At 36.1% G+C, this 1,017,955-nt stretch overlaps 34 protein-coding genes across 62 annotated transcripts; 21 read left to right on the top strand and 13 right to left on the bottom strand.

Moving 5' to 3' along the window:
- Window positions 1–44,500: 44,500 nt before the first annotated feature.
- On the bottom strand, window positions 44,501–50,759 carry LOC110377965 (protein arginine N-methyltransferase 7). 2 transcript variants are annotated; one of them, XM_064036812.1, is made up of 9 exons: window positions 50,582–50,759; window positions 50,276–50,511; window positions 49,693–49,938; window positions 49,303–49,481; window positions 48,691–48,916; window positions 47,639–48,420; window positions 47,115–47,260; window positions 46,522–46,678; window positions 44,501–44,656 (listed from the first exon to the last, which is right to left on the bottom strand). In XM_064036812.1, the coding sequence occupies exons 1-9, from the start codon at window positions 50,638–50,640 to the stop codon at window positions 44,552–44,554; spliced, it is 2,136 nt and encodes a 711-aa protein (XP_063892882.1). In that variant the 5' UTR covers window positions 50,641–50,759; the 3' UTR covers window positions 44,501–44,551. The 2 variants fall into 2 exon arrangements, with proteins under 2 accessions (XP_063892882.1, XP_063892883.1); XM_064036813.1 differs by having other exon boundaries at window positions 47,645–48,420; window positions 50,582–50,758.
- Window positions 50,760–51,933: 1,174 nt separating this feature from the next.
- Window positions 51,934–57,652, top strand: LOC110377964 (uncharacterized). Its single transcript, XM_021337022.3, has 7 exons — window positions 51,934–52,087; window positions 52,397–52,447; window positions 53,140–53,288; window positions 54,009–54,135; window positions 55,477–55,594; window positions 56,625–56,806; window positions 57,010–57,652. The coding sequence occupies exons 1-7, from the start codon at window positions 51,968–51,970 to the stop codon at window positions 57,238–57,240; spliced, it is 978 nt and encodes a 325-aa protein (XP_021192697.1). The 5' UTR covers window positions 51,934–51,967; the 3' UTR covers window positions 57,241–57,652.
- A 3,036-nt stretch (window positions 57,653–60,688) lies between these two features.
- Bhd (Birt-Hogg-Dube) lies at window positions 60,689–63,530 on the top strand. Its single transcript, XM_021337029.3, has 7 exons — window positions 60,689–61,051; window positions 61,294–61,479; window positions 61,736–61,871; window positions 62,134–62,396; window positions 62,526–62,724; window positions 62,803–62,905; window positions 63,339–63,530. Exons 1-7 carry the CDS (start codon window positions 60,785–60,787, stop codon window positions 63,475–63,477), a joined length of 1,293 nt encoding a protein of 430 aa, XP_021192704.3. The 5' UTR covers window positions 60,689–60,784; the 3' UTR covers window positions 63,478–63,530.
- Window positions 63,531–63,728: 198 nt separating this feature from the next.
- LOC110377972 (large ribosomal subunit protein eL18) lies at window positions 63,729–65,423 on the bottom strand. Its single transcript, XM_021337037.3, has 4 exons — window positions 65,357–65,423; window positions 65,142–65,228; window positions 64,763–65,024; window positions 63,729–63,955 (listed from the first exon to the last, which is right to left on the bottom strand). The coding sequence occupies exons 1-4, from the start codon at window positions 65,357–65,359 to the stop codon at window positions 63,756–63,758; spliced, it is 552 nt and encodes a 183-aa protein (XP_021192712.1). The 5' UTR covers window positions 65,360–65,423; the 3' UTR covers window positions 63,729–63,755.
- A 448-nt stretch (window positions 65,424–65,871) lies between these two features.
- LOC126055495 (uncharacterized) lies at window positions 65,872–71,540 on the top strand. Of its 2 annotated transcripts, none has more exons than XM_064036858.1 (4): window positions 65,872–66,520; window positions 67,950–68,147; window positions 68,416–68,592; window positions 69,551–69,972. In XM_064036858.1, exons 1-4 carry the CDS (start codon window positions 66,442–66,444, stop codon window positions 69,715–69,717), a joined length of 621 nt encoding a protein of 206 aa, XP_063892928.1. In that variant the 5' UTR covers window positions 65,872–66,441; the 3' UTR covers window positions 69,718–69,972. The 2 variants fall into 2 exon arrangements, 1 of the variants encoding a protein (XP_063892928.1); XR_007511474.2 differs by lacking the exon at window positions 65,872–66,520 and adding an exon at window positions 71,383–71,540 and having other exon boundaries at window positions 67,746–68,147; window positions 69,551–70,678.
- A 1,444-nt stretch (window positions 71,541–72,984) lies between these two features.
- Window positions 72,985–77,575, top strand: LOC110377969 (kelch-like protein 10). The gene is made up of 7 exons (XM_064037081.1): window positions 72,985–73,887; window positions 73,961–74,142; window positions 74,422–74,633; window positions 75,766–75,914; window positions 76,214–76,400; window positions 76,478–76,600; window positions 76,687–77,575. The coding sequence occupies exons 1-7, from the start codon at window positions 73,045–73,047 to the stop codon at window positions 76,875–76,877; spliced, it is 1,887 nt and encodes a 628-aa protein (XP_063893151.1). The 5' UTR covers window positions 72,985–73,044; the 3' UTR covers window positions 76,878–77,575.
- Window positions 77,576–78,084: 509 nt separating this feature from the next.
- LOC110377971 (15-hydroxyprostaglandin dehydrogenase [NAD(+)]) lies at window positions 78,085–82,919 on the top strand. Its single transcript, XM_021337036.3, has 6 exons — window positions 78,085–78,261; window positions 79,657–79,780; window positions 80,247–80,353; window positions 80,693–80,866; window positions 81,302–81,456; window positions 81,908–82,919. Exons 1-6 carry the CDS (start codon window positions 78,169–78,171, stop codon window positions 82,011–82,013), a joined length of 759 nt encoding a protein of 252 aa, XP_021192711.1. The 5' UTR covers window positions 78,085–78,168; the 3' UTR covers window positions 82,014–82,919.
- A 24-nt stretch (window positions 82,920–82,943) lies between these two features.
- On the bottom strand, window positions 82,944–90,944 carry LOC110377970 (protein LSM14 homolog car-1). 7 transcript variants are annotated; one of them, XM_049850885.2, is made up of 10 exons: window positions 90,710–90,944; window positions 89,606–90,019; window positions 88,768–88,877; window positions 88,504–88,551; window positions 87,553–87,823; window positions 86,928–87,133; window positions 85,449–85,588; window positions 84,982–85,125; window positions 84,420–84,574; window positions 82,944–84,141 (listed from the first exon to the last, which is right to left on the bottom strand). In XM_049850885.2, the coding sequence occupies exons 1-10, from the start codon at window positions 90,828–90,830 to the stop codon at window positions 84,134–84,136; spliced, it is 1,617 nt and encodes a 538-aa protein (XP_049706842.1). In that variant the 5' UTR covers window positions 90,831–90,944; the 3' UTR covers window positions 82,944–84,133. The 7 variants fall into 7 exon arrangements, with proteins under 7 accessions (XP_049706842.1, XP_049706841.1, XP_049706840.1 ...); XM_049850884.2 differs by having other exon boundaries at window positions 84,416–84,574; window positions 85,449–85,615; window positions 90,710–90,943; XM_049850883.2 differs by having other exon boundaries at window positions 85,449–85,615; window positions 90,710–90,943.
- A 442-nt stretch (window positions 90,945–91,386) lies between these two features.
- LOC110377967 (condensin complex subunit 2) lies at window positions 91,387–98,313 on the top strand. The gene is made up of 12 exons (XM_021337028.3): window positions 91,387–91,691; window positions 92,040–92,204; window positions 92,518–92,718; window positions 93,073–93,232; window positions 93,458–93,566; window positions 93,706–93,885; window positions 94,112–94,236; window positions 94,600–94,809; window positions 95,152–95,389; window positions 96,722–96,899; window positions 97,205–97,315; window positions 97,631–98,313. Exons 1-12 carry the CDS (start codon window positions 91,545–91,547, stop codon window positions 97,931–97,933), a joined length of 2,127 nt encoding a protein of 708 aa, XP_021192703.3. The 5' UTR covers window positions 91,387–91,544; the 3' UTR covers window positions 97,934–98,313.
- A 357-nt stretch (window positions 98,314–98,670) lies between these two features.
- On the bottom strand, window positions 98,671–130,131 carry LOC110377963 (maternal protein tudor). Of its 2 annotated transcripts, XM_049850873.2 has the most exons (12): window positions 128,035–130,131; window positions 127,673–127,870; window positions 123,484–123,662; window positions 111,792–111,872; window positions 110,736–110,933; window positions 110,343–110,498; window positions 108,731–109,710; window positions 108,288–108,436; window positions 107,684–107,845; window positions 102,988–103,154; window positions 102,428–102,663; window positions 98,671–102,152 (listed from the first exon to the last, which is right to left on the bottom strand). In XM_049850873.2, the coding sequence occupies exons 1-12, from the start codon at window positions 129,934–129,936 to the stop codon at window positions 99,412–99,414; spliced, it is 7,149 nt and encodes a 2,382-aa protein (XP_049706830.2). In that variant the 5' UTR covers window positions 129,937–130,131; the 3' UTR covers window positions 98,671–99,411. The 2 variants fall into 2 exon arrangements, with proteins under 2 accessions (XP_049706830.2, XP_049706831.2); XM_049850874.2 differs by lacking the exon at window positions 110,343–110,498.
- Window positions 130,132–130,428: 297 nt separating this feature from the next.
- On the top strand, window positions 130,429–132,162 carry LOC110382441 (protein JTB). The gene is made up of 4 exons (XM_021343043.3): window positions 130,429–130,657; window positions 130,754–130,908; window positions 131,014–131,107; window positions 131,199–132,162. Exons 1-4 carry the CDS (start codon window positions 130,602–130,604, stop codon window positions 131,362–131,364), a joined length of 471 nt encoding a protein of 156 aa, XP_021198718.1. The 5' UTR covers window positions 130,429–130,601; the 3' UTR covers window positions 131,365–132,162.
- On the bottom strand, window positions 131,659–133,007 carry LOC110382440 (tRNA (cytosine(38)-C(5))-methyltransferase). The gene is made up of 3 exons (XM_021343042.3): window positions 132,787–133,007; window positions 132,214–132,692; window positions 131,659–132,138 (listed from the first exon to the last, which is right to left on the bottom strand). The coding sequence occupies exons 1-3, from the start codon at window positions 132,845–132,847 to the stop codon at window positions 131,677–131,679; spliced, it is 1,002 nt and encodes a 333-aa protein (XP_021198717.3). The 5' UTR covers window positions 132,848–133,007; the 3' UTR covers window positions 131,659–131,676.
- Window positions 133,008–133,438: 431 nt separating this feature from the next.
- Window positions 133,439–149,976, top strand: LOC110382443 (sphingosine kinase 1). The gene is made up of 3 exons (XM_021343047.3): window positions 133,439–134,335; window positions 147,121–147,220; window positions 147,558–149,976. The coding sequence occupies exons 1-3, from the start codon at window positions 133,464–133,466 to the stop codon at window positions 148,407–148,409; spliced, it is 1,824 nt and encodes a 607-aa protein (XP_021198722.1). The 5' UTR covers window positions 133,439–133,463; the 3' UTR covers window positions 148,410–149,976.
- Window positions 149,977–150,006: 30 nt separating this feature from the next.
- On the bottom strand, window positions 150,007–151,358 carry LOC110382444 (ankyrin repeat domain-containing protein 54). Its single transcript, XM_021343048.3, has one exon. It carries the CDS (start codon window positions 151,158–151,160, stop codon window positions 150,360–150,362), a length of 801 nt encoding a protein of 266 aa, XP_021198723.1. The 5' UTR covers window positions 151,161–151,358; the 3' UTR covers window positions 150,007–150,359.
- A 229-nt stretch (window positions 151,359–151,587) lies between these two features.
- LOC110382442 (armadillo repeat-containing protein 8) lies at window positions 151,588–167,839 on the top strand. Of its 2 annotated transcripts, XR_010276988.1 has the most exons (15): window positions 151,588–151,905; window positions 151,989–152,202; window positions 152,451–152,657; window positions 153,929–154,160; window positions 156,061–156,195; window positions 157,466–157,568; window positions 158,079–158,294; window positions 158,528–158,599; window positions 158,750–158,885; window positions 159,032–159,123; window positions 159,677–159,856; window positions 160,356–160,502; window positions 161,662–161,749; window positions 163,389–163,991; window positions 165,321–167,839. XR_010276988.1 is itself a non-coding variant. In XM_064037073.1 (13 exons), exons 1-13 carry the CDS (start codon window positions 151,882–151,884, stop codon window positions 163,560–163,562), a joined length of 1,932 nt encoding a protein of 643 aa, XP_063893143.1. In that variant the 5' UTR covers window positions 151,597–151,881; the 3' UTR covers window positions 163,563–163,577. The 2 variants fall into 2 exon arrangements, 1 of the variants encoding a protein (XP_063893143.1); XM_064037073.1 differs by lacking the exons at window positions 161,662–161,749; window positions 165,321–167,839 and having other exon boundaries at window positions 151,597–151,905; window positions 163,389–163,577.
- A 94,921-nt stretch (window positions 167,840–262,760) lies between these two features.
- Window positions 262,761–328,114, bottom strand: LOC110381934 (cyclin-dependent kinase 14). 4 transcript variants are annotated; one of them, XM_021342368.3, is made up of 11 exons: window positions 327,884–328,114; window positions 303,824–303,910; window positions 286,801–286,959; window positions 276,635–276,840; window positions 275,262–275,353; window positions 272,104–272,278; window positions 271,058–271,182; window positions 269,053–269,189; window positions 266,812–266,951; window positions 265,796–266,057; window positions 262,761–265,504 (listed from the first exon to the last, which is right to left on the bottom strand). In XM_021342368.3, the coding sequence occupies exons 1-11, from the start codon at window positions 327,951–327,953 to the stop codon at window positions 265,437–265,439; spliced, it is 1,521 nt and encodes a 506-aa protein (XP_021198043.1). In that variant the 5' UTR covers window positions 327,954–328,114; the 3' UTR covers window positions 262,761–265,436. The 4 variants fall into 4 exon arrangements, with proteins under 4 accessions (XP_021198043.1, XP_049706845.1, XP_021198044.1 ...); XM_049850888.2 differs by lacking the exon at window positions 327,884–328,114 and adding an exon at window positions 322,360–322,515; XM_021342369.3 differs by lacking the exon at window positions 327,884–328,114 and adding an exon at window positions 319,245–319,771.
- Window positions 328,115–328,485: 371 nt separating this feature from the next.
- LOC110381931 (islet cell autoantigen 1) lies at window positions 328,486–332,866 on the top strand. Its single transcript, XM_021342364.3, has 4 exons — window positions 328,486–329,180; window positions 329,314–329,553; window positions 330,530–330,799; window positions 331,608–332,866. Exons 1-4 carry the CDS (start codon window positions 328,611–328,613, stop codon window positions 331,824–331,826), a joined length of 1,299 nt encoding a protein of 432 aa, XP_021198039.3. The 5' UTR covers window positions 328,486–328,610; the 3' UTR covers window positions 331,827–332,866.
- A 491-nt stretch (window positions 332,867–333,357) lies between these two features.
- Window positions 333,358–350,751, top strand: LOC110381932 (85/88 kDa calcium-independent phospholipase A2). Of its 2 annotated transcripts, XM_049850875.2 has the most exons (16): window positions 333,358–333,531; window positions 333,649–333,859; window positions 334,536–334,626; window positions 334,911–335,078; window positions 336,276–336,407; window positions 338,547–338,715; window positions 339,797–339,850; window positions 342,466–342,907; window positions 343,649–343,822; window positions 344,518–344,786; window positions 345,086–345,229; window positions 345,488–345,620; window positions 346,503–346,648; window positions 347,528–347,643; window positions 347,994–348,210; window positions 348,542–350,751. In XM_049850875.2, the coding sequence occupies exons 1-16, from the start codon at window positions 333,519–333,521 to the stop codon at window positions 348,556–348,558; spliced, it is 2,496 nt and encodes an 831-aa protein (XP_049706832.2). In that variant the 5' UTR covers window positions 333,358–333,518; the 3' UTR covers window positions 348,559–350,751. The 2 variants fall into 2 exon arrangements, with proteins under 2 accessions (XP_049706832.2, XP_063893123.1); XM_064037053.1 differs by lacking the exon at window positions 339,797–339,850.
- On the bottom strand, window positions 350,367–389,643 carry LOC126056787 (protein cueball). The gene is made up of 7 exons (XM_049850879.2): window positions 389,417–389,643; window positions 366,748–367,144; window positions 366,006–366,662; window positions 365,687–365,923; window positions 365,290–365,496; window positions 364,494–364,602; window positions 350,367–353,129 (listed from the first exon to the last, which is right to left on the bottom strand). Exons 1-7 carry the CDS (start codon window positions 389,478–389,480, stop codon window positions 353,016–353,018), a joined length of 1,785 nt encoding a protein of 594 aa, XP_049706836.2. The 5' UTR covers window positions 389,481–389,643; the 3' UTR covers window positions 350,367–353,015.
- Window positions 389,644–394,409: 4,766 nt separating this feature from the next.
- On the top strand, window positions 394,410–399,320 carry LOC135116571 (protein cueball-like). The gene is made up of 4 exons (XM_049850903.2): window positions 394,410–394,576; window positions 397,393–397,777; window positions 398,232–398,888; window positions 398,967–399,320. The coding sequence occupies exons 1-4, from the start codon at window positions 394,513–394,515 to the stop codon at window positions 399,238–399,240; spliced, it is 1,380 nt and encodes a 459-aa protein (XP_049706860.2). The 5' UTR covers window positions 394,410–394,512; the 3' UTR covers window positions 399,241–399,320.
- Window positions 399,321–400,376: 1,056 nt separating this feature from the next.
- On the top strand, window positions 400,377–404,853 carry LOC135116608 (protein cueball-like). The gene is made up of 4 exons (XM_064036865.1): window positions 400,377–400,580; window positions 401,417–401,804; window positions 403,753–404,418; window positions 404,497–404,853. Exons 1-4 carry the CDS (start codon window positions 400,517–400,519, stop codon window positions 404,768–404,770), a joined length of 1,392 nt encoding a protein of 463 aa, XP_063892935.1. The 5' UTR covers window positions 400,377–400,516; the 3' UTR covers window positions 404,771–404,853.
- A 2,456-nt stretch (window positions 404,854–407,309) lies between these two features.
- On the top strand, window positions 407,310–410,916 carry LOC135116659 (protein cueball-like). The gene is made up of 4 exons (XM_064036867.1): window positions 407,310–407,506; window positions 408,078–408,465; window positions 408,807–409,424; window positions 409,503–410,916. Exons 1-4 carry the CDS (start codon window positions 407,443–407,445, stop codon window positions 409,801–409,803), a joined length of 1,371 nt encoding a protein of 456 aa, XP_063892937.1. The 5' UTR covers window positions 407,310–407,442; the 3' UTR covers window positions 409,804–410,916.
- A 186-nt stretch (window positions 410,917–411,102) lies between these two features.
- Window positions 411,103–418,775, top strand: LOC135117499 (protein cueball-like). The gene is made up of 4 exons (XM_064036866.1): window positions 411,103–411,291; window positions 416,900–417,287; window positions 417,678–418,340; window positions 418,419–418,775. Exons 1-4 carry the CDS (start codon window positions 411,228–411,230, stop codon window positions 418,690–418,692), a joined length of 1,389 nt encoding a protein of 462 aa, XP_063892936.1. The 5' UTR covers window positions 411,103–411,227; the 3' UTR covers window positions 418,693–418,775.
- A 1,444-nt stretch (window positions 418,776–420,219) lies between these two features.
- Window positions 420,220–433,744, top strand: LOC135116641 (protein cueball-like). Its single transcript, XM_064036864.1, has 4 exons — window positions 420,220–420,438; window positions 431,870–432,257; window positions 432,650–433,309; window positions 433,388–433,744. The coding sequence occupies exons 1-4, from the start codon at window positions 420,375–420,377 to the stop codon at window positions 433,659–433,661; spliced, it is 1,386 nt and encodes a 461-aa protein (XP_063892934.1). The 5' UTR covers window positions 420,220–420,374; the 3' UTR covers window positions 433,662–433,744.
- A 1,371-nt stretch (window positions 433,745–435,115) lies between these two features.
- LOC110383379 (protein cueball) lies at window positions 435,116–445,546 on the top strand. Of its 3 annotated transcripts, none has more exons than XM_064036863.1 (6): window positions 435,116–435,408; window positions 437,142–437,529; window positions 437,870–438,487; window positions 438,566–440,364; window positions 443,490–443,877; window positions 444,268–444,476. In XM_064036863.1, the coding sequence occupies exons 1-4, from the start codon at window positions 435,345–435,347 to the stop codon at window positions 438,864–438,866; spliced, it is 1,371 nt and encodes a 456-aa protein (XP_063892933.1). In that variant the 5' UTR covers window positions 435,116–435,344; the 3' UTR covers window positions 438,867–440,364; window positions 443,490–443,877; window positions 444,268–444,476. The 3 variants fall into 3 exon arrangements, with proteins under 3 accessions (XP_063892933.1, XP_063892932.1, XP_063892931.1); XM_064036862.1 differs by lacking the exon at window positions 435,116–435,408 and adding an exon at window positions 436,317–436,570; XM_064036861.1 differs by lacking the exons at window positions 435,116–435,408; window positions 437,142–437,529; window positions 437,870–438,487 and adding an exon at window positions 445,009–445,546 and having other exon boundaries at window positions 440,163–440,364; window positions 444,268–444,930.
- A 3,686-nt stretch (window positions 445,547–449,232) lies between these two features.
- On the top strand, window positions 449,233–597,516 carry LOC110382305 (uncharacterized). 4 transcript variants are annotated; one of them, XM_064036846.1, is made up of 4 exons: window positions 589,355–590,057; window positions 591,542–595,928; window positions 596,085–596,201; window positions 597,277–597,516. In XM_064036846.1, the coding sequence occupies exons 1-4, from the start codon at window positions 589,995–589,997 to the stop codon at window positions 597,285–597,287; spliced, it is 4,578 nt and encodes a 1,525-aa protein (XP_063892916.1). In that variant the 5' UTR covers window positions 589,355–589,994; the 3' UTR covers window positions 597,288–597,516. The 4 variants fall into 4 exon arrangements, with proteins under 4 accessions (XP_063892917.1, XP_063892916.1, XP_021198561.3 ...); XM_064036847.1 differs by lacking the exons at window positions 589,355–590,057; window positions 597,277–597,516 and adding an exon at window positions 449,233–449,608 and having other exon boundaries at window positions 596,085–596,323; XM_021342886.3 differs by lacking the exon at window positions 597,277–597,516 and having other exon boundaries at window positions 596,085–596,323.
- A 2,515-nt stretch (window positions 597,517–600,031) lies between these two features.
- On the top strand, window positions 600,032–790,368 carry LOC110381148 (supervillin). The gene is made up of 26 exons (XM_064036849.1): window positions 600,032–600,292; window positions 622,238–622,541; window positions 622,678–623,641; window positions 637,965–638,079; window positions 704,155–706,543; window positions 708,813–709,306; window positions 709,866–710,141; window positions 710,374–710,565; window positions 710,878–711,210; window positions 712,538–712,677; window positions 713,843–714,412; window positions 715,000–715,109; window positions 761,097–761,171; window positions 767,662–767,773; window positions 778,545–778,652; window positions 780,017–780,177; window positions 781,151–781,326; window positions 782,378–782,546; window positions 782,944–783,098; window positions 783,627–783,784; window positions 784,623–784,735; window positions 785,017–786,686; window positions 786,847–786,945; window positions 787,321–787,517; window positions 788,192–788,353; window positions 788,797–790,368. The coding sequence occupies exons 2-26, from the start codon at window positions 622,426–622,428 to the stop codon at window positions 788,881–788,883; spliced, it is 9,141 nt and encodes a 3,046-aa protein (XP_063892919.1). The 5' UTR covers window positions 600,032–600,292; window positions 622,238–622,425; the 3' UTR covers window positions 788,884–790,368.
- Window positions 790,369–790,808: 440 nt separating this feature from the next.
- Window positions 790,809–794,975, bottom strand: LOC110381150 (glutamic acid-rich protein). The gene is given in 5 exon segments (XM_064036850.1): window positions 790,809–791,508; window positions 791,510–791,851; window positions 791,968–792,408; window positions 793,486–793,700; window positions 794,815–794,975. Coding segments are annotated over 5 exon segments (1,548 nt in total). The 5' UTR covers window positions 794,822–794,975; the 3' UTR covers window positions 790,809–790,965.
- Window positions 794,976–846,448: 51,473 nt separating this feature from the next.
- On the bottom strand, window positions 846,449–875,594 carry LOC110381149 (allatotropin). 6 transcript variants are annotated; one of them, XM_049850599.2, is made up of 8 exons: window positions 875,466–875,594; window positions 857,249–857,437; window positions 855,903–856,022; window positions 855,174–855,284; window positions 854,863–854,964; window positions 853,873–853,963; window positions 849,421–849,508; window positions 846,449–847,466 (listed from the first exon to the last, which is right to left on the bottom strand). In XM_049850599.2, exons 2-8 carry the CDS (start codon window positions 857,433–857,435, stop codon window positions 847,422–847,424), a joined length of 744 nt encoding a protein of 247 aa, XP_049706556.2. In that variant the 5' UTR covers window positions 857,436–857,437; window positions 875,466–875,594; the 3' UTR covers window positions 846,449–847,421. The 6 variants fall into 6 exon arrangements, with proteins under 6 accessions (XP_049706556.2, XP_063893133.1, XP_063893134.1 ...); XM_064037063.1 differs by lacking the exon at window positions 854,863–854,964; XM_064037064.1 differs by lacking the exon at window positions 854,863–854,964 and having other exon boundaries at window positions 853,873–853,960.
- A 17,452-nt stretch (window positions 875,595–893,046) lies between these two features.
- On the top strand, window positions 893,047–909,734 carry LOC110378385 (ubiquitin carboxyl-terminal hydrolase 10). Of its 4 annotated transcripts, XM_049850863.2 has the most exons (11): window positions 893,048–893,222; window positions 893,334–893,353; window positions 893,513–893,611; window positions 896,836–896,965; window positions 899,769–901,799; window positions 902,120–902,315; window positions 902,552–902,786; window positions 903,397–903,663; window positions 903,983–904,190; window positions 904,439–904,577; window positions 904,821–909,734. In XM_049850863.2, the coding sequence occupies exons 5-11, from the start codon at window positions 899,861–899,863 to the stop codon at window positions 904,951–904,953; spliced, it is 3,117 nt and encodes a 1,038-aa protein (XP_049706820.2). In that variant the 5' UTR covers window positions 893,048–893,222; window positions 893,334–893,353; window positions 893,513–893,611; window positions 896,836–896,965; window positions 899,769–899,860; the 3' UTR covers window positions 904,954–909,734. The 4 variants fall into 4 exon arrangements, with proteins under 4 accessions (XP_049706818.2, XP_049706820.2, XP_049706819.2 ...); XM_049850862.2 differs by lacking the exon at window positions 893,513–893,611; XM_049850861.2 differs by lacking the exons at window positions 893,334–893,353; window positions 893,513–893,611 and having other exon boundaries at window positions 893,047–893,222.
- On the bottom strand, window positions 908,863–914,489 carry LOC110378384 (sodium-dependent proline transporter). The gene is made up of 12 exons (XM_064036999.1): window positions 914,385–914,489; window positions 914,238–914,297; window positions 913,674–913,917; window positions 913,191–913,395; window positions 912,755–912,893; window positions 912,309–912,437; window positions 911,786–912,011; window positions 911,217–911,329; window positions 910,983–911,108; window positions 910,425–910,622; window positions 909,998–910,132; window positions 908,863–909,822 (listed from the first exon to the last, which is right to left on the bottom strand). Exons 1-12 carry the CDS (start codon window positions 914,397–914,399, stop codon window positions 909,799–909,801), a joined length of 1,614 nt encoding a protein of 537 aa, XP_063893069.1. The 5' UTR covers window positions 914,400–914,489; the 3' UTR covers window positions 908,863–909,798.
- A 769-nt stretch (window positions 914,490–915,258) lies between these two features.
- Window positions 915,259–926,459, bottom strand: LOC110378380 (regulation of nuclear pre-mRNA domain-containing protein 1B). The gene is made up of 6 exons (XM_021337607.3): window positions 926,221–926,459; window positions 923,009–923,245; window positions 922,102–922,322; window positions 921,596–921,704; window positions 919,465–919,640; window positions 915,259–918,876 (listed from the first exon to the last, which is right to left on the bottom strand). The coding sequence occupies exons 1-6, from the start codon at window positions 926,369–926,371 to the stop codon at window positions 918,730–918,732; spliced, it is 1,041 nt and encodes a 346-aa protein (XP_021193282.1). The 5' UTR covers window positions 926,372–926,459; the 3' UTR covers window positions 915,259–918,729.
- A 1,231-nt stretch (window positions 926,460–927,690) lies between these two features.
- LOC110378378 (low affinity immunoglobulin epsilon Fc receptor) lies at window positions 927,691–1,003,786 on the top strand. 2 transcript variants are annotated; one of them, XM_021337605.3, is made up of 6 exons: window positions 927,691–927,987; window positions 965,463–965,771; window positions 976,307–976,369; window positions 988,769–988,869; window positions 1,001,976–1,002,084; window positions 1,002,844–1,003,786. In XM_021337605.3, exons 1-6 carry the CDS (start codon window positions 927,903–927,905, stop codon window positions 1,003,092–1,003,094), a joined length of 918 nt encoding a protein of 305 aa, XP_021193280.3. In that variant the 5' UTR covers window positions 927,691–927,902; the 3' UTR covers window positions 1,003,095–1,003,786. The 2 variants fall into 2 exon arrangements, with proteins under 2 accessions (XP_021193280.3, XP_063892948.1); XM_064036878.1 differs by lacking the exon at window positions 976,307–976,369 and having other exon boundaries at window positions 927,699–927,987.
- Window positions 953,327–955,008, bottom strand: LOC110378377 (uncharacterized). The gene has a single exon (XM_021337603.3). The coding sequence runs from the start codon at window positions 954,833–954,835 to the stop codon at window positions 953,423–953,425; it is 1,413 nt and encodes a 470-aa protein (XP_021193278.3). The 5' UTR covers window positions 954,836–955,008; the 3' UTR covers window positions 953,327–953,422.
- Window positions 1,003,787–1,017,955: the final 14,169 nt, after the last annotated feature.

The raw sequence follows: 1,017,955 nt of genomic DNA, 5'->3' as shown, positions 1-1,017,955 counted from the left end.
TGCTCCGGAAACAAGAGTACCTACTCTTTATAGATTAGGGCCATATGCAACACATAAAAACACAAACAAGAATAAATAATAGAAAAAATTGTACAATGGCACAGCTTATTTCAAAAGAAATTTCTTCCAGCAGGCCCGTATATTTGAGATTTCATTAAGTATTGTACCATATTACAAGAATCATGATATGGAACATGGAAGAATTCATAGACCAGCTTTTGTCTTTTGACCTGCTCTGATTCTACACCATGTTTGAAATCCGTCATTGCATCTTCCTTAGTAAAGAAATTGTTTAGTGTTACTTCTAAACAGTGTAAAAGTCTTGTCTGTGATATCATACAGTCAAGATTTAACAATTTCTTCAAAATACAGGGCTTAAAATCCATAAAGTTACTGCACACTTAATTACGAACCTTTCTTCAATAATCTTGCTATTCGTAAATCGTAGGCGTAAACCCTATACTTTATAAGTTACTGTGTTCATGTAAACACGTATTCAGCCGACCCCTGGTCAATGATAGGTTGAGATAAGCGCTCATAATACCATAGTGTAGCTTAACTTGCGACACTATATGCTTTCTCTTTGCTAGTCTTTGTTTAGAAAGCTGGCTTTTGTTTTTTATGAGGTTCTCAGGATCTAGTGTCTTTGGAAGTCACCTGAAGTGGGAAACCTTTTTTGTTATATTTTATTGTGGTCATTACATTATCATAAGCTTATCAACAGCTGAGTGCAAGTGTTTTAAAAGAATCGACTGCTTATCCGACTTCCACACCCCAGTTACCTTGACAATTGGATACCCTTTGGCTAGATACATAAGTCAACTAACACACATACGGTAGGGTAATTAAATGTGTCTACTTCACTCGAACTCAATAAAGCTCTTGCACATCAAATCTTGTTCGAATTGTACTAAGCTTTTTCCTGGCTGAGTCTAACCATTACTATTCCATAATTTAAAACGCTATAAACCTCTCACCACGCCTTCAGAACAAACCCATTCAAAACCACTTATTACCCGACTGACTGTTCAATCCTTACCCTATTAAAATAAATGCCCACAATGATATTATTTGCAGCTACAACTTTGATATTTACTAAAGGTGTTTGTATATCAAAATGATTGAAGTCTTCACGCCCCATGACAGGCCGACAGCCGAGACCCTCACTCATTAAGCAACACCATGTAGAAGAGTAAAACTCGAGGCACACTGAGAGCAACAATACTTCAATACTTAGTTACGTCGGTACCGCGCCCAAGGCGATGGCCAACGCGCGATTGTTATCTGTCATTTTCATAGAATCGAAGCCGTAATGGAATGCGTCAACTTCGACATAATTATGGCGAGCCCGCACACAATTATTTCTCATTTATTTGAAAAGTTCCATGAATGATTGACGTAATTGTGGTCATTTAAAATATTAAAATTCCCAATAAATTGGTCACGATTTCGAATGTTCTGTGTACACAATGAAACGTCGATGCATGTGCATTACAATGGGCGCTGTTGAGCCTTTCTAAAATGTTTAAATAAAACTTCGGACCGTACCTAATTATTAAATGATTGCACACATTCAATATAAACACGGATGACGACTTTTCACCTTTGGCTTATGACCCCTTAATGGATCATTTTCACAGCAACATATAGCGTAAATATGACCCATTAAACGGCGATCAAAGTGCGATAAATCCCTATAGCGGCACCTAGTGTACCTTGGGGGTTAATAGACAACTAACCTGTGACATTGAGTAGGGAGGGCGATGATTATCGCGCGGCACCGCCAGTACCGCCCCGGGGACATGAGCCACACATAATAATGCAACTAAGATCATCGCTGCATCATCAACATTGATAACCTCGCACACAACCTATGTTCTGCATAATAATAAAGTTTTTCAATCGCCATTGACGCTGCCTGCACCTTTTATGGTAACAACTAGTTGCATGTAAATTGTTCGACAATTACATTTGAATATTTTTATCTAGGTGTGCCCTTGGCGTTGCGTCTTTAACTTCAGATGTACTCGCAGGTTTTAATTAAACTCTGTATTTAATTCGACCCAGAAACGTTGTTGTATGATAAATTGTATGGGAACTACACGAATGATTCTTAATTACAAAGAAACTGCTTTCTCAATAGACAAAGAAGATTTTAATGGGATTTGTTTGATGAAACTATTCAAAAATTTCACAACGGTATAAAAGTAACGAAAGAACTTACGCAGTAGCTTACATTCGATACAAGCATAATCGTCCAAAAGGACGACTGAAAAAACGGCAAAGGAAAACAATTTAGCCTTCCGACTACCTAGAACGTCATTATCTCTGGTCATAAATCTTCACGGAGTCAAATTGTTCTCATTTCACACCAAATAAGTTACGGGGAAGAGCGGCGGCGTGTGCGCAGGCCTCTTGCAATTACGCATGGTAATAACGCCGGGGGCGCACGGTGAAATACAATAATTCATTGTAGCGCCGTCCGGCCTGTGGTTACCGCCGATTGGCTCAAACCTAACGATAATTGGGCCGTACTTAGCTCCTTTAGGCTGAAGTCCACTGACAACATAAACGGACGGTTTTGTAAAACAACTGTTTGCTTTGATATTGAGCTTGAACATTCGTAGTAAACCATCGTTTTAAGAAGAGTGACGTTTATGTAATGGGTGAACTTGGGCCCTAGTTCGCTTCAGTATCGGCCGCTTCGAAATTTAATACAGTGAAACCTGGTTAAGTGAGACTTCAAGGGTCCTGCAATTTCGTTTCACTTATAGAGGTATTCCACTTACCCGGTTTCTCAGATACCCAGGTATAAATAAATATTTTATCAGTTGCAGAGGGTTCCATTAATAGAGGCCAGAAAACAAGTTATTTCAGTTATAGAGGTGCGATCATTAAGTAAAATAACGTGCCATGTTTAAATTATAAATAGGTTTAAATAGAAAAAATAAAAGTTTTGGCACATTAAATTCGACACAATCTATGGCGTGTCTTCACACTTTCATAAACGGTTATAACTTTAGTTTTTCCAGGCAGTCGCTTCTTGTAAAGCACTGGTACTCAGCTGAATCCTGTTAGACTGGAAGCCGACCCCAACATAGTTTGGGAAAAGGCTCGGAGGATGATGAACTTTAGTTTTTCCGTAAACATAAATAGTAAAGCAAAACTAAAACTGGAACCATTGAGACTTCAAATTACATAGTAGTTAAGTGCGGAATTTAAACAATAAGTTGGCAAAGAAACAAAACGATGTTGTCTCAGTGACAGAGGTTTATGCGTATAAAATTCACTTGCTGTCTCATTTATAGAGGTAACTGTGATGATAAAACAAAATTACGAATTCCAGTTATAGAGGTTTGCTTCGTCCCACTAACAGAGGTAAATCAATGCCAAGGTGATGGGACCGCAGCATGAGTTCCAGTTATGGAGGAATTTCACTTATCCAGGTCCCACTTAACCAAGTTTCACTGTAGTTGTGTTGGTTTTGTTCTGTTCACAGAACAGAAGGTGTGACAAAAAAATGATCACAATGGACTGTGAAAAGTTAGAATCCAGCCTGACTTTAAAGGTTCTTTGAAAAGAATTTATAAGAGAATTAAGATTGTTGGGTGTTTTATTTCAACTGGTTATTAATTACTTTAAAAAGCATTAAATAATATGCCAAAAAGATCATGTTTTTAAGACCATAATTCGATCCATCAAATGATAGATTACCAACCTTTCGCCCGACATCACCATCTGAGCGTAACAAGCTTTTCATAACCAAACACCAACTTTAAATCTAAATGATAATTAGATTTTAATCTTTAATTTCGTCTTGTCCATTTTAATTGGCGGCACGAAAAGGTCATGTAAAAGTTTCGAGCTTTTAAATTTAACCTAGGTTTAAATGTACAATTATGTATGTAAAAGAAAAATAACGTAACACGTCACTATTTTTACATCGTTTTAATATTATCCAGGTAATTATGTTGTGGCAACCCCGTATTATATTGTAAGCCCGGCTGCCAACAAATTGATAAGGCTCATGAATAAATATAGCGGTGTATAAGGTGCTCTTTGTCCAGTGTGGCACCTCGAACTCGCTCCAAATGGCGTGCAAGGTGCAAAGCGACCTACATTACTTATGTAACTGAGTTTCGAGTTTATTTAGCCTTTCGATGATTATCAAAACATCAGCTTTAGTTATCAACGTTATCTTGTAATGCTTGTCATATGAATTTAATTCATATTTAGCGGGAAAGTTAAGGGTCTGCGAATTTATTAACTTCATTGTTTTTTAGAACACTTTAGTGTCCAATATTTGTTAAGGCTGTCTAATTAGAATGTCTATACTTTAATCCTGCAATCACGTCTACAAAATTAACATGCATAATTTACTTTACAATTATTCACATTAAAATGGAAAAAGGTCCAAAATCCGTCAAAAGTGCTGATTAAAAAGGTGAAAACTGACAGCGCCTGTTAAATAAAACATATCATTACGCACAACGATGAATCGAATCCAGCTTGCGCTGCTTAAAACGTGTATAATTTCTGAATATGAAACAAATACGGCTTCGAAATAAAACTTCGAATAAAAGGGAATAAATACTCTAAAACGTCCGATTTTAAACGCAGCCGGTCAATAATAAACGTGGCATAGGATTATTTCATCGGACTATAAGTTTCCGCACGTAACTGCGATCAGTCAGCCTGAGCAGGTGCGCTAAGAACCGATCAAAACACATCACAAATACGAAACATCATATAGCAATAAACACGACAATACAAAACAGACCCTTTAAACAAAGGAATACAGTTTAAATTGCGATGTGCAGGGGTCGGCAGATAGATAATTCAAATGACGAATTAAATATTTTATGGACGTACGCGCACCAAGCAATTGCGGTAGCGACTACCGTCGGTATATGCGTGAAGAATGACAAACTAGTGTAGTTTTATACCACTGACACGCCCCACGGCTCCGGCGCATTTCAACGCTAACTTTATTTTATTTTGAAATTGGAAACAATGAGTACAACTTCCTTTTTCGATATCGGCTAATTGACGGCGCGAGGACAAATGTCTTTGCTGGAAAAAAAAATGTTTTTGCCTTTTATTTCGTATCATGGTACAAGGAGTGTTGCAAGGTATAAAATGTATCCGCAAAATTGTATTTCGATTCAGTTTGATCGAATTGATTGGAAACCTTTTTTGTGGATGTTCCTGTAACTCCAAAGTTAGAATTGCTGTGGAATCGGGTCGTTCGTCGTTTGGCCCCACAAGCGATTGGCACCGCGGTGCCAATCGACGAAGCACAATTTTTGAATGGGTCGATTGGCACCACGGATTTTGTTTTGTTTTATTCGGGGCGAATGGCCCAAGTTATCTTAAGCATAGGTCGATTGGCACCACTTAGCAAAACATTTGGTTAACTCATTTCGAATATTGTCTATTCCAATTATTTATTTGTACTGTCGCTACGAAAATTGACATCATATACCAGGAGAGCAGAAGTGTAAATGTGAGTGAATTGTGTTGAAAAGGATTAGGGGGGGAAACCAAGGGAAGGTTCATTAACAGTTGGCTAGTAAACTCGGCCAAAAATGCATGGGCCAGATTACCATGAGAAGAAAGTAACGTTGGTAAATCGACCTATTTTAATTAATTTCCTGAAATCTGGTAGTTGTGAAAATTTTCACAGCTCAAAATCATCAGGAGGCCAAAAGACTTAGATCTTTTTCATAATTTTCATCAGAAATATTATAAGTAAAATTATTCTTATCCATTATTTACGTTTTGCTTCAAAATTGAGATTATTTTAACGTATCATGGGTACTAGGAGTTCAGCATTTTAGACAAAGTCATCTTCATAATCCGAGCCTTTTTCCCAACTATGTTGGAGTCGGCTTCCAGTCTAACCGGATGTAGCTGAGTACCAGTTCTTTATAAGGAGCGACTGCCCTATCTGACCCCCTCAACTCAGTTACCCGGGCAACCTAATAAATACCCTTTGGTTAGACTGGTGTCAGAGTTACTGGCTTCTGACTAGTGACTACCCGTATATTAGACAAAGTATTTTATGCGAACTTCGAAAATATTCTGAATATTCTGAATAACACCCGCTTCAAGGAAAGTGATCGTCGATTACTGACATGATACCTAAATTTGTGAATGTGATAGGTACCTTATTATTCTTTGACAACATAAAAATATTTGTCGAGAATAAGTCACGTTTGGTAAATTAAATAAAAAACACATATGCGTTGTAACCTAGACATTTAATAAGTGTAAGTCAAATAGGTAATTTATGTATTGTACAATTATTTACATATCTTCTCTTCTATATACATATATAAAAAAAAACACTTTTTGGTTTCTGCGCAGCTACTTGCAAAATGTGCAGTGATGAAAAAAGTTAACTACTTTTAAGGAGTTTATCGCGATTATATTAATGTAAACGGTGGTGTAAAGGTATGAGAGCAGAGAGTAAAGCTCATGCCTCCCAGAAAAAGGAGGATCCTCCGACCGGACGAGAGTTATATCCGGTGGGCTACTGCCCGACTGTTGCTTGTTTTTTTTTTAATAAAACGTCAAAAATCATCAAATGACCCCTCCCGCTGTGGGTTAACAGCGGTGAGGGAGTGTCAGACTCTTACTGACTAAAAACCGTCGTGTTCCGTCGTAGGCCTACTATGTACCAAGGCCGCGGTAACTCTTTCGAACAATCCCGAATTCGCGTGCCTGACTTGGAATCGCGAAATACAAAAAAAAAAGGAGCGAAGCTTTCACTTCGTAAAAAAGGATATGATGGAATATTTGAACGAAACGACAAGATACTTCGACGGCATATTCCGCATTTGCCCAAACAATTTCTGAAAAGTTTTCACTGTCCATACTAATCAGTAGCAATCAGGCATTTGCTAAAGTGGTTTCATTCGTGCTCCATGTATTTCTTCCTGATGAAATAAAGGCCACATATGAAACTTTTATTCAAATGAGAAAAAAACAAGTTATAGAATGTAAACCTACTTACACAAATTTTCATGCATTTCGGTGGAAGTACAATTTTAACAATTAAAGATTTATTTCCAAAGTTATTAATTAGTTGGATGTTATTTTCACTTTAAGTTTAAAGCGAAAGGATAAATAGATAGGCTATACAGGGCGTAGCTCCCGCGGAAAGCGGACTAAGTCGCTAGCTAGTAATATATATGTATGACAAAAAGATTAAAAAGTCATTTATTCAAAGTAAGCTGAAAATCTGCACTTTTTGAAAGTCAAATTTACAAAAGACAGCACCCAAAACGCCCGCCCTTCATCACTTCCTAGGTGTTTTTGCTGAGAAGAAGTGGAACAAACTCCCCAGCAACACAACTCTGTCTGTAGAGTTTTGTCTTTATGGAAGTTTGTAACTCTTTAACGCAATACATACTGAATAGATTTTGATGAAACTCAAAATTAAAAAGAAAAAAACTTAAAATCTTAATTTTTCTAGACAATGGCCGACTGTTATTTTTTTACTTTCTAGTTCCTGAACAATGTTTTTTATTCTTCGGTTGAACTCTACCGTTTCTGGTTTTCTTTTGGTGATGCGTAACTCACCCATGACATTAACTTGGCCGTAGTAGTAGTTGGCATCTTTTTGTATTCCCCTCAGAAATTGGGCAATGTTAGGATGTTGGGGAATAATTTTTTTTATTCGTGCATTCCACGACTCCACCATATTGTTCGTTCTATCAAATTGTTGGTATAAATTCCACGTTGAGGAAAGAACATCATGCTCAAGCCACGTTTTAACAAAATAGTCATTAAATGCTGTGACTTGAGCACTTTTTGGACTTTCCTCCATTATATATAGCCACCCTTCATCTAAGAAGTTTGGCGGCAAGTGTGCTAATTGCGTGCACAGTTTAACATGTATCATAGACAGTTTTGATTTATTCAGCCCGAGTTGTTTTGCCTTTCGCCATAAACTACGATTAAAATGAAAATAGCATCCAACAATTTTAACATCTGGAAATAAATTTCTTATTGCTAAAATGGCACTTACCTCGAAATCCATCGAAATGTGTGTAGGCTTCCATTCTTTCACTTGGCTTTTATCATCTGAAATAAAATTTCATATGTAGCCCTTGTTTTATCGGGAAGCAATGCATATAGTACGGGAACCACATTTACATACTCTTCATTGCTGCCAATGTCTGCATGAAGAGTGTACACTTGGCAGAAACACTTTGGACAAATTTTGAACGTGCCGTCCATAAAATATTTTGAGCTTTCTTTCAAATATTTAATCATTTCTTTTTTTGCGAAAACGAGGATTCGCTTCTTTTTATCTTTGTATTCAGCAAATAACAAATTTTGATTTGTAGGCACTTCCAGATCGCAGGCTTTGTGAAATTGGAGTTTGGTGACGCCTTGCGACTTATTTCTAACCCTGTACAATTTATTTTTAATGTTCCGAAAATTGGGCAGTGGTTTAAGCAAATTGAGTCCTTTATCTTGCAGGGTCTGTAAGGACTCTTCAAAAATTTGTGTGACCGGCACATTGATGTTTTTCTGCACTCTCTCCGAACAGATGTTCATTTCCCCCTCTATTGTTAGCTCCGCTTCATCTTTGGGGGCGTGGTTATGAACGGTTTCATGGAGGATCACATAAGGATTCACCTAAAATAAATCTTTTTTTATTTACATATCTATCTTCTATCTAAATAAAAATGAATTGTTGTTCGTTAGTCTGATTAAAACTCGAGAACGGCTGGGCCGATTGAGCTGATTTTGGTTTTAAAATTTTTGTCGTAGTCCAGGGTAGGTCTAAACGGTGAGTAAATAAGGAAAAAAAAATTGTGTCGTGTGTTTGTGACTTACTAAATATGCCTCCAATTAGGCGGTACGAAGTTCGCCGGGTCAACTAGTTTACAATAAGGATAAAGACAAAAAATATCCTAGTCAAAACAAAATTAAATAAACTAAATAGCATCAAAAAATTCATCCTCATCGCTGTCAACTGGGAGCGTACCCAAGAGGCTGGCAGCATTACTTCGTTGGACGGCGTCAACCAGCCGCCTAGATAGATCTTTAAGTAGGGTCGCAGCTGCAGCGGCGGCAGCAGCAGCACAGTACGCAGAACTAGCAAGATGGGACGGCACAAGAGTATCGACGCAGGTTGCGTCCCATACTAAAGGCCTACCTATACAAGGGAAAAACGGCATGCCGTCGGGTCTCTTACCGTCGTCGCGTGCCAAGCCGCTTGGTGCAGCTGGCACCCCGACAGCAACAAGAGCGCGATGTATACTGTCGTTGATGTTTGCGTGCCACGCAATAGGGCCCGCACTATGGCTGCACGACAGGCCGTGGTTCAGCAGCCTCACTACAGTGGCAGCGATGACGGGAGAAGCAAGGTGCTCCTATTTATTTATTTAGTTTATTTAGTGCTCGGATTTACCTTCAATTTTATAGTTGCGTTGCACTTGGCTTTGTTCTTATTCGTGCACCTCCATAGCTCCGAGCCGTCTTTATTGACTCTTTTCATTATGTAGGTGTAGCCGGCCCGACATAACATGCGCCCACCTCTTTTTGTTGTTTGAAAAGTCGGTTCAAAAAAGCAAGCAGATGTCGTAGCCTGAGACATAGTTTTGTTATAATAATACAACGTGTTTAGAGATGCGAGAAAGGCGGAAAAGAATTATTTTTTTACGTGACCTAAATTATGACAGTTCATTCCAAATTTAAATAAAAGAAAAGAAAAGCATTATTACAGCCAGCACAATAACTAAAACCTTTTTTTGGTTTAAAAGAATATTATTTATTTTAAATAAATAAAATAACTAAATAAATTTAAATTATTTTACGCATTCAAACCTTTCATATTTAGCATCCCGTTAGAAATATGCTTTTTAAAATCCAATCTTAATTACCGGGAATTCTGATCGAACTCGCCATGTTTGTTTACATTAGTTGTTTTTTTTAATTTGAAGGCGCATAGACAAGATGGCGACGGTGATAGAAGTTTTGCATCGAATGATCTGATTCGTTAAAATAAAGAATCTATTTAATAATTTTATAATTAAATTCAATTCAAGATAAATATTATTACGAATGACGCAACACCAAAATAAATAATACATTTAAAAATTTAATGCTAAAACTTTCATAAAACTTATTTTTATTTCTTAACAACAAAACAAATTGAACCTATAATTTAAAATTAATAAATAAAATTGAAATAAGTTGCTATTAAAAATATATATAAAATTGGTATTCGATTATTTATAATAAATATCCGATTTAGGTATCGAATGCACACCGCTGATTGAAAAAAAAAATACTCTATTCCAAACTCTACTTCTTGTGTCTGTGACTTTGATCTTGTAAATTGTTCATTTTTATTGTGTATTTTACGTGCTGATTTTTATTTATTGAACATAAATAAGAGCACGAAATGCGTTGCAACAGATTGAAAATGTTATAAATAAGACGTTTGTGTTGTGTTTGAGAAAGTGATGCGATTATTTATTGGTAAGTTTTCACCAAATTTGAAATGCCTAACTTTTCGATAGACTTTGAAACACCGTAATTATTATCTTTTCTGAATTAACTGACCCCATTTGACCTTCGCACATTGTTGTCAAATAAGTGAGCTCTAAAGTTATAGTTAAAATACTTCTGGTCAGGCATTACGGACTTAGAATTCATGTGTTGAAAGTTAGTACAAATTTTTGACTTCCATGTCGCGATTCAAAATATCCCGCCGAATCAACGGTAAAGTAATATGTCAAAACCTTGTCGAGCAGAGGGGTTAAAGATTCTACGTCGGTAAAATTATGGTCTCCGAGTAATGGTTAGCACAGTAAGTTTCCAGTTGACTGATTGTAATGTTGATTATTGCATTCAACAAGTCGTTTTATATTACCGACTTATTAACTGAGTTTTTAATGAAAATTATGAAAAACATCTAAGTCTTTTTGCCTCCTGACAATTTCAAGCTGTGAAAAATTTCACAACTACCAGATTTCATGAAATTAAGTAATGGGTGCTTATGCTAACTTCGAAAATATTCTGAATATTATTCTATTATATTATATTTAGCTATTCCACGCGGTTTCACAGACGCCCCGAGGAATTTACTTCAGGTATTTTATGCTGCCCTAGTACATTGTGAGATAACACTGGGTACTAGAAAAGTTCAAAAGTTCAGATGCAATAATGCGTTTTTTCGGTTTTGAAGTACACCACTTGGATAAAACTTCAGTAGGTGATGATACTAAACTGAAAAATTTATAATAAAAACTGCTTATCTCCTTTGCTGCAATCACCCTTTCAAAAAAAGAACTGTTCAATATTGTGGGGCGAACCGACCCATTCCAAATGGGTAGTTCGTCGATTGGCACCGCGGGGCGAATCGACCTATTCAAAAATTTTACTTCGTCGATTGGCACCGCGGTGCCAATCGCTTGTGGGGCCAAACGACGAACGACCCGTGGAATCTGCCTTGATTTGTAAACTACACGTTATCTTGTAATACTTGTCATATGCATTTAATTTAAAACGAATACACGTAGTTTAAAAAGCTAGTTACAACCTCTAAATAATGAAACTCTTACGGCAAAAAGATATTGTTGGAAAATTAACTAAAATAGATTGCCGCAGACTAATTGAAAAATGAGTAAGAAAAGAACATAGGAAATTCATTAAAGATAATTTTTCAAATCGGTGCTGTAGTTAACGAGATTAGTGCGGCATTCAAACAAACAAATAAACTCTTCAGCTTTATAATACTTATATTAACTATAGATAAGCTACGATACAAGCTCCCGGTGCTTTGTGAATTATCACCAACATAATATTAAAGCTGTCAACTGCCCACGCTTAAGCTATAGTGTTCCGTAGAAATAAATAACGCTTAACCAGAAGAATAAAAGAAATTCTAAGTTATATTTAGATACGTAGTTAGTTTGTATGATATTTATATGGGGTGACAATGAATAATATAACATCGTATGTTGAATGCATTTTTCAAAATTTAACTGAAATATTTCAATCAAGCCGCGTTTGGCAACTTTTCTTCTGATGGTAAGGAATGATGTTGTCGAAACCATGGTTTGAACTCCATGGAGTTTCTGTCCGTTCTTTTCCATAGGAAGTTACTTCTAGAATAAAACCTAATTATATGACGATCATAAGACCTTTGTCATAGCCTAAATGAAATAAATGACTTTACGTGGAGCAAGCCTAATATACCTTATCAATAGATTTGCACTCCTGGAATCTGGATTGATTTCCTTAGTGAGTGATTGATAGTTATCACGAAGTTCGAAAAAGTAGAAAGTAGTTTAAATATTTCTCACACGATTGAAGATATTTTACTCCTTCACAAATACAAATGATTACAAACGCAACAACTTAAGATCAGGCGCACAATACGCGAACCATAAATCCTGTATTACACATGAAGGTAAACAAATAACGTGGCAACACTGGGGCTTCGTTAGCGCCGGGTCAGAGGGCAGTGTTACACAAGATCGGTGTTGCCAGTGCCGTCTCTATTCACAAGAACAGGGGTGGCCAACCGGCTACTGGGTATTTTGATTGTCGAAAAGTGATAATAAATATTATAATACCCTGTAACAGTGGCTAAAGAACATTTGTACAGGTGGCGATCATAAGGATAAGCAACGATTGACGCAGCAACGTCAACGCTTGATAGGTGACCGCTGCATGTGACACTGGTGTTCATCGCAAACCAACCATTAAAAATCTTCGAATTCGGATCCCGAACGAAAAATTTTCCATTGCACTTGACAAAAATCTCACACGGGTTTGATGATTAGAAGCTTGCCTTGCGATTTGAGACGTCGTTTAATGTTTTACCTAATTCAACCGCTCGCCAAAATTCACCATCCGTTCAAACTGATGACCGCGAGATCTTACCCAATTCCAATTAACCTGCAGATCTAATCATGTTGACCATCCCTGCTACACTAATATTATCCTAAAGAAGCTGCGAAGATTTACTAAGTGCTGCCACAGTTACAGCTTTGTATTGCGTTAATTTAAGGTGTAGTGCGAATAGTATTGTGGAAATAGGTACCTAATGATCATTCCACTGTCTACTGTCTAGATAAGTCTAGGATATAAGTCCAAGTGTAGACATAAAAGTTCGTTCGATCATCTTAAAACGACTGCTTACTTCGAATATCTAACGTAAAGATTAAGGTATGAAACAACGTTTTATCACACAAAAAGACTGGCTTTTTTGTATTGCGATGCGTGAAATCGTCGTGATCTCGTTAAGTTTGCCTTATTTGATACGTTAAGATTTTTAAAATTCTATTTTACTAACTCAGTAGAAAGTACAGAAGCTCAAAAGGTCTATAAAAACTATTTATTTTTGTACAACACGTGTAATTGACGAACTAATGATCTTTGATAGAATTCCAATCACGCCACAGTTCAATTTACAGTCGATGACATAAACTACGTAATGGCTGCTTATTTATCGCTTATTTAAGTAATTTGGCTATTTAACTCGCTTCCCAGACTAGGACGGAAAGATAAATAGTTTGGCTTAGATACTAAGTTAAATTCCCACGTAAAAACTCGTAAAATTACACTGTGGGACGTAATTTGTGGGTAAACCCATTGATTGATGCTCCGGATTTATTTAGGTTACGCATATGTATAACGTATTCCTTCTTCAATATTTTCTAAAACCTACAGGATTCTTATTCTCTTTCTAATGAAATATTGTCTATACTGATTTTATTAAGTGAATTTAAAGATTTTGTTTGAAGTTTGAACTGTCGAATCAATTAGGTACCTACTTATGATGTTCCCCACGTTTTGATTCGTATCCCGCGGGAACCACTTTTCGCACCCGGATAAAAGCCTATATCCTTTCTCAAGCTTTGGACTACTTGTATACCGAATTTAATTAAAGTAAGTTCAATAGTTTTTGCGTAAAAGACGGACAGATAAATATAATAGCAAGAAACTCAAGTGAAGAAAACAATTTCGCAGCTAGAGGAGTAATTCCACAGCCAACTTTCACTATCCAAACGCATTCCATTCACTACTAAAACAAAAGTACAATACATGTAACACACCTTTTCCCTCACATACCTCGCCTATCCTAGTTTAATAACTTAGCAACTCGTTTTTGCGTCAATTTACGTCACCTTTTCAATGGCGAATACGTGTGAAAAAGCCCTCGGTATCGGCGAAACGATCTGTTACTGTAATAACGTAACAAAGTATATTAAATAACAGTTATTTCCGACTTTAACACATAAATAATAACGTGTGTAGGGTTATCAGAATCAAACGTGGTGTCATCCAAAAAGCTGATAGACATTTGATTTTCAATTCGTACCTTTTTTGTGGAGATGATCCTTCCGTTGCACTCACAGCGCCAGAGATCATTGATGTGTCAGAATTTTACTGACTTAAATATCATAATTCATACGAAGAAGGACTACGAACTAAAATAGGTAGGGAAACATATTTATGAGACGGTGTGCCTATCGAAAATAAAGTGAGTTCCTACCTAATTCTTCCATCTTCTTTAGATGACTGACCGTGACAAATGCAACTTACATTCAGCAAGATGATAGTGAATCTATTGGATCTACATTACATTACATTACATACAATACGTTTAACTACCCCTCTAACTTATTTAAAATACAGGCGCCCAGGTTAAGTTATTTATACCGAATAATAGAATTCAACGACCATAATTGAACATCGACAACATCGTCTGTGAAAGTCTTATCAGTAAGTTTGAACAAGAGATTCTGCCACAAAGATTCATAGAGATCTTAAACTGATTAGATCTTTCTCTACTAGTCAGTATACACCGTTACACAATAGATAGTCATCTGCAGATGACAACCCTAAGCCTAGTACACACTTATCTTACGTAGTTGCAACTTATCGATTCGCAACGGTAACTACACTAGTGGCCAAGAAATTAACTGCATCTAAGACAATAAATAATTGTTCGAAATTATCGCTTGCAACGTTCCTCGTTCCAACTGGCCAGTGTGCACCTCGGCACCTAAGTGGCCACCTAAAGAAGTAGATAGGAAAATTAGCCCATATTTTGGCTTTCACTTCCCTACTTTATCTAACAACAATAACTTTATGATCAGCATAATAATTTCTTGTATCTGTTTTTACTGGTATTTATTATAGAATCTTGTTACAATAATTCATGTTTATTTGCAATATATTTACCGCAGAAGGCTGTTATTTAAACACAGATGTCATCTAAATGTTCTGTGTTGGTAAGTGTCGTTTGAATGTAAAATACTACTAGAATCACGCACCTGTGCTATTTGTGCTTCATGAATTTATTTTACATGGAATAAATGTAGTTATGTTGCACCTGTGTACTTATTGTGCACTTTGCCCTTGCCTGTATGCGATGTCAGTCTCAGTCACGAAATTATTTCTTTAATTGCTATTCCATTATTTTACCATTGCCGAGAAATTTCACAATAGCCTATTATAAGGTATCTGAGTAAGTACCCATTCATCTTTATGACTATAAAATATGACCACGTACAAAGCTATAAAGTACCTCAATATTTTTGAAATTCTGTTTAATTTATCTTACTAAAATTTCTCCCGTCAACCTAACTGTAAACAGCATCTAAAATAAATGTCTACATTGACCATCAAACATCTGAAGTTTAATCTTTCTAAATAATCTGGAGAAAATTGTTTATTTTGAGACTTCGCTATTCCTTTATGAGGTGCAGGCTCTAACTCATGGAGATAGCGGCTAGCCACTTAATTGAATGTCAACGTTACTGAATTTATGTCAAAACTTACGAACCATGGAGTATCCTCTGTGAGGCGAGCCAACAAAAGGCATAAAACTGCGCTTGAAACTTACGATGTTCGTTCATTTGTACCAGTATAGTTTATGCGACGGAGAAGGGAACCCGCAACCTCGCGGTCAGAGGTCGTATCTTTATGAGTCGCGGCCACTGGGATGAGTTATAGTCCCCAATAGAAGTGAGCGAGGCTTACATGAGAGATATTTATTGTTTCTCCTTTATAATACGTCATTAGAACGTTAATTTATTAACTTTGAGAAAGCTTGTACTTATACGTAATTTCGAATAGACTCCGTTATTATACAGAGACTTTACAGTAGTCAAAACAAATGAATAAAGAAAACCATGCTAACTTCAGAGTTACAAAGTTGTTTGACGGGTCCTGCACTTAAGTGAGAAAGTGTAACAATTAATGTAGTTTACTGCTTAAGTGATATCTTGAGAAGTTAATTCTATAACTTGAACTTAAAAGCAACAATAAGTAAGAACAGAATTGACCGTAAAACTGTGTTTACTTATCAAAAAGTTATTACTATTAGCTTGGGTTACTGCCTTTTTGTAATAAGATACTACTTATAAGTGAACAAATAATGATTATTACACATTTCTCTTAATTACAGAACTAATGAACGGATGAACTACAGGTTTTAACAAAGATATGAAGATATTAAAAGAAAAACTCTTACGCCATTTTATTCTATTTATAAGTATGATATATTGAGTAATGGTTATTATTTAATTAATAACGATCATATTATTTTATCGTCTACTTATTTTTATTGTTCTGGGTAAAAAAATGAGTAAGGTGCAAGTGAAGGTGCAAGTGTATCAAACCGTAATCATGACACAGATAAAGGTAAATCAAATAAGATTTTTAGAGTAAAATTAAGTAAAATAAGTCGTTTTCCAAATAACAAATTCTTCACAAATCTAACTTACATACCTATTCTACGACCACATTACGTATTCCACACTATAAAGTAAACCTAAATAAAACCCGAGCATCAATCAATGGGTTTACCCACAAATTACGTCCCACAGTGTAATTTTACGAGTTTTTACGTGGGAATTTAACTTAGTATCTAATCCAAACTATTTATCTTTCCGTCCTAGTCTGGGAAGCGAGTTAAATAGCCAAATTACTTAAATAAGCGATAAATAAGCGGCCATTACGAAGTTTATGTCATCGACTGTAAATTGAACTGTGGCGTGATTGGAATTCTATCAAAGATCATTAGTTCGTCAATTACACGTGCTGTTTAAAAATTGTAGTTACTGCGTACGAAGTCATCAGCCTAGCCTTTTCGGATGCATCTCAATACCAGTGTCTTACAAGAAGAGACCGCCTATCTTACCTCTTCAACCCAATTACCTGGGCAACCCAAAACCCCTTGCCATACTGCCAAAGATGTTCAAATGACAGCTGGGACTTACATTTTATCGTGCTTTCCGAAACACTTAAGAACTCGTAATGACAAGATCACCCATCCACGGACCGACCTGGCCAAAGATCGCTTAACTTAATATTAAATATAGTTATATATTTATACAAAATTATGTACCTACATCCAACAGGAAGAATATACCTTTGACATAGATAAAGTTCAAGCCTTTTGTACTACATAATCATTAACAGTATTGCTAGCCGCTATAAGCTGAAACTAAAGTGCTCGAAACATTAATAACTCGATGCATGTAATTGCATTAGCTTCTTATCCGTTATTTATTGTGCATCCGGATGTTACCGACCTGTTTGTTAGGCTGAGTATATGTTGGCCAAATTGCTGTAGATACCTATGATTTTGACAGATTTTGGAAAGTTGAAAGTAACTGAAGTATTTACGATATAATGATTAATATGTCTGATTTATTTTAAGTTGACTCGGCTATGTACAGAAGCTGCTAAAGAATTTATTACAAAATTCCTGCCCAACTGCGGCCAAAGGAAACTTCCATATAAAACCCAATTCATGAGGTTTTACCCAGAATAATTCTCTGTCAAAAATATTCTTTCAAAAATTGACAAACCGACACATATCAAACCATCTACATAATCCATCGCAAAAAAATATTGACGCATTCAAACGCCACATATACACGATGCCTTACCCAACACTAGCCCAGCCCCCGGCTTAACCCGCCTCAATTAGCGTGTGCACTCAATTCAGAGCTCGCATCTATTCGTAATACATTTCCTTCATTATGCACCAAATAATTGCTTCATTCTAACATTAAGCTTAGTTTTCATGCAAATGCGCTGGAATTCGGTAAAAATGCAGTACCGTCGCAAATAAGGCTTAGTAAGTTAGATTTATGAAGCATTCATTAACACACTGCAGACTAAACAGTTAACCCGTTAGTTGTAATTTTTTTACGAAATTCTTGATTCCAATCATATTTTTAATCAGTGTGATACCAGCTAAATACCCACCTGATCTTTGTAATGTGTGTACTACCATTCATCTTCATTCTGATTTATGAGTCCAAACAAAGTATCGTCCTACTAAAAGTTTGCAGTACTCTTACCTACTGCTTACTTAACTTGGAAAGTGGTAATTAGTTTTAATGGTTAGTGTTCGGAATAAATACCTACATTGATTTGTATGCGAAGGGTTTTCATTAGCTGGAAAATTAGTAATGGCTAATGACATTATTGAAAATTTTCTTATTCCTGTCCATCCTCTGATGTCACGACTTTCTTGCGGCCAAAACTTCTTGTGCACGCTACTTTGTAGTAATACTATAAAATCGCAAGATGCTATAATAATATCTATCGTGGGTCTCAGATAAGCGCCTATGCACACCTAGTTAACTAGGTCGAAAATAGAATCCTTCGTCATACTCATTTGGTAAAGCATCTACAAATAAAGTCGCTTTCATGTACCGTTTTAATGTAAACATTATTTTAATTTTTGACTCCATATTTTAAGCAAAATAAGTACCTAACTTGATATATAATGTGCTGTTTTTGGCAGTATTACAGACTTTGACAACATAGTTTTAAACTACCGCATTACACAGTAACAGAAAACTTAAACTCCACCTCAAAATCGAGATTTCTCCGATAACCGTAGTGCATAGTGCTCAATAAACCTCAGTAGAGCATTATACGATAGTACGTAACATTGAGCGCCTCAATTGAAGGTAACAACGGTACCTGGTCATCAGCACACCTTCGGATTCCATAGAGTAGAAAATATAGAAGTATCGTTGGCTATGGTGTTTATGGATGCTATATTTTTCTTGGTTCCGATATAGGGTTGCTGCTTGCAGCCAGTGTAAATAAATCTGGTGAGTTTTGAAGTGCCTTTTGATATTTTAAAAGATTTATTTGGAGGGAAACGATTTAAAAAAAATGAAAAAAAACGAACAAATTATTCAGGTTTATACAAATCCGTTCTTCATTTTTTTTTCACACGGACGTTACACGATTAGTGGAGACCAGCATTACCTACATACATTCAAACACCACCTCTTCGTAAAATACATCTTCTGCTAACAGTTATTTACTGTGTACATACACCACGCAATAAGATGTTCTAGATAAACATGGGTGTAAACGCCGTACAACATAACTGTTCCGTTAAAACAATACATGTTATGTGGAAGTGTTTGAAGTGAGTGATTGTGGGAGTATTCACCATACGACTATACCTCTAGAATAAAAGGGGAAAATATACTATGATCTATGTATTTATTTGATAATGCTATGTACTTAAAATTCAAAAAGACTGCTCAAAGTGCTATAATAAATTACGGAATCAAGCATAATTTTAAACATTTCCTACCACCATTAATGACTCGTCTCAAAAAGTTAATCAACATATCATCATAAATAAATAACCAAACTGCATTTCCCTAAGAAATCTTCGATTAGCTACGTATCAATCTCCCCGATTAAATTCCATTTACTCCAACAGTATTTTAACACACTCCATCAATACACAAATGTATTTCTAACAAAACTGCACTATAAAACATTAAGTACGTCCCATTACGAATAATATGCAGTTTATTATCTAAACACCCGTTGAAAGGTCTCCAGTGATTGCTACAAACTCCTTGGCTTCCTTCACAACAGATGACATTGAATCTAAATTCCAAGTAAACCCCATTTATTCCAATTAAGTACAGTTAAAGCTACACTTGGTAAATACTTGGACATAGATCAAATAGTTCCATTTAAATTATTATCTATTCAATATACATAGCGCTTTATGCACCAATGTGCGTTACGATATCATTGAATATCGATTTAAGTTAATACTATCGATTTGAGATTCGTTTGCATTTCTAAATGGAAACCGTTTAGTATTTAAAGTATGAATTTATTTTAAAATTTTGTCGTTTATATTTGTGGTGGTTTAACCTCCGTTTAATTTTAAATGAAAACGCGAGGGATTTGTATAGCCACGCTTGGTACAAAATTGATCAATATTCCAAATGGTATTTTCGTAAAATGATTTAACAAGCATCGACTTGTGTAGTACCTACATATATTTTTTTTGACCCGGTGTGGCACCAATAGCAACTTCAGCGTAAGCGTAAAAGTTTTTAAGAAAACATAACGAAATAACAAGCAATTAAACTCATCGTAAAAACACGCACTAGGTACTTAAAAATACGTTCTCTCTGTAATTCTACATCTAATACTTACGCGCTCACCTGTCATCGTACGTTTCTTACAGACAATTTCATCATCAAAACAAAATAGTAGTAAGGAGTAGCCCTGGGCGCACCTTGCGATGTCTCACAGCTAGATACGCGAATATTTCAATGAATACATTACATGTTAGGCCCTTATACGTGCATTATTCACTAACGGGCCTTAATACCGGCTTATCTGCCATCTGTGTACCGCACAATGGGTACGCGTTCCATGGTGGAAAAACTCTATGGTGGCCAATGTGGCCATAGACGATAATAGCGTTTGGTTATGGCGCGATCATAATGATGATTAACGCCGGGGTGAGGGTTACGATTAATTGATAGAAACTTTGTGTTAGGGCTATTCGTGTAAATTGCAGTAACGGAATCTTTGAAGATTTGTTGTTGTTCTATAGAAAGATAAATCTATACTAATAGTCACGTAAAGAGGAAAGATTTGATTGATTGTGCTTGAAGCAATTAAGCTCCGGAACTATTTGGAAAATTCCTTCACTGTTATGAAGTTACACTATTTGCGCTGAACATGGGTTATCCGGGTATGGGAAGAAGTTTCCCGTGGAACAGAGATAGTATAATATAAATGTAAATTGACATACTTTATATATAAGGCACATTTTTTTTTTTCAATGTCTTATCTCTATAAGTGATCTCTTATAGACAACCTTACTTTACAGGTACATTTTATTCGTGAAGTTACCTTCGAAATAAATCATCGAATAAGATGAACGGATTTAGTTCGTTAGGCTCGTTTCGTTAATTGGACGTTTGAATATTTTAACTAACATTTTTGGTCATGAGAGACTGTAAGGTTTTGGTAATCAGATAATAAATGGGTCACTCGAATTCACACGATACTACTTGGTAAAACCAACTATCCATTTGTTATTTGAATCTTTGTCGATTTACTTTTAAAGTTCTCATCAATGCTTCCTATGTCAGTAATTGTTTGTTCGCATATGTTTACTATACTGAAATTGGTGGGCAATTTCGGAGCTTAGGTATTTTTTTGATCATGACTATACTCTGGCTAGAAATGGCATCTGAAGAGATTTTAGTTCACCGAGAGATCTTATTTATTTATTGCATAATTTACTTACAGTTACAGACTTCTTTAATAATTAAGTAGATGCATATGTCACCCTGTACTTCTCAAGATATTAAGTGTCTTCTATGAAATGAATGATCAGTATGAAGCTTAACCCTTCAACCGCTGCACGCGGCTATCTCCTAGGCCTTTTAAGCCAGCACTTTTAAGATAGGCGTTGTAACCGTCTCCCCTGACTAATTGAAGTCATTAATAAAGAGTGTGCGGCGATCTGTACACACAATAGCCATTGTGTGACGCTGAAGGTATTTGCTGGTCATTTGTGCCTGCTGCACGTAACGGGTTGATCGCTATTTTGCGATTAAATAAATGCTTAAGTTAAGGCTTAGATGGGTAAGATAAAAAATGTCCAAGAACGTATATTAATTTCAGTATCTGTGTATATCTATTATCCATATACCTACCTAATGCAGTATCAAATGTTGTCTATGGCCATTTACCGTGCCCACCATATTTATAACACTAGAGAATTTTAACTGTAAAATTACATTAAAACTTTTTCTGCCTGTTACGTAATTGGTCTGAGTTAGGGAAACATTTAAATATGCTCAGCAATGAACTAGAAAGGTTACGCTAACTTAAGTAATGCGTAGCTACATGATAGAATCTAACAAACAGTAACCATCACGACCGTTATCACTCCCAAATTAGTCCAAAAACAAAACAAGGTTACTTTTAGGCCATTTAAGCAGCAATTACTCCCACAAAGCAATAGAAACTTCACATTCCTGCCCACCTGCGAGCCAGCTCATTACACTATCATGAATCGAGCCTATCAGGGCACAGCACACGTCGAAGGTTCGTGGTCTGATGTCATCTTCATGCGTGACTTCCTGGCCGCATGGAAATAGAACCTCAGTGGGTGCATCTGATAGGCAGCATAGATCCTCCTTTATAAGCCTTGTTAAGATTATCTGTGGTCGACAGCTCGTTTGAAAATGGAAGTTAATTTGTTGCGTGATTTGTGCGTGTTCTGATTTTGAATTTGGAACATAAAAAGCGGTGAACTTATTTTTTTTTCCATTCTATTGACGTTATAACTGGATGCACATTATGGGAAATTTTTATTACTTACGACTTCAGTTTTGGCCTTCTAGTGTAGGTATGGAAACTCGTAGTTACACTTATTGCCATAGTACATCGTACTACGTACATAAAGACAAATTAAATTGCCAATTGCGTTCCGTTCATCAGCATTAACTTTCACATACCAAGTTCGGACGAATAAATTTTTAAACAAAGTTCGAAACAAGCCATCAGTCAGCTATCAAAGGTAACTGCATTAGCCTCCGAACATAATTACTGGGATGGCCCTACAAATACTGCTAATTGAACAAAAAGAGTGGCAGACGCGATCAACCCTCAAACGCGGTACGTCAGACCTTCGTCAAGTGAACAATTATATCGGTCCAATGTACCACTGTTGCCTTTTTAGGGTTAAAGTGGTACGTTTTCAGTGATGGCTCTTTTTGATACAATTTCGAATTGGAAGGGTTATCATTATATTTTAGAAGTATTTGTGATTTTACATATCACTTTATACAAAGGGATCTCTATAATTACTTTGTCAGATAGTTACATTATCTTTGAGCGTCAAATTCGAGATTGGTGTGGCCTGACTCCGCTGGTGCTGCGGAAATGATCGAGGAATGATACTTCAGCCCTGGCAGACCATTACCATGTTAATTCTGCAGTAGGTATACTGCAGAATCACACTCCACCCACACCTGCAGCGATAGGTCACTACATGGTTCATATTACTTATCCAAAAAGTGTCTTATTCAGGAGTCTTACCCATACAGAAAGGAGTAAAGCTACTCCAGTACAAATTAATAATCCAACATTTTAATGATAGAACATACCATCTCAATTCTCTCGGAGAAATTAATAAATTGGGTAAAAAAAAAGAATTACCAGCCATCTTTATTTATATCTATACAGGTATCAAAGACTATGCAGCTATCCACGACAGTTTTATGCCGAACAATAACTCAGAGATACAATCCTTGCAGTAAAATGTTATTCTCGTAACTCACAACTACAGTATAATTCATTACTGAACACTAAAACATGTAGGTAGTTACTTAATCCAATGGTTCAATGCAAGAAAATGATGTCTGTAGTGTATAAAGTGTTTTCCGAGTTAAGCTTTTTCAGAAACTGTAAATGTTCGGCTGTTAAAAAGCCATAAAATCTTTTGAAATTCCGTATGAATACATTCCAATTAAGCGACTCTCAATCACTTTAAAAATATGTACATACAAGTTTCTTAACAAAAATACAAAATGTTTTTCTTGAAACAATGACAGTTACCCCATTGACACCTGATCATCAGTCCCACCTTTCTTCAACCATTTTAATTGATATTTCCCCGTAAGGTGCATACACACCTAATTCACTTCCATAAAATATAACGTTTTTGCACCGCCAGCCGTTAGTCAATAACACCTATAATTATTATTTACAGCTATCTAAGCCCTATATAATCATACCAACCTATAAATATCTTATTAACATTCTAATTTCTATACTCACTTCTAAGAATTTAAAACTACTAACTACTATCCAGTTTTTGCAACCAATATTCAATTACGTGCGTAAAACAACGTAACCTATAAAATTCTTACTTCAGCTGATTGAAACTCGTAAGGAGGCTCCAACAAAAAATAGTTAACAAGCTTAAAGTTATTACTTAACTATTACGAGCAATAAACACCAAATATAAGGACAGTTAAAGGTTTTTATGGTCATTTTGTAATGACATTTGGATAATGATATCGACATGTCGACGTATGTTATGACGACATCTCTAATGTCAGCAGGTGATGCTATTCGCCACACTTTATTGATCGGAGAAACGATATTGCAATAGCCAAGTATAAAACCTTTTCTACATTCATCCGATAAACGAGTAAGCAAGTCACAGCATTCCCTCGTGCAATAAACAAATTGATAGATCCGAACCGATTGAAATATCGTGTACCATAACCTTTCCACAAATATGGTCAAAAAGCCATACAATGCATCGATCACTAAACCCGTAGATAATATTCATTTTACAGTCGTTCTGTCAATGTTTAACCTTTTGAACGGCGCAGCCATGTCTTTACGACAAACCGTAATCACGACACCAACTCCGCTTGAAACGTCAAAAATATCACGACACAGGTTTTGTAACGAGGAATTTTGCCCTCGATCATTGTTACCAGGTAGGTACAGCTATTATAAGCTGATGATCGATTGTAGGACGCACACGCCCGATGTTTCACAACATCGCATTCTCGAAGGGCTCAAAATCACAAGTCGTAAAGGTCACGCCCACTGCTAACATTTCTATTTGATCAGTCTATCGACTCGGAACTGGGACCGCGAACAAATAGCGCCAAGCACAACACTAAGCACACCATTCTGGACTTTGTGCATTAGAAACTTTTATGTAAGTACGTGAAAAACTAAGTTTGTAAACGTTGAAAAGTTAATGTCCGTGACGCCAGACTGTTCATTAAACTGACAAACGAACTAACATACAGACACGCAACTCGCTGCGTGTGTTCATAGCATACTTTTATGTTGTTAGTTTTAGAAAGCTCTATTGTCTGGTCGAAAGGGAAATGCAAACTTCGTAAATTTTGAGCAAATATAAATGTAGCTAAGAAGTGAAGCCGTAAAGTGGTCGGGATTGCATCAGACGAAGGCAACGACCGTGCTGAGAATGCATACGATCACACTAAATGGAGAGGTAATCATTAACGCGTGGTAATTCGGCTCCGGTCGGCACCACGCCGCGTCTGACGCGACAATGTCCAGGGAGGTGATTATCGCGTTCCGTGTGCGAGAAGGAAGTGTGGGGAATCCGTTATGGAGCGAACGGTACGTGCAGAATTTCCGCTAAATAAATTACAAAAAAGCACTACTTGATTACTTGAGAAGCTTCGATTTCTGCACGTGACGGTGGCTGTGTGATGCGTCCGTCGCAATTACGGGAAAATCTACGGCTACCGGACTAATGGATCTAAAGTAACTTCTTTTTCTTGAGAAAATTGTACGATAAGTATGTCGATTAAAGACGTGCCCGAACATGGATGAACTGGCTCCATCGACACGTGAGAACACAGAATCTCCTTACATTCCATTAGATACGTATTTTTAAATTTCACACTAGTTTTCTAGAAGATTGCTTTCCCGTTGGAGCAATAAAGCACTTTCTTTGGCGAAAGAATCCAATTAGTGAAAACGAGTATTGAGACGGCCGTGTGAATATAATTTAAATGAAAATTACTCAGATCGCTTCGCAGGCAGATCGGCATAGCTCTTTAGATCTCGTTTTCTAAACAGCAATTCTTGATCGCATCAGTGTTAAAGCATTCGTACCAACCATTCAAGATGCCGTGCGATAAACAATAAACCCTTCACTTTCATTCGCGTCCCTCCGCGAAAATCATCAGCTTCATAAACAGGGGTCAGTAAAGTTCAAGCTAAAAAGTATCAAAACACAATTTATAGTGCGCAATCATTACTATCAATCTTCATAACGATTGCGTAAGTTACAATGGCGGGTTTAACAGCTAGAGCTCAGCAGTTGGCTGTCGAGCGCGACTAATCTTCCTACTGTAAGGCAGAAAGCGACAAATAACTGTGCCAACGGCTATCTGTGCTTAATCGCAAGCCGTAAGGAAGCTGTTGCGGCCATTTAGAATAGTCTTGGCCATTTAGTTCACTTCATAGCAACTCGATTGCCGCTGCGAGGGTGTTTCGATCATTCTCGATTTCTATTGTCAGGTTTAAGCGGTCAAATCTAGGTCGTATCATCGTTAAACTGCCAACTGGTACTAAAATGTATTTTATTCAATACTCAATCGTTTATTGCGTTTCAAACGTTTATGTTTAAGTTGAAGTTGACAGTTTCAAACTTGGGCTAATAGGTAAATGGGCTATAAAATTTAATAAGTACCTATGTGATTCTCCGCTAGAAAAGCACTGAAGTGGAAACAATATGGAACATATTTTGTTTAGTCTTTAAACAGCATAATGTAAGTGTAGTTACACATATCCCTAGATTGACAACGCATGACCATGTTATCAACAAGCCCCGACCTCTGTTATACACTGCCTAATCTACGGACACATTTTCTTCATTCTGTATCAACCATCATCTAACTAACACTTACCCAAAACAAAGTCACCAATAAAACAAAACAGAATCGTCGACACAATACTCGACTCGCATTGATCCCCGAAGCCCAAGCCGTCAGTTGCTCGACAAATGGCCCCCACTGGCGACTATCTACATTCAACCGACCGCTGTAAGGAAGCTGTCGGGCCCATTTAGAAACGTTTTCCGATGATTGCGAAAGCGCCTAGCTAATTATTCCCCAGTCGTGATGGATGGCCCCAGTCGGGGATACGCTTATGCAAATACATGTAGCATTAGATTGATGTATGCGTTTGTGCAAACTGCAAACTGCAGCCTTTATTTATTGGCTAAGCTTTTAACTGAAGATTTATAGGCAATTAGTCATATTGTGATATGAATCTAATGGCTACTGTGCTGTTTGTGAAGCCTTTTGGTTAAGTCAATGGTTAATTAAATATGGCTGCTGTTGGACTTAATTATGTTTGTTTGTAGTTGGAACGTGCCGCTAAATATTTGCTAATGTATAATCTGGTTGTCTAGCTAATTATGCAGGGAAAGAAACTATCTACTTGCAGTTATTACTTGGGTATGATTATGATCAAATTAAACAGAAAAGCACTAAACCATTTGGCATTAAATGCACTCCAAAGTATACTTAGAAAGTGTAAGATAATTTAAATAAAATTACCCAGATTCTGTGGAGTTTATTTAATTTTCATACTTTCCAAATCAGACCACAGACAAATACAGCTCAAATGAAGTTGAACCTATTAGTAAATATGTAGTCGTGAACAAAACAGACCAAACATCCAATAAAGCAAATCCTATCCTCACCTTTGGCACCCTAAGATAATTACAAAATGATTTACTACTTTATTACCTCAAAACATGGCAACACTATGTTAATAAACGGGTTTTGTTCATCGCTAACCTATTTTAAAAGATAAATAGCTGATGCAATCTACCAATCATTGTGCCAATTATCGTGAACATCATATTAGGTGCAGCTTTGAGCATTAAATACCAAACCTTTATTGATTTACTCATTATAAATTGTCATCAGTCTGTCTTGTTTATGGCTAAGTACCGTATTTTCTGATAGCTTGTCTTGCAAAATGGTGGCTACTTAAGAATCCGTGTAGGTATTACCTATTAACCAGTCATGGATTGAAAAAAGGTAAAAAACTAATAAGTACCTAAAATTAGTTATTCTAATTCTTATATAATTATTAATTATGGAATGATGCATTTAAGTCATTTAGAGAAAACCTTGCTTCAAGAAGTTTATAAGCGGAAGGAAAATAATGAATTTGGCTGTGACCAGAGAAAAAGTTATATCAAAAACCGATATTCTAAAGTGGATACAAAAGAAAGAATTCTACTATCACTTCAAACAAATTGACAAATGCCTATCTATTTTCTACTACGTCATTTCCTTTTACAACTATCTAAAGCAAACCAATTAACACTGGAAAAAAACTAAGATTAGGAAACAAAAATAAATGACAGTTGTCTTCAAAAACACAAGTTACCACTCAATGTTCGTAAACGTGATAATGTTATAGATGCTATCACAAAATATTGCTATTGCGATCTTTGACATGACTAATGCGATACCACGGCGCCGCTCGCCGCTTGAAAGCACGCTGATAAGAATATACAGACATCCATCATCTGGTTAACGTTTAACTGAGCTTTTATCTTTGACCTGGATGGCGCAAACTCAAGCGTAAACTTGCAAACCTTAACTGAAATTGTAAATCCTATTGTACCTAACTTTTGCCACTTCGCTGTCCAAGATGCAGACGGGATTGTTCGAAAGAGTTACCGCGGCCCTGGGACATAAGGCCTACGACGGAACACGACAGTTTTTAGTCAGTAAGAGTCTGACACTCCCTCCTCCCTCCCACTCCCGCGATATTCACACAATCCACCCATTGTTTTCCTGGACGTCGTCTTTTAATTATCGTTAGGAAAATATTATCCTTACTATATAATATTTTAATATTATAAATCGGAAAGTGAGTTTGTTTGTTCCGCTTTCACGCCGTAACTACTGAACCGATTGCTTTGAAATTTTGCAGACGTAAAGTTAGAAGTCCGGATTAAATAATAGGGTACTTTTTATCCCGAAAAAAATAGATATTCCCGAGGGAAAACAAAAATATTGTTTGCTTGATGGATGGATTGTAGATGGCGCTGTGTGTCGTTTAAAACAAGGTAATATATTGCAAACGAATAAAAACATGTAAATTTAGAAGCTAAATGATACGATAATGAATCCCCGAAAATGAGGAATTCCCGAGGGATGATGTACAATTTGTTTAATCGTCTAAACTGTTTTTTTTTACATCTACTTATATATTGCAAACGAATATGAACATATAAATTTAGAAGCTAAATGATACACGATAATGAATCCTCGAAAATGAGGAATTCCCGAGGGATGACGTACAATTTGTTTTATCGTCTTAACTGTTTTTTTTACATCTACTTATCCTGAAATAACTATAATTCAACGAATTACTGAGGTATGCGATAGATGGCGCTGGGAGTTTTTAAAACGTGGTAACGATGTGTTTTTAAAATACGTAAGAAGTGGAATGATAGCTTTTTAAAACGTGGTGACGTTGTTTTTTTTAAGATACGTAAGAAGTGCAATGATATCTCGCGCTTTAACCTGTAGCTCATTGTTCAATCGCGAGCTTCCCGATAGCTCGATAGATGGCGTTGTGCTTTTCTGTATCGCGTTGTTAATTTTTGCCGCGAATTAGTCATAAGGTGTTTTGAAATCAGTGGGGCCCAGTAGCGCCAGGGCCAGCCGCGGCTGCGGGTTGTTCGAAAGAGGTACCGCGGCCCTGGTATATAAAAGGCCTAGGACGGAACACGACGATTTTAGTCAGTAAGAGTCTGACACTCCCTCACCGCAGCTAACCCACAGCGGGAGGGGTGTACTGAATTCCACGCGGGCGAAGCCGCGGGCGGAAAGCTAGTAGTACATAATTCAGGAAAAAAATCATGCTATCTAATGAGCAGGTCGCAATCAAGATCCAGATATAGAATTACAGAGCATTTTTACAGTCCAAATAAAAAAAAGCATTACACCACCATTAAGAACCCCTTCAGACCTCAAGTTAACAAATGGCAAGTTTTACGAATACTTTTCAATTACTACGTCTTCCGCTACGAGCCATATCATTAACACAAATGCACTTTATGTAAAAACAACACATTTCAATAGAAATTAATTTACACATTCCCATGGAGTATACATAACATATTATTATAAACTTTTTTGTTGTAAACTGCTTTCAACACTGGCAGTTTTTCCGTTCGTTTTAATCGCAGATGCAACCACATATTACTTCTGTAATTACCTGTTCCAGTTATTTGCACTAAGAATAATATTGAGGATCTAGATCCGTTTTTCAGGATATGACATGGGAAATAATACCTAGGTGCAAGCATGAAGCAATTGAGGTCGTCTTGCAAAGTTGTGAAAATCGTGTAATAAAAAGCCAGGTAGTCTAGCAAGCAGTCTAATCGAGAGTATCTGGTTGCCCGGTAAACTTGGTTCAGGAGGTCCGATAGGCAGTTCCTTCATGTAAATAAAACACTGGTACTCACTTGCATCCACTTAACACTGAAAGCAGACCATAGCATAACTTGGAACATAGCAAACTAACTTATATCTATGGCTTATGAAAAGGTTAGGAAGAGTACTGGCTATGCCATTTCTAGCACCATTTAACTCTACACACAAGCAAACTGGACGCCGTTAAAATCTCAACAGATATAATATGTTCATTTGTAGCGACAAGTTATTCATTTGCTTACGTCTTATAATTTAAGGGTGGACATGTACCAAGTCTTACGAGGTATAAAACACGGTAATTTGCCCAGTCTTGAGGGGACACTGACTGATCTTCTAGCCAGTTATCACTAGCAATAATTTATGTTTAGTAAGCTGTTGCAGAGGTATTTATTTACTTATAAGTACGCAGTTTGTTTGTTGGCTTTGGTTAATTGCATAATTTTAATGTGTTCTGAAGTGTCTTCTTATGACCGGATTGATCCAGAAAGTTTTCCGGTTAAGTCTAGTTTTCATAGGGACATTTATTTTATAGACTAAGTTTTTATTTAAGGGTACGCGGAATATGTCTACAAGTGGTAAAGCGCTGAGTTTAGTTGATTTTAGATCAAAAGCGACATTAAACTGTTAATGGCTTTCTGTCAATACCATTTTGCAGTGTTCCGTTTCTCCTGATTTATATGAACTTAAAAAAAACTAGATTAAAAGCATGCATAAAAAACAAAGTTAAGAATGCGTTCCTTTCTATGAATAACCGTTGTAACAAACTACCAGTAGCCATCCACCTAACGAAGTTTGTTTTAATTAAAATAATCTATCAGTAATTAAATCCTTTACTAAGAGCTTCTCGCAATTTGTAAGAATCAAGGTTTAGCTATCTTAAACCGGTAAATGCGTTGATAAATACCATGTTCATAAAGAGTGACAAAATAATGCATATTCAAGTTCTGAAGTAGCTAAGTGTGAACTAAACAACATATTAAATCATTCGAATCGGGCTTTTACGGGTAAAGTAAATAGGTAGCTTGTATCGTACCTACAGTAATTTCTTGCAGCTGATCGCCAGTTAAAACTACTTCAGACCATAAAGGGTTATCTTTCAAAATCTCCTTTGGCAAAATACTTGGTTAATGAAAGCGAATAACTGCCATATTTTCAATTCCTTTCAAGGTTTATTTTTACGATGAACTATTAAAATGTACCCAGTTTTTGGGCCCAATTAAGTGCGTGAATTAAACAAAGACAAGAGTACCAATTTCCGGTACATTAGTCATAAAACTTATTCAAGACTTAAAAATGAAAAAAATAATAACATAGGCAAATGTAATTGTTGATAAAAATTTTATTGTTAGTAAAAATACGTTCAAATTATTATTATTTTTTAGTAACCAATTATTATTTAAAAGATACTCATGCATACTTCATAAACAAAATATGGATAAAGTTCGATATAGTCGAATCGTACTGGCCATTTATAGACCGAATGGCTGCACCATTCGATATTCAAACTATTTTCGTGAACTCAAAAATAGAATACTCGTCAATAAAACGAGTAAAATATTTTGAAACAGTATCATTTATTGGCTGTTAAAATGGAAGTTTGTAGGTAAACAAGATTTTAGATTCATTGTAAATTAGTCACAATTACATAGCTATTTATATTGCTATTTTATGTGCTTACGACAAGCTTTTTGAAAATATCCTCAGGCATGCTATTATTGGTTACATGTCTTGTTGTACCTAGGGCCGGTCCTAATATTCTATCTGTCTATGGTTTTGGTTACTGAAGATAGGACTTTTATGTCAAAACTCTTTCTCTAGTCAACCAATTAACAGATAATATTGGGATCAGCAGCTAATGAATAAAATTACGAAATTGAGACCATAAAAATTTCTGAAACGTGGCATAATACGAACTATTTAGTTGTACATTATAATGTTACAATGTTGGTAATGTTATGTTATTGAGCTAAAAGCGATAAGATTATCTATTTTAGGGCTCCGACTGTATATTTATTACATTGTAATTAATACATAGTTTAAAGATTATTGCACATACACACACCGTGGACAGTATATAACTACCTACAATCTAAATCAGCTGTTCTATAAACTGAATAAAATATTTTTATTTCATATTTATATTTCAATTTTATGCCAAGCCAGATAATAGTCCGCACAAAGCATGAAAATGGAAGTCCCTGCTTCCTGAATAGCTCATTAAGGACATCAAAATATCCACCATCCTACCATGTCAGTAGTTATTCTCTATCATACTAATTTAATGTTATCACTTCATAGTCAAGCTTACGTCCTACTTTGCTCTAATAAATTCCCATCTGACCTTTCAGCCAGCGTATTTATAGCACAACTCTAATCGCATTGAAATATTGATATTGGACAGTAAATTTCATGCTAATGAGGCTGGCAACACCGGCTAGAGGTGCGACCAGCAACTGGTGGGTATTAACAAGATGGCCCCTTTAGTGTAATGGCACAGATTATATTTATTGGAGCATAGAGAATGAGTGAGTGGTGCGGTGGAGGGTTATGTTAAGTCTATGCATTCAATTAGCGGTTAGTTGTCGTTCGATTGGCAGTTTAGTGTAGCTATGGTTCGGTCGAGGTGTTATAAAGATCTATGCTTTAATGGCGATTGTAGACACTTGTGTCTGTTCTACTTAGACTAGCCTAAAATGAATAGCGGGCTTCATAAATGTAAATACACGAATCTGTCCTACGTTCTTTAAGCTACACAAAAATGCTAAACCCGGTAACGTAAACGTAACATATGCATAGAGGGCATAGATAGTCACCCATCCAATGATGGACTGCGCCAAGCGTTGCTTAACTATATGAGCAATCGACCTGTGCAACCATTACCTATGTAGGTAAGGATGAAAGATATAAACTACAGTTTACTACAGTATCAATTTAGCTACCGAATATTGCAACTTAGCTACAAGCATACATACAAAGTATTGTTTCTCAGAAATATCTCACAGATTCTAAACAACATTCACAGAGTAATTTAAGACTAAAATACACTAATTATTACATTACACAGCCAAGGTTGGAACGTTAATAGTATCGTAAAGGCTTATACACAATCGATTTTAATCACTCGACTGATCGTAACTGATAGCCAAAAATGGCGTCGACATTAATTTATTAAGCAAATGACCATGCGCCGTTTTAATTAATATCTTAGAACTAGCCGTTTTCCCGCGGTTTCTCCCGCGTCCTGTAGGGACTACTGCCCGTACCGGGATAAAATAAACTCTTTTGCAAAAAAAACGGGCACCTATGCGAAATCTTAGTTTTAAGGACTTTACGTGTATTTCAAAGGGTTTTAATGATTGTAGTATGTTTCTAGCATCAAAAGAGTTAGCCGAGCATGCGTGAGAGTGTATTCTAAATTTGAATTTTGTACAATTGCTAAGAAATTGGTTAAACCTTGTTTTGGACTAATTGCTGGCAGAAAGTTCGTCGGTGTTTTGAAAAGTTTTTGAAGTGATTTCCAGGAAAATGATAATGCAGTTTTAATTGATGATTAATGAACTTTTTTGATAGATCAAAACATTTATGAAAAACTATGCGTATTTGATAAAATTTTCACCTGCTCTAAATGGGCTATACTGATGATTGATGGCAATGTTAAGAGTTTCGGTATTTTAGTGTAAAGCGTTCTATTGTTTAGATAGTGTACCCACGTGTTTTAAAATATCGCTTTTTCATAAATAAACACTGTTTAGAAGAGTGTCAGTACCTTTGGCTGCGACAAAACCAATTTCAAGTAAGCAGTGCCGATCACAACTCGTCTCCTATCGGACTTTGACATTTAAAAAATACCAATTTTTGTGATAAATGTTAAAATTAACCATATGAAAAATGATGAGAAGGGTTAAAGCTATCTAAAAAGTTAAATTATTGCCTCGTTGAAGCTCTCGATAACTCCGTAGGTATCGGGTTACTAAGTGACGATTTAGCTGAAAGGGAGTCAAGAATTCAAAATTATTGGGCAAATGTATGTTTCTTAAGAAATGAGCAGATAGCCCATTATTGTTATGATTTAAGCAGGAAAGTGCTGCAGATGCCAGAAAATCTCGGTGTAGGCAAGTTTATTTAATAAAATGTCCTTGGGATGAAAACACGCTATTTGAACACTCAGACGCATAGATCTTCAGAGGTCTACGGAGTTTCCCAAGAGACGAGGTTGTTTAAAAATGAGTGATTACGAGACCTTAAGACCTCGTGCTCACAGTCTATGCGCTATTTTTTGTATTTTTTAGAATTTCAAGACTTTTAAAAATGTCAAATTCCGATAGGAGACGAGTTGTGATGGGCACTGCGTACTTTAAATTGGTTTTGTCGTAGCTCAAAGTACTGACACTCTTCTAAATAGTGTTTAATTATGAAAAAGCGATATTTTAAAACACGTGGGTACAATATCTAAACAATAGAACGCTTTACACTAAAATACCGAAACTCTTAACATTGCCATCAATCATTAGTATAGCCCATTTAGAGCAGGGGAAAATTTTATCAAATACGCATAGTTTTTCAAAAATGTTTTGATCTAACAAAAAAGTACATTAATCATTAATTAAAACTGCATTATCATTTTCCTGGAAATCACTTTAAAAACTTTTCAAAACACCGACGAACTTTCTGCCAGCAATTAGTCCAAAACAAGGTTTAACCAATTTCTTAGCAATTGTACAAAATTCAAATTTAGAATACACTCTCACGCATGCTCGGCTAACTCTTTTGATGCTAGAAACATACTACAATCATTAAAACCCTTTGAAATACACGTAAAGTCCTTAAAACTAAGATTTCGCATAGGTGCCCGTTTTTTTTGCAAAAGAGTGTATATAAGCTATGTTACTCGGGAATAGTGTAGCTTTCCAACAATGAAAGAATTTTTCATAGCCATTAAAATACAAACAAACAAAAAAATGATTCCTATTTATTATAGTAGTATAGACAATATAATTATAACGGTATGTAGTATTAGTTAAGATTGTATAAGTTTTGGTACAAAATTAGGTTCATTACATTACAGTAAGAAGGAAACCAGATTTTGGCGCGATTATGGAAAATATCACAGATGAAAGGGCTGTGCAACGTGTTAATAAATATGTACATCAGCCATTGTTTAGTATCAGAAGCTAATACATATTTATATATCCAAGTACCTACTTGCTTCCACCAGCGTTTTGAAACGCTCCCTGAACTCTTCCCGCACCTGGATAAAAAGTAGCCTGAAATACGTCTAGCCGTTTATGCATGAAAATGTTTCGACTTCATAATATTAGTGTGAAACTATATAGAATTGCAGATTTTGCTTAGATCGCGTTTTTACTATAGTATATGAGTAGACTTTTACTCATAATCTCAATAAAAATACGAGATAAACTTATGGCGGGTAGCTTATATACTTTTGAGAGGATATCACGCCATACCACACAGAATCGAACACCCAACCAAAATAAAAACCAGCCGAACCCTGTTAACCTAATAAGAGGTAATGAACCAAATAACACAGGCTTATAAGCCCTAACAGATAGGCGTACAAATTATATTCGACCCAGTTCTCAAGCCCATCCCACGAACACATTCTACGGATTATTGGAGATACCTGATATTAATACAATCTTATGTTTTATTGATATTCTGAAGCGCAACCCAAATACCAGCTTTCGTGGACTGTCACAATTTTAGTGTGTTAAATGGAGAGATATTGATAGTGGTAAAATAAAAACATAAGATATGTCTTGATTAAAGGAGTAGAAACTATGACAGCTTTTCACAAAAATACTGAGTTACTTTTTATTTTGAGGTGGAAAGCCACCAGGTAACTCCCAGGGTATTGTGCAGCAGTGAGAGCGAGTGTTAGGCTATTACTGACGAATCCCACCTTTGTTTCTGAACATTTTGTGCACCAGGGCCAAATTAGCCCTTTCAAACAATCCCACAGCCCCTGCAAGCTTCGGCGCTAAGGGGCACCGCAGGCTAAGGAAATACCAAGAATCAACTTTAAACGATCAGTCTTTCCACAGATCTGCTGCAAGTCTCTGCTACATTAGAGAAATAACCTTCATTACTCTAGACATGATAGGATATAATTTCTTTTCACTTATCCATGTACTTATAGACCACCAAATTATAACTTAACTTCGCAGATGTGCCAATCAGCTTGTCTGTTCCTTACCCGATACCATCACACCAATCATGAAATATTAATGACGCCCGCCATCATTTCAATTGACGTTCACTCTATCGTAAATGTTAAATAATTCCAATTATCATCGAAATTACATGATTAGAATGTTAGTTATTCGCAGACCTTTAATAGTTGTTATTAATAAGGTTTGTTTGTCTGTTTGGTCTTTATGTTCGTTATTATTTAGTAGTGGATTCTGAGAGCTGTGCTGGTTCTGTTGGCTATAGTAAGGCCTATTCTTAAGTAGGTACTACAGAATTAAGTTAATGAAACACTTTATTTTTATTTCAGGAGTGAGTTCCTGGAAACTGACGTGCGGTGTTCAAGAAATTACGTACAATCTTCCAAACCCTTACCTAATACAATAATGGTAACATCTTTTATTGCTAAAGCCCACTGTGAGTGTTTCAAATTAATGCTGACTATTCTATCCGGGCCTTCATGCCGTTAACATATTTAAAATAAACTTTAATTTATCATGTAACATCACTAGCAACATCGACATCGTACTATTATATCAGCTTATACCTATGATTTCATATCGATATTATCTGCATCAACTAAATACAGTTATTAATCGATTCCCCTGACCTTTAGTTAAACCACCACTTAACATTTACTATTGTATTTCAATTATAACAAAGCAATAAATTGTTGGAAGTAAATATTTGTTCACGTTTTTATTATTCACGTTGTTCACGTTTTTATAACCCCAGCGATGGCTGTGTTTAAAAATATGATGAACACCCATAAACTATTATAATTGTAACACTGAAGATTGTATGGTTGACTCACCTGTCTTTGTTTATATTCCTTCGAAGACAACGAGAATTTCGGCATAATTAAACGATATTAGGTGCTGACTGACTGATTCACGAATCAAGTGATGAAAACCGCATGAAAATCTCTACAGTAGTTTTTTTTTATTATATCGTGAACAGACTAAAAGACAGTATGCGGTAGAGGACTTTGTTTTATAATATGTGGTGAATGTGTAAAGTGTGTTCTAATTAATAATTTTGCTTTGACGTTGAAGACTATGGAAAGTTAAGTTTTTCAAAAATATAAAGCAATTTGTATTCTGTATTTCAATAATTAAAACAAACAACTTCGCATGTAACAATTTATTTTTACATTCACTTGAAACAAATGGATTTGGGTAAGTAGCATGCCATTTAATTTGGTTACCTAAGTACTTGAAGCCAGGTGTTGCTAATTACCATAAGTGCTTTCCCGGGAAACAAGAATATGTAGATACACTACTCGCTATTCATCAAACAATCGATCACGGAAATCGAATAATTTCCCAGCATTCTGCTAATCGATTATCGAATAACATTAACGAATCGCATAACAGCATGCGAAAGCTGAAGGCAAGTTTATTTTATAGCCTAGAGACGATCTAAAGGTGGCTTGTCGATTTACAATGTCAATTTTGTTAATCGATAATATAGTATTTTGTTTTTAATCGATAAGATCAGCAGCTCGTGTCGAAGGAGGTTTTAAAACCGCAGGGCGATTAGTCAAACGCCTCTCCGCGTCGAAAGTTCAAAACAAAATATTTCAAATTATCAATTTTGATAGTATCAATTATTATGAAACAATAAATATTCCACAGTTTTTATTAACAATTTTATTATATTTTATTTGTTTGTTTTTAATTAAAGTATGTTTGTTTAAAGGTCTATAACAATAAATTCATGTAGGTATACAGTAAAATAATTGATGATCGCATTTTATTTTTATTCGATCATATCGACATTTTGAAATATTTAAATTGCTGGTCGATTTATAGTTCCCGATTATATGTCACGATTTAAATAAATAAAGAAGTATTTTATCTAACTATTCATGTATGCAAGCGCAGTTTAAGTAGCACGCCTTGTAATGAAAATAACGTATAAATCGTGAATATGGTTCTCATTTCTCGTTCAGAAACCATATTTGCATCCACGATTATGACAAAGCTTTTCGAAAAGACTTAATTTGGTAAACATTATCATTTGGCCGATATATCGGTACAATGATTCGAGTACGACTGTCACGATTTATGCATAAGTTAAGTACTTAATGCCGTATTAGCGGGGCATTACAAAATCTCGACGATATTTAACGGTGGTACAACACATGGCGGTGCGGTGGGCAAGGCAGATATTCAATTTATAATCTCATAAATGGAATAAGGTCGATGCGCCTGCGGCGGCGGCAAAGGTTAATCGGAACACGGCTGAACACGTCACATGGTATTGTGTCGTGGCGCCCTACTATTGAGAAACTCAAATCTGAACACGATTAGATTTATTGCGATATTTCGCTGCGATTGATTGCTATCGATTTCTGTGCCGTACTGTGTGTGACTGATCGTTTGTCGTTCACGTCTTATTATTTATCTCTCTTGATTGTTTAATGCACCGCTTGTATTACAATGCAAACCCTATTATAAGGCCAGCTGTAAAAAGAAAATATATGGAAATTACTATTCCACGCAATAATTTTCATGTTTTTTATCCGAGCTACTGTGTGACTGTCAACATATTGCCCACAAAAAATATGAATAAGATGACAGTAAATGAGTCGTAAAAGATAACGCTTTACACCAAACATTTATTAACATCCGCTCCGGACAGACTCCCCGGCGCGCCGCGATCGATCATCCGTGGAACACCGCTGTTATACAAGAAAAAAGACAATTGAATAAGCACTTTTCCTTTGTATAGAGGCAGCATTAAGCCTCCATTAAATATATAGTTGTCGAGTGTCGTTGAGTGTGGAGAGCCGGGGGTCGTATGCGGCGCTCGTCGTGGCCACATCGGCATTCTGGCAGTGATCACGCGCGCGGCTGCATTATTCAGCGCAACTCACGCGCCGCTGTCGCATTATACCGTACGATCCTTAACGCCTCGCCTCCGACTCAACCCGCATATGGAGTACCGGAAAAACTAACAATGTCGTACCTATTACATGACAAATTGCGACTATTAGCGTCTCGGCCTCGGCGCACCGGCTTTGGCATCGGTCGCTCTAAGTCGCAGATGATTATGGAAACGTTGTTATGCAGTTCGCGGAAACCTTTTTACTGGAAGTGCCGTTTGTCGAGCCGAAGTTGTGAGCTGTGCCGCTAAGGCCCGTCACTTGCGGCTCCGACTCACGTTTATTATGTGATATCTGTTAAGATGTTGCAACGGGAGCTGTGGGCTAGATAGCAAAGTAATGTTCTTAGATCGTAACCGCCTACAGCCATCAAATTGGCGTCATTGTCTGCGCTAACAATGCGAACATTATCGTAGAAATAGTAGGAATGAACGGCGAATTAACTTTGACATTAGAGACAGACCAACGCTTGTTAATACGACGAGCTATAATATTAGTATGCCATACTTACATGACATTTAACTATCATTAAAGTAATCGATGTTTCGTAGAACAATCAAGTAGAACTTTGCCTTGTATAAGTACTGGAGCCTACTTAACTTTTATAGATTGCTCTTTAAAACGCACGCGATTGACTTTTGCGGTATCTTTTATGTGAGAGACATTCTAATTAATGCAGTCAGCTTATCATTTGCAATGGTCCAATGAGTACCTAAAACATGACTCGTAAACAATTCTCTTACAGGTGGAAAAAACTGGCACAATCCAAACTAAAAATAGGAACCATTATCTAAAATAATTCTTCAGGATCAAGCTCCTGGTCTAAAACAATCCCTTTCCGGCAGAACGACGTACAACCCGTGACAAAAACATGACTTTATCTGCACCGCCGATGTTCAGTCTACCATATTCGCAAGGCCCACTAATGGCACAAAAGTGTACATTCATTTTCATCAAAACCAACAATGGCCTGCTAAAGTCGCCTAATAGACCATTACATGAAGATTTATGGTAGAAACAACGTCTCAGGATTGAGGCATAGTTGACTAGCATTACCATTTAAGATGGCAAATAAATAACATCGATTTCTGTTAGAAAATTATTCGCAAGATGTTGAGAGTAATCTTGAATAGTGCTTCGATAGGTTCGCGTTTGAATTTAAATGGTTAATTTGTGTCGTTTAATGTGTTAGGTATGTGTGAGGATTTATAGGCTTCTTTTGTTTTATAGGAAGGTCTCTATACAATCCCTTCATCAATTATGTATATGATTGAAAACTGGTTTAGAAAATCAGTGGCCGACACTTTTGCTATTCTGCGAAAAGAAAAAGAAATAAGACCATCAATTGTTAAGATGGTAACACTAGGAAACAGAATTAAAGGACAAATAACTAGGCAGAACAGATTTACATGCTCTTAATCAATCGTAATTTAAAGGAATATTTCTGAACTGGACGACCTAGCAAACAAGGCAAAGAATGTGTGCAATGTATTCACGCAACAAGATTTATTATTCAACTTTACTAATCGGACCATAGCAAGAAAACATATCGACAGGTTTAAAAAAAAATACCTAGATCCATAAATCAAGTAGGAATTTCGAACAAAAACTAAATCGCGTTCCACGTTTGAAAAAACCGTTTTAGTTTGAATTTTACAACTGTCATTAGGAAACGTCAAGTTGAGTTGCACTGATAGATATGGATCTTTAGAGCAACAGTTAAGTTTGAGCACGCTTAGCTGATTTTCTAATAAGCTATAAATAATTAATTAATCGTTTGAGAAATATTAGAGCTTGACATGAGGCCACATAAAATCGTATCTGTTGGGGAAACGATCTCGGGTACTCCTAGTAAAATTGATTAATCGCAAACGCATGGGATTACCTAAATATAGGTGGATTCTAAAAATGAAATACCTTAAGACCCTTTGCCCTTATCTAGATATTCTATAGCACCATCTGCTTATGCACATCGTGGCCTATTAGTTATTACTTAGCGCATCCAGAGAGCTAACTCTCACGTTCCATATTGAATAAGCATAAGCACCATCAAAGATAACCAGCGATTTATATTCAGAATTTATCACGCACCGTCCTTTCCAATTCTGAAAACGTAGACATGTAATTTGTCATCTATTCAATTAACATTACGATCGTAAGTTGCCACTTTAATCAAAACTGCAAGTACTTTAATTTACCTTGTCATAGTAAGTATTAAATTTCATCCGAGGTAACCCCACGCGGCGAATGTAAATGAAAGATAAATCACTCCTACACTTGGTATGCTATATACTTAGGTATATAACTAGGGGAGAGCGGGGCTGAAAGTGCCGATTTTGACAAATCCTTTTAGGATTCGTATAAAACAAGTACTATGTCTGAAAGTAGTGGTTCATCCTAAGCCAAATTTAATCTATTTTACGAATTTAACTTCAGATTTTGCACATTTTTAATAGTTTTTATGAAAATGCGATTTTTTTATACAGAGGCGGCAAGGCACTACCAACCCCAATCTGGGGCAAGTTGTGCCGTAGCTGAGGTCGGTTGTGCCGTTGATAATGCTGGGAGTTTTATATGAATGAAAATTAATTAGGAAATTAAAACACATCAGTTTTATAATAATATATTTATTCGTTATATTTTTTAATATAAATCAACAGTTTGTAAAATTTAATTGTATAATACTAAGTATTATAATAAAAAAAAAAACAAGGAAGCTTCTTATGTAATTATTCAAACATAAAAACGTATTTTTAATCAATAGTTTGTACTTATTTTTATGCGAATGAGATCAATTATTAATATGTTCCAAAATTATTAACTTTTTAATCAGTCTCGAGTCTTTTTAAGAAAGAAAAAATATACCAAAACTAGTTACTCTCCAGGTGATTGATCAGAATAACAATTTGGACATACAAATGCTTGGTTTTCTTCATCTTCAATACATTGCAAATGGGCCCAATTCTTACATTCTCTGTTTTCAATCCATTGTTCTCCAGGGGAAGAGTTAGAATAGGCATCACAACAAATGATACAGAACCATTCTTGTTCGTCATCAGAACTGTCGTCATCTTGCAATACCTACTCTTCTCTTAGCGGGGTTTTTAGTCGGCTTTTTTGTTTGTTTACCCTTTCCTTTGCATTTTCCCGTCCCTTTTCCCTTAACCTGCTTTTTAGTTTCGCTTTCTTTTTTCTTCTTTTTACTAGCCTGTTCTTCTGCTAAAGCATTTTTCTCTGGAGTGTCCGTAAGAACAGCTGTCTTTCTTTTACGTGCTTTAGTATGTCCAATTAGTCGGGGAGGTGCTTTAGGCAGTGGTCTTATTAGCTCTGGTGAGAAAACTGCTGCATTTTTATCTCCTGTGTCAACTGATTGAGGAGCCTGGAAACAATATAGGTTGGTTAGGGGCTGGTTGTGCCGCGGCACAAGCAACCCCACATGAACGGCACATTTTACCCCGTTTATCATAGTGTGATATTTTGTCTCACATTTAAAAATCACTGTACACAAAGCATTAAAATAACACTGCATAACAAACTAGGATAAATAACAAACATTTTACAAAAACTCACATATTAAAAGCACGAAAAATGCTAGCTTGAGACCAAAAAGTATTGAAACGAAAATATTTACTTACGTGGCGCTGGAGGACCCTCACATGCAGTACGACTCGGTCCGCGTCGCTGACGCAACTAAAATGGCAGCCGCATGTGCGCGACTGTTAGGCCTTACGCGACACAATACGATCGTATATCTAACTCTTTCTGTTTTTGAGATATTCGCGTCGGCACAATTTACCCCCGGCACTTTCAGCCCCGCTCTCCCCTACTTAGTTATTTATATTAACGTCAGTGTAGCGGTATTATGCAAAAATTTTAATATGGAAGCTGCGGAAAAGAGTTGCTGTTGAACCGAGCTTTACATTGTTGTTTTGGCAGTGCAATGTTGCTCGGTGTAGACTAGCTTGCTACATAATAGTGTGTATCTGTGGTGTAGACTGCTAAGTATTACGCGTACCCAATCAACATAATAAACGATAGGAACCATTACATAGTTAACTACCAAAGTAGTTACCTATAGTGTGGTGTCTATTGTTTGGGCTTATGTAGATGATGGCAGTTATAGTTTTATTATAAGGCTTTATTTTGATTATAACAGTTTCGATATCGAAGAACATTTTAGATGACTTAGGGTCATAGCCCACTAGAAAGGAAAGAAAAAAAATTTGATTCGTAGTAGGTACTCTAAAATAAGTAGGTAGGTATGTAGTTAGTTGTTCTGATTTTGGCTTCAAGCCTCAACCATCTTCAACTGGCGATTCAATGAGCATTTCAAGTGCATTGGTAACCCTCAATCTTGTCAAGTTGGAGCCTACACAAAAAACCTAAATTAGATTACATCACCAACTTACGAACATCAACAACACATTTCGCAATAGATAAATGTGTTCGATAAAGCCCACGTATGTTCAACGCAGAGAATAGAAAAACTGACCTCGCTGTCTTAAATCACATAGTTGACCCACTGATCCACAAGTTCATATTGACCTTTGGTCCTGAGGTCAGGTCATAACTTCAATCATGTATTTTGTATCAGTGAATGTACATAATAACGTATATTCGTTAATTATGAGCGACGTGATACTCATTACTTGTCATTCAAAAGATTATCTTTAGAAGATAAATTATTTAATGTTTAATTTATTAAAGTTTTTTGTCCATTGTAAAAAAAAAACAAGCATGAATAGATTAGCTTTAGCGTATCTTTCTCATCGTGGGTTTCTACTCCTTTCGAAATACCAGAACCTACCACATTCGCTTCAACGAGGTAAGCTATGAGAAAACACCTTTCCTACGCAAAATTTAATACCTACGTGATTACAAAAGACAGTTTGATGCGTCATAATTTACGTTGATTTATTAATAATATCTCTCCCTACAGGCAGTGAGAGCTAGCTCAGATTTTATAGAATAACAACATATAAATCTCGAGACAATTTCTTGTCATTTCGATTAGCCAACTCAAAAACCGCATTCCGAATAAACTTATACAGGTAATAAATAAAACAACAAATCATATCAGCGTCAGTTTAATATAAAATATAATAAATACATTAGTAATGTGCTACTCTAGCACTAAATCTATGTCGACATTGAACTGTCCCTTCTCGAGGTCGCAAACCGCTTGGTACCGCCACTTGAAAGAACTACTCGCGTCGTATGACTTTTTCTGTGAAGTAGAAAACAATTATTTATTTATGGTGTACGGATAGAACACTTGTGCTATTCTTATATTTTTTTCATATAAACGCACTAGATCTGAAAACGACTCAAAATAAACAAAAAAAAGTCCCTAACTTTGTACGGTTGTAATTAAAAACAAAGACAGGAAATAAGATTTGGTGTTAATTTTCTTAGGCGAATTTAATGAAACATTCTGTTAAAATTAACAATAAAAATAGTAAAAAAGTACAACAATAGGCTAGTTTCCTAAAAAATAATAATTAGTCCGTCTTGTAGATTGTCCAAAATTAAGCGATACGTATTTTTTCTTTTTTAAATTGGATCAGAACTTGTTAAGATATAGCGTGTTAAAGTTGAGTGTGACGTCACAAGTTGCTACAATCAGGATCTAGTAAAGAACTTTTGATTGTAGTTTTAAAGGACTTTTTTGCAGTCAGTACAAAGTTCAGAAATAATACCTATAGAGGTATATTCTCTATGAAGCCTATACCTACTAGATATTCTCTATGAAGTGCAAAGATATTTAATGCATTATTCATTCTTTTGTTGTCCATACATAAATGCAGTTCCACATAATCATAGACAATTTATTCTGTTTTATTACTTGGCAACAGGGAAGTAGGTTGCATTAATAACTATTTTATGCAGCCTATATAACAACGCTAATTATTGAATTATGTTAATTATTATTTTTTATTGCACTACTGTTGCTGACTGAGTTTATACCTAATATAATTAAATAAGCAATATCTGTGTACAGTTTTGTAGTTTATTCAGTTTATATATTTGTATTTTCAATATCAAACAGTTTCAACCACACAATCAAATTGGACCAAAATAAATATTTATTGCAATTTTGAGTTTTTGACAAGATTAAACGGAAAGTAAGGAAGGCAATTTATCAGTTTTATAAAACCAACCTCTTCATGTATACTAATATAATAAAGATTTTTTTCTTTATTTAGATTTGATCCCGGGTGCGGAAAAAGATCGCGAGAGAAACAGTAAGCAATCAATTAATTTCAAAATTGTATTTACAGTTACAGCCTTTTCATCGTCCCACTGCTGGGCACAGGCCTCCTCTCACACGGAGAAAGATTGAGCATAAAAAATAAAATTGTAATATTAAAATTGTATTTAACAGTTTATTTTTGTAAGTGCTTACACACAAACAAGGTTCTACTCGAATGACACAATAAACCAATTAAGACGAGAACTAATGGATAATCTGTGGTTACAGCCGCGTAATGCAACTCTAAGCTCGCGGCTATAGTTTTAATCCATTAATCTATGGTTTAAGTGCAGTTTACAGGCTGCCATTGAGGAAGCTATTAGTTACGCTTTTATTTATTGCGCTAATCAATATTTTTAGTGATTATTATGCATACAGTTTTGAAGACTAGTAAATATGAAAATTACAAGAAAATGCTTAGCGTATTTGTCTCTGATACATTGAATATATAACAGTGATACTGTTACTGGGGGAGCCCTTATTCTAAGTGACACTTAGTTAGGGAAACGTTAAGAGATTGTTGGTGAAAACGGGCATGAAAGTATGGACACAAGTCAAATTGGTGACATTTAAAGCCAAAAAATTATGACTCAAATCTTGCAAAATCAAATTGATTGTTTTAAGTATGTCTGTCGCATTTTCACTTCAAAACTATGGAACCGATTTATATTTTAGTACACAGGTATTCTATACCTTGAGAAACGACATAAGCAACTTTTCATTTGGGTACAGGAAGTAATTCCGTCCAGACATGGAGAACAGGGTTATTTTGCAGATTATTATTTCCCCGTTTTCACCCAAATTTGGCACATAGAATATAACACAACAGTACTACTTACGAATATCTTAACGCCCTGTCTAGTGTGAGGGTCCCAGTCGACTCTGTCGCCCACCACGGGCGGGTGCACGGGCCCCGAGCTCTGGGCCCCGCCGACCTTCCACACGGCCCATAGTGCGAAGCCGTTTACTAACTGTCCTTCTTCTGCTTCTGGTTTACTAGAATAGAAAATATTTTTTTTACTACGTAGGTACATACTTATGTATTTAGAATAGAATCGTGTTTTATCTCGTGTATAAAGAAGCTTTTGCTACCTATATATTTTTTTAATATCATTACTTTATGAGTGAAAATAAACTTTGTAAATAAGAATAATTATAAGAAAGAATAATTCGTTTTTGAATTGCTATTCTTATTTTTTTATAGTTTGTGAGTTTCATTTCAGATCACACATGGGAGCATACAGGAGGAGTACTTTATATGGCGGTTTATAAAAGAGTACATAAGGGTGCCCACATAGTAGGTACAAAGTGATTTCAAAGGAGGAATATCTAAGGGAGTGCATAAGGGGAGTAGGTATAGAAGGGAGTACTCCCACAGCGGCTCCACTTCTATCTCCGCATCGCTTATTGTGTGTAGTGCTGATGTACTTACACTTCATACACTCCATCCATGGCTAGGGCAGGCTTGAGGTTAGTGAAGTCGATGTGGAGCAGCCGCACGGGCTCGCCGCGACATCGGCACGGGTACTCCCACAGCGGCTGCGCTTCTATCTCCGCGTCGCTTATTGTGCGGGAGTGCTGATAAACATATAAGTCAATTGAATTCCACAAGTATTTCTAGTCTGCGTTCTTCAAAATCTTTCAAACTGACTGCAACTTTCAGACTACAACTGCCGACCGCACTTGCACCGACTGCATGAAATCGGTCGATATCGGAGGACGACAGCACATGCTGCTGCCGCTTCGATCCATAACGGTTTCATCTGAATAAACGGAGCAATGCAGCAGCAGCCGATTTCAAGCAATCCTGGCACTAACTTCCAAAACTAGGACTTTGATTTGGTACTTATGGTGTTAAATAATGGCTAATAAAATTAATACCACAAGGAATTGATTCAAAGAAGAGGAAAAACTTTGTGTTTTTAAGTAGAATAATTATAATTTATATGTACGTACACCCACCTCAACTAATCCATCAAAAACAGCCATATCGATGCCTTCACATTTGCCCAAAGGTATAGAAATCTTATGCAAGTCTTGGAACTCTACAGGCATGGCCCAAATCTCACACCCCTGAGGTATGACCGACACACAATTATTCAACTTATTCCTATATTGAAATAAGAGATACGCCATCTTTAAATTCTCCCACGGCAGTATTGCACTTGCAAAATTAGGATCACCTATAACAGTTGTAACTTGATTTAACAACTCATCGTTAACTTCAGATATAAACTGAATATTCTGAAGCCCATTGGCATCAATATAATCCTGTAATATGCCAACATTTAAGCTCAAACTTTCCAAAATGTAAACAGCTTTCGCGCCAAATTTCGCCGACGCTAACCCCATGAAACTGCTTCCATTGACATCTAGAACTACGGACTCATTGTTAATTTCCTCTTTCAATTGTGCTAAAAACTTTTTGCTGCGTCTGCCATCATTTAGATAGGACACATGAGTTCTTGATAATGCCATATGTACTCCACATTCGCAATTTGGTCTTTTATAGTTTTGTCTTTTGAAATTTTCCGTTTCAAGGTAAAACCATAGGGAGTATTCATCTTGGCAGAATATAAGGGTGGCTTCGGAATCTTTTTGGAGGGTTAAGTCTTGGGGTAGGTAGTAGACGGCTTGCATCCAATGGTCTCGCCAAGGTATGCTGTCTTGTGGTCTTTCCGAAGATAAGTCGGCGTCAGGATGATTCCACCATGGGGCACAGCTTAGGCCGATTCTACCTGGAATATTTTTGTTACTTTTTAAAAATTTAATTTAAGAACAAGAAATAAGATCCAATCACATGTGAAACCTATAATAAAAGCAAATTAAAATATTGCAACATAATCAAATAATAAAAAGTCGAATTTTACCAAGTTAATACAAAAATATGTATATCGCATTGATAAAAAGAACAGATAATAGAAGGGGAATCCTTTACTATATCTCTGGAATGGGAAAAGAAAATACCTTTCACTCTGCTGAAAAGGTTAATAAGTTAATAAACTAACCTTCCGTATCCATATTAAGTTCCCACCACATGAACACAACCTGTGCTCTTCCGGTATCACTAACTGTAAAGTCCTGCTTGACCGTCTGTTTCATGACAATGGGAGTTTCCCCTGACCAGTCATAGACGAATACGGGGATCTGTTCTGAGAGTTCCTTGAAGGCATGGCGAGGTAGCTGGGATAGTTGGAGATCGTGAACTGCTGCGGAACCGGGGCAGTCAACCATCTGATCACACAAATATGGAATAGTTACTAAATTACAGACTATATATAGTAGAATAACATTAAGAAAAGTATTTTGTTTGTTTTTACCATAGAAGTATAAAAGGAATAGGTGAAAGTTTGGCTAAGAGCTAGCACCTTTATAAACACAAAAAATATAATTGTCAGGCTTACATAATAAAAAAATTTAAAGCTGAAGAGTTAGTTTACTAAACCACGCCATTTTCTGGAATTTTATTATTTATGTCAGTTTTAGATAACCCATTTACTTTGGAAGACTAACAAGGCAACTTTTTATCCAGGTGTGCGAAATAGTTCCCACGGAACGAGAGTGAAACTAAAGGAAAACAGCTAGTTTCATATAAAACTCTGTAAAGTAACCCTAAGTACCTTTTGAGGTGTTCTCAACACAATATCAAGGTCCTCATCAGCCAGATCATTGAGTTTGTTCCACTTCCACAGTGTTGGACACTCCACCACTTGAGCATACATCACCGCAGAATCAGGCACCACTATGCAGTCCTTTTCAAGAAGGTGCTTGTGTGCGTGCGAGAATGTTGATAGAGCTCCTGGAAATATTTAGGTACTCATTTTATAAACCAGTTTATGTTTGAGGGAGAAATTGTTTTATTTGGTGTATATGAAATATTGTGCCTATATTGTGCCTATATAAATGTGATGTAAATAAGGTTTGTGGAAGGGCATGTCCACACAGGTAGAAACCCCACTGGTATGTCTTTGGACTTATGGTTTTTTTTTTAATTATTTGGTGCAACATACCTTCTCCAATCAACTCAGTATCAAACACCTCCGTAACTAAAATATTAGCTTTCTGTGGCATATCCCCATCAACACCCACGGTAAGTTCTGTGGATCTCTTAGGAATGAGTTTTATTTTGTCCGCCACTCCATTTATTTGCAAGATCTTGGTGCAACATTCTGCCATCGGTTTGAATGCTTCACAGGCTACGATGGAATCAGCACCGGATCTCGCTGCCATTATTGATAGAAGACCTGTTCCGGTACCTGGAATTATTGGAAGAAAATCTTTCTAGTTTGAATGTAAAATACTTATTTGGTAAGATATAAAAAGTATTGGAAGGCTGCTAAAATAGGATGTTGCTGTTGTAATAAAATGAGAGTATAATTTATTATGAAACAAAAATAGCATACGAGTTAGGCTTGGTACCAATGGTTACCTATAGGGCATGGTAATGAGTTAGCAAATCAATAATACAAATGAGGTTAGCAAATCAACAATACATATCAAATAAATTATAAAGCTACAGTTGGTGCTGATATAAAATCGAAAAATATACTATACTTATTGGTCTTGCTAAAATTAATAAAAACTATGACAAACCTATATCCAAAACATTCGCTTTCTTTCCATTACTATGCATCTTCTCTATAGCAATTTGCAGGGCTCTATGATACTTCTTGTTTCTCTCAGTATCATGCAACATATCGGCGAATCCAGCCCGTGCTATTTCCTGGTGAAAATCATAGTTCTCATCCTGGACATCCCACTCTGTGCTCCCCGTAATAGGGTTCCTCTTCTGCGTAAACACTTTCATGGTCGAAACAGAGCTTTTTAATCTAAAACAGAGAAATAAAACAACATTCAAAAATGCCGACAAATTCCATCTCAAGCTCGTTAATAACTCACCTTTTTAATGAAAACACTACAAAATGACTACGTAATCTCAATAAGTATGTTGATGTCATTTACATCGACATTGTTTCAGACTAGTTTTAACACTTTTTAGTGATAAAAGCAAGAAAAGTTCAAAGTTATTGAACAACGGGCAAAATGTAGTTTTGCTTCTAACCTAAAAATGGTCATTTGTTTGACAGTGATGTCAACATTTTAGTTCGGAAATATTTCTGTAGAATGCAGGCAGACCAGGGGGGAGACACTCCGTACATTTTGACAGCTAAGTGAATGAAGAGTCGCCACCTTTTATTTGGCCCGGAAACTATTTACTATCTAAAAGATACTTTAAATTACCAACAGATGGCACTACACTATAATCGTTTTTGTTTGTCAATATAAAATTATTTATGCAATATTAATCAGAGAAAAGTATGAGGAAAATATTAGACACTTAAAAAAAAGATAAAATAGGCGAATAAATTAAATACGGTTTGAAAAAGCACAAATATCAATTTTAATCTAAAAAGACCTGGTGTCAGTATTCCAAGTAACTTAACAAAACCGATCATCGATCATATCAAAATATCAATATGGCGGTTTTTGCATTCTGCGTACACGCGTATAAAAAGTAATAATACATAATAATTATTTGTTTTCCTTCGACCTTTTACTATATTAACGATGACATTTTCTATTAGGGTAAGTAGCATAATGTAACTATAACGATAACCAATGTTATAGTTACATGGTGCTATTTACCCTAATAGAAAATGTTATGAATATGATGCATATATATTTTTATAGCTATAGCTATGTAGTAGGTAGTTCGGGGCCAATTTAGAGAGAGATGGCGCATTGACAAATAGGTTTGCATGATTATCACGCAAGAGGGCTCTCTTTTCCCTATATATTACTTTACTCTTTGAGGCAGACTTAGGGTATCATCCCCACATACTAATACCATGCATTCGCAAACGAGCCGTTTGTATAGCGGTAGAGTAGTGTGGCGAAACGCACTCGGCTTAAGCCGATTTGGCGTTAATAAATGTGGGAAGACTTTTACAATGTAGGCATCCTGACCTTACAGAGGAAAATAACTAATTGTGCCCCACTCTCAAACTGGATCACAGTTTTATACTTCAGTATAATAAGATTACCAAAAACATTCTCCTTAAGAAAACCTCTATATAGGTTCAATAAATTATTTTTTATTTGGCCAGTTACTTGCGAACTGAGGACGTCAATAATGTCGATTTGATCGAAGTTGTCACTAATAAGTAAACAACAAATTAAATATACGACAAACTATTATACACTTATAAAATAATCGCACGAATCTCGGAATTATTTTTGTGACTTTTAGAAAATAGTGTACTGACAATATTTTTTAATGGCAGTATGACTCGTAGTTGTCATTCGATTCAGCCTTCATTACGACGTTTTTCTATCATGGCGGCCGCCGTCGGTAGGATTTGTGGGGCACGTCTTTTGAAAAATTATGGCATAGTTTCTCCCCAGGTACTGGAAATGGTTCTAAACAATTTGTTATGTAGTCTAAACTGCTAGCAGGTATCTTTAGCGTGTTCAATATGTTACCAATGATGGAAAAGTTCAAGTTCGAAGTGTCACGGAAAACTGCTGTATTTTATCAATTTGTGCCATACCATGAGCTTCAAAACGTGTTAAATGTAATGACGTGGTGTACGGGACCCTCTGGATCTGAAAATTAACACAAGTGCTTAATAAAAAAATTCATGGGCAAGTGATAACCTATTCGACATTATGTAACAAGTACATAAGAAATCTAATGGAAGCTGTCCCTTGCAGGTTTGTCAGCTGTCCACCAGCGCTCAAGGATGGACAAGGAACAGAAAACTGGTAAGTTTCATTCAAGTAGTTTTTGTTAAAAATAAATATTTCAAAATTTGACCTTAAAATCGAAAACACACATTCGTAGCTAACGGTATTGATTTTGTTAAGTTGTGGTATTTCGAAGTATCCCAAGTTCACTCAGGGATTAATCTTGTGGTATTTACAAAAGGGGTTGAATACTAAACCTTGAAATTGACACAAATACATCAACTGTCATATTGTGTAATAAAACCAGTGCACTGGTTGTTTGAATGCCACATAACTTCATTGTGTAATTAATCATATTAAGATGAGGAACATATCCAAAATGCATGGTATTTTATTTGAGTAGGTTCCAATACAGCTAACATCAAGTGAGAAGTATGTTACATTTGATGACTAACACATAATTTCTTTAAAAAGACAATATCAGTTTAAAATTTAAAAAAAACCTATACCATGTGCCTAAGTCATATACATGATTAATCTCACCTTTATTATAAAGTATCTACGATATAAAACTCATAAATTGCTTAGTAAAGAATGCAATATCTACAAGTACTCTAAATTATCAACATACAACTCTTTATATTACCAACCAGATGTAAAATTGTTACCCATTGATCAAATCGGTAATTCAACAACTGAAAATGATATGGTAAGTAAATGGTGCAACTCACTCAATAATTAAACTTTTTTTATGTATTTTTATTACACAGTGGCTCTCAACACTGGGAGTGGTGGGTGGTGGCGTGGGAGCTCTTCTGTTCGCCCTTGAGCAGTCAGTGCAGGCTTCAGGCTCTGAAGCCCACGCCCCACATCAGCCTTGGAGCCACGACGGGTGGTTCAAATCATTAGACCACGCCAGGTAAGTTTGGAGGTTTTTATCTATGTAATAATTCAGTTTCAGAATAAAAGCCTACTGAAAAATTAGGAAATTAGTAAATGAATTTATCAAGTTCATGGAGAAGAACTGACGAGAAACAACATCAACTCTCTTAAATTAAGGAACTTTTCCTTTTAATCCTAATTTATCCTGTTGTAAAATTAACACATGTACACTACAGCCTCAAAAGGTTTCAATATGAAAGTAAAGTGTACCCAGAGTTACCCAGTTAAGATATTTTGCATGCCATGTTAAAGTTATAGGTTGATAATTGACCAAGATTAAAACAATGGTTGTTATAACATCGTAGATATATTGCAAACTATATGGAAACAAATAAAGCAATACACACACTATTTTTAACTGCTGTGATGTGAAGGCCTAAAGAGGATAAGATAAGATTAAAACAATATTATAGTAAAATTATTTTCCATCCTTTGTCATACATCTGTCTATGTTATAGACAATGTGAGCTATCTGCTAGGCAAGAGAAAGTATTTGATTTCTGCATACTCTGAGTCTTGTAAACAGATATAACTCAAAAATTGCATTTGTGTAATGTAAATATTTATGTTATCTATAATCAGATAACTCAACATGTTTGAAATCCTAACAGAACTTTCAGCTAATTCAGGTTATAGCCACATAAAAAAATATATTCTAAAGCCTCAATCATCAAATGCTTATATTTGTGTTCACCAGTGTCCGTCGTGGCTACGAAGTATACAAGCAAGTGTGCAAGGCCTGCCACTCGCTGCAGTACATCGCCTTCCGAAACCTCGTCGATGTGACCCACACCGAAGAAGAGGCGAAGGCTGAGGCTGCTGAAGTGAGTATCACAATGTGGATAAGTTAATTCCATTAACGTCCTTTCCCAATATTCTATCTATCTGTTGTTTAACTCACTAGAGCTAGGAATTTGACACTTGTATTGGGCTTTAGGAGCGGCGACGCGACGTTTTTCTAACGTTTACCTAACAACATCATTGCACTGCTGTAATCGTTATCAACTCTAATACTACTTTCATCTAACGCACATACTTGTAATAGTATGTCTTTTCCTTTCCTGCCTAACATCTCTGCTTGCACAGTTGTATCACGTACGTGTGAATCTGTTCGTCTGTTTCCCCTGGGAAAACAAGCGATGCAAATACTTTATTTTTCTTTACTCTATCTGCATATGGCGCATTTTTTATAACTTATAACGTGTTAAATAACACATCCAATGTGCCATGAAAGGACTATTGGCCCAAAATTCAACTTATGTAAACCATGAAAACTTATGTAACAAATATGGCGAAGTTTAGCGAAAGAAAACACGTGCCTCCAATAACCTGCCCCAATGGAGAATGCTCTGAACCAAATAAACCCTGGCATTCAGCCAGGACAACAACGAACTTACATACACTTACATGTAATGGTTGTAAAGTGTTTTATGTACTACACCTATGTATTTTTGTCATAATGCAGATATTTTGGTGCAATGCAGATATCTTTATTTATACTTCATCTACATTGTCCATAATAGCATCCCTAATGCCCCATCGAATTGTCTACCCAGTCTCTTTCGTTTTGCAAAATGCACTATTTTTGAACTGCATTGATAGAAAAAAGTTAAAAAATATCAACCAATTACCCAAAAACAACCTACATTGGCTGGGTAAAAAGAATTCCAAACTTAACCTTATCTTAACTATGGAACAAGAATAAAAAAGTAACCTGCTTCATTCTATCCACTCAATTAATTACTATGTACTGACAATACAATATTGTGAAATGTTAATCCCTTGGTGATGTTCAAAATTGAATGAACTAATTACCTCAAATGACAAATTAATTTCAAATCCTAAATGAGTACATTTTTATTGCCCTAACTAAAATATGACTCATGTTCTTATCTTTGTCAATTATTTGGTAATTTGTTTCAAATTATATGGTATGCATTGCACTTAATGAACATTCTTCAAATAGGAACTGGTTGCTTTTCAGGATTTCACTAGCAACCAATACAATTTCATGTACCTTGCATATTTAAATAACCTATCTAGGTATCTATTGATTTGCTCCAGAGTACCTGTTATATCTCCTAAGTTTTATTGAACATACCTTTATAGCAGTAGTGGAGTAGATTCTTACAATATTTCACTAATTCATTTCCTTCTTTAATCAGGTGATGATCAAGGATGGACCTGATGAGGAGGGTAACTACTTCGAGAGGCCCGGCAAGCTGTCCGACTACTTGCCTTCTCCATACCCCAACGAGAACGCGGCAAGAGCAGCCAACAACGGTAAGACTTTTTTAACCACCATGTTACTATAAAGAACATTTGGTGAAAATCTTAAATATGATATAAACAGGTAGGACGCCTATATTTCATGTTACTCATACAAAATTTACAATCGCTTTCTAAGTGTATACATATAATCCATTGACCAGGAAAATAATCGCATCTAAGCCCATTGTCGGCCACGATGATGTTTTGCACTAAGAGCAGCTAGCTGCACAGGACTTATAATGCCCAATGATTTGCGAGACAGAGGTGCACTTACTATTAGCTCACTCTCGTAGCCCAAAGAGACGGCAATCCGACACTACTGGAAAGACTGCCCAGTACCAGAGCAATAAATAGTTTGAAAACCATTACTTCAGCCAGTGTTATGTAGAAATTATACATATTATTATTTAATACTATTCTCGTAGTATGATGTCATCAGACCTAATCGCGATCTTAGCAATAATTTTGCCGTCATGTATCTTGATATACGTCATGCAGTTTTTGTTTTGTTTTAAACTGAGTATAGGAATTTAAACGAAGTTGCTATGATTCATTTATCGACATGCGTTAAAAAAAGTATTTACTTTATGCAAGTAAATGGTTACTGCACTAGCCTAAAAAGTCTGGTTTCTTTATTTAAAATGACACAAACAAACATTAAGTGTTTTTATATTTCTGTGACTGAAATAGTGCCAGAAAAATAAAAACATTAAACCGTGGGCGGCAAGCATGCAATAAGAAAAGCTTAGATGTCTAGAAGTTTAGAGAGGAAAATAAATACAGCATCAAAAATAAAATTCTCATTGTTGATATAACAGACAAATCGAACCAGCTCAAATATAAGCATAATTAATTTAACAGTTTCTTCGTAAATTCACGTAACCTTAATAAAATGTCGGTGTATCTATACGTATTTTATACGATACGCAAACACGATACGTATTTTTTTAATATTTGTATGAGGAAAATGCCACGAGACGCGGGTAAAAAACATTAAATCAAAAAGCTAATACTTAGTTCAATATAATGTGATGATTTCCAGGCGCGTATCCTCCGGATCTGTCGCTGATCTGCTCGGGTCGTAAGGGCGGTGAGGACTACATATTCGCACTGCTGACCGGGTACATGGAGGCCCCGGCCGGAGTCATCCTCCGTGAGGGACAGAACTACAACCCGTACTTCCCTGGCGGCGCTATTTCCATGGCGCAAGTACTTTTCGACGAGGTATGGCTGTTTTGAACTTTATTTTCTTTAATAAAGAATATTTTTGGGATAATTATGAGAGATGTATGTTGGGTGGCTCAACCATTGTACTACAGTTATTAAGCAACTTGGTTGAAAGAAGAAGCCAACCCAACATAATTGTAGGGGATGATGATGGTCTATGTACAGCAGTGGACAGTAACTGACTGGGGTGAACATTTCAGGCGGCTGAGTACAGCGACGGCACGCCGGCGACGGCGTCGCAGCTGGCCAAGGACGTGGCCACCTTCCTGCGGTGGTGCTCGGAGCCCGAGCTCGACGAGCGACGACTCATGACCATTAAGGCCATCGGCATGTTCACCATGCTCGCCGCTGTCAGCTACTACTTCAAACGACACAAGTGGTCCACAATGAAGTCCAGAAAACTAGCCTACAAACCCGTCTCTAAGAAATAAACCGCCACCAAAACATCAGTAGTATAAACAAACGTTTTAGACAATTTTTTCGATAGGCACAGTAACATGTTATTTGTTTATAATATTAAATTAATTTATTTTATATTTGATCGCGTTTATTTCTTTCCTCAAGTTCATAATCATGTTGCTTCGCTGTGACCGCCGTTACCATACTATAGGACGTACGCATCTAGAGCGGGTGAAGAGTAGCCGGGTGCGATACTTTATTATTATGTAATAATATCGATTGATAGAGCATTTCGTCATCGCGTATGTTGGATGATGTAGCACAGTCAAATTACGTATTAATCTTACTTAGGTAATCCGATTATAACTGTGCTTGTGATTTTCCATTAAAGTTATAACTGTGAATCAGTGTACAGTTGAATAAATGAGTTATTGAAAATCAGAATTATTGGCTTTTTAATATTTTGTTTCACATTTTTTCGTGTGCGTTCGCGCAGCGGAATGTTGTTGAATTTAAAGATTTTAATTATGCAGATAATTAGTGTAAGACGTCCTATAATTGTGTATGGTAAATAAAAATTTGTGTATGCAGCCATTGTGGAGAAATTCACCAAAAACAGATTCCGCTGGGCGAACGTTGGCGAACGTTGTCCTGGCGGAACTTTTTTTAATCCATAGACTTAGAAGAAAAGAGATGTGTCCGAAAATTAGTGTGTATTTGTGTATAATTGATTATGTATGAATGAAATCAGTGCATGCACAAACTTCGGAGAAATTCAAGTTTCCGCTACGCGAACGTTTGGCCATTAGCTAGTTTTCATATAAAGCGCTTACATAGAGAGCTGTAGATTTTTACATACGTTGTTTTGAATTTGTTTATATTTGTTTAAAAAACAGATTTAGAAAAAGTCGTAGGGTTTAAAAGATAAAAATATAAACGTAAAATACACTTATTAGGTCTTAGTTCTTAAAGTATGCAGTTTGGGGTCTAGATTTTCACGTTCACACAAACCTTGTAAGTGTCTCCAACATGTTGCCAAGTATCAATGACGTTCCGTTAGTAATTAAAAAGTTATAGGATATTTTACCATGAACATGTCACTGTTTACAAAGCAGTCGAATATCACGACGCTCTAAAGGAATTGCATGGTAAAATGTATGCCAATAATTAGTTTAATCGTTCAACTATTCACTTGCAAAATTTCATGTCATTAAATTCAGTAATTAAAGAAAGACAATTATAATACTGACGGAGCATCGAAACCCTACATAATCCGACCAAGTTCGGATAGCTACAAAAAAGCGGCCGTTCCATATGTCTAAGCAACGTTCTTAACTTGGAAGGTTAGTATATTTATTAATATGGTACAGTTGCGTACACAAGCGTTAGGAAAAAATAAAGCAATTGCATATCTTGAATGAAAAATATTTTTTTAATAATAATGCCACTATCTGCGACATTTTAGTTAAAATACGTAACGTTTATTAACGTTATTTTTAATCACGTAGTCAAGTAATTTATGTAAGTAATAATAATACAAATATTTTTGTACACTTATATTTAAATAGAGAAGTACTTGTTAATTGAAGATTTATTTTTATCGTAGATAGTGGCATTATTATTAAAAAAATATTTTTCAATCAAGAAATACAATTGTTTTTTTTTCCTAACGCTTGTGTACGCAACTGTGCCATATTAATAAATACTAACCTACCAAGTTAAGAACGTTGCTTAGACAATGGCACGGCCGCTTTTTTGTAGCTATCCGAACTTGGTCGGATTATGTAGGGTTTCGATGCTCCGTCAGTATTATAATTGTTTTTCTTTAATTACTGAATTAAATGACATGAAATTTTGCAAGTGAATTTGAATGATTAAACTAATTATTGGCATTTTTACCATGCAATTCCTTTAGAACGTCGTGATATTCGACTGCTTTGTAAACAGTGATCTGTTCATGGTAAAATATCTATAACTTTTAATTACTAACGGAACATCATTGATACGGCAACATGTTGGAGACACTTAAAGGTGAAACGTCTAGACCCCAAACTGCAACTTTAAGAACTAAGACCTAATAAGTGTATTTTACGTTTATATCTTTTAACCTAACTGTTTTTAAATATAAACAAATTCAAAACAACGTATGTAAAAATCTACAGCTCTCTATGTAAGCGCTATATGAAAACTAGCTATGGCCAAACGTTCGCGTAGCGGAAACTTGAATTTCTCCGAAGTTTATGCATGCACTGATTTCATTCCTACATAATCAATTATACACAAATACACACTAATTTTCGGACACAAAAGTCTATGGATTAAAAGTTCCCAACGTTCGCCCAGCGGAATCTGTTTTGGTGAATTTCTCCACAATGGCTGCATACACCCATATATAGGACGTCTTACACTAATTATCTGCATAATTAAAATCTTTAAATTCAACAACATTCCGCTGCGCGAACGCACACCATTTTTTCCATTTCCTGTGTTCCCATGTTTCCAGTACTTAAGTAATGAACAAAACCAAAGCAAGGCAGACGCCTTTAAAGAAGTCTAGTAAAATAGAGTTCTGGTAGGCAAAACTATAAAATATTGTCTGGTAGTCAAGTAAATAAAATGTATGCATAATATAATACGTTACTTATTTAAGCTCGAGAACCTACACCATTATGTAGGTGTTGACCCTAGTATGCAGGAAAGTTCGGAAATGAAAAGTACAGTGAAATAGGTAGGTATGAAAAGTGTTGTGGCTTGTGCTGTACCAGGATGATATGTTTAATTATTTATAGGCCACGTCAGTTAGTGTCCAAATAATTTCTTTGTACAATATTTGCTACTGAGCTGATTAATGAATATACCTGATTGACACATGATAGAATATCATTTGAACATGTATGTACTCAAGTTTCTATCCGTCATACATCTAAAGTACTATGTATGAATGTACATGAGTTGGCTGTAAGTAATTACCTACTTTAATTTGTGGTAGTGGTAATGGTAACAGTGGCAGGATCTACGATGAACGGATTCTTATATTACAGCTTCTTGAGATGCTTGGCCTAATAGTGAAGTAAATTAGTTATACACCTAATCCCTAGTAATAAAGAAAATATTTATAGGTTTGATGAAATGAGATGAAAATCAATAGAAGCATAGAAGTTGTTGTAAAAGGTTCTCTCAGTAACTGCAACACAGGTGTTGCTGCGGGAAACCACTACGAAATTAAATGAATAAACTTTAAAATCTGTAAGTAGCTCTCTTGCGTAGGCATTATATCAGTAATATTCTGATTTAAAATATATGATTTGCTACCGACCTCGAGTTAACGTGTTTATGTTGCTAAATAAATACGGGGTGGTACAAAGGAAGATGAAGGAAATAATAGAAATTAGAGATTAACCAGCAACACCCATGGATGTAAAAACACTTCGGCAACACCTGCATAGCAATGTCAGTATTGTCAACGTCGTATTTGCGAACTTTTCCTGAATGTCAATGTCAATAAAACAGCTGATGTACTGCTTGCTTTGGTAATTTATTTGTTACATTACAAATGCGTATTTAAATCGCAATGAAATGAATGCAATAGTGGGATTGTGCCATTTTTGTGAGGCTCATGGCCCACGGCCGCTATTTTGCACCTTCACCACAGACAATGACAAAAATACGACAGAATCTTCAAGAGCAAGTGTTCAGTGCAGTGGGTGTACTTCCCTGGGCCCAGAAACCGTGTTTGTGTCACGAGATGATGATGGCACCATATACTGTAGCAGGGAATCCGTGCCAAATGCTGACGTCACATCGTTTTTGAGACAGGCTGCTATTAGGAGCATTACTTGTGAAGTAAGATCGACTGTTTTATAATGATGGTTTGCATTAGGTATACTATACACACTCACTTACTATACCGCCCCTAAGACGACCCACTGACCGTAAGAAGCAAATTTTTAAGCCTAAGGGATGCTCTAAAGTTGTTCCATTATCTGGGCCTCCAACAGTGGAACAACTTGGAGAAATTACCAATTAACTTATTGAGTAATGAGTATGTACTAATTTCACTCAACAAACTTGACTCTATTCATCAGGTAAATTGGAAGAAGGAAGGTGGCGTCGTATACTTCAATGACACACACGGGCATGTCCTGAGCCTCACGTTTCAGCTGAAAGACACCTGGGCCAGAGGCCTGAAGAGGTGGTTCTCAATAGTGGTGCTCATGAAGGATAAAATGCTGCTGTTGAATATAACACCACTATTGTCTGAACATATGCAGGTGGGAACTTTTTCTCTTTTTTTTATAACATTTACGTCTGAATATAGTTCCTTGTGTTTGAATAATGGTATTGACATTTAAATAGGTAGCCTGCAGCAATGTGAAACTTTTTATACACATTTTTAAGACAGATCTTGTTTTTAGAAACAATGTGCAAGTATTTCAATAAGAAATGCTTATTTCTATTTTCTGATTGCTTGTTTACTAATCATGAAAACAATCTTTATCAATCTTGAAATTAACATTTCTTTTTCAGAAAATATCAAAAGAATTGCAAGATTTAGCAGAAGCTGTGTTTGATGCTGAACAAAAAGTCTGTTCTCAAAGAGCTCTCAGACTGAAGACAGGCAGAAATGACTTTGTTCAGTCTAGATCAGTAATGCACTTGACTGGTAAGAATAACATTACTTTCTAAACCACAAATTGTTTTTTTTTGTTGAATCTGCATGGGCTACAGGATTACTTGAAAGTGTTACTGTGGTCCCTGAAATCCAGAAGGAACTAAGATTGGTTTTAGTCCGTATAAGTCTGAGCCATCCTCCAACTGCACCCACAACTAGAGGAGTATTGTATCTGATCTCAAAAAACAAGGATCAATAAACACTGCAAAATTGTATTGCCAGTTGAAATTAAAACCTTTTTGTTAATTTCCAGGAGATGAAAATGTATTCAACAGGCTGCATTCTCACTTCACATGGATGCTAAAAGCTGGTGCTCACACCTACTCGGAAACATTATACACCAGTCAGGATCTACTCAAGAAGTTACAACCTCATGCTGTCAAGAAGTCTATATTTGAGCCGGGCACTTGTTCAGTGGCCGGTGACAAGGAATGTGTGGCTCTTAGGCTGCTTGAGAAGCTGGTTTCTAAGGCAGTGTTCAGGATATTGATGTACTGTGCGTTAACTGGAGTTTATGTTAGTGCTGTTTCTTTTTTTTTATAATAAGTTTTAAAAAGCACTAATGGGGCTGATATTATGAAGAGCCCTAATAATATTTTTACATAAACTTGACTTTGCAGTAAACTAATGAATTGAATTTTTCAGATTGTTATAAAATCAAGTAATGTTGAAGCAACAACCATTATAAATGGCCTATCAAGATTACTGCCAATGAAAGTTCCTAACAATCCTAGACTAAGACAGAGTACTAGTGAAGAATCGTTACCACCAGCTGTATGCTTATTGGAAGAAACTGAAAATAATAATTTTAGTTATAAGTGGGCAGGCTCACTGCCTAATAAATGTAAGTTGATATAAATCTTAAAAGTACCATATTAAGGCAAAGACACATTTATGTATGCATCAATGCGTTTTGTTCTAGGTCCTACACTAATGACTAGAATAGAATCATCAATGAATAATGAAAAGTTCAATGATGATGTTTTACATCAACACATCAAATCTCTTCAATTAGAATGGCTAGGGTAAGCAAACTAGACTACACTGATTATAAAGCTGAAGTTTGTTTACTTGAACACACTAATCTGAGAAACTACTAGACTAATTTGAAAATTAATTCATTGTTTAGTTAGCACCTTTGTCAAGAAAGTCCATATTTAAATAAGGAAGGATTCGTGTAATTCCTACAAGATGCGAGTGAAACCAGTGGCGGCACTTAGTGAATGAATGTTTTGCGGAAGCCTGCCAGAAATCTCTCTAATGGTGTCTACACACCAAAGCCGCTGATGCCGGCGGCACAGCCCGGCGGCCCAACCCGCCGGCCGTATTTTGTACAATCATGCCGCCGGCTTTCATAGAGTATTTGACAATTACTAGAACACCACATGCCGCGGCTGTCGTGCCGCCGGGTCAGCGGCTTTGGTGTGTAGACCCCTTAATAAATATTTTCTATTTCAGGGTAGTAAAAGCTGTGAAAGCAGCAATAGATTCTTCAGGATCCAGATCTGATGCAGTAGCCAAGCTGAAGCTAGTGTTTGGAGTAGGCCAGCATGATGAACCTCTTGTGAACTACTGGATGAGCGTGTTTTGTAGCTGAATAAGATAGTAACCGATATTATGTGGTAGCAATAAAAATCTGTGATATTTGAAGTTGTGTTTGATTATAACTGACTGTTTAGTATGCTGTCCACAAGAGTAATTGTGAAGTCTAGTAAAAATAATCTTTTTACTAGACTTCACAATTACATAATTAATTAACTCTGATTGTAAAGAATAAAAGTTATGTAAATTCTAAGATACTGTAGGGTCACGTGTGATTGACTATAATCTAGAAATAACACAACAAAATTAGATTGTAGTCCTTATATTTAAAGATTACACGTTCGAACGACGGCTAGGCCGCGCGCGTTCGTGTCCCTTAGTGCGCACGTAGGGCTTCGTGTGCGAGCGCGGAGCTCCCGGCGCGGGGCCGAAGTGACGGACAGCCTCGCGGGCGTTGCGGCGACCCTGCAGCAGAACGGTCTTGGCGCCAGTGGGGGCGCGCAGAGCCAGCTGATCGAAAGTCAGGATCTCTCCTGGAAGTGACAGAATATTGACGTGAATTTCTTGTTAAGTTCACAAACAACAACTAACAAATAGTTTAAATCAAACTATGGATATTTACTCAGAATATAAGTCCTTGGAAAGCAGGCCACATAAGTTCATTGCTCTTTCATAACAATATATCAATAGCTTTGTCACTCTTTTGTGCATAGAGGGACACGCCTGGACTTTTATGTTGAAAAAAATTTTGTATCCTTCTTCCAAAGATAAAATTACACATGAAGAGCACTGCAGTCCAAAACCGGATCCGTTTATCAGGTAACAGGTACATAAACAATAATTTTATGAAGAGCTGTTTCCCGAGGTTTCAACCATGTCTTTTAGAGATTACTTATTGTTATCAGAATAGAATACAGACACATTTATGGAGCTCATAAAGAAAGAAGGTTGAAGAACCTATGAATTCCCTCTAAATATAACTTACTTGAACTCTTTATAATATCAGAATGGATTTGAAGAGAAAGCTCAGGCTCAGTTACACGAAAATATGAATTTCACATAATTTAACCATTGTGAAGAATTTTTGGCACCATGTTATAGAATAGAACTCGAGAAGAAGTGTTTAACTGAACAAAAATGAACAGTTGAAAACTAGTATAGCATTGCAGTCCTACTGTATCAATCACAAAAATAGCATGTGAACCAGGTACCAGACCGCCTCAAATTGTAGGTTATACTGTTTAGAACAGTAATAACAGTTCCTTTCATTGATACACCTTTGTTTTGCCACTTGCATGCTTCCTAACCTCACTCAACAAATATAAACAACACGTCCGTACCTCCAGCGGCCAAGATGCGGGCGCGAGCCTTCTCTGTGACGTGCAGAGCGGCGACTGTTAGCTTGGGCACCTTGTAGAGCCTCACATCGTTGGTGATGCTGCCGACCACGACGGCAATCATGCCCTCGCGAGTAGGCTTCTTCATGTGACGCGCCAACCGCGACAGCGATAGCGGAGGGCGGTTGATGCGGCTCATGAACAGCCTACGCAGGATAATCTGGTTGAACTTGGCATTTGTACGGCGAGCCAAGTACCTGTATAGCTGGAAACAACAACAAGTTTAGGTTAGGTTTTGAAGTTGGTGAAAATAACAGATAGCTGAACGATTAAGGTATCAATTAGAAGTTTTATAGGGTTAAGATATTGTTGTTATACTTACTTTAACAAGCAATCTCAGGTACACATCCTGAGACTTGACTTCGGTGCGCCTAACTTTCCTGTCGTGTTTGTGGTTGATGTCGATACCCTGAAATATGCAAAGGAACACATATTGATAACACTGCTTTATGTAAAAACCACCATGAACTATCACAACACTTTGTTTTCATCACGATTTTCATAGATTTAATTTATTTTCACGGTAACAAAACTCACCATCTTGACAACCGGAAGAAAAAGAGACTATAGACAATAAATATTGTTGACAGCTGGGAAGAATACTGCCAGAATAAAAAAATATTTGGAAAGAAATAACATTTTTTAGTCTAGTAACATATATAGGACCATAGACTAACTCACGTCGACAACCAACGGACAAAATAGTTGGATTAATGATTAAAATTACTTATTAAATTGATTTAATAAATGGCATGATCAAAACGATTGAAATTATTTCTTGCAAGTGCTCAGAAATGATAAGTACTTGCACTTTCTACACTGATTGCTATGTCCTCCTTGCATGGGCTGCTGATTACAAAGAGAAAGACATATAGAAGAACCCTGATAGTGTTTCATCAAGTTGATTTTACAAGGTTGTAAACTAGACTAGCTGTTCTTAGGTGAAAAAGGGGGAATCTAAGAATCAATCAAAGATGATTCTTCTGTTCAACGCTCAAATAGAATAGTCATGATAAAACTTTTTGGTGTTGATAAGTGTCTAGCAAGGTGGTCCCTATCATGGGGATGCAACTGAAGTACAATAATTTTCTGAGGTTTTTTTTTAGAAATGCGCCATCTAGTGACGGATGCCCCGTAACTTGGGTATTTGTACTTCGTTTTAGTCACTAGATGTCACTGCACCTTAGACCGATATTTCATCGATTTAATAACAAATCTAAAAAAAGTTTTGTGATTAGAAATATTAACAAATATTGTAATTAAATAATTTTATGATTTATTTTTAATTCTTTTTTATCTATGAGGACGTCTTAGTTAATCACAATAATCACACTACTTGAAACCACTTGAAACACTGACGATTGACATTGACAGTCGACCATACTTTTAAATTAAACCGTTTTCCGTTTTCTAACGTGTTGGTTTATTCTGAGTGTTATTTTCTGGTTTTTTTATTACGATTGTTGCGTGTTCCTGGACTCTGATACTGACTGCTTCTGTGATTGACCTGGCTTCGTATTTTGGACCTGTGATCTACTGCATTTTCATTGACCCGGCTTTGTATTTTGGAACCTCGATCGACTGCTTTTACATTGACCCGGCACCGTATTTAGGACTAGAAAATGCGTCCAGTGGATCGTCTTAGGGGCGGAATGCCATCAACGTCAAGATATAAGTGCTACTTTGATTGTGACAATGACGGTAAGTTCAAAACTTTTAACTTTATAATGCACGTAATTTATCTTTTGCTGATAGGCTGCACAATATCCATTATTGTCATCCGTGCAATCTGTGGTCATCATAGTCCTTGAGTCATCAAAATCTAAGATGCACTACCACACACACTCCTGTCCTGACCCTACACAAACAATTGAAACTGCACATTAACTTTTATATCCAATCAAAAGACTCGGAATCTACGTATAAGACAAAGCCCGCTCTAGACGACCCTCTGACCAAATAACTTCATCAGGTTTTAAAACTATGATTTTACAGTGGCGTAGCATGGGATTCCGCCGCCCAGGGTATATTTAGCTGCCGGTCAGTGGGTAGTCTTAGGGGCGAGCCCCCTTATTTAGGTACTTATTTAAATTCAAATGACTACAATTTAATAAAATTCTAAAGATGGTTTTGGCAAGAAAGAATTATTATTGATATCGACTCATGACCAGGTGCGGTCTCAGCCCATGATTTTGGGATTCACTAGGGTGCTGGAAGGAATACTTTCAGAAATTGTTACTGGCTCTCTTTGATATGTAGTGCAGCAGTGTGAAAATTTTAGCATCCTACCTAGGATTTTGTTGATTCATACACTAATGATCTATGTATAACTTTGTCGATTCATACAGCATGCAACAATATTTTTTGCAAACTAGGATATGTTAGATTTTCCTTTAAAGCTCAAAAAACATAAAGCCTTGTGTGGACTAAGCATTTATTGTCAAATTAAACGAAAAACAAGCAGATGTAAAAATTCAAGAGCGAGTCGAAAAATTTAGTACCCTGCCTGCCTGATAGGTTAGATCTTCTTTTAGTAGACAAGAAGTTATTGGGAGGTAGGCTAGAAGTATAGATAGATATCTATCTATCTTGTTGTATTTGTTATGGTGGTGGTGGTGGTATCTATACACACTATGTACACCATAACAAATTACAATTAAAACTTAATAACTAAAGGGGTGTAACAATGGTGGTCTTATCGCTAAAAGCGATCTTTACAGACAACCTTTAATGTATAGTGACTCTTCTCAAGAAAATTGTATTATGGGGTGGCATAAATAGGAACTGACAATGTAAAGGCGGCAAAAAATGCCTTTGCCTCTACTGTCAACGCTATCAGCTTCTACTTGGCTTGATGCTGCAGCTAGGCGGCGGTGCCGGCCCCTAGAGTAGCGCCACCCAGGGCCATGGCCCCTCGGCACCCATGCTATGCTACTGTGATTTTATTTACTTCAACTGTGGTGTTCCTGTTCTAGTACTGCTAGACCTCAGCTATTATTTCTAGTGTTAGATTAATATTCAAGGATGGTATCACAGTACATTACTAAAATTTTATACATATGATGATGATATCTATTACGGTATTTTAATGAGAGTGAGTTGTTCATGTATAAAAACTTCTTGATTTCAGGCCCATTGCACCGATTTCCTAAACCTGAATACCCACATTTGGAAAAGTTTAACTCGTGGAAAAAAGTACTAGATAAAGCTTTACAAGAGAAAGGCGACATCTACATTTATAACCAAATTCGATTTTGCGACAGACATTTTGAAGAGTGTTACCGTTCAGCCAGTCACCGACTTACTCCAAATGCAATACCAACTCTAGGTACCTACTATTTAGATGTCTTATGTTATTTAAATCTTAATAGAAACAAAACCACATTTCTTTGCCTTCGCTGTAATAACAAAATTGTTCCTCAAATATTAAATAAAATTTTCTACTGAATAATCTAATCCTAATTAGAAGAAAATAAAATGAATATTATATACCAAAAATAATTGATGCAACATGCTATCTTCTAAGAATTAAATGAATATTGTTCTATATTCTACATAATTATACAGTAACTATAAATAATTTCATCCTTTTGCAGATTTATCTACATTACCAGTTGGTCAAACTCTTGAAGGTCCATCGGGACATGTCGAGGCAGACATGTCGAATTTATTAAACATTTCGCAAGATAAACTTGCTGTCATTGAGCCATCCAGCTCTACCCACTATCATAGTGATGTACAGAATGCATTACAGACAGCTGAACGCCCTAAAGGTAAATATTTTTATTGACAATTGACCTTTGACTTGTAACATTAGGTTTTTCTTTCCATCATCAGGATTCCAATTTGTTTCCACTGTAGGGTCATAAAACTTCTTGCAGAGAGAGAGTGGGCATTTAAGCGTACATAGGGAAATAAGGACAGAGAAAGCGACTTTGTTTTATACTATGTAGTGAAGCCTATGTGTTATTACATTTTTTATAAGCTATATTACTGTAAAGTTTCATCTAAATCCGTTTAGTAGTTTTCGCGGGAAAGAGGAACAAACATCCTCACAACATTTATAATATTAGTACTAGTATAGGATTATTTCATACTAACTGCGTCCCGCGGTTTCACCCGCGTATACCGGAATAAAAAATAGCCTATGTCTAATTCCAGGGTATAAGCTATCTACATACCAAATTTCATCCAAAGCCGTTCAGTAGTTTTTTCGTGAAAGAGTAACAAACATCATCCAAACTTACAAACTTTCGCGTTTATAATTTTAGGTAGGATTATTTCCGCACTTGCAGGAATCAATAAATGTAAGACAATAACAAATCTCCGAACTTGTAAACCTGAATTAAATGGATTAATAATAATAACTTGATATAATCCTACAACTTATGTGTCATAATAATTATTCATCCAAATAGCTAGTTCTAACCATCCATACCATTTTTTTTCGTTGGTAGAAAAGGCCCAAAATGTATGGAGTCTGAATGATCTTCTTTATATCCATTTTGTTTACCCATAAAATCCCCATAAAAAATATTTATCAAGCTTGTATCTGCTGTTGTAGGGAAGTCTCCACTTTTTGTATCTGTTCCTCGAAGCCTACCTATTCCAATCTCTGGTCATAATATAATAACAGAACAATATTATGTAACATATTTTTATCACAATTCTATTAAAACTTTGTGTAACACTATTTCTTTGATCTGAGGTGTAACATAATTTAAATTACAGGTTCTAGGAAAAGAGGGACTTGTCAATATTTAAAACGAGTCGTCACCTCCAAAGAGAAGGAGATAATAAAGTTAAAACAGAAAGTATTGAAGCTGAAAAAGAAATATAAGGAACAAAATAACAAGAAACTCTCTGCAAGGAAAATTTCCACATCAAAATCATTTTGAAAGAGTTAAATAAAATGCCTGCAACAATAAAAATATTTACTTCCCTCCAAATGAAATGGAAAAAGAAACCACGAGGCAGGCGATTTACATTTAACGAAAAAATCATGGCATTGACCATTTACAAACAGAGTCAGAAAGCTTACAACCTCATGCGAAAAATGTTTGTCTTGCCATCAAAGCGCAGCCTACAAAAAATGTTGAGTAAATTTGAACTGAAACCAGGCTTCAATCCTGATATATTTAAAATTTAAAAGCTACAGTAGCAAAATTGCCGGCAGAAAAAGTTGGTCAATTTACTGTTTGATGAGGTATCATTGGCTCCGGGTGTTTTTTACAACCCTGCCCTAAAACAGATAACTGGTTTTGAAGATTTTGGGCACAGACAAACAAAAAAACTCGCAGATCATGCCTTGGTCTTTATGATCAAGGGTATAAAAAGCAAAGTGAAACAACCTTTATGCTTTTCATTTTGCCAAGGTGCCACGAAAAAGGACGATTTAAAGAAGCTGATCAAAACAATAATAAAAGAAATCTCCAATACTGGATTGATAGTTATTGCCACTATATGTGACCAATCAGCCACAAATATTTCTGTGATAAAAAGTCTTCAAGAAGACACAAAACGCAAATATTTACAAGAGGGTAATGAATATAGGACCCAAGCCTTCGAGTTTGAAGACCAAAAGGTCTTCCCATTATTTGATCCTCCACATCTTTTAAAGGGAATGAGAAATAATTTACTCCAAACATTTGAAATTTGTACAAGATGGGAAAACAAAGTATGCAAAGTGGGAACATTTGGAGATGCTGTTGAAGTTAGATGTTGGGGATGATGAAATTAGGCTTGTTAATAAATTAACAGAAAACCATGTTAATAAAGAGAAAATTCCAAAAATGAAAGTGAAATATGCTGCACAAGTTTTCAGCCAAAGGGTATCATCAGCATTGAGATTCTTAGCAAGTAAGTATGCTTTTTATTGTTCTCATTATTTTCTCTATATTTAAAAAATTGCTATTAATTTACTAAATTAGATTTTTATTTTTAATTTACATGTTTTAACCATCTTCATTCTCCACAGACAAATTAGAAAGTTCATTATTTTTCTTTAAAATAATATTAGATGTCCTGGCTACATTTATAAGTTCAAAATATTTAAAACAAACAATTGAGATGCTATTTCTCTCGATAAAATTCAAAATAAAAATACAATTCATATCTAATAATTTATCTAAAATTGGCTATGTCAATATTTAAGATGCATAAGATATATTGTTGGAATAACATTATAAATTGAAATGAAATAATAAATTAAAATTATCATATTGAAATAAAAATTTGAGACATTATGAAACTACAAAATATAGTTTAATGTTGGTTTCTTACTAATTATATTTACACCCACAACTATTTACTGAACCAACTGATAAAGACGCACAGTAAATCGTTACTGCCACTTTAAAGTTTGTAAGTTTGTGCCTTTTCGACACAGCCGTGAGGCACACCGTTTAATTTTTAATTAAATTTTTGTATTTTTGTTTTTATTGTGTCCCCTAATCTGGGTCGAATAAATGTATTTTCTTTCTTTTTTCTTTAATTTCGGTCCACAATAGCAAAAAAGATTGATATGAACTGTATTCTAGTACTTATTTAATATATTGTTTCAGAACACAACCTTCTTCCGGCGGAGTGCGAAGAAACTGCTGATTTTCTACTCATTATGGACAAACTATTTGATTCTTTCAATGGACATTCATATACAGGTGATCCAAAATTTTCAAGGGGTGTGTAATGAATAATTCTCCTCATTTTAGATTATGGACAGAGGTAGTTCCTATATTGGATTCAATGACTTTTAAAACTATAAAAAAAACGGGATGGTACAGAAGAAGTAAGATATGAAAAGTGCCATCCCTTCAAAATTGGATCCACAATATTAAAACGTTTAAAGAAATGTGGGAGTTTTTAAAATCAAATATAAAGTTACTAGCCTTTTAACCAGAAATTTCAATCAGGACCCTCTTGAAAATTTTTTTTGTAACATTAGAAGTAATGGGATACGAAATGTTAATCCCTCGTGCCTACAATTTATTAATGCGTTCAAAACTTTGTTACTTAATAATTTAAATTCGCCCCATTCTGTAAGTGCCAACTGTGAAAAGATGAAAATAAATCACTGCAATCTTTCAAAGATCTTCTTGCTGAAAAACAAAACAATGAAATTGAATTGGTTAGTGGTGATTTTCCTATTGATTCTTTAATTAATACAATGAACCAAATTAAATGGAATGACTCGATTTTGCATGCCGAATCAAAAAATATGTAGCAGGATACATTGTAAAAAATCGAAATGTAAAGTGTTCAAAAATGTGGAACATGTACTAATGATATATTAAGAAAGGAAATTGATTTTGAATCATTTAATTATGAAATAGATTATACGAAAAATCCTTATTTAATGCATGTGATGATTTTATAAAATTATTAAATGAAATATATTATATGATTGTTGCATGTTTACGAGATTCACCTGAAATAAAATATCTGAAAGAAAAATGAAATTTTACATCAATTGCCATTGTGATTTTAGTATAATTACTTGTATAGTTCATAAAAATAAATTAATTGATTTTATAATTAATATGTCAATTAATTTAATCATTCACAGTTGGTGCACCGGGGTTAATAGAATAATTAACGGAAAAATAACAAATTTCGATGTAAATGATGAAATTAAGTTACAAGCATTTAAATATTGTAATACACATAAAAAAAGGAAATAAAATATACTTAGCCGATAAATGTACTCTTTATCTTTTGTTTTTTTATTATCTCCCATAATATTATTGACTAGACTAGAAGTTGGAAACTGAAAACTGGAAACTGGAACTGGAAATTGAAATCACTGTTTTAAATTCAATTTACAGTAAATTGAATTTAAAACAGTGATTTCAATTTTCAAATTTAAAAACATATTTAAGAGAACTCTTGAAAAGCGCCATCTACCCTAACCATACATGAAGTAACCACGCCATCTTGTGACGGGGGCCCGTTAACTTTCACGCTAGTAAGTTGTTTTGAACGATGAGTTGCGTATCTATCTCTATATAGTGTATTATCTATGGTCCCTATCATGTCCCTATACACAAAACCTCAATAGAAATCTCCGCTTGAGCTACAAAATTATGTCAGGCAGCAATAGAATTTCATAGAAGGAGCTTGAATTTGAATTGATATGCCATAGGGAATTATAACAAATGAATCTCAACTGTCGCCAAGTCTGTCATCGCGACAGATAACAAGTTTCGACCGCCGTTTTTTCGAAAGGAATGGAATTTAATTCGAAACATCGAAAATTATCAAAAAATAAAAATTCTGTTCGTACTCCTTCATCCTCGAAACCCAGATTAACCAAAAAGAAGATTGTTACGCGAAAACGGAAATGCGTGTGCCTCCCTGAAAATTATTCAGTTGTTGAGTTTCCTACGATATGGAATGAGCTGAGACAGAACGGCCAGCTGTGCGATGGCACTATCGTCTGCAGGGATATGAAAACGATCCGAGTGCACCGGGCGATACTTTCAGCCGTTAGTCCGTATTTCAAAGCCATATTTATTAATTCGTTGAAGAAAGGAGAGCCAGAGGAAACGGAGATTTTCGTCGATGTCCCCAGCTACTACATGACCTTGATTCTCGATTATGCTTACACAGGGACATGCACAGTAACTGCAGAAAACGTTGAATATCTTTTACCATATGCGGATCAATTTGATGTTGTTGGTGTGATTCAGCTATGCTGTCAGTTCCTTTTGCACGAGCTGAGGCCGCATAACTGTCTTGGAATATTCAAATTCGCAAGATATTATTTCTGTAGTGAGCTAGAAAAAAAAGGAAAGTTGTATATAAGACAGAATTTTAGCAGAATACTTAAGGAATGTATTGAATTTAAATCGCTTTCATATGATGAATTAGAAGATATTCTGAGAGATGATGAACTGAACGTTCGAAACGAAGAAATAGTATTCCAAGCAGTTAAAACATGGGTGGAACATGACATAGAAAACAGAAGGAAATGTATTCCACCGTTACTTTTGTGCGTACGGTTCGGTCACATCAGCTATAAATATTTCAAATCGAAAATATTGCAATGGCAACCGGTTGCCGAGGACGAGGTAAGAAAACGTGTCTTGTAGTAAACAAGTCACTAAATTCAAAATGCACTCAGATTATTTTTTTATTACGCAGAAATGTCAAGAAGCTTTGTATCCAGCCGTGGTATTCCTCACATTGTTGGATTCGAGGCCGGGTACAGAAGCAGATCTCAACGATCCATTAGCAAGGCCTCGAATACCTTTTGAGATACTTTTTGCAGTTGGTGGCTGGAGCGCAGGCAGCCCCACCAGTTTCGTTGAAACTTATGATACAAGGTACAATAATATTATTAACTGAGATATCATAGCATTCTAAGCGTTATCGATAAATTCGCAGCTCTAGAGTCACCTTCGAAATGTTTGGCGCGAAATTCAAATAATAATGCGAAGTTTGAAATACGAGATTAATGTTCCTACCGTCTTCCGCCTACGGACTCATCCACATCCCAAGAGAACTACTTCCCGCAAATTGATTAAAAAAATCCTATATTTATAAGCCGTATTACTGCTTATTATTGTTTGAAATCGAAACCAGCATAATTTTCTTCCAAACAGGGCGGACCGATGGTTCCTTTCGATCCACATGGATCTCACGCCACGCGCGTACCACGGTCTCTGCACGTTGAACAACTTGATCTACATGATCGGCGGGTTCGACGGCAGTGACCACTTCAACACAGTCCGGTGTTACGACCCGGTGGCGAACACTTGGCATGAACGGGCTTGTATGTACCAGGCGAGGTGCTACGTCAGCGTTGTTGCTCACGGTCAGTTGGATAATTTCTATTCATCATGTCAGCTTTGCTTGAACTTTGGAATTCAGATGACTTACAAGAAATTAGCACGGGCCCGATTCTCCTAATTTTACCTAAGCGAAATACGATTCACGTTCGACTCGGTTCGACTGAGATTCAATCCCGACCCGATTACGATTGAAGCGTATGTGGCATTCCGCTATTTTTCTTTGAAATAAACGTTTTTATCCTTTTCTGTCATTCAATAATGAATCATTTAGTCTGCATATGATTTACGATTGCAAAATGATTGTACAGCGAACTACCTTATAGACCAAAATCACCAAAATAGCAGACCAATCGCAAACCAATCGAATGTCATTGGAATACGATTGGTCTTATATTAGTAGCAGAATGCCCGATAAGGTTAAAACTGCTATTGCGATCAGATTGCGATTCAATTTCTATTCGATTTTGACAATATTAACTTAGGAGAATCGGGCCCCAGAATTCTCGAATTGCATAGAACTTAGTATATTCCCATTATAATCTGCTTAATTTGCCTTGCCTTTCAAATGTTAGGGTCCAACAGCAACAACAACAACCAGATTTAGCAGTCTTCATGACAAGATGTTCATCCTCATCCACGAACCGACTGCGCCAAGCGTTGCTTAAGGGTGCGTCCACATCTGGCGAATGCGCCGCGAATGCGCAGCACGCGAGCCGATCGCGAGCTGTCCGCGAGCTGCGCGCGTGCATTTTTGTTCGTGCGCCGCTTCTGCTTGGCCCGCGCGCAGCTCGCGCGCGACCTAAGCGCCGCACGCGAGCGGCGCGCAGGCGGCGCGCGACGTCTGCCATCTTCGATAGTACTGAGCCAATATACGGAACTGTAAGGGCGAGAACTGATTGCGCGCAGATCGCGCGCTCTATACGAGCCTTGCATGAGTTGCGCTAAAGAGGCGCACCGAACTATTGCAGTGACTGCACGCGCGCAGCTCGCGGACAGCTCGCGATCGGCTCGCGTGCTGCGCATTCGCGGCGCATTCGCCAGATGTGGACGCACCCTAACTTATATTCGGCCACGAGCTCCTCATGGTCGGGCACGATTCCAGAATTTCACTTAGCTGTTGTAGCGAAAGCCCAAACTTATCGCCTTTTCATTTAGACGGTCTAATCTACGCGTTGGGTGGTTACAACGGTCGCACGCGCATGTCATCGGTAGAGCGCTACTATCCCGACAAGAATCAGTGGGAGATGACCACGCCGATGAACAAACAGCGCTCAGATGCTAGCGCCGCCTCGCTTGGTGGAAAGGTAATGAGAAGATCATCCTCTCAGACAACTCCCAACATTGGAGAAAGCGTCCTATTGATATCTTTTAAAATGACACATGATTCTCTATCGACATAATCGAAAATTGCCATACGGTTTGGTTATTGCGACGAGGCAGTCTTTCATGTATGACTTCTTCCCGGGTTTGGCAATTCAATTCAGAGTCAATGGGAAAAAAATATGGCCCTAAAACAGCGTTCAGTTTGGTATATATACCCTCTTCAATTTTTCAGAGGATTTTTATTGCGGTGCATTCAAAGTATTGTCGATCTTTTGCACAGATATACATCGTGGGCGGATTCAACGGCCAAGAAGTCCTCAGTTCTGCCGAGGTGTTCGACCCTGATACAAAACAGTGGAGCTTCATCAGATCCATGCTCAGTCCGCGCTCCGGTGTTAGCCTCATCGCTTACAGAGACTGCCTCTACGCGCTAGGAGGGTTCAATGGATATAGTCGGTTAAACACCGGTAATCAGCGTCCTATTTGATTGATAACTTCAAGTGTCTGACCTTGTTTTATTGGGGTTCTTGTGTATTTTTCAAAGGCGAGAGATTCAACCCACAGCGCGGCGGGGACTGGCAAGAGGTGACAGAAATGTTCAGCGCAAGAAGCAATTTTGCCACGGTGTTACTTGATGACATGATTTTCGTTATCGGAGGATTTAATGGTAACCATTTCTTTTCGGCTTTACAAACCTCGCTTTTTGTTGCTAGAATTTGGATCAGCTTTTGGCTAACACAGGGTGTTTGGCAGGGTCAACTACAATTCCACACGTGGAGTGCTACGACGGCGACACGATGGAATGGTACGACGCCGCCCCCATGAACCTGAACCGCTCAGCGCTCAGTGCCTGTGTTCTAGCCGGCCTGCCCAACGCGCGCTCCTTCTCCTACCTCGCCAAGGCCGTGCCCGCCGCCGGCGCAGACCAGGCCCACCACTCCTGACCAAAGCCCACCAGAACCAACCACACAAATACACCCTACACAAGATGCAGCTGTTCCCCATCAATCCTTCGCTTGGCAAAATCAACTAAAACACCAACGAACATCAAGATATTTTCTGATACATTTTCAAGTACCAACAAGGCCGATTTTTCCACTAACGGCGGCCATTGCGTGCTTTTGTGATTGATACGTATTATCTCTGTGATATTTTCATTGTACATAGAGTTTTGTGATTCTATTTTATGTATCGTAAATCATGGTGGTATGCCCTTATTTTATTGTACAGATCATGTCCGAAAGTATTTTGTATTTTATTGTTTTATGTAAGTACGTGGGCGTGTGCCTAACGTGATTGAAGGGAATGAGAGTCCCTAAAATAATATTGGTATTTTAGATATTGTTTTAAAGCGAGGGATTTGTTGTAAATTTTCAAGTTTTTTATAGTGTAGTTTGTGAAAATTTTATTTTCGTATATTTGTGTACAGTTCGCGTCCGTGGGAAATCAGAGTGGTCGCGTTTTGGATGTGTGTACGATATTGCGGTGGGCGGAACCTTCGCGATATTGTTGTATCTGTGATATTTTTCACTTAGTACTTGAGAAAATTCAAAAAAATGTAAAATTGTTAATTTTTTTAATTTACTGAAAAATTTACTGTACCAGACTGAAAGATAGAGAAATTGACAAATAAAGAAAAAACTACGACTATTTCCTGTTTTATTTTTATTTGCTCACCCTACCAAATGTTTTTAATAGGAATAGTTACTCCATCGTATCGGGTTTATTTTTAACTAAAATCTTTTTTTATCAATAACACAAGATTCCTCACATGCGGGGGCAATATGATGAGCCCATGAACCAATCTTATGGGTACCGCTTTCAATCTTATGGATCCTGTCACTTAAGATTAAGATTTTAAAATCCTACATAGGTAAGCACTAAATAGGTACAACAAAAAAAAATGAACCCTATATCCAGTTTACTATAGCTATAGATACGCTACTTGCACATCACAATCGGCTCAGCTGTGTCCTCACATGTGACATTACCGCCGCCCACAAGTCGTGTACAGAGTAGCCATACATCCGTATAACAAGCCTGAATCAACGGCCAGGCGAGAGTGGAGTGCAATCGTGCGTATATTTACTACCGAAGGGGGAATTGGGGAGAAACCGGGAGAGCACCCCCTCCCCTGCCGCGCGGGGTTCCCGGCGCGATCGAACCACAACCAAGGCGGTAGTGAACACGGTCGCTTCGGGGCGCGGCGCAGTATCAACCAGAAAATATTCAGACATGGAGCTCAAGGGGAAAGTAGCCCTCATCACCGGCGCCGCGGCCGGCATCGGCCTAGCTTACAGCCAGGAGCTGCTCAAACAGGGAGCCAAGGTAAGTCGCTCCGAGAAACGATGACCTAAGACTTCCTTTGCGCATGGCGTACTTCCTAAAGTAATTTTAAGTTCAAGGTAAATAACTGTTGAATGAAGTGTACTGGATATTCGCCAATATTGTCCGAGTGTCGTACTCTCGTGTGTAAGTGTAGAGAACGTGGATAATAATTGATAGCAAGGCGGATCACTCGAGTGCCGGCACTCATTTGTATTGATTTTTGCCGGCGCCCGGTCATTGGCGTGATTGTTTTCCTTTGAAGTTTCTTTGTGTCTGACGCATACCTACTGATATTTATTTACTTATTCATCCGTGCTAATTAACGACACTCGACTCCCTATTGTTTATCATTAACTTGATAGAAAGCTAATAAATAGGTATACAAACATGTTTTTATTTATATGGATTGACACGCCTCTGTAACTATTAGAGATTTATCGATATTAGTTTCCATCTATAGGTACCTACATACTTGAGATATTTATTGAACAGCATTCATTTTGATTCAATTTTACTTAGGCACATCGACGATAGTTAACGCATAAAAACATTATAAAAAGAAACGGCGTAAGAATCAAGTAAATACGTACAGCTCTAATTAGGTAAGCTGTTGGGTATGTATGTATTTTATAGAACTCTATACGATCACTCCATGCACCTGGATAAAAAGTAGCCTAGCCTTTCTCACTAAATGGGCTAAAACAGAAATATTTTTATACATCGCTTCGTAGTACCTAGGTATGTAAGACGAGCGCGTACCTACAAACAAAAAAGAACTAGCCAGCTTTTTAATTAACATAAATAAATAGATATACCTTGATATTTATTAGATTGCAGACTATAACCAAGCTCATCGCACTACCGATTTTTTTGATGCTTCAGTTTTTTTTACTTTTCATAACCGCTCGGAAAACGCAACAGCAGCCGCGTTGCGGTTGCGGGTTTGACTCCCGATAATTAAGTTTTGAAACCAACGTTTGCCATCCTTGGGGTTTCGGTGCATCTAAAGTTAGACTTTGGGTGCATCGTATCATGGTATCGGCATGTGATGCGGAGGAATGAAAGTCCTATTGTGAGGAAGGTGATGAGTATGAATGTGGACGGATATAGTGGAAGAGAACGACCAAAGAAACGATGGATGGATTGTGTGATAGTCGATATACGAAATCGAGTAAGAAATAATGTTACTTGAGAGATAACGGCAGAGAGAAGGTGAAAAAAGGTGAAAACATGCTGCGCCGACCCCAATTAAAATTCGGATAAAGGCAGGAGGATGATGATGATGATGGAATCACATTCGAGGACACGAATGGACTATCCCTTTTCCCTTACATTATTTCGCAGAAAAACTTTTGCTGTTTTTTTTCGATATTGCATTTCCCCCGCACTTCGCAGGTTTCGATATGCGATATCGATTCTGAAATCGGCGAGCAAGTGGTGGACGATTTGGGCAACAAGTATGGCCGCAAGAATGTGCTGTTCTGCCGCTGTGACGTCACTGACTATCCCCAGTATGAGGGTAAGTTTATGCAGTCGCGTGCATTTGAAATTTGAACTTAAAAGTAAAGGACTTTGATGATGTTTATCTGCTTGGGTATATCATGTGGGGTAATGAGTAGGAACGGGAAAGACCTAAGTTTATCGAATACCTACTTATTTAATTACATCGAGTATGTAGTCCCTCAAAAATAAATCTAGAGCGCGGAAGTTTCGTTGGTTCAATTCCCGGACGGAGCAAATACTTTATAGGTTTATATTATGTTAAAATATTGATTCGATCTGCTGAGATTTATGATATGAGACCAAGGTAGGTATATAATTTGTTTACATGTCATGTAAACAAATTATATACGGTTATATTTATGATCTTGCAAAAATAACTCCTATTTTTAATATCAGGCTCTCTGCCCTTGCCTCTGTTGGTTTTCTACGAATTCTATGTAGATTTGTAGCCCTTATAAAACTATTTCCTACCTACATTACAGAGGCATTCGAGATGACAATGGAAGTGTTCAACCGGCTGGACATAGTGATCAACAACGCGGGTGTAATGAACGACCGATTCTGGGAACTCGAAGTCGACGTCAATTTAGTAAGTTTGTTCTAATTATAGACCAATATTTATGTCTTTACTACGATATGTTTGTAGTGTAAGAGCGGAAGTCGCTTCCGGTGCTTTGTAAGTACTACAAATATAAAATATTAATTTTGTCGTGGGTTTAAACAATATTTAGTAAGATTTTATGCTACGGGTTAACTTATTCACATTATGATGAAGTGATGTAGTTACAATGTTTTACGATTCTACTACTAACCCTCTAGGTATCTACGTAGGAATAATGTCACGCAAATCCTCAAGGGAATAGGTAATTAAAAAAAAACCTACGGTAACAAATAACATCAATCATTATATTTCGCGTTTTTTGCACAGAATGGCGTGATACGCGGTACTCTGCTAGCGTATCGGTTCATGAGCAAGGACCGCGGCGGACAAGGGGGCACCATCGTGAACACTGCGTCAACTGCATTCACCAGGCCTCAAGTGTCCACGCCCATATACACAGCCACTAACTACGCTATCGTGGGACTCACTAGGGCTTATGGGGTAAGTAGCTTTTCTACAGACTTCTAACAAAGGAGGTTCTTCTTCATTGGACTGAGTTTAATTTTTGTCCGACCATTGCAGGGTCGACGGCCTTTCAGCTAAATATTTTTCCAAAATTGCGGATTGGCCCATTCTTTTTGTAATTTTGTTTCAAGGGGGTAATAACGACCACATCTAAGAGAGTCGTTAATTACTTATTAATACTGATAATTCACCGAATCAAAGAAAGTCGTTGATTTAGTTACTTATTGGTTCCAATAATTCATTCTAAACCATATTTTACTGTCTTCCAAAATTCTAAATTTATAACACCCTCGGTCTTTCTATCTTCACGAAAATAGCTCATTAAATGTGAAATTAGGAGCCACACATGAAGGGTTTTCCGAAAATAACTCCTTTTATAACGACTATTTTACCTAACCTTTTGCCCTTTAGGATCAATACCACGTGAACTTAACCGGGGTTCGGAGTATGGTGATTTGCCCGGGCCTGACTGACACAGGGCTTGTGAAGGAGATTCGCAAGCAACTGATGTCGTCAGAATATGAGGCTGCGTGGCAGAGGGATAATGCTACCTGCAAAATGCAAAGGTAAGACAGATTTATGAGAAGACAGAAATATTGAAATTTGAAATTAACTTTAAACGTAACAATCACATTTCCCTCAGCTATGCAGACAGTATAGTACCTACTAATAACGCAATTTACTATATAACCGCGAGCAGATGTTCCCTAGTCTAGTCTGTAGCTAAAGGCAAGTTCATTTTATGCAACGTTCAGGACCGCGGTAATTGCATTAACGTCTGCAGACTTATTAACTACCGTGGTCTGCGCGCCAACTCAAACATTTCATTTCCTTAAATTATCTACCTTTTTCTATCAACTTGATGTTTTCGTTTTTCTAATTACGAAGTTAAAGCTAAATACTTTTAAATCTATAGATAAGTGGCATAAATTCTAATTTGACATAATATTTTTTGGCGGCCATTATGCTTAGCAATTTTGGCGCGTAAAAATGACACCATAAACTTCTGTTTTCTAGCTCAGAGCACGTGGGCCGCTCGCTAGTGGAGATTTTGGCTAAAGGTCAAAGCGGTTCCGTCTGGATTGTGGACAACGGCACACCGGCACGAGAATGGCGCGGTTAAGCAACTACCGACGCCATTTATTTCACCTCATTATGCGTAACACACGCAAATTCCATTGTGAGACGATTTACGTAGATCGTGGATTGATCGTTGGTTAATATAGGCGGTTTTATGAACGCGGAAGAAAGTCTGGGCACGATACCCACTTAGTTTTGAAAGGTACTTTACCAATTTTTACACTTCCCATTTTTTTATCACAATGGAATCCTCGATATAATTTAATACTAAAGACACATTCAATAATATGGAAGTGAAATAACAGAATCTTATTGTGAATGTGCCTAGTATTTCTTTGTAAAATTACTCTTAAATTGAGGCGTACTTATAATGTAAGCTCAAAGATACGATAGTCTAGCAATACGCTTGGGATATACTTATGAATCAATTCGATAAAGTTGATAACTTTTCATGTATATGGTCGATACATAACACGTAAGGAATGGTCGTGGTTGTGTAAATATTTCGTTCTCCTAGTCGTAAAGCCTACTCGCGTAAGGCATTATATTTTTTAAGATAACTTTTAAAACAAAAATATTATGTAATATAATGTCGTACGTCGTGACATGTATCATGTAGGTACTTTCAATGTAATGAAAACTTATATTGTATACAAACAAGTATGTATTTTAATAAGCGCATACTTTGTATTTACCTGCTTTTAAATATTATATCAAGTAAGAAGACTTTGTTTATGTAAGGACAGCTCTGTTGTTTGGTTACCACTTTCTAAATAGTGGTGTATGTGTGGGTTATTTATGCAGGCGTCTGTACTTGTTGTCCTCCAAAGATTATGATAATTATGAATGATTGATTTTTGTAACGTTTTGTATGACATATTTGTTGATTTATTAGGCGACATTTGCCAATGCTTAAATTTATTTGCAATAAAATTGGAAATTTCGATAATATGGTGTTTTAAATAAAATTACCTTTTGGAAGATTTGTAGTAAAGTTATATTTTATATTGTTACAATCACCAGGTACAGCTTTTGAGTTACAGATTTTTACAAATATCAAATGTTTGTCAAGTTTATTTCAGATTTTTGCATGAAAAGGACTCGCAGATGAACACATGTAGGTAAAAGTTAATGATTCCAAATCAACTACAAGAAAATACAATAGTCCTTTTCGAGAACTGAATATTACAAGAATTTTATTGAATAAACATAGACTTTACTGTGTTGATATTGTGTAAAACAAGTAGTTGGCACGGGCGATCCGATCTGATACATGCTGGTGCCCTCAACACGTCTCCGTACACTGGCAGCAGTCCCCTCTATCACATTTATTTAGTACTAACTACAAATGAACGACAGTCAATAAACACTTTACATTTATAACATGCCGAGGCAGCCTCTAACCCACAATGATTTATATAATTACACATCAAACTTCTGGCCAGCAGGTAATAGAAACTAATTTATCCTCGCTTTAATTTACTAGCAGGACTGCTGCGGACTGTCGCATGTCATCGCAATTAATAAATAAAATGGAGGCGCAACGTCCATTCAAGACCTTTTAGTAGGTACATTAAATATATATGGTTTAAAACTAAATAGGCACAATTAATCATAACAGGTGAGGAGGAAAGCTTTATGAAAATATTTATAATTCATTGCATAAATAAATTGTGTCCTATGCAACTTTTTATTACATAGCCTCCCTGAAATTTACAAGTGGCATCTATCTCACTCACCGATAACATTGGCATTACACAAATGAGCCTAATATCCTCAGCTATTGGTCGACTTGTGACATTATACAATTCAATTTAGTTGATGCCAACATCCTGCCTAATTGCGTTATCGCTCACGACACTCCTATACTTACATTATACTAACAGTGAGCCGTCTTAGTGCCGACATTTTGTTCTGTCGCGCTCTTACGGGAAATTCCATCTTTATCCTTCCATTATATTGGATACAACACTATCACACCAAAACAATGTCCATCAACTTGAATCTGCACAACAATTAAACTTCCCGCAAAGACATTTACTTTTCAAATCAATACAAGACACTTCATCACCAAACTAACACTTTCCGTCACTTATCCATTTTTGAATAGTCCCTGCTGCGATAAAAAATTCTTTCGGTGTAGCGGACGCTCTCCATCAAATCCTACTTAGCTGTGGACAAAACAAAAGGCGATATGAAAATATGCCCAATAAATACCAAATACAAAAAAAAAACATTGGTTTAGTTTAGAATCACACTAAACACGTGGATGTAAGTAATCTTCCACGTAAAAGTATTCAACTATTTTTGATGAAACTTGACAGTACTATTAGCCTATACATGGGAACATCATACAGGTTACTGATGCAGATGCCGTCAATGATTCCCTTGGGATGTTAGTCAAACCCTGGAGAAATAGAAGAAAGAAGAACAAAAGTTATGTACCTACCTGCGGTGGGTGCGGGTTGGGGCTGCGCGGGCTGCGGCTGCGCGCTGGGCGCGGGCTGCACGCGGGGCCCGCGCGGGCCGCCACGCGGGCCGCCACGGGGCCCGCCGCGCATTGCGCGCCATCTGCCGTCGTCCGAGAAACTGTGCACGTAGTTACTGCAAGGAACACGTATTTAGATTATTTTTCAAGTAGTTAAGTATTAAATAGGGTGCTTCTAGATGTTGTCGAGAGTAATAAATGTTAATAGACATGGGTGGCTAATGGTGATTAATATTCAATCCATCTCTGCGTGAGAGGAGCCTGTAACCGGCAATGGGATGAGGAGGTTCAAGGTTGCAGGTATGTAACATATTATGCAGATATGAATTTCCTCAAGGCACATAGGCGTAGATTTCTAGTCTTCTTTACAAAGTAATCACTAGAAATTATGCCTAGACCCAAAAACCATTCCAAAAGACCACATACTGTCACCACAGTCACCCTTTTGACCACTATACCACCTTCTATCAACACCAATCTAAACTTTATCACATAAAATCTTCATAACTTTAAGGTAACTCACGCATACTGCTGGTGCTGCGGGTTGTGGTGGCGCCAGCCGCCGCGGCCGCGCCAGGCGCCGCGACGCGCGGACGCCACGCCGAACGTCTCCGAGTTCAGCTTGCGCTCCGTCCTCCAATCCGTTCGCTGGCTCCTACCCTTGGACCTGGAAATATTTTGATGGTTAAGTTCATGTTTTGGATGCAATAAAGATGAAATGAGTATATAAAGCCTAACTATCAGCTTCGCTGAAATAACTTTAGGAGTGAAAAGTTTTTAAGATATATATTAGAAAACTGAAGCGTTTGTTTTGCTTGATTAAGGTAAACTTACGAATCAGTGGGTAGATTAAAAAATTATTTCACTGTAAGATGTCCATGTATCAAAGAAGGCTGTACCTGTAGACTACTTTATATCCAAGAAGCACAAAGTAGTTCCAGTATATGATCAAATCTTAAAAATATAGCAAGAACATATTCAATCACTCACCTCTCAACAGCCTCGCAGGAGATGTTGTCAAAGAAACTCTTGTTCTTGTCATACCCTGTGTAACCATTCTGGTCTTCATCAACCTCCGGTTCACCAGCACCCGTCTCGTTTCCAGAGTCATCCTTCTTATCAACCTCACCCTGCGTTATAATAATTACTTCAGACTCCTGTGAGGTCCAGAAAGTAAAAAAATAATATTAAAAATTTTGACAAGTATAAAAAACAAAATAAAACAAAAAATAAAGATTGAAAGTGCCAATTGTGATAAATTGAAAATAATGTCGAAAGCGTGAGATTGTCGTAAAATAATATCTAGGGTTTGAAAACAAGTTGAAGAATGAATACAATATTCTAAAGATATTTTGCATTTTTTTGTGCAGCAGCACGCGAAATGTTATCGTCATAGTGATTTATGAGAATGATGAAAGGTATAATTAACATAAGCCGAAGAGTCCAAAATATTTGCGTCTAAGTTATTCAATACTGTTTAGGAATGTTTGTTTGAAAGTTTGTCTCAATAATCTAGTGACCTGAGGCACTATTAAAAATGTTTACAATCCAGATTCTAGTCAAATTTTTTATACAAACAAATAACTAAATCTAAATAATGCAAATCTTAACTATTCCCTTATCATAACAAAATTAATGTCGATAAAATATACATTATTTTATAGTTTACATCAAATTCTAAATACTTATTTACTACTCAACAAAATCAGAATTGTTAACTCATTATTGTGACAAAAAGTGCTCGCGACTACAACGGTTGATTGAGCGTGACGCACCATTCGCGGAAGGAAGGTAAATCGTAGCTCAGGTGTAGGAAATCAGTGCTACAGTTAAAACGCGACATTTTAGCTTTATTTAGGCCTATATTTAAATACGAAAACTTGGAGAAACCATAGCGCGTCTACCAAAAGGGGTGCAAAACAATGCCGTTATTTCTGCCCCAAAAATAACAACGTTTGAAAAAATATTTTTAGAATAATTTAACTTCACAAGAAAGCAAAACTTTTCAGGTTGCGAAAACAACGTAGATAGGTAGTATTTTCCCCTTTGCACATTACCATTGCGTAATAATTTCCTTCAATAACTTCAAATTGGACGTCACCAGTGATTGTGTAATTGCTTCAATTCACGCTCATATACACCCATTCGTTTAGGGACGTAATTGCCATGTAACATAATAAACTAGCTATGACATAATTGTGACGACGCGTGATTTCCAATCGTGATTAAACTCGTTGATTTTCGTCACAAAAATAATAATCTAATACCTACTATTCGCCTCCAACAATTTTTGAGTGATTCCCACAAGAATGAAACCATGTCATCTACTAAATGGGATCACAAAGTTACATAAACAGCATTGAATAACAGAACACATCATATTTGTTACATGCTGAATAGACATCACCTAAAATGTTTTGATGCAATGAAACGCGACTGAAAATTATCCATTAGAAAGGTATACCTTACCTCAACTTTCACCTCGCCGTCTGAGATCTTAGTCTTGGCCAATTGGCTGCGAAGCTCCTCAAATTCTGTGTTAGCTTGTTCAAAATCATAGTCTTTGTCGAACTTGAGGGTGTTCTTGTTTCTTGGAACGAAGCCGCGGCCGCGACCACGGGGCCGGCCCCGCCAGCCGCCGCGACCGTAGCCCTGCCCGGCGCCAGAGAAGTTACCTGGGGGACGAAGTAAGCTTTGTTATAGGGAATTGTGATTTGTTTGTGCTGAGTAGATGTAGAATTGTAGAGGAATAGAATAAAAATGAGTAAGAACACAATGAGAAATGTTTGCTGCTACCTTCAATAAAAAAATATACAATAAAAGACATTAGGTATATTTTTCGTGGGTCATCTGAAGAATTATTTGTTTAGTCATAACCTCATTACAATATAGACGTTTTCTGTTAGTCACAGGTGTGACTCGAATTATCCTTGATGAAATAAGTAGAAGGGAAATAACAAAAAATAATATGAGGGTATGCCAGAAAGTTTGTTAAAGCAAAAAAGGAATAATTAGAAAGGTCTGTCTTTCCTGTACAAGTCTCAACTGCACTCCTATAATATTTTATCAAAGAGAGAACACAACAGCAACTAACCAGACTGGTGATGATGATGTTGCTGCTGGTTTGAGGTCGCCTGGTTGTGCTGGTTATGCTGCATCTGCTGCTGTTGGTGCGGTTGCTGCTGATGCTGCTGCTGGTGTTGCTGCTGATGAGGCTGGTGGGCCCCCGGCGCGCCCCCGCTGGGGTAACGTTGGCGGTTGCGCGAGTTCGTGCGGTTGCGATTCGCGGGACCCTTTTGGGCCTGACCGTTGCTGCCACGTCGGCTGTCGCGTTGCTGGCTAGACCCACTAGCCACGGACCCGACCTATACACCGATTGCGTTGAGTCAATTGTTGTGTGTATTGTTTTAGTTGGTGGTACAGTTCATGCCAAACTTGATGATCCCCGCCGCTAGTTTAATTCTTGAAATGGTTTCTGCACAGGCCATATGCAAAGTTCGGTCAGTGGGTCGTCTTAGGGGCGGAGTTCTTCCCCGTCATAAAGTATGGCAAGAACTATTCAATGAAATGATGATCATAGTTTTAAGAAATGAGTGGAGAATGTTCAATTTGAATTAAAATTGTAAAACTATACAGACAAAACCAAAATAAGTGTGGGGTTGAAATCATAGAAATATCCGATTCTATTGAGCAGTAATAAACAATCGTAAAATTAAGGTCCCATTCGTGTAAAACAATATAATTTTTTGTTACGAAAATAAATTTCTACCTGAAGAACTAAATAAAATCAACTTTTGTATAGCAGTAAATATTCTTGTTGCGCTTGGTAACAAAGTAATTCAGGAATGCCCTCGCTTCAAAACATAAATTAAAATTCAAACCACTGCATTAATACACAAATAATATTTAAATGCAGGTCAAAACATAACAGTAATGTATACTAAACAGATTCTCCGGCTCATCATTTCCAAAAAATAATATTAGAAATGTAAGAGTTCTATTCTAACTGGGATATAAATAAATAAGCAACAATCGGTTCACTTGCCACATTTATTGTTTGCGAGTATATCCCTCCAGAATCTGCTGTTGTGGTCTATGGCAAGGCCGCATCCAGAAAAACATTTCAACATGTATTCATGGTTATTATTACTGCTTAATTAACTTAATGTATCGCCTACAACTAATTATCTTTAAAAATTGGGACTATTCATATCCTAATCCTGTCATTTAGCTAACGTATTGTAAGGTTTTATGTGTAAATGATATTGTAATTTTGACACGAATATTATTGGATAATTTGTGAACATACCTGCGTGCCCTGATCGGACGTGGGGCTCTTCCTGTGCGAGCCAACCGCGGGCGTACCCGAACGCGAAGCACTTTGTTGAGATCCTCCTCCAATGAGTTCAAGCATCGAACCTATAACACATTTCCTTGTACACAAAGCCTCAAATATAAAAGAAAAAAAAAATATACAAATTCTGCTCTATGCTAGGCTTGAAGCTTCTAATGACAAAATTGCATTTATTGTGGAAATTTTCACAAGCAACAGACCAAGGATGGATGAAAGAGAATGCATGTTGCGATTTTTTTTTGTTAATGGTTTAAAAATATATTTTTTTATGTTATTGTTTATTATGTTGATGCATGCATGTGGAACAGTTAAAATGCCATCACCCATCCTACTAGGATTATGGTATAAGGAACAGTTAAGTTAAATGTGATTGTTACTTAAATGTTAATGGGGTGAACAATAAACATAATAGGATTATTAAAATTCAAAGGGAAAACCTGTAGATTAATGGAAAATATTGGGAATAAGAATAATTAGTCTAGTTACAATATTACTTATTAGAATATTAGATTCCGATTAATAGGTAAACAGATAGAGAAGATAAATATGTGAACAGAGTTATTTTAAAAGTTATTAAATATATTTAATATTGCATGCAAAGTTATAGTTAAAGCACAGGAAGTTTATCATAACCAGATACTTCTAATTGCTAACCATAAACCATACAAAAGTAACCCTTAAAAGTTTTGAGTTAAACTAGAAGTTAGTTTTCAAAGTATCTGTTGATGACGCTGCAAAAATCGCAAAGTAGCATGTGTCGAAGCAGAAGCTAATATTATCCAAGAGCAAAAACCTTGGTCTTTCACTTGATTGGCGTGATGCGCCACTCCTGAGCCAATCGGACCCGCAGCCGGTGGGGGCTGGGGTGCCAGCTCCACTGAGGTTTGCGGAGACAACTCACTGGTCTTACTGAGCTGAGAATGGACACTTCCTTGGAAGCCCGACATCGGGTGGTACTGCGAGTACTGTGTCTGCCCCACCACTGGGTGATTGTACTGCCCCGCAAACTGGCCTGGTGCACTGCCTGCGCCAAGCGTTGGTGGCACAGACATCTGCATGATGGCAGGGTCATTGGGTAGTGAGGGCACATTGTTCAGCACGCGGATATCCTTGATGTCAGTCCCACGGAACAAGATGTAGTCATACACCTGGCTCTGAGGCGCAACTGGGTACTGCGTCTCTCTATCCTCCGTACCAAATGAGCGCACTGAAAGACAAACAGAATAAAATAAGTGTTCCAATAGGTCAAAGTTCCACATTAACTTTTTTTTTTCTGGTACCCACAATAAAAGAGAAAAAAAAATTGACACCAATTTTTGTGCTACATTTATGCTTGCTTTGACCATAGGGTAGATTATTTGAGTCTTATAATTATGCCAAATCTACAAAAGCATCTTGAATATGAGAAAAAATTGTATGTAGGTAGACAGAACTTTCGTAATAGCGTTCCCATCTTTTTAGTGGCAAAAGTGACGAAAAAATGCTAGGACAAAAATGGTGTACAGTAGTTAAATCGTCTGCAGACGAAAACAAAATTGTAGCATACATTCATAGACGATATTCAACGTCATCAATGTGAAACCGCGGTCACAGGCGACCCCAACAATTTCACTTTGAGGGTAGAAGAAAAACAATGTGTTACATTTTAATAAAAATCATGAAAAACTGTGGGGAAAAAGCCTAACAATATACATATTAGACGCTTTTCCAAACAATAAACAAAGATGGACATAATTCGGGAGGGAAAAAGAGAACAGCTTTCTAGAGAAGTCGATCGATGTTCCTACAAGAAAAAATCATTAACGCTAGAAAATACAGGAAGAAAACATCAAAATGCTGAAGATTAATGCCAATCAAGACCTTGTAATAAGATAACAGTATCCATTTGTCAACTTACCGCTAGCCAAAGCGATGGTACATTCCTGAGGATCGACGGTGAAAAGCCGGCCTTCGTAACGAATGTCTGCTTTAGATATTAGGCTTATCTTGGAGCCCAATTCAGGCATTGCTTGACTCATAATGTCACTTTGGAAATTACTAGCCGATGTTAAAGATTTTTAACGATATCGTCGACCATAGAAATACAGCCACCGAACAAAATGACTGACGGGAAGTTGGCAACAAGCGGTGCGTTTACAAACAGCTGTAATAAGTGGGGGGGAACTTCGTAAACGCACTATTTGCAAATTGGCTATGAAAAAAAGCAAAATTATTAGAAATATAATGTAAATATAAATTAAATATAAGGAATTTAATATTATTTTAAAAAATACATATAAAACATAATTATAAACAAAATATATTTGAAACTTAAGAAAATAATAAAAATAGCTGAATCATCAATGGATTTTCGTGATTTTTCAGATACAAACAATGTTCCGCTAACTAAGGTTTACTGTGAAATGTTATCTAATTAATCAATTACTTATTCTATTATCAGCTTTTTAAAATGAAAAATATTACCATTATTTGTAACTGGTTCGGTTCTCTACCCCAGTCAAGTTAGTCGATTTTCCATAGACCAAAAAATAAAAAATAGTCTGTTGTTTACAAACATTTTATCGACATATTTTAATTTCATTGGACTCCACTAGTAATGTCCGTTGCGTTTTAATTTGACGCTTTTTGATGGGAAAAACATTTTATAATTTTATAGATTTTCATAATTTCAAAAGTGAATTAACTATAGTTTTGTGTTAATAAAGTGTTTTTAATATTGTGCTCAAAGTTGTATGTGCTGCGTTGGCGTAAACATGATAGAAACACCGATAAGCTCTACTCCAGGGCTAGCCAGGATAAGTTCTGGCGGGAGTAGCAATAGTTCTATCAGAAGAAGGAGTCTTATACCGCAAAAAAGGCCAACAAATTCTAAAAATGAGGTTTGTGAGTTACACCATAATTCCAGTAGTTCCAATACAACAGTCTTCCTAGGCTTTCCACAAAATGTAAAGCTCTTGAGTTTCTGAATTTCGGTTCTTAGCTATTATGCCAGTTATCGTCATTTGGTCATGATAAATTTGATCCTAAGAGTCTGACAAAATTGTTTGCTAGCAATTATCCAGTTGAAAGTTTTTATTACTGCAGTGACATACCCAAAACTGGCCTCTCTGATTACTTGCTGATAACAACAATAATTTAAAAGGAATAAAACAATGTGGCTATATTTGCAGTTAGTTTGACACAGCCAAAAGGTGTTCTAGTGAAGTCATAATCTACCATTTTCCCAGGAGTGCAATGATGATGATGCTGAGAGATCATCTCTGGTGGCATCGGAGCGGGCACTGGCAACCTCAACACCTCAAACAGCCTCTCCTAGACGTGGGAGAGACACCATGTCCTCATCCCCACAGAAAGAACACTTTCAAGGCTGTTTGAAGCTCTATGCTGAGAATGTAAGTATATGGCATTTTTTCTCATGTAGTGAGAAATTGTATTATTGCAAAAAATATGTATTAACCTGTGTAATTTGCAAAATCTATAGACCTATAAAAAGTTCAACAAGCGATTAATGATTGTTAGCCCGCATTCTATCAATAGGTGATTGTTATTATGCATCATTCCCATAAACAAGAAATAATTTGTTTTGCTCAATCTGACTATGATAATTTTTAAAATAATGTAATGCCACAAAACCAACAGCCCATCTAGTTCCATACTAGGCAATATTTAGACCCCACACTCATCTTTATACCTTTTCTTTTCCAGAAAATAACCAAAGACAATGCCTGGAACCTACAACTGATAGACTTCATGACGTCCATGTTGAGGCGGCATGACTCCCGCATGGATAACTTGCAGACAGCCTCCACCGTGGTGGATGCCTCAGCTAGGATATACTCTTTTAGAGTTGATGCGGTGCATTATGATGTGTTGAAGATGGCGGGCGGTCTTAGTAAAGCTGCTCAGGTTAGTTTACCTACTGTAAGCTATGACAAAATAGCCAAATTGCTAAATGCAAATTATAATTAACAAGTCCAGATTCAGACCTGTGCATCATTTAACTATAACCAAGTTAAATGGTGCAACTGACTGCAAATAATATCTTTGTGATTAACATAATCATTAAAAACAGTTTGGAAAAGTTTCATTGTCTTCATAATTATATTCATGAATTCTAGACTAATATGTTCTAGAAATTGCAAAAGCAGATCTTTCTTTTTTGTGATGTAATATTACCACTGTTTCTACCTTTGTTTAATAAACAGAACACATACAAAATGGGCACATTTTTCAAACTAGTGGTTTTTTTTCAAATGACAGACAAAAAGAGGTAAGAAAGATGATGACAACATGCAAGATGAAGGTGCAGTAGACGGTGAGCCCGCTGCAGCCGCTAAGAAGAAAAAGAAGAAGTCCAAGGGTGCCATCGCTGCTAACCCTGAAACTCTTAATGGGGACTTTGATTGTAATGATTGTATTGGTAAGTGATTTGACTATCTTATTTATTACGTACTTCATAAAGTCACCTTTTTTTACATATACACCAAGTATTTTTAATTACCCACAGTGTGAATTACTTTTAAGCTTTTATGATTTTTATAACTTCTTGAGTATATGTTTTTAAATTTTTTTCTACATACACTGGGTATGATTTTTATTTACCTGCAGATTTTGGATATTCTGGTACATTTTGGGTATTTTACAGATCCATTCTTTGAGAGATTGGCGGCCACAACTGGTGATGTGACATCGTCAAACAGGGCCTTCAATGCAACTCTGCCTATTCATGATAAAACACTGGCTTTGATATTGAGGTAAACTATAGAATTTATTACGTAAATAATGTATTAATTTTAAAATAATTATGTTATAGTGCAAATGGCCAATCTCAAAAAAACTTTAATTTTGTGGCCACAAAAAATATAACTACAATATTTGTTTTGTTTTTTCTAGAACTGATGACCGATTTCTAGAAGAGATTAAAGAGAACATTCCGGAAGATCAAAAGATAGATTTATCTGATCGCATCACTATAGCTGCTAAGCTACTGCCAGCGTTCACCACCAGTGATCATATTTGTGAACCTTTTACTGGGTTTTCTATCAGTAACTGGGATCCAGATACTGAAGATAGGTGAGTTATATATATATATATTAATTAATTTGTATATTAGTATACTTAACTATTACATGTGAAGGAAATTAATTGACATTGATTTGGTAGACTGAAAAGCCATCCCAAACAAACAGATGATGGTAGACTGCCAAGATATTTTGTTTTTTAATTAAATTCCTCTTTTTAAATTCGTTATTCCTCTAGTAAATACTAAATTGTGTCATAATATTACATTTGTTAACAGTAATGATCGTGTGACGAACTGGGTGGAAGAGAACAGATTGAACCTGTCTCAGCAAGCACTTGCGTTTGATGTCAATGCAGAGGTTGAACCAATACCACAGGATGAGCAGCACAATGATTTATTTGGTATGTAAATATCATTTCACAACTCAATATCATTTCTTACTAAAAATAACAATTTTAAAATTAAGTTTCAAAGTGTATAATAGGGGGTAGGGCGAAACTGTTTGACTTGATTATTATTGATTACAATGAGTAAAATCATTAGCCCGTAGCCGCATGCTATCTGATTTCCACTTTGCATCAAAGGAGCTAAAATGAACCTGGATGATCTCTAAAGATGAAAATGAAATCTTTATTTAATAAACATAGGTTTAAGTAGGAGGTTCAAAGTACATTTATTATTAGTCCATCTATGTCTTGCATTGATGCGTTAAGTGAAGTTTGAATGTGGTTTTTTTTTCATATTTTTTTGTTCTTTACCTGCAGATGACGAGCCGCTAGGCGGCATAGAGAGCGAGGAGGAGGCGGACGTGGCGGTGGCGGCGTGCGTGGCGCGGGCGGGCGCCCCCGCGCTCGCGCGCCTCACGGACATGCGCCCCGCCGCGCCGCACGACACGCGCCTCGAGTACTCCTACTGCGGCGCCATCGTCGCCGCCTGGGCCGGGCCCAGCCACTGGCGGCTCAAGAACAATAGAGGTATGTTGTGTATATAGTACCTGCTTAGTCTTTCAAATTATGATGAGGTCAACTTCTAAATGGATCCAGCTAAGTACTAGTGAGTGGGACGATAAAAAGGCTGTAACCAGTAACAGTAAGTACTAGTGTGATACATGGAGTGATATATCTGACCACCTCAACCTCTTGGTAAGGCTCGTTATTAAACAATTGTACAAACATTGCAGGAACTTACAGTTCAAAGTACCTTCTGAAACAAAGAAGCAGTTTGATTAAACTTGGCACCAATATATGCCTTTTCCTACATGTAACTAACATCTCACAACCTCAACAGCTAGTTAAAATAACAACATCTATTCACAGCCTCAAAAATGTCGGAACGCACACAATCTACTGCCGGCCGTATGACCGTAGAAGGCAAGAAACCAACGCGAACAAAACGTCAGCTAGACTTCCTAGGGGCAGGCCTAGCTTTCGACTGCCGATCAGACCCGGTAGGAGAGTATGAACCTACGCAACCAGCCAAGATCATGATTAGTAGGAAGACTTTAGCTACCGGACATACATGGAACGAAGCTAATTTTAAAACTCCTATTGATAGGTAAGTTGGTTTTTTGGTAATACGGAGGACTAAAAGTATGCAAAACGTCAGACAGAGAAGGGCTTATGTTTAAACAACACCCAAAAAAGTACCTATTTTACTACCAAAAAAATTCTAAACGGTTACCAAAATGGATAAATGGTCACCAAACAACGTTTCCAAAAATATTATTAGATAAAACCATTTTTTCGTATTATTGACTACTAAAAAAATATATGGACGCCTTTAAAATACACTTTAGACCAAATATTATATATTGTCACTACTTAGATGTTACCAATTATGTAATACCATGACTCCTAATTTGGTCATTTTTGTTAGACTAAAAAAGCTAACGATCGCTAGAATATTTCCCAAATACCAATTAAAATACTGGGGTTCCCAAACGTACGTTGCTTATTTATTGTTATATGAATTTGTGTGTAACTCAATACGTTTAAAATGTAAGCACGCAACATGCAGCAAGCATGGCTTCTGTCACGGCTCCGGCGCTGCGGGGCTCCGGCGGTCCCATGCGAGCTTATCGTCGCAGATGGTTTTCACGCTCACCACCGCAGCTTCGGCTTGCTGGCCGGCTCAGCCGGCCAGCCTCAGCCGCGGCGGCGAGCCTTAAAAACTACCTGCGCCTCAGCTCGCAGGCCGCCTCGCCCCTCCGCACCTACGCGGTTTTGAATTGCACTCTAGGGGTAGGGCAGGCAAGACTACGTGGAGTCGGTTTTGCAGCGATTCGTTTTCGTCACTAACTTTGATTTTTGGTAGTAATATTAATCTTTTACTTGGATAGAATTTGGTGACCATTCATCCATTTTGGGAACCAAAAATAATATTTGTGCGAGATTTGCGATTTTTCTGATGTTATTTTTTTTTTTTTGGATCATAATATTATATACTTTAGTGCCCTTTTAATAAAGTCAATTTATTTTTTTTGGGGTTGTTTATTTTATTTGGTGCCTCAGCTTAGATTCTTAAAAATATTTTTGGTGACCACCTAAATTATACCCACAGAGAAGGTAGAAGAAGACACGCTGCGCTAAAATATAACACAGCTATGTAGTTGGGAGTACAAAGAACTGAAAAAGGATGATCCTTTGCATGGGTATAATTTAGTAAAATAGGACACTCTTCCACTCCACCACTGTATAACGTGTCATGTCAGGGTTTCCTATCGACACCAAGGAAACAATCTTTTTCCCCAGTATATTGTTGTTTTTTTAACTAGGTACTTCCTTAGTCATTTCCATTATAATATTTACCTTAGAATATCTTAGTACATATTTAGTCGGTCATACTTACCGCATTTCAAAGTCCACTAAACTATTTTTATCTCTACAGAGGTCTCGACGAGTCTCACTTCAGGAAGTTGTTCCTCCGTCGCAACGTGATGCTGCTTCGCAAACGCGACATGGAACAGAGCAAGCAGCCTGACCCGGAGCCCGTCACCGTGGAGGAAGCGAGGGACTACGATTATAATAATGAGAATGACGCTTCTTATTGTCCTAATAATATTCCTGTGAGTATCTTGTGTTGGACATAATTTTGAGATAATTTCAAGACTCAGCGAAAAGGGGATCTACTCTTGCCTTAAAAAAACTACCAAGTTACTTTTTAATTCATCACAGTTTTTTGAAAATTGATTGCCATTTCAATTCCATGAATTTATGAAATTATTTCAGTCCGTTCTCTCATGGCACCATTGCGCTTTCTTACAATCCCGATTGTTCCTTTCGTTTAGCCTACGTTATCACCCCTTGTTACGAAACCATGATAATAATTGGTTGTTAGAAATTACACAGCAATTTTGTTTTCTCTCCGTAGGATGGTGATGATTGGGGCAATGAAGACGCAATGGCAGCGGGTGAACTACACGATCAAGTGAAAGCGGCAGAGCCAGAAGAAATCACCGACATGTTGGAACCGCCCACTAAGGTTAGTAACTGTCATTATTTTTTTTAAATATAAAGACACATTTTTTGTTACTTTGTGACCCAAATGCTAAAGTTCTTAACCAATTTGAAAAAACCTTTCACCAGTATATTTTATCTGGATAGCCGGACAGCTAGTGTTAAAAATAGTAGTCAACTGATACACAACTAATACATATACAACGATATAGTAAATGTACAAGATTTCAATGCATATTCAGAAAATATTTATTCTCTTTCTCTGTAAGATGTATTCTGTTCTTTGTAAGCATTTTTTAAGGATTTGCATCTATAAAGCATTTATTTATTTATTTCTCAGGTTGCCAAAATCTTCATTCCCTACGCGATGCGAGCGAAAAAGGTTGACATGAAACAGCTAAAACATTGCACCTGGAAAATGCTCACTGAAAAAACACAAGAAGGGGAAAAGGAAGATGTTACTGAAACCAGTTTCTTTACTATTTATAAGCGGTTACCAAGTAAACTAACGCCAAATATGCGAGAATCTCTTAGTGTGCCCTTAGCCTTATTGTCGGTACTCCATCTAGCGAATGAAAAAGGCCTTATTTTAGAAAAACGTGATGATTTGAACGATATCGGCGTAATAGGACTCATAAAATAACTTCTGTTTTTGGATTAATTGTTAATACACAGTTCTAATAGATATTAAATGAATTTCGTGTTCGAAGGTACTGGTTGCTCAAATTAGTGTTTGCTAAGTTTTTTTTTACAGCACTTATTGCATGTGAACCTCAATTATTTGAATTACTCAAGGTAACTTGATTTCACTAGTTGAATCGATCCTTTTTGATTGCCATTTCCGCCGCCAATGCGTGTAAATATAACTAATTTTACCTTATTTTAAGGGACATGAACTGCCATAAAACATTGTATAGAATATGTTTGATACTCTTTTATTTTTATATTTAGGTAATTTTTGTAAATGTAGGAATAAAATGTTCAACAAACATGTTTACACAAATAAAGGATTATTTGTTTCTAAATTTGAAGTTTTTTTTGCTCATTTTCGTACTATCAGCCTAAAAAAGTTAAAAAAATTGAATTGCATTATAAAGCAAATCATCACAAATCATACAACTTATTTTGTATTGTTGCCTCTCTGTTGAAAAAAACACTAATAGCTTTAAAACGGCTGAGCCGATTTGATGAAACATGGCTTTGACTTTAAATCGAAGAAAATGTATGGTTATTCCTTTTGGGTCTCTGTGGTACCCAAGCGGGTAAAAGTTTAACCTTTGTTCTATTAACGAGTGTAGCAGGTGCTTATCCAAAACGAGACATAACAAGAAGTAGGTATCTTAGAGAAAACGAGAGTAACTTGAAAATAAAAAATCCATGTCGCTTTCTACATAGCTTTATTAAAAAAAAAACGAAACATCCTTCTTGAAGATGATTACTAAACAAAAAATAACGACAATCAATGATATACCCTCGGTATCTGTAATGACGACATGTGAAACTAATGTTAACATGAAGGGAATGTGTTAATTACAATTAAGTAGTTATGTATGTACATTATAACCTTTTCAGTCAGCCTGTTATTCTACTATTGCAAGTCAGTGCTTAACCAAATTAACAAATACCGATAACGTACAATAACACCTAAAAATTTACCATAGTGAGTATTTATAAATTGTAACGAGAAACATTTTAGTCATAAAATAACGTGTAACAGGTCATACTTGTTCATTTAGTTGCCTTTAAAAACTTTAACAAACATAAAAAGTCATAAACACTCTCCTGCAACGTTCAACATGTCACTTTCAACATCAGCTATTCGAGAAACGAACCTTTTAACAATTTTATTTAAAAAAACTGTAGTACAAACAAACACTAAAATATTACGTCTTATAATTATGTACTTGGTACAAAAATGTATAATTATAAGCTGCTTAGTAACGCCAATACTGTATTGACACTTGGTCTGACCAAAACGGCGCAAATTATAATTATGCATATTTCAAAACAGTCATAAGTCACGTATGCTGGTAAATCTAAAGAGATTAATATAATACAATATAGTTTAACTGGTGTTGCCTCATTTAGAATACTTTCTGTTGTATTTACAACCTTATTACTCTACTTGGCGGGCTCTGCTTTAGCCTCACTGGTTTCTGTCACTTTCTCTGCAGATTTTTCCGTATCTGTCGCGTTGTCAATAGACTTCTCTACAATTTCTGTAGTTTTGTCTGCGGGCTTCTCACTTTCTGCCTTAACTTCTGCTGTTTCTACATTTGCTGGTTTCTCAGTTTCCTTTACGTCATCTTCAGCTTTTTCCGTAGTTTTGTCTTTTTCCGCGGATACCTGCTCCGCTTCTTTAGTGTCAGCAACTTTCTCAGGTGGTTTTTCTGTTTCGGTAACAATTTGTGCCGGTTCTGATATAGCTTCTGTAGTTTCATTTTCAGCTGTCGCTGTTACTTCGTTACTCGTATTTAAAGCGTCACTGAATTCATCTTGTTCGGCAGTCTTAATTGATTCCCGTGTGGTATCCGCAGAACTACCTTTCTCAGTACTAGTCGAAGTCTCATTTTGGGCTTCACCCGCGATCTCATCTTCTAAGCTTTCGGGCTTAGCTTCAAAGGACTTGTTCTCAATAACTGTGTGACTGCTCTCTACACTTTCATTGAGATCAGATTGTGAAGCATTGTGTTCAGACTGTTCAGTTTTGACGTCTTCCAAAGCATTGGCCTCAGCCTCTGCGCTAACCGGTTCTTCTACTTTATCTTTTGACTCTGTATTAGTCTCAGTAACTACAGCTTCAGAGGTAATGGTAGAAATGAAGTCTTTGCCGTCGTATGTCAATTTAACGAGAACGGGTTGAACGGTGCTATCTAAAATTTGAATTTGGAATGATGTGTCTTCTAATGTAAGTTCGTCCAATTTGTTTTTGCCAGCTTCGAGGAGAGCGGCATCATTGAACGTGGTGACTAAACGGCAGCATTTTGCCAGTGGTTCTATTGCAGCGAGATCTTCAGGGAGTAGTCTGAACTCTTCACATTTAGCTTTATTTCCATAGTCAATAAACTGTACGTGGTAGCCGACGTCACAAAACTCTAATATTTTAGCCCTGTACCATTGTTCGTCTTCAGTCCAGAATGCTGCACATATTGATCCCACTTTTAATTCTGAAGCTGGCTCAAATTCTTGGCTCTCATTCATTTTCACCGTAACTTTATCGAGGTTCGAGGTAGCGTCATCAAGGTGAAGGTAGAATTCGTCCAAGCTGTTGACGTAACAGACTTTACCGGTGCAATAGATATCCTGTCCAACAGGTATAGGTCTTTCAGCGGGCAGTTCTTCGCACAAACCTACCAGTTCTTCAGTAACAGACTTTCCTTCAAGGAACAGTTCTACGATCGAGATATCACCAGAGGCGATGAATTGAACATTAAATATAGTAGCTCCTTCAGCAGCTAATTCATTAAACCTTGTTTCTGACTGTCGCGACCACTTTATATCACGGGGTTTCTGTAAGGCACATTTTCTTGAAAGCGCTGGCTTAACTTTAAGTTCATCTGGAAGACTTCGTAATTCGTTCGCGATGGACGCGTTACCGTAATCCATGAAAAGGACTTCGGTTCCTTCTGATCCATCTACGATTACTTGAGCTCTGTACCATGCCCCATCTTCAGGGTATTTGGCTGCACAAATGACACCCTCCTCTTTATCTGTCAGTTCAGGGAAGTTTTCAGCGTCAACCATAGCAGCTTCCATTGCTTGTAACTCTGAAGTAGCTGTTTCTAGTTGAATCCAGAACTCGGAAGGCGAGTTCACATGACTAGCGAAGCAGGATGGCAAATCGCCGCAATCAGTCTCTTCTGATCGAGTTGCGTAACCTTCAGACACTAGCTTGTCTGTCAAGTTCTGACCGTTGACAAAGATATCGACGTAAGTTGTAACGTCTTTGAGAACAATCAGAGCGTCTACTGGGTTAGCCAAATCGCCTACAAGTTGCGTGAAATATTCAGAGGAAGGTTCTGACCATTGGCCGGTGCCAGTCGGGATTGCGTTAACGCTAGTTTTAACCGCATAACGCTCAGTTTCCTTCAACTTTTCTGGCATTTCTTTGATCAATCCGGGTTGATTGTCAAGGACGTCTGTGTTACCATAATCAATGAAACGAACGGTAGTAATATCGGAGTCCGCGTCTAAGATTTCAGCACGGTACCACTGATCGTCAGCTAAATATTTGGCAACACATAACGTGCCTAATTCCCTGTTCGTAACATCGGGGTACGAGTTCGCATCGGCCTGTAATTCCGCCTGTATATCTTCGATTTTCTGAACTTTGTCTGACATTTGCAGCCAGAAGTGTCCGGGAGTGTCGATATGACTGATGTACACTTGCGTGCACCCTTCAGGTAGAGAGATCGGTTCAGCGGCAGGAGTTTGCACTTCCTCCACTTTTTGTTCTTCATCGGAACTTATTTGTGGTGTTGCCAATTTTTCGTTGACTAACTTTATGGAGAGGTCAACGCCGTCTAAGTGTAGGCTAGCTAACCAGCCATCGACGCCCACAGCCAAAGTAACTTGTACCTCCTTTTCGTTGGTCCATTCCTTCAATGTTTCAAGAGCGTTATCTTGAAGGGCTACGAGACCTAAGCTAGCTACTAGGGCAAGTGCACAAGGCTCATAGAACTTAGGGTCGAGGGTTTTAAGGGACTCCTTGGGAAGGGTCTCTGTGTTACCGTAATCAGGATATTGGACTTTGACTTGGTTGTCTTCGACGCTGATAATTGTGGCGCGGTACCAGTTGCCATCGGCTGAATGAGCTGCGCAGATACCGTCTACATCGAACGAGGATAGGGCTTCCGGAGTTCCTGGTAATGAAGGAAAATATCTTGATTTTAGATCAGAATATTATGTAAGGTTATTAAGTAGAGATAGCAGGGCTGCTTTCGTTGACGTTGATTAAAACTGATCTTTTAATAGAAATTGGGGATCAGCCACAACTACAAACCTAGCTAAAATAACCATTAGACTTTAAATCAATATTATAAAAACAAACATGTTTATGTATGATTGAATATTTTCATGAATCTACAGTAAAATAGCTAACAATAGAATAGACAGACATACACAAATATAACCTTACCTTCTTCATAGAACTTATACAGTTCATCAAGTAGCAAAGCAATCCTGTCTCCGTCACTAGCTTTCTGCAGATAGAACTCGTTCAGATTCTCAGTATGACATATGTATGCCATTCCGAAGTTATAGTTGAAGACCGATCTCATGCATAGCTGGATTACTTCATCGTAAGCGCCCTCGTCTGGCTCGAAAATGGCGATTTTGTGGCCGGATATGCAGTCGTAAAGGGTGGTAACCAGGCTGGAATAAATTAATGCTGATATAGTTCTACTTAGGTAGTAAAATAAGGTAAATTGAAAGTTGGTTTGGTTGGGCTTTGATTTGATTTGAGAAAGTTTGGTTTTCGGTAGTTATTTCGAAAAGTTAGAGAACCGAATGTAAAAAAAATAAACGTGTCTTTTTGTACAATGTAAAAAAATTGAATACTTTCTTTAAATATAATCTATTTTTCATATACTACAACTATAATACATTTCGTTTAAAGTGGCATAAAATATATGACCTAATCATATAACACAATTTGACCATAAGAAGAATGTTGAAATAATTGTACATGTTACATACCTGATGCCTTCCACATTGTTGATATAAATAATGACTTTGTTGCCGGTGAGCTTTTCTTTCAGCTCTTCAAGCGTCATCAGCTTGTTCGACTCCTCAGTATAGTTGTTCAAACAACACTCTAATGACTGGTAGTAGTAAACGCTCAGTTCCGTTGGCAAGATCATCAGCTGAAAAAACATATAAAAATTATGAATTTAGTGAGAGAACTAGTTATCCTATACTACTGAAGATATAAAGGCATTTCCTTTCGTTCATTTGTATATTAATTTCTCGCCAATTTTTTGGTGTCCCAGAATAAAGCGTAAGTTATATAAGATTCGAGTGTGTAAATGTGCTTTAAAAGAATATAATTGTTCGAACGGCGAATATACAGAATATCTTATATCTAGGTATACATAATATTCAAACCATGGAAATGCCATGCCATCATAATACATATAGAACATAAAGTTATTTATCGTGTAGTAACTTTTCCGCTTCCGGTGGTCTAAGAGTGAACACGTACGTCAACGTCCTCTGCGAATTAAATAAAAAATCTGTGCAATAAGGGTTCATTTGTGGCGTCCGAACGCAAAAAACACAGAGTGTGACAGTGAAAAACAGATTTGGTTTATAACCACAGTGCCAAATATAAGAACTGACGAAAAATCGTAGTTAAAATAGTGATTAAAACATAACCTAACTTAATTGCAAATCATAAGTCAGTGCTACCAACATAAATCATAAATAACTATTTGCCATAAAGAAAAGTAGAATATAACATAAAATACTGAACAGCGAATCTGTCAAACGTCAAACGTCTGACATTGACAGCAACAGAGAGACTCGCATACAATTATGGAAAAAAGTATGGAAATATTGTTGTCAAGGCTAGACGAAAAACTGCAACAACAAACAAAAATCATAACTACAACAGTAACTGAAAGTGTTATGGTGGCAATAGACGAGAGATTGAAAACAATAACGGACGAAAATACTAAGCTCAAGGAAAAGATTTCTACATTAGAACAAAAACTAAGAGGAATGGAATTTGAAAAAAGGAAATATAACCTAGTGTTTTTTGGAATTGAGGAATCGGGTAAATCAGAACTGGAATTGGTAGACTACATTAAAGACATAATAATAGAAACAGGAACACACATAGATAGCCACGAAATAAAAAACACATATAGAATCGGCAAGAACCAAAATAAAAATCGGCCCGTAGTAGTCACCATTGCATCATCATGGAAAAAACACATCATTCTGAAAAATAAGACTAACCTCCCACCTGGTATTAATGTCAAAGAGGATTATACTAAGGAAGTAATTGAAATACGGAAGCAGCTACAACCACAACTAGAAGAGGAGAGGAAGAAAGGTAACATCGCTTTTTTTAAACATGACAAGCTGATAGTGAAGAAACCAACAGACAAAGCCAGAGACAAAAGGAAGAGAGAAGATTCGGGCTCACCCAACTCATCAACCCAAAAGAAAATAAACTCAAGGGAAACCTCAAAACCTTCATTCACTAGGAGTGTTCCAAAAAGCAATATTCTCGACTATGTGGAACGTAGCAGAAATAACTCACAAACTGAAATCTCAAAAAACTAAGACTGACCACCGGCACAACAAATACCACAACACTACTACTAGAAACTTCAACAAAAAGTCCCCCAAGCCGGCTGGTCCCCGTGGGGGTCATCGACCACAACCCTCCAGAGAACTCCAGAGAACAACAAAAACACAACAGGCATTATGGAAACTCTAAAAAAGAAAATAATGAACTACATAACTTAAAAATATGCACCTATAACATAAGATCATTATCATCAGAAACAAGAATGTTAGAATTAAACAACGCAATAGAGAACATTAATTGGGACATAATAGGACTCGCTGAAGTTAAAAGAAATGGATACCATATAGAAGAACATGAAAAGTACATTTTGTTACATAGGTGAAACAGCGGGACTCCATGGCGTAGGATTCTTAGTAAATAAGAAATGGAAAGCAAATATCGTAAGTTTTATTGGTGTATCAGAAAGAGTCGGTTTGTTAAAGCTGATATTTAATAATGTGCCCATGTCAATTATACAAGTTTATGCCCCTACAGAGAGCTATAGTGATGAGGATAGGGAGAAATTCTACATGGACATACAAAAAGCACAAGAACAAGCAGATAAGATGCTATTAGTAATAGGAGACTTTAATGCAAAAATCGGCCAGCCTAAACTTGAAGAAAATCTAATAATGGGACAACATGGTTATGGGCAAAGAAACGCAAGCGGCGAACGACTGATACAATATGCCTATGAAAACAAATTGTCAGTGATGAATACATACTTCAAGAAAAAACAGTCTCGAAAATGGACCTGGATATCCCCCGATCACAAAACAAGAAATGAAATAGACTTCATACTAAGCAAAAACCCTAAAATAGTCACAAACTTAGAGGTGCTCAACAAAATAAGCTTCCCATCGGACCATAGAATGGTAAGGTGCTCTATAAATATTCAGATGCCAAAAATTAACAGAAAGTCATTTAAATCCTCAAACAACATACTTAAGTCAACTAAAGAAAAAGAAACATATGTGAGAAACCTTAAAGAAAATGCAAAAACACTATATGAAACCACTAAACACATAGAAGATATACAAGTTCTGAGCAACGAATTAGAGAAAACAATCATAAATAGTCTAAATATGGGAAAAGAAACCAGGAAAAAAGAATCCAAAATTGTAAGTGACCAAACGTTGAAACTAATTGCTAGACGCACAGAACTCCTATCCACAAAAGGAAAATCTAAAGCAATGAGGCGCGAATTAACGGAACTCTACAAAAAAACTAACAAAGCAATCAAGAAAGACTACGAAATCCACAGAAGGAATGTCATAGAAAGGAATATGACTACATTCAGAAGCTCAAAAGAGCTTTTAAAGAACTTACAACACATAAAACTGGATACAGGGCCTAACAGACGAAAAAGGCGAAACAAAGGACAGAGCAGATATAATCCACCGAGCCACTGTTTTCTACTCAGATCTCTATAGAAGCCCAGCCACAGAAAGAGACCAAGAAGATGAGAATGAGGAAACAGAAACTAATACTACAACAGAATCTCAACCTGCCTTGGAAAGTATAACCGAAAGGGAAACAGACTTACATATAAAGAAATTAAAGGTTGAAAAAAGTCCAGGACCAGATAGTATCCCCAACGAAGCCTTGAAACTTGGAGCACCTGCTCTGGTAACCTATCTGACAAAGCTCTTTAATCTAATTATAGAACAGGAACAAATACCTAAACAATGGTGCTGCTCAGACATAATATTGCTATATAAAAAAGGGAACCCGATGGACATTAACAATTACAGACCCATAAGTTTACTATCTACTATCTATAAACTGTTCTCCTCAATCATTCTAAGTAGAATCAACCCAGACATAGAGAGAAATCAACCAATGGAGCAGGCGGGTTTTCGTGCACACTACTCTACAATGGACCACATTCATGCTACAGAACAAATCATAGAAAAATACAAGGAATACAATATGCCATTGTACATAGCATTTGTGGACTACTCCAAAGCCTTCGACAGCATATCGCACTCGTACATATGGAAGACCTTGCGCAAGAACAACATCAACGAAAAATATATTAATGTGCTGAAAAATATCTATGAAAAGGGTACAAGCCAAATAAAACTAGACAGGCAAGGAGAGGAGTTCAAAATTGGTAGAGGAGTGAGACAAGATCCTCTCTCACCCAAACTATTTATAGCTGTCCTCGAAAACATATTCCAGAGCCTAGAGTGGAAAAACAAAGGCATATGGATACTAAACACAAGACTAACACACCTGCGATTTGCGGATGACATAGTCCTTTTCAGCGAATCTGCAACAGAACTAAAGAACCTGCTACATAGCCTGAACATCGAAAGTAAGAAAGTGGGACTTGAAATGAATGCACAGAAAACCAAAATTATGACTAACAGCTCCATGAAAGAAATAGAAATAGAAGGCAAACCCATAGAATATGTAAAAGACTATGTATACTTAGGAAAACAGATTTCTTTCGAATCAAACTGTAATGAAAATGAAATAGATAGAAGAATAAATATCGCATGGAGGAAATACTGGTCACAAAAGGAAATCCTTAAGGGAAATGCAGTCTACAGATGAAAAAATAATAATGGATTCATGCATTCTCCCAAGCCTAACTTATGCAAGCCAAACCTGGGTCTACACAGAAAAGGTGAAAAACAAAATTCAGTCCTGCCAACATGCCATGGAAAGAAGCATCTTAAAATTAAGGAAAATCCAGAAAACACGGAACACAGACATCCGAGATAGAACAAAAATAACAGACGCACTACAGCACAGTCTTAGACAAAAATGGAAATGGGCAGGACACATAGCTAGATACCAGGACAGAAGATGGACCTATACTACTACAAAGTGGAAAGGCCCTATAGGAAAGAGGAGCAAAGGTCGACCAAGAAAGCGATGGGTAGATGACATCAAGAGTATAGCAGGAGATGACTGGATGCTAACTGCCAAAGACCGGGACAAGTGGCTTAAGCTGGAGGAGGCTTTTACCCTAGAGGGACTACATAACAGTAACAAATAAACAATTAAAAAATGTGAAATTCTATAACAAATGTACTGTTATGAAGACAAATAAAGCTTAAATAAATAAATAAATAAATAACTTACATTTTCTAAAGCCGTAGTAACAGATTTCCCGTAGTCTGGCAACACAGCCTTCACATTAGCCGGGTCGGACACATCTTCCAATATGGCGCGGTATATCTTGCCTTCGTGTTTCAACGTGCAGTGGATGCCATCGGCGAGACTGTCGGCGGTTAGTGGCGTCAGCTGTGACAAAGAAAAAAATAAATAAGTACCAAATATATAGACAGTATTATACTGTTTGGGTATTTAAATTACAAGTTATATAAAACAGTATGGTAGAAGAAAATATTGATAAGGGTAAATAGTTACAAGGCATACAAGGCTGTTTGTACCTAATTTATAATTGAAGTTCTGCCATATGTCAGGAAATCGTCAATGCTTGATATAAAAATTAATTCATTTCAATTTCATGAGACCTGATATCCAGATAAAAGCTAGTTATTTAATTTTTATATATTGACTGTTGACATAAATATGAATATTTATGCAAGAATAGTCCTCTTATAAGTAGAGATATGCTCATTGCTCATATTGCTAAATGAAGCTGTCTTACACAATCACCCTGCAAAATAAAAGATACCCAATATACCTAAGAGTGTACCCACTAACTAAATATAATACTTACTTTACTAGTATCAAAGTTAGCGATAGCTTCTTCAACGAGCGTCGCCTTGTCCATATCGAGTTGTACGTAGAACTTCTCGAACGATTCCACATGAGTGACTCGGCAGAGAATCTGCTGGCCTACGATGATTGTAAGGTCTATCGCTTCGTCTGGAAATAATACGATCAAGATTAGAAATTGAACTATGGTGATATTATAAAGCTGCATAGTTTGAACAATTTTTTCAGTGTTAAACCATCTATTTATTGAGAAAAAGTACAGAAAACTTTTGTCCGTACAGCGAAACAGTTCTACACGGGCGAAACGGTAAGCGGATGGTAGTATGCTATAATCAATCTATGTCGCAGTAGATCTTTTCAGTCGATAAAGTTAACAGACTTGCAACTCAATAAACATTACAACTTGGCTGAAAAATGTCTTGTGTACTAGTTAGTATATCTTACCTTTAAGAGTCACAGACGACTGATGTTCAGACAGTTTAGCCAGTTGTTTCTCCACCAGCATATCAGCTACACTCACGCCATTGTTCCACAGCGACACTTTATAATGTTCATCAACAAACTCTTGGAACACGCACTGGTATCGCGGCGCGTTGAAACACAAGTCTATATCAGGGTTGTTCGGCTTCCATTCGCCTTCCATTGGAACTACACCCGACAGAGAACAGCATACAGCCATTTTGGGTAGCTCCATCATTTGTCTATCCATCTGCCAGATGTCTTTAGCATCAACCAGCTGTTTGTTACCGAAATCCACGTACCGTACAATGAACTTCGAGAATGGTTGAACGGAGACTATCGTAGCTCTATATAACACTCCGTCTACGGGATAACGTGCTAGAACTGAGCCTCCTACGGGAACTTCTCCAGTATAAGATTTAACTCCCTTGTAAAGTTCTGGTATTTTGTGCATCATTTCGAGGAACTTAGGTTGTAGAGACATCATTTGGGTGTAGAAGCAGTCAGGTGATATGATCCAGGTTACAGAGACTTCGTGTTGGGCATTTGGCTCGATGGTCGGGGCTTCAATGAAGGGCGTATCTAAAGGCACTGGTTCTGGCAGTTCTTTGTATTGAACTTGAGTGAACATACTGCGGCTCTTGTACGGAGGAGCTCGGCCTGACCTCTCCCTTCCACCATCTTGAGACTTGAAGCTCTTGTCAGACTTCTTATCGTCAGACCCAAATGATCTGTCAGCGCGATCTCTAGGGGAGAAGTTACTGCGTGGTCGATCATTCTTGAAGTCTCGCTTCTGGTTCCAGTTCTCTTTCTTGTCACCCCAGTTGTCGCGTCTGTCGCCGCGATTCTCGCGATTGTCGCGGTTGTCGCGTCGGTCGGGCCGGTCGAAACGGTTCTCCCGTTGAGGCTTGTTGCCCCAGTCATCTGATCTTTCCCGGTCATCATGTTGGTTGTATTTGTTTTCCCTGCAACCAGGCGTTACATTATAGCAATTGAAATGACTGGTTTCATAGATTTTATTGCTTATTAATATAATAAAACAAAAGCATAAATTAGTTTATTACTTATGATTACAGAACAATAAAAACGCTCAATTTGTTTTCATTATCTTTATTACAACATACTGTGCTGACCACACCAAGCATCTATCGTGTTACCAAGTCTGAAGTTAGCCGTGAAACTATTATACACAGTACAATTATTTTTATGAGATGACGGAAGGCAGTGTTATGAGCTGAAAGGAAAACTTACAACACTGCAAGACATCACAGTGCAATGGAATGTTATAACAAGAGCCGACAGATATGCAACGTATTGAAAACGCTCGAATGTGCGGCAAACCAAGCGTGACAAGCAAATAGGGCGAGACAACGAGGACGGCGCTCATTCAACTATTAATGCTTTACTTATAATTGCTCGCATCGCGCAATCTGCAACCGCCGCACTGCACACTAACTGCATCGGTCAATGTTGATGTGAGAACACAAAACAGCAGGCATTTCGAACCATAATGAACACAACACACAATGACTGAATAAAGCATTAATGTTGATGGTCGAGTAAGCGGAACTCGTTAGTTGCCTTGTTGCCACAGTACCGTTTCAGTCTATCCTGTATCGAGGCACCCTTGGAGTTTTGGGCATCCATGGAGGCAGCCTCGGCGGCTTGCCTCAACCTTTTCCCGACTCCACTCGAGTCTTTCTTCCATCCCTTTGGTCCAGGTTTATCGTGCTGGTCCGACCTATGCTTTCTTCTGTCGAATCATTGCAACTGTTTTATCAAACAGCCTAATTCGTTAGCGCATTGCGATGGAGAAAGTTGCGCGTTCAATTTTAACTTATGCGTTTCATGTATTTTTTTGTTCGTTTGTTTGTAAATTACGTGTGAATTGGAAATTGGTAAATTGATGTTGGAAACATCGGTACTGAATTTTAATTGAAAATAATTTGCAAATGAAAAGGAAATTCGTGTTTTTGTAGTGAGTACATACCTTGGGTTATTGTCTCTGTCTCTGGGTGTGAAATCTCTGTCCCTGGGGTTGTTATCTCTATCCCTGTTTTGTCTGTGTGGGGGTTGGAAGGTGGGTTGTGGAGGAGATTCCTCCCACTCGTCATCGCCCACAGATGGTGGTGGCGCGGCGTTCTCTCGGGGCTTGGGCGGACCACCGCGTCGGTCATTGAAGGGAGGGCTGTTGAAGACGACAATGTTATTAATATTAAAATTATCTTTCAAACACAAATAACAAAGTCACCTACCGAAATCTGCGAGGCATTTGTATCACTTAAATTATTGGTATTGTTCGTTTTATACAACACAATGATACAAGATCTTCAACTAAATATGCCTTTACAATGAGCGCAGAGACTCGGTTAGCACGACTGATCATTTTTTTGTACTGACAATTTCTCTTGATACACACATAATTACATACTAATGTATGTTGATTTCTGTATTGTACGAGTATGTAACTTGATATAATGCAGAGTTGGAATTTGCGAGGCGGCCATGGCAAGACTTGTGTCTGATTACAAGTACCTAACTCGACCATCACGGTGTTTTTGCGAAGAGGGTAGATTGAAATTGAGATATACCAAGCCGCACTTGTGATCAAGTGACAGCCATATTTTTATTTTTATAAGTAGACTGTACTCTGTTAAAAGTACCCAACTTCCTGCATACAAATGTTCATGAAAATTACTTCAAAAGTACAGTGAGATCAAAAACCCCGTTAGAATAATGCTATAGTACGGACGCTTTTAGTTCAGTAAACCCGCGATGCCATTTTAAATCCTAAGCAAACATTGTCAACGTCAAACCATTTTAGATCTTAGTACTTCAAGACAATGCATACTAAAATTAATTATTGTAATTAATATTTTTTTTATGGATCACGCATGCGCGGTTAACGCTTCATTGATTATTTTCCGCCCATTGTAAAGTTTTCTAATAAACCCAGAATTAGCATAGGCAAATATTCAAGAAGCTAGCTAAATATATAATGATCTAGTTTAAGGTAGTATATAACAATAGCGTGCATGCAACTTACCGTTCACCTCTCTCCGGCCGGCCACCAAACTTCTCGCTGTGCCGCCCTGGGCCAGACCTATCGAAACCTTCCCGGTTATCTCTGCACACAGAAAACACAATCACACATTACTTAACACTTCCCACACATTATAAGACACTAGAGAACCAATAAATCATATTTAATCACTAAATAACAGATTACCTATACATATCCGCAGCTAGACTCGCGTTGACTAAACTCATGGGTTTAACGAACCGGCATCAAGGTCAAACCGTCCATGAGACCTGACTCATGCTCTGTTATTACTTTTTTGTTGGAAAATAAAAACTAAACTATTACGTATTGTGAGATTGCATAGACTCGATGGTTACTCGATGGTCTCTTATCTCGATTCTCGATTTTAGAGCTATCTTCTTGGGATTACATGCTCAAGGTTTGTTAAGAGATTAGTCGAGCAGTACTTGAACTGTGTTATATGAAATACCTATTTTTATAATGGGTTTAAAACCTTTTGGCATAATGATAGGTTGCTATCTCAGTGCCCGGCTGTCATGTCACGATTTTAGACGACTATTTTCAATAGGAACAGCTTACAATCCAACCACACTACTTTTTGCATGGCATTCTTTAGCAAATTCAAAACTGCTAAGTATCGTAAAATTATCTAAAGTTTGGGTGAAACCTGACGTCAGAGTAAATTACGTAGTGTTGTTTAGACACGCTCACTGTTATAGTCACTTTCTTAACTGTCTTGTATTAGACAATAAGCTAAAACTGCAATTGGTTAGCTCGGCCACAAAATAAATATTTGCAACAGTAACATCTGCATGTATATGATGTACTGGAAAGTTAAACACCGTACCTACCTACCTATATTTGGGGATTCGAAAGCTTAATTTCTGGATCTCTCCAAAACTATAAAATTGCAGATCTTGAGATTATCAATTCAAACCAGAAATGTCTTTTCCACGAGTCAATTTATCTCCTTAGGTTTGTACAATTGACTGCATAACACGGAGCAAAGAGAAAGTAAACTTTAAGATTTCAAAGAACTGAAATTATTGTGTGACGAAACAACTGAAATACACCTACTTGCGAAATAATACAAACCCCGATTAAATAGTCATTTAAATCGCAATCGATAAATGTAAATTCTTGCCAACAATGAATTATTACGAAGTTTCACCTGTCGTTTTGACCATTTATCAAATGGCAGGAAAAATGACAAGAACTGCGCCAAAAAATGTGCAATTAAAATACGTTTCAAATTAGAAATTTCATACTTAAGAGGACGAATTGGATTTTTTGGCGCCAAGGATGTCAATTTTTCTCAGTAAATACAAAACGGATCAAAATACAACTTGGTTACCTGAAAGTTCATGATATAAGCCTTATTTTGTTAGTTGTAGAAACATGATTAGGTAACTTTTATAACAGAGAAAAATATATCAAACATACCTCTTTTTAAAAAGAGATTCACATATTATGGGCAAACGGGACCGATTTAAGCCTCTTAACTTTTTTAGTAGTTGAGTATATACATACTCTTTAAAATGGTAGTAGGAATTTTTATTAAATTATCATTTCTAAATATTAAAATTACAAAACCATTTTGTCGCTTACGACTTTTAGTTATAAGCTAGCGCGCGTATTGTTATCCTCGCCCCGCTCAGACGCTCCGACCCCTTTTGGCGCCTTAGATGCGCGTGCCGGTTATGGAATTATTGTTGACCACTTCCTCGCCTTAACGTTTGCATTGAACAAATATTTTTTATAGCTTTTTGCCTGAAAGTGGCACGGCACTACTTTCCAAAAATACTTGTGACTAATTTCTTTTCTTACGAACGTAATGCATGTTCAAAAATAAGTATGTACATACAATATAAATAATGCACATAAATAGGAGTTACGAATACAATATGTGCTTGTGTGTCAAAATGAATCACTGTAGGCAAAAATATCGATACCGTAGACATCATCGGAGGATGATGTAGGCAAAAATATCGATACCGTAGGTAGGTGGATAAAATTGATTTATCATTCTTTATCTACAATCACGATAGCATAGTACCACAAAATACATAGGTACAGAAGTCAATCTCATGTATGTACTTCACTTTTCATGCCTAAACTCGGCGGTCGCGCTAGGGTCGTCAACTTTTTATGCGCATAAAACTAACGTGGTAGTGGTACTCGTATCTAATTATTTGATTTATTGTTGAGAATAAAACAGGAAAAATGAAATATAAACCAATAATAATAAAATATTTAATGTGGCATTCATGAGGTTAATAAACACTTTCAACGGAAATTCGTTTGAACGAGATACCGAACTTTTTCAGAAACCGCAATTTATAATTTTGTTATTCATACATATACTTATAGGTACTTACTTATTACTCTTTACTTGCGAAAAAAATATTTTTGTATGTAATGGGTTGGTACAGTCCCTGATCTAAGCTTGCTTCTACCTACAGAAACCTTGATTTGCGAGTTTTATTTCGTCTACCTTACAACATACTCTCGCCATGAATTATCAACTCCTACTACTTAGTAATAATCTTTGAGCCAGGTTGGGCGGTTCGCCTGGGCCGACACTAGCAAAACTTATTACGGCATTGGGCCAGAGACCGCCAGGGCGCTTACCTACCCACCTAACTGTACCTACCTACTGCGTTTATTAAAAGAACCATCGAAATATGAGAAAATAAGTAGGTCCATACTATAGGTAATACGGCAGGCTAAAAAACGACAGTTCACTGTTTATTGGTGTATTAAAACAACCGTCCACTGAACAATTACATATAATACGACTTTTTTTGTTACTCCATTATTACTTTTTCTTTTGTTATTAAAATTAAAAATATTACAGTCAAATTACAGTTAGGTAGGTATCAAAACGCGTGCACATTTATCTACCTTGTGTGTGACGCGCGTATCTCAAGAAAACGGCAGCTCCGCTCGCACTAGGGCTTTCAAATACCGGATTTTTTCAATACCGGTATCAATACCGGTATTAAAAATTTCAATACCGTGATCACGTGATCACGGTATTGTCGGTCATGCAAATATTGCAATACTCCAGATATTAAAAGTCGTCGCTCCTTTATGCGTCTTCGAAGTGCTTTTGCAAGATTTTGGCTTAAGTCATTAGCTTGGCCATCTAACTTCGTCAACATACATTTTAGCGCAATATCCGCTTTTAGTAAATTGGCATCCCGTTTACAAATTTCTAATACAGTTACTTTTACTACAGAAAGGCTGTTGTAAATATTTTTTTATATTGTCAAATCGAATTCATCTAATTCGAAATCGGAGTTTAATTTTAGATCGATTAAAACTTTTAAAACACAATCCTTTAGTTTCAAAAAGCGTCCAATCATAGCCCCGACACTATGACTAAAAATGAGATTGACTTCATCATGACGAACAAGAAGCACATAGAAACGTCTCCGTGATCAATAGGTTTAATACCGGGAGCGATTACCGACTTGTCTGAGGCTTTATGAATATCAACTTCAAGGCCGAACGTTTCCGTCTAATGAAGGCCAATCTCCGAGCAACACTGCTCCAAACCATTTCAGGATCTGAAACGTTCCAGTCAAATTTGGAGAACCGATTTGCCGCCGTGGAAACCACAACAGACGTTAACCAGAACCACGAATATGTGGTTCGGATCCTCAGGGAGGAAGGTTCGAGATTCTGTAACATGCAGCGTAAGGGCAAAAAATCAAAGCTTTCGGAAGAGACATTAGGGCTTATGAAGAAACGACGTGAAAACCCGCCTGTCACTTCGTCAGCTAAGCGGGCTCTAAACCAAGAGATCAACAAGCACGTACGACGCGACCTCCGGTGCTCCAATACCCTTGACATTGAAAGAGCAATTGAGCTGAATCGGGGGTCAAAGGTGTTCGTACAATCTCTTGGAAAAAGCCACTTGACGAAGCTGACCACAACTAGTGGAGAAGTCATTTCTTCGGTGCCGGCAGTCCTTTCGGAAGTGGACAACTTCTATGGCCGGTTATACGCATCGCATGCATCTCGACCTGATCCCGAAAATGAGGATTCTAGAGCCACATTAACACGCCATTTCACCGAAGACCTGCCAGAAGTCAGCAATGGCGAAATCGAGATCGCTCTGAGACAGCTCAAAAATGGAAAAGCCTGGCGAGGATGGCATTAAAACAGAGCTATTAAAAGCAGGAGGTAAGCCCGTACTGGGGGAGCTCCAGAAGCTTTTTAACGCCGTCCTGTTTGAAGGGAGAACTCCAGAGACGTGGAGTAGGACTGTTGTCGTCCTGTTCTTCAACTTCAACTGTGTCTAGCATTTGTGGACTATGAGAAGGCCTTTGACTCGGTTGAAATCTACTCTGTTCTGGAGTCCCTGCAGTGTTGCCAAGTAGATTTTACATCAGACATCCTAGTGATGAGACTAAGAAACCAACTGTTTAAGAAAGGTGGAGGTATGCTGGAGATAAGTTGGCGCTTAATACACAAGTGTGAAGTGTGAGAATAATATTACGAGTACATCTTACGAGTACGTAGTTATTTATCTTATTTAATACAACTTCCTGCTACTTATTACAACAAACCACAATAATTAAAATTATAAAAAGATTGTAATACCGTAATCACGGTATTGGCTCGTCAATACCGGTATTGAAAAAAGACCAAAATATATCCGTGATCACGGTATTACGGGATCCCGTAATACCGGTATTGAAAGCCCTAGCTCGCACTGTTTTGAGTTGTTTTGAGACAGCGCGTCTGTGAACACGCACACATAGACACCTATGTCTGCGTGACTCGAACGCGCTTTATATGTAGATTGACTTCTGTACCTATGTATTTTGTGATAGTACAAACAAATAAAAAAACAAACACACGAGCATTTGGTTAAGATTACTCTTAATCAGTGGACCGAAAAACCGTACGTGAAAACGCAATCATTAACTTTTCCTTTTTGTTAGATTTAACGATGGCTGTTTAATGGTCGCTCCCAATATTCCATCTATCTATCTCTGTTGATTTGCTCACTAGTCGTGGTAGCCTAGTGGGCATAGAACCAACCTCTCGAGTATGAGGACGCGGGTTCGATTCCAGGTCAAGCAAGTACCTACCAATGCAACTTTTCTAAGTTTGTATGTACTTTCTAAGTATGTCTTAAGAGGGCTATCACAAATTTTCGAGTTTTATACGAGTTTTGATGCGTCATGCTTTGGATATAGTCACAAAAAAAAAAACAAAAATAAGATTAAGAAAGTTTGATCATTTATCTTGGGGCTGTTTTCAATAAATATTTTAATTTGTCCACGTACATCAGTAAAATCTTTGTCTCTGCAAAGGATGTTTCATAAAATGTTGCTTTTGGGAATCTTTTGATGCTTCAGTACTACGAGGATATAGCAATTTAACCATTTATAAAAATGTTCAAGATACAACTATATCTTGTACTTGTGCTTGCTTACACCAATTTATTAAAATTCATACAGTAATACACCAAAAATAATTCTATAAAACTGAGAGTTACTGACAATTTTCCGTACAAAACTATATTTTTTATCTATGAAAGTATAATCCAAATTCAAATAAAACATATTTAATAATTAAGGTGGTATTGTTATAAAGCTTGAAAAAAAAAAAATGGTCTATTTAAAAGTAAAACAATATTTTAAAATAATTTTTGTTTGCAATGCAAAAATCAATATAAATCTTGTGACGCGCGGTGTTCAACTTTAGTCAGCGCCAAGCGCTTATCGAGGGAGGACGTATCGCTCGCTGTTGCGCCGCGCAAACTCGCCGGAGCTCGAAAAATATAGCGCAACCTGCGCAACGAACTCGTTTTGTTACTAGTGAGTTTTTATTTTATTTATTAGTTATAATGATCTGATTGAAATGTAATATACACAAGTATTAACCCATGATATTCTAATGCGAAAATTTTATAGATTGGGTTCTCTTTTTTTGATGTTGGTTATATAGAAATATGTACGTAAATGTCATCGTCGTTAGTTTCGCTGTTGCATAATAATATTATTGGATATCTTTGATTCTTGCAGGATAATGAAAGCATATTTAATTCAGATTATCAGACTCAATCGGATACCAGTACAAATAATATGGTAAGTATTTTTTGTCACTCGCAACAGACATATTTGTTTTAATAAACTATTTACATTCCTAGTTTTTATTGTTGCAGGAAAATGAAGATACAATACATGGAAGACGAATTATAGATATAAGTTTTTTTATAAATCAATTACTTATACCTAATTGATAAACATGGTGAAAAGTTTGGTTGTCGATTAAATAATTTAAAAATTGTAAACGATTATTTGTTTATTGTAACTCAATCGAGCTATTCTAGGTTATAAAATTCATAGGTTAGGTTTCAAACCTGAGCGATTCGATTTTGTAATAGCGCTCTTAAACACCAATGACTGTGTTTCGGATGGCACGATAAACTGTAGGTCCCGGCTGTCATTGAACATCTTTGGCAGCCGTTACCAGCGGCGGCCCTAGCCATTGCGAGGCTACGTGCGGCAGGTCTATGCGAGGCCCTTTGTACTACGTGAAAAGTATGTGTTGCGAGAGTAAGCTGGTGTTTTGATTTAGCTAAACGTCATGTTTGAGGAGAAAAGCTCAAGTTAAACAATTTAATAAAATTTAATCTTACTACAGTTTATATTTAAAGAATCACAAAATTAACAAATATTAAAATGATCTGATGCTTGCGATTTTTCTTAAAGGTAGAATTCCGTGGATAGCAGGTGGTCGCAGCCGCGCGCGGCCTACGACAGTCGTCGGCCGCGCGCGACAATAGTCAACCTATGAAAATGTATGGCACCGTACGCATCTCAACATGGTCTAGCGCTTAATAACATCTATAGAATCTTAGTAAAACCAGAATTTAATTGTTTTTTATTTAGTCGGCACAACTTCCTTTTGTTTTCATTACAATACAAATGCTTTTGAATCAGTATTTGGTAGTTTCCTTCTTCATTTCTACTTTTTAAAGGTAGTGTCGATTGCTAATCTATTTTCATTATACAGCCACAGCAGCACGTCATCCTCCTCTTCTTCAAGGATATCAATTAGCACTTCGACTGAAGGAACAGACGAACAAAATCTACTAATTTCAAGACAATGACAAGACTGTCGCGGGCCTCGGCAGCGGTGCCATACATTTTCATAGGTTGACTATTGTCGCGCGCGGCTGACGACTGTCGTAGGCCGTGCGCGGCTGTCGCACCCGCGATCCACGGAATTCTACCTTAAGACTAAAATCTTTAAATTAAAGCAGAATAATCGAATGTATGAGCAACGTCTTTTTCGATCGAAAGCAAAGAAAGGGCTGAAAGTCGATCTTGTGTCATCGAATTCCTTAAACATGTTTTAATAATTTTAAGATTGTGACTTGAGTAGTTCGAACGTCGTAAATAAGAAAGTTCATACGGAAACTAGGAGTTATTTTCTTGTTAATAAAAGGACTTAAGCGGCGCTACCGTCTAGGTTCGGTTAAAAACGGATGAAAAAATGCAAATCAAGTGGAAAATAAAGCACCCGCGAGCGTAGCGAGCGCTAAAATTTTGAGCTTTGAGTCACTAAAGCACCTAAAGTTGTATAATAAACAACAGTGTAAGGTGAAGTCGCGAGCGCAGCGAGCGCGAAAATGTTGAGCTTTTGGGTCACTGAAATACCTAAACTTGTAACTTGTATAATAAACAACAGTGGAAGGTGAAGTCGCGAGCGTAGCGAGCGCGAAAATTTAGAGCTTTGGGTCACTGAAACACCTAAACTTGTATAAGAAACAACCCGTGGAAACAACAGTGCAAGGAGAAGTCGCGAACGTAGCGAGCGCGAAAATGTTTGAGTTTTGGGACATAAAAGTACCTACTCTAATCAAGTTAGAAGGAAAGGTACTGTGAAGTGAACAGCCGCGAGCGTAGCGAGCGCGAATTTTTTTTAGTAAAATTGTTTGTTTAAGGACTCTCAAATTAAGCACAAATAAAAAGAATCCGTGACTGGATTGAGAGCCAGTTGTTTTTGTTACTTTGGTGCCAACTTTTTGTTAAATTGAGGACTCAAAAAGTAAACGCAGAATGAATTAGAAGTAAAGAAAAAATTCGCATTTTTTTCTTGGACCAGATATATATTTTTTTAATATATTTTTTTATATTAGTGTGGGTTGTAGCGCGAGGCCCCCCCAAGCGCGAGGCCCTGTGCGATGGCACAGTTCGCACACCCCTAGGGCCGCCACTGGCCGTTACGGGTAGTCAGAAGCCAGTCTAACCAAGGGGCATTGGGTTGCCCGGGTAACTGGGTTGAGGGGGTCCGATAGGGCAGTCACTAGTGATGTAAAATGAAAAAAAAAAAAAAGATTTGTTTTTTTTTTTTCACTTTATTGACAAAAAACATGAAAAAAAAAACTTTGCATCGTTGTTTTTTTCTAAATTTGTTTTTTTTTCTAGCCTACATTTTAGTTCAATTATAAATTAAAGCATCTTATCTTATTAACATCATTCATAATTCACTACTAACAGTGAATTACAAACAAATCGAAAGGGGATTTCCTCGTGCATAAATAGGTATATGATTTGGGGATTTCCCTTTCGTTGAGTTAATATCAATGAATGTTGCCAATATTTTTATGAAATTTTCGTACTGTTTTATCAGAAAAGTACCGTCGATTCAAGAATAAACCTAAGACTCTATTATGTAATCTCAAGTATTAATCTTTAACGGTAAATGCCCTAACAATTTTAGAGTTATTATACACTTAAAAAAAAACAAGGCCCAGAAAAAAACTGTTTTTTATCAGGTTTTTTCACATTAGAAAAAAAAACGGTTTTTTTGCAACACTAGCAGTCACTCCTTGTAAAGCACTGTTACTCAGCACATCTGGTTAGACTGGAAGGCGACCCCAACATAGTTGGAAAAAAGGCTCGGAGGATGATGTTGATTTGCTCACTAGAGATATTCTGACATTAGCCCCTTGCAACTAATGTCAAATTCCTATCTCCAGTACGTAGTTACTAGTAACTATTAAGATGCCTGTATCTCTAGTAAACAAAATCACGGATGGGCAGAATATTGGAAACAGGCGTAATTATATTTCAAGTCATATCATTGCTTACTCTCTATTATTAAGCTGTCAAAATACCAACATTGATAGATGTTCCCGAAGCCTACTTATGTATGTATTAATGACCGCCTTACTTTAATTATACGGGTACCTACTATTTTCGAGCACCAGTGTTAAAACCGTTTATTTATAGAGCGCATTGTTTTCTTCGAAGATCTAGTACACTTATTTTTACGATGTTAAAAATAGTTTGTACGAAAGAAGTTTTCGTATTTTATGTAAACAAATTATACATATAGTACAGCTGCAATTGATGATGATAAGAGTAAAGAAGGGTCTTGAGGTGTGAATATACTACAAATCAAATAAATGGGTTATTATGTAATCACCTGGGCACTTTACCTCAATATCTATCGTCAAATTTGACTAATTCCGTAACATTTTGACACAGGGAAACAGGGACGAAAGTCCTATGTACTTTCTTCTCATTTCTAAACGCAAAGGTTCTCGCTTTTTTAAGTTAAAAATTACAGGATAATAGTTTATGTAACGTTTCTAATTCACGACTTTATCTATGAACTATTTTTTGATGTTTATTTTAAAAGTTCTTTGTGGTTCCATCAGGGTCTCAAGGGATTATCCCGCACACACAACGGGTTTTTGATAACAGCCCATTTGACTCACCAGTTTCATTCTCCGAGCCTTTTTTTTCCCAACTATGTTGGGGTCGACTTTCAGTCTAACCGGATGTAGCTGAGTATCAGTGCTTTACAAGGAGCGACTGCCCTATCTGACCCCTTCAATCCAGTTACCCGGGCAGCCCATTTGACTCTTACACACATTTGTTTATACTGAAATTTATAAGCACTTTCTTGCATGGGTTCCCGATAACACGTAACATAATAACTTACTTAACTAGAGTTGTGTCAAGAGGCGAGTATTTACAGAGAATATAATATTATTGCTTATAAGAAACCACTTTCATATCGCATCAAGTGGTCTGGAACCGATATGATGCTTTAATTGCGTTCTCTTAAATATGACTTAAGTATCATAAAATTGTTATTGTGTAGACTTCTGAGTTCGAACTATGGGCTACATTCCCAATAATAAGACCCAGTTGCACCATTTAACTTTAATGCTACTGCTCCACCTGCGTCTTAACGCGGTAAATTTTGGCATTACGCAGATGTAGCCAACGTTTTAATGGCAATTTATACAAATGGCATTATGAATAGCATTAAACGTTAAGCGATAACTCGGGTGTCGGTTTTTTGGACGCATCAAAGGGTTTTAATGCGTAGCTTAGAGCGCTAAGTGATGTTGGCTACATTAATGCCATCTCATTGCACACATGCAAGTGCATGCATACGAGTGTAGATACTTTGTTTAAGCGGTAACTGCATTTTACGAGCACGGTAATGGAATGGTCAAATGAGAAAGCTTTAGTTTTTAGAATTATTTTGTGTGTCTGAGTTTAACCTCTTTAATGTGTGTTAACGCGTTACTTTATGACGGATTAACTCTTTGCGGAATTGTACCTAAGTGTAGCCAACACGCATTTTTAATGCAATAAGTAACGTGTAGTTGGCCATTGACATTAACGTTAACGCTAACGCAGGTGGAGCAGGAGCATAACGATCACCAAAACATAACCAGCCGTATACTTGCCGCACATTAGTCGAATCAGCGATTTGGCAACTTCCTCACTGTAAATGAATCGGTTATAGTTTTAGTGCAACTCACCGTAAAAATTCCGTTTTGTTACCAGCTCATATTTAATGACGCTAATACATCAGATATTAATTTTGTAAGCCTTATGGTAGGATATGGTCAATGCTCCTTTTGTAAAATATAATAAGATCTACTTGTATGTACCCATATTCGCAAAAATAAATAAATTTTAATTTGATATGTTGTTTTTTTTTTGCAATCTCTGTCTGATGATTGTAGCATCTATAAAGCATAGAGTAGGTACCAACAATGCGTTATAAATATTAGTATCCGATCATTCGTAAAGATGGTCGATAAAGCAATCAAGTGTACGCGATTAGTTTATACTCCACTGCACCTGTAGTTGAAACTCTTTTCCTACCTAGTTGCATGATATTAATATCAGATAATGTAATGCTGTTCGCTACTCGACCAGATTTTTGCTTGGAAATAATAGCTTAGGAACCCTGTATTGCTTCACTTTTCGGGCGTTTTAGATAAGCCATCGGGCAAAGATTCTGATTATGATGGCAGCACCCCCATAATGAATTTTACGTGCAATTTATATTACCATATTCATGGATTCTAGCAGTTAGGTTCGACAAGACGATAAATAAACCGATTTCCTCTTCTCTAATCCTCAACAAGCTGTTTTTCGGTTTCACCCGCGTTCTATGGAGACAGCTTCCCACACCCTTATAGCCTTCTTCGATAAATGTATGATTTAACATTAAATATTTTTCCAAAATGGACCTAAAGCTACTGAGATTTTGAGACAGCTTTGTATGAGTATAGATAGACAACGCGAACCTAGCTGACTGATAAATTTGGAAATGCAGTTACTTTACAATACAAGACTAACCCTGACATAACGCCTAAAAGTGAGACAAAGTCCGAGGTATACCAACTCACCTGCCACGAAAACTGCCGCCTCTAGGTTGAAACTCCTCGTTTCCTTCCCTGGGTGGTCTCCTATCTTCCTTGAAACTCTTCTCGCGACGGAAACTCTTCTTGTGTCCATCATCAGACACACTCTCCGGTGAACTGAAGGTTTCTGGCGCGTCTTTGCGAACTGGCGTTGTGGCTTTTACCTGGGAAAATATTTTATTTAAAGCTATTGCTTGTGTACGTAATTGTGATGTTAAAAAGGTAGGTTACAGTAAGTTGTGTAAACTCCTTTGTTTGTAAAGGAACTTTAGATTTTAGAACATGTTTTAGGCGAAATATTTTTTTTTATGCATAGGTATGTATGTGTATCACCTCGCTCGCTAAGTTACATATATGGGTGATTCTAAGTTAAGAGGTACTTTCGACGGCAACAACAAAAAAATATCTTTTTTTCAATAAACTTTACAAATAACCTATTTATCACTTAAAACTAAATGTTTTCTACATGGTCACTAAAATTTATTGCAGAAATGTACGTAATTAAGTCACAATAAGCTCTAATATAGGAAAAATATCTCTCCCCTGGTCTGTCCCCCAACCGACTTTATTTATAAATCAGTAATTATGAATGTATTAAAATTCAATAATTATTTTAAACTCTTTAATTTTATAGGTACAGTAAACTTAGTAATAGTATCTTACAAGTAAAAGTGCTTTTATTCCAATTCTTTAAAAAAAATATGAACACCGAAATTTGTCCAGCGAGTTTCGTGTCTCGTCCCCTGGTCTTTTGTTTTCGCTCAAAAATCAGTTTTGATCTCCTAGTCTGTAGAAGTTGTGACCTTGAATGCATAGTGTATAACGTGAAGTTAGCCGCAAACGGCGCATAAGCAACTGCGCCGCCTTTATTATCGGCCATTTCGATCATGCTACTCGCTGGGTGCAGAAAAGTTATGTGAATGCAGTCTTTCCTCTGGTAAGTTTTACATTGTAATTTTTTGTTAAAATACTAACATATACTTCAATATTTACTATGAATAGTGTGTACATTGTTATGTTTGTGTGTGAATGACGTGCGCGAAATACTTTTACGGCTATTTTAGATTTCTATCGAAAATGTATCTCCCCTGGCGTATTTCCCCTGGCTCTTTCGATGGCAGGGGAGATACTTAATGTCCAGGGGAGATACATTTTTACGCGTTTCCATTAATACTTCTAGTTTTCTCTAATCCTTTACTTGGCGTTATGCTTATTTTAGCTTTACAATACAATATTACGTTTTATTTACAGAAAAATGGCTTGAAAAGAAGAGGATAGCAGAACGATTACGATATCAAAGAATTAAAAATGACCCGGATAAGTATTTCATCGTTGTACTTGTTTTTTTTGTAGCGTTGGGATGCAGATTTAAGTGGATCTATTTCTTGCGCTTGTTTTTTTATTTTCAGGTTTCTTTCTTTTCTTGCTCGAGTTGACTTTTGCTGCACGATCTCCCGCGAAGCAGCTGGGCTACTAGCCGGACTGCCACCGTCGGATCTGGAGGCAAGAGTCTTCTTGCGCCTGTACGACTAGCGCGAGGAGGCTCAGCGCCGGGGAGAAACTCCGTTGCCGCGGCAAGTTGTCGCGCAACGGGTGGAGCTCCGGCGCGATCTCATGGTGGCCTGGAGGCAGCGACTGTCGCAACCCAGTGCAGGGCACGCCACCATAGTGGCGGTAAGTCCCCTCTTTGAGGAGTGGCTCGAGAGGAGTCACGGCGCCCTCACGTACCGCATGACGCAGGTCCTCACCGGACACGGTTGTTTCGAGAGGTACCTGCATCGAATCGGTCGTGAGGAGGCGCCCGGGTGTCACCATTGTGCGGACAGCCCCGAGGACACGGTGGACCACACAGTCCAGGAGTGCCCTGCGTGGGAAGGGCACCGCCGGGTCCTCGTCGAGGCTTTAGGCGGCGGCGGCCTCTCGCGTCCGGCCCCGGTTCAGGCCATGGTCCGGGGCGAGAGGGAATGGGATGCCGTCGCCTTCTTCTGCGAAGCAGTCATGCTCGAAAAGGAGGCGACGGAACGTCAGAGAGTTCGCGCCTCTCATCCCGGCCGCCGCGCTGGAGCAGGTAGACACCACGGGCGCCGGGTGCCGCGAGATAACTCCCGGCCACCATAGGCGTGGGTCTGTGGGCGGTGAGTTCGGGTGGCTCATCGCTCATGTCTATTTTTAGACAACAGACCCATGTCGGCGGCGAGCGTTGTTCCACGCGCTCCTGAAAGAGATGTCAGCATCCCCAGCGGGGCCCAGTAGGGCCAAGGCCTGCTGGGGCTGCGGGTTGTTCGAAAGAGATACCCCGGCCCTGGCACATAAAAGGCCTACGACGGAACACGACGGTTTTTAGTCAGTAAGAATCTGACACTCCCGCACCGCTGCTAACCCATAGCGGGCGATTTTTGACGTAATTAAAAAAAAAAGTTGACTTTTGCTGTGCTGCCTGCGTTCGCCTGTTTATATTTTGAGGAGGCGGTGGGCCTTCATTATCTGAACATGGTGGTGTTACAAAAGCATTACTTATATCTTGGAGTGCTAAACGTCTTCTACAAATTTCTGCTTTTTCTCTCCATATTTCAAGTTTATGCTGTTATTCAAAAGATATTTTTTTGTTTTTGTTTCTTAAATAAATAATTCGTAATTAAAATAAATAAAGATGATTCTTAAAATTAACCTTGTTATTTTTTTTATCTCTTCCCTGTTCATGAAGTATCTTCCTCTGTACACCTTGTCTCTCCCCTGTATTGTGTATTTCCCCTGGTCACTTATAAAACGAGAAAAAACCAAAAAATTGACTGGACCCTTTGTATACGTTTTCAACGTAGCCGTTTACATTTAAAAATGTATACTTAAGTAAAAATATATTAAAAAAAACTCGTGCCGCCATTTCATACAACGAATTACCTCTTAACTTAGAATGACCCATATGCATAATAATTTGACCTTGTGAATAAATCAAAGCAAAATTTTGAATAATCAAGTATTTTTAGAAAACATACAAATTGATATTCAATATCCAATAAAAATATTAATGCACCCACTAGGTCAAAGCTAGACAGTGAGTCAGCCACATATTACTTATGTAAATAAGGATGTATTATTATGACTCATGATTGCATAGGCAGTTTCACTATAAAGGTAGAATTCCGAGGATAGCGGCTACGACAGCCGCGCGCGGCTTACGACAGTCGTCGGCCGCGCGCGACAATAGTCAACATATGAAAATGTATGGCACCGCTGCCGAGGCTCGCGACAGTCGCGCGCGGCCGACGAATTTCGTGAGCCGCGCGCGGCCGTATGCATCTCAACATGGTCTAGCGCTTAATAACATCTATAGAATTTTAGTAAAACCAGAATTGAATTGTTTTTTATTTAGTCGGCAAAACTTCCTTTTGTTTTCATTACAATACAAATGCTTTTGAATCAGTATTTGGTAGTATCCTTCATCATTTCTACTTTTTAAAGATATGGTAGATTGGTAATCTATTTTCATAATACAGCCACAGCAACACGTCATCCTCTTCTTCTTCAAGGATATCAATTAGCACTTCGACTAGAGGAAACGGACGAACAAAATCTACTAATTTCAACACAATGCCGCGCGCGGCTCACGAAATTCGTCGGCCGCGCGCGACTGTCGCGAGCCTCGGCAGCGGTGCCATACATTTTCATATGTTGACTATTGTCGCGCGCGGCCGACGACTGTCGTAAGCCGCGCGCGGCTGCGTCAGCCGCGACCCACGGAATTCTGCCTTAAGTGTGTTTGTAGGTAACTTAATACTTTTAATTGATAATTTAGTGTGAACAAACTGCTAGGCAAGGATTAGGGTCAGATAAACAATATATTGTGCATGAATAAAAGAGGGTAACTATGTCAAATAAGTTAAAGTGCGGCTAGATAATATAACTGCAATTGTTTCTTGTTGTACAAAATAAATATGTAGATGAAAAATATTGTTATTACTTCACATGTAACATGCTTTTCGTGAATAAAGGAAATGAAAACGAAACTACTTAGAAAGCAATTCTTATTTGATTTACTAGTGCTGAATAGCAGAAATACTTGAACAGTAGGTTAGAATATGATCCTACCTCCCATTTCTAATTAGATTCTCATTAGTGAAATCTGATACATATTTCAAAGAAGTAAATTAGAAGAGTGAACAGGTAAAATCCTCACCTCATGGGAGCTTCTGGGCTGTGACAGTTGTGTCATCTTCCTGGCCACATCCAGCGGAGGGCTGACAGATTCATCAGTGAGTGACACAACCATAGTGGAAGACAGTATGCCAACTACATGAGCAGTCAGGGTTTTCTCCAGGGCTAACATTTCCAACTGGTTGGAGGTCTTTGTCTCAACCACCTTGTTCTCATAACCCTAAGGAAAGACACTCATGTTACAATAGGCATTTCAAATATTTAATTATAAATGTAATTAATGATAATTTAAACAGACTATTTTTTAAAGTGCATAAAAATTTATGAAAGTTAATTATCATAACAATTGAAATAATTAAAAAAGTAACAGGATAGTGAACTGACCTTAAGAGCACACTTCATGGCTTGAGCTGGTAACTTTATCAGATCAGGAGTGATGGTCCTCAGGTCTGACACCTCCACCTCCTGCTCATTACCATAGTCCACATAGACTACCACCACTTTGTTCCCTCTGGTGTCTCTCACCCTCGCTCTGTACCAGTTGTTGTCATCAGGGAACCTTGCACAGCAAGCTGCCCCCACTGGCAACTCACCAGGAGATGAGCTGTTCTCACAGTGTGCCCGCACTGCCTCCATGACAGCATTCAACTCATCTATCTTATCTGACAGCTGCACAAAGAACTTGATGCAACTATCCACATATGACACAAGGACTGATTGTCTCGAACCCAACGGAAGCATTTCTATCCACTTGAACTGCAATTTGTCTTTCATGTTGGCCATCAACAACTCAAGTACATTCTTATTATCTAAATACAACTCTCCATATTGTATCAATGGTGGCCCCTCTGGAGCTACTACTTTCAGTGTCAACACCTTCCCATTTACCAACTGTTTGAAGGTTTCATTCAAGTGTGGCCCCTTCTCTAACTTCTTCACTCCAGATAAACAGAATCTCATGGCAAAAACATTTGGCTTCACAAACTCTTCTGGGATATCAAAAATATCATAGTATGATACCATTTCTGTGTCACCAAAATCAACAAAGAATAGTTTGCACTGGGATCCAGACAGATTCATAACAATAGCTCTGCATATGATGCGGTCACCAGACATCCGACCCAGACACACAGTGCCAATCATTGGTGGTTCAGTCAGACTACTATGCGGTCTCTTATTAATTTCATCCATCATATCCTGGAGTTTCTTAGCATCACTTACCAGCTGAACAGCAAATAGTTCTGGTCCTTCCTCAGAATATGACACAAACACTTTATGTTGAGAGTTAGCTTCCAGCAATCTACTTTTATAAGTTGTAGACTTTTTAGGAGAGCTTGGTTTGGCAGCTGCTACTATGTTAGGAGGTGGAGTTGAAACATTAATGGGAGGAGTAGCTGGAGCATGCTGGGGTTGGCGCACTGGAGCTCTTAAATTCACTGGATTCCTAGAGGCCTTGTTGACTAAGAGACGTTGACCAATCATTGATGGAGCCATCTGTATGCTTCCATTGAAAGGTAGAGATGCATTTTGCTGAATCCTCATTGTTGATGCAGGATTTGATGGAAAGTTTTGATTAATCAAAAATGGTACATGCTCTGGGTATGTTGGCGATTCATTAGCATAACTTGGCGGAAAGTTAGCTAATTGCTGATTTTCACCTGACAGCTGCAGTAGTAACACTTCTTGCTTCGCCAGTGGTAATGCTATGCCAAAACGGATTGATACAAGATGCGAAGACAAATCGGTACCTTTAAACTGAATCGAAATAATAGGCAGTGTGCGCGTTTGCGCATCCACAGTCGCGGAATATTCTGCGTAGCAAAGTAAACTCTGAAGTTTTAGTAAATGTGGCTCCTCCCACCTTCCGGACGGATTCATTACTCCAGATAAGTAATATTCAGTGGCTTGACCACGTAGCTCCAAGAACATCGGGTCGTAGTTGTCGAAGAAACGTATAGCACTCAGTGAAATTATATCCTTATTTCCGAAGTCAATAAAGTGCACACCAACCAATCCAGTGGACAAATTATTCGTATTTATAACTTTAGCTCGGTAGTAAGTTCCATCTTTGTATTTGGCGGCACAAATGACACCTTCATGAATAGCCGCCGGTGGAACGGCGCCTATGCCTTTTTCTAGATTATCTCGGGCAGCATCGAACAAAGTCTCTATCATTAACGAAGCTTGATGATCGACTTGCCCACTTATCTTAAGAAAATGACCATCACCGTCTACGTGGGTCACAAAAAGACGAAAAGATCGAGAGTTTATAGATGGCTGAGCCATGTTTGAAAAATGCTTATTAATAGAAACTACAAAAGAACGACTCACTCAACTTTTCTTATCATGAACAGGACTACAAAACTGAAGTAAATAGCATCGCACTTATTTACAAAAAAAAATAGTCTGCTTTCTTTCTTTTCCGTTTACGTTAACATTTAACATGGCGTTTTGTGGCCGCCTCAACCATTTTGGAACTAGAGCTGTCTTCTTTCTTACCTTGTTTTGATTGTTTAGTCGATTCTAATAAAAAAAAAAACATTACACGAAATGAGACATCGTGCAGTTATTAAAAATTTCTTTTTAATAGCCCCCTAACATGGAACTCACATTATGAATTACTTGGAGCCGAGAATTAAGTTACTAAAGTCATATTTTAAGGTTTAGTATCAGTAGTATTAATGTGAATCAAATTCACTTTAGCATACCTCTAGTCAGAATATTTCTTTTGTCTATGATTCAAGTTAAAAATTTTTTATTGACACATTTGACAGTGACATCATTGACATCAATGACATCATATCATCAGCAGTTGTTGTGATTGTGATCATCAGGCCCCTGGCCCAGACTCCTAATCTAATTTCTACATTAACAGGATTTGACTACCTTATAGGTTCTTAAAAGGAATGTTATTTTGTTAATATATATGTATATAGTGCTTTCACATCAAAATGATTGAAACTTGTTCAAAGAAATGTATGTTATTCGGGACCGTCTGTTTAGGAGTGTAAGTTGTGTTACTTTTCTTTATTTTACAGCAACAAATACTTGAAATTTATATTATTTACATTCTATTAATCTATTGATTACTTTATATTTTCAGCTTGACGATAGTTGTGCTAATATTAGAGTCTCATTTAGCAGACTCAATGTCGGGCAGTTATAAAATGAAGAATAAGACTTTCCCTACTGAAAATAACTCAACATGTTGGATACATCAACCGTACTCCATCATTAGTGAATGTCATCCTTGTTCAGGTAGTTAATACAACCATAAAATTTGATATTAGAACACTTGCTATTTACTACAAATAATTTTAAAGTTCTAACTCCATCTCTGAATTTGACTGTGGTTTATTTCAGATTTCGAAATCCGAAGTAAGAGTATAGGAGTATGCATACACACGAGTTTCAAAGAGATTTTGAAATGTGAGAATGGTGAAACTGTGACTAGGAGGTATGTTACATCAGCATAGTATAATAAAATCATAAATATTCTAATTGAAACTCTCTGGACGACTACTAAACTATATTTTTTACATTTTCAGTTGTGACAGAGTTGCCTATTTAGAGGAAAGGGCCTACTGGAAGTTCACAATCTGGTCATTTGCCATCGGTGCGGCATCTTCAACTGCAGTCATGTTACGATTGCGAGTACTCAACTACCAAGCGAAACGACGAGCTAGACAAGTTCTAAGCAATGGGGCTATTTAAGTTTCTAGGGACTGAATGGATGTTGACTAAGGTTCACTTCCAAGTATAAGCTAGCCTGACCTGTGATCCTAAAGAAATAACTACTATATTTCAAGTCTAATTTCATGATAATGTTATTATCATGAAATGACTAGCTTTTGTTATGTAATGATGCTAACTGTTCAAAAAAGGCTATGATTGTAAAAATGGTGACTGATCCATAGTTTGCCAAATTGAGACAGTGAGATTATGTTGATTTTTTTACATTAATCACAGTATTGTCATAACAGTTTGCATAATATTAAAAACCATATAAAAATGTTAAATAAATATTTATTCTTCAAACAGTATTTTTAACAGTTCACTTATAACTTTAACATTAACACTGTTGCCTAGCAACCGATAACATTGTTTCAATGATGTATTTGTGGGGAAACTGTAACTTTGTGGGAAGGACATTAACATTAGGACCTCTTTAGGGGTAAAATATCTCAGCTTCAATTCCTTCATTGATTCAACATAGTCATCACTGCCAACCTCACTTAGATTAGCTTTTTCATAACATTTTTGAACCATTTCTGGACTTTTGTCAGTGTAAACGGACCCTGTCCCTTCACTGTAGTGTGTGTAAGCTTTAGTGAAGCAACAAGATCTTTTAGAAGTTCTGTGACAGATGTCCAGCACATTACCATGTTTTAACTTTTTGTCTGGTAACAAATACTTTTCATGAACATCATCTTCTATTATTGTTTGTAGGGAAAATGGCAATCCATAATCCTTAGGCAGCTGTGATATCTGAAATGAGACAAAAAATATTTTTAGAAAAAAATTGTTTTCAATTTATTAAATTATACCCACATTAATACTTACAATCTCATCTTTCCTTTTGAAAGGCCATGTCAAAGTTTTCCTCCTTGCTGTGCAATAATATCTTAGTCTAGAGTTAGGCACACCAAAAGATGACGGACACAATAGAAACTCTTGGTAAATAAAGTTGCATTCTTTCAACTTGTCTATAAACAAATTCCTAACAGTAGAACTCTCAAAACCTTTAACATTTTCCATAAGAATATAATCTATATTGTCTAGCTGGTCTAAGATTCCAATAATGTATAAAAATGAGTTGGTTCTGGGGTCATTGTCATCTAAGTACTTCCCATTCCTTGTAAAAGGCTGGCAAGGCGGTGACATGAGTATTGTATCGATTTTCCATCTTTTTATGTCTTGAGGAGACAGTTTTTGTATGTTTTTCGTGAGTAATTTTGTGTCAGGAAAGTTGTGTCTGTACACTTCATTGGCAACAGTGTTTATGTCGACTGCAGCAACAATTTTACCTTGTAGACCAGATTCTGAAAGTGAATTGAGTTTATAAGTAAAATGTTTCTTCTTCTACATTTAAAAAGGTTACTACACCATGCGACGTGGTAAATTAACAGTTAATACCATTCCATGCACAGTGCATGCCTCCTATGCCGCTGTAAAGTTCTAAAATATTGTGAGACATAGTTAAACATAGGGTTAACTTTGTACTTTTCACTTATTTACAATGCTAGGCCTCACAATCAATGTTACAATTCATTATAATCGCATTTTTTGAATAAAAATCAATCAAGGCAGACTGCTTTCAACTTTCAACGAAAGAAACGTCAGTGTCACGCTCACGTTCGACATGCGTTCCACCGTCACGTCAACGTCAATTTGACTGCGTCAGTTTGAGTCAGTTAGTCTATGGTTTGTTACAAAATAAAGCATAAACAGCCAGCCATGTCTTAGGATATTTCTTGTTCTACAATAAAGTGTGTATTACAATAACTTTCTTTCACTTTTGAAGGTTGCTTGCACTAAAATATTTTGAAACAACGGAAGAACGGAAGTTACTGATGTGGTCACAGACAGAACCAATGATGAAGTCGGATCATTACACAGACAGAACCTACCTGCAAGTTTTGGAAATGTGTAACCGCAGTTATAAAAACTGTGTTATTTTATATAAACTGTTCGATTAGGTTATAGCTAGATTTGTTTTGAAATCACAGAAAAAATAAACGAGTTTGCACATTGGCACTAAGTTAAGTCTATGGCACTGATAATCTGTGATCTGATAAGTCAAAAAATCAGTCATGGCGGACCTAAAGAACGGGAAGGACGTATCAAACGTCGGTGAGGGTGACTCTCTTTCGAAAGATGTTGTTTATCTTGAAGAAACATTCTACATTCTTTCCAAGAAGAATTCAGTATTTCGTGTTCGACTCACACCTAAAGGTTTATCTCTAACAAAAGAAACAGATGGCAATTGCAAAGAACAAACGATTCTTTTGGCCGATATCATAGGCAGCAAATGCATGAGGAGCAAAAGACGACGCCCTGGAGCCGGTTCCTGCGTCTGTAGTTCTTTCGTGGGCAACAATCAGCTCAAAGTAGTGGACGAGAACAGTGGTGATCTCGACGAGAACGATATCAGTGCGTATCTGTACATTTATGCTTACATATTGAAACGCAGCCGCCGTACCTTAAAAAGGGAGAGAACAACAATAACACTGCGCTTCAGATCTTTCGATAAATATGAAGATAATAATAAAGAAGCTCAGAAATGGAGAACCACAATAAAGTGTTTGATAGCCTGTCAGCCGATTACGTCCACGCCGCCGACCAACGATAAGAAGTTGTTGGTACTTTTAAATCCGAAGTCGGGGCCAGGGAAGGCTAGAGAGTTGTTTCAAGCTAAGGTGGCGCCTATTTTGCAAGAAGCGGAGGTGCCTTTCGAGCTTCACGTGACGAAGTATGCTCAATACGCGCGGGAGTTTGTGCGTACGCGAAATGTGTATGGTTGGCGCGCAATATTGGCTATCGGCGGTGATGGCGTGCTGTTCGAGATAATGAACGGCATGTTCGAGCGGCTGGACTGGCAGCAGGCCCTGGCGGAGGTGCCACTCGCCATATTACCCTGTGGATCCGGCAATGGGCTTGCAAGAACTATTTGTCATCTGTACAAGTAAGTACATCATACCTTTTACCCAGTTATTCTATTAAGCCTAAGCAGTGTTTTAAGAAAAATCTTATTTAAAATAATCTCCCAAAAGGTAGGTACTGTTGACAGCATAAAACAAGTAAACATCTACCTGCATATAGTTTCCAATAAGATAAAAAAATATTGGTTTACTACTGCACTGTGGTGGATTGAATCTCCAATAGGAATGCAAACTGACTCATTTTATCATTTTATATATATTATGAAACACATTAGATCCCTGCAATTTCATAGTTTAATGTCATCATTAGCATCTGATAATAAAGTAATGACTCGCAATTGATTGATAAGAACACTCAATTACACACCCATAGGTACAAATTACATACATGAGTGACTATCTATTAAGGGAGTTGAACCAAAACCTTCTTATTGTTCTTGATATTCATGCATAGTAACTAAACCATTGCCTTGAATTTTCTATTGTTTGTTGTTGTATTGGCAAAGTTTGGCATTCGTAAATAATCACATGCCTTTTAAACAATTTTTTATCAGACAGTTCAAACAACACTATTTTCCCTTGAAAACTGTAAGCTGTTGAGTGCACATAACACTTAGTATCCCTATAACATGTATTCAATGATGTTTTCCAATTGATGACTAAATTCAATACAAACTATAAAATGATTCACTATTAACAGATGGCTATGTTCTTGTTGTTATTAAATGATAAGTTGTTTCGAGGACTGTAAAGATAAGGTATCACTGCAATATTGTTAAAATAAACTGCTTTTTACTAGCAGAAAATATATACAAAGTTTTGAAAAGGTGAGGTGGTGTTTGATATTAATTTAAAATGACTGTGAAACGAATTCTTGTGAATACATTCATCTAACTTTTTTATATTTTTTGAGAAAAATAATTTCCTTTTTGCTGAAAGCCTGTACAAATATTTATTTACCGTTTCTCATCATAGGTACGATATTATTTCCAATCCATTTTCTTAACTTATAGACATTTTTTTTGCGGTATAGAATAGATAATAAATATCAAACAAGCCATAGATGCTTTCAAAATAAATAATTTATTTTTATCTACATTAAACCTTAACAGACTACCGTACAAACTTGGTCAGGTGATTTACAACTATTTATGATAACATGGATTAGCTTTCATATTAGTTGGACATAATATAAAGAAAGATATCTAATTTCATATCTAAATATTGAGTAAGTTAATTCATCATACTTTGTCAGTACGTATATTGAAATCTACATATAGCATGATAAAGACAAATCAACTGATTAAAGTCTATTAGTTTCTCAACAGTAATAGGATTACTAAATTGTGTAGCAATATTATGTAGAGCAGGCTACGGCAATGCGTTCATGTTTTATTTATTAACTTTTTTTAAAGAAGTATTTATTTGAATATATTATTGCTAAATGGCAGGAGTTTCTTTACAACATTCTTATTATTTTGTCTGTCTTTTCACACGTGTTTATTCACTCACAAATCTTATATTTTTTGTTGACTTCTTGTTCCATATTGCGATTTTAAACTGAAAATTAGCTATTAAAGAAATGATATATCCTCTGGCACTAGGATCAGTATGTTTAATCAAACAAACTGTTGAAACAACAAGAATAAAAGGTTTATTCAAATAAAAACAAGCTCATATTTTATGGTAGTACATATGAGTAGAAATTGTAACAATAGTAAACGTCTGTGCATAGTCATAAAAATTGCAATGTCTTTCTGAATGTAAGTCAATAAACATTGTTACAGCACTTACAGCTGGTGATAAAACTTGTCTGTAAGTAAGTCTGAGACAATTTATGGCTAGGTTTTATTATGTATTGTTTTTTTTCTTGAGTTTCTACAAATGTTTTCATTGTAAAAATACTACATATTACCATTTTCCACCAGTCTCAATACAAACTTTTTTTTTATTTAGGTAGATTGATATACAAAATTGAATTTACACAATCATGACAAAGTATTATCCAATTATAATATAAATATTTAACTAAAAACTGAATCTCGATTCGGAAAAACTGTCAGACTAGTAAAATCCGGGTCTTGATATTTACACGGGAATAGAACCGACAGTCGATACCTATGCTACGTGACATTGACTGGTTCAGCAACTAATCGATAGCGCCATTATTTAATTCGGTAATTAATTAATACCTAAAGTAGAAAAGATATTATTTATCTATACTTCTATATGAATATGATCAAGAGGAAATATTTTTGTGATTGTTTGTACAACATTCCGATTTGAAATATTTGTTTACTGTTGAAAGTTAGACTAACTCCAAGTAATATATTTTGTCCGGGTATGTCAATAAATTCCCCCGAGATGTGGGTAAAACCGCGAGGAAACATCTAGTTATTAATACTGGTTGTGATTCAGAAGAAAATAACAAAGTGCATTATCTTGCTGCGGAAAATACAAACGAACATGCAAAATAATTAAGATTATATCAAGAAGGCTTCATTCTCAACGTTTAAACCTCAAGGAGACTCGAGCGAGATCGTATCAAAGACACATGCATGTAAAGGGTCTACCAGGGGATACCGTTAATTAAATTGTTGGATATTCCTTCCGAGGATAAACCTAGTAAAATTAAATGTACACATACAACTACTATGCAAATAGTTTCAGCACTTTATAAGTCACAGCCCTCAAGTCGGCATTTGGCATTCAAAACATTTCGTTACCTGGTAAAACTCGTTCAAATAAAATAAAAAGCGTGTAAAATCGCTCACAATTTTCGTGGAGGAAAGAAAATATTTATTAGAAGTTACCTCTAACCAAATGAATCATAGAAATAATGACGTGCAGGATTGTTGTTTTGTTTTGAAAGGAAATTAATAAATAAGTTCTGTGTGTTCACGCTAACATTGCCATCGCAATTGGTACGATAGAATCCGATGTCGACGACGACGTCAAAGAAAAAAAAACAATTGTTTTATTCGGAGAACTTTCCAAGTGCAATTCTCGATAATGGTAGTGACGAAAACTCATTTTGTGGACCGTCTTGGAATACCTTTACTTACTTACTTTTGCTATGAGAAAGGGTAATCTAGAAAATTCTGTTATGTTCAAGCTGCATTTTCTTATTATGTACTTACCTACTTCTACTTTGTTTAATCATATGACTAAACAGGTCAGGTAGGTTACATAAAGAGTTTTAATATTTCTTTGTGTGAAACAGAGTCAACTTTGATCAACATAAAAAATAAACAATGTTTCTTTATTAATCTAAAGTGCAATGCGAGCCAGAAAAAATAGTAATTTTTATTTAATTAACTTGGTTCTATACGCTACTTTAGTGCGTTTATAGTAAGAGAACAATAGCGTTTACGACACCTGGTTACCTATTACTGATAACCTAATTTATTCCGTTATCAGACAGTTATTGTTTCAAATTGATTTATAAGCAGATGCTCCAAATTATTACGATTTTGTTTGTTTTACTTCACCTTGAACACCTAGCGCTTACAAATTAGGGTAATTGTCATCGTTAAGAACAAACAACTAAGTAATGGATATTATCGCCTAATTGGTTTCAAGGAGAGTGCCTAATTGTATTCCCATTCATTCATCAATTTTACATTACCTACTTAGAATTCGTTAATAGTCTCAAATGTCAACTGAGATTTTGCGCAGTTGTGAACACGTTTTGAACTTATTTTTACAATAGGAAACCTGTAACATAGCTGTTTGGTTTTAAAAATAATTATCAGCTATTTAAAGTTTTCTGTAATTGGACTATCTTGTCTCAAATATGTCATTGAGGAGAGTTCGACTTGTGAGCATCAACCTCCTCCTGCCCTTATCAGAATTTTATTTTGGGGTCAGCGTAACATGTTTTCTGCAAAATGTGATATTGACATAATTTTGGGTGACATTGCGGATCTGGTCTTCCACTGAATAAACAACATTAAGTTTTATTTAATCATTTTAATTAAACATTAACGATAAAAACATCCCTTACTTGACGAAAAACTGGTTGGTCATGCTTGCTCATAAAAGCATATTTGTTTTGCAAGATTTTTTGCGCAAATATTTGCCGGATGTAAAGCTTTGCGTGCGTCGGTAATGTTGTGTACTGATTCTCCAAGTACATTCAACCTTTCGATAAATGTCTGTCCCGTCCAAACGTCGGTTTTATTCCAGCATTTTTGTCTGCTGTCGATGAAATGAGCTGACGTTTGCGGCGCGTAGGCCGTCCTTGCAAATAATTGGCTGTTGTGATTTTGAAGCACCACATCCAACAGCTCTGACTGTATTTAATGAATTGCCTAGTTGTGTTGCGTAATGAATATCCTAATAACTTTTATTTCGATCGGGTAATGCGACAGCGTATTTGCATTTTTGTGTTAAAAGGGACGGAACTCCTGATAAGCAGTCTTTATCCGAAATACTGGTGTGGAATTTTATGACATACGCAAGCGGGAGGAAATCGTTTTATGAAGATAATTTGCAATTGCAGACATGGTGTGATATAGAATAATATAAAAATAATCCAGTTTTTCTAACAACTTTAAGCCGGATATTATGTAATCACCGCTTGTTTCTTTCTATAGACCGTAATAAATTGGTCGTGCTATCAAAAAGCGCTCACGCAATTATGGCTTATGATGCAAGCAAAAGGGGGAAATGAAGCGAAGGAAATTGCCCGCAGTTGTGCCGTCATGGCCGCCTGCATTTTTTCCGTTATAGTATTTTTTCCATTCGGCATGACAGAATACTCTTCAGTAATTTCCGGTATAATCTTATTTTTGCGGACTGGCATAGTATCTAAATTGCTTCCGATCATATCTGTTATTTCATTGACATTAAAAATATCTAAATTAAGTTTGAATACTGACAGGAAACTCACTGCCAAGACCTTGGTAGCAATTCACATAAAACAAACTTAGTTATTAAAATATGATGTGTGTGAAAAATCCATAAAACAACCCCAACTAGGTAAACGTCCTTGAATACACCATGGCTTGCTAATCGATGCAATCGATAGATAATATTATAATAACTGGCAAGACAGCGAATGAATGAATTACCTTTAATGGGAGACTTAAAGTGCTTCTTCAGGGTTAACACTAGATAGCTTTTAGATTTATAATCTTGCTTGGTATTACTACGGCGCTTATGTAAGTGAATTTAGAACAGAGATAAAATAAGTATTCTCTTGATACAACATAATTATATCGATACTAGTATTTCGACTCGATGGCAGTTTACTTACCATTCGTGTGTTCGCCACTCAGGGACATTACGCATAATTAGTTGCTGCAAAACTTGAATGTCTTCAAACATCATGCATTTGCATACGTGCTTGTAATAAGTACATTAAAATCGTGTCAATGTAATCAATTGAAGTCCACAACGACTTTGGGAACTTTCCTAATCTGTACCTAGTCTCCTATCAGCCGTGCACAGATTACGTGACGGATATTAAGGTAAATACTAATTTTTGGACTCATAACTACGCATAATTATCTTCTATATTGGAGACTGATAATAATATCTGCCTAATAGATTTCATTTACAAACCTTATCGTACAATTGTGAAGATATGTACGCCTGAAATTGTTTATCGAATTAATGCATTCATATAAGGCGGATTATTGACCATTGCATTTGCAAGCAAATCATGAAGCTGTTTTTAAAGTTACGAGGGCACAAATAATAATAACAGTAGGAAATATGTGTGATGATGAGAAAGCTAATCTTTAAAGATACAGGCCTGCTTTAGAATGTTGTCCCGTAAGTACAGTAACCTCCGAGACCTTCGCAGGCATTTACATACATTAATGTATGACTTGTTTATGCTTTAAATAGTTACAGGATTTCCTGCTAGTAAGAAAATGCAAAGCAATTAATTATTCTTACTTAGCATATACATTTTCTTTTTTTGGGTTTCTTAAGGTCGTACGATTGTGGCCAGTGAAAGTTTGTAATTTATCCGCATTTGTGGTAACTGGCGAGAACGGATGAATTTGCTTACTTACATAAAAACTTATTCAAGATCTTTTTGCTTCCATCAGTTAACTTTGTCTTTGGTTTGTTATGTTTGTGACTTTGGAAACTCAGACATAATATTATTATACTGTCGTCATTCGCTAATCACCTTCAAACTTATTAGTGTCGGTTGACAACCAATGGGTAAATAAGTAGTCATGGCGAATATATTTCGGTACTATTGGAATATATGTATTGCAGTTAAAAAGTTAGGCTGCGGAAAAAGATTAAGATTCTCTCCGTTTTCTGAAGTCTATAATAGCTACCAATCCGGTATTGTTACTGCAGTTGAGCTCTGCGGTTGTGAGAATTTTATTGAATTCTCCGAGTTGTATGTTGATGATTGTGCGAATTCTGCTTGAACAGGTACACCACCGCTTTTCAAAGTCGATATTAATCTGCGTCACGAAGACGCATAAGAAATAAATCTGGGTTTTTCCTAAACGGATCAGTACTTAACAAATGTCTTACATTCTTAATTTAAAATTCGTAACGATGATCGTAAAACCATCATAAATCTGATTACGAGGATTTTAAGAGCTTGCGCAAATTCAACGCATTTGAGAGGATTCATTTATTACAGACTTAAACCTACCAAAAACTTTTGTATTCAGACGTTATGTACTTATTAATATTTTAATACGATTAGCAAGTGATTCCACGCAATCATGTCCAGTGCTTGATAAGATTGCCGTTACGAATAACAGAGAAATACTAATAAGGAATACTAACTTGTTTGACAAATGTGCAAATGTTTACGATGTCATTGTAAAGCAATGATTAGAATTGAATTACTCAGTTATTTGTTTACATTAAGAGCGTGCTAATGAATAAAGCGAAATGGACGTGTTACTTCGCGATATAAAACTTGATGCAAAACAATGAAACAAACTAATGTTGACGATATTAATAGGTTGTGTACGTAACAATGGAAAAAATGTAGACTTGCAAGATTTGCTAAATAATTAACTGTAGGAAGTGGTAATAGGTAATATTGTACAATAACTACTCGTAAATATAAGTTATCACATCAACAGACGTAATGTTTTGATATAAGTGAAAACACCTGCTGATAACGATGGATCTAAACAAGACGCAAAAAATTATTTACGCATTTCAGTAAATACAAATAAACATTACCATTTTGATATTTAGGTAATAAAATGAAAAATGTGCAGATGGTTAGAGTGTAGACTGGAGATAGGGTTACGCGTACTGCAAAGAACGAAACGAAATGTAAAAAAAAAATGTTTCAAAGTCCACGTGTTAAAATATACAGCTTGCAGGACAGTATCTGATCTTATCTTTGTTGTGATCAAAATATTATCCGATACTCCTATCACTATCAATACTGGCGTTCAGTGGTTATTTTCGCCGCAATCAGTCATAGTATTGGTTAGGGCTTCATAGTAGGTACACATTTCCGGGGTCCTTCAGGTTATCTGCTTACAACATCGACAGCTACTTGAGTTTTTTCACAGTCAGTTATTAAGTTTACCAGTGATTATTCTGTTTTTCGTATATTTGATTTTACAATATTATGATTTCCTGAAATCGAATGAATAATACCGATTCACTGGATTGCAGTCACAAACACGAGACTGTGTGGTTTTATAGGAGTTTCCCCATTTCGATTTTCACTCAAGATCCTTGATGAACCCACTGGATTTGATATTATTATCTCCCGAGCCTTTTCCCCAGCGTATTAATTGGCCAAAATGTGGTTTACTAAATGAATATCGGAACTTTGAGGAAAAACATGTTGCTATGTAACTTTTCCTGAAAAAAAATAACGTTTATTTTTGTTTACCTTTTAGATAGCACGCCATATGGCTTATCTGGGCTGTAATTTAATCCACGTATGAAAAGTTAGAACCTTTTTCCTTTTATTGCTATAAGAACGTGTGGTTAACGTTAACTACAGGTTGTTGGCCCAGCTTTTGTTTACAAACCTTTGTTGCTTTGATTGTTAAAATTTTATTATTGTTATTGCACAATTTATCTATAGAAACAGCTAATCTTCTTAATTACGGTTTCGTTATTCTGCTTCAAATACGAACAAACAATTTTAAATTCAATATATTCGTAATATGAATATGTATAATATGAATATTTTACCTAAATGGTATCATTTTCCACCGGTGCGTGACTGTGTTTAATGCCGTTTGCAGTGAGACGAATCTCACAGCGCGTAAAGCAATGCTACCTACCTCTTATCGAATAAACCCAAGGCCTTAACTGGTTTCATGCACACGGATACGTTGTTCAGAAGTTTTTTCTGCTGTTATTATTAGGTAGGTATTATTTATGGATATTATATTGGTCTCGTCGACGTCACTCGAGTTTATGCACATAATACACGGGCTAAAGTTTATAAGAATTGTTCAAATCCAAACTGCAGTAAGACGTAAGATAAACGCAAAAAGCCCATATTTGAGCGTAGTGAACTAGTTAAGCTATATTTAATAAGTGAGTTGATATATAAATTGTCATGATCAATGTCAAAAATTTACATAATATCACTTATCTTGTTTGGTTCAATGTTAGTCGGATACAAAAAACTGTAGGCGTAGCGTATAAATATATAACATAATAAAAACTGAGGCAAAATCCCAAGCGTTATAATGATCAAATCATCACATCACATATGGCAAACAAGCTTGTATATAATTTTCAAATAAATGACCTGTGCAATATTGTTCACGCTAGGTGATTTGCAAAAAAAATAGCACTGCAAAATACGGAGATCTAGATTCGGGTCTTATCTACGTAGATAGGTAGGTAGTCCTTTATTCTCATACAATGACATGCCTAAATATGATTCTCGCGTTTTTTGCCAACTCATGTTTACTAACAAAATTGTTTATTAAAATGAAGCGCCAACGGTTTTTTTGTTAAGAAGTCTTAAATCATCCTTTCCTTGATCATTTACATTATTTTTTTGTTCGCAAGTCGAAGTCCGTAGGTCAAGACATATGAGGTCATTATACCTACAGACCTAGTTCAAATACAATAATTTTCCATTCTAAGAATTCCACAATAGGAAGACTCGTTTCTACAGACTTTGTAAGTACCCATTATCTTATTGTAGTAACATTATTAGCTTCTCGGTGCTGTAAAATATGTAAAAATTTATTTCAGTTCACATAAAGCCATTGCACAAAATAAATAGGTACAGAAGTCAATCTACATACAAAGCGCGTTCGAGTCACGCAGACATAGGTGTCTATGTGTGCGTGTTCACAGACGCGCTGTCTCAAAACAACTCAAAACAGTGCGAGCGCGGCTGCCGCTTTCTTGAGATACGCGCGTCACACACAAGGTAGACAAATGTGCACGCGTTCTGACTCTAATTTGATCTGACTGTAATTTGACTGTAATATTTTTAATTTTAATAACAAAAAAAGAAAAAGTAATAATGGAGCAACAAAAAAAGTCGTATTATAATTGTTCAGTGGACGGTTGTTTTAATACAATAATAAACAGTGAACTGTCGTTTTTTAGCCTGCCGGTTGAATCAGAGAGGTAAGTACCTATAGTATGTAATGTACCTATAGTACCTATAGTATGTTATTTTCTCATATTTCGATGATTCGTTTAATAAACGCAGTAGGTACAATTAGGTGGGTAGGTAAGCGCCCCGATAGGCTGATGATGATGATGATGATGATGAGTGTCGACCCAGGCGAACCTGCCGACCCTCAAAGATTATTACTAGGTAGTATGAGTTGATACATTTTTGTGATCATGGCGAGAGTATGTTGTAAGGTAGATGAAATAAAACCGGTCAAGTGCGAGTCGGACTCGCACATCAAGGTGACTGTAGGTAGAAGCAAGCTTAGATCAGGGACTGTACCAACCAATTACATACAAACATTTTTTTTCGCAAGAGGTACTTTGTTTTACATAGTGTTTTATGGTATATACGTCTGAATAACAAAATTTTAAATTTGTTTCTGAAAAAGTTCGGTATCTCGTTCAAACAAATTTCCGTTGAAAGTGTTTATTAACCTCTTGTATGCCACATTAAATATTGTATTATTATTGGTTTATATTTCATTTTTCCTGTTTTATTTTCAACAATAAATCAAATAATTAGATAAGAGTACCACTACCACGTTACTTTTATGCGCATAAAAAAGTTGACAACCCTAGCGCGACCGCCGAGTTTAGGCATGAAAAGTGAAGTACATACATGAGATTGACTTCTGTACCTATGTATTTTGTGGCCATTGTGTGATTAGCGTTAGCTAATTGTGTAATTATATTTTACATCTTTAGATAACTATCTAACATGCAACGTCAAAAAATAAACATACTTTAGAGCCAAAGAAAATATTTACACAACAATAGGACGTACCTATTTGAATAAATTCAAATGTCTTCCAATCGTTTCAGACGGGTAATTGCTTCAAATTAGGCGTTAAGAGCGTGTACGTCAACCGCGCGCCATTTGGCCTAAAATGGTACTTTTCAAACCACTGTTTCTCAGTAACTACTTATCCTATAACTATGTTATTTTTTAATAACGCAAGGTAATTTCACTGTCTATATAGTTAATTGAACATAAATTTCAATTTGTGTAGTTTAAATACTTAAAACCCCTATAACGTAACAGATGTTTTATAAAATTCCCGTTCAGCGTCTATTTCGAAGCTTAAATTCATGTGAAAACAGTGGCAAATCTAATCATATTTATTTTTTTACTCATAGACGAAATCCCCACGCCTATAGTTAGTTGAAAACATTTTTTGATTTAGGTCTCTATCTTTCAGAAAAAAATATTTTAACAATGTGAAAAATTGTGAATTTCAAATGCTTTTTTACCTATCTATCTTACTTAATTTAATATAAAAATTATTTACTATAGTAATATAACTCTTTCTTTAAAACATAAACTTTATATTATAATTTAATCTCTCGTTTTTATTTTTTTATAAATTATTTAAAAAACTACTATAAAACGCTGCACGCGAGTCAACTCAAACCAGACCGCCGCAAGGCTTCACAGAGAGAGGACGTGTCGCTCCGTCACATCGCGTAGGGTGAATAACCTCTGCCGTGGATACCGAGAATAGAGTACATTTCAAGCGCGACCAACAAATCTTGATACATTACTATTTTATTTAAAGCTCAATTTTGAAGCATATTTTTTTTATCGATTGAGTTGAAATTTTGTTTGAATGTTCAGTTTTAATGACAATGTATGATTCTATATCCAATATAGCGGTATACCCAAGATGGAGAAAAAATGTTTTAATGCATTCCTACGATATGGGTATCAAATGAAAGGGCTTGCTATGAATAACTCGAAAAAAAATGTGTCGCGAGTCTAAATCCAATATGGCGGACTCCTTAGGCTAGAAATCACTTATTGCAGATGTCTGTTACCAATCGAGCTATAATTTTTTTTTTTTTCATTTTGGATGCACCCAAATTTTGACTTTTGATCTCGAATAACTTTTGAAGCATATAGGATAGATAACTTAAAACTTTATTTGCAATGGTAAACCCAAGCTCTTCACCAATATTTGGCATTCCGGCAATTGTTGTTATTTGACCACAATTTTTCGGTCTGGATGGACTGGACCATTCATATAAACAATCAATTTTTCAAATCGGTCCAGGCGTCTTTGAGAAATCGAGAACAATCACATTGAGAACAATCACAAAACAATCTAATTGAAACCTCCTCCTTTCTTTTTTTGAAATCGGTTAAAATACAGAAAATCTTAACATTGTCATTAATCATCAGTCGACTATTTAGTACTGTTGAAAATTGTATGTAATATACAGAAAGTCCTCAAAACCAAGGTTTTCATAGGTGCCCGATTTTTTTGCAAAAGAGTGTAAGTATTAACGACTTATTTTCATGCTTTTATATTTTAGACATCCATACACTTACACTATTTTCCCGCTATTAACTATTTACTAAATAATATATTTTTTGTTCTACCAATTTCACTCGAAAGGATCAAAATGGTTTGTGTGACTATACGTGAAGTATGATAGGCACGCACACAGCCGCGACGCTAGTCTGCGCGGTTTTTTGCGTTGAATTACCTAAAGTTGACATCGCGCGCCGAGCGTACACGCTCTTAATTATATATAACAGAAAAAAATAAGGTCGCCTAGATTTTCAATGAAATCTTCAAGTCTCTTAATTCAATGGAGAGTAGAGTAGTTACTGCTGTAAGTAGAAGATAATCCCTTCTGAAAACCTCACGTATGCGAAGGAGAAACATATGCCCATCGTATAAGGTTTCATTTAAATCGCATGAACTACTAACCCAATTCTGAATCGTCTTCATCAAAATGTAAGCAGCGATTAGTGATAGATACAAAATGTATACTTGGATAGGAGAATGGAATGGAACAGAGTAGAGATACGATGACTAGCATTTTTTTTATAAAAATAATGAAATCTAGTACTGATCTTGCATAAGCCCTTATCTCCTAGATTGTAGTTATAAGATTAGTATGGTCTTATGCAGTTTACATGTCCTGTTCGATAAAAATAATTAAATTGCTCACCAGATAAGTCTGACCATGTGATAGCTGAACTCCATTTCGCTAGCTAATTATTTATCTTATGTGGACTTTGATAATTTGAATCATTGTCTTAAAATAGTAATTCCTTTTTCTCTTAAGTAAGATACTTTTGCAACAGCTGTGTCATTGCAACAAGTGCATTTTATTTTTAGAGGACTTTTCTCATGTCTTAAAATATCTTTCCGAAGATTTTCTCACAAATAATATTGTTTTGTTCCAGTGAGCCGTACATTCCTCAAAACTTAACTGGTTTAACGATGGCGATAGTGAAGGGCCACTCGGCACCAATGGACGTAGTTCGCATTGAAACAAAAACCAGCGTAAGTATCATTCTGCAGTTTATGTAACATTGTGGCACACTGCCTCGCCAACGTAAGGGGGATAATGTTACGTTACAATATTCAATTGAGTACGTCCGTCACAACAAACAACGAGTGTCGACTCGCGGATACAATTAGCCCCACGTTGTTACGCCGCTGTTGATATTTACACTTGCCATTATCTTATAAGTTAATTTCGCTACAGCGCCAACCCATTGTGTGTGGCTTCAAAGGCCAATGTATGTTTTCTCGATCCAATGACGTCATTAACTCTTATTGTTTTGCTTATTAATAAATAGGTAACTTGTACTAATGAGTGTTATTTTTTTTGTCGCAGATTATGTTTTCGTTTCTTTCGGTTGGATGGGGCCTCCTATCTGACATTGATATCGAAAGCGAAAGATTACGAGCAATCGGAGGCCAAAGGTTCGCTGTTTGGGCACTTGCAAGACTAGTGGGACTGAGGACATATAAAGGTGTAGTGAGTTACGCGAAAATTAAGGATGTGAGCAATCTTCCTAAACCAAAACAACCGCTCACCCTCAGTCATAGCATCAGTCAGGACGGAGCGCTCGACTCCCCTGATGCGGAAGCGTTCATTGACGCGGACGAACATTCTGAAGTGTTCGTGAACGCTATTAACGGGAAACAACATCAAAGGGTGGATTCGTGGTATTCTGTCAACTCTCGGAGGAGCGCATTTTACAGTACACGTGGGTCAGAGTACCACAGCGTGACGAGTAGCGGCTCTGAAATGCGGTCACCCGTGCACGCGTGCATGCACGGACCTGCTTCCCACCTGCCTTCGCTCATGTCCCAGTTGCCGTCGCACTGGGTACACGAACATGGTGAATTCGTCATGGTTCACGTTTCCTACCAACCTTACATTGGAGAAGACTTTCTATTTGCTCCGCGGTCACAACTATCCGATGGAATCATGTGGATGTTGATCATAAAAGCAGGAATATCTAGATCTCAATTACTGTCGTTCCTCATGGGTGTCGGCCAAGGTACGCATGCCGATATGAATAATGACTACGTAAAAATGGTTCCTGTGAGTGCGTTTAGAATAGTGCCAGAGGGGACCACCGGTAACCTCACGGTCGACGGCGAGGTCGTCGAATACGGACCTATACAGGCTGAAATATTCCCGAACATTATTAATTTATTAGTGCCAGAAATGAAATAACATCACATTGAAATAAGAAGTATTCGTAAATGACTGATATAATTATTTGAACCATAACCGAGCCGATGCGTGTGCAATATGAAGGAATGAGTATTCCTGGCAGAGGTGTAAGAATTAATGGTTGTGTGAGAGATATCTAAATTATTAATTACTTACCAATAGTTATTGATTGCAGAGGCAATTGAGTTGATCATTCCATGAATGTTGTGATTTATGTTATACAATTTTTAATTTAAATTGGTTCAATAACTAAAAATGTGATATAATTTTGTAAGTAAATGAATAAAGCCTAATTGAGAGCATTATAGCAGCTAGTCGAGGCTTGCATGTATACAATGAATCAGTGCCAAACTACGCACTCTAAATACATTCATTAATATTCTACTAAGGAATTGATAATTTTACACTACTTGCTCAATTGTAGAGCATTGTTTGCACTTCTATTCCTACTTAGGATATTATTTCAGCAATCGTGTTACTTATATTACTATTTAAAAAATGTATTATCTAATATGTTATAGTATGTAGCTCAAAGCAATTTATATTAATTATTTAATACTTTATAATTGCATTTTAATGTGAGAGAACATCATTTACGCTCTCTTGATAAACAATGTATTTAGAATGTTTTAGAAAATCTTACTTTATATGTTTGAAGTGAATTTTCAAAATTACTTACTAAAGAGAATGCTGTTGCATGCTTTGTATCTATAATTTATCTTTCTAGGAATCCAAATATAGCAAGACAGTGGACTTTTGCAATATTGTATACAAAATAATTGCTTGCCATAATTATAAAATTGAAATTATTTAACTTGCCTTTAACATAATACCTAAGCGGTGTTTAGGGGAACAAGGGAACTATGTTATACATTATAGTTAATTTCTTTATTAATGTTTAGATGGTTTGGGACTGCTGGTATAACTTAATGTAATTTATTTAGCAGTATTAATTATTATAGCAATTATATTTTTCTGTGATAATAACTATTCTGCCATATTTCAGTTGAATGCTCCAATGCATACTGTATCATGTAAGAATGAACTACAGCAAAACCCCATACAAGTAAAAGTTTAATAAGGTTTTGTGATAATAATTGCAGTTTGTATACTTTCGAGACAATTACATTTCTTGAATTTGTCCATTTTTGAATAAAGATATAATGTACAAAATAATTACTGCTGTTGTTTAGAATTTAGAGGTGTTACAAAAATAAGATTGTAAATAAGTCTGTATAGAGGCATTTTTCAAAGTTATTACCAGTCTGTCTACAGCTTTTTATGTTTTGCACAAGACTATTAATTTATGTTCAAAGATCAGTGTTCATTTGCACATTAGAGACTACTTAATATACATTGTTTGGTTTGTTACTGGATTATAAATCTTTTATTTTGTACATTCCATAGTTCTAGGCATTTTGGGCTTTTTAATACTTATTGAGTGTAATAATTCTAGATGTAAAATACAGTAGCATATTAGCAAAATTTTAATGGATAATGTTGTGAATAAAAGTTATATAATTTTCAATTTTATGAAACTGTTGTCAATAAATGATAATTCTAAACATTTTTGAGTTTTTTTTAATGAAAAGAAGAATGAGGATGCAATAACTTTATTATAATCTATATTTTGATAGTTAACTAAAATATCCTTAAACTAGTGTGACATAATTAGTTATTCAAATGCAATATAATGAAAAACCAACACACATTACAAAATAATAAAATAATTGTGATTATAGTTAACTTATGGCAATTGACATACAAAACTATTAATGATAGCTAGAATAAAAATCAAAAGACATTTTAAGTAATTCTCTTATAAATAAGTTTCTCAGTTCATATTCTAATAGACTTGTTTAGAATATCTAAACATTCAACCGAGCTCTTAACATTAGACAGTTAAATTCTTAAACAGTCTTCATAAACATTTGTAAAAACTTAATATAATTATCTCAATTTGAGAGAATCTAAGCTGTCAAGTAAGTTTTGTACTTCAGAATCAACCTGTTCACGAGTGCTAACGCGCTCTAGTCTCTGGCAGACAGACTCCAGGTCACCAGCATCAGCTTTCTGCATCTTCATGTACTTCAACATCATTTCAACAACTAAGCATATCTCTCCAATGAGCTGTCTTGTCTCCTCAAAGTGACCAGCACCACTTGGACGCATCTGTATGAGTTTCAGTTTGCTCTGTGCCAACTGTATGGGGTTGTGGCCATTTTTATCATGCGAACTAACATCAGTGCCAGCATCAAGCAGCTCTATCACTACGGGAATATGATTTGTGCAAGCAGCAAGGTGTAGTGGTGTGTTGCCCAGTGTGTCCTTGATGTTAGGGTTAGCACCATGTCTCAGTAAAATCCTAATTACCTCCACATAGCCACGACATGCAGCTAAGTGCAAAGGACTTCTCTTATGCTCATCTGAGGAATTTGGGTCAGCACCTGATAGCAAGAGTTTCTCAACTAGCTCAGTATTATTAGTGGAGGCAGCAAAACGTAATTTGTGGTTTCTTGATGAACAAATAGTGCCACCATATCTATATTTCAGTCGACAGTGTCTAGCTTTAGTGGAACACTTGATTTTACCAACATGGTCGTGTGGCTCAGTTAAAAACTCCACTGGCATTGGCTGCCCCGCTTGATTTATGGGTATGGCTGGAGGACTGAATTCCAAAATGCACTGAGAGTGATCAAATATTGGATTATCGCTGCTCTCATTACTCGTATCTACACCAGAGTCGGCCATGGTATTTATTCACAAAAGTAAAAGTGTTTATCACAAATACAATTATCAAGGCTGGTATTCCTGGTCCACAATAAGCTAGATTAAGCACTTTTAGAATAATTGGGGAAGGTACATAAAATTAAGAAATTAATCTACCTACTCGACTTGTTTATACTTGGCGACAAGCTGTCATCTTTTTTTTTTTATTCTACTTCTTTCACATTCACCTGCTGTTTACTTTTTTTGCTCTCGCAACACATAGGTAAACAGCCTACATTGGATACCTATAGCCTTTGATAAAAAAATGAACTGGGGTGTGGGCGTGAAAGGTTTTGTTTTATTCTGACTGTGAAATGAATGTGATTAATATAATTTTCTTTTCTTGTGTTTATCATTGCGATTGCGAGGTCACTGACCTCCTTACTGCTTGCCTCAACCAAAGACAATAGATAGAAATGGTTAGATTTGCGAGCGCTTTTTTAATAAAATTAAATAACCTTATTCTTCTTTTGAGTAATCATGCAGTGATGCAATTTAAGAAATAAATACAATATCGCATTTATTAACGTGTAACTTATGTAATCTTATTTTACGTTCAAAAAAGTGTAGCATACAATCGCGGTCGTGGAAGGAACGCATCCTTCAATCAATGACAGGTGGCGAGTTGACAGCGTATTCGGCCTCGGAAGATATTTCGAACGTTATTTTTACCAACAATACTGCGTAAAATATACATAAAAACATGCAACAAATAACAGTATTCATGGTGAGTTATTGACACAGATATTATAATTGGGACTTTATTTCTGCTTGCATTTATGTTCTTAACCTAAAACGTTTTGCCGATAGGATATTGAAAGTTCACGTTCGTATATCGACGAGCTGTATTCGTCAGATGCGCCTAAGGTTGTGGAGGCCTTAGTGGCGCTGAAGAACTCAGTGATAGGCAGCAACAGACAGAAGAGTTCGGTGATACAGCAAGGAGTAGTGCCGAGGTTGCTGCAACTAATGTCAGATGAAACGCTGGACCCCAACATAAGACTTGAAGCCACCATCACAATCGGTAAGTTCGGATGTTTGATCGTTTCTATGGTACTTACTTACATTTTTTTTATATTACTGTGTTATTGTGTGTGTTACTTGGGTTAAGTGCCAGCATGAGTGCTTTGCAGGTGCCCTTTTGTGTAAATCATAGAAATTATTGCATATTTAAATATTCCCAAAAAAAAAAGTTTTAAATTTTAGTTAAAAAATACCTAGCTTGTCTATTAACATTTTTCCTCATTTTTCACTATGATTTTTTGCTGCCAGGTTCACTTGCAAAAGGCACAACAGAGAATGTGAACTCCTTAGTAGAGCAAGGTACCGCCACAGCGCTGGTGGAACTCCTCAAAACGGCACCGGTTGGCACAAAGTTGGCAGAAGCTGGATTATGTGCACTGCGGAGTGTGTTCATGACCCCACCTGCACCTATATCAGCCTTGCCAGCAGACATGAGGCTTCTAACGAGGCTTACACGTGAGTTTCCAAAGAATGTCAATTTATATAACTTTTTTTTATGTATAACTCTTATTTCAGTAGAACTAAATAGATAGAAAAGTATTACTATGGCATTTCATTAATCCATAGCAAATGCTATCAGAATTCGCTTTGCATTGCAACAATTAAAAGAAATTGATTGACATACTCATTTATCATTTGAACCGTTACATTATGGATGGATTTCTAGTAACAAGTTAGTATTAAATAAAAGTAGTAAAAAGTCTACAATTTAATATCTAGGATGTTAAAATGTTACCAATAAAGTAATTAAAGATGAAGCAATATTGCAAATCTATGTTTTGCTGAAGGTTATTTGTGCTAGCACTTCAGTGAATGTTTTCTATGTCTACAAAGGTCATTTGCAATACTTCAATATTGCTTAATCAACAAAACACAATTCTGTTATGAAATTGAAACAACAGACATTAGCCTTGAGACTAAGACCTGAAGTAACTAACTCTGTTCTAAAGTTTATTTCACTTTAGAATTTTGGTACAAATATTCAAATAACACACAGAAAAGTGTGCAATGATCAAATTGATTAAGGAGATATTATAACCATTATTAAAACTATTTTTTAAAGGCTTAACACTCTTAGATTAGCACCACAGTAATAGCTTGCACCTAATGGTCTGTTTCACGTCTAAAGCAAAACAGTTCATCCACAACACAGTAATTATGCTAATTATTATGTAAGCATGAATGGCTGAAAACAAATGCAAAGCAACTTGTTTTATCAGGTAGTAATTATGCATCCGAACCAATGAAGTTTATTGTTCGAATTCTAAGTAGGCGTAAATTCTATGCGCATTGATTTAAGGAATATTGACTTTGTCCACAATAAGACAAACTTGCCTTAACATATCACAACATGTGAAAAAAGAACCAGTTTTTAATTAGTGTCAAAGTGCTAAAATAACCGTTAAAGGTACTTTAAAGGGACGATACTTTAACACACCATAGAAGGACATAAACTTTAAACAACAAAAATGTATGGTGCTAAGAATTTTGTTATGACATTCTTTCTCATTAAAGACACACATTTTTGAAGTCTATACTAATAGATATCATAAAGAGATTTTTTTTGTATTGTAAAGGCTCCAAAACTACTTAACCAATTTGATTAATTCTTTCACTGCTATGAAGCTGCATTATCTGCCTTGAAAATGGGCTATGTTTTATCTGGGTTCCCCAGGACAGCTTAAGAATTTAAGATTTTAATTTAAAATCCTTTTCTATTTTAACAGAAATAGCCCGCGAAGGTTCCCCAACAGCCCGAGCGTGCGTGGTCCGTATCCTCTCAATCTGGTGCGGTGGCGCGGGGGAACAAGAGGCGTTATGTGCCGCGGGAGCGTGCGAGGCTGCTGCAGCGCTTTTAGCAGCCACGCCACCGGCGGCGCCTGCGCTGCCAGCGCTTGATTTACTGGCTGCAATGTGCTTTGAGAATACCAATGTGTCGCATATTGCGCTGAATACGAGGTGGGTACTTTTAAATATGTCGTGTGTATTTCATACTGAGTTTGGTCATAATCATTTATTTTTTTCCTAGCACTTGATGAAGTAGCCTGTATAGTTTAGAGTGGAAAAAAAATTGTAATAACAAAAAAAATGCAAGGGCAGTAAGTTTTCTACAAAAGGTCAATAACTTTTTCAACATTAATAAATTGGAAAATGTCGCCTTTCAAATTTTGTGAAAAGTTATGCGAGACCCATTTTTTATTAGGCATTTAATAAGAAGGCCTAAGAATACCCAAACTGGTGTACCCAGAATGGATTCACAAAAAGTTTTGAATAAAACTAATTTATAGTGGCCTTGGCCTTGAAGGAAGTTAAATTACGTGTTCTTAAAAAAGTTGAACTCCATTGACCTTTCTGGGATCAAGTTGATTTAATTTAGTTATCACATTAGTTAAAAATAGCTTACATTTTAGGTTCAGTGCAAAAATATAAATATTTTGTCATATTTATCTGCATACTTACTTCGAGTTTTATATACTTGTCCTGGTAAATAAACGCTAGGTATTTGCTGTAGGTACTGTGTATTTTCCATCAACCATCAAATAAAGAATTCCGTAATGTTAACGATTGTCTATTGTTGCTAGTTAATAGTTTTCGCTATTAAAACAACATTCTGATAGAATATAAGTTACAAACACATCACTAATTTAATTATGTTGTTACTCTTCTAACTTCCTAGATTACAAGATAGTTCAAATTAATTTGACCTACAGATAAAAGAGACATATTTACTACTCATGTGTAGTTAGACATAAACTTTGCAAGTAAATAGGTGAAAGTAGATTCAATATTAATTGTTGTTATACTTTTGATTCCTTGTAAACAGAATCTATTAAAAGGACACACATCTAACTACCAGTCTCGTACTAATTATCTGGCAATAGTTGTCTTTTAGAATATAGCTATCCTATAGGTGCACCGCATACCTTCCCAAAACTATGCATTGTTTATTCAATTCAATGGTGTTAACATTTTATTGTTGGTTGTAAGATGTCCGCATAACAATTTTGTCATTGATTTGACTTTGACACCGGATATTGTTTGCTGCCAAGAAAGGGATGCATTTGAATAACAAATAAGACAAATCGCGAATAATTTGTTTTAACCAAATCTTAACTGCATGTTGAAATATAGTCGCAGCAAAATCTGGGGGTCCTTAGTGAAAGCACTTGCTTGAGTGAAAGCTTACAAAATAAATACGCTATTGTTTAATTCTTTCATAGAAAAAAAAGTTGTGTTTTGAAAACTTTGATTTCTATGAATGAAATGAAAACCTCATTTGAAACTAGATTTAGCGCAGTGGAGAGGATTTTTACAGGGCACTAGTAAGTCAACTAGTTACAACATGGCCGCACGGGGATTCCCGCGTAAACTTCAGGGTTGCAGCAGTTTTGTTAACTTATTTATTTATTTATAAACACCTTAAACTATCTTTACAGGATCTCTTATCCTAATACGACAGCTAAGAACTAAAAACTATTTAAAAACTAAATTATTTACAATCATGTTATTACGTCTAAGTATTCCACTAAAGTTAAAATTATATACTACCTATTATCTTTGTAATATAAAATAAATAATAATTCCCTTGCGAATTCACCAAAACAACATGTAAAAACATCAATGTTAATATGTAGATCATTAACTTGAAGCATATAGTTGTGCACTTTATTTCTGTCAAGTTAAAGTTGATTTTCTAGTGTCTTATAAAAGTCCTCTACGTTGTAATTACTTCTCTCGATCGATATGCGCTGAGCTCAAACCTTTTCATCTATTGATATTTAGGCCGTATATTTCTATAGTTTTTTTCCTAGGATATCTTTTGTAACGTGTACATAAAAACTGGTGATTTTGTTAACAGGCATGGTGACAAAACAATCCCAGAGCTGTTATCAACACTGGTATGTCGGGACAAGCCATTACCAGTGGCAATGGGTGCCGCAAGATGCCTTACATTCATGCATCGAGCTAATGCTTTGCCTGCTGATGATGCTCGGTGAGTATTATGTAGTGTGAATTGATGTAAAGTTGTATTGATGGACACCTGGAATTCGTAACATACGAGGGTTGGGAATTTTTTTATTATTATTTTCTACAGTATATTAGCCAGCGGCTTTAACATAGGAACTAGTGGCCTCTAGTATTCCTCAGTAAATGGTCAAAAAATCGATAACTGAAAGAATGTTTAAAATTGGAACAGTAGTTCCAAATAGCTGTTCAGCTTTATAAGTATTTTAGTATAGATTCTACCGATGAAACCAGTAAATATTTACTATCCAGTTTGCTGTCAGACATTCTACATTAAATAGATAATGACCTAGGTATAAAACAAGTTTATACAAATAAATACCGTACCTACTACTGATTAATCCCACATAATCTTATTACCTACTGTTGTTACGTTACAATAAACTGCTTTGGCACTAACCGTCGTTCAATTAGACGAGAAGTAGCTATTTTTTGTATCAGGTATATTATGTAGCCTGTTTAATGTGTAATTAATTTAGTTGGTGTATAATCTATCTATAAGACAATGACAATAAAATGAGTAGAATAGTTTTCTTCAATTATAAATGATAACATGAGAAAGATTTGTCAACAAGATGTTTTGTTTTAAACTTCGGATTGGATTAGTGCATTATTATGGGTCAAATGGGTTATTATGGGTTATCAAATAATTTCAAAACAAATATACATCTCAATGCACCAATTGCATCTCATGCATGCATTCAACAACACTGAATATTATGAGATAACATTTACTTTAATAGATACTAGACTTTTTCTTTGTTGTTTGGCAGCGAAACTGATTGTTTTTTTTAAATACTTAAGAACATTTAATTTTGTCTCGCTATTTCTGTGCGTTTAGACGTGATCTAGTATACATATTGCTCGCACTTCTCCCTGTCGACAAAGAATGAAATAGGGTTAGGAAACTTAATAAGTCAAAAGCGAGTTATATACATACTCCACCAGCTTACTTGAAACTTTCGTCTGTAGCATAATTGGTGATTGGCAACTCATAGCTAATATGTATCTTCTATTACCCGATCTATACTAATATTATAAACCTGAAGAGTTTGTTTGCTTTAACTCAGAAACACAGAACACAATTTCAAACTGCTGGACCGATTTGAAAAATTCTGCCGGCATTCGATAACTCATTTCTCGAATGGCCACTTTTTATCCGTGTGCACGGAGTAGCTGCAACTAAAACTTTTCGCAGAAGTTAGTTATCTATAACACTATTTTCTATTCCATTTCAGTGTGGTATTCGGCGCTCTCCCGTGCCTCGCCCGGCTGTGCACGAAGGACATGCCGGAAGACATCCGAGCGTCCGCCGCCGAGACCTTAGCTTATCTAGCAGAGGTATGCTACACTTGCCTCACGTAAGAACAATGTTATTCATGGCAGTAGAACACGAATTTTATTTATTATTTTATTGTTGAATAGTGTAAGATCTTCGCGTTTTATGGTGGACAATAATAGTAAAACACGCAGTTTATTTTATTATACTAAGTATAGTCTAAGATTTAGTGTTTCTTTGGTATCAATTGATTGGGAGGTCTTGGTAGTTTAAATAAGTTGTATGTCATGTCAAAAATATAAATAGGTGTATAATGCTCGCTTGTCTATCCTGAAGCTGTCTAATGCATCTTATTGAATTTAACAGAACAGAATTTTGAAAATTAGGCAGTTACTTAATCGTCGTAATAATACTCATTCAAATAAAGGCATAATAGTGAATCAGGCATCAAATATGTGATTTTTACTCGGAAAAACAATAGCAACTCACTATGTAAATCGTTATTTCAACCACCTCAGTGTTCAATCTACCTAATGTAATGTACAAATATTTTATATTTCCAAAAATTCCAGGTAGACACATCCCTCCAAAGGCTAGCAGCGATATCTAACCACCTCATGACGTCACTAGCAGAGATAGTCAACTGCCAATCTCCGGCAGCTAAGCAAGGCGCATTCAAATGTTTCGCGTCGCTCGGCGCTAATGATGAGGATATTCGCAAGAGGATCATTGAGACACATGGGTTGATGGTCCATGTTGTTAATGGCATGAATAACCCGGAGGCTTCGGTGAGTATCAAGATTTTGATCTGCCAGTGGTTTTACACGCGTCCCGTGGGGACTACGTCGTACAATCTCTTATAAATATTTCATACATTGCCATTTCTGAACCTATAACAAAAATAACTGTTACTATTTACCTAGTATCTTCATGCTTCATCAGTGGAAAACATACAATTTCTCGTTATTTTTGTGAGCATTAAATACAATGAAAATGTATTTATAAGTAATTATTATTCTAGGTAAGATTAGCAGCAGTCAGATGTCTACACTCATTATCAAGATCTGTGCAACAACTCAGGACAACATTTCAGGTAAACAACAGACAAAAACACAAATTGTAACTTAATGCTATAAGACTAAAGTTCATATTAAATAGTTGTCTGAAGTAAAATTTGAGCTTTATTGCTATAGGCATAAAGTTCATATTAAAACTGAACTATATTAATTTTCTTTCATTTCAGGACCATGCCGTATGGAAGCCCCTTATGCAATTACTAACGGACTCGCCGGGAACAGAACTACTCACAGTCGGTTCATCAACGCTCTGCAATTTACTTCTAGAATTCTCTCCGGCCAAAGAACCAATGTTGGATCAAGGTTGGTGACCAACTTCACTAGTCATTTCTGGTACATGTACCAACATTTGGAGGTTTAGTCAAATGTTGGTATATTTGTGATTGATTTTAAAAGTTGGTATATAAAATGTTGGTATATAGAGTAATACAATGATGTATTTTTCGTAGGTGCAGTAGAAATGTTGTGTAATTTGACGAAGAGGCCCGAAGCTGCCTTGAGATTGAACGGAATTTGGGCGCTAATGAATATGGCTTTTCAGGTAATACACATAACACATATAATAAATTTTAATTACACTTACACCCACGAAATTATATTCGAATATATTTTCTTAAAAAAGTGCATTATTTCATTTGCGTATTTCTTTTCTCATATAAAAGAGGAGCAGGCATTTTCTCCTTTGTGCCCAATGTAGCTCTCCACTAAGAGTACCTTTTTTTGTTGGGAAATCATCAAACCTCTCCCACTGTGGTTGCAGTGGCAGGAAGTGTCAGACCTTTACTGACGAAAACCCACCATGTTCCTCCTTATGCCTTTTATGTACCAGTGCCGCGGTGACTCTTTCGAACAATCCCGCTGTTTAGGATTTAACATTTCCTTCCGGGGCTGCAGGATTGTTCGAAAGAGTTTCCACTGCCAACTCACAGCGGGAGGGGTAATTTAATGATTTCCCATAAAAAAAGGCAATTTAACATTTGAGGGGCAGGACCTGGTGAAACCTATTGCACTGGGTCCGCTAAGAGTACCTAAGAGTATAACTGAAATTAACTCTGACTGCTGATTTTCAATACATATCCTGTTGATCTCCCCAGGCGGAACAGAAGGTGAAGCAGCGCATCCTGAGCTGCCTGGGCACGGAGCAGATGTTCCGGCTGCTGGGCGACGCCGACACGCGCGTCATCATGAAGACGCTCGGCCTGCTGCGCAACCTGCTGTCCACCCGCCACCACATCGACGCCATCATGACCGACTACTCCGAGCAGGTCATGCAGGTAATACAAGTTTAACTTTATGAGAATAACGCCCAGTTATACCATTTAACAATCACTTAATTCAAACCAAACAATAACCAGCCGTATACTTATAAGTATGACGGCGCCACCGTCGATGTGTCAGTTGTGGACCTTATATAAAGCAGCGCGCGCGCACGACTCGGTATTTGGTTTATTTAGGTTTCGGTATTTCTAACAGTTATTTGGCTGATGTAAGGACACTAGGTGTAAATGATTATACATACTTCTTTCGCAGTAAGATGATTTCACCCGATAGTAACACCCTTTTCATCTTGCCAAGCATACTGCAAAAAAAATTAAAAAGTTTAAATAAAGTTTAAACATGCCAATCTTTTCGTAAATATATTTTGTTATTTTTAATTAACTAAATATCTAAATAAAATAATTTATATATCTACTTCATTATCCTCTTAAGACAAATCAAAGTACTTATTTACTTTTCATTAACTGGTCATATTTTTTCTTCTCCCTTCACTAGGCTGTGATAGTAGTTCTAGAAGGTTCGTACCCAGCCGAGGTGAAAGAACAAGCGTTATGTATCCTGGGCAACATTGGCGACGGAGAAAAGGCTAAGGATCTCATCATGGCCAACGAAGATGTGCTCAGAAAACTTGTCGACTATCTGGTAAGCATTCCGCTCTATACCAGTTTGCGCCAGTTAACTTTGTAATTCTGAAGTTAGCTATTTGACTACTTGCGTATTTTTTCGAAGAAGTTTTGCTGGTCCGAAGTTGGCTACTGTTGAAATCACATAAATTATTAACAATAATGCTGAGCAAGAGTGGGGCTTCAAATGGCTAATTACAGAATTAAAAAGGTATTTGGTGCGAACTGTACTAGAGTATAATTCGTTGGGAACAGAGTCCATATTATTTTTAGATACCTTGTGATGATCTGAAGTTAGGCTATGTCACAGTTAGGGCTGTGGTTAATTTTACTATCGATATTTTTGTAATACTGTGCTTTGTTTGTGACAAACTTTTTAGGTCACATCTGTATCTTTTTTCATAATGTTTTGATTTCTACAGATCTTAAATAGTAACAAACTGTTTGATATAATAATAATTCTTTATTTATGTCAAATGTTACACATACCTGTTTAATTACAACGTAACTACGTACTAACGTAATTAGTTGCTACGAAATGTTGCTTTTACGACTACATGTAGCCCCCGCCAGCTTGAATTTCAGAACTTGACCTTAATCATACGCCTTTAAAATAAAGCGATCACCTTGAACGCTTAAAAAAACTACATACCCTGCATGAATGCTTTGCGAATTTATGCTCTACAATACAGCAGATATTTGTCGATTTCTTTTTGTGGTTAATTCAAAGTACTGGAACAATTTTGAACAAATAATTGTTTTTATTTGGAAATATTTTGCATACAATTACCTATAATTATTTGTGTTTGTGTGTGTTGCATGATCGTGAGAAGTATGATAGTGAACTGAATTCAAGTAGAATGCAACTCCTATTTGCATTATTCCCAATAAAATGAAAGTAAATATTAAAATTATCTTACCCGAATGGTCCACAAGGCTAGAAGGAGTGAAAATATATGAAAGGCGGTGTGAATGACGACCATAAATTTATATAAAATTCATTATAATTGCTTCTGTAAGCAATTCATAAACTTCATGTGAAACTTCAGTATTTAACAAAGCTCCTTCCCCGCAATCATACAACCCTAATAATTTAAAACACGACGTTATTACTTAAATGAATGTTTAAATTCATTTTTGCAATAACGTCGTGGGTGATACTGGGATGTTGGCCCTAGGTCCAGGCATCCAATCGGTCCTGGGGGCAAACATCGACCGAGTACGTGACGAGAGCGATACAATGGGCGATTGAAAAGACGACGGAAGGTATGTGTTCATGTAAACTGAGCGAATGACTGGATCGAGTCGACTTGATACTTTATAATCGATAATCGAGCTTGTAACGCTCGTTCTTGATTAAGTTACTGATAGAATTTCGAATATGTGTGAATGGAATGAATGTGAGTCGCTTCTTGTCTGTGTTTTTGTAACTATGTGTCTATCTTTAAACTTATACCTAATATACAATAGTTCTTAAGTAAGTGTAAAAATTACTGGACTGATATTAAACGGCAGGATATAAGTGTAATTTTCATGTGATTTCTGGTGGGATTTCTTAAATTAGTCCCAGTAGGTGGTTCCAAGCGGACAGATACCTTATTTGGGTGCTATACAGACTTTGTGAGTGCCTTTTTTGCATTGAGTCCGACAAACTTTTCTAATGCGTTTAACGCTGCTGCGTTTTAGAATGCTTTATTCCTGGAATTGTCGACATGACGTCATTGTTCCTCTTCGTACATACAAGTTATTTTTTTTAATGTTTAATAAAGTTACTTCCAATATTGTGGTCAACTTGTCCGAAAAAGATCATGTTGCATATGGATTGTCCACCATCCGGAAAATGTCAATAAGATGTCACTGTTCCCCTTCGCATATACAAGTTTCAGTTTTTGAAATATGTTTAATAAAATTACTTTCAATATTGTGGTCAACTTGTCCGATAACGATCATGCTGCGTATGGAGTGTCCACCATCCGGAAAATGTCAATATGACGTCACTGTTCCTCTTCGTACATACAATTTTTATTTGTTGAAATATGTTTAATAGAGTTACTTTCAATATTGTGGTCAACTTATCCGACAAAGATCATGTTGCGTATGGATTGTCCACCATCCGGAAAATATCGATAAGATGTCATTATGTCTCTCTCGACTTGTCCGACAAATATGTTTAGTTGATACGAGAAAAAAATATTAATAATGGTAGGCACTTATTCATTTTGTTAATTTCTGTCTGAATAAACTTAAACATTCACGTGCATTATTTAAATATATTAAATTGACATACCACTTACCAATTCCTATTATTTTAGAAAAAGTAGCCTGACTAAGATGTATTGTCTATAGGTTTTACTATGTTAGGGAAATGGGGAATAATATCTCACCACATAGTACGAAGAGGAATAGTGATGTCATATCGATAATTCCAAGAATTAAGCATTCAGAAACGCAGCAGGGCCAAACTACGCATTAGAAAAGTTGGTCGGACTCATCGCAAAAAAGGCACTCACAAAGTCTTACATTTGTATGTATAAAAAAAAAATTGTTTCGCGGCCTGGGGACTATATGTCTTGAGTGTCGGATCTCTCTCCGGTCATGTCGGATCGTCGTCCCATCGGGCCATTGGAGTGAAGGAATAGAGAGTGCACCTGTGTCTGCGCAAATGCCTGTGCTTTAATGTCCTGCGCAGGCTAGTCTCTGTACATGAGAACAGCCCCCGTACTCGATAATCGGTTGATCAAATGACCCCTCCCGCTGTGGGTTAGCAGCGCTGAGGGAGTGTCAGACTCTTACTGACTAAGAACCGTCGTGTTCCGTCGTAGGCCTTTTATGTACCAGGGCCGCGGTAACTCTTGGCTCCGCTGGGAGGACATGAGGTGTTGAGTGCGAGTGAATGTATGTGCAGGCGCACCCGGAGAGCAAGCTGCAGGAGGCGGCGCTGTTCGTGTGCGGCAACCTAGTGTGGCGCGGCGAGGCGGGCGCGGCGGCGCGGCAGGCGCGCCTGGCCGAGCTCGGCGTGCTGCGCGCGCTCAAGCTGCTGCGCGCAAGGCACGACGCCGCGCATCTGCACGACAAGTGAGTATACACAGTAGCCCTGCTACCTGGTGTGGCGCGGCGAGGCGGGCGCGGCGGCGCGGCAGGCGCGCCTGGCCGAGCTCGGCGCTGCGCGCGCTCAAGCTGCTGCGCGCAAGGCACGACGCCGCGCATCTGCACGACAAGTGAGTATACACAGTAGCCCTGCTACCTGGTGTGGCGCGGCGAGGCGGGCGCGGCGGCGCGGCAGGCGCGCCTGGCCGAGCTCGGCGTGCTGCGCGCGCTCAAGCTGCTGCGCGCAAGGCACGACGCCGCGCATCTGCACGACAAGTGAGTATACACAGTAGCCCTGCTACCTGGTGTGGCGCGGCGAGGCGGGCGCGGCGGCGCGGCAGGCGCGCCTGGCCGAGCTCGGCGTGCTGCGCGCGCTCAAGCTGCTGCGCGCAAGGCACGACGCCGCGCATCTGCACGACAAGTGAGTATACACAGTAGCCCTGCTACCTGGTGTGGCGCGGCGAGGCGGGCGCGGGGCCGAGCTCGGCGTGCTGCGCGCGCTCAAGCTGCTGCGCGCAAGGCACGACGCCGCGCATCTGCACGACAAGTGAGTATACACAGTAGCCCTGCTACCTGGTGTGGCGCGGCGAGGCGGGCGCGGCGGCGCGGCAGGCGCGCCTGGCCGAGCTCGGCGTGCTGCGCGCGCTCAAGCTGCTGCGCGCAGGCACGACGCCGCGCATCTGCACGACAAGTGAGTATACACAGTAGCCCTGCTACCTGGTGTGGCGCGGCGAGGCGGGCGCGGCGGCGCGGCAGGCGCGCCTGGCCGAGCTCGGCGTGCTGCGCGCGCTCAAGCTGCTGCGCGCAGGCACGACGCCGCGCATCTGCACGACAAGTGAGTATACACAGTAGCCCTGCTACCTGGTGTGGCGCGGCGAGGCGGGCGCGGCGGCGGCAGGCGCGCCTGACCGAGCTCGGCGTGCTGCGCGCGCTCAAGCTGCTGCGCGCAAGGCACGACGCCGCGCATCTGCACGACAAGTGAGTATACACAGTAGCCCTGCTACCTGGTGTGGCGCGGCGAGGCGGGCGCGGCGGCGCGGCAGGCGCGCCTGGCCGAGCTCGGCGTGCTGCGCGCTCAAGCTGCTGCGCGCAGGGCACGACGCCGCGCATCTGCACGACAAGTGAGTATACACAGTAGCCCTGCTACCTGGTGTGGCGCGGCGAGGCGGGCGCGGGGCCGAGCTCGGCGTGCTGCGCGCGCAAGCTGCTGCGCGCAAGGCGACGCCGCGCATCTGCACGACAAGTGAGTATACACAGTAGCCCTGCTACCTGGTGTGGCGCGGCGAGGCGGGCGCGGGGCCGAGCTCGGCGTGCTGCGCGCGCTCAAGCTGCTGCGCGCAAGGCACGACGCCGCGCATCTGCACGACAAGTGAGTATACACAGTAGCCCTGCTACCTGGTGTGGCGCGGCGAGGCGGGCGCGGGGCCGAGCTCGGCGTGCTGCGCGCGCTCAAGCTGCTGCGCGCAAGGCACGACGCCGCGCATCTGCACGACAAGTGAGACTTACCATCCATACTGTTTAACTGTAGCCCAAACTTTTCACCCTATAGCTCAGAAAATTGCGACACTCCCATTGCTTCACCAAGGTATGAGAATCTTCATTTACAAACTTATTTTTATACTTCGATCTTTGGTACACCTTTCAATAGAATCTTCAATTTTGCAAACCCTGATAATTTAAGGGGAAAACTGGCATCAAGTTTGGTAAGTGACATTGTTTCACGTGACTTGAGATTTAACATTTGTTTCAGAGTGAAGACGGCTCTGGCGCAGTTTAACGACTTCTCATAATGGCACAAGGGCCGCAGACACAAACGTATGAAACGATAGTGTCTGTTTAGTTATAGTAACGCTTGTGATTCAGTCGCGCGCGACAGTGAGTTATCCAGTCATAAACCTTATGATATTACGACACTACGTCTAGCTCTAAGTATTTAATTGTACATAAATAAGTTCACAAATTGTTATATCGACGAGGAGTGTTATTGAATTTATTTATTTTTTAATTTAATTATCTCACAGTAACTGTACATTTCATACCATTCATGTATATGTAACATTTTGACGAGTATCTCTCCCAAAGAATACGATACGCGTTTCCAACGACAGAGGTGCTAGATCCCCTCGCAAAATGGATATTTTTGTGAAACTAGCGGAAAATGTAGTTAAACTACAATAGTGTAATTTAGTTAGTTGTTGATATTGCGGCCGTTTTGTATGCGTGTGTATATTGGAATCATGTTTATCGGTCGAATTGTCCGACAGTGGGTGTCATATTTTTGTCATTTCTCAAAATCAGTATTGATTGTATTTTGTGTAGGTTCGTACCCCTTGGTGCGGTTAAAATACTCATGTGTACTTTGTTGTATACAGTTAAGTTTTGGAATGGCTGATTTTAGTCTAAATTCAACGTTTATACGACGGATTTGGCTAGTGAAGTGCGGTAACACAGTCAATTTTACTATCGGTGTTACCAATTCGAAAAATATTTTTTCTATTATAAATTGTCTCTTTTATTGATGTTTCATGTGTCTTATATCGTTAAGCTTTAGTCTGCTTATATTTAGAAAATATCAAGCTCAAAATACGGCTTAAAGTTTAATAAATAACTTTATATTTAAAGTTTTTCCATCTATCATATCCACGGTCGGACTTATGAAAAGTAAATAAATTGAATACGAAAATACGAACTCACATTTTGGATCCTAAATATCATGAAAATATATTTACAAAAATAAATTCACTTGTAAATAAATACTGAAGAAATAAATGGATTTCGTATTTTCGTCAAGCGCGAGTCTCAAGACAACGGCGATATATAACAGGTAGCTTTTGATAACGCATTGAATGTATGACTGTATGTAGATAACTAATTCTAATACTTTTACCTTCAGAATAACTGCTTTTGGGCTATATTTTATTAATAAAATAAATATACTTGATGCCAACGCTATGCAAATATAATATCTTCCATTTCTATAAAATTGTGTATTCTTTGACATTATTTCGTTGGGCTTCACAATAAGCGGTGAACGGATAGGAATTTCGAAGAAATGTTATCTATGCTGGATTAGCGGACATGTTTCACCATTATTTTTAGAATGGTTCAATCTTTAAGATAAATTCAGTCTTTCAAAAGTTGAAAGTTCAGAAGTTAATATTTTTTGGTATTCATTTATGTTTCTTTCATAGTATGTTCTTAAAATTATTCTTCATTCTTCGTCTGTTCTCCGCTTATTTCGCAGCCCAAACTATCAGTTAGACTGATGTGATATCAACCTACATTGATGCATCTGATGTAAACGCTAACTTTACATATTAATTCAAATAAATGTGATGTTGTTGCCTTTCTAAATACTACGTAATTAAATGAACAGTATACTGGGTTTAACTTGTGATACAAAATCCAAGTGCGAACTATTGCGAATTAATATGAAAAGTTATATGTATAACAATATATAATTATGTATATAGAGCCAGGTAGCTTAATAAATGTTTGTCGCTCATTACATTATGTTATTGTTAATATTTCGAACACGAAAATTGTAGGTACATTATTTTGGTACTTTGATCGGTGTAATTTAATTTAAATGATGTTAGTAATTGTATAAAATGTTTCGTTTGCACTCATGTTCTGACAAAAGTGTTTTCACACTTGCTTGCCAAACAATTGGATAGTTTAAATCATGTTAAATGTTAATTAAAATATTGACTTAAAATGTGCTAGTTATTACAATGTGTTCAATGTGCGTATGTGAAATTATTGAGTACCTTAAAATGCCTATATTATGTGTGAATTATACATGTTGTTCATCTGAATGTGTAATTGTTTAAGTGGTAATTCATTAGGTATTAAATTAATATGAAGGTTTCGCTAGGAAGTTAGCTAGCAATCTTTTTTTTGGTTTTACATTAATGATCTTTGACATTGACACAAGCAATTACGATCGTCCATTGTCATATAGGACGCAAACAAGTGTGAAAAAGCAATATTGATTTTGATGTTTTATATAAATTATATACAAATTATGTTCAAATGACTGATAGATTAGGCTAATTCTTCGACGAATAAATGGGTTTTTGATTATTTCAATGAATGAGTCGCTTCACCATCATTTTTTTTCTATTTATTGTAAAATTCTCTCGTTCTCAATGTACCAAGTTGTATAATTTCGCTCATATTTTTGACATTGCGAGTTCTGAAATGTAAAATATTATTTATGACAAGTTACGTTTTTCATATCTATTAATATGAAGATAATGCGAAAACTATTTTTGTTTTATTCAACTATTAAACCCCGACCAGAATGATCCCAAGTACATCAAAAGTAAAAGGTATCTATTGGTCAACCGTTATTGCGTCTATATTGAATCTCCCCAAGATGCTAAAGACGTCTACAGACGTCGAAAACTGGATTTAACTAATACACGTAGTACAAAAACGGTAATACAAACACAAATACACGTTTTCATAAAACTTCTATTATAATATCCACAACAAACACAATGAAAATGGAACTATAACCGTTCACTCCCATTAACCGTATCTGCAGTGACCAGGTATAGCCATATATTTTTCAACTAGCTACGAGTATGTCGATATGCGATAATGTAGCTCGGAAGCAGGAAGCTATCGGCACGTACTATCTACCTGCGACCCGCGGACGTAAATAACTACGCAGGTAAACTTTAGTTTTTTATTTATTTCTGGATGTTGCTGGTTGAATTTTTCTTTCTTTTCGTCATTTTGAGGTTTCTTGTCGATGTAGGTACGGGCTAAAAATTTAGTCGCTAAGGCTGCTTGCCCACGTCAGAATTTTTGTGGGACGTAATTACTAGGTTTTTCTGACCGGCTTTTCGTAGGATGTATGCGTTGCACTATTGCCATCAGTGTGTTGTATTTTTCTCCTACAAAAATCACTTACCGATTGTCATAGGCGGATCGCCTAATGCGATAGCCAAATTGTGATGCCCTTTCGAGGAAATATAGATCCTTCGCTATAATAACTGGGCAGAATTTGAAAAAATTGCTCATTTCAAGATCTTGAACAAACAGATCTAGGATTGCAACCCAAACTTACCAAGTTACACCTTAAAGTATGAATGAGCATTCTAAACAAAGTTTTCAGATTGCCTGAAGTTTATCAGGAACCGCGTTAGGTTGGCTGGTAATTTAGTTTTGCCGATAGAGTTACAAGTTGAGAAGTCGGCACTGCCCGCAAAAACTTTAATGGGAGATTCTGCTGAATTCCGGTTCATGAAAAAGTCAGTTAATCATTGTAGAAGCGATGGCGTGAAGTGAAAAAGTGTTGGGAATAACTATATTACCTACTATGTTAAAATATGGTGGTTATTCCTAGATAGGCCTAGGTGCGGCCAGCTTTAGAACTGACGTTTTAAACATTAACCCGTAGGTTAGCTAACCATATTTTAACCTTTGCAAACCAGAGAACAAAGAGCGAGCTGAACTTAGACCTATCGAATCTGTGCAACTTGCTTTTAGGTAGGTACCTAAAACTAATATCTATTCAAAACTTAGCTCTCCAAAACTTAGAATAGACTTCCCGCATCCTAACCTTCAACTAGAAGCCCCCTAGACATCAACTGTCGTGACCTTTATCTTCAGATCTGCAACTTCTACACAATGGACACGTTTTGTGATCGCCATTGTAGAGTCAAAGCTTCGAGAGCTCTTATGTGGCCTTCCGATGACGATCGACAGCGCAGTAAGCGGATTTTATTAGATAGTTTATCAGTTTAGTAAGCACTTGCATGTGGTTTTTATATATGATTAAAAATAAAGAAATGACTCGCTTGCTACAAATTGGATGATTCCACCAACGTCGTGTGAAAACTTCTCCGTGTGGCCTCCTCGATAAATGCTATCTAATACTAAAAGATTTTCAAATAGGTCTAGTAGTTCCTTAGATTTGTGGGTTCCAACAAACAAATAAGCTTTATAAGTATGATACAAATAAGTTTTATGAGTATGATGACTGTATCCTTCTATGTCATTTATACATACTTTTATGTCATCTTTTATTCGCCTAACTTCTATAGTAATCGAACACCCGAGAACGTCTGTGCTTAAAGTTTGATAAACTTTAGTTCTTAGACAGTTACGTAGTCAGCGATGTAAAATTCAATAACTATCATAAGTTGTGAGTAAAACGAGTTTAATAACTTACTGCGGGTACAGAAACATTTTCATTTTCTAACTTTGGAACTGTGGCAAAGTTCGTGATCCTATGTCTTGAGTAACTAGTAAGTAATCTGTGGTCTTACGAATTTAGAGTATTAGGTACCTAACTTATGTTGCGGTTCTTGTAATAACTCCTACTTACCAATTTATCATATTTCTTAGATCAATTTGTAATCCAATCAATGCATATTTCATAGCAAGATACTGAAGCCATATTGTTTTTGATCGAGGCATATTATGTAACACCTAAGTCCTTTCAAAGGAACTAACATCGGTAGATAGGTAAGTAGATACCTATATTCAAATTCTTGATTATATTTTACAATGATATTTACATTCCTACAACTAAATACTTATATTACAAATTTAATCTACATAGGTACATATTTACAATAGGTAAGTACTGGGTATTTCAAGTATCATCAAGGACATTAATTTAATAGTAGGTACTTTAGCTTTGAGCAGAAGTTACCGGTGACCAATACACAAGTCCGGGGTGCGGTAATGATATCCGATCGTCGCCAACCGGTGCTCTGGTCGCCTTTGCTTGTAATAACTTAGTCCTTTGACCACTACTTAAACTAATGCTATAAGGAGACGACTTCCTTGGTTTTGTTAATTAAATGTTACTGAATTTGAGATAAGTATAAAAGACAAAAAAGCTTTTTTTTTAAGTTAGGTTCCTGTACGCTTTACAGAAAGAAAGTTACTTGTTAGATGGCGGCAGATAGAAAAACATGGAAGTCGAAAATGAGCTGCGTTGACCCTAAATGAAATTGGGATAAGGGCAGAAGGATGACGATGACGATGATGCTTTATGTATTCACTAAAACATGAAATCAAACAAAATTCCAATCCAAATAGTCAAACGTTAACTTTCAAACAACCCAGACATGTTTTTTTCAATATCAGTTCAAAACTAATTTAAACGTTCATATTTGTCCAAATTGCAGCCGAACTTTCGGTAATATTCCCGAATATTCTATGTCCGTTGAGCTAACATTGATTTTATGCATAAGTCGATGGACCTTGTAACGTTATGTTAACGGGTATCTAAACTAATAGCTCGGATATGTAGCTTTGTAGGTACAGTCAGAAACTTAAATCTTCATGGACTTCGATTAATTACAAAATAACCGAACACTGTAATCTCGAATGTTAACGCTATGTTCAGCGATCTATAATTCTGTCATGTCCGTTATTTTGTTGCCATTTAAATGTTCATATATTTTGTAATTACCCAGTTAGGGTTGAGGGGTCAGATAGGGCAGTCGCTCATTGTACAGCACTGGTACTCAGCTACATCCGGTTAGACTGGAAGCCGACCCCAACATAGTTGGGAAAAAGGCTCGGAGGATTTATATCGTACCTATATATTTTGTACCTACCCCATTTCGATAGTATTCGTAGTCTTTTGTAGGTGACTGTACGTATGACACGGCGGCCATGTCCGTTTAATGGCGTGGACCGACGAATGTTCATTAGATGGGGTCGTGTACTTAATTAGGCAGTAATTGGATGTATGTTTATAGGTACGACTGTATCGCTGGTTATCTGATTCTGTCGCGATAATGTTGGAAATGCAACTTGCGAAAGAGATTCACGCGATTTATTTTATGTATAGTTTTTTTACCTTTATTTTATTAGGATCAGGATCGAAACTGATGTAAAACGAGCTTCATCTGTCGGGGTTGCTACAGTACAAAATTATAACGACTACCTTTCTCATCTGAGGTGAAAATTACCATCTTTAGCTACACCGTTTCAGGCAAAATGTAAATTACTCCAAAGAAAATCCTGAACAAACAATTAAAATCTTCCAAAGAAGACAGAAAACAATCGTTATTTTATGCAGCGTTGCACAAAGTAAAGTGATTTCACTTCGCGTGAAAACTAAGCTTTATAGTGCAGCTTGCTAATGGAGTGTCGTGACTGTAAGCTGACTAACGAATGATGCACCTAAGTACAGCTTAGCCGACTGTAAATGTGAGTGTTACGCCACGGAAAAATACGGTGATTTTATTGACATACGAACTTTTAGGAAGAGATTTTAAAAAAGAAAATGTGTTGCGACAAAAATATAAACTTAAAACTTGTAATTTGTAATGAACATCAAAATCATAATTTAATAACGAAGATTTTGTTTCGGCTATTTGCCGGGTATATTGGATCAATGTTGATATATACAGGGGGTTTTATTTTAGAAAATAGTTATTACCCTTTATATAATTTGGACTGGAAAAATAGCCGACATAACAGTGTAGAGTGTAGGCATGATTATCTCTGACTTCTATAGGACCTTGATTGAATAAGTTTCACTTATGTTGCATATAGTCTTCCATAGAATAAATAAATAAATGCTATTACATAATTAGAGTGCAGATGAACATACACAATTGTGGTGAAGCTTGTAATTGCATCTTAGAGAAATGGGATTGGAATTAAATTAGATTGGTATCCAATTTCATTCATAGTCGTGCTCCTGTTGTTTCTAGGTTTCGGGTTAATCTTGTTAAGAGATAGGATTATGCCGACGTTGATAATAATAGTGTTTCTGTTTATTCAATCTATTTATAGTTAATCAGGTTTAAGATCAACGTAGTTACCGAAGAATGAAGACTGAAGAAAAGGATTTGAGACAAACTTTTTGCCGAAATATTTGAATGAACGAAAGCAGGCCTTTTTTAAACACAAGCGAACTTTTCGATTACGTATTTCGGGTAGAGATGTTTTTATTTGCAAAGTTGGATACCGGTAAAAGTATAACGGTTTTCTTAACCCTTTCCGGCCCAATTCTGTCAGTCATAATTTTTACCAAAGATTTTCCCGCTAATACTTTTTTTTTATTTATGAACGCGCCCCATAGACCACAGACGTTAAAATAAGAGCTTACAATATTTTTAACGAGCTGTAATGGCTAAACTTGGTTAATGCGCTAAACTTCTCTAATGTTTGTTCCTCTCGCCTTAGTTTTTTTTCAGATTTTCTCTCTCAGATTGCAAAAAGTTTGTTGTTATATTTTTTCCAATTTATCGAATTAGAAGTTGTGAAAAAGTTTCTAGTTTACCCGATACGTTGTGATACTGGTGAGAATTTGTGGCCACAAGGAATAGTTTTAGAGGATACGAATAGGTTTTCACACTTTTGTAGATAAAAAGTTATTACATTAGTTTCTTGTTTATTTGACTATCGAAGATATGATAAATAGAGACGTGTTCTATTTTTGTGTAATAGACGAGTCTTAGTTTGAAATGTAATGAACTAAAAATAAACGTCATCAACTGCGATTTCCTACTATTACAATAATAAATTAATTTCAATTTCAACACAACTTTGCTACGGCGTAGCTTCACAACATTACAGCTACGGCTACGCCGAGAACATCTGTGTAGCTCGTAGCAGAGAAATAATAAATTGGCTACACTGACTTTGTGTAGCCACTTGCTTATTTAAAATGTACATTAGAATATTAAATAGTGATTTTTGAAGAAGTGATTTGCGTATGTTTTCTTTAATATTAAAAATAGTGATTTAAAAGAAGTTATATGTGTAATTTTCCTTTAATGTACAGCCATAGTTTTATTTTGCAAAAGAAAATTGAATAAGATTATAGTCCGCAGCGGCACATAAGTGCAGATAGGAGACACGTACCTCGGTATACGTGTTAGGTTTGTACACAGAAGAAAGAAAGAAGAGCGGAGATGACATAAGGCAGGCAGGTCAGGCGCTTGCTTGTAGGTCAAGTGTGATTAAAACGATCAGTTATTAAAATTAACAAGGCGTTCTGGTTCCTTAACAAATCAAAACAATCTTTCGAAGATTGGTAAGACTGATTGGCGATTTTATTTTGAAAAAAATTGTCACGTTCCAAAGACGGCGTAAGGGCCAGTAATGTTCCTCGTCCCCCGAACAACCGCATTTTGGCGCGCTACTTTCATACGAGATTTTGCATTATGACATCTCCTCTAGCCATTTTGTTCTCTATGGATTCGTACGTGCAACTACCGAAGAGGTCGGTATCGTATCGTACGTAACCAGCCCGGACACGGAACCTCTTGAGAAGGAATATTTGATGCTGTGTTTGTTCTTTGTTTATATACCTGCATTTGTGGGAAGGTAAATTTTAGGAAGGGAGTAAATAAATAAGTTGTGTCTGAGCTGGACAGCTTCAGGAAAATTTGTGTCTGTGTATAAGTTTTATTAATATTTTGATAGTTGGTGATAAATAACTTAAACATGTAAAAGAAACTCGCGTTAGTATCCCTACTTGATATCGTTTTTAAACACAAGCGAACTTTTCGATTACGTATTTCGGGTAGAGATGTTTTTATTTGCAAAGTTGGATACCGGTAAAAGTATAACGGTTTTCTTAACCCTTTCCGGCCCAATTCTGTCAGTCATAATTTTTACCAAAGATTTTCCCGCTAATACTTTTTTTTTATTTATGAACGCGCCCCATAGACCACAGACGTTAAAATAAGAGCTTACAATATTTTTAACGAGCTGTAATGGCTAAACTTGGTTAATGCGCTAAACTTCTCTAATGTTTGTTCCTCTCGCCTTAGTTTTTTTTCAGATTTTCTCTCTCAGATTGCAAAAAGTTTGTTGTTATATTTTTTCCAATTTATCGAATTAGAAGTTGTGAAAAAGTTTCTAGTTTACCCGATACGTTGTGATACTGGTGAGAATTTGTGGCCACAAGGAATAGTTTTAGAGGATACGAATAGGTTTTCACACTTTTGTAGATAAAAAGTTATTACATTAGTTTCTTGTTTATTTGACTATCGAAGATATGATAAATAGAGACGTGTTCTATTTTTGTGTAATAGACGAGTCTTAGTTTGAAATGTAATGAACTAAAAATAAACGTCATCAACTGCGATTTCCTACTATTACAATAATAAATTAATTCCAATTTCAACACAACTTTGCTACGGCGTAGCTTCACAACATTACAGCTACGGCTACGCCGAGAACATCTGTGTAGCTCGTAGCAGAGAAATAATAAATTGGCTACACTGACTTTGTGTAGCCACTTGCTTATTTAAAATGTACATTAGAATATTAAATAGTGATTTTTGAAGAAGTGATTTGCGTATGTTTTCTTTAATATTAAAAATAGTGATTTAAAAGAAGTTATATGTGTAATTTTCCTTTAATGTACAGCCATAGTTTTATTTTGCAAAAAAATTGAATAAGATTATAGTCCGCAGCGGCACATAAGTGCAGATAGGAGACACGTACCTCGGTATACGTGTTAGGTTTGTACACAGAAGAAAGAAAGAAGAGCGGAGATGACATAAGGCAGGCAGGTCAGGCGCTTGCTTGTAGGTCAAGTGTGATTAAAACGATCAGTTATTAAAATTAACAAGGCGTTCTGGTTCCTTAACAAATCAAAACAATCTTTCGAAGATTGGTAAGACTGATTGGCGATTTTATTTTGAAAAAAATTGTCACGTTCCAAAGACGGCGTAAGGGCCAGTAATGTTCCTCGTCCCCCGAACAACCGCATTTTGGCGCGCTACTTTCATACGAGATTTTGCATTATGACATCTCCTCTAGCCATTTTGTTCTCTATGGATTCGTACGTGCAACTACCGAAGAGGTCGGTATCGTATCGTACGTAACCAGCCCGGACACGGAACCTCTTGAGAAGGAATATTTGATGCTGTGTTTGTTCTTTGTTTATATACCTGCATTTGTGGGAAGGTAAATTTTAGGAAGGGAGTAAATAAATAAGTTGTCTGAGCTGGACCGTTGCGTTGCATGAAAATTTGTGTGTTTGAGTATAAGTTATGTAGGTAAATATACGTAGTTTGTAATAATTTACACTTGTAAAAGAAACTTACATATAATATATTTGTCTATTGGTTATCTTCAGTTCATTCCTTTGATTATATAAATCAAATGCGCTTTTTAGTGTTAAGAGTTGCGCAAATAGTGTCCCGCATATGCTTTCCATCTGTAACTTTTTGTAATACGTATTCAATTCCTAACATGTAGGAATCTTGGTTGAAAACTTCTAAGTCTTGCAATCTTCTTGACATAAGTCTCAAACTGAAGTTAAAATCGTGGCGAAGTTCGAAAATTCCAGTTTTACTCGTTTAAAACACGTCAGCTGCAGCTGCAGAATATTCTCTTGAACTGATAGTTTTATATGGAGTTTAGAGCTAACTTATGTGGAACAATAAATTAGTTAAGTAAGCGAGTTGCGTAAACAGCTTGCAGTAGCAGTTGGTTTTCGTTTGTTGGTACAGAGTTTTTTTTGGATTTGAATTTTGAGTTATTACGTTTTTACTAGCGTTTACGTAAAAAATTGGCCAAGTGAGACTCGGAATCGTGCATGGAGAATTCCGAACCACCACTTATAAAACGTCCAAGATAGCGTTTGTTGTATAGGAGAGCCCCCAAGTATTTATATCATTTGAATGTCACGTTATAGTGGCAACAAAAATACTATTATCTATGAAAATTTCAACTGTGTAACTATCATATTTCTTTAGATACAGCCTGAAGAGTGAACCCTTAGTAGTTGGGTCACATTTTCCCCTTTCAGTACGGAACCCGAAAACATAGTACATACCTAAGTTGGCAGGTTATACTGGTACCCATCACACAGTAACGTCACACTCCTTAACCACCACATATTCATACACATCACGAGGCTCGTAAACCGGGTATTCGACCACAGCAGTGAATATTCACGTTATATGCAAATGGTTGCAAGTAGTGCGTGACTCTGCATACTCTGGCTCACCTATCTGTACTTTGAAGCTCTGCTTACCCTCACAGATTAATGTGCCGTGAGCATACAGAGTAAGAGTAGTAACACACTGCAAACTTTTAGTCGGCCGATGGATTGTTTGAGCTGGTAAATCAGTGGTCCAGCGCGGCGGCCGGGATGAGAGGTGCGAACTCTCTGGCGTTCCGCCTCCTCCTTCTCGAGCATGACCGCTTTGCAGAAGGAGGCGACGGCATCCCATTCCCTCTCGCACCGGACCATGGCCTGACCTCTCGCGTCCGGCCCTGGTTCATCATTTGATGATTTTTGATGTCATTAAAAAAAAAGCTGGTAAATCAGTATGAAGATGAATGCTAGTGCGCACATTACAAAGGTCAGGTATTTAGACCGACGGAAAACTTTGATTGGAATCAAGACTTTCTTTTAGAAAATGTTGGTCAACTGTCGGTCGACTTTTTAGTCTTCAGTATGCGGGTACAAGCCATCGAAATAACGCAGAGTTAGGTGATCTTCACACTGCCCCGCATCACGCTGCATCTTGCGTGTCGACGCACCTACGCGCGTTCCTGCGGGAGTGCAGATCTGCATCATCGTGCGGGTTTTTCGCGCACTCACGCGCGTAGGTGCGTTTAGTAGATTCACGCACGGCGGCTTCCATTTTCAAATATACACGTCACGCCCATTCAAAATCACGCGCGGCAATGCGGATTCAGTGTGCCATACCTTGCGTCTCGCCCCGCACCTACGCGCGGGGGTGCGTGTTTCTCCGCATGTATGTGCGTGATCCGCATGAACGCGCGTGGATGCATTTTCAGTGTGTTGGACTATGCGTGTTTTCCATACAAACGGAGATATTTCCATACAACGGAAAAAAACGCATCCACGCACTACGCTGCATCATGCGGGGCAGTGTGATAATCGCCTTATTAGCACGTGTTGCTATCTGAAATATTGCGCGCGTTTTTTGTTTTTTTGGCGCCAAAATTATGGCGCGAATGTGAGGTTTTCACTTTGGTGGGGCTTGCTATCGTATTCGTATGGTTTTTGTTATTTTTTTTGAAGTTCTGTGATGAAGTTCTTGGTAGTTGGGTACGTATTGAAACATACTTAGGCAGTGGAATACAAGTTGAATAATAGTAGTAGCACTTCATTTTAAGATCATGAATGTAATTTGTAGTAATAAATAGGTACATTAAGTTAATCATAACTTGGGGATGTAAATTTTTCAACATTTTCGTAGTCTAAAAAACCTGAAACTGAGCTAATTGAGTTGATCTTATCCAATAATGTTCTTGAAAATTCGTGTCCTATTGTTTGACAATTAATAACACTCCACTCTACCTCTAATAATCGTATAATTTCACACGTCCGACGTAGTTCAAATGTAGACGTATCGTAGTTCGTAGTTTCATTACACAAAACTTAATGTAATTTCACAGCAATATTATACACAGCATCATTACGATAAAGTATAATATATTAGAGAGCATACCTTTGAGATACGGCCAGCTCCGGTTATTTCAATTTCTTGTGAGAAACTCGCAATCTGCGAAGAAAAAGGTAGAAACGAGTATGAATATGACAACCTATCAAATAAAGTCCAGACTTTAGACCAACTTTCTTGTGGGGTCAAAGACATGCAGAAGCATTGTTTACCTACAGTAGTACCTACCTTTTAACGTCAGTTGCATTATAATGTGAAGTTTTCTGTTTTAAAAATGATTGTCTGAAAAATCTACAGATTACAGTTTATAATGATAACTAAATGTAACATTGTTTATAATAGCTCAAAAAATCCCTTTTTGTAAAATAAATCATGTCAATTTTGAGTACAGGAAGATTAGCCAGAGGGAGTAAAAGAGTAATGTATGAACCCCATTTTAGTACTTAATTGAATTATACATTAACTCTTAACATAGGAGCTCTATAGCTTCTCAATACTCCAAAGTCTACACAAAACATAGTTCACGTGTAGGAAATATGCAGGCGGCACGTGATGCCTACATAGTGCCACATATTGCCGCACTAGCGACCGATTGCCCTGATAAAATATTAGGTAACCTATATCACAGAATAAAGAGGTACAGTTGTGAAAATATTTACTAATGTTCGTTAAAATGTCTCTCACACACACATGTGCATCGACGAACTTTTAGTGCTGTAATTACTGAGTGTCGTGCATCGAGTACATACGTGTGTGTTATGAACGTTAGTACATACGTAGCTTCACAACTGTTTACAAAAGAATATATTTTAGCTGTGTCTTTATGATAGGTATATGTGTGTGTGTGTTCGAAATATGTTCACGTTTTCCCATATTTGTGGTTTGGATATTAGCGTTACCTTTGGTCAAGAGCTTATCGGAATATTTGATAATATTGAGTTGATGTATTTCGGTTTATGAAAATGCTTTTCCAATTCATACAGCAGAATTTCGAAATGCATGCATGATAAATCGACCTAGCCGAAAGAAGTATTTTGGTTTTAGCCAAAATTGAAGTAGGTAAATAAGGAAAAACATTTCTTCAACTCAAAAAACGTACTTCTCACCCTTCCTAAAGTACCGTATTTGTTATCCCAGACCACAGGAAGCATCTGCGTGTTTTCTTAAACATCCCACAGTTAGCGGCCACTTCCATGCAATAAGTCAGCTCCAACAAAAACAGGAACGCGAGGTGTAATGTTCCATCAACGAGATAAAAGGCATTCACCACGATTTACCAGCGCCACTGACAAAACACAACACGCAAATTTTTGACAGGTTCCACTAGAAATTAGACGAGAAAACTTCGTTGTTTGCTGTCCATTGATCGTTTTGTTCTGACAGTTCTAAATGGCATCGATGTCAACGCGCAATGGATTGAGTGTCAGATTTTCAGTCGAATAACTGGTGGCTTAGTAAAGGCCCCTTGTAAGTTAGCAGCCTCGATACAAATTGGTACTGACAAAGGCCTGAAAATTGTTTGTGATGTGAGTTAAGACCAACGGCCTGGTCCTTTGTGAATTTTCAGACTGTAAGCCTTAAATTTTGGATTTAATAAATTCTTTAGCGTTTTAGCTTGATGTAATTTACAGCGCTTTTTGTGGGTGAAGTAGGTATTGTGTGGAGCTATTTTAGGATCATAAAGGCTCGAATATTTAGGCCATTGAGTCACGTAGACATTCCGATGTAGGCGATTAACGTACATACTGATGTGAATGTGTTTCAGGAATTCTTGTTATTTACTCGTACTTTGAATACGTAGTAATATACATTATTCTCCCTAAATTGGAACCGCCTTACTAATGTTATACAGATCTTGTAGGAAAGATTAGGTATTTCGTATTCACATTTTAGGTGATAGTAATAAATGAGCTTATAACAAAAATATTGACTACAAAAACAGAACAAAACATTCGTACCTGAAATATTGATAACACGTATCTATCCTACATCTACAAACCAATAAAACATCGATACCAATACCCACATAATCCAAGACACATAAAACCTTCACACGGAAACTTTCAGTATACCTCCAACCTTATATTTGCATAATCCATAATCGTTTGAACATCAACAGAAAATAAAGGGGTTCTGTAATACCGGGCCCAACTGGACGCTGACCTCTTGGAGCATTGAAACAGCTGGAACCGACACGAACTGGCATCTCTCATCATATCTGGCAAAAGTCTCCCATACTTAAGCTGGGAAAAAAATGTGACTACTGTGAAAAATGCCTGTGTGAGCTACACAGGCATTTTTAACCGATTTTAAGAACACGGAGGTTCCCAATTCAATCTGTTTGAATGCATGTTTGCGCGCGGTTATCTCACGTTGAGGTGAACAGATTTTGATGCGACTTTCAGCAGTATTGGTCGCACTTTACAGAGTTAAGGTATATAATTGAAGTTAGATTTATTTTATGGAAAAAAGGTTATATTAACCCCATCTTTACGACGCAGACGACAAAACTGAACATATTTGTTTGACAGACGCTCTCCAGAGAAAGCTATGTTTCGGTCAGGTAACTGCTCTAAGCTGACCCTATCATAATCCGTGCACAATACAGATGTACACGATAGGCTTACGTGATACAGGTTTCATGGTCCCGATTGGCTTATAAAGGTGTTAATCTGTCTTTAAATCATACGGGGATTTCCAATGGTTTGGGCTGTGGTGAGGAAGCCGTTGTTTATGTATTTAATGATTATTTCTGTATTTCCTGGAGGTTTAGTTAAAGCTTATGGTAAGAGCAGGTACTAAATCTGTCGGTCGATAGTTTGTTTGGACTCATAAATCAGTATGAAGGCGAATGACAGTACGCACATGATAAAGATTTTAGCCGTCGAGTATTTAGTTGGTATCAAACCAACTGAAAACTCTGGTTGGAATTAAGATATTCTTAAAAAAAAAATACATCGGGTCGACTATCGTGCAAGTATTCTAAACTAACGGAAACTGTACTTGTATGCTTTGTTCTTATTTCGCAGAATCGGGGTGGTATTCCACAAAGAAAGTTGAAAATTGGAACACTATACCTTTCCTTTGAATACCTATCTCGACCAACATAGAATTTTAGAAATGGGGATCATTCTTTTTCAAAAAGGAATCCTCTTATTTCTTTTTATATTTTTTGTAATTTTAGTTTCCACCAAGTTTGCATAATACTACATACAGTAGGTAGCTATATTGTACCTATTACATATTACATACCTAGTACAAACAGGGCTATTGTTACTCCCCTTTGCGAACTAAACATAGCATGTTAGAACTTTTAAAATCTTAACCGACTTAAACTGTACTTAAATATCGATAGTAGGGGCGTGAAATGCACTCTTGCACTCAGCAGTTATTAGAACTAGGTCACACCTGCGCGAGGAATCGTGTGTTCACGCGGAATGTTGTGTGTATGTGTGTGTAAGTTGTGTGTTTGTGGGTGTGGCTGGGTTTGTTTTGCTCTTTGCATGTATGAATCAGGGTAGATGGTGTGGGGTTTCGTAGTTCTGTTGTATTTGTTTTGGTATATATATGTAGCTTTTTATATGTGAAATATGTACAGTCATATAATATTATTATTCTTTAATGTCATTTCCTGTTTTATTTGCTGTACGAATCTTAGATTATTCTGTGTAAGTGTTTGCAAGTTCTGAGGCAAATGAAAAAGCTGCAGCTACCAGAAACGAAATAAATAAGCTGCAAGCAGCAGTAATTTAGCCAGAGCGCCAATCAGGTGCACATTTTCTTAGAATTTAATCTTGGCAGTTTGTAGAGTACACTGAAGTTTAATATACCTGGAATAGTGGAATATAAAACTAGAACAAAACCCCGAGAAAGCTTTGAAAGTACGCGGAAACCAAACACTTTGCGATACGCTGGAGAAATGTTTAGTTGAGTGCTGAGAAATCTTTACAAAGTGGTGGAGAAACTTTTTAAATTTTTCATTTGCTCTTCGGAAATCTGTCTTCAGAGTTCGCTGGGGGTGCGATGCACTTATGAAATCGTATTCAGGGGAGAATTTGTTAATTACTGTCTTGTATTTCACTTAAGCTGAGGTACATAGAAAAAAAAAATGTAGTTGATATGTATACTGAGCTGAGTCTCCTGCTATATATCGTTTTCTCCTTCTGTTTGTTGTCCTGTAAATGTAACGTGTATGTGTAGCAAATGAATGGTTTAAGTAAATGGTTAACAGACTTATTAACTTTTGTGTTAGATGAGACCCAAATATTTCCGTTTTACTAATGTGTTTTTCTTGCTTGAAAATATGCATTCTCCTACTACCTTTAAACGATTCACCAACAAACATAAGCACAAAAACACCATACTTTTTAATAGAACACATTACACAAGCTGCTGAGTGGTTCACTTGAGGCAATATTATCGAGCCTCGCGTCTGTTGGAGCCACGGAGGAAGAAAAGATGAGCGGAGATGCCTTAAGGCAGGTAGGTCTGGTGCCTTCTTGTAGGTCAAGTTACGAAGGTTCGGCTATTTAGACGATGTGTCTACTTTCAACAGATTGGCCTAGTTTTCCAAAAAATGGGCTGGTTCCAAAGAAGGCGTATAAGGGCGCAGTTGGTACGTTCCTCGTCCTCCGAACACTACTGTTCTAATCTAAAGAGATTTTGCGTTTTGGCATCTCCGCTAGTCATTTCGTTCTCTGTGGTTCGAGCCCAGTAATCTCGTTACAAAGAGAGGAATATATTCGCAATATGAGGTGCGAGATGTATTGCCCCGGCTCCCATTGTGCGGGATTAAAAATTTGCATATTTAAATAAGACTTACAAAGGAAATGCTGAGAAGTATTGCTGTAGGACTTTTTGTGAAATCGATGTAAGAGAAGTGTTGTTTTTTGGAGTAAAGTAAGTCAGTAGCAGTTTTTATTCTAATTGGTAATTTGCTAGCTTTTTTTGGATGACACGAAAGAGCATGCATTTCTCCAATTTTTTTTCATAATGTGTATGTTTCTCTATTTATCTATGTATATCCTCATACCCTACCTACCTACTTACGATACACTATAGTAATGTACTAAAAGGCTGCTGAAAGTCTCTTCATTATTACAAACGGGTAATTTTGTAATCTTCCTTTAAACTGTGGCTGGCAATACATTGGTTGTGAAACCTGTTTTAATAATTAATATTGATATCAAGTATGGATATCATGACATACTTTCGATGCAGACCAATCTGGCGGGATAAGATCTCTCGTTAACGAATGGCGATGTGCCAACAAGAAAATCTTTTACCTTGCCAATACTTCCGTATCTTGATGCTTCTTAAAAATTGTAGTTACCTTAAAAATATTGCGAAAATATTTTATCTTTTAATTAGTGAGGTAAATTGCGAGCTTTTAAAAAGAACTTTATTTAAAAACGTTGATAAGTATATATTAAACATGTTTTATTTAATGTCTGACATATACATAGTATTGTTAAGATATTAGGTACATTTAGGAGGGCATTAGCCCACTTTTTCGTTCTGAATTGGATCTTCTTACGAGTAATGTTACGGATTATATTCGAAAAGGATAAGCTTTTTATACAAGCCTAAACATTTTCGTAAAATATATATGTAGGTAACTATGCACACTAATACCGGCTTATCTAAACGCACATTCATACATAAATGTTTAGCTTCGAATCAAAATGCAATTCATTTATGCCATTTCTTGCGCGGGCTTAGAGCTTAGCCACATCACAACTAGATTAACTCGAGGTTTAGCCAATTAGACTTCTAGCTTAACTCGTACAAACCGCAACGTGAATCCGATTATGGGAGAAACGAATATTATTAAACAAAATATATTAATTTAAACAGAATATTTTGGATACCTTCTTCAGTTTGCTAAATTAAGACACGAGGTGTGCATAAAAAAGTTACCTTTTCAATGTTTTTAATATGTTTCATTACAAAAAGAAAAGCATTTCTAAGTTCTTAATTTTTAGGACGGCAAATAAGAATGTGTGTGTATGGGAATAAATTAGAAGCGATAGAAAAATTAGCTGTTGTCATGCAGTCCTTACCTGTTTTAATTTACCTATACAAAAGTGTGCACGTATCTCCTAAACCAAGATTATTACTGATCAGTTTTAATTTGTTTATTGAGTAAATAAGTATAACTATTTTATACATATATTTGTTTAGTTCTGACCTGCTTTTACATGTCTGAAATAAAGGTTAAATAAAGAATAACCTATGCTAACTGAACGAGAGCCTTCTGAAGTGGCCATTAGGGCTTCGCCATTAGGCGACGGTCAACAAACTAGAAAGGACACAGTAACATTGTATGTACTTACATTATTACATAAGTATGTACTACAATATCGGTAGCTTGACGTCATTATGTTACCAAGGCGTAGAAAATGAAAATTTGCTTGCATGAAAGTTAGTGGGTCCTGTAGAAATTGCAACCTTAAAGCCAAAGATATTTGAAAAATGACGTCAATTGGAAAATTAGGGCTTATTTAGGGTACCTGCCTACGATCAAAAGTTAACCGAATGGACTGATAATGATGAAGCTTTACTAATTAGAGACTTTTTCCAATTAGAACCGCTTCTGGATTTATGTATTTATTTTATCGTTTTTAAGACCGGTTCTCCGTAGTAGTAAAATATGCAATTTACCTTCCTCTGAATATCTACAAAGCCATCTCCGCTTAATTCGCGGTATATTGGCATTAACTTGTATCTTACTTAACATTACAAAAGCACACATATACAACAGCCGAACAATTCCGGAACATGACTTTTATGGCTCAACCTACTTAACAGGAAAAGGAAACGCTTTGAGGACCTAAAAGCAGGTTAATTTAAATAATTTCGGGACCCGACAGTGCCCGAATGGGACATAATTACGTTTAATAAAAATTATAGGCCTGAACCGGGGTTTTATCATGATTTGTTGTAAAAGTTCACGGGATACCGCCGGTTCGGGTTAGTGCGAGTTATTGTTATCTCACTCTTGGGTATGGTATTCCAATCTTTTGTTTTTAGGAGAAAGAAAATTGTTGTCTTTGAGTGTTGGCATGGCATTATTGAGGTAACTACGTGAATTGCGATAAGTATGTACATAAAAGCTGTAAAACGTAGATATTGTTACTTAGGTTTTAAGTGTAATTCATAGCTTACAAAAAGGATATAAAATGATTGGGATGCATGTTCAGCAAAGGGATAGATTTTTTGTACATAGAAGTAAAAGTTGTGATAGAGAGCTTTTTTATTCACATAGTTACGCACGATTTTACATAATTTACAGTATTTCAGTTTTTATCCAAATCACATTACCAGTTATACTATTACCCCAGCCTATTTAAAATTGCAGTGACAGCAACACAATCAAGCTTACTCTAATTTAAGCTAGCTTTTTCAAAAGCCTATTTCCAAGCCCAGTGGGCGGTCTGCCATGAACCGCAAAGCCATTAAAATTAAATACATTTCAGGAGTTTGTTGGTTCCCTATGAATATTCCATGGTTATTTGTTAACATCTAGACTGGTCAGCAACACTTTAATCCTTGTTTTTCAAGCTTGATATTAAAGGATAATTTATTTGAAATGTATTTAAGCTTTGTTTGTTTAACTGTTGTGATGCGTTTTGCTTTTGGAGTTGACAGTTGGGGTGAAAAGTTTTGCCTGTACTTAGGTACCTACTGGAGATAATTCCGTTATAATTGCAATAAGAGCATAGTTTGGTTAGAAATTAATGGATAGGCCCGTGGCCCGTGGGGATCGTTTCCAATACGTTCCAATGTTTTGAATATGACAGTTCATGATTTGTAAATACTAAATGTCCAAAATTTTGTTTACCTCAAAACCTGTACATTATATACATTACAGTATCCCAAAATATATTGTAGTATTTAATTCGTTTAATTTTATAAGCAAAAACTTGTTGCTAGAACTAATATAGCAACTGCTGCCCAGAAACCGAAGCTTGCATATGCAATGGTATGCAGATGCAATAACTTGGTGCAATACCAGTCATATTACATCTCAGGATTAAAGCAGGACACCTGTGTACCGCAAAACCAATTGATTGTATACAGTAATATACCTAGAGAAGAATAGGTTTGTACTAATTTCATTAGTTTCGGACGATTTGAACGACCAAGAAAATAATAAGAACCAATATCTTTTTGTAGTTAGTTTTAAAATTTGTAATAAAAGGTGCCGTTTATATTCTATTTAATGGGATGATAGGTAACAAAGGTAAACGTTCTTTTTTTATGAATTTAAATGAACGGCTTAGTTCACAGTTCAAACTGTTTTTATGGTTATTATGAACAGTAAGAAACAATCATCAATGTACAGCGAACTGGAATATCGTTTCGCTTGAATATTCCTTACTCCCATTTTGACAGGGATACCTTTTATATAAACAATCTCAACAATCTGTCTGTCACTGCGTTCACCTGGTGAGCGTTTACAAATCCTTTCAGGAAGGCCTTCGTCCAGCATTGGGTATTTTAAGGCTGTGACGACGAATAAATTGAATCCAATTTCAATAAAATGGAGTACAAAATACGTGACATGTAGTGACGAGGCGCGCTCTCTGGCTGGTATTGATTCAATGACTCGCTCGGACATTTCATTTGCTTGCATCCCTCGGTCGCCCCACTACACGCTCCTGTATAGCCTTGCACGTTGCACGACTGGGTTTGATACTTGCAAATATTATTTATCAGCCATTTTGTCAATCCAAGCGACCTCTCACACAGAGAAGGATAGTGCGTTGATCATCGCGTTAGTTCAATGAGGGTTGGTTTCTTTGCTCGTGAATAAGTTACAAATATACACAAATGGTGTTCTATTTTTGTTTTGTATAGCTAAACAGAAAATGCCACTCGTAAATGACCTGAGTCAGACGAAAAATGATGGAATTTATCATCTTCAAATATTTTATATCAAAAAGATTTCACATTTTCAAGCACAAAAATTCTTAAAATATAAAAAGTTGATGAGGTCATCAAGTATCAATTTCTTTTGATCCAAGTACAAATTGCATCTATTTTGGTGATGGCAACGGATTATAGGATTGGAATCCAGATTGATTATTGGAATTTCCGACCGCTTTATTCAAGTTGACGTCGTCCACGGCCAATGGAATATTACCCACGGATTAAACCAATGATGTGCGACTGCGAAATAAATTGATGGAGACACCATACCAAAGCTGCAAAATTGATTAAAAGCTATGTTAATTGATTAACTTTATAACATTGGGAAAATAGGGAATTTTCGCATACCTGGAAACTTAATTAATACCTTTGTGTAATAATGAAGAAGTTTCGGTGTTCGAAAGAGGTTACTAAGCCGACCTATTTACGTTTCTGTGTCAAGAATTAAATCTTGATACTTGAAATAAATAATGTAAGCGACGTCTCTACCAAACATTTTCGTTGTTTACTTGGGTAAATAGAATTGTTGTTGAATAAGTGAGATTTAATTGAAACCACAAGGACTTTTGTTTATTGAGAGTGTAAAGTAGGGGCGTGTATCCGAATTGTGGAAGCCATGTTCGGTAATTTGGCGGGAAATCTGTCAACGGAGTGGATGTGGCGATGACGTCACGTGATGTCAAGTGGGGGCTTCAAACAGCTACTTAACCCTTTGATACGTTCGCAGCTATTAATTTTATGTTAGAAGAGCATGTTATTCGTATAATTTGTAGATAATAAGTGGGTTTATTTAGGCCAAGATGGCGTTGTTGTGGTGTTTGTGGGTTGGTTATATTTTTATGTTCTTTTTTGCAAGATATGTGTGTTATTTTGCAAGAAATAACTTTTTTATGTAGTGCCAATGCCACTTTTTAACCTACTAAATACCGATACAATTTAGCCACATTTTGCGATCATTCTATACGACCATTAGCTTACAAACAAACAACAATATTACAGTACCATTTAATCCTATAACTAAGCTTAACACATTTCCATTAGTTCAGGAACTCAGAACAGATAAACCGAATGAGATTTAAACTTGCAGCTTTCAATACGCGGGCGGATAGTTGGATTGGCGCTTCGAATTAAGTCGCGACTGACATCAGGTATGTTTACATGTGTTTGTAAACATGTGTGCTGTGATTTCAGGTGTATGTATATGTGTGTAAACGTTAGAGCAGTTAAACAACTGGAGACACCATTGCCGTGCCTCCTCCTCTTGCAAAGGAACGAAAATGCCCGTCATACAGGAATGAGGGAGTTGTGTTTGTTCTTATAAATATGTTCGAAAATTATGTTGTGTGTGTGCTTAACGATGTGATCAAATGCAGAAGTGAGTTATCACTGTTGATTCTATTACCTTCGTGCGAAAAGTAGTAGATATGTTCGCTTAGGGTGCATCTTCATGGGCGAATAAACGCTTGCGCGAATGCGAAGCGAGCGGCGCCATCACCATACTTCACGTTTGTCACACTATACTTCATGTTTCGCGTTCGATCGCTCATATAGTTCGAACTATCAGAGATTGGTGCCCATGGCGGTTCCAGCAGTTTAAATGGTCTAAGATGTAAACCTTTGCACAGATAGACTGAATAGAGAGCGGTGTTGATGACAGCGTTCGTCTGACGGGGTTAATTAAACAAACTTGGATGAATTGCGTTTGGCTTGTGAGGTTACATATTAGTGCAGCACGAAGTTATAATATACCTAGTGGCAGACTTGTTAGTTTTATATCCTCAAGGGATGTGAAGATATCGCACTTATCATACTACTTAATATAAAAACGGCAAAAGTTTGAATAGGTGTAAGGATGTATGTCCCTTCTTGACGTAAAAAATAATGGACGGATTTTGATGAAACATGGAAGTAGTATAACTTAGGTACATGTCAGAATAACATACAGGCTACTTTTCATGTGGTTGCATCCCATGTGGATGCAACCGTGGGCTAAAGCTTGTACCTATAATATCTTATCTCATCTTCATTAACTAAGATTTAGTACCTACAGAAAATACTTCAATTTCTTTACCTAAACTCAATTATTAATTTAAATCACAAATTATTCTACCAAGTTTACACTCCCAACAAGATATTCAAAACTAAAATCCGAGATATATTTACGTAAACAATTCTGTCTGTTTGTATTTAGTTTGTAAACACAGTTGTTTACAGAAACCTGGTTTTTATTCCAGTCTTTAGTGCATCTGAAATGGACTCGCGAAGTGTTGGCCGCCATTGTCCTTTCATTTTAGGGTTGACAAATAGGGTTAAGTTTTTGTCAATCACGATTTTTTTTAAATAATATTTTTGTGTATAATCTATACTAATATTATAAAGCTGAAGAGTTTATTTGTTTGTTTGCTTGAAAATGCATTTCAGGAACTACTGATCCGATTTGAAAAAATCTTTCAGTGTTAAATAGCCCATTTATCGAGGAAGGCTATAGGCCGAGGGATCGTGCCGAGGTTCCCACGGGATGCGGGTGAAACCGCTAGCAGAAGCTAGTGTTATTATAAGGTGGGTAAATCCTTCAAAACCTTTCAAAAATGTGTAGTAGGTAATACCTACGCACATACATATTTCATTTTAACAAAAAATTTAAAGAACAGTCTAACTCTGTTATAATTCGCGATTAAAAGTTGTGATTGGCAAATTCTTATATACCTATATGAATTGTCTACTAACCTGATAAAAAACCGGGGTTAACCGGATTTGTTTATGGTACCTTTGTCAACACAAATGAGTATGCCCGCATTTTCTGTGGTTGTTGGGTTTTTTATGGAGAGTAATTTGGTAATTTTATGTAAGTAATTTAATGAATGGCATATACCGTTGTCGTGGAAGGGTTTGGCGCAGGTGAAGTTAATATCAGTCGATAAGGTACGTTTATATTTTGCCATGTTGGGTTTAATTAAGACTCAGGCACTTTAATGAAGGTAATTTTGTTGAAACCAACTGAGGAATAAGCCCATACTCCTCGAGTATTTTAAATTGAACACCCAATAACAGACAACCTTTTATCTAGCTGTATTGAAAACCAGGTTAAAGTACTGGCAGTTCTTAATATTTTATGATGAAAAAAAAGTTATTCATAGGGTACCTAACCTTTTTTCTTTTCAGTCCTGGCAGCCCTAAAGCCTCGCGGATTTCACAAGGATACTAGATAGTGTCATTACAGTACCTTCAGTATTCCTTTATTGCTGAAACGGTTCCACCACACTGCTTCGACGATGAGGCTTCAGGCTTGGCCTACATTCGGACTAAATGAATATTTATTTTAATATCACTGCCTTCGTATAGAGAGATGGGAGGCACTGAGAGCTTTGGATTGGAAGGAGGTAAACTGTTTTATTTTTTATTTGAATAGTGTTTTATTAAGGTGCATGAAATGTTGTAAGTTCATCAACAGACTTAACGATTGAAAAGTTTTCCTGGAGTATCCATCTACTAGAAACTACATATGTTGCAAGGAAACGAAGACCTAATTTGTAACAGTGTGTCTTTTCATTTTCAATACCAACGCTTGTATACGATAGTACAAAGACCTGCACATTATAATAAGGCCATTTTTGTCTTATTCATTTTCAATTTATGTGGAAATTATGTAATTTTTAAAAGACATTGTTCAACCCAAACCCTTACTTTAACGTTTTAATCATCATATTCATAGACAACGTTACAAACAAAACTATAGGAAAATTACTTTCAAATCAAAACATCGACAAACAGACACATTCCCGCCATTGTTTCCACCCCAACCAGTTCACAAAATCATTTTTATTATATGGCGGAGACACCTGAATACATTTTAATGTATAATGTGCTTTATGCATTGAGTTGAGATATCCTTGTTACTGTGTGAGAATGAATAGATATGTCAAATATTCAACGTGACATCAGATATTTATACAGGTATTTCAGGTATAAGAATTAAAAATATAGGTTCGTGAAGTTAAGTTAGTAAAATAGAAGTATATTGGAAGAAAAAAGCTTGTCTAGGATTTTTGTATATGCTTTGTATATGTGAACAGTATGGAGCTTTCTTTATTGATGCGTTATCTGCTCACTCCTATACAATACTAACTATAATCAAATAAATATAAAGTATTTTTTTAGTACCCTTAGTGACAACGTGGTACACATTTTCACAATCTTTCATGTTTTTTCTTCTTTCCAATTCAGTTTTAATCTTTTTCTTTGAGTAAAAATCAAATTGAGATTTCTCGACCATCGAAGTATACGTGATAGGCGACTATTAGTTACTGACTTTCCGTAGTTGTCAGAAAGTTGTTCCTAATATTGGCGCCGGACGGGCGGTCATGGCGGATCGATGCCAAGATATCAAGGTGCTGTCCTTCCATGTATGAAAACTGAAAATCCGAGTAGTAGGGAGTAGAGTCTAAGAGTATATCAATTCATAATAGCAAGCAAAGAGACGCAGTATTGTTAAAAATTGTATGTGTTTATTTTCATGAAGATGATGTTAATTGCTAGTGAAAAATTACGATTGTATGCACATACTTAAATGTACTTGTATGTTCATACTATGACTACAAACACTGCATGAATCAATAATTAGCTGTACTATAGAAAAAATATCATGGATATTGAACACAGAACAGTGAAATCAATCTTAAAATACTATATAATATAATACTAGCTTTCCGCCCGCGGTTTTACCCGCGCCCCGAGATAACTGCTTCCCGTAGGGGTTTGGTGACAAAACTCCTATGTCCTTCTCCCGAGTCTAAGCGGTAGTTGAAGCGTTTAAGCTGAAAATGTGTAGGTAACTAACACGACTTTCTTTTATATATATGGATAAAAATAGTTTGACCTACTTAGCTAATCTCCTATTTGACCCCTAGATATCATAGACCAAAGACACTAAAACAAACACCACCTTAGCAAATACGTCCATACCCACCTGAAAATCTATTTTTATTTACTGAAATAAGTTGTATCTGAAGCGAAATTAATATTGTTGTGCGAGAGTGTCAATTTGTGTCTATCGTCAGGATAGAAACCCATCGACCCATATGATGCCCCAAACGGTTTTATTTGGACTTCGCCAGACGATAAATAATGTTTTTGTTGGCGAAAGTGAGCACTTTCCCATCTATTGTTATCTCTGAAGAGCTTGAAATAGGATCGAGGTGGTCTAGTTTTATATTTGAGTTGGATGGGATTAGGATTATCGATTGGATGTAGGCATTTAGACGGTTTGCGTACAAGTATTTAAAGTTGTTATGAGGTTGGTACAATAGTATGTAAATTCATTTTTATAATTTTGACTTTTTTGTTAGAGGCCTACTGAACTGTCTACCGATGGTTGAAGGAACCTACACAAAGCAGCGCAGAGTTTGGAAGTTGGTGATTGATTAACCCGTGAATTGGACAGCATGTAACTATCCGTGTTGCACCTAAGAGCTAACTCCAATCCTATCGGATTGCCGTCGCTATGAGGAGGTCGATATCGGACTATGACAGAGATCGGAGAGTGAGGGAATAGAGATTGCTCCCGAGTTTTGCGCAAATGCTTGTGCACACAGCGCAAATGTTTGTGACCCCCTCAGCCATCTAAAATGACTTATAATAAGACCCCCAGACCTCCCCAAACAATATCAAAAAAAGGTTTCCATTGTACATACTAGCTACATACCTGTAAGACTGTTTAGTCCACACGTCAAATATTCAGGGCGCTGCTCGTGTTTTATTCATGCAACCATCTGTTGTTTCGCCTTGTTACCTGGGCTGGAGCGCATAAATTGTGTGTTAAGCTGGCCGGGGTTGCGAGTTGGGCGATGCGTTTTTTTTTGCTGTTTTTGAAAATAGGTTGGATTATCGTGGTTTGGCGTGTGGTTAGTAAATTTGGGTATTTAATGGGTATTTGCTTAAGTGAAATAATGAAGTTATATCGGAAATGACATTAGACACGTGAAATGATTTGAAGTGTAGTGATTTTGACTAAGAATTAGTAATAATAGGTTATTAACTGGACGCCGACCCCAACATAATTTGGGAAAAAGGCTCGGAGGATGATGAATTAGTAATAATAGGTTATATTAGAATCTTTTTTATATAAATGTAAACTTACTATAGTCTGTTTGTAGTTAGTGGACAGTAAAAGGTAGTAGAGTTCTATAGCAATGTTTAACTTACAAGAACTTTCAGTTAAAGTTTTCGTGTTCTATCATGACTGCAAAAACGACCTGAACTCACATTTTTTGCAGCCATCCGACAAAACGCAAAGTCGCAATAGCCTGCAGGCCCAGTCAACTTCTATAAGTTATAGTGTTGCCAGCCTTTGATGCGGTGAGTACACAGCGAAGGTCGACAGATACCTTTGTTGTTCGGCCATTTTTTGCCCAGTGGTCACGCGAGGAGGTCGCCTCTGCGGCTGCACGGTGGTCGCTTTGTACCCTCGTAACTTTAGCCACAACGTTTTATGATATTAATGTAGGCAAAAAAATTGGCCGGGGTGGTCATTTAATTTTAGAATTATTAGGTTTTTTATGAGTAATGTAAAAATAATAACATTATTTCATTGGAGCAATTAAGTAGTATAGTTATCGGCACGAATCTTGAGCTCTGACCTTCACCTGCGCAGAAGTAATTTATTGGGTCCCTTTTGTGGTATGAAGTGAGGTGCGGGGGCGGGCTAAAGCGGTGATTGGCCTGTAGTGCATCGCGTCATAGCCGTCACTCGGGATTGGTTCTTTGCTAATAAATCCTTCTGCGCAGATGTAGGTCAGAGCTCAAGATTCGTGCCGATAACTCTATTTTTTGTCGCTGCACCGTCTGAAACTAATTAAATGCAGCTTTGATTAAGTGGAAAAGTAATTAAAAATAAAATTATATTAAAACAATTGAAAATACAAAAATAATTCAGCTAAGATAAGAGTCCGTCCAGACAGATAGACAAGATTATTGATGATAATATAATACAGCCTCTAGTAGGCTCTCAAATACAGATTTCAAAGATAAATAAAACGAAAAGAGTGCCGATTTATAATTCTGTAACAAAAAAGTGTTATAAAAAGCGACGCTGTCGATTCTGCTTATCCCGGCCATAAATTTTCAATGTTCGGTCCACTGTGCTTTTTTATTTTTTGGTCAAAGTAGTTTTTCATCGATAATTTACTGCGGAGAAATGTTAAAAGTAAAGCAAATAATATAAATTGTAAGTCAATAAATGCTTGCGCTGGAGAAATCTGAATATCGTGAACGAAAATGTGAGTGAAAATCTAACTGTTTCCCTAAACTTTTCTATTTTATATGTAGAACATGACGGTTATATGACGAAAATAGCTACCAAAATAAGCTTGAAATAACTTCGGAAATTACGAAAAACATTTAAAATTCCTCACAATAATTAGTCCTTTCAAGTATTTTGGGCGAAAAATTAACGTAAAAGTTGTGAGAACGAAAATATTATCACAAAAGAACGGTTTTTGGGTAAAAGAGACACCGGGGAGGGTTTTCGGGTATTTCATTTTATTAAAATAAGCGAGTGTTCAACTCTTGACAAAATTAATTGCTTCCTATTGTACAACAAAGTTCGGTAGACGTAATCGTAATATGAAAATTTTGTTTCAACTCCGCATAGAATTGTATTCCAGATATACGCATGCAACTTACAGTCTTGTTAGCTACAAAATAAAGTGTAAAATAGAATGCATTAATTTTGTAATTTAAATTAGAACAAAAGCTTATCGACAATTTGAATTTAAATTTAGAATTGTTGTGAAGCTTCACAGATCACAATCAAAATACTGTTGAAGAAGTGTGAAGCCAAGAAGGTTTAATATAATTGCTGTTGGACTACATTAGCCTTTTGAAAAAAAAAAACTTTAAAAGATTCCTCAAAAAGTTTGCAAGCCGAATGCACAGGCTGAATAATTATAAAATCTTTACTCGATTTCAGGTCATCACATTAATTTATTACTTTTATTTCAGCATAAATTACTAATTGAAAATTTCAATTTAAATTCAGCAATACTTTAATAATTAATAACGATATAACGCATCAGTGATTACAATTTGATTTATTAACGCGAATTCATATTTATTTTAATTAATATTTAATTTATTCTCATTGGAGTGAACATCATGCCTCATTGGTATTAAATTAATATTTACTGTAAAATATAAACTTATTGAAATAAAGCGAATTTGCTGATTATGAGATTACAATAATTAATGTAAATTGCATCAATATTAAACACAAGCCAAAGCCAAAGAAGAAGAACAAACACACACACATTTAACATTCACCAGCTTTCAGTTTTACAATACTAAGCCGACCCCGTCATACCCCCGTGATAACCTGGACGTAACCGTGACTGGTCGATAGTGTTATAAAAGAAATAATTGCACCATATAATGTAAGGAGGATACGTTATAGTTATCGGCACGAATCTTGAGCTCTGACCTACATCTGCGCAAAAGTGATTTATTAGCAAAGAACCAATCCCGAGTGACGGCTAGGACGCGATGCACTGCGGGCCAATCACCGCTTTAGCCCGCCCGGGGCGCCCCCGCGCCTCACTTCAAACTACAAAAGGGACCCAATAAATTACTTCCAGGTGAAGGTCAGAGCTCAAGATTCGTGCCGATAACTATACCATAAGCAACCTGCAATATGTAAATACAAGTAGGTAGTCCAAGTTCAACAAAACTATTAACATAAATCCACAGCACTTGGCCTTCAACTTATATTACTTTTGACAAACTTGGCGCGGCGCCTAACTAGCAACTAACTGCTGTTTCAATATCTGATCTATCTGTTGAAATTGACATTACTTGTATAGGGCTAGTGTAATCCTATCTCAACATCTCCAGAGCCTTTTCCCAACTATGTTGAGGTCGACTTCCAGTCTAACCCGATTCAGCTGAGTACCAGTGCTTTACAAGGAGCGACTGCCTATCTGACCTCCTCAACCCAGTTACCCGGGCAACCCAATACCCCTTTGATAAGACTGGCGTCAGACTTACTGGCTTCTGACTACTCGTAACGGCTCCTAAGGATGTTAATTGACAGCCGGAACCGTTTAACGTGCCCTCCGAAACGCAGTCATTGGTGTCCAAGATACAAGTCGTAGAAAGTACATGCAAACTTAGAAAAATTGCATTGGTACTTGGTGAAAATTGTATCTGTAGTAAGTAAATCATAGATAGGTAGAATATTGGGACGACCGTAAGACGGGTCCTTTAGGCTCTTCTAGGTATGTATATAAAAATTCTAAATGTCAAGTTTCAGATAAACAAAGCAATAAATCTAGAATATTGCGTGTTGGGCGGTTATATAAATGTATTTTTCGTGACAAAGCTTATCAGGTACACTTCACACCAAGTATTACTAAAGAAAAAGTTTGGATAGTTGTTAGTTTGTGACTGAACATTCACTAGTTCAAAAATATTTAGTAAGTCTCAAAAAACGTAATAGATTTTGAGAAAATTTTACTTAGCTTAGCTTACACATCACTGTGATCCAAAACCATTTTTTATGTTTCATGTTCAAACTCCAAAAAGGGTACCTACCAAGATAATTTCAAGATTCTGCCTCCATAATTATCATTTACGACGCCCAACAGAAAATCTTCGTCAGTTATGTGTAAATGTGTAATAAAACGATGTACAAAGCAAAAATAGAATGTTCTGGAACTACTAAATCAAACAAATATGTTGACACAAGTCTAAGCTTTTGATTCGTCCGTCGGTCTAGACATAGTAAACAGACACGGCAAATATTCTAAGAGACAATACAGTCAGTTCTCATCTCTATCGCATGAAAAAAGTTTAATTACTTACGACGGGCGTGGAGTATGGAATGGATGTCAGAGAGCGAAAATGTCGTTACAATTTTGGCGTGTAGTGCTTCTGAAATTCAATTCTAAAAGCTAGTGGGAGGGATAAGCTTACAAAGGAAATCGACCACTCTGTATGGGACTTATTTTTGTTATATTATATTTGTACATAATATAAAGTTAACATCGTTTGACACTATATAACAGTACGTAGTATACAACGTAATATAGTAGTGAAAGCCTTTTACTCAAAAATAGTAATAACATATTATGTAGCTTGTTATCCTGTAGGTACAAGTTACCATGCATGTCCATTGTCCATGTCCAGTACTTTGACATCTTAATACATATATATACTTACTTTTAATTATGAGCTGCATTTCTAGTTCTGAAATATGATGATGTCCAGTGCTACACTCACTACAGATTTTATTTATTTATTTTATTAATTTTAAAGAAGGCTTACAGACTAATTACAAATTATGAGTAAAAAAAATTAAAATAAACATTGCTAATAACAAGCCTCCACATATACATGTTATTATGTTAATTAGACGTATAACCTATAACTATTTTACATTATTACACTATGTTTAGATTTTGTCTATCAATATAAAAAAAATATTTTAACGTGTTCTGGTCACCTTTACAACCACGCAAGCCCTCCATTGTTACACTAATCCTTGTCCAGCTATGTCCAGGAAAGCGAGTAACTCGATGCTGGCAGTAAATATTGCATCGCACGTGGACACGAGGGAGCCCTGACATCGAAGGGAATATCAGGTTTAGACCTATTAAAATAACGTCTAGACTCTAATGTAAACATCCTCCTATTTCAGCTCAGAAAATAAAATGGTTTCATGACCTGTGATGTGGAAAATTGTATTTGTTCACTGGCTTAATATCGGAGATAGTAAACAGAAATATATTTTGTATTAAATACGAATAGTTACTTTCGGCACTAATATTTCCAGTAACTCTGAGCTTAGTTTCTGACTTAGATATTAAAGATCTTAATTATTCCTACGTACCTAATTACCTAAGTTAGAACTAGTTAATATCGAGAAGTTATTATTCTGAGAGCGTTATTTAGCAAGGTAAAATATAATATATATAGGATCATAATTAACTAGGAATAGTGCTCATAATGTAACAATAATATACGTACAACTAGGTTCTGCTAACGCTTTTACACGCTTCCCGAGGGAATTACTTTCCGCACCCAAATAAAAGTAGCCTATAGTCTACCTCGATAAATGGGCAATCTAACACAGAAAGAATTTTTCACATCTTGAAATTAGCGCGTCCAGGCAAACAAGTAAGCCAATATTAGCAAATGTACAAACTTTCACGATTGTACAATGTTGAGGATACATTATTTAGCAATATAATAGACATAGGTACATAATCTGTAAAAATTACAACTGTCTAGGTATTACGGTCCTTTAGATACAGCCTGGTGACAGACGAATGGACAAAAGGACTGCGAAGACTTAGTAATAGGGCTACATTTCATCTTTTAGGTACGGAACCATAAAAAACGACCTAAATAAAACAGGTTTATTTCCAACACTATGTTCTACACTACATTATCTCCCGTTAATTAAACGTAATTTATATACTTGAAACAAGAATACCGCGTCGAGTTCCCACGATACAAGCCGCCATTTTCTCACTAAGAAGCGGTCGCTAACAAATTGTAGGACAAAACACTCCATTGAGGGATTTAATAAAAACATTTTTGAATTCCACCTTTTTTCTCCACAGGAAGCTTTATTTGGTCCATGCATTTATTTTTAACAGTTTTTATTTTAATTTAAGCTCGGCTAGCGGAGGATTTACATTTTACATCTTATTTGCTTTTTTAGGATTTGTTTTGACTTCAGTGTTTTAAACGTTTTTATTCGCTGTGAAAGTTTACACAGCGAATTGTGGGCTTACATTTTATTACGAATGTTTGTCGCTTTGGTTTGCTTTTGCAGTTGATTCGACAATCCACTTTGTTTGTTACTGTCAGGTTGAAATGCAAACAAGTATTGCAAACAAGATGCGATGGACATCTGAAAAATATTCTATACTAGCTCCCATCAGCAGTTTTATCCGCGTCCCGTAGTAATAACTTACCACTTTGCGCACGTGGATAAAAGGTTGCCCTTTGCCTTTTGTAAGTGGGCTATCTAACACCGAAATAAAGAAAGAATTTTCACAAATCGGACCAGTTGCTCCTGAGAATACCACAGTCAAGCAAAAAAACAAATTCTTTGACTTTGCAATATTTATTACATGTTAGGTATATTTAAAGCTTTATATCATCTTCAATCCTTATTTGACGATCTACAAATTAGCCCCAAAAGATACCTTAAATAAGACAAACTACAATCTAATAGTAATTAAGGTCCTTCAGACGAGACAGGCAGTTTTCAATGCGGCTAATAAATCGTGATAATCTCATTGTTTCGCGCAGACACAGGCAGGACTGGATCCAAATTTTATTATCTGTGCCTTCCCTCGCAGGAGATTAACTTGTAAAAAACACTGGCTGCCGTCCGTTAGTCCGTCCGAAGCAGACAATTGAAAAAAAATAATCAACAGCACCTCGTTTGTTCCATTTGACTTATCCTAAAGGTGCAGGTTTTAATTTTTTTAAACTTAAGTAAGGACTTAATAATACGTCCAAGGCCGATTTCGACCACGGTGGCTGTTCTCATATAATTTGATCAGCCAGCTGCGAAGGTCATATTATAGTGCACAAGCATTTGCGCAGACACAGGTGCACTCACTATTCCTTCACTCTCATAGTCCGATGGAATGTTAATCCGACACGACCGGAGTGATATTAGGCGCAGGACCGACATTTGTGAAAGTTTTTAGGGTATTTAGGTTTTTATTTAAGCTAAATTCGCGAGCCCAATAAGAAATAAGCATTCATATTACAAAATACTGTTTGCCACATAACCGTTATCGAAAGTGGCAAGAAAGGCTATTTACATAAAAAAACCTAATACTACTCATCTTATACAATTACAGACAAGGTCAAACGGCGGTCGCGTATGACTATAAATTCATAAAGATTATCAGAAATTTACCGCGCTGAATAAGACTGTATCCAAATATTACTTACTTGCTTATTTATTTTTCTGCAAACTCATACATACTGGGATTCGTAATAACTTAGGGAATCAATTTTCTTTTGCGTATTTTGGTTTGCAAAGGCGTTTACACAGGTTTTCATTAATATCTCGTCGACATGATTACTTTTTAATACATAATTGTAGGAAAAATAATGTATGTGTTTAGTGATCAAATTGTTTGGTTATTCGAAGCCCGAAAGCCGAGAAGAGCTACAAGCCGAAAGTCAATTCTTAAGACCGTGAATCTAAAACCAAAATTCTCGAAAGCATTAAAAACTCATTGTTTCAAACAATCTATCCGATAGCAATGCAGCAATGCCATTAAATAAACAAAAAACAACCGAATCGCTGAGTAGTGGTGTTGCCAGCACTACCGCTTGAGTTAACACCGCACGCAGACAAAGGAGTCTGTAATCCTGTTATGTGTTGCCATTTTATAAATGAATTCACGGCGACGTTAATGTCAGAACCGACTTGTTACAAGATTTTTATAGCGAAACGTGTAAGTCGTGGAGAAAAATAACACGTGTAAGGGTTTGTGGGTAAATTGTTCTGCGTGGGAGTTAAGACGTGTTTTAATATTCATTCATTAGTTGTACTAGCATTTTCTGAATTACCTACTACGGTTAATGTAGGCGTCAGGAAGGTTATTTCAATGAAGAAGTTATTTAGTTACTGAATTTCTCAGAAAGAGTCCATCGTACATAGATAGATAGGTACATTTATTCAGCACACACAATAACAGAAAGAAGTTGACCAAAAATAAAAAAGTACCTAAGTACACAATACAAATTCACACGTCATTAAAGAAAAAAAAAATATAAAATTACATCTTAGAGTTTAGAGGGTAGGATGACAAAGAAAGAGTGATTAGTGTTTAGTGTCAGTTCAAGTTCAGTGTGTCTTAAGTTTGCACCGAATGTGAGTCCAGCTAATCATGTGTCAGGAACAATATCTGACGCTGGTATTAACCCATATCCCTCCAAGAATTCCGGGTCACAATCATTTCAAGAACTGCTCAACTACACCAGAGCCCAAAAAGAGGTTTTTATATTTAAACAATACAGTCATTTGAGACAAAACGAGTCCCACTTTTGTCCCTCGCAATACCATTCGTTACTAGGAAGGCACTTGGTAATTAACCAGTGCAACGCCGGCTTGCAACAAAAGCCATTAATTTTACTAATTCTCTCCTGGGGCCCGATTCTCCTAATTTTACTTAAGCGACATACGATTCACGTTCGACTCGATTCGACTGAGGTCCAATTCCGACTCGATTACGATTGAAACGTATGTGGCATTCCGCTATTTTTTCTTTGAAATAAACGTTTTTATTCCTTTTCTGTCATTCAATAATGAATCATTTTGTCTGCAAATGATTGTACAGCAAACTACCGTATAGACCAAACTCACCAAAATAGCAGACCAATCGCACACCAATCAAATGTCAATCGAATACGATTGGTCTTTTATTAGGAGCAGAATGTCCGATATGGTTAAAACTGCTATTGCGATTCGATTTCTATTCGATTTTGACATTATTAACTTAGGAGAATCGGGCCCCTGTACTGCTAGTGACCTATACTTGCGACATTCCCGACACATGCGGCTATTACGACAGTTGCGACCGTTCCGACCGTTGCGACGCGTCCTAGTATGCGCCAGTAACAAATAGACATTGTTTCTTCATTTCAGTTTGTACTGTATTCTCTTTGTAAGCAGAATTTTGGCTTGTCTTTGCTTTTCATATGGCAAGTGTGTAAATGTATTTTACTTTACAATTATGAAATTTAATTAAAGTCACAACAATTTCAGCCATCTCATTTGAGACTATAATTGAAACAAAAAGGTTAATAGCATACACTTCCTAATTCAAAACCATTACTACAACGTCACAAAAACATATTCTAATGTCGTCAAATGTCAACAACTTGAAAAGGGTTAAACATGTTGACGAAATCACTACCATTTGTCACGCAAACATTCGCGGGAATTATATAAATCTGTACTTAATTAACTTTAGCTGGCACAATGAAATTGTTAATTATGAATAGAATCATTAGATCGTTTTAATTGGCCCTGTCGCTACTGAAACGACATCGATATTTCGCGATACTTCAGCGCTACTGTTTCACTAAGTGTTATTGGAAATGGTTATTTCCAATTTCCATTTTGATCGGTGTTTCCGATACCGCGGGAAATTATTTAATATCTAGCTGAATTGGAAACATTCAATCGTTTGTAATTGCGAAATGCAATTGCGTGAAGTAGTTTGTTTGTCGATTTGATCATTTGAGCTGCGGGTTATTGGTATATTCGAGAAATAATTTTCGTTTTACAAGCTCAGTTATAGGAGAATGATTAGTACGTACATTTCAATTAATCTGGCCAATACTTATATATCAACGTTTGAGCTATATAAAAATATGACAGCTTACCAAAGCGACATAAGCTGAGTCCGGTTAGATTGGAAGCCGACCCCAATTGGGAAAAGGCTCTTAGGATGAAGGTGACCAAAGCGACATAAGCATCGTATACAATTTCTAGACACAACTTACCACTACCACTTGCATAATGGAATGTCGAAAAAAAAACCTCAGGACAATTCTTATTTATCGGACTTTTTTTTCTGTATTCCTCCCTCTCCCTGTAAAGTATCCCCCTGTATTTTCAGGCACGTTCTCAATCACAGGATTGCTTGCGGTCCGTTCGCTCTTTATTTATTTCCTACTATATTTTTACTACAATGCAGTGGGGGGTTAGAAGCCGTATTTTGTAGTGCACTGGCTTCGCTTTGATTTTTATTGTTGTTGTTAGTTTATTGAGATGCAAGCACGGTTCCTTGTTAGTATGTTATTCAGTGCCGCAAAACTTATACCGCATACGTCAAAGTTTATTTGAGTAACATTCTTGATATTGCGGCTACATTGTATTCTTAAGAACTTGCAATTTTATGCAGAGTAAAAGCACAAAAGGTCAAATAAGTTTTCACGAAGCACTTACTTTAGAAATGTACCTGAGTATTTTGTCTCGTAAAACACCTTTAAGGCAAAAGTAATCTAGGTGTAATCGGATTGCTCATTAAAACGCTATGTAATCAGATCTCAAACAAATAAAATATTTGCGCTCAGCAGATTAAGAAATACGATCTCTTTCTCTTGGCACAGTAATCTCGCAAGTTAACCGGGAAACCGGGCGGGTTCCGTCCAAAGTCTAAAATATTCAATACAAGTAAAGTGGGATAGGTTTTGAACACGTATTCAATTTCCCGTTAACTTTTCGAAAAGCATTTCCAGTGGCGGAGTTTAGGTGGTTTGCTCACGAACGTGGCGATGGCACTTGCGACTAAATTTCCTGCAATCGTTGGAAGGTGTAGTGTAAGAGGTGACGGGTGGATGTCTGAGGTCGGTTATTGGTGTGTCGTCTCTGCATTGCGGGTGTGTAAACATCCTTAGCTGACGTTTGACCTTTGTGGTGTATGTAGTGTAATTTCGAGTTCAGTAGGTCTTATGGGTGTTAACTTTTATTACGTGAGAACTTGTTTTCGCATTTAATCTTTGAATTTTAGATAGTTTTATGAAGGTTTAACAGTGCACAAAAAATCTATTGTTATTTTCTAGTATTCAATCTCTTTTAATACGATAATCAGGCTCAGGAATTTTCCTACCTTAAGGATTTTTTTTTTTATAATAATAATAAATTCTTTATTTTCACCAAAAGCCATCACAACATTAACATCCGTAAAGACTAGGCATAAATTATAGGTTTTGTAAAACATTAAACTCTGGCTCCTAAACTAGGCATGTGCCTGTGACTTAGGAGTCAGTGATTCTCCAATAAACGTCAGAGTAAGCATATGATTGAAGCGATTCAGGACGTTACAATAAATGAGCAATGGTAACAAAAAAGAATAAAACTGTTCTAATTTGTAGGGAGGAAGAGAGAGATAAAAACAATTTAATAAAACTAAAGAGGTTTAACGGTAAGGTTAGTACGGCAGTAAGTTTAGGGTGATTGTGAGTGTAACTGTAGTGGGAATGTATGGGATGTGTTGTATGTCAATGTATAGAAGTGTGTTTGTATGTGTAATGAAAGAGTATGGGTGGAATAATAATGTTAAATTTATAATAATTTACCCAGTAGGAGATCCTCAGTATTGTCGTAATTAAGTGTATGTAGATAGTCTATAAGTAAGTTTTTACAATGATATTTAGGGGATGAATAAATGTTTAATTTTTTGTTGAGAAAGTTGTACAGATAACCGCTATTAACGTAGAACTGGCGTCTGGCAAAGGCAGTTCTATGGCGTTCATGCGTGAAAACATTGTATTTTCGTCTGCAAGTTGAATCCATTGGGGGACGTGTAGAGTGTTTGCGAAGAGCAGACAGGAGAACATAAAGTTGTCTGACTGTTAGAAAATTGCAGTCAGAATAGAGTTGCATAGTGGGATACCTACGCGGAAGAGAGAACATTACCTTGAGCACAGCTCTCTGGGCTCTCTCAAGGCGAATGAATACATTTTGTGTGGCTCCACCCCAAACGGGCAAGCAGTACGTTAAAACAGAGCGGCACAGAGCTAAATATACTATTTTAAGTGTTTCAAGATCAGCAGAATTTCGCAGCTTCTTGAAGACGTATATCAGCTTACGTACACGGGACGTGACCTTGGCTATGTGGGGATGCCAGTTGAGATGCTGATCAATTAGTACTCCTAGATATCTTACATGAGTCGTTTTGTGAGGGAGAGGCAGCTACATTGCGCTAAAGAACCACAGTGATGTGCTTTTAGGGTCAAGGAATTAGAAGGACATTGATTTGACTTGATAGCAAAGGGGACGTATACGGTTTTGTCTACATTTAAAGTGAGCAAGTCATCAGACAAACATTTCATCACGCAGCAGAGCGCTGCCTCGGCATTTTGGTATGCCTGGGTCCAGTTACATCCATCTACGATAAGGGCAGTGTCATCCGCATAGGTATATATCTTACAGTTATCAAGAGGTAGTGTACAGAGATCATTTATGTAAATGAGAAAGAGGGTGGGACCCAGGATGCTTCCTTGCGGAACGCCAAAAGTCATTGGAAGTTCATCACTTTCATATTGACCAATTTTAACTATTTGAGTACGATCTTTGAGATAGTCTGCAAAGATTTTCAACGGTAGTCCACGAATTCCAAGTCTTTCCATTTTTCTCAATAAAGCTGGGGCAGAGACAGTGTCAAAGGCCTTTGACAAATCTAGGAAAATTCCCAGGCACTTGCGTTTTCTGTCTAGCGTCCTAGCTACGTGATTCGACAGATGTAATACTGCATCCTCAGTACTAACTCCATTTCGGAACCCGTATTGGTTTTTGGCTAAGATGTTGTTTGACTCAAGAAAGCTTATCAGATTCTTATTTAGTACACGTTCCAAGATCTTTGACATTGCACTTAAAATAGAAATGGGACGGTAATTATTAACATCATCTTTGCACCCGGATTTATGAATAGGGTGAACGAGTGCTTTTAAACGTCTTAGGAAAGACACCAGCACTTATGCACAGGTTACAGACATGTGTAACAATCGGAACTAATACTTTTCTCGCGCCTTTAATAATTTTAGATGGAATACAATCATAACCTGTAGCACAGTCAGTCCTTAGACCCAGGATAATGGATTCAACATCGAGCTCGGTAACCTCAAGAAGCATCATTGAGCCACACGACTGTGAGTTAGCCACGGGATTGGACACCATAGAGGATGATTTAAATTTTGAAGCCAAACTGCTGCCTACATTAGCAAAAAAGTTATTAACGTAATTTAGCGAGGATTTAGGGTTATCTAATAAGTTTACTAGCTCAGAGGAAGGCGAACACTGTGTTTGAAGCTCCGAGACTTTCTTAATAACATTCCACGTAGCTTTAACATTATTTTTAGCATTGCGAAACAGTTCTTTTTCGTAAGAGCGTTTAAGTTTTCTCAGCAGGAATTGCAATAATTGCGATAGCGAGTGTAGGTGATTTTAAAATCTCATTGTTAGCCGACTTTTGAGTTTAATATGCATACGATCACGGTGCCTTATACAGCGGAGTAGTCCCGGTGTGATCCAGGGCTTTAAATTACGTTGTTTTCTTGGGACAACTAGAATATGAGTGTGCTCAGTAACAATGGAGGAAAGTTTACCTATAAGCGCATCTGCGGCATCATTAGGATCAGATATAGACAGGATTGGAGACCAGTCATGGGTTTTAATACTCTCAATTGCGGAATCACAGTCTAATTTTGCCCTAGTTCGGGTGACATCCGAATGTACACTCCGGTTGCATAAGAATAGCAATGTCGGTTCGTGATCTGTTATGGATGATTCAATAACGAAAGCCGTAGCGCGTTTATTTGTTTTTATTAAAATATGGTCTAAGCAATTTGAGAGCCGAGTCGGAAACAGATGTGCTGGAAGAAGTCCGTTAGAGGCAGTACAGTTTAAATAGTCATCCGAGTGACTGTCAGTATTGTCGACCCTAATGTCAATGTTCATATCACCAATCAAGACCACGGAAGAAGTTCCTATTTTGAGAACACTATCGAGGCTGTCTATAAAGTTATCTATATTTTTAAAAGAAGGTGGTCGGTAAATAGCGACTATAGTGATGTCTTCTATACAACAAACGAGGCAGTTTGCATCAGCAAATACTGGTTCTTTAATATTAGCTTTAATGGAAGATTTAACATAAATAACACAACCATCATTTTGATTGTATGTGATATTAGTGGAATATGACGTAAAGTCATCCAAGGTCGGCAAATGCGACAGTTTACTCAACCAACACTCGGTGAGAATGAGCACGTCACACTGGAAACCCAATAGCCGCATTAGCACTACAACTTCGTCAAAATTTTTATTGATACTTCTTATATTTAAATGTAAAATTTTTAATCCTTTAGTCGGGTCTCTTATGAACTGTATGCATTTCTCAGGTTGACATTTGAATGATTTAGAAACGTGAAGCGCGTCTAATTCCTTATTAATAATATCTTGATTAGCCATTTGTTTTAGGAATACTCGTGTACAAACTGTGTAGCAAAAAATTGGACAGGATTGCTTTATTTAAATAGAAATGCTTGAGAAATATACTGTGAATCGTTTTAGTATAGCGGCTAATTACTGTATTCGCGTGTGTGTTAAGAGGATAATGACAAATTTTGTATTTGAGTGATTTAAATTGTGTAAAAGTAGTTTGTGTGCGTTGTATGACTGTATTAATGTGTAAGATGTAACAGATGAATGAATGTAAGAGTATATTGCTTAATTTTGATGTTAAACTTAACATTAAAAATAAAATTAAAAATAAACAGTAAAGGATCACAGAGATAACAATATGGGAACCAGAATTATTTATACAATAACAAGAGATATTATGTGCTAGTCAAATAATTAGGTTTTGGCTATCCAATAGGCTGAAACATTTTTCAGAATTGACAAGAATCTGTTTGTCTCCTTCTATTTTACGGAGAAATATGTTACCATTTGAGATCCAACAGAACTTAAACTTGTTTTTGTTAGCAAACTCTCTGGCTTGGAAGAATAGCTTTTTTGTGCTTGCTGGTAGATGATCGGAGATATACACGGGTTGCGGATCACCTGACAAACCTATGACAGCTGTGTTCAATTTGTCGTACTTTCCTTTTCCCTTGTTGTAGTTTCGTACGGCAGTAAGGAATGTCTGCTTAGTTTGCACAGTTGAGAATTCCGTTATAATTGGCCGCGGGGAGCTGGAGGAGGTAGATTTCACTGGTAGTCGGTAGATATCGCGAAGCTCCTTTTCATCAATGGATACACCAATAGCAGTGCCAACATCACATACCGTTTTCAAAAGGCTGGTGCAGGATTCATTATTAACTTGTGGTATGTTACGTAATTCTATGGCGGATGATCTTGATTTATGTTGAAGGTCAACAATTTTCCGTTCAAGAGATTCAATGTAGGTTTGCTGCTCGCGTCGCTCCCTCCTCAGTATGTCCACTTCAGTCTTTAAATCTTCAAACTGTTTATTAAGGAAATCAATGGACTGAACAATTCCAGCGTTTGCCTTACATATCTCCGAGTTTGTTGCCTGTATTTTACTATTCTGAGTTTTAATGTCTTTTATATCCGAAGAGAGCTCAGCTATTAATGCTGTTTGGTCTGCAAGAATTTCTCGTAGGTCCTGCGGTTCCTGAGAGCCCTTACCTGCCGAAATGCTTTGTGGTGAGGTATTTTTACGCGGACGCTTACTACTTCTTTGAGTGCTTACGTATTCGCACTCAGCCACAGCAGTAGTGATATCCGGTTCAGAGCGTGTTTGGGACTGACTTATATTGTCGACCGGAGTTTTAGAGCTTTTGGGTGGTGTTCGTTGTACCCCTGCCATGGATTACATTTTTAATTGGCTTCTTATGTAAACGAGATCATAATATTATGATTGTTTATCTTACGTAAGGTTGCAAATTACATACCTTGCTAATTAAAGATTAATTCTAGAAGCTCTGTAGCGATATTATAGAAACAAGAGTAGTAAGGTCCAAATTCCAATGATTGTTCACTGAAAACTAACATTAAACTTTAAGAATCAGTACCTACCACAAACGCGAACAAATCGTATAATGAGTGTAACAGCTAGTGAATACAGCGAATGTTCGCAATACGTTCCGAACAACGCAGCATTCATTTGTCTTGCGGTGAATTTCAATTGTTTCAGTTCAGTTTTCTCTAATTTTCCCGCATGTGGTAACTAGAAACTGCTGAAATTCGAACTGAACTGAAGCCGCGCTGTCAAAACTTCAATTTTGTTCCCGTCAAAAATCATATGGCAGCAAGGTTGGAACATAGAATGTAGGAGTTTCGGGTTTTGAACGTAGCCAATTTTCAGGGTAGGATTTCCTGTTTTTACCGCCGTTGAAAACTTTGTTTGGGTTATCTTTGCAGACTAGTAGTTTACAAAAAAAGAGGTTTTTTCTTTATTTAGCCATGGTATCTAAGTAGGTACTTGTTCTCGTAAGCAACAAATTCTCTTGTCGCGTTTTGGAAGAACTTCATAACAATAGCTTATGAAGTTGTTTTATAGTCTTTCAAGTGGGGTGGTAGTAGACTGCCTAGGGCGAGGAAGATGAAAATTTAAGTACCTTCAGTACTTGGGGGTATGAAATGCATAAAATATTATGCAAAATAAAGAATAGACTGCACCGACACTGTGGTCATGCAAGTTACTGCTGAAAATAAGGTTCAAAGTGCTTCGGTTAGCCGAAGTTTTAATATACATATACATACATACGTTTAAGTTTTATTACTTCAAAAGAATGCAGGAGCTAGGATTTGTGTTTGAAAGTTGGCAATGGATGTGTATTGTATAGTGTTCTATTGGCGAAAAGTATATGTAAAAGTAATTTTAGAAGAACGAACATATGTAAATTGCTAGTGGTTTCACCAGCACCCCTTGGAACCTATTCTGTGCACATGGAAAAAAGTAGCCTATAGTATTCCTCAATAAATGGGCCAGTGGATCCTAAGATCAGCGCTCACAAGCAAACAAACTCTGCTTCATAATATTAATACAGATCTTCACAGCAATACTGTGCACCATTACCGTTTATCAAATAATGACCAAAAACTTTACACCTACATATAAAACTAAACTACAAGAAGATTATCATTCACCGAAAATCCTTGAGGCTTCTACCCATTCATAACTGAAGGAGTACAAAGGCATAGGGTCGGCTCCATGTTTTATATTGCACGCGATAGATCAACGATTAAGGGGCCTGTAGGCTACATAGTAATCTATAAGTGGGTTAGTGTTCAGCCAATTGCCTCGTAAATCTTCTACTATACACGTAAATTGGTTTATTTTGTAGGTACTTTGAAGAATATGGATGTACCAAAATGTATTGGGCACCTACATACTGTTTTTTATACATTTACACACGTAAACGAAGTGTTTTGTCAGTGTTAACGATAGCATGAATCACATTTCAATTGCTCTGTGCTTAAGTGTTTCGATCATAGTAACTCATTAATAAGTAGTGAAATTAAAGACAGTATAATTGAACAAGTTTTGTGAATCATTCGTGTGTATATTTAGTTTTTGCAAAAAAATAAGTGATCTGATAAAGTATGTACTATACAAACGGTTTTCTTCATATCCGAAAACATAGACGCCAGTTTTTTTTTCTTAAAACAATTGCTAATTTGAATTTCATGTCCAAGTAGGCAGTTGTTTTTAGAAAATTAACGTAAATGTTGTCGATGAAAATTGAACATGGCCTAAGTATTTTTGTAGAACCATATTTCCACCAAATATGATAACACTAATTTACCAAAACCCTCTTGGACATACCAAAAAGATTGACGTTTATATCAAAGCTAAAAGTGTTTACATAAAGACTTACCTCTTCGGCCATTAGTCTTTGCCAGAGACACTAGATGGCGCCATTACCACCATTAGCCAGAGAAAGCAGTGATTGGTAAAAACTTACGACTCTTTTTACTTAGTTGCTAAGAACATAATTAATGGGGTTTCAAGGGTTCTTGTGGGTGAAAGAGAAGCAGTGATAGATTTTTTTTGGTTTAGCTTTAGTTTTATTTTTCAGAAATAGGAATCTAATTCTCCCTCTAGAATATAAATAGTGTTTTATAATGTACATAAATTAAAATAAAGGGCTAGCATACCTATGCAAGTATACTTACGTAGACTAAGTACTGTTGGGATTAGTGAATCGATCCAAGTTTATTTTACGCTTATAACTTACCTTATTTAATTATACTTGCATGTAGAAAACGTAAGATTCTCCATTAAAAAATTTGCTGAAATGTAGCTTTTCCCCAAACTTATTTCCAACAGAAAATAAACCATCCTTAATACATACAAAACTGCAAGAAACCACGTACAAGTGAGAATTTCAATTAAAATAAGTGAAAATGCAAATGGTCAGGCGTCCATAGATTCACAATCGTCTCAGTGAGAGGCATCGTTAACAAAAGTCACGTAGAAACCAACAATAAGGAACTTATTTTTACAACCTTATTATTGCACCTTTACAAATAAAAAACATTGTAATATCAACCTTATGCCGTTGTGTTAAGAGCGTGGTTGTTGGTAGTGAAGTGTTGGTGGATGCACCCTTGATGTCCTATGAAGGTCTAGACGGAATGAGGATGTTAATTCTTTTCCATTTTCATTCAGGAATTATTTGTGTTTTATTTTGTTAAGTATTTTAGTTCATGTTCCTAATAATGGTTCACAGACAGCACTTCTAAAAGCTCAAGACAGACATCGAAATATTTTTTGTCATTTATTCGAAAGTTAAAAGACTTTTGAATATTTTTTAGACACATGACAAGAGTAAACCTACATTATAAATGGTTTAAAGCCACTCTTTGTACACATTCAATGAAAAATGCCTCTTGAATGTCTTGTAAAAAGCAAGTAATAATATTACTGAATATAATGTCTGGAAAATGTAATCATAACTTTAAATATAATAAACTTGACTCAATAAGTACATCAACGTCACAAAAATCAACTTATGACGCACACTTAAATTGAATATTTTTCTAGAAGTATTAAAAAAATCACGTTCCCTAAAATAAAACATATACAAAAAAACAGGAGTAAGTTATTATAACCACCCCATTCGTTCACATACTCTCACGAATTCAATAAATTATATTTCTTATGAATCGAATTCAATTTGGAATTCCTATGACCCAGTTCCTTTGGCTCAAACAATCTTATCTCTTTATTTTGTAAAGAGATTTCTGAAAAAAACAATTAAATTACGAAGGTAGCAGATATGGGGGACACGTAATTTGTGGTACTTATGTTTGTTATTTTTGCTTTGTATCTAATAAAGGGAGCATAATTTAATTTTAAAATATCCTCTGAATCATAAAGTTAAATTTTCTAAAATGTTTTCCTGTTCATATTTTTATGAAATGCTCGTCTACGTCCGCTAAATACACTTTAATCTTAGCTTTACAATTAGGTACTTAAATCGGTTAAGCAATCTCTGACGGTAACCACCACACATACTTACATACAAATTCTCAATTAAAAATATTTACCTATCAATCTCAGATTACTACGTCGTAGCAGCCTACGCCGTAGCAGGTAAGCGCTACGCCAACAAAGCGTAGAGATCCTGACATTTACAGGGTTAATCTATAGTGATTCAAAATTAATCCAAATCTTGATCCTTAATCCAGTTTGTTACTCGAAATTTTAATATTATTATTATTTGTTATTGGTCTCGACTACAAAGAAATTGTTCTTGGAAATCGATATTAACTTTTTTCTGATTCAATATGAATAGATGTATTATATTTGAAATTCATATAACTTTCTTGATTAAACTAGTAATAACTCGTTATTTGATTCAATATGCTTCAAATGAAGCATTTTACAAATTTTATTAACATTTCATTCGAAAAAATATTTTTATCATTTCTGGCAAACAAAATAAAACTCGTATTTAATACAAAGATTTCATCGGTAAACTACATTTTTATTCCACTATAAAAATATGTTAACTTCCGCAGACATAATCTATTTGACCTCAATAGCGGCTAGCACCGGTTCGAACCGGTTTGAACCGGCTAGCTCCGGAAACGACCGGTTATCTTTTGATTGGAATCGTCTTTGCCTTGCCTTATTGACTATAGACGGGCCAAGTATGTGCAATTTGTTTTCAAAATAGTTGATTACCTTTAGATTTTATCCTGAGTTATTGAAGTAGATATTTGGGAAGTAGGTAATGTCTTTCATTTTGATTTAAAATATTATAATGACTGTATTTTTATGTTATATTTCTTTCCATTCCGGTTAGACTGGAAGCCGACCCCAACATAGTTGGGAAAAAGGCTCGGAGGATGATGATTTCTTTCCATTGTAAAAACTCCAGATAGCTCTGATATTGTTTATTACTTTTAATATCGCTTTTTTTAAGCATCCAATCCACTATAAAAACGCTTTAACAACAATATCCATATCTTTTAACGCCAAAAGAAAAAGAGTCATAGATTATATGAAAACCGATAATCTTTTCAAACCGAAATAAATCGCACACAAAACATCACATAGCAATAACGCTGTGTTGTCAAACAATATCACATAATATTTCCCCTTACACAAGAACTTTCCTTTATCTTTTATCTTTTTTATTTATTGTCACGTATCATAATATCAATATATAAAAACAATACAGGCTGTATGTTCGTCCATAAATCTAAGACAGCGGCTATTTATCAAAACGTCAAAAGATGCACACACCTGTGTTACTTCGACCTAATTCTTGTTAGAAAATCATCTATATTGGTGACTTTAGCAAGCTAAAATGGACCTTAAGCCCACGTAATAGCGTTTGTTTTATATTTAATAGGGTGTTAAAGGAGAATTTAGCACATAAAGTGTACGATAAACCTCTAGAGATGGGCATCGTCATCATATTTCTGTTTGACGTTTGCTGTCAAAGTGAATTGGTATAAAAAAAGTTTGTTTGGTTTGCATTAGTGTGATTGGTTGCATATTCAAATGGTCCAATTTAGGTTACACACGAAGGTGGCCTAAAATGCCAATGCAGGTCTGTTCAGAGTGATAGGTTTTTATTTCATGTATACCTATTATCTTGTGAAATGAAAATAGCTAGATGCACGGTTTTAACGAGTGGTTCTTATAAAGAAGAACCGGAAAGAAACTTCAGAGACACCTTTTTCAGATCAAAACAGAAGGGTACTGGGCCCTGGTACATACATAAAGGCAAAGGTCAGTATTAGTCTGTCTGACACTTTCTCGTATTGCACCCATTGCTGGAGTGGTCATCTGATGATTACACACAACAACAAAAAAGGTAGCATACAATCATATTTTCGAACCGTCTAGACTGTATGTAACAGTGAAATATATGCGCTCAAAGGGCCTTGGGAATATGGTGTACGAATACGAATATCGTAAGGAAATAATGCTCTTGTTCCACGTTAGTCTCAATGGAACGATTTTGTGCTGGAAACGTATCATGTAATTCCCTTAGGGTCTTAGAACTCAGTACTATACACGCAAAGTTCTGTTTTCCTAAATTATTAGGACCCACATGGAAGGGGTTTTGTGCAAATGTAATAGGATTGTAATTCCGCTTGTATGTTGGACTTAAACGTTTTAGTCTATATTTAGATTCAAGTTAAGTTGTTTATAGTTAGTAACTAGACAATTACGAAATACGGAGCTTGCTAAACATATGCTACAATGGTTAAGCTATGCTTATTAAGGTCGGTGTGAGAATTTGCGGCGGTCATATATTCCTTATTGTTTCTATATTACACAGTGTTTCCTAAAGCTATGATTTTGTCATGTAATGTGATATTGTAAAACTTCAATTTTCCTAAAAAGTACGTCCTGTGCCCTGAAAGTAACATAGCCAGCTCCTTCTATCTTGTACTTTTCTTCCAAATTGGTTCTGCAATTTAAAAATCATTAAAGTAAAACAAACAAAATCATTGCTGTACCTACTTAGGTATAACATGAGCATGGATTTTTCTCGTTTACTTAAATTGGTTTTATTCAATGATATGCTACTACCTTAAAAGACCTGAGACAGTGTAAAAGTACCCGCCATAAGAAATCAATTTAGTTCATTCTTTCGCTCCACAACTTGCTGGATCGTTAAGCTATGGAATCGGTTGAGACGCTTTTCTTTCATTCTACCCGCATTCTTCGTATCAACTTTTAAATGTTACCGTACAAATGCTTTACTTTAGAAATCTTTTTAATACCTTAAGTGCAGTGTGATTGTGATTGTGGGTCGTCGGAGATGCGGAATGGCAGCCACTACATCTGAAAATGTATGTAAAATTGTTTATAACTTATTAGATATTTCTTAGATATATTGTCGAAGATGCAATATATGACAATGACATGCATAAAAGTTAATGCCACTTTTGTTGTAATTGTATAACTCAAGAGCGGTTTCACATATCTAAACCCAAAGACTATAAAACCACTTGACTGCGCATACAGTGCCCCGACGCTCGCCAAAAGTTAGTGATTTTGCGCGTACTATAAGGCTACGATCAGTACGATCCTTTAGTAGCGACCGTGAACCGACCAATAGTAGCCGCGGATTATGTCGCCCCCCCCTGCCCGCAGTGGTGAGTCGTGTTCTTAGAAGAAATTGGCGAGTGCGCTCTCTAGTGGTTATTTACTTTATGTCTAAACCGAAATGTTTATTATGTTCGGACTGTTTAGTAGATGGTTTATGCGAAGTTTGCACCAAATCGGTCAAGCGGTTCTTCATTTATAAGTAGCGCGTACGGGGTCGCTCGTTACCTCTTAAACCGTCTGTACCTACATTGTGGACACCACTGAACTTACTTATGTATACCATTACTATAAAATTGGGTTATCCAAGAAAGTGATGGTACTTATTTTTATTTACGAGATATCTAAAAATAACTGTAACGATGAAAAACAAGGTTCAAAACCACGTGTACCTGCGCCCTTATGTCGCCTCTGTGGCCTATTTACTGAATTTATTGTCAACATTTTTTGCAATATTTTCGGGAAAAATAGATGTTTACACTAGGGACCAAAATAAACATGAAATACAGTTTGGTAAAAATAGCACCTCCAATTTTAGAAAATGCTAGCTATTCCCCGTGGTTTCACTCGCATCCCGGGAGAACCATTTTCCGTAACTGGATAAAAAGTAGCTTATAGATCCGCCTCTGGTGAAAGCACGACTGACAAATAGAAGTTGGTATAATAAGTATTGTTTGTTAAAATCGAATGGGCTAAGGAACTACTGAACCGATTTGAATATTTCTTGCACTGTTAGGAAGCTACACTATCTGTGCTTAACATGTTGTGTGTGACTATGTTTTATACGAGTACCTACAGGCAGTTGCTCAGTTGCGAAAAGCTAGTATAGTATATTTATTTATTAGCAAACACCGCAACAACCATGTAGCAAGCTCAAAAATTTATTCACTAACCTTTTATAGTACGTTGTAAAGGTATTTCTATAGAGTATCGCGAACGTAGTCGGAAGAGGGCATTTATTATGGGCTAAACAAACTGCAGGCTACTTGTACATGAATGAGGTTGGAACATATAGGACCGAGTTCCTTCTCCGGTAATGTTATTAAGAGTTTGTAGTTAAGTAGTCCGGGTTTGTTGTATGTATTTACCAGGTTAAGCTGCAGATAGTAGGTAGGATGGGTGATCTTCAAAGCAATTGTATTAAAAAAAAATAATGTTTTAACTTTGAGTTTCGTAGAAAACCGTGTGCTATAAATCTTTATTAAGGTTTCTTCGTAAGAATCGCTATTAAATTCTTATTTTCGAATTTAATACCTTTCCGACTTATTCGAAATACTGTTTCGTGTTTCTGCTACTTGTATTGTTATTGAATTATTGATATCTATATCCATCTCATACAAGGACGAAGCTATTTTTACCTAATTTGTTGCCTATTAATATTAGTTATGAGGTCAAACTTGAGTGATAATAGTTAAACATATTTCATTTATAATATTAGTTAATATACATACACACGCTTTGAACCCGATGCAGAATACTCCCAACAGGATAAGTTTTTAACTCAGTTTAACTAGATGCTAAAACATCTAAACATTAGTTAACTTGTGCGGTTAGTGAATTAATATGCAGTATTAACATAGTCAAACAACCAGTGTTAGTTTTCATATTATTGCATTTGAAACCTATTAATAGTTTGATGTAGTTTCGTCTGCGAGTTAAATCTCTCGTACCAAAAACCGTAAAAAGTAGCGTGTATATTATTTATATTTGGATGTACATACCTGTTTATATTGCTTTCAAGTTTCATCATAATCCATCCAGTATTTTTGGGTAAAAGGGTAACAAACAAACAAATTAAAAAATCAACGATCAATTAGTGATGTGAAAGTGTAGATAAAATATAGGAACTTGTTCTTCAAGAAAAATAAAAATTGTGGAGAAGTTATAACAGACAAACTTGGAAAATTCCTTCTCATTACTCAATTGATGTTTTTACTCTAGTCTTTATAATTTCCCACAGGAGGAGATGTTTTGATTCATGGCACCTGATATTCTAATCTCCTGGGTTGGGGATATATTGCGATCGGACAAATAAATGTGTGTTATTTATAAAACATGTAAACATGGAAATATATTTTACTTTAATTTATCATAAATCGGGTCAAACAATCCCTATATTAGTTTTGTCTTGATGACAGCACAGTTTTGTTTTAATTTACTTTATCAATATTATTTCATCAATTTATTCACAAACACCGAAGTTTTCACAGACAATTCAGGTACACAGGTATCCTAAACGATTTCACGAATTTGACAGGTCGGCCAGACTATTGCAATCGTCCGAAACGCGTCGGCAATCACTCCAATCAGCTTTCAATCATTTTGAAGCCCGCCACCCTCGCTAATACGTTTTGATTCTATTTTTTCTATTTTCCTTTTCACATTCCAATGATTTTTTCTTTTCACTCAAAATTGCGATTCATTATGCCACCCGTTTTTACGTCAATTCATTGAATTAAACGCGAAGTGAGAGGTTTTCCAATGAATGTTTGACTGAGTGTAATAATTAGGGACTTTTTGTGGTCCAGCATTGTTGTTTGAATAAATATTTTACTTGTTCAGGTAGAGTTTTATTTGAAAACTCTGAAAATGCGAGATGAACATCGTTAAAATTTTGCTAAAAAATTCGTGAAGTTTTGTTGTTTTTGTATGTTGGGTGGAAAAAAAGGTTTTATATGAGTTTGGTGAATCTTTTAGATGCTAGGTCGTTTTTCTGTTCAAAAATTTTTGAAATTTGAAACTTTCTACGTAAACTACATAATAATAAATTTGTTTACAAAATATTGGTTGGTATTTGTAAAATATTTTGTAGCCTAGTTTTTGCGAACTAAGGCCGTATTTACGTGGAAACAATTTAAAGTAACAAGCCTTTGAAGTACATCGTATTTAGTTTCAAAAAGCTTTAAAATAATATCATATTTTCCACAGTGGAAATTTTATTACAATATGTCTAAAAAATACTTAAATATTAGTATAAAGGATTTGAGATGCAAAACAGGCGATAGGTTCGTTAGTAAATCAAGCTAAATATAAAGTAATTTTTGTCTTAATTTTATTTTAATTTTGTGTTTTTTTTGTTGGTGTTCAATAATAACTCTGCTTCTTATCGAGGGAGCTGTTGGTTTAATCACCTAACAAGCCCTAGTATCTGAGTGAAACCAGTCCTAAAACATGCCTACAAGAATCATATAGGTATAGGCTTTAAATAATAATCCGGGTAAGTAAAGCCGTGCGTTAGGAGGATCCTACACGACCTTTAATTAAGCTTTGCCTTGCAAATAACATGAGAATCCAAGGATTTGTTCGAATATCAGTATCCTACAGCCGTCTTTCATATGACCTTCGGAATTAATGCTCTTGGAGATTTTAGGCTATAGTTATAAAGTTAGATAAGCAAATATAGAGGTTGAAAGTTAATAATATTTTTATTTAGGTAGGTACTCGTTTTTGAATATTTTATTAGGTTGCCTCGCACTTTCATTCATTCATAACTGAAATAGCAATACTACAAATGATTACCTATAAAATAAACATATAAAATAACCTGAAAATAAAATCCAATAATAAACCACAAGAATGAATACTCAGTAAAATCATCATTAGTAGGTACCCCTATGCTTGAAGAACTTCAAAGTCGCACGGGTAAGTGTGTAGATATGATTGTGTGTGTGTGTGTGTGTAATCATGTTTTCCATCGACAAGGGTCCTTTAGAAAAGGGTGTTCTTGAGATAAGCTCTTTCTTTTTATGTTAAATCGTAATAGAAACTGAGATTAGCATGGGGTTTGCTTATGTGAACCGTTTTGATTCTATTTTGCGTATTTTTAATTTAATTTTCTACATTTTTTTTTTGTGTTGTTGTATTTGCCAACTAAAAATGTAATTAAATAATACCCAGTTATTGTCAGTTATATAAAAAGAAGATAAACTGAGACATGCTGTCTCAAAATAAATGGCGAAATTAGAAAAAAATATAAATTCGTCTATTAAACACTACAGCATAAAGATCATTGATTAAAAATCTCAACAAATAATTAGTTTCTTATTTTTTGATAAAACAATGACTATAATAATAATTCCCTATCAAAATCACAACTAAAACCATAAACATATCGAAATGGAGTCGTGTAAAACCTTTGTGTATCACACAATAGTTCAACTGTTTACAACTTCAGTAAAGACAGTTGCACACTCCAAGCGATTTTCCTCTATCGCTTCCACACTTCATTACACAAGTCTGCTACTAGCTTTACAGCGGTTCCCACAATGTTTTCCTTCACTTTGACGAGAAAAATCAAAGGAAGACAAACATTTATATCATGTTATTTGAGTCAGAGACTGCGAATTCGTGATTTTTGGTTGGTGTTATTGGGAATTTCCTATTTTAGTGACATCTTGGGATATTCAAAGATTTAGGAGTATCGTTAGTTATTTAGGTTTAGGGTTTAGCTATAAATTGCCGCACTGCACTAATACCAACTACTTTTATTTTTCAGTCAAAATCTCTTCATTTGGCTGGAAAACATGCTCCACTTATAAGTGGGTAAGTACACTCATCTTTCCTTCCTCCTTGGTAGCTAGCTACAAATAGATTATGCTTTTTAGAAGACTTTCTGAAAACTGGGATGTTTGACGGTCACAAAGGGAGCCCTACGTTTAGTTGTTGTCTAATTTGATGATTATTTCTGACCTTACTCATGTTGGATTCCTTTTGGGAATAAAGAATGCACCAGTCTCTTACTTTTGTACAAACCGATTCCACGTAGCTGGCTGATCTCCTTATCTATGAACGATATAAATAAGTTGCTATATTTTTTCCAAAATACATAAGACATATGAACTATATGACGAAGTTAACTCAAAAAAGCATGTCTAAAATTCTAACAATGTTCCTCACGAGTGACTCGCGAAGTTTTACGAGGCTCGACATTTTTTACGTCTCATAAAATCTGTTTATAAGGATCAAATGGCCGTGTGGACGCGAGAGTAATCATTCCACCGACTTTATAACTTATTTGTATTCAAAACGGGTTTAATAGACTTCTTAATAAACGTCTTGAGTGCGTTTTATGGTGAACGTATTTAGGAGGAAAGATTTTTTGGGTTGTGTAATTAATATGACATGTAGGTATTTCCCTTATGTCTATAAATGTTGTTCAATAAATAACAAAGAAGTTCAGATTTTTAAGGAAGGACCATTAACCTTAACCAAACCATAACCAGCCGGAAAAATTGACTCCCGTAGGTCAAATCGGCAAAACAACTGCAAATGGTTCGGTTATTGATATAGTTAAACTGTGTAAGTATGGAAATAAAGCGCTTGCTAAAAATAGAATGACCTCTAAACAAGAAAAACAGAACAACGTTTTACGAGTCCTCCTTCTTCTAAGTAGGGCGACAGCGCTAGAATAATGCATAGAATATTTAATACCGTGGTGAGTTTAGCTATCCTTTTAAAGAAGGAAGGTCCATGGGACCCCATAAAGTATCGTGTTTAAAGAGTGGGACCGTACATAAATAATGAAGGGACTCTGACCTACAGCCCATGGGTACATAGAACATTTTTACGACCACTGTGCAAGTACCTCTACAATATTAAATTCATCATGGTTTTTATGTCATCGTAACCTTTTTAATAGGGTATTTTTGTTAATTTTTTGGACAAAGGATTTGAAAATTGTTTGGTTTGCGGAATGTTGAAAACGTTATGGGAAATTGAATCAACTGTTTTTCCAATATACCTACTTGTAACTTAACAATAGAATACTTAAAAAATAATTATTGCCATGTTTTTGGAATCAGAGGGCGTATATCGTCAACCTTTACATATAAATTACCGCTACAACTATACTGCACATAATCATGACTTTGTACATAGCCATGCAAGATATCTATAATAAAGTATCGGCCCAGGCAATTTGTAACCGACCGTAAGACGACACACGTTGACACCCTGACGGTTGACGGCGGTCGGTGTAAGCTTAATTAACTGCATGACCGATGACCAACCTTATAGTATGTCAGTGTCTTTGTCACCACGATATATTAAGAACTTCGGACACTATCAGGTTTCCAATATATACGCCTTTACACTATAGGATTTTCACCAAAACGGAGCGACACATTCTGAGCGGAAAATATCTGTAGCGTGGTTCTAGGCGTCATGTTTTGTACCAGCTGTCAATTGTTTTTCTGTCGCTTGCAAATGTGTGACAAGGCATGATTCGAGCAGTTTCGCTTGGAAAAATTGAGCGGAAAATACACCAGTGTGAAAGCGGTGTAAAGCACTCTGTGGGGTGAAGGCTATCGTAATTAATAATATGGTAAAATGTATAAGATTAAATGTGTAAACGTTACGTAGTGTGTTAAGGCTTAGTAACAGCCACGGTCTGTAGACCATTGACCGTATTTTGTATCAAATAATATACATAAAAAAAGAAAAAATATAAAAATAATATTTGTAATATCAATCAACTTTTTACGAAATGTAAAGGGATTTATTCAGCAAAGATACACTTTTATTTTCCATTACCGTTTCACATTTCACCAGCAGTTCGCCAGTCCAGCACTTCATGTGTTTACCATAAAAAAGAATAACATAACATGTATATTTTTCCATGAAAGCTTTCAATCCAGATATTGAATAAATATCCGAACGAATGAATTTGTAAAACCTGACGTGAATAACAAAGTTTTCAGCAAATAAAATGTATTTTTTATTAAAATGTAAAGTTAAAAATTCAACCGTAACTGGTGTTGTTAATGTCAGTTTGTTTAGTCAATAAATTGTATTTCCTTTTTGAAATGTTGCCGACAAATGAAAATATGATGGTTGAAATGGCCATTCAGTTCAAAATTGAAAAAAAAAAATATAGTTCATGTACTCTGTAGTCTTTTCTCCAAATAAGTATAACAAGTAACTACTAACGCTTTTTTTATGGGAAATCATCAAATGTCAGGAGTGTCTGACTCTTACTGACTAAAACCCATCATGTTCCTTCTTAAGCACTTTTTGTACTAGGGACGCGGTAACTCTTTCGAACAATCCAACAGCCCGGCAGTAAGAATTCACGCTGGCGTAGCAATTGTAATTTGTGCAAAAAAAAATCATTTTCCACGTTATTACAAAAAATTATAATTGCTACGTGAAATCACACGATTCGTTTGTGAATTTCAGATAAGGTAGGAATCACTGGTTTGATTTATTATTTCAGCAATTACAGCTGAACACCAAATGTAATTTTAAATTAAAATAAAGTGAATCCATTAATGAGCGGTTACGGAAACAAAAATATTTATTTATTAACACTTTTTTGTACATGAACTTTTCCAAATGAAAATTACATATACAATAAATACCTACTGCAATAATGAAACGACTGTTTTCCCGTGGTTTCACCCGCGTCCCGTGGGAACTTCTGCCTCAACCGGGATAAGCCTGTGTTACTCGAGAAGAGTGTAGCTATTCAACAATGAAAGAATTTTAAAAATAATAATTACTACTAATAAAAATACCTAGTATCAATGCACTTAAAATGAGGTCCTATACATAGCATATATTGTAATTCTTGAATTATGTAAGCACTTATACCTAGGTACGAAGGTACTAATACCCAGCTTATCTGGCTTCAGAGAAATAAGGCTCTACGTTGTAATTAATACATAATGCCTGACTTCTCTGCCTCATTTAAGTACTAATCCAATCAAGGATAAGCAGAACAAATGTTATTACGAAACATAGTCTTACTATTACTTGTCTAATAATAACAGCTTAACATTATACTTATACATGCATACTATATTTTTTTGTTTCTTAGTAATTGAAAATACTTGGCAGATAATGATGATTTTGGGTAACTACACTATTCCCAAGTAACATAGGTTATATTTTATCCTAATACGGACAGAAGTTCACCTAGGAATCGGGTGAAACTGCGTAAAACAGCTAGTAATACTTACATAGTCCGAGTAAACTCGATAGGAAAATATGATAGTTTTCCAATCAATGTTGTACGGACCTAGTGCAGAGTTTGCTATCGGCATAACTAAAAGTTGTTTGTGCCGTCAACTTGGCTAGCAAGGTTCTATGCTGCAAACATACCGGGAATATACGAGAGGAAACTTTGTTCGTATGCAGTTGTTGTTTGTAGGAAAATTCTAGGCTTGCTGTAAAATAGAGCGTTAGTAGCCATCATATTTTTATCGTAAAATCTAGCTTTTTTCAGACTAGACTTCGAACTTCGCGCTCCCGGTAAGAAGTTGTCTATAGTCTTTCTTGATAATTGGGCCATAAAGCACTGAAAATGTTGTGAATATAAGACCAGTGGTTCCTGAGATTCGCGCATTTAAATAAACATACAAAGAAACTCTTCAACTTATATTACTATATAATATATATGCTTATATACTATGTACGGCAGTATAATTAAATTATTTTGCAGCCAAGCCTGTATGTTGAAGGCGTTTTTACAATGAATAAAGCCATTGGTTTAAAATGTAACCCAATTGGGTTAATACACATTGACCAGACATTTTCAGTAATTAGTAATTACTGCGAATGACATACTCACCACATATCCGAAAATAATGTGCTTTTCGAGGAAAATATATCAGCTTTTACCGAATTGGGGCAATAATATTATCAGGGTTTTTTTTTATTGTGATTATAATATATTTATATTATGGTTGGCGTTCGTTGGGGGAGGCCTACGTTCAGTAGTGGACTTCAATTGACTGACATAATGATGACGAAATCTTCGTAAGTACTTAATCAACGGATTATGACACCAAATATTATGATTTAAAAGATTGACTATTTTATAAATACATGCAGTAACCATTATAAATAAAGGAGATGTCAGAATCTGAATAATGACAGCGATAAATAACTCACTGTAATATTATACTAAAGTAACTAGTTAATTTCATCAATCTTTCATCACCTTCATACTTTCACGAAATAAAGCAATAAAACACAAGCGTTTCTAAAACGTAGTTTACATTTAAGACTTCGAGCCTAAAATAACATAAACAGCCAAGGAAAACTTTGCAAGGCCTACAGCGTTACCTTTTGTTCCGTATCGTTGCTAGCCGAAACGTTCACAATTTTAGCTCGTGTATTTACACAGGTAACTTGAGTCGAGCACGACGATTTGGCAAATAACGTCTTGAGACGATCGCTTGAGGTGACCAACGTTTTTGATATCTAATACGGACTAGGGATGTACCTACCTACCATGGTACGGAAGCATATTTGGGAATTTATTATTATTATATTTTTGCTTTCTGTATTCATGGTTAAATGAAATGAATACTGAATGTTCTCTGAATTGCAGACAAAAAAAAATGAAACGTTTTATGTTTAACTAGTGATAGATGTGATTGTAGCTCTTTTTTCAGCAAATAATAAATGAGTAGGGACTGTGCGTGTATGCTCGGTTAAGCTGCGCCGTACAATATTCCGCTAGTGTGAAGCGCTATTGGAAAAAATCACAGTCAGTTTTTCGGAATTTTCAAAATAAAGCAGATAATATACGCAAAAAAACTTTACTTCTGCTCTGCAAATTGTGCTATTCAGAAAAAATCATCAAGGAAAATTCTAGGAATTACGAATACGAGTAAATATACTTCGGTAATAATATTCAGTCTCACATATTAATTTAATATTTCAGCTTCAGTAAACATATTTATTAACTCAACTTTCATTAATTGGTTACGAATTTTCTAGGAATCAGAGAATATGAAATAATAATTATTAATTACTATACTAATTAGCTATAATTTTGAGCACACCGATTAATTACAAGTTTCAGTTTTACGGAGAATCGTCAATTGGTAAATAAAATATAAAGTGTTTTTCCGATATTTCACCCACGCCTGCAATTTCCTTTCAGTATTTCAAATTAAAAATAGTGGACCAAAACGATCAGTTACAATTAAATACACACTGTAAAACATTGGTCTTGATTGATTGGTGATTTGGTTTACAAAAGGGTGAGTTCCAAAGAAGGCCCCGAAAATCCGCATTTGGCCCGCCACTTTCTTAGTTGATTTTGCATTATGATTCTACTGGAAATGCTTATGATAAGCTAAAACTACGACGTCGTATGTGAAGGGCCTAATTAACACGAGGAAGTGTCATGTCTAATCAATCTTACTATTGTTCGGTCACAAGATAGTCTATAACAAGTTGCTGTGTAGGTGTATGTATAGAACCTATTGTGTAAAGAGGTATTTATAGGGTGTTTCCGATGCACAATGTTGTAGAATATTCGTTTTATTTGGTATTTATTCAGTCTTTTTTGGACTAAGTTCAATACAGATTTTATTCTTATTTTATTGATATAAAATATAATGTTTTATTAGACTTGGCATTTAACGAAAAAACCTTATTAAATATTCCAAGATTTTCAAAATATAATCCCAAGATTTTTCGAAAACATTGTCACCGTTACCCGCATGCTCTTGTCGCAGCCTCTCACTGCACGTTTTAGATAAAGCAATCGTTTTAAAAGCTTTTTATTTCTTCTCCCTCACTTTACTTTATATACAGATTAGTTTAGCCAAGCCATCATATTAATTACGACTTCATAAAAACATTAGAGCATCTACATATATCGTTTGTATAGACTGAAGTTTAATTTGTTAAATGGTCTTTGGTACTTGTTTTTTGTTAGCATACTCAAATATGTAATAAGAATAATTCGACCGATCAATTTGTTAACATATCTTTTTATTATATTAAAAGCTGTCAATTTCTCGCGGTTTCACCCGCGTCCCCAAGGTGGCTTCTTGCCATACACCGATTAAATATAGCAAAACAGTGAAACGATTTTTCAAATTGGCTTAACTTCTACGAGGGAAGGAAAGATGATTTTGTTTTCCATTATGATTGCGGAGCCCTTAAGGTACAAAAGAAAATTTGCACTCTATGATATTATTATAGACTAGACGTTTTCCCGCAGAGTCTACCGCGTCCCTTAGGAACTAATGCCCGTACCGGGATAAAAGTACCGGGGTACAGTAGTTTTTGAGTTTTTCCATTATAATCAATGAATAGACAAACATAAAATCTTAACAGGTAAAGATTTACTATCACTACAAAACAAACGGGATACAGTCTAAACTCAATAACACTGTTGACACGATACACCGATATGTCGCTAAACACACACAGACGTGTTTACGTTGCCGGCGCAGGAAACAATAATCCTCTTCCACATAGCTCCGTGATTTAATCGCTGTCTTTGTTGCACATGTAAACCCTTGAGATGTTGAGTCACTGTGGGAAAGGTAGACGGGCAACTTTTAGTTGGCTATCGTTGGTGGGTTGTTGAGCGATATGCAGCTATAAGTTGTTGGTCGTTTTCAGATAACTTTCTCCGTGTGAGAACAGGCTCGTGCCCAGCAGTGGGACGATAAAAAGACTTTAATGATGATGACTCAGATTATGATTATTAAAAAATATATAATAGATATTATATATTTTTTTAAGTATTTATCAAACGGATATTATGCCAGTCGACAATGTGTTACTTAACAGAACTTGGAGTCATATTTAGACTAAACTGTTAAAATTTATAATGGTCATTACATTGGACTACATGTAGGCTCTACTACAATATTATGTTGCTTCAAAGTTACTCTTCAAAGCAACATATTGTTGCTCGTCCACCTACTCACAGAATATAGAGCTCAAATATTACTAACATTTGTGGTCTTTATGCCGAATGTCGGGCGGTTTGAAATTCTGCAGTCTATTTAGTGTGAATGAATGCCGGTGGAATTGGCCAAGGCATTAAGTACTGCGCTGTTTACAGCATTGTTGGGTCGAGGTAATAGTTAACGTGTAGTTGTTGTTTTGTGCTGGATTTTCTGTGTTTAAAATGTTGTGTGTGGTTGTTGGTAACGTTATTATGGTGGAGGTATATCGTAATTACATGGGCGTAGCCACACTGGGGCAAGCTGGGGCACTTGCCCCACCCTGGGCCCTGGCTCTGACCTATTACTAACTCTAACTAACAACATCAACAATCATATGCACAGTTGTTATTGCACAAAAAATTTGTCCACTTTGAAAAGAGCGCGATCAAAACAAAATACACCCTAGAGTTCCCGAAAGTGCGCGGTGCGCGCGTCATTTGAAAGCGAGCCGTATTCACTAAAAGAATAGTTGCAATGTGGCGTAGCGAGCCGAGCCGTCCATCTAATCCAAAAAATAATGCATTGAAGGAGATGGAACTGGTTGATGTGATCAAAATTTCGGAAATGCAATTTTATCCTAGTGTAAAAACCGCGCTAGGTATTTTGCTTGCCCAGCCATGTACGACCTGTACAATAGAACGATCGTTTAGCACAGTGGTTCTTAACCGCTGGTCCACGGACCACTGGTAGTCCCTGGAAGCATTCCGAGTGGTCCGGGAAGCTTAGCTGCGCGACGTTGCTATACGTTAGGTATCTAACTTTATTTGTATGGACGTAAATCGGGTGTGTCGTACATAGCCCCCCCATTCATGAAAATGTATATTTGGGCGACATTTTACGTAGTTTTTGGTTTTAAGTCTTAAAAAATAATTAAAATTTCGCGCTCGCTTCGCTCGCGTATTCAGAAACTATATTATTTTTGTATTTGTCAAGAAACAAAAAGTTAAGTACGGTTGGGCTAAATTTTACGTAATATTTGGATTAAGTCCGATAAAAATTTCGCGCTCGCTTCGCTCGCGTATTCCGAAACTATATGTCCTTATTTTTGCATTGGTCAACAAACAAAAAGTTAAGTACGTTTGGGCTAAATTTTACGTAATATTTGGTTTAATTCCGATAAAAATTTCGCGCTCGCTTCGCTCGCGTATTCAGAAACTACATGCCCTTATTTTTGGCTTTTGTCCTGTGTGTGATTGTTTATTTTATGTACCTGAAAATATAAACCTCTCAAATTAAATCGGAGGGCCCCCGCACTTCCCCGGGGGATAGGTGACTGCTGCCCCACCCTGAGCCTAAAGCTGGCTACGCCCATGCGTAATTACATAATACGTCGTATGTGAATTGAAGATTTTTCTAGGCTTTTATTAAATTTTTATTTTGTTAAAATTGAAGAAAAAAAATAAGTGATCAACCAAGGCATATGATAGGTAATATTTAATTACCATGTTTGTAGGTAGTAGTAGCTAGGTGTGACTGGAAGCCAAACCCTTTTCCCAAGTTTGTTGGCTGTATTGTGTATGCCAACGAACTTGGGAAAAGCTAGGCAAATGATAAGGTACTAGAGATCTTTAACACACAAATTCAACTAACCAAACAATTACACAATCTTGAATTCGATCAAACTGCTTGCCTGAGCACTCTATCACCTATGCTCGGTAGATACCAGAGACAATGCCAGGTGTGATTTAATCCTCCACGGTGTCCCATGGGCCTGCCATGGCGTATCCATCACACCTTCGAGATAAAATGCGAGATAATTGAAATATTTTAATATGTATGTAGTAGTGCTAAAGGTCTTTAATTTCCACACAGGTTTAACTAACCAAACAATTACACAATCTCGAATTTTATCAACCTGGTTGCCTAAGCACTCTATCACCTATGCTCAGTAGATACCAGAGACAATAGCCAGGTGTGATTTAATCCTCCATGGTGTCCCATGGGCCTGCCATGGCGTATCAATCACACCTTCGAGATAGAATGCGAGATAATTGAAATATTTTAATATGTATGTAGTAGTGCTAAAATCTTTAACTTCCACACAGGTTTAACTAACCAAACAATTACACAATCTCGAATTCTATCAACCTGCCTAAGCACTCTATCACCTGTGCTCGGTAGATACCAGAGACAATAGCCAAGTGTGATTTAATCCTCCATAGAGTCCCATAGGCCTGCCATGGCGTATCCATCACACCTTCGAGATAAAATGCGAGAGAATTGAAATATTTTAATATTTATGTAGTAGTGCTAAAGATCTTTAACCTCCACACAGTTTCAACTAACCAAACAATTACACAATCTCGAATTCTATCAACCTGCTTGCCTAAGCACTCTATCACCTGTGCTCGGCTGATACCAGAGACAATAGCCAGGTCCTCCATGGTGTCCCATGGGCCTGCCTTGGCGTATCCATCACACCTGCGAGATAAAATGCGAGAGAATTGAAATATTTTAATATGTATGTCGTAGTGCTAAAGATCTTTAACTCATACAGTTTCAACTAACCAAACAATACACAATCTCGAATTCTATCAACCTGCTTGCCTTAGCACTCTATCACCTGTGCTCGGTAGATACCAGAGACAATAGCCAGGTGTGATTTAATCCTCCATGGAGTCCCATGGGCCTGCCATGGCGTATCGATCACACCTGCGAGATAGATGCCAGATAATTGAAATATTTTAATATGTATGTAGTAGTGCCAAAATCTTTAACCTCCACACAGTTTCAACTAACCAAACAATACACAATCTCGAATTTTATCAACCTGCCTGCCTAAGCACTCTATCACCTGTGTTCAGTAGATACCAGAGACAATAGCCAGGTGTGATTTAATCCTCCACGATGTCCCATGGGCCTGCCATGGCGTATCGATCACGTCAAGGCACATCCCACGCCGTGTCACGCCGGGATCACCGACCGTAGGGGTGTCACGTTACGGGAAGTATTTTTCTTTGTTCTTTCTTACCTACTTCTATAAAGGTTAGGTTAAGGAAATTTGTGTAGGCTGTGTAGGTACTTATTTTAATGTTTTGTGAAAGTCTAATCTGTGCTATACGCAGTGTAGTATCTAACTATAACTATTGTTTAGATGGTTTAATTAAGACGTGCTTATCATAAGTTGTTATGTGCTTATTTATTACAAAGTTTATCATGATAAAACTTTAGGTCTAAGCGAAGCCGCCTTAAGGTCGTTCCCAATGCTGCGGGTTGTTCGAAAGAGATACCGCGGCCCTGGTACATAGAAGGCCTATGACGGAACACGACGATTTTAGTCAGTAAGAGTCTGACACTCCCTCACCGCTGCTAACCCACAGCGGGAGGGGTCATTTGATGATTTTACGTCGCTAAAAAAAAAAAAAAAAGGTCGTTCCCAATAATCTATCTGTCTAATATTTTGCTACCTACGGATAGAATTTTGACATAAGTTCATATAAAAAACGTCAAAATTCTATATAGAGGTATAAAAACATCAGATAGATATAGAATATTGGGAACGGCCGGTAAATGATATAAGTCAATGAAATGCGATTTTCAACTTTTACTTCTAAAGACTTTTTCTACCAAAAATTCAAACGAAAATACACCTTATAGTGACGAATGTAACTAAGAGATCTGTATGTACAGCCCTATGCCTTTCGGATGACTGATGTCTCGTCCCCGAGGAACAGAAGTAGTTTGAGTAAATACGTTATTTTAACCTCAATCACTGGGCCCAGGAGTTTGCATCAGACAATTTTCTTTTGTTTGAGAAAACTTCTTTATATTGATGGATAAAGCAAGGAAATTTTATATGTATGTTGCTTTTATATTAGTATCGACATTTCCTTAGTGTTTTTTTTTAGTTTCTGCAGAGGAGTATTAAATTGAATTTCCTTGGTATTTTATAAATAGTATCAGTCCGTTCTGTTTTGGACCAAAAATATATAAAATGTGGATGATGTTCTTTTATATTTTCTACCAAAAGAACAAAAAAAATGCCGAAAAAGTATTCTGAAATTACACTGGTATTACATTAAATGAACATAAAAGCAAAAAAAAAACAATGAACGTGCCTACAAGTAAGTGGCATAAAATATAAACATAATAAACACAATCCATGTTTTATCATAAAAATAATACATTCGACTTGACACGAATTTTAAGCAACAACAAAAACAGTCAATTTATAAAATTTTCAATTTATAAACAGTCAATTTATTTCAAACCCAAAGTCTAAAATCCTACGGCCAGCAAATTGCACCAAAATCCCCCACTAGCTCTAGACAGCGTGACACGTGACGCGAGATTGATATGTGACGTGTCCGACGTGTCACGGCTACTCGATGCAGCGTGTTTTTACGTCACGTTTACATGCAAACTTCATACCCTGTCGTGATGTGTGAATTTTTAGAAGTTAAATTGGTTATTGGATATCGAATTTTGAAATTATGGCAAAGTTTTCGTTTTTGTGACGGACTTTAAGAAAAAAATCGTTGATAACATAGACCAATAGCATGGTTTAAGTTGTTTTTTTTTAAAGAAGTATGTTGTACTATAGATTAGAATAATATTGCAATAATCTGTTAGGCAAATTGCACAAAATCCCCCACTAGCTCTAGACAGCGTGACACGTGACGCGAGATTGATATGTGACGTGTCCGACGTGTCACGGCAACTCGACGCAGCGTGTTTTTACGACACGTTTACATGCAAACTTCATACCCTGTCGTGATGTTGCAATTTTGAGATTAAAATTGGTTATGAATTTTGAAATTTTTGAAAATGTCTATCGTTTTTGTGACGAACAAACGAAACAAAAAAATTGTTGATAACTGTGGACATAATTAAGGTCAATAGCATGGTTTTAAGATGTTTTCTTCTGTTCTAAAAAAAGTAAGTTGTAAGTATAGATTAGAATAATTTAGCAAATTGCACCAAAATCCCCCACTAGCTCTAGACAGCGTGACACGTGACGCGAGATTGATATGTGACGTGTCCGACGTGTCACGGCAACTCGATGCAGCGTGTTTTTACGACACGTTTACATGCAAACTTCATACCCTGCCGTGCTGTCCGAATTTTGAAATTTTAGATTGGTTATGGATTTTGAAATTTTGGAAAATGTATATATCGTTTTGTGACGAACAAACGAAACAAAAAATAGTTGATAACTGTGGACACAATTAAGGTCAATAGCATGGTTTTAAGATGTTTTCTTCTGTTATAAAGAATGTATGATGTATGTTGTAGTATAGATTAGAATAATATTGCAATGATCTGTTTGGCAAATTGCACCAAAATCCCCCACTAGCTCTAGACAGCGTGACACGTGACGCGAGATTGATATGTGACGTGTCCGACGTGTCACGGCTACTCGATGCAGCGTGTTTTTACGTCACGTTTACATGCAAACTTCATACGCTGTCGTGCTGTTAGAATTTTTGGATTTTAAATTGGTTATTGGATATCGAATTTTGAAATTTTTGAAAAGTTTTCGTTTTTGTGACGGACAAATTTAAGAAAAAAATCGTTGATAACATAGACCAATAGCATGGTTTAAGTTGTTTTTTTTTTAAGAAGTATGTTGTACTATAGATTAGAATAATATTGCAATAATCTGTTTGGCAAATTGCACCAAAATCCCCGCACTAGCTCTAGACAGCGTGACACGTGACGCGAGATTGATATGTGACGTGTCCGACGTGACACGGCAACTCGATGCAGCGTGTTTTTACGTCACGTTTACATGAAAACTTCATACCCTGCCGTGCTGTCCGAATTTTGAAATTTTATATTGTTTATGGACTTGTGTTTTTAAATTTTAGAAATTGGTTATGCTTTTTGTGACAGAATAATGTAAAAAATAAATTGTTGACTGTAGACACATTTAAGATCATTGGCATGTTTTTAAGATGTTTTCTTCTGTTATAAAGAATGTAAGCTGTACTATAGATTAGAATAATTTTGCAAATTGCACCAAATCCCCCACTAGCTCTAGACAGCGTGACACGTGACGCGAGATTGATATGTGACGTGTCCGACGTGTCACGGCAACTCGATGCAGCGTGTTTTTATGTCACGTTTACATGCAAACTTCATACGCTGTCGTGCCGTTCGAAATTTGAATTTTTTGAAATTGGCTAAGCTTTTGGTGACAGAATTATGAAAAAGAAATCGTAGATAACTATGGTCACCATTAAGATCAATGGCAAATGGTTTTTTTTTTTTTTTTACTTGAAAGTCCCGATTGTTTATAAAAATGTGTACAAATCGCGAAAGTTTAAAAACCTTGATTAAGCCTTAAGAAAGATTATCCGTCATTATACCCAAGCAAACACACAAATGATAAATATCATTCTGGAATATTCGTTCAACTTCACGAATGACTTGGATATTTTCTCCAACTTTCATAAAGGCGAAGATGTTTTTCGACTCTTCACAAGTTAACCTTTGCTTACACTTAGTGTTATTATAGTAAAGGGCTTATTACACTTGACTAAATTCAGTCGTCTAAATGATTCAGTCACTAAATTCAGTCAAATGTAATCGCATTTAGGAAGGTAGGTTTCATTAAATTATTTAGAAACCTAATTAGACAAACCTAATTAGACGACTGAATTTAGTAAAGTGTAATAAGCCCTTAAGTTCAACTCAGTCGTGCGCGCGGCCCTATGTGTGGGTAACCCTTGTACATATTCAGTGACTTTGTGTGCGTGCCAAGAGGTACAGTCGGGTACAATACAGTTATTTAGGGGTTGTATACGGGTGTTTAAAGAAAAACAGTTATTACGTAATTTAATGTTTATTTATTTATAATGATTACGAATCGCTACTTGAAAAATCAAATGATGAATTTTCGGATTCGCTACTCTCCAAGGTGAATTATAAATTCTGACTCCATGTCAAAATGTCTATAGTATTCTTCTTTTTTCTTTTATATATGTCGACAAGTATTACCCCACATCCCTTCATCAATTTGACTTAAACGTTCATTATGAGTTTCATTATTTTCGTCTTATTTTGGTCGACATTATGCAAAGCAATATATTTTTTTTTAATTCCCCACACATTTTGTTTACATTATTATACTAGATTATACCTCTTTTTATATTCTTAGTCCACACTTTTATTTATTGTGCGCGTACCCCGAGCTAGAAAATATGTAAGAAGTATTTAATTCATCTTTTAGATATTTCACCTTATTTATTTCTTAGATAATGTCAAAGTCAATTTGAAAAGACGTATGAGAAAATTATATTTAATTTAATAAGAAGCTTTGAATGTTGTTTCATTTTTTGAAACGCTTTACCTGACTCCTTAATAATTTCTCCGTGAATAACTAGTATTTTCGTAAACGACTGTACCCATAACAAAAAGCGATAAGAACACGTCATGCTCGGACGACGTCACTGTCACACGAATGAAAGTTGTATATTTACAAGCCGACGCACACATAGGGCCGCGCGCAAATCTGAGTTGAACTATCTATACCATATTTTATTGGATAAGAAAATTGTATTACTTTAAGTTAAGAATTATAACTGGATTTAATATTTACTTTTCGACGCATACATTTTGGATTCTTATTTTACTTTTAAAAAATACTGAAAATATATTTTTATTTTCGTATTAAGATTCTGTAAAAGTTTGGTTACACAAGCTTAAGATGTACACTTTATACCTACATTAAGCATTTATCAAATTGCCAAAGTAGGCTTTAACATTAAATGTAAGTTAAAAATAAGGACCTCAAAAACATGGAATTCTTTATTGCTATTGGTTCTCTATCTTCTTTTCATAAACACAACATTTTAAAACCGCACTTCAAACCCTCTCCAGTTGTAAGGAAAAATCTGTTTTTCTCCTCTCTAGTACCGCTACCGGTTGTCAGTCCCGGAGAAATCAGTTGGCAGCTCTAATTACAGCCCCGGGACGTCAAACGTCTGTTCCCGGCGTTTTTATAGAGTGGCGCTCAACGAGCGATGAACGGTTACGACTTCAATGAACGATTTCAAAGGAGGTTTTTAGTAGCGTGTTATGCTTTATGGTAGGGGATGCTGTAGTCTATGGTTAAGTTTGAGTGAGCGGTTAGAACAGCAAGGAGTCTTGTTAGCTATATATTTTTTACTATGGTAGATTGGTGTTGATGAAAATATGTGTGTTTTTAGTAAAAGTAGATATTAATGAAATGACTAAAAGTAGAAGTAAACTAACTTTTGTTCGCGGATTTTGCGTATGCTTCTGATATATTTCTATGAATATTTTTTTTCTTGTAATGTCACTCACAGATGACATAAAACGAATTTAATTTAATTATATTTTTTCTCTGAAAGCTTCTCTTTCCGGGCAGATAATTGTGAACATTAAAAATAATTTGATAACAAAATTCATTTTTATATCCATTTTCTGGAATACTTCTGTAAAAGTAAATTTTAATTAACGACACAGGCGTATTCCGATTCTTTGAACAAAAGGAAAAGAGCAAATTAAAAAAAAATGCTCGTGTGAAAAAGTTACCTTTAATAAGAATGTTTTTTTCTTTTTAAAAATTTTGTTAATAGCAGCAATACTGGGGTTTGGAATTGGGTGAAGTTTTGCAATTTACGAAGACGTTCTGTTTGTGCTGCCACGTAAGAACTTTATTATGAAAGTTGAGCCTCAACTTGGGCTTGTTATTTGACGAATTCGCCTCAAAAGTCAAAGGTTTTCGGCTTTTAATTGAAATAAGATCTGGGTCTAGAAAGTTCCGAACAACTCAACATTCAGCATAAATATTAGAATTTCGGTACTTTTACTTGGAGCTTGAATATTTTTAGCATAAAAGGTCGAAAGTAATATCTTCAAACCCTGTCAGTGAATAATGAAGTCCGGTATCTGTATGTACATTACATAAAATATTCATTGGAACGTGACATCATTAAGTCAGATTTCAGTAGCGTCCACAGATAACATTAATGTCTTGTCATCCGACGCCCCAAGTTCCGGAGACCCAGTTTTTGATGCAAAAAAAAAATGGCCGTTACATTTTTATCCGGGTCGCCCCGATTAATTATGTATTAACTTCAGAAGAAGTCAGTAAGCCAATAATTCTTTTGAGTGCCATCTTGACTCTCGTTAGACGATGAATAATGAAGTAGAATCATTCATATTTTGCTCATTTTTTTTTTTTATTCTGGTTACCTAGCTTGTGGGGTATTTAGTGATCGTGTGGGGGAATAAGTGATCCTTCAGACGGGGCGGGTTCGTATATTTGCGTAATGCTCACAAATAAATATAAAGCAGGCTCGAGTACACCCCTACAAGTTGGAGCCGCACGCACGTATAATATTTACTGAAAAAGAAAAACTTGCTTTCATTCTGAAATGTAGGTATTTATTTTTGCACCTGTTTTACAGCTTTGAAAATTATATTTGTATGTACACAATCATAGTCTATTTTAATATTTTTTACGCGTGCATGAATGAGAGATACAAGGGGATTATTTTTGTATTAGGATTGTTCAAATAGGTTCATAGGATTCTGTCAAATCGGTATTCCAAATGGTGTTATTATCTTTTACAATTCTATGAACCCATTCAAACGTAGAGAAATAATGCGCAAATGAATACACATCGTTGTCTGATTTAGACGCGATTTTTATACCACCATTTTTTATACACAACAAAGTAAAAACGAATATACTTAATTTAAGGTCTATGTCGCAACCATATTTGTGTAACATAAGCGCAGTAAATAAATATGACATCGATAGGGACTGCAAAGGCCTCAAAGAGGTTTTGTTATCTTACTTTACAACCAAAATTAAATAAGGTCAAGTAATTCAATCCCAGATAACTTCGTTCTAAATTCTAATAAATATGCAGATATTTTCAGCAATTAATTATTCAGATTGCGTTTGACAGGTTCGTATTATGATTAATCGCTAGGTTTTGTTGAAGAACTAAAGGGCTAATGTTATCAATGGACTGCTTTATATAATGCCTAATAAATCTAGGTAAAATGTTCAATTAATTTAAAATGTCTTTTGAGTATGACAAATCTAATTCAGCTCGGCCAAATGATTGTTTTTACTAGAAATATTATTCACATTTATTCAGACTGTAGGATAAACAGACTGCAAGATATTCCCAAAAGGTTCCGAAACTGCAGAACTGAATGTTGGAAAGCTACACTCTTTCCGAGTAACAAAGGCTACATTTTATCCCGGTGTGATCAGTAGCTTCCACGGGACGCGGGTGAAACCGCGGAAAAACGGCCAGTATTATTTCATATACCTACAAATTATCTCATTGCGACTTTTCATATATTCACTAGAAGTATCCATATAAGCACGAGGTACACTGCATATAAAGCACCACCATCCTACATCTCATAAATAAATGACGCAAGCCCAAGAAATATTTAATTTACTTACGCAAGAAAATATCCGAGATGAGACCAAAAGATTAGGGTAAGCGCGCTCATCGCCGGCCCCATTCGAACGAGCGAAGTACCAGAGATTTAATCGTGCTCACCCTCCATCACTCGAGATAGGAAATGTAGGGATATATTGCCAAAATAAATCATACTCATACAATTTATATCATGTATTTTTTATATGTTACAAGCTTTGTAGATTCTCGTGGAACGATAATCTGATGATATTTTTTTGGCTTTCATGCGTATTTTTTAGGTTTATTCCTTTTTTTGGATTTAAAATGCTGTAGTGAGAGTATATTTATATAAAAGCACAAGTACCTATGTGATATATATTTGAAATACTAAAGTAGTATTGAATGAGACTACTGACTAAAATTCCTCAACATAAAAGTAACTCTCTCGCTAAACCAGCAAAAAGAACCATTTTTATCTCCAACACTCTACAGATCACACAAAGAAAGCTCAACAATAGAGCCTTTAGCGTTATTCAGCAATAAAGCGTAAAGGTGATTCGATAAAAAGCTTAGTTACCAGTGTTGCCAGTAATCAGACAGCCTATACCGCAATTTACCCCGATAATGAGGTAAATCACCCCAGTGAAGGAGTATTGTCGATGACGGAGAACGAACGAATGAACGAATGAAAATGATTGAGAGCGGTCATTGTGTAGGGGGAGAATAGATACAGTCTTGTTTGTTTGTCCCCTTAAAATACGTGTTTGAGTACAAATGAGGATGTGATTGCTTGAATGGGAATTTGTAATTGGTTATCAGATGTCGTCATAAAGTGGGGGTGTTCGAATTAATTCGTACTGTTGAAGGAAAATTCACGGTTTTGGCATTTGTCTTTGACAATTTCACAGAAGTTTTATTGGTAATTTCCTGTTTTAAAATGTATAATTACTTCTCAAGTCATTTTCCTTTTATTTTCGATAATGGCATGGACTTTACCTTTAATGAAGTTATTACATATTATACAAATAGTTTTCCTTGTTTATTATTTTATGTTGTAACGATAGGCACCTCGATTATTTTTTCAGCTATTAAATGCCTGTCAATTAATTCCCCGTCAACAAGCAAACAGTATCGTGAATTAATTCAAGATACACCACAAAGCAAGCGGCCATGACAGTGACGTATTAGCCGCCATCTTGGAACAATGATCGCTCGGATTTGTCGCGCGATATGAGCCGAATCCCGCGGGAGTTACGAGTAGGTACATCACTAGAATTTAGGCCGGGATTGCACTTGCCAAGCGTACAATTGGTGACTTAGTAATAAGGTGTAGTTAGGAAGTGGGTGCGTTTTAAATTGTTCGACCAATGTGTGTGTGTGTCTAGAGCAAGGTGCCAATTAAGATTAGGGTATATGGACGCTATATGTATTTTGCATTGTAGATAAATTGAATACTTCTGTAACTTTCTTTTATGTCACAAACAATACGAAATATGAGAGAAAAATAAGGCAAAATTTTGACTATCCTTATTATTATAGCTTTATAAGGAAAGTTTGTGTAACGTAGTGAAAATAACAATGACTTAACATTCTGATTAATTGGGTCAAGATTAGCTGTTTTGATCTTGTTTAACCTTATCAGGAGTTTACAATTTCAAAGATTTACATCATCTAAACAAGAAACATAATTTGCATTTTGAATGAAAACTATGTTTATAAAGGTTCCCTGCCTATATACAAAGGTATTTACTAATTAAGTACTTCATCAGAAATCAGAAATTATCGATGTAAGAGGCCTTCTTCCTTTCTAAAAAGGTATTTTTGACACTTACAGTCACAAAGCAAAATAGAACATCTCACTACAACAAGCCAGGTAAATGACAAAAGTCTTCAATAACACTCATTTTACCTTTACACTAAAAAGGCAACAGTTCCAACACGAAATTAAATTGAAACACAATACATAACATGATGTACAAGGGTACTGGCCAAGAATTTACAAAATATAAGCGGAGATGCCATAACGCAGGTGCCTTCTTCTAACTAGGTCAAATACGGAAATTAGACATGGCCAAAACGATCAGTTACGAGTGAACTTTATTTACGAGTTACGAGTGAAGCTTTTGTGTACTTTGTGACGACTTTTTGTAATACAAAAATGAACGGATCCAAAGAAGGCATATCAGGGCGAAGACAGTACGTTCCTCGTCCCCCGAACACCAGCATTTTGGCGTGTTACTTCCTTAGGAGATTTTCTGTTATGACTTCTCCGCTTGTCATTTTGTTTTCCATGGTACCGGCCAAGAATTAACTAAGGAATGTCAAACGAATGGCCTCGGGGGAGGACAACCCCAGTTTCATGATACCCCTGAAACTTATGCCCGTTTTCACCAACGAATACCTAAATTTAGGGAGCATTTACGGAACACTTAATAAGAATTTCATTTTCACCAAAGCCTAGGTGTCAATTTTAACCTAAAAATTTCACTTAAACTTGGGAGCCCGATTGATGCCTGCTTAAACAACCCCTATCATTATCATTACAGAATACAAACATATTTTGAACCGTTTCTGGCGATGGATAGTGAAATGTACCTTTATATGTTATGTAACACCAAAAATACCTTGTTTAAAAAGCAAAAAAAAAAAATGAAACGTAAACTTTTAGAAAGTTTAGAAGCTGTGGAGGTTGTGGATATGTAAAATAATAATCATTAGAAGACCACGTACCTATCTTACGTGAAAGAGCAGATGTCTGAGAAATAAGTACGATGATCATGACTATTTTATAAGATTATAGGTTATCACTTGCTATGAATGCACTTGCTAGGTCGTGATGTCGCTGAGTTATTCAAAAATAGGAAGTCCTGCATGTCCATAAATATACAGACCATAACAGATGCAAATCTGGTAATCACTGATGTAGTTTCGCGGTGTCCGGGACAACTATAGGCCTATTCAGACCTAAGCGGTATTCGCTACCGTCTACGGCAGAGAAAACCCTGTGGGTATGCGTTAATATTACTGTTGATGTTCGGGATGCATGCCGCTGCTGCCGCGGTATGTACTTCTACCCACAGCGGCAGTGGATATCGCTCAGGTCGCTCTAGCCGCGGTATAGTTATCGGCACGGATATTGAGCCCTGACCTTCACCTGCGCAGAAGCCATTTATTGGTTTATTGCCTTGCGTACAGTGCGCAAAGCAATCCCCACTCTTCCGCCGAGAGCTCAATATCCGTGCCGGTAACTATACTTGATACTAAATACCTGAGCGAAACCGGCGCGGTATCTACCTCTACCCACAGCGGCAGCGAATATCGCTCAGGTTTGAATAGGCCTTAAATACCAAAACTGCAGTAAATACCAATGATTCGAAAATGGTGAATATGGAGGAGCCTATCTCCTAGGTGATAGGGGATACCCTCTGGAGGCAAGAAGTAGGCTAACATTGAACATAATAAATTATGTAAATTAAAACAAAGATAGTAAACAAATATTTTAATATTAGTCCTCATATGATGTAAAAAACATTATCATCGTCCTCCTGCACCAATTTAATTTGAGGGGGGCTGGGCGCAGCATGTTTTTACACGTCTTTCCAATTTCTCGCACCACCTGAAACTAAATAAATATATAATTTTAACCCCATACTTAAATCCATCAACTCATGGAGAACAAAAATACAATGAAGCCGACAGTAAAACAAGGAACACAGTTGTACGGCAATATCTTAATACACTATATTATTATACACAGATATTATTCACATTTACCTGTAAAGGGTTCCTGTCGCATTAAAACGATTTGTGACTGGATCCAAGCTTTGCTTTTGGCTTCGTTCGTGGTCCCATCCGTTTTTTGTTTAATATTGTGTCTCTATGAGACGTCAGCAATTTCACTAACTTGTCTTTTTCTTCTGTAAGAAAGGTTTATCCTCGTTTTCTCTTCTCTGCCAAAATAAACTTATCTATTCAACAATAATAAACCCAAAATTAACCTCACTCTATGTACACATACACATCAGTCAATTTGACAAACGCGCGAATGACATAGGTAAAAATTCACCTATAGAAAACCTCTTTACTGTTTTATTGCATAAAACATAGCGTAATGTAGTTTAAGTTAAATTAAAATAACATCACAAGAACAAAAACTCACAGGCTTTAGTAATATATACTCGATAGACGTTTATTTCTTAAGAAGTACAGAAAAATCATTTTATCGATAAAATATCGACTTTGCATTATCGTTTGTAGAACTAGTAATCTGTCACTTACTTAAGGGATCCATGTACAAGTGTGGTGAAAATGAATTTAGGTAGATGTCAAATTGGGAGGAGTCCTTACTAAAAGTAGCATTTAGATAGGGAAACGGTAAGAGGTTGTTGGTGAAAACGGGCATTACACTCACAACTTACTGAAAATAACTGTCATTAAGTAAGGTCCGGTACCTTAATCGTTTTATAGTATTTATTTTATAACGCTTTGGGGTACCGACAATATATAGGCCATAGATTTAGGATCTCAATAACTAGCTATATGTGGTAAAGATCAAAAAACTGACACTTTAGACGCCTGTTATGGACAATTTGGAAATTTTGGAGTTAAGAAAAGCAGCAGCACACATTTACTCAAACTAGAAAATATCACTCGATTGATGTATTTCAATTTTGGCTTCACTAAAATTACTGGATTATCTGTAAATGTATTAGACACTAGATACTTTGCATTCCATTCAGGAAAAATATACGGAATTGCTCATAAATTCAAACTTATAATAAAGAATGTTAGTCGAGAGTATTATGTGAAACTGTAGCCGCTTCGTAGCAGAGTTCTCGTAGCACTACAAAATGCTGTAGTCGATAACATGTCTACGTCAAAAAGTCGAATTGGATTTTTCTCGCGTTCCCTTCAAAGACTGACCGATTATAGTTCGACTCCGAAATAGGTTTTACCCAACTTTTTATATTTGACTATACGGTTATTAGAAATGTGTATAACATGATTTTGGAACTATTAATTTATGTCATCAAGAGACAGATTAATCTATAACTGTGTCCCATCTTTATTTTAAATACTTATAGCCCTGACCATCTTATACCAAAGTTACTCTACTATAATTCCGCATTAAATTCATAAAATAGCCCCTTAAACACTCGTAAAATAATCCGACTACCTTACCAATAAGGTAATAAAAAATTAAGGTCCCATATATCAAAGTGGGGGTGACCCGTAACTCCTTGGGGTCACATCGACGGTACATTGTCGCGGGCAACGGGTTCTCTATAACATTTAATATTTATAGCTCTACTGAGATAAGGCATAGTATTTTATAATGGATTTTAAGGTTGGGTATTTTGGGGTTCTAAATTATGGCTTGAATAAGGGAACTAGTGAAAAAATAAATGTCTACCTAATGAAATCTTCCTATGAGTTTTTGTTTATATAAAATATGTATTAGTATAATGATTAACCCCCTTACTTATAAAATCTCTAATCACCTTCTCAGCAACATTTTAACTAATCACTACTTAAAGTCTTAAGTAGTGATTAAATGTTAGTTAAGACATGCTTAAGCAACGTTTATAAGTAAGAATTTTCTTAAACAGCCCTTAAGTATTACTTATATTTAATTCACGTTTATAAGTAAGGGGGTTAATGTTTTAATATTTATGTATAGTATTTTCTATGGGCCTGATGCCTGTGTTATGTGAATAAATAAAAAAAGTAAAACTGCAATATGAAAAATGAAATAAGTCTTCACATAGTCAAAAATATCCCATAAAAGATTAACATTCGATACATAACACAATTTACTCATAATAAGAGCCATTAAAGAAAAATAACATCATTAACAATTTCCTATTTTCACGTTGCTGATAAATAAGAAAAAAAAATACCTAAATAATGTTTTTCCCTCATCACAGAGTTTGAGATTAGGATATTAATCATTTTAAACCGAGCCACTGTAAGTAGGTCACAGAGGTCACGAGCGAGGAAACTCGACTTAAAAAGAAAACGATGTTCAGATGACAAGCGTTTTCAGTGCTCCAAGTATTTTCACATCGTCTATAATCGTCAAAGAATTTTATTTTTTAGTGAAAACTTTGTTAATATGTTTATTGTAAAAAACTATATTGTAGACCGATTTTAAAAATTCTTTAACTGTTAGAAAGTCCACTTATCTAGTTCCCACGGAACGGGGCTGATATTGCGGGAAAACGGCTAGTTTTAACTAATTTAAGTTACTTTTCAACAAATATTAGATTTTCCTAAGAATTGATTTAAACCAAAATAACGTGAAAAAAATTCAATTTTTTTCAAAAGTAAAAGAGGCTACAAAATTAAACTATTAATGCACAAACAATACAAATCGATCTTCAATACCATTATACTTTAAACAGTCTGAACTTGCTACTCGTTTTAATATACAGGGTTACTGGTAAGTAGACCGCATCCTTTCAGGAGGTGATAGTATAGGTTAATACGGACAAATTTGACCATGGGATACACTGGGCAAAAGTTAACCCGTTTCAAGATAATCGAATTTCAAGATCAGTCGTCTAGGTACACGTATACATTTTTATTATTCGTCAAAAGTCTCGTTTTTGTGGATTTTTGCGTGTTTTTGGATAGAAGATGAATCATTTCATAATAACAAACCATAAAACTGTACAAATCACAGAGGAAATTATACCGAACAGCAATTACTTTTTTAGTAGATATTTTCTCAAAAATATTACTCTTCATTTTTTTGTGCAGAATACTTAAAAAACATCTACATTTGTCTAGTTATCCAAAAAGCCACAAAACACACAAAAATCCGCAAAAACGAGACTTTTAACTAGTAATAAAAATGTATACGTGTACCTAGACGACTTGTAAAGAAAAGATCTTAAAATTCGATTATCTTGAAACGGGTTAACTTTTGCCCAGTGTATCCCAGGGTCAAATTTATCCGTATTGACCAGTACTATCACCTCCTGAAAGGATGCGGTCTACTTACCAGTAACCCTGTAGAATGGTTTACAAAGCAGTGAACTAGACCCAGTAAATATGTCACGCGAGCCTGTGCGCTCAAGTATGCAGGCTTCGACGGAAAAGGTCACAGCTAGCTCAAGCCAGTCATATTCAATGCAGTACGGCGGCTATGCGACTGTATGTATGAAGTAACTCTATATCTGACTGAATAATTTTGAGACGGTGTTTGCAAATGAAAAATATTCCGAAGATTTAAGCGTAATTAACCTTTTCTGAAATTGGAAACTTGTTTTTAAAATGTGTATTATGTGAATGCGTTAGACGAAGAACGAATCATGTACGGAAGGATATCACTGCTGTAAAAAAAATCAAAAGGCCTCGTTATTTACTAATTGTCACAACCCACCTACAAAATTAATATTGGCTGTTTCCAACACTTACCTTACCATTTAGCTACACACAAAATAAGACATTCAAACATTATCGATATCTGATATTGCAATCTAAAACACCCGACTTGTTTTGTGAAAATCTTTATTTTTTCCATTATCTTTCAACACCCACATCAGAGGTAATTTAATAGCTTAATTTTAATTAAAGTTCAATCCTATTTATAACCTTGTCTTCAAATTCTTTTATGTACCTTCATATTTTTTGTTTTTGAAGAATTTAATTCGGCAAGGGCATTCCAAAGGTCAAGGGTAAAAATAGACCTTAATAAGGCGGCCTGAGTGTCGGTTGCTGGGTCATTTTTAAAGCTTTTAAGTACAATCTGTGTTGTGTGACAAACACTCTTCACACACCATTATGAAAACGTTACTTTGTAAGTCCTTTACGTCGTTTGATTTCGATCTTATCGTACAAGTATGAAATTCCGTCTTGAAATAACATTGCGTTAAAAATATTTATAAAATCTCTTTCAAAACATCAAGCTAGTTTCAATATTACAATTAATGATAACCATTACCTTTAGAATGATAAATATGCTTACCAAAAATACTTAGGGGAGACTAAATTATAGTTCATCCCTCTCTTCATAAATTGAAACGGACTCTTCATATTTCACAACAAACTACACCTAATAGTTAGGAATTTAACCCCCATTCTTGAGACTCTGTAAAACTACTTTAAACTTGACAATAGCTATCCTTGTAGGGATAGTTAACGTCTATTCAAGTAATCAAACTATGACTGTTTGCAAGCTATAGCTAATTATCAAATTGTAATTAAGTTTCAGTGGATACGGATCGCTAATCCTTCACAGATAACTCGATTTTAATCAAATTGTGCAGAGCTTTCAGTGGTACTGTGAGACCATAGATCATAGAAATTCGGGATAGATAAACCAGTAATTATACAAGGTGTATCTAGTCCAACTTTACCTATTGTAATATTATTATAAATCTTTTGGGTATATTATTTTTCTTTTAGGCAAATGGTTATTTAGTTTTTTTTTTATATTTCAAACGTCACTCACCTCTTCGTACTGTCACGTAAAAGACGTTCAATAAAAATGTAAAATAAAAATGAAATTGTTCAAATATTTAAACAAGCTAGACTGAAAAAATGAATATAGTCAAATCACTTGATATTTTTTATGTATAATAGAACAGAAATAACAATCATATAGATATCTGCGTTAATAGTTACACCATAGCTCTTTTTCCAACATTCATTTGACATCTCAGCTTTCTCCATCTTCAAACCATACCGCATCTACCGAACTTAACCCTCACATGATACGTTCAGATATCCAACAGGCATTGTTACTTAAGGCTTAATTGGACCTGCGTGATTGCTGCTTTGTCCCATCCCTCGCCTAACCACAAAGTAATTGATTTATCGACTCAGTCACCCTTCTCATGTTAGACGTATCAGGTCATCCGACGCTGTTTGCAGAACAATTCAATTTGAAATGCGTAATGGATATATACTTGTAAATGACAGTAAGATAATTCGGGGTATGGTATTTTGTGAAGGTGAATTTCTATGTCTTGTTAAACGGTGGAATCCATTTCATTGAAAGGTCGTAAGTATGTAACGGGTGATTTTTTTGCTGGTATCTTTTTGGCAACGCTGTTTTTGACTGATCACGCGTGAATCGTGTCTTGTGTCATTGTCGAACTTGTTCAGTTTGGTCTATAATTTAACCATGAATCGACTTACGAACGAACAATGCTTACAAATTATTGAATTTTACTATCAACATGCATGCTCGGTTAAGAGAGTGCATCGCGCACTTCTTCCAATTTATGATTTTTTTTTTGCCCAAAATGGATGAATTGGACATACCTGACATGTGGTTTCAACAAGACGGTGCCACATGCCACACGGCACGCGAAACAATGGCCCAGTTGAGAGCCGCCTTCGGTGAAAAGTTTGTCTCACGTTTTGGGCCCGTCAATTGGCCGCCTAGATCGTGTGATCTAACGCCTTTGGACTATTTCTTGTGGAGCCATGTTAAGGCTCATGTCTACAGGGATAAACCAGCATCGATTGACGCATTTATTCGTAATATACCGGCTGATATGTTGGAGAGAGTGTGCTGAAATTGGGCCTTGCGAATGGGCCATCTAAACTGGAGCGCGGCCAGCATTTGCATGAAATCATCTTCAAACATTAAATTATAAAGATTTCATCAAATTTTTCAAATTTTTCGTGTTTTTTTTGAAAATCAAATCCTATACCTCTTAAAAAATCACCCGTTAGAATGGACCCGTAATACGTTTATACATAGATTACTTTTTCAATTGAGAACATGATGCTTTCGTTAGATTCGGTTTAAACGGCCGCTAAGCTAGCCAATCGTTTCGTTTGTAATGTTAATCTGCTAAGTACCTTGATATTTCGCAATAAGTATTTGGTACTTACTAATAAAACTATAGCTGCTGCCTGATCGACCTTAATTATACTTTCTGCAAGATTGTACTTTGTCTGTCTGGGACTTCTTATAATCGAAGCTCATTCATTTATCACGAAGTTTTATTAAGAGAAAGTACCAACTTAACCATATCAAAGTATATTCTCCCTTAGTTAATTATATTTGTAAAATAATAACATCTATATAAATAAAAATGAATTGTTGTTCGTTAGTCTAATTAAAACTCAAGAACGGCTGGGCCGATTGAGCTGATTTTAGTTTTAAAATGTTTTTCGTAGTCCAGGGTAGGTCTAAACGGTGAGCAAATAAGGAAAAGGCGGTACGAAGTTCGCCGGGTCAGCTAGTTATTAATATAAATTATATCTGTAAGTATGCTGTCTGAAACAATCTCAAAACTTAACTATCAACTGTTATGATATCATTTTCTCATCACACACAAAATTGCTGTATGTTTTGAACAATGTTTTACGAAAATGTTCAAAACAGCAATCAAAATTATGAAGACGTTAACATTCAACGACTCGTTATTAGTTACGTTTGTTCGTTCAGCTTAATGGTTCATTCCTTGTTTGTTCCGACAGTGAGCTACTATTTATTATTATGCCCTAAATGTCAAATGAACAACGTTTAGTACGAGCTAAACAATGGTAAAGAGGGTTCGAATGTTTTAATTTGTAGATGTTTGTTTTGTTTTATATTTGTGTCAAGATGTCGTCGTCGGTTTTTATAGGTCTGAGTGAGAATTCACGCTAGATGTTATAATTTAGTTTTTTTGCAGACAGTTTTCTGAATGCAGAATAAGTCATTTTACAAAAGAATTTGTATTAGAGACATTTTCTTCGTAGTTTAGAGCATTTCTTCCTTAGGTTACATTTACGTCATTCTCCTCCCCTTATCCCAATCTTATTTAAGGTTGGCGCAACATATAATCTCGTTCTATAACTCCTCTATCTGTTGTCATCTCACAAGAAACGTTATTTCTAACCATATCTACTAAGTACTTAGGTTACACGAAACAACATACTACTGTTGGTTGTTCAACTTACAGTCAGTATCAGCACAGAATCTCCCAAATCTACTTTCCTTTCCTCAAAAAATCACACCTGAATTTCAAATACAGCCATCCTCAATCATCGTTACTGGATCAAAGTTGAGTCCATCAGGAACGATTGATCAGTCCAATGTAGACCTGTATTAGACGTGAAGTGCTGAGCAAACATCAGCTCGCCATGATCAAACCCAGTACAGCTTCCAAAGAGGTTTTCATACTTTTTTTTTGTTTTTTTTTTCACGAAACAAGTGCACAGTCGTAAATCTGGAGCTTTTCGATTCAGTCGAGCTGGTTTGTGTACAAAGGGAATTTTAGTGAAAGTGCACGTTTTAGTGCATTTCGAAATGGGTTTTTCGGGATTAGGTACAAATGTGTGGTAGGTTGAAAAAAGTTAAGAGATATGGCCGTAAAAGTGAACTTTAATCATGTCATACTTTTTTAATGAAATCATTTACTTGTAGATAATTCAATAACATACATTCTGTTGGAACGTGTTTGCCTCTGGTACCAAATATCCATACCAAATATCCATGCTTTCTTTCTATAGAATGTCCCTATAGGGACCGATGAATGATTGTTGCCTCTATCAGCTCAACCACTATAACTGACCCATCGAAGTGAAAGTGACATATCAAAAGTAGACTTAAATAAGCCCTAGACAGTTTAAATCGCGTCTAACATCTATTACCAGTCTTATCACCTAATTAACATATTAAAAGACAGTAAAATCGCTAAAAGGCTCAATTTCCACACGCTGCGGAAACAATAAGTATCACAAACACTCGCTGTATTCACGGAATGCAATAAAAGTCTACATTAACTACAGCAACAATCAATTAACAACAAGCCCCCAAGATTACTTCCTTTCGACTTCCCCTTTATAAAACAAACAGAGCAAAAACAACCTTGTTTCATTAGTTTTAAAGTTCAATATTAAGTGATGAAGTAATGTATAATTTTCAATTGGTTTCCCAGCCTTTGATTGTATAGTGAGCTTTTTAAAGCCGAATGGCAAAGCTGTCACTATCTGTGGTTGGAATTTAAACTTGGGGAAAGTACATTGTATTTTTTTATTTACTTACCCAACTTCACTCGGATTATTTTTAATATAGTCTTTCGAGTCTTTCAAATAAATAGTGCACTTCTGAATATTTGACCCCCAATAAATATTTTTGTGAAATTGCTTAATAGTACAATAACGTAACATTTATTTTGATGCTATATTTCTGAAGTTCACTTTTAGTATTTCTAAAAATATGATTGATTCGAATAATATTACATTGGATTATAATAAAAATTACATTAGATAAAGCAAAATGGGTACACTACCGGGTGATAGTCATGAGGATCAATTTTTTTAATGCCATTCACTAGTCTTTGTTAAAGCCTGAGAGAGAGATTTTTAGATCCATTATTAAATAATATGACACAGAAAAAACCAGCCAATCTGAAATACGACAAATCAACCGCTCTGTAGGTGTAAAGTGCAAAGAATCGCGACCAGCCCGCGGCTAGTCAACAGACTTTGATATGCAAAGCTACTTAACGAGTACAGTCGTCGCCAGCAGTGTTTCTTGCACCCATTGCTGTTGACTTGAAAACTGTGGAGTTTAATGTGGTTAGGTAAGAATTAAGGTTGTTTTTGGACCCAAAGATTAAAATTTATTAAGATTTGAAAGTTTGTTGAGGTGATTCTGTACAAGTGAATGATGAAGGAAAAATGTCACCGTGTATAATCTTATTAAGATTTGCTTAGAAAGTACGACATCTGCCGCACTTCAAATTGAACATATTAATCCAAATCAATTCATGTTTTATCACACAGCTCCATTTTTTTTAAGTTCCATGCTCAACTTGTTTTGTATATAATGTACATACGTATGTTAGTTTTTAAGGTATGTGTCTATGCCTGACTGTAAAAGATTAGGCAAATAAATAAATAAACTAATTTATTTCACTACAAATCTTTATCTTCATTCACCTTAAAATGCTTACCTATACCTATCAGCTTATCCTAACTCCGTACACTCGCCCAAAAAGCTTTCCTCTCTCCTCAATTTGCCCTCTATTACCGAACTGAATGCCCCTATTTGCCCACCGTACTTGCTCCTAACGTATTTGTGTCTACCATCGTTTCACTCGAGAAATAATAGAGATTTCGCAACGAACCTAGGATTGCCAATATGGGCTTCTAAATAGATTGAGCTGAGCAATATTTTGTGAGACGGCTTCAGCCTTTTGTGTCTACAAATAAAATCGGGATCGGTTTTCGTTTGACTGGGTTTAAGAGGATAGATAAAAGGCATGTAAGTTTGGTAAATTTTATGCAATAAATAAACCTTATAATTATGATCAAATTATTAGCTTTAGTGCCTTTATACATAGAAGATTATCAACAATTCCGCTCCCAAAACAAAAAATAGTGAATACCTACATATTCATGTACAGTTACATAATATAATACCAATACATAGTTGTTATATAAAGCTTTAATATCACAAAAATCTAGCTACATAGGTACATAAATATCATACGCATAGTGCGTTGAAACAACTCCCGCCGAATATTGATGATACCATCGACAATAGACGAGGGCACGCGAAACTTGACGAATGGTGACGAATTTTTATTCTGTGGCCCACTTTCGGTAGTAGGCCTGCGAAAAAGTACTCTAAAAAATATAAATCTGGATTTTTTTACACCTATTTTTCATTTTTAGACAAAGCCTAATGGCTGACTGGCTTTCGAAAGCTATTTTTTATGCAAGATTGAAAGAGCACTTCGGTACTCGAAAAGTTAAGTTCATAGACACTTAACTATAAACGAAAAAATATCTAAATAAATAAAAAAATACCAATACAATTCTACTGACGTTACCGATCTGAAATAACAATGGATATTCCGTATTTTATATTCGGAATGACAATCGAATGAAGGAAAACCATTGGTTTATAAAGTCATGAATAATTGCAGACACGTACTTACTCATTAAATGAAACTTCTGCAAGGTAAACAGTCCCTTCGTTTATGGCTTTGTCTCGGTTTGGCCAAAACAATGTCTGACGAATGTTAAAAAGATGGGAGTTAGGGAATTGGTAAATATTGTGTTTTTTCGACGAATAATATATGCACGTAGTCTCTATATAACATTATTTTCTAACGTACTTGGATAAGATACGTAACACAGAAAGAGTCGTCTGCAACGAAAATCCAAACTGACTGCAACAACTGATTTCCTTACTAGAGAAACTTTTCTAAGAATTGTAAAAGTTAATATCTGCTGCCTTTTGCAGATCTGCACTCTAGCTTAGGTACTTGAGAAAATACAGCGAATTCATAAGTAAGCGTAGTCTGCGTAGTATAAGATAGGACCCTTTATAATTCATCACAATTTTTAAATTACTTTAATAAATCTCATAAAGAATCCAATATATCTGTTTATGGGACAATATACACAATATACCTACATGTGTGCAACGGAAAAACTCAAAACCATTATTAATATTCTGCCAAAGAGTTTCCATATGTAAATTCTTTAGCGCCATTTATCCCGAGGGCTGGGGCACGCAAAATGCAATAAAAACGATTTAGTGCAGTTTTTCCACCCTTTCGAACACTCGCACACACCCCAATATTTTTGATCATTGTCGTTACACAACCCTTATATGTACCTACGTCGCGGATTTATGTCTCAGCTAAGAGCTTTCGGTTTTAGGAAGTAAAGCATCACGTAAACTGCGGTAAAAAACTTGTAAATAAAGGGAGACTTGAAAGTTCGCGTTTATTTCTCTTTTAACAATGTTACGGTTCGCTGGGAATTTCTTGTGTATCGTGAGAGATTTTTTATAGTGACGAGAAAGGAGTAAACAGGTTTGTTTTAGCAACATTTTTGTACTGTACGAAGGTAGCAAGTTTTTATTTTTTAGGCTACAATAATTTCATAGTAAACATTGTCTTTTTAAGAATTTAAACAAAGCCCTACCAACAGCCCAACTACTAACTTTCAAGTTCAATTTCAAACTTCAAACTTTTCTAAGATAGCTAAAATTCTTCTTTTTCCCCAGTCTAGCCAGATATACTCAAATCCATTTATCACCCTGCCTGCATGTCCGCTGACCCACGAAGTGGCCTCCAGTAGCCGCGAGTAGCACCATTTTTCTCTCTCAGCAAACGACGCGTGAGAATTAGCCAGATGAAAGCCTTTCCTAAATATTTCTGCCGTACCTGAGAGCTGCAGGGTAAGGCTATAAGATAAACTGAAATTGCTTTCCCAAATACCGGTCGCTATAAATATAGAATGTCTACCTCCTACTATATGAGTATACGTCTACAAAAAGCCGCGCCCACTCGAAAATAATGATGCGAAATGGAATTTCATGCACACGCCATCTTCCCGAGGCTGGCTAGACAGAAAATGTGAAATATTGACTGCACAAGCATGCGCCCCGGGCCACGAACACGACGATCTACTACACTCGCGATATTTCATGCAAATCGTAAAAATCCGTTTAAAGTCTCCAATTGAATTCATGGCGATTGTGATTGAAAGTCCCCCGGATTAAAGTCTAGGGAGATTCCATCAGGATTCTTGCAAATCAAAGAGTATTCATGATATGCAAACAGCATTTTATTTTATTGAATTTGAGCTGCCAACTCACGGACCTTCTAACCAACAGATATGCACTAGAAACTAAAAACGAAAGAACACAATTCAAGCTATCTTTTAAAGCGAGCATTCATTCCAGCATTGAGCCATCAAGGTGTCAGCGGCAGAAACTTACCCCACAAACTATAAAGAAGAAAGGGTTGTACATTAAGGGCAGGCACACATCGTATTCAGATACGATTACGTATATCAAAAAGTACACTACAAATCACCACTCTACGGTACCTTTTTACTTGCGAATATATCACAATTTTTTTTCGCCGTTTAAATATGTGAACGGACCTTTATAGTCCGTTTATTTTCCATCCATGGGACGAGTATTGAAAATAATATTGTGCTTTAGTTCCCGGTGGGCGGTGTTGCCAGCAAACGACGTATTTATGCAGTTTAAAATAACTTATCTACATAATCTGTGTGGCAGTATTTAGTTTACCCTGTTTTTGTTACAAGTGTTCGCTTATTTTGGTTAAGGATAGTTCTGCTTTATAAAAACTGACTTTTATGTTTGTGAACAGAAAAACATGGTCAAAAGCGCCTGTGGGAACAAAGATTTAATAAACACAAAAACTATGTTAAGTATGTAGAACACGTTTTAACTAGACTTTCGACATAAAACTACTCTTTAATTCGTAATTTTGATGTACATATATCACTGAAAAAAAAGGTATGCAACAAAAGTTAGACCAGATACCTACTTTATTAAATGTAAAACTTTTATTTTAAAAGAAAAGCAGCATTATTATACTGCAGAATAATAGACGTATTTCTTTTCAATAATTTAATAAACTTACCTTTTTAAAGTACATTCTGAAGACATAACATAATAGAGAATGTGCTCCGAGAGCATTTCAATAAAAAATAACTGCATGCCTAGAGCTCGTAGTGTCATTACGTGCTCAATATTGAATACAGAAATTAAAGGAATGAAGACATTTCTTGTGCCTGCTATATTATTAAAGTAAAGAAAGAATGGGTGTTTAAAGAATTCTTTATTTGACCTGTCTTGCTATCATCATGTATAGAATAAAAAAAAAAAAAGATTTTGTGACGGCAATAGTTATGTTTACATGATAACGATGATAATTTTACTCACTCTGTAATGCTTGAAAATAACTTAAATATGAACCTTGTTTATGATTATTGTAGTATTAATTTATTGTTACCTTGTTTATGATTATTTTAGTATTAATTATTAATTTCTGAACCTCCAATTCTTGAAGTTAAACAGAAAATACCGAAGACCTCCATGAATTCACGCCACAAGAATGCCAATTACGAAACTTCTTCAATATTCAAATATTGAAAAAGTTTTCTATTAACTAGACTAGAATAATTAGTTTCCAAAGTATTGCTAGAAGTTTTGGCATGTATTTGTATGTTAATGAAACGTGAAATTGCGAATTAGGTACCTATGGCTGCCTGCTCAGGTTACGGGATTGTTTGAAAGAGCTACTGCGGCCCTAGTACATCAAGGGCTTAAGAAAGAACATGGTGGATTTCAGTCAGTAAAAGTCTGACTCTCCCTCACGCTGCACCTACAGCGGGAGGGAGTGTCATTTAGTATTGTACCACCTAAAAAGATACCTATTGCTAAATTATGGAATCAGGCGTTACTTTGCGGAAAGCCTCGATTTTCGGGGAATTAATGCTACATATTTTTCCTAACATTACCTATAGCTAGTTAAGTTTACACGAGGTGCCCAGTGCGTTTAACTGAGCACGTTGTAAAATGACTCATCCGTTGCCAACTATGGCGCTCGCTCCCATGATAAACCTATTTTTATATTCCCGTGGAACCTATTTTTAATCGGGTTTATGTATTAATATCTACCTACTAACGTACATAGAACTTGCCTTGCAAAATGGAATAGGGTGACATAGTAAAACGTAAATTCGACACGTTGAATGCAATGTAACGATTACGATATTGGATAGACTTACTTAGGTACCTGTATGTAGAGGTAAAAAGCTTATGGTAAAATAATAAACCTATCACCAAAAGCAACATTTATAGACAAAAATCACATTGTAAAAAGTACTGGAAACTTTTACTTAAACACTATTGATGACAATTAATACGAGATAAATTGAGACATGGTTATATTCAGACACTAGCCGTTATCCCACGGTTTCACCCGCGTCCCGTGGAAGCTACTGCCCGCACCGGGATAAAATATAGCCTATGTTACTTGCAGATAATATAGCTTTCTTATGATGAAAGAATATTTAAAATCGGTCTAGTAGTTTTTGAGTTTATCCATTGCAACCAAACAACCAAAGTTTTCCTCTTTATAATATTAGTATAGATAAACATAGATACAACCTTCCTTTATACGTCATCCACAGATCTAAAGCGAGAGTAAAACCGACTCATTTGATCTCTCTAAGCTCACCAGCATCAGGGTACATCTCTGACGCCTTAATTGGGTCACCTCCCGTGACACGAAGGTAAATATTCAACAGAAACTTGTCGGTTTGCGATGAAGAATTATTAGGCAATTTGTAATGGATTCGAATTGGAATTTTTTGCTTTATTTTTAGGGAATTTCAATAAATTAGAAGGTTCTCGGTTCAAATGTTTTTAAAAGGCTCGGACACTGCAAACTTTTGATCGGTACAGTTTGATCGGGCTCATAAATCAGTATGGAAATGAATGGTACTTAGTACGCACATAACAACGATCAGATACTTGACTGACTTAAAACTACGGTTTAATCCACAATTTACTTTAAAAACTATTTTTGTTACAACCCTTGGGTCCATATCTTTAGTCTGCATTGTACAGGTACTTTGAAAACATACGTACTAGCCTGATTGTCACCTTCAAAAAACTGACCGACATAGAAACCTACGCCCATAGTTTTATACACTTCTCAGTTTAGTCCCTTTTATTGAGCCTATTAACACAAAATATAAAGTTACACCGGTCGTTTCTGAGTTCTTACTAGCCCACACGCAGTAAGTAGTTACCTACATAAAATGGATATTAACTGTCTTATCCTTTGACCTTTTTCTAGTTAATTCTAAAATCTTATCGAATATCCGTAATATGGAAATTTTCTGCTTCTTTTTTTAGAAGGAAACTTAACACTCATTTATTTTGGTTTATCATATAATTTTCCATTTTGCCAATTTCCTCCTGGGATGGCTATAAATGAAATTACTGAGTCCCAACGCGGGCTTCGTTTTTTTGTTAAACTTAATAAAGAAGTTTAACTTACTTTTTTTATATCTACATAAAAATATAACCTACTTTTTATTTTGAAATATAATGGTTAGGGTTATCACAAAGACAGAAGTTTTTGTAAGTTGATGATAAAAGAACCACCTCATAAAGTAAGTAATTTGCGCTCTTGTCTATTTCACTCGTAATAGTTAACAAGCAACAAACTTAAACCCACGGTGTTACTTATTTACACAGACACATAATTTCTTCACACTTTCAACAAAGGTCGAAGGGGCATTAGGTGAGAGAAGTCGGCTACTTTTCACCCCTAATTCTCTATCTCTCAAAATAAACTTCGGGGTTTTTCCAAATACAGTATGTCACAGCCTACGCGAGATTTCGTAATCAGCAAACATTATTACCGTGGTGTATAAAAATAAGTATTTTTCGCAAACTAAAATAGATCGAGTCTCACCTATATTAGTTACGTGTATATAGAACTGTTTGTTTGTGGCATTTGCAAGTACGTTAACACCGGGTCGGGTTATTTATACTCATCTTTTTTTTTTGTTAGGTGGAGTTCTGAAATTGGCGATCAGTCATAAGTTTGCACCTCTGTCAAATGGAATTTTAGCGAGATAAGGTAAGATCTGCATTATTATTCTTTCTTGCACACATCAATACATTTGACACACTGAAAACAGAGAGGTTATGCACAACGGCGAGCTTAACCCAGTGTTGGGTTCTCTTAAAGCCAACCGGGTGAGAGAGTGATTTGATGGGGAAGGAAAAAAAAACTGCATCTGAATTGTATTAAAGCTTTGAATTTATAGGTAGTTTGTCTTTTGTAAACACGTTCTTTGTATAAATACTTTATTTTGTTAACAAATAAACACACTACAGAGTAAAATTAAGAGCCACAAATAAAGAAGAACAGTATCACGTAACAAAATAATTGCAGCGCTTTTTAACTTTATACAGTTTTTTGTTTTAATAAAACGGTGACCTAGTGCACTTCTAAAACTTGGGACACAAAAATAAATAATGACTTTGCAGTGGATTTATCCTTGAAAGTTTTATATTTGAGCCATTCTTGCGCATTAATGCAGCTTTTTATAGTTCGGGGTGGAAAACTCTGTGGTATTTTGCGTTGGAATTAAATGAGCGGTTTTTCCTCTGGATGAGATATTTTCCTGTAAGAGTCGTAGAACGTTATGTAAATAGGTAGATGTGGATGTGTAAAGTTGTTTTATCTATTACTGATGCTGACATACTTAGGTACTTATATTGTTTGATATCGAAATCCGAGTTTATCTTACAGACCACTAACCACTTCTTCTTCTTAACTTGTATAAAAAACTAGACTTCTCCTTGGTAAGGTTACAATCCATCTTCACAACTTTCAACTCAATTTTCCCGTAAACCCACCACCGACAGGCAGAACTTTCGCATGCACAATAAAACACAGTACTTAGTACAATATAAAAGGATTAACACACATAATACATAATCGCGTATTCACTAGCCATACCAAAAGACTGATCGCGTAGTATCGATGTTCTACCGACCACTTAGCATGATTAGTCGACAGAAGAGGCTTATATTGCCACATTACTCATTCTTTGGTCCAGTACGCGCTTTGCCGATTAATGGCTAACCAACAGATAGATTAATGTATTTATTTTTCCTGATATTACTTGTGTTTTGTTCAGTATTTAGAAGGTTTGATCTTTTTGATGGCTTTAGGTTTTCCTGTAGGATTTTTTATTTTAAGGTGATTTTTAGAGTGGTGCCCGGTCGCCTCAATTGTTTGTCGGTTCAATTGCCTCTTAATAATTTATCATCAGGTATATAAGACTATAACTGTCGTCTATGAGATCCATGCAGTCTTGAATTTGCAATTGGCAGATTATTTATTCAAGAAATTCGAGACGACGAGCATTGAAAGCGTTTGGAGGACACGAGACAAAATCAAATGTGATGCTCGAGACGTAAAGGATAACACCTCCTCTAAATGTGATCCTTTCTCCCTTCGTCGGCAAAAGTATATGTGATGTTTAACCAAACATACACGAACGACTAGCAGTAACACTGTTATTCAGCACCTAATTTAACGAAAATCAAATAAAAAACAAATATCTTCACCGGATTCAAGAGTTTATAAAGAGGCAGACGTCTAGGAAGCGTATATTTCCTGGCGTTGATCGATTCAGCCAACAAATTGAATTATGACGTGTACCGAGCACCAGACGACGTCAAATTAAATGCTCAAACTGATTTTCACGCTCCGATAGTTTCATAAAGGATTCATAATAATCTAGCACAACTTTGTACCGCCGTGCCTACCTAGTGTATAGTGCAGACAGTAAGTTTGTCCGTCTGTCCAATCTGAAGGACGATTTACACGCCTTCGCTGTTTAGAGTTTTAGATAGTTAACGAAGCTTAGTGACTCGAACTGCGAACAGTCGAGAAGTAAATTCCGCTTGAGTTCACCTAAAATATACAATTATTACTAAAGACGAATAATTCAAAACTAAATTGAGTTGTATCACAATTTTCATAAAGTTATTCACTTCATGCAAAAAGCTTCAAAGTGAATTGACTGCAGACAGTCAATACAAATCAATTGTGTTCGACAAAATATCTGTATCGCAAAACTTTTCGTTACAAATTCAATAGGGTTGTATTTGCATATTTTTTGTGTACACCAATAAAGAGTTCCATTCATCCCTTTTCTGTACACTTATCAAACACAAATTTTGCTTCAGAGAAAAATATTTTCGCATCAAAGGGAAGTGGGTGTGTTTTTAAAATTCCTTTATTTGTTTCGGAAAGGTCAATCCATTATGGCCCGCTGTGTGCAAAACGTTTCTTTTAAACAGGTGTACCTTTCTATTTTTTACACTCAAAGGAAAACGCGCCAGTTTAGTACACATGTTAATGTAATTATACAAATAAGGAGAAATGTGTTCAAACATTTCCAGGGCCTTTTATACTGTAGAAATAATATTATCGTACAATGAGTAATATGAGTTTATTTGAAAGGGTCAGCCGTGTGTAATGTCTACGGATATTATGTTTTGAAGGAAAAAGGTTTTATTTGAAAGAGAATTCACTGGATATTTACACGATGCGATGTCACAGGACTAAGAGTAATATCGTCATAATTACGAAACTACGTTATTCAGTTTTTGGCCAAGTTTGACACCAATATTGGATGTTGGTTGATTAAAATTTTACTGCAAAACGTCGGGCGTCTGAAGTTGGGAATTGCCTTATAATTGAGTTCGCCGTTAATTTGTACGAGGTGTAATTATTACGTTATTTCTGCATTGTTTGAGATGCTCTGCCCTCATTAGTTAGTCTAGTGGTCGTGATTGAGCAACCATTTCAGCATCAAGTTCTTGAAAGTAAATTGTTGTTTAAGTACTGAGTTTCAGTTGGCAGATAAATTGCCGATTTGCTTCAAGAATTTACTTCGAGTTTACTATAATGACTGTCATATAATACATATGTTATTGTGCTCTCAATGAAGAAGATTATGTTAATATCACTTGTTTTCAATAAATTTTCACTTTAACACTCGCCCAATTTTCCACACTTTTCCGTACGACTTTTATTACTCTATAAACTTTAATATTCTTTGTAGGAGAGTTCAAAAGAACAAAAGAACGTCACTAAATTGAAACAAAGCGTCGATATGAAGAATAGAGGAGAGTATTAATAAAATACGGTGACACGATGAGACCGTTAGAGGGGCGGCTCTTGTCCGGTTATCTTGCAATTTTCCTGTATATTATGCTTAGAACAAAAGCATAAAATATAATATCTTTTGTCTCATATTGCAGGAAGGATATAAGAAGCGGGCTTCATAAGGTAAACGGTTATAAAAAGAAAATAAATTGGAGCTCAAATTGGAAAATAATTACAATCACACAACGTTGTAAATTTGCCGATAAATTAAAAGAGAGGAGTAGGTAATTATATTGTATATTTGCCAAGCCCTTACCTAATGCTTACGGCTTCCATTTCAAACGATTGCGGTTGTGTAGTTTTTAAACTGAAAACCCTGGTTCAATAGAGGACTGCATGGGCAAGAAATAGTAAAAAGCCTGCTTTTCCAAGTTTTCCAGTACGCGAGAAACCTCGTCTTCCCTGGAGCAATGGAGAACCTAGTGACTTACAAAATACTAAGAATAAAATCATAAATATGTAAACAGCAATCTGCACTGTGACCCTCTTCCCTGGGTCAACATTACAACATGACCGATTTACTTGCAATGCTCACATATTTTTTTAGGTGAGGAAAGAAAATTCCCTTTCTTAAGATAAAAAGAAAAAAACTAATAAATAGTAGAAGGCAGTTTGAAAACTGAATATAGATAAAAATATATCTTATTAACTTATTAGCAGAATAAACATCAATAATATCTACTCTTATGCGGTTATTGTGTATAAGTAAGTAGCATGAAACAATTAAAATTTTCATGTTTAGTTAAGCCCCGCGGCTATTTCCGTATACAAAATATAGGTATTTGTTTGAAGACGCTAATTTCAGGAAGTACTGGACATTATTTTAGTGTAAGATAGTTCATCTATCGAAGATGGAATAGGTTACATTTTATTTGCCTGTGCCGAGTAGATCCCACGGGATATGGGTGAAACCGGTGGCTAGTAAATATAATTTTCCCGAATATATCATAACAAGTTTCCCTTTGTTAATTTGCTGTGTGCGTGTTCTTCAGCAATCGAGTGGATGTCTAAGGGATTAACGAGGTGTTCTAACATCCAGTACTTTATTAGTTTGTGTTGCCATTATATTATCATCATAATGGGAATGGGTTCGTTCGTGTTACCAGTTAATGGGTTGTGCGTTACACAAAGTACTGCAATCGTCACCTGGAGAGTTCCGGACTGAGATAATAAAATTAATTTATGTTTTCTGGGTGGTGAATAGAAAACTGGCCGCTTATTGTCTGCATGTTTTTTTTCTTGTGGTTGGTATTTTCTATTTTTTATTTTTTATTGTAGATAGATCCCATTAGATGAGACCATGGTATAACACAAGAACTTAGCCAAGATTATTTTTATAGGGCATCGACCCAAGATCTTGTAATTTGTACCTAATAACGCTAACGACCGACGACAAATCAACGCTTACGTTTGCAAATGACGAATCCTCACAATTCAATGTGACCTTACAAACTAAATAAAGCCAAACGCACTTATTACTCAAGAAATTAATATCTGCGAGGGAACTTCTACTTCAGAGCTTTAACAGATACAAGATATAAGGCTAAATGAGATATTTGCCAGAGAGCTCAACGAACTGGATTAGCCACTATCTGCTATCAGCTTTATCTACGAAAGTTACGATCTACCTGAATAATTATGTTCAGCGATGCTCGTTAGTTCGGAAACATATCTTGCAATCTGTTCTTGTTAGCGTTGTAGTGAGAGTCAGTTGGAAAAGTTTTAATTGATTTCAGACTTTCTGAGTGGTGGAGAAAACGTTGCAGATTTCTTTCGGATAAAAACCGGACCTACGCGTATTTGTTTTGGTCCTAAATGCATTTCTTATTAAGTACCTGCCTATTTCACACACAGATAGTAAATAGGTAGATACGTACCTACTATTTGCTGCCTGTGTTGAAATAAAATTTCCAATATGAAACGCAATAACAATCGGCCATTTTATTTTATTACCCGCTTGTCGTTTATAGAGCTACTGTAGTCTGTTAACGACAACATAAATAAATTCAGCCTGAATTATTAAGTAAAAAAAGATTATAAGAATAAAATACCTATTGATGTTATGATTAATGGGCAAACCTCATAATCGGTAAAACATTTATTTCCCGATCACATCAAATCATTTCCCATAAAAATATTAGGGGAGTGAATCACCAAAAATATTTTTTCAGTTAATAGCTGAATTTTCATCGGCCATCCATAATTATGGAGGGTGACAATTAGGGCGGAAAACCATTCAAATTACGATGGGGTTTGATAGATAGGGCCACCCCATGCCTGGCCCGAGGTGTGATAATACTGGCTTTTTACTTACAAACTGGTAGATTAAACTTTAAGCAGTTGTTGGACTGACTATCCTAGATAGGAATTTAATTTAAATTGTAGCTGACTTGATTTTAAAGGGTGACTTATTTGTCGTCAAGCTATTCTGAAATGCTAGTCTTCTCAGAAAATGGCTTGTATGTAACAGTAAGTACCTAGCAATGGTTCTGTGACTGTCTGTTGCATTTGAATATGCAAGTTAGGTTTTGTGCAAGTTGTCGTTTTTGCTGTCTTCTTCCCTTGTTCATTCGGTCGTGCCCGGACAAGGTGTAATGTAATGATATAGGTATGATAAATTACTTTTTATACTTATTCACAGACAGATGTGGCAAAAAAGCACGACGCATTTTAATTTGTTTACTGTCAAACAGATCGTCAAAAACGACAAGACACGATACGGTACCGTAGTGGTAATGAGTAATTTGTCCATATCGTTGTTAATCTATTCGGAGACTGGACACCTAATTATGTATTTAAAATTCTATCATCCTAGGCCTAGGCCCTTAGCTGACGTAATAGCAAGCTAACTCTGTGGGTTCATTATACATGGCACCGACTTTCATTGGCCGAATTATATGGCTCGAGTCCTGGCGAACAGCCAACACGCGGCGCCAGAAATTTCACGGCTCTCTTCACATTGCACGAGAAACCCAGACATTATCATTTTATTATACTTTTTTCCCTTTTAATATCATTCATGCTGCGGCTTTATCTCCTTTCGACGAACGGCAAATGAGGTCGGAAACGTAGTTGCACTAAAATTATACTTACTGCTAACTTTTCACGAAGTGCGCTGTAAGACTAACTCTTTTAATTGAATTTAACGAGAGCTCTGATAAGTCTCTCATTAAGCTCGTTATTAATGGAGTTTCAATCGCAGGCAGATCGGGAAAGGAAAACACAGCGTTTCATTAAGAAATAAAAACTTTTATTATTATCAGTTCAAATATCGTATTTACATTCTTTTAAACGAGTAAAAGCACATTGTTTATACATTACAAAAAATAATTAAAATAAGAATCATAACTAAATCAGTAGCGGGACAATTTCGGTGATACATAAAATAATAAAACATAGTAAATTGAAAATAACCTAAGATGATAGTTAAAAATTAAAATAAATCTCATACCGCCCGTGTACTTGGGAACTCATACAAACGGCAATGGCAACTCGTATAGGACTGTCGTAACTAAGAAACTCGTAACAACTAACTGATTAATTAATAATACCTATATACAATTCGTTCCTTCGCAACGAACGTGAGCCTTGCGGCCTCGGTCAGTACATGGTACAAATGCAAATTATTATGTATACAATAGAATTTCCAGTATTCTCAATATAAATGCGCGACGTAATCTCGTACACAGGTATGTGCTCACTCAACGGGTGAATTATTTACTTTGCATCCCTTACTCGGCCGCGGCCGCTGAAACACGAGTGCGCTCAATTCATTGCTAAACTATTTTATTACTACGCGTAAAATGGTGAATTATTCAGGCTTTCATCTGTTTCAGTATTCTATACATTTATTTGATTACATTTATTGATATACCACTTGAATATTCGACAGTTTCTATACAGGGATTATGGTTCAGCGAAGTAATTTGTTAAAATTACAAACCTTTAAATAAAGGCTAAAATCACACCTCTTTTTAATTTTGTCAAATTACTTCGCTGATTTTTGTAGTGAACTATATACACAGTTTACAAAAACACTACCTAAGGCAACTTACGGCGGGTCGCTACAAACATGTAAACATTTCAACAATCAATTATTAACGAACGTATATTACAATAATGGACAACCCGCGCTAACCTTAAGACGAACTCACGTTTCAGCGTAACCGCGCCCTTCTAAACTACATACAATAAAACTCAACAAATCATATACACTGAAAATATTGCGTTTCACATACTATACAATTTACGTACTATTGGTGTTCGGAACCGTATTATGAATTAACTACTCGATAGTGACGGGGGCGGCTCTTCAATTTGTGACGAAACAATTTTGTGCTCAATTTAGTTCCAATTTTTGTTAAATTCCGCTAAGTACCGCCCCCGGCACTCAGTGTAAACGTTTCTAAAGCTCGGTAAGGACTAAACTAACTTGATCTATGCTCTCTAGTGTTTATTTTATTAACCCGCGCACACTGACAACTCGATTCTACTAGTACTTATTATCGATTTTGTCGCGATATTTGGCAGTGCGTTCAGTGCGATTCGATTAAGGCTTATTCGCTTAGTCTTAGCGTAGGTAACAATTAATTGATTTTTATTGCTATTCGTTACCGATTTATTTACAGAAATGATTTGTTTCGCTAGACTAGCTTTAGTTTTAAGACTACGTACAAAACGACGCGATTCTAATGTCTTGATTAATTATAAAACCCGGATTACTATGAAGCGTTTATTTTAATTGTTGGCACAATTTGTATTCACGTTTCTGTGGGGCTATATCTATCAGAGATCACAGATAACTTGTTCTAACCAACAAGATGAAGATATCGCATGAATGTATGTAAAGTTAAACTGCCAAGTTGCCAATGCGCCGGTGCTACGTAACTTACACTGCGCGCCTAACCTTACGTCGTGGGACCACTAAAAATTCACTAAACTGGTTAATTTCACTAGTCTTTATTCTAGACGGAACCTACTTCCATCTACTCTACGTCGCCTCGCTCAGAACATTGATTAGTATATTATTTATAAATCGTCGAATTTCCTATCACGTTACAATTTACAGTAGGACGGTCCCACACTTGATTATATTTGAGATCTGCGAAGATTAAATAATTTTGGTAATAGATTTATCGTCCGTTCAATTCACATGGTATCACTGGACACTCCTCGCCACACTAACTTTACTATTTGAGCACCGTGGAAGGAATGTGTGCATAAGATTTAGACAAACGCCAAGATTCAGTGAATAACTCCTGCCATGAGTTGCGGTTATATATCGAATCGTTGCTCGATACATCGTAATCATATGGGAAATCACCAATCGGTATCTGATAAATTCACATTCGATTTATAATCGAACTCATGTCAAAAGCTCAATGATAAACCGTATAGTTTCATAAGACTGCATTAGAGTTAACTTCATCGACAATTATCCCTTAATAAATATAAATAAACATCTTCAAAATTTTTACCAAATTATGAGCATATATTTCCAGCATAAAAATCTTTTAAAATAATACGTCATACTCTTCTCAATTATAGATATACATGGCACACTGCTCTGTTTATATATTTATAGTTATAATCATACACTCGATACCTATCAGTTTACCTTGTCACCATAGAATAATTGAATTATATGGATGGATATTCCGTTGGAAGCTTAACAAGCACTAATACAAAGGACAAAGCAATCATCGGACGAACAAACGAATGACGTGGGGGGAGGGGGGTTGAGAGATTTTTGAATAAAAAATCAGCTGAATACTGTCGCCGGCATTGGATGCCTGTTCGGGTGATTGTTTTAAATGTCGATAGAACTATGTGGAATAGTTGGTTGGTAGTGGCGCCGGCGGAACGTAAAAGCGTAATTGATTCGACTACGGGGCCCGGGGGCGCTCACTTAATGGTGGCGTGCCGCGTCTCGGGGTGCAGGCTCACGCCCTCCACTGTGAATATTGACACCTCTGCAACAAATATACAATAGTTGAGTCACGCTAAATTATTTACGTCTTTTTTGGAGAACATTTTAAAAGATAAATATTACTCTATTTTAGAAAGTATAGGTTATTTAATTTATTAGGATTGCCAACAGGAGTCACACCATTAGGTACATAAGTTATGCCATTTTATAGTATAGGTCAAGTGTGGCCAGTATAGGCCAGATAAACGTCAAGAAAATTCAATAAGGTTAATAAAAAAAACGCAATCAAATTAAACTCAGCTGAAAAATCACAAAAAAGATCTAAAACACTCACCATCAGGCAAATCCCTAAGCCGCGGCGGCAACGAGGCAAAGTACGCGTGATGCAACGCTCTCTGGGCCGGTAGACGCCTCGCCGGGTCTGGTTGAAGCAAGGCCGAGGCAAGGCGCTCGGCGTCCCGGCCTGCCTCGCGGAGACGAGGGAAGGCAGCGCCGAGGGCCCGGGCTGCGCACTGACCCCAGCGGGACACGTGTGCTCTAAGGCCCGGGAGACGGCTGACTCCCGACCAGCTTTCCTCAGTTGGAGTGCCTACCACCTGTACCAAATATGTGTAAATTCAATGACAAATGTATGACACTACTGTTTTGTACGTAGGAAGGTATGACGCGTTGCGAGATTATTCGGATATCCTCCGTGCATAGAGCTGATAGAGGAGTCTACCAGTGCATGGCGAGGAATGAGAGGGATTCGGCGCAGGCTAGCGCGGAGCTGCGGTTAGGAGGTAAGAAAGACAAGTAGTTGCTTTATATTAGGGTAACAATATGACAAAAATTTTACATAAAATAGGAAAATATAAGAAAATTTGCAACAATTGCAATGATGATAGTTCGCAAGACGATCTTGGTTCACCAATTGTTATGGAAGTTGTAGCACAACAAACTTCCAAGTAACACATGTCTGACAAGTTTCAATATCGGTATTAACATGTAAATCTCAATAGATGCTGTCGTGTATGAAGGCAGCCTTTTACATAATATACAAGGTAGATAGTGGTTTGCTAAATAATTAATAAACAGCGTAGAGCAAATGCTACGTTAGTCGGACAAGAGAGAAAAGTTCAGCTGAAAACAGGTATGTAACGTTATGTGTTAAACAATTCCAATAAAGCGTTTTAAAATGACACTTACCCTCTCATCAATAAAAACGGAGTAAAGTTTTTCAAAGTTGAAAGCTATGAAAATGTATGGTTTTTCCTTTATTTCACTGTATAACTTACACTGTATAACACTTTGATCCGTGTTTATTAATAAGCCTGTAAAGTTGTAAAATGATACACAGTTTGTACCGACCTTAAATATTTTATCTAGTTGGTCGTGCGTGTCCCTGACGCCGGGGAAGGTGGGCACGCCACAGAGCATTTCCACAAATATGCAGCCGACGCCCCACATGTCCAGCGACGTCGAGTACTCCGTGCTGCCCAGCAATACGTCTGCACAAAACACAAGGACCTTAGTAAATTGGCACTGTAAGTAAAATACATTCTGGTATTTTGAAGATTAAATTAGTCTTATTTATGAGTCGGAAATCATCACAACTCGCCCCATTGTAATTGGAGTAGGAGGAAAAATAATATTCCTAGATATCTGACACTGAAGGATTTCTTTGACAATCCTCTAAGGAGTGACTTAAGTAATCATTAAATGCCTCGAGTGCGGGGGTATGTGTTACATAATTTGTTATTTGAGTTCTAGATGATGAACAGCGACTGGATGGATCGGGTAAATAAGTGCAGTGGTGCAAAAAGTCTCAATCAATACTACCCTAACAAGCGAATAAATGTTTTGAGTTTTTAATACCTTGACTATATGGTACTCACATAGCCTCGTCTCTCAATAAACTACAACCTAACTGCGTAACTGGCCGAAACATGCCCCAAAAAGGGTCTTATTCCAAAAATAGATTGTAAAAGGTGACTTAAAAAGGGCAAGTCTGAAATCAGCTAAGTTGTACTTAGAAGGCCTATCATTATGTCTAGACGAAACGACTGCTAATGTGTAGCTAGATGATTTCGTCTAGACTAGTATAACTTTTATATCAAAACTAGCTGTTCACTAAGGTTTCACACACCCTAAGAGAACTCCGCAACAGGCAAAAATAAATATTGGTAAAAGAATTTTCAACATGAATAGATTCAGAGATTACTCCCTACAAGTATATAGGTACAGATGGATAATTAATTTTCAAATCTCAATCCGCATATTCAGCTTACATATCAAAGTAAATACATAGCTAAATTGTTGCAAAGTTAAAAATAGGCACTGGCAGACTTTTCGTAAGGGTCGTGAAAACGGCGGGCTGAATATAAAAATGAAGATAAATGACGACTCGTGACAGCCATAAAAGTATATTTAGGGATAGTGTGCGACATTCAATTCTTGCAGCGCGTGTTTACTCGGTAAATTCGTATTAAACAGTTGATATATCTGTTATTGAAGTTTGAGAGTAAATTGCCTATGAAATACTCTTATTGGTTCCTGTTCAGCACTTCAAAGAAATAACGGTCGTGCGTCCGTATTAATGCTCTTAGAATTACAACAGGCACTTTATTGCAAGACACATGCATAAGTGAGGTAAAATGGTACCTCAGATGGTAGACTTAAATGAAGTTATGGAAAAGGGAGTGAATGAATGGGGCCTGTCAGAAACTGAAACGAAGATCATAGAAACCCCATTTATTGAAAAGTTAAGTATTTGTAAGCACAATGGACGTGCAAAACTCTGTGGCAATGTCTACATAACTCTTTTAAAAATGTATATCAATCGGATATGCCTCTTACGAAGAACAAAAAACATCCAATATTGCACATTGCTAACAAATAACATTGCACTTCCCTAGTTAGCGTGACAACATTACGACCGGCAGCTACACAATATTACTGCAAAGTTTCTTCGGAAAGCATTAGCTAAATATATCCTGTCTGTCATTTCTAATTTCGCTAAGTTACAAGAAATTCTCATAATAGTACCCTTGTTTCCTCCAGGAAGCTTTTAATGGTAGACTATAAAATATTATTTGGATTGCCGTAAAGTAAAGCTGAAGGTATGTTATGCCTTTAAAGCAATTAGGTGGAACGCATGATTTTATTGGACATTTACTGAATAATAAATCATTTTAAGAGGTGACTAGTTATTGTGAACGGTGACATGCTCGACTAGGAACAAATCATTCGAGTTCAACCAATAAGTTCTCAAATTCAAGATGTTTTAATCACTTTATAGACGTAACGGGTAGCACGTCACCCATATTTTTATAAGAGAGTAACGACTACTATCTACGTATTCCTACACCAAGAAGTAGGCATATCCAGCCATTAATTCCTTAGAACGGATTAGGACCCATTTCGTACTAGTCTACTTTTCCTGCTACTAGAGTTACGTGATCATTCAAAAAAGTTACAATGGCACTGGACCACAATGTTTTTTTGGAGTCAGTAGGAGTCTTATATTCCCATCCGTTTCACAAAAAAACAAAAGTTTTCACTTAATGATACCTATGCCATCTTAAGCAATATTAAGCATTAAAAACTTACCAGGAGGTCTGTACCACAGCGTGACCACTTCGTGCGAGTACGTGTGGCTCGGTACGGACTTGGCTCGCGCCAGTCCAAAGTCAGCAAGCTTCAGCTCGCCGTGGGAACTTATTAATAGGTTCTGTGGCTTCACGTCCCTGTTAACAAAGAAATATTACATTTAATCTAAATTAAAAACAGTCTAACTATAGTACAGTTACGGCCAGTTTCTTCATCAAAAGTAAAAGTCAAAGTAATGTCTAAAGTAAAAGTAACGGTCAAATTCGTTTTTTCAAGGCTAAAGTGACAGCAAAACTAATAGAAAAAAATAATTTGACCGTTACTTTTACTTTAGACATTACTTTGACTTTTACTTTGGCTTTTACTTTTGATGAAGAAACTGGCTGTTAAAGAGCACAGCTGAATAAGGTTACACATAGGTAGACGGTTCAATATTTAACTTTCTGTTTATTTCCTTATTCAGCTGATACACTACTCGTGTAAAAATGAAAAATAACAGGTAGGTAACATTTTATTATGACGAACCCTTAACTATCATGCAGGCACTCAATAAGCGACGTCTATTAAATTAGGCCCTAAAATTGGAAAAATAAATACCAAAACTGTTTTTAAAACGTTTTAACGGAGTATGGAATATGACAAAGAAAGAAAGAAAGAAAGAAGAAAGAAATTTGTCCATTGTCCACAGCCGGCGAACATACTGTAATGGAATTTATCTCCCATTTCTATTAGATTTTAGCGTATGTATCCCAATTTTAGCTTGAAATTTTGATGCACGTATGAGTTATTTTTTTCATATATTCACAAATGTAATCAAACATTGGTCGCTTTATTCAAATTAGTGTTTTTATAATAACCCGCAAATGTACACGCTTGCTTATAAAATAAACCCTAGAGGCTATGGTAGAACTGAACCGTAAAAAAAAATACTGTTGGGTAATATATCCTACAGTCTAGCTAGAAGTTTTTCCAGGAAGTGGGTACCCGCGAGAAAAAACAATATACGGAATTAATTCAATTTATAAAAGCAAATGTTCCTACGCCTAACACCTAACAGAACATTTTTCTAAGAACATCTAAAATATTCTCATAACCAAAACATATTTCTCATCACGGCGAACTAATAACAATATAAATTAATACACTGCGAGGATTATTACGGGAACAGCTTTTATTATAACAAACAGGGAACAGCATGCACGCCAGTGTTTACACTGTCTTGCAGACGATATTAAAATAGCTGCTGAAAGACCTAGGGTAAACTTGTAAACTTTGTAATTTTTTTTTCTTCCAGACTGCCTGGCTAAATTGTGAATATTTTTCAAATATATTGTGGCCAAGACATTGAATGTATTCGTTAACGTAAACTTTTGGAAGGAATGAGAAATATTATCTACACTCAGTAATAGTTTATGAATTTTCTTTCTGGATTTGGTTAATTTTATTAAATTGCATGCAACTAATATAAGTCGCCTTTTTGGGGCATTCTTCAAATTTTCAAGTATGTAGGAACACGATTAAAAACTAAATTTTATATTAAAACGCCTACAACTAATGTTCATTTTTAACAAGATCTATATTTAAATATAGTTCTAGAATACTGGCTAGTCACAGTCTAGTGGTAGCCTTACATTGAGGTCACGTCAATCAAAATATCTGTTAATTTACTTTAAAAGCTAGCTAAAACTGAAGGATAGTTTTTACCTACATACATCTAAAAATAATTTCCTAAATTGTTTGTGATGTTGGATCTACATAAAGTAAAATAAAGAACTAATGCTCTTGAATTACTGATGTGAAGTAAAGGCTAAACTCATTATTCTTAAAACCAGCTCGTCTGTTTTTCGCAGTTGCGCCCGTATCCCGGGGAACTTTTTCCATAGTGTAACCCGACAGCGAAACGTTTTCTAAATCGGTTCAGTAGTTTATGAGCCTACTTGGTATAAACAAACAAAATTTTCTTCTTTCTTCTCTCTGTATAATAGAAGTCTAGATAATAACATACCTGTGTAAAACTCTTCTCCTGTGGCAGTAAGAGAGTCCTCGCAGCAATTGGAACATGTACAGTCTCACGTTGTGATGATTCAGTCCGCCAGGGTGCCTCTCCATGTATTGTGATAGATCCGTGTCCTACGCAAAACAATTTTTAAATTAATTTTAAACTTAGAGTATACTGTGAATTTCAGGGTGGTTTCATGACAGGAAATCCTATATCATTATGTAAAGTACGTAAAATATGTGTTTACAGTTAAACTCCTAACCAGTAGGAAAATGTCTGTCATCATTTAGTTTGCTTTAAATGATATGGCGATCAAGCATTCATCTCATTTTATTGCTGCAAGCAGCTAAAAAGGTCACGTAATTTCTCCGAGAAGATTGTCTATTATGCCTAACAATTACATACCACAGAAAAAAGACGTTATATTATATCGAAAACAAACCGTAAACATCTGAACATAATTACCAAAACAATCATTCATAGCAACGTGCGAATTAACAAAACACAAACTTGGGTGTGTCACACACAATAAAAGCGAAACTCGTCGAAAATTAACAAAAACGGTATTTACTGATGATGTCAGCTTAGACACTGTAGTTTCACTTTCAAGTACTACAAAGACTAATTTTGTATCAAAAATGTTGACAATAAAAACGGCGAAGTAAAAACAAAATCACATTTACATTGAAGTGCGTCATCTTGAAGATAAATAGATGTTTTACATCATTATGGCTACAAGAAGTTAGCTATCGTGAGACCAGACGTTTAGCTAGCATGCTAAGGTTCTAAACGAAGTTAGTTATTTCCAAAAGAATGAAAAATCACATTGAAAGTAGCACTGTATATTTTATTATGTAAATAAATGTATTTTCTTTCTAAAATCTTGTCTGCTCTTATGTTACGACACCAAAAACGTACATGCAAATTCTGATAAAAATCGATAGCAAGATCAGTTTAACGTAGCACTCAAGGTCCCAAGTTACAGGATCATACGGCTCTCTCAGGACTTCATAGAAGTCGAAACGCTTCTGTAATATTAAAGTTCATCTTACCACAAATTCAAACACGAAAGTTAGCGTCTCCCTAGTATGAACGATGTCGTGTAACGTCACAATGTTCGCGTGCTTCAACTCTTTGAGTAGAGAAGCTTCTCTGATGGCTGTGAACGGCGCCCCCTCTTCTTCTTGCAGTCTGATCTCTTTCAACGCTACCACTTGCTGCGTTAAACTGGAACAAAGAGATAAGTTTGATAATACGTCATGATAGACCTCCATGTCCCACTAAACACATCTTCAGCTATTTTATTGAGAATGTGAGGATTCTTTAAAACAATGATTGGATCATTAACGCCCATTTTCCCTTATACGATAAACGTCTGATTAAGGAGAACAGCTGTTTCGGTATCTTAAATAAAACCCTCGAGAGTCGAAAGTAAACATTTTATATGGGATGTATATTCCCAAAGCAAGCTTAGACAAGAAGATTTTACTCAAATTCTTGCGTTTCGTAGGAAGGGACCGTTATCGTTTAATCAATCGATTACGGAAACGACTGTCATTGAAATTGGGCTTTAGTATGTCAAGAGAAGTAAAGATGTTTTCAATAACAGTACGATTTTCTATAGGTTGTTCAGAACTACCTTTCATAAAACTCCTTCGTAATTGTGAGTTGAAAACAATGAAATGGAATGCTTTTCTGCAGAGCAAGTCGTAAACAATACTATCAGCACAGCGTTCATAAGGTTTTGTGCTAATGGCACGTTTAATAAAATGAAAACAACCATAAGGATTATTTCTCATTGTTTATACCGGTCGTGGTCACGACTAGGCTAGTTCACACGTTAGTCTAGGCAACATAAATAATGCAACGCTATGCTTCATTTGCATCACATGCACCGACCATTGAAATTGGAAGGGCATAGAAAAGTAAACAATTCGCGCACCTGTCGACCTACGACAATGCCGTGCGGGAAAAAGTAGGGTAGGAAGTACCTTAATGTTTTATTAACGGATATAAGTAATTATGTCAATGTGTCTAGCGCACTTATCAGGAAACTACGCTCATTTATATGCGAGACATCTTGACGTCGTAAAGCAAAGCACCAGCCTGATTATGACATTAGAATTTAATAAGTTTCCTGTCAACAGCAAAAATGTAATCAACTTCAAAGCATTTGCAGAATGTTGTTTAACACATTAACTCGTAGTTAACGTCGACATAAAAGCTTATATATAAGTTAGTCGCGTCGCCAACTCCTTTCAGCACTAGCTTTTAGCGCCACAAATTTTAAGACATTTATGGGGTACGAGAATATACTCGTTGTATGTAACCCGATCTCAAGGCATTCTTGAACTAATTTAGTAAGTGCTAGTTGAACTAAGTACAGCGGATGTAAGGAACTCGCGTTCACGGCACTATGAAATTGTTATGTCGCATTCACAGTGTTGCAAGGGAACTTGTGGTGCCATGAATACGACATCTAGGCTAGTTGAACATGCTTATTACCGCTCAACTCAGAGAGGTGAAGTACTTCATTCAATATTCACGAGCAATGAACACTGCAAGTTCCGTTTGACTTGCCCCACTCGACCTGACCCCGCCGCGAACCGGGGTTTTAGCATATTAATTCGGAACTAAAATATACGAGAGTTTTTAACGTAAAATTTTATTTGGCGCGAGTCCTATATTAAAATTAACGAGCTGAATGTTAAAGGCTGTAAAGCCAATGATAAATATTCAGCTAATATCCCAGTTGGATATTCTGTAAGCAGTGTTTTCGGTCAAAGGATTGCGGAATGTATGCTGTATTTTCATACAAAGTTGTGTGACGGCTCGGTGCTTTACATATCGGGTGACGTCAAAGGACAATTTCAAGTGGAATCGGAGACTATGACAAGTGCGCTACAAAGGCGACATTTTTGCCAATAAATGTGAAATTCCTTGCGGATGACGACGAAACAAGTTCTTTTTTATAAAGCCTGGATTGGCGAAAGCGTATAAAGATAAAACGTAAAGTACGAGATCAAAGAAATATTTGTAACTCTCAGAAAAGTTGAAAAGTAATCAGATGACTCCAATAATATACACTGGAGGATTTGGCTGAGGAAGACAAATTGAAGTTTGTTCAATTTGCGGGAATGATAAACCGCTCCTAACTTATATTTAGAATTGGATAATGTATTGTGTATTTGTGTTGATAAAGTCTTTAAAGGCACAGCTGTTTTAAGCTGCCGAATAATCTTGACTTACTCGAGTGATTGCGATGGCAACCACTTGAAATACTCACCCGACGCGAATTTAAATATTGACGTTCGTTACGAGATGCATAAATATTTATAGAGCTGATTACTTTTACTGTGAAAAAAATAATTATCTTGTGTCAATTAGATCACTTTCTCATTATGATGTGTGATTGTATTCAAAGGGAAGTATCGGCAAAGGTTGTAATTATTATTGCTACAGTTTCATGGGTGACGCAACACAGAGTTTGAAAACGAAAGGATTCGAACTAAATGAAGGCAGCTTTATATTTAACATTGTACTTAGTTACAATTAACTCGTCAACCCCCACTCCGAAACTTGCAAAGGGCAAGGGACTGCTTAATTCTCGGGATAGGAACTACCGAACTACTAACTAGGAATTTGTTGTTTCGCCTCAAGAATCCGTGACTTCGTTAGGATTAAAACTCGATCCCAAATTAGAGGATTATGTTTCTCGTCCGTTCGAGTGAGTTGTCCTCGTAGAATATTGATCGGATGTAGTAGTAAACATAATGTTTTATGAAGTACTGCAGTGCTACGCTAGTGGCCGTGGCGCGTATCATTCCGTCAGACAGCTCGAACTAAACGTGGGACGGAACATATCCTGCAAATTGAAGAGGACAGCTTTTTCTCGTAACCCAATTTCCATGTACGAAATACCAGGATTAGTAATAATTTTAGAATTGTTTTTTATGGCTGGTACTTTATCGAAGCTTTGTCTAACAAAGATACTGTCGGTAAAGAAAGTGGTCTACCAGTTTTCACAAAAGTTTATGTGTCAGTTAGTAGTTAGTGTGTTAATGTTCAGTTTTGTACTGGAGCGATAGAAAATGTCTTAGTTTCATGATATTCGAATACATCTTACCCGTGGGATGGCGGCAGACCACATTTTTGACCGACATACGAAAGAAATTCTAGTAAAACATTAATAATAAAAAAATATACTCACTTGCTATAACCTTTATACACTGTGGCGTAGGAACCCTCACCGAGTTGTTCGAGTTTTATGTAGGCTTCGGATTTCCCGAAGGGAGAGTCACCCTGTTGACAGACAAATCATTAATTATAGCGAGCATAGCCGGCTAATCCTGTAATTTACGACACCGCGCAAACATCATGATTTTGGCCTGATGATGGAAATTGTTCGAAATTATTGTAGCGTGTCACTGTCGTTGAAGATATCATGTATAAAGCCTTTACATAATCCAAACATTTTATAAATGCGAAAGTTTGAGAGGATTCATGTATGTATGTTGAAAATGACTGACTCTACAAAAAAACTGTTATTGCAAAAATTTCTCTTTCAAAATTGCATAAAAATGTTATGAATAGATAATAATTCAGAATCCTAAATGAAATAGCATCGTTGCTGCGTACATTGCCCATTTTATTACCGCATAAAAGCCGAGCCAGTACAACGGAGGTTATTTATGTCTATTAGTTTATATTGTGAAGTATTGCCACTTAGAATACTTTACTTAAGTTCGGCTTTCCTCACCCGTTACCTGTCTAAATATTTAACTTAGCTAATGCCTTACATGCTGAAATAAGATTCCAGTTATTATACAAACGGCCTGTTAAAATAATCGCGCTAGATTAAATACTTGAGTTTGCGTTAAGAAACGTTAATTGGACTATTTTAAGTGGTTCGCTCTTTGATCGACGAGCTGCGTGTAATGGATTTCAATCGATCGCTTTTAATAAACAAGAATTGTGTTGCAACCGTCATTTATTTATATAAATTGTTTTTTGTTGTAAACTTAATAATAATCACTCTATTGTTTATGGTCTAATCTACATTATATGGCAGAAACAATAGCTGTGTCCAAGGGCCGTATAAACGAAATTGCAGCAAAGGTTTTTGTACACAAAGTATCACAAATGACCGTAGTCCCAGAATTACTCCCCGATCTAATCGCACGATCTATCAACGTCGCCGTTGGTCCTGCTCGGCCTATTTGTAAGCTAGCAACACTACGCCTCACCGCCGACCAACATACACCGACATTTATCATTACTCTCTCACATTTACGTGCATACGGACGTGCGAAATGTAAGTGAAAATAAATATGGAATGGCGTATACAATCTATTTGTTGTTTACGTTGAAGTACTGCAACAATAGTACTCGGCTGTAGTTGAGAAATTCTATCTTTGAGAGATGTAAACAAACAGAGCGTTTGTTTTCGCGTAAATCTGTAGTTGGAGTGTTTTAAAAACAAACCGTTATAGAACTGAGTGTTATGTTTAGATTTTTGTGTGTAATTCATCTCCTTTTATCTACATTACACAGATTTTTGACATTTTACGTGAAATATCTTACCCCAAAGGCACTAAACCGCTTGGTGCGTCGGTTGGAGTGGTCGTGAGGCCCTAAAAAGGCCTCAGACTTGGGCCTGGGCGGCCGTTTCGGCCTCATGACTACCCGCGCCTCCTCCCGTGCACCTTCGTCGAGGAGTTTCGAGTCTGAAGACACGGACAGCTGTCTTCTTACACGATACTCGCCGTTGCCGCCGCCTCCGCTCCATTCTGTACAACAGAAGAAAAAGAAAATCAGTTATTTAATGACAAAGATTATTTTTATGAGTCTAGAGACCGAATCCTGAAAGCACCGTTCTATTTATCATCAGAAAGGCTTTTAAAGTAAGACTTAAAGTTAAGTCACGTTTGAGTATTTAGAGGTAAATAAGCAAAACATTACGATGTCTTAGAATAACGATCTAAATTGGCGAGGTATAAAATCGAGATGCCTGAACACGTTCTGTAATATCCTGCCTGAAATAGTATTCACGAGATTTGAAATTACATCAGAAAAGTAATCACTCTTTTGATAAACGAATTTCCATTATTGCTTATCCTTGCAGCATGTGATACAATCATGAGCGGCACTTACAAATACAAACATTATCATTGAAAGCTTTGTCAATTGACAGGATGGAAATCTCGCCTGAATTTTTCCCCACAAGCACTTAGCAAGCAAATTAATTCGCGAGAAAATAAAAATGGGGCGTTGAAGCGACGTTGTTTGGAAGAAGCTATTTTTCTCGCGGCCGTCAATATCCCAGTATCGAGAGTCGAGACTCTGGAAGCGCGTTAGCGTCACAAAGACGGCATCGATGCGACGCAGCGTAAACGCGAAACGAATAAATCATTGGCAGACAGAATCGTTCGAAAAAGAACCTATCGATTTCAGAAGTAATCGATCACCTTGATTCAAACAGGCCGAAGATAAACAATAGTATCAATTCGTTTCGGCAAAAAAGTTTTCAGCAAACGTCTATTAAAGAGCAGCAGACATTACAAATCAATATTGAGTGCCGTGAATGTTTACGTTTAAAATCATTGCCCTGCCCCAGAAGCAGTTTTAACATTAAATATTATATTATAAAAGTTACGAGAACTCAAAGTAACTTCCTCTTATCGTCCAAATGTAATTTCACAGCTATATAGCAATGATGGGTATGTCAATTTTGCTTGCGGTATAACGCGTATCCAGGGTAATGTATAAGTGGGTCACGGGGTGGCACGGGTGCGCTACACTACCCTCGTAAAGGACCACGGACCGATTCAGGCAAACCCAACGATAATTTTATTGGAGAAGTCCCTACTGGCCGCTTCTATTAATTCGATTCAAATATGGGATCAATTCGATTGGTAGGGACGAAAAATTACGAAGATAAACAAGGGATGCCAATTAAAAGTTTCGCGAAAATCCATTTAGAGACGTTTTTATCCTCATCCCTTTTGATTAATGACACAGATGTTTCTGATCCAACTCTCCACTTAATTAACGGAAAAGGAGCAAAAATCAATTTTAAAGTAACCTTTTAAATATGGGTTCCAAATTGACTGACATTAATTACGAAAATGTAATTATGATTCTAAATTAAAATGAAATTATAAGAGCTTACGACAAACTCATTGTTTTATTATTGGAGTCAAATAATTAAAATGCCTAGACAGTCTTGAACCTTAGAACTAGACGGTCTGAAAAACTCTTTCATCATAGACAATTCAATGTACTGCCCATGTAAGTGCATACACATAATTTATTACGACAAGAGCAATAGCAACCGCCGTGGTATACAAAACGCCAGTTTATCTGTTCTGGAGTAATTTTCTACGAAGGTTCCGGGTTATAAAATAGTAATATCACCATTACACCTCCATTTAAGGGTCGTGTGTCGTATAATCTCGTTTTACGAGCAGTCTTTTGATGTCGGTTCAATGCATATTGGGTATTTACACGATACTGTTGTAATGTAGGCTATACATCATTTTTCGTATCGCGAAATAAAAAACGTTTATCGAGCTCTAAATCCTCCTGTCATTCCGGCCACTCCTAGCTTGGTATTTTCGTAATTAAAATGGACAGGGATCTTTTAGTATGACGTTATGCACGAACAGTGAAACAATTAGGTTAATTATGAAAGCTTCATGTTAGGCTCGTGTGTGAATTTATTCAGCAATCGTGTAGTGAATGGAATTACACTAGCATAACAGCGGTAGCGTCCGTCATATATTGTGATATTGTGAAGTATGATAGACGTTTGTTGTATTGCAGAATATCTAATGGATTAAACAATAACATATGTATTTTTTTATATATGTCACCGTAAGATTACAAACATCGTTAGATTACAATCTATCTCGAGAGATTGTAAACTGTCGAATTATTGTAAACCGTAACACCTGATTGCAATTTAACGCATTATTTTTCGCTATATTATAATCTATCGATGAGAAATTGTCAAATTGTCAACTGTCCGAAAGCTCTCCCTGATTGGTCAGTCTTTTTGTAAGATCGAGAGCGATGTAGAGCGGTCAAATTGTCAACTGGCGTAGAACGGAATGCATCTTGCGCGCTGATTGGTAGAACGTCAAAAAAGACAATGTTCTTTGCAACTCCCGGTGTCACAGCTCTTGAACGTGCAAAAATAAGTGACGGTTTAATTTTTTATAAAATCAAAAATTGTACTTAATTTTTAAGACTCAAATTACACACAATTAAAAATTGTATTAAAAATTGAAGTTAGTGACGAAAACGAATCGCTGCAAAACCGACTCCACGTAGTCTTGTCTGCCCTACCCTAGAGTGCAATTCAAAACCGCGTAGGCGCGGAGGGCGAGGCGGCCTGCGAGCTGAGGCGCAGGTAGTTTCAGCGCTCGCCGCCGCGGCTGAGGCTGGCCGGCGGAGCCGGCCAGCAAGCCGAAGCTGCGGTAGTGAGCGTGAAAACCATCTGCGACGATAACCTCGCATGGGACCGCCGGAGCCCCGCAGCGCCGGAGCCGTGACAGAAGTTATGCTTGCTGCATGTTGCATGCTTACTTCCATGCTGGGTCAATTAATATGGGATGTGTTATATTTTAAACAAAAAACTCAGTAGGTACGAGTTAAAAAATTAGAAGGTAAATAAATATTTTTATGATGTCATTTAATAGTATTTAAGAAGTTTACTGTTAGAATGCATGCTACAAATTTAGATGCAAAAAAATAACCATCATGCTGAGTTGTATTTAGAGTGGAAGATAACTCGTGGCTAAGATAGTATTATTTAGATGCTCGACGCTTTATTAATTGTGGCTGACTTAGTAATTTAGAAGGCAACATACATTTTTGGGGGCGAATAATGATATTAAAAAGAAGCCTGTTTAATTAGCACCCCTTTTATTTTATTTTTAAATATTAGTTTGTATTTGAAGACAAAATACCTAACTGTATTTTATAAGAGTTATTTTTATATAAATTTAATACTTGAAGAATTTTTGAAGAGCATTTATTTTATTTAACTGACACCTCTATTTCATTCCTAACTCTACGGGAACTCCATGGGAACAGAACGGCTGGTCGTGATTGGTCGATCTTACAAAAAGACTGACCAATCAGAGAGAGCTTTCGAACAGTTGACAATTTGACAATTTCTCATCAATAGATTATAATATAGCGAAAAATAATGCGTTAAATTGCAATCAGATGTTACGGTTCACAATAATTCGACAGTTTACAATCTCTCGAGATAGATTGTAATCTAACGATGTTTGTAATCTTACGGTAACATATACATTTCAATTGTCGTTTATTTTTAGTTTTATTAGGTACCTAAACTACTCATTTGAACCGGCATTTACATGACGGAATAAAGGACTAAGTTTCAAAAGGCATGTCATGGTTCACAAATCATTGATCAGCCTTTTGGTAAAGTTCCACGGGTTTCTCTTTGGGGATCATACACATGGAGGATTTTCCTTCGCGTCGCTAATTCAATATACGTGTTACTCGACACGATGTGACCCAATTAGAAAAGTTTTCGAATTACGCTGGAACAGCATTCCAGCGCGGTTTTACTTGATCCACATAATGTAATATTAATAACAACTTTCCTGACCTTAACGAGAATGAATGTATTTCAAACGTCAGTCAACTTGTAAGGCTCGAGATCGTTAGGGCAGAGTTTAATTAAATTAAACGCAAATTAATATGAACGATAAATTCTGAGCGTGTAGTCCAATAATGAAATACGAAAGGCTTTTTTGTGTGGTACAATATGATATTTAACGCGAAAAAACCGCCACAAAGGTGAAAATACATACAATACTAAAAACATTAATTCTGTTTTAATAATTGAGCTCATGTAACGTGATTAATTATCAAAATTAACTGTTGCGGCTACACGCAACGGTTCCATGTTCGCCCGTGCGTTCAGCTCAAGAACATTGGTATATTGTCTGTCTGTCTTATTAGACTTCCTTAGAAATTGTATTAAAACCGCAGTTCCTCTTTCAGACTACTGTTTCCCCCCTCGGAATGTCTTGCATGTAAAGTGTTATAAATGGGCAGATCCGTAATGAGGTTCACATTACAAGGAAATTGTAAGGGGACCGTTTCTATTTTTGTGTTTTTATTTGCTGAAACTGTTTGTGTACAAATGTTAGCAAAGTGCTTTGTGTATTTATATACGGAACGCAGTTTCGATATACGCTTCTTTTTTTGTATTATTCTACTTTTACATTGCTATTTTAATTGTGAATTACGATGCAACAGTATCATATGTAGTTATTACGGACTGTTTCAGTGAAAAACGGGACTATTTCAGTGTAACTTTTTTTTAATCATATTTATGTGTCTACATTATTTTTTATTTCAGTCAGTCTCTATCGTATAAACGTATGGCGTTTCCTCTCTGGTCATTAAAGGATTTCGTACATAGTCTTTGGACGTATTTTGCGTCGTCTTATATAATTTTATCTACTATATACTCCGGTTAAGACTAGCGTCCTCTAAATACGCCCACGACGTGTGGGTCTCACTTTGTGGTCGGTCTAAAATTACACTTGACCGTCTTATTCATACATTATTTTTATGTATGTGGGGTTTTATATGCATTATTCAGTGCTTGGTCTTTAAGACCTTAAGTATAAGACGGGTGTAATACTAATTATAAAATTTTTAAATTTTATGTATTGGGTAAGTATTGAAAACATCGATGAGTGACGCCAGGGTTTCAGTTGAAAGAATATTCTTTGACAACCCAGAGGGGTAAGAAAACTTTGTTAACTTTGTGAAAACGAATACAGAACCCTTTCTCCTACTAATGCATTACAACAATTAAAAAACGAACTTTGAAAAAGAACTGTTAAGTGCGATAGTTAAAACAAAAGCAGTGCATGCAACATGTACATTAAGCGACAATATCCCTAAGGCTGCCGCAGCGACCTTTAAATCGAAAGGTCATCGGTTCGACTCATTGCCTCGCTTGAGGTGATCACACCTCTACGAGCACATTCACCTATTTTAAGGTCTAATGTAGGTGTTTATTTATTTATAAAAACGTGCCATTAGTGTGATGAATGATCACTTATAAGTTCTTTATAACTGTCATTTTTATAGAGGGTGACAAAAGAGTACGATGGGGCGAGAAGGTATTTCGTTATGTTCAGAATGAACATTACGTTATCTTTAATAGTTTTTAACAACAGGCTTAATAAAAGCAATTAAAACAAATAACAATCCTGTCTAAATAAACACTATTTAAACGCAATAGGCTTAATAATCTAAATCAAAACAATTAAATAACGATCCCGTCTAAAAATACACTAACATTTTCCAAACCGAATTCAGACTACGTGTAATTATATCATGTCTTACACAAAGGTATTCAGAAATTCCAATTAGGTTGCCATTCACAACCAGCATTAGCATCTAGCTAGGTGGCAAACTGGCAACACTGATTAAATTATGTGGATCGTTACCACAAAGCTCGCTGGTATCTGGAGTATCTATCAATCAATTGAATAATATAATTTGCGGGGAAAACTGCATACCGTGGGGAAATGTCACCGGGGAATAGTTGAGGTCATATGATTAATAATATCATCGTTATAATCTTCTGATCTTCAAAAACACCCATATATTTATCACTGCTAAGGGTGCCAATCCTCCTCAAAGTAACAGTTAATTTGTATTTCATGTCTGGTCACCGAAAAATTTATTATTTGACGGTTGCCATTGCCCCTCCCTTCCTTATTTTACGTGGACACGCTATTATAACACGAAATGGTCAGCTTAATTTTCTTGTTACACAGAACCAGAACGGTGTGGGCGATACTTTAATTTAGCTCTTAGTTTTTTCGATAAAAGCAAAGTAAATCTTAGTCTAGCCAGTAAGCCTACCTGATGGACTTAATAAATAACGGGCGAATTGGGGTTACAGACATTTCAAAGGTCTTAAAAGTATAATAAAGGCTTGAGTTAAAAGTAACACGAATAGAGAGAAGAAAGAAAACTATCAATTTACTTCTGGCAATGAAAGTACTAAAAGTAACGACCTTTGTTTAAGTTACCTAAATCAACTATTAAACATTAAACAAAACATGTTTATTTTGGTGTTATTAAAATAATATTGCCTGTTCGTCTTGGTCATTGTCTAAAACAAAAGATTCACATAATCACGTGCATTATCCAAGACAAAACACGTTGCTTCATCAAAGCAACAACGTCAGAAGTGCACTTGCAATATAATACTGGATATTAACACTGGAAAAACAAAACAAATCTGTGCAAACAAACATTAAAGTAAAGCGTGAGCAGTGACGAGTAGCACTTGTTCTAACCCTCACTTGTTTACAGATTCATAATGTTTTATAACAGCCCCTACGGCTAGAAAACAATTAACTGTTTACACAAAGTTGTGGGCGAGGCGGACGGGGGTTGGGTCTTACAAGGCATCAGATTTTATCAGCATCTATCAAGGGTTAACAATATCGGGAAAAGATTGCTAGGATGACGATATACCATCGCTGGAGAAATTAATAGGAAAAAGTTTTAACGAACGAATCACAAAGTTAAAATTGAGAAGTCTTTCAGTGTAGCTAGTTGTACAAATATTACATACGTTTCAAATATCAAGTTAAAGTGCACAAGCGAACTCGAGTAAACCCTATTCCCTCATGTAACGTTGCTGAAGTTTTACACGATAGCGAAGCAAAACGATTAAAACTTTAATAGTTTGAACTAACATGTTTAGAACGAGGAAGCTCCCTAGATTTAATACAGATATTGCTTTGTGGTATTTACATAAAAGTTGTGGTTTTCCTTGTGCATTACGGCGAAGAACGTCGGGATACTGCAAACTTTCGGAATTGTGTGCTCCGACTCGAGCCAGGTTTGTGGAATACATTTACTTTGTGAACTTACACAAAATATTTGTCGTACCTTCTTGTCAAATCTTCGCAGTTACTTGATAAAGCCATTAGGGATTACTCTAATCTTTTAGTCTATGATTTTATACTGGATTATAGTATTACGAAACGTACTTAAGAATTAAGTGTAAGATACTAACCGGAGTGGCCTGTGCACAGTTTAATCTTTGCTCGGATTAAGTTTATCGTTTTAGTTATACGGCACATGTTTGCGGTACATATTTAGCCAAATGTAATAGCCATGTTCTGTTTTCGTACCACCTTTGTTACATAAAACGTATTGTTGAATTATGTAATATTGATATATAGGGAATGTGTGCTGAAAATACATGCAAGAATCTGGTATTTGTGGCTACATTTAGCACTACGACCTTTCGTGGTTTTATATGTATCGAGCGGTTGGATTTACAATGTGTTATTTGTGAAGTAGGACGTAAATACGTTGAATTATTTGGCATGTGCAATGTGTGTGCTGTGTGCTATAGAAGGAACATTCCTTGTTGACATAATCCTAAATTCCATACGTATGGAAAGCATGTGCCCTCAGCCCAAGTCATATTTACCGAAGTGCGTTTATTTACATGTGTCATACGTCTTCGGCACCATACGGCAAGCCTCATTTCGGAGCCATTTATTTCAAGGAACTCGTTTACACAGACATATTTAACTGATTGATAAATAAAGCTGGTAATTTATGTATTTCTGTGTTGAGAATAAGCGACTTTCGCAAACAAATCATGTTTTATAAGTGTGATGGTGACAGAATGAGGCAGGGTTTTATTGTGGGAAATCGATTTACATCAATCTTTTTACTTATTTTTATTGAAGTTTATAGCCGTCTGGGATTTTGGATCGTTAAACAATTGAGCTGGAAGATTATTCTCAGTTAACAAAACACATATTAATGAAAAACTTAACTGATGATGTAATTGTGAAACATGGGAACATTGATTTATTTTGTTAAACACTTTAAACGGAAGGTATTATTAATTGGAATAATGTTAAACAATGAATATCTAAAGTTATAACACAACGTCTACAATGGTTTAACTCGTAATCGAACAACCAAATTACTAAGCACCCTGTATAACACCAATAAAACTTTCTCCATTGAAGTTGGAGCTATCACAAATAATGTCGAGCAATTCATTTTGAAGGCATTACAGAAATTCCTGGTTCAACAGAAAGGCAGAACTTACAGATTGACTTTTGCTGGCTTTCCTTCCCCCTTCATCAAACAGAAGAACAATAGCAATTCCATCGAAAACTGTCTAAGATACACCAATAACGGAATATAGTTTATACCTCTAAAACTAAAAATAAACAACTTTAAACTATAGCCAGTGATTACTAACAATCAGTAGCTAGGGTTGCCAGCATTTCTCTATTATCATCATTAACAGGTCCGTGCTAACGTCCGCGGCAGTTCATTGCCCCCACCTATCTCAATCAGTTAAGAGATACCCGGTGTTTTCTTACACAAAACCGGGAGAATTATATGCTAACGATATTACGAAAATATAAAGGGAAGCTCAGATAATAAAAAAACTTCCATTCCAGGAAAGAAAATCTTTTATGAATTTATCGCGAGGAACACATAATATTTTGTACACGAATGAGCGTGAAATGAGTTTTTCTCAAGAGAGATCGTATTCTAAACCAAATTCCCTATTGTCGGCCGTCCGAATAATGAGAAAGGAAATGATAAAAAATGCTGATTCCTTAAAAACAACAATGAATTTTGCGACACGATTAATATTTGGAATTTTCGTTATTGTTGTGTTTTCTTTATTAGAAAGGGACGATAATACATAATAAGATTTTTCATGACAAAAATTATATTATCGTTCGATAGCATCGGAATTGTTTTTGATTACCACGTTTCGTCTTTATATTCCTAGCTATGTTTACACCATTATCTTTCATACCTTTGTCAAGCCTAAGCCTTGGAGTATACGTAGTAATTTGAGAGTGATTACGCGTAATAGCACGCAAATGAACGTGAACCATGTATTCATGAATGTATCTAGTACGGCGATTAACGCGATTGTGCCCTTATGCAGTTTGCAAGTGAACAATGAATGGATATACGTACATACAGGAGTAATAGACACACGTTGTCCGTATACAGACTTCATTAATGTCTACAATGAAATAGAAAGGAAAATAACTAGGAAATCCTGTCAATGGATAGGATTGTTGACGTGTCTACAGGGATTCCCTATTTGACTATTGAGGTACCGTCAGCGCCTGTTTGTGGCAGTAATTTTCTTGTTACATTGATGTTCACTTATTTTGCACTCGCTGAATCATTCTAACAAGCACTTGTTCAAATGTGGGCCATTTCAGTACACTGTAGTGTAGTCGTCATCGTCAATTTTGAAATGTAGAACAAGGAAACCACTTGCAGTAAATTCCACGTACTCACTTCTCTCCTTTGAAAGCTGATTGAATTTTATAAGCCAAGGATTTCCCAACTTTAGCGTGCGCAGTAATTAAGTTGTAATTTGATTAGCAGACTTCGCCAAGTCTGGAGTTCCTTTAACTTTGAATTATCTAGTTATGTATGAGTCACCCCGCCACAGCATAACACGATTACGGAAGTTGATATTGAAATTAGTAAGAATGGTCATTCATAGAAATTCTTGGGAATATATTAATTATGTTCATGTTGATGGCAAGTAACAAGAAATACGAAACCTAAAGATCGGGTTGACCGCAGCTAACAAGACGTCTCAATAGCCTGACACCGCTAGTACATAGGTAAACAATATAAAGGTATGTACTTACCATAATGAGGCTCTTTGTCGTGTGGTATGTTCCCATTGGGTTCGAGCCGGTCAAGGCACTCTTCGGAGTACCCATTGTAAGGCAACTTCCCGCGGCCACCGCCGTTCTGTTGTCGCCCGCGACACTCGCTGCCGTCGCCGTCAGGCTCGTCTTTTGTTGCTGCAACAACCACAAAACATTTATTAACTAACATTATTGACGAATAAAAATCCAAAGAAATTTCCTTAAATCCGAACGTAAATTAATTAAACTTCAAATTGTGTTCCGATTCACGTGACTGTTTAAATGCTGTCATCGAAAAATGCGAAGTTCCGCTGCAATTTATTTTATCCCATTGACTACCGAAACTCATTCAAATTGTGGAGTGCAACGAGGCAACACCTTTAAAACCGGAAATTAATTATGTACACGTACATTAACACAACGTATAATGGTATTACTTGCCGAAGCTGTTCAAAGCCAAGATCATTACGGGTTGACAAACGACACTCGAGTTTCAATTGAGGGAAACTTCGGCAAAGGCCATTTTGGCCACACGGCAGATGATTTTAATAGCATTGTGAAGCTAACAATGAAGCTAACTACAAATATTTAAACGCTGGCGTCGCGTCGGCAGGCTATTAAATGCAGAGCTATAATGATGGCTCGGGACCTCACAAAGGATCCGAATTTACAAGCAAACTTTTACAAACTAGATTCTCTCAAATAGCCCCAGAAACAGTAACGAGAGAACTAACTGTAATTTGTCTGCATCAAGCGACTCATTAGTGGAAATGGGAACTAGAGATAGCGAGTACAGATAGAAAGGGCCATCTTGACCTATAAATGCGAATAAAATGTACAAAACGCAGAAACTGCTTCTCTAAACCAAAACGGAGCGGTCGACGATTATATTTTATCATCCACCACGACCGTCCACGTTTTTAAGTTGAAAATTTTATTACGAGCCAGTTACTTTTGCTGAAATTTACCCTATGTGCGCCGCGGTAAATAAATTGTTCATAATGATGTGCCAAAACCCAATGATCGAACCCAATTGTCATAACTTGAGCAGGCACCACCGTTTTGACAGGTAATTTTATTGAACACTACCAATGAATATATTGGGCAGCGACGCGCGACCACGACATATTTACATCATGAATGTTTAAATTCAGCTTCCCTCTTGATTGGTATTAATTGAATTATGGCTTCGGTGATCTGCATGAATGATCAATTAATTATATTATTAATGGATGATGGTGTGGCTGACAAGCGAATCATTATCCTACGTTCTTAACACATACCTGGCTTATATTCGTTTGAACAACTTAACAACTAATTTGCGTATAACAAGCCTTCAACTTTCCCTGGAGGCATGTTCAAAAGACAGGATATGAAGTGACAACTGGCGCCAAAGGCCACCAAACTTTAATTAGCTGCACCCGGAACTTAGCCGGCAACTTGGTATAGCTGTCTTATTATTTAATAGCACATAGTTGGAACATAAATTGTCTGCAAAGCATTTTATACGTTAAAGGGGGAAAACTTTTCCTTTGTTGAAACTCAAAAAATTTACATAGTTTGACAGTGAGAAAAGTTTTGAACGATGAGCGAATATGTAGATGATATTGTATGTTGATATCTTCTTTATACATTCAGAACAAGTGCACTGCAGTCTAGAAATGATGTCGTACAGTATTCATTGTCTAATCAATATGCAGGACCGCAATTACACGTGGAACTCCATTATTACAGGGGGGACGTACACTTCAGCACTTATTCATGACGAATTACGCGGACAATTTGCCCCAGCCTCGATTGCAAATTAGTAAATTAAGTGAGCGCCTCGTGCACATTAATTATGCATTCCACACAGTTTCGTGCATCTCCAAAACAAGAAGTAGCCATCTGGCGTCTCAAGGCAACGGGCATACTTTCTTGACCAAAAATATTATCCATCATTTTGGCGCCGGTAATAACTTTATACATTGTTTTAAAGGTTGCCCACATTCATTTTAAATGCAAATTAGCGAATACTTTCGTGTAGGTGGCTTAATATAAATAAAACCAAGAACATGTGGAACATGAATGTAACTTTCATGTAAAATTTGCGTCGAGATTGCGAACACAATCCTGGCACAACGAGGCTTAACTTTTGTCTCAAACACTCACAATTCACATGCAGCTGTTTGCCGGAGACAGAGACAATTTCTATAGCACTATTTTACGTAGACACAAAGTAAGGCGACAACCGGTGCCCCGGGGCGGTCGGGTTTAATTGAGACGCGGTTGTGCATTCCTCTTGCGCAACTCACGTGAAACAATTTTACACACACAATTTATTCTCTTTAGAGCCACGTACCGTACATTGGCTCAGCCTCGTAAGCCTCGGGAAGATCAGAGCGAACGGAAAGTTCCGCGTGGAATAACTCACGAGAGTCAGATTACGTTATTGAAATAGTAACAGCAAAGTGTTCACACGGATAATTCTTGCAAACATCACATGAATGTAGCGTAAATATGCTAACAAAACAATGGTTATTGGTTTTTTCCGGGTTGGATTATCGTGGGATTAGAAAAGAGTCGGCTAGCAGCACGTGCGGCGTCGATAAGCTCCCTCTTATATGTGGTGTGGAGAACAATGCGCGCAGTGCACACGCGCCGACGCTCAGGTTCCGTCGTTCGTCTCGATGCAATTAGATAGGTGAGCTTTGTTTCCGTGTTTCACCTCCCCGGTTCCGACAGTGAAACTCTTTATCACTGCCGACGATCAATCACTATTTCCTCGAGTCAGATAAGGAACCGACTGTGATTTGTCAAATAAGATTGCATTTTGGGAAGGGGCAATCTCAGCTAACTAAATGAATGCGAAGAGATTGCGAATCTGCGACACTGAATTAGAGCTAGGTTTGCTTTACCGTCTCCTCGCTGCAAAATTATCGTTCTCATCAAGACAGCTCTCTTGCATCAAGTGGCAGTCATGGACGTAATAAAGCGTAGATTTGCTCTCGGCTCGGGTTCTGCGATTAAAACGACTATTCCGCCGCCACATTACCGCTGCGTTGAATACGAGGAATTCCGACACACGCGCACCATAACGCGGTACTTTCTTTTGTAAAACACGTCTTTGTGTTAAAGTAAAATTAAACACAAGTTGTTGTTCTAAGCTCGCAATGTAGACGTGATTCATAAAATATAATAACGCGATCACGAGCGTAACTCGGAAACTATTCGACTTGAGGTCATAACACATAACTTAGGTGTTTTATTGTCGCATGAAACAAAGGCCCCGTATCGCACGCGTAACATAGTGTTTGTGAACACTAAATAAACGTAAACTCCACGTACTAGTTTGTGTTAAACCTACACTGTTCGAAAATATTTACTTAACCGGTCCAAAACTACTATTCCCCGGTGTTAAAGCACCAATTTGTGATTCTGTCCCGAAGTTATTTCATAAAACGGCAAAACTTGCAAATTGTAGAGCAAATATACTCGAGTGAGTAACAATATGTTTAGCTTTAAAGTAGACGAAGAGTAGTCGTAGCGCGGTAACACTGCATTTAATATCGAAGATGGTGTCCAGTTACGGAAATGAATAGCATGACCAACGAGCGACCTTGCATGCATGCGTTGCGGTTTCATAAGATTATCTGAAAACACGTATTTTATCGTAACTATTCATCAACACAAACTGGAGATTTCTTGTTTTCAGATTCAATATAGATATTGCAACTACCCATTACTTAAAAGAAAGCGTTGGTTGAAAGTGCAAACTTAGCAACTTTGTTGAAAACGCTCAAGAAAAATAACACTCCGACAATGGGTTTGAGAAAAAACTTTACAACAAAATTTTCTTCGGTACACTGGGCAAGACGAGTTGCCACAAGAGATTACATTTTACTTGCTTTAATATTGAGACGAGTTCCTGCGATGCATATACTTTCAAAAATACTTGTCTGCTTGGTACTGAGTTGCACTTGCAATAAAATGTACCTATAAATGTTAAAGTGCTGGAAACATAGAATAATGCACATAAAAACTCGTCAATTTTAGAAAATTATATAGGTATTTTGACAACAACTACTTAATACTTGTGAGAAAAAAGTTTTAAGCTATAATTCGTTGGCACTGAAAAAAAACCTTAGCAAGAGAAAATTTTAAAAAGAAAATAGTCCCTTTGCCGGTAGTTTTTTAGTCATTAGCAAGTTTTCGTCGAAGGAACTAACGAACAGTTAACGCTAATTAATGAATAACTGCGTCGACGCCACGTAACGGCCAGTTTTAGCTCTTTTAATGAAGAAAGAGTAACGTTTTAAGCGGCAAAGGGCTTTAGGGGGATGTATCAATATTGGCACACGCCTGAGCCAGTGAGTTGTAAATTTGAGAAGGGTTGGACACACGTCATCGTGTCAAAAATGGGGACTCGATTTAGATCTAATTAAAAATGTGTACTTGCTTGTGTATCTTTAGCTCTTTACTTTAGTAGCAAAATTGCCTGCATGTCGGTCGGCGTCGGCAATCCTTAATTTTCGCCCGGCTTATTCCAGTCATCGTGTCCGATAGGTCCTTTCTTTTTTGCCTCTATTTTTATCGCGATGTAAGCTATTTTCGAATATCATACCGGTACCAAAATTGACCAAAAAGCATACCTATTACATAGGATATAGAAAGGATGAACATAGTAACGCCAAAACATCTTCGGATGATACATTAGCTTGATCTTCTAATGTATAATTACAATTGGAAAAAAATACAGTCAAAATTTAAGACAATTACTTTAATTTCCTTAACAACTGTTCAAATCAATTTAACGTCACGTTAATCAAGAATCGTTTAACCCTCATCTTTATTTCCAAGGACATGCCTACATACATCGGAGATTCCGTAAAAGATAAAACATCGAGTGGGAGGGAAAAATACTACCTTGCCATTACGTTAAGTAATGTAATAGTATATTGTCTATTAGATAAGCAGTATGATAGTAAAGCAGATGACGCATTGATTAGATTAGCTGACAATAACATTGAAGAGCATACTAATGATGCGGAAGGAGACATAGCACACATTCTTGAAGTAAATAAACTAAATGGAGTTTACAATATCAGTAACTTAAATTGTGTGGCAGAAATCGATGGCGTTTGCTGTAAGGCTGGATTACAAGAAGTCGTACGACGTAATGTCAGAGTTGACGAGTGTGTAGCCGCGACCCCTGCGGTCAGCGACGCTTTCAACGGCGACGACTTATCGCGAATTTCCGATTAGATCGATGACTACGACTTCGTGATCTTACAACTCACTTTTGGTAGTTTGAGTTGACAACTTTGTTTGTAAGGGTTTCATAGTAATATCTTAACTTAGGACCATTATATCATTTTTTGATTTAGGACCGTTGCAGAAAGCAGCGTCTTCAGTAAAATCTTCCAATTTATCAATCCCCTTATTTTTATACTGGTGTAGTATGGTTGTGTACTGTAATTGAAATGTTGACCACGATGTTGTAATCATAACAAATAAAGGTCGTTGTAATGTAGAATGTAAACAGGAAGAAATCGCTTGCATTACTCACGAACGAACAAACTCGTATTTCAAAACTGACGACCTAATCGGAAAAGCAACTGCTCCAACTGCATTTTCATTCAAGCTATACAGCTATTCACTAATGGAAATATCAAGTAGCGATATGACCAAGGTCTTATAAATATTCTAATAATACTGGAACAAAGGCGTCCAGTATTTTCACGGGTCAGGGCGTCGGAAAATGTTAACAAAATTAGCTCAGACGTTTAACGGCTTGCGGCATCACAATTGGGTGGCACGAAAAGGCGGGAGGCGACATTTCGCGCGCTTTCCCCGTCACCGCCGATGTAGGTCGAGCCAACATCTAGACTAGACCTGTTTGCCTTACTATATCTGGAGTGTGACGGCTCACTTACCGCCATTGCAAATATTTTCCCATAACTTCAACGTGCTAAATGCGTCCGCATTGACGTTTTTAACTGTATTAATTAGTACCTTGTTGTGACGGTGGAAGGTAAACATGAAACGTTCATACTTGAGTACATTGTAGTCTATAATTTTTATTAAATAATCTTGAATATAGAAGTCAATGTGTTCAGAAGTAGAGAAGCTCTCTTAACGATCTCTGTAAGTCAGTGAAAAATGAAAAGTAAAGTTAACAGCTATTGAACACTTTTTCCATTCACACCATAGTCGGATGGATACGGAAAAGCAATAACTTGGGAGATTTCTTTAATATTTTTATTTGACTGAAACCTTTGGCATATTTTATGTACGGCTCTGGTAGGTATTTATTAACTACGGAGATGCTTTAATTATCGCCTCTTGCCAATTTAAATTATGCTTCAACTTTTACAACGTTCTTAATGCAGAGTATTATGAAATTATCATTGATGTAATCATCTTCCAAAAACTCTTCGACAAGCATCAAAAGATTTTCAACTATGACAGATATAAGCTCTATGATAAACCGAAACATTTCAACCATTCCATTTTACCCTTTTGAAATGTACTCCCTGTGCAATTGGGAAGAAGCCCTAAAGAACCCTTCCACGGCCCCGTCTACTCGATAAGATTGGGGACTATTCAGAAAATAAGCGTCAACAAACAACAATAATACGACAAAGTAAATGTCAGACGATAAAAAAGTCAATTGGGAGTTTCTTGTGTGAGGGTAGCGATGATAAGCTGATTGTTCAACATTTGTTTGTGGTCATTGGGGTAGGTAAACAGTCTATAGATGGCAGATAGTAGAATGTGCAATAATATTGAAGAATAAAATAATCTTCGTGACTATCAGCACGAATGTAATGGAATCCAGGTCAATATTCTTAATCGCTTGTGCGTGTATAAATCGCAAAGAAAACAACAAAACGATAGAGGAAGTTACATATCACGGAAAGCATTTGCGATATCTAAACACATTTCCATATGTCGCATAAATAAAAGTGGGCTAAGTATACACCCTTGAAGCATCGCTCAACCTTGCGGCAAGACTAAAATCCATTACGTAATGTAGCCGACCTATAGCGAAGGACGGGGGACCCAATGTCGCAGACGAAAAGGTTAAACTCGACTCGAAAGCCTCCCGTACGACTATAAACGACCGGCAAGGCTTATCTAGCACCAATGTGAGTTTGGACGAGTGGGTAAAATAGGGAACCATATGATTATCATAATTAAATTTCATGTTGCTGAATATTGTACTTGTTAGGGGATTCAAGTTAGAATAGCTTAATACATAGAATATAAAGTATAAGAAAACCAATTTATTTGCAAATATCCACAAAGATATACCTATGCAGAAGCTTAGTACGGAGTACGTATAGAGGACAGCACAAAATGATAAGTTCTGGTGTTACACTCAAGGCAGGCAAGGGTCAGTATGGTATGTGGACCTTCCTTTCGCATCGTTCAATATATTACACGGAATCTACGCTCCAGTGAGTCGGAAACTCGTCTCCTAGATATTGATATCTAACTATGTATTGAATTTGCTTATTGATATACTGTTTGACGTACCTTGAGTTATAACGTTTCAAAATATTGTCTGTGAAATGAAGACTGTTACATATCAGAAAAAAAAAATAATTATTCTGTAACGTAACAGCGTAAAACAATAATGACGTGACATTTTTGTGTTATTAACATACTAATTTGATGAGAGATTGACGTTTAATGACATGCGTGACAACAATTGGTGTCGAGAAACTAATAAACTTCCTCGAGAAAGATGCGCGTAAGAAGTCAGGGACAGTCATTAACCTCGCTGTAAACAATTCAGGCCAAACAATCGGCTCGATGATGGGAGGGGACACTTGGAGCAAACAGTCGCTATTACCGGACCAGACGAACATGACTCACCAAATTAAAACGCACTGACAGACAGGCGTTTGCTCAGAACCCACAAAACTTTGACGAAGTTAATTTCATCAAAGCCAAAGTCATAATTGCCTAGAACGTTTGAATCACAACTGCAGTAATGACAGACAATTTGATTCAAAGCTAATTTTGTACTATGTTGATGATTTGCCAAGCAAATGGGATAAGAACAAAACAATAAGACAGACAAGTACGATGAACTCTATATAATGAAATCGCACATTACGATCGTAGCAAAGGGTAACTATTTGTGGAAAATTATAGAAGAAATAAATCAAGTAACGATAATTCAAGAGTAAACTGAGTAAGTTATGGATGCAATAAATTCCGCTGGCCGCCGGCGATCACTTAGCGATTGCGCTTTGTTATCGTGCGAGCGAATAACAAGTTACAAGCAAGATATAAGCACTACATAAGACCTGTTGCCTGGTTTGCCTGTTACTTGATTCAAATCGATATGATGTTATTGACAGCAGCTAATATATTAATGGCAATAAAGATAGCCCTCTTCATATAAATTACTTCAAAACCATTAGTCAAATCAACTGCAATAACTACTCTGTAGCATGTTACGGTTCGATCATCAAAAATGATGTCAGTGCATCGAACCCTACGTATGAGACATTACAAGGTGCTTACGTAATGACCGACAGTTGAGCAACAGACAATTGAGTCAATAAAGATGAAAACACTCTCAAGTGGGCAAGTATCACTATTAATGTAGCATTAGGGACACAACCACTTCACAACAATTGTAGGGAATTGAACACGTCGTAACGCATTGTACTTTGACTAGGAAATTAACTAGCGAAGCTGAACCATCTGGTTGAAAATAAAAAATACAGTAGACGCCTTTACAAAAGTATTTGAATAGGTTGAAGACAATGGGGCGGGTCGACAAAAGACCGTTCGTCCAGGCTTCGCGGTTGTGATGCAGGGAGCACAATACAGTTCCTGTGCGGTCGAGTGACTCAATATACCCGCATATTGTGATATAATAAGCGAAGAACACTGTTACGACATAGTGAAACGTTTCCCTTTTAAATTATTGCCTTGAAACTAAATTACCCTCGTGAGCGTGCATTAAAATTGAAAGTTATCTAAACAATTAAAACATGTAGCATGCGATGTTTAAGGAAACATAATATAGGGTTACAATTACTGGATATAGAAGCAATCCGATACATGGTGTCAAGAAACTAATAATGGAAGTCGGGGTCTCGTCCTCGGGCGACGTGGCTGCGTCGAGCACGTAGGGCAAATAGGGCAAATAACTATTATCAATGGACTGCGCGGAAGTCTGCTATCAATCAACCAGCAGATAATGGAGATGTTGAACCCCCGTGACGCACGCCGGAAGCTAACTATTCAACACTGCGTCGCTACTTTTCGGCGATTTTATTACATGTTATGAAGATTTTTCTATTCTGTTTTTCTTTTCTCAATAGGTTATTTGATCAGTGGTTATCTTTCGGATTTAAAACTAGAAGGCTGAATGAGCCAATAATAAACTCTAAAACTAAATGCAATTTGTCATTCTGTTAACCCTCTACCAACTGTTTCTGCATATACAATGAAAAGAAAAACCAGACTGTTATCATTTAAACAAGTTCTCATGCAAGCTTAATTAATTCTTAACAGCTAGCGAGTGTCAGCGGCAGGCGGGTCCATAGTGCCTCAACGTACGGCGACGTCTCCGCTTATGGTGCAGCCGAGTCTAGTATGGTCGCACGGCTGATTCATGAGCCGAAGGTCGCTCCCACTATAACGCTTCCGTTATTACTCAGTGGGTTGAACACGTTCTCAGCACAGAATCACGCCATTGACAAAACGACAACAACCATAATCATGTGGTTGCATGTAAATTCGAAATGAAGGAAGGAGACGATAGTGATACTTACAGATTCGATTCATAAGATACCATAAATATTTAAGCTGTTGTTTGTGCGTCAGTACTTAAATATGTAATGGAATACGAAGTCTCATTTATTTCCTGGCAAATCGAGAAGGTAAATCATTCGATACATATGTAAACTTATGTTAAGTAAGAAGTGCAGTAAATATTTCATGTCGGAGATTACAATCGCATAAAAATTTCCGAATAATTTCTGTTTTATGCTCGTAACAGTTTTATAGCGGGACATACATATAATACATTATATTTATGATGTTGTTTCTGAATGTGAACAACACTGAGTGAACAGTAAGTGGCGTAGGTGGTCGTGATGAGATCGAGCCTTCCAATTACATAACTGCTGTGATTCATACATGGATCGTGTCGCCTAGTTTTATACTACATGGCTATTTACGACAACATGAACGTAAAGCTGTTAATAACTGTCAGTTTAAGAACAATACCCATGTCGAAATAACAAAGTAAAGAATATAAATAGAGTATGCGTTGCGAATCATTTTCAACAATGGACCGACAAATAATTTAGCACGATCGGCATTACTGGCACAGTTTTTGCGAACTAATTACAATCAAAGAAAATTCTGCCACTTTAACAACCTACCACATCAAATTTAGCAAATATATTAACGTGATAAAGTAAGCGCCAAACTATTAGTAAAGCAAATAAGAAACTTAGTAACTAACCTCGTTATTTAGCAAATCGTTTATATTTTCGTCAAATACCACATTTAGCACAGGACTGTTCAAACAGTAAGCAGGTAGGCCCTGCGTAAATATCATGTGACAGCTGAAAAATATTAACCGAAAACAATCAGTAGCAATTTGTAAAACTTCCACAAGATGCCTGTGAGAAGAGTTCGAATGAAGTTGTGACTTCAAGTATAATTCGAGATAGATAGAAGAATGAATGAATAGAAGTTACCTGTAATCGAACCGAGTAATGTAAATAATAATATGAATGTCAAAGAAGTGTTCAACATTTTGCCCTTGGTAATGATTTTGATTAGTCTTGAGAAAGCAACGATTACTAACCACCTAAGAATATAGATGGCAATGTCAAAAGCGTGTCGAAGTATTTTCATTGAATCTCGATAACGTTTATCGATTGTAGGATTGTAATCGATGTATCGGTAAATAAGGTTTGGGTTCGGGGAAACGTAATTGCGTCAAAAAGCGTGCCACAATGCTGTTTGTGTTATCATTGTTATGAGTTGCACAGCTGATTGGAACGGAAGGATCTGCCCTATCATAACATTAAACGTTTTGTTTCATTTCATCAATATTTTCAGTTTGAAACGTATTCTTGCGACAATTGTCTTACGTGATTAGTTAAACAAGAGGAAATAATTATATAACAGGAGAGTGTAATTATAGTGGTTCACACATTGATTTGAAAGGCTTATGCTATAAGAACGCTTCAGTAGTTTTATTTGTAAGTAGGTACGTCTGATGGGTTGGAGAAATAATAGAACAACATCAACTTGATGTCCATCCTAATTATCCAGAGCACGTGATCTAATTTTCATACCAACAGGCTCATAACAGTACCTCTGTTCCCATCAATATTGTACAGTACAGACCATAAACAAATTCGTACTTGAATAGTTTAACGATTCATTCCGACTTCCTGCGTCACGCCACCGTATGCGTTCAACCGTGTCAGTGCTCCGCTGTCATTTGGTACTGATAAGGAGGGCCGAGGTTACAAAGGTGCCTAATCTGCGATCATTGATCTATTACATTATTGTTTTTGGATCATGAATATTAAAGACGATGCTACAGTGTAATGTATGACAACAATAACAGGAACTAATGAAGCCGTGAATAATAAAGTGGAACACATCGCCTAGTTAAAGGATCATAAAGAATATAATATTTGGTATAGCTTTGAATGACTTACAGGAATAAAATATGAAATTCCAGAGAACTGTAGCATTATTCCTGAAATTCTTGGCAGAATATGCAAAGGTCAATTTGCTCCGCAACATTAGCGTTACTTAGAATTTACAGTCATTATTGTTAATTTTGACGCATTTTCTTACCATTAGCAACATAGGACGGGGAAGTTTAAAACGCAAACAAACCCTCATAAATCTTTCTTAGAAAGATCATAATTGTATTAGATGTTTCTTTATTCTTGGTAACAATACATAAAAAGTTAAATAGGACGAACTTGGGACAATACAAGGCAAAAACTGAACGGAGCATTAGCCAAGGTCGTACATTCAAGTTTAATCTTAACAGTAGACACAAGAGTAAAAATTCACAACAAAAATTGTTTGCTTAGGCCAAAAATAGAGATAACATTGACTTAGCACCCACTATATTTACAGTTACTTTAAGTGAAGTGTAAATATAAAAGAAATTAATTTGAACGGTCCGAATCAACACAGACAGGACTCATCAATAATGGATCTTGATATTGGGGGTTTAAACTTGAAGGACAAATTCATCAGAACATAAAATATTCCAAGAAAACTTGAAGGTTGTTCGAGCCAAATATAGAATAAAAGATCGATGAGGACTTCAAAGTGCTTGACTGTTATAAATATACAGACGAAATGAAGCGATGTGTTCCAGACATAATCATGGTTGTAACATGTGATACCATCGCTCGTTACTTCATATCTTTGGCAGTTGAGAAACTGCCAAACGAAGTAATGGACGTGTAACTGGGAGCCATAATTAACTAACTGCTAAGTGGTGAACGACCTATTTCCATCAGTTTTCGGAAACGATCAGTTTCTATATTCAGGTTTGCATGTTAGAAAGGCGGTTAGTATATTTGATTTACATATAACTTATAATAAAGTGATTCTTGAAATGGCAACGGAAACAGATAGTAAATGACTAAGGTGTTTTAATGACGAAAAATTTGGTAAAAAGGATGATTAATAGAAGCATTTGGTCACCGTATTTACTCATGACTGCATACCATACCACATAAATTGTATATTAATAACAATGACACAAAATACCAGACCTACTCTAGATAAAATTCGACCGTAATACAGGTACAAAATATTTAGATCATCCTTTATGTTTTTACAGCTGTTAGTAATTTTACTGCTTGTACTTATTTGATATTATACTAAAGTAGGACTACAATTTAATTATTGTTATTACCGACACCCATTTCAATATTAAATACACCTAAAATATTAACCTAAAACCGGTTAGTTACAAAGGCATGCAGTGGCATTCCTGATCCCTTGAATGTTTTTTTTATTATTAAGACTTTCTGTGATGTTTAAATCTCTCGAGGGTAAATGGCCCTTTGAGGAAAACGACTTCATATTTAGAAAAGGGAAAACCGGCGTCAGGGTCTGAGAAAGAAAACAAAAACGCGCTTTTACTAAGAAAAGATAAGCGAAGATAAATCTTATTTATCATGAACTAGACGTATCATGAAAGAAACTTCGGTAATTGTTAGATAATTAATTACCCTGTCTATAGAAAAGAAAAAAGTAAGATAACGGATTAAGAAGAATAACTCGCAAAACAGTAAAATGAATGAGCCATGCTACGAATCTTTGAAAAATCAAACATTATCGAAACTGGGGAAACATTCCTTTCAGTTTGAAATTTGAAAAATCTACAGTACTAGTAGTAAAATAAATACACACGCAAGCAGGTAGTTTAAACTACGCACGTAAGAACATCAGGTGAAAATCTAAAAATACCACACAGGATAGTTTCATAACAGGGTTTCAGTGCTTTGATACTCCGATATCGGAGTAATGATCGTACGTAACCCTAGAAGCCTACGCGGCTTCACTCGGAAAACCATTTGATAAATGATACAACGTGTTTCTTTGTAAATATTATTCTGATAACTCACAATGTTTATTATAATGTAGTGAATCATTTCCATACTGATGTCGATTAAGTCATGGAATAATAAGTGTCTGTGAGCCATAAGCTAAATGAGTACAGAATTCATTATGACTGAGATAATCTAAACTGGCCCTACAAGGATTGTGATTAAACTTATTCATAAGTAGCTCGTAACTTCCAGATGATGAAACAAATAAAGATGAATCAACTGTTTCGTATCTCGAGCAACTTGTTAAAGTACTCAGCTATTTGTGATAAGAATGACATTGGGTAAGAGCTTTACAAGATAGAAATACAGAAGCTGAAAACATCGCAACATAGTATACGACTTTATTGACATTGGCTCGAGAATATCTGCGTCTATCGTGGCTTCGAAAGCACTTTGGCCCTAATGACAAGTTCGGAGTAAAGGCGACCTTCCTCATATCAAACTTCTGATCTAATGCGATATACTTTGTTAGACAGCTATAAGTTCGTACGTGTATTATGTAAAGTGCTTACCACCGTTACATGAGGTACTTACAAACGATCGAATCGAATTACTGCACGAAGGCGTGTTAAAGTGGCGTGGGTGATCGAAGATGTTTATTTGCATCGTAGATTGCATGCGAGCATCTCAGAAAATCGCCCACGCGAGGTTAGCTTGCCGTGTATAGCCATATTCATACGTGAACAAGTGTACCAAATGATCACTATTGTGTTAACATCCTGGTATGGAAATATTGATACTCGTATAGAAAACACAGGTAGGGTTGCGCTCCATCGGATTTACAAAATGAAAGCCAATGAGGCTAATGAACGATGAAATTCTTTTGTAAGCGTATAACGGAAAAATATTTTTACTGGCTGGGTACATGTTTGGTTCGATATTTAACTTGTTTAAATAAGGTCATGAGACAAGTGCTCTCCCAAGTTGTGCTACCACCACATGTTGCGTACTACGTGACGTTTGATTGATTACCTTTATCAAGTTGAAACAAGAGATAACTCATTGGACGTGGCCTCTATCAAAGGCCTACGGTTAATCCATTATAGTGGCGTGACATTTAGGAACAAAAATGACACCAAAAATGTGCCAATATTTACTTTCCACAAATAGCATCTGCGAATGATTTATAAGTGCATCTGTTTCTATATTTATCTCTAACCATTTGTTTGTTGTTTTCGTTGTCACAAAACGTTTATTAATCGTCATGGCAGATATAAATAGCAGTTATTGTGTACGATAATTATCGCAGATCTGTTGATCACGAACTATATTCATGACTGTACGGATTTTGATACGAATGCTGTGAAATGGCCTTATTTGTGACTGGTTAATTTTGTCACGGGCTATTTTTAGGTGTGAAATTATCCGGCTAATTAACCCGTCACTCGTTCATATTTACCTTAGACGACTGTCACTAGAGCTATATTCAATTAGCGCTTGTTAAACTCTATTTTTAACGACTGCTAAATGGGATAATTCGTTGCTTAGCTAAGCATGCCTGTGCGCTTTTTTTAGACACACATTTTTCCTCTCATCTGGTATAACATAAATTAGTGACTATAAAATAAACTTTCATTATCAAGTCTACCATATTATTTAAAATATTATCTCAGTGCATGTGTAATTAGTACACACTCGGATAATAACTTATCAATTAATAACTTTATCTCAACTATTCGCTGAATCATTACAGTAAACAATTTTCGGCGCCAACACTAGCCAAAAACGTGCAAAAAACTAGATCGATCTTTTTTGTTTTGCGCCCAAACTTTTTAAAGTTCCATCTTTCAGGGAGGAATTGAACCCATCCCGCCATTTCTCTTGGGACCTAACGTCTATGCGGTGTTTGATAAAATACTTTTTAAACTTACTTTTTTCCTTAGCTTTGCGTCTACTGCGAAACTTGGAATTCACACATGGATGCACAAAAAATGATGAAAAAAATATTTTTATGAAGGCAAAGATTCGAAAATACAGGTTATAAAATCAGTGAAGCTAACCTGCTTGGTACAGTACACAGAGATAACTAACTAGCAATGCGTGAGATGTAGATGTAACCCGTATCTTATCCGAGTCTATAAATAGGCAATATCTGTGCTAATCTGTACGGAGTGATGCTCGCTTGTTTATCCACTGAGCCGACACTGATACGATTTTACGGGGAATACCTAGGGACCAGTGACTGCGTAACTTACTAGATATTGTTGAATGCTTTAGTTTAGGTATTGTTAAATCTGGGAGGTAATAAAGATATCTAAGTGATAAATGGCGAAACGGATGACGACATGTAGAGGACTTTTAATGGATACTGTTGCCAACTAAAATGTAAACATTCCAGGAAAGCCTGGGGTAATTAATTCTAATTATCATTGGTCATTCATCATCACATTTTCCACTTTAAACCTCAATCACGTCCATAATCAATTAAATCGACATGACGAATAGTCGAGATAATTCAAGGCAGTCTATTTGCATCCTACCGGTTAAGTAAAACCTAATTGATTCACTCTATGTGATGAATACTTGTCATCCTGTATACGCGAGTACAAGCCAGTTCCCACCAGGTGGCGTTAACTGCCACCAATCAATATCCGTGGAACTCACTAGCTTTTTAATTAGCAAGCCGAACCGCAGAATTAATTAGTATAATTAACAGTTCCACGTATAGCTTCTACTGGGATAATTGTTCGGTGAGATCTAGACTTAGAAAGCTTTGTAAATTAGTTCTCACGAGAGTCTCGTATTTGGCTTCTTGTAGAACGTTTAGCGTTGGAGCACTAATATTATGTTATTAGCATGTTTGCTTTGTAAATCTCTTAGCGCCATTCGAATTTGCAACAGTGGAAACTTTAGGAGTTATCACGTCAGATTTGAATAGAATATTAAAGTCAAATATAGCTGAGATGATTTGCTAAAACTCATGGGTACATTATCACAAAGACTGTTACTTTGAGTATAAAAGCTAATTCCATTAAAGCGACATCCCTTCATTGTCGTGTAGACAGACGGATCGATTTCGCAGCACATGCTACACTTCCATAGACCATGGCTTTATTAAAGTTGTACTCTGTCCTCTATAGTTAGCGAAGCGTCAAATTAACTCGATACAAGCACTGATATAAGATAGAAAGGCGTCTGTATTTCTGTAATATAGAATTTCTGATGATTCACATGTAAAAGAGAATATTCACGGTCTGCCGGCCGTCCAATTTTATCTATCACTTTTATGTGTAGGTACGTACACGCGATATAAGGCTGAGTGTAGTGAAGTCGAATCGCGCCGGATATTGGACAACGGTTCCGAAATATCCAGCTTTGAAGAAGGGATCTCTTTGTGTGGATCCGTCTATATTATTGGGCTGTAGTGGCACTTAATGTTAAGAAAGGATAATACTTACATAATCTACCGAAGCTAAGGGAGAGGCGCTTTCTGAGCTTTTGCATTTTACTCATTGCGCCACCCCTTTTTTCTCTCATTGTCACGCCTGCAACAAAGGAAACGTACGTCAATTATTATGCAGGAAAACTATAGATAAGTAACACCATACACTTAAATACGAGAATTAAACATAAAAAACCGTTTAATAAAAGAACGAACATATAACGAATGGATGTAATTACAAGTCTAAGTACGATTGTTCTCATTATCTGATAAACAATTAATCATTATAATCGCTCGGCAACTAACCGCACAATCATTATTGCCAGTCCTCCTTTACAATAATTGGATAAGCTGTGTGTAAGATTGTTAATTATTCTGTAAAAAAAAGTCTGACGCTATCGATATGTCTGAAATTACAATATTTACTGAACCGTGTCGTGAATTTCCAATACCGCAACGTACCGTTTTCACTAATCTTTATCGGTATCAAAACTGTTAGGAGAGGTAAAATTTAATTAGCACACCTAATTATTGCAAATGTATTAATTAATATCATGTTACAATTGTGAGGGGTAACAAGCGTTAAGGATAGCGGTTAATTACTTAAGTTATATGGCATAGTCACGCCAGTTGTCTAAGCTAGCCTGACAGAGGCCAGTTAGCAAGCCAGTATACTAAACAAACTCGAGATGGAACAAGTTAGTACGCGTATCAGTCTATGCTGTCTTCAAGCGAGTTACAAGGCCAGTAACGAGCCAGTTGCTGTCTTACTGTCTTCGTAACTGTACTGGCTTGCTCATTGGCGAAGTGTACGACGGACTCAAACGAGCGACGAACGGCACTCGACTGCCGTCGCGTGTTAGCTCAAATTCCACGTTCTAATTAACTTAAGTTACCTCTCGTGTGTTTTGTACACAGATCATTCATGTTATGCAGCACGTAACATACAATTAGAGCACTTTTTCTTTGGTATTTAAGATGTTTATCGTGATAGAGTTTTCCATCATACAGTTAGCGGTGTTCGAACGATAAAGAAAGTTTTAGATGTCAATATAGTTCGTAAAATCGCTTGGAGAGCATAGTGAGACAATTAATCCATTGAGATGTGAAGACGTCACAAAGACTAGATTGTTTTTTTCTTAAACGTAGGTCTATTCTCTCTCATGACATTTGATTCTATTGTCTATAGCGTCGCGTTGTGAAAATTGAAAATATTCATTCGTTGCGTGACTAATCAATATAAATACTACCTTTTTTCATATCAGACACAATCTGTAAATAAAATCCGTAATTACTCAATAGCATTAATCAATAGAAATGTTATAATTAGACTTAATTAACTAATTGAACCTTTGCATAAGAACTAGTTTCAATTTATTTTATTGACTGTATTAATTAGGTAACACAATTGTTTAAAAATATTAGTTTTGTTCTAGACATTATCTATTTAAAAACATGTAGATCTATTCCCAGATTGGATAAATTAGGCAATTCATTGATAAGATAAGATATTATGAATTGAAACTTTGATGACTGTTTTCAACATTTACACAGATCACCGGCGTTTCTAGATAATTTGGTTATCAAAACATTAGCTAGCTTCAAAGTTTTTTATAAATTAAAATAGGTCAATAGATAAATAATTTATATTGAAGAATAGAATATTAATCGTCTGAAGCAGTTTTTACGTCACGATCGAATTGACGCAACAACACACCTTGAAAACATATTGAATGCACCAACCTACGATAGAATATTATATCGCACTGAAGTCAATCAACTTCAACACAAGGTTCGTAGATAATGACCAATCATTTGTAGGTACAATGCATTTCATTAAGTCGCCACTCCATTTACTTAATTAATTGGGAATATTGCGAAACATGACTCATAAATCTATCGCAGAAATAAAGAATGGTCTAATTGAATTACTTGGAAGTGCGCTTCATAGATTTATTAGAAGTTACGGCCTTAATGGAGACTGATTGATTTCATAATGGAAGGCGTCCACTGAGGTTGGTCAAATGCATATTTTTTGCGTTTAAATGACACTGAATACATCATCCATTACTCTAGTGAGCAGAAAAGTTCACGTCTAAATAAGTGAGACATACGCAAACAGAGCAGTTTTGCGGTGCGCGTTCGATGCACCCATTTCGGGACGATATCGCACGCAATTTAACAACAACTACTACGAAATTACCTACACTGTAACAGTTGTCAAATAGCGAACTTTTCGAACTTTGACGTAGCCAGCGACATTTTCTTTGTAATTATAGGGCGCATGCTCATTGATGGTGTGCCAAGAATGTGGCGCCGCACCGTCGACGCCACGCCTCGACTTCTTCAATAACAAGATTGTCAACAAAAACTTCGCGTCCCTTTATTCCGCAGCGAATTCAGCAGATTTTAAAACAAGACTGCAAAGCAATATCCGTAAAATCCAACTGCATAAAAGTCAGCGTTACAAACGCAACATTTATTTATTTGGATATTATGAAGCAAGGTTGGCTATTTGAAATAAAATTTCCTAAGAAACGAGCGTAATCCGTAAAATTAAATCGTAAAGTTTACTCTCAAGAATTCTGTCTGGTTTCCTTCAGTGTGTTGGCTCGGGGCCCAATGTTAGTCCAAGCCGCAGTCCGCAGTCATCGAGCTCCATCAGAGACGAAGCGACCAGCTCTTACTGCACTGACCTAGAAAGCGAATTACTGCTTCGCCAACACCTACTCTCACGTCGCCAATGATATACCTAGACAGATTTTATGAACTTGGCAAATGGAAAACTTTATAGACCACTTGGATTTCCAATTTATCGGGCAAGCTTCTAACTATGTTTATGGTGAAAACGGATTTAATAGTCCTTATAAATCATAGCGATATAACTGCTCCGGAGACAACGAATCGCCTGTTAGATTATACCCCTAGAGTGCTGGAAACGAATTTATTATAGCAATGTTTGCACATGCGGGACATAATAAGTTTTACCTGTCGGGAAAAACACGACAAACAATGTTGGCTCGGTCGGGCTACGAGATTATTATGGCGAGCTGATTTATGATCGTGTTATCGAACGATAAGGTTCAGTATTGTATGAGGAATGGCGTTAAATTCGTCCGGCGTCAGTCAACAGTCCTACGCTCCAGGCTGCACAAATATGACCACCATAGACAAACAGTCACGATGTCAACGCTATCTAATCTGGAAAGCGTCAGGAACAATATGAATAGCGTGGGCTACACAAACATTACCAATATACACTGTACTGTTACATCACGTAGACATGCTTGTTGGGTGCGTGCACTCGCAAATGTACCGGTAATTACAATACCTAGCGAATCGATCGATAATCACAAATTAATTACATAAGGGATTGCACAATTCTGCTTCAGATATTTGCTGTTTACAGTGCATAACGTAAAGCCCTCTGAAACGTGCACATTAATAATTATATTGAGGCCTTTATTATCCAAACAATAAATAAGCTCATTGTTCATGCGTGTGAGTGCATTTAATGATAACCAGCACTCATATCGTATTTCACTTAGCAGTACATTTTACCTGCCAATTGAAGTCTATTATCCATTATAAATGATGTTAAATGCTCACATTATGTTTCAGTAAAAGTCGTTTATGAACGGATTAACGATTCATAAATCAACCGCAGTGTAAGTGCCCTACAGTTTGCCGCAACATCCTGGGAGGAATCGGGCCGGGATTCAATACAGTGAGCAGTGGCAGCTGTACAGTAAGCGTCGAAATACGACAGAACCCAATAAGCAAGCATACATTGATGGTTTTGTTACAGGCGTCTCCGGAACACTCAATCCACTTACGTCAATGCATCCACACGGGCGAAGTTCTGAGAAGGGTTGTGTTGGACGTAAGGAAGTATAATATATGTTGGTATAGTAAGTTCAACTCAGTCGTGCGCGCGGCCTTATGTGTGGGTAACCCTTGTACATATACAGTGACTTTGTGTGCGTGACAAGAGGTACAGTCGGGTACAATACAGTTATTTAGGGGTTATATGGGAGTGTGTGGTGTTTAAAGAAAAACAGTTATTACGTAATTTAATGTTTATTTATTTATAATGATTATGAATCGCTACTTGAAAAATCAAATGATGAATTTTCGGATTCGCTACTCTCCAAGATGAATTATAAATTCTGACTCCATGTCAAAATGTCTATAGTATTCTTCTTTTTTCTTTTGTACATGTCGACAAGTATTACCCCACATTCCTTCATCAATTTGACTTAAACGTTCATTTATGAGTTTCATTATTTCCGTCTTTTTTTGGTCGACATTATGCGAAGCAATTTAATTTATTTTAATTCCCCACACATTTTGTTTACATTATTATACTAGATTATACCTCTTTTTACATTCTTAGTCCACACTTTTATTTATTGTCCGCGTACCCCTAGCCTGAAAATATGTAAGGAGTATTTAATTCATCTTAGATATTTCACCTTATTTATTTCCTCGATACTGTCAATGTCAATTTGAAAAGACGTATGAGAAAATAATGAAAAACTATATTTAATAATAAAAAGCTTTGAGTCGTGAATAACTAGTATTTTCGTAAACGACTGTACCCATAACAAAAAGCGATAAGAACACGTCATGCTCGGACGACGTCACTGTCACACAAATGAAAGTAGTATATTTACAAGCCGACGCACACATAGGGCCGCGCGCAAATCTGAGTTGAACTATCTATAAACTGTGTTTACATAGGACAATCGTAAAGTTTGTTCCGGACTATAAAATTGTTTCTCAGAAAAATAAAACCGTTTAAAAAGGGGCTGTTCCTTGACATGTGACAATATGAATAAACTTGTGACAGTGATAAAGGTCTAAAAAATATTTTGCCAAAGGGTGTTTTTGCAAGAAACATTCAATACAGAATGACGTAAGTAACATTTTAGTAAGCTTTTGAAATATCAGCAACTATTACGTGTTCTTGTCGACACACTTAAGTGTTATGGAAATCAGTAAATAGATGAAAATGAACTAATAACAGTTCCGCATACCGGGACTGTCCAATGAACTCATTCCCGGCGCCCACGCCTAGTCGTCCGCGCCCGTATTACTATGCGACATAATATCAAAATAGGCCCTGCAGATAAACATTATTTCCGTGAACCGCGTGATTTATGCGAAGACCAGTGTAAGTGCCGTGACACATGAATACTACGAAAACACTATGTCATCCTTACACCACTTTACGAAAAAAATGATACTGATTAAAAAAGGTAATCTTAATTTCATTGAAATATCAAGAATTGCTTACGTGCGGCTCCTCACGTTCAACCAAACGCAGAATAGGATGACATCAACTGTGGTGAAATATTTTGATTTAAGAGTGTTAGAAATATCTAAACAAACATGTGCAAAGTTATCGGTTCGATATGCACCAAGGACTTGTGAAGGCGATGAAACAAGAAAATAGTGTTGAGAATTGAAGACCCGCGTGGGCACACACCTAAGCATAGACCATGAAATGAACATATTACAACACAGAATAAACGAAAACAGAAAATATTGTAACTTTGGCAAATAATAATAGAATGTCCGATAAAGAGAACACATTGATTCACATTCAATATTACTGATAACAACAACTGTTTGTGCAGGCTTATATCATCGATACCGGCAACCTTATCGATACGTGGTACAAAATGTATTTTTTTACCCGAAAGGTGAAAATAACATGTACCTTACGAATGAGTAAGGCATAAGATTAAAGTCTATAATTTATTAAGTAAAAAGCTGCGGATGTAATTCGTATTAAATTATTGGATTCGATGTTAGTTCAGCTATTTGCCAATCGCTTTCCATCGACTGCAATTTCCGTAGTGACCTATTTCGTTCAAACTTACTTATCGAGTTCAGGAAGATTAACCAGCTGTTACCTCCCGTCTTTGTCACTTTACCGCTACTTTGTAACTGTATGTAGGTGCTATGCATACTTACCTATATTTATGTGCCATGCGACAAAGTTGTAAACGAAGCTTTTCCGTAATCCTACCTACATCAACAATATGATAAGTAGATAGGTACAAACGTATTTACAAACAACTGTGACTCACTGCTTACAACGTGTGCTGAAATCTTAAAGGCAATTTATTTTCCTGTGCTATTTGTTAAAATAACCTGATTTAACGACATTTCAATAGGCGGTGTGCAGCAATAGAGCTTGAATAAGTAAACTGGAGGCAACGAGTGTGACAGAACTCGGCTGGTGATCGTAGTCGACGTGCGAAAGTCGTTCGTCGACCTTGCCGTGAGCGTCGCGGAACGCGCTGCGCCCGCGCACGCCGCGTGCCATTCCGCCTACTGCACACAGTATACACCTAACATAAACTTAGCAAACGCCTGCGCATACTATCCTAAGTGACCGAGAAGAAAAACTGGATACCAATACCATCGAGCAAGTGTTTCATAACAATGATGATTGAGCTGTGTAAACTGAAGCTATAAATAGTTGCCAAAGCAATCAGTTATGCTGCTTATAACAAAGAATTTCCTGCATTCCGAGGACGTGCATACACATCGTTATATCGAAATGTTTAATGACGTTGCGACACGGACAAGTGAACTCGATCAATCAACTGCGTTGAAAAGCAATTCTCACATAATGAGTATTTCTCTTTACAGTAATTATTGAGAACCATGACACTACGTTCGTGTTAGTCAATCAGGAAATATTCGTGTGAGGTTTTTGTTTTATCTGTTTGATAATGTTTCTTATTCCTGTGAAAATGAGCAATAAGATAAATATATTCAAAAACAGCATTAAAATTCTTCCAAAATAAACTCACAATAAAACCTTTTAACGATATCTTAATACTTGCAGATGAATTGTAAGATATTGTGACAGGCCGCATATTACAATAACAACTGAACCAGGGTTTGAACTGAAGCCAAGCACCTATCCTAACGTTCGCATAGAACCAGAAAACCAACACTATGACTATATTAAAGAGCCCCAGAAGTATATTTTATAGCTTCATAGGATGATAACATTGTTAGTGTAATTCTGGCAATGGATATAATTGTCAATTGTTTTAAAACCCACGTAAACCACATTCAACTGGACAGACAATAATAAGACAATAGAGTTCGATAATACTTAGCACTATTCATCAGTTGGAAAGCCTACTACATTTACTACACATAATAGTACCACAAAACCAACAATGGTTGAAACCAAAAACGTATTCAAGATAATTCATTGAATATAACAAGTTTTTTTCTTCGAAGCGTGAGTAATGATCATCGCTGTTCATTCATACTAATTGGGTTTACTGTAGTTATGCAAATAGGCTGATAACATTATCTGAACTAATTAAATGAATATTCCAAGAGGTAAATTAGTATAGGTAATTGTGAATGGGATTCCCTGAACACTATTTACAATACAATCTTTCTTTTGAAAGATGTCTTCGAACATTATAAAGAGATAACGGTAAGTTCTTATAGACAATTCAGAAAATCGGTATGAGTACATATTACCAGTAAAAGTCAGTTAAGTGCAGTTAACAATAAGAATTAATGCCGTTCTTCTCCTTAAGGTGTCTACACACCAAAGCCGCTGATCATGCCGCATGATTGTACAAAATACGGCCGGCGGCTTGGGCCGCCGGGCTGTGCCGCCGGCCTCAGCGGCTTTGGAGTGTAGACACCTTAATAATACCGGTTTACTTTGCAAACAAGGCTAATGACCGTACACATGATACTCAAGAAAAAATAAAACACGAACAGGAAGAACCAAATGATGAATGGCTAAAAGAGCAGGAGTATCAAATTGGTCTTGCGTGGGTCAAATCTAGGTCTTAAAAGATGGCACTTATTCATTCAAAAGATGACTCATGGGCTCAGAATTCCATACAACGTAATTTTGATGGATCCCATGACTCATGAATTAGAAGTATAGTGATGATTCCCTACAATCAATCTCTGCACGATTCTGATTATAGTTTTATACTTCTTCGATTAGTCATTGCCACATAGAATAGCTTACGCGAATATTTCTAACGTTCTTTTAAAATCATTATAAACACAACTGCTATAAAAATAAAGTGTGCAGTTGTTGAATCGTTAAAGAAAAACAATTATTCTATTAAATGAACTGGCTTTTCAGAATAGTTTTTTTGGGATAATATTTTATTTAGGAGCATTTACAATAAACACTGAAGGAGACCTTGTATCTGTATTTCAGTCAATAAAATGTGTGAGAAAACTTTATTACTTATTTAATTTAGAAACAATCTTCAGATAATGCTGTTATAACAATGACGAATACAACAAAGTATTACATGAAATGCTAATAAAATAATAAAAACAAACCGTCGTTAACAAACACGATACTATTATCAAAATCTGAAAACCAAGAGAGGCTCATTTACAGAAGGAATGTATTTATTATTTGCAGAATGATCTTTTACGACATTTGATGTGATTCAAACGTACGTTTGATAAAAACAAAGAGATCTTAGCAAACTGAACTGATATAGACAAAGGTTAGATTTAGACTAACAAAACTATAATAGGGAAGAGCCAATAAAGACGACATAGAAACAATTGTCGTTCATAATTCTACATAGCATGCCATTAGGGGCAAGGTGACAACCGTACAATGGTGGGACGATAAAACGAAACGACCCATTCTTGCGGAGACCATAACTATAATAGAAGATGAAGAAAAAAACGCGATTTAACAACGAAAAACGAAATTAAACGTCGAACGTTACGTCGAATACGTCCACAGAATATTAATCCACAACGATTTTAATTTCTGATTGAGTTGCAGGTGTTTTGGGGCCTCAACCTTTCATTAAATTTAAAACGGGTACCGCACCACAATCGGTACCTGATAAGAATTGATTAAAGCAAATGCTAATGCTCGCACACGTATCGAAACGTTTATATTAGGGCATGCAATACCGGTTAACCGGTTTCGTTTTTACAGGTAAATCGCCCATTTTTGCGAGTTTTAAATTACCGGTAAAAATAATATGAAACCGGTAATTTACCGGTTTTTACGTTTTTCAGATAAAATATAGCAATTGTTCATTTAACGTGAAATCTTTGTTATGTAGCCTGAATATAATGTAATGTTGCATACATTACGTAATGTAAGAGTGTTAAAGTTGCTGTTTTTTAGGAAGTGAGTAAACTTGTGTGTCCTTAACTATCTCTAGGCTAGATACAAATCTTCTTTCTCATCTTATTTTATAAAATTTTAACTAATTGTATTCATTTGGTTATTCTGTTTTTCCTCATAGCTGTCAGCTCATACTAGGTAAAAATGTAGCTAATGCTTATTTTACCTACTCTATGACCTTACTGAGCAAGGGCTTTTACTTCACCACCATGCGGACAGCTCTGAGGACACGGTGGAGCACACAGTCCAGGTGTGCACTGCCTGGGAAGGGTACCGCCGTGTTGTCATCGAGGCAATAGGCAGCGGCGACCTTTCGCGTCCTTCCCTGGTTCAAGCCATGGTCCGGAGCTAGAGGGAATGGGAAGCCATCGCCTCCTTCTGCGAAGCAGTCATGCTCGAGAAGGAGACGGCGGAGCGACTGCGAGTAGCACCTCTCATCCCAGTCGCTGTAGTGGACCAGGAAGACACCACGGGCGCCAGGAGTCGAGAGACGACTCCCGGCCACCGTCGGTCTGTGGGCGGTGAGTTCGGGTGGCTCATCGTTCCACCGTCTGCATAGACAACAGACCCGTGTCAGCGGCGCGCGTTGTTCCACGGGCTCTTCAGGGAGATGTCAGCAAACCCAGTGGGGCCCAGCAGGGCCAAGGCCTGCCGGGGCCGCGGGATTGTTCGAAAGAGTTACCGCTACCCTGGTCCATAAAACGCCTACTAAAAAACATGGGTTTTAGACAGAAAGAGTCTGTCATTTGATGATTTACCATAAAAAAGGGCTTTCACTTCAATGAAAAATATTTTTTTTTACGGTAATTCTTAGCGTTTATCCCGTCTTGTGACGGGGTCGGCTTTCCGTATCTTCCTTCTTCCACTTCGCGCTATCCTCCTGAATAGACATCTTCCTCTTCGAGTTCGTAGATGTTCATGTCATTCATTACGACACTCAACCACCACGGTTTCGGCCTGCCTTTGCGCCTCTGACCGGGTATATTGAGATTGAGTATCACATTCACACTGCCGATGTCCTCAGGTGTCACTCCTTTTTACATGTCCGTACCATCGCAGCCGTTTCTCTTGCATTTTGTCGGCGAAATCGCGTCGGATGGTACTGACATGTTTTTTGTTACGGCCCACGTCACAAAAAACGTTTACCACCTTATACTTTGCATATTTATTTAGTTTTTGCTTTAAGACTACCCAATCTTATTGTTATAATATCACATTAAAAAAAAAATACAAAAATTACCGTTTTACCGGTTTACCGGTAAAAATATTTTTATTACCGAATTTTTACCGGTAATTTTTGTTTTACCGAAATTGCATGCCCTAGTTTATATGGTCAACGACCGACTGGTTACCCTAATACGGAAATTATCAATAATCGTATAGAAATAGTCGATAGTGATAATGATAACAGTGACACACAAAAATGAATAACAACAAAATTTGAAATAATAGATTACAAATAAACATCCGTCTTCAAAATTCAGGTCAGCCTCGAAATATTATCTTATATCAGACAAACGCCACGTTTCGCAAAAGTGAAGAGGACGCATTCATATGCTAAGCTGAGCGAGATCTAGATACTGCAACTTTATCTTACAAAGGAGCCCATTGAGGCGCGAGTGCACAAGCCGCGACCTCGAACCTGTGACCCTGTACACAATGCGAACAATTGTAATGTAAATGTGGATTGAACCCGTTGTGCCACTCGTACTCTGGTACCGATTGTTGTCGAAGTTCGCATCGAATGAAGCCCGTAAGTCATTTCACGTGGAAAATGACGACGAGCCGCGTGTATCGCAGATACCAAACGTAGCACCGCCCGTTATGTTTCTGTTGCAGTGGATTCTAGATCTTGTTGATCTGATCTTAGGTTTGTATGGGCTAGTTAGGCTATAATAATAATGCGGGCAGGAAAAACTTGATTTATATTCACTGTTTATGCTTCTACTGCTGGACCTCCTAAGTTTAGGCTTCAAATTCCATTCTGAATATAACTAGTAACTACGGATCTCAAACCATTTGGTGACTTGTTTGACTAAATTAACTTACAGCATTTGTATTCTCATTCACCACTCTAGTGTTCTCTACTTTCATAATTCCCACCCGCTTACTAAGAGTCTCAGTAATTGATTTCATGCACTTAATACATTAAGTTTTTCATTAATTCTCAGATCGGGGTGAAAGTCACGGTGAAATCGAAATGTCTTGCTCATCTTGAATGATAAAGAGCAAAACCAACATACTTGCATAAATAATGCTGGTAATTCTATAAATACCAACATGTGTCTCTATAAATCCGATTATATTTAGGAAGGCTTAAAGAAGACTCAAGAATGTGGAATAAAATTCTGTCATAATCATAACAAAAAGATATTTATAGACTGTTCAAAGAAATTGTGATGCTCGGTCGTAAGGTTGGAATGATATATTGCACATTTGAAATGAAGAAAAAGAACGAAGCAATAAAAATAAAGTCGAGAGAGACGAACACACTTAGGAAAACCAAGAAAGCGAAACAACGTACATTAACTGTCGTTAGTTGAGATCATTAATTATCACGCAAGCAATCATTATGATACGCGACGCTCATTAGTTGTTACTAAGGCTGATTTTCTAGTAAAATACACAGATTTACTTACTACGCCTCAGAACGATAAGATAAGACAACTCTCTTCTATTATATTACGTTATCTTAAACTGGGTGGTATTATACACATAATAAGATCATTAAAAATCATTTGCGTAACCTAATAAAGCCGTGAATGTAAGCGCACATAGTAAATCACCTGACATCCAAAATGTTATAACTTGAACACATACGAGAGATAAATACGCAATATGAATGCCAGACGCTGGATATGTATGAATAATAATCCAAAATAGACACAACTCAATAGCACTAACAATAACAAAAACATTATTTGAATACAATAAGGCTGATATAGTTGATATAACATCATTAACAAATCATGATGTAGAAACATTGCGTTGATTTACAGCACAATCTATGGCCTGTCTCAATCTGCGATATCTCAAATGCAACGTGCATTAGAACAAGGAGATTTCGTGACTGGAGCAGATATAAAGTATATTAATGCAAGTGGTACAATAGTTTCCATATCATTGTCGGTTGTCGGCGGAGTCGGCGAGGCGTGGCCAAGTCGACGCGGCAGCGTGCCCACCCGACCGTCCCGCGCTCTCCCTATGAATTTGAGAATTATGGGATTACCGCGTTTAGAAATCCAAGTAGGATTACAGACCACTTTGTTATTGGGTTTTAAAGAGTTAACATGATCGATATCATCTACAGTCTAGTTAACCTTGTCAGTATTATTCACATCTTTTGGCACCATTGAATGCTAAGAGAAGAATTTATAGTATGGCTAAATGTTACAACGGTGCGTCATGGGTTCATAAAGCGTGTGTATTTGAACTGGCCAGCGACCCAGGGTCATGATGATTAAATAAAAGAAACCTACTATAAGTCATATTACGTGTAATTACATTATATTTTAATGGAAGCAAGTCACGTAACAGAGCGTTAACGCAAAAACAGGGCTTGAAAAATCCAGTTTGATTTATTCCGCCTTGAACTCAGGAAAACGAAATAAAACAAATGTAGGCAGACGTCCAAGAGGCGACCCTACTTTACATATACCATGTAAAACTGAAGTTATAAGAGTCTGAAATAGTTGGGTCTGTATCCGAACGCAAAGGAACATTCGCTGTTGGGACATTTCAATAGTGGTACGTTATTATGTCGTTACATGTGTATTACGTTGTTCATGTTTCTGCTACAAGGAACCATTTGGCTATTTCGTACAGAAATAACAATCAGAAATAACGTGGTGTTGTTATTTCATATAACTGCACATCAGATAAAACACGAACGAAGAGGAGTTTTTTGCCGTCATGAAAATTGCCTATAATTGCTGCTAACAACTTCCTAGAGTAACGTTAACGCATGTCACGGACGAGGCAACCATGCAAGCTTGTAGACAGGCACACCTGAATGACCAAGCAGATAAGTTCCGACCTTCCAAGGCCAAATCCAACGGACTTATTTAAAACGTAACGTCCAAAACGTGCCTTGTGGACCTTGTGGTGCCTTGATCACAGTTACAAAATTCACGAACAATAGAGCAACATTTGAAACACACAAAACAAAGGCATTTAATTCATTGAAAACAGGATCGTTAGTATTCGGAGAGGCCATCTAATTGAATGCGCTTTTTGCATATTATCGGCGGACATTTCGTAGGATGCTATTCTGTGAACGGTGCTATTGAAATGTATGTACGGTTCGTTTTAAATTAACATTGTTAATGTCGATTTCTGGGTATTGTTTGATGGTTCAGATGGACCTTTGCAAACAGTCCTTTGTGAGCAACATCTGTAAATAGCGAGAATTAAGCCCGATTTTTGTGTCAATCTCCACAAACGTTTCGCACAATCTGATGTTAAATCATCTAAAAGTAAGAGAAGTTCTATAATGTTGAAACATAGGTAAAAACAACTAAAGCTTACAACAACACATGTGTGTCGAATGCTACTGTGCAACTTCTTATTAACGGTCGGTATGGCGTTGACAAAAACTAGTCGTGCCGGGAACTGAGTGCAAGGTAGCCAGTGGATGCGGCATACCAGAATCTTGAAACAGTGGTGATTACCGCCTCACACTCGCGTAACCAGTGTAATAGAAAACTTACCGTTGCGATATTAGACGGAAGCGCATTGCAGTAACATTAAGCTTTGTATCTCAAGAATTCTTTGTGAACAAAGGAACAGGTTTTCTTATTATCATTTCATATTATTTCCTAGAGTGTGTCGAATCAAAGGTTTATGATCATGTAGATGAAAACTTAAACTGCACCTTTTATCCAAATATCTACCTGTCCAAAAATAACATCTTTCACGAACATAAGAGAGTTTTAAATTCGGCAAGAGAAACCACGATAAGAACAAATCGGGCAAAAGGAATCAATCGTTCTCGTCCTCCCGGTCGTTGACCCGAGGCGCCGGGCGATCGCACCTGCGCCTGCGACGCCTGCGCCGAACTGCCGGATAAGGCGGATGCCACCAAGGCCGCGAGCTTTTTAGCCTCTGACTCACTCTCCAACTCCTGGCGTACAACGAGTTTCAACAGTTTCCGCATAGCATTATGAAGATTAAAACTATCTATGGAGCGTCTTAAACGCCAGCGTGAATGAATTAAAACATAAAAGGATATCATTGACAAATACATTTAAAATGATGATACTTCCAAAAATTGGTTTGTAAAATGTTCTCCTCTGTTATTAGTACTCCCCATCTCTCCCGTTTGATCTAGTCACTTCGTATTGTGTAAGAAGATAAGTCCTTCTCTCCGTAATACAGACAATACAGCCAGCAAAGGAAGCGTTGAAAAGAGTACCTGTTTCGGATACTCCTTTTGACAGATAAAACCGTAATGAATGAACTCAATGGACGTTGTTTGCAAAAAAAGAAAGTATACTTTCACGAACATTTAAACCATCAGCAATATGACCATTCGCGAAATACTAGTTAATAATCAATTCAGTTTCTAAACAAATTATTCACAGCTGATTATAGATGCGAAATTACTTAAACAGAACATTGCTTAATAGGGAATGTCTTCGACTCTAGATTTAAAAGCAAGAGCTGCAAAATTTAACCTTCATGGAACAAATATTAATGTTCTCACCAAGTTATTGTTGCAATCGTATACAAAAACTCTGATTCTACATTAGTCATAAACGGTCTGCAATTCTAATTATAGCGCAGTAATTTTCACAGCAAAACATAATATTATTAATAGGTAAAATAATGGTTTATCAATATTACATTTGCTTCGTTTACATAACGTGAACAGTGTATTACATAAATAAAACAATAAACACGAACATGTTTTATGTGCAGTTATAGGTACAGCAAGCACGGTTTGCACATAATACTTGTAATAAGATAAATACGCAACGGGTATTTGAATCAGTATAAATGCAGTGCACTAAACAGAAAGGGGTGCTACGCAAGTATATGTGCATCTAAACATCTACCTGCTAAGAGATTGTTTTACAATTCTTACTGCAGTACTGAAACAGACCAGTTTTTTAAACAAAAGAACTACAATGAGTGTTATGAGTTACGTTTGAGTTATAACAATCACAACGCCTCATCACACCGAAGTGATGTCAATCTAGTTACTATCAATTGTTGGACTATTACAATAACATCTTCATATGAAATCAGAACACATTATTACCTTCGGAAATCGTGGGCAGCACGTTGACAAAGTTAACAATTCCGACGCCTGTTAGCTGACTCATTCACCAAAACTAACTTAAAACGAACACTCGAAAGTAACGTCTGCTTAGTAGCAGCGATATTTGAAAACAAACAATATTGAGAACGGTAACACACTTGACACCTTATCACGTAGCCCACATAGATAAGTGGCAAATTAAGTTTTTGGCACTTCAGATTTTTGCAATCATGTCAGCGTTGTTGCACAAAAGAAAAGTACAGTAAGAATTAGAAATTACTACAGTGGTCGACCACTGCGCACACTTTTTCCATAATAAGCGAGAGAAATGTTAAACTATCACATGAGTGCGGCCTAGATTTTTATGTAGAGGTCGAGGTGCGCGTACGCCGTGCTGTCGCTGCGGAGCGCCGGGGCTTACTGGCCGGCCAGACAGACAAGTCAAGCCAACGCCCGTTCACCAGTTCACCTACTCTTATCTTTCGATGACTGTGTATGTGGTGGTACTTGCTTGCTTATTTCTCGCTGCGCTTACTTGACTGGTTACTTATACTGCATCGAATGTAGTTTATGTTGCTGCGCTTGGATTGCACTACGGCCGATATTATGCGAGAAAGGCACAAAAAGGTGTTTAACAATACCTTACCTCTTTTTCTTTTATAGCCTTCTTTAATCGCATGGAATCGACGATAAAATAAAGGAATTTGTAGAACAAGATAAATGGCTTGATTAAAGTATCGATTGAATTCTTTTGAACGTAGCTTTGTTGTGATCCCGAATTTATGTGAATAGCTTAATAAAATTTCTTATTACATAGCCTGTTCGTGATCTTTGGAGGATATCCCTGAAGCTGACATTTAAGAGAGGATTCATGTTTAGGCCCTGATAAGAATTAACAAACTTGCATTGTGAAGTATTAATAAGTTTAATGTCTAGCAATATTTCAAGAGAGAATTACCAAAGATGTAACCAAATAAACATGATGAAAGATGTAAAACGTAGCCTAGCAAAGGACTATTTTTCATAAGAAACAGGAGAGAAGGTTCCCAATTTGAAAGAATTTATTTTTCTAAATTTTTTTAAGGTTTATTAGTCTGAGCACTTAAAAATGAGACATTAAACAATTTTGTTAATAGCAATACTCATAAAGGTGAAACATTATAATTCCTAATTACTTTTAAAACAGATACTGAAATGTCTCCGCAATTTCAAGAATGGTATAAAAGTCAGGAATAATTAATAGGTATTATTAAAAAGACCCTACAAAGATATAGAAAAGTAGTGTATATTAGAAACTATAAACTATCTCAAGCACAAATCGGTAACGCGAGATCTGAATGCAAATTAACCGATACATGAAAATGCTAATACAAAACAATGAGGAAAACATTAGACTTAGAACGGAAAATAAAACTACTTCGTATGTGACATAATTGCATTGAATAATTTATTTCGCGATCTTTATGATTAGTTGTTCAGCGTACACGGAAATGAAAGTGCACTACGATGTTTTGTTTTGACATTATTGACTGCTCTGAACACGGCATCAAACTGACTTGATTTATGGAGCCAATGTTTAGTAGAGTGACTGCCTTAAAATGCTGGTAATAGGGTTGCACATAGTTTGGTTGTTTTACTAATATTTAAAAGATCATCCACATATAAAATAGAAAAAATATCATTAATGACGCCCTGCTAGTTATCATGGCTAACGATTAAAATTGTGTAGTTTCATCTAAAAGAAGAAGAATGGAGAAAAAAAAAGTGTGCACTAAATATGTTAGACTAGTACCAAATATACATAGGTCAGAGCACTGCGTTCGACACACCTGTCTTCACTTCTCAAATCTCAGTGCATCCTCAAATGCCAAATGTCCGGAAATACAGATGCAAGGAATTCCTTTGTTTGACTGAGCAGATGAAAAAGAGGATGCAAACCTTTTGGCTATACAAGAAAAAAGTAATAATCACATAGGTCCGCAATCTGAAGATTAAGCTGAATAGCCAGCAGCTACACACTGGCTCGAATCGATAAGAAATACTTACAGTGAATCCTAATTGAAATATTGGTCCAGGAAATCATAAAGTGTCAGACGATACCGTATTGAGGAAATGTCGAAAAGCTCGTAAACGTCCATTAGGTCATAGTCGTAACTAAGAATGCACTAGGTGCTATAAAACGGGTTTTTGATACAAATAAGATTATTACTAAACCGTTAACAGGAGATTCAAACTAAGGAGATTTAAAGAAGGAGCTGTCATGTAAACTATTTGAAAACAACCGGTAAGGAAGTTCCTAAGCTGTAAAGATAGAGCAAAGCCAAAAAGAGGAGTTAGAAAATGAGACATGAGAAGTAAACTGAAGTTACCAATGTGATGTGAAACACAACTGCTGTCAGATATCGATTGTCGATACATTTCATAGCATCATTAAACTTTCATGAGACGTAGAAGTGCGGTGGCGAGATGCTCCGCCTCCATTTCACAATATGGGCCAAGAAACTTCATGAATTTAATTTCAATATCGATCTGGACAGCAAACACTATAAGACGACTTTATCGTGATGTTATATCTTACGTTGTCTACTTTGGGTCATGTTTGTTGTTCCTTTATCCATATTAAATGGCAGCTATAATTATTTCAGCCAACAAATTTTGAGTAAAATCATTTTTCCTGTAAACAAACAAGGAACTCTTCTATTTCCAGGGATTTTCTTTCTACCAATTAATTCTATTTTTATCTGGTCTCACATTAATGAAGTATGGTTTGAAAGTTTTATGATTGGTCTTAAATTTACCCATCCACTAAGATACATCATTATTAACGAAGTGTCAATCGTAATACTAATCCGACCAATGAATATTGTTTTCTTTGTTGTCGTGAAGAATATGTTAGTCCCCACGGTTCTACTAAATTCCATGACTACTTTCATACCCAGTGTCAGATCAACAATAAATAACTTAAGTATACCATAACTCACAGAGTTAAGTACCTCAATATTTTTCCCCAGCCATAATTTAACGATACATCAAAAGCGCATCGTACCGTACCTGTAGGATAAACAATTTAAACATTAAATAACTTTACGGCTCCATAAAAACATATGCTACTCACTCCTCTTCGAAGTGCCGAACCCATCTTCGTGGCCGTTGCACGTCCTATCTTCATCGTATTCATAAACTTTGAAACTGTCGAAAGAATACAGCTTGACGGCTTTTCTAGTCCTTCTAGTCGCAAAACTTCAACGATACGGACTGAACGCAATTATTAATCTGAATCGACTAATTACAATTCGTAACTATTCAAACGCACAGACCTAAAGTACACACTACTCGTCTCCCGAAACTGAAATGTTTAGTTCCACAAACGACACACTGCTCACCGATAACGTCAAAGAGAACTTTCGTCGGCTCGTCACACCACTTTGAGGCTAAAATGTTTACAATTACCTCAACAACTTTACTAAGATGGAAGCCGGCTTACGCACGAACTATTGTCATAACAGAACAATGGACCCGGCGATAATGTTTAATATCACAACAGGAACGTTCTGAATTCAAAATAAGTTATAAGTTCGCGATCGTAGGGGCTCAGGGAGCTGTCAGTAGGGCGGGAGCGCTCGTGAGGGCGACCGCGTGTCGTCTGGCTGGGCTGCAGTGCCCCTGCCCGCCGCGCCGGCGCCCGGAACTGTGTCAGCAGACGCGGCGCCCAGAGCACCCCGGCACCCCGGCCTTTCATGAATACACCTCTCTCTATGTTTGACGCATCAATACATTCGTTGCCGTAGGCTTGCCAAACTATAATTGCCGCATCAACGTGAATTTCTTAGCATTTTTGAAATGTTAAAGATAAAATTCTAGTTAGGGACAAATATTCAAATTATTATACACAACAACAACAATATTCAAATTATTATATTAACACGTGTAATTTATCGTTTAAAACAACACTGGTACCTCCCATAGAATCGATGAAAGCTGTTAGTAATGGGACTATTAAAGCCGATTAATTGCCTAATATCCCTCGGAGGTTTAAGGTGTTTCCACCATTTGAGTTTGCCTTCCAAACTGCCATTATAATGACGATCTTAGCGGAATACATTTCAAAGAGTACAGAAGCCACTAAGAGGGAATTTTCGCGCCCTTCCTCTCTTGGCTTTCTTTGCTTATTATGGGCTATTTTTAGACCCTACAAGGAAAGTCCTACTTGTTTTTAATGATACACTTCTATTATTCTGATCCTTGAAATCATGTCAATCATATGACCTACCAGGGGAGAGTACTCTTATGATTCGACATCACGAGGTATATCGCTTCAATTTATGTAAATAATATCTTAAAGTACCATTAACACATCACATGCACTTTCTGCAGGCACAAATTTTCGATTAGAAATCTAAATACGCACATGGTTTGGATTGACCGAAAATCACATGATGGTGAGCAAATAAGTTCTTTGTCATATGAATTAGGCCAAGAATGGCAAAGTGCTGAACAAATGCAAAAATTGCATTACAAATAAATTAAGACATAGATACTTATAATATTCATACATAAATAAGATAAATGAAAAAAATAATAATAAAATGCATACCTACCAGATCTCCCTAGCTGACAAGCTTATCGATCATTAAAATCTAAATATGGAATTCAAGAAACTGTCGTCCACTGTAACCATAACGAGTTCATTGGAGAAACATTAAATAAGTCTTCAGGGAATTTTTATAGAGCAATATAATAGATCTAAAGAAATAAGTTCTACAATAATTAAGCAAATAGACTGGTAATAAAATTTTACTGGGCTTACGTCTGCCAAGTGCCTTTTGTGTTTATTTTAAAGACCAATTAGATGTTTACAAAATAAAACTGACCGACTTTATAGAACAACTGAAAACTTTTTACTTTCAGATTGTTGAAGTATACTGTTAGAGGAGTACAATACAAAAATAGACATTAATCATTAGTCAAACTGCCATAAATCTGCGATATTTTGATATAAAATCTTTGGTGAAAAAGAAAAGAGTTTTATGTCTGAAAAGGACCGATTCACAGAGTAGTGCTGTAGTGAGTACGATTGTGTCTAGTCTGCAGAAGTTGGAACGTTAACTTGAATGCACCCTGTAATTGTACGCAGTCCATTGTGGGCGACAGTGACGTGTCTAGTCTATTCATTGTAGGACCTTTGTACAAACGTAAACATTGAGAATGTATATCTAAAGTAAACACCTTTAGCTACGTCGAAAACTCGTGATCTGGGCCAGTTGCTTTGCATTTTGTTCGATATTTATATGCAGAACAAATAACTATAGGTCGTGCATGCTTAGGGAATAATTAGCACTTCAGAAGATTTAATTACAACAACTCCTTACGAATTAGAAAGCTGCATCCAGCTAAATAGCTCGTGCTCTTATAAATAAACAGCAATCCGGCCAACCAACTGGCCCAGATTATATTACAGAGAAATATTGGAGCAATGAATTAATTTGCGGAGAACTAGTTGTATGTACAGTCGCAAAGCTCTTTCTATCTTATCGGGCTAACAGATCGACCTTTGACATTTCGTAGCGAGCATTACAGGCCACCAACCTGGGAAATGTTATTTCGAACTGGGACAAACGCAGTGTTTACGTTACCGAGTAAATGTCGTCTTATTTTATACGTTAAGCAAATATACCTCCGGAATTTCTGAGTAGAACGATACATTTAATATTTAACTACCGCCAGAGCTCTTTGCAAATCATACTCGGTTTTCTATTACATTAAGACCGGGAAAATTATACATTCATGGAACAACATACCAACATAGATATCGAGTCAGATTTTGCTGTTAAAATTGCATTGAAGGACCTGCTCAATTCAAGCCATGTGTTATCGAAATTCCGGTTTTTGAATAAGCAAATTTCTCAGCTCGAAACTTAAATAGACTTTGTCCCTATAGTTGCGTGCAAGGTCGACAAGTGTTGCGGCGACTGTGCACCACGACAGGTGTCTAGGAAACCGCAATACGAAATCAGGTGAGGGGAGAAGTACCTGGCCTAACCCTCATTTTTTAACCTTTTTTATGTTAAGTGATCATTCAAATTCTTGCGAAGTATGGACTCTCGTTTATTGGTTTTAGACAGAATTATAAAATTAAATTTTTGCGTCTTCATCTTTTCGCCTTTCTAAGAGGCAATCAAATAATACTTAAGTAAGATTAGAAGATACATTCAACCCATGATGCAGGAATGCTGATAAGTTCTGACGTTAATAGCTATAGAGATTAATTAGCTAGTTTTTATTGCACATACGTAATGAAAGTCTGCAATCTAAGGTGCTGACCTTTCGCGTCCTGCTTTGTTGGTTCGAGTTTTCTTTATGTAATCACTGTTGACGTAGGTACTCGTTTTACTATACTAGAAACTACGTTAAAGTAGTATGTTTATTTCCGCAAGGGTCTCTATCAGCAGTAGATTACGAGTGGTATATTTTATGGCAGTGCACTTATGATCTTCGTGGGTGATTTTGTCTGGTTACATGTGTGATTTAGGTACATAACATAGAATCTATCTGAAAATATAATATTTTCGGAAAATAATATCACCCGTGTGCATAGCGCATTTAAGTAATTTAGCTGCTAGCGTGCGTCAATGACGTCATCAGGCCATGCATCCGTGCGTAGCGTGCCCATGCACCGCAATGAAACAAGGCTTTAGGAAGGCCTAGGGAGCCCCCAGTTTGCGAGGGAGATTACCTACCCCCAAAGCGCGTACGGTTTACCTCTACAACAACGATGTGTGCAAATATTATACATATTTGTCGTTTTGTGGGGGTAACTCATCCTAATGATCCTGTAAACTCTTTTTAGACGACGCAAGATGTCATAAAATACCGACACTCTTGCATTCAGTTCAATAAAATTCGCCCGCAATATTGACTTGAAAAGGCAGGGCCGCCTCAACTCGTAATACCTAAAACCTCGAATATTTTCTGGCTACCGTTCGTATATGCTAATTCGGCACTAAAAGCCGGTCGTGATATCGAGCCTAAAAGCTGTAAGATCGATATGTCGGGAATAGACATGCGACGCGAATCAAACTGCCACCTTGACCTGGTTACCGCCAAATGTTACCCTCGCTCATACGATTCTTTTCATATTGACGCGACTGATGTGACCAAAGAGGTATTTAGCCGTCTTTGCAACCTGCCAGTCCTTAGCCAGTAGAAAGGTCACTTTGCTGAAGTATTGTTGTCATTTATTGTATTATTAACTGTGGGTAGATGTTATTAAAAAAGGCACCAACCAGCTAAACCATATTTGAAAGGACAAACTTTGAATGGACAATGACAAAATTCTAGCTACTATGTTGATAAGTATAAACCTGTCAACAAATATAAAATAATTACTTGGTAAATTGCTACTACGACCACATGAAGGATAAATTTTATTACAAATTGTACAATTGATTTTGAAAGGAGGAAAATTAATACTGTCACATGGTTAAATAAAATAGTTAATTAGTCTATTTCTATGTGAAATAAATGTGTTTAAAATTTTATGTGACCAATTGGGTTTTTTGAGTGGGTTGTTATAGAAATAAGGATAACGGAATAGTGTCAAAGGTTGTTTCTTTGGATACTCTGACAATGTTAGAATCATACAGATTTATAAATATTAATTTTTATAGTTAACATTCATAATTCGATGTAAAATCCTATATCTGAGGTGATAATTTCTTGACATTTACAATCATATGATCAAGCTACAATATTGTCTAATCGTACTAAAATTTTTACAATAATAAAAACCACATGTTTTGTTAACACCTATAATCTAGTTGCATTGCCCTGATGCAAACAAGTCATTTTCTCACATGACGGTATGCTAAATAAGTAGTTTTTTGCCATATTTACTGAAAGTTTAAGCGTTATTTATTTTATTGATGACTTATACTAAAAGTTTAACAAAACAATGCGCTGGACGGATTTGTGAATTAGTTTACTTATAGCAAAGTAATTACCTAATCAGATCCATCATCATTCATACATAAACATTAGAATAAAATAAAGAGTTTAGAAGTAGGGGAGTATAAAAGGATATTGCTTCTCCAAGTAGGTACCTTGCACTAATTGGTTTCAACAAAAATAACTAAAAATACCAACATATATTTTTATCATATTTGAGAAATAATCCTGGCAGCCTTAAAAAATAAGTGAGTACATTCTACTGTGACCTGAATATCCAATTTGTGAATCGGACGTTAATCGCGTGCGTTAAATTTTGAAAGTCTAGTGCTTCAAGACGAATGACTAGTAATAATAATAACTAGGACAAGATGATTTACGTATATGCTTCACTAGTAGCCTAAAAACATACGTTAGGCTTGGATAATTGTATTAAATCCTAGTATAAAATCATTAAGATCCAAAGATTGAGTGGAATAATCGGTGGCATTCTATTTTTTTACATTTTGTAAACTTGAAAAGTATCCTCAAACTTTTGGCATAAACAGAAAACACTGAGATCACCGGTTAACGAGAACTTCCAAGGGAACTTGGTGTAGGATCGGTTCCAAATTATAAAAAGTTATAAAAGTGAAGCAACTAAGACATTCATTAGCAAAATATATGGGCACTTATTATGTGACAACCAAACTTACCATCTTTGACGTTCTTCGAAGATTGTGACGATGACACACCGGGGATAGTTTTATCAGCAGCACAGTACATTGTAATTATTTCCACACTATTGTGCTAATAAGTCACTCTCACCTAATATAATTGTACATATTATTATCAAAACGGTTCGATAACACAATACATTCGCACTAACGCGAAACGCGGCGGCCATTCCACATTCCGGTTGTAAATATTCGTGTCATAGACAATCACAGCACAGCACAGATTGGATTTTGGATTGTTTTAAAAACTGCTTTTAAAAGCTTGTATTAATCCGACATAGTTTCCATTAATCTTGATACAAAGTAATTCATTCATGCATAGGTAATTCAAAACAATTAATTTTTTTTTCATTTCATTAATAATTTTCACGCTATTTTCAATGTTTCGCAAGATGGAACAATTGATGAGAAGGAATTGAAGAATAAAATTGTTTTAATTAATTTTAAGAATTTATATCTACAATTTGTTAGTAAATATTATTATTATGTTAAAAATGAAGACAATCTATTCATTATTGTTGTTCAACAAAATCTTACGTTGCGAACTTTTTACTTTAGTAACATTTTAGTGCGCTGTCTCTTACGTCAAAAGCTATTTTAAATGTCAAAAGTGTCAAACAGTTTGGCCCTCAGTGGAAATATTCAGTTTCAGAATTTTTAATTTATTGCTAGACTACAGTGGAAAATCTTATAATTTTCCAGTAAAATGATGCAACATCAGTACTGGGTAACTAAAAAGACTGTGCTAAAAAAACTAGGAACCAAAGAAGATGAGTGTATTGTTGCGTCCGATGCCGAGCTTGATGCTAAATTGGAATTATTTCGATCAATATCAGACAGCTGCTTACAATTACAGCGAGTTTTGGACCAATATCAGGAAAGATTATGTATTTTGGCTCAAGAGGAGAATTCTTTAGGAAAATTCTTGCGCGATGCGGGGAAAAGTGCGGACGCATCCGGTAAACACATGATATCTGCGGGCAAAGCAATATCCTATTCAGGACAACAGCGGTTATCAGTGCGGGGGCCGCTTTTGAGGCTTTATCATGAAGTGGAGACGTTTCGAGGTCGCGCCGTGAGCGATATGCGGGCGACTGTATCGGCTATGGAGAAGGCTCGAATCGAGTACCGCGCTGCCCTAAGCTGGATGAAATCGACGAGCGCTCAGCTAGACCCCGATACAGGACGCGGCCTTGACAACTTCCGAAAGGCGCAGCGACAAGTACGCGAGAGTAAAAAACTCTTTGATAAACTGACACTGGATGTTCTGCAAAAAGTATGATTTTCATTGCCTTATTTTGTTAAAAAAATAACTAATAACTAAATTCGTCTAGATTTATATAAAAAAAAAACATTAATGAAAAAAATTAGTAATAGTCTATTCTGACCATAATGCATTCTGTTTGCAGATTGACCTTTTAGCGGCAGCAAGGTGCAACATGTTTTCCCACGTTCTATCAAACTACCAAGGTTCTTTCGTAACTTTTGCTACTAAAGTGGCTCAAACACTGGTTGCTACCGCGGACACTATGAATGCAGCACCACAGTATGAGTTTTGTATACTGAAGGAATTGTCCCAGAATTTGGGTGAGGGAGATGCCAAGCAAGATGTGGTGCCACAGGATAAAGACCAGATGCTGTTCTTCCAGGTAACGTATTTTCTATCACTTAAGAACAGCAGTAACATTTTTTTTTTTCATTTTTATGACATAGTGCAATCTGTCTCCACAGTGGGACAATAAACAGTAGATTTTTAGTGTTGTAAAGTAACATGTTCAAGGAAGCAGCCAGTGTTGCTTCCTACTCATCTCTATACCCTTAGGATATATCTTGGGGCATCTTTCTCTTTAGTCTTACAGCAGTAACTAGTTCCAAAATTGTTTAGTGGTCAGCCAGACAATGGTGGTTTAGCTCTCATCTCACGAACAGAATCATTCACATGAAGCTAAGTATAGTCTCATGCTGGAACGTATCAAAAATAATTATACCAGGTTTCTCTACCTGAAACTTTATGGTGTATATCCTTTTTATCCTTTGATGTATCCGACCTTGTTTGTTATAGACATGGTTGGATACAATACATTGGAAACTAGGAGGGACATTGCTCTTGTCACATACATATTTAAATTATGGCACGGTAAGATATCAAATCCAGGGGTCCTAAAAATACTTAAGCTGTGTGTGCCCAACAAAATATACAACAAAACAAATAATTAAATGTTAATTAAGGCGCATTTATCGCATTGGGGTAACCTGTAATGGTAAATGTATGTAGATAAATAAATAAATAAATTAGTCGCGAAGGCAGCGGCCGAGTCTGTTTGTGGTACCCGCTGCTAGGGCGAACTTGTTGGGGAAAGCTCCTTTAACACGTATGTACATTGCATGAACTCAACGAGGTAGCAGACATAATAGATATTTTTACTTGCTCTCTGAATGAGTTTGCAAAAATCTCAATGATGGTAGTTTGCCAATGAAAATATTATAATTTTGTATCACACTATTGAATATGGGAAACCTGTAATGATAGTGATGATGTTGTTTTTGTTGTATAAATAATTAAAAATAAAATAAATAAATTCAGAGGTATAATAAAAGCTTTATTCCATATTTGTTCTGCTCCAGGATGAATTCAAGGACGAAAATCAAGAAAACAGTAGCAAACCGAAAGTCCAAAACGCAAAACCTAAAACTGACAACGAAGAAGAGAAACAACCGTCCAGTGAGAAAGAAGCTAAGCCAAGCACATCATTGAACCTTATTGACACAAGCTATATGGAATCTGAGTTGAACAGCGGTAATGCGGGCATACTGTCTGAATTAGCTGGCCTGCAGTTGGACTGTGGTGATCCACAAGGAGGTTTTGGTACATTTTTACCTTCACAGTTGTTACAGGTAATAACGATTTACTTATATTATCTGAAATCATAGTACTGTAACCTAAACTTGATTAAAATAATGTTGAATACTGTCCCAATACATATCGCTGTCCCCAACGAATAATATCGTAACCAAAACCTTAAAATTTTACAGGAAAAATAAAAAACCGTTTTTTGCTTATAACTTCTTAACAGATTTACATAGCAACATCGTTGGTATATCAAAAACTGGCTTTTTTTTTCTTAAATATTTATTTGTCATATAAATAAATATTGGATTTATTCTCATTAAGTTTTAGCTAAAAATGTATATTACCAGAAATGTAACAAAATTTTGAACCATAATGCACAATACGATTTTATTCATGTAAATTGTTGACAATGACCTACACACGGCAATAGTCCATTGCGATTGTCTTGACTGTAAAGTAGCGATGTTCATTAACATAATGGTAACTTATTATTGCCATAGTATTCACTGCTCAAAACAATCTATTGTGGTAACAGTAAACGCGAATAATATGGTAACATACTTTACCAAAATCAGTTTTATTTTTTCTACTTGAATAAGTTTGTAATAACGGTTTACTGAAATATCTAGAGTAAATATTTAGAGTAGAATACTATGGGTAAATTCATTACAAAATGTCTAACTCAAAAAGTAATAACACGAATCACGTGAAAAAAATTCACAGGGTGTAATCGCACCTCTAGAACAATAATTCCCCATAAAAGCACTTCTATCGTAACAATCGACTACGATATTATTCGGTGAGGACAGCGATATGACCATGTAAAATAACTTTAATTTAAATGAATTTCAGAACTCATCCAGCTTACTGCAAGGTCCAATGGCTCCTGTCAGCAGCAACAACAATCAGGCACCGAAATCTCCTCAGAATGTCTCCAAGCCAAGTCCAAGTACATCCATCCCAAAGAAAGAGGACAAAGCTGCATGGTTCAAACTTTTTGCTGAATTAGATCCCCTTGCTAACCCCGATAACCTACCTGGATCAAACTCTAACCACAGCCATGCGGCTTAAAGTAAATTAATTATAGTCAAATGAGCTTAGACTATTACAATACATTCTATTAGCTGAACACATATGTAACACACTATTTTTGGCTAAAATAGATTGAACACCAGCTCTCTTAAAAAATAAAGTTAGTACTTAATTGTTATGAAAATCTATACACAGTGATAAGTGATTAAATTGACGTGAAGGCAATTTTATTTTGATATAATGTAGGAGAATTTTGAAAATATTTAAACAAAAATGTAATTGATATAACTTCAACAATGAATGTATTACATACGGACATGCTCATTAGCTTACACTATTTATAATCATGTATTTTATGTACATTTTATATACTGTGCTCTATACATGACTATCTTATTCACAATGATCTGTTTATGTGACAATTTACCTATAGATAATCGAATATTACTTATTTCATAGTTAATCATAGTGTATAAGTTGTATTCGTTTTGTGTGATTGATTTCCTATTTAAATTGTTATCATAGGTCTAGTCTAACGTCTAGAATATTGTACTTAATTTTATAACCAAAGATTAGTGTTATTAATTGAATTGTTATAATATTTGGAGATGCAATAGTATTATTTGCAAGTTTGAGTTTCAAATTTATGATTAAAAAAATAAGAAAATCGAAAACGTACATTCCAAGAAATCATGTTAAATCATGCCGAGATCTTTTAATTGTGCTGCATAAAGTACATATTCGTACAAACCATATAAAATTATTGCATTTACTTTTAGTTTGGTTTGGAAACAACGCAGAAGCATTTTCGACAATAAATAAACTTAATAAATCCATAAATCAAGCTAATATTTATAAAAAATCCAAAAAAGCTATTTTTCTTTTCTTTTACAAAAAATGTATCTAGTCATATGAATCTTATGTTTTTGAAGTTAATTATACCAAAAATAAAATACTTTATGTATTTTACTTAACTATATTGTTTTAGTTGTAGTTTTTATTTTCATTTTTTATTTAGTTATTAGTATTATGTGCATTCCAATTTTGATCTATAAATTAAACCTAAATGTAACCTGTAACTATGATGTTTTATTTCAGCCGTATATTGTTTTAAACTCAGTCAACATTAGTGGGGGTAGTACCTACATTAAAAATGTGAAAAAACTAATATGAGTTACCTACGAGTGTATAGGACCCACGGTTTATCTTTACTTTTAAACTACAAGAATAAGCCAGGCATGAAGAAAAAAATTATCCATGTCCGGCTTCCCACCGAGTCTCTTTATTTGACGCTCAAAGAAAGTTTATCTCACTCAATAATGGTTATTCCATCCCTGCACCACTTTTTATGTTTTTGTTACAAAGAAATAGTGGTGCAACAAGCTCCCCATCAGCACTTGTCTGTCTCTCTTGGTTTAAAAAAACTAAAGGGGAAACCGTATGTTAGTTCTTAGAAACCAAAGAATGTTCAGTGAAAATTCATTTATTTATTGTTCCCGAACGAATTTCTCTCTGGTAATTTACTGCAAAAAAAGAAGAAAAAGCATCGACAAGTGTCAACTTTGCGTCGTACTGTCAGTTATTGACAACTGACAGTTTTCAATCAGAATTCACGTCAGCTGGCTGACCTCAGCCCCTGTATTATGTGAATTGTGTAAGCAATACATACAAATAAAATTGGTATTAAATAAATAGTTTTCCCTAGAAAACAGAGGATCACTTCATAAAAAAATGCTGAATTCAAGTAAGTTATTTTTGTACGTCAATGCAAAATATTTTTGTATTTTCATCACACGCAATGGGAGTGTTATTAATATTTTTTTGCTTGTGAGCAGATATTTATTTTTTTACGTTTTGCTAGTTTTTCGTGGTCTCCTGGGCACGGAGGAAGCTCCGACCAAAGTGATAGAGGTGCGGTCAGACAACTACATTTCAAGGCCGATACACTACCGTGAAGATTCTATTTTACTGTATGGACCAAAAAATCCCCCAGACGGCAAAAATACTAAAGAGAAATACTACGAAATAGTTCTTCATAAACCCTTTACTGAGAGCTTACATCAGATGTACAGGTAAGATATTATTAATGGGTTTGACTCATTGATTTATTTAAATTGCCAATTGTTTTTCATCTTTTTGGCATTGTTCATTGCTTATATACAATGAGAATATTATTCAAATTAAATTAATTTAATTTTAAAGAACTATGACATAGTATGCTGTGGTTTGAAATTGGAATATCCAGGCTATTCACCTATAAAAAGGAGGTTTCTTTTTAAAAAAAGTAAAAGATTCTTATAATTAAATGTTATAGTAATCTTAAAATGATAACAGTTTCAGAGTGATTTGTAGTTTACTAATCTTTGTAGTTAGTAGACTGAAGATAATATGAGCACTAGAAACATGTTATGTAAGAAGAAACATGTTTTTCTCTCTAATCATGAGTTAATCATAAATAAAAATAACACTTGTCTTACAATCAATGCTTTAAATTCTATCAATCTACTATCAAATATCTTTGTTATACTAACCCAATATTATGCACTATCATAATACAAATTAATCAAGATAATCCACTTATAATACTTATATCAAATTCAGACTCACTAAAAATAACTTACATTCAAAATTATTAATTTGCAATAAAATAACAGTTTTGGCAGTGGCCTATATCATGAAGATAAAAAAATGTATATAAACCAAATCAATTTTATTTCAAGTATATTTAAAGTTTTATTTAATTTTCAGCCTATTTCGTGCAAAAACCTTAGAGTCTGCAGAAGAGAAATTTATAGTATACAAAGAGAGAATACCTATATTTATTAAGATTACCAAAGAGGTGAGTTTCTTATATATGCTAAAGCAGCCCAAAACTCATTTTTTTTATATACTCTTTATCATAATGATGATGACATCTATGCTATACATCATCAGGGAGATATGGCTGGCAAAAACCTATTCGTACTACTTTTGAGTACCATGTTCAATGTCCAAGGCCAGTTACAATAGCCTCCATTTCAACTAAACACCTCCATAAGGCACCTGACCCAACTGGCCGTCTCTTCCCATTAACTACACTCTCTATAATAAAAAAAAGAAATCTAATCAAACATATATTTCCAGTGCACAGTAGCGATACTTCAGAAGCTGTGTGACACATTATCGGAGCACCAATCATGGACGATTGCTCATATGGTTGCTCACTTCGGACTGAGCGAGCTGTTCAATGACCCTGAAGTCCAGAAACATATTGATAGCATTGATCCTTTGACTGGAGCTACACCATTAATGGTAAGTAAATTTTCGCAAGTCTTTAAATTATATTTATAACAATCTATACCTGCTTACTTTAAAGATGAACCATTTTAATCAAACGAAGGCATCAATATCCCAAATTCTTTTTAACATTAAAATGCTGCATACGAAATACTTGAGAAACAAACCATATTTTATTCTGCTATGGAAAGTACATAGTTCTTTGGGATTCCCAATTAGCCAGTTTCTGTCTACTGTAGAAGAAGTAAAACAATTTTAAAAACTGACGTTACTCTGTTTTGAAGCTGATTAATTTTGGGACATTCATAATGGGGTCATTAGGGGTCACTTGGTAAGAATATAAGCATATTAGTGCTATTATTTTCCTTAAAAGAGGATAATTTGTTGAGTCATGGCATCTTGGAATTCCTTGTTTATGGAATTCCTCTATGTCAAGGAAATATCAAGTGGGTCAGTGATTCAAACTATGATTGCTCTCATCACTATTGGTGAAATAAAATTTACTTGTGGTAAATTTCCAGTCATACAAAGCAGTAATTTACTTCATTCATTAAATATATATATTTTTTTAAGTAGAATGTACTATTATTTTTCTCTCAGAGGAACCACTTTTACTGTAAATTCACAGTAAAATATAACTGATTCACTGAAATAGTTCCGTAACTAGAGTTTACTAGAGCGTATTGAATAATCCCAGCCATGGCGTATTTACACTGAAGTACAAAGGTCAGCCTCTGTGATTCATCTAAAGACTTATAACTATATGTATACATATTAATATCTAGCTATGTATGTAAACTACAATGACTCAGTAGAACTTGTCTGGGAATCATTATACTTATGTGTTATTGTTATGTTTTTTTTTATTTCCTTCTTTCAATTCATTCGTAATGATGACTGGCTGATACTATTTATATGAATCTGACAAGGTTTTGGCGAATATTTTTAGAATGAAGAGAAGTAATCGGTATGATGGATATGACGGAGAGTGTGCCTTCTTGTTAGGCTGAACTTGCAAATCTCGGGAATACCTGGTTCGATTAAAAAAAATATGTTAGGATACTTAACAAAACAGCTAGTGTCTGATAGATTGAAAACTGACGAAAGTTGAACCCAAAAAAAATTGCAACTTTATATTCGGACACGTGATTTATTCTTCCCACGAAGGTAAACAAATAAAAACTGTGATAAATAATTTCCCGTTTTTTTCAGGTGGCTGTAAAATCATGCAATGTCCGCATGGTCCAAAGTTTAGTCTCTCTGAATTCTTCACTCGATGTAATTGACCTTGAGGGTAACACAGTGTTCCACTATGCAGCAGCCAGTAACAAAGAAATTATTAATGTAAGTCCTATTGATTTTGCTATTTTTACACTTTCACATTCATCATGTTGGTCTTACAGGGCTAATTTAAATTAACATGTTTCACGATCTGCGACCTTATTTCAATGATATATGATACAGATTAGAATGTCATTCTTCTTCTTTCGTGTCGATGACATGTCTTATAGTGAGACTACAGTTTGTCAGCCCAATATACCACAGCGAGAACACGGTTGGACGCGCTCATTAGGTCCTCCCGCGAGCAAGTTTCAGGGCACAGTGGACATGCGATTAGGTGGGACATGGTCTGCACAGCAGCCCTGCACTCGCACCCAAGAATGTCATTGAAATGTGTTATATATTTTTGTGGTTTTAAATAGATATTTCTTGACTTGATGTTAACGTTGGAATTTGTCCAAATGGGTGTGATATGATTTGAGTGTACAAGGCAACATTGGATAAACAAAGCTGATCTCACGCGTTGAAGATTTAGCATTCATCTGCATCTGTTTTATTGGTCATTGAAAATACTGAGTTTGACAAGGCATTATAATAGAGGTAAAAACTAACATCAATTGTACACAAAGAGAAGGAAAAACCTTTGTCTTATAGGTATATGTGTCACGACATGTTAAAACTTAAATACATTCTCTCTTGAAATTCGTGACTTAATAAATGGATTAAAATCTCTGCACACGATAAGAATTATTGTGTTTAAGTACTGCAAATTCCTACTATGTTACATAAACTTACAAACAAATTCTAAAGGTAGTAAGCTACTTATCTCTAGAATTTGTATACTTATTATAGTTTTTAATTGGAAGTTACACATATGTATACTCAGAAATGCTCTTACTATATAGAATTTTAAGAAAATTCTTACCAGAATAATTCATTAGGAATGAAATCGTGGCCTAACGAAACGTCATACACTCCTATCACTGGCCAATAACATGCTTTCAGATAAAACATAAACAAAGATAACAAAGTAAATAGATATGATAAAATTGGGTCACAATAAATCCGACAAAAAGTTTTAGTACAATATTAATACGGTATTCAAATGTACCTACTTTTTAAATTTAAAAACGGTCCGCCATTTCAATATACTTACATACATATAGCAGAGGTATAGTCCGAAGTTGATATAGAGTGAAAATATAAGAACAAAACCACGAAAGTGTATGCTCGAGGCTTTAAATGACTGACTTCAGAGGTGCAAAGTTATTTGACGAAAACTAAGTATATTTATGAGCATCTCATGAAGTCATGAATACTCGTGCATTCGAAATAATCTATTATTTGTGTGATACGTCAGCTAACATCTTATTACCTTTCAAAGTCTGCTTCAATGACATAGGTACACCTACGTATTAATTTATGCCTTTGTATAATGATAGGCTGCTCTAGATTGTGGATATTGATGTGAGCTTCGTACTAGCTCACATCAATATCCACAATATAGACCGTTTACATGTTCTTTTAAATTTGAAATTTATCATAATTTATTGTTGGATGTTAACCTGTCTAAAGATGTTTGTCAAAATCTCTGCAGTTGTTTTTTTTGGGGAAAGCAGACACTACTATGTACCTCCTTGATAGCTTAAATGTTTTGTTACTTTTACAAACCAAGTTCACAAGCACATAATCGTGTCTTATCAGACATCAGTAAATTAGTGACTCAGTGCGAGTGTTAATCTAATGTTAACTTTTAAAGTGACTGCTACAGATATAGATAGCGCTAGATATGACAATTGCATCTTTTTAAATGGACACAGGTTCAACGGTCATTTATCAGTGTTTAGTCCAGTGATTATCAAAAATATACACCAAATCCTTGTGTCATAGTCCATAGTCGAAACCTACATTTCCAGCATTATTAATATCTTCAGATAATTACATCATTACACTAGTCCCGGCAAATTATCAAAAATTAAAAAAAGTGTGCTTTTTGTTAAATTTACAAGTTACATTGCATAAAAATAAACATTCAAATCTTTGACCTGTGCTATAGAATATGTACCTGTGTACTCTGCGTAACTGTGAATTTCTATAATCGTAACTATCCGTTGATTTCCATATTTTCTACGGAACTAACGCCATAATAAAACGGATAGATAACATAAAGAAATCCAACGTTAATCTCATCATTTCCACCAGGCATTGGCCAGCAAGAGCCCTTCTTCCCTCAACGTCTACAACAAGCAGGGCTACACCCCACTCCACACGGCATGCCTGGCCGACGCGCCAGATTGCGTACGCGCACTCATGTTGGCAGGCGCCGATGTCAATCTGACAGCTGCCAAACGATCTACTAGCCTGTTACCAGGTATTGTTTGACACTTCTAGGTGATGGTGTGATTTGTATGTCATGTTTGCAAGCCTTATTTATTTCCTTCATAGGTCTTATCCTAATACGACAGCTTAACACTGTTATTTACAACTATTGTATTCAATATTATTCTACTTGCCTCGAAATACTCAAGCGCTATTTAAGGGTGCATCTACACGGTGCAAGTAGCTTGCGCATGTTGAGGCACATGCGCAGGTTACATGCTTTTTAAAATCGTGCGGGTCCAGCGACTCGCGCATGTACCAAATCAAAATACCCACCCGCGTGCTCTTGTCGCTTGTCAAACGCGCATGTTAACTTGCACCGTGTAGATGCACCCTAACTTTAACGTCCATTTTCAATATTATTTCTATCTTACTAGAGAATTTAGACATTAGCCGCATGCGAGTAATGACAATTTCCTGTTCCTGTTTTCAGCCAGCAAAACAAAATTAGTTACTTAGATAGAGTATTGGGAACGGAAATTAGTATTTCTTTCGCAAAAATTTATGTATGTAGTGTTACAGATAGAATGATCTTTGAGTTGACGTTAAAATTGAGTGGCGTTTCCGTATTTCTGTTAAAGCGTATAAAAGTAGTTTTTTTCCGTAGCTTAAAAATGAGGTATTTAAGTGTGTGTAAATAGCGTGCATTAAACGCCATGTCGACGAAATACAAACGCTATTGAGCGCTACTTAAATGTTGCTCCTAAGTGTATCTTTGCAGATCTAAATGTAATGTTATGGACAGTAAAGTGTTTAAAGAAAAAACAGTGGTTAGGCACTAAAATACCCCATTTTAATGTTCTTAAATGACAACATATTTGTCCTTTGACCTTTTTCTGACAGCTAATAGTAAATATTAGAAACTTTTAGAGAGCTTACTTTTTTATTAATAGCTAATGCAATTGCCTTGTGTCTAACGGTTTTGGATTTCTTTTTTTTCACAGTTTTTCCCTTAGCTTTCCTTGTCACGCTAAAACCATAGTCTAACTGTATGCAGTAGTTCAACGGGTATTTGAGACAACTTCGGTGACCTACTGTATATTTGGCTTATGCTTTCTGTGCCCTATTTCTAGCTCGTGCCGATAGCAGCATGACGGCTTTTAGAAAATCTGCTACGATACTGTCAGGTATTATATTTATATGTATGTACTTGTAAAGGCTACTAAACACAGTGCCGGCAACCCCAATGGCACAATAGGCACCGAATCTGAGGTCCCGGGTTCGATCCCCAGCGGGGCCAAACAAACTCGCAGGCCTTGTGGGGACTGCGAAATTGTTCGAAAGAGTTACCGCGGCCCTGGTAAATAAAAGGCCTAGGAAGGAACACGATGGATGTTTAGTCAGTAAAAGTCTGACACTCCCTCCACACTGCTAACCCACAGCGGGATTTTCGGACTCATTTGATGATTTTTACCATTGGAAAATAATGGTCCCGGGTTCGATTCCCGGTTCGGTTGACATTTGTGTGATGAGTATGCTTGTTAATAACTTATCATAGGGCGGGCTCACCAACCATCAGCCCCGGATCTAGGGGGGGGCAAGCCGGGGCCCATGCCCCGGGCGGCAAATTCAGGGGGCGGCAAAATCAGGCAGATGCCAAATTCACACTTCACAGACCAATGGACTACTCATCATTTATTTAACTTTGACCACGGAAAAAAATAATAGCACAAGTACCTACAGCAATTTCATGGCCATATCAACTTGACCGATACCCTGAGCGCGGAGTGAGACATGCTGCACCGACTACACGAACATTTATTATTCACGACGCGAAGTTTTAGCAAACTAAAACTGATTAAAATTATTTGCGATTATTTTTTTTTTTTTTAATGCTACTTCTTCTATGGTGCAGGGCGTGCGAATAACCCAGGCGCCTCGGTCTCAGGAGCGCCGCGGGACGCCCCACCACCAGGAAATTTCAATGAAATTACACCCTTTTGATAAGGAAGTTTCACATTGTATCATGATATTGACAAGCAAAGTTTCTAAAAAGTCGCCTTCACTTTGTTTCGAAAAATTCGCGCTCGCTACGCTCGCGGCTAAGTGTCAATATACCTATGTACATTTTTCTGATTGTTTATTATTTTTATTGACGCACCGAATAAACGAACACAAATGGCACTTGCTCTAATCACAGTTTCTTTTTATTTGTACTTACATAATTCCCAGTTTAATTTGTGAGTCATCAAACAAATATTTTTAAAAAGTTCGCGCTCGCTACGCTCGCGGCTACTTGTTGCTTTACAATGTACATACTTAATCATCAGGTACTTTTGCATCGTGGGCTCAAAAAATTTTGCGCTCGCTTCGCTCGCGCAATATTATACGTAGTTTGCCTTCGTTACTACATAAGTCGAATGTAGCAAAAAACATTTTTACGGAGTCCTCAAAAACAAGAAAGTTTTGCGCTTCCGACTGCTTGTTACTTCACAGCGCTTTTTAAAACTTATTAACTTTTTGTGTCCCAAAATTAAAAAATTTGCGCGCTCGCTTCGCTCGCGCTAGTTTTTACAGTTGCATGAATCTGTCTCGACTTTCATAACGTAAACCTGGCCAACAGTTTGACCCCACAATGATTTAAATTATAAATATCGCGACACCTTCACACACGGTCGGTTAGCCCCATGGTAAGCTATTTATTAGCTTGTGTTATGGGTGCAAACACAACTGATAAACTACATATAATTATAGCTACATGCATATTATAACACACAGACCACGGCCAACAAGCATGCTCATCACACAAATGTCGACCGAACCGGGAATCGAACCCGGGACCTCAGGTCCGGCAGTCCGGCATGGTAACCATTGCGCCATCGAGGTCGACGATTTGGACACCTTTTTTAAGTCCTTTACCTACCAAAAAAGTGACTTTCTCTGTTCTTATTTATATTCCTTATAACTACTCTAAGTACTTCGATCAATATGTACAACTCAAAATCTTTCAATACATAGGTGGCGCTTGGGTGATGATTGCACCCAAGCGCTACATGAGCTAGAGACGGCCCTGCCTGCCTACATAGTGATAACTGAAATTAAATGGATGATAAAGGTGAACAAACATAAGTAGGTAGGCAGGGCGGCATTTTTCAGATTTTGCCCCGCCTAAAAAAAATTGAAGATCCGGGGCTGCCAACCATGTGTGAAAAAAGCGTCCCGATAAATTTCTTGCTTCTGCCTATGTATTGGTATATGCCGGTTGTACGTTTGGCATAAGTGGCACAGCCGTCGGCACTGTGTATAGTAGCCATTTTGTTTTTCGAGATGTGTGCTGGAATTTGGTAATGGTTGATAGATTTCTTTATGCTTTGTGATTAATCTAGGAATGGGTGCCGTGTAAACTATTTTTAAATAATATACAAAGGTTTCTATAGAATTAGCAGTTTAATATTTTTATTCGTAAAATAAACAAAGTCTATAATTCTGATTTCAATGGATCAATACAAGGATAATAATGTGAAACGGAAATGTCTAGTCTTAATTGTTTAAATTATTACTTTTGATAGTCATAACCGCATTATTTTATAGTCATTCCTTTCACAGTTAATAACTATTTAATTAATTGTTTTATAGCTAGTCAATTCTATTATATTTTAAAGATTTTTCTTTACAAAATATTTTTAGGCATGACATAGTACCTTTTTATTTAGAGCCCTCAGCCCAAATTAAATCAATTTTCTGTCAGTTTCGGGTACTATAATTGAACCTCCAAATAAAATAAATAACCTCAAATTTCCAGGCATAGTGGGCGACTTGCTACACGACAACCAACCGAAACTATACCAACAAGACATGAAACACGGAGGCACGCCAATCCACTGGGCTATATCCCGGGAAGTCATTGAGGCACTCGTCGACAAAAACTGCGATATCAACGCTCTCAACTTCGATGGTAGAACGGCCTTACACATCATGGTGTTAAGAGGTCGTCTCGAATGCGCTATGGCGTTACTCTCAAGGGGGGCTGAACACTCTATAGGGGACAATGAAGGGAACACTCCCTTGCATTTGGCGGTAAAACAAACGAACATCGCAATAGTACAAGCGTTGATTGTTTTTGGTGCTGATTTAGAAGCAAAGAATAATATGGGCAATACGGCCAGACATATTCTGCCTACGGAGATGTCGAGCAGTAACTATGATAAGATTCTGTATGTTTTGCACGCTGTTGGTGCTAGAAGGTGAGTTAAATAAACTATTAATCATTTGTATGATTAAAATGTTTAAAAGTTTTTATGTAATTTATTTTGGAAGTCGTGGTGGCCTAGTGGGTAAAGGACCAACCTCAAGTACGAGGGCGCGGGTTCGATCCCAGGTCAGGCAAGTACCAATACAACTTTTCTAAGTTTGTATGTACTTTCTAAGTACATCTTAGACACCATTGTCTGTGTTTCGGATGGCACGTTAAACTGTAGGTCCCGGCTGTCAGTGAACATCCTTGGCAGTCGTTACGGGTAGTCAGAAGCCAGTAAGTCTGACACCAGTCTAACCAAGGGGTATCGGGTTGCCCGGGTTACTGGGTTGAGGAGGTCAGATAGGCAGTCGCTTCTTGTAACGCACTGGTACTCAGCTGAATCCGGTTCGACTGGAAGCCGACCCCAACATGATTGGGAAAAGGCTCGGAGGATGATGATTTTGGAAGATCTCAAAATATATTTCTTAAAACACTGCATTTATCAAAGCCTAATTTCAGATATGTATGAGTTCATATCAGTCAAGGAAAGAGACTAATCTCTTGTTTTGGTCAGGCATCTCTCTGCAATACCCAAATCATCTACGTATAGTTAGGAATTAAAAAACGACTGAAGTAAAATTATGTGCATGTAATCAAGTCGAAAAATAATGCATTTTAACCGTCTTCCCAAAAATGAAGTTGTCAATTCATCTTATTTGTCTTGCTAAATGACCGACTTTTACTTTAGATGTCCTCCCGAAGTATCAGGCTGTGGTCCTGGCTGTTCAGCCCGAGGTGATTACAACGGAGTGCCACCACCTCCCGTCGCCAGGAGTTCCACCAGAGACCTGGTCAGCCAGATGCTCTCCGTCGCAGCCATGGAGAGAGCTGCGTGTTACGATACTAATCAGAAGCAGGGACGGTGAGATAAATAGAATTGTAGTTTGGCTAAGGCCGGTTTTTATTCCAGAGAACAAGTAAGTTTTAGCCTTTGGACGCGGATTAAATCTACACACTTTGAGTAGACAGTTATCAAAAGATGAGCAATCCTGATATAACTCTTATTTAAAAACTCGGTTTAACAATAATTATGTGGCAAAATCTATGTAAATAGTTCTATAAAAATCTTAATACTTTATTTGTGTAAAAAAAATATTTACAAGTTTGTTGACTGTCACGTACTGACTTGAACGTCGATATTTGCGTTAAACTGGTTTAGTAACGATGAGTAGTCAAACTTAAGTAAATATATACCTACATGGTATTAAGTTATATGCATGGTAAACGAAATGGTTAGCGAAGATGTCATACTGGAAAATCTTCTTAGGAAATAGCGCGCCAAAATGTGGATGAGGTACTTTACTAGATCTGATCTGCCTTTAAACGCCTTCTATTTAACCCGTCCATTATTTTTATAACAAAAAAAAACACCAATCCATCAAGACCAATTGGTTTTCATACCTTTGCCTAATTTCCTTAAGCTATCTTTCCTTCCTCCTTGGCCATATGCAATATACGATAGACACATAAGAAATGTCGGATCTTCCCGATCACTATATTTTTATGTTGCAATTGCAATTGTATTCATGATATTTATCAATTTCTTCCCTATTCTAGGTTACTCTGCCTAGACGGTGGTGGCATTCGCGGCCTAGTATTAGTCCAAGTGCTAATAAACTTAGAAGAAGCTGTAGGCCAACCTATAATCCACTGCTTCGATTGGATAGCAGGCACCAGTACGGGAGGCATTCTGGCCTTGGCCCTAGCCAGTGGGAAGTCCCTCAGAGACTGTCAGAGACTCTACTTTAGGATGAAAGAATTCGCTTTTGTTGGCATGAGGCCTTATCCTTCAGAAGCCTTGGAAACTATTCTGAAGGACTGTTTAGGTGAGTATGACATATTTTTGCAAATATTTGATGTACTTTCGTCAGAAAGAACACGAAAAGCGCATAAAATAGCACTGTTTTTGCACGTATGGAAAAGTTACACCTAGCAGTTGCCATTTAAAATGTGGATAAGTATACTTTGTATTAATGTTTTAATTATTCCAATTACTGTTAATTACATAGTCCTTGCGAAAACATGCAAATACATGTAGCCTAAATTATTTTTTTTTTGTTAATCTTTGTAAACATTTAAAAATCAGCTATAAGTCCTTGTAATAAGGTTCAATTTTATTCTTCAGGTACGGAGACAGTGATGGCTGACATAGAACATCCAAAGCTGATGATCTTAGCTGTACTAGCCGATAGGAAACCAGTTGACTTACACATATTCAGGAACTACAAGTCTGCGCAAGAGATTCTTGATGACCACAATGGAACTACAAGTAAATAATGTGTTTTGTTTGTCTATACATATAAGGATTATATTGATAGCCGTATAAAAAATATCCATTTATTTATTGATTAGACGATTTGTATATACACGATATAGAACGATTTCGTGAACTATTTACCTTAAAACACCAGCTATGGGGATATTTTTTTTGTTTTTACTAGGATAGTTTGTTTTTTAATATTTATTGTAAATATGTAATTACCAGTGAATGTTTTGATATCTTCAAAGCTCGAAACTTATTCCCTAGGTCCTCACGCAGAAGCCGGCGATCAGGCGTCAGTGGTATCTCTGGCGGCGCCGCCCCCGCCTGCTGAACAGTTAGTGTGGCAAGCTGCCAGGGCCACGGGTGCTGCGCCCTCGTACTTTAGGGCTTCGGGCAGGTAAGGCATACAGTGATAGAGAGAATATTCTTACATCATATTCCTTATAGTAGGCTTTTATTGGCTAAGTTTACAAGTCCGTACGAACAAGATATTAAAAAATTTATAGTTCAAAAAACTAAAAAAAAAACGCTATTCATGTATTGTCATCAGAACTCAAAACTTGTGCAAAATTTCATCCTAATCGAAGATCGGGAAGTGGGTCAAATTAAGATTCCAAGATTTTCTTACATATATAGTTAGTTACAAGTGAAGCTAAGATAAGCGTTTTAATAATAAAATGGCTGTCGCAGTTGAAAGTCAATGACAATGGGAAGGTTTGCGCAAATTGCGCAATTATGCGCTAACTGAGTGTTTATTCATATTTTTTGTATATAAAGATAACTTTATGTGCTTTATTTTGACGTGACAACGTCTTATAAATTGGTTTGCCGGGTGACACTTCAAGAAACTGCGTTACGCTCCGCTCACGTTATGCGCTCACAATGAGAGCGAGTGAGAGGCACGCGTCCCTTCCACTCGGGCATGGTTTGCCCGCCTAAGAGCGAGAGAGACAGACATAAAAAGTGAAAGGCACGCGTCCCTTCCACTCGAGCACCCTTCTTCCTACTATACGAATGAATATTCCATTAAAATTATTTTACCACTCAAAGTCGTTGTCACGTAAAACTTTCGCCCGTATACCGACTTTACAGGCAACCAATTTTTTTTTTCGCAAAGATTTGCGAAAGAGCATAAGCCGTATGCTGTGTATGTGCCATTTTTATATCTTTTATCATTGTAATTGTCTAATCGAATTCGCAAACGATGACACACGAAATTAAACTGTCATACTAATAAACATAAACCTTTGTGTCCTTAAAATTCCTGTTATTCCCACAGGTATTTAGACGGTGGACTAATGGGCAACAACCCGACATTGGACGTGCTAACAGAGTTAACTGAACTGAATCTCGCGCTGAGAGCTACGGGACAACATGAAGAGGCTAAGAAAACTAATCTTAAAGTTGTAGTGTCTTGTGGTACAGGTAAGATGACCTATAAGTTCTAAAGTAGAAAAATAATTTAACTAAAATCTTCTCTAGAAAAAATCTACTAAAAATATGCATGTAGTTAATAAGTAGTAATGCAAGGTATTGAAACGTTTGTTTAGGTAACTCAATTTAAGGTCTTAACGAACTGGTCTACTCTTGAGAGATATTTAAGATCAGGTTCATGTCATACAAACTACTGAACAGGTTTCAATAGTTATTTGTTATACAAGAGTGCAAAGTTGCTTTTTAACCGCGGGCTCAATTTTGATGACCGAGCAAGCGAAGGATTCTAAAATTGAAACACGAGCGTAGCGAGTGTTTCAATAATTAGAATCCTGAGCGATAGCGAGGGAATCAAAAGAGCACAAGGTGAAAAATCTATGCACTCGAGTGCAACACGTAACTTTTCATCCCACCTCATCGAGGAAATTTCTAAATGCAAAAAACAGAATGGCGCGCACATATGAGTATCAAATTAAAAAGTAGTACCTATTAAAGTTCATTTATTTGAAAACTCAGTTTAATAATGAATCAAAAAATCTAAAAATCTATGTAAAAACAATAAAAAAAATTACTTAATTAATTGAATAATTATTTTAAGCAGTATTTTATTTGTTTAATATGTATTTGTTTGAAAAGTCTTATCAAAATTGTCACAAATGGAGTATTGCACATGATGTTCTAAATTCAAATCACTTTGCCGCTCTAGAGGATAAAAACGGCTTTTGCGCTCAGATATCAAAGGGTAAAACTACTCTTTCCGAGATGGTGGGATGAAAAAGTCATTAGTTGTTCAAGAAGTCCCATTAATTTTCGCTGCAGTATCAAATAACAAGCTATTCATAACGAATGTGTTCTTTCTTTTTATTTCAGGTCTTATTCCCGTATCGAAGTTAAAAGACATAGATGTGTTCAAACCAGAGAGTTTGTGGGACACTGCGCGACTGGCTTGGGGACTATCAGCTATCGGGGGTCTACTCGTCGACCAGGTACAAATTACTTAATTCTTACAGCCCGGTGGGGGTGCCGTACTACCGGTCCACCGTATATAAACAGACTCCGAACGCAGGTCGGCCGAAGCAAAGACAATCGGTCCAGGTGGGCTTTCACGGGCAGGGCGGACCTTGGGTGCGAGTGCGGCGCTGCTATGCAGACCATGTCCCACCTCATCGCATGTCCACTGTGCCCTGAAACTTGCTCGCGGCAGGACCTCATGAGTGCATCCGGCCGTGCTCTCGCTGTGGCGATATTGGGCTGACAAAGTGTAGTCTCACGATAAGACATGTCATCGACACGAAAGAAGAAGACCGTATATAAACAGACATGATACAATCCCCAGGCGACTCAGTCGGACGGGCGCGTGGTGGACCGAGCCCGCGCGTGGTGCAGCGCGGTGGGCGTGCCGTACTACCGCTTCGCGCCGCAGATGTCGCGCGACGTGGCGATGGACGAGCGGCAGGACGACGTGCTCGTCACCATGCTGTGGGAGGCGCACGCCTACATGTACGCGCACAGGGACAGGGTCAATGAACTCGCTGCCTTGCTGAGGGATGACCGTGAGTACCTATTCATTGCAACTTCTCACACTTAACATCCTGTGTACCTACAGATTTCAAGTAGAACCAGAAAATTATTTAACCAATCACAGACTCGAAACTCGATGCTGTGCGCGCACTTCAAAAATTTTTTTAAGAATTGATTTTCAGGAGTATCCATAGCGAGCCCATTCCATTTTTTGGTTCACATCTGATTCTCATCTCATCATCTGAAATTCCTACGTCAGGGTACGCCTGAAATTATGACTTCCTATGTCATATCTCCAGAAGAAGAATGTTAATTTACTTTGAGATTACTTAATATGCAAACACCATGTTGTCTATGTTTCAGAAACATCTAAAAATTGATCTGCACCATAGAACTACACGGGTACGTAAACCATAGCTTATAGTTAACTAATACGCATAATATTTGAATATTGAATGTATATTTAACAATTTGTCTGACATTATATAAATTGGCAGGGTTTAGTTAAGTAAACATCTTAGTTATATGTATAAGGTATTTTTTGTTTTTTTTTTTGCTCTGACAACTAGAACAATTAAAGTAAACAATATTTGTGGTTGTTTTCACATTCCTAGTAGGAATATTTGACATTTACGACGATTTAGTTTTTATATGACGTAAAAATCATTCGGATTTTCTCTCATGATATGTTTGTTCATGAAAATAAATAGTGCTAATGTCTTTATTTTTCGATAAAACATCACAGTTAAATGTGCAATATATTTTTCTGTTATTTTTATTTACTAGTAGTTCGTAAGTGTTGTATGAAATTGTTGTTTTTATGATTAAACATATACTATCTGCATGTATAAATTAATTATTCATTATGGCAACACTTGTATTTTAATTGCGGTGTTGCTACACTCTTTAGTCGACAAATGTGATTATAACATAGCATTCCCACAATACATTATTCTTGACATAATATAGTTCATCTTTAAATGCATTCCTTAAAGGAATTTATACATATTAATATATTCCACAACTTATTTATAAATTGCCATAATATATTGCATTTTCTGTATTCATAGTTTATTATTTATTGCAACAAATACTTAGTAAGTAAACCCCTGTTAATAATCCTTGACAAAATGCTTAGATTAATGTTAGATATTAGGAAAGATGGTCTTCAGTAATAAATATTAAGAGTATTCACCAGTAAGCCTGATTGTATTTTATAAAATTGAAAATATATTAATTAGTCTCAAATTTTGAGGTTCTTCACATACTTTCTCTTCACTGTGTCATATGGTACTATACAAATTGGATAGTAAACATTGTTTTTAATTTTTCCCCAAAGACCTCGTATATTATTATTGTATGTATAAAAGGCTAATAGAAAATACCTAGGAATCTGCTCTGAAGCATTACCCATTTATGGAACAATTATTTTATGTAAAAATATATCTGCCATAAATAAGCTTATATTACTTACTATTGAGCGCAATAGTATGTTGATCCCAAGTATTGTTCAAAATTTATAAAACATAGAATTCTTATATTTCATTATTCAATGTATAAAATCGCTTGATTGGCTGTTAAGATATCTGTCATATTTTATACAGTATCATAATTAAATGCAATATTAAATATTATATTATTAAATTTAATGGCAAAAATGATAAGTATATGATTATCATTTCTGTGGATGTAGACCATAGATTTAAAAATAAATAGACAGCTTTTTGGTGAGCCAACAAAATATACTGTAAAATGTATTTTCTCATTACCTGTGGTCACCGTTACTGTCTTGAGTAACCTATTTGTGCTGTTTCGTGATTGTATTGTGCCTAGTCGTTTTTTATCCAAATGTATGGAAATGTATATTTTTCACAACTCTCGTTTCATCACAAGGAGATTATAATTTATATTGTTAGACAAAGAAGTATTTATTCAATGTGATAATAGTTCAAATGAGGGCTCAAGTCTTTATTGAAAAATGTTGGTTGTATGAAGCGCAACTATGTATAATTTATAAGCAATACGATGTGTTAGAAATAGTGTATTCACTGCTTTAAGTTTGTACTGTTAAACTGTTCTCCGACCAAATCGAATGTGTCCAAGCCCTAAACTTTGTATCTTCTTAGCTATATGGAATAAATGAAGTTGTCAAGCGAAAACGGCTTTTATTGCAATGAAACCAAAGTCGTTTATGCAAGCTCTTTAATTTAATATTACTATTAATCACAATATTCACTAATATATGCTTATACCAAGACTCAATAATATCACATTTCTGATGTGGATATTATCAATCCACAGCTAAAACTAACACTAACAAAGTAATTTCTAAATTGTCTAACTACTTAGCTAAGTACCACCAATATAGGGTTTATTAAGTAGAGGTGCCTCTTCATAAGGTAAGCTGCGAGGAAACTAAATCATAATGGAAGCAAATTAGTAACTTGGCAAGTATAGTCTATATTCTAGAATGTTAAGTACAACACTAAATTGTGCACATGTTATCTTCTGATGAACAGAAATAAACTTAGTTTAATAGGTACCTAATTGCGGTAAGTACGATACAATTTTAAGTAACTTGAGATTCTAGGCCAAAACAATAATCTAGTAAACAAGTACAGTCAAGAACAAATAAATAAGTACTTAATAGCCGAAAAATATATATCTTCTATGAAAGTGCACAAACGTTGTCACTAATTTGCATAAATATTTTTAAAATAAATTATCTATATTGAGGTACTCTGATAAATATTGTTTTTTAGAATTACCTATAGGAACGCAAATTCTTACACTAAAAGCCTAAAAATGGTTCAATCGTTCACAACGATTTGAGGCTTGAACTTCGGACTACAGACTTATCGGCGACTCACTAACTAAACTTCTTAATGGTATATCATACCATGCCTGCGTCCTCTATAAAAATTATAAAAAGCCGATTAAAGTCTATAGCCCAGTGTAGCTAACATTATCTCGAGAAGTGAGGCACCGCGCTAAAAATCATGAAATAAAACTATTTCACACTGCTTACAACGACATTAAAACTGGTACATGATTACACATTTAAGATTTAAGTTTTTTGGCAAAGGATAATGATTGCGAGCAGTTGATATAGTTAAATTTATATGATGATTACAAACTAAATGAACAACCTTTCAGACGTCCCCGCTTCTACCATAACTTTCAAATTCTGTGTTAATAATATTTGGAAATTCAATATTCATTAAGAACTTATATTTGATGGTTATTAGCAGATAGGGACATTCAATAACACTGATTGAGATGATCCTAAATAATTTTCACAGTCAATATAGTTTTTACAGATTTGTCATAATTACCTAAGCTCATGAAAATTAGCAAAGATCATTCTCTTTGTAAAAACAGTATTGTTCGCACATTTTGTTAAGATTATAAATAGTCAACAATCGCAGTACTTTCATCATTATGGAAGAACACATTTTGTTATGAAGCTTCAGCTCAATTAGTTGAAAAACTAATTTGGGCCATTGTGTGCAGAAAACTGCTACAAGCTACAGAATGATGACACATTGGTGGTTAAAATATTTGAACACAGAAACGGAATAAGACGTTAAACATTTAAGTCTCAAACAATTCTTAAAGACGTACAATACAACCCATGCAGTATTTTTTTTTGATGATTTTCAAAGAATTCTTACAATGACATATCGAAAATAATCAAAAAATTATAATATTATTAAATAAAAATGTCCATAATAATGATTATGATTAAACAATAATTTGGTAACAGTGATTACAAAATAATAACAAAAATCTGTACAAATAGTACACTATTTTTATTTCTTTATAAATGCTACGTTATATTTTATATCGAGACCATTTCACGTTATCGTTTGGCGTTGCCGATTATATTTTCTTTAATAAATTGCATAAGGAAGCAACCAATTCGTTATACGAAAAATATTAGCTTTGGCACAAAGTCGCTAAAACTTAATCAAATAAGAAAAGAACATAGAAATCGACATAAGTACACTTTTTCGATACAATAAACTAAAATATAGCAAGTGTTTACCGAAATGATAGAACAGGAAATAACGAAAAATCGACTCAAATGCCTATTTCGGTAGGATCGCTGCTAAAATCAGCATGTTTCGGCAACATGTGTGAACTTAATCATGGATATGCTATCGTAGTAAAGCACTAAGTTAACAGGAAGGCACCTTGTGAATGCTAACAAAAAAAACATGTACCAAAATATGTGAATTTCAGCAAAGATCCTCAAGGTTTACGTATTACGATATGCCTGATCCCACTGCACCCGAATAAATAATATAACACCTAAAATCTAGTTTCCATGCACTCAGATTTTAGCAATCATACACAGCCCTTAGAGCACGCACAAAGATTAATGTAATCGTTTGTTCGTGTCTTTTACTCAACCCTTAATCAAATATCACATGTATGTAAACCTTTGGCACAATATCATAGGGAATATCCGGTTTGGACAAACTTTCATTGATAAAAGTATATTATATTGCTGCTTATCACTTACACCAGTTTACGTCCAATTACAAGTAGTGGTAAAATATAACAGCCTGTATATAACTTTCTTGTGGTGAATGCGACTTTTTGCTTTGAATACAGTCATTTCCATACCTACTGTAGCAATTTCTTTAGCACCCGTAACATCACAGCCTAATTATAAAAAAGTGGCCAAACTTTTTTATGCCATGACTTCTTTCATATATCAAAGATAAAAACAGTAAAATAAGTACCTTTTACCCGAATAATTCCTTATGTATATTGTGCCTTAGTGTTATAGCCAAAGTATTGTACGCCACTCAAAACAAATCCATAGATGTTAGTAAGGGTCGTCTGGATACTCCATGTTAGCGATCAAATTCTTCTTTTCTTCCTTGCCGGGTTTAGAATCTAGTAAAGTTGGTCGTATCGTTGATCTTGGTTCGAAACATGGCTGCAACAAACAGATAAATTATTATTTTTTGCTCAAACAGTCTCGTTAAAAAAACACTTATCTTTATTCCACTTTCTACTACCAACTAGTTTTTTTTTAAACATGTCTGCAAGATTTTGATGACGTGGTTAAGGAAGCCAATAAAAAAGAGGTCTTAATTAGGTGGATTAAAGATAAGTTTATCTAAGTACAAGTTTTAATGTGTTATCTATTTACCAGACAATTAGACAATTATAGTAAGTTCAACTCAGTCGTGCGCGCGGCCTTATGTGTGGGTAACCCTTGTACATATACAGTGACTTTGTGTGCGTGACAAGAGGTACAGTCGGGTACAATACAGTTATGTAGGGGTTGTATACGGGTGTTTAAAGAAAAACAGTTATTACGTAATTTAATGTTTATTTATTTATAATGATTATGAATCGCTATTTGAAAAATCAAATGATGAATTTTCGGATTCGCTACTCTCCAAGGTGAATTATAAATTCTGACTCCATGTCAAAATGTCTATAGTATTCTTCTTTTTTCTTTTGTACATGTCGACAAGTATTACGCCACATCCCATCATCAATTTGACTTAAACGTTCATTTATGAGTTTCATTATTTTGTTATTTTGGTCGACATTATGCGAAGCAATATAATTTTTTGAAATTCCCTACATATTTTGTTTACATTATTATACTAGGTTATACCTCTTTTTACATTCTTAGTCCACACTTTTATTTATTGTCGGCGTACCCCGAGCTAGAAAATATGTAAGGAGTATTTAATTCTTAGATACTGTCAATGTCAATTTGAAAAGACCTATGAGAAAATAATGAAAAACTATATTTAATAATAAAAAGCTTTGAATGTTGTTTTTTTTTTTTGAAACGCTTTATCTGACTCCTTAATAATTTTCTCCGTGAATAACTAGTATTTTCGTAAACGACTGTACCCATAAGAAAAAGTGATAAGAACACGTCATCCTCGGACGACGTCACTGTCACACGAATGAAAGTTGTATATTTACAAGCCGACGCACACATAGGGCCGCGCGCAAATCTGAGTTGAACTATCTATAGGTACTTGTAATCAATATAGATTATTTCATCAGTTTAATCCCTGGCACCTTATCTACGATATATTATGGTAGGTAATATTTTATATTAATAGATATCCTGTGTGTTATGTAAGAACCGTTCGTAATTTCCTTAAAATAATACCTAGTAATAAGTAGGTGGTGCCTTAAAACTACTGCGTACAGGTAGAGATCAGCATTCACCGCAAACGGAAAGTGACTTGTGATCAATATGTTATTGAGTTTGTTAGTAGAATCTAAACTAAGTGCATAATATTTTGCATAAGAGAAAAATATACTAAAGTGTTAGTAAAAAAATATTGTAATACGAAGCAAAATAACTTAAACTTAAGTACTTATGAAACATTGTTTTGAAACTAGCAGTTTAAGTGCTTAAGTTTATAAAAAATCGTCATAAAACTTGACTTCAGGTTCAAATCAATTAAGAACATATTTTATAGTTATTAAAATATCATGAATAGTGAGGCCCAAAAGACTTATTTCAAAGGCACCAATTTCGGACAAACAGATCTTTTAATAAAAAAACACAAGAATACAAATATGGACCATAATCTACGTGTACATAAGGTTCAATTTTAGTTACATTAAAACCCTTACAAAAACCTTCAAAATCAAACAATAAATTAATAGGATTAGTAAGCGAGTGTACCCCAACCATGCAGGGCTAAGCTGAAACATCAAAATATGAAACCTTACAGACTGCTCATACCAACTCATTGCGGTTGACTTGCTCAAGCATTATCAACCTGTATGGAATGTTATGGGCACATTAAAATCTGCATGCCAATGCAGGAATATGGTTACATTAAAATCTAAACTAAAAACATTGTATAGAAATTAAATAGTGCTGTGTTACCGAGATACTAACACAATAACAAAAAATTAAAGCCTTGAAAGCACGGTGACAGAGCAGAGTATTATATTTTTGGAGTAAGAGAAATATGAGCAGCATTTAAATCTAAGTAAAAATACTGGAATAATTTATGTTGATGATCTTGACATACTGGGCCTTCTGTTTAATAAATTACAGGTGCTGGAACTTTATAACGTGAAACCCGTATAATTTTATGTGCGGTTTAGCAATACACATTTTTGTAGCTAAATTCAGTGATTGCTTATTGTCTCTAGCAACTAAAATTGGCAGAAAAGCGACAGATAGTGTTATTTATTCGTTATCAAGGATATCATGTTATCATTGTTTTAAATAACGAAAACAATTATCTCTTAGATCTAGTTGTTTCCTAAAATAAATAATGCTAAAGGTAAAGATGATGTAATTAAATAAAGTAACGGAAAAAAATATAAACGAATCTATCTGCTTACTCTTGGATAAATAAGTACCTATGTATTACTTTTTTATTTCTTAATAATATCTTTCGGACATCTTTTACAAAACACATGTTTAAAATATTTAAATTACCAATTTTATTTTTTCAGCCGCCTGCGAAATATTTACCTTGACAGGTAAGCCATGTGATATATGAATAACAAGGGGTAAATATTATTTTCCCAACTATTGTCTTTCGGTCATTTTAATTGAATTAAGAAATATTTCTTCATGACCGGTTCTATTATTATTTTTAAATTATTTACTCTTCTAATTATTATTTTGTGTATAATTTTTACCTCTATCAAGTGCAACTTTCTGCTGCCTACAAAAGAGTAGAGATATGGTATACTTCCAAGCAACAAGCTTACCTGTCTAGGCCATAAAATACATATTATGAGTATAAAAACATAACATGTACAAATACTCGGTACTGCAAATAACCTTCGATCTATTCATTTATATTATAATATTGGAATATGGCACACGATTGCAAACTTATTTATACGGGGCCTTTAAGAAATGCACTATTGACAATTGCGACATCACATAACTCGGATAGCCACATTGCCTTTATTTTTATAATTTATAGGAATCTAAATAATTAAAACAAGCAAGTAAAATTCCATGTCGCTTAACGACTTTACACGTGAATTCATTTTAAATACCTATATGTATAAAAAAAAATATTATAGTTCCCCTGAACTCTTGCATTCATTTACAACTTGATTTATAATTTTATTAAATTCCACCAAAGCCTCATTCATCTAAATTAAATCTTATTCCAAGGTATATAATGAACCTACTAAGTAAAGTTGGCATAACTACAAAAAATTATCATCTCTATTACAAACATAGATTTCCATACATGAGTATTTTCAGAACATCGCGTGTTCGAAGACCAACTTAGGCGCGCGAGCAGACCAAAGCAAAAATTATATTTGTAAAATACGATACGACAGTCTACGCATAGCATGTCTACGACTCTACACGTGTCATTATTAAACAAAATGAAAGTGTGGCAACAATGCCGATGTGCCCAAACATCCTTGTGTCATGTTAAATTGTTTTTAAATTATTTAAACAACTGATAACATTGATATCCGTAGGTATCGAAAAATTATTAATGCAGTTTTATATTGTCTGCGTTTCTTTTGTTTGTTTAATATTTAAATGTCAATTCACGATGAGTTTAAAGTTGTCAAAAATATTTACAAAGTAAGCTTGGCTTATCTTGTACTTGTTATTAGTAGTAGGTATTCCCCTAATTAACTACCTTTTTTAGTACTTTCCTCATTTATTTTGAAAAACCTATAATGTGATGTAAACACCAAGTTTTGAAAAAGAATCTACAATTTATTGTATGATGATCATTAATCATGCAATAAACAAATAGACATTCAATTTAAGTACATACGTATGTAACTGTGTCTCAAAATTAGTAGGAAACAAACAGACATGACATGTCATGGTGAGTTCAAAAAAAAATATTTTTATTTCACTATCTAAAGATCTATAAAACCGTGCAATTTCACGTGATAATTAAAAAAAACAAGCAGTTCAATGTTCGGGTAAGATAAACAAACAGCTATAGGTATGCAAAGTATTAGTCCTTACTACTGCAGAACAACACGTAAACTATCGTAACTAGTTATCCACTACACTAATAAACATGTGAATTCAGTCATAAATAATCCCTCCATTGTATCACTTATATATACCTTATATATGTGAGATGAATACCTAAAGAATATTGCTCTAACGGCCGGTCCCAATATTATATCTATAGTTTTACTTACTAGAGATAGACATTTGACATTACTTATTGGTAGCGCCATCTATATATTATCTCACGGACTACGTCCACGCATCCAAATAATGTAATAGTACTGCGTTTGACTAAATTCAAACGAGCGATGCGACCCCCTCCCCTGTTTCCCGCTCCTGTTCTGTTCCGCACGCCTGGCGAGTGAGAGTGACACGCGCTCGCGCTCCGTGGCTCCATATTGCTGTAACCGCCTGGAAGTAAACGCATCGCCAAGAAGAAGTACTCGTGCTTCTCCCGTGTCGCATGTCCTACTGTAGGATAGCGAACTACTGTGAAAATCCGCCCGCGGGTGTGAACGTGACTATTGTGTTGTGATCGGGAAGACCGCCGCCTGCCGCCATCTTGTGAAGCCCAACGTTGGAGAGCCAGGTACGCGTGCATATCCTTAATTGCCTACACATCGCTCGTTCTCTTCTTGGCGATAACCAGCCATCCTCCAACCAAAATACAGTCCACTTAAATCTTTTACTATTTTGCGTTTATTTCCAAACCATTTTTTGGTCCAATCGACCCGGATACCTATATCCGTATTCTCGACTTTTCGCGTAGGTATCTTCTAGAAGTGCCTACCTAGGCAGTTGTAGCACCTAGCTGCACTCCTAGTTCATAAATATACCCATTAAGTGGTTATTTCCCGCACCCCGGTAGGTAATATACTCTTACGTAGCTACCTACTGACTATTATAACTACCTATTCGAACTATCATAGTCGTTTTGTAAATTCCATATTTCAAGCGCCTTTTAGTTCCACCGCCTTTAAAGTCGTTGCCTTGTTAGGAACAACTACCGCTTTATTATAGGTTATTTACTTATACCTACATACATTAAATAAAAATGCCGGAAACAAAGACATTGTGCACTTCTGCCGAGACAGAGTTGACAATCTTAGAAGCTAAACGTAATATTTTGTTTGAGCGTATACAAGATATTTACGAGCGTTCAAAAACCGCCCACGTTTCCGAAGTAAATAAAGAATCATTTCTTAGTTATTGTATGACAGTAGACGATATTCGAACCGACTTTCATAAATTATTAGACGCTTATAACGCACAATTACTTTCTATCAATCCTAATTCTAAACCAAATTATAAGGCGTACACCTCATTTGAAGATCTTTATTGTATCATAAAACGTATACAATCGCAGTTTGAAGGTAGACAGTCCGCCAAGCCCAGCGCTGCCGGTCCGGCTGTCCGAGCACCGAAACTGCCCGCGATTGAACTCGTGTCATTCGATGGCGATATACGAAACTGGCCTTTATTTTATGCAAGTTTCAAGTCTACAGTGCACGATAACGCCTCGCTGACGGATGCTGACAGGTTGTACTATTTAATAGGTAAGCTGTCGCCGAAAGCGCAGTCTACATTCGCAGGTGTCACACCAAGTGCTGAGAATTATCAGGTCATATTCCAGTCACTCCTTGATAGATATCAGGATACTCGTGTACTCGCGTCTACTTACTTTGATCAAGCTTTAAATCTTAAATTGTCTGGTACCGCGTCAGTTTCGAATTTCCAACTGTTTATAGATAACTTTGTTACCGCAGTTAATTCCCTTAAAAACCTAAAATTAGAAAATCTCGCCGACTTTATGTTATTGCAACTCGCATTAAAAAAGTTTGACACGGAAACTATTCGTGCGTTCGAAATGACCGAACGTCGTAATAAAATACCTACACTCGATAGTTTTCTTTCGTTTATCAAAGATCAGTGTCGGATATTCGCAAATACGCAGCCTAGTTCATCTAGCTCGTCTAGTAATAACATAAATAAACAAAAGTTTGATAAATCGCGAAACAACAATAACAATAAATCGGTACCTAACCCGCAATCTTACGTAACTCGTTCGGAATCTACCTATAACTCACACAAGTGTCTGTGCGATAACATTGTACACGATCACCTATTTAAATGTCCCTCTTTTAATAATTTAACTCCAATCGCTCGGTTTAATTGTGTTAAAGAAAATAAATGTTGTGTCAATTGCTTGAGTATAAAACATAAAACAAGCGATTGTTCTAGTAAAACTAAATGTCGTTCATGCAATCAACACCACCATACGTTATTGCATTTTGAGAAAAAGTCTCCGGTATTGAGTGACCCCGGTGACCTTAACGTAAACATAAATCGTAGTCCAGCTGTTTCGTCTTCTTTACCGCCGGCGCAGGCACAGGCCGCACGTACCACTGCGCCCACTCCCTCCGCGTCTCAGTCCGAGATTTCTTTGTGTACAACGTCCATTGCGCCCGCTCGCAGGCAGTGCGCGCGCACTTATCATACTCGCGAAGCCGAGCGTCAATGTACCGCGTCCACAACGATATTGTTAGCGACCGCGCAAGTTATTATTTATGATGTTAACAACACGCCGCGCGTGGTTCGCTGTTTACTTGATAGTGCATCGCAAAGTAGTTTTATTACTTCTGACTGTTTTAAACGTCTTGGATTATTTAATAACTTTAAAAATACTAACTTAGTAGTTAAAGGGATTGGTGGTTCAGAAAAATCGTGTAAGGGTTCCGTAGATATTAAAATACATTCGCGTTTCAACAATGATGTTAATTTCACCGTTTCCTCGCTTATCGTGGAACGTATTACGGACACGCTGCCGAACGCTCACGTGGACGTGTCTTTACTCGCGCACCTCGAGTCGTTGCCGCTCGCTGATGCTCACTTTGCTCAGCCGGGTAATATCGACGTCTTGATCGGGGCTTCAGTTTTTCCGCACTTACTACTACCTAATATTGTACGTAGTAAGCAATATAATATACCTCCCGCTATTGAGACGGTGTTTGGATATGTAGTTATGGGTGCCGTACCTACGCTGCATAATACAAATTACACTACGTCTTGTTGTTCTGTTCTTCAAGAAAATAATATTAATTCTCTTCTCAAGCTATTTTGGGAGCTTGAAGAGGTCTCCGCACCGCCCTCGCTGAGCCGTAAGGATCTCGAGTGTGAAGAACATTTCCGCGCTACCACTGTTCGCGACGACAGTGGTAGATATGTTGTGGCGTTGCCGTTTTGTGGCGACCCATATTCTTTAGGCGACTCGTATGCCGCTGCGCTTAGGCGTTTTTACTGTTTAGAACGCAAACTCGACGCGTCGCTTAAATTGCGCGGCGCTTATAATGACGTCATGCGTGATTACATAAATAAAGGTTTTTTAAGCCCGGTTGTAATCGACGAGGGTAACAATTCTCTTCCCGCGTATTATATTCCGCATCACGGCGTGATTCGCGAAGATAAGACCTCCACTAAACTTCGTGTGGTTTTAGATGCTAGTTGCCGAACTACATCGGGTCAGTCGATCAATGATATTTTGCATGCCGGTCCTGATCTACAGGGTGATTTATTTAACATTTTAATAAAGTTTCGACTTTTCAAAATTGCTTTGTCAGCTGATTGCCGTCAAATGTTTCTTAATATTAGCGTTTGTGAATCTGACCGTAAGTTTCAACGAATTTTATATCGTTTTGATAATAGTGAACCTTTATCTGTGTATCAGTTTAATCGCGTTTGTTTTGGACTCAAGTCCAGTCCTTATCATGCTTTACGAGTTGTCCGCCAGTTGATTGCTGATGAAGGTGACAATTTTCCGCTGCTGCAGCTGCTGCTGCTTCCGCTCTTTATATGGATGACATAGTCTATAGTGTCCCTCCGCCCCGCAAGCAGTTTCGCTTTGTGAAGAGCTAATTCAGCTTTTCAAACGAGGCCAATTTGATTTAGTCAAATGGACTAGCAATTCCAAAGAGGTTCTCGCGCACATACCTGATTCGCATAAGGCTTCTCCGGACATTGAGTTCGAGAAGTCCATACCTCACAAGGTTCTCGGCTTACGCTGGGACAGACATTGTGATAACTTTCGCTTTGACATTTCATCACCAGATGGTAAGTGTACCAAACGCATTATGCTATCCACAGTGGCTCGCTTATGGGACATAATGGGGTTTGTGGCTCCTACAATTTTGTACGCCAAGCTCTTAATTAAAGACCTTTGGTTAGCAAAGTGCGAGTGGGATGACACTCCTCCGGATCATATCGTTGCTGCTTGGAAACAGTTTTGTATTGAGCTTTCTGCACTCAATCAAATAACTGTGCCGCGCCATCTTGGTTTAGTCGATGGATGTACTATTAACTTAATAGGTTTCGCTGATGCCAGTGAACGTGCTTATGGCGGAGTCATATATCTGCAAGTCCGCATTGGATCTAACTACTCTGTGCAGCTAGTTTGTGCCAAGTCTAAAGTCTCGCCGGTCAAAACCATTTCAGTTGCGAGACTGGAGCTGTGTGCGGCTCTGTTGCTGTCTCGATTGCTTCGCAAGGTTCAAGACACAATTGCGTCCCAATACTCCATCAATAAAGTATACGCATTTACGGACTCCAAAGTAGTGCTCGCTTGGGTTAATTCTTCTCCTCACCGCTGGCAGACCTTTGTCGCCAATCGCGTTACTAAAATAATAGAACTTATTCCTGCTGCTTGTTTCCATCACGTTGCGGGTATTGAGAATCCCGCTGATTGCCTGTCTCGTGGTGTTACTCCAGCTAATCTTCCGCATCATCCTTTGTGGTATCATGGGCCTTCTTGGATTTCCCGTGATCCATCAGAGTGGCCTATACAGCCCTCACATAATGCAGAGATCGAAGACATACCTGAACGGAAGTCTGTATCTCATCCCGTGACTATTGAGGTTCCGGTATCTCCTATTTATGCACTCGCACTACGCATGTCATCGTGGTCTAAGTTACTACGTGTCATCGTTTATGTCTGTAAGTTTATTAAGAAATTGCCTCGTGGAACTTGTGTTTCAAGCTCTGATCTTGAAGTCGCAGAGTATACATTATTGCGAGCCTTACAGGCTGTTCATTTTAGCAAAGATATGCATAATTTGAGAAATAACATACCTTGTTCTCCCGCTGTTCTTAAGCTCAAGCCGTTTCTCGATGAGCACGGCATCTTACGTGTTGGCGGTCGTTTGTCAAATTCGGACGTACCTTACAACTATAAGCATCCTTGCATCTTGCCGCGTCATGATCACGTAGTTAACCTTCTTGTTGATTTTTATCACAAGAAACATCTCCACGCAGGTCCAGAGTTGCTAATGTCCTTACTTAGGCAAAATTACTGGATACTTGCTGCACGGCGAATAATACGCCACATAATTCATAAATGTAACACATGTTTTAAATACCGTCCGCGTCCGGTCTTTCCTCCAATGGCTGATCTTCCTACTCAACGTGTCAATCAGGTAAATAAAGCGTTTACACACACCGGTTGTGACTACGCAGGACCGTTGCAGTATACACCAGTTCGTGGTCGAGGGGTGAAAAGCCGTAAAGCTTGGCTATGTATTTTCACATGCCTAACAACGCGCGCTACGCACATTGAGGTTGCGACGGATTTAAGCACAGTTTCATTTCTCGCCGCTCTAAAACGATTTCTTTCGCGACGTGGTCCTATACAGTGTCTATACACGGATAACGGCACTTGTTTCGTGGGTGCTAGTTCTTATCTACGCGATCTCTATAAATTTCTCAATAAAGAGTATAGTTCACGCCTTCAGCAGGAACTTTCTATTAATCGCATTGATTGAAGTTTATTCCGCCTGCTTCACCACATTTCGGTGGATGTTGGGAAAGCATGGTCAAAGTAATTAAAACGCATCTCTTCAGAGTTATAGGTCAACAAATCCTTTCTTATGAAGAGCTTTTAACTATTCTTGCTCAAATCGAGGCACTAGTTAACTCGCGCCCGCTCACAGCCTTGAGTAGTGATCCTGCTGAACCGTCCGCGTTAACTCCTGCGCATTTCTTAAATACTGTGCCATTGTCGTCACTTCCCGCGCCTGAAGCAGACTCTTCTAGCTTGCTTCAGAGACATACTCTTCTTGATAAACTCGTGCAGTCGTTTTGGCGGCGCTGGCGCTCAGAATACCTTCACCAACTTCAGGCTAGATCTAAATGGAATAGTCCTGCATCCCCTATACAGGAGGGTACGTTGGTCATTATTATAAATGAAAATTCCGCGCCGCTTTCATGGCCACTTGGTATTATTGAAAAGTTACATACCTCAAAGGACGGCACAACTCGTGTTGTCACGGTGAAAACCGCGAAGGGTAGCTACGTGCGCCCTGTTGTACGTCTCTGTCCGCTGCCGACTCAGTGAGATCTAGCTTGAAGTTGGATCTCTCTCTTAGGTTTAGGTACTTAGTTTAATTTATAATAATTTTCCTCTTCCGCGAACGCATATTAATTTAAAATGTTATAACGCTCTTTTAGACTGTGTATAGGTTATGCGGTAGTACACCTTACATAGCTAGGTTATATTTCTCTTAAAGGCAACCCTTTAAGGCCGGGGGAAATGGTAGCGCCATCTATATATTATCTCACGGACTACGTCCACGCATCCAAATAATGTAATAGTACTGCGTTTGACTAAATTCAAACGAGCGATGCGACCCCCTCCCCTGTTTCCCGCTCCTGTTCTGTTCCGCACGCCTGGCGAGTGAGAGTGACACGCGCTCGCGCTCCGTGGCTCCATATTGCTGTAACCGCCTGGAAGTAAACGCATCGCCAAGAAGAAGTACTCGTGCTTCTCCCGTGTCGCATGTCCTACTGTAGGATAGCGAACTACTGTGAAAATCCGCCCGCGGGTGTGAACGTGACTATTGTGTTGTGATCGGGAAGACCGCCGCCTGCCGCCATCTTGTGAAGCCCAACGTTGGAGAGCCAGGTACGCGTGCATATCCTTAATTGCCTACACATCGCTCGTTCTCTTCTTGGCGATAACCAGCCATCCTCCAACCAAAATACAGTCCACTTAAATCTTTTACTATTTTGCGTTTATTTCCAAACCACTTATCATCAAATGACTCCTACCGCTGTGGGTTAGCAGCGGTGAGAAGACTCTTACTGACTAAAAACCGTCGTGTTCTGTCGTAGGCCTTTTAGGTATGTACCAGGGCCGCGATAACTCTTTCGCCGACCTTACTTATATGGGGCTTATGCCAAAATTCTACTTCTAGTAATTAAATCAACATATGGACAGAATATTGGGAAAGCTCGTAAGTAAGACATATTATGCCAAGCAGTCCTTAGTTATGTTACTACACGCGAAAGAATAATACTTACAGTTTCACAGATATTCATGTTACAACAGTTTTCAATGGTGATCTCGCACTGGTCGGGCCGTGCAGTCATTGGTGTTACATTTTTGTTCACGATGATACGCTTCTTGATCCTGCAAAGAGCGGAAATACTTGTTTTAAAACACGTATATGCAAACATAAATAAAAAGTAGGTAACTAAATTGTTTTAAAGTGACCACCAATAAAAAACAGAAGAGGACCCAAACTGCTGTTGCTATCGATATACATATAATAAACCATTATAAAAATGATTTGAAAAGGTGAAAGAACAGTTAAGGATAACTCAAATATAGCACAACTTAGGGCACGTTAGTACGTAAGCGAATTCCATTTACGTGATTCACAACAAACGTGCTTATTTATGCAGTTCCAAGATAATATTGCATATCTACTATCTACAAACAAACAAGTACCTACATAGATATATCATTTAGAGTAATCTTGTCGCTACTGCCTGAGTTACTAGATATTATTACAAATATAATTCCTTTTGATTTGTGGTTGTCATCATGTTATGTTGTTTTTATTAATTGTTCATCATTACTTTACTTATTTAAGTTGTTATTTACATTTATTTTAGAAATGAAGAAGCCGGTTCAAAATCTTGTCTGTCTACTTTTTTTTAATTGGATTTATACGTTAACTGTACAAACAATTTCGTTCAGTATTTTTGCCATATCCCTCGAAATGACCATTCGGTAGAATTGTGTACGTCAATAAGATTAACTTTTGCTTCATTAAGATTAAACATATAAAATATATTTAAAAGAAATACAAACCTTGGCCTCCTTCTCAAGTGCAGGACTTTGGTAATGAGTACCGCGCAAGCCAAACAAAGTAAGCCACAGAGAACGCCCAGCATTATGATGACTGGGTCCCTAACTGGGTCCCAACCATCATCACAGCTTTTTATAACATTCTCCGAAATAAAATCATCAGAAGTGACATCTTTTGCCAACCTGGGGATCGGTTGAGTGTTGTTACACCTAAAACAACGAAAAAATAAGTTTCACTAACCTCTAAAAAAGAATGTGTCAGATTTCATGTTTGTTCAAAGCTATAAAAATTACTTCAAGTGTTTAGATGTCGTTTCAATGACGCCCATTGTATTTTTTTTCTCATGTTCTACAAAAATAAGTAGGTAATACTCGAACATGAATGATTTGTTCTACTTACTGGCAACTTTCATTCGTTTCAACTTTGACTGGCGCCACAGTTGTAGAAGGACTAACGACAACGCTCTCAGTGGTAGTTGTGAACACCTTAGCTGCCTCACATCTTGAACCCTCATAATCTCCTATGCATTGACATTCAGGCTCACTCTTGTCATCCAGTGAACACAGTCCGTTGTTTAGACAGTAACCATGGCACGCGTTGACCTCACACCTTTCCCCGGAATAACCAGCGTTACATCTGAAATTAAGAAAAATATAAGCAACCTGTTGTAACTCGATAAGAAAATATTATTATACTGCATGTGTATGTAATGTTATACCTGCATTTAGGTTGTCCCACGGCATCAACGCTACAGTCCCCTTGGAAACAGTAGTTCTGACAGACTGAGATGTCGCATCTCTCGCCTGTATAGCCTGGAGTGCATTTGCAGACATATTTCCCATTAACTTTAACACCATGGACGCAGAAAAGGCCGACATCTGTAGGAATGTTGATCGAGTCACTGATTGTCGAGTCATTACGGGGCAAACTCGCCAGTTCTTTGCACTCTTCAATCCCCCGAGTTTGGTCTTCGATCTTATAGTTGGCAGCGATACCGAAGGTGATTTCGTTATTGAAGTTACTAATCTGTTTCGGTTCCGTTTCTCCTTCTGAGTACTTTGATATTTGCCAAACGGACCTGTAGTCCCAATCTACCCAATAAATAGAGTCTTTAGACACCGTTAATGCGTTTGGCTGATGATGAATGCCAAGTAATAAAGTCTTTCTGTCCTGTCCGTTCAAATCGGAACTTTCAATCGAATAGTGTATGCCTTCCCTGTCATCAGCCCAGTACAATTTTCTTGTTTGCTGATCAATGGTCAGGGCAACTGGCATGAACATGTTAGTGTCGACTACAACTTCCCTCTCCGAGCCATTGAAACGCGCTCTTTCTATTGTGGGCTTCGTAGTGTTAGTGTTGGTCCAGTAAATATACCTGTAATTTGCAAATGACTATCGATTATGACAGAGTTTAATATATTACGTGTTTTTTTTTACATTTAATATCGTTAGGAACGTACCCTCTGCAGCTGTCCACAGCAATAGCCCTAGGGATCTCGTCATCCATCTTAATCAAAAGATTTCCGTAAACATTGTTCTTTGATCCCGGTTTTAGTGAAATCCAGTATATGCTCCTCTCTTTTGTGTCAGTCCAGAAGAGCAATCCTTTAACTGGATCGAAGGCGAGACCCTGGATGTTCTCGTATGCTTTCTTTCTCACCAAAGATTGTGTTTTGTTGTTAGATATGCTAAAGCTAAATATGGAAGCGTTGTCGCTCTGTTTGTCGACAAACAACAGCATGTTGTGCACCGCATCGTAAGCTAAGGCCGTGAGGTCTCTGAACTGAACATCTTCATTGTGAGTTTTGGTTCCGTTGGTATAAAATTCAAGTTGATCTCCTGTAGTGACGGCAATATCTGCAATAACAGAGAAAAGGCAAATTAATACCAGTTCACAAACAATACTTTGGGAGCATATCTTACACCTAAATATGACGTGTAGTTAGTCTAGATCATCTCGAATTCCAATAAACAGTCTAATCTCGTGGAAAAATAGACGGATAAAAAATCAGTTACATAATATTGTAATTGCAAGTGCCAATTCTCGAATAATTTGGCAGCGCTGCAGCCGCTGTCGCGTGACCAAGCTAGGTGATTGCGGAGGTTAGTTACATGTTACATAACGTTACTGTCTCGTTTCAGCTCCACGGTGTTGTGACTCAGAATTATGATGTTGACTAAATAGGCAACATTATAGTCTACCTCTACTGCTGTAGTTGCTATGCTATCAGTGACGCTAAAGACGTCCTTACGTGTGTAAACATTGTAGTAAGACAAGTGTAAGTTTAGAAATCATCAATCACGGTCGTTTAATAATAGAATGCTTCGATTGTTTTCTTTTGCGGGTCATGCAGAGATGACCGAAGAATACAAGCTGTTGCAAAAATGCAAGAACCAAGGCCCAATGATTGATGCTTTCCTGATCCATATCGTCTATTCGATGTATCGCATAGATTCTACCGGACTAACTCTGTGTACTACATATGTAGGTAGTTCCTGCTTGGCGACGGAATCATGTCCGAACAATTAATACGTGTCCAAGAATTTAGTACCTACTTCTATTTCTCAATGGACATCCGGCATTCTTTATGCCACGACAGAAATAAACATAAATAACTTTTGAAGTTAGAATAACAATTTTGAGTTTAGCGTGGTTGGTTATTGGCGGTAAACTCGGTTGGTAAACTACATCAAGAATTTGCGATCTTGTGACTTGTAACATGTTAAGAGGGCTATCACAAATTTTCGCGAATTTAAACGTTTTATACGAGTTTTGATGCTTTGGATATAGTCACAATAAAAAAACAAAAATAAGATTCAGAAAGTTTGATCATTTATCTTGAAAGTGTATTAAATAAATATTTTAATTTGTCCACGTACATCAGTAAAATCTTTGTCTCTGCAAAGGATGTTTCATAAAATGTTGCTTTTGGGTATCTTTTGATGCTTCGGTACTCCGAGGATATAGCAATTTAACCATTTATAAAAATGTTCAAGATACAACTATATCTTGTACTTGGAAGTGCTTAAATCAATTTATTACAATTCATACAGTATTGCACCAAAAATAATTCTATAAAACTGAGAGTTACTGACAATTTTCCGTACGAAACTATATTTTATATCTATGAAAGTATAATCCAAATTCAAATAAAAAACATTTAATAATTAAGGTGGTATTGTTATAAAGCTTGAAAAAAAATTGGTCTATTTAAAAGTAAAACAATATTTTAAAATAATTTTGTTTGCAATGCAAAAATCAATATAAATCTTGTGACGCGCGGTGTTCAACTTTAGTCAGCGCCAGGCGCTTACCGAGGAGGGACGTATCGCTCGCTGTTGCGCCGCGTAAACTCGCCGGAGTTCGAAAAATATAGCGCAACCTACGCATCTAACACGTTTTGATACTAGTGAGTTTTATTTTATTTATTAGTTATAATGATCTGATTGAAATGTAATATACATAAGTATTAGGCCATGATATTCTAATTCGAAAATGTTATAGATTGGGTTCTCTTTTTGATGTTGGTTATAAAGAAATATGTACGTAAATGTCATCGTCGTTAGTTTCGCTGTTGCATAATAATGTAATTGGACTTCTTTGATTCTTGCAGGATAATGAAAGCATATTTAATTCAGACTATCAGACTCAATTGAATACCAGTACAAATAATATGGTAAGTATTTTTTGTCACCCGCAAAAGGTATACGTGACATATTTGTTTTAATAAACTATCTACATTCCTAGTTTTCATTGTTGCAGGAAAATGAAGATACAATACATGGAAGACGAATTATAGATTTTAGTTTTTTTATAAATCAATTACTTATAATTGATAAACATGGTGAAAAGTTTGGTTGTCGATTAAATAATTTAAAAATTGTAAACGATTACTTGTTTATTGTAACTCAATCGAGCTATTCTAGGTTATAAAATTCATCGGTACAAATAATATTTCATAAACTATAAAAACAATAAATTATTTCGGAAAAAAGTGGCAAATTCTCAAGTTTGTTTGTGCCGCGTGGCGGTCCGCAGGTGTGCGTTGCGTATTTCACTAGACGCACACATGCGCAAGTGCTGCCGGCTATCGTCTAATTTACCTACAACTGAGCAATTCGATTTTGTAATAGCGCTCTTAAACAAAAATACGTAAGACTTAGCGCGCGTATTTACGCATAATAATCTTAATTTCGTAACGTCAGATGTTTATTATACAGATCTTTTCGGAAACTTTGTTCCGAGAAGTTTGCGATATTTTCCTACAATCTGGATATTTTTATCAGGATAAATGCTAAAACTTTCGTTGAATATAAATTGAAGGTTTTTCTTAATGTTCACGGAAAACACGTGGTATTGAGGTAAAATAATAAACAATATTTGCATAATACACACAAAAATAAGTGATGACAGACAAGTTAATATTGCGAAAAATATCTATTCAGATGAATTATGTCCTAGCGTAAATTCTGAAAACATTTGACAATAAGAACATTGGTGATAATGATAAGTTAGTCAAGTTTTATCCGAAATACTTCATTCATCATATTTATCAAGTGCACCTGCTCTAAAACACTGTATTTTACTATCCATGTTCCAAGCAATCACGTTATTAAGTCTACTGTCAATTGATTCCTCTTATCGTTATCACTAAGACCGCCATGACGGTCGCCAATCTTAACTATCAAGGTCAAGGTCAGAGGTCAACGGCGGTATGCAGATACGTCTTCTAATAAATAAAGTCCTTTATGAAGCAAATATTTTATGTATGAATTATCAACAAGATTATACAGATTTTTCTTGGGTTGATTTATAAAGGCGGTAACTATCTTTTCAACTTTAGATGTGCTGTTTTATGTGTGTCTGTTAAACTGTTGCTTCTAAACTATAACCATTGTATACAGTTTCCAGTTAATACAGAAATGTTTGTGTGTCTCAGTGCAGTTTTTCAATTTCAAGGCAGCTTATAAAACAATAAATGCATCGATGTCTACGCAAATCAATTGTGATGCATACAATGCATACAATAGCATAATAACTTGCTTATTCTGATCCTAAGATTACTTTCTATTGACTTCATTCTTTTGTCCACGAAATTATTGTTTAGAAAACATGATTATGTTAAATTGAAAAGAACGATATGAAAGAATAGAAAAGGGAAAAAACAAATGCATTGCGCAATGCCACCCATGATGACCAGTTGCAGAATTATTTGCAAACTACAAATATTTACTTATTTTGGAAATATAGAAAAACAAAACATTAAAAAAAACAACCTGTATAAATAACCATTTGTCCCTACCATCCATCAAAAAAATAACGTTTGCATCGTCGAATCAAAAGCGATGTTTTGTTAAAGATTTCACTGGAAATCGCCGACGCAGGTACAAAACAATACTGTGAACGTGTGTTCTTCTACTTTTATGCGTACGCGCATACTCAGCTGACGTGGCGTCACTAACGACAGGCGTTGAAATATTTATTTCCTCGTAAATATTAACAATCTTATCATAGGTTTTAGTTTTACTATTTGTTGATAGCGTTACTGACATTTTAATAATGTGAAGATCTAAAACTTACTATCTTGGTGAGCTGATAGAAGTTTTTTTATCATGAGGAATTATATGATTTATGCTGTTATTATGACTCAACCTATAGAAAAAGGAAGTCTTGATATGAAGCTCATGCCTATAGTTTAAACGCCAAATTCAGATCTCCTTTGAAATACTTTATTTTTAAACTGATCGTAATTCCAAATGGGTAAGTTCTGTTTACGATTGTCAAACAACTTGGTCTGTGCGTATTTGGGCCCAAGTTTACCAACAGCATAAACTCCAGTTTCTCAAAAAACTGTTTACTATGTATTTATGTTGTGAACTTGGGCCTTAATCGCGTCTCAATGTCATGCTCATGTCTACACGCATGCGCAATGACCAAAGAGTTGGACAACAGGTGTTTCCAGCGGTATCAAAATCAGCCTGTTACCTACGTTTTTTTTTCGATATCGATAACACATACCTTGGCCTTGAAACTTATAACACAGACAGATGAGTACTTTTCTCATTTACACCAATAGGTAAAGATTGATTAATATTAAAAACAACAGTTAACACGATAATAAAGTCACGTAGCATCGATAAATAAGCAGGTCAATTTCTAGATAGCGTTTTCTTGTGGTGCATTCCAGCACCGAATTTATGAAGATATAAAAAACAAGGTCGGTTTATCTGGGTAATCGGTAACGCAGGTGACTTGTGTCAAGGTCAAATAGAATTGCACGAAGGGTGCGTGGCTAGACTGAAAAACTGAAAATCAACAGATGGTTAGCATAGACGAGTAAGTTTTTTTACTAGTCCGTGATGGTAGGCATGATACAAGTAAATGGTTTACGGGCTAGGGATGTTCCATATAAAGAAATTATCAATATTTTTGAACCGTAATATCACTATGGGTTTTAGTTACCACTTATTATGGGGATGATTTCTGTTTTTGATAATAGATTGTATTTGCTCTGTAGGTGTGTCTCAATCTCAATATAATGTGTCATTAATATGGTAAGTATACCAACTGGTACTTTTCGTTGGACAAAAAAGCATTTCAAAAGCACGTGTTCTTATTATCAGGTTTGTTAAAAAGTGGCTATAAACCGCTCAAAGGCATGTTACATCTATCTTATCTGGCAATTTTACTATATCTACGTATCTACTAATCATTGCACGTGGTAAAAAAACGAGTGCCTATTTCGAGTGTGGTGAATCAAATTATCAAGCACGTTTTTGCGCCTTCGCAACAAAAGACAAGCTGAATAAACCATCGATAGTGTTAATTGTTAATGAATCATTCTTTTAGTAAAACTTATTTAAAAGTCTATTAATTTAAGTGCCAATAGACTCTAGCATGAAATAAGCAAGTGCTCAGTGGAGTCCACTCGTGACCAAAGGGCTGGCTTTACTTCGGTCAAAGATTACCTATGCATTGCCATCCAGCGTGGCAATGCAGCCAGCCTTTTGGGTACGATCCCCGCTAGAAGCGATACTAAGGACTTTTTTCATGCATAGTTATATTTTCTTCTCTCTTTTGTTTGTAAATAGTTTTTAAACATGTAATGTAAAGAATATGATTATTTTAATGTTGTATTTATTTATCTAGTGGGAAAATTGTTTTTCCTGTTCATGCTATAGAGTTTACAGTTAACTTCTTACCACCTGTTCATTAGCTAAGCATGCAAATTAGTAATCGAAATTCATTAATACTGTTTATTCATAGACGTCTTTTTACTTAATATTGTTTTAATTGAAGTTTTTTTACCTTGTCTGTTTGCATCTTTTTTGTTTAATCTTTTTTTTATTTTAATCTCTAATGATAATAATAAATGAACCTTATTATTTCCTCTGTTATACTAAAAAAAGTATGTTACAAATTGTATGCACTTATTGTAGTATCACTTAAGACAATCGCTTACGGAAGTAAACAGTACCGTGAACTCACTTTACTAAGAATTACCAACAACCAACAAATGAACGGAATAGTAAATGTCATATAGGTCCCATTCTTGTGACATAAAACCATTAGTTATTAATAAATCCTTACTATAATATTACAAATACGAAGGTGAGTAGAGAGTAGTTAACTAATTTGTCACAATATCACACTAAAACGGTTGAACAGATTGAGATGAAACTCATCAAGTTAGTACCCATGACACAGGGACACTACTAAGTACGTAACCTATAGTCGAATTAAACTATGTAGAGTAGGTAGCCTTCGCAAATACATAATACAGCTGGCTTTAAGGTCAATGTACTGTGAACACCATATATGGTTTCAATGCCAAGGTTTCAACCAAATACTAAAACAATATTGATAGTGAATTGCGCATTGGACATTGTTAGCGAGATAGTGTTAGACTTTATTTTTTATTGATATCATTAGGTATGTAGATTGGTTATGTAACTGTCCACCTACATACATAATATAGTAGTTAAACGTATTCGTTATCCGTAGTATAATTAAACCATTCATTTATAAAATAGGTTATTCCTATTTCATTTCCTGCCCGTAATTATAAAAACAATAGTTAGCTTATTAATTAACACTTTTAATTAAAAAAAAACGAAAATCTATTCTCTTAGAATTATCCTGTTTATAATATAATGTAATATACTTAATCTGTGGAATAAGGAAGAACTGTCAAAAACGCTTATCGAATCATAATGCAATAAATAAAACTCAATTTTTGATAACACGTCATTAAAATATTACTAAGGAAATAATAGCATTTTTCATTTTTTATTAAGATATGTTAGGCAGGTAAATTATTTTACGAAGGTATTTCTACATATTTTAAGTGGAATTTCCAACAACCATTCCTAAGATATCCGTTTATTGGTCATTTTTTTTTTCAATCGTCAACAGGCGAATATGAATTTCTAAGTAGGTAAAGTACGAATTTTGATTTATTTGTAACTTGGTACTTAATATTATATTAATTAATTTCATAGTATTGTTTCTCACTAACTTTCAAAGAGCGATAACGATTACCTGCAACAATGTGAAGTTCTCAATCAAGGTATTAAACAATTTTCAATTTACGTATACAAAGATATGAATCTAAATTGCAACGAAGTCTTTTGAACACCTTAAAAATCAAATAAAACCAGCCCAAATCTGACTCTTTAACAGGCTTCAAATAATCAATTAAATCAGATATCTCAAACGGTCCATTCGAGTACTCAATTGATTGAACAATAAACAGTCCAGCCCTAGTTACGCGACTATTATGATAAATTATTCAATCGACGCGGAACTGTCCAATAAATAAATTCCGTATCAATCGAGCTCCTATACTTACTACAGTTTTAGGGTTGAACAACCGGACATGTAGAAAAAAACTTCTACATGTACATATTTCTCATTTGAATACTAGCTTTGATGACGTTAGTAAGGAACCCTGGTGAATAAGCGGAAATAACCGTTTTTTTAATATGCTGTTTTTCGCACTGATAATAATTTTGTGGGATATATTTTTTAATTCTTTTCCCCTTTTTTCTGTCGGCGGATGTGACTAAAGTTCCGGCTTAAACCTGCCAAGCAATAGGGCAGTTGTAGTAGGTAGTTAATATTATCGATGGTTACATGACTAATTTCAAAACAGTCCAATAAAAGAAAAATAAATACATTTCAATGTTCATTTTTCTTACCGGCAAGTTATGTAAAATCGTTGAAATATTTTTTGCATTTAGAGTAACCTAACGAGAATAAAATGTTTAACTTATTTTTAGCATCCCGCCAAATAATCCATGTAAGATGACATCAATATACATCTTATCGCAGAAATTAATTTCTTGCGAACAACCTCTGGATGGGAGTTACGTTGCAAAATTATAGATACCTGTATATCTTATCTTTATTTACATAGTATTTACATTAATTTAAAAAATAAAAATAAACTTATATGTACAACTTAAAACTAATACATAGCATCAAAAAATTGCTCCTCATCGCTGTCACCGGGTAATGTACCCAGAAGGCTGGCAGCATTGCCACGTTGGATGGCAATGCTCAACCTCTGTGCGAAATAAAAGCCAGCCCTTGGGTCACGAGAAGTGTCAACAAGGCGCTTAGAAATTTCCTTCGCAAGCGCGTGAGCACTCGGACCCCACGGCCCGAGAGTTTCAACCCCAAACGGCTCAAACATGTAATTCCCGATAAGGCTACTATATTTGCGCCGTTTGAGGTCCTCTGCTTGTGAAGCGGCGGAGCCAACACAACACGCAGTTCTAGGAAGATGGGATGGCGCAAGAGTGTCGACGCAGGTCGCGTCCCACACTAAAGTCCTACCCATCTTCCACGGAAATAGTGACATGCCGTCTGGTCTCTTGCCATCGTCGCGTGCCAAACCATTTGGTTCAAGTACGGCTGGCACGCCGACGGCAACAAGAGCCCGACGGATCACGTCGTTGATATTCGCATGTCGTGGTATGCGGCCCGCACTCCGACTGCACGACAGGCCGTGGTGACCGAGGCTGTTGACAGCTTCCCCGCAGTGGCAGCGGTGAGGAGTGCAGCACGAAGCACCCAGACGCAGGCAGACAGCGAGTCTGAAAGTGGTGTCGTCAAACATGGTGCCTATGTTTGCCGACGGAAATGCGTGAAGCCAAAGACCTGACTCCCATTCACCCACAGCCAGTAGGCGTGCTCGCTCCGCAGAAGTAATTGACGTATCAATGAGATTTTTCCGTATTACTCTGCAGAGCGGCTCATCCCACTGTCTCTGGGAGGATGGGTTGGCGGGTAGATCGGTATTCGGGCATGTGACTTTCCAGGCATTAATAGCCTCCGCCAGGCATGGCACCTCAAAATTGATCAGTGTAATAGGTAGAATTTATTATCTTATCTTGTGATCTAAATCTATGATGGATCATCTGTTGTTCTTTACCATAGACAACGGAAATACAAAACTGGGTAACAACGGATTTATGTATACAAAATTATAAAATTAGTTAACTGCTCAAACCTTATGCACAACGGAATAAATTAATTAAACATACATATATACGATGTTGATAGTATATAAGTGTGTGAAATCTAGGAACCTCTGTCATATCCAAAAACAGGAAGGAAAATATCGCAAATACGCGTAACGTAAAATTCCTATCAATTCAATCAATCAAGACTAAGTTCCGATAAGATTGATTGCAAGTAGGAAATGATTGATAAACCTTAATTAATTAGGTATCACCTGTACAAAAAACATGTAAATTCAAGGTACGTGATCTACTTTGCAATGCATTTTATGAGTTTCAGTCGTTCAAAACCTTGACGTAAGTGCGTGACAGATGGGAGATAGGAACAAAGCCAACTTCCTAAAAGAATTATGATAACATACACAATATAATACGGTTGTGAAATTGTGACGTGAGCCGAATTGCGTAAACTGACTTAATTTGCGTTTTGCAAATCGTTGTTTTATGCAGTATCTTGTATGTCGTACGAAACCGCATGTAAGATATTCACAAAGTAAAGAAATCGAGGAACATGGAACTTTTTGCTGCCGCTCTATATATTTGCGTTATAAACAAAATTTTTTATACGAAAGTTAATAAGTCAATGTAAGCTATGTGCTACGTATATATGTATAAACGTCGAGGGTTTAATCTTGTTAATGAAGATGTCTGAAAGTCAAGGGCATGATAGCCCGCAACACATGTATGTTGTCAGTATGTAATTTTCACTTTCATAAAAACAATTACACTTTGGTACAGGATTTAGATAGAAAAGCCAATCGCTTTTACATTGAGTATTCAAATAACTCTTTTACCCACGTTTAACACATACATACATGGTTTAATATTTCATATTTGTCATCATACTCGTAAGTCAATAATGTCGCTTATGAACCACTAAACGATTAATCTATATCCTTATCAACGTCTTAGAAAAAATAACAGGTCAAATACAGGTTTGTTAGCATCCGACTTGATCCGGATATTGGACACTACACGAACTACTTAATTAATTTCATGAACTGCGCCAAAGTTAATCATAATATTTTTTGTCGCATTCCTCAATAAGATAAACGTCATTTGTAAATTAGATATACATATGTACAAAATGTAATCTATATAACAAGGATTTGTACGGAATATACATACCTACTTGAATGACTAGCTTCCGCTAGCGGTTTCATCCGCGTTTTGTGACAGTAAGTTCTAGATGCACCCGGATAAAAAGTAGCCTCTAACCCTCCTCGATAACTGGGCTATCAACATTGAAATCCTACTAATATTATAAACGCGAAAGTTTGTATGTATGGATGTATGGATGTTTGTTACTCTTTCACGCAAAAACTACTGAATGGATTTTAATGAAACTTTACAATAATATAGCTTATACATCAGAATAACACATAGGCATTTGTAAACATATTGTTCGAAATACTAAACCTGCGCAGACGAAGTCGCGGGCACCAGCTAGTAGTTTTATAAATTGTTTTGTTCATTAGTTACTTAGGGACTTCTTCAGCTTTATGTATAATTTTATAAAATGAAATATCATCATCATCATCATCATCAGCCTATCGCAGTCCACTGCTGGCCAAATGAAATATAAAATGTTATAAAAGAACACAGATTAACATTATACAGAGTAAGTGTGTTAGACATGTACTTGAATGATTTGCAAACGCTGCACCCATTGATAGCAAGTGGTTTTATAACATGATCATGGTTTTAATCTGATACTCGCACCACGGAACACCTATATGATATTTATTATTTCTGTGTTCAACGTGCACATAGGTAAAAGTGTGTTACAAACATCGAATTGATAGTTGAAACTTGAATCATATCGAATATCACTCCTGAAAATCTTCCGAATTGATTGACTGATTAAAAATTACATTTTGAGATTGTTATCGTATGAAGTAACTCTTGTTTTTCTAACAGCGAAATAAAATATACCTATTATCAATGCTTAAGGGGCGCAGCCCTACTTTATAATCACCCTCGTTAAAATCAATTTTTATTTAGGGCGAAGACTACTTATTAGCACTTATCTTACTCAGAAGGGTACAGATAATAAAAATGTTGGACTACACGACTATATTGATTTAATTCTAAAACAAATGTATTATGCAATCATGACTCATAATTTCAACATTAATTAAACGCAGAAAATGCTTTAACACCCCCAAAATATTTTTTCAAACCTAAGCTTTTAGTTTGAAACGTTAACTGTTCAATTAATGTTTTTCAGTTACTAACAACATCCTTCATTGGTAACTAATTAATAGTTTAGCTTGGAATACAGGAAAGTGTGTGCAAAAACCTGCGGGAATTAGTGCATTTTGTTATCAGGGTGCCATTATTCCCTAACCATCGATCATGGGTAGGTACCTACATGACGATGGCGTACGTGACTAGTCTCATGTACTCGTTTTGATCTACAGAGCTTTTGTTGTCGCTAAGCAGATATTAAATTACAGCGTGTCAAATATCGTGACAATCAGTGTTTGGTGGCAAGAAATTGGTTGTATTGAGAGTCTGGTTTGAATTTCAATATGAATGTAAGTAGGTATTGGTACCAATAAGTAAAGTTGTAATCAAGTTCCTGATCCCTTTTTTCTAGGAGTCTCTAAGAAAGTTGTTTTTTAGGGTTCCGTAGCCAAAATGGCAAAAACGGAACCCTTATAGTTTCGTCATGTCCGTCTGTCCGTCTGTCCGTCTGTCCGTCTGTCACAGCCGATTTACTCGGAAACTATAAGTACTACAGTGATGAAATTTGATGGGAATATGTGTTGTATGAACCGCTACAAAAATATGACACTAAATAGTAAAAAAAAGAATTGGGGGTGGGGCCCCCCATACAAGTAACTGAGGGATGAAATTTTTTTTTTCGATGTACATACCCGTGTGGGGTATCAATGGAAAGGTCTTTTAAAATGATATAAAGTTTTCTAAAAAACATTTTTCTTAAAGTGAACGGTTTTTGAGATATCAGCTCTCAAAGTCGTAAAAAGTATGTCCCCCCCCCTCTATTTTTATAACTACGGGGTATAAAATTCTAAAAAAAATAGAGGTGATGCATGCTAATTAACTCTTTCAACGATTTTTGGTTTGATCAAAGTATCTCTTATAGTTTTTGAGATAGGTTGATTTAACTGTAATTTACGGAACCCTTCGTGCACGAGTCCGACTCGCACTTGGCCGGTTTTTTTTTTAATACTCTGAGACGAATTTCTAAGTACCGTAAAAATTAAATAAAATGGCCATTTTAGAAATTAGATATATAACTAAGTAATACATATAATTACATCTACTAATAGAAAATTTTATTGGATTAATAGTAAACACCTAAGCGTAAAAACCTGTCCTTAATTATGCTAATTTGATTATGTATAGTTTTCCTCAAACGGTCAAAAGTTTATCTTACTTCAGGATATTAATTAACACTTATAATAGAGTAATTACAGTATTTTAGACGCTGTATTATTTTCCTAATTAGACAATTATTAATGTATAGAATGTTTATAATAAATATCTACACAGATAATACAGAGAAAACAAATATGCTAGACTTCAAACCATTTCTTCCATTTCGGTCTATCTATACTTACATACCGTCCGCTTTAAGCTTATTCTTTCTTACAGTATATTTATAAAAATATACAGTAAATACATTAAAGTAATTATTTTGTTTAGATAATAAAATCATTGTTTGACGTATCAATTTGATAATCCCCTTCATGGCATTTTTATTAAAAACATTTACTTAACCAAAAAAGGTTATCTCGGAAACAATTTCGCTGTGACTTCTTGATACACATAGTTATGTATACGTAATACGTACACATATTATGTATATTTATCGAGTGATAAGACTGAATAAACAATTTTGATATCTACGTCAGATTTACTTAACTAAAAAAAAAACTGTGAGTATTAACCTTAAAAATACTAAAAAACATGCTTTTAATTTAAAGAATCAGTTTGCAACTGCATAGCTTTCATTTATTTAAAAAAAAGTTTAAATAAGTAGGTACTATCACTTCCTCAACTCATAGACACCTTTCGATAAATACTTAATAGAGTAATTAATTATTATTAGAACAACCGAATATCTTCCTCTGCATTTTCCTCATGTAACTATTTTTTAAAACAAAGTGAACTATTGTTTTACAAATTATCTGTGAACGTTGTAAACGCACCTACACAAATTCAACCAAATAGTTTTTGTGATCAATTTTCCTTATATTTGTAAAATATTTTATAAATGTTCACACTAAAATATCATTAGATATTTGAGGATTTAGTTACTTTAATATTGTTCATCTGAATACTTCAGACACTCCTAATTTTAAAACTGAGACGAAACTTGTCAAAAATACCTTCTACTGAACGTTATTATTATTTAATGTATGTATGTCTCTTCCTTAATTATTATTGTAGTACCTAATTATTTATGTACATCTACAATCTTATAAAGCTGGAGAGTAAGTATGTATTTATGTTTTTGGTCTAAACACGCTTATCTTCAGGGGCGCGGTGTAGCGTTTTCAACATGTCTGCACCACAGACTTCTATTATTATTGATCATACAATCAACTTGAATTTAAATGCAATTTCATAAAGCCATGATTCGCATATACAAGCCTGTCTTTCTTTATCAAATAAAGCCTAATTAGTATTATCCTTAATACGGTTTATCCGCGATATAATATGATGACCTTTAGTATTAAATAATAAGCTGCGTGGTGAGAAGTGGCAAGTAAGAAAATCTATACTTATATAATAAAAAGGAAAGTACTTCACAAAGGACATGAGTGAAACCGCGGGAAAACAACTAGTACCTATTTAATAATAATTAAGCTATGTGTAGCTATGCTATGTAAATAAATAATATTTACAAGTTTACAGCTTTACTATCAAATACTTAATTATATTATTTATTTTACACTCGTATTTTTCATTAACGATATCAATTTTGAATGATAATATACCATGGAAGATTGGCAGGTTATCATGGGGCGAGAACTCCGCATTTATCAAGTTCGTCTCTGCTAAAATAATGTTATAGAATTTCTAGAGCCCTCCATACAAATGGAAATTTTATTGTAATGTTTTGTTTGTCAAAGAAAACATCTACAGAAAACAGCGTGTCAAATAATAGTCATTGTTTTACTCTGTAGTTTATCAAATAATAATTTAAATAAAATGCTAAGGAATAAAATCATTTTTGCGTATCTCCTTAATTATTATTTATACCTAATGAAAAAAAAACACGTATATTTTTTCCTTATTTTTTTTCTGAAAACGAAAACCTGTTGGAGGTCTGAGACGCAAAATCATTGGTCTCGAGACAGTTCACACATAAATTTAACATTAATTGTATAACATAACAGTTTTAATTGTCTGCGTAGATACTTGTTAATAAATTCAGCTGAGAAAAATTATGTGCCCAGTTTTTGTTTCTTCATTTAAAGATTTTAAACTAAGTATAACTAATTTGCAAAAAATTGCAAAATAAAAACCGGTCAAGTGCGAGTTGGAATCGCGCACGAAAGGTTTCGTACCATTCTCCCTTAAAAAATTCGATTGTTGTATGGGAGCTCCTTGAAATATTTATTTTTTTACTTTTCAGTATTTTTAGTTAGCGGTAACAATAATACAGCATCTGTGAATATTTCAAGAGTTAGTAATAGTGTCCTGTTTTACCCTTTGTGTACAACCCTAAAAATTGACTAAAAACATTTAAATTCGTGCAAAAACCACGTGTTCTGGTATATCATGGAAGCAGACTAATTAGAATAACTATGACCATAACAATTATTGTTATTATCCTCTAGGTCAACAATCAATACCTATACATACCTACCTATATATTTATATCTATGTGTTGCGTAGTGAATTTGTCACAGTATTTTAGTATTTACTTAATGATACTGCAGTGACAGTCACATTTTCTTGTAATGATCATTAGTTATGGACTTTCGATTGAGAGGAAACTAATGAAAGTAACCGCTTAGAAACCTACTATAGATAGTTCAACTCAGATTTGCGCGCGGCCCTATGTGTGCGTCGGCTTGTAAATATACAACTTTCATTCGTGTGACAGTGACGTCGTCCGAGCATGACGTGTTCTTATCGCTTTTTGTTATGGGTACAGTCGTTTACGAAAATGTCTAGTTCTTCACGGAGAAAATGTTTCAAAGGAGTCAGGTAGCGTTTCAAAAAATGAAACATTCAAAGCTTTTTATTATAACATTTTACAGTTTTTCATTATTTTCTCATACGTCTTTTCAAATTGACATTGACAGTGTCTAAGAAATAAATGACGTGAAATATCTAAGATGAATTAAATACTCCTTACATATTTTCTAGCTCGGGGTACGCGGACAATAAATAAAAGTGTGGACTAAGAATGTAAAAAAAAAACGTAATCGTGTATAATAATGTAAACAAATGTGTGGGGAATTTTAAAAAATTATATTGCTTCGCATAATGTCGACCAAAATAAGACGGAAATAATGAAACTCATAAATGAACGTTTAAATCAAATTGATTAAGGGATGTGGGGTAATACTTGTCGACATGTACAAAAGAATAAAGAAGAATACTATAGACATTTTGACATGGAGTCAGAATTTATAATTCACCTTGGAAAGTAGCGAATCCAAAAATTCATCATTTGATTTTTCAAGTAGCGATTCAGAATCGTTATAAAAAGATTAACACTAAATTACGTTATAACTATTTTTCTTAAACACCTGTATACAACCCCGAAATAACTGTATTTGTACCTGACTGTACCTCTTGTCACGCACACAAAGTCACTGTATATGTACAAGGATTACCCACACAAAAGGCCGCGCGCACGACTGAGTTGAACTTACTATAGTTTAGCTTAATTGCGTATTTGATGGAAGATGTTCTATTTGAAGATCTGTGCACAGAAGAAATATATTTTATTAATGGCTATAGATATGGTATTTAATTAATTGATATATTTACAGAAAAAAATACGGTTCCAAAAAACTGATCGGCATCGTTACCAGCGGGGATCGGGCCCAAAGGGCTGGCTGCATGTAGATTCTTACTTACCCACACAATAAAAGATTTATTTTTTATTTATTTCTCAACCTTACCACTAACATTACAGACAGATTTTGATATGGCATAACCTATCATAAATTATATGCTAAAAGTTTTACCACAGATTATATAATAGTTATGGTTTTACTAGCATCATATATTATCAATTTTTACCAAGACAGTAATTCCACCCAGATATTTTCAGAGATAATAAGTTACTTAATCATTAAGGACCGCACAAGTTTATGATGCTTTTACAATTGTATTTAAATGATTAATTTCATGTGTTTCAAATATTTTTTGTCATCCTATGTCGTGTAATATTTCGAATTGGGCGTGAAATATATAGGTCTAAGGTCATTGAATATTCTTATATTTTAGCTCAAATCATTCCAGTTCAAATATTTCATCATCACCCTTTTTATCGTCCCAGTGCTGGGTAGACGTATTCCCCTATCACATAGAAAGGGTCTTGCGCTTACTCAATGCGGGTTGGTGACTTTACAGTAAAGGTTTCCTCTTCCTATTGGAGTCCAAGGTGTTGTTGATCATTGCTTGACCGTAAATCGGACCCGCACACTCATACTTGAGAGGCTGGTGCTCTAACCACTAGGCCAACTAATTATTAAAAGTCCTTAATTATCGTCTTTCATAATTCAAGTGTTATCTTAGTAGATAGTAAGGTAGTAGGAATCCCTGAAACAATCCATACCACGTTTTTCATCGTACATGACTGCGGTTTTCTCTTATCAATGATATAAAATAAATCGCGCTTGATAAGTGAGTCGGCTAAAATAATCGATGTGTATTGATAAAATTTGATTAATGTCAAGTTATAAAACGTTTATATGAGAATCAATCGTGGATTTGTAAAGGCTGGTAAAGATAAGGCAAAATTATCTTTATCGCGGTTTCAGGCGCGAACGGAATTCGCAAGTAAATAAAAATAAAGTTAGAATGAACTGCACCTTAATTACGTTCTTATCTAAAAAAAATACGTCGTTTTAGAATAAAGTTTTAGCAGTATACTGGTTTCAAATTTCATTTTGTTGAGTACTTACCTAGTTTAAACCAAACAATTGCAAAATTAAAGCCATAGCCATTGACATGAAATATAACAAGTTACGTAAGTAATTAGGGTGCTTATTCTATAGCAGCCGATTTTAGATTTCTGCGTAATGTTTCCACGGACTAACAAACAAACTGGAATGTTCATCAAATTTTTCCAATAGCCGTCATCAATTAGAAGTATAATTAGATCAATTATTGTGACATCGATGGCCGAGAAACATCGTGAACACGCGACGCGTCCCGATTTTAGAAAATCCGTATTTAATTGCTCAACGACAACCTTTAGCTTTTATTGTCATCAGAAATGACTTGCTTAGGAACTGGGGCACGGTCGGTGCATAATATTTGTGTGCTGCGCTTATTATTTTCACTGAAGTCTTAGTGAACGTTAAGGTTTGTACTTGTGCCAATTTTTTATGTAATAGTGCCGTGCGTGACCGCGAATCGATTTGTGCGAAAACGGTTCCACATTTAAAATTATAGCGTTTGGGTATTTTCGGAAAGTTCCGATAGAACCAAATTGTTTTTAACGCCGTTTTTGAAATTGATATTGGCTTACACCTAACTTATAAGTGATTGAGCTTTCAAGAGAGCTTCCAAAAAGTCTGTGCGTCACAATTTCGATAGGCATCGTGGGTGGCATTCAACGAAGCATGAAATTAAAGCTACCAGCACAGTGGGCGATAGTTTAGCGTAGGTGTTTGCGCTAGCACTGCAAATACGCGAAGGATTCTCAACATCATTAATAGGATTGGGTTACTTTTTCTTTCTAATGATTGATTACTAAAATTGAGTTGGATTGGGGTTATATTCGTCGACCGACATTGAAGATTAAAAAAATAGTAATTTATAGCTGCTAATAACATATTATTAATGTACAAAATGTTTAGTGCATTTAGCCACGAAAATCTGAAAAATGATCTAATTCGGATTAAGTAGATTATTGTTTGTTAATTCGAAATTAAAAGTACCTACAATTAAATTAAGTAGGTAGGTACATATTTCATTGTGTCAGTAGACATTGGCAGTTTAATGTGGTACAAACAGTCGAAAGTTCAACGACACGATTGGCAATGAAAACTTTGCACTTAAACTGGTTAATCGATTTTTTTTAAACTACATAAGTGTTTTTAAATTAATTACTATCAGCTATTTACCTTATGCTGCTTCTCACTGATTTAGGTGGCGAAAATCTGCGGTTATAAGCGATTGTTACCTAAATCAATTTTATGAATAAGGTAAAATTTAAAACAATGCGTGTGATAAGAATTGATATTTTAATAGAACTTCCTGGTTTGTTAACTATTTTATATGAGAACCACTCAAAACGCTTTGAGTGTTTTTAATTAGTTTGTTATCTTGAGAAGTTGGTATTATTTCTGAAGAGTTTTGTCAAGTTTATTTACCTAATATTGACCTTGAAGCTGTTTTTTATGCACATACATAAATATTTTAAAGTGTATTTTTTTATGTAGTCTCGGTATAATGCAGATTTCTATATCACGAGGGTTGACAAACGTTCGCAATTCTTAGATTTGTCCTGGAAAGTTTTAACGTCGTCAAGACATGTCTCTAAAATCTTAATGACCATAGCACTCGTCCTCGCAAGTAAGTTTAAACAAAACCCACACGTCTGAATGTTGCAAATAATGATGATAGTGAAAATGTAACAGATTTCACAACCATCAAGCTAATTAAGAATCCTTGAAAGCCTGCAAGGTTCTGCACAAACCGTCACGATTTAGTGAACTGACATAATTCGCGTACCTAATTGCTAAATAATTTATAAAGACTTTATTGTATCTGTAACAACAGAGGTTTAATATAAAGAAAGGTAAATCATTGCGAGTTCAATGTTATGTGCCTTTGTTCAAGTGGTCAAGTTATTAATTTTGGGGCTGCCACGGTCTTGTTGATTTGCGCGAGGTGTGGATTTGGAGGCTGGTTTTTGGAGTGACTGCTCACTCCAAAAACTTCGCTACACAGCGTTGGAAGATTTAGGAGATAAACTAGCAACAAAAATGGTCATGAAAAGTTACATTGCTCAAACAATGTTTAAGGTTCTTCCAACCTACAGACAGACAAGTGTTGCTGGGGAGTTTGTTGCGCCACTTCTTCTTCCCAGCAAAAACACATAGGAAATGGTGGAGGGTGAGCGTTGTGGGGGCTGTCTTATGTAAATTCCTGACGTTCAAAAAGTTCTGTCTTGCAGCTAAGTTTTAATAAATGATTTTTGATTTTGATTGTATAGATTGATATTAAAATAACTGTTTCAATATTTAACAGTCGCGTTAGGAAAGTTTTAGGCATTTTCTACATAGTTTGAATACAAGCTGTTATGTGTAGATTTAGTGTCTTACTAGTACGTAATCTACTATATTGAAATGGGAACAAATATAATGACCACCATAAAATGCTTTGATACCCTTAGTTTTGCAACCAGAAAAATCTACTGAACACCAGAAAAATAAAGTCTAAAAATGTAATAGTACCAGCTATTTTAGTCACGACTTCACTTTAAATTGTATTCGACCACCAAATTTAGTAAATGATCACCAACTCTTGACGACCAAATTAATGTATTATTTTTGCCTAAATAAGTCACTGTGATTGCCATAAAATGTAGGCTTATTATCAAATAAAGTATTATGATGCCATATTAAGTTATGTGTCCGGCTTGCAATGCATGCGTGAGTGTCAGTATGACGAGTGACAGGGGAAAATGGAAGAAAATGACATATTGCGCCGACCCCAAGTAAAATTGGGAACAGGGCAGGAGAAAGAAGAAGAAGAATGTGTTTCTCAATACACTCCCTCGAAAACACACTCTTATCGCACTGTTTAGAGGCATGCAATAGACAATTTTCCACCCTAGTGCAGGAAAAGGGTCCCCATAATGTAATTACATTTATTGTATCAGGCCGAACTTATTTTTTTGGAGTCAGTTTACTTAAACAGGATAGCAAGATGTAAAAACTTTGATTATCATTTTATATTAAAACGCTGGTATAATTTTGATGATCATTCACTACTTTTGGTGATCATTTACTACTTTTGGGATAACAATGATTTATTTGGACTCATTTTGCTTAAATAGGATAGCAGAATGTAAAAACTTTGGTTATCATTTTACTTTAAAATGGTGGTTTAATTTTGGTGATCATTTACTATTTTTGGCTTGCGCATGATTTATTTTGGAGTAATTTCACTTAAATGGGATAGCAAAGTGTTAAAACTTTGGTTATCATTTTACATTAAAATGCGAGTTTCATTTTGGTGATCATTTACTATTTTTGTCTGCTATTTGTTACTATTTCTGGTGATCAGTTAAACATAAGCCTATTGAAATCATCTACCGTGTGAGTTAAGTGCGTTCATTAAAGTATTAATCATTTCGTCCTGATTTTCCTAGTAAAGGAAACGAATAATTAATAACATTTAACAGAAGCTTATAACCGAATGTAGCTGTTGGCAGTTAAATTTTAAGGTTCATTTTGGATTTCGATAATAATAAGTAACTGATTTACGACCTTTTTGTAAAGTGTTATTGACACCTTGAGAATAAAAAGTTGAAAAGATGGAAGTACCATTAACTTCATGGTAAAAATGTTCCAGTATTGTAGGAAAATGATATGGACTAAATCTGTGGATTGTATGTAGATTATAAGTCCGACATTGTCTGACTAGGTACCTTCCTGAGAATTAGTTTGTGTTATGAGTAAAATCTTTACTGTGAAAAATTATGGTGCACCTACCTACGATGCGACAATTTTATTCTGTTTACTGCTAGTTAGCTAGGTATTTTGTGACGATAGAAAAAAATACTACTTAAAGTGAACAAAGTTGTGTTTCTTCTCTCGTTAATATATTTTTGCTGTTTAGTATTTTTTTTTTACTATTTATTTATTCGTTTCCATTATGGACGTCGTCGTTTTGCGTAATACCTAATTAAATAGCTTTCATATGAATGAGTTGACACTAGGGTCAATGCTATACTAGGTAAGTACCTATACCTATAAGATATACTTAGTAGTAACAGAGTTTTGTAAGTGCTTGCAATGTTTACTTACAGTCTGGCAAAATTGTACTTAGGTATTTCGTAGTTTTTCTAACTTGGATTCATGTAACTTTACCTAGGTACAAAACTAAAACATTTGAAGCTGGTTAACTAGGTATGTAAAGATTGTTATTGAATAAAATATGAACCTCTACGAAATGATAAATGATACTAACTAGGTAGCTTTAGGGTGGTATCTCTTTGTCATAGGCAGAATTGCGTATAAAAGTATTTTCCTAGTTATTGGCTTATTTTCTATTGTCATAAGGTCCCTAGGTATCCATTCAAAATGATAATGAGTCATCGGTTTCTCAATTTTATTTGTTCACTGCAATCCAAAATAATAACAATAGGTACCTACCTACCTATATCTCTCACAGATCAAAGAATTGAAATTGTTTGCATTCTTAATGCGTCGGAATCATTAAAAGTTTATAAATACAGGTTTGATTTGATCTATAGTCTGTTTACTAACTGCTACAGCAAATGCATTTTCCTAACCAAATATGATTTCATTTAACATTTGAGAAATGTTATCCCGATAAAAATATCCGCAAACAGCCGGTTTACCACGTTATTGCAATCAGTAAAAAACGGCTGTTGATCAATATGTAAAAAAAACGCAAGAATTGTGTCTTTTCAGGATAAACGTCATCTTGTAAGTCCGCCCTACGTCTGAAGATTTCCCGCCCGCTTGTGACGCCCTACATTCGCCCTCACTTCGAGACTGTCATCGAATTGTAGATTGTCTTGCTTACTTATATAATACAGAGTGCTCAATAGAACCACTACAATAGTCTCAAAAAAAACAGCTAGAAGAATTGCTCAAATAAAGTTAAAGTTACAATAATGTTGTGCATAATAATCGTATTCTATAATATGCAACAAATTATTCCAACGTTGAAAACCGGTAAATAAATGTCACATAATAACATGTCAATTCCTAATCATTTTTGTCAGGTTGCACCTAACGTAAATAAAATGCAAATAAGGAAGTCAATGCGAAACATTCATCAAGAACTACTTTATTGTTTTGCAGTTTATTCTTATCACAAATTTCCGAATTTCAGCAATAAAACTCGGCTAAATGCAGTGGTAACGCAAGCCGGTGTTTATAGACGCTTAGAAAAGCATCTTTACTCGGCAGGGTTCACGCCAAACGCTAAAAGTGGCCTACGTGACTGAGGACCGCCGAGCAATGGCGTCTGGCGCCAAGCGAGATACACCCTTATTGACATACTCGTGGCTACTAAATTTTGACACAAAAAATCCGTCAGCAACGCGACCTTTACATGCATTACTACTCAGACACAGGAATAAACCTCAACGTGTTATGTAACGTAGTAAAATAGAAAAATAGCACGTGTTTTAAAATTGTCCGATCAGCTGATTTATCCCCTTGTACTCACCCCAGGAGTGTGCCAACCCCACGGAGAGCGCGAGTAACGCCAACACACACTGCATTCTACACATTATAATTCATAAATACAGATCCGTACAGTTAAATGCACATTTAGTTTGCAATACGTTGTACGAGTTTCAAGGGAGGTAGAAGGCGCGCGCGACACTCGTCCACCTCCTCCGGTCGCTATTGAGAAACTAAAGCAAAACGCCGGTTTGCCGCGTACACGAAACGAAATCTAAATAGGTCCATTGAAAAAAGTCGCGCATGCTAGTGATGGCGCTCTCTTATCAGAGACAAGGAGGGCTTGTCAAATAAAATGTAGCTCTTCGGTTTTTTTAGCAAGCATTTGTAACATTTTACGACGTAGGTAAGTATATAAAAGTGTGTAACCAACGGTTTTATAAGAATTAATATTTTTTAGTTTGTCGTAGAAGGTATCAAGCACTAATTAATTAATGGCGCTAAAAAAATAAACAATGCCACGCATTTTCAATATGATAATTAGATTTAAGTATTGTTTATCCTTATTCACTTAAAAAAGTAAATGTAAAACTTACTTAGGTATACCTACTTATCTATTTGACATTACTGGCATAAACTAGCATTCCAATGGCAGGGGCAAATTAAAAATAATTTTAATAAAATAATATTTAGTTAGGTACACAATTTTTTTTTCTACATTTCGATTTCCCCTATTATCATTTAAGATATCTAGGTCAAAGTGATGGCCACTGGTCAATAACATAAAACGGATAAGTATTAAATTAAAATTAACAAGCGGATCTATGCGAATGAGCATTTAAAATACACATAGGGTAGACAATTATATGCGAATACTGAAGGCCGTATTTCAAGCCTAAAAAACAAATCGAAACTTTTTTTTTGTTTCATATACAATTGTAAAGAACTTGGGTAAAATAATTACAAACAATTTGATGGCATGGTAACTTTTTTAATTAAAAAATGTGAATTAAGTTAAACACTTTCATTCCACCCAAATGGGGTTCAGCACAATATTATTGATCTGCCTCAAATCTTGCCTGATCGCTTAACTAAGCGTCCTGCGTCTTTTGCTTGAATTAAAACAACTATGTACAAAATCTCATAGGGGTTTAACGATTAGTCGGCAATATAAAAGTGTAAAATATAATAAAGTAAGCTTGTTTGCGTGTCTGTTTCATGTTGGTTACTTTTTCACGCTCAAAGGGCTGGACCTATTTTAATGGGATGGGAAGCAGAAAGCTTACGTGGATTATTACATAGGATTATTCGGGCGCTAGAAGTGGATCCGTCAAAACGTGGGTAGGCTAGGCCAAAGGGAATAGCTAGTTTGAAATAAATCATTTTACAGGTCAACAAATACCCTACTCACCGTCAGTTGCACAAAGGTCCATTAAATTTAAAGATTCATTAAATCTATTGCTATCACTTTTTATCTTGTTGTCAAAGAAAGAGACAGCAGTAGATTTAAAGAAGCTTTAACTTTAATGGACCTTTGTGCAACTGACGGTCAATTTAAATGTGAGTCGTTAAATAAGTTTACAAAATGTATATTTTTTTATAGAAGTACTAGTTTCTGCCAGCGGTTTCACCCGATTCCCGTGGGAACTACTTCCCGTACCGGGATAAAAAGTAGCCTATAGCCTTCCTCAATAAATGGGCTATCTAACACTGAAATAAATTTTCAAATCGGACCAGTAGTTCCTGGGATTAGCGCGTTCAAAAAAACAAACAAACAAACTCTTCAGCTTTATAATATTAGTATAGATATATACTATTTTGGATTTCCGTGTTCCATAAGTAAGGTAATATCTATTTTGAGTTTACCGCTCACGTCATTCACCCGAGTGTCGGTTTGAACGAGTCGGGTCTTTGACCCCGTTTTAAATAGGTCACCGAGTTTCATTGTTGATGAACTTGAAAAAAATATTAAAAACGAATATTCTTAATGCATTATTATATATGACTGTTGACCGTCGCGAATGTTGTATAGGTAGGTACCTACTTAGTTTTTACCCAACTGAAAAGAATGGATTTATTTTTCGTACGCGCATCTGTGTCAAGACAAGACAAGTGTCCTGTAAATCAAGTGCAACTTACTTTTTTAAAGAGAAAATTAAATTTTTAAGACGGTCTGATACCGGGTAAATACGCATCCTTTGTAATTTCCTTACTACCATAAGATAACTTCATACTGATTTATGAGTCCAAAGAAACTATCGGCCGACTAAAAGTTTGCATCCTGCGGCTACTTTAAGTAGAAGGATATATTTTGGATTTTATCTTAGGTTACAAAACCAACAAATTTTTTTTAACTTTAAAATTATGCTCGGCACACTACTTAAGGCATTATTTTTTTTAAAATGTTAAACACAGTAATAATTAAGTGCCAACGACAATTTATAACCAAATGCAGGACATTGTTACAAAACACAATCTAGATCATAACGTTAATGGTTGACGGACTTCCGGTCACGATTTAATACTTCCGGCCCCACTTCCCTATTGATCCGAGATTTCCGAGAAACCGTAAGCTAGAATAAAAAACTTAAGACAATTACTTTGTGAACGATTTAATTATAATGTTTCAACTTCGTACAACCGATTAATATTTAGTATTTTTCATTAAGTAAAGGTATTCCCAACTGTGAAATATGTTTAGGTACGTATACTTAGGTATGTACCTTATATATGGCGTATATACATTCTTTATGTTGTAGCAAATTTGTGTCATGTAAGACCTGTTTCTGAGCACCCTTATCGGCAGTTTATATTTTACAAAAAAAAGTTAAAAAAAGTTACCGGCTATTTGCCAGTAACTTTTTTTATATGATATGATATTCGCGATATGATATTCCATTTAGACATAGGTGGGTAGTCAGAATCATTCAAATCATTATTATTTAGCGACTAGCAATGGATGAAGCAGAAAGGAATTTTAGTCTCCTTCAAAGTAACTAGGTACTGACTAGTTAGAACCTTTTTCATGTTGTGTTTAGCCCTTTCCGCCTTTTCCGGCCCTTTTCTAGGCTTCGGTAATTCTAAAAATCTCGCAGCCCCGGCAGATTTTGATCCTTTGTGTACCTGTCCACTCTAGTGTTAATTATTTATTTGTGGACACTGGGCACGAACTGTTATTATATGCTTAAAAGATAATGTATGACAAAGCCAGATTTGCTGAGCAGCACTGATGTAACACTACATCAATAAAATATTAGACGCAAAATATTTTATCGCTTTTAGTATATGAAAACGACATCTAGTGGTTAAATAGTGAACTATTTACAACATCAAATGCGTTAGAGCTAGCGTCAAACCGGCGACATCTCTGCAAAGTTCACTTTGTAATGTACAGATGGCTCTGATTGTGTATTTTCCGGCTTTTCAATAATTTCATGTACCACCCAAGAAAAGGTAGGTACCGACTACGCCAGTAAAAATTTTGTATACTTAGTACCTATTTTAAACTTACTACCGAAAACCTAACATTCATAACTTCTAGATTTTTCGCATTAGTAGGTAACCTAATTTGCCGAGAGATATCGGTCTATTTTGTGCTACTTTGAGCTGCTACGATTTTTTCTGACTTGATGGGATAGACATTTGCCATAATTGGGAAACTATGGACCCTTACACTGAGCGTTGGCCCAACACGCTCTTGGCCGGTTTTTATTAAAACAGGTATATGTAGATATAATCATCTTTCCGGCGCACTCGGTCAAAAAAAATTAACTTCTACATACATGTAGGTAGATATGTCGCAGGGATATGATAAAAACGGGGATTTGATCAAATCCCTTGGGGATTTGATCAATTCCCTTGGGATTTGATCAATTCCCTTGGGGATTTGATCAAATCACGGAGGATGTTAAAATAACAACACGATTTTATCTTTTCCCTAAACAAATCTAGTGAATTGAACAAATCCCTAAACTGGTTCAGTGAAATGACAAAAATAATTTTGCTTTGATATTTTAAAGGTTTATTGGGTAAGATATACCTACATAATTATGATAATCAGGTGTGTGCAATGCGACAGATACACTTATCATCATTTATTTTTGTTTGTTTTTTTTTTATATATATAATGACCTATTGCTGTTACTTATTATAATGATACGATATAATATGAAGATCCATTATCGAATATAATCTCACTCGTCACTCTAAAAGTCAGTTGTTTTTTTTATTATTAATAATAATAAAACTTTATTTCGGACAAGTCCATATGAGCGATACAAAAACACATGTAATAAATTACATTAAACACATGTAATTATTTATTGACGTGTGTTGCTGCACAAGCGTTTCATAGCACTTTAAAAAAAGAAGTTAAAGCTATCATTTAGTAGGTACAGCTAATTGAACATTATTTACTATCATGTTGTAAATAAATTTTAAAATAATTATTTTAAATAGTAGGTATACAACTTTTAACTAAACGGACTGTAACAAAAGCTAAGTTAGGTAGGTACTCATTTCATCATCATCATCTTCCGAGCCTTTTTCCCCAACTATGTTGGGATCGGCTTCCAGTTTAACCGGATGCAGGTGAGTACCAGTGTTTTACAAGGAGCGACAGCCCTATCTGACCTCCTCAACCCAGTTACCCGGGCAATCCTTTGGTTGTAGACTGGTGTCAGACTTACTGGCTTTTGACTACCCGTAACGACTGCCAAGGATGTTCAACGACAGCCGGGACCTACAATTCAACGTGCCATCCAAAACACAGTAATTAGTGTCCAAGATATACTTAGAAAGTACATACAAACTTAGAAAAGTTGCATTGGTATTTGCCTGACCTGGAATCGAACACACGTCCTCATACTTGAGAGGTTATTTCTTTACCCCCTAAGCCACCACGACTTTTAGTTAGGTACTCATTAATTAGTTAGAATAATAATAGGGTGATAAGAGTATCGTGAGCTTATTAAGTTCATTAGTCTCTTGGTAAGGAAAAAATAGTATTTTTATGTAATTTTAATGTGATTAGAATTTTCAGATCTCTTCAAGTAGTCATTGTAGCTGGACGTGGCTAAACCTTCTGAAACTCTTACAACAAGTACTGAAGTTGTACGGGCTTCTGCATTTCTGATCAAAATGAAGAGAATGCCTTTCGTGGTGGCGCTGGTGTGCTTGTCTCTTGGAGTAGCACACTCCTGGGGTGAGTACGATTTGATTAGATACTAGCCGTTTTACCGCGGTTCACTCGCGTCCCGCGGGAACTGCTGCCCGTACCGGGATTAAATGCATGCCTATGTGACTCGGGGACAGTCTAGCTTTCTAATAGTGAGAGAATTGTAAAAATCGGTTCAGTAGTTTCGGACCCTTATCAAATCTTTCCTATACATTAGTAGGTATAGATTTTCATATTAAAATACAAAAAAAATCTCCTACATTTAATAAAAGAATAATTGTACCTACGTGGTTGGGATTCGCGGTACGCAGTTTGATAGCTCATCGCACCGTTCCCGTTCAGTCGCTATTTCATAATGGAACTCTAGGATCTCGCTATCCGTTTAAGGGCGCCCACACAAAAAAGCTTTTTAACAAAAAAATTAAAACCGACTTCCAAAAACCCTTAAACGCCAAAAAAATCTACTTTTAGTGCATCGGCCTAGAAGTGGGTGTCTAATAGATGTCCCGAAGTTAATTTTGCCGGCCTTCTGCGCCGATGGAAACCCTGTAGTTTCCATCATCAGATCCTGACCTGATGATTATGGGACCAAACGACAATGGCAAACAATAAATACGATTAATAAATAGCGGAGTAATCGAGTAACAAATATACAAAGAAAAGAAAAAAAAAACACCTAATTTTTGTGAAGTCAATTAAAAACTGCGATGCGATGCTATTTTGTTCGACAGCCCGTTGGGTACGGTAACCATACTTTCAAGTGTAGTCAGCTGTATTGGTCGTGTTTTTAGGATTTATAAGATAGATCGCAAAAGATGATTGCACTGCTGTTAATAAAGAAGATTCACACATGCCTCATGACCACAAAAACCATACACTTGAAGCTATGGTTACTAAACGGTTTGCCGGCAAGTACACTAAACACATCGCAGTTTTGTGTGGGAGCCCTACCAGTGTAATGCACAGAGGAAAGAAAGATGAGCGATTTGCCATAAGGCTGGTAGACGCTCTGTTCTCAGGTCAAACAACGTAAAACAGGCCAAAAATATCAGTTTTAAACCATGTTAAAACTAAAAAGGCATTTGGCTTCCTTGATACATCTGTGATTGGTGATATTTTTTACCGACTTCCCAAAAAGGAGGAGGTTCTCGATTGGGACATCTATTAGACACCGACTTCTAGGCCGAAGCACTAAAATTAGTTTTTTTTTTTCGGTTTATTTTTTTAATGGGCGGGTTAGCCATGGCCATTAGCCAGTATCCTTCCTCGTCCCCCAAACACCAGCATCTCGGCGTCGCTACTTTCATAGGCTTCAGTTTATGCAAAAAGAAGTCACTGAATCCCGAAAAATATCCTGGTTGAATCCAAAATGCGTAAAGCATGAAGTGTTTTTGCGTAGTTATCGCAATTTATGATAGTAAGAAATTCGAAGACAAACTTGTTTGTTAATTTACCAACTACCACCTCATTTTAGGTATATAAAAAACCAATACAATTTTCGAGTTGCTCACAGGTCTCAATTTCTCAAGGTTTCCGCCTACAAGTGCTAGACATGATGACAATGGGACCATTTGGGATTATACCCTTTCGGCGTAATCGGTTGGTAAACTACGCACTTATGCTCGAACAAACAAAAAAATACAAACCCCCGAATTGAAAATCTCCTCCTTTTTGTAAGTAGGTTTAAATACTGAAACCTTTTACAAACTTTATGCTCTCTATTAGGAGGTGAAGTCTCAAAAATGCTTTCTTTACTACATTATGAAAAAAAGTTATAAAAAGGCAAATCAATATAAAATTTCAAATATCTACCACGTTGAACCTAATTATTATTGCTCAATGCCTACTAAAAATAACTGTTTTCCGCAACTTCAGTATAAAATTAATTAGCTACAATAAGCAAAACAGGAAAAATGTAACGAAGAAAAACAATGTCGCACTGTAGGCAAAGCTTTAAGCAATTAATTGTAATTATTTATTTACGGGCAAATATGTTTAGTGCACGGTAGGTACCTATTATCTTTATTTTAATGAACAGACTTTTGAATAATCGTGTAAAAGAACAAACACTCAAATAGTTTTACTATGTAATTGAGAATTTTGTTTATATTTCTAAATACCAACGATTTACATGTAACATCTTAAGCTTGTACCTACATTGTTAGCAAATAGAGATCTTGATTCTTGATCGAGTTTATAAGTAGAGGTATTAGATCGAGACGCATTTGGTTGGATCTACAAAATTACTTTCCGCTATCGATTTCACCCATCGCAAGCGATTAAACTACATTCCGCAACCGGATAAAATCATATATATGTTATTCCAATTTTCTTAAGAGGACGAATTGGAAATTTTGGCGCCAAGGATCTCAATTTTTCTCAGTAAATACAAAACGGATCAAAATACAACTTGGTTATCTGAAAGTTTATGATATAAACCTTATTTTGTTAGACTTCAAAACATGATTAGGTAACTTTTATAACAGAGAAAAATATATCAAACATATCTCTTTTAAAAAAAAGAGATTCTCATATTATGGGCAAACGGGACCGATTTAAGCCTCTTAACTTTTTTAGTAGTTGAGTATATACATACTCTTTAAAATTGTGGAAGGAATTTTTATCAAATTTTCATTTCTAAATAATAAAATTACAAAACCATTTTGTCGCTTACGACTTATAGTTCGCGCTCAGACGCTCCGTCCCCTCTTGGCCCCTTAGATGCGCGTGCCGGTTATGGAATTATTGTTTACCAATTCGTCGCCTTAAAAAAACTGGTCAGTCGTTTAAAACTGAAGTCATAAACCTACTCAAACATTCGCAATCTTGCGCCTCTTTTTCAGATATCGCAACAACTTCGGGAAATCGAATAGATTTTTTTAAAAACGATACGATAACACACAGCATGACTAGCCACCAGTTTAAGAACCTCACGGCGTTAGCTTACGACGCACTCCACGACACGCTCCTGATCGTCGACCAACAGACAGACAACTCTTCCTTATACAGATTTAACTTCACATCCAACGACTTTCAGGCCATACTAACGAGGAAAGAGATAATTAGTTTCGCTATCGATCCAGTAAAAGAATTATTATTTTGGATTGAGGATAAAAGTATACACTCGATGACCCTCAAGCCTTCACATGAAAACAACTTAAACGAAAGGGTTGTACTCCGGTTGGATGAAGAGAATCTGAGGGCTATCGCTGTCGATAGCTGTTCAGGGTAAGTAAATCCATCGTCCATATTCCGAGCCTTTCACCAGCTACGATTCCAGTCGAACCAGATGCAGCTGAGTACCAGTGCTTTACAAGGAGCAACTGAGCTATCTGACCTCCTCAACCCAGTTACCCGGGCAACCCAATACCCCTAGGTTAGACTGATGTCAGGCTTACTGGCTTCTGATCACTCGTAACGACACCCAAGGATATTTAATGCCACGGACATTAGTGTCCAAGATATACCTAAAAAGTACATATAAACTTAAAAAAGTTGGCACTTGCCTGACCTGGAATCGCACCCACGCCATCTTACTTGAGAGGTTGGTTCGCCACGAGGCCAACACTACTTTTGATTTTTTTGGTAAATGGATCATCGCAGTAAATAACCACCAATCTCTTTCCACCATGAACTGAACATCTATCTTATAAATTAATTAAATGTTGTTTTAAACTTGCAGGTTTGTTTACTGGACTAGTACAAGCTCTATGAAGCCCGCAATAGAAAAAGTAAGATTTGATGGCTCCGACAGAGCAGTATTGATAGACCAGGACATCCAAGAACCTCATCGCCTTGTCATCGATCCTCAAATAAACAAAATGTTCTGGATTGATATCAGACACGACGACACGTGCACGTACAGAGTAAAGTATTCAGATTTAGAAGGAAACAATAAAGATGAATTATTGCACGGAACCAATCTACCTAGAGCATTAACTGTGTCAAAAGATTTTGTATATTTAATCGAAAATCAACAGAAAGCCGTTTGGAAAGATTCAAAACTTCATATTTTAGGTACATTAAAGCAGATCGGTAGTTCGTACTCTGAAATTCCGTCTAGTATTGTTGCGAAATATACACTTGAAGAACAAACTAAGGGAATTCAGGAATGTAAAGCTTTAACTGGTTTGCTACAAGATAATTCAGAGAACGAAACCTCTCGTCGTATTATTTCGGAGCTCGAGAGCCTCATTTGTGTTCATGGTGAGAAGGCTAATGCCACATCTTGCATATGCGCGCCTGGCTACATCGGCGAGAGATGCGATGTGTCAGTCTGTCAGAACTATTGCAACCACGGCAACTGCAGTGTCAGTGATGAGGGGGAACCCTCTTGCGGGTAAAGTATAGTTTGAAGCTCCTGCCACTGGTGGTTTTCGATGATCCTTCTCTCTCTTTAACACGGTTTTTGTTTCAGATGTGAGTCTGGTTATTCTGGAGCGAGGTGCGACATCAACATGTGCTTCAATTACTGTCTGAACAACGGTGTTTGTTACTTTACTGAAGAGAATGAACCACTCTGCCAATGCAGTGGAAATTACCGTGGTTCCAGATGTGAAGCTATCGTAAACGACACAGTTAGCCCTGCGTTCAGTTCAGGGGATAAAAACTATACTTTGGTCGATTTGTTGTTTAATCGGCGAAAAGTGAATGGCAAATTCATTGTAAATTTTGAAGTAGAATCTGAATAAGATTTCAATCAGTATGCAAGTGCCTTATTTTGTGTAATCTTTGTCTTACTCAATAAAAACAGCTTGTAATTGCCACAAAACTGAATTTATTGATCGATATGGTCTCATCCTACTAGCGCTTCCTAACTAGCGGATTGTTCGGTCTATTTGAAAGCGAACTTACTCCTAGCGACTTACTTCTTAGGTACAGCCAGACCAGCAACACCGTAAACGACGGCGACTGAGGATAATAACAATAACATGTCAATTCTTTATTAAATCTTGTGCATTAGTGTCTTCTAAAATAAACAAAAGAGCAATTTGTCTGATCTATTGTGAACTGTTTTTTTGAACTTCCTAAAGTCTGTCTTTTGTAGTTTGTACATCCTACTAACCCTACTAATATTATAAACGCGAAAGTTTGTATGTATGGATGTATGGATGTTTGTTACTCTTTCACGCAAAAACTACTGAATGGATTTTAATGAAACTTTACAATAATATAGCTTATACATCAGAATAACACATAGGCTACAATTTGTAAACATATTGTTCGAAATACTAAACCTGCGCAGACGAAGTCGCGGGCACCAGCTAGTATAAATATAATGTACAAATATGATACTATGTATGTATATGTCACACACACAAACATTTGTCGTGGTGGCCTAGTGGGTAAAGAACCAACCTCTCAAGTATGAGGGCGCGGGTTCGATTCCAGGTCAGGCAAGTACTAATGCAACTTTTCTAACCAAGGGGTATTGGGTTGCCCGGGTATTTGGGTTGAGAAGGTCAGATAGGCAGTCGCTTCATGTTAAGCACTGGTACTCAGCTGAATCCGGTTAGCCTTAGCGTGATAATATATAGCCCATAGCCTTCCTCGATAAATGTGCTATCTAACACTGAAAGAATTTTTCAAATCGGACCAGTAGTTCCTGAGATTAGCGCGTTCAAACAAACAAACAAACTCTTCAGCTTTGTAATATTAGTATAGATATGTAGATGTGGTATCGTTTCAGTATAAGTGTAACGTAGTGGTATGTGTGACAATAATCAAAGGTGTCCAGAGTTCAAATTCGATAACGCTCATATCGCTATCCTTGAAAAAATTGCACCAGGGGAAGTCCGAATAGTAAAAATATAATTCGAGAACAAATCTCAAGATTTTGTCGTTCAGACGCTTTATAATAACTTCATTAATTCGAAAGCAGTCGCAGTAGTCGGACGCATCTGCAATTTCCTCAGAGTATTGTAATCTGAAGTTGCGTTTAGTTGTGCACTCCGTGTCTGAGCTACAATGTACAAACTGCTGAGTGTGTGGGCGCTGGTGCTGCTGTCTGTACAGATAGTCCACTCCTGGGGTGAGTACAGACCAGTATTTATCAACCTATGAACTTCATTATGTTTATCATTGGGCATTATATATTAGACAGCTCACTTTTGGGTACAGGCGTCTTCTCATACAGATAAGACAGCCTTTCGTTCAATTTGTGTCAGTTGTGGCTACGGTTCTTTAATAAAGTAGGAACTGTAAAAATAAATTATAGTAATTTCTAATACCGAATATATTTTACTTATACAACAATAATTGTTATGTAGGTAGGTATTGTCACGGTACGTAAGTCGTAGCGTCCGTGTATGGACTACATAATTTTAAACAGGTTTGAAAAAATGTAGGTAATCGATATCACTTTTATATGCTGGAAAGTATATAGGTAAAGCAATAGGTACGTCGATTACAATTATCTTGCAAATTGTTTACTTAAAAATTAATGTTCGAATTGCCGGGACGACACACAACCGGCTTTATTTACCAATCTTTAAACGATTATTTAAAACTTATCATAGTCTTAACTAAGGTTATCATAGCTTATAAATTGAAGATAAGAAGGGGATAACAAGCTAATAAATATTTTACTGTACAAGATCGAACTAAGGTAAATGACGAAGAATTGATTAATCATTGTCTTATTCCTAAAACCGACATTCACTAGTCCACACTGGTACAACCTGTACCTGAACTGGTAGCATGTACTGAATTTGCAAGGTAAAAGCCCGAAAAAATCGTATATTTCCTCTTAGGTTTTACTGGAAAATCTTAGGATTTACCGTAGTTCGAGCTTTTACAGTTTACAGTAACAAATACATTGAATAATAAACATTACGTGTGTAACACTAATATGTGTTTCTGTTTCAGACTATGCGCTGGCGTTAGAAAAACGAATAGATTTTTTTAAAAACGATACGATAACACACAGCATGACTAGCCACCAGTTTAAGAACCTCACGGCGTTAGCTTACGACGCACTCCACGACACGCTCCTGATCGTCGACCAACAGACAGACAACTCTTCCCTATACAGATTTAACTTCACATCCAACGACATCGAGCTCATACTTACCAGGAAACAGATCCAGAGTATAGTCCACGACCCAGCCAAGGATTTACTTTTCTGGGTCCAGGAAAGAAACATTTTCTCGATACCACTAAAGTCTGGATCTAAATGCGACGTCAGTGATCAAAATCTTGTAATTGAGTTACATGATGAAATCCCTAGTTCTATTGCAGTGGACAGTTGTGAAGGGTATGTTAAAGCTATTCCTAGTATATTTTGAAACGTGTACATTGTATTGTATAGCTGTGAAACGGTATTTATGTAGCAAGAAGAACAAGTTTTTGCAACCATTACTCTTCACTTTCAGAGTTCAACAGTCGTTTTAATTATCTAGCTAGAGGATAAAATAGACACAAGTTTGTGTTAAAAATGTCATTGAACTTCTACCACGATAGTGGCGCATTCATCATAAAAATCTATAATGACATCTTTTTAAAGTTGAAAGCTCAGTTTCGTAATTTGCTTGGCGTGCCCAATTTCTTTTTTTCATTGTGGGGCCTCTAGAGCCACATTAACGCGCCATTTCACCGAAGACCTGCCAGAAGTCAGCAGTGGCGAAATCGAGATCGCTCTGAGACAGCTCAAAAATGGAAAAGCCCCTGGCGAGGATGGCATTACAACAGAGCTATTAAAAGCAGGAGGAAAGCCCGTACTGGGGGAGCTCCAGAAGCTTTTCAATGCCGTCCTGTTTGAAGGGAGAACTCCAGAGGCGTGGAGTAGGAGTGTTGTCGTCCTGTTCTTCAAAAAGGGAGACAAAACCCAGTTGAAGAACTATCGACCCATTTCCCTCCTAAGCCACGTCTATAAGCTGTTCTCAAGAGTGATCACGAACCGACTTGCGCGAAGACTCGACGAATTCCAACCACCGGAGCAGGCTGGGTTTCGGAGCGGATACGGCACTATAGACCACATCCACACAGTGCGGCAGATTATACAGAAGACCGAAGAGTATAATCAGCCCCTGTGTCTAGCATTTGTGGACTATGAGAAGGCCTTTGACTCGGTTGAAATCTGGTCTGTTCTGGAGTCCCTGCAGCGTTGTCAAGTAGATTGGCGATACATCCAAGTGATGAGATGTCTCTACGAAGCCGCTACAATGTCCGTCCAAGTACAAAATCAGCAAACAAGGCCCATACCGTTGCATCGAGGAGTGAGACAAGGGGATGTTATTTCCCCGAAACTGTTCACTAATGCAATGGAGGATATGTTCAAGACGCTGAACTGGAAAGGACGTGGCATCAACATCAATGGCGAACACATCTCTCACCTGCGATTTGCTGACGATATCGTCATCATGGCAGAAACGCTGCAGGACCTACAACAAATGCTGAACGACCTGGCTGAATCTTCTCTACGCATCGGCCTACGGATGAACTTGGACAAAACCAAGGTCATGTTCAATGAACATGTTCTACCGGAACCGATTGCGATACACGGCGCCGTTCTCGAAGTTGTTCGGAAATATGTATACCTCGGGCAGACATTGCAGTTAGGTAGAAACAACTTTGAGGACGAGGTGAATAGGAGAATTCAGTTGGGTTGGGCTGCATTTGGGAAGCTACGTCGAGTCCTAACATCGTCGATCCCACAGTGCCTAAAGACGAAAGTCTTCAATCAGTGCGTCCTACCTGTCATGACTTACGGAGCCGAAACGTGGACACTGACGGTACGGCTGGTCCACAAGTTTAAAGTCGCTCAGCGGGCTATGGAAAGGGCTATGCTTGGCATTTCTCTGAGGGATCGCATCAGAAATGAGGTAATCCGTCAGAGAACCAAGGTCATCGACATAGCCCACCGAATCAGCAAGCTGAAGTGGCAGTGGGCTGGCCATATTAGCCGAAGAACCGATAACCGTTGGGGTAAACGAGTTCTAGAGTGGAGACCACGCCTCGGCAAGCGTAGTGTAGGACGTCCTCAGGCACGGTGGAGTGATGACTTGCGCAAGACGGCTGGCAGGAGCTGGATGCGAGTAGCCGAAAATCGATCTCAGTGGCGTGCACTTGGAGAGGCCTATGTCCAGCAGTGGACTGCGATAGGCTGATGATGATTGTGGGGCCATTTTTTCGGCGGGATGAAACGTTATATTGCACTCGAGTGATACATGACGTAAGACAATAAAGTGGTCTCTTAATTGCAGGTTTGTTTACTGGACCAACAAAAACATTGCGAAGCCTACAATAGAGAGAGTTCGATTTGATGGCACCGTAAGAGAAGTGGTGCTAGACAAGGATATCCATGAGCCTTATCATCTTGTCATCGACCCTCAGATAAAGAAAATGTTCTGGATTGATATGAGACATAATGAAACCAACAATTATCAAATTACGACAGCGTATTTGAATGGAACGAATGATACGGGTATATCATTTGGTAATGGACGTAGCCCAAAAGCATTGACTGTCTCAAGTCAATTTATTTACGATGCCCAGCAAGATTTATCAATTATATATATTTATAAAAAGCAGAAACCCAATGGGGACATTCGCTATTTTTATAAATCTGAACTTGAAGGCCATCCATCATTGATAATCGAGGCCAAATATACGCTAGGAGAACAAACTAGTGGAATTCAGGAATGTGAAGCTTTAACTAGTTTGCTACAAGATAATTCAGAGAACGAAACCTCTCGTCGTATTATTTCGGAGCTCGAGAGCCTCATTTGTGTTCATGGTGAGAAGGCTAATGCCACATCTTGCACATGCGCGCCTGGCTACATCGGCGAGAGATGCGATGTGTCAGTCTGTCAGAACTATTGCATCCACGGCACCTGCAGTGTCAGTGATGAGGGGGAACCCTCTTGCGGGTAAAGTATATTTTGAAGCTCCTGCCACTGGTGGTTTTCGATGATCCTTCTCTCTCTTTAACACGGTTTTTGTTTCAGATGTGAGTCTGGTTATTCTGGAGCGAGGTGCGACATCAACATGTGCTTCAATTACTGTCTGAACAACGGTGTTTGTTACTTTACTGAAGAGAATGAACCACTCTGCCAATGCAGTGGAAATTACCGTGGTTCCAGATGTGAAGCTGTCGGAAACGACACAGTTAGCCCTGCGTTCAGTTCAGGGGATAAAAACTATACTTTGGTCGATTTGTTGTTTAATCGGCGAAAAGTGAATGGCAAATTCATTGTAAATTTTGAAGTAGAATCTGAATAAGATTTCAATCAGTATGCAAGTGCCTTATTTTGTGTAATCTTTGTCTTACTCAATAAAAACAGCTTGTAATAATTGCCACAAAACTGGATTTATTGATCGATATGGTCTCATCCTACGAGCACTCCCGACCCGTGGTACAACTGCAATGTCCAACTGGTTGTACTACTGAGAAGTAAATTTACCCATTGTTCAACTGGTTGTTCTATGGCGAAATATCTTGACCAATGGTTCAACTCGAGTGAGTTGTTCTTTCCTTGGGCCAACTAGTTGTACTTCTGGAAGTTGGAACTGAATGTATCTACTGTTTGTTCGGCGTACGACAGATTCTTGATTGACAGAGTCTGGACGTATTCGTACGTCAGAAAATGGATACATATGCATAAAATATCTTGGATAATTTCATAATCACTTTATTAATATGCCTATTTTAAGTACCTGTTCTTTAATGAACCATTGGTCAAGAAAGATATTTCGCCATAGAACAACCAGTTGAACCATGGGTAAATTTACTTCTCCGTAGTACAACCAGTTGGACATCGCAGTTGTACCACGGGTCAGGAGTGCCGCAACACCGTAAACGACGGCGACTGCGGATACTAACAGTAACATATCAATTCTTTATTAAATCTTGTCCATTAGTCTTAAAAAAAAAGAGCAATTTTTCTGATCTATTGTGAACTGTTTCTAAAATTGTACAATTAGTTGTTTATTTACATAGTTACATACATAGATCTTTTTGGTTATTATATTATTAATTTTATTATATTATTAATTATAACTGTATTTATGGAAGTCTGAGTAACCGAAGTTTAAAACACAGGTCCTGAAAAACAAATGAATTTCCTTATTGATCATCAGTTATTTCAATTTACTGAGAGTAGTCACCAGGTGCGGCCGCGTTCACACTCGCACGTTTTGAAACTAGTGTTGTCTGGTTGTCGACACAGAATGAGTAGAATGCGCTCTGTGTTGGCACTGGTTGCCCTGTCTGCAGCGGCTGTTCAGTCCTGGGGTCGGTACCCTAAAATTCAATTAGTAAGAACAGGAGTAAAGCTACTACTACGTATGTCTTCACTGTATAAAAAACCTCACTTCAAGTTTGTAGGAGTTTATAGTTTCTGAGATTTCGTTATTAATCAGTGAGTAGTATTTCGCTTTTACCTGGTTTTACTCGCGTCCCAAGGGAACAACTTCCCGTACCCGGGTAAAATATAGCCGATGTTACACGGGGCTAATGTAGCTTCGCAACGGCGAGAGAATTTTCCATTGTGCGCGCAGTGGGAACTCCATCATTATTTTGCTGTGTAGTTATTTTAAAACTACTTTATCTCCTAAACAAAACACGTGCCTTAAGTTTCCCAAAGGCTGCCGCCGCACCTGCTATCCGAGCTGGTAATTCCGATGCCAAGGTGTTATCATCTCGAATACGAGTACCCAAGTACTTAAAATTGGAAACTTCCTCCAGCGCAGTACCTTCCAAAGTGACATTGGAAGGATCAGCATGGCTTCCTCTGGGTGGTTGTTTCAAGATTTGAGTCTTGCTGGTGCTTATAACCAGGCCAAATCTGCGGCATGAATTACTTAGAGAGGTCACAAAACTTTGGAGGGATTCAATAGAATCGGCCATGAGAGCAACATCGTCAGCGTACAGGATATCCAAGATTGGAAGTTTAGTTACCTGACGCTTAGATCTAAGGCGGGAGAGATCAAAAATGCTCTTATCCGTTCTGGAATTGATGTTTATTTGCCCATTGCAGGTTCTTGCAGTTTCTTCGGTTTTGCTAGCCACATTAGAGCCTATCATAACAACGACCCGGGTTAGACATTTAGGAGTCGCCGTCGCCGGACACGGCTTGGACGACATGATGATGATGATGATGATGATCTCCTAAAATATTCATTTCAATCGAACGATGTAAAGGACACTATTGTTGTAAATTAAATATTTGTGACGTATAATGCATTTATTTCTTTATAAAAACACCTCCTAAATCATGCATTTTTTGAGAACAAATTTGATAAATATAAAAATAGGTTATATTGAGCTGATCCTAAGAGATAGACATATCCTGTCGTAGACTTTTTTTTAGAACTTTTAAAGGGGAACAATTCTGTCATACATGATTTTTGCGAATCTTTAACCGTTTACGCAGCGCACGCATCGTAAGCTCTCTCAATAGGAAAATATCCCCCGATTTTGAAACATTCTTCATTGGTGCTCCGCTCCTTTTGGTCTTAGCGTGATAATATATAACCTACAGCCTTCCTCAATAAATATGCTATCAAACACTGAAAGTAAATCAAATCAGATCAGTAGTTTCTGAGATAAGTGCGTTCAAACAAACAAAAGCTTTGTATATTAGTAGGTATAGATGTGGTATCGTTTCAGTACAAGTGTAATGTAGTGGTATACATGTAACAATAATCAAAGGTGTCCAGAGTTCAAATTCGATAACGCTCATATCGCTATCCTTGAAAAAATTGCACAAGGGGAAGTCCGATTAGTAAAAATATGATTCGAGAACAATAAATCTCAAGCTTTTGTAGTTCTAACGCTTTATAATAACTTCATTAATTCGAAAGCAGTCGCAGTAGTCGGACGCATCTGCAATTTCCTCAGAGTATTGTAATCTGAAGTTGCGTTTAGTTGTGCACTCCGTGTCTGAGCTACAATGTACAAACTGCTGAGTGTGTGGGCGCTGGTGGTGCTGTCTGTACAGATAGTCCACTCCTGGGGTGAGTACAGAGCAGTATTTATGAACCTATGAACTTCATTATGTTTATCATCCTACTTTTATTCTACTAATATTATATGTAAATGTAAAAGCGAGAACGTATGGATATAGAGGTACATCCATGTTTGTTAGTTATTCATTCACCCAAAAACGGCTGGATCGATTTCGTTGAAATTTGGTATGTAGATATAGGTGATACCCTGGTTTAACACATACTACTACTTCTTTTTATTATATTAACACACCATGCAGGCGAAGCCGCGTGCGGACGTTAGTAATATTATAAATGCGAAAGTCCGTTTGTTTGCTACGCTTTCACGAAAAAACTACCTAACAGATCATCATGAAACTTTGTATAAATATTGTTGTTGGCACCAAAATGAACATAAGATACTTTTTATTTAATGAAAAAAATCACTCGGGACGTGGGTGAACCGCGAGGAACGCCTAGTTGAGCCATAAATTAGCCAGCTCATTTTTGGGTAAAGGTCTCATCTGTTACAGATAAGACAGCGTTTAAGCCTTTGGTTCAATGTGTGTTTATCGTGCCTTCCGAAACTTTTACATTTCAGATCTGGCTGTGGCTGTGCAGAATCGACTGGAGTTCTATACAAAAGAGGACAAAATAATCGTTGAAAGTGATCTGTTCAGAGACGCCACGGCTTTAGCTTACGATGATGCACATCAGACAATATTATTTATAAAAAAACACACTGACAACGCCTCCATATGTAGTTTTGAAATGTCGACTCAGAAACACAAAGTTTTGGTAACAGGGAAAGATATCGGAGGTTTCACAATCGATCCAATCAGAGCAGTACTTTACTGGACCGACATCGCTGAGAGGAGCATATTCTGGATTTCATTCAAACAGGGATATAAGGAGACTGATAACAAAAATCTGCTGATCAAAATGGAGGATGAGATTCCCAGAGCGATAGCCGTCGATATCTGTAAAGGGTAAGTTGCTGAATAGATGCCACAGTATCACTTTGTAGCTAACATTCTTTTGTTTATTAGGTACTATGTAACGAAAGGTGTCATTTCTTGATAAATTACCGTACCATGGGTTGTGAAATAGCAAAGCTTACGTAAATTGCCCTAGTTATGTACTTTCTCACGAAAAACATTCAAAAATATATTTTCCACAACGCTTCTTATTCCCATTTTTTTCTACTTGTCTCGGCAGTACCTGCTTTAAGTTAGCTTTCCTTATCAATTTATACTCATTCATGTAAAATCCTATAAACATGAGTACGGTGAGAACTCAAATACATTTTATAAATCTGTAACCGTTTCAGGTATGTCTACTGGACGAACACAAACTCTACGAAGCCCACAATAGAGAGAGTTCGATTTGATGGTACTGAGAAGGAGGTTCTAGTAGACGAAAGTATTAACGATCCGGTTAGCTTGGCCATCGACCAACAGACGTTGAAAATGTTCTGGGCTGATAATACACGCAACAAAAAATATAGAATATTCAGTACGGAATTGGATGGAAAAAATAAGACGGAGTTAATATGTGGTGATACTGGAACTGATTTTAAACCAAATGCATTAACCGTTTCAAAAGATTTCATTTACCTTATAGACGAGGGCACACACGCTGTTTGGAAACATTCAAAATTTCAAATAACGGAATCATTGAAAAATATTTTACATTTTACTGAGGCGCCCTCCGGCATTGTTGCCAGGTATACGCCTGAAGAACAAATTCATGGAAAAGAGGAATGTAAAGATGTGATGACTGCATTACTAAACGACAAAATTATTTGTGTTCATGGTGAGAAGGCTAATGCCACATCTTGCACATGCGCACCTGGCTACATCGGTGAGAGATGCGATGTGTCAGTCTGTCAGAACTATTGCAACCACGGCACCTGCAGTGTCAGTGATGAGGGGGAACCCTCTTGCGGGTGAAGTATATTTTGAAGCTCCTGCCACTGGTGGTTTTCGATGATCCTTCTCTCTCTTTAACACGGTTTTTGTTTCAGATGTGAGTCTGGTTATTCTGGAGCGAGGTGCGACATCAACATGTGCTTCAATTACTGTCTGAACAACGGTGTTTGTTACTTTGCTGAAGAGAATGAACCACTCTGCCAATGCAGTTTAAATTACCGTGGTTCCAGATGTGAAGCTATCAAAAATGACACAGTATGCACTACGTTCAGTTCAGGAGCTAAAAACTTTACTACACCGATATCAGCACACAATAACTTTACCTTAGCCGATTTGTTAAACCGTCGTCATATAGTCACTAAAGTGACTGTTAATGTCCAAATAGAATCTAACTAACGTACTCATATTTATTTGATTTTCTGCTTTAAATTATTGTGCTTTCAATATTTCGGTTTTAAATCACCTAGTCAGTAAGTATTGTGTATTATTTTAGTCACTAACTACCTAGTTCACGCCAGATAACTTTGAAATTCTGAAGTTTGTTCCATTTGAATCATCACGTTTTTCATAATTTTTTTTTGGTTATTTTGACGTCAATAGTAGCTAACTACGGACTACAAACAAAGCTTTTCGTCAAAGGACGCCGTTTTCGCGGCGGTAAGGCCCGTAATGAAGGAGTGGCTGGACAGAAGCCACGGCGCCCTCAGCTACCGCTTGACGCAGGTTCTTACCGGACATGACAACCGGTTCTTACCGGACATGACCACCACTGCACACTGTGGCACCTGCAGCGAAGACTCGGCGCTGCACATGTTGCTGGAGTGCCCAGCTGGGCAACGTAGCGCCGTGACCTAGTGGTGGTATCAGATGCTGCGGGAAATCTTTCGCTGCCGGCCGTCGTCTCCTGCATGGTCGACAGCGAAGAAGGGTGAAATGCCGTTGCCTCCTTTTCCGAGGATGTGATGATCGCAAAGGAGATAGCGGAAAGGGATAGAGAAGCTGCTACCTCTCTCCCCGGCCGCAGCAAACGTGGTGGGTGTCGCAGAGTGGCCGCCACCACCATAGGGCGCGGCCAGCGGGCGACAGACTAGGGCCGTCTGTCGTCCGAACATAAACAGGTCTCGAGACCTTGGCGTATAGTCTTGTGCGCAACTCTCCAATAGAGTTCACTGTGGCCGCTGGGTGACGGCCACAGAGGTTCAGGGCCCGCCTTCAAACATCTGGCGGGCCAATGCCCTGTCGGGGATGCGGAAAAATGCTCTGGCGATACCCGTGCCTCCGACAAAAGGTCAATAAAGGCAATACCAGGCGGTTTTTAGCCGGTAAGAGTACGGCACACACCTCCACCCACCCCAGGTGGATGATAGTCCATAAGGATTCTCCCTTGATAAAAAAAAGCTTTTCGTCATTACCTGTCCTACACATAGATTAGTCAAACGGCTTTCTTCATAATTGCAAAGTTTCTTTACGCGAACTGTAAAACCATTTTATAATAAACTGTTACATGCATTTTTATTTTTTTTATATAGTATAGTAATAATAAGTAGCATTCATCAAAGGTGTCCAGTGTTCAAATCCGATAACGCTCGTATCGCTATCCTTCCTAAATGACATCAGGGAAAATCCGAATACCAAAAATATCATTCGAGAAGGACAAAGTTCAAGCTTTTGTAGTTCTAACGAATGTTTCATTCGTTATCAGAAAGCATTATAACTTCATTAATTCGAAAGCAGTCGCAGTAGTCGGACGCATCTGCAATTTCCTCAGAGTATTGTAATCTGAAGTTGCGTTTAGTTGTGCACTCCGTGTCTGAGCTACAATGTACAAACTGCTGAGTGTGTGGGCGCTGGTGGTGCTGTCTGTACAGATAGTCCACTCCTGGGGTGAGTACAGAGCAGTAAGAAAGAAAGAAACATTTATTTGCTTAAAACATAAGTGGTGTCAGTTTTTACAATGGTTAAAAGTTCTAGCTACATTCTGCCTAACTTGGCATGCAAATATTTATACATACATAATAATTTCATTTTTTTTCACATTCTAGTATTTTAATTATACAAATTATAGTTGCTTAAAATCTACTTAATATTATCCTAACTATCCTAACTAATATTATAAATGTGAAAGTAACTCTGTCTGTCTGTCTGTCTGTCTTTTCTTCACGCCTAAACTACTGAACCGATTTGTGTGAAATTTGGTACAGACATAGTTTGGAACTTGAGAAAGGACATAGGATAGTTTTTATTTAAAAAAATATATATGAAAATAAAAAATAAAATTTATTCCGGACATATAGCGCCATCTATTGGTCAAACCAAAAATATGCCGGAAGTCACTATTCCATGCGAACGAAGTCGCGGGCAAAAGCTAGTTCAATATAAATATACAATAGCTATTACATTTCCTTTGGTTTTACAAATAATCATATTCATCAATTTTACATTGCATAAATTCATCTAGCGTATAAAAACACTTGTGTATCAGCCATTTCTTTAGCTTCCGTTTGAAATATTTAAGGGGGAGTTCTCTTAGGCTTTTAGGTAATTTATTAAATATTGTAATGCACATGTGGTAGACATTCTTTTTATGGAGGGTTGTTCTGCAAAAAGGAATCATTATTTTGGTAGGATCTCTTGGTCTGTATTTAGTAATATGATCCCCTTTGAATTTAAAAAAATCGTTATATTTTTTTACAAATACTGATACCTCAAGAATATACGTGCCAGTCAAAGTCAGTAAATTTAGTTTCTTAAATAAAGGTTTACAAGATTCAAGTGGGCTCACTCCACAAATAGCTCTCAAGCATTTTTTTTGCGCAATATAGACTTGGCTAACATCAGTCGAATTTCCCCATATTATTAGCCCATACCTTAGGATTGATTCCACATAGCCTCTATATGCTATTTCTGCAGTTTTTGATCAGATATGGTATGGAGCTTTCTAAGGGCGTAGACAAAGCTTAATTTGACGCTAACCTCATTTATAAGTTGTTTCCAGTTACAAAGACTATCCAAAATCATACCTAAAAATTTATACTTTCAGCTCCTTCTATCTTGTCATTTTCTATATTTATCAAGCTGTTTACTTGTGCCAAATTTTATGAATTTTGTTTTTGAAAGATTTACTTTTAGTTTGTTTGCGTTTAACCACCTTAACACTGATTTTACTTCGTTACTTATTTGAATTTCTTGAGTTGTCTTTTTATCCTTATTACGGTACTATTATGGATAATTATGTCGTCTGCAAATAAAACACTTTGACAATTTATTGAATTTGGTAAGTCATTGATATATAGTAAGAATAACAAGGGGCCTAAAACGCTCCCTTGTGGAACGCCATATTTATTGACCTTGTATGAAGATCTGTGTGCACTGCATTCATGACTATCATTTAAACTAGTAATTTCAACACATTGTTTACGATTGGACAGAATTTTTTTTATCCAGTCTAAGCTACACCTCTGATGCCATATTTTTCACATTTGTAGAGGAGGATCTCATGATCTACAAAATCAAAAGCCTTACTCATGTCGAAAAATATGGCTACTATCGGAATTTTCTCATCAATGTATTCAGTTATATTTTTAATAAGGGAAAATGCAGCTAGGGAAGTTGATTTATTATGCTGAAAACCATTCTGTTCTTTTTTAATAATATTATGCTTATTTAGGAATTCAAATAATCTGTTGTACACAATTCTTTCTAAAGTTTTTGATATTATTGGCACAAGAGTAATCGGACGATAGTAATTAGGTTCATTTCTATCACATTTTTTAAACAATGGCTTGACAATGAATTGCTTTAGTTTATCAGGGAGTGCTGCCGTGGGACGCCGGCTTAGAATTGCGCTCCCCCCAAATCATCCCGTGGGTGTCGTAAGAGGCGACTAAGGGACAAACCGGAGGTCGGGCAGCAGCGTCCTCCGCTTACTGCATACCCTCACTGCGATCGCCAACCCGCCTGCCAAGCGTGGCGATTAAAGGCAATTACCCCCCAATGAGAAGCACAGAAACCAGGCCCCCAGTCCCCGGCAGCTCCGCTATCCCTGGCGCGGGTAGCGGTCAAGGTAACGGCGGAGCAGGGGGTGCTAAGAATCTCCGGAAGAGATCCGGCTACCCACCCCCACGACGACTGGCCCTGGTAACACACAACATACGCACATTGAGGACTGACGAAAAGATCTGCGAGCTGGAAGAGGAGTTGAGCAAGTTACATTGGGACATTATAGGGTTATGCGAAGTCCGTAGAGAGGAGAGGACACCGTAACCCTGAAGTCTGGTAACTTGCTCTACTACCGGGAGGGCGACCAAAAGTCCCAAGGTGGTGTCGGGTTTCTCGTTCACAAGTCCCTCGTAAACAACATAACAACCATCGACAGTGTGTCGAACAGGGTGATATACCTAATACTCAGAATATCCGAAAGATATTCGCTGAAGGTCATTCAGGTATACGCACCGACCTCGTCACACTCCGATGATGAGGTGGAGACTATGTATGAGGACGTAAGTAGGGCCATACATAGTTCCAAAACCCACTTCACTGTTGTTATGGGGGATTTTAACGCTAGGTTGGGCAAGAAAAGCGGTGATGAGTTGAGAGTGGGGCAATTTGGATATGGGCAACGGAACCCTAGGGGACAGAGGCTGGCTGACTTTCTGGAGAAAGAGGAACTCTTCATGATGAACTCTTTCTTCCAGAAGCCGCCTCACAGGAAATGGACCTGGTTGAGTCCCGATGGTTTCACGAGAAACGAGATAGACTTCTTCATGACCGACAGAGACGGATATTCAGTGATGTCTCTGTGATCAACAGGGTAAAAACCGGAAGCGATCACCGAATCGTAAGAGCCTCACTGAATATCAATGTTAAACTTGAAAGGTCCAGTCTGATGAAGTCTACGCTCCGACCTACTCGGTCCCATATTCAAAACCCGGAAAGCTTTCAACTCGAGCTCTCTAATCGCTTTGCTTGCCTCGAGAACTTAGTGTCAGTGGACGAGATCAACGACGGGCTAGTGGAAACTGTCCGCACGGTAGGGGCTAAGTTTTTTAGACCTTGCCGTAAAGATAGGCCTCATAAACTGACCGACCGAACCTTAAACCTCATGGCTGAACGACGCTTGCTACAGTTGCAGTCTTCCCACGACGCGAAGTCATATAGGCAGCTCAATAGACGAATATCCAAGTCCTTGCGACACGATCTGCGTCTCTTTAATACGAATCGTGTTAAAGAGACCATACAGCGAAACCAAGGCTCAAAAGTGTTCGCAAAGGACAAGTCTATTGGGCAAAGCCAGATGACTAAGCTGAAACGGGAGGATGGCAGCATAGCGTCGACCAAGGCAGAGGTTTTAGGCGAGATTGAGAGGTTCTATGGACAGTTATACACTTCGGTCGCAAAGCCCGTCAACAGCTTGGCAGGAGATCCAAGAGCCAAGCTGTCCCGACATTATACCGAAGATATCCCGGACATCAGTCTGTACGAGATTAGGATGGCCCTGAAGCAGCTTAAGAACAACAAGGCGCCGGGTGAGGACGGAATCACTTCAGAGCTTCTGAGAGCGGGTGGAACACCGGTACTTAAAGTCCTCCAGAAGCTCTTTAACTCCGTCCTGTCCGAGGGCAAAACGCCTGAAGCATGGAGCAGGGTGGGGTGGTGTTGTTCTTCAAAAAAGGTGACAACTGCCTGTTGAAGAACTACAGACCCATCACACTTCTAAGCCATGTTTATAAGCTGTTTTCAAGGGTTATCACGAACCGTCTCGAACACAGGCTTGATGACTTCCAGCCTCCCGAACAAGCCGGTTTCCGAAAAGGCTTTAGTACCATAGACCACATCCATACGCTGCGGCAAGTTATACAGAAGACCGAGGAGTATAACTTGCCATTATGCTTAGCGTTTGTGGACTATGAGAAAGCCTTCGATTCGGTGGAAACATGGGCGGTACTTGAGTCACTCCAGCGATGCCATATTGACTATCGGTACATCGAGGTGTTGAAGTGTTTGTATAATAACGCCACCATGTCGGTCCGAGTACAGGAGCATAGCACGAAGCCGATTCCATTGAGAAGAGGCGTAAGACAGGGGGACGTTATCTCCCCGAAACTGTTTACCGCCGCAATGGAAGACGCCTTCAAGCTCCTGGAATGGCAAGGACTTGGCATCAACATCAACGGCGAATACATCACTCACCTTCGGTTTGCCGACGACATCGTAGTCATGGCAAAGTCGATGGAGGAACTCAGTATGATGCTCGAGGGCCTCGACCGAGTTTCACAACGGGTGGGCCTGAAAATGAACATGGACAAGACGAAAATTATGTCAAATGTCCATGTTCAGCCCACCCCAGTCTCTGTTGGAAGCTCGGTACTCGAAGTTGTTGACTCATATATCTACCTAGGACAAGTAGTCCAATTAGGTAGGTCCAACTTCGAGAAAGAGGTCAACCGCCGAATCCAACTCGGCTGGGCAGCGTTCGGGAAACTACGCAATGTCTTTTCGTCCGACATACCTCAGTGCCTCAAGACGAAAGTCTTCAACCAATGTGTGTTACCAGTGATGACTTACGGCACCGAAACGTGGTCTCTCACTATCGGCCTCATCTCAAAGCTCAAAGTCGCTCAACGAGCTATGGAGAGGGCTATGCTCGGTGTTTCTCTACGTGATCGAATCCGAAACGAGGAGATCCGTAGACGAACCAAAGTGACCGATATAGCCCACCGGATTAGCAAGTTGAAGTGGCAATGGGCAGGCCATATTGCTCGCAGAGCAGATGGCAGATGGGGCCGAAAAGTGCTGGAGTGGAGACCACGGACTAGCAAGCGCAGCGTAGGACGTCCACCAACGAGGTGGACAGACGACCTTATAAAGGTCGCCGGAAGACGCTGGATGCAGGTCGCTTCCAACAGGTATCTGTGGAGATTAAAGGGGGAGGCCTATGTTCAGCAGTGGACGTCCTATGGCTGAGATGATGATGATGATGATGATCAGGGAATATTCCTTGAACTAAAGAATTTGTTATTATATGGTCAAGGACCGGAGCAATGACAGGAGCACATGCTTTGATGATTTCTGTAGTAATACTATCATACCCTACAGCTTTAGTGTTGCTTTAATAATATTTATTATTTCTGTTTCTGAAGTTGGTTTTAAAAATATTGATTTATCATTAGGTTCTATTGTTATTATAAGAGATTGCTCTCTAGGCGACGGTTAATTATTCCCATTACTTACATTGATAAAGAAGTCATTAAATAATGATGCTATTTGAGTTGGATCGTAAATAGTGTTTTTGTCTTTTTGAATTGATCTTATACTGTTGACCGAATTGATACTATTCTTTTTATCTTATAACATTCCAAGTGGCCTTTACTTTATAGAGCTAAAAGTAAGGGAAAGGCTATTTGGGATTTACCGTAGTTCGAGCTTTTACAGTAACAAATACATTGAATAATAAACATTACGTGTGTAACACTAATATGTGTTTCTGTTTCAGACTATGCACTGGCGTTAGAAAAACGAATAGATTTTTTTAAAAACGATACGATAACACACAGCATCACTAGCCACCAGTTTAAGAACCTCACGGCGTTAGCTTACGACGCACTCCACGACACGCTCCTGATCGTCGACCAACAGACGGACAACTCTTCCCTATACAGATTTAACTTCACATCCAACGACATCGAGCTCGTACTTACCAGGAAACAGATCCAGAGTATAGTCCACGACCCAGCCAAGGATTTACTTTTCTGGGTCCAGGAAAGATACATTTTCTCGATACCACTAAAGTCTGGATCTAAATGCGACGTCAGTGATCAAAATCTTGTAATTGAGTTACATGATGAAATCCCTAGTTCTATTGCAGTGGACAGTTGTGAAGGGTATGTTAAAGCTATTCCTAGTATATTTTGAAACGTGTACATTGTATTGTATAGCTGTGAAACGGTATTTATGTAGCAAGAAGAACAAGTTTTTGCAACCATTACTCTTCACTTTCAGAGTTCAACAGTCGTTTTAATTATCTAGCTAGAGGATAAAATAGACACAAGTTTGTGTTAAAAATGTCATTGAACTTCTACCACGATAGTGGCGCATTCATCATAAAAATCTATAATGACATCTTTTTAAAGTTGAAAGCTCAGTTTCGTAATTTGCTTGGCGTGCCCAATTTCTTTTTTTCATTGTGGGGCCATTTTTTCGGCGGGATGAAACGTTATATTGCACTCGAGTGATACATGACGTAAGACAATAAAGTGGTCTCTTAATTGCAGGTTTGTTTACTGGACCAACAAAAACATTGAGAAGCCTACAATAGAGAGAGTTCGATTTGATGGCACCGTAAGAGAAGTGGTGCTAGACAAGGATATCCATGAGCCTTATCATCTTGTCATCGACCCTCAGATAAAGCAAATGTTCTGGATTGATATGAGACATAATGAAACCAACAATTATCAAATTAAGACAGCGTATTTGAATGGAACGAATGATACGGGTATATCATATGGTAATGGACGTAGCCCAAAAGCATTGACTGTCTCAAGTCAATTTATTTACGATGCCCAGCAAGATTTATCATTTATACATATTTATAAAAAGCAGAAACCCAATGGAGACATTCGCTATGTTTATGAATCTGAACCTGAAGGCCATCCATCATTAATAATCGAAGCCAAATATACGCTAGGAGAACAAACTAGTGGAATTCAGGAATGTAAAGCTTTAACTAGTTTGCTACAAGACAATTCAGAGAACGAAACCTCTCGTCGTATATCGGACCTCGAGAGCCTCATTTGTGTTCATGGTGAGAAGGCTAATGCCACATCTTGCATATGCGCGCCTGGCTACATCGGTGAGAGATGCGATGTGTCAGTCTGTCAGAACTATTGCATCCACGGCACCTGCAGTGTCAGTGATGAGGGGGAACCCTCTTGCGGGTAAAGTATAGTTTGAAGCTCCTGCCACTGGTGGTTTTCGATGATCCTTCTCTCTCTTTAACACGGTTTTTGTTTCAGATGTGAGTCTGGTTATTCCGGAGCGAGGTGCGACATCAACATGTGCTTCAATTACTGTCTGAACAACGGTGTTTGTTACTTTACTGAAGAGAATGAACCACTCTGCCAATGCAGTGGAAATTACCGTGGTTCCAGATGTGAAGCTATCGTAAACGACACAGTTAGCCCTGCGTTCAGTTCAGGGGATAAAAACTATACTTTGGTCGATTTGTTGTTTAATCGGCGAAAAGTGAATGGCAAATTCATTGTAAATTTTGAAGTAGAATCTGAATAAGATTTCGATCAGTATGCAAGTGCCTTATTTTGTGTAATCTTTGTCTTACTCAATAAAAACAGCTTGTAATAATTGCCACAAAACTGTATTTATTGATCGATATGGTCTCATCCTACGAGCGCTTCCTAACTAGCGGATTGTCCGGTCTATTTGAAAGCGAACTTACTCCTAGCGACCTCTCCTTCTTAGTTACAGCCAGACCAGCAACACGGTAAACGACGGCGACTGCGGATACTAACAATAACATATCAATTCTTTATTAAATCTTGTCCATTAGTCTTAAAAAAAAAGAGCAATGTTTCTGATCCATTGTGAACTGTTTCTAAAATTGTACAATTAGTTGTTTATTTACATAGTTACATACATAGATCTTTTTGGTTATTATATTATTAATTTTATTATATTATTAATTATAACTGTATTTATGGAAGTCTGAGTAACCGAAGTTTAAAACACAGGTCCTGAAAAACAAATGAATTTCCTTATTGATCATCAGTTATTTCAATTTACTGAGAGTAGTCACCAGGTGCGGCCGCGTTCACACTCGCACGTTTTGAAACTAGTGTTGTCTGGTTGTCGACACAGAATGAGTAGAATGCGCTCTGTGTTGGCACTGGTTGCCCTGTCTGCAACGACTGTTCAGTCCTGGGATAAGTACCCTAAAAATGTAATTAGTAATAAGGCTACAATAGAATAAAAATCCCTCCTTGACGAATGTCTTCACTCTATAAAAAACCTCACTTCAAGTTTGTAGGAGTTTATAGTTTCTGAGATTTCGTTATTAATCAGTGAGTAGTATTTCGAAAGAGAATTTTACGTGGTGGTTTTTTTTAAGTGGGAACTCCATCATTATTTTGCTGTGTAATTATTTTAAAACTACTTTATCTCCTAAAATATTTATTTAAATCGAACGATGAAAAGACAATATTGTTGTAATAATTTAAATATTTGAGACGTATAATGTATTTATTTCTTTATAAAAACACCTCGCAAATCATGCATTTTCTTGAGAACATTGATAAACATAAAAAAACGTTATATTGAGCTGATCCTAAGAGATAGACATATCCTGTCGTAGACTTTTTTTAGAACGTTTAAAGGGGAGCAATTCTGTCATACATGATTTTTGCGAAACTTTAACCGTTTACGCAGCGCACGCATCGTAAGCTCTCTCAATAGGAAAATATCCCCCGATTTTGAAACATTCTTCATTGGTGCTAAGCTCATTTTGGTCTTAGCGTGATAATATATAGCCTATAGCCTTCCTAAATAAATAGGCTATCTAACACTGAAAGAATTTTTCAAATCGGACCAGTGGTTCCTGAGATTAGCGCGTTCAAACAAACAAACAAACAAACTTTTCAGCTTTATAATATTAGTATGGAAATATGTAGATGTGGTATCGTTTCAGTATAAGTGTAATGTAGTAGTATGTGTAACAATAATCAAAGGTGTCCAGAGTTCAAATTCGATAACGCTCGCAACTAGTATCGGCGTCAAGGGAAGCCCGAATAGCAAAAATATGATTCGAGAACAACAAATCTCAAGCTTTTGTAGTTCTAACGCTTTGTAATAACTTCATTAATTCGAAAGCAGTCGCAGTAGTCGGACGCATCTGCAATTTCCTCAGAGTATTGTAATCTGAAGTTGCGTTTAGTTGTGCACTCCGTGTCTGAGCTACAATGTACAAACTGCTGAGTGTGTGGGCGCTGGTGCTGCTGTCTGTACAGATAGTCCACTCCTGGGGTGAGTACAGACCAGTATTTATCAACTTATGAATTTCATCATGTTTATCATTGGGCATTATACAGGGTTACTGGTAAGTAGACCGCATCCTTTCAGGAGGTGATAGTATAGGTCAATACGGACAAATTTGACCCTGGAATACACTGGGCAAAAGTTAACCCGTTTCAAGATAATCGAATTTCAAGATCAGTCGTCTAGGTACACGTATAAATTTTCATTATTAGTCAAAAGTCTCGTTTTTGTGGATTTTTGTGTGTTTTTGGATAGAAGATGAATCATTTCATAATAACAAACCATAAAACTGTACAAATCACAGAGGAAATTATAGCGAACAGCAATCACTTTTTTAATAGATATTTTTTTTTTGTGCATGTACAAAGTACATAATTTTGTTGAATTGCATTTTAATACATATTGCAAAACATTACTTACATTTTACTTAGCAGACAGTTCTCAATTGACCGTACAAGTGTGCACACAAGTTATTTTAATATCAAGTTTGGTTTTTAATTAAATTACGTTATTTTCTGCAAATCATCAAGTTTTATTTATCAAGTGTTACTCCATCAAGATTATCAATACATCAAGACAAGAGCAACAGCTCCAACATTGGTCCTTCGAGCCTCTCTTCGGATCTGTCCAGGTTGGTGTTTCGTGACTTGCACGCAGTAGCGAATCGGTCCTCCGGTCTCCCACAAGCGGGTCGCCCCGGTTGGATTGAGAAGGCGCATATACTGCGTGTGAACTACGTGGCACCACGAGCAGGTCAAATTACTGGCAAAACTAGCAAGACTTCATCAAGTATATCAAGAAGGTTGGTACGTACCTCATCAAGTAATCAAGAATACGGTCATCATCGGTCGTCAAAGGAGAACTCAGTTATAGAGAAAAACAATCTAATAAATCAAGTGTGTTATCAAGAATATTTTGTATCAAGAGTAGCGCTACAGAAATATCAAGAAAAATCAACCGAGTTATTCTATCAAGCTCATCATGGAGACGCTGAATAGACAAGCAACTATTCAGGAAGAAATAGAAAGACAATTTACAAACTTCAAGAAAGATGGAAAGGATCGCAAGACAGTGGAATATATGGAAAAGCGCATCGAGGCTTTAGACCAGTACTGGATAGAATTCAGGAAAAATCACGACGTGCTGCTAAATGTTTTGGCATCAGAGCATGACTACTTCATGGCCAATAATTTAGAACGGACTCGTGACTTATACTACAAAGCAAGAACGGTATACCAAACGACTCTAGCGGAGCTTGAAAAGGCTTCAGCTCGAACACATCAAGGTGGGACTAGCAAGACAGGAGAAGCCAAGCATGAACAAGGCGCAGGCACCCACTTGGGAACAACAGGTAATCAACAACCTAGTACAAGTACCTACAATCCTAACTTACCTCAAGGTAACAATACTAAAATAGATGAGATGCTCAGGAAACAATCAAGCAATTTTAGAGCATTTTTAAGAACTCTTGAAAGCATTGACGTAGAAGAACTCAAGGAGAAATGGGAGTACGAAGATGCTTTAACTTCTATTAAAGCTCGTTGGAAGATTGTAGATAACTTACATTGGGAGTTAGACAGTCAGCTGATGGGCTCTAACAATGAGTACGAGGAAACATTTACGCAGTATGAACGCAAATATAATGATATCAAGAAGGCCATTAATAGCAAGTTATGGTCGGTGGCTCACAGAGAAAAATCAACACCCCAGTTAGACATTCCGATATTCAGCGGTAACTATCAGCAGTGGGTGTCCTTCAAGGATCTTTTCTGTGAAGCTATACACAACAACCCCTCTCTCTCACACGCACAAAAGATGCAATTTCTTAAAGGGAAGCTGCGGGGAGAGCCCGAACGTCTTATTCAGCATCTGCAGATAAGTTCGGAAAATTATTTAGCAAGCTGGGAGATTTTAAAACACCGCTACAGCAACAAGAAGCTGATCTTCACAGCACACATGAATACCATTATGAGTCTTCCAATCATGCATCAACCATCATCAAACCAAATCAAGCGTCTTCACGACGTCACTAAAGAATGTCTGAATGCTATCAAGAATTTGGGTGTCAACACAGAAAATTGGGACCCAATGCTCATTCACATATTGTCCCAAAAACTAGATATAGAAACGCACAGTGAATATATGACGTCACTCAAGGAACCAAGAGAGCTGCCAAAACTTAGCGAATTCCTCGAATTCCTCGAGAACAAGTTCACTACCCTAGAGTCATCTCGCCGTAAGCAAGAAAACGGCCAAAAATCAAACTCGAGCGCTTCATCATCCTCTTATAGGCAAGAGAACAGGAATTATTCACATCAAAACAGGAATTATTCAACCAACAAGGCTATTTCAAGATACCATGAAGGCTCGACATATTCTAAGCTAAAATGCCCCGTTTGCAACAGCAATGAACATGGCATATATTATTGCAAGCAGTTCCTAGAATTAACGCCTGTACAGAAAAAACAAACAGTTACGAAATTACAATTATGCTATAATTGTTTATATAATCATAATGGAAAACCTTGTACATCGAGCAAACGATGTCGCGAATGCAACAAGTCTCATAATTCATTATTACATGACGCCTTTATGAAATCAGAGACTTCTGCATTTAACACCACTGATAATTGCGCTGCAGCAAGTGCAAGCGAGACAAAAACAAGGCAAGTGCACGTGGCCCAGCAAGAAGAATGGCACGAAATATTATTAGCAACTGCTGTAATCAACGTCCAAGGAGTTGATGGCACTTACCATAAAATGCGTGCACTCATTGATCAAGGTTCGCAAATATCGTTAATTACGGAAAATGCCGCCCAAAGATTAGGTATACCGAGAGGAAAGTGCAGCGGTACTATAACAGGAATTGGTGCAAAAACTACCTCATGTAAAGGAAGGATCAACATTAACTGTTTTTCACTATCAGAAGATTACACTTTCAACACGGATGTTTTTATAATGAGAAATCTCACAAGAAATTTACCACATTTCACATTTACAAGTCCAACATGGGAGCATCTGCAAGACCTGGATCTGGCCGATCCAGAATATAATATTTGTCGCCCCATCGACATACTTTTGGGGGCGGACATTTACTCAATTATTATTTTGGACGGAATACGCAGAGCAAGCTCATGCAACTTGAACCCGATTGCACAACACACGCGGCTCGGGTGGATCCTGTGCGGCAAGGTACAACAATCAATGCAATGCAATATAGTTCTGAATGATATAGAAGGCATCGAAAAATTTTGGCAAACAGAAGACATAGATCTTCCTCAGAACACAGATGAAGATAAATGTACAAAAACCTACAAAGAAACTACATCAAGTTTGAGCGATGGAAGATATCAAGTCAGACTTCCACTGAAGCCCAATATATCAGAAATTGGCGAATCAAAAAGTAGAGCCATAGCTCAATTTTTCCAAATTGAAAGAAAATTACAAAAAAATCGAAGCATCGCCGAAGAATACAAGTTGTTTATCAAGGAATACTTAGCGCTCGGTCATATGATATGCACCGATGGCACAACTACGTCACTTGAATATTTTATGCCTCACCATTGCGTAATTCGTGAAGATTCCTTAACAACAGCACTTCGTGTTGTCTTCAACGCATCTCAAAATACATCAAAAGGGACAAGCCTAAATGATTTTATGTTCAAGGGACCCAATTTACAAAAAGATCTTTTGGAACTCATTTTGAAATGGCGACAGTACAAGATAGCATATACAGCAGACATCGAGAAGATGTTCAGGCAGGTGTGGGTCCATCCAGAAGATCAGTGCTTCCAAAAAATCATTTGGCGTGACGATAAGTCAGATGTACTACACGAGTATCAACTTACAACGGTCACATACGGTACCAAGGCCGCGCCGTTCCTGGCAATGATGACATTACGTCAGCTGGCTGAAGATGAAAGAAAATCCTTTCCTGCAGCTGCCAAGGTCGTAGAAAACAGCTTCTACACCGACGACCTTCTACATGGGGCCTACACAATACAGTCAGCAAAAAATATGAAACAAGATTTGATCCAGATGCTGAAAACGGGAGGTTTCAATCTAAGAAAATGGAGTTCTAATTATCAAGAATTACTACAAGACAGTATGGATTTCAAAAAACAAGAAGACTACATTTTCATGCAAAAAGAATCCACCAAAACACTTGGCATTCATTGGAAACCTGAGCAAGATGTTTTCGTTTTTCAGTCAAAGTTTGAGCCGCCATCAGATCAAGACTCACAATGTACAAAACGAAAACTACTGTCAGATATATCAAGACTATTTGACCCGTTGGGCTGGCTCACACCTGTCTCCACCAGATTGAAAATCTTATTTCAAAAACTTTGGGCAATAGATATCAAGTGGGATGACAAGATTCCAGAAGAAATTAATTCAGAATGGATTAAAATAAAACAAGATATGGCAAACATTACAAAAATAGAAATTCCACGCTGGCTAGGTACAAATGTCGTAGCAGATATCGAATTACATGGCTTTTGCGATGCATCGCAAAAGGCGTACGCTTGCGTCGTATATTGCAAGTTATACGAAGAGGGAAAATCAAAAATTACCCTGGTCGCTGGGAAATCAAGATTAGTATCTAACAACAAGCAAGTCTCGCTGCCAAGGTTGGAACTCTGTGGAGCGCATCTTCTATCAAAGTTGATGCTAAAAATCAAGCAATGTTTACATGATCATCGTATATCTATATATGGCTGAGTGGATTCTACAGCAGTCCTTGGATGGTTACAAGGAAATCCAGACAGGTGGACAACATTCGTTTCAAATAGAGTTCGCCACATTATAGAAGTTATACCACCAAAACATTGGCGTTATATCAAATCAGCTGAGAATCCAGCTGATTGCGCAAGCCGCGGGCTCACGATGACACAGCTGAATACTCATCCACTGTGGTGGCATGGACCCTCATGGCTATCTACGGGGCAACATGAGTCAAAGCAAGCACCTATATATACAACAAATCAAGAAGAAAAAGTATTGAAACAAGTCAGTGTCACCAGTCATGAAGAAAGCTTAATAGAAACGTTGTTACATAGATACAGCTCTTACTCAAAAGTTGTGCGCGTATTATCATGGATACGCCGATTTTTAACAAAGAAGCAAAATAGACATCAAGAAAATTACCTAACATTATCAGAAATACGAGAAGCGAAAGTGCAAGTTATCAAGCATGTACAAAATAAAGAATTTCAAGAAGAAATATCAAGTCTCAAAGGAAACAATAAATTACACTAGTTTACAAATTTTTATTTTTTTTATATACCCCTCACAAAATCTATACCAGTACTCTCCGCCACCTTTGTACATTCTAAAAGTAACAACATAAAAATTCTATCACGTCACATTTTTTTTCTACCCTCAAATATTTGTATTTAGGAATCATTCTTAACTACCGATCTATGGTGTTGCATTACTTGTTTAGTTTTGGAGATATTTTTTGTTTAATTCAAATAAAATGTTGCGTAGACAGTGTAAACAAAGTTGTGATCGCTTTTGTTATGTTTGTGGACAATTTATATTTATAAAAAAGAAAAGTCATATGACAGAATCGTTAAAAATTGCATATCTTCATTATTTCGGATTTCTTGTGACCAATCAAGAAAAAAACTGGACTCACTATGTGTTTTGTGAGAGCTGTAGAATCACTTTACTATGATGGTCATAAGGAGAAAACGTACACCTGTCATTTGGTACACCAATGTTGTGCAGGGAACCAGCTAATCACGAAAATGACTGTTAATTTTGTATTACTAAGACTTCGGGTTTTAATAGGAAAACTAAGTCGGGTATTGTATATGCATATGTCGCTTAAAAAGGGGGTGTTTGGCGTCCCACAAGTACGCAAAATCATAAGTGATTTTAAGTTTGATACTTTTTTCTCTACGACTGAAACAGTTGCTTGGAATTCATTCAAAACTTTTGTTAGAGACTTTCTAAGCAATAGTAAAACTGAAAACAATAAAGAGATAGTGCGTGATTCATTACAAAATTATCATAAGATGGGTGTTAACATGTCAAAAGATTCATTTTCTACATTCCCACTTGGATTTTTTTCCGGAAAACTTAGGAAGCATGAGCGACGAACAAGGAGAGCATTTTCACCAGGATTTAAAGGCTTTTGAAGATTGTCATCAAGGCTATTGGGACGATTATATGTTGGGAGACTATTCCTGGTCTATATTAAAAGAAACCGATTTCGAAACCTACAAAAAAAAGTCCAAAATTAATATTTTTTTGTTGTTTATGGTCCGTTTTCTCGTGTTTTTTAAATTAAATATAATTCCAAATGTGGACGTGACAGATTTTTTTTAGTATTTTTCCTAGACTACCTATAGATAGATAGACAAAATTCAACAACTTTTATCTGGGGTATAAAAACCGTGTAAACTAGTGTTATCATCAAAAAGCAAGTTGTTAAGTCTCACCCCCTACTTGGACCAACAAGGAATCTTACGAGTGGGTGGCAGATTAAGAAATGCTAACATCAGCACGGAAATGAAATATCCAATTATTATTCCCTACGACAGTCGATTGACACAATTACTAATTGATGACGCGCACCGACTCACATTTCATGGTGGCACACGCGTTACATTGGCGCTTATCAGGCAAAAATATTGGATTATAAGTGGTAATCGAGCAACTAAAAAGTTTATTCGTCAATGTATTATTTGCAAGAAACAAAATCCCCAACGACAAAACCAAATCATGGGAGATTTACCAAGCCCCCGAGTCAATCCATCTCGCCCATTTCTTCATACTGGAGTCGATTATACAGGACATGTGTATATCAAGGCAAGCAAGGGACGTGGAATAAAAACCAGCAAGGGTTACGTGGCGGTATTTGTTTGCATGGTAACAAAAGCTGTCCACTTAGAGTTGGTCTCGGACCTGTCGACTTCAGCATTCATCGCTGCGCTGCGCAGGATGGCAGCACGCCGCGGAACACCCCGTCACTTATACAGTGACAATGGAAGAAATTTCGTGGGAGCAAGCAGAGTACTGCAAGAAGAGTACCATCAAATACAGCAAGTTTTTGATGATAGTTTTATGAAAGAGCTCACAGATCTGGAAATATCATGGCATTTTAATGCACCTTCCTGGCCGTCCGCTGGCGGATTATTCGAGGCGGCCGTCAAGAGCTTCAAGTTTCATTTCAAGAGAGTAATTGGTGAGCAAAAACTTACCTTTGAAGAATTTGCGACGCTCCTGGCGCAGATTGAGGCGTGTATGAACTCAAGACCTTTATGCGCCCTCTCAGAAGATCCAGAAGACCTAGATTATTTAACACCGTCGCATTTTTTGACTGGGGGTCCCACTCTTACCTTAGTTGACACTGAAAGAGACATGCGAACTCGGTGGCAGCTAACTCAAAAAATAATTCAAGATGTTTGGAAACGTTGGCGCACTGAATACTTAACACAGCTGACATCCAGAAGTAAATGGAGACGACCGCATGAAAATATCAAGATGAATGATGTAGTTCTTATACATGATGAGAACCTACCTCCAGGCAAGTGGACAATGGGTAGAGTAGTAAAACTTCATCCAGGTCAAGATGGTTATGTTCGCGTCGTGACGGTAAAAACAAAAAATGGCTACATTCAGCGTCCCGTTATCAAGTTATCAATACTTACTGAACACGCGGAAGTTCCTGACGATAAACAAAAGGATCAAGTCAGCAAGAAACAGCAAGTAAAATTGAAAAAGACCAAGACAAGCTTAACGTCCATATGTACCGCAATACTATTTTTTATGACGTTAACATCGACATCAGAATGCAAGGTCAACACCACGCAATTCAGAGAAAATCAAGGTCTCTATTTCGACAAAGTATCAAACATGAATTTAATCAAGGACGAATGGAAAATAGTTGTGTTTTACGAAATGAAACCCTATTGGCAAGGCACAGAGGCGTTAATAGCATATACAACATCATTAGAAAAAATATGTTCTCACATACATGAACAATGCAACTCAATACTACTCCAATTACGTCACGGGGTTACTGAACTTGAGTACTACAATCAGCTGTTCCTGACGAATCAGTTTCGAGAGCGTGAGCCAAGACAGCGCGTCCGCAGAGGCCTTATCAACGCTATTGGAAACATAGCAGGGGATTTATTCGGTGTATTAGACGAAAGATTTGCGCAGCAATACAAACGAGATATTGGTTTAATACAAGCAAACCAAAAGCATATAGCAAGTTTATGGAAAAATCAAACTTCATTAATTGAGGCCGAAAACAATCTACTAAAGCGTGCAGAAATCGCCATGAATCAACAACACAAAATATTAAATCAACATTTAGTTGCATTAGAAAAGGCCACTAATACTTTGAAGGAAGATGTACAAAGAAATATGGTTCTTAATAACTTCGCAATTGGAGCCATAATAGCAAGCAACATGATGAACAATCTACGGTCAATGCAAAATACATTGTTAGATACAATAACTGATATATATCACGGACGTATCAGTTTACATTTACTGACACCGGCCCAAATCAGCGATGAACTTAGCACGATATCAAGTCAATTATCTAAGGATGTGGCCTTACCGATCGACAATGTGCATTCAGATCTGAGCAAGATATATGATCTCCTCACAGTGAAAACAAGAATGTTGGAGGACTACGTCATGTTCGAGATAAGGCTACCGCTTATTAGTAGGGATAAGTTCGAGATTTTTAAAGTCGTTCCCATACCTAAATATCAAGATGGAAACATGATAACATTGGTTCTAGTGTCAGATTACATTTCAATCAACATTAGAAAGGACTCGTACATATCTATGACGGAAAATGACATAAAACAGTGTCTGGTACTGTCAACAACATTTTATTGTCATAGCCGCAAGCCTGAATATCAGATGAAAGAAGGCGACAACTTATGTCAAATGGGGACATCAGGATGTAAAACAATCATTGAACCATGCAGCAATTTTTGGATAGAAAGTTATGCAATCAATACTTACTTATACTTCTGTTGCAACGTCTGCAACGTACGAACGATATGTACGGAAGACATGAAGGCTCATCAATTGAAAGGTGCTGGACTTATCAACATTGGACAAGGATGTTTATTAAGGACTGACAAGCTCACAATCTACCCCTACAAGGTTCACTCAAGCGAAATTAAGATATCACCTGATTTATATGCACCAACAATTGCACCTATAAATGACGTCATTAATATCACATTACCGCAATGGTCTGACGAAAATAAATCGTATTTGTATCAAGATACATTACAAATAGGAAACAGGATTCACACACTGATGCAAGAAGATCAGGTGTTGGCAGAAGCAGAGGATGTATCATATCATGACATACACCACTACGTGATGATATACGTCATTATTGGTATAATTGCCATCACAGGAGTGATATTTGTCATTCGTAGAGTTCATTGTCGGTGGCAAGTACCGCAAGCAGCCGTAGTAGTCGACTCGTCTACAACTCCTCCACTGCCAAGCACGCGTCGTCTAGCAACGATAAGAAGACAAGATCAGTCTGAGAGGATTGAGATGCAAGCAAGCTAACGCAACGGGATAGCTCTGTTTTCAAGAAGAATTCGTATTTTATGCTTTGTTTGTATTTGTTTTATATTATCAAGATGTGTATTATTTTAATTTTTATCATTTGTCATGTGAACATATTTTTATTAATTTGGCTTGTGCGCCACAGCCTCCTCATCTCCCCCTGGGAATAATGTACAAAGTACATAATTTTGTTGAATTGCATTTTAATACATATTGCAAAACATTACTTACATTTTACTTAGCAGACAGTTCTCAATTGACCGTACAAGTGTGCACACAAGTTATTTTAATATCAAGTTTGGTTTTTAATTAAATTACGTTATTTTCTGCAAATCATCAAGTTTTATTTATCAAGTGTTACTCCATCAAGATTATTAATACATCAAGACAAGAGCAACAGCTCCAACAGTGCAGAATACTTAAAAAACATCTACATTTATCTAGCTATCCAAAAAACCACAAAACACACAAAAATCCGCAAAAACGAGACTTTTAACTAGTAATAAAAATGTATACGTGTACCTAGACGACTTGTAAAGAAAAGATCTTAAAATTCGATTATCTTGAAACGGATTAACTTTTTCCCAGTGTATCCCAGGGTCAAATTTGTCCGTATTGACCAGTACTATCACCTCCTGAAAGGATGAGGTCTACTTACCAGTAACCCTGTATATTAGCCAGCTCATTTTTGGGTACAGAACAGACCTCTTCTCATACAGATAAGACAGCGTTTAAGACTTTCGTTCAATTTGTGTCAGTTGTGGGTACGGTTATTTCAAGAAAATAGGAACAGTAAAATAAATTATAGTAATTTTTAATACTTATGAGAATAATAATTGTTATGTAGGTAGGTATTGTCACGGTACGTAAGTCGTAGTGTCCGTGTATGGCCGACGTAATTTGAATCAGAATTTTAAAAAATATAATCTATTACTGTAATAACTATTATTATTTGGATAATATGAACAATAGAATTGTGATAATTTAATTAATGACATTTGACATTGTAATCTAAACTCATCTTTATATTTGTACGCCGAAAGGCCAAACATGTCTGTGCTTTACCACGTTTTTTTGTACCATCTGCATGGTACTCATGTAATGACAAATGAAATGATCTATCTATCTATCTAAAATCGATATCATTTTTTTTTTGCTGGAAAGTATATAGGTACCTCGATTTGGAATCGACAATGATTACAATGATTTGGAAATTAATGTTCGAACTGCCGGGACGACACACAACCGGCTTTATTTACCAATCTTTAAACGATTATTTAAAACTTATCATAGTCTTAACTAAGGTTATCATAACTTATAAATTGAAGATAAGAAGGGGATTTCAAGCTAATAAATATGTGAATGTAAAAGCTCGAACTACGGTAAATCCTAAGATTTTCCAGTAAAACCTAAGAAGAAATGTACGAGTTTTTCGGGCTTTTACCTTGCAAATTCAGTAGATGCTAGGTTGTACGAATGTGGACTAGTGAATGTCCATTTAGGAATTATTTTAAGTAAACATTAGTCAAAAAGTTAGGTAAAATGGTTACCCTTTACATTATTTTCATTTCAAAGTAGAAAACAAACGCAACGCTAACGCAGCTTAGTCGCTTGTTTTACGTTAGGTAATCAAACTGATTTTGTATAGTTTTTATTATAATTTGGTATTTAACAAATTGATGCTCTGAACGAGTTATGACATGATTTTTTCCGACATAATCCATTTCTTTAATGTGAATCCAAAGATTTACTGGAAAATCTTAAGATTTACCGTAGTTCGAGCTTTTACAGTAACAAATACATTGAATAATAAACATTACGTGTGTAACACTAATATGTGTTTCTGTTTCAGACTATGCGCTGGCGTTAGAAAAACGAATAGATTTTTTTAAAAACGATACGATAACACACAGCATCACTAGCCACCAGTTTAAGAACCTCACGGCGTTAGCTTACGACGCACTCCACGACACGCTCCTGATCGTCGACCAACAGACAGACAACTCTTCCCTATACAGATTTAACTTCACATCCAACGACATCGAGCTCATACTTACCAGGAAACAGATCCAGAGTATAGTCCACGACCCAGCCAAGGATTTACTTTTCTGGGTCCAGGAAAGAAACATTTTCTCGATACCACTAAAGTCTGGATCTAAATGCGACGTCAGTGACCAAAATCTTGTAATTGAGTTACATGATGAAATCCCTAGTTCTATTGCAGTGGACAGTTGTGAAGGGTATGTTAAAGCTATTCCTAGTATATTTTGAAACGTGTACATTGTATTGTATAGCTGTGAAACGGTATTTATGTAGCATGAAGAACATGTTTTTGCAACCAGTACTCTTCACTTTCAGAGTTCAGTTGCAGCTGTTTAATTCTCTAGCTAGAGGATAAAATAGACAAAAGTTTGTGTTAAAAATGTCATTGAACTTCTACCACGATAGTGGCGCATTTATCATAAAAATCTATAATGACAATCTTTTTAAAGTTGAAAGCTCAGTTTCGTAATTTGCTTGGCGTGCCCAATTTCTTTTTTTCATTGTGGGGCCCTTTTTCGGTGGAATGAAACGTTATATTGCACTCGAGTGATACATGACGTAAGACAATAAAGTGGTCTCTAAATTGCAGGTTTGTTTACTGGACCAACAAAAACATTGCGAAGCCTACAATAGAGAGAATTCGATTTGATGGCACCGTAAGAGAAGTGGTGCTAGACAAGGATATCCATGAGCCTTATCATCTTGTCATCGACCCTCAGATAAAGCAAATGTTCTGGATTGATATGAGACATAATGAAACCTATAATTATCAAATTAAGACTGCGGATTTGAATGGAATGAACGAAAAAGCTATTGGACTGGGTAATGGTCGTAGCCCAACAACATTGACAGTCTCAAGCCAATTTATTTATGGTATCGAGCAAGATTTATTTATATATATTTATAAAATACAGAAACCCAAGGGGGCCATTCCCTATGTTCATGAATCTAAGCCTGAAGGCCATCCATCATTAATAATCGCGTCCAAATATACGCTTGAAGAACAAACTAGTGGAATTCAGGAATGTAAAACTTTAACTAGTTTGCTACAAAATAATTCAGAGAACGAAACCTCTCGTCATATATCGGAGCTCAAGAGCCTCATTTGTGTTCATGGTGAGAAGGCTAATGCCACATCTTGTACATGCGCGCCTGGCTATATCGGCGAGAGATGCGATGTGTCAGTCTGTCAGAACTATTGCAACCACGGCACCTGCAGTGTCAGTGATGAGGGGGAACCCTCTTGCGGGTAAAGTATATTTTGAAGCTCCTGCCACTGGTGGTTTTCGATGATCCTTCTCTCTCTTTAACACGGTTTTTGTTTCAGATGTGAGTCTGGTTATTCTGGAGCGAGGTGCGACATCAACATGTGCTTCAATTACTGTCTGAACAACGGTGTTTGTTACTTTACTGAAGAGAAAGAACCACTCTGCCAATGCAGTGGAAATTACCGTGGTTCCAGATGTGAAGCTGCCAGAAATGACACAGTTAGCCCTACGTTCAGTTCAGGAGATAAAAACTACACTTTGGTCGATTTGTTGTTTAATCGGCGAAAAATGAATGGCAAATTTATTGTAAATTTTGAAGTAGAGTCTGAATAAGATTTTGATCAGTATGCAAGTGCCTTATTTTGTGTTATCTTTGTCTTACTCAATAAAAACTGCTTGTAATAATTGCCACAAAACTGGATTTATTGATCGATATGGTCTCCTACGAACACTTCCTAACTAGCGGATTAGCGGATAGTCTATTTGAAAGCGAACTTACTCCTAGCGAACTCTCCTTCTTAGGTACAGCCAGACCAGCAATACGGAAAACGACGGCGACTATAACATGTCAATTCTTTATTAAATCATTACCATTAGTGTCTTCTAAAACAAACAAAAGAGCAATTTTTTTGATCTATTGTGAACTGTTTCTTTTGAACTTTCTAAAGTCTGTCTTTTGTTGTATGTACGTATAAATATGATACTATGTAACACATTCTTAAAATATATTTAGTTGAACGTTGTTGGTATTATAGTAAATAGCTTCGAGATATTCCAGAGTTGCGGTTCTGAGGGCACGGCAGTGCCCCAGCCAAGACTCGAGCAAAGCGGGCACGGCCATACCATCTTTTCTCGAAGCGTTTCGCGGCTATTTCACACCCCTGTATCTTCCATGTGGACAAAGCTAAGAGTTTAGGTTTTCGATGACCAAGAGTAAGTATTAGAACAAGCTCAGTCTCAAAATTACAAGACATTTAAATAAATTTTTTACGAGTTATGAGCGATCAAAGTTACACCATTTTGTCACTCACTGACTCACTGACCGATCATCAAAAATCAAAGGTATCATCATCATCAGCCTATCGCAGTCCACTGCTGGACATAGGCCCCTCCAAGTGCACGCCACTGAGATCGATTTTCGGCTGCTCGCATTCAGCTCCTGCCAGCCGTCTTGCGCAAGTCATCAATCACTCCACCGTGCCTGAGGACATCCTACACTACGTTTGCCGAGGCGTGGTCTCCACTCTAGAACTCGTTTACCCCAACGGTTATCGGTTCTTCGGCTAATATGGCCAGCCCACTGCCACTTCAGCTTGCTGATTCGGTGGGCTATGTCGATGACCTTGGTTCTCTGACGGATTAATTCATTTCTGATACGATCCCTCAGAAAAATGCCGAGCATAGCTCTTTCCATAGCCCGCTGAGCGACTTTAAACTTGTGGACCAGCCGTACCGTCAGTGTCCACGTTTCGGCTCCGTAAGTCATGACAGGTAGGACGCACTGATTGCAGACTTTTGTCTTTAGGCACTGTGGGATCGACGATGTTAGGACTCGACGTAGCTTCCCAAATGCAGCCCAACCCAACTGAATTCTCCTATTCACCTCGTCCTCAAAGTTGCTTCAAAAATCAAAGGTACTTCTAGCAAACGTAGAACCTTCAAATTTGGCACCAAGATAGGTTATATTATTAGCGACATATAAAGGGAAAATTGCTCATGGCCAAGTCAATATTATTGTAATGTGAACAAAACTATTGATATAGTCACAAAATATTGATTTATTATTACACAAATAAAGTAGAACAGGACTTGGCTTCTATGCGATCTCAAAACTTTTTACGGCGGAAGAATTGCGTAGAGGCTTGGCTTTTTTTACATTTAATGTTTTTGGTGGGATTATACTTTTTTAGATTTTGTTGATCAAAAGTTATTTCAATTTACTGAGAGTAGTCACGGGTGCGGCCGCGTTCACACTCGCACGTTTTGAAACTAGTGTTGTCTGGTTGTCGACACAGAATGAGTAGAATGCGCTCTGTGTTGGCACTGGTTGCCCTGTCTGCAGCGGCTGTTCAATCCTGGGGTCGGTACCCTAAAATTCAATTAGTAAGAACAGGAGTAAAGCTACTACTACGTATGTCTTCACTCTATAAAAAACCTCACTTCAAGTTTGTAGGAGTTTATAGTTTCTGAGATTTCGTTATTAATCAGTGAGTAGTATTTCGCTTTTACCTGGTTTTACTCGCGTCCCAAGGGAACAACTTCCCGTACCCGGGTAAAATATAGCCGATGTTACACGGGGCTAATGTAGCTTCGCAACGGCGAGAGAATTTTCCATTGTGCGCGCAGTGGGAACTCCATCATTATTTTGCTGTGTAGTTATTTTAAAACTACTTTATCTCCTAAAATATTCATTTAATCGAACGATGTAAAGGACAAAGGTAAATTGAATATTTGTGACGTATAATGTTTATAATGTTTATTTCTTTATAAAAACACCTCGCAAATAATGAATTTTTTGAGAACGATAAACATAAAAAAGGTTATATTGAGCTGATCCTAAGAGATAGACATATCCTGTCGTAGACTTTTTTTTAGAACTTTTAAAGGGGAACAATTCTGTCATACATGATTTTTGCGAATCTTTAACCGTTTACGCAGCGCACGCATCGTAAGCTCTCTCAATAGGAAAATATCCCCCGATTTTGAAACATTCTTCATTGGTGCTCCGCTCCTTTTGGTCTTAGCGTGATAATATATAACCTACAGCCTTCCTCAATAAATATGCTATCAAACACTGAAAGTAAATCAAATCAGATCAGTAGTTTCTGAGATAAGTGCGTTCAAACAAACAAACAAAAGCTTTGTATATTAGTAGGTATAGATGTGGTATCGTTTCAGTACAAGTGTAATGTAGTGGTATACATGTAACAATAATCAAAGGTGTCCAGAGTTCAAATTCGATAACGCTCATATCGCTATCCTTGAAAAAATTGCACCAGGGGAAGTCCGATTAGTAAAAATATGATTCGAGAACAAATCTCAAGATTTTGTCGTTCAGACGCTTTATAATAACTTCATTAATTCGAAAGCAGTCGCAGTAGTCGGACGCATCTGCAATTTCCTCAGAGTATTGTAATCTGAAGTTGCGTTTAGTTGTGCACTCCGTGTCTGAGCTACAATGTACAAACTGCTGAGTGTGTGGGCGCTGGTGCTGCTGTCTGTACAGATAGTCCACTCCTGGGGTGAGTACAGAGCAGTATTTATCAACCTATGAATTTCATTATGTTTATAATCCTACTTTTATTCTACTAATATTATAAATGTAAAAGTTTGCGAGAACGTATGGATATAGAGGTACATCCATGTTTGATAGTTATTCATTCGCCCAAAAACGGCTGGATCGATTTGGTTGAAATTTGGTATGTAGATATAGGTGATACCCTGGTTTAACATATACTACTACTTCTTTTTATTATGTTAACACACCATGCGGGCGAAGCCGCGTGCGGATTTTAGTAATATTATAAATGCGAAAGTCCGTTTGTTTGCTACGCTTTCACGAAAAAACTACCTAACAGATCATCATGAAACTTTGTATAAATATTGTTGTTGGCACCAAAATGAACATAAGATACTTTTTATTTAATGAAAAAAATCACTCGGGACGTGGGTGAACCGCGAGGAACGCCTAGTTGAGCCATAAATTAGCCAGCTCATTTTTGGGTAAAGGTCTCATCTCATACAGATAAGACAGCGTTTAAGCCTTTGGTTCAATGTGTGTTTATCGTGCCTTCCGAAACTTTTACATTTCAGATCTGGCTGTGGCTGTGCAGAATCGACTGGAGTTCTATACAAAAGAGGACAAAATAATCGTTGAAAGTGATCTGTTCAGAGACGCCACGGCTTTAGCTTACGATGATGCACATCAGACAATATTATTTATAAAAAAACATACTGACAACGCCTCCATATGTAGTTTTGAAATGTCGACTCAGAAACACAAAGTTTTGGTAACAGGGAAAGATATCGGAGGTTTCACAATCGATCCAATCAGAGCAGTACTTTACTGGACCGACATCGCTGAGAGGAGCATATTCTGGATTTCATTCAAACAGGGATATAAGGAGACTGATAACAAAAATCTGTTGATCAAGATGGAGGATGAGATTCCCAGAGCGATAGCCGTCGATATCTGTAAAGGGTAAGTTGCTAAATAGATGCCACAGTATCACTTTGTAGCTAACGTTCTTTTGATTATTAGGTACTATGTAACGAAAGGTGTCATTTCTTGATAAATTACCGTACCATAGGTGGTGAAATAGCAAAGCTTACGTAAATTGCCCTAGTTATGTACTTTCTCACGAAAAACATTCAAAAATATATTTTCCACAACGGTTCTTATTCCCATTTTTTTCTACTTGTCTCGGCAGTACCTGCTTTAAGTTAGCTTTCCTTATCAATTTATACTCATTCATGTAAAATCCTATAAACATGTGTACGGTGAGAGCTCAAATACTTTTATAAATCTGTAATCGTTTCAGATATGTCTACTGGACGAACACAAACTCTACGAAGCCCACAATAGAGAGAGTTCGATTTGATGGTACTGAGAAGGAGGTTCTAGTAGACGAAAGTATTAACGATCCGGTTAGCTTGGCCATCGACCAACAGACGTTGAAAATGTTCTGGGCTGATAATACACGCAACAAAAAATATAGAATATTCAGTACGGAATTAGATGGAAAAAATAAGACGGAGTTAATATCTGGTGATTCTGGAACTGATTTTAAACCAAATGCATTAACCGTTTCGAAAGATTTAATTTACCTTATAGACGAGGGCACACACGCTGTTTGGAAACATTCAAAATTTCTAATAACGGAATCATTGAAAAATATTTTACATTTTACTGAGGCGCCCTCCGGCATTGTTGCCAGGTATACGACTGAAGAACAAATTCATGGGAAAGTGGAATGTAAAGATGTGATGACTGCATTACTAAACGACAAAATTATTTGTGTTCATGGTGAGAAGGCTAATGCCACATCTTGCACATGCGCACCTGGCTACATCGGCGAGAGATGCGATGTGTCAGTCTGTCAGAACTATTGCAACCACGGCACCTGCAGTGTCAGTGATGAGGGGGAACCCTCTTGCGGGTAAAGTATATTTTGAAGCTCCTGCCACTGGTGGTTTTCGATGATCCTTCTCTCTCTTTAACTCGGTTTTTGTTTCAGATGTGAGTCTGGTTATTCTGGAGCGAGGTGCGACATCAACATGTGCTTCAATTACTGTCTGAACAACGGTGTTTGTTACTTTACTGAAGAGAATGAACCACTCTGCCAATGCAGTTTAAATTACCGTGGTTCCAGATGTGAAGCTATCAAAAATGACACAGTATGCACTACGTTCAGTTCAGGAGCTAAAAACTTTACTACACCGATATCAGCACACAATAACTTTACCTTAGCCGATTTGTTAAACCGTCGTCATATAGTCACTAAAGTGACTGTTAATGTCCAAATAGAATCTAATTAACGTACTCATATTTGTTTGATTTTTTGCTTTAAATTATTGTGCTTTCAATATTTCGGTTTTAAATCACCTAGTCCACCTAGTAATTATTGTGTATTATTTTAGTCACTAACTACCTAGTTCACGCCAGATAACTTTGAAATTCTGAAGTTTGTTCCATTTCAATCATCACGTTTTTCATAATTTTTTTTTTGGTTATTTTGACGTCAATAGTAGCTAACTACGGACAAACAAAGCTTTTCGTCAAAGGACGCCGTTTTCGCGGCGGTAAGGCCCGTAATGAAGGAGTGGCTGGAGAGAAGCCACGGCGCCCTCAGCTACCGCTTGACGCAGGTTCTTACCGGACATGACAACCGGTTCTTACCGGACATGACCACCACTGCACACTGTGGCACCTGCAGCGAAGACTCGGCGCTGCACATGTTGCTGGAGTGCCCAGCTGGGCAACGTAGCGCCGTGACCTAGTGGTGGTATCAGATGCTGCGGGAAATCTTTCGCTGCCGGCCGTCGTCTCCTGCATGGTCGACAGCGAAGAAGGGTGGAATGCCGTTGCCTCCTTTTGCGAGGATGTGATGATCGCAAAGGAGATAGCGGAAAGGGATAGAGAAGCTGCTACCTCTCTCCCCGGCCGCAGCAGACGTGGTGGGTGTCGCAGAGTGGCCGCCACCACCATAGGGCGCGGCCTGCGGGCGACAGACTAGGGGCGTCTGTCGTCCGAACATAAACAGGTCTCGAGGCCCGCCTTCAAACATCTGTCGGGCCAATACCCTGTCGGGGATGCGGAAGTCTTGTATGTATCACAAAGAAATTTGTTTGCCGGCCTGGGGACTATAAAATGCAAGAAGCGGCCACAAAAGTGGTGGTCGCAATTTTTTTTTTAACCTTTCCATGCAGTATCATAATGGACTCGGACGAAGAAGGCTTAAGGCGTAACGGTCGGCTCTAACAGTTTTACTGAGGTAGAGAGGTTTAGGTAGGCTCTAACAGTTCTAGTAAGGGAGAGAGGGGCGAGGAATTGCGTGGCGCGTGGCGGCTTTTTGTGTTTAGTAGTTTTTCATAATATTTTTTTAATGTCTTGAAGTCAGCGGTGCGAACTGAAAAGCCACTTTACAATAAACTGTTTTACTGCATTGCATGCATTCTTTGTTTTATTTAAATGTGGTCGTTTTAGTACAAGTGTAAAGAAGTAATAAGTAGCATTATTCAAAGGTGCCCAGAGTTCAAATCCGAAAACGCTCGTATCGCCTTCCTTCAATAAATGGCAACAGCAGAGGAAATCCGAATAGCTAATATATCACGCATGTTTCATTCGTTATCAGAAAGCAAAATAACTTCATTAATTCGAAAGCAGTCGCAGTAGTCGGACACATCTGCAATTTCCTCAGAGTATTGTAATCTGAAGTTGCGTTTAGTTGTGCACTCCGTGTCTGAGCTACAATGTACAAACTGCTGAGTGTGTGGGCGCTGGTGGTGCTGTCTGTACAGATAGTCCACTCCTGGGGTGAGTACAAACCAGTATTTATCAACCTACTAGCTTTTGCCCGCGACTTCGTTCGCGTGGAATAGTGACTTGCGGCAGATTTATGGTTTGACCAATAGATGGCGGTATATGTCCGGAATAAATTTTATTTTTATTACACTCGTATTTCTTTGTAATAAAAACTATCCTATGTCCTTTCTCAAGTTCCAGACTATGTCTGTACCAAATTTCACACAAATCAGTCCATTAGTTTAGGCGTGAAGAAAAGACAGACAGACAGACAGAGTTACTTTCACATTTATAATATTAGTTAGGATGAATTTCATTATGTTTATCATTGGGCATTATATATTAGCCAGCTCATTTTTGGGTACAGAACAGACCTCTTCTCATACAGATAAGACAGCGTTTATGTCTTTCGTTCAATTTGTGTCAGTAATGGCTATGGTTCATTTAAGAAAGTAGGAACTGTAAAATAAATTATAGTAGTAATTTTTAATACTTATGAGAATAATAATTGTTATGAAGGTAGGTATGGTTACGGTACGTAAGTCGTAGCGTCCGTGTATGGACTACGCAATTTTAATCAGAATTGAATAAATATAATCGATATAAATTTTTTTTTGCTGGAAAGTATATCATCATAATCATCAGCCTATCGCAGTCCACTGCTGGACATAGGCCTCTCCAAGTGCACGCCACTGAGATCGATTTTCGGCTACTTGCATCCAGCTCCTGTCAGCCGTCTTGCGCAATTCATCACTCCACCGTGCCTGAGGACGTCCTACACTACGCTTGCCGAGGCGTGGTCTCCACTCTAGAACTCGTTTACCCCAGCGGTCATCGGTTCTTCGGCTAATATGGCCAGCCCACTGCCACTTCAGCTTGCTGATTCGGTGGGCTATGTCAATGACCTTGGTTCTCTGACGGATAACCTCATTTCTGATGCGATCCCTCAGAGAAATGCCAAGCATAGCCCTTTCCATAGCCCGCTGATTGACTTTAAACTTGTGGACCAGCCGTACCGTCAGTGTCCACGTTTCGGCTCCGTAAGTCATGACAGGTAGGACGCACTTATTGAAGACTTTTGTCTTTAGGCACTGTGGGATCGACGATGTTAGGACTCGACGTAGCTTCCCAAATGCAGCCCAACCCAACTGAATTCTCCTATTCACCTCGTCCTCAAAGTTGTTTCTACCTAACTGCAATGTCTGCCCGAGGTATACATATTTCCGAACAACTTCGAGAACGGCGCCGTGTATCGCAATCGGTTCCGGTAGAACATGTTCATTGAACATGACCTTGGTTTTGTCCAAGTTCATCCGTAGGCCGATGCGTAAAGAAGATTCAGCCAGGTCGGCATCTGTTGTTCAGCATCTGTTGTAGGTCCTGCAGCGTTTCTGCTATGATGACAATATCGTCAGCAAATCGCAAGTGAGAGATGTGTTCGCCATTGATGTTGAATTAACATTGTTGATGCCGCGTCCTTTCCAGTTCAGCGTCTTGAACATATCCTCCATTGCATTAGTGAACAGTTTCGGGGAAATAACATCCCCTTGTCTCACTCCTCGATGCAACGGTATGGGCCTTGTTTGCTGATTCTGTACTTGAACGGACATTGTAGCGGCTTCATAAAGACATCTCATCACTTGACAACGCTGCAGGGACTCCAGAACAGACCAGATTTCGACCGAGTCAAAGGCCTTCTCATAGTCCACAAATGCTAGACACAGGGGCTGATTATACTCTTCGGTCTTCTGTATAATCTGCCGCACTGTGTGGATGTGATCTATGGTGCCGTATCCGCTCCGAAACCCAGCGTGCTCCGGTGGTTGGAATTCGTCGAGTCTTTGCGCAAGTCGGTTCGTGATCACTCTTGAGAAAAGCTAATAGACGTGGCTTAGGAGGGAAATGGGTCGATAGTTCTTCAGCTGGGTTTTGTCTCCCTTTTTGAAGAACAGGACGACAACACTCCTACTCCACGCCTCTGGAGTTCTCCCTTCAAACAGGACGGCATTAAAAAGCTTCTGGAGCTCCCCCAGTACGGGCTTTCCTCCTGCTTTTAATAGCTCTGTTGTAATGCCATCCTCGCCAGGGGCTTTTCCATTTTTGAGCTGTCTCAGAGCGATCTCGATTTCGCCACTGCTGACTTCTGGCAGGTCTTCGGTGAAATGGCGTGTTAATGTGGCTCTAGAATCCTCATTTCCGGGATCAGGTCGAGGTGCATGCGATGCGTATAACCGGCCATAGAAATTTTCCACTTCCGAAAGGACTGCCGGCACCGAAGAAACGACTTCTCCACTTGTTGTGGTCAGCTTCGTCAAGTGGCTTCTTCCAAGAGATTGTACGAACCTTTGACCCCCGATTCAACTCAATTGCTCTTTCAATGGCAAGAGTATTGGAGCACCGGAGGAGTATTGGAAAGTATATAGGTACCTCGATTACAATTATTTGGAAAATTAATGTTCGAACTGCCGGGACACGTATCCGGCTTTATTTACCAATCTTTAAACGATTCTTTAAAACTTAATCATAGTCCTGACTAAGGTTATCATAACTTATAAATTGAAGATAAGAAGCGGATTTCAAGCTAATAAATATGTTAATGTAAAAGCTCGAACTACGGTAAATCCTAAGATTTTCCAGTAAAACCTAAGAAGAAATGTACGATTTTTTCGGGCTTTTACCTTGCAAATTCCGTACATGCTAGGTTGTACCAATGTGGACAAGTGAATGTCGATTTTAGGAATAAGACAATTTAATCAATAATTTAACAACAGATTAATCAATTCTTTGTCATTTATTTTAAGTAAACATTAGTCAAAGAGTTGGGTAAAATTGTTACCCTTTACATTATTTTAATTTCAAAGTAGAAAAACAAACGCAACGCTAACACTTAGTAGCTTGTATTACGTTAGGTAATCAAACTGATTTTGTATAGTTTTTTATTATAATTTGGTATTTAACAAATTGATGCTCTGAACGAGTTATGACATGATTTTTTTCGACATAATCCATTTCCCTCATGTGAATCCTAAGATTTACTGGAAAATCTTAAGATTTACCGTAGTTCGAGCTTTTACAGTAACAAATACATTGAATAATAAACATTACGTGTGTAACACTAATATGTGTTTCTGTTTCAGACTATGCGCTGGCGTTAGAAAAACGAATAGATTTTTTTAAAAACGATTCGATAACACACAGCATCACTAGCCACCAGTTTAAGAACCTCACGGCGTTAGCTTACGACGCACTCCACGACACGCTCCTGATCGTCGACCAACAGACAGACAACTCTTCCGTATACAGATTTAACTTCACATCCAACGACATCGAGCTCATACTTACCAGGAAACAGATCCAGAGTATAGTCCACGACCCAGCCAAGGATTTACTTTTCTGGGTCCAGGAAAGATACATTTTCTCGATACCACTAAAGTCTGGATCTAAATGCGACGTCAGTGATCAAAATCTTGTAATTGAGTTACATGATGAAATCCCTAGTTCTATTGCAGTGGACAGTTGTGAAGGGTATGTTAAAGCTATTCCTAGTATATTTTGAAACGTGTACATTGTATTGTATAGCTGTGAAACGGTATTTATGTAGCAAGAAGAACAAGTTTTTGCAACCATTACTCTTCACTTTCAGAGTTCAACAGTCGTTTTAATTATCTAGCTAGAGGATAAAATAGACACAAGTTTGTGTTAAAAATGTCATTGAACTTCTACCACGATAGTGGCGCATTCATCATAAAAATCTATAATGACATCTTTTTAAAGTTGAAAGCTCAGTTTCGTAATTTGCTTGGCGTGCCCAATTTCTTTTTTTCATTGTGGGGCCATTTTTTCGGTGGGATGAAACGTTATATTGCACTCGAGTGATACATGACGTAAGACAATAAAGTGGTCTCTTAATTGCAGGTTTGTTTACTGGACCAACAAAAACATTGCGAAGCCTACAATAGAGAGAGTTCGATTTGATGGCACCGTAAGAGAAGTGGTGCTAGACAAGGATATCCATGAGCCTTATCGTCTTGTCATCGACCCTCAGATAAAGCAAATGTTCTGGATTGATATGAGACATAATGAAACCCATAATCATCAAATTAAGACAGCGTATTTGAATGGAACGAATGATATGAATATAGCATATGGTAATGGAAATATCCCAAAAGCATTGACTGTCTCAAGTCAATTTATTTACAGTGTCGAGCAAGGTTTATTAATACATATTTATAAAATGCAGAAACCCAATGGGGACATTCACTATGTTTATGAATCTGAACCTGAAGGCCATCCATCATTGATAATCGAGGCCAAATATACGCTTGAAGAACAAACTAGTGGAATTCAGGAATGTGAAGCTTTAACTAGTTTGCTACAAGATAATTCAGAGAACGAAACCTCTCGTCGTATTATTTCGGAGCTCGAGAGCCTCATTTGTGTTCATGGTGAGAAGGCTAATGCCACATCTTGCACATGCGCACCTGGCTACATCGGCGAGAGATGCGATGTGTCAATCTGTCAGAACTATTGCATCCACGGCACCTGCAGTGTCAGTGATGAGGGGGAACCCTCTTGCGGGTAAAGTATAGTTTGAAGCTCCTGCCACTGGTGGTTTTCGATGATCCTTCTCTCTCTTTAACACGGTTTTTGTTTCAGATGTGAGTCTGGTTATTCTGGAGCGAGGTGCGACATCAACATGTGCTTCAATTACTGTCTGAACAACGGTGTTTGTTACTTTACTGAAGAGAATGAACCACTCTGCCAATGCAGTGGAAATTACCGTGGTTCCAGATGTGAAGCTATCGGAAACGACACAGTTAGCCCTGCGTTCAGTTCAGGGGATAAAAACTATACTTTGGTCGATTTGTTGTTTAATCGGCGAAAACTAAATGGCAAATTTATTGTAAATTTTGAAGTTGAATCTACATACTTAAGATTTTGACGGAAATGTTTCACCGCATACAATTCTTATGTTTTAGTTACCATACTGTTACCCAGTGAGAAGTACATAGTACATCCAAAATATTATTACATTTTGCATTAAAACGGTTTTTGAATTAAAATCTTACACAGGGATGTAGTCAATTTTCAAGGCCTTTTAAAAGACTGTACCTAAAACTTTAATACATAGTTAAAGGTACAGTTTTTTGCTTTTGTTACATTTTAGTTATTTTATTAAAGGAAATACTAAGGGGCACTTTTTTTATACTATTGGATCACCGTCATCTCCCGAGTCTTCCTCCTCTCTCCTCCTCCTCCGAAACACAGTCATTGGTATCCAAGATATATTATATCGGATGTGTCGTACCTAATCACATTAAATTAAATACGTTATATTCTGGTTAAGTATATGTCGATTAGCACAAAGATTAGCAAAAAAAAAAATGATTTTTTCAAACAAAGTAAATATAATAAAAATGTGTGAGAATTAGAACACCTTATAAGGGTCGGTCATTACAAACAACTGAAATTCTCCCTTGAAAACTGTCAACTGGTCAAAACATTCGATACTCCCAACTTTATCTCTGCTATACTATACTTTATGATATTCTATGGCAAATTGTAAAAAAATAACCGAATCCATTCTTTGGCTCATTGCGCAGTTTTCATACACCTTGTTATAAACCTACTAAACGCAATGAATCAAGTATTTAATTTTCTATTAAAACTTGCCAAGTAACATCATTAAAAAGTAACTATTTTTAACTGAGGTATGTGTATGGAACTTGGTACTTATTCAGATCTCACTTCTTTTATAGGCGAAGCATTCCCATATTATCGAACTTGGCAGTCTTTCACATTTTTGTTTTGGGTGGGATTTCATTTATTTTTGTAAGGTTGTTTATTTTATTTTTTTCTTATGATGAAGTTAGTTAAAGAAATGTCTCATTTATACTATCTTTCAGATTTTTTAATATGCACTATGTTTCTTACAAAGAAATGAACTAGATTAACTAAATGGACTAGATTTACCAACTGACTGACATGACATGTTATCATATATTATGTTCGTGGATCAAAGTTACACATTCGTTATTTTCGAAAGTGATTCACACTTGGCCGTTTTCAGATTTTTACTTTACTTTGACTAAATACATACCTTTGTAACGAATTTCAGATCGGTACGACCATTCGAAGATATATTATATAAGTAAATATAGATATTTTTAGTTCGTTTTAGTTCCTTCGGGGTATAAAACACCTTCATTATTTTGAAACCGACTCACACTTGGCCATTTTCATTTTTCCCTTTACCTTGACATAAAGACCTACCTCCATGCCAAATTTCAAGTCAATACGACCATTGGAAGTGGTCTAGGTTTTTGATGAGTGAGTCAGTCAGTCAGTGAGTGTATAGTAAAAATAGCGATTTTCTGACGTCAATATCTCAAGCCCTACAATAGGTATATTAATGAAATTTTGTATTTTAGATAAGTGAGGGGGTCTCAACAGATACTAGAAATTTGATACGCGTAAATAAAATAGATTTTGAGTTACAGGGGGGTCGAATTTGGCCCGAAATGGTTCGTGTAATATAACCCACGGCCGGTGTGTCGCTTTTTTGCTCGAACTTGGCGGACACACTGCCGTGTGTCTAGATGGTATAACCAACATACTACTGCCTAATTCTTAAAAACTGTTTAAGATATTGTCGACTTTTTTTATGATAAATCATCAAATAAATGATTCCTCCCGCTGTGGGCTGTGGGTTAGCAGCGTGAAGGAGTGTCAGACTGTTGGTGACTTAAACCCAATGGGGTTTGCTGAATTTCTTCGTGGAGCGCGTGGAAGAACGCGCGTCGCCGAAACGGGCCCGTGTCTTCTAAGAGACGGAAGGACTATGAGCCACCCGAAACTCACTGCCCACAGACCCACGCCTACGGTGGCCGGGAGACGTCACTCGAAACCCGGCGCCCTGGTCTTCCACCTCCATGGCAGCAGCTGGGATGAGAAGTGTGAACTTCTCTAGCGTCTGCATGAGACCACGGCATCCCATTACCTCTCACCCCAGACCATGGCATGAACCAGGGCCGGGCACGAGAGGTCGCCGCTGCCTATTGCCTCTACGAGGACACGGCGGTGCTCTTCCCAGGCAGGGCACACCTGGTTTTTTTTTTTTTTAGCGACGTTAAAAATCGCCAAATGACCTGAGACTCTTACTGACTAAAAACCGTCGTGTTCCGTCGTGGGCATTTTATGTACCAGGGCCGCGGTATCTCTTTCGAACAACCCGCAGCCCCGGCGGGCCCTGGCCCTACTGGGCCCCGCTAGGGTTGCTGACATCTCTTTGAGGAGCGCGTGGAACAACGTGCGCCGTCGACACGGGTATGTCGTCTAAGAATACAGAGGGACGATGAGCCACCCGTACTCTCCGCCCACAGACCCAGGGCACACCTGCACTGTGAGGTTCACCATGTCCTCCGGGCCGTCCGTATAGTGGCTCGAGCCACATCTCAAAGAGGGGACGTTTCGCTACTATTATGGCGTGCCCTGCATTGGGCTAACTAGCCTTTTTCGAATTATATTAAGGTCAGCTACTAGACACTTTAGTTAGTTAACATGAAATTTGTTTATTTATAGTAAGCTAAGCGCTGTATATTTAGTTATAAGTTAATATTGTTAATCTCATTTAAGTGAACCATGTTCTTATGAGAAATAAAGTTCTTTAAACCTAAATAATAATCTTCACCTACTTGTTTTATTACGTTATCCAAGTCTATGGAGATATTATATAAAGTTGCTTGTTAATGTGATTAATTCTGTGTCAATTATCACTTTATCCAAATTGAGTAGATATTATAAATAATAGCTAGATAATATATAAATTATCCAGACTTATTACTTTGGCTGTAACATCTATCAATCTATATAAATAAAAATGAATTGTTGTTCGTTAGTCTGATTAAAACTCGGCTAGGCCGATTGAGCTGATTTTGGTTTTAAAATGTTAGTCGTAGTCCAGGGTAGGTCTAAACGATGAGCAAATAAGGAAAAAATAAAAAAGTATTGTGTCGTGTGTTTGTGACTTACTAAATATGCTTCCAATTATTAGGCGGTACGAAGTTCGCCGGGTCAGCTAGTATAGAATATTAGTTGGTACGGAAACCCACGTGCGCGAGTCCGACTCGCACTTGGCCGGTTTTTTTTTATTTCTCTTGTACCTACGCCTTTATGAAGTTCAAAGGATTTAATGGACTTTCTATAATACTTAAATAATTCTTCTGGGTATGCTCATAATTTAGCTCTTTTAACATAGAATTGACTTTCGGATAATCTTTGAGCATTCAACGGGTGTACCCAGTAACGTCGTTTCCTCTTTTTCTTGTTGAGCGCCAGTAAAAGTGCAACAGCAATCAATTCGTCATAGTCCATGATGTCGTGCTTTCAATATGGTTCCTCTTTACGTACTGGCCATGTAAATTCCGAATGAAAAAAACCGAATGTGTGCCCTAGTGTCACGGAATCCCGAATCTGAATTCCTGATCAGGAAACCGAATCCGGAAACCGAATGTGTGCTTCCAGGCTAAACGTACTAAACTGACAGAAATGCATGTAGTTGCATGCCTATGGAAGGATTTTATTTCCGTAGAAAAAAAGGCTTCATGCCTTTTTACGCTTGTCATAAAAGGAAACTTCTTATTACATTATGTAAAAAGTTACTGTTGTGTATCCAAAAACTAACTGCCGATTATTTCGTCTAGTGTATCAGGTTAGTCACATCATATCATACAGAAATGCGAGTGCACCGAAATGCAACTTTGTAGCTGCAGCGTGTTTATACGTCTGTCTCTTTCAAACGTACTGGTTTGTGGTGTGTTAGAATGCGCTAGAGATATCTCAGGTAGGTCGGTGGCAGGCGTGCTGCGGGTCGGCGTCAGTCAGTGAAGTGTTATGGATAGCGGAGGACGTCGTGTTCGCAGACAATTCTTCGTTTAAAAATTACGTATTTACAAACTTTATAGTGTTTTGTTTCCAACAGTGACCACTTTAATTTATGAATGATAACTTGGAATTCGATCGAAGTGACTTCTAAACGGTTTTGTTTGTTTATTTGAAAGACGTTGCTCTATTGTTTTAATTTTAGTGCTGGTTAGTTGGTGTTACAACCTTGTGTTTGTTGATTGACGTGTTTTTTCGGCGGGAGTTTATTTTGGCGCGTATGATGTAAGCGGCGAATTGTACCGGGTTTGACTCCCGTGTCGATATGGACCAAGGGAGTTGTTGAATACTGAGTATGCATACTTCGATGATGATGGTGAGTTAATTGATTTTGATTAAAATAATGATAGTAGGCACCTACTTATAAACTAAATTCAATTTTAACTGTAAAGCGAATTATATGAAAACATTTTATTAAAGCAGACTAGTTTTACTTGTTGAGTCTGGATCAGATACTAATTTCATGCATTTGACACTTAGTTGAGCTCCTAAGTACCTATATAGAGTAACTACAATTATCATACATACCACCTATGGATTTTTTAAATATTATTTCTTATCAAAAGCCGTGTTACGAATGATGTGCCGTGCACTAAAGTTGAAACTATCGAAAAACTTTCTGAGAATTATAAATACCTACGTAACAATAATTCAAAAAAAAAAAGCATTAAAGGGGTCTCCCCTTTAATGCAATCATTAATGACTTATTAAAATTGTTAGTAGGTAATCAATTCGCACGACTTTAACTTGCACTAAAGTGCCAATCTCAACTTTTTTTGATAGTTTTTATGCAGGCAATTCGCAAAAATGTGCACGAATTACCTACTACATAGGTATAAATAAGGTGGACGAATCGACCCATTCAACGAAGTGGTGCAAGCAATTTCGGGCCAGTTAAACCAATAGAAAGACGTCGCCTTAAATACCTAAATGTCCACGATATGCGCTCGCGACGCGAAAATGTAGGTTATCGTATTTATTTGCATATAAATTAATGTTTTGTATCTGCATACAGTTGAATAATGAGCGCAACCACTTCTAATTAGGTAACTGATTGTAGTTAGGTATTTTTATTTGAGTAGCGATTTGCAACTGTACCAAAGAAATCACGCACTTGTTCACTTAGAGTAAGAGTCCTATTTTCACCGTCTTCTAATCAAGAAGGTTCTCAGTTTGACCTGTGTGTATCTGTGTATGTGTTTGCAATTATCTCAAGGAAGAACCGATAAAGATTCATTTGAACACCTTTCCAGTCCACCAGTCTGAAGACAGTAAGACTGATAAACCAGTCTTACCTAGGTTGCTCGGGTTGAGGAGGTCAGATAGGCAGTCGCTTCTTATGAAACACAGGTACTCAGCTGGTTGAGAAAAGGCTAAGCAGATAATGATTTAGATATCAATTGTGTATACCTACTTGCATAATATTTTTGTCTCATTGCATGCCACGGACTTACGAACTTTTATATTGTTTCAATTATTTAATGAAAATATGGTTTTAGTTAATAGGTACCATTTCTCTCCCAGAACGTAAATTTCTCTGTGAAACCTTATCCATCAGTGCTACATTTCATTAATTAAAAGTATTTCTCAACAATCCACGAAACGGAATTTAATAGAGTAGTTAGTAAGAATTAGTAAGTTTCTCAATAAGGTTGGGATGCTAACAAATTAAAATTAATGATTCCGAAAGAATTCTTAATATTGTTTGTTTTTCGAACAATGAACGAAACAATGATGTTACAATTTTCTTGTATTCAAGGACGTTAATATTTTTACTATAAGTAACAGTTAAAAGTACCTACAATAATAAATGTAAAGTTCCTGAAATTAACGCCTTCAACCAAATAGGTACTTAAACTTTTTCAGCTTAGATTTTTCTTTTTTGGAATAAATAGATTTTATTTTTACATAGGTAGGTAAGTAACTGTTTTTTAAATAAAATTTTGATCAAAATAGTTACGTCCTAAGTGAAGTTCACATGATAGCAGAGTATCATATTATTGCTGTGATGAATTGTTCAATTAACACTCTATTGAGTTGCAAGGATACTGAGTAGTGCTGGAAAACTAGTCAACAGTTCTCATGTCAGGTAGGTAGTATAATTTTAAAAAAGATGATAGAAATATACTAGTCAATTGTACTCATCATTTTTACACTAAAACATCGTTGATATATCGCATTTAAATTAATAATTTATTTTTTAATAACTGTAGATAGTAATAATAATTAATTGGCTAACCTTTTAATGATAGTAAAATAAAGTCATTACTTTGCGGGTAATGTATAATACAGATACTTACATACTTATACTATAATACAGATATTTATAGCTAATGATAGTGTAAGCAAAAAGAAAAACAATTGAGTAGCGACTTGAAACAACTTAGGGTCATTTCGCCTGTTCGCGACCATCGCCCAGTTCGCGTCCATTTTGCCGATCTCCTTTAAAAAAACTTCGAAAACAAGATAATTAACACACCAATCAAACGAAAGATCATTACCGCTAATACGTTAATGTATAAGAGGCACGCACAGATAGACAAAAGTTCTGTGCGTCCAACCAATCCTTTTAGAAAAAATAATTAGTCTAGGCTCTTCAACAAGAAAGCGCAAACACGTTGAATTTTAGATAAAAATTAGTGTGCAGCGGCGTGTATGATGGTAAGTTTTATATTGTTTTATGTGAATTTTAGGATAGATAGCTATTTCTACAGTTTAATGATGAATAAAGGTATAATGTTTTTTATGAATTTGGTAATGTTTTTTATATTTAACGAATAAAATAAGGTGGACGCGAATTACTACATCGAATTTTACAAAACTTCCACTTTGCGTCCACAATGGACGCGAACTAAAACTATCCTCTATACTAATAAACCAAATTGCGTCCACTGTTTTCGTTAAATACTTGCTTATAAAAAATAATTAAAACATGGGTACTGTTTAATATATTAAGATTAAACAGTAAATTTTTTAATTTTTTTTGTTATTTTAAATTAAAAATCAACATTATCATCATTTAAAATTCACTTTAAAAAAATAAAAATAATTTTTCTCAACATTGGTTTAAGTAACTTAAAATTAGGCAATTAATTTTGCAACTTGAAAAATAAACAGTAATCAGTTCTGTTAATTTTACCCTAAAATCACAGGGAAAGACCCGCGTTGATTATAGTAAGTTTTTGGCCATATTAAATTAACAAAACAATATAACAATTTTGTCTAAACATACAACTAAAAGAATTGTTGAGTCAATAAATTATCAGACAAGGCATATTCTTTGAATATTTTTTTTATCGATTTATTCTTTTCTCGAATATCATTTAATGCTTTCTTTAAGTCTTCTTCTGTGTACGTTGTCTTTTCCTTCTTTTTTCCTGTATCCGAAGAACTTATCTTAAATTAAATTACTTAATATATTAAGATTAAACAGTACATTTTTTTTATTAAGATATATACGTGGTTATAATTAAATTATATTTTTTTATGAAGATATATACGTGGTTCTAATTAAATTATAATTTTTCTATTTTTTTATTAAGATATATATATATATATATACGTGGTTATAATTAAATTATAATTAAATATTTAAATTATAATTATAATTTAATTATAACCACGTATATATCTTAATAAAAAAAATTACTGTTTAATCTATTTTAAGTTACTTAAACCAATGTTGAGAAGAATTATTTTTATTTTTTAAAGTGAATTTTAAATGATGATAATGTTGACTTTTAATAATTAAGTTTATTGTTAAATAGAGAAATTGATCTAATACAATCTTTCTTTATTAATTCTTAAAAAAATCACCCCTATATTCCTTTTCTAAGCTACTGGACGCGAACTGGACCATGGGTGGACGCGAATTGGATTTTGTGGACGCAAACTGGGTAAAACGCCTAATATTGAGGTTTATCGATTTAAATAGAAAACGTAAGATATTTCTAATACAACTGAAAGTTAATCTTAAAATAGAGTATATAAGGAATACATTACACAAATTTGACATGGAAATGAGTGCTGGAGCATTTTTATTATCGCCGTCAAACTTGCCAACTGCACTAAATGGTCGCCAACAGGCGAAATGACCCTATATGTTGCTCACAAAATGATTTCCGAAATGCAGAAACCTGTTTCACTAGCATGCAAATTATGTACTTTTAAACCCACGAGCATTATATATGTGTGTCTAGAACATAAACTGTTATCTTCACTTCCGACGTTACTTAACGCTGTTTATTTTTCTCACGTCGAAAACACTCTTCGTAGTGAAAATGAAAAAAAAGTTTTGCAAAATATTTAGCTCTTGGTCTAGGTTTTATTTTTTTGCATGTTGTCAAGCTTAAGAGCGCGGGTGTACACTACAGACTAAAATATTTTGTTCTGTTTGTTGTGTTCTGACAGTTTAGTCTTATTGCGGTCAACTTGACCCGATCTTTAAAAATCTTGATTCTAATCAGTCTTAAGTCGATCTGATACAGCTATATCGGATGTGTCGTTCATAATCACATTAAATAAAATGCGTTAATATACTGGTTAATATATGTCGATTAACACAAAGATAAAAGAAAAATACGTAAAAATAAAAAAATGTTTTTTTCAAACAAAGTAAATGGAATAAAAATGTGCAAAAATTAGAACACCATATAAAAGTCAGTCATTTTAAACAACTGAAATTCTCCCTTGAAAACTGACAGCTGTCAACTGATCAAAACATACGATACTCCTAACTTTATCTCTGCTTTACACATGATGTTGTAAATTATGAAAACGAAGAATGACTCCTGCAGCTAAACCACTGAATGGATTTGGTTAATTTTTTAACAATTCGCCATAGAATATCATAAAGTACATGAGATAGAATTTAATGTGATTATGAACGACACACCCGATATACCCGATCTTTGTAATGTGCGTACTACCATTCATCTTCATACTGATTTATGAGCCCAAACAAATTGTCGGCCGACTAAAAGTTCACAGTTTGCTGTTAAATACATATACATAATTACGTAGGTATGACGTTTTCGGATTTCGACGAATTTTCGGACGGATACTGGTTGTTATTCTTTAACTTATTAAAGAAAATCTTGATTCCAGTCAGTCATTCTATGATAAACCTGATCCTTATAATGTACGTACTCCCATTCATCTTCATACTGATTTCTGAGCCCAAACAAACTGTCGGCCGACTGTTTAGTATGCAGTATGTGGCTCCGCTTATAACCCCGTAATCTGGTGGAGACATACAAAATAATAAAAATACTACAGATATTACAATAGAGAGATAAAAAGGAAGTCAGTTCTGACCTTGCGTACCTACTCGTTCGCTGGCAACCCTGACCAGAATGTTGTGTTAATAAACGCACACAGCTCTAAGAATCGTTCTTTTATTTTTCTTGGCAACACAGCTATTTTTTTTTTACTAATCATATGGCATTGACATGTGACAGTTGTTATAGCAATTTTATCTTCTTTTGTTTTAATTTGGTTAAATATATAAAAAAAAATAGAAATTATGATAATTTAATTAAACGTTAGTTCTATTGTAAGGATAATCTGGAGACAATATGATTACTTATTACATTTTAATATTTTATGTGTAGTTTCTGAAAAGTATAAGATTTCTACAAACGTTTCAAAAAAACCGCATTTGCACGTTTTTTTCTCCTTATAATTTTACCTATATGCTTATAATTTGGATAAACGTAACAATATTTGAATGGTATTAAAATTAGGGTTAGTAATATGCTGAAAATTAGACGAGGGTCGATCCTAAATATGATTGATTACAGTTTTCAGGGGTATTAGCGACCTTCAAGGTAATTTGGAACTTATGTGTCATGCATTTAAGTCCTTATTGGCATATTGCATTACTCCAAAATTGGCTTCGGGGTAAAAGATTGACTTGAATGGAGATTGGCAAAATTATCACCAAGTAATTGACACTTGAGTGACAATCAATACATATTCTAGAACTAGCTGTTTTCCGCGGTTTCACCCGCGTCCCTTGAGAACTGCTGCCCGTACCTACCGGAACAAAATTTACGTTACTCAGGAAGAGTGTAGCTTTCCAAAAATACTAATTTTCAAATCGGTTCAGTATTTTTTGAGGCTTAAGAGTACAAAGAAACAAAAATAATCTCTTTAATGTACATATTAGTATTGATGATTTAGCTTGCAAATAAATATGTGTAAAACATATATTTAATTACTTGATTAAAATAATAACGAGGCTTTCAAAATTAATTAAAAATATGATATCTAAGTAGTACATACATATTTCCATAGGAGATAACAAATCCGTAAAAGTTAAACCGAGGAAAACTTCCACCAATATAATTTTTTATCATTTTAGATCTTGAATTAAATTAGGAAATTCACCTTTTTCTAAAAAAGTAATTAAAACTTTTATTTAAACATGGTTTTACTTTCTTTCGATAAAAAGATTAAAATATATAATTACCTAAGCTGACAAGTCCGATCTGCGAAATTAAATTGACTATCACAGGTGTGGTAGTAGTATGAATGTCACCGGAAAATAACGTACGTGAACGAAAATGTGGACTTAAAATATTACAATTTATCTCCCGTTTAGGATCTTACAAAAGTTTATAAACTTCCTAGTAAATTGATAAACCTACGGATCTTGTTATTTTAAGGTGACATAAACATGTATGGTCGTTTTGTCAGCAAGTGTCATACAATCTACAGAATTGCAGCGCGTACCCACTGATTGTATTTCAATCGTTGCTAAGTTGTCGTTACCTCTGACTCCAGCATTACAATTGAATACAAATAGCCTAACGTCTATGGAATATGCAAATACATTAAGAATTCGAGAGTCTTAAGCGTGGCGCCACTGGTAATCCAAAATTAAGATGGGCTCAAGTGCTGGATGCAGATATAATTAACTTTTCGTGGATGTAATCGAATCACTGTATTTCTGCTTTTAGTGTCGATTACTTCCTATTTGAACCAGGAATCCTTAGCCTAGCCTTTATCAAACTATGTTTAGGGTGGTTAACAGTCTCACAGGATGCAGCTGTGTTTAAAAAAATCGGTACTAACATAGAGAAATCATTTTTTATTAAACATTAATTCGATTTGAAAAATTATTTCACTGATAAGCAAGCTACACTCCTCCCGAGTCACATTGGGGCTATATACATCTTATCCCGGTACGGCCAGTGGCTTCCACGGGACGCGGGTGAAAACGCGGGAGGACGGCCAGTAAGTGTGATATAAGATATTTTAGTAAAAGCTTTAGTTTGAAACGATGACGTAAAATGTGTAAGTATTTTGAATATACTGATGTTGTAAATCATCGTTTAGTTTACCGTTTGATTTATTTAACTGCCTCTCGCCGGTGAGTCAGCCTACAATTCACCTTTATTGATGTAATTTTCCTTCAATTACTAACACCTACGCTATGGCTTTCTCCTCCATAAAATTGTTATTAGTTCTACCTTGTAGGCGAGTTTTGAGAGCATTTACTCACAGGTCCTTATTGTTTCTAGAAATTAAATAGATAAGTCGACAGCACGTCAGCCTACCTCAATGTGACAAAGTTCTTCAATAGGTTTCAACCATAAGTACTTAACACAATAGAAGAAAGGACAATGCTCAAAAAAAACCCAAGCCTGGCGCAAACGAAAAGTAACTCAAATTATAGGTAATAATAAGTAATGAAATACTGCATAGGAGGCATCATCGAAATCAATGGCTAAATGTATGAAATTGCTATTTGATTTTTGAAAGGGGTAACATGAGCAGCTGGGGCATATAGTTTAATTAAAGTGCTATCTGAAAACAAATGCAAATAATATGGCAAGTAATAAGCTTCTCCAAAAAGATAAATCAATACCGAAGTACAGGCTACAGCGCCCACGTCATCGCGTCATGAGCGTTTTACATTACTTAGGGTGGGCTAGACATGAGGAACAGTTCGCGCATCCCGCAACATTTTTGGATCTCGTCGTGTTAGAAATAAAGAATCGATGACTTTTAAGCGTTATTATTAAAATGAAAAGTAGGTACATTCATATCCTGTTTTAATTCTATCATCCTATTATCTTGTAAAAGTAGGTAGAATAGTGGAGAAGTTGCAATCATTATGTACACTCTTAAACCACAACTGTATCTGTTTGATGTTCCTTTTACTAATACATTATGTTACCTCTAAAATCTTGAGTAGCAATGTACCGCAGATGTTAAAATTAAAATAGCAATTTCACACATATAGCCACTGATTTCGATAATGCCCCCTATGTAATATTTAATTACTTATTTTTACCTATATTTTGAGTTACATTTCTTTTGCGCCGGGCCTGGGTTTTTTTCTCATACTTCATGAGCATTGTCCTTTAAAAAGGTTTTTTTTTCTGAAAATAGGTGTAACATTTTTCGACCTTGACCTCCACAGTTTTCTTACCATTTGGAAACAAAGAAAAATATATTTGAAAATGAATATTTATTATGTCCAGTTATTTGAGATCGCAAAAAAACCTTTATCATAGTTAATCTGACACTAGGTTTAAGTAGGTAAATACCTTTGTCTTAATTTAGCTGTGAAAAGATCTATTTTATTTGGGCGTATTTTACCTTATTAACACTTGCACTTTATATAGAATCTTTGATAGCTGTTTACCCGCGGTTCCACTCGCGTCCCGTGGGAACTACTGCCCGTGCCGGGATAGATATAGCCTAGTATGTTACTCGGGAAGAGTGTAGCTTTCCAACAGGGAAAGAACTTTTCAAATCTATTCAGTAGTTTCGGAGCCTTCCGGGTACAAACAAATAAATGATTCCTATTTATTATGTTAGTAATATATTAATTTCTATCAAGAATAGGTAAATGCAGGATGTTATAAACTGGATAGCTTGACAATGAATTTCTTTATATGTCAGTGTAGGTAGAGTACAAAAGATTTTTGTGAGGTATAATAGAAGACTGTTGCTCTGAGATGTTTTTCTTTATAAATAATGTGATAAAGATATATCATCCGCCTACGGACGTTGGGGAATTGTGATTGAGTGTTACTAACATAATAAATACTAGTTTTGTGTTTCTGTTCTCGGTCATATATTAAGAAATTCCTACAGTGTATTTTTGTGGTCTGTAGCTTGTGTAACAATTAATTTTTTATTTAAAAAAGTTAACCACGATTAAGCCAAACAAATAATTTGTTTAGAGTCATGGTAAAACTTAGGCTATTTCTGTAAACGTACTATATCCTCCTATTTCGTATTGTAGGTACCCTAACTTTGAACGAATCTCCGCAACCAACCCACGGTATGCATAAGACACGATTGAAGTTATTGAGTAGCTGGTATCTAATACCTATAGGTACATAGGTCATGCTTAGGTAATAATAGCCATGTGACCATGAGTGGTTTCCACTTGAGTAGCCACCCTAACCCTCGCCCGCAGCTTGCAAGAAAAGGGTTAAGTTATAAGACGTGGCGTTACAGGGGTTTTGAGTATTTATTTCAATATCAATCAAGCGTGGCATTGAGACTTGTGAATGGGATTTCTTTATTTGGAAAGTTCTAGAAATCTCAGTTTAGTAGACGTTGCTATGGGTTCTTTTTTCTGGCTTCATAATATTGGCAAGTATACTAATGTAAATATCAATGGAAGAACAATCTAAACTTTAGTAAGAAAATACAATATTTTATCGTTTAACGAATTACTTGTTTGCAAAGACTTATCATACCAATAACTCGGTAAAAGTCAATATTATCAATGACGGCAAGAGGTGCAGTTAGAAATAATCAACAAAATATCGATAAAAAGGTTGACTGATAGTGCAGCCCGTACATGTTTACCTTTAGTTTTATCGTATCGATAATTCAGTTTTGGGCGAGTCCGATAAGACAGAAGTCGCCAAGGACATTGATAAAGTTCTTAGACTCGTGATAAGAGCACCATTAGTGTGTTTTGTAGTGAACAAATATTATTTGAAATGAACGAATGTATTCGTTATACTGTTGGGCACAGGCCTTCTCTCACACGAAGAAGAATTGAGCATCAATCACCACGCTTGCTCAATTTCAGACTATAGTCCAGGTTTATGACGATAAGTTTTTCTTTTTAAATGCTTGTAGATATATTATTTGATTAGGTTTTTAAATAGCTAGGTAGGCACTCCATTTTTGTAATTCGGTATTTTTTGTCGGTTCACATTGTACGTATTTTTTGCGTTATTGTATTGTTGAGTATTCAAAGTTTCATTTGCAAAGTCGTGTTATTGAAGTTGTAATAAAAAGGTTTAAAAAATTAATAATAAGTTATTATTCTATCGTTTTTTTTATTGAGTCACTGAAGTTATCAAGTAAGGAGATCTATCAATGAAACATGCACGTTAATAAAATAAAACTATGGGGATATACAATTTTGGTGGATGAGGCACGTCTTTTCAATTGTTTAACTTTGTAAGGATGGTGATTACTCTTTTAAGCAAAACCTGCTGAATGGATTAACTCGGCAATAATATGGCTTATAAAATACAATAACATACAGGCTATTTTTTATCCAATATATTTTTATTAAATATTAAGCAAACTCTCAAGAATTTAAATACAAATTACCTATTTGCTACGCATATTGATTGAAAATGGGACTTTACTAAACACATATACATAACATATCAAATGGCAGACATGACTTAATTATAATAGGTAATAGATGGCCAATGAATAATAATAATGTCTCTGCATTAATTGGCATTCAGTAGTGGTGGCCCGATTATTGTGTAATTTATGTTATCGATAACACATGGTATTTGAGACTTATGATAATTTTGATGGATATATCGAGTATCGATGACTGGTCTATGAATTATGGTGGTTTCTCATACAATGTAGATTTGAAATTAGGCGTGTTTAACTTCGAAAATTGTACCTATTAATTAATCACACTTAAAGTTCCTAGACTGGAATCCAGAGTCCGAATGTTACATTCTCTGTCCATACCAAATTATTATCCTTAATAATGAAGCGTAATTTTTTTAATATTTTTAAATGTTTTTTTTTTTATATATATTTTTATTTACTACTAACTTCTGCCCGCGGCTTCGCGTTTGGAAAATAACTCTTCAAAAGTCCGGGATAAAAACTATCCTATGTTCTTTCTTAAAGTCAACTATATCTCTGTACCAAATTTTATTAAAATCAGTTCAGTGGTTTAGATGTGAAAGCGTAACAGACAGACGGACAAACAGACAGAGTTACTTTCGCATTTATAATATTAGTAGGGATAGGGATTGGAATGTGTATTTTATGAATAAATAACCGTAAAAAAATCACAAATTCCCACGCAATAATTTAAAACATCACCCCCACCCAACACCATGTATCGATCATAGAGCAAAGACGAACGGATGCGCCTGCGCTCACAAGCATCTAAAATTAACACGTCGCGAGTAAAAACCACACAACGTAAACAATTTACGTTTACCTCGCGATACTTTGTTACAGGAAATCGATTGATATCGACTGGTTATGCCACTTCTAGACCGAGTCGGGTCTTTGATACGTAAACTCGAATAGAACATTTTCATGACGTACATTCGTAATTCGTACCCAGTGTGCCTTAACTCTAAAAAATATAACGTACACATATAATTAGATATTTAGTATTGACACACAAAATAAAAAGTATATAAAAAAAAATATTGATTGCTATTTATAAGTGAATCACAGTTATTTTACTCCCAGAAAAGGATTGGCAGAATCCTTTTTTTTATAAAGGAAGGATCTACTGAGACTTCGCTATCCGTCTGTTCGCTTTGCTATCTTTCAGTTAGATAGTTAAAATGTTACAGATAATATAGCTATGTTTGTTGCTGCTATATATAAAATAATATTTTAGAGGGCTCCCATACATCAACCGTTTATTTTTGGCCGTATTTTAGACAATAGTAGACGGAACCCTTCATATTGTGAATCCGACTCGCACTTGGCCGGATATTTACTACCAAATTCCTCAATATTACTAGGGGGGTCCACTTTCTATCCTTGTTTCACTTCCTTGGACAGCTCGTAAAATCCTTTTCTAGCTTCGTAAATATGTGATCGTGTATTGCTCACCTGCAGCTGTGGACGGATGCAAGCGTCAGCCATACATAACTTCCATTAATATTCTTTATCAGGTGTGGAGTCGTTAACATAGTATGCGCATGAGTTCTTAAATAGCTACAATATCGAATAACGGAAAACAATCGACTACTGACTGTTAGATACGTATTAATTGACTTGTAAAAGGTTTAGTGAAGAAGGAAAAGATGTTTGTTTTGTGTGTGTGTATGTTTATTTATTTATGTTTGTTTAAACTTTATGCAACAAAAATATTACATAGGCGGACTTAATGCCATAGGTATTCTTTCCAGTCAACCTTAGGGTGATGCAGAGAAAACATGGTAGGTATGTTTCTTCTTTCTTTTTTTGTTGTAAAATTCCGGCTGATCGGATTTTGATGATTTTGATAAATTAGAATAACATGCTAGCAAACGTTAAAATGCTCGAATATATGTAGTTAGGACTATAATAAATAGGATTTTGATAAAACTTATTTTATACCACAGTCTAGTACAAAATCCAAGGGCAGAAGGTTGTTAAATAAAAATACAGTATATTCACTTTATATGTGTTAGGGTATAAGTAGCCTTCATAACTCAAAGAGGATCTTAAACTTCAATTAAGATATTATTCTCCTAACTTAGTTTTTAGCTTGGTAGAGTTACTTATTTCTTTATATTTATTTACTTTATAAATGGAGAGAAACACAATTACATTACTGTGTGCTTTACATATTTATATTTAGTTTCTAGCTGGCGATACAGAACTACAAAAGACTTTTTTTGGTCTTAAATAACAAACGTGACTGTTCAGAATAGTTCCTAGATATTGAATCACGATTTTCTAATATCCCATACACCAAACGTGATTTTTTTGCTCATTTTTGCTCTGGTACGGAACCCTTCGTGCGCGAGTCCGACTCGCACTTGGCCGGTTTTTTTTAACCGTCGTCGTCGTCATCAGCCTTTTTATCGTCCCACTGCTGGGCAAAGGCCTCCTCTCACACGGAGAAGGATTGAGCGATAATCACCACACTTGCTCAATGCGGGTTGGTGAGGAAACTTGATTCAATATGTAGTTGGGTAGATTTCAAAATATCCTGGCTACTTAAACATTTTTGTTCAAACAATAAATATTTAGAATAAGTATTCGCAAACTTTTTGGATTTAAGTATACGGTAAGTTTAGTCTTCTCAAGGATTTTTACAGCGTCAATAAAGTGATTAAATAATGCTTTTTCCTGTTAATTTTCTTGGAAAATCTATATCGTCAGACTTTGTATGTACCTACAAACAGTTAGTTTTTACTTACAACCATTTTTTACGAGTAGGTTGTGAGAATTTGGGTATTGGGGAATTTCGATATGTATGTATAAGGATATATTTGGATAGAATACAATTAATTATATACACATATAAAGTCAACAATTTTATCAAATTTGGTCAAAAAAGCGCTAATAAAGTGTGTTACTCTGCCCTAAAATAAATAACGTTTTTAATTCAACCTAGTAACGTGAATTGTCAGCCGTTATCAAGCTTACCTAATTGATAAATAATTGGATAACCGTTTCGTTGATATTATTTAATCTTTAAATAATAATGTCTTTCATGATTAAATTGTAATAGTTAATTGAGGTTAAAGAGCGATAACCCGTTACAGTTAAATAAATATTTTTGGGAAATCTATAAATGAGGTCATTTAATTAATAATCGGGTGCTGAGTAAGAGTCTGAATCTTACTGGCTAAAACTCTCATTTTCCTTCTTCTTCTCCTTCTAGAGTCTTTCATAACCTCTAGTTATATTATCTGTACTAATATTATAAATTGGTATTTTTTTGCTTGTAAAGGCTTCGAAATTACTGAACCGATTTGAAAAATTCTTTCACTGTTGTAAAGCTACACTCTTCCCGAGTAACATAGGCTACATTTTATCCCGGTACGGACAGTAGTTCCCATGGGACCTGGGTGAAACCGCGAGAAATCGGCTGGTGTTCAATATAAACTTGGACTCTCTTCGTGGAAGTAACTACAGGAAACTATAGACATTTTATTACTAGTAAGTCTTTGAGGAACGTTTTGGAAGCGAGCTGGCGACTACTAACTGTTCTGTTAGTAGTCGCCATTCTGTTAGTAGGATATGTTCTGTTACTGATTCAGAATCACACATTTTTTTGCGCACTGCTTAAAGTAATTGGTATCCTATATATTACTAGACTATCAGACATCTTTCGTAAGACATATCTGAGAACCGTTTGCCTCTAAATATCTATTAGCATTACGCGTGGAGCTGCCAGCGTTTAGATTGCAACAGAAGTCGCTATGCTAATAGAATATACTAGAATAACTGGGTTACACGTACTAAATACCCTTGCCGATCATTTAATGATTTAGTTATTGGTGAATAGTGAAAGGCAGAGGAAATTGTGTAGGTTTGATTACGAATATGTCGTACAGATCAATTAGTTTTTAAATGACTACAGTGGAACTATATATATATATTAGAGTTTATAGCTGTCCAGTAAGAGTATAAAAATACGACGGAATTTTTACATAGAACTGTCTCAGAATAGCTTACTGACTAAGATAGATACATATATTGTTATACACACATATTTTGACCGGTGAACCCGGTTTTGTATCCTTTTCAGCAACATTTATAAAAAAATCGGTAATTGATAACTCATGTTACTGTAAACCATGTTAGTGCGAATATATTGTTTCTTTTTCTAATATTTTCACTCCAATTGCTACATAAACTTCAATTCCCTTGGGCGATGAATGAGTAAGTGAACGGCATATTGCTTTTACATTTTACATACGCTCAGTAAGGGTACAGCTCAGAGCATTTAACCAACTAAAGCAGCCATGTACACGGATCTGGATATGTACACATAAGAAACATCTGATATTCTTAAAAAATATAATAAAAAATGCAAACACTAGTTTAAGTTTGTCGCACATATTTTATGTAGGAAGGTATAGGTTCATACGCAAGTACATCAAGCTACTCCAATCTGTCTTTCTTAAATTGATTTTCAAGTTTTTCTCTACAGCGTAAGGTTTAAGGTTGATAGGGAAAATTTGTCAATTTTGGAGTAGTTCATGTGCTAGCGTCTTTACATCAAGTATGGGCATTACCTATGGTGTCACACCTTAGCAGAGGGAAGGTCAGTATCGTCTCCTGTTGGTTAAACGATCTAAGTGGTACACACTTAGAGAGGTAAGTAAATAATTGCTCCAATTCAAAACTTTAAGCACAATTTTACGAGCCGCCATTTTGTCGTCAGATTTTCAAGTGATTTTGGAACGTTTATGTGCAACTTTTCATTCGAAGTTTTAAGTTCGAAGTTGAATCTGTGAAGCGAGTTTACTAAGTTTAAAAAGGCTTGAAAATTAAGTCATAAACCTGTTATTAATAGGAAAGTTTATTTACCTTAAGTGGTATTCGTGTTTTAAAGGAAATGAAGCAATAATTTTCGAGTATCTGCAAATGTCTGACGTCCAACCCGTAGGAATCCATGTGTGCTTTCATGCATCATCATCAATCATTGAGAGGACAGAACCACTAGTGTTGCTATGTATGTTATATTGTTACAAAGCCAATGTTTGTGGCTCAAACAACCGGCCATTGTCTACTGTCAGGCTATTGTTTAGAAATTAAACGGACTTCGCATTACAAATAAATTTTGGAATGCGCTATATGCTCGTACTCCAGTTAAATATGATTATAACGATAATGTCAGCCATTTTTGTGTCAAATACCTACTATTTTTTGAAAATATTTACATATTATAATTGAAGATATTTTTGGGGATACCTACAACAAATTGGTTTACATCATTTTAATTGAATCGATCGCTGTGGGACATTTGTAATTTTAATAAAAGAGATCATGGCAGCGATACAGGTATAGATTTAATTTAGATTAGATATATGATAGAAATAGATCTTACACTTGTTTAATGGAAAATCCTCAAATGCTCCCACTGTGGGTGCAGCGTGAGGGAATGTCAGATGCTTACTGTCTGAAACCCACCATGTTCCTTCTTAAGCCGTTTATCAAGGAAGTACGATGAGCCTCTTGAAACTCATCACCCGCCCATAGGTTCTAAACCAAGAAAACTACAGCATTTTATGACCATATAGAAAACCTAACAAGTAAAAACACGGGTAAAAAGCATCAACCAACTATTCGATCAGATAATCTATTTTTGATCAGATAATTTAAATCTAATTTTGACTTCTAATTACTGTTCATTAGTACTACAAGTACTACCTTTCATTCGTGCTTACTATTTTTCCAGACTTATCCTTGAAATACCTACTGCAGTCAGGTAATACTTCAGCAATTGTGTACCTACTGCAGTCAGGTTTCACTCATGAAGTGGTTCGTGGAATAAAGTAATTATGAATACTGCAACACGCTACAAAAGAATCGCGTGTTGCATTAAAGTTCCATCCTTGGAGTGAGCCGTCTGTGTTTAATCTTTGAATTGCAATATTACGTGGAAGGTCAAGTTGGTATAACTAACTAAACAAATAAATGGTTCTTTCGTATCTGCAAAGAAATTGAGAGTCTTTTCGCAAGTAATGCCTTGATACTGCTATATCAAGGGTATTCAAATCACTCAACTGATATCATTATATCTACAGCAAGCAACGGCCGATGCAATGGAAATAAGAGTTGTCATTTTCATACGTATCCAAAAGAATCCCTACTAATATTATAAATGCGAAAGTAACTCTGTCTGTCTGTTACGCTTTCACGTCTAAACCACTGAACTTATTTTAATAAAATTGGGTACAGAGATATAGTTGACCTTGATAGGATAGTTTTTATCCCGGACTTTTGAGGAATTCTTTTGGAACCCGATCTCTACGCGGGTGAAGCCGCGGGCGGAAGCTATACCTAAATATTTAGTAAAACAGCTGACAAGCCTAAACCAGTAAACTCGTTAACCACAGTTAACAAGTGTCATTAACTAGCAGTTATCCACGGTAGAGTAATCTCGAATCATTTCACTGGCACGTTCAATTTCACTGCATTCTCAGTTCGCTCGCGTGTTGAGTAGTAGCTAATGTTACAGAAAAACTATTGTTACTCATTACTCTCGATTTAATGTGTGAAAACAGTTTTTTTTCTTGGATTATATGTAGTTGGTTGTGTTGTTCGTGATTAAGTTTGATTTAGGAACTGTTTTATTTTGTACTAGCTTCTGCCAGCGGTTTCACCCGCATCCCGTGGGAACCTCGGCACGAACCCGGATAATAAGTAGCCTATAGCCTTCCTCGATAAATGGGCTATCTAATACTGAAAGAATTTTTCAAATCGGATCAGTAGTTTCGGAGATTAGCGCGTTCAAACAAACAAACTCTTCAGCTTTATAATATTACTATAGGTATGTCGCTTTCTTTTTTTGGAAGGACTAAAAATGACATATTAAATTGAACTCTTTACTTTACCACTATCTGCACTATAAATATGAAAGAAGAAAAGCTGAATCTTGTCTTGAAAAAAAGTTCAAAAAAATCTGTGAATCCGTGAAATCAAGATCAGATTTAGGCACGTTTCGTCTCAATTTGGACCATAAAAACTATTATTCCTTTGGCAAACCTATCTATCACTATAGAAAAGATAATTAGAAACCTGGCTATAGTCACAGGTATTTCAATAATTGCCAATCAGTCCCTTGTGACCTTTCCTCAATTATATTCGGTTCAATGGGCCGAAGGAGTCGAGAAAGACATTAATATAGGGCTTGTTATATACCTATTGTGTTAAATATTAAGCGTATATGTAAGTGGTTAGTTACGCTATGTATTTTTCGAAAATATCCGGATTTCAGATGATGTATAACAGAAGCTTCCTAAAACATGTATTTTACAGGTAATACTTTTTTCACCCAAAATAGTTCGACTCGTAAGTTGTGGCTACTTTAAAATTAGTTTAGTTCTAAAAACTACATAATAAAAAATATCGCCTAACTGATAGAAAAGGAAAACTCTATTTTCACATATTATCTTTCACTGCCAACTTTTCCCACAGATATAACACACACTCAAGAACAGACAGTTAACAAGTTTCTATACACAAATCGTCTTGTCTATTTGTTCTCAAAACTGCTGTTAATCATGAAAGTACCGCCACTTAGTCATTCGATAATTATTTGCCATTGACTGAGAATCAATAGCGTACTAAATTGGGCCTTTGTTTAAATGAAACTAGGTATTATATAAGCGTTTAGTATCTATGTGAACTTGAATATGTACAAGGTTAACGTAGAACTAACATATGGTAATGTGACATACATTATTCTTGCTTAGAAGATATTAAAACTGTTTGAGAGTTTTTTTTTTTATTTTGCTGTTTTCGTGGTCATTGGAGTATGTTGGCATTCTCCATTATGCAAGTTTGGTGGTCAAGGGGTCATGACCATATAGGTCAATATTTGATTCAAAAGATTAAAGTTGAAATATTTCTGTGTATTCTAAGTAAATCTGAAGTATTCTAATAAAGACGTATAAATAAACTGTTATACCGCAGGGAATTCCATGACTTTTCAACTAAATTCAATATTCTTGCCAGTGAACCAACTCTTATACAATTTGGACTGTGGTAAAATCGAAAAGGAAATAATCGGCTGTTCAAATAATCGAATCGTTTATCACTATCGAGAAGGCATCTTGTTACCTTGCATCAGAAGTTGTATCCTCATTTTTTAAGCCCTAGAGATTTCCAAAACTCCTGTTTTCTTATATCCTTTGCTCCATACATTTGGTAAGACAAAACAAAAATTTGAGTACTTGTTTAAAGAGACAATATATTTTCGATAACCTTGAAAAGCTCTTAACGAAATTCGATTTTATATACGATGGCACGCAGGTTTCTTTTCGAGATAAATTTCTTGTCATTTGTTTGGAAAAGAAAGCTTTATTTTAGTCTAAACATTCTTCTAAAGCTGGGCTGTTTGGAACCTGTTTAAGATATTCTGAGTTATAGGTTGAACGTGCTTCAACAATGAATTGAGAAGTGACTTAAATTAATGCTGGGATGTTAATGATTGAAATGACAGGAAAGGAAGAAAAATAGTAATTAATACCTAGTCTAGATTTTTACGAGACTTCGCATGTATGAAATTCAGACTGTTTCCCTACCTTCCTATTTTTGCTAAACTAGGTTCCAAAATTAAATGATAGATGTGTTTACCGTTAATATGAATTCACACAGCAAATCTTTACGTAAACTGGCCTCTATTGCCCTCTATCATTAAATAATAAAACATCAATCCTTAGTTCTAGTCTATAAAGATCAATTACGAACTTATAAATAACTATTTGTATACCATTTGTTAGTAACCGCTTTAACCTTGCATTGTTCTCAAAATATCTGATCGGATCTAAGACTACGATATTTCCATCCATATTTAAATATTCTAATTAATATTTAAGAAGGTTATTCGTACGTGATACTTTAAAAAAACCGGTTGTCTTGTATCACTGACCTGTGTAAACTGCCGGACGTAGCCATAGACAAAACTAGTTAACTAAATTGACCTACTTCGAGAAATACCATTCTTATGTGGGGGAATGACGTCAGATAGTCATAAAGTCGTAATTTTAGTTTTTTTTATGCCGAAGAATTTTTTGTGGGTACTACAAGCAAGTGATATTGGTTTGTGCATTTGTGCTGTTAACAATTTAACAGGGATATCAAGAACTTCAACGTTTTTTGCTATTGAAGGTGTTACTTAGTAGGTACTGTAGCGCGTAGCTCGCTAGGGATCGGGATCTTTGATATATTTAAATAAAAGATCTTCAATGAACTTTGTGTTCATTTTCGATTATAAGCGAAGTGACAACTTCAGTATCAAAACCTTATCCTATTCGAACATATTTAAATCGTTGTCCAGCCAGGGACCAAACAACGAATAAAACCTAAAGATTACAAAGTTTCTGACTGTTCTACAGGACACAAAATAAATACATAGGTATGTGTCGCAATTTGCCTTCCGTTTCGACTACAGCGGTAGGAAATATTTCAAAAGGTGTTATTATAGCCATTCCTAAATCACCTCAATGTACAAAGTCCACGTACTTTATACTAGGCGGTCTGTTTCTGTAATGTAATTTAGCTCATCCAGTAAGGTGGTCGGCCTTGACTCGTGTAGGAATTAGTTTGTAAACAACACGTTTCTGGGAAGTTCAATATTTTGACCTTCCTTGTATAAACATTTGAATAAAACATAGAACAACATAGTTTCCAGAAATTAAAGGTATGTCTAGGTACATAATATTAATTTGATGATAGTGTGGATCATTTACATTGTTTCGAAGTTACGAATGCTGGTCTATTTAAAAAGTAAGAGCCGCTCCTAGCAATTTATGACCGATTTGTGAGCAGCCTTACCTGAAAATTAATAGATGATTATCTATTTTAAGGGAAGAGATAAACCCTAAGGTTGATTAGAAATGGACCATAGACTCATCGTTTTTGCATTTGAATCCAGATCATATTAAATAATTTTTTTAAGAACAATTTCAAACATCAATTCTTAACCACTTTCGTTTTTAGGGTTCCGTAGCCAAAATGGCAAAAACGGAACCCTTATAGTTTCGTCATGTCCGTCTGTCCGTCTGTCCGTCTGTCACAGCCGATTTACTCGGAAACTATAAGTACTACAGTGATGAAATTTGATGGGAATATGTGTTGTATGAACCGCTACAAAAATATGACACTAAATAGTAAAAAAAAGAATTGGGGGTGGGGCCCCCCATACATGTAACTGAGGGATGAAATTTTTTTTTTCGATGTACATACCCGTGTGGGGTATGTACATCGAATCAATGGAAAGGTCTTTTAAAATGATATAAAGTTTTCTAAAAAACATTTTTCTTAAAGTGAACGGTTTTTGAGATATCAGCTCTCAAAGTCGTAAAAAGTATGTCCCCCCCCCCTCTATTTTTATAACTACGGGGTATAAAATTCTAAAAAAAATAGAGGTGATGCATGCTAATTAACTCTTTCAACGATTTTTGGTTTGATCAAAGTATCTCTTATAGTTTTTGAGATAGGTTGATTTAACTGTAATTTACGGAACCCTTCGTGCACGAGTCCGACTCGCACTTGGCCGGTTTTTATAGTAACAATAGTAAAAATGACATTGAAAACTAAATAATAGTTAGTGGATGACGAAACGATTCTGTGACGAACTGGTCATTATTTTCAATGTCACTGAATTCGCCTTGATAACATCCACACAGTTTTGTAGCGGATTTTATTACGTCAGCTGTCGGTTCAACTGCATATTAAAAATATAACTGTGAGAAAATACTGTCTATAATAGTTCTTAGTCCTATTATTGAAATAGGTATGCGAGGCTTTAAAAATCGCGTCTTAAGTGAATTATGTGTTTATTCTTTATGAGAAATAAATTTGTTCTTTGACCGTTTTATTTTGTAAAACCACATTGGCCTTTAAACACCTTTGTATGTACCTTTCGCAAAGAAAGGATTCAGTATTATTAAATTACCAAAAAAATATTTGGTAATCTTTTTAATTTTTATAACGCTTTTCTTCTCAATTGTATAGACAAGACAATATGTAGTATAGGTACTTAATATGGCGCCTCAAACTCCTTAACAAACTCAGTCAAGTCTAAAATATCAACAGCAACACAAACACAGGTAATTTATAGTAAGCGTCAGTATCAATTACTAGGACATAATACCATATACTCGCAGTTACCGTGATTTATAACCAGTCCTTATACTTAGATGGCAGTTAGATCACTAGAGCCTTATGTAAAATGTGTCAATGTGGACCGCATGCGTCGTTATAAAGGTATATAGGTATATATATGTACCTACATATCTAAGGATAGATAGGTAATCTAAAAAGTGGCTAGTGTTTACTGCATACTAAACAATCGGCCGACTGTTCACCCGATGATTGACGTATTTTTTTAACTTAAGAGCGTGTACGTCAACCGCGCGCCATTTGGCCTAAAATGGTACTTTTCAAACCACTGTTTCTCAGTAACTACTTATCCTATAACTATGTTATTTTTTAATAACGCAAGGTAATTTCACTGTCTATATAGTTAATTGAACATAAATTTCAATTTGTGTAGTTTAAATACTTAAAACCCCTATAACGTAACAGATGTTTTATAAAATTCCCATTCAGCGTCTATTTCGAAGCTTAAATTCATGTGGAAACAGTGGCAAATCTAATCATATTTATTTTTTTACTCATAGACGAAATCCCCATGCCTATAGTTAGTTGAAAACATTTTTTGATTTAGGTCTCTATCTTTCAGAAAAAAATATTTTAACAATGTGAAAAATTGTGAATTTCAAATGCTTTTTTTACCTATCTATCTTACTTAATTTAATATAACAATTATTTACTATAGTAATATAACTCTTTCTTTAAAACATAAACTTTATATTATAATTTAATCTCTCGTTTTTATTTTTTTATAAATTATTTAAAAACTACTATAAAACGCTGCACGCGAGTCAACTCAAACCAGACCGCCGCAAGGCTTCACAGAGAGGACGTGTCGCTCCGTCACATTGCGTAGGGTGAATAACCTCTGCCGTGGATACCGAGAATAGAGTACATTTCAAGCGCGACCAACAAATCTTGATACATTACTATTTTATTTAAAGCTCAATTTTAAAGCATATTTTTTTTATCGATTGAGTTGAAATTTTGTTTGAATGTTCAGTTTTAATGACAATGTATGATTCTATATCCAATATGGCGGTATAACCAAGATGGAGAAAAAAATGTTTTTAATGCATTCCTACGATATGGGTATCAAATGAAAGGGCTTGCTATGAATAACTCGAAAAAAAATGTGTCGCGAGTCTAAATCCAATATGGCGGACTCCTTAGGCTAGAAATCACTTATTGCAGATGTCTGTTACCAATCGAGCTATAATTTTTTTTTTCATTTTGGATGTACCCAAATTTTGACTTTTGATCTCGAATAACTTTTGAAGCATATAGGATAGATAACTTAAAACTTTATTTGCAATGGTAAACCCAAGCTCTTCACCAATATTTGGCTTTCCGGCAATTGTTGTTATTTTACCACAATTTTTCGGTCTGGATGGACTGGACCATTCATATAAACAATCAATAAAATTTTTCAAATCGGTCCAGGCGTCTTTGAGAAATCGAGAACAATCAAATTGAGAACAATCACAAAACAATCTAATTGAAACCTCCTCCTTTCTTTTTTTGAAATCGGTTAAAATACAGAAACTCTTAACATTGTCATTAATCATCAGTCGACTATTTAGTACTGTTGAAAATTGTATGTAATATACAGAAAGTCCTCAAAACCAAGGTTTTCATAGGTGCCCGATTTTTTTGCAAAAGAGTGTAAGTATTAACGACTTATTTTCATGCTTTTATATTTTAGACATCCATAGACTTACACTATTTTCCCGCTATTAACTATTTACTAAATAATATATTTTTTGTTCTACCAATTTCACTCGAAAGGATCAAAATGGTTTGTGTGACTATACGTGAAGTATGATAGGCACGCACACAGCCGCGACGCTAGTCTGCGCGGGTTTTTGCGTTGAATTACCTAAAGTTGACATCGCGCGCCGAGCGTACACGCTCTTAAAGAAAATCGTTTTCAGTCAAAGTTTTCAGTCGGTCTGATATCGGCTTAAAACCTGATTTTTGTAATGTGCATAGTACTACCATTCATATTTCTACTGATTTATGAGCCCATATAAACTATCGATCGACTAAAAGTTTTACTAATATCATAAATCCGATAGTAACTCTGTCTATCTGAAGTGCATTCACGCTAAAACTACTGAAAAAGGCTAAACACTCTTTGAAAGAACTTTCGGACCTAAACAAAGACAAAAAAAAAACTTTGACAGCATCAAACTGACAAAAAAAAATTATACCCGCTCTACTCGCAGTTTTAACCTTAAGTTTTTCATTTAAGTACATAAGGGAAAACCCATTGTAAGATGTCATGCTTGATATGTTTTCCTGGTAACGTCAAGTCACCTTATTTCTCATGTAGTTCCACGGTACATTTTTAGTTTTTTTCCAATTATTTTTTAATTAAATTCTGGTTACAACAATTAGTCAAAATTCAATGAATAAATACGTCAAGCCTTAAAATGTTCTTGGGGTTTGCCCAAAGACATTAGTCATTGGTCAAGAAACGGTATAGAATTCATTAAAATTTATTCAGATAGGTATGCTACCAAAAGTAGGTAAATAAGTGGTTTGTTATTGACGTGATTTATTCATGTAGGTATACCTACTTAAGTCACGTTTATTAGGTTATAAATATCTTTAAAAGCCTTGGTTGTGTTTTGAATAATTCATTTTATTGTAAACTATTATTAGCTATTTTATATAAAGCTAGATAAAACACCTGGAGAAAGTTATATTAGAGAAACAGAAACAATATTTCTGCTATTTTATATAACATGATGTTGCCAGAAAATTGATAAGTAGCATTTAGTTTGTTTCTACAATGATAATTTACGACAGTATACAAAAATAAAATTAAATACCTACAACCCATTAAAAAAACATTTTTTCTTTGTTCCAGGTACGTAACAACAGGAGTTCATTCACCTTTGTTAAGCAACGTTTAAAGACTGCACCCATTCAGTAGAATGTAAGCAAGTGCATACAGAATTTACCCGATAAGGAGATGCATTCCGTAAACAGTCTTAAGTCAAGATAATGTATCTAACATCAATTTACAAGAACATTACACGGTACCTAAAGCACAAAATAATTGATGTCAACGGATGCTCTTATAAGTAACTCAAATTCATGGAGAATAAAATGACTAGCGGAGGTGCCATAACGGAAAATCGCCTAAGAAAATAGCGCGCCAAAACGCGGGTGTGCGGAGGAAGAGGAACGTTACTGTTTTCGCCTTTTTACGCCTAATTTGGAAACGATTATTTTTTGTAATACCAAAAATCGTTGACAGATGTCTCAAAGATCCCGAACGCCTCGTTAGGTCTCATTTTGGTTATGCCATTATACGAATTTGACCTACAAGAAGGCGCCTGACCTACCTGCATTATTGCATCTCCGCTCGTGTTTTCTTACTCTGTGGTCAAGTTGAAATCATGTTGTGTAAAGTTATCTGGAGCTTGAAGTAAGTACCTCTTAAGTTAAGTAATTTGGAGTAAGGTATGGTTAGAATGAATTTTAGACGTAGGTATGTAAATAAAAGCTTTACTTAGAAGACATTATTTGTTACATACTAAGATAGTCTAAATATATTAAAAAACTCGAAAAGCTAGAAAGTTGGTTTTCGTTGACCGTTGGTCAGATAATAAGGGTAAATCATATTATTATAGTAGGACATTATGCTGATCTATTTTTCTATAAAGTTGTTATAATAAAGGTAAAATCTGATGATGATTTACTTATCTTACTGAGCCGAATATATCCGTCAAAAATTGATTTATCCCTACTGACAGATTCATCAAAGAATATTGGAAACTGCTACGAATGCAAAAGTTATGTTCTGACATTAATGGCACCACCTACCAAAGTTCGTTTATTGTAGACTAGCTGTTTACCCGCGGTTTGCCAACATCGGGATAAAATATAGCTTATGTTACTCTGGATTACTTAGTGTAGCTTTCCAACGGTGAAATATTTTTTTATTGTCGTAGCCTTTAAATCCCAAAATGTGTTGGTAAGCGCATAACTCATCAACGCCTGGACCAATTTGGCTAATTCTTTTTTGTTGTGTTTGTTATTGTCAGGAGAAGGTTCTTATGAAAAAAGAAATAGGGTAAAGTAGAGAAGTCAGTTGACGGGAGCGAAGCCGCGGGCAAAAGCTAGTTACAAATAAAATCTTTGTTATATTAATATAGAAGTTTATGATATCATACAAGAAGAATTGTTTATCAATCATGCTCATATAAGGTATACGATATACGTTTGTAATTATTGTAATTACATAAGCGTATTGTTACGTAGTTCGTGTAGGTAACTTTCAATACTGGTCCAAAACAATCTATGGTATTGGCATCAAATAATTGCTGTGGTTTTCTGTTCTCGCATTCGCAACAAACGCAAAACCATTAGAGGTGAATGTTAACCCCAATACCGGTACTAATAACTCTTGTACAGAACAGTCGTTATACTTAAGTAAAATATAGAAGGATCAGTTTGTTCAATCTTCTAGTATTAAGTGAATTCGAATTAGTATGCTTTATTTGTTAACATTTACCCAATTACAGCAGCATGAGATGGTACCCTGCAAGTTTTGAATAAATATTAAATCACCAATTTTGATTAATGTTAAGTAGTGAGTATAATAAGTAAATGTAACATGTCAAAAACAATTTAATATCAACCACAGTTCAGGATCGGCAAAATAGTCCGGATGATCGTTTTGTCCAAAAATTCTTGGTTCAAGATAGTCCCTTGTTGGTTTTTAAGCGTTCTTTCTTACCAACTGAGTAAAACGAGACCCTTTTTCTAAGACTTGGCTGTCCGTTCGTTACCAGGCTGTATCTCATAAACCGTGATAGTTAAACAGTTGAAATTTTCACAGATTATGTATTTATGTTGCCGCTATAAAATTAAATACTGATACTCTATAAAATGAACTGAAGAATATAAAGTTTTGGCTTTATTTCATCACTACATGTCTCAAGCTATCAGTTATTAAGACTAAGACTTCTGTAAACTTACTTATCTTACGTTATTGAGGACGCAGACTTCCTGCCAGTACCCATCGGTTATTATCTTTACAGCTTATTACTTGTGTTACGTAATCTGTGTAGTGTGTAATCTGTGAGCTTATCATAGTTACTTGAATGGGAAGTGAGGCTCGCTTGAATAATCGCGGCGTTGAGACGCTTGTTCTGATCTAGTTGGGTTTAAATAGAATTTAGTATTAAATACGTAAGAGGTACTGAACATATAGCTACTTAATTTGGATTAAAGTTAGTAAATTAATCTTTTCATTAATACTTTATACATATAAAAACTTAAGGTGGGTAAAATGAAATGTAGAACAAAGGTTAAAATGCTATAGTATTTGCACATCTGGTTTTAGACTACAGCAGCTCACCGATTTTGAGAGGTCAGAGCAATTGTTAAACTCACGATTTTGCTTAATCTTTAAATAATGTAATTATAGGTAGGGAATCTTTTCTAATTAACTGGATACCTACCTTTGATTTTTAGGATTAGCCACCTATGAAATAGGGGCATCAATTGGATATCTCAGCGTAACGGGTCGTTGGCAGCTGTTTTCGAGAAAGATAGGAGCAAAGAAACTCGAGATTATTATAACAATGTCAGTAACGTAGACGTGTTATGAATGACTTGTTATACGAAGCCCCTTAGGTTGGGTTCACACTTGACGAATGTTTAGCTACTTATTGTTTGCCACTCAGAGTGAGCTGAGCTTCAACGGCGTATGGTTCGGAAGTATATGTATTATCTACATACGGTCTGGTACCTTATCTGAAAAATTTACGCGTGTCTGTAGCATAGGTACGCCTTCCCCAGACATTTTTAAAGCCCTCACAAGTAAGAATAAGGTATGTTATTCTCTTGGATTGGAACCTCATTGAGCGAATTTTGTTGATTTTCAGTTTTAGACTAAAATATTTATTGGATTTGAAAGAACAAGCTCCAACAGCATAACGAGTTATCTCATCACCGATCCCTCCTAATTAGCCCTACGAGTATATGTAGTACTAAAGTTAATAAGTAAGAATACTATCAATATGAACTCAGCCTTTACAAGATATAGTGTCTAGTGTTAATGACATAGAATGCGATAGCCTACACCTTAATAGGTTCTACGTGTCAAATGTCCCCAAGTAAGGCATTAAGCGTATTACTCATGCACGGGACAAAGGAATGCACTGTCTTTGCATTTGTTGCATTATAATGTGTACACTGCTTTATATGTCATTAGGGTTTAAGGAAGGATGGTACGTACTTTGTAAGCAAGGAGAAGAGTTCTTAGTCCAGTTCATTATATACATGTGTAATGCACATGTATATAATGTACTAGGTAAATTTTTTCCTTAAATATGTATATGCAGGTAAGCATGATGATGAAAATTTTAGACTGGCATACTTACAACAACGTATGGTATACAAAGATAGCCTATGCATGTTTAGTTTGAATTTTGCAAATTTTTTTATAATTAAAAAAGTAGCTAATTAATTGCCGCGCGGGATCATCGATCATAAGGTTATCAACGGTTGACGCGAGCGATAGGTGGATGGGTGACCAATCTTGTCATGAACTTTTACCAACTATAGATAAACACTATAATTGATAAACGCTAACATTATTCAGACGTAAATTACCAAAATTGATTTGTTATTTCAATTTCTTTCGAACCTAATCAATTTATGCGCGATTGTATTAGAAAGTTGACAATCACATTCACTATTTTTGACAGACCGTTCATATTTAGTTAATTTGTCAAATTACTATGTTTTTTAGGGATCTGAGATATTTATATAAGCAAGACAAATGCTATAGACGATGAGAGATTTAATCTAGGTCAGGGTGATTCTGAATTGAAATGTCAGCCATACTTTATGACTGAGATACGAATATAAAATATATGTTTTTCTTTCTTTTGTTTTTGTTTAGTTGCTTTTATTTTGTTTATAATGATATTTCATCAAGATAATAACTTGTTCCCTGTGGTTTCAACCAAGTACGTATTCACAATAAGGTAAACTTAAAAAAAGTGGTATACTTACTACATGCATATTATTATTCTAATCTATCATTACTTACGTCATTTCTTAGGATCTATTCTTTATTGGCGTGAAATCTGCACAGATAGAGTTTCTTTCTCTCGTATTTTATTATATAGAATTAAAACATGACACAGTGCGAATACATTAAATTACCATTTTTGCAATAAAACCAGACAGCAATGATTCATAGCGGTGAGCGGTTTCTGTGTCACAGTTTTTGCGATAAACAGTGAAATCTGTCACACTGCGGTCGGTTTAATCTATGATTTTCACAGCTTATAGCTAAAAGAAAGGCGTTTTATTTTAATTTTGTAATGGCTTTAAATTACTTCTTTTAAATATTAGAAGCTTAGAGATTTTAGTAGAAGTTTTTGAGAAGTGAAATCATACAATATTTAAGAAACGAGATCATTTTCTGTTTACCTAATTTAATTTTGTTTTTTTTTCTATTATAAACTCCGTATAGCTAGTCCATACTTATAAACACGTAATTAATTTTCACGGCAAAATAGTTAAGTTATACTTGAAAGTGTGTGAGTAATATCGATGAAATTGGTGAGTTGCGACGAGGGTAAAACCGCAGGATAGGACTAGTTTAACCATAAAATAAATGTTACCGTATTAGTACCTACAATGAGAACGGACATCACATTATGACCCTTTGAGCGCTTTTTAAGGTGATACAATTTTAATTATAACCGTATTAAGGTTAAATAATAACATAACCAATTAAAAAATGAAGTCATTCAGTCAGCTGTCGTGTCCATATATTTATGTGATTCTACATCTGATTTCTAGTGATTGGACATCTGGACTTTAACAAACTCTGCCCATTTGTGGAAGAATTATTACCAGATGGTAGAAGAGTATTTTAGGACCTAGAATACATAGAAAAAGACCCTGAATCTAGGCCCATTTGCTAAATAATTGAAGAATTCTGCCTGAAATTGGCACGAAATTATTAACATTCAGATCTACTTAAAAGTACATATTATATTCGTCACAGACAAACGTTTTATCACAGATAGAAGGATGTTAAGAGGCGTTCCAGTATTCGGGCGTTATACTCTACACTGTCTTCCAATAAATGGGCTATGTAACACTGAAATAATTTTTCAAATCCGTCCAGCAGTTACAGAGAATAGCGCCTTCAAGCAAACAAACCCTTTAGCTTTATAACATAAGTATAGAAGTAAAGATAAAAGTTACAACAACAGTCTAGTATTGTACGCTTTGTTTATTTATCTCAAGTTAGCGTCTGATACGCGATGAACTACGCTTTAAGTTCCAGGGTATGTTGGCAACTTTGACTGATAAGGCCTGATAAGAAGCAACGTTGGTACACTACATGTTTATTACGTACGTATCTTTAATACGTAGGTATGCTTAACTTTGAATACTAATATTCCTTTAATTATAACATATTTTGTTTTAGTTTTAAAATAGAATTTAACTTATATTATTCCAGTTATTTTACTTATTTATTAACGCTTTTTAGTTTTTTTTTTTTTTTACTAGGATAGTTTTTATATGTATTGTAAATACGTAAATATCTATGTGAATCAAATAAAATTACTACATTTTAAGACCAAAAAAAATATTATTCCAAACAATCAATCTGGCTGATGATCTTAAAATAATATATGTATTTGTAATTTAAAAATAATTGGGTTTTGAAATCAAACTGCAATTAAAAGTCCTAAAACAACCATAATCCTGTTCTTACTTTTAACAGCCAGAAAACAGAAATAAACTGAAGCGCATAAAAGTGCAGGAATAGTGCAATAATTTCTGCATGATTGCATCGTGCATCGTGACCTATTTTGTTAATGCACTTACGTACAGGTCACAGTTTTAATTTAACGAAGTCCACTCCATTGGGGAGCTCAGTCGTTGATGATGGATGCTTTTGATCGAGATTTTTTGTAGAAGTTTGATTAAACTATAGAGAGGAGTACAATAAACTTACAATTTTAATTACTTACAGGATTTAACAGTAAGAGTAACATACTTCAAACTTTTATTTGGGCTCATACATCAGTATAAATATGAATACAACCACGTTAAAACGATCAGACCGAATGAAAACTGTGATTGAAATCACGATTTTCTTTAAAGAATATATTTTTTCCAATCATTGGGCCAACTGTCTACCAACTGATTAGTTTGCAGTGTTACTCTTAATTAAACTATTAAATTCTTAAACTTATACAACAAGTATTTTTACCAAAAAAATACTAAGTTCGTTACCTAAATTTCCCACAAGAAACATAAATGAAGATGAAAAATATGTACGACGTCACCTGGTTGGCTTAATATGCAATAACATTACCGTTGGATGGGCCATTATTTACCTCTACACTGTCGGCTAAGCTAGGTGCGCCGACAGGACATATATTGCCTCCTTGCTTCGCTTGCAGTGTAATAAAACCTTCAGCGTGACATGTGCAAATGTTTACTTGGACACGTGGTTTTTTGTGAGGTGCTGTCATGGATATGGAAAATGGTTTGCATGTGTAATTAATAATTTAGTGTAGAATGCATGCAGTGTTTAGTTATATTATTTGTAGCTTAGCGACCCGCCCCGTCTTTACACACGTTTACGGTTAAGTTAAATATCTCATGAATTTCCCAATTCATTGCTGAAAAACACATAAAAAGTCAAGAAATGGGTCTTCGATGATAATCTGTGAATCACTCTCTTGATTGTTTTCTGTACTTCAAAACGATATAAAGCTAATGAGTTTGTTTATACTTGAACGCGATAATCTGATGAACTAATGCGCTAATTTGAATAATTCTTTCAGTATAAGATGGTTCATTCATCGAGTAAGGCTGTAGGCTTTTTTATCCCCGGTGTGCAGTATTTTCCTCGGGACGTGGGCAGAACTGCAGGCAGAAGCTATACATAATAAAAAAAAGGAATACATTGAATGCCTTTGTGTCACCGTAGGTGATAAACAACTGAAGTCGCTGACCGTATATAAAGAAAACCTGGCTGTTCTTGTCTTTTTCTGTCTAGCCCTTTAAAGGTCATTGAACTGATGTATCTTCACAACTTCTTATTAGTAGCTGTGGTAAAAATGTAAAAAAATGTTACAGTTTATTTTCAAACGTTTGAAAGCACCCAGTAAAAATTCTTCTAACAACTTCTAGATAATAATAAATAATAAAGAATAAAACACTTGATCAATATCATCGCAAAAATTGATACGCTAGGATGGTGTTTATCAGAAAAAATATGGTGTGTTAAGACTTAAGTTTATTATTAGCTTTCTCCTAAAACTATTAGGCAAAAACTGCCACTGTTGCTTACAAAATTAAAGTTTCATCCTAAATACAAACCTGTGTATCCACTAGCGGACTTTTTTCCAAAACTTTTGGGATCGTCCAATGTGTAGGTACCGAAACTTTTTCCATTTGCCTCGCCTCTGCGGCTTTGGGTGTCCGTCCGTCCGTCCCTCTAATCTGTAAAACATTTTGTAACTCTGATATGTCGCTGTAGTTACAAACTACCAACAAAGAATTTATTTAATAGAGTACCAGTAGCTCAATTTGTAACAAAATAATGCTACAAAAGGTAGAATTGTGTTTATTTTTCCCCACAATAGGTACCCAAGAGACCGTGTAAGTATATGGTAATTCCGTGTAGCTTGTGCCTTTTTGCCTTGCAAAGAAGTGTCTTGTAGAAGATTTGTCAAGAAATTTTATGCGGAAAATAGTAGACCAAAACATATGAGTGCTATATTTTGTAGATAAAATGATAGTCGTTTGTTTGTCTGACTAAGATTAAGGCTTTAAGTCTCTATTTATATGAATTAAAATTTAGTTGTGAAAATATTCAGTATGAGCATATCGTCGTTGGTGGTAAACCTACAGAAGTGCTTTCCTATTAAAGCCATATTTGGCTTGACTATAGCAATTAACCTTATTAACAAATTGTCGAAGAACAACCTCATTTGTTCTACATTAACCATTCGCGTAGAAGTGAATAAAAATCAATGATTCTCTTAACTATAACCTTTATTGTCGTCCTTTTGCTCAGAAATCGCTTGTCGCATCACAGTAACTCAGGGAGGGTCACGTTACCCTCATTTTCCCCTTTTAAGCACATTCAGGGTTGTGTCAGGACACGGAGGAAGAAAAGATAGCGGAGATGCCATAAGGAAGGTATTTCAGGCGCCTTCTTGTAGGCCAAGCAACGTACGGTAAGCGTGATCATCCACTAGAACTAACGAGAAGTTCGGGTTCGTTGTCAAATCGAAACCAATCCGTCAAAGATTGGTCTCGATTGATTGCTGATTTTATTTTGAAAATAATGGGCTGGGCCCATAGAAGGCTTGTAAGGGCACAGCTAACGTTTCTCGTCTCCCGCTCACCCGCATTTTGTCGCGCTACTTTCTTCAGAGATTTAGCGTTGTGACATTTCCGTTTGTCATTCTTTCTCCATGGTAGGATCATTTGATTATGGTGCAAGTGTATTTTCTACTGGCTACGACAGCTAATGACTATTATCAAGAGCTTGCATCAGATAAATATTGTTTAAAAGCCACTTGAGACCTTCGCGTTTTTCGTTCAAGGAAACTCCAGTTTGCGCGTCACCATGTTTTATTTTATAACAGTGTCTTTGTTTGCATCAACGGTTTTTTATTAAAAAATTGTGCGGTGTTACGTAATAGGATTTTAGATCTGCAGTTCAAAGGTTTTTGGTTTTGCTGGTACCATTTTTATTTAGGTGTTTTATTTCAAGTTTTAAAACTGAAGCGTGTTATTTTTTAACTATTTTTTTTAGCGTGGGTTATGTTTGAGCCAAGTTTATTGCTGGCTATTGAAACTGACACCAAAAAAAAAAAAATTGCAAAACCTACCAGTGACGAAATCAACTATTCAAAACAGATAGCAAAGTAAAATGCAATATTCAAAAAGGCCAATATTGAAGATGGCACATTATTCCGAAGGGGGAGACAAATAATGAGGGTCAAAAATACCCGGAGGAGCGGCTTTTTCACGGCCTGACGCGTTTATGGGTTAATCCCATTAAAATTTAATTCATTTCTTGTTGTAAGTATGTTTGGTTCTCAACTGTAATATGACGCCTTTTCTCTATGGATTAGTGAGATGGGATGAATAGTCAAACATGTGAGTATATTTTTGTGTCTTAAGTTATAAGATTCGAGCAGGTTAAAAATCCACAATGATACTAGCTTTATTTTAAAATGATGGCAGGATATAATATTGCTTGCGTGATGACGCCAGATAGTGAAGTATAAGAACACGACATGCTGCATCCAGATAAAAATATAACAGGATATGAACGGTGACGTATGATGATAAATAAGAATATTCTATAAATACAGAACTACCACTCTATGATTGTAAACGAGACGTCATTCTTTGCTCATAAAATTATTGAGTACGAGTACAGAGTTGAAAAATGTGGGAACTCAATACGCTTTGCAATCAGTGCACATGTTTGCATGTTATTCTTGAATCGTTATGCTTCAGCTGAATCGATAATAAAACAAACGAAGTATATTTTATTGTTTACTCAAATGATTTTCTTTTATTATGTATTTTCTTGTAACTTACGTATCGTGGTGGTTGATTTCATTTTATTTGTGTATCGTAGACTGTTTGAATTGACGCGCAGAATTAAGAATTAAAATAATAAAGACTTTAACTTTTTAATGTAAATAAAATCCAGTAGAGCTACTCTTTCCCGTAAAGTTTGACGAAAACTATAAAGTCCCCTTCATAATTGTCACTTGAAAGACGTAGTTTCCCATTCATCCACCAATCATCAAAATTTTACACATTTTCTGAGAAAACCTATTTGGGGAACATTTTGATCACATATCTCCTAATAATGAAACTATCGAACGCCCATTTTTTTCACTGCAATCACCTCTAACTCAGTTGATAGAACCACGTCACTTAGTAGCGTGTCGTTATATCGAACTCCAGACGTTGTGTACCCATTTGCCGTGGAATTAAGGACATTCCCGTTTCTTACGCGAAGATATAGCTGACAGGACTGTCCTTAGGGAGTGCGGTATCTTGGAGGACGTACTAACTGCTTCATCTGTTTCTGTAGAATAAAGATAATCAGAGGTAGGTTTCGAAATTTTACCGCATTCTTTTTGGTGGTGGTAGAAGAAAAATGAAAATTGACAAAAAGTTTTGGCACTCTGTTTAAGCCTGTAGGTGCGTAGTTTTAGATCCTGTAGTAAAAAAATGTACTTATGTAAGTACATTAAACATTCTAGTGACAATCATTTTCTTATGCTACAAATTGATTTCCATGCTGATAATTGGATTATCATTACTTCAGTTTTACGAAATAACGCTGAAAATTTTGGGCAAACACTGGGTGGTCTTTCTTGACAGTCGGATAAAAAGGTTGTGAGTGACACAATCAATTTCTCATGCCAATCATAGCTAGTGGCTTCAATAGAAGGTAATTTAAAACAAATGATTTGCGTAACACCCAAAAGTAAAAGTAATAAAACTAATGTGGTCTTATCAGGGTACAATCAATATGGCCTTTACCCACAATAATCAATCACAATTTAATGGAGACTTCGCCCCTATTGGTCGATTAAAAATGTCCAGTCACGTAAGATCCCTGGTATTTAAACATGGCGTTCAATTAAAGAACAAATTGTAGGTCTTTTTACACTGGTTGGTCATCACCGTTTGATAATGTGGACTCCTTTTCAATTTGGAATGCAGTTCTTTAGGATATTTTTAGGATTCCATAACCAATGGGTGAAGCGGGACTCTTACTAAGACTTCGATGCCTGTCTGTTCGTTCGTCCGTTTGTCACCCACCAGGTTATATGTACCTATCTCATGAAGGAAGATAGCTAGACAGTTGAAATTTACACGGATGGTATTGTTGCTATAACAACAAATAATGAAAACAATGATACAATGAATATTTCGGAGTACGGAACCCTTAGCGCATGAGTCCAACCCGCACTTGGCCGATCTTTTAATAGTTATCAGAAGACCCTAATAATACAGTTTTATTGTATTATTTTTATGTAATATGAGTGTTTATCTATTATGTTTACATTGTAAGTTTATAGGTTAGCTGTATATAGTTCATTAGTTTATCTGAATAATGTAATGGCCCATTAAATGGATTGGATTGATCTTCAGTGTTAAAGGTCTCATTTGTTTAACATTGACTTTTTGACTTTTAACCTAAATAAGAGATAATTCATTTGTGGAAACATATCCGAAAATATTTTTATTATTTCCCTGTCGAATGAGTCATATGTGATACAAGCCTATTGTTTAAATATTGTGTCTGCATCTTGGACAGTGAAGTGGTTAAGTTTTAGAAATAGGTACACTATAATGTGATATACAAACACAAACCCCTCTTCTTCTTCCTCCTGCCCTGTTCCAATTTTATTGGGGTCGGCGCAATATGTCATCCTCTTCCATTTTCCCCTGTCACTCGTCATACTGACACTCACTCCCTTCCTATTCATGTCATCTTTCAGGCAATCCATCCATCTTTTCTTAGGTCTTTCTCTTCCTCTCCATCTATCTACATTCATACTTAGCACACACTTTGTTGCATGCGTATCATCCCAAACACAAACACAAACTCCTCTGTTATGTGTATAAAAGATACCTACTTCATAAAGTAAAAACTTTTCTATCTCAAACTTATTTGCGTTTCTATTTCCACGGTAAAGGATTGAATAACCTTAAACTAAGAGACGCAGTTTCAAACAACTTTCAAAAGCACTGCATTTCTACAACTAAAACAAAAGAACTTGTAGAATTTCTGAACGAAACCATTTTCTATCTACAATACTTTGCCTTTGTACAGTTGAGTACAAAAATATGTTGTATGTGTACTTGTACTTGTAAAGACTATTAGAACTACAAAAGCAATTTTCTAGAACATGTAATTAATACATAGTTTAGCATATTTAGAGTTTACTTTAGAATACCTATGTTCAACATTACAAACACATTTTTACACGTCAGTCGACAGTTGACCCGATAGTAGTTAATTTTTTTTTTATAAAATCATGATTCCAATCAAAGGTTTCAGTCGGTCTGATGCTATCTGAATATCTTGAGTCTGATCTTTGTATTGTGCGTAATCATACTGATTTATGAGCACCAAGAAACTCTCGGCCAAAGCTCTTAATGTTACAAATACATCTATGTACTTACCTACTTACTAGTTAGAAAAACTATGTAGGTCCAAGTATTGTGGAGTTCAACTAGGTAAATTTTTTACCATCCGAATTTACCTTTATTCGGCAGTTAGGCGAGGGATACACGGGAAGAAGAAGATCGTTGAATAAAACAGTGGACTAAGCAACAAGCCTTAACAACGGTGTTGCCCCACTCAAGCGGAAAAACACCGCTTTGAAGGAAATTCTACGGCGACCGTGTTTTGTTTTCTATGGTAAGAAGGCAAATAGAGCAAAAGTTTTGATAGATTTTTCAGTTCAGGGCGTTTTAAAGAAAAATGTAATGTTCAAGATTATAAAGCTATATAAAAAAATATACTTAACAATTATCACCCTGATGTTCTCAGTGGTAAACAGATGATTGTGTATCGTATTAACACACCCTCATTTTGATCATTTAATTTATTAGGTACGAATATAGGGACCGGCCGGACTGATAATGGGTAGGTACTCCAGAATCTTTATAAGATTAAACCTTTACAATCTACCGGCATCCTGAGAACTACTTGTCGCACCCGGATAAAAAGCATATCTCTCAGGTTTTAGACTATCTGTACACCTAATTTCATTAAAACCGGTTCAGTCGTTTTGGCGTGAAAGCGTGACAGACAGACCAGAGTTGCTATCACATTTATAATTTAGTTTACTTATTTAAATAAAAATCAGGTACTTATCCAAAACAACTTAAGATGGCAACACTACACTTTGGCTAGTAGGTACATTTTATGCTTAAGTTGGTTTTCTTTCTTTACACGGTTTGTTTCGATGTTTTCCCTAAGGTTCCTAAGGTTGTCAGTTATAAAATGTATGAAACCCTTCTGGAGGAAATAGTTATTTGTTATACAAGAGTGCAAAGTTGCTTTTTAACCGCGTGCTCAATTTTGATGACCGAGCAAGCGAAGGATTCTAAAATTGAAACACGAGCGTAGCGAGTGTTTCAATAATTAGAATCCTGAGCGATAGCGAGGGAATCAAAAGAGCACAAGGTGAAAAATCTTTGCACTCGAGTGCAACACGTAACTTTTCATCCCACCTCATCGAGGAAATGCAAAAAAACAAAATGGCGCGCACATATGAGTATCAAATTAAATAGAAGTACGTATTAAAGTTCATTTATTTGAAAACGCAGTTTAAAAATGAAACAAGGTTAAAAATCTATGTAAAAACAATAATAAAAATTACTTAATTAATTGAATAATTATTTTAAGCAGTATTTTATTTATTTTATATGTATTTTTTTGAAAAGTCTTATCAAGATTGTCACAAATGGAGTATTGCACACGATGTTCTAAATTCAAATCACTTTGCCGCTCTAGAGGATAAAAACGGTTTTTGCGCTCAGATACCAAAGGGTAAAACTACTCTTTCCGAGATGGTGGGATGAAAATAATATTATTTATTTCAGTGTAGGGGTCAATGACTTCTGTGCTACCCAAGTACTTACAAGAAGAGCCAGGAGGGATGTTCTATTAAAAAAAAAAACTAGTTTTTGGTACTAGAAACGTGAAGATAGAGAAGTTAACCTGGTAACAAGCGAAACAATAGCTTCCGCCATTTTTCGTGTCTTTATAAGTGATAAAGTAACTTTTTAGTGTTAATTTTATTCTTAAATATATCGAATAGTTATCAAATAGTTTAACACATAAACACGTGTGAATCCGGCGCACCTGCGAAGCATTAAAAATTCCTCACAAATCACCCCTGGCCTTAAACTTTAAAATGAAAGTATACTCTATCCTTTTCTCCCCTACATAAAACGACAAGGATGGGAGACACTATTATAATAGTTGTCGCGTTAATCCCTCTTTATGTTGGTAATCGCATTTCTATGATCCCCTACAGGTTTGGAATAAAATGGACGGATGTGACCTCACCTATTCTTATAAATAAAATTAATTTGAATTACTTCCATGTCAGTAAGGGACGACCTATTGTGTTTTTTTTAAGTAAACCGTTAAAACTGCCGCCATTTCTCTCTATTCAGAAAACTTGGGAAGTCTAAAACTTCTACTTTTCGAGTTATACGAGTATGTACAATTGTACATACATAACATATATTACACCACATGGTGGTGGGGTCAGCTTTCTTCGTTTTTATTTTTCACTTCACTCTATCCATGATATCGGTATCGGATATCTGGCATCCTATCATTTCTTTTGCCACTAAATCTACACAAGGGTTTGGGGAAGTCTAAAACTAACTTCAGTATAAAAACACCAATATTTCTATCACCCAATAATTGATTGCTGTATATTCTCCATGCAATCCTAATTTTATTAGCTCTCTTATTTACAGAACTGAAATTGATTTGCCTATAAAATGTTCATCTGAATCGTTAACCTAATATCGGATTCTCGCACCCTCCAAGTAATTTCTCTGACCCTACATTATCATCTGAATCCCCTGATTTACACTCAGTAATGGCTGCTCTAGAATTTTGGGAATGCCCCGTTTTGCATACAGCTCTTACTATATATTCTGAAGTCGACACGTAATTGGAACACTATTTACAGAACTATAATATTGAGGGAATATTTTTTAGTTTGTTTGTAACCTAAAGGATTCGAAGTTACTGAACCTATTTCAAAATTAGGGTATGTTACTATAACTAAACTTGTGTATTGTCTCACTGGTCTGGTCTTCTACATGGCACCAATCTATGTTCTTAGGCATAAAAGGTATACCATGTATTCAGCTGATCATAGCACACGCATGAGATTTCATCAAGCATGTATTTACTGTAGCCATCCTCTTGAATTCTTTTGTTTATGTATATTATCTTTTCATAATCTGTAAGCATAATTTGCAAGCCAAGATATTGTCTTACTTTTGGTCTCAGAAGGGTACACAAATCTATTCATAAATAAAATGTAGCAAAAATCTTAGCATTATTATCTCCACTGCCTTTGTTGTTCATATTGCTTAGAATTCTTCGAGCAACTAGATTACCTTTTGTAGTCCTTTCATTTTATTCAGCGTCTATTTTCTAGTCTATTCCAATATTATTATGTTAAAGTCTGGCTTCAAGATTATAATACTGATCACTAGATTGGTTTCTTTAGACTAGACTACATATTGCATTATGTTATCAGCGTAAAATCCCAATCCAATATGGAGGCTGTAAAATCACATACAAAATTAAATATTAACGGGAAAATGTAAAACGCAATAAGAGTAAGATATTAGAGTTTCCAATTTATGGTTGGGGTACAAGAGGAATTTACTTATTCAGTGAGTTTCGGCGCCTCACCTTATGCAGATGAGGTCGGTTCAAGATAGCCTTCTCAACAGCATGGCGAATAATGCCGTACACCTCTGTTAAATTTTCGGTCACTTTAAGTATAGGGTTGTCGAACATAAGGTGAGAAGGGTGCATGAATTAGACGGGATACTTCATCAGTTTGATTCAAAATTGCTGATCGTTTAAAAGGAAGATCATGTTTTTCAATTAAAGAGAGCGAAGTTACCAAGAAATGATGTTAAAAAGTCAGCTTTAAAAGTGAATATTTAATTTCAGATTAATTTACCTTTTCATACAGTGAAACCATTTTTCAACTTATAAGCCTGAAACTCCCAGCTTAATCATGCGCCAATATTGAAAGAAGACCCAACTTTGTAAGTCAAGAAAGAATAAAGTCTGAAAGTTAGGCAAAGTAAATCAGGTAGCATCAGTTAAATGAATGCCATTTCTGAAAGAAAGTACATAACTGGGAGAGAAGCGAGTTTCATCAAAATTCTTTTCATGCGCTGGTATGTCGATGTTAAATTTATGTGGGGACCCGAACTTTTGCAGGCAGAGTTAGGACTTTAGTTCATGTTGTAATGTTGTAGGGTAGTGAACTGTCATTTACATGATTTAGGGCAAGGAATTTTGATTTTGAATAGTAGACAGTTCAGTTTTTGAGGAATTTATTTAAGCACCTTAAATAATCTGTAGCTACCATTGAGACGGATCAAATATTTAAGAGATATAGTGAGTTGCCTATTATACTCATGTTGATACTTGGATAAGTATTGGCTCACTATTTTGACCAAATTCAAGCTTGACTACTACAAGCAAATAGAGCTTATTCATAATCAAAATTATTGTCTAATACCCACAATGAATACCCTGCCATCTAGGTATTTAAAACAGATGAAGCAAAGTCAACCTCATTTAAGATAACTGATTACACTTCACAACCAACTTCAAGACCACATAAATCTTTCTTTGAACTAAAAAAAGTTTTAAAACGAGAAAACCAAGCGAAAGTATTGCCTGTAGATTACTCTGGTGTAACCGGTAGAGATATTACGAAACCTCGACTTCATTTATACTTGATTTTATGGACACAATTGTCACCTGACGAGAAAATGGGGTGACACTATAAATGCTTTGGGTCATTTTGAGAAATGTACTGGTTTCTGACAATTGTGATTTTGTAATATTGTCCTGTTGTTAAAGAGCTTGAATTTGGACATAACCAGTTGGTAATTTGACCATTATTGGAATTAAACTAGGTTTGTATTGAGTGTGAGTCGGGTCCTCGTTAATGTTAATTTCTTTATGCTGTTTCAAACAAAGGAATTCTTTCCCGTTCTATTATTGAAGCAGTGTTGAAGAAAGAACTAACAAAGAAAATTGCGTTCTCTTTCTGAGAAATGATAAAGAATGATAAGTCGTTCACAATATGTATTGACTAATATGTATGTCTACGCTTGAATCGATAACAGGTACAAATGTGCGCTTCACTTCACTTTTTTATTGTTTGTAAGTTTTAGTTTGTTATTTCGTATTTGTTGAGAGTTGAGTTGTTCATATTCGTAATGTTGAGAAAATTCATAATTGAGAATATTTTCAATCCAGTAATATAGCAACTGATTGGCAGAGTCTTGATCAATTAAAAAAACTTGCTGATGAAACTCATAAATATTAGATGTCTGCATATTTTTCTGCGAATCCGACCATAACTGTCCATGTTCAATCGTTTCTCCAATCCAAGTTAAAAAATTTCATTAAAATGTAATAAAAAAAATCTTTTTAACATTCCGAACTTTTTACTGGCTGCATTTTTTTTAACGCTGAATACTATTTTAAAATGTAAACTAGTTCGCTGCAGAATATTCAGATTTACTTCATTAAAATAATGAAAGCTGAAAAGGTCTTTCAAAAAATGTTGGATGAATAGTTTTACAACTATTTGTCCGAGGGTGAAAGAATATGCACCTAACGGATGGTATATGTCTGTTTTAGAAGCTTCACCTATTTAGAAAAAGTTGGACTTTATGTATGTTGGGTAAAGATTGAATGGGAATCGACCATTTTGTTTTAGGAACATGTCTTGAGAATTCAAGGAAATTATGCGGTTAATTAAATGAAAAGAATACTTACTAGGTCTGCAATCATAATCAGTAAATAAATATTATTTATTATATAACTTGTAAATAAAACTCAAAAATTTACAGCAAAACGCCAAGGGTCGAAAAGACCGATACAGTTATTAATTAGAATTTATTTTATCACGAGTTAAAGCAAAACTTTTTTGATTTATTAATGCAGAGTTCATGTCACGCTCCGGTTGTCTGGTCGGTGTTTTTGTACAGTCGACGACACAAGCTGTTCAGGGTTAACCAGACACTTGCTGCAAAAACAGCCAGACATTTGTTAAACAAAATATAGAGGCATTTTGCATTTTTTTTTTCATTTTATTATTTTATGCATTTCGCACTCAAGTGTTAACCCACTTTTGCCGCTATCTGTACAGAAACGGGGCATCTATCTGCATGGACGTTCATTTATAAATAACTCTCAACTTTGACGGCTGATAATAAATGAAGTGGCTTCACGATGATGAATTTACTGTTTTATTTGTACATTTATTTAAAATCTGTATACGGAATTTGTAATTTAGCAGGGAAATATCGACTACATGAAAATTCCATCACTAAAAGTTCGGTAGTATTTTGTTTTCGTGCATGCATGAGTGCACCTCAAATTGGGTGAGTTATGAAGTGGTGGTCGTCACGATTAGTCACGCATATCGAGTTTACGACACCAATTCGTCAGGTTCATTACCTTTAAATTGTTTGACTTACGATTCATTAAATATTTATTCATCGGAATTGGGTTGATTGGCGCTGCCAGATTTCACAATTTCGTACAAAGATTGTAACTAAACGTCTGTTGATTTTATAATTCTGAAAGAGATTATGTAAATACGAGTCACTGAAAGATGTCAATCGGTTGTAAATTTTGATCGAAATTTTACTAACAAAATATTGATATCGACAAATCGATTTGTTTTCCTTTCAATCACTTATCTTTATCGATAAACATTAATCTGTTGACAAGAAACAGATACAAATAATCAGTAGTCTCGTGACTTATTGCAGTCTACATATATTTAAACTGTGTTGCAGTTAATATCGAAGTGAAAACTTATTAAGGATGGATCTCGTAAAGGTTTCACTGACACTAATAGTGAACGAAGGAGATTCGATCGGTGACATTTGTCATGAGTGAGTGAGTGAGTGAGTACCTGAGACCGGTCTCTCCACTTTCACGTTCGCATTTACGGGTTAAATCGAAACCTATATGCCTACTTATGGCTGACGCAAGAAATGTAACCACTGGGATATTTTATGTTCCGATACTGATATTAAATTAAGTGTTTTGCATAATTGAATTGCAGTTTTTGGCTGTGTTAATTGTTGAGGTAAAGGCCAATCTTTGCGTTTATTTTCGGTGTTACGAGATTTTCGATAATGTCTTAATTTTGATTGCCAAAATTAGTACCTTATAAGCGAAGCCATATTCTCAAAATTTAACAATTTTGCAATCAGTTCAGCATCTAATTTCGATTGTTATTGTTATTATAATCATTGATGCATATGTTTCAATTTCCTATCCTGATTATTTGCCCTATGTCGATACACTTGTCCAAAACATACAATTGATATTAATTGAAACATGCAATGAGTACCCAAAAAAGTATAAATCAGCCCATTATCATGACTAATAATAATTGTATTGCACCCTAAAAGTCCCCTATGATGAATAGGGGCCCATCTGTCCAGCTCTCACACATCTGTTTTACCATCTGCAAAACTCATAATCTCATTTCAAAAGAGTTTTAAATCTAGTATGACTATAGACAATTTTTGGATGGGGAGAAAACTTTTTGATTACATATTATATAGTTGCGTATTATACTACCACAGATGGACGTCAATTAAAATAAGGTTTTTTAAGTCGCGATCACCAAGTATGTTTTGCTCCAAAAATTAGACAGGGCCTATGGTAACTCTTACATTTGCCGGTTAATGTTAGAATCCCTTTTAATAGGAAAAGGGTGACCCTATAATGGTGTCCCGTAATTGTGGGTAATGCCATGAACTATGAACGAATGGAGACTCCGGTTTGTACTAAGCAATGTCACATTAGAAAACCCGAAAACACGGTTGTCCCGTCCCCAAAATCGATTGTATGAAGGCATGTTAACAATAGGTTGAATTAAACGGTTGAAAACAAAAGCGTTCTCGTAGAAACCTCAGAAACTCTTGACACGTGATGAAACGACAATAACAAAACTTTTGGTCCCAATTGTAAGCCGTCAGATTTACACCCCCATTCTAATATACATGGTGTTGTAATATATGGGTGCGCTGCTATACGCTCTCCGCCCTACTAACTCATTCATGGATCCCTGCGTTTATGAATGGCTAAAGTTGCCGTTTTGCCGCGTTTGCGCAAATTTTATGGCAACGACGCCTCGCGGGGTAATGTCGCTCTGACGTACGGGCAACTTTTTGCGTTTGTGTTTTGTTTTTTTTTTCCCGTGTTCCTTTTTCGAGATGGTTTGTTTTTCTTTTTGTGAATGGCCAGTTTAATTGAAATTATGAGTTAGAGTTAGTATGCGTTTCGAAAGAGTTTTCATTTGGAAATTGAGCAATAAAAAAACTGGGCCATTGCTGTGCCTTAGTGAATTGAGTTTTTAAACTTAATGGTGATCCTATTTTAAGCATATCAGTACACAGGAAATAAAAAAAAATATTTAAAAGTATTTTTAGCCCATAATATCTCGGGTCATTTGCTTCTGTAGACCATTTAAAATTCCCGGAACATTAAATAGGTAGAAGTTTGTGAACATTTATGAGGGAAGATTATTGAGTTCGTAAAACTGGACAGAAAGTTGTAAATGGTGGGTACTTAGTGCCTTTTTTGTCATAAAAGGTCCCTAATTTTACTAGGAGCCGTAATATGAATATGATAAGGCTTACGCCATTTTTATATAAAGTGGGAATTATTTTTAGCAAATCATCTTCATCACACTGAGAGCTACAAACTGAAAAACTTCCCTACCCTATATTAGATAAACTATCATTGGAAGTGCTTTGAATTTATATTTGGTAGCAATCAAGACCAAATGAACCGCAAGACCTAACAGGTACTCATAAGATGGTTATCATATTACACACTGCGGCAAAATTCAGTACAGATCTTCTAATAGGTACTGCGTACTACTAATACGTAGTAATATCAAAATAGAGTGTCATTAAAAGCCGCTAAAATGTCGCTCCCCGACATTTCGTTCGCGACACGGTTACCGCAAAACTAGGCATTAATTCGGAGAGTGGCGGCAGAGTAGCGCCGCTCTAAATCCACTTCAAGCGTTGGTTTCGCAAGAGAACTGTCAGCCACTGAGATACCGCATTCTTGTAGGGTCGAGTTACGCGGAATATGTCATAGCCATGGAGAACAAAATGGAAGAAAACTAGTGGAGATGTCATATATAACGCAATATCTCCTAAGAAAGTAGCGCGCCAAAATGCTTGTCTTCGGGAGACGAGGACCGTCACAGCTCCGCAATAATGAGCCTTCTTTAGAACTCGCCCACTTTTTCAAAATAAAATCAATCTATCAAGACCAGTCTTTGATTTGATTGACTAGTCGTGATTTGACAAGGAACCCGAACGCCTCGTTACTTCTAGTAATTGATCGTTTTGATCACGCCTACAGTACGTTACGACCTATAAAAAAGCGCCTGACTTACCTTCCTTATGGCATCTCCGCTATCTTTCCTTCCTCCGTGGTCATCGCGATGAGAATACAACTGTTTTACACGTAATATAAGAATTGGAACTCTTTTCCTTTTATATGATGTCAGGTTTGACGATATGTCACCTCTGTTTTTCTCGAGAAGTCTTGAGACAGGAAAATTCATATGGAATAACTCGATTTTTCGCACTGTTAGTCTAGAGAATTTCTTGTCTGAATTGAACATATAAAGAGTACTTAATTTATGACTTTTCCGAGTTAATGAACAGTCGGTTAAATCAGTCACAAAGTCCTACCTTTAAGATCTTCAATGTTACATAACATCGATAAAAATATTAATCATTGTGGAAGTTTCGATCACGACATACGTTGGCAAAAATAGTTTACAAAACCAAAATAATACATACAAAAAATCTAGAAGCATCAGAAAAAAAAATGCTAGGTTGCAATAAAATGACACTTCAAAACCAACGTAGGTGGTCAAAAATGCTCTAAGTATTTGTTCCAGAAAAAACTGCAACTTCCTCAAAAATCTGCTTACTAGAGGTACAGAGTAATACAATACTGAAGATACATCTACATAAACTAATATTATAAAGCTGAAGAGTTTGTTTGTTTGCTTGAACGCGCTAATCTCTGGAACTATTGGTCCGAATTGAAAATTTCTTTCAGTGTTTATCCCATTTATCGAGGGAGGCTATAGGCTACTTTTTCTCCGGGTTCGTGCAGAGGTTCCCACGGGATGCGGGTGAAACCGCTGGCAGAAGCTAGTAATACAATAAAGGTCAAATTACTTGGATATGTCATGGCCTGTTGAATGCGCTTGCTCTTTGCATCGACCTTGTCCCGGGTTCACTCGTGTGAACTTTGATTTGTATTCGTTAGGTATTGTGTAAGGTGTTTTATTGAAGTTATTGATCGCAATTAGATTTGATGAGTGTGTTGAAAACAGTTGTGTGTAAAGTCATTTTCTATGGCTGTGTTTGTGGCGTTTTATAATTCTAAAATAGTATTCAGAAAAATCTATACCCAAACAAAAAACAAATGAAAATTCGGTGGCGGAAGAGTTCGGAAGGCTTCTAGAGAATGGAAATGAAAACTCGCTATTTAGGCCATTATCATTAAACCCCATTATTATTTATTCGGCCCCAACTAAAGTTTAAAACAATAAATCACACAAACATTCCAAAAACATCTAAATTACTTGTAAATATTTAAATTATTTCACACATCTAAGAATTTATCTATTAATCTTATGTCGGACTTTTAACATAAATAAAACAGAGACATTTTAGTTTAATTTAGTTTTTTTCCTTCATTTTCATCTAGAGAAGAATTCTCTTTGGATATTCTGTCCCTTCCTTGCATGTAATCTGACCTCCTTGCTCCAAATACAAAGGCGCTCAACTATACTGATTTGTTTGACATCAATTGCTGTTCCAATTTTGATCGCTCAAATACTGTTTCTATTAAAACCAGCAATGTATTTCTTTGTTGCAATACTGTCGTGATTTCTACCGTGGTTATGTAAAGTGTGTGAAATATAGGGCATTTCTCAATGAAAGACTATGTATGAAAGTAGGTTTTAGTTGTTAGCGTCTATCGAGGTTCGCGAGTGATGCAACAGGCTTTTTTGTTTTACCGTCTCTAATGGGAGCGATTCTCACGAGTACTGAGGAGCTACTAAGAAGTAACTAATGTAAATAAGGATTGTTCTGAATATCGGATGATAAAATAATGATCCAGAAGATTAAGTATTTTCATCACTCTTTAATGTTAATCCTGATAATACCATATTCTACACTTACTAGGTGTAAATTTATATGAATAATAAAGATAACTGACTCATCTAGAACACACACTTGAATAGAATACAAAACATCCACTCGATTGAAAACAAATCGATAATATCCAACATACGTTGAACAATCGGATAACAGCGATACTCCATCAACGCGACAGAAAAAGGCAAAAGAATTTGCATTCGATTAAATTAATGCCATATTGCAAAATGGCGGCATATTTTGGAGGGAAATATAATTATATTCACGTCACGACTCCAATGAAAATGGTAGGAGATTACTACAATTTGCCTTTCGAACCGATCGACGGGAAAAATCCTATCAAATCAAGAAGTGGATTTCTGCCCCCGATTCTATGGCAATTGGAAGCTTCTCAATTTATTCGGTTATTTATTACTCTAGGGACGAGTTCTAGGATGATTTGATACGTAGTGGAAATGTGTGAGTAGTAAAATGGCGGATGTGTCAAAATGTCGTTATAGTTGAAATATGTTGTCTGTGCATGCATTTAATAAAGTCAGATTTGGATGATATTTTTATGTTCTTAGTTTCATTGTTAGCAGTTTATTTATGTACTCTGGGAAGCTAGGCACGTAATAAAAATGCAGATTGATGTTATAATAACTCAAGGTAGTAATTGCCAGCACTGAAAAACATAAAGTTAGCAAAAAAAGGTTTGCAAAAAAGCGTGGAAATAAAATCGGCAACAGTATTGAACTGAACTGAACACAAATTGAGTTTTAATTGAACGCGTCCAGTCCTACAGTTTCGTCGAATTGTTCTCGTATTCATGCGCGTTTTGTATATTTCCATTTTATAACTATTAAACCAATTAATTTTCCATGACAGCTTGGAAAATACTTTATTGTTTATTTGTGCATTTGACTACGTTTCAATGAGCTTTTGTCTATATTGTTATTTTTTAAATGGCAATATTTGTTTGTTGTTTGTTTTGCCAGTGTAATTCTAGTCAGATGCACAAAATTATAACAAGCAAGATGGCTTTATATGTATAAGTATAAGTATATATGTATAAGTAGGTAAGTTAGTTTCAAAGTCTATATTATCAGTTATTGCACTGAACTTTTTTGTAATAACTTAGGTCAAAGTTATTTCTTCATATTCTATATTGATATTTTTGTCAACATTATTCATATAATAAACAGTTATTACCGATTCTTACCACACCAAAAAAAGCAATATAATCACTCTATCTTACGCATTGAGCGTTACGTCAACTCACCGTCATGGGAAGACATCCATAGCCAATGAGACCGGTTCCAACAGTATAGAAAGGGACAGGGGTCACTTTCCCATGAATCGATGGGTTTTTGCTCAAACATTATGGGCATACGAGATTCTCGAATATGGTATCTTGGTATGGTATCTTTTTCTGAACGTTGTAGAAATTGTGGCGTGGGACCGTGTGATATGAAAGGATGTGTTTAACCGATTGCGTGATATAAAAGAGGTAATGAATTTTTTACAAAAACTTTTTTTTGCATAGTGTGTTCTTTGAGTCTACATTTATTGGAAACGGTGTTTAATATAGCAACGTTTATTTTGACAATTTAACGATCTATTGTCTTTCCTTTACACTAAATAGTTCTTGCCAAATACGCCTCTTGTCAGTGTGATTGCCATAAGTAACATTTCACAACAGGCCTTCTTCTTCAGAAGATGGTTGTTAATGTTACTCATAAAATGTTACTTAAATAACGACAAAAATAATCGTTGCTGCATTAATATAATATCACATAGTAAGTGAGGGAAAGTAATTAAAAGATGCCGAGTTTAAGTAAGAACGGTTTAATGTCCAGAGAGCACGGAAGTACAAGAAAGTGAATAAAAACAAGATGTCGGATAACACAAATGACAGCGCCACAGTGGCTAATTTAAGAACTAATTTAACGTTCGGAAATCCTATTTATGTTTAGTATTTCAACATCCTCCCTTAAACATAAATCAACCCCATCTTGGATGAGCAGTACTCCAACTTTGATTGCGGCAACGCTTTGGTGAGTGAGTCGGCTACCATCATGTTGGTCTGCATGTACTTCACATCAATGAGCCCTCCAGCAACTTTATCTCGCACGAAGTGGTGCCTTACATCAATGTGCTTGGTCCTAGAATGATAGCCATCAGTACCTGAAAGTTTTATAGAACTTTGATTATCACTATAAATTATCATAGCTTCATCCTTCAGTTGAGGCCAAAACCCTTCTTGAAATTGTTTTAGCCACATAGCTTCTTGTACACACGATGACAACGACATATACTCTGCTTCAGTCGTTGAAAGTGCAATAGTTGGCTGGCGTCTAGAGTTCCAGCTGATAGATCCTCCCTGAAACAAGAATGTGTATCCAGTGCAGGAACGCCGATCGTCATCTGAGCTTGCCCAATCTGCATCACAGTAACCATGAGCCATACTCTCCTCTGTATTCTGCTTATATCTCATTCTATAGTTTTCAGTGCTCTTTAGATAACGCATTACTCTCTTCAGAGCTAACCAATGCGACATTTGAGGTTTATTATTGTACTTGCTCAACAAATTTATAACGAAACTTATGTCTGGTCTAGTAATTTGTGAAATATACAATAAACACCCAATAATCTCTTGATACGGAATGTCATGTAGAATTTTGTCTTCCTCAGAATTTATAAACTTAGTATTTGTATCCATTGGAGTTTTAACACCTTTGCAATCAGACATGCCATATTTATATAGAACTTCTTGTATATATTTCTTCTGGTCTAGATATAAAATTCCCTCCTTCCTGTTTCTTTCTACATGTATGCCAATACAGTACTTAATTTCTCCCAGATCCTTTATTTTAAATTGTTTTTGTAACTCTTCCTTGATATAATCTGTAGAGGCTTTATTATTAGAGAATAAAATTATATCATCGACATATATAGCTAAAAAAACCATATCATTATTGCTTACAACTTTGCTGTAGATACATGGATCTAATTTGTTCTGTATTAGACCTAGTCCTTTCAGTTTTGAACTTAATTTTTTGTTCCATTGTCGGCTTGCTTGCTTTAACCCATATAAGGATTTTTTTAGTCGACATACCTGGTCACCATTGCTATACTGAGGTGGCTGCATCATATAAATTTCTTCTTCTATGTCGCCTTGTAGAAAAGCTGATACAGCATCTAACTGACATATTTCTAAATCATACTTGACTGATAATGCAAACAAATATCTTAGAGAAGCATACCTCACAACTGGCGAATATACCTCTGTGTAATCAATTCCAGGTTTCTGAGAGCAACCTTTAATTACTAGCCTTGCTTTATACTTTACTAATTCTCCATTTTCATTTGTTTTCTTCTTAAAAACCCATTTGCATGGTATTGGACGTTTATTGGCTGGAAGGGCAGTCAGTTCCCATGTACTATTTTCTAATAGGGATTGATACTCCTCATCCATTGCAGCCTTCCAATGTTCAGCATCAGTGCTTGATAAAGCTTCCTTGACAGTTACAGGATTTGTAATTAGATGGGCACACATTAAATTATTTCCCTGTCTTTGATGTGATCTTAACGTGATGTTCATAGTACAACTATTTTCACTATCGCTGTCTTCATTTGTACTGGGATAATATGTCTCATCATCTGTCCTTGTAGTAGTCACACAACTGTCAAAGGATGTGTCAGCACTCGAGGGTGACAATATAGCATCAAGTGTCTCATTCGGTGGGATGGCATCAGCAGATGTTGTTTCAGTACCCTGTGTATTATCAGAAGGAATACTAATTAGATGTGGTATATTTTGTGGTGATGGTGATGTCACATTATGGGTATTTTTCTCAATAAATATCACATCCCTGCTAGTTATTGTCTTTTTAGTTACTGAGTCATACAATCTGTAGCCTTTTGTGTTATCACAGTAACCCATAAACATCAATTCTCGAGACTTTTGATCCCATTTCAAACGGTTCTGCTTTGGAATATGTACCATAGCCTTTGAGCCAAAAATCTTCAAATGTGAAATGTTTGGTCTCTTACCTGTCCACTTCTCATAGGGAGTTACCTCATTCAAAGCTCGTGATGGAGATCTGTTTATGATATATGCTGCTGTGACAACTGCCTCTGCCCAAAAATGTTTATGCAGCTTTGCTTCAAATAGCATACATTTTGCTCGTTCAACCAGCGTTCTATTCATTCGCTCCGCTAACCCGTTCTGTTCTGGTGTGTAGGGAGTACTGGTTTGGTGTTTGATGCCGGAAGCTGCTAAAAAATCAGAGAACACTTTATTACAATATTCTGTGCCATTGTCGCTTCTTAGTATTTTTATTTTTCTATCCAATTCATTTTCCACTTCCTGTTTAAATCTTACAAAAACTGATTTAATATCCATCTTGTTCTTCAGAGGGTACACATATACCTTACGGGAATAGTCATCTGTAAAGGTTATGAAATATTTTGCACCTCCAAGAGAAGGTGTTTCCATCGGACCACATAAATCGGTATGAACTATTTCTAGCAATGCAGTTGCCCTCGAACCAGACTGTGGAAACGGTGACCTTGTTTGTTTTGCTTCGCAACATATTTTACAAATGTTGTTAATATCTTTATTAGTGATAATCACACCTTCAGCACACAACTCCAATCTTTTTACATCTGCCATATTTAAGTGTCCCAATCTCTTGTGCCATGTCAAAATATCTGTTTTATTTTCACTTGAAACTACATAAGCATTGCCAGTAACAGTGTTCAGTTTATACATGTTATTGGTCAGTCTCGCAGTTGCTACCAGAATCTTATTGGCATTAAATATATTACAACCAACATCAGTGAACTCAACTTTACAGCCATTTTTTGTCAATTGACTGACCGACAACAGGTTTGCACTCAATTCAGGAATATATAAAACATTTCTCACCTGGATCTGTTGTTTATCATTACCTGCATAGGTTTGTATGTTTACTTTACCCATCTTTTGAACAGAAACAACATCATTGTTCGCCACCATTATTGTAGATATCGGAGGTGGTTGAAAATCATACATCCAGGCATCTCGTTTTGTCATGTGCATTGTGGCACCTGAGTCGATATACCAGTCATCTTCAGTCACTGTACTGTAAGCTGAAAAAACTGCAGAAAAATTATTTTGGTCACCTTTTTTTACCTTGCATTGACTTTTAAAATGGCCATATTTGTTGCAATTGTAACAACGGGGACCTTTTCCTTTTGGCTTCGTACTGTTAGTGCTGTTCTGTTTCTTTGTTAAGAATGCAGAAGACTCGGAAATTTTCACCTCCTGTAAAAGCTTTGTCTTGATGAAATCTGCTGAAATTTTTACGCCTGAACTTTCCAGACCCATAATCATTGGTTTATAATGTTCTGGTAAACCGGTCAGCATAATCGCTCCCAGCCAATCATCTCCAACTTCAAAACCGATATTTCGTAACTTGTATGCAGCAGTCATTATCTTATTCACGTAATCTTCCACGCTGGCGCAACTATCTAAGGGCGTGTTGGTGAGATCCCGCAGTAAACCCACTCTTCTCGACAGCCCGGAGTCTTCGAAAGCTTTTTGTAGGTTATACCATGCTTCTTTCGCCGACTTAGCGTTTTCAATGTGCACAAAGTTTATCGGTTCCACCAACAAATTAATCTTAGATTTGGCTTTCACGTCTTTTTTGCTGTCAATATTTGTGCCGGGATCAATGCATTCCCACAAATCCTCGTGTTCTAGGTACGATTTTGCAGCAAATCTCCACGTGGAATAGTTTTCTCGCCCGGTTAACTTCTCAATTTGTAGGTGAGATATAGCCATGTTGCCGGAACGAAGCACGTGCGTGCAGTAAGATAATTCGCGAAATATTTTACTATACTAAATACTTTTACTTATGGACATTAAATATCAAACTATTATATTTAAAGGCATGGGACGGCCCATAACCTGAGGGAAAGTAATTAAAAGATGCCGAGTTTAAGTAAGAACGGTTTAATGTCCAGAGAGCACGGAAGTACAAGAAAGTGAATAAAAACAAGATGTCGGATAACACAAATGACAGCGCCACAGTGGCTAATTTAAGAACTAATTTAACGTTCGGAAATCCTATTTATGTTTAGTATTTCAACAGTAAGTATTTCGGTTTTTTATGAGATAATTTGCCAATATGATCTGGCTGCTATGTTACCACATTATGTATTCAAAACTTATTATTACAGGCCCCTTAATAATACGTATAACTTACTTTATTTTCGTAACACAAAATCACATAACTACATTACATGTAGGTACTTGCGAAATGATATATTAATACATATGGCCAATTAAATCATTTAACTCAACGAGCATTTGATTGAAAAATTCGATATAAACTACACGCCTATATAATTTAGAGCCATTAAGTAAAACATTTTAATACCGGTCCTTGTAATTACATATGTATTGAAAAAACTTTTTTTCATATGTCATGTACCTTCATGGTATTTACGCTGTATAGATACACACGTGCGCTTAAACACAAAAAATAACAAGCGTAACTTCAATTTTTTTTTGTGGTACCTACCGACTGAAATACAAACACGTATCGCGGGTTCACTTACATACTAAAAAACAATTGCAAAATCATCCTGAATTAATTCAATGCCCTTCGTATTCCTTTATTCAATTACTAGCTTCTGCCAGCGGTTTCACCCGCATCCCGTGAGAACTACTTCCCGTACCGGGATAAAAAGTAGCCTATAGCCTTCCTCAATAAATGGGCTATCTAACACTGAAAGAAATTTTCAAATCAGACCAGTAGTTAATGAGATTAGCGCGTTCAAACAAACAAACAAACTCTCCAGCTTTATAATATTAGTATAGATTATTTAACATTCAAACAGTTCACAGATATAAACACAGTGTTACTAATGTATTAACAACATTGTTAGCACAATTTTCTCAGACACCGAAAGAAGTTCAGCCATATAAGTTGTTGCACTTGATAAGCCGACGATGAGTCACTCTCGCTAGTGTAGGTGCACTTTTGTTCACAGATGGTCAATATTACGTAAACGGCGCCTTTGAGTCGCCGACTGTACTTACAACTGTGAATGTACTTACAAATGGGTAGACAGGAACTATTTGTTATTCGATTAGTTCAGTTTCTTTTAATTATAAATAACACAATAACTACTCGGTTGGTGTAATCATTGATTTTGGTGAAGAATTAATTATTCTTTTGGAAATACATAGATTTAGTTAGTCTCAGTCAAAACCCTAGTACATTGTGTAGTAGGTACATGTGTTCATTCACACCATATCTTATTATTGTTTCTTACTGGAAACATTAAGACACAAGACAGAAATAAAGGTATAATCATATTAATTCTTCATGACAATATTAAGTCAAAAATGTTCTTTCTCTTTAAAAGGAATTCTTATTAGTCAGTATTAGGAATTTTACAAACGCTAAGTTTAGTCTAGCAACTACCACAAAACTATAAACAGTAATATTATAGTAGCAGACTTCCTTTCTAAGTCTTAAATGCGTTGACAATTATAGCCTCTCGTATGTCAACGTAGGACTTTATAAATGTACCTACAAACAGGGTACACAACGATGTACAACTTCGCACCTAATAACTTTGCGTGCCTGAAGTTAGTCATTAGACACTTTGAGCATGCGCAGTAGTGATTCCTTCTTCTTAGCTTTTGTTCCGGCTTTTGACGCGGACCGCTGTCCTCTTCTTTCATTTCGCTCTGTCCTGGATATCTTTTTTGAGTCGCAGCATTTCATATCTTTCTGTAACTTTTTCATTTGTTTTTTATTTTGGACTATCGTGATATCACTAGTAGCCAACTTCGGGCAGCTCGAATAGATCTGCAAAAACGAATGTGAAGATTAAAATGGCTAACTTTTACGCAAAGGTAACATTTAACACTATTTTTAGTATAATAAAGTGTAGTATACAAATAGGTAGATGTACAAGTGTATGCCTTCAGGCGACGGTTGTGTACATGTTAATGAGTGCGCAGACGGACATGTATAGGGTTGACACGTGTCAAAAAATGACGAAGTTGCAAAAAATATGTTTTGTTTACTTAGTGACAATGACCGCTACTCAATTTCTTATAAGAAAATCTGTGTTTATGGATGTAGGTGTTGGTTCGGACAGGACTATTCGAAAAAAATACCTACTCCATGAATACATGATGATGACATATTTACTTACCAAAGTAAATGAAACATTCAAGTAAACCAACATGAAAGCTTTCTAAGTAAATAAAACTCAGATACATGTACTTAAATCTTCATTTATTTACCAACAAGAATAATCAAACGCAGTACCAACACTTTACGTACTACAGAAGCTAAAGTCAATCAAAATAAAATGTCATTTGCTACCATTTGCCACGCTTCAGAAACTCCGCTATTTATCAAACTACGACAAATGGTCTTAAGTTACAGATTACTTTATATAAAGGAAGAGTTCTCGTGACTTCGTAACTTTGTTTACAGTCGAGATATTTTACGTTTTCAGTTTTCAGGCATCTGGAAAATCCTGTTGAATTGTATTTTGTAGTAAATTAAGACTTTAAGTTACAGTCTCATTGACAGCGAGGTAAGACAGGAGGTCTATTTAATTTCCAAAATACTTCAATCAATAATCAAAATCAAATTGTTTTTATTTCAAATAGGCCTTTGCAGGCTCTTATGAAACGTCACATTAACTTCATCGGCCTTTCAGTACTACATTCGGTCATCTTCATATCTTACCAGCTACTGGTAATACGGGAAATGTAATCTCCAAGATTCTATAAATTAATAAATTGTTACCTTCCAAAATGACTGACTTTACGTCAGCCTAGGGGACATTCCATAGTCACTGCTACCCGCTAACTGCGGGACTTTAGCCTTATGATTGTGAAAGGAATAAGAACGGCTCACTTACAATTCCTATTATTCTATCGCAATTACTGTCATTTGTTCCTGGACGGTTAAAGATGAACTGTATGACTTACGTGATTTTCACAACAGCAACAATAATTCACCAAGATAGCTCACCTATTTTTACACGTAAATTGCTGTCACACTTTCAAAGAAAACAGTCACGATTAAGACGTTATAATGAAGAAAAAAAAACAAAACACATATTCTGGTATTCCCAACCGTATTTTATCTCACATTTGTGGTAAGTAACGAACTATCATTACTCTGGAAAACAAATGTTTTTACGAACGCGAAAGGTACGTAGGTACTTGCGGTTAGACAGACAAGTGACAGCCCTAGCCTACCTCGGAACGATAATGAAATGAAAAGGTCGATGCCCTCTACAATATTCATACATATCTGTTTTTGCTATACTATATATGTAGCTAGTTTTTGTATAATATTTTCAATGATTGATTGATTGGTGAGCAAAAAGTTATGATGTCATGCTTTTCGAAGAACTTAGAGATATCTTTGTTAGTTGTTATATCTTAAAAGTTCTTGATATTAATTAATAGTTTTATTCCTGTGAGTGAGAACTAATTCGCGCTTTGGACAAAAAGTAGCCTGTAATTTTTCTTGATAAATCTAACATTGATAAAAAATAAATCGAACCACTAGTTCTTTAGATTATGCGTTCGAGCAAACAAAACTCTTCCGCTTTTTTAATGAATTTTAGTATAGATTAGTATATGGATGATCATGTATGAACGTCTGTAGTATAGATGACTTTGATACCTTCTACTAACTTATAATCCCGTTATCAATTCCTGAACAAAGCTAGACAAACCTCTATCAAATTAAATAAGGGCCCGTCTAACACGGGCGCTTCAATTAATTCTCTAGTAGCCATTACTAAGTGTTTGTGCGTTAGTCCTGTTACTCTAACGCTACGATATAGTTCGGGGAATTAAAGTAAAAGGGCTATATGTATATTGAAATGATTTTTCAAATAGGACCAGTAAGTAGTTCGTGGGATTTGGGCGTTCAAGCAAACAAACTCTTCAGCTTAGGTACCAAAAAGATTTGTTTTTGATAATGTAATTTAGGTGACTTATACACCTACATAGCTTCTAATAACTTATAAGTCCTATTCTAGTTTAAATGAAATGAGAGCTCCGTCTAACACGGGCGTTTCAATTAATTCTCTAGTAGCCATTACTAAGTGTTTGTCCGTTAGTCCTGTTACTCTAACGCTACGAGATAGTTCGGGGAATTAAAGGGCTTATTCTAGATTAGAATAGAATAGCAGGTGGATAGGTGTTCTTCTTGGATTTAAGAAAATGAAAAAGGAAGAAGTAGGTACATAGCAAGCTGGAGTAAAACGGTATTAAATGAGTTAGAGGTTTTGACATTATTTTCAGTCGATTTTTTATAATCTAATAAGTAGTCGGTAACGGAGTTATTTTGTAATATTTCCAAGTCTTTAACAATTAGGTAAAATATCAATGTTCTATTAAAATATTAGAACTTTTTATAAACGTATCTTGCACTAACCTAATTTAAAAATGTTTTATTTTTCTTTTCAGGTAAGAGAAACTCCTGTAAACACCACGATATTTGATGCCCTGTTAATAAAATGAAGGTAAACGCTTAACAAACATTTTTATTTGCAAGATTTACGACTGCTTGTTTACAAGGATATCAGAATAAGTACGCAATAAAATTTTAAATGTTTCACCATTTAGAAAATCAGAAGTTTTTTTTAGGTAATGTAGTACTTAGTCATTAACAAATAGCAACTTGGCTTTGTTGAGATTTGTATTCTATCCAAGTAGACTTTACAGACAAAAACGCGAGTTGGCTCTGTTGAAATTTATATTCTTTACGAGAACTGTTCAGAAAACTCTTATTAGAAAAAAAAATATCGAAAAAATCTGAATTTCATCCTCAGATACTTACGCTTTGTACTCCTCTTACGGCCGTTTTCAATTTCTATATATCTCTAATTTACTTACTGGATCCATCATTTTGACAATAGCCTCATACAAGTAATAAAATCAAATCCCTATCTCTAGTACTCAAACCATAGATAGATATAATATTGGGAGCGGCCTTTAGAACACAAATAAGGAGCTATATTTTACACTCGCCTTCAATTAATCCGAATCGTGATTACTCGTGACTTATAAATCTTGTTCTCCATTGTACTTGAGAGGCACTAAGAATAAGAACATTATCACATTCGTCAAGGGGCTTCAATGCCATGGGCCTGATGGAACACCTTGATACTAGTTGTACTTAACTGAGAACATGAATTTTGTAAGCTGATGTGGAAGGAGAAGGCATGTGAGCGATAGAAGGAAAGTTATTAGTTTTAAATGCTCGGACATATTCAGTAAACCCGAGTAACACAAAAAAAAAACATCTTAATTGAGATTAATCTCCTCCTTTTGGGAAGTCAGTTGAAAAGGAGTTTAGAAAGTATAGTCAATTCTACTAATCCTCGATGAATCTGAGGTGGCCTTCTCTTATCCATGAAAGTATTTACCCATTTAATATAGTCTTCACAAGATTGAAATTAAGACAAGACAAAAATTTAAATTCCTGAGCCTTTTTGTGGCTCAGGAATCAAATTCAATTACCTAAGCATAAACCCTTTTTTACACGTCAATGTATGTATTATTTACGAAAATTGACAATTGTCATATCCGTTCTTCTTTAATCCTCGACCAACACTATAAGAAGTCGGTCTTACACGTCGCCCGTTCGTGTCGAAGTAATCACTAACAATTGTTATTGTTAACACACACAAACACACACACAGACATAAGTCCTACGTATCGGAAGGTGAATGAACTCCGAATCTATTTTATATAATTTATAATCGAAGCTGCGGGTTGTACTGTGCCAAGTAAAACAACGTAGGTATATGAATTTATGGTATCAAGTGCGATAATGTTGATGAGAGTTGAAATATTTTCTTTCCAACGATGGTGATATGTTTTAAGTATTATTCAATACAGCTGTATTTTCATAGAATTAAATAGACTTGTTGCCATTAAAGGTCAAATATGGTTTTCCGGAATTTTACTCTATATTACTATCGGACTATGCATGCAGCCTTATTATATTTGCTATTGCCTACTACACGTTACAATCAACCTTGATACTTGATTCAACTTGACAAAAATTCAGCGGCTTTACCAACGAACACACTTATATTAAAACTGAGTCTAGTTTGAACAGGTGGTATGCTTAAAAACTGAAATCCGTTATCCATTACTCAAACTGCCCAACTGACTAACAAAATTATCAAATAAAATATTCGCACTTTAATAATGAAATACGAGTACAAACGATCTTTCTCCAAGCAAATTCACCGTATTATCTCTCAATATCTTCTATAAATACATCATTAACATATCGGCAATCGACTTCTTATCGCGTTAATGACTGCAGATAGACTGATAACAAACGATGGATTGTATCGAACTATCGAGCGTTCATCGAACTTGCGTGACGGACTTAGAATTAATATTCATATGTATAGGAATTATCTTTTAATTAATTATGTGTGTTTATAGTAAGTATAAAACAAAGGAATGACTGTTGTAATGAGTGTGATTAATTCGTGTCAAGGAATTATATTAAAGTGTCTGGCTTCTTTGTCTGGGTAGAAATGTGTTTATAGTTCTTATCGCTAAAATTATGAACCACAAAGATTCCATATGCATCATGTTATGAACTCCTTAAATATAATTTGTATTGCAAGATTTGTCCTTTGCCAAACCCATTAAGAGCGTGTACGCTCGGCGCGCGATGTCAACTTTAGGTAATTCAACGCAAAAAACCGCGCAGACTAGCGTCGCGGCTGTGTGCGTGCCTATCATACTTCACGTATAGTCACACAAACCATTTTGATCCTTTCGAGTGAAATTGGTAGAACAAAAAATATATTATTTAGTAAATAGTTAATAGCGGGAAAATAGTGTAAGTCTATGGATGTCTAAAATATAAAAGCATGAAAATAAGTCGTTAATACTTACACTCTTTTGCAAAAAAATCGGGCACCTATGAAAACCTTGGTTTTGAGGACTTTCTGTATATTACATACAATTTTCAACAGTACTAAATAGTCGACTGATGATTAATGACAATGTTAAGAGTTTCTGTATTTTAACCGATTTCAAAAAAAGAAAGGAGGAGGTTATAATTAGATTGTTTTGTGATTGTTCTCAATTTGATTGTTCTCGATTTCTCAAAGACGCCTGGACCGATTTGAAAAATTGATTGTTTATATGAATGGTCCAGTCCATCCAGACCGAAAAATTGTGGTCAAATAACAACAATTGCCGGAAAGCCAAATATTGGTGAAGAGCTTGGGTTTACCATTGAAAAGCAAATGAAGTTTTAAGTTATCTATCCTATATGCTTCAAAAGTTATTCGAGATCAAAAGTCAAAATTTGGGTACATCCACAATGAAAAAAAAAAAAAAATTATAGCTCGATTGGTAACAGACATCTGCAATAAGTGATTTCTAGCATAAGGAGTCCGCCATATTGGATTTAGACTCGCGACACATTTTTTTTCGAGTTATTCATAGCAAGCCCTTTCATTTGATACCCATATCGTAGGAATGCATTAAAAACATTTTTTTCTCCATCTTGGGTATACCGCCATATTGGATATAGAATCATACATTGTCATTAAAACTGAACATTCAAACAAAATTTCAACTCAATCGATAAAAAAAATATGCTTCAAAATTGAGCTTTAAATAAAATAGTAATGTATCAAGATTTGTTGGTCGCACTTGAAATGTACTCTATTCTCGGTATCCACGGCAGAGGTTATTCACCCTACGCGATGTGACGGAGCGACACGTCCTCTCTCTGTGAAGCCTTGCGGCGGTCTGGTTTGAGTTGACTCGCGTGCAGCGTTTTATAGTAGTTTTTAAATAATTTATAAAAAAATAAAAACGAGGGATTAAATTATAATATAAAGTTTATGTTTTAAAGAAAGAGTTATGTTACCATAGTAAATAATTGTTATATTAAATTAAGTAAGATAGATAGGTAAAAAAAGCATTTGAAATTCTCAATTTTTCACATTGTTAAAATATTTTTTTCTGAAAGATAGAGACCTAAATCAAAAAATGTTTTCAACTAACTATAGGCATGGGGATTTCGTCTATGAGTAAAAAAATAAATATGATTAGATTTGCCACTGTTTTCACATGAATTTAAGCTTCGAAATAGACGCTGAACGGGAATTTTATAAAACATCTGTTACGTTATAGGGGTTTTAAGTATTTAAACTACACAAATTGAAATTTATGTTCAATTAACTATATAGACAGTGAAATTACCTTGCGTTATTAAAAAATAACATAGTTATAGGATAAGTAGTTACTGAGAAACAGTGGTTTGAAAAGTACCATTTTAGGCCAAATGGCGCGCGGTTGACGTACACGCTCTTAAGGGTTTCCGGGATTCTGAAATTACATTACATAAAGCAAATCCCGGAAATAAAATATCTATATATATGAATATCTATAATAGTAAAAGCAAATATTTTTATGAACCTTGCAACATATGTAATTGCTGCTGTTTGTAATCCACAACTCTCTCCCCGGTACCTTAACACACTCATAAATATAATTATGAAAATAACTATTTAACTTGTCTGTCGATAGGTATCTTAGTTAACTATCCATTTCTCAGTTAAGTAGAGCCACTTATTGAAGCATATAGAAATTTCTAGGAGCTGTCTGTCAATTTGTAAGTAGAAAGTCGTAGATGTCAGTGCCATTAGTTACAGCTGACGTTGTTTTGTGGGAATTTAAATTATATAAATGTACAGCTGTGTAAAAAAAAGTTATAATAAATTACTCTTGCAAATGGCAACTGCAGTGTATCACCTTGTCCAGTTTCGACAGAATATGTAGAATGGAACTTATTCAAACTAACAAGTTATTAAAAAAAACCGACATTAAAAAATCCTCTTCCTTGGAAATTATCTACACATTGGTTTTACCCTGATACGAAAAAGTTCCCCCTGGACGCGGGAGATACCACATGAAATGCGTAGTGGTAAATATAATGTCGGGACACCTTTTCACACACGGTTGGTTAGCCCCATGGTAAGTTATTAATTAACTTGTGTTATGGGTGCTAACACAACTGATAAACTACATATAGCTACACATATACATATTTATAAATACATATTGTAACACCCAGACCACGACCAACAAGCATGCTCATCACACAAATGTCGACCGAACCGGGAATCGAACCCGGGACCTCAGATTCGGCAGTCCGGCATGGTGACCATTGCGCCACAGAGGTCGTCGTAATAAAAGTAACTCTCATATCTCAAATGATTTATTACTAAAATTATCGTTGCGTTTAATGCCAAGAATAAATTAATCACACAAAGATGTATTCATGCGATGTCATATGCACGAAACAGACTAGTTTTTTGTTGGAAAGTATATTCGATCACGTTTCGATCACCGTTCGATGTAATTTCAGTGGTAGCTTTCACTGTGCACGCGCAGATGTCAATGTCGCGTGATTGGTTTGTGTTACTTACATCATCCCCTGTAAATATCGGTCGTTATAATATCAGACTTGAACTTTTTTAAGTGTGTTCCTTGGCAGACACGATAATTGCTTGAATTTTATTTTATGCGAAAAAAACGTTTGTTTTCCCATTTCACTGAACGTAAATGTACGCAAATGTAAATAAATATAAGCAATAATTATTTATCAATATGTGGTTGTAATCAGTAGATTAATATTTGACGAAATACATCCCGAAATATAATAAGTTTGAGAATCAATACTTCAAATTCAGACCTAGCAATAAGCTAAGTTAACAAAGACCAACTATACAGTTTCAAATGCCCCACAAAGCAAAAGAAAAATAAATAAACAAAAAAAACCGTTCGCGTAATTTCAGCACAACTTTCACTGGTGCGCAAGCGCTGATTGCTTCGTGATATCGCTTACCATCTGAGGCCTGAGTTCACCGACAACATAAGCGTCAGTTTTATTAAAACTACTGTTTACTTTGAAAATGCAACTTTAAAGAGCTACTAGATCGACACTATAGATTGATCATAGTAAGGTTAAGCTTAAACAACGTTTGGCGCGGTCGGTCCATCGGTGACCATCTTGTCATACCGAATTCTTCCGCATTTAGGAGGGCATGATAAACTAGTGAATCCCCGCTGTCATTTGAACATCTTTGGCAGTCGATACTGGTATTAAAAAGCCAGGAAGACTGTCAACCGGACTTACCAAGGCGTATCAGGTTGCCCGGGTAACTGTGTTGAGGAGATCAGATGGCAGTCATTCCATAGAAAACACTGGTACTCAGAAGCATCAAGTTAGATAAAGATAAAGATAGACTGGAAGCCGACCCTAATATAGTTGGGAAAAGGCAGATGATGAAGTTAAAAACTACGGGTACGTTACGCGGTAAGTTAAGGTACTTAACCAGTTGTTTTATAAAACTGGCGTTTACGTTGTTGGTGAACTTGCGCCTCAGTGCAGTTTCTATTACTAATCGCATGTTTAGTCTTGTCTACAAGATTATTGCAATGATCTGTGCGTAATGGCGTTTTCTATAGGATAATGTAATGATGTTTGTATCGTGATACTTGTGGGAAAATTATGGTGTTTACAATGGTCTGTTTGCGTGTTAAGTAGTTAGCTTCTTTGTTGGTATTTTGATTATGGTATCACGTTTTTCTTTTTCATCCTATTTTCAAATATTTTCCTACTGAATGATGCTCTCAAAGAGTGAAATGATTTTTCAAAACTGTCAAACAGTGGAGTTTACTCCGCAGCTTGATATTGATATATAGTTCGATTAATTATATAAACTCTTTGATATTCTATAATATTGTCTTACCATTTTCACAGAAGCCAAGAATATTATGCACTCACGTATAAAATGCTACGAAAATACATAATATAATATACATAGGTTTCACACCAAGAGTTAGTATCTTGAGTAAGGAAGAAATCTCAAGTGAGAAAATATCGTTATCCATTTTGGGAATACGACCGTCAAAATCTCCAAATTTATTACGCATGAATAATATTCATAAGTGGTAAATCACTTCTCTTCGCGAATGTACACTGAGAGATGAATATAGGCGTGCTCAAGAAATATAACATGGAGTTAGCTTTTAAGAGAAGACTGCAAACTTTTAGTCGGCCGATGATTTGTTCAGGCTCATAAATGACTATGGAAATGAATGGCAGTACGCACATTACAAATACTTACCCGGTATTGAATCGAATGAAAACTTCGATTGGTTTCACGATTTTCTATAAAATATATTTTTCAAAAAATCGGGCTACCGTCGGCCGACTGTTTAGTCTACAGTGTGCGGGTACTCTTAAGCTTGACTTTTATAGACGGTTGTATCACAAAATACATAGGTACAGAAGTCAATCTCATGTATGTACTTCACTTTTCATGCCTAAACTCGGCGGTCGCGCTAGGGTTGTCAACTTTTTTATGCGCATAAAACTAACGTCGTAGTGGTACTCGTATCTAATTATTTGATGTATTGTTGAGAATAAAACAGGAAAAATGAAATATAAACCAATAATAATCAAAAAATTAATGTGGCATACAAGAGGTTAATATACACTTTCAACGGAAATTCGTTTGAACGAGATACCGAACTTTTTCAGAAACCGCAATTTATAATTTTGTTATTCATACATATATACTTACCCTACTCTTTACTTGTGAAAAAAATATTTTTGTATGTAATGGGCTGGTACAGTCCCTGATCTAAGCTTGCTTCTGCCTACAGAAACCTTGATGTGCGAGTTTTATTTCGTCTACCTTACAACATACTCTCGCCATGATCACAAAAATTATCAACTCCTACTAGTAATAATCTTTGAGGGTAGGTAGGCAGGTTCGCCTGGGTCGACACTAGCAAAACTTATTTCGGCATTGGGCCAGAGGCCTCCCCGGGGCGCTTACCTACCCACCTAACTGTACCTACCTACTGCGTTTATTAATCGAACCATCGAAATATGAGAAAATAAGTAGGTACTAAAGGTAATACGGCAGGCTAAAAAACGACAATTCACTGTTTATTTTTGTATAAAAACAACCGTCCACTGAACAATTATAATACGACTTTTTGTTGCTTCATTATTACTTTTTCTTTTGTTATTAAAATTAAAAATATTACAGTCAAATTACAGACGCGTGCACATTTATATACCTTGTGTGTGACGCGCGTATCTCAAGAAAACGGCAGCCGCGCTCGCACTGTTTTGAGTTGTTTTGAGACAGCGCGTCTGTGAACACGCACACATAGACACCTATGTCTGCGTGACTCGAACGCGCTTTGTATGTAGATTGACTTCTGTACCTATGTATTTTGTGGTTGTATCGAGTAAGTTTCGTAAAGAACCCTGATTTTACAGCTGATGGCATTTTGAGACCATTTTCGGTTCATTCATTCAACTATTCAAGAGTTTGGATTATTGGATCGACAATTTGTTGAACCAACCTTTGAAACGGAGTTATTGTTATTGGTTTAATTTTTGTCACTAAACTGTGAAAGGTATAGAGTACCTACCTACTAGTATTTTGTGTTTTCTTTCTGTACCTATTGGTCTAATACATATTTAAGGAAAACTTCTCCAGGAATAGTGTAAAGTTCACCTTAAATCTCTTTAGAACTAATCAAACATAATCTCACATCATTATACCACATAGTTAAACCATGTGAACTCACATAAATCTAACTTTAAAACCGACACCGTTTTACACTCACTTGCAAAAAAACTGACCAAAAAGGAGTCGTTCTTCCCTACGCACGGACGTACATTTTTACTATAAAAGTAAACAGTATTGTGTGACGCCAATTTCCTAAAGGTTGCTTAGCGGAAATGTACTGATATGGTGGCAAATGAACAAGACTTCGCTCTCAGGAAAACGTCGGCCAGTCATTTGTAGCCCTTGAAACTATGTCGGGAAAAAAAAAGAAAACACTCGGAGAAAATTTTGTTGCGCCTTAAGTGTAAAGGCCTTGCCTCGGATTTTTTTCTAAGCACGTGTGAAAATGTTTTGCAGATTTTATTTAACTGGTATTTTTTTGCAGTTCCACTCGTGGTTTTAAGGTTTTGTAGTCAAAATATTAGATATGTAAAGATACTTTTCTGATTTTAATCAATCTTCTCACTATGAAGCGTATTTATAGCAGGCAGCATAATTAATTTGAGGTGTATGTTAAAAAAAAAATGTTAACCAACTTATACCTATCACTTATTAGTTAAGAACACGTGATAATTATATTTGTCATATTCTATGAGATGCCATAGTTACAGGCCTGCTTTTATCCAAATGCTCGAAGGGTTGTTTTTTGTCCATAAGAATTTTCATTGTGACTGCGCGTTTTTTAGGGTTCCGTAGCCAAAATGGCAAAAACGGAACCCTTATAGTTTCGTCATGTCCGTCTGTCCGTCTGTCCGTCTGTCCGTCTGTCCGTCTGTCCGTCTGTCACAGCCGATTTACTCGGAAACTATAAGTACTACAGTGATGAAATTTGATGGGAATATGTGTTGTATGAACCGCTACAAAAATATGACACTAAATAGTAAAAAAAAGAATTGGGGGTGGGGCCCCCCATACATGTAACTGAGGGATGAAATTTTTTTTTTCGATGTACATACCCGTGTGGGGTATCAATGGAAAGGTCTTTTAAAATGATATAAAGTTTTCTAAAAAACATTTTTCTTAAAGTGAACGGTTTTTGAGATATCAGCTCTCAAAGTCGTAAAAAGTATGTCCCCCCCCCTCTATTTTTATAACTACGGGGTATAAAATTCTAAAAAAAATAGAGGTGATGCATGCTAATTAACTCTTTCAACGATTTTTGGTTTGATCAAAGTATCTCTTATAGTTTTTGAGATAGGTTGATTTAACTGTAATTTACGGAACCCTTCGTGCACGAGTCCGACTCGCACTTGGCCGGTTTTTTTATTTAAATGTTCATCGGACCTCAACCGGGTGTGCGTTCGCGCAGCGGAATGTTGTTGAATTTAAAGATTTTAATTATGCAGATAATTAGTGTAAGACGTCCTATAATTGTGTATGGTAAATAAAATTTGTGTATGCAGCCATTGTGGAGAAATTCACCAAAACAGATTCCGCTGGGCGAACGTTGGCGAACGTTGTCCTGGCGGAACTTTAATCCATAGACTTTAGAAGAAAGAGATGTGTCCGAAAATTTGTGTGTATTTGTGTATATTGATTATGTATGAATGAAATCAGTGCATGCATAAACTTCGGAGAAATTCAAGTTTCCGCTACGCGAACGTTTCCATTAGCTAGTTTTCATATAAAGCGCTTACATAGAGAGCTGTAGATTTTACATACGTTGTTTTGAATTTGTTTATATTTGTTTAAAAACAGATTTAGAAAAGTCGTAGGGTTTAAAAGATAAAAATATAAACGTAAAATACACTTATTAGTTCTTAGTTCTTAGTATGCAGTTTGGGGTCTAGATTTTCACGTTTACACAAACCTTTTGTGTTCCAACATGTATCAATGATGTTCCGTTAGTAATTAAAAGTTATAGATATTTTACCATGAACAGATCACTGTTTACAAAGCAGTCGAATATCACGACGTTCTAAAGGAATTGCATGGTAAAATGTATGCAATAATTAGTTTAATCATTCAACTATTCACTTGCAAAATTTCATGTCATTAAATTCAGTAATTAAAGAAAGACAATTATAATACTGACGGAGCATCGAAACCCTACATAATCCGACCAAGTTCGATAGCTACAGCCGTGCCATATGTCTAACAACGTTCTTAACTTGGAAGGTTAGTATATTTATTAATATGGTACAGTTGCGTACACAAGCGTTAGGAAAAAATAAAACAATTGCATTTCTTGAATGAAAAATATTTTTTTAATAATAATGCTACTATCTACGACATTTTAGTTAAAATACGTAACGTTTATTAACGTTATTTTTAATCACGTAGTCAAGTAATTTATGTAAATAATAAAAAAAAATATTTTTGTACACGGATATTTAAATAGAGAAGTACTTGTTAATTGAAGATTTATTTTTATCGTAGATAGTGGCATTATTATTAAAAAAATATTTTTCAATCAACAAATACAATTGTTTTATTTTTTCCTAACGCTTGTGTACGCAACTGTAACATATTAATAAATACTAACCTACCAAGTTAAGAACGTTGCTTAGACATATGGCACGGCCGCTTTTTTGTAGCTATCCGAACTTGGTCGGATTATGTAGGGTTTCGATGCTCCGTCAGTATTATAATTGTCTTTCTTTAATTACTGAATTTAATGACATGAAATTTTGCAAGTGAATAGTTGAATGATTAAACTAATTATTGGCATACATTTTACCATGCATTTCCTTTAGAACGTCGTGATATTCGACTGCTTTGTAAACAGTGATCTGTTCATGGTAAAATATCCTATAACTTTTTAATTACTAACGGAACATCATTGATACTTGGCAACATGTTGGAGACACTTACAAGGTTTGTGTAAACGTGAAAATCTAGACCCCAAACTGCATACTTTAAGAACTAAGACCTAATAAGTGTATTTTACGTTTATATTTTTATCTTTTAAACCCTACGACTTTTTCTAAATCTATTTTTTAAACAAATATAAACAAATTTAAAACAACGTATGTAAAAATCTACAGCTCTCTATGTAAGCGCTTTATATGAAAACTAGCTAATGGCCAAACGTTCGCGTAGCGGAAACTTGAATTTCTCCGAAGTTTATGCATGCACTGATTTCATTCATACATAATCAATTATACACAAATACACACTAATTTTCGGACACATCTCTTTTCTTCTAAAGTCTATGGATTAAAAAAAGTTCCGCCAGGACAACGTTCGCCAACGTTCGCCCAGCGGAATCTGTTTTTGGTGAATTTCTCCACAATGGCTGCATACACAAATTTTTATTTACCATACACAATTATAGGACGTCTTACACTAATTATCTGCATAATTAAAATCTTTAAATTCAACAACATTCCGCTGCGCGAACGCACACCTCAACCGGCACAAAAGAGCCCGTTCTAATTGAAATAAACGATTTCATTTGTTATATTATGATCGCGTGCCAGTAATTTAATTAAACTGTCATAATAAATATATTTGTTACGCGTTTTTATATGACTGTAATGTCTAAAAAGTTTAAGGTCGACAAACCAACCTTAAACTAGATAGATTTAGACAAGTAGAAAACTTGACACGATACTGTCTGCACGCAAAAAAACACTTTTCATGATTAAATAATCGCTTTAGTTTCAGTTTCGTTTTTAATTTATTACAAAAATATTTGCACGTAAATTTTTATACATCCAAAGTATTAATTAAGTTTCTAAATATGTAAGTCTAATAAATAAGTGCGCAGTTATGAGTGGTACTCTACGCACGAAATCTGTCCCAAACCAATACCTACAGTAGAGGTTCAATCAGAAACAATATCATTTATACTAATAATCTGTACTTCTACATACTAATAAAATACATAATATAATGAAGAAGAAACACATTTTTGATTGTACCTTAAGGGCTCCGAAAATACTAAACCGATTTCAGAAATTCTTTTACTGTTGGGTAGTATAATATAGGCTGGTACGTGCATCCACGCGCGTTCATGCGGATCACGCGCATACACGTGGAGAAACATGCACCTCCGCGCGTAGGTGCGGGGCGAGACGCATGGCATGGCACACTGAATCCCGCAGTGGCCGCAGTGCTGCGCGTGATTTTGAATGGGCGTGACGTGCGTGAATTAATAAAACGCACCTACGCGCGTGAGTGCGCGAAAACCCTGCACGATGATGCAGATCTGCACTCCCGCAGGAACGCGCGTAGATGCGTCGACACGCAATACGCAGCATGATGCGGGGCAGTGTGAAGATCACCTTATGCCTATTTTCACCGAAAAATACGTAAATTTAGGGATCCCCTAAGAGCATTTAGGGAACACTTAATACGAATTTCGTTTTCACCAAACTTTAATTGTCCCTTATAACCTTTATTATTGGGGGAGCCTTTACGAGATTGTTGGTGAAAACGGGCATTAAATCATCAAAACTCAGTTTTTAAACCACAAAAATGCGCCAATATTTCCTATAAAGTATTCTGTGACCGTTAAATAATGTATGAGACCTCAAAAGGACTTTAACCACGTGTAAACATGTTTCAATATTCACGACGGTGCACCCGATGTGGGCAGTGGGTGACCCGGAGTGTGAAGGAATTTAATTTTTAACGGACTTTGCTACTGAGATTGTTTAAACTACACCTAGTGTAACCGACAGCTTATAGTAAATATACCACATTTTAACATACATACGAGTACATTTAATATCTGTGAGAATAGATTTCATGTTTAACCCAATGGATGACAAAATGCTTGCGGTAATGCTCTTGTTTCTTTTGGAAACTGTCATTTCGCGGCTCGAGTTAACATAAATACTTAATGATCTTAAATCCTTAGCATAGAACATACAGGTACATGAAGTGTAAATCATAATGAATAGTGTTAAAAAGGAGTCCATTAGACTCACAGACTGCCTCACTTTTTTATCAAAAATACCTTTTAGGAGTTAATGAAAATAGCATCTACATTACACGTGCAGTTTCTCTTTTTATAATGCAGGATTTCCTTCTTTCGTTGTACCCATGTTGTTTTATAGATTAAAACCTTCGCTTGTCCCCTATGAGCTTACGAGCGCGGAATAGTGATTATTCGATAAATATTTAAAACCACTTAAAGGATCTAGGGTCGGAACTGTGATCTGTTTTTTTATTTCAGTTTTTATTCCCAAAAGAGGTGTGTGGAAATGAGGTGTTTTACATCTGCATTTTGTTTGTGACTGTACTTACTGTAGAAAAAATAAAAAATGAGTTGAAAATGGATGAAGGAAAGTCATTATAAATAAAGACATCCTGGCTTTGATTTTTGTCAATTTATCCATTCTGGCAGTACATATGTAGAATTTATGTCACAGCTAGTTTATGATACTATTACCAATAGAGCGTTGTATGACGCCATTTACGAAGTGTAAACCAATCTTGTAAAGCTCTGGCATGAACGCTCCGAGAAATCAATTACCCAAACCTATGACTACAAGTACCTATGTATATTAATATGACAGTACCTATGTAGCTGATATCCAACAATAGCACGTCTCACTATAATTAATTCAATTTAATGTTATTAGTTACCCAATCAGATAATTAATATAATGTAATTTAATCAGTTAAATGGATTACTGATTAGCTGACTGCTGTCTTCTACTAGTAGCTAGACAGTTTGTTGAACCTAAAGCAAGCTAAAGTTACCTCATTACAAAATAATATCAAATTAGTGATGTTAGTGTCTTAAAGACTACACTTTTACTTCTACAAAGGACTCCCTTTGGACTCAAAGCATCATTGGAAATTGATAAATGATAGTTAAGACAGTCTAGATTCTATTAACAAGAAATACTCGGTATGTTTTTGATAACAATGGGGATCCATTTTCACAAGAATCTTCAGCGTCAAAAATCTTAAAGTAAACACCAGAAAATTGCATACAAACGTAACAAAAACAAACGTTCACACAACAATCTAGGTGAATTGCACTGTAAAATAAAAATACCAAAGGAATATGCGGGTCAAATCGTTGGAGAATCTTATCACGTGCCGACCGGCGGCATTTGGGAAATGTCAGCTGCATACAAGGGAAAGTGGGTGTATGTATAGTAAGAACTTATGTTGATAGGACTAATGCTTATTTTTTATATTAGAACTTAAGACTCTTGATGTTATAGTAGAAGTAAGCTAAATAGCGTACGTGTTTAGCTAAATTGTTTGATTACGATATTTTATTTTACTACAAAGGGACACTTTCAAGAAACGAGTGAACAAGTCCGCCTCATCCTCATTTACCAGCAGGTGAGGTTGGGTTATACAAAATAAAATTTCAATATCTGTGACTTCCAAAAAGTGACGCATCTTGTATGTGATACGACTATCCTATACTATTGGCTTAAACGGCAAACGCTTAACTTTGACCAAGAAACTGAAATGAGCTCAAATTGTTGGCTTAATTCATTGATTTCACCAATATACGAAGTTATTATGTCACCCAGAAAATGGCTTCGCATAGCTAATAATGTGCCTAAGCATTGTTAAAAGGTGTCAGCAATATTATTAGGCTTCTGACCTTGCTATGGTTTAGGAGATATGAAAGGTTAAGCTAGCATTTTAGACAATTGACCGAAGCCTGGCAAATACATAGTGACATCTACTTATACCAATGTAAGATAAATCAGACGAGACTGGCCGCGAAAGTTATACGCTTAAGTTATCCTAAGTAATTAATTAATTCTTCTTCACTCTACATGTTAGCAAATTAAGTCGTCAATCGGGTCTGTCTGTTCGATAATCGATCGATATGAACTCAAAAACTCTTTTTGAAAAACTTGATTTTATTTGATCTTCTGATTCGAATGAGATAATTGCATCCAATGAGATATAGGCAATTTTATATCAGAGCACGCGAAGTGGTGAATCCGGATTGCTGAAAATTGAGCAAAGTGGCGAAGCTTGGGGAAGGCCTTTGTCCAGGCGTGAACTTCTTTCGGCTGACACGAAGACGCAAAGTAGCTTTTCAGTGTCTAAACACTGATTAAACCGCGAATAAAAGCAATTATATTCGTAATTGCTTTTTCTTCTCCAAAAAATTCACAATACGAACTTGCATAGACATAATCATTTCATACGCCACATAACCGCATAAAGTTAATTAGTATGGTTATTGTTTTAATTAGCATGCTTCGTTACACTCTCTTGGATTACGCTGTGGGCTGTGGTCGCTTGGGCCAGTAAGTGGGTCACAGGCCAACACAATGTAGGCACAAACTTCCATTGTAGTTAAGACTTGTCTCTTAGGAATTACTGCAATATTATAATGTGAGTTAGATAACCTTTATGTTGTAATAAAATTATTAGTTTTTGTACCTGACTGTACTTTAGTGAATATACTTTTTCTGTCCTATATGTCTTTGTAGCTCAGAAAGTACTCTAGTGGGGCCCACCAGGGCCAAGGCCTGCCAGGGCCGCGGGATTGTTCGAAAGAGTTACCGCGGCCTTGGTACATGAAGGGTTTAAGAAGGAACATGCTGGGTTTTAGTCAGTAAGAGTCTGACACTCACGCTGCACCCATAGCGGGAGGTGTCATTTGATGATTTCCCATAAAAAATATGTCTAAATAGATAGATATGTAGAGCAAATTCAAAATATTGCCAGTAACGTTCAAATGAAATCCAATTAATGTTAACAGCAAAAGCCGATTGTTGAATTATTCTGTCCGACCGTAAATTTGATTTTCAATCCATTCAAGATTCCCCGCGGACGTGAAATTATTGTCCCAATAATTTTGCAATATACTGTAATTATAGCGGCCATTAAAATTTCCCGCGGGCTTATGACATATTTCGGATAATGTACAAAATGTTTTGTTTAGTTATCGTATAATGCAGTTTCTGATATTACATTAGTTCTAATAATGTCATCAAATTGTAATTAGATATTGACTCCTAGAAATACGCATGGTTTTTGCCGTTGGGAATGCCTATTATTTTACTATATTAAATTGACTGATGTAGTTTTGAAGTAATATAGCTTATAAGCCCATATAAACAAATAGAAATCCTATAAACCGCTGCTGCAGCATTTTTACCTCAAAGTTTTGACTAATTTTAGAGTCAATTTACAGCAATTATCTAACCCGTATTGCGGATAAAACTGCGAAGAACAGCTAAATTCACTATAATCAAGCCAATAAATTGCGTTAACTTCACAACAATAGACCATGCTACCAACTACCAGTACAAGATCTAAGATCCAACCCAAGCTCAGTTTAGCCAACGAAGGGATTTGCCAAAACAAAGGTCTGATGGTCTGATCACAGCGGGTCAGCAGTTGTTCCGCAGTATTGGGATACGAATCACGTTTGGTTGGCGGGCCCACTGGGTTGCGGATTAAGGGAACATGAACATGCTACATAGCGATGTTTGTGGATGTCTTTGTTTTTATTTTTGGTTGGTTACTTTTGTAGAGAAATAAATGTAGTATTTTTGGTTTCGGTCTATGTGAAAATGGAATAAGTTTTGTCATTTGTTTTCTTCAATGACCACTCGAGCAAAAATTTACTTTCGCATTATGTAGATAAATAAACGTATATTTATATTAATAGAGTAAACTTATTAGAAACATTCTCAGCACGCGCCAATTTCGTGTAAAAAATAAACATGCTAAGAACGAACAAACGAGCAATAAACGCATGCATGCATGAATGCATGTAAATATGCGTCAAATTCAGCTCATATGCACACGAAATTCAGTATACAAGTAAACCAAATGAAACAACGCTTAACTAAATTAAATTCTCTTCGCTTTGTGGTAGTTTGCTGTAAAATGAAACATTTCGGAATCAACATTCCGTATTAGCGCATTTAGCATACCCGCACACTACAAACTTTTAGTCGGCCGATAGTTTGTTTGTTCTCATTTGTCAGTATAGAGATGAATGGTAGTACAAATATTACAAAGATCAGGTATTTATCCGGTATTAGACCGAGTGAAAACATTGAGCGAAATGCAGATTTTCTTTAGATTTTTTTTTTGCCAATGTTTGTATCAACTGTCGACCGACTGTTCAGTCTGCAATGTGCGGGTACTACTCTTAATTGACGAATATTCACTAACTGTTGTTAATTGGAAATGTGCTTTTGACCGTTTACCACTTCATCGGTGTTAGGGGATTGAATTTATTCATTAATACTATCTTACAACTGCAGTTTTGCCCTTGTCCCGTGACAACTATTGGCTAGGATAAAATGTGAATCTGTATGTTATTCTGATGTATTTGTGTTGGAAAAAAGATTCTGTAGAAAAAGAAATATCGCAAAAGCCATGAGTATCTGCAGTCAAAAGATTTATTTTGCTCAAAACAATGAAGTTGTAACATTCATAACAATCACTTTAGTTACTCGTTCTTTCAATTAAGTGATGCGGGCAGAGGCTGAGACAACTCAATTTTATATACCTCTTTTGTTTTTATATTCCTTTTTGATGAGACAAGTATGAGAGACAAGAAATGTTCATTTTATTAGGTAAGTCTCAATTCAGACTTTATTGACATTATTATGAAAGCGATGTATTAAAGTAAGTATCTACTGGTGTAAGTTTTTAGAATTTTAGTTGATGATTTTTTGGAAATAAATTTCTTATTCTTTCTTATTCTTATGATGAAGTCATAAAGTTTAAAACGTGATCTAATTGAATATGAACAGTGGATGGATACATGTTTGGAATGAACATAGGGAAATCCTTGTACTTAAAATAATTCCCTTATTTAGATTAGGTAGGATATGTAAAACAATATATAAATAGGATATATAATGTAGTAAATAAAAGAAAGTATCATTCCCTTAAAATATAGGGGAACCTCCGGGAAAATGATAGTGAATACATTCATCGCATACTCACTTGACACTCTCTTCCATTCACCCCAAATTCTATCTAAGTACCTATTGCCATATAACACATTTCAACGATGAAATACCTCTATCTCATTACACCATTTTTTTGCCGAAACAGGGGTTTTTCCCAGCGATTAATTCAACAGTTATCAAAGTTACAACTGGCCGTTGAGGCCGACATTTCCCCCGAAGTTTAAAATAAAACTTTAATGGCGTAACTTTGCCAATTACCGGCAACTCAGCTTAATGGCAACTCTGGGATAGTGGTGAACTTCACAAAGTGGTAGGTTGAACATGCTAGTTTTTGTAACGTCATATAGCATGTAGTCACTTTTGGCCTCTAGTAAAAAATGCATCGGAACATTATTTTAGTAGTTTTATGTTATTTCAGATGTGATATGTATGTGAGAGGTACCTTTGTTAAATAACACAAAGAAAATTATTTTCGATGATTAAATTATTTTTATTCTAATACTATAGCTTCTGTCAGCACCCGCATCCCGTGGGAACATCTACAGGAACCGGAATAAAAAGTAGCCTATAGCCTTCCTCAATAAATGGGCTATCTAACACTGAAAGAATTTTTCAAATCGGACCAGTAGTTCCTGAGATTAGCGTCTTCAAGAAAAAAAACTCTTCAGCTTTATAATATTAGTATAGATGTAGGTAATCATCGGCTGCTTCGATATGAGGGCCTCGCTTCCATACCGTGACCTAAGTACCTAGGTACATGTACGAGCTAAAAAAACTATCTCAAAATATGTTCCTAAAAATACCAACAGATCGTCAAAACATTCGTAGCCACAACAATCAATAAACCAAAACAAATAAGGCATCGAACGTATCTAAAGCTATGCTTATACTAAATTAATATGCTCACGACGACACACACAACAAAAACTGGCACGCTACGTGATCTCTCTCTTTATTGCTTTCTATATTATGTGGATTTATATCGCTGGCTGTATTTACTGCACAAGGTTTATTGTGTCATTAATAAAACATTATTTGATATAGAAATATTAGGTGTATTGATTAGGATTTGATGTGGGAAAGTGTTGTGAAATATATCTAGACTTTATAATATGAAAAGTTAAAGCGAAGAGTTTGTGTGTTGATATTAACGTGGTCATCGTAGGAACTACATACGATTTGTAAAAATATTTCAGAGTTAGATAGTGCATTTGTATTCATTAGGCATTGCATCTGTATGAATATCTTAATTTTAGGTATTTCAAGTCAACGTATGCCAACAAAATTATCTTCTCCTTACATTTTATTTTGAAACTACTCGATAGCAATACACATTAAAAAATTGGGATAATTGTCCTAACATTACAGAATCTAATACTCCTAATATGGAAAACCTCTACAATAGGAAAAATACTAAGTTTATTCACCTTTTCATTTCAATTCTAACCACGTGAGCAGTTAGTTCAATGTTTTTCCTACATATTGTTCGATTGCTACTCGATTATTCATATTTCAACAAATCTCTTTGTATCTGAACAAGCAACACCTGTAAGGAATATCGATTATGAAACAATGAAGATTGAATCACGTACTAGATTCTAGATAGACTTAGATAAAACTGTGTAAGTGTGAAACGACATTATAAGGTAGGGTTCTGTACAATAAACTGATGGGCAACCAGTGAGTTGTCCGATTTTGAATATAGAATATTGTATTAGGTATATCTATCATTGCCTAATCCTTTGTCATGAAATTTCTTTTTAATATTGTCAAAAGCTACATAAAATCTATGCAGTATTTTTTTGCTATGAGCCTACTTGGTTTGTAGGTAGTGACGATGAACACTTAATGATGTTGAACTAAAATAAATGGCTTATTGATCACACGGTACTGACCTAAATACCTAATAGCTTTTGTGTTCTAAATCTGATAAGGTTTTAGAATTTTAAATTATCACTAACTCCGCCAGCATATAATAAACCAGTAAGGAATTTCTCACGTAGCCCGTAAGTATAGTTTATGACACATAACTTTGCTCCAAAGTTGTCTTGTACCTGACTTTAAAACAATAAAAATGCTTGCAAAAATCATCCAATTGGCTAGTTTCGGCAAAAACATTTGACGACTCCTGTAAGTAGGTACCTATTTGTAACGATAGAGCACCATTCAAAAGGTTTTCTCACTTCTCCAAAGGACCCCAAAAACCCGATAAGTCACAATAAAACAGTTGCTTATATCGAAAATAATGTAAATTACATAACAATGGTTGTTCCTTTGTATCACGAGGTCGGAATAGGAATGTGTTACATTATCACATAATGCATGGCTTACGATGCACTTGCATTGTTGTATTATTTGTTTGAATGCGGTTGAATTGTGTTTTTTATGAATGGTAATGTGTGGTTTTGTTTGATATGATTGATAAAGAAGACGAGTTATGTCTAAAGAGAGGTTTGTAGTAAACTATCTATGCTAATATGGTAAAGCTGAAAAGTTTGTTTGCTTGACAGCGCTAATCTCAGGAAGTGCTAGTCCGATTTGTAAAATTATTTTAGTGTTAGAAAGCCCATTTATAGAGGTACCGAGGAATACTTTTTATCCAGTTTTGGGCAGAAGTTTCACTGGATTAGGGTGAAACCGCTGACAGAAGCTAGTGGGCAATAATTTAATTAATATAGCTAGATATATGATGAAAAGTACCACGAACGCTTATTAAAACACGGTTGGCTGGCCAAGAAAGTGAACAGATTATAGCCTGTATTTAATTCATAAATCTGACATAAATAGTGGAGAAGTCTTCAACTAATAAAGTTTCTACAAATGTAATTACTTGATTGCTATTAGTTACAAGTTAATTCGCACGAATTTCACTGTCACGAAAGTGCGAATAGCGACTCGCACGAATGAGAATCGCAACTCGTACGAATGTCATTGATTGGTGGACGAACCTGCCACATACTATGGGTAATCAAAGTTCCATGAGCCCATGTATGTGTTACTTTATAGCATGATCATCATCTCCAAAGCCTTTTCCCAGCTATGCTGGGGTCGGCTTCCAGTCTAACTGAATGCAACTGAGTACCAGTGGTTTACAACGAGCGACCGCCTATGTGATTTCCTCAACCGAGTTCTCTTCCCGGCCAACCCAATACCCCTTGGTTAGACTGGTGTCAGTCTTACTGGCTTCTCACTACCCGTAACGACTGCCAAGGATGTTTAATGACAGCCGGCACCTACAGTTTATCGTGCCGTCCGAAACATGGATCAAACAATCAAGATCAACCAATGATAACTGTAAAAAAGTTTTAAAAAATCATCTGCAATACAATCTAAACTATAATATTCATGAGATCCATAAATTACCATACCTAGTTAATTTAATGATAGACTCACAAAACACCGCCTTCGTTTAAAACTACTAAATTACTAGTCTATTCTGACCTTAACCTGAATATTGGATTTCGGCCTTAGTCAATGTTAGGTCAGTTTTATAATACTCGTTATTAATCAAAACGTTTAAAATAACACAACAGTTGGTACAATAAAATACTTTTTTCGTTAACCTAAATGTTTTTTTTTTCTCAATGCACAAGTTATTTCTTTATTGTAGTTGCGTGCAAAATGCTTATCAGAACCTAAATTTAATTTAATATAAAGTCACGTTTCATTGTAAGATAATATTAATTTTGTAAACATTCAAAGTAGATAGGTCATGCACCTTATTAGTAAATACAAGTCAATGAAGCAACTATAAATTCCCAGGTGATTGATACCTTTTTCGTATTCTTTTTTTCTTATTTTGTTGTCCACTCAAACCAAACTATTTCAATTCTACTGACTAGTAGTTATATCAGCAGCAATAACATTTAATAAACTAACTTTCGCTAAAAATACCTCCAGATCTGCTAGGAATACTTACGTGATTTCCATTCCAGCACACTTTTTTAAAAGTCAATTGAATAATTCCAATAAAAATACAATTTACTTATCACATTATTATTCTACACACCCAACCAAATGTTGTCAGCAAAAATAAACTTTAAAGAAGACATATCTGATACGATGAAAATATCTTGGAATTCAATGTGTGACTTCATATCATCACTAAATGACCATCGTAGCTTATCATTCAATTACGAGTGTCAAGCCGTCAGTTCACTTGATTCGGATTAACCAGTTGCCGGAGGATGTCCAAGGCTAGAGCAGGTTAAGAATTGCTGGCAGAAAATATAGGAAAAACGCCATATATAGAGATTCTTCTTATACTTAAGTAGAACGGAGTTTCATAACTCAGTCTTGTTAGCTCCCTCCAGTCGTGTCGGATTTTCCGTCCCATCGAGGTATGAGAGTGAAGGAATAGTGAATGCACTAGTATCTGCGAAAATGCTCGTGCAGTCGTGCACTATAGGTAATAGTATATGTTCTGCGCAGCTGGCTGAGATGAGAACAGCCGCTGTGGCTGAAATCGGCCTTGATATAATCATAATTGTAAGCATTCATTTAAACTCTACTAATTTCACAACAACAACAACTTCTCACAAGCAAACCATATCTTTTCAATTATGTTAGAAGATTCCTTATGCTTACTTCATGTACAATTCACAAAACAATAGGGAAACTAATAATATCCCCTAGACGTCAGAGTGGCAGCCATTAAAGGAGAACAATAAAATTTAGGTTTAATGCATCAACCGCCTGGCTTTAACGGTTCTTTGAAACTCGCGAATAATTATAGGATTTAAGCATGCAATGGATTATAATTAATGTTTCCACGTGTGTGTTCACCGTTATTTTTTATCTTCGCAAAAGGCGAAGTGTCTATGTCAATAAACAGTTAATAACACATTCTAATTTCGGGTCTTTTTTGCATAAAATCTTTGGCATAAAAAACCTCATTTGCAAAGACTACCATAATATAAATCATTTGCAATAGTTGAAGTATCTTTATCAATGAACAGTTAATAAAGTTTCACACTCTAATTTCAAAGCCTTTTTTGCATATTTTTTTCTATCGCAAAAAAATCTTTGGCATAAAAAAACCTCATTTGCAAAGACTACCATAACAAATGATTCAAAATTAATTACGCTGAGCTCATCTTACCATGACAGCTGTGTAAAAAAAAACAAACAGTAGATTCTGACGTTTTTTTTGGTACACTTTTGTCCGACTGCCCTTGAAGTTGTTCCATATTTGGGCCTCTCAAATCATGAGCTCTCAATACAATTAGTTCTTATGTTGGTATATTGTAAAGGCAGTGACACATTGATGGATTGGATTATTTTTCTTTGTGTCGCTTACGAATCCTGCTTGACCAAAAAGCAACAGCTGATGTTGACGTAAAATGATTGAGCTTGGGAAAGGGTTGTGTTACAGTTTTATTAGTTTAGTGTGTTAGACTCTATGAGGTGCTTTAAAAAAGAGAGCATTGATACTCATGTTCACAAAGAAAAAGAATGGGTGACACAAATCATAAGCGCGTTTCTGACAATCAGATGTCAGTTTTTGATTGTGTACTCGTAACAAATGAATGCTTTTTTTTACATTTATTGAGTTAGCATTTGTAAAAATAAACCGGCCAAGTGCGAGTCGGACTCGCGCACCGAGGGTTCCGTACAAATCCTGTATAGATAAAAAGTGAGTCTCGCGCCAACCATTCAGTTTAGAACAATCATAGTTATGGTAATTTCGTGAGAGTCAAAATAGTTAATATTTTTTATTTTATAATATAACTAAAATAGTAGGCCAGTACCTTGTAAAAGTTATTTTATTAAAGTTATTTATATACAACATTTTATAGTCATCATTCAGAAATCTGATTGAAAATAACTAATTATGTTTTAAGGGTCATTGGGCATATCTGACCCGCTTTGTAAAAAGTGGCGGACATGAATCAAAGTAGTTTTAAATCGTGGAGAATGGTATGGCGTTTCCTTGAATATAAAATTTTATTGAAACTCCGTGGAGACAAATGTCCAGGATCGTTTGAAAAATATAAAAGACAAGCAGTTTCAGAGGATTGTACAGGTTGACTTGTACAATCCTTGACTTTTTATAAAGAAGGAAGATGCCAATTCGGATGACCAGGATCTGATGAGGATCTTGAAACCCTGAGAAATCGAGGACAACTCTTGAATATTGTAGGCACGCATCGAGTCAAAACCAGACATGTGAGTGTATTTTTGAGGGTACTGATAAACAATGAAGGTTTGGAGCTGATTTGATTATGGAGACTACAGAGAGTCGAGGGAACTCCTGAATGGTATGTTGCAACTACCACGTGTTTGGGCTTATTTTATTCGTATTGGCGAAGACTTTCCACATAGATAGATTTGACTGCCATTGTGGGATCGATAGCAAAGATCAGATATAGTTATGGGAACTCCTTTACAATTTATAACGTAACCTTGTGTTGGAGCTTATTTTATTTTAGGTGATGAGAATTCACTACTAATGGGGTCTTTTATTTTTGAGGGATTAATCACCTAACGAGCCCCAGTTTCAGGTTTTTTTCGAAACTGCCTGACGACTTGTAACTGTCGAATTGTAACAACGACTGCTAGAGAGTAGGATTCGGGGCTGCTGGCTTTACGTGTCTAGAGCCTTGACAAAAGTGTAATTCTGTCCCTTTCTTTGTTTTATAAAGTCAGCTTTATTTTATTTTGTAGCATTTTACAAACAAATCCAACTTCAAACATATAAAAAAGCAACAAGAAAACAAAAGCAAGAAAGAAAAAATTAAAAAGGTGTTAGGTGCATCGGTCTAGAAGTCGGTGTCTAGAGGATGCATCTACCTATATTTATTTAACCAACGAGATCTAGACCGATGCATATAAACAGTTTTCTTTTTGTTTTTAGAAGTTGTTTTTTTTTGTAAAAAGTTTTTATTTTTAACTTTTGTGAAAAGTTAAAAATAAAAACATAAAAACGAATAATATAAGCCCAAACACAACGTAACTAAAACATACCGTTGAGGAGTTCTCTCGACTTTCTCACGTCTCCATCATCAGTTAAGTTCTAAACCTCCACTGTTTTATAGTATCACCAGACAATATACATCTGAGAGTCAAGTTTTAATCCTATGCATGCCTACAATTTCTGATAGTTGCCCTCGATTTCTCAGGATTTCCATCATTAGATCCTGACCTGATGACAATGGAAATAAACGGCGAGTATACTCTTTCACTACAAAGAAATGATTTCTCAAATCCATCAAACTTGGTCATTTAAATTCCCCATTGAAATGAGGAAAATATTTGATGTTTACACCTGATTTGCTCTAGATTCCCATGGTTCACATTGATGCGACTAATGCCATAGTAAATCAGAGCCTTTATCATTATACTGTGCTATATTTCGTTCGTATCCGCCGTGGGTATGGTTTCTATACTAAGGTGCCCAATGACCTTTGAATGACTTAAAATTTTTCACAGTTTAGAGGCAATTATATTTAAGAACTGTTTGATATGAAGTTCTCGAAGAATAGAAGATATGAACTTTAGTATCTCTACGCGTTCATGTGAAAAAGGGTAGGTAGTAAGTTTATAATTATTAAAAAAATATTTTGTCATGTAAGCAAAAATAATATTTTATGTAACTCCAAATTTATCATTTTCGCAATTTTTCCTTTATCTGTACTATATAACGTTGCTTCGTGCCGAATTTCAAGATTCTGAGTTCACGGGAAGTACCTTGTAGGTTTTGATTCCCTAGCGTGTAACAGAAATTCGTCTAAGGTGTCGGTATAACTGCTGTGTCTTTTGATCACGTTAACTTAGAAGTTTGATTTTTTCACTGCCTAAAGGGACAATAGACCTAGGTATTTGGTATAAATTTCAATTTGATACCTTTATTCGTTCGTGAGGAATAAGGTAGTAAGTTTAATTTTATTAAAATATTTTTATTATATTATATAACTAAAAAAAATGTTTTTCGCAATTTTTCCTATATTACCATTATATGATAATGCTTCATGCCAAATTTCAAGACTCTGAGTTTACGGGAAGTATCCTGTAGGTTTTGATTCCTTTGCGAGTGTCGAAAATTTTTTGAAAATATCGACATAATCGGTTGTATCTTTTGATTGGCTTGGCTTTGATATTTTCACAGCATAAAGGGGCAATAGACCTGAGTATTTCATGTGAATTTCAGCTTGATACGTCCACGCGTTCTTGAGATAAAGGGTCTTGACAGACAGACAGACAGACAGACAGACGGACAACAAAGTGATCCTATAAGGGTTCCGTTTTTACCCTAAAAAGGACGAATAGTGTATTTAATGCTACGGAAAATACTACATATTGTACGTTGATCGCCTTATCGAATTAGGTATATTTTTGAGCATCTAGAAATTTCAACGTACCACAGAAAGACGTGACCCCATATATAAAACAATACCAACAGTTGTTTAACGTTTACCAAAGAGATGTAAACAAATCTATGACCACCTCATAACAAAGCCAAACCTATTGCTTTCGTACTGACCTCCTTTATATATTATATTATGACGCAAAGCCCAGCTGTGAATGCTTTACTAGTCACTCCTTATTTAGGCGTCTAGGCAATTGAACCAGTAATCGAAATACTGGTAAATAATGACTTCATGTTCCTGAATGCCTATTCTTTATAAGTTACTGTCATCTTTTCATGACGCGGGTTTAGTCGAAATGTGAGAGTTACGTCATTTTATTACCACTGCGTTTTTCGTTCGCGTCCAGAAATTCTGTTAAGAACAACCTATATTTGTCATGGTAACAGTTTTTTTAAGAGCAACGCTTGTAGATCGGTTTCAAAACTGAAACTTAGAAAACTTATTTATTTTATTATTTTTTTTATAGAAAGAAAGAAAACTTATTTACCTATTTATTGACACAAACCATACATACACATAGAAACAACAAAAAAAAACAAAATGCCACAGGAATATTAATTGAGTATTAAGTATTTTGAGTAATTAATGTAATTGGTCAACAATAATTCCATAACCGGCACGCGCATCTAAGGCGCCAAAAGGGGTCGGAGCGTCTGAGCGGGGCGAGGATAACAATACGCGCGCTAGCTTATAACTAAAAGTCGTAAGCGACAAAATGGTTTTGTAATTTTAATATTTAGAAATGATAATTTAATAAAAATTCCTACTACAATTTTAAAGAGTATGTATGTATATACTCAACTACTAAAAAAGTTAAGAGGCTTAAATCGGTCCCGTTTGCCCATAATATGTGAATCTCTTTTTAAAAAGAGGTATGTTTGATATATTTTTCTCTGTTATAAAAGTTACCTAATCATGTTTCTACAACTAACAAAATAAGGTTTATATCATGAACTTTCAGGTAACCAAGTTGTATTTTGATCCGTTTTGTATTTACTGAGAAAAATTGACATCCTTGGCGCCAAAAATTCCAATTCGTCCTCTTAACATATCTTGATTACTTTCTTATTACTTATGTACCACAATAAAGAATATTTGTATTAGTATTGAATAAATCTACCATAGTTCACTCTTTCATTAAAAACATTACCTTTCCTTTACCACAGTCGACAAAAAACAAAAACAAAATGAAATTCCATCGGTGTGCACCCAGCATTACAATGCCACTGTGACGCACACAGTTTGTTTTCGATCTTAGCATGTGGTCACACCCACGTGGGGACCACACTACGAACTGTCTGTTTGTTTGTCATCATCGTGATTAGCATGTACCGACGATATTTGATCTTCGCGTTACAGTTGCTATATGTACCATATATGTATCGTATTATAGTAGTAGAGGTTTCGAGAACAAAATCGAGGAAGACTATCTTTTTCTGTGTTTTGAAGGGCGATATTAGGTATTCTAATTTTGAACTAGCTCTTTCTTACCATAGGTTTAAGCAACTTCATAGTTGGTCGAATATTTGATATGTATATGGGAGATTCTAGGGAAATATTTTCCGCGCATGGATAAAAAAGGGACTTAGTGTTAGGCTGGAGAGTCATGTACAGCTTACGATAATCTGCAAACCTATTTCATTCAATCGGTTTAGCTGTTTTAGAATGATAGCGTTACAAACAAACTCACTTTTTCACCTGAAACATTAACAAGGATCAGGATTTCAATTTTCTACATCCAATATCCGATATGAAGTAAACCCAAAAACACATTAATTTCTTATTAATCATTATTTTTCGTGATCCATTGTGCCAAATATAAAGTAACAGATACACTTGTATGAAACGAATACAATGCGTTATTTGGGCGGTGTCCAAACGATTATGTTCTCCTCTTGACCTGTTATTAATATGGGTTCTGTATGAATTGAGTTGTTATGGAAATTATAAAGGTATTGTTATCTTTTGGTATTGAGTAAGATTAGTTTCTGATTGTATTGGTTCTATAAGTATAAATACTTTTATAAGTGAAGAACGATTAAAAACTATAGCGTCAATATAATTTTTCCCGCACATACTTTTTTAAAGTCAAAGGATTTCAGAGTTAATTAGTTAAGTATTTAGTACATAAGATACATATCATAACATGAAAGTTTTCTTTTTCAAGAAAAGTCTAAAAATACTATAAACAAAACAGTAAACATAGAAGACACGTAACTAAGAACCAACATACAAACAGAACATTTAATTAAAAAGAAATCCGACACTTTATTTCTACTTACGTTACGCGACGTTACAAGAATACACCATAAAGTGGCCACTGTATAACAATCATATAATATGGCACGTAGAAATGATACCGCATTAATTCGGGGCTTCATTCAAGTCCAAGATGGTGGAATATAATGTAATATAATTCTGTCTGCACGAACGAACAATCTCTTAGCCGTGCGCGATGGTGTGACGTGACCTCATGATAATAAAAATCACCAAAACGTACATGTAAAAATAGCGCCAAGTCTCTATGTAATTTTGCCAACGTAAAAAGTATTGAGATCTCGTAGAAGTCACGTTCTGTTCAACTTATTTTGTAGTTTAAATCAATATTTAGTAATCTGAATAACCTTTTCACAACTACATATATTAAGGTCGGCTTCCAGTCTAGCCGGATGAAGCTGTATACCAGTGCTTCACATGCAGCGACTGCCTATCTGACCTCCACAATCCAGTTACCCGGGCAACCCGATACCCCTTGGTAAGATTGTTGAGTAAGATTGGTTCTCAGACCTGCTGGCTTCTGATTACCAACTACTAAAGATGTTCAATGAAAGCAGCTAATATATCATTCGTTTTCTTGATATTATATCTATAGCAAATAGCTTTGTTCACAACGAAAATATAGTTAGAAAAATAGCTGCTTGTGGCTTCGAGAAAAGGATGGTAGCTTTGCTCAAGACGTGGATGGGACACTGCCGTGCCCCCAGATATCAGTAATTAACATGTAAGGTGTTATTTACTTTGTTTCCCAAGTAACATATGCTCAGTATAATATTATAACTTTCGCACAACTTTTTTATTTGTGCAGACTTATTTTATTAAGCTGTATGTGGTTTTGTGTCTAAGGAAACTACGAAGTTTTGAAATTAAGAAAGTTCTTAGACTGATACCTATATTTACTTAATTATCTAGTAAATAAGCGATCAAATTTATATTTGGTTGGAGTTTAGCTAATGATCTCTTGCTAATGAGTGATAACACGTACTTAAATGTATTAAAGTTACATAAATAACAAACTGATGGTAATATGAACTTACGTGGTTTAATAATGATTGTATTAAACTGAATTTGCAAAAGCCTTTTGCATGCTCTCAATAATTTATAGTTTATTATTCCATTAATCGTTTTTCAATCGACCCATTAAGAGACAAAACACTGCTTATTCCCACCTGAACAATAATATACCATGATATAATATTATAGTGACCGTACTTTAATTCACCTACGCGATCAATAAAACTGCTCTATAAATAAAAATGCTCTAATAAATAACGTCATCCTATAATAAATAATAATGAAATATTATTGGTATTCACACCTACGGGTAGAGGTATAATGGTGTGTTGTATTAACTTAGGAGTTGACTGTACAAAGGATTTCTTTGAAGACCTGTAGTAATTTTCCTCTGTATCCCTAGGTCATATTTTTTTTAAAAGACAGCTTTATAGTTGGTAGAGCGCCCGCACATTGCACACTTTTAGTCGGCCGATAGTTAAATTAGGTAACAGACTAAAAAACTTTGATTGGGTTCACGATTACCTTCAAAATATACTGTCTGCCAACATCGGTCTATAGTTAAAGCAGTAATAAGCTGGGGCTTTTATTAATAGATAAGGCATTTACCGTATTGCAAAAGAAATGTAAATAAATAATTCATATGTTAGGTGACAAAATTCACACACATCCAAAATTCACATTTTGTTTTAAGGACAATGAACTTGTATGGTTTGAATAATTTTAATTAGGCCTAATTATAAGTCATATCATACCTACACTGTGATACCATAAACTATAGGATATATCATTTGAAATACTTAAAGTTTTATTTAGGTTAATAACACCTACAGTTTAATATATCCAATTGACAAAATCTACGGAAATTAAAATAGCCCAATTGTTAGGCCGCCTGTTTACACGAATTATATTAAAAACACAGGGGTCGATGACTGTTTTATTGCGTTTATTTAGAGTTTATATACAGATAATGCGTCATTTTATTGCGGAACGTACAATTTTGTCGTATTGTTCATTCAGACTCCCATGAGAAAAACATATATTTAAATACACACCAGCGTTTTCTTTTAAAACATATTTTACAAGAGAGAAGATTCGATTATCGATCTCATTAATCCTCATTATAATATTAAACTGATATAGAGGTACCTTTCGGCAACAAAAGTATTTGGAGAACGAACAAATATTTTAAAATAAAAAGAACTGTTTTCAATTTTAAAATGAAAACCTAGGTACATAACAAGTGAAGGCATTTAAGAGCATCCTTTAATATTCAAAACGTAGGAAAAAAAAATTGGTATTAAGTATTGGACAATCGATTTCCAGAACTTACCTACATTTTAAGTCATCAAATACCGATGTTTGTTATTTTTCGTGGAATGAATTGAAACTGTAACTCTAATCATCGCATAGGAATGTGGCGGACGGACAGACGATTGTTCATGCAATATGACATTATGTTTACACAGACAATGTCTCTTACAAAAAGATAATGGGTGACAAATAGTATACATATAGTATACCTACTATGCTTTTTTTTATTGCAACATCGATGCATGAAAAAGTGAAAATTAAAATGCGTACTTTCGTATCTCAATCTTAAAGCCAGATTTTTTTGCCCGCAAGTTTATATTTTCCACGCAACAGTTCTCAACCATTTATTTGGTTTTTGACGGGTTTTAATTTCAGTGTCATTTTGGTATTGATGTGGTATAATCTTTATTATGTCTCTTTATCAAAAAAAAAAAAAACATACATATTACCTAATTTAGTCCACATAATCTCTACAAGCAATGTTTCTTCATATATTTCCGCGAAGCAATACGTTCGATGAAGAATGCAAGTCGATTGCATAAGCAACGCTTCTAGCTAACGTAAGCATAACAGAGCAATATGATACTCGACTCGTACTTTGTTAAACAATAACTAACTCGTATGAATGCAATATATTTTCTTCAAGTTTAGCAGGTTCAGTAGGAAATTTTGGCACGTCGTCTGGCTAGAATATTTCCAACCATGTGGAATTCGGTTACCAGTCTCAACGGATGCAACTGCTTATCAATGGTTTACAAAGAGCGTCTGCCTGTGCCCGACCTCCTCAACCTAGTTACTTGGGTAACTTGATACCCCTTGGTTAGACTGGTTGTCAGACTTTCTGGGTACAGACTACTTGTGACAACTGCCAAAGATGTTCAAATGATCCGTATGGCTGTTATAAGTAAACGATGTTATAAGTTATCGAGAATAGGCATAACAAGGATAAAAAGATTAAACAAATCTACACTACCTATTGCTGATAGACTACTAGACTAGCATAAAATGGCTTTAGTGATATAACACAAATGACCTAAGTCTAGCACACCTAAGGTTTCAGCTAACTGTTCACGGATACTAGGTTAGAACAAAAATATCGTCAGCTGTTAATTTTCTCGCATTTCCACGAACAACTAAATAATAATGGTCTTAGAACCCAGGGCAAATGGGAGGCTATAATCATAGAAATAAATAAAGTGCAAGGAAACACCTAAGTCGTGGAGACCTATTGGTTAAAATGTCTGCTTTACCAGTGTGAGAGTTCGATTTCAGATTAGGCAAGTACCAATGTAATGTTTTCCTATTATATATAGTACTTTCTATGAGTAGGTATCTTAGAAACCAATGACTAAGTGAAGAATCTTCATATTTTTTCTAAGGTATACTGTAGGCCTTTTATAAGCCACTTAACTTTCCTATCCATCTAACCCTGCCTTAATAACTCTCGATGAGACCCTAGCAATATTCCCTAGTATAAAAATACTCAAACAATAAACAAGAATTAGCCCAGCCAGAGGTCAAATTGTGGTCCTGGGGAAAATCACAGCGGTGTCCATTGGCGCCAATTTATAGGCTCCATGAATACAGGCCGGTCACTATATCAATTAATGTTCATTTAGTTCGTTCTTAGGTTGGCTTTGGCGCCTGTCTGACGTGGTAAGTTGTAACTATTGGGTTGGTTAATTCTTGAGGTATTTTTGGTATAAATAAGGTAGTTTTTAGACGGTGTATAAAAAACTGAAAGAAGTCTGAAGTCCCACATGACATGACTAAAACATGTTACCGTTTGTTGGTAATTTAGTTATTATGTCTAAAAAGGATCCTGACGAATTGAATACCTCGTTTTGGGAAATCGTTAAAAACAGCAACACTTCTTCATGATATTTTCGCTGTTCATCTTTGCTATTTATTTGGTTTAAATCATACACAAATCAAGTGGCCTTTTTTCTAGCTAGGGTTTCCTATTTATCTAACGTACTCGTAGATTACAATAATCTTCCAACCAAATATACAGGTACGATAATACAAAAAACGATTACCCACAGTACCCACTACTCTATTTATCCTTCGTCCAAAAGATGGGTCGTAATTACAAGCAGTTCTAATATGTCGGACTGTCCGTTTGTGAAGCGAAATAAATCGTGGGCTCACGTAATTCAAGTGACCAGATAATCCTGTTATATTCGGGAAATTAATTCGGTTTTACGTGAATTCTGTGGACTAAGCTAGTGTTTTGTTCGAGGTGTTTTTAAGGAGATTAAGTGGTAATTGAATAATGATCTTTGTACTGTTTTGAATTGTATTTGAAATAACACAGTGTAATGTTTTGTATTGTCGATTGATTAAATAAAAGCAATGAATATGCTCCGCAGCAGTTAACTTACTTATCAAACGCTTTGCTAATATTCGTTTAAATCATGAAAAAATCTTGCAATGTAGATGATATCATCATCACATTCATCACCGTTTCCAAAATATGGCTAGAATTCCAGTCCAATCGCTATGAGTATCGATGTTGTACCGAGCTACAGCTTTTCTGGAAACTTCAACCAACCTGGGTTACACCAATGGGATGGTTAGACTGGCCAAGGTCGATTCTGCACTGATATTATAATTAATCCTTATATTTCCCCACTTCAAAATCATCATCATCCTCCGAGTCTTTTTCCCAAATTACGTTGGGGTCTAGATCTTCAAAATTATCTATATCTATAAATAGTAAAGTAATTCTAAGGGAACAAGCCATAATTACCAAGCCCATAGGTACCTACTACCGTTCATTATGTAAGTAGCCCTCGATACGTGTGCTAATGTGCTTCTTATCTTTGCAGGTATGTGCAGCTTACTCAGAGGTTTGTTTTACGATATCAGTTAATGGGGCTGTGACATGTGAGTCGGTATGTTGTGTGTCTGTATGTGTTGCTGAGTTAGGGATTGGTGGATGGTTTTACTAAGTTGGGTGAGAAACGGGAGATTTAAGATATGTTTTTGTGTTTGAATTTTTATGTTTAGTGTTCATTTATCTTTATAATTACACTTAATATCTAAACTAGTGATTCAATTTTACCTAAATTGAGTTCTTATTTTTTTATGTTTTGTGCCTAATTATTTTTGCAACTCGAGCTATTTTAAGTAATTACCTTAACTTATCTTAGGGCTTAAAAATTATCAGATGTTTTGAATTATATCGCAAAGTATCGGAAAGATACGTTTTATTCAAATAGATCAACCGTTTTAATGAGAACGCAAAACCAAAAGGTTTATTTACTTTTAGAATGAATTGAAATGAAAGCATCACAACTTGTTAAAACAACTTTTTATCTTTTAATAATCGTAACTGCAATTGAATAACTAACAATCTCTTTTATGATTGTAATCTTGATTAAACTCCAATTAAAATGTATAACAAGCTAACTTTTAGTTACGTTGAAACATGTAAATAGTTTGGTTTAAAGTAACCAGCATTACACGACGATAGCAATCGTGAGAATTATGTACTATTGTTTAAGTTTATGTGTGTAGTTAAGTTATATAACTGATAGCTTTGAAGGTTATGTAAAACACGGATAAGTAAGATTTTAAAAGAATTGCCCATATAATCTTTAGCATAGGAAAACTAACTTTGACATTGTCTTTCTGAAGATTTTTTTCTGAAAAAAGATCTAGACACACGGCAGTGTGTCCGCCAAGTTCGAGCAAAAAAAGCGACACACCGGCCGTGGGTTATATTACACGAACCATTTCGGGCCAAATTCGACCCCCCTGTAACTCAAAATCTATTTTATTTACGCATATCAAATTTCTAGTATCTGTTGAGACCCCCTCACTTATCTAAAATACAAAATTTCATTAATATACCTATTGTAGGTCTTGAGATATTGACGTCAGAAAATCGCTATTTTTACTATACACTCACTGACTGACTGACTGACTGACTGACTCACTCATCAAAAACCTAGACCACTTCCAATGGTCGTATTGACTTGAAATTTGGCATGGAGGTAGGTCTTTATGTCAAGGTAAAGGGAAAAATCTGAAAATGGCCAAGTGTGAGTCGGTTTCAAAATAATGAAGGTGTTTTATACCCGGTGTAAATTTATACCCCTAAGGAACTAATGGTCGTATTGACTTGAAATTTGGCATGGAGGTAGGTCTTTATGTCAAGGTAAAGGGAAAAATCTGAAAATGGCCAAGTGTGAGTCGGTTTCAAAATAATGAAGGTGTCTACCCGGTGTAAATTTATACCCCTAAGGAACTAAAATGAACTAAATTTATCTATATTTATATAATATATCTTCGAATGGTACAAAGGTTTGTATTTAGTCAAAGTAAAGTAAAAATCTGAAAACGGCCAAGTGTGAATCACTTTCGAAAATAACGAATGTGTAACTTTGATCCACGAACATAATATATGATAACATGTCATGTCAGTCAGTTGGTAAATCTAGTCCATTTAGTTAATCTAGTTCATTTCTTTGTAAGAAACATAGTGCATATTAAAAATCTAAAAATAGTATAAATGAGACATTTCTTTAACTAACTTCATCATAAGAAAAAATAAAATAAACAACCTTACAAAAATAAATGAAATCCCACCCAAAACAAAAATGTGAAAGACTGCCAAGTTCGATAATATGGGAATGCTTCGCCTATAAAAGAAGTGAGATCTGAATAAGTACCAAGTTCCATACACATACCTCAGTTAAAAATAGTTTCTTTTTAATGATAATTACTTGGCAAGTTTTAATAGAAAATTAAATACTTGATTCATTGCGTTTAGTAGGTTTATAACAAGGTGTATGAAAACTTGCCAAGTAACATCATTAAAAAGTAACTATTTTTAACTGAGGTATGTGTATGGAACTTGGTACTTATTCAGATCTCACTTCTTTTATAGGCGAAGCATTCCCATATTATCGAACTTGGCAGTCTTTCACATTTTTGTTTTGGGTGGGTGTTGGAATTTCCTGTTGCTGTAATTGCTAATATTTTTTGATCCAACAAGGAATTAAGTGATGTACTCACTATGTAATTAGATCTTCTCTCTCACTCTTTTGAGAATGAAGGAATAGGGAGTGCACCTGTGTTTGCGCAAATGCTCGTGCACTATAATATGTCCTGCGCAGTTGGCTAATCTCCTTACATGAGAACAGCCGCCGTAGCCGATAATCGGCAAGGAGGACATCATTCATCATCATCATCATGTAATTAGATACATTTTTAATAATAAAAGTCCAAAAAATGCTAACTAAAGTGGATGAATGGTTAAGTTTAAGCTGGAGCATAATATATTGCAATAAGAAGTAGTTTTCTCAAGCCAAGTCTCTTATATTTTATGTTGGACGCAAACTTTAATCTTCAAAAAGTCTCATATTTTGGCAAACTTGAATCTTGCTAGCGATGTAATATTCCAAAGTACTGAAAGCGTTTCAGTTCAAAAGCATTGTTTTTAACAAACTAAAGAGGATTGTGAGAGGAAACAGTACAATCTTGGAAATATGACCAGATTGCGAGGAGGTACGTCTGCAGTTTGTTGCAAGAAAGTGCAATTGTAATAATAATAAAAGGATATTCTTTGTAGAAATGGGTTCAAGATTTCAAGAGTGAGTCTTCAGTTAAATGATGATGATTAAAATAGAAGATATTTTTTTCCATCGTTTATTTGGCCTTAAGCACTGCTGTGCCAAGTCAGCCCCGTTAGGTTAACGACAATAAATTCAACCCAATTAGGCTTAAGCCAGTTCTCATTATTGTAAAATATCTATCGGAAAATTGAGTTTACCACAGCATGATACCAACGTATGATCATGATATGCCATGTTTGACCATCTTCTATACCAGCCACCTAAGTTCCCGTGTTTCACTTGGGGCACTATCTATCAGCCTCCAGCCACAACCCAGGTGCTTTATACTTTTACTTACCTATTCATTGGTAGTTATGTCAAACATCATACGGCTTGCTCTGTTGCACCTGATAAGCCGTCAAGACTACAACAGAACAAGAGAACAACGCTTAACGCCTTAGACATCCTACAAATGGCACTATGAAAAACCTTTAATGAGAAGAAAGTAGAGTAGAATTGTTAATTAAGACTAAGTAGTAGTTTATTATTAACAAAAGTCAAGCGTATTACCGTAATTCAGTAGATTAGTGCTACACCCACAGGTAAACCTATTCCTGTAACAGAAAGCAGACTCCCGAAATTCAATATTAATTGAGAGTAAGCTTACAAACAGTCGGTTGCCTAGCAACCGATCGTTTCATCTCATTAGCAAGCCATTGTGGGAGAGTGTCTCTAATTAAATTAGTTAAGATCTACGGTTCTACGGCCGTTTCAAGTAATTACCTAACGTTTGCGGAACTGACTGTCATAATGTTTTGTTTTTTTTTTTGCTCAAAATTGCTGTCTTTTGGAGGTCTTTGCAAAGTTAATATTAAGTACCATCTTGATTCAAGCAATATAATATATTATAGGGGTATGAGTATACCAGGAAGTTAATAGAATGGTAATAAGACTTTCCCGTCACAAGACGGGATAAACGCTAAGAAGAAGAAATAAGACTTTCAAGGTTTCAATTGGTCTCAAATCGGCTATTGGCAACCAAATTGACAAATATCATGGTAACTAAATGGTCTTGCTTTGTTGTTTTGGGAAAAGCAGGAGGACAACTGACAACAACCCAATGACGATTATGTTAATTGCTTACTCCCCAGTTCGATATTACAAACCTTCACTTACATAATATTATATCAATGCTAACAAAACATAATGTAGGTAATAGTGCTAACAATAGACTATATAAGATGACATTCTCAAGACCATAAAAATATAAATAAAAGTGAATATTACATCACCACCAGCACTGCTTAGTTCCGGTCACATCTGCCATCTTCAACCATGTTAAATGAACGAAATTATTTAATATTACAATCTTTGTGTTCTGGTACTAATGAAAATAATTGTTTAGACAGAAAAGAACCGTCCAAGCTCAGCTTTATGCCTTGTAATTAACCGCAATCTACGAAAATAGCTCAACAACGTAGGAAGTATTTATACTTCCTGAACTTTATGAGTTTAAGTATAATTTCAATGGTGTTCAAATTAACGTGTACAGATGGGAGTTGTAGGAAAACATTAGCCAAAGAGTTACAGAGAAATGCTTGCCTATGTCACCTCTCGGCTCCAATATCTATGTTAGGTAATAGGCACTGTCTTCCGCCGGTGGTTTCACTCGTATCCCAAGGAAACTAATCCGTATACCCGGATAAAGAGTAGCCTTGTTAATAGGCTATCTAACAATAAAAAGAATCGGTCCGGCAGTCCCAATTTGCGCGTTCAAACAAATAAAGTCCTCATCTTTATAAGTAGGTAGATTCTTCACAAGAATAGACTTTGCGTCAAATTACTTAATTATCCTTCTTATCTAAAACTACCTCTAGTAAGGAATCTACAAGTCTCATAATAGTTACCAAGAAATCTAAATAAAGACATTTTCAGTTATCAGAACATTTTAGGCACCTCCGAGAGAGATTTACTCTCAAGTTACCCAAATCTTAGTACGTAAGCGTGACTATCTTAAGACTGTTTAGGCTGTACCGTGAGAAATCCTCTGCGTTTATTCGAGATAAAACTGATATAAAAATAAACGAGGACATCTTCGTATTTCCTTAAAACTTCCAATGAGAATGTTCTCGACATTTCTTTGCTGTCTTCTTAGGCTGAGCGCACAATTCCGATTCAATTAAATGGCTCAATTTTTGGTATTTTTGAGCATTTTGAATGCCGCCTGTGCTATTTATTTTTCTATGTATTCAGATACCATTTTATCCTCCGAAAACAATTAGGCAAGCCGTGTGTTACAAAGGTGAGATATCATCAGACACACACAAATGTGTCTTCTAGACTATTTACTTAGCAAACAGTGACGAATTGTGTGCGAACATTTCTAAAATGTCCGCATTTCAACCATTGCAATACCCATAATTTTGTTGAATTACGTGATAAAGTTTATTCACCTGAATATATCACAATAGGTCATCATCAGTCTCAAATCTTTATAAAACCCAAAATCCATCACCCATATGGTACCAGTACCTACACAAATATTTTGAAAAAACCCTTCCTATCTTGATAAAGAAGCATCCATTGTGTATACCTGACACGCCACGTGACACAGGTTTCCATTCTTAGCAGTAGACGAGTCCATATCTGTTCATTGACAGGATCTTCCTGCTTTATAAAGTAAACTTACATCTTTATATTGACTATTATAGGTTAGGGTTCCGTTAAGAAATAGTGGTTTGAAATTGTTCGAAGCTGAGATAGAAAAGTTAGCTGAAGGACGATAGGATTATTTTATGATACTGAAGATAATTAAGTATGTAAGTACTTACAAAAATCGATATGATATCGAAATGCCGTAGTTTTTGTCTTAGAGTACACGCACCTTGCAGATTAAACAGTCATCTCGATCGTTGTTTTTTTTTTTGTAACGATAATCTTGATTTCAAACAAAGTTCTCAGTCTGTGTCTGATACCGGCTATATACCAGATTTTTGTAATGTGCGAACTACCGTAGTAACTGTTATATAATCTGTGGTACTACCATCATTGATATATATTCTACAGTAACATTTATCTTCATACTGATTTATGAGCCCAAACAAAGTATCGGCTGACTTCAGTTTGTAGTGTGGTCTTTGTATCGGTCATTTTCGAAACATTATCCGTTCTCCCTAAAACATATCTACACGGAACGAAACACCGTTACCCTACGGAACCAACTCCTTACCTGCATACTGTCCTTTCAAGGATATTTATAGCACTTGCAGCATAAACAATCCTGTATCGTGTCGCGTCCCGCTACCGGCACGGACCGGGTCCGGACCGGACGGACGGCATCCGGCACGGCTTATCGGCACTCCTCGGTTTTGTAGTACCAAGGAGTAAGAGATGAGCGGAGATGACATAATGCAAGTCAGGCGCCTTCTTGTAGGTCAAATACGTGTAGTGGGTTGACTAAAATGATCCGTTTAAAGATTAAGTAGTTAAGTTTTCGGGTTCTTTTTAACATCTGTTAACGTTTTTTGGTGTTACAAATAATGGACGGGATCCAAAGAAGTCGTAAAGAAGACAGTAATGTACCTCTTCCCTTGAGCACCCGCATTTTGGCGCGCTGCTTTCTTAAGAGATTTTCGGTAATGGCATCTCCGCTAGTGATTTTGTTCTCCATGTAGTATAACCCTCGATAGCCGGGTTTCCGATATAGGCTCGTAAAAAACGAACGGGTTGAATACCGCGGTCGAACTATATTTGGAAAGAAATCTAAAGGAGGGTTAGGTTTGTAAATAATATTTTGTTTTGCTACTGTATCAGAATAGATTTGTACCGCGAATTTTCTTTTATATTTTTTCCTACAACAAAAGTACTTTCTTTACTTAGGAAAGATAAAGGAAAATTTCCGAGAAAAAATAACAGGCAATATAACATAATTTAACAGAACACCACACACGGATCAGAGGAAAGTGAAAATTCGCATAATAACTCTCGTAAGTTAATCTTTCACAATTTCCCGTAGTACATAGTAATGCCATTACGACCGGCCTACATACAAACAATAGAAGCTCGAATTCTCACGTACATATAAATAGGGAACGATTACATGTCACGTCGGTGACTCACTGCCATCCCTGTTTGTAGTGCGCCGCGAGCATTGTATGCAAATCATTGCGATACATTAGAATTCTTGGTTGATTCGCTTTAATGACTTTTTAATAAGCGGATTGATTTTTTTTCGTGTATGGAGTGTGTCGTGTAGGTATATGATTTGAAAGTGATATGTACATATGTAATTTGGGTACTTACCTGTCTATTATTTTCTCATATTAGCAACTACTTTATGTATATGAATATAGGCTGTTTCAGATACATATTTCTTCTTAAAAGTTTAATAATCTTTCCTTTCAAAAAACCACCTTAACATTTTTCCTTTTTTTCAAAAGACACAAGAAACAAACACACAACCACCAATAAGAATCTATTTACGTAACAACACAAACAGAACTTTTTCTACATTCCAATTATTACTGGCCGAAAGAGTCCATAATTGCCCATAACAGTGCTGATGGCACTAGTTTGTGCCGCGTCTTCGTTCGACAAACGAGTCTCGATAACGCAATACGGAGTCGGGTCTCGTGAATGTCGTTCGTTTCGAAAAAGCTAATAATGAGTTTTTAGTCGAACGTTCGGGACGAATACTGAGAGCTCTATTATGGGAAGCTGAGTTTTTTTTGCGGGTTTTCTTGGTCTTTTTATAGTTGAAGATGTGTATGAAGTTGTTAGTGATATGTAACTGTAGTTTGGAAGTTCTATAGAATCAATTCATACTTAATTTTATAAAGCTGAAGAGTTCGATCGTTGGTTGACATGTGGTCCGATTACAAAAAAAATAAGTGTCTGAGAGTTTTTTTTTTCAGAGGCCTTCAACTTTCTTTTTATACATTCATTAACGAAGATACTGCATTACTTAAGAAATTACAAAACAAGTGTAATTGCAAAACATTATCCTTTAACTGAAGAAAATAAATTACGAAGGAAAAAATAAGTAATCTTGTAATGAAAATTGTGTATTTGTTTATAAGTAATCTTCTTTATAGACCTGGGAGTCTGGGAATTTACTGAAGGGTTGGGCAGAGGGCAAAAGTTTGCGAAAGTACTTCTAGTAAAGTGTAGGCAATCCATCACTGTTCTGTTCAGTATTGCTAAGATATTGGGATGGTAAAACTTTGGAGAATACTATAAAATATACAAGAAGCTTTTGATAGAGTAAACAGTCGAAAAACAAAAGTAAAAAATAACATTTTTGGTCGATACAATAATTAAAAAAAAAAAACATCCACATGGATCCCCCTGTCCATGGCATCATCATGACCATATGTACTTCCTTATATACTCCCCTTACATACTCCCTTTATATACTTCCTTATATACTACCCTTATGTGCTTCCCTTATGTAGTCCCCTAATGAACTTGCTTATAAACTTCTTTATATACTCCCTTTATATACTACGCTTATAAACTTCCTTATATGCTCCCCATATGTACTTACCAGTATATACTCCCTTTATATACTACCCTTATAAACTTCCTTATGTACTCCCCTGATGAACTTCCTTATATGCTTCCTTATATGCTCCCCATATGTACTTACCAGTATAAAGAACTGTTATTTAGAAAGGGAAAATTTATTGTAACACAAAACGTGGAAAATCAACAAACACTTTAATATGAAACAATAAAAAACGCGAAAATAAAAACCGGTAATCCAAAAAGAATAGTGTCGAATATCCATAAAGTTGGCAACATTGCCTATAATAACAAAAGGAAAGACCATTTATCATTATATTCTCGAAGACATTGGCTTATAAGCCATGGATCCAGCTTAGCAAGGATGTAAAAATGATTTAGTACCCATCGGTGTTACCACACGAGAAAACGGCATTATTTTGCAATCTCACTTTCAAAAGATGCTGATCGGTTTAAGATAACCAGTCGAATTTCCGCGTTAAAGTTATAAAAGATAATGGGGTGGTTTGTAAGGCTTTTATAATGGAACCTGTTATATTAAATAATCTTGTAAAGCTGTTTAGATAATGAATGTCGGAAGTTGGTTTTATAGTTTAATAACTGAATCATTAAATAATGAGTTGAGGAAGCTCTATAAAGCTGGCAGTACAAAGTGGGCAAAAATTAAAAAAAAAATAAGCTCAAAATTTGTTGCTAATTTGTTGCTAATTAGTTGCCAAATAATCGATTTTTTTGCTTTTGCCGATTTCGAGAAATCGTCAACAATGCTAGCTTCACCATAAGCTGGCATGGATTATAAGATAAAAGTAAAGGTAAAATAAACAAAATCACTACAAATTTGTTGCTAATTTGTTGCTGTATAACCAAAATAAATTTGAGGTGCAAAAATATTTTTTTTTTCAAATAGAAAATTTTTATTTGCTTTGCGCGCTTGAATGTCAATTGTTTCATGAAAAAAATATGAAATAAATTTGTTGCTCGTTACAGAACTGTTCCTTGTCACTTAGAGAACCAGCAACTAAATAGACACCCGACGATCGGGTGTCTTGAACTTCGGTGACTAACAGACCGGCCATGCTGGCTTGAATGTCGATTTTTCCGGTGAAAAACGTTGAAATGAATTTGTTGCTCGTCACAGAGGTGATTAATGTCTCTCAGAGAACCAGCAACTAAATAGACACCCGACGATCGGGTGTCTTGAACTTCGGTGACTAACAAACCGGCCATGCTAGCTTGAATGTCGATTTTTCCGGTGAAAAACGTGGAAATAAATTTGTTGCTCTTCGCAGAACTGTTAGGCATCGATCGGAAAACCAGCAACTAAATAGACACCCGTTGATCGGGTGTCTTGAACTTCGGTGACTAACAAACCGGCCATGCTGGCTTGAATGTCGATTTTTCCGGTGAAAAACGTTGAAATGAATTTGTTGCTCGTCACAGAGGTAATTAATGTCACTTAGAGAACCAGCAACTAAATAAATAGGAGAGCTCAAAATAACACACAAGTCAAATTGTTGAGCTCTCATAAATTGACGAGCTCAAAAACATCGCAACAAACGGCAACATTCGAACGCTTAATGTATCGATAGCGGGAAGTTACAGGAATGGCCTTTTAGGGTCATCCGATTTCGATAATTTTTTTTTGCTTATTAGCGCTCAAGGATGGCTTAGAAAAATAGAATTTAAAAAAAAAGCGAAAAAATATAAAATTGAAAAATAAAAAAATATTAATACTGAATACTAGTCACCAATGTTACCAGTTGATTACGTGGCTATAAGAGTATACTAAAATTAATCACTATATAGTTTCTGGAAAGTACTCAATGCTTATAATAGTTCATTTTTAATGCCAAAGAAGAAATCGTGACTCAGATGATATTTTTTTGTTTGTAAAAATAATTACAGTTCGTTCAGTAATGATTTATATTGTTTTCTATTATATATTAGACCAAGTTGGTTTAAATTTTCAGGAAATCTAAGTTTGATGAAATTTCTTTAGAATGACAAAGATTGGTACTCATCGGTCAAGCTGTTCGAAAGTTATAAGCGATTCACATACTTATTCTTACACATATATACAGCTAGGGCGTCACCCTCGTGGAAGTGGTCAAGGAAGCTTCCTAGAACCTCAAAACGTTTCCACGTTTTTCACCGGAAAAATCGACATTCAAGCCAGCATGGCCGGTTTGTTAGTCACCGAAGTTCTAGACACCCGATCATCGGGTGTCTATTTAGTTGCTGGTTCTCCGATCGATGACTAACAGTTCTGCGAAGAGCAACAAATTTATTTCCACGTTTTTCACCGGAAAAATCGACATTCAAGCCAGCATGGCCGGTTTGTTAGTCACCGAAGTTCAAGACACCCGATCGTCGGGTGTCTATTTAGTTGCTGGTTCTCTGAGAGACATTAATCACCTCTGTGACGAGCAACAAATTCATTTCAACGTTTTTCACCGGAAAAATCGACATTCAAGCCAGCATGGCCGGTTTGTTAGTCACCGAAGTTCAAGACACCCGATCGTCGGGTGTCTATTTAGTTGCTGGTGCTCCGATCGATGCCTAACAGTTCTGCGAAGAGCAACAAATTTATTTCCACGTTTTTCACCGGAAAAATCGACATTCAAGCTAGCATGGCCGGTTTGTTAGTCACCGAAGTTCAAGACACCCGATCGTCGGGTGTCTATTTAGTTGCTGGTTCTCTAAGTGACAAGGAACAGTTCTGTGACGAGCAACAAATTTATTTCATATTTTTTTCATGAAACAATTGACATTCAAGCGCGCAAAGCAAATAAAAATTTTCTATTTGAAAAAAAAAATATTTTTGCACCTCAAATTTATTTTGGTTATACAGCAACAAATTAGCAACAAATTTGTAGTGATTTTGTTTATTTTACCTTTACTTTTATCTTATAATCCATGCCAGCTTATGGTGAAGCTAGCATTGTTGACGATTTCTCGAAATCGGCAAAAGCAAAAAAATCGATTATTTGGCAACTAATTAGCAACAAATTAGCAACAAATTTTGAGCTTATTTTTTTTTTAATTTTTGCCCACTTTGTACTGCCAGCTTTATAGAGCTAGTTGAGGAGGTCAGATAGGCAATCGCTCCTTGTAAAGCACTGGTACTCAGCTGAATGAGTTTGACCTTTATCCCTGAATGAGTTAGACTGGAAGCCGACCCCAACATGGTTGGGAAAAGGCTCGGAGGATGATGATGAATACTTTTTTTGGTGGAAAATCATCAAATGATCTCTCCCGCTGTGGGTTAGCAGCCTGAGGGACTGACTTTTACGGACTGAAACCCACCATGTTCCTTCTTAAGCCCTTTGTGTATCAGGGCCGCGGTACGATACGTCGATAAGCTGCATGCTCAACTGAAAATCTAAGGCTTTTGTTACAGTGCCTGAAATTTATCATTATGTGTCATTGTAAATCAATTATTATGTACGATACATGTGAAAGTGCGTTACGCTTTCATGATAAAATGTCAAGATTGATGTCTATAGAGAAAATTATCTAAAGCTCCATCCATACACTTCATTGCAATCGGTTCAGTCATTTCTGAAACCGTAACGAACCTGACAGACTAATAGACTGTGTTGAGTACTTTCTAATTTAATATATAGGATTTATAGTGTTTTTGGCTCAATATAACGAAATATGAACGAAGTAGATCGAAGATACATTAGGCATTGCTGCTGCAGCTATTTCTAATTTAGCCTTTTCTCCATATAAGTTTATTCCCAAACTAAATCCGTCGAAACTTTATAGGTACGTGAACTTTCATTAAAAGTTCTAAAATAACCAGGTAGCAAACTGCTCTGTTTACTTACTAAAGATGAACAGTGCTTGGAACTTCCAACTTTGGAAGCAGATAACCCGATGCATTTGAAGTTTCTTGCATCAGAAGTTTTTCTTGTCTTGCAAGCAAGTGAAGCAAGAGCAAGAAAACTCAAAAGATTTAGGTAACAACTTTTCTCGATTGCTCTGAACTTTTTTTTGTCTATAACTCATCATACAGGTACTTAAGTCTTGTCTTGTCTTTACAAACGGCTATCTATCTTCAAAATGGAGCATAGTCTTTCCTAAATGACCAATAAACTAAACGCTAAATTAGATGTTCAGTAATTTATGACAAGAAAAGGCCTTAAGTAGACAGAAATAAATTCTTGTCTAGAGCCTTTTTTCTGCTAAGTCTGAGCCTGGAGCGGTGTTTAAAGAAAATGTTGAAAGCTACCTGCAATAATTTAGCTTAAGAATATGACCCGCGTCCAGTTGGTGTTTTTTTATTATATTACGCAGATTTGACTTAGATTATATATAAAGAAAATTAGCATTTTTAAATAAACAAAAATGAAGAAAATTATGTCTAATATTTTATATTGGATATGACAGAAACAGGCGTAAAACAACTAAAGTAAACAAAAATCAACAAAAAAGGAAACCTCTTCAAACTTATAACACAACAAATATGATAAAGCGTTTAATAACAATAAAAGAAAGCGAAAACAAAAGACGCGTAAAATTTTATATACTGCGTATCGAATACATCTCACATACGCCCCTTTGCCAAGAACAATATTTTCATAGTCTAGCAAAAGAATCTGGTATTCAAGGTTCCGTACCTAATTTGAAAGCACTTATAAGGAAGTAAATTGCTTTATACGGTAGCAAGCAGAGTTGTGAAGAAATAATGCAAGTCGTTATTTTTAAATCACACTGTCATGATGCATAACAAATTACTACTTATGCGTCTTCCATTACCAAAACGACATGGCGGCACTTGAAGTTTTTTCACGGGGATAATCTGTCCTAATAAAACAGCCCGATGGTAGACCTAGTAAAAAGCTATGTCTCCCATATTTTTTACACATAATTTACTTAGTTAAAAATATAAATGACAAAAGAATACAAATAATAAATTCATCTCTCTCTAAACGTGACTCGAGTTAAAGACAAACTAAATGCATATTTCTTGTAAGTCAAAACACAGCTTACTGCAACGCTTTATTTTCTCCGCAATATGAAATAGAAACCGCAACGCTGCATTCAAAGAGCCTTACCTTGGAAATCTTACCTTTTATATGCAATAAGAGAAAATAAAACTTGCACGGGAAAAATAAAACGTAGGCATTAAAATCATATTGGATGCCGCGGAACCCCAAATGCGCCGTTTCGTTTCACATTCCGCCAATAATTTTTATTTGGGAAACAATTTAAGGAATCGATATGTGTAACATTATATTTATGTATGTTTCATTTTAGTTTTTCTTGAGTAGGTTTCTTAATTGAGTACAGTTTTGTGATATTGATGCTGTTGGGTTCTCTTTTATTGATGTCATGTATTGGCAGGTAATTTTGATATTGAAACAATTATAATTCTAGTAAATTAAGTATTGTTACTTACGAGAGTATTGTTACATACATTATGTAGTATTAAAAAAAAAATAGTTTACCTACGACATTGCTCTCTCATAGGTTTAAAAAATAAATTGACTTACCTAGTAATTTACTTGACCGTTCATTTCAGAATTCTTACATGACCTACATTTCATAAAAGTGCTACAAAAATACACATTTACCGCAGTATGTAAAGCTTGTATAACAGCAAAATTCAGCTGAAATATTGCAGCCATAATGAATTTCACTTTGCAAAAATGCCGCCTTATAATATAACCTTAAAAGAGATATATTTGGAATATTCTAGAGATTTATGTCAGCGAATTAAAGTAATAAAATAATCTTTGAGACGCAACAGATGTTTTTAATCACGCTCACTAAGATAGATGAAGTTTTCTATGAAGGTATTATGGTGTATAAGGATCATTATTACCATCATCATCTGCTTAGCCTTTTCCTAACTATGTCTTGGTCAGCTGCTAGTCTTACCTGATGCATCTGAGTACCATTGTTTTACAAGGAGCGACTGCCTGTCCGACCTCCTCAATCCAGTTACCCGGGCAACCTTTAGGTGAGGCTGGTTGTCAGACTTACTGGCTTCTGACTACCCGTAACGACTGCCAAAGATGTTCAAATGACAGCCGTACGATTATTATCACCAATTGACCTCAATTTGGGAAATATTTATGGAAATTGAAAAACGTTGACATGGATGCGAGTCGTTATCTCGCGGTCGAACCCTTCGGTCTACGGTTATGTTATGGCAAAGGTTTTGTACCTATCTCTATTGATAAAAAAATGTATAAAACCAATGTTTGGGATTGGAATATCACGTCGTACAGTGGTAGGCATATAAGAAAAAAAGCATCAAAAACTTTTTTTGAGTAAAACTATGAGGAATCGATGGGTGACATTTTCTAATATCGATGTAAAATGTTTCAACGGATATTCCTATAGACCAGAATAGTCTATGACGTACTTATATTGTTTCATAAGTGCTTATTTGCACCGTAGATCCTGATACTGAATTGCTTCCACATGTTCATTACCAAAAAAAATATCGTCATCGAAAAAACAGTCTCGCATTGTATTTCCCGGGACCCAAGACGCGCCTACGCCGCTCAAACCGTGTTACATTTTATGTGGCCCCTTAACCCACTTCAATGGCATACCGCGACAGTATAAATATTTTAATAACTTCTACATTACACTGCCAGATGGTTCGATACAATGTTCGTACAATACATCTTTGTTTTATTCATACTTCATTCAGTTTTACTAAGAGCATACTGCAAACTTTTCTGTCGGCCGATAGTTTGTTTGGGCTCATTAATCATTATGAAGATGAATGGTAGTACACTTAAACAACGATCACGTATTTGTCCGGTATCATACTAACTGAAAACTTCGATTGGAATCAAGATTTTCTTAAAAAAAATTGCTAACCATTGGGTCAGCTTTCGGTCGACTGTTTAATCTGCAGTGCGCGGTTACTAAAACTCAGTGGGCCGAGTTCTTGAATCGGTAAGCGAGAAATCAACAGTTTATAGGTTTCGGAGTTAAAAATAGGAGAATTAAAATAAACAATGAAATCACACATGTTCGAGGAGTAAACTAGAGGCACATATTTCGTTCAATGAACAGATAATAATGTAAATGTTTTGCTTTTTAGCTAATGGGATTATTTGTAGTTTTAGAGCTAGAATATTTAAGGAATAAAGGTATTCTCTAAACTACTCTACAAATTGTTTATTTATTTATTGGCACACTATGATGTCTTTTAATAAGTAACATATCGATGATGTGTTAGTTATTACGGACGCCGCGCAACTAGATAAAAAAATGTTTTTTCTAATACATAAGTCCAGTAGTTACTGAGATTTCAAACAAACAAACTAATTAGCTGCATAATTGTAGGACTCCCTTTTTCCGATATTCCATAATTTACCTTATCATAACATAATTACATCATAACATCCCATCTCATACCCATTTTTATTGCTACCAGACCATGCACCACCGTCTTTCGTCGTGTCGTCGCAAACGCGTCATTTTACAACAATTATATCACTGTAATGCCTCATAATAATGGCTGAGGAAGCGTCTCATGGTGCTACGAACATTAAGATGGTACTTAATGACGGTGTTGATACTCGAGAGTAATGATGTAATGGTGTCTTGTATTGTCAACGGCAGCTCTTATGGGCGTCGTTAAACTAAGCTGGGGTGTATTTAGAGCTAGTACAGTCAGTTGCGTAGGTCATAACGTGTATCTAACTAATGGTAACTGTAGTAAGTAGATTGAAGGAAAGTAAAGCATATGTATCTGATACCGAAAAGACCAGGACTCATCACAGCAGCCAGAAGTAGAGCATTTTTCGCAAAATTCTTTTAATACGCAGACAATTCTTTCAGTGCTGAAAGAGCATTTATTTGATTGAAAATAGATATTTTTCTTAAATACTACTTGTGTTTAGTTCTTCCTACTCCGTATGTAAGATAGCAATTTAAAATATTTTATTATCAAAAAAATCTGTGACATACCGCAACTTGCTTTGTAAAGTTGTCGAAACCACGAGTATCGCATATCATATTACAGCTTTTCATATAAAACGACACATTAGTTAACAAAGCCATTTATTTCGCCCATAAAACTGCCACAACCGGCAACTAGTTGAAACTGTTATCAACTGTGATTTATAATTAATACAGATTTGTTTATGGTCATAATCACGCGGGCCATTTATTTTGTACATTAATTATAGGGAACAAAGTAATTTAATTTACATGTTGTGCAGCAGTTATGCCCTTTTTTGAATTTTATGTTATGAGTTAAGAGAACCATAATCTGGCTGGGTTGTAGAATGAACTCGGTAGATACTACACGATAAAATATGATTCTTATAAGTTTCACTATATGTAGGTGCTTATTTTGTTTTCACTCGCGTCCCGGGTGAACTTCAGCCTATATCAACCATTGATTATATTGCTTCACTAGCCGTTTTCCCGCGGTTTCACCCGCGTCCCGTGAGAGCTACTGCCCGCACAGGGGTAAAATATAGCCTTTGTTACTCGCAGATAATATAGCTTTCTAATGGTGAAAGAATATTTCAAATCGGTCCAGTAGTTTTTGAGTTTATCCATTATAACCAAACAAACAAGCAGTTTTCCTCTTTATAATGTTAGTATAGATAACAATGAAAGAATTTGTCAGAACAGATCAGTACTTTTGAAGCCTTCAGGTTAAAAACAAACAAAAAAAATTGTATCAGTTTAAATTACATCATTATATAATGATGATTACATACAATTCAATCATTTTATACTAGAGCACGAGCCCAAAAACCTACTCCAATCAAAATACAACTCAATCACAACGCAATAAAACTCATAACACTAACCAAAGGATATTCCCAAAGTAGCAACGGACGCAACAGTTGCAAGCCACGTCGGAAGCAATCGATTTGCGGTGCAATCGGAATGTTGTGGACATTCGGACTTGAATCGAGTGCCCGCATGTGTGCCGAGTGCAGATCAAATACATCTATACAAATATTATAAAGCTGAAGAGTTTGTTTGTTTGTTTGAACGCGCTAATCAGGAACTACTGGTCCGATTTGAACAATTCTTTCAGTGTTAGATAGCCCATTTATCGAGGAAGGCTATAGGCTACTTTTTATCCGGGTTCGTGCAGAGGTTCCCACGGGATGCGGGTGAAACCGCTGGCAGAAGCTAGTTGGAAGTATATAGCGGTTGTATGTAGCTAGTAGTTCTGTGGGATCGAAATACCAGCCGTGGTGGTTTGTCAAAGTTGGTAGAACAAAATTGGAATACGAATTAGGAACTTAAGAAGTGTATTAGCCTACTGATTGTTGCTATATTCGTAACTCATTTTGATTTGAACTAACACCGTGCTTATGTTTATTGAATATTAGCGATGTAGAGTGTTGTGTCTCCTTTCATTTTACTAAAATTGTAGTAAGTTTTATTTCTTTTAATATTTCATGAATTATCTTGGCTTACCAAGACTTATAGGGAGTTAAAGATCGTATTACTTATTACAAATAGTTATTTTATCATTCTAGGAGAGTCATAGTTTGCTACAGATTTTAGTACCTACTAAAGTAACTAATTAATAAATTCGATGTTACATTTAAATAGAACACAAGAGTCATAACCTAATTAAAAGTCTTTGATCTACCATTTGGTATCGCCATCTCATTTCAAGTCGGGTTACGTCAACGGCACTATTATCCAATTCGGATATTTGCTATGTTAATCAGACTCGCATCGGAACAACCGATATCCGCCTAGAATATCAATGGATTATCTGTGTGTGTTAGTTAAACTTTAGTACTAAACTGAGTACCTATATAAATATTATTTATATATAGGTATCTATCTTTATGTTTACTTAGTAACTACACAGATTTCGGTTTCCTACATCAATCTTCTAATAAAGTAAAGAGCTGCAGATTAACAGTGGTATTCATCTTTGGCTTTATAGGGCTAATGTCAGTATCCTATCTCTAAGTAAGCAAATCAATAGATAGAGAGGTTATTGAAATATAACTTAAATCTGACTGATTAATCTGACTTAAACTGAGAAATAATAAACTTTAATAATAATAAGTCAGTCAGTTAGGTAATTCGTTTCAGAGTCCTTAAATTCGTTTGACGGCTTTGGAATGTTGCAATTTCTTCCTAGGTGACAGTCCAAAACACTGGTAACTTAATTCTGTTTATCATACTGCATAATAACTTAGTAATAATAAAAGCTAGTAAAATCAAAACCGGTGTGCAAGTTTGAAACTCAAAATCCGAGTCTATACACGACATCTTTTGTTAGGCCACAAAAACTCAGATTGCTCGAAGACGTATCACAAAAACTAGTCTGTATAATTTTTTACAAGCACATAATCTCTATTAAATGCAAAAAGGTACAACAAAACTTTTAATGTAGCTTCGACAAAAAACTGTCTTGAGGTTTCTCAAAGATACTCTTCCGAAACAAGCAGCTATCGCGCTTCGCGCGCGACCAATGACAGACGAAAGCTTATACTTTAAGAGGCTGAATGCACCACCACCCAAAACAGTATCTTTCTCTCTCGTACGTATTTACGTAGAAGATAATAGATTTGGCCAAAAAAAAATGTTGAAACAAGCCAATTTGGGCATTCAGCGCCTTAACTGATGACACATTGGCCGCGACTGTCGCCCGTATCGGAAGGGTAGCTTAAAGACCCAAGCCCACGTCCAACTATGAAAGTAGATTAAAGTACAGATAATGAAGTGTACGAAGTTTTAGAAACGGCCCACTCATTACGGTTAATTTGACTTAAATAAGGCATTTCTCTCATAAATTTAGATGAGCGTGTCTGGGCTTGTGTAATTAGTGTTTTGTAAAGTGGCTACTACATTAGGTTTGTTAGTATGAAGGGAAGAGAGATGTCGTTTGATTTAACGACTGGTTGTATGTACATATATGTTGTTACAATGCCTCAGTGTATGTAAAAGTATACATATGTATAATATTATTTTTATGAAAGTGTACAATTAGTGATTCTTTCATAACTATTTAATTCATACTTTTTAAGTCGCCACTTCTGTCCTACTCCCACTGTTTTTGAACAGTGAATTAATTTTTTAAATCGATTCAGCAGTTTCGGTGCTTTTAGGGTACCCCATAAACAAAAAATGTATCTCTTTTCTCTATTAGTTTAGATACTACACACATATCACGAATTAATCTATAAATAATACATACCCAAAGAAATCTTTACTAAACAATTCAAGATTAAGGTCAGAAGCTTAGAAAAATCAGGCTATGAGGCTAATGAGCTGGAACCGCGAGGTACAGGTGAAGAGGACGTTGAATTGTGTTCGTTAGTTTCCTTGTGTGTGAAGAGTCTGTAGGATTACTAGGTCAGCAGAACTTGGAATACTTAGGGCACTCTTGGATGGTAAACTTAGGGCCGATGTGCCGTTTCTACAAAGAGATATTCGTTGAAAATAACAATTTGTGGCTGTCTATTGAATCAACAATTATAAGTAAAATTGGCTTACATATTTATAAAACACTAAAGTTTTAAACATTATAAGTCACGTGTATGTTTGTTCCTTAAATATTAGGTATGCGTCTTGTCCTCGTTGTATCCGGCTGCGGGTTGTTCGAAAGAGATACCGCAGCCCTGGTACACAAAAGGCCCACGACGGAACGCGACGGTTTTTAGTCAGTAAGAGTCTGACACTTCCTCACCGCTGCTAACCCACAGCGGGAGGGGTCATTTGATGATTTTTGACGTCGGTAAAAAAAAAATATTTGTTTTTGTTTATGATGGCAATCTCACCAATACAGATTTGCTACACCTGAAGTTGCAGTTGTGTGCAGTCTTCAGGTAAGCTTTGAAGCTTTTAAGAGGGGATTAAAAATCGGCCCATTGAGCGAATCTCTGCTAAGTTTTGGATAGTTGGAATGCTTTTGAAGGATTTATCGGCTGTGTCTTTATGTATATGGATAAGAAATGTTAAAACAATAAGGAATGCAGATCACATCAGTAAAATTCTCACATACTTTAAAAATATCATTGATACGGAACAAACTGTCAACGATTGCTTAAACAGAATCCCGTTGACAAAAAATCAGTTTTACGACCAAAGAAACACTTCGTATTTCAAAAAAGATGTCAACTTAAAACATGGACGAACGTCTTTTTCTTTTTTTAACCATAAAGTATTTTAAAGTTTACGATGGGCCAGCCATTATAGGAAGTGCCGGTGGCACAGGTTCATAAGATTATCTCTGGCTAAATTGTGCCATAATCATAAATATTTTTCGCGTTCAGCAAGGAGGCTTTTCCTTATGCATACTTTTTAGAATGTTTGGGATTGAAGAGAAAAATCTTTTGGAACAATTATGTTTTAGGCTGCTGTTGGAAAGGTTAATTGCTTCTATTTTATCAAACAGGAAGTATGATGATTATTTCAATTTAATTCTTAACCGTAATCAGTATTTAACTATACTTTTGATATTTTAGGTAGCCAGTAGGTACTAACCAAATATTATTATTTACTTCATTTCACACACATTCCATTCGCCAACAGTTAGTTATCTATGAGGACAAACAAACCAAAAATCAGAGATCTTACAATATCAGCCCGGAAATTGGCTTTCAGCATCATATTTTTTTTCTCACAAGTTGCAAAATAACATAATTTTTGACAATACATATTCCGACAAAATATAGCTCTTTCATTGTCGGTTAAACAGCAACACAAACAAACCCGGTTAGTCACCTTGCACCTGCACTTAAGGCGACTTCCCACTGCCATAAAACAATGAGCGGTCTATGGTAGCATTAGTGCTAATGGGCTTATGACGTCACCGGCCTTCCTGGCGACGTCACACCTTGGACTGGAATGTTGGACGGGCTGTGGAGCTCAAAGTTTTTAATAAAAAATAAAAAAGTGTTTATGGTGTCATAGTGTTTGACATGCAGTTGACAGCTGTCAGATTTCTAGGGATGATACCTAGCATTTTTTGTACTGATGCAGTTACATCAAAATCCGGTCAGACTTTATATTGTTTTCATTGGTGAATAACTGAATATGAAACAGGATAAATGCATTTTGGTTTTATAAAATAACTGTGGCACTATTCACTGATTCATGAAACTATAACATGTCCATAGAAAACTCAACCCTTCAATGCGGACTTTGAAATATACTGAAACAAAGCCTTAACTATTCTGGAAAGATACAATATATATACTTACAAGCTATTTTTAATATGAAAAATAGATAAAAGCCTGTCACTTCCTCTTGTCAAGACACAACATCAGTGGCGTAGCGTGGGTATCTGCCGCCCGGGGCAGTTGTCGACTTTGCCGCCCCTTCCCGTGTATTTTTTTTTAACAAGTGTTACTGGCCGTTTGTCATTTTTAACCGACTTCAAAAAAAGGTTTTTTTTTTGTATCGACGTTAAAAATCATCAAATGACCCTTCCCGCTGTGGGTTAGCAGCGGTGAGGGAGTGTCAGACTCTTACTGATTAAAAACCGTCGTGTTCTGTCGAAAGCGTTTCATGTTTTATGGTAACTCTTTCGAACAACCCGCAGCCCCGGCAGAAGGGGGAAGTTCTCAAGTAGACTTTTCTTTTATATCTTTGTTACTTGATTTCTGGAAGGTTGTAAAAATCCAAACACGCGAGCGAAGCGAGCGGGAAATTTTTATCGGAATTTTAAACCAAAAATTACGTAAAATGTAGCCCAAACGTACTTAACTTTTTGTTTGTTGACAGAGGTAGAAATTAGGGCATACCGTTTTTGAATACGCGAGCGAAGCGAGCGCGAAATTTTTATCGGACTTAAAACAAAAATTACGTAAAATTTATCCCAAACGTACTTAACTTTTCGTTTGTTGACAGAGGTAAAAATTAGGGCATACCATTTTTGAATACGCGAGCGAAGCGAGCGCGAAATTTTTATCGGACTTAAAACAAAAATTACGTAAAATTTAGCCCAAACATACCTAACGTTTTGTTTATTGACAAATGCAAAAATAAGGGCCATAATATAGTTTCTGAATACGCGAGCGAAACGAGCGCGAAATTTTTATGAGACTTAAACCAAATATTACAAAAAGTGTAGCCCAAACGTACTTAACTTTTTGTTTGTTGACAAATGAAAAATCTAGCGCATACAGCTTCTAAATACGCGAGCGAAGCGAGCGCGAAATTTTAATTATTTTTATTTAAGACTCAAAACCAAAATTACGTAAAATGTAGTGTCACGTGTGTTTTAAGTACCAAATTTTAACAATAATTAATTTTAAGTTTAAAAAGTTTCAACTTGTTTAATGTTTTTTTTATTGTTAGACAGTTTTATGTAGCGGCGCAGATACTAGTTGCGAACAATTTTTTTTTTAATTGGGTAAATTTTGCCGCCCCCTAAAAGCTGCCGCCCGGGGAATGTGCCCCCCTTGCCCCCCCCCACGCTACGCCACTGCACAACATATACTGTTGGAAATCTTACCAACTTCATACGTATAACCTGTCTAGGCTTTACCAATACCCTTTCCTTTGAGATCCACTGGTGCAGACACTGTAGACATGTTCCTAGCGGCTTGGCAAAGGGATACACTTTGTTCTGCCTATAGGTACCTGCTTACAATACAATGCATCGTTGTCTACCAATCGATGGTAGATAAGTAATGAATGAAAGTTGTATTCATAGAGGTTTATTCATTTGTTTTTTATTGGAATTGTGACGTAAATGCTCACATAGGAAATGCGTGAGATGGTTGGTTGGTCGGTTTGTTTGATCATTCAAAATAATTAATTCAAAAGTTAACATGTATTATGAATTTGTGAAGCTGCTTTGAGTTAAAGTAACAATTCATTTAACTATTCAACATTTAAATGCTCATATTTATAAAGTAAGCTGGATTAAAATAATAACCGAAATTCAAAGCTTTACTACTCTTGAAGCTCGTATGAAAACACTGTTATCCTGATAATTACATTACTCTACCATTCATGCTTAAAAATAATATGATTCTGACAATTCCCGCGCAAAAAGAAAGCGGCCATCTTGGATATCACGTTTAATTCATGGTTTAGTTTAAGAGACAGTTGCTATTTTTATTTGGAGTACACTATTAATTATGATATATACACCGACATATATTTAACCTTTTTAACTAATTATTCTTTTTTTTTGTTTCAGGTAAGCTATTGAAGCGTATTTATGAACGAAAACCATCATAGGGTAGGGGAATGCCTCAAGTCAATCAATTATAATTTCTGAATGCTTTTATCGTCAAAAAACTGCTGGATTTTCTGAAAGTAAACAGTTCCCTTTTATATTTCACAAATACCAATGGGCCAAGTAGTTTTTTTTTATCAATTTTTATACATAGTACGCAACTACTGACCGAAAAAAGGGGGAATTAAGCTGTGAAAGTATTTTATTAATTTCCCTACAGTGAAAAGTGACCTACGTAGATAATACTTATTAGTAGGCATTATTCATATGGTAAATATATTTCATTTTAGATTATTTCATACATGGAATAACTTTTCTAGTTAATTAATTGGCTTACTTATCTATCAAGCTAAAAAAATACCATAACCATTTCCTAAGCTTAGCTATCTTTTATTTTTAAGAAAAAAAACCCTTATTATTTTGGGTTTACCTATGTTAGCTTACTTATATGTTAATTTAATACCAATGTTAGGATGGTTGCTGAACTTTTTGGAGAATCTGTATTTATTTTTAATTTCGCCTGTATTGAAAGGGAGTTAGTTTTTTTAAACGATCTCAGAACCAATATTGTGACAAATTCAACTTATTTCTTCCGTTCTCTTCACTTGACCGTTTCGCCGCATTTGACCTACCACGACGGGTCAGTGTAGGTGCGTGCGAACCACGCCTGCACTATAGGGTTTCTTTATCAACCCCACCCTGGCCGAGACGCAATAGGTCATGGACGATTACAGACGCGACTAGAAAGGGGTTCTATGTTTCTGATGGGTAACTTCTTAAGTCTTAAAGTGACTTTTTTGGTCTCTGTTTTTTGGTTATTAAAGCTTAAGTTAGATTTTAAAAGTAAGTATAGGTTTATAGGTTTCGTTTTAATTTGCTCGTAGAATTTTAATTTTAGGTCTTTTCAAATTATATTTGCATTTTTTTTGGGGTTAGAGCATTATGTTTTTAACCGACTTCCCAAAAAGGAAGAGGTGTTTAATTATTTCATGTGATATGTATACAGATAATATAGGCCATCAAACTGAAAAAGCAATATAGAGACCTATGTTTGCTTTCTCGGAGATTATTAAAAGATTCCCAGACAAAATAATACCAGATATTTCTAGATCCAATAAAGGTACATGTTATCATCAACATATATTGCTCAAACATTTGCTCTCAGTAACCCAAACAAACCTTATTGTTGGAACTAGTACACTTGCAAGCAAAAAAATAGGCCCACTCTATTTACAAAACAATAGACCAGGTGATAATGTTCTCATGCACACAATGCGATTGTCTTCGGTATGTGTCCTAATAAATAATTGCATACCTATGACTATTGTTACATAAACTCTTTGGGTTACATTGTGTTACCAAATACACAGTCACTCTATGTTTCTAACACAGTGAAATACATTTTTTTCCGATTGAGCTAAAATGGTGCTAAACAGATGCGTTGATTTTAACAGAACTTGAGAAAACTAAAGACACACAAAAAACATAATAACTGGCAGATGATCTACTAAAAACGCGTGAATTTCGTACTCATAGTTTTTTGCCACATTTTTTATAATTTTTTCGCCAGTCACGCTCTATAATCCAGTGGCGGATTTACCAATAGGCCAAGTAGGCCAGTGCCTAGAGCGGCAGATTTAGAGGGGCGGCAAATTCAGCAATTTTTTTTACAGGTTTTTTTTTATAATTGAGTATATATGAGTACACAATCCATATATAAATAAACGATTAATTAACGCAAATTAATAAACTGTAATATATACTTAGGTGATCACTATATAATCAAAGGGTGATCATGAATTTTAAAATAGTCTAATAGCGTTTCAATAAAAATTAAATAAAAAATCCGCTCGCTTCGCTCGCGATTTTTTCATCATTCCTGGTTTGTTCTGCGCTTTTTAGTCCTCAATCTAACAAAAAGTTAAAGCACCGAAGTAGCAAAAACAACTGACGCTCTACACTGACGATTTCTAAGCTGTTCATGAGGTGGAGGACTTTTGTGTCCCAAAACTCGAAAAATTTCGCGCTCGCTGCGCTCTCAGCTTTTTCACTTTACAGTGGTTTTTTTTCAAACTTGTTTGAGTATTTTTGTGTTCCAAGACTCAAAAAATTTCGCGCTCGCTGCGCTCGCGCCTTTCACTTGACAGTGACTGTTTTCTGATTTCTTTAGGTATTATTGTGTCCCAAACATCAAAAATTTCGCGCTCGCTACGCTCGCGGCTTTTTCTCTTTGCAGTGCTTTTTTTCCATTCTTGTTTGGGTACGTATTTTTGTGACCCAAAACTAAAAAAATTCGCGCTCGCTTCGCTCGCGACTTTTTCACTTTGCGTACAAAATTATTGATTTTGGAACAGAAAAGTTTTTACATTTGTCGTTTTTTGGGGAGGGTGCTCAATAGGTAGTCCGCCCCGGGTGCCACCCGATTCTACGCCGCCACTGAATCATAGCACCCGAACGAATGAACCGATTTCAATTTAGTTTGTTTTTAGTACTACAGGTGTTTTACGAGCGAGTGTTCTTAGACATGTTTGATGAAAATCGATTGAGCCGTTTAAAAGTTACAGAGGTTTTACGCTTCAAAGTCACTGTCATATAATCTTGTTAACATTAAACTCTTCGGTACATAGAGGCTTGCAAAAATAATCTAGTAAGTAACTGACAGAAATATCATTAAGTTCACGATCATTAGGGGCGGCAAAAATTGAATGGCCTACTAGCGGCAAGTTTGTAAATCCGCCACTGCTATAATCTTAGTAATGTATACAACATGTCGTGATTTCGCTTCATTATTTACAACTACGAGCAAGTGGTAATAATAATACCAATGAGAATCACGCGAAACAGTGAAAACTATTACACATTACGAATATTGTGTGAACGGCTTTATGCGGCTTTGCGGGTGATTTTGACCGATAAGCATTAAAGTTCGGCCGGGTTGGTGCTACTTAAATTGGCACTGAAGTGTAATGAAATTATAACAGTACCTACATTGTGCTTTGTTAAAAGTGAGTTTTTATATTTTGTAGGTTCATGGTGTTACGTACATTTTATTAAAAGTCTTGTATATTTGTTTACTTTTCAAAGCTTACAAATATTTTTTGCTCAAGTTACTTACTCGCAAGATAGATCAAAAGTTTACGTTAGAGTTTTTTTTTCAACATTTTCTCAAATAAAAATCTCTTTCAAAACACATAAATGACCGTAAAACTTGGCTTTCTATCGTTCGTATCTTCACAAAACCTATTCATTCGACAGCTCAGGTAGACTATGACCTAACATGCTACATATGAATCCCTGGTCAAATATAAGCTCCATTGGTACAAACCTTTCAGCCTAGGATAGGCTGCAATACCCCCGGGGCTACTCGCTAGTCAGCCTGAAGGCATTCTGTTACAGCGATCTGTGCCTATGATTCCGTTTCTGCGATAGACTTTATTGATTGCGAGTTTGTATTGGTTTGCTTTGTAAATTGGAATAAAATTGATGTGGAACGTTTACTGTTTGATAAGCTTTAATCTTCATTAATATTGAAATGGAAATGATTTTCCTAGCTGTCTGTGCAAGTATTGTGTAAAAGGCAGATGTTTTTGTTGAGATTAGGGTTTTAAATACACCTTCTTACCTCATTTTCGTAACTTCTTCACTATCATGAAATTGTGCATGGATGGAGGTATCAATATTTTATTACTTGGTGCTATAGAAAATTATAATAAGGAATACGATATATTCAGCCAGTATTCTCCTTTTATATTTTAAGTCTTTAATGAATATCTAGAGACAAACTTACATCTACAGACATCATTTGAAACACGTACGTATCGTATGGCAATCAAAAGAATCATTAATCGTAATATTTTCTCGGAAATCCATAGATACGTAACGAAACCAATGAAGACTGGGTAAATATTATTTTACTTTCATATTTTTATAGAAGGACCACATTTTTTCTTGTTTATTTATTTCCCAATGATATACATACACGCCTACATAATACTTTATTTGTAATTTGTTAGCAATATCCTTTCGGTTTCTTGTTCAGCAACATAATAATCGACTTTGCTATCAGTTATACCAATTCGTACATAAAATGTAAAGAAAATACATACCTACACAAAGTTTGCACTTTCTATCTAGCTGCTCCATTAAAACCCCCAAAAAATATACACAGGCCCTATAAAAAAATCAATCCCGTCAATGTCAGCTAATATTAGCCCAAACACTAGATACGCAAGTAGGTGATGATGCTTTAACATTTCACAAGACGTTAGCAACCAATCGACTGTGTAAGTATTTGGCATGGGGGGAATGCAGAATGCGTACGCGCCCTTACTCGTTCAATAAAACAGATACTAAATCTAAATATCGGCTTACAAAGTAACGTTAGTTAAGTTTTAGGGAAGTGAAGTTTGCATGGTGATTTAAGTGTCGTGTTTGGTTTATTGTATAAGCTAGGGTATGATCTCCTAGCCTTAATCAGAAATAAAACGTCAATTCGTATCACAATAACTTCTTGTATTCACTTTTAAAACACAATTTAATATCAATCGTAAGAAAACATAGTTTATCAGTCCACGAACGAAGCGCATGGGAAGCGCGCGCTCTAACTGTCAAAATCTCTTTTTAGTGTTGTCCTCACAGTAGAGGTAGTGTTGTCCGTATAAAACTAAAATGATTTAGTATACTTCGGTAAATATAGTATAGTTCCTTAATGTATGAAAAGAGAATATAACATACAGAACAACACAGGATAATATTAGTCTAACATTCGGCCATTCTGACCACTAAGTTTGTCCTCAAACTTCTCAAAGTCAAAGTCAAATCATTTATTTCATTTAGGCCTTTACAAGCACTTATGGACGTCAAAATTATAACTAAGTTTGATTCTAGTTGCCCATTCCAAAAGTAGCTTCCTATGGAGAAGAACGGGCAAGAAACTCCATGGTTACTCTTTTTAAAAATAATATAGTATTACAATTTGTATGTATTGATACATACAGTAAAAGCATGCGAAGATCATGTAGAATCGCAAAGACAAATGAGAGTAAAGTGACAATTAAAATGCTACATGGTGTTCACATTTACAAATTGGTTTATATTTTGGTACAAAGTTAAAGGTCAAAGTCAAGAGGTTATTCGCCAGCAAGAATTCATGACTGTGCCACCTTTACAGAGCTGCGTTCCTAGGACTGCCTCGAGGCCTTCACTCTTACTGGAGCCATCCACGCCTTCCAGCCAATCTAAACTCACGACATCTGCATTTGACCCCTCACCGCAAAGCCAAGAGGATGTCCACCAACAAGGCTTCACGATCGTGCCAACCTTCCAGAGTCGTATCTTTAACTAGGACGGACTGCATCGTGGCCTTCACTCCAACTGGAGCCATCCACGCCTTCCAGCCAATCTCAACTCACGACATCTGCATTTGACCCCTCACCGCAAAGCCAAGAGGATGTCCACCAACAAGGCTTCACGATCGTGCCAACCTTCCAGAGTCGTATCTTTAACTAGGACGGACTGCATCGTGGCCTTCACTCCAACTGGAGCCATCCACGCCTTCCAGCCAATCTCAACTCACGACATCTGCATTTGACCCCTCACCGCAAAGCCAAGAGGATGTCCACCAACAAGGCTTCACGATCGTGCCAACCTTCCAGAGTCGTATCTTTAACTAGGACGGACTGCATCGTGGCCTTCACTCCAACTGGAGCCATCCACGCCTTCCAGCCAATCTCAACTCACGACATCTGCATTTGACCCCTCACCGCAAAGCCAAGAGGATGTCCACCAACAAGGCTTCACGATCGTGCCAACCTTCCAGAGTCGTATCTTTAACTAGGACGGACTGCATCGTGGCCTTCACTCCAACTGGAGCCATCCACGCCTTCCAGCCAATCTCAACTCACGACATCTGCATTTGACCCCTCACCGCAAAGCCAAGAGGATGTCCACCAACAAGGCTTCACGATCGTGCCAACCTTCCAGAGTCGTATCTTTAACTAGGACGGACTGCATCGTGGCCTTCACTCCAACTGGAGCCATCCACGCCTTCCAGCCAATCTCAACTCACGACATCTGCATTTGACCCCTCACCGCAAAGCCAAGAGGATGTCCACCAACAAGGCTTCACGATCGTGCCAACCTTCCAGAGTCGTATCTTTAACTAGGACGGACTGCATCGTGGCCTTCACTCCAACTGGAGCCATCCACGCCTTCCAGCCAATCTCAACTCACGACATCTGCATTTGACCCCTCACCGCAAAGCCAAGAGGATGTCCACCAACAAGGCTTCACGATCGTGCCAACCTTCCAGAGTCGTATCTTTAACTAGGACGGACTGCATCGTGGCCTTCACTCCAACTGGAGCCATCCACGCCTTCCAGCCAATCTCAACTCACGACATCTGCATTTGACCCCTCACCGCAAAGCCAAGAGGATGTCCACCAACAAGGCTTCACGATCGTGCCAACCTTCCAGAGTCGTATCTTTAACTATGACGGACTGCATCGTGGCCTTCACTCCAACTGGAGCCATCCACGCCTTCCAGCCAATCTCAACTCACGACATCTGCATTTGACCCCTCACCGCAAAGCCAAGAGGATGTCCACCAACAAGGCTTCACGATCGTGCCAACCTTCCAGAGTCGTATCTTTAACTAGGACGGACTGCATCGTGGCCTTCACTCCAACTGGAGCCATCCACGCCTTCCAGCCATGCTAACAAATCGTCAACAATATAATTGCATAAACTCTCACTACGATAAACAATTTCTGCGAATATTTTCATTTCATTTCATTTTGAATCCAAACTGTGACTTGTGTACATTGCCATTTTAACAAATTGGCAACCATATACTTGTACAAATTCTTACTACGGTAAACAACTTCACGTCTGGTATTTGGACTTGTATACTTTATCAAAACATTCAAGTTTAACAGAGTAAGTTAATCTTACTATCACTGTGACTGCAACGAGGAATTCACTCCTATTTGGAGCTATCTACGCCTTCTAGTCATGTTAACAAATTGACATCAAGATCCTTCTATCAAGTCTCTCGACTTATGTACCTTATCAATACATTCAAATTTAACCATGACAAGTCAACATCAACATATTGGCATCTATATACTTATATATTTTCCTATTTAAATAATCGACTTGTTTTATATCCAGTCTTTGGATTTATTTCTTTATAAATACATTCAAATTCAACCATTACAAGTAAACATCAACATATTGGCATCTATATACTTATATCATATCCTATTTCAATAATCAACTTTATTTATATCCAGTCTCTGGATCTATATTCTTTATAAATACATTCAAATTCAACCATTTCAAGTCAACATCAACATATTGGCATCTATATACTTATGTCATTTCCTATTTCAATAATCGACATGTTTTATATCCAGTCTCTGGATTTATTTCTTTATAAATACATTCAAATTCAACGATTACAAGTCAACATCAACATTTTGACATCAATATACTTTTATCATTCCCCATTAAATAAACAATTCTCTATATCCAGTCTCCGGACTTGTGTAGGTACCTTACCAATACATTCAAATTCAAGCAATACAAGTCAAAATCAACATATTGACATGAATTCATTTATATAGTTCCCCATCAAATAAACAATTCCTTATATCCAGTCTCGGTTCATATCGACGACAACATACTTATATCATCAATCATTAAATAAAGAATCCTATGTATCCAGTCTCTGGATTTGTGTACCTCATTCAAATTCAAGCAGTACAAGTCAACATCACCATATTGGCATCAAAATACTTATATCATTTCTCATTTCAATAGAAAACTTCTATTATACAAAGTCTCTGAACTTATGTTCCTTATTAACACATTAAAATTTATCACTATCATAATTCAAAGTGCAAATCAGTATTTACACATTGCTTCTGCTTATATAATTCTCATTACAGTAAACAACTTCTTTCTATCCAGTACCTGGACTACTGTACATTAACAATACAATATACAATTTCTTAATATCCAGCCTTAGATTCATAAACTGCGTCACTACACTTGTATTGATCTTCAATACAATATACAATTGCTTAATATCCTGTCTTATTTTATATACTTCACAATTACACTTTATTGGCACAATATATACAATTTATTTTTTAAGGACTTAGTTTCGAAGAATTGAGAGCTATGAGAAATATACACAGCTTTTTAAGTAGGTATGTGTCAATGAAGATCTCTATAAATATTGATTAATAATATTATCACAAGCGGCTCCTTACACAAAACCGTCAATAACAATTCCTTCCGTGTATTAAATTCAGAATCATAAATGACTCGTAATTGTCAATATCCTCAAACTGGACAATATACAAATCTCTCAATTTATTACATCTTCTATCTCTGACTACAATATATATGTATACATATTTTATCTCGTTTAGTATCCATTAATCATCAATATGATCAAAGTAGCTAATACAAATTCTTTAGTCAGTTTCTCTGCCCATCTCTTATTTATATTCGTTATCTCACAACTAGTACAATATATCTTGTCTATTCAATACTCAATTCTTTATTAGCATTCCAGTCGCTAGTTTTTAATAATTAACAACATAATAAAATGAGAAATGTACAAGTAATTACATTTTTCTCTGTCCATCTCTTATTTGTATTAGAGCAATGCCTATGGTTGAACTAAATCAATACATGTCTTCTATTATTATTATTTAACAACACAATCAAACTCAATCAGACCACTACAAGTTACAATTGTTACAACATTACAATTGTTTCTGTTAATCCCTATTGTAGTGGTTAAAATATATAAATACATAATATCCATTTTCTTCCTCGAGTCGTTTGTTTTCAGCAACAAACAATAGAACCAGCTAAAACAGTACATAGTGCATACCTTCCAACCTATGAACTTATCAAAAGTTTATTTATGTAGTCTTATTTCAATAATTCAACAATACAACCAAACTGAATTAGTATGAATCTTTCAATTCATTTCACATCTCAATACAGAGGCTCGTAAGAATTAATAACAGATAATCAAGGTAAAAATTGTACAAATCTTTAATTTATTCATTCAATTTTCTTCGTCTGGTATTGTTTTATTAATTAACAATTCATTAAAATCACTACACTTCTCAATTTAAGCTTTTCTTTTTAGTTAATACCATTTAATCAAATTATAACTCTACAAGTTGTAAAGCGTGAGTGGAAAAGCTTTCTGCTCCTTCGGAACTATATCCCTGATGAGGGATACGAAAGCAGAATTGAAGGTGGTGCCGTAGAAACAATTTTAATACAAACAAAGTGACAACAAAGTACCCCTGAGCCTAGTTTAACTCATGGTTCTTTATTTATGGTGCCTTAAAGTATTGCCTTCTTTAGCTGTGCCCTAACAGGGCCTATAATGGTACCTACTTAGTTTTAAGCCTCTTCAACATCTATTGTAACATTATGGAATGCAAATAAATATATGTCGGAGGCGCCATCAGGATGGCTGGCACTATCGTCCGACATCAGTTAGGGTAATCAAGCAAAGAGATAAAATTTGGATCTACAACGCTAGGCAATAACACTAGGTACACTAGACGTGACGTAGGGTAGTAACGCCACGAACACTCAATGAAGACTCGACCAAGACTGAACCGAGAGTGAACTAAGACTGAACTAAGACTGCGCTCCGCGGACGCCGCGCTGACCGCCACGACTCCGCCAAGCGCGCCAAATTGTTGTTTCACCGAAAACGCCACCAGAGGGCGCGCTTGCGGCTCGTTCAGTGACCGTACTATTGACTATCTCCGACACGGCCATAACTGACATACACACGTCCTCGTGTGGCTACACATTGTACCTGGTGACAAAAGAAAACAAAACTGGAGTAACTTTTCAGCTCGGCCTACCTGACTACACGAGTAGGAATGACAAAATAATTTTAAACAAAATAGAAACGAAATATTTAGAAAGAATGCCACAATCTTAAAATCAATCGAAATCAGATCACACAATCTCGAATCAATGCACCATGTAAATGATCCAGACAGACCTAAGTCAATCAGGAATCGATAGGCTCCAGTCCTTCTCACTGGGCGTGTCAAAGATCAATCCTTCTCACTGATAAGTTGTCACAATGACGATATCTTTGACACAAGCATTCCAGTCTTTCTCACTGGAATACTCCTAGGATCTACCCAAGGGATATCAGTCCTTCTCACTGATATGGTAAGGTAGGAATTGCATCTGAACAATGAACTTTGCAATGGAATTAGTAGCATTAACTTGAAATAAAATCAGTGAAATCAATTCGCACAAAATCAGTCACAATTATCAGTCAGATACAATTATCATGCGTGCACTAATTAGAGTTCGATGAAGTACCTAATCAACAGTAACTAAATCTCATTCAGCAGCTTGGGGCATCCTTATATCGTGGGCATACTTCTAGGTTCTATTACCAGTTAAAGATTTCAAAACATAGCGATCGCCTTCAAGTAAATCAAGAACTTTAAATGGCCCTTTAAACTTAAGGTCAAGTTTAACTGGACTGCGCTCTTAATTTTTTTTATTAAAACTAGGTCACTAACTTATCAACGAGACAGATTGCCTCTCAAGGTTATTAGTGTCTTACGACCATTAATCACAAAAATAAACCAAAAATGGATCGGTCTCACCGGGTTTCCACTCAACGTGCGTGACGATGCACACATCGCTATAGCGCGCAGTACAGCGACTTTCGCGAATGTGAAGCCACGGAGATGTACGAGCACCAACACTCCGAACTCACGATAACACACGACACGTTGGGCTCCTGGCAGCTGGCATGCTCCATTCAACGTCGTAATTTTCTCGCCGAATTGCACAATAACCACCGTCATTGTTGAAACATGAAAAAAAAGACAAATTCGGTTAATTTTCTAACATACCTTCAATAACTAGCTTGACATTTAACAATGGAAACGATACCATTACCATAACCGTGGTTACCATACTTGTACCTTCGCTGAAATTCTTAATTCAATTTTCTACTACCTACATTTCAAAATTATCGACGTTCAATTTTTTTTTTTTTTTTGTTAGTGGGTAGAAATTTATCTTCGCATGGCGGATTCGAAACGCGTGTGGGCATTCGGATTGCATCCCACTTCTGATGTCGGAAGCGCCATCAGGATGGCTGGCACTATCGTCCGACATCAGTTAGGGTAATCAAGCAAAGAGATAAAATTTGGATCTACAACGCTAGGCAATAACACTAGGTACACTAGACGTGACGTAGGGTAGTAACGCCACGAACACTCAATGAAGACTCGACCAAGACTGAACCGAGAGTGAACTAAGACTGAACTAAGACTGCGCTCCGCGGACGCCGCGCTGACCGCCACGACTCCGCCAAGCGCGCCAAATTGTTGTTTCACCGAAAACGCCACCAGAGGGCGCGCTTGCGGCTCGTTCAGTGACCGTACTATTGACTATCTCCGACATATATATGAATATAAACATAACCAGATGTCATCATCTTTAAATATAAGTTCCAATCACCATATAAATTGTTCTTTATCAGTCAGTTTTTTTTTTCAATTAATGGTTCAAAACTATTAAATACTAAGCAATGCTCTTTCTTAGTTGTTGACTGTAAAACACTTGTGGTTGTACTTACTGACTTGTTAAAGATGTTGTTGAACCCCACTGAATTCACTCCTCTGATCCTCCACAATCTTGGTTCCTATTTTATAAGTGGTCAGAATAGACTCACAACATCAATCAAGAAAATCATCATAAACTGTACATGTAATTTTCTGTGAGAGAAGGTCTAACATACAATATGTGCTGAAATTTAGTCTCAGAATAAAATGTCTTACCTCCCAGGAAATTACAAGATTTCCTGTCATAAAGAGAGTATAGAGAGAAATGTTAACTCGTATCGTTACCATCCATAAAAGTTCAGGTTCAGTTTATTTATAATAATCTATATGTTTTACTGAGTGCCCTGGTATGCATTCAACTTTTTAATGGGCTAGGACAAATTACTTATTAATTGCCTAGTCTTTTATTCTTTAACTGTCTCACATACTTCTTTTTCAGTATGGTATAATGTATTCTGATGGTATAGCTCCTGTGTAGTATCAGACAATTTTATGTATAACTAATGTTGTTTTGTTCCAACTCAAACCTATCTCTTATTGACCCAATTGCCATATTCATTTATTAAGTTAATAATATATAGACTGCTTTCGATTCAGATTTCAAAGCCGAAATTTCTTTATTTTGTATTTATTTGATTCTAGTATACATATCTTTAAGCACTTCGGGTTATTTTTAATGGTTGAGAAAACGGGTCTCAGCATCAAGTGGTGGATTCCAAATTAAAATGAAATCTTTCAAAAAGAACATATCTGATCTGGCTACTCAGATTACTGACACTACTGAGTTATATTTTCTTCTGATTAATTGACACTACTGATTTATATTTATTTATTATGCTTCAGTCTGTAAAATCCTTTAAGTAAATAATATTTACTACAATTGCTGCATCTTTACTGTGATTAAACTATCCTTAATGTGTTACAGTCCTATAATGTACCTGTTAGCTGTAATATCATCCAACATTCAGATAGAATAAGCAGTTTAACTTTTTCTAGGTGAGGCAATTTACAGTTAATAATATGGAAAAGATCATTTAAAAAGATTACCATTTTATAATTTTCACTTTAGATACTCTTTAAAATAATAACAAGCAATGATATTTGCTTGGAATGAAGTTTTACTTAACAATGATGTATGCTATTGGCAGTACCAAGATATTGGTAAAACATACTTACTGTCTGAAACATACTGGCTTGAAGCATTTAGTTTCATAGTTACTTTATTAATAAAAACCAGTTTAGTGTTTATAGTACTTTAAAGTATTTGATTATCCATTATTAATACCTGTTATCACCGCTTTGGATGTACATAGAATAGTCAAGAGCTGTGTCGCACGGTTTTTGTTGGTTGTCAATTAACCACTTTATTTTCTACCTCTATTTGTAAGTGATTATGATTATTTCAATTTTAATTATTGTAATATTGGCTTTATATCATGAATATCCTATTGTTATATCCTATTTACTTATTTTTATAGGTACTTCCTTTGTCTATTTCAGTAATGTATGTAAATAATGCATTAACACCAAATCGTTTGGCCATCATCCCCATGAACTATGCAATTAGCTTTACTTGCTTTATTTACTCTTTTCTCATGAATATTTTATGTATTCAATGTGTAGCAAAAATAACACCATACATAATTACTCAGGATATAAATGTTTACCTCAGAGTATCTGTCATGTTCCCAGCTGGTTTATGGATGTCTAATGAAATATATTGTTGTACATTTACTCACCTTAAAAATGTATGCATCAAATGGATCAATAGCAAACTCTGTTCACATCCATGTAAAACTGCACTTATGTGCTAAATTATATTTTGAATGGCACCCATTATGTACAACAAAATATCTATAACCTAGAGAAAACTCAGTACCGAAGCTCTGAAATGTCAGCTCAAATAGTTTTTAGTATATAGAGCTAAATGTTTCTGGTTTTATATTTGTATGCCATGACAAGTGGCAAACTTGTTTTAAGCACATACCTTTAATAATTGTATTATCCTACATGCATGCACCTGCGTGTGTATGCATGTATACACATGTTTGGGCAATTAAATGATCGTTTTCTATTCCATGGATTAATTGGAATGAGAAAAAAAAATATTAATGCTTATACCTGATTGTCCAATGTCTCGGGTACCTGTTGCATCGCGGCGGAGAAGGTGTCTAATCGACATCAGGCGTAGTGTGTGTCAAGCAGTAATCTACACACAAGAATCTTGTCTGGTCGTCGTCATTATAGGCTCCACAAGTTGTTGACCATGTCGCTTTGTTTTCCTTGAGTAGATAAGTCCTTGATACATTATTGCGGTTGAGCAATCAGTGCTGTGGTCATCTCGTCTTCGTTTAAGTGTTTCGCATAGTGTGGCGTGATCATTAATTTTATTGTATTCGGAGCATTCGCGCCCCATTGGTAATTAGGCGTTTTCTGTTCTTCCCGCTTCTGATATAAGCTAGGGTATGATCTCCTAGCCTTAATCAGAAATAAAACGTCAATTCGTATCACAATAACTTCTTGTATTCACTTTTAAAACACAATTTAATATCAATCGTAAGAAAACATAGTTTATCAGTCCACGAACGAAGCGCATGGGAAGCGCGCGCTCTAACTGTCAAAATCTCTTTTTAGTGTTGTCCTCACAGTAGAGGTAGTGTTGTCCGTATAAAACTAAAATGATTTAGTATACTTCGGTAAATATAGTATAGTTCCTTAATGTATGAAAAGAGAATATAACATACAGAACAACACAGGATAATATTAGTCTAACAATTGAAATGTGTTATATGCAGTCCTGAAATATTAGACTTAGGTGCTAAGGAAACTGCTATGCTAAACTGCTAGAAAAAGATTTTGGGTTACAGTCCCATTCGACTTGTTTGTCCGAGTTTTCATTATATACGGTTTGAAGCTACGTCTAATGACTAAATTCTGAGCACTTTTATCGGCGGTTTATCGATCCATCCTTAAGAAACAAATGATGGATTAGTGATAGAAGATGAACGCTTCCCATCAACTGAAAACTACGTTCAGTATTTCCCAAAGAGCTACTTGGTTCAGTTCAAACCAATCACTATTTTTGCTTACATCTCAGACTTTCTGAAAACGTACATTTTAGCTCCCAGCACCTTTACACATTGGCAATGATGTGTGTCTATCAATTTATTTCCAAGAACGCTTACGTGAGCGAAGTTTCAAGCTTCGAAAATACATGAAGACCATTTATGTATTCCAATACTCGAGTCAGCAGCTTCCCAAACAAGTCTGTAGAAGAAAAACAAAGAAAATATCTTAGTGTATTCTAGGAAGGCTGTGTTTTCGTAAGGTTTATGGCTTAGATCTGTTATGTAAGGCAATAAGGCATTGACCTAAGATTCATCTCGCGTACACGTCACATGCGGGCTTGTCATTACAATATTGATCGTATCTAGGGATGGCGGATGCAGATTTTCAATATCGATAATTTTTACAGGTTGTTTTAGCTGTAAAATTGTTTAAATATTTATGAGAGAAGAGAGACTGGTAATGACGGGGCAATGTATTTTATAACTAATCGATATTTTGCTGATTTTCCTTTTTTCATAGCGGAAACAAGTTCAACTGTCAGACTAATTTTCCTTGACTTGAGGCACTTTAATCGTCGCGTCGCTTAAATAAGAAATGACCATGTCGTATTTTCCACTATGAGCAGACCGTAAGGCGTTTTCTTTGTAATTAAATATTTATTTCAACTTTTAAAATAAGTCTTCTTTTGTCAGCCCTGTCGATATCTTGTCGTAGAAACGCGTGGGTGATATAAAATTTTAACCGACCGCTTTGCTAGTTTCTGGAGCAAATCCAGAGAAAACACAGGTACATCCGGTATTTCAATCCGTACGCGATTTAGGAACTATTCTTTTTCTATTTTGTTAGCGAAGTTTCTATGGCCTAGATTGTCTGATGCCAAAAACATGCTTACAGTAGCGTTTTGTTAATTTGGTAGGATATGCTTACTTATATTAAATAGCGATAGGTACTTGAAATTCTTAACTGCTTTAGATAAACTGATCCTATTTATTTACTACCGTTCATAGTGATGCGCTCAGCTATCTTCATTACGGTTATCTATAACTAATGTTTCGGAGTAAATATGTAGTTTGACATGTAGTTCGGTCATTTAATACAAGCTAAGCGTAGTAAAGCTGTACATCAAACAAATATTAAAGGATAAGAAACAATGTATATTTGAATAGCAAAGCTTACAAACCATATTTCCTCAGCTAAGTCCAGCAAGTACGCTGCAAAAATTCCGAGCACAATCCGCTTATAAAATTGCATACCCCGTAAAAGAAAAACGTACCATTCATATTCTAAATATTCCTATTTGAAACTAACCCGGCCCTCATAAATGAAAATAAAGTCTCCCAATTTTATATAGGGTTATATACAGATACGTGTGTGTATGTGTGTGTGAGTTTTCCGTATGCATGTGTGCGTTCTCAAGGCGAAAAGCTATGACTGTAATATTCATTCATTAGTGACGGCCATTCGTCTTTCTTAAAGGGATGGGCGTGCATTATCGATAGATTTTCTTGCTATAATCTACTTTGTGTTGATGTATGAGTTCTCTGGTTAAAGTGTGTTATCAGCCTTTTATCGTATCAGTTATGTACCTTCATTATATTCATCTGCTTGTAAATCACGATTATTTTTAATTTAATCTTTATGGCTAGCAGTTATGAATAGGTAAATTAAGACTGGCAGTATATATTTTTTTTACCTGAAACAAAATTCATAGGTACAACAAAATTTTCATTATGTCTTATTTTATTTAACACTTCAACATGCTTAAAAATTAATAATTTGCCTACTTAATTAATTATTTAAATACATAATGAAACTAAAGCCAACACAAACTAAATAGAGCACACCATTTTACCTGATTTACAGCTGTGGTTGATGCGATGGAATGTTTTCATTCGTTAGCGGGCTCAAGTACCTAGTGCACTGGGTCATGCGGACTATGTCCTACTTCCCGGTACCGAAATAACTTTAGGTTCGGGATTTCTTTTATAGAATAACTGTGTAAAATTCTAGATGTTTTTGTTCTAGATGCCTTATAGCTATAGGAGACTTAATAAATAACCCAAATAGTTGATTAAATACATATTTTATGTGTGCTTTCTTGTGATTGTAACAGGTTTGAGTAAAGTTCACAAAATCACCTCTGCCTTGTAGTTAGTGTATATGTTGTAAAGAAAAAAACACAATAGATACCTAAAGATTATATAATTTCGAAAAGTATTTGAGTCTTTCAAAACAAAAATTTACCTGACCACCACACAAGGCTCGACATCGAAGTAAATAAAATCTATAAATAACTCGACTGCGGACATCACTACACATCGTAACCGCCATCGCGTCGAATATAATCTCACCTTCATTCCTATCGCGCGACAAGAATGCGTAAACAAAAATTCCCGCTATTCTACCAATCTCTGGAATTGGACCGGGATAATTTCGGGGTACCCCACAATTGTACCACCTCCCTAATACTCAATTCCTTAGGACATTCCTACCTGCTAGATTATGTAGATATGTAGACATTAGAGTTATTCGAGCACGTGAAAGCCAAATTGTCGTGTTCTACACAGGATTTCATAGTCTCAGGAGATTTTGTCTCCAGTTACTGTTATCCTGAATAGTGTGAATTGTTCAGGATAGAATTGTAATAGCTAGATTTTCTTTTATTGTTCAATTGGTATTCTCTAACACTGTCCGTGTAAAGGTGGTATTACATTTAGCAGAGATACCTACCTATATCTCTATCTTGGACATTTGAACACTTGTAAACATTTAAATTTTGATCAAATATTATTTCATACATTTCATACAATATATCCTCAAGAATTTGTTTATTGGTTTCTTGGACAATTTCGATGGCAAACATTTTGGTAAAGAAAGAGTTTAACATAAGTAAAATTGGCCTAAGGCAAAGTGTAGACACACCCCAAGTCGTCTAATAGTTTCGGATCGAGTTTATAAAACGACCTTTATACTCCTAACGTTAACTTCTAATATCATAAAATATCCACAATTTTACCTCTTGTTATCTTAAGTGTGGTATAGTGTAGCTATTTGTTGGTCTCATTCAAATAAATAGCAACGTCATTAGCGTTCTGCTAATGAGTGGGGAAGTCGCCTTAAAATATGACATGCTTTCAGAACGTAACACCGTCGAGAAATGCTTCAGATTGTCCCCTTTTCTTCAGTAATTAAGGGAGAATTATGAATGGTTATAGTAGTGGTGAAGTTGATTTGAATTATGACTAAAAATAATATTGTTTAAACACCCGTCTACAACGGATTTATTCAATTAAATACTCACAACGAAAATTAGTGTTAAAAAAAGAGCTACCTTTTACCTTCAAATACCGTTTTGATTATCGGAAAAATAACTTTATAGAGTGGCGATTTATTTTTTTCTTCCGAACAATCATAAACTTTTAATTGTGGAGACTAAAAATGTTACAAATTAAATTAAAAAGCTGTCATTCCCAGTTTCTAAATTAAAGAGTCGTAAATACAATTATCAGCATTCTTTGTATATAGTGAACTTTTCTGATTCGCTATTTTGAAAATATTACTCAAATATAGTTTTTCGTTCAGATTAACCAAACTGCAACTGGGGCCCGATTCTCCTAATTTTACTTAAGCGACCTTCGATTGACGTTCGACTCGATTCGACTGAGATCCAATCCCGACTCGATTACTATTGAAGCGTATGTGGCATTCCGCTATTTTTTCTTTGAAATAAACGTTTTTATCCTTTCCTGTCATTCAATAATGAATCATTTTGTCTGCAAATGATTTACGATTGCAAAATGATTGTACAGCAAACTACCGTATAGACCAAAATCATCAAAATAGCAGACCAATCGCACACCAATCAAATGTCAATCGAATACGATTGGTCTTTTATTAGTAGCAGAATGCCCGATATGGTTAAAACTGCTATTACGATCATATTGCGATTCGATTTCTATTAGATTTTGACATTATTAACTTAGGAGAATCGGGGCCCTGGTTAACGACGCAATTATCGAGACGGTACAGGAAATATAACTCTTCAGAAATGTAACAAGGGTAGTTATAAATACCTAGAGCAGCGCAGATGTTTGCGCCGCCATATTGGCAAGAAATGGATGCGCGTACGACGGTTAGAAGCCGGATATGTCAATACCATTGTTAGACTCCAGTTTTATGTTACGACTTTATGACGGAACTAATCCATTTCTCGGAATATTAACTCTATATTTGTGTCCAAGAATCAATTTGCTAAAACTAGAGTTGTTTTCTTCATAGAGTTGTTTTCTTTTTTATTCTAACTAAATAGATACCGGAAATGGATGTCGTTACTGAACCAAAAAATAAGGCCAGATAACATAATAAATCAATCTAGTTTCCTCTAACAAGGGAAGAAAATCACTCCAAACAGTCAATGTTTTCATGGTTTGGTCATAATATTATATCAATGCTAGTAATTTTTATAAAAAATCATATGTGAGAGCCCCCGCACTCTGCACACTAAACTAGTTGGCCCAATATTTGACTAACAGTATCAAACTCGGCGCACTAAAGCTTTGCACTGTGGTCCTAGGAAGCACTCCACAAGGCATAAAAACAGAACAAACTCCATACATGCAAATGCAATCATAATTCAAATTGCATTTTCACTCTGATCCGTCTGCAATATAAATGGAACAGCCAGTAAGGGAGTGGGAGGCGTTAATCTCGTCTATGACTAAGAAAGGTGGGTAAGCACCCACCACTGTCTACCAGATTATTCATTATTTTAATAATATTTCTTAGGACTGACGAGTCATAGGGACTTTATTTTTCTTCATTTTGTTTGGGTTTGGCTTTCTAAATAATCATCGTTCTGAATAGCTGGCTAGAGAAGGTGTTTTAATAATTTTTTTCCCTGTTTTTTAAACCGGCTGAAAATAAGGTTTATGTTGAAACTGCGAGTAGATATTACGACTGGCATATAAAAAAAATATTTTACGCAATCGGGTGAAAATCATGCCAGGAAAGATGCGAAAATATCACACTAAACCGTAATATGTAGGTCTTTTTTGAAACATTGCGTCTTAACAAGTCCAAAATTCAGATAACAGTAAACAAATTAAAGAAAATTATGTAACAACCGTAATATAAAAACAAATCTATGTAAAGACAGCACGCGGTGATATCCCTACCCCATATGGAAAATGACGTAAGATAACACATAACATCACCATGCAATATGGTAACACGATAATGTCCATACGTCACCATAGCATACCCATGAACGAAGTCTATAAATAAATCCGGCTCTAGCGCATGGGAAACTGCACCGCTTCCTGTGTCGTCAGAGATCAACCCACGGCGTGCAGATGGGTCATCCGACTCCTAATTAGGATATTGTATGGAACACTTTAAGAAACAAGACAAAAAGATAGTAAAGAATGATTTGTTAGAGCATGATGATGAAGTTACTGACCAGTTATTACTTACAGAAACTAAGAATACTTTGGTCCAAAATATTACTTTTAGAATGAATAAAGAAATAATAAAAGTATATAAGAAATGAATGGCCTACGTTCAGCAGTGGACGGCAATTGATATGATGATGATGAGAAAAAAGTCTTTTTAACATTTTGTAAGTAAATTAAACTCTAACCGTCTTACCACAAAAAAATTTTAACGTCAGTTTAAGCCTTGTCTAAAAAAATGTCAAATTATGACGTTGACATATGGTTCATTTTGGAGCCACATTTTATTTAGACAAGTGTAAAACAGTGTTTAAAGTTTTTGTAGTAAGGCCATAAGAAGCATCAGCCTGACTAAACCCTTTCATGAATCATCTATATTCTTCCAAATTAGATTTTTAATATTTCAAACTTCAAAGAATTAGCTTTCCCAGCTTTAATTTAGTATCATTTCTTTGTTTACAAAACTGCCGACTGTTATAAGGAAATTCATGACAAAGAGACTCAGTTTACCACCGAGTTTTAAAAATAAATAAAGCTGCTAATTAATGCCCAATTCGTTGAATGTATCGTTGTTGATATTTTTAACCGTTTTGAAACTGAAGCCAAAACATGATTAAGCGGACTAAGCGGACTTGATAAATGGCTTTCTGGAAAATCCTTATAGTTGAACGTTTGTTGAATGTTACACGATATTAGGGCTACAAATCTACAGTAAATGTTAAGGGAGAGACTGATATTAAATGGTCTATTCAAAACGTCTTTTAACAAGGTAATTTTTTCAGTAGATTCTAAATAATCACTAGGCACCCTCGAAATCCGCCGATCCATTATTCGAAACTCATAATACCCTGACAAGTAAAGCCATGGCAAGTGATAATGGCCAGACAACAGATAACACCACCGGGGGCTATATTTAACAACAACATTAAGATCGTGGTCCGAATGATAAGCCAACAAAAGATTAACTTTCACTTGTTCGCTAACTCGGTCCAGATTGGCTTCGTTTGTAAATGAAAGTAAAGTTTATTTATCGCTTCTCTTCCATGTACTATTATCCTTTTTCTAAATGCCCAATGAAAGTTTTCTAGTCATTACTTACAAGTTTCAGGTTCTCATTGACAAGAGTTCCAAACTTCTATTTAGAAACTTGGTTCTCACTTTGGCCATCTAAGTTCTGAATGTCTATAGAACAGTCAAACCTATTGTTCAAACTTGAATTGAGATTAAACGCTCTATAAACGACATGAAGTCTTAGATAGGTACTGTAAATGATATGTTCAACTAGCAAACATGGTCCAGTCCAATACACTTAGCTTCATGAAAGTAACTTCCTAGCATTATCTTAAAAGGAATCCAGATTGTTGTTCAGACTCCGCACTCAAGCGAATTAAAACAAAAAACAAAGCAAAAAGTTCTAAACGAGAATCTTCTAAAACCATGATCGGTGTTGCCGTCAAAAAAATAAAAAAGAGCAATAAATAAAAGTGATTTTGTAACGGAAACGCGTAGTTGTGTGTGACGGTTGTCAATGGGCGGTCGTGTCTATGTCTCGGGAGCATCAGTTAGGGGAAACAGATTCGTCTTCAAGATGGATCGGTAGATGCTCACACGATGATGTTCTGACTGCCCAGAGGAAATATTATTTTTGTTATATCAAATTATTGTGGGATACTGAGTGAGATTAATGGGGAAATAATGTAGGAAGTTACTTATTAGATAAGAAGGAGTAACCTTTGCTGTGGAATAAGTAACGATGCATTTAGGAAAGAAAATAATGTAGTTTATACCTACAGGCGTAACAATAGCTTTGAATATGCATCTACATTCAAAGCTGATAATGTAAACAATCAGAGTGGGATGCACAATCCATTGTTTCAATTAGGCCGTTGTCCTCCTTACTAATTAAACAAGCGTCAAACAATCTGTGTTCATACATCTATTTCTTAAATACTAGATCAGCGACCATTAAACAAAACGTTACATCATGACCAGAGGCTCGTCTATTTCTGATCGCGGCCTCGGCTGCAATTACCTGAGCATGTCCACATAATGTGACGACAACTCTCTCGTCTTAAGTATACGAAGCATTTGTTTTTACTTCCCTAATAAAATTGATGCGAAATTGGGTACCCCCAGTCGTTGGAATCGGTTCCCAATTTTCTGCAACATCAATTTTGTTCTCTACTCGAGATTGGTCGTATTTGAATTATGGAGAGAAACGATATTGGTTTAAGAATGGTATTGATATTTGGTCTTAAATTAAAAGCAATCACATAAAAAAAGATTGGTCTCGTTAAAAGATCTGATTACAAGAAAAGCTGTGTTTCATGCATTGAATCTTTGATTGGACTGTGCTCTCCTTAATTAACCCGACAAGGTTTAAATCGGTCTCCAACTCAACCCTATTTTTAATGGAGTGTATCTGATGAGGTTCGCCCTTACGGCCGCTATTTTTCAGCCTTAATTAAATAGTGTCTATTCCAATGGAGTTGTTGGGTTAATTTGTTTAGACGTCAGACCAACGTGACGGATACGGAATGAGCTTCTAAAAATAAGGCTATCATTGTTGGACCGGATTAATTTACGAGATTTCCATCTATTATAAAATTAAAAAGGGTTTTAAATTCTTGTTTGGGAAATGGAAAAGGAATTCTGTGTATTCGAGACAGCCACTTAGATGGAGTCGTTTGTAGCTCACGTTAGGAGCGTCGAACACATTCCTGACGCCATTATTTTGTTCGTGATGCATTTTATAGCGAATAAAAAGAACGCAGCCGTTGCTTCGACGCGGCGTATTTTTGGCACAAGAATCGCATTCACAAACGTATGTTTTGGACGAGTGCGGCTTTGGGATCGTTTAGCAATAGGGGATACAAAAAGCTGCGTTAGCGAGCTTTGGTCATACACATTCAAAGTAAGTGCTGCCAACAAAACATTTGTGTCTCTAAATGGAATTCAAATGTTGTAATGTGAATGTATAGAATAATTTGCTTTTTAGGCATTGCGAGAAAATGTAGAACTCAAATTGAAAACGGGATGCCTATTTTCTTCAAAGTTTCAGCTGAATTTGCATTGAAAACTCTTAGCGATTTGGCTGAACTAAATCCGTTTAAATTGTTCTGTTCCTAGGTCATGAGTTTTCTGTTCTGAACCTTGATTAATTTCCCTGATGTTAGGTGTAAGTCTATCGTTGAAATACATCTCAAATCGTTTCCAACTATTTTGGTCGGCTGTTTGCAACCGTATATTTGCAGTCTGTCGTATAAATCTCCGCAAAGTCTTTACGATCCCAAGATTGATGCTTATAGAAACAATTCCAACTAAACATACGTTTTGCATTTGTTTTACTTCCCAATGTCCTAAACATATCTCCATTGGTACCAATGGACATGTGTTTTGCACATGTAGCTACGTACGTTGATTTTATTTCAATAGATCTCAACGCTTGAATAGCAACATATTTTTCTAATCACCAACAGTTCATTCATACAGTTAATAAATATAAATCATAACTCGCACTCAATGAAATACAGCGTGTCTATCTAAATTAAGATAACCTGCTCTGTATTCATTTCACAACCAATCGCGCATTCCTTTCAGTCAAATTGTAAACGTTGGTGCAGATACATCAATGGTTCGACACGTAAACAAATTATCGTCTGTTTTCATGATATCCGCAGCTCACGAATGTCTGCTAGCAGTGACCTCGTCTATATCTTCAACATAGTTAGTTATAGTGAATAGTATTTCAAAATGAACAACGTGCACTTGACTCAGGCGGGTTAAATTTGGATCTCCCTTCGATGCTTCACTTCATCTCTCTCGCCTATTGCAGTATCTGTACTTGTCTTGCATTACAATTCGCTTCTTCAGTAGCTGATCTATCTATAAAGCTTTCATTACTTACAAATTGGAATTTAGCTTTATTAGAAAAAACGTGTGACTAGCTCACCGGTAGATACAGTTCAGGTATTAGGCTAGATATTTTTAGTTTTAGTTCGTTCCAAATATTTTTATTGATACGTTCAAATGTCGCCCGATTTTTTTTTACATTAGGTCTCTGATCTTTGACCGTATTTAAGAAAATTCCTTCCATTACGATTTTTTGTTTGGAGTCGGTTATCTTTCATACCTAATAAACTTCTGTCGACATCTGAGCTCGTTATCAATAACGTTATGTTCAAACTTTAATTCGAGTCGTTCAGTGTTAACGGCACTTCCTATACACAAGTCTATTTTCATAACATTAGTCCAAAAAAAAACATCTGAAGACTCTCAACACGAGAATTGCATCTTAATAAAAAAAAATATGTTGTGAGTGTATTAATAGTTGGATTTGTGGAGCATCGGGCGCCTGTGTTATTATAGCGAAGAAATATAGGATAGGACGCGGATCTATCTGTAGTTGGCCGAAATTATCGCGAGTCGACGCCGCGCGCGCAACGCTGGCGAGTCGCGCGCGCAGCCACGGGGCGACGCGCACGCGAAGCTTCCCAATTATTTGTTTGTGTTTTTCGTTGTGATATAATACGGACGTATACTATTATAACATACATTGCAACAGTGTTACATTAATTTTCATGCAGTATTTACAAAGTCTCAAAAATATTCTAGATATTTGCGAAATAGATGGGACGAAAATACGATATTACGTGTGGCCGTAGTGTTAGTTTTAAAGCAATATTTTAGTCTAATTAAGAGACTAACGATGCTCAAAGACTGGAAATAGTGAACGCAGTGGAAGTTTTCGTAACTATAAATTAATAATACTATGATATGAGTGTGTATTTTATAGTTATGTAGGTGTTAGTGTGTGTAATATTGTGTTAAACATACGGTAGGATCGTGGTGCCAAAAGTACGCCAGTGGGTGTGAATATTTGTAAATGTTCTTTAAATAAGTGTTTATATTACGATAAATATGGTCGCCATGCTGGAAGTTGCTGAGAGGAGAAACAATGAATATTTTCGATCGTTCTTACCTGTAAGTTTCAGATTTAAATTATCAAAAAGGGACATCGGTTGACAAATGATGCTGCCTATTTAAATTAAAAATAATGTGTCTTTTAATACATTTTCTTTTTGTTTTAAAATTTCAATTGATATGATATTTTCTATGACTGTTATACACGGCCTCAAAATTCCGAAGTCACGGCCAATATTTGAAAGTGATTATATCTAACCCTGGTTTCAGAGTCGAGCTTTTGTTGAGTGTCGACTTTTAAATTAGTCTATGATCTTTCAGTAACAGGCAGAAATATTTATTCTCAAAAACTTTGTAATGTTGACTATTTTTTATTTTATAATATTTAAAGGTAATTAATTTAGTCTTCTTAATTAAACATGATTTGTAGGTACTTTTTAATCATGTATGTAACATTTTTAAATGAAAGAATACATTAGTTTTTATCTATTTATAGCTATTGAAGGCTCGTTTACCTATTTATTTGGTCAATATAGGTACAATAATCTTGTCAATAGCATTAAAAATAATGTTTCTCTATAACGTATTTAATTAAAATGATTAAATAAACTCTATTGTGTCAAAACGCATCATCACTGACATTACAGATAACCGACCGATAAGCGCACTGTTGCATTTTCATTAAATCTGTATGTTCAAATGTTATCGTAATTAATCGGTTTTGATGCAAAACAAACAAATCGAGTTTTCGCAAACATACGACTGAATCAATTTATAGTTTCCATTATTGCGTTTTGTCTGCTTTCATAAGCTGCACAGTGCACTCAGAGTTCCTAAATTAGGTTTGTTTGAATATTACGAAGTGATGATTACAGTAATGCGTTAATTAATTTAAGGGGTAAACTTACACGTATACGAATGGAAATGGTTGGTCGTGTTACTTACAGTATATTAGTCACATTCTGATTTTAACATGTTTAAAGTAGATCGTGTGTGAGCCTTATTTTTCTATGCGCCTTTGTTGTAGTAAAGTAGCAAAAAATACTCGAAATATCCACTTTATATTTCGGGACTGCAATTTGCATGAGAATTTGTTTCAGCAGTATGTTTCTTAATTAAGATCTTCGCAGAATGTTAATCACGTGGAATTTATTTAATTACAAGAGTATCATTGTTTACCAGTACGTATTTATCAGTCTCCTTGGACGAAATCACTCTGAACTTTAACATGAGATAAAAAATTAAATAACTGCTTCCTACTTCTGCAAACAAAACACAAATTCATAATATTTTTACATTTGACAACATGCCAAAGTAATGACCTTGGCAAATTATTCTACTAGACAGCAGGGCGAGGTACCTATTATACAAGTAGTGAACTTCCATGACTCTATTTAAATAGTATGTACTCGTCGTTTTTTCATTTCACTCCCTTCACAATAGGTGCCAACTCTAGGACAAATAACGTAGTTTTAAATTACGAGGTGCTGTTGGAAACACTCCACGCGTGACATAATAGTAATTTAGTATTTGTCTCATTTCAGGCTGTCAACTCCCCACCGGTCCCTCACCGAGACATATCGGCACCCACGGTGACGTACCGTCCCTACACAGAAGAATATGCCACCGTCCAACGCCGCGTCGAACGTCCCGCACAACCAGAAGAAACAGAAAGAAAGAAAGACAAGAAATGGTCCATTGGGAAACTCTTTAGAAGAAAGAAAAAAGAAGATGAAAGTGGTTCCTCTTCGGAAAGCGATGAAGGAGTTAGCACGCGTTCCCCATCTAAGAGAAAGTCTAAAAAGAAGAAAAAAGCTCCAGCCGTCAACAATTTTGATCATATAGTAATAAGAGATTCGAGAAGAGCACAAAGTTTAGCTAAACCGAACGTTCGAGATGTTACCGACGATGGCGTGCTATCTGATCCATCTGCTGGCTTTATTAACTATCGTGCTAAAACTCAAGACATGTACAGAGCTTCCAAAGAATCCCTCAGTTTAAGAGAGGATAATTCTAACAGATCCTCTGGACCATCTCTGGAATCACATTCAAGAAAAACCAGAAAAGGCAGATTGAAAGCCAGAGTTGAAGCATTAAGAAATAGTATGAAAGGAGAGTCAAGTAGTGAAGAAGAATCACTCAAATCATCAAATTCATCATTGATGATCCGATTTAGAAGTGAAGATTCGTTAATGCGTTCGCGTGATAGCTCACTAAATAAACGGTCAAGAAGTGCTAGAAATGAGAGATATATCAAGAGATTATCTCGTGACGAAGAAAACCAACTTAATAAAGAAGCCGAGTTGTTACAGCAAGGTTACACAAAAGCTGAGGTTGAAATGTTGACGAGGACACCGACAAGCCAAAGCAGTGGCTACGGAACCTGCAAACGTGATCAGACACAGAACGTGAAAACAGAACAATTATACGCTAATGATGTTAACCGCCGTCCTATGAAATCCGAATCAATATCATCATTCCCTTCAACTCAAAGTTATCCGTCATCCATCAATTTTAACGCAAAAGTTAACAATGAGCATATTAACTATTCCATACCAACAAGTAACATTAATAGAGAAATGCTTTATTCTAATAACAACCGCGAAAGAAGTGTAAGTAATCAGTACGAGAACGCGGATAACGTCATGTGTGTTAAGTTTCCATTGGGAAATGTAACGAACGTTAAAAGAGAAGAAAAAGCACCGCCTGTTCCACCTCCACGAGATATGCAACGAAAAGTCGCAACTCCTATATCCATGTACTATGAAAATAATCCCATAATAGCTGAAAGGATAGCCAATTCGCAACAGACTGTTCAGTTACATGGCGTACCCAACAACGATTTCGAACGTGTTATGCGGAGAAGTCAAGAAAGGTCGCTGAGTCACAGTTTCAATGGATTGCGAAGACCTATATCAAATTCTGAGGATCATATTGCTATGCAAAACAATGAGTATATACAAAACTTCCAAATTAGAAACGAACAGCCCCGAAGGCCAGCTTCAGTATCAGCTGAACCAAATCATTACGGCCTCTATGCCAACTCACCGCCTTGGAGAAAGTCCATAGGTCCCACAAATATTGTGAAGCCCGAACCAGTGCAACTAAGACATGATTATCTGTATTATGCGGATCAAAGTCCTCGGTCTCGAAGGCCCATTAGCGTAAAAACTAGTCAAAATGGTCACGAAAATCAATATTTAAGTGACTCTCAAGCTGGCCAAAACATTGCTGAAAGTGTATATCGACGACCACGCAACGCGTCTGACTTTTGGAAAAAAATTGATGACGCAGAAAGACAAAGACGGCAGCAAAATATGTACGCGAACTCAAGGAGCAGCAGTGACTTCTCAAATAGCACACAAAATAGAGTAGCTCCGTATTTAGAACAAAATAAAGTGGGCCAAGAAAATACTGACATTCAAAATAAAAACAAAACACCGTTTAAAAGCTCTTCTGTTGACACAACCGACGGTGCCAAAGTTTGGAAGGCGACAACAGAGTACAAGCGATCCATAACAGTTGACCCACCAAAAACAGTTACATCGCCGACATCGAAAACACACGTTAGACATAAATCTGATACGTATGTTCCCAGTGTTTACCAAATGCCATCTGATGACGAAAAGAGTTCAGAGAGACGAAAATCTACCAATCTTGACGATGCTCTCAATGAATTAGAAGCCATCTACAATAGTTTAGGTTTAGGTGACGAAGATTTATTAGATAGAGCTGAACGTCGCGAATTAATGACGCCGAAGTTCAACGACCAATTTAATGATTGGAATGGAAATGATGACGAGATACAACTGCGAAGTCAGCCAACGACGCCTTTGAGACGAGTGCAAAGAAGGTCGACATTACCTGACAAGTTGCAAGATGATATGGCATTTCGAAGAATGAATTCCTTAACAAAGGAAAAACCTAATTATAAAGAAGCACAGGCGCAAATAAGTTACATGTTAGCGTCACCTGTTTATGTGCCGTATGCGTCCGATGATGACAGGCAATCCGAACGAAACGAGCCAGATATAGTTTATGACGACGTTGTTTACAGAAATATAAAGCAGACTAACAGTCGATTAAAGACTTTAGACCCTCAACCGCCGTTTGGCATACCTATAGGACCGGTTTCCCCAGCCCCGCAGAGTGATTATCTTCACGCAACACCAGAAAACAAAGGCCGCCCTCGATTTATCCCTCGCAGATCGCCCGACCTCGTCTCAGACGATTTAGCGTATCGAAGTTTGAGGAAGGATAACAGACATTCTACACACTTTAACGGCGAAGATTATAGTGGTCTCATTAATAATAATCATTCTTACAGTGAATATCCATATACTAAAGACTCCGCCGCTAATCTTAAGAAGAAAAGAGCTGTTCGATCCCTGTCAGCTAATATATTTACAATGATACAGAAGGAAATTGACGAAGCCTTGAACATGAGTAAAATGGCTACTCTACAAAAAACGCACAGTAACAGCGATGTCATGAAACGGCTTCGTAACACTTTTGAAAATAACGACAACGAGCAGGACCACTATCCTCGTAACAAGGTAAAGCAAAGACACAACACTGTCAGCCTTTTTGTCAATAATACCCATGCACCCACCCATCATTTCGCAAAAGACGATTCATTCATTCATAGTGACGATAAGCACCTTGCTAAGCCACCATCATGTGATAAGTCCAAAAGCTCATCACCATCAAACAGATCTCCACAAGCATCGAAACGTTCATCAAAAGATGAGTTTCAACAGGTTCTAAGCATGTTGGCGCAGGAAGCTATGGATACCAGTAATAAATTAGGAGTAGCGCTAGCTGAATTAGATAAAAATAGAAACAACAACGAGAAGAAATCTGATGTCCAGAGCCGAATTTCTGATAGCCGGCAAAACTTTTTGAATGGTTTAACTTGCAAGTCTTCTGAAGATACTGCACCTGAAATTAAGCACGTAAATGTTCGTTCTGAAGTTGTAAGTGAACAAAAAGATGACAAACCAGTGACAGAGGTTAGTGAAGTCAGTGAAGATTCTAAAGGAAAAAAGACTGAAGATAGTCTTTTAGCTATATCAGACCAGTTACATAAAGTTGAAGATCAGCTAAAACATAGTTTTGAAAAAGAGCTTAATTTCCAAGACGAAAGTTTAAAACTTTCAAGCTATATATCAAAAGGCGAAGAACAGTTAAAAGCTCAAGAAACCATGGTTGTGATACCAGAAAGTAAGTTAATACCTGACGTCGTCCCAGTGACTATTAAAGATGACTCAGTGAAAATTGAGACAGTAAACGATAAAGAAAATGAAGTGGAAATCAAACCACCAGTGATCAATTCTTTAAATCCTTTCTTGAATTCTGATGATAAGATTAAAGAAATTAATGAGATAAACGCTTTTAAAGAGCTAAAAGATGGAATATCGGATTTAATTGCTGGTATTTGTCAAGTAAATGAAAAATTATTCACACAGAATAAAGGACCAAAACTGGATAAATGTAATAGTGACGTAGACAAAATGACTGGAATAACAGAAGCCACTGAAAAACTGAACCAAGTTTCACAAACTATCTGTAATCAAGAAGTTCCTCATAGGGCTTCCGTTAATCTATCTATATACGAAGACGACTTAGAAACCAAGAAAGATGCTGCTGATTCAACCGAATATAATTCCTCTGAAGAACTGGCGACAATATTTAAACTGGACAGTAACCCCAAATCGCGAACTCATACCGATAATGAGAATGAGTCTGAAAATAAAATTCGCAATGAGTTAAGTTCGCCAAAATTAGTTCAGACGATGAATCAGCAACTGAGAAGGTTGTCTGTAGACCAAACGGATGATTGTACTCCTAGTCAAAGCAACTCACTGCCAACGAACGTGGTTCCCTGGAGGACTAAAAGGCAAACTCACCATTCACAAAAAGAAAATAGAGGTACGTGGTCCATTCTCATGCACGGTGTATGGTTTTCACTGTAACCATTTTGCATCCAGCTTTTTGTTTTCATTTTGTGTTCACGATCCCCGTTGTATTAGTTGCCTTTACTAACTAGTTTTTTTACTGTATGCGTTGTTTTTGTTGTTTCGACAGGCGATAGCGCGCAGTCGAAGCGCGATTGGCACGACTCTGGCACGTTGATGTTAGCTTGTACCTACACCTTGATGTTCTCCCAACACCTGGCAGACTTGGACTGGTTGACGCTGCTAGGTCTGCTGCTGGCAATGATCACAATTATCGCTATGCTAATAATATAACATAGGTGTAACAATGTAACAAAATTCCCATAGAGATGAACTGATTTACTGACAACGAGTTTACGAAGTTTCTTTTTACAATTCAAGCTTATTAACCAGCTAGTGTCGATATGTTTAATTGAAAAATTGTTTGAAAATAAATAGTCAATTTATCGGTCCATCTCTAGACGCATTTATTGGCATAATTTTAATAAAAATCACCCGTAATTTTATTTTGATTTATTTTATTGATATTCAATACAATTTTGTATATTACTTTTATCGAAACTACCATGTATATTTTAGAAAATTTTGCTGTGATGTTCATTTTACCTTTTACTGAATGGTTTTAAGATTTATTTTTAATTTTGTGTTTTTACATTTATATTTTTTGTGCCAAAATTAATTGATCAAAATCATATTTTAATATTTTGGATACAGTTACGCTTTGAATGTTTTGGAATCGCATGATTATTCCTACATTGTATCTTTTTGCATGATTTGTGTGTCTTTTATAATTTGTGCTTAGAAACATAATTATTACAGACGAATATTTCTTAAATTGAATAAATAAGAAGTTATAAAATTGCTTAATGGTCAAATCCAATACAATAATCACAAAAGCTCTAAGTATTAAGTGGATCATAATCAAATCAAATCAAATCAAATCGTTTATTTTGCAGAGAATATGGGTACAAAATGAGATGTTAAATTTATGCATAGTTCCAACACAATCGATAAAATATTTTTTTAATAAAATTGTATTATGATTTATTTAGTTATTGTATACCTACTTATTGGCATTGAGCTATTAAGAAGCAAAATAACAATCATGAATTATTATTATACGTCATAGACCAAGCGGTGTAATTCAAACTGCCTAACATATTTATAAATTTAGATTTTAGCGTTATCGGAAATATGCCTTAACTACTTAGGTAATGTCAAAAGATTGTGCCTTATAAAAAAATGGCGCCTAAATGCTACTAATCTACTCGTGTCTATGGCCACAAAAAATAATATTGGTTAACCTACAATTTATTTTCTAGGTGAACATTGATTGCCTGCAGTGATCCACTGGGTGACTTCGTTTATACACTGCGTATTTCGACGATATTTCTAAGCTATTTTTAATTTTTGTCTAAGCTACTTTCTGTATTTTATCCTGTACCTAGTTGTATGACATTTAAGATTTACTATGTTTATGTAGAGGCTTCCAGATACATTTAATGAGAGCGTTATTTATATGAAGAAAAGAGTTATAATTTAAATAAAATGTTTCAGTTTTATTTGTTGTTTTATTCATACAAACCGAAAGAAAGAAATCATGATGTGAATGTAGCTGAAAGCTGATGAGCAGATTATGCCTCTATGTTCTATAGTTCGGCCGCTCAGAGAATGCGTTTCTGACACATCGCGATTGAACTGACGACGTAACTTTGTAATGGCGTTGCAGTACGATAAAAATATTTTTGCTGGTCGTTTATCGTTTTAACAATTGTTGAGCATTAAAACAACATTATTATATCAATAATAATCAATGAATGTTGTAATTTTGTGCCAAATTGAGTGTCAAATAACTTGGTAAACAATATTTTTCTAAATCTATACTGCGCTATAACAAGGTTATGTCAGCGCTTTATATTTGTAGTGCTGTGCTAAAAATAACAGGCAAGTATCGTAATCTGTTCTGGTTGATGGTTCTTATACAGTTATACTTATAATATAAAATAATACGTTTTGTTTTTCTTTTTAAGAATTTGAAAATAATGGACTATAGGATAACTTTTATGAAATATAAAAATAAAACTATGATCAAACTGAACGCGCGAAAGAAAGTAGCATTTTTATATTTAGGTTGAAAATGGTAACCCCAAATGGCATCATGGGCCGTCATTTTGTGACGCTAAATAGTCATTTGTTGTCGTTTCGTGCGCTAAGACTAAGTGCCCTGCCTCATTAGGACGCCAATGGCGACATCGCCGGCTACGTATCCAAGCAGTTAGTATTGAAATGTATGGAACCTAACTCACTTGGCGACGGTTTGGTAACGTCGCCAAATTAGAGGCGTGGCCACGAGCTACAGTTCCCTATGTGGCTTCTGGCTACCGTGGCAACTTGGCGACGTGGCCACAGTAGCCACTGTAATGTACACGGTAAAGCGCACCTCCCTCACACAGTCGCCAATGTGGTCGCCAGTCAGCTTGCAATTTCTTGAGCGACGACGTAAACAATTGACTGTCGAGACGCCATGGCCACTCGACTTGGCGACATTTGGATGCCAGAAGTAGCCAGACCTGTGCCGCTCGCGACGTCGCCATGGCGTCCCAGTGAGGTAGAGCTCTAAAAACCTGATTTTGGAAGATTTTGACCGAGATATCAGGATTGATTCTGTTATTGATAATACCTAATATACACGTAATATACACGTAGGCGAAGATGATGATGAAGACACCACCTCCTCAAGCGAATCGGAGTCTGATTAACATTCTGTACGCACATTCAATTCAATGTACTTACTTTATTGCATAGAAATACAGATTGTAACTTTGTAACAAAGAATAAATAAAACGATTTTATTATATGAATATTACCTTTTTTTGGTTTCCACTTAAATAACTAAAATATAAATTTTAAATGATTCCGCCAATTAATTTAAAACGAAAATAATCTTAAAATAATGCGGCGGTTTATTTTGGGGGAACGGTAACGAACTCAGTGTTATGTTGTGCCCATCACTAGTCCTGACTAACTGATAGGTGTCAGGAACGCATTCTCTGAACGGCCGAACTATAATAGTTAAATGGCTTAGTCTGAGTATGATGACAGATATCCAAGTACAAAATGGTCACAGAATTTGATATTTCATGAGCATCCAACACCGCCAATAAGAATCCTTGACGCTGATTGTCACTTGCCATTGTGGATTTGTTTAAATCGTTTTTGAAATCCCTTTTTCTTATCAATACCGGTGGATTTGGATGGTTTAGAAAAGCATTCATTTAATATTTACATGATGATGAAGTACATTCCGTTATGCATAGCTTAAAAATTATTACATACACTTCTGGACACATCTATTGGCCCACCTTAGAGTTTAGGTTTTGATGCCCCTACCGAAATATGATTGCTAGATTGAACAAAAACTGTCAAGAATTAAATCCAAGTAAACCAATAAAACCAAGTTTCCCTAGTATTCGATTGTTTGATATCAACAAACAGGCTCCAAATTGTTTCTTGTTTCTTTAAATTCTGTGTTCGAAATTAAAAAACAGACTATTGAATGAAATTGTGAATGTACCAGGTTCAAAACCGCATAAAAACCTTTTGCTCGACCTAATATAAACATTTTGCTAGGACCAAACGAAACTAAAAATACAAGGTGGGCGAATAGATGTGTCCGGAAGTGTACTTTTGGTTTAAATAGTTTATCAACGGCATACAGGAATATTTGAAGGATACGAAACATTTAGTGCCATCTATTGACTTTTGCTCATAGTAGTTAAGAACTTACTAATACATTCGTTATACAAAAATACACAAGATGGCAGTATATAGACTTACAGGTTTCCGGACATTAGTCATAGATGGCACTGCTATCGAGGTGACAAAAGATTTTTTGTTTTCAGTTTATTTAGCAAAATGCCAAAATAAGAATTAAATTGTCATAACTTTCTTATGAATTAATAGTAACAAGAAGTTAATTACCATTTTGTGAAAATTGTTTCTATTTTGTCAAGCAAGATGTTTGTCACACAAGAAACCGGTTTCGTGTAACCAAGCAAGATCGGGGGAACAAAAAAAAATCCCAACTGTCACTAATGTCAGATTTTTCGCAAGAGAGTATCGTATGTGTGTTGTGATTATTATTTTGCAAAATAGGCTTTTATTATTTTTGATTAAAATTGTTATAACTAGTTTGTGGAATTAAGCTATTGCGAAATTTTAGTCGATAGTGTTTACTCTTGTTATACGGTGCCGTTGCACGTGTAAATTCGTACGAACGCTGGACGGCCTCCTACTTTGTTCCTGTTGACCTGTGCCGCACTGTGATTGTTTTAAAAGGTAACGGTTACAATATTTACATTGTTTTGTATTAAAACTATTTGAAACATACTTCAAGTAACTTCTATATATAGTGAAATGACTAATTGATACTTTTTCATGGTGATATTGCACTTTTTATTTGATGTTTTCCTCTGTTATTCGACGGTTTAATCGTGTTATCATATTCGATGTTTTTTTATTGTGATATTGACGACAGTACAAAATCCTTCGCGTTATCTTTGTTACAAAATCTTTCCGTTGCATTGGGTACCTATTCGAGAATTTTCATTGATCATTACTTTATTATGTTAAGGTATCCTCAATCACAAATTTCCTTTATTCTTTATTTTATTAGCTTAAACATAGTGACATGACACAATTTGATATGCACGCGCTAAAAATGGCGGTAAATCAACGGTAATCTTCATCATTGTTATTCTTTTTGTGGAAATGTGTGTCTTATTGTTAATTTGTGTCTGACTGTAATGTGCAGCCTCTTTCAAAGTAGACATGTGTCTGTTATTAAAGAAATACCACATATTTTCAATCTACTATTATCAGGAGGGGAATAATGAGAAAAAATGTTATTGTTACTCATCAATAACCTGCATACACTGCTTGTAATAATAACTATTTACCTTGCTACTCTTGGCTCAGTCTTAAGCCTGTAAAGGCAGCTGCAATATGCAAAAACTCTAAAAATTCAAAACAGCCATTTAACCATTCAAAATCAACAACAGCAATTGTCAAATAAACAATTAGCTCCACATTGTTGAAGAATAAATAACAAATGACAATCAACAAGGACAGACAAGATTGAGAGAGGAAATAATAAATCTCTTGACCGCTTGGTTTGGTCAAGGGTTCTATATTTAGCAGCCAATTGCTCCTTAGATCCTGTTGCATAAACTTTTGACGGAGGAAGTCCTTGTCCTCATTCCTGGACTGTAATTTTGTTGTTCCGGAACTTGTAGATAACAATGATCCTTGATTTTATGATTTGATTTTCAAAAGTTAAGCAACATTCATGCTAACAGCTTTATGAAGAAGTTTTAATATTGAACTCTTACATTAAGAAATAGAAACAATTTTCAAAAGTATAATTGTTCTCTAATTCATTGGATCTGAATTGAAACAACATTCATTGAATTGAAACTTGTGCTATTGTTATTACTTTAAATATAGGTAAATAAAAATTCTGAAGTCTGTGGAATATGTTAATGTTATTCAAAATGAGCATTATAAAGTTCCCCTTTGCATCCCCGTCAATTCACAGCCAAAATCAATACCATAATAATGTTGGTAAAATGTTTTCATATGAACTTAAAATTCAAACATAGAGAATTCTCATAGGAATAAAAACTATGTAGGTACTTTCAAATGATATTATGTTACAATTATGTAATGTGTCACTTCCACTGTTATGAGCCCTAATAGAGTAGGGTTGACTAGAACTTTCCAGACTTTGAGGTAGTTTAGGATATAATAGAATACTAAGGGATAACTGCTCTTGACCATCTGTCTGGTAAATCTGTTACTTTGGGATATATTATTACCTACCATATACAAATTGCAAGCTGTAAATTAATTCTTTAAAGTATGTAAGTATAGAGATTTTATTAAGTTCATTATCAAATTTGGGTTGAGGAGGTCAGATAGGCAGTCACCGCATATACAACATGAGTAGTCAGCTGCCCCCTAGTCTGAAAGTCAACCTCAACGTAGTTGGGAAAAGGCTAAGCAGATGATGATAAGTATATTGTCATATATTATATATTTATTGTGTAAAATTCTTATGTCCTATTTTAGACATATGTTGATAAAAAGGTAATCTGTCACTGTCTACCTACTTGAGTAAAAGGAAAAAGGTCTCTGACTTCACGAGAAATACTTGAGATCCCTTATGTATGATTGATAAGGGATAATCTTATCATACAGTTCACTGAATCTAACATATAGACTTCTACTGTGCCTTATTGTTGTTTGTGTTGGTTGGGAAAGGGATATGTTGTTAATAAATAGAATATAGACCAATAATTATAAATACAATTTTACGAAATGTCCAACTTACCAACCTACCAAGTTATATCAAATGGGAAAGGTTAATAAACTTGACTTAGTCTGGTATTACTATAATTTAGATTGATGCCCATTGAAGTAACATACGTTTTTTTGTGGTTCCATAAAGTAGCTTCTTCCAACATAACTTGTTACTTATCTATTATGATATAGGTAGGTATACAACTCATGAATGGATTATAAAAAACGTTCAACAATTTCTTCACGCTTATTTTTAGCACAATGATGTCATTTTAGCACAGAAATAAGACAGGTCATATTTGTGAGGCAGCAAATTGTTGATAAACTCCTTATTACATTATCTATCTTTCTCTTATTAGTGAATTTACTTGTCTAAATTGTGAACTCAATTCTTATCTAATTGACTTACATAGTGCCAATTAGCAGTAGTTAATTATTTTGTTGTTATAAAAAACAATATGTAATCTGTAGGTACACAATACCCAATTAATTGTCTAATGGTTTAGCCAATTAAAACTATAATTGTAACCTTAAAGTAAGTTCATTCAAAGCATTAGTTAACCCCTACGAATAAACTCAGCTGTTGGTAAGAATTTCTTAGAAAGATTCAATAACACGGCAAAGTCCGGGAATCCACATTCCCGCAATTGCGGTTTCGTTTACTAAATTAAAGAGGTTACCACACAGATAAGTAATAAAATAATTACGAACTCAAATACTGTATGGAATACGGAATAACAACAATACGCAATAATAAAAAAGATTTCACCATAAGCAAAGATAACATTTGTATTGTTTTGTCATCAAACAGACAAAAATATGCAATACCAACAAGATGAGATTGTCTTCCTTCCGTAATTACTGGCCGCAGAAAATAAAAGAAAAGCGGTATTAGCCTTTTCGTACTCTTCGACTTCTTTGTGTAACATTTTATTTGGTGCTTTGAGGAAAATGACCGTTCGTCCGGTTATTGCGGACTTGCTTGTAAAAATGTGTATTGTTTGCTGAACTTGACCCAGACCTGACCTTGTCAACTTTTTCTATGTTGACTTTGGAATAGTTCCTACTTTAAAATTAGAATCGTACAAAAAGGTTTAAAAAGAAGGTCGGTTTTGAAGATCCAAAGTAATAAAAGACGGCCATCGAAGGAAGAAGGGGCTTTATAGACGAAGGAAAGGCAGGAAAAAATAAGAAAGAATATATGTACTTAAAACAATTATTAAACGCATTTTATTTACATTACTAATGGCATTGGTAGATGACGTATTTACAACACGCAGTGCATAATAAAATAATGTTTTTACAATGGAATAGTAATGGCTAACCACAGGAATTTTAGACGGCAAAAACTTTTTTGTTGTTTTTGCTGCTGATTCTTTGTCACCTTCGCTAAATTGATAATAATTCAGTATGATTTATTAAGAGCGATGCTGTTGTAGATACATAACATGCTTCTTGCATGAAACACTTTCTGCTGCTTATCCCAGTCTTAACTCATACAAAGAATGTCCTAAAAACTAGTCACCTAGAATTTCTTCGTGCAGATGAGACATTTGAGATAACGATAACTCAAGTCTTATCTAATCATCAATGTTGTTCCAAAGATGACTGTGCACACTTGAGTGCACTCGACCGTTACGAATACGCCTCCTTGGAAAAGAAACCGTTGTAATGCACCTGCATTAGCTGTCCCACCAGAATATCGCTGTTTTTAATAACATCATACTAATGTAATAAATGAGGATCGTATTGTTATGGATTCTTATGAAGACGTGAGTAACACACGATTATTATAACTTCCTTCGAAGGCTCTGTTTGGATCCAAAAGCTCAATAAAGTCTGAGGATAACTTTTAATAAGAACTTTTTCGAATTGACTCGGAAACTGGTTTTTATATCCAAAGGGCCGCCATTCCAGAATGAGCCAATTTGAGCCTTTTGTGACTGGTCAGGATGTTTTCTTTAAAAAGCAATTTACTTGTAATGTGCGTACTTTGGATGCCATGGCTGAAGTTTTGTCATTTGTAAGCAAAATTTAGGGAAGTTTCGTTTTGAGGTCTCGTGATTTGATGAATGTCGTTTGGTCATTTAATGCAGGAATAGAAATTGCTCCAAAGTCATTGCCAAATTCTTCCAAGAATATATTTGGGCTGATAGTGTCACCCACAAAGATATCTTAAGATTCTATTTCAATAATCCCCGACGTCTTTTAAAACAGGCATCACGACTCGCCTATTGTTAGCTTTTGTTCTTACGTCACAGAAACTGATTTCGTCTTAGTTTACAGTCCAGGCACTCCAGACAATAAAATGTCAACGCCATTTAGCTAACTAGAGCACTTTGCGGATTGGGCTTTAAAGAGATGTCGAACTACAATTTGTCGAATAATAGCGTTGAGCATCTGCCGCAACTTTGCCAGAGCAAGAGACATTACTTGCAAGTTGTAGCTTCATTAATTTCCTTTTGTATTTATTTTTCCAAGCAAAATGGAGCACCCCGCCTCGTAGCAGTTAGCAGAAAGATAAAAACTTAAGACCTGAAAATAAAAGATTAAATCGAGTTGATTTATTACCCACTGAAGAATTCAACTAACGTGCCTGCAATTTAATTATGCAGTTGGAAGTTTTAAATTGCGAGCCGATTTCGTTAAGTAGAGAGGTTAACTGAGCAGCCATTCATGAGCCTACCAATAGTAATGTCATGTTTTGCCTTGTAGCCATGGTCATACTTTCAGATGAATATAATGCAACAATCCAACCTTTATAATTGGACACGTTCGATTTAGCAAAGCAACATAACCCTCTATAATAACAAGGCAATAAGTAACTCACGATACTTTAACGCAATAGCCGATAGGTATACTTATCGATATGGATGCAGTGTTGTGGTCAGTGCAACGATCGCAATGATCGACAGACCGTAAACACAGCGTGTAGGCAATAATAGCTGTTTCCGTTCAAACGTTGCGTTTTCTTAAGTTTTGAGGAGAAATCATGTTGTTTGCCATGGCGATTTCGTCATACATGTCGGTTGACGAAAGACCTAAGTAGTGTCTAATTTGAAGTCTGTTTTTATGGAGATCTTTGATGTCCATTACGTACGTTTCATTTGTTATCCTTAATTTTTGGTGTCATTTGATCGCTTCTCAAAAATTACAAATCTAATTCTCTACAAAAAAGTCGTGGCCTTAGGTTATTTTGATGTCTCCTCGCTACTTTAGCGGTTACTTTCACTCACACTACAAACCTAATAATGACATGAATGCGCTAAGATAAACAGCTATTTATATCTGTGCATAGTGCATGTGACATAGAAACACACATAGTTGGTAAATGATAATAAGTGTAGCGTCTACCACTTATCACTTACCTCAGGTTGTCACATGAGCTATATCTACACAGCTCTTCTTTTCATTGGTGAGGGGCTAATAAAACCTTCCCTTATCGTGCGAAAGTGATATCAAGTGTTTTTGTTAAGTTTCGTCAGACAGCTTAATGAGTGATAGGAATATTGATGCTACTGTCTGTGAGAACCATGGGCGTAGCCACACTGGGGCAAGCTGGGGCACTTGCCCCACCCTGGGCCCTGGCTCTGACCTATAAGGTGTCTGATTAAACAATGTTTTTTTTACTAACTCTAACTAACAACATCAACAATCATAGGTATGTACTATCCATAAGTTATTGCACAAAAAAATTGTCGACTTTGAAAAGAGCGCGATCAAAACAAAATACACGCTAGCCGTATTCCCTAAAAGAATAGTTGCTATGTGGCGTAGCAAGCCGAGCCGTCCATCTAATCCAAAAAATAATGCATTGAAGGAGATGGAACTGGTAGATGTGATCAAAATTTCGGAAATGCAATTTTATCCTAGTGTAAAAACCACGCTCGCTATTTTGCTTGCCCTGTACAACCTGTACAATAGAACGATCGTTTAGCACAGTGGTTCTTAACCGCTGGTCCGCGGACCCCTGGTGGTCCCTGGAAGCATTCCGAGTGGTCCGCGAAGCTTAGCTGCGTGACGTTGCTATACGTTAGGTATCTAACTTTATTTTTATCGACTTATCTATGCGAGCGAGGGGGTTTTCCTATGGACGTAAATCGGGTGTGTCGTACCTAGTCCCCCCATTCATGAAAATGTACATTTGGGCGACATTTTACGTAGTTTTTGTTTTTAAGTCTTAAAAAATAATTAAAATTTCGCGCTCGCTTCGCTCGCGTATTCAGAAACTGTATTATTTTTGTATTTGTCAAGAAACAAAAAGTTAAGTACGTTTGGGTTAAATTTGGTTTAAGTCCGATAAAAATTTCACGCTCGCTTCGCTCGCGTATTCAGAAACTATATGCCTTCATTTTTGCATTTGTCAACAAACAAAAAGTTAAGTACGTTTGGGCTAAATTTTACGTAATGTTTGGTTGAAGTCCGATAAAAATTTCGCGCTCGCTTCGCTCGCGTATTCCGGAACTAAATGCCCTCGTTTTTGCATTGGTCAACAAACAAAAAGTTAAGTAGGTACGTTTGGGCTAAATTTTACGTAATATTTGGTTTAAGTCCGATAAAAATTTCGCGCTCGCTTCGCTCGCGTATTCCGGAACTAAATGCTTTTTTGGCTTTTGTCCTGTGTGTGATTGTTTTTTTTTCTGTACCTGAAAATATAAACCTCTCAAATTAAGAGACAAAATTCGGAGGGCCCTCGTACTTCCCCGGGGGATAGGTTGACTGCTGCCCCACCCTGAGCCCAAAGCTGGCTACGCCCATGGTGAGAACATTTGCACTAAAATAAAGGATGTTGCATAGAATATTGAACTCATTCTCCACTAGGGAGATTGGTTTCACAGAAGTAAAACTACCACTCATTTTTCTATTTTGATAAATAATATGACTGTGCTAAATTTTAACACGGATGTTAAGTTACTCTCTATATTAAAGCTTTCCTAAGTAGTTAATCATGTAGCAGTACTTAAGTTTCGCTATGATGAGAAGATCAATGTACGTGACAAATGACTTTGTCTATTTATATTTATGTTTCTCTGCGTAACTGTCGCTCACCAGACTAGCCACAAATTGGTGAAATTCCATCTAACGGTAGAAACTGCCTGGCGTTTAGCTTGCTGCTATTAAATTGAATGTCTGCCTGATAACTAACACTTAGCGATACGACTCGCGAACAGCCCCTAGAATTACGGATACGAGAATGAATAATGTATCGGCTTATCTCTGGATGTTTTCACTCTTCTTGTGATTAGAATTTATTGATAGTTTTTGGCCTCGATCCATATCTAATAAACCGGTCGATATCACTTCTTACGGCTTTGAAACTCGCCTCATCGTCTCCTATTTATGCACTAATCGCTTAAACTGCTGCCTATGATCCGTGTCCATTTGGCACGCTACGAAGATTGCTTTGACGCCTTAATCTACACTGTTTCTTCACTACAGCGTGTATTATGATATACGGCTACGAATTGTTTGTAACGATTCTTGTTCCAAAAAATAATTGTTTCTGTAATCGGTGTGTCCAATAAAACCAGGGTAGAAGGTCAAATGGATCGTTTAATGAATAAAATATAGATGGATAAAACATTTAGTAAATATTTGAGTAGTATCAAATGAAGACTGTGTCATTTCGTCTCGAGTGGTGAGTCAACAGTTCTCAGCCGGCGGCGGGCGAGCCGGAGCTATCCTGGAGTGCGAAGTTCGCCACGTAATTGGCTCCTCAGAAATTTACTCAAAGTTGATCGCAAAATGAATCGTTATGTGAAGAGTGTTCTTTTCGAGCGTTTCTATACTTAGATTACTTTGAACACGGCTTTGTTGGTTTCGTTTTTCTTTATTTGCCATTCTGAATCATGCAGGATACAACAGCCCCGACTTTTTATGCCAAAAATAATTTTGTTCAGGGAACACGATGCAATCTAAGTTTATGTGTCATTGAATATGAAATTAGTCCCGTTACTTCAGTTCTTTTAGCAACATTGTTTAAGATGTCAATGAAATTAACTCACATAGTCAAACTACACGACATAACAATCCAAAACTAACATAATAACGTTCATTGTTATACAGTGAAGGCACGTTGTTAGAAAGTTAAAATTCTCAAGGGACCGCCGGACGTAATTGAACAAATTTTTAGTTTAGCTGGTTTCACACACAATTTTCTACCAATGCTATATAGGAAGGAGAAAATTCTAGTAGAACAGGACAGGCGTCTTAGAACAAGTTGAAGCTGATATAAATAAACTGAATCAATTAACATATCATTAAAACTGCAATCTCGCAGAAACTGTGTTCTTAGATTAAATGAAAAGAAAGCAACTAACTATTCACTTAGTTAATATCTAAACTACTAATAGTACAGAGGTGAGGTAACCATTCATAGATTTATTTACAAACTACATTTGAGTGTATGATTCATAGAGGAAGGTGTCACTTAATACAAGTAGCTTCTTTAAAGGAAGTAATTATTTCGCAATAATTCAGTAGTCATACGGTATAACTATTAATTATACTGTGTTTACACTTCACTAGGTTGAAAACTTCATTTAATTTTTCTTCAATGTAAAATCTTTGAATCTCGATAGCTCGTGACAAAATTGGGTAGCAAAATATTCAGTTACAAAAGTGCTATTATATCTTTAGCTTGCTATGAATTCATGTATGTAAGACCTCACATATGCCGTTGTATACCAGTACAGTAAACTGATCAATTAAATTCAAACAATGACATCAGCAAAAAAACCATTACAAGTGCAAATATCATGTATAATTGATAATAATTTGTTCTCATTGATAAATATGGATTTGATCGATTAGATCGATTGTATTATAAATGAAAGAGTTTTTTTTATTAATAGCCTTTGTGGCCTGCCCACACAAGCAAAACCTGTCCAGTATGATAATGAATTAGAGTTGAATGAATTTCTACATGATAATTGGCCAGATGTTGGCAACAAGCTTTCTCTATGGTGTTGCTATTCTCATTTTTCTTATATCCTAGAGTATCCTAGTTTTTGTCAACTGGTTTGGGGCGAAAAGCTGCCTCCTGCGTACAGGCCAAATTCTGATCTGCTACAGAATTGCTAGTAGTGATAAAATAATTTATTTTGAAGTTACGTAGCTTCAGTAATGTAGAGCACCTAGACTCAATATAAATGCAATTCACATCTTTTGTAGAAGATATTTGGTATGGAAATATCGGTTTAACTCCCTGGCTTGTGGCTTGCCAAAAGGCTAATAGCTAGTACCCCGTAGTTAGGTTTGCAAGATCGTTCTTTCCCAGGAAGATCAATTCTTAGACGCGTAAGTCTGAAAATTAGAAAGAAAGTCGTTCAGAAATAACTTCCAAATGTAAGTAATTACACTTAAAAAATTTAGTATTTAAGAAAAAATACAATCTTCTAAGATTCATACTCATAGCCACCGTGTGACCGCCAATTTCATAAATAAATTACTTTATTGTATTAGTTTGTTGTCAAAGACAATAATGTCATACGGTATAAATGAGCAATAAAAGCCATTAACATTTTATCTTTTATGCAAAAGTGTTTTTATCTCTCTGTATCAGTAACATCGTAACAGATATATCCCCCTCAGCTGAGTCTTTCTTGATAAGAACTTGATATATTCTGTTTTTCTTTAATCCTCGACTTCGCAAGGTAACTTTTGCCTTTCATCGTTCGTAAGCCAGAATATATTTACTTTTGTGAAAATGTGAAATAAATTTTCGCTCCGAACTGCAAAGATCGGTCTTTTGAAAACTGATAAAATTCGTAATTTAACACCTCGTGTCAAATACGTATTCACGTTTTATTTGCGCATGTTGATGTTTTCATCATCTTTAAATGGCTGGTGTGTCATTTTTTGCGTGGCCGTTGAGTGTAGAGTGCATCTTTTATCGCGGTTTTCTTCGAAGGCATCGGTGTCCACCAGAACCGGCTTCCGCATGACGTCTGCGGTGCGACTAATGGACCGCTTCGTGCCAGTAACGCTCCTCGCGTCGCGGTAACAGGTGCGCTCGAACCTCCTGCGCTGTTCTGCCGCCCTGGTAGCCAGACGACATACGAACATAACCTAAATACGAACTTTGTGTCTGTGTTCTCGTGTTCAAGTGATATTTATTTTTGTTTCTTTATACAAAAGGTAAAGTTCACTTTTGTTGTTTTAACTTTTAATTAACCATTTATTTGTATATTATATAGATCATCATGCCTGTTATCCTTATATAACTGATCAATCGTTGACCCAATCCGGCCGGCTCTTCGAGAGAAAGTTGCAAAAGTTATATATTACTTCTTTGATGTGTTTTTCCTTGCGAAAACAAGTTTTATTTACTTGGAAATGAGCTTAAAGGATTCTTTGCTTGTGGTCTTCTATACTACTTGTGTAGTTTTATGTAAATAACGTTACTTAAATTTCGCAGTTCAATTCAATGTACAGTTCAATGTGACTACTTGCAGTTATAATGAGTAGTCTAGTTGTGAAGGCCATGCATGATGTTGTTTGTTTTTAAGATGGGTTTCATTCTAAGTAATCTGCGTAAGGCAACTGTTGTGAATAAACTCCCCACTTAATAATTATTGTTTTCATGTTTTTTTTTTATATCTACTTATGTAGGATATGACTTTTATTATCGTTACAAATGTTGTTATCAGCTTCATTGCATTATGATCTTCCTTATCGTGTTAAATATTCAAGCCAAACCAAACATTAATTAAACAGTTCATATCAAGTCGCGGCCTTAAAGGTTACAGAGAAAAAAAGCAAACACAACCAAAAATAAGATGTCGCGTTGTTACTTAAATAGCCGTGTCGTTGAACTTGATTGTTGCTTGATGAATGCATTAAACAAAACTTACGGTAATATTTATTGCACATTGTTCAAACTTCGATAGCATTCAATGTACAGTAAAAACACTTCCTAGGTTCCATTAAAGACATCACAGAATACATATGAAATCTCTTATTCGCCTCATTGAAAGAAAGTTGTATGAAAACATATTAAAGTGGCCTGCGAAGTAACGACCGTTTGCGAATTCAATTATCACTTTTTCTAATACATTATTGGCAACATATACTGGCGTTTTATTGCCAATGCTCTTAAGTTCTTTCAGCTCAGCGTTCAGCACATGAATGTAAGCGAAATGACGTAAAAGCCACTTCGTATTACCTCGACTCGCCTCTCTCGCCTTATTAGCCTAAATGTACTACGCGGGATAAGTGCTCGATGCGATAGGTTCAGTGAAAAAGGGTGTGAGAAAAATTAAATTGTATCAGGTAACTTAAGGATCGGCCCAAGAGCACTGAGAATGACGATAGATAAACGTGGAAAGGAATGAACGCAAATATTATGTTTGGAAAGATAACAATTTGTTTGTACAGTTTAACACATACCGGTGTCTTTTTCGCAGTCATTCTTCCTATCTCTTTTTCTATATCAAAGTATTACTACGATTGCAGTTCTTTGGTGAACGGTCTCATGATAAGCTCTCTCAAATTCTGTTTTAATTCTAAATCTTCTAGGTACAAATAAATGCTTACAAAGTTCTAGGCAGGAAAGTTATCCCTCAAAGAAAAGGGTTGTCATCTTAACGTGTGACATAAGTTGAAAATCCGCTTAGCCAATACAGGATTATAGTCTGACCTTTACTGAAGATTTTGATAATAGATTAAAGTATGTATATTGAAAACTGATCAGACAATACGGCTTCCTTGCCAAGTCAAGTGAAATGCATTACAACACAAGTATCTAATTTGAATGATGTCTATCGAAATAATTATAATGAATTGTCAGTATAATGTACTGTAGCTGATAGTGGCTTCCTCGTAGAAGTAGATCGAGCAAAAATTGCTCGTTCAAATGGAAATCAGGTTAATGATACGTTCGATAGATAGTTTAATAGGCAATATCATGGAGCTTGAGGTTGTAATACTTGTAATTAATATGCAGTACATAAAATGTTATGGTTACGTCGTGAGTTACTGTCGGATTTAAAAATAGGCTCGTTTAGCTGATTATGACATCTCTATGATTAAGTATTTTGTTTATGATAGTTTCTTTTTCTGCTACTTTCTACGATAAGGGGGTTTATTTATCTCTTTTTCTCTCAAATCTCTATCGTCCCTTTTGTATGTATTTTCAACTTGCTGTGTTTCTCTATCGTACGACTAATTCAAAATCGAACTAATGTATTTGGTAAATGTCTATTGTCTGAATTCATTACTTCAACATTGTAACAATATAACAAAGTGTTAAGACTAACTATTCTTCTTAATTGTCTATAGTCTGCATCATCCGTTTTGAATCTCAATAGTTTCTTGCAAACATATTTTCCACATGACACATTGTGCAGAGAAATACGAGTATACATAGCTTGACCTACCTCTGCAACTTCTAAATAATTGTCAACGGTACAAAATCTAAATATACACAATAATTCGGGTCGTGCTGCATCGTAATGCTGTTTTGAATACATTGTGCTCTGCTCCGTCTGTTTTACGCCAAATTGTTCAATTAGGATGGCTTTCATTACAGTAATTTTTGCGGTTGTACTATCTCATTAAAGGTACATTTGATGCTGATGATAATGTTACAATATTTGGGCTAAACGCTTACTGCATTTAGTCGTCAGTAGAAACGTACCTGATGTACTAGATTCTTTATTTTTTATGACGAAATATGTATCTATTTTCTTGTGCATTAAGTCTGTCTATGCGATTAAGTCTCTTCTGTATCCCAATAGTCGTATGAAAGCCAATTATGTCGTCCTAAAACCAACATTGACCATTATCTGTTGGTTTAGTCTACCTTATCCCGTCATCTGCCACGTCACTGTCTGGCCGTGTCAAGGCTCCACGCTATTCATCAATAATAAACTTCTATTAATAGTTATTTATCCCAATTGTGATTGGGGACATTGGGTATTTTCCATGGTGTTGTAATTTTGCGCTGTTGACGGTCCAATTGGAAAAAAATCCATACCCAAGCTGAATTTTGCGAAGCTGCCGAATCATGTACTTCGAATGTTAGTTGCGTTTGCAGGTCTGTTCTCTGTTCTTTTAAAATGGAATCCAGCCAAGTGCATCCGCGAAGTTAAACTTAGTTGGTAGTTTTTGAGGACAGAATTTTGTTTCTTACTTATTTTTCCGAGATTAAGCACGTTCACGTTTTACAATGGTTGATATTAGGTTCCCATAGGAGCATGAAATAATCGTGTTTGAAATGATGCCAATTTTTTTAAAAGAAATGTCGAAACAACTTTTAAAACTATATTGCGAAATCTGAAGATCTAGAAATGGCACGTAGTCTAGTCTTAGTCTCCAAATTAAGCTTAAGGAGCTAGAGAGTTGTTAGAGAGAGTTGTCCAATGTCTCATACGCATAACGGCACTTCGTTTTTTTTCTAAAAAGATTATTTGAAACTCGTCAGGAATCAAGAGGTTGTTAATTTCACCGTGAAACCATCTGATCTGTCTATTATGTCCTTAAACGGCGCAGCTATCTTAGCAATTTAAATAAATTGTATCGTATCGTAAATTCATATCAAAGACAAAATTTTCATATTGAATAAGAAATCCGATTTTCATTTGTATACGAATTACCATTTCAAAGCGTTGATTTGGTCCTATTTTGCCTAACAAGAGCCTTTACGTGACTTTAATATCTACTGTGTTTAGCTGTTTTATCCTTGGAAATGTATTATTTGCTGACTTACATAATAACATTTTAAGCTACTTTTCCGATACACTGACTTCAATATTGCTTGTTTCACTTACGCAACTTACATTGTACTCGATTATCGAAGCAATCGTGTGTGCAACATTATTATCCTGCCGCTGAGCAGAAATAAAACTTTTTCTGAGAATGAAAGGAGTATGTAAACTTTAATGGTATTAGTATAGACGTATCAAAACTGCTTTCTTCATTTAATTACCTTTAGATCTACGCCATTTAATTTTATTAATACATTTATTGTTAATCGATTGTAGCTTCGATGCCTAATATAGCCAACGGCTGCGCCATTCAATGCCGTGTGCCAAAAAAAGTCGTGCCCACTTACTGTAAGTTACCGTATAAATTAAGCGAGATCTTCCAAGGCGAGGCTGGCTTTCGATAAAATCCGGTCCGACTTTACTTTTATTTGTGGATGCTGATGTCCACGGTCCACGACAAACTTATTACGCCCTTATTCCACACTCGGGAATATCGCGAGCTGTATTTGCTTATGCCGCTTTTACGACAAGCGAAACAAACGATTCTCCCGTCTGCAATTCATGAAACAAAGTCTGTGAAATGCACCATCTTAAATACTTACAAATGTGAAAATTAGACGCTGTTATCTCTAAAACAAAGGTGTGCATTTATATTTCTGCTTGTAAATTATGTATATTTTTCTCATCGCTGAAAAACTTTCTACGCCTTTTAAGAATAGATGCTAAGTTTTTGCAATATGTTCCAAGAATAGTGTTTCACTTTATTTACAGATTTACTTAAAGTTGTCTGCATTTTAGGCTGTGCGAGGTCGTTGTTCCCATTAAATTGTCCGCAGATACGAAATTACCTCATTCATTCTTTAAATGGTTGTATGTTATTAAAACATTAGTAATGTGGCTTCGATTTCAGTTCATTTGGAGCGTAAACACTCGACACCGGACAAAACGAGATCCAGTGTATAAAGTTGTGAACTACTTTGATCAGCATGATGTTTGGCGCATGTCGCGAAGCTATGTTGCAACACGTGCCCAGCATGTAGGTCTCTTGTGCTTTCTGATCTAAGTAATGGTCCTGTTTTCTCTCAGCAAAAAGTCGAGCAACAAGTCGCTCTGACTCATCGGTTCGGTTTGCTTAACAACCGCGATTTCAGCTACGTGATCCACTAACATCGCTATATGATTTACATTTTCACTTATTAGATATTTGATCTGAGAGAATATTGCGTTGTGGGATGTTGCCATCACGTTCGGCGTCGTCGCAATATTAAAGCGAATTTCATGTTTCTAGAAATAGCGGTTCGCTCGTTGCGTGAAGGCTCACCAGATTATTGTTGTAATTTATATCATAATCTTTGAACAAAGAAAGCATTTTACGTTATATAAAACTGTTGTTTGTTGTTGAAAACGGAAGAAAAATGATTGTGGAGTGGGTATTTGTCCGTCTAAAATATTATATTTTGTGCTAATATTGACGACTCGCATTATCGCACGTTGAGTGTCAAGTTAGTCATGTCTTACTTTAAAATGGTACAGCGATATCAGGTGACATACAAATCTTAACAGCTGTTATTTGCATTAACTATCTTTGACTTGCAAACAAAATTGTGTCTCAAAATAACTTCGCAAAAGTAAAATGCTATTCATTTTCTGAAATCATTCCAATAACAAAGGCTATCTTTGCTGCTGTGAAAATTACATGTATGAATGTAATTTTTCGCAAATCTTAAATTCTGAGCACGTGAGTCTACAATCTACTAGTGCGAAAGATAAATATACGTCAATTATGAATGAGAAAGATTGATTTCGCTTTTCAGAAGATCACGTTTGGCTCTATTTACTATCGATATACGGTCTTTGATCATTATGACATGCATGTTTTCTGAATGTCAAATAGATTTTTTGAATACGTAACTAAGTTTACTTAAGTTTTACTTGTAGACTTAGCTTCGTCTTTCAGATCAATGTATTCAAGCCCAATTCTCGATATTGATGTGGTTTTTTTCATACGATCGTGGTATGAATAACAATTGGTTCCATCAAACGCTGTACACGCGAAAGCTTTTTAATATTAATCCTCTTATTCTTAACCTTTAAGTAAGCTTAAGTTATTTTTATGCAAACATTTTAATGCCTACAGATTTATGCTAATATGATTATGTAAGCGAAGCGACAATTTCTCTTTGGTTCGTGTCATTATCGTTAAGTGATTCGACTTTAATGGCAGCGTATTAAATGTGTTTTGATTGGAACTGACGTTTATTTTTCCGGGTGGTCGTTGGCGTAAGATGTAACCCTTTCTCCTGTTGATGTTGTTTACCTATAGTAGTAGCATTCACATTTACATTGATGCCCAGACATCGATCCATTTGCCAAGTTAGACTTACAATCTATCGAGTATCTATTCGTTTGAATCTAAATCCTACTGTATTGTTGTTAGGGCAGCGATCCAACCACAATCTTACTCGGTAAACTCTAAAGATCGAATCTCTCACATTCTAGGTTTTGTTCATTTCGCTAATGCAACATTGCTTTTTGCTATCTCGAAAACTGTTCAGTACTGTTTCGCTTCGGTAAACAAACCGAAGTGAGAAAAACACTTCACAAGAATAGATTGTGATTTCCAATAGCACCCGGTTGTTCTTCATTGTCTTTATTTAAAGGAATTCATAAACATTTTATTGTTTCTTTGCCGTTACTCATATCATTTGAATGTCAGATAGAAAATGCGTACACAGTGGTCTGAAGAAAAAATGTGAACAAATCAATGACCATGTAGGCAGATCAGTTTTCTGCACTATTTAACTTGAAGTTTTTTTCAAATGTTATGCATTGATGTCATCTTCGTACATTGGTCTAGCAATGCACATCCGCGTGGTTGTTGGCTATTAACCATCCTCATAATACCGTCTTGAGTCGTGTGAATCAGAGTGTGAGAACGGCACGCTATATTGATGCACCATATGTACCCCTGCAAGTAAAACAGGAATTTTCGCAATTTATGTTCGGTACTGTTAGCTAATCTAGGGTTCTTAAGCTTTTTACTCGTATAGCCCGTTTTGAGAATCGTGCTGTTAGAGTTTATGTTATTCAAGAGTTATTACTTACATGTTCATCACACAAAGAAGTATGCTAGATCCAAGTAGGTACTCCAACAATTTGATGTAAAAATACGAATTAGTCTAGGCGTATCTCCGCACGGGATAAGGAATAAAGTTTTAATAGCATCACATCAAAGAAACAAGGGCGCTTTAGAAAGCCTGTGCTATACAATCAGATTCCTACAATATCGTAAATTTGTTACAGCGAATCGATATGAATTGACCTGCTTCCTTAGACTGTAAACGTCAGGTTTTGATGGATTACTGGAAAATGTTATCTAATCAATAACGGGAAACTTAGAAATGTGGCTTCTTGGAAATCGAAATCAATTCTTTTTATATCTTGAAAGTGGTAAGAAAATATTTTAGGGCCTTGCGAGTGAGCAATCCAATCCATTAGCATCGATTTAGGAAAGAGTTTCTACATTGAAAACTGAAGCGCACGAGTGCGTCCGGAGAAGTTATTCAGATTGTTTGGAAGTGTTAAGGCTCATTGGTATTCAGCAGTGTGAATGCGTCCTTTCGCGTCCGTCAGAACTTCTCAACTAGGTGACATAGCTTCCGACGTTGGCCGGACGCATGCAAACGCGTCTGCTTAATGCGTGATTGATTCCGCTCTTCCGAGAGGTAGAAAAACGATTTGTAGATTAAATAGTGGTATTTTTCATTGAAACTTCTTCTGTCCAAATAGTCTTTCTTCATCAGACTTCCCATTTATTTATTAACGTATAAATTAATTGTTCGCAAAATAACTCACTTAACCTAACCTACCTTCTGGTTTTCGTATAGAAAAGTGTGGTACCTAAATTTTCCAACTCTCTCATGAATGACTGAAAATTTACAAGACAACAGTATATAGCAATTAATATTAGTCTAAACTGGTCAGCATGATTTGTCCTTTTCATAAAATAAAGGATGGAGGATCAACCCACAACCGACATAATCTAATGCTTTGTGGACAAACTATGATCCTCGTATAATGGATACACAAGTGAGGGCCGTGTAAACAGAGATAGATATAATTATGTGTCACCCAGTGATGGATGCTTACGATGTATCCACAAGGTAGTTTACGACTGACCTCAATAGGGCCTTAGATACAAAAGCAGTAGGTACCGTGAATGATTTGCGAAATTTCGGGCCGTGGTTGTTTAATTAAATTGTGTATTTCAGTCGTATTTGCATTTGTGGCTTGTACAGTTGCATTTAATTTTGCCCGAATGGGCTGTTTTCTCCATTCAAACTATCATTTCTACCCGTATACTGAATTTAAGCTTTCAAGCCCTGAAGTGTATACAAAGATTGAACGAACATAATGAAGACTTTTGTAAAATTATATTCACTTCGACGTCTTCTTTTTCTTAAACCATTTCTTTTTTAATCCGGATAAGTGCGGAAATCCTCCACTTTGGTCCAGAAGCAAAAACAATGTTTAATAATAAGATCTCGTCTGACGTAACTTATTTTCGTTTCTGTCCAACGTGCCTGGAATACTCCCCATCTCCTTAATTACAGATATATTGCAGCCGACAGATGTTCCTTGTCGTTTACCTATAAAACCTTCCAGAAGTTTCCTCGAGTTATGAAGCTATAATACTTTAAAGGCTTTCCCCGGAGGTTATATCGCATTTAGTTCGGATAAGACAGTTTCTGTCAAACTTTTGCGTTTGTTCTTTTCTTCGTAATAGAAATTATGACATTTCTCTTGGGAAAAACGATTCTGGGGAATTTAGAATTTCTTCATATCCACTTATTCGCTTCTTTCGCCTGTTGATCGGAAAATCTTTTCTAGTTACTTTCATTAAAATATATGGTTTCCAATTATTCAAATTATTGACCGGTCTTTTAATTTTAAAATAAATATTAGCATACATTTTACCTTTCTCTAACCCGTTACCTCCCCTAAATATTCAGCAGGGAGGAGGTCGTTTACTTTGAAAACCGCTGTGTTTAAAATAAAGATACGGTCCATAGTTTCGAAGCTGTCTAGACTATGGAATATGGAATAGCTCTCGCAAGGAGTATTTATTTTGCTTAATACTGCAGAACTCAAGTTGTACTAAAGCCAAGCAAACATAAAGGATTTGCAGATGCACGGGCTAGCAGCTTTAGAGTCACGTATTTAGCAACGGTTGCTTGTAGAAGATTAGATTTCTGGAAAATAATAATAGAGCACTAAACATTTATTTCTTTTCGGCGATTAAATCTTATTGTCCTACTAAAGATTATCGGTTTATAGCTTTCCTAAAAGTAATGAAAAGAATCTGCTTTGAATTCTTTACGATACAATCCGGGCCAAAGTCACATAACAAGAGCCATACGCGTCTTATCATAAAATTCCTTTCCATTAAACAATTTTACGAGTGATAACAACGCATTACTTCGTGCCATTTGTTTACGACTCACGTTAAAGCACAATGTCAATGTCAATTACTGTTTGTCGTGTAGACACTGTTTCTAAGCCTAGCCGAGGTCGTGACTGGAAACAAGCTCTTGCTATAAGGCTCCACCTGCAAACACCCATCAAAGGAAACTAACCTTTAAACTAGTCACCCCAAGATCGAAACTCCTAAAAACATTTAAATGACTCATCAGTACAGTCACGAGCAGCAATAAGTTATCATTTAAAAAATAGGATTAAGGGTCCCGTGGTTTATGTAACAATAAAAGCTTTACGACATGTAGACAAGCGGCGTTTTTCTATCGGATTTCTTTTTGTTTGCGATTGTACTTGTGTTACCTTCATATTTTTGGCAGCAAGTGTTTTCGTTCCAAAACATAAGCCTGGATTTGCGTGAAGCTGATAACAGTTGATATAAAACGCAACGTAACATGCTTTTAGGTGAAATTATATTACGGTAGTGAGATCGTGTTTTTATTGGATGAAATTGATCGTATGGAATTTATATTATGAAATGAGATGGAGATGAAGATTAGTCCAATTTAATTAATACCTGCATAAAAAATATAAAGAATGAAGTTTACTCAAAAATTCCCATAGCCTTGAATGAACAATATGGAAAGAACCATGCACAATGCAAATACTACAAGCATGACTTAATTCTATTATTAATCAACATACTTATAATATAATAAATACAAATGCAGCAATTTAATTCATGGCTACCCAATGATTTGTCGTTTTTGCAAACCAAGGCGATAGTCGACAATAATATTGATACATATCGACTATAATGAATAGTATCATAGTCTACCAATCATTGTGAAATTATAATATGTCGGTCTAGTCTAGCCTTTCTTAGAATGTTGTGATATAAATGTCAAAACTTCTAGTGTGGGTAGTTAGGCCTCGAAGGGAGATCAGATAACTGCTATTATAAATTGTAGTCATAATCCTGTTAGGTATTAAAAAATACGTTCGCCCCAAATCAGGATCTAGTGAGGGTCAAGTTAGTGACTAACTTAGTCATTCCAAAAAATTGTTGGTTGGGTGAGATTAAGAGCCTCTAAATTGTTTCGTTGCTGTTCCTGAACGATGATCAGTGATCAAGTGACTTCTCGTATGGAAGTATCGCAGCTTAATTTTATTTAAGCCATTGCAAAACAGAGGGTTCCTAAAGATAGGTTTGATTCTTTGACCTTCGAGTTCATTCGAATTTAAAGTATTATTCCGAAATCGTTTTCAAGTCTCCTTTCCCCGTCTCAAAGTAAAGTCCAAATAGTTTCTTTCTATATTTAGCACTTTTTTCTATGCATTCGTGTCAATCAACTATTCGTGCCAACTTTTCTTCTCAGAATATCAAATTATATTCGAAAAGCCTTTTTTGCTACTCATAAACAACATAAATATTCATAAGAAGGTAGGTTAACTTATATTTCTGGCAGCTTACGTCATAGACGTTGAGATTTATGCCATTTTCCAAATGTGTCCGAATTTTAATGAATCATGAATAATTAACATAACCGCAGCGTGGCCATGCATTGCCTGCCTATCGTCAGAGAAAACACGGAAAAACGATTATTAAAATGAAATTCCGAATTTCGTACGAACAATGTACATTATTCATGATTCAATAATTGCGTTTTTCATATTGGAGCGAGATAAGCAAACGTTTGTTAATATCATAATCCTCATGTCCTGAAACGCGAGCACTGTGAAACTTCAGTCAGTAAAATATTTTGTTGCCTGTAATTTGAACTTTCCCCATATCCAATATTACCTGTGCCATTAATTCTTCTGATTTGAGATATCGGATTTTATTTTATTTAAACATTCATTTCGAGCAACAAGACTCGATGCCCATTCGAGACATAAAATAGGTTCTCTCTGAAATAAATGACTCTGAGAATTACCTAGGACTAACTAGTGTTACACAAGTATCGCAAATAGACCTTTCACATCAGAGACCTCTTAAGCTTCATTTAGCAAACCGCAACCCAATCAACGGTAATTAGATGTCAAATGCATGTCATATTGGAACGCTGCGGTAGAGATTTATACCGAGGCCGACCCAACACTGGTTGCCCAACCATATTGGCTATTAGTATAATTAACATTGGTTAAGGGTTACGTTAACGATAACCGATTCCAGTTAACTACACTAAGTAGGCTTGATGAGACAATAATCGGATTATTCGCAATTTGCTGGATAGAGTTAAATGATGTGATGATGTAGATAGATGGAATGTGTATTTCATCTACTTAAAGTTTTGCACGATACTACATTAATCAGAAGGTAGTGATAGTTTTTGAATGGATAGGATGTTTATTTTTGATGACTGTACGTGTATAACCATCGTTGTTTACTTACATCAAAACGTCAAGGTTGACATTGTAGTAAAAAGTAATAAGTTCACGCTATCTGAAACATAGCGTCTTATTTCTCAATAGAACAGATACAATAACACGCGTCAGTGTACTTTCAGGACAATTGTTAGCTGGTGTAACATTCCCTTACGTGATGCGAAATGACAATGGAACAAAGCCTCTAGTCTGTTCGCGCGAAATATACCAACTGCGATCCGATAAATTAAACATCATTGTTTGTGTTCTGCGATTTGCCCCCGACCTTACATCTGCGCTCACATTACTCACCCACTATTATGATAACAATTTAATAATCGTTTGTGACTTAATTTCTGTTTTCTATTTCCAGGTCACCTCAACGCCTGCCCAGCCTTAGTCTATAATCATCACTGCCAACTATTCCGCCCTGCACGCTGCGCGCTTAATGCCGCCATGCTAGACAAGATTTATATTAATTATAATAAGAAAGCTCAAGGATATAGAAAGTTCGAGAAGTACTGGCGCACGTGACGTCGACGGGAGCGCAAGGAGGGCGACATGAGTCAGTCGCAGGACGAGGCCCGTGCGGCCAGGATACAGAAGTATAAGGAGGAGAGAAGAAAACAGCTCACGGCTAGAACAGCGACGCTATTTTCTGCTAACGTCACTGAGAGGTGAGTTCAGTCGTAAAGCCATAAATTAAGCAGGTTTCAATGCATTTTATATATTTAATTGCTTCTTTAAAACAGTGTACTAATTTTGAATTGTTTTTTTTTTTAATTTTTAAATATGTTTCGTTGTTAATTTCAGGCGCCCGAAAAGATCACCCGAACAGCCGCCTCCGGACGACGTTGCTTCTCATCTCAAGTCTTCCTCGGAGCTAAATCTTAACACAGCTTCAACTTCAGTGCCTATTAGAACGACGCGTACCTCTCGTTTAAGAGCTGCTGCTGCAAATCTTTCTGATTCCTCGCCGTCTCCAAGAAAATCCAATAGAAGTTCATCTGTACAGTCATTACTTGAAGACGCCAAAACTAAATCAGCTAAAAATTCCAAGTTACTAGATAGAGATAAAAGATCAAATAGAAGACAGAGCAATGAGAAAGAAAACTTTAAAAGTGCGTCTGCGACGCGCTTCGATAAAGATATTGGTGCTATTAAGACGAAAACTAAACATTCCATTAATAAAAATATTTTAGAAAAAGACAAAAATAATTTTATAGTGACTAGTCCTAAAGGAAAGAATGCTGACGAAAAGCGCAGTTCTAAATTAGATGAAAGTAGGAGCAAAAATTCCATAATCGAAGAAAAGAAAACGAATAGTGAGATATACGAAAGAAAACACGAAAAACCTTTACGAGTCAATAGTGAAGAATTTTTTAACGATATTGTAAACGAAAAAGACTCATCTAGTATAGATGACGAGAAAATCGACGATTTATTTAATAATCTTGTTGTTGATGATGTTGAAAACCTGAATGGTATTGAAATTAAGATAAACGATCAGCTTCTGGATGATGATGGGCTTAAATATAGTCATAATATTCCTGCCGCTGATAATAAAGCAATAGAAGTTAATAATGTTGATGTTTATGTAGAAGATAGTGTAGTGCCAAAAGTGAAAGAGGATGTAGGAGGCTTACTAGGGGCTGTGTGTGTGCGCAAAGTGGAAAGGTTCAGTGAATTGCTCAGCAACTTGTGTTCGCCTTGCGAGGCAGACATATTGTTTGAAGACATCTTGGTCGAAAACGGAATTGACGGTGACAATGATTCGGTAAGTTTAACTACATGACTTCATTAATTTAGCGTGTAGTTATAATTAGACATGTAGATTGGATTAAGTTTTTGTTTATGTATGTAGCGCTAGTATTTACGCCAAGTATTTCATTGTCTTGACAAGTTTAGTCATATAAGCTGGAATCTGTTGTAACAATGACTAGAACGTTGTTGATTTTCAAACCATGCCTTTTATCTCTGCATAAATACCTGATTCTATGAAAATTCCACTGAGTTCAAGGCACTTACGATATAACCAGAAGCCAGTGTTTCTAATCGTACTATTGTTTTCTAACTCAACTCTATAACATTTCAATTGTATTTTCCAAGTAATATAATATTAGTCATTTCACACATATTATTTGCGGTTTTTATTATAACATTACTCAATGTCGTTGCATATTCATCATCGTGGTGTACTTGAGGCTTCGGTATGCAAAATGTAATACTTAACTGACGCAGTTGTAGGAGATTGATAGCGTGCGAAATTATCTTCATTCATCAATTGTCAGTCATCCATCTTATCAATTAGTATCAATCTATGTCTTACAAGTACATTAACCTTTTGTCGTGATTATCTTCAATACTAGCTCCTATCGAGGTAGAGCTAATTTCCGCCATGAGTTAAAAGTACTATGCTCGAGCAGAGGCTGTAAAACCTCTAAACAATGTACCTTTTAAACCTCTATTTTTCTTGATTGGTCAATCGAAATCGGTTTAGTACATTTAGCGCGATAACGCTACAAACAGACAGAGTTATTTTTGCATTTATAATTATATTATTAGTAAGGATTCATCTATAATTTTATCTCGTCTTGTTTGTTTTCTCATCCGATATGGAAAGTTCTCTTGACTCTGATCTAATATTTATTTTAGTCCGCTGCCTTTCAGAAGTTATTCTCAAGTCGTTTAATCAATGTTTAGTTTCTGGAAGTTTCTTACTGCTGTTCTGGCATAAGACAAGAATTTCGATTAATTTGAAATTAATATAACACTTAAGGATTCCTTCCTTAAGCAATATTGTCTAGAAAAAACCTATTATGTACTTTATTTTCTGCATTAAATTTGAATCTTTTTGTGCACCATGTCAAACGTCCATCAGTTTGTATTCTTCATTTATTTTCGAATCTATTTTATTTGCACGTCAGCTTTGAAAAAGATTGATTATGATTTATATTAATACTATCTTCATTAAGCAATTCATTTTCTGAATATTTTTATTGACTAGCTTGTCTGCGAACTAAAATAGGTATCTAATAATGTTTTATTTTTATACGGGAGCTTGAGTTACTTTCTCTAGTAACAAGTTTATCTAGATTCTACTCAGTTGATTACTTATCGGACTCTCAGACTAACTTTATTGCTAGATTTTCCCGTTTAACCATTTCTTTGGTTTATCTTATCTCGGCGCTCTGTTAATTATTGTTGCGGTTAATTTAAACTTGTAGATTTTGTTGTTTTCTTTAGATGTAAACAACTTTGCTCGGATGAGGTAAACTAATCTTTATTAAGTACATAGGTATTTTTCTTACTACGTATAATTAATCATCTCTTGCTGTGTTTTAGTTACACGTCATTTTTTATTCTTATTATCTACGTAGTAATTATAATTATGTATTTATAAGTTTTTTGTCCTAGTTAGCGTTCCACTTATAATGTCGGCATCTTTTCTACCATAAACGCAGAAAACCTTGAGAATTATTATCTTATTCATCATACTTTAACCATTCGCTTCCAGATCGCGTTTTGATATTTTACAAAACCTGTCTTGAAAGGATGTTATATAGCGGTATAATTATAACATCTCATTAGCTATTAATTAATATTCAAGTGGCTATGTTTAACGCCTCATCAAAACTCAGGCTTTAATCATAAATGTACAATTTGTATTGGACTTTATCTTTATGGACATAAAAACTTAACCTTTTGTACTGAGCAAGAAATACGTCTAGACGAGTCTCTCAAATACTTCTTCTGCATTTCCAGTTCCACAGCCAAATAGTTAAAGTTATGATTGTTTTTATTTTGTTTCGAGTTCAGGCAACAGGTATAATTTTTAAATTGTGACATGAGTTCGTAGCCCTATGTTTAAAGAAGTCCTAAAATATGTGATATGCCAAAAACCAGCTCCACTGGCCTTATGAAGTGTCCAGACTGCGATCAACTATTGAGAAATTCTTCATGGATAAATCCTGATATAACTTTGATCAAATTGCACACAGCCCATCTATCCTACTCGCGACTATTGCATCAATGAAACATCCATATAAATAACCAACAAGTTAATTGCCCTGAACTGCACCCACGGAGTCATAGCGTAAAAAATGGCCATAATATCCAGAAACCTTCACCTCTGCCTTCGATTATCAGCATGATAATCATCATAAAAAAACGTGACTATCATATTAATTCTTATTTATTCTTTCTCGTTACACCCAAGGCCCACTTGGCCGTATTATGTAATTGCCGTATTTACTTGGAAGCCTGTTTTTTTCACTGCACAATGTTTGTAAAGTGTCCGAAGCTTTCCTTATTGCTTGAAATTACCATTATTATGTCTTAAAACGTTTATGGTATGATTATACGTGATCGGAAATCGATGGAAAGTATGTGTTAATTTAAGGCCCTTTTTTGAATAAATTCTTGCTTTGTATTTGTCGATATTTTTATTTTTAATCATGGAGAGGTGCCACCCAAGGCTGACGTTATCTTTTGTATTTAGTCTACTCATGTATTTTAGATACATAGTGCTTGTGAAATTTTCTTCTCATACTTAGATACTTCTCAGTCGCTCCTTGTAAAACACTGGTACTCAGACGCATCTGGTTACACATAGTTGGGAAAAGGCTCGGGAGATGATGATGACTTAGATACAAGTACATCTCAAATAACGATAATTCACATTTAGAATTTCATTCTAGACCACTGTGTCCCCCGCATGAACATAGTCGTCTCGAATGCAACTTGGCAATCGGGTCAAGTACCTATGGCTGCATATGGCGATGTCGTGAAATTACATGTAAATTATCGACGCTTCATTTGACCACCATAAATGGGTGACGAGGCCTAGATAAACGAGCTTGCGACGAAACCGGTGTTTTAGCTGGGAGACTTGAATACTATGCCATTGTCTTGTTATAGTTCCTTTTTTAGGATAGACGAAAAATAAACATCTGTTTAGGTCATTGTAAGTTTTTTCTATTGTTTGTTTACCGAAGCCTAGAAGTTCAAGGGTACAATTCTATTGAATACAAATGTTTGAGGACATAAAAGAATAATGCTTAAAAATGTCGCAATGTTTTCCAGAAAATAAATAATTTGTTTTTTTCCTGCTCTAAATAATGTTGAAAAGTTACTGGTTCCTGAAAACTTTCAGTGGCGTTTCGTGCTCAAGTTTGTTTTCTTTTGAAATGAATTTATTCAAAGAAATTACGATAAATTGCGTCAGATATTCTGTGAGTTATAATGTTATATAAGATTCCTTGTATCGATAAAGCGATTGAGAATTTCAGTTTTTTTTTGCGGTTAAATTTCTGACAAGCCATCACCATTGTTCGGTACTTGAACGCCTTGATTCGGAATCGTAATTTCTTAAGTAAGCATGGCAAAAAATAAACTTTTAAAGTATTGTAATTTCATTACATGGCCTCCCACGCTACCGAATGCACCATCGACCTTAAATGGTGACTTTCGACCGGCGCAAAAACGACTGTCGCTAACATTCTTATGTCTTATTTCATATGATAATAAGGTCGTTTTTGGCGTGTTACGTAAATAAAGAAGTGTCTTGATAAGCCGGTTGAGTGAAACAACGCCAATTTTGGTAGCGCCTCCAGTGTTAATCGATTGTATTGTGTTGTCTGCAAGTCCTGACATGCCGCCGACCTCGTCACCCCATTGCGAGATCAATTCTTATTTGGTTACGATGGTTAAGTATACGGCCTTTTACTTACAACGATATGTGCCGTTTTGTTTGAGGATTGAATATTGAAAGCTGGCTTTGTATTCATATTATTTCATTCTGTTACTTTGACTTGCACCATGTAACTATATCGATAATCGAAACATTATCAGTTGTTAAATCCCCGATTTGAACAATGTGCATCAATTCATGTCTGATTATGGCTTGGTTATCGTAAGTAAATGGCGTATTTCGTCCTGATAATTTTATGACCAGTTTGTTGGCAGGTTCTAATCAATCGCTCATGCATGTAAACAGATCAGTACTATGCGAAACCAACACTGATTTACATTTAGCAATAGATGTCAGGATATGTCAGTCTGCACTCAACTCAATTAGGATAACGACGCATTGCTCCGACTGACATGCTCGTCCTTGCTAAATATATAATTAGCCATGTAGATGCTCCAGCTAATGACTCGCAAATATCTTAGTGACTTGAATCTATCAAACGTCTTGATATACACCTTCTCACGAGGGTTTGTATTAATGAAGCAAGTGCTAATACTTATCCATTAAAGCTAGCTTAAATAATGGTTACCTATCCATCTAAATGCAACTGTGATCCGTAATCATTACCAAAGTAAGTACTTAGTAAAGTAAGTACTTGGTAATTTATATGGAAATTGACTCTTACAAGACTATGTTGCACTGCTGTTTTTGTTTGTTTTAATGCATGAATCTGTAGTAAATATTATTTACAAACAAACAAAATCAAAATATTATTTACCAATAAATGTATGAATAACAGAAGATGAACGCTGTTTAAAAATTATCTCTAAAGAAGTATGTACAATGTTGCAACAGTAATGTTTGTGTATTGATTTTTAATATATTATGTCTTCACTCAAATGTTAATTTCAAAGAGTCGAAAATCCGTTTCATATAGTATCTTCCCTATTACTCGTACAATATAGTCTTACACACATTGTACTGCATCACTGGAAACAAGAAAAGGAATTGTACAATAGCTTGATACACTCTAATCCGTCCGTTGTCAGTTGACGGCAATACAAAATGTATGAAATATTGCCTTGTTCACTCTCAAAGGGATTGTGATCCGTGGTAAGGAATACTACATCTGAGTATCTGTATTTTGCCTCATCGTCTTAGAAGTTGCAAGAGAATGCTAAGGATTGGGTCTGTGGGGAATTTTTCATTTCTTAGTTGAAACACGGAGCCCAAATGAGTCCTGTTTGTCCGCACTGAACTGATGTAAACTCTGTTCAGCTATTAAGGAATAGAAAAAGCAATTCAAGTTTTCTTGCGTTTAAGATCCAACTCAGGTCATCATACTTGGCACTCAATATTAAGTGTCTAGACAGATGATTAATTAGTTGTGTTGCCAAGATAACAGCAATATTGATTATGAGTATATTACGAAACTGCCTGGCAGAATACACAAACAAGTTGCCGTGCGATTCTTATATTTTTACACCTTCCAACGATCCGTGAGATCGGAGCATTGCATTCACGTCCAAATAATGCATTCCGATTCCCACATTCGTCACGTTAGACTGTCACCGCAAATATTTTAATCAAATACCGTAGTTGTTAGTCCGTTGCGTGATTTTATTTTGTATTCGCTTGGTTAGACATGTTGGTAGCCTGTCTTTAATTGATGTATCGTTATTTCGCACTGATTCTGTCGCCCCCTTAACGGGTTGGCTAAGTATAGACTTTAACTTTCATGGATTTTGCTCTAGTTCATATTGTATAATTAGTGCATGACTGACTGGATGTCGATATTGCTTTCTATTTGTTTTTGTGTTAAATCCGTGTATATTGATGGTAAAATGATTAGAATTTATCTCGATGGTCTAGCGGTTCTGCATCTGCTATAACCACTACTACTACACGTTGTTGAGTTTGGCAGTTTAAACCTGAACTCTGACGATTTGCCCTTTTATTGATACAGCCTTAAACAATATGTTCATAGAAGACCTTTTTTTGCTGACATGGTCAGTCTGGCAGATATTTCATTTGACTATCATTCATCATTACCGCTGATACTCAGGCTTAAATTGTGCTAAAAACAGCCGCAATAAATGTTCATATTTTGATACAATCCATCGCACATGAGCTGAACACGAAATTAATTGCATTTTGTCTGACGTTGATCCCTCCCATTATATTGTACCTCAATTTTCATAAATTACGCTTTCGCTTAAAGCTCCTACCTACCAAATTATTTATGATCAATGCGTAAATAGCGAACCACCAACTCTGCCACAATTACAAAAAAATTCATTGCGTTATCACTTTTCAAGAAAACCTTTGTAAATGTTACACTAGCAAGAATTTACAAATTCTTAGGTCTCCAAGATGAAATGTGAATTTTTAAAAGCAGATTAAGAAAGATTATTTTATCAGAATTTCTTAATCTTTCGAGTTTAGTGTTCGTCTTATTGTTCGTTTCTTTTTCGCAAACTAGAATAATATTGTGTATCATTCTCTTAACTTATGCATGCGTATTTTTTCTTATGTTACACTTGCGAAGGTGTTACTTTTACTTTTTTGTAATCTCTCTTGTGTAATGCATTATAATAATGATTATTTTTATGATCAGCCGTGTTGAAGGTTAATGTTTTTTTTTTTGCTGATCTCATTTCCCACGAATATTTTAGTTGGTATTCAGAGCATAATCCTTTTTTTTATATTGGTGATATGGTAGGTTTTTGTTTTTTCATCTGCTAAGTCTTCATAGAGTTAATGATATAAGTGAATAAAGTCAGTATGTATGACGTGTTTTGTGTGTTAGTGTGCAGCTTCATACTCAAGTTTTTTTTTCCTAACCTGCTGTCATGTCATCTGTTATTATTTTTATTCTAAGTAGCTGAGATCATTCTAATATAAATACTATGATTTGGTATTTATTACGTTGAATCATTCTTATTTATATTGATGATCATTAAGGCGTGGGTATGAAGTATATGGACCTATGTCAACTGTTAAAGTAATGACATATTCTAAGTATTATGTATCGAAAAAATGCCTTGTCTATACATTCTACCTGGAGTGTCCTTAAAACTTCGTGCAACTCATAAACCTATGTAAAAACCAGGTTTTCTTTGTTTTGACATCAACCGCAATCAGTCCAATAAACCACAGGTTGTATACTACTCATCCTATTTACTACAATGTACTTAGTTATTAACCGCATTGTGTCAATATAATACGTATTAACTACTAACAGCTTTTGTCACCGACTGTCCGAACATCTATCTCGGTAATGCAAATCGTGGTATCTGCCTAATCCTGTATGTTACCGTGAAATCCGTTGTGGTCATTACGCGTTTGACCTCAATTGTAATATAAATGGACCATTTATTTACATTAGTTATTATATTGGTCATGGAGTATTTTTTGGGATTCAATATTTATCTCTTAGACTGAGTAATTCTACTTAGATCATCACTCGAAAAGATTTGTGTCCATTGTCCCATTAATTTGTGAACATTTTTTTCCCGATTTATAGAAGGGTTGTGGATGATTGACCTTACTTTCTGCACGTGTGTTCTAATACCCATTTAACCGTTAAAACGTTACAAATGAATATTAAACCCGTTCCGGTTTCCGTGCAAGTATCTTTGGTTAATTTTCACCAGTACTAGGAAGTGGTATTTTAATTGCACGCCATATTAGAATAATTAGCAGAAGCGTGCACTTAGTGACATCATGAGCGTATAGAAATTTAATTAGCATGATGTATGTTTATTGTATAAAGTCATGATTATATAATGATGATGTACATATGTACCTGCAAGTACCTGATCGATGTAATTGCCAATTTCCTATCTGATACTCTGTATGAAAGTCTTTTTATCAAAGTCATCAAACATGGCAGATTTTTGTATCAAATGCAGAAATATTTAATCTGAACTTGACAAAATCGATAATCGTCCATTTTGTTAAATCAAACCCGATGCCCCCACGCAATCGACTAAACTTATCTGTCATTGTCACCATCATATCCGCTGCAATAAAGTATTTTGTGGGGAAAGTGCCAATGAAATCATATTGTTTGGCAAGCGTGTTTCTGATTATTACGCAATAAACATTGTATGAGTATTGATACTCTCCTATATTTGTATTACTCCATCTTTAAGTCACGACTACATAAATACATCATCATATTCTTTTCCATTTTCATTTAAATGTTTGTTTGTAATTTTAATTTTGATAGGGAAAAATCCTTCAATTCTTGTCACATTGTAACCAGGTGTTCAATACAAATGAAGTATCACCTTATGAATGGTCGTACCGAAGTGAAAGAAGGTGCGCTCGCGCCGCTCGTGACTCCATATCGCAGTTGCGAACCCACTCCGCGCGTGTTTACGCGCATCGGCGTCTGCGCATGTCTCTATTGCCGTTTGTATCGTGATTTATGTGCGATTGTATATATTTTCTATGTTATGGTTCTGTGTAATAGTTACGTTTAAATGGTTTGTGTTTTGAAACAGTGATTGAAAGTTATGTCGGTTTTATCTTGTTTTGGACGTTTTTTTGAAGTTGGTTGTCTTAAATACTGTGCAGTTGTTTTGATAATATTTTAATGTCCTCATAACCACTAATGATGTCATGATACTTATCACCTATCCAATTTGTTGCCGTAATTACAACAAAGTTAACGTATTTAGAAATCTATTACCACCACTTTCAGTATAACGTTTCCGTTTTGTTAGACGACATTGAATTAACCGATAAGTGAATACGGGTATTGTTGTCGGAAGTAGAAGTTAATCAGTAACCTCGTGAATGACGCCTTGTATGGTGAATTAAGTGTGCCGTCGTGACGCTCTTGTCTCGGAGGAAATTATGTTGCACTCTATCAAATAGATTACAGTTTTATTTATACTTTGTGAAGTTAGAAATCTATCGGAAGGTTATTTTCAGTTACATGGATTTAAAGGAAGATGAATTTGGAAATCTGTCTAACCCCTGCACTCAGAGACATTTAATGATTACTTAAGTCACTCCTTAGTCACAGATTCTCAAAGAAATCCTGCACTAAGGAACGGCTTAAGTAACCATTAAATGTATCTGGGTGTGACCATTAGTCCAGCTCGAAATCACAGTTATTACAATTTAATATTGAAAATCAATCTATTTAGTTTCCCACTAACCAATTCAAAAATAGGTTAAGACCATCTGGCAATGCTATCGCCTAAAAGATGTAGGCAGTTTCTATCATTAAATAACCCTTCTCTTTTTAGTAATAGCTAGATCTTATTCTAGATAGGGATATTACTCAATGAATGTGGGTTTTGAGCTGTGTTTTTCGGCCTACACTGTTCCATTGAATAGTATATTTAAGCCTCATAATAGGCGCCAAGCCCCTTCGCGCCAACATCTTAATTAGTAATTCGGTTTCATCTTAGAACTTATAAAGGAGGCGTGATATCAGAATACTTTCTGACAAATATCCATCACCCTAACCTACCTAAGTCCTACCTAAGTAAGAAATCTTAAGTTTCCATAGTGACAGAACGTTCCATATATTTAGTAGTCCCTTGGTAAATAAAGCGTCCTTTAGTAAAATCGTGATAGGTCACTCATTAGTGGATTTTCTCTTAGTTACAACGTAAATAGGTAGATACATATTAAAATTCTTCCATATTGTATCAAGAGAGATTAATCGTTAAACTTGTAAGTATGCAATACAGGTAGCATATATTACTTGTATTTTTTTCTTCTAGAAAGTAGGCACGTATTTTTCAATGAGAAAAACATGTTAATTATTCAAATATTTCCAGTATTCAATAAGCAGTAAAATAACCACTATAATTTGTCCATAATTTCACTTGTTTATTATCGAAGTAATATACTATGACAGCTAATTATACTGAAAATGTTGTACCACCCTACTAGTGGTTGGATTTAACGCTTTATTGGAACATAAAATTAAAGCAATCCTAAGAAATAACTGCTGTTATGTGTCTGCTTATTTACGTATCGAGTAATTAAAGAGTTATTAAAACTTGAGGTATGTGTGCGTGCTACTTTAAATATAACATGCGATATTGTGTCACTAATTTATAGCTTGTTTTGCAGCTTATGGATAATATACATATTTAAACTACCTGTTGTACAAGCTAAAATGAAAATAATATTCTTAGTTGAAATTTAATTGCTAAATGTCTAAAAATACTCCGTCTATTCTAAGTCTGATAGTAACTACCAAAAGCCACATTAAATAAAAGTTTTCATTTAACTAATCCTGCGGATTCGACTCAGCATTATGTTGTCAACAGCTAATGGACAAGGGTACAAAGTTAAGCACATAAAATCCCTCATTCTACTGTTTTCAACTGATTAATATTTAACTAAGTGAATTTGTGATTGACTGTAAGTTGACTGACAGTCAAAATACCATTTTATTTAAACAAAGTTTATTGAATCAATCATAATCTGCTTACATTATAACGAGATTAATATTTGAGAAGTTTTAGCCATATTTTATTTTAAAAGTATCAATTCAATCATATCCAAACCCAGTGTTATAATCGTTGCATAATTTTACAGCTCAATTCGATTGAACGCGTTCAAACTTCAAGTACCGAATACTTGATATCTAAGTTTAGTATTACAAATTTGCATAGAGCAGATAGTTCGTTGGCTTAAGTTACGTAGATCAGACAATCTATCTAGCCGTTGAAGGTTGTCCTGCCACAGACCGAGATCTAAGCGGTTTCGAAACATCTAGTTTGCGAGCTTACATTGTTCGCAGATTTAGAACTAATTTAACTTGTTTTGTGTTAGCGATAAAATAGAGTGGTTTGTTTTATTAAGCCTGTTGATAAGTTATCATGTTAGTGTTATAACACTCGAGTTGTTTAAACCTTTAGTTCTTCAAACGTACCTATATTATGTAATTTTAATTGATATCAGAAATTCCATAATAATGTTCAAAATCTCCCTGATCCACTAAAAATATTGTTGATATTGCATAAGTTGTTAAATTAACTTGATTGTCTTTTTACTGTGCAAACAATATTATCAGTCTATTAAGCCCACATCCTCCCACAGCTTTGACTTGTAACCCTAATTTGGCCTTTTCTGGAGTTCGCATTCAGCAAATTAACAATCATAATTTAAACACTTATTTATCTTTACCGATTTCTCAACGATCTTTCTTGCCTTCCCTTGTTGTCATAGGTCCTACGTAATCTAATTTTGTCTCACAGGAATTGTAATAATTTCATCCTTGACATAATTCGTCGAATTTTTTGAGTAGGTAACTATTATCTACAACCTAGCGGCCTAGATAACCAGGTTCCAAATGTCTAATTCCTCTCCTTGACATGTCTACGGAGGAATTTGTATCAAAGTTTTGCAGAAAATTGTTTAACATAACACGGTTTTAGCCTGCCAGTAAATAGGCTCTCGAAACTTTGTCCTACGCACATTGTTCTATGTCTCAAACCGGTGTATGAGTTTGTCAATATTAGGCTCCACTTTTGTGTTAGTTTAGCCATCCAGTGTTGAATTTTCTTCAAGCACTAATAGGTATATCGAACTTTGATATTAGTTTGATAGTCAAGTTTTACTTTGTACAGAAAATTAATATTTGAGTCATTATTAGTCTTTCACTTCACAATTTACGATCCATGGTCTTCTTAGAATTTTAATATCGCCAAGAATCCTTGAGCTTAAATATACTCTTAGAAAAGGGTGACCTGAAGTAGATTAATTTAATCTGTCTAAGTAAGAGCTGCGGATATTTTTCGGGCGAATTAAGGCAGTTTGCGGTACCCGGGGCAGAGTAAACATTTGCGAATACCCTTAATTACATAAGTTCTTTCGATGTTTCCTTGCCAACTAAGTTGGAGAGGTAATGGGAAACCCTACGCAAAAAGGGCTACTCACTAAAGTTCGCTGACTGTTTTTATTGTTTTTTGAAGTTCTTTGTCGGTTTTCGTATTCAGTTAATTAATCTTTCCAACAATACCTATTTCAACTACAAGAACAGTTTTGATTTTCTTAGTAACGAGTTAATACTAGTTGTGCAAGTTAAGCGGGATTCTAGATCCAGTCTAAGTTTAAGTTTCCAATCAAACACTGTATGCACCTTGCTAGTCAAACATAGGCGGTCTCTATCAAGCGAACTTAACTAGAAACCTGTAATGAACAGACGCCACAGCTGTTACATTCGCTGAACTTGGGATGCTACTCCAAATAATTATTCTAGTACTAGCTTTCGTCAGCGGTTTCACCCGATTTTGTAGGGAATAACTTTCCGCACCCGAATAAAAAGTTGCCTTTATGTTATTCTGATTTATCAACTACATATATCGCTGCCTAGTTTTCACAAAATCCGTTGACGTGCGCGTGAACAAGTAACAAACACACGCAATCACAATCTTCATTGATCATATTATTTAAGCAAAGTAATCTTAAAAAAAAAACCTACTTTTGCATTATTAAAACCGCTGAGTAGGCACAAATGCCAAATCTTTCATTTCGGGTCTTAAATATATTTTTTGTAGGCACACTTACGCACTACAAATTCTTCAAAGGTTGTATTCATGACATCATTAAGAGCTATGAGCTTATCATTTAACTTTTAGGTATAAACGTACAATAGTCAGACGTGAAGTGAATAAGTGATTCGGACTCTTAATTCTATGTAACGCATAAAGTTAAAGAGTCATTCTGTTGCCAATATGAGAATTTACTTTAAGGAGTATAAAATAAATAAAATGGTAAGTGGTTTAGGCAGTATTTATTTTCTATATTCAGTACGGTTCAAAACTTTAATGTCGTAAGTCAATGGCTGTATCAGATAATAATTTATTTTAAATAATAATTTATTTTCGGTTATTTTGACGCTCTGGTTGGACCTCAAGGCTTTATTTGACTAATTTGTTAGACGAAAAGGCTATTAATTGTGGGTAAATAATTGTAATTGAATCACGGATTAAATACTGTAAATGTACATAGTAGGTATCAAAAATGTATGGTCTTTTATCCCTTTACGTAGTTTTGGCAAAACAAATTGGCGTAAACGCTTTCATTGTAATCTAATGATCGAACTTCATCTCTATTAGGGTTATTAATCTCCCATATTATGCTATCAGATACCAAGAATTCTCAATAAGTAATGCCATCATCACAACAATTCAATTAATTTCATTGATGGATCACACTGAGAGACAAGCCTATTATATACTCTTAGACTAACGTTTTATCTCTATTATTTCAGAAGGGATCTTTACAAATTATTAAGTAGTCCTTCATTATACTTGAGAATGAGTAAATAATTTATAATTATTGTACTTCAGTTCAAAGTCTTAACTCTTGAGGTCAAGGGTGTCTCAAGTTCACGGTCCGATTTTCTTTTATGATTGAGCAATCATCTTCCGAGCCTTTTTCCCAAACTACGTTGGGGTCGGCTTCCAGTCTAACCGGATGTAGCTGAGTACCAGTGCTTTACAAGGAGCGACTGCCCTATCTGACCCCCTCAACCCAGTTACCCGGGCAACCCAATACCCCTTGGTTAGACTGGTGTCAGACTTACTGGCTTCTGACTACCCGTAACGACTGCCAAGGATGTTCAATGACAGCCGGGACCTACAGTTTAACGTGCCATCCGAAACACAGTCATTGGCGTCTAAGATATACTTAGAAAGTACATACAAACTTAGAAAAGTTGCATTGGTACTTGCCTGACCTGGAATCGAACCCGCGCCCTCATACTCGAGAGGTTGGTTCTTTGCCCACTAGGCCACCACGACTTTTTATGATTGAGCAAATAAGCTTAAAAGTAATAATGAAAATTTAAACGACTTATTATAAAGAAATACTTGGCATTTAATTCTGTTTAGAAATATTATATTTAATTCGACTTTTGAAACGGAGAATTATTATGAATTAATTTGAGTTAATGAATTTATGCAGTTGTTCTTTTTAACTTTAACGTTTTTTATTATGTACAAGGAATGTTAATTCGTTAATAGATTAGATACATGCAATCTCTTAAAATCCTTCGTAGATAAAATATAAAATAAACCTGAATGGTCAATAATTTATCCTTTATCAGACTTAAGGCTTAATACACTCAATTTTAAGTGCTTAAAAGTTTCTGCCAATCAAGCATTATGTTTTGTTTTATATATTTTATAACTAATTATGTAATGTGCATTATCACTGTGTTATTCAAAATGTAACGTTTATTTAGCAAATAATACAAACATTACAAAATCGTTCTCAGTAGTTTGTACAAATTCGAATTGAATTCCGAAACAGGAAAGGAATGCTAAATTGTTAAATTCTTTAACCCCTACCATGTTTAACATTATTTAGTTTAATTCTTTTGATTACTGACTTGTGTCTAAATATTTTATTTGCATTGTTTCAGCGTCCAAATGGACCGGAGTGCACACCTCCGTGCAGGCGCGCGCAGCCGTCACCGCGCACTGCCAGCACGCCGAAACGAACTCTTGCGCAGCCTACCGTTAACACTGATGCTGCTGGTGAGTACTTAGTTATAAGTGTGGTAGTTTGAGTTTTCTATAGTGTCAAAGTGTTGACGGAAGAGGAATTTTAATATCAGTTTTTAAAGTCGGCCGTTTGATGCCAATTTTTTCGGAATTAAGGTTCTGAAGTTAGCGAAGAATAGGTATGTGTCAGTAGGTGATTGAATATCGTATTTTTGGACTCGAAGAGAAAATTGCAATATAAGTAATTTGGGAAACTTTCTGAATGCGAACAAAAAGTACTATCAAAATTCACATACATAAAGTTAAATACATTGTAAAATACATGGCGATTAACGGTTAACATGCAGACGCAAACTCAAAACAAAACTCACACGTTCTCACTGTCACCATTTGTCTCGCAGTTAATTTCGTTTCGTTTCGACAAAATGGTACTCTTGACGCTGTATGCCGTAAAGGATTTCGTAAATTATCGCACAGTTTAAAATTCTTTCGTGACAAATTGGCGTCGCAACGGATTTTACTGTTCACACTTAGCCCCTGCAGAAATCATGACCTTCCATTTGTTTTAATACTATAATTAGAATATCTCGTAATTTTTTACTTTTATGTTTTTAAGGGTATTTAAGACCCGTAATTGCTCAGTGGTGGGTTGAGATAAAATAAGCTTTTAGTGTTTATGTTTGATTCAAAGTGTTTTGTTGAATGTTTTTTTTATAAAGTTGTGGGGGTCCAAAGAACCCTTTTTCTGTCCGAACATCTATACATATAATAAATCTGTAGAAAAGTAATTTTTGTACATATTTAATAAAATTCCAGATTTTATCTGGATAAATAAAAAAAATGATTTTCTATGACTCGCATATCAGACTTATGGTCTATATAAAGGTATCAGGACGGGAAGCTAAAGTTTATATAAATAAATAATGTTCTGCCAATAGAATAAAGTTGTACTAAATCTATTTTTGCTGAAAAAGGATTTGCTTCGGATGACTAGATCAAACTTTTTCTATTTTTGTCTGGCCCACACAACTTTGATAAGTTTGATACATTTTTAACTCATTTTTATATCAAGTTACCTTTCCTCATGATTTTTGTGACATGAAATAAAAATGAACCATCCAAAATGTCATCGGAAGTCGACGCAATCTGTAAACGGAAGAGCACTTCAAAACTCCTGTTCATTTTATTAGGGTCTGATCAGAGTGTGTAGGCAGAGAGTTTGCCATAACGTGAGCGTGCTAAAGCCAGATGTCCCACACGCATCTCTCACCAGGTGACATCCAAATAACAATGCGTTTAACCTGTCAAACATACGCCCTCAGTCTATTTCTGCGTGCTACCGCCCGGCCGTGACCGCAGTCACGTTGACACGCCAAACACCCGCCGAGCGTAGGGTTGAAAGTTCCAAACGTCCCTTTTAGACAGCCCATGTATACGTCACGCTTGCGAACCCATATATACTTACCTATCGTTACATGAATCCGCCCAATTTTGCAAATTTAAACTCGCTGAATCTGTTCCCCGAATTTAAAGTGGGCGGATTAAATAGACAGTTTAAACTCCCTGTATTTAACGAAAGATCGTAGAAATATGCAGATTGTCTGTTACATTTTAGCTTTGTAGAATACCTAAAAAGTTCTACAGTTCAGTTTAAATTGCCAATGTTATTTTCTGTATAGTTTCATATTCACAACCGTGAACGTCGATTTACATAAACGTATTGCTTGTTATTTTTCCCAGATGGCCGAGCTACATCTGGATAAGGCAACCCTATTGTTATCGTGATTATTGGCAAACGTTACCTTAGCCTCGTACCCTTTGCATTCAAATTCGAACCATACACAGACGTAATCTGCTACAAATTATTTAGGCTCTATAGAGTCTGTACGCTCTGCTAATGGAAAGTACGTTTTCACTTCCAGCATTCCTAATTCAAGGAATTAGTTGTGTTCAACGGATTCTCAGTATCGTGTTCGATGTTATGTGTAATTGTTGATTGGTACCATTTCTAGTATCGTTAAAAACGTAATGGAATTCATTAATTACTAATCCACCTTGTTATGCTTTCTGTTCGAGCTCATTGTAGAAAAGAGGTATTTGCATCCTAAATAAGTGTAAGTTGCTATAAAATCCATAAAACGGTTAACCCGCGATTTGTCTTTTTGAGATATCAATAATTGTACTTCATTAACATAACGCAGTTGATCATAAAAAAAGAATCAAATGATGTTCTGTCATAACGATAATAATAGTTCTCAGAAAGTATATTGTATCGTGTCACAGTGAATCGTAACAGATTAATTGGATAGAAAATTTAACTGCGTGTCCATCAATTTCGCTTCGTTTGGCGTATCAATTAAAGCCATCGATTGCGCCGAGGTGCGGTTCTTTAGCGGTTTTTTACCCTCAAGTGAAAGGAAAATTCAAGTTAAATAATATACCATTTGTAGACGTACGTTTCCACATAATTTACTATACAAACGGTAGCTAGACTAGAATTCCGTATTGGCGTCTGTTTCTTTATCCATCGAATTCGTTCGTGTATCAATTTATTATTCAAATATGTTCAATTTATAGGCCACAGGTAGAGCTAGCGACCTGACGTGCAAGGCCCGAGACTGGAGACGTACGTGTGAGCCTTTCTAACATGAATTATTTAGAAGCACTGGGCCAGGAATATTATGATCGTGGTCTCTAGCCAGCCGGCTATATGGCACAAGGTTGTTTGTCTAAGACTTACGATAGTTCCAAGTTTATGCATTAGTTTGCAAGGAAACAAGAGCTAAGACGTCGCTAAGTACGTTCCGGTGGTGTAAGTAATGTTTCATTAAGGAGACATAGCCTCGTAATTGTTGCACTTTATACTTCGGTCTAAATCTTAAAGCACATAACAGAATAGCTGAAACATCTTTAAATAACTTCAGTACCCTAGCTAGAGACTGCCACTTTAGTTTTATCCAAGTATGGTCATAAATCTGCATATGACCTCCACTATATAAACTGAATTTGTTTTAAAATAACCACATGGTAATCTAAATACTGCAAAGACTGCTCTTAAAAATGTACAGGGTTATTACCAACACATAAAAAGCTGAAGAGTCAAAGATGTCTTTAGTAGATCGAAAATAAGTAAAACCATTTTCACAAAACGCTTACGGAGTCTCTACACTAATTAGAATAAGACAAAAGTTTATAGCATTTTTACAGCGGCAGTAACCCGACTCAAAAAGTACCTAACTGAACATTTTTGCCACGGAAGCTTTTCAAAGAGAGTAGGTAATATAAAATGGATATATTTTCGCCATAAAATATGTCCACGAAGTGTCCTTTTACGAGTGTAATTTAATAGCAGTCCTGAGGCACAACGCGGGGATGTATCATGATATCAAATTATTACCTTTGGCCTTTCTATCTGTGGAAAATCGTATTGATATCTAAACTTACAAATAAGTCTTCTTAACCCCTCTTATTCAGGAAAAAAATCGCAGCGTAATTGCTTAGACAGGTGCCTTCATATTATGATGGTCTTTCATCGTGCCAGTTACGAGGGACTACGACTCCACTCGGCCATTATGCAAAAAACGTATAAAAGTTACTTAAGCGTGCACCTGAGTTGGTACTACGTATTTGTCAGCAGAAACCCATTTTCATCAAGCAGTAATGCATTATGCAGATAACTTCGTGGGAACGGAAAAGCAATCGACTAAAAACAACGTAAAATATCGCAACAGCTGGTGTATTTTACGTATTTTCCCTCGATATACGCCGAGTGGGGGTGTCGCAAAATAAATGCACGTAAAGTCCGAAGCTCACGCTCTGGTCAGGCGTTAACTAGGCCAAGGTTGGGACCTTACCTGGCAAGTCCTTCATAATAGAATGGTGCATACGGAACATAATGCAAAACGACGCAGCTGTATGTTTCGCGTTTACATCACTCCACGAAGGTCGAGGAGATCGTGGAGTATATAAGAGTCAAGACGAACTGGACCTTAAGAGTCGAGAGGTTGGAGCCCAGACACAACACAAATTTCAAATCGTTTGTGGTACGTGTGCCGACTCAGCATCTCGACATGTTCCAAGAAGCGTTTTGGCCGAAAGGTGTCGTTTTCCGGCGGTTCCGCGGGAGGCTACGCGACACCACGCAGTGCAACACGACACCGCCTATTCGTGTTAACAAATAGAAATTGTTTTGCTGGTTATTGTTATTTTATATGTATTAGTTTATAAGTATTGCAATATTAAATTATGTATGTATTGTACTTTCTATGGGCCCTAGTTGCCTGAGGTAAATAAATAAATAAATAAATAAAAAATAAATAAATAAATAAAACTATGACACTTCTAGTGTAGTGTTGTTGGTTCTCGAGTGCGCCAGCCTCAATAAGATTATTTATTGCATTCAATTTTCCTGCAGCGGTTCTCTATTTCTAGCATTTTTATATTCAAATTGACAGGGCTGTGATATCCTCCTGAGGATATCCTGGCCGCAGGTCAGGGATCATTTTAGTTTATCCATAGACATACGCAGCCTTCATCCTTAAGTCAATGAATATATTTTTTATTGATTAAAGTAAACCCCCTAGCTCCATTAAACATAATGCCGTCATCAGTTATTCAGCCAATTCCAATGAAATATCGTTCCTACCGATCAATAAGAATTCAATTTCGTCGAAAAACCCGTTGCGATCTTCAATGAACCAATCAAGAAGTCAAGGGCAGCTGTCAAACACGTCAACAGGTTCCAAAAGTTTGCTGTCAAAACCCGAACGATCGACAGGTGGGTCAGACCACAATACACGCAGTTTTGAAGTGGGTCACGGTCTCAACCTTACCTATCTCGTCCTCCAAACAAGTGCATACGAAACGGAGTAAACGTTACAAGGATAATGTTCGTGGAATATGACAGTTATTTAAAGGACCATGAGTCAAATTGGGCTCATTGTCCAACAGAGTTATAGCATATGCCGTTGTGAAGGTTTTTGTTTGTACTAAAATTTTTACTATGGGCACTACCTTCAATTCCATGGCAAAAAAAAGATATGCACCTTAACAGGTTTTGTAGAAAAAGAATTGTTAGGATTCGTAGTGCGCTTGGTTGTTCATGACATAAAACCTAATTCGCAGGATTTGATTATGCTAGGATTATGGGACCACCTTCATCACCAGGTCAGGGTCTGTAATGGAAACCCTGAGAAATCGAGGGCAACTTTCGAAAATTGTAGGCGTGCATAGGTTAAAAACTTGACAATGAGATGTACGTTTGATAACACTATGCAACAGTGAAGGTTTGGAGCTGACCTGATGATGGAGACCGGAGAAGGTCGAGGGAACTCGACAACTGAATATGTAAACTACCTCGTGTTTGGGCTTATATTATTCGTATTGATGAGAACTTTCCACAAATGCGGATAGTGACAACTATGCTTGTCACTGAAAAGCCAAAAATAAAAAACTTTTTACAAAAAAATAAAACCGACTCCCAAAAACACTGAAAAGCAAAAAAAAACTCTTCTTAGGTGCATCGGCATAGAAGTCGGTGGCGTATAAACTCAGGAACATCCATAGGAGACATCAGGAGACTCCATCTCTAGCACAAAGAAGAAATCGTCCACGGACTGTCCTCGGTATCTATATAACGAAACTAAGGCACACACAATTTAATCCACCGACAGGATATTTAGACGACATCATTATTGGTATTGATTGAAACGTTAACAAAAATAATTTTAACTGTTAGTAGTTGTTTTATTTTTTATGTATACATTAAACCTGGAATTAAAACTAGTTAAAGATGTTCAATAACAAAACCTACAATGCCATAACAGCATTACTTTTTGCAGAATATTAGTTTATTTATGGTCGGAGAAAAATATTTATAGCAAAATAACCCAATGGATTCTTCGCAAAAATGAGTTTAAATCTTTATATTTAGTGCTTTACAAGTATATTCAAAGTGGTCTCATCTCTGTTGGTGGGTGAGCCCAGGCTTCATACATTTTTGCCCATGGTCCTTTAGATGCTCGTTTCATTCTTGTTTACAGGGTCAGTTTAGCAAGGATTCTGTAGCTAAATCCTTTAATATTTCGGGAATATTGCTTTGCTTTCCAACGCCGGGAAATTACTTGTGGCATTGGGCAACGATTTTAATTAAACTGTCCGTGTACTGTGAATTTAATATTGATTCTGTTCTACCTATTCAAAGTAGGCACTTTAGGGTCTTCCTCTAAAGTCTAAAACACGGTAGTGTTAAATTAATTAAGCCCAGTGAGACTCCCGCACTAATTACGTTATCGGTCGACTATCAAGACCTTTTGCGAACCCTACTTTTTATTTTCTAGGTTAGGTACTTTCAGTTACCTCAAACTGTTTGGAATTCCGTATGATAGAGCGTAAAGCAGATTTTCACGATGAACTTATTCTGATACCTCAACATTAATCGGTCCAGAAGTTTCCCTAGCTCCTATACGTTAACCACCGTCAGCGTGGGCAGGCAGGTTGTTGGTCCATACAGCCACTTTATCCTCACCTACGCCTGACATTTCACTCTACGGGGAAGGGATCGACTTAACAGGTATTTTATATCATTTCCTCGGTAAAAAGGGTACATGACTAAGTTAAAATTCCTATGAGCCAAAAATGTTCCGTAATATTATTCTTCAATTTGCCAAAGGCTGAGATATTTCGAAATGTCAATACGAATATCTCATTCGAAGCTATCGATTTCAAATATGATTTTATGTTTCAATAAAGTACATAGTAGTTTCAATTTATGAAAATTCAGGATATTGGTGAATTACATTCAGCTTTGCTGTAAAAGATTATAAATATTGATGACATATCCGCAATGTTCGCTATATTATGTGGTAAACCTTTGCTGTAAAGCTAACGTAGGCAAAAAATATCACCGGTATTTACTTTTTATTTCAAGTGTCGTGTCTAACACCAGTTAACTGTGTAAGCGAATATTTACGCGTCATTATTTAGTGTTTAGTCCCCTTGAAAAACTGATGTATCATGTCATAACTTATCAGAAAGAAGTCAAGCGCGAAAAATGTTATAAATTACGTTTCTCTTACGAAAAAAACACGACTAATAATACTGAATATTGTATGAATATTACTTACTTTCATGAAAATAACATGTGCCTAAGTTTGGTCTGCTCTTGAGGTTATTAGAAGTACCTGTATACGTTACTCAGTAAGTTAGGCAAGAAAGCCCATATGTATCTTCTGAACTACTTGATGCAGCCAGTCTTCTAAAAGCTACGAAATGTTATCATTGTCATTAATAATAAATTAGTGTGTCAAAAGATTAGCACGCTCTGACCTTTACGTGACTAGGTTTTACTTTTTCGCCTTAGGCTAACTGCTTAGAAATTCTAGAAAAACCGCCCTAAGAGTAGTCCCCCAGAGCTATGAGTGCTCATAATACATTTGAATAAAATTATATCTTGCTTATTTAATTTATGATCTATTCATGGTTTTTTATTTCATTTTATGTGCTAAAACGTAGTCTTAAGTTTAATTCTTTAATCCTTTTTATGTTAGCAAAGCAATGGCTTAGCAACAGAAATACGTCCGACTGTGAGAAATTGTAGGAGTAAATTCTAAGGGAAACCTGCATTCAAAAGGCTAACGCTAAAGTACCAGAAGTTTATAAAAGCAGATGGTTGCAGTCCTTGGATACTGGGTCAAAACTAACAGGACAAATGAAAGTTAAATGATTCCCTTTTGGAAAGCACACGCTATGCGATCATTATGGGTACAAATTAAAAAGATATTTTAGCAACACGAAACTCAATCAATGCCATACAATTTTACATTGTAGATACAATTAAAATAAGGCATTAGAATAATTGACGTACCAGCAACTATTTTCGCTCACTTAACTTCATTGAATTACCACCAGTTCTACGCTTAGTAGATCCCAGGGTGAATTCTCCAGGGGGATTGTAGCGTTCTTTTCTAGTACACTAAACTATCCAGGTAGACTAGCGGTTCATCCTAACAAGTTCTCTCAAGATAATACAATATTCAAGTTGCAGGTTACCTAAGCCGGGTGTAGTAACTCGAGTACCATACAAAGTTCCTAATAGGAAAGTGCTATGTTCTGAACAATTTTGTAAGTTTGTACTTAAGTATTGACGGGGTGACTTTATGTTTTAGACAGTGTATTTTTATAGCTTATTGTTTACGAGTACATCGTGTCAAGCAGGCACTGAAAATAATATTTTAAACTCACCTTAACATAGTTTTCAGAAGAATTATAATTCAAATCTCATATACAGTAATGATTATGTTAACTTTCCTCGAAGTCGGCTCCTTGTGGGATAAAGCTTAGGCATTTCTATATTTATTTAATAAACCATCGATCTTATTTTCCCTAAAAATACATTAACCCCGACTCCCAGAGGTGTATCCTGAACATCAAAAGATCAACTGACGGATATTACTTCCCAAGGATTACGAACCGTAGACGGTGGTCCAATCAATTGATTTCGTCTGCCTGGAGTATGCTTCAGTAGGCCCAAAGCGATTTCGTGCCAGTACTTGCATAAATAAACAGTATAATAGCAGTATCATTTTTATTGTTCCGTTTCGTCAATTCGCTAAGTTTCTTTGCGAAATCGCGAAAATATTTTGCTGTTTTGTTTGTGTCTCTTTTGTGTTTCCTTCTCGAAAATTAAACTCAAGTATGATGATTGTTTTCATCATGTCTATACGTTTTATAGACTACATTTTAGATTATATGTTACAACCTTCGCATATGTAAATAGAAGTCCCAGTAACGCTAAATTCTGAACGATTTAACAGCAAATAAGCTTCATACAGGGTTGACGCGTACTTGAACAAATTCTGTACTTTTTATTTGAGACGTTAGAATGTTTAAAATAATTGAGATAGTTTTAGTTCAAGTAAAAGGCATGCAAAATAGGTTTCGCTCGGTGAAAATCGTTCTTTCCTTTGAAGCTCAAAGCGTTGTACGTGGGTGCTAGTTAGGAATTCAAAGCTAGAATAATTCGTACCTAGAATAATATCAGCTTGTAGTCAAATTAAGCTTCTTTTGGCAATTCCAAGATTTTCATCTAAAAAGATTGCCTTTTACAAAATACATAATTTTGTAAAAGGCAATTTCTACCACAAATTGTGGTTGGCGAAGTTGACTATTCTTTTAAGATTATAAAATGTTTTTTATTCTAATGTTGACACTGCCATCCCTAAGTAACCTCAAGGCCAACAAGGTAGTTATGCCCTTTTATGTTTATAGATCAGAAAGTCAACTGTTCGTGAATCATTGAGGCCGAAACTTTATAGTTACGAGTACATAAATGTATGCATGTGTGCGTGTGTGCTTAGGAAATGGTACCAATGATTTATATACTCCTCCATGGCCTAGCAGTGAATCATAGTTTGATCGGGTTACGTTTACCTATTGTTATTTATGACTTTCCGAAAATAATTATTTACGGAACAAAATAAAGGTGTTTTTAAGGGCGAATAAGTCTGTTTTATGAACTACGTCATGCTGGGATAAAGCCTAAAATGACGCTGTCTGAGCGCATGAAAATAATCTATACTAATATGTATTATAAATCTGAAGAGTTTGTTTGTTTCAACTCAGGAACTACTCGTCCAATTTGAAAAATCTGTGTTAGATAGCCCGTTCAGGGAGGAAGGTTATAGGCTATTTATTATCCGGGTGCATGCAGAGGGATACGGGTGGAACCGCTGGCAGAAGTTAGTATAAATATAAGATAGAAGTAGAAGGATATGAAGCGATTTTTAATATGGTTACAAACATAAATATTAGTCAAGATGCACACGAGCTACACTCGTTCATTTGATGGGATACTCATTTTGAAATTAGTGCACACAACCTATAAATACACCACATCTTCGCGTGGGGGCCATTAATAATAATTCATCTTAACATATTGATAGCTTGGGCTATTTTTGTGTAAATCTTTTTAAATATCTTACGCAAACGGTTTAACCCCAACGGAGGTTGAAATATGAGGAGTTTTTGAGACAGTGATGAGTCAACGCGTAATAAGAGTTATTCGTTTTGACTGACATTATTTAATCGATTAGGGTGTTTATTATGTATGTATGCATGTATTTTTGAAGTGTCAGTGTTAAAGAAAAGCCACATAGTTCATAAAGTTCGTATAATTAATAATGTAAAAACATATTCCATTTGTTATTGTAAATATCCAGTACCGTATTTTCTAATGATGTATTCCATGTAGGCTCTAATTGACGCCGAATATAACCATAATTCATTACACAACACATTTCGCGTAGTATGACACTTACAAATAACAAAACAGCACGTAGACAAACAATATTTTATCGAAATTCGCGAAAACTCCCGGGAATTATATTTCATTTCAATTACGAGTTGTATTTACAGAAATGTATTTAGACGTATTTTTTATTATTTTGCTGTTTTCTCGTTTCAAGGTAATACGATATACAAGGAATGTATTCTCTGGAGTAGGTTAGAAAATGCTATTGGAAACTTGAAATATACTCTTTTTAAAACCAATAATAAATAACCAAAACGTTTAGCGATGACATGACAATAGGTTTTTCGGTAAAAAATACGAAAAGCGGTGATTTTGTTTATGTAATATTTTTTAGAATATCAATAAGGAAAAAAAGACCTACCTACGGATTTCTGGGAAATGTTAATAACAGCTTCAGAGTTAATTATTCAAACTCTTAATTAATTTGTAAATACTTGGAATTAAAAACAATACTTGTCCTACCAATAATGGTCCTACTTAAGTAGGACTATTATGTAGATAATGTAAACCTTTCGAATATTTTGGTCAAGTTTAATGATGAACTTAGTTATAGCCACATGTCATTACCAAATGACGCGCCAGAATTTAGGAAAGAAACTAGGTAAATTTCACTTTTACCACTGACCTGGGAATAAAAACTAGCTAAAAGCATAATAATGCTAGCGCCTGCAAATAACGTTATAGCTAAGCTACGTAGAACAAAACTTATTACACACATTAACGGCAACACAAAATTTTGTAGGAATGCATAAAGTTGCGTTTGCAAATAGTACAGATTACTATGGAGAAGCAGAGGTAGACCGAGGAAAAGATCTATTGACTGCCTGAAAGAACACATGAATAAGAATAAAGTTTATGTTAGAATGACATCTGAAAGAAGAAGAAATAAACATTGCGCTGACCACAAATTACTTGGGAATAGGGGAAAGGGAAACAGGGAAGAAGATTTCTTTGACACTACATAGCGTCAGCAGTGTAGGTTCTCGATACGGTAAAGTTTCATCCCATCTCACAATTCAAAGTTAACGCAGACAGCCGGAAGCTATTTTAATATCACAAAATGTTTATTGTATTAATGCATATGAAGCACACGTGTTGAACTTTTAACACACGCCTGTCATTTGAAAGTTGATCCTGAATAATATTACCGCTATAGTTTAATTTAAAAGTTTAATGTCTACTGAGGTGGTCTGTAGGTTGTTAAAGTTATTCTTATTTTGATTATTAGTTTGAAAAGCAGGCAGGTTTGCATCCAGGGCTTTGCGGTTTGACCGTGAAAGCGTGACAGTCACTTTCGCATTTATAATGTTTAGCATTGGTAACTTTGTGATAATGAAAGTTAGGATGTTAAAAACACGACAATATTTTCCAAGTTAAACCCTTGGAATAGACTCTGAAGTCCCGCATAACATTTGCGCTCAGTGGCAGATTCGATTCAACTCAATACTCACCTAGAAGTTTCATACTAAAGGATATACAGAAAAACTATTTTCCCCCTAAAAATAAAAACATTCACACTGAAAGCCACGTGAGCATAGCTTCAGGCTTAAGTAGTCCCAAGTAGGTGTCCCAATTTACCGTTTCCTTTGTCGGAAACTCACGTGCGAATACTTTATTTCCAATTCGATTCCGTGATTTTGTGTGTTCTAGACACGTTTCTGCATTGCTGACAAAACTTCTAGTATTCTAACTGGGGAACCTGAGCTGAAATCGAATAATCGATTAATTATTATCGAATCTTCGCTTTCGGTGTGTGAACAAAATTGTTTGAGAATTATGATTTTCATTCTTCACCATTCCAGGTTAACAGTCTAGCTTTTTAGGCTGTATCGTAAAAGAATTTGAAAGCCATTCCATCAATCTCGTTCGGCTCCATTAAACCACCTGTTAAAAATAATTTACATAGGTCATTGACATGCAATCTTGAAACAACTTGAAACGGGTCTAGAATATCAAAAGCATTCTTTTTTTCTCCATTTCTCGGCTTGGGAGGTTGGTTTTATTTTTGTTATCATTTACGAGAGTATTGTACGATCGACAAGTCGACATATGTTCGTGTAGAACGGCGCGTGCGCGGGCGCAGGTCAGTCGACGCGGTTCGTTTGTAGCGCGCGCTTATCTGATCCATTCCGATCGATGATTGGAAGGCGACGTGTTTACAATGTGAGATAATTGCAGCACGTGAAGCGAGACATTCTTGTGTTTCCAATATAACATAACTTTCGATTTAGACAAATATTTTAAGTTCACAACTTTTACAACAAAATTTAATTTATCATAATGTTGAAACTATTATAAAAACACAAACATTAATCTTACAAAACGTCGAACTTGTGAAAAACAAAGACTAATTGAATCGTTGTAATTTCGCCGGTTATTTGGATCTCGACTCCCGCGCATGTGCCAAGCGGTCGAGGCGCATTTCTTTGGTGTCGACCGATGACACCGCGCCGTGCGTCTACCCCACAATATTTTTTGTACTTTTTGTCTCGAACACAAGGAGTTACCTTCAGTCGCATATAGGTAGTTTGAAAGTGATCTTTTTGACCGTTTTTGCTCCGTATTTTGTTTGTCAACAAAATGGAAATGTTATTTGTGCAAGACGGTCCAATTGTGATATCCTGGATTGTTTTCCTGCTTCTCATATGTCGGTGTTATTACCAGATTGGTGCAATCAAACTTACCGGTGAGTTTTTTATTTTTTCTGTGAAAGTGTTTTGCGTGTCGCAGTGAGTCACTTTAAACATAGGAAATGTTCTTTGAAAACATGATCGATAGTCAGCTGGCAGTTATAACGTGTAAAATGGTGTTTTTTAAATGAATTATAACATTTTCTTGGTAAAGCAATTACTTACATTAACAAGCTGCGGATTAAAGTAGTTTTAGTTGAAAGTCCAATTTGCATAAGTTTTAAGTGCTGTAGGGATCCTGATAACTGCAGTTATGCATTTTTATCACGAACGTCGAGTTTTTTTAATAATGTTGAACTTGGCTAAGTGGGTAAAAAAAGAATACTACTTATAGTAGAAGTGAAAAGTTCTTACCTTAGCAACCTTTTTATGTGAGTAACTAAACTAATTATTTAAAAACTTTGCAAGTAATGTAGACAACGTTACTTGCAAAGCTTCGGTTAAAACTACGTATTTTAAGGGCAAACTTAATTCTAGCTAATCAACATTAATTACAACGTAACACTCCTTGAGACATTTCCAACGAACTCCTGCCATCTATCACGGCTTTACACCAAAATATGTTTGACATTTTCTCCTTTTTATCTGTCAGGATTTTTGTTCGTGTTATTCTAAGTATCAGAGAAATTACACTAGTAAAATCTAAAGTTTTTAAATGTTTAAAACCAACATCTTATAAAGAACAGCTGTTAATTCTGCTTCGTCGTAACGCGTTTCGATTCCAAGCAATAGGTACGTCAACAAGAGCGAATGTTTATATCGTGTAAAAAGTAACATTTGCTTTGCTACAACTAGAAAATAATATCGATTTCAAACCAATCGATTGTTGCATCGAATGTTAATTGAACGTGGCGTAATCGCGTGTCAACAATCATTCGACATTGGTATAGCGAACTACATAATCTATTGATTAATCGTTAGGACAAATATAACCAAGTTCTAAGTACCTAGACAAGATAGCATACCTTTGACTATTATCTCATTATCAGGTATTCCCAAGTGACGAAGTATAAAGTGATCTTCACGTATAATATCGTAGCGAAATCAATGGGAAATAAGATTGTATGTATAAGGTACAGTTATCTCATAACCTGTTACGCATTCCAGTACACCATGGAAATTCCTAACGTATACAATGGGTACAGATAGTGCCTTTATTGTTACGGATCGCCTTATAACTGATACTTACAGGAAAATTCCTTAACTTCCAGTGAAGGTGACGTGACAGAACTTTTGATAATTCCTGGTAGAAAAAATACGATACTAATAGAGTGATCTTACGAATTATCCAGTGAATACAAAAATTGGGTGCCTCTTATTCTGTGTTAATCGATACCACCTGAAAATCGATATGTCTGTGTTTGTTTTACGCAAATGTCCGAAGGTACACACTGAAATTTGTTTTACCAGACGGTGTTACCTATCGTGGTCGGTTACTATTTTTGTTCGTGGTAAATAGGCGGTGTGTCTATCTATTTTTCTATTCTACTATATTCTTCGGTTCTACATACTTAGAAGATTTGATCATAATTGGAAAGTTAATGATGCCCGATGATTAATATTAACAACGTTTGCATATCTGAGGACGCATCTAGCTCAAGCTACATATTTAAAACTTATCAAATAATTATGTTAAAAGCATGTGTTTACCGCTTTCTCGACTAGGACAGGGGAGAATGACGGTAATTAATCCATTTTCCATACATTATATTAATTTGTCCTAGATGCATAACAAGCAACAGTTTATACGTATTGTTTTATAGCCGTCATTTGGCTGACAACGACGGGTTCATCCGTGCAAACATGACATATTAATGAAAATAGAATAGCCACGTGATGATCTAATTATCGAGATATTGCACACTGGTTGATGCATGCGGGTTCGTTTGTGTGCTCAGAAAGCTGTATGTCCTACTCGGAAAAGAGGTTTTTAGTCGCTTCTTTAGTTCAAGAGTTGGTATCTGTCTATTTCAAATTGTGTAGTTTCTCTTTGAAAAGTTAAAATTTAATATGATAAATTGTCTTGCTGATTTTAAATGAACGCGGATGTCATATCATAAACCTCCTTTCTTTAACTATGTACCAAGCAGTAAACGGTTTTGTAGAATATAGTATGCGAAATATTCTTCATGCAAGTTTTTGAATACCACTGATTAACTAGGTTATATTTTATTATCTTCCGCTCATTTAACGACAGGCGACTAGTTTTCCGTGTCAATGAATCTTAACCGACCTTAAAATACCGAGGGTTCTATTTTTATATTTTTTTGTAAACATTGAAAATAATTAAAGCTTAAGTATAATTAGTTCTAGACAAACAAAAAATACCTCTGTCACTGTAATTAATCAAGATCAATTTATCTTGGTTCAGTGATCTATCACATTCAACTGTCACTTGGCTGTGACAATACATACAAAAAAATATAGGACATTTCGGGCAAATTTAATTGAAGCCCTAGTATATTTTTGATTAAAAATCTAAATTACACACCTGGGTCTACCTACGCTAGAAAAGCTTATAATTATTTACAATGTTTTCCATTCTATTATTCCATTGCCGTTCGTAATGTCAAACATAGCACGTAGCTTTGCTGCATCAAGCAAAACTACCACTCGAATCCTAACTGAGGAAGTTCTCAAACTCCTACGTAGTACTTCACACTCACACAACGACATATAAAACAACACTGCTTAGGCTATCAAAAGAGTAAGTTTTCACAAGTTCCTAGTCCTGGACGCCAGACGTCTCGACGTTCCCATATACTAGTGTATGCATGTGACCTGGTTTCCAGCGGCCTCGTTGCACCCGATGCGGATTACGAAATTGCATACTTTGACGTGGTATACCTACTTAGTATATTCAAGCTGTAGAAACCAGAAGAATTAAGAAAATATTTTTCACAAAATAAAGTCTGATAACGTACGAGACGCTTTGAAAACGTGGTTTGTTTTGTTTGCCTTTTCCTTAAATATGACCGTCTCAGGGGCTTTTATTTTTCGTCAAAGAAATGAGATTGTTCCCTTTTGATTTTGCGGTGTCCTGAGCTTGAGATAAGCCAGCGTTTACACATGGCCTTCTCAAGGACAAACGATGAAATTATGAGACAATTTATGTACACATGTTTTGTCTTTATAACAGCCTTTATTTACTCACAATTGAGGCCAAAGCTTCAGATGTAAGCAACTGTATTCTAGGAATCATTTCGTTGGTCAATAGACTGGAAATAACTGGAATAAGGATAAAATATTTTACGTACATTTACGACACACAATAAATACCTAGGTACTCATATGAGGCTTGTACGAATGACATGCGATACAATAATGGTATTGGAGAAGGCTTGGTAATGGCTCGCTGGCGCCTAATTAAGAGACAATTGGCCATCATTTACTCAGTAATGAGAGTGTTCGATTAATTACGCGTAGTTTACCTTTCAGAAAGGTAATTGACCCGTAGACTGGCAAAACAATTCATGTTTTCACATTTTTTTCGATAATAAGCAGATAAGCACGTTAAAATATGTCAATATTTTTGTTGTGTATTCTTTCCCTTCCCATATTTATAATTATAATGATCTGTTCTGTTTTTATTATTTTATGATATTTGCGGATTTTTTGAACAAAACTGTGTGACATTGAATTTGGCCAAAAACGACCACAACTCCAGTTAATGTTGAGCACTATTTCCTGTACAATCTGGACCACTCTTTAAGTTACGTAATCGTCCACAATATCTCTGACCAGTATTTTCCAATTAGTGACGTAATGTTTTATCTGTCTACCATCAGTTGTGTTAACATTTCAAGCTCGCTATAAAATCGTCTGGGCCCGGATCGTATTTAACCCGGTCGAGTCAATAATGCATCGCGGCCTAACTGCCGGCATCGGTTCGATGCTTTCTAAAAATGTCTGTATTCAGTTTGCAGTTAACGCTATTTTATTTATTGCAAAAATATTAAGGCTTTAGCTAAGGAATTTATCTTTTTAAGATAGGAGAGAGAATGATTTTAGACATATGAGCAATGATGCCATTAGTTTGAAGTTGTATATAAGTTTATTTTAAGTGTTGTGTAAATATGTGTACATTTGTTTATGTTCAAAATAAAATTACAAACAATAGTTGGACACTAATTGAAGAGCCTAACTCATGTAAGTTATTGTAATCGAATGTAGAACTTTACCACACTTGTACCACAAAATACATAGGTACAGAAGTCAATCTCATGTATGTACTTCACTTTTCATGCCTAAACTCGGCGGTCGCGCTAGGGTTGTCAACTTTTTTATGCGCATAAAACTAACGTGGTAGTGGTACTCGTATCTAATTATTTGATGTATTGTTGAGAATAAAACAGGAAAAATGAAATATAAACCAATAATAATCAAAAAATTAATGTGGCATACAAGAGGTTAATAAACACTTTCAACGGAAATTCGTTTGAACGAGATACCGAACTTTTTCAGAAACCGCAATTTATAATTTTGTTATTCATACATATATACTAACCCTACTCTTTACTTGTGAAAAAAATATTTTTGTATGTAATGGGCTGGTACAGTCCCTGATCTAAGCTTGCTTCTGCCTACAGAAACCTTGATGTGCGAGTTTTATTTCGTCTACCTTACAACATACTCTCGCCATGATCACAAAAATTATCAACTCCTACTAGTAATAATCTTTGAGGGTAGGTAGGCAGGTTCGCCTGGGTCGACACTAGCAAAACTTATTTCGGCATTGGGCCAGAGGCCTCCCCGGGGCGCTTACCTACCCACCTAACTGTACCTACCTACTGCGTTTATTAATCGAACCATCGAAATATGAGAAAATAAGTAGGTACATAGGTACTAAAGGTAATACGGCAGGCTAAAAAAACGACAATTCACTGTTTATTTTTGTATAAAAACAACCGTCCACTGAACAATTATAATACGATTTTTTGTTGCTCCATTATTACTTTTTCTTTTGTTATTAAAATTAAAAATATTACAGTCAAATTACAGACGCGTGCACATTTATCTACCTTGTGGTTGACGCGCGTATCTCAAGAAAACGGCAGCCGCGCTCGCACTGTTTTGAGTTGTTTTGAGACAGCGCGTCTGTGAACACGCACACATAGACACCTATGTCTGCGTGACTCGAACGCGCTTTGTATGTAGATTGACTTCTGTACCTATGTATTTTGTGCTTGTACCCACTTTTATCTTTTCCACAAGTGTAACACAATATTTTATCTCATTGTGGCTTGCAAAGCGATTAAGCTAAGGGTAACGACACACTGATCTCGTACTTAATGATGTTTGCAAGCTTACCTAAACACGTCTTATTTAAACAACTGGAATTAATTGAACTGAAGTTGTGGGGTGACGTAACGAAGGACATTATGTTAGAAAGTCATCGAACCTTCGCTCTTATATTCGGTAACTTCGCCCACAATATGATTCATTATAGCAGCATGTCTCATGTTTTTCGGCTGATTTCTGTGAATACACCGTGGAAAAAATGATGATACAAAATCTATTTATCCGATTTTTACAGACTTAGAACTGTACTGACGGTTTAAGGAGAAAATATTTTGGTCACTAAATACCTACCTATAAGTACGATATTTACCTCAGTTTAAGTAAATACGTTTAGTAAATAATGTGTTGCGGAGTTTCGCTTCGAAAATTCGGTGTTGCACTAGAACGTGACTTAATTATTCATCTAAGTTCGTTAGTGTGTTTAAAAAGAGATAAAACTAACAATTATTTTCATCTTCTAAGTAAACAGAAGCCAATAAAAACTTTTAATTGAGCTTTTCTTTACCGAACCTAAAACGTGGCCCTGGGTACCTATTTGTTTTTCTAATATAACTTCTGATTCCTAGTAGTAAAAATATTTGCCTTATTTGCTAACACAGCTTTAGATACCAAGTTCTTACGTAACTTGTTAGTTTCCAATATCCAAAGTTTCAAGCACTATCCTGAAGTGATAAAACTTTGGAAAAACTCGCAAAAATATGACGCTGTTGCCATTTCTGAAATTATAATCGTTGTTAAAATTTTATAGTAGATGTGGGTAGTTATGACCTTTTTTATAGGGATTTTATGTCCTGTGATGGACGTCTGTCAGCTAGAGAATAATGATGATGCTTTTATGGTTCTATAAGTCTGTTTGTTCTCGTTAATTTAATGTAATTTAATGAATGTTCTCAATTTTCTGTTATGTCAACATTCTAAAGTATAAACTTCGCTATTAATCAACTTAAATAAAACCCTTCTGGGCTGCGTATTTACAGTCTATACATGGCTAGTACGCAAGCGTGTGAAACTAGTCGCGAATAGATTGGAATTCACTTTTTATACAAAGTCTTCCGATGTATACAGCAGTAGTACGCAAATACTCGCATATATTTTGTAGTGGCCAAAGTATCTTGCTTTGTTCCATAATATACAGTGCTAGTCCGCATGCAAACTAATCGTGTATACATTGGAATAGGCGCGAAAAACTTTACGATTCCAATCTATTCGCGAGCAGTTGCATGCTCGCCATTTGGATTAAAACACGACCTAGCATTTAATGTTAATTTAAATATTAATAATGCTCGTTCAATTAAAAAAACATTGTATTAAAAATTGAAGTTAGTGACGAAAACGAATCGCTGCGAAACCGACTCCACGTAGTCTTGTCTGCCCTACCCCTAGAGTGCAATTCAAAACCGCGTAGGCGCGGAGGGGTGAGGCGGCCTGCGAGCTGAGGCGCAGGTAGTTTTAACGCTTGCCGACGCGGCTGAGGCTGGCCGGCAGAGCCGGCCAGCAAGCCGAAGCTGCGGTGGTGAGCGTGAAAACCATCTGCGACGATAAGCTCGCATGGGACCGCCGGAGCCCCGCAGCACCGGAGCCGTGACAGAAGCCATGCTTGCTGCATGTTGCTTGCTTACATTTTAAACGTACTGAGTTAAAAAATTAAAAGCTAATAAAATATATTTTATGATGTCATTTAATAGTATTTTAGAAGTTTACTGTTAGAATGCCTGCTACAAAAGATGCTAAAAAATAACCATCATGCTGAGTTGTATTTAGAGTGGTTTACTTAGAAGATAACTAGTGGCTAAGATAGTATTATTTAGATGCTCGTTAATTGTGGCTGACTTAATAATTTAGGCAACATACATTTTTGGGGGCGAATAATGATATTAAAAAGAAGCTTGTTTAATTAGCATTTTTAATAAACAAACTCAGATTCAAAGCCATTTTTATTTAATGCTTTACCTAATATAAATTTTGTATAGTTAAATTTGACCGTGTATAAATTGGAAAGATGCATGTGCACGTCTACGCTACGAACTATACGCGAGCAGTACGCAAAATTCGTGTATACTTTGAAATCACAAATAAAAAAACAGCATTACAAAGTATCAGCGAGCAGTTTCCTATGGATGCGTTTTGGCTATGTACACTCTGTAAATACGCTTCTGGGCTTATAGTATATTGTAGTATCCAATGGATTCATTTGTGAGATTTTAAATATTTGTTGTTATTCACGTTACCTATAAAACGTTTTGTGCGTGATTATAGGTGAAGCGTGTTTGCCTCACGTTGAGCTTACACTAAACCCGATACCAAACGTGCAATATTATTGTTTGATCCTCTAACCGATTTAATTACTTTACATACATACTGAGTTAGCATAGCGGGCAACCTTTCAAATTGTAACGTGAGCTGCACTAATTAGTGCATCGTGATATTCAATGAAATTGAAATTATAATTAATTTGCACTTATTTGATTCTATTAATTATTCATTTGATATGTTTTTGCATTAAAGCGTGTTTACAATCTAGTATTTATTTCATTCATTATTATTTGTTTACCTACACTGAGAGTGGTATGAATGGTGGTTGAGGACGCCATACAACCCCTATTTTGAAAGAAATTTTTGACAAGTACAGAATCTCATTAAAAGTTTTCTCTAGATAAAGGTTGGTACCTACATTGACGGCTAAATAACAAGCTTGTTTGTAAATACGCCATGATAAGTTAATGTAATTTCTTGTTTGCATCTTCTTAGACATTTAAATGGTAATCGACAACTGCCTATTTATTGTTGAGCTACAGGACAACAGCCTCTTCTCATACCTTTTAATAGTCAATTGTCAGGGTTATTTAACATTTTGACTGGAACTTATTGCTTCTTATATAAAAACCTTAAAGCCAAAATATTGATACTGTACATAACCTTTGCTTATGAATGTGCTAAAACGTGGTTATATGCGACTATTTATTTACGTTTGGGAAACGAACACCTTGAACTATTCTTCGCTCGCAATACAAAATAAACCTTATGCTTCTAAAAATAACGTCTACAAAAACGGAGTTGAACATCCGTCTTATTATTTTCCGATTAGGCCGCGGTGACGTCACGGCCCATCAGTGCGGCCTTCGCGGCCGGTCGTTGCTCCCTACCGCGACATACCGTTAGCAATGCAAATGTATCGGGATTTGTGTACATTTCGTATCGATATAATGATGCACGATAACAGCTGTGACGTCACATGTCGCAAATGTTACCCGCTCGATGCTAAAAAAGGTTGCTCTTAATACGAAAAAGTTGAACGAAAGTAGGTTGTCGCACGTTTTTATTGCAATACAATTCTGCCATGAACTTTGGTCGGCTGTGATGAAATCGCATTGCAAATCTATAACGTATGTGATATCATTGCTAATTTTAAAGGTTAAGCTTTTATTTTAATAATGAATAAGTTTCCGTTGCCGAGAGACGCATAAAATTGTATAATACTGCTCCATTCAAAAGGTCAGCTCCGATTAATTATGTATTCGCAATCAATTGAGAAACTTTTGTAATTAATGCGTTACAAATAAAGTTGAAGACCTTTTTTATCCCAATTTTAGCAACACTGGAGGGCCATTTAATTTTTGTCGTGCACAATTTACTAATCAAAATGTACTCTTAAATGCTCTTGGTCTGGTTAACTGCATTTGTTTCACTCAAAGTCTATAAACTATACCTACATTTTCCAAGCCTTTAGTGTCACCAGACTATGAATAACTTAAAACTTTACTAATGATTTTCTGAGTTATAACTTTTAAAAGTTAAAAAATATAAGAATATAAGCTCTTTCGATCTTTTATTCTATTAATGACTGTTCTAGTAACTTATGAACTCAGTCTCACTTGAACCACTTTAAAGTTACTTCATATAAACCTATCACCAGTGTAAGTTTGAGTATTCCACTTTATCTGTTTTCTCAATTTTCAACATTAAAATACTATTGACTGACTTTCTAAATACGTATATTTTTTTGCACTTTGTACTATATTGGTAAAGTTTATTCGACAAAGTTCATCAAGTCTATGGTACCTAGGTATGTAGTGTTATGGGGTTATGGCAAACCGAATTGCACTCGATCGAGTCCCTTTTTTAGGTTTTGTTAGATTGGATTCGTTGTGTCTGTATTTACTGAGAAAAGTAATTAACTTTTGACTGGATTCCGAGTTTTTTTTTTTGTGGCTTTACTATATTTTTTGGGTTAGTTAATGAAATTAAGTGGACAGAGGTGCTGGCCATTTTGTTGATTTAGATCTAGTACAGTATAATTATTTTATGAAGCAGTTTAATATAAAAAAGGAACCTAGGTAAGACTACTTATGGCCAGAATCCAGGGGTTTAAAGCAAAATTTTACTCTCAAGATTTACTAACTAACGAAGCAGAAGACCATTGTGACAATTTTCTCTGTTTGGTATGTTGGATTTTGGCCAAGTAGGCGAGCAATATATTACAACAACAAATAATAACACAAATTCTACAGTTCATAATGTACGTAATATATGAACACAAAGCCTTCGTTATTCCGAACACAGTTGTTTTATTTGTATTACCCGATGGAATTGTAGGAATAACAAACTTAGATTATTTCCTTCATGTTCGCTGAGTTTGTGGAAAGCTCTTTTATCTGATATCTACATAATATTATGTTTTGAATTAATGTGTAGTTTACGTAGGTATAGAAAAGGCCGTAAGCACCAGTTACATTGATCTGAAGCTCGTAAAACTAGGCTAACAGTAAAAGGTAGATATGTTGTATAATGGACGTTAATAACTGAATAGCAAATCCCTTTTTATGACAAATTTATATCCTGTTACACATACACATGTGCAACTATTATTTACGTGTATAATACCTACACTTAACTTCATATAAAACGAATATCAAACATACAGACAAACATTTAACAATAATTAAGATCAAGATTACTCTAACCGAGTAAATGAACGAGATACGAGTCTTCCTGCTCCATAATGACCCGGGTTCGATCACGTGCAGGCAACTAAACTTGTTTGAGATTTCATTAGTAGGCGTCAGCGTGTACTATTACCGAGTCGTGATGGCATCGGGCTTGAATGCATAATGCTGGCCTGTTATCACGAACACCTCATTTGTAAAGGTTATTTTTTATTAAAAACATGCCTGTCTAGGCTGTGCATTTGTTTAATTAGATTTTGATGTTCGTCAATTTGAAACTGCGCAAGCTAATTTTCACTTGCATACTGGTGCAACTTTTTACGTATAGTGCGACGATAGTTCAAGCATACCATTTTAACTTTGCAAACTAATATTTAGGCCACGTACACTTCTAGTAAAATGGTTGTATATACTTCAGGCTATCTGAAATTCAGCCACTTTAACCTACTGCCACCATAACAATTTCAAAACGTTCCAAACATAAAATTACCCTAACTTAAATCTAGTTTGCCCGCTATGTAGGACAGCAGAGTATATCAAATGCTCCATTTATAGAGTAGCAAGAGTTAAATTAAAGGATTATTCTTGTCACAGTCGGTCTCGGATATTTCAGTCGACTGCAGGCAAACTGTGTTAGTGAAACTTATATGATATTTGTTTTGTCTCACCCCCTTTGCTGCAAGTGTGAATGTTTTGAATTGCCACCTGTCTGGGCTGCGGTAGTGAGGAGTGCGATTAACAAACGGTTGCTAAGTAAACTTCGATGCGAAACGTTAATGTTTATTTCAATAAAATCTGCGTATTTTCAATTGTGATTGGTTGGAATGTAGACAAGACGTAGTTTAGTGTGGTGATGATAGCTTAATTGCAGTATTATTCAGTAAAATTTGCAAGAAAATCAATTAAGTGGGTGGAGATTTGTGTACTGTACAAGCCATAAGTATAAGTACAAACATGCTTATATGTAAACACTAGATAGTTGATAGTAAAAAACCTTTGCACCTTCATTAAACGAATAGCAACTTTTCACGTTCAAGTAACATTTAGACATTCTGAGCGGAATTACGCTCATTTAGAATAGTGACGTAACTAAACCAAATTATTTGAGCACTTGCCGGAAAAGAGGCCAGCCTAATAAATCAACATAAACGTCCCGAATTACTCAGGATAACTTAGTAAAACTTCGTACCTAAACATGCCAAGTTATTCACAACACTTTTTGACAAGTATTTTATTCATGTGTCAGTGTGAATTAGGATATTTTTGCTTAATTAACTTTAGATTGATTTATGAAGAACGCCCTGTACACATTCTTGCTCAGTTTTAGCCAAATGGGTTGGGTTACTTCGTATAAATAATGTTGTCATGACAAGATATAAGTAAGACATTCTCCCGAGCGAAAGTTTTTGTCTAAAAGTATAGTAATTACAGTGTAACTTTTTGTTATTTTTGGCAAAAAGAAACATGCTATTTATACATAGCTTTAAAAATAAATAAGGTTTTTCGATCAAAATCACGATGAGCCTTCCGAATAATTATAGCCCCGTTCTTAATTAGTACAGTAACTCAGGTAAACGTAAGACAATGTCACCGCGTTGGAAAATTCCTTCCCAAAATACCAAAATTTAAGGCTAAAGCTACGAGGTACCGGGAATTTCACTGACATTTCCACGAAGCATCGCGGGTACCTAATAATTTATTTAAAGCCCTAACTACTCAGTCATTACCGAAGGGACTTGAAAGTACTCTCGGATTAAGCGTAAAGTTGCCGTTTTTGAAACTTCTTAAGACTTAAATAGGTTAACAGAATATACGACCATTTTTGAAATCATCGTAGATAAAAACAGGATGTTTCATCTCGATAAACTAACAAACAGTATAAACGCTAGAAAAATAAAGACAGCAAAAAAACAAACGGACGTGACTATTATTTGTGTAACAATGGAACACAATGTTTAGTGAAGATTCGAATAACAAATACTACAAAAGAGTTATTTTAATTAATGCAAATCCCGCTGGTGTAGTGTTTTCCACATATTTATCTTTAAATTCAGTTAAAACTGGAAGCAGTTTAAGCGGAATTCAGTTTAGTACGGAAATTAAGTGCTGATACTCTCATAAGTTAACGCTCGATTAAAACTATAGGAAATGACATAGATTTCTATTAGGACTCAATACTCAATACTCAATACGTTTATTGCACTCCATATGTTTAAAAGGTGTTACATAATAATATAGTACAGTATGGACCCTGTAGGGCACGGCAACGTAGAAGAGAGTAGTAGGACGTAGGTGTTATTTATATTTTACTAGTTTACTCATTTTTATTTGAATAAATCATGTTTTATTTTTGATACTAATATTTCAAGCGAATATCAAAAGCTTGTTAATTCATATAAATCACACTTTTGATTCATTTCAATATTCAGATTCAGCTCTCAAATAAAAAGAGGGTTTAATACAGATCCAAATAATGCAGATTCGTGTTTAATGGTGTTAATCCAATTATTTTTCATGCACAATTCCACCGTACTTTTATGTTGGTCGGATAGTTTTCAATTTTATTCGTTACGAAAACTTTTATAGAGAACGTAAAGGAAATTTCGATGTTTTTAAATTAAGTCACGAAATTGTGCGAAATGAAATATTGCGTGTTCCATTATAGTTAATCGGCAATGGTTAAATGACTGAGAAAGAGAGTCCTGTATCGTATATATTAATTTTATTTTTCAGTGAGAAAACAGTACGAATTCTTTGCTACGAAGCTGATTCGGCTATCCAGACGTACTGTAGTAGGTACCTATTGCATTTTGACGAGGCATTTCCCTCCCTTAATATTTAAAGCTTAGATGTTCAGAAAATTCCGATTTGGGTCCTAAATTCCCTAATTTATCTGTACTTTTTCTTGAATTCAAATGAAATATTTTTCTAGTGCAAAAAATGACCTTAATCTAGTATTAAGTACACCCAAAAGTCTGCCTGTTTATTGATAGAAAGCACGATAGTGCCCTGTTCAATAATAAATAGTTTGCGATATAATCAAAGATAAGGGACTACGCTGGCAACACTGGCAGCCAGTTGTCAAAATAATATGTGTTAGATTTAAAATATAAATTAAATATATTTCGGGCCTATATTGTAGTAAATGGCCTTAAATTCGATAGATATTGTAATTAGATGTGTGTACCAGTATTTGTGAGTGATTTCGTTGCAAGATTGTGCATGAAATCGACATATGAAAAAACCGGCTGTCATCCTAACAACGGACGGATTTGAAAACATTGAAACCCGGGGAGTATTTCATATTTTTTCGTTATTATATAGTCCAGTCACATCCCTTACCTCTTTCCATACTCAATTAACTTATTACAGAAGTCCCTAGCTCCGAAAAAGTATTAAAATAGCCCGCCTTGTTGTAAAGTTTATAGTTAATTTCCAACAGCTGATCAAAACAACAATAGCTGTAAGATACTTTTCACCGCTCAGAGAATAATGATTTAGCCTGTTATTTCACAGTTGGCTACTTAAATTAGCTGCAATTCAACCAACAAGGCCTTAAAAGTTAATTTATTTTTCAAAATTACAAAGGAAAAATTATACCCTCAACTTTTATATATATTTTTTTTTATTTTCCATCTATCTTTTAAAATTACTTTAGCTTCATAAACTTGTCATAAGTAGATACTGCATACAGAGTATGCATTTCCCTTAATTCTTTTAACTTAAACTCTGTATTTGTTTATTAACATCTAAATTGTTCTATTACTTTACACAATTAGTTTCCCCAAATTTACTAGTTACTTAGGTTCTTTACTTTCTCAACTTTCTCCTTCCTTCACTTAGCTGTCTCTTCTGACATTCCAGGGTGCCTTTGGGTTAGCATACCATCATGATGACCCGCAGTGCTGCACTCTTGGATGAAAAGTTGAGGGCTACGCTAAAGGAACTGGAATCCAGGAAAAACCTGTGCGATCAACTGTTGCAGGAGAGGGATGACAGTGAGGTAGAAGTAAAACGCATAGTAGACAAGAACACTGACCTCAAAAATCAATTGGCAGAATTACATATCCAACACATGGACATACTTGACCAACACAACCACCTCCGTCAACTTGTGTCAAATTACCAAGAGTGTCATGACACACATGAACTGGCATTGAGGCGGATCTCTGAACTGGAAATCGAGTTAAGCAGGGCCCACAACACCATTACACAGTTGGAAGCTGCCAAATCCAGTGAACAGTCTGCGAACACCTGCAGCCTGTACAATGAGTTAGTCGGTAGCTTGTCCGACCCCTTGTAATGAGCCAATTGTTACTATTGACCTTACCAATGACACTTTAGTTAAAAGTAGAACATTAAATTCTCATAATAAAATTAAAAAATATTTAAAATTAAATAGAATTATAGGAAAAATTAGGAAAACTTTAAAGAAGGAAAAAGTGTGTAAAACAAATAACATTCTTAGAAAGAAAAACATTAATTTGTTAAGTGACTTAAACAATTGTGAAGAAAAATTGGATGTTTGTAGGTATATCTATGAGAGAGACACTCAGCGCTTACAAGAGGATCTCTGTCGTACAGAATCTTCTCTTAGGGATATTTGTAGCAAATATGAAGCATCGCAACATGTCCTGAGTGAGCGCATGCAGGAGGCCTGTGAGCTGGCTGACCTAGTGAGGCAAAATGCAGAGAGGCAGGAGTCTCTGACAAAATACCTCTCTTGTAATCATGCCAGCACTTCAAAATCTGAGCAACAATTAATCACCTCCATGGCACCGGTGTCTCAACCGGTTGACACTCTCCCATGTAATCCTCCAACATCTGAGTTGCAGTTAGTCACCAGCATGGCTCCAGTGTGTCAAGTAGTAGATTCCATTGCAAATATTAATTTAAATAATAATAAAAATATTAATTACATATTTTCAGATCATCTTGGTCAAGGTTTTGGTAGCATTTTTAATCAGTGTTCGCATCATAAGGTAATTAATCATTGTGTACCTGGTGCCAGTTTTAGCCACTTAATTAGAAATATTAAATCATCACAGCTTAATCCCATTTCAACTGTTATATTGCTTTATGGGGATAGCCTGGCTGTTACAAAGAAAGACATATTAGAATGTGTTTCCTTGATGACACATTTAAATGAAACTAAAAAAATCAAATTCATACTGTGTGCTTTGCCTTATTCTGACAGTTTATCAATGGAACAAAATAGGCACATATTTGATTTAAATATGTTAATTTATAATAGGACATGTCGTCTTGATAATGCGATTTTATTTTTTGATATAAACCAATTTACAAGTAGATTTAAATTAACTGAATACTCAATGTATTTGCCACCTAGCTGTAGAAGACACATTGCTAATCTTTTAGCATATAATATACACATTGACACTGGTACTTATTACATACCTACGGATACTGTTAGTAGTACTACTAACATAATTATTGATTCGCCCAGTAGTTTAAACTATTAGGCGCGACAAAGGATGGACCGCATGTATTGAATGTTGTACATCAAAACATGCAGGGCCTGTCTGGCAAAGAATTAGAATTAAGTTTATTTATGGAAACCCACAATGTTCATGTTTTGTGTTTAACTGAACATTGGTTAAAAGAGCATGAGTTATTGTTTATTAATGATAACAATTACACAATACAAAGTGCGTTTGTAAGAAGTAAGGCTATTCGAGGCGGCTCTTTGATTCTAGTTTCAAATAATTTAAAATGTAAACAACGCCTGGATATAGTTAAACTTTCTATCGAGCGCACTATAGAGTTGTCCTGTGTGGAACTTGAGCGTTATATTATAATCTGCGTTTACCGCCCCCCCCAAGGAGATTTCAATATATTCGAATCGGTAATTGAAGATTCACTTAATAAATTAAAATCAAGTCACAAACGTAAAATTGTATGTGGTGATTTCAATGTTAATATCTTGGAGGCCTCGCCATTAACTACTAGAATTTTGAACTTATTTAAGTCTTTCAATTTAGTGAATTTATTTTATGAACCAACGAGAATAACGGCTTCTTCTTCTACTTGTCTCGATAATATATTTACCGATTCCGATGAATCAAATAATAATTTAGTCTTCAACGCCCTCACGTCTGACCACTGTGGCCAAAAAGTGAGTTTTCCCATGATTATCCATACGAGTCCACTAAAAATTGAATGCAGGCCCCATTCAGCTAGTCGTTGTAACAGATTTAAATGTAATGTAGCTAAAAAAATTAATCCCAAAATTATTAACAACGAGGATCCTAATGCCATCTATGGATCACTTTTCAGTATTGTTCAGAATGAATTTGATTCTACATTTAAAACTAAAACTTTGGAAATTAAAAGTACCTCGGCTAACTTTAATCAATGGGCCACGACAGGTATTTATAAAAGTAGAGCGAGGCTGTATGAGCTATATGAAATAAAAACGTATCAATTTGATGATGCGTTTGTTAGTTATGTTAAGCAATATTCAAAATTATTCAAAAAGGTTTGTAATATGGCAAAATCTAAATTCATAAGCGATACAATTAAAAGTCTAATAATAAAGTTAAAACTACATGGAAAATAATAAATAACGAAACTGGTAAATCGGTCAGTCGTGAAAGAAGTTTGAAATCCTAGTCGATAACAAACTTGTTAGTCATGCGGACGACGTAGCAAAAGCCTTTAACGAGTTCTTTGCCGATATACCCATAGCTACAACTCGCTCCTTAAATTCTTCTTCGACTGATGCTGAGAAGCTTTTGCGTAGTAGTGTACCCAAGTGTGACTTCTTGTTCAAGTTTAAGCATGTAACGCCGCATGACGTCATCAATGTCTTCAAAACTCTTAAGTCAAAAAACACCGGTGATTACTGGGGTATTTCCACTAAACTTTTAAGTAATATCATTGACATTGTTGCTCCCTATCTAGCTGTTACATTCAATAAATGCGTTGATGCGGGTGTATTTCCGGACCTCATGAAACAAAGTAAAGTCGTTCCCTTGTTTAAATCAGGAACCAAGTCGGATATTGGTAACTTTAGACCAATTTCAATTCTACCTGCGTTTAGTAAAATATTTGAAAAGTTAATACTCAAGCAGTTGCTCAGTTATTTTAATGTAAATTGCCTCCATAGCGAACAATATGGCTTTACTAGAGGTCGTTCGACTACTGATGCTGGTGTTGCTCTTTTAAAACATATTTTTAATGCATGGGAAAACTCTCAAAACGCAATTGGAGTCTTTGCGACCTCTCCAAAGCATTTGATTGCGTTCAACATGACACACTTTTACGCAAGTTACGTTATTACGGCGTTCAAAACGGAGCTTTAAACGTCATAGAATCATATTTAAATCATAGATTGCAATGCGTAGACATCAACGGTGTCAAATCTTCAGGCCTACCAGTTCAATTAGGCGTGCCGCAGGGTTCTATTCTAGGTCCTTTCTTATTCTTAGTGTATATAAATGATTTACCATTCCATTTAAAAAATATATGTGATGTAGTATTATTTGCAGATGATACATCTCTCATTTTCAAAGTTGATAGGAATAGGCAGCAGTTTGATGACGTGAACAATGCACTCTCCTTAGTTACGCACTGGTTTACAGCAAATAATTTAGTTCTTAATGCTAAAAAAACCAAATGTGTTAAGTTCACTTTGCCTAATGTAAAAGACTTAGGACCTAAGATAATCCTAAATAATGAAGTTCTTGAAACTGTGAAGTCAACAGTGTTTCTGGGAATAACAGTTGATGCAAAGCTACAGTGGGGCTCACATATATCTAGCCTCGCGGGTAGACTTAGTTCTGCTGCCTACGCCGTCAGAAAAGTAAGACAATTCACTGACGTAGACACAGCTCGACTAGTCTATTTTAGTTATTTTCATTGCGTTATGTCCTACGGTATTCTACTGTGGGGCAAAGCTGCAGATATAGAAAACATTTTCGTATTACAGAAACGAGCTGTTCGTGCAATATATAAGTTAGGTAGCAAGCATTCCTTAAGGGAACTTTTTAAAGAAATAGGTATCCTTACTGTGGCATCGCAATTCATCCTTGCTAACATATTATACATTAGGCAGAATATTCATCACTACACCAAGAAAAGTGATGTCCACAGTATCAACACTAGGAACAAGCATAAACTGTGCGTACCCATTCACAGGCTTCACAAGGTACATGGAACATTTATGGGGCTTGGTATTCGATTTTATAATAAACTTCCTCAGTCGTTTTTAGAATTGCCTTTTGATAAATTTAAAGTGCAGGTCAAATCCATTCTGTCGAAGAAAGCTTATTATACAGTTAATGACTACATAAACGATAAAAATAGTTGGTCCTCATGTTAAACACTGGACAGCTTCAAAAGTTATCATTATGAGTTGATGTGATTTATATTATTTTATACGTGACATTTTTTATTTTTATGTATACTGACTAATTACCATCATCGTTCTGTTTTTACGATGAGTTGTTCCTTAATTTTGTAAATGGTCTACTAGCGACTGCGAATCTATTAGTATTAACTGTTTTCTTGTCGTGTAGCTGCAAGTCGTCATGCTCCCTTTGACGGTATTGCTTGCGGTAGCGTCGGTGGTCGGGTTGCCTCCCTCCCTCAAAAATGTGCGAGGGGGGCGATGGCTGATCCTCGCGTTATGCTCGTGAACGGGTGCTGCTTGTGGTACCAGGTCGTCTTGCTGACTACATATTTGTACACCCGTAATTTACCTAATGTATATGATTTTGGTTTGAACGGTAGTCCTAGTTCACCGTTTTCATTGTTTATGTTGTTATTTTATTTTTATTTTTCATAAAAACTGTTTGACATGTCGGTGGGTGCACCCTAAACTATATCTATCTTCACTGAATGGAGGCTTTATATTTTTTATATATTTCACTCTTTTTTTAATAGATTTCTTTTGTAACTGCTTGAGTAATAGGTATAGGTAAGGTGTGTACTAGCCAACATGATTAACTATTTGAATTGATTTTATATACAAATTTATGTACACAATGTTGTATAGTGATATTTAAATATTTGTATACGGTTCTTCAAACCATACAGACAGAATTGTGTTGCTGGGGAGTTTGTTCCACCACTTCTTCTTCCCAGCAAAAACACATAGGAAGTGGTGAAGGGCGGGCGTTTTGGGGGCTGTCTTTTGTATTGACGTTCGAAAAGTGCTGATTTTCAGCCTACTTTGAATAAATGACTTTTGATTTTGATTTTGAAGGAAAATAGGCTGCAACGACCTGTATAGGTCACGAGAAGTAAACAACATACCAAAACAATTTACTACCGATAATATAAAATAACATGTTGGAACATTTTGGCTACAAAGTGCGAAATGCCTGTCTATAGTCGACCAATAACTAACAAGGTTTGTGTTTTAGGATAGGACACGGCTGTAAACAATGTTATCTTGCCACGTGCTATTTTTAGCCCACTATAGATAATATCACGGCCGTCTTTTGCTTTCTGAGTATTATATTCGATGGAAGTGTTAAGGGGCGTGCCTCACTCGTCGTCTATTCGCCATCAGATTGGACGTTTCTTCAAAGGTTTCTCACTAAAATAATTGGTCTGGGGTCGAAGGTCGGGACGGATAACATCTTGATGCAAACCATTCCTATTTCAGGGTGTAATTTACAAGAGCTGCTGCCGTTCGATTTATTTGCTCCGTCAATGTTATACAAGGCCGATTTATTAAGCTATCCAGTTCCACATTATCAGTTGATCATAAAGCTCAAATGTAGAACTGTAAATCCTTAGGGAATTTCCATTATTAGAGCTAATAAATCGCCCCTTGGTTGAATTGCGTCTACGGTCGAGTGCCGGTGGTTCTATTACGAAGCAACAGAGCGGTTGTGCATTCTGCATTGCCTGCGCCCTTGGGCTACGAACCAGGAATCATGTCCGTAATGGCCTTGGAAACTATTATAATTTACGCCGTTTCCAACCCTGCAAATTCCTGTACACTTAGTCTAGAGTTCGCTCTCTTGAGAGCTGCCCGGGGCCATTCCTTTGTTTAACTTCCTGAGATGCTAATGGAATACGTTCCGCGGCCAAAAATGCAGACTATTTCCTGCGAAAATAGCTCTTTCTTTTTTAATATTATCTCTCAAAGTTTTGTTTTAATCTGAAAGTGGGAAGTTGAGAGCACTAGCGGGCGAAGTTTTATGCATCAGTTCGTAAAGCTGTGCAGGCTAATTTATGTGTTTTCGTCTTGAAAGTTAATACAAAATGTCGTCGCTATTTATCTTAGAAGTATTTTTCGATCTGTGCCCTGGAGGTACAAGGGTCCCTTTATTTACGTAATAACCAATAATGTTTTATGTATAAAGATCTGAACGAGCACACCCACTGACATAGTTACGGATTCTGGCTGAACTGGATGCTGTTCACCTCGTTACTACGTTGTCACATTTTGATTTTATTGTGCTCGCCTTGTGTGAATTGGATTCGCATTGCAGTTGTGCATTGTCGATAATGGGGACAAGTACGCCGAACGCGAACTGTGGCAATAATGTGCACAACAAAGGCTTGAAAATAGAGCCAGACAAGTTAGAATTTTTGACGGTTGCAGATGCACTTTGGTCTTGATTAAGATGGATGAAAGGATGTGAGTGAGTTTGATATTATGAACGTGACGGCCGATACCGCATCAATTAAGTGTCGTCGAGTCGTACCTCCTCGTCGCACCTGATGGCTTTGCACTCGAACGACACGAGTCCGCCAAGCCAGTAGTCAGCCGACCGCGTTCGGAGTCGCACGCCCTTCGTCCTCGGGCGCGTCAATGCAACCGCGACCCTTAATCTTTCAAATATTTTTAGTTCACGGAAATCGCGTGTCCCCAACGGTTTTCTGTGTTGTTCCAATTCGAGAGTGCACAAAGGAAGTTTCTACTATTTGAGAATCGAACGTTTTGGTGCGTCGATGGGATGTAGTGTTTACGATAATACCATAAGGTGAGTTTGTTTATATGTACGTCGATCAGCTGTGAAACAAACGGCTCTCAAGTGTTTATGATACTGTCATATTTGAGCCTCTTGTATTCAAACATTTGATGAGGTTAAAGTGTTTTTAGTGAGTTGAGGTTGTTAACTGGTTCAGTTTCACGTGTGTTTTGAATGCGTTTCGAGTGTGTGACGTTTAAGTCAGTAAAAACAGGAAGTTATTGCAGACGAACGTTATCTTACGTCAGTTAGAGAATAACTTATGACTTGCTTGAAGTGTATCGATGTGATTGTGGGCCATAAATTGTAATTAAACTTACTGCTCCGAGAAGTGCGCTAAACAATTAAATTAACTGTAACGTGTTATCAATACCTGTTTCTTAATTATGTTCTTGATATACAATTTGTTTATTTATTGTTGCATAACTGTAGTGCATGCTCATAATTTTGTCGCAGTCATGTGGTCGAGTATTTATTGTAAGTATATTTTACGCGTACGAATCCTATAAAATAAATAAAGTAAACCATCATAATAATATTGGCGATTCAATATAACAGATACTTAATACAAAAGAACTCGAGAAGTATCTGAAAGTTATTTTCTTCTAGCTTGATCTGAAATTGATGTTTATCTTATATCTCGTATCTTCAATTGATATCAGAAGTTGATAAACGAATCACTTCGATCACGCACACATTCGTACATGTATCGCTATTATTTTCTCGTATTATATCAGAGGCTTATTGAAGAACTATGCCGCGGAAGTAGTTTCTAAAGGTAGTCCTATTATTATCCATGGGGATTGCGATCTAGTTAAGAAATAAGTATTTCCCACGTTATTGTCTATGATTGCTCTGATAACCTATAGCTCCAGTTACGTATGTATCTCGTTGCAGGTTCGTTAAACACTTTTTTTTATTCTTTTTATCTGTGGCTTCGCTCGGCTGCACATTCAGTTGATTCTAAACCCGTTTTTTTAATTGTTTTCGTCTATTTTTGTTCCAACCGACTTTGTTAAGTAATCTTGGACGAAAAGATTCGTTATTTAGATAATTAAGTGGATAATAAGATTCTTTATTAATCTAGAGAAAACAAAATTGTCAAGTAATGAATGTTTTGCGCGAAAAGTCTTTGAATCCAAACGAAATAAGTTACGAAATTCGTATTACTTCGGCGTCTCAGTAGTCAAATATATTTCTCTCGATGTTTTGAGATACGATATCTTCCATATTTCAATCAAAATATTGCGGAATCGCACGGAAGATCGAGTGTATCTACGGAAAATATGATAGTAGGCAAACCAACATCTGTATTTTGTGAAGTTGTTGGCGTGAGTGCGAGGAATAAGACCAAGATGGGATTACATATTTATTTATATAACCTGTGTATCTTTCATATATTTATCTTGAAGGATTCTGTATGATTATATTGATATTAAATCTTTGCTTACCGAAAACAGGTCTAATTAAAATGATGTCGCTTACATTATTTTATGCAAGTTGTAGGAATCGTCATCAGCTGTAAGTGTTCATTAGTAAAATAATATTATCATACAATGCGAGTACACACGCCAGTTACTTTGTCTCTGATATCGTACATATAATTATGAACTGCACGTCTGCAGTTAAAAACTTTGTCATCTGTTCGCTTTGTGCTTATCTTCTTCACTTTACGAACTCGTATAGTTTTGAATAAAACTATAAGTAAGATTGTTCAAGTGTTTCTTGTAGAGTTTGTACTCCTGGAGAATATTGATACTTAATTTTAAAGAGGAAATACTTTTTGGCTCCGAAACTACTGAACCGATTAGAAAAATTCTCCCACTTTTGGGAAGCTATACCTACTCTTCACGAGAAATATAGATTATATTTTATCCCGGTACGGGCGGTTGTTCCCAGGGGACGTGGGTGAAACCGCGGGAAGGTGACTAGTCTATTATATGATGTCATTTGCATTTGAATGCGCGAACCAGGTTTCCTCCTATCATTGCTCTGATAACGGAATTTATTTGATATAAAGTTATATTTGAGATGCTAGGATTCAAATTGCTGTTTTATAGCACCATTTGTGTTGTAATGTAAGTATAGTTTATTTGTTGCCTATCTTAGTAATGTTTGTTATTTATTGTTGAATCAGTTTGCTTACGATAATGGCACCCTATACGTTGGTAAAATTTAATGCAAAGTAAGTCGCATGATTGAAAATGTAAGCATAACTAATATTTTAATTTGTTTTCTTCCATTATCAACTACCGTTAATATTACGTAGGAGTTATATAACACCTAACAATTTTGTTCTTAAAAACGAGATATGAAAAAAATCTATAGTAATTTTGTAAGCTTTCTTCCAATGCATGTTTATACGACTTTAAACATTATGTTATTCAGGAAGTCACAGATGCCATGTAATTTATTATCAAAGTATTTTTATTTTATTTAAAACCACATTAAGCTGTTTCTATCAAAGTTCAGAGATGAAAGTGTCTGTCGGATGCATTATTTCAGATTTATTTGTCACAAAACAAAATAGAGCACGTTTAAAATTTCTTTGTTTTATCTGAGATACGTTTGTTATTGATGTTTATTTAGATAATCAATTTATTGTTCTGCTATTGGGAGACTTAAATACTGTGTCTGAAGCACGTTCAGAGCTTATTTATAGTGTAGTTTGCATTAATCTGTTGCTATCAAAACAAATGCATTTATAAATTGGTATTTAGCGTTATGTGGATAGTTTGAATAAAATCATTGATTTCTTAGTGATGAAAACGAATATTTTATATGGATGTTTGTTGGAATATTGTCAAAAAGATTTCCATTAAGGCTTTTCAGACGAAATAACAAAGTCAACATGAAACTTGTAAGCCTATATTTTTCATAATAAATAATATTATCGTTGAATTTGTTATCAGGGTCGAATGGAAGTGTAGGCGGCTAGTACAATAAAGTCATAACTTAGTTATGGTCAAAGTATTATTATTTTGAAACTAGGTTTTACCACGTCCAGCGAAGGACGTACCTACATTATGTTATTAAACCCGTGGGAAGAAATTAAAGTTACAGTATACGTTATGATTTTGTGTAGTTTTTAACAACTTTTTTTGCAATTAAATGTAATTTTCTCTATCCATCCATGAAGTGACTTTGACTCGTCAAAGCGAATCATGTCATTCAAGCAAAAACTTATTAAAAATATTTTTAATCAACTCGTCAAGCTGTTCATTAAAACTTTCATCTTTAACGAAACCCTTCACCGACGTCGGATATTGGATAATATTCCCTTTAATTTGAACGCCTGATTAAACGCCGATATTAACAGTTTAATTACAATAATACTGTGCTATAGTGTGAAGAAAGTTAATGGCGAACACACTATCATAAGTGTCGCTTAAACCTTTGTGATGTAAATGGGAGTTATTTTCCTTAATTAAGGCTTAACTGAAAAAGACCGTAATACCTTACCACACCACTTAATATTATCTGTAAAACACCTTAACAATCGATTAAATATTTTGAGGCTAAACTGCTGATCCTGTTTACATAAGATTGGAATACTGTGGCGAGTTTTTTTGAAGTTATACGTGAACTATTCCCATTTCCCTCAAGACACGAGTAAAAGCTAGTAATTAATTTAAAATCTAACCTCGATTATGCAGTTGAGCGCACGTTGCACAGAATGCGGAGCGAGGGCGGGTCGGGTCGTGGAGCCGTTTGATATTTATTGCACCTAATGTACAGCCTTATTAGGCCACTAGTAGTTCTATTGCAGTCGATGAGACTACGGTTATGTTGCACATGGTATGCTGGTCCTATGGATTCGATGGTCTTAGATTCGGACATACAAAGTCCTGGGCGTGAAATGAATTCTCCTTGGAATCGTGCACCTAGCTGTTTTGACGTTACATAAGAATTTATAGGTCTATTTAAAATAAAAACCATTAACTTCGACTTTTATCGGAAAACAAGAGCCTGGAAACCTTGTTGAAGCGGTTAAATTAAGTTACTCAAATTATCGTTAAAAACTTACGGCCTTAGTTGGCATACCTAGGCAATGGTTGACCCCAAAGTATTTATGTAGGTACGCCAGGTCTAAACAAAGACCTAGGGGGACTAGATCACTTAAATACGAATCAGGCAGCCAAGCGCGTCCTAGTCTGACCGCGCCTTACAGTCTACAACTCATCAAGTGCAGTAGGGAGTTCTGCGAACCGCGAAATAGCATGCTGGTTACCTTTAAATGGCTTGGAATACTGTCTAGATTGTCTAGAACATTCCAAACCAAGTTTTCCTTCACCTTTCACCTTTTATTTTCCACATTTCCTAAAGCTATAAAAGCTCATAATGATTATAGCTCATAAGTCTAAGTGACTAATAGATACTAAATATTATAAAGCTGAACCGTCTTACCACAAAAACTTTTAAACGTCAGTTTATGCCTTGTCTAAAAAAATGTCAAATTATGACGTTGACATATGGTTCATTTTGCAGCGAAAATTTTATTAGACAGTGTAAAACAGGGTTTAAAGATTTTGTAGTAAGGCCCGAAGAGTTTTCTTGCTTGAATGCGCTAAATTTGGAAGTACCTACTAGCTTAGATAGCTCATTTATCGAGGTTGGCTATAAGCTACTTTTTATCCTCGTGCGTGAGGTAATTCCCACAGGACGCGGGTGAAGCCGTTGGCAGAAGCTAGTTATAAAAGTTACCTAAGTTCCAAATTGTTCGTGTAATTCTATCTCTCGATATTGTGGGATCAATGCATGTCGTTACTCCGACTGGTCCTTTGATACCACTGAGAAAAGTTTCCAGACGTACTTATTCTTTCTCTCTTGAACGGAACCATATCACATTATGGACCGAGAGAAAATACTTGTGTGACTTTAAAATAAATTGAACTCTCGTTTTACATTTTTATCATTTTTATCGTCTACAGAAAATGGAGGTTAGTATTTTTAAAATTTTTACACAAAGGAAGGAAAGAAGTTCTTTCTTCTCAAACAAAGCGTTAGCTAGAAACAAAACTAAACTAAACCTAACCAAACCTATTTGAATCTGTAACTAAAAAAAAAAATGAAAAATATATTCATTATTTATATTACGATAATTGAATTTCTAGACTCATTTCGGCACTAAAATCCTAGACTAACTAATTAATTTTATATGACGAGACGTGAAGTGATTTTGACAGGAGATAATTAGAAAAAGACGTTTAATTACAGCATGAATACACTTTGAAATTACGTAGTAACTATTCAGTAATTTGTGGCTGAACAGTAGTTGATATCAACGAGAAAATGTATTTTAACTTTGCACTTATGTTCACAAAATACTCGTCGAGTTTACTACGCATATGTGGTGTAAGCTAACATAATAATATCATGTTTGTCTATGAAAATGAAGTAAAGTGTAATAACTTTGTCCTTGATACATATTTTAGAACTTTTATTATTACGACGAATTTCAATTAAGTTGATTGCGAATCAACGTGGCACCTATTCCCGCTCAAACGATTATAATGTGTGTTTAGGATACGGTGAAATCCACCTCCATCCAATGTTTGATTATTTCTTTAACGAGAAAAATTATGCCTCGGTTCTCAACAAAAGTTGTTATTTAAACTAAAATTACATGCATATTTTTTTACATTGATGTAAATAATAAAGCTAAAGATACTTAAATTGTATCTTATAATATGCATAATCACCTACTCAGTGGTGTTACCGGTTTTCCGCAATATCTATTACATTCCGTATTTAAATGGTAATAGGACATCTTCTCACAAATGCATAGCCATAAATTATAAGTTTTATTACAAATAGGATACAGCTTTCAAACCAATAAGACTAACAAATTAGGTACCACTAACTCTGCCATTAAAGATTATGTTGGTTATTTGTAGACGCTTACGTAGTCCTCAGTACGTTACCCCAATTTTTTATGAAACTTACCTGCTGAATAATGAATACTGGTACAATAAAATCCACTTCAATCATTAAAATAATAACTGTTATCTAAGCTTTACGATTGTTATTTAATGATCTAGACTTGATGTGTCTGACCTGTGTTCACCATCTCATGTTGACCATTCAGCAATAGTATAGTCAGCGTCAAAAGTAACTGAACTAATAAAAACTTTCAAAAGTGCCTAGCAACGTACTATAGAGTATCCAGTGTTTTTCATTATTCAGTTACTTTATTTCTGTCTTACTGGCTAATGCACCTACCATGTTTTCTCTGCATCACCCTAAGGTTGACTAGAAAGAATGCCTATGACATCAAGTCCGCCACACCAAAATTTTCTTAACATCCTAATCTTCAAAAAAGGCACATAGATGATTAAGGTATCGACGACACGGTGCTCGTGTGTTTGAAAATTTCGATTATTCAGGTACTTTTGAAGCTGACTGTACATTGTTAGTACATTTGGTGGTCAGCAGAAACGGTTGGCCACGTAAATACGTTTTGTGGTGACCTGCAAAGGGTAGCCCGGCCGAAGTACCGTTGACACGGCTAGACGTCTGACGGGACAGACTCAAAGGTTGTATATCGGATTTATTGCATTGCATTACGGAGAAAATTATCCTATAATACTGCCGTTGAATTCAAGATTGATTTTGAAGTCTAGCGTTCGGGTGATTAAAGAAGCAATTATTGGTACGTTCATTAAGCCTTTCAATTTAGAATATAAAGCCGTATTAGTAGTAGTTTAGATAACACACACAACATTAGTTGTAAAAGTTTGTTCTCATAAAAATATTCTACGGTCTGCAATACGATGACTTCGTGTCGTTTAAGAAAAGTTAAACATAAAACACTTGAAAGAAAATTCTCATGAAATCATTTAGGTACAATTAATTCAAGTTCTTTATGTTATAGGTACACAAAAACTCCTGAAATTGGACGTAACTTATTTTCTGATAAGAAATTACTGTCACGTTTTCTTTTTATTATGACACGCTTAATTAATTCCGAGGCTTCTGGAAGTTGCCTAAGGGATGTATCTATTACTTTTTTGCGTTCTAGCCAATCATTTTATTCTGAATGGTATTTTACTTACCTGTGTTTGCGACCTTATCTTTTGCCATTGAGACTTAAGTAGGTGGTCTTAACCGTAGTTCCCATGTAATTTAACAGTGGCTTACAATTCTTCCAAGGTCGCTTTATTGTTCGTCGTAATGTATTTATGCCTCTTTAGCATTACATTAATGCTCTCGTAACATAATGTCACCTTTATGTTCGCATATTGTTGGTACTTTGCCACGGCGCTCTTGAAAACTTTTCAATGTCTCAATTTTAGTCTTGTAATATTTGACAAGCTTTCACCAAAAGATAAATTGAAATAAGGGTAAACTTTTGCATTTACTTTGCAAAGGCATATTCGTCTAGCTGGTCAATGACTGTCTGTAGCCTATAACATTGAGTAATAGTCCATGAATTTCAATTTTCAAAAGGTATTAATTTACTTAAAATTCATTTGCTGAGGATGCCAGCTGGGACCTTTTTGTAGTGTTTTCAACGTTCCCGTGTTAACTGATTTCCATTGCAAATATATTTGTGGCTTACCCTTGTCTTGTGTTGGGAAATAAATAAGAATTGTATCAGAGGGATCATTCGAGGTCACAAACAAAATACTAAATACAGCTTGATTCATTTCTTAAATCGTTTTTAGGGTCATGTAACGTTCTATGAAGTTCTACAATTTCTTCAGTTGCAATCTGCTGTGGAAGCAGTCTTGGGGAGTTATCTGTTTATTCAATACAATTGACTGATTCTTTTATTCTGACATTCATCTGTCTATTTTGTTGCGCTCGTGTGAACTCATAAGAACTTTCAAGTGAGAAAGGTTTGTGTTAAAACTCTGCTACTGACGTAATTCTTTCATGAAAATATGTGTTAACGTTCTGGGTCATTGTGTACTTTAGTAATTTATTTATGCATAAGTTCTAAAATGTTTACTTAGCGTAGCCTTTTCGAGGACTTAAAAACTTCATCGTCTACCTCGAGAGAAATTTTAAGATGCTTTTATAATCCCTCGGTCCCTTAAGTGAGACATTTATTCAATAAATTATATTGTTTTACATTTTTTACTACAGCCATTCCTCGCTTTGTGTTTTCAACAATAAATTTCGCCGTGAGCTGTCTATTTGATACTTTCAATACAGTCGTACGCCTCATATTTCCTCTACCCGTACATCCGAATCGAAACTAATGGACATTGCAGCCCAGAATTTATTTTGCTTTTGTACGAAATATTTCAACTACAAAAATAAATGTTGCTTGCTGTACCTGGTTTGTGTTTTGCCTAGACTACATATTTCTACTTTTGTTACAATGTATTTTTTTTATCTACGTCTGTATTTATACAGCCTGGTAGCTGTTTGTTTGTCATCGCCACTACAACCTCTAAATTACATACGAAATGGACTTTTATTGTGCTTCAATTACGATTCATAATTGAAAAGCAACGACCAAGGCTTGGTTTTACGGTGTAATAACGTGGCTTATTATTTTGTACATTAATGGAATTAATATTTACGACACGAATGTCCGTTGTTATACAGTCAGCATCAGGATTAGCCTGTCATAAAATTCCAACATGATAGAGCACTTTGTGACAAAACAAATCTAATTGAAAATATGTGCAATGAGAATCTGCAATATAAGCGTTAATTACCAAAAAATAAATATTTTAGCCGGCATTAACAATTTATAAATAAAGACATAATAATTCGTCATACTAAAGAACTTATTTGCACTGACATCATCGACAGTAACAACGACCATAAAGCTATGCAAATCCAAAATAAACATTAACTCGTTTATGAAGTAATAAAAATTAATAAAACCGACCATAAAGATTGCGCTCTTAATTTGAATTATTTCTTAAATAGGTCATGCAGAAACTCGCTAGAAAGGTCACGACTCCGCCAGTAATTTACTAATATTAGATCGCATACTCATGAGACCAATGAATGCTATGCGACTGAACGCGGAAAAATACGTACTAACTAACAAGTAAGCTACTTGTTTTTTTATTATTAAAACGCATGGAGATACTTTAAGTAATTATTAACTGTAGTTCAGTGGTAAGCCTTGCCTTGAATCGGAAGTTAGCAAAAATCAACTTGTTTAGTATTCTCAATATTACTACTACATTCCTGTTAAAATATGAAGGTTCACAGTAAAACCTTTTTACCGTGACGGAATACTCACGGACAAGCCTTTGCTACTGGGTGTTGGACCGGTTTAAGCCGGCAAGACCCTAAAATATTAGCGGCTCAAAGGACCACTGTGATCCATGTATGTGTAGCAGTCCAGATTAAAGGACATGCTTGTGCATCGTTTATACGACAGTGTAACCGACTAAGATGGATGATCCTCAAGCAAAGTCGTCCATATAGAAAGTAGTCACCAGTAAGTAGTATTATTGTAAATATGTGGACACGAATTTTCTGCCATACGAGGAAAATATGCGGACACACATTTATCACACTAAGTGTAATGAGGAAAATGTACTCAAAAGCTCTCCGTTATCACACATCACAGGCATAGTTAGACTTCACCTATTAATTTTAATTATCTAATTACTCTGCCGTTAGTCAACTTGACTTTTGTTCATTAAGAGGCGACGGTTGTCTTTTTAGCAGAATATTTTATTAAAAACTTGGCTTTATTATTCCACAGACAGCAATATTTTCCGCTTCTCTGTGTTCGTAGAAAACTAAGTGAATAACACTCCCCGTACGGTATCTCTAACGAGAATCCATCTCGTATAAGAATTCCAGATACTGTGTGAATATAGCAAGGCCTTCAGTTTATTCGAATTCTATTTTATCTCCCAATTTGGTAATTTGTTTAGCAAGTTTAACCTCAAAGATAATTAAAGTCACATTCACCCACTTTATTTTCAATACAACTCTTTAATCATGACCGATTTAATCAAAAACAAATTAATCATTCAAATCCTTCGATGTGGTCGAAAATAGCTTAGTTTTCTACATTTTTGCAATATTAGCGAGAGGTTAATGTCCCGCGGATCGGGCTACGAACTTGCGACCCCGCGTCATTGAAGCCATTATTTTTACCCGTGAACAGGGCCGCCTACTTTAGTATCTCGCTCAGTCTTCGCTCTAAAACGTAGCTACGACCTAAAGATAATACTTTTTGTTATTTCTGAAAATCATTCAATCTTGGCTCACCCTGCTGTCAAACAATGCCCTACATTTTTATTAAATTTATTATTGTTAAGATTTCAGTCTTATCTGGTTGATATTTTATTTTATGGGCCTATTCTCTTGGGTCTAAGTTCTTTTATCATTTTTAAAACTTTCGCTCCAACCATTCCCAAAAGATAACTCCGAAATTGATAACAGATCACTTTAAATATCGATAGTGAAAAATTGATACCGATCCAATTCAGCGCGGATAAATCGATTGCAGGAAGTACCCATAACTAACAACGTTACAGTCGACTGCGCCACTAACTTATCCACTAAAGAGGAATCAGATTCAAAATGCAATCTTGCAATTTCAGCCAAACCTTTGGATTGTAAAAAATCTTCAGTCGGTTTCCTAATTGCATCAGCGGTTCGTCATTAAGAGGAATGCAGTTAAACCTTGACCCATGTCATACAAAAGCGAATGGAGTCTTTATGGCGAGAAAGTAAATTAAATAATTCGTCATTAATTTTATAGTGGACTTAATCTGTCTTTACGGGGGTATTGTGTTTGGCGTCATGTCGGCCTTTAGTTTTATGGGCCGAAAATTTATTGTTGTCTCATGGTGCCCTTCAAAGTCCTGATGATTTTATTATTACCAGATTTACCATGATTTTATTAGTAAATGCTTTTACTGTTCTGCAGTCACATACGGACTATGTTGATGCTAGAATGTTCAAGGACGAGTAAGGTTTCGTCTTGTATTTGTTAATTAATCTTATAAAGCTGAAAAGTTGAGCGGATTTGGTACCCTAATCGATTAAGGATTCATGTCAAAAATCTAAATAATCTGGCTATAATCTCCGTTTAGATATACTCAGTTATTGAAAACTCCGAATTCGTATTAATATTAATCCCACCAAAAACATTAAATGTAAAAAAAGCCAATCCTCTACGCAATTCCTCCACCGTAAAAAGTTTTGAGATCGCATAGAAGCCAAGTCCTGTTCAACTTTATTTGTAACAATAAATCAATATTTTGTGACTATGTCAATAGTTTTGTTCACTTTACAATAATCTTGACTTGGCCATGAGCACAATAATCTACAAATATAAAATAGCATATCTTGGAGAGGTGAAAGTCAAGTGAAGTTTAATATCACAGAATTAAATACTTTTCAATTGTTACTAAATGACCGACAGTCAGTATCATCCAACATCAATGAACTGCACATGTACTATGGCGCATGTTTAGTCCATGGTGATCTCAAATTCCAATCAGTCCCTAATCAGTCCAATCGTAAAATCATGTCCATATAGAATTTATCAATTCAATGGTATTTACACATTATTTCAAGGAGCGACTTTTAACTTGTGCTCATGGCCAAGACAATATTATTATAATGTGAACAAAACTATTGACATAGTCACAAAATATTGATTTATTATTACAAATAAAGGTGAACAGGACTTGGCTTCTATGCGATCTCAAAACTTTTTACGGTGGAGGAATTGCGTAGAGGATTGGCTTTTTTTTACATTTAATGTTTTTGGTGGGATCTAATTTATTTTTTGTAGGTACTAGGTCTCTTTCTTCTCTAAGTATATAACAAATTAAATTAACTTACATGGAAGTAACTAAATACATAACAAACTAAATATGTACACCTAAAGTAGCACGTAAACAAAATTTTTTAAAAAATAAACTAAAACTTTTCGAAATTATCGAATTTTTGAATCGAATATCTCGATGGCGCTATCACATGAAATTATTTTATTTTTTTTAAGTACTACTTATACTAAGCTATGTAACGAAACCATAGTGCGATTTAGACCAGGACAACGCCATCTATCGAGCGAGCATGCAGTATTTATCGCACTGCATTAATATGAAAGATTTTATCATTCTTCATTTCATTTTAACCTAGCTTTTTTATTCATATGTATGTATATTTAATACATAATAACAATATACCACACTACGTAACAATGAAACAAATAGTAACATTTTGTACATAAATAAATAACAAAGTTATCAATGCAGTCAAAATTCATACACAATGTTCTTGAAAAACCGCAAATATAAATTTGTTTCTTATTTTTTTTTAAGTTTTAAGGTTTTTATAATTTTCCCTTTATATGTAGCTAATAACCTATCTTGGTGCCAAATTTGAAGGTTCTAAGTTTGCTAGAAGTACCTTAGACTTTTGATGATCGGTCAGTGAGTGAGTCAGTGACAAAATGGTGTAACTTTGATCGCTCATAACTCGTAAACTATTTACTCAAATGTCTTGTAATTTTGAGACTGAACTTGTTCTAATACTTACTCTTGGTCATCGAAAACTTAAACTCCTAGCTTTATTCACATGGAAGATACAGGGGGCTGAAATAGCCGCGAAACGCTTCGAGAAAAGATGGTACGGCCGTGCCCGCTTTGCTCGAGTCTTGGCTGGGGCACTGCCGTGCCCTCAGATTGTTTCGTAAAAGTTTTCCAAAGCACTCATTTAGGGTGAATTATTGATGAAATCCGTTCAGCGCTTTATCCCGATGAGTTATAAATTGTATTTTAATTAATAATATGATACGGGCGATAAAATTCTGAATCCATGTAGTAATTAATTAAAACATTTGTTTGCTTTTCATTCAACACTGTTAGTGGTTTTGATAATAAACTCAGAATGCAATATTGTTGAGGTTATGTTGTTTGTTTGTCCAAGCACAGTCATTAAAAATATTCCTCTAGGATTCTAGGATTTGTATCTACAACACCGAAGTATGGAAACATATGGCGGTCTGTCGTACAATAAAAGTTATGGCGATTCTCAAAACAGCTGCGAGCGTACAGAATTGATAGATGACGCTATATGTTTGAGGGTATCCACGGAATTGGACGCGACACTCCCGAGACAAAGGTTTTCAAAGATTTACTACGAGCATTTTTGTGGCTCCCAAGTCACAATTTTAGTACGGCACATCCATGCAATATTAAAGCGCCCGGGTAGAAGCAACTCCGTGAACAGACAGGACAGTGGATAAAACATTTTTCACAATGCAAGTCAAATATATAAAACGAAATTAAATCAATTTCCCGTAGAATGTGAAGAATCTCTTTTTCATTTGATTGTAATTCCAAGGAACGTGAAAATCGTTTACCGAATTAAGTACTTCCATTGAAGTAATGTTTGGGCATTGTTTCCTTCGTCGAATTGTTTACTATTCTCCAAATACTCCAATTCAGTTCTTTTGTCTTACAAACACATGGCCAGGTTTACTAAACGGTTTTGGTGTTACAATCAATTTGGCAACCAGCGTTGGTATGTTGTTGTTTGTGTTCACTGTGTTCAAGCTCTATCGTCCTACCACCGTCTCTTCTAAGTCCATTGCAATACATAAAGCATCTAGTGGTTAACGTGCATCCATTTCAGTTTACGGCGATTTTATTGTTCACTCGTTTTATCGTTTATGTAGCTTTTCTTCTATACATACATACATGTTTATGAGATTCTATTCAGCAAGTAACACTCAGTCTTTATGACTTGTGAATATCAAACACTCCCTTTCATCGGGATCGGGATAAAATGAGCGACGTTCGCTAACATCTTTAGTATTCTTTGGAAAGCTTCTTTTGAAACCCATATCAAGTTTGCGCATTGCTTCCCGGCAGCCTTCAACGATGCCATCGACCCTTGTAAGATTTACCTATCAGGCGTCCCTAATTCTATCCGGGCAAAAACGTTCGCATGAAAAATGCAAAAGTTTTATCAGCAATAATGTTAAGACCTATCTAGTTCTGCAATCGTGCTAAGAACGCCTTTAACTGCCCGTAGTTGAGACAACTTAGAAAAGCAAGATTGTATGCCGAGTCTTGCTTATTACTGGTTGTATGTTTCTTCTCCCTGCTTCTAATTTAATTTTCTTTTATCCCCATTTATCTAGGTTACTAAAGAAAGTTTCTCCAGAGCAACATTGTTTTTAATTAAATTGTTTATGACCATATAAATTTTCAATCGTAAATAACACAATAATATCAGCTCATACAAATAATTTATAACACCATAAATTTGACGTAATAATTGGCCAGGTACTTGGAATGTTGCCAGGAACTCATAGAAAGATATCTTAGAAACTTGTTCGAACGAAAGTGTCTATAAATCGAAGTTGTTTTACTTTTCAATTATTTCTGGACAAAAATTTATGGCTTTAAATCGGAATCCAATCAAAACAAACCCGGTGGAATTACTTGGAAACGGATCTAAAATGGTTGTTGTAAACTGGGCTACAGTAAACTGTTCGATGCTCGGTTTGTGAAATAATTTGACTTGGAGCCAAGTGACTTGATTATCGTGGCTGCTAACCATTGTATTTGTGTTTATGGTGCTGTCTGGTAGTAAGCCGATTCTTGGAAAGCGATGTCATAAAGCACGTCATTATGTTTGATGATAATAAGGCGAATATGATGACTCAGCGATTTCGCCACCATTATGTGATAGCATTGAAGTGCAACGTATTAATTTTGAAAGCAAAGTTCAATAAGTGCAGATTTACGCAAATAAAATACGTAGCAAAAGTTGGCTTTTGAACGTGATCTATCAAATTTTGAAACACGTGTTCTCTCAGTATCCACGTTTAAAGTTTAACTTCGTCCTGCCGTTAAAGTGCAAACGGAAAGTGATGCATTTGCTCTTATACAGCCATTTTATAGTCCTTTTAAGGTCTTTGTTTATTGATACGGGAACCACGTGTAGGATCGTATTCCATTATAGTCTGTATTTCTTTCGCTTTGAGAAACTAATCTTTAATTAAAAGACTGTTGATCACATTGTCTGCGGCTTATACTTTTGTTTCACACTAGCTCCCGCCAGTGGTTTCACCCGCTTCTTTAAAAGTGTTTACTACTCTGTTAAAAAGTGCATTGTCTGTGTGCTATGCTAATTAATGAGCTTATACTACTGCTAAGCTTCATCAATATCCATAACATCCATTTTTACAAAAAATCTCATGTATAATGTTCTAGGCTAGTAGATTTTGTTTGCATAAATTGCTCCATATGATTCAGTATGCTTGTTTAAGTAATTTGACATCCAATCATGGTACAGCTGTTAAGTATTCTACAGGACAACAAACTGACCGACCCTTTAATTAGTTTTCTCCCGTCAAATTATCGTGAAGCGCGAGTCGGGGTCAAGGTATATTGCAATAAATATTGGATCGGTTACTTCGGACTTTGACCTCCAACTCACCCCTGTTGACTCATTGCGGGCTATTTGGTTTGCTCACACACAAATCAGTGTTGTTATTACACTAATCTACCTGTATTTATTTAGGCTGGTGTTTGTGCTGTTCGTAAATATCTATATTGATTTTTGTTTGAATAAGATAGCAGTAAATTGATTGCGTTGTTTAGACATGTTGTTTCTAACTATCGTTAAACTTGTCTGGGAATTTTGTTTCTTTATTTGTTACCTACTTATTACAACTGCCATGTGCTTATACTATCGATATTTTTAATGTCTCCTTCATAACGTTAGTTATAACGAAGATTTGATTTAGTTGAACATACCCTTCATTTTATATTATTTTCTTCTCAATTTGATCTGAAACGTCAAAAAAGGAAAACATCCATAGATAAAAATCTTTTGTAACTCTCAGCTTCGTCGGGAATGTAATGACTGCAGGAAAGCTTGTTCGACGCCCTTTAACTAATCTGCCGATCGGATATCGAAATACGATTTTGCGCTCGGATTTCCTTTACACAATGCGGTGCCGATCCAGACCAAATAATCTAAATGGGATGTCAACCTATATCACGAACGAGATTAGACTACGTGTCTTCATAAATTAATTAAATTGTATATGTACATATTTAACATAAGGGTAGTGACATATTCAAAGTAAAGCTAACTTCAGTTAAAATTGAAATGTATCCTAAACTAATTATATTAGATCCTAAAGCATCTGTTCTCTTTAATGATGATATTATTTATGTTTTAATAACTGTGTTTGTGGCGCGGATAACGGCTTAGCATGGCCTGTGAACTACGGCCGCATTATTTAACGAGTTCCGCGCAAAACGTTGAGCAACTATTTTTCATAATTAGACGTTTTATAATATAACGCAACTGGTCTGTTTATGTTTTGTTTATTCAGTGTGACCTTTTTACAAGCTTTTAGTTTTAAGTACGCGATTTTTCGCGCAGTATGTATGAATATGTAGATATCTCTCAACTTGGTCAAACATTATGACAGTTTATAGCAATGTACCTAAGCATATTTTAGCTTTTGTTCTTACAAATATTCATTAGTTAAAGTAATTACATTACTAATTGATACTACTAACTGGAGTCCTAAACAAATAATAACACAGTAGAGGTAACAGCTGATAGCCTGTATTCTGTAGTTATTGGGTAATACCCAAATTCCCTGCTCGCGTAATTTTCGATTTTTAGCCACGTCATAACGACTTTAACATACAATTTAACGTAAGTCGCTTTTGTACAAATAAAATTAATGGACCACGGACATGCGAGCGTTATTTCATCACATTTTAACACATTTTGTTCGTAACTTGTCGGTTTGAAAGTCCCGATCGATGACATGAAATTATAATTGATAGGATATTTAATTTAACACGTTATGCTTCACGTTGGGCTTTTGTGGTGTTTTGTTAGCCTTCATAAATTGTGTAAAGAATATATGCTACGATATATAGTTTTTTTAATGTGAATACAATATATTTATGAGATAAAACTTGTAATATTATTAACGAAGTGTTATTGGAAACCTGGTTATGGTTTAGCTACATAAATATGTACAAAACAAATGTTTTGTTACTGGTTTATGGAAAATGAAATACACAGGGGCAGTGTACTTACCAATACTATGTGGCGACAAAGTTATAAAACATACACTCTACCACCCTCATATCCACTCCATCAAATTAATATTACATTACTAATACATAACGTAGCTTTTTGATATGTCTTATATGCAAAAGTTCTTAATTAAAATCGAGACGTTGCTTCAGAATTTCGCTTCAAAAACTGTGAAAGCGGATCCTAATCTTCATTTAGACTATGAGAAGACATCTAATTAGAAGTTTTACTTGTAATTACTCATACATACCTTGTATGTATATCTAGATATATGAAAATGTTCTGAAAGACGTTTCCAGAGCTATCTTAATATTTAAATATCTTTGTTACCTCTGTATGTGGAATAATAATCTCAACTACTTACCTACAGTAAAATTCAATCTTCTCCTAGCCAGAGCAGCCCCGCTAAAAGTTACTCCTAGAAATTTACACTTTATTACGTTCCAAAGTTGTAACTTTTAAACTTTTTAAAAGCCCAAAGCTTTTTCCAAGTGCCCGTGTGTAACTGGAGCGAAAGATTTCAAGATGTAAAGTTTGCTTTTTCATAAAAAAAAATATACTGAAATTAGTCCAAGCTAGAGTAGTTAAGAATGTTTATGTTCCTGGTTTCGTAAAATAGGAGTTTGTTGTAATAAATGTGTCGGCTTGCCAAGATAATTTGCCCTATAACGATGTTTATATTTTAGTTTGGATTTAAATGCAGATTTTCGAATTCGATTAGGCCGGTTACGTCTAACTGATTTACTGTATTTGTTTCCTTGGTGGTTTATTTATGTTTATAATAGGAAGGTTCATAGACATTCCATAGTAAATTTCGACGTAGTAAAGTGATTCGTTTTGTTTCAATTAATGTTTTTTTCAATAAGCGTTTATTTTTCATGCCTTTGTTGTTGAGTATAAGCGATAACGTTTATTGTGCCTCCGATAAATAAGCTTTGTTTGTTTCTTTTTTAACTTCCAATAATTGTTTAAAGCTTGGTGACAAAAGACATTTCTATAGTTTCAATTTAGGTTCAATAACTTATGGATGAAAAGGCAATATTTACATTGAATGAATTCGTTTACTGACTTCACAAGTTGTTTGGAGATGAATAAAAGATCTTCTTCGATAGTAATAAGGCGTGTAATCAGCGATTGGTTTACAATAAAACAAAATTTTGTTATATATCGTGTGCGCAAGTGTCGAGCGAATTTGCCAGTGCATGAGGCGCGGCGCGCGGAGGAATTTGGAACTAAAATCGTAACGCCATCTAGTGGGGCTCGCAGGAATCGCAGGTACATGTTCGATTGATGACGATGCGTAGACATGCCGCCCGCCTTGGAGTGACAGCCTCCAACGCAGAAGTAGAAGTTGGGAGAAGTTAAGGTTCTTCCTCCTGTAGTAGCGGACACAATCTGGGGTATGACCGTCGTATTACTCCGTTAGCTGTTTTGATGTCAGCTACACGTGCTAGTCCATCCTTCCCAGGGAAAGTGGTTATGACTCGTCCAAGACGCCATTTTAAGGGTGGCAAATTGTCATCTTTGATGAGCACTAATGTATTGGGTGCTATTGTGCCGGTGTTGTACTGCCATTTGGTCCTTGTCTGCAGTTCCGAAACGTACTCCTGCGACCAGCGTTTCCAAAATTTTGCCTCATTTGTTCGATGCGCTCGTAGCGGACCAGGCGTGATGTATTCGAAGCTGTGAGGTCTTCGCAGGCAGGTGCAGTGAGCGGCCGGCCAATCAGAAAATGGGCTGGTGTAAGAGGGAGTAGGTCGTTTGGGTCTGAAGACATGGGATACATAGGTCTGGAGTTGAGGAGGGCTTCAATTTGTGCTAATAATGTTGAAAATTCCTCATACGTGAGGTTAACGTTTCCTACGCGACGGAGATGATATTTAAAGATTTGACCCTGCCTCCCACAAACCTCCAAAATGTGGGAGTACGGAGGTATAAAGCTAAACTTAATATTTTCATTTGCTGCAAAATTTAAAATATCATTTTCACTATGATTTAAAAATCTGAAAATTCCTTGAGTGCGCCTACGAATGTTTTCCGTTATCGGAAAATATATAAGCGGGTTTTCCGCGACGACATAGGAACCTTTTAAAGCAAGTAAATACGCCTCAGAAGTTAAACTTGTGACCAATTCTAGATGTATCGCTCGAGTGGTAAAGCATATGAATAGGCACACATAACATTTTCAAGTTTTGAACCCCTTCCCTTCCGATTCAATATAAACATAGGTCCCGCATAATCCACACCGCAGCGCAAGAAAGGATACCCCGGTTCCAATCTCTCAAAGGGTAAGTTACCCATTTTTACTGATAGTGCCTTCCCTTTCTGGCGAGTACATATAATGCACTTATGTACCGTCTGCTTAGCTAAATCACGACCCTGAGTGGCCACCAACTCTCTGATAGTAGCCAAGAGAAGCTGTGGACCAGCATGGAGTAGACGTTTGTGTTCAAATTGAAAAGTAGTCGCGTGAAGGTATGTTTTGAACATAACAATATAGGGTGTTTTTTACTGTATGGGAAGGTGCGTGAATTTACTAATCTACCTCCCACTCTTATAATGCGATCAGAATCCAAGAACACATCAAGACTAGATATGTTTCTCATCGACTTTACAGGTAAGTTATTTATCAATTGATTCAAAATGTCTGCAAATGATGCATGTTGTGCTAAGCGTACTAAAACTAACGTTGATTTATTTAATTCATCAGCCGTTAACGGACCACTGCTACGTTCCGTTTTACTTTTAATTCGTGCATTATTAATGAATCGTAACACGTAAGCGGCTGCACGTCTCATGCGATTAAAATTTGAAAAACGTTCGAAAATAAAAATACTAGTATAAGTCGACTGTGTAAATAAAACCTTTGATTTCATTTCTGGTAAATCGTTTAAATTTATAATTTCATTCTGGTTGTCATATTTAAAATTCATGTGCATATCCTTTAAAAATGCTGGCCCGTGCCACCAAATATCTGTACTTTGAAGCGCGTCGAGCGTGAGCCCGCGAGATAAGAGGTCAGCCGGGTTGTCTTTACCAGCAACATGTAACCACGGCAACTCACCAGTCAGTTCGTTGATTTGCACGACTCTGTTCTGCACGAACGTTTTTAACAAATTAGGTGACATTTTAATCCAATTTATGACAATCATTGAGTCAGACCAAAAATATATGTGGTTAAATTTCAATCTCCATGACTGAACAATTTTTTGATACAGCTTGGCACCAACTAACGCTCCGCACAGCTCAAGACGCGGTATTGTGACTGGCTTAATTGGTGCGACTTTGGTCTTGGCACAAAGTATCCTAACTGTAGCTGGTGAGTTGTCATTGTATGTACTTATAAAGGCACATGCACCATATGCATCCTGTGATGCATCCGAAAAAATGTGTAAATCTGTATAATTTGTATTTATTTCCCTGACATGACGAGGAATTTTTATGTCTTGTAAGTGTTGAAGAGTGGCAATAAAGTTTTTCCACGTAGACAGAATATCATTTGGTACTGGATCGTCCCAACTTAATTTACAAAGCCATAGTTTCTGTAAAAGTATTTTCACAATTATAATTGCGGGTGATAACAAGCCTAATGGGTCATACACCTGTGAAACAACGGACAAGATAACGCGCTTAGTCACATGAGTAAAGTTTTGATCAATTTTGTCGTAAAATATAATAAATCTAAATAATTTAACCAACCAATACCCAGAGTTTTAGTTAAACAATTTTCTCCTAAAGATAAATCTTTTTGTTGATCTGTTGTAGATGATTCCGAATTAAACAACCATTTACGTAAATGGAAGCAACCAGATTTTAAAGTATCATTTACTTTGGTACAAATATCTAATAAACATTGTTTATCATCATTACCTGTAATTAGGTCATCGACAAACAGATCTTCGTTGATAACCTGTTTTATGACGTCATCCTTACATTCCGACGCCAGCTGTTTGATGCAACGAATGCTTAGATAAGGAGCGGACGCGGTACCGTATGTCACCGTATTAAGCTGAAATACACCGAGTTCATCGGATTTATTTTCTCGCCAAATAATTAATTGAAGATTTCTTTGATCCGGTTGTAGATTAATTTGCCGGAACATCTTCTCGACGTCGGCGCATGCAACGAATCTAAATTGACGAAATCGTAACAAGATTGAGAAAACATCATTATGTAAACTAGGGCCAATATGCTGAATATCGTTAAGCGATTTACCCGAAGTTGACTTCGCACTACCATCAAAAACAACCCTAAGTTTCGTAGTGCTACTATGAATTCTTAAAACACCGTGATGCGGTAGAAAATAATTTGGTGATGGATAAGAATTGACTCGACTCATGTGACCTAAACTCAAATATTCATTCATGAAATCACAATATAACCTTTTATATTCAGGCGTAGATTTATCTAATTTTCGTTCAAGTGCGTGAAAGCGATTAAGTGCGAGCGCATACGTATCTCCCAGTGTATCGCTGGGCTCGGCTAATGGAATGCGCACAAAACCGACCCGTGTTATCGCGGTACGTAGTTTGTAAAAACAAGTTTTCACACAAAGACTCGTCATTAGTTAATTTATTTTGCGGAGGTAGTTCTTCTAGCTCCCAGAATTTCCTAAGTTGAGCGTCTAATGATTGTGAGTAATTGCATTGAACTCGATTGTTGCGTGAAGTTTTTTTATTCAGCAATGGGCCAGATATTACCCATCCTAACTGAGTATTCTGAAGATATGGACCACTACTTAGGCGAATCAGTCCATCAGTTAAAAGTTCCCAGAATTTATCTGCCCCAATTAATAATTCGATTTCTGATGGCGAATAAAATTCCGAATCAGCTAACTGTACATGATCAGGGATATTTATGTTTGAAGTTGTACCTAAACATGGTAATTGAGCTGTTATTTGATTCAAAACTAAACACTTCATGCGTGTGTTATATTGTGTAGTTTTAGATCTCAAATTAATTTCACAAGATTGTGTAGAATTAGTCACCGAGTTACCTACTCCGGAGACTTGCACAGTGGACTGTATTAAATTGAGTTTAAGTCGTTTACATAATGATTCCGCTATAAAGGAATGCTGACTACCATTATCTAGTAAAGCGCGAGTAGTGTGATAGTTATTGCTTTTATCTGCAACCTCAACTAAAGCTGTAGACAGCAGGACAGTCTCTAATAATGAATGAGTAGTGCTCTGATGTGTCGTATGAGATGCAGAATGTAATGTGGCAGTATGTAAAGACTTACCACTAGTTGTATTCTGTGACGATGCCTGAGAATTATGCGCAACGACTGGCGAGGTGGATACACTCGCGCTATCGTCACATTTATCATGAAGTAGATTGTTGTGTTTTTTGTTGCATTGCTTACACGGACCAAACCAACACTCATCTGCCGAGTGATTAGCGCGTAAACAATTGCAACATAACTTCTTTTCATTAACGAATTTTATTCTATCATTAATATTTAATTTTAAGAATGACTCGCAAGAATAAAGCGGATGATTAGCTTGACACATAGCGCAAATACGAGGACGTTTGGAATTTTTATTATTAGGTTGTTTATTTTGTGTTGATGTGTAACTATGTGATTTATTTGATTGTTGTGACTGTGACGGTTTTTTTATGTTATTATCTGTGTATGATTTACTATGTGCAAAATTAATAGTTTCCAGTACGTCAGCCCGATTTTTAAGAAACGTTATTAAATCATCAACCCTTGTACGTGAAATTGACTGATTTTGACTATTTATAATTGAACTTTTGTGAGTCTCCCATTCTCGTTCAGTAACAGAATCTAGTTTAGATGTAATTAAATAAATAATCAACGTGTCCCACGACTCAGTTGGTTCGCCGAGGTTTTTGAGGGAACGTAGATTTTTGAGAACGGTATCAATGAGTTTACGAATTTGATTAGGTGATTCCTTATTAAGCGACGTCATAGAGAATAAAGCTTTAACATGGGTTTGCACAAGTAAACGGTTGTTATTGAATCTGTTTTCTAATAACTCCCATGCTACATTGTAATTCTCTGAGGAGAATTCTAAGGATTTAATAACCAATAATGCACTGCCAGAAAGAGAAGATCGTAGGTAATGGAATTTTTGCACATTATCTATTTCTTTAGAGTTATGTACTAGAGAAAGGTAAGTATCGCGGTACTCCAACCAATGATCATAAGATCCGTCAAAGGATGGAAGTGAAATTGTAGGCAATTTAACTTTACTAAAAATTTTTGAACTGTTTTGAACATCATCTGCGTTAATAATACACTTAGCTTTGGTCACATAAGCGTAATAATTGGTTTCAAAAGATTCCCTCTCAGATAGTTCTTTTTCTACTTGACTATCAGGTATTTTTAAGTCTATTTCATCCTGAATTTCTGTAAATTGCTCTAGTAGTAAGTCTACTTTTTGTAAACGAGTTTGTAATTCTGATTTTATGGTTTCAGTCGTAGTCATTACTTCTACCGAGTCCACATATTTCATGAATAGTCTAAATTTACCGCGAACAACACCTCTTCTTTTGTTTAAATCTTTAATTAACTCTTCACTACTGCTACGACTTTCCTTTGATGGAGTTCTAGTCATTTTGTAGTTTGTGGAAGGCAGTGGAAACCGTTATTTTGTACTTAAGATTAACAAAGGATATTTTTATATTTTTAAGTTGAGGGTAGCGACGAGACGAAAGAAACTTACGCGTTTTAATTATTTAAGTATCAACACAACACAACACAATACAACACTATCAACACAAATGAAGCACACAATAAAGAAAAGGGCTAAGGATTGATAAGGATGATTGGCCTGACCTTTTTATGCTGGTACCATGGGTCCGTAGATGTTCTTGCTGGTGACGTCGTTCGTGCGTCCGATTTATGCTGGTCGCAACGATTTCTTCCGCTGCACCCGGCGCTGAAGGTCCAACTTATGTTTGGAGATGAATAAAAGATCTTCTTCGATAGTAATAAGGCGTGTAATCAGCGATTGGTTTACAATAAAACAAAATTTTGTTATATATCGTGTGCGCAAGTGTCGAGCGAATTTGCCAGTGCATGAGGCGCGGCGCGCGGAGGAATTTGGAACTAAAATCGTAACGCCATCTAGTGGGGCTCGCAGGAATCGCAGGTACATGTTCGATTGATGACGATGCGTAGACACAAGTAAAAAAAAAACAAAAGACGTTACGCACAAAAGAAAGAGATAACAATGGATTAGCACATTCATCCACAACGTTAGGCTCACTTAGGTCCCAGAAAACAGACGTTTTCTTGTCCTAACTGAATCGCTGCCCTGGGATTTATAACTGAACCATGGTCTTTGTTAGTGAGCCCAATCCCCGGGGGCAAATAAAATAACTCGTTTCACTAAATATTGGTGAATAACAGACGATAGCATCCTGGTCCCTTTAATTAATCGATTGTGTTTGCTTTAAACTGTGGTTTGTCCGAGTTAGATAATGTTTTGTACGTATAATAGAAATACCAGAAAGTATACTACAAAGTGTAGGTCCCTTTTGAGAGGTTTTTCCCATTTTCTTAACTATTTTTTTCTTCTTTACACCTTAAGGTTCATTAAGCAAGGGTTCTTTGGCAGGTAAATATTTACTAACTCCACTTAGTAATTCGGTCGGATTTGCTAAAATGTTCTGGGTTCTATGTATACCGACTTTTAGTCTTAACTAAATGCGGCTGAACGTCAATATTTTAGCAGCGACTGTATTTCGCCTCTTCCAAGCTACTGGGTATTATCGGCTTTCTATGTTTAGATCAGTTGTTAGACTTTCGGGCTTCTGTATACCCGCAACGACTGACATAGATGTTCGTATGGGAATCGGGACGAATGTTTGACATACTTTTCCAAGTAAAGAGTCATGGTATCCAGCTTAATAACTTAATTATTCAACCATAGGCAATCTTTTCTAAAAATAAGCTTTTGGGTAGGCTGAATATAAATGTGACAATATTGATCATATTTTCTGTGTAAATAAGGATAATAAAGAATTTCATATAAATGATTGAGTACCTAATCGCTTTGGGATTTAGCTCTAAATAGTTCCGAGAACGAAAAAATTGCCTTCGATATATGAGGTACCTATATTCAGAGGACTTGTTAGGAATGTAACTCTTATCCCTCGTCGAGAACCCTAAATCTATGTGTAATATGTAGCCGTAATTGAAACTAACTTCTGGATTCTGGTAACTGTATAAAGTTTTAATAAACTAGCTGTTCACCGCGGTTTCACTCCCGTCCCTAGGTTCTAGTCTAGACTATCTGTGGATAAATTCGGTTCAAATTCATCTTTAAAAACTCTACGAATTTTATTCCAAATTCTAGTGTGGAAATATACTTGTCCATGCCAAAAGCGATTTGAATTAATTAATTACTTACTGGAAGCTTTAATGTTATTATATAATGGTATTATTTTGCTAACGCATAATAACACTGATGATTCAACCGCCAGGATGTAACGTAAGATATTTTATTACACTTCTTGTGAATGAATCAAATAAATAATGTACATTTTATTATTCACGACACACTTAGGAAATTATCGTGTTATAAGTATTCCACATGGTTGTAATAAAACATATAATTTGTTTACTGATTTATGAGCTAAGCTTGTTTTGCAATATGGCGGACCACTTTCTTCTTGATTTATGAACTAACGTTGCAGTTAAAATTTAATTTTAGAAGTTTTTTCTTGACTCTATAAAAAAGATTGAAGAATATTTTTATTTAATTAATTTAGGTGCTAATCCCTATTCAGTATCTCGTACAATCTATCAAACATTTAATCCGCTGCTCAAACAAATTCGCTACTGGCCACCTCATTAATGAATGTCAAACAATGGTTTATTATTAAAATAGCTACACACTAGAATAGAGTAGCATTACACGTGTCGCACCTTATCACGTATTTACTGTCCCTACGTGGGCCATCCTATCAATGTGTATACTGGTGTCCTATCGTCATTACTATGTACTTTATTTGCACTTTGTACTAGGTACATGTAAACGATAGCTGCGCAAGCATATGTAACGAGTACCTACTTTCGGGGAAAAAGAAAACCAAATGCAATTTTTCGTATATTTCTTCGAATTAATAATTTTTGGAAACAGTAATTTTACAAGAAAATTATAGATTTCATTTTATTGTCCAATAAACCTCTTCCTCGTAGAGTTCATTAATATCATAAAACGCTGCATAAAAGTATTGATCCATTTTAAATTAAAAATTTGCAGTCTGCTTATTATGTTAGTTGTTTATACCAGACTATATCAAAATCTGATGTTAGCTAAACGTCCTTTAATATTATTTCCACATCTACGCTCTTTGACGACCTTAACGATAAATTCAATGCTTATTCGTATAATCTACGTATATTTTTATACAGTATGCGGCTTCAAAAAGCAAATAATTTTCATGCGGGAATGCAATTCGAAGGCAATTTACAAGCGTACAGATAAACTTGATGCTGTCAAAGAGATGTAATTTAAAATGTAAACATATGTTATACTTTACATACATATATAAAAAGTATAATGAGTACTGTATATTTTTTTTGTTTTTATTGAATCCTACTTATGGAACAAAGCCTAAAGATCGTAATTCATCACAGGCAAGCACCCCATAAGCCTCTCACGACCTCCGTGGAATACAGAATGCGCACCTTTTTTCTGAAAATTACCATGAGAAACACATTATTGTTTCTCAATACATAAATCATTTCTCGATATATATAGAGCATTATATTATTGCGAGTACAATGAGCCGGCAGTGTATTACTAACCCAGTTAATACCTACTAATTGTGTTACACTCGGTACTTGATGTTTGTGTAAAGTTATGCCGGCTGCCTCTCCACTTGACACTTTCAATGCAGACGAAAGTTTCATAACACGTTACTGTTGTGATTTTGCGGTAGCTGTGTTTTGATTGATTTTGTGTGCATTGACATTAATTTATGAGCGGTTTGCGCGGAATAATTTTGCGCTGTTTTAGCTGGTTAAGTTGATTTTAATTGTGTTGATATAAAGCTAGAATAGAGTAAACCACGAGTTTCCATTACCATACATGTGGGACATTTATGACACTAATATTCTGTAGGTATTTACACAGACATTTTATTAAAAAGCAGATGTGAAAAGACAAAAGACGACCGCCCTTTGTACATAATACCCTTCTCATACAAACAACTATAGTATAGTACAAAACAGATGCTTGATTAGATTTCCACTAAATAGGTTGAAAAGGAGGCTTTGTCATTGCTACAACAAAGCTATGATAAACCTGACAACTATTGTATTGTCTGTTTTGATACTAATTAATTCCAACAGGTATAAAGTATACCCTACTAGGTAGATATCTAATTTAATTTTTCCCTTACTGCGGCTGCGGTTTTGCTTAAAACCAAAAGATGAGCACCTACTGTTTTTAAAAGTAAATCTTAGCATATTTCGACCTGCATTACGGTATTTGGAATTTTGCCCAGTTTTCCAATTCAACGTTATAAAGATGACCGGGAAATCCAGCATTGGTCTACGGAACGGAAAACCGCATAGCCTGAAGACAGGTTGTAGGAAATCTCGATCTTTAACTACGATAGAAAGATAAGGAAATAGGACTGTTAGGCTTTAGCTCTTTTTATGACCTGCTGGAAAATGGAAACGGTTGTCTTTGGACCGTATGTGTGTCAGCGGATTTCCTTAAGGAGTTCTGTGTGGTCGTACTTATCCTTCTTGGGTCATAATTCTTCTGTATCAAGCTGCTAATTGTTATTTATATAATATGTATCGGAATTATAATAACAATATTCAGGATTCGTCCATTAAGTTACAAGTTGTATATGTGTTTCCATAAATGTCATGTTTTCTTTTACACGCTAGTCTGAGAATAAACATTATTCCCAAACAGTTTCGCAATATTATACGCGTATTTGGCGTTTGATGGATTGTTTCGAATTCCACGAGAATATCCACTTTATGTGTAACACTAAACATTGTAAAAATTGTAAATAGTCGTATTCCGTTGCAACTCTCTGTTGGCACAAAGGGAATGCAGAAAATTGTTTGTTTGAAACGCGGTCATAAATCGTTTGGAGATTTCAAACATGCTTTAGAGTAGAACATGAAAATATGCGAATGTGAACTTATGTCTTATTTATTTGTATGAAGCCACGCGTATGTAAATATGCAGCTTAGTTTTAGATTAATGGACATGTTAATGCTGTTATTTGAAGATACTTTTTCTTGTTTACATTGAGCAAGTCTATTAAGAGGCCAAAAGAATTCAAGGCCGCAAAAAGAAATAAATATTCGCTAGAGTCAGAATATAAGGTAAAACACTATTCATGTAGTAAAATGGTTTCTAGTAGTGACTTTTTGATTTGATCCTTACAGTCATACTCCATTTATTGAAATAGTAACCCAAAATCAAAAGCGATAAAATCATATCTCCACTCTCTAACATGTTTCGTTACACAATTTACATATTTAGCTTTAATGGTTCAGTTTTTATGATCGTTCATATAAAACGTACTTCCAGTGCAACAATTACTGGCGCCTGTTAATACATTACCGTGAAAGTACCACGATGACGTCACAACTAACGAATTAGGACGGTATGTAGGACAATAATCGCGTGACCCCAATTGCGCGGTAAGTATTTGAAAAAGGAATATAATGTTACTCTATAAGTCTATGGTTGTTCCCGAGTCTTCGTTCCATTTTGTGACGGATCGAAGGAAGCGCAGGACGTATCGTGCTCACAGGAATGCGTGATATTTTATACGGGCTTTGTTTACATTTCCATAATCAAGCTGTTTTGTAGGTATATGAATTCGTTTCGTCAATAAAGAGGGAGGACGACATTATTTATGGGGAATCCTCATAAATTTTTCGCCGATATTGTGAAATTGTTTCTCTACTCTCTTCTTTTTACTTTTACAAAATATATGAATAAAATTGACTTGACGACTGAAAGCTTCGTATAATAGACCAAAAGAAGAAACTTCATATTTCAGGCTTCGTTCCACATTAATGAGTACTTACTCGCTTCGATTGCTCAAATCAATGTGGAGGCGGAAAGTATACCTTTTGTGTTTTCTTAGTAACAATCTTCTGATACGATTAGACGTTTCGGGGAAAAACAATTCGAGCTTAAACCGCGTACGATCCTTATTGAAAAAGTGTTCTATATATTTTTTATTTTATTCGGTTTTAAGTTCTGAGATTGGTTTTTTATCCCATGGTAATAAATTCGGAATTAGATCTTTGATTTCATTTTAGATTATCAAGCACAATAGATAACAATTGAAAACTGTTAAACTTGGTTAGATTATGTTTACCTTATTAAAGCTCTTTTTTTAATGATTCGATATTTATTTACTCTTAATTTAGCACCACCGTACTCATATTTTCGCTGTCTTTATCCTTGTCATTCTATTGATTTATTAGCATTTATTTTTATTTCTATTTGTCGTGTTCCAGTGAGTCGTACCTTCAAGTTTTACTGCGTTGTATTATTGAAGGAACTAGAATGTATCCGATTAAAACCCATCAGTCTTGTGGACTTTTTTTAGTCAACCATTTTTCAATATAAGTGACGTTTTACTTAAAACCGCCGTGACATAATATTTAAAGATTATCTGATACATGATATGAGAGGTCAAACGTTAAGTGGCCTGAAATATGTACATATCAGGTATCGCCTAATGGACCGGCCATGATAAGCTGACAGCTCTAATAATGATGGACAAAGCGACCTAATACATATTACGGCGATCTTCCAATCTCGGATAATTCCAGTAATAGGGCACGCTTCGCTAGAAATTGTTCGATCACACGAAATCAATCGTAGGTGCGGTCGTGTATGATAGCCTCTTGTTAGTAACCAATAAAGTGTGTATATAGATACTGATCAGATAATAGATGAAATAAACCATAATAGAGCTATTACTTGTGGCAAATAAATCAAAACAATGAACGCTACTTGTTGAGTATTTAGGTATTAATAAAACAATATTCAGTAATACAATGTTCATACAAACCTAAGACAGTGAAGAGCCATAATTTTTCTGATATAGGGATAATCGACTTTCGCCAGCGTTCGGGATATTTATTCGATGTATAAATCATTGGCGCCTGACAGAATGGTGTCGGGTAAAGGCGATGTTCCTTCTTTGTGGAGATTCGTAGCTGTACGGAAGACTTTTATATTATTTATGTCGTTCACTAGTTTTATTTTTCTACCTTAGGATGCATAGCTCTGCCAGATTTGTTTTTGTCTCAGATTTCTATCAGTGACTGGGTTTAATCGATTCCCCTAGTTGTATGGGTATAATGGTGAGCAATGAAGTTTGTTATTAAAAGAATTGTCTTAGGGGACAATTAGAAAAAACATCCGATTATTTCAAATGGCGATTTAAATTCAATTCTAAAATCCAGGCACCAAAGTATTCGGGTAATAGAACTCACTAGGTCACTTAACTATACTTAAGTTTGCAATTTGATTTCTTATTGGAATGCTTAAAGCAATATGAACAACCGTTTCCAATTCAAAGTCAGTAGTTCAACAGTTATTAATCGAGCATTTTTGATCAACTCAGCAGTCGCAACTGCTATGAAAACTTTTCCAATTTTAGCATGCCTAACTCGTACGCTGCATTTCATAAAAAATAAATGCATTCAGTCTCCCGAGTACACTACGGTACACACAACACGTCCCTTAGTGAAGCTTGGAAATGGAATTTGGTACAGGAATAGTCCTTAAAATATATATCTTATGGTCTAAAAAGAGTCGCACTTAGTGGAAGTGGGTTTGTAAAAACAACTGCCATGGTAGGTGTATTTCAATGTAATCATGCTATGCTGGTCAATGATGAAATGGCTGGCACTCGATGACGGTAAACTTAATCAGTTTTATTATAAATGGTGATGCAACTCAAGGCTGCGTATAATAACTGCGAAGTTTAAGGCCGTTGCGACGAGGTCGTTTAATAAAGAATGTACAAATATTTTCAGTAACACAAAAACTGCATGTATTGTAAACGAAAACCGCATCGACCACAGCCTTCGACATTTTGTACGTGATTGGAGTTAGTACGTCCACGCCGGGCTTTATAGGAAATTACCTGTTGGCTTTACAGGCTTTGTCCGCGAATGGACGGGATTATGGCGAAGGTTGGAGATTTCAGTGGCTTTTAAAAAGAATAACATGGATGCCTTTTCGTTGTAACCTTGTTTCTGAACAGATACCTACGATTGGGACGAACTGGCCAAAAAGTCGTAATTAGCTATATTATACTGCACTCAATGTCGATTAGTTTGTTACTGAAATGTAAAAATGTAAAAAAAATGACGCATATTTATGAAATACGTTGAACGATTTCGTTTTTACCCAGCATTACTTATTCACGCTTCGATAGCACTGCGGTCGAGTTTGAAACGTTTCGGAAACGTCGAGATAAATATTATATCGCCGTGTTTGAATCAACGCGGCAGATATGTACTTTTGCATTGATATCGCTGAATCATTTTTGTTTATCACATAAACTGGAATTGCGTTTTATGTTATACTCTTACGTGACTTTAGTATCGATCTCTTTAACGAAACAAATTATCTTCAATTTCACATAATGGAAGTATCTACATAATACAATACGGCGTGCGTTACCTACTTACAGCAACAATGGCAACGCCCGCCATATCGCGCGAAACGACACACGAATCGACGCTTGCGCACCAGTCAGTGAACCTCAGTAGAACAATACACACGTGCAGGTCAACAGCTTCCTCTTCCGTCCAAACTCGTTGACCGTGATTACTTTATGTACTTTATAATCACATTGTTACGTTTTAGAAATAATGTATTATTCTATCTTTGTTACAGGAAACGTTGCAAAACCAAGAAATCGCCGACCCCTTGAAGCACCACACCCCAAGACTGAAAGCTCACTGCCGTCTTCCAAAGTATCTCCTAAAACTACTTTAAATTTATCTTTCGGAATCAAATCGACTCCACTTAAGTCTTCGCCTTCAAATTCCACTCCTACAAAGACTTATGACAGGCGTCGTAGTCCCGAATCGGTTTCCAAACCCAGTTGCATACCTCTTTCCAAGAAATCCGCTGATAGAAATAACCGTACATCCACTTCACCGGTTAAGCAGGACTTAACTAGAGATACAATATCAAGCAGATCAAAAGCTGAAACACCTAGAAGTAGAACAACTCGCAAAAGTCCAGAAAAAGCCAAGAGTGATACGGAAAACAATCGTATCGATCGAAGACATCGAGCTCAAAAAGATAGTGAAAGTCTTAGCGAAAAATATCATTATTCAAAGAAAAGACTGACTAGTTTAGAAAATAATTCTCCAAGAAAATCGAATGAAACTAAAAACGTTTCTCCTAAAAATCTTCTGAATGGTACTTCCCGAGCAAATCAAGAACCAAATGTTAATGCTTGTGGACTAGAAAATTCTAAAATTACGAAGATGTCTACGCTTCACGAAACTGTTAGACCTCATAGTTCTAGACTTTCCCAGGAGATGGACAGCTTAGCTGCGTTGACTAAACAGACATTAGATAGGGTTAACAAATTGTCGAATAACTTAACTAGTAATAAGATAAATTTAGACACATCTGAGCCTCGTTTTGACTCCATATTCGCACCGAAATCCGAACTAAAACATACCAATCACGCATATAATTATGGTTTACTTAGCGAAAGGCCAGTACATAACAGAGGAGTAACAGAAAGGTTAAGAGATATAGACACGGCAGCTCAGAGACTGATTGATTTTGAAAAGCAGAGTGCAATGTTTTCTGATCTCAATAACGATACGTCTAGTCAAAGTCGCCGTCTTGATACTTCGTCAACGTCCTGTAGTCATACGCCTGTGTCTATCTTAAAACGCAAATCTATTCACGAAGACAGTGCTGCATCTAACACTACTAACCAAGCTATAGCTTCTCCGCCAGTAACGTTTTCGCCCAGCGTTGTTGAACCAAGAAATGGTCGATCCGACAGTCGCCAACGACAAGGTATTTTAAAGAAACGCCGAAGCCTAGACGAGTCCCAAGTAGCTCGGAGGAGGTCCTGCAGTCCAGAAGTATCTTTCGCAGAAGATGGTTCTTTAGAAACTAACAAGTCTATACTGAAGAATCGGAGATCTTCATTGGAGGATGTTGTAAGGAACAGATCGCCAGATGGTCAAATACAAGGGATACTTAAAAGAAAAATGAGCAGAGAAGAAGAGCATCATACTGACGACTTGTCTCAAAGCTCACCTGAACCCCATGGAATATTAAAACGAAAGTCCAATTCTAGTTCTAGTAGCAGCACTGCATCATCGCATGTATCTATTGCTCAAGCTGTGTTGTTAGCAGCAGCGGGTGGTGCGGAAATAGTGGAGGACGACAAAGAGATTGTAAGACCTATCCTAAAGAAAAAGAGTTTCTCAGAGGAGCGACCATGCCCAGATGTTGTCCTATCCGATACCCCCAAACCCATACTTAAGAAAAAATCGACCGAATTTGATGATTTCGACTTCGACCTGCCTAAAAAACCGATCCTTAAGTCGTCAAAAAAGTTGTCTGGAGACGAGGGACATGCTTCTAGTTTCGATTTGAGCGAAGACGACCGAAGCTCCCGAAGGCCTTCACTCCTACGCTCCAGGACTTCTGACCATTCAGGATCGGAATGTGAAGCAGCTGTTAGACCTATTTTGAAGCAGAGAGGTTCGAGTTTGACTAGGGAACGCAGCCAATCGCCGCGCCCACGACTCTCTTTTTGCGCGGACAACGATGCGAACATTATTAGTGTGACGAATTTCAGTTGCGACGCGAACGACTTGTCGGCGGCTGGACCGCGACGAGTCTTGAATCTCGCGCCCGCGCCCAACCCGGAAGAGAGTTATCCGAGTGCAGTGCTCCGCCGGAGGAATCTTCGACCGAAGACAAATCCTCGCTCCAAGAGCCTCGCGTGTGATGTGAACGATGAATTACTATCTATACTGAACAACCGTCGGTTAAAGGTTGATGAGAACTGTGAAAACGGATTTCGTGAACCCTGGAATCACACGCTTGACAACGGAACTGCAGACGAAAAACCTAAATCGTTTCCATCGATCGCTTCTAGAATAAAGTCCATGGAACAAGCCCTAACCAAGGACTTGTCTCCTAAAGATCAGCCCTCTACTTCAAGAGCTAAAACTCGAGATAAAGAACGTTACAAGACTCAACCCATCACTGTGGACGAGATGCGGTCGATAACATCCAGGTAACACTTCAAATATTTTACAGCTAAGTAGTTTTTAAATACCAAATATATTTAGATCACTGTATTCAAAGTCATTGCATCTGTCGAGATTCGTCCCACACACCGCAACGTGCACTAACATTTCATTGTTTATGTATATCGTATTTGTAATATCCTTCGATATACTATGGCTCTGCCATTAATCTTCATGACGTATTAGTGATAATGAATGTTATTTTTTGTTTATAATGGTATGTCTTACTTTTATAATGAACTGGCATCCTTAAAAATGACTTTCTTTGCAAAGGTGATTGTGCTGCGGCCGGTGTCCGAATCTAAAAGTTGGCCCGACGCCATTATTTTGATGGGTGAGCGGCCCACGCCACACGTGGGCTGTTCAGCGAATGTTTTGTTCCTAACACTATACGTTTCGCTGTCCAGATGGTTGGTTAGTCATCCAAATGTTGTTATTTTCTTGTTCATGTTTGCATTATCATTTCCTTTTCTATCCAAAGTAATAAATTTATTATGACGCTAGGCTAATATAATGCCTAGTAAATCGAGACTAGCAGCGTAAAATTTCCTTCAATGAAAAAAACTTGTGTTTGAAAGCTCAGACTGGGGATTGTGTCAAGGGCAGCTTTACCGAAGCTTATATTCAAAGTAGGAACTTAATTTAAATTCAAACAAATCTGCACGCTTCAAGTTTCTCTATTGATTGAGTTCAAGCCTTTGAAGGTTAATCTTTTAGCTCTAATGAGAATTCTAGACGAGGTATTCGTAATTAACCACTTTATGAGAACCTTACATAAACGTTGTGTTAATTTCGTGTTTTTCGTTTTTCTGACATCATCTACATAGTCTCAGTTTACTGTTTGGTTCGTGATCGGAAAACATCGTAAGAATTAAATTTGGACGTGAAGATACGTGAAATTGTTTGCAAATTGTCTTCGTTCTTTAACTTCCTGTGTTCGAATTCTTCGAAAGCAATGCATCGTTTAATTTGGGATTGTCCGCTCAAAGATTTGTAAGTAATCCTTTACATAACCATTAGTAACAATGGATAGATCGTTTCTACCTACACTTAAATTCTAGGTCTTCCTTAGCATTTTTATTGGCTTATATTACGTTTATTTGTGCAATCATTGGATAAAAAAACTTGTGTGTATAGCTTTGGATGGAATCATAAATAACGGTATGGTCGCGCAAAGAACTAACTAATAGTGTTCTGCAGTGCTTTTGTGTCAAATAATATACATAGTTTCAACATCCTTCACACTTAATAAACATTTAGAGGATATTTGAAAGGAAACGTCTTCAAAGCTACTCCCGTGAAAATTCCTCTTTGTTATTTAAATCTATTGTAATGATGGAGTGAACATAGCTCATGTTATATTATGTTTCCTTGATTGTTGTTGACAAAACATCTTTTTATAGCGTTGGCATTACCTACTTAACAAATGCTACCGCATTATTCATCTTCGCGACTTGGCGTTGTCTCCCAGTACTATAATAAGAATAAATCCAAATATGCCTTCAGTAGCTGCGAAATGATTGTCTTCATCATCTGTTGCATCGCATCTACCGTTATTTCAATCAAGTTAAATTGATTTCCTTCTAATTACATTAACTCATTGTAATTAGTATCGGTTCGACATGGTGCTGTAACATTCGCCGTGCGGCCGGTGTCTTGATGACGGAAATAAGCGCTCCAGTCGTTAGTGGGTCAAGCACTATTTCTGGATCTGTTGTGCTTCAAAGCACGCATCAAGAGTTTTATGACCGCCCCGGCTGTGCGCCTGGCTCCACCGCCCTTAATGCGATCCATTGAAATGCAGCTATCGTGCGATGTGATCTCCATTTTAAGCTGCACTATTATAGAATTTTTCAGCTCACTCCTATTACGAAATCTGTTCCACATTTTCCCTTTTTCTTTCTTTCTTTCTTCTTTCATATGTTAAATATCAAAGTAAATATTGTAGTACTATTGAGAAAAACTATTACAAACAACTCATAGGAGGCAATGACCATAGTATGTTATACGATTATGCCCATTGACAGTAAAACGATCGATGCTTGATCGATAACATTCAATTCGAGAACAGACATTTATATTTAGATTATATTGCCGATGGTGTCAAACTTCCCTAAAACGATAGATCGGCGACGCCGATCCAATCACTCACGCCATAATTCATCGAAATTTATGAAGCTGAGCTGAAACAGCAACCGTCTCTCTCTTATGTACGGGTGTGTTCTACTTTAAAACGTTTCTTTTCTCATTTCGCAGTTTGGAGCCGGGCCAAGCGCGTTTCCAAGCGTTCGGCCCCGCGGGCTGTAGTTTTCCGAGCCGACCCGTCGAGTCCGGTGTTGCTCCCTCTACTAGGGGCTCATATCCCCTACCGGGGGAACCCGAACGAGATCCCTTCGCAGACTTCGCGCAAGCTTTGGATTCGCCACCGTACGGCGTGAGCTCGTTCAGTGCTAAGTCCCCGACAACAGGGAACTGCTTTTCTGACGGCGGCAGTACCAAGGACGACAGCTACGGCGAAGCCACATTTCTAGACTTCGAAAACATCGCCGCGGACGCTGAGAGGAATCAGTCGACGTTGGATGATATAGAGCAAGAAGTGAATAAAGTCCGTGTTGCGCTGGACGAGGACTGTCGCGCTCTGGATGAAGACGAGCGCCAGCAGGCTGAGGCTGACAACTGGAGTTTGAATGTGTCTTGTGATAGCGGAGTGTACAACCGCGCTTCCTCCAGGGACTCCGGACCACATTCTGGTGAGTGTTTCTCTGAAATTCACTAATGATGTTGGGCATTTGGTCAGTTTAATAAACTCGTAAACTTATTTTTATCGTAACGGGTGTGCAGAGAGCTGTCATGTAAAACATCGTTAGGCTTATTTAGTGCGTTTCTCAGTCACAACTGTCAATGTCATAAAGTAAGCATGTGAAAGCGATCAGTTGTGTCGGACGCGGCCGGCGTTAACTTGCGGTTTGTTTACGTTCTGTTTGGTAAAATTAGATTTACCGAATGCGCCGCTATTCGTATTAGGTCGGTTTTGAAAATAAACACAGTATAACCTTGCAGATGTCTCTCGGCCCACTTATTTGGGTCAATGTAATGCACGTGTTCTTTGTCAAACGTCATTGCATTACTTGAAGGTAGATTAATCGGTTATTAAGCGATTTGTGTCGTTTTTTACGGAATTTGGTGTTGACATTGAACTAGTGAAAAGTATTCAAACAGGTACACTTTGCAAACTTTCGATGTTCACTTGCTCTCGGTATTCGAGCTCGGTATTTCCTCTGTTTAAATAAATGTTTGTGAACATTTCAGGTGAAGAGCTCGGCTTGATCGAGAGCCAAGAAATAAGGGAGAATCACGCGACCAACAGCAGTAGTAACGAGTGGTCTCCTTCGTCTATCGAACGTGGTCTTCTCACCATGGACCGTGAGAGGAAGTCCACTGAGACCGAGGCTCCCAGGAGCCCCGAGGAAGCAGGGAGCGATGACGAGGGGAGGGAACCCACTGGCTTCGCACTGGGGCTCGTCAAAAGCAACAGTGTGGTCGCTCGCGCCAGCATGTGGCAACAGCTGCAGCAACAGGCTAAAGGTAATATTTATTTTCGGTCAACCTTTATTGACACACAGATGTTTTCTAAAGTAAACCTCATATAATTCGTAGTAATTCATAACCTCAGAACGTGTGCAATGGATATCAGTAAAACATTTATAGATCCGTCTAATAGAAGCCAATACATCTAGACGATTCCATACTCCGTGAGTCATGTTGTTGTGTATTTATAACTGTACCCTTTAGTAAATATATGCAATGTTAATTCCAGGAACCCCGAAACCTCTGCTCCGTCACAGTCGCTCCAAGTTGAAGGAGGGACCTTCAGTGGCGGACAGGTTTAAGAGTCAGCCGATATCGTTCCCGGCAGCCGACGTGACGGCGAGCGAGCCCGCCGAACAACCCGCCCTCCCGCTCCCCCAGTCCAAGAGCGCTGCCAACGTGCTAGACAGGGACGAAGATGGTAAGTCTCTAACTATTATATTATTATTGTAGTTAATACAATGCCAATAGAAATTGAACTTTGAGTTTTGTTCCGTTCGTTTATTTTGCAACATTTAATTTTTAAAGCAATCAAACAGAAGTTACTGATTACGTTCAAAGGCATGTAAAATTTTGCATTACAATCAAGAGATCCGCTTCTTGTCTTATGTATCGTCGGCTTTTGTTTCTTTTGCATGTCCTCGACTACTCTACTATGTGTATGTCCCGGGCTCTATCGTAAACACACAACTGCACAATGTTATGTAAATACGCACACACTCACCGGTGGCAGCTAAGTTAGACGAAGACGATCCGGCGAAGATGTCGCTGTCGGAGAAGATGAAGATGTTTAACTCGAAGCTGACGCACAAGCCTCCCCCGAGCGGCGCGGGCCGGCCGCGCGAGGAGCGCGGGCGGGCCGGGCGGCTGCGCACCATGCCGGTGTGCGGGCGCGTGCTGCAGGAGGCGCTGGAGCAGAACGAGCGCCTCACCAAGTCGCTCACGCACGACGACGTGCCGCGTAATAATGATTTTCAATTGAAAATGGAGCTGTTCCGTTCGGCCAGCGCCAAGAACACCTCTTTAGAGTATATAATGAGGCAGAACGCCAAGTTTAGGAGCTTAGGTCTGATTTGTTCATTTATTTGAGTTTGATTTTGTCGTTTGCTTGAAGTCCTGCTTCAATGGGTTCGATTGGTACTAATACTCACACCGATATATAGTCGTTAGCTGTCGTACTGTGCATGCTGTTTAACTTTGCACGATTTTGGCACGTTCTGTATTAATGACTATTTTTAACATTTTAGGTTGAATACAGAGTTGGTGTTGTGTAGTTTGATTTAATACAACTGTTGTTTGGTCGAGTTATTTTGGTATGTTTTATTATGACTGATGTTGTTGCAGAATTATTTCTCAGACAAACATAACGATGCTTGAGTAACAATTACACTGAGGGCATGCTGCTGAGTGTACCCAATAATCACCTCCCTAGTTATTGACATAATTTTATACAACTTTACAAGACGAGACCACCATACTAAACATTTTGATCAAAATAATCCAGTTGGTCATTAGCTTGAAGAATGTTACTCGTAAATTTTATATCTCTGGATTTCACACGAATATTGTTTATATGATGTGAGTTACGCCAACAAGTCATGGAGATCTGTCAAAATCCATGAGGTCGCTTCGTAAGGACGCTTCAAAGATACGTAGGCGGGGACGGGACGGGATAGATACGATTTATTTTCGTTTTTGTATTAGGTTACAAAAATGTTACTCTGCTGTTTTCAAATAATTTTACGCTAAAAATCACGTTTCTTTCTGATGTATTGGACGCTCTTCAAGATTATTAAAAAATAAAAGAACAAAGAGGTTATTGTACGTTGACGATTTTACACTGTAGTACGAATGTTACAAATCGTAGTATTGCGTAAAATGTTCAACCCTTCAAATGAGACCTTATTGCTATAACTATAGAGTGTAATATGCAAGCGTAAGTCTAGAATCTTTGGGCTTCACTAATCAACTATATATGACTGATTGCTACTTAAAGGGAGCTTTGTATACAATGTGTGTAAAACCTAATCACATTAAATACTTTCATATACTTTAATATTCTTTTATATAGGTACGTCGATTGAAATAAAAAAAAAAAAATTTTGACAAAGAAAATAGAATAGAAATGTCGTTCACTAGAACACCATTAATGAGTCAGAACAAACCAAGATATTTTCCCTTGAAAACTGAGAGCTGTAACCAGCTCAAAACACTGCTTTACACATGAAGTTGTAAATTATGAAAACGAAAAATGAGTCGTGTGGCTGAACCACCGAGTGGATTTGGTTATTTATTTATAAAGTATAGGATTTAATGTGATTAGGTTCGACACACCCGGTATACGGGAGCATATTTTATTATGTACAGTTTGTAAGTAAAATCTTATGTTTCAGACTTGGACGACGATTCTCCGTCGGAACGAGCCCAAAGGATGATAACTCCTGAAGTCAGGGGTATTCTGAAGTCGGGATCCACTGTGGTCCCTCCAAGGCCGAAGACCTTGGCCAAGGGTGAAAGCTCAGAGGTTTGTACAGTTAGTATAATGTGTTTTATTTTTATTTTGCATGATTGTTTTGGTTTAACCCTAATGGTCATTTGATCCATAATGGGTATCATGTTTGATCAGAATAAATTAATTGATAATCAGGTTGTAATCTTTAAAAGGTGCCTGATCATAATTGTAAACTTTTGTAGGCAAATAATTTTTCACTTATTTTTGAGAGTTTGTGGATCCTTTTGTGAGAACGGAAAACGTAACTCTCAAAAGTCGTGGTGGCCTAGTGGGCAAAGAACCAACCTCTCGAGGGCGCGGGTTCGATTCCAGGTCAGGCAAGTACCAATGCAACTTTTCTAAGTTTGTATGTACTTTCTAAGTATATCTTAGACGCCAATGACTGTGTTTCGGATGGCACGTTAAACTGTAGGTCCCGTCTGTCATTGAACATCCTTGGCAGTCGTTACGGGTAGTCAGAAGCCAGTGTGGCTGACACCAGTCTAACCAAGGGGTATTGGGTTGCCCGGGTAACTGGGTTGAGGGGGTCAGATAGGGCAGTCGCTCCTTGTAAAGCACTGGTACTCAGCTACATCCGGTTAGACTGGAAGCCGACCCCAACATAGTTTTGGAAAAAGGCTCGGAGGATGATATGGAAAACATAACTCAATTACCAGCCTAATAATTATATTGTTTTATATCTTTATACTAGAGAAGATTCTAATTCTAAAGCCATTACGATTACAGATGAAAACTATTGAGCCCTGACCAATATTGACGTGTACAAAAATAGATCATACTATTAGCAATAGTTGTCATAAATAGATTTGTAGTAAATGTAGTGAGCAACATACGTGGTATGCGTCGTTTACTATTCTGGCCTATACGTGCATATAATATGTGCATAAAGGCCTATATGCTTTCAATGTAAATTATAGGTAATTGGTGCCAATGTTTGTTGGAGGTCGCAATATGATTGATTACCTATGTGTAGGACGTCCGATTTCTAGGCCAAGTTATTGTGAATTAGAATTTATTCAATGCTGTATTGAGGAAATTGATTATTAGCCTTTGTTGCTATTGAAATATTGATACATAGAAGTCTAATATACCTCATATGCCATTAAGTTTCTTATATGCCTCAACATAGCCGTGTTTTAAAAGTTGATCCTTATAAATAATTCTGTTTTCTTTGTTCTTATTACAGGGCCTGAAAGACGAGGGCATCGACAGTTCCTCAGATGAAGATTCAGTGTCAGCCTCAAGCGTGTCATCATCAGAAAAGAGCTGTTCTTCCTCAGACAGTTCCGACGAACTTCCAGACCCTAAGCCCAGGAGGTTCCAACGCAAACCCAACAAGCTCAAGGCTTCAAGAACTGAATCGGACATACCAAGACACCCCGAACCGTTCTCCTGCAAAATCAAGCTACCAGGAGCTAATGAGTTAAAAGAACGTCTCACGCAAGCGAAAAACCCAGACGTTAAAATCCCAATGCTGGCCAAACTTGGACGAAAACCTTCCGTCGAGGTCAAACAAGAAGAAGATCAGACCAGATACCGTAGATTTGTTAAGAAACTAGATGAGCCTATCCAGTTGGGCAAGTTGAGAAGGCCTGCTGATAAAGTGCCCCCGCCACCGCAAGAAGTGCCACCGCCAGTGTTAAAGATATCTGCGTTGAATCAAGCGGCGAAGAATAAGTTCTTTGGCTTAGAGACGGCCAAGAAGGAGAAGACCATTGATGAGCTGGCTGCCGCTGTCAGAAAATACATTCCACCCGTAAGTTTAAATTAAATTAGTTTTGGTTATTTTAGTTATTTAGTATTTACTGCCCGCACTCGTCATATTATGTTCAGTTGCGGATTATCGTGAATTGTTGATGATGAACATGAATGATATATAATGATCAAAAAACCGTGTGTGAACATTTTAGATTTTAGACAGTGAACAATTTCAATAATCTAAGAAACCAAAATACTTCTTGTTCCACTTTGAATCAGATAATCTTTGTAATCCCAATAAATATGTTGATGTCATGTCGTTCTTCCTTACTATGTCGTGGCTGCTTCACTGTCTAACCGTATAAAGCTGAGCTGTCGTTTACATGGAGCGCCTGCCTGTCTGTCAGAACCTTCACAACCCAGTTACCGGGGCAACCCCTTAGTAAAATTGATTTGTCATACTTTCTGGCTTTTAAGGTATCACTTGATTTTTCGTGCCATCTGAAAAGGGCAAAAACTCGTGATGACAATATGGTCGCCCATGGACCGAACATGATAGCTAAAGATCGAATCGACCTACGTTACTGAGGCTACGCTCCTTTAATAAACAACTCTTCTCCTAATTCTCAATACTCTGTCCGATAGGTAAGCAAATCCATATCGACGCACACGATGGAGGTGCCGGGCTCCGGCAGCGACGGCGAGAGCAGCGGCGGCCGCGAGGTGCGACACATCAACACCAGAGTGCGACACAGGTCAGTCTGTCGATACTATTATTGAATTATTTTATTTTGTGATGGATTATTTGGGATAAGGGCAGGAGGATGATGATCTCACGTTAAATTAAGTGCTGATAGTTCAAAGATCAGAAAGTTGATAGATTATAATTATTCCACAGAACAATTCAGTTTCAACAAAAATTGTTGGTAGTCGTTGACTTGACTGTGTTGGACTAAGCGATTTTTGGACCCTAAGTAAAATAGACATACAATAATTTTATCCAGACACGGCGTATTCACACTTTGAGAACTATTATTTTTATATCCTGTGTATGTATCGAGCGTAGAAATACCGATAGATAGATAGATAGATTATTCTTTATTGTACACCAAGACACAACACAGGACATCACAACATACAAAAACACAGTACAATCGGCGGTCTTATTGCTAAATAGCAATTTCTTCCAGACAACCTTTGGATGGAGTTTATCTGTACAATACAGTGAAAAACGGGCAGTTTGGGATGTACATACGTATAGGTTATATATAATTGACAAATACCAAAGATATAAACAAAAAGAAAGAATAAAAAAAATAAATAAAAATAAATAATAGTCAATAAACGGAAAGTAAAGATAGAAGAGTAAAGATAAAAGAATAACAATACAGCGATAGTAGTCAATGAGCCAAGTAGTGATCCTTGACCATTTTTTTAAATACTGCAATCGACTGCGCTCGCCTTATTGCCACTGGCAGTGCATTCCACAGACGAGTGGCCTGTACAACAAACGATTTATCATAAAATGATGTGGAATGCACTGGCATCTTAAGTTTTAGGTTTTCTGATGACCTGAGTGATCTTGAATGCGTATCACAAACAAACTCGAAACGACTCTTAACGATCTTATACGTGTAGCCGTGTCTGCTAGTGAGATAGCGCTCTTTGGATAAAACACCTATGAGATATGGCAACAGATCTATTGTTTAAATGACACGCTAGTTTCACAACGCTCTGAGTGTTCATAGTGCACCAGTTGATACATAGATGGCGCCACTGAGTAAATAAAAAACGAAAAGTGAACGAGCCTTCTAACAGAAAAATACTACTTAAATACGTAAAAAATTGCTAGGTAGATTAAGAAGAAGTGTTTCATAGAACAATCCAGAAGATACGACAATATTTGTGTAGTTCTCACATATTCTCATATCAAACTCCCTAGAATTCCACCATACGATACCTAACACCTGTAATTAGCACTTGCTCCTACTAATACAACGATAATTAGATATCGTACCTACCAGACTGAATCACAATAAAAACAAATGTAACACAAATATGAAGTAACACTTGCACTACTTTCGTCACAATGAGTTATTAGACAAGTACACATGTGTGGCCAATTAATTAATTTAATAATTATGTATCATAATGAGGTTTGTGCCATCTGTTGCGTATCAAGGTCTGCGATGAGTTTTGTAAAGGTAAATATTACAATATCTTAGAATCAGTGTTAACTGTTTAAATGTTTTAAAAGTATAAACTGTTTCAAGAGATATTGGGTTGCCCGGGTAACTGAGTTGCGGAGGCAGTAAGGCAGTCGATCCATGTTAAAAACTGGTAATCTATTGCGTCTGGTTAGACTAGAAGCCGACCATATCAGACTTGGGAAAAGACTAGGCAGATGATACTTACTTTACTTGAGTTACTTTGTTTTCGTCTAATTGGCTAATGCACCTACCATGTTTTCTCTGCATCACCCAAAGGTTGACTGGAAAGAATGCCTATGGCATTAAATCCGCCTATGCAATATTTTTGTTGCATAAAGTTTAAATAAATGATAGTGAGAATTACACTGTTCGCTGGAAACGTCTCCTTTAAGATCCTCCATACTGTAGAATTAATAATTTCCCACACTCGGATTAAAAGCCTATGTTATTTTTAATACAATCTATATAACTGTAAAGTTTTATCAAATATTTTACATGAAAAGATAATAAACATCCCCTTATCCACATTTAGTATCATATTAGATAGGATTCATTGACATACGACCTTACATTTCCATTTCTAAACAAGTTCTTTCACCACCTGCACCGTGCAAATAAAAAAAAACATCATCTAAACACTAACTTAGAATACTAATCAAAACAAAATTAATTCTGATTATAAATTCGCACAAAAACCTATTACATAACTTGTGTTAATTGATGCAAATGTAACTAGTTCCCACTGATTATAATTTTAAATCTTTCTTGTTATTGATTCGGGTCGTTACCCATAGTTTATTTCTTAGGTCTTTGGCTTGTTATGAAATTCTTTCCAGGCATAAATATCAATGTTTATTGTTTTTTTTTCGTCCTGTTGTTTGACTTTTCAAGATTATACCAGTAGTTATGTTAATCAATCTTTTTAAGAATAAAAATATGGTAGGCAAGTAAGATCTTAAAATGATAAAGAATGCTTGTTTTCTAAGTTCTTTGTTCGTTTCTAAACATAACCTTATATTAGAGAAGTAGTAACTAGTTTATTTACATCTTAAACCAGCGGCAACGGTATAACAGTATTTCAATCTCACATGTGGTCCGGCTAATCTCCGATTTTAATGACTTTCTTGATTGGTTCCATTTAACGCAACATATTAGTAGAGCGCAGATGGACGCACATGAGTATTAATACGGACTAGGTACAGCTCCTCAAAATGTTCGTAGTGCAACTGCATACATATTTTTATCACGGTTAATGCAAAGTTAAACAAAAAACAAGTCATGCTTTTTGTTTAATTTAAGACATATACTGAGTTACAATGTGGTGTCTTACATTTTACATATTATATAGATCAACAGTTTTTAGCACTATTCAATTATGACGCTGACATGACATTTTGTTACTTTAAATACAAACATCCTCTATTGCAATTTCGTCGTAACAGCGCTCTGCAACAAATAAATACTCAAAGCAACATTGCAACTAAAACCGGTTGTATTCCAGCTTAGAAGCCGCTGATGAGCTTAGAGCCTCATATGCTATCATTTAGTTGCTCCAGGGTCGTTACCCTGGACTATGTAGCTGTACCTAGCAGTTAGGATATGATAACCAACATTAGGAGTGCTTCAGGTAACTCGTGTAATTTGTATACTTAGTTTTATCTAGGAATAATGGGTTCCGGGATGTAGGAATGTCGTGGGATCTGGATAGCAGTACTGTAACTGCTAAAATGGCACAATAGCACTTAGCGTTAAAGGACATTATTGCAGGCACATATAAAATATATTTGACCACTTTCAGTATTTATTGATTGCGCTTTTGATCTAAAGTTACATAATCTAAAGTCATTAGTCGAATCTTTTTATCATTCATTGTTGTTTTAAAACGATTAGGAGTTGAGGAAATCAGAGGCAGATCGATTAAACTAAAGTTTCAGCAAACAGATGTAACGACATATTTTTTACAACTCTGATTGCAATTAATTACAACTCCGATTGCAAAATCGTCACAAACAAAAACTTTAAACCCCCCTTCTAAAATCACTCATCCATCGTTTTAATCGATCAATTGCTCGATAATCATAATCGCCTTGTTCCACCGCTCGGGTTAAGGAAAGTTATCAATTACATAGACTCAGGCGCAGTCGGGAAATCGTGTGTAACAGCGCATTAAATTAATGTGACTTACAAACATTTTCTTCGCTGACAAATAAGATTTCACTTTTCTTTTGTTTTAGTTACGTAATATCGCGTTGTGTTTTGTTTTTGTCGCGTGAAATTGCAGGTTCTGTTATGTAAGTGGTACTTTAATCCGTATTTACATTGCAAAACTATTTTTGCTAAGTATTGTAGTAGTTTACAAAGCTGTCATAAAGTCACCACTGAGAAATTTAAGTTGGTACCTTTATTTTCTCAACTTTGTCAATAAACTCAACACCTTCATTGATTGCCCTAGAGTTTAGCATATCTATTCGATTAAGATCCATCCCATCAATCATGATATCTATCTATACTCACCACCCTCAACTATCCTACATTTTCTCACTCACCTCATTCGTTTAGAAATCATCTAATTTCCTCTCATTACCTCCACAATTATCTACAACATTAACATCAAAATACACTTAAATTTACTATCCAGGCTTTCGATACTTTTCTACGCACGTCCCTAGTTTTCACCGGTCGGTGCGCAAGCGCAGAGCTTTCGATCGAAAGCGCTTTACGCTCGTTTGAGTTTAGATATCGGTGATGTTAGCGCTCCGTTGGCTCGGACGAAGAGAAAATTTTAACGTGGGAGGTTAATTTGTATCCTTGTATGATCGGTGGTAAAAACATTTATATTGGAATAGGTGCCTACTAATATTAAGTATTAGTTTTTCAAAATTCGATTTTTTAACAAAAATTTTCGATGTCAATATCCTCTTCTTCGGTATTTCGAAAGTAAACTCGCTCTTCTATCTGTTATTATCGAATACCCAAGTTATGTTCTGTAGGCTTTTAGCCAGAGACTGTCATACTGACTGACAACCAAAAAGATAAATAATCTTTATTTGCTAACAAGAATTGAGCTATTAATAGCGTAGTTAGTTCGCTCATGTGTGGCCAATAGCTAATAAAACTAATCTATAAACATTAACACGTGTTTTGCTCAATTGTAAGTTCACCAATAGCAAATCTAATAACGTTAGAAGTTAGATCAGTCGTGTTAAAAATATAACACCCGTAAGGTATTGAAATTCATGTAACTATTGCTACTGTTATCTCACTACCCAACTAACATAAATATTATTTACGCCATAATAGTCTTATTGCACACACGATACTTGTAAAAGCCGTAAGATTTACAACTTAATAACTTAAGTAAGTATAACGGCTACTGTACATTTATTATCAGTTACCACGAAACGATAGGCGTAATCGTTTTATTACCAAAAATGGGCATTGTCTAACGCAGCACACACTCATATTCCCCGGTAGTACTCTACAAGTGATTTTCACACTTATCTCGTTACGTTAAAGTTTAATATTAAGTGTAGCATGTACGGCCGAGTGGCACAGTTGCTTCCTTGCGAAATGGCTAGGAAGTCGAGTCGAGCCCGCCTTGTATGGTGAAACGGATCGCAAGTCAAGTACAGGTAGACTTGCCTTATTGTGAATAGTGTTTGTTCGGAACGGGTCACCCTATTGAACGAATTGACCATTTAGAACATGAACTTCATACTTGAAAGGGTAACCTTTACAGAGATCCGCGGTTTCATCAAAAATGGAAGTTCTTTGTTTAAGTGCCTGGAATATCTTATGGTTTTTAATAGACTAGATACAATATATAGAATGCAGTATTAACGTTAAATAAACAGAACTTACAAAACCATTAATGACCAGCAGTTTTAGATTACCGAATACCACGGACCAAATAATTAAGATCTCGTAAAAGCTGTGAAATTGGTGCATCGCTGCACCCATTTGCTTCGCTGCGTATTACGTGAAATCGATTACTGGTGGTCATTAGCAAATGATGAGCTCCTGTGGGTTTGCTGCAGTTGAAACTTAAAACCTTCGTGGAACCAAATTATGGTAGGAATGTTCGAAATCATTTCTCGGTAACAATTAGTGCTTGGGCAAGTACTGCGTGTTTTGTGTGGTTTTCCTCGTTATGTGTGAGGAGTTGATGAATGGGAGATATATGCAAATGTTGTTGTACTTTGTAAGTTCTTCAATTTTAAAACAGTAAATTCAGCCATAAATCAGTAGTGCACTGGACGTAGTACAGTATAGCTACTTGTAAACGCCATTTTAAACTAAAGTACTAAAGAAGTTTATTTTTAAATGATATTTCAAAACCTTTGCTTCGTACAATTAGTTTTTTAACCGATTAGATAGGGTTTCGCCCTCACTATAATTTAGTTGATAAAGTTTTCGCTAGCCCACCCACTTAAATGCATTTTCTGGAAAGTCTTAGATAAACACAATACGAAGTAGTTTCAGAACCCCAGTTACCCTATATTTACAAGCAATCTTTGAATACAATTTACTGCACCGCATGCACATTTAAATCACTACATATAACATGTACATATGTAACCGCACAGAAACGACATACATTTGCGCAGAACGCGAACCGCGTAAACATGGCAACTTCGTAATAAACATCCGTCGACGCGTGCCAAATGTTTTGACGTTGCGCCTAATTAATTGTGCGTGGTTATACTTGTAGTTGGTTTATTGGAGCCTGAAGGCGTTTGTATAGATGCCTTTCAGTACATATGTACTTTTAAGTATTTATTTTACGGGCAAAAGGCTATGCAGGTATTGCTTTTTTGATCGGTGAGAAATAGTAGTCAATTCAAAATTCTCACTCTCTAACTATCACGGTTCATGAGATACAGCCTGGTGACAGACGGACGGACGGACGAACGGACGGACAGAGGAGCGAAAACAATAGGGTCCCGTTTTACCCTTTGGGTACGAAACCCTAAAAAAGAAGCTGCAAATGCCCGTAGATCTGTTTTTATCAACCGACTTTTCTATAAGGAGGTTCGGATGGTTGTTTTGGTTTTCCTTAAAAACAGTTCACAACGAATTGGTATTCAAAAGTGTCAATGGAATATTTGAGAAGGTCTCTCTAAATACACAATTTAGCCTATACATTCAAAGGCCAAAAACGTAGTGTGAATGAAATTGAGTAAACGCAGTGAATCAGCTCATTGTTATCAAAACAATCAACAAGATAATCAATTCAATGCAGTGCAGTAATGTATGGTTAGCGATGAATTCTTATTATCTAATGGTTATCAGACAATAAACTATTGTATTGAAGCAGATAGAATACTATGAGTATAACTCCATAATAGGTTTAATAGATTTTGAATTAGAAATTGAGGAATTGTTCGTATGGTGACTAAACTATTATTTAACTAACACAAGGTACTCGGGTTAGCAACTTCTGACATAATTGATAAACCATCAAAGCAACCAATACTGACACCCGCTCATCAAACTTTACGTTATTGATAGCTACTCTTTAAAATGTAACAAACTCATATAAACAACAAACATCCAACTCCATACTAATAAATCTGTTATTTAAAAGCAGACGCATAGATCCCCATCAACTTAAAGTGTAGCATAAATCTTGAGGCACAGATAACACGCAAATCAAGTGGGTCAAGTATACTGTAGTACTGAACAATGAGCATCTGCGTTTGAGCATTCAGTTTTGCAATATATCAACGTTTACAGACAAAGTATTGATGGTTCTGCGCACTGCGCAGTTGCAGAAACCAAATATACAACGTTTGGTTTTGGGATAAATGGAGATTATTTGTATTGTGTTTAGGGATGCTAGAATTTAAATTTTTGGAAACATCATTCTGTGGTGCAGCAAAAATAGGCACACTAGTAAAAAAATACCGACATCCGAATCGAGAACCACCTTTTTGGGAAGTCAGTTAAAAATCGACCGGACTGTAGGAAGGAATGCACCATGTCATGTCTAAAGACATAACGACTGGAGAGGTTGAAGTGGTCTTGTTGGTAAAACCAGAGCACTCTTTGGTAATTTTGAGAGCAATCCAAACAATCTTGAGTTCTCAGTAAGTGAGTTGGTACTATACACAGGAAACAACATAGTACAACAACCCACTACTGGAATGTGGGATGTATTTGACTTACCTCACGAAACGAATTATAGACTTACCTGTGTTGATTTTGAACCTGTGGTCTATATCCAGCCATGTTTTCATAAAGCCACTGTAATCGATTTCTGATACAAACTTTCCACTAATCAAAGTAGTAATGACTAAACTAATGTCACTACATCCATCAACCACATAATTTACTTCCTATAATAAAAGTTAGTTTCTCTGAACCCACAAATAATTAGCGGCGATCGCGGCCATATTGTGTGGGGAGTCAATCAAAATCTCGTCGGATGGTGACACAGCGCGAGCTTTCACTCCTGCGCATACATTATCTCGCTTGTCTATAGGGCTTGCAGTTTTGTTTTTTTCTATTTGGGGTTTTTTTCTATTTTTGTGAATGGCTTTGAGTTTGTGGATTTTTCTTTTTTTAACCTAATTGGTATCTTCGAATTTATTAATGAACGCATACTGTCATTGTAACCACTATTCCGTCATTTAACCATTACTCTATAGTTTCAGTCATATGCTGCCATTATCATTTTCCAAATCTTTTGTCAATTACAATGAACTTTTTCTTTATTCATGACGAATTTTGGCAAAGATACGTTTTAAAACTCACCATCTCGGTGACGCAACCCTAATGCTGTTCACCTTATGCCTTGATAATCTCAAGATAATATGGATTTCATGAGTCATACTAAGCAACAGAAAAAGAACAGTAGCGTTTCCTCGTTCCCAGAGATAAATTGGTCAGGTTTCACTTCTTTGTTACACCCTAATGGGTCCCTCTTATTGTTTCAACCCATTTTTAGTTAGATCACGTCACTTGTCAGAAATGTGAGTTATTTCTTGCTATCTGTCATAATCAGTTGCATTGTAATATTCGGTCATTGTTGTTAACTAGTTCAGTATGCCAGAACCTCATTTTTTTGTTAGGATTACGAAACTAACGTCTCAGTTTTCGTGTTTAATTAGAGTAATTGCTTGAAATCGGTGATTTCGCGATGTGGTCAGTTCGCAACGTTATGTTCTGATTTTGATGAGTTCCTGAAATTGTACTCGTGTTACGTACTTTTCATTTTGTAACTCCGTTGGACCACTATTAATTGTCCATATTCAATTTACCACCCATCGCGTTCCCGATTAACCCATTCATAAATCACTTTCCAATTCACAAAAAGAAACCTAGTTGCTGCGTTCCCTATAAAGTGTGACAGAGTAATAGAGGTACAAATTCGTACAAAGTAGGTACACGCACCTACATGCAATTATTTATTACACAATGGCACCGCACAATGGGCGTGCCGGTCGACTGCTGCGCGCGAGTGGCCCACAAACCCAGCTCCGCTGCGCGCATGCGCGTGCACTCTCGATTGCAATTAAACGCTTTTTATCTCCAACACATATTTTCATTTTAGTATAACCAGAGTTACAACATGATAGATAGAAATGTCTAGAATGATCGTGTCTATATTTTTAAATGTTTGCAAGAGAAATTGTTGCGATTTTTTACTGTCCGCCCTTTGTCGATTTGTTCGTTCAACCGAAAAGGCGAAAGCTAGTTTTGTGAAAATGTCCAACGTAATTTATGACTCCATTGTGAATAAAACTTTCGTGCTATTTATACGTTTTGATTTAATAGTTACCATTAAATTGTAGGTGGTCATTAACATGATAAGTACATAGGTGCCATGATTCCAAATAAAAATAGCACGAACAAAGGTAGTGTTAAGAGAGATATAACTTCTATATTTAACACCCAACACTTTTTATAACCAGCATAATGGTCACTTCAAAAGAATATACCGTCTCCCAACTCGTTCCACAGAATATAAAGTTATAAGTGGGTGCTAACTTCAACGGAAATATCATTTAGCAAGTGCAAAGGAAAAAGTAATTGTAGTAAGTCTGGCTGCGAGCTTAAAATGTACGCAAACGGAGTGAGTCACCGCCTTTATCGCAGATTGAGATTAATCTCGTTTTTATTTTTGTTGAAATTGGTTTTTTTACGGTATATAAGTATGATATCATACTGCGTATTCAGCTATATTAGTTCAGATACTATAACACTAGCTTTCGTCAACGCCCTTGTTCTGTGGGTACTATTTCGTGCTCCCATATAAAAAGCCTCCTCGATAAATGGGCTGTCTTACACTTTTAGATTTTTTCAAATTGATCCAGTAATTCCTGAGATAAGCCTGTTCAAACTAACAATCTCCTCAGCTTTGGATAGAACCTGCAGTAAAAATTTTCGTTAAAACTTTATTATAAAAGGCCTTGAACTAGGCATTTTTTATCAATGAGACTAAGATCCGCAAGTTTTATTTGGTGTTATTTTATCTCTATCAAGATACACATGACTGACATAAAATATTTCTATTTTAAAATCTTCTCAACAGATAATGATCATCATAAAAACACGTGTTAAGCAATACATATTAATTTATGTAACGTTAATTATTATACAAGTCATACATAATAAAATCCTACTATTTCCTGCAGCCAGGTATTGCATTATCTAAACTAAAGAAGGTCACTACGAAGATTAACCTTTCAGTGTTACAGTTCAATGACATTACAATATACATTCGAGGTCAGTAAAAAACCGGCTTGTGAATAGCTTAGTTTAAAATTTAAATAGACTTTTTCAGTGAATTTAAATTTAATTTCATAGAATAAACATTATTTTTCAAAATATTGAATTCTGACTGGAGATAAATAAAGCTAAATAAGTAAATACAAATAGATACTACGCCATACGCTGATCTCTTCCGCAATGACCATAATTATTGACAGGAAATAAATGACATAATCTAGCTTTAGAGTTTCCCATGCAATGTGCGTGGGACTTTATACAACATCGGAGATTGGCAATAAAACGAAAGTTTCAATTTACTAAAATTAGGTAATTCCCAAGATCGGGCTTTTGTGCTTTATGGCACAAAACCTTATTCTGAAACTCAATCTCATTACATGTATTTCCAAATCATTGCTTATATCGAACCAGGATGCAAAACAATATGAATTTATAATGTAGTTAGTTCTATAGCGAGAGCTCGGTATACATGAAACTTTTGCAATTTTGATGCAACGCGGTAGAGCTAGACTGCACCTGGTGCATGTTTTATGCCGCTGCGGAAGGCGAGGGCTACCTAACGGCAGCCGCGATCCCAAAGCACTTCAGCAAACTAGACACGAAGTCCTTATACTATTCCCCTTTAACCATTAAAATTGAGATAAACCTACAGTTTTTACACTCATCCCCCCAGACAAACCTATCGATTCAGACGCGGTCATAAACTTGAATCTAAACTCACCCATCCAGAGTCTAGACCGAGTCTAGACTAACGTTATTGGAAATACAACAGCACCAACGACATTTGGTTCCTTATACTGTTTAGTTTGCTACCAAAATCACGTTCGACCAACACTCGAAATAAGTTCATTTGTATCCGCAGACGTATGCGAGGAAAACTAATTTTCTAGTCTAGACAACGAAAGTAAAGGCAACTTTGGAATTGTTAAACCAACAGCATGACTGCCTAATGTAACGCAAGCGATTCTGATTTATGTTATCTAGTAGATAAACTTTTAAAGTTGAGACACCTATTTATCAAGCAGTAAATGGCCATACCATGTCGCCAGCCTTTTTGCACTTCCGTCCAAAGAACTGCGTTAAACCAACAACCGGGACATCACTCAACCATATCTACAGTTACATCACATTCGATAATACTAACGAGTAAGTAAGCGTGATTTTTATTTTCCGCATCACAAGTGTCGTAAGTGTCGTAATTAGAAACAACACTTTCGATTTCAACAGAATTGTGTGAAACGTTAATGGCGATTCAGTGTGCACTCGTTTCTTACGTATAGTGCGCAATACTAGGTACTCGTATATTTTGGATGTAGGTTAATGTACAAGATAGCAGTCACGCTTGATGGGCCAGCGTTATGCGTTTGCTTCTCAAATTAGGACTAACTGCTCAATGTATTGATTTATGGTTTTATTGTTTCAGGTATGTACTCACGACTCCTTCAACCATTTCAAGTAAGTTACGACAGGTTACTTCCCTTTTCTGCCGTGGGAACGTCGATGTTTCGAAATCAGCTTCGTTTTATACGGTTTTATAAAAGTGTACCATTTTGAATGTGCACTGCAGTTAAAGTGTCTTTGAACGGCATCGATTCCGGAACATCGATAAAAACTGGATCGTGATACCCGTCTCAGTTCTATGGGTCGGGCTCACGCATTTTTCCCACGTTTCACTATAAGTCACGACACGACCCTTTTTTCTAAACCGATACACTAATTTATGGAGATAAGGTTTTTTATGTCTCGTCTCGATACCGTCCTTTTTCTAACGTGCGACGAATGATAGGATCGAAGTCATTAGTTCTTATTTGAGACAATTTAGTGTTACACTACGACGTTTTGTCGCCTGGCCGTAAGTGGTATTTTCTGAAAACGTCTCCCTCGGTCTCGAAAGTTGAATATATTAAAGCCTACATAGTAACGGCACCTAGAATGGCATCTAATGTACTACCCAATCCAGGTACAGACATTTCCAATAGCAGTAAATGCCGAAGCGTCCTGGTATTTAAAGTACAAGTTTTGCAAGCGCACGTGTTCGACACGACGACGGGTAAAGGTCAGCCGGTGAATAGACACGCTCCGGCAGATGCTACGCACACAATACACTTCTTGTACAACAATAACACATTCGTGAGACGGGAAGAATAAGATGAAACTGCAGGGAACCTCGTAAAACTGTTCAATTGAGGCATCTGACAAACATCCACATACGCAATAATTTGACGAAATCCGAACAAGCTATCGACAGAAATCGAAGTACGTGTATGAGTTGCGTTATATGACGATAATATTCCTTTTAATTGTTGTTATCTTCTTAAGAGATTATGACATTACCAATAATGCTCAGAATTCCATACCAGCCATTTTCTCCTACAATATCAGCAATGTCTTCGTGTGGCACAGAATGTTCTTCATCTTCCCCATATTTGCGCTCAGCTATTGTATTTTCCCCAGCTATCCCTACATCGATAGCCTTTGTAGCGAGGTCTTCATTGTTTATTCATTACAATAAGGCGCTTTTGTTTATTGCTAATGTTATATCAGAGGATGTAAGTTCGCCTGTTTCCATTGATGTAAGATTGTTTTGTCACGAGCTATATTTTGAAATTCCACGCACCTGAGTTAGCAACGACTGCATTAATGAAGTTTGTCGTTACTGTGGTGGCTATCACAAACAGTTCTGATTTCATTCTTTTCATCAACATTACGTGTGCATTTCAAGTGACACTACGACGGAACTTCGTAAGATTTGGTCATTGTTTGCGTTTTTCCTTAACGACCTATCACATATCCTCTGACCTATCTATCCGTGGATTTGCGTTTAAAGATTATTTGATAGGTAGGTGTGTTTGGTCTTGAATTCCGTTCATGCTGCATAGTATTAAAATGTGTGGTTAGTACCTATTAGGATATTAAGAAGTTATATACGAATCAGAGTTGAAGGAATTTAGGAAATAAAATAAATACACAAATTCTTCGAAGGTAAAAATTTTATAAATAGATAAATGAAAATGTGTAAAATATATTTACATAGGTAATATTAAAATTCCATTTAAACCCAAACGAGCGTCCGGATTTCAAAAAATTCAGATAATATGTATACGCACGGCCACATAAGGAGATTTAAGGCGTGTTGTTTGTTTACATATCTTCGTAGTACGTCCATGTGTAGGTAACGGGCCGTTAAGATGCCGCGGGGCGCCTACACCGGCGGCCGAGCGATCTCGAATGTCGAGCTCCAGTCAGTCGCGCGCGGCACTCTCGCAAGCACGCACCTCGCGCCGGCTCCGCAAACAACAGCTGATCGCGACCTTACCGCACCACATAAACAAACATTATAACACAAACTATACCAGAATATGCACCAAGAATATAATCAAAAGTGAACTTTGACAGAATAAGAACAAGGCGTTAGTGTAGCAACTGCAGCGCCCCGAAATCAGATCGATATCCCGAAAACGGTCCTCCGACCTCCGGCGATAGAGCCCAGCAATACTTCCGTGCAATAATAAACCTGCAATATTAATGTTAATTATAAATGATTAGAGACGTTTTAATTCAGTGATCTCGTTGATGAATAAGGGACTGTGAAAACCGCAAGAGTTCGTCTTACAAGTGCTGTGTCCGTGAGAATGGATTTCCTTCACTGAGTTTGATATCAGGTGGTTTTGCTGCATCTTCCACATCATTGTTCAACCAGAGTGAGTACGCTCGATATTTACTTTGTCAGTTCCGTTTGCAGCTTCGTACTATTGTTTGTCGTAATATTTAACTATCGCGTTACATCTGTTACACATGTCTTGCGTATTCCTTATCAACTTCTCAGTAGTCTTGGAGTTATAAAAGTTACTATTATCAACGGTAGTACATTCCGAACAAAGATTAGCAACAATAATTAAAATATGCAAGTTAGTTATAGCCAATTCGTTCTGGGATAAAAGCAAATTGATTTCGAATTTGACAACCAAAATGCAAATATTTACACCGAGTTTGTTTCGCATTTAGTAGGTATTATCATATTATCAACAGATACCGGCTAGCTGCGATTTAATTGATAGATACGTAGCCATAATCTATAAGCAATATCAGTAGGGAGATTTGCGCAATTTTCTGTCCCTTTCGACTGTTGTATTAGTGTGTTGTGTGTGTGACTGCAGTGCACCCCAGGGCGGTCGCCGCCGCGTCGCGTCCCATTATTCCCGGGGTTGACTGTGAACTTGAGGGGTGCGTTACCCTCTAGCTGCCGGAACCGAACTGCGCGGTCGCCCAACCCAGACGCTGACAACTTATTTGTAAAAACAAATCGATTGCAACGAAAGTAATCTAGAAAACGAGTAATCGATCACGTGCTCAATTCGTATCGATCTGTCATGTTTAGTTTCTACTCTAATAGCTGGTCGTAATTAATTGCCATGCAACAAGCGTATCATCTGTCTTGCTTGTATGACTCAATATTTTTATCTCAATCGACGAGTAGTACTATATTGTTTACAACCGATATGTTATTGGCAACTTGACAGATGACCTTTACAACTTTCACTTGTGCCAATTTTCGCTTGAATTGAAACCTACCGCGTAAAGCTTGTCCTTTGGTTTCAAATCTGCATTTGTCATGGCTATTGTTTTCGTCATGTCTTTGTGTTATTATCTAAACTCGACGCCGCCCTCGAACAAGATCAAGAACTTTCACTATCGACGTGAATTATGTATCAGGAACTGGCATTGTTAGTACAATACTGATCTTGCGCTACTGGTTCTTATTTGGATCAACGGGATTAATGTCATACGACGAAAGTTCCTAATGAATTCAACATTCCTTTAGCAACAATAATAATGAGATAATTTTTAACTCACACTTAGTTACTAACAAATAAATCTTATAACATAACTTAAATACAGAATACGAATCGATCCAATCTCAATAATAAATCTTCATCAACGTGAAGATCAATAGCATCAAGCCCGACAGCGCCTCAATTGGGCGTTAATATATCATTACAGAGTTAAATTGATTGTCATTCAGCGCGCGTATCGTGGAGACTCAATGTCTGGCGGAAAGCGGTCAGATGTGTCTCAGTTATCATCAAGTTTCACCTTCTTTTGTATTCCAGGAAGTGTTCTCAGGTGTGCAAGAAAGCACATTTCCCTTACTTCGTATATATCTGCATACGTAATTCACTTATCACTTCTTCCTTGACCCACAAGGGTCCTCATAATATTTCCCGTCTACTTGTCTTTGTGCATGACGCTCTTTAGAAGGTTTGGTTGCAAATTATACTAGTTGAATGCTAGTGGGCGATGAACCAATAATCTTTTGTTGAATCTCTAAACTTGCACGTTACTGCTATACACAAATCGTGTGTCTCTTTGGATATGGAATAGTTTTAAAACATTATTTAAGACTCGGAATGTTGTTACGTTCCGCGAAACTGGTCTTAGTGTGTCATAGTTTTTTTATTGCCTATGGGTCACCTGTTTCCTACAATCATTCCACGGTATAAAGTCGCGTTCGTGTTCAAGAGAGCATGACCCCGCTTTTTCCTCCTCCACAAAGGACTAAATTAAAAATGTTCTCTATTATCGTCTACATCAAGTTCAAAATGTATTATCGTATTTGTTTGCATTAATTGAATAGGTACCAATTTATATCATATTGATGTTTTGTAAATTACAAATATGTGTTATCTCTCTTGTTAAGCACCGTACGATTGCTTTGTTTATTCACTTTTATGTTTGCATAGTCCACGACCGGCAATAATTCTACAAGAATAGCAGAACTAATTGTGCTTCATAATGTCCAAGGTTTGCGACATTAAATTTTATTATTTATTTAATGCGGCTGATTACTCAGAAGTGTTATCTATGTCACGTTATCCGAAGTAATTCCCAATGTAATTAAATACCTATTTATTATTCCGCGTCATCCCAAAACACTCACCATATTTGTAAATATTAGATAGCCAAATCAAGTTCATGAATGCTTTATTTGGGTTTATACCACAATGATATTGAACTTTATTATTGTTTTGTGTTTTTGTGGCTACATTTGAATGTTAGTAATAGTTCACGTAGCAGACGAAGTCACGTCGTTGTTCGCGATTTGCAGACTGATTGCATTTATTAACCTTCGCGTGTCCTATCGCGGGTTGTCTTCAAGTTTCATCTTCATGTCTAATAAATTTACATCGATTGGTTCCACATTGTTAATCTGTCATTAGCTTTATTACATCGTCGTGTTTGTCTTTGTTGTTAACGTCTTTTTTAACATGTACTGCTAATATTTACATAGGTAACATAACATGTAGTTTGCAATTGACACTTGGATTTTTTACTTCATTTCTTAGATTTTTGCAACATAATTTTTCTTGTTAAAACGGTACCAAGGCATGTACGTGCGACACATTGTCAAATAGGTGCTGTTCTCGTTTGACTCCCCTTTCAGTTTCGTTTCTTATATCCTCAAAAGCTTTCTCTCGATTCAGACGTGAGTTACATTGTCAAATAGATGTCAGATCCTTTTCATTTTCATCCTTTTTTATTTTGACATTGTTCTTTATACGTTTTCTTGATGGTGATGTCGGTACGGTATTGATTAAGGTATTTTTATGGTCAGCTTCGCCTCGAAGGAAGATCTAATCTCCTATTTCTATTTATATCGCTGTATTATCCCCTTTGAGACTCTCAATATGTTTAAGAACACTTCTTCATTTAAAATGCTCCTCTTTAAACGTCAAGTATCTCTTTCTAAAGCTTAGTCATCTCGAGTGGCTCCCATTAGTGGGTAGGTGTGGTCCAAATTTAGGATAATGAGCGCAGCGTTATTGTCACGGCAATTAACTGCTAGGCCGGGGTTCGCTTCCGGGCAGACTATTTTCAGATCGTTGATTGATAGGTGCAGTCGACTCTATGAGGGGTTTTGTTTCTATTTCAGTTTTTGTCGCATACGTTACACCAGAGTGACTTATCGCATACATAATTCAACTGCTAGAAGTTATGAAACTCTTTTTTATATCAGGACTCGTGTTATCTAATATTACGTAGATTTATACCTACCATACCAAGAACCTTATCTCGCATAAAATAAAAACAGTAGATTAAATTCAACGGTCAGCTGATTAGTGCAACATCATTAGAAACCGCTGATATTCAGTGATTACTTTAGTCATTGATCAAAGTAACCTGTTAGAAGGTAATCAATCAACATTGTGTTTGTTTTTGCGGTGTGTGCAGTAATTGGTTGTGTAGTTGTAGCTATTATAATGTCGTTAATACGTGTGGATAGAGAGAAATGGCTGGCGCGGCGATGTGGCCACGCCCGCGTCTAATGCGCGCGCGACTACTAAGTGTTTTTATTAATAACCAGGTGCAGGGATTACTGTACTATCGCCACTGGCATTTTCTTGACTATGTTAATGAAATACAGTTTCAATATTATTAAGTTTGTAAATTACCTGGCCTTTATAGAAGAAAAGGACTTGCGTTTTCCTCTAAATAGTTTGCGGTTTTCCTTATTTTTTATTCATTGATGTGGTAAACGCAAAAATGCAGTAGGTACCTACTTTCTAGAATTCAAACTCTAGGGAAACGTTTTTTTTGTTGATAGTGATATCAGGATCCTAAGAAAATACGTAACAGCTAGTCATTATACAAACCGGTCTGAATATCATAAGCCTAAGCTCATGTTTGAGGTTAATGGTTATAAAATTGTTCGCTGCATTATTTATCCTGCTGTCGGTAAGCGACTGAAGGATACGTGTAATAAATCAATAGATATTTTGTTTTACTCAGGTATTAACGTACCTACATAATGCATAAGAGTGTTATCTTCTTGCTACAAAGTCATTTTACTAATCAATAACGTGTATCAATACGCCTGTTTTAGCGAACAAATAATAGCGTAAGGCACCGAAATTTTGGTAAAGTAATAGACAAATAGAAGCTAAGTTTACCCGCGGTTAAATCAAGTAAGAACAGAATTCACGTGTGTCAAATACAAACAATTTCCAATTTAGTGGTTCTATTGTCTCCAAATCCATTTGTTACCTTTTGATTTGTGTCACACTTGAGCACATACGACTTTATACGTCACAAAATTAAATGTCCTGATATTTCAATTTGGTTTCCTTCGTTTTATGAAAATTATATTGTTAAATTCTGACGTAGTATATAAAAAGTCTTATAGCGTGACTAAAATTTAATATGGAATTTTAATTAAGTAAATATTACGTGGATTGAACAGTTGATCATACAGATTTCGTAGTAAAACCTAAAACATCGTAAGTGACGTTGGCTATGTGACATGCGTGCTTAGTTCAACTATTTAGTTGTTTATGTCATAAGTGCACTTGCTCAATGGTATGGACTGTGAATGGCAGGTAATTATAGCCCGACCATGACTTTTACAATAAATCACTTTGTAACTAAGCCGGCGTTTATGCAATTAAATGTGTCTTATCGTCCTGTTTGAGCAAATTTAAACTTAGACATCAATCGATTAATTACTATTTCCTTTATTTGCTCAATATCCATTTATAAAACCTACCTATATTAAAATGAGGTTAAGGATACTTAACGAATTTTGATTATTGAGCCAGTTGCAATTGTCATACCTATGTGACTGCTTCGGTTGCCTTACTCAGTTCGCATAGATTCAGTCAAGGCACTTCTAGCACCCTTCAATTTGATTAGTTACAAGATATAACAAAAATTGTCTTACCCAGATAACATTTGATACTGAAAAAACCTTTCAAGTATTCTCAAGTACCCAATATTTCAAGTGAATCAAAGATTTATCAATGGATATGATTTCTAATTTCTGTTCTGCGATTTAGCGTGCACACGGATTTTTTCGAAGCCGTTCGCTGTTATCTACAGAACGTCCACAATAGCGTTTAGCTAAACGATTCAATATGGTAAAAATCTAAACGAGTGTTGCAAATGAAACCCACACGAATGCAAGCGTGCATCGGCGTGTAACATGCTTACACCAATAGTGTGTAACGGTGTTCGTCCGTGTGAACGAGGTCAATTAGGGTCGTCCATAATGACTGTTTGTAGTACCGAATACTGTGTACGCGAAATGTTACCGTTTCGCTAATGTTAGTGATGTGTGTTACATGCGGGCGTACACTGTAGCTACGTTAACGTGATGCAAATCTGAAGTTGGATAGTGGAGGAACACTTTCGGTCGTTGGTCGTGTCGAATTGTCGACTAGTGTGCTTGTGCACTATGTAGTAGGTATAGAATGTCCTGAAGAGCCAGCTGATCTCCTAAGAAAAGTCTGGCAGACAATTGGCGTGGTCGCCGTTATTTCATTAAAGCAATCATGACGAATCATAAACGAGCAGATAGGTAGTTATAGGTACATAACAACAACAAAAAGCTGCTATTTTTGGTGCCTATATATCAAAAATATTCGGCGTTCGTCACTATACCTATGTAAGAACTACACTATAAATCAAAATTATAATGTTAATTAATCGAATAATTAGTTCGAATGAATGAGTAGCTGTCAAGCTGGCGAGTCTAATCGATACATCGTTATAAACCCGATGCAACTGCAACTGTACGTGCTCTGATAACAAAACTAGCGATTGTTGCATTTCACTGAATTCTAATAACTCGATTGTTTGTGTTGGAAATAGATTTCCGATTACTGATATTAAATAACGGTTTTATTGACGGCGTCAAAACAAGGAGGTCCTTATTTACGGCCAGTTTCTTCATCAAAAGTAAAAGTCAAAGTAATGTCTAAAGTAAAAGTAATGGTCAAATTCGTTTTTTCAAGGCTAAAGTGACAGCAAAACTAATAGAAAAAATGAATTTGACCGTTACTTTTATTTTAGACATTACTTTGAGTTTTACTTTGGCTTTTACTTTTGATGAAGAAACTGGCTGTAAGACGATGATAGGAGGAATAATTTCAGAAAACTAATCAAAAAGTTCTCGTTTAATATTGTTTTAGTGAAACCCCGTCTAAAATAAATATCTTTCGCTTTATGTTTGAATTCTGGTACAAAGATTCAAGCCTGTTTAACGGTTTTGTTAGCATGAAAGATGATAGGTAATTTGACTTTTAAAAGACATGAAAACCTATTCATGAACCATGACACTATTTCGCGGTAAACAAACTACCGATACCGCAAAGACATAAAAACCTATAATTTAATTTCCTATGGCACTAATTTTCACCACAACAGCCTCGTTTTACTACATTCACACAAATATACAAAAACCAGCCATTACAGTGGTTCGATTGTGTTACAAATTGCCTTTTTTATCGCTCTCCAAACGTAGAATGTAGAATGAGTCATGTGCCTCTATCTGTTGATTTAAGAACTTTACTAATACACCCACATTGATAAAATCTAATGGTGGGTCCACACGATACAGACTTTAAGTTCGTTCAGACATTTATATGAACTTAAAGTTTGTGTAAAAATGTGTAGTCTGAGTGAAAATATGATGACAAAATGTTTGTGCAGACTTATCATTGGCTCAGACTGTATACATGCACCGATTTGTTGAGAAGAAAAAGTCAATGAAAATCTGTGTGAAGTTGGTATCGTGTGGACTCCCCATAAGAATAACTTCATTAATATCCCACGAGGATCGACGGTTGCTGTTAATTAAATCATTTTGTTTTAGCACTCGTGGTGAAATTCTATTGACGTGCCGCCGCCTATTATGGCAATGTTATTCAATGCAAACTAAACCCGGTCTCATAATATGAATGCTTCATTTTGTTACTTGTTTTCATTCATCAAAACATTGAAATAGTATAAAAGGTTCTGCGAATGGCACTGCTTTTAAAACATAGGGTTGTTTTTGGTTGATATGTCAACAAGTGTTACTGAAAAGTCTTAAACTGGTCATTAATATAAACAATGCTAAGTTTATGTTGTATCTATGGATAAATAGTTACTCAAAGCGTTCTTGTAGTCATAATTATGTTGGTGTATAAAGTTCGGATAATAATGTCAAGCGTGCGCGTAGTAGGCAGTTTCACACTGACCCAAAAAGTTGCATATAAATTAAATGCAGTTTAACATTTAGGAAGCGATCAGTCACCAATCAAGTCGCATTTGCTTAGATTGCCGAAACATTTTTTCTACTTACTTTGTGTAATTTAATTTACCAATTGAATTTAAACCGTAACACTTTGTTCTTATGGGAATATTCTATCGTTGTGTGGTCACGCTAAACAAAATTCAAATACGCCGACGATCTATCACCATCAGATCGGTCACAATGCATCAATGTTCTCACATACACATGTCCTATTGTACTTAGATAGGTCAGTGTGAATAAAAGTCGTGTCTTTTGTCTGTCCGTTTGTGTGCGCTTCCGTCGTGAAAGCGGCTTTCACTCAATGTGGTGCAGTTATGACTCTGACAGGTCAAAGGGCACGTGTTATGGCTGTCATTTTATATTTATAGGCCTAGGCATTGGTAGGCTTGGTAGGTCAAAACGTGGATTGATGGAGATATGACTTAGCTGGGTATTTTGTTAAATGATTCATCGTATGCCATGTTGTGAGAGTGATCAGGATGTTTGAACCTTTGAAAAGATTTTGTAGTTTTTTACACATATTCCTTATGTTTTCACTCGATAAATAAGGCTGATCCTGAAAATAAATCCTAGCGTGCAATCTTTAATAAAACGCCGCCGTCACGTTAAACTACATCGGCTAATAAATTGTATAACAAGATTCGATCACTTTGAAAACTTTTACTTGAAACATTTTCACTTTCTTTGCATATCACTCAGTGTTAACGGTCTATAAAGTTTACGGTTTATACTTGTAAACATAGATAAGTTATATCAGAGCATCCAATATTATGGTCTCCTAGGAATAATTGCCATCGTAAAGATGCGTACTATGTCGATAGTGGATTTAATCTCTTGTCTTATGGAAAGACCACAATATAAAAATTATTTTATTTCATAATCACTAAGTTGTGTGTTTTCTTTTTTAATTATTCTAAAGATTTGCGCTATTTTTTCTTTGTGAATAATTTTCACGCCATAAGAAAGAACTACCTAAGTTACTTCTATCTTCTGTCTTGTCTCTTTCTTTCTGTGTATTTCAAATGATTTTACTTGATAAAATACCATTATGGATACGATTCCTACAAATGAATAAACATCATCTTCAGCTCCGACTTCTATTAATAATCTATTGACACTTGCCTGTCTAACACTCACTCATTATCATCTGACACCGATTCATCGCCCAATTAATGATTCGGTTATCTAATACGATATTGTTCGTTTGTTTTTGTGTCTTACGTAACCATATACTGTAATTGTGACGTAATGAAAGCGTGAGTAAAAACAATAGATTTTGTCACCCCGCTTTGTGAATGTGGATTTAAGTGACCTTGTCTAAATGTTCTTAGTTCAACATTTACTTGTTTTTTGTAGTCTGTTTAAGCTTGTTTGATTTATTTTTGTCTGCGTAAAATTTTGTAGTGTCTCCGTTGTAATTAGCTACTGTGTACTTAATACGGAATGTTTATTTTAAACCCTTACGAAATTGATTAACCCTTACTTACCTCGAAATTGATTGGTTTTATGAGTAGTAGTGCAGGTCTATTTGACAGTGCATCTATCTATGAATTCCATTTGGTGAATTCCAATAATTCACTCTATCCATACCTACTGTATGTATGTGTGTGAATGATGTACCTTTGTACTAGAATGATATAATCCAACACAATCCATTTACGGGTGATGTCTTGTAATAATCATAAAAATGCTCGCATATAAAAATGTATTGCTAGTCTAGGATAAAATCTAAAGAATCCTAGCTTCCACAGAAGATGTTACATTAAGATTATTTGCTCGATTTAATACCTAAGAAATAATCTTCCCGTCGGCAGTTTTACTGTATAACTTTACAAGTTTCATGATTATTTCTAATGCACTTTCAATTCAAGTATTTTTATGTTTAAACCGATACCGGTGTTGTTCTACTGGTTACGGGGGATATATTTTTATGGCATTCAATTAAGACTAAGCCTAAGGCTTGGACTTTATGAGCTGCTAACATTAGCCTATGATATCCCCGGTTTGGTGGGAAAGCCTTTTGACTTCCATCTTGAGTCATTAAAATTATCAATAGTAAGCCGCGTTTTTACTTCTAAAGCCTCATAATCATAATGTAGCTTGTCGAGATTACCAAGTTTAATGACTGTTACTGCCTTTTTATCGTCCCACTGCTGGGCACGGGCCTCCTCTCACACGGAGAAGGATTGAGCGTTAATCACCACGCTTGCTTAATGCGGGTTGGTGATTTAATGACAGCACCTTTTGAATATTACACCGTACGATTATATTAACGTATCCCTAAGGCGTTGTCCTAATTGGCAGCGATCGCGCGATGGCGCGATGCGATTTTCATCTAAGACGTCGTCCCAATTGACAGCGATCGCACGATGACACGATGCGTTCTCGTCATGCGATGAGTTCAAACATACAGATTTCATCAGAGTGTCCTATTTGAACCTCGGAACCTCGCAAGTGAGATGAAAAACGCCATCGCGCGATCGCCATCGCGCGATCGCCATCGCGCGATCGCTGCCAATTAGGACAACGCCTAAAAAGGTTTTTCTCTGTCAAATCTGTTTAGAAGCCCATTTCAAACAGAAATTGAGCACTTTTAACGTACTCTTTTGTTTACAATAGGTGCAGCATTAAAAAATCGTTTTTTCATTATTCAAGGCTGATTGCTTACCATAAAAACACGGCATACAACATCAACTCTTGAAGTCGGTCAAAGAGGACGGTGTTAATTGAAAATGCCTATATACGTTACGTACTTACTCGTTAAAGGAAATAAGCTAGTTATTTTAAATAGCTCATACTTGGTTATTGTTTATTTCTGTGGCAATTTATTTCCTTTGTTATCTCGAGTTTAAGATTAAGAAAACAGCGTATTTTGAACGTTTGCGTCGTATACAATTTTTTTGTTAATCCTTGTTTAAAGAAATGACATGCATCCATCTAGATTAAAGTACCGATTAATAATAAAAACGGAAATTCTAAGAAATTTAATAGCAATATAAATGCGACTAGACAAAAACTCTTGCACAATTTATTGACAGAAATTGTGTCTTGAGCGGTCATTCAACTTACAACTTCCGTAGTAAGCAAAAGGATACTTAATAATCATTTAATTATAATTCATAATAAATGTTATCTATCATTGTTACGTTTGAATAAGTTTTACCAATTCTATAAAATCTAGTAATTTTCTCTGCGATACTAAACCTGAACAAATAAAGTTGCGTCTACACGGTGCATGTACCTGGACTGGAGCAAGTTTACATCCGCAAGTGACAAATGAAAGTGACAAGAGCACACGGGCTATTTTATTTTGACACATGCGCGAGTCGGTAGACCCGCACGTTTTTAAAATGCTAACTACTTGCACCGTGTAGAAGCACCTTAAGTAAATATATGCAAGTCGTAGAACACAATCGCTAACCCTACCGCAACTGGCAGGTTGTCGTGCCTGATTGGTTAAGTAACAGGTCCCCACTGTGGGTGGCGGATGTACCACAGTGCTACTAACGGGTTAACTTACAACCAAACAGTGATATACGTTTAAATGCACTTACCCGGTTTTAGTTCACAGCAGTCACTACGCTCAGAGAAAAAATTTGGTGCAAGCTAGATTTGGCATTTTTCTTATATGGACATGTTTTGGTTATTTATTAATAACGTAGCAATGACTTACGACTAGGTATGACTTAATTATTCATTTCATTAAATGAAGAGTTAAATATGTAGACTTAAATCAATCTTTGCCATCTCAATAATCTAATCCTACAACTTTCTCTTTACATCTTAAAGGTTAAAAGCTAATGTACGGTACTACTGATGCTAACTGACTCTAATAACGAATCACAAAGGTATAATGCTATCTAGAATGTGGCATTGACAGAAAGGTCACGACGTGATACACTCGCACTTGACCATTCTCTCAGTGTTAAGTCATAATCAGCTGATGTGATCAACTTGACATGAAGTGGACAGATGCAGAAAGTTCACTTTGTATATATGTAATCAAGAAATATATTTTTGGTCGCTGGTATGTCAAGGACGAATAGGACGTTCATGATGGTTTATTCTTCAGTCTAATTTGATGATATTTTTTACTGACGTTTGATTGAAGTAAGCCATTCAATACAATGCAAGCAAGTTATCATTTAGAGCGCGTTAGCTATCATATCACAGTTTATCTTTCTCATCAATTTCATTAAGGTGAAGGTTGTTTTTGCTACTTGATCTAATTAAAACAAGACCTTCTGTTAATAGTTTCTTATTTTGTGTCTCAACGATGATTCATAATCAGGGGAACTTTAGTTTCTTTCTTCTTGAACCGGTACTCGCCAAGGAAAATACGAACATTTACAACGCTGACTCACTATTGTTGTTGCAATTCGCAAAATTAAAGATTAAGCACTCAAAGATAACAGGCTTCACAACTTATCAAGCAATCGTATGCTAATTATGATAACGACAATGAATAACTGTTTAAGGGGATGTTTGATAAATATAAGTAGCTATGTACATTTTGTAACTAATAACACGGATTGGTATATCCGATAGGATCTTCCTATGACAAAATCAACATCCGTCGTTCCGATAAAAATATGTACACAATCAAACTTTGCATGCGTAATTACGCATTAAATATTTATTTAGTTGAAAATAGTAGCTCTACCACGCTTAAACATTTAAGTAGAAATCTCGTTAGCAATCGTAAATTAATAGCAGCTTCATTTTAACAGGGTATTTGCAACGATAAATTAATGGTTTACAGATAGCTTGGCCATAAATATGGAACTCCTGTTAACAGATGATGTAGAGCCGTGTGTGAGGGTAATCAGCAGGGGTCCTGGCACCTGCTTGCAGGGGAATTGATAGCCTAGCTCGGGGGTCATCGACCGTTGACTACGGAGTTTTCTATCTGTGTATGCGCGATTTCCTTATCTGGCGAGGCTTTGAAAAGTGAACATAATTAATTACTTTGGTTCAGTGTTGTGTGTTTTCACAGCGCTTTGGTGGTGTTGCGGAGATAATAATTTCAATTGCGTAGTTGTTTTAGTTAGAACTTGGTTACTCGTATAACTTGCTAAAGGATGATGTTAATTGATTTTAACGTGTCATAAAAGTTCCCAAAATAGTAATTCATTTCAGAAACTCGAGTTTTCTGTGATTTGTCTCTCAATACCCAAACAAACTAAAACCAACATTCGTGTTAGATAATATCATAAACCACGGACGCCCCCGACTCGTGAGGCACGGCGAGGCTGCGACAATCTAAGTTTATTCCAAACGGATTTCGCAACCAGTCGTCAAGTACCCACAACTTGTACCTAGTACCTAGGGCCGTTCAACATTTATCGCCTATTAAGACATCTGTTCATTTAGGTCCCGTAGGTGCCTCATAGAATTGCTAATAGTTGAAAGGTGAGTTATGAAACTGTGTAGGCGCAAGACAGGTGTTCATTACGCAACCTAAACCTTTACCTATAACTAGGTTCATATTCGCATTTTGTTACTAACTATATGATCACAAGAATGTAGGTTTTCTACAGTGAAAGCGTGCGTAATCTGTCTCCTAATCTATCTTGCAGTATTTTAATTGGACCCCTCCAAAGAGTTATGCACAGTAATTGATTGAATAAATGTACAGTGTGTGAAATAATAATATATAATAATAAGTTTATCTTAACTGCCTACGTAAATAGAGAGTTGATTATGTTTAATTTCTTAATTATGTAAAACATGAGATAAATCATTTCTGTTTGACGAGGAATGTTTTAAACCCACTGTTGAAGTTAGTAGAAACCTGACAGGCGGAGGCCTAGTTTCCATTGCTTATTATGCATATTAGATAATGCTATATTACTCGTGATCGTGAGTGGGCGACGTTTACTTACCACCTGTTCAAGTAATAGATGTTATCGGTTCTCTTACAAATAAATATTTAATGGACCATTGACCATTCGATGGATGACGCAACTTCTCAATCAATGAGACAATTAAGGACACGCTATGTTGTTGTTATGAGTACTAAGTGCTTTTAGCGAAGGGCTAGCAGACATTATGCAATGGTTCATACGTTGAACCTAACTTTATATTGACTGGTTTCAAAACATGACATAAAATCTTAGGCTTTTGAAAGGGATCGGTAATTAAATGTTGTAAATATTTATTGTCCATAATTACTAATGCGGTTCATGAGGCTGAAGTATCCTTTGGAGAATTAGAAAAATGGGCATGGTAATTCAATTCCTTTGATCGACACATACACTTTCATTCCACGATTTAATTTTTCTAATTTAAACCTAAATAGTATATTTAATTCATAGAAAAACTTAAAAGTCACCTTATTTAATCTATGATTCAATATGTTCGTTATAGCTTCGACACAATGTTATAACAGGCTTCAGTAATACGTCATGTCGGCATCGTTAGTTGCAGTTGCAGCGATTCAAGGCCGCGCACTCAATACTTATCGGCAGATTAATAGTGCTCTGTGCATCATACCTTATGTACCATAGGAGGCAAATGGATTCTCTTATTTATGCCCAACTCGCTATGGACAAGCCCGTTTAGCTCCACTAATGATCAACGTAATTTGACGAGGCCAAACTGGATTCCCAAGATAACAATCACGATTCGCATAGGATTTTAACGAGAATTCAATAGTTAGTTAAATATTTTGGGCTCTTCGGCAAATCAAATGAACAGTTTCCTTAATTGCATCAGCTTAAACTGCTGTTCGGTTCCGATTCCTCAATTGATTATTCAGTTATTCAAATTATTACCTTCAGTTCGACTGTCGCTTTCCAAAATGACACAATTGTCAGCGTCAATTAGCCGAAACATGAACTCAATTTTCCATCGGTTGCTGCGTTGATAGGCAATCGGGAGGCCGGCTAATCTACTTTGCGGTAGTATGGTGCACGGTCCGCTTACGGCTATGGGAAAATGGCCGGAAAATGATCGGAATCGTACCGGGTCCGTGCGGTCGACCGCTCACGGAAATCGCCGTCGGCCACAACCACCAGACGGCTGATGAACTAATTACGAATCGTATTACGTTGCCCGATGCATAATGTTTATGACGACTCAGATGCAACGATCAATAGTTTATCTCTGCATCAGTTGGCACAATAGTCCTTGTGTTTACGATAAACTTCACTAACTTGACTTGCACCTGCGTAAAAACAATAGTCGCGTATTTATTGTGGTTATGAAACACCTACGTAGCTGTAAAATTTTCCTTAAATAAAAAAATACTCCGTACGAGTATGTTGTTATCTATACATATAATAAAATGATAGGAAAGTCAAAACTGTACATTGAATATTTTTTTTAAAGAATCCTTGGGGGGTGATCCATAATCGATTCTGAACCCAAATATGTAGTTTTTAGAATTTTTGTCTGTATGTCTGTTTATCTGTTTGTCTGTATGTTTGTCCCGGATAAACTCAAAAAGTACTGCATGGATTTAAATCAAATTTTGTATGACTATTACCTGGGGGCCGGTTCAACACATAGGCTATATATTATCACGCTATCACCTACGGGGGTTGAGCAATGAATGATTAAATGATGTAATTGATATCGTTTGTACGTTATATTTCTGTATAAAAGCGAGTTTCCAGTTACCAACGGTTGTCTATTAAACAGAAAAATATATACCTAAAGAAAACAATATACTAAAACAAATGTTACGTTAGCAAGTTAGATAAGTAGTTAGTTTTTGTCATTGTAATTTGATAGGCCAGTTTTCGAACACTTGTTTATTTGTAAACCGCAAAACAGCAATTGGTTATTGAATCCAAAACCATAATTTATTTGACCATGATCAAGCAAAAAGCCGTGCCTCTAACTAATATTTCGAACTAAACTTTGAGAATGAAATTGACGTTTATAAATTGCTTCATAAGTTTTTGCGTTTCAAAAGATTTTATCCATCAAGGCTAGTGGATCTTAACCTTTTAAACAATGATAAGGATGATAGAATAAAAGTCTTTTGTTTAAAGACACCTGGGGCCTCCTGTATTATAAGGACCCTCCATTTATTAATTGTGATACCAACTGACGTATTTATAGATAAATCTAAGGATGGTAGTTAATGCTATCAAGGTCACAAAGTGTTTAGTAGAAATGACGATAGCTGGTCAAACAAAGACTTAAAGATTAAATGATAGTCATATTTACTATTTATCGTGCGTTTTGAAAGTTGCCCAGCTTGCCCTTCAAAGCAGAATGTCGTCTAAGTCTCAATACATTATACACGTTCCTAGAAATAAAATGCTACTAATTTCATTCTAGACTAAGATAAACAATGAGCGCCAACAATTTCTGCGTGACTTCCTACGGAGATTGCCCGAGTAAGGTCAATACGGTATTAGGAATGATCTCGCTAAGCAATAAGGTCGATTGTTATTTATACTATGTATCTAGTTGCGAACAGTATGAGGATAAACATCGAATGATGTACTGAGAAATCAGCAATGAAATACCTACTACTATGGCTGCAACCACAATATTAGGGATTACGTTATTAAACGTCTTCTATCACACGCCTATTATTCACATCAATACCCTATACACGGTATTCGCCTCGAATTTAAATATGTCACCATAAAAAGCTAACGAATTGTAAATAGAGATGGAATTTACAGAACCCACTTTTTCTCATGCAATGATCTAACCACTACACCTGCATGACCGGTCAAATCTAAGATTACATCGTCTACCTACACAGCTACCGTATTCCCAACATTTTCTCCTTACTGAAATTACACACTTGCAGTCGTATCATTAGTCAGCGTCTCTCATGGGTGTAGTTTACTCGCTCAGTTGCAAGCATCACTGTTTGGCTTCGCTGAAGCCTGAGCTATGCAACGGGAAATGCCGCCTTTGTTGACAGCTAGACGCTTCTGGTGCGGTGAAAAATTGCACCTTTTTTTTTAAAGCTGGGCGTCTATGATAGTGGTGGTGTTTATTTTCGTTTGAGCAGGTTCTGTGTTTACTGGTCGGCAGTTGTTTTTGTTTTGTGTCTCTCTAGCTATTGACATCTATGAAGTTCTTCCTTTCTCCTTTAATTTTATATTTATATTAGGATAACATTTACACGTAGCATTGAAATTGCAATTTTGTAAAAAAATATATTGATTACTTTATGATTATCTGCGTTACACTAATTAATTAATTCCGTGTTAATTTAAACAAGGGTATCATAAGTAAACCGTAGTTTTCCTGTTTTGATGATACTAATGGAAGGAATGTGGGCAATGTAACAATGTGTTGTTCCTTATATAACAAAAACCACAAACCATATCTGCAAGGATTTCCGATAAGTTCAACAACAAATACATAAAACCAATCGATGACGTAGATTAGATTGTGTGTTTGACTGTTGCTTTTGGAATTAAAATGATCAACTGAAACATATAAATCACAAAATACACTTAATTATGAGGACTCACATTTTGCGTATCATTTACTTAATTAAAATATCTCACGCATCAAACCATTTCGAATGCGGAATACGGAAGGTAATTCATACGATGTTATAATTAATGCGCGTGCGATGTTCCAGTACTTATGTTCTGCTGTTTTTGTTGCAGGTACGTATCCATTGGCATGGCGGCACTCACTTGTCCCTCCGACCACAGGTACAGTACAAACGAAATACTTTTTTAATCAAATCATTCCATCAGCTTCACTTAACAGTGTAAACTAACGCAAAAGCATTCATAAATTCGCCCTAATAGTGGAATACTAAGTAAAACTTTTTCGCTAGGCAGAATATCAAGAGTTTTATTAAGAAGAAGTTTATTAAAATGAATTTATATTTTTCTTTCCCGACGTCTCCAGTCTGCAGCGTTCGTGATCACGAACTAAGTAGTTTTTTTATTCTCAAGTAGTCTGAACGCCGAGCAAATCGTAATGAAGTTCGAATAAGAAATATTTATTTACACGAATGGCGTTTCCATAATTATTGCCAGTCTAATGACTAAAAACATTGGCGTTAACGAAGTTAGTTTATGGAGTTCCTCGAGGGACGATATTCGGTCCAAATAACAAAAAGCAATCGTCGAACGTTTTGAGTTAAATTAACTTAATAGGTCCATACATTAGTTTGGCTATTAGCTGGTTTGTTTACGAACCGGTTCGTGGACCCGAAACGTGTATCGTTACGTCACGCTCTGCATTTACATACGGCATACATGCCTATGATAATTTACTCGTTTGCCTTTAAGACGGCTTGCTCGGTGCAAGAACTGTCTTCATTTAGTAGTCGTTGATGACCAATATTTATTACGTTTTTACGTACTATTTTATATTTTTTCATAGTTTTCTGTTATGTCGGACTTACTGTGTGATTAATGTTAACTGCCTACTCAGCCATTGTCCAATAGACATTGGAGGGTTACAAACCTTACCATTCCTGTTTTACACAACCTCATAAAACGGAATGAATCTATTTTAATTGATAGCCGCCTTTTATTTATTATTCGTTAAACCTCAGTGAAGCCTTCATTAATATCTGATTACGATCAAATATATTAGTGTAGTGACTGATAAAATACCTTTGATTAGTTTTCTTTGGAACGTGATTGGGTTGTGGCTCATTGAAAATCAATTTTATAAGATTTCTCGTCTGCACCCATTAATTGTCGATTTATTATACTTCTGTGAAAATATTTCTTGCTTCAATAGTTTGTGGGCTGGTGAAGGGCTTTCACCTTTTTGTGTGTAATAAGTAATTTCTCGGCTTAGTAAGATATTTTCTAATCCGTGAAGGATTATCTACGCTAAAAAGCAAATGCGATTATCATCATCATCATCATCTCAGCCATAGGACGTCCACTGCTGAACATAGGCCTCCCCCGATGCGATGCGATTAAAGTAGTAATTATTGCAGTCACATTATTTAAAAATAAAGTTTTCTACAGTTTCATAATACTTGACTTATATCAACTTACATTTCTTAGCTATGTAAAGGGCAGTAGTTGCGACATATGGCTGGCTATGCCTTTCCCCTTTAGGTACACACGTTACGATCTAGACAGGATGAAAAAACCGCACCATTTCCTCAACACGCACGCACTAAATATCCTGTAATTACCATATTATCAGGTTTCATTGTGCAAAAACTAACATACCAAAAACTGATGCAATGTTTGCAAAAGTTTATTTTAGGAATCAATTTAGTTCAGTGATAAGGAAACCTGATATTTGTGCTTGAATAATACATAGATCGTAATCAAATCTATCTTGCGGCACAGTTGCTTCCATAAAATCTAGAAAGGGGTTGTGATTTTGTTACAATACTTATTTTACGTTTTATTTGATCTAGTGGAAGGTTTGAAACTCAAAATGCTCAGTAGTTACAACTATGAACCAAATATAAACAATTCTAGATAAAGATACCCATGCAAAAACTTGCTTATCTTACCGGTAAAAACCATCGCAGTCTGCGCAGTGTAAAAACCGTGTAATCTCTGTGCATCCCTAATTTTCCTGTCCACAACATAATGTTACGTGTATGTGTACTATTACATGATTGTAGTGAAGTACTTTAGTGTAACCGTGTTGTTTTAATGGTTGCATATAATTTCGTTGGCCCTGCTCATCCGGCGTGGCGGAGTTTTATCTCATAGCGTCCGGACAGACAGCTGTACATGTATGTGTGTGTGTGTGTGTGCGCGATACAATTCGTTTTCCTATGTCGCTTTTCACGAGGATTTATTATCCCGAAGCTCGTTTGTTGTAACTCAGTGCGGAGATAAAAGAAAATTGTTTACGTAGCTTTATTGAGAGTCAGCTTCATAAAACCCAAGATTGGCTTAACTACTTGAATGGCACGTCCGCTGGAGCAAGAAAGTCAAAGACTTTTATTAGCAAATTGCAGAAAAAGTCGATGTTACTCGTTAACTTTCAATGTTATTTTATAGACTTATAAAGTTATGCTGCACAAAATCCTTGCCTAGCTATATAAAAGTCAAATTATGGACGTATACCTATCAAGCTATCGCAATGCGGCACCCATAATACAAATTTATTATGCAAAACATGCTTTAATTAACGAGCTTTTAATAAAGCTTACCTGACCACTAAACTCAGATATTTACGTGAAAATTCCAGCGCATTATATACAATGAAAAATACAGAAGGTTCACACTGTTTGTTTTGTGATACGGCCACGAATTTTCCAATAATGCTAAACAATATAAGTGCGAAGATATGGTCTATATCATGTATTAGTGTGTTTATTTAACTCACTTGAGGGTGTTTAAGAGACCAATGCCAGTGGCAGGAGTAGGTTGGGGTTGTGAGTGTTACTAGAACTTTTACGAAGACCAATGACTATTGACCACAGCTGCTCCACCTAGTTTCACCCGCGTCCCGTGGGAACTGCTATCCGTATCGGAATAAAATAATGCCTAAGTTACTCGCAAATAATGTAGCTTTAAAATGGCGAAAAAATTTTTAAAATCGGTAGTCGTTTTTAAGATTATCCGTTACAAACAATAACTCTTCATAATATTAGTGTAGATATGTATGATAGTGTGCCTTCTGAACAACCTGGTATGCATAGATAGTGCAAAATGTAATCTTGCAGCAGAGTGCGGTTGTGCAACCGGGCGTACGGTTCCGGTCCGGTGCGCGGGAAATCAACTTATCCGTGTGACACATGCTTATGTGTTATCAGACTAGTTTGTGCTTAAATAATCGCCTAAATGCTTGTGAATTTTCGGTTCAGGAATGCATATTGTGGGACGCTGTGAGGTGGATCATAACGTGTATGATATGTAGCATTTTTGTAAGAGAATAATATTAACATTTTTGGTAGTTAAATCAATACGATACTTAAATAGTTTAAGAAAACACAAGAACTCGTCCTTCAAATATCTTCCTTCTTAACGAGTACCTTAAAGCCTGATGATGCAACTAGCCCTAGGTAGGTAATCGAGGTGGGTTTAATTTGCATATTCAATGGACCTAACCTTTAGAATACATCATAAAATATCTAACCTCCGTCACCAAGTTAAAATAGCTTAATATATCGCATGTACGGTAGACCGCACATCAGTGGTAACTGTCATGCACCTTAACTCAATAGTAATAAGTACGATTTTCCTATAAAACTGTTACCACTGACCTGAAGTTGACTGTACTACATAGATGTTTATGCATTTTAGTTTTGCTATTGCATATTTTAACGTGAAAACTGCCGTGTTTGTTTTGGGAGGTAGTTTGTCAGAATCGTAACTCTATTCAACCCGTCAGCTGTCATTAGTAGGGTTTAACCCGTATGACACATGTTACGCACCAGTTATTGAATTTATTTTATGTGTACGTGCTAGTTTGAACATAGGTATACCTTCGTTATTAAAATAGTGACGATTTTTTACCGAGGATAAATGACGAACATTCTTTTGTAACCGCAAATAACTTGTTTAATTATAAGTTCAAGCAATTGTACTATTATTTAAATGAAATAAGACGACGTAAAATATTCTTAATGAAGCGTTCAATGCGTATTAAATTCGCACAGAGAAGACAGATGTATTTCTGGAGAGCAGTAATCATCATCAATCATGCACTGAGATGCTTCATGAAGTTGTAATCAGGGTTCGTTTAACTCCTTAACGCAAACATTCATTAAAGGAGCCTACAAATATAAACGCACTGCAAGAAATTCGCAATGAAATTCTTCGTTCTAAAGGAAATTTCACAACCAACTAGCTATAACCGAGCTCACCCCATTCATCTTTTTAACATCCCTAGACATCCTTTAGTAATTACTCAAAAAGAACCACTAACTCGCAACGTTTTCAAATAGTCTGCGTTCATATATCTGTCTACATACTTCTAGGTACGTAAGCGTTATATGGGGTCGGTACCACGGATTCTGAAGGTTTTTAATATTGAATTTTCTCAAGGCGACGACGAGACGAATGTCTTAATCATGGTCCTGAAGTGCATTCATGCTATTCTGAAGAACATTTGTAAGCGACTCACGTAGAAGACGCTGTATTTTACACCCGTGTGTGGATGCAACGCAGTTGTTAGCGGTCGTATGATAATGATGCAGTCAGTTTCAGTGTTTATGTCTTCATTATATTGTTTAGCTGAGATGTCGTATTTTTTAAGACCTTTGTTTATTTAACAAAGCATTTGAAAGACAATAAAATGTTACCCTTTTACCTTCTCTAATAAAAATTTCATTATCACCATCCACTTTCAGTCCCACTGCTGGGCATTGACCTCCTCTCACGCAGAAGGATTGAGCGTTAATCCATAATGGTATATCTATGATGCGAATATTACGCGAGCGCCTACCAAAAGTGTTATAGCAAAAACTCTCGCTTCCTAATCAACCGTTCGTTCACAGTCAGGCGCGTCATTATACACTCTTGCGCATCGTCTGCCAATCCTACGCGTAATTTGCACTAACGAGACGAAACATAACTGAATACGGCATTGTTATGCTTGTTGATATTATCTCCCTTTGTGTGAGAATGTTGTAGTGTTATTAATACATAGCCAACCATTATGGCGTATTGTGTTGGTAGGTTAGAATATTGTTCTATTTCAATATAAGCAGTGTTATGCTTAAATCAAGTAAAAATAATTGTTTAGACTTAGCCGAGTCTCATAACATCTGTATAGTAATTTGTCTCTCACTACTCTGAGCGAAGTAAATAACAAATAGCATAGTGTAACCAAGTCCCTAGTCCCGTTATTCTATTGTTTTACTTTTGTAATCAAAACAAGGCTTTTGTGACGAAGGCCGTCTCATAAAGTTCATATTTTTCGCTCGCAGCGTACAAAGGACGGCGGGCTTTTAAGATTTTCACTACCCCTTAGTCTAGACGGGGTGGGGGGTACGAAGGGTGGATATTCAGCGGAGCTCGGTGTTTTCCCGCGTCTTATTATTTTGCGAAATAAAATGTTTTGTCACTTTTTTGGCCGTTTCGTTTGATTTAAGTAGCATGAGCGAAGGGATTTCTGCGTCATCAAAATGCATAGCAAAGATGGAATTGTTTTTTTTTTTGTCCAATTTGTAAGCTTCATTTTTTCAATGTCTACGGAAAACCCTACCTGTGTATCATAACATTTTAGAGGACCTACACGGAGGTCACGTGAAGGGTACCGGGAAGGTATTAATTACACAAAAACGATACTGATAAAAATCTAAAATGCATAAAATCTGATAGTCTGAATTAAGAATCGATAGGTATCAACTGATTTATCAAGATTGCTCGAGCTTCCATATAAATGGCATATAATCGATATAATTACGGTCGTAGGTAGCTCAGATAGCACTCCCACTGCAAGGAATAAGGCATTAATTGATTTTATGTATTTGGTTAAACAACTTTTATGTCTATCAACTTGTGCAAGTTAAAAGTTGTATCCGCCTTGCTATATTTAACTTGGTAGCGGAGAAATATTTGAGACAAGTCCTTAAATGTTGATTTGAATGAAATGTAGTTTTTAACCAAATTATGCCTTGATAAGGAGCGGCATACGAGTTAAAGACTTTGAGCTTTATCATTGCCAATGATCCGTAATAAAATTCAGGGATTAGCTTCATCAACAAGTCTGGTGCAGTTCTATATAATCGTCAAGCTTTTAAAGTTTAATTAGTTAAGCCTCCTACTTTAAAGTTCTTACTACATCCTCAACAGTCTACCTATCTACATAAAAAAGCTGTGTAAGCACCGTGAATTTAAACACGTGTTCGTAACCATAGCTCTCAGGATATATTGCACGTTTCTAAATCATTGGGTCGGGCAGGCGAGGCGCTAACATGCCCAGTAATTATATTGTGCTGAACCGGCGTTGTGCATCGTGATGCTAGAAAACTCTCTCTAGAAAACTCTGCTATATATAATACATATATAGTACTCTTGCAAATGGCGTAGATACTTTTTAATATCTTGCAGGGAATTGATAGATAAATCGCATTTTGTAAACTGTTTCCCCAAACTATGAGGTTGAAAAAATAACAGTGTAATTTCAGAGCTTAATTTTTTGCTTTCAAATGTGTGTATAGGATCTTTTTATCAAACAGTAAGCTGCTTAGATACATCGATTTTCCTTATTTACCTACTTACTTAACTTCAAGTATCATTAGACCACCAAAAGAGATTACATGACATGACAACATATAAACAATAAATACGAAATAAATCACGTAGTAACCAGAAAACGATATTAGGAAACATGACTACTGTCTGGTACTACCATCTAGCTATGTACTATACATGTACATCTATTAAGTATAGCAACTAACATTTCCATGCCTATCGCTACAACATAAATACAAGTAACGTCATACAGTGTCAACGGGGACTCGACTCCTTCCGTTTCCTGCGTCGTGTTCACTTCATTTCCATATTCAGGAGACGTTTCTAACTGAATCGATGTTTGTGTATCGAATTTGTATATGTACTTACTATACTAATGTTCAGTATATAGTGTATTGACATGTGGAAGGAAGTAGAGGTATTAATGAATTGGTAGTTACAACCCCACGATGGCACAGATTTATACTAATGATTTGGTTGATTGTTTGATTTGAAAAGTAAAAATCTGTATTAGATTGCATTTATCATGAATGGTTATATGTTACACTTTTTATCCACATGCGTGAAGTAGTTTCCACGGGCCACGAGTGGTTACTGGTGAAATCTAGTTAAGATAATACGATTTTTTCGAAATCAGTTTTCATCTCAGCACTTTCTTGACTTTAAGTGTTTTTCGTTAAAATAAAACGATTTGAACTTGCTGAGTAACGTGAATTATTCAAAATAAAGTTCTTCAATGTCTAAAAATTATGTTAAATCAACCATGACTACTCTTATTTACGCATCACAAACACAAAATCTCAAAACGATCCTAAAAATAATCCCATCAGCTGTCAGTACACAGCTACATAAGCCGAAAACTTTCCGACATTTCCACCCCGACGCGTCCCATCCGCTTGTCAAACATCAGAACATCAGAACTTCAGAACTGAAAGCCGAGTCACCCCCATCACGCCAACTTAATATAGATCTGGCTAGTTGGTAGAGATAACAATGCTTTGTAACTTGTTACATGGTGGTCCTTTCATCTCGACGCCTTTGTTAGAAATATCAGCACAAACTGAGCGAACTGACTGTGTTTTATTCACGGAGTAAGGAAAGATGAGCGGAGATGCCACAATGTTGGTAGGTCAGGCGCCTTCTTTTAGGTCACATTCGTACACTGGGCATGACCTAAACGATCAGTTACGAGTGAATTGACGATGCGTTCGTGTTCTTTGATAAATCTGTAAAAAAATTGGTATTACAAAAAATGGTTTTGTCTAAAGAAGGCGTGTAAGGGTCAATTCCCACTGAAAGAGCAGCGGCCGGCAGCGGCCGGCAGCGGCCGTAATTGCAAGGGATTGAGCGCGAGCGCGGCGGGCCGCGCGGCGCCGCACCGCGCCGCGCTCTTACATTTTCCGTGCTCTTACGGCCGCTGCCGGCCGCTGCTCTTTCAGTGGGAATTGACCCTAAGGGCGAAAACAGTAACGTTCACCCGCTTTTGGCACACTATTTTCTTAGGCGATTTTCCGTTAGCACCTCCGCTAGTCATTTTGTTCTCCATGATTCTATTGAATTCCACCATTTTACCTTTTCATATGTGTTTTGTCAATGGTTTCGTAGGATTAGAGAGGATTGGCTTTAGGTGGCTTTGCAGTAAGCTAGCTTGATTTATGTTAATTTGGATGGATTATTCTATTGGTGGTTATGGACAGGTGGACGGTGCAATATGCAGATGAAGGCATAATTAATGATAGCTTGCGTAATACATGAGGCTTAGTATATCCAGCCAAGGTATATGTGTTTAGAATTCAAGTTATCCCAGTCTTTGGTCGTTAACTTAACCTTGCAAGTATTTTATTTATTTTAAAATTTATGTACACACTAAACAATAAATTAAATGGCATAATACATTATTTGATTGCTTATTTCTAAAGAAATTGCTGCAATCTTACAATTTCGGGATTTTCTAGCCCTGTCTTTGAAGCATTTACTATTTATAGCCCTGTCTTTTATGGGGTTATTTTTGTGGCAGTTAATCACTTGGGTTGGGGGAGAACTAACAACATATCGGCAGTTTCCGTACCATAAACCACGGGTAAATTATCTTACCCTTAATTTGATGCACCTTCGTGTATATGTCGTGTTGTTATTTTGGTATTTTAGGAAATAAACACTATGTAAAAATATAGGTGTTTTGCATATGTATTATCAGTAGGATTATGTTCCAGTGGAAAGTTATTAAGATACCTAATCAATACTCACGTGCATTCACTGCATGTGTCTCATTATGCATAATAATGTATTTGTTGTCTTTGTAATATCCATCCAAAACAAGGCTATCGTGCGATTTCGATAAAATCTTTTTATCAAAGTTTGACTCTTATTAAACCGTTAACAGTGCATTTCTCTTATCACAGTTTCTTTGGAAAGCGTATCGATTAATAATAAGGTTTATTTATCACATAATGGCATGATATCATTGTGTTACGGTTATCGATTTAACGCCGATAAATTCGGTACTTTATTGTGCAATATATTCGACAACTGGTTGCGTGATTATTGCAAATATACATTAGATTATTTCAGTACACAAAGTTCAAAGGGAGAAATGTTATGTTAATATTGTTAATAAGCGCCCTCTAATTATCGTTTTATGTTGAAACCACATTTTTACGTAGCACTTACAAGCATAACCATCTTTTCACTTTGAAAATGCAAGTTAAAGCGAGCAAAGCTTGTAAGCTTGTAATCAATATTTTATCATATGGTTACTCTGGTCTTTAAATTCTAACAGATTTAGTTAGTGGCATATTGCTCAATACAGATTAGCTGAAACTTATGGCAATATTGTCCAACTTACTACTACAACCGGTTGCCAGTACAAATAATTCGAATAAATTCAGTTCCCAATTGACAGCAACTGGTAGCAATCGCTGTGATACATAGATAACCTAGTTCCTATATCAAATAATATTTCGGACAATTACTCGCTTTTAAAAACAGATAAACCCTTATCTATGAGTTTGTTTTGTATTAACTATTGTTCAGTTTAATTGGTTTTAAGTGCGCGTCAATGCGTTTTATTTGATTGTGCCAATAATATTTATAAACATTCAATATTTTGAATTTGGTGTTGTGAATATTGTGTTTTCGGGTGTTTATGTTTTAGTTACATTATTTCTATTGGACTGTTGTGATGGTATAATGAAAAACTAAACAAACACTTACAGTCTGTACTTTTGTACTACATAAGTCTCTCAACAATAAGTCGTCTATGATGGAACGTGGCACATGTTTATGTTATATAGAAAGTGATAACAGCTGCCCCAATTGTCGATACCAATTCTCAATTGTCTAAAAATGCTTATTTTATTAAATCATGCCCCTCATATTGATTGATTCATCGTATCTACATATAGTAACACTTACGCAACCTACTCAATGTGCACTAAATACACTGTCCTGCCAACAGGAACGTCTCAATTGTTATTAATGGCAGTGCACACGACAAATATGACTAACCAACCGCGCATAATATCTCTATACCACTATTTATCATCATACCGTAACCACCGACCTCTTTTACTTGGCCTGCAGTGTAACAGAAAGTTTACTTCTACATTCACGTAGGTCCGGGTCTTTTTACACTGGCTAAGTTTGCTTCTGTTCAATATAGAACATTTCCTCTGACCAATTTAACTGGATCTGCTATTTTAAGAAAACTAGTGGTGGTACTAAAGGTCTGTAAGCCCATGGTACACTGGTTTTGTATGCTCTGTATTTAATTTACGAGTTGCAGAGATGACACCCGCAAACGGCGATTCGATTCAATTACAGAGACGTGTTTTAATGAATTAACTTGTCACACCATTTTCGACTTTAAAACTACGTGTAGTTTCACGGTTTTACAGGATATGTCGCGACCCTCGTTGATGGAATCTGTATTGATCAACATTGAGTGTTTTCGGTCTGCCTGATCCAATTTTACATTCCCATTGGTTTTTCATGCCCTTTGAACAAAAATATTAATCGAATACATACGGCACATGCCTTCGTTTTATTATAAAATATTTTCGCAATAAAACCCGCCGGTTAAAATGCAAGGCATAGCATAAATTCGCTAGCGATAGCTGAGTAGCGAAATGCCGGTGGGGCTTCAGCGTCGCATTTTCTGCGAAACTGCGGAAAAGCCGACGTTTGGAGGCAGTATTTCAACAACGAGAGGCTTTCCCTCAGTATTGCACTCACACATAAACCATAATGCAGTTCTAAAAGCTCTGAGTTTTGGGCGGAGCTTGCTTCAGGGGCACCATATAATTGGTTCATGCAATTAGTCTGTTGTTTAGACTCTCTTAAACCTTTTATAGTAACAGTGAGTACTATTCGGCGGTCTGTCTGTCTGGAAAGTTCTATCAGAATATCATTTATTTAATCAACCTCTATTCTTTCCATTTCCCAACTGGTAGTGAACATAAATAGCAAGAAAAGCTAGCTATCCTAAAACTTCTACAGCGAATGAGTCACTACAAGACGTTAGTACAATTTATATCTTTTTCCTACCATTCACTAACAGTCTGAAACTCATAAAGTTGTCCCCTAATTTATTCTAACCTAACGTATCGTATATCGAACCTAACTGCAGCTAAGGAAAACACGACAGTCGATGTCCATTCCCTATGTTCCACTCCCTGCTTGTGTGTGCGTGAGTCCCTCGTGTATACACTCTGGCTGCAACGTTCTGTGTCTGTGTGCGTACTGCGTCGCCGACTATGGGAAATTCACGTCAGGAAATTGATAGCTCACCTACCTATGTTATTTATTATGGTGGGCGAAAACCATTTAGGCTGTTTGCCTATGATGAATTACTTAGTATGTTTGGCATTTTGGATTGAATGAATTTTGCGGCTAAGTGACTAAGAATGTTTTTACTTACAACTAAGTTGTAAGTTTTATTTTATTTTGCAGTGCCCTACAGGGTACACAATTGTACCTAGCTCTAAGCCAAATTGTAACACCTTCTTTATACATTGTGGAATGCAAATACATAAATAATATAAATATGAATAAATAAATTAAATCAAAGGTTAGGGACATTTTTAGGAAACAGGTAGGAAACAAAGTATTCTTTCCCACATCTATCCATTGGATTTTTATTTATATTAAAAATAAAGAAAACCATTTCATACAACGTAGGTACAAAAACAGCCAAAACATGTACATAAATCATACATAAACATGACCATGAAAAGGCAAATATCGTCTGAATTTTCCTCTCACAGCCTTTAAGTTCCTTCAACATCACAATAGACTGAAACAATTTCCATAATATATTGTGACGTGACTATATTCTGCTAATGAGCGTCTCCAACCCTTTGTTTATATGAGCAAGCAATGGCGTCAGGCCCGTACACCCGGCAGACAAAGTTTCGTTGTTAATATCCTCTGTGCTAGGTGTTCGTGTTGTTACCGCTGTGTTGCACACTGTACTCGAAGGCTTTCGATAGTTCTGAAGTATTGACAGTTAGTTTAAAGCTGGAACAAAGCGGCTTCCTTTTAGTAAAATATATTATTTATGTTCGTACAAAGTTTTTAATATTTAAGGGTTAAATTTGAATAAGCTTTCGTTGAAGCTTTTACTTGCAATACTATATTTATCATGTTAAAAATACAATGCTTTCTGAAAGCTCGCATTTGATTTCCTTGGGTTTTTCCTTTACCACCATAAGCTTTCAGAACATATCGCATATCAATTAAATGTATGTTTTGTATGTAAATTGAACTCATCAGCTCCTTAATTTTTATACATCTCACTTTGCATGTTTCTGCTTTTTATAATTATAATGGAGAATTGGAAGTGACAAATGAGTTATTAAATATTTCCCCTCTCCCCTTTATCTTGTCAAAGATTCAAGTACAGTTAAAACAGTCTATACAAAATTCCATTTTGTCCAGACACCCATGGGTTTTCCCTTAACTAACGAAAGGATGGTTAAAGGAGCTTAAAGCTTAATGAACCCTTCTATCAACAAGGCGAGACAGCTAACAAAGACAGTTTTTTTCTTTAAGTCCTAAGTAATCTACACCATTTCCCTTACCATATTATCAGGTTACTGACTCCATTTAATTAGACCTACACAGGTATTCCAATACACCATACTTCCTTCACTGAAGCACTAAAAATTACAATTAAGTGTTTATGCAAATTGTGTGAACGTGATGCCTCAGGTTCTAGCTAACGTTACCTTCAAGAGAACACGTTGCATTTACATTTAACTTTACTATGAGAAACTCGAATCGAAATCAAAATAGTAAGTATTATGTAGTGAAAAAGGTTCGAGCCGTTCGAGAGGGATTGGTGAATATTTTATATTGGTGGTAAATATACTGTATTTTTGCGGTGATGCATTTTTTATTTTGCTATTTTCGTTGTTTGTGGAAAACACGACGAGATTTTTGGTTTGCATGACTCAAACATAAAATAAAGTTTTCCGAGATTTAAAAAAAGAGAAAAGTTTTTTTTCACGGTAATTTACGATTTATTTTTATTCATCGCATAATTTCTCACCAATTCCTTATTCGAGTAACACAAGTAGTAAAGCGTAGGCCTCTGAAGGCTGAAAGCTGCCGCCCGCCCACCAGTCGCTCCACGAACCGCGTAGGGCGCGCTCGTAAGGCAGCCTCGCACGAACATACGCTTCTAAAGCCTTTTGTTTTCAAAACATTCGGTTTGTATTACACTTCATTAATGTTCAGTGTTCTCTGATTGGTTCTCCACTTTTTAATTAACTTTCAGCAAATAAGTTCACCTCTGGGAAATCGTAAGCAACACTTTATAATTATGAAAACGTAATGGCTTGTTTTGAGTCAGTTGATTTGTTTTTCAATTGCACACAGCTTTTAGTTAAGGTAATATTTTATGCATTTTATAATAGTTTCGAGCAAATATTGAATTTTTACTCGCTCTTTCATAAATTGTTTTTGAAAGTGATGGATGGGATTTTTACTCGTTTTTATCGAAGTACAACAAAATGTACTAATGACTTTGTGGCGTGAGTTCACTGAACGTTTTTTTGTCTGTAGTTGGAAATCTAAACTCATTATTTTTAATGGAGTATTAAGTTCTTTTATCTGCAGAAGACAAAAGCACGATAAAGGACTTTAAAACGTCAAGTTTTGAGAATTTTTCTTCGTATTGCAGACTAGATTTATATTTACGTTTCTTTTTTTGTTAGAAAAGTTGCTTAAAGACTAAATTGTTTGAGTTTCATGGCAATAAAATATCGAGATGCCACAAAACTTGGTATTGGCGATGCAATCCAATAGATACCTACTGATTGGCCGCCTTTATATTTAGTTTACGATCGCATGACAATACGATATTTTATAAAGTTTTTTTTGTCTTACTATTCGCTTTTTATTTATGAATGCTTTTGTTTTGCTTTACATAGTCCTTGTCATTGTGTAAGTTTTCTTCGTTGCAAGCAGTCGTGTTGATAATATTTTACTAATAGTCATATCCTTGTTTATATTAAGTGATTCATTGTGTTTGAGCATTATCTTGTAATACATGTGATCAGTGCTGTTTTGAACAATCAAAATCTTGCAGTGATAAATGCTATTATCTTAAAACAGTTGTGTTTAAGCTGTTCGGTGTTATTTTACGTACAGAATAAAACATGTTTAAGTTACGAAGTGCCTGTTATAAAGGTGGATAACGCTATCAACCGATAATATAATTCCTTTTTCCACTGATTTTTCCCATGATTATTGGATATTCCCTAGTTTGCAATAAATAAAATCTAATTTATCGTAAAATATTCTACTTTCCACATGTTAATTTTGCCATCATTAATTAACCGCATTTACCTATAACATACAAAGAGGATAACATAGTCACGTCGACACTATGTAATAAATAATTGTTATCGGTACGTTTCCGAACGCGATCGTACAGTCGTTTGTCCGTCTGTCAGTCCGACAGCGTCCTTCCATCACAGACGTACAATTGTCCAACAATTTCAATAACATCAAATAAAACACTTTTCTTTAGATATGTGACGACTTGTGATTCAATATTTTCTTGTAATACGTGTACAGTTATTGTGTAAACCGCCAAAATGTTATCAGTACGAACGTTCGAAGAGAGACTCTTCAATTTCAAATCTCTTAAAGAAAAGTTTGAACAGACCAGGTAATTTTATTTTATTAGTTGTTTTACTAATTTACGAGTGTTTTATGGAAATAATTTGTGTAATGTGACATTGTTTCTGAAGAGAAACCTGAAGAAAGTTTTTGTTGTTTAAAGAAATTGTGAATGGTTTTTCATAAGTGTGCTGCCTTATTAATTCAAGTTGCATTTTCATATTTTGATGGTCATGTGCTTAGTTTTACGTACAATCCTCATTTCATAAATGAAAACATAGACGTAATATGTATAGTTAGGTAAATGCTTAACTGCATAGGAACTCAGATGAATAAATTGAGAATCACCAAATATCATTCATATCATAGATCTGCCAGTAGGTTTATATTAACTCAATAAGCTTCCTTATTATTTAATAAGGGCAAGATGATGATGATGAAGCTTCCTTATTACTTCATCTAAGCTTTTTCCCAATTACTTGTTTTAATTGTTTGTTTATTTATGTTTTTTTGTTTGTTTATTTGCAGGGTCGGCGGTGGTGTGCAGCGGAGCGCCACACATGCCGAAATGCCGCACAAAGGTGGAGGCACTATTGCCGAAAGGTAACTTTATCCATATTTCTTTTAAGGAAATATTATTACTAAAATCGAAAATATTTACTTACTGTAAGAAACGTTACATAGCGTACGAAACGTGCCCACGCTAGGATAAGGTACCTATTAGGTCGCATGAGCATTAATTGCATTTAAAAACATATAATTTTCTTAGAACTCTTGATTAATTGCTGTCTGTACGTTATCTACTAATTTATATTCAGAATGATGGTTTCCTTTTTAGGATTAATTTCAGTTTTTGGGGATCTAATAAAAAAGTTACGATCTTGATTGGTTGATAAAAATATATCATATAGCATGATTCAGTTAAACTTCTATAATATCATTCTTTAACGATGTCATATGTGTGATCATTCTTTTTATCTTGTTAGCTAATCAAAAAGTCAGAACTTTTGTAGTTCAATCTATCTGAATCATTTGCTTCCTTGACTGTCAAAGTTATCCAGATAGTTCCTGTTTTAGTTTTATCACAGTTATATTGTCCCTCAATAAGACAAACTTTCCTGTTGAATATTCTCAAACGGATCATGATTACATACTTGTTAAATAGTCGAATAGAAACTAGATATTGAAACTATGAGAAATAGCGAAAACATCCTTTGTTTTCTATGAAAATAAACACTATTGTCTTCATCTAGTTTTAAATCTTATTATGTCCTACAAATGTAAATCGTAAGTTATTGTAATACGTAAGAGTAGTGAGGCACGTGCTGAAATCTAAACTTTTATTTTTAACTAGCCGTTTTCCCGTGGTTTCCGAGTCCTGTGGGAACTACTGCCCGTACCGGGATAAAATATAGCCTGTGTCACGCAGGCAGAGTGTAGCTTTCTAACCGTGAAATTTTTTTTCAAAATGGTTCATCAGTTTCGGAGCCTTAGGGCACAAACTAACAGAAAACGTCCTCTTTATTATATTAGTATAGACAGTTAGCTTACATCATAGTTATCTATCGATTTAGGGTAGGTCGTTTCTAATCGTGAGGATGCCAATTTGTAGGCGTATAAAAATGTGATTCATGAGGCCATAGTCAATGTTAATTTATTAAGAATTTTTTTCACTATCGGAATATTTGGAAGGTACATACTATATATTGCCACGATATATCGAGTTTGCGTATCGCAGTTTCTCATGGTGAAATTTTAGATCGATGATAAAAATTGGAGATAACAATGTAGGTAAATTGATTAACTGAATCTTCAGTAAAACTCCATCAAAACATTAAGGGCCTTACTACAAAAACTTTAAACCCTGTTTTACACTTGTCTAATAAAATTTTGGCTGCAAAATGAACCGTATGTCAACGTCATAATTTGTCATTTTTTTAGACAAGGCATAAACTGACGTTTAAAAGTTTTTGTGGTAAGACGGTAAATATATTACTCTGAAAACAACCAAGTACAAGTACAGCAGAAATCTGATGCAGGAAAAACATGCGGCATAGTTTTATGACGGGTAATCAGTAGTTTCTGCAAAAGGATAAAATGTTGTTACATTAATTACATGATTAACAGTACTTTGGAGCTGAACATCCTGTTTGTTCTTCTTTACTGAAAGATAAATACGGAAACAAACATTAACAAAATAATAATAAACATTAAGTTACAGCACTAGTACAGAACGTAATCAATAAGGGCTAATTATTATACAATATTGGCATAGCTTTCTTTCATAATGTCAGCAAAGTTAAATAGATGTATAATCACTTGATCCTGATTTACAAAGATACACTTGATAAATTCAATATTAGTTAAGTGATCTTATTATAAACAAACATAAACTAGTAATATTGAATACAATAGAATTGTTCACAATACAGGAATACATACAGCTATAAATAATAAAATTCATTAGTGGGTTTACCGAGCCCCATGCCCCAGATCACAATAATTTATTTTATTTATTTATTTATTTAAGGACAACCAACAAAGCATACACCAGAAAGAACATGTTATAGCACTTACATAATAATTACATTTTGTAGTGTAGCCTTAATTAAAGGCTGCCACGGCATGCATTAAACATAGGAGTAAGAAAAAAAACAATAAAAAAAATCATTTGCCATGTTACTAGCTAAGAATATTGTGCTGACTTGTGCCATCCAACAATTAATCACAGAAAGGAAAAACAAAACCTAAACATTTTATAAGTTTCAAAGTCTTATATAAAAAAACAACAATAATAAAAAAACAATAACAATAATTTACCAATTTTACCGTTATGATAATGCCCCGTGCAGGGTAGACTTGAATTTATGTAAAGAGTAAGACATGTCGATATCTACGTTGGGTGAGCTTGACAGACGACTAAATTGTACCTGCATTCTATTTACAGTAGAAAAATGGCCCAGATTGGTCTTAAAGTTCTTAGCGCTAAACAACCGATATCGAGACTTTCGAGCGATTTTGTAAGGCACGTTAATATTTATTTGATCCAGTAACCGTGGACAATCAATGTGAGTATTTATTATTTTATACAGGAACAGATGATCTAGGATTATACGGCGATTTTCTAGACTCAGAAGTTTGAAGTGTTTCAAACGTGAACCGTAGCTAGATTTGTTTCTGCCTATATTGCAGTGATATGACAAGTGCCAAAGAAATCTTTTTTGCACTGATTCTAAACGTTGTTTATGTATCTCGTAGAATGGAGTCCAAGCTATACTGCAATATTCCAAGCCTGACCTGACTATTGAGTTAAATATTGCAATTTTAGTTGAGGCGCGTTTGAAATTTTTGCAGTTGCGAAGTATAAAACCCAACATTTTAAAACCTTTAGTAGCAATTTTATCAACATGAACGTTAAAGCGAAGCTTGTTGTCAATATAAACACCCAAATCACGGATAACTTCTTTCTCGCATATAATTTGGCCATTGATATTGTAACTACAAAAGTACGGTCCTTTTTTCCTCGAAAAGTGTACGTGATTACATTTTTCAGCATTAAGTATCATATTATTATCTAAACACCATATGGAAAAACGATCTAAGTCTTCCTGAAGTTTATGATGATCTTGAGTGCCATCTATTCGTTTAATGATTTTTAGATCGTCCGCGTATAGGTATATTTTCGAGTGTACAAAACAAGACGCCACGTCGTTTATGAATATATTGAAAAATAACGGGCCCAAATGGGAGCCTTGGGGTACACCTGATGGAGTGAGATACGTGTTCGACGAATAACCATTAACCACAACTTTAGCCGTGCGTTTAACAAGGTACGACTCACACCATTGCAACAACTTTCCTGCAATTCCGATCGCTTGTAACTTGTTGATTAACAATTTGTGATCCACCCTGTCAAACGCCTTGCTAAAATCAGTGTAGATTACGTCTACAGGTGATCCACGATCTACGGCGTCCACTAAATCTGAAATAAAGCACGCAAGATTGGTTCCAGTCGAGCGGCCCTTCATGAAACCGTGTTGTTCAGGCATCAATATTTGTTTTACATGCCACGATAGTATAGGAAATACTAAAGCTTCGAACACCTTTCCAAAAATGGACAACATAGACACTGGCCTATAGTTGTTCGCAGCGGACTTGTCACCAGCCTTAAAAATTGGTACTACTCGCGCTTCTTTCCAAGCCTTCGGAAAACAACCTGTGCTTAGCGATTTATTATAAATCACAGAGAGAGGTTTTCCCAAGGCGTCACAACATTTTATTACAAAAATGGAGGGCAGTCCGTCGGGCCCTGGCCCCTTATAAGGGTCAAGTCTTTTTAACGCTTTAATAACAGTATCCATGGTTAATGTCAATTGGGTCGGGAAATCGGTATTCTGCCATTGCGCAGCTACATGTTTAGACGTAACATTAACATTGTTGATGTTATGAGGATTGTAAGCAGATGCAAAACATGAAGCAAATATGTTGCAATTCTCTGCTCCATTGCGCCCCTTGAGGTCGTCGTGATGAATTGAGGAAGGGTAAGTACTATTTCCGTTACGTTTATGCTTAAGAAATGACCAGAAGAGCTTAGGGTTATAAGTGATCGAAGATTCAATCGACTTGATATATAGCCTATAGTTAACGTTCATTAATTTGGAAGCTCTGTCTTTTAGCGTAATATATGAGATTTTATCTAGAGGGTTTTTAAATTTCGAATACCGTGTATGATACTTATTTTTTTCATGTAAAAGTCGTACAAGGTTCCTGCTAAACCAAACGGGATATTTGGAAGTTTTAGGTTTAGTCTTAGGTACGTATTTCTCAATAAGGTCATGAATAACTTTGTAAAATGTATCTACCATTGCGTCGACGTCGCAACATTGTGAGAATAAGCCTTGCCAAGATATTTCACTTAGTTCTTGAATAATCTTACTGTAGTCAGCTTTATAGAATTTAAATATGGGCTGCTGGTTAGGACGTAAGGTTTCCTCATGCAAGTTACACAGCAGTTCGAATTCCAGGGGCGGATGGTACGAATCTATGTTACTAAGAGGACTGTCGGACCTACCTAGATGATTTACCGCAATGTCAGACAACACTAGATCTAGAATCTTATTTTTATGGTTATATACATAATTATACTGAGATAAGTTGTTTAAAGAAATAAAGTCCAAAAGTCTCTGCTCATAAATTCCATTTTTATTTAAAGAAAATCTAAGTGGCAAGTCTGGCGGGCCCTTCCATTCAATGCTGCTTAAGTTGAAATCACCCAATACTAACGTAGCATTATAGTTTACTAAGGCATTATTGGCATTATCAATAAAATGTTCCAAAATATGATTTTGTACTATAATTGACAGAGTATAAACATTTCAATAGTTCAAAGTATTTCCTCTAAGAGTACAAAACCAGCGTGTTGGAATATTACGGTAAATAATTTAGTTATCATCCTCAACTGATTACTAAAAGAATCTTTAAAACTGTTGACTTTTCTAAATTGCCGTTTCTGAATGAAATAATCAGTGTTCAGAATATTGACACATTTCTTAATGAGTATTGACATAAATTAATAAAAATAAATACTTGCAGGAATTGTTCAAAATCTTATCTAAACTAGTGTTATCTTGACCCATAGAAATATGTCCGTAAATGAAACTTCGAAACAATAATATTTATACTCGTTACTTAACAATTTGTATGTGTCTTCCTCTAGTACCAAGTAATGTGTGTGCCTCTTACGGGCTAATTAAAGTTAATGACTTTTAGATAAAGGGCTCCGATAGGTCACCGTCCTTTGTTGGGTCTACAGACAATAAATATTTAATTGTGAAGGAACTAGCTATAGATAGCTTTGTTTATTTACTAACAATGTATGTTGTACCTATGTGAGAAAGATATGAGGTAGATAGGAATGTGTGTAATTGATGTATCCGTGTAGCATTAAATTCTGAACTTACTTTATAGCCACAATAATTTTAGGTAACGGAATTTCACGCGCGGTTTTCTCGTGAACTTGTCAATTCTACTAAATAATAAAAAAATATCCTTGTGCTGACTCTCAGCGTAACCAGCAATACATATTTTATGTTACGAATAAAAAACAGTGAATCCATTAATTTGTGTATTTCGATTAATCAGGTAGGACTGAATACGTCATGGGTTTTTACACTTTTTACTTTAAAAAAACTTCTTGAGGAAACTCACATGACCTAAAAAATTAAAATGTATCTATCTTGTGACTCAATTAAATTCGCAATGTGCGTATTTCGTCTGAGAGACATTGGCTTTTTACAAAGAGCAATAGTTGTTTTCAGTTTTACTGTATGTTTACATTAGTTTTATCAATTTCTATTAAGCTAGGAAGTATTATATAATAAAAGCTATTCATAAAGCTTTTATAAGGGAGTCCCCTTCTAACAAATGATAAGCGAATGACTGATTACATTTTATATCAAAAGTGTGACACTTTTGCCCTTATAAACGAATCATTGTATTACTCCATTGTATTTCAAATTCCGATATACGAGCATATGTGAACTAGGTAATAATAAAACCCTTTGAATGCCCTAACAATGAGTAAATACCGTTCTATACAGCTTCATACGGGTCGATGGAAATTAAATTCTTAGTCCAATTGTGTGAAATACGCAATACCTTTTATTTGAACTGAAAATGTAGGATTATCCTCTATGTAGCGTGTTTATTGTTTTGGTTAAGCTTTGTACCTAATTGTTGCTTGTAATCGTATTGTTTATCTTTTATTATGACATTGTAAAAATTTGAATAATAATTTGAAATTAATTTACCTATGACTGAAATATTTTTGATATTAATTTTACACTAAGTTGAAATGTTTTTGTAGGTTAGGGAAAAGCTTTGCTTGAAGTGCATCCTTTTGTTGCCAAAAAACCATGTGTTTACAATGTGTTTAACGCATTTTTAAATATCGATTTACTTAATAAGCCCTGAAAAACGTGAAAAAAGTATTTTTTAAAAGTTCCCTAAGGTCCAAAGTATTTTATAGGAATAGTATTATACCTCTATAGTTCTACAATTTTATATTAATTATTGAATTTATTTTTATTTTCAGGTTGGCGGCTCTTCACGCGGCGGGCGCAAACGATTGGAGAGCGCGCGTCTGCCGGCTGAGCCCCGAGCGAGAGGACTCCAAGGCCATCGAGAGAGCCAAGAATAGGATCAATGTTAGTACACATTTTCTATTCTATTGATTAATTTTGAGTTAAGACGAGAATGCTAACAAAATGTTTCATAAGGCCTAAGAAAGATCGCAAAAATCTTGTAGGTAATATTAGGACTAGAAATTTTTATTGGATGGATAGGTTCTCGCATTGACAAGACTATCAAAAACATCTGTCATGTATTATGTAGTGTCAAAGGAAAGTTAATATCTTCAGACTTTGTACGTTTAGAACTGTAAAGATACCTTCTGTCTTCGCCTTACTCAGCTTTGCCTGCAAAATGTATGAATAAAGCAAACGTAGCAAAGAAGCGTCTATCATACATCCCATCAAAGTGCTCTTCAAAAGATTCCACATTACGCTACACGAAGGTACTCGCAATCTCCATCAAGCTCCCATCTATTTAAAACCTATGCCTAGGGGCAAAACTTACCGTTACGAGAGCCCTACGCCCGTGCTAACCTTGCATCACTTTGACAGTCCCCCCTGTAATAAGCAGAACCCTTCAAGACAAGGGCTTCTCATCTATTGTGATACTGCAGAACACGTCTGTTACCACCCGGGATCATATACCACCGGTCTTGCAAAAATAGACCGTATTTTGAACTCCTTAAGGGTGATAATCGATTGGTTGCATAGTGTTGTTATGTGAAATTGGCGTTTAGGTTAATTTGTGTTGAGATTTATGCGAATGTTACGCATGTTTTGGTTGTAGTGTCTGGTTAATTGGGAAGGGTAAATCTTGATGGTGTGATTTATGAGCTTCACCTGTAAATATTCGTTTCAGAGGTAAAGCTCCAAAGTCTTACTAAAAAGGAGTCGCTTCAACTTGAATAGAGATGTTAATTTATGTTCTATTCTTTAGGGGGTTTTGACGTGTTAAGTATTCTAGCATTATTTTATTTAAGTAGTCATTGTTGTCAACTTACTGTATAAAATGTGACACTTTCATAGCTTAATTTCCATTAACTTAATTGCGTTGTCATAAAAATATTATATAGTAAAGTTGAGGCGTATCGATTGGATGAGTATTGTCAAGGTCGGCTGTAGTGTGAGGCAGAGATATCTCCAATGGAACTTCGTCTTCACCTAATATTCCAAATAAGAAAGACTATGCGAAAAAAGTTTTTATATACTGACTTCACCAGCGGTTTTACCCGCGTCCTGAAGGAACTATTTACCGCACATAAGTAAAAGTAGCCTATAGTTTCATTAAAATTCTTTCAGTTGTTTTTGCGTGAAAGAGTAACTAAGGCTTCCAGATATGCCTATAAACATCTTCTATAAGGATCTCGTAAAACTGCAGTTATGTCGTTTCGATAGGTCCTGGCTTATAGGTAAATATTTAAATATAGAAATAAACATAACATAACATAGAAATAAATAAACATAATATCAAAGTGAAATATTTCTTCGTGAAAGCATTACTTCCGCAGTGTCTCATTTAATTTATTCCATTAATTACCCTAGTTAAGGGTGCGGCATTTATAATATTACGTGCAAAAATGTTTACTACATTAGCCTTGAATTTTTTTTGATGTAATTGGCAGCTGTCGTAATGTCTATACATAAACAGAAATATTTTATAGGTGCTCTAAGGATAATCGGAAATAAAACCTTTAAAATATTACACATAATAACAAAATTATTGGTCGTTTTGTAAACTTGATATTTTAATCCCGAGCAAGGATAAATTTTGATGTGGCTACCGGTATTAAATTCAATATTTTTATTGATTTTTAATATACAAATCGATAGTGCAATTTACAATATCATAAAGATTTTATTGTTCACAATATCAGTAGGTCTAATTTTATCTCGGAACAATAAGCTTCCGCTTACAAAATAACTAGTGACATGTGTCATTGACCTCTTGCCAATGTCACGCATGTTTTAAAGCGAGTCCACGCCTTTCGTGAACTTTACTTAACGAGCTCAAATCGCGTGTCACCTCCAAAATTGCTTGAAATATTCACACCATTCTCGACCTAATTTCTAAATAGTTAAGATCTTTATTTGTAGGCTAAACTTTCCGGTCCCAACAAAAGGTATGTTGACAGGTCACGGTACAGTTTCCTAGTTAGTAAAACGTTAACCTAAATCTCCCCTTGTGTTTCTTCCTATCCGTCACGCCGCATTGACGTTTTAATTGGAAACTGACTGATTTATGATGTTAGAAGATCAATTTGTTAAGATAAAATGGCTTTTAAAAGACCCCAGAATGCCCCTTCAGTTTAGTCTCTTGATTTTGAAAATATTTTCTTGTTAAAGAGGAAATTGTCCAGTTTGATTTTTAATTCAGTGCGAGGGGCGGTCGAGGGGTGCTTTAGCTTTCGTGGTAATGACAGCTTGATTTGTGTGACGGAATTTTATGTAGGAATAAAAGCAGTATTTTTGGAGTGTATAAAAGCATTCTAGTTGCAATGAAGCTTGAAGATATTTATGACTCTGTGGTTTTATAATTTTCGGCGTTTTTGCGCCATACCTATTCTCCAAAGCAATTATTTTGTAAATACGTTGCTTCTAATTAAATCTGGTATTAATATGCTCGCTAACTAAACCCAATTGCGCTTTCCTTTCATCACTCCATTGTGAATTGGGTTCCCCATCAAAGACATTAACGAACACATTTCGTCCTAAATCAATATCACGATGTGAACGTATCCAATATTGTCCTATTTCTGTACAAATAGCATTTCCTATACGACCGCGCTTTTCCATTTCCCGATAAAGCATAAATAATGCCGACGACACACGACAAATTTAATATCACGGAGAATATTAATGTGGTTCCTATCCGAGGTAGATTCTTGCTTTGATGTCCTTTTAAATAAAGTTCATTGGATTGTGTTGGTTAATCGACTGTAGTGTCTAATTCTATAATTCTATAATTCAAACCTTTGATTGTGTTTTCTACATGACAAAAATGAGTCTGCCCTTAACACCGAATTTGTATATCGAACACTTTCCCCCAGATTTAATTTACGACGTAAGAGATTTATATTCCCGACCCGATTTAGCGTACCAATTTATTTCAAAAAGATTTCGTGTCGATGATCAGCAAATGGGAAGCGATTTCTCTCAGGAACTGCGCTGTCATCATCGTACCCTCTTTTCCGCTAGTTGATCTCTGCTAAAGGTAGGAATAAAACTAACACGGTTTTATGAGGCCTTTAAAACTTATGTACTTACGAAAGTATTTCGGCTATGGACAGTAGTATATACAACAAATTGCAATGTGAATGTAAACTTGACATTAAAAACTAAATTAATTTAAATGTTATAGAAATAATTGTTTCTTAATTATACTTTTGGGAGTTAGCACCAGTCAGTCAGAGTATAATTACTAATACAAAGGTTAAAAAGAAAATTGGAGCTAATAGTGACCTTTTGCTGACATAAGCCTTGTCTCATAACTCAAGGCTGTTCATATTTTCGCGACTTTCCCAACTTTCGCACTGCCTTAAACGTTCTAGATTAGTCTATAAGCTATATTTACAATAAGTATCTTTCAAACATTCTAGATATTGACTATATTGATTCAAAAATATTTCTAGCATTTAAAGGTTTTTCTACATTAACACCTGAAAAAACAAATGCCTTTTAACTTAAGTATAGACCACTCTGATAACCTTATAATGTTATTGCAAGAACCAGCAGCATGTTATTACCGTGTCATCTTCATCAGTAGTTCCCCGGTTAAGGTCGGCAACTAAAGTTCAAGCTATTTTGGGCTAAACGACATTACTATTTATGGCAAGCTACAAATATCCCCATGACCTTTCATGGCTTTTGTTTCAAGCCAGCCGTACTTTTGTGCTCCGTCATTGTGCGTAAGCTTATAGCATGTTAATATGCTATTGATAACCTTTTTGGGTATATTTTTGTTCTATTTTTAAGTCAAAATTGACGATTTGTATCGGTATATTTCAACAGCATGTTAATGTACTATTCATAACCTTTTTGGGTATATTTTTCTTCTATTATTAGGCCAAAATTGAAGATTTGTTGACATATTTTCAGGATCTCTGCCCAATCGGGCTCTAAACTAAAAATAAACTGTAATTGCTCTTGTAATTTCCCACCTTAATTGATTATCCTAATCTCAGAATATTTTTACGATTCCCGTAGTTCCGAAGGGATTTTCTCCAGTATTTACTGAAGCGACAAATTGGATTTGTCCCGGCTCGTGACGTGTTTTTATTAGATCATGTGTCAGCGCCATCTATGTTTGACGGCGGAAATCAAATGCGCGCTCGTGGCGCCGCCAGTGGCAGTGTACGTAATCTCGTTATTAAAAGCGGGAAAACATTACTCGTTTAATTTGTAGATATTATTGAATAGAATGGTAATATCAACATTTTGTGTTATATTTGTAACAAGCCGTTTTCCCGCGGCTTTACCCGCGTTCCGTGGTAACTACTGCCCGTACCGTGATAAAATATAGCCTATGTTACTCGTGGATAATGTAGCTTTCGAATGGTGAAATAATTTAAAAAAAACGGTCCAATAGTTTTTGAGGCTATTCATTACAACCAAACAAACAAAATTTTCCTCTTTATAATATTAGTATAGATAGAGGATAAGAAGAGAAATGATAATGATAATAATTGCAATGCTGTCATGCTGAAAAAGCCTTTTAAAGCTAACTCATATACTTCCTCACCAATTTATCGTATTCAAATCGTCGTTTAATTGAAGATAAACACTTATTCCTGCATTCTAGGTCGTATTTGCCTGCATAATTGAAAGGGTATAGCGTCCTCATACCATAGATGGCACATTGTAACACTCGGCATAACCCGACCATATAGGGAAGCATTAAAATGAGGTCGCACTCTGTACGTCTCAGGTGTATTTATATCTATGTCTATTTATACTATATAAAAATAAAGGTACACAATGCGACGTAGGTGTTCTAATTTCAACTCTATAACGTTCAAAAAGTCTTTGTACGGACACAAAAAATTATTAATTATGTAGTTCTTTGTTTTCAATGGATTGGATCATTCAATGCCTTTTTGTGTAATTTAGGAAATATGTGTTATTATTTTAAGTCAAAACGTATTGAATTTGGTATCTTTGATAGTTAAATGTGTCCATTGTTCACATTATTCGTCATTTACAATTTGATTGTCCGTTTTCCCTTAATTGTTGACTAATTGGTGATTGTACATGTTTGCTATAAAAAGAATGTAAACGATACAAAAAATTCTATTGTTGTCCTCATCATTTATGTTATGTGGTGTTTGATAAGGCAGGTATTTATTTATACTTACCTACAATGTGCCCTAAACATAAACATTAGTATTTCATATACATATAAAAGCTTCTACAATTGCAATGATCAATGCTTAGCCGCAAGCTGTAATCCTAGCCGACTCAGTTACCAGCCCAGCGCATGCGCAGTCGTGACGTAACGTAGGTAGGCGCGTGCGCCTCTCGGACCCCACCAACGATTGTAAATCGCTGCATTTAGTCAATTATTAACTATGTATAAATATTCATTGGGTACTTGTTCTCTGGTATTTGTAGTATGCAATTTATGTTTTACGGTTGGTAATGTTATGCATTTAGGTACGTATTTCCTTTGCTCGATTATTGCGATGCAGATAAATAGACGTATTATAATTGCAAGTAATCTGTTTTAGATTCTAACTTAGGTCCAATCGATGCGAGAAAAATGAACCGGACGAGATAAAAAACTAGATGCCAGTAATTGTAAAAGTAATTTTTAAATTAATAACTGTATACAAGACCAAGCTTATAAGAAACATTCTCAGTCTTCCCACATAAATATTTAGATTTTATCGTTGTAAAAACATTTTTACTTGGCAAACAGCTCGTTAAAATCCATCAACTCGTTACATCAACGCTACAAAACTGTCATATACAACTTAATAAACTGCAGCACATTTTAAATTAATGGCGTCACTAAGAACTACCTAATATGTACAATATAAATCAAGCGCACCTCATATATTACCTTTCCTGTTTGTTAATATAAAGACTTACAAAACAGACATGTACTTCTTCTCGAATATCACAAGGCAAATATAGACGCATACGCAATATATTTCGCATTCCATCCAAGTATTCATGCCAATTACCAAAGCAGTTTCTGGATTCTCCACAGTCTTCAAAAACATGACCAATGAATCTGTCACTAAAAATAAAAGAACTGATCTTAATTGGCCAACAATACTGGTCAATGATGAATCGTCTTGATATGGCGTTTCGCAATAGTAATATTTAATTAAAGAAACATCCAAAGAACATCTGTCAGTCTCCGCTTCATAGTTTAGTATTACACTCATTAGTCAAACAGTGCCAACGAAACGGTTATGAAAGTGCTCCACATAAATTTTGGCGTTAGAAGCTAAATCTAATTATAAATCTTGGCCACTGCAAAGTTATGATGAACCCAATGACGGCCGCGTGGCCAAAGTTTGCTTTTTAGAGCAGAAAGTCGTAAACGTGAGAACGCCAAGGGATCGTTAATTTGTAATATACCTTACACTTAAAACAATTTGTAATAACGATAGACCGATGTAAAACCCGGTGGCACACCATACCATATACCCATAAAGAATATCAATAAATGGATAATATATGGAGAAACATTTGAATAATCAGCATATTATGATAATTAAGTTGTTGCTGAAGTTACGAAGACGCATTAAAATTATAAAACAGCTCTTGTGCGAATACAAAACAGTAAAGCTTTGTTTGAATAATATGCACTTTGCTTTCCAAGCCAAAACTGTTATTTCTCACGAAATTCGACGCTCGTTCGTCGTTTTCCTTTGTGTACAATCACATATGTAACAAGATATCATTCGAAAGTGTGGTATTAGTAACTGTCTATCCAGTAGCATTAAAGTAACTTTTGTTTCGAGGAGAAATCTAGAATCATAAAAGTTTTTTCTTCATTATTTAACAGCGATAATTTTTCAAGAGCCTCGGTCACTTTTTATTTATACCCATTACTCAAGGTTGACTCATATTTGGCATATCAACATTTAAAGCCTTGTAGACGATTTCCGGGAAACTTGCCGGATCGTTGGGCAAACAAAAAGCGAATCTTAATTTCCATGTATCAGAAAGCAGTACTTGTTGCACATGCATCGACAATGACCCGGCTGCTTGGCGAGACGTACTGGCACCGTCAGTTGTTTTGGGCTAGTCGGCCAATGCGCGCGCGCTACGGTCGCGGTCTTTCACGGGTTTTTGCCTTCAAAAATCGCGTTCATTAAGACGCGCCAAAATATTGTTAACAGTGACTTTGAGATCGTGTGTTGGTTAAACATCGGTCGGATGTGAATAATGTGCAGTTTTGTGTGATTACATTTTATTTTAATTAATATAATCTTCTCAGTTATCAAATTCAGTTTCTGTATCTCAAGGCCTATAAATCTCAATAAGTTTGAGATACAAGGAATTGTAGCTACTGTTGTGTACGCGTTGTTGTTAATTGAGACAAATAGCAATTTACACAATTTAATGCCATGGTGAATTTTGTTATTGATTGCATAAACATAGCGGTCTTCATTATCGTCTGATATCACTTATCTTTGCTATCTTTTGTGCCGACCTTGTAATCTGTTATAGGTTAACGTATCGCTGTGTGTTCGAATTGTTCGTTGTGGCAATTCAAATCCTTCATCATATAGTTCGTTGTCTACTTCTCTTCTGTATCCTCCATTTACTGACTGTCAAGGATCAAGACCACGTTTACCTTTCTGCCTTTCATGCTAAGTGCTTTAATCAAGAGATAGTTCTTTAGATTTGAATATTCACGAATAGACACCGACACTTTCGCCCCTTATTTCGCGTTTCTATTTCTGTTAAACTTTAATTATTCTTTGTGTACGCCAAAGGCATGTAAACATTCGAATTCTCAACGTCGTTCGTAATTTGTATTCTATGCAAGTTAAAGATTTCAATTTGGCCGCATATTTGTGTGTCGTATGTTGATAGTACAATTGTGATGGATTCGTCCTATATTGCCTTCGCCATTGCCTCTATTGAAGTTTATTAAAGCATCGTTGACAGGATTGACGTATCATTACTAGTCTAGCGCGTCACTAAATGTGTTAGTACCTATGTGGTTTATTTCATCTTCCTGTTTGTTACACATTGTTCACATTATGTACGAGTATTTGTCTATTTCCATCCTCAAAGTTACATTAATTTTAATAATATTTTCATTGAATTAGCGTGCGCAGTTTTTGCTGGTTTCCACATTAGGCTGGGGCAAGTTCGCTTATTTGGCGCAAGCCCGGCGCGTCGACAGCGTTATTGCGTACATTGAGGTGGTTAGATGGAATCTAGTCTGTCGCAGCCCAGTTTTGAGCAATTTTATGTTTTTCCTGTTCTCTGTAATTGGTTAGTAATAGGAAAATCGGTTAGCGTAAGCTCCCAATGGTTATTGCTGTAATTATCAACCATTTATACTGAGCATGGTGTAACTGTTTTCACGGTGCTGTGATTAAACAGCTGGTTTCATTTGCATTGCTGCTACCCATTTGACTTCTACATGTGCGGCAAAAATGTCGTCAGCAGTTTTCTATTATTGTTTTCTTTTGTTTCAATCTTGTTGTTAACTGGTAAGCTACACCTTGTCTTTATTTGGGTGTGGTGTTGTCTTGGGTCAAGGATCTCTGATGGTACCGCCTGCGACGCACCTACAATATAGTATTTTTCATTATATATTGATGCGTCATTGTTGGTGCTACTGGTCGTATACAATGTTTACACACATTCTAGGACCTGCGCATGAGTCACACGTGCCGTGTCCGCTGCCAGATGATAATGACGACTGATCTCGGTGATCAGTTCCATTCCGACCGCCGCAGTACGCGCATTGTTTACTAGATTTGTTGACATTATTTTTGTAAGCTTAGTTATTCTTATTATGCAACAGTGACTACACAGTGAATTAGCAGTGTTATTGAACGATATGCATTGTCCGATGCTAATATAAACAATGCGATACTCTAGTGTGTGAAACGTCATTGCTCAATTGACTCCTCATTACAAATGGAGCGCGAAGCCTTCAAGGATTTTTAGTGGCGCTATCAATAACGCATATCGATCTCATTATTCAGTCAAGTGATTAGAAAATAGTTCACGATGCTACTGGAAACGTTCATTGGACTTGGAATCCTTGTCTATTTACTCTGGAAATATTTATTGCCATCAAAACAAGAACCGTTTCATTATGAAAAACTGGAAAATAAGCAAGAAGCAACTGAAAAGGAGTGTGACAAGGTTATAAACAAAGACATATCCAAAGAGCCCACGACTGAAAGTATTGAAATCAAACAGAATGTTTTCGAAAACCTCAAAACTGAGCAAGTGAATGACAAACAAAATGTTTTTGAAAATCTCAAAAGTGAACAAGTTTATGACAAACAAAACAATAATTCTTTCACAACTGAGGAATTTATACCACCCAGTGTTTTGCTCAAGCAACAAAACGAGAAGCTCTTCAGTGAAAAACTAGTCAGACGGGAAAGCCCGCCAAAAGAAAGACTTGCGGAATTTCTCGAAAAAACTATTTTGAGAGATGACAAAATAAATTCCATAATACAAAACTTGTCTTTGGATAAAACTGAATTACTGATTCATGAGGAACCGGCAAAAGTGTTTTATTCCTCTTCCAAAGAAATTATACCGCTTACTAAGGACGAAGGACTGACTCTTAGCGAAAAGGCTATAGAGCAACAAAATACAATCGATGCCATAGCTGATAAAATAAAACTATTCAACGGAAATAATATCGTAAAGCATACTGAACGACTTGCCGACGACGTTGAAAATAAAACAGAGGAAAAGAAACCTGTTTTGAAGCTTCTTCAAAAGCAGCCAGGCTTTCCACAGGGTCTTAACTTCGGTTCGGTTATTGGAGAACTGAAAAATAAAACGAAAAACGCGAGCAATGGAGGTCTTAAACCCGTTTTTAAGAAGTTCGATGTCGATTCCGTGGACAATGTTCAGGCAGGTTTTATTTTTTCATTCAATACACAACATAAAAATGCCGGTTTTAGTAAACCAGGGCCAACGGATGCGTACAACTTGTTGCCAAAACTAATCAATTCTATTACTGTTTACATCCGTTAACTTCTTTCAATGACGGTTACACACTTGTTCATCGTTTAATCAAATTATAGTTATGACTTTCGTATACCTATTTACTCCATCTCCTGAGTGCATATCTTGCCACCTTCAGTGTACCTACTGTTTTTGTTAATGCCTAATTTTATTTATAACACAACGATCCTCATTTTTGACACGGCTTCATGCACGCATCCCTAAATTATGATTGATGTTAGCTACGAAATCGCTTCATTCCAAGACCTGCAGTTGAAACTCTAATTGCTATGGTTTCAAGCGACATATTATATACTGGATGTTATGCAAGATGGCGTGACAATAAATTATCAGTCCGTGAATGTAGATCAAATGCAATATTATAGTACATATCTATTTACGTAACAAAGCGGTTTGCATTCGATACACAATCGAAGGAAGATACCATAATTATAAAGTTTCACACTTTTTTCTCCTCATTAATCTAATGTCTTCATCAATCAGAAATGTGAACATTATATCTTTAGTAATTTCATCTGATAAAGAAAACAATGTTACGTTCAAATCACTGTGATCAATGCTTCACTGTTTTGAGTGAATAACCATTGAATTATACAACAATGAAATTGTCACTTCACTTTTGTTGACTATTATTGAAATGTGTCTTTGTTTGTTACAGGAATCTCTAAATTCGGTAGATGATAAGAAGAAAAGCATCGATGACAACGAAATAGGAACAACAAACATTCTAGCAGATAGAAGAAACAAATTAGAAACAGCTGCACAAGTAAGTAAAATAACCCAAATTATTATGAACATCACACAATGTAATTATGTGTAGAGATTAAATCTCCATCATCTACTAGAGTCAAAACCTAATTTAAGAATAAACGTGCCGAAACATTAATAAATTGAAGTGATGAATTACCACACACAAGTAATTACATCAATGATGTGTAAAATGTCGTGAGAAAACCCACACAATCACATTAAATCTTAGACATACTTGATGCCCTAAGAAAGGCAATAGGTCACTTGTTTTAACTAGCACATGAGGCATACCGACGTAGGACACATGAGTGTAACATGTCCATGCACCATGACTGCATGGACATGTTACAAATGAAACAAAACGATGAAAGCAATTCGTTTGGCATTTTATCGCTCCATTATCCTGTCGGCTGATAAAACACGACGTTCCACTCAGTGTGTTTTATCACTAAACATTTATATTTTTAATTTGAGAGCGGCTTGTTCTTACAGCTTCATATTTATCACTCTCTTCCTCTTGACATTCTCTTTCTAGGTCATGAAGCGATGCTCTGACAGTTTCTTGCCCATGCACGATTGCATTACACATCATGATTGCACGATCTTTACCAGTAACCGCTTATTTTTTGCCAGTGTCGTCAACTGCCATCTCAACGTCTATCATTACACCATCCCATTTATTTATTTGTTAATCAAGTAAATCGTATAAATCAACTTTCGACGCAGCTGTATAAATGCTAAAGTTCAGACCTTGCTAGTTGTTTAAACAATTCCGTTGCGTAAATAACTTGCGTCCAACGATTCCGCTGATATACGGAATGCAGTTTACAACAATTGCTTGACCTCAGGCCTTTCCAATGAACATTTATGTAAAACAAAACAGTTTATAATTGTGTTAATAAATGTATCCTTTAACGCTTAAGGATATTTAAAGATCAAGGGCTTAATGGTGTCTGGAGTGGGTAAGGCCAATTTGGAATGAACCCAATGATGCAGTACACAAATACATGAAGTGTTGATATACGGAATTATGAGTAAGTGACCACAGTGATTCATTGCCGATAGCGTTTGCAATGGCCACTCGGCCAATAAATTCTACTAGTTAAGTGTCATATTGTGGTTATTTCTTTTGAGTAAATTGGCACCACAGTATTGATACACAGGCTATAGAATCAATCGTAAAACTTTGACGAAAATGTCTGATTTTATTATACTACTAATTTGATAGAGTGAAAACAGTTGAAGCATAGTTTGGGAAAGGTATAAAAGCGTCGCTTTAAAATTGAAGGGCCTTCGACTACGGTGTACGGATCTAGCCTAACTCGTATTCACCTAGATCTTAAGTCAATTTTAGCATAAAAATTATTAATTTTGTTTCAGGGTTGGCGCAAACGAGTCCCACAAACCGACGCCTCTCTATTCACGGTAGCGGGCCGGCTTGAGAGAGACAAGGTGGTATCTGCCACTCCGCCCCTCACCCCGCCGCCGGCCGTCGCCCCCGTCATCGCGTCGCCTGGGATTCCTCCGCCTAATACCTTCAAGTGAGGATAAAGCTCTTTAGTAATTAATTCAAAAATAAGGATAAAACAGCCTTGGAAGTGGTACTACCAAACCTAAAGGCGACTTGCAGCTCACTTCCGAGCACTTTTACGCAAACCTACATAATGGGCACCTCCGTGTGAACACTGACTCGTGAGATATTCAGAACCGCCTTTAAGTTTGGCCCTATGAATACCTATCTAGGTTTCACTTTTAAAAGTGTATTTGACAGAATTTTGGGTTGCATATTACTTGTTTGCCTCTTCACCTTGCTAAAATGTTTGTGTTTGTTGAGAGATTTTCTTTCTGATGTGCAACAATCTAGAACAAAATTGACCTTACCATATTTGCTGATTTTATTACTACTAGGAAGTAGGTACAATGATGATGATACTTCTGGTTTGCGGTTTGAAATGTATCCTATGAAGATGGTTTCTGGTTTTAATCAGATGTTATACAAATTGGTTTAGTTTTTCTGTAGCATATAATTAGTTTACTGAGACGTAACTTTCACATTTTTGTTTGTAGTGAACAACTAAATGCACAATTACTCAAGTTAAGGTAAAAAGTGTTTGGAATGTGGCCAAAACTGAGCTTTCTTTTGCTAGCTTTTGATGTGACTTTACAACTAACAATGATATCATGATCTTCATAGACTAATTGATTTTCTTTGCTAAAGCAAATTGCACGTTGATGTGTTCCAAAAATGAGTGTAGTATTTAGTGGCATAGTAACGTAAATAATAATAAAGTCATTCGAGACTATATTCAGTAATACTTTCGATGTCAAATCATTCAACATTTTCCAACATTCATTCAACATCAATATTTTTTTTATTATCAAAAGGCTTAAGTCTCGTGTTTATTCTAATCCAGCAACTTTACAGTCATACTAAGTCTTTTCAGTCCATAAAGAAATACATATATTAAATACTATATGTTTTATAATCTATCATATTACGTGTAACTCAATCAGATCTCGCAAGCAAGTATCGCCGACGAACGGATTCGCTTCGGGCCCACATCGGTCGGCTTCGTGCGCCGTCGTGAGCGCCGCTGCAGTGGACAACAAGCCTAAAGAGAACAGGATCGATAGGGAATCCTTTAAAAGAAGTCATTCTGTCAGCGAGAGTATTAGCAGGGTTGATGAGAGTGAGTATACATTTTGTTTAATATTTTTACTTCTTTTCTTTCATTAACTTTAACTTTGGGTACTGGACCCTCGGAAGAAAGGGTCAATCGCGACCATTACATACAATCATTTTATGTTAGTTCACTAATGGAAATCAATTTGATTTTTTGTTTTCATAAAAAAAAATTGCTATTTTTAAGTCATTGAAATAAATCTAGTTATTACGGTTTTTAATGTAAAGAGGTCAATATTGTTATACAAGATTACATCTTTGAAGTCAATTATTAAATTATGACGTAGATAGTTATTATACAAAGCAACGGATTTTGAATAAAATTAGTCTAGAAATTATTCATTTCATAATTAAGCGGTTTAGTGTTTTGAATTTAAATTATTTAATCAAGAGTAGCACGGTTCGTAATTGCATTTGTCGGTTCATTTATACAGGTTAAATGTTATCTAATCTTTATTACATAAATGTCATGTAAATATGCGGGTGCAAAACATTATAATTATCATATTATTGATTAATACATATAATAATATATACGTTTATCGAGCCACTCATAAAAGTTATTACTGGCTATAGCGGCAGGTTATCGGTAGGTATTAGTAGGTGCACAAATATTTATTGCGTTACGGTTATCAATTTTACACGGAAAAACATAAGTGTTTGTTTATTGAAGTATGCAGTTTTATATGTATTTAATTTTCGCAGATTACAAGAACATTGAAAATGTTTTGCTTGTCATAAAAGCACTCAAATAGTTAAATAAATATGCCTGCTAAATAGCCCGCCTTTGGGTTTTTATTCGTCTTAAAAAGTTCGGGGTTTCAACTTCAAGCTATTTTTAATACCTACTATCAATCTTAAATATATGTATTAAGATCCGAGTTCATCGACAACTTAAACTATTAAAAACCTCTTTAAAAATTGAACACATGAAAATTGTTAGTAAACAGTTACATGGAAAAGAAACTGACGTTATTTTCATTTTAACTTTCTTTGCCAATAACATTTAGGTACATTTCAAAATTATTTACTAATTTCTAACCTCCTTTTTTCCACAGAAGATGAGTCATCAGGCGCGGAACGCACAGGCCAGCCGGTGCGGGTCCCGCGAGCTGATGACGAGACCTTCCAAGCTTTCTTCACGCCGGCACTGCAGCAGGAACGACTGGCTGACACTGAGGGAGTCGATGTAGATCTCGACGCTATTGACAGCGGGTCGAGGCAGTTGTGAGTACATTTGATATTGTGTATTTTTAGTAAGAGCCAATTGGTGGACCTGGAGCCGTCCCTTTGGACCACATAAGTAACAGCAGCCTTTTATTTAGAATATCACTAGATCTCTTTTTACACCTTTCTATGCACTTTATACCTTAACGTCAACGTACAAGGCACAGATTGTATAGTACAAAATCAGATTATTTTCTCGTTCTGCACTGGTTCATTTACCTCTACGTAAATGGAAATAAAAAATGCAAGTCGAATTTTTGAAGATATTCATTTATTTTGGTGTTTTTGATCCTTTTGAAAACAAAGGCTTAGGTGTTAAGCCTTTGTTTTTCCTCTGTTCTCTCTTCAGGGGATATCACTGACTATCTTATTTATATTATCTTATTTCTCTCTGCAGATTAGCAAGCGAGTGGTCTCGCCGCGCCCGCGTGGGTCGTCGTCACGCGGCGTCGCGCAACCCGCTGCGGGCGCTGGCCGCGCGCACCGACCTGCGCGACGAGTACGTGCCGCCGCCGCCGACCGTGCCCAAGCATAACCATGTGCTTGATAAAAGTGAGTTTTACTTAATAAAGATACTGAAGATTAATTACATATACTCGAGTCAAGAGTAAGCAAAATTGGTACCTTGTTACCTTTGGTCCTGCCGTGTTGCTTTTAAGCCTTTGCCTTATCTTAATAGTATATGTAATGAGGTTCGAAGTTATGTACACACATGATTGTAGTAAATCTACAGACGATAATTTGCTTTAGAAACTGGGAGGCTATTTTTATTATTATTGGATGACAAAAGAACTTAGTTTAGCCTATATTTCATAAAATCAGTTGCAAAAATTAATGTTTTTTAATTTACTTTCCAAAAAGAAACACACCTTTATCTTATCTCTTTTTATTGTAACTCTCCCATAGCGGACTTGCTGGAAGAGATTTCTTAAGAAATAAACAGTGCCTTTGTATAGTTAATTGTTTTCTTGTCTCATCAATTGTACATAAACGTTAAATAAATAAATAAGGTTCTCAATTCGAGCGCAGATTTATATAATGTTTCCACGATAACATATTCATCAATCTTTGCATCTCCAGTATCAAGTAACGGTGGCTTAGCAGCGGAAGCCCTAGCAGCACTAGCCAGTAAGGAAGACTTCTCAAACGTGTCGCTACGCAGCGCCGCCGCCGCGCCGCTCGCGCACGGCACCAAGCCGCTCATGCTGCTGCATGTTAAGGGACGGAGGAGGGTGCAGGTAGGACATATATACTAATATTCCCCGTAGGTATTACTTGAGTTTCAGATGGCACGTCAAACTATCGGTCCCGGCTGTCATTGAACATCCTTAGCAGTCGTTACGGGTAGTCAGGAGCCAGTAAGTATGACACTAGTCCAACCAAGGGCTATTGGGTTGAGGAGGTCGCATAGAGCAGTCGCTCCGTGAAAAGCACTGGTACTCAGCTGAATACGATTAGACTGGAAGCCGATGCCAACATAGTTGAGAGAAGGCTCGGGAGATGATGAGGTATTACTTGAGTCAACTTGAGTAAGTGTGGTCTGGTAGTGGAAGCCCTGGCAGCATTAGCCAGCAAGGAGGATTTCTCAAACGTGTCACTACGCAGCGCCGCCGCCGCGCCGCTCGCGCACGGCACCAAGCCGCTCATGCTGCTGCATGTTAAGGGACGGAGGAGGGTGCAGGTATATAAAACTTATAGAACACTATGCTCCATTTGTGTAGGAAAAAATATGCTGCGGCGACCCTAATTTAATTGGGATTAGGGCAATATAGGATGACGATGACTCCTTTTGGGTAGGCACTTAACTAAAGATAAATAGTCTTGATAGATATGACTTTTTATTTCAAATTGAAATGCGATAAATGTCGCAGTGAATACAGTAATAAGACTTACTTAATTGAATCATTATTTTAAACGGTAGAATATTTATATGTATTTGTTTTTTTATATATTATAACTTTTAAATATAAATTAACCATTTGCGGCAAGTATAAAATGCTTCAATGGAAAAAATAATGTAAAAACGGTTTCAAGTATCAACTATTATAATTGTATGTTTTCCATGTTCTCTAATAGACGAGACTGGTAGAGCCGGTACACACGAGCGTGAACCGCGGCGACTGCTTCATACTCATCACGTCGGACCAGCTGTTCCTCTACATCGGACTCTACGCCAACGTTATTGAGAAGTAAGTATAATAAAACAAGTAATAAGATGAAAATCTTACAATCCGTACAGTCTTCTTCTTATGTTCGTTGACCGTTGACCACTACTAAATGTTAGTCATCAGTTCAGCGAATTTATACCTATCTTCTGCCAAATACGACGATGTCAATACCACGTTCACTCTCTAATTTTCTAAAGCCATGATTTCATGCGTCTTCCATCGCGTCTTTAACCGTTTATTTTGGTCCATCATTTTTCGTTGCGACATCGACAGTTAGTAATTCTCGACATTTCATTTTCCAGAAACCGCAGTACCGACATCGCCTTACACATCCAAAACACTAAAGACTTGGGTTGCAAAAACTCCACCGGCATCATCAAAATAGATGAACAAATCAAGAACTTCAGCAACAAACACTGGAACCAGTTCTGGTCACTCCTCGGCGTCACTGAAGGCATTGAGAACTACAAACCTGTGGAAACAGGCCATGCTGATGAAGACGAAATCTTCGAATCTTGCATCCTTCAGACCAACATGTGTTACGAAGTCATGGATGATGAACTCGTCCCCATCAAAGAGTACTGGGGACAGGTCCCAAAGATAGCCATGCTCAACCAAACCAAAGTGATCGTGTTCGACTTCGGATCTGAAATGTACATCTGGTACGGCAAAAATGTTCCCCTAGAGAGCAGGCGCCGAGCGGCACAACTTGCCCAAGAAATGTTCGACGAAGGGTACAACTATGAGGAGTGCCACATCAACCCGCTCAATGCAGCAATGTATCAAGGCGCAAGGGATCCTTCCGACCCACCAGCGAAAGCCTCGAAAAGCCGACCAGAATGGGCGATCCTGTCCAAAATCACTCAACATATGGAAACTATTCTCTTCAAAGAAAAGTTCCTCGACTGGCCCGACTACTCCAGAGTCATTAAAGTCAAATCACCCGAAAATAAATCGAACAGCGTCGAAATTAACCCTTGCGATGCCGAGGAGATGTGGTCGAACGAGTACCAGGATCCAGATCTCATTTTAGAAGGATCTCATATCGGCCGCGGCACGCATTACTACGACAAAGAGAACATGAGGCACTATGATATCAAAACCAAATCTGTATGCAAGTGGGTGATACAGGAGTATGATTACCAAAAAGTTGAGAACGAATCAGAAATTGGAGAGTTCTTCTCTGCCGATAGTTACATTATAAGATGGGAGTATATGATCACGATGACTGGTCGAGAACTGAACGGGAAACCATCTAAACATAACGTTACTGGCAGAGATAGATGCGCTTACTTCTGTTGGCAAGGCCGGGACGCCAGCTCAAACGAAAAGGGTGCTGCAGCCTTACTTACTGTAGAATTAGACAGGGAAAAGGGACCTCAAGTGCGAGTGGCCCAAGGGAACGAACCTCCCGCCTTCCTAAACCTCTTCCAAGGCAATCTGGTCATCCACCAAGGGAAACGGGACACAGATAAGAGTCGATACCGATTGTTCGTGACTCGAGGCAATCTTTCTAACGAGGCTTACTTACTTCAAGTGCCGTGCTCAGTGCGACAGCTGCGAAGCCGAGGCTCCTTGCTGCTAGTCGACACTGAGAAGAGTTGCTTGTACATCTGGCACGGCGCGAGAAGCATGAAGCATACTAAGAACATTGCTATTGAGTTGGCGAACAAGTTGATCGCGAGGAAGTCCAGTTATCTCTTCGGGAATGTGTCTGGTGTGAAGATTGTGGAGGTTAAGGAGGGGGAGGAGCCTCGGGAGGTGCTAGAGGCTTTGGGCGTGGCCAACAAGCAGCAGTGGATGGGATTGGTGGGCAAGGAGTGCGGAGGGGAGGGGACGGCGAGGCTGTTCCACTTCACGGACCTGGGGGGACAGTTCGAGGCTAACGAGGTGTTGTCGCCGCTGCGTCACGAACATCTGGCGACACCCTTTCCTTTTGATCAAAAGGAGTTGTATTCGGCTTCGCAGCCAGGTGAGCATATCAGTTTTATTACCTACAGGATATCATAAAACTTTTTACTGATTAGTTTTTGAATCAATTTTAGATGGTTCGAGTAACTTAGGACTGCATGATACTAAGTTATATTGATAGTTAAGAAAATGTTAGTAAAGTATATTCTTCTTATTTGTAGCCCTATTCCTACTGGACGACGGCGCCTGTGTGTGGCTGTGGCAGGGCTGGTGGCCGCCGCAGGAGGACGGGGAACTGGAGCCTGCCGAGAGAAATGCCGGTATGTACACTTGTATTAGTCTATGTAACTTTTTATTATGTTTTTGCCCTTACTTAAAAATAAGGCTCTGAATTTGTATGTTTGCCGTTTATTTCTTGCCTTATTTATCAAAGGCTGGTTTTACAGCTAGAAGTTTATCATTTCATATAAATAACGCCGCTTGCGCATACAATTGAGCGTGGCAGGCAGGCAATCAGGCAGCGATACTTTGCATATCATATGACATGAAATAAGCACACAACAGCGACGCGCAAAAAAATCAAAAATTATAGAAACTACCGTCTAGTTATAAAAATTATTTTCCCTAGGTGTGCCATTGGGCCATTTTGTTACAAACAATTTTTTTTTCAATAAATGTTATTTACATTTTCCCAGGTGTAGGCGCATTCGCGTCTCGCTGGCAGTCTCTCCGAGTGGCCGCTCTCCGCACATGCGCGGCGTACTGGCAGGCGTCGCGCGGGTGTGGCGCGGCGGACGTGCGGCTGGTGGCGGCGGGGCTGGAGCCCGCGCGGTTCACGCACCTCTTCGACACCTGGGCCGACCACGATCAGGCTGCCGATGCTAATATCAACGTGAGTATACACAATACAATCACTACAAAGTCGCTTTTTCTGTCCCAGTATTCCTATGTTTTTTGGACGCTTAAATCTTCAATACTACGCAACGGATTTTGACGCTTTTTTTTAATAGATATAACGATTGGAGAGGAAGGTTTATACAACCCGTGCCGATAAAGAATGGGATTAGAAATCGCGACAGCTGTATTCAACTCTCGCTCATGTGCTATAGTGTATGAGCGAGAGGTAAATACAGATGTCGCGATTTCCAATCCCATTCTTTATCGGCACGGGTAGTCTGTATAATAACATCCATTAAATAATGGGGAAATACTGTTTTCCCTGTGAAGCCGGGCCGGGTCGCTAGTCTTCTATATTTTATTGCCAGTTATGGGTACTGTTAGTTCATGTTTTTTTCAGGTATATATTCTCTAAAGGTGGTCGGAATTGGCTTGCGTTTTCTTGCTTCTTCTATCTGCAGACAAGGTGTTATATGATGCTCTTTCTATTATCCAAATACTAAGGATGCGGTTTGGGACTTGCGAAAAGGTTGTTTAAATGCATTTCCAGTTAGCAACAATAATGAAACATGAACCAAAGTTAAACTCCTCTATATTACTCTATACACTCACAATGTACAAACTACGCTTACACGCTTCCGCACTGTATAACTTGGCACTGTTCCGCAGCACGGCTACAAGGCGGGCGAGATAATCCCCGGCTCCTGCGAGCTGTCGCGGCTGACGTGCTGCGACGCGGTACTACCGCTCGCAGCGCTGCAGCGCCGTCCGCTGCCCGACCACGTCGACCCGCACCATCTAGAGCGGCATCTGTCGCCCGCTGACTTCCTGGTACGTAGGAATGAGTGTGTAATTGAGTGTGTGGTTGAGTGTGTGACTGAGTGTACTACTGAGTGTGTGAATGAATGTACCACTGAGTGTATGGATGAGGGTATGACTGAGTGTTCAACTGCGTGCATAACTAGCTGTACTACCGACTTTCTGGAAAATAAAAGTAAATGGCATGGATGTAGAGCAGTTTTCGTCATCAAACAAAGGTTATCAACTTTGTTGTCGTTGAAATCACTTTTGAAATTATTTTAAAAAATCTGTGGAAAGATGACTACGGGTGACACTGTTATTTTTGTAAATTATGACTTGCACTATAAATTATATGCACGGAAGTGGTGATTTCGGTGAAGGTTGCCAATTATTTTAGCAATACCTAAGATTTTATTTACAGGTTATTCAAGGTGTGTTACCACATTCTCATAAAAACTGTTTTGTGATTACAGGAGGCTTTCGGCATGACCAAAGAAGAGTTCTCAGTGCTCCCGGCGTGGAAGCAGACCAACATGAAGAAGGACGTCGGTCTGTTCTGACGCGCTACACAACACATACTACACACATTTTGTACAACCGCAGCTCTTTCGTACTTTTTTACTCAACCATGTCGTCAATGGATTTGATACAATTATTGTTAAGAGCACGCTTATATTCTATAGTAAAATAAATTTGTACTAACGGTATGTATGTACCTAACGATGTATTCGCGCTCGTGATATTTTCATGTAACCGCCGTAGACGATAGCCAAGTAGTCAACTGATGGATTTGGACGCAGGAATTGTTAGACGGAGCTCGTCACACCCGCGCCCGCATCTAAATGTTTGTATATAGTCGTTTTATTTGAACTATTTATTTCGTAACTACCATTTGTCTCGCTATTATCGATTATGATGTTTCATTATGAGTTTATGTTGTAAAATATTTTGTAGTTTTAATTACCTTTTTGATTGTCCCATGTTGGCGCGGATGTGGCGAAATAAAAAAACTGGTGATATTTTTCGATTCGACTGTAAGATACGACCGCGCAGTGCGTCGGTAGAAGAGAGTAGTTTTGCTAATGCTAATTAAATGTTTTTTAAAACCGCTCATTGCTCGGTCGTGTCGATCGCGGAACGTTTTAGCAAATGTCTGGTCAAAGTATGGTTATTTGTTATAAACCGCTAGATTTACACAAGTACTTTACTACTATTGTATTCGCTTTAGGGGTAGGCTTATATAGTTCTGTGGCGGTTGGAATTGTCTGCTGATCGTGACTTGTGATATTGTTCGTTTGCGTTAACTCGTGCTAATGTTAACAGCGCTATGCGTTATTCAAATTGTTAGTAAGTAATTCCAGTGCCACAGAGCAACTATTATGTATATTTTAACACATCACATATCTTATCTACTCATTGCATCTTTTATACTGTGCGTTAGGTGGACCATGATAAAGTTTTAATATATAATCTTACGGTATTCCGTACGTGCGGCTTGGCTTCGCGGCTCTGTACTCGAACACGTACTTGACTATAAGGATATTTGTAATGGACTTTGTGTTGCTAACAGAAACATTTGACTTTATAAATTATCGGTAGTGTTGTGTCAGCCGCGGTACCCGAGTGCCGTCGGTCACACAATCACCGCTCAGTCTATTTGTACTTTATTTTTGAAGCTGTTGGTATGTTGTGTACAATTTTAGAAGTTTATTTTTTATATTCTAGCTTATTGCTTATAGTGTGGGACGCACCACGACTATCTGGTTCGCGGAGGAGAAATTGCCAGTATTGTAAGAATTTTACTGCCAATGAGTAGAATAACTCTAACAAAACAGTCATACTTTAGTTAACTAAATACCAATATAAACTTACTTTATGTCCTAAATGCATTTACGGCCGACATTATCGTGGCCTACGGTGACATGAACATCTCAAATCCAATTTTTAATATTTTGCTTTGGTTGTGTTACTTATACCTAAATAATTATTGTATTTGAGGATTATTTTGTACTATAATAAATGATGTAATAAATTCTTAAAATTGATTATTGTGGTTTTAATTTTTTATTTATATCGGGTGTACCTTATCACATTAAATCCTACCACATACACTTTAAGGTATTTTATAACGAATTCTAAAAATTTTAACCAAATCCATCCATTGGTTTGGTCACAGGAATTATTTTTCATTTATAATTAGAACACATGTGAATATCAGAGATAAATTACGCTAGTGTCAATGATCCCGGCAAGCATTCAAAATAAAGGTTGCCGTTGCAAAACCTAAATAAAGAAGAATATTTGACAAGGTAATATGAAGCTTATTTTAATTTTATAAATAAAGTCCGGCCAGTGGACCGCAATACAAACACACTCTGCCATCATAGAAGTTTGTTCAAAGTTACAGCGAGGCCAAACGATGCATATTGCATATGCGATGAATATGACATAATGAGCTCCTGGTCAAAAAATAAAATAAAACAAACACAGTCAATAACTAATTAATGTAATAACAACAATAAATATTTACAAAATTGCACAAAGTGTTTTTCTAAACTTAAATAAATTAAAACTAATTAATCTATGACTTCTGAAGGCTCTTCAAGATAGCATTTGTCAATGCTTCCGAAGTCTTTCTGAGTTTAAATTCTGAATAAGCTTTTGAAGAACTTCTTTGCCCTCAACTCCTCAATATCTGATTCATCGTCATCTTGTTCGTCGTCATTTTCGTCATTGTTTTCGTCATTCTCGTCACTGGCTTGTTCGTCGTCTTCTTCCTGGCTTCTCTTGGATTCGTCTCCTTCGTCAGCATCCTCAGCCTCATCATCATCATCATCAGCAGCCTCGTCATCTTCGGCGTCTTCCTGTCTGTTCCTTGGCTCAATCTCACTTTCTGCTTCATCATCAGATTCAACCTGACGTTTCCTACGTTTGAGTTGTTCCTCCTCGTCGTTGTCTTCATCATCATCTTCATCGTTAGCCTGACGCTTCTTGCGTTTTACGTCATCGTCATCATCATCGTTTTCATTATCAACTTCCTCTTGGCGCTTGTTAGATTCTTCTTCATCGTCATCGTCATCCTCATCTTCTGCCTGACGTTTCTTACGTTTGAGTTCCTCTTCGTCATCTTCCCAATCATCGTCGTCATCCTCATCTTCCACTTGACGTTTCTTACGCTTTATCACCATCGGCGTCTTCGGCATCGTCATCTTCTTCTTCTTGACGCTTCTTAGACTCTTCATCATCTGCTTCCTCATCATCATCTTCTTCTTGACGCTTCTTAGACTCTTCGTCATCATCCTCGTCATCATCATCTTCTACTTGACGCTTCTTACGTTTCACTTCATCATCAGATTGCTCCTCAACATCTTCATCTTCCTCTTGGCGTTTAGATTCTTCGACTTCTGATTCATCCTCATCCTCGTTCTCCTCTTGACGTTTCTTAGCCTCTTCTTCATCATCAGCCTCATCATCATTTTCCTCTTGACGTTTTTTGGCTTCCTCGTCCTCATCATCATCAGCCTCATTCTCATCTTGGCGTTTCTTCTTGGCTTCTTCATCCTCTAATTCTTCATCATCAGCGGAGTTTGGCTTGTTCATCATTATCATCGTCATTTTTCGGCTTCATCTGATTCTTCTTCAACTTCCTCCTGACGTTTCTTTGATTCTTCCTCATCGTCAGCATCTTCATCGTCAGCTTCTTGCCTCATTAGCCTCTTAGCTTTTTCGAGTAAATCATCTTCTTGCTCATCGACGATTTCTTCTTGTGCTTTGCGGTTATCTTCTAAATATTCTCCGTCGAATTCATCGTCCTCTTCTTGTCTTAGCTTTTTCACTTCTTCTTCATCTTCTTGGACGTCCTCTTGTTTGATTCCTCTGAAGCGTTTTACGTAGCGTTTGATGGCGTCGTCTTGCCATTCCTCGCCGGAACCTTCACTATCTTCAGGTTCTACTTCTTGTTCCTCAGATTCAGACTCGGGTTCGGGTTCAGGCTCGGGTTCGGGTTCAGGCTCAGGTTCAGGTTCAGGCTCAGGTTCAGGTTCTGGGTGAACGCAGTGGGATGGAGCGGCGGTCCAGTCGCATACCTGAAATTAGAATTAATAGCGCCTTTCAATATTTTCATGGAAACAGTGTTTTATAATCCTTATAATTAACCTTTTAAGAAATCAGATCATTTTCTTTACTTATTGTTACAATCTTCTTTTCTATTTTTCCTATGTTATCTGAATTATTTCTCGAAGTTTCGTAACACGCAAGATCATTCATCACAGGCTCGCGTGATGCGCTGCGTGTTTTGTTTATCGATATAATATCGAGTATCGACACATGGCTGTCAGATACTGTCAAACTACTGTTGATAAAGATAACTGAAGGCAGGTAGTGGAAATATTAGTTGTCTCTAGAATTTTGGGACGCATATGGATAGATAACGAAGAAAAGAATTGCTTTTTGGTTAAAATTAGAAAAAGACTAAAAAACGAATTGTTAAAGTGCGATGAATGACAGCTATTTACCAAGCAATTAGTACCAATTTCTTTTGAATGAAATAATTTGGATAAGTAGGTAGTAGTCTACGCTTCACTTTACAAATAAGTAATTAGTAAGTATACAATGATTTTTTATAGTACAGATATGTTACCTTCATGTAATTGCAGTTTTCAATCTGTTCCGCGCAATCGAAAATTGCACACATTGACAACTTTTACTGATGAGTAAAACAAAAGATGCGTAAAAGCACGCAAGTGAAAGAGATAGTTATTGTTTTAGTCATTGCGCTTCAAATGTTTACTAGTTCATTACTAACTACTAAACGTCCTAATTGGGTGGTATTTGAGTCTTCACAACGCGCGCGCTTGTAACAAATCTATACTATAAAAAATCATTGTAAGTATATTTAACTTTAGACAGCTAAGAAGGTCACAAACACTATTAAAACTGAAAGAAAATCTAAATACATAACGTATTCTTTTTTACTATAGATGCGTGTACACTTGGTGTGTGCACTTGGAGAGGCCTATGTCCAGCAGTGGACTGCGATAGGCTGATGATGATGATGATGATGAATAGATGCGTGTAGGCCACGTGAATTGAAAATACACAAACATACCTACATAAATAGACAGCGAAAATCCTTAAAAAAGAATCACTAAAAACATCCTCACCTGCTCCTGTTCATTGAACCACGTGTGCGGAGGGCATTGCATCAAATACGAACGTCCCGAATAGCACTGGTAGTACAAGAAGCAGCTCTCAACGCTGGCGATCCTCAGGAAGTCTTCCTGGTTCCGGCAGAGAGTCTCCGGGTCTTGTCTCAAGGGGATTGAGACCCCGGAGCAGCTGGCTAACGCAGCCGCTATACATAACAGCCAGAGGGCAGCTGGAATGTTAATGAGACATTAATATGTAGGACTGTCTGGTTCCTTGATGCTTAAGTGATTATTTGTAAGCCCCTTTTGGGATGACGGAAGGTCGGTGAAGAACTGTCGAAAATGATATATAGCTTTTCAAATTATTCTTGTCTTGTTATGGAAGTGTAGGCTTATGTAAGTTTTTGGAGTGGTTTTTTGGTCAAATTAGGGGTTTGCTTTTATTTTTTTACTTATTTTCTACATGTCGCCAGCGGTAACTATTACCTACGCATAAAAAGGTGGAGCTAAGATCTATTATAATATCTTTTGTTTCAATAAAGTATAACTACCAAAGTCTATCTAATACTTCACACTTATACGAGTACCTATTTAAGTTGTAGATCGAATTATGACTTTAATACTCCCATAGTTTAAAGCTTCACTTAATTAAGACACCCTTCAAAACTACTTACACTACCTACCTACCAATTTCCAAATAACACCGGCCAAGATTCATCAGGTCTAAATTAATCCAATAATGATGCTCTTCCGTTGAACCGCCCACTGGTTCAAAGAACATATTCCGGTCCACGACCAACCTACTCCTTGATTTGCATAATTATATTAACGAACATACAAACAAACATGTTCCAAGTATGATAGCCAATACATACGATCACGTTATCATTCAGGACTCGTCAATTTCATACAGAATCCACAATCTGCATACTAAAATTGTTGCCAACTTTAGTTGAAACAATAGGGGACGGAACTAAGCAGATTTGGGTTCAATTTCAAAATGTAAAGTTAGTTTCACTGGTCTATCTGTACGAGATATGCATGTGACAGAAGTTGTGAAATTAGTCGTTAAGATTTAATCATTGTTTTCCAAATGGAGGCAGCTAGCTAGCTTTAAGTAAAACGACTTTTAGCATAACGTAATAACTTCTTCGGCTCTGCGAAGTTTGACGAAACTTACATAACATTATTACTTCAATTTATCCTGTTATCCTAAACTATATTGCAATCATTACAAGAGCATTTTTTTTTCAAAATTAACACAATAACAACAAAACTTTTGCCTTCTCTTACATAATTAGGTAAAACCGAGAATCACTTATATAATAATCAAAGTGGACTTACAATTCATTTTGACCGCACTATCGTCACTGTTGCGATCCGGCACAAAAGTAAGATATAGAAGGTAAAGCCTTCAATTTTATCGAGAGCATGGTATCGGACGCTGATAACGGCTGCCGATACCGACAGATATACGAGCGAGATATTGTCCGTCAAGCGTTATCCCAACTAAAGCCGGGATGCTGTGAACGCGACTGACGACTAAATAATCGCACGTTTATAGAAATACTCTGATCGATAATTTAATCGAGTTCCAAAACAGAATGTTCTCATTTGTAGGTAATTTTTAAAAGCTTACAGCTAAGTTTTGACATAACTTTGGACATAAAAAATATTTGCGACTCAAGCTCTAACCAGGCACTTAATAAGTATTCCTTCTGTCTATTCAATTACGATTCCACTCACCAGAGCTGCAATTCAGCTTTTATCCAAAATAGATATAAGTAGTTATAATATAAGTAGACAGATTACAATTAATCATAGATGATTAGATAGATGGATTACAATCTGCCAAACACTTTATTAATGGATATAGCCTTTACTCAAAATGTACTACACGCAGATATATTATGTAAACTCCGCATATTGTTCATGCATCATTTTCTTACATGAGAGGAACTAATAAACGCCATATTATCTTTTCATTTTCTTCCTTCTTTCGGCCCATCAGCACTTCTAAAGCGCATATTTATGAAATACATTGAATATTTACGGAGCACCCGGAAAATCATAATTATTATACCATGAATGAACACTTTTTACCATTGTACGTCAAATAGTAATTAGTAGCTTCCGCCCATGGTTTCGCTAGCGTCCTCAGGGAATTATCGACCTTCCTCACATAAGGATAAATCTTAATAAAAAAAAATCTCATAATGATGCGATTCTCATAAGATACGAGTATGTTGCCACCTACTTACAATATCAAACAATATCCATACAGTATTTTTAGAAGAGCAACAATAGTACTGTTAATCAGGCCTTAAGTTAGTTTAATGCTTCCGTATCAGGAACTACTGGTCCAATTTGAAAACATATTTCAGTGTTAGTTAGTCTTTTCATTGAGCTCTATCACGTACCTAATATCGAAATATGTGAATAGTCGCAACAGCAAGACGTGACTTTAACAAATTGGTGAGCGTTTATCTCGATGTAGCTGCGTATGATGTGCACATGACCTTCCAGGCATGTCACGCGAATGCAAACAATCGTTTGAAGAAAATTGGAGAATTGCTCCTTCTTTGAATGACATTAACTTTCCTTATTGCTTTATTGGTACGCGAAAATACTTAGTTGCATTCGTAGAGTGAGTAGTTCTGTTAATAACGTTGCAATTAATGAATTCAAAAAACCTAGTTCATTAACAAAATATTAATTTTTAATTTTGATCATAATTGGAATAATATTGTATTCTGATCAAACCTAACCTTTTCCCAATGTTGGGGTCACTTTATTTTTGATGTAGGTAAGATTAATTTTGGTTTATTCCACAAGCGGCTTTACAGCTTTGAATTTATTGCGTTGCATCAATTTAGAGTTAAGCTTTAGCACCAAAAATTGTTTGCAAATAGTGAATAGAATAGATTGAGCACACTGCAAACTTTTAGTCGCCGAATAGTTTGTTATAACTCAGTATGAAGATGAATGGTAGCACGCACATAACAACGATCAGGTATTAGCCGGTATCATACCGACTGAAAACGTCGACTGGAATCAACTGTAGGCATAGATGTATTCTATATTACGTCTATGACTGTAGGCCAATTGTTTGGTTTGCGGTAAGCAGATACTCTAAGGGCAGACATTTTTGATCAGTGGAGGATGCTAGTGAAATTGCCAGAATGTTTGTAAAGATAATCTTATTGCGAGATTGCTTCCGTACCGATAAGATTCTGATAATTCTGTCACTGATACAACACACATTTCTATCACACTGTTACTTAGGTACCTACCTATATTATTGTCATTATTTAAGGTAAGGGCTACACCTTAGTATATTACCTATATAGCCAGAATAATGACCCTAATTTTAATGAATCAAGCGGATTAATATTTTCAAAAAGCCACACCTTCAGTCAATTGTAATATGACCTAATATATATGTGTATCATCATATCAAAGTTTCACCTACATACATGAATAGGGAACTACTATAGCATACAGGATTAACCCGCCACTCAGTTATGCTAAGTCCCATAATAATAGTTCGAGAACATGCTCCAATCTTAGTGTAATGTTAAATAAACAACACAAGACATCTCCAGTCTCGTTTGTTACAATATTGTTCTTTGGGGAAGCCATTAATTTGTGAGATATGTCATATGTGTCGCTCTAGAGAACGTCTGGACGCGATTCGTGTTGTGTTCGCGTCAAATAAAACGTCAATGAGACAATGATAACGCTTGTCGGTCCGATTTCTCTGACAAATAATGTGTTGCTATAGTTCAATTTAGTGTTAGAGCAAACTGATAGAAATTGAGTAGGTACTTAATACCTAGCTGTAGTTTAGTACTTTAGATAACTCCACGGTGTATCTTTTAATTTAAACATAGCTAAGGGATAATAAATTCGAAAAATATGTAGGACGTCCCTTTTTTGAATGGTGGGTCCAATGACCCATTTAAAAAGTAAATACACCTTTTGAAAAGTATAACATAGGCATAATGAATGGTTCCGTAACACGTCTAAAGACGAAATAATACATGGTGAATTTGCAAAATTCAAATATAGATGGGTAAGTATATACTTAATATTGCTGGTCCTGCATTTTCTTGAGAAAAGGCCTTCGCCTTGCAGTGACACAAAATAGGCCAACCTTGACATAAGTGTCAAGTATTACAAAAATAGTTGAAAATAAACTTTTTCTAACACCTGTAACAGTTACGTTTCTCAGAACTGGTACTATTTGAAGTTTTTATACTTGGCGTCAAGATGATTCCGAGAAACACGCCTTTGATAAAAACAACGTGTAACTGCAGCCTATTAAGTTCAGCACCTTTGAAGTTTATTTAACAATACATACTTTTATAGTGAGTTAACACCTTGAAAAAACTCTTGCAGAGGTAAGTCGGTAGATTGAAACATGAAAACATGTTTTTATAATTTTAATAGTCGTCAGCAACTTTTTCATAATTTAAACTCGAACATTGTTAAGATGATATTGTGATTTTACTAAGATGTTCAAGTTATATCATGACTGTACTGTATCATGTGTACATTTTTCTAGCATTTATCGTAACTTATTTTTTTATCTAGGTTAATATAGCAGGCTATAATATTGATAGGCAATACCATTTCATGTTATTTCTGATAACAATAGAAAAACCCTTAGAAAAATATAAAAACTTAGTGATTCGCGACTTGCTCAACAGTTTATTGATGAAAAAAAATAATATCATGCCAGCTTGATTGCGCAGTTATGCAATAGTTCAACCCTTTACTGCTTTTCTATGTTTTCTAAGAAAAACCCGAGGGAGATTGTATTTTTATAAATTCCCTACCACCGGCTTTGCTTGGCTTTTTCTGTTTGAACAACTTTTGTTTAGTTGGTCTTACTAGTTAGCAAGTTTAAATGTTTCATAGATATTCATAGTTATAGGTCTTTTAAACTTTTTCTATTTCTCTACCAAAAAACTACCCAATCCAAGGAAGCTTTGTTTTAAAGTTTAAGGTAATTTATTTAAGCTTTCAGCTTTAAAAAATAACTCTGGAAAAGTCATAAAGTTAGAAGTTCTGAAATAAAAACAAACTGGACCATTTCAGCGTTAGTAGGTATTCGTTCGGCAGCCGTATAAAATCAAATCGAAATTCTATGAAACTTTGCCGTTCGTTACTGTAGACTATATTTCAATTGCTCTATTAAATGTATTTTATTAAATAGATTCTACAAATCTATATACCAATCCGTATTAATCAATTTAAAAAATAATCACTCGCTATGCGTTTGTGCATTGCAAGAAGAAATGTTAACCTAATTAAGTGAATTTAGGTACATTATATACCTATTGTATTTTAGTATCGTATACATATAAGAATCCATTACTTATTTTTGAGTAACAAAAACAACGATGATTCACTATACTGAGTAAGTACCTAAGTTCACTCTAACAATAACAAAGAAAATAAATAAGTACTGCATTAATCATCATATCGCACTCGCTCGAAGCCGGCTGACAATTTAAGACAAACCAGGGTTTTCCTTATCCATTAATTCCATTAGTCAGCGGCGTCCAAGATAATGTAGAAAGTACCATAATGTAGTAAGTACGTGTCACGTTGGGAAAGTCATACTGGTTACTTGCCAAACCAACTGTTAATAAAAATATGAAGTTCGGGCCACTACAACATTAATATTAATTGTCGGCCACTAAATATGTCATCATCAGCTTCTTTTAAGGAATTAACCACTAAAAGTTGGTTAACTGTTGATTGGTGCTGTAGTATTCTAGTCTACCTAAGTTTATTTTCAATGTTTTCTTTATTCGTTTGTTAATATAGTAATTTATTAAAGACATAAGGGGTAAGTATGTAAGGGAGTCTAGTCTAGGGGGGAAAGTATACAAGGGAGTAATCGTAAGTACCTACATAATAGAGTATATGGGGTAACCTACATAGTGATTAATTTCAAGTCAAGGTTTTAAAGTAGGTAAATAATAGCGACAACGGGATGCACTAGGTATACATTTCTTCCAGTAAACAAGAAATAGCCTTGTCAGTTGACCCTCCTACGTTAGCTTCTGACAATAAGAGGTTTTTCCACGCTAGTGTGCGTGCGTGTAGTTTATGCGTTTAATTATGTCGAGTGTATGACGTCACGTAACTGACCTATCCAACACGTTTTCATGTGGGTATGCGTTAGTAAGTGCACTTGAAGGATCATTGCTTATTGATATGTTAAATAGGGTTTTTTCCCCGACTGTGCGATGGAAATGAGCGGGTTGTATAATTAGTTTATTAATATTTAGTTACCGACAGGATTTTGGTAATAGCACTAATATCATTTTGAGGTGTAGATAATATCAAATTAAAATAAAATAGACATAATTTAATATAAGGACATAAGAGTAAGCTCTTAGAATTTATACCAGGTACCTAAGTAAAAAGTTATTACAACAGTAAATACAAAATTCATGATCCGATTTACATCGCGTTAATCTAGACATTGAGTAGTCATCCCATGAATTACAGATACATTTAACTACATTAGATATAGCAGTTTTAAATGACTTTTTTTAAAACTAAGTACAAACTATAGTAAAGGTGTAAATGTTTATTTTGCTATTTGCTGGGTAAAACATTGAGATACATAACCAAAGTATTACAAAAGCACTTGAATTGAAATATCAACAATTTCACAAGACATTTTCATTGCATTTGTCTCTAGTACATTGTTCTATAAAACCAAGACTGGCAGAACAAGACGTATTCGAACTTCGTAAGAAAAACAGTCCATTTCCCTCGCAATTTATTTAACAGCAGAAAGGTACCCTTCGGAAATTATTACAAATGCTATAAATTTTACTTGGAAACTCTTCGTTTGCGTTAATTATGCGTCCCAAAAGTCCTTAACGCACTTCATTCGTCATTCTACTTAATTTTTCTTTTCAAATAAATAATATGCTTGTAAAAAGTTTTCTTCTTTTTCAAATGTCACTAGATTATGTACCTACCCAGTTGAATTGGTTAAGAAATTACGTTTAAATTAATCGTAAATTATTAAAATTATATAGACTTTTTTAACACTCTTAGAAAGTATCAAATTATGAAAACTAACAAGTTCCTTCTTTAATGTTTTAAATATTTATATCTTTTTATCATGGATATAACAGGCGCGACGTGAAACATCTTAAGTTCTTGTTAAAAACGTACTTTTGAAGTCTTCTTTCTGGCCTTTTCGCTGTCGAGGCCTTTGTTCTACAATGAAACAATAAAATGTCAAAATCTTCTTGCAGACAATAAATCGAAGGTTTCCATGTTCTATATCAGGCATTATATTAAAACAAAATTGCGCGGTCTGGTATCAGCAGAGATTACCATTTCTTCAATTCCAACTTTTAACGAGTTATTTTAAGGTGTCACTGTACCTTTACAGAAAGAATATATTTCCTTCAGAAATATAAAATATAATTTCCCACAGAACTTACCTTTCTGAATGCTTATACACAATTCCGATAAATCAACATAGCTGTGAATGTCGAGTATTTAAGAGGGCTATCACAAATTTTCGCGAATTTAAACGTTTTATACGAGTTTTGATGCTTTGGATATAGTCACAATAAAAAAACAAAAATAAGATTCAGAAAGTTTGATCATTTATCTTGAAAGTGTATTAAATAAATATTTTAATTTGTCCACGTACATCAGTAAAATCTTTGTCTCTGCAAAGGATGTTTCATAAAATGTTGCTTTTGGGTATCTTTTGATGCTTCGGTACTCCGAGGATATAGCAATTTAACCATTTATAAAAATGTTCAAGATACAACTATATCTTGTACTTGGAAGTGCTTAAATCAATTTATTACAATTCATACAGTATTACACCAAAAATAATTCTATAAAACTGAGAGTTACTGACAATTTTCCGTACGAAACTATATTTTTTATCTATGAAAGTATAATCCAAATTCAAATAAAAAACATTTAATAATTAAGGTGGTATTGTTATAAAGCTTGAAAAAAAAAATTGGTCTATTTAAAAGTAAAACAATATTTTAAAATAATTTTTGTTTGCAATGCAAAAATCAATATAAATCTTGTGACGCGCGGTGTTCAACTTTAGTCAGCGCCAGGCGCTTACCGAGGAGGGACGTATCGCTCGCTGTTGCGCCGCGTAAACTCGCCGGAGTTCGAAAATATAGCGCAACCTACGCATCTAACACGTTTTGATACTAGTGAGTTTTATTTTATTTATTAGTTATAATGATCTGATTGAAATGTAATATACATAAGTATTAGGCCATGATATTCTAATTCGAAAATGTTATAGATTGGGTTCTCTTTTTTTGATGTTGGTTATAAAGAAATATGTACGTAAATGTCATCGTCGTTAGTTTCGCTGTTGCATAATAATGTAATTGGACTTCTTTGATTCTTGCAGGATAATGAAAGCATATTTAATTCAGACTATCAGACTCAATTGAATACCAGTACAAATAATATGGTAAGTATTTTTTGTCACCCGCAAAAGGTATACGTGACATATTTGTTTTAATAAACTATCTACATTCCTAGTTTTCATTGTTGCAGGAAAATGAAGATACAATACATGGAAGACGAATTATAGATTTTAGTTTTTTTATAAATCAATTACTTATAATTGATAAACATGGTGAAAAGTTTGGTTGTCGATTAAATAATTTAAAAATTGTAAACGATTACTTGTTTATTGTAACTCAATCGAGCTATTCTAGGTTATAAAATTCATCGGTACAAATAATATTTCATAAACTATAAAAACAATAAATTATTTCGGAAAAAAGTGGCAAAGTCTCAAGTTTGTTTGTGCCGCGTGGCGGTCCGCAGGTGTGCGTTGCGTATTTCACTAGACGCACACATGCGCAAGTGCTGCCGGCTATCGTCTAATTTACCTACAACTGAGCAATTCGATTTTGTAATAGCGCTCTTAATAATAAACGTTCTGCGCAACTCAGCCTCAGTCCGATATAGTGAGACCAAGTTTTTCTTTGTCATCAACACCCTTTGAGCAAACTGATAAACCTGTGGAGAGAACAAGGTTGTATGATCAATACTGTGACGTAACGGGCACAAGATATCGTGACGAGTTTTCTAATTGTATGCAGTTCGTCATTGTTTTTAGTTACGAGAATTTCTTTAGAAAATTCTGGAAAGTAAAAAGGGTTTTTTCGGGGGTTTTTGATATTTACAAAGTATGACTTGTCAGTCAAGTGGACGGTTCGTAATTTTCACTAAAAGTTGGTGTCTGATTACAGTTTAGTGGCTAGTTCTGCGAGGTCTAGTGGAAAAGCCTAACTTCAAAGAGGCGTTTTACAAGCAACCACATTTCACTGCTTAAAATTCCGAGGACGGATCGTACAAAATTTAAACCCTAGGTGTTATTTACTTTTGTTCCCGATATTAATTACACTTTTAAACAAAAAAACTTTTGATCGCTCGCTAATTGAAACTTGGTCTCTTTTGTAAAAAAGCGTTAACGGGGGCGAATAAAACGAGTGAAATTAAATTCACCTTCCATAATAATGGACCGTTTTGATTTCCTTTGCGCAAAAAACGAGTTAAAAAAAGAAGCGTTCCGAGTTCAAATAACAACAACAACAACAACCGCATTTAATTAAAATGCATTTTTGAATTTAGAAAATATTCTATTATCTCTGTTTGGCCAGCTTCTTTTTTATTGTTTTATACGAAACTTTTTGGAGTTCTTTTCAAATAAAATGGACAGTATGAATAAAGAACAAACAAAAATCTTGTGCAGGGTCCGGTATAGACATAAGATTTTCAAATAAGTGGATTGCTTTTAAGAAAACCGATAAATATTAGAAGGGAGTTATTGCAAGTCCAGTTTTTTAGTTATTAAACAATTTGACTAAAGAAACTCAATCGGCTTAGTCAAGTGTACATGAGATGGCATTCTCGTTATGTTCAATTCACTTAGAAGGCAGTATCACTGCAGTGTGCAGCCGCTAAGCATCGCTTTGCGCTAGTAAACGCTCGACGTAATATGCGGTCACCGAGTATATAGGAAATGGAGATTGCGGGAAATTAATTTAAACACTTTTCTTTTAGCCAAGAATCTTACGTGACGAACATGTTAGAATAATACACGTTTAAAAACGAACTAGATTTGAATACCGCTTCCGGACCTCATCTTCTCCAATAATTAATTAATTTCTAAATTGCATGCGGACAGGTGAAACATAGCGGACTTATATTATGTATGCTTCATCATGTCTTATGTACTTATTACCTATGTTTGCAATAAATAAATTTGAGTTTGAATTTAAGTATAAAGAATTGGGTGTATTTTTGAGCGCGAAAAAGGCTTTTGCGTTTGAAATTTTACTGTTCAGGTATTACGAGAACACACACAAAGTGTCAATAGTTATCGTTGTTAAATATTATTCGTTGTTGTAGGTACGTCGTACAATAAATAATAAATAAATAAATTACTACTTACCACATACAACATAAACCTCTTTCTGGCTGGCTTATGCCAATTATTACATTATTCGTATTATGTCGATATTTAGGTATGAATAACATTTACTTTTGAAGGAGAGAGTTGTACCTACTCTGTGCTTCCAGAACTACTAATCTGTGTTAAATCATCTAATTAGATTGCGGAGGCGCCCACAAGCCTCTCTACCGTTACTTAGGTATTTATGCGTTGGTTAAATTACACTACAGCTTACAATTATCATGTTATAGTTGAGTACGTTTTAGGATACCGACCTCAAGTATTATTGTTAAAGTTCAAGGCTTGACTTGACTTACCTACTATAATTTCCCCATATGTCTTTAAAGCAATTTTCTTCCTGCCCTTATTCCAATTTTATCGGGTGGTGCAAAATATGTCTTCCACTTTCATTCTCACTCGTCATACTTACATCCACTCCCTTCTTATTCGTGTTATTATTCAGATAATTCTTCAACCTATTTTTCGGTCTTCTTCGCCCTCTCCATCCATCTGCTCATCATCATCCCCTCATTACAATGTATATAAGTCTTGATAACTTCCGATGAATGGCAAAGTATTATCAAATCACCTAGACGCGTTATAGATGTTTCTTTTAAGTAGTGATTTCAGACTACGTATCGACTGATCATTGTTTGTGCTCCCTGAATACTGAAAATATAGCCATGTATTCACTGAGAAACAATTGTATATAAACACTGTTTCAGAAACAATATCTACCTGTTTCTGAAACAAATAATTTTGTTTCAGAAACATATAATTTTGTTTCTGTGGACGATGTGGACGGCAGAGTTTCCGAAACATTGTTGCTGTAAACATCTACGCGATGTTTCAGAAACTGTGTATCTGAAACATTGTTTCCCAGTGAATGTATATATGTATTAGTAAGTAAAATAAAACTGTATGCATATGACGTGAAAGAGGTTTAGTCACATATCTGGGATTATGGTCGACGACAAATACCTGTCTGGGTTTTCCTGGCAATCTGACAGCAGGATTATGGTTTCTGTATCAACAAATCGCACTGATACGTCACAACATTATTACTGTTGTAGGTATAATAACAATAATGACGATGCATGGTTGGTAAGGTACAGTTAGTACGGGGAGATCGATCAAGTTTGTGAACATGGATAGGTCACCATACAAAACATTCGATTCCTAATAAAGATTGCGTGAAGACAACTAATTGATTTGCTCACGTTGCCCTGTACCGAATTTACCAAACATACAACCTGACAAAGATTCCTTCATTAATTTAGGGCTTGATTTCCTTTATAATAATGGCGTCCAGACCGGTTGTCGATCACGCTGGCTCTCTGATTTAAATTAAACAACCGGCTGCGCAGTCCGAGAGAGGTCAGGCGCAGGACCGACGTTAACGTTCTTTTCTTATAACTTATGTAACAATAACAAATAGTATTTATCCTCTATCAATGGATTTTCATACAGATGGGAATGTTGATAAGGCGTTTTTTCTGCGAAAAGGCTATCAGTTTATCTGGCCTTGGGGCTTTTCAGACTTGGCTGACCAGCTCTAGCGCCCGTCAACTATTCTGCTGATAAACTGAAGTGGTCTAGTTTTTTGATTGTTTGTGAATTTCACTCATACATGCATTGTTTTAGGTGGCTTTTGATATATAGCCGAATGTTTGAAAACCAGTCGTCTTTGAGTTTCACTCTATCTTGTTTAAAAACCTTCAGATCTCAGATGAGACAACAATACCTATATTTTGAACCTAGCTCCTCGTGTGAAGATTAAAATTAAAGTAAACTGTCACAGATTGTAAGAAATGTGGTATTTCGTCAGAGTTAAACTCACTAAACGTTAAAAAAGCAATACAGAATAGTAGCAAGTAAAAAAAGTAAAGTAAATAATATAATTTGCGTAACAAAAAAATGTTCAAGTACTTCTTCTACGCAGCAACAACAGCCATTGCATAATATCGAAAGATTTGCAGTAAAGCCTGATAACTACTGTTCGAGATTCATCTCAGAGATATGTTAAAGCCGGTTTTACATAATCTTAATCATCAGTTCACGTACACTTTGTCGCGATGTCTACGTCAGTGACTGTGTTCTGTTACTAAGAACATTACATTACGAGAAAAAGTTTTAATATTTATTAAAATTTAATATTTTGAATAGCTGTTTCTAGTCGTTTTCCTTGTGCTCCGAATTTTCTATTCACGGACATTGTGATATATACCTCCCCACTCAGAGACATTTAATGATTACTTAAGTCGCTCCTTAGTGACGGAATGTCATACAAATCCTTCACTAAGGAATGGCTAAAGTAACCATTAAATGTTTCTGAGTGGGGAGAATAGAGGTGCAAAATCTGTTCAGTAGCTGTTTAGCACGTAATCAACATCTGTCCGCACATAGGTACTTACACTCATATTATTTTTCATGTTTGTCTTATTAGTTATGTAGTTTTCCCGTAAAATAATCTAGCACATTACTTAAGACATTAGCTATCTCCATGTTCACCAAATAATGATAACTGGGTTTTATCCTCCCAATTTTTTGTGTACCTTAGTACGAATGTTATGTTTCTTCTCCATCCACGTGTGTTGGGTAAATGCACTAACAAATTACAATACAAAATAAAAATTCTAATCCACGTGTTGTCTCGGGTGAGGTTTAATTAAACCATTTGTATCTATCGAGTGACTCACCGGAGATGCAGTTCCGTGCAATAATGGGAAAAAGGCTGTTGTACTAGTAGAGTAATAGTAAGTCGTAAGAAAAAAATAATGGCAGTATTATAATAGGAAATCTATAATCTTTTTTTGGTAAGTAGGTACGATAGCAAAGGCTGTTTTTTGGTTCTTTAGAAAGTTTAAAAAGGTTTAGTTTTCGGTAACAACCCTAAATAAATTTAAACAATGCAAAAATTTTCTGAAATTTAACCTACCTAACTGAAAACGGTACTGTTTTTGTGTGATTGTTATTTCAAATAGCGGTATCAATACGATTTTGTAGTTTTCTTGTAATCTTTCTGTTACTTTATGTAATGTCATTCGATGATAAAAGGTGGACGAGATAAAAAAATACCATTCACTGTCATAGTGCACCCGATCAATCAAATTTTAATATATTCCACGCAGACGCTTGACTTATCACTTTGACAGAATTTACACTTATTATAATGCGATTGTTTCAACCTATGTATTTTAAATTATAGTGGATTCCATCCCTTCTGAAAAAGCAAGATAAAACAAACAAAAAGTATATAAAAAAAGATCCCGACGAATTGAGAACCTCCTCCTTTTTGGGAAGTCGGTTAATGATATAAGTCGTTCATTATCATCATCATCCTCCTGCCCTTATCCCAATTTTATTTGAGGTCGGCGCAGCATGTTTTCTTCTTCCATACTCTTCTATCTGCCGTCATCTCACAAGTAAACTTCCTTCTCTAGCATACGCCACCTAATCCTTGGAGGGGGCCGATCTTTGTTGCTTTTGGGCGAGACAGTTACTTTGACATCCAGAATCACAAGTCGGTGCTGAGTGACTAGTGCTTCGCCTGGCAGCACTTTGCAGTTTTTGACGCAGCATAGACTACTCCTCTTCACCAGGAAGTAATCTATCTGTGTCGCGTGGTGGCCGCTCTTATATGTCACGAGGTGCTCCTCTCGTTTATTGAACCAGGTATTTGTTATGGCCAGGTCGAAGGCACCGGCAGCTTGAAGTAATGTCTCGTCAAATTGAATAAGTCGTTCATATCAATTATTTTAAATTAAAGATTTAAACACTGAATAATTTTAACCCTGCCTTTTTAGCTGTGATGTGATGTAGAAATAATTTATCAAAAGTCAAAGTTTGTAACCTTTATAAACTTTTCCTAGAAGAAGTAAAAGCCTATTTTGCTGAAACTTTTTTAACTTTGACGAGATAATTACTAAAAAACTATTAAAACATTGATATACAATAAAACTATTAAAATATTATTGTAGCTACACAGACGCTGGTTAGATACATACAGTATGTTTTTGTTACAAAAAGATTTCCATTTAACAGTTTATCAGATGAGATAAAGAATAACAGTAGGTAGATACAAGATGAGAAACTTGATAATGTTGCAATGGTATTTACAATTTTTAAAATATAGGTAAATTCCCAATTTTTTTTGTCCGTTTTGGTATTTTTTTGGTCTTCAGACACTTGATATTTTTCAGGCCATACGAAGAAATTGTCCAAAGATTTTCCGGACAGTACTCGTTAAGATGTGAAAATATAAAGTAAGTGGCATTTTTCTTTGATATCGCATTGATTGACTATTAATTGTCTTGTGATCACAAATGAGCAAGTTGAAAACTTTATTTGTAAGATCTAGTTGAAACAATACACACTACAACAAATAAATATGAAACAAGATTGAATTTCCAACAGAAATTTTCATTGAGAAAATGTTATAGAAACACTTCGACCGCGGATATTGAAACCTGACAGTTTTGGCATTTTCAATTAACACGAAGTTCTAGCTATTCTTAATTTAATGAAATGCTTGCTAAGAAAATAAGTAAGTAGGTGGCTTGTGGCTCGGTAACGGCCGGGTCGATCGGTCAAAAGGTTAAGCAGCGCTTGACGCGGTCGTCGGTCGACGGTTATTGTTGTGTCCCGGCTATCATTTGAATATCTTTGGCAGTCGTAGAATATACTTTATGTTGCCAAAAAACTATGTTGGGAAAAAGGCTCGGAGGATGATGATGGAATATATTTTATGTTACAAATACCAAAGTAGCTCTTTGTTGTCACTGTTGTGTGTAACGCTTTCACTTCAAAACTACTAAACCAATCTGAGAAAGGTAGACGAGAAAGTCTAGACTCTAGAGCTTGAGCAATGGCTACTTTTTGTGCCGGTAGGTAGGTAGTCCCCTCGTACTGCGAAAGGAAGATACTGTAGACAACAATTTAACGTAATTTTATTTGTACCCCATTATAATTAGGTACCGTTACTTCAAATAAAAATGGGCCGAAACTATCACCTAAAAAAGTGAACGGAAAATTACCAAATTATTTTCACGTAAGTATTTACCTACTAAAGGTAGAAAAGTAATGTCGATCAGTCATTTAAGTATGCGTATCGCGTCACTCGCATCTGTTGTTTGATGTATGTCCGTGCCGCTTCAATTACGAATAAGTACGTGAAATTCTTTAGGTACATAAGTACATTGTTTTAGGAAACTTGTACACGTGGCTCGTTATAAGAGGCAAAGGATTGTATACTTAGAGTGTTCTATATTTATGAGGGCATATATAAATGATAGGGATATTCCTTTCTCCTTAATGCTTGATAAAAGCTACACTATTTTCTACTAGGCTTTAAACCTTAATGGCCTTACTACAAAAACTTTAACCACTGTTTTACACTTGTCTAAAAAAATGTGGCTCCAAAATGAACATATAAAGTAAAATATTCATATAATAAGCAATGGTTGACGTAAGTTGCATTCAAGCCGCTTCGAGCGCTGAATGCAAATAGAGTAGAAAGATATCTTTCACGCGTCTATTTCTAACGCTTTTCTAGATCGAGACAGACACAATGTCTTTCCGTTTGTGTCTATACATTTATGACTAACAATAAATATATTATTCATCTATTTTGTTCTTATCTGTGATTGTAAACTTGGCGTGGTTTTTGTTAAAAGGTTCCTTCACTATTGAATATTAAATAGGCGTGAATTACAATCCAGAATAATCCTTTAAAATGATAATTGCTGAAAAAAATCTTATATTCATGTTGCATTAAGAAGAAAAAATTACGTATACAATCTAGAAGAAAAGGTAAAAATACTATAGGTTTGGGAGGAATGCCGTAGCCTTCCGTTTATAAATATATATACCTAACACATATCTAAGTATTTTTTAAGCAAATACTAAAAGAATTAAACATTTAATCATTAATGCTAAACAGTTATTCATAAGGGACTGCAATACTATTATAATTTGCATACAAATCGCACGACATCCCCCGAGATCTTCTGATAATCAACAAATTATCACCGACAGATAGAACCAATGTTCGTAATTGTCAATATTTATACTTTTCCCAATAAACAATGTCTGATTTTCTTTTGTTTGTCAATATGCTTCTTGTTTATAGTTTGTAAAGCTAATATTTTATGTTCAACTTGTAATTGCAGCAAATACATAGTTTTATTGAATTAACAAAGACACATACATAATAATCTAAAAGTATTTTTGATTTTGTTATTTTAAATTCGCATTAGGTAGGACAGAAATAAGGAGGTTCAACATTTGACCTTTGGGCACCTATTAAAGGCCTTGATTACGAATAGGTGCTTTTTTCATAGTTATGGTACTCAGTATATTCTAATTTTTATCATTAGCTACTAGCTTTATCATTATTTAAATGACAGCTTACCTAAATAGTATGTTGAACGATGTATCATTAAACTTCACAAATGATACCAATTTGGCATCAGCCTTATAATTTGCATATTTTTCGTAAAGACTATTTATCTCGAAAAAATGAAAAATAAAGTTAATCGGCAGACATTCTAGAAATACGTAAATGGGCATTTACCTAACCAAGTAAGTATGTATGTACTACGATTTTATTTTAGTACCTCAATATGCCAAAACGAAACTGTGGATCCGTCCTAAAAGTGTTTAACGTAACTTCACTTAATCTATATATAAATAAATAAATCGTAATTTTATAATTCATTTTAAATCTTTTGAAACTATGTAATATTTAATAGTGCACTTATATTACATAAACCTGAAATAAACATTAAATATGACCTGTGCTTAGCTTATGGCTCAACGATGGCTCAACGGCAACATATTACTTATTTGTAGCAGCACGGTTATATTAGCACAATGTAAACTTTTTTGTGTTCATAAACATTTTTAAAAACAAGTTTAACTTTGGCCATACAGATAATTATAAAATTGTGTTCCATATTCAAAACATCGATCACCATCGAGTTCTTATTTTAATAACCCATTACCTTATTATATCGCCCGACTACAGTAACAGACCTTAAAAATACAATTGAGTTTGGTTAAGCATGGTTATTCATTTAAGGGTGACCATCTCCTTATTCTTGGTTGGGAGACCACGTTAAGCCGCAATGTGCCACAGCATACAAAATGTAGCGTGCGTGACGGATTGTCATTCCATCGGACTACGCGAGTACGGATAGAGAGTGCACTTGTATTTGCGCATATTTGACACATAGCATACATAGATGGATCGTTAGTGATTTAAATTAAATACCTAAATAATGCAGTTTTCAATTTTAACTTTTTTTTTGGTTTCAATATCTGTATTGTAAAATGTCAGACAACATTACCTAATACAGAATGTAAAAAAACCACATAGCACATCATATTTTCAGTGGTTACTTAGCCACGAACTTAGCTAAGTAACTATCAATCATACGGTTTTAGCAATGCTTAGACCGCGGTAGGTCCATTGATGGGTTTATCTACAAGGTTTTTGTAAACAAATGATGTGATAACGGTGTGACGGTTTCCTCAGTATTTTGGAAAACACAGCAAATATTTAGGGACTTGACTATTAGTTGAATATCTTTGGCAGTAGATATAGTAAGTCGCTGAAAACCGGTATTGCCAAAGAATTTAGGTTTTCTTGAGTAACTTTGATACGGTCGTCAAATAGGCAATAGCTCCATGTAAAACACATCATCAGCTGGATCCTGTTAGATTGGATGCTAACCCCAACATTGTTGAAAAAAGCCACATATTATATTCAAAAACTCACTGTATCAGCACAGTTAAATAAATGAACATTATCTCAACAACCTATTGCCTCAGATTAATAATTATAATTGTGTATCAAGGCTTATTAAGTGAGCTCACCGACTCATTATGTTTTACAGGTGTCTGTAGAATGTACCTAGTTATGCCAAATGTCGTTGAAAGAAAATATTAAAATATTATAAGATTAATGTAACGTCGTTTAGGAGTTGTGCTTGAATTTAGTCTTTAGGTACGTACTTGGATTTTGAATCCATGAATATCTAAGGAATAGAAGAAGAGAAGAGAGAAGAGAAGGAATAATAAGGTATGTACTTTATTGGTTGTTTCTTGTGTGGAATTTGTGGTTGAGTGCAATCTTAAATTTTTTTTTGGATTACAGTTTTCGTTATTTTGAAAGTTAAAATTAAATGATTGACAAAGTTTACAATACTTACTTGCGTCTAAACATATTGAGCAATGTATTTATGTAGTGTAGGTACATGAAATAAGAAGAGAGTTAGAATTATATATTCCTTCTTTAACAGGATATTTTTTATGTAGCCTTATTTAGTATTACAAAAAAGCTAAAGCGTAAAGCATTTTCTGCATTAATAATTGTGACATCCTATTGCATAAAAAAAGGAAAAATGTGACCAAACTTTTTGTACCATACCATCGTATTTACATCTAGTTATGAAGTACTGTAATTAATTTGCCTTTCCTTAACTTACAAGACTGTTTAACGAGCTATTTAAATATTTACAGAAAAAATCCGTTTCTTTGCACAGGATTTTACGTTTCCGTGAAAAATATGAATAGTTGATGTTTTTTTTTAATTTCTGAATAAGGACAATGCTCATGAAGTATGAGAAAAAAACCCAGGCCCGGCGCAAAAGAAATGTAACTCAAAATATAGGTAAAAATAAGTAATTAAATATTACATAGGGGGCATTATCGAAATCAGTGGCTATATGTGTGAAATTGCTATTCGAATTTTAACATCTGCGGTACATTGCTACTCAAGATTTTAGAGGTAACATAATGTATTAGTAAAAGGAACAGCAAACAGATACAGTTGTGGTTTAAGAGTGTACATAATGACATGTTTATAGCAACTTCTCCACTATTCTACCTACTTTTACAAGATAATAGGATGATAAAACTAAAACAGGATATGAATGTACTTTTCATTTTAATAATAACGCTTAAAAGTCATCGATTATTTATTTCTAACACAACGAGATCCAAAAATGTTGCGGGATGCGCGAACTGTTCCTCATGTCTAGCCCACCCTAAGTAATGTAAAACGCTCATGACGCGATGACGTGGGCGCTGCAGCATGTACTTCGGTATTGATTTATCTTTTTGGAGAAGCTTATTACTTGCCATATTACTTGTTTGTTGTTTCAGATAGCACTTTAATTAAACTATAAGACTCAGCTGCTCATGTTACCCCTTTAAAAAATCAAATAGCAAATTCATACTTTTAGCCATTGATTTCGATGATGCCTCCTATGCAGTATTTCATTACTTATTATTACCTATAATTTGAGTTACTTTTCGTTTGCGCCGGGCTTGGGTTTTTTTTGAGCATTGTCCTTTGTACAAATGATTTGTTTGTTACCATGAGGGCCAGAGCCGAGCCTTCCGTATGTGCGAAGTGTAAACACTCATAGCTCTAAATATGCTTAATACAAAATTAATACAAAATAATATTAATAAATCTAGTCTAACCAGGTAGGTACAGCTGATTATAACCAGTGTTTTACAAGGAACGACTGCCTATCTGATCTCCTGAACCCAGTCAGCCGGGCAACCCAATACCCCTTCGCCGTAAGTCAGACTTTCAGGTTTTTGACTAACGCGTAACGACTGCCAAAGATGTTCAAATGACAGCCGGGACCTACAGTATAACGTGCCATCTGAAACATACGCATAAAATAAACACACATAACACACAAGTAATAGATTTTCGCTCATAATGCACAATCCGCCTCACACTACACATTGGGGATTTTTCTCAAACCTTTTAGTGCAACACGTATTCTCTATTTAGCTAGTTAAACCAGTCTTAATAATTTAATTTATATTAGCTTTTATTTAGTTAAGGCGTAGTTCTTGGTGGAAAGCAGAACGCATACCTTTCGTTGAAAGAAAAGTTTAAAGTTAGGAATTTAAGTTACTTCCTCCGTTTTAATAATAATAGTGTTTTTATTGCGCATAGTGATATTAATTATTATTGTGCATATAGGTAAAGGTGCTCTAACGTTAACTTGTTAGCTTTATGAGGTACTTATTTAAAAAATATTTTCCTTTCCTACATAGACGTATGATTTTTTGACGAACTCGTTTTCCTTCGTTTAGTGTCATTTCATTCATTTTAGTGTAGTTCTCATCTAACATTTCCTATTCGCTAAATTTGCATTTTTCATTTATGTTCGCTGTTTCAGTTTCCAGACTTCTATTGGAAATAAGTAGAACGTCATGAAGACACTTCAAAGGATTCCTTCTGTTGCAACTTTTCTCAACTTTCCCTGAAACAATATTTGAAACATAAGTTAAAAATGATTTCGAAATAGAACACAGCATTTTAATGAAATGTTTTCAGTCGCGAGTTCTCCATTTCGAATTCAATTGTTTCTTGTTCCTTTTTTTTCTTTTTCTTTTTTCAAAATGGTTTCCGTATTGTTCCCTTTATATTCGCTCGGATGACGTCTACTGTCGCGGACGCTAAAAATATCAAGCAGACATAGCCGGGAGGAGTGGCTAACAAACATTGTTCGTATAAATACCTAGCCAAGAACATTTCAAGTAACAAATTAATTTATATTAGTATAGGTTACCATTTATAAGTTCATACCATTTATAGTTTAGATTCATAATCAACTTCATACGCATCTAAAAAAAACATAACTAATTTAAAACTCGAAATTACTCATACGCTTTCCACAATGTCCTCATACAAGCATATCTATATAAATAAAAATGAATTGTTGTTCGTTAGTCTGATTAAAACTCGAGAACGGCTGGGCCGATTGAGCTGATTTTGGTTTTAAAATGTTTGTCGTAGTCCAGGGTAGGTCTAATCGGTGAGCAAATAAGGAAAAATTGCGAGTAAGATTTTATTAGGCGGTACGAAGTTCGCCGGGTCAGCTAGTAAGTAATAAAGTCGCTTGCCAAAATCTGTTCGCCTGATCTTTCAAACTACGCAACGGATTTGATCAATGTAAGTACTTATAGCTATAGAGATAAGTTTATAATACAGAGCAAACATGGCTGTGGGAAGTCGTGAAGGGTCACTATTTAGGGTCTCAAAGATACCTATCAGATCTTTGAATGAAGTAAGTCAAATTAGTCCAACTTATTTGATTGATTTCATGGCAAAACTTTACAGTAATAAAGACCTACTAATTCATAAGACATATCTGGATACAAGAGAAAAGCTAAATTAACGAATTTGACAGAATGAACTCGGTTAGGACTTAAGGCAGTTTTGTTTCACATTTTACTGAAGTTTTAAATGACAAATATTTAATCCATTGTACTTACACTAACTCAATGTTTAAACACAATTCACCCCACTGTCAAAAATCGAAAATAAAAGATTCATTTATTAAATAATTCACTTAATTTCTCACTCAACAAGAACTCCAGAACTCCACAGCACGCATAGAACACCGCATACATAAGTGCATAGAGGGACACAACAGAACAAAGCAGAAGACTTATTGTCTCACAACAATGCCTCAAGTCCATTAGCTGCCAGTTATTTGTGGCGCATTTGTCGCGAATCACTCGAGGAGGAAAGAAAGATGAGCGGATGTGCCATAAAATATATGCCATAGGTATATTGCAGGTAAGTCAGGTGCATTCTGCTAGGTCAAATATGTACGGTGGGTGTGACCAAAACGATCAGTTACGAGCATGAAGAAAGGAAAGATAACGGACATGCCATAAGGCAGGTAGGTCAGGCGCCTTCTTGTAGCTCAAAGTAACGTACGGTAGGCGTGATCAGTTACTTGAACTAACGAAGCGTTTGTGATCCTTGTCAAATCACCACCAATCTGTCAAACATCAGTCTTGACTGATTGATGATAATATTTTTTTAAAGGTGGGTTCTAAGAACGGCATATGAGGCCAGCCTGTAATGTTGTGACTCTACTTTCTCTCCTCTTTTTTCTATTATGACAGCTCCGCTCGTCTTTTGTTCTCCGTTGTGTATGTGTAGTTTGTTCGACTTTCATACTTCACGCTGATTGGAGAGGATGATTTGTTGATGTTCTTTTTTTTATTTAAACTGTAGGAAAGATTTTACTCGGAACTGTGTGATTTCGAATCTAAGCGACATTTTTGGTCGATGTATGGTGTCTATGTTATGTTTATGTATTTAGTTACATTATGAACTTAACGTTAAAATTAAGTTAACATGACTGGTTAACGAACATCTTCCCACGCTCCTTTCAATTTTAGTGCAATGGGTTTGCAACCCAGTTGGAAATAATTGGCAGATTCTGTGTATCCAAAAACAGATGATAACCTACCTACTCGTATTTTCCAATCTCAAAAATACTGAAGAAATGCAAAAGGTCAGTTGACAAATTTCGAGTTTTTGGATTTAGATACAAATAAATTCTGCTAAAAGCTTTCGAAATTAATCCTTTAAGTCGTCGTTTCGAGAGATTTAACAGTTAATATTCCGTTTTTTGTGACGGTGCCTTTAAAATGGGTTAAAGTGTTTTCAGAAGTAGCTTCTCGTCTGTTCTGAATTTCGGTTTATTTATTTTTTGATATGATACCAATTAGTGCTAAATAGTAATCACTTTATCTGTGAACCAAAAATAATGTCTGACACGCTAAACAACTGAGACTTAATCAAACAATACCTACTTATTTCAATTTATTAAATCCAAAAAACAATTTAATATGGTATAGGTACGAGTAGAGTTGTGTATAAAACAATACAAAATCGAAACGATTTCGTCTGGCACCCTTAGGTTGTTGTTTCAGAAAAAAGCCTTATAAAATTATCTCGCATAGAAACTTACTAAAAGAAATGTCAAACAGAAGCCGCTAAAGCTTATTATTGTACCTACCCATTGTCCAACATATTCTTACCCTTCTCTTTGAAAACATATTTTGAACCGGACACCGGACTAATGCAAGCGCCACCATTGACTTAACGTAGTGACATTTTTACCCAGTATCATATAGTTGCGTGGGCCGCATGCGTTTTGGTCTATTCTTAGAATAACTAGGTTAGCTAGGAATAGAAAAGAAACATTGATTTGGTATAAACTTATGGAGTAATTGAAAGTTTAGTTTCTTGAACTTTTAATAGGTTTTCTTTCACTATATGTTATAAAGCTAATGAGTTTGTTTGTTAGCTTGAACATGCTAATCTCAGGAGCTACAGATTCAATTTGGTTCTTTTATTGTTAGAGAGCCCATTTATCTATGTATATCTATCGTGATACGTGTGTTAGTTCCCATGGGACGCGGGTGAAACCGCTGGCCGAGGTCCTATATTTTTCACGGAATTTTCATTAAATAGTAAATTATGTCGTGATGGCAAGCTACAGCCAGTTGTGTAGCAAAAGCGATTAAGAATCAGCCATCGATAATTATGCAAGTTAACAAGCTAATCTGATTGTAATTAGCAAGCTTGTTAAGTAATTTGTCTACTGGAGATGTAATTTTGAGTATTTCGTATAGAATTATTATAAATGAATGTATAATATTTGATTTCTACGCAATAACCAAATCGATTACTTAATAAACAGAATATAAAAAAAACGGGTGATACCCATATGTATATCGGGTGTGTCGTTCATAATCACATTAAATGAAATGCGTTAATATACTGGTTAATATATGTCGATTAACACAAAGAAAAAAGAAAAATACGTAAAAATAAAAAAATGCATATGATAAAAATGTGCGAAAATTAGAACACCATATAGAAGTCAGTCATTACAAACAGCTGAAATTCTCCTTTGAAAACTGACAGCTGTCAACTGATCAAAACATTTGATACTCCTAACTTTATCTCTGCTTTACACATGATGTTGTAAATTATGAAAACGAAAAATGAGTCCTGTGGCTAAACCACTGAATGGATTATGTTATTTTTTTTACAATTCGCTATAGAATATCATGAAGTACATGTGATAGAATTTAATGTGATTATGAACGACACACCCGATATATTAAATAGAAAAATAATATTTTACATTACATGTAATAAAAAATCCTCTTACTTTTTGAGCGTAGGTAAAGTCAAGTCATTTTATAATTAGATCCCTTCTAGATTTCATTCAGATATTTTTCCATCATTCTTTACAACGAGCTTTCGACTTTCAAGCAGGTCTTTGATTACACTCAGACCTTATGACCAATCGTAACGACAGATTCGTATGACAAACTGGAACACCTGTAATTGCTCTCTAATATGGGAATCTCATCAAGACATTTGCTACTTTAGTGCTAATATAATAGAGTCTAGATTAGCATAAAGGCCGTTTCTGTTCGGAGGTAGCTTTTAGGTAAAGCTTTAGGCAAACAAAGTTCTTAATTGAGGTGAAATGGCTCTATTCTATTTTTTACAGTAGGTTCTAAAATTTCACTCTCTTTGATAATAGGTTAATTACAACACAATTTATTTTGTCTTTTCAAAAATCTCATTTTAATTCGTTGTATGAAGAAATCATCACTCCTTTACTACTTGCAAAAATCTATCAATAAGTTAAGTTTTCCTTAAGATCTGGTTTTACATAGATGAGAAATTAAATACCGGTTAAGTTAACGCAAACAGAGAAAAGTTTTGATAATGTTAGAAGGTATAACTTGAGCAAGTAAGTTACCTCACACAAGGAGGTCTGACTTCCTGTTTACACTAGACGAACAACTCAGACTTTTACCTGCAGACAAAATGTCAAACGAGGATGGTATAAAGCTAGGCAAGTATACTTTAATAAAGTAAAGTCTTACAAGTAAAGGGCTTATTACACTTGACTAAATTCAGTCGTCTAATTAGGATTGTCTAATTAGGATTCTAAATGATTTAATGAAACCTACCTTCCTAAATGCGATTACATTTGTCTGAATTTAGTGACTGAATCATTTAGACGACTGAATTTAGTCAAGTGTAATAAGCCCTTAAGCCTGAATAACCTTATTAACACATATAAAAAACGGCAATAAAGGATCAAATCTTTTAAACTCAAATAAATGCACCAGAAACTAACAGATTAATTACGCTGAAGTTAAACTGTGGTGGGTCAATCTTTGCCAAACAAATGCTTACATGAAGAAGGCCAGTACTTACAGCTCTAACTATAGTTAAACATTATTCATTAGACAAAATCACAATTTACCTACTATTGTAAAAAAATCTGCCATATATTCTGCACTTACAAGAAAAAACAGACCCACATAGTAAGAGATTTTGCACGTGTATTTGACTCGAAAAATCTTGTTGCTTTTGTTTTCTTTCGCCCTGGGGTCAGTTTTCTTTTTGTCAACTGTTTGCGATCCTCGAGACCTTTGTTAAACCGTTTATTTACCTTCTTTGAGCTCCTAGCTGAAAATGTGGCCCAAAATATTCAACGACCAGAATCGTGGATTTTTAAGTTCGATCCTGATGTGTTTATTTTTTTAATATTTATTCAAGAATCAATAGTTATAGATGATAATTAAGAGCGTTAAAGAACGTAATACATTTAAGCCATCTGCCGTCAAAAATATTATGAATCCAGAAGAAACTTGCGTTACACAATTTTTTTTGATAACTTCATATCGACCAGTAGACCAGCACCATATTGACACGTGCTAACATCGATATCAGTACTCGATACTAAATCGAGACGGCTCGACAATCGAGTCAGTGGAGTGCGTCAAATATCCGGCCATGTTAGCATAGTTTGATGTTCGGCAGCTGTGCCCGGATCACGTCTGTCGTGTACCAGTCGGATCTAGCAATAGTTGTTGCGATTAATGAAGCAGAATGTCGTAAGTCGCAAGTGTGTATGTCTCTTGACAGAAGTGATGTAAATCTGAAGTTGGATTGGCTGGGTTGGTATGCATTTACAGCGCAGTTGCACTTTTGCTTATAACTTGCATTGAAAGGTAGTGAAACATGAGTGACAAGATAGTAAAAAAATAAAGACATAATTTGGGAATTTATTTAATAACCATAAAATGTAGACGTCAAGGACCTGCTCAGCTGCAAACGGTTACATACCGAATTCAATTGAATTCGGTGTGCATAGACACAGTAGGAAAAAAGTTAGGTAGGCATCACTAAATTTGGGTGAACTTCATCACAAATCAAGTTGTAAAAATCATTAACATGATATTATTTTATTATTTCTGCACCACATGTACCTACATACGATTTCAAAACATTGCACTACCTATAGCAAAAAGAGCGTAAGTGATCAGTATTCAAGATGTAGATACGCCATTTGGCGTCGGAACCAGACTCAGACACGTTAAATGAAATTCCACCCTGATTGGAAAATAAAAAATAAAGTAGCGTTGAAATACGGTATCGGTTAAAGGTGATGAATGTTTTTTAATATGGGGATATATCTCATTCGGATCTCATGGTCTGTTTTCTTGGACGCGATCTCGAAAAAGTTGGATTGTATTCGTAAGTTGGATTGGCTGGAAGGGGGCAAAGATGCATCTTGAAGAAAGATCATGAGGAAAATGGTTTAGGAGTTAAAGTGGTTAAAGTTTAAGAGTCCCTCAGTGGAAAATCATCACAATTTTACTTTGTGAAAATGTGTCTAAAATATAAAGGTACGTCTCAATTATAAATCCACAAAACCGTTTTCCCGACGGAGTTTTTCCCATAGTTGGCTGACTTGAGAAATAATTTTTCCATGACATAAGATACCCTTGTATAATTCATCCGCTAAAGAAGGAGAATAAATTACATTTCCATAATCACGTGTGAAAACGAAAATTCATCTTCTCGCCGTCCTGTAATCCGACCGGGAACAATATAACTTTTGCACACAAAATACAATTAAGACTGTATTGCTACGAAATAGAGTTCAAAATTGTTTGACAGTTTTTGGTAAGAAATCGACAGCGGTTTCGAAGGGCAACGTGAAAAGTTGTAGTATCGTGATACTACAGAAACTTTGTAAGGTGATATTTCTGTGCTGGCTTTATTAAAGTTTGAAGCATTTAACCTGTGATCCTTGAAGCGCCAGATTTATTAGAAGACAATTGCGAAGACTTTAGTGGTGTATCGTGACGTCACTTGACGTTATGAGGTTGTGATAGAACATGGATCCGAGTAAAACACTGGTTTTCTATACTCTTACTGGTTAAAGGACAAACAACAACAAAGCATACACCAGAAGGTCTTTAAATAAACAAATAAATACTCTTTACTGCGGTTAAAAAAGGTATAATAAAATCGGTGAACTTTAAGCTGTGATGATGAAACAATTACTAAAAGATTACCTCAGTTCGGTCCCAAATGACATATTAGGTTTCCCATTCTGTGGGTAAATGGCAAAAGACCAGCCCACCATTACACAACGCAAAATCGTACTAACGTGGGTGTTTAAATCTACACCTGTACCCAAACCGGCGAAAAAAGTAGAACTCTTTCTAGCTTCTTCTTCTGATCGAGTGAGCCGCAGGTTTAATCACCTAGCAAAGGTATATACTCCTCTAAAACGTCGCTGTCTCATGTTCATTCCCTGAGCTTGAAGGGTTTTACGGGAGCGCAAATACCGACCACCGCCCAGAACACCCTATTCTTGGTTCATACGCAAGAAGAGAAATCTTCTCTTATTAGCCAGGGATACGGGTCCGGTGAAGGGTCGCATACCTTAACCATTCACGAGGCTCAGGGACTGACATACGACAGCGTCGTCATCATAAACACTAAGTCCAGGAAGCTCCAAATTCATGACAGCGTCTCCCACGCGGTAGTGGCAGTGTCGAGACATACGGCTAGCTGCGTCTATTACACAGATGACGCCGACGATGCCACTGGCCGTTACATAAAGCGAGCGATGGACGCGCCAATAAAAACGGTCGTCGAATACAACCTCAAGACGGCCATGCAACATCGAGACTCCACTGTCATGTTAGCCCTACTAGCACTCGCAAAGTCCCTAGTCGCTAGCGGGAAATGAGACCAATCCCCAATCCGTTCCTGTCCCAAAATCGTGTTTAACTAAGTTGCCAAAGTCCATGAATATAGTGTTAAGTATTGTGTAAGTAATAAAAAATTTATGTATACATATATATATAAATATTAAAATAAAAACGTAAATACGCGGTGGACTCACATAGTCTTAAGACTAGACATAAGTTGTGAGGCCAAGACGGCAAAAAATTATAATTAAATAAAAAAAAAAATGTAAATAAAAGCGCGGACCCTCAAGTCTGCGGTAAGGCTTTATTAATAAAAACGTAGGTAGATCTAACACCGACAACTTTTAGACTTCGGGCTGCTTTGTGAATGTTTCTAAAACCCACAAAGCGATTTCGGCCCATTTTGGGAATCGAACCCGAGACCTCCTGCAGCACCCCACCGAGGGGGTCCCCACGTTGTCGTCGTGGTGGGGCTTGCGTGCCTCAATGATCCTGAAGCTCTGCCGGTAGAGATACTCATGCCGGAAAGGTTCAGGGGAGAGGCCAGACAAAGAGGGACCCAGGGAGGGGCCGCTCCTGACCAGTCGACGTTTGTGGACATGGCAAGGATGCGGCCATACCCGCAGAGGTGCAGGCGCACTGACGCGGCGCTCGTTTGCTCTTCGTACAACGAAGAGCAAACCTTTTGGCGGGTTTGCTGAGCCGGGATGGCCGGACAGCAGACGGAGGCATGCCTAATGCCGCCGCCGAGGGCTTGGCTTAACCGCCCGGCCCAGAGGAAGGACACCTCTTAGATAAAAAACCATCCAAACCCAAGTTTCGGGAGCGCGGCGAGGGGATGAATGGCCGTGGGGGACACGGTCGTTAGCGCTCCCACCTGTTGGGGCCAGCCGCCCCCAACAGTATGTAGGCTTGCCCCGGTATGAGGCCACTGCCGGGGTTGACGGTTACTTGCTCTCATACTCGTGGGACGTATATGGATTCACAAAACTTAAAAAAAACTAATAAAAAAGACGAAAAGGAGTGGGATGAGGACTCGGAATCCGAGTCCGTGTCCAGCGAGGGGGATGCAGGGGGTTTTAAGCTCCCCCGCAACAAGAAGGACCACCGGGCCGACGCCTTCCTCAAGAGGAGGAGGGAAGACCCCGGGTCCTCCTCTGGTGGTCGCGGGGCCTCGGCCAAAAAGGTCGCCAGGAGGCCCGTCAGCGAAGGGTCCGCTGGGGCTTCTGGGGGTGGCGGAGGAGCGGCTCATCTGAGCTCCTCCTCCGAGGAGGAGCGGCTTATCTGAGCTCCTCCTCCGAGGAGGAGTCGGCCATCGGCTCCGACCGGGAGCGGAGGGCGGACTTCGAGAAGACGGTGGAGTCCACCATCAGGCAGGTGGCCTTAAAAAGAAAAAAGGCCAGCAAGGACGGCGCCATTGAGGCCGCCACTGCCTCCATCACCGCCGCAGCGGTGAGCAACTTTGGCCGGGCTCCCGTGAGCGAGCTGGCCAAACTGCAGCAGGAGGTGGCTCGTCTGACGGCCGCCTTGGAGTCTCTCTTGGAGGAGAACAGGAGTCTCCCGGCGGACCTCGCTAAGATGCGCGAGCAGGAGGCGGAGCGCGGCGGGGCCAGGCAACAGGCGCAGACTGCGCCGGCTGAGAGCCAGATCCTGGCCCTAGTCCGTCAGGAGATGGCGGCCTTCCAGGCTCGCTTCTCAGTCCTGGAGGGCAGGGTTCTGCGCCCCCCCCTCGCGGCGTCGAAGCCCCCAGCGGCCCAAAGGGCTTCCTATGCGGCTGCGGTTGCAGCGGCACCCCCACCCAGAAGGGGACCGCCAAGCAAGCCCCCTGTCGCGGCGCCGAACGGACCGACCAGGAGGGCGGCCGCTCAGCCAAAGCCCAAGACCGCAAAGGCGGCCCAGGCGCAGAGGCCCCCGGTGCCAACGTCAGCACCGGTTCCATCGTCGGCACCAGTGGCGAAACGCCCTCCGAAGCCGACACCGTCAGCGGCCCCTACCTCTTCTGCCACTGAGCCTGAGTGGCAGGTGGTGGGGGAGAAGAAAGCTAAACGGAGGGCGGCCAAAGCGGCCAAAAAGAAGGCCCAGAAACGGCGGCGCAGGGAGCGAGCCGCCGCGGCGCAACTCCGCGCCCCCAAAACCGCGGCTGTGGTAGTCACACTACAGCCGGACGCGGTCAAAAGGGGCGTGTCGTACCGCGACGTGCTCGCCCAAGCAAAGGGGGCGGTGAACCTGCAGGAGCTGGGTATCACCGAGGGCCTCCGGCTCAGGGTGACCGCTACGGGCGCCCGAATGCTGGAGGTCCCAGGAGCGGCCAGTGGGCCCGCCGCGGACGCTCTAGCCGAGAGGCTCAGGGCGTCCATAAGCGCGGACGACGCCCGAGTCTCCAGGCCCTACAAGTGCGCGGATCTGCGCATTATGGGCCTGGACGACTCAGTCACTGCGGAAGAGGTGGTGGCCGCCGTCGCTAGGACGGGTGGGTGCTCTGCCGATGAAGTGAAGGCGGGCACCATACGTCCCGACTTCAGGGGCACGAGCACCGTCACGGTGAGCTGCCCCGTGGTGGCGGCCAGGACCATTGTGGACGGCCGTAGGCTACTGGTTGGTTGGGTGTCGGCACAGGTCAAGTTGCTGGACCCTAGACCCCTGAGGTGCTTCCGATGCCACGTCGGGCATCATGTGGGTGTTCGCTGCACCTCGGAGGTCGACCGCAGCGCCCTCTGCTTCCGCTGCGGTCAGCCCGGACACAAGGCCGTGGCTTGCAGCGCCGCGCCGCACTGCACTGCGTGCGCGGCGGCTGGCAAGCCGGCCGAACACCGGGCGGGGAGCAAGTCCTGTGCCCCACCCGCCAAGACCAAGAGTAAGGGCAAGGGCCGGCCGTCCGTCGCCGCCACCACCACCACCTCCGCAGTGGCCACCACCGCAGCTCCTGGGGCCGCCGCCGCCTCCAACGCTGCCGCCGCTGTCAACGTCGTCGCCACTGCTGCTGTCGCAGCGCCCGTCTCGGCGTCTCAAGAGGAGGAAGACGTGATGGAGTGCTAGTCTGGCTCCATTACGCTTCCTCCAGGCGAACATCAACCACTGCGCCCGTGCCCAGGATCTGTTGCTCCAAAGCATGGCGCAGTGGTCGATCAACATCGCCGTGGTCGCTGAGCCGTACTTTGTCCTTCCCAGGGATGACTGGGTTAAGGACCTTAGCGGCTCAGTGACCATCATATCGTCGGCCGCCGCTGGTACTCCTTCCCTCGAAGGGGTGAAGAGTGGAAGGGGTTGCGTCGCAGCACGGTTCGGGGAGATAGTCGTCGTGGGGGTGTACTTCTCCCCGAGCCGAACTCTCGCCGAGTTACACAACTCCCTTCTGGAGTTGTCCGTCGTCGTCGGAAGTTATTCCCTCCCCGTGATAGTGTTAGGGGACTTCAACGCCAAGAACTTGGCCTGGGGTTCCCGACGCACAGATGCACGGGGTAGGATGGTGGAGGACTGGGCGCTGGAAGCAGGCCTGGTCGTCCTCAATCGGGGTTCTGTCCCCACGTGTACGGATGCGGGGCGAGTCAGTAGTGGACATCTCGTTCGCCAGCCCCGCTCTGCTGCCGCGTGTCTTTGACTGGCGCGTGGAGGAGAGGGTGGAGACCTACTCCGATCACCGGTACATCCGGTTTGACGTCTCCGCCCAGAACCCTAGCGCGCCGGTCCTGCAGACCCCGAGTGGTCCACGTTGGGCGCTGAGGCACCTTGACCGGGAGCCTCTCCTCCCTCAGTCGTGCAGGCCTGGGTGTCATCACCGGACAGGCCCGCCGACATCAACGACGAGGCGGAGTGGTTCCGGGAGACCATGTCCGAGATCTGTGACGTGGCCATGCCCCGAGTCCCGCCAGGACGCGCCCGACGCCAGGTATACTGGTGGTCTTGCGAGATCGCCGCCCTTCGAGAGGCGTGCGTCGCTGCGAGGCACCTGTACACCAGACACCGCAGGCTGCGCATCCGCCCTCCGGATGCAGAAGCCAGGGAAGCAGAGCTGTACGAGGGTTACAGAGCTGCGAAGACCGCCCTCCAATTGGCCATCATCCAGGCCAAGGAGGTGGCCAATGCGGAGCTGCTGGGGTCTCTGGACAGGGACCCGTGGGGGCGCCCGTACAAAATGGTGCGGGGCAAGCTCCGCCCATGGGCCCCCCCGCTGACCCAGAGTCTTCGGCCTCAGCTGGTGGAGGAGGTGGTGAGCGCTCTGTTCCCTTCGCGCGGGGAACACTCTTCCCCGCCCATGTCTCTGCAACCCGCGGTGTCAAGTACGGACCACACTTCCGACGACGACGATGTCCCCGAGGTGACTGGGGTGGACCTGAGAGTGGCGGTGGCTAGGCTGAAAGCCAAAAACACCGCCCCAGGGCCTGATGGCCTGCCTGGCAAGGCCTGGGTCCTGGCCCTTGAGGCTCTCGGGCCTCGACTTAGGGGGCTTCTCAGCGCATGCTTGGAGAGGGGCCAGTTCCCACTTCGTTGGAAGACAGGGAAACTGGTCCTCATACGGAAGCCGGGGCGCCCTGCGGACTCTCCGTCCGCATACCGGCCTATCGTGCTGCTCGACGAGGTGGGCAAGCTCTTTGAGCGAGTTGTCGCACACCAACACCCTTCCCTGGAGTTGCATTAGGGAGGCACTCCGGTATCACCGGGTGCCGACCTACCTTCGTCGCGTGGTCGAGGCCTATCTGTCGGATAGGTCCATCATCTACCCTGGTCACAACGGGGAATGGAACCGGCGAGAAATGTCGTGCGGTGTTCCGCAGGGGTCGGTACTGGAGCCGCTCTTGTGGAACATCGGCTACGACTGGGTGCTGCGCGCCGACCTCCCTAGCGGCGTCAGCGTGGTCTGCTACGCTGACGACACGCTGGTTCTGGCACAAGGGAGGTCGCACCAGGAGGCGGCCGACATAATGACGCGCGGGGTTGCGACAGTCATCGAGAGGATCCAGCTGCTGGGCCTGGAGGTGGCCTTGCACAAATCCGAGGCCATGTGCTTTCATGGGCTTCGGAACGCGCCACCTTCAGGCTCCCAGGTCACGGTGGGGGGGGTTACCATCGGCGTCGAGAGGGCGATGAAATACCTGGGACTCGTCCTCGACGGCCGGTGGAACTTCGTCGAGCATTTCCGACGTTTGGGCTCCAAACTGGAGAAGGCAGGTGCTGCATTCAAGCGGCTCCTGCCCAACCTGGGCGGCCCAAACGCCCCCTGCCGCAGACTCTACGCGGGGGTCATGCGGTCCATGGCCCTTTACGGGGCCCCGGTATGGGCACGTTCGGTACGGCCGCGGGCTTTACACTACCTGAACGTGCCCCAAAGGGTGATAGCCAATAGGCTAATCCGGGGGTACCGCACGATTTCCCGCGAAGCAGCTGGCCTACTTGCTGGACTGCCACCGTGGGATCTGGAGGCGAGGGTCTTCTTGCGCCTGTACGACTGGCGCGAGGAGGCTCAGCGTCGGGGAGAAACCCCGTTGCCGCGGCAAGTTGTCGCGCAGCGGGCGGAGCTCCGGCGCGATCTCATGGTGGCCTGGAGGGAGCGACTATCGCAACCCAGTGCAGGGCACGCCACCATCGTGGCGGTAAGTCCCCTCTTTGAGGAGTGGCTCGGGAGGAGTCACGGCGCCCTCACGTACCGCATGACGCAGGTCCTCACCGGACACGGTTGTTTCGGGAGGTACCTGCACCGCATCGGTCGTGAGGAGGCGCCCGGGTGTCACCATTGTGCGGACAGCCCCGAGGACACGGTGGACCACACAGTCCAGGTGTGCCCCGCATGGGAAGGGCACCGCCGGGTCCTCGTCGAGGCTTTGGGCGGCGGCGACCTCTCGCGTCCGGCCCTGGTTCAGGCCATGGTCTTGGCCCAGCAGGGCCAAGGCCTGCCGGGGCTGCGGGTTGTTCGAAAGAGATACCGCGGCCCTGGTACATAAAAGGCCTATGACGGAACACGACGATTTTAGTCAGTAAGAGTCTGACACTCCCTCACCGCTGCTAACCCACAGCGGGAGGGGATTCGATGATTTTACGTCGCTAAAAAAAAAAAAAAAAGACCTGCAGCAGTCGCGCTATCGACACTAGACCAACGAGGCAGTCACTCTAGAGCAACTGGGTAAAAAACTAGCCTACAAGCGTATATATGTGGAATGCAATTTAGGGCCACTGGGTCCGTGGCACGCACACAAATTATCCGCAGCTGGATAAAGCTAAAGCTGAATACACATATATTGGGATACAGTTGTTGGTCCGATACCAGTTTATTGCTTCAGTTGGTCAGTGGACCGTACCGGTATCGCGAATCGAGTCCCACATGACCGGGATGATAAAATATGCGCATAAAATGAAAAGCGTACATACGGTCAGGTGACTACAATATTGGTGGATGAATAAAAAGTATGGGCTTTTTGGGTGTCTTTTTTATGTTTTTAAGTGTAATAAATGTTTGGGGATTATGGGAAAATTGTAAGTCAGTGTTAAATGTTTATTTGCTGACGGAAAAAAACATTCAATGTATTTTTGCAAAAAAAAACTGATCGTAAGTATTTCACTTTTTTGTAAACTATCGGTACTATGTAAGTGCATTTAAAAGCTTAGATCGTCAATGTAGGTATAGAAAGTTTACTCAAATAGGTATCAGTATCATGTTGGAAGATCAGAGAGGCTATGAACCGAAACAAGAAAGTTTTATATTATAATAATAGTGAATAATAGTGAAAAAAGAAACTAAGTTACACAATATTTTTATTTTTGGAGCTAAATTTTTTTCCTCTACGTATATACGTCTACTACATAGTAACATAGTAAACCTTAAACTTTTCAATCAATGCTACATACAAGTGAATCAGTTTCCTGTTTGCCAACCGTTTCCCATTTGGATCTAGACAAACATTACTGCTAGTAGTTGCTTCCTGACTAACAATGTTCAGCAATCGGACTGAAATAGCATCATATTCATACTAAGGTGGTACATACAGATATTACATATACATATGTCATGTTTGAAAACATACCTCCATTTACTTACTATATTTACCTATATCTCTTTTACCGACTTCCTAAAAAGGATTAGGATATGAATTAATATGAATTTTTTTTTGTCTGCTCGAGCATAATAAGTCGGTTGTCTAATATTATTTTTACAAAACAAAATAATGCCGGCTTTTAAAAACAAAAAAAGTTGCTAGGTGCATTAAGATAGTTTTCCGATCCTATGTTACATAGGTATATATCATTCAATTTTAAAAGTCAAAAGTAAGTAGATAGGGTAAAATTCCGCCTATTAAGTAGAGAAATAGAATTTGTCATTGTTTACGAAATCCTATGAGAAACAACGACAATTTAATTAGTAAGGATTTATAAACTTGAAGATAATTTGATTTTTGTCATTGTTATCTTGTTTTATCTCATAGATTCAGTTTGGTTCGATACAAAAATAGTAGGCTGTTACTATCAGTATACATAATTCTGTATTGTTAAAAATATGTGTATTTATTGAAAGTACCAAAAAAAAAACTATTAAATTCTTGTCATTTACCAAATGCCACATAAAAATAGGTTTTCAACGTAATTGAAACTCGAATAGTTATTGTTTTAAATATAAACATAAACATATCGAAAGTTATCTTTATTCAAATACGATATAATTCGAGATTAGATAGACCGAATTCATGTCTTTTGCTTCGTCAGATTTCTTTCCTTAATTAATAAAAAAAATATAACGGGAATGAGTAACACCCTACGTAGTAACGTAACTAGCAAAATATTTCTATATTTAATTCAAAACTTCAACAAAGTAAAACTAACAAAAGCGACAAAAGAATATTTGTCATAATCACAAAACCTAATTAATGTTGTTTAAGCATTTAAATATCTACACAATAAACACTCATATATGTTTGTTCGTCAACTAGAGCCCTCATAATCAGTGCGAATTATAATTAACAACTTGTCTTAACAAACGAGAACGACTTAATTAGGAAACGGTAACAGCTTTGTTTGAGGTTACATTAATATGTGTATAGTTTACACCAGGGTATACTTAATGTCTTTATTCATGAAAATATATTTCATGAGAAAAGGCTAATTACCATAGTTTTACAAAGAGAGACTGCCTATCTGACCTTCTCAGTCCTGTTACCCAGACAACAAAATAACCTTCGGTTAGAACGATTGTCAATCGTTTTGACTTCTGAACACACACCCGTAACGACAGCCAAAGTTGTTCAAATGACAGCCGGGAACTACAGTATCCTGCCCTGTCCCTTATTAATAAAACTTTTTGACCAGGTGATAACAATAACTATAAATCGATTGTAGACAAAAATCGATTTGAAAATCGAAGCCTAACCTTTTATATTCTATCCACCCACTAGCTTAAATCCCACAATCCGGCACACAAACATTGCTAGGGAAAAGTTTGCACCCTCACGCAATCAATAATCCAATTGATAACTAAATAAGGATCTCAACAAAGGTTTGCTTTATCCATTTTCCTCTCAATTGACAAAAATGTGCGTCCCATATATTCCCGTAGCCTCATGGACACCAATATATAACAGGGGACGCGACACGGAACGCCACTCTTGTCTCGAATAGTTCCGATCTTACGGTCACTCTACACGACTTCACTTTTGTCGGGACCACTATTAAATTGGTGTTTATTTGTCCCACTTATGAAGTTAAATGGAACTTTTGGATTGTTTAAAGTTTGACGAAATTGGTCAATGACGTCATGGCTTTGTTTCTTGTATTTTCGAACATCTCCCACATATTATGTGTCCACATGTCTAAACCAAATGTCGTTTTTACTTTATAGAGCACGATCTGTTCATCATGTTTCATCACCGAATTTGAAAAGGTTAGTTGATACTTGTACTAAAAAGTTTTGTTTGAACAGTTTCTTACATTATTGCACTTTTTTAGCTTAATAAATCATCTTTTACAAAAACATCAGAAATCATACTCTTTGGCCTATTTATCTCAGGTTAAGTTGTTGAATACAGCCATAATATTATTCTTCTCCAAGTTTAGAGGCGTAAGAAGTTTGGAGAACTTTGAACATTGTAACTCATAAAAGGTTAACCCGAGTAGATACCTGCGGGTTAAAGTATGACTTGATATTTAATTCATAGACATATTTTTCGAAATTCCGCGTAGCCCGTCAAATTCGGGCATGCCTATAAAATTGTTGCTTAGGTACCTAGATTCTTACTTGTACTAATATTGAAAAGTTATTCCTATGAGTTTTTATACGATTGAGGTTAATTTATATTATGAATTGCACTTTCTTTGTACAAAAATGATAAGGAACATTCATTAATTTAAATCATAGAGTATATAGTATTTGGTTTAAATGTGTTTTTTGAATATTTTACGGCAAGCATATTTTGTTACACGTTTCTTCGTTTTATGATTTCCTGAATGAAGAATGAATGAATGAATGATTTTTTATCATTATTTAAAATCGGTGCATAAAATTGTATCTTCAATTAGAAGAAACGTATTTATTGTCTTGAGAAATGCTAACCCTGTTACAAAAATAACATTACAAACACAAACAGAATTTTAATCTAAGTTCCATTTTAATCTGTAAAGGGAGAAAGACGAACTAAAAACATTGAACAGCGTTTAATTGTATTCTAAGAAATCTGAGCAAAAATGCATTACTAATTCATGTTTAAGTAGGTGTACGCACTGGACATTTAAAACGCGCTTCATAAAATCCTCGCTAACATAATAATTAGGAAAGTAACTCTTTATCTGTCTAAGTGATTTCATGTCAAAAGTACAGAACCGATTTTGATAAATTTTGGTACTCAGCTTAGAACCTCAGAAAGGACTACTTATGTACTCTTAAACACACACATAACTTCATAAACACTAGAAGTAAAATTGGTTGTTGCCATAAATTCGGTATTGGATATAGTCGCTTATTTTATTTCTTAAACAATATTTGACCATTGAACTACGGAGGTCTTAACGCCATAGGCGTTTTCTACCAGTCTTCCTTTGGATTGTGAAGAAATGGCATTGGCAAAGCCATTATCGGGAAAAATATCATCCGGCTACAAAACTAAGAATGTTTATGTGGACATCGAAGTTATTTATCAGCTACCTAAGTCATTAGATCCAAAATTCTTCTTCAATTCTGTTTTAATAACAACACATTTAACCATCCATAAAATAATGTTGATGCATAGAAAAATAATCGCCAGTTAGAACTTTACCCTTTTTTCTTCTTTTTTACATAGACTGACTAGACTCTGCCAGAACGTGTTTATTTAAAATGTTACACGAATTTCTAGAGCGGTACTGCTCGGAAAAGACTAAAAAGTTTCGCTTTTTTCGCAATTAATGAAAGGGTAGGACGATCTCTTCCTCTTTTTACCTACAATTAATTGTTAGTTCTGTATTTCAAATAAACAAATTCAATCATTGGTTAACTTTTACCTGAGGAATACATACGGCGGTTTGATATATTTTCTATAAGTTCAAAAGCTACATAAAAGTAGCGTCAAACATATTCTTCAAGTAATCATCATCATCATCATCATCATCTCAGCCATAGGACGTCCACTGCTGAACATAGTATAATAATAGTTTTTGTATAATAGTAATTTGGAGAAATATCTTTATTTTTATTTTCTGGTTTATTTTCTAGTCGTTTACATTTATTTTGCTATAGAAGAAAAAAATAGGTAAACATTATATAGCTACATATAATTATAACATTATTAAACTGGCGGTTTTCACGCCTAGTGCGTTTTCGTCCTTTGAAGTTTCTCACGGCGTACAGTTCGCGATTTATTAAATGATTAATGATGTGCACATACAAAGAACCACTTAATTATAAATGAGTTATCTTTGCTCGGCGAGGATAACTCTTGCTTTCAACTGATACTTCGCTAAAATAATTTGTAATAGGTATGTACTTACATTATTTTAAAATGCACAACACAGCACCAATTTGCTAGTATTTTTTTTCAGAGCTGTGCCTGTATTTATAGCTTTTGATAAAAGTAACACCATAAGTTCCGTTAAATTTAAAGTCGTAGCAGATTTCTCTTGAATATAATACCGTCACCGAAAATGGTTGAACTTATGTACACGTAAACCCGTTCAGTTTTCTAGATAGCGAGTAAAATATTGAGAATGCGTTTCGTATGAAAAGTTTTCTGACAAACAGCTACAATTTGTCTTGAATATTGGGTCGGTTGGCAATGTGGATAGAAGGTTTGAATTAAGTGACCATATGGATATCTGAATCATAAAAAGTTATTTCACCACCGTTTTTTTTCAAAAATACCTACATGATAAAAAAAACATAAACAAATAAATATCGTCCTGCCTCAATTGACAACCTCACCAGTCCGTGATGCAACCTATAGAGAAACGGACGATTAAGATTTCTAGAATTGCCATTAGAGATTGAAAAAGTCTATATAATAATGCATTGTGAAATTAATAAAAGCACAACAATGAACGTGAGTGTATCTCGTTATTACGTAATTAGTACGGCCCGTCAAACAAGTTTAGCTGTAAATTATTACTACATTGTAACCAACACTTCCTGAGAGTTCATTATTTAATGAATACTGAATTTCCGCAAGCTCAAAATACTTTGCTTTTTTGTTTCGTACTAATGGTTTTTATTCATTTATTCGACTTTTAAAGCCAATTACATAAATCGGAGAACTTTCAAATGAATACAAATAAAAGCTAAAAAAAGTACAGTTAACTAAAATAAAATGATGAACTAACGAATACGAAGACTATATTTTTTTTAACTATAATATCTACTTTAAATAATGAATTCTACATTAATATTGTTGATATAACTACTGAAAACTAGGCCCTCGTGTACCTATATTAATGCAGTTTAGTCGCTATTGTATACATGTATACATGCCAAGTCCGGTTATTAAGTCCCACATAATCTGAAGGGTCATTATCCGGGAATTAATTAAAGGCTTCCATTTCATGGACATCATTTTGAGAATATCTATAAAGGAGATCTTTAACCAGATTAGTCTATGGTACTTCCTAATTTAAATTAATTTAATGAAGACGGTTCTTTTTTTAGAAACTCATTTCCTTTTTGGTGATTTTACGTAGCAATAGATTGTAACTCTTTTTAAGTTTCCTTAATTTTTGAGTATTTTATGGTCACAGCAATCTACATCTACAAAGATGTGACACATACTTAGTAATTCTTTCCAAGCCTTTCGTGCCGAGGTCCAAAAGTGTTAGTAGTTAATAATGTTAATAGTAAGAACATAATTCGATGTTTTCCTAAATAAGTATTTTTATTTTTTATTCTACTAAACAATTTACAACAATAAAACAATAATATTAACGAAGAACAAAACATTAATTTGACGCAATAATTTTTGTTACTTGTATTTTATAAGGCTTTCAAAATCAGTTGTCGAATATACTGATAAAAACTGAATTTCAACAAGTTACATGTCGTAACTTTTTTAGTAGGCAGTTAGAAATCTTTTTACTTTTGTGCGAAAATTCGGAAATTGAATAAAGGGTTTTGATATCGATAGCGTCGGGTAAAGTCAGAACGTTTAACTAATCGCTCTGATCGCTGTTCTCATGTATTTATTGTAGACACCGAAGCTATCATTTAAATCGATTGAAAAGGGTTTTCGGTCCTATTCGATATGTTTTTGGTTGTAACAGAATTTGTATGTGTGATTCGTACGGGAAAGTAGTGACGTAATAGTTTTGTCTGAGTAATACTTAAACTAAGTATGAATTTATAAAAAAATACTAGCTTCGGCTCGCGGTTTCACCCGCGTCCCGAGATAACTGCGTCTCGTAGCCGGATAGAGAAAGAAAACTATCCTATGTCCTTCTCCCGGGTCTAAGCTACCCCCTCTCTATCATTCTATCTCATTTTCAGCTTAAACGGTTTAGCTATTCCTGACTTATAAATACATAGTGTAAATAACACGACTTTCTTTTACATGTATCATGTACAGATCTATACACTCATCACTTATTAAGTAGGGTCAGCCTACAAAATATCAAAAAGTTTTCAAATAATATACAACCTTTTTTTTAAAAGGTTTTAACTTTACAGTGTATCTCTCAGTCTATTAGTAAAACAACAATGTATGTTAAAGCAGCCATGTTACCACAGCAGGTGTCTCACCCACATTATAAGTTCATTGTCAGCTTATAAGGGTAAATTATGTTGTGACCCTTTTTTCAACACCTGTGACTGACATCATACCCTTTTCTATTTAGAATAGTTTTAGGGAAAATATTCGCCCAACCTTAATTAGTGTCATTGACTTAATAACTGTGTGAGAAGTAGAGGGCATATATGTTTCTGAACGCCCACTTTCGAATGGGTACCCACCCTTAATAATCGTATTAGATAAAAAGTTTATAATGTTCATATTAGACACCTACATTCAAAATGTAACCTAGTAGGTATAATAATGATTATTGTACCTATTGATATGCTTAATTGTAGGCGTAATGCAAACTTTAACGTATATTACGTGATTCATTATTGGGTAAAGACAGTGTTAGATTCTTGGTACTTAAAGAAACTGGCTAAGGGCGAGACAGCCTATTTAAATTAAAAAAATATATAATATACTTCTTTTATTCTACTTTTTCCATAGCGGCAACCTAAACACATCAAACTAATTCTGCGACCAACATTACCAAACAACAATATTGTTTAATAGTAATTTCGCTATTTATAACATTAATATAGTCATGATCTCTCACAGCATAAAAGCGATAATTTATCGTCAAATAGCTGATGTAAAAGTCGCCATTACTCTTATAATGAGATCGTAAAGATTCCTCATAATTAAGGTTCAGGCAATGAACTTTTATTTGTTAATAAGCAATGTATTGGTACCTTTGGTTGTTTATTATTTTTTACTAGCTGTTTTCCCGCGGTTTCACCCGCGTCGCATGGGAACTACTGCTCGTATAGGGATAAAAAAATGTCTATGTTACTCGGGAAGAGTATGGCTTTCCAACAGTGAAATATTTTTTTCCGAAATTACCGAGCATTTAAGGTACAAACAAACAAAAAATATTTCATCTTTATTATGTTTGTACAAGGAACAAGCGAAAGCATCTTCGAAAAAATAATTTCAGTATAACTTTATTGTTGTTTGTTTTGATGTCTCGATTCTCAGACAAACATTTCTTTTGTTTCTTTTTTATTTATCTTCCTGGTATTTAGGCTGCGGACGCTTGCGAAAGTATCTAAGTAGAAGACATCGATACACACTTAGTTTCGCTGGCCCATCACTTAACTTATTATATTTCAATCGTCTCAATGAACTTTCGCGAAAAACAAATGGAGCAAGTAAATCTGGCAACGAAGAGGCATTCACGGCAAAAATCATTATAAGTACCTACATAGCTAGTGCTGACCTTAACAATTTTATTTAAAGGAATATTGGTAAAATCTTTAGGGTTAAAAATAAGAATCAATAGGTAAGTGGTATTCAAAATGAAGCTCTGAAAAAAAATGGTTGATGGATTTCAGTTGACATGTCTATCAAAAACTGATTCAACAAAGCACCGATGTTCGAGAATCGGAAACTCTTAGACAATTGCCGTCTTACCACAAAAACTTTTAAACGTCAGTTTTTGCCTTGTCTAAAAAAATGACAAATTATGACGTTGACATATGGTTCATTTTGCAGCCAAAATTTTATTAGACAAGTGTAAAACAGGGTTTAAAGTTTTTGTAGTAAGGCCATTGTTGTTCCTCCAACTGCGAAAATTACCCCTGCAAATCGACCTTCGAATAACAGGGAAAACTGCACAATCTAGTGCAATTCACACAAATCGCGTAAGAACTTGAGACTAGCATCACCAACCAATCTAACAGTCCTATTTTCACCCTCAAAGTCAGGCGTCAACATGGAATAAGGAAAAATGGGCGGAGATGCCATAATGCAGGTAGGTAGGTAGGTCAAATAGATAGGCCCTTTATACAGGATCAATCAGTTGTGACTTTGTGAGTGAACTAACGAGGCCTTCTGTTTCTCTGAGACATCACACATTACATAAAATGGGCGGGTCTTAAGAAGGCGAATAAGGGCGAAGAAAGTAACGTTCTTCGACCCCCGCACACACCCGCATTTTGGTGCGCTACTTTCTTAGATTTCCATTATGTCACCTTTTTTATGGGAAATCATCAACTGACATCAAATCTCGCTGTGGGTGCAGCGTGAGGGAGTGTCAGACTCGTACTGACTAAATCCTATCATGTGCCTTCTTAAGTCCTTATATACCAGGGCCGTGGTAACTCTTTCGAACAATCCCGCAGCTCCGCTAGTCATTTTCTTCTCCATGGGTCAACGACTAGCTGTCACAGGAAACTGCGAAGCAATCATTATGCGGTGACACAGTCAAATAAGAGGGAACACGACTGCTGGCCAGCGGACCTCTAATCAGTGCTTCCAATCGCATAGTTAATTACGTACATGGTGAACTCCGACTGTAGGAAATCGACGGTCAATTTTGATGGAACGGTACCTAATCTTTGATTTTGTGAACGGTGTATTACGGGGGGTCTTAAAAAAGTCGAGTCGAAAATGTAGATATTTTTTTGTATTGGAAAATATTTAGGGTGCGCTTAAAAAGTACCTAGAGGAAAATTTCGAAGGCTTTTTTTAAATTTATTTATTTAACTTTATGCAATCATACAATTGCAAAGGCGGACTTAATGCCATGGGCATTCTCTCCAGTCAACCTTAAGGTGATGCAGAGATAACATGGTAGGTGATTCTTACTTAGAAAGACATGTATAAGACAACTAGAGATTAACATTTTTGAATTCGAAAATATTTGCGTGTAAAATTCTACTACTCTATATTTATACAGTTTTGAAAATCCAATAGGTATCTCATGTATAGATTGATTTTTTTAATCGAATATCCTATTGATGTGGGATGTGACTACTTACCTACTTATAGGCATTCATAAAACGTGCAAAATTATGATGGATATGGTAAAACTATGTGTATGTTCCTTAATATCTGATAGGTAATTTATTATGTAATATATTTTTTTTGTAAATATAGATTTAGTTTATTTTAAAACATAACGTACTAATTTAAATTAATTAAGATAGGGTTATCAATAAACTCAAAACCAAATAGGTAAGTGTATTATGTAAGGATTGATTTTTCTAACCGAATATCCTATGGGCGTGGGACGTGACAATCATAGCATTCATAAAACTATACTATATTTATGATGGATATGGTCAAACGCAGATGATGTATCTCTTCAGTTGCTTGTTAACATTTGTTTGTTCATTCACCTTAGTAGATGACGTAATCCATTAACCTAACTACTTTTTACATGTTCTATATAAGTAAGATTGAGCTAGAAAAGCTACACAAGAAAAAATAAACTAGACAAAATTTAACAAATAGGACAACATAATAAAAAGAAAATCAATCTCGTTGCCCAACCTATAAGTATGTATGCAGATCAATTAAAACGGTTACTAGGAAAAACCATCTACCGAAAATCCGATTAAATACCTAAGTACAATATCAACATTATATAAATACTTGCCAATAAAGCTCCCGAATATTATTGTGGTCCAATTACAAGCACAACTATCTAGACTAGACGACAAAGGCTTAAGTTTTAGGTAACAAGTAACAAGCCATAGAGAACAAAATGACTAGCAGAGGTGCCATAATGGAAAATCTCTTAAGAAAGCAGCGCGCCAAAATGAGAGTGTGCGGGGGACGAGGAACGTTACTGTCTCCGCTCTAACATGCTTTTTTTTCGGACCAGCGCATTTTTGTAATACCAAAAATCGTTGACAGATGTCTCAAAGAACCCGAACGTCTCGTTAGTTCACTCGTAACTTCTTACAGCGAATTTCTTCATCAAAAGTAAAAGCCAAAATAATGTCATAAAGTAAAAGTAACGGTTTTGCTGTTACTTTAGCCTTGAAAAAACTAATTTGACCGTTACTTTTACTTTATGACATTACTTTGGCTTTTACTTTTGATGAAGAAACTGGCTGTTAGTCATGTCAGCAGTTAGTATTTGACCTAGAAGAAGGCGCGTGACCTACCTGCATTGTGGCATCAAACTCAAACTCAAAATCGTTTATTAAAAATTAGGCTGATAAATCAGCACTTTTCGAACGTCAAAAACAAAAAACAGCCCCCAAAACGCCCGCCCTTCACCACTTCCTATGTGTTTTTGCTGGGAACAACGACAAACTCCCCAGCAATACATGTCTGTCTGTAAAGACATCTCTGGTCATCTTTCCTTACTCCGTGTGACTAAACCCCTTTGATGTGTTCACAGATCACGCGATCACCGCAAATCGTCGAAATGTTCCGTTAAACCCTGAAAATTGCTCCAACGTGGTTTGTGGACCTTTAGATCTTTGGAGGTAACTTTGTATTGTACGATAGAGGTATTTACTATATAGTTTTGATGTTCGAATAAAGATTTTTTGATATATGTATGTGTAGTATTTTTTGATATTTGATGATATATGTATTTATTTTTTTTGTTATTTGTTGGTGTCTATTTGAATATATTGACAATGCCAACTAACTTTAATTAAACAATTGTAAGAATATCTTCATTGTTAAACCCCGTCTAGGCCGATTAAATAAACTTCATTTTACTATTACGTATATGAATAAAAAAAGTTAAATCTAAAAATAGCATCTAACAAAAAAAGCTAGTTTTAAAAAAGGTAAAAATAGTATAATATAAAAAATGCCAACTTTTATTCATACGAAAAAAATACAACAACGAGTCTATTTTAGTGACATAGACATTCATTACTATAATAAGTTTATGTTCTACAATAATAACTACGGTACGAATAATAAACTACCAATTCTATTACGTCACAAAGATAAGGAAATCTATTGTTAGTAGAATATTCTATTGAATTCTAAAAACTATTTTCTTTCTGCCGATGAACTTCGATTATCGATGTCGACATAATATATTGTGTTTTACAAAAATAACCTCTGGCTTAATTTCCTGCTGCTATTCAACGTGAAAGTAAATTAAGTCGGTTAAAGTTAACCTGAGTGTCGAACTTAATTTCCTAAATTATCATTAATCGACTTATCAAACCTATAGGGAACTTGTACGCTGTTGAATCTAATTCTATCCTTGGGGCTTTAAAAAGAGATATAAAAAATATCTAACTAATGTAGTTAACTATGTCATGTTACGTAAATTGTAATCACCTTTTTTTACAATTTCTTGACTAAATAATAAATACATATTTTGTGTATTCCATATGTTAAAATGTACAAAGAAGTGTGCAATAAAAAGTAATAAAAACTAGACTGCAGCAAAATACTTTGTCTGTTGGTTCCTAAAACGAAATACTCAATAATGATTACAAAATTTCTTTGAATTCGATACCAAACAACTACATAGGTACATCCATCGTCTACTAAATTCATTAGTTTTCCCCGCAAGCGTATGGTCTAGTGACTTAGGTTAAGTGTGCCCATCCCAAAATAGAATCTTTGTGGTAGAAAATAGGTACGAACCCGTTTTGTATCAAATATCTTATCTAATTCCAGTTTAGATGTATGTGGGTAATATTGAGATTGGTCATAGTATCATAAGCTAGCACATATCCATATTATATGAGCTAATTGGACGAGTATTAAGTACTCATCATCTGCCTAGGCATTTTGTAACTATGTCGCAGTCGGCCTGTCTGACCTCGTCAGCCCAGTTACCTTAGCAACCCGGTCTCTCTTTGCCAAACTTACCTAATCATTGTTTTCTTGACCTATTCAGTCCTGGCAAGTAAGGAAAGGCCTTGTAATAGAATACAAAATCTATATCATCAATTGACCTATCTTTTGAAAGCACACTGCCGCAAGCTATTGGAAACTATCTAAAATGTTAATAAATGCTGATAAAATGTTGCTCCAGCTTCAGAAATTCTAAAGCTCAGATTGGCTGTTAATTGAATTAATAATTTTATGAAGGGGAAAGTAACATATTTCAGTGAATTTCGCCGACTTGAAGCAGACCGATAATTGTGTTATACGTACGCCGCGAGAGCTCAACCGCGTGCTACCAACTTTTGCTTAATTGAATATTGACACGCCTTTGAAAATTCGTTACATATCTCTATTACTGTATACTTAAATAATATTTTCTCTTCATGCAATAAGCATCGATAGCATACGATAAAGGTTTTCTGTTGCTGATAGGTGCAAAGTTTTGGCAGGTCAGGCAATAAAAATAGTGTCGAAAAGTAGCAAAAGTATAATGTACCTTGGGTTAACCAGACTAAATAGTATAGCCTATCATGTCCCACCTTGTTATTTGTAGTAGAACATAGAATAGTAGCATTCCCATTCTAAGAATAGCTAGGATCAAACCACATAACCTACGTCGTCAAGCCACAAAATTAGAACAACGTATGAGGGTTGGTTTGTAACGCTTTCACAGTATAACTGCCGAACTGGTTGACAAGAAGTAAGTCATGGAGTCATATGGGAACCTGAGTTTATAAGACACCTTTTCCTCAAGATGTTGACAAAGCCACGGGAATTAGCGAGTATTTTGTATGACATTTCATTTTTATGCTGTAGGATCGTAGCTGCAGCTTCGTAATACTCTACAGCGTAGCAGTATAGCTACGCCGTAGCACTCGTTTCGTAGCCAGCACGTGCAAGTCACACAATTACCATAGTTTTTCTTAGATAACTTCAGTAAGGTAAGGCTCGTAATAATTTAAATATATTCAATGTAAATGAACTTTGCAATCATAACACAAAAGTTAATCTACACAAAAGGTGTGACTTTTTAAAAGTCGTGGGAAGTACTATGACCTTTTGTCAATAGTAGGACTGTTCATTATTGTTGTACTCAACACCTACGTTTTCATTGATAAATAATAAATCGGACTTAAAAGACAATCGTACTCACGTGCTTTACAGTATATAAAAACTATTTACATACTCTGCATTCATAGATAACCAGTACTACTATCCTCCCGCGGTTCCACTCGCTTTTAATAATTATAATAGAACTACTTTCATCACCCGGATTAGACATACCTAATACCTATATTAGGTATTATCATTTATAAGCTTATTCCGATTCTTCATTATTGCTAACTCTGATCAAAATTAGTTTTTTTTTACTTTTGCGATACAAAGTATAACAAACATCCTTGTATTATAAAATCTTCCACTTTTATAATATTAGTATGATATGACAAACTAGTGCCACCTACATATCTACTCAAAATACAGGATTTCAGAGATATAAACCTCTGAAATCCAGTTGTTTGTATCATATCAAAAACAGCTCCCCTGAGGAGAATGACCTTTAGGAGCGACCGTGAAACTCGTGATGATGGCGACAACGGTTCAGTAGTGCCGTATTGTGACTAATAAAACAACTAAATTATAAATGGTAAGGTATTTATACTATAGTATAATAGAATGATGAATAAATTAAGATTTTAATTTTTATCTGTAAATCATGTTCTCTAATTGATTCCTGCCCAAGCTGCGGGTTGTTTGAAAGAGATACCGCGGCCCTGGTACATAAAAGGCCTACGACGGAACACGACGGTTTTTAGTCAGTAAGAGTCTGACACTCCCTCACCGCTGCTAACCCACAGCGGGAGGGGTCATTTGATGATTTTTGACGTCGTTAAAATCCTGCCCAATTATATTTAAATTCTCTGACTTGTCATCGTGGTGTAGCAGTCGGTTTCCCGGCATACGAGTATGCCGCTACTCACGGGGAGAGCCCGAGCATAGGTGACGCCCTACGAGAAGGCTTGCTACATCCTTTCCCCATCCCCCCATATATTTAAATAAAAAATGCGATAAATTATAAACAGTAATACAAGTTCTTTTGACTAACTGCAAAACGTGATATAGGACTGAGTTATCCATTAACCATACAATGGTTTGCTACCAACTTTATTTTTTGCGGAAAAACTGCCCTCGTAAAAAACACATTTAAAAATGTTCAAACTCAAATACGGGAATCCCAGTGAGTTTTATGTTTATGCATATATACGTAAAACCATGTATGTACAGACTGCGGAGACCACCTCAGTTTTAATGATTCACGAGATAATGATGAAACGACACTTAAGCTCTACTATAGAAGTGTGTGTGTGTATGTGTGTGTTTCCTTGAAAAGCCGTGAGATGAGAACCAGGAACTTAACGGCTTATTCGTATTCATGTCACAGAGTTTAAATGACCAAGTTTTAATAAGGTGAATCTAAGTTTGACTTTAAAGACCATATAGGTTGGGTACCTGTATGTACTGATATAGTAAAGAGGATTTTTTTTGTTTGTTTGTACTCTAAAGGCTCAGAAACTGTTAATAATTCTTCTTCTAATGTATTACTCACTAATCCCAAGTAACAGGCTATATTTTGTCCGGGTACGATAAGATAAGTTCACCTAAAGACCGGGTGACTTCATAACCTTGTAGAAATTTGACATTTAGTTTTCACCAACACTTTATTGTGATTTAACCACATTTGATAAACGAACTACGTTCAGGAATTCCAATATCTAGACCTGTGGATGGAATTGTTGGCTCTGATCAATCACGCAAATAAATCTACTCGTTATATTGAACATTCCACCGAACTATTTGTGGTATTCACTTTTTACAATAGTTTTGGAATAAAATCCTAGCCTTAATTGGTGGTAAAGCCCTGTTAGGCATGGTATGTCATAATTGCCCCCCTAGCTCTCTCGGGAGGAGAAGGTATGCTCTAGCTTTTAGAAGGTATAGGTATAGGTATAGGGTTTAGGTCTGCCCAGGATTACTTAGTGGGTGGACACCATGTTTGAATAAAGAAATTCAATTGGCTATTTAAAAACTTAACCGCTCCGCTCCGCTTTCGTAAAGTCTGGACTTTTGGTAAGTACTATCTGTAGATATTTATGATACCTACTATTCTATCAGACATTATATGCTTTATGCCCCAGATTTAAATACACAGCTTTTTGCCCCTCATTTGTTCATTTCATATAACAATAGTGTTAATCACATATTCAGCTCAGTATCTATCAAAGTAAAGTCCAACACCCAATCACATTATATCCTTGTTTCGCAGTGAATTCAGTTTAAAGTTATGCTCGCACCTGATCGTGGGCCAACTAATTTACTTGCCCAACTCGGCCAAACTTGGCCAAATTCGCCCGAACTCGCCCGAAGACCCGGAACTAAGTAACTTGGGTCCCTTTATTATTGTTTGTAGTGTGGTTGCAAGAGATATTAATTTTGATAGATATGTGACTTGCTGGATAATGTCCGATTATTACTGTTTGTATAGGAACCTATATTTGTCTGAATGCCATCTTAATATTAGGTGGAAATTTTTGTATGTTTGTCAGAATATTTGAATAGAGTCACGTAGAAATCTGAATCAATATTGATGGTATTTCACCAATATATATTTTTTTCGATAATATTTTGTGCAAAATCTTTTATTACGCATTTAATTTTAAAATGTCATTGTGATTTAAAATTAGGGTAAATTACAAACACATGGTCCGATTGTGATAATGCCTGGTGATTAAGCAAAGGATGGTCATACTAAAGTTTTAGTAATGTTGACCTTTTTCAACGATCTAGGTTATAATGCCGATTACCTGTGTGCTTAGCCAGTGTGGGTTAGCTTTTGGGATATTTTAATAAAAGGTACATATATTTTCATTTGATTAAATGATGATTTGCGGACACATTGTTTCTTAGGTAAAGTTTTTTTAAGTTCACAATGCTTGAAACACATTAAACGAATTTAATAAAAGCATATTTACGGAAACACTTATAAATTAATCCTGATTTAATATTACGACACAAATCCATACAATGATAAAGATTACAGTACGAATGCAATTTTCCTCAAGATTTTACGAAGAATTTTGGATTAAGACATTTTTATGGGTTCTTTCGTGGAAACCTCGTAAGGACAAAAAGACGCACATTATTTATTATAAGGCTATCCGCAGACTGCAAACTTTTGGTCGGCTGAGAGTTTGTTCTGGCTCATAAATCAGTATGGAAATGAATGAGTAGTACACACATAACAACGATCAGGTATTTGGACGGTACCAGACAAACTAAAAACTTTGATTGAATTCAGTACTTTATTAAAAAATTGTTACGCTTAGCTTTAACATCCTTGGCAGTCGTTACGGGTAGTCAGAAGCCAGTAAGTCTGACACTAGTCTAACCAAGGGGTATTGGGTTGCCCGGGTAACTAGGTTGAGGAGATGGTACTCAGCTACATCCGGTTAGAATGGAAGCCGACCCCAACATAGTTGGGAAAAAGGCTCGGAGGATGATGATGATATTTACAATTGTCGGCTGACTGTTTAGTCTGCACCTTGCTGGTACTCTAAGATACCTATATATAATTTCGTCGACACGCGTGAGTTGTGTTCTTCTTTATTGAATAAAGTTACATTCAGTAAGTTAATGTTGTTTAAGGCACTTTACTTGCGTGCAGGTTTTTGTCAAGATTGTAAACGACTGTAGGTACTAAAGTAATAGTTAAGGTTAGCAGAATAATTGTGTAGCATTTTTTTTTTTTGATAATGCAAAGAAAGTTTAAAAATAAAAACATATACTCGCCTATTACTTGTACAAACTGTTTCTGTAATAGCAATATAATACAAGAAGTAATAAGATAATTTTATTCACCATTTTAGCCTTGTTGAGTAATTAGGCATTCAGCTCATGCGGCCACGGAAAAAGTTCAGCTGTAAAACTGAGAACCAGTTATAATTCAACTATCTCTTATTTGGGAACATTAACTACTTTTTTATATATTACAAAATGAGGTGCTAAGTAATGAGTTTTGGGGAAATATTAAAGGGTTAAAGAGTACTGTAACCTTCAATTTAATGTTTTAATTATTTTCAAAATTTCAACGTTATTGACGGTGAAGTCATTCCTATAAAAGGTGTGGTAAAACGATAAAAACATAGTTATTTATTTGATAGTGTGAATAAGTAGATGTCTGTTGGGGGTTGATATGACGGTATTTATGAGTTTAATGAATAAAGTTCATTGTTCCTTCATATTTTTGGTCAATAGTATATAGTATTCTACTATAAAAGCATCGCCTTATCTTGAATATTTCAAGAGACAGAATCGTACAATCTATTCGGGCCTCCACGAATTACTTATTTCTTTCAGGTACCTGCCGACTAACGCAGCATCCAATAGCCCAATCTGGCACAAATTGGCACATTGTATGTTTTTTCGTGGAATCTCTCATGGATCGTGTGTACCTTTTAAGCGCAGCCACGGGTAAAACCTTGTTATGAATAACGAAATTATTCCCCTAGCTCTCCCGCTTGAGAATTTCAAACTTTCGCAGTTTTAAATAATATGCATCGGCTCTGCTGTTAATATTCTAGAGTAGAAAAGGGTTTGTTGTTTCATGCTGATGTTGAAAACATATTAAAGCAACAGGGTAAATGAATATCGTACCTATTTCCTCGAATTAAGCTTCGTTTTACCTTAAATTATATCATAAAATTTCCTCGTGCGGTAATCGGGATTTCACAAAAACAAACAACAATTTCGATACCCGATATATTTATTTTATTTCATCCATAACGTCGACAGTGGTAATTAACAACGAACTAATTAAATAATGGGTATCCAAACATTCAGTTTTCGAATATTTTACCGCCTAAAAATATTTTTATTATATCCATTACTATATAAATTACATGTATGTATGTAGAGTGAGTTGGTAAGGACAGACTCCACTAACTCCTTCTATAATTTCATCTATGAAATTGACATGAATAGGATACAGTGTGACCCAGCCTAAATAATCGTAGAACATACATTAATAGATCGTTAGGTTCGCCTTTCCCCTTATAAATTGAAAATCACATTAAAACGAGACGATATTGAAACATGTAATTGGAGATTTCAAATAATGACTAACATTAAAATACATTTTAGTCTTGTACCTCTTAAATTACTCGGATAATACAACACCGTGAAGTTGACTCAATTGTTTTCAGATAATAATTGTTACTTCCAAATATCTTTGTTTTAGTCCAACTATTTTATCTAAAGCTTGGCTCAGACATCGCGCAACACGTAACGCTCAGCCAACATCTGGAAGGCAACAATTACTCCTACATAATGTCTGTTGTATTTCAAAACGCGGCACACATAAGAAAGGAAATTATTCAGTTACAATAACGAATATTAATCTACATTTTTAGATATAAAGAGTATCTCTATGGACAGACAATTCTTATGCCATCGATATTATAATTTAAATTATTTACAACAATCGTTAAATCCGAACAACAATACCGTTCTTAAAAATTAATAGAAAAGAAGATTTTTTTTTCAATTTTTGAATGCGAAGGTAATAGAATGATATCACAGTAACGTTACAAGTTCTGTAACTGAACAATAAATAGACTATACAAGTATATATGCAATATATTATATTATAATATTTGAATGCAGTAACAGATTCCAAATAAAAGGGCTCTCCAGTTATTATAATTTAACTAAATATTTGTTTATACGACGTTCCTTAGTAGTTCCTCCGATGATAGCATGCCGTCCTGGGAACAAAAATTTAAGTTAAAACTGGTATATGTATAAATACTGGTATATGTGTAAGTGTCTATGTATAAGTGCAACACTGAAATAAAGTGTGTACCAAAGAACAATAATACTCTATTGGTGCAACTTCTGTAAGTTCTTAATTCTCATTTCAAACATTTTCAGTACATATTCAGGATTTTTTTTTGAGATTCAATCTGTGTGTATGAATTCAACAGAAGAAGAATAAGAATTCATGAAGTCTAACGTGTCACTGACAAGCATGCAAACAGCCAAGTAAAACAAAATACATTTAATTAGTCCAAAAAGGTTTGCACAACAATGTTTAAAGAAGCTTAAGTAAGTTGTTACTGATGTCGAAATCAAACGATTTCGTTAACAGCCAACTTTACAATTACGCATCTAATTAAATCTTCAGAACAAAGTATGTTTCAACATGGAGACTCGGAAACTTTTTACTCCTCTTTTGTTGTTGACCAACAGAAGTTTATTCAGAGTACTATACATTGTTTAATTAAGTATTTACTTAAGGTTTCTATGTATGGCTTTCCCTAGGCTGATAAATAACCAGAAAGATTTTTGTTTCTTTCAAAAAGGATTCTACCAATTACAAAAAGCAAAACAGTATGGCCATTACAAAGAAACACGGTTGTAAAAGACCAATCAAAGCTACTCGTAGGTTAAATACGGGTAGGTTGTGTATGAGAGTGATCCAAAATTAGCACGACTTCGGTGTTTTTATCTGTTTTATTTTTGGACATTAACACAATTATCGGGACTATTTGCAATGACAAATCTATTGAATAGAGACAAATAGATAAAGACGTCTTTCTATGCACATAATGCATTAAACCCTTCACTCTATTTTTTAGATAGTCACCTAAGAAAAGACACACATTTGCGCTTCTAATTCCTTCTAAAGCCTTCCTATATACCTTTCCCTTGATACCAACTACTGCAGAAACCGCACTCCTAACTACCTTCACTACATTTGCATACATCCTGGTCTAGGAATTTAGGCGGATAGCCTAGCACCTACCTAGTTAAATTAAACCGGTATAAACCGGCTGTAAGCGGCTTCACAAGGCTTATTTACTTAGTGGGTCGGTTAAGCATAATTTCATATTACAAACTTGGATAGTTTTGGTAGGTAATTCAAAACTTTAGAGGTAGTTCCTAGCTTGCAACTAGTTTCTAGTAAATACTGTTATTTCATTTTTTTAGAGTGTCAGGAGTCTATGTTCATTTGTTTCAAAACTGTGATGTGTTTCAAAATTATTTTCGCATAAGCCTTTGGTATCTCATATGTACTTCCTATTTAATCTAATTCGTAACAAAAACCCTTATATTTCGTATTCCATTCAAATATTAACTCCATAAATATAAAGCTCGTAATTTATAACACACAGTGAAACATATATCACATGGATTAATCTTCATAATATTCTGGAGTATTTTAAATTATATATATGATTCCACCATCTTGAAATTGTGGGACGAAAGAGTGTTTCGTTAATTAATGTTAATTAATGAACGCCAAAAGATTTAATTTAATTATGGTTGTCTATTGTTTGCATTACTTTTCCGCAGATATAAATGTTGAAAAGCAACTAATTTAGGAAATTGAGTGAATCTCTAAGAGATAACACACCTACAAGTCTGAAGTGAGTGAACAGCCTGAGTTAATTTTGAATTTTCAAGACGTAATTAATTACTGTTAAGAAATGTTTTCTTCAAGATTTTGTTGAGGATTTGGCATTGTTAGAAATAATTTAGGATATCTACCGATTAAACAACCACAGATCTGACAAACAATACTTATAGAACAAAACATAGTGAGAACATAGTCACATACATGTGTGGTAGTCCTGTGAGGTAGTCCTGTTTCTTTAGGAATCTAAGGAAGATCTAAGATGGAAAATCTCGATTATAAGTAAGTAATTAAATGGTTACCTGATTGAGGTCGATGAACTTGCGGACCACAGATCGCGCGAAGTCTGGGTTGTTCAGCATCTCGTTCACAAACCAGTCCAGAGGAATGCTGTTAAAGAAGAAAGATTTTAAAGAAATTTCCTTGTGAGAAACAATGGAGAAACCTAAGAGAAGTCTAGGTAAGAGACAACTCGTAAAATAGTGTAAAATGAATGAAACTTTTTTATACGCATTTTAGTACTGTATTTCAGACTTTGTTTAATTTTATCTGTGCACACTTTGGGAGAGTATTTATGATAGAATTTTGTGCATTTAGTCGAATCTGTGGAAAGATAGTTTATATCCATGTCTAAAGTACATAGCAAGAAACAGCTATAAATCTAACTATGCGACAATTAAACTTCTTATGAACTATCAAGAAGCATTCAACTGCCATGTTCCGTAAGAATGATTTTGTGTATTCATGTAAATTAAATTGTGCGAATATAACATTCAGTTTCGCTCATTATAGATCGAAAACCACATAATGCGATTACCATTTTGATTGAAACTAAAATTGTATTATCCCGAAATAATCCCACTACCACCACTGAAATATTTACAAGGACATTATAAATTAAATAAAAACTCATTTTTCTCTTTACCTACATACACATAAGCGGAAAATGACACAGCTGAGAAAAAAAATGTGATCGTAAACCTAAATAATGTTGAAAAACGATTTATTTATCATTGAGCCTTACGCTATGAAAATATACTGTAATATATTCGGAACTTTATATTGCATAACAAAGGAAATAAATAAAAATGTTGTAGGTATGAAAAAATGGGGAATAATTACGACCGCAACTGCACAAAAAAAGAGTATATATATATTTTTATTCCTTTTGAAAAATACGAGTTGTAAAAAGAAAACATATATTGCTTTTTCGTTGCTGCAAGAATTTTATGAATTTTAATACATCGAATCGAGATCGAATCGCAACTTTTATTTATCGAAAAAATGTGATGCATTTTTAACGCATTAAAGTAGGTAATTCCTTTTTGTATTAATGCAGCCTCCGCTTGATAGTATTTCATTTCCTACTTTTTTAATAAAAAATAGTATATAGATACAAAATGTGTTTTTTTCTCTATTTCCGGGATGTTCTCGTTAATCGTACGTATCGTACTACCAAGGTTCGTTTATTCGGTTTCACAGAAGGGTGTTGGTATGCAGATCAAATCTGCTAAATGCCCAGCCTTATCTGTGAAATGGGAAGCTTAAGGGCTGGATTTGTTGGACCCCTTGGACTTATGTTAACGAGACTTGGTATTTGAGGTGAGTTATAAACTTTTTGTCGCTCCACTTTGTCTTATTGTTATTTTTTTGGATGTAACTTCCTAAATTGCCGTCAAGAGTCACTTTTTAGCGCCAAGAAAAAGCTAACAATTTGTGACGAGACGAGTAAAGCATTTTCTGAAAAAAACTGAAGGAAGGATTTATGCTGCTGTTTAAATTCCTTCACTCTTGACGTGAGACATATTATGGCCAATTTTTAACCGACCTATACGTAACTACATATGTATGTATTGTTATGTGCGATTGTTTCACGTTTGGGTGAACCGATTTTGAAACGGTTTCAGCATCGTATTTACTATTGTGTCTGCATATTTATTAAAGCAAGGAAATAAATGAAATTCTTCTTCAAATTGTCACAAATTCTGCAGATTCTTTGTGTCACAATTGCAACACATTTCCTCACCAAAAGTAACCACAAATCTAACGCAAAGGAAATGTCGGGAATGCCTCACGGTTGGTCTCCTGACCGCATTGGTTCTATGCCGAGGGATATTAAGCTTTACCTATAAATACCTATGGGTCTAAAATTATCTTTAATCTTCGCTATTCAAAAAATATTAAATAGATGTGCGAGTTTTAGTAGACAAAAGAATATAAAAGGGAATAAGTAGCTGCCTGTAGTTTATTAATTTAATTGACCCATTTTGGAAATGTAAGACAATGTTTGGTACTCTTAATTCCAAAGTATCATGACATAATTTAGAGTTTAGAAAATCTTTAACATGACGTAGGTTCGTATAACAACAAAACTTATTGAAAATGAGGTACTTCCTTTTGAAACTGGGTCTATAAACAAAAGAACTTCTATCCAGTTAAGCTACCTAAAAACAATATTATCGATGACAAAACCCCGTCTTTCCCGCCCACTGCATTCGATTCAAGATTCTCAGAACTTCAGAAATACAACAAAGAAGAAGGTAGGAAGAATAATTAATTTAAATGTACCTAAGTAACAAGTGGGCAGATTAACGATTATAAATTGTTCTCCAAAAAGTTTTACGCCCATTTTCACCAAACAGATAAACGTCCGATTACGGAAAACGACTGGTTATCATAAATTAAAACCTCCTGTACTGGAAGATAAACATTTAATTTATGGTTATTGTTCCTACAGTAAATAAATTCCAAAGCAAGCTCGTTCAAAAAAATAGTCTTCCCAAAAACTTCATAGGAAAACTCTCGTTTAGTCTAACGATTACATAAACGACTGTCGGTAAAATTTTTCTCTTTAGTAGGTTAGTGTACCAAATTCAGTATTTCAACCGATTACATCAGTTGTATGCTTAAATCTCGGTCGTCTATGTAAATTCCTTACTTCAACACAATTCCGTCTGTAAATATAGCCAGGTAAATTAAATTATTGAGCCCGTCTATTGTACTAGGGTATTAGGTACCTAGGTTGTTATTTATTTATAAGCTCGTTCTGTCTTAGGTTCAACAAAATATGGAATCCGATTTCTACACAGGTCAATTAAAAAAAAACCTTTAAACATAGGAGCGATGCTTAAAAGCACATGACGCCTTTTCTTAAATAAGCATACGTTAAAATAATTAAAATCCAATTATAAAACTAGTTTCAATAAATCCCAATTTATTAAATTCAGATGTCAAATATGAATCTCATAAATTGAAACGGTAATAAGTACTTAATAACACGATTAACTTCAAACGAATATTAACAATTATTGTGATTCTAAATTAGTTTCAAGCTTACTAATGCTAATTTCGTAGTTTCATAATTGGTTTTCAAAACGATTAATCAGTGTTGCAATTGGTAATAAATTCCGGATTGGTAAGGTTTCATAGTCAATTTGCGAACGCTAAATGTTGCCATATGAAATATAATCTCTTAATTAAATATCAATTCTCTTTGTAACGTTTCATTTGTTCATGTTTAGTAGAAGTTAATAGGATATTTTATGAATAATAAATTTCAAATTTTGATTTGTATTAATTTAGCTTTGGGGCGTTCATATTTTAAAACTAAATATCCTAAATATTAACAAAGTTAAATTCAATCGGCCCAATTCCATGTTGATCTGACTTTTTTGTGAAAAGACTGAAACATTGAAATTTCCCCACTAATTTCCAAAGTGAAAATTTTCAAAAATGAAAACCAAACACGCAAAAGCTTCTAACAATTCCTTGTGTTCACGTAGAAATGTTGTTCTAATACCACTTACTCGTACCACCTGAGTTGGTAGCGAGATTGTAATAGCAACTCGAAGCTGGATTCCGATTTCTCCGTTCACCTATATTGCCTACATATTTTCTTTCTTCACGGCTCGGTGTTAATACGAAACCACTTTTTGTTTAATATAAATAGAACTCGATATGGTTCCAGTTTTGTTTTCAAGCGTAAGGTTGGCGTACGTTCTATAATTTGAATTTTGAATGCTTTGTGTTTCCAGTTTTGAAAATAACCACAGACCAGAGAGGACCAAAGAGCAAGTTTTTTGTATTCTGTTTTTATGCAATTTTATTTCACCTCTTTTAAGTAATTCTTACTTGTGAAATAATTATTTCTGCAGGTAAAAGCGTTTACGATGCTTATAACAAAGCCCCACATAATTTGTCCTTCTTGAATGTAGTTTGTCAATAGGTCATAAACAATCTAATTGTATTATACCAATTGTCTGTGACATAATCTTGTCACGTTATGATACGCAACGTATGTAGGTAACGTGTTGTTATTTACTTATGTTTATTTGCTAGTAGTTTGGTTCCTAGTAATGAGATCTTGTTAGCGGTGCCAATTCTTTTCCTTAGTACAATAAACATTCGGATTAAAGGGACAGTTTGACACAGGTTTCCTAATTTTATGTACCTACTCGTAAAGGTCCAAAATAGTTCCTTTGGTCATAATTAACTGTCGATGGGAGTAAAATATGTTTTCTATTAATAGCAGGTATATTGTCTGCATTTTAGAAAATATTGCAGTTTTATAGAGAATACGGTACCTATAATTAAAGTATTCGATTCTACCGGGAAAACAAGATTATGAAACCAAGTGGTAGTTTATCTACCAACAATCTCAATCGTTGCGCTTCCAATTAAGTACTACATAATCTTAATTCTTAATGATGACACATATAAATAACGTTATTTTTGCCACAATATTGATTTGTTACCTTTCCAAAGTCTTCTCATCATTAGCGTCCTGACCTTCCCGCTCGGGCGAAGCCTCCAACATTTCCCAGAAGTTGTCCAGGCCGTACACTGCTGAAAACATAACCATATGAACATCTCGAACTAACACCAAACATAGAACATCAACAAGCCATCAAAACAATCGATTTCAGTATCCATTTCATTCGATTGATCGACGTTACTTTCAGCTCATTTCTTTCAGTAGACGAACGTTGTCACAAATCCCGTATGACGTCAAAACGGGTATTCATAACACATAAAGACGTTTCTTCAATAAACGTATCCACTAATAACCAATTTAATATAGAGGGAGTAAATACCTGTTGCTCGTCACAATACCACATTCACACGACGTAATAAGCAACATTAATACGAGTCCTCAGGGTTCAGTTACAATAAAAGCTCACAAATAAGCCGCAGTACAAATGATCTCAGATGAGACCTCAGTATTCTATTCAGAAATAAGACACGAGACAAAAGCATACTCGTGTTCCTATCAGCACTACGCACGCACATACATAAATACAGCATTGTCGGATAATCATGAATAAAGAGAACACATTTAGTCCCACGGAATACTTGCGGCCCCCGAATAGGGATGGCCCAAAATAGGAAATCTAAAAAAGTATCGCACTTGTTATCCGTAACGATGCCATATTCTTGCGCTCACAAATCCACACGATACAACCCTGATCGTCCGAATAAAGCGAACAGAAGCTCCAATGTGTGCTGTTTATTGCAATGTTTTCACGTGTCAAAGTTTGCATGTTTTAATAAGCGAGTATGGCATGTTTGTGTTGGCCCAGTACGCGTCTGGCCGGTCCCCTGAGGCGTTCATTCGGTCGATACGAATATTTGTCGTATAAATAACAGTTTTTCGGCTTTAAGCCGGTTTTCGACGGACGACACCCAAAAGTCACCGATAGTTTGTGATTTCTTTAATATTGGATCAGAGATTATCTCTATAATACCTCGATCGTTCTTTGGCAAAGGGGCCCTTTTGCCGTAACCCCTGGCGATAAGTACGTTTGAGTTGGGTCTAAAAACTCCCCTGGTCACTCTAATTTCTTCCTCTGTTGAAATGTCAAGTCACGGTGGTAAATTATTTTAGATCACCGTTAAAAGCGATAAGAAGCGTTATCTGTTTTTATTTATTGCAAGCGTCTATTTTTATACAAAATCCTTTTATTTTTTCGTTATCCACAATATTATTTATTATCCTTTAGTTTGTAAGCTCGGTAAGCTCGTTTAGCGTTGCAATGCGAGTGTGGATATATTTTACCTTCATCGTTAACGTCATCATTACCACTCCTTTTGCCAAAGTCGTAGGCGACCATGAGGTTGCTCTTGGGGTTAAACTTCCTGCGAGCGTGGGGCTCATAGCTGTCTTGGTCTGTTGATGTATGATAAACAGTGAGAATGCTTCATATGAGTATATGTATAGTAGGTCAGTAGTTAGTAAAAGCAAATAAAAACAAAGGTCTAACACCAGTCGAAGTGGTGCAGAGTTTGTATTCCTTTTGTTTCCACGAACAAGCTCGACAGACAACAATTTGCACGGTACCATTGAAACTTTTCAACTTTGATGTTTTAGTACCATGTGTTAGAATGTTCATCAAAAGTTGAAAACTTGCTCCTTTATTCAGAGAGAGTTAAACCGAAAAATATAACTAAAACGAGCATTATTATGCAGATAGAGCTCTGTTATGACTGAAAATACAGTTTATTTGCGTTCGATGCGATGCGGAATACTATTCGTGACTTCGCTCTGAGTAAAGGAGTTACGGAGACGGTTCTTGGTAGTGAACCTACGTAATATCGAGCGGTAACGAGGTTTGTATCCTCTCACAAACATCTGCAAAGCGAGAGCTTCCGAAGGGCTCGTCCAAAGTATCGCATGTTTGGACTGTGTTTAAGTCTGTTACACGGTCCGGCATTCGTCGGCTTCCACGTAATTTTTGCCATTCACAGAGACGCGAGGCCGGCAATCCAATCAGACTCTTTGTGGTACCTTCACCGTCCAATTCCGGGGCTCTTTTACCGAAATCCCTCGCGATCCCAACTGTGGGACTCTTAAAAGTGGGCGTGCCGCGGTGCGAGCGGCTAGTCGGCGCTTGGTGCTCAACGTCCCCTTCAGGAATAATGTTACCATTCTTAGCTTCATTACAGTCACTTCAAACCGTCCACCGAGACACGGGAACCCAGGGTAAACTTATTTACCCTTCGATAACAAATATTAACAATATTGTATTGTGCTTTTGAAAGCACAATTTCATAAAGATTATGGTAATAGCAAATATTTCGATAGAATATTTCGAACTTTACATATCGAACAAAGAGGAGTGGAAAGTTGCACGAGTTTACGTTCAATTGTGAGGTTGTCTGAATTTCAATAAAGGCTAATATAAAGGTTGGAGGAATGTGTTCCCGATATATTACTCTGTACGAATTATTCGCTCCATTAGCGATCAGTAGCGCAACTTATAAGTTGGCAGGCTAGGAAGATGGATGCCTCACTATTGTGAACTTCCTCACATACATCACCCTGTACAAATGTTCCTAATTACTTCATAAAATGCCGCATAATCTTTTTACTATACAACAATTTCTGATTGATATCCTAACTCGGTGGAAGTTTGAGGCAGTGTAATGATATTAAAATATTCCGTGTAGTTAGTTTTTTCAGCATGTTAGTAAACATACAAGGAAAAGTTTCTGAAGAGTTAACATGATGTATGGTGCTATATTAATGCCATACAATTAGTGTTAATTATACACATTCCCAATTTTCCATTACGTACTCAAGCATAATGACAGCCTGTAGCAAACTTCATTAATCTTTCATATTTCCACTCGTATTTACGGTTTACCGTAATAGAATATTAAAACTTAGGAATATATTTTTTTCCTAGTTCTTTAGAGGATGTTTTTTTTATTTCTTAACCACACACTTTAACTGTAAATCTGAAAATAAGTTGAATTATACAAACACATAATATACAAAACACCTAGATAGCATGCATGTTTACGGTGTTTAAATAAACCACTTGTGCACCTCTAGCAAACCTGGTACCATATATACAGTACATGTATTAACACCAAACGTGATTTTTCAGCAAAGAAATATTATTTTGGTAGCATATTGTGCATTGTGCAACTTTAAATAGGTACTGACTTAGAAGAACAAAAATTAAAACACTTTATCTGTGCAGACTATCCACTTATCCTGCTGGATAATTATTTAAAAAAAATAAAATTTTCTAAATTCAAACACTTTTCTGAACGGGATAATTAAAGAAGTGCCATAAAGTTAAAAACAATAAACAATCGCATTCCAAAGTCAAACTTCAAACTCACGCTCAGCCCTAGTGTGTGGTCTGTCGCGCTTGCCGAATCCCCTAGCGGTCATCATCTCGACGTTCTTGAAGCCACGGGTGGGGCGCTGCTGTTTGGTGCGGGTGATCCGCCCCTCGGGGGCTGCGGCCACTATGCAGAGGCAGGCCGCGGCTGCAACTGCTACTGCCAGGTGCATTGAGAAATTCATTGCTGGGGACAAAGATATTGAAACGTTAGTAATTGGAACCATGCTAAGACAATTTAAACGCCCGTTTTTTCTAAAAACAACTGTTTACTTTGAGAATGACGTTGAAAATCAGTTACCTATCAGTTGTTTCAAGAATACTGACTTTTATGCTGTTGGTGAATTTAGGCCCAAATGTTTGTATCATTTCTGAAATGTATTCTTAAAGAGCGTAGGCTATTAAGTGCTTTTCGACAAGATGGAATTATATGTGATAGCGTGAAAGTAGATAAAAACCTATATATAACTTGATTTTTAACGTGCCTTCTCTGAAAGTAGGTTAAAAAAGGTCTTAACACTAAACTCTCTTAATCTTTATTTAATTGCTCAAAACAACAATATTTTAGTCAAATAAAACGACACCTAAATCTCTCATAAAAAAATCTAATTTCACCTAAAACAAATTTTCATTACTTAAAGTGAAAATCTTGGCATCAGCTAAGTAATAAGTATTCATCTGGCGGAGATGTTAGGTGTCATGCGACCATCAAAGCGTTGACGACTGTCCGTAAAACATGACGGATGGTAATGGATTCCTCTCGAACGACCCACTAGCCGTTACTGCTCACTAGCATTACCTTCGCAGATGGTAGCGTAAGTAAAATAGGGGACAGGATTTAGAAATAACAATTGGAAAATGAAGTAAGATTTTTATTGGCATAATAGATGTTACTGGCCATTGCTAATAAAAAAAATGCAGATGCATTATGGTGTAGTGTGGTCAGAACTTTTTTGAATAATCTCTTTTATGCTTTTTTTTTATGTTAAGTGTAGTAGAAATCGATTAGGTACTATAACATAACTTTCTGTTCTGCTGGAAGAGATTTCATTAGAAATAAGCAGTACCTTTGTACATTTTTGTTACTTCTACTTCTTTCATGTGTTTACTGTGTAAATTGTTAAATAATTAAATAAACTTTCAAAAATGTTTATTTAGTTGGTTGGCAATTAGGAAGAAATGTCAACAAGGGCACTTTAATCACGAAGTAGGACCGAAGGATGTTATTAAAATTATTTACCTTGTAGACTTAAATAAAACATGATAGCTTCCTAAAATAAAAACTTATTTTAGTCAAAAATACTATTTACTAATACTTCTACTACACAGTTTTAATACTGGTTAGTAATTAGTGATGTGAAATTTTAGTAGTTTCCAAACTGCAGTGTAAACGGGTGGTAGCTTTTACGGGTAATGTTATCGAACTAAGTTGGCAACATTGGGCCCCGGGTGGCTCAACGGGATAGTTGCATTAACCACTAGAAAAGCAGCACGTGATGAGTTATTTCTGCAAACTTATTTTATATGCTTTTGCAAAGTACCTACCACCAAGAGCAAAATTCTTATCACAAAAAAAATTGTGTCTGAGTGGTATCCTCAATTAAGGAACTAAGCCAAAATATTACATGACTATAAAACAATGGGAATAGCAACCATATTTTCCTTTCAAACTCTGAAGTACAAAAGCCCAATTTCAATTAGCTAAACACGAAATACAAACAGTTGAAGTTGAACAATAGCAAAACTGCATGACTGCAACAAAATGCTGATTAGACTGTCCACAGTCAACGAACAAACGTAATCGCTAATCAGATACCTCTATTGTTCTCAATTTACAAAATAGAATTCAGATTGAACATTTATTTTTGATGGAAGATCAACTAAATTGCCGTTAATTAAACGCTAAAGCAAACATTGTTAAGCAAGGGTCTGAAATCGATTGAACAGTCAACGTCATCAAAAATTTACCCGGCTACACGAAAAGAGGTTCTGCGTTGTGCGAATTAGCAGCCGTATCTATTACTGTTTGCAAATAGTCTTAATTTTGAATTGTTCGGGCTTGAACTAGCAAATCTAGCAATCTAAAGTGATGAGACAGACAGACACTATGAATATTTTACCCGAAGCTAGTCATTTGCCATCTGCTATAAGCTGAGCAATCTCATGTCAAACACGAAGTATTTTAGCACTAGTGGTAATTAATGGGATTGGAGAACCAAGATAGGATTCGACTGGTAGGCATTTATCGTTTTGGGCATTCTGTCTCAAATATGATCCCATTCCAGTCTACCAACCTTTTGTTTTTTAGTTAGTTCTTATTGTGTATCTTTGTGTTCTTTTATTTGTGCTGAATAAATGTTTTAACTATCCATCTAATGTATTATCAGTCAGTAAAACTATGACGACACCATTCCCTTTTTATGACAAACCCTTGTGTCTTCTAATACCTACCATAACACGTGGGGTGACGTTCCAAAATCGATCGTAAAAACTCTTTAAGCACGTGCACACTGCTTCCTAATTACGTTCCCAATCTCCCTACAGTCCAGCCTGATTGCATCGTTTAGGGACATGTATGTAACACAAGCAAACAATGTATGTACTGTTGCCGTGTCGCCGGCACGAACCGGACCGGAGAAGCCCTAAGCCGTTGCTAATACAACGGTATATCCGGAAGTAAATCGCATTATATGCGCCGGACCGTTTAACCCGTTCAGATAGTGTTTTTGTATTTATAGTTCACCCTGAGTGGGGTGATGGATACTTGATGTTGTTACGCGTATTAGGCATTTTAACGGCAGCAAAAACCATTTGGAAAGTAGTGGAAAGCTAAATCTATTCTGCCCATAGCCGTTGTTGAAATGGGAAAATGGAAAAAAATATGAAATATGTGCAATGATACTCCGAAACTTGTGTATAAGTACTAGCTATGTGAAGCAGTGACACTCAATAATGTATAGCCTATCCTCAAAAAAATGGTCTATGATTTTTGTACTTCTATGTATAACTATGTATTCTATGTAAAACATCTTACAACACGACATTTACAGTAGCTTATAACTCCATAATTGTAACATAATCGATACATCGTACAATGGATAATAATAATTGATCATCGATTCTGATTTAATCGTTCCCTGCTGACCACCTCTAATTACACATAAATGAACTTGACTACGTGATCCGGCAACTTACTAGCTTAAGCTTCATATAGGTTTTAGAGTAACCGCACACTACAAAATTTCAGTCGGCCAATAGTTTGTTTGGGCACGTAAATCAGTATGAGGATGAATGGGTCTACATACACAATAAAGATCAGGTAATCGGCTTTATCGGACCAACCAAAAACTCTGATTGAATACAAGATTTTTTTTAAATGCTATTTAGTCTGTAGTGTGTGGATACTCTTAGAAAGTCTTTCCTGTTAAAGAGATTGAACTGAAAGCGGTCTTGTGTGATCCCCTTATCGGGCAAAGTAATTAGGTTTTTCTATTAGCTCTCAGTAGAAGTCTAGAATTGTCCGAACTAATAGTAGGAACTTGTGCGAGGAAATGTGTGCAATTTCTCGAGTAATAAAGGCTCAGGTTAGATGGATTAGTTGCGTTTTTACTCGACTCCATGTTTTAAAGTTTTCGAATCGATGGAAACTTTTTCAATTCAATAAATGCACGTGTTTGTTGACTGTAGTTGGAAATTCATTCGGTTTTACAAAGCCAGTAGGTAATTTGTTATAAACTGTCGCTTCTAAATGTTTTTGTTCAACCAAAAGGACTCTAGTTAGCTGTAAATCTTTTTGGAACCGATCTCCCAAGAGCAATACAAGCAATTATGCGCATGATGTCACAAGAAAAAAGGTAAGAGTTAAAAAGACAAGAACAGAAGAAAAAATTAAAACGGGTAAGGAAGAAACTTTTCTTTGTCTCATTCTTGAAATTACATAGAATAAAAAGCCAGAATTCTTTATATATGGAAGAAAAGTCACTTGGACTTTCTAAAGTGTTCTGCAAAAACCTGCTTGTAGTTTCACTAAAATTATGGAACATCATTACAACATCAAACGTATTTTTTTCTTGGCGATCCCGTTTGTGCATCATTAAATAAGGAAATGAAGATTTTTATAATAACATTCTAAAAAATAACCCCTCCATTAGCAATCATTCTAAAATGGCGCATTAATGTGTTCCCCAAAATGGCAATAAAGCGAATAATATAATTTTGCAGTCGGGAAAATATCAAATAATAGTGTAAATTGATACATATTACATTCCATTGAAATGGAAGTCACAGTCAAAGGTAGATTTGTACGATATAATTTTTCATTCTTTGCAATTCACAGAGCAGTAGTTTAGTGAAATGTTCTATTTTATCATTACCTGGGGACGAGTTGAGACAATGTAAACGAGAACTTAGTTTAATGAAGAGAAAGAAACTTTTGTTACTAAATAAAGAGAAATACAGAAGTCTCATGCTTCTATAGAAGTCATCAGGAAACTATTTATAATTTTGAGCTTACTGATGACGTAAAAAACTGACAAACTGATAACCTCCTACTTTTTGGGCAGTAAGTTAAAAATTGTTGGAATTCAATTGAAATGATGCAGATGGAAATATTTTCAACAAAAAATTCTGAAAACATTTTTTTAATTTTAAATTTGATATTCTGATTCCAATCCCATTAATGCAAACACAACTACATTTGAAGCATGAAACAAAAAAATATTAATAATTATCTAAGCAATACATAGGTACCTATTACATGAATACTTTTTAAGTGAGTTTTCTGTTTCTACTTTATACGAAGTCCACAGCTATTGACTTTAGATTAAGTCGAGTCTTAACACGTCGTATGAATATTAATGGACCCCTAACTACTACGGCCAATCAGGATCGCGCTTCCAATATAAATGGCGCTAACTTTACGACAATTTACAATTTCCCCTGAAACTTCTTTGAATATTACAATTGCTGTTATTATAGTTTAGTTTTGTGTAGCGGTATTTTGTTGTCGAAAGGAAGAAAATATTTGTTTTAGTTCAATGAATGATGTTCTACGAAATTAAATACAAACAATGTGAAAATTAAATATTACTTATTCATTTTAGTTCTAATAAGTGTGACACTCCTTATGATTTTTGTTCGGAGAAAAGCGTATTCGAAAAGCTTCCCAGCTTTTCATCCGCGGTTTTCTCCACGTCCTATGAAAACTTATCCCATCACCCGGAAAAAAATTGACTATGATCGTCTCCTATAATATCTTTGCTGAGTTTCATCTCAAATTACACAGAGAATTCCTTTCACATTTACAATATTATTTTAGACTTAAAATTTATTAAATTGAAAAGTGAAATTATTTTTTTCCATCGGTACCTAAAGATGTCATGTGTCAAATGCCACAATCCTACATTATTAGGAATTCGTTTCTATTAGGATTAAGGCTTTCTGAGTGTGTGGGCCGAAATCCACTGCGGGTACCCGATTTACCGGACATCACAATTGTCTCGAAATTTCTTGGACGTGCCAAAATGTTTTTATTCACCTTTTCCTTGACTTTCTAAGAGAAAGGTGAAAATTTGACAAATGTTTATGACCTTTTAAAATGACGTGCCCATTATATTTACAGAATAAGCTTCAGTTGATTGTTCGCCTTTCAATAAATGTTAAATAGTGAAACATGGCCATGTTAGTTATTTTATCAAACATAGCTAAATAAACGCAGGTACACAGCTCAAATGATGATACCTAACGCGTGAAATGGGAATACCGACATGTGGGCACTTAAAATCACATGATATAACCCCAATCATATGGTTGATACACATCCTCAGAGGTTTACAGCAAACACCAGAATTCCCCGTAACAAATTGTTTCCCCGGAATAGACAGCAGGATTTTATTTATCCTGGTAAATTACGAGGTTCCACCAGGTTCCACTAAACGTTACAATTTGTCAGTCTGCTAGGGGAATTAGCATTTCTTTTTGTGGGCAAGTCTTTAATTTCTTGTCTGTTCGATTCACTTGTCTTTTGTTTTTTCGAATGTAAACCGCAGAAGAAATACGTCGTGTTATGTTGAATACCAAAACATGCTGTGTTCTTGAAATTAAAGCCTTAATAATCTCGCCTTATTATTGAAGTTTTAATGTAAACTTTTCCGCAAGTTAAATAATCTCATTAATTGACTAATATTCATTTATCTTAATAATGTTGAATGTCACTCCCACGTAATAATGTCTTTAATCATGAAGATTATAATATTCGTATGTCAGGACAGAAAAGTTTGTTGAACCAAAGAGGAACGACCAGAAAGAGGTTGTATGAAAAAAGTAAAGGCTGTATAAATAACATTGCCAGTAACTATTTTTAGGATTTCAAGATTGAAATAGCGTTTAATAGAATGGATTAATCGGATCGAATCTTTTGGCAATTCCAATTTTATAGAGTGTAGGTATGAACGATCTGAAACTCTTAACATCCTAGAGATGTTTGTAAAAAGGAACAAACGAAGTGGACTTAAGTTTAAGTATTGTTGATCTATTTCGTCTATTTGCAATAAACAGTCGTCTATAAATAGTTTTATTTTTATTTGTTTCTTGTGTTATGTATTCACCGTAGAAGCCATATCACAGAGTGACGTTGGCTTTAAATACAATGACAATAGATTGTTGCGCCATTCCGAGACACTCCATCTTTTTTTTTGTTGTATGCCATTCACACCGTGGCCCATTCTGGCCTTCTACGTTATTACTCCATTACAAGATTAATGATTGATAAAATACGCTGCCCCACAAACAACGTATTTTACCACATTAAATAAATTGATACCTTAAAAAAACCGTTTAGAATTAAGGGTAGTGGGTCCCTAATCCACGATATTGACGCGGCCAAACTTTTAATTAAATAACAACACCCATACGATACATTTCCAATTACTCTAAAACCTTATAACCCAAATATTTTGTCACTATACGAAAATTGATTACGTAAATATAATTATAATTACCCAAACTGGGCCACATGGGATATTCCGCAGTGTTTTTGACAAGTATGGGCATGATAGCGTTCCTAAAATTGACAACTAACAGACAACTACACCCTGTTTCAAACATGCTGTACTAAACTTGTTAATTAGAAAAGTTAATGTACGAATAATGTTATTATGAGCTCGAAAAATAATTTATATTTTGTGTTTTAAATAGCGGTGGGGAAAATTTGAATTTCCGATGTACGTAGGGTAGTATGTCGGATACACAGGAAACGACGAAATGTTTTTGAAAAGTTCGTCATTCTCATATTGAGTGGACATTAAACACTGCTAAGAGACGGTAACAACGTTAATCGAATCTTCTAAACTTTTAAGGACCTTTTATACCTTACCTACAATCTTAAAGCAGCTTTATTGTTCTACGAAGGTTTGTTTCTTAAAGTCACATCGCTTTATAAGGCGCTAAAAGCGACAAATCTTGTTAAAACTTCGGACATTTGTCTCTTTTTTGAATATAACAGATTCTATATTCAAAATGTAGGTACCATTAATTTCCCACAACTTTTGTTAAAAGGTTTATGTCTTGAGTACCTTTAACCTTTCAACAGTTTGTTACAAAATAAATCACTTAATCTCTGACAAGAAGTCTAGATGTCATTACAATTCTGTATTTCAGACATTTCGCTCTTACCCATTTTATCAATTTAATATCTCAAACCTAACATATCACAGCTCAATTTTCTAAGCAAGCAAATGCTTTAAAAATGGCCACCATTCAATCCAAATGAACTATCTCAATCATAAATTACGTGACAAAATGGCGTACAATCCAATCTGAGCGCCCACATGTGTCTCAAACCGCATCAGTCGACTTAAATAAAACGTCCAAGAGTGATAAAACTTCGAGGGTCAAATATTACATTCATATCTTATTGAATCGCTCCGTCGACTGTGCAAAATTTAAACGATTTTACGACCATATAGAATTCAATCAGTAAGGGATGGGATTTCGTCCCTGATTATCGAAGGGGTATAACTGAATAATAATCTCGTAGTGGCTTATTGCTTTTCTATATTGGTGTTAAATCAAAAGCCAGGAATGGATGTGTCCGATACCCTTTTCCACATTCATTCATCATCAATTTCATTAATATTTCTTTGTTTTATCGTATTCATTGCCTTTTGTAGTCTGCAGTTATCGAAAACCTTTTCAGTTATAAGATAAAAGGTGTTGCTATAAGTAATTCTGATATGACGAAACAAAAGATCTTTTGTAACTGAAACTATCTCTTCTGTTGATAATATCCATGCAATCATGTCGTAATATTTAAGTACGATTGTATGAACTTTAGATTTTATTGTTCTTACTACGCAAATACATAAATTTACGCAAGTTGGAAAGCTATCTGCATACAGTGTATTATTCTAATCTTTCAAGCAAAACAAATCTTTAAATAACATTAACATTTATCGGTAACATTTATCATATTTATTAATATTTAAGTTCACTGAAAGTAAATATTAATTCTAGTATCTAGTCTACAAATTATATGTAACAGACGATACAGAACTTTTACAAAAAATGATTATTATTATTCATTTGGTGAGTTTTTTTTTAATATCTAAAGATCATTTTCATTTACGGATCGTGGCCGGCTTTTTGTGACACGACACTCGTAAAAATATATTCGTTCCATTTTGACAATACAAAACAAGTAAATATAATTTTATTAAAGACACTTTTAAGGATCATCTTTTTGTTAAAATTCAGATTATTATTTTAAACAGCTTGGAGTCTATGAAAGATCGAAAATAATGTGTCTGAAAATTTTTAATCATATGGAGTGTGGTAAGTGAACATTTTCGCGCCATTACACCCCACGAGGATAATAGTATTCCCTAAAGATACTTCTACAAAGTAATTAATGATAATTATTAGAATGAACCGCAAATTTATGGTCACGCCCACAAACACGGGGTGCGACTTATTAAGCCCTTAGGAATTGATTCCTGATGAAATATGTAATTAATTTAATATTTATAGAAATGATACATTCATGACGTACAAAAAACTAACTTCATATATAAATGTCACATTTTTATTGTTCTATTGTTAAAGCACTAATGTAATTTAGGATCAGCCTATATATTTTATATGTGGGAGAGAGACGAAGTATGTACTAGAAAATCTTTCGCAGAACTCTTGATAGTAATTTCAGGAAAAAAGAAAACTGATCCATTAATATTTGATTCATTTACGTACGACAAATGTACCATAGACACTCATTCCGTTGTGTATAAAACTCGTTAATCCTCATTCGAGATAAAACAAAGCATAGAGTTTAACGACACCCTTGCCAGTTACAATCGACACAATCTCGAGTTTCTTAGAAAAGACTACTACACATTTGAATTTGTTCCACTGAGTACTTGAAAACTGTATAAAACTACCAAAGTATTTATTTAGGTACTTGGAACGCAAATATAGCCGACTGCTTGAAAACAAAATCACATAATATTCTGTCAATTTGCTAAAATAAATCTGTCATCCCCGACAGTCACTCGCTCCTATTATTGTGCTTAAAGACAATAACTATGTAAAAATACCAGAACAAGTACACCAAATAAAGATTGTGCGTAGAACATCAGTAATAAATACCTACCTATATTTCCTATAATCTGATGTGTATGTCCAGTAAGCCAGCTTTGTGTCCATTTTGATTAGCTGGGAAATTAGCTCTATTAGCAATTAGGCTCATAAGCCCTCATATCGATGTTACAAATAGAATGTTTCCAATGTACTAGCATTTTGACATTACGCTGATATTTTAGGACAATTAGTGTTGTGGTCAAGCAACATTTAGGAGCCTCTTTGCCCATCATTATGCAAAATTAAACTAGTTTTAAAAGTTAAAAAGAAACTATAAAAGGATCCATATTTTTTCCTCCACTAATTGCCACAAAAATGCTTTCACAGTTTACTATTAAACTAAACCAACACAAAGTTAACTTTTCGATTTAAACGCGGCGACGCAACGGCTAACTTAACAGCGATTAACTTGGTCACGGGACTTGAAGCCAGTTTGCTTACAAGATAAAAGCGAGTGAACATGCACCCGACCATTGGGCGGTTACTCCAATAAACTGAAATTATAAGTACCTATACTCCTTTGTACAAACTTACCCCAGTTTACGGTTTTCCTTTGAGTAATTAAGGCAATCAATTAAACCTTTGCGGTTCCGAATCTCTTAGTAATTCAATCATAAACTGTTTGAGTAAAACATTTTCTTACACCAATATTACGTTACCATCCACTCAGTTGACCCAACTGATTTCGCCAAAGTTTATACAAATTGACAACTATTGTCACGTAAATTCACGTGTAAATAGCAAGAAAATAAAAACGCTTACCCTTTTGTGCCCAGCGGGTTGAGTTATCCTTTCTCGTGACAATAAATAAGAATATGCCAATCTATCTCAAAAATTCTTGGATATATTGAGCTGGAGAGAAATGTGAATGATTTTGCATTCAATTTGCGTCGGACTGACAGCCTAATCTAAGGGAAAGTATAATAAATAATGCTTAAAATGTCTAATCTGTTTGTATAGTAAACTACTTTGTGATCCCAAGTTAATAGATTACACTCCATATTGTGGCAGTAATAAGGGCCAGAGGATGTAAGCCGCTGAAAGCCGTAATTCAACGCATACTTATTTACTCTCAAGCTTTAAGATTAGGCCGTCCGTGGCGTCAATGAAACTTTAGGCCGCATTTAAAAGGATTAACCATGATATTTCGCGTTTCCTCGGTCGTTTATTATGGTTTGGCCATGTATATTATTCAAGCAAAATTGCTAAGACGTGTTTTAGTTGCTAAACTATATAACTAGTACCTCTTCCTTTATGCAAGTCGATTAAAAATTATTTCTTGCAATCAGTCGTGAAAACTCTGTGATTTGCCAGACCACTGTTAGTGAGATTATATTGAGGCATTTCACCTATAAATATGAATACTTAAATCAATGTACAAGTTGACATTTAAGGCTGTAAAGATTAAACGTCAACCGCTAACCAAAATCTGGAACCAAACGATGTTAAATACATAATCAGTGATTATATTCAGTGATTAATCTTGTGTCTCAGCTACAAAACGCTAATGATCTTCCAATACAACCGCAGCTCAAAGGTGTCAAACGTAACAGACTTCATTAAGTGATAATGATACTGGCATTAATTACTAATGCGTAGACGCCATGTCATCCTTTAGTTAATTGAAATCTCGGCTCAACAATGTGCGCGGTTGAGCTGACACCGCGAATTTTGACGTTCTGTTGCTTGCTGCAAAATGTCTATTGAGCACTTATTTTAACACCAATAATTTTGGACGTGGGATGACGAAATAGTCATTTTTATGATGACTGTATTTTTTGAGTATATTTTTTATTATATTATATTGAAAAATATCGATACAAAAGATGCCTTTTTGTGACATATTGTGAAAAACATGAGAATTGACCCGTCAATGTAAGGGAGTGTTGAATCATTTTTCACCGTCACCCTCCATGACCCAAGCTGAAAGCTACACAATAACTGTAGTCCATTACTTGGCACGTGTTGCTTCACAAATGGTTTTCTAAATTATTCATAACTCCTGCCAGGTAAGGAAATTGTACACTTGAAAGAGCATCAAACGAAGATACATCATATGCTTAGGTATCTGGCTACACACACTTCGAGATCTTACTACGAAAGAGTAAAATCTTTATGACATCCAGATTGGTTAGTTAGAAAAAGCAGTTTTTCTGAACTTACTTTTAGATTTTGAAAGAAGAATCTTAAAGATGTGCTAAGAGTAAATATTTAGTTGTTTTACTTAAATATTTCTTCGATGTTGTCAAGAAAGCTACTCAGTAAAAGACAGTTTAACATTTTACTTTTAAATATCTCTTGTGTTGCAGTTTATAAAGTTAAATAGTAAGTAATAAAATTTAATGAATATCCAGGATGATCGCGCTGTGGCCGATTCCACTAACGGTTTATGACGTTTGCACCGCAACGCAATGTGAAATCACATTGCAAATGACATTTGTACACGTTAATAGTGGCTATCTATACAAATATGTCGTACCCACTAGAATAACATACGATTTTTAATTAAACAAATTACGTGGGTCTGACCTATTCAAAATGATTTTATTACAATCAAAAAGGTCCTATTACGACAATAAAGTGTCAGAGACGAAATTAAAAAATATAAATTCAAATTTAGAACGCGTACGAAATAGGTTCGACGTCTATTATTCAAAATCATAAAAAGGTTTTAATAAACCTTCTTTATTTTAAGTGTAAATAATTGACCTTTTTGTTTGTAATTTGATATCTATAGATTTTTTCCACTCTCTGTGCTAATATACCTCGTATGTTGGTCGTGTGTTTGTGTAAATAAGAATTTCGTTTAAGTACATCTAGCGTGGGCATTAAAGAATAAATACGATAAAAGATACGCTTGAACTAACATGAGAATTCCGATTTCTAAGAAAATACCTTTAAATATTGACGATATATTTAATTATTTTCCTATACCAGATCCTATTAACATTTTTATAGAAGAAAATATTAATGCTTAGTAGATATTGACCGCAGCCGTAATAAGTAGGTATTACTTGTATTCATTATTTCTATTGCTACCAACCGCGACTGAACTATTTCTAAACGAAGTTATTGCTAATAGAAAAAAAAACATTTCCTCTCATTAGATGCACAATTATTGCAAATGCCATCTTATTAATCGAGGATTGCAATATTTCCTGATTAAATTATCTTTTATCTTTGATTCTAAAGGGCCTGGCACAGTTGTACCTTAAAGGATTTCAGGTATTACGTATGGTTAATGGTTATTCTGAATGTTACCCTGATTACTATATGCGTGGGGCTTTCACCAAAATATATATAACCTCCATACTACGCGTGGGATAATAAAATAACGAGTTTTTTTGCGTTCGTTATCAAATATTCATAGAGTTTCACGGTTAACCGCGAACGATATAACAAACTTTGAACTTTTCGTTTCTTATTTCGTGCATATTTAAACGGTTATGTTGAAATCTTGAAACTTACATTACCGGTAAAGGTTTCTCATGATACTGTGCAAAGATTTTTTTAAATAAATTTAGATTTAGATTTTCTGAAATATGAAATAGTAAGCGCTCTAAAGTTGAAATCTATTACTGTAAAAAATCTTCTGAACTCAGAAAAATAATTCAACAGTCAATCGCTATAAAACGCGTCGATGACAAGTTCAGAATCACCAAATTTGCAAAACATGTTTCCCAAACATCTGAATGAATATCCATTGTTAAGACCTCCCACACTCGCAACCCAAGTATAAGAAAACCCCACACAACTATATATACCTTCAAAAATATATATACAGAGCACTTAATGGACAAACCTTCGAAATTCAGGAACCTTTTTTATGTAACGTTTTTATAGCGAATGACAGTACGTGACTATTTTATGTCGAATTCAGTTAGAACCAGATTAACATGGTTATTTGAGCTATGGTCCATTAAGGCTGAGCTAGCATAGAGTAGTATAGAGTATCTAGTATGGAGGTTGTATTCATTCAACTGACGAACTAATTCGTTTAGGGTTTATGGATAAAACCTTTGACACTGGTGCAGCGATTAATTGACGATAGGATGATGTTGGTTGTGGTCTTTGCGGACGCCATTTTATATGCATGCGGGTTTTTGTATATCAATGGCATGCTGGTTTTTTAGGTTTTGTGAGAAAGAAAGAAACATTTATTTGTCGGAATATGGGTACAAATCAGTTGTTAGGTGTAGAGAAACTCTGTTTAGCCTTTTTTATATGGTTTTAAAGAAAATCTCTTTAGTAGGCAATGTGCTGAAAGTTTATTGAAATAATGATGTTACCTGCTTATTTTAAAAATTGGTTCGTTTTAAATGTTATAATATGCTATGAAGAAAATAAAAAGATTAAGATTCATGTTGCACTGGACAATAAAATTGATTCCTACTGGAAAGTGTTGTATATTACCTCAATTATATTCCATGAAACCTATGTCGAGTACTACCGATTAAATTGAATTATGAACCGAGTCATTCAATAGAGTGTTGAACATATCATTAAATTAATGAACCTGCTAGCTATATCGTCTAGAAAATTATATCAATAGGTAGGTTCACCAAATATTCGGCGTCCAGATTCTATTTGTTGTATTTATCTGAAACCATCCCTTTTTAACCAACTTCACAGTGATAAATTATACTTAGAAAAAACAATTGTTCTGACTTCAAAAGGTTCTACAATTTGGAACAAACTCTAGTGCGGATGCGAGTTACAAGTGCTCTCTTGACTATGAGATTATGACACTTCGCCGTTCGGTGACATTCAAAAAACAATATGGCGGCCTTTTTACAATGGCGCCAAACAGCTGTTGAAAATTATGAAGTTTTGCAAAATAATATCAAAGTTACTGCAATAATAACTTACGACGATATAATTATTTACTTTAATATTTAATAAATAACAATATATTTGTTATTGGTTTACTCAGCTCGCAATAAAATCCTCTTATTGTCTAGAGATGAAATTGAATAAACTGTTACAGTAAAAATAAGCTCATCGGCCAATTTCGAAATTATGAATTGCCAATTTATTTTTTCAAAAGAGATTATCGACATTCATTTATTAAGATTTTCATGTATTAATACGAAATACGAAATATAATTACGGATGTGCATTTTTTTTTAGTAGTTATAAACACAATAAATATATATTACAAGAGAAGATACTGAAATTATTAGTTTATTTCCAATTGTTGACAAATAACACATAAATTAACACATTTGTGAATGATACTTATAAAAATCTCAACTGTGATTATTCCTTTTTAAAATGTGATATTATAGCAATAGTTTACAATTAAATGTTCCTATTTATTTCTACAGTTGGAAAGCTCACTGTATTTTAAACTTTCTGCAGTTGCATTTAAACCTATTCTTAGAGATAGTCTAGCCAGCGAGTAGAACTGAGTCTCAATTCCCATTTTGTTCCTAATTTGCTTGTCTTTTAAACTTTCTTCCTTCTTTGCACTTCTTGTTCAATTCAAAACTTAAACCTGATCATGGGAGGTTAGTATGTAACAGATTTTCAAGAAAGCATTTTATTTTTCATCAAAAAAGTTTTTATTATTTTTTTGTTGTCAGATAACATCACTGTACTGGCCATAATTGGTGAAAAAAATGACACGTAGCCTTTAGCAAAAATTAAAAAGAATATTTTGATTTATTTCTTTTTTCGTAAATGGCTATGCGTAAGTTTTTTGACGTATAATTGCCAGTACTATTCAAATGATAATAACGCACCAAAAAGTATGTGATATATGAAGGTTTAATCACAATATTAAATTGACGGAATATTTCTTTCTTCCTTCTTTGCACCTCCTGTACAGTTTAAAACTTAAACCTAAACATGAGATTAGTATGTAAAAGTCTTTCAACCTGACATTATCACATTTAACTTTTCATCAAAAAGTTCTTATTGATTTTTTTGTTATTGTCATTATACTGGCCATATTCGGTGAAAAAAATTGACCCGTGGTCTTTAGCAAAAATTAAAAAGACTATTTTGATTTATTTATTTTTTTCGTTAATGGCTATGCTTAAGTTTTTTGACGTAAAATGGCCAATACTATTCAAATGATGATGCCGCACCAAAAAGTATGAAGATTTAACTACAATATTATTATCGTCAGAATACTTTATAAGATATTACATGTGGCAATAGCATTCAGCGAGAGGTGGATAATAATAAAGAATTAGTGATTAGAGTTAGCTGTAATAAAAGATTTACGTTTACTATTAAAACATTTTACATTGAAAGTCGATTTAAGCAGATATTTAGAAATATAAAAACTTCGCTTTCACTAAATCAAAAGCGGAATCTTCGGATTATCCTAAAATGTTTACCTCGATTCAGGTTTATTCTATTATTGGTACAGTTGTCCCCGTGTTTTTCTCTTGAATTTTTCATGACAGGCCCGACCAATGCCGACGGTCAGGATTTCTGTCAGTTTACCTTTTTCATTGCTGGCTTATTTATATTTAAAAAAATAATGGCTGACTGACCATTTTCGTGTAATTTTACTGTATTTGATAATATTATTTTTGGATGTAACTTGTACTTAGAATTTTGTAAAATGATTTTTTCTTGTAGTTTTATGAAAAAAATATTAAGTACGTTTTGTAAGGCAAGAAAGCTGGTACTAAATAGGATTTGGTTCATTAAAATCAGTGACATTTACCGATACAATTTTATGAGCAAGTGACAATATTATTCACAAACTTCTTGGAATTTAATAAAAAAAATCGTTTTATATTCGGCACAATTTTTTAATTACCAATACTGAAAACGAGATTCTACGAGATTTTCACGTGTATTATACTTGGAAAATATAAGTTACTTTGAAAAACTATGACAGAAAAACATACTCATTCTTACCTTTTTACAAAAATATTTTATAAATTAACTAAGTAGTTAAATAGTCGTTTAAATGAATGAATCCTTTTGATGTGATCCGAATCCAGTTATCAGTAAAAGAGCGGAAACCTTTGAACTATTGCACGTTACTTGGTCAATTTAACATTTGCTAACGGAAGTTTAAGCTGCGATCACTAGTAAATATGCAACACTTTCATAATAGATTTTTTACTGAAAAATAAAGTAATGTGATCATTTATACTAATATTATAAAAGCTGAAAAGTCAGGAACATTTGAACCGGTTAAAAAAATATTTCAGTGTTAGATAGCCCATTTATCGACGAAGGCATTTCATCTAAGTGCACTAGTTTTCACAGGACGCAGGTGAAACTGAGTAACATAGAATTATTTTGGAAAAAGTCAAAAAGTCAAAAAGCTGTTTAATACAAATTGTTAGATTTTTTAATCATGCTTTTTAATAAATAATAAACTTATTAACGATTTACTGGAACTATTGAATGTCTAAACTGCTTCATGTTCAATTGTTACGAATGTATTTGAGTTTGATTTTTAGTTTTAGTCAAATGTTACCGAGTTAATAAGCTTGAGATTTTTTTTTTTATTGAGAGAAATATACCAAGTTTCATCAAAATCTGTACATCCTTATAAACTCAAAAATGTTAGTAGGATTTTGTGAATTATTTAAAATGATATCTTTATTTAAATCAATTATTTAAATTAATTAATATGAGATCATCATCATCCCTTATCCCAATTTTATTTGTGATTGGCGCAGCATGTTTTTTCCTTCCATACTCTTCTATCTGCCGTCATCTCACAAGTAACATTCTTATGATTCAAGATGATTATTATATTGAATTGTAAGTAAATAAATGTTTAATTACTATTTTATAATGCTGTCTTATTATGTTTACTTCCTATATTTTAATTTATAATTGATAATACAAGTTATTTGTTTCTATAATACTAAAGTTTGCTTTTCTTTTTAATTTCCGGTCAGAGTAAACATTTTTATGAAGATATTATTGCCCTTTTCCTCTTATTGATTTTTTATTACCTACTTAATTAAAAAATGTTTATTATCTAGTTCAGAATGTTTTCATAGCATTTTAATCATTTCTTTACTTTATTTTTTAGTGATCAATAAAGTGTTTATTATATTATTGTTTAGAAATAAATAAAGTGATATTAAATTTTCTGATTATTAAAATTAATTATTTAATTTTTCTGCAAATAAATAATTTATTTTTCAGTGTCAATTTAAACATTATATTGTTTTATATTCTATTGTTTCTTATCTATCAAATAACTTTAGTGAGGGTTACGTGAAATTGATATTATTTTATAATCGTGAAGTATTGAGCTATATAAATCGTATCACATAGGTCAGTAGCCTTCCCTGCACCCCATTAACTATACACGATTACTTATAAATAACTTGCCACTAGCAATGTTTTATTGCTAAACTAACTTAGAAATAGCATTTTAAATGCATTTATCACAATCAATAAAAATATAAACTTTTTAATAATACGAAAAAAAAATCTATATGGTTTTTTACTATGCAAGTGTAATCGCATTTTCTTTGACGTGTTAAGAAAGTTAACTCAAAAAAATCACTCGAAAATAAACTTTTAATAAAAATTAATATCCCGATTTCGAACCTGGACCCGTGGTAAAAACTTTGTGGGCTGCACAAACTTACCTGCAAGTTTGTCTTGTCCGTAACTGTACGAGTAGTTCACTGTAACACAGTTGCTGAGAGCGCGTGTTGCGCGCTGAGAACCTTGTACACAAGTGGCCACAGCTCTCGTACACCGCGGTTATATACCCGACACCAACTAGGGGTGATGCCGAAAGCGTAGCGGTTGGTGCTACGCTGCTACGCCGCGCCCAGCGTAGGCGTGCGTAGGCATTAGCACCTACGACACCATAATTGTGTTCAAAACTGTAGTTTTGCTACAATTGCTCTTACTTATCGAATGCATTGACCAACAAAATTAACTTTAATTTACTTAATACTATATAGATAATTACCAGTAATTCCTGTACATAATTTTCTTTAAATTTCCAGGTTTAAACAGTAAATTCATTATACAATTTCATTGTAAAACTCCTTGAAAAGGATCTTTGAAGTTTTGGGCCTTATAAATCCGCTTACTGTCGCAATTCAGAGGTTCATACGAAACTTTGTATTTGTTTTATAAACGACAAAAACGTAAATAGATTGGAGAGTACTGTTTATCGTATCATGTTACTTACAACGTTTGATTTGGGAAAATCGGTTTTAAATTAGGAGTATTGTAAAAGTTAATATAATGTGGCTGACGCCTCAGGAACGCTCTGAATGAACCAAAAAGGATGAATACATCTATTGAATATACTTTTAGCACCTACATCCGAAGCGAGTTATTAAATTTCTTGTTCTGTCTTTAATTACAATTTCTAAAGGTGTTATATCTGTCTAATTACCAGATTAATTATTTTTGGTGAATGCTACACGCGCCTTGCTTATGGAATAATTTGAATTTACAACTCGTGTAATAATTTTTCTCAGTACATTCGATGTTGACATTTGAATTTGCAATACAATATTGTGCCTGTAGTTTTTTAATCGCGAATCTTATTTTCAATATTCGAAACTAAAATATACATTTTATAAAATTTTAATGACGAACGCATATATTTAAAAAATGAACGTATATTTTCGCATTTTTTATTATACCTACCTCGTAAAATGTTTTCTGTTTTTTGTTATTCATTGAATACAAAATAAAATTTATGCTTCTCATATTCGATATTTCATATTCGATTTTAATTAAAATACGGTACTAAAAATACTTTGTAATAGCATTAATAGGTAAAATAAACTGATTTACGGCTCTATTAAATAAGCTGCTGACAATAATTGTGAGAAAATAGTTATCACAAAAATTTAATATGCAGTCTGTTTTCACTCATTATTGAGTCGATTTCAATTTTACGAACGGGCTTCAAGTTTTCCTCCAAATAGGCAGTAAAAAGATATTTATAATAAGGTCGTGATTTGACATAATACATGCTTAAAAAAAACTAAAGTGCGATCGCGAACATTTTAATTTTCTTCCTGCTCGTATAGTTGTATTCATGAAAAAGGTTGAAAAGCCCTGTAATACTTAGCCACCACAGGAGAAATTGTTATTTTTAAAACTTAAGCTATTTTGAAACCATTTTTAGGGTTCCGTACCCAAAGGGTAAAACGGCACCCTATTGTTTTCGCTCCTCTGTCCGTCCGTCCGTCCGTCTGTCACCAGACTGTATCTCATGAACCGTGATAGTTACACAGTTGAAACTTGACAGATCTTGAACTTCACAGATGATGTATTTCTGTTGCCGCTATAACAACACATACTGAAAACTAGAATAAAAAATATATTTTGGGGGGCTCCCATACACCAAACGTGTTTTTTTTTGCTAATTTTCTAAATAATGGTACGGAACCCTTCGTGTGTGAATCCGACTCGCACTTGGCCGTTTTTTTTTGTTTTACCTAGTATTTATGTTTCAATCAATTTTAAGCAAATATAAAATCCAATTATCCATCCCAACAATACAGAAATGTATTATTCTTACACTCAAAACAAAAGTATCTTGAAAAGTGTTTTTTTTATTACTGCCGGGCATTTGAGCCGCCATTACCCGTTTATAGAGACACCCGGTTATCCTGGTAACAACTTTACGTGCATTAACAGAATTGATAATAGAACGTCCAGTTCAATTAATTCAAATTGAAAGTGAATTGTCGTAATAGTGAAAGTTTTAGTACAGTAAAACTATGCTATGGTTAAGGGGACGTACTTGCATATATAAAAAAAAAAATACTGTTTCAAACGGTTTCACCCGCATTTCATGAAAACTACAATGTAAAAATGGAAGTAGATTTGCAAACTTGTTTCTTAATTTGTACAACTTTGAAATATGCTTCTCCGCCGTGTTAAAATTAAGGTAATCAGCAAATCTAGGTATACACTGTAGTTTTTTCTAAACGCGTGAAGCGAATTTTCCAAGGCTTTAGCGCAGCAGTGAAAAACAGCCAGTGGTGAATAAATGGACAAATTCTTCAATAAAGTTTAAACTACGGCGACATACCCATGGATTGACGATGATAACTACCGCACAAAAAGAGCTCGAATATCCCGTATTATTCTGTTCCTGGAAGCCAAAAAACTACAGTTGTAACGAAGTTTTAACTGTGAACATCCATTGAAGTCCGATAGTGCTTTTAAGTGGTGTGCCTTTTTTTTAACGACGTCAAAAATCATCAAATGACCCCTCCCGCTGTGGGTTAGCAGCGGTTAGGGAGTGTCAGACTCTTGCTGACTAAAAACCGTCGTGTTCCGTCGTAGGCCTTTTATGTACCAGGGCCCCGGTAACTCTTTCGAACAATCCCGCAGCCCCGGCAGGCCTTGCCCCTATTGGGCCCTCTTGGGAAGTGATGTACCTGGGACGAGAAAAAATCTGTGTAGCAGAATTTCCTATGCTATTCTATGTGCAACCTTTTTCAAATTATTTTTTAATACTTTATTTATGTACATGACAATATGGTGATCTCATAGATACCCTTCAAGAAGTTCAAAATATTATTTAACATTGCCTGACAGTATATCATATATCAAAGAACTGTCACAGCTAATGATTAAAAATTAAAAGCCGTTATTAATTAGGCCCCTAAGTTAACTCCCTGCAGAATATTACTTATATTTCGATGACCATAAACAGCTATTTTTGTAATGCTTATTAAGAGTTATCATCATCATAATCATCGGCATTTTTAACCGACTTTCCAAAAAGAAGGAAGTTCGTATGAAACCTCTACAGCGAAGGAACAAGCTTTAACCAATACACTTGTTCAATTTCGTTTAGCGACTTTAGGATTTAAAGTTTAGGTAACTTCAAGAGATTTTCTTTCACCTTTTACTCAGCCAAGAAGACGTATATCTGGGCATCAAAATTTGTGAGATAAAAGTGGGTATTTAGGCCACACATAAGCCTTCAGTAACGACGGCAAAGTCAACAAGGGGCAGGTGTCCCTAGTTCGACAGCCTGTAACCGCTTTACAGTTGTCAGTTTCAGCTTAAGGCTTTCTGCATACTAACGATTTGTGGGTACCTAATTACGACCTGAAAGGATTTTTGAGATAATTTATCTGGAACATGCGTTAAGTACCTAAGACATTACAGGTTTATAAGGAACTAGCTATTTCTCGCGGTTTCAGTATGCTTTGTGGGAACTACTTCCCGCACCCGGATAAAACAGCCTAATATCATCCAGATATAGTATAATTTTCAACCAGTGTCTTTTTTAATCGGTTCCATTGTTTCGGAGCCGTCAAAGTACAAATACAAATAAAAAGCCTTTTTAATATAAGATGATAGATAACTTATTAAGATATTATCTGTCTCGTTGACTTAAGCAAAATTTGGAATAATAATTCACTAAATAAAATGTTCCTTGGAAATTACATGTCGTTATCTAAGTATTTCTAATTGGACGTGTGGCTACGAACGCGCTACGGCGTAGCCCTTGCTGTAACATTAATTTGTCTCGTAGCAAAACGATTTTGGGCACATTTTTCTCTTATTAGGTAAGATTAATTAAAGACCTTTATCATGAATTATACGTCAACATAAATAATAGTTTCGAAAAATAACCCAATCTTTATTCTTGGTACAGACAAATGAGTAGGTCTTAAAGACGTCATCAAAAATGTTAAGTTTGAAATTTTAAATCTTTCGTCGTGTAGGTATGTGTGGGTATCTACAATCGGTTGAATCTTGTCCAACGATGCCTCTTCATTACATAAGTGCAAGTAAGTGATCAGTGACGCATAGTTGTTGTCCAGTATGTAGCTACTATTGAATATGTAGCTATTGGAGTAAGCACGCATTTCTTTTCTAGATTGAATCTAAGCTGTCACTGAATCTTAATATTAAGCATTGTTATAGCAATACTCTTGGCAAAACAACATTCAAATAAATGTCTAGTTCATAAATTAATAACTAATTTAATTTCATACCTACTTTCAACATAATTTTAAGTAATCAAATCTCTTTAGTTACATTTATAATCTTATTTACAGATATTATGGATTTATCTAAAGACTCTGATACTTCTTTATGTTTCTTTTACCTGATCACTACACCAATAGAACCAACAGCACCAGTTACAACACAACTTTTAAACCTCCATGAACTCAATACTCCATGACCCAACCCATCTACGGGATGAAGAGCCCCACTTAATCACTACTGAAATGTCGCAATAATTACACACAGCTAATATGTCTGACTTAATCAGACCTCGATAAGTGAAGCGGCACATTTCTAACTTGTAATAAAATTTACATATGTAGGCAGTAGTTTTTATGTCGGGTGATAATGACTGGAACCACGTTTAGTCGTTTTAATATTAGTTTAAGTTGATAATTCAGTTAATTTCAGCAATTCATCCTCCGCGCCTTTTCCTAACTATGTTGGGGTCGGCTTCCAGTCTAACCGGATTCAGCTGAGTACCTGTGCTTTACAAGAAGCGACTGCCTATCTGACCTCAACCCAGTTACCCGGGCAACCCGATACCCCTTGGTTAGACTGGTGTCAGACTTACTGGCTTCTGACTACCCGTAACGACTGCCAAGGATGTTCAATGACAGCCGGGACCTACAGTTTACCGTGCCATCCGAAACACAGTCATTGGTGTCTAAGATATACTAAGAAAGTACATACAAACTTAGAAAAGTTGCATTGGTACTTGCCTGACCTGGAATCGAACCCGCGCTCTCATACTCGAGAGGTTGGTTCTTTGCCCACTAGGCCACCACGACCCAACGAATTTCAGCAACTGACCAATATTAATAGATGGAGTGACCAGCCTAACAACCCAGTAACATAATACCTCTTTACAGGTTGGTGATTGGTCTCTCAAGTATCTGCTGCTGAAGAAGAAGACCTGCTGCCAAAGACTGTTTCCAGCCAAAAGAAGAATTGTCGTTTTGGAAGAAATATTACCTACTGAATATTAATTAAACTCAAACGGTTCCCTGCCTTACCAAAATATTTTTCATCAGCCAATCATAAACATCGAACCCAAAAAAAATATTTAAAAAAAATATATATTTAATTCACCCCCATAATTTAATACAAAAAAGTCGTGCCAAAAATCGTCAATGGGCATTCAGCCTAACATATTCAGATCCAAGCCCAATGTATGTGGGGAGCATCTTTGATTTCTCTCGGGCGGCTCGGGGTCTGCGTCATATCACAACACTACTCGAGCCATTATGTCTTATTCCCAACCTGGGAATTGTCACTTTGACTGCTACCACTTATATGTGTGAGTTGTATATTTAATTTGTTGAAGGAAATAAAATTGTTGTTTTTATTGCTGTAGTCTTTACTAATAACTATATACTAAAGGTGTATTACCTATATAATAAAGTAAAATCATTTTTTTGTTTGTACCGTAAAGGCTCTAAAACTACTGGACCGATTTAAAAATTATTTCACTTTTGAGCATCCTCGAGTGACATAGGATATGGTACGGGCAGAAGTCAACACGGGAGGCGGGTGAAACCGCGGAAATACAGCTAGCTTTTAATATACATGGGCTTTATTGGACTGTGTTATGCTAGTTGCAAAAGGTAAAGGAAATTAAATACTGAGGTTTTCTTCAATATATTGTTTATTATTCTTGCAGTTTTATATCGAACATTCCGCATTATGCAAATACGTTGTTTTCTGCTTTGAAGAAACAATTGCGTGCTCATTTTACACTAATGAAAAACAATATGTAGGCTTTAGATTATGACTAAAAATAATGTAAAATAGTTCCTACTATAATTTAACTATTTTTTATAAGTAAAGTGTCAGGATTTAACATCCTTCGAATTGTGCCAACTGTGCCAGTCTGAAACAAACTTTTGTCATTAATCTCCGGTTGAGACAATTTTTTACGTAACATCTAATTTCTCCAAAGAGTTAGGCAGACGAGTAATCCAAAGTATAGCCAACAACGCGATCTAGCCACAGAGGTTGACGGGGCCCGCTTTTGAACATCTGGCGGGCCAATACCTGCTTTGGCGATACCCGTGCCCTCAACAATAGGTAATAGAAGGCAGCACTGGGTGGGTTATTAGCCGGTAAGAGTCCGGCACACCCCCTCCACCGACCCCAGGTGTAGGGAAGTCCATGAGGATTTTCCCCCGGCCAAACAAAAAAAAAAAAAACCCCGCGATCTATTACACTGGGCAAATTATACGTTTATTTTTAAAAGGTTTAATCTATTTACTTAATATTACAAAGCTCAAGAGTATGTTTGTTTGCTTGAACGCGCTAATCTCAGGACCTACTGGTCCGATTTAAAAAAATATATCAGCGTTAGATAGCCCATTTAGCGAGGTAGGCTATAGGCTTTTATTCGGGTTCGTGCAGAGGTTCCTACAGGATGCGGGTGAAACTGCTGGCAGAAGCTAGTCCTACCAATATTATGAATGTGTAAGTTTGAGGGTTCTTCCTCAATCACGCTTTGAAGGCTGAACGCAATGAGCTGTTTGACACACATAGATGGAGGTCCAGTTTAAAATATAGTATACTTTATATTGGGGTACGGACCACATTTCACGGGTAGATCGCGAGTGAAACCGTGGGCGTCAAGGAAGGTGTTTATAAGAATGACGGGGTGAAAACATATGGATTACACCCTAGAGTGGTAAGTATGAGAGTTTTATTATAATTTTCAATTGCCATAAATACAAAAAAAATGATTCCCTTGCAGTATTTACCTCGGTACACACATTTCTCAGTATGACCACGTTGCGAAAAAAAATATTAAAATCACATGTTTTATTAGTTCCAACAACAGCAAAGTTTTGAACAAAATTTTAGGGTTCCAAGACAGGTTTTGCACGTTTATGAAGATTGGCTAATTTACCAGAAGAAGGGTAAACTCTTTCATAACAGAAACCTAACAAAAATGTGTGAGAAAAGTAAGTAGTAGTTAGTAATTTGTAATTGCCGTGTTGCTTGTAAACAAACTAAAGATTTCATGTTATGATTCATGAAGCTAATTTCTCATAGTAGCCACTCGGGTCGATCAATCTTAAGACTAAACAACGCTAGGTACTTTCGGTCCATTGAGGGGTTGTCAAATCTTGTCATAACGTATTTCTCTTGTGTTTCGGAAGGCACGTTACGTTAGTGAGTCTCCTCAGCTGTCAAATAAAAAAAAGATTTTGAAAGCGTCCTCCATCACATTATGGACCTCACCCTTACATTTCTAGTGTGTTCATCAGTTGATAGACCCCGTATCTATAAGAATCTCGCCCGAATGATTGGTATATGTCGGATAATTGATTACAGTTCCATGCCTAATAGTCTGCCTGTCCACTTTGATGGATAGCACATGGTCTTACATCGGGGTATGTTGGTTCTATCAAACTGAACTTTTGTAGGGAAACATTTCTCTGATTTTATGCCTAAATAAGTTCCTATACGTCTTTGGGAATCTAGCAATAATCATTTACAGTTTTGGCTCGTGGTTTTTTGGTTTTGTTCTGGTGCAAATGAAAATCACACTCTCAACTCTAAGGTAGGTATATAATATTCTCTCGAAGACAATCGTGACATGTTATATGTGTAGAGAGCTGAAGTGCATTTATTTATGTCTTTATTTTTCAAGACAGTAAAAAATAGAGTAATTTTTTAATGATATAATTTAACAACAGAAAAACAAAAGTAAAACCTATTTCTTTGATTTGGGAGTAGAACGAGGAGATTGGGAAATAATTATATTTATACCTATTAACCTCTAATATTTAATAGGCACCCCATAGGCATTAGGAGAACATTGATGCCCTTTCTCGCCCTGAGTGAAGGGTTAGCAAATATGACTATTTAGCTAGGTACTTCACGCCTGTATTTGTTAGTCAATAAGTTTATGAGATCCCCACTTCCCACATATTGACCTTTTCAAGTGCAAAGATAAGAAATACTCTTCTCCTTCACATTTCCCACATAATATCCATAATATGTATACTCACTAATATCTGAAAGTAACTTTGTATGCTCATCTGTTAGACTTTCATAATAAAACGGCTCACCCGATTTTGATTTTGGGTTTCTATGGAGATTTCCACAAACCTACAAACGATTAATTCTGACATTTCACAAACAAATAGTTCTAAATATAAAATGTACTAAGAATAGAATCATTTATATTTAAGTACCTACGCAGTTCAAATGCAGTTCATATTTTCTTTAAGTATCTACAATAAATTATGTTTTTGTAAATAATCGCCCCGTGTTCATTATTACAGGTATTTTGAACAAAATAAACAATTCTGAGTAACAAAACTACCCAATCAACAAAACCAAGTGAGCTATAATTTTTGACCATCAATCAATCAGAATGTCAGACTGTCTTTTCATAAGTATTCTGTGTTACTTATAGGGATATTAGACACTGGTTTTGTGGTCGATCGATCATAAGGTTAAGCAAAGCCTGGCAAGTTCAGACCTTGGATGGGTGATCATCCATGGTCCGCCAGTTCATGAGTTCCCCCGGGTTTCGGAAGGCATGATAAATTGGTGGATACCGGCAGTCATTTGAACATGTCTCTATGGGTTACATAAGCCAGAAAGTCTGACAACCAGTTTTATCAAATGGTGTCGGTTTGCCCGGGTAAATATTTAAGTTGAGGTGGTCAGATAAAAGATGAGCGGAATGATCAGATAACGTAATGAAAATGCTCTCCCGACTTTGTTCAATTCAATACTTGGCACATGAACAAACGCATTTCAATTCAAATAAGTACGAACAGTTTTCATGTAGAATCTTTGCGAGCAAACAATAATCGAGTATTATGAACTTGGGAAAGCGAACCGTCATATACATACGTATCAATAGATGGAAATGTTATTGAAATCCAAAAGCTTCGTGGTAGGGATGCGACTAGTGAAAAGGATTGGATAAAAATACGAAACACGTAGAATTAAAATTTTATATTTATTAGCCAGTCAGTCTTGAAACCAGCAATACAATTTAGTAGTCGCCCGAAAGTATTTCTAAACAACTTAAAAAAAGAGATTTCTACATTCCAACATGGCAATTTTTTTCTGTTATTTTTTTCAAGTGTCTTTGCAAATGCTTGAATGTGCACTATAATATATCCTCCACAGATGACTGACCTCCGCCGTGGGCGCCGTTAATCCTACAATTATGATTATTCCCTAAAAATAAGCTGTGAAATCGTAAAATAACACATTTAATAATAATCAAATAAAACTAGATTTTACAGCACCTGCCTCGCCATAATTGACAATTGACATAGTAACACTATTACGAAATAATAGTTATTTTCGGTCATTTACCCTCTCAGAACAGAACTTCTGAGAACTGTGGGCGTTAAAGTACCTAAGTGGGTTCTGTAAACAGTGAAATTACATTTTACAGTTTACAGGGGACCAGAAATATCAACCAACCTACACGAAATGGCATTGTCATTATTTCCAGTCAGTCACTAATTTGGACATAAATATTTAAAAAGTTTTTATTTACCGCCACTGGTGACGATAACTCACGTGATTTATTTGTAACTGTACTTAAATACACGCACTGGACCATTCAAATTGAAAAACTCACTTTTGTCGCATCACTAACTCCTCTATAGATCATTTCAAAAGGAATATAATAATAATATAATAATATTCATTTATTTGCTCAGAATGTAGGTATTTACAATAAGGTGTTTACAGAAAATGTTGAAGCATCCTAGTACATTCTACCATTTTGGCATGCAAACATTTGATATGATGCAATTCATCATTACACATGCTTAATGCTTATACAACTAAAAAGTGTCAGCTAGAAAGTCAGATACAGAGTAGTAGCATTTATTCAAGAGAAGTGTAGTTAGTTTCTTTTTGAAGATTGTTACTGGTTCTTGTTTAATACTATTTGGGATGTGGTTAAAAATAGCTGGTGCCATGCCAAAAGCACTTTTCCCAAACAAAGCAGTCTTATATCCTCCAGTGCGTAATAAATTTTGGTATTGAGATCGTAAATTTACGTCTCTGTGTCTGCTTTCCGATAAACTTAAAAATAGGCTTCTATTAACTTTAACAAAAAGAGCAATTTCAATAATGTAGGTAAAGGCAAGGAAAGGTCAACAAATTATAATTTAAAAAAAATTGAACAGGAAACAACTGCATCTAATTATTCATTGCAAACTAAACTCTATTTACTTTCTCCATAAGACACAAATCTATGTTCTACAGGTTACAAGAACTAAATGACATGCACTTTGCATTGAAAGTTTGTTATGGAATGTATCCTGAATAGGAGTTTGCATTGTGAAGCAAATAAAGTGGTCTATGCGCTACATTCAGCCAATATGGAGAAATGAAAAGCTGCAATATGAAACAATCTGTATGCTAAAAGCTATGTCAGCCTATATTTTTTTTTCAGGACTCACTGGTACTCAGCTACATCCGTTTAGACTGGAAGCCGATCCCAACATAGTTGGGAAAAAGGCTCGGAAGATGATGGACCTACTCATAGTTTTACCTACCTCTCGTTCGCTGCCAGTTCATCGTTGATTTTCCGATTCCCTGTTAATATAACTAGGTATAATTGTAGACATGTACCAAAATAATGAGTTTGTATGCAATGTGCTGGATCTAAAAAAAAACCGGCCAAGTGCGAGTCGGACTCGCGCACGTAGTGTTCCGTACCATCCAAACTAATGTTTATAGTACGGAACTATTCTATATAGATAGATAGGTAGGTATATTTATGGATATCGAGCAAAAATGACCAAAAAAACCGGCCAAGTGCCAGTCGGACTCGCGCACGCAGGGTTCCGTACCATCCAAACTAATATTCTATATATATTTATGGATATCGAGCAAAAATGAGCAAAAAAATGACGTTTGTTGTATGGGAGCCTCCCGAAGTATCTATTTTATTCTAGTTTTCAGTATTTGTTGTTAAAGCGGCAACAGAAATACATCATCTGTGAAAATTTCAACTCTCTAACTATCACGGTTCATGAGATACAGCCTGGTGACAGACGGACGGACAGAGGAGCGAAAACAATAGGGTCCCTTTGGGTACGGAACCCTAAAAAACAAGTTTTTTTTGTATGGGAGCCCCGGAAATATTTATTTTATTCTAGTTTTCAGTATTTGTTGTTATAGCGGCAACAGAAATACATCATCTGTGAAAATTTCAACTCTCTAACTATCACGGTTCATGAGATACCTACAGCCTGGTGACAGACGGACGGACGGCCGGACGGACGGTCGGACGGACAGAGGAGCGAAAACAATAGGGCCCCGTTTTACCCTATGGGTACGGAAACCTAAAAACATGAAAAAAAAATTTTTATGTTCCACCATCTAAGCCAGTGGTTCTTAACCGGTGGTCCGCGGACCACTGGTAGTCCCTGGAGGCATTCCAAGTGGTCCGCGAAGCTTTGCTTCACGACGTTGCTATACGTTATCTAACTTTATTTTTATCGACTTATCTATGCGCGCGCGGGTTTTCGCAACGTTTTTACCTAATTTTGGTTTCGAGTCTTAAACAATAATTAAAAGGAGATGGCCAAATTTTCATAGAAAAAAAACCCAGAATCGACAGCAACGAAATGGGTACCAATGGGTTCATTGTTATTGACCTTTGATGGTGCCAAAAAATCCAGCCTGAAATCCATGGGGTATAGGAGCTATATCATATTTTCACAAAAATAAGTTCTGTTGAATTTATGTTGATTTATAAGATTATTGACATCAAGGCACATAAAAAACAAGGTACACAAACATTATACAAGCCAATGGTAATATCCCCATAGTTACAGAGTTTGCCTGGAGATTAAAAGGTTTTGTATTTAATCACTCCAGATACGATTAAGCACCGACCTTACCTACTTGGAGAGGTTTCGAAGTTACATGCAACCTTCACAACTGGCTATGAAATGTTTTTGGAGAAATTGTCTTTGAAAATCGCGCCATGTGACATTGTCAAATATAACAAATGACTTAGCAATGCAAAACGGTCCAATCACGAGTGTGCATTCAACTTCTAACGAACATCAAATAGTAAAAGTAAACTTTTTTGTGAACTAAAATCTTGATCGAAAAAACGTTATAAAAAGAGAACCCCATGGTTTTTAGATGATTTGAAATACTTTTTAAAATCCACAAATTATACTGAATCCAATCATACATATGAAGTTCCTGTCGATTCTGGGTGTTTTTTTGGCCATCTCCTTTCGCGCTCGCTTCGCTCGCGTACCTATTCAGAAACTACATGCCCTTATTTATGCATTATTATCAACAAACAAAAAGTTAAGTACGTTTGGGCTAAATTTTACGTAATATTTGGTTTAAGTCCGATAAAAATTTCGCGCTCGCTTCGCTCTCGCATTTGGAAACTAAATAGGGAAGTGTTTGTCTTTCTTTGCATTTGCTTACCTACAATTGCCGACATGCGTTTAGCTTTCAGTAGTACTGAACCAAAAATTCAGAAATTAGTAAAGAGAATGCAGTCACTAAAATCTTATTAAATTAAAATCTGTAACTTTTAGTCTTTTGCTAAATAATAAAGAAATGAGTGCTAATTATAAAGTATGCTTGTATTCTTTATCAAAGAACCCTCAATTTAGGCAAACCGATGGGGTGGTCCCCGGCAAGACAAACTTTAGTTAAAGTGGTTAAGAACCAGTGATCTAAGCAGTTCCTATTCTACCGATTTAAAATCCCGTACTTCCTTCATTTGAGGTCCCAAACACACAATCGTTTTCGTCAGTAGGTATTTGCTCTCGAAGCCAAATCGAATATTATTGAATAAGGGTATTTGTCTGCCTACCTAACCTTTAAATGCCTCAAACATTTATTATCCTTTCAAATAACAGAAAAATCTAAGAATACAAAAATGAATGAACTTTGCCCGTGGATTTAACCCCCGTTCAAAAAAGCACACATACTCACAAACTTTGCCATTATAATATTTAAATCTATTTTATAGTTTTTTCCCCTCGATTCGTGGGAGGACGTTCCTCAGATTTAATGAAAATGAGATTACCTAAGTACTTACTAAAAGGTTTTAGCAATTTTTGTTCTCAGTCGTGAATAGTAAAGGTTGTTCCTGAAATTGAAGGCGCTTAAACTAGTAGATTTTCTAATATACCTAGATGTTGTTTTGTTGAAAATGTCCAAATAGCTAGACACTACAAAATATTCTACAAAAACGCTGAAGGCGTCATCTTAACCCGACATTATTGAAATGAATAAGAAGTAATGTGTCACGTTTCATTTGAATTAGCCGGCCAACGCAAACACTCCAATATTTGTGGAGATAAAGCCTTGCTAATAGAAACAGTTTATTTCGTCGCAGGTATTGAATCACGTAGGACGTGCACGTAGGACGAATTCGCGTCTCGTTTAGTGATGGACCATTATCGAAAATTATTTCTATCGATAGATACCTACGTGCCAATAAATCTACCAACTAAGCTAATTATTTTTGTCGTAACAAAACTATTAATTACTTATTATGGATGGTGTGGTCTTGAAACATGATCTTGATTAAGATTGAGTGAAAGATTTCAACCTCAACTTTGCCGTTCACCGCGAGATCAATGGATCAAAAACATGCTTAGCCCAACATATCAGCCAATAACCATCCACTGCTGAACTTAGATTTCCCCATCAAACCAACTTAACCCAAGGAAAAATTAATTACCTAACTAAATAGATTGGTACCCTTATTAAAATCCATTCTGTGAAGTGTGAACCTAATTACCATCGAGCAAAAAAGTTTAAAAAATAAATTTTGTCATCTGCCTAGTCTTTTCCCAACTACATTGAGGTCGAGTTCCAGTCCAACAGGATGCAACTGATCAGACTTTCTCAACCCAGTTGCCTAGGCATCACGATACACCTTGATGAGATTAATCAAACTTTCTGGCTGTCCGTTACGACTGCCAGAAATGTAGTTGCCGTGCCTTCCGAAACACCACGGAACTCGTTATGAAATTGATCAAATAGATGGTCATCCATCCACAAACAGACTGGTCGACCGGTGCAGCTGTTACAATCATAATGAAGATGTTTATAAACCAACATTGGCAATTGCCAAGCGATAGATACTAACAAGCCGAGAGTCATGCTTTTTAACCCCACTTGTCGATACGCGTCAATAAGCAAAACACTAATATCAAGGAATAGTACAGAAAATGACTCTATTAATAGTAGTAAGGCTGCTTGATCACTTGATATAAAATCTGTGATGTGAAAACCATGTGAATGCGTGTAATTTTATTTTAATAACTTTGAAAATAACATCATCTGCTTGTCCTTTGTGTGTATACCTACGTTGAAAGATGGAAAAGATCTTGAAAGAAGAAGGTGTGAATTTAGTTTCTGAAATTCTGAGAGCATTTTCGGCTCTATTAGGTAAGTGTAAGTCGGTTTTTTTTTGGTTTATTTTGCTGTAATTGAAAGTGCTTCTCTTAGCTGAAATGTCGCGCCCTACAAGCTACCTACTTTGATAACACTACAACTAGCGTTCAGGAGCTCTAAAATTTCATTGTGGGGCGATAAAAGAGCTACAGCTGTAAAAATCATATCTTTCTTTACAAAATAATATGAATTTCTCTGGTCGAGTAAATTATTTTAGCATATTAGACCAATGAGTTTGGATGGAAACATAATATGCTATGCCTACACCGATATTGTTCAGGGACGGACCCCTATGAAGGTTCGATAGTTCTTTGTTTACTTTATTATAAACTAGCTTTTGCCCGCAACTTCGTTCGCGTGGAATAGTGACTACCAGCAGATTTTTGATTTGACCAATAGATGGCGCTATATGTCCGGAATAATTTTATTTTTATTTTTTTTTTTGCAATAAAAACTATCCTATGTCCTTTCTCAAGTTTCAAACTATGTCTGTACCAAATTTCACACAAATCGGTTCAGTAGTTTAGGCGTGAAGAAAAGACAGACAGACAGACAGACAGACCGACAGACAGACAGACAGAGTTACTTTCGCATTTATAATATTAGTTTGGATTAAACTAACTCAGTTTTCTAACAGAAGTGTGCAGTTTCCAAATAAATGCTACTATGAAAAGCGATTCAGAATTTATTAACCAAAGTAATAATAACTTGACTAATCAAAAAAGGGTATGATTTAAGCTGTCACCAATTTAATTCATTTTGTGTTTCTTAAATAATAGGGTTTGCCCTCAAAATAGTAGATTTGTCACCAAAATGTAGTCACCAAACAATATAAAATCAATTCCACAATAAATTACCAAAAATCATGGAGATATGGGGTCAAGTACCAAATAAATGGTTTTGTATGTATTATAATAGGTTTGTCCTAATAGTATTTAAGCAAACTAATTTAAAGAGATCACCAATAAATCATATATTATATAACTAGAAAATTTCATGAAGGTCTAAAAATCCGCGTCGTTGCTCTGCAGAGTGCGGGGCAGCCCCAACTCCATCATGAGGACCATAGCGGAGAGGTATGACTCCCCAATAATAGGAGGTATTGTTCGCAATTGTATAACGCGCAACAACCTCGTGGCCAAAATGTAGGTAAGTCTTTTGTTTTGTTTTGTTTTGTTTTATATTTAATTTTTACTAACATAGTTTTTTCATAAGTTTATTTTACTAACATACTATGGACGCCACTTGTCTGAAATAAAAACTATTTTATTTTATTTATTTATTTTAAAAATGTAGGGTGGTCGTCATCATCCTTTCAACCAAAAGAGTCTACTACCAGGCCCGCCGTAAGCGGGCGTGCAGCGCGTGCACAGCACGCGGGCGGCACGTCCTAGGGGGCGGCAAATTTAGCGAGTTATCACGTAATATTTAAAAAATACGATATCTTTTTACTAATGATTTGATTTCAATATTTCCGAACACAGCAAATAGCGCTAAGAATATTACTTACACTGCCGGTTTCAGTAAGGTACATCTATTGAAAGGACATTTTCAAAATTGCTTGTAAAAAGCTTGTCGCGAGATTTAAGTACTCGTATTTACTTTCTTAGTAAAATCGCGACAAGCTTTTAAAACATATAAATTGTGTCAAATATGTTAAATTTGAAATGTCGTTATAAGTTGACAGTAAAGTTACAGTAAAAGTTTATTATTTTATTTTTAGTGCATTTAAATAAAAGCTTGTTTTTAAAGATTTTTTTTTACCTCAATTTATTTTATACTTTTTAGTTTTCATCTGGTAAGTTCCTAAGTCTAAATTCTGTAACGGCGGTCATCTTAGATTTTGATTTGGTAAATTGCACTTTATTCTACTTGTCAAGCCCTGTCCCTGGATACCCATATGGATGGGATTGAAAAAAATAGGTTGTTCACCATTTTGTAGCGGCGGCCATCTTGGATTTTTATTTCGTAAAGTGCAATGTGTTCTACTTGTCAATCCCTTTCATTTGATACCCATATTGTATAGGTACCCTAAAAATAAGAAGTCCGCCATCTTGTATATTTAGCCATGTTGGATTTAGGATGACGTCACATAGCTTAACATGCATTGTCATCCAAACTAAACATGTATGCAAAATTTCAGCTCAATCGGTTGAGGGCAAGTGCCTTAAAATTGAGTTGTAAAATTCCACCCGAACACACATAGTTACATACATACATACATACATTGCAAGTTAAAAAAAAAAAAAAAGCTTGTAAAAAAGCTTGTAATAAAAAGGAGTCGCAGTCAGGGATCGATTAATCGATTTATTTGGTGACAGATCTACCATTTTGAGCACCAAGCTGTTATTTAAGTAATAAAACTATTATTATAAGAACGAAGTTTATATTCATGTAATGCACTACAATTTTATTGGTAATCCATCTCATATTTTACACATTATATTAACAATCATTTGGTAATTCATACCTGGGAACACTCTTTGTTTATCTGAGAACGAAAATATTTCGTGGCGATAGATCTATTTATTAGGTGATACAACTTGATGACAAATATAAATTTTGGTGACAAAAAATATAGTTCCCATCAAAAGACTATGAACTAAAACTCCTAAAAATATCACTATAGTCTATGATTCTTATAAGGCGCACATCCACTGACCTCTATGTGGTAAATATAGAGGTCAGTGCGCACATCCGTACAAGTGCAACAACTCTACGGAGAAATCAAGTGATAATTTTTGGTTTTGCTTTATGGTTCAAATACTGAAATCTTATTGGCTATCAAACAGCTAGTTAAAAATGGCGCGCGTTTTGTCACATCCTGTTTTGTGTTGGGAGAGTGCATGGCCTCGACGTTGATCCCGTTCTAAGATATTTTTCTTCATCGCCGCTGCTGTATATAAGATATTGACGGTGTTAAATTTCGTGATGGTGTTCCTTAAAAGGCCATGGATTTGATGAAAACGGTAAGGATGTCATATTTGCAGTACATTTACATAAACATTTGTTTGGCTTTTGTTTCTTGTTTTGGTGATATTGAAACTGGCCATTACATTAGAAAAAATATCTCTTTCCAGACATTGTATGCACGTGGGAGGTAAGTGCCAATAGTTTTTGATAAATAGATAGTGTCCAGTTTCGGGTTTACGCAATAAGAATCACCAATAAGTTGATTTGTCAATACTCTGATGGCACCCGGCAACTGAGCGTTGTTACGCCATCTTATAGTCCTCCAAATGTTCCGCATATTTTGCAGCTTTGCGTAGTGCAAGAGAAAATTATGCGCTGAAAATCATGCTTTAGTCGAAAGGAATTCCAATGGAAGTCAATTCGACAGTAATTGGTTCAGCTATAGGTATGTCATTTTCACTTTTGCATTTCATTTCGTGACTTGAAGAACCACATGTGCTATGGATTTGTTATTGTTTAGTCGGTACGGAAGCTATTGCATATTATCATTTTTGCATGGTAGTAAATCGTCTAGTAATCAATTTACTTGTTATTTTATATGATGAGCTTCTGTACATTCAATAAGTGAAAAGTCCCGAATCATATAACCTATAAATTTGACAAGCCATAGTGAAGTCCAACGTTCAAACTGGTTGTCATTTCTGTACATTCCGCCAGCGAAACTCAAGGTTACCTTTTCTTTAAAAAATGTCGAGTAGCCAATCAAACTGATGCAATGAGTTTCTTTCTTCAGACTGCAATTGTTGACTTTACAGTGTCATCCAGGTAAACTTTAGTATCCAATGATTACTGACTGGTCCTACCTACTGACAGTAATTGTACCTGTGTTAATTAGGGTAAAACTAATTAGAGGCCAATTCCTGCATTTGTCTGAGTACTAAAATCAAACTTTGTATGATGTAAAAATAATGAATATAATGTTAGTTACATGCCAGCAGTTATATAACCTATAAAAACAATGAAATATAAATGTTTACAGTTCATTTAATCATTGCGTTTGATATTAAAGGATTGCAGGTAAAATGCCCATTGCCTATTTCAATCTTGGTTTTAATTTGTAATTATTGCAAACAAGTGTGTTAGCGGTGAATTTAATTATCCATACAGGTTAATGTAAAAAGTTCTCACACATTAATTCAACGTCACGGTTAAAATCCATTACTAATTTCATCAAAGATGCTAGAGGATATTTTATAAAACTTTTAAGTTACTGTTATAGCATTACTTAGTATAGTTTGTACTGTTTGTTTCATTTTTGTAAAATAACATGTACAGTACAGTGCTTGAAATATATTCTTATCAATGAATTGTACATTTAAAGTTGCCGTCTTTAAAAGATCTTGTTGTTGTTTCTTATCTTCCTTTGAGAAGAACAAAATGTATGCAATTTGTAGCACTTGTTTAAACAATTAATCATTATTTCTTGACAAATTAAACATAAATACAACTTAATCACATTTTAATGTAAATTGTATTGGTTGTTAGAGTATTTTCTCAAGTTTGTGGGTTAAGATAAATTATCCTTTGTTTTATAAATTTTTCTCTATATTTCCAAAATGTCACTCACTGGTGAAGTTAAATTGTAGAATCTTGTGACATCTAATAAGTAAAAGAGTTAGTATGTATATCTGTAGACAGTATTATTGTAGCAATCTTTTCATTTATAACAACAAGCTCATTTAGTTTCATACAACATAACAAAACTGATTATCTGAGCTGAAATTGTATTTAATTGTTAGGAACTACTGAATATTCAATTATCATCTTTTCAAGCTAATAAAATTGGGATAAAAATAAGTTCACACTCACACTTTGTACCTATGTATTTTATTACACTTACTTCATTGACTAAATTTTTTCAGAAATACTTATACTGACATTGTACTACACTGTGTCTGTTTGTTTCAAAGATCTTATCCTTAGAAGGTCAAGCATTAAAAAAAAGGATTAAAATGAAACAATAAATAAATAACAAAGCTGACAAGCCTATACTTAAAGATTTGTAATCTTTACATACATAACTGCGAGAACCTTACCAAGTTTAACTTTGTCAAAGTACGTTTCAGCATACTCAGAGATTGATAGATAGGATAAAAATTATATATTTTCTTAATTAAAAATACCTTGAGATGTAAAAGTGAGCTTTCAAGTGTATCATGGTCACAAATTATACTTTACTGTGGAGTTTTGACTAAACAGTAATAATGTAAGATCCTTTTTTTTTATGTAGGTATTGTGTTGGCTTCTGGTTTCCTCAATGTGCTTCTTTTTGGTTCATGTGCATGTTTTATTAAAGGAAATGAAAACGTTGTGATTGGGAACTCATTTGTAGAATGTACAATGTAGAATGTTAATTAGAGAATTGTAATCATGAGTTGGTAATTTAATATTAATAGCAAGTAGTATTGTAGTGCACCTCAATCGTAGCTTCATCATGTTCATACTTTACATTCCCATATTTTTTGAAAATATTATGCAAAAGCCTCCAATGACTTATAAAATATATTGTCATTAATGATTCGGGGCATAAACATTGAAATATGCCCTTCAACACTACATAGTGTAAAATAAGGTTGCTTTCTTTATCCCTATATCCATGTATGCTTAAATCTGTAAAACTACGCAACCGATTTTGATGCGGATCTAGCGAACCGCTCAGGCGTCACAGGGGTGCAATGCTGAAAATTGTTAATCGCTAGTTTTTTTCCAATTTAAGCCACTCTATTTGTAAATGTATTCTGACAGTGAAATCAGAGACTTACAGAGCTGTATGAAAATTAAGCCTGTGTACATAGGTTTCCTTTAAAGTACATTTTCGAAGTTACAATTTTCTTGTTAGTAGAGTACATCAATAACAGATCTACATACTGTTTATGAATAGTAATTAGCAAGACAATATTCATACTACATAATGTACAATGCAAAATTGAAATGATGGCCCTGCTTTCTTTAAGTTTTGTCCATAGTACATATTTCTTTCCCTACACATAACTAAGTTTTTGATAACAACTCAACTGAAAGGGTCTCTATCCATACTTAACAAATCCTTGGGTAGTATATTACATATGCCAGTGCCTTTTTAGAGGTTTGAAACATCCATTTCATATCTTTACAATGTTTAACTAAATATGCATGTTCTATGGGAGTTGCTTCATACATATTTCTACACTTCTTAAATTATATTTATGGTTTTCCAAACCTTTATAAATTGTGTATTGAATGAAGAAAGTGAAAATAGGTAATCAAACTCGTCAACAAGCACAGTTCTTAGTTTGAAGCTGTTTGCGGATGCGGATTACTAATGCATTGTAAAGTAATTTCAGACCTTCGGGATCTAGATGGGTTTGGTCACAATCCACAAAACAACATGTAAAGCGACTATTGTATAGAATAAAAATGGTGACAAGGAGAGGAAATAGAAGTTCATCAGCAAGGCCTACTTAGTATGGAAAGTGACCTACCTTTACTTTGTAATTTGTAGCTTTATTAAGTTACTAAGGTACTCTAGTATTAAATTATTATATAATCTGGTACAAATAAACCGTGGAATTGGATGAGACGTGACGGGCATAGCGTAAGTTCTGTATTAAGATCTGTGGCATGTTTCAGGACTATGAGTTCCTAGACTTATCTGATGTGAAAGAAGCGGAATTGAACAGACTGCAGTGCGCCCTGTACGACCGGATACCTGACATCTCGGCGACTGCTCTCGCCGGTGCCTGGAACGAACCTACTATAGGTAAGTCCAACATCTCATTACTTACAGACAATTTCTTCATCAAAAGTAAAATCCAAAGTAAAAATCAAAGTAATGTCTAAATTAAAAGTAACGGTCAAATTCGCTTTTTCTATTCGTTTTGCTATCACTTTAGCCTTGAAAAAACGAATTTGACCATTACTTTTACTTTAGACATTACTTTGACTTTTATGTTTGATGAAGAAACTGGCCGTTACGTACCAAAGTTAGGGTATTAGTAGGAATGTTGACACAAAATATACATATAATGCAACAAATGTTTTAGATTTCATTTTTTTATGGGCGATTCTCTGTAAGCTCGTTCAGCTCCATACAATTTCTGTCCTGGCAATTTTTTTTTAAATTTGACAAAAAACCTAGTCCTATGCCAAAGAAAATTAACTATTTATTTAGTTAGACAAGGAGGCCCACTGAAATTGTACCTATTTTCCGAGTTATTAGCGATTTTCCAAAAAATCATGACAGGGGACTGTTTGAGGCACCAGGGGACTGTTTTTAATGTGAACAGAAACCCACATTTTATGACTTTTCTATGATCAAAAGCCATATAATCCGGGTTTTTATTACCGCAAGCATGACACGACATAGATCTAGATACGTCGCAACATAGATCTTCCAGCAACTCCTGGTGATTGTTGTAAGTTAATATGTTAGCAGTATGAAGAGCGCTAAGCTTCATGTCTATGTGGCTGTGAACTATACAAAGACGTCTTTCGCCATTTTGAGCGTTTGGTCTGATAACCCATTTCTTTCAACTGCTTACCAATGACGTCGCCGGCGAAAAAGTCGTGGTGGACCTCGTGGGTAAAGAACCAACTTGTCAATTATGAGGGCGCGGCTTCGATTCCAGGTCAGGCAAGTACCAATGTAACTTTTCTATATGTACTTTCACCAGAGACTGTGTTTCGGATGGCACGTTAGACTGTAGGTCTCGGCTGTTATTGAACATCCTTGGCAGTCGTTACGGGTAGTCAGAAGCCAGTAAGTCTAACACCAGTCGAACTAAGGGGTACAGGTTAGGGCACGCCACCATAGTGGGGACCTCTTTGAGGAGTGGCTCGGGAGGACTCACGGCGCCCTCATTTATCGCATGACGCAGGTCCTCACCGGACACGGTTGTTTTGGGAAGTATCGAATCGGTCGTGAGGTGGCGCCCGGGTGTCACCACTGTGCGGACAGTTTCGAGGACACGGTGGACCTGACAGTCCAGGAGTGCCCAGCATGGGAAGGACACCGCCGGATCCTCGTCGAGGGCGTCCGGCCCTGGTTCATGCCATGGTCCGGGGCGAGAGGAATGGGATGCCGTCGCCTCCTTCTGCGAAGTAGTCATGCTCGAGAAGTAGGCGGCGGAACGACAGAGAGTTCGCATCTCTCATCCCGGCTGGACCAGGTAGTCACCACGGGCGCCGGGTTGCGCGAGACGACTCCCGGCCACCCTAGGCATGGGTCTGTGGGCGATGAGTTCAGATGGTTCATCGTTCCTGCGTCTTTTTAGACAACAGACCCGTGTCGGTGGCGTGCGTAGTTCCACGCGCTCCTCAAGTTGATTTCAGCAACCCTAGCGAGGCCCAGCAGGGCATAGGGCCGCTGGGGCTGCGGGACTGTACGAAAGAGTTACCACGGCTCTGGTACATTAAAGGCCTACGACGGATCACGACGGATTTTTAGTCAGTAAAAGTCTGACACTCCCTCACCGCTACTGACCCGCAGCGGGAGGGGTCATAAAGGAACAAAATAATGCGATGCAATGATAGTTTGATTCTTAAATTAATAAAAGAGACTAGCGAATAAATTTAAACAAACAATTCATGAAAAGTATTAAACCAATACGCAGAATACACAGTCCCCTGTTTTGTTAAACAGTCCCCTGTTGCGTTTTTTGGCAAAGGACTGTTGCCAGAGGACTGTGTATTTCAGTTAGATTTCACAATATTTATGAAACCGATGTCTTATAGTTTTTTAAGAACCTACCGATCAATTAAGGCACAAATAATGTAACAATTAACTATAAATAGAGATAATTTAAGTAATTAAATTACATACAATTGTTTACCAGAGGCCTGTGTGTGGTAGCGGCCCAAACGCTTATTCACCTCACAAATGACGCTCTAACACTAAACAGAATGGCGTATCGTTACCGCATTTGATAAGTTTGCCAACTTCACAACAATTGCATTTCGTTGCACTAATAAAACGATTGTAAAATATTATAGTTTTTTTTAAATATTGATTTAAATTTTTGGCAGGGGACTGTATTAAAATTCTCAGGACAAAGTTTACAGGAGTTTATTAAAATGAATAAAGTTGTAATGAGTGCTTGTTTTACGAAAATAATATAATTTCATTATTTTTGTTTGTGATATTTACTGCCAAGTGAATGTAGTTTCATCAAGTTTTTCGGAAATCGCATTTCTAGGTGTGAATGCAGTGAAAGGGACAGCCAAGGGACTGTATTTTTCGAGCTTCTAAAACGTATAGAAAAAAAATTAAAGTAATTATGGTTATAAAAACAAAGGGCCCGTGAAGCTTCAGGGTTAAAGTTTCATAAAATGTGATTTTTTAAATAAGAATTAAACTATTTATTGAAAAAATCGGTCCGGACAGCCGATTACGAGCTTACAGAGAATCGCCCTTATACACATACCAAGATTTCATGGTTTTCTAAAATTGGTTTAAGTACTTTGCACAAGTCCATTTATTTTTGTTGTTATTTTGTGGACAAAAAGAAAAGGTCTTTCGGAAGGAAGGTAATTTGTTTGTATTTGAATGTAAGTGTATTGTGTAGTGGCATCAGATCCGTCATCTTGTTCATCGAGCACGGCGGGCGCCGCGACCGTGTCGAGCAGCGTGGACAGCCTGTCGGGCGGCGAGTGCGAGATGGCGCCCCACTCGCCGGCGCGGCCCGCCCCGCCGCACCACGCGCCGCCCTACGCGCCGCCGCCCGCCTACCCGCCGCACGCGCAGTGGCCCGTGGCGCCGCCCAACGTGTACGTCAGCCAGGTCACCGCCAACGTCAACGTGCACGGCTACATGGGGCAGTACTACCAGCCGCAGCAGTACGCGCCGCCCGCGCCCGAGCGGGCCGCGCGAGCCCCGCGCCGCGACCGCCGCGCCAAGCGGGCCCCCTCCCCGCCGCCGCAGCCGCCGCCCTACTACCTGCAGTACCCGCAGTACTACCCCGCCGCGCAGGCGCAGGGCGCGCCGCTCTACCACCTGCCCGTCTACCAGCCGCTGGTGTACGGGCCCTACGCCTACCCGCCCTACTACCCCGAGTACCCCATGCCCGTCGAAGGCGACGCCGATAAGGGACCCGAAGACTACCCGCAAGAGGTCGTCATGGAGCAGGAAGCTGTGGACGCATACTACGCGAGTGCGCACTACGCCGCGCCTCCCTATGGCCCGCCCGTGGAGGGCGGAGTGGAATACATGCCGCCCATGTACATGCCACCGCCCCCGCACCCGCCTCCTCTGCCCATGCAGCAGCAGCCCCCGCCGCAGACCACCCCGCATCAGTTCAACGTGCATGCTAAGAACTTCGTACAGGGTCAAAGCCAAAACAAAACGTATACACCACAACAAGATAAGAGTCAAGAACAAAAGCCCATGCCTGCACCTCCGACAGCATCAGCGTCCGCCGGTTCTGTCGAGTCGCTGCCTATAAAGGACCTCAAAATCGGGAAGGGTCCTGGCAGCCCTAAACAGACCGATCGCGCAGCTGATCCTACACAAGCTAAGCTATCTCCAGTAGAGAAAGTGGCGACTACTCCCAAAACTGAGGTTACAAAGACGTCGTGGAATGCTACTGACGCGAAACCTGAACAGCCGATTGCAGCGCAATCTCCGGCCAATAAGTCGTTCCCACCATCTGTGCCACCTACTAATCAAATGCCTGCAAACAAGATACAACCAGCAGCTCCGAAACCCACAAAGGGTCCAGCGGCACCATTCTCCGGTGGTAAACAGACAGCGAAACCCATCGTGCCACAAACCGTGGTGCCAGTACAGCAATCTGCGTCTACGCCTAAGGCGCCTTTCGGGAGCAGACAAAAACGTGACGGACCCACTAACCGCTCCCCTTCTAACGATAATAATGACAATTCTGATAGAAACGCATCCAGCGATCACGCTAAGCGCGAACCTCCATTGCCGCCTAGCAAAGCACCGATGCCAATTTCCATAACTCTGCACTCGGCCGGGCCGCCGCTGATCGTGACAAACAAAGCGCCATTCGGTCATTCACGGAAAGGTGCGGCAGCACCCGAGCCGCCCCCGGCGCCGCAGCCCCCGCCACCCGCGCCCACTGCGTCCGACTTCCCGCCGCCCCCCACCCCGCGCAATCGTGGCGAGCCCGCGCCCGCCCCCGTGCTGCCGCCGCAGCCGCAGCCCGCGCCCGGCAAGTCCTGGGCAAGCCTATTTTCTAACAAGCCCAGCGGAGCGCCTGCTCCCGTGCCTCTGCCCACTCCCGCGCCCGCCGCCCCCGCGCCTGAAGAGCCACCCAGCCCGACAACGGTGGCGCCTCCCGTCCCTCCCAATGTGCAGAAGCCAGTCGCGAAGGTGCCACCCTTCGACGCGTCCCCATTGCAGGCGAGCACAGCCGACAAGAGTTCGCCTACACCACGCACTACCACGGCCACTGCCGTGTCGTACTCAGAGAAGACATCGGTGAACGCGACGGCTGGCGGCGCTCGCGTGGCTCCAGCCGAAGTTCGTGAAGTGCGAGAGGTGCGTGAGGTCCCAGTCAGCAAGGAGTCCAGCCCCGCTGTGCCGCTGCAGCCCTCGCCCTTCAGTGATGACCCTAACTCGTACAGGATGGGAGGTCAGTACATTTTAACTCTCTATTTATTTAAAACATAGCGTTCTAATTATACATATCTTTATTTTGTCAATACCTGTTTTAAAAAAATAAATATATCCTAGTCTATTTAAATTTAATATGACTTGGGCTACTTTCACTTGGGTCAAATTACGTGGGTATCAAAGGTGTTCGTATCAAGATTGATTATGACATTATTCATGTCAATTTTGAGTTAATATCCAATACACGAGTAAAGAACATGCATAAAACTTTCTAGGTCTCTTGTCAGTCTTATCATTTCTCACAAATTGTTAATATTTGTATTGACGATTGTTATGTAGAATTCCTGTCGAAGTACCAGCTAGACAACCGGCCGGTGTCGCTGCTGCCTCGCGGCCTGACCAACCGCTCGAACTATTGCTACGTGAACGCGATACTTCAGGCTCTGATCGCGTGCCCTCCCTTCTACAACATGCTGAAGGCTCTCCCGTATCAGACTCGACGCGGAAAGTCCAGCACACCTGTTATTGATTCCTTGTAAGTATTGAAACGGCAATGTCGTATTAACTCAAATATGTATGTACTGCCACTTTTTCGTGTGGTTGTGCTTTTATACTCTTTTTGGCGTTCAAAAAGTGCTGTTTTTCAGCCAAGTTGTTGATGATGTTTTGATTGATCATTCATTTACTTGTTGAATGCAATTTTTACGTACTTCGACCGATGACAACAGTTCGTTAGGTTCTATGTGCATTACATAAATGTGTGATATGCAGGGTGGAGCTATGCTACGAGTTCAGTCCCCTGGCACCGGCGACGCGTGCTGGGCGCGGTGCGGCCACAGCGGGCGGAGCACCCGCAGTCCCCGCGGGGCCGCCGCTGGAGGGTGGCGCAGGGCTTCGCGTGCTGCGGGCGCTGCGCCCCTTCCCTGGCTCGCAGGAGGGACGACAGGAGGACGCGGAGGAGTTCCTCGGCTGTCTGCTCAACTCGCTCAATGATGAGATGCTCGAGGTTAGTTTTGCTTACTTTTGTCATTGTTGCTGTCACTATACTCTATCCACGGAAGCAAGAGCTAAAAGGTAAACAAAGAATGACACTTTTTCAAGATGGCGGTATAACTCGACCGATGACAAAATCACAGATACTGCGAACATTTTACACAAAAATGTGACGTTTTGTCATCGGTCGGGTTATACCGCCATCTTGAAAGTGTCATTCTTTGTTTACCTTTTAGCTCTTGCTTCCGTGGATAGAGTATAGTTCAATCGCTGTTACTTTCTGAATTTGCTTCCATAAATAAATACGTAAAGGTATTTGTGTAAGGTGTGCTGTCTGATAAAAAAAATCTTGCTAGAGAAAGTTGTCAATGTTTTTCTCCAGTTCTGAGACATTTGCACCTAAAATTTTAAATGGATTCAACCATATCTAATTAGTTTTGAATTTAGAGTAGGTAATTAAAGATCGAAAGTTCTATGTATGTAACACATATTATTAATTAACTACCGTCGATTTATAGCTAGATAAAATTGAGAAATGGATAACTGTATGAGTAACTGACAGCCAATTACAAATTATCATTTCTCGAAACAACTCATTCAAATTATTTCTCCCACAATTACAGCTAATAAAGCTCGTCGAGCCTGAGGAGGCTCGTGCTGCCACCACGCCCGCCCCGCCACCAGAGACCCCAACCGAGGCGGAGGCGGACGACGAGTGGAAGGTGATGGGCCCGCGCAACCGCGGCGCGGTGGAGCGGCGCTGGGCGGCGCGGCGCACGCCGGTGGCGGACATCTTCCGCGGCCGCACGCGGCTCCGTCTGCACCGCGCCGCGCATCACGACGTCACCGACGCCGTGCAGCCCTTCTTCACGCTGCAGCTTGATATCGAGGTCCGTTGAATTTAAAATGTAATATATGGAATTGTGTTACAGTGAGTAGTAAGGCTTAAGCTTTAGTAAACATTCAAATTAGAATGGATTCTAAACCAAACGTCATAACAAAAGAATGTCATTATTTCTGGCGAGGACCCATTCTCTCAAAATTGTCAGTTACTCGATATTTACAATGATGGTACCTTATTTTTCGTCTCCGAAAGTGGTACAAAATCACTTCAATGTTGGACACCCTTGACTGAGTAAACCACTACCTGAAACCAAAAACTAAATTCACACTACAATCATCACTAAAGCTATAAAATTAACACTTCAGCGAGCGAACAGCGTCAAAGATGCCTTGGAGCTGTTAGCTGGTAAAGATACCCTCGAAGGCGTGAGCGACGCCTGGCAGCAACTGTCGCTAGAACAACTGCCAGTTGTGCTCTTGTTGCACCTCAAGTGCTTCCAACTCGACGCCGATGGACACACCGCCAAGATCGTCAAGAATATTGACTTCCCTATTGACTTGAAGATTGATCCAAGTATGTATTATGCTCTTTTGTTACCAGGCTTTCTAGCTTGTTTCCAACTATGCTGGGTTCGTTTTAATTATATGCAGATTATATTTGTGAATACTTACAATTTACAATGATGTACTTATTTTTCGTCTCTGAACACGACATTAAAAATGTCTATAATATGTGGTCAACTATAACTGAGTAAACACCCAAACAATGGATTTGTGCTTCCTAATGTTAGATCCAACTAACAATATGTTAATATTTTTCAGAAATAATGTCGTCTAAACTGAAATACACGTCGAAACAACGCGTGTACAAACTGTTTGCTGTCGTGTATCATGAAGGTGTTGAGGCTGTGAAGGGACACTACCTCACTGACACATTCCACGGACAAGTGGGGTGGATTAGGTAAGCCTCTCATAAAATTATCACTATAATCCATCACCTTTCCATCCATCTTGAGACATTGTCTCAAGTTCATAATGATTTGTTTTGGGTCTTGATTTTACAGTGATGTCATTTATTTTTCGTCTCCAATCATGATAAAATCATGGAAAATGTGGACAACTTTTACTGAGTGAATTTTCAACAGTCTACATGTAGTGAATATATGGATGTAGTAGCAATATTAACGATTCTGTCCGTGTGCAGGTACGACGACTCGACGGTGACGCAGGTGAGCGAGGCGGGCGTGCTGAAGGCGAAGGCGCCGCGCATGCCGTACCTGCTGATGTACCGCCGCCACGACACGCTGCCGCCGCACCGCGCGCCCAAGGCCGACTGAGCGGCGCCACACCTCCGCGCTCAGCTGCGCCCAGCAGCGACCAGATCTGACTCCTAACTACTTTGTCGTTTAAAAGTACAAAATTGAAGTTTCCATCGACTCGAGCCCGGTGGACCTGTAATATAGTCACTTCCCGCGATTGAACGATTGTACATTTTAAATAATTTAAATTAACGTGCATGGTTGGTGATGTAAATAATGAATATTTAGTACGTCCAGGGGGAGGAGGCCGGCGGTCGCGGCCGTGTCTTCAGAAGCACGGTTGCGTACGAGTTAAGTACTATCGCGGTGTGAAGTGTGGCCTCCTCTTTTCTTAGTGTCTACTTGTAATTTTTCTCCTCGACAATATGGAATTGTGGTGTTAATAAATTATAAAAAATGTAAAAAAACATTGTAGGATAATGATTGAATTCATGATACATATTATTTCTATTCAGTAATAATGGATGTAATCAACTGTATGATAGTACTAAGCTATTATAAGATGTGATATAAGTCGGTTTACCAGTGTGTACCTAATAAAAATACATAACATGTATTTGTAGATACAGATGCTGGTATTTAGCGACTGGCAAAGTACTCAAAGGAAAAAATATGTAACGTGAATTATATTAGGTAGTTGTAGTGTTAAGGGATACAGTAAGGAGTGGAGTATTAACGCAGGCAATGTTAATGGTATCGGTGCTTAGACGGACTGACTACGGCAGTGAGTGAATATGTGCCCTATGATTCTTGTGATAACGGAGTGCTTGAGGACGATTACAGCAGATTGTTTAGTTGTAAACACTATGTATAGATATTGTTATAACAATATAAGTGTTAAATATAAATAGATTATATTATTATCTCGCCGTTGGTATGTTGTGGGGAATGTCTGTTTTTAATATTATTCGAATTCATTGAGGTCTATTTTTATTCTGTTTGAAAAATTTCGAAATAAGGATGGCATTCCTGATGAGACAAATGCATGGCTTGACACTTGTCCTACAGTCTTCCAGAGTGCCACCCTAGTTTGCGATCAAACTAGCTGACTGTTGGATATGTTACAATTAACATATTAGTTATCAATGTTAACATTCAAAATGTAACTGAAATGTGACTGGAGGCGTGTGTGATAGCACAAGTGCTATGATTATGTTAGTGTCCACTAGTATTTAATATCTGAATTGATTTTTGTATGTTAATAAAGTGAATTGCTTTAGAGTTGACTAGCTAGTTTGATATTACAATTTTATTAATAGCTATGCTATCCATTTATTATCGTAAATTGATAATGAACCATTTTGATCTCACTCATATTGTTGTTGTTTGGGAATTATAACGAGTTCGGATGTAAATTTCCTTAAAGTGATGAAGGCAATACATCATGCCTTATTAGGTATTTGAATGCTAATGTTACGAAATTGACCAAAAAGTATGGATATTATTTGAAATTGCTGCTATTCTAGCTTTTCTACTTAGTGGTATGAAAATCATAATAATAAAAAGCCAACACTATTTAGGCGTTAAAATGATATCTTGAATGCACTTCAGTTGTGTCCAAATTATAATGAAGGAGTATTTAATCTTATAATTAGTCAATTTAACTATTACTATAATGAAAACGAAATAGGTTTAGTTTTGTATGATAGTTTCTAAAACAGAGTTATAACTAACTTGCTAAGCTTTTTATATGTATAACTTGGTTGTTGTTAATTCGTTTATTTTGGATTTTGGGTAGGTATTAGTGTAGTTAGCGTTTTACTGAAGATAATGTTAGTTCACGTGAATACAGCTAACGATGATACTTCTAGCGGAAAGCAAAAAGCGGGACGGTCGTGAGAATGTTATCGAAACAGCTCGGTCACGCTTATGATCAACCGGCTCATGTAAATACAAACCCATACACCTAAGTTTTGTCTGCTAAGGTTCCTATATGTTTAATACATTGTTCCTACATTTTTATGTTTCAAAGTTATTTTATAAAGTTGCAGAAAGACCTATCAAAAACAGCTGGGATAAGAGGTTTGCAAATAAAACTAATTATTTCCATGAAAAAGTAAGTTGACTAGGTCATCCCCATTTGTTGTAATGATTATGAAGCATAATCTAAAATTATTTACAAGCCGACTATTTAATTATAGATAAAATGCGCAAATGTCGATTCCATTCGCACGACTGTCCTTTGGTAATTTAGTACACGGCACGAATTATGAAATGATATTGATGCAGCTGCTTGCAATGTACATAACGACTAAAGTTCCATAAGATTAACACGAATTTATTCATCTATTTCTACTTACTAGAGTAATCAGTAGGTCATCTATGGGCCGGAGCTCTGGCCTCACAAACCCACAGCATTTTTACTTGCACAAGTTATTGTTATTGTCTATTAGTTTTAAAATTCTGTTCCTCTCGTTTTAGCGATATATTTATTTATCGAGTGTGACGTATTACTGAAGTTAGTGCTTGTCTGTGTTTGTATGCAACCGTTTAGTTTTGTTCAGTTAGAGTGGAATATTAATAATGTTAAAACAACAGTACATTTACACTTGAAAGTTTACGTTGGAGGAATCATTGTAGAGTTTTTGTTAGATTATATTAATTTAGCCGTTAGCTTGTGTCACCTGTAACATAAAGGCTTGTATTTAGATATGATAAGCCTTAATGGTACGTACTAGCGATGTCCTCCAGTGTATGTGGCGGAATCTTTATGCGTAAGACTGAGCGCAGGGTCCCCGAATGTCTGTTATTTATGTTTCTATTAGGACGTGAACACGAGCACACATAGCTAGTAAGATTTTATAGTAACAAACGCTGCCTTTTAGTTAAGTGTCTGTGTTGCATATTTATTGAATTAAAGTAACTAACTTAATCTAATTGGAGTATTAACCTGTGTATATTCGCATCTCGGGTAAGCACGTGATTCAGATTGATTTCATAAACAATGAAGGCATGTTCGTACGCTAAATATATCATTATATCGCACGATGATGACGTAGCGTATGTAACTGTAGCTAATCGTCCGGTTCGGGCGCGTAGTGGCTGTGACTTAGTTGTTGGGTAGTGTGCCAAACACAAGTAGCCACCTACATTCTGTATGTAAATCTCCATAGCAACCACGCTGCAAACTGTAAACGTCGTTACTGCGGTACTTATCAGTAAAGAACGTGTAAAATTGTTGCATTATATGCATGATTTAATTTGAAGAGTTATCAATTAGTGATTATTGCCGTTAATAGGATATAAATTAACTGATCAAAATAGTTGAGTGAAATCGAAATAATTTTTAACTAGTTTTATTTACAGCAGAGAGCAGCTTTCTTAGTGTCGTTCTTTGTTCTCGAAATGCAACAAATGAAAATGTAAACAATTGGAATAGGCGTGTGGTATTGATATATTTCAATCTGTGTAATATAAATTAGTAAACTGGTTATATTGACTACGACGTAACGATGTTAGTACACTTCCATCTTTTATAATGTTTAACAGTAATCGTAAATCTTTTCTCATAACATGTAAGACTTCGTGTATAGTTTCCTCAGTCATGAAATGCTTCTATGAATACAAATACCAGAGCTTATCCCTCAGTGTTTAATAATAGTTTAGTGTCTATTATATTAAAGTATAAATGTTGTATATCATGGATCCGCTCTCTGTTTATGTCGCACAAATCAATGTTCGAACTTAACAGTCGACCACAACGGTCTACAAGTATTTCGCGTTTTCAGTTATACAGTTTCCAAATAATACAAACAAATTACTCGAACGGAATATTACTATGAAGTTTAATTATAAAACAACTTCAACTTAGTAACATTGAAAACGCGAATGCTGACTTTCATAATACCTGTTACAAGGCCTAGATTTTGCGAAGATGTGTAATCCAGTCACTTTAAATTAAAATCTCGTTTAACAATCAAATTGATATTGTAAAATATTATAGATTTACGGCAGGCTGTTTTAATAATTTAAAGATAAGGGATGCATGCATATTCATAATTGATATTTCACAATCTCATAGGTACACTGTATTCATCATACGTTTTTTCGAAGGCCAAGTGAGCCTGCCCCATAGTTAGTAAAGCAATGAGTGATTTATCGTGATTCTAAATTGTATTATAAGCCAAATATTTTTCTTGTTTTATGCCTGAGCATGTATTGTATTGTGAACAAGTGTTATTTTGTTTCAAACTACGCATCTAGTCCCCATAAGATTTTATCTTTTGGTGCAATGTCATATTATATTTATCGAATAATGTAATATCGTTACCGTTGCTATAAATTATTTACTGCTGTAAATTCTTATTTTGAACACAAAGCAATATAAAAACGAATATGAAAGAAATGGAATACTTTACAATGAACACTTTGGCGGTCTATCTACTTAGATTATAAACTTTTAAAAAGATGTATGTAGTAATAATGCTTATCATTATTATTTTTATATGAGAAGTTCATTATTTAAGTTATGGTTAATTTTAGAGATAAGATCCAAGGCTGTATTAATAGAAGGAGTGTTTTTTCCCCAATCAAGCGAAGCTGATTAACGTTTTTATTTAACCAACTACAGAATTATATATTGTGTAAAAAATACTCCTGCTGGTCACAATAGATAATGTTCACTTTAAAAAAGACAAAAAAAAATGCCAATGTTTAAACCTCGTGCATTATTTATTATGATCAGCTTTCTAAGTTGTTATGTGGATATGTGTGTATGACTAATTATAAAATAATCCTTTATTTTGGTAACAAATTGGTGTTATGAAAAATTTTGTGAATAAAATAAGATGTCATTCTGATTTCAATGTTTCATTTTATCATTCAAATTACAAATGAGAAATACAAACGTTGATTTTTAATAAATTATTTTTCGTCTCGAACGATATTCTGAAAGATAAAAAAGAAAGTTATGTTAAACTCAAAACGTGACGTTAATTTTGTCACAAAGGGGGTATATAATATTAATTTTTAATATTGGTAATTTAAAAAAATCCAAACACCTACTCGACAACCTGCCCCTTTTTGGGATGTCGGTTAGTCAAAATAACTTGACAATACTGACCCGGACCCTACACTTGAAGACGCCGTAGAAGAGCATGACGGCTGCGATGGGCATGACAACGCACGCGCCCACCAGCATCCAGCCCACCGTCGTCTCACTCGTGTGCCATGAGCCCGCGCCGCCCGCGAATGTACTCTGACAAACAAGAACACTTATAGAACATGACAATAACCATGGCTATAAAATAATGCAAATGGTAAATGCTAACATCTGATTGAAATTAGAACTTTTCAAAAACTAGCAATTTTTTAGTTTGTGTTTTTAGTTGTTGAGACCATAAAGAAAGCCTAATCACTTTAGGGGCCATAAAGAAAATCATAAAAATTAATACCTATCTAATAATAAAATCTGAAACTCATAGTAACAACAACATTTCTATTTTAGATTCAAAGCTATAATTAGTTAGGATCTTTATATGTCAACATACCATCATGATAGCCGGTGAGAGCGCCCAACAAATCCTCATGAACACACTAGGGTACTCTCCGACCGCGAAGTACACATCCGCACAGAACGTCGTCTGTCCGTAGATGTACGTGATGACAGTGGCCATTAATGCAGCCACAGGGACCCGCGGCTTGCTCGCCGGCCAGGTCATTAGGAAGTTCATTACGTATAAACCACCCTGCGTGAAAGAAAGGTAGCAAATGCCTATTTAAATCATTAAACCTCCCTATTTGCTTAACCTATTGAGTTGTTATCACATCATAATAATTCATGCAAATGAGAATGTTTCTGACTTTTCTGAGCGTGTATGTTTGTTTGTTATTTATTCACGCGCAAACGGCTGAAAACATTTTAATGAAACACGGAGGTAAGTAGGTAACATTACTTGTTACTTTTTACCCGGGTGCGGGTATCATGCATGTACCATAACACCTTGTAACACTCATGATTGCAATAAATATTTGAAGTTTGAAGTTACCTCAGGAAGCGGGTGAAATCCCTGGCGCAAGCTAGTAGATAGTAATGGCGTATATCTAACCTGTGTGCAAACCAAGATGACTCCTATCAGACAGAAGAGCATACATATGACGACAAGGAAGGCCCATCTGATCTTCCTGATCGTTCTTCCGGTGAACGTCGACATTACTGTTTGTACTAACAGCGCCTACGAACAATAAAAAACTTGAGGAAATCTAAAATCTTAACCTGATATCAAATGTGTCCATGATAGGTTGGAAATGAAATTCATGCCGTCACTGAAAAATAAACTTACCGCTGTGGTTACTGACAATATGAAGAGTGTGAAGAATATAAGCGCAGACCAGAACTGACTGCCCGGTATCCGCGCTACATAGTCTGACCACAGGATTATAGATCCTGCGGATCCTGCAAATAAATCGTTAAAATAAGATATAAAAAACCCATAGGTACCAAACTAAAAGCTACCCAGTGCCTTTTTGCAAATTAGCCTAATTCTTCATTTATCTTTACACTAGCTGGTGCCCGCGACTTCGTCTGCGCAGGTTTAGTATTTCGAACAATATGTTTACAAATTGTAGCCTATGTGTTATTCTGATGTATAAGCTATATTATTGTAAAGTTTCATTAAAACCCATTCAGTAGTTTTTGCGTGAAAGAGTAACAAACATCCATACATCCATACATACAAACTTTCGCATTTATAATATTAGTAGGACTAGTAGGATAAGCTAAATCTAAATTTAAGAAGTGATCATATTGTTATATATTCCGCAAGCAAGTACATGAAACCTAAACACCTATATAAATCGAAGGACGATTAACATCACAGTAAAAATTTTATCTATATTAAGTTTGTCTTACCAGGCCAAATATTAGTAACATTATCGTAGTCCTTATAGAGAGCTCCGTGCGTGGCTCCTAAGACCAACGCGGCACTCATACAAGTGGTCTTAGACACGGCGAGAGCGAGCATCGCCGTAGTACTGAGCTTGTGTTGTGCTTTAGGACAGTACGAGCCAAGCATGACAAGAGATCCCTGGCACACTGTCATCTCGATCAACGAGTACTCCATGGCTTCGCGCCACATCTGTAGAGTTAAAAGAGTAGTTCTGGACATGTACCAACTACTGTACTACTAGATATACCTACTAAAATTTAATGCCTATATTATGTCAGTCACCGTTTATCTTAACGGAGAATAATCAAGAAGACACATACCTACCTACTCACTATTTCTTAATCCAATAGAATATCCGTACGCCGGAAAAGATCAATCACAGGATTAACAGTTCTTATATCTATCTATGTTGCTTGGGCACAAACCACCGCACTCAAGAAAACGAAATCTGTCCCTGAATTAGTGGGAAATATAAAAGGTTTGCACCTGTAAGCCTTCAAAGATGACGCTCCAGTTGCAGTCGCTGAACATGCGTCCGGCTCCCTTCAGCTGCATCGCGCCCACCGCCACGCATACGAGCACAAAGTATGTCAACACGTCTTTGAACAGCACCAACTGGGAATACACAAATAACAGACCATAATTAGTACCTACCTAATATGTTTGCTTGTTGCATGTTCCATCTATCTTATCTTATCCAAACGTCATAGGTAGGTCTACTTAAAGCCTTCGTCTCTGGCTGTTTCTTTGGTAATTTAATGCCATATGATTTAAAGGTCTCAGGTGTTTAGATTTAAGTACCTACTAGCATCTAAAATTATATCTAGCACAGTTAGGGTTACAGGAACAATATGCTAGTAATAAACGTACTTACCTACCTCCAAACTTCACAATGGTCAATTTTTAAACCAAGAGATTAAGAATGTGCTTACCTTCGAGTAGCTGTATATCCGTTTGATGACGATAAAGTAGATGAGGACCCAGCATATGACGTAGTATGTCGTCAACTCCCATACCACGTTACCTAGACCGCCCTCCAGCCCATCTCGCTTTAGATCCAACACGAAATTACTGGAAATACGAAAAATAAGTTACATCATTTATTTATTATAGACATTACAATCGTCGGCATATCGTTTCGACTTTGTGGATTAAGTAGGTGTTACTTACTCTCCTATTTTGAAATACTAAAGCAAATTATTACTAAGCAAATAGGTAGGTAGGTACAGATAAGAAAGAACGCTTATGGTCCTGTGGAAATGAACCAAAAACCTTGATTTGCATCCCTATGATAATGGTACACTTTCTGGCTACCGACGTCTGCCAAAGATGATTTAATGATAAATGGCAGGAACAAAGAGAACTTACAAAAAGAATGACTGCGCGGGCGTCTCGCTGCCCGCCGGCAGTGGTCGATGCCGCGCCGCGCAGGGCGGGCGTGCAGCCGCCGCGCAGTGCAGCCACGGCAGGAACGTATGTATCGAATGCACCATCAGCGCTAAACACCATGCCCCCACCGCGCCAGCTGCCAGCGCCGTGAACATGCACGTCGACAGCATTGCGAAACCTATGCCTGATACATGCAAAGCTAAATTTACCTACCTGCCACCAGGATATATAAGACTATAGCGCAAATTAAAGAGTAGGTATGTATAGCCAAAGCCATCCTGCGATGAACGGTACTCAAATTCGCGTTACTAAAATAGAGCCTACCTACATTATAGTAGGAATTCATGTTTGAAACTGATGGTCCACCATATAAGTCATCCAAATATTATCTGTTTGAAATTGAATTGCATCATAAACAAGAAGAACCTGTTTAGTTAATAGTAAGACTTTTAACATATGTACCTCTAGCCATAGGCGCCAAATCCCAGCAGTTGAGCACACTTTTCTTGGTGGCCACGCCAAGCGCAAGCTCCAGGTAAAACAGCGGGTATGCAATAATTATACTGAACACATTGTATAGAAACAAGAAGGGTAATAACTTCTTTAAGTCGAATAAGTACGGGTGCCACCATAGTTGGAATATACCGATGCCGGATGACACCACAAGCTGACGGTAACTTATGTTGTTTGTCCATCGGTCGAATATCTAAGGAGAAGAAATATTTTTAGTAAGGAAGAAACGCTTTTTTAGTGATAACCGAACCTTTTTCAGTTGTCAAATCACCGATTTGACCAATAGGCATGGTTATGGTTTGGTATGCAACCTTTTCTTTTGGTATTGTCTTGGTGAAATTTTTAATATAGGACTATTTGTCAAGACGATGTAAATAGGGTTGACCTGTCAGTCAGACGGCGCGGGCGGTAGTTTCAAATAATATTTTTTTTGGCCTAGCTAAGTAGGTATGAGAAAATAGCAGAATAACACAAAGAATTTACTAAGTAAGAAAGTTAAAAAAAACACATTACCGGTGGGCTATCAACAGATTCAGACTCGATAGAATCAGTCACAGTTTTGGAACGAGTACTCTGCAAAAATGGATTTAAGTCAACAATTATTAAATATTCGCTTATTTTTAATAACTCACATTTATTTATTAGTGCAACAATACTCACCAAACTCTCACTCATTTTCAGAAATAAATCACATGTAAATATTTTTCGAAAACCTTTCTGATAAACATGTGTCAAAATTTAGCATCATTGACACTGTCAGCGGGAGACTTTTAGAAGCAAAGAGTATACATACTTAAACCTCAAAAGAGAATATTTAACAAATTATTTTAGCCTTCTGCCTTTGTGAACTTTCTGGTACAGATTATTTTATGAAAACGGTTAAGCCACACCTTTTTAACTTTAACTTTACCTTAAGGGTGCTTACATAAAGAAACAGGTTGCCGGTACAGACAAACCTGTACGGGTAGGTACCGATCAGTGCAGGTATAATATTTCAATACAATCCTATTGACTCACTTATAAAGAAACAGGTTACATGTTTACCTGTTTCTTTAGATTATACCTGCACTGATCGGTACCTACCCGTACAGGTTTGTCTGTACCGGCAACCTGTTTCTTTATGTAAGCACCCTAACGTACGAACATCGGGCCTAAGTAGATGTGCAACAAAGACTATAAAACCACTTGACTGCGCATACAGTGCCCCGACGCTCGCCAAAAGTTAGTGATTTTGCGCGTACTATAAGGCTACGATCAGTACGATCCTTTAGTAGCGACCGTGAACTGACCAATAGTAGCCGCGGATTATGCCGCGTCCCCCCGCCCGCAGTGGTGAGTCGTGTTCTTAGAAGAAATTGGCGAGTGCGCTCTCTAGTGGTTATTTACTTTATGATGTGCAAGAACATAGTGTTTGTATGCGTAAATTCAGATGCGCTCAGTGATAATCGAGTCACACAAATTCAATGTGCATTGACATTTACACACACAACTTTGACTTACTTGATTTTATGTGAATACAAATAAAAGAACAACATTGTTAATATAACAAATTCTATAATTCATTTAAGTCTATAATATCTAGCTATACATAGTGGATTCGTGGTAGCTAAATAAATTAACTAAACGCACCAAATTACGCTATTATTTGGTTTAGAATCGTGTAAAAACCATGACTATGAACATAGGGCCGCCTTCTCACTTGTAAGTCACTTACGAAATTAACTTAAGGGGTGTTACGTTCGCATGTTATTCTTAAGTCGCTTACAGTTATTTCTCACAACTTACGGAAGTGGCTTCCGTAACACTTACGTAAGAAACTTACGCGTAAAGTCGGGGTTATGTGACCACATTTTTGTGTGAAAATTTAACAAAGAAAAACACTCATATTCGGTTTAATGCTCAGTAACGAAAAGGTTAACATTTCGATCCATTTATCAATCTGGCAATGCGTTTGACTCAGCAAAAATTGGCCTTGAAAACCTAGAACTTACACAGCGTACATAAGTTGTTATGCTATACATGCGGTGAGCACCAATCTACAAAAATCGACAGTTTTAAACCTGTGCCAAACAGTGCTTTTCTCAATGCCTAGTTGAAAACTCCCTTAACAACAAATTGTAAGATATGTGGTCTATCTGCTATCTATACATGCTTATTCTTAACTTTTAATATGTATTTTCAACTAGTCAGTGAGAAAAGTTATCAATATCGATTATTGAACATAGCATGCATTCAATTTATCAATTTTCTGAGAAATTATTTTTATTGCTATGAATCGCATGATAATACAGATGTACATGTGTACTAAATTAATACAATTGTTTCAAAAATGGATTACACAAAAACTGTATTATATTTGCGGAAGACTGATATCAGCATAAAAATATAGGAGTATTGGTATGGAGGATAAATGGTAGATAATATTTATAGCTTCGGGAATTAAAAAAATAAGTTCAGTAAGTTGGCAAAGAAATAAACCTTGAGATTACATCGAGTTTTCATAATCAGATATATCTAGAAAAATACAGTGCAAGGCAAATAACAAATTGTACAACTTATATTACGATTGAAAAGGAGTAACTGAACTCAAAAATTTCAACAAATTGAGTTCATAGACCGCTTTTCAGAGTTCACGCTAAAAATAAAATGGAAATGTGGACTAAGGATAAAACATAACAAACAATGTAGATATTAAAAATACCAAACTGACCAAAAGCCACGGAACCCAATGTCAATCTTATTCATATGTACCTAAGGTTCATATTTGATATGGACAAGTTGATATTGCAGCATGCGTATTTAAATCGAAAATGTGCCTTAAAAGTATGAAAATAAGTATGAATATTGATTGAACTTATTCGCCATGCCAAAAATAATTGCGAATAATTTTAATATGAGCCTCAGATAAATGTCATTGTTACAAGATGTTATTTTGGTTGGTAAATGAATGAATGAATGAAATCATATATCATAATTTAACAGAATTAGAAATGAATCGGTTGCCAAAATACACAAGGTATTTTATGTTAACATAAAGAGTTACATATAATCATTTACATAATTATAAAGATGGCCGAATAAATCAATTAACTTAATTTCAAGGCTAAAATCAAGCAACTATTGTTTTTTAAGTCTATCCGTATGGGGTGACTGGTAATTAGTGACCGATACTTGAACGATGACAATCAATTTTTCCAAAGAAACTTCTTTTGTATATTGCAATAGCAAAACATCTGTTTGAAAAGCGAAGTTCAGATTTTGAAACAGTTATTGGATCAAACTTATGAGTATTAAAAAAGTTTCTTTGGCTATTTTTTTTTGAATTCATGAGTAGAATTACGTAATCAAGTATCGGTCAATTATTACCAGTAATCCTATATTATATACTCGGTATTTTGACAATATTTTGACACTCCTAGCTTTGAGTTGCAGCTGTCTTTCACTCGCATACGTTTACACAAGAATAATACTATAAGATGACATCTTTATAGCTATTTCTTATGAAAGTTGTATAAATAATTATATCAGTACAATATTACTTTGCTATTTATACAGTCATTGCTTATAATATACAACTTAGATGATATATCGATATTCAATAGTATATTTACTTTACTAAAACGATTGTATGCGAATGTTAAGGCAGTTACTCTTGACAAATAAGGCAAACTTCGATTATAATTTAATTATAAGAAGTGTATGATAATGTATTACATGTTATTTTTATGTTACTAGTTTCCGCCCGCGGTTTCATCGAAATGTATTCAGTAGTTTTTGCGTGAGAGTGCAAAAGTTTACATGTGTGTAAGTTTGTAAACTTTTGCATTTATGATACATATTAGTAGGAAATATTTAATGTGAATTATTACGCACACGGTTTTCAATGACAAATCTTGGGTCAAAAACAGACATGTCTACCATCTCGAATCCAATCCGAAAAAGGAACGGCGCGTATAGCCCGTCTCATTTCCTCGTAAAAATGTAGATAGCAAGTAATATGTCTTACAGTCAATTTCTATAACCGATCTCTACGTTGTTTTGTGATAGCGCCATATAAATTAAGTCAATTTCATTCTTCAATTGAAAAACAACTGACAGATCGGTTATTGAAATCGGCAGTTAAACATCATTATAAACCTATGCAAAATCAGTACTTTTTCGATCCTAGTCTTTCCTTTATATACGTCCACCAATTAATAGTTCCGTCAATTTTACACCATCGTTCATAGAAAAATAAACGCTATCTATTTCGACCGGGTATTGCTTACAATAGCCGGGTAAAACACATAACCATACACTTCGGTATCTCACTATAGTGTTGCAAACAAACTTACAAATTAACAAACTTTATTAGCTACTCGGAATCCGAACGTAACTAATAATTTCTGCCTTTAATTGTAAAAAGGGCGTAAGTCAACTACTTTTGTGGATACGCCCTTTTTGCAAGTAAAGGGAAATTGCAATATCATTGAAATGCACTTACGATGTTAATAAATCTTTTTTAATAAACAGTCTGTAGCGATGTTAAAATAACAAGTGAGAAACGTAGCTTATCATTGAGCAATTCAATGGTATTGTCTTGTTAATACTTCATATAGTCAAGATATGTAGTAAGTATGATTGAAATACTAGCAGTGTTATAATTAACAGAAAAAAATGTAATAGATTTTCGAAATGAGTTAAGAAAAAAATATTCTTGAGCATGTGTGAAACGTCTGTTTAAATATTTTTTTGAAGTAATACAAAACCGTATAAAATAGTTCAGAACTGAGCAGAAGGCAAAAATAATGCCAGAATGTATATCTTTGACATGTCTAAAACGATTCAGCCAATTTATTTAAAACTTTGGACTCCAAAAAATTATTAAAAATAAATCAAGATAATATACGTGGTCGAATTGAGAACCTCTTTTTTAGTAAGACAGCTATTTTTTTTTCCAATTTAACATAGTAAGTGCATTCCCCCATTTCCTAAGTCAGTTGCGATGCTATACATAAGTCCTCCCTCAGATGCTGAAGAGATCGCCCGCAGACGGTAGCGGCGCGAGGCCGCCGGTGACGTCGGGTAGTCGCGACACGTCCGGCAAGCTCTCTATGTGGGACTTCACTTCCGCTTTCACTGCGTATATCTTTTGGAGTTTTATGTTGTATTCCTATAATTAAAGTTTGTGGTGTTAGATATTGGAACCCACAATAATAATAACATTTTATTTTTTGTTTGTACCCTAAAGGCTTAGAAAGCATTAAGTCGTTTGCAATTATTTTTGACAATTGACTATCCCCGAGTAACATTTGTCTGGAAATTGGTGGAGAGGAAGTAGAGACTAGAGTCTACGAAAGAACCTATGGCCAGATTCACTGGTTACTGATGAAGTCTCTGATAGTCTATCAGGAACGTTTTTGACAGATAAACTATAACTTTTGGTTTCACAGGTGTTTAATTAATATCTGTATCTATAACTGACAGAATATTAGAAGTATTTTTTATCTAGCAGATAGCATTAACTATCATAAACAAATTGACTATCGACAAACAGTGAAATCGGGCCTTAGTGTAGTATTTTGTACCCCACTGGGTATTGAAAGTAGTTCTCTCAGGACTTGGGTGATACTGCGGGAAGCAGCGAGTAATAAAGTCCGTAAATAAACAAAGCTATACAGAAGAGAAATATGTTACTGCACTGTTATATTGGAAAATTATGTACCCGTAAATAATGAGATAAATAAACGAATATAGTTACCTCTAGCCTAGCCTCAGCCTGCTTCGCCAGGTCTCTCTGCGCCTGCGCGAAGTCCCGCAGCATGGCCGCCACGCGCCGCCGCTTGTCCAGCTCCTCCGACAGACGCAGGTTGTACTCCGCTAGTAACTCCACTGCAGAGTTCACTACTGCACTCAGTCGCTGGGCTGACTCCTTGTCTAGAATGGTAAGATATCATTAATTAATAAAAGTATTTTATTCCATTCCAAGTTTAAAAAAATAATTTTAGAGTAATCGAGTATATCGAAAAATATAAAAGATAAAATGTCAAATATAAAAGAAAAGTTGATGAATGAAGAATTTTAAAATGTATCTGTTATATTTCAATACAAGGTAGCTAGTGCGAAGTACACCTAGTCGTTAGTAATTATTGTAAGCATGAAAGAATTTACATACTTATAAGTATGTGACTAGGAAACTATTACTTGGATTGTAACTTAATTGTATGACTTGACTACGGGTTCACTCCACTCCTTTCATTCACAAGTCTTATGTTTAATTCCATAGGAAGTAAAATAACAGCAATGATCTAGCGTCATTGCGCCATAAGTTTGGAGACAGACAATCCATCCAAAGGGTTACAGTATTTTAACTTTTTACAGTGAATTACATCATTTACTATAACGATAACTGAACCATTTTCAGTTGTCAAATCGCCAGATTCGATCAATGGGAGGCAGTTTCATGGATGGTTATGGTTTGGTTATCGTTTCAGTTAAATGGTGCAATTAACCCTTAGTTACGAGAAACCCAATGGCCAGTTTGACAACTTCTAAATATGAATGATTTTTGAAAAACCATAGTAGTGTTTAGCTTTCTGAAAATGGCGAAATTGGCCATAAGGCTCACAAACTTGGTATATTAGGTAATTTGTTTGTAATATTTAATACATTCACATAAATTCTAATTAATTATCATTTACCAGTAGGTATTCAAGTTTATGTAAAATATCAGCATTGACAGTGTCAATCTATTGTGAACTTAGACTTCACTTGCATAAATCATAGAATTGTTTGGCAGATTTTGATACATTTTAGATAATATGAAGTGAGTATACAAAAAGTTTTTTTTACAAAACTTTTAATAATGTATCAACATTAACAAGTAGTCTAATTAATTTGGGCATATCAGTTGAATAAGTGAAATACACAGGGCATATCAGCAATATTCTTTATTAATTCATAATAAGACATTTTACAATAATATTTCACTAATAAGATCACATAAAATACAATCACAATTTGGGAAGTATTATTAATTAGACTAAACCTAGTAATTTCATTGTTTGAACACAATCATTAGCTACTCATATATGTTGCAATCAGTAGAATAAATTGATCACAGTCAATGCTTACAAATTACAATATAACTTAAACCGAGGTACAATTCAGTCATTTGAACAAATTCATTAAAAAGTTCATAATTCATTAACTTAGAAAATTAAATAGAGAGCTCGTCAAATATAAAGAGTATATTGACTTGAACGTCAATAAGAGAAATTAAACAAAAGCACATAGATTTTATGTTTATAAAGGTACGTTTTGGAAGCGAGCTGCCGCTGCGCTACTGGCTTGTTTATATGTATGGGCGCGTCTAAACGGGCTACATTTCTGTACAATTTGTGGCTGCAATGTTGGCAAAAAATTGCCTGGCCATTACAAATTATTTTACGGATACTGAGGTCCAAGCAATCTCTTGCTTAGCCATGTGTTGTAAAAACTAATCTCGACTCGAATCGATCTCTCGAACAATATCAGTCAAATGGCCATTCCGAAAGTGTTTGGCAAATATTTTCGGTACATTACTGCTGGCTGGTATTGCTTGCAATGTTACCAGCCACTGTTGTAGCCACATATTTAACAAAAATGTAACCCGTCTAGACGCGCCCGTTACTAAATGGATTTCGATCGCCGCGGCAGCAGCACAAGCAGTAATCAGCTATCGACCGATTCATGCGGTTGCTGCACGTGCGGGCAGCTGCAGTCGTCAGCTCGCTTCCAAAACGCAACTTTACTTTGTAAATTTTCCATATGTCTGATGAACCGAGTACGAGCAATGATTCTGTTTACAAGAGTTATAACAATATTGATGCGGTGATAGGGAGTCATTTTACCTTCCAACTTAGACAATAATTGCACTTCGGACACTTCGGGAGGCAGCGAGGCGATGCGCTCGCGTACCGCCTCGTCGCTCGACGCACTCGACTCCAGTTCTAGTAAGGCCTGTAATTAAACATCAAACCATAAGCCTGTGTTAAAATAAAAAAATATCAGTTAGCTTGACTAATTGTTAAGAATATATTCAATTAATAGTTTACAACACTAAAAATAATTGTAACAACGAATTTATTTGTTTAAAATACACAATTCTATTCGCAAACTGAATATTCAAGTTATTCATTACTTGTTTAGATGATTAAATAGTACTAATTGTCACACTAGTCAATAAAATACATTTTAAATGTCAAGATCTGGATAAAAAGTAGCCGATAACCTTCCTCGGTAAATGTGCTACCTAAGAGCGAAAGGAAATTTCAAACCAGTCCAGTAATTCCCAACATTATCACGTACAAGCTAGCAAACGAAACAAACTTAAAAAGTTAACAAAAGAAATAACAACCTTAATAAGTTCCTCAGGCTCTGGCGGGTCTCCGGGCGGCGTCTTGGGGCTGAGCGTGGTGTGTGTCTCTATGTGTCCGTCCACCTCCTTGGTCTCGCTGCGGCGGCGCTCCTGCTTGGCGCGTGCCTCGACCTTGGCTTTCTTCTCAGGCTCCTTGCTACCTTCGACTTCTACTGACTTGCGCTTGCTCACCTTCTTTGGGATAGCATCGTTGGGGTCCACTGAAATGTGTAAGATTATGTATAAGGGTTGTGTAGCAGTCAGAAGGTCTTTATAAATAGCCAAGTGGAATGGAAGATTTGTTTACTAGACTTAATAGAATTTTGACTTCAGACCAATACAAGAAATCAAAACAGATAGATATTTCAATCAGCATTACTAGAACAATGACAAAGGTAAGCATTTAGAAGTTTCAAGATGGTGTCTCACAGAAAAGATGAGTCTAGATCCCCAAAATCAAGATGATGGTACAAATAATAAAAAGATATGTTATGATTCCCTCTTTAAACCGCCAAACTTTAAATAAAACATGAGAGCACATTTAAAAGTGTGTAGTTTTGAACACGCAGAGGTTTCCCGTTAGTTTTAAGTTCGAGTCAAATGAATTGAAAAGCAATTTGTCACACTGATAAAATAATAACTATTTACAGTGCTGATTATTTAAATAGAAAATTATAAAATAAATGGTGACTATGCTGTCACAGGCTCACATAGATTCTGAAAACGTTAAACAGGTGGCCTCAACCACCTGTAGTTGCAGGTGATTGTTTAGAAGACTGATGAACAAGTTTGGAAATATGTCACAATACTTTACTACAGTTACATACTACTGTATATATCTATTACTGTATATTTACTTAAAAACAATAACATTTTGTAAGATTTGGTTTTGAAACTATCAACTTACCAGCCTCCTTAAACTCCTGTATTTTCTGTGAATCATACACCCCTCTCTCTTCCCATATAGTTAGAATTCTATGTAAGGAGTGTTTAGTCTTAGCGTTGATACCAGTCTTAGCCATGTGCTTGAAGGACTCCACGAGGACCTCTCCGAAAGCCTTCCCATATTCTGGACCCTTCTTCTTACTGTTCTGAATTACGTCATTAGCGAGGTACATGAATGTAAGCTGCTTGCTGTCCTTAGCTGTAAGGAAAAACACTTCATACATGACTAAAACCTAATCTATATTAATAATATAGAGAGGAAACATTTTTCATCTTTGAGGCTTAGAACTAATGAACTGTTTAAAAAACTACACCACGAGTGTAGGCTATATCTATCCAGGTACAGGGAAGTAGTTGCCATGGGAGATAAGTGAAACTGTGAGAAACAGCTTGTACTCAATATGCGGATTGTAAAATGTCACACTTTAACAGCATTGTGTTGGAATTAAAATAATTTTCAATAATATGCTATCTGTGTTTGATTGATCAAATACTAATTAGGGTAAATACGCCAAATGTCGGCCCCTTTAGCGATTTTCTGACTGCGGTTCGCTATAGCACCGTCAGTTTCCAACGAAAGATAGTTTCTGATGCGGTTTTGGATAGTTTGATTAATCTATTTCATGTTTATAGGCATAAGATTGATATTTCTACGAAAAGAAAGAAGTAATAAGGCTTAGATGCGTCGGGAACAGAAAAACCCTAAAGTCAGCCATTCACGGCCCAAGGTCGGTCGCGTTTTTTCCAAATGTCGGCCGGCTATAGGGTGTTTTAAATTAAGGCAGTGATAAATATTATTAACATGATTTATTTTGGCAGAATTCTAATATAATACTAAGTATACATTTGTAATTGTATTTGTTTAATAGTAAAATATTTTTTCGTTTCCCCTAAACAAAAAAAGTCGTATTCACGACCAACCATTTATATTTTTAAGCAAAAAGAACGGTTCAATAGATAGCAAGTCCCAAACCTTAACAAACCTAAACAATAAAGCTACCATAAACATGCCTACAATACTGTCAACTCCTACATTTAAACTTAACTTCTTTATCTTGTCTAACTCAATGTAATAAATTATAATAAATAAATAATTTCATTTTGAGAAAATGAAAAAATATAAGTGTTTTTTCATCAGCCTGTATAGTGGCGCTCGATTTCGAAGCTGGTCGACATTACGATTATTTCCGATCTTTAATGTCGGCCCCTATTTCTTGTACCTTATTTCTCGAGATTCGACTAATATCACCCCGGCCGTTATTTGGCTATTAAACGTAAAATAGATCGATTTGCCTATAAGCTTTGCAAATTTTCTTTTAAGCCAACGGAATTAGTACAATAGTAATTTATAAAATAGACTGCATTTACTTTAAGTCGGCCACGGCCGAGAATCCGGTTTTAAGTCAAAACTGTTGTCCTAACGGCGGCCTCCTATTTTTCCTTGAAAAATATACGCAAAACGCTGAAAAAACAATCTTAAAATATAGTAAAAATAACCCTTTAGTGATAATAAAGCTTAAAACAAAAATAAATAAATGTTTTATCGTTCTAATATCAATCCCCAAAATGTGAGTATTCACTTCGAGTAAGCTACTTTGCATGTGAATTTGATGTTTCAGCGGCGCAATCGCTACTGACGCTCAGTATGGGAAGAGTAAGTGACAGAATCGGATAGTAACGATTTGTACGTATAGAGTATAAACCAAGGTTGCAATTGGAGGAGCAAAACTGACACTTAATTACCTTTTGAATGAATGCAAGCTGAAAATGTACAGACGGCCGAAGTTTGGGGGGAGGCCGACATTTAGCGTATTTACCCTACATAGAAAACTGAAGAATTGTACCTCATAGTCAACAGTTTAGTTTAAATGTATTAACTAGAATAGTGTAAGATTATGAGCAACAAAAATTAATGATTGACCTATTATTGGCCACTGTGGCAGTTCTCTATAAGATCAGCTAGCTATTATGGAGGACTAGCTTCCATAGCTTCCACCCGCGGCGAGTGCAGTTATATGGCGTTTCCAAGAGAACATTTCAAAAGTCCAGGATAAAAACTATCCTATGTTGTTTGGTTCAGTAGTTTAGACGTGACAGCATAACAAACTGACAGAGAGTTACTTTTGCATTTATAATATTAGTAGAGATAAGTATTTCTGCAGAGATAGGAGTACTCTCTTTTTCCTCACTTGCATGGTCCGAAGGACAGCAATCAAACAAGACCAGAGAAAGATTGATGTGCGAGGCAAAGATGTATCAATTATCAACCGTGAAATCGAATACTCATAAAAACAATGTAAAAAAAAACTTTAAAGTACCTAGTTTTTTTTTCATTCCTTTGCATTCCTAATAACAAGTACGTAATCATTTGCATCATTGTTAGGCAGTAGTTTACTTGTTGAATATGTATTTGTGTAAAAAGTCTTATCAAGATTGTGTAGTAAAGTGCCTACTCGAATGTATGTTGAATACAGGCTTTTTAATCAAAAGGAATACATCTGATTTATCATGAAATTAACTTAAATACAGGCAGGCGTTAGAGGAAATATTTTAGTTAAACAAAAATACATTTGAAAGAACATCAGTCTTGACAGGAACCTTTTACACATAAGTTTTTAAAATTAATATAAACTCAATAACAACAATAACTTAATCTATTGACATTAGGAAAAGCAGCAGACTAATTGTTTATTATGTATATATTTGTGTTAAGAGCCCTACAGAAATTTGATTTTACATTTGCTGAATTTTCTATCCATGATTTCACTGATTAGAAGCCTTATTTAAGTTTTACAAATGCCACGAAGCATTTTTTTGGACTTGGCTTCAGTAAGAAGGCGTTAGGATTTAGAATACAAAACTGCAAATGCCCCATGCACTATGAGACTATCACATTTCAATTATGGATTAACTAGTTAATACGCTATTAATTCTACGTGTAAACTAGAGGGAATACTGTCTAGGAAACTTCAAATTTAAAGAGAACTTTTATGCTACCTACTAGATTATTCTGTCGAAAGATAGTAAAACAAACAAAAGATAAAAATTAAAAGATTGCAATATTTCATGACTGTAAAAATTACAGAAATTTAATTATTATCATTTATTAATGATGGTCTAGTGTTTTAGTAAAACAAAAGCTACGAAGCAACAGAAAAATATATTGTAGGTTACCTTTGAGTATTTCCTTGAACCAGGTTTTCACAACAACGGAATGGTGTTTTCTGTGATGAATTAGCCACAACGATAGTGTTTGAATACTTTGCTGGCTTGAATTCAGTTCTTGGAGTTTACGAACTAACGCGTTTTCCGTAAAACCAGCCATGTTTTACGAAAATAATCGATAGACGCCACCGCGGAACACAACACCACACTGAATTTGACGTTTACTAACGACCGCCATATTGATTTGTAAGAAAGAAATTGTCTCTGATTGCGTTTAATTTCACGCCTAGGTTGTTGCTCGCTTTACAAGAGATATAATTAATTATTTAATGTTGATTTATTTCTGCGTTGAAATATTTTATATTTATTTGATTATATACCGTAAGAGTTCTTGGTCGATTCCGTCAATAATCTTTGTGAACTATCAGTATGACACCCATGTTTTTTACAAATAAAGTATCTTGTATCTTGTATCTTGACAAAGAATTTGAGGTCGATGTCGATTTCCCCACTCAAGGATATTTTTTGGCACTTGTGATGTTTGATGCAGACAATACCCAGACTCAATATAATTTTAGTTGTCTTTGCGGGAATCGAATTCCCGATAGCGCAGCAGTTAATGCGATCGGCCATTAGGTACCGGCCCTTATATTTTCTTATAGACAGCTTTAGCGGTAGTGCTAGCTTTTTGGTAGTGCTTTATGTTTTGGGACTTTTGGGAGCTTTTTAGAGACGCCTAAATTATTAAGAATATGAATATGCCTAAATTATTTAGGTATTGTAAGTTATAGGGTACCTAATGGATGTCCCCAGTAGGCTACCATTTTATTTGGTGAAACTGGCTAGAAAAAAATGTGTAGGTAAACTAGCTTGCAAACAAAAGGCGCATACAATTTTGATGAAATCCCGCCATAATGATTGTCACTTTTAGGGAGGCTCCTGGCTTAATCATATCCGAGAAAACTTTACTTTCACATTCGTAACAAAGATACAGAAGTAGGTGTTTAGGTACATACTAGTTATGCTAAATAGATCATTGTGTCAATCTTCTTAATCAAATATGTATTGCATTCATCAGGTCATCCATTATGCATGCATTTTAGATGCTACTCTAGACATTTGAAATATCTATTGTATAAGTAGGTAGGTAACTATAGTGGAGTTTTTTATGATGATAGTTTACTATGTAAATAGATAGTAAATTCGATTATGTCTTTAAATAAGTTAGTAACATTCAAAGTGTGGTAATTTTGAACGTAGCTACCTAATTCGTATTTATTTCTTCTTGGAAAGTATACCATAAAGATTGAATTGCAAAAAAAAATACATCGCAACTTACGCTCCAATTTCCGCGAGCTTGATTGAAAGCGTCTACATACCACGAATGCCTCAACGTTTGTAATCACTTGTTTATCGGAGTACGGCGGGCGGTCGCGGCCGTGCCATCGACCGGTCTACGATGAACATGCGATCTTCTTTCTCTATACACCTGCGCACTGGCAGCCTCCACTCAGTTTAGTTTCCAAAGGCTGTGCCGAACGCGCTCCGACATCGGCCGCCGACGAAATTCCGCGCGAAAAACATCGACACCTCAAAACTGAGGATTTTGAATTTGTATTTAAATTCGAAAATATCAGTGTCTGTTGTTATTTTAATAATTAGTCTTAATACTTAAAATATATTTATTAAAAATGAATTTCTTTTTTGTTAAGAACTTGCCCTGTGTGTTGTTGTTGTCACTGGTGATATTAGCAAATGCACAAAGAAGAGATGTTGGTGAGTAACAGCATAAATATGAAATTAATGAATATTAACGGAAAGCTCTCTCTTTTCTCTTATATTTTAATAACATTTAATATAATTGGACGTCTAAATTTTTTGTGAAATTACCTAATTTGTCTTAATTGAAGCAAAAGTAGGTCTTTCGTAAAAACTGAGAGTATTTTTCCGTGAAATATTTTTGCATAAATTGTCAGATGCTCGTGTAATTAATCCGGTCAAAACTAGAACATATAGGTACCTAAGTAATAAACTTCCATTCAAAAACGGACAATGACCGGCGATCGGTTCGCTATTATTTAATTAATTCACAACAAAATTATTATTGTAGATAATCCTCTATGGCCTCCTAAAAAGGATTTAATTCGTTATGTCTATGATCCAAATAGAATTCGAATCTTAAATCTTCCTACACTTGAGGCCAGTTAATTTGTATCACTAGAAAAACTATTTCAGCCTACATTTATTTTACCTAGGTACAACGTTATTTTGAAGTGATTTACTAACTTCAACTACTTATTGCGTATTTTTGCTACCATAACATGACATTAAAGCTTGTAGCTGATGCGGATTCTTTGATCCCCTCACTTAATTTGATTTTTAATGAAGACGACATTGGAATTTGTGTCATAACCTTGTTACACCAATTTAGGTGCTATATGTTTAAGCATATATCTATAGTAATATTATAAAGCTCAAAATATTGTTTGTATGTTTGTTTGAAAAACTACTGCACCGATTTGCAAAATTCTTTCAGTGTCAGATAACCCTTTTATGGAGGAATCATATAGGTTACTTTTCAGCGTATGTCAAAAGTTTCCTCGTGACGTGAGTGAAACTGCTGGTAGCTAAATTAATATAAACGTGAAACTTACTTATTTAGGCATAGTTAGATAACTAGCTTATATCACATATTAGGCTTACATCACTATGTATAAACCTACGTAGGCAATTATGATTTTCGAATGACTTAGATTCTCATAAAATAAAACATTAACTTCAATATGCATCTCCTAATAACTTTGGGTACCTTATGTAGAACAGAAAATATTAAGATCTCGTTTTTGGCGGCAAAAAGACTAGTAATCGCTCTACAAATGCCAAAGTTATCGGGAAATTCGCGTGGATCGTGGAAAACCCTCGTAAAAATAATAATGTTTGACTCGATATTATTATTGAAACATGAGTTAATGTGCTTCATGATAGGTTAATAATATTAAATTAAGTGATAGAGATAAACGAATATCGTTAAAATTTAAATAAACATATGAAGCCTATTTCACATTAGCATGATATTATCGAAATTGAATTTATATATTTTGTACGTATCACTGAGCCTGATTATAGCAATATTTTTGTAAATAAATTGTTATTGCTAATTTAGTAATATATTTAACCGACATAATTTGCAAAAAACTTGGATGTTTTTTTTATGTTAATTAGCTCTTAAGAATACCTACTATTAAGCATGGATTTTAAAATAACTAAATTAGGGAAAGTCCCTAAAAAAACAGAACGTTATTATAAAATCATAAAACAAATACTTAATAGTACTGCTTGTAGTGTCCTTAAATTAATTGATATTGATACAAAACTTGAAATAACGATAATGCATGACGCTAAAAGATCGTAAATATTAATTTTAAACCAAATAAGTCGTTAATATGAGCCAATTTTTGTTGTTTTAATAATGCCCTACTTATAACAAATTACCTATATTTAAGCGTTTATAAAAAAAATGCACTTTAACTAAAAATATTATTATTAAAATGTTAAAACCTCGATAGCTACTAGAGCAATTACAGAACAAGTTACCTGTACTTATGTAATCACCATGATTATACATAAGAATGTATAAATAAAGCATTTCGGATTGACAGTGGCCCGCTTCGACCACTTTTACTTTTCATGACACAACGGGTGAGATTTCACTTTCGGAAGCATGCTATTGAACGTTCGGATACGATGCTATAATATGATTACGATGTAGTTCCGATATTTGCATTTAAAATTCGCTAATATTTAATGCTAATAAAAAGTCCTGTAGCTGTTTTGACGTTGTGTAAAAGTCATGTTTCTCTTTCTGCATGTGACAACTGCGATAGGTAGGTATACTTAGTACGTAACTACGAGCAAATTGTAAAAAAACAAGACGTAGGTGGCTTATTGTTGCAATAAAAAAACAAAAGAGAAAACGCATTTGCACATTTTTGGAAAGTTTTTATTATATTTCAAAATTGTCTTCAAAATCGAAAATCGTTATGCCCATAGAGAGTTTGACAGTTCCATTGTTCTTTACTTTATATTTTTGTTATGTCAACATAAACTCGTGAGCAGTTTTTATGGCAGATGAGTGTAATGTGATCTCGTTAACGTGATAATCAAGAATTTATAAGCGGGTGGCGCTACATATCAATATCTAACAACAGTCAGTATTTTTAACATCTTTTATTGCCGAAAAATATGCCAAACACTTTGATTGTATTATTTGATTTCAACCATACAGGACTTGCACACTAGCGGATTCTCCGCTTGGTTTGCTTATGCTTATCACAAATAAAAGCTTACAACAAATATTAAGTACAAAAGACGACGTCTGAAACCTAGCAAAACTGACACGCGGATAAATTCGCAGGTGTGAAAGCGCCTTTGAGTGTTGGACATTGGCCCTCCGTGGTTACCTAATACCTATTAATGTTACATCGGATCTTAGTCTGAGGTTAACTAAGAATAAGGAAAACTTGATAGTAAAACGAAAACGATCATCTTTGTCTGTGTCATTAAAAACATTATGGCGTTGAAACTTTCTGTTAAGTACGTACCAAAAGTTTTTTCCTTCTCTGCTTTGAAAAATATGACGCCTAAGTTACCGATTTTACTCAAAATAAGAGATCCTCAACATTTCTAGTAATTAATAAATAATTTTCCTGTAAGTAATCCGCTGCAAGTCTATGGTTGCAATACATACTTTTTCAGATGTAAATTCTCGGATTGCGTTGCTCTACTTACTGTGTAATTTTGTTGCACTGAGAAATCAAATGTGAATTTATTATCTACGCAACAGTTCTGAGTTCTACTTACGGGCTTGTATCTCATCATCATATTGAGCATATTGCCGTCCACTGCTGAACGTAGGCCTCCTCCAAGGAACGCCAGCCTGTAAAGATTTCTTAAGTAAAATTGGAGAGCAAGAAAAAAAGTACCTATATTTTAGTATTGAGTATTTACACATGCTTGCTCAAAACTTCGGCATTTTGTAATTAGGTGTAGATTACGTAGTACCTAAGTAACTATTTAGTAATCTGTGGTAAGGCTACGTAAATATTAGTCCTTAAATTGACGATCCGTTTCTTAGACAAACCAATTCAAATGATTCTCACGCAATATTTTTGCAAATCTACATACCACATGTAGGAAGAATTCTGCGGTGGACTGCAAATACTAACTTGTTTGAAACTCTTGCTTAATATTTAATATATTAATTAATACGCATTAATTTATGTAAATATTAATATGGAGTCATCTGCAGCAAAGTTGATTCATATTTATACGCGTTTAGAAGGAATGTGTAGTATTGGATAGAATCGTCAAGCCTTCGATATTTCAAGGCTCTTAGTTTGATACTCGATACAACCAATGAAAAGGCTCAATACTTACGCAAGTTAGGACTTCAATAGTTAGTTAAATGTATGTATATTTTACAGGCTTTTTATCATACTAATGGAAGCAAAATAATATCCAAATCATGTCACTAGGAGATCATTGTCTGTGCTGTGAATCACCATTTGTAATCTCCTTATTTGTGCTGTCAAAAATCGGTAATATTGATTGTCTCTGCGTACCCAATACCTAGCTATTACCGATATTCGGCTGTTCCCAATATTTTATCTGATTGTTAATTTACTTACTAGAAATATAATTTTGACATTAGCCCCATACAAGTAATGTCAAATTCCTATCTTTAGTACGCAAAACAATAAATAGATAAAATATTGGGAAGTTACGGCCGCTCCTGAGGCAGTTTGAAACGTTGAAGTCAACCAAAAAGGTTTTAACATGCAAATCACGACATCTACCGGCCACATACCACAACGCTTTATTTAGTATTCCAAATACAAATCTTAATTAAGTATGTGATTCAGGCCACAATTAGGTGTGTTTATTACGTGTTTCAAATGTTTAAAAACCACCAAAACTGGTCCTAATTTGATGGTATGTGTTTTTTTTTGTAAATGGGTGAACATTCAATAAATATTAGTCAATTTAATGGCTATAAAACTATAACGTACTTAATATAAATTCCTTCGAGCCTGATATTCACGTTATTATAGAGCCTAAAAATATTGTTTTCAACAATAAAGTACATATATAAAAAAAAAATATTTAAGTAATATTTAAACAGTGGCAATCCATAAAGGATTTAATCCTTGTCAAATTAACGTCTACATAAACAAATTGCGTTGTAAATTATGTTTGACAATAAACTAGATGCACTGAACTGGTCTATCCAGTTCTCTTCGTTGATGACCCGTCGTCCTTCAGTGCAGCTGCAACTGACCTACCACATTCTTCACCTACTGCATTATTTATTAGCATTCATTGTAATGCAGCTTTTTACTACTGAAAAATTTCGATAGTACATTTCCAGACAGTCTTTTGGTCAACAGTCGGCGAGGATAAAGAATCTTGGTTTTTCGTTGGATTCATTTTATTTTGTGTGAGATTTTTACACTTAAAATACAACTATTTAGTGCCTCATCAGAGTCAAAATAATTTAGATAGAATTTAGGTATTATGGCAAAAAGAATATGAAGGACATGTTAGATCCAATTAGTGACTTTTAATTTGTGCAAAACACAAAAATAAAACAGTAAAAAATACGTTAAAACACAATCATATCAATATCAAAATAGTCCCAGTTTTAAAACAAAACTGGTTTTAAAAAGTCACATTGTGCCAATTTGCCGAATCAATTAAAATAGGACTATATTGACATCGCGACCTCTAAAGCATGCAGGACCTTGTCATATGAAAGTATTTGTTACGCAGTCGAGCCGCTTATCACTTTGGCAATATATTTTGAACTGGTTTGATGGTGACTCTCCTTATGTGTTCTGACCCTGAACGTTAAGAGAGATGAGGGAACGCAGTTAGTACATAATCGTAACTGAGAAAAAATGCACACATTGCTAATTAGGTGCACGAATGACAAGAAAAGGCATAGATATGGACCATAGATCCACAGAGGGCTTTTACCAATGTGTCATCATCGCAGGACCGTTATGCGTCTGTGACCGATCGAGCAAACATCCGTAAAATGAGACATTCAATTTAATGCTTTGCAAAAATGTTAGAACATTTTAAAAAGATTAGAATCTGAATAAATTCTTTGGACGTCAGGTAAGTTATATTGTGCTAATTTTAAAGGATTAAGAAAACTTAAACTGCTTACAAGCTTAGTGAATGGCTGAAAAGTTTAAATGTAAACCACCGACACCAAATAAATAGGGGCACGTTTAAGAATATCGTAACTTACTGATAATTTGTTAAAAGTAATTTACGATCCTTCAGAAATAAAATCGAATTTATTGTCAACGAAAGCTTACCAGTTTATCGAGATGTTCTTTAATTTCGGTGAGTAACAATGTTGGGTATTTCGCAAAATACACAAAGAGGATACAAATCAAAGATTATGTGGATATAAATTGGTGAGAGAAATGTTTATGTTCTGGGTATTTATGTCGAAATAAAGCTTCGGAGTAGCGATGAGAGAAGAGATTTTAGGCGGCTTTTATACAGTGCTAATGTTAAGTTCCTCAAAAAATAACTAAGCATGGAAGCACTCCCAGCCAGGTTTGGATTGCATGATTTTTGTGTATTAGGACTTATCTCCAAAGCTAGAATGGCTGTTTAAAAAGAAAAACAAGTGCGAGACTTTCTATTAAACTTAAATACGATTACGATTATTAAATACGTACCTACTTACTACCTAATATAGGTATATTTTAACAGCCTTAAATATAAACTCGTCCAATTAAAAAAAAATACACGAACTAGGTACGTGACAGATATCTGAACTCAACTTAAGCTGTATCAACCCTTGTCTGCGTTTTCTATAGTTATATCTATGTACAAATGTATTGTGTTATCTCACTCCGCTTGTAGGGTTAACACAGATTCCATCCACAATAAACTTGTTTAACACTTTTTACCCCTTTTTCCTCGGTTTCCACGAACGAAACTGTGTGGACAAAGGATAAGAGAGGAGTAAAAATTTATATGCGGGCTATAAAAATGTGCATCGCGGTATAGTTTTTATTAACCATTTATGTTCAAGTAACAATACAAAAGAGGTTTGGTGTTATAAGAGTAAATATATGAGTAAATGGGAAGTTTTGTAAAACCTTTTTGTTATATATTTACGTTGAAATGTAGTCGAAACCTAGGTGTAGACACAGAAGATAGGATTGTAACAAGAACAAAACTTAAGTGCTTTTATAGGAAAATCGATAATTGCAAATGCATCTCAAGTAATAATAAAAACAAAACAAAGAAAAGGAAGAAATGGAGAAACAAAATGCAGGAACTCGTTCGTAATTTTTTGCTCCACTTTGTTACATCTTAAAATGTCTTTTTCTAACCCCATTTTGAAAGGGGATTTAGAAGCATTTCGCAAACTACATGAAAAGAATTCCTTAATGAAACTAAATGCTTACTTAATTTGTAGGCTTATAAAGTGGAAACTTACCATAAATAAAGCAACAAAATGGTTACAAAACGACTAAAAAGTGAGCTAACAAATAAATAAGTGGCAATTATAAAATACTTTAAACTTTTTCACACTCTTTATGCAAACATGTAATTATTTCAGTTTAAAGATTCCGATCTTTTAAATGCATAATATTATTGCATACAAATACTTTGAAATTATATGTGTATCACGTATTCAGAGCATATAAATGCGTAGGTGTTAATTATGCTAGATCTTTTTGTCTTGTGAAAGTGAGCTTCGTAGGTACCTATTACTGGTATTTATTCTTGGTAATAATCATAAGATGCCATAGCTTAACACTACGGCACTGTGGAATTTTATTTTCGTAATCATACATTTTCTCTTATTAAAACTTTACCTATAGGTACTTACTTAGCTCCTTTTTTCCTAGTCCGTGCCAAGCCTTCCTTTGATAAATGGGTTAAGTATCTCGTGATTTTTTCAAATCGAATCAGTGGTTTCTGAAAAGACAAGAAAATAACTACATAATTTCAACGAACCTTTAACTTATGTTCGTTCAGCTTATTTCAGAATTGCTATTATCTTAAATTCTTGAGATGGTGACATTGTCATCAAATGTCCAGGCGTGTGGGCTTGTTGTGTCGTACCTATCAGGTTTTCATACCAGATTCATTCTTTCCACTTTATTTTTCATTCTTAATAGCTGGCAATACAAGTTGGCAAAATTAAATATATTCAGTTATTTTAGACAACACGTTTATCTAACGAACTTCTGAAACGTAGGCAAGTGGATGATAATTAATTCAACAAATATCAAGTTTGTCATTAGGCATAATAATAAGTAATTTTTTTTAGCTGCTAATGACGTAATGATGTTGTTGAGAGATAAAAATTAAGTACCTAATTATACATAGGCATTTAAAAACGAAAAAATAGGTGTTTTTTTTTTACGGGAAATCATCAAATGACCCACTGATGTGGCCTTTTTCGAACAATCCGGCAGCCTCGGCAGGCTTTGGCCCTGGTGGGCCCCACTGGGGAAAGAATAGGTACTTCGTAGGTACGTAGTTACCTTTATGCATACATTTGTCACAACATTCATAGTAAATAAGTACCCACCCAAAACAATAATGTGAAAGACTGCCAAGTTCGATAATATGGAAATGCTTCGCCTATAAAATAAGTGAGATCTGAATAAGTACCAAGTTCCATAGTTACATATACCTCAGTTCAAAATAGTTACTTTTTAATGATGCTACTTGGCAAGTTTTCACACACCTTGTTATAAACCTACTAAACGCAATGAATCAAGTATTTAATTTTCTATTAAAACTTGCCAAGTAACATCATTAAAAAGTAACTATTTTGAACTGAGGTATATGTAACTATGGAACTTGGTACTTATTCAGATCTCACTTATTTTATAGGCGAAGCATTTCCATATTATCGAACTTGGCAGTCTTTCACATTATTGTTTTGGGTGGGATTTCATTTATTTTTGTAAGGTTGATTATTGTATTTTTTTCTTATGATTAAATTAGTTAAGGAAATGTCTCATTTATACTATCTTTCAGATTTATGCTTCTTACAAAGAAATGAACTAGATTAACTAAATGGACTAGATTTACCAACTGACTGACATGACATGTTATCATATATTATGTTCGTGGATCAAAGTTACACATTCGTTATTTTCGAAACTGATGCACACTTGGTCGTTTTCAGATCAGATTTTTACTTTACTTTGACTTAATACAAACCTTTGTAACGAATTTCAGATCGGTACGACCATTCGAAGATATATTATATAAATATATAGATAAATTTATTTCGTTTTAGTTCCTTAGGGGTATAAATTTACACCGGGTATAAAACACCTTCATTATTTTGAAACCGACTCACACTTGGCCATTTTCAGATTTTTCCCTTTACCTTGACATAAAGACCTACCTCCATGCCAAATTTCAAGTCAATACGACCACTGGAAGTGGTCTAGGTTTTTGATGAGTGAGTCAGTCAGTCAGTCAGTCAGTCAGTCAGTCAGTGAGTGTATAGTAAAAATAGCGATTTTCTGACGTCAATATCTCATGACCTACAATAGGTATATTAATGAAATTTTGTATTTTAGATAAGTGAGGGGGTCTCAACAGATACTAGAAATTTGATATGCGTAAATAAAATAGATTTTGAGTTATAGGGGGGTCGAATTTGGCCCGAAATGGTTCGTGTAATATAACCCACGGCCGGTGTGTCGCTTTTTTTGCTCGAACTTGGCGGACACACTGCCGTGTGTCTAGATAATATCACAGTTATAATAAAAACAACTGTCATCGAAAAACCGCATCATAACTACACTTTTCCGCTACGGTACATAAAAAGCTAAAGAGCCCACGGGAAATTAGAATAACAGGCAGCCACGTTGTACAGTAGTTATTAATATTTATTTTGACATTTCATAAAAGCAGTGCAGCTGAAGTTCCGCCATTTTTGTTGGAATAAACGAAAGAGTTGGGTCGCTGTGTGTTATCGTAGCAAGCTTATTGCAGTGTATGAATTCGTATGGTGTACGAACAAAAATATTGGCTGTCTCGGCTTTCATATAACTTTTGAATGAAATGTCATTTATGATTGAATTTTCACTGCAGTTTATTTCAAAAGTTGCTGTTGATTTTACACTTTTTAGGGAGTAAAATTGCAATATTTTATTGAGGATACAACATGATTTTTAAAATAAATATTCACGAGTATTCGAAGAGTTTATTTGTACGATTTAATTTTTCGATTTATAAATCAAAAGCTTTTACATAGCTCATATTTTATCCATGTTTAATATTTTATGCTCGCATTGAAGGACCTCGGCTCACTTCATTTTTCGCAATCGCGGAACGCCATTGAAGGGAGAACAATCGAGAACATTGTTTGCATTTTATTTTCCCGTCGATTTAAAACGTTTACAATAGTCATAATTCACGGATCATGACTATGTATTTTTTCAACATCGCTGAATTTTTTAAGGTGGTCAAATATAAAATAAAACTTTCTGTTGTCAGGGATTTCTTTTGAATTGTAATTATATTTTTGAATCTACGACAACGGGCAGTGATTATAAGTCTAATCAATTGCACAGCCTTTATCCCATCGTTCATTTTCAAACCCATAATTCTTCTAATGTCTTCGAAATAAGTTCTTCGTAAGTAAGTCACTACTCGTAACATCTCACGTATTTATTAGAAAGGGGAGGAGCTAACAATAAATGTTCACCAGATAAAATCAGCCGATTAACCTACAAAGATCTCGTGAAAAGTCAAATTAAATTGATTAATACTTGTCCTTAGCATTCTAGATGCAATCTAGGTATGGATGTTACAATATAACTGTTGTATCATATGATTGACGACTGTTATTACTTGTTTTGTAATCCATGGAAGGTTACCATGTGAAGGTCGTTGGTGGTTAAAGAAACAATTACAGACAATAAAGATGGATGGTGCGGCTACTTATTTGGAAAGGATGATGGCGTATGAAGTAAGAACTGCTTAGCTAAGTATATCGCTGCCTTATTTGTGCAACACAATTTTTTTTAAACATATTCATTCATATGCATTTCAGCTTGGTAAAAATATAGCTTAGGACTTTATACGTTCATATGCATACCAGGCACTAACTTCAAATCGGCCCAATACTTAGTTCCTCTGAACCGTTTAAAAATGTCCGATAAGCTTTGCTTGACAAAACGAGCTAAGTATATCTAACTGAAGCAAGCTCATCTTATCAAGTTTTTCAATTGCTTATTTATTACTGCAGCTTTCTTTTTTAATTATCTTTTTTTAGAAACAAACAACGAGTATTAAGTTTCATTTTTAGCGAAAGTTACTAATATTTACGACTATAAAATAGTCAATTAATACCTTATTTCAATTCAATAGATAGCAATTAATCGGTTTCCTAATTAGCACCCGTTGATAAGCCAGTGGTTATAAATAATTTAGTGTTTTATACCCCTATTCTCATGAACATAGTTATTACAGAAATCGCGCATTTGTTGCAATTTGTAATGGCGGACGTTGCACTATATGAATTGGTGCACGCAAAACTATTTGCAAATAAGCTGTGATTTCTTCTCTTATTGAATTTAATATTGGTCTATATTATTGAACCCAACATCTTTATATAAATAGTCTATTATATTGGCGTCTATCAAATTGTAATTAGCAGTAGGTATTAAAAAAAATAGTAGTAAAATAAAATTAGTAAAATAAAATTAGTTCCAACATCTTGAAACTGTTAAAGCTGATACCTATGCCTTGTAGGGTTTTTAGAACACATTGTTTTTAAAACAAGGCGAGATTTGGATTCCAAACAAATCACGATTGATCGAGAAGATAGTTTTTGATGTTAGTAGTAGTATTTCTACTAACATCATATTTGAGAACGTCATTATCGTCAGATGAGCTAAGTCCCTTCAATTAACTTCATTACGACGACGTTACAGTCACACGCAAACCATCGTTTAGATTGCAGTAACTGGCTTACACAACTATAATAATATTAGTGTTGTCGTTCTTCAAAATAAAAAAGACAAAATAAAAAACTTTTCCATCGAATACTTCTGCTTTAAATCGTGATAGTTACTTAAATTAGGCGTACCTAAATATATGTAGGTATAGCATATAGCATATGCAATCTACATGGTACTTCTCAACTACTGTACCTATTAGATAATCATTTGTATTTTTGCATAGTATTCTTAACGCTACTAGAAGCATGAAAGCATGATTATAAATGAAATTTTGATAAAACACCTGTCTTAATAATGATTTTGTTTATTTTTCACATTTTTACGAGCCCTTACAATTGTAGAGAGGTTTTTTATAGCCTTGTTGTTCTCAATCAGTTCTATCACTTTACCGTAAGCACAGAAAATGGATGGACAAGGTTTTTTTACACGCTTAGATGTAATATTAGTGAGGTTTAACCAAAGTGAGGAAGTCAAGTGACATGTCACTGTTTTGGCTTTCCCCAGGTCAAATTACATCGCCGTGTCAAATTACGACAAAATCAGTGCACCGCTTATATCCGCTTTCACCAAAAATATGATGTTACATCTTTGTAAAACTTACTCCACGTTATTATAAAACGTGGTCTTAAAAGGTACCGGCTTTAGAACAAGGTTTAGGCCATCATCTGGAACAAACTGAGTTCATTGTCTAAACCTAGTACTAAAACTGGTACTTTTTAAGTCCACGTTTTGTAATAAAATGGAGTTCCTTTATTTAGTTATCTGTCTGCTTATAAACTTAACAGTTTTGACCGTGAGCCAAAAGTAAAGATGGTTATTTTCAGATTTGACAATCATAATCGACCATATAACAGTGACGTTGGTACTTCCATTTTCCGTTTGCTTAAAATCGGTGTCAAAACAATTGAATCTTGACATAAATGCTGATATATTATGAAAGTTAAATAATAATCTTTCATTGATTTATGTGGATTTCAAAGCACTTAAGCACTTTATGTACAAACACAAACGGTGATTGTTTTTTTATGCAACTATCAAAATATTTGGTCACTTATTACTAAGATTGACGGTTTTCCTACATTTACTTTTGCAATGTTAATTTTATTTCAAAATAATATCACAATGCTTTTAAACGATCACAAAAAATTTATTACTTGACATAATTAAATGGCAATTAATCTTTTTAATTGCTTTTAAAAAAAACTTCTGTAGGTACTGGAAATATTAGGTAAGCTGCTTACATAAATACTCTTATTTTTTTACAATTCCATAAAGCTACACTACGTGTACTTATCACATATTATTAAATGGATTAATAATATGAATTTTCATAAAACATGCGTAGTAACAGTGGGACATCACCTTGTATGCAAATTTATATAGTGTCAGTAAGTCAAGTGCATTCTGTTTATTATCTCAAGATTTTATCTTAATAAACGACTGCACTTTTTAATTGCCAAAGATTAAAAAAAAACAGTTTACGTTATGATTTATAAAACTTACATAAGATATTAAAATCTTGATTGTAAGTATCATTCACATCTCGGAAACAGTGCGTTACAGTTATAGTAATTACGTAAACGGTAAACCATTTTATTTTTAAACTCAATTTTAACGTTTGAGTAAAACGTGAACTAAGTACTTAGTCTAAAGTTTCGTCAGAACGCAACATTTTTCTTTCTTCAAACGTATACGCAAAAGCATACATAAAATTGTTAGTAAGGAGCAAGTATGCGTTTGTTAATAAGTTTAAAGTTAATGATCTATAAGGCAAGAATGCCTAGTTTATTTGGCTTCAGTTGAGTAAGGCGATATACTCATGTAAGGCACATAATAAAATGTCGTTGCTGACGATTAGCTAAGAACAAGAAATAATGAAAATTGGGTATTTTCAGTAATTTAATTATATCCTAGAGGCTCCGACACTCCTGCACCGATTTGAAGAATTTCTTCACCGCTGGGATGCTACACTAGTCCTATCTGTCCAGGTCATTTTGTCATTACGAAGATTCTTAAGCCCCTACCTACATTATTGAAAGGTGCAAAACAAAACTCCTCGACGACCTCGATGGCGCAATGGTCACCATGCCGGACTGCCGAACCTGAGGTCCCGGGTTCGATTCCCGGTTCGGTCGACATTTTGTGTGATGAGCATGCTTGTTGGCCGTGGTCTGGGTGTTACAATATGTATATATGTAGCTATATGTAGTTTATCAGTTGTGTTAGCACCCATAACACAAGTTAATTAATAACTTACCATGGGGCTAACCGACCGTGTGTGAAAAGGTGTCCCGACATTATAAATTATATAAAAAAATAAAAACTGCAACTTTGTCATAAATTGTGCTTAAATACATAGGTACCAATTACCTTTACCACGCTCTAAATTTTAAAAAGGTGTGTCCACATTTTTACATATTAATATCCATTTAATCAAATATAGTATATATCACCAGGTTTGGCCAGATTACTGATTGGCAAGTTAATTTTTAAGCTGAATCGTAGCTTAACCGTATACGCACTAATCAAGTTTTTGCTTTCCCGATATCGACGCATTTGCCGCAAAAATATCGATTTAAATTTTTTAATCGAGACATAAACGAGTTGAATGAATAGCTAATGATAATCGATTTTGTGATGAGCATAATAATTAGCTATTTGAATAGAAGGTTATATTAGAACAACTTACCTAGTAATATTGCATAGATTTATTTTATTTTTAAGTATTTAATCCCTAGTTTTTAATCGATTGGTTATCTGTTATGTCTTTTCAAATAATGTGCCTAATGAATGTTTCAGCAAGTGATTAGCTATAAAGAGTGATTTAATGATATTTCATATCAATTAATTCAGATCAATGGCAGATTACGACAGTTATCCTAAATACCAATGGTACCCATAAAATTGAATTGAGTCGTAAATTCGGATGAAGATCAAACTAGTACTTAGTAAGTTAGTGGATACTGAAGTATTTTTTTAGTGACTTTTAATATTGCAATTAATAAATTCATGAATATTGATATTTGTTTATATGGGTGTAATAACGCTTCTTCATGTCTTGTAATCATTCTTATAATGCCAACCGTTATTACAGCAAATTAAAAGTTTAAGCCATTTTCGTTAATAATTTGAATTAATAACATGATCTCTTAACCTTGTGCTTTTGTTTTAGGTAAGTTGCAGAATCTTTAAAAAATCATCTTTATCTAGTAGTGGATACTTCTACTAATGGGTGAGATAAATATTTTCTTAGAATATGCATTTTTTAATAAATTTGCTAATACTCATGGATTTCCCTAAGTTTAGTTATTGCATGCATAACGGACTCGTGACTATTACACCAAAGTAATCAAACACCTCTAAATATAATTAATAAATGAACCATTAGATACGAAACTAAATTATTATCTAGGAATACATTTAGACCACTTTCACATCCAGTCCGATCGTTCTTGCAAAGTCGTTCTAATTTATCTTTGGTTCACTAACTGTATTTAGATCGAATCTTGCCCGTTTTCACTTTCAGTGTTAAATAATGTAGGTGACATGACAAGGTATAGGTAGGATCAGTTTTATATGGAAATCTATTGAATAACAAAAGCCTTCATTGCGACAGTTGGTAAGGAGAATTCATGCGGAAATGTACTTTATATGTATGTATAATATACATAGTATATTGTAGTCAGTCTTACCATAAATAATAACGTTTTTTAAGCTGAAAACCTAGGTACTGGGGTAAATAATTATTAATAAACATATTTTACTCTTCCATCTTTTTATTTTTTTATCGTATTTTTAGAGTAACTTAGGTTATTTTCCTAGTTACAAATTATTCTAGGAACCTATTGATAGGACTTTACCGTACTTAGGTATACTAATTAGCAAAAATATAAATATAAACCTAAAAATTATTAATGAAGTATTATTTAATTATGAACGTGAGTTAATTATATTAAAGTGAGTTCACACGCATGGCGTGACTGTGTTGTTATGAGTGAGAAAAGTATAATCTGTAAGGTATGGTACTAATTTGTCATGAGTATTAAAAGGTCTTTTTTCATGATATGACATTCCCAATCTCTTTCGTCTTTTCATATTTTATAACCTGATTGCCAAAAAGAGTTATGTTGTTTCGTCTTTAACCTGCTGCTGCTTTGAAACCCAGTTTAAACTAAGGTATATCATTAGCAATATGCCTTAGGCTATTAATATCAGAAATTATTTTTGAAATTCGTCCAGTGTTTACAGAGATTAATAATTTCAGACCTCTTTAGTACCTACTTTTTTAGATTTTTGGTACCTTACAAAATGATTATGCATAATTGCGTGTGATAACAACGAATGCAGTAGAATTCAATAGCCCAATAGAAATGTAATAAATACCAAAGACACAGATTCTCAAAGCTTGAATCACCAACGGAAGAAAACCGTAACATTAGCGACACGCAATGCTCTATAAAGTCTACAATCTAGATTCTAGACTAGCTCACTAACAGTCCAGTTTCAAAGCGTTTGGTAACAGGCCCGATTTGGAGCAATAGGCTAGACTAGGCGTTTTGTATTTCCTAGTATAGCCAGGCCTCTGTCACTCGACGTACTTGCGCGCGATAAGTGCCTACCGCTCGCTGGGTTACCGGTAGCCCCACGCGGCACAGGGCTTTCGACAGCCGCTCGCGACGCTCGCGTTTTATGTTTATTATTTTTATTTGTGAACATGACGACCTCTGGCCAGTTATGTGCTGTGCTTGGTTGCAGATCAAGTAAAAGAAAAAATATAAATCTTACGTTTTTCCGTTTACCTAGAGATGTAGATAGGTCAGTTATTATTTTTTGTTTGGTTTTTAAAATTATCTAATAAACTGAACAACTATTTTGATTTGTGTAGGTGTATACGTGACTATTGTAGAAAAATATAAAGGTTTCCTATTATATATGTATAGGCATTTAGAAATATTTTATACCTATGTATGTATGAATATACATAGGTTTCTATTTTTTTTAAAGTAAAAATACTTATCTTCTTTGTTATTTTAAAAATAAGCGACTTACTTTAGATACTTAAATTATAGATACTTATACCTTATACATACTTAGTTATACATGCAATGATTACCTACCGAGTTTTGTAGCTAAAAACATTTCGACTATAAGTAGGTATAGATTTCGTCTAACTAAATGGTGGCTTGGAACATTGCTTATGTCGCTGCGCAGAAACCAAATTTGGGTAAATAGGTATGTATCAGCGGTCAGCGGTTTTGTGCCAGGGGTAATAGGTAAGTATAAAATACTTGCGTGTTCTGTGCTCGAAAAGTAGTTGGGCACCTCCATTGATTTGGGAAGTCAGTTACAAATAAGCGTAACTTTGTTTCCCTGTTTAATTGTAAGAGGCAACCCTACGCTCGCTGTCGGCACGGTCGCGGTCACTGAACTGTGCGCTATCGCGTTGAAATAACAATCGAGCGCTGGAGCTTTTAAGGTTCATTTTCTAACGCAGCTATGAATTTGTAGGTAGTTTGGGAACTTGTAGGTGCTTATAACAGTAGGTATGGACTTTTTTGTATGGAGTGATTTATCTGTTACGTAGTAACTATTATATAATCTGTGGTATAGCTACGTACGTGCGATCAACGGAAGATAGCCGTTTCCTACCTACCTATTCTAGAAGAGCGGTCTGTCATGTGGACCTTGCAAAATGGTTGCACTAACATTCTACCAAACTTTAAAGAAATTTCAACCTTAGATCTTGAACGGCATGGTTCAGATTTGCTTGTCAGTAAAAAGTGTCGGTAAAATTATTATGCATTTGCGTGGAAACTACGGCTAAATGGTTTACGTTACAATTTCGTGCATCAATTTTCAATTTTATATCGATTCCGTATTTTTTGCATGTGCAGTTTTTTGCGTGGTTTTGGATGGTGTGATGTTACAAGCATACTGGCTGGTTATTTCTTGATAATCTTCGGAATAGCTGAGTCAGGGCCAATTTTTAGAGATATTTACTTGCGACTGGATTGCTTAAAAAACCGTCACTTCTGAAAACGCATGCATTTAGTGAAATCTGTAAATCAGTATCAGTCTGTAGGAAAAAACATATTTGCTAATTGAATTATAACCAACATAGATATTATGCAAATCACGTGAGATCAATGTAAGTAATCAACCATTGTGTCAGAATTTTTATTAATGATTGATTTCATAATTTGCAAACATCATTACAATTTGCAATACAATAGATAAATACGTGCTGTAACATAATTAAATATAATTTCATATTTGTAAGATGTCTCTCATAATAAATTAGTAATGAAACCTACTTATATCTCTTTATTAAAACGGACACGTTTAATAAATACTTAGATAAGTATATTTTCAACACGAGACAGTCTACTCAGTTTTATTAAGCTATTTGACAAAAATATGGTTAGGTACACATTCAATAAAATAAAATGAACTTTAAATAAATCGAATACACAGTAATAAGCTACTGATTAGCACTGATTCATTGCTGTAGTATCGATACAAAACTCGATAGAGATCAAAAGCTATTTCCCGCCAGTCTTCTTAAACCTATCGGGATTAAAAGGGCAGCGTCAGATTCCACATAAACCGGTCCAATCATCACGAATATAAAATAAACTACATTTAATTACGACCAGCAATTATTTTAAATCTTCTACTAATAGCACTGAATAAATATTTGTAAATGTTAATGGCGCTGAAATATGTATATTGCACTATCTTCTGCTGATGGTTTCACCCACTTTCTGAGGAAACTACTTGAAGTACAAGGATAAAAAGTAGTCAAAACCTTCCTTGACAAATGGGCTATTTAACACTGAATTTTTTTTCCGAATTGATCGGGTAGCTCCTGAAATTTTTGCGTTCAAGCAAGGACACAAACTCGTCAGCTTGTTAATATTCGTATAGGAGATTCATAATATTAGTTACTTAAGAGATCGTGTAACGATGAAGGCCTGGCCTAAAACTAATGGAATGCACGACATAATGTATAAGATTATTAAGTAAATAGACGAGCAATTTGCCGAAGTAGGAAGAGGTTCAAACACAGTTGTGCAAGACTTTAAACTGGAGCAAACACTTAGAGTTTACAGTGTTACCATAAATCCTTTGGCATTCTCTAGATCGGTATTCAGAAATTCGGAATTTTCTCACGACCAATACTTAGCGAGACCCTTTATCTAACTTTACTTATACAATAAAGAGGAAACATTGTCTTGTTTGTTTGAACCCCCAAGGCTCCGAAACTACTGAACCGATTTGAAAAATTCTTTCACTGTCTGAAAGCTACACTCTTCCCGAGTAACATTTGGGCTACCTATATTTTCAAAGTTCTCACGGGACGCGGGAGAACCCTGTAAAATTCAGTATTGTTTCTACACTATTGAGGAAATAAATCACCAATATTCAGATTCCAGACACTGATCATTTTTCACTAACATTCATACGTATTCATTAAAGTTTTTTGGAAAAACAGAGATAACAGCCATTAAGAATTGATTTGCCACGATAAAGCGTGGTTAAGTAATATTAAACGGTTCTTAAGAAATAATATAATTGACACCTTCACAAATAATTGTGCCTATAAGGAAATGACAACTGTTTATTTATTGATTTCAAAAGTTATACAATTATTTTTTTGGCCCTGCATGATAATTAGTCAATAGTCATTAATTCATTTGCGAAGATGGATAGCATGTGTTTAATTTATAATTAAGTCCTTAATTATATGAAACTAACGGGTGATTTTTTTGCTGGTATCTTTTTGGCAACACTGTTTTTGGCAGATCACGCGTGAATCGTGTCTTGTGTTATTGTCAAGCTTGTTCAGTATGGTTTATAATTTAACCATGAATCGACTTACGAACGAACAACGCTTGCAAATTATTGAATTTTACTATCAAAGATGACAATGGCCGAAACTTTACTGTGAATGGCGAGCGCTACCGTGTGATGATTGGCGATTTTTTTTTTTTGCCTAAATGAAAGAATTGGACATGCCTGACATGTGGTATCAACAAAACGGTGCTACATGCCACACGGCACGCGAAAAAATATCCTAATTGAGAGCAGCCTTCGGTGAACAGTTTATCTCACGTTTTGGGCCCGTCAATTGGCCGCCTAGATCGTGTGATCTAAAGCCTTTGGACTATTACTTGTGGAGCCAGCAATGATTGACGCACTGGGAGCCAATATTGAAGCATTTATTCGTAATATACCGGCTGATATGTTAGAGAGAGTGCCGAAATTGGGCCTTGCGAATGGGCCATCTAAACCGGAGCCGCGGTCAGCATTTGCATGAAATCATCTTTAAATATTAAATTATATTGATCGTTCTATCGATTCCAATAAAGATTTCATCAAATTTTTCAAATGTTTTGTGTTTTTTTTTTGAAAATCAAATCCTATACCTCATAAAAAATCACCCATTATTATTTTTCATTAAAAATCCAAAAATATAACAAGAAAAATACCTATTATATAAAAAAAAAACAAGAGATATTCAAACTTCAAACATCTAGGTAAACTACGTAAGCTCTTATTTGAATTCAGAAAAGCGGTTGTAAAACTTTTCCTGAAGAATTCTGACATAAAGAAATCTACAACCTAGTTACGACAACCTGAAAGTTAACTTTAAGTATGTATGTACTTACTAATTAGATGCATTGTGCTAAAGAGAGTCATCGGTGACAGCATGATTACGTTAAACTAATGCACTAACCATGCTAATGGACTAATTAACGCAGTTTATATCCTTGTGTCTGCTCGAAGCCCGTTACTATGGAAAACGCAATGCATTCTGAACCTCTCTAATGTTCATTCCTTACAAGAAAGAAACATTGGCGAATTGGGTAGGTACAATTACAAACCCAATAAAAATTTAACCGTCCCGCCTTTTTTTAACAGGGTAAAATCCTCATGGACTTATATTAATACTTTTTTTTTATTAATTTTAAAGAAGTCTTACAGACTAATAACAAACTATGAGTAGACAAATTAATATTAAACATTGCTAATAACAAGCCTCTACATATACCTTCGTCATCCTCCTGCCTTTATCCCAATTTTATTTGGAGTTGATGCAGAATGTTTTCAAGTAAATCGCCGAGCCTATTTTTAAATAGAAATAAAAAATTATAATTAATAAACAAACCAATAAAAGGATCGTAATAAAAAGGCGACACGGCATAATTACCTTAGGTATCATAAAATAATAATCAAGGGCGTTGTTTTTTTAATAAATATTACTGGATTTGGTCGTGTAATTAAGTAAACCGATAAATATTTATTTACTGTGAAATATGAAGTGTAAAACTACGTCATAAAGTTATTTAATTAAATTACAATGGCTTCCATAGCACCACATGGTATTAATAATGATTCTTTAGGCAGAAAGCAACGTCATGGAGTTAGTTGCAAATATTGTTTCTCACCACAACTTTCTATTTATTTTATTACACATTGTAAGAATGTTCAAAACAAATAGACTCTTCTACGTATTCGCAACTTCCGCACAGAATTAGTCACCGAGAAAAGTGTGTCGTGAAATATTGTTTTTAGACTGTTTAAATAAACAGAATTGACGTAACATCATTGTGAGAGAGAAGCCCGCATACTTGAACATTTAAATATTTTAAAAATTAGTTTAATAAGTACAAAACAATTATTTTAAAAAATAGTTTTAGTGTTTAATAAATATGTACCTAGTTCAATTACCTTCTAACAAATGTTACTTTCAATGTCACAGGCGTATCTTATCTTGTACAACTTTAGGTCTAACATTTGAAAGTTCGGTCTAGTTTCTAGAAAGCAGTATCGATCCAGCCTGAAGGCAGAAACGTAATGACTTTACCAGTAAATCGGAAAGTCTGGATCGAGTCGGTTTCAGTCAAATTGGACTGCATTTTAACGAGAATAGATTACTCGGCTTTGTGCACTTTGCGTGCTTATCGCTGATATACGGAACCGCGAAGTTTTGATAACGGCGAGGCTTTATTGTGTCGCAGACGGATCTCTAATATTAGCGGACTTTGGTTGTTTTTTAAGAACTTTTTTCGCAAATACGTAATATGTGGTCAAAAAACAGTGAACATGATACTCATAACTAAAAATAAAAGATGTGTTATCATTAGTGTCTTATTTACCTATCGTGAATTTTAATTATACCGTGTTTGAGTTCAATGGCATTTCCAGATTTTTTAAAATGTCAAACCACGCATAATTACGTTGGATGTTTAGCATTGACATTTTTGACCAAATAATTAATTATTATTTTAAATGTATGCCTATGAAGCCTAATATCTATTACACATATTTGTATCTATGTATGTACCATTAAAATGTATGTAATCTTAGCAAAAGGATGGGATTTTTTATACTAAAAGATAATTACTAAATAAATTAGCAGATCTTGATCCACGAATGCTAAATGTAATGATCGCCTAGCCCAACAGGATGAAATATGTTGATTGTCGATTGGTGTTAGAACTTCCAGTATCTCCGATATACCTTCCTGTAGGTATAACCCGGAGAAGGACCCTTTACGCGAAAAGAGTCCCAGTAAGACTCCAGAATGGAGCGAGCTAAAGAACTGTAAAATTAAAAGGTGTTAAAAATATTCCGAGCCAAAACATATAATTTGCCTAGCCTTTTCCCAACTATGTTAGGGTCGGCTTCCAGTCTAACCGGATGCAGCTGAGTAGATACCATTGTTTTATAAAGAGCGATTGCCTATCGGACCTCCTCAACCCAGTTACCCGGGCAATTCAAGACCTCTTACTAAGTCTGATTGTCAAATTGACTAGCTTCTGACTAGTATGATCAAATGACAGCCGCGACTTACAGTTTATCGTGCCCTCCGAAACACGTTCCATAACATATCATAATTCAGGATTATTAAAAGTTGTTCCACATCAAAGTGTGACTTGCAATGCAACTTGTAATTTCGAAATTAGTACCAAGTTGGCCAATCATAACACATTTGCACACCATAACGATGCATTTCCCGAGTTGCACCGACTGACTGAGCTAACCTGACAATTTCCGCGGGATAATAACTATTAGCTTCGAATATAGATTATTATTTATTTCTAATACCTAGATTTCAATGTGTTCAGCTTGGGTGTAAAACTTATCAATTTCGAAAGACTATGTCATAAAAGACTAACACCGTAAAATGAAAACAAGTCATTTACTAAAATCAGTAGCTCGTGTTAGCAGGTTAGGACTGGAAGCCGACCCCGATATAGTTGGGAAAAGGCTCGGAAGATGAGTTAGTGCCAGCTAAAACTCGTCACCATCATCTTGCTCCTGTCCTTATGGCTATTTTTATTTGGGGGCAGCTTTTTCCATAGCCACTTGGGTACTTTTCTGTCTAGCGTCATCCTCACAAGTGACATTATTTTCAGCCATGATATCTGATGATTCATTATTAATTTACCGTTGCTTTAATCAACTAATATTACTCAGACATTTAATAACTAGTCTAGTATTGTTAGGTTCTAAACCAAACCCTTCTATTACTTTCAATAACGCAGATCTTCACTTACAATGTAAAATTATGACGTAAGTAAAACTATGACGTCACACAGTTGATGGGGCACGTGTTAAATCATAGTTCTGAAGTTCTACAATGTAACTATTGCTATATTAAGCAAATCATACTTATACCCAAGTTCACCGATAATATAAACAATCACTGTTTAGGTACTATGAATCTTCAGGTTAAATTTCAAAGTAAACAGTTGTTTTATAAAAAAGAATATTGTTACTGTCGATGAATTTGGGTCTCAGTCTTATCAGCTAAAATCTAGCAGCCTAAATATAACTTTCATAAGGTTTCATACTCCAGTTTGTTGCAATACTTCAAAATTAAATTAGCATTGTCAACGAACCATGTGTATATCATTATTAAGCAAAGCATGACGATGTTTGCATAACAGCGGCTGCCATTTTTATTAAAGCATTAAAATATAAAGCATTAGCATAATTTCCTACTATATCCATGCTCTACTTTCCCCATACAATGGAGAACTCAAAAACCGTATCGACGGAACCTCTAGTTGCATAAGGGATGTTACACATGTAGGTAGGCAGCTATGTAAGTTCATACAACGGCCGTGGATGCCCACTAAGGCTCTGTCATCTGATACGAAATTCATGTTCATTGTTTCTCTGGTTTATAGTCTGTTTATCTGATATTTCGCAACATGCCTACCATATAATGTATGCACAGCCTAAGCTCGGTAACCTATATTCGGTACAAACGCAAGTCCGCCGTTGTTACAATCCCGTCGACAGCGATACCTGGCCACTTGATTTAGTGTTTATTGTCCCTAACAAAGCTATACCCGATAGTTTATATCCCACAGTTAATTACATACGAAATAATCGTAAAATTTTAACAGCAACATTGAAAACAATTAATGCAATGATAATGACCTACAACAGGTTTTTAAACGAGATTATGGCGGCATTTTTCGTTTAAAATTAAAAGATCTGAAATGTATCAAAGACAGCCAAGGACAGTAAAAGTTGCCACCGACCTGTGTTTTTGACCTAGATTTTTTTAAGTTCCATCGGAGGGTAGTAAAAGGATTGCAGAATCAATCGGTTTAAGTAATACCTGTGATTGTGGCGAACTACGAGGTGTAAGGTGAGCCAAGCTCTTTCGTTAATGGGATTTTATTTATTTCAACGTAGAGCATCGACACTTGTGTTTTCTGAAAATGACCTGAAATACTACTATAACTTAGTTTAACTATATAGTTTTAAAACTGTACAACCGAAGAGATATTTCATCTCGGATAGAAGAAGCAAAGACATTATAATCAATCTTCATAAAACATAATCCTGCAAGAATATATGCGATATATCGCATATCGACTCAATAGTCACACATTAGCAGGCGCTTTAAACGATCTGCGGATTTTACCTTCAAACGAGCACATTACACAGTCTACACTAATATTATAAAGAGGAAATATTTGCTTGTTTGTTTGACATGAATAGGCCACGAAACTACTTGACCAATTTGAAAAATTCTTCAACTGTTGGGAAGCTATGGTATCCCTGGTGTATATACCTACGCTATATTTTATCCGGGTACGGGCAAAAGTTTCCACGGGACGTGGGTAAAACTGCGGGAAACGGCTAGTTATTAACACTTGCTTGCTAGTAATATTTCATAACAATTATGTGCTGTAATTTTCGTACCTAATAAGTTGTATGAAGCCATACTCGTTTCGTTTTATGCAGCATCAAGTGTATGGACGACTTTCTCTGACAAGCCGGAATTCATTGACGCGTTATTTAGAAGTGATCGCTAATATTTATAGTTTCTAATATATCCGGTATCTTAATTATCACTAAAACGGCCAATAACATGATCTTGATGTCCGATTATTTGATTATTTGAGAGTATTTGATTGATTTCAAGAAGATATAAAATACGATCATTGAACATTCTTGTCTATGTGATGTTGAACACAATTTTCTTAAAAATGTTATCTACAGAGTTGAATACTTTCATTTTGGTGTATGATAAAATATAAGTTTTAATGATAATATTGAAAGAAGTTGATAATAATCAACAATGCTAATTTCAATAGTTTTTTTTTTTCGTAATCATGCAGAAAATGTAAAAACATTTCATATAGATACCTACTGTAAATATATAAAAAGGCCAGATAGAATGTTGGTTATTGCAGAGATAATATCAAATTATCTCTGCAATAACCAACATTCTATCAAAGTAAAAAATCGAGTACCTAATATTAATTATTGGGTGAAATACCAAGGCGCCCGCGCCGTCAGAGCGACGTCTGCGCATGCTTTCACCTATCTCACCCGTCATTCACTCCGTCAATATGTCCGGCTTGATCTAATCTTAGCTGCGAAATGTGTGAACAACACTGCACCAAAAGTCATTAGACAAGAACACCTTACTTAATTATATACCAACAACAAGATTTTGACATGCGGAAGAGACGATAAATCGATAAAAAAACTATTGATAAGTTCATCTTCATAGATAAATAAAAAAACGTAAGACCCATGTGTTAAAGTTTATTAAAAATTTAAATACCTCCATTTGACATGATAAATTGAAAACATTTTTTTTGCCACCAAATGATACAATGACTAAATAATATGAGACACAGTTACCCGTTGTTATTATTTTCCATGAAAGCTTTTACTTGTTCCTGATACATTCGGTGTTTTTCCTCTAGCGTTTTCAAAGCGCTAGATTGACGAACTCCCCCTACGTTAACCATGAAACTAATTTGGACTGGAGGCATCTCAGATTCAGACTCTGTATTAATTCCCTTGTTTTTTGAGCTAGATTTTGTCCTCACCTTAGATTTCTCATCAGTCCTCATTTGCACATTAACATCAGGCTTATTTTCAATCTTTGGTTTAGCTTCAGTTTTCTGATTAACGTTGGTATCCCTTTTTTTCGGTGCGGACTGCTTCAGTCTTTCCTTTTCAGAATTTCTCTCTCTGATCCTCTGAGCACCAGCGGATTTAGATTTGTAATATGGATTCTTGACAGTTTTGGGAATCTTATCATTGGTCGATTTATTAATTAAATAAGATGGATTAACGTCTAATTTGGCGCCTGGTTCCTTCGCTGTGTCTTCGCGCTTTACTGATATTTCTCTGCGCTTTGCTGACGAGTCCCTCTCAGTTTTCTTTTCTATTTCTGCTTGATAAGTTTTTTTGTATATTTTGAGACGGTTTTCCATCCTTACTTTTTCGGAATATCTTTGTAGACTCCTTGCTCTTTCTAGTCTCGGTTTGATTCGTTCTAGGTCCGGTCCCAATCCACCAAGTTTCAAATTTTGTATGGGCTCAATGGTAGCTCGTCGAACATGGCGTCGAGAATTTGTTACCTCTGATACACTTCTAAGATTGTCAGGACTTGGATCACGAATATGGTCGGCTTTAATAGCTAAATCTTCAGTAAACTGTAATTCTTCTTCGCGTTCTTCATATGAATTATCCAAATAATGTTGTATGCCACGAGTCAGAAGTTTTTCATAATACATTTCATTGTAAGGTTCGGTATTGTAAAACTCCGGTACGGGATTGTTAGTTTCATCACCGATACTTTCTCGTTCAGTGTCTCCAAATTCAGGTGATAATGAGCGTATTTCATTTTTATCTTTTTTCTTATCAACATGACTTGGCGCGAACTGCTTACGAAACATCTCCAGGTATGTGAGTCGTTTTGGCTTAGAGTCTCTTTCCTTGTTGACCAGATAACTGTTAGCTTGTGTCAGCTCTCTTTTTAGTTTTTCATTTGCTTTAAGAAACTTGTTACCTGAATTATTTTGCTTTCTATGCTGATCTTTTGGTACCTTTATGAGTACATCCTTTTCATAAAACGGTACAAGAATTGTGTCAACATTTTCATCGGACTTCCTACATTTTGATAATGGCTTACGTTTGAAATTAGTTTCCAAGCTATCGAGTGATATGTTGCTGTCGGTACTTGAGTTTTTATCCATTGCTCTGAATGAAAATTTGAGTCTTTTTCTTTTACTCATAAACAGATACGACGACTTGTCCATAGTGTCAAAGTGACAATGATTTGATTTATTTTTTTACAAAATGTGGCCAGATCGGATGAGGTTAGAAACTTTTTAGAATGCAAATAGGTTGACTTAAGACAACTACATTTAAGGAAGTTGTCATTGCAATGTCTGAAGCTCAGCTGAAACAGCAGTAAATAGTGGGATAGTCAAAAGTTGGGACACGTAGTGTGTTGGCAGCGGGCCAGATTGGAATAATGCGCAAATTGCTTTACGCCCCTCGTCGGCAAGTTGGGGCGGTACACGAGCACGCGTCCTGTGCTGCTAGTCCGACACATCGCTTGAAATGTCAACACTATTTCTACTTGTACATTTTAAATTCGAAGAAAAATCCGCCGTATAAAAATGGACTGAACCATTTTTAGGATATAATATGGTGTCATAATGCGTAACTTTATCCTGAAACTAAAGCATTTCTTTTAGATGATTATAAATTACAAAAAAAAATGATATGTAGTACGTACTATTCAGCAGAGCACTCTGATTCCGACAAGCCAAACAAAAACCGAACAGCAATCTACTTGCCATGATCTTAAAATCCTCCATTTGAAATTGTGCCAAAGATTCTAGACATCCAGACAGGATCGTACATCTTACTATTTCACGGTTTTTACACGTATTTTTGTGATGGGAAGATCCCTGTTTTCATTTCGTTTGTGTTTGACGGGGATGTTTTTTCGGTGGTTCCATCATTCATGAAGATGAAATCTGGTATTTTGGTGCGGTTATGATTTTCAATGGTATTGTTCTACACGTGCAGTGTACGTATAATTATTACAGAGTATACAATGGCAGCAGATTCCTGGCTGGCTCCGTGCCAATGTCCGACTGAGATAACGGATTGGGGGCAAGCTACCCGCGACCCGGCCGGATTTCCCCTCTTATTACCCACATAATACCTATTTTATGCATTTAGGTCCTTTTGCAATTGCATTTTGGTTTAAGTGCCACTAAATTCGTTTATTTTCTCTACACAGTTGGTGCCTTAAAAATACTTAAAATAAAACAATCTATGTCGTATCCTAGATTCCACCTGTGTGAGAGACTGGTGTCTGATGTAGGTATTTCAATGAAAATCTCTCGTCGTCGATGTAGGTATTTCAATGAAAATCGTCTATTAGAGATGGAATATTTACATTTTAATTAAATTGTAAGTTTGTACTGTTATAAATATTAAAGTTATTACCAATCACCAATTTATGACTAACATGAAAAGTTCACTCACAAACCTACTTAACATCTGTTCCCATGACATTCCACACGTTTGATCTATCAGTAGAGATAAATAAATATCCTTGATTTAAAAACACATTGTCCATTGTCATACAGTGTGTTAAACGAATATGTTTAGTACTGTTGACCGTACACGTTTGATCTATCAGTAGAGATAAATAAATATCCTTGATTTAAAAACACATTGTCCATTGTCATACAGTGTGTTAAACGAATATGTTTAGTACTGTTGACCGTATAGTGTAGTACATGATTAATATAGAATCGATTTAGGTGTCACTTATCTGTGTTGACGTCTAAAAAAAAATCCATTGGTTTGAGGAATACTTACATGAAAATCACATTTGATGCGGTAATTACCTATAGTTTCATTTAAAATATCCCTTCTATAGAAAAATAAGGCTCTACAATCTGACTCTCCTTGGGTAGTATTTCTTCTGGTTTTTCTTCTATTTGGTTTACTTTGTTTGGTTTGAAAACTATTATGAAATTCTGTTTTTGTTGTTTGTTTGTTTTTGATGACATCTAAAACAATATTAGCATCAGCATCGTCAATAATGTCATCACGTGCTGATTGCATTTTAATGTACTCCAGTTCATACATTATTCCGACTCAATACCAACCTGCATTATCATTCAAATTGATACTAGATGAGATACATACATTAACATCTACATAACATTTGTTAATGTTTAACTATTAACTGCTTTGTCAGTTTAACTGATCAGGTGTTAAGGCCGACGGTAGCAAATCATTGTCATTTCTTACTCATGAATGGATAACGTGACGTCACACGAATTTGAACTCTAGCACCTTGTATTAAGGTTCATAGAAATGGTACCTTATATGTCGGTATAGTAATGACAGCTCATGACACCATGATAGCATCGATGGCATTTAGAATAGAATTGGAACCGGAAAGCTAATCTGAGGTCCGAAGTATGGCGTAATTCTAAAGGTGAACAAGATACAAGTTTAAATATTCCCTCATAAAAGGAACTCTCAAGGACTTTTCATTTGACAATGTAGTTTTTTTTTCATGATGACATTTTGAGTTCATGACTTTTTATTCCTTTTAATTTTTATGTTAGGTATCATCGAATAATTGGTCATGCATGTTGCGTTGCTTCGAAAACATTATAAACATTTGAATCGGTAAGCTTAACTGCACCTAATATATTATTATTTGGACATAAAGCATCACACAGTCTTACCTAAGTGTAAGCTTGTGAAACTTTTTCTGTAACCAATGGTACGAACTAATCTCAGCCCATGGAATAAGTAACTATAACCCATGTCTTTGATCTCTTGTTCCCAAACTTTCTATAAAATAAAACAATAAAATCGTATTCATCGATATTATAAGGAAACTAAATTAATTTCATTCGCAAATAGAGTCAACATCAACGGCCTATTAGCTATTAATGTTGCCTAAAATAAAAACCTTGACATTTGTACAAGTTCGATGAAACACCTATTTAAGTAAAACGTGAATAGTTTTTTGCCGAAAAAGTTGTAAAAAATTAGCTTGACCTACGTTGATCTAACACCAAATATTGATTTATTTTTAGTTATTGTTAAATTGCTCTGGAAAATCTTATTCTTGTGTTATCAATGAATCAGCGTTTAAGGGCCCGTTATAAAATAACTTGAACTAGGTATCTATTTTTGAGTATTTTTAATTGGTATCAAAAAAACACAGTTGACATTTTTTTTATAGTACCTAAGAGTCCATTTCTTTCAGTTCTTTTTGCGCTATCTTCTTTCAAAAATACATATGTATAAGCCATTATTACCTATTAACTTTTTATTTTTATTAACTGTCAATTGCTAGTTGTTGTCCATGTCATTATCAATCTTTTAATTCCTTTTTTATACAAATGATTTCATCTCCGTAATTCTTATCTCTAAGAGGCTTTTACATTTGACCTTGACTTCCATTACCTACTATCAACAATCGTAGCTATTGCGTTTGCATTACACAACACCGATAAGAAAAGGCCTCAGAGTTTCAGCTGATAACCTCTAACAAGATTATCAACAGTTTCAATAACCTATCTACCGATGATCTGCTTACTAAAGTTAGAATTTTGTTAGTAGCCCCAGCTGGGGCTGCGGGATTAGTTGGAAGAGTTATCGCGGCTCTGATAAGTAAAAGGCCTAAGTATGAAGGAACATGATGAGTTTTAGTCAGTAAGAGTCTGACACTCCCTCACGCTGCTAACCCACAGCGGGAGAAGTCAAATTCCTATCTCGTCGTGTCAGCCGAAAGACGTCCACTGCTAGACAAAGGCCTCCCACAAGGTTCACCAATTTGCTCGATCTTTTGCAACCCTCATCTACAGTTTCCCTAACTCTAGCAAGCTAAAACCCACAGATATAAAAATTGTTGAAATTGTCCGTTAGAGTATAAAAAGGCTACAATAGAATCCTTTTAACTATCCAAACAAAGTTTGCCCGCAAGGTGACACAAATTAGGATGGTTTATACCGATTTGGGCCAAGGTGTAGTAGAATCGGTGTCAATTGTATGACAATTGCGAAGTGTTGCGTTCACTAAGATTTTGAGTGCACGCACATTTAAATCTTCGAATACAAAGATGTCTTCCAAGGTCATGTTGTTGCATTGTGCATTAAGTTAATCATCTGCCTTTCATCGTTTTGTTCGTTGATACAAGACTATACTCCATTTGAGTATCAACTATATGTTACACAATCTTGATATGACGTTTTATTTCTGATCTCTCCGGACGTGTCAAATTGCCGTCCCATCGGGCTATGAGAGTAAAGGAATAGTGAGTGCACTTGTGTCTGCGCAAATGCTCGTGCATTATAATATGTCATGCTCAGTTGGCTGATCTCAGTGATCTCCTTACGTGAGAACAGCCGCCGTAGCCGATAATCGGCTAGGAGTACATCATCAACATCATGACGTTTTGTTTAAAACACATTTTTTTTAATGCCACTTAATCCTACTATAATACCACTTTCTTAATAAGTTCAATTAATAGTATAATAAGTAGGTAAGTATGTGTTTGTGTAAAAAGTTCTATCGAGATTATTTACTTATGTTTTGCCTACACAAATGGTGAATAGATGTAGGCGACTAAAGATGATATTGAACGTGTTTTGTTTTAAGTCTTAAGTAATCTGTAATAGCTCAATCAGTATGGTAATGACATACTAATGACCATATTGAACGATTACCACTCAGATGTTTTAGCTGGTATCTTAGTTATTTTAAACTTTGCTATTTTGCCATTATAATTAGCTGTAGAACTGCAAGTTTTGAAGATTTGTTTCAATGAAAGTAAGGTTACGTCGTCAGTACAATGATAAATAAATAGCAGTTTAGGCATTTTTTAAACAGGCTTTTGTATGTCAGTTTGTATGTAACTAACCAAAGCGTAACTGTTCTACTTACTTAACAGTTTCTGAAATACCTATGTAGTTGTTCTAAAATTGTTCTTGTAACTCAGACTTGTTATCTATTATGCAAAAGAATTAGGTTTGACAAGTTTTCAAAAATTCTTTCGTTTTGGGAAGTTACACTACTCCCGGATAACCGACTACATCTTATCCAGTTACGGAAAGTATTATCCAAAGGAGGGGTGGGAGGATCGCGGAAAACAGCTTTTAATAGCAGAGTTGGTATAGTAATAATATTAGAAACATACAAATTCAATGTTAAAGCTGTATAACTATATAAAATGATCGATTGGTCACAGTAATTTAGCGCGCCCTACATTAGGTCACCGACCTCACGCTATTGAGCAATTAATTTCAACAACATTGAAGAAAAACTAAACGTTATGAACTTGATATACTCCATGAACTTGTAAAATAAATGGTTTAGGGTTAATCTAAATTCTACACTACTCTTTCACATGAAAATTGTACATATTTATGGATTCTTTCGCTTATGTATTATGTATATGCTGTAAGAAATACTTACCTACTGTAGTGGATACTTAATGGTTTTCATACTAAAACATTAAATATCTAACTACATCATCCCGGCATCATATAGCCTTGTGTGTGACGTACTTAGTTCTCATAAAAGTATCTAAATATAATTCGTTTTATAAGAAGCCACAAATTAAACTATGTATGTAAGTATAAGATTTCGTAAAAAGACAATTGATAAAAAAATCCAGTATCTCTTCAACTTTTTTTTAATATAAATTATTAAATTCTGCTACATTTTTTATTTTCGAAGCGTGCCAAACTTACGCAATAATCCATTACGTATATTATCTGTGCAAAATGCGTTTCAGATAAGTTCCGGCGTTTGAACCAGATAACAGTTAGTTCCGAGACAATAAAACGATTAGTTTTACTTTATGCACTTGACCTACATTTGTATAGTTATTAATCTAAGCTTTAGAGTACCCGCACATTGCAGACTAAACAGTCGGCCGACAGTTGACCCGATAATTGGCAATTTTTTTTTTAATGAATTGCTCTATTCCAATGTGACACTGGTACTCAGCTGAAACCGGTTAGACTGGAAGCCGACCCCAACATAGTTGGGAAAAGGCTCGGGAGATGATGATGCTTGATTCCAATCGATGTTTTCTGTCGGTCTCCTACCGGCTAAATACCTGCTTGATCTTTGTAATGTGCGTAGTACCATTCACGTTCATGCTGATTTATGAGCCTAAACAATCTATCGACCGACTAAAAGTTTGCAGTGTACCTACGTGAGCTCTTAAATGTAGCAGCACTAATCGCAAATCAGCAATAAGTTTAAGAATACGGAACAAAAGATTGATAGATTGGTTCTCGTTGATCAAATTATTGATGAACTTTAAAAAAGTTGACAGATTGCAGATTGTTAGTATATTGAGTCCTTGCAATTTACTCTTTTTGGCTTTGTATGGAGATATTCAGATATCTGCTTGTAAGCAATAAATAAATCGTAAAGCCTACTTCACATGTTCGTCTAAATTAATTGATAGTGTCAATTCTAAGTTTATAAATGTTTATACATATTTAACATATTTAATTTTCTAAGAGAAAACATTTTAATTAAATATCATATATCTATAGCCTAGAATTCTTATTTTAAATCCATAATTTATTATAGATACCGTTCCCAAACAAGCATTTAATTTTTTTTGTTTGTGAAATTAATTGGACACATTTCTTTTGCATAATATTATAAGTAATTTACATTATGCGGTGTATTGGCCTATCTCAGGTTATGTCAATAACCTATCTCCTGGTAACGGTATCCTAGAACTAGTTTTTTGCTCCGGGACTGTTTACAAAATAGGCTGTCTAACTAATTTATGACCTCTTAATAAATACAACGGGAATTTATAGAGTCAACGCACTGATTATTTTAAAATAAGGTTAACAACCTTACAAGAGAAAAAAAAAAACAAATTAATTAGATTTGATGATACGATCCATATATACATATTTTTTAATATTCGATATGTAGAAATTATAATTAAAATAAATTATTGCAGCATTAACTTTGAGTTCAATCAACCATCTTGAATTATGAAAATTATTTATTAAATTACTTAAAAGGAAATTAAAAGAAGCTATAATAATATTATTCCTTCAAACATTCGTCATGAATAGACGTCAAACCGCACAATACGCATCCTTACAATAAGTCTAACAGAGTTCATTTTGCTACAAACCGTTATGCTACATATACATAGCAAGTTGTACTGCGTTAATAAGTGGTGGCCAACTGAAAAAGCACCTTAATTACTTGGTGAGAGTGTCGTGGAGTATTAAGGTGGGCGCGACTGTGACTATTTACGATCGTTTGACACGAACATACAGACAGTTGGTCTTTTATGTCTTTGTTTCATATATTACGTGGATTATTGTGTATGTGTGAAGTAAACATATTTACGTATATGTATGTACCAGGGCAAGATTAATTAAAGTTAATAAAGTTAGGCTTAGTAGTTATTTTATTTGAATTAAACTGTTGTTTGCTTGCTCCGAAAAGCTTTTTTGTAATTTTTTCATGTGCTAAGTCTCAATTTAGCATAACCCTATTTAACAATGTTTTATTTTTCGAAATCTTGTTCAATAAAAATTCTCAAAAAGTTAAATAAATAAAGATATAATTGACTTTCATTAATTGCATTAAAAATTTCAATTTAAATTAATGTCATCATTTGCACTGTAATTCACAACACAACAAACAATAATAATTTCAATGTTCCGCATTTAAAACAAGATACGCCTACACTTTTAAACAAGAATATCGATACATAATAATACTTTATTCGATCCAATAATCGCTCGATAACTCAATTCGGTATCGTTATTAACGTCCTTTCAATAATGAAAATGCAATTTCCTTATGTCGGCAATACATAGGTATATATTCTGTCTGTGTATTTTCATTAAACTGGATTACTCGATCGTCATTCATGAGTAAAATTATCATGTATTCCTTCTGAGTTTTTTTCCTATCCATAAATAATACTTTTTAAAGTAATCTTCGACTTTATAACGTATTTTTCGATTATATAGTAATTATATGCTTCTGCCAGCGGTTTCACCCACACCCCGTGGGAACTTCTGTCCATACTGGCCTAAAATATAGCCTACGAGAAGAGTGTAGCTTTCCATCAGTGAAATAATTTTTCAAACCGGTTTAGTACATTCAGAGTATTTAGGGTACAAACCAACAAATAAAAAAAATCCTCTTTATTATATTAGTAATGGAATATAGTAAATGTAATATTTAAAAAAACATATTGTCGGTTTATTGAAGTCAAATGTGATGTCATTTGCAAAATGTACATTTTACATTACATAAATTGCTTCGTTGTGGTTTCATTTGTGAATGTTGATGTCACTTGTGTTATCTACTCGCATAAATTGGAAAGAATATTGTTCGAAACTGGTAATGGAAATATTCCTGCGATATTTTCAATTTAACAAAAAAATATCTCGATAAGATGGGTACAATATGTTGAATGCGGTGTCACCCGCGTCCCGTGCTAACTATTGTCCGGGCATATGTATGTATAGCCTATTTCTCCGGGGAAGGCTTTCCAAAAGTGAAACAAATTTTCAAATCGGTCAAGTAATTTCAGAGCCAATTCATTTCAAACAAAAACAATCAAATCTTTCCTCTTTACAATATTAGTTTAGATAATAAGTAATAACATCGAGTGAATGTCAAGGATAATTGTAATAATTGGCATTGGACGGCTCTGCCCATCCCTCAGGGGTGTGAAGGTAAGGATAAGGGGATGTATCATCCCCATCCGTAGGTCCCACGGGATAAGAAAGATGATAAATCACAAGTCTCACTTGATAATACAACTGTAGTAGGGTTGGTTTGTTGGCTAACAGTGGATTTCTTTAACATATCTATCCGCTAATTTGCGATCCGAAATAGAATTTTGACATTAACTGCCTATAAATTTACGTCTTTCAATATGTAATTGCAAAACAACGGATGGTTACTGAATAGGTTATAGAAACCCGCAGCATGAGGAAAATCTACATACATAATTACATAATCGAATTCTAATGAAACGGTACCTTACATTGTATTAATCTTCACATTTAGTAGATCAAGGAAGCTGTAGCCAAACTTTTTGATGGGTATTGAATAATAAACCTGTTAGATTACTGTGTATTCATAGATTAAACTGTGAAAGTGCGTTGTAATCGTTACGCATTCAGCAGGTTTTGAAGTGGCCACAGGCCATAGTCATCAATATTTTTATGCTTGTAGATCTTCTCCTAGACCCGAGCTACCTTATTATAAAACGTCACTTTAAAAAGTATCCGGTTTAGTACTAGGTTAAGAACTTATTTGTTTGAGACGATAAACCTAGTAGTAAAGAAGGTACTTTCTTAGGACCACGTTTTATAATAAGGTGGACTAAGCACCGACTTCACTATGACAAAAATTAAAGCTTCTAACAACCTAATAGCTATCTTAGAAGTAATTATTATTCAATGGAAAAGTCTCGTGTCTATAAGGTATTAAAAATAAACCATAAAGGAACAGGTATGTTTTTGACCTTTCATTGGGTCTTAGTGAGCAGTAAAAAAAAACATGATACTTACTTTAGTTTCTTATTTTTTGTCTCCAAATAGAGTTCTAGAACAACAAAACAGTTATAGATGGAAGATCATTTAGGTAGTCGGTAAATTTTGCCAAATTAGAATCGTTTAGTAATATCACCTTTAAGTCACCTCAAACTTTCCCGTTTGGCACGCCAAGACATTGTAGGTATCGTTATAGGTAAATAAAAATCAATTACTGTATTTTTGTAAGGTTATAAGGTATAATATGTACCTACCTCGGTGCAGTTGGTAACATAGTGAAACGAGCAATAGTTTTGACTGCCTCAAAAAGGTCAAAGTTACCACATATTCAAGAAGTACTTACCAATTTTAAACCAATTCAAGGCGAATTTTTAGGATCTTTATCAGATTATCCGCAACAATTTTTCAATCACATACAAAGAACTTACCATCCGACCTTCACATATGGAAATGGAACTAATTCATAACAATACTCCATTAAAAGCCCTTTGGACCTTGAGCCATTTTCGCCAAAAAAACAATTGAAGGTGCATCTGTTTCAAGTAGCTTAAGCAATTAAGCTGTCCTTACTGCGCCCTATAATTAATAGCACGATTTCCGTACATTCAGAGATTGTAGACAATTGGCAAAACAATTAAGGGGTGATATAGCCATTGTGTTGTAATGAATGGTGCTAACAGACGTCGTAAGAAGCTCCGTTTGCTCTTAGTAGCCATTTTGTGTCCATTCTTGCGTTGTTTCCTGATGCCTATCGATGTGTATTGAAATGTTGGAGAAAGCAAAAAGAAATCTCCATTAAAAGAGTTTTAGATTTGTATCGGAAGAACAATAGCTTTTGATATCAGTGTTCAATGGACATTGGGATCAATTATTAATAAATTGAATTTGTATTAGAAAGTGCGATAAGTCTTTATTTGGGTGTTTGTTGTCTTGTCGGTGCGCAGCAGCCGTTAATTACTTTTAAGTCGATCCACATTTATTTCTATTACATAAACAGTACGTTTTAATTAATGTATAAGTCTTAATAAATATATCGAATCATTTTCCTTTTTAAAACAAGTTATCTACGCCATCCCATCTGATTAGCCTCTCCAAAATCATGTCTTAATTATAAGTACCTAACAATAACTATGTATAAGTATCTATATTATATCGCTAGCCCATTTTTCGGTCCCCGAGAAGGGAGAACCAGATAAAAATGACGTCGAAACCTAAAGTCCTGATCCCCAATTCTGTTGTCATAAAACAATTGACGAGAGAAGATGCAAAAATGTCAAAAATATATCGCGCAGTCATTTTTATCTGAATTCTCGTTTCTCCGCAGACTTGCACGAACTGGAGAGACAGAACAAGATCACCAAGCAGATCCTGGAGGCGTTTATCCAGAAGAAGTTGGGGCTGAAGAGTAACGTGCCGAGAGCGCCTTCGATCCTCGACATACTGCCGGTGAGGATGGCCAATGTCCCGGCGACGAGACCACCAGAGTTAGAGGAAGAAATAGAAGAAGAAGAACAGAACCAAGAGAACTTGGAGGAAGAGAACCAGGATCTAAATGAGGAACAGGAAATTAAAGAGGATGACAGTCTGCAGAGTGTGGAGAGCGAGCAGATTGATTCTATTTACGATACTCAAGGTATTTTTTTATGGCTTAGCTATCTGATAGACACTGTATGTCTTATCTAGACAAGACTATGACTAACATATAATGAGAACTGAAAGTTTAACCATCACCTGCTGTGATTAAATATTTTCATAACTATGTAGGTTTTATTGACTAAAGTTTAAATTAACAGCAAGTACAGTTCGGAAGGTTTTGTTCCAATTAACAATTTAGGCAATATTTTGTGACCATGTAAACTCTGAACCAACGAACAACGATCAAACATTTGTCAATACAGTACACAATACGCAATGCGTACTCAAAGATGTCAAAGACACCGCGACCCAAATATTGTACACATGGACAAACGTTTGACCAAATATTTGCCATGCGGTCGTTAGCTTTTGAAATCTTACGCTCAGACTGATTAATTGTGAAAAGTCAACATTGGACAAAAAACCGCGAAAAAGACAAACTTAAATATAAAATTGCATATTCATGTCAATTTGATATCACGTGTTTGCTTAATTGCTTTATGTTTCCTTAACCATTCACTCATTCAAGGAAATATGAAATACCTATAGGTACATACTCGTGTGTGTAGAAATCTTTGAAATCTGCGGTTAGACCTTTCACTGATAAGGACGGTTACTAAACCAAAAATGTGGTAATGTTAACTGATAATCAAAAACTTGAAAATATTTTTTAGTTCATGGCTTTGTAATCTGAGTGATGCAACATTTTTTTTTTGTGTTTTTGTTTTTTTAGAACTTTACAATTTCACTAGTTTTCACTGCACCCGGATAAAAAGTAGCCTACAGCAACGCTGAAGAATTGGACTAGTAGATAGATAGATATACTTTATTAGGTACACCAATTTTACATTTTTGTCAGTAGTTCTAGAGATTAGCATGTTCAAGCAAATAAGCGAAGACTCTGACTCTTCATCTTCATAACATAAGTATAGGCATTTCTTTAACATCTAGTATACCATTTAGGAACATGTATCAAATTATTGAAAAGATAAATGCAATTTATATTTCGTACGGACGCCAATCATTAAGCTGCACTTCAAGATGCACGCAGTACCTAGCTGATCGTGATTCCACTGCAATTAGCCTTTGCACCGAACCACTTAGTTCTAAATGGGAATCTATTTCACATTATTAATTATCAATCTTGTCTAATAAATCATCATCCTCCGAGCCTTTTTCCCAATCATGTTGGGGTCGGCTTCCAGTCTAACCGGATTCAGCTGAGTACCAGTGCTTTACAAGAAGCGACTGCCTATCTGACCTCCTCAACCCAGTTACCCGGGCAACCCGATACCCCTTGGTTAGACTGGTGTCAGACTTACTGGCTTCTGACTACCCGTAACGACTGCCAAGGATGTTCAATGACAGCCGGGACCTACAGTTTAACGTGCCATCCGAAACACAGTCAATGGTGTCTAAGATATACTTAGAAAGTACATACAAACTTAGAAAAGTTGCATTGGTACTTGCCTGACCTGGGATCGAACCCGCGCCCTCATACTTGAGAGGTTGGTCTTTTACCCACTAGGCCACCACGACTATCCTAACTATACTAATCTTGTCTAATAAATATGGCTAAAATAATTATATAGATAAACTTAACCGTACTCCCAAAAAACATTGCTTACCCTTTATTTATCGGATTATTTAAAGAACTGTTAAAGCTCAGTCCTGTTAAAATCCTGTGGCTGGTAAATTCTAGGCATCCACAGGGAATTTTCTGGTTAAGCAATAAGCAGCCTCATAGGCTAAACTGCGAGATGCCATTGAAAAACTCCTGCAAAAAAATCCCCTGATTATCTAATACTTGACAAGTTCAAAAATAAAAAAAAACACACATTTATTTCCAAGCAGGTTTTATGACGAAAAATGTAAAAATAGACCTCTCCTACCTCTTCGACGTGATCTTTCTTTTTTCATACGTAGGATTATCAGAAAATCACGGGTCACGGCTATAGGTCAGCATCTGACATTTGCACGAAATTAGATGTTAAATAAAACAAAACGAACGCATGAGAACTCGTTGCGTTCGTTTTAATTCAACCGAACCAATATGCAGCATTGATATAATTGGGCACTGGATGAGCGGAAAATATAATGTTAGTGCAAACAATTTTATTACCAAAATTATAGTTGCAAGCCCCGCTTATATTGCCAACGGCAACAACGGAAATAATCCCACATAAATAACGCTATGTACGTATTAATTTTTAAATGCTACCAAAAAAGCATGCACTTTTTAATACACTTTATTTTCATTATCATAAAAACCATAAAAAAACAAGCAAGGTTCTTTCTTGCCAATGCGTCCAGCCTAAAAGGAGTTTATCTATTTTTAATCTTAAACATAAAACCAGCCTCCTTTAATTGAAGCCCCAGGAATAACAATAAAACCTCCTTACCTATATTCTGGTTATACCCAGGTGTTTCACCTCTCAGGTTCACCTTGAAAAGTTCAACGCTTGCCACTGGCCAGTACTAGGGTGTAGACCCTAGCCATAATGTCTACAAAGAAATAAAAAAGCATAATGTTCCGATACATAAAGATTAAAACGTGCACTGGGCCACCAAGTTCATTAACCAGGAATCTAGATACTAGTTACAATGTTTATTCTGAAGACAATACAAATACAAAGAACATCAAGAAAGTTCAGAATAAAATAAAACTTTTCTGTCAAATTCTTGAAATTAATGTATAAAGGATTTAGGGTACAACTATAGGCACCTTAATCCAGTACAGTATTATAGCAAGAGAATAATTGTATACAGTCTTAGTATTAGTCAAATAAAAAAAACCAGCTACCACACCCCCTTGAAAAATTGAAAATAAGTATTTATTTCGCGTATTCAAAGAGTCTACAAAGAAACCATTTAAAAGATCTAAATGAAATTGTCTGTATTTACAAAACAACAATTGAAATAGAAACGTGTACATATCTTTTGTTTGAAATTAACCATCATTATGAAAATGAGTGTCGTCATACGTGTGACATTTCACTGGTCACCTTGGAAGATCATTGATACCAATATTATATTGACATTTAAAACCGACAAAAAACAAGAAACGACCACCAAATTCCTACACTAATACTTAATTATCAAGACTCTATCTAAGAAGCTTTATAAATTGAGAAGTAGGTAAAATACAAAGGAAATATATAAAAGTCAAAAACTGATGATGACTGATTTTGCAGAAAATTATTTATTTTGTTGTTAACAAATAAAACATGACATTTCAATAATTTACTTCGGATTGCAATAAAACACGTTTTTATACGAAAATCAAAATATATTTTATGACTCAATAAATATGAAAATGACCAGGATTTTAGTGATTTATTTCCGTGATTTTAGTTTATTGGTTGGTTTCACTAATTAGGTGCGGACCCACCAAATTAATGAGTTATGCCCGATTCGTCATTTTAGTGATTTGGCATCCATAAAAAACGTGTCCCAGTTGGTCATTCAATAAAATATTTTATTTTGCTTAGTCCCAATTGGTCATCCGTACTTTATTTTGTAAAAAGTACTGTCAACAAGATAAGCTTTACAATATTGTAATATGTTTTTTTTTTATTTATTTTGGTTATGTTTTTTCCGAATATGGCAAGACGCTATTAATAAAATCGCGATTTCAACGGCGTCACACACCGCACGGCCAAAACCAAAATACCAGGATCGCATAAATCAGATGAGTAATATACCAATCAACGAGTGTCCATGGAACTGCCCACCGTGTACTAGGACCGCATAACTTACAGGAGTATAGCAGTCAAGAGTATCAGGATTTTACGTTTTTTTCCTAATTGTAGGTAAACATACCAATTTACACCATCATTCATCATTTTTATGTATACAATCTCTTTGCTAGTTATGGGCCCCTGGTACTTTTGTTACCGGCACAAAAAGTATCGAGTCACATTTTCGGATTTATAAAATGCCCATGTTGTCTTCACCTGTGTTTTAATGTAAATTTTATTATATTTATATGAGAGCTATACCTACATCGAAGTTTTTCATTTAAAATTTCTTCTAACTCTTTTATTTCTGACGGTACTCTAATACGTGAAATTTTATGCGGGGGACGAATCGGAACTCAAAATTTAAATATTAAATTATTTATTTTGCTCGAATGACCAATTGGGATTTGGTGTATGGAAAAAATAGTTGGTGACCAATCGGTACTAATGACAAATTGGGAATAACTAAAATTAATATAGCTAATGTTAAACCTATTCAAGCAATATTTAGGTAATTTTTGATACTATGAATTAATCAATTCCATAACTTTTCTGTGGATACTTCTCCAGTTTTCTTCGACAAGAAAAACTATGAACCATAAATTTATCAAACTATACTTGTGAAATAAAATTGTTTACATTTCATTTCGACGTACTCAACAGGTCACAACACAAAGCATCATTAAATTCATTCGCACTAGTAAATGGATTGCAGCAAAATGTTAATTTCTATCTCTCGCTACCTGAAACTTTATTTTCATCCCTGTTGGGCGTCCCCATAACGCAATCACGAGATAATCTCAACTCGATTTGTGAGCAAACTGACGGTCCACTTGATAAATATCGACTTTTAAACACATTTACAGCTATTTAAATTGCAACACTTTTCAGTTGCAACCAATTTACGTATATTTGCGATGCTGTTAATCTGATATTTCGCTCTCATATACAGATTTCGCAGTTAACGTTTATCGGTTTATCGATACAGGTAAGCCTCCGAAATGTGTTTTACAAATTGACATGTATGAATGTACCGTATGCATTCTACATTCATATTAAATTAAGGTAATTTAGTCGTAAGGGATTAAACGCTGCATGTCTGATTGCAAATTAAAGGGAAATTTATGCTAATTGGAAAAACAGAGATGGCTTTTTCATGTAGTCAGTAAAAATCCAATAACGCATCGTTCACAATGCGTTTGTTTGACATTTTCCAATTTTCTGTAAGAAAATCACGGGTACTAACAGTGTTAGAGGTACAGCTGTTTTCGGAGAAGTGCGTAAAAGAAATAGAATTTTAGCAGTTACACTATTCTCTTTAGATATAGTAAAACCTACGCGTCGTTAGCATCTTCTACTTAATTTTATCTTAAAATTACAACATAGCGATTAAAGTATTATTATCATGAGTATCGAATTTGCCCTTGACGGATTACTAATTTCGTAATTGAATTGTTTCAAAATATAATTTGATGTTACCGCAAGTTCTTTTTGATTTTTGAATTGATGATAATCTCATCTGTATTCAATTAAATATTTTGACAAATAGATACTTAACCTTCGCATGAAGTATTAGTAGCGAGCAGTTTGACACTAATTAATTTTAATAATCTACTCTTGGTTTTGTGGTTAATGTGTAGGTATACCTTCAAGTGGTAGGAGAGCCATAGTCGGATCACACAATGCTGTAAGATGTCCTTCGATTCACGGCTATTTATTTATGTAACCATTTATGTACACAGTAAATATTTGAAAGAAGTAAAAGTAACATAAAATAGTACAAAGGTACTGCTTATTTCTAATGAAAGCTTTTCCAGCATATCCACTTTTATAATTACTTTAATAAAACTGAATATTTTTTTAAATAAATAGAAAACCATGAACAAGCTGGAAATCCACACTACACGAGAGGGTAATATAATAATTCCTTTTGACACTTATTGATATGTGGTTTAAATTAACTTTTACTACAAACTTAAAATCTTATTTACCTTTCTTATACCCTTCCAAACAGTAAGACGACAAAACAAAATGAAAGAGATCCCCTTCCTTGACTGTCGGGGAAAAGTATTCCCAATTTTAAAAATACAAATTCTGAACGAAACTTCGCTCTATTTTAACGGTTCAATGAGCACCTACCATAGCACCAAGCTAGACAATTTCAGGTATCGAGTCCGTGGGATTTAGGGCAGATACGAACTAGGTATATCCTATATCCTACCCACGGAGGAAGAAAAGATAGCAGAGATGCCATAAGGAAGGTACGTCAGGCGCCTTCTTGTAGGTCAAGCAACGTTTATAGGCAAGCTCAGTTACCTGAGCTAACGAGACTTGGGTTCCTTGTCAAAATATAACCAGTCTGTCGAAGATAGGTCTTAATTGATTGGTGATTTAATTTTTAAAATAATGGGTGGGTTCCTTAGAGGCGTGTAAAGGCGGTGCTAGTAAAGTTCTTATTCCCCGAAAACCTGCATATTGGCGTACTACGTTCTTAGATTGAACGTTATGACATCTCTGCTATTCATTTTGTTTTCCTTGGTCCTACCGGTCACGAACCAACCATCGCTTGCCGTAAAGAGCAAAATACAGCTAGTTTTTTTACAAACCTGTACACGCATCAATCACTTTTTTGTGCATAAATGGCAGTTCGGCAGTTGACAGGTTTTTTTGGAGATCGGTAGATAAACTTTATTTCACTTACAAATGTGATGATGTTTTCTGGTGACGTTAAGATTTTCTAGAAGGAAAACTATTAACGAGAAGTTGACAAGTCACAATAGATATTTGGGAAATAAAATGCAGTTTTTATAAGTCGCATTTCCTAGGTATAATTCCCCATGATTGATGTAAAATTCTTATCATTATAGGTTGCAAAAGATTAGAATAGTAGATTATAGAAAATATTTCTTAGAAAAAGTATCGAAATACGCAAAACAAGTCGAATATGTAGCGACGACATAGTATGTAGAGTTGAGATTGGTCATATTTATCTTTATTTAAATTACCTACGTACCGCAAGCTTATTTGAGGACCACCTTAAATTGTGCCTAACGTGCATCTGCCATCCTAAATAGTAATGTGCATCCGCCAGCTATCTCAAATGGCCTGTAACCGCAGCTGAGCTTGAACTTACGGCACTGACTTTCAGTGCCCTTGCGCAATAATTAATTACTGAACTTACCTTCGCGTTTGTTGCTCAAAAATGTTAGCATTGTTAGTTAATCGCTTCCGAAGATTTATTCTTTCCAATTATTTATACAAAAACTTTTTCACAAATAAAACCGACAAATATTACGCTGTAAACCGCATCCAAATCGTTCCAGCCAAAAGTGAGATAAATGCGCAAAAACGTACATACAAACAGATGAAATTGAGACCCTAGTTTTTTAAAGACATTTAAAAATGCACACGTATTTTCAAAAGAATTGCAGATGGTATTGCAGCCTCACTCATGCTTGAAAATACTCCCTCAATTTATAAGGTAAAATGTTTACACTCCGTGGCATGAAAAAAGGCCTCACAGGAGGTCGGTATGCTCACCGGGACAAACAAGCATGCAGGTGCGAGCATGCATAATTATGCACTGAATTATGACGTTACGTGATCGTGTATGCACGCACAAGCGTTTTTATTTCCGAAGCCTTTCGGTACGAATGCATTATTCAGTCACGTTTTCTAGCTATAAAAAAGTGTTCAGAAGCTTTCTAGGTCATATGACGTAATTTAAGTTTAGAATAAAAAATGTTAATCAATTAGTTTTGTTGCTAACGATCTTTGTGAATCAAGGAAGCCTACATTTTACATTTACATATTTTTTGATTCACAACTATTTTTATAAGATTGTATCTACGCTTTTCCGTTGAGCCACAACTTTTAAGGATTTAGTTCCATATATGTTAAAAAACAATAACTATTGTAAGTATTTTAAACTTTGAGAATCAAGCTCTACTATCACCCTACATTTTCCCCGAGATACCGTATCAACGTGCCAAGTTTTCTATACTCAGCAACATTGAAAGACGGTGGCAAAAAAGTGCAAAAAGGAGCGTCGTTAGAACTCACTGACCCATTTTTACTGTCCCGCAGTGTTCGCAAGCCTGTGGCCTGTTTACTAGCTGAGCGAGGAATGAGCCCCCATTTACTAGCTTAGCTCACAAAATTATCTTTTAGCCAGTGAAATAAACGCTTTATTCAATAGCCCGTTTATTTGGAGTACAAAAAGTCATAACTCCTGCGGTCTCTGAATTTTGCAGTACTCCTTTTTTTGGAAAGCACTTTTACAGTTTACTGGATTTTATTTGAAGAAAATCTGCAATGGATTATGTAGGTACCTAAAAGTTCTTATAAAAGCTGCTGGCATTTTAATGATGCTCTTCTTACTAAGCTACCCTTTGAGTTATTGCTTGAGCAATCCAACAATAGTAAATGGAACGAAATACCTAGAGCAGTATTGCAACATCATGTTCCTCGTTGCACGCACAAACTTAGTCAGCACTTAGAAAGCTAACTGCCGACTAGGAACTGGTAGGAATAGGAACTATTCTTATATAACAGGGATATTGTTCTTACATTCTCTAATTCAGCTTGTAGTGTAAGTACTTTGTCATAAATAAGCAAGAAAATGTTGTGAAATGGAAATCATTTTAAAGACCTACGGATACCTAATTCCTTTTACATTAAACTAGCCGTTATAAAAAAATACATTAAATATATTATTCGGGAAGAGTTTAGCTTTCCAACAGTGAAATAATTTTCCAAATCGGTTCAGTCGTTTCGGAGGCTTTGGGTACAAACAAAGAAAACAAGGTTTCCTATTTATTATATTAGTAGACAGCTTCGTAGACAGTTACAATAGTTTTCCTGGCACAGTATTCAATAGTATTTATTTAGTTATTTCAAAATCTTCAATTGAAGACAATAATTACGTCACCGAGTACCTATCCTTGAAAACCTTTTATAAAGTTTAAATTGGAGCACGAGGTATGAAGGTTAGTGCCAAACGTGAGACTCCGATTATGTGAACGAATCGGGCGCCACATGAAAGTCAAAGTTCAAACTGAATGAACTATAATTAGATACCCGTGTATTGGTGGTCTTGTAGTTACGGCGTTCAGAAACTGGGTATGTGGATTCGAAATCCTGGCAAGTTAATATGACAAGTAAAATTTCGTTCTCTTCTTTCTTAAGTTTCGTTCTATCTTTTCAAAGTGACTAACTTGTTTTGAAGAGAACTAGTAGGTTGGTAGAGGTAAACCCGGGCTCAGTTCAAGTGCATCTGAAATTGCTCCTGAAATCGTCAATCCGTAAAAATATGCTCTTAGTCAGAAAATCAGTAACATCTGAATGGCTCATTCACTTCATAGAAAACAACATTTTGGAACTAAATGTCCTAAGATGTGGTTCCAAAAATTGTCTGTGGTTAAGGTATTTTTTTTGTCTTGGACATTCCAAATTTGAGTGGGTATTTCCAAAATATTGGTGGTCAGCCGATGATGTATTAAGAACTAATTGAATTGGGAAATAGCTAGGCTGATGATATTTACGGAAAGGTGATCTCAGTGATAATTCGGTAATTATGCTTCGCTTGCGGTTTTACTAAGATTGATGAGTATATCTTACATTTGAATATTATCGTTTATTAACCTTGGTTACTGCTTGACCTTATAACAAATGACCTTGAATACTGTTGCGTGATGCCATAGTCTTGACACTCTTCAAATAAATACTTCATGATTGCCTTACTAATTCATAGACTACGTGTTGTTAATTTGCTAAAACCAAAAAACTTTTAATTCAATGTTTTTTTGTGGTTTTAATACTTTCCCCTTGAATTAATGAGAAAACTAACGATATTTCTCAACTTTTCAACAATATATTTTTACGTAGATATTTCAAATAAAATCTTATTAAAAATATTCAGGCTACTCTCATGTAGCTAGATACCAATGTTACAATAGCGTAGCAGGAATATAGCAAAATAATTAATTATGAAACTGGAAAGCGTTAAATTTTCTAGGAAGTTTGGATATTGTGTAGTTAATACAAATATTTATTTTTTATAGTTTTTTTATAATAGGCACCTGGAGCTGAGAAGATACTTAATTTTTCCGCGGATTTGTTAACAACTTATAATACTTATTTTTAAATGTCGAAAAAAATATATTACCTACACACTTGCATTTCTATTGTTACTCAAACCTATTCCACTGCAAAACCACGTAATATTTCAAAACTACAATAAACATTATCCTCGTTAACCCAGCACTTCAGTAACCGATCAATTTCAATATTCTAGTTATAAAAATATAGGCGAAACGAATCATAACTTAAACCTAACCTAAAGGTCAAGTGTCACTAAATTTTGAAGATGTTAGACGTTCGATAATTATGATAGATAAAATTATTATTCATTCATTGTTTTAGGTGTCTTAAATGTTGAGCTTCATTTTTGGAGTGACTAGCATGGATGAAGTAAGGAAGAAGTACCTATGTATATCAGAAGCACCCTGAAAGTAGCACCAGTGACAGAAAAATGAATATATGAGTTAAGTGGTATGGGCATGTGATGAAAACGCATGCTACAAAGAGTGTGTTAAGTATGAATGTTGATGGACGGAGAGGTAGAAGTAGATCAAAGAGAATATGGATTGATCCTATGAGCCTTAAAATATACTTGAAAAAGTACAACACTGTAACAATTCCAGAAACCCCTTTGACTTTAGTAATAAATGTTCATACATACTATTCCAATTCTTTACCTGAATAATAAATTGTTCTCTTCTCTTTGTTTCAGGTAGGAGTAAAAAGTACTCAACTCCACCGTTTGAGGCTGACTTGGAACCGAGTGGTTATAATCGTAAGCTAAACAAAATAATTACTACTTATTTATTGGCTCATATTTCTCTCTAAATCCATGAGAAATGTACTTGTACATTTGTTCCACTCTTACTTCGTACTTCTATCTTAGATAAAACATCCCTCTTTCAATTTCAATCTTATTGCCAAATAACTGTATGATCATTTAAGACACACACACGCATCATTCATCATCAATCAGCTGTTTCCCTCAGTTTTGTCCATCTAAAAAGACAACTACGGATATAACGTAGCCTATAGTACGCGTAGCTGAAGCCTTCATTTACAATGGGTTATTTGACAGAACTTCTCAAATCGAACTACTAGTGGTACTAGTACTAAGGAAAGTAAGTTCAAAGCATGTGTAGTTAAAATAATGACACAGATATTTCTGACAAATGATTGACAGTACCCAAAATACCATGAACATTATTATTCTCAAAAAAAAACATTTCACAATAGTACAATCCGCGTCTCTTAGCAACGCTCGCTGCGCCAGCCTTTCGCTGAACAAAGCCACTTTCGCATATTAAGGTCTAAGTACACCGAATATGAGTACTGCGTCGAACGAACTTTATGTTGCAAACCTTATTTTGAATTCTCCACTCTTTGTATTTTGAGCTACGGAATTGTATGTGGGGGATGTGACTCAAGTTTTGTAAGGGTGCTTTGTTATTTGCATGTTGTTTAAGGGTGCGCTATAACTAAACCATAATCAGCCGCATACTTGCCGCTCATTGGTCAAATCGGCGATTTGTCATCTGCAAATGGTTCGGTTATCGTTATATGGCAATAAGAATCGTTAATCGTAAATAGTGAATTGTAGGAAATATCATGTTATTTTTAAGAAATGATGTAGTTTGTTACAGAATTTATTTGTTTCAAAAATAAGCTAGTCCCTGTAGTAGCTCGGTAGAACTACAATATGAAAGGATCTACGTACCAGATGCTTCACACCTCAGTATAAATATCCCTCTCAAGATAAGCAAACAACCCGTTACTTTCATGAATTAAAACCATCTGCACACTCTACATTATTCTGTATACACCGACCTTTACAAATCTGCATTTCCTCTTGGCTTATTGAAATTGACTTTTTTATCCTCCGCAACAATGAGTCGACGATGTTCAGTCTTTCATTGTACTGTCAATGTTCTTATTTATGGATACATGTAACGATCCGCCCTGTTTCCGACCACAACACAAGGATATGTTTTTTGCTGACTGGCTTCAAGAGCCTGTGAGAATCTCATTAATTAAATACGATCCGATATTGCACAGATTTATCTGAGATAGCAAGGAATCAAGAATGATCTAAAATAAAATGTTTTTATGCTAAAATGCATTCCGAAGTGTTAGAGGACAAACTATGTTAATACCAGTGAATCAAAAATAGTAAGACAGCTTTTGGAGATACTTGTAGGTCCATGTGTGACTTAGTCACGTGTATGTTTTGTTTAAAAACAATAAAAAAACTATTCAATATACTATATATTTTATATGTTTTAGGTAAAATTAGTTAGGTATAAATATATTTATTGTTCAAATAAAGATAAAACATGACTTTATTCGACATCTACCGAATGACTAATCCGCAGCGAATTTTATTGGCATCTATATCATTGAGCAAAAATGCCATCAACGTTGAATATTCAAATTCGGAATGCATAGTTATAATTTATACGTGTTCGTGTGCCAATGGACCATCCGGACCAGCCAGTTCGCATAGTGACATTTGAACTAGCCAGTATCGTCGGCCTTCGATATACCGCCTTCATGCATTCTGCACACAATATCAGGTTGCCAGGTTGCCTATTCAACCACCCGGGACCGAATACTTTTTGTGCTCCGAATGACGCATGAAAAATTAAAAAGCTCGCGAACCGGCAAAGGCTCTTTTGAAAAATTATGAATTATGAACGAATTTCGTTGGCACTTGTCCAAATGTTCGTGTGTTATCCTAGAGAGGATGCAGATTTTTTAAAAGGTTTGCTTTTAGCGTAGCTCTACGCAGTAAATAAATATTAATGCTGAAATACTTTTAAGTAAACAAGGGTTATGTTGATATCGACATAGGTTTTTATCGTATAAATGCTTTCTCCAATTGTTTCAAAACTGAGCTTACCCAACAAAAAGCTATAAAATAAAAATTCTCACAAAGATTCCACGGCAATCCAAAATATAATACGCAGCTTACAACACTTCTCGTTGTAATTACATGCTGTTTTTAAAAGTCAAGGGCGCGAAGATCGCCGGCCATTCGGTCCGATGCTCTGCGATTCAAATCCACATACCTTACGATCGACCGCTCACTGTAAGTTTTTAGCTTTAAAACTTATATTTTTACATTTACGTACAATTTACTGAAGTTCCGCGTAGTCGGACTTGTTAGTTTAGTACTCCCAAGCGACTAATGAACGCGAAATGCTCTGTGGTTTTCCAGGATTTTCAATTTCTTACTCGCTGCTGCAGTTTGGTTTCTTCGTGGTTAAGGGGTCTTCTCTTTTTTAAACTACAAATTACTGTGGAACTACTGCCCATACCGGAATAAAATATACCCTATGTTACTCGGGAAGAGCGTAGTTTTCAAACATAGAAATATTTTTTTTTAAACCAGTTCAGTGTTTTCGGATCCTTTACAATACAAACAAACAAACTTACAAAAAATGTTTCCACTTCATTATAGGTAGGTATATGTATAAATAGAGTACTTTATTAATTTTTACCTTTCATATCAAATAGCTAAGATATAACGATATTCGGTTATGATTATTCACTCTCAGTAGGTGTGCAATCTGCTATGGGAAATGGCGGCTGTTATGCACCCCATGAAACCATAGTAACGCCCTCGTGCGACTCATTTGTTTCGGAGCCAACCAGCTGTTTTCATATCTATCACAGTTAAGATATATTCTCTTGTAAACAGTTGTGAAGCTACTTACTAACGTTCGTAAAAATGTCACTCATACATGTCAAAGTCAAAAACGTTTATTGAAAGTAGACTAGTTTTTAGCACTTTTTCATCTCAAATTTACAAAAGGGCAGCACCCCCAAAACCCCTTTCACGCATGGGCATTGACGAGTTTCTATCGGTGTTGTCAGTTCTGAGTGTCGTGCATCGAGCACACACAAGCGTGTGTGAGTGACATTGTTACGAACGTTAGTACGTAGCTTCACAACTGTTTACAAGAGGATGTATTTAAACTGTGTCTATATCGCTTATAACAGCAGATATTGTAAACGAGATTGTTTTCACAAATCTTGCGTCGCAAGGGTTTGTAACTCGGAAACAATCAGCTAGAGATTAGCGGTTGAGGAGGGGATCTTAGTCTTTCATTAGAACAGCAATTTGATGTATGAGACCTACTAAGCATCGGGGAGCTAAAAGTTGGATAAATTATGAACATCTTTATTAATATTACAAAGGTGATGAAGAGTATATACCTAAGCTTGGTTTGAACACACCAGTTTCAGAAAGGAACTATCTGGTTTGAAAAAATCTTTCAGATTTTACATTTGTAGAACCTGTTTATTTAAGAAGAATAATCTCTCCTCCATACCGGAGGGCGCGCTGTAATTTCTACTATTGTCAACATTAAGCATCTGCACAGAAAAATAATATTTAATTACCTAATTATTATCCTTCTACAACAATCTTTAAAAAATGCATTCACCACAACTTTCTTTAATTTCTGCGGTGACGATGCGCTCGTGTGATAAACGATTGAAGTCTTGACACGCCACGCGGAACTGTCATTAGATTATGATAAGGACACGCGTGTCAGGTACCTACTCGTAACACTCGTCGTGACACGGTGACTCCGTGACATCTCTGCCTGCATGATGTCAATGTGTTATCAGTCGCGATTTTTCAGGGAAATACTCGCTTTTATAAAAGAACGTTTCGAAAAGTCTTGTTATTTAGTAAATAACGCAAATACCTCTCTTTTACATGCAGTATATATTTTTATAAACTTGTAAATGACTCCGTATATATTGTTTGTAAATAAAACATCCCATTGAGCGGTGATAAAATTTCTTGCAATTGTTTAGCTCATTTGATTTAATTTTCTAAGAAAATTAAAAAAGAGGTTTCTGAATCGGGTAATACTTAGAATTATCTGGCAAAACGACTCAACTGCGTAAGTTTCGTAACAGCAAAAGCATTTAAGGAATTCAGACTCTTACAACATGTTTTTTTAGATAAAAACTTATATAGGTGTTAGACTTGCTATTACTTGATCTAGATCGGTAAAAACTTGTAGGATAAAATCCTACCTTATCAATTGGTTATGTACCTAAGTACATTAAATTTATAACCTGTATATTTACTTACATATTTATATATTTACTTAATTGTATTGTATTATTCGTCACTGCTTAATCAAAATAAAAAAAAACAGAGTTTAGAGCAGTTGTAACAAATTAAATCGTAGCAATTACCATTTTCGTGTAACTCTACACGCATAAATGGAAATCACTTGGAAAACCATCTTCCATGGATGGTAGTTGCTACTTAATTAAAATATCTTTAAATACCTTGACCATTTAAATTATTTAATTAATTGGTTAATTCCATTTTCAAAAAGCCGACGAATAATTCACTTCGTCTATTTCTTTAGTTCCATTTTGCCGTATAAACGACAGTTTTCTTAAAACAACTGTTAACTAGGTGTGGCGCTCAATTTTCACGTTCTCAAATCACTTCATCATCATCATCATCATCATCTCAGCCATAGGACGTTCACTGCTGAACATAGGCCTCCCCCTTAGATCTCCACAGAGACCTGTTGTTGTCACCTAATCAGTTGATTTAGAAAAAATGCACATTAATATTATCTATGAAAACCCTACGTTAAAATTAATGCCTGGCCCGTGGTTAATTCTGAATGACGTTCTTTGTCCGGCTTTAAAAAGCTCTCTATTCGTTTTCCGTACAATAAATAATTGGTTCAATACGTTACAAGGCAATATGTAGAATTAAACTTCACAGGTAGACGTACTGTGTCTAGGTCTTTGGTCTAGACCTTGCCCTTTGTAGGTTAATGACATCGAAATGCAGGTTTCTTTAGACAGCCTTTTTTAATAGCGTCTGATATTAGTCATGGGCCTTTTTGTAGTAGGTAGGGTAATAATAATAAGGGATGATCTTGAAGGAGATGAGCCAGCTGCGGTAGCAATATAATTAGTGCATATACGGACGCGCGGACACAGGTGCACTATCCATCCATTCCTTCGCCCTCATGGAAGATAAATTGGTTGCAAGACCGTAAGTTTAACGTACTATCTAATACACGCGCATATATTTTTATACTTATACTTTTTTTGTACTTTTGGGCTGCTTTGTGAAAATTTCTGAAAACCCTGAAAAAAGTCATTTCGGCCCAAAACGTAGGCTGTACATGGCAGATGCCCTTGCGACCACTAAACCAAACGGGAAGATAGTAGAATCTGCATTATGTACATCGGTACATATGGTATGTAAAGTCAGATTGAATATCGATTCATTCCCCGTTCAAGAAGAAGTCTGAATAGAAAGGCTACATCAGAACCTCTTTAAGACCTTCATTTGTTTATTGGAAAGAATTAAACAAAAGGATACTGAGTCAGAGATCTAAAAATAAATATACAGTCTGTAATAACAGAATTTAAGTCTAAACAGCTCAATTACAATGCGATCTAGTATTTCGGTAGCACTTTTAATATTATATCAAACAATATTCTCAAATAACAAAATGAATGCGGAAAACTTTTTGAAACTACTTATTGCTATTTCTAACCATATAAAAATGCAAAATTCAAGTTTGTCTCAACAAAGACGAAATACAACTGAAAGGAATTCAAATAAATATGACAAACACGCCATTCCTAATTAGCACAAACAAAAAAGTATTCGTGTACAGGTCACACCTATTTCCAAATGAATACAACCTTAGGCGACCCACGGGGGTTACATAACCATTCAAAAACGCAAACCTTCGAAAGGTCAATTGAGTTGTAGCTTCACCGGTGGATCGTTTGCGCCATCTTCGTTAGATCGCGCTTGACCACAAAAATGTGGCTTTCAATCCGAAGGTTGCATAAAGGCTTCGCTTTTATCATTGTGTAGCTGCCTTAGTAGAACCGGCACGACCGCGCAGAGCGCATGCGTCGACGCGCACGCGCATATTCCGACTTCACAATCGTAGCTTTAACGTTACTTTCAGTCTCCGCTTGCCAATGAGGTGTCAGTGTGTGCGAAAACGTGAATATTTTTTTGGTGTAAGATTTTTACAAACTTAGGAATTACGTCTCGTTAGCATAATATTTTTTTAATGTATTTTCTCTATAAATGGCCTACCCAGAAACTCGTTAATCGGGTATTTACCTGACGTTAATTATTTTAAGTCTGACCTTGACATTCAATAGTGACATATGTTTATGATTTTTTAAATATTTTTTAGCAATAATATCATCAAATAATCGTAATTGAAATACAAGTTTAATGGTTCTATGGCAGATTAATATTGAAGATAAATATTGTGTTACGCTATAAATAAAACTAGGTAATAAATCAGTGTCCGTTTAGTTTCTCCTCGGTTACGGATGAGCTGGGGGAAATACTGATATCCTATGAAATCAAGCCGGACGCCAGAGTCCCGGTCCGCGTGATAAATTACTGATGCATTTCGCAATTTCATTCCGGACACCTTGGAACGGAAATTTAATCAATACTGCACCCGCTTCGGCAGTGGTGTTCATTTAACTAAGCGAAAATATTAATGAAAGCCGAGCCTGAAGCAGGAACAAGTAACCCACCTCGAATGTAACGTTTGGAGGTCCTAGAATTATTTTACAAGCAATCTTGATCGTGTAACGTGTTCAATGTTAATTATTCAATAGACTAAATTCAATGTCAGTTTGCGGATATGTGGATTAATTTCTATTGTTTCTTTTAATGTTTCGGAAGTATAAAACAATTGTTAAATTCTTTAGATTAATCAAACTGAATGGACGTAAGTAAATGTAGTTTCAACATAGCGGTTTTTGTGCAACGGACAGGATCAATGATAGATATATAATCCATCAGTATTTCCACGTATGTATGAAGTAATCCCTGATATAGCAACAGCCGTGTACTTAATAACACCTGACATTTACGCGAATATCCATTAATGTGAAACGCGACGCACTTCGTAAAAGTTGTTTCAATTGATTATTTTCCCAGATTTATTTTGCATTCTACGTAAAAACCAGGCTATTTTTTGCTTAGCTGAAAATGGAAGTAAAAAATGTAGTCTTTATCTACCTACGTGCCTGTATGACATAATGATATTGTAATTTGATTCCTCGAAGCGTTAATATAATCTGAATAAAGAGACATAATATGTTACGATACTTAATACTGCCAACAAGTTTTTTTTTTAGTTCCAACACCAAATGTTTATAATCCTATATGGAATTCGAAAGTCAAATAGTCGGTTAAAAATATGTTCAGTTTATGTCTCAATCAACCTTTAGAAAGGTGACATTTTGTATCCGTATTGTTCATTTTTTACGTTCTCGTACAAGTGATATTTTAGTGCACTTTTAACTTTCAAAGGTCAAAATATATACAGCCTAGAAACCTGCATGCTATCACCACAGACAATATGCTGGCAAAAAGTTTCACTTTTTTATTTATGGTTCGTAGAATAAGGAAATATTCTCAATATAAACACTGGTTATGCAAAAAGGAAACTCCAATTAATTAAACAGCTTGCTGTATTTAAAGTTACGTGGCATTTGTATAGATAAAAAAAAACTAATATTACCGGTATTTAATTTAAAAATACGTCTTCAGCATATTTTGTTAGTTTTATTCATTTAGACTATTCATCTTGGAACACATCTGTATATCGCTTAAACCATCGATACTATACCATAGTGGTTTAAGCGCTCTAAATTACATGCTGAAGAAAAATCAAATAAAATGAACATACCGCTTGAGAAATCTGAAAAATAATTAGGCAATGCAACAAGCTCGCAAGCTCTTCATTATTTTGAGATAATGATCCCAAGACCTGGTTTTACACGAAATGTTTCACAAATACCATTTTAAATAGTACATAATATGGATAATTATGTTATTACATAAATGAGAGGCAATGTTTTACTTGCACAATGCAATGAAAATATTGCAAACACGCGAGTGCGTTAGATTACCCTGGTTTGATGTTGCATCCTACGGATTTGAGTCATTTATCATCTCAACAGGCCAATCTAGACTTTGGAATGTTGTTGCACGCAATTTACTCGAATATATCAAAATCTTATTTTCAGAGTGAGTTTAGGAGTATACTTATAATCTTTTCATTTTTTTTCGGAAATATAGATTTCAAACGAAAAAAACTTGTAGGAACATTTTCCTTGAATGCTCGATGTTCATAGAGAAGAAGCTAGTCTTCAATATAAGAAATTAGAAACATCTAATTCGATAAATTAGGAAGTCAGAAAGTGGTGTTCGACGTTACGTGACAACTTGAATACAGATATTAAAAAATGAAAGCTTGAAACTAGACAACCTTCCGCATATTGCTTAGCATTCAAAACGTACGAATTTTAGCTCAAACTTTACTCTTTACTCAAGCAAAAATAATATTTACCTCCGTGTTTTTTATATGGATCATCTTCCGATGGAAAAGATATGAATATGTAAATCCCCTTCCATATAGGAAATGTTCTAATCTAATGCAACATCATGTGTGTATCCTTGAAACCATTATGCCATCATCCAAATGTGGAGGAAGGCCCAAATACCATCTAGGGCCGGAAACTGTTTCATACACACTTAATATTCCATCATTAATTAGATAACGAGAATTACCGACAAAATACCTTCGCCATAATTTTATAAGTCAGCAATCCGTATAGGAATGTTTACTGGGTTATTGCAGGAAGGCATTACGGTGGATAGAACTAGTTATTTAATGTTCCAACAATAATTAAAGGTCACCTCATTAGGGCAAGTGGAACTGACGAAGTTAGTAGTCTTCGCAGTAGTGAGCAAGTATTCGACTGAAGTGTGTACTGAAGTGATCATCAGCTAAAATGTGGCAAAAGCAAGTTTTGTGCGGCTTCGTCCTCATGATGTCGTGGATCGGACACACGGCGACTGTCAGCTATCAGAGCCCCCTCGGAAACAGCTTGGGAAATGGCTTGAACAAAGCAGGTAATATTGTGTTTAAAAAAATATATCTTTAAAATGTATCCTAGAAACATTCCTATGTATCTGATTATAAGAACTCGTTTGATGAAGTACACTCGATAGCTAAAAAATCTACAACAGAAAACTGTGGTTATAATTTTTAATATCATAACCACATCGTTAAAGATTGTTCCCAATGACCCGGATTTAATTCTCCAGTTGAATCATCTGTAAATAAGAAGACAATGATGTTATGTTATCGAAATACACAATTACTTTCGATGTCCGTGAATAATTGGAAATTCGATTTAAGTATAACCAAAATACCAACACGCGCATGAGAACAATGTGACTCATATTTCATGAAGAAATCGCATTGTTTTATCGAATCGATTATTTTATTCGAGATGCGTTCTCATAACATATTATTTTAACTCTCGAGACGTGACGCAATTGTAGTTAACAATTAATATTTGCATGATGACTGTTCAGTAAACGAAACTCTCACAATGAAGAGACTAGGTCTTCTTTCGTAAACCCAGAAAACCACACATTGACATTGACACATATTTTTCTATAAGCTGCATTTTGTTTACCTGTACCTCTAGATAATGCCAAGTCAATTAAAATGAAATTCCAATATAGCAATATACATAGCCTGACTGACCACATACTGAGTGACAGGTTGCAAAACATGAAGCAACTTGGGTATACCTACGCATCATTTTATAATCTACACTGCATCTTACACTAGTGATACATACTAGTGCCAAAATAAATACCCACTGACTTCTGAAGTTGACTCCAAACAACTTTAAACGATCTTAATGTTTGTATTGATAATATTGTAAAAGGAATCGGTTACATCGTTGACCTTTGTGGTGCAAACGAAGTTTCTTCACACAAACTTGTGGATCTATTAAATGTCACGAAGAAACGTAATGAGGCGTACGCTGTGGTCCGTGCAATGTTGTGTACAGTCAGCCGAATATACGCGTATCATGGAAGATGACAGCTTATACAAAGACTCTTATTATATTTTTTATTGCCAAAATAGCATTTCCAAATGGAAACATTGTCTACATATCCTAATAAGATGCTGTGAGTAAATATCGTAGGTGAGGTAAAGTAATTTATGTAGGATGTGTATCTGATGTTTTCCTATAAGTAGTTTCAAAGTTATGCTCTACAATTTATTCTAACTAAACGGCACGTGCTTTTGCAAAAATGTCTTTTTTATCTAGTCGTTTCTTTTTTTCACTAGTGCGGTACTGATAAGTATTCTGTATGTGGAAAGTTAAAGTGTTTAATAGAAATGATTGCCATGAGTAGTTACACTCTACGTGACAAAACTGATTTTTTCATGTTATGTGCTTGACTGTACCCCTATCCTACAAAATTCAAGACTAAGTATGCAGTTATCCCATTTATTAAGAATGCTGTGTACTTAAGTGATAATTTGCTAAGATTATTGAAACGACGCTATTCAAAAGGTTGATCGTATTTAACAGTAGGTAAACCAAGGGGCATTCCCACATAAACTGCTTGTGGATTTTATGAATGACTCGCCTAAATTTAAGCTACCGATGTTTCGAGTTTTTTAGTTATTTTACTAATAATTTGTTAGGTAGCTTCTTCTTTATTCATGTTCTCTTTAAAATATATGAGGAGAAAAAAATAAGTATGCAGTGATGAGGTATCATCACTGCATACTTATTTTATCTTCAATTGACCACAGAGTTCTTAATCCGTTCATGCAAATTAAGTTATTTTTTAAACCACAATGACATTGGCTATTCGCCTACAGTACATAGATCCTGAAAGCGTAACACTGAACTCTGTACAAAAATAGTTTTTGCTCGAGTTTCACCAAATCGCCAATTCTTTTATTTGAAAAAAAAGTCTCACTTAGAGCGGGCAAAAACTGGAGCAAAAACGTGATGCTGATCACATCGGCGTACGAGTCGATTTATTCCATTATCGATAAACAATCAGCTACTTATTTGGTAGCATCGGAACGTTATCGTGCCTTTCGAAGTGATTCCAATGTAACGTGTTCCACATCAACCAACAATGTGATTACACTTGATCATCATAACCATGCTTCCATGGAAACTTCAATCATTACATTACGCAACACACGAAACGCCTTCAACAAACAAATTCGTAACAACAGAAATAATTCCCGCGCGCTTTCTACCTTATTAGTCTGCTTGTATCATCGTACGTAACTCTCAGCATTACTACATTATTATCATTATAACAAGTTTCCATAAACGGTCCCATTAACGCACCATTATATGGCTCCGCGTAATTTCGGACGACCTAAACGCATTATTTTATTACACATAGTCTCCTCGAGAAGGCCGAATGGTGAAATCGAAAATCACATCGCGTTGTTATATCCATTCCTTTATCATCACCATCTCTCAAGCCTTTTCCCAACAATGTTTGGATCGGATCTTCCAGTCTAACCGGGTGCAGCTGAATACCAGTGTGTTACAGCTAGCGACTGCCTATCTTACCTCCTCAACCCAGTTACTCGAGCAGCCCGATACCCCTTAGTAAGACTGGATGTTAGCCTTACTGGCTTTACGTCTGCCAAAGATGTTCAATGACAGCCGGGACCTCCAGTTTAACGTGCCCTCCGAAACACAGTCATTATAAATCGATTCCTTTAATTGTGCCATTTTATTTTGTATCATTACTCAAATAAATGGGCCTTAATCGTTAAGGTTAATTGCTAATCTGTGACATCATCGTTAGGGACCAGTCAGGAAGTGGTTACCATAAAATATTTCAACTTGACCTTTTTGATGATCATTTTTTTTAATAACATGTTCATCAATCAAACTGATCAAATTATGTTCTTGAATGAGCCTACAAAAGCATTCAAAGTTATTCAAATTCAAAGTGAGGCTTCCGGTTTCATTTAATGTGATCAATTTCATTATTCCGAAATCACAAGAAAATATTAAATTAATCTTTTAGTTCAATATTTTTTTCCTAATCCTAATTGGATTGATACTATACTCATAATCTGTCTGTCTGCTTGATTCAATCATGTAATCATGGCATTCAAGTTAGGTCATTTTGCAGAAGGATACGAAACGCATTTTTCAAAATTAATTAAGTTGTATAGCCAGTCAATTCAATACGAGATTCTCTTTAACCTTTTAATTTTTTCCTTTTGATAATCGTACATATTTTGAAATATATTTATCTATTTTGCAGAATGTTCGAGTTGTAACGACGATGAGCTAGGCGTGACGCGGTGGACGATGCCCCTACTCAAGTCTGGTGAAAAGAAGTATTATCTGGGAATATTCTTTAAGGTAAGACCCTTTTAAAGTCACATGTAAAAGTGAAATTTTGTCTGTGTGAATTTCTGTGAGTCTTTCACACAAAAAAATACTTGACACTATTTTATCCGCGTACCTACGGGAAATGTTTATTCAGGACTATTCTAAAACACGGGCATAAACTAGAAGTTGTATATTAAACAGCTGTTGTCCTTGCAAACGATATGATAAGAAAATAAATAAACAATAATAAAATTAACAGTGCGTTAGGAATTGTTCTAAAGTACTAAGCTATATGACCTTAGAACAAAACCTTCGTGCTTAGTATCAAGTATGCATTATCAGTACATTCGCGCAGACAAACCAACGTAACCGCATTGTTTAGATATCGCTAGCTTTGATTTAATTGACTATGACTTAATAAATAATTGAGTTTTATGTTATGGGTCTATGTAGCTGGAATCTGTTACATACTTTGTAGGTTCTTTGCATAAATGATGATAATGATAAGGAAAGAAGGATATAGATGACTGTAGAAGGTTAGGAAGGTATAGGTAGAAGAAGGGGAATCGAAAGATAACATGATAGCAAATTAGAGTAGGTAACATGGAATCTAATTCTTATATAAATTGTAGAATAAGACAATGAGGGTTTTTGTTGAATTTTTTTCTGCCACCGGGTGGCGCCACGTATGCGTCTGGTCCAAACAGCTGTCAAATAGTATGGAATTGTAGGTGCCGAACTTATTGTTTATTGAAATTCTGTTATATTGGAAGTGTTATTGATTTTATTATGGACTACGGTCAGAATAAGGTTTCCGAACTAAAAATTGAGCTAAGAGAGAGGGTGCAAAAGTCACTGGTACTAAGGAAAAGCTTGTTGAAAATTTTTTTAACACAATATGATTTAGTTTTTTTTATTTACTCAACCGCAATAGTAAAACAATAATGCAGTGCTTTAATTATAAAATAAAAAAAAAACACTAAAATCGTTCACTATTCATAGAAAAAATAAACACAATAATGAGTTGGAGAGTTAATAAAAAGCAAAACAAATTCGTATTATGTAAACTTTCACACTAAAGGACAGTCTCATTTACAGATAAAATCACACTCATATAGCTGACAATTTTATCGATACATCCTTTTGAGTAGGACATCTACATGAGCATGAAGAAACTTAAAAAATGAATCATTTTGAAAACATCACCAGTTTTGTACCTCCAAGAAGGTTTTATTCATCTGTTTTTTTTCTTTTGCAATCGGTGAATGACTTGTCATCTCGCATCTGGCCAGACATTTCTTCAGGCACGGAAATTCATTGTTCACTAAACTTTTGTAAGCATTATGTCACAGATTTTGTATAGCAGAAACGATAGTGGCAGACTTTTATAAACAGTTTTAGGTAGCGTATAATTTGTATACTATTATACCGCTAATGTCCTCGTTGTCAATGGCATACGTAATATTGGCTATGTTTAATATTGATGCGTTCTAGTTTCTAGGACTTTCATGAATAGAAAGATGAGCTTTGCAGTACGTATTCAAACAGATAGATTTACAATTAAAAAGGGTTGGTAGATTCTGGAAAGAATTTCTAATAATCAACGAGTACTAAACATCTGTTATGTCAAGCAGGTCAGACAGTTTACTATATAAATATAACAAACTGATACACTCTTCTAAAAGCAAAGATAAGCCCTTTAATTACCCATACTAGTCTTAACTAATTAGGAGACATGTCTAACCAAAAATCCATTGAATCGATTTGTCATAACTCTCAGTAGCCGTAGGGCTGCGCATACGCAGAAGTGACGATGACGCAACACCGCGTGGCGCGTTGATAGATCGCAGTGAGCTTTCTCTTTCGTCACGAGACGCGCCTACTTATTACTACGAGTGTTATTGCTTATTAATAGTGGCCTACATTTTGTATTTGTCTTTGAAGGAACTTAAGAAAAGTTTGGCTAATATTTTTTTGAGTTCTCTACGCTACACATGCATAGCTAAATTGAATTCTCCTCCTTTAAATATGTAAATGTAAGCGTTTAAATTAGTTAGGTGTTAAACAGTATGAACAATCGAGTTGAAAATGAATCCTATGAAAAAAAGGTGTCAATTCATATCACAATCTAACCAATTTAAATCGATTAGATTCGAACTTCAAATTGGCGGCTGCATTAATTTGGCAGGGCATATTGGTTTTCTGAATGTTTTTTCGTTGCCTTCACGATCTTAAATAAATAGGTAATATTTTTTTATAGCTCAGACTTAACTTAATTTTATTTTATTTCAAACAGCTATTATAACTATAGACAGCCTTAAAAGAGAAAACAAGCCCAAATACAAACGCACACAGCAACAAAAAGTCTGTCTGAAAGAATTTTTTTCAAATGTTTTTTACATCTTACTATTGTCATTCATTGACCCCAAAACAGTCTACTACAATACTAAAATACAGACGGAGAGCGTAAAAATATCCAGTTTTTTCTATGTTAGTAGAAAACACATAATCGCGCAGATTCCACTGGGTCAACAGTCCGTCAGTGACATAACTGACCAGTTCTATCTGACTAACTAGTTGACTAACACGTCAGTACAAGATTATAACTATTTCTATAAAAATGTGTGTTGCACAGGTGGCTTGGATTTGATGTAACTTGTATTTAGCCATAAAGGAACTGGTATCTTTTTCAAGTAGAAAAGATAAAGTTCAATAAAAATCACAAAAAACCTAATGCAATGACTTACGTAACTAAAATTATCCAAAAATTACTTGCCCCTATTTTTACTACTTCTTCATAGTAAAATAACATTTCAAAGAAAGCCTGTTTTCATGTTTTTTTTTTCATGTAACCAAAGCTTATTTTCCCGCATAGACTAGAAATACCTAAACGTGTGTTCCATTCTTCATTAATTAAACTTCATAGACAATAGCATTTCTAGCTTCGCTGGCTAGCTGGCAGGCTAGACCATAGACGTAGGAATAGAATGTAACGCCTGTTAATTTCCCGCCGTACAGCCGACAAGGGAAAGTTGCGTACCAACTCTTGTCACAAGTTAGGACCATTTAACATGTAATAGTTAGTTGGAAATGACATCAACTATGTTTGCAATGAACAAACAGGTCTTATGTTATGCATATATTCCATCTTCAAAATAAAGTTGCCTTGCCAAAAAGAAAAAAAATGCGGTTACATATGTTTTCTCTATGGTGACGTCAAATGTTAATTGAATGAATTTAATTAATTAATTAACGCAAACGACATTACGAAGCCACACTAACTATATTAATACCCGCGAACAATATTACTAAAATAACTGACGCTAAAATATTGAATGAAAAACGTGACGTAATATCAACTTCATCAGCATAGTTACTGAAAAAAAAAACGATGACGTTCCAATGCCTTATTTTTCCTCTTGCAACTTTTACATAATAGAAAAACCAGACGGAGTTTTTACTCTCCCGATCAATACAAAAATAGGGTCCCAACAGACTATCGGGCTGTATTTCATTTCAAGAGACTCAGGTTGTTTAAAAAAAGGGGAAAAAGAAATATCAGGCGCGCATTACTCATAAATGTGGGATTATTACTGCAAAAGACGAGCATTTTATTGTACGACCATAGATATTACGACTTATTTTTTTATCGTCGAGAACAGGTGTGTTCACTTTCATTTTTATTCGTAATGTTTGATCTGTGGTGTTGATTGATTGTTACGATAAAAACAGTTATGTGTGTGAATGGTATTTATTTTGTTTTGCATGTTTAAACTACAATTGAATGATTTATTGACTTCTTTCTACGCATATATATAATTTCGTTCTATGTTTATAAATATTAGGTATTTTGATTACCTCATAGTAAAACTACAAAAAGCGACATAGGTATACCGCTTAAACATAGACAAATGGTACCGTGTACCGGCTCAAGGACCATTAAGTTTGGCCCAGTCGTAAACTGACTGCCAGACCAACAATAGCACTTACATTCATGTTATGCCGTACTATAAATAGCCCAGTGTTGCACGGTTAAAATGTAAATGCAGTTGCCACATAAATTAATTGATAACACCTTTATTTTTGTGAAATTGTTGAAACGATAAAATTTTTACAATCTGAAATAAGGTTTTATTGGGTAGCTGTAAAATTGGACGGTTATGAAAAGCTCTTGTTTATATCAAGTTATCACATCTTGTAAATTAAAACCATTTTATACCTGTATAATTTTCATTAGATGTCCGATAATTAGGTATCATAATTCCCAAACCTACCTAAATAACATAAAAGTATCAACATTGCGCCTAAAATCAAAATGACGTAAAAGATATTCCCAAACGGTAGAGCCAGACGAAACAAAAATGGAGTACCAAGCTCATGAATTTTCAAGCAACTTGTCAGTTTCCAGGATATTAGCTGCTCGCCAATGGAGCGCACATAACGCAGTCCACTGCAAAATGTAGTGGAAACGCTGACTGACCGCAGCCCCAGGGCTCTTGAGTACTCGGGGTACTAAAGTACTGAACCACAGATTACTAGAGATTTATCGCTTTATGCCAAACTAGGCTGAATTAGCTTGTTACCTTTGCGTGCCTGTAAAAACATAGTTACGTCATAATTTTGTTTTTAAATTGCAGGCTGAATAGAATGTTGCGTTCCTTTTTTAATGTTTTCGCGGAAAAGGCACGAAGATACCAAAGAGGTTTCCTTGATTGGTCACTTTAGTGTAGGTTCTGGCTGCAATTTTTAAATGCCGCGAAAGTCAGCATCACCTTTGGGAAAAGCTTTTCGTGTAGGCGATGTTAGTACTTAGCAGGTGTTTTCAATCACTATAAACTTTATTACAGCCATTGATTACACAAACAACTACTAATGTCCACTCCAAAATGTAATGTATGGAATTTCCTTATTATGGGAAACCTTTAAAGGAATGACGTGTCTAAACAGGTGAGAATTTAATGTAAACGGAAATTGCTGGCAATACAACAAATACAGCTAAATGCAAGCATTCTTCTATTATGAAACAGAGCCTATTATTTACGATTGCGAATACAACCACAAAGTAAATTGGAATCAATTTGGTAAACCTTTGTTTTCCTCATGCGGCTCAATTCGTTTAACCAAAAAAATTGCGTACGCCATTGCAAAATTTAGTCACACCATGAAATTCTTTACGATGTGAACGAACATACGTAATAAACATTAAACGGTGTGCAATAACAATTATAAAATACATACCAGATAATTATCTGATTACGTTTGCAAGAACCGAACTTTTTACAACAAAGAATTGAGTGACATCCTTACCTTAAAAAGTAAAACATGAGACACCGATACCGGTTTTGGAACATCTAAATTGTAAATACGTCATGTGTTGCATAATACGGCCAGTATAAAAAGTGAGGAATCTGTGGGGATTACATATGGAGTCACACCGCATTTCTTATTAGCCGGTTGCAGACGCCTGGCGGCCATTACGTTGTAATTTGCACCAAGCTCTTGAGGGTTGGGACATATGAGTGGTTTACACTTGGCATTTAATTTTAATATTATAAAACTACATTATGATTAAATATTAAATTAAAATAGCAAACTTCAAGTTAGTTTAAGCTAATTTATTAAGTATCTAATTAGGACAAAATAAGATTGATGCGCATTTAAATCTTGTAACGCTTTCTAAGTTTGAGCCTCGTCGATTTCTACATACACACTTAATACTAACTTCTACGTGATTTTAAACAAAAGCCGCAAGTCGATAAAACGCCATCAGTATTAAGTACCTTATTACTTGTACAATTGTATTGTACTTTGTAATGTAAATGTGAAAACGTCCACGCAACATGGTTGGCAGAATTTTATTGTAAACTCCGCAATTTTACTAGGAAAGCTTTTGAGTTTCCGCACGAAGCACGGCCACTAAATTTCCCTCGTTCTGAAATATACATCGTGATAATACACTTAGGTAATAAATATGCACGTACGAAATAAACTAGGCAAGTAACGAGTTGTAAATGAATAGTAATTACATTTAACTACTATGTTTCGACTTTTATAATACTGAATTGCTTCCTTTTAACTGAGGATATTTAAATAACCTAGGATATACTGACAATGTAAGATATGTTATGATTATGACTCTTGGTGAATTTTCGCAATCATAACTGGTGGGACTACCTTAGTATTCACTTATGTGATTTAAGCTACAGGTCCTTAGCTTAAAGGGTTTTACATACAGCTTCACAAAATGTACTCAGTACACAAAACATAAGAACATTCTATGATACTGCAGCATACGTTAAATTATGTTCCTTAAATATCTAGGTATCTCATCATAACCATAATCTTTCTTTAAATCTTTCTCAAGTATGTTTGCAAAACATATTTGTTCAGTTTGATAAAAAACCTCACACAAAAAAAATCTGGTCTCTCCAAAGACCATGCCATGAAAGTTTGATCAACCAACTCTATGAATAAAAAGTCCCTAATTCCAGTTATATCCAGTCCACTGTATCATCATCAATATTTCAAGGGGACCATCATTTATGGGTTAGACTACCCAACACACACTGCAGACAAAACAGTCGGCCGACAGTTTGCCCGATAAAGGAAAAAAACATATTTGTCATGAAAACTGTGAATTCAATAAAACTTTCAGTCAGTCTGATACCGGCTAAATAACAAAGCTTTGTAATGTGCGTACTTCCATTCCATTCATCTTCATACTGATTTATGAGCCCGTACAAACTATCGGGCGTCTAAAAGTTTGTAGTGTGCTCTTAACTGAATGATATTTGGTAACATGGTCATTACATATTACAAAGTTTCCGACCTGCTTTGCTATTAGATTCATTATTTATCCATCAGTGTGGTAGCGGCTATTTCACTATCAATTTTAAATCAGATTTTGTTGGCATATTTTGCCTTCCAGTGTGCCTTTGGGTGATGCAAGCGAAGCATGGTGGCATCATAATATACATGAAGCTTTGCAGTTTCATGCCTTGCCTTTTTGGGTAGCTGAAAACGATTAGAAAAAATATAAAATATTGAATATAAAAAACTAAATATAGCAAGTAAAATGTTTGTTTGGAATATAATCCTTAGGAGCCCGAAGATCGTCATATTGTCCATACAATCGTCATGTCAAAATGATTTCCACAAATTTTAGGAACATGTCTCTCTAATTTTACTTAGATTTCCACGCCCTATCTATGCAAAATTATTATGGTAGTGCTGTGACTATATTTCTCATGACGCGATGGTCAGCTCTGTGCAGCTCTGACGTACACAATCCGATTACAGATACCTCCATACGTCGATGGACACCAGTTTCTAACGTAATCACTGTCACAGGTGTTTTATGGCAAATATGTGACATTCGTAATAGTGTAAAAAACCTCCCATCATGTTAGAAAACTGTAAATAAAAATGCGAAGTAAGCTCAGCGAAACAAACATTACTTGACTAATTAACTTACTTCATCTAAAGCTATGCGTAGAACTTTTTGTCTAACAATTTGTATTCAGCACTTTTCAACATTGCCTTTAAAATTTGTTAAAATGTTTTGTCTCATTAATCATGTTTCTCATTCTAAATCTTACGTTGACGCATCGTATTATTCGTATTACGGTAATCTTCAAAATTCTCACATTTTGTAAAACGCCCAGATTATGTAGCCGAGTTCTGGCTTCCTAACAATTGTCTGTTAACGTTATCTTCCGCAATTATTATGTATAGTTTTGTAATGGGATTTTTAGAACTAATTGTGTTAATTTCTGAGATAATTACATGTAATATTGTGACACGATATAATTTCTGTTACCTGTCATTCATCATGTCATTGTTCTTTTAATACAATATCTACGATTCAAGAAACAAATGTCCGCTTACGTAAAAAATTACGTCCTATAGGAACTACAATACACTCTCGAACGTAAACATATTTGTAATTACACAACAATAGTACAATCTAAAAACAACAAACACCTAACAAAACAAACGTTGTATTTAGTATTTACAATACACTTGACGCTAATAGTGTACCTACCTATGTAGGAATTACATCATAAGTGTAAACTATGTTAAGTGCAGAACCCTCACTAGCTGCATCTTCATATAATCCCACACCAGAGAAAGTGGGTCTCGTTTCATAAGGCCAAACATACACACACACACACAAACGTACATAAATACATTTGTACTATCAACCAATGACATTAATGACCCACCATAAGAGAGATTTCGTAGAGACAATCAAATATAATAAGGTCGACATTTGGCATGCACAGTACACTGTAAAGAGGATAAGTCTTTATTGTTTTTACAGTTTCAAACGATATTTCGACAAAGTGATTCATGCATTGGTCCATCATACACATATGTAGGTACATACACTCACACACACACGCACCTGTGTTCATTGTTTTATCCCACGTGGGCAATTAATCTTACTAATGCATTCCGTGTCACGCCCGTTCATAGTTGTGAATGATTGTAGTACAAATGATAATATAAATCTTATTTAATAAAATACATCTTATAATTCAGACTTAATGACGTAGAAGTGATAGGAAACATAGTTGCATAATTTATTTATGCAATCAGGATTTTCGAAAATATTAAGCTTGAATAGCTAGAAAGCTGACTATCTTTTAATACTTAATGAGACTATTGATATCTTGCGGTTTTCTTTGCATCTTGAGCGAAAAGATAGCGTTACTTTCGAATTAATAAGTATACATTTAATAGTAGTTAATTTCCTAAAGACATGTGTTAAGTACTAAATAACAATCGATTAGCCCACAATTACCGGTAATCAAATTAAAAAAAAACTATATCTAGTATCACAAACACTGAGAACTATTAACACCTCATCCGGTTACAAACATAGACTAATTAGAGTCCTAACATGACTCTCATATAATAATTATACTTTAAATTAATACCAGCACAAACTTTTGCTTTCAACCGTACAACTTTCGCCAATCACATTTTTTCTGAACATAATTCATCGAGTCCGTCGAAAAGTATGAGTAATAATCTTACTACGTAACACTATACAAAAAAAACATGGCCGCGGGCATAAACACATTAAAAAGGAACTAATAAAAATTCACTGTGATAATAAAAATAAATAACCGAATAGCCCATTGGTTTTTAAACTTCGAACGTAATAAACAACTGAAGATCTAGGCTGCATTTACTCACGAATGCAGGTAAATGGCACCTGTCCAGTCCAAAACGTGGTTCCTTCTATACGTGACTCCGGATACTGGCAATTTATAACGCATTGATAATACTGGCTGTATTTTACGAAAGAAAAGCAAAGAAAATTGAATTCTTTTTCAAAGTTAAAGTTGTTACAAAAATAAATCTTGGTGGAGTATTCCTAAGTCATTGTGCATTTATCCTTGCCTTCTGAAGACAGAAATATTTTTAGGAATTCTTACGTGTACTAATACTAGAATAGTTCATCAGAGGTCAATGTACCAATGTGTTCCAAGCATATCAATATTATTTCATAAAATTGAAATTACCTCAGTAATTGCCTGCAAGCAATTATTCATCGCATCTAATACGATGTCAGCATGTCGATTCTATAAAATATCACAACTCACTTCGACATCACTCTCACTTCGACTTCGATCTAAAGGTAGAATTCCGTGGACGCGACAATAGTCAACCTATGAAAATGTATGGCACCGTTGTCGAGGCCCGTGACAGTCGCGCGCGGCCGACGAATTTCGTAAGCTGCTCGCGACATTGTCAAAAATTTAATTCTGGTTTTACTAAAATTCTATAGATGTTATTAAGCGCTAGACCATGTTGAGAAGCGTACGGCCGCGAGCGGCTCACGAAATTCGTCGTCCGCGCGCGACTGTCGCAGCCCTCGGCAGCGGTGCCATACATTTTCATAGGTTGACTTTTGTCGCGCGCGGCTGCGACAATCGCGACCCACGGAATTCTACCTTAAAGTTTCGTGATTGACATTGTCAAACTACACTAGCGCTACACTATCGAGCGTGTTGACAAGTTGAACTAAATCAAAGTCGAGATTTTGACAGATCTGTCAAAATCTGTCTATCTATAGGGGAGGTAGGGGAGAGATGGGCAGTTGGGAGACATGATCAAATCAGAATAAAAGGGGGGTCCTTTTATTCTGATTTCTGATCATAGTTTTGTTTTTTTTTATTGGGTAGTTTACGTTACCGACTGGTAACGGTGTTCATCCATAGACTATCTGTCATTTCTGTGAGTTGTCAAGAACAAACACTCGTAAAAGTACTTAAATATTTTGTTGCGGTTTCGGATCGTTATAAAGAGAAAACTAATGAAAGGTATGTGTATTTTCTATTATTAATTATTGATTGTCAAAATCTCCAGTTACAATTATAGTAAGTCGATGCAATCCACACCTATTATACCTTTAGAAGAGAGTACTACAGCAATAGTTAATGGGCCCCACGTTTTTATTTTAGTCTAATATGACCGGGACCACCTACGTAGGTTGACAGGTAAGTAACTATTTTTTATTTTCTAGTTTTTAGTTGATTTTTCTTTCTTTCTTTCAATGCTCCCTATGGTAGGGAGGCTTGGACATACCATGTAATGTATAATTTGTAAATTTTTGCTCTTCTTCGTCAGTGAAAATTTGTGAGGTTATAAATCTGCGCGAAAAATCCTTTATAGAATCTTGTTTCAGGTACCGTTGCCAACTTGATCTAGAGACTATTATATTTAAAATAGTGTTTAAATAAAGTTCTAAGTGTTTTAAAGTGATTAAGTGCCTACCTTTAACGATGGCTAGAATGTTTTTGCTTAAATATTTATTAGAAGAAGCTCATGCTTTAGATAATTTAGAAAAGCGTCAACAATCTGCTAGAATTCGTAGTTTATCTTTATTAACTCGCGATGATGACTATGTGAGCATATATAGATTGTCAAAGGAGCTAATTGACCAACTGGAGTCTGATTTACTGCCCCTGATAAAGCCCACAAAACGTCGAGGCAAAGGACTTACAACTCGTGTAAAAGTAAGTATTGACACAGTTTATAGTTGAAAAATTGTAATCAAGCACACAATAATAAGAAAAACACTTAGTTCTTAATAAGGAGTATTCCCTTTATGTGGTTTCCCCGCCAGCTGATATGTTTTCAAAAGACTCTGTACTTCAGTTATAATATTGGTATTCTCTTAAGCATGAAAATAACCAAATTGGTCTCAATTTTGTTTTCACTAAATCCAGATAAAGTAGGTATTACATTTTTTATTGTATTTATTGTTTCACAGATACTATGTACTTTATCATTCTTGGCTAGTGGCAGTTACCAGAAGGTTATTAAAGAGGGCATCAGAACTTATTTATCGCAACCGTCTGCATCTCGTTGCATAAATGAAGTAGTGGAAGCTCTGAACAATCCGGCCGTAGTAAAAAAATATATAAGGTTTCCTCAAAATCAGCAAGAAAGGCAAATTGGCGCTGTCAGTATTTTTTTTCGTAGGGTAAGCATAGATTATATTCACAGCACGAATTTAGAGATTTCTGTTTATTTTATACTTAAAAGCTGCCTCAAATTCCTTACAATAACAAATTATAACTAAAACATCATATTTAGCTAAAATTCTGTGTCAAAACTGATAAAATTAAAACTGATTAATCTCGGTTGACATTTTGTCGAGTGGGAAGTCACTAGCACAGCATTGGTCGATGTCGAGCTCACTTCACTTCGCAAGTGATTAGGTGATGTTTACAGAATGCAAAATCAAGGTCGTTCTGAATCGAATGCGAAGTGAGAGTGAATAGCGAAGTGAAATGCGAGTTGTTGTTCGAATTTTATAGAATCGACGTGCAGGCAGGCCTTGGCCCTGTTGGCCCCGCTGGGTTGCTGACAGTATTCTACTTGTGTAGCCCTTTCATTTGATACCCATATTGAGGGGCTGTGCCATTTTGTGCCGGCGGCCATATTGGATTTAATTAAAGGTGTATACAAAATTACAGACCAATCGGTTGACAGGAAGAGGGTGAAATTTGAATTACTAAATTTGATCCAAGAATAAATAATAAAACAAACGGGGTGAGCTAAATAAAACCGTTTAAATATCTCGTAATGTTGAAACTGAGTGTAATTTTTAGGAAAGCTCTTTCATTATATCTAGCCGAATATAAGAAATGGCAATAAAAGTTGATAATGATCTGTAAAATCTGATTTTTTATGCAATAAATTGTGAAAAAGTGCCCATCCCTCCCCTACCTCCCCTAAAGTATGAAATGACATTACGAATCGAAGTGAAATGCGAGTTGTTGATCGAGTTTTATAGAATAGCAGTACAGAACTCACTGAACACTAATTCCTAAAAGCCATAAAAGGCGCGAAACACTGATACTTAGGCTAGATACATTAGATCTTTGAACTTTACGTTACTTTGTTTAGTATTCATCAAATTGATTTATGTTTTCATAGCTCTTTCCCGCGGTTCCACTCGTCTCCTGCCTCCCGAGAGATCTTCTTTCCGCATCTAAAATCGGCATCCGATAAAAAGAAAAACCCTGTCTATGTAGGTACTAAATTTGTCAATCAGTTCAGATGCTTTACCAGGAAAAAATTTCAAGAAACTCAAACTCACTATAGCATTTATATCCTAGTTAAGATTCGGACGCAAAACCGCAGAAACCTGCGCGTCGTTGTCGGCAAACCGCGGTTTTACCTCGTGTGCTGCTAACCTACTTAGTATGCGGCTTCCGTCCTGCGCCTGCGATTATATTCAGTGATTTCGGTGTAACATTGGATCGCAGTTTGCAAGTTCAACGGTTCCATTAAAATTCCTGAACAAATATGCATTTTTTTTGGTTTCGGATTTTGGTATTTTATGTGCAATAAAATATGCCAAAAGGGGTATTTTTTCGTGGCGACTTATTTCGTTTGGCTTCCTACATACGAAGCGCCATTTTGGTTTTACAATTCTGATAGAGAATAGCGCTAGAATTAAATAGAACAGAAAAAAATTTAAAATAGACAAAATCCACAAATAATTGTGGCATGGCAAATTTAATGAAACATCGAAGTTGTTACCTACTCTCGAGTTTTATCTAATCAAAATATTTTCAAAAGATTTTCAATGTGCTATCATCTCGTTTCAGGCGAACTGGTTCAAGGCGCAGCAATACTGCCGCTTCCACGGCATGCACCTGGCTTCTATCTCCTCGCAGCAGGAGAACGATAAGCTGGAGCAGTACGTGAAGGACTCAGGTATATTAGTTTATGCTCAATGTCACTGTCTTCCTTGGGATAGGCAGTTAACAAATATTCCTTACATAGACTCAGTTTTGTAGGCAGAAATATATCCGCCTCCCTTAGGATTAGGTAGTATTTAGTAAAAAGTCCTACATAGACTTAGTGCACGCTTAAATCGATGAATGCTGATAATTATGGTATCTAGTAGATGTAGGAATTGAATGGCTATTTCCGTAGATACTATCTACGCCATTCAATTCCTATTTGTTTATGTACTATCAGCATAATATTTATAAATATTAGTATAATGCATGGTCTCAGACATTAAATATTTTTGAGTTTAGTAGCGCTCTTTATCGAGTAGGGTTGTGGTGGGTAACAGTTTTTTTTACTGTCGATAGGGACTTCAAAAGTCAATACAAAACTTGCCTGCCAATTAGGTCTCCCATTACTTTTTCCTGTTGTTGCAACAAATTGCACTGAATAAACAAAAATAACCGGGATAGGTCGTGTGTCCTTTATTTGCAAACAAAAATTGACAGTCGGCTGTCAGTTACATCGAGCAGTGCGAGTGCATTTACATACATACAAAACGGACGTTTGTAAAGCCAATTGATTGTACGATGTCCAAATTCACGCAGTTTATTTTATATTTGTTATTCAAACATACCGTTTTATATAAAAACTGTCAACACGCTAGCAAATTGGACGCTTTTTCGTCAGATAGTGAAAAATAAAATACTTTTATTAACATCTTTCGCATTGCATTTCCAGGTTACGGCCGCGAGCACTTCTGGACATCAGGCACAGACTTGGCAGAAGAAGGCAGCTTCTTCTGGATGGCAAACGGCCGACCTCTGACCTTCGTCAACTGGAACGCTGGGGAGCCCAACAACTTCAGATACGAGAACGGAGAAGAAGAGAACTGCTTAGAACTCTGGAACAGAGACGACAAAGGTCTCAAGTGGAACGACTCTCCTTGCTCCTTCGAAACCTTCTTCATTTGCGAAGTCAGGTCTGATTGATGGACCTCTCCGCTAGATGTCATTAGTTGTTGTGTGATTGCATTGTAGCGTGCTAGATGTCGCCATTTGTTTCCTGTCTGCCCAGCTGCGACTGCGCAGATACTTTTCGAAACTATTTAGAATTTCAGATAGTTTCCTGAAAACCGGACCCTGACCAACTGTATTACTGAAGGGGGATTTGTAATCCCTTTAACTGAGAATCTACTGATCTCTTTAATATCTAACTTGCCTCTTGTATAAAAGCAAAATGGAACGTAAATATTACTTTTATTAACAAACCAAATGAAGTAGCCATGTGTGAGTGCTTGTGTTAAAACTATCAGTTTTGTTCTATACGATTGTTAACTTTGTAAAAAAAATGTTTGGCATATCAGAATAACGTTCGGTCAGTATCAGTATACATAGATAGGTAACGATAAGTTATAATTGATTATTTATTTTTTTAATTACGACTTCAATTGGGTCGTATTCGGTAAGGGTAAAAACTAAACGAATTGCAATAGATCTGGATACTTTGACTTTTTTATTTTAAAAGCGATCACTGCCTTATGATCTTATGAACCTCCGAGCAAGAGCTCAAAGGACACGCTGTGTCCATAGTCAAACATAGTGGGTAAATAAACTATAGTTACCTTAGTTGTAAATGTATAAAATAGTCTTAAGTACGGACAATAAACAAATTAAAGTAAGAATTACAGTTGTTTTTTTCAACTCCCCGTGCACACACAAAATAAAATCGTCATCATCAACCTCTTACCCTTATCCCAATTTTATTTGAAAAATAATAAATGCTGTTTATTTGCTTTGAAAATCTGTACAGTAAGTATGTGAAACTTTAGCGATCTCCGTTCGTCTCACCTCACACATAAGGATGTACTTAATTATACCTTCAAATAAGTAAAACATCCTAACTAGACTCACAAACAATTACACTTAATAGCCAATAAAATACCATTACGGTAACAGCACCAGTAATTTTAGTTCCCTGAGAGCAACTGCAAGTGCATTACCAATAACCATAAAATTTAACGCGACATTACTTAAAGCGTTAAGAGTAGAACCTTTAAGTTCGAACCATTGCGCTTTATGGTTGAAACCTGGTGCGCTAAAGCTGGTCTCAAGCAGCAATGGACTAAATAATGTAGTAATTGAATGAGCGTATGGCTTTATTGGGACGGTAAAGCTAGGATGTTCAATTTTCTTGGACTATTGGCGAGTTACAACTTGATTTTTTCAAAACTAGCAGAGTAAACCTTTCAGAATGACATGCTTTACCAACCTTGAGTTCCATGTTAAAATAGCCTATTATAATAAGAGAATTTAGAGAAAGAGACATGTTAACTCATTATAATAACCATCATCTATTGATTATTTAATCCAACTGTGAACACTCGATGGAAAATGGAAAAGCCATTCATTGGCCATTCACACTTTCTCTATATAGCGAGACCCAAGACTAGCTCAGCAATACGTTTTTCACTATATCTACAGCAACAAAGTAAAAAAATATATGTAAAAAGGTAAAAGAACGCATGTTTACGTATTGCCGTCCAAAATGCCGTCAGTTGACTATTAACTTCCTTGCCAAATGTCATTTGCATTACTCATTTCATGCCCCATTTATATGTTTAATTACTGGTAAAATAGTAAACAGATTTCATATCTTTCGAAGATGCAGTATCCTTAATATTCATAGATATAAATAGCTGGTAGTTAGTAAAACAATTTTAACTGCTTTAGAATTAGTTTATTCATATATTAATATAGTATTAATTTCAGTTTCAATACAAAAATAAAATTTTGTTACCCCTTGTACCTTATCGACAGTAAAAAATATATCTACTCCTGTATTGACCTCTAACCGATTGCTCTTGAGAAACTTTTCTTTAAAGAAAATCACTAATTGGCTTCGGGATATCTATAAATGGATTTCTATAAATGAATACCTAACCTATAACTTTTCAAATAGGCAATCGAACTACAAGTAGTTTAGTCTTAACTAAATAACCAAAAATAAAAAAGTTTCAAATCGACCAACAATCAGCGAACAATTTTCAGTACTGCCTTTACCTATAGGTACCTTTTTTATTTCTCACTAGCCTACTGCAACTTACGTCCGTTAGCTGCCAGTTATTTCCTGAAAATTTCATGCGTCCGCCGCGGCGCGGGTGGCGTATGTAAATGAAATGCCGAGAGGGTGACTGGGCCAGGAGTGGGGGGACCACGGAGTAAAGAAAGATGAGCGGAGATGAAATATTGCAGGTAGGCCAGGCGCCATCTTCTAGGTCAAATAAGTACGGTAGGCATGACCAAAACGATCAGTTACGAGTGTAGAAGTACTAACGAGGTGTTCGGGTTCTTTGAATCGTTAACGATTTTTGGTTTATTGATGCTGATTACAAAAAATGGTCGGGTCCAAAGAAGGCATATATAAGGACGAAAATAGTGACGTTCCTCGTCCCTCGCTCACCCGCATGTTGGCGCGCTACTTTCTTAGGCGATTTTCGGTTATAGCACCTCCGCTAGTCATTTTGTTCTCCGTGGAGGTACCAGTCCAGGAGTGGGAGTAAGCACGTGCTCCCGAACTTATTAATAACCAAGTCACGTGTCTAGGAGCCTCCGTCACAGTTCAAAGCGTTCGGAAATCACAGATATTATTTGTTGGAACGACAGCTTATGGGATTGGAGATTGCATTTTTTTAATTGAAAAGGTTTTTTTTTAATTTAAAACAAAATTGCTCTGACAGGGATAAATAATTCGTTTTACGTTAATGTTATGGACGATCGAGTTAGCAGTGAAGCTATGTTTATCACGGATTTACAATATTTTTTTAAAGAACAATGAATTGATCTGCTCTGAAACGTGGATCGAAGGAAAGCAGTATATGCTTCTGCTTGAGCTAAAGCTTACCTAACTTTACTTAACTCTGTTAAGTTTAAAACAATATCCCCCTTTCGATATACTAAACCGTTTCGTAAGCCACCAGAAATATATTCCCATTTCAATAACTACCACAAAACACAAGCATAACTAGGTAAGTGCTTATAGAATATCTCCCCTGGTGATCTGGGCGGAAGCCGCCCGCCCAGCGCATCCGCCCGCCCTCTCGCCCAACACTTGCAGTTTTTAGCTAAATAACACCATGTTATGTGGTAGCTTGTTATAAAGTTATTTAGTTGGTGTTTATTTTTAGGAGGTTATATTTAGGTGCTAGAATGAAGAGGTTTTGAAGGTTTTTGAGTAAAAATGTGGTCTAGTTTTTCAGAGTAGGTATTTTACATTCATTTTAGATTTCTTCATATTTTTTGATAACATAAAAGCACACTTGAATTTCTGTATAGGTATATTTTTTCTGGTTTTGGGATTAAAGATTAAAATGAGACATAATCTATAGGTACCTACCTATGCAACTACTGTCAAAATCAAATCTCTAATTGAAATTATTGAAATCCACCGTTACAGACCGATGACTTTTAATTTCTAAATATTAATTCACGTACAATTAATCCAAGGATATAGGTATAACAAAAACATTTCCTTATTTTTTTTTATACTAACACACACTAAAACTACAGTTTACACCAAGCCTATCAGTGGACTAATCCCGTGAATTCACGGTACCTTCCCTGGACTATCATGGCATCCCATCGAGGTTCCTACTCATTTCCGCAGCCAGAAGCAATCAGGCCTCTAAGCCTCTACCATCACACCACACCAATATCAACCGTATCATCATAATAATAAAGCTTATTTTCCATTGCGTTTGATGTAACTTAAGTGGCTCTCTTCTTTCAGCATGCGAATAAGGACTTCAAGACGTTGTAATAAGGTTGTTTTTTGGGTGTGAATGTGAGGTTATTGCAGCGTAATGCTAGATACAGTTGGAACAAGACATACAGTTAGATTGAAGATATTAGTGTGGATATTTTGTGTGTTTAGCCGTTTATTATTGTTTAAATGGTGTATTTTGGTATTTTAAAGCTTATTTCGAAAGTCTGGTATTCTACGCAATATTTCTTTGAAAAAATAACAGGAAAAACTAATTGATGGACTTTTCCCGAAAATATTTAATTTTGTACTGATAAAAATTAAGTATACTTATTTAATTTTTGTACATTATTTTTTAGATGTTTTCATGGTAGGCTAATTAATTTTTAGATTCCACTAATAATTGTTTTATTTCTCCTTTAGTAAAAACAGAGAGTAAACACCTGATAAATCCAGGTGTACACTGGCCATTACACTTTAACGTTCACCAGGGAAATCTGTAAAACCGCTGCGTGATTGGCATGTGTACGCCGCCCCTAATAAATACATATTACATAAGGCGTTTGACCTAATAACATGCGCGTGAACAGAAAACTTCATGTAAATACTTGTGTAGGAAATTCTTATACAAGAAGTTAAACTTGAAATGCAGTTAAGATCCATATAGAACATCTCTCTTGATTTCAAATTCATTAATTTAACATTTCAGATAATTTATGTGTGTCTACTCAATAACTGTATGCTTATTACTTCATTACTAGCTGGATAGATAGTCAACCGTTTAACTATTAAGTCAACTAAATTTTATGAAGTTTGACTCGAGTCCTCAACTACAACCTCTTCCCAAACTTAAAAATATGAAACATCAATCAACTAGGTCAAGTGCAATGTGTTTTTAGATTAATTTCTTCATGATTTAAAACCTAGTAGGGGAGATGTTCCTAAAACGGGTACCCTTCCTAAAACGGGTAGGCTTTGCCATTCGTATATTATAGGTCTTAGTGTGAACCTGTGAGTGTAGAGCGGTGCACTACCACCCCGCCGATCACGGTCAGTTGGCTCGCGCGCCTAGAACGAGCGTTTTCGAGATTAGATGTAAAAAAAGTTTTTTGCAGAGTTTATTAAAAAAAATCGGATTATGCTAGTGCTGACTACTCAAATATGGTGCAAGATACGGTTTTCGCAGTTTTGTATTATCATTTTGCATGTTATATGCTTATTAATTGTGAATACTTAGTGGTCTCCTTGTTTACTATTTTAAGGTTAAGGTAGTTGAAATTTAAAACGTGCTTTTGGGCAAAACGGGTAGGGGCATAACGGGTGACTACCCGGTTTGAAATAAGGGGCCACTTCCTCCATTGATCCCACAGAAAGCTAATCGAAGACAAAGGAAGCCACAGAGAGCTGAAGAAGTACAGGAACAGCGTGAAAAAGAAATTAAAATATGTTTTCTCTGATTTTTAACAAAATTATCTGCTGGTAGGATTATAATTTCAAATGTAACATTTAATAAAGTAAAAAAGTGATCTAGACTGATCAAAATAAGAAAACTGTTTAACATAATTAAGGAGACTAATTAACGATAAAGATTTCCTGGATAACAGGAGGCTAAGATACGTTTTCTAATTCATTTATCACATATATTCATTCATTACCTGCTTTGCCCAAAGGCGCTACCCGTTTTAGGACCCCCCCGAGGGCAAAGCGGGTATTTCGAAGGGGTTTATTTTTTTTGATTTTTTTCTGAATTTTGAAGAAGATTACTAAGACTATCTTATGTTTTCCAAAGTTTATTATATAAACAACCCTATGATTACAAATACAAGTCGCATTTAATGTTCTTGGTTATTTTATTTAACATCTTCCCTTAGCTTACCCGTTTTGGGAACATCTCCCCTAAACTAATACATATAAATACTAAATTAGGCAATATAAGACGCACGCAAAAAACGCATTTAGAAATTAGATAATTCCACATGTGGTAACAATAGTCTGAGTTTATAAACAAAACATTTAATAATAATAGTTAACATTATGCTCATTGACAAGAATACATAATTAATCTGTCATCTATTGCGTGTAATTGATGACAGTGATTTCAAATTGCGTATCATCATGGATTAAATTATAATTATATTGTACACTTGAAATACTGTATTTCGTCATGTTTACAAACTTAATGATTGCTCTATTAAAATAACAGCTTTTGTTAGCATGAAACATGCAAAGAAGTGTTAGAAAGAAATGTTAACTCTGTGTTTATATACATATAAAAAATGTCATAGTATAAGAGCTATCGTAATTTTTTCTATCACACTCACTTTTACACTCAATTTTAGTAAAAAATAAAGTAAATCAGAAGTTAGAGACGTGTTTCAATAAACTTTTTTGTTATTAACACTAATACTTACTTAAGTATTTTAAAAATTCAAACTTTACTTATGTTCTCAAAAAAAAATACCCATAGACTCGTCAATACTTTTTTTATTAGCCCAACATGTCAACAGCACAACATTTTCATGTGAAAATCACGTCCAAACTTGGGTATCGATCGCTCATGCTGACGGCATCGTAATTCGTTTACAATTCACCTCTGACATGTACTGACGGGAGTGACCCCACTACACTATAATCCATCAACGGTGTGGACGTAGTTTGTGGACGAAAATGTCAGTTTATGGTGGAAAAATGCAGTTAAGATAGACTGTACGGTATAGGGTGATTCTTCGAAACACAGTTTTTACGTGTTTTTGACCGAAGAACATATGAAAATATCATTCGATTGGAATGAAAGTTTCAGGTTTTATGTAAAAGGTAAAGGTCTATCGACGCCTCATGTAACTAATTAGAATTTATAAAAAAAAACTATAATTAAGTTAGCAGAAAACAGTAAAACCTAATTAATCTGGTGTGTCCCAACGCCGGTTTTTGCTGCATTATTTAACTTTCTGCGAGCTACGGTCGCGTTACAATAAAACTAATGAATCCAAATGATCTTTAAATATGTGTTTCTTAATATTTTAACATTAAAATAAAAGAAAATGGTGTATTTTCATAATTACATAAATTTAAAAATTGTCCCCGACTAAATTCATCATTAAGCTGGCTCGATTTGTTCAATCATTATCTATACGTAAATAAAAAATATTTGAAAAAGTAATATTTACTTGTAAGTGATCGCACCGGTCAGCACCGAACGGTGACAGCGAGTGCTCGTGAGGGGACGTATTTTTCCAAAAAAATACGATTGCAAGTTGTCATCTGGTGTTTGTAAGGCAAGTAGTCATATCAATCTGTCTTAATTAACTGATAGTGTGTATCTGCTATCGTTTTGTTGCCAAGGCAAAGTGTCTTATGAGATGGTTTTGCTAACATTAATTGCATGTTTGATGCTTTACGTTTATAAATAAAGGAGCAGGATTTGATAATCTGCGAATTCCTCATTTTCTGTCCCCATTAGTCTGGATTCATCTGGCTCTTAAAGCCAGATGAATTTGAGCAGGACATATGAATTAGATTTCATTCAAATTCGGGCATATGTTACAGGTATGTCTAAAGACATTTCTTAATTGTAGTTTGTATACTTATTTGTTAATTTGTGTTGGCTTCTAGTGCATTGTTTTTTGTTCAAATACCGTGGAAATAATTATACTTATTTTTTAATTTCAATAAGATTACTTAAGTAAGTAATACAAAAAATAAAGCTGTTGGTTTTATTCCGAAGTTCAATTTCTGTGCTAGAGGTTTTGTTTTTTTATTGTCGCTAGAATAGCTTTATATTTTTTTAGATCCATAATTTCAAAATTTCATAACGAAAATTATAATCAAGAGAAGAAATACTAAGAAAAACGACTAGCGGATAAGAGAAGATATGACAGAAAAAATTCTTTGAATAATGAAGAATAATGGAAAGAAAAACAAGAAGGAATAGACAAAACTATATACGCAGGAAAGAAGAAAACAAAAATCTACTGATAGGAGAAATTAATCTCAACGTCTGATTCATTTTCATAAAAAGTTCCTGAAAAACTGAAATTTAATTATTCAGCGTTCTGCAAGTTTGGGAGATCTAACCTGATTTTCGATCAATAGATACTTTTTTAAGAGATGGAAGTAAACATTTTAGTGTCGATTTAGAAAATATAAATCCATACTTAATAGACACTGATGATGAAAAATTTAATATTTTTTATTAATTTACATAGGTAGGATATTAATTAGTTTTCTACTATCTCAAGCTTAGAGTTCCTATCGTACTGAAAAATTAAGTCTGATTTTGATTAGGAAGTTTTAATTCTTTTTAATTGAGAGTTTGTTTTCGGTGAATTTAATTTTTGTTTTAAGCTAAGATTCGTTTTTGTTTTGTGTTATTAAGAGGTCTTATTAAGATAAGTTTACCATTTCATATAATTATTATAGCGTTGAAGCTAGTGTGATTTAACAACCGTAAGAGGTTTAATAAATGATTAATTTGAATGAAAGCGTTACTGTTTAATTAATTCATAATTATTTTCTTGTGTCAGCCAAAAAAGTGATAAATTAAGTAGTAATAGGAGTAATTATTTCAATATTTGGTAGAATCTATACTATATATATACTAATATTATAAAGTGGAAAACTTTGTTTGTTTTATGGTTGGTTGTAATGGATAAACTCAAAAACGACTGGACCGATTTTAAATATTCTTTCACCATTAGAAAGCTATATTATCTGCGAGTAACATAGGCTATATTTAATCCCGGTGCGGGCAATAGCTCCCACGATACGCGGGTGAAACCGCGGGGAAACGGCTAGTTTTATGATAAAGATCATTGGAAAAATAAAGGAAGTATCATTAATCTGTACAGTCACAATTAATCTGGCCCAGCAATTAATCAGCACCTTTTAAATCCTAATCTACGTGATGCAATTCGATGCCTTCGATGTATGATATTGCACATAAGGCACTGGGTCAAACTATTACGTCAATTTAGGTCTAAGAGCAAAAAAAAATTGAGCCAGATCAATGAGTCAAAAACACTCGGTCTCGAAGAATCACCCTATAGTCTTTTTTTTAATAAGTTTCAAAAGAAAAATGTGTTGAGTATAGGCAAGGTTTTCTTTTCGTGGTTACACGTGTGCATTCTAAAGAAACTACTTCGTAAGCCCCGATAAAGGCTTATAACAACCATCTCTACGATCGTCCTACTTCCGTAACTACCTAATTTCGTCTCAATCGATATAGCAAAAATGCAACTATGCAGTAAAGAAATGAACGGACCCACATTCGCTTAAAATATGAGGTCAGAATCCCTAAAATAGCATAACCTAGAAGCTCCAAAAAAGATCCATCAAAAACCGAGCCAAACGTAAAACGTATTACAACATTCAAACACAATTAAGGCAAGAGGAAACAGAAAATAAAATTGCCAATATAAATAGATGTTACAAATTAATTGGACGTTTTCCGCCAGTGTGGACGTTCGGTGCTCGTTAAAAATCTCATCAGCCACGGGACGAATCATTTCACTCTCGCACTGATGGCCCCTCCGACCACAACTGCTCAAATATGTACTTTTTTAGTAATGAAAATGGCATACTTAGAAAACTGGTCCCTTTTTCATATTTTAAATTCCTCCATTAATATATTTTTTAAATGTTAGATGCGTAAGGAAATAAAGTCTCAACAAGTTGGAACGCAAACGCCCCCTCTAATAATATCGTTCATTAACCGCTAAGATGAATGCCATAATTACGTTCCTCATTCAAAGTTCCCGCCATAGAGCACGCAAATTAACCCGCGCTTGCCACGTATGAAATCATTTATAATCTATGCACTGCACAAAAGGGCCACTGACAAGTACAAAAGTGGCTAACGAGAGAGAGAAACGAGCCTGCTCTATGAAAGGCTATAATTAGGAACTCGCATTTACTGGCTTTTTTAGTTTTTCTTCATTTAAATCTGGATCTCGACAATGTCTGGTGCAATTTGCTAGAGCTGCCGGCTTCAAAAGGAACAGAAAGACTTTGACATTTTGAGATCTATTATGAAGTCGAAGCTTTAGTCAGCAAGGATTTATTAAATATCCTGGACCGGAAACCGACCTGGGATTAACGAACTAAGTTTCTTTGACTAGATTTTAACCCTTTTAAACTTTTATTTGTCAGATTCTGAGTTGAGTCGTAACTACCAAGACCATCATTAAAAATTTTGCACAAATGAATTCTTAAGTGACCAATCTCTCGCCATGAATTTATTAAGTTCATTAATGAAACAGAAATATTCAGCATGGCCGCAAGATACTCGTAAATAAACGAAATAAACAATGCAAGGAGAATAAAGTTCAATCAGATATAAACGTCTGCAGAGAGGAAGTTACGCTTTCCTTCGTCAGATTTACTGCGATTTATGGTGACTAATGTACCTTTAAGTATGGGGAATTAAATAAAACACTCTTGTTGTTGTGTTGAAACGTGTAATTTATTTAAGGAAAAGTTCTTAATAATTTAATGGTACAGTATAAACAACTAATTGTTAATAATACATGCGAGATAAGACTAAAGTTCATGCATAAATTATTGTAGCATTGTAAACAGTCAATCAATTATATTTTTGACAAAAGATTGAGACGTAGGCATGATAAAATTAATAAAACGCACATATAATTAAAAATGTGCAATAAATAAAGTTGTTTTCCTTTCTAATACCTGACAACCAAAGTGTCAAAGAAGATACAAGGTTTTCCAATTTAATTAAGCAATACGTTTACAATACTAGATAATCACGCACTTATAAAATAATCTATCCAGAGTTTATATGCAAAATCAACTAAAGAACATTAACTATAATTGGCATTTTACGTAATTCACAATAATGCCGCATCACTTGTACGTATTTATCTAACGAGTTCTCTCGCAAAGGCTGGAAAAGGAAAATTGTATGGCGATGGCGGTTGCGAAATCATAATCCTTTGCTTTTTGCCACACTGAGGTAAAGGGCTAGGCTGTCGTTAGTGCACAAACGTTACCTGCAGACTTATTCTGAAACCTTTTCAATTGTATTCATATTTTCTTTTCGTTTCGCAGGAAAATGCAGACTTGGTTTTGAATTAGAGTTAGGTGCGTTTGAGTTTGATATTGTGACTGAACATTATATTTCTGGGATAAATTAAGGAAAACCCGGACGTACAGTTTGATGATTTTTTTGTTGTTTTCCTCACAAATGATAGGAAGAAGATAAATAGATATTACATTCTCTATAAGAAGTTATTCAGATTGTAACACCTCAACCCAAACGATAATCATATCATCTCCAGACAACTTTATCTCAATTTATTAGTGTTTCACTTGAAGCGAGTAGCTGACTTTCTCAACCAGGTAGCCTATTTATTCCTAGTAACTTCAGTAGTACCTAAGAGAATCCCTAATTAATAATCCGATAAAACCAGTCATTGTTGTAAGGAACAACAGTCAAGGAATACGGCAACCACATCACCAGTTCCATTTGTTCAACGTGTGCTACATTTGGCACTCGCTTTTTGCCCCTCCAGCTGCAGCAGACGCCGAAGCCGAAAGCCGATGGACGAGTGCCGAGTGTAACGTGCAGCTCGACCTGAAATGTGATGGAAGTAGTTACAAAGGATGTAAGGATTGGGGTAAGGATAAGTGTGATTTTTAAGGGTTCGCTTCATAGAAAAGCTATATTATAAAAAAGAGGGTAAGTTTCTTAGTGTGATTAGGTATGTACATAAAAAATTGTATCTGGAACAAGTTTAGCATTTATGTAAAATGTATAAAGCATAGTATGTTTGAATAGTACTGAGTCTGTTTACGTGAAAAAAAATCACATGGGCGCATTAGTTAAAAAGAGAAGAATGTAAGTTTGATTGTCTAAAAGCACTCTACGCAAGAGCATTGTATCATTCATTCATCACCATATTTATCTTTGACCCAAATTCCAGCAAAAAGTAATCGTAATGCACTTTTAAACGCCGGAAAAGAAAAAGAAAACTTTCCCGATTACAACAATTTATCTTGCAATTTATTTCTTGCTTTCACACATTTTTGATTTATCGCCGTCCGACGGATCTAGGGAAACTTGTCACGCCCATACCTCGGGCTCCATTGGGCCCAAGAGGTTTGGATATAAATGTTGTTTTTTCGCAAACACAAGTAGCTTCTCAAATATTTAAGTATTCCCGCGTGCCGGCTTGTGTTTCATGTGTAGTGTCCTCGGATGTAATGTATCTGAGTATCTCTGCATACGAGTGGCACTTAGGTGAGTATGTGGCATCTACTGGAGGTGAATTCAGACGAGTATTAGAGCATGTCGGGAAGGCCTCGACAGCCGGTCGAGTTCAGCCGCATCTAGATCATGTATGAGACGCCTCTTGTCATTTATAACGCAATAATTAGTGCCAGGGTCAGGGATTCAATCTAGGAGAGATTCTATGAAGAATTGAAGATTCTCAATGTCCACGGAGTGGGCAGATATTTGACTCTAAGACCCAAAATTAAACAATTAACTATAAATAAAATAAGCCTACAATAAAAGACGAAATTTCAGTCGACACAGGTATCAGGATTACAAAGATTACGTCAATGGGTATCGTGTTTCCACAACACAGGTAAATCCGGCTGTGTGCCAGAATAAGCTATACGCAATGTTTTCAAAACAAACGATTACTTTCTTAATTTCGGCTGCGATGAGAAAAGGGCAAAGGTCAGACGATTTTGCCAGAAGCTTTAGATGTCCTTTCACTATATTTTTGCTTCATTTTTATACATGTGTAAGTAGTTTCATCTGGCCAGCCTTTTCCCAATTATGTTGGGTTCGGTTTCCAGTCTAACCAGACGCATCTAGGAAGCATTGTTTTACATGGAGCGACTGCATATCTGACCTCCTCAACCCATTTACCCGGGCATTAACTTGTGTACATGCAAGCAGTAACTATGTTACTAGAAATTAAGACATACGATTTTCTTCCAAGCAATTTGCTGATAGGTACATATTCTGAAATATTTCGTAAAACATAAAGTGAAGTTGCAAGATGGCTACGTAAGTATACTTGTGGGGCGCATGATTTGCATTTAGATTGCACCTTTTGGAAATACTATAATGCCGTTTGCAGTTGCAGTTTCGGTGAACCTGTAACTTCTTACCTCGATATTATGCAGAAATGTTAATGGCTCTACTCGTATACGTACATTTTACAGGGTTTGAGAGTCAACGGTCGTAAGTTACGTGCCGGGGAGTTTAGGAAGATACTGAATTTATGTAAATCAAATTAAATTATTTGTTATACAATGTACCTATGTTTACCAGGTATATTTTTTAAATGATAGAAAAGGCAATTTTTTTAGCTTTTTCAAAACTTTTACAATGACATTCTTCCACTAAATTGCAAACTTACTGGAAACTTAATAATCATCATAACAAAAAAACTTAGTAAGTAGGATTCATGACGGCATAACAGTCTCCATCTCCAATATAAATACTGGAAAGTATCATAATCCGCAAAGATAGATTCTGCTGTGTTATCGACCAGCCATTTAGCCAGGAGCTCGCCAAATCTTGAAACAGCCAGTAATAAACATTCATACATTAAAAGGGCGTTGCGGTGTAAATCCTAGTGTTTGTTCTTTTGCACGAGCGCGGTGCAATATTCTGAGTGGAATAGTTAGTGCCTCGCATTGTGAGCCGAGGCGAGGCATTGTGACCGCCCGAGGCTGCCTCGCTTGCCTTGCCTTCTTGCTTTGTTCACGTACTGCAACGTTATTAGGTCACAGCGTATTTGATGCATCGATGATGAGTTTTTCGATTTCGATGGAAATGAAAACGGGAGTGTGGTGAATACGTACCTTCCGTTATAAGACTCGAAATGTAAGGTTTGTCATGCATGTAGAATAAGAAGGGGGTTGTTTTTGAAAGAATTTTTGTTTGTTTATATTTTGACGATGGAGCGGTGTACAATATGGGTAAGTATCTCTTGCGCTGATAATTTTCAGTATGATGTGAATTAGTTAATAATTAGTATCTTTTTTTCTGGTACCTCGTAAAGGTGAACCTGTTACTTTACAAAATCGATCAACTAATTTTGAATTCATAGGTTTTTCAAAAGCATACACAATGTCTGATCAAAAACATAAACCTTATTGGCAGTCAGCTAAAAATGCCTTTGTATGTAGGTAGGTACATGTAAATTGTACAGACTAAATAATTCTTAACAATATCAAATTAGAGGAGAAGCAACCGCACTGCAGCTGTAGAGATGCACTGAACTATAGACGCGGCCCCTGGGAAATCCTCGATTGATAGCCCGTAGCTATGGTAATGTACAGGTAACGTACACCTAGTAGAAATTTTAGGTACGTGGTCAAAATTTTTGTAAAAAAAAAAGTCGTGGTGGCCTAGTGGGCAAAGAACCAACCTCTCGAGTATGAGGGCGCGGGTTCGATTCCAGGTCAGGCAAGTACCAATGCAACTTTTCTAAGATTGTATGTACTTTCTAAGTATATCTTAGACACCAATGACTGTGTTTCGGATGGCACGTTAAACTGTAGGTCCCGGCTGTCATTGAACATCCTTGACAGTCGTTACGGGTAGTCAGAAGCCAGTAAGTCTGACACCAGTCTAACCAAGGGGTATTGGGTTGCCCGGGTAACTGGGTTGAGGAGGTCAGGCAGGGCAGTCGCTCCTTGTAAAGCACTGGTACTCAGCTACATCCGGTTAGACTGGAAGCCGACCCCAACATAGTTTGGGAAAAAGGCTCGGAGGATGATGGTCAAAATTTTTGTATGTTTACTGTATAGCTAATATTATAATTACATAGTGTTTTTTGTTAGCTAAACTAAAAATATAAATTTAAAAGTAGTGCTGTCTTTCAGGCTAAAACTACGGAACCGATTTTAATGAAATATGGTGCAAAGATAGTTTTAGAAGTTTTTGTAATAATTACAATTTCGACGCTTAGTTTCGATAGTGTAAGCATAAATGTCATCACGATCAATGACCGTGCCAGCAAGATCACTATATGGCGGGCTTTGTCAACAAAACTAGAATCTTCTAGTATCTAAGGTTAGGACCACATTCTTTATTTTGGAACGTAAATAA

This window comes from Helicoverpa armigera, chromosome 11 (assembly GCF_030705265.1).
Source record: "Helicoverpa armigera isolate CAAS_96S chromosome 11, ASM3070526v1, whole genome shotgun sequence".
NCBI lineage: Eukaryota > Metazoa > Arthropoda > Insecta > Lepidoptera > Noctuidae > Helicoverpa > Helicoverpa armigera.
This window is presented reverse-complemented; position numbering and strand designations above follow the sequence as displayed.

Bases quoted from the DNA above. Each gene is read 5' to 3' on its own strand.
- LOC110377965 (XM_064036812.1), bottom strand. From the start codon at position 50,640: ATGACATCAACATACTTATTGAGATTACGTAGTCATTTTGTAGTGTTT. The intron at 50,512-50,581 runs GTGAGTTATTAA...TCTCTGTTTTAG, and splicing joins GTAGTGTTTTCATTAAAAAG to ATTAAAAAGCTCTGTTTCGA. The intron at 48,421-48,690 runs GTTAGTTTATTA...AAAATATTCCAG, and splicing joins ACTTAATATGGATACGGAAG to GTAGAATCGGCCTAAGCTGT.
- LOC110377964 (XM_021337022.3), top strand. From the start codon at position 51,968: ATGACTCGTAGTTGTCATTCGATTCAGCCTTCATTACGACGTTTTTCT. The intron at 52,088-52,396 runs GTACTGGAAATG...TGTCCCTTGCAG, and splicing joins ATGGCATAGTTTCTCCCCAG to GTTTGTCAGCTGTCCACCAG. The intron at 53,289-54,008 runs GTAAGTTTGGAG...TGTGTTCACCAG, and splicing joins AAATCATTAGACCACGCCAG to TGTCCGTCGTGGCTACGAAG.
- Bhd (XM_021337029.3), top strand. From the start codon at position 60,785: ATGAATGCAATAGTGGGATTGTGCCATTTTTGTGAGGCTCATGGCCCA. The intron at 61,480-61,735 runs GTGGGAACTTTT...TTTCTTTTTCAG, and splicing joins TATTGTCTGAACATATGCAG to AAAATATCAAAAGAATTGCA. The intron at 62,397-62,525 runs GTTAGTGCTGTT...TGAATTTTTCAG, and splicing joins GTGCGTTAACTGGAGTTTAT to ATTGTTATAAAATCAAGTAA.
- LOC110377972 (XM_021337037.3), bottom strand. The intron at 65,025-65,141 runs GTAAGTATAACA...TGTTGTTTCCAG, and splicing joins ACCTGAGATTGCTTGTTAAA to CTATACAGGTACTTGGCTCG. The intron at 63,956-64,762 runs GTACGGACGTGT...TGTCACTTCCAG, and splicing joins CCGCATCTTGGCCGCTGGAG to GAGAGATCCTGACTTTCGAT.
- LOC126055495 (XM_064036858.1), top strand. From the start codon at position 66,442: ATGCGTCCAGTGGATCGTCTTAGGGGCGGAATGCCATCAACGTCAAGA. The intron at 66,521-67,949 runs GTAAGTTCAAAA...TCTTGATTTCAG, and splicing joins CTTTGATTGTGACAATGACG to GCCCATTGCACCGATTTCCT. The intron at 68,593-69,550 runs GTAAATATTTTT...TTTAAATTACAG, and splicing joins GACAGCTGAACGCCCTAAAG to GTTCTAGGAAAAGAGGGACT.
- LOC110377969 (XM_064037081.1), top strand. From the start codon at position 73,045: ATGGAATTTAATTCGAAACATCGAAAATTATCAAAAAATAAAAATTCT. The intron at 76,401-76,477 runs GTAATCAGCGTC...TATTTTTCAAAG, and splicing joins ATATAGTCGGTTAAACACCG to GCGAGAGATTCAACCCACAG. The intron at 76,601-76,686 runs GTAACCATTTCT...GGTGTTTGGCAG, and splicing joins CGTTATCGGAGGATTTAATG to GGTCAACTACAATTCCACAC.
- LOC110377971 (XM_021337036.3), top strand. From the start codon at position 78,169: ATGGAGCTCAAGGGGAAAGTAGCCCTCATCACCGGCGCCGCGGCCGGC. The intron at 78,262-79,656 runs GTAAGTCGCTCC...CGCACTTCGCAG, and splicing joins TGCTCAAACAGGGAGCCAAG to GTTTCGATATGCGATATCGA. The intron at 80,867-81,301 runs GTAAGTAGCTTT...TTTGCCCTTTAG, and splicing joins GACTCACTAGGGCTTATGGG to GATCAATACCACGTGAACTT.
- LOC110377970 (XM_049850884.2), bottom strand. From the start codon at position 90,830: ATGAGTCAAGCAATGCCTGAATTGGGCTCCAAGATAAGCCTAATATCT. The intron at 88,552-88,767 runs GTATGTTCACAA...GCCTTGCCATAG, and splicing joins CGTCCGATCAGGGCACGCAG to ACCACAACAGCAGATTCTGG. The intron at 87,134-87,552 runs GTTAGTTGCTGT...TTCGTCCCCCAG, and splicing joins ACATCATCATCACCAGTCTG to GTAACTTCTCTGGCGCCGGG.
- LOC110377967 (XM_021337028.3), top strand. From the start codon at position 91,545: ATGTGCTGCGTTGGCGTAAACATGATAGAAACACCGATAAGCTCTACT. The intron at 94,237-94,599 runs GTATGTAAATAT...CTTTACCTGCAG, and splicing joins GCAGCACAATGATTTATTTG to ATGACGAGCCGCTAGGCGGC. The intron at 97,316-97,630 runs GTTAGTAACTGT...TTTATTTCTCAG, and splicing joins TGTTGGAACCGCCCACTAAG to GTTGCCAAAATCTTCATTCC.
- LOC110377963 (XM_049850873.2), bottom strand. From the start codon at position 129,936: ATGGCTCAGCCATCTATAAACTCTCGATCTTTTCGTCTTTTTGTGACC. The intron at 102,664-102,987 runs GTATGTAACATG...AATTTATTCCAG, and splicing joins AACAATGTGGAAGGCATCAG to CCTGGTTACCACCCTTTACG. The intron at 102,153-102,427 runs GTAAGGTTATAT...CTTCATTACCAG, and splicing joins GTATAAGTTCTATGAAGAAG to GAACTCCGGAAGCCCTATCC.
- LOC110382441 (XM_021343043.3), top strand. From the start codon at position 130,602: ATGATTGAAACTTGTTCAAAGAAATGTATGTTATTCGGGACCGTCTGT. The intron at 130,658-130,753 runs GTAAGTTGTGTT...TTATATTTTCAG, and splicing joins GGGACCGTCTGTTTAGGAGT to CTTGACGATAGTTGTGCTAA. The intron at 130,909-131,013 runs GTAGTTAATACA...GGTTTATTTCAG, and splicing joins TGAATGTCATCCTTGTTCAG to ATTTCGAAATCCGAAGTAAG.
- LOC110382440 (XM_021343042.3), bottom strand. From the start codon at position 132,847: ATGTCTCACAATATTTTAGAACTTTACAGCGGCATAGGAGGCATGCAC. The intron at 132,693-132,786 runs GTATTAACTGTT...ATTCACTTTCAG, and splicing joins CATGCACTGTGCATGGAATG to AATCTGGTCTACAAGGTAAA. The intron at 132,139-132,213 runs GTAAGTATTAAT...GTCTCATTTCAG, and splicing joins TCAAAAGGAAAGATGAGATT to ATATCACAGCTGCCTAAGGA.
- LOC110382443 (XM_021343047.3), top strand. From the start codon at position 133,464: ATGGCGGACCTAAAGAACGGGAAGGACGTATCAAACGTCGGTGAGGGT. The intron at 134,336-147,120 runs GTAAGTACATCA...GTTTTGTTCCAG, and splicing joins ACTATTTGTCATCTGTACAA to TGAGCCGTACATTCCTCAAA. The intron at 147,221-147,557 runs GTAAGTATCATT...TTTTTGTCGCAG, and splicing joins GCATTGAAACAAAAACCAGC to ATTATGTTTTCGTTTCTTTC.
- LOC110382444 (XM_021343048.3), bottom strand. From the start codon at position 151,160: ATGGCCGACTCTGGTGTAGATACGAGTAATGAGAGCAGCGATAATCCA.
- LOC110382442 (XM_064037073.1), top strand. From the start codon at position 151,882: ATGCAACAAATAACAGTATTCATG. The intron at 151,906-151,988 runs GTGAGTTATTGA...TTTTGCCGATAG, and splicing joins AACAAATAACAGTATTCATG to GATATTGAAAGTTCACGTTC. The intron at 156,196-157,465 runs GTGAGTATTATG...ATTCCATTTCAG, and splicing joins TTGCCTGCTGATGATGCTCG to TGTGGTATTCGGCGCTCTCC.
- LOC110381934 (XM_021342368.3), bottom strand. From the start codon at position 327,953: ATGTACTGTGCTGCTGATAAAACTATCCCCGGTGTGTCATCGTCACAA. The intron at 275,354-276,634 runs GTAAGATATTTC...GTCTGTCAACAG, and splicing joins AGCGGTTTAGTGCCTTTGGG to GGTGACTCTCCCTTCGGGAA. The intron at 269,190-271,057 runs GTATGTTATTAT...CTTTGTTAACAG, and splicing joins AGGAGAAGAGTTTTACACAG to GGACGTGAAGCCACAGAACC.
- LOC110381931 (XM_021342364.3), top strand. From the start codon at position 328,611: ATGATGCAACATCAGTACTGGGTAACTAAAAAGACTGTGCTAAAAAAA. The intron at 329,181-329,313 runs GTATGATTTTCA...TTCTGTTTGCAG, and splicing joins CACTGGATGTTCTGCAAAAA to ATTGACCTTTTAGCGGCAGC. The intron at 329,554-330,529 runs GTAACGTATTTT...GTTCTGCTCCAG, and splicing joins ACCAGATGCTGTTCTTCCAG to GATGAATTCAAGGACGAAAA.
- LOC110381932 (XM_049850875.2), top strand. The intron at 333,860-334,535 runs GTAAGATATTAT...TTTAATTTTCAG, and splicing joins AGCTTACATCAGATGTACAG to CCTATTTCGTGCAAAAACCT. The intron at 345,230-345,487 runs GTAAATAATGTG...CTTATTCCCTAG, and splicing joins TGACCACAATGGAACTACAA to GTCCTCACGCAGAAGCCGGC.
- LOC126056787 (XM_049850879.2), bottom strand. From the start codon at position 389,480: ATGTGTAGAATGCAGTGTGTGTTGGCGTTACTCGCGCTCTCCGTGGGG. The intron at 365,924-366,005 runs GTATAACATTAC...TCTTAATTTCAG, and splicing joins GTGGGACAACCTAAATGCAG to ATGTAACGCTGGTTATTCCG. The intron at 353,130-364,493 runs GTAAGTATTATT...TGTTTGTTGCAG, and splicing joins ACATGAATATCTGTGAAACT to CCATGTTTCGAACCAAGATC.
- LOC135116571 (XM_049850903.2), top strand. From the start codon at position 394,513: ATGAAGAGAATGCCTTTCGTGGTGGCGCTGGTGTGCTTGTCTCTTGGA. The intron at 394,577-397,392 runs GTGAGTACGATT...CCTCTTTTTCAG, and splicing joins TGGAGTAGCACACTCCTGGG to ATATCGCAACAACTTCGGGA. The intron at 397,778-398,231 runs GTAAGTAAATCC...TTAAACTTGCAG, and splicing joins GCTGTCGATAGCTGTTCAGG to GTTTGTTTACTGGACTAGTA.
- LOC135116608 (XM_064036865.1), top strand. From the start codon at position 400,517: ATGTACAAACTGCTGAGTGTGTGGGCGCTGGTGCTGCTGTCTGTACAG. The intron at 400,581-401,416 runs GTGAGTACAGAC...TTTCTGTTTCAG, and splicing joins ACAGATAGTCCACTCCTGGG to ACTATGCGCTGGCGTTAGAA. The intron at 404,419-404,496 runs GTAAAGTATATT...TTTTTGTTTCAG, and splicing joins GAGGGGGAACCCTCTTGCGG to ATGTGAGTCTGGTTATTCTG.
- LOC135116659 (XM_064036867.1), top strand. From the start codon at position 407,443: ATGTACAAACTGCTGAGTGTGTGGGCGCTGGTGGTGCTGTCTGTACAG. The intron at 407,507-408,077 runs GTGAGTACAGAG...TTTACATTTCAG, and splicing joins ACAGATAGTCCACTCCTGGG to ATCTGGCTGTGGCTGTGCAG. The intron at 409,425-409,502 runs GTGAAGTATATT...TTTTTGTTTCAG, and splicing joins GAGGGGGAACCCTCTTGCGG to ATGTGAGTCTGGTTATTCTG.
- LOC135117499 (XM_064036866.1), top strand. From the start codon at position 411,228: ATGTACAAACTGCTGAGTGTGTGGGCGCTGGTGGTGCTGTCTGTACAG. The intron at 411,292-416,899 runs GTGAGTACAGAG...TTTCTGTTTCAG, and splicing joins ACAGATAGTCCACTCCTGGG to ACTATGCACTGGCGTTAGAA. The intron at 418,341-418,418 runs GTAAAGTATAGT...TTTTTGTTTCAG, and splicing joins GAGGGGGAACCCTCTTGCGG to ATGTGAGTCTGGTTATTCCG.
- LOC135116641 (XM_064036864.1), top strand. From the start codon at position 420,375: ATGTACAAACTGCTGAGTGTGTGGGCGCTGGTGCTGCTGTCTGTACAG. The intron at 420,439-431,869 runs GTGAGTACAGAC...TTTCTGTTTCAG, and splicing joins ACAGATAGTCCACTCCTGGG to ACTATGCGCTGGCGTTAGAA. The intron at 432,258-432,649 runs GTATGTTAAAGC...TCTAAATTGCAG, and splicing joins GCAGTGGACAGTTGTGAAGG to GTTTGTTTACTGGACCAACA.
- LOC110383379 (XM_064036861.1), top strand. From the start codon at position 440,301: ATGTACAAACTGCTGAGTGTGTGGGCGCTGGTGGTGCTGTCTGTACAG. The intron at 440,365-443,489 runs GTGAGTACAAAC...TTTCTGTTTCAG, and splicing joins ACAGATAGTCCACTCCTGGG to ACTATGCGCTGGCGTTAGAA. The intron at 443,878-444,267 runs GTATGTTAAAGC...TCTTAATTGCAG, and splicing joins GCAGTGGACAGTTGTGAAGG to GTTTGTTTACTGGACCAACA.
- LOC110382305 (XM_021342886.3), top strand. From the start codon at position 589,995: ATGGTCGCCATGCTGGAAGTTGCTGAGAGGAGAAACAATGAATATTTT. The intron at 590,058-591,541 runs GTAAGTTTCAGA...GTCTCATTTCAG, and splicing joins ATTTTCGATCGTTCTTACCT to GCTGTCAACTCCCCACCGGT. The intron at 595,929-596,084 runs GTACGTGGTCCA...TTGTTTCGACAG, and splicing joins TTCACAAAAAGAAAATAGAG to GCGATAGCGCGCAGTCGAAG.
- LOC110381148 (XM_064036849.1), top strand. From the start codon at position 622,426: ATGAGTCAGTCGCAGGACGAGGCCCGTGCGGCCAGGATACAGAAGTAT. The intron at 783,099-783,626 runs GTGAGTTTTACT...TTGCATCTCCAG, and splicing joins TAACCATGTGCTTGATAAAA to TATCAAGTAACGGTGGCTTA. The intron at 787,518-788,191 runs GTGAGTATACAC...ACTGTTCCGCAG, and splicing joins CTGCCGATGCTAATATCAAC to CACGGCTACAAGGCGGGCGA.
- LOC110381149 (XM_049850599.2), bottom strand. From the start codon at position 857,435: ATGAATTTCTCAATGCACCTGGCAGTAGCAGTTGCAGCCGCGGCCTGC. The intron at 853,964-854,862 runs GTATTATAGAGA...TTATGTTTTCAG, and splicing joins TTTGCCAAAGAACGATCGAG to CAGTGTACGGCCTGGACAAC. The intron at 849,509-853,872 runs GTAACAAATCAA...CTTCTTTAACAG, and splicing joins GATGAGAAGACTTTGGAAAG to CATTCCTCTGGACTGGTTTG.
- LOC110378385 (XM_049850861.2), top strand. The intron at 902,787-903,396 runs GTTAGTTTTGCT...CCACAATTACAG, and splicing joins TCAATGATGAGATGCTCGAG to CTAATAAAGCTCGTCGAGCC. The intron at 903,664-903,982 runs GTCCGTTGAATT...TTAACACTTCAG, and splicing joins CGCTGCAGCTTGATATCGAG to CGAGCGAACAGCGTCAAAGA.
- LOC110378384 (XM_064036999.1), bottom strand. The intron at 912,012-912,308 runs GTGCAAACCTTT...TTAACTCTACAG, and splicing joins TCATCTTTGAAGGCTTACAG to ATGTGGCGCGAAGCCATGGA. The intron at 911,330-911,785 runs GTAAGACAAACT...ATTTATTTGCAG, and splicing joins TGTTACTAATATTTGGCCTG to GATCCGCAGGATCTATAATC.
- LOC110378380 (XM_021337607.3), bottom strand. From the start codon at position 926,371: ATGGCTGGTTTTACGGAAAACGCGTTAGTTCGTAAACTCCAAGAACTG. The intron at 921,705-922,101 runs GTTGTTATTTCT...GTTTAATTACAG, and splicing joins AGCCTGAGGAACTTATTAAG to GCCTTACTAGAACTGGAGTC. The intron at 918,877-919,464 runs GTAACTATATTC...CTTTAATTATAG, and splicing joins AGGCTGAGGCTAGGCTAGAG to GAATACAACATAAAACTCCA.
- LOC110378378 (XM_021337605.3), top strand. From the start codon at position 927,903: ATGAATTTCTTTTTTGTTAAGAACTTGCCCTGTGTGTTGTTGTTGTCA. The intron at 988,870-1,001,975 runs GTAAGACCCTTT...ATCTCGTTTCAG, and splicing joins ATCTGGGAATATTCTTTAAG to GCGAACTGGTTCAAGGCGCA. The intron at 1,002,085-1,002,843 runs GTATATTAGTTT...TTGCATTTCCAG, and splicing joins GCAGTACGTGAAGGACTCAG to GTTACGGCCGCGAGCACTTC.
- LOC110378377 (XM_021337603.3), bottom strand. From the start codon at position 954,835: ATGGACAAGTCGTCGTATCTGTTTATGAGTAAAAGAAAAAGACTCAAA.